The sequence below is a fragment of the Pteronotus mesoamericanus genome, unplaced genomic scaffold (genome assembly GCF_021234165.1).
Source record: "Pteronotus mesoamericanus isolate MK-2021 breed Mesoamerican mustached bat unplaced genomic scaffold, CSHL_Meso_final scaffold_165, whole genome shotgun sequence".
Classification (NCBI taxonomy): Eukaryota; Metazoa; Chordata; class Mammalia; order Chiroptera; family Mormoopidae; genus Pteronotus; species Pteronotus mesoamericanus.
The window spans coordinates 3,721,348-4,805,725 of record NW_026555307.1 but is presented as its reverse complement, the minus strand read 5'-3'; the positions used below and the strand labels follow the sequence as shown (position 1 = coordinate 4,805,725).

The following is a 1,084,378-nucleotide window of genomic DNA, read 5'->3' as shown; positions in this document are numbered from 1 at the left end:
CAGGGGCTCCTCCAGGAGGGCAGAAGAGTAGTGAAAAGCGAAGAAGAGGTGGAGAAAGACCACTTTGGGGCTGTAAGACAATGTGGACGCCCAGGGAGCCATCTTTGGGCTATTGAGAAACGCCATCCTCACATGAAAGTCCACGTGCCAGGTCAATCGCTGGGCACTGCAGGGCTGAGATGAGGCAATGAGGAGCTCCACAGATAGGAATGTCCCATTTACTTATTCCTGCATTCATTTTCATCTATCTCAATCATTAGATGTTTATTGAGTCTCCACTCTGTGCCAGGCACTGTCCCAAGTGCTGGCAGTCCTATAGAGCAAGGTGCTGGGGCTGGGAAAGTAGGGGACTTGTGCCTAACTGATGAGAGGAGGCCAACAAAGCATCACGAGGCTGCTGGGGCTTCTTGGCCACCATTCCTTGAGTTAGAGTCAGGAATTTTCTAGGCCTTTGTCTTTGTTCCTTTTACTTTAAAAAAAATATTTCTATAAGTAATATTCAGTTACTGTGTGAGTTTAAACTAGGATTCATATTTGCTTCGTCTTGGTGGGTGAAGCCAACAGCATCATTTTCAGAAATGTTGGGGTTTTGACTAGAAGAGGAAGGTGGCACTAGTTTTCTTTTTCTTTGCAAAGGTTTCTGGGGGAAAAGCTGAGATTTGGAAGGACAAGTGCTATAGTCCTTAAGAGGACAGTGACATTTCCCCTACCTCTGTGAACAACCCTGTGTCTACAGCCTGGTGGGAACTGGAGTGAATGCAGAACTGCATCGATGTCTCTAGGATTTGTGCTTCTGTGAACATTAGGAATCAGCGCCCCCAGCATACGGGCAGTAACTACGAGAAGAAAAAGTTGAAACAGAGGCTGTGCTAAGGGACCGTCCTCCAGAGACTTTGAAGATAGGAGCTATTAATGGTGCAGTACATTATGGTGGCAGCCCAGGAGCTAGCTAAGCAACTCTTGGTAATGAAGATGGGATTTGTTCTATTACTGTTAAAGAGACTCACTGTGGTCATAGGTGGGAAGGCCTGGGCACACTTGAGAGTCCAACAGTGAATTTCCTTTTTAAAAAGCCCAGTCTTATCTTAGCAAAACTGTGGAGTGAAGCCAAAGGTTCAGAAGCCAGAACAGGGCATGAGAGCAGCCTGTGTTTGGGGCAGAGAGAAATAGAGGAAGGAGGTAGAGAAGGACTTAGGAAAGCTACAAATGCCCACCAACTCTGGTGTGTCATCTCGGGGGCCATTCCTTCTCAATTCTTCATATCCAGTTCCTCCTCTCCCCTTACACCCCAAGCCAAGTCTCAATCCTTGTCTTTGCTGACTATTCAAGTTTTGTTTACCTTACTGTTTCTTCTCTGTGATATGCATGTGATGTTAATGTACCCATTGTGCTGTTTGCTATTTTTTTTGTCTGCTATACTCTGTTTTAATCTCATATAAAGGTAAGGTTCTGTTTTATACACATACTACTGTGTCATATACTTATGAGGCTTTAGAAAACACAGCCGGAGGAAAGGGAGTCTCTTTCCTGAATGGTGAACCTGGGGCTATAGCATGACATCTACTACAGTCCACCTCTTACACTGCTTGAATCCATTTATTACTTAAAACAAGTGGATGCCATCTGGGAATCACTTCTCTGAGATTTTGGATGGTCTCCTTTCCTGAAGAAATTTGCCAGGAGATAGCTAATGGATGAACTACAACTCCTACTGCTACTGCCGGCCTCAGGGCTACACGGATACTCGTCACCTGCCTCCCCTACGACCGCTTTCACATTCCCCTCCCCATTGGCTCGCATCTTTTCTGGTCTAAGTACTGGGGTAACCTGTTGGGGTGACCCACACCTTCATCCTTTAGAAATCTCTACCCTTTGTTACCATGTCCTTTTAAGGCCTTGGCCATTGCACTTGTCCTTTACCATCAAGATTGGACAAGGAATCCATGCAAAAGAAATACAGGAAAAATAAGTCAGAAACTAATGAGACTGGTTTCCTACAAGGAGTGGATGGGAATTGGGTAAAAAGAATGGGGAGTGGGAAGAAGGTAGAAGGGATGAAGGGGAGAGCCGTATGTCTGTGAGTATACCTTTTTTTATAGCTCTGACTCGGAGAACCATACTGAGGTTTCACATACCCCAGAAATAAACAGTTAACACCAACGGGTATGTGGGAGAAACTCAAAGTGCAATACCAATGAACAGTAACCAAAGAACCTAACTGCACTACAAATGAACAACATAATCATACAGTAGCAAAGAATGGAACTAATGTGAGTAAGTTTAGAAAACAGTATTTTGATTGGATAAGGCTAGTTAGAACTGTATACAAATAACATGCACTAGTTACTGAATTTTTCAAAGGGTACGTAGCAATTCTGAAATTATTTTATGTATATACTAGGACTAAGCAAATAGGTAGATATATTTAGATAATGAGAACAAGTTTCTCACTGTTGGAGAAAGAAGTTACAAATAAGGAAAGGGGAAGACTAGAATGAACTGTGTGGTGTTGAACTGGAATCAGAAGTTATCAGAATGAATTAATGATTTGTAGTACATACACAAATTGATATAGAAACAAGTATGGACGTGTGTATAGGTGTGTGAGAGAATACATATATATGACTTTATCTACTGAAAGGACCTACATGCAGTGACATGCCAGTAGCAATGATTACACCTAGAGACCATGTCATGGTTTCTAAATATCTGTCCTCAATGAGAGGAACTAAAGCTCATTAGAGAACTGGTTGATTCCATCAATGGGCAGAGAAAGACAAGAATCCTGTATACCTTGTGCCAAGAAGTAAAGAAATGCTCATAAAAAGATGGAGGGCATCTCAAAAGAACATAGGAACTAATCTGAAGTTCCCAATGGCTAGATTTGGGACAATTTGAGTAACAAAATAAATAATAGTAATGAATGATAACTTGCAGGATAAAATAAATATCTATGAGTTCATACTGACATAGATAAATAAATAGCAGAGGAAAAAAACAGCTCCTTCTTAAGGCAAATTCCAATTAATAAATGTAGGAAGAATGATTGAAATAGTGAATCACCTTTAGACAACACTGCAGTAATAAGTGTTGCCGGCATGAATCATCAATGAAAGTATAATAGGAAATAGAATATTTATGTATCCTCAAAGTATCTCCTCACAAGATACTTACCAATGACAATGGAAAAAATATCTTTAGTACTGTGGAGAAACGTGGAAGGTACCATCTTAACCAAGTGATCAAAGTTAACATCAGCAGGAAAACGAAATATCAACACCATGGCCCCGTTATGAAGTATGCACTGAGAAAGGTATGTGACTTCTGTGGCATTCTTGCCAAATGCATAACCTCAATCTAATCGTGAGAAAATATCAGATAAACTCAAACTGAGTAACAGTCTATGGAATACCTGGACAGTACTCTTCAAAAATACTAGGCCATAAAAGACAAAGAAATGCTCAGAAATTGTCCCAGATTAGAGGAGACTAAGGCAACATGAAAACTAGAGGCAATTCAGGATGTTAGATTGGATTCTGGACCTGAAAACAAAACCACTAGTGGGACTGTTACAATCGGGGTCCTCCTGCCTGCCTCCACCCTCTAGACAAAATTCCAGAGGCAAAGGTTTGGTGATAAAGGAAAGGAGTCTTTATTCAAAAGTAGTTACTTAAGCCTATCAAGCCACAGCTTTAATCACTTAAAACTATCAATTAAGGCTAAACTCTAATACCTGGGTTCTCCTACCATTTCCCCCATTAGGTTTAGTTATCTTATTTCTATAGGATTATTTTACAAATCAAAACAACAGAATATACAAAAGCTACACAATTTTGGAAGAATGACAGGCTTCACCTCAGAGCCTGTTTCCTCAAGAACACCAAAAGAATAAACTTGCTATCCATCTGCCAGGCCAGCCCAATCCTAGATCCTAGGCTGTGTCTGGAGCTCCTTCCCATCCAAAATACCATCTGTTGGGAAATGCAGGCAGCTGCAGCAGGGTCGTCCAGGCATCCTCGAGGAAGAAGAGAGCCAGAAAAAGCCCACGCTCGCCATCCAAGAACCCTTCTTTTATTTCAAATCCTCTTGCCCATAATTCCAGGGGCTCTGGAGGCTTTCAGCTTCTCAGCCAACCGTGTCCTAGACTGTTTACTGTTGTCTCACCAAACTCCTCCAATGGCCCCTCCCTACTTCTCCTCAGTGATCTGATCAGATACCCTGTATCAGGATAACTGGAGAAAATCAATCTGGGCCTTTAGGTCAGATCAGATTCTGCTGGGAGGTTGGGAGTGGAAGCAGCCATTGTGCAGAAGAAACAGGTACATCTCCCTCATCCTCCTGCCCCACTCAGATACCACGGGTCTTCATAGCCTGCAGGAGGTAAGACTGTCCATGCACACAAGACAGTAAGAAAAATTTCCCTCATTAGCACCCAATATCTGCCTAAGGTTCTCATAGAGGTTAGCAAGTTGCTTCCCTATGGGAGAGGAACCTGCCACACAGAAAGAATTTACATAAACTTGACTTCCGAATCAAAAAAGACAAAAGAAACAATTGTTAGAGTAGATCACATAAATATTTGAAGCCTTTGGATATAAGAATACTCCATAAATAAAATTAGTAACAAATAAGAAACTGGAAAAATATTTGCATCATATAACAAAGTATGAATAAGCTTATCATACAAGAAACTTAAAAATCAATGACAAAAAGGTGAAGAACACAATATCAAAAAGGTTGAGATGTGAACAAGCATTTCACAAAGAAATACTAATGGCCTGAGACATGAAAAAATAAGATCTTATTTTTAAAGAAATACAATTAAATCAGTGAGATACGGTATTTTGTCTGTGGTTATAAATCATCCAAAAAGGATAATAAATGGTGTTAGTGAGAAAATAAGGAAATTGGTGCTTCATATATGGTCAGTGGGAAAGTAGTTTGGTAAAAACCTTTCTGAAATGTTAGTTGGCAACTTGCAATAAAAACCCTGATTCAGAAAGATCTGGTCAGGTCACTGCGGAGAAGTGCGGAGGGGCCATAGGAGAAGTTTGCTGAGGCAATTGTAAGCAGTCTAGGACAGGTCTGGTGAGAAGCTGAATGCCTCCAGACGATGGAGAAATAAAAAGAGGGCTGGCTTTCTGGCGCACAGGCTCTTCTTCCTAGAGTGTCCCTGGATGATCATGCTGCAGCTGCCTGTGTTTCCCAACGGATGGTATTTTGGATGGGAAGGAGCTCCAGGCACAGTCTAGGACCAGGCTGTCCTGGCAGATGGATGGCAGGTTTATTCTTTGGGTGTCCAGAGCAGACAAGCTATGAGGCAGAAGCCTGCTATTCTTCCAAAACTGCATAACTTTTGTATCTCACATTGTTTTAATTTTTAAACTAACCCTATAGAAATTGTGCCCTGTATAATGTGCACCCACATTTTTGTGTGCATTTTACACAGAATTAATTTTTTGAGATTTTATTTATTTATTTATTTTTAGATAAGGGAAGGGAGAGAAAAAGAGAGGGAAATATCAATGTGCAGTTGCATCTCACACACTCCCTACTGGGGACCTTGCCTGCAACCCAGGCATGTGCCCTGACAGGGAACCAAACCGGCAACCCTGTGGTTTGTAGGCCAGCACTCAATCCACTGAGCCACGCCAGGTAGGGCTATACAAAGAACTATTATACTCATTATTATACCCATGGTATGTTATTGTTATAGCCATGTGTAATGTGTTTCTTTATTTTCCCTAAAAAATTTGGGCAAAAAAGCATGCATTATACACAGCAAAATATGGTAAAAACTAATGAGGAGGAATGATAGGAGAACCCAGGTGTTAAGAGTTTAGCCTTAATTGATAGGCTTAAGTGATTAAGACTGTAACTAAAGAGTTAAGGAGTTTAGCCTTAATTGATAGGCCTAACCGACTAATACTTGCGGAAAGCTGTTAGTCCAAAACTGTGAAGCTTTTGAATAAAGACTCCTTTAATTTATCACCAAATCTTCACCTCTGAAATTTTGCCTAGAGGATGGTGACAGACAGCAGGATCCGAAATTGCTGTTTGGTAACAACTCTAGAAGTGTGCATACCCTTTGGCTCACCTAGTCTATCCCAATCATTTATTTTAAGATCATGATACATTCATGCAAAGGTACAAGGAAATACATTATACTGTTGTTTACAAAAGCAGGGAAAGAGAGAATTCATGTAAATGTCCATTTGAATGAGCCTCAATCAGTGGTGACCAAATTCTCAAAACCAACGGAAAAAGATATGCCTAACATAGGTTATTGCCTCAAAAGTAACAGGATTATGACTGGGACTATTATTGGATTTTCTTGCCACCTTTTTTTCTTTTGTCTTCTCCCTTGAGGAACTTAGTCCCTATTTGTATGGATTGTGCTATAATTTGATCATTAGTGCACAGAACCCTATCCACCCCACCTGATCTCAGGTGTTGATTAAAAATGTTCTTTGTGATGCCTGTTGTTTAAAATGTGGAAGAAAAAGGGGGTTGTGTGATAAATCAGTGCCTGAAAGTAACCTCACAGTGTGATCTGATCACAAATTCCTAACTGGGAAGGTCATGGTTGAGTGTTAGGCCCCAGGCCTAAAACTTTAATAAAAGGTTTATCTTGGTAAACAAACCCTTTCCCTTGTTCTTGTGCATCTAGGTTAACACACCTTTGAAATGCCAGAGAATCTTCTTTTTCAGATCTCTTGGAGGCTAACCATCCTCAAGGGAGCACATTATCTTATTCACTATCCTGTAATCCAATCATAGAGATTTCCTCACCTCTCACCTTCATGTAATCTTCCTTATGTTGCCCTCTTAATTCCAAATGTATAAAAAGAACTGCAAAACTGTCATCCTTCAGCTCTTACTGGTATGGCTCAGTGGGTTGAACCTTGTCCTGCAAACCAAAAGGTCACCAGTTTCATTCTTGGTCAGGGCACATGCCTGGGTTTTGGGCCAGGTACCCAGTTGGCAGCCTGTGAGAGGTAGTCAGTGGATGCTTCTCTCACAGATTGATGTTTCTTTCTTCTTCTCTTCCTTCTCTCTAAAAATAAATAAAAATAAGATCTTTAGAAAAAAATTTCTTAAAAATGCTGTCATCCTCCAGAGCATTTGAGATTTGTTTCTTGACATGTTGCCAGTTTGACTTAAATAAACTCTTATTTGGGCATCTCACATGAACAGGACAAAACCAAAATCAATTACTTATTTCTTCCTTCTTTCTAAAAGATATACAGACTTAGCTTTGGAAGAAATACATAATATATTTTATATAGAATACTATATTTCTAATTTTAAAAACTGACCTTATAAAGATCAGTCTTATTAAATTCATTCTTCTGTATAAGTTAAACTTGTACCAAATCTTATGTTTCTTTTTTAATGACAATTTATATTGTAAAATATATATTACAATATACATTTTAATGACAAGAGTTTTTTTTTAGAAAAAAGTGTGAATAACTTTTTAATAGCAACAAAGGCTTATGTTTAATAAGTACTTTTATATTTCTAGAAAGCATATATTTGCATGTATTATCTGTAATACTGTATTTGAATGTTGTAGAATCAGAAGCTTATAAAAAATAAGGATTATAATACTATAGAAAATCATGAAAAAGTCACCAATGGGTGGAAGCAACCCAAATGTCCATCAGTAGTGAGTGGATAACCAAAATGTAGTATATACATATAATGGAATACTGTGCAGACTTATAAAAGGAAGAAATTCTGTAACATGCTACATGTACGAACCTTGAGAATGTAATGCTAAGTTAAGTAAGCAGTCAAAAGGACAAATACTGTATAATTCCAATATGAGTTATCTAGAGTAGTCATATTCATAGATATAGGAAATTGAATGGTGGTTACCCAAGACTGGGGGTAGGGAGAAAAGAATTGTTTAATGAGTATAGTGTTCTAGTTCTGCAAGACATAAAGTTCCAGAGATCTGCTTTACAGCAATGTAAATATAATTAATACTACTAAACTTATACTTAAAAATGGTTAAGATGGTACATTTTATGTTTTTCATCACAAAGTAAACAAACAGCCTTCTTTAGTTATAAAAGTCACAGATGCTGAGCTCTCAACTTAGTAGAGGAGCTATTTATGCATTCATTTCCACATCTATAGACCACCTGCTATATGCTAGGCACTTTGCTAATGATGGGGTTTGGTGGTGATTAAGACATTATTCCTGCTCTCAAGAGTTTTCAGTGTAATTGGAGGCAGAAATAAACAGTATCATATTGGCTGCATATAATATGGATAAGTACCCGTGGCAGGGAAACACAAAGTAGGGTGCTTCGTTTGGCTTTGGAGTAGTGGTCAAAACAGGCTTCCCATTGTCTTGCTGGAGCACCAAAATAAGTATAAGTTCACTGGGCAAAGGTGCAAAATGAAAAACCAGGTGAAGGCATAGTGAGGAAGTCAGGGGCAGTGAGTTGCGTGGTGTGAGCCAAGTTTAGGGTTGTAGAGGGCTGAGGAGATTGAGGAGACTGAAGATGGAAATCTTGCCAAGCAGTTTGGATCTTATTTTGAGATCAGTAAAAGATTGTGAAAGCTTCTTTTATTATTTCATTTTATTTTTCCCATCACCATTTATCCCTCCTATACCCTCTTCCACCTCCTCTCCCCCTCCTCCCCGCATTGTGAAAGCTTCTGACTGAGGGAAATAATATCCAAATTTCCATCTTAAAAGGATTATTCTAGCTGCCACAGTGAGACACAGATTGAAGGAGAACAAGACCAGAAGCAAGAATATTAGTTAAGATTTAACCATTAAGAAGTGACAGGTGAACTTTTCAGTACACTGAGAAATGAGTGGGAGAAGAAATGATAAGTTTAGCCAGTTTTTTCTAGAAGTGGCTTTGAACAAATGGAAATAGTAAAATATCTTCAGGGAAACCTGAAGTAAAAGGATATGTGTGGGGGGGGGGAGGTTGTGTGTGTTGGGTGTGTGTGTGTGTGTGTGTGTGTGTGTGTGTGTGTGTGTGTTAAGGTGAGATTGATAGGCATGTTCAAACACAGGTAAGTCAAAGAGGAACTATTCCCTGAGGGAATGGGACCAAATCCCACTTAACAGAACTTGGGAGGGGAAGGGAAGGACTCTTTTTCCATTTTAACAACAGGAAAAGAGGAAAGGGTGGATTTAGGTGCCAGTTTATAGCTTTGCCACCAGAAACTTAGGAACTTTCATATTATGGTTTGTTTTCACTCAGTAAAATAGAAGGGAAGTCCATCCTTGAAAAGTAAATGGAGAGATGGTGGTTTACAGAGATGTTTAAGTATGAAGTTGGACCGCAGACGATTAGAAAAGAGAAATGTCTCTAGGAAAGAAAAACTTCAGAGCAGCAAGGGGCCCAGCAGATGCTGAGGTTTATAATTCTCTCCAGTGTGTTTTTTGTGGTTGTTTCTATGGAGCCTTGCAAAAAAAGACATTTCTTTAGAATGTGATCAATTATAGATGCTCTACCTGACCTCAGCCTGTGCATCCCTAGACCATCACATCTAGACTCAGAATACCTTAAAATTTAATACAGGCTTCAGAAAAAATAATGAAGAGACATTTGTCCTTCCAGAAATCAAAATATTCTATTAAGTTATAGCTATTAAAACAGAATGAAATTGGCCCAAGGTTAGACAACTAGACCAGTGGAACTGAATAGAAAGCCCCAAAGCAGAGATAGTTACATGTGGGAATTTAGAATATTTTTAAAAAATGGCCTTTTAAATTACATGGGAAAAGAAAAAATAAGTTAATAAATGTGACTTGCTGTTTGTTAGATGCCTGCCACACAGTATTCATGACTATAAGTTCTAGATGAAAGATGGATCTAAGTATTAAAAAAACTTTTTAAATCATTAGAGGAAATTTCTTTTATAAACTTGAATTGGGGATGTTCTTCCTAAGTAATTCATGAGATCGAAAATTCGAAAAAGAAAATATCAATAGACTTGGCCACCTACAAATTAAGGAAAAAACAAAACCAAAAAATTCTGCATGACTGAAAAAGGGAAAAGTTGAAGCTAAAGGGTTAAAGGATAAGCTACAAACTGGGAGAAAATATTTATAAAATATATAACAAACACAGAGGTACTACTAATATATGAGCTTGCACAAATCAAATCCATTGTTCTGCATTTGTCACTTTTATCATAAGTTAAGTGTCCATATATGTGGATTTATTTCTAGACTCCTGTTCTGTTCTGTTCTGTTCTGTCTATGCTTGTGCTAATACCACACTGACATTTTATGGTAACATAATAATAAACCTTTATACCTGGTAGTATAAATCCTCCAAATTCATTTTTCAAAATGAAAAGTAAAGAATAGTAGTGATAATGTCCTTTTTCTTAAATTTAATGGGTACATACTCTGATATTTGTTATATCATTATTATGTATAACCCGTATTTTATATATTAACTTAAACCTAACAATATATAACACCATACAAGAAAAAAAAACTTTATGTACCTAATAACAGCATCAAAATTTATAAAGGTAAAAGTTAGAAATAGAAGGGAAAAATGTACAAAGACACATTTGTAATGGGATACTTTGACATGCTTCTTATTCTTTGACAGGTCAAAGAGACAAATACTTTAGAAGACATGAAATGGAAGAGACCAACACTTCAGAGTAGCTATTGTAAATATGTTCAATGGCCCAAAGAAAACCATGCTTAAAGAATTTGTTTAAAGTATGATAAAAAAAAATGTTGCATCAAATAAAGAACATCTATAAAGAGATAAAATTTCTTAAACAGCAATACATAGAAGTTCTGGAGTTGAAAAGTACAATAATCAAAATGAAAACTTCACTAGAAAGGCTCAACAGAAGATTGACTTGGCAGAAGTAAATTTGGTGAAGTTGAAGATAGATCAATATAGAGTCTCCAATCAGAAGTACAGAGAGTACACAAAGAAGAAAAAAGAAAAATGAACAGAGCCTCAGAAAAATGTGAGACACCATTATATGCACCAACCTACACATAATGAAACTGACAACAATAGAGAAGAGAAAAAGAGCCTTAAAAGTATTTGAAGGAAAAAATCGCTGAAATTTTCCAAAGTTACTATAAATAAAAAACATTAATTTATATAAATAAGAAGGTCAACAAACTTCAAGTATGACAAACAAATAGATCCATACCTAGACACATCAAGGTAAAAATGTTGCAAGTTAAAGACAAAGATAAAATCATGAAAGCATGAAAGAAAAAAACTCATCACACAGGACACTTCAGTAAGATTAACATCAGACTCTTCATAAGAAACAATGGAAGCCAGAAGCCACTGGGATGGAATAGTCAAAGTATTGAATGTAAAATATTGTCAAATAAGAATCTTATATCCAGTAAAATTAGCTTTTAGTAATAAAAGCAAAATAAAGACATTCATAGATAAACAAAACCTGAGAGAATTTTTTTGATAGCACACCTGCTTGACCATAAATATTCAGGCAGAAAGCAAGTGATCCTAGTTAGTGACTTGAATACACATACACACACACACACACACACACACACACACACACTGGTAATGGTAATTATGTAGTAATTTCAAAAGACAGTGAACAATTGTATATTTCTTCTGTATTCCCCAAACTGCTTTTAAAAACAAACTGCTTTTGTGTGTGAAATATTTACACACAAAATTGTATATAGAATTACAATGTATTTGACAATAACATTATGTAGAAGGAAGTTTGGAGCAAAGTTCCTTCTTAAATGGAATTAGAAAAGGGTACAAGATGATAATTCAAAACTACAGTAATAAATGAAGAGAACTAGAAAAGGTAAGAAGGTAATATAACAACCACATAAATATATACTTACCTTCGTTTCTCATATACATTAGATTATATAACGTGTTATTTATAACAATGTATTATTATGTTTACAAATAACAAAGATTTTATCTTTGTCTTTAACTTGCAACATTTTTACCTTGATGTGTCTAGGTATGGATCTATTTGTTTGTCATACTTGAAGTTTGTTGACCTTCTTATTTATATAAATTAATGTTTTTTATTTATAGTAACTTTGGAAAATTTCAGCGATTTTTTCCTTCAAATACTTTTAAGGCTCTTTTTCTCTTCTCTATTGTTGTCAGTTTCATTATGTGTAGGTTGGTGCATATAATAGAATAGAGCTATTTAGGAGTAAATTTCTATATTTCACTAGAACTAAGTCATTATAAATCCAAAGTAGGTTTTGATAAGTTAGGCTATAATTAGAGTATGGTGATTGTTATACAACCATGTAAATATACCAAAAAATTGAAATATTGAGGTATATACCTTAAATCAGTAAATTGTATGATATGTAAGTTATATCTTAACACAGGTATCTTTTTGAAAATACATGGAGGATCTGAATAACAACATATAACTGTATTTAATAGATAAAATATATCAATACTCTGTTGATATATTTTCTTTTCAAAAATCCATGAAATATTCACACACAAAAATTTACATTAGACAATAAAGAAAATGTGAATAAATTTCCAAAAGTCGGACTTCTATTGTCCACAATTCAATAAAACTAGATGTTAAATAAAAAGGATCAACTAAATAATCAAATAATTTATAAATCAAAAGAAAAACAGTTTTAAAAATTCCTTTTGAATTAAGAATAGAAGTATCATATGATCTAGCAATCCCTCTTCTGAGTATTTATCCAAATAATATAAAAATACTAATTTAAAAAGATATATGTACACTTATGCTCATTGCAACATTATTTACAATAGCCAAGATATAGAAACAACCTAAGTACCCATTGATGGACAAATGGAAATAGGAGATATGATATAGATAGGTAGATAGATAGATAGATAGATGAACAGATAGATGTAGACACACACATACAACACAATGAAATACTACTCAGCCATAATAAGGGTGAAATACTGCCATCTGAGGCAACTTGGATGAATCTTGATATTATGCTAAATGAAGTAAATCATACAGAAATGGGCAAAAGCGGTATGACTTCACTCATGTGGAATACAAAACAAAAACAAGCAAACAAAACAAAAATAAACTCATAGATACAGATGATGAATTAGTGGTTACTAGAGGGGAAGGATGGTGGGGAAAGGGCAAAATGGGTAAAGAGAGTCAAATACATGATGAGGAATGGAAACTAGACCTTTGATAGTGAACACACTCTAGTGTATAAAGATATCAAATTATACTGTTGTATGCCTGAAATTTATATAATGTTATTAACCAATATTACTGCAATAAAAAATATTTTGGGTATCATAAATTTTGGATATAATAAAAATGGCCGTTTCAGTTATGTTTAGAAAAATAATTACAAGAACAGTATATATTAAATTTTGAGTCTATAGTCAAAGATTTAGTTATTCAAGAAAATTTATAGTTTTAAAGGTTTTATTATTGGAAAAGAGTAAATGGGCAATCATACCATTCTTGGAAGTAAAAGAATTTTTTTTTTAATCTGAAGCCTGATATTTATGAAGTTGCTCAAGGAATACAAGGTAATCGTAACATGAAAATATGAGTGGTCATGGTTAATGAATTGGCCATGGTTAAAATTAACCTTCACTTACACTTCTCCTGACCCAATAGGAGAGTCATCTTGCCTTTAACGTGACCACCTTGAGGGGTCAGTCTTTTCTTGGCAATGAAGTGGGATACATCTGCAATAGATCTACCATGAAGTGAACTTGCACAAAAGGCCACATTTCACACAGTCTGTGAAAGTCATATTGATGGTATGACAAGCAAAGCCATTGGCAGAGGTGGATAGGGCAAGTTTCAAACAACTGAGGGAGGGAAATCAATAGATAAAGGATGTGATATGAAAGAGGAGTTAAATAGCAAGGGGAGGCTATTGGGAAAATTAATAAAGTGGCCCTTTTTGTCATCACACAGTGACACCCTAGAGGGAAATCTGTAGAATATCATCACACACCATAAACAGAACCTCCTTCATTAACATGTAACTCAATTCTTTGTTAATTTTAAGAATTGTGCATAATTGCAATTTTAGCCCGAGTTTCTGAAGTATAAAATTGACTTTTTGTAATGCTTGTTTAATTTTCAGGGCAAAGCTCCGATCATATTTTATTTCACTATACTTTGAAATTTTGGTTCCTGTTTTAAGTAGATTCACTTCAGTTATCCTTTTTTCCTTCCTTTCTTCCTTCCTTCCTTCCCTTCTTTCTTTCTTTTCTTTTCTTTCTTCCTTCCTTCCTTCTTTCTTTTCTTTTTCTTCCTTCCTTCCTTCCTTCCTTCCTTCCTTCCTTCCTTCCTTCTTTCCATCCTTCCTTCCTTCCTTTCTTTCTTCCTTTCTTTTTTCTCTCCTTCTCCCTCTCCCTCTCCTTCTCCTTCTTCTTCTTCTTCCTTGCTACTATTTATTCTAGGACAATAAGGACCTCCCACAAATTAACCTTTCATCAGCAATTGTGTATTTCTTTTTCTGATCACTGAAAAGGTGAAGGCAAAAGTCTGGAGGCACATGTGGAACAACTCAGAGGTGGTGTTAGCTGCCACTCTGGCCCCTCATCAGAAGGGACTGGTGCAGGTAGGGTCCTTTGAGTAGGGGTGCACACTGTCAACGCAGTTTGCCTGGCCCACTGTGCACTGGAAAATAGATCAGCCCTAGACAGTCACAGGTTGACAGTACTGCAGTTAGTCTCAAACATTCAAATCTGAACACTTGATTTTCCTTGAATGATTATTGATAATCATTTGGAAGTCACTCTTCTTCTGGTCTGCACGGTCCAGCTTTTGTGTAAAGTAAGACCTTACTTTAACAGCTCCCTTCTCTCTGACCTCCCACAGGGCAGTCTCCAGAGCATCCAGTTTCTCTGGATTACAGCTGATACCTATAGGAAACAGGGCTGGAAGGCGCACCATTGGTGACAGTGCCTGAGCCTCTCACAGGGAAGATTCTCTTGCCTTTTAGAAACCATTTGAGACACACATGAAAATTATCACTGAGCTGGCTGCCAGTATCAGTGTCCAGGGTTTGGAGTGACAAGCAGTTTTTTTCCTTGGAGCAGTGAATTCCAAACTTCCGTGCCAAAGAAAAGATGCATCTGATGGGCATGTGGCATGTCATGGCCTGTTCTAACACTTCTTTTTGTATTTGTACTCCAGACCTACATACCACTACCCAACTGTGACTCTGATAAGGCCTCTGGTATTTTTTAAAGCCTGGTGTAATATGTCCTTGTATGGGGTAAATAGAAAGGGTTTGGCTCTCAACAATGATTGATGTGCAGCTGCCACATTTTATCTTTTGCGTTGCTACAGGTAACCTAAGTAGCTTTTCCAAGAGAAGCTTCAAGGTATAGTATTTTTCTCTTATCTTATTTTTTAAAGTATATCAATGCACGGAAAAATAAAGTGTTTTTTAAGTTAAATGTAAGTATGAGTTATAACTGCTCATTTTTGGATGCACACTCTAATGCGGTAAACAATCCAGGTGAATGCCAGTCAGCATGGGTGGCTCTCTCTAGTGGCTGAAGCCGACTGGCCTTCGGCCTCCTGTTCATCAAAAACTGAAAGAAACCCCCTGACCCAGACGCATCAGGTTTGCTCATCCATGGACTTCAGAGCCACACCATCCTTGGGATCTTTCCACCATTGCTTTATCCAGCTCTGAGATTTCCAATCTAATTTATGGTACGAAAATACTAATGCGGTTGGTTAAGCCAACTCATGTATTTTTACTTCAAGGTACTACCTCAGGATTTTAAATGTTTACATCAGATATTGAATATTTAATGCATGGCTACACTGATGAGTCACCAATAAACAAACAAAACTTGATTTCCCTCTGGGTGTGTGACTTCCTTTCTTGTAATTCACCCTGCGCATATATCTGTCTGGCCCAAAAGGGCGTGTGTAATTATTTCAGTGTGGGAGAATTTCAGATGATTAGCTACAGTCTCAGTGTTTTGAAGGTGTGACTGTTGTGGACAAAACCAGATAATTAATTAGACTTGAACAGTCTGTGTGCCCAATGTCTGTCCTTCAGATTAACTGAAGCCCTTCCAAAAAGAAAAGAAAAAAAAAAGAAGAAAAAGAAAAAAGGATTACCTATGTCCTTTAGAACACAAATCACAAACTTTAAGATGTTTCAATCATTCTTAAAATGTCAGCAATTGCCCTCATTCCCTATGTCTAAACAGATTTATTAAGAGTTATTTTCCCATGGCAACTTATATTTAAAAACTTTGAGCTGAAAATAAAGGAACTGAAATGATTGGCTTTGCTGAGTTCAAGTTAGAGTTGCATACTAACTATGGGTGCAGAGAATTTAAAGGGGCAGATGTGGTCCAAAAATAGACTCTCTGAGTTAACACAGTGCCCTGGGGGAGGTAACAAACAGTGCAGAGCTGCCGAGCACTCCCCCAGTAAATGGGCCATCCCAGGCTTAATTCTGTCGGTTTCAGGGCCAGGCACAGTGCTGTGATTTCGCAGATAAAATCTTTTGCTCTGAGCCAAAATATAGGAAGCCTCTCCCTGCATCATCCCACAGAGCAAAAGCAGCCAGATACCCAGAGCCCTGGCATCACGTCCTAATGCCTCAGCCAGACCCCTGCTCAGCCCAGAGACGCCTGCTGGCTTCTTGAGTGCTTATCAAGCTTCAGGTAACTTCAGAGGAATGAAGAAAACACTGAACTTCCTCAGCTTTAAGTAAGAAGCAGACACTCTTCAGTCTGTGGAGAGAGCATCAGAGTAGGCAAACAACTTCCCAACAGCAGACTTCACCTTTGACTCAATGATGGCCATCCCTAGAATGATTTTTCATGATCTAGATCCATCAATGTTAAATTCAGGATAAAGAGTAAGGGAAAAGAGATATTTTTCCAGTAAAGGCAAAACAATAAATTTAGGATTGTGTCAACTACAGAGGGGTTTCTGGAAAGCTCTTCTAGACTCACTGGGACCTGTGCCATTGCCTCATCCCAGAAGAAGCCCAACCAAGAGGTGGCTGTTTCAGTTTAACTTCTGCTCTCCACAGTCATTGGTGTCAGCAGATGGTCCACCATCTTTGCGTCATTCATTCAAGATCCAAGGTCCTGACAGTGGGCCTGCAATTGGCTGAGTGTGGGAGCCATGCCTGCTCTCATCCTACCAGCACCCATGAGAGGAAGGATTTGCCTCCTTAGCATCCACAGAGTGTGGGGGAGTGGGCAGTGGGAGGCAACAACCTGGAGTTACCTCTGTGCTGAGACCATACAGTTGGGGAAAGTCAGCTCTTGTGAGGAGTGAGGTGGGGGAGATAGAAGCTGGCCAGCCAAACCCAATCAGGAGCCCCTTCCTGGCCAAGAAGGCAAAGGGGCACCTGTGATCAGGCTCCAGGAGCCTGGCCCATGAGGGCTTCTCTCTCTTCAGAACTCCCACACTCTTACTGCATCCCACTCACTTGTCCCATCACATAGCCTGCCCCTGCGGTTCATGAGTACCTCCCAGAGAGATGGCAAGCTTCTTGCAGTGATCTCCAAGGAAGCCGGCACAGTGCTATGAACATAACAATTACTCAAAACATATGTGTTGACTAAGAATATAAAACAAATGACATATGTGAATATCACATGAAATTGCACTGCACTATTTTCTGGAGAATGAGCACAGTGTCTGGGGACAAATCCTGGAAACGAGCAAACCCTCACTCTCATCTGAGATCTGTATGACCTTGGGCCAGTTATTTCTCTTTCTCAGGCCTCAGTTATCTCAACTATAGATGTGGATAATAATACCTACCTTAAAGGGCTGTTGGGAAAATTAGAAGCAATGCAGTAAAAGTACCTGGCGTTTACCAGGCATCCAAAACACAGTTTTAACAATTATAATCAGACATGAACTTTTTCATATGGTGTTCCTCAGACACTTCATGCCATGATTAAAGACAAATGTTTTGTGTCTTTTAAGTTTGTTGTTAAAGAATCGTTGATTAACTCCAAATTTGCTTTATATCATAGAGTATGTATGTATTACATACATAATTTTTAAAATTTCCAGATTTTTTATGCCCTGACTGGCATGGCTCTGTTGGTTGAACATTGTCCCACAAAGCAAAAAGGTCACCAGTTCGATTCCCTATCAGGGCACATGCCTGGGTTGTGGGCTTGGTCCCCAGTAGGGGGTCCATGCAAGAGGCAGCCAAGAGATGTTTCTCTCCCTCTCTTCCCCTCTCTCTAAAAATGAATAAATGAAATCTTTTAAAAACATAAAATAAAGTAAAATAAAATTTCCAGATTTTCGAATCTTGATATTTGAACATTAACATTTATTAATAATTTGTTTTAAACGGTATTTTGAAAAGGAACAGTGCAACCTGACCCTGTGTGTGGAAAATATGTTACAATATTCTTTGGGCTAACAGCAACAACTTTTTAATCAAAGTTTTTACTTTGATTTGAGTCAAGAAGATTAAAAAGCTTGGCACTTGGTTAATTACGGAAGTGAATTTTCAAATGTCAACAAGTGTTTATTGAGTGTTCAGTATGTGCAAGGCATGGTCCTAGGTATTTATTATGCACCAGAAAACAAACCAGAGGGAGAGCCCCACCTTCCTGGGGTCACATTTTAGCAGGGGGAGACAGACCACCACCAAGAGATTAAAAACAGAGAGACACTGAACACTATGTTAAAAGGTGCTAAGGGAGAGCAGAGGAGCCGATGGAGAACTGGGAGTGGGACTGAGTCCGTTGAAATAGGATGCTCCGCATGGGCCCCAGTGAGAAGGCCACGTGGAAGCAAAGACTTGTAGAGTCCAATCAAGAAAATCAAAGCCCCGAAATGTGCCATGAGAACAGAATGATCTGGAATGGTTTTCTACAGGTGTCTCATTACTCTGAAAACTGCCAGGTTCGTTTCTTCTCTTAGGACGTGTCATTGTAGGCATAATCACAGTCATTCTTCTGGGAATGGTCTCCTCCCCTTCTCCCCAACCCGACTTCTTTTCAAGGATTATGTACAGGATATGTGCTCAGAGAAGCAGCCAGACATACTAAGGAAAAAGGTAGGTTCCTTTCTCTTAACAAGAAATTTGTTCCTGCAGGAAGATTTTTTTAAAATTTGAAATTTAAATAAAACTCATCCAAATTACATACTTGGTGAATTATTTTTAAAAAGGGGCCTATCGATTTAAAACATGTCCAAACAAGAGCCAGTGGGATACACCTGGGAATAGAACGTGTTCTCTTCTACATGGGTTTAGTAACCACCACACCTATTTCCAAACGCTCCCTTGAGACCTGCCAGGATTTTGCTCTCATTAGCCAGAAAGAGTAAAAGAGTTATGGCATTGGGCCAAAGCGGCACCAGCGTGGGAGGAAATCCTCACCTGCAATTACTGGGGTATTCATAAAACTGAGATTGCCATGGAAAAAAACCCTGGTTTTGACACAGAATTCCCCCAGAATCACATGAGGTACACAGATGCCAAATCTTAAGAGTTCCAAGGGTAACTTTTTTTCCTGTGACATCAAACTAAAGAAATCCGAAGCTGCAGCTCTGAGTGCTCAGTTCTGCCCCTTGGGATAAGGAAGAGGAGGGGAACCCGCTCTTTGATTACCCGTCTCCATGGTATCCGGGAAGAGGGGGATTTTGAAAATGGTAACTACAAACTCAGCTGGCCTGGGGACACCTAATGCCCAGATTCAGCTAACTAATGAGTTGGGAATAAGGCAACTCTGTCCTCAACAGGGATCTGTGCTCAAAATGAGTTTTAGATTCCTCTGGGATCAAGACACTGTCTGGGTAAATTTGTTGGGCTTTTTTCTTGTCTTGTTTACACAAGTTATTTTTTGTCCTTCCTCCCTTTTTTCAAAATCATTTAATATTCCTTTAACCATGCAAAGTGTAGTCTTTTGGGAGTAATTTTCCAAACTGCTGCTGATAAGATTAATGACAAATTGCTGTCAGCAGCTCGGAGGTATAACCCTGATTTGACCTTAGGGCCTCCTACCTGGCATGGGCTCAGAACAGGGACATTGTAATTGATACAGGTGGGGTTTTTTTTTTCTTTTCTTTTAAAAATTTTTTAAAAGATTTTGTTTATTTATTTTTAGACAGAGGGAAGGGAGGGAGAAAGGGAAGGAGAGAAACATCAATATGTGGTGGCTTCTCGCACGTCTCATACTGAGGACCTGGTTCGCAACCCAGGCATGTGTCCTGACTGGAAATCAAACCAGCGGCCCTTTGATTCGCAGGTCGGTGCTCAATCCACCAGCCAGGGCATTTTTTTTTTTCCCCTAGAATCAGTTGCAGGCTAGTATCAGCCTAGGTTGAGGTGCTTTACTTTTTTTATGGACTGATATACTGAGAAAAATTGCACAAATTCTAAATGCACAATTCAATGAACTTGGACAAGGTGAGCCCCTAGATCAAGGAACAGAAGCCCCCTCGTGGTTCCTGACCCTCAGTCACTGTTTTACTTCCTCCTTGAATACCATGAAATAGTTTTGCCTACTTTTGAACTTGATGTAAATGCAACTCTATAGAATGTACGCTTTCATATCTGGCTCCTTTCACTCAACATAATGTTCATGAGAGTCACCTATGTTGGGAGTAGCAATAGATAGTTCATTTTTATTATTTTATAGAATTATATTGTATGAATATACCAGAATTTATCTTTCATTTATCCATTGTAGATATTTGGGTCATTTCCATTTTGGGACAATTATAAATACTTCCATGAATATTCTTTACATGTCTTTTGATGTGCACATGTCTGCATTTCTGTTCCATATACCCCTAGAAATGGAATCCTCCGTAAGTCACAGCATGTCTGTCTCTTCAGTTTTCATGAATGTTGCCATAGAAGTTATATCAATTTACTCCCAGTGTAGGAGAGGTCCAGTAGCTCCAGGTTTTGGGCTAAATTGTATCCTCCTAAAATTCATATGTTAAGGTCCTAACCCCCAGGACTTCAGAATGTGACTGTATTTAGAAATGGGATCTTTAAAGAGTCAATTAAATAAGGTCATTAGGGTAGCCTGCAATACAATATGACTGTCCTTATAAGAAAGAAAGTTAGGAAATTAGGGCACAGACACAAACACAGGGATGACCACGTGAAGACACAGGGAGAAGAAGGCCATCCACAAGCCAAGGAGAGGGGCCTCAGAAGAAACCAACCCTGCCAACACTTGATGTTGGACTTCTAACCTCCAGAACTGTGAGGAAATAAAATCCTGCTGTTGAAGCCACCTAGCCTGTGGTACTTTGTTACGGCAGCCCAAGCAAACTGATACACACTCCACTCCACATCTTCACCAACATGTGGTATTATCAGTCATTTAAATTTTAGCCATTCTAGTTGGGGGGGAGGTGCAGTGTTATTTTATTGTTCTATTAATTTTCCTTTCCCTGATAGTTAATGAAATAGAGCAACTTTTTCTACGTTTATTAACCATTTGGAGATCCTCTTTGTTGAACTGCCAATTCAACTTTTTTTTCTATTGGACATCTTTTTTGATCTTTAAGAGTTCTTTATATATTCCATATATAAATCTTTGTTTGGCATATGTTAGCAAATATTCTCTCATTCTGTGGCTTGACTTACAACTCTTTTAACAGTTGTATGGATGAGCAGAGAAGATGCTAATTTTAATATAATCCAATTTGTCAGTCTTTTTCTTTATGTTTTCTGATCTACTTAAGAAAGCTTTGCTTACCTCATGATAATATAGATCTTCTCCTATATTTTTTTTTCCTAGAAGCATTGCTGTTCTAACTTTTACATTTAGAGTACTGATATGACAGGAGTTCATTCTTCCATATGACTGAGGTTGTGGTCAACATTCATTTTTTTCCCATGAAGATATCCAATTGCTCTATGACCATTTATTGAAAAAGCCATTCTTCCTTTACTGCTCTGCAATTGTCAGCTTCATCATCAAATAAGTATAGGCTTACCTTGGAAATATTGCAGGTTTGGTTCCAGGCCAACTCAATAAAGTGAATATCTCAGTAAAATGAATCATGTGAGTTTTTTTGTTTCCCAGTGCATGTTAAAGTTATGTTTACACTATACTGTAGTCCATTCAGTATGCAGTAGCATTATGTCTAATAAAACAATGTATAAGCCTTAACTTAAAACTACTGTATTGTTAAAAATGGTAAGTATCATCTGAGCCTTGAGCAAGTCAAAAATTTTTTTTAAATTTTCAAAATACTTCATTGTTAAAACAGGTCACAATACTATGCTTCTGGCCCATTTTGCCAATATAAAAGCTACAAATGCTTGCTTGGCAGCTGAGGGGCACTCTTTAGTAGTGTTTGAAAACTGAGTAAAAATCCATACAAAACAAATATTCAGATAGTTTCCATAGGGACACAGATAAGTGTGACCCTGTCTCCTCATAATGGTTTTACTGGCAGAGGGTCTTGCCTCGATGTTAATGGCTGCTGACTTATCAGGGTGGGGGTTGCAGAAGTTTGGGGAGACTGTGGCAATTTCTTAAAATAAGACAATGACGTTTGCTCCATTGATCGACTCTTCCTTTCACCAACAATATCTCTGTAGCATGTGATGCTGTTTGATAGAATTTTACCCACAGGAGAACTTCTTTCAAAACATGCTCTGCTTTAACAACTAATTTTATGAAATATTCTAAATCCTTTGTTGCATAGTTCAGTTGGTCTGTAATTCTGTGGGTTTCCTATGTATACAATCATGTTCTTTGTAAATAACAACAGTTTCATTTCTTCTTTTCAGTCCTTATACCTTGTTTTCCTCTCTTGCCTTATCGCATTGCTTAGACCCCTTAGTACAATGTCAAACAAGTGTTGATGGCCAATATGATCTTCTCATTACCAATCTCTGTAGGTATCTGTAGATACCCTACAAAGGGAAGTTTCCTTTATTTATAGTTTGTTAAGAATTTTTATAACGAATAAGTGTTGTATCTTATTATATGATTCTTCTGCATCTTTTGATATGATCCCATGATTTTCTCCTTTATTTTGTGATTGTATGAAATTATATCAATTGGTTAAATCACCTTTTTATTCCTTGGTCATTATATATTATTCTTTTTCTATGCTGCTTGATTTAGTTATTATTTGTTTAGGATTTTTACAGCTAAATTTATGGGAAAGACTGGCTTACATTTTTCTTATAATATCCTTGTCATTTTTAGAATCAAAGTTATTTGGTCCTCATAATATTAGGAAAATTTGCTAGTAAAGCCATTTGGACTTGGAAGCTTTTTTCTTTGTGGGAAGGTTTTAAATCATGGATTCAATTTATTAAATAAATTTTAAAATTTTCTCCTTTGTTATTTTTGGTTAGTTGTGGTATTTTTCTAAATTTCATTTAAATTTCCAAATTTGTTGGCATAAAGAATTCATTGGTTGTCTTATCATTTTTAATATATGAAGATCAGCTGTGGTATTCTCTTTGTCAGTTGCATGATGGTAGTTTGTTATTTTTCTTCTTTTCTTGATCTGACATGACAGGAGTTTATAGATTTCAATATTCTTTTCAAAGAACTAATTTTTTAGTTCTTTTTGCTTCTTTAAGTATACATTTGTTTTTAATTACATTGGTTTCTATTCTAATTATTTCTTTCTTCCTACCTTCTTTGGTTTACTTACTATTCTTTTGCACTTGAAATGAATACTTACATCACTGATTTGCACTTGACAGGAAAACTTGACTTACATCACTGATTCAGTCTTCTTTTCTACTATAAATATTTAAGACTATAAAAAGCAGTTTTATCTACATTCAATAACTTCATTATATTCTACCTGTATTATCATTCAGTTCAAAATATTTTCCAATTTTTGTTGTAATTACTTCTTTGACTCATTAGATTTTTAGAAGTTTTTCTTAATTTCCAACATTCAAAGATTTTTTTAGTTTTTTAATTTTGATTTCTAGCTTAATTCCATAACACACAAATTTTTTATTATTTCAGTTATTTAAAATTTGTTCAGTCTTGCATTGTGGCCCAAGATATGGCCAATTTTGGTTAATGGTACAAAGAATATACATTCAAGAAAAGAATGTATATTCTTCAGATGTTGGAAGTAATATTTTGTTTCATTAGGTTAAGTTTGTTAATCTTGTTGTTTACATCTTGTACATCCTTACTGGCTCTGTGTGTCTTATCAGTTACTAAGAGAGATGTGCTAAACATTTCTCTCTACAAATGTAAATTTGTCTGTTTTCCTTTTATCTCTGCCCATGTGCTTTATATATATTGAGGCTATGTTAGTAGATGCATACAGATTTAAATTGCCATATATTGTTGGTGATTCCTTATCCCTCTTTAGCCTGAGTAACACTCCCTATTTTAACTTCTATCTTGTCTGATATTAATAAATCTTTATATTGAAAAAATCTTTATATTGAAAGCATGACTCTTGTAAGCAGCATTTAGTTGGATTGTGTTTTATTATTTAATCTGATATCTTTGTCTTGTAATGGAATCCTTTTACATTTATGTAACTAGTGACACATCAAGATTAAAATCTACCATTTTAGTATTTTTCATTCATTTCATTCTTCTTTAAAAAAATTTTTACCTTCTTTTTGATTAGTCAAGTCATTTTTAATAATCCATTTTACCCTCTCCTCACTTGTCAAATACATACTATTTTACTTTTTAAAATCTGGAGATTACAATGTACCTCTTCTATTTAATGGAGTCCTTAAAAATTAGTGCATTTATTTATTTCTAGATGATTAAAAATACATTTTGAATTTCTATACTCCATTTTTTCCTGAAGTAGATGCTTTCTACCTAACCCTCTGGCGCTTACCATTTCCATGCACATTGGCTCAATTGACAGCTGCCAGCATCTGTGACTCAACTTGGACTGAGGGCATCTTTGGATGATGAGTGCCAAACAGGCTAGAAGTACTGGGAAATTAAAATCTCCTTGCAGTAGTTGTCAATCAATTAATTGCTGACCAGAGTTAGGTAAATCTCTCAGCTTCTTTGTACCTGAGGTAAGGATTAACTCTGAGGTGCATATTCTTTCATTGCAGAGTTTATAAGCAAGATTAAGCTCCAATTACCCATAGTGATGATTCGCTGAATTACGCTTCATTGTTTCTCTTCCCTTCCCTACCTAACTTTCCCAGTCCCGTACTACGTGGGTTAATTTACCAAATAAGTTGTTTGAACTCAAACCTTTGTTTCAGAGTCTACCCTGGTAAAACCCCCTTTCACCTTTTGTGATATTATCATATATTTTGATTCTATGCATATGTAAAACTCACAAGTCATAATTACTTTTGTTTTATGCAGCCAGTATTCACTTGGATTTATAAAACACATTTCCTCTTTTTGCCACTCTTTAATCCTTCCTGAATTTCCACCTTTAGCTCTGGAATTTTCTCATGCTTAAACAATTTTTTTTTTTTAGTATTCTAGAGTGGTGTACAAGTAACTAATTCTCTGTTGTTGCTTGACTAAACATTTCTTTATTTTACCTGCATTTCTTTTTTTTTTTTGTATTATCATTCTTTTAATGATGTTTCAGAACAAAGAAAATATCACCAAGTTATATGGGGTTTTTATCTGGTATAGAGGGCACAGGAGACACTTATCAACAGAAAATATTTTTATACCTCCAAAATAGTTTACTTACAAATATTTGTAAAGTTCATTCTTATGAGATTCATGTAGTTTTGTAACTTGATATGACAGTTCACAGAGATGGAGAATTAAAATAGAGTTTTTTTATTAGGAAGACAATAGTACATATTAGCCCTTGCTAAAGGTATTTGATAAGGAAGTGGAGATATTCCCAGGTAATTGTCACATGCAGTCTCTCTTTACTCTCTACTTCTGCTTCATTCTCTCTTCATTTTTCCTTTTCTGTATATATCTGTGCCATGGCTTCTGGTGTCATTTCTTCTATTCTGCTCTTCACTGGGACTTCGCTGTGGCCATTTTCTTATTTCTCTTTGCTTGTAACTACTGTGACTTCTGCTCCAGCTTCTCCTGTTCCTCTCATCTCTGCTCTGGCTCCTCCTGCTCCTCTCATTTCTTTCAGATCTTCTCTTCTCTAAGCTGTGGTTATGGCTTCTGGACTTTCTGTCAAAATCAGAATGACTCCATTTGCTAGTCTCCCTAGAACTCTCTTGTTTTAAAAGTCTAGGCTCTTCCTTGGCTTTTTCCTTGTTACAGTGATTGCTAGAAAGTTCTTCATAAAGTTTTCTCTTCCTAGGCTTGTCCTTTTCTTCTATACCACTGTTTTTATTTCTTGAACATTTGTTTTTCTTTCTTTTCTTCTTTTGTATTTTTTTTCTTTGTTATCACTCTCACTGCTGCTTTCTGAAGTCTCGCTACAGGAAGAGGAAGAAGAGGAAGAGGAAGAGGAGGAGGAGGATTTGTTTTTATGGGGTTTTTTTTGTTTGTTTACTTCTGCTCTTCTGAAGCTTTTTCTTTTTTCTATCTTTTTTCTTTTTCTTTTTTTTCTTCTCAAGTTGATCCAATTTCCTGAGAAGTTTCTGTTTTTGTTTGGTTGTTAGTGACTTTAAAAATTCAACTTCTGGATCTTCTTCACCCTCACTTGCAACATATTCCTGTGATGGATCATTTGCGGTCAAGTTTCTCCCCAGTACATTTCATTTCAATGCAAACCCACTGTTTCTCATCTCCGCTATTAGCTCCAAGGGGTGCATTGATGGCCCTGAGCCATCAGTAGGAACTGAACTTGCATTGATTCCAGAAAGACCAGACAAAGGACATTCTTGATCTGTGTTGACATGGCCCCATTTGTGACATTTAATGCACCTCACATTTTGAACCTGAATACCAAAGGGCTGATCTAGGATGTTCATGTCATCTTGGGCATATTTTTCTCGTGGGGCTCCTTTCTGCCATTCAAATTTGTATCCAGCCTCGCCTTCTGTTTTTTCTTTCTCTTTGTTTTCTTTTTTAGCTCCTGGTGGGGCCTCATACATGAAGTTAAGGCCATTCTTTACACGTGCATCTCCCATAAGCAATCTATTATCATAGATTCTTGTTCTTTCAGATACTGCTGCATTAATTCTTCTTGCTTCTTCTTATCATATGATATTTTCTGTTCTGCCACCCATACTTTTTTGATATTGGATTTGGAGGTGGGATGAAAGTCCTCTTACACATGAAATTGGCATAGGATTTCCCCATCTTGGAGGAACATATACAGAAATCAGCCGCTAGATCTGAGAGCTTACCTGTATTTCTGAAGCAGATTTTCACTAGCTGTGGAATTCTAGGTTGGCAATTTTCTTTCAGTACATTAAAACTATTTCATTTTCTTCTGGCTTCCATCCTTTCTATCAAAAACTCATCTGTCAATTTTCTTTTTCCTTTAGAAGATAATGTCTTTATTCTCTAGATACTTTTAAAATTTCTCTTTGTTTTAAATTTTTAGGATCTTGACTATGATATGCCAAGGTGTGCCTTTCTCTTTTTTTAAAGATTTAATTGATTTAATTTGAGAGAGAGAGAGAGAGAAACATCAATATGAGACATAAACATCAATCAGTTTCTTCTTGCACAAGCCCCTAATCTGGAACCTCACTGCAACCCAGGCACGTGCCCTGACCAGGAATCCAACTCACAACCTTTCATTTTGTGGGATGATGCCCAACCCACTGAGCCACACCACTCAGGTCTGAAGTGTGCCTTTCTTTATTTCCAACTTGGGATTCATGCTCCCTTTCCTCTTATTCTGGATCCCAATTATGTGATATTAAGCATTTTCCACCTGTCTTTTACATTATTTTCTGTATTTTGCATGTTTAGTTCAGTCTAGACCTAGCTTTTAGTTAGTTCATTAACACTCATGTGTCTCCATTGTGCTTTAAATCCATTTGTCTTCCATTTTACTGACCTCTCTTCAGTGTCATTCTACTGTTAACTGCATCCCTGTGTTTTTAACTTCAGACTAGAATTTCCATTTGGTTTATTTATTGATTTATTCTCACCCAGGGACATACATTCATTGCTTTTAGAAAGAGAAGGGGGAGAGAGGGAAACATCGATGTGAGAGAGAAATATCACTTGGTTGCCTCCTATATGCACCTGAACAGGGATGGAACCTACAACCTAGGTATGTGGCCTGACTGAGGATCAACCTACAACATTTTGGTTATAGGATGATACTCCAACCAACCAAGCCTCCATTTTATTCTTTTTTTTTTTAATGAATCTTAGTTGCTGATGAAATTTTCCCTTCACTTATTAATTTGTTTAATAAATTTATTACTAAAGTAAAACATATTAAATACAATAAGTCAGGAAATCTGCAGAAAAACAGACCAATAGGACCTGAGAGAGAGGACGAGAGAAAGAGCTTTATCATAAGAAATTCGCTCATGCAATTATAAATGATGAGAAGTCCAGACCCAGGAGAGTCAATGGTATAATTCCAGTCCAAGTCTCAGTATGAAGGCAGATGACTGAAGTCCCAGGTTGAAGAGTCAGGTAAAGAGAAAGAATTCTTTCTTACTCAGCTCTTTGTTCTATCCAGGCTATCAACAGATTGGATAAGGCCTACCCACATTAGGGAGGGCAATCTGCTTTACTCAGTCTACTAACTGAAATGTTAATCTCTTTCAGAGACACACACACTCAGAAATTATGTTTAACCAAATATCCGGGCACCCTGTGCCTCAATCAAGTTGACACATAAAATTAACCATCGTAAGTACACACTGAAAAGTGTAACTATCTTAAGTGTACATCTTGGTAAATTTTTACAAACTAAACATACCTGTATATTCAGCACCCAAATCAATAAATAAAACTTAATCAATATCCAAGAAGGCTTACTCATTCTCCCTTCTAGTCATCAACACTCATTAAGGGTAACTGCTCCCTGACTAGTTTTGTCTGCTTTTGTATCTGTCTATCAAATGGAATCAGAAAGCATATTAGTTATCTATTTTTGCATAACAAATTAACCCAAAATTTCACATCTTAAAACAACAAACATTGATTATTTTATAGTTTCTGTTGGTCAGGAATCCACACATGGCTTAGCTGGGCAGCTCTGGCTCAAGGCCTCTCATGAATTTGCAGTCAGAATGTCAGCCTGACTGTGGCCTCACCTAAGACTCCGCTGGGGAAAGATCAATGGCAAGATGGCAGATTGTTGACAGGATTCAAATCTTTGCAGGTTGTTAGACCACTGTTTTCCTTAGCTCTTTGCTGCATGAGCCTCTCCACTAGGCAGCTCACAATATGGCAACAAGTTTTTCTCACAGTGAGAAAAGAGAGAGAGAGAGAGAGAGAGAAAGTGAGAGAGAGAGAGAGAACCCAAGATGGAAGCCAGAGCCTTTTTGCAGCCTAACCTCAGAATTTACATTTTCTCACTTTTGTCACGTTCATTAAAAGTGAGTCACTAGGTCTTGTCCATACTCAAGGGGAGGATTTTAAACAAGAGTATGAGGACCAGAAGCAGAAAGGATTGAGGCCCACCTTAGATGCTACCAACCATACATGAGGGGGGAACCCCCCAAAAAACAGAATTATCTTCTGGAGGGCAGGCCCCTTGTAGTACAGGTTTCCTCCACTAGGTGAGTGTTCTAGAAACCCATCAGTATCAGTATTAGCTAGCATTGTTGTGAGACAATGGCTTCAGTGAATTTTTTAAAAATTTCTTTATTGTTCAAATACATTTGTCTCTATTTTCCTGGCACCACTTTTTCCTGCCCTGCCCACCCCCACCTCCCACCCTCAATCCTTCTCCACTTTGTCTTAGCCCATGGGTCCTTAATACATGTTCCTTGAATTGACCCTTCCCCTTCTTTTACCCGTTACCCCCCGCCTCCTCTCTTCCGGTTATTGTCAGTTTGTTTTTTCTTTTAATGCTGCTGGCTATATTTTTCTTGCTTGTTTTGTTGATTAGGTTCCACTTATAGGTGAGATCATATGGTATTTGTCTTTCACCCCCTGGCTTATTTCACTTAGCATAGTGCTCTCCAGTTCCATCCATGCTACCGCAAAAGGTAGGAGTTCCTTCTTTCTTTCTCTTGCGAAGTATTCCACTGTGTAAATGTGCCACAGTTTTTTGATCCACTCATTTGTTGATGGGTACTTAAGCTATTTCCAATACTTAGCTATTGTAAATTGTGCTGCTATGAACACTGGGGTGCATAGGTTCTTTTGAATTGGTGTTTCAGGATTCTTAGGGTATAATCCCAGCAGTGGAATTGCTGGGTCAAGAAGTAGTTCCATTTATGGTTTTTTGAGGAAATTCCAAACTCTTTTCCATAGTGGCTGCACCAGTCTGCATTCCCACCAGCAGTGTACTAGGTTTTCTTTTCTCCACAACCTCATCAGCACTTGTTGTCTGTTGATTTGTTTACGATGGCCATTCTGACAAGTATGAAGTGGTATCTCATTGTGGTTTTAATTTGCATCTCTCAGATGGCTAATGATGCTGAGCATCCTTTCATATATCTCAGGGCCCTGTGTATGTCCTCCTTGGAGAAGAGTCTGTTCAGTTCCTTTGCCCATTTTTTAATTGGATTGTTTGTCTTCCTAGAGTGGAGTCATGTGTGTTCTTTATGTATTTTGGAGATCAAACCCTTGTCTGAGGTATCATTGGCAAATATATTTTCCTATACAGTTGGTTCCCTTTTCATTTTGCTGATATTTTCTTTAGCTGTGCAGAAACTTCTTGTCTTGATGAAGTCCGATTTGTTCATTCTCTCCTTTATGTCCCTTGCTTTAGGGGACATATTGGTGGAAATATTGCTGCGTGGAATATCTGAAAGTTTCCTGCCTATGTTCTACTCTAGGACTTTTATGGTGACATGACTTATATTTAAGTCTTTTATCCATCTTGAGTTTATTTTTATGTATGGTGTAAGTTGATGGTCAATTTTTTTTTTTGAACGTAGCTGTCCAGATCTCCCAACACCATTTGTTGAAGAGGCTATTTTTACTCCATTTTATGCTTCTGCCCCCTTTTGTCAAATATTAATTGACCATAGAGACATGGGTTTGTTTCTGGGCTCTCCATTCTGTTCCATTGATCTATGTGTCTGTTCTTATGCCAGTACCAGACTGTTTTAATTTCAGTGACCTTATAATATAATTTGATGTCAGGTATTGTGATCCCTCCTACTTTGTTGTTCTTTCTCAAAATTTTTGTAGCTATTCAGGGTCATTTATGGTTCCATATAAATTTTTGAAATGTTTGTTCTATATCTGTGAAATATGTCATTGGTATTTTAATAAGGATTGCATTAAATCTATAAATTGCTTTGGGTAATATGGACATTTCAATGATGTTAATTCTTCCAATCCATGAATACGGTATATGCTTCCATTTACTTGTGTCTTTCTTAATTTCTTCAGTGTTTTGTAGTTTTCTGAGTACAAGTCTTTTACCTCCTTGGTTAAGTTTATTCCTAGGTACTTTATTTTTCTAGTTGCTATTGCAAATTGGATTTTTTTTCCTAATTTGTTTCTGATATTTCATTGTTGGTGTACAAAAATGCCTTCGATTTCTGAATATTGACTTTGTGTCCCACTGTTTTGCCAAATTCACTTATTAGGTTGAGTAGGTTTTGGTGGAGTCTATAGGATTTTCAATGTACACAATCATGTCATCTGCAAATAATGACAGTTTTACTTCCTTCTTTCCAATTTGGATGCCTTTTATTTCTTTTTCTTTTCTGATTTCTGTGGCGAGGACTTCCAATACTATGTTGAATAGAAGTGGTGAAAGTGGACATTCTTGTCTTGTTCCCAATATTAGCAGGAGAACTTTTAGTTTTTGCCCATTGAATATGATGTTGGCTGTAAGTTTTCTTACATAGCCTTAATGATTCTGAGGGGGTTTGCCCTCTCTACTCCCACTTTGCTGAGTGTTTTTATCATAAATGGGTGCTATATCTTATCAAAAGCTTTTCCCACATCTATTGATATGATCATGTGATTTTTGTCTTTCCTATTGTTTATGTGATGTTTATATATATAACATTTATTGATTTGTGAATATTGAACCATTCTTGCATCCTTGAGATGAATCCCACTGATCGTGGTGGATGATCTTTTTAATGTATTGCTGGATGCACTTTGCTAATATTTTGTTGAGGATTTTAGCATCTATATTCATCAGCGATATTGGCCTATAGTTTCTTTTCTTTGTTGTGTCTTTATCTGGTTTGGGGTTTAAGATGGTACTGTCCTCATAAAAAGAATTTGGGAGCCTTCCCTCTTCTTTTGGATTTTTCGGAATAGTCTGAGAAGGACAAGTGTTAGCTCTTCCATAAATGTTTTGTAAAATTCTCATGTGAAACCATCCTGTCCAGGGGTTCTGTGTACTGGGAGTTTTTTGATGACTGCTTCAATTTCACCAGCTGTTATCAGTCTGTTCAGGCTTTCTGCTTCTTCTTCATTCAGAGTTAGAAGGTTATATTTTTCTAGAAATTTTTCCATTTCACCCAGGTTTTCAAATTTCTTGGCATATAATTGTTCATAGTAATTTCTTACAATCCTTTGTATTTCTGTGGTATCAGTTTTTATTTCTTCTCTTTCATTTCTGATATTATTGATTTAGATCCTCTCCCTTTTTTTCTTGATGAGCCTGCTTAAAGTCTTGTCAATTTTGTTTATCTTTTCAAAGAACAAGCTCCTGGATTTATTGATTTTTGAATTGTTCTTTTAGTCTCTATGTCATTCAATTCTGCTCTGACCTTGATTATTTCCTTCCTTCAACTCGCTCTGGGCTTTGTTTGTTGTTGTTCCTCCAGTTCTTGAAGAAGTAGGGTTAGGTCTTTTATTTGAAATGTTTCTATCTTTTTTAGGTAGGCCTGTATTGCTATGAACTTCCCTCTCAGGACTGCCTTTGCTATTTCCCACAGATTTTGGACTGTTGTGTGTTCATTTTCATTTGCTTCCAGAAGCTTTTTGATTTCTTCTTTGATCTCATTATTGACCCATTCATTGTTTAATAGCATGTTATTTGGTCTCCATGAGTTTGAATGTTTTTGAGTTTTTTCCTTGAGGTGGGTTTCTAGTTTCAAGCACTTGTGGTCCAAAAAAATGCTTGTTATGATTTCAATTTTCTTGATTTTGTTGAGGCTTGTTTCGTGTCCTATCATGTGGTCTATTTTTGAAAATGTTCCATGTGCATTTGAAAAGAATGTGTATTTTGCTTCTTTGGGGTAAAAGGTTCTATATATACCAGTTAGGTCGATTTGATCTAATGTGTTGTTCAGTTCACAATATCCTTGTTGGTATTTTGTTTGGAAGAGCAATCCATTGTTGACACTGGGGTGTTAAAACCCCCTACTATGAGTGTATTAGTGTCGGTATCTTTCTTGAAGTCCTTATATATTTGGGTGCTCCTATGTTGGGTCCATATAGGTTTACAATGTTTACGTCTTCTTGGTAGGTTCTTCCTTTGAGTATTATGAAGTGTCCTTCTGGGTCTCTTTTTAAGGCCTTTGTTTTGAAATCTATTTTGTCTGATATAAGTATTGCTACCCCAACTTTTTTTTCTGTCCATTTGCTTGGAATATTTTTTTCCACCCATTTATTTTCAGTTTGTGTAGGTCCTTTGTTCTGAGGTGGGTCTCCTGCAGGCATCATAAGTGCAGGTCATGTTTTCTTACCCATTCAACTACCCTATGTTTTTTGATAGGGGCATTTAATCCATTTACAATTAAAGTTATTATTGATAGGTACTTATTGATTTTTTTCCCTTTGTACCTGTGTTCCTCTCTTTCTCATGCTTTTTTTTCCATCTTCTTAAAGCAGTCCCTTTAGCATATCTTTCAGTGCTGGTTTGGTGGAGGTGTAGTCTTTTAGCCTTCTTTTGTCTGGGAAACTCCTTATTTTGCCTTCCATTTTAATTGAGAGCCTTGCTGGGTAGAGCAGTCTTGGTTGCAGACCTTTGCTTTTCATGACTTGGTATATTTCTTGCCATTCTCTTCTGGCTTGCCGTGTTTCCCTTGAAAAGTCAGTGGCTAGTTGTATCAGAGCCCCCTTTTTGTAACTACCTGTTTCTCTCTTGCTGCTTTTAGGATTCTCTGTTTGTCTTTGAAATTTGCCATTTTAATTATGATGTGTCTTGGAGTGGGCCTCTTTGGATTCTTCTTGAATGGGACCCTCTGTGCTTCCTGGATTTGTGTGACTTTTTCTCTCCTCCAATTAGGGAAGTTTCCCATCATTACTTTTTCAAACAGGTTCTCTAGCCCTTCCTCCTATTCTTCTCCTTCTGGTATCCCTATTATATGGATATTATTATGTTTCAGGTTGTCCTGCATTTCCCTAAATACCTCTTCATTCTTTCTGAGTCTTTTTTCATTTTCCTGCTCTTTCTGGGAGCTTTTTTCTACCTTGTCCTCCAGCTCGCTGATTCGATCCTCTGTTTCATCTACTTTGATTTTGATTCCTTCTACTGTGTTCTTCAGTTCAGAAATTATATTCTTCATTTCCCCTTGCCTATTCTTGATAGTTTCTATGTCCTTTTTCACACTGATATAGTTTGCAGTAAGTTCCTTGTAGTTTCCAGTAGTTTTTGGTAATTCTCTCTGAGCTCTCTGAGCTGATTGAGCTTCCTTATAGCCATTGTTTTGAACTCAGTATCTGATAGTTTACTTGCCTCTATTTCATTTAGTTCACTTTCTGGAGATTCCTCCTTTCCTTTTGATTGTGGGGTGTTTCTTTGCCTTCCCATTATTTGTGAGACTCTTCTCTTTTTTTGCTTCTGCTTCTTAAATTGATCTGTCTTGACTTCCTGACTTTGTGGGATAATTTTCTATGGTAGGAGATCTGTGAGATTCAGTGGTGGATTCTCCTTGATCTCCTGAACTTGATACTCTTGGGATGCCTTTTATGCCGTTTATGTTGACTCTCTGGAAATAATTGGGTTTTGATTGTTGTTTGTTCATTCTTTGGTGGTTCCTTCCTTTCAGCTGGTTGACTGAGGGTCACTCTGCCCACCACGTCTTGTGTGTTTTTGTGCAGGTGCTTCCAGAACAGTCAAGCTGTGCTAAAGCTTATTCTTCTGTCTGAGGTTATTAGACCTCTCTCTCTCACTATTGTTCAGTTGTTTGTTCTGGGTGATAGCTCCACAATTTAGTTGTAATTCTAGATTGGTCCTGGGGGGAGGTCAGTGTGACTTCTATTCACTCCTCCATCATCTTGACCCTCCTTCAGTGAATTTTTTTGAAGACTCTTTCAACGCATTTGCCCATTTCATGATGGGTGATTTATGAGTGCACCTGCCCACACCGCACTGATGGTTCAGGAGTTTTTGACCATGATAGCACGACCCCCACACCCCATCCTCCCTATTCACCCAATATTGCCCCAAGCAACATTCCCCCCATGAGAAAAGTCCTGAAACAGAAACATTTTGCAGATGTGGAAGAGGTGAAACAAAAAATGGCAGAAGCCCGTAAAAGGCATTAAAATCGATGAGTTCAAAAACTCTTTTGAGCAGTTGAAAAACATCTCGACACACATATTACATCAAGTGGAGAGTACTTTGAAGGTGACTGAAGTTTAAACATGTAAGAATAAATACATAATTTTTTATAAATAAGTTCCAGGTTTGTTTGGGTCCCCCCTCGTATATCCTCTTTTATATCTGGCTTCTTTTTTACAGTGCTATTTTTGGAAATTTGTCCATATTTTTTGCCTGGTTATCAATAATTTATTCTTATAACTGTTTAGTATTTCATCGATTTATCCAATCAATGATTAATGGGCATTTGGTAGTTTCAAGCTTGGAGATGTTACAAATAGTGCTGCTAGGGAATATTTTAACATATCTTTAGGTGAACACATGCATTCTGAACTAAGAGTAGAATTGATATATGTTTTCAGCTATAGATGATACTGACAGACGATTTTTCAAAAGTGATTGCCATAATTTATATTTCCACCAGCAGTGAATGAAAATACTGGTTGTTTCACAGCTTCACTAACACTTGAACTCCTTTTTTCATTTTAGCCATTCTGGTGAATATGTAGTCTATATCTCATTATAATTCTATGTGCATTTTCACAATGGCTAATGAAGTCTAGCATCTTTTCATATGTTTATTAAATATTTAGATATCATCTTCTATTAATGCCTTTTCAAGTACTTTACCCATTTTTCTATTGAGTTGTCTGAATCTTTCTTCTTGGTTTGGAAGACATCCTCATATAACATGTGTATGAGTCTGTTAGCTTTATATATTGTATGTATCTTTTCCCACTTTTGTATGTTATCACTTTTCTAATACTGTTTTCATGAACAGAAGTTTCAAGTTTTAATATAATCAATTTTCTGTATTAGATTCTCTTACAGTTACTGCTTTTCATGACTGTGCTTACTTTGAGATCATAAATTCTTTTGTATTTTTCTTTAAAAGCTTTATTGTTTGACTTCTTTTTTTATGCTTTAAATGTGACCTTTTAATGTATTTTAATGTAAATGTTACTGGTATAGAGAAATACAAAAAATATATAAAACTTGAACTTTCTTTAAATTCACATGAAAAGTCTAAGTTTGTTTGTAGATTCTCTTGGATTTCCAACATACACCATCATATTGACTGTGAATACTAAGACCTTCATGTTTTATTTCTTATAATTATGCCTTTTTTCTTTTGTCTTATTTTTTATTTTTATTTTTTAATTATATTTTATTGATTATGCTATTACAGTTGTCCCAACTTTTCCCACTACTACCTCTTCCACCCAGCACCCCCCACTCCTTCAGGCAATCCCTACAACATTGTTCATGTCCATGGGTCATGTGTATATGTTCTTTGGCTACTCCATTTCCTATACTGTACTTTATATCCCCACGGCTATTCTGTAACTACCTATCTGTACTTCTTAATCCCCTCACTTCTTCCCCTATTCTCCCACATCCCCCTCCCATCAGGCAACCATCAAAACACTCTCCATATCCATGATTCTGTCTCTGTTCTTCTTGTTTGCTTAGTTTGTTTTTTAGATTCAATGTTGATAGATTTTTTTTTTTTTTGCTAGTTTACTGATCATAGTTTTGAGCTTCTTATTTTTCTTAAATAAGTCCATTTAACATTTACTATAATAATGGTTTGGTGATGATGAACTCCTTTAGTTTTTTCTTGTCTGGGAAGCTCTTTATCTGCCCTTCTATCCTAAAAGATACCTTTTTCTGGGTAGAACAATCTTGGCTGTAGGTCCCTGCTTTTCATGACTTTGAATATTTCTTGCCCATCCCTTCTAGCTTGCAAACTTCCTTTTGAGAAGTCAGCTGACAGTCTTATGGAAATGCCTTTGTAGGTAACTAACTGATTTTCTCTTGCTTCTTTTAAGATTCTCCCTTTATATTTAACATTTGGCACTTTAATTATATGCATCTTGGCGTGGACTTCTTTGGATCAATCTTGTTTGGGATTCTCTGTGCTTCCTGGACTCACATATCTATTTCTTTTACCAAATTAGGGAAGTTTTCTTTCATTATTTTTTTGAATAGATTTCCAATTTCTTGCTCTTTCTCTTCTCCTTCTGGTAGAAGCATTCTACCAGTAGTTCTCCAGCATTCACATCATAGGAATCATCATAGGAATGCTGGAGAACTACTGGTAGAATGCTTCTACCAGAAGGAGAAGAGAAAGAGCAAGAAATTGGAAATCTATTCACATCATAGGAATGCTGGAGAACTTGAAGATGTCCCAGAGGCTGCTTACAGTACCCTCAATGTTTTGTATTCTTTTTTTTCTTATTGTTCTGATTGGTTATTTTTTCCTTCCTTATGTTCTAAATCATTGATTTGATTCTCAGCTTCATTTGCTCAACTATTGTTTCCCTGTAAATTGTTCTTTATTTCAATTAGTAGATCCTTTATTTGTGATTGGATCTTTTTTATGCTGTTGAGGTCCTCATTAAGTTCCTTGAGCACTTTTATAATCAGTGTTTTGGAGCTCTCCCAGTTACAAGGCACATGCATGATAGCTCAGAGATGGTTCACTCCATGCCACAGGGGGAAAATGTGAAGACCATGTGGATATTTTGCTGTCTTCCACTTGGAATAAAAAATGAAACATCAGGCTTCGAATCGAGATGACGGTATAGGTAGACTTGGCTGACCTCTTTGCAAGGCCACATCAAAATTACAACTAAAATATAAAACAACCATCACTCAGGAACATCAGAAATTGAGCTGAATGGGAGTCTGACAACTACGGAATTGAAGAAACCACATCCACCCAGATAGGTAGGAGGGGTGCAGACGTGGAACAGGTTGGACCCACACCCACTGTGGGTAATAATTTGGGAGGAATATCTGGGGAGTGAGGAGTCCCAGACCCACACCAGGCCCCCCTGCCCAGGATTCCAGTGCCAGGAAGATAAGTCACCACAACTTCTGGCTGCAAAAACCAGCGGGGATTGAGTCAGTGGAGGAGGCAGCTAAAGCCCTAAGCAATTCCTCTTGGGGAACCCACACACGGACTTATCTACTCAGACTCTCTCCCTCTGAGCTCTAGCACTGGGGTGGCAGCTTGAGGGGCACCAGTGGTATTCAGGGAGAGACTGAAGTGTCTGGCATCGGGGCAAGCAGAGGCCATTGTCCCTTTGCTGAGCCCTCCCTTCACAGTGCTGGTAGGCTGTACCACATCAGAGATTCCATTAACCTGGCTAACACTGTGTGACCCACCCAACTTATGGGTCCACCCAAAACGCTTTTCCATATGAATGGCTGGTCTTGGTTCCTAAATCTTATCAAACAAGCAACAGCTGGCTGCAATGAGCCCTAGCGGCAGCCAAATTAGACTCACAGCTTGGCTTCACCTGGGAATCTCCAAGCCCAACACAAGTAGCAGCCATCTTAGATTGCTTTATAGCTCAGGCAGGGTGCCCTAGGCAAAGCACAGGTGGGGGCTGACCTTGGTCTGCACCAACCAGGAAACCCCAGGACCAACACACCCAATGGACAGCTAGAGACCACATCAGAGGACTCCCACTCTGCCCCTGCACAGCTGCTCTTCCGCAGAGGGGGGAGGTTGGTGGTCAGTGGCCAGTGGTCATAGCCAGTCCTTGCAGCTTACTGGCCTGGTTAATTCTCTCCCATTGATCTTCCAACAGCAAACAAAGCTCAACTACCAGATGAGGGTGTGCTCAGCCCACGCAAAGGGTACAGCTCAAGTACCCAGCTTCAGTGATAGGGGAGGCTGTGCCACTGGACCTTACAGGACGTCTACTACATTAGGCTACGCTACTAAGACACAGAGTCAAAGCAGTTCTACCTAATACATAGAAACAAATACGGGGAGGCTGCCAAAATGAGGAGACAAAGAAACATGGCCCAAATGAAAGAATATATCAAAATCCAGAAAAAGAGCTAAATGAAATAGAGATAAGAAATCTATCAGATGCAGAGTTCAAAACACTGATTATAAGGATGCTCATGGAACTTAGTGAGGACCTCAGCATCATAAAAATGATCCAGTTAGAAATGAAGGATACACGAATTGAAATAAAGAACAATCTATAGGGAAACAGTAGAATGGATGAAGCTGAGAATTCAATCAATGACTTGGGACATAAGAAACAAAAATACAACCAATCAGAACAACAACAAGAAAAAAGAATAAAAAAAAATGAGGATAGTATAAATAGCATGTGGGACAACTTCAAGAGGACCAACACTCACCCCAAAAGGGTGCCAGAAGGAAAAGAGAAAGCAAAATACTGGAAATCTATCTGACATGCAAGTCCAGGAAGCACAGAGTCCCAATTATGATGGATGGAAAGAGGTCCACTCCAAGATACACCATAATTAAAAGGCCAAAGTTTAAAGATAAAGAGAGACTGTTAAAAGCAAGAGAAAAGAAGTTAGTTACTAGAAGGTTGCCAGATTGGGGGGGGGAGAGGGGAAGAATGGGTGAAGAGGTGAGAGGATTAAGAAGGACAAATAGGTAGTTACAGAATAGCCATGGGAATGTAATATACAGTATAGGAAATGAAGAACTTATTCTGTAGTAGCATATGTAATGCTTTTTGTGCACACACTTTGGTAATAGTACAGCTTAACTAGTAAATGAGGATACTATCACTAGGACATAGCAAAATATCACCAACTCCCCTCACCTGCAAAAGTTTGTTTTAAGCTTGCCTTATTCCCTAAAAATTTGCAGGTTGTTTACAGCTACCATAGGAGAGAAAAATAATTTTCCCTCTACTATTCTGGCTTCTTGGCTGAGACCCCCTGTAATAAAAGGCAGATAAACAGAGAAAAACAAACAGAAATTTATTAACACATTTTGCTATGCAGATTTAAGTCATTGCCTTCTCCACTGATAAGTCTGTCTCATGATTTAGAGTCACCCTTCTCTTCCTGATACAGTGAGTGAGACATCCTTACAAATGGAGATTTCCTTTATAAATGTAAAGTTCCCTTACAAAAGGTAAAAAAAAAAAATCAGTGTTTTGAACTCTGCATCTGATAGATTGCTTATTTCCATTTTGTTTAGATCTTTTTCTGAAGTTTTGATCTGTTTTTTTTTTTTCATTTGGGCCATCTTTCTGTGTCTCTTCATTTTGGAAGCCCCCTGTGTTTGTTTCTATGTATTAGGTAGAGCTGCTATGACTCCCTGTCTCGGTTGAATGGACTAATACAGTAGATGTCCTATAGGATCTAGTGGTACAGCCTCCCCTATCATCCAAGCGGAGTACTCAAGGGACACCCTTTGTGTGGGCTGAGTACACCCTCCTGTTGTAATTGTGCCTTGATTGCTGTTGGCAAGTCAATGGCAGGGATTTCCTAGGCCAGTCAGCTTCAAGGACTGGCTATGACCACTGACCACCAGCCTTGACCCTCCATGGAGGATCAGCTGTGCAGAGGCAAGGTTGTGGTACTTCAACATGGTCTGTAGCTGACCACCGGTGCACAGGCTCTGGGGTTTCCAGGTGGTGCATGCCAAGGTCAGCCCCTATCAGTGTTCTGCCCAGGACCAATCTGTATGAGCTACGGAACAACTGAGATGGCAGCTACTTGTGCTGGGCTTGGAGCTTTCTAGGCAAAGCTAAGCTGTGAATCTTAGTTCCCATAAGACTGTCAGCTGCTGCTAATGCTGTGTCTGGGGTGACTTAGCATGAGGTATGGGAGCAATGAGGACTGAGGCTAGTTGTTGCTTATTTGAGAGGATTTAGGAAGTTGTAAAGCATGAGCCAAGACTGGCTGTTCATATAGAAAAGTCATGGTTAACAGCTTGAGTGGGCCAATAAGCTGGGTGGGACAGAGTCTCAGATCTCCAGGTACGGGCAAACAGTGTTAGCCAGGTTGACGGAGTTTCAATATGGAACCTATCTACCAGCTCTGAAACTGGTCAGTGGCTTTGTGGCTCCCTGGGATAAGGGTTCAAAAAAGGGACAACGGCTTCTGCCCACCTTTCTGCCTGAGAGAAAGCTGTCGTGCCCACCTTGATGCCAGACACTTCAGTTCCTCCCTATATGCCACTGGTGCCTTTCAAGCTGCTACCCTGCTGCTGGAGCTCAGAAGGAATGAGTCTAAGTAAATCTGTGTATGGGTTCTTTAAGAGAAATTGCTATAGACTTCAGCAATTTCTGCACTTCTGCAGCAGAAGCTATTGGGACTTATATTTTTGGCACTGGAATCCTAGGTCTGGAGGCCTTGTTTAGGGCTAGGATTCCTCGCTCCTGATATATCCCTCCTGATTTTTTATCCACCACTTGTGGATGTGAGACCACCCCATTCCACTCTCTGCCTCTCCTACCAGTCCAATGGATGTGGTTTCTTTAATTCCATAATTACCAGACTTCCATTCCACTTGATTTCTGACAGTTCTAAATGATTGTTGTTCTATAGTTTAGTTGTAATTTCGATGTGGTTGTGCAAGAAGGCGAGCTATGTTTATCTATGCCATCATCTTGACCGGAAGTTATCATTATGCGTTTAATTTCCTCTCTTGCCTTATTGCTCTAGCTAGGACCTCAATCAGTTATTTTATTTATTTTTTTTCTTTCTTTCTTTATTTTTTAAATACATTTGTCTCTGCCTCCCCCCCCACCACTTTCCCTTGCCCCCTCCCTCTTTCCCTCCCTCAGCTCTTCCCCTTTGGTTTTGTCCATGAGTCCTTGCTATATGTTCCTTGACTTTCCCCTTCCCTTCCCTTCCCTTTCCCTGCCCCCCTCCCTCTTTCCCTCTTGTCTCTGTTGATTTCTTTTCCTTTCAGTGTTGCTGGTCATATTTTCCTTGCATCTTTGTATTGTTGGTTATGTTCCGCTTATACGTGAGATCATATGGTATTTGTCTTTCGCCCCCTGGCTTATTTCGCTTAGCATAATGCTCTCCAGTTCCATCCATGCTGTCGCGAAGTGTAGTAGTTCCTTTTTTCTTTCTGCTGTGTAGTATTCCATTGTGTATATGTACCATTACTTTTTGATCCAATCATCTACTGCTGGGCATTTAGGTTGCTTCCAACACTTGGCTATTGTAAATTGTGCTGCTATGAACATTGGGGTGCATAGGTTCTTTTGTATTGGTGTTTTAGTGTTCTTAGGGTATAGTCCCAGCAGGGGAATCACTGGATGAAAAGGCAGTTCCATTTTCAGCTTTTTGAGGAAATTCCACACTGCTTTCCACAGTGGCTGCACCAGTCTGCATTCCCACCAACAGTGTACTAGTGTTCCCTTTTCTCCACAGCCTCGCCAGCACCTGTTGTTTGTGATCTATTTATGATGGCCCTTCTGACCGGTGTGAGGTGGTACCTCATGGTGGTTTTGATCTGCATTTCTCTGATGGCTAGTGATGCTGAGCATCCTTTCAAATGCCTCTGGGCCCTCTGTATCTCCTCCTTGGAAAAGCGTCTGCCCAGGTCCTTTGCCCATTTTTTGATTGGGTCATTTGTCTTCTTGGAGTGGAGTCGAGTGAGTTCTTTATCTATCTTGGAGATCAAACCTCTATCTGATATATCATTAGCGAATATATTTTCCCATAGGGTTGGCTCCCTTTTCATTTTGCTGATGTTTTCTTTTGCTGTGCAGAAGCCTCTTATTTTGATGAGGTCCCACTTGTTTATTCTTTCCTTTATGTCCCTTGCTTTAGGAGACATATCAGTGAAAAAATTGCTGCGTGGGATATCTGAGAGTTTCCTGCCAATGTTCTCCTCTAGGACTTTGATGGTGTTGCGACTTATATTTAAGTCTTTTATCCATCTTTAGTTTATTTTTGTGTATGGTGTCAGCTGATGATCCAATTTCAATTTTTTGAATGTAGCCATTCAGCTCTCCCAACACCATTTGTTGAAGAGGCTATTATTGCTCCATTTTATGCTTCTGCCCTCTTTGTCAAATATTAGATGTCCATAGAGACCTGGGCTTATTTCTGGGCTTTCTATTCTGTTCCACTGGTCTATGGGTCTGTCCTTGTGCCAGTACCAGATTGTTTTGAGTATAGTGGCTTTGTAGTAGAGTTTGATGTCCGGTATTGTGATCCCTCCTACTTTGTGTTTCTTTCTCAAAATTCCTGCAGCTATTCGGGGTTGTTTATGGTTCCATATAAATTTTTGAAATGTCTGTTCAATTTCTGTGAAATATGTCATTGGTATCTTAATAGGGATTGTGTTGAATCTATAAATTGCTTTGGGTAGTATGGACATTTTGATGATATTAATTGTTCCAAGCCATGAGCACGGTATATGCTTCCATTTATTTGTGTCTTCCTTAATTTCTTTCTTCAATGTTGTATAGTTTTCTGCGTACAGGTCTTTTACGTCTTTGGTTAAATTTATGCCGAGGTACTTTATTTTTCTTCTTGCTATATCGAATGGTATTTTTTCTCTGATTTCTTCTTCTTCTATTGCATTGCTGGTGTACAAAAATGCCTTTGATTTCTGAATGTTGACTTTGTATCCTGCTGTTTTGCCAAATTCACTTATTAGGTTGAGGAGTTTTTTGGTAGAGTCTACGGGGTTCTCTATGTACACTATCATGTCATCTGCAAACAATGATAACTTTACTTCCTCCTTTCCTATTTGGATGCCTTTTATCTCTTTCTCTTGTCTGACCGCTGTGGATAGGACTTCCAATACGATGTTGAAAAGAAGCGGTGAAAGCAGACATCCTTGGCGTGTTCCCGATCTTAGTGGGAAAGCTTTCAGTTTTTGCCCGTTGAGTATGATATTGGCTGTAGGTGTTTCATATATGGCCTTTATTACGTTGAGGAATGCCCCATTTATTCCCATTTTGCTGAGTGTTTTGATCATAAATGGGTGCTGTACCTTATCGAATGCTTTTTCTGCATCTATCGAGATGATCATGTGGTTTTTGTCTTTTCTTTTATGTGATGTATCACGTTTACTGATCAATCAGTTATTTTAAAGCCTATATCTAATAATCACAATATATTGATGACTTGAGGGTCTGCTTCTACTGTTCTCTATCTACTATCTATTTTCTCTTTTTAAAGTTTTATTTACTGATATCTATCATTCCATCTGTTGCCTATTTTATCTTGGTTTTGGTTATTTCATACTGTCTTTTGACATTCTTATAATTTTAGATGTAATACAAGTTACTATGTGTGGCAAATTATGTAGATAATTTAGCACTCTGTCGGATATTATCTTCCTTCCTATAGGGCTTATAGTTTTGCTTCCTGGCAGGCAAGATTAAGAGCTAATTACCTTTGCATTGCTTCAGCGGGACATATACTAAAAGCTAATTGCTTTAATCTAGTTTGAGATTGAAAAAAGTTTAAGCTTGTGTTCAGTTTTTTGAGAGGGCAGTCTATTTCCAGTTTACCTTTTACTGAATATAGATCTTCCTGGATTTTAAGTGAAAGTCTAAATTTTGCTGAATGTTCTGCTTGGTTTCCCAGCTTCCTAGATAATGTTTTATATTTGGCACTGAGCCTTCATACTATTTGGATCAGGAGAGTTTTTTCAAGGAGAAAATAACTGCAGAATATTGGGCTCATCTTGACTACTTCTTCCTTCTCTGGATTTCTGACCCACATTACCAACATAGAAATGACTGATGTAATTAATGTTTTGGCTATATTCTTAATAGGCTTACTATAAGTGGAGAGAACAGAAAACAATATAAAGTAAGATAGCTGCTGTATACTCACAAATCAAAACTACCTTTTATTATTTTAATTATAGAAATTGTACATGGCTATTGAAACATTAATATAATATAGATATCTATAGAGTAAAAAGTGAAAGTTCACTGTCCTTTCTGGGTCTTTATTCCAAATTTTACTCCCCAGCATGTTTTAAAATGAAAGCATGCTGTTCTGAAACTTCTTTTTCAATAGCAATATATCCTGGACATGTTTTCATGTCATATTGTGTGTGTGTGTGTGTATGTGTATATTCCATTTCTTTTAACAACTTTAGTGTTTGTGGTAAAGAAGATATAATTTATTAGCACATTTATTGATGGACATTTACATTTTCAATATTTTGCTTTTAGAAACAATGCCACAATGAATATCCTTGAACACAAATTGTTATGTTCCATGTGTCTGTGTGTGTCTCTGTGTGTGCATGTGTAATTGTATGTCTCTGAATAATAAACATTTAGAAGTGCAATGTATGAGTCAGAGGGTACACGTTTTACATTTGGGTAGATAATGGAAAATTTTCCCTGTAAAATTTATATCTTTTTAATTACACCTGTTTATTATAACAAGAATTTACCAGGTAACTGGTTGACTGGAAAGGGCTGCAAATTCTTTTGCTCTTTTAGAAGTTATGGTCTAGATAGAAATTAGCAAGCTATGGCCCATGGGTCAAATGTTACCTACATTTTGCCAAATGTGTCCTGCAGCCTATTTTTATGTGGCCAGTGACCTAAGGATTATTTTTAAGGGTTAGTAAAAAATAATCAAAGAATATGCAATAGAAATTGTTTATGGCCTGCAAAGCCTAAATATTTACTGTGTAACCCATTATGGAAAAACTTTACTGACCACTGGTCTAGAGCCTCCCTTTTAGCTTTAATGTGCATTTGAACCCTGGGAAACTAGATTCGAAAGTCTAGAGTGGGTTTTAGAGTATACATGTTTAACAAGGTCCCACATGATGCCATTGATGCTGATCCCTGGACCATAATTTGAGTAAAAGAGTCTAGTTCTACACTGTCCAAAAACCTACCTCTTGAAACGTGGCTATTGCAACTGAGGAACTGAATTTTTCACTTTATTCCATTGCAACAAATTTATATTTAAATTTTAAAACTAATACTTGATTCATCAATTGGAAAACTTTGAAATAGTATGTGAATCTACAACTGTCAATTTTATGAAATTTAAATACAGATCAATAAGTGCCATTAAAAATTTAGTGTCTAAATTAAGATGTGTTCTAAGTGTAAAACACCAGATTTTGAATACTCACCTCACAAGACTGCAAAATTGTCAAATACACATATCAAATCATTGTGTTGTATACCTTAAACTTATCCAATGTTGTGTGTCAATTACATCTCAATAAAACTGAAAGGGAAAGACTGTAAAAGAGCTCAGTAATAATCTTGAAAATTACATGTTGATATATTTTTATATATTTGGTTAAATAAAAATTAATTAATTTTAATTGCTTCTTTTTACTTTTTAAATGTAGCTATCAAAAAATATTAGATTACAAACCGACAGTAACCAAAGGGGTGCAGGGAGGGGGATTATGGGGGAAAGAAAGGGAAGGGTCATCAAGGAACATGTATAATGGTCTCATGGACAAAGCCAAAGGGAGGGTAGGATTGAGTGTTCAAGGTGGGGGTGGGTGGGGCAGGGGAAAGTGGTGGAGGGAAAATGAAGACAACCATACTTGAACAACCATAAAAAAATTTTAGATTACATATGTGCCTCAGGTTCTATTTTTATAGAACAGGTCTAGAGTGGCCCAGGCCTGTGTTCCTAAGTGCATTCAGCTGCCAAAGAAACCAAGTGCTATTAGGCAAGGTGTGTGTGGCACAACAGAAGTAACTCATGAAAATTGTTGTAGAGAATAAAATAATAAATTAATGAAATTTATCCACTTGTCTAGAAACTCTCTGGTGAATAAAAAACTCTTTACTGCCTCCCCTCAAATTGTATTTTTCTCTCCAATAGCATAGTATTCTAACCCTTCATGGAATAAACACCATAATGCTGTGCATTTCAGCATATTCTCCTTTATATGTTGGGTGAATTCTAGGCCATCTTGGAAATACTGAGCATAGTAAGTACTGAATAAAGTAATGAAGGCTCAGAGTGAGTTTACATGTCTTGTCCAAAGCCAGGAAAATACAGCAAATGTTCCCTAAAAATGTTTTCAACCAGAAGATTTGAAAAAGTTTGAAAGTGAATACCTATATAGCAAAGGAAAAAAGAGAAAAAAGGAAAAGGAACGATAGAATAAGATTCTGAAGAATAGACAACAACTTAAACTCTTCTTTGGGACAATCTCAAATTGAAGGGATAAATGGATTCCTAACATAACTGGAAGTGTGTATTTAATCAAGTCCATAAAAGTTTTACTTAAAGGCCATTTAGTTCTGAAAACTTAAGGACTCAAATCAAATGTAGCAATGACACAGAAAAAGAAAATGGAAATTTTTTATAGTTATTCTACTAATTCGGTTTCTTCTACAGTTTTTCTCTAAAATATCTATTTATAAGCATGAAGGGAACTTCTAATTGAGATGGCAATGTAAGTAAGCACAGCCCACCTCCTTGCACAACCACATCAAAATTACAACTAAACTATTGAACAACCATCATTCAGAACTGTTAGAAATCAAGCTGAATGTTAGTCCTACAACTACAGAGTTAAAGAATAAACGCTATCCAGACTGGTGGAAGAGGTAGAGACATGGAACAGGCTGGTCCCACACCCATGTGTGTCAGAAAAAAAAATCAGGAAGGGAATTTCAGAAGCAAGGGGCCCCAGCCCTACACCAGGCCACCCAGCCCAGAGATCCAGTGCAAGGAAGATAAGTCTCCATAATTTATGGCTGTAAAAGCAGTGTGGATTGAGTCTCTGGAAATTCCTTTTCAGGGGCCCACACACAGACCTGCTTGGACTCACTGTCTCTGAGCTCCAGCATGGAGGCAGCATGTTGAAAGATATCAGAGGCAACAAGGAGGAACTGAATCGTCCAGCATCAGGGTGAGAGCTGGGGGGCAGCTTTCACCCAGACCGGAGTATAAGCAGAGGCCATTGTTCCTTTTTTGGGCCCAAACCCACAGAGCCACAGAGCCAGCATGTGGGTGCCATATCTGAGACTACATCAACCTGGCTCATACTCTTTACCTCAACCTGATGATTCCCTGAGGCCCAGCTCTACCCAGCTTTCAGGCCTACCTGAGCTGTTTCCAGTGGCTTTTTTATACAAATGGCTTGTCTCAGACCATGCTTCAGATTTTCCTAAATACTCTCAAACAAGCAGCATCTGGCTTCAGTGATCCCTGTACCACTGGCTAAGATGCCCCAGACCCAGCATTAGCAGAAGCCAGCCTTGGTTCACAGCTTGGCCTCACCTGGGCACCTCCAAGCCCAGCCCAAGTACCATCCACCTGCAGATTGCTTTGCAGCTTATGCTGTGAGACCTGGGACAGAACACAGACAGTGGCTGAACTTGGGTGTGCCAACAGCAACCAAGACTCAACTACAACAGGAGGGTGTATACAGCCACATGGCAGGTACACCTTGAGTACCCAGCTGGGGTAATAGAGGAGGCTGTGCCACTGGAACCCACAGGATAGCTACTACAGTAGTCCACTCTACCAAACCTGGGAGATGTAGCATCTCTACCTAATACATAGAAACAAACACAGGGAGGCTGCCAAAATGAGGAAACAAATAAACATGGCCCAAATGAAAGTACAGATCAAAACCCCAGAAAAAGAACTGAACAAACTGAAAACAAGCAATCTACCAGGTGCAGAGTTCAAAGCACTGGTTATAACGATGTTCAATGAACTTAGTGAGAACCTCAACAACATAAAAAAAATACAGTCAGAAACAAAGGATACATCATTTAAATAAAGAACAATTTATAGGAAATCAACAGTTGAATGGATGAAGCTGACAAACAAATCAACGATGTGAAATGCAAGGAAGCAAAAAACAACCAATGAGAACAGCAAAAAGAAAAAAAACTTAAAAAATGAGAATAGTGTAAGCAGCCTCTGGGACAACTTCAAGCATCACAGCATTCACATCATGGGAGTGCTGGAAGGAGAAGAGAGAGAGCAAAAAATTGAAAACCTATTTGAAAAGGTAATGACAGAAAACTCCCTTAACTTGGTGAAGGAAAAAGACATACAAGAATAGGAAGCCCAGAGAATCCAACTAGATGAACCAAAAGAGGCCCACACCAAGACACCAAAGACACCAAAGGTTAAATACAAAGAGAGAATCTTAAAAGAAGCAAGAGAAAATCAGTTAGTTACCTACAAGGGAGCACCCATAAGACTGTCAGCTGATTTTGCAAAAGAAACTGTGCAGGTTAGAAGGGATTGGCAAGAAATATTCAAAGTCATGAAAAGCAATTACCCAGCGAAGCTATCATTTAGAATCAGAGGACAGATAAAGAGCTTCCCAGACAAGAAAAAGCTAAAGGAGTTTGTAGGGGGCCACTCTGAGTAGTAACTGTAGCCCTGTGCAAGCTGGGGCCTGGGAAAGGACCTGTAAGTCTTGGCTGGAACACCAATAATGCCGGAGGCAGGCAAGACCCAATAATGACACTGAGGGCCCCTGGGGGAAATCAGACTTAGAAGTAAATTACACTCCTTAAAGCATGCTTTGTTTTTCCCCCAAGCTCTGTTAATCTTCTACCAGATAATCAGCTCAAGGCTGGGAAAGAAATTTACAAAACTCCTGGACCCTGACCCAAATCCCACCTGGCGCCATAACGTTTGCTCAACCTGGACCTGAAGCAGTTCTGTTTGTTCCTGCCATTGTCACCTTTAAGCAATATCTTTTCTCTGTAAGCTTAAGTTGCTGATTCAATGAGTAGCTATACACTCCTGCTGCCTATCTCCCACCTGTAACCCTCTCAATAAAAGCTGTTGAGCACAGGGGCTCTGGGCATTCCCCACTAGAGAAAATAGCCATCCTCTTTCCTTGACAGACAATTGATGTCTGAAATGACTCATTATTTCATCCAGGGAGTATCAGAGGACTCTGTGGACAGAGTCCCCCATAGGAGTTCATTCACCAGTATTATACAAAAAGTTAAAAGGTCTCCTTTAGAAGGAAGAAAATGAAGATCAAAAATATGAACAATAAAATGTCAATAAATACATGTCCATCAGTAACTGAATTTAAAAAACAGAGAATCAAGATGGCAAAGGAGTGAGTGGAAGTCACCCTGACCTCCTCCCAGGATCAACCTGGAATTACAACTAAATTGGGGAGAAATCACCTAGAACAAACAACTGAACAATAGTGAGAGAGGAGCCTTGTAACCTCAGAGACAGAAAAATCAGTTTTAGTGCAATCTAACTGGTAAGAAGTGCAATACAGACCTGAGAAGGCAGGCAGGGAGCCCACGGGTGGCAGCACCAGAAGGATATTGAATCGACCAGCTGGATCCCCCTGAGAAGAGCGGGGTCTAAACCATAAGCGGGGATCTCCAGCCTACAGCACCAGAGCCCAAAAAGTATACAGATAATAGCCAGCTACGAAAAGCGGCAGGGTTGCTCTCTGCCAGAGACAGGCGGCTGGAGACCCATAGAACTATTTAAAGGGCCAACGCATAAATTTTTATTTACAGCCCCTTACCCAGGTCTCCGGCAAAGGCGGGGACAGAATGGACTAGAGATGCCTGAGGAGAGACTGAGGAAGGAGGCTTTGGGGAGAGAACTGAGAGAGTAGCCGGCAGGATCTCGGTGCTGACTCATCCCCCACGTGGCAGCAGCCATCTTGCTCAGGTAGCGATCACTCCCCCTGAATGGCACCAGCATCAAAGGACCCAATAGCCCCACCCCAAGTGGGATTCCACCCCACCCTGTGCTGTCTAAGCTGCCTGCTGAGTGAAGAGTGGCAGCCACAGACAGTAGATCCCTGGCTAAAGGGGGCACAGAGACATCTGGCAACACTTGAAGAGAGACTGGGAACAGAAGCTTTGGGGAGAGAATGGAGAGAGTAGCTGGCAGAATCCCAATGCAGACTCCTACCCCATACAGCAGCAGCATGAGTGGACCCAATAACCCTGCCCCCCGAGTAGTGACTCTGCCCTGCCCTGAGCTGCCTAAGGCGCCCTGCTGAGTGAAGAGTGAATAGAATAACAGCTGAAGGAGACAGCCACAAACAGTAGATTACTGGAAGTCTCAAACAGACTGTCAAAGGTCAACATCTGACTCATCAAGGGCAGATCCAGAAAGAAAAAACAGCGTTCTTCTACCATAGAAGTTCACACCACAAAGTTGATCAAGATAGATCAACTTAAGAATCAGAAGCAAAAGAGAAGAGTCTCACAAATAATGGGAAGACAAAGAAACACCCCACAATCCAAGGAAAAGAAAGAATCCCCAGAAAGATTAATAAATGAAACAGAGGCAAGTAAACTATTGGATATTGAGTTCCAAACAACAGTTCTAAGGAAGCTCAATGATCTCAGTGAGCTCAGAGAAAATTACAAAAAACTACAGGGAAACTATGAGGAACTTACTGCAAATTATATCAGCGTGAAAAAGTACATAGAAACTATCAGTAAGAGACAAGAGGAAATGAAGAATGCAATTTCTGAATTGAAGAACACAGTAGAAGGAATCAAAAGCAGGTTCGATGAAGCTGAGGACCGAATCAGTGAGCTGGAGGACAAAGTAGAAAAAAGCTCCCAGAAAGAGCAAGAAAATGAAAAAAGACTCAAAAAGAATGAAGAGGTATTTAGGGAAATGCAGGACACTGGAACATAATAATATCCGTATAATAGGGATACCAGAAGAAGAGGATGAAGAAGGGATAGAGAGCCTGTTTGGAAAAGTAATGATGGAAAACTTCCCTAATTGGAGGAGAGGAAAAGTCACACAAGTCCAGGAAGCACAAAGGGTCCCATTCAAGAGGAACCCAATGAGGCCCACTCCAAGACACATCATCACTAAAATGGCAAATATCAAAGACAGAGAATCCTAAAGCAAGCAGGGAGAAAGAGCTAGTAACATATAAGGGAGCCCCGATAAGGCTAGCAGCTGACTTCTCAACAGAAACCCTGCAAGCCAGAAGGGAATGGCAAGAAATATTCCAAGTCATGAAAAGCAAAGGTCAGCAACCAAGACTGCTCTACCCAGCAATGCTCTCAATTAAAATGGAAGGTGAAATAAGGAGTTTCCCAGACAAAGGAAGGCTAAAAGACTACACCTCCACCAAACTAGCACTGCAAAATATGCTAAAGGGACTGCTTTAACATGAAGAAAAAGTTTCTATGGATACCCAGTTCCTTTCACAGTTGCCAATACTTGATATTACCAATATTTTTAATTCTCATTAACCTTGTTGTGACAAGGATGTTATTTTAATTGTTCCTTTACTCTTTGTTGAAACTAAACCTGTATTAGTATATTTCTTGCCTATTTCTATTATTTTTTTAAAAAGCTTTAAATGACTTTTTGGTATTCTTTATCCATTTATTGATTAAAGGTTTATAGAACTTTTTTCCCTAAAAAGAAAAAAAAACCCTATTAACCATGTTTCAAGTGTGTTGCAAATACTTTTCTATTCTATTCCTTGTCCTTTGGCTTTTTTATATGTATATTACTATACAGTTAAATGTTTAATATAGTCATATTGTCAATATTTACTTTATAACTCCTGGGTTTGAATATTTTACCTCAGGTCATGAAAGATATTAGTTCTATTTTCTTCTAAAACTCCTTAGATTCCTTATTGATTTTTAACTCACTTGAATATTTCTTGTATAATGGGTGAAACAGGGCTCTATATTTGTTTTATTTCAAGTGATAGTGGTCCATGCACCTTATTTGTTGAATAAGCCTTATTTTACCCATTGATTTGAAATATCAACTTAATCATATATTATATGTTAGGTATATATGTTTGTCTCTAGAATGCTCATTATATTTCATTGATCTACTTGATTATTTCTGTGCTGATGTCATGTTGGTTTAATTGCTGAGACTTTATAATGGTTTTAAAATTTTTTAATATTTTATAATTAACTTTGACATTTAAAAAAATAAATAAAATAAATCTGCATTTAAGAAAGAAAGAGAGAGAGAGAGAGAGAGAGATGGAACTCCTACCTTTTGCGACAACATGGATGGAACTAGAGAATATTAAGCTAAGTGAAATAAGCCAGTTGATGAAAGATAAATACCATATGATCTCACCTATAAGTGGACTCTATTCAACAAAATAAACTAATGAACAAAATAAACCACAGGCACGGAAACATGGAGCAGACTGAGAGTGACCAGAGGGGATGGGGAAAGAGGACAATGGTGGAAAGAAGGGGAAGGGACTAGACAAAGAACATGTATGAATGACCCATGGACATGGACAAGAGTGGGAATTGACTGTGGGAGTGCGGAGTGGGGGTGGGATGAGTAGAGGGGGGTAACGGGGTAAAAATTGAGACAACTGTAATAGAATAAACATGATTTATAAATTTTTAAAAATCAATTAAAATAAATAAATAAATAAATAAGTAAGGGGGGAGAAAATAAAAAACAAAGTACACAAACAATAAAATAGAAATAGACTTATAGATACACAGAACACTTTGATGGTTGCCAGATGAAAGGGGGTTGGGGACTGGGTGAAAAAGGTGAAGGGATTGAATACAAATTTGTACTTACGGAATAGTCATGGGAACGTAAAGCACAGCATAGGAAATAAAGTAGGCAAAGAACATATGTGCATGACCCATGGACATGGACAATGGTGTGGGGACTGCCTAAGGGAGCCAGGGGGAAGGGGCTGGGTGGAAGGAGGAAAGAGGGAAAAATTGGGACAACTGTAATAACATAAACAATAAAATGTAATAAAATAAAATTTAAAAGAATAAAAACTTCATGAAGCTCAAACCAGTAGTTTTCTTGGAAAAAGAGTGAGAAGAATGTTTCACTTTATAGTAGAACTTTGTCTTACTAAGTATTCATGTTAGAATCTCATATGAAATGGTCCTTTTTTTCCTTTTTAATTGAATTTATTGGAGTGACACTGGTTAATAAAATGCTATAGATTTCAAGTGCACAATTCTATAATACATCATCTGTATATTGTATGGTGTGTTCATCACCCCAAAGCAGGTCTCCTTTCATCACCATTTACCCCCCATGCTCTCTTCTACTTCCCCCACATCCCTGTCCCTCTGGTAACCACCATACTGTTGTGCATGTCTATGAGTTTTGGTTTTGTTTTTGCTTAATCCCTTCACCTTTTTCACCAGCCCTGCAACCCTCCTCCCCTCTGACAGCTGTTTATTACCTGTCTCTATGAGTCTGTTTATATTGGTTAGTTTATTTTGTTCATTAGATTCCATAATGAGTGAAATCATATGGCAATTGTCTTTCTCTGACTGGCTTATTTTACTTAGCATAAAGTGCTCCAGGTTCGTCCGTGCTGTCACAAAGGGTAAGATTTCCTTCTTTTATACAGCTCAGTAGTATTCCATTGTGTAAATGTACCAGAGCTTTCTGATCCATTCATCTACTGATGAATACTGTATTCTTTCAAATTAGTATTTCGAATTTCTTCAGAAAAATTCCCAGAAGTGGAATTGCTGAGTCATATGTCAATTCCATTTTTAATTTTTTGAGGAGATCCCATACTACTTTCCACAGTGGCTGCACCACTCTGCATTCCCACCAGCAGTGCATGAGGGTTCCCTTTTCTCTACATCTTCACCAGGGTTTGTTGTTTATTGATTTATTAATCATAGCCATTCTGACAGGTATGAGGTTATATCTCATTGTAGTTTTAATTTGCATCTCTCTAATAATTAGTGACATTGAGCATCTTTTCATATGTCTATCGGCTATCTATATGATTTTTTTTGGAGAAGTGTTAGTCAAGTCCTTTTCCTATTTTTAATTAGAGGGTTTGGATTGGGGGGGTTGAGTTTTACAAGTTCTTTATAAATTTGGGATATTAACCCCATTCAATGGATTGCCTTTTCATTTTATTAAGAGTTTCCTTTACTGTGCAAAAACTTTAGTTTTGTGTTAGTTCCATTTCTTTTGCTTCTCTTGCCCAAGGCAGCATACCAAAAAAAATGTTGCTATGAGAAATGTCTGAGATTTTACTGCCTATGTTTTCTTCTAGGATTTTTATGGTTTCAAGTCTAAATTTTAAGTCTTTAATCAATTTTGAGTTTCTTGTATATGGTGTAAGAAGGAGGTCTAGTCTTATTTAGCTACATGTATCTGTCCAATTTTCCCAGCACTATTTATTGAATAGACTATCTTTACTCAATTATATGTTTTGGTCTCCTTTGTAAAATATTAGTTGACCATGAATGCATGGGTTTATTTCTGGGCTCTCTATTCTGTTCCATTGGTCTATATGTTGTTTTTTATGCCAGTGCCATGTTGTTTTGATTACTATGGCCTTGTAGTAAAGCTTGATATCAGGTAGTGTGATTCCTCCAACTTTATTTTTCTATCTCAAGATTACTGTGGCTATTTGGGGTCTTTTGTGGTTCCATTTAAATTTTTGGAATATTTGTTCTACTTCTGTGATATACACCATTGTATCTCTTTTCCTTAATTCTCACCCAAGGATATGTTTATTGTTTTTTGTTTTTTGTGGGTTGTTTTGTTTTTTGTTTTTTTAGAGATAGAGGAAGGGGGAGAGAGACAGAGAAACATGAATGTGAGAGAGAAACATTGATCATTTGCCTTCCCTATGTGCCTTGGCCAACAAGGGATCAAAACCGCAACCTATGTATGTGTGCTTACCAGGGATCAACCCCACAACATTTTGGTGTATTGGACAATTCTCCAACTGACCAAACTACCTGGCCAGGGCTACGCCATTGGTATCTTTACAGGAATTGTGTTGAATCTATACATTGCTTTGGATAGTATAGACATCTTAATGATGTTAATTCTTCCTATCCATGAACACCATATATGTTTCCACTTAGTTGTATCTTCTTCAGTTTTTCTTCAGTTTAGACACAGTGACTTTCTGGTGGAGCCTTTCAGGTTTTCTATGTATAATATCATGTCATCTGCAAATAATGGCATTTTTACTTCCTCCTTCCTAATTTGTATATCTTTTATTTCTTCTTCTTGTCTAATTGCTGTGGCTAGGACTTCCATTACTCTGTTGAATAAAAGTTGTGAAAACAGATATTCCTGTCTTTTTCCTGATCTTAAAGGAAACACTTGTAGTTTTTACCCTTTGAGTATGATATTAGCTGTGGGTTTGTCATATATGGCCTTTATTACATTGAGGTATGTTTCTTCCATTCCCACTTCAATGAGTTTTTATTATAAATGGGTGCTTGGATTTTTATCAAATGCTTTTTCTGCCTCTATTGATACAATCACGTGGTTTTTATCCTTTATTTCCTTTATATTGTGTATTGTGTTTTTTGACTTGTGGATATTGTACCAACCTTGCACCTCAGGAATAAATCCCACTTGATCATGGTGTATGATATTTTTAATGTATTGCTGGATATGGTTTGCTAATATTTTGTTGAGAATTTTAGCATGTGCGTTTATCAGAGATATTGGTCTTTAATTTCCTTTCTTTGTAGTGTCTTTGTTTTGTTTTGGAATTAAAATAATGCTGGCCTCATCAAATGGCTTTGGAGACTTCCCTCCTCTTTTTGGAAGTCTCCAAAGCCATTTGATGACTTTTTTTGGACTAGCCAATTTTTTGGACTAGTTTGAGAAGGATAAGTGTTGATTCTTTAAATGTTTGGTAAAACTCACCTGTGAAGCCAACTGGTCCAAAGCTTTTGTGTGTTGGAAGATTTTTTGTTTTGTTTTGTTCTGTTTTATTACTGCTTCCATTTCACTAACTGTAATCTGTCTGCTCAGATTCTTCCTGATTCAGTTTTGGAATATTGTATGTTTCTAGGAATATATGCATTTTGTACAAATTGTCCAATTTGTTGGCATATAGTTGTCCATAATACTTACTTACAATCTTTTGTATTTCTTTGGTGTTAGCTGTTACTTCTCTTCCATTTCTCATTTTATTTATTTGAGTCCCCTCTCCTTTTCTCCTGATGAGTCCAGTTAAATGTTTGCCAATCTAGTTTATTTTCTCAAAGAACCAGCTCTTGGTTTCACTGATCTTTTGTATTTTTTTAAACTCTATTTTATTTATTCCTAGTCTGATCTCTACTATTTCCTTTCTTCTCCTCACTTTGAGATTTGTTTGTTGTTCTTTTTCTGGATCCTTTAAGTATAAAGTTAGATTGTTCATTTGAGATTTTTCTTGGTTCTTGAGATAGGCCTGTGATGCTATGAATTTTCCCCTTAGGACTGCTTTCACTGTGTCCCATAAATTTTGGGCTGTCGGGTTCTCATTTTCATTTGTTTCAAGGTATCTTTTTATTTCTTCCTTAATCTCATTGTTAACCAGTTCATTGTTTAGTAACACTTTATTTAGCCTCTATGTCTTTGTGTGTTTTTCAGTTTTTTCTTGTAATTGATTCCGAGTTTCATACCATTATGATCCGAGAAGATACTTGATATGATTTCAATCTTTTTAAGTTTATTGAGACTTTTTTTTTCCTAACATGTGGTCTATCCTAGAAAGTGTTCCATGTACACTTGAAAAGAATGTATATTCTGCTTTGAGGTAAAATGCACTGAAGATGTCAATTAAATCTATCTGATCTAGTGTGTCATTTAAGGCCATTGTCTCTTTGTTGATATTCTGTCTGGAACATCCATCCATTGACATCAAAGGGGTGGTAAAATTCCCTACTATGACTATATTACTGTCAATCTCTCTCTTTATGTCCATTGAGATTTGTTTTATATATTTAGATGTCCATATGCTGGGTGAATCAACATTTACAAGGGTTATATGCTCTTGTTGGATTGTTCTCTTTATCATTATTTAGTGTCCTTCTTTATCTCTTACTATAGCCTTTATTTTAAAATCTATTTTGTCAGATATAAGTATTGCTACCCCAGCTTCTTTTTCTTTCCATTTGTATGAAATGTCTTTCTCTATCTCTTTACTTTGGTCTGTGTGTATCTTTTGTTCTGAGGTGGGTCTCTTTAGACAGCATATATGTGGATCTTGTTTTCTTATCAATTCTGCTACCCTATGCCTATTGATTGGAGCATTTAAGCCATTTACATTTAAAGTGATTATTGACAGGTGTAATTGCCATTTTATTCTTTTAACTATGTTCTTCCATCTTCATCTTCAATTTCTTCTTCTTCTTCATCTTCTTCTTCTCCTCCTCTTTCTCCTTATTCTTCAAGAAGGTCCTGTGACGTTTCTTGTAATACTAGTTTGGTGGAAAAAAACTCCTTTAGCATTTTCTTGTCTAGGAAGATCTGTTTTTCTCCTTCAATTTTAAATGATAGCCTTGGTGGTTAAAGTTGTCATGGTTGCAAGTCCTTGCTTTTCATCACTTTGAATATTTCATGCCAATCCCTTCTGGCCTGAAATGTTTCTGTTGAGAAATCAACTGGAAGTCTTATGAGAGCTCCCTTGTAGGTAACTTTCTCTTGCTGCTTTTAAGATTCTTTGTTTTTAACCTTTGCCATTTTAATTATGATGTGTCTTGGTGTGAGCCTCCTTGGGTTTATCTTGTTTGGGACTCTCTGCCCTCCTGGACTTGTGTGTGTGTGTGTGTGTGTGTGTGTGTGTGTGTGTGTGTGTGTGTGTGTTTTCTTCCCCAGTTTAGGGAAGCTTTTGGTCATTATTTCTTCAAATAGGTTCTTGATCCCTTGTTCTCTCTCTTCTCCTTCTGCTTCCCCTGTGCTGCAGATGTTGTTATGCTTCATATTGTCCCAAAGTTCCCTTAAACATCATTATTTTTTTTTAATTCTTTTTTCTTTTTTCTGCTCTTATTGGATTTTTTTTTTTTTTTTTTTTTTTTTGCACCTTGTCTTCCAAATCCCTGATTCACTCCTCTGCTTTATCCAACCTACTGTGCATTCTTTCCAGGGTAGTCTTCATTTCAAATATTGTATTCTTCATTTCTAACTGGTACTTTTTTAATAGTTCTATATCTTTTTTCATGCCATTGATTATCCTTATAACCATTACTTTGAACTTTATATCTGATAAATTGTTTGCCTCCATTTCATTTAGCTCTTTTTCTAGAGATTTCTCCTGTTTTGTCATTTGGAGCATCTTTCTTTGTCTCCCTATTTTGACTGTCTTTTTGGATTTGTTTTTATGTCTTAGATAGATCTTCTATGACTCCCAGTCTTCACGTGGTGGCCTTATGTAGTATGTGTCCTGTGGGGCACAGTGGTGCAGTGTCCTTGATCACCTGAGCTGGGTGCACCAGGAGTGTCCCTCATGAATTTTATGTGGGCCATCCTATTGTAATTGAGTCTTGGTTGCTATTGGCCCATTCATGCGTGAGATTGACCCTCAGGCTAGCTAACTGTGAGGATCAACCCTTACCACAGCATGCAAGCTGCTGTACAGATGTGGACCACACAAAGCAAAATTTGCCTCAGCAGTGTCTGGTGCCTGCTGAGATCTCCTTTCAGATATGCTGCTTGTGAAGCTTATTGGATCCCTGCTCTGATGTTGTTTGAAGGGGCCATTGGATGTGTTGGTTCTGGACTTCTTGGGAGGGATTCTGGTGAAGATCAATGTCAGATGCTACGTGTGACTGGTCCTGGGCAACCTGTCTGTAGCTACAAGAGGTCCACAACTTGTGGCTGCCTTGGCTGGGCTTGTGTGCATGTGGGATGAAGCAGGCTGCACACCAAAGCTGACTTTTACCAGCACTAAATCTGTGAGTTGGTCAGCAAATGTCCCAAGGCACCCCAAGATCCACCTCTGCCTGCCTCTACCTGCCTCTGCCTGCCAGATGACTGTTAGGTGCAGTCATTGAAAGAAATTTTGTCAGTGGGTCACCAGTTAGGGGTAAGTGGTGTTCACCAGATTGATACAGGTTCAAATTTGGTGCCAGTGCTGGGTCTGATGCCACTCAGCAAATGTCCCTTTGTATACCATGTTTAGCTGCCACCTACTGGGTGCTAACACATCTTTGTGGTGGGGTGAGATCTCAGGTAGTCATCAGGGTGAGGCCAGCAGAGTTAAGGCCCAAACAAACTAACATTTGGCCACATGAAGGGAGGACTCTGCTTTGGTTGAGCATGTGAGGGAAAAATGGCTCTTGTCCTAGAGTCCTATCCCAGATTCTGCCAGGGGATCAAGTTCAGCAAGGTGGGGCTGCCAGGAGTTGAGAGGATGGGACTAGTGGATTTCCTGTGAAGGGGAGGTGCTGGTTAGGCTTCTGGAAAGGTAGGGGGTGTGGCCCCTGCCCCAGAGTCACAAAACTCAGTCTGTGCCAGATTTTGCCCTGACCTTGGTAGGGAATATCCACTAGGAGTTGGGTGGTTGGGGCTATCAGAGCCCAGAAGGTCGGTCTGCCATATCTCTTGTGAGAGAGAAGTGCCAGTTTCACAGGAAAGTGAGGGGAATGGCTTCCACCCTGAAGGTACACAACTCAGTCACTGACACCCACCCCCTGAGTCTGCCCAGACCTCTACACCACAGCCAGGGAGCTTATTCCTCAGCAGAATGTAAGCACCACAGGATGGGGCTCACAGCTGTCAGGACGGAGCTGCTGCCTTCCCCGACACTGATGCTGCACACAGCAGTGTGCTCCATCCAAGAAAGATGGCATCTGCAGTATGCGAGAGTGACTTAGCATAGGGATATTGGTGGCTGTCCCTTCAGCTGTCTCGCCAGAGCCACAATCCCAGGCTCTTCTCATATGGTTCTAGTACTATTCATCCTCCCTCTGCCAGAGTCCATTGTGAGTGGCTACAAATGAAATTTTGCGCACTGGCCCTTTAAGAGGGTGCCCGTGTCTCAGGTAGACTCCCATCTCTCTCCCTGATGGATAGAATCCCCATTGATTTTCACAGCCAGGTGTTAAGTAGATACCTCTTCCTGGCTCTGATGCTCTAGGATGTGGAGCCCAGCTTGGGGTTGAGACTCCACAGTTCTAAGGGGAATTCCCCACAGCTGAGATATCCCTCCAGAAGCTCAGCTGCTACACATAGGAGTGGGGCCAGACCTTTTCACATCTCCATCCTTCCTACCAGTCCAATGTGGTTTCTGTAAATCCTTGGTTATAAGACTTCTCCTCAGCTAGTTTTCAGTTGGTTATTCAGGATAATTGTTCTAAAATTTAATTGTAATTCCAGTTTGGTCCTGGGAGGAGGTGAGTGTAGCTTCCACCTTGGATTCTCTGGAACGGTCTTTGAACAGAACCTCTCATCACTCATAAGAGACATTCATTGTCATGACCACCACTTACTAAAGAACAGTTAAACATGAAGATGACAAACTTTGATTTTATAAATAATTAATAAGAAAATATAACTTGATTGGCTAAAAGAATGTACTTGCATATGGAGTCTAAACATTTATCAATTACATAAAATGAAGTAAACTGAATTTAGAGTAAAATGGATTGAGTTGATTCATAACATTCTGGATACTGTTCATTCTTCAAACTGTCTGAGTAGACAGAGGGGCCACACAGGTGAACATGAGGGTGATAGTATTTTAGGGATTAAAAAATTAAAGTTCTATCTTCAGTTTCATAAGACAAATCAAGTTCACAAGATGCTAGACTGGGAGGTATTGCCAAGGAGAAGTGCCAGTGGGTCTTTATGGTCTCTCTCCACCTTTTTATCCTTGTTTATTCTTTTGCTAATAATACAAGATTCTTCTTTGGGGAACAGCCTGACCTGGCTAAGTCAGAGTCATCACTATGAACATGCTAGTAGGCACATGACCCAAGCTACAGCAACTGACGTTCTCTCTTGGGAATTTGAATGCTGACAGGAGTGATAAGAGCAGAGAATGGTTGGAGCTGATTCATGTTAACATCAGCAGCACCCTAAGTAGATTTTCAACTAGTTCCTGCTCCCTGGAGCTCTGGAATTGCCCAGGTTTCTGATATTCCCAAGGTTGTTCTCTTTTTCCTTGGATTCTGTGAACTTTCACTATCCCTTCAGTCGATGATTTGATTTAAGTTAACCAGACTCAGTTTCTGCTGTGTTTAAGCAAAGACCCAGTGCATTCTGGGTTTACACAATGGGGAAATACATTAAGAGGTAATTTAGCCCATCTTAAGATTATTATTAGGCAGAATTAGATATGAATGATCCCAGGAAGGCAAAATCTGGCCTAGCTATGTAGAAATAGTGTATGCCACAGAGTCACCTACTAAGACACTGAATGTATTTACCAAGAAAGTGTTCCAAGAAGTTCTTATTTATGTCTAATTTAAAATTCTCAATTTTTGGACTAATTCCATTTAATGCTATTAATCTCATTTCAGATTTATTAAATGCTTATTATGTAACAAGAATGGCAAAATGTGGATACAGAGTGATGAATACATGGATGTTCATTAAACTCTTTTTTCTACACTTGTAAAGTTTGAAAAATTTTGTAAGTTGTTCTTTTTAAATGCCAGCCATATGTATAACATGGTTATTATAATATTATGCATAATACAAGGTCTTACTTCAAGGAATGTATAAGGTAAAAGAAAATACAGAACTTTTTGTCTATGCAAAAAAGCTTTTGTGAGCACAGGCATGGAACAAGAGTCTCCCAGATAGGGATGAAAACCTCGAAGAAACCAATACTGGCGATAAGGGAGCCAAACAAAACCCAAATAAAGATGAGTGCATTCCTTGGGGTAGGTATCGGGGCTGCATGTTAGCCATCCACAAGATGCCTCCTTTGATACATGTTAGAGGATATGCTACTTTTGTTAAATCTTATTGAGAGTGGCTCAGCCAGCTGGCTGCTGGGATACCAATCACGAGAGGACAAATGGAGAAAGAGAAACAGGCTTTTCAGAATACCTCTGGCCAGGGTGGAGGGGGTCGGGCCGGGGATGTGCTCTGAGTGTACATATAAAAGATCCATTGATAAGCTGCTTGGGTTGGGGAAGAAGACCTCCAAGGGACAAATCTAGCAAGAGTGACAGATAATCTAATCTGCCCTCTAAGGCACAAGGGTCCCATTACTTGCAGGACTAGCATAGCCTACTGGTAAGAGCAGGCACTGTCACTGGATGACCTAACATGGAATCGTAACTCCCTCTTTTCTTTTTTTAATTTTTCAAAAATTTTTTGATGTGGTAAACTATACATAACATGGAATTAACCTCTTTTATACATTTCAGTAGTGTTAAGTACATTCACCTTATTGTGCAACCAATTTCCAGAATTCTTTTCATCTTGCAAATCTGAAATTCCATACCCAGGGTTCCATTAAACAAACCCTCACACCTCCTTCTCCCAGCCCCTGGTGATCACCATTCGACATTGTCTCTATAATTCAACAATTCTAGACACCTCATGTAAGTGGGATCATACATCATTTGTCTTTTTGTGACTGACATTTCACTTAGTATGATGTCCTCAAAGTTCATCCAGGTTATAACATGTGTCAGAATTTTCTTCCCTTTTAAGGCTGAAGTATTCCACTGCATACATAGACCACAATATGTTTATCTAGCTTTCCATCAATGGACACTTGGGTTACCTCTACCCTTTGGCTATTGTGAGTAATGCTGCTGTGAACATGGGTGTAGAAATATTTCTCTGAAACCCTGATTTCAATTCTTTCAGTTATGTATGCAAAAGTGGAATTGCTGGATCATATGGTAATTCTATTTTTAAGTTTTTGAGGAACCACCGTACCGTTTTTCACAGCTGCTGCGCCATTTTACACTCCCATCAGCCATGTATGAGTGTGATAATTTCTCCACATCCTCGACAACACTTGTTATTTTCCTTTTTAAAATTATTATAGTCATCCTTAATAGGGTGAGCTTGAGTGTCATTACACTCACACCTGATTTGAAAAATGTAAAGCTAATAGCCTGTGACCGAGAATATTGAAACCAGCTACAGCTGGTGGAATTGATGGGGTCCCTGCAGGAGAAGGTCGCAGACCAGCTAGTGCCAGAGAACCCGAAAGAGCCAGCAAGAGCCATGGCTGCCCAGATGAGGGAAGTGCAGTAGAACCACACCCAGAAAACTGTGCTTAGCCAGGGCTACTTTCTACCACAAATATGTAGAGAAAAGGTTGGCAGAGTACAAAGAGGAACCAAAGTTATTAAAAGAATGGAGGAATTGGTCCATAGCAAAGACGAAAGCTCCGAGGGGTAGTGTGGGTCATCTGAACCCACTGGTTACAAGTATATGATGGGAAAAATAGCAAGGGGACTTTTTTTTTTAAGACAAGAGATATGCTAAGTAGGGAAGACATGCTAGCACTATTGCAAAGACTTAAAAGGAGAATCGGGGTTCAATATTAGATAAAAATATTAAGATAAAGCTATACAAAATGAGGAATAGTTTTAGCAGATAGGGAGGAGGTACTGTTTTTAGAACCCCCTCTGCTGAAAGTAGTTTGTCTTACTGGAGAGAAAGTTCAATCTTTCTACAGATCAATCAAATAACAGAAGAATATTCAGTCTCTGGCTTCTTTAATTTTTTTTTTAACTTTGTCATTCAACACAAATATTTCCCTACTCCCAACTGATTCAGAAAACTCTCCACACTCCAATTCATCATGTCTGAACTCAAACTCGTACTCTTCCCATGCCACGTCTTTAAAAAATTCCCCTGACCTCCACTGCTTTCTCTGTCCAGGTAAGTGGCTGCCATGCTGCCTCACTTGCCCTCTGGAATTACCTTGAATCACCTTTGCTTCTCCTCCTCTTCACTTCCCCTGTGGGTGGTTTCTTCTTCCGAACTGCTCAGAATCTGCCTCCTCCCTTCACCCTCAGCTGCCTCAGATCTGATCCTTGCCCCAGCCTTATCTATAGTGTGGCAGGAACTTCCTCACCCAAGAAACTCACCTCTAGTCTCCACCATCACCCCTCCACTCCATGCCCATCTCTAGCGATCCCGAGCCCCAAGACCACCCCACTCACTGCTCTGTAGTGGATCAAGCCCCGAACCCACCTACGACTCCTGGTTTCCCAAAGAGTCATCCAAAAACCTTTAAATGGCCTTCAAGATGAATTAACCCCATTCCACAAAAAATAACCCCTTCTAGGACTCACCAGTCATGCTTTTTAAAAGTTACATTATTGGCAAAGTAACATTAAAATAACAGCAAACATCCCCCACGGTCCCATTGGCTATTTCTATCCGTGTGTACACCTCCATGGTATTCAGGAGTCCTTGCCCCTGTGCTCAGTTCATGTTTACAGATTTGAAGTAATATTGGTAGAATTTGGAATCCTCCTGTTTTACTTAGCATGATATCATGAATAATTTCTCGTTCTCTTACAGTCTTTTTCTAATCTCCCCTCTGACTTTTGCCATTGAAAACACTGCAAAAATGCCATCCTGGGGTAAATATATACTGATAGGCTGGTAATTTTATATCTACAAGATAGATTCTCCATAGTCTCATTTCTGGGTCAAGGGGAACATGTGCTTTAATTTTAATAGACATTGCCAATTATTTCCCCAAAGCTTTACTGTAATTCATATTTCTACCAACAAGGTGCAAGAGTATCTGGTTTCATGTATTCTTACCAGCTACTCTTTCATTTTAGTCAATCTAATGAGTTTTTTTTTAAACCCTCATGTGAGGATGTTTTATTGATTTTAGAAAGAGAGAAAAGGAGGGAGGGTGGCAGGGATGGGGCAGGAAGAGAGAGAGAGAGAGAGAGAGAGAGAGACATCAATGTGAGTGAGAGAAAAACTTTGATCGGTTGCCTCACACATGCACTGCAACTGAGGATCGACCCCCACAACCTAGGTGTGTGCCCCAAATGGGGATCAAACCCGGGGCCTTCTGGTGTACGGGACAAGACTCAACCAACTGAGTCACTTGGCCAGGGCTCTAATGAGTTTTTAAAAAGGGGAAATATACTTTAGTTTCTTGGCTCTTTGGATTTCTCTTCCTGTGAGAAGCCCATTAAATCCCTTTTCCATTTTTTATTGCATTTTTTGTGTTTTGTTTTTCCCCAGTTCAAGGGTTTTGTGTATGGTGGATTTTAACCTGTTGTCTGCCATGCATGTTGCAGTTTCCTGTTACAGATCTCTCAGCCGCCCTTCAGTTCTGAGTCTGAAAACTAAATACCCTTTGTCATGTCATAGGAGAAGGCATGCAACTTGCTCTCTCATTGGGTACCTTGCTCCATCGTCCATCTCCTCTTCAACTGGTCATTTCCCTTCAAAACGGAGTGAGGCTTAAGTGTCTTTGCTTAAGCCTTTTAACATGATATCATGAATAATGTGATCCAGGTGAGAGACGGTGGTTTGGACCCAGGCACTGGCACAGGCATAAGAAAAGGTTGATAGATACACTTGAGTCACAATGAAGGGTTAATACAGTCAATAGATTATGTTAAGAGATTAGACACAGAGCAGTAAGAGTGCAGGAGAGGTAGAGATTGACTCCTGGTATTCCATCTTGATAACTGGAGAGGAGAAGCAGGCTGGGAGGGGAGTTCAGAGGGAAAATAAGGTTCGGTCTTAGATTTGTCAAGTCTGAGATACCTGCGAAACAACCAGAAGAAGTGAGATGTTAGAGCATGAAGCTCAGACTTGGCCTCTGGGCTGGAGACATGCATTTGGAACTAACAGCAAATTGATGATATTTAAAGCCAGAGGTGAAAGTGCGGTCCCCAGGAAAAGAAAGTAAAGAGAAAAGAAGATGGTGGAGGCCTGAACCCGAGAGGGGACGGGCTGATAAAGGAAACTGAGAAGCATCAGGTTGAGGCCAAAAGAATACAGTATCTGAACAAGGAGAAAGCATACAGTGCTGCCCAGAGGAAAGTGAGGCGAGGGCTGAAGGCTGACTACTGAATCTGGGAGCCCAGAAGACATCTTACCAAGAGCAGTTTCAGTAACATGCCTGGGGTGTGGGGAGTAGACTGGACTGAGTTGGAAAATTAATAAAAGGTGAGGAAGTAGAGATAGCATATGGGGACAAATCTGTCAAGAAACTTAGTGGTGTAGAAGAATTGAGAAATAGGGAGGTAGGTGGAAAGGGTGTGCCGTTGAGAGAGAGGTGTTTTGTTTTCTTAAGCAGGGATACCAGAGTGTGGAGGAATGCTGATAAGGTGGGGCCCTGAGAAGGTGTGAAGAATGGGTCCAGAGCATGAGAAAAGGGCTTGACCTGGGACAGGAGAAGGGTCACCTCCCTTGTCAAAATAGAGAGGACCATGCAGAAGATGGGTGCAGATGTAGGACACCTATAGATTAGGTGGTAGGAAGGTGAGAGGAACCCCTGTCCAGTAGGAGTAGAGTTGGGGGTGCTAAGAAAGTGAAGAGGCAGGAAGGGAAGTAGGAGGAGAAAGAGACTGAAAGAAAAACATTTACAAAGTGGCAGAAAGAAAGTGGCCCTTAGATTGTTTAGAAGAATGATGAAAAAACCTGTCTCTTGAAATTTCAGAAGATCTTCAGAGAGAGAGAGAAAAGCAGATTGCCCACAAAGGAATGACAATCACATTAGCATTGTGTCTCTGTCATTGACAACACTGGATGCTAGAAGACAGTGGAACACCATATAGTTCTGAAAGAAATTTAATTTTTGAACCCAGAAATATATACCAAGTCAAATTAGCATTCAAATGCAAAGCATAAAATGAAGACACTTTCAGTCATCCAAAGACTCATAAATTTTATACTACAGACATCCCTGAAAAATTTACTAGGACATGAATTCCAGCAAGTCAGAAAGTGAATCCATGAGAAAGATATATGATACTAAAAACAATGACAAGCAAAGAAACGGGGACAAAGGGTACACATATAATTAAGTGTAAATAATTGCTGGTTATTTTTTTAAGTTAGTTTGAAACTCAAGTTCAGATGATGTAAACATGAGAGATGGTGGAGAAGAGAAGGAGGAGGGAAATAAAAACCCAGTCAGTTCTTCATCCTGTTAAACAGAGTGACTACTGAAATAGATATTGATTACCTCTGGATATTGATAGGAAAAATGAGTGTTGAAAAAGATAAGTATAATCCTAGAAGGATAGATAATATATAAATTCTATATATTTTAATTCCCAGGGGGGTAAGAATGGAACAACAAAAACAAAAACAAAAACAAAAACAAAAAAAAAGCTATTAACTCAGAGAAAGTAAAAGATTTTCTAAACAAAGAAAAAATAATTAACTCCATTTAGAAATAGGAAACCCAAAAGAAGATGATATAAGTTGGTCTAAACATATTTCATTGAGGAAAGTGGAAGAGTGAATTATTAGAAAAACATAATAAAATATCCGAGTAAGGTTGTCTTCTCTTTTCTATACCAACAGGAAGGTGTTGACAAACACCTCTAAAACTATCTTTATTAATAAATACACTGGTTACTATAACTGCATAATAAATTACCACAAAATTAGTAGCATAAAATAATGATACATCTTCCTCATGGGTCCTATGGAGAAGGAATTGGGACAGAGTACAGTGGAGATGGCCTGTCTTTGCTCATGATGTTTAGGGCCTGGGTGGTAAGACTCAAAATCTGGGCTCACTCACGTGTCTGGCGGTTGGAGTTGGCTGTTGACTGGTGGCCTCCTTTCCTCTCTGTGCGGACAAGGCTTCCTTGCAAAATGGTGGCTGGATTCCAAGGAAAGCATCCCAACAGAAAAAGCCAAGTAGAAGCTGGAAGTCACACAGCATTACTTTATTCTACTTGTTAGAGATGCGTCTCTACGGCTAGCTCATATTCCAGGGGAGGAAAACTGGGATCCATTTTTTGGGAGAGAAGGATCAAAGAATTTGTGGACATATTTTAAAAACATCATAATAACCAGGTGGAAATGTTTATAATAAAACTAAAAATGTACTACATAAACAAACATTAACACTTTAATTCTACAGCAAAACATGATAATATACTAAACAAAGGTAATCAACAGACTTAAATAATATTAGTCTTAGTGATTTATTGTTAACCGACTCTTTGTTAAATTTTGTAAGTCTCTTTTTTTCTAGCTCTCACATCAGTTAAATCTATCAGTACTACACCAAGAAAATCTAGGTACTTTCTATTTACAAAAGGTATGGACAAAACAAAATGAAGGGGGAGGGGCAGAGAAAGGGAAGGGAAGGGGAAAGTCAAGGAACATATAGCAAGGACTCATGGACAAAACCAAAGGGGAAGAGCTGAGGGAGGGAAGGAGGGAGGTGGCAAGGGAAAGTGGGGCGGGGGGGGGGGAGGCAGAGACAAATGTATTTAAAAAAATAAATAAATAAATAAAATTAAAAAAAAAAAGAATAGACCATAGTCAGAATCTGATTGCTTGCAGATTCTGCTCATAGGCATTGCTAGCACATGGATTTTAATTTCATTCGAGGCAGGGGGCTGGAAGCATTCTATAGGAAAGAATAAAGAATTAAAAGTCTTACAGCCAAAAAAAAAAAAACCCCAAAATCAAAGGATAAATTAAAAGGATGAAAAGTTTTTAAAAGGATATAAAAATGTATATGTACCAGATATTGTAGGAAAAATAACAAACAGTAAAATCATGAGGGCATTTCAAATTCACTAACCTTATAGATAATCAGGAAAATAGAAGTCAAAACAATGAGATATCAAACAAACAAGATTTAAAAATATTAATGTGCACTAAAGTGCAATGTCCATTGCACGGATGTAAGACGGGAATATGCACTCACTGTTGGTGGGTGTGTGCAATTGTACAGCCTTATAAAGGACAATTTGCAGTGCCTGTCAAATCTTAAACCCCATACCCTTTGGGCCAACAATTCCACTACTAGGTATTCAGCCTGCATACATCTTTACTAATGCATTACTATGTGAATACTATGCAGTATTTTTTAGAGGAAGATTTATACATAATGATACGAAAGGATTTTCAAAACACAATGTCCAGTGAAAAAAGCAAGCAGGAGAATCATACATAAGCCATCTTATTTTTTAAACCACAGAACTAAATTATGCATCTACATCTTGTTTATGTTCATACATATGCAAATACAAGAAAAATGTGAAGAAAGACTTGCATTAAACTGATAGGTCACTTCCTCTCAGGACTGCAGTAGAATTAGAAGTTTGGGATAAGATAATAATGTAAACTTTTTCCCCTCTACACCCTGCTATATTTTGGATTTCTTAAAAGCAAAATACATATATGCTGTACAATTTTAAAAATTAAAAATATAATGAACTTTTTTTCTTGTTTTGTAATTTTATTGGTAATTGCTTTATTGAGACATAATTTCCATACCAGACAATTCACCCATTTAAAGTGTACAACTTAATGATTTTTAATCTATTCATGGATTTATATAACCATCATTACAAGCAATTTTAGAACATTATCTTCACTCTCAAAAAAAGCCATGTAACCTCCCCCAAGTCCTCCCATCCCCCTAGTCCTAATCAACCATTAATCTACTCTCTGTCTCCCATATATTTGCCCATTCCAGACACTTCATATAAATGGAATCATATAATATGTCATCTTTTGTAACTGGCTTCTTACTTAACATGTTTTCAAGGTTCATCTGTATTGTAACATGTTATCTTTTCGATAATAGCCATTCTGACAAGTGGGAAGTGGTATTTCATTGTGATTTTGATCTGCACTTTCCTGATGATAGTGATGTTGAGCATCTTCTCACTTGTCTGTTTTATGTCTTCTTTGGAGAAATGTCTATTCATGTCTTCTGCTCATTTTTAATTAGATTGTTTTCTTTTAATTTTTTTTCATTAAAGTATAGTTGACATACAATGTAATATTAGTTTCAGGTGTACAACATAGTGATTCAACATATATGTACCTTACATTATGATCACCACAATAAGTCTAGTAATCATCTGCCACCATACAAATGTATTAAGATATTAAATAATCTTAATAATACAAATTTATTAAGATATTAAGATATTCCTTGTGCTTACATCCCAGGGATATCATGCTAAGTAAAAGAAGTCAGTTAAAAAAAAACCCAAGTAACATCTGATTTCACTTTATTTTATTTTTATTAATGTTGAGTTGTGTGAGTTCTTTATATATTTTGGATATTAACCCTTTTCAGATAGAACATTTGAAAATATATTCTCCCGTTCAGTAGGTTGTCTTTTCTTTTTTTTTTTTTTTTTTTTTGATGGATCCTTTGCTGTTCAAAAGCTTTTTAGTTTGACATAGTCCTTTTTGTTTACTTTTGCTTTTGTTGCCCTTGCCTGAGGAGACACATCTAAAAAAATATTCCTAAGAGCAGTATCAAAGAGTTTACTGCTTATTTTTTTATTCTATAAGTTTTATGGTTTTGGTCTTAAACTTAAGTCTTTGATGCATTTTGAGTTAATATCTGTATGTGGTATGAGATAGGGGTCCAACGTGATTCTTTTGCATATAGATACCCAGTTGTCCCAGCACCATTTGTTGAAGAGACTATAATTTCCCCCACTGAATAGTCTTGGCACCCTTGTCAAAAAAATCAATCTACTGTAGACATGAGGATTAATTTATGGGCTCTCAATTTCATTCTGTTGATCTATATGTCCATCCTATACCAGTATCACACTGTCTTGATTATTTTTCATTTGCAATAAGCCTTGAAATCAAAAAAGTGTAAGTTCTCCAAATGTGGTTCTTCGCATGATTGTTTTCGCTATTCTGGATTCCTTAAGTTTCATACAAATTTTGGGTTCAGCGTGTCAGTTTCTACAAAGAAGCCAGCTGGGTTTCTGATACGGAGTGCCTTAAATAAAATGAACTTTTAAAATGGTAGATATTATTGTGTTGTTACCATTTTATGGGAAATGATAATAAAGTAGCATCCACCGAGGGGTTTCATAACACTCAACTTTAGGCGTTAATAAATGTCAGTTGTGTCACCATCTGGATCCAGAATTGCCAAATTCTCACTTGATTGCTTCCTATGGAACTGTTTAAAACCATGCTTCCTTCTCCAACTCTGTTCTGCTCTTTTAGCTCAGGCCTCCAGCATTTCTAATCTGCATTACTGAAACATCTTCCAGAAGTCGTTGTCGTCTCCTGTCAACCATTCTCCAACTTGAACTCAGGGATCATCTCTCTGACGCCTAAACGTGAGCTTACCTCTTCCTTTTGAGAAACACTTCAATAACTCTTCATGTCCATCATGACAAAATTAAAATTTCTTAGCAAATTTACAAGACTCTTCTAAGTCTGACCTCTACTCACCTGCTGTTTACCTCCTATACCTCCTCAGTAGTACCAGCCAGACCCTGTATTTCATGCATGCCAACAATCTACAGTCCTGGAACACACCAGGCACTTGAATGCCTCTTTGCATTCTCACTCTGGCACATGTGACCTTTGTCTGGAATGTCTTTCTTTCTCATCTTTCTGGAAACTGATTTATCTTTGAAGACTTGGCTCAAACATCATTTCCATTCCTTGTTGATGTGATGATGATGATGATGATGATGATGATGATAGAACAGGCCATGGATTAAAATGTAAACTATAAGAAACATGTAAAATTAATATAAAAAGAAATCTCACACTATCAACATCCAACTCACACCTTTTTATTCTATCGGTTTTTAATTATATTTATTTTGAGGCTCTATTATTAGGTGTATGCATATTGATGGTTATTATATTTCACAAGGTATTGTCATTATCTTTGACAATACCTCTTTGTCATTATGAAATATCCCCTTTTCTGGTTATCGTTCTTTGCCTTGAATCCTATTTTATTAATATTTTTATAGCCATTTAGCCTTCTTATGCTTAATGTTTATGTTCTATATCTTTTCTCATCATTGATTTTCAACCTATTTGAGTTTATATTTAAAATACATTTTTATATAGACAGCATATAATTGGACCTTGAATTTTTACCCATTCTGACAATCTCTGCCTTTAATTAGAATGCTGATCCTTTTTATTTAATATAATCATTTATATAGTTAGATTTAAGCCTATAATTTTACTATTTGCTTTTTGTTCTTTCCTTCTGGGTTTTTTGTTTGTTTCTCTTTCTTCCTTTTAATTAACTAGATGTTTTATAATTCAGTTTTAACTTTTCTATTGGTTTTGTAGCTATATCTCTTTGCCTTATTTTTTGTTTATTGTCCTACAGTTACAATAGACATCTGTAATTTTTCTCTTTTTTTAAAGATTTTATTTCTTTCTTTCTAGAGAGAGGGGAAGGGGGGGAGAAAGAGAGGGAGAGAAACATCAGTGGGCAATTGCCTCTCAAGCACTCCCCAACTGGAGAGCTTGCCCATAACCCAGGCGTGTGACCTGACTGGGAACCAAATCAGCGACCCTTCGGTTGGTTGGCAGGCCGGCACTCAGTCCACAGAGCCACACTAGCCAGGGCTGCATCCTTAATTTTTCATACTGCTAAGAGTTTGTATTGTACCACTTCACATATAGTGCAGAAAGCCTGCAACCATATAGGTTCATTTATATTGCCTGTCTTTATGCTATATATTATAATCCCCATAATACCATGTTATAAATTTCTGCTTTAAACAGTCATTTGTATTTTGAAGAAATTCAGAGGATAAAAATAATTTTTACAGTAATCCAAATGATTTTCATTCCATCCCGAAGATCTGAGTTTCCATCTGGTTTCATTTTCCTTCAGACAAAAGAACTTTATTTAGCATTTCTTACAGTGCAGGTCTATTGCTGACACATTCTCTTAGCTTTTCTTTTAAAGGACATCTAAAAATGTCCTTTTTTCACCTTTACTGTTGAAGGATATATTCATTTGATAGATAATTCTGGTTGGACAGTTTTTCTCTCTCCCATTACTTGTCTCCCAGTTGTTGTTCCACTGTTTTCTGGGCTTTTGTGTTTCTGATAGAAGTTTGCCTTTGTCTTATGTTGTTTTCTCTGATTACTTTCAAGATTTTATTTTTATCTAGTATTTCAGCTATTTGACTGCAATGTCCATAGGTATGTTGTTTTTTTTTTTTCAAAATCTTGCTTGAGAGTTTCCTGACCTTTTTGAATTTACCTTTATCAAATTTAACCATTTCTTCAAACATTTTGTTTCATTTTTTTCTCTCCTCTCCTTCTAGGACTTCAGCTACATGTGTGTTGAACAATTTGACACTGTCTCACAGATCCTTGAGGCACTGTTCATTTTTTTCAGTCTCTTAAAATCTATATGTTTATCAAAATGGATAATTTCCATTGATCTGTCTTTAATTTCACTAAATCTTTCTTCTCTCATCTCTCTTCTGCAATTAAGGCCAGCTAGTGAATTTTTTAAATTTTTGTTATCAAATTTTTCATTTCTAACATTGATTTTTCTATTTTTAGAATTTCTGTTTTATTCTTTTTTATAATTTCAATTCTGTTGATATTTTCTATTATTTTATTTATGGCAAACATATTTTCTTTATATCCTTGGGAATTGTTTTAAGATTTTTAAATTTTTGTCAGCTTTTCCAAGAATCGTCTTGGGGTTGGTCTCCATTGGCTGTCTTTTTTCTCAGAATGGGTAACGTTTTCTTTTGTTTTGTTTTGTTTTGTTTTGGAAGTCATGGAACTTTGGCGTATACTGGACATTATGAAAGATACATTGTAGAATATCTGAATTCTGTTAGGTTTCTCTGAAGAAAATTGAAAAGTTGACTGAACTTATTCTGAACTTCATCTCCCCTGTGGCAGGTGACAACCAAAATTTAAGTTCAATTCTTATAGCCTTAGTTGACTGCTTGGTGTTTGTCCCATACATGTGCAGTTTTTGAGGTTAGCCAGAGATTTGGACAGAGTCTATGCACACTTGAATTCTCCTCCCTGCTTTTCGGCGACTGTGGTTGCCCTGACCTTTGTCCTCCGGTTCATCAAGCCAGTAATATTGCAAGTTTTTCTGCCAGTACTTTAGCTGCCCTACATGCACAGACTGGGGCCTGCCTTCGGGCCAAATGCTCCTTAAAAAGAAAGAAATTCACTGTGCAATGTCCTTTCCTTCCAAATGTCAACCTCCCTCCAGCATCTGCCTGCTGTGTTGTCATTCTACAGTATCTCCAGGTAGCTGAGATTAAGATTTTTGTCTAGAGTTTATAGTTGGATACATCATTAGATTTTTGTGGATTGACCCTAAAGAAGTCTATGGGCAGAAAAGAAGGGGCTAGGACTCCCTGATCTTGTTGTTAAAGGGATTTTTATTTTTATCACCTATAAGAAATTTTTTAACTCCCCACATTAGTCTTATTTTGTTTCCTTACTGTGAGAACTAATCCTCAACATTTATCTAAGTGGTATTAATGGGTTATTTTATTTAATCCTCACAACTCCTCTGTGGAGAAGATGACCTTATTATCCCCATTTCACAGATGAGAAAACTGAATGAGAGAGGTTAAATCTCACATCAAAGTCACTGTGCAGAAATGGCATTCAAATGAGTGGCTCATTCCAGAGTCTGTTTTCTGTCTTAATCTGGCCATGAGACCCAGCTTGCAAAGAGTGCATGGAATCAGGACCAAGGCCATAGCTTCAGGGAGAAGGTGGAAGGAGTCATCTGTGACTTTGATTTTGGCCAGTTTCCATTAATCATCCAAGTCAGAGCCCTATCCCAGCTAGGTCTACCCAACAAAATCCACCGTAACTAAAAAAAATAAAGTTAAAGAAGAGCTCAAGAGGAGATTAAGAAGTTGGCAACATTTCCAGGAGGGCCAGAGAATCCACGTGGAGGCCGTGTGGCCACATACAATGCCCACACCACCCCAGACACGGGCTGCACCTTGGCTGCCCACCCAGAGTGAGGTCCAGCTGCACCTGCTCCTTCGCCTCCCTAGCCCACACCCAGATGGCTTTTACCAGTGTGCATGTTGTCAGACCCTTCACATCTCTCACCCATGCCTCCTCCCAGCTGTGAGGGAGACTGTGAGAGAGCGTGTCTGGTGGGACATCCCTAGACATTACGAGGGTTTTCAAATGGTGCTGGGCAACCAAAGACTTCAATTGATGTGCACATTCCATGTCAATGAGCCATTGGGCAGATCCCGTGTGACCTGCTTTTCTCATAATAATTTCTCCCAGCAAGAGGCCAGAACAACCCCTTTCTATGCTGCCTGACTTCAAGTTTCCCTCACCCAGAGAAAAGCCAAACTCTGTAAGCAGACAGTTTTATAGGAGCATGACTCACGCTCGTTGTCGTTTAACTGTTATTGCACCTTGGCGATGATTAAATGACTGCAAGGGGAATGTAGGCCAGATTTTCTAATCAATTATAATAAAAATTGGATTCTAAAGAATACTTGTTGAAACTTTCAATTTGTTCAGTGACACCTCCAATTGCTGGCCAAGGAGACAAGGGTCTCTAACAGCGCTCCCTGGTTCCCAGGACTCTGCATCAGGGTCTGGGCCATCGGGGGTTACCTAGCCAAGGGGAGTGTCTGACAGCTTAGCGGGTTATGTGCTTTCCAAGTGACCTTTGGAATTTTGACTGAAAATGGTAGAGACAGCACCAATTGGAGGGATGTGAAAGGGGATAACCCTGACCTGCCGTAAGTCCCTGAACTGCTAAATCAATATGGACAGGGAAATCAATTCCATATTTGAGGGAAATGGGCTCTTGTTGTATACGAGTTTTACTGTAACTGACTGGCCTATAGATTTTCTTGGGGACAACAATGAAAATACTGTTTGGGCTTTTATGATTATTTAGTTCTGTTCAATTCTATAAAAGTGAAATTAAACTCCCTTCTCATTATCCTAAGGCTAGTGTTTTCAGGGTATATCCAGCAACCATATGTTTTGGAATTTTTGGAGCAATCCTGATTTCTTATTTAATTATTGTTTAATCTTTAAATATACGTTAATGTATAATAAAAATGTCGAACCCATTTGCAAGTACTTTTCTAGTTCCCCTGTTTATATGGCCTTTCTGTGATGTTCTAGGCAGAGATAGGCATGCATGTAGACCCTCCCCCATGTTTGTATACAAACAGAAGCATGCTCTACACATTTTTTTGGACTATGGGTGTGTGTCTTCATATACACATGTATGCATGCATATATTATATACATACCAGAGCTCTTTCCATATGTGTCCATATAGATTTTCCTCCTCCTTTTTAACAGAGACGCAGAGGGTACTAACCAGCTAACCCATCGTTATTTAACCAGTCTTCTATTAATAGACAGACTTTCAGTTGTTTCTAGTCTTTTGCAATTGTAAACAATGTTTTTGGTCAATATCTATATGGACTTCTCTGTGTACATATAGAGAGGTTATGGGATTAAATTTCTATAAATGGAATTTCTGGGTAAAGGCAAATGACACTTTCAAATTAGACACGTATTGCTAAAGTGTCCTCCAGAGAGGCTGTAGCAGTATGTAATCCTATCTGTTTGCTGTACCATTTATCAGGACAGCACATTATCAAACATTTTCACCTTTACCTGTTAGATTAGTTTAGTTTAATTTGTGTATCTTTTATTCAGAGTACTAGCACTTCTAAACATGTTTACAATCATTTGCATTTACTATTTTTTTAAAAACTCTCTGTGTACACCCATTTTCTTTTGGATTATGATTCTTTTTTCATGTGATTTGTAGACGTTTTATATATATATACATATATATACACGCTTTTCTCATTTAAAATAAAGATGGCTTGTTATATGTAGAACTAAATGTGATTTAGTGCCTATAACTAGGTATGGTTCCCATATAAGCACATTCACAAATCAGAAAATAATTCATTCTTAAACTATGTTTCCAGATATTTTTTATTCGGAAGATAGAGTCATTAAAAAGCATTTTCAAGTTATTTACAAATCTAAGGACTCCATTATGGTGTTATATATTTGTAGAGTACATTAAGGTGACTTTAAAAGATTTTATAGTTTATAAAACTATAAAAATTATAAAACTATAAATTAAAGGTGATTTAAAATATTTTTATCGTTTATAAAGCTATAAAAGTAATACATACATACACATCTGTTTAAAAAGTCCAATATACATGAGTGTATACTTTCTAAAGTTAAGTCTTCCGCCTTCCTCCCAGGGCAACACCATGGTTCACGGTTTGGTGTATATTCCTCCTAACTTTTGTATTCACACACAATATCCATTTAAATAACTGTCTCCCTAAAAAGTGAGAGCTACATGCTATTCCATAAATTGCTTTTTTTCCCCCCATTATGGCTTTATCCTGGAAGTCTAGAATGATTACATTAGCAAGTCCATTTTCTAACTCTGTAAGCTGACAACCTGCCCCCGCAGACCGTAGCCAGGCCCGAGTAATCTAAGGGCTCCAATGGAGGAGGTCTCTGGAAACATCAGGCAGCCCACTGTGGGCAGCTGGTTTCTCCTATAACTTCAACATCTGTACTCAGGGGTGCTTTACACCCAGTGTGGTAGGTACTTGGGGAGCTAAGTACAATCACAAGGAAAGAAGGCTAGAATTGAGGCCTTTATGAACCAGTATCTAAAGACTCTAGTTTTGATTTTCAAAAGACTTGGTTTCTCCCTTTATTTAAGTTTTATTTGTTTGTTGGTTGTTTGTTAAGATGTACCTTGAGGCATAAATCCTTGGAATCAGCAAAAGACTGGGATCATAGTGGTAGGGGCCCAGAAGTGGGCTCCAAGGAGCCCTACCTCGTCTCTTGATCAGTAGGTTGTCAGGTCTTTTTGCTGGGGCGGTGGCCCCAGTGCCCTCGTAGGCCTGCAGGAGGCAGGCTGGTTCTCCCAGGTAGACCTGATGCCCCCACATCCAAGCATCGAGCCTTGCTCCCCTGAGCACCCTCCCAGCAGTGCCTACACATAGGGTTGCTCTGGAGCCAGAAAGGAGGAGGGGTTTCAGGGCCACCTCATTGGGCTGAGTCCTCACTAAACAAATGAGCCTAATTCAGGAGGCCTCCATGCGCCAAGCTTTGTGTTCTGGCTGGGCTGCATCTCTCCAGAGCAAGGCGCCCTTTTTCCTCCTGACAAAGGCACTTTCTGCTCAGCCAAACCCCGGGGGCCTGCATCTGCCTGAGGGAGAGTCTTCTGAGTTAGCCCAAAGGCACTGTGTAGGCTATCCAGGCCCTAGCTTCACGAGGCTCCAGATGGGCCTGCCCTGGGGACCCCTGACCTAGAGGGCTGGGCCTTCCCCAGCATCCTTTGGGCTACCCTTGAGCAGCCCTCCTAGGCTTGGGAACAAGCTGAGTTCTGGGAGAATGGCTACATAGTAGTTTTCTTGAATAGAACCCATTCTTGTCCACTCAACAGATAGTTGAGGCTCTACCATATGCCAGGGCCTATTCTAGCTCTGGAAATAGGCAGAACAGGACAGACAAGGTCCTGTCTTTGTGGAACTGGCACTCTGGTCGGGGAAAGCAGACAGGGAACAAGAGAAGTAAGTAAACAAGGGCATTTTCCAGGGAGTGCTAAGAGGCAAATAAAACACAAGATGGCCTAGCAGTAGTGGGGGAGGGGTGGCTAGTATATAATTCATACCTGAGAGGAACCTCTTCGAGAAGGTGAGATTCAAATGACAGGAAGGACACATGCCAACATTTTGGAAGAACATTTCAGGGAGCCAGAAGAGCAGAGTGAAGCACCCTGAGGCTGGGAGACATTCATCTTGGCAAAGAGCATAGTTGGGAGTCAAGAGGAACCTGAGGAGTAAGAAGAGGAAAGGACCAAATTATGCAGGCCTTGTGGCCAGATTGAGACAACACATGTCTTCTTCCACACTCAAAGGAAAGTCACAGGAGGTTGAAGGAGGTGAGTGAAATGGTCCCGGTGCGTGTTTAACGGGAACTCAGGCTGCTTTGTGGAGAATGCTGGGGGGGCAGGGAGGCCAGGAGGGCAGCAGGGAGACTAGTGACAGGCTGCTGCAGTGGCCCGGGTGGGCGAGCACGGTGGCCGGAACAGGCGTCTGTGGTGAGAGGAGAGAAGGGGTGCACTGGGATATAGGTTTGGAAATGCTGCTGACGTGTCCAACAGAAGCAGGGCCAGGGGCCTCCAGACACGGCCAGAAGCAGCAGTGTCACTGTCCTCCTGCCCACACTGAATGAGAGCGGGACCGGCCAGGGCACTGAGACCCTGCCTCGTAGACCCCGGTACCTCCCTTAGACTCAGGTACAGGGCCCCTGAGCTGGACCCCATATTGGAGAGACCCTCTTATGCCCTCCTCTGGCTCTTCCCTTCCAAACGACCCAGAGGCAGCTGCCTGGGTAACATGGGTCGTGTTACCAGGTACTTGGCAGTGTGCACACCTCTAGTCCAAGAGGTGATGGGAGTTGGGGGAGATTTTCACGGGATATGGGCAGAGCTGGAGTCCTGTGCTGGGAATCTACACCCACCTAAGGAAGCTTCTGGTGGGGGATAGTCCGAACAGGGGATCACAGTGTCCCCCTGCCAAAAGCTGGTTGGCAAAACCCGAGGAGATAGGCTCTCTCCTTCCCCTGCACTGGCCTTGGCCATAAACCCAGCCCCATCCTCAGATACAGCCTTATCTAGGCCCCTCCCTGGCAATCCCTGCACTCCAGCCCAACAAACATCTTGTCCTTTGTTACCAGAACATGCCGTGAACTCATAGCCTCTCCACCTTTGCACCTGCCATTCCGTCCACCTATCCTAGCAAATTCATGCTCATCCTTCAAAGTGGAGCTCAAAGATCTGCTCTTACATGAAGCCCTCTCTGACGTCCTGCCTTAGCTTAGGCTGCCATAACAAAATAACACCAATTGGATGGCTTAAGTAACAGAAGTTAATTTTCTCACAGTTCTGGAAGCTGGAAGTCTGAGGTCAGGGCGTCGGGCAGTTGGGTCTGGGTGCAGGCTCTCTTCTCTGGCTTGCAGACACGGTCACCCTTCTGTCCTCACATGGCGCCATTGCATGTGCTCTAGCTGGACAGAGTGGGAGGGAAGGAGGGGAAGAGGTCCCCCTCCCTCCTCCTAACATGGCCACCAATCCTATCAGATCAGGACCCCACCCTTATGACCTCATTTAACCTTAATTACTTCCTAAAAAAAGACAAAACAAAACTTCAGATTACAGCCACATTGTGGGTTAAGGCTTTAACAAATGAATTGGAGGGGGAAACACAATTTAGCTCATAGTACTCCCCCCCCCAAAAAAAATTTGCTGATACCCCCTCCAGAGGCTCATATTCGCCAGGCAGGTGTCCCATTATCACACAGCACGTTGATCCTTCATCCCCATTCGTGTCTCCTAACAGACCTTTGATGAATCAATGAACAAAGTCCCTCTGCCCGGTCCCATCTCTTGCTCTTTCGATGTCACCTCCCCTGTGAAGAGGCCCTTGTCTCCCAGTGGACTGTGTGATACTTGTCTCCCCAACTGTTCCCAGAGCTCCAAGAGGGCAGAGGCCACTTCTTACTCTTCTCAGGGCACTAAACACCTTGCACAAAGCTGGCTTTGTGCAGAAAATTCTAGTTCTGTTGTGGAAGGACCTGCGGCCCTGGGTGTGGGCCCCCTTGGGTGCCTCTCTCACTCCCATACACCCTATTGACAAGGCCTGATTCTAATGGTTCCCCCAGCCCTGGAGCCTCTGAGATTTCCTCCCATCCCAAGAGGAGACACTTCAGCGGCAACCCTGGCAGGAAACCAGGTGTAGACACTACAAACAGGACACTTCCAGTGGCCTTTTCTTTGCTCCTACACTGGGACGGCCATTACTCTTAGCACTGCAGAAAAATTGAAAAGCCTGTTCCGAGTGTCTGCCTTGCAGGCTCCACAGATACTGGCCAAGACAGCAGCTCCTCAAGTCACATAGGTTATTTATTTAATGTATCTACTTTACTCCCAGTCCAAAAAATCAAGCTACAAATATTTCGTGTCTGAGGTCTGGACTAAAAAATGAAGCAGTTGGGTCATTAATCATTGGAAATATGATGAATAGAAACTTGATTAAAGCGCAGGGTGCATTCCGCAGTTGACATTGCTTCTTACTGTGACCACAGTGGAAGCCCGGCCCTTGTTTTTGCGCTGGCCTTGAGCGCTCCTGGGCGCGTTGTGGCGCCTTGCCGAGACTTGGAAGGCTGCTGTCTGGGAGAGGGTCTAGACCAGCGCAGCCCGGCGCTTCTTAGGCAGGCACACCTCCAGCCAACATCCAGGCAGCATTGGACCTCGGAGCACGAAGTCATAAGGGCGGTGGGGGTGAAGGGTAGTGGCAAGGGCGACTTTCTGGTCCATGAGGTCCCCTGGGAGCCCCGCTGTCCCCGCGATCCCCATGAAGAATGCGCGAGGCGCCACGTGGCTGGGGGGACCCGCCGCCAAAAACCCTTTCCAGTGAGTTCGGCGGCAGCGCGGCGCCCAAGGTGTGGCGGGTGGGGGCAACGGACCTGTCCTCCTTGATTCCCCCGGGATCTCGGGAAACCCAGCAACCTGAGAACCAACCAGCAGTGTTCTCCCAGTAAGTGCTCGGACCCTGGGCCTCCGAGACTCCAAGACCCGGGCTCCCACAACACCCCTGTTCCTGCCTTGGAGCCCACCGGAATGGGGAGTAAGGGAGAAAGAAGGCAGTGGATTCCAACCCCATTGACAGCCAGCCCGCTTCGAGATCCAGGTTCCGGAGGCAAGTTCGCCTCCTCCTTCAGGGCGCTCCCCCTCGCTCCGGTATCCCAGCCCCGGGATCCAGCTCTGCCCGTTGCACAGGAAAAATTTGGCGGCTCCGTGCGGGACAGCCGCGCCAAGCCCCGTGCGCTTAGCAACCCTAGCGCTCCGGCTAGGAGAAGTAATTAAAAAAGAAAAAGTTTTCCAGCCCAGGCGGTCAGACCGGACGAGTCCACCAGGCTCCCTGGCCACGGCCGCCTCCTTTTCCCTCCGCTCCTCGCGGGGTCCTAGCGCCCGGCGCTGCAAAGCTCGTCTAACCCCGAAGTACTGTGAGAGGCGGAGCTGGGTAAAGGTGCAAGGAATCCGTGGGGTCGCCGGGAGACCACAGATAAAGACGCAAAGTCACTGCGCCCCGGGCCTCTCCACGCTGCGGTGTGCGCTGGGCCGTACCTCCAAAACTGTTCTCTGTCCCCCACCCCACACCCGACTCTTTCTCCACGTCGCCGCCCTCCAGAAACCCTGATCCTGGCGAGAGCTGATTCTAGCTTTTAAAGCGAGCCGGCGCCACAGTAGCTCAGGGACCAAGACTTGCCCTACACCAAACCCTCTGCGCGGCGGCTGGGTGCTCCCGGCCTCCCCGGCTGTTGGCTGAAAGTGCGTGTCTGGCGGAGGCTGGAGGAGGGGGGCCCACCACCGACCACGTGTTGGTAGGGGGCCCAGCTCGGCCGAGGGTGGGGCACCGCGGGCGGGTCACGGTTCTGCTCCCCGCGCTGGGGCCAGTGGGCGTTGCGTCGCGGGCTCTCCCGCCAGCTCTGCGCTCCGGCCCCACACACTGTCTTCTCCTGCGAGCAGGCCCTAAGACCCAGGAGGCGCCGCTCGCTGTCGCCGACGGCTAGACACTAGAGGGCGACAGCGACCCCCTGGTATAAATACGGGGCCCGCGCGGGCCTGGCCATTCGCGACCCGGAGCTGCGCGGGCGCAAGCTAGTAGGGGCTCCCGGTGGGCGGCGGCAGCAGCGGCGCCCCGCGCAGCCTGGAGGCCGCCGAGGCTCGCCATGCCGGGAGGACTCTAACTCCTCCATGGAGTCGGCCGACTTCTACGAGGCGGAGCCGCGGCCCCCGATGAGCAGCCACCTCCAGAGCCCCCAGCACGCGCCCAGCAGCGCCGCCTTCGGCTTCCCGCGGGGCGCGGGCCCTGCTCAGCCCCCCGCCCCACCTGCCGCCCCGGAGCCGCTGGGTGGCATCTGCGAACACGAGACCTCCATCGACATCAGCGCCTACATTGACCCGGCAGCCTTCAACGACGAGTTCCTGGCCGACCTGTTCCAGCACAGCCGGCAGCAGGAGAAGGCCAAGGTGGCCGCGGCCCCCTCGGGAGGCGGCGGCGGCGGCGACTTTGACTACCCGGGCGCCCCGGTGGGTCCCGGCGGCATTGTTATGCCCGGCGGAGCGCACGGCCCCCCTCCCAGCTACGGCTGCTCGGCAGCCGGCTACCTGGACGGCAGGCTGGAGCCCCTGTACGAGCGCGTCGGGGCGCCAGCGCTGCGGCCGCTAGTGATCAAGCAGGAGCCGCGCGAGGAGGACGAGGCGAAACAGCTGTCGCTGGCCGGCCTCTTCCCCTACCAGCCGCCGCCGCCGCCGCCGCCGCATCCGCACCCGCCGCCCGCGCACCTGGCTGCCCCGCACCTGCAGTTCCAGATCGCGCACTGCGGCCAGACCACCATGCACCTGCAGCCCGGCCACCCCACGCCGCCGCCCACGCCCGTGCCCAGCCCGCACCCCGCGCCGGCGCTCGGCGCCTCTGGCCTGCCCGGGTCCGGCGGCGCGCTCAAGGGGCTGACCGCTGCGCACTCCGACCTCCGCGCGGGCGGCGGTGGCGGCGGCGGCGGCGGCCCGAGCAAAACCAAGAAGTCGGTGGACAAGAACAGCAACGAGTACCGGGTGCGGCGCGAACGCAACAACATCGCCGTGCGCAAGAGCCGGGACAAGGCCAAGCAGCGCAACGTGGAGACGCAGCAGAAGGTGCTGGAGCTGACCAGTGACAATGACCGCCTGCGCAAGCGGGTGGAACAACTGAGCCGCGAACTGGACACGCTGCGGGGCATCTTCCGCCAGCTGCCGGAGAGCTCCCTGGTCAAGGCCATGGGCAACTGCTCGTGAGAAGCGCGGCGGCGGGACCGCTCTGGGCCGGCCCCTGGCTGGGACCTAGGGAGTGCTTTCGGGTCTCCGGATCTCAAGACTGTCAGAGCCGCGCACGCCAGGACTAGGAGATTCCGATGCCGCCTAAAAGCCTAGCCTGCCGCGCGTGCCCCTTGCCTTCCTCTGCGCGGGACACGGTGCGTCTAAGATGAGGGGTCAGGCAGTAGTTTCTCCCTGTAAAAAAGGAGAAGCGTCGTGGGGCCAAGCCGGGAGCCTGGCAACTCTAGTATTAAAGAATAACCTTGTGCCTTGGAAATGCAAACTCACCGCTCTGATTCCTACCAAGTAGGGGGAGCAAAAATGTGCCTTGTCATTTTATTTGGAGGGTTCCTGCCTCGTTCCCAAGGCTGCAAGGCTGCAGCAGGCCCCCATGAGAGGAGGAGGGGTGCAGGCCCCCTGCAGGAGGGAGGTTCAGGGAGCAGAGATCCGGGGAGCCAGTGCCCAGCTGCTCCTCAGCTCCTTGTCCTTGGAGGGGAGGAAACACGAGGATCTGGGGCTTTGAACCCATGAAGGTGGAGGGTCTGTAGTTCCTTGCCTCTCACCTCCCAGCCTGCAACAGGCTGGGCTCCTAGGGCAGAACTTGATATTAGTGTCACGGGTGGGAGACCTCACCGCCAGTCAGACCAGAAAGCTAGGTGTGGGTTAGCTACGAGGACATATGTTCGTGAGAGTGGCGGCCTGGTGGAAGAGGGGACCTGGAGTCCGGTCTGGGGGTTGGAGGAGGGGTGAAGGGACACTGGGACCATCAGCCATGTCTGTCCTGTATGTCGCCAGCATTGCCATACAAACATGAAGCACAGTCAGTCCATCCCAGAGGGACCCAAGTTATGAGAAGCTTTCCAAATATTTTGCTTTATCAGCCGATATCAACATTTGTATCTGGCCTCTCTGTGTCCCAGTGGTGCCTTGTGCAATGTGAATGTGCATGTCTATGCTAAACCACCATTTTCTTCGGTTTTTGTTTTGTTTTGGTTTTGCTCAGATACTTGCCAAAATGAGACTCTTCGTCAGCAGCTGCAGGGAGGGTCTGCGGCTCTCTTTCCTTTTGGTTTTGGGGTTGCTTTTGCTCCCAGAGGAACCAAAGAGGCGAGATGGGCTTCCCCTTTCCCCTCAGCTTTCCCTGGGGGTGGCTGTGGGCCTCGGTCTCCTCCTGCCCCAGGCTGCCCACAGGCTTGTCCCCCGCAGAGGCCCTGGCTCCCGGTCTGGAAGGGAGGCGCCTCCAGCCCGCACACACAGATCGCTGGGCTTGGGAGCAGGGAAGGACGGCTTGGTTCTCTTCTTTTGGGGAGAACGTAGAGTTTCATGCCAGATGTTTTATGTATTATATCTATAATATAAATGTATCAAAGTAAATGTTGGTGTCTTTTTAAAACCAAAAAAACTACTTCCGTGGTTTTCTGTGGGCCAGGTCGCATTTGTAAATAATCACAGCAAATTTTCTGGCTGAGATCCTGACTTTTATTCACTCTCCACCCACCTTGAGCCCCTCTTTACATTAAAGGGATGACTTCTCCCAACCAAGGCAAATAAATGACAGAAGGAGGACAAGGCTCCAAGCTGAGAATGCCAAAGCTTGAAGAGAGTCTCCTGACTGGAGACTTTTGGGGGGTGGGGGCTGTGGGAGCTTGCTGTGGCCTCTCATTGGCCCTTTGGGAGCAGAGAGGCACGGAGAGGGAGCACCCTGCCCGCCATTGCCACGGCCTCTTCGGGACTTGGGCAGGACTTGTCCAGGCTCCAGGGGCCCTTCGGCCACACTCACTTAGAGACACTCACAGCTCCAGCTCCAGAAGGGCCTCCTTCACACCTGCCTTTGCCCCTGGGCAGGCAGGGGCAGGCAGGCCTCCGACCGTAGGACCCCCCATGTCTTCCCCTTGCTCTGGGCCATGTGGCAGCAGTGTACCCCAGCAGGGCCCTGAAAGGCAGCCTGAAGACCGAGTGCCCCTCCGCCGGCCTTCCATACCTTCCCTGCCTGAGCCCACCCAGAAAGGGGGTCCACAGCCTGCAGTGGGTGTCTGACCCTTCCCCATACCCAGCAATGAGCCAACCCCAACATCCACGCTGCCCACCGTATCCATCCTGCAACAAGCCCCCACTTGGACAACGGCCCTGGGAGGACAGGCGCGCCGGCACCCTCTTCGCGGCAGTGATAGCCAGCCAAGGGAGGGTATACCTTCAGGCCTGAAAGAACAGGGCCTGGGAGGAAGTGACGCAGGAGGCTGGCAGGGTCTTCTGAATTTACTCTTTCTGAGGGCAAAAGGCGAAACACTTTTTACCTTCTGTTTCCACCCCGAGAGTGTTCACTTGAGCAGCTTATAGTATATGCCAATGTGGGCTGGGACAGTTTCAAGAAATTACACATTCTTTTTAAACTCTGGAAGCTTTGGCTTTACCTGACTGTGAGGTTAATGGGGGTGACTGCCCCCCTTCCTGCTCCCCCCTTTCTGTCTTGTGTCTTGCCGCCTCCTCACCCATGGCCGCCCTTGGCAGAGGAAAAGCCACGAGCCCAGTGAGGAGGCGGCAGCCTGCCCGCTGCCTGGGAACCAAGGAGGCAGAGCCCCACCGCCTGCCTAGAGGCCTGGGGCAGGCCACAGCTTGCTAGGCCCCAGCAAACCCTCTCTGAGTTCAGTGCTAATTCCAGTTTTTCTTGTTTGAGGGGACCAAGCCTTGGCTTCCCCCTTTGCCCCCAGAACAGATCCCAGGATGAGAGGGGGAGGGGCACCCCTTCTGCCCTCAGTCCCCCCCCTCCCCTCCCACTGTCCCATCCCCAGGGATTTCCTCTTTCAAAGCTGTCAGCTCATGAAAGTGCACCCCTCCCACGGCAGATCCTGAGGTCCAGGGCAGGTTTGGTGGGGACGAGGTGGATCCAACCACAGCCAGCCCCAGGAAAGGGATGGGGTTGAGAGGCCCCCGAGAGATAGAGCAGCCTGCCAGGGGGAGGGGGCAGCGTGGGGTGAGCCTGTCCAGCTCATGCTCGGTGCCAGCCAGAGAGGCCCCTCGGGAGAGCCACTCTTTGCCACCCACTGCTTCCTGCAGGGCCCCCCACAGTTCCCCTCCTGACTTCAGCCTTTATGAAGAACCACTCCAAGAGCCTGGCACCAAACTCACCCCAAGTAGTTATTGGATGCCTACCGTATGCCAAGGCCTGTGCCTAGGATGGGGCATTCATCTGGGAACAAGGAGACTCGGGTCCTATTCCTGGGGATCTCACAGCCTTCTGACATCTCAGTGTGTTTTAAGAGTGATAAATGTGATAAGAGGAAACTCAAAGTGTGAAGAGAGGCCACCAAGGAAGGCTTCCTGGAGGCAGCAGCTTTGACCCGTTGCAGGCATGGACCCAATCCAAAACGCCTGGATGCCTCTGCCTTGCGCTTTCCCTTGAGAGTTAGCAGGCACCTCACCCCCTGGGTGGGCCGCCCCAGCCTGGTGTCCCCAGAGACTATTGTTCAGGGGAACCAGCCTCCAGGGAAGGAGCAAGGGCAGAAGGGAGAGAGGGAGGCACTCCTTTGCTGCCAGATGCCTCCTGATGGTTTAAGCGTTGTCACGAATGTCACCCTTATCTTTTGCATCTCCTGGGAATCTGTGAGCGAGGGGTTGGGCCCTGACACCTGTGATGAGCCATTGGGACTGGCGGGGAGTGTCTGCCCCTCCCAGGTCTTCCGCCCCCTCCTTTCCAGGCAGGAACCTGCCAGGCCTCCTCCATGAGCAGCTGATTTCATGGGAGGAGATGGGGCAGTGGGGAGAGAAAGAGGGCCGTCACTCCTGGTGTGGGCCAAGAGGTGGCAGAAACCCTGCCCTTGCTGAGCCGGGAGGCCTCCTTCCAGGCACCAGCAGGCCTTCCACAGACACAGGGCAGGGTCCTTGTCTGGACAGAGGGGATCTCCCATCCAGTTCTTTTTTATGCTGGTGGGTAGAGGTATCTTATTTTCTGTCATTTTTTAATTAAACTAAACCACCAACACCTTTGAAAGATCTTCCTTATCCCTATAAAAGACTTGTAGTATCTCCCATCTCTTGACACCCCCATTTCTCCGCCTCCTGCATGCCCCTCTCTGTGGATGGAGCATTTGACGTAAGCAGAGACATAGGAAAGATACCGATTCACTATCAAAGCATCTTAGTCCCATCCCAGAGCAATTAAAAAGCCAGATGGAATCTCTGGGAAATCGGCATTAATAACACGAACAATCTGTGCAGGCCGGCAGGGACCCAGGAGCCTCAGGCGGGGGCAGGGAGGAGGCAGGGGTGCTGGAGCATGAGCTCCATGGCTTGTGACCTGCCTGGAGGGGATGGGGCCAACGCAAGGGTCTGCCTAGGTGGGGCCTCAGCTGGGCTTTCCCCTCCGGCCCCTGCAAAGCCCTCTGTGCATCCTGGATCCTGGTCGCTGCAGACAGAGCCAAACAAATGTGGAACCCATTACTCAGGCAGCCACAGCCTTGGCCAGCCCCACTCTGGCACCCAAGAGCTTTGCTTCCCTTCACTTTTGTTTTTATTTACTGTTTTTCTAACCTTCTTGCCCTGCCCACTAGGAACAGGCCTCCCTGGGTGACCGCTCCCACAGATGTCCTTTCTCTTCATTTGCTGTGCCCAAGCCAAACCTGAGAACAGCAGGCAGTATTGGGGACCTCATGGGACCCGCACCCAGAGGTTTCCACTAGGTTACATAGTGTTGGGCACTTGCAGCAAGGCCAGATGAGCCTGCAGAAGCCAGTAAGATTGCTAGGGGAGCAGGGCACCAGGGTCCACACTGCCTGGCTGCCTTGAGGGACCCAGAGGGGGCTCGGTGAGGACCATAAGAAAAGAATCTTTTGCTGTTCTAGGCAGATCTGAGAAGCCAGACTCTTCTATAGCCCCATTTTTCAGACCGTGGTCTGGAGGCCCACCCAGGATGGACGCAAAGATGTAGTTTTCTTATATTTAACAGGCTGAGATGGGAATTGGCTTGTTTTTAAAACATCCCTTGTGATTCTTATGTAACCAGAGAACCATTTTCTGACCTTGAGTCTTCCCCGTCTCCTTGTCCCCACTCTTCACCCTTACCCTCAGCCTCCTGGAAACTGCTCTCCCCAAGGTCACCATGAGCTCCTGGAGCCAAATCATGTAAATTCACCCAGGAGCCTGCCTGTCTTGGCCTCCTACTGAATTTGGCCCCAATGGGTGTTCAGCATCTGGGGGGGCAGGTCTTTAACAAGTGTGTAAATGCATAGATCGTTCTGCAACTCATCTCTCTCCTTCTTTAAAAAACATCCTCACCCTCTCCTTGCCATCCAAGGGTTTGTTGCGTTGGCCTGAGATGCACTAAGCAGGGGCCTGAGGATCCAGGGTCACCATTGTGGAAAGCAACACAAGGGCACCCGATATAAGGTTTATTCTACATGGGTCATGGCATCTATGAATGTAATTTTTTAGTGCAAGAATCCTAAGAGAGGTAAACAACCTGTTGCTAGATAATGCTCTGTGCAATTCTTTTTACCACCAGAAGCAGGGCCTAGCCAGGCCCAATGCAATGGTCATGCTCTCAGGGAGAGTGTACAGGAAGGAGGCAGGATTTTGGGGAGAGGGGAGGGCGGGGGGGGAGAGGCAGCGCTATGCGCTCCAAGGCTGCTGGAGCAGGCAGCTGGGATCTCGTGTTTCTGCGGTAAAAATCTTTCAAGCCTCTGTGTCTCTCCAGGATGACTGACAAAGCCTTTACTGAGGGACTATGGCCCAAGAATGGGACTATGGCTGCCAGTGGCCAAATGTTGTGGCCTAGGACCGGGACATGCCACCCAGTGGCCCAGACAGGTCTTAAAGGGAACCATCATGGCCTGTCCAAAGCCTCCTATATCTGAAGATATTTCTGCTCCTTGGCAAGCAGCAGCCAGTCTTTCACCAAAAGAAAGTCTCTCCTTCCCAAGCAGCCACTGACCTTCGTGGGTCTCACTGGTGAAGAAACGTGTCTGACTATGGCAGCCTTTCCCTCACGCTTTGGGCAATGGTCCCAGCTGGACACGGCAGCATAGCCCTTGTTTACGAACGGGGGCAAGGCCGTGTCAGGGATGGGGCACCTGCCCCAGCAGGAGTCACTGTGACCTTCCACATCAAGTTAGGACCCATGTGAAGTGGCCTTGATGATTTACAATTTGCAAACACGTTTTATTTGATTCCTCAGTTTTGCTAGAGCAATTACAGTGACTAAGCATGACAAATCGCTCCCAACACGGTGTCTCTGCGCTGTTAGGAAATGTGTTTGCTTCACTATTTTGCCTGGTGCAGTAACATTTTAAAAATAGACTCATTCACTGTACTTGAAGGCAATTTGTTCTAAATTTTCCCACTAATTTGATTTTAATCTGATATTTAAAATTCATCTGACCACATTCCTACTGATTTATAAGGAATAAGCCCTTAACCCAGGAGTCCACAGGACAAAGGACTTATCCCAGAACAATTTGAAATCACGGGTGGCTGGAATGCTTAAGACTGTGTCTAATTCAGCAATGCAAGTGCCACTCGCCTAGGGCCGGTGACAGTGAGTAAAGGCTAAAGGCCACTGCTGCTCTCCTGTAGAACCTGGGCACGGAGTGGGCCAGCAGTCATCACTGAGCAGACGCATTGAGCCCAGACGCCCTGGCGTGGCGCATGCTGGAGGTGCGCAGTGAGCTGTGTTCTGCGTGGGGGCAATTTGCTCACAGGTGATAAGTAGGAGTTTCCTCTTTCTCCCATGCCATGGTCAGGATGGCCTGCCTCCCGCGGGCCCTGTAGCACCGGTACCAGTTGACTCCTGGCTCTGCCTCTTACTAATTCTGTGGCCCTCACCAAGTCCCTTCATTTCTCTGAGCTCCCATTTCCTTTTATGCAAAAGGTATGCAAAACTAGTACGTGTCATCAAGTTGTTGTGAAAGGTGAACAAGCAAAGCTTGTGAGATACTTGGCTCAAGCTAGTGAGATTGCCATTGCTGTGTGTTAGGGTAGGAGGCAGAGTGGGAGGGGGCGGCCACACCTTGGTCCCTGCCAACTCCCCTGGAAGGAGACGGTCTTGTGAATAATTTACGGCAAAATCCAGTACCCAGAATAATCAAGTTCCGGAAGTCATTTTAATGTTGCTTAGAATTTTTTTTTTTTTTTTTTTTACCAGGATGCCTTTCATTTGCTCTAACAAGCACTTAGTGAGCTCCTCCTGGGTGTACAGTCCCCTTGCCAGTGACCTTAAAGGCTGAGTCTGAGGTCGAACCCTCCTCCACTGCTCTGGGCAGAGCGAGCAAGGGTGCCCGCGTGCTTGTTGCAGTAAAAGATTCTTGATGCAAGTGCAGAATCCAAGGTGACGACTCTTGCTCGATGAGAACAAGCATTCTCACTGGGGCAACAGCCTCCCCAAATCCTGAGACTTTCTTTCCCAGCCCCGGAGCCTCCCCAATAACTCCTTCCTATTTGGGAAGCTGGAACCTCAATGTGTAGGGTGGCCCTGCCCTTCCAGTGCTGGTGGCAAGGGAGCAAAAGGATTTGTTATGTGTGTCCAGGTCCAGGTGACACCTCCTGCCCCCTCGTTCCCCTCAGTCCCCCACTGGGTCATCTTAATACTTGGCCAAACAGCTGGCTCCCATGTGCCTGGCCTAGCTCAAGCCCAGGACATAAGGAGGGAGGCTGCCCTCCGCCCCACAGGGAGGCCTGACAGGACTCTCACAACCAGGGAAGCTCCTAGGGGTCTGGAGGGGTAAGGAGGGGGCCACGGAGGCAGGTGGGAGGAGGCCTTGGCCAAGCTTCCCCAGAGCTCGGTCACTGATAGGAAATTGCTCCAAAAACCTACCCTGCTTTTCCCTTTGCTGGCAGGAATGCCACCTTGAGAGTTACTTGAGTTAATGAGCAAACCCCTCAGGCAAGGAAGGAAGGCAGCCCTTGGACAGCCCCCCTCCTCACTGCTCAAGCACAGGAAACAGTTGGATACCACTTGTCAAGGGAGGGCAGCAGGTACAGAGAGGGGCCAGGAGGCCTTAAATCACTGGCCCCTCCCCAGCCAAGCCAGCCAGGCTAGTGCAGGGCAGCAGAGAGGAGAGAGAGCAGGCCTGAGCTGTGGGCGACCCCACGGGATAGAGGGGCATCGAGCAGGCACAGGCACAAGTGTAGGAGTGTGCCGTGACAGCATGAACTTGGGGCTGATTCTGGGCCTGAAGCCGGAGGAGCTTTCAGGTCCAAGAGGGGCAAAGGGTCCTCCCAAGAACAATTCCCCAATTCGCCAAGGCCCGGCCGACCTCTACCTGAGGAGCAATCTCACTGGGGAGAGGTAGAGGCATGTGAGTCATGGGCTGGGCCCCTGAACCAGGGGAGGTGGGGATGATGGCTCTCAGCCCGAAATGTGTCAGAGGCAAGATGAGCATCTTGAGTGATGTGCACTTTACATAATTATGTAGGACAGTACTGCCCGGGGTGTGTGTGAGCCACACGAGAAAGGGGAGCAGCCCGCCTGGGTCCTCTACTCACTGTACTGCACCCAGGCTCACCAGGGGCCTGGCCGCTCACCGCGGAGCCCGCCTGCCGGGGCCAGAGATAGGACCAGGGTGGGGCAGCACCTGGACCCCAACACTGCATCCAGTGAAAGAGTTGAACCTTCTCCACCCCCAAATCCACACTGGAGAGTAAAATACTCATGTTTTCCTAAGACTCTCATTATTGGCTTTATTCCATGACACCCTCCCCCTCCCCCGCCTCCACCCAACATTCCTTAACTTAATTTACTTTAGTTTTTAATTTTTAAAATTAAATCCATTGCATGTTGTTTGGAACATCTTTGAGAATTTTAGAAATTGGAATGGCATGTCCGAGATATTGTAGAGCCAGGTTTGGGGGCCCACATGCTCCCCTATCTTTACTCTTCATGGGCTGGGAGGTCAAGTTCAGTTGGCCATCCTGTTCTGCTTTTCCCATGAGACAAGACACTGGGACTGGTACCCACACAGCACAGTGATCTGGAGAGTCTGCCGCTGGGGCTAGGAAAATCTGGCCTGTGCTGGACGGCCAGGGTGGGACCAGGGCCTCCATGAAACCCTGTTATGGAGCTGCTCTCAGTGGCCAGGCTCGATATTGATTATACAGGGCTGGGCCTTCATTTCCACCCACTGGGGGCGTGAGACCACAGATGTCCTCACCACACACCTGCTGTGTGACCAGGCACAGGTTTGGCAGCCTCTCTGTTTGAGCATGTCTGAAAGGTGTGCCAGGATTCCCAGAGGCAAGATGATGAATGGGTGTCCCTCCAGAACAGAACAACCACAAGAACCTGATCCCAGGACGAGTCACATTAAGGAGGACCAGGACCGGGTCACCCTGCAGCCAAGAGGGGAGTGTGAGTCAGAAACAAATTACCCACCTGCCAAGTCAGGTCACTCTCCCGCCCAAGAGAGCTCAGGGTTCGGAGCCAGAGGACTGCAGAACCAAGGGTTGGATGAGTCCTGTACTATCTCTGGGATCCAGCTTCTAGATCCTCTCCATCCAGGTTGTAGGTGATGTTGGCAGGCTAGACAATGAGAGACATCAGAGCTCCTTGGTCCATGTTGAGGCCTGGGGTTGGAGGACCCTATGGTCGTGCTGGCATCATCAAGTCTTCTTCAGTTACTGCAAAGGGACACTCTAGCATCACCCCCTCTTTCAGATCCTCCACCGCAGCCATAAGTAGATCATATCAACCAACTGGTTAATAAGTCTCCACCAAACACTCCTGAGAGCCCAGACCAGAGCTCAGTCACAGGGAGACTGGAGTCAGAGGAGAGAAGGGGCACAGTGTGTAGGAGGAGGATGTCCTGTAGGACGAGTGACTTTCTCACTCCACCCACCCATGCCACTGCACCCCAGTTGACTATGGAGGGACCCTGGAGAAGGGTGTTCTGCTCCCTCAGTAACAGGTCAGTTAGGCCTGTGGGAGGGAAGAAGGAATAGGAAAAAGTAGCTGTGGTCATCTCAGGGCTGCCCAAATGGTTCCTAAGAAGGCAGAGGTGATTTTCCACCTTCTTCTGGCATCTTTTGCTACATTGAACTTGGTATTGTACAACATCATGGCCCTTGGCCAATAGCAGAATGGGTCCAGAATCTTCCATCAGTATTTTTTGAGCTCCGGGTTGTCTGAAACATGGAGCTATATGACCAAAAAACAACTTACCACTAAATGGTTCAGTGCATGCCTTCAGTCATTCATTCATCAGTTTCAGAAAATCCTTACATAGTAATCTTTAAAACACTGCCTCTGCACCATTACCTCTCTCCTCTCCCTCAGAGACAGTGTGAACATGTGTTAGACCTTCTCTTCCCTTTACCTCATATTGTCTCTTCTGTATTTTCCTTTTGTCTCTTTGTGCTATATTGTGGTCATTTCTTCTGACTTCTTTTTGGATTTCCTCATTTTCTTCTCAATTGTGTTTACTCTGCAGTTAAACCTCTCTGTTAAGTTCTTGATTTTGGTTACTATAGTTTTTATTTCTAGAGATTCAACTTGATCCTTTTTTCAGATCTACAATGTCATTTTTTATAGGTTCCCATTCCCTGCAGTTATCTTTTAGAATGTCATCTCTTTAAACATTATGTGTACAATTCTTTTCTAGTCCATAATTTTAATTCTTAAGGGTCTATTTCTGTTTCCTGTTGGTTATCCTAGTTTTAACTCATAGTGTCTTATTTTCTCTTGTGTCTGATCATCTTTGTCTATATGCTGGTCATTGTTTTAGAAAAATTGTTCGAAAGAAAAATTTTAGATTTAGGACAAAGGTATCTTACACTAAGGAGCATTTTTTTTCTCCTGCTAAACATAGGGGAATACTGCTAGTCCAGGATTACTTTAATCAACCTTAAGTCTGGAGGTTCCCTAGCCCACCCAAGAGATGAGAACTTAGATTGCAAGATCATGTGAGAGCTGGTCTCCTTCTGGTTCACCTTTATCCTGAGGGTGTAGCCCTTCGGAGTTCCACATCAATGTGGGTTGATGTCTTATCATATGGCCCTACCTGTGTGAGCTCTGGGATTTCTGTCTCTCTCATTTCATGAGGCCATCAAAATAAAATTCAGATTTTTGAAGATTAGAAAATGTCTCATGGAAAAAGTGGCTTCTACTCTTGCTTACCTGTCTGGATGTTTCTCCCCTCAATTTTGACCTGGAAATTTCCTTTTATACTGCTGTCTCTTTAATGTTATATATATTTAGTTTATTCAGCATTTTTAGTTGTTTTCAGTGCAAGGATAGGCCCAAATAATCTAGCCTGCTGTTACCAAAGCTGGAAGTTCTTTCTTCAGCCACTTGGCAAATGTTTTGGGGGCACCTGCTAGGTGCTAGGCACTGTGCTGGGCAGAATAGCAAACCAGACTGACAGAGCAGGCTCCTGTGGTGATCGGCATCTCTCTAGAGAGACAGACAATAAACAGAGAGTTACTCAATTGATTCGTTAATTACAGTTGTGACACATATTGTGAATAAAGAAAGTCAGGTGTGATGAAAAGGAGACTTCACCTGCTTTGTGGACTCAGGGAAGTTGTTCTTAAAGATGTGATTTTTAAGCTGAGATCTGAAAAATTGGTAGGATTTATCAATTGCTGGGGGTTGGGCCAAGAGAATCCAAGCAGAGGGAACAGCATATACAAAACTCAGCAGTGGGAAGGAACACGATGTTCTGGGTTCTGAAAACTGTCCAGTGTGACCACAGAGTGTGGAGCAGGGCAGGGGGTGGAGGACAAGAGGTAAGGCCAGAGGTTGGCTGGGTCACACTATCACACTTGCACAAGCAGGGGTTCAGACTTTGGTCAATGTGCCAAGAGCCACAGGAGCCGTGGAGAGCACTGAAAAGTGGAGGATGCATCGTGGTGGGCAACACCTTGGTGGCACAGAGGTGGACAGATTCAAGAGAGATTTAGGGGGTGAGAGGAGAAGGGTTTCCACAAAACTTGGCCATAGGATTGGTCCAGAATGTCTAACCCAATCACTCTGGTTATTCTGTGTTTGCACTCAGCTCCAGTCCACTTGTACCCTCTGCCCCAGGAGCTGGCCACTGTGGGCCACACTGAGGGCCTCCGGCACATCTGGCTTCCTGTTGGCTTTTGATAATGGTAAGTGCGAGCAGGAGATCAGAGTGGTGAAGAAGACGCGGGTTGGAGTGTTTCATCTCTGCTCTCTGCCTGCTTCAGTGCCCCATCTGCATGTCCCCGAAACTACAGCCGCCGTCAGGTGACTTGTCCTCTGCCCTCCACGGATCCAGTTCTCACTGGGCTCTGGCAGCACTGATGCCTCACCTCGCCCCCGGAGCCCTACGTGGTGACGATTGCTGCTGTCAGGGCTTCAACATCCCTTCTTGATTCCTTCAACCCTGGTCACACCCCACAAATAGTCCCTTTGTTAACATCCCTTCACTGGAACCATTAGAGCCAAGTTTGGTTTCCTGCCAAGACTCTGAGTGATCACCAATACTCAGGGTTTTTTTGCTTTAAAGAATCTGGAGAAGCAAATCTGTCTGGGATTCCTGGAGGGGGGCCAGCCCCTCATGGCAGCCAAAGGGGTGGGTCAGAGCCCACATGAAGGCCTGCTGCCGGCTGCGTTCTGTAAACAAACACCCGCATGCATGCACAGCGAACCAGAGCCAAATGACAGCCACGGCTGTGACAATTTTATAGAGCCCCAGTATCAGAGAGGACAGAGGCAATTAGGAAAATTATAAACATATCTGGTGTCTTCTGTCTGCCCGCACAATCTGTGCATGTGTCTGCTGGGGGTGCCCCCACCCCCGGGGAGCTGCTCTCCAATCTGTGCTCAGATAGGAAGGTTCCCAATACTTCCTAAAAGACGTGTCCAAGTGACTGAGGTCAGAGTGCATCTGATTTCTGGGTGGACTCAGTGGGCCCAGTGTTGTGTGTCATTCAGGGCCAGGAAGAATCCGAACTTGGCTTGCCTGCCACCCACCCTGTTTCTGCCCTTTCCTCTGCCTTTAGCTTCCCTCCCAACCCCACCGCCCCGGAGCTAAAGTTTGCCTCCCTTCACTTTCACTTGGGAGATGAGAGCTGGGAACACAGTATTTACTGAGAGGTGACAGATGCTTGAGAACTGTGTTCCCAAACCTTGGGGGCATACTCCCCACCTGCCTCCATGCTGGGGGCTCCAGCACAGAGCCAGGGCAAGGGAGGAGGAGACGGAAATGGGGCCTGACGGCAGAGGTTGCCGGGATGGGGGTGGGGGTCAGGGAGGGCCCCTGAGGAGGCAGTGTTCAGTGGAAACAAGAAAGTGACAAGAAAGATCAGGCACTCACAGGATTTCTCCAGGTACAAAAACAGGCAGAGCAAAGCTCCAGGGAAGGCCAGCGTGGCCAGATGACAGGGAGGCCTAGAAAGTGAGGCCGAGGGGGCGCAGAGACCAGCTCCCTCGAGGCCTCATGGTCGGGTAGCCACACAACCCAGTTTGCTTGGGACAGTCCTGGTTTACTCCCACTGTTTCAGAGTAATCGCTTATGCATCCCCTCTGACTCACTCAGAGGGTCCCTGTTTGTTCAATATACGACACCATCATCCTACCCGTAAGGGAGAGGAAGAAATGTAAATTTTACATATTTTAACTGCCACCGAAGCCACTGGAGGATTTGGGGCAGGGGAGTCACACAACTATGTCTTTCGCTTCAGTCACCAATGTTTACTGAGTGCCAAGCGCTCCCCTGTGTCCTGGACATGGTAATGAGATGGTGAGTTTCTGGAATCGGCTAATGTGAACTAGCCGTGCATTCCTAACTTCTGCCCCACCTCAGGCTACCAGGGGCCTCTCCCACAGGCAAGAGCCTCGCCATGGGGTCTGTGACTCTAGCCCATGGTGGCAGGTGGCAGGGGAGACACACGGCAATGGGCAGACTTCAGAGAAGCTCTGGGCTGAGCCCCTGAGTGGAGGGAGATGAAAGCTTAGGGGCCTCTCATCTCCTGAGGCCTCAAAGCCACCAGGTCCTGTCCTCTGTGGGCCTCTGGGACTCCTCGGCTCTAGCCCTCCTGAGGCCTCCAGCTGCTGGGATGGGGACTGTGCTTCCTGTTCCCTGGGACCAGAGCTGGGAGCAAGCCTCTCAGGCGACAGATGCTGGCCGTGAGGAGGAAGGAGAGGGCTCCTGCCATCTGGCCTTGGGAAGGGCCTCCAAAGCAAAGGGTTGTCCCTTGTGGCCCTCACTCATTTACAGTCAAGGACACTGCTTGACAGTGAGGAGGGAAACCTCTTTACTGAGCACCGTCAACATGCAGGAGCTTTCCTAAGTCTCTCATTGCATCTTGTCAGCTACTGTGTGCAGGAGGTGAGGGCGGTCCCTCCACTTGCCTGTCCATCAGACAAGGGGTAGGAAGCTCACTGAGGCCCACTGGACTTGACCCAGATTTGCAGACTGTATATGGTGAAGCCGGGACCCACCATGAGGCCACCCCTAGTCACAGCCTCACTCTCACCTAAAAGAATGGGAGGTGACGTCAGGAAGGAAGAGGGGAGAGGGCGGGGAGGTGAGAGGCAAGGCCTAGGGCGGCAGCCATGGCCCCCCTCTCCTCCGGGGAGGTGGGAGCCCCTGCACGGGGACCCGGGGACACGGCGGCCCAGGCTGGCCAGCAGGGAGCCCCGCCAGGGACCAGGAAGAGGCTTCCTCTCAGTGTCTTCATGCCACAAGATGTAAAATAATCCCCTCAGCTCAGAAAAACACATTTTATGGCTGTCTGACTCATTTCCCACAAAGCTAGGTTCACCCTTCCACACACGCTCCCCCCAACGTATAGAGCTTTTGTTTTGAAAAATAAAAAATATGTTGAAAATCTCAAGATGACTTTTAGACATAAATAGTTCCCTTCCTCACCCTCGTCCCAGGCCCCCCTCACCTAATTTCCCAAACACTGGCTGCCGGAGCCTTGGGAGGACACAGTCCAAGTGGGTGTGGGATGACTCTGGGTGACAGAGCTCCCAGGGCAGGGCCAAGGGGCGCCTGCTGGGCACTGAGAAGGGCCAGGGGGCTTTCCAGGGAGGTGAGCCTCCCTGGCGTCTGCCGCAGTGCCCTGATCCTTCACGCAGGCCCCGGCAGCACCACCACTCGCTCCCAGCCTCACAGCCTCGCCCGGCGCAGGTCCTTCTCCGTAGCTTCTGGGACACACGTAACATTTGGCTGGTTGCTCTGTACCCTGACAGTCTGCTAAGGGAAGTTCTACGGCGTGACCTTGGACGCCTAGCTTGGATGTTCCCTTGGACCCCACAAGGGTTTCATCTGGGCTCTGATCCCCCATATACATCAAGGCTTTCAATTATTCCACACACCTGGGGATTTGGCCTCCTGTCTCCCTCTGATTTGGCCATTTCTGTAATTTCCCAACAGCCCTGGGCCGTGGGTATCAGCACCCCCATTTCTCAAGCAGGACACAACGTACCAGGCAGAACATGGCCACTGAGGAAAGAGAGCTGAGTGCAGAGAGCTGGGCAGTCTCATGACTCCTGCTGATTCCCAGGCAGCCGGGGAACACCAGCCAGAAGCCCAGGGTGCTTGTGGGGACCCGTCCCAGGAAATCCCTGGTTTCTGGCACATGGCACAGGCACACCTGGATGTGTGGGGCCTGGGGGACACACAGCCCACAGAGCCAGCCTCCCCTCACTGCCAGGCACTGGTGCAGCTTGGCACATGCAAGGCTCCCCACACAGCACTCAGGTGACCCATATCATCCCTCCATCTTCCCAGAGAATGGCCTCTGGAAGCTTCCTAAGGGTCTTCAATGAGGGGCAGCAGCCTGCAGCCAGATAGGAGCACCAACAAAAAATAGCTTCCATTGAACTGAGAGCCAAGGCTGCGCAGCAACCTGGCACTCTTGGTCCAGGCATCCCAGCCGGCAGACGCAGGCTTCTCAGATCCAGTAAAGTCACAGTCCCCATCCTCAGCTGCAGCAAGCCCCAGGGAGCTCACGGCAATGGTCTTGTGGACACCATGGAACAGCGCCCTAGTCCTGCCCGGCCATGGATCTGTCCACTTCACTGTACCCCAGGGTTCACTCTGCGATGTGCCCCTGGTCCCAGGTTCTACAGTGTTCTGGGTTCCCAGCTGGGAGCCGGGGGCAGGGGACAGTCTTACTGTCAGGCCTCTGCTGGGAGGGCTCTGGAGTGAGCTGGAGGGAGGCACGAGGGGAGTATAGGTTGGGGTCCCCCAGGCGGGTTCATCAAGGGAAGGACCAGAGGTGACCTGGACTTCCTTAACCACAAGAAAATGACTCAGCTAAATTGAGGAAGATTTCGGTTCCAGCACACTGTTTTTTCCACTATGGTAAGAGCTTTTACCCACAGGCTCCAGAGGAGCTGGGTACCCCACCGAGGGTTTGGGGAGTTTCGATTTGAATAGTTAATGCTGATTCTTAATCATTATTTTGAAAAGGCAGCTCTTGGTTTTCCAACAGGTGGCTGGGTCCTGGGAGTGAAGCTGTGTGTGTGTGTGTGTGTGTGTGTGTGTGTGTGTGTGTGTGTGTACATGCGCAAGAGCACATTTGTGCCTTGAAGACACTGGGGCCCAGGAATGGGGAGATTTAGTCAGGACACTTCCATTTGCCCAGTGGCAGGCCTTGCTCAGGTCTGCAGAAATGACCTGGATTCTCTGGCCCTCTGGGCCTATTGTCCTGAACAGGGCTAAAAGCTACAATAATTAAGGGCTACGTGTCTGTCAGGCAGCAGGCCGGGCACTTACCCATCTTACCTTACAACGCTGGGAGGTGGGTCTCATTCTAGTTAACAGCCTAGGCTCCAGGAAGAAAAAGCACCCATGAGACGTTCAGCCAGATGCAAACCCAGGTAGCCAGACACCACTGTAGACACTGATTGCTGCCCCCACCTGGTCTTTCTCCAGCTCCTGGCATCTCCTGACACTGCCTAGGCTTGTCTGTTATAACAACTGGCATCCCTGGACCCAGCGAGAAACCTTGCTCAAAAGCCAGCCTGTCAATGATCAGAAGTTGGGGCTTTGCCCTAGATTCTGAGATGTAACGTCAGGGGATATCCAATGTAGCCCTGGCTCCCACTGACTAGCCCACCCTTGAGGCCCAGGCAGGCCGGGTGGCAGATGGGGTCTTCCAAGAATGGATGTCCCAGCCCTGTCCCTGCAACTTCCAGGCTAATGAGTATGACAGGACAAGTCCTAGTCTACGTGCTTGATGAGGATGAAGCCTACCGCCTTGGCCTCCTCCCACTTCCCCAGCCAGGCAGGCTTCCTGGAGCTGTACACCAGCAGGCTCTGGCCTGGAGGGCAGCAGTGAGCATTAAAAATGCCCCTCTGGACAGTGACTGTCCAGACTGGCAGGCACTCCTCCCCACACCCCCGATGGAGCACCCTGTGTCTGCTCCCATCCAGACAAGGCCCACAGCTGTGAAAAGGTCCTTGTTTCTTACTCCCCTTTCCAGGGCAGGCTCTTCCTTGAGGCCAGACTAAGAGGGGCGATAGGGTACAGGGGTCCTTCTTTCCACTTCATTGCTGATTGGATCTCAGCTCTGCTTGGAGCCCCTCCACGGGGCCCCTCAGAGGGGACGTCTGCTCCAAACTGGGGTCAATTTCCCAACCTGGAGGTGGGTGGGAGTCAAAGCTGCCCAGTGGAGGAGCCTTGCCCAGGTCTCCAGGGATTTCAGGGGACAGAGTTGGGGCCTGGCCAGTGTGTCTTTGCGGCCAGAGCAAGGGTTCTGCCTGGGGCCAGGACACGTGTCCTGGCCCTGTGGCCTCCCCACAGGCCAGCAGCCGGCCTAGAGGGAGGAGCGGGGCTGCAGAGGCTGGGGGAAGAGGCGAGGCCAGCAGCCCCTCTAGGGTGGTGGCAGTTCCAGAGCAAAGGGCAAGATGGCTTTGGCCAGAGAGAGGAAGCAGGGCAGGGAGCAGTGTAAAGATGAGTTGTACTGAGCAACTGAGCGACCAAGGGCCCTGAGCCTGAGCTCTTGGCTTGGCTCCTCTCTCGGGTGCCTGCTCCAGGAGACAGAAAATGAGAGTAATAGATGAGGGAGCCAGGAGTTAAAAATGAGTAAGGGGCTGAAACAGGCCAAGGCCAAGGCAGGTAAAGGAAAAGAACAGAGCAGACACAGCAGAGGTGTGGCTTGGGGAGGACCCCCACCCAGCCGGTCCCACTGCTGGTCAAGAGGCTTTTACAGGCCTCAGCCTAGGAGTCACAAAGTACAGAGGTGGGGGATCCCTGTTTATTGCCCCTGCTCACTGCCCACACAGAGGCCCCCCACCTGCACCAACCCAGGGCCCGCACAAGATGGCTGTCTGTGAAGGTGTCATCCGTGTGCTATGTCTACCCTGTGCATGCATGTCTGTGTGCGTGTGTTGTGTGAACTACATGTCTGAGGCCCTCTGCCTCTAGGACTTTCCACTGACCAGAGTCATAAAGGCAGCCTGGGCCCCAGGATAAGGCCTCTCCCTGAGCCCAGCCCCATGAGGCCCATGGGGTCTCCTTCCTCGGGGGCCCTGGGGAGGCCAACTGGGACTGAATCTCTGCCCCTCCCCATGCCCAGATGTCCCACCCATGGCAGAGCAGAGAAAGGAGGCACCCACATCCTGGTGGTCCTTGGGCTCCCAGGGTCCACACAGCCCCCAGTGAAGGGGAACCAACTGACTAGAGGCCTCTGACCCACCCCCAGGCAGGGCCAGCTCCAGGCCTCTGCAGTGGGCAGGGACTCGAAGGGCTCGGAGAGTGGGCCACAGAATGTCCTTTGCGTGCAAAGCTCAATGTGTGCACATGCGCGCGCGCGCGTGTGTGTGTGAGTGCAAGCACATTCACTTCCGTTCCCTTGTCAGTGAGCTCCACCTGTCAGCCTCACCCATTTGCCCCTCATCCCCCCATGCAGAACCCCCAGTGGCTTCCAAAGGCCCGAGTACCACGCTCTCTGCCTGTCACTAGCTGGCGGGCCCAGCATTCCCTTGGCTGTCACTGCAGCCAGGCTTCCTCACGGGCTCTGATCTTTTCTCATTCTCTGTGTAGGTACTTAGCAGTGTGTATACCCGCAACCGTTGTGCATTTGTGGCATCTTCTCTGCATAGTCTGGGACAGATGTGAGACTGCTAGTCAAAGAAGAAACCCAGTTCACACGGCTTTGAGCAGAAAAGGAACTTAACAACACTTGTAATGGAAAAGCCCAGGGTGGAGCCCACTTCAGGCACAGCTGAACCTCAGTGGTGGAAATCCATGTCCATCTCTGAGCGCTGCTTCCCTTTGGGCTTCTCCACCTTCCATGGGCTCAGCAAGTTAGCCTCCGGGCTCCCATTCTCCTGCTTTGCCCCCTAGGGAAAAGAAAAAATTTTCCCCAGTATTTCCAGCAAAAGTCTCAGAGCTGACACCCATTGGCCAGGCCCAAGGCACCTGACTCACTCTGGAGCCCTGGGCTGGGGCAGCGTTGCTCGAAATGTGTGGTCTGAGAAGGGAAAGGTTGGTTCCCCAAAGAACATCAGGGCTTTCCTAGAGGAAGGAAGTGTGGATGCTGGGCAGCCAGGAACACCAGGCCCACCCAGATGACTCTGTCCTTAAGGGATTACTGGGGGCTGGGCAGGACATTTGCAGTTCTTGTCCTTGATCTTACTCTAAGCTGGAATGAGATCTAGAATTCTGGAGCTGGCAAGCCCAGGGACTTCTGTGCTATTTCTTATTGTGCAGATAGGAAGACCGAGGCCCAGAGAGTCAGGGCACTGGCCTGGGGTCACACAGCCAGTTAGGACAGAGCTAAAGCTTGAACATGGGACTTTTGACAGCCAATCCTGAGTGTCTACACAGGAGCACTCGGTGCAGCCCAAGCTGCATGTTCCCTGCCCACGTGAGCCTGACCCTTCAGTCACACCTGGGATTCACATCCCAAACAGCAATGTGCACAGGAATCACATCAAGCCTGACCCCAGCCACAGAAGTTCAGCATTGAGGCTTGAGGCTATGCTGGCGACTCCTGGGTCAACAAGCCCCAGGGAAGCTGAGGCTGGGGCTGGGACACTCCGTCAGCAAATCCCAGTCCATGAACTGACGCCCACCTCAAAGGCCAAGGGGTGGGGGTGAGGGGTGTAGCGGGAATAAGGCACCAGGACAGGAGTAGGTCGTGGGCTGATCCAAGGTGGGGGTCAGAGGGGCCCAGGCCACTGGCCACTGTTCCACCCGAGGGGGAGGGAGACCTGGACCATGAGGCCAGAAGAGGTCAAGGGGCAGAGAGGCCATGAAGGGCCCAGTGGGCCCCAGCAGGCTCAGGACATTTGGCCAGAAGGGCCTGTTTACTCAGAGGCCCACGAGGTCAAGGCCCAGGCCTCAGGTTAATTATTAACAGCCGCCTAGCTCGTGGCTGCCCAGTGTGGTGTAGGCTGGAGACCAGAGCCTGGCACCACCCCCTGCTGGCACCCTGCGCAGGGGAGCCCTCGGGTGCTCCCCCTCCCTCAGCTTCAAAAGGCACTGGTTCTCTGCAGCTCCTAGGGACTCTGACATCGTCCTCAACTCAGGGGAGGCCTGTGCCTGGGCCTGGGGGCACCAAAGGGGACGAAGGTGGGGCCCAAGGCTCTGTTCATTTCCCACAGCCCAGCTTTTGGGGCAGCACACAAAGCAGGACGGAAACAGGCTGAAGGAGTCCTTGTTCAGAAGGAAAAGGATCGCAGTGGTACAAGGGATGAAGCTCATTTTTCTGGCAAGAGACAGATTTGGTGGCAGGATGCAAGGGTCGGGGCAGTGTCTTTGGGGGACGCAGACCCTAGGCCTGAGCCCACAGGGCCTAGACTGGAGGTTCCCCAGAGATCCCCCTGAGGGCCACTGCTTGTGCTGACCCTGCTCAAAACAGCTGAGTTCCTCATCATTGGCCGTGTCCCCACCACTTCCCTGAACGAGCCAGGACAGGCGGTTCCCCATGCCCTGGGGAGAGCTTCTTCCCTCTCCAGGGAGTGGGTGCTGACAGAGGAGCTGTAGCCCTATTAGCAGCCTTTGGACTGCAAATCCCCACTTTGTCCTGCAGATTAGGCCCTCACCACCAGGGCTGGGGGAACGAGCACCCAGCAGGGGCAGGGCTGGCTGCCCACCCTCTCGGGATTCAGCCCCGCTCCCTCAGCCTCTTGGCCCGGGGGCAGCCTTGCCCTCAGCATAACCCAGGCAAGACACAGGCCTCCCCAGGGTTCTGGGGTGACGAGGGACGTGGCTTGGTCACCCATTGCCTCTCAGAAAGTGACAGTGACTCCAGGAGGGGGTCTCACTGAAGCCCAGGTGCTGACCCAGCAGGTCTACACTGCCCAGGACTCTGCATTTCTCAGGAGCGCCAGGTGGGGCCAATACTCCTGGACCCCCTGAGAGATGCAGGTCTTCAGACAGGCCCCGCACATGGCGGCACTCTCCTAGGACTTTTCGCCCACTCTTAGATTCAGTTCAAGCTAAAGCTAAGGGGATAGGGCCAGTGGAGGGATAAAACTTTGACAGGTTGGGGACTAGATGTCCCGGCCTAGCCTGGAGGGGGACCTGGGGACAGCCAGTGCCTGAGGACATGTAAGGCCCCCCCTTCCCTCAAGCTGTGCCAATCTCTCCTCTATGCCTGTAGGGGGACAACCAGGCTCAGAGCCCCAGCCTGTGTGGCCCTGGCAGGGGGAGCATTTGGGAAAGGCTTCAGGGCACATCTTACGGCCCCTGTCAGGGACACCCCTGGAAACCCAGCCTAGGTAAGCCGCACGTGGCCTCCTGGCCTTGGGCACCATGGAACACTGCACAGCCCAGACCCTTCAGCGTCCACTTCAGGACATAATTGTTCCCTTTTCAAGGCACCACTTCTGCCCAACCAGGAAATCCTGAACGAAGGCTGCCCGTCCCTCCCTGAGTCAACACTCACTGAGAAGTAGGGCGGGGCAGCAGGAAAACAGGCCACAGGAGTCAGCTTGGGCCACACCATCGCCAGGAGCACAGGCCACACACACACAGATGTGCACACAGGTGCACTCACACACTCATAGTCACACACAGATGCAGTGCGTGCACACACACTCATAGACTCCCTTACCATCCATAGTCACACACAGATATGCACACAAAGACGCATAAGCACATGGGCATTGTCACAGGGCACACACATGCACACACGCATATATTCATAGTCACGCATGAACACTCAGGTCTTCCTGCACCTGGGAGCCACCACAAAGTGCAGCCCGCATGAGCCATGCCCCAACACATGCACACAGACACAGACCCACCAGCCACAGACCCCTGCTCCGCCTGCTTGGTGGCATTCACATTGTTTGGGGCCCTCCCTTGCAGACATCAGCCACAAGGCACCCAGGAGCCTACTCCTGGCATCCCCAGGAAGTTGGAGACCAGGACTGAGACCAGATTTTGTCTTTGGGGCCAGATGTCCTGGCACCACTGGGAAATGGGGACTAGGAGGAGGAAAAAAAATCATGACATCACTCATCCAGGACTGGGCTGGGCTGGAGGTGCCCACAGCCCTGCTCTGGGAGGGGGACCCACCCCAGGATTGATCCCAGACCAGATGCAGATGCCTAGCCAGGCGGACCCTAGCACGGAGCTGTGGCTGGCACTCAGTGGGACTGCAGTACGAAGTGGGTGGATGAACAAGGAAAGGCCTGGCAAGGGTGAAGGAGCTCTCTGTTCCCTGTGCTGCTTCAGGGCCAGGGAGGTCCCTCCACCCTTTAACCCACCTCACCTCCACAGCGCTGACAGCTGGGCCTGGGAGAGCCAGCCTACCTGTGGCTTCTGTCTCTGGGGAGGCAGGCCAGCTGCCCAGGGACATGCCCACACACGGCTCCTCCGCAGCCGAACGCCAAGCCAACGCCAGAGCCAGGCCAAGAGCAGCAGTCTCCGGGCCTGCCCACCGCCCACATCCTGCCCAGCCTTCTGCCCCTGCTCCAGCAGGGGACCCAGCCCTTGGCTCTCTGGCAGGACTCCTGTCTACATATCACCCTCCCAGCACATTTGGGGACAGGCATCTTGTCCTGCAGTCCCCACCCTCAACTTCTCACACAATGGCAGCAACAGCAGAGGATCTTTACAAACATCAGTCTGATCACATTCCAGGCCCTTATGTCTCTTGTCCACAGCATCCTGCAAGGTTCTGCATGGCCGAGCCCCCTTCTCTGCTGCCATGCTCGTCACTCTGCGCCTCTCTTGGGACTGTCCCTCAGGCAGCTTGCTCCTGCTCCAGGACTGTGCACTGTGGTTCGCTCTGGGTCTTTACTTGGCTGATATTGTTCCTCATTAAGGTTTGGGCTCTACTGCCCCCTCCCCAGGCAGGCCAGCCTGAAGCAGCTTCCTGTCACTGCCCAGGGACACTGCCCTGCAATGCAGCACTCCCAGGTCCTTGTGCTCCTAGAAATGGCCCTACTCTTGGCCTTGCTGGCTCGTCCATCGTCTGTCTTCCCTGCTGGATTGTCAGTACCATAAAGTGGAGAGCAATTCTTTATCATTTGAAATCTGAAGGGGGCCTGTTGGGCAGGTAGGTGGTGGTTCACCGACGTTTGCTGAGTGAATGAATGAAGGACTGAGACGGGGCACGCTGAATCCAAATGCATAAATCTGAAAAAAGGAATGACCACGTGTCAGGCGCGGAGCAGGCCTACAAGGGGCAAGCTGGGGCCTCCTGGGGGCCTCCTGGTTCACTCACACCACATGGGCAGGCCCAGCTGAGTGGGCGCAGGCTAGGGCCAGTTTTGGATGCACATCCTTTGCTCCTGAAGGGATTAGGCTCTGCCTTGGCTGCTCACCAACCCTATATGGAGAGAAAATTGTGTATCTACTCTCCTGGATTTATGGTGGCCCTGCTCTCTGCCAGCTCTTACCCCCACACTTTGTCTAGGGCATTCTGCTGCCTGGAATGTGTCCTCTGTCTACCTGGACAATTCTTCTCCAGCACTAGGGTGCAACCAGACACCCTTCTCAGTCCCGAAGGCTTCTCCCCACCATTCACAGGCATGCCGCGCTCTGCTCTCAGGCCGCACCCCTAGCCCGGCGGTAATGAGTGCCCACTGACGGCAGACCGGCCAGAGGTCAGAACAGTGGGGGTTGGCCAAGAGTCAATGAGATAGGTCAGTGGACAAAGGGTCAGGCAGGTCTTCAGAAACCCAGAGATGGGAAGGGGGCAACTCTGAACCTAAGAGATAAGGGCCTAGTTAACTGGTTAGTTGGTTAGATAACAAGTTAGTTAGCTCACTCATCTGTTTGCCCCTTCCATTCGTTGAGCACACCCCATGTTTGAGCCAGGGGCCCCAGGGAGGGCTGACCAGGGTAGGGAAAGCGTACTTGGATTTCCATCCTGGACCAGGGATCATTCACCTGCGGTCCCCACACCAAGTCAGCCTTGTCACAGGGTTTTATACAGCCCATGAGTTAGGAATGACTTTTATGTTTTTTAAAGGTCAGGGAAAAAATCAGAGGAATCATATTTAGCGACACATGAAAATGATGTGAAATTTGTAAATAAAGCTTTGTAGGGACACAGCCACGCCAGTTTATGCATCATCTATGGCTCCTTTGGTCCCGAATGGCAGTTGAATAGTTGCAACAAGGACTGAATGGCTCATGGAGCCTCAAGTATTTCCCATCTGGCTCTTCACAGGCAAGGTTTGCTGCTCACTGCCCTAGACTCCCCACCTGCCGCCCAACTGGCTGTGGGTAAGTCACCTCTGCTGTCAGCGCTCAGTTTCCCCGTTTGTACGATGAGGTGGGCAGACCACACCGCCCTCAGAGAATGGTGGTGAGGACTACAGGGCTCACAGTCTGCCGCTCTTCCTTTACTTCAACATGAAGGAACTGAGCACTTATTCTGTACCAGACACAGGCTAGTCTGACACCCAAGACCTGCCGTCCAGGGACACACACCATTTAAAGAGCGGGGGGATTACAAAGGATGGGTAGGGAACCTGGCCTGGGGTCCATTGCAGCTTCCCAGGGGGAGTGAGACCCAAACTGAGTCTTAAAATCTGAGCAGTGCCGTGCTAGGGGGAAAGGAGCAGGGAAAATCATCGTAGGTGGAAGGAACACCTTTATAGCAAAGGCGCAGAGGCTGAGGGGCAGCAAGCCTAGACAGAGTGAAGGTGGTGTGGAGCCAGAAGATGGGGGCCTTGGGCAATCAGAGGTGGCCCCTCATTGCCAGCCCCACCCAACCCACCTGGGTGTGGCTCCCCAAGGTCAGATCTGGCAGGGTGAGGTGGGCCATTGAGGACAAGGAAGGGGGCACCCTTAAGACCTCATCCCTGGGGCCCTGCTCACAGCCAATGATGCCTCTGGAACTGGACAAGCCAGATGGTGGACAGGGACGTGGGGGCTCGGCCCAGCAGGGTGGGGACCGCTAGAGCTGGGGCTGCCTGTTCCTGTCCCTGGCCCGGGACAGCCCTGGAGCCCAGAGGCCAGGCAGGCTGCCACGGAAGGGGAGCTGGCAACAAAGGCCTATTCTTCAGGATTTAAAAAAGTCTTAAAACCTGTCCAACTTTTCTTCATTAGATGCTCCGGGATGTTTTCCCTTCAGAGGCTGCTCAAGATACAAGGCGATATAGGCCCGATTTGTGAAGACTTAATTATGGCCCGACCTCAGTGTAAACAACCTGGAATTTGTTCTACTGCCTCCTCTCAGTGCTAGTGGGGAGCAGGAGTCAGGTGCTGAGTAGAGGGACTGGATGGCCCCGGGCTCTGGGGTTCCCCGTGTCTTCTTCCCGTGAGACCATCCCCGGGAGGGAGGCAGCCAGGCCCACAGTTTGGCACGAGTCCCTGGAGTGTGGCCACCCGGCTTTGGGCCCCAGTGCCACAGCCTTCTGACCACATGGCCTCAGGATGCTCATCGGCCGGTGACAGTGTCGGTCCTCCAGCAGGAGACGCCTGGCCCAGAGTGAGTGCTTGGGAAATGCTGGAGAGAAGTTTCGGTGGGGTTCTGACCTTGACCCCGGCCCCAGGCCCTGGGAGGAAGCATTTGGATCCTCAGCTCCACCCAGGGCCAGTTGGATAAAGTGGGAGGTGGGCATGAGTTTGGACCCTCAGCAGCTCTGTCCACATTCACTTCCATGACGCACCCCATGCCCAGGGTGCTCACTGTGTGCCCCTCTTACGGGACTTACATCCCAATGGATCAAGGTGGTCCCAAGGTAGCAGCGGAGGCTGCCCTCTGTACCCTCCCTGGCAGCCCACCTCATGGCTGCCTCCCCTGTCCTGGGCCCTGTGCATGACCACACCTCCAGAAGAATCACTGGGCTGAGGGAAGCCCACCCCCTACACTGTACCCTTGAGAGAGGGCTCAGGTACTTGCAGGACACAGCTCAGCGTCATTTGGGTGAGAAGTTCTGCTCAGGTGCAGGGGTACAGGATGTGCTTGAGAGGACAGCTGGTTCTCCCAAACACACACAGACACATGCTCACCCAGATACACTCACACACGCGCGCGCACATCCCACATGATCCCACGCACACACACTCACCAAGGAATGTACACAGGGGCACTCCCCAGGCCAGGCCAGGCCCCACTGCCAGCGTGTGTGCCCACGTGGGAGTGAGCGTGTGTGTGAGTATACCGTGGGCTGGAACGGTGCTGCCCGCGAATGATGGTGTCAAGTGCCAGTGCGCCTGGGAGGAAGCAGGAAAAACAGGAGAGCAAGAGACCCTCTGGGTCCCCTGTCTGAGGCAGGAAGAGGACAGAGTGCCTGCTCAAGGTCATTCCGGCAGGATCCAGCCCACCTTGGCCTTGAGCAGTGCTCACACCAGAGGCTCCATCCAAGGAGCTGGGGAAGCCTTGTCAGGAGCTCCAGCAGGAGCCCTGTGGGAAGGACCCCAGCTCTCAACTCAGGGGGCCCTGCCACCCCCCAGGGACACAGCTGTGGATGGCCCTTGGGCTGGGATGACCAGCCGCTCACCAGGCCTCCTGCGGAGACCAGCAAGCCATTTTGAACTGTGATGAGAAGAGGAAGTTCCTGTGGCCCCAAAACAGAAACAGGAAGCTGGGAGGGGGTATATGGATAGGGAACGGGAAGGGGGACACAGACACCCAGCCCGTGCACCCAGAACGCCCCAGCCTCCCTGGGCCCAACAGTCCTCTCTGCGTGTCTCTGCCTGACCCCCACTGCTGTCGGCCTCAACTGCCCAGCTATGCTGACCCCAAGGGTGGATTCAGAGGCTTTCTCAGATCCTGGCTAATTGTCCACCTGGAGATGTTCAGTTGTCCAGGCTCCTCTGGCTCTGACTGAGAGGGCTCCAAGGAGGGCTCTGCTCAAATCCTCTGTCTGGTGCCTGAGTGTTGCCCCACAGGACTCTCCGCCGGGCTGGCCTGCCTCTCCTCCACCCACCGAGTCTGAGTGACCACCCGACCACTCCCCGGACCAAGCACGTGACTGGTCTTCTCCCTGGCTGTGAGTCTGGTGACTCCCAGCCCCAGCTCTGTTTTCCCAGCTGCCCTACAGAATGTGAAAGGTCCTAGCCCCACCCCCACTTGTCCTGGACCCCGGGGCTCTGCCCCGTGCCCACCACGGCCTCACACCATGTCCTTGGGCAGGAATGTCCCTGCCTGGTGCTTTAGTTTCCCCTCGACTGGGAGATGGAATGCCTGAGAAATGTTCAGAGGCCCTAGGCCTCTATGGCCCTGAACGGAAGGACAGTAGGGTACAGAGTTACACACCGACCGCCAGAAATGGAGAGAGTGCTGGCTCACGCACGCACGGCCTGGGCCTGGGGGTGGGGCTATGGAACGTGGGAGAGCAACGCTCCCTCAGGGACAGGGTGGCCTGCCGTTCTGCAGGGTTTGGAGGCTCCTGCAGGAAGAGTGGGCGGGATACAGAGCCAAGGGGCTAGAGAGGCAGATGTCACCAATTTCAGTTCTGCCCCTGGCTGGCCTGAGGCAGCTTGGGACTTCCCAGAGTGGAAGGACAGTCTGAGAAACGAGGCCACTTGGGGACATGGCTGAGGACCCCTTCCCCACCCCAGCTGGTGCTGTCTGCAGAGGAGGCAGCGGAAGTTAAGGGGATCCAGGGTAGGCTGGGTGTGCCTTCCTGGGGTGCCCCTCTCTCCCTGAACCCCCAAGCAGGTCCCTCCAGGACCTCCCGCCAGTCATCTCCAGCTCCAGATTACGGCAAAAGAATTTCTTGGACTTTATGTCCCCGCAAATGAAGACTTCAGGGTACAGCTGCCCCAGGGACATCTGAGAAAGATTTCCAAGATGGGAGTGTGGGGTATCAAGTGGACCCCTCTCCCCACACTGAAGGATAAAGTGGAAACCACAAAAATCCCCCAGATGGTTCCATCTCAGCTCCTTGTGCTCATCCCCCAAAGAAGGAAAGTGGGGAGAGCAGGAGGACACCCAGAGAAGCCCCCTGCCCTGGCCTCGCCCCTGCCCCCAACCCCAGTGACCCAGCCAGGCGGTGGGTCAGCACCACTACCAGCAGGGAACTGGGCCCCCGGGCGGGGAGCGCATCTGACTGGACCGTGTTCTTGGGAGATCAGTTGTGAAACTTGCTTCAAACCCCCAAACCACAAAAACGGCCGATTTTCCCAGCCCTGTTCTCACGTTTCTCAGATCAGCCAAGGAGTCTTCAGTATTTCCATCCGAGAGACGCCAGGCCAGCCACCAGCCCCTGGGGGACAAGGAAACGGTGCGCAGAGACATGGGTGCTGCGGAAACCCTCCAGCATTTGCCCCAAGCACATGGGTCCTGCCAATGTGGTTGCAAAGTGCGGTCTGGGAAAAGGCGAGGCCTGGGCCTGATAAAGGAAACTGGAAATCAGGACAGAGAGACCTAGCAGCTGCTAGGGCTGCCTCAGAAGGAGAATTCGAGAACATCCTTCTTGGGGAAGACTGGCTGGCTGGCTGGTGGAGGGTCAGACTGCTGGTAACCAGGGAAATGCCCTTTGACTTGAAAAAAGGGCCTGGGGGAGACGTGAGAGGCAGCCCGTCGTGTGTCCACAACGCCTGGTGCACAGGGTGCGTGCCTCTTGCTCTGGCTCTTGCAGGGGCCGGTGACAGCAGAAAAGCAGACTCCCACCAAGCAAGGACTGACAAAAGGGACCCGCGGAGATGAGCAGAACCCCAAAGAGGCCCCACTGCTTTTCTCAGCTGGGCAGTGGTGGCGGTGAAAGCCAACCTAGAAAGAGAGAAGCTGCCCGTAGGTGCTCTGGAAGACGTGTGGCCCGGAAGCCTCACAGCCCCCTTCCCTGTGGCAGGGCGCACAGGCCTGTGTCTGCATCCACCGTCCCCCGCCAGGCTTCCTCTGGCCAGAGGCCCCACCCTGCGCCCAGATGAAGCCAGGTGAGGCCCCTCCGTGACGCTGCCCCCAGACCCTGCTTGCTGCCCTCCTGCCTTCTGCCCAACAGCCCGCTCTGCCGGGGGGGCCGCCCTCCCCGAGGCTGCTGTCCCTCTCCTAGGTCCGCCGCCGCAGCTGCCTGTTTCCAGCTGGAACCTCCTTGAGCCTGGGACAGGAACCCTGACCTGGATTAACTTCAGCAGTGATTCCGAAAGTAAAACGTTGCTGAGAAAAATACCAAGCTTTAGCTTTGTGTGTGCTCATCCAATCCTTTCCCTAAACTGTAACTTTTCTTTTTAAAACGTGTCAACCCGAGGTGCCAATTTACACTGGCCTGATACTATGCACTGGGCCCGAAAGCTGCTTGTTGTAAGCACTAATACTTCGAGGCCACGTCGAGGGCCCAGGGAATCCTGCCTGGGAAGTCTGTGACCTGCGAAGAGGACCCTGAGGCCAAGGCCGGGGCAGCAGGATGCAGGAGGCGTGCACAGGCAGAGAACGCCAGCTGAGGGGCCGGGCTGGGGCACACACAAGCCATGCCCCTGGGCACCCACCAGCTAACGAAAAGCAGTGAGCCCCTAAGGAAACAGTGGGCATGTGTGAGTGTCAGCCTTTCTGCGTCTCTCTCTGCACTTAGGTTTTCAGACTCTGGGTCTGTCTGAGTGCCTGTGTAGGCGGGGGTTTCCATGCAGTGTCTGTGGATGTGTTTGCGTTTCTCAGCGTGTATTCAGCTGTCCGTGTCTCTGGGTGTGTTTATACCTCTGTTCACTCAGCCCCTGTCTAGTGTGAACAGGTCCCAGGCCAGTTACTGGGCGGCTGGTAGAGGACTCGGTCTCCATCTCCCCACGCCCACGGTCTGGTGGGAGGTGGGCCGTAAACACGAAATCACTCCCAGAAAACTGTAGTCCCAGTGGGGACAAGGGGACCCATGCATGAGGGCACAGCAGAGGAGCCAGAGCCCCTGGGACCAGGGGCCTGAAGAGGGCCCTCGACGCTCTGAGGAAACGACAGCAAAGCCGAGTGAGCTGGGATGCGTGGGAGTCGGCCAGGTGGGTGGTGGAGGAAAGTTCCAGGCAGAGGAAACAGCGTGTGCAACACCAGGCACCAGGGAGGGGTCATGGGGCCCAGGTGGCAGGAGCAACGGGAGCTGAAGGGCAGTGGGAGGCGAGGGCAGATGTGCGGCAGGAGCAGGACAGACAGACCTGAATGAAGGCCACAGTGATGCTGGAGACTGGACCGCTGATCCTGAATATTATGGGAAGGTTGGTTAGGAAAGTGGCCAGTCATGTGGCTGTTCAACAGGGCCACTCCGTCTGTTGATGGGCCACTTGGTTGCAGGGCGCCCGGGACGAGGCTGAGAAGCCATCCAGTTGGGAGCGACGCGGCCAGGGCACGGGGGGTGGGTCTGTGAAGGCAATGGGAGAATGAGGTGCGAGGTTTGGTGATGCGGGAGGGATGCAGGGTGCAGGAGGCTCCCTGGGGGCGGTGTGTGCGCACAGTTGGGAGTGGGCACCTGTGGCTGTGCACACACCTGGGGGCCGCTGGGGCCTGGCCTCTGCCCTCTCCCTCTCCCCTGCTCTACCTCGAGTCCAAGTCCCCTACCGCCTGGCCACGGACATGACAGTGACGGTAAGAAGGGCTCAGGGTCGCAACTGCATTTCCTCTCGAACCCAGGGCCACCAGAGATTAGCTGAGAGCCCCGTGTGCAACAGGCGATAACACCTCCACTCCCCCGTTTCCTAATCTGATTCATTTCCAACTGATAACAGGGCGAGGGCCCATGGGCAACTAAGAAATGCGCGGCAGGCCCTGCCAAGGCTGCAGCCAAAGGACAGAGGGGACTCTGGACAGCAGGGACTAAAGACAATCAGGGGCATGGGTGAGCCGGGAGGCAGAGGGAGAGAGAGAAAGAGAGATGGAGCATGGAGACAGGGAGACAGAGACAGACAGAGAGGAGCCAGGGTCAGGGTGGGGTGATGGGAATGATAAGGAGAGAAAAATGCGGAGAGCAACAGGGAGATGGACTAACAGATGTATAAATATAGACAGAGGACCGGGGGCCTGGGGGCTGGAGGGAAAAGAAATAGAAGAGACTGAGTAAGAGACAGAGAAACAGGGAAGAGGTGACCCAAGGTCAAGGCAGAGGAGGAGAGCAAAATAGGGGGGCACAGGTAGAGACCGAGAGTGTGGGGCTGAGGGGAAAGGGGTGACCTGGCCCTCCCTGAGCACTGCCCATGTGTCTGAACACAGCGGGTCAAAGCAAAGTGCTGGTCCTGCTGATTCAGCTTCTGCCAGGCACAGGCCCCAGCTGGGACCAGAGAGGCGGAAGCAGCAGCTCCAGCCCCCCACCACGCACCCACCCAGGGAGCCCTGACCCTCACCAGAAGTTCTCCTCAGCCAAGGCAAAAGGGACAGAGTAGTCCCCCAGGGTTTCTCTGTGTCCTGATGGGGTCTGGTAGGGCCAGAAGTGAGGCTGGACAGTCCAGGTGGAAGAGGCAGGACTCAGCCCAGAGCGGGTGACAGGGACCAGGGGAGCAGGGCACCACAGCCCTCCCTTCTGCTCCCCTCCCGGGCCGGGCGCTCCCCTGAGGTTGGAGTCTGGCTCATGCCCAGAGGAGGAAAGCTGGGCTCCAGGAGCTGTGAGGGCATGGCCGCTCCCTAGCTCCTGAGCCGCTGGTCCAGTGCTCTCCGTGACTAGAGACAGGAGGGAGCAGAAAGCTGCCCGCTTGTGGGGCATCAGGGGCTGGGCAGGCTCACACAGGCTACTGGGCTCAGGCCTCCTCCCTTCAGGGAGGAAGGAGGTTCCCCAGAGCACTCAGGCGGGGGCTAAGGGCTTCCTCGGGGGAAGAAGGGGCAGCGGGCCTTCCCTCCGTGCCTGGAAGAAGGTAGGAAGAGCAAGTATTTTGAAGAGGGAACTGCATGAGCAGGTGCAGGACAGGCAGTGCCTAGAGATAATGAGAGGCAAGGAGCGAATCACCAGGCCCTGGTGGGCTTTGCGCTGAGGGTCCCTAACAGGGGAAGCATGGTCTCATGGGCATTTTACTAAGTTCCTCCATCCCCGAGACGTGGCCCATGAAGGACAGCAGCAGACTGTGCCTAGCCAGGGTCCCGCTGGCGCAGGCCTTCTGACCAGGGGAGGCTCAACTCGCCCCCTCCTGGTTCAGAGCACCCGCCCGCTGATTTGCCGTGCCCGTCCTGATGCCCTGACTGCCTCTACCACAGGAAACGCTGCCCCAGCGCAGCACTTCCCTTTTCTGAAATCTGCCCCCAGCAGCCTGGTGGCCAGGGAAGGCAGACTTCCCGCTGCCCCACCCCGGGCTCTTCCCACCGGTCACAAGTGGTTTGTTCCTGAGCTTCCCTGGGCAGAGGTGACCTTCTTGCCTCAACCACAGATCAGTTATTTATCAGAACAGGAAAGATGGCACCAGAGATATGTCCTCACCACCCCCAGGAGGGCCTGGCCTGCTCCAACGACCACACGCCTGCTCCCCACATCACACACGCTCGTGTAGCTGGCGCGTGCGGCCTGCACAGGGGAGGGAGCTGAGCGGGAGGCCCCCTTGGCAGGTAGGGCAGACATGCGATGCATCCTAGCTCGTGGGCTCAGCTGGGCTCTGGGTGGGAGCTGGCAGCCGTGAAGGTATCTGATGTTCTTTGGGTCCAATGGGACTCGCCCTTCCTCCAGATGCACCCTCAGCCTGTGGCAGGTCCTCGGGCCCCTCTGTCCCTCCATCCCATCACGGAAATAGGGCTTATACCCTGGGGAGTCAGGACCCACTTTGAGGAAGAGAAGAAGCAGCCATCAGAGTTCCTCAGCAGCGGCACTGTTGACATTTTAAGCCAGATAATGGACTCTCTGTGGTTGGGGGCTGTTCTGTGCATTGTAGAATATTTAGCAGCATCCCTGGCCTCCATCTACTAAATTCCAGTGACATTTCACCACCACCACCACCACCACCACCGCCAGTGACAACAATGTCTCCAGATGTGGCCAAATATTCTCTGACAGGACAAAATTGATCCAGGTCAAGAACCATTGATCTAGGTACAGCAGAAGGTCCTCGTTCCCATGGCTAGAGAGTGCCAGGGCTTGACTGGCCTGCTTTATCGTTTTGTGTTAGAAGGTCATGGACCAAAGAGACTAACTAGTCAGAATCTGGGGTTCTAGGAGTTGGAGGGTGTGTTTGACTGAGGGCCCACTCTGGGGTTTTGGGTGTAACTGAGTCATAGAACCTGGAGCAAGAAAGCAGGGCCCCTGGGGCTCGAAGGGAGGCAATGATGCTGGGAGGTTTCATCCAAGGGAAAGTCAAAGAGATGTGCCGGGGGCATGGATCGGGTCCCCTGGGGCCATGGAGGTACTCGGTCAGGGCCATCGGCCGGAGAGACGGGGAAAGGCTTCAGAATTAGGACAGAACACAGGAACAGGATAGGCATCCTGGACTTCCTGAGGCGGTGATCTGGAACTGACCTTGGTACCTGAAGCCCAGGGCTGAAAGGACAGCCCCATACAGAGGCAACGTATAAGCTGACCCACGAAAGTGCAATGAAAGTTTTCTGTCTTCCTGGGGTGAGAAAAACAAATCACCTTTGAGAAACCAAAACTCTGGCTGGAGCCATGAATAGATGTGGGATTCACATTTATGCAATCTGGAGATTCTAGAACCCCACACCTAGAAATTAACATGAAAAGTATTATAGAACTATGAAAGAAACTTACTAGTGCTCACCTTGTATGGACGCTTGCACAGCCCAGGACAATTATCACAGGGGAAAAACATCCCTGGAAAAGATGAGCTCACAGTAAAAATAAATTATTAATGACCACCCAAAAAGCAAACCACTACACAACAGGAGATCTTAGATCTAGTAATATTAGAATAATTTTAAAAGACTACATAATAAATATATTTAAAATTAAGAAGGAGATAGAAGAGGGAGTAGAAGACATAATAAAAAAATATTACTTGAAAATAAAAAAGAAATTTCAATGCAGATAAAATAAAAGCTCATTGAAAGAGGGATTTCAAAACTGGAAAACACACCTGAGGAAATTACAAGACGTGCAGCACAGAGATGCAGAAACGAGGATAATATGAGAGACTGGGGCTCTTAGAGGATAGAATGAAAAGATCCAAGGTGATCCAACATGCATATAATGGGAATTCCAGAAGGTGAAAACCAAATTAATTCAAGACATAATAGTTAAGAAATTTCCATAACTAAGGTATTAGTCCTCACATTGAAGATGCACACTGAGTCCTAAGAAAAGTAAATAAAAACAAATTCACACCATAGTAAAACAATAAAACATTAAAGACAAAAAGATAATCTTAAAAGTACCAGGAAAAAATGAGAGATTATCACAAAAGAATGACAATTAGACTGACAGCAGATTTCTCATTAGCAGCAATGGATGCCAGAAGACTAGAGAACTACATATTCCAGGTGCTCAGGAAAATAACTCTCTACCAAGAATCCTACACTCCCCTAGCCTAGAGTGAAATGAAGAATTGGGGTGGAGAGAAACGGGCTCAAGGCAGGATCTGTGGTAAGAAGGCAGCGTGCATTAGGTCAGGATTAGGACAATCTTCAAAACAAGTCATGGGTTATGGGGTAGAGTAGGGAGGTGGGCCGGTATAGCCTTTTGGATGGTGGCTTCACTTCAGATGGACACTTTAGACAGGAAAGTTGCGAAAGCAAAGGTCAGAAACAGAAACATGTTCCAAAGAAGAACAAAATGAAGTGGCGAGAATAACCCAGCAATCCAGTCCTATGGTTCTGACAAGGTCATGAGAGTGAGGCCAAAAGCTGCGACTCCTCTAACACTGGAGCCACATGGCCTCCGAGCCACACCTTCCCTGCGTTTCCACCTGATCTGTTCGTTATGCTCCACTCAGATACTATCTCTTTAATGTTTTTCCCCTGACCCCTCACCTTCACCAGATTCCTCTTCTCTCCCCTGTGAACTTCCTTATGAGCTGTCTTAAATTATTTTCATCTGGACTTCTGTGTTCTCTTTCCCTATGAGACACCATCCTGAATCAGTGGAAACTCACCTGTGCTTCCCACATAAGCCTTTCGTGGCTTCCTTTCCCTGGTGGGTGGCCAGGAAGTGTGCACTGCTCACACATGAGACTGCGCATAGGCTCAGCTGCACCCCAGTTACTCTTGGTCAGGGCAAGGCTGCAATGGAACCGGAAAACCAGAATGCCACCCCTGCCCCAGGACCACTCTAAGGCACTCCAATCTCAGTGTCTGAGACAAGGGGTCCTGTGGGTCTGCCTGGAGCAAAAAGATAATAGGTCAGCCATCTACTATAGTGGGGTCAAGCTGTCATCACTTCGTGTTATGCACAGCCTGTCCTCTGAGTGTGGGGAAAAGTCTTAGGTCTCCACATATGGATCTTTGAAAACAGGAATTCTCCATGCACCTCAAGGTCCGTACTGCTTCCCTGACGAGAGCTGGAGCTGGCAGCATAGAGCCCACTCCGATCAGGGGACTAGATGCAGGTCATCCCTGTGGTGCATGTGGTCTGCATCTTAGAACCACTGCTCCTGGGTTCCTCCTGTTCTTCAAATGCTACAAACCTGTTCCTGCCTCAGGGCCTTAGCACTTGCTGTTCGCTCTGCCTGGGACACTGCTCCCTCCTTTTATTCATTTTGTTGCCTCATTCAAGTCTTGGCTCAAATATCAGGGAGCACTTCCTTGGCTAAAGCCCCCCCACAGACACTACCCCCACTATCACCACTTTGATTTGTGTCCTTCAGGGAGAGCTGAAATTACCTTACTCCGTTTCCTTATTTGTTTATTGGTTGGTCATTGTCTCCGCACAGAGTGCCAGCTCTCCGAGGGCAGGGATGGGCCTGTCCCACTCACCGCTGCTACCAGTGTCTGACACAGGGCAGAGCACCAAGTAGTACTCAATAGATGCTTGGAAAGTGAATGACTTGGGAAATCCAGAGGGTACTGGGGGTGAGCAATACCAGCCCCTGACTCGGGCCTTCCTTGTCTGTGCTGACTACTCCCCGCCCTGCAGGGCTCACTTGGTCTCAGCTGCCCTCTGGGCCAGGCCTTGGAGGGCTGGACCTCACTCTCTTTACAATTGGACCCTGGGCTCATAAAGTCCCAAGTTCAAGTCCTGGCACTATTAGTTATTGGCTGTGGGACCCTGACCAGATCTCTGAGCCTTCACTTCCTCATTGTAACATGAGCCTGCCTGGCAGGGGCCCTGGGAAAATCACTGGAATAACGAGCAAACACCTTCAGAACAGTCTGGCCCCTAACTGGTGCCCCAGGAGTGTGGGCCTCTGAGTCAGCCTCCGGGTGGGGAGGGGGGTCCAGTTGCAGGGCCTGCAGCTTTTCCCAGAGGCTGGGTGCAGAGTTCCCAGCAGCCGCTGGTGGGTGACTAAGGCCCTCCCCAGGAATGGCCACCAACACACACAGGAAGAATGACAGGCGGGCACCTGCCCGGCAGTGGAGACCGCTTTCTGTTTTCATCCCATCCTGACTGCAAACATAACTCCTTTCCAATGGGCTTGCCTTCCATCTTCCTGAAGAACCGGAGCCTGGGCTGGGGGACTGTGGCCCACAGCTGACCAGGAGGAGGGCTGGGGTCCAGCCACACTCAGGCACTGGGGGCCTCCTGAGAGGGGGGCCCCTTGCTCTCGGTGCCCCCAGGCTGTACAGTGGGCAAGGACCCTTCTCAGGAACCCTGAAGTCTTTTGCTATCTTTGTGTGTCCAGCTTCTTATTCCAAAGTCCTAGTGGCTGCTACCACTGCCACCTCTGACCCCTTGCTGGCAGCAAAGCCTAGTTGGCAGTGACTGGCACACACACTGGTGACCCTCACTAGGCAGTGATGCCCGTGGGCAGTGACTGCCCTGCTCTGCCCAGGATTGCAGGGAGGCCACCCCAAGAAATACCCCATGAGCTGGAGCCCAGCACCTGCTCCACCTTTTGCCAACCTTTCACTGCCATTCTGGGCCCCAACCAGAGAAAGGACAGCTGCCCTGACGCTTCAGAATCCCACTGTCCATGGTACCTGACCCCTCAGACGAGCCCCACAGGACTAGTGAAAACCATCTCTTCTTGGGAACCCCCCTCCAGGGTCCCCACTTGCCTTCAGTGCTCCAGCCCCTTCCAGCTCATTCATAGATGGCCTGTGATGTGTTCAGGGGAGCCTTGGAAACTTTGCAGCAAAAGAATCTGGCTCCAGTCATGGAATGTCAGGCAGACACAGTGGGTCAGAGGTCCCCGGGGCTCTGCTCTCCAAGACGGGACCTCTGTCTCAACCAGCTCAAGGGGCCAGGGAAAGGCCTTCTCCGTGCCCGGAGCAGATGGCGGGTCTTGGGCCAGGCCAGGGGACCCCTATGGGCCAGGCCCCTACCTCCGAGCATAAGATGTAGGGACCCTCCATCCGAAGTCTTGTGTTCCAAAGGTGGGCGCCCCGGAAGCCACCCCAGGTCAGCCATGAAGGTGTATGTGAGGAACCATTACCCCAGGGGTGGAGAGAAGTACTTGGCCCTGGGAGAGGAAAGAGGCCCCTCAAGGAAGTCTCAAGGGAGTGACAGATGAAGGGGGTGCAGACACATCCCTCCACTCCTGGCCTCATTATCTAGCTGCCCACCCCAAAATGTACCCTAAGCTCCTGACCCCGCTTGACCTCCCCTGGAAGCCCCCATTTCCCCTCTGAATCTCTCCCATCAAACATTCGGCCCAGGACGTCCCGACCTCCCTGAGCTCCAGGTTCTGCCAAGAAGAGGCTGAGGAACCTCCAGGATGGGGGAAGGTTGTGTGGCGCCAGGCGCCTGCACGGTGACTTGCCGGCTCTGTGAGTCCCTGCGCGTGGCGGGACTGGACGTGTGTGGGCAATGCTGCAGGGTCTGAGCATGGTCCGTGTGGGGCTGTGGGCTGTGTCAGCGTGTGGTGTATGGTCACTGTGGGCCGTATCAGTGTGGCCTGTGCGTCAGCATATGGTGTGTGGGTCTGTGGAGTGTGGCAGTGTTTTATGTGGGTCTATGTATGTGATGTGTGCATGTGTGGTGTCTGGAGGCTATGACAGTGTGAGGTGTGTGTCTATGTGTTGTGTGTTTATGCATGTAGATGTGTCTGCATGTATGGTATATCTGTGTCAGTGTTGTGTGTATGTCTGTGTATGATGTGCGGATCTGTGTGCATGTGTCAGAGCACAGGTCTGACATCCAGGCTGGGTGGCGAGGTGTCTTGTGGGGAGCCTGGGGCTCCATAGGGAGCACTGGGGGGGTCCCAGGAGTGATCATTAGAACTAGGAAGAACCAACTCCCCAGCTGTCACGGAGGGCACAGGCAGCGCAGAGCAGGCCCACCTCAGGGACCGGGACTGTGGCACTCTCTGCAACCCATCTGCCTCCTTCCCTCCAGATGTTGTCCAAAGCCCCAGGGGCCCAGCAAGCCCAGGTCACGTTTGCCCCTCTGCTGTCCAGGCAAGGCCTTGGGCACTGGGTGGGAAGGGAGCATGGCCTGGAGGCGCACATGGCCCAGGCCCGCCTCAGCTCTCACAGCAGGATTTCCCACGCAGTGACCTGTGACCCCCAGCCTTGGGTTCAAGTCCAGCTCCGTCTCCTTGGGTAACTGTGAGCATCACTCACCTCTCTGAGGCTCAGTTCCCTGGGCCTGGGTCAGGTAACCAGGCAGCAGACTTAGCACACAACAGGCAAAGAGGGGTCACCCCCACACATACTATTTGACCATTACTGTTGTTTTTACCACTTGATCTAGTCCACGACCCAAGGCTGGGTTGAGACAGGCCATTCCCAACCGACTGGCCCAGGCCCCAAGCAGAGAAGAAACTGAGGCTCCTGGAACTCCCAGAGGACTGCGCAGGGGGCAGAGGGGTGGCCCGGCACATGGCTGGTGCCACATGTGGGAAATGGGCCTCAGAATGCCATGGTGGGGCCTTCTAGACAACCCCCCTCCCTGCCCACTACCTCTGGGCTTGCTGTCCACACATCCACTGGCCTGGGCCAGCCCAGCCAGTCTCCCGCCCCAGGCCTAGCCCGTCTCTCCTGGCTCCTGAGGGTGCCCCGGGGAGGCAGACAGGCAGGGCTTGAGGGGCCTCTGCAGTGGGTCAGGACTCCCCTGGGGCTGGCCCCCTGCGGGACGTCCAGGTGGCGGCTGATGGAACCAGGGAAACAAAGACTGCTCGATGCCAGAGGCAGGCCCACTTGAGCCCACTTCCTGGCTGCTCCTCTGCTCCTCTGAGCGTCAGTTTCCTCATCTGCAATGTGTTCTGCCCGCCTCCAAGCACTCCTCGCCCGCAGTCCTGCCTTCGTGGGCAGCCCCTGTCCATCTTCTTCTCTGTTGTCTCCCTTTTCTCTCCTCCTTCTCTTCCCTCCCTTCTCATCGCTGGCGCTTCCGGGCAGCTGCCCCACCCCCTACTGCAGAACCAGGCAGACCCAGGACAGAAGGCTCCAGAACCCCCATCACCAGGAGGGGTCTCCTCTTGGAAGCAGAAGCCAGTGTGCAGATATTCCAGGTAAGAACCACATGGAGAGTGACCAACAGGTCCTTTTGTCCTGGCCAGACCTACTGCGGGCAGGGTGTCAGGACAGTGGTAGGCTCCTGGGAGCCCAGGACTCCTTAAACTGCATCCCACGGTGGTTCAAGAGACAAGGCTCCCAGAGTCCACAGGGGACATTAAGGGGACAATAGGCTGGATCTCCAGTACATGCCAGCCCTGAGCTGGGGCAAGCCAGGCCGGCAGGGCAGAATGGCCAGAACAGTGATTCTCCCAGTTGAGCCAAAGGGGTTAGAGCCCAGGGAACATACTGGAGGCCTCTGAGCCACCCTTTCCTCATTCTCGAGTCGGGGCTGCAGGGTCGCAGGTTGGTCAGAGGGATGGCTGTAGGGAGGGGCCTGCAGGATGGAAGCCTCCATCCCCCAAAGGCCTATGGGCTGGCGTCCTGGCTGTGGGGCCAAAGTGGGCTGCATGCTATCCCCAGCTGTACTCCTCCCAGTGGTCCTGAGGGTCCTTCTCACCCAGGACCAGGCTGAGGACAGGAGTTGTGAGCCTCAGGCCTCTGCCATAGCCATTTTGAGGGGAGTGGGAGGTGATGCCTTTGTAGGCCTCAGACAGGAGCTAGGAAGTCCAGATCCCGTCCCTGATGGCCAGGCCTCCCAAGGCCCCTGGGGCCCACAAGGAAGACTCCTAATCCTTTACTCACAGCCCTGGGCTGCTTGACATACTCAGCTCCAGTCCCGACCTCTTCCGCTGCCTAGCAGCGCCCCTAACAGAGCTGGCCACCCACCTGCCCCCGGGGTGGCTGCTGACCACAGCTCTGAGTGTGGCGTGAAGGGAGGAGGCTGGACCATGGAGCCTGATGGCTTCACATTCCCTTCTCTCACAGCCTGGTCTGGAGCCAGAGGGTCACCCCTCATCCACCCCAGAGACCAGGGCAAGGATTGGTGGAGAGGCCCCTAAGTTCAGGGGTCACAGTGTGTGGCTGAGTCAGAGGTCAAAGATTTGCTGATAGCAGCCTTGGAGGTATTGATCTGGTGGGGGAGGTCACAGGCCTCTGTCCCTGCCAAGCACAGGACATGGGCTCCTGGTCAGCACACAGGACTCAGCAGAGCCTACCTTGGCAGGGGGTGCTGAGGGGGTGGCTACAGAACCCCTCTCATGGTACCAGGTCCCTCAACAGGCAGGGGACTGATTGTCATGCAAGTGATTTCAGTTATCACCCTAGGGCTGGTGGTCCAGCCTGCGTGGGCCTGTATGGCCAGAGGGGACTAGAGGGACAGGAAGGCCAGCCCCCAAGCACTCACAGGCTGAGATGACAAGGCCTGGGGGAGTCGGGAACTGAAGAGTCAATAAGCCCGACCTCTTCTTGGAGAGGACAGTGGGCTGAGGGCGGACTGCTCCCTAGGGGAGGGGATGTGCAGCTGCAGTGAACCTTGAAGGCCGCCCCAGCCTTACCTGCTCCAGGGAATGAACCTGGGTCTTTCCAACGCAACAGAGACCACAGCACCCTGGAGTCAGACTGTCCCCCGTACCAGGATCCCTATGCCCAGCTTACTTCTGTGGCATGTGGGCACAAAGCCAGCTCTCTCCTACTCCAGAAAGATGTAATGAGTCCACTACACTCCCATCCCCAGCCTCTGTCCAGAGCGCTCAAGAGGTGGCCAGACACTTGCGCTGCCCCTTGCCCCTCCCACACACAGACACCAACCAGTCCAGGCTGGGTCAAGGCCAGTGCACAGAAGAGCCGCCATGACTGGGAGGATGAAGAAGGGGCAACACACCCCCAACTGAACAAACTGCAGAAAGACTGGACCCAAAGGTGTTTCTTTATCCGTACTCAAGGCTGCCTGGGGAGAGAGAGTAGAGGGGGAGTGCCTGTGCCCATGTGCATGTGTGTCCATCCATGTGCTTGTTGGTGCATGTGTTTGTGTGTTTATGTGCACTGAGTACATATGAACTGTGTTATCATGTGCACATGGGGGGTACATTGTGTGTTTTTGTGTGTAGTTACATGTGTTTGGCCTGAGCTGGAGGCTGTGCTGGCCCCCTTCCAGGCGCTGACTGGAGAGACACTCCAGCTGTCCCTTGGAATGGCTTGAACTGGGCTCAGCCAGAAACCCTTACCAGTCCCTATGGTCCCGGCCCTGGCAGTTGTCCTAGAGCTAAGGGCTTCTGCTCAGCCCTGGCCAAGCTGGCCGTGTGACCAGAGGGCAGCGCTGTCCACTGGGAGGGCATGTGGTGGCCCCTGGCTCAGAGCAGACCTAGGTTCGAGGTCACTGGCACTGAGGCAGAGGCACGTGGCCCACTGGGGTCCAGAGCTCTCCTTGATGCCACCAGGGCTTGGCTGGGGCCCCCTCCTAGCAGTGACCCCTGCTGGGAACATCAGGTACTGCAGGCTGGATCTAGAAGTCATTGTCAGGAAAAGGGGCCCCCTTCACTACAATGAGGTTCCACCGTGCAATAAGCAGTAGGTTGATATTTATTGTTTTGCAAACCGTACTCCACGGAACCCCTAGGTTTCTTTTAGGTCTTTCCAAAGTCTCCCAAGAGTGATGCTCCCAGCTCCCCACCTTCCTCCTCAAAAGAACATTGCTTTTAATAAAGTCTTGGGCTTTTGAAGACATTTCTCCAAAAACATTTTTAAATCTCTGGGCTAGATTTTGAACTTTCAGTCCTAGAAGTCTGTTTATGAGTGTCTCAGTCAAGTCCTTTAAAGCAACCCACTGGGCTTTGATCCCATCATCTCATGCCAGGTGTCAATGTTCCTTTAAGTGGGGTTCTGATGTAAAGACCTCTTGGAAATCAGAAGAGGCAATAAGGAGAGATAAGGTCCACCTCAGAGCTGGGCAGCCTCAGGGGTGCCCCGCAGCCCGGCCCTCTGATAAGGGCAGACTTCATGTCCTCCCTTCAAAGGCACGTGTGTGAGAGGCTCCCAGGGCCCCACTACTCAAGCCTTGACACAGGGCGACCCTGATAACAGGGCAGCTCCGCCTGAGAGTCCTCTGGCTCCCCCCGACCCCTGAGGGGACAAGACAGTTATAGCTCCTCTCTCCCTGCCGTGTGGTTTCCCGCATTCTCCCACATGTCCCCAATGTCCCCATGTAACATGCAGTGTGTTCCACATGCCCTTATTCCACACCACGCAGTGTTTGCCTAAGGCCCTTAAATGTGATGTGCTGGATTAAAACATGTTCACAGGGGCACAAAGCAGGGCCAGATGTGCTGTGGCCGGTGGCTCTGCAACGCTGGCTCAACACAGCCAGCTTACGTTGGCCCTAGGAAGCTCCCCACGGGGGCCCCTCCCTGTAATTCCATCCAGGTGGTGTGGCAAGACTCAAAGCAGACCAAGCAGAGCATGACAACGCCTAGGGATCTCTGGGGCAAATGGCATTTTGTTCAGGCCTTTGGTTCTGCTCCAGAGGGATGGATGCTAAGGCCCAAAGATGGTCCTGAGGCGGCCAGACAAGATCAGAAGAGATGAGGACAGTCCCGCCCCACTTGTCCCCATTCATTCATTTATTCATTTGTCCAACATCAGTGAACAAAACAGCTCCTGGTCTAGTGTGGCTCGTGGGGGAGACAGCAATAAAGGTAGATAAGTAAAATATGTAGAATTTCAAATGGTGATCTGGGAGACAAACAGGACGGAGTGGAGAGAAAGTACTGACGCAGGGGATGTGATTTGTGATGGCACAGTCAAAGAGAGCTTCCTGAGGAAGTGACATCTGAGCAGTCCTGAGGGAGGTGAGGAAGAGAGCCTGAGGGTGTGTGTGAAGGGCAGTCCAGGCAGAGGGAACAGCAGGTGCAGGGGCCTTAAGGCAGGGGCGTGCCGGCTTAAGGAGCAGCGTGGATGGCGCCAAGTGGGTACAAAGAGGGCGCCTGATGCCGCCAAGGTGAGGGGGCTGTGTGTAAAGTCATTGCCATGGTACGGTCTTTGGATTTACTCCGAAGGGTGCAGCGACACTGCAGGGTGTCGAGCAGCAGAGGGACTCACTATGGGACATCTGTCACCCTTCCCTCTGCCCTGCCCCCTTCAACCTTGCTTCCAGCCAGGGAGACCCTGTCCAGGAGCCTGGGAGCTGAGACAGGCCAGTCCTGCCCTGTCTTGGGGAGCCCTCCTCCCTTGCAGAAAAGCTCTCTTGGATTTTACCTGCTTCTCAGCCCACAGGGATGTTGGCGCTGGGTCCTGTGGGGTCCCCCATAAGCTGTGCCATCCAATGCTTACCAACCACAGCTAGCCCCAGATAGGACAGACCCTTCAGCCTCATCCAAGCAGGAAGGTTCCACAGCCCTGCAAAGGGGATAGCCCCTGAGAAACTCTCTACATTGAGTGTCCATGGGGGGAAGAAAGCAACGAAGCCCGATGTCCTTTGTGGTCTGTTTCCCCCCACCCTCCAATCTCCATCGCTGTGCTCCATCCACACAGGCCCCAGTGTTTCACTAACAACAGGCATGGCTTGTTCCTGCCGCAGGGCCTTTGTACATCCTGTGTACAGGGCCTTTGTTCTAGCTGCCCTGTATGCTCTTCCCTCTGGTGTTCACAAGACTGACCCTCCTTTACACATGCTCACAAAGGCCCTCCCTGAGGACTCCCAAAACCAGCCATCCCAAAGGCCCTCCCAGGCCCTTCATGATTTATTTCCTGCATGACAGGGTCTCTATCACAAATTCCCTGGTTCATTTATTCGGTGGCTCTAATGTTCTGTAGCATGTGACTCAGGGAGCGGGGCCCAGGCTGCAGATCCAAATGCTCGCCTGGGGGCGCTGGCAGGAGGGGGACCCCTGCAGCAGGGCGCCTGGTCCGGGGAAGGGCAGGGTGGCTGACAGGGCTGTGCTTCCCCACCACTCACTAGCTCTGTCCTCGGCCGGGGTCTGTGTGGGCGGGAGGTGGGGACAGGGTGGCCTCCATGGAGCGTATCTCCTCCTGGACAGGGCGACGTTACCCCACTGGCTCAACACAGCCAGTGGGCGCTCAGACACCCTGACACACCAGGGAGCAGCCTCTGCCTAAGGGAATGAGCGCACCTTGCGGCCCCTCCCCTGGGCCCTTCTTCTGTCTTGTGGTTTCCTGGTGACACCTAGTGGCCAGCATCCTTGATGCACTCTTTTCCCCCATTTCCCAAACTCCTTCCCAGGATGTGTCAGAGCACAAGGGTGCCCGCCCTGAGGCCTCCACCCACTCACATGCTCCCCATTTCCCACGAGGACTATGGGGCTCACACCCACATGCTCACTCTCACACCCTCTCTCATCCTTCCCACACACGGGGACAGAGCACCATGGAGCCCTGGGGACATCCCTGGGCGTTCTAGGCTGAGGGTTTGGTGTCCCACCGGAGCCACTCTGGCCCCCCAGCCACCCCCCATCACAGGTGTACCCACCAGCGACTGTCCTCTGGGGACGGAGGCCTGGAGGGAGCTGCATAATGACGCCGACTCTCCACTGTTGGACGTCTCGGACGCTGCTGGTATGAACAAACCCGGACAGAGACGCAAGCCTAAGTCAAGAAGCAGGAAGAGCCCAGGAGGTTGCCACCCTGACCAGAAGCCTTCAAAGGACCAGCCCGTGGGCAAGGCCTGCACCAGGGAGGGCGCTGACCCTTGAGGACACCAGGCAGCAGAAGGGACCTGGGAGCAAGGCCAGGCCCAGGAGCAGGCATGTCCACATTGGCCAGGAGCAGCCTCAGCTGAGCCAGGGCCAGGCTGCTTGCCTCACTGAGAGGAGCCTGAGGGACTGGGGGAAAGGCCTGGCCGGCAGGATGCCTGGACCCTACCCACCGGACATGGGGCATGCATGACCAGCAGTGCGGGGCGGTGCCCAGGGCCTGGGACCCCAGACCCAGTGGCCCCGAAGGGACCAATCTCAGGTATACCACCGACCTTCTCCTCCAGTAGTCACCAAGAGAGGAGGACAAAGGTCACTTTCCCCTTTTCCCAGATGGGGCACTGAGGCCTGGCAGAGCTGACAGAGACCGGAGTTGCTGATGCCTCATTTTCCAGGCTGCAGAATAACAGAGCCTTCACCTCCTACGTCCTCCCCCTCCTACGTCCTCCCAGGACCCAGGCATCCCCTGCTGTGTACCCGGCCCTGCCGGCTTGGAGATGGCCCCATCCACGAGCGCACCCCTCCCGAAGCCCTCCCCTCACCCCTTGGCCTCCAGTCCCTGATTGGCACAAAGGTGTCTCAGAAGCCAGGGCACCCACAGGACAAGAAAGGATATCTGGCAAGGCCTGCAGAGTGGCCAGGTGGGGCAGCTGCAGCCCACAGCCCTTGCCTGCTTGCCCCGCATAAACCTTGGTCAGGGACGGGCAGGCTGTGGGGTGGAGGAAGAGAGAGGCGAAGGCCAGCCCCAGCTGTCATGCCCAGTGCTCCGTTCTCCGGGGACACCTTAGGAGCTGGAAGTTCAGGCTTCACAGGAGTAGATGCCAGAGTCTGGGCGCAGGGCTGGGTCATCTAAGGGATCCCCCAGGTAGGAATTAAGGGGTCCCTCTGCCTCCACAGGTTCTCCCTTAGCCCCAGCTCTGCTTTGGCTTGGTGCGGATCTTCCCGGCTGGGCACTCTTGCATGAAGAAATTCTAGTGTCCACCCAAAGTCCCCCCCTTTCCATATTCCCTTAGGAGAAGGAGCGGAAGGCCTGGGCAGGGAGCCATGGTGCTGGGTCCCTCCCAAGTCATTCCCTCCCAGTGCTGTAACCCACTGCTCTCCCACAGGCGCCCCTGAAGAGGCACCCCCATTGGTTTGTGTAAATGAAAATAGAATTGAACTAAACTATGGCTTCGGGTAGGCCCCCTTCTTAGAGCCAGATCCTGGCAATGTTGGGGATGGGTCAGAGGGCAGATGCTGCTGTGGGCTGGGGGCTGGGGCAGCCCATGCGGGGGAGGAGCCACAGGGGGGGTTCCCCGTAGGAGACACCTGGGTTGAGGAACCTCCTCCAGACCAGGGACCCAGATGGAATTCCAGGGTATCCAAAGGACAAGGCACTGAGGAAGGACAAGACCCTGAGCTGCTGGAAGGGAAAGGTAGGGATTAGGGAGAAACCAGGGGGTTGAAACAGGCAAGGCTGGAGCATGGAGGCTGTGGGGCCACGGCAGGGACAGCCCAGATGTCTCTGCATGGGCCAGGGAGGAGGCAGGGCCTGGGCCCAAGGGAGAAATCAGGATGGCAGTTCTTACAGTGCGTGGGGGGAAGGGGAGGGGGCTTCTGGGCATGGCTGCCCCACCCCCGGATCGGGGAAACAGGTAGGTGGGAGGTCCTCAGCAGTGGCTGTGCTTCTCCCTCTTGGTATCTAGGACCCCAAGGGCAGTGGCGGGTGTTGTAGCAATGGGGATGCTATAGGCGTTGTCGGTGGGGAGCTAAGAGGTGACAGGAGGGCATCCTGCCCAGCTGTAAGCTGTCCCATGTCCCACGCAGTGTCCTAATATTCCACCGGACTTTGGACAGGTTAGTAGTTCCCAAATGGAGCCATTTTGTCCCTGGAGGGACCTTTGGCAATCTCTGGAGACATTTCTGATCATCGCAGCCCGAGGTGAGGGTGCCACTGGCACCTCGTGGGTGGAGGCCAGGGACGCTGCCAGACATTCCGGAGTGCACAACGGCACGTCAGTAGTGCTGAGGCAGAGGGTCCCAGCCGAGGTGAAACCCCAGCTGGTTATAATCAGAGTCTGGGACCCGCTTCTCTTTTGCACAGCTTCTGAATACAGAATCTCCTAGGGATGTAACAAGCATGAAAATCTAGGGCCAGATGGGGCCTCTTTTCATTTGGAAATTGGGAAAGTCATGTTCCTAAGATGGCACAGTGGCACCAGTGGGCATCTGAGCCTGGAAGGAGGCTTCAATCCCTGTCTGTCTCTGTAGGCGTTGCAGCCTCCAATTCTACAGAACTGGCGCCTGAGTCCTCTGTAGGTCACACTCACACATTTTTAATCAAATACATATTATGGAGTTATAAATTACTTTCCTTTTTTTTTCTCCCTGTTTTCAGTTAGGACATTATATTGATTTTTTAAAATATTTTATTTATTTATTTTTAGAGAGGTGGAGGGAGGGAGAAAGAGAGGGAGAGAAACATCAATGTGTGGTTGCTTCTTGCGCACCCCCTACTACGGACCCGGCCTGCAACCCAGGTATGTGCCCTAGACTGGGAATCGAACCTGCAACTCTTGGGTTAGCAGGCCGGTACTCAATCCACTGAACCACACCAGCCAGGGCAGATTTTTAAAATTATGATGGTAGGTTAAATTATGTATGAATTTTATTTTGGAATGGCGGGAAGGCATTATAAGATTCTTTATAGCCCTGGTCGGGTGGTGCAGTTGGTTAGAACATCATCCCATCCACCAAAAGGTTACTGCTTCCATTCCCAGTCAGATCACACACCTAGGCTGCAGGTTCGATCCCTGGTTGGGGAACATAGGGGAGGCAACCATTAATATTACTCTCTCACATAGATGTTTCTCTGTCTCTCTCTTTCTCTCCCAAAAATCAATAAACATGCCCTCAGGTGAGAATTTTTTTTAAAAAAAATTCTGTATAAAAGGGGCAATGGCTCTGATTGGATTGATCAGATTTAGGTGCTCATGGGAGGTGGGGGATAGCAGGACGAGGAGGAACCCCCCGGGTTCTTGCCTGAGCAGCAAAATGAGGCGCTCCCCCGGATAAGGGAGGCTACTGGAGGCCTGGGCATGATGTGGCCTGTGGGACTCTCGGCTTGAGGGGAACTGGGTCTTGGAGTGGACATCAGAGTGGAAACTACAGACCCATAAATCACCGAGTGTGGACAGGGGTCCCTGCAGGGAGCCCCAGAGGCACTGAGGGAACAGGTGGAGGCAGGGGCCATGGAAGGGAGAGTAAGCAGGCCGTCAAGCCCAGGCTGGCCTGGGGGGCAGGGTCTACGAACAGCTCCCTGAGGGAGGTCTGAGCAGTTCCAGCCCATGGTGGGTGCACAGCAGGGGCTGAACGTCCTCTGACCTGTTTGGAGACCTCTGTTCAAGACCACAGGCAGTTATGGGAAGAAGAAGCCACCTGGCTCCCTGTGGACCCACAAGGCTGGCCACATCAGGTCCTCAGCAGACCAGAGTCCCATCAAGCTGGCAGGTTGGGCGAGTGCCAGGAGGGACCCCCGGGCAGGATAGGAGTGAGGAGGCCCATGCCTTCCAGGGCCTGCAGGTGCAGGATCTGGTTATCCCAGCTTCCCACTTATCAGCTCTGTGACCTTGGACTGATATTCCACTCTGTGCCTCAGCTTTTTCCTCTTCGAAATGGGGAGATAACACAGTGCCTGCCCTGCTCCCACCTCCCCCAGACAATGCCTTGATCCAACCCCATGGCCTGGCCAGGCCAGCCCCTCCTAGCAGGACCCAGTCTTGGCAGCCTGACTGGGGCCTCCACCCACAGGCAGCCTGGAGCTGGCTGAGCGGCATAGAACCCTGACTTCACATATCTCCCCTTGATAAGATGGGCTAAAAAGGGCATATCATGTTCCTCTCAAAAAAGAGTTCCAACAGATGTTGGTCCTGAAGGCCCTTGGCAATGGTGCAGTGTGGGCCTGAGACTCCTGGCACCACTGGTGCTCCTATCAGGACAGGGGTGACAGAGCCAGATTCGAACCCCCTCCTTTAGTGGAGATTTCAGCCCAGCCCACCCAGAGAGGTGGTCACAGCATGGTGGCCAGCGGCCGAGAGTAGGGAGACCCTTCTGACACTGAGACCACTCCTCCTCAGACCCTTCTGAGGGCACCCAGGACCCTGCAGGCCCCCTCTGGACAGGGTCCTGGGAGAAGCGGGCCTCAGTTTCTCCAGAGCGGCTCACTCCCCACAACCCAAGGAAGTCAGATCCCCCATTTTCCTCCTTGGCTCGGGCATCAGTCGGCACAGGGCGCCCCCACTGGAGGGAGCTCTAGCTGGGGGGAGGGCACCTAAAGGACAGGCCACACCCATGGAACAGCGTCCTGCGGTGTCCCAGGGCCCGTGTGTTCTCAGAGGCAAACAGTATCTGGTGATGTGCAGTCTTGTTTTCACATTAAAAGCGATGGTTTGTTCAAAGTACACACTTAGATTGCCCCAATTTTTTGTCACTGGTTTTGATGTTTGCTGGGGTTTGGAGCCTCGGAGGGACCTGCCTCGGTGCCCAGCCCCACGCTGCCTGCTCCCCTCCAGTGGCGCCCACTCCACCGCCCACGCCTTTCCCAGGCTCACTGGCTCCGTGCCTGCTGGGCAGGTGGGGAAGCTGGGCCACGGGGCCTGCAGATCCCCTGCTCACCAGGCCATGGTTGGCCTGCCAGGGTGGCTCCACTTGGCTGTGAGAAAGACTGGGGCCCATCAGATAAAGCTCTGGGCCCTCCCCATGCCACCGCCACCGCAGGAGGCTCTGTCGCCTCCTAGTCTCTCCCCAGCTCTGCACCGAGGCAGGTGTGCTGCGTGGAATGAATTTCACTACAAGATCTCTCTGGTTTCACTATGAATTTCCTGACCCAGGCCAGCGCCCATAGTCCCCGGGGCCTCCCCTGTACTTCTCAAGCCAGGAGGCAAGCCTCCCCCTCAGGCAGCCTCCAGAGGACGCCTGGGCAGCCTTTGGGAAGGACTCCTCTGACTCCCACCTTATTCCAGTGGTCCCAGACATGCTGAGTCCTGGTCCCAGGAAGCCTGGCCTGCCCTCCCCAATCCCCTAGGGCACCGTCCTGCAGGATTCTTTGATATCCCAGAGGCAGGCTACCAGGGTCCATCCCAGAGACCAAGAGGCTGCCCTCTGGTGACACCTCCTGGAATGGCGGGTGTCCTGGAGTGAAGAGAAGGCTGGAGGGTGCCCTGACCTAGGAAGCAGGTCCAGCCAGATTTGGGGGCTCAGACAACCAGGAAGAAAAAGAGAGCCCAGTTTCAGAGCAGAGGTTCAAGCCCCAATTTCCCATGTTCCCTGGTGGTTCCAGTTACCCACAGCCTCCACCATCACCAACTGGTGTCTGCACAGGGCTGTGCCCATAGGAGCCTCAGGAGAGGACATGGGGTGACATAGGAAGATATGAACTCTCTCCCTTCCCCCATTTCCCTCTTCTGACCAGTGGGCCCACAAACGCTACAGCCTGGGCAAGCTTCCCCCGACAACCGCTGCTGGTACTGAGGGATCATATGCCACCGCCACTCCTCACACCTCACACCTCACAGAGGTTAAGTGACTCGTCCAGTTTACAAGTCAGTCACAGAGCTGGGACTAGAACTTGCATCTCTCTCTTCTTTTTTAAATCTTCACCTAAGGACATGTCTTTTATTGATTTGAGAGAGAAATATTGATCAGTTGCCTCCCAAACATGCCCTGACCAGGGATCAATCCCAAAATCCAGGCATGTGCCCTGACCAGGAATTGAACCTGTAACCCAGTGGTGTATGGGACAATGTTACAACCAACTGAGCCACACTGGCCAGAGCTAGAACCTGCGTCTCGTAATTCCCAGGTCACCTGGGAATCTTCACTGAGGACCTGCTATGTGCTGGGAGGAAGGCCAGGTCTCTGCCTTTAAGGAGCACCCATCCAGTGGGAAGAGAAGCAGCAAGGAAAGGTGGCAACATGGGCACAGAAGGGACACATCATCCAGTGTGGGGACCCGGATGGTTTCCTGGAGAAGGTAATGACCAGGCTTATTCACAAGGGACAACTGAGCACAAGAGAGATGTGAGGGGGTGCAGGCCAGGGAGACAGCGTGGTCGAGGCCAGGTGGGGACCAACATCTGAGCATGCAGAACTGGGGTGAGTAGCTTTAGGGATAGTGACCGCACATCCCAGTTTGCTTGGACATCCTGTGTTATATCTACTATCCTGGTGTAGCTATTACTAGCACCCCCTTTCATTTTCAAAAGTGTCCCAGCTTGGACCGTAAGTTACATGATCTTCCTACCGAAGCATCACCTCCACGGCTGTACTGAGCACGGGCAGCTTCAGATGGGGCGGGGGGTCAGACGTGCACTTTGGAGCAACCCTGCAGTGGCCCAGAAGCTGTCGTCAGCCTGGAGGAAAGGGCGGGTTGTGGGGAGTGTTGGGTGGCGTGTGGGGTATGAAGGGGTAAAGGCCGGAAGCGGGGGCAGTCAAAGCTCTGGAGGTGCAGACGGGAAAATGGGTCCCAGTCACAGGAGGGAGTGGATGAGGGTCCTGTGTGGCAACACACCCTTTGTTTGATCATCCTAGAAGCACTGAATGTGCAGTCTGGGCCCTTAGGCCTGGACGACGTGGCTCCTCCCATGGACCCCGCACCAGGAAGAACCAGAATGTCAACAGCATCAAATAGTGTTTTGGGTTTGTTTGTTATTTTTTTCAGTCTCAGAATATTTTGAAGCTTGATAACTAACTGAACACAGGTAAATTGTGGGAGGGAAACAAGTGCAATAGAGGGACAACGTTGCCAAGGCTGAAAGATGCTGAGCTAAAAGCAGTGTGTGTGTGTGTGTAGGAGGGCTTCACAGCACCCACCCAGGGAAACCAAGGGGGAAAAGGACGCTTTCGTTTTTCCTGCTGGCTGCCCTAGATCACCAAGAGAATGTCCAGGCAGCCCGGTTTCCCCGAAACAGTGTTTCCTCTACTCTCTGTTCCACAGTGACATCTGGAGAGGGGATTAGAATGGCCTGGAAATCCCAGGCTGGAAAAGCCAGGTGGGGGGAAAGGGTTACTAGGCCAGCCCCTATCCTAGGCGTGTGCCCGGTCCCAGAAGTCTTTGACACTGTCCCAGCTTCCACCCTTCCCTGTGAGGAAAAGAGGAAAGAAATACAGTGGAGTCACTGTAGTCAAGCTGCTAAATACTAAAACCAAGTAGGCGGAGGCAAAGGAAATGATTCTACTCTTGATTCATCTGGCCTGGGTACTTCAATGTTTGAACTTTCCAGTTATGCCCAAAGATAAGCTATATACATGTCCTATAGGCAACACTCTGATTACCACCTGAAAAATTAATTTCTAACCAAAGCCTGATCATTCATTTATTCTTGGCCCACACACCTCAGCTGATAGTGGCCATGAGGACTGGCCTGGGGAGAGCATGCTTCAGGGAGTGCGGTGCAGGGCCAGGGTGTGAGTGCGGGTGGCTCATGGCAGAGTGTCACATGGAACATCGAAATATTTAGGCATATGGTATGTGGAGCCTTGGTTTTTACTCCTGTCCAAGGAGTGTTAAGACTGGACATGAGTAGGGGCTGTCCAGCCAGGGAGGAGAGAGAAGGGGGCAAGAAAGGGCAGTAACAATGCCCAGGGCCAAGAATTCCATTATACCGAAGAAGAGAGCGGTCCCCAAGAGCCATCCACAAAGACATGCTTCAGACTTGGACAGGGAGTGTTTTGGGATCGGGATGGTGAAAGTTACGGAGAAACTGAGGTTGCCTGAGTGGATACCAGGGCTGGAAATGTGGGTAAGAGGAAGAAGGGCTGAGGCCAGAACTGGTGTGGGAGGGCTGAGCGGTTTCAATGCCCGTAAGGAGCTGGTGGAGAAAGAGCGGGCCCAGAGACCCCGGCACAGACCCTGTCCCACTCAGGGGCCACGCCCGGGACGTGTTTAGTGTCCTATTCCTGTTGAAGTGAGTGTAACGGACTTACCAAAACACTGCACAAATCATTGGTATTTAGTTTTAAGTGTTCTGGTGAATGTGCTGTGGTATCTTATTATGGCTTTAATTTGCATTTTTTTCTTATTTTTAACACTTTATTTATTTTTAGAGAAAGGGGAAGGAAGGGAGAAAGAGAGGGAGAGAAGCAACAGATGTGAGAGAGATACATGAATCAGTTGCTTCTCGTGCCTCTTGCACAGCCCCCAGCTGGGGACCTGGCCCTCAACCCAGGCACGTGCCCTGACTGGGAATCGAACCAGTGACTTCTCAGTTCACAGGCTGTCACTCAATCCACTGAACCACACCAGCCAGGGCTAGTTTGTATTTTTCTGATGACTAACCATGTTGAACACCTGTTCGGAAGTTTACCACCCATGTGTACACCCTCTTTTGTAAAGCACCTATTTAAAGTCTTCTTCCTACCAATTTGTAGGAGTTTTCATATTTTTTTTAGATACAAGTCCTTTATCAGATGTATATTGAAATAACTTTAATTCTCACATGTGGCTTACTTTTTCCTCTCTTAATCATGGTTTTTGATTAACAGAAGTTTCTAATTTTAATGGAGCCCAATTTATCACTTTTTTACTGATAGTGTTTCCTATTCTATTCTCCTCCTTAAGTCTTCTTCTAGCATCTTTATGGTTTTACCTTTCAACGCGCATTTACCTTTCACATTGATGTCCATAGAATTGGTGTTACAGTGTGGTGTAAGGTAAAGATGAGTCTTTTTATCTTTTTGTCAATATGGACACTCAGTTGATCCAGCACAATTTATTGAAAAGTCTCTCCTTTCTCCACTGCCTTGTGATGTCAGCTTCCAGGTGATAAACCAGGAGCCCATAGATAGATGGGTCCATTTCTGTACTGTTGTTTTGTTCTGCGGGTTGACTTGCTTACCCTTGCACTGATACCAAACTACCTCCCTAACTATGGTGTAAGTCCTCAAACTTTGTTCTTCTTTACCTATATTTTAGGCTCAGTTTGTCAAGTTTCATTAAAAAAAAAAAATCCAAGCAAATCACAACAAAGCCCTTTGGGACTTTGACTGAGTGCATTGGCTCTATAGATCAATTCTATAATTCAACTTAGAAGAAACATCTTAAATTCCAACCCAAGAATAAAGAAAATCCCTCAATTAATTTATATCTTATACAATTTCTCTGCAATGTTTTATGATTTTCTGTGTAGAAATTATACACAGAGTTTACTAGATTTATTTTTAGGTATTAACTTTTATACTATAATACAAATTTTATTTTCTAATTGTTGCTTGTATATAGGAATACAATTAGTTTTTTTATATTGACCTTATATCCAGTGCTAAGTTAAATAATTAACCTTAAGTTTACTTATAAATGTTTTTGGATTTTCTACCCAGTCACGTCACATGTAAATGACAGTTATGTATCTTCTTTTCCTATCTTCATATCTTTTTACTGTTTTTCAGACTGGCTTTTTTTCATTTAGTAGCATGGAGTTAACTTTCCTCCATGTCATTTCATGGTCTGAAGGCTCATTTATTTCTAGCACTAAATATTATTCCATTGAGTGAATGTACCACAGTTTATTTATCCATTCACCTACTGAAGAACATCTTGGTTATTTACAAGTTTTGGCAATTATGAATAAAGCTGCTATAAACATCCATGTGCAGGTTTTTGTGTGGATATAAGTTTTCATCTCCTTTGGATAAACATCAAAGAGCATGAATCCTGGATTCCACATTAAGAGTTATTTTGGTTTTGCAGGTAACTGCCAAACTGTCTTCCAAGGTAGCTGTACCATTTTGCATTCCCACCACCGATGAATGAGAGTTTCTATTGCTATCCATCCTCACTAGCGTTTGGCATTGTCAGTGTTCTGGATTTTGCTCACTAAAAAGTGTGCCTTTTACTTCCTTTTCTTGCCTTACTCAAGGCGCTAGGACCTGCAGCACAGGGGTGCGTATAACTGAAGAACGCTAACATTCTTTCTCATTTCCAGTCTCAGTGGAGAAGCATCCCAACATTTCACTATTCAGCGTGATTTTAGCTGTAGGATTTTGTTGTTTCTTTTGTTTCTTGGTGGGATTTGGGTTTGGGTAGATACCTTTACCAGACTGAGAAAGTTCTCTTCTGTTTCTAATTTGTTTAGAGTTTTGTTTGTTTAAATCGTGGATGGCTGTTTTTCTGAATCTACTCAGAAGACCTTATCGTTTTCCTTGTTTTTCTCGGTTATTGTGGGAAATTGTACTGATTGACTCTATGGTAAAACAGTTTTACCAACCTTTTCTTCCCATTGGGGTTTGCAGGTTCTAGTTCAATTCCACTGAAAGGACCCCCTGAACTGTGGGCCCGGACAACAGCACGCAAATTCCATCCTGTGCAGTGCGCTAGAGCCCGCCCTTCTCGAACAGTTACTCCATATTTCAGGTGCCAAGGAGAGGCTCACCCTCGCAAACCAAAGGCTCCTTGCTGGCTGGTGAGACTCACGCCAACCCCAGGGTGCGCTAGTCCCGCCCGGGCCGTAGCGTTGAGAAAGTAGCTGGATGTGGCGAGTCAAACCGGCAGGTAGAGACTACGCGCAAAGATCAAGTCTCCAGAGCTCTGCGGACTCCCGGTCCCCACCCCACCCCCGGCCCCCGCGGCCCCGACACGGCCCCCTCCCGGCCCCCTCCCGGCCCCCTCCCAACCCCCTCCCAACCCCCGCGCGAGGCTCCTTTAAGAGTTCCCGCGGCAAAGCGCGTCTCTGGGGCGGGCGACGGAAGGCGCCAAGAATGCCGGCTCCGACGGGACCGTGAAGGCTGAAGCTTCTCCGGGTGGCCTCCCCTGCCTGTGCCCCCAGCACGTCCACTCAGTGTCGATCCTGCTCCCTGCCCCCAGGACCCCAGGACGTCCCCCTCGCTTCGCCAACTTCGAAAGACCCTTCTCATCCGACAAACGCCTGCACCCCCAAGCTCGAACCTCGAGGCACAGCGCACAGCTCAGGACTGGGCCCCAAACACCGCCCCACCCCCGGTCCGCCCAGCGGCCGTCGGACCCCGAGCGGGGCCCCCCGCAAGCCGCGAGGCCGCGGGCGGGGGAAGGACGGGGCGCCTGGCGCGGCCTCATCCACATGCAGGGGACGGCGCGTCGCGGCGGCCGCCAGGAAAGGACAAAGGCTGTTCCGCCGCCGGCCGCACCGTGCCAGGCTCGCCCCGCCCGCAGCCCCGGTGGCCCCCGACGCGGCCTCCCGTGTGTCTGCTCCGCGGGTCCCGGCGGCGCAATCCGGACGGCTTCCGGGAGGAGGAGACCGCCCTCGGTTCCCGCAAGCCCGACCTCCTCCTGCGACCTCAAGGGCCACAGCCCCTTTCTCTGTGTCTCCCAGCAGTTGGGGTGACCTCGTCTCCTGGAGCCAGACTGGGCCGCGTGGGGCCTAAGACCAGTTCTATTCCTCTGATCCCCGACTGCAAACTGACCAGACGTCTGCAAATGGAACCTGCCAGACGCAGCCCGGAGCCTGGCGGAGGCGGGGCCGGGCAGACCCCTGCCGGGCTCCCACCAGGCAATAGGGCCTCTCTGAATGAGGGCTGGGGGCTCCAGAACTTTCACCCGACCCTGCCTCTCCACACTTTGATGGTGGGCGCGGAGAGTCGCCTGATCCCTCAGAGGGATTCCTGGACGCAGGCTCCAGCCACCCTAGGGCTGCACCTCACACACTGGACCCTGCCATTCGCTCCCGTGTCTCTGGCCTTCAGCTCCCACCAATCTCCACCCCCTCCCGGGCCCACACGCGCTGGGGGGTCGTGCCAGAATTCACGGAGGATGGAAGCGCTGGTGCACAGTGGGTCCCAGCACACAGGCAGCTCTCATTTTGCCACCTTCCTCGGTCCCCCTCAGGGCAAGGTCAGGCTTGCCTTTGGGCCTGCTCCCCACCCCGCCCCACGAGTGGATGTAACTCAGGCAGCAGGAGGGTCCCTTCCTTCTCTCAACTAGGAAGGTCTTCCTAGGTCTGCCCCAAGGCCTCTCCCTCGCTCCCAGGCCAGGACTGAGCAGAGGGGCCGCGGGGGAGTTTCCTTTAAGGAAGGTGGGGGAGGGGTGCCGGCCGGCCCTCCTTCCGCCGCTCCCTGGCCCCTGCCGCCCCGGGCCCACGGCCCGGGCCCCGCGCCAGCGCATGCGCCCGCCTGTGAGCGCTGTCCGGGCTGCGAGGTTGGTGAGCTAACCCACAGACGGACGGACCGACGGACAGGCGGCCGGTCGGATAGACGGGACAGCGCAGGGAGCGGGGACGCAGCTGGACAGCGAAATGGCCGGCCCCACGCAGCAGCCGAGCGGGCGCGGGAACGCCGGCCCTGCGCCCTCGCCTTCCCCCGGCCCAGGGCCCGGCCCCGGCGCCTCGGAACGGGTGACGCTCAAGAAGGAGATCGGGCTGTTGAGCGCTTGCACCATCATCATCGGTGAGCGGGGCCCCCGGCGGGCGGGTGCCTACGATGCAGGGCCAGAGGCTTGAGGCACACAGCCTTTTGGGACCAGGCGCACCCTTCCCCTGGCCCTCCTACCGGCCTGCGACCGTGGGACAATAGGTGAGGGGATCGCCAGAGCACCTGCAGTGTGGCGCCGCAGGGCTTGTTAGTCCCACCTCCCTAGGAGCCCCGAATTTTCATGCCTCAGACAGGCGCGGGTTCCATCCGCCTCTGGAATCATGACTCCGCTACGGGGCTTGGGCACTGCAATTACCCTCAGTCTTCTCATCTATGAAATGGAGAGGACTGTGGTCCTGGCTGAAGTGCAGGAGCCTTGCAAGTGTCGGGGCTGGGAAGGCTGACCCAGCTAAGGCCTCAAGATCTGGGCTGTGGCTCAAGCTAAGTCCCTACTATGTGCAGAGTCCAAGTGCCACACCGAGTGAGTGATTTAGAGTTCAAAAACAGGAGGGACTGTGTGTAGTCTGGACAAACAGAGCCAGCCTAGTGGGGAAATAGGTTCAGAGTCTATTTACTGGTGGCGGAGCAGCCAGTGACTGGAGGAGGCAGTGCTGGCATGGGGCAGACCAAGCCTGCGGAACAGCCAGCTGCTCCCTGAGCTGGGATCCCAACAGGCACGCTCATCCTCTTGCTCTCTGGTCCCAGCTTCCTCACCTGAGAATGAGTCCACGTGTCCTGCCCTCATATGCAGACTTCTAGGTAGACAGAGGGCTCAGGGAACAGTGAGAACAATGGCAGGATTTTCCTCTTTCTGTCCCAAGTCATGAACACTGACTTCTCAGGAACTAGCTAACCCAGTCCTGCGCCCGTGTCCATACCTGGTGCCTTGGAGACCCTCCTGTGTCCTAGGAGTCATGGCTGGAAGGATGAATGGCAGGGGCCTTGACTGGTCTCCATCTATCACCCCGCAGCCAGTCGGAGGTGCTGGTGCATCTGCCGCCCACCCATCCCCAGACCTCTGAGGCCTGGCCCTTGGCCAGACCCTGTGTTCACATTGAGAATTGCCCCAGAGCACAGCCCTTGTGCTGGTAGCTCTCTGCCTCCCTGTTGGCCCTGGAATGGCATCTCCCAGGAGCACTGTCCCTGCCCTGAGGCCTTCTTGGCCTAGGGTGCCCCTGCTTGACTGTCTGCTGGCAGGAAGGGCTGGTTCCAGGGATTTGGCCAAGGTACTGGTCAGAGCTTTGTCTCAGTCCACACTCTCTCCAGACGCTGTGTCCCCAGGAAGGGGAAGCCCACACATCACGGATAGGCCAAGAGGCTGGGTTAGAGGCATGTCTGGAGCCGCTACAGTGCTCCTCCTGGGCCACCTCAGCAAGCCCTAAGCTGTAAGCCCTAAGTATCCCTGAGCTGTATTCCTACTCTGCCACCAATGGTGGCAGACTCAGGAACAAAACACAGGTGACCTGACCCCAGTCCAGGACACTCAGTGGTGGTTCAGCAACCCTCCTTGGGGAGCTTTGAAGGGTAACAGCAGATAAGAGGCTGTACAGGGCAAGACAGACCAGGGAAGCATCAACCTGGACCAGAAGTTGACAGAAGATGAGAGAGGAGACAGGTGTGGACTGAGTCAGGGTCTGCACTGCCCTCATCTGTTGCCCTGAAGGCACCCACCAACTAACTCCCCGTTCACTGTTCTGAGGGCTCACCTCCCATTTATTACCCCACCTTCCTGCCCTGGGGAACCTGGTCAAAGTCTAAAATGTCTGTAAAGTATCATATTCTAGCTTTAAAAGTCTTGAGAACTTTATATTATATTCCAAAATCTTTCTTGTGTGTTACCAGCTACTGAACTTATCTCTAAGACTTCCAGATACGTGTTCCCAGAAGATCCAAAAATCCTCTTCCCTTGACCTTTCTGCCCTGTCCCAAGCTCAGGAATGGGGCTTTCAAGGATGGAACAAAATGGAAGGGCTTTGGGCTGGAATGTGACTCCACCTAAAATGTGTTTTGGACAGCAGACAGCACCTGCTGGCCTCTGGGAACACAACAGCAGGGATCAGGCCAGCAGGCAAGAAGAAGCCAGCTGTGTCAGGGCTGGGCGAGACAATGCCGCATCCACTGTCTGTTCAGAAAACCACCTCTTATCACATTAGGAAAGCATGTTCTCCCTTTTTGTCATTTGATTCTCATGCCTGCCTTACAAAAAGGGAATTTGTATACCCATTTCACAGATGTAGAAACTGAGGCTAGAAGTTGAATGACACTACTGCAGGTGATGGACTCAGGATTTGGGAGCAGATGTGGGTTCACTTTTCAGTCCATTGCCTGTCTTCATACTGCTCTGGTGCTGGGTAAAATTGGGGCTAGATTCATAGTCCTTAATGGTGGAATGTTAAGACTGAGCTGAAAGCTCATCCAACCAGGATTTACTGAGCTCTACATTCCACTGTGGATAGATGAACAAACAGATGGACAGAAATCTCTCCCATCTCCCACACCCCACCCAGGGCTGTACATACAGAGTGTCCTGTCCCGACTCAGGGACCTCAGCTAGCTTCTCCTCAATCCACACCCTTCCACCCAAAGAAGGGATGTGCCCAGGTCCAGCAGAGTGGGAGTCACCCCTAGGTCTACTGATCAAGCTATCCTGTCTTAACTTTCTCTCTTTGATTCAAGTATCCAGCCCATGCAGGTCTCTGTGGATCAGGCTCAAATATGTTCGGGGACTCAGGGATCTGCTTCATGAATCCCATCTCCTTAGGAACCAGTCCCTGCCCATCCAGCCTTGTCCAGGCCCCTCTCTGTGGTCCTCAGGACTGGAGGTGGCTGAGCTGCTCAGAGGAAGAACCTGAGGAGGCATGAAATCACGCAGAGGCTTCTCTGTGCCTCATCACAACCCCAATTTAGAGAGCAGGAAACTGAGGACCTGAGGCTGCAACCAGCCCAGGGTCAGATGCCCTGTGTGCTCTGGGAAGCCATTGGGGGCCAAGGTGGTTCTGACAAGGTCAGGGCCTGCCAGCACTAGACACCTGTTCGTCCATTTAACAGTTAGATTCTGAACAGTGTTGGGCACTGTTCTCGGTGCTGGAGACACAACAGGGAGCAGCGCAGACAATATCCCTGTCCTGCTGGAGCTGGCATTCCAGCATGGAAGTCAAAGGGCCAACAAGATAAACAAGCTGAAGGTTCAGCCGACAGGGTAATGAGACGTGTGCTAAGGTGAGAAAATTAAGGCAGGAGGGGGGATTATAGATAACAGATGAGTCAGGAGTGGGTTGGGGTCCAATTTGTGTACACAGGCCTTGTGGGCCACAGCAAGGACTTTGCCTTCCCTCTTTATGTGATGGGAGCCCCAGGTGGGCTTTGAGCAGAAGAGAGATGGCGTGAGATGGGGAGGGAGAGGAGGGGCAGGGAAGGGCGGGGGTGCGTTGGGATGGGATGGAGCTCACTATTGGAGCAGAGGCTGTGGGCAGCAGGGGCAGAAGAAGAAGTCTGGTTAGGAGGGCACTTGAGTCACCTGGGCAGGTGACTCAGTTGGCTGGAGAGTCACCCATACACCAAAAGGAAATAGGTTTGATTCCCAGTCAGAGCACATACCTAGGTTGAGGGCTCAATTCCTGTTTGGGACCTGTACAGGAAGCAACCAATCGATGCAATGTTTCTCTCTACACCTCTGCCCCCTCCCGTCAATAAACATACCCTTGAATGAGGGTTAAAAAACAAAAAAAAGAGATGACAGTGGCTCAGAACAGAGTGGCAATGTTGGCGGTATTAAGAGGAGATTCAGTTCTGGGTGTGTTTGGTAGGTAGAGCCAAAGGATTTGTGATGATGAAGGATGTATGAGGACATGCGGGAAAAGGAGCGGAAGCAAGAGTGATACCAAGGTTGGGTCTGAGCTGCTACAGTTTGCCATTCACTGATCCAGGAAGATTGTGAGAAGATCAGACTTAGGGGAAGAGAGGGCTGGAAGTCAGGAATCCTGTTTTGAACATGTGAAATGTGCAATTTCTATTTGTTGAGTAATCAATTGGATTTGCAGGTTCAGTTTAGCAGGGAGAGATCCATGCTAGGGATATAGATTTGGGGTTTGCCAGAGCTGGGGCTATGAATCAGGTCTCCAATGGAATGAGGGTTGGAAGAAAAGGGAAGCGGCCCCAAGACTAAGCCGTGGGCTACCTGCTGTCTAGGAGTTAGGAGAAATGAAAAGGAACCAGCAGGGAGTCTGAGCAGCCAGTGAGCTGGGGGGAGGGCCAGGAGGCTGCCCTGTGTGAAGAGGGGTCAACCTGTCAGGTGCTGCTGATGAGGCAAGTACAATGTGGCTTGGGACTTGACTGCTGGATGCAGCAGCGTGGAGTTCACTACAGACGTGGCAAGACTCAGCCTGGAGACAGGGCACAGGCGAGGCTCACTAGACGAGGCCCGGCCAGGCTGAGCGGGCCAGGCAGAGAGAACTCCATACTTCTGCTCATCCTTCGCAAAGGAAAGCGGGTTGGGCCAGACGTACATGCCGGCCAATTGGCAATTCCAGTCATGTCCTGGAAGCACCCCATTCGCCTCCCTAGAGTTCCGCCAAGACCTCAGCAGGCATTTTTGACCCCCAAAAGGGGTGCTAACACATGCTCACTGTAAGGACATTTGTGTGCTTAGAAGTACAGGGTGACGGCAGGGCCCCCAAATTAGGGCCCTGGCTTCTGACCCCAGGGTGTTGCGGTCCCGTGGGACTTAGGTCTCCAAAGGCCAGATGGAGTGGCCTGAGGTGTCTGTAAGGTGGATGATGACGCTAGGATCCTAAGGCACTTCCTGGAGCCTCCGATGTGCCAGGAAGGGTACGAGCATGCTGCATTACTGCCTCGCCTCCCCATTTTGAAGATGAGAAGGCTCAGAGAGATGAAGTACCATGTCCACAGCCCCTGTCTCGAGGGATCTGGGATTTGAACCCAGATCTGGGAGTTCTCAACTAGCAAGTGCCATTGCCCATGGCCTGTGGGCCTTAGGACCTACTAATAGGAATTTGGAGCTCTTTGGAGCTTCTGTATCTTCCAGAGAATCTGAGGGCCAAATGTCTCATGGATCATGTCCTAATGGGAGGTGCTGGGGGCAAAGGAAGAAGGCCTGGCCCATGGCCAGCCCCTGATCAAACCCAGCAGGGCAATGCGACCATGCTCTCTGAGCCAGAGATGGGCAAGGTGGATATAAGATGACCTAGCCCTGTGAGTTACCTGTCCTTTTGGGGAAACTCAGGCCTTCCTCTCAGTAGGCCAGCACAGATCCTACCTCAGTGTGGCAGATGAAGGAATCACTTCCTGGCCGTCCTCCAGATACCATGGCAGTGGGGTAGGGTCCGGTGATAGGGGCCAAGGTGAGGAGTCGAGAGGGCTTCCTGGGGGTGATGCTGCTTCTGAGAGGCCAGTGAGCTGGGGAGAGACCTACACAGTGGGGGGCAGGGGGCCCTGAGCAGACTATTTCCTTGGGCCCCATGCAGGTGTATAAGACACATGCATCCTGCCTGGCAGTGCCTCTGCCAAGGGCAGGATTGGACCAGCCATCTGCTGCCCCCTGGCCTCACATCTCACATCTACCTCACAGAAGGGGAAACTGAGGCCCAGAAGGGCAGCACTGGCCTGAGGCTACACAGCCAACTCCTGAAAGTGTTTCTAGGGCTAAAGGGTGCTGCCGGCAGCCTGACAGGACCTCCCTGCCCCCTCCCCAAGTCAGACTGTACATTCCCCACACACACTCCACAGACAGCCAGCTCCTTCCACCGCCACGACCTCCACGGTCCACCCCTGCGACCTCCATGGTCCGCCGCTGCCTCTCAGAAATAGGTCAGCGCACACCGCAGCGGCCTTGGGAACAATGGCCCTTTCTTCATTCCTCCAAGGAGCTGGGTAAGCCCCATCAGGCCAAACATCTTAATGCGATAAAAGCCACCCAGCTTGGGCTGAGGGAAGAGGGGAAAGAAGAGAGTGGAGGGGGCCTCCTCACATCTTCACCCACCTTCCCAGGAGCTTCATCCCCACTGAGGACCTGCAGGCACCACAGAGCAGCCATCCCACTGGGTAGATGGGAGACCTCAGAACCCACATTTCTCCAGCCCACCATCAGACTCCTGAGCAGGCACTCAGCGGTGTGTCCTTGCCGGTCCCATGCGCCCTGGTTCCTGTTCCCCCTCTTCCTCCAGAGCAGGATCCCTTAGGGCTGGGCTTGTCCCGCTGCTACTCCCCGAATCAGGGAAAGCTGATTCTGCTGGGCCTGAACATGAGGACCGAGAAGAGAGGCCGGCGCCCCCCACCACCGAGAGCCGGGCAGGCACCCCCGAAGCCCCTCCTTACAGCCCTGTGGTCCCTTCCCCACACCTCCTGGAATCATCCCAGTGCTGGAGGCCCCCAGCCCTGTCCTCAGCGTGCTCCCTCCCGCTCCTTACCCTCCGCTGCTCACCCCAGCCCACAGCCCCTGTGGCTCCTTGCAGAGCCCCACCCAGCCCACGTGTGTGGTGTCAAGGGCAGCCCATGCACCTCCACAGGGTTTTCTGCCAGCTCCTAGCACAAAAAACCTGCAGTCGTCCAGGCCCATAAGGAGAGGCCCCCAAGGACACGACACATTAGCTAGCGCACATGTCCCTTTTAGCCACATGGGAAGTAGTCCTTCACTGTAGCCCGATCCCCTGTGCCCAGAACAATAGGGGTCCCTCACCCCAAACCCATTTGAATCCCAAGATCTCAGCATTCGAGTCTCTAGCTCCTAGGCACAGGCTAGCAATGCACCCCTTTCAGACCACAGCCTCAAGGACACGTACCAGGTGTGCCTCCCTTGAGGGCTAGTCCATGAGACCCCACCAGGCTGAATTGTGTAGAGTGGTGGGGTCCCCACAGGGCAGACGGCTTGGGGCTCTGGATGCCCCCAGCCCGAATGCACCCAGCTCCTTCCAAGGCCACCCAGCCCCCGCTGGCTTCCAACCTCACTGCTTTTGGCAAAGCCCACTCCACCAGGTCCTGAGAACATAGACTCTGCTGCCGGGTAGAGTGAACTCAAAGGCCTTTTAGAAACCCAACAGCCCACCCAGACCCTGGGCCCCCATGGTAGGCGAGGGAGGTTGCCCCTCTCCCTGCTGGAAGCAGGCTGAGGGTACAACTTACCTCTGGGGGCTAGAGGACAGGAATTCTTTCATCCTTATCTGGATGTATTTAGAGCTCCTGGGATGTGACTGGAAAACCAAGTGGGACGTCGTGGCTGTCCAGACTGGAAATCTGTGTCGGCCGGGGGTGGGGGTGGAGGGTAGCACCGTGGACAAGGAATGCATGCAGATTGGCCACCACAGCTGTGTCCTCTTCCAGACCCGCCTGTGGCCTGGCAGGTGGAGCAGGCGGGCTCTGCCCTGATGGATGTGCCCTCCCCCACAGGGCACTGGCAGGTGGGGGCGATCTTGTTGAGGGACTGAGCCCCAGGTCCCAGCAATATTGCTTTTTTATTCATGTGGCCTGTGGACTCTGGGATAACGTCTTCTGGGGCAGGCCCTAGTACAAATCACCAGTGACACGACCAGATTTGTGCGCACAGACGATGATACCCAGGTAACCCAGAACACTGTCCCCTCTTTACCCTAACTTAGCTTAGGGGTAAGTGGGTGCTCAGAGTCTTGCTAATCCTGGGAACCTGCTCTGCAGACCCTGGCTTGGCCCCTGAGCGTTTCCCACTGTTCCACTCCCAGACACTGTGAGTCAAGGGAGCACCGCCCCCGCCCCCGATGCCCAGGACGCAGCGTCAGCCCTAGAGCCAGGGCAGGCCTTCCATACTGAAGCAGACTGCAGTCGCACCCGAGCCTTGGAAGCCAGCCACGCCCTCTGCTCCCCCTCGCAGTCCCCTGCAGGTGGACCGAGTGGAGAGTGCTGCCCCACTCCATAGATGAGGAAATGGGCCCTTCACATCAAGGCACTGGTGCCCTGTTGGGCATGAGGCCATTTATTCATCCATTAGTTTACCCAACAGATGTGTACTGAGCTCCTACTATGTTCCGAGGAAGCAGGTGAGGTTGTAGACAATACACAGAATCGTGCCAAGAAGATGCAGAGTACACCTGGGTATAGCCGAAGGCTTCCCCGACAGGATCTCACTGCCTCCTCATCATAGTCCCATTGTACAGACAGGACTTGAAAGGTGACCTGAGCCCCAGCTGGGATTGCCTATGAGGTCTCTGGGATTAGAGCCGTGAACTCTGTTTGCAACCAGTGGGCTCTCCCAAATGGAGAGGCAGGCCGCGTCCAGACCTCAGGCCGAGCCCAGCGTCCCACTCCACTGCCTCCTCTATTCCTTGCATGATGCCTGCTGACCAGCCCCCAGCCCTGAAAACATGCCCCACTGGCCCTTGCCCAAGACCTGGAATATGTTCACGGTGCCGGGAACCAAGGGCTCTTTGGATTCTGTGCCTGCAGCCTGGGTCCCAGGCCAGAGAGAAAGCAGGCAGAGGGGCTCCTGTACAGGGAAAAGGGAGATGGAAGATAAAGAAATAAAGTGTGGGCAGGGTCTGCGGAACCACAGTGCTGTGAAGTTGGGGGAGGAGCCCAATCCAGCACGGTCAAGGAGGGCTTCGTAGAGGAGGAACACCTCCTGAGCCGCTCTATGAGTTTGGACTTCAACCAACAGGAAAGTGTCATGGTCAAGGTCTTGCTTTAGAAGGCCAGCTCTGGCCAGCAGGTTGGAAGTAGGACAGGTGGCTGGAGGCTGAGAAGACTGGAGGCCTCAGCTGGGGGCAAGGGGCTGAGCCTGGGCCCTGTGGGAATGCACAAGAGTGGCCGCCACTCTGCCATTACTCACATGGCTGAGCCTCCTCACTTGTGCCTGCCCTACCTCGTGGGAGTAAGTTGGTGTGGGGAGGGGCATGGGCAAAGGAACTCGAAACCGGACCCATCTCTGGCAGGGGAGCCTGGCTGAATGGACAAGGTGCCACTCTCATGCCAGGGACTAAGGAGGGAAGATGGTGAGTCCAGGGTGGGGTTGCAGGGTTTGAGGAGCTGAGGGTCCTCTACTTCCTTCCAGGCTCTCCTCCCTCCCCCTCCAGGGAGCAGCCTGGGGGGCTCTCTTCCTCACTACAGCGTCCGTCCGGAGACCCACAGAGAAGGGTGACGCCTCTCCATCTCCCCCGCAGGGAACATCATAGGCTCCGGCATCTTCATCTCCCCCAAGGGGGTCCTGGAGCACTCTGGCTCTGTGGGTCTGGCCCTCTTCGTCTGGGTCCTGGGCGGGGGCGTCACCGCCCTGGGCTCCCTCTGCTACGCGGAGCTGGGAGTCGCCATCCCTAAGTCTGGCGGGGACTATGCCTATGTCACGGAGATCTTCGGGGGCCTGGTTGGGTGAGTGTGGGGCACCAGCCACTTAGTCGGGGGGAGCCTCTCCGGAACGGATGGCTAGCTGGGTCTAGACCTGGGTTTCCTCTTCTGCTCCTCACATCACAGGAAGGTCGTGGGGGTGGACAGAGGGAAGGGGGTGGGGCTGTTGGGTCACCTTCCAAGGCCAGGGTGGGCAGGACCAATGCCCACTCCACTCAAGCTGGACACTCCAGCTGGTCTTTGGACCTCTCTGTTTCCTTTCAAATAAAGCTGTCTCTAAGCCCCACGCCCCTGCCGCCCGGTGCTTCCAGATGGGAAGGCCCTTACTATCTGAATCCTCTAGGTCATTGCTGGCATCCAGGCCAGGATGGCCTCGATCTTAGTAAGCCCATACGTGGGGGCGGGGGCGTCATGACATTCCTATCAGCACCCTGCAAGAGTTCCCTTTTGCGTAGCCCCCAGTCCTCCTTTATTCACTAGTGAGCACTAGCTGAGCACCTACTGTGTGCCGAGGGCCGGGCATGCTGTGATAGAAAGATGTGTTCCCATTCTCACATGGCTCATGGTGCAGTAGGGGAACCACCCCTCGAACATTAAAACCTAGAGGACCCCAGCTCTGAGGGAGAGTTCGAGAAGCGGCGGCCCAGCAACCAAGAGAACAGGGTGCCAACCACCTAGGGAAGGCTCCCCAGAAAAACCACATTTGTGCCAAAGCTTGGTGGGAGAGTGGCCTTTTCTTGACTGAGCAGGGAGGAGTGAGAGCACATACGGAGGGTGATGGCCTGGGCCAGCTTGTCAGATCCATGGTAGGCAACAGGGTTTGGAAGGGATGGGGCAGCCTGGGGGTGGAAGGAGGCCAAAGCTATTGCAGTTGTGCAGCTGAACCATGCTGAGGGCCTCAGCAGAGGTACAGGAAGTTTCCAGGATCATTTAGGAGCCCCGTTCAAGAGGGGAAGGTGGTGTAGCCAGGGTGGTGTGAGGGAGATGCGGGTGCAGCAGAAGTGATGTTTGCTCTCCCACTGCACGGGCTCCAAAGACAGTGGTTCCTGGAATGACGAGGGGGAGAGTTGGGGATGGGGCTTGTTACATTGGTGGGGTCTGCGGCACATCTGGGGAAATGCTCAGTCAGGTCTTGGCCTGGGTTGGGGGTGGGGCATTCTGGAGCACAGAGAAAAAGTCCAGGCTGAAGTGTATAAAGTTCGGATCAGGGGGCTTCAGCAAGGCAGCCGTGGATGTGGCCCTGGCAAGGCGTGCACACCTCTGGTGCTCTCCTCTGGGGATAGAGTCCTCAGAGGGGTCTGGGGCCTGAGGCAGCAGAATTGTGCTGTGCAGCTAGAAAGAATACTAGACAAGGTGGGAAGGAGAGGAGGATCCAGCCTGGAGGCACCCAGCATCAAGGCTTTGTGCAGAGGGGCACCCGGCAGCGGGGAGGGTCAAGGAGCTAGGCTGCCCCAGAAACCAAGGGGTTGGGGAGAGGGTGCAAAGCAAGGGGTAGGAAGCAGGGCTACAGAGCAAGGGCGAGGACCAAAAGGAGGATGCCAGACTTGGTGCCCCAGAGGTCAATGATGTCCCTGGATGAGGCGATCCCCACCCTCAAGAGCTGGACCCGGGGCTAGGACCACCCCCGGGGGACAGGCCGTCCCCTGGGTCCAGGCAGAGCCTCCTGGAATAGGTAGGGCCTCACAGCCTTGAGGCGAGCCCCCACTTCTACATGGGCACCCTGCAGAGGCAAAACTGGGGAAGAAGGGATGTAAATTACTTGCCACCCCAAACCAGGGTTCCTCGAGGTGCGGTCTCTAGGGATCACAGCTCCGAGTCAGCCATCTGCAGCCACCAGGCTCTGCTGAGAGCTGCAGCTGGAACCGAGATCGCAGATCCCAGAACAGAAAACAGCCTGTGGCCAGGGGCTGTGTGGCCACTAGAGAGGTGGTTGGTTCCCTCAATGGCTCTCAATACCTGCCCAAGGGCAGCACGTAGCTGTTTAACTGCTGAATGCAGTCTATCGAAACCTGCCTCCCTGGACCAAAGCCGGCCTCCAGCACTCGCCCCAGCCCATGGGTTCCAGGACCCAGGGTGCAGCCCCTCTCCACGCACCTGGGCCTGCTCTGCCAGGAAGGTGATGGATGCGATGCCCATGCCACTCGGGCCCTCACTCATTTCAGCTTCCTGCTGCTCTGGAGCGCAGTGCTCATCATGTACCCCACCAGCCTGGCTGTCATCTCCATGACCTTCTCCAACTACGTACTGCAGCCCGTGTTCCCCAACTGTATCCCCCCAGCCGCAGCCTCCCGCGTGTTCTCCATGGCCTGCCTGAGTGAGTACCCACCTTGGGGCGGGGCTGGGCCTCTGCTACCTGCCCTGTGTGGGGGGACTGGGGAGCGGCTCCAGCCGCCAGCCCCCAGCCCCAGAGAGGTCAGCCTCAGGGCGGAGCGTCTTGCACTCTGGCTGCTGCAGGGAATGCGTCCCCGGCAGCTGAGGCAGACTTGGCTGTGGCCCACCCGCCCGTTCACCTTTCCTCCCCAGTGCTCCTGACGTGGGTGAACAGCTCCAGTGTGCGCTGGGCCACACGCATCCAGGACATCTTCACTGGCGGGAAGCTGCTGGCCCTGTCGCTCATCATTGGGATGGGCTTTGTCCAGATCTTCCAAGGTAGGGCCAGGGTGGGGCTGTGCCCAGGGCTGGGGAGTTGACACTGAACCTTGACCTCTGGACCTCCAGGACACTTCGAGGAGCTGAGGCCCAGCAATGCCTTCGACTTTTGGATGACGCCCTCCGTGGGTCACCTGGCCCTGGCCTTCCTGCAGGGCTCCTTTGCCTTCAGTGGCTGGAACTTCCTCAACTATGTCACTGAGGAGCTAGTGGACCCTCGGAAGTGAGTGGTGCGCTGGGCTGGGCCCTGGGAGAGGGCGGGGCCGGGCAATGGGAGAGGCAGCCTTCCTGCACAGGCCTGCTGTCACCTGTGACTCGGTCTGGCCATCTGCCTGACCACGCCACTGCCCCACAGGAATGGCTCTGGAGAGACAGCCAGGACGCTTGTCTTTCAGCCTGGCCCTGCAGGGCTGCGGGCAAGTCACAGCTTCTTGCGGGGCCTCAGAAACACTGAGTATCATCATTCCACTGTAAATGGGTCCAGCTATTTGCATTTAGCCAAAAATTATACATGTGTGCACAACATGGTCCCTGCAGATGATGCCAGTGGCTCCATCTGATGCTCAGCCAGGGACTCCATAGTGAGCAGTTCCAGTGGGAGCTGGGCTGACAGGGAGTCCCAGGGGCACCCTAGGTCTGTGGGTGGAGTTCTCAGGGCACTTCTGGGATTTTCAAGGCTGATTTGGGCTGTATGTAATTTTCTCTTTATGTGCGGACATTAGGCCTGCCCCTTAGGATATAGTATGGCCCCTCCCCCACTCCCTTCCTCCCACCAGCCTGTGCCCTGGCTGGGTTAGGGGGTTGCGGGCGGGGGCAAGACAGACTGCAGCGCGGCCCCCGCCCCTGCCCCCAAGGCCACCAGCAGAAGCAGGAGATGGAGCCATGGCCCCTGGCCCTCCTCCGCTCCCCTGAGCCCGCCCCCAGAGGACGCACCCTGACGCATTCCACCCCTGCCCCCAGGAACCTACCTCGAGCCATCTTCATCTCCATCCCTCTGGTGACTTTTGTGTACACCTTCACCAACATCGCCTACTTCACTGCCATGTCCCCCCAGGAGCTGCTGGCTTCTAATGCAGTGGCCGTGGTGAGTAGGGCCCCCCTTGGCCGCCAGCCCTGCCCTGCCCCCGCCCACCCTCACGCACTGCCTCTCTCCTGTGCTCACTCAGACCTTCGGGGAGAAGCTGCTGGGCTACTTTTCTTGGGTCATGCCTGTCTCCGTGGCACTTTCCACTTTTGGAGGGATCAACGGCTACCTGTTCACCTCCTCCAGGTGACTGGACTGGGAAGAGGGTGGTCCAGGTGAGGCAAGGTAGGTGGCCTGGCATGCGAGCAGTGCTGGAACAGGGAAATCCTGCCAGGTGGGGTCCTCCTGAAGCTTGGACAATGAACTTCCCAGTAACAGATGTCTGACCCCAACTCTGAGGAACAGAACACAAGAGGGAGGCAGGCTAGAAAGGGGGAAACTGCCTAGTGGTGCCGTTGGGGCCCGGAGCAGGGAGTCAGAGGTGACTACTCAAGAGGGTCATCAGGTCTAGAGCTTAGGTCCATGATCTGGCCAGCGGGGAGACCCAAGGCCAGGCTCACGGCCCCCACCATCTCTGTCCCCAGGCTGTGCTTCTCTGGAGCCCGCGAAGGGCACCTGCCCAGCCTGCTGGCCATGATTCATGTCAGACACTGCACCCCGATCCCTGCCCTCCTCGTCTGCGTAAGTTGGGAGACCAGGCTGGTAGGGCAGGGAGCCTGAGCCTCTCAGCAACGTGGGTAGTGGCAGGGAGGAGCCCGATTCCTGGTGGGCAGCCCATGGAGGGAGTGGGGAGCGCCAGGGCTCCCTGGCCTGCTGGGCTGAGCCTGAAGGCCCAGGACAGCCTGCAGGGGTGACGGGAGGCAGGTGGGAGGCCAGCCCTCAGCTCGGTCCTCTCCCAGTGCGGGGCCACGGCGGTTATCATGCTTGTGGGAGACACGTACACGCTCATCAACTACGTGTCCTTCATCAACTACCTCTGCTATGGCGTCACCATCCTGGGCCTGCTCGTGCTGCGCTGGAGGCGGCCGGCGCTCCACAGGCCCATCAAGGTGAGGCTTGGGGTAGGACGTGCTGGAAACTATCAGAACTTCACCCATTTTGGGCATCAGTGGCAGGTGATGACGGCAATGCGGGTTCCAGGTTTACCTGATCAGGGCTCTGTGTGCACTGATCTCATAACAACCCCACAAGGTGGGTGCTTTGGAAAATGAGACTCAGACACTAGTTCATGGTTGCACAAGATTCCATGAGCCCACACCAAAACAAAAGACTCTAAACTGAGCTAAAAGTCCTCCTGAGTGTTTGCATCTAAATCCTTGAGCTGGAGAAGTGTTCACTGCCTGAAATGTGGCAGACCAAAAAAAATTGACCTTCAGCCAAGCGCAAGCTGCAAGTCCACATCCAGTCACTGTGTGGAGCTCAGACCTGCTGACATTTTGACAAAACCTTAACAATTTAGCCAACTGGCCATCCATGAATGAATGGGCTTCCAGCACAATGGGCTGATGCCAGAAGGGGGCCGACCTCTCAGGCCTCAGCTTCCAGGAAAGGGGGGAAAGTGCTGGGCGCCCAGGGTTGTGAGACAGGAGGGGGGATCCCGCACCATTGGTACGCCGCTGACTCTCCACAGGTGAACCTCCTTGTCCCTGCCACATACTTGGTCTTCTGGGCCTTCCTGCTGGTCTTCAGCTTTATCTCAGAGCCCATGGTGTGTGGGGTCGGCGTCATCATCATCCTCACCGGGGTGCCCATTTTCTTCCTGGGAGTGTTCTGGAGAAGCAAACCAAAGTGTGTGCACAGACTCACAGGTGAGCCGGGCAGCCTCCCCCAGGAGCCAGGGCTGGGATGGGGCCCTCGTGGAGGCTTGCCCTAGAGCTCCCTCTTGAGCTGCTCTGGCAACACAGGGCCTAACCACCACCAAATGTCTCCCCACAATGTGGCCCGAGTGTCCAGGACCCACCACAGAGGGAGCAGCTCCCTGAGGACCCCTATCCCACGGGGTCAGACCCAAGGTCTATCTGTCTGTCTGTCCTCAGAATCAATGACACACTGGGGCCAGAAGCTGTGTTTCGTGGTCTACCCCCAGGCTGCCCCCGAGGAGGAGGAGAACGGCCCCTTCCAGCCCTCCCCACGACCCTCCTTGGACAAGCCTTTGAAGACACAGTGAGACACTTGTGGAGCTTGAAGCAGCTATTTCTGTTTACATGTTGTTTATTGAGGAGGTGTTTTGCACAAAAAAAAAAAAAAAAAAGTTTTTCCTGGGAAAAAAAAAAAAGAGAGATCCCACTCTTAGAAGCCTGTGTGAAGAAAGCCCCAAGGTACAGACAGTGTTCCCTGTCAGCACTGCCCTGTTGGCTTCTCCCGAAAAGATCTATGAACAACACAGGGGTGGGGGTGCGCTTCCTCGGGTTGGGGGCACGGGGAGCCAGTGGGGAAGGCACCAGCAAGCTCTGGAGGAGTCTCTCTGCACTGGGGCTCTGCCGCTTGATCCAGGCACTCCCTCTCCGGGACCACCCCAGAGGGACGTCAAAGATCAGGAAGTGGCCAGTGTGACCCCCCAGGCCCAGCAAGGCGAGGTCGAGGCTGGGCCCCCCAGGAGAGTCCAGGGATTGCCTTCATAACTGCCTTTCTTCCCACAAATCCCTATGGAGTGAGTAGCAGATCTTCAGAACTCACGGCCTCACCCTAGTTTGCAGGTAAGGCAAGTGAGGCCCTGAGACAGGATGGGATGGATTTGGCCACCACTGGTGCGAGCCTCTACTGCTGTCTCTTAAGAAAGTGTCAAGTAGCATCTCCCAGGGCCTTGAGGCCTACAAGACCCATGGGCTTCCTCTACCCCGTGCCCATATTTTTAGTGCCATAGTGCCCATGAGATTGAGTCCCTCAGCTAGAAGGCAAAAGGCAAAGGTCATCAGCCTGGCCAGGCCCATGCTGACACCACAGGCATGAGGACAGGGGCAGAAGCCTCCTAGCCCAGCTCCTCCAGGGCCCGTTGGGAGGACGGAGGAGCGCTCAGCGCCAAGAGCGCCCACCATGAACTAGATCCAATGTGACTATGGCCATGTTGAGAGTAGGCACAGCTCCGGGTCCCCAGGGTGCATGAAGTGAGAAGCCATGGAACACCCCAGACAGCTTTGCCCTGGCCCTCCTGCTCCTCTGGAAAGGGGCTCCCAGAATGTAGAGGGGGAGGTAGAAGTGAGACCCCAGGTGCCTGGGTGGACCCTGGGGCCCCAAAGAAGGGCCCCTTGCTCTCCTCCCCTGCCGAAGCTCCCATAGCCCCCGGTGGGCGATGCCAATGCAGCAAGCTGGCTGGGCTTCAGAGTGGGCCACACCACAAGAAAGAAGGACTCGGAGGCAGGGTAGAAACGACTGTATATTCCCTGGTTACAAAGCGGGGCTGTGGCAGTCACCAGCGCCTCCAGTGGGTCAGCAGACCAGCAGGGCCTCATCATCACTGGCCTCCAACGTTGGGGAGCAGGGGGGTGGGGGGCTCCTGCAGACACCCAACGGCTCTGGTGGGTGGGGGCCTAGGGTGCTGCTGGCAGTGGGGGCTGGGGGGTGAAGGTCCTGGGCCGAATGGGCCTCCCGAGGCATGTCCACAGGAGCTGGGCTGTCCACCAGAGAGTCCCTGCAGGCCTTTCTGTCCTTGTCCACTGGCCTGTACTCTGGGTCCCGCAGGCCCGAGGGGGGCAGCACGGAAGGTCCCACCTCTGGTGCATGGCCGTGGGCAGTGGGAGACTCATCACCAGCTGCCCCAGGGCTGCCTGTGTCCGTAAGGGGTTCCGGGGGGTCCAGGGCGGCCCCCCGCGCAGGCTGGAGGAGCCCATCACCCAGCACCGTCTGTGAGGTGCGCGCAGCGGTCAGCAATGGGATCTGTCCCCGCGGTGCCCGCGGCCGGTGAAAGAGTCGATTCCACAGACGACCCAGCCGGCGGCGGGAGGGTCCTCGGCGGGAGGCGTGCCGGCGCATCTGTCGCCGCATGGCCGTGCGAAGGTTCTGTAGCACGGAGGCCTGGAGAGTGGGGCGACAGCTGAGGGGGCAGAGGTCAGCACGACCCCAAGAAACCCAAGGCCCCAAGAGACCAACTTGTCATCACCCCCTATCTGGCCACGGCCCCCGTGTCACCCTCCCTAGGCCTCACGTCCCACCTCCCTCTACCCCTGGAGCAGGTTGGCAGCACACTGTCCAACTTTCCCCTCAGGCTTCCTGTCTCAGCCCCCTCTAAGGGGCAGCCGGGAGCCGGGGACCTGTAGGGTCTCATGCCCTCTGGAGCTCACCTGGGATGCACTGTAGACAGGAAAGTCCTCCACAGGTGGGATGAGGCCCTGTGCAATGAGCTGCCCATAAGACGGGGGTGCCTCCCGCCGCACAAACTCAGCCTCCAGGCGTGTCATCTGGGTCTCAAAGGCCCTGAAAGCAATGGGCGGAAGGGCAGCATAGCAGGGCTGGCCAGGACCCCACTCTTCCCGCCTCACACGGGGCCCCATGCAAGGGCTCACAGCAGGATGTGGAGCCCTGCCATTCCCTCTGGACATTCTGAGATGCCTGGACCCTGGATGCACAAGAGAAGTCCCATGTGGCTAGCCTGAGCCCCAACTTACAAACTCACAGCTGTAGGAACAGTGAGCCCAGAGCCTCTCTCCAGAGAAATGAAGAAACCGAGGCTCCTGGCCTGCGACCGCGGGCACCGCAGCAGTGAGGCATGGCCCACCCACCTGTACTCCTGTGTGCGCAGGGAGTAGAGCTTGAAGGCACAGCCCAAGGCAATGACAAGCAGCAGGCCGCAGACCAGGCTGCCAATGAGGGCGGCGGTGATGACCTTCCGGGGCACGGCCGCCAGGCAGCCATGCTCATCACTGCCGTCCTGGCAGTCCTCCTGGCCATCGCAGCGCCACGTCTCAAAGATGCACAGGTTGGTGCCACAGTGGAAGGTGCCAGGCTGGCAGGAGAAACAGTTTTTCTCATCGGCGCCATCAGGGCAGCTTTTCTGGTTGTTGCAGCGGTCGGCAGACGTGTAGCACAGGCCGCTGCCCCCCTCGCAGGGGTACTGGTTGGGCGGGCAGGCGGGGCAGCCCTGCTCATCTCGGCCGCTGGCACAGTGCCACAAGCCATCACAGCGCTGTGGCTCCGAGTAGCAGCCCTGCTCGCCTGTGTCACGCGTGTCACCCTCAATGCTGCTCCCACACGGCTGTTCCCATGGGAGGCAGTAGCCCTTCACCTGGTAGGTGGCGTTGAAGCCATGGCCAGCGCTGCGGGCGCGAGCATGGTAGGCCACAGTGAGGCGGCCCTGGGCAGCCTCAAGGCTCACAGGCCGGTGGTTGCTGCGATAGGACAGCGTCTGCAGCAGGCGGTCCCCACGCTCACCCAGCCCCTCATACACCTGCACATAGTCATCATAACCCAGCCGCAGCTCCAGCTGCAGCAGCACACGTCGTGGGTCTTGCGTGTCCACCAGCCACGTGCAGTGAAGGTCCGAGGGTCCTCGGGCTGCACCAAACAGGTCTGGGGAGGCAAAGGAGCCATAGAAGCTGCCCAGCCGCCGGCCACATGCCAGGTCAGGGCAGCCAGCCTCATCGGAGCCATCGCCACAGTCCTGCGTGCCGTCACAGCGCCGCTCTACGGGCAGGCAGCGCGTGGAGCGCGCTCCGCTGCAGGGGAAGGTGCCCCCAGGGCACAGGCTGCCAGGTGGCTCAGAGGCAGGTGCTGAGCAGTTGCCCTCGTCAGAGCCATCGCCACACTCATCCACTGCGTTGCACTGCCACGGGCCCGGCAGGCACTTGCCGTTGTCACAGCGGAACTCATCTGCCTGGCAGGACACCTGGCCCAGCTTCCCTGAAGGATAAAAAGCACAGGGGAGGGAAGTCAGGGGAGAACTGAGCCTCCCTCCAGCAATGAGGCCTGAGGCCAGGAGGGAGCAGGGTGGCTCCTGAGGCTCTGCCTCTTTCTGCAGAGCCTAGGAAGAGGCAGGAGACATGGAGAAGAGTTCTGGCCTCTCCACGGCCACTGAAGGGACAAAGACGCCTGGCAGGTCAGGGTGAGCTAAGTCTCTGACATGAGGGTAAAGGACAAGCTGGGGGTCAGGGGGGAGTCCCCACTCGAGCCCAGTCTGTGACATGGGGTCAGTGACCTTGAGGGGCTCTGAGGCACCCTGAGGCAGCAACATGTGCAGCCCTGGTCCCACCGCTGTGCTCGGACTGACAGGGCTCCTTGGGGGAGACCCTGCAGGGAGCAGACAGGTGGAGGGTGCTGCTCTGGCCCCAGGCTCCCAAGCGACGCACTGAGTGCTATGTGGTGCCCTGCGATGCCCTGCTACTGGTGTCACCTCGGATGTATGAGAGACGGAAGCCCTGGGCCTGGCCGGAGCTGGAGGCATCGGAGTGGAAGAAGATCCAGACGTGGTCCCGGGCAGAGATGAACGCAGGTGGGATGGCAGAGCCGCAGAGCCGGAAGGCCTCCTGGTGAGGCGGGGCTGCCGGGCCCAGCATGAGCCAGTCCAGGGAGCACTGATGGGACTCCTCCACATCAAAGTTGCGGAAGCTGCAGGAGGGGAGAGAACCGTAGACCTGGGTCAGGCAGGGCCCACGTGGCCAAGGACCAGCAGGGAACGATCAGGCCTGAACTCAGGACAAGGATGGCCAGCCCACCCCGCCCCCCTCTCCTCTACTGCCAGACATCCACGGGTCTGAGGGCAGCTCCAAGGAGAATCAGGACAACTCTGAAGAGCATCCTTCATGTCAGCCCTCTGCAGCTCTGGGAAGGCCTTGCCAGCACACACATAGCATCTCCACCCCAAAGGCAAAGTGGAGGCCCAGTCAGCAGCCCCATCGTGGACAATTCCCTCCCCTGACACTCTCCCAAGTAGGGAGACCCAAGAGTCCAGATCCCAACCACACTGAGTCTGCTGGGACAGACTCTGCACAAACTCACAGGCCTGTGCACTGTGGGGAAGGGGCATGCCCATGGGGCTGGCCTAGCCTGGGGCTGGGGGACAGCTTGTCACCTAGGAAGCAATATACTAGCCCAGGACCCTCTGACACCTGTGGGATGAGCAGGTGCCAAAGCTTGGAGTCGGTGATGGAGGGTGAAGTCTTTGAAGACAGAGCACCCGAGAGCCATGGCCCTGGGGCCGTGGGGAAGCAGGCGCAGACACTCAGACCCTGGTCGTGCCCATCCCACCCCGTGCCCTGGAGGTATGGAGTAGTAGCTGGGGCCTTCTGGGTACTGGCATTTAGGGGAGTGACCCCCCAGCCAAATATCCCCATGGCCACCCAGGCCAGGGGTTCCAGCCTCAGTTTCACCACCTGGTCACCGCACTCCATTTCCCTCAGCACGTCCCTGCAACTGGAGCACCTGGGCTCCTGCCTGGTCCCCTCTCATGCCGAGACTGCCCTGCGGACCCGGGGAAACCCTGCTCTGGGATCCGTGCCAGCCTTGCCTCAAGCCACCCCTGCAGGACCGAGAAGACACCACTGCCACCTCAGAGAGAAGCGGGCTGTGCCCACCAGCCCCTAGGGCTCCCCCCGGCCTTGCAGGCCTGAGGTGACTGACAGATCCCATGGCCCCTGAGAGAGGCTCAGGACAAGACGAGGCCCTGCTCCACGCAGCCAGCCTCAGAGGCCCGCAGAGACCTGGGGAGCTGGGCACACTCACATGCTCACACATGCTCACAGGCTCTTACACGCTTACAGCTCACATATGGTCATACCTGAACTCTCACACAGGCACTCGCACGTACACACCTGCTCATATATGTGCCCTCTGAACTTGCTCAGACATATGCTCATGCACACATATGTGCTCATACACATTCACACTTGTTCTTTATACCTGCTCAGATGTGGGCTCATAGACATATACAAGCACATGTGTGCTCACACACGTACACTCACACGTCCGCTCCATCACACATATGCACACACACACATATAGCATGTGCAGACCCATACAGAGTCCCTTGGGAATCTATACCTGATGGTGACCCCCATACCTGATGGTGATCATGTCCCCATGGTCGCCCTGGATGTACCAGCTGCAGTTGGTGCCCGGCGGGTAGTTGAGGGGCCAGGCCGGACTATAGATGACGCCACGCCGTTCCGTGTGCTGCTCCAGTTTCCCACTGCAAGCAGCTGTCAGGAGAGGAGGCGGAGAAGTGCTGGCCTCACCTTTGTGGAGGAAGTGGGGGGTGGCAAGGGGGCACTTGAGCCTCCAATGGCCTGAGCACAGGCCTTTCCAAGGTGGGATAAAGGCCAGCCAAGGGTGGGCATGGACAAGGGCAAGGCCACTACTGGAGACTTCACAGAAGCGGTACACATAGCAGGGCAAGGAGCGCCCACAACTTCATCCTGTTCACAAGAGCCTAGGTCCCTGGTGGGGCTGGCGGGCTGGGAGCGAGCCCACCAACGACTCTCCTTGGCACCTCTGAGGTGCAGCCTCTTGGCCTTGGGGCCTCAGTTCAGTTAAGAATTCTGCACCTTAGGCCTGCCTGTCTTCCCCAGGGCTTGACAAATACAAACCTCATCCAGAGAGGGGAGGAGCTTTGCTCACACAGATTTGAGTACCTACTATGTGCCAAACACAGTGAACGGCATGCTGAGGAAGACAGGCAAACAGCCTGCTCGGTGGAACTCGCAGGTTGCGGGGGGGGGGGGGGGGGGGGGAGGTGTGCAGGGAGTGCAGGGGCGTGTGGGTCAGGCTGACTTTATGCAGATCCCCTGAGTGCAGTGAAGATAATAACACAGGACTGAAGGCAGGGGCCAAGGTCTACATGGGGCTGGAAACGCAGGCCGGGTCTGATTACACTTTCTACGGAATTTTACCCCGAGCGCAGGGGGAAGCCACTGGAGGCAGATTTTGTAACCAGATGAGGAAACTGAGGCCCAGAGAGGATAAATGACCAGCCCATAGCCACACAGGCAGTAAGTGGCAGTCAGAATCCACCCTGTTCCTCTGGCGCTCAGCTTTCACTGCCTGGCCTGCACCAACACATTTACGATGTGTCACCCGCACGCTGCATTAGGCAGCAGCGGTGCAGAGTGGCACACTTGCCAGCATGAGTGAGGGACCACCACGCCCAGCCCCGCAGGTTCACTGAACCCACCTCATGACGCATGCCCTCTGCTTCCCAGCTGCAGGTGCAAAGCCCGCCCTGGCGTGCCCTGGCCTCCCCAGCACCACACAAGGCCCTGGGCTTGGCTGCCCCGACCCCTCAGTGCCCCTCCAACCCTTCACCACACGGCTTCATCGACTCCTCCCAGCAGCCTGTGGGAAGGCAGGGCCCACTATACAGACAGAAAGCCTCAGGCTCAAAGGGACAAATGATGGCCTGATCCAGTGACATCACCTCCGCACCTTCCCACTGCCTGGCACCTTCCGCTACTGCCCCGGAAGCAGGGGTCTCTCTGCTGGCTCTCAAGAAGACTCTTCTTTCGGGGCCCCAAACAACATGCCTGCAACTAACGGGCATGAAAGCCCTCCAGCCACCTCTTGTGCTCTTAGGACAAGGACAAAATTCATCACTGTGGCACCAGCCCCTCACCTCTTCTGCCTCATCTCCTCCTGTAACCCATCTTTCCACTCACACCTCCTGTGGTACCTCCCATCGGAGGGAGACTTTGTCTTGCAGCCGTTGGCAGGATGCTCTCCCCGCCCCTGTTAGCCCATCCACTCCCATGGACTTCAGCCCTGTGGCCCCTTCTCCAGGGGACCTTCCCCTTGCATCTACTAAGGTTCCAATGTCCCCACTCCACTTCTCTTCCCTCCCATCCCCCTGCCAGAACCCACCGTAGCAGCAATTTCCCTTTGAGCTGTGCTGGCTCTGGCTCATCACTGTATCCCCAGGATCCCACACAGGTCCTGACACATGGTAGGTGCTCAATAAATATGGTTCAATGAGTGAATCCGTCAGTCCAAGTAACTGCTTAGCATTTAGAGGCACGAAACCCCTTCCACTGGGGTCTGCCATGACCGTGGAGGTCCGGTGGTCCAATACTGTGACTAGCAGGGAGTCCAAACCCCCGATTCAACAGCTCACAAGAAATTCAAAGGACTAGAAGAGAAACACCACCCCCCACCCTAAACCAAGGCTGACCATGCGCAGTTCACCATCAGAGCCCCAAGAGTCCCAGTCACAGAGGCACCAGCCAGGCCTCCCTGCTGGCACTCACTCGGAGCCTGGGAGACCAGATTTCTCACCCAGAAAATGGGAGCGATGTGCTCACAAGAGCAAGGATTAAACAGGGTAGCCTGGCCGTTCCCTCTGACAGGTAAGGCCGCCAGCTTTGTGGACCTCACAGGGACTCTGGCTGCTGGCCTGGGGATGCCCTGGGAGCTGAGGGGTTATGCAAACCAGAAGAGACCTCCTCTGGAAGGGGTGGGGGAGGCTCACAGCGGGGCGGGCCCAGGCTGCCAGAGAGCGTGTCTTCCCCCACGTGGAGTCTCAGAAGCCAGGCTGAGAACCACTGTGTCCTCAGCCCCCAGGACAGGGCCCAGGGCAGAGCAGGGCCCAGTCAATACCTGCTCTGGCCTGGAAGGCTTGTCTAGGCACAGAACACTCATGGAGGCCAGGTTCCTCACCCACACTGGCCAGGACAGCCAGGCCCACACGCCATTCTCTCTCTGGGCAGAATACATCTCCCTCCAGGACTTACATCCAGCCCTCTTCCAGGGGTCAGGAGGCCTGTCCCTCAGACCACTGGCCACGTCAGAAGCAGATGACTGGACAGCTGCCAGCCCAGCTGTACCTCTCAACAAAGCTCCTGACATGCCCCCCGAACAGCCTCACTCTGGAGGGCTGCCCAGGGCTGCCCTAGAACTTTCCACAGCCAGGGCAGCAAGGTCGCTCAGCTACTGTTTGCTCTACTCCAAAGGGGGCCGCAGGGACCGCGGTTTCTGCTGTCAGCCCGACCCACACAGAGTGAATGTGGGGCAGGAAGGAGGCTGTTGTCGGCACAGAGAGCTGGGAGCTCTGGTCAGGGCCTCTTTACTGGACACCTCTTGGCAAAGGGCCTGGAGGGTACCACCAGCTCAAAAGAACCAGCCCCAGGCCTCTCTGTGATAGTAGGCCTCCCCCGCCCAACACACCGCCCGGAATCCAGGCCCAGGCGAGAAAAGGGGGCTTGTGAATCTAGTCCCAGGGCCTCTGCTTGTCCATCAGTAAAACGGGTAAGTACATGCTGCTTCTCTGGGGGTGGTGAGAAGTCTGAGGAAAGTGGCAGTCTCTATGCAGACGTCCATGTGATGGGGTGAGTGGGGTCTATGCCCCATGGGAGGTGAGGGGCATGGCAGGGTGCATGATGATGGGCCATCGGTGAGCACAGCCGGAAGGACTATGTTTGGGGACATACTGATGCAGAATAGAGTCTCAGGGATGTTTGGGAGGCACCCAGAGAGAGGGCTCTCTGAACTTTAACTGGAGGTGTCCTATGTTCAGTTGGGCAGAAAATGCCCTCAGCCCTCACGGGAAAGTGGGCTGCTCAAGTGGGCAAGGGATGACTAAGCATTTTTAGACCAGTGAGCATCTTTCTTTCCTGGTCCAAAGAGTCATCAAATACTCTTGAGAGGGCCTGCGCCTGATGAAGCACAATTTGCAGATCCGGTTTCTAGAGGCGATCAATACTCCAGAAAACCTGCCTGGTGGCACAGACGACAGGGGCCCGGGAGCCCCACCCCAGGAACTCAGGGAAGCTGCCAGGAAAGTGAACAGCCTGAAGACCCTGCCCAAGCCACCCCCAGGTCACAGCGGCCGCATGGCGGAGCCCAGAGTCTGAGGCGTCAGAGGTATTAGTCAGGGCCTGACGACCTGGGCGGCACAGGGTCCGAGGTCCCCAGGCGGCCCAGCCAGGCCCTCGGGAGTGTCTGAGCCGCCTGAGGGCTGGGAAGGGGCAGGGGAACCGCTGTGATCCAGGATCCTCACAGTAGGAGTCACAGGGAAAACCCGGAAAGTGCAAAGTCATGGAACCTTGGGCGGGGGGCCAAGGGGTCCTCAGGTAGCCGGAAGATGTCTCTTAGCAATGCTGAAGGGGTCAGAGCTCGATTCCAGAAAAGCTAGCGCCCAGACCACCACCTGTGACCACATGGACTGTGCACAGCTCAAGACACCGGGGACGCCGTGCACCGGCACCACGACGTGAACAGTGGCCCCTGGAGTTGGGCAGCGAGGACCTTGCTGGGGCCGGAGGCCCTGATAGCTCAGAACAACCAAACACGTGTCCCTGCATGGCTGTCCTCCTCTGCCTGGTTCTGCGGGTGAACCTCATCCCCGAAGCATCGCTCTTCTAAACCTAGGGCCCATGCATGTGGCAGACAAGTCCACCCAGCACACCAGCAGGAGGGCTGGCCCGGGGCTCCCATCTGTAAGACCTGCCACCCCCTTGTGCTCCCTTAGAGCCAGCTGTCCCCTGGAACTTGTGTGGGAGGCTGGCAGTTAGCTGTGGGGGCCAGGACACCAGGCAGGGCTGGGGCGGCTGAGTGCTGAGCAAGGCAGGTCCCTAGGCCACCAGAGTCCGCAGAGGCGGCCAGGTTCCCTGGAGCCGGAGCCAGAACTGGTATGCAAAGAGGACCGGGAAGGAGACTGAGAGGCTGTGTCTGAGAGACAGTCCCGTGAGAGCAGCTTCTGTGGATCCTGGGCCTCCCCATTCCAGTGACCTTGGCTAGCAGACGCGCCACTCCTTGAGACAACCTCAGTGAGTTTCTGCTACAAGCTGGGCCTTGAGCAGAACTGCAAGTCCCAGGCACTTCCTGCCCACCCCCACCCCCACCCCCACCCCGCATGCAGCACAGCAAACAGCAAACAAATCAGCAGCGCCTCCTGGACTGGGGACTGCACACTCTCCCAGCTTCTTGAGACCATTCTTAGATGTCTCGTGGTGGCACGAAGGGCCATCAGGACCGGGACTTATGTATTTGCCAACCCCTGGCAGCTTCCTCAGCAAAGAGCAAATGCCTCGATGGCCTGGGCCGCCCTTCCTGCTCCTGACAGCCTTCAGTGCGGGAGGTGAGCACAAAGATGCCGCATGGATGGACAGACCCAGTCAGGTGGGCAAGAGGCCGGGGCAGAGCTCTGCGTTTTCTCAGATTCTGTTTGTTGGGCATCCGCCATTCACAGGGCCAAATTATTGGTCAAAGTGGTTACCCTCTCTCCTGCATGCCAGTGTTAGAGCCTGCCTTTTCCCAGCCTAGCTGATCCTAGGCTGAGCCCCCGATGCACCTACTTATCTAACTCACACACCAAGCCAGTATTTCCCCTGCCCTCGGCTCTCCGAGGGCCAGGATTACTCAACCTAGCCGATTCTAAACTGTGTCTCTTGTCCTGCCTTGACTTACCCACAGAAGCTCCAACGGATGCTCAGGCCCAGGCCACCCCTGCATCAAACCTGATCAAACCTATGGCCCTGCATGGTGTGGCCAGTGTCCCTTCCTCTCAAGACACATAAGAAACAACTTCTGTCAATGGCATTGACCTCCCCGTGTCATCACTCAGTCACACCTTTATATATTAAATCTCAGATATAATTTAAAAACAGGTGGGCATCTCGTGGTGGCTCATGGCCCTTGGGAACCCCACAGCCAACAGGAAGTACAATCTGTCCATTTTACCAGGCCCATGACAGTTTGCTAGCGGTATTAAGCCACCATGTGTCAACACCTTTGCTGGGCACCTTGCCTCATTTGTTCATTCAACCCCAATAACGGGCTTTGAAGGAGGTTCTATTATTGCACCCATTTTACAGAAGAGGAAACTGAGATTCAAGGAAGTTTAAGCTTTCCCAAGGCCAAACAGATCCTCTGGGATGCAGAAAAGATGCACCTCAGGCGTGGAAGCAGGACCCTGAAGGCCTGTCCTCAGAGATCACTAAACCAGAAGGCGAGGAAGAAGGGAGGAAGGGGAGAAGCATAGTACTCACCTAAAGCAGGAACTGCGCTGCTGAACCGGCCAGTGAGAACGATGTTCACTGTGGGAAACACAAAGACGGTCCAGTGGCGGGGGCGGGAGGGGGAACACTTTTGGGACCCAGGCACCTGACCTGGGCCGCAGCAGCAGCCCTTTCAGGGGCACAAGACAACGCAGCCCGAACTCAAGGCTAGTTCTCGTCCTCTCACAGGGCAAAGCCCAGAGCCCTGGCGCAGGGACCCCTGCTCCCAGCCCGGACCTGCGGGGACCCCAGAGGGTCTCAGACCCACCTGCACACCTACAGCCAAAGAGAGCAGTGTGCAAGCCTGGCTGCGCCAGACCACTCCTGCCACTGCCCACACCTGGGAATGCTGGCTCGCGTGGGAGGGGGTGTTTTGGACTCCTGTCCAGCTTGGGAAGTTCAGGCCTCCACCACCCATCAGAAGAGGCCCTGGCCCAGCCTGGGCAGAGGCTGTCTGTCAAGGGGGTTCCTGCCACCTTGGAGGGCTGCCTCTCTCTGAGGGGCCTTGCCAGCCGCCTCATTCACTAGCAGCCAGGGAGGGAGAGAAGCAGTTCTCATTACCCCATGTTATAGGGGCGCACGGCCTGCAGAGTTCTCACTGGGCCATGCCAACCTTGAGAAGGGAAGCAAAGAACTCTCCTGCCACCCACCCCCTCAAATACCCACCTCCTGGGTTTGCCCTTTGCTCTCATGTACGGCTTTCCTGCAGGGGAACCAGGAGGAGCATATGGGCAAACTGGACTTCCTGGGGGTTCAGGGTGCCCCTCCCCCCAACATCAAGTGAACCAACATCAAGTGAAGGCAGAGGGCATCACTGGAGCAGTCAGCCTCGACTGCTGAGGATGCAGGGACAACTGCCCCGTCTCAGAACACCCAGGCTCTGGGTGAGCTGGGCCTTGGGAAGCCAAAGGGCCTGTCCCCCTGCCCAGCTCACCAGGAAGCCCCAGCATCAGAGAGTCCAGAGCATATGACCACCAGGTTGGGGAGTGAGCACTTTGGGGGTCACAGCTCTTACTGAGACCAGCTCACATCACCCAACAGAGGCAGGTGCCTTCCCTGCTAGACTTTGAGCTCCCTGATTCTTGGAGGGACAGGGGACCATGCAGCTTAAAACCTTCAGGTTTCTTTTTTTTTTTACTTTGTCATTTCAGTGGCTTCAGGAAACCTATGGAGTTATAGTGCCTTCCTCAATAAAGCCACAGTGTCCAGGACTGACCCCAGGCTCAGATAATGGCCTCTCTCCTTTATCACGGTAAATAAAGGAGCCATGTGCATTGAGGATTTAACTCTTTCCTTCTTTCCCCCACACAGGGCCCTGGCAAGGTGAACAGAAAAACTCCTGGGTAGGATAGAAGCCCTCCTGCGCAGGTGCCTGGCCCTTCCCAGACACACCGCTCTGGGCTGACCAGGCTAGCCTCTGGGTCTGAGAAAACGGAAGAGGAAGACGAGAGCATTCTCGAAGTTGCCTCCTGCCTAGCGTCCTGAGTCCAGGCTCCAGCTAGCACCCGCCCCCACCCCGAGTCCAGGCGGAAGACAGAGACTTCTTCAGGAGGCAGCCAGCCTCGCCTTTGTCCGCAGCTCCGGAGGCCCCGACCGCCACCTCCGCCAGGCTAAGCGCAGCGGGGCCGTAGCAAAGCCGCTGCCTGCCCACCCAGCCGCCTGCACACTCGGTCCGCCCGGCGCACGATTTCGAGTCGGGCGGGAGCCGGGTCTCCGCGACCGGAGTCGTCCGCCCAGGCCTACGACCCCAGCAGACCGGGAGCTCTCGCAGTGCCGGCTCCGGAAGCCCCGGCCAAAGACAGGAGGGCCGGGCGGTGGGTCCCGTCAGGGCTCGGCGCGGGTCTGCGAGCCGGGGGCCCAGACTCCCCGGGCCTGCGAGGCCCACTCACCCAAGCAGACGACGGCCAGCTGCGCCCGGGCGCCCGGCGCCCCCTCCGGCCCCGCGGCCGCCCGCTGCTCCATGCCGGGCCGCCCGGCCGCGGGCGCCGCCTCCTGCCCCCCGGGTCCCGCTACGGCTCCGGCTCCGGCTCCGGCTCCGGCTCGGGCTCGGGCTCGGGCTCTGGCTTTGACTTCCGCAGAGGCTGCGGGCCAGGTGCAGGTGGCGGCTCAGGCGGCGTGTTTGTGAGGCAGCGGTGGAGGCCCGCAGCGCGCGGGGCCACATCGGCCACGGCGTCACGGGCCCCGCGGGGGCTCAGCGGCGGCCGCCAGGGTGGACCCGCGCCCGCCGCTGCCCCCGCGCCCCGGGCGCCCCGCCGCTGCCGGCCTGTGCCCGGGGGCCCCCGGAGCGCCCATGCCCCGCGCCGTGCCCCCGGGCCGCCCTGCGCTGCGCCCAGCCTGCCCGGCTGGTGCCGCCGGTGGTGGGTCCGTGGGTCTGCGGGTCCTCCCGCCCGGCCCCTAGCCCGCCCGGAGCTCGGAGGCCGCGCCGCGCCAGCCACGTGACGCGCCCGCCGAGCCGCAGTGGCGCTGGCAGGGCGGGAGGAGGCGCCTCGGGTGCTGGACAGCTCCGTGCCCCCCCACCACCCGCCCGCTCAGTCCTGTCCGTGCCCGCTGGCCCCTGAGCCCGATGCTCAAGGTTGGCCTTGTGCCCAGGGCCCGGGGCAGTGATAGCCTGGCCTCATGCTCTCCGGAGCCCGGCTGGGCAGGGCAACGCAGGGGAGAGAGAGCTGGTAGAAGGCGGCAGCTAGAGAAAAGAGCTACGCAGGGCTGCTTGGGGACCTGCCCCTCCAACCTGACCCTCTGGTTTGCTACAGCCCAAAGAGCCGTGTCATGTCCCTGACATGAATCCTCTGTGCACAGCAAAGCCTGTGCCACTAATTTCGCCTCAGCACACCCAGTCATCCTGACTGGCACTGGGAAATGAAGAGGAGGCCTGCTTTTCAGGATTAGAGACACTATCTGAGAAAGCAGTCGACAGAGGGGCTGGGCTCAGAAGAGGCAGAAACATGAAGAGACAGAAAGAAGGGTTGAGGAGGCCATTTACAGTCAAGCAGGGTCAGCCCTCCTTCCTTGAGACATGTGAAATCAGAGGTCCCCAAAGCACCGAGGCCTGGTATGGCCTGCCCCACCCACGGCTGAGGCTCAGGACCCCTCTGCACCCCTCTCCCCCACCTTTCATCATAGCCTGTTAAGAGAGAAGGTAGGTGTTATATATTAGTAAAAGTTGTAGAGAGAGTAACTAACTCACTTTCACTGTGTAGGCCAAGTGGATTTTAATTTGAAAACTTAGGGGGGAAAAACACCTTTTAGTTTTTCTGGTTTTTCTTCTCTCTCTTGTAATTCCTTTGGTGACTTTTTCCAAAACAGACTTCTTGGGAGATGCATTAAAGGATTTAAGAATCAAATAACAAGATAAACAATTCATTTATGGTAAAGAGCACTGGCCTGCAGTAATTTGGTTTCAGCATTTCCTCAGACTGCTCACTGCCCATATTATGGGCATTTATGCACGGCAAAATGTTTGACTGAAGTAGGGGTGCTGTAGCTTTGTTTTCGCTTCAATGTACATGATAGGTTATGTAAGCAGTCCAGGTTTGAGACCAATGGCAGGAGAGTCCTATTAAGAGCCTGAGGCAAAAGGAAAAATGTGAGCCCCTATATACACTCATCAAAATATCTTCCCATATTTTGAACCAAATGGAAAAGGTTAATAAAAGCTCTACAATCATAAAACGTGACTACACTCAAACTCCAAGTTGCCCAATCTGTTCACACCTCATTGTCAACCCTCACAGAGCCACACCGCAGGGGACTGCGAACCGACGTGGGAACTCTAGAAACAACAGTTTCGGTTGCACAACCGTGTAGGGTCACAAAACAAACAACTACGTCTCTTTACTTAAACACCTGATCATTTGTTCATCGTGGATTTTGGATTTATTTTGACTTTTTAAAACATATTTAATTTTGCCGCTGGTAGTGCTTCGGTGGGTCTTCTGGGCCTCCTGCCTGGCTGGTTTGGCACAGATTTAAACCCTGCTCACCTTGAGACTTGAACTGATACACCGTTTCTAGTTTAGTCCCATGGTGGTCTAGTGCCCTCTAGAGGCTTCTGGAGCACACGGGGGGTTTGCTAGGAGTCCCCAGAGTAGCCCTTGCTCCGTCCTCCCCACCAACCCATTTTACCACTTCTGGAAGAGTTTCTAGCAGCCCAGCTTCTGCTACAGGACGCAGGCTGCAGTCACCTGGTCCTCTGTGCCTCTGAACCTTTTTAACCAACATCCTGTGTTGGCATGAACTATACCAAAGCAGTTTCTGTCCCACCCAACCCATAGTCTTCCAACTAGTAGGGAATTTATAGTGAAAGAGAGTGATGCAAGTAATAGACCCTGAGAATGCACGGACTGGTTGGGACAGATGCAGGGCAGAGGGGCCCAGGTGGGAATCAGGGTCCTGCTGGTGGGAAACTGCCCTTCCTAGTTAGGAAGAAGCCAAGATGCTGTCATTCGCGTGTGTCCCATGAGAGGTGGACTGCAGGCCATTGAGGCCTTCCTTCTGCAATCTCTCAGGAATGAGGAGTTGAGGGCAAGCAGAAGCGAGAGGCAAAGGGTGCAGAGGTGTCCCACATAAATCCCTGTCCAGAATAATGGTGTTGCTGCCATTGCCCACTGCCCGCCTGCCCTGAGGCTGCCGTAGGACACAGAGGAAGCCACTGCCACTGCAGAGCTCCCCCCACTGCCTCCATCATTAGCCTACATGCAGATGCACACTTAAGCCCAGTCTTTTCCAGCTGGCTGCTGGACACTGCATAAGGGTGCTGAGTTGGATGTTAATTATCTTTCTTGATTTCAAATAGTTAGAATTTACTTGAGGGTCAAAGGCCAAAAGTGGTTTGGCAAGTAAAACTGAAACAACCACCCAGTCCAGGCTTCGTGAACCTTATTGTCCCACCTGAACTCTAGACCAGACACCTCCCACAGTCTACACCTTTCCTGCGGCACCCAGTTCAGTTTGTGGCCAAATCGCTTACTGAGCCAATAGCCTCCACTCCAATCCCCCGACACGATCCATCACTAAGTGCTGCTAGTTAGTCTGCACATGTATCTCAAATCTGCCCACTCCCCTCCATCACCGCGGCCACCTCCCTGGTCCCAGCCACCATCTCCTCTCTCTCGGACCTCTGCAGAAGCCTCCTACATGGGCACCTGCCTCCCAATCAACAGCTTGAATGTTTAACATGCAAAGTGAATCAGAAAATGCTCCAGAACAAATTTCAAAGTTTTTAACCTGAGCCTCCTGATCCAATGGGACTAGCCCTGCTTACCAAGCCCCCCTCTCCACCCACCTCTTTCTTTCCTCAGGACGTTCCCACTCTTCCTGGAGCTAATTTCTACTCTTCCTCTATTCTGCCAGGACGACAGTCAAGAGGCAGAACCCGAGTGCGTTTGGGGACCTGGGAGCAGCCCTGTGAGCAGCCGCTCCGGCACGTGGGGTACGGACTGACCCCCCAGGACCCGAGCACCTGAGGCTAGCTACGCAGTCACACCAGCGGCGAGAGGCTACCTATAGCTGCATCTGGGAGCCAGTTTCTCCCTGAGCGGAACCCGCCCTTTAGATGCTTTATAAGATTTCTTCTGGGCCCCAGCAGATGAGCCTCACAAGACAATGTCTTCTAAAAGGCTAGTCTTCTCTCCTGTACATTAAAATTCATGTTCTCAAATGATGTTTTAAAATATCAGCCACTTAGGGAGAAACAAACATGAAAACCTGTGACTAGGGCATTTCTGAATAGGAGCTAATGTTGTACAACTTTGAAAGAAGAGGGTGGAAAGACAGGAAAAGAGGTAAGAAGAGGAAAATAGCTTTAGAGAGAGTGAATTACGGTTTGAATTAAAATACTAAAAATATCAAAACCGCAATGAGATACCACTTTACATCCATTAGGATGGCTATTGGAAAGAACGAAAGAAAATAAGTGTTAGCAAGAATGTGGAAAAGTTAGAACACTTGCACATTGCTAACTGGAATGTAAATTGGTGCAGCTGCTATGGAAAATAGTTTAGCAGTTTCTCAAAAGGCTAAATATAGAACTACCATATGACTCAGCAGTTCCACTTTTGAGTGTATACCCAAAAGAATTGAAAGCAGGAACTTCAGGAAATACTTGTACACTCATGTTCATAGCAGCATTATTCACAAAAACCAAGAGGTGAAAGCAGCCCAAGTGCATTGACAGATAAATGGATAAACAAGATGTGGTATATCCATACAATGGAATATTATTTAGTCTTAAAAAGGAAGGACACTCTGATACATGCTATAACATGGATGAACTTTGGGGACATCAGTCTATGCAAAGTCAGCCTGTCACAAAAGGACAAATACCTTACGATTCCACTGATATGCAGTACTCGAGTACCCAAATTCATAGAGACAGAAATTACAAGGGCGGTTGCCAGGGCCTGGAGGGAGGGGCGACTGGGCCGTTAGTGTTTGCTGGCCCCGAGTTTCAGGTGCGGGGAGAAAGTGCTCTGCAGACAGATGCTGGTGATTGTTGCACAACAATGCGAATGTACTTAATGCCACTGAACTACACAGTTAAAAATGATTAAAATGGTAAATTTCATGTTATGTGTATTTTACCACAATAAAAATACACTATAAATAAACTGGTAAAATTCAGGTTTGTCACAACGTTTCCACCCAAGCTCTGAGGGATGAGGCAGCCAGTCTGGGTCGCTGCTTTGGGTTTAAGGGGTTTCCTAGCGCCTCTGCCTTTCTAGAACCCCGTTCTTTGGGGGAGGGGAGACAAGGCTTGATGCCCAGCACCTGCTCCACCCTGTGAGAGGCCCAGGCACCACCCCCACCTTCCACCCCGCCTCCCACCACCACCCTCTGACCCAGCCCTGCCACATCTGCAGGCACATCTGCGGCGATGGGCTCGGTGTGGCCATGCACACCCAGCCACAGACGCTCTCCAAGCCATTGCTGGTTCTTACAACGTTAATAGACCAATGGCAGTAAAATCATTTCACCTTCAGTATCGAGCAGTAATTTTAAAATTATAGGCCTGGAACAGTGATAGTAAGTATGTCGTAAAAGCACCATTCAAAAAAAGAAGAAGACTTTTATTGCAATAAAAATGTTAGCACCAGGTCACTCTCTTGGTTTACATAACCCTCTCCACAGTAATTTTGGATGATGAGTGCAGTTCCAATTATCAGTCAAAAAGCTCCCATTGGGCCCTGACTGGCGTGGCTCAGTGGGTTGGGCATCACCCTGCATACCGAAAGGTTGTCAGTTTGTTTCCCAGTCAGGGCACATGCTTGGGTTGCGGGCCAGGTCCTTGTTTGGAGGTGTGCAAGAGGCAACCAGTTGATGTTTCTCTCCCTCTCTTTTTCCCTCCCTTCCCCTCTCTCTAAAAATAAATAAATAAAATCTTTCAGGGGGGCGGAAATCTCCCCTTAACCTTGCCAGGCACTCAGAAGTGCCCTGAAACAATAATCATTTGTGCATTTATTTGGGGGAAAAAATTCAATCCAAATCAGTCCACCTCACTAAATTATTAATGGAGAAAAGCGCATCAGAAGCCTGAGGTGGGTTAACAGGTAAGGTTTGTTCCTTAACCTCGTGGCTGCCAGAGGAATAAAAGTTACAGGTTGAGATTAGCCTGAGTCCAGAGAGACACATGCAGATCTGGGAAACCCCAGGCTGGAGCCTGTGGTTAGGGAAGCCATTGGAACAAGCCCTCATATCCCAAGGAGCATGTGTGAGAGATGGAAACAGCTGCTGAGGTGTCCCTTAGTGAGGCTGCCTGGCCCTGTCAGAGCTCCTAGGACTCCCTGGGGGGTAAGGCCGGTGGGTGGGGGGCATAGCTCAAAGCTTCAGAGCTGCCCACTCACCAAGGCCCCTCATCCACCATGGTGGCCAGCAAACCTCTCTGTTATGGACTCATAAATCAACTCATTTTTGTTTTATTTAAGTAGTCCTACTTCAAAAGGAAACGTTGTATCATTACCTTGAATGTAAATCCAGATCTCTAGCCATCAATAAGTAATCATAAATGCAGGGTCTGGCAGAAGTAACGCCACCAAGCATGGTTGGTAGGGTACATGAATATCTCACATGAAATGGGCAGCAATTTGAACATTTCACCTAAAATGTCCTATGGTGTGCTTGAGTGTGATAATGTTATGTTACAGAATTACATGCTTATGATTTTGTAATAAAAGATGTTTATGTAATAAAAAGGGGGATTATTTGTGCCAGACCCTGTATATAAACATAACCACAACAAAGCATTGTATATTTTGTTGCCTGCATTCCTGTTTCTCTCTCTCTCTCTCCTCTCCCCCTCTTTCTCACTCTCTCTCTCCCCCTGTCTCTTCTTTCTCTGTTAATCACCACCAGGAAGATTTAAGGAATAGTCTAGAGGACCCAAGGCCCACTGGCATCAAAACAGAGAATTTCTCCTCAAGTGCATGAGAAACACTGGAGGAGAACTGAAGAGAGAATAATGCATTTGCGCTGTGGTTCAGTGGAATCTCCTGCAAGATGTGTTAGCCCCAACCCAGATCATCTGGGTGCTACTGGAAGTCACCCCCAGCATCCCACAGGCAGGGAGACCGGTGTGATAAGGCACAGAGACTCTGGGGTTGCTTCTGAGGATTCAACCCAGCTCCCCCACTCACTCCCCATGTGAGCAGGTCTCTTCACTTTTTTAAGGCTTGGCTTCCTCATCTGTAAACATGGGTATACCAGCACCTACTTCACTAGGTCATGATAAGAACAAAAAGCATTAATATCTGTAAGGCACTTCCACTCCCTGGCACAGAGTAAGCACTTGGGAAATGCCAGCCCATATCCGACTGCCCCCTCCAAAAAAACTCCTATTCAGTCTTCAGAACCCAGGGAGCTATCCTTTCTCTCCCACCCAGAGGGAGAGAAAATTTCCTCTCTCCTCACTGCTCCTTCAGCACCTTGAACAGTCTTCCGGGGCTGCACACACCATCCTCCCGTATGTAAGTTATAGGTTCATTTTCATGGTTGTCTATATCCTTAGGCTGTCAGCTCCTTCCCTGAGGTGCTGACATGCCTTTTCCATCCCCAGCATCCAGGGCAACTCTGCTCACACCTACGTAGTAGGTGGTTAGCAGGTGTTTATCGACTGGAGTTGAAGCAGACAGCAAGGCTTGCGCTGCCTACGGAAATACCGTTGTTTCATCCTGTCTCTAACCTCTCATTCCATAAATCACAGTGCCGCCCAGCATCCTTCGGAATAAGGTATCCCCCAGGCACTCCTTCCCTCTCTATCCTGGCCTAGGTCTGGCGCACATGCTTCCTCTTTCATTTTTATACTTATTTTTGTGACATACTGTGTGCCCATGGTCAATGTATCATATTGCTTTATGTGTTTTAAACTTTTACTTAAGTGGTATCATATTGCTTCTATCCTCTGACAACCTGCTTCTTTCATCCAATATCATGTCTTCAAGATTTATTCATGTGGATACAAGGAGATCTCGTTTAGTCACCTGCCCGCCTGAAAATGCATGGCGCCCAGGCCACGTTTCCCGCGTGCTGCTCTCAGCCCGTGGCCGAGCATGGCCCCGGGAGTAAGGCCGGTCTGCCGCTGAGAGATGCGGCCCTCCTCTGATGAGCAACATGGACTCAAGGACACCCCAGCAGCCTGGCCAAAGCTTTCTTGAAATTGCGCTGCCCTGTGAAGCTCTTCCTACCCACCCCTCCCTTAGGGGGTCGTGTCTGCACCAGGCCTGCAGGCTGGCCCCTTCCTCAGGCTCCTTCCCTTTATTGTTCAGACATTTCCCCCAGTAAATATCTTGCAGATCTGATCCCATCTTAGTATGTGCCTTTCAAAGGATGCAAGCCAACCCAATTTCTATTAACTTTTTCTTATTATTCCAGTGTATACAGAATGCGACCCCGTATGTACGCATTCCAAACCGAGGAATAGTCGGACTATCTCGGTGTTTTGCTATTGCCAGTGATGCTGACACGTGTGATGGTTTCTGAGTGATGGGGTGCACACCGGGGCTTTTCCCCTTAGCTGGGCCTCCAGGTGTTCGTGGCCCTCAATGGTCCCCAGTGATCCCAGACTCCCAGCAGTCATGCTCTTGTGCACGCTCCTCCCCTGAGTGTGGGCTGGACCTAGTGGCATTCTTCTGTGAATAGCAAAAGCAATGGATGTCGTTTCCAAGATTATTTTACAAAAAATCATGGCTCCTACCTTGGGCTGCCCTCACTGCCACCCTTATTTCCTCAGGAAGACATGCTGGCAGCTGTTATGTGAACAGACCAACGTGGCAAGGGGTTAGAGAGGCCTCCAGCCACCCCTACTGAGGTCACTGCATGAACTTAGAAGAGCGCCGTCCCGCAGTGGACCTTCAGACGAGACTGCAGCCCCTCGATTGCAACCTCATGAGTCATTTTGCACCAGCGGCACCCAGTTAAGCAAAGTCCTGACCCACAGAAAACATGAGATAATACATATTAAGATAACACATATTGTTTTGTAAGCCACTACTCTTCGTGGCTTACAAATTTGGCATGCAGGAGTGGATAACTAATACCATGTCCAAATGCATTCGTAAGCATCTGCTTAATGCCTCTACCCCAGGGCAGGCAACGGACCCTGTGCTCTTGCCATCATCCTCTTGTAATTACAGGCTCATTTCCATCCTCACTCCGCCTCAGAGGCTGCTGGGGACAGTGCCATCGCCAAGCTGGGTCCACCTGTCAGATCTTGACTCCACTGGGCTCCTGCATTCATTAACCCTTCCTTCCTTCCTCATTCCTTTCTCTCTCCCCACTTCTTTATTGTATTCTTCAAATAACCTTCATTATTTACCTGGCAACTTTTCAAGTTTAGTAATACAGCAATGGAGGACAGGAGGAGAAGAAAAGGACCCTTCCTGGGGACTATTATGGGATGAATTGTGTCCTAACCCCCAATACCTCAGAATGTGACTGTACTTGGAGACTATATTTGGAGATAGTCTTTTTTAAAAAAAAACATTTTATAGAGAGAGGGGAAAGGAGGGAGAAAGGGAGAGGGAAGAAAAGCCCAGCATGTGCCCTGACTGGGAATCGAACCAACAGCATTCTGGTCCGCTGGTAAATCCACTGAGCCCTACCAGCAGGGGCTGGAGATAGTCTTTAAAGAGGTAATTCGGTTAGACTGGGCCATTAGGATGGGCCCTAATCCAATCTGACTGGTTCCTTTATAGGAAGAGGAAATTCGGACAGAGGCACATAGAGATGAGCACATAGAGAAAAATGCCACAGGAGAACATAATGAGAAGGCAGCCATCTGCAAGCCACAGAGAGAGGTATCAAGAAATCAAACCTGCTGACACCTTAATCTAGGACTCCCAGCCTCCAAAACTGTGAGAATGCATTTCCGTTGTTTAGGCCCTGCCTGCGGTATTCTGCTATGGCGGCTTTCTCTGACTAATGCGATGACTCAAGGAGAGGCAACTCTAAACACGCGGTAAGTGAGGGAGCACAACACACCCTGAAGTGAAGGTAAGTGCGGTACGGAAATAAAACAGGGTCGGGACGGAGGGATCTCAGCCGGCCTAGCAGAGGCATGCACCAGGGTGGCCAAAGCCTGCACAGGTGGCCTTCAAGCTGAGAAGTAAATGACAAGGAGCTAACCGGGCAAAGGTTTGGAGGCAGAGGGGACAGCTTGTGAAAAGGTCCCATGCCTCAACTTCCTTTTGGGGATACTTTGCCCCTTGCCATTGTAAGAAGTCCAGAGGTCTAGTAATGGGCACGCTATACTTTTCCGTGCAAGCATGGACAGGCACACGACCAAAATCAGCCAATCACCACCTCTCTGAAGCCGGGGTTCCGGAGCAGAGAGGGTAGGGGTGGGATGTGGGGGCAGGGGGTAGGGGTGAGGAGTTTGGTGACTGGTCCTTGGGACTGCCAGTGCCAAGCCGGTGCCCAGCTTTCTGCTATGGGTTCCATGGACCACGCCCAGAATGTCCTCTCCCTGTCCCACAAAGTCCCCTGGTAGTTAGAACAGGCAGTGGTGCCCGCTGTGGATAAGAGCCGGCTGCACGGGCCAAAACTGATGTTCCATCAGGCAAGGTGGCGGGGCCCGTGCCCAGAGTCTGGCCCCTCAGCCACTCTTGCGGGGAAGTATAGAGTGGGGATGGAAGGGATGGCGGCGGGGGCAAGGATTACCGTAGCTTCTTAAGAAAAATCTTTAAAACAGCAACACCTGAGGGAAGGTGTGGGGGCAGGTTCCAGGATTACATAATAACATGTTTACACTTTACATTTAAATAGAGGTATTCAATGAATCCACAGCTCACTGGATGGCCAAGACGGGCTCACAGAATATAAAAGTAATGAGTGCTCATTGTAAAGAAAACAAAGACTGACTACACAGAAAATAACACTTTATTTTGCAAATATCCTTCTGGCTGCTTTAACAAATTTATTGTGATAAAATTACCCATTTTAACTATTTTCAGTGGCATTAAGTACATTCACACGGTTGCGCAGCTATTACCGCCATTCATCTCCAGAACTTTCTCATCTTCCCAAACAGAAACTCCATCTCCATGAAGTACTAACTCTCTATTCTCCGCTCTCCCAGGCCCTGGCAACCGCCGTTCGAGTTGCTGTTTCTGTGGATTTGACTCCTCCAGGTACCTCACATTAAGTGGAATCATGCAGTCTTTGTCCTTTTGTGACTGGCCAGACAACTTTTTTAAACACACATACAGATTTTCTACAGAAATGGAATCATAATAAGCAAGTTTGGTGATTATTTTATTTGGCAGTACATCACATCATGTCCGCATTCACATACGAAGTTCTGTCCCCCCAGTCTGAGCACCCACCCTGTATTCCAGGGAGAACCAGACGTGTCATTTGTCTAATTCATCCCGACTGGTGGACATCAGGTCATTTCTAGTCTCTGTCCTGAGCAATCTTCAGTAAACGGCCTCAGTCTTCATCCTCACAAAGGATCAGACAGGTCTTTAAGATGATGCCTGCAGGTCTGGCTCCTGAGCCACAAAGAGCAGTTTATACACTGCAGCTCCTTGCCAGATTAGACCTAGAATACGGGATGTAAAAAGTTCTCAGTTTCTCAGCAACTCTGGGGCTTATCAGCCTTTATGTAATATTTTCTTACGTGGCTGGAGGAAAAACATCTCATTGCTTCAATTTGCATTTATTCGATTGAACATCTTTTCATGTTTATTGGCTATTTGCCTTTCTTCCTTTGTGAATTGCCTATCCCTAGCTTCTGCAATTTCTTTAAGGAAAAAAAGCACTAAGAAATAAAAAGGGATGTGCACTATCCTCAGGAAAAAGACCAAATAAAACTGTGCCTCCTTAAGCCTCTCAGAGGGCACATTTGTCAAGAAAAAGAATGTGCTTTGAAATTCCTCCTTTAGCAGGTTTCTGGAATTTTTTAAAAATATATGAATCATTAGCATCACAGCAGCTGAACTTAACACCAAAAGCTTATAAGTTTCATTCCAGCTCCTGAATCTCAGACAACAAAAAAAAAGGAAGTTATCCAGCATTGGAAGTACAAACATATATTTTCTCAAGTAACTGAGGCCAAGTTCATTTCTGGCAGCTAGTGAACTGCACGCAGAGGTCACCACGATCCTTTGGGCAGGTTTTCTTGCACTTGAATTTCCATATTGTCAGCAAAGGAAATTGTGCAAAAAAAAAGGACATAATTTTTCCCCCAGAGAATGAGCAACCGATATGTTCATCCTAAGAGTTTATTCAACTATTTATTTTAAGTAACATTTTATGCTACTTAGAAAACCAAGAGACAATGTCCATTTTTCTTTGGTTTTTAAAAAAAATTCTATTAATAAATGAAAATAACTCTAGTTTCCTTAATTTTTTCAGCAAGAGCCAAAGTCAAATTTGATTCCACCTGAAGTGTGTCCACAGTTAAGTCCAGTTATAACAATAATGATGATGACAATAATAATAAGAGCTCATGACTTCCAGTCAAGATGGTGTTCTAGGTAAACATGGCGCACCTCCTTGCACGACCACATCAAAATTACAACTAACATATAGAACAACCATCACTCAGAACCATCAGAAATCAAGTTAAATGGAAGTCTGCCGACTATGGAATTAATGAAACCACATCCATCCAGAATGGTAGGAGGGACAGAAATGTGGAATGGGCTGGTCCCACATCCATGTGTGGTGGATAAAAATTCTGGAGGGATATCTTGGAAGCAAGGAGTCCCAGCCCAACACCAGGCCCCCAAATCCAAGTTTCCAGTGCCAAGAAAATAAGTCCCCATAATTTCTGGCTGCAAAAACCATCAGCGATTGAGTTGGTAAAACAAACTTTTAGAATCCCAAGCAGTTCCCCTTAAAGAAACCACTCAAGGATTTACTCAGACTCACTCCTTCTGAACTCAGGCACTAGGGTAGCAGCTTGAAAGACACCAGTAGCATACAGGAAGAAACTGAAGTGTCTGGCATCAACACAAGAACTAGGGAACAGCTTTCTCCCAGACAGAAAGGTGGGCAAGGCCACTGTCCTTCTTCTGAGCCCTCCCCCAATAAAAGCCACAGAGCTGGTAGGTGGGTACCATATCTGAGACTCCATCAACCAGGCTAATGCTGTTTGCCTGCCCTGGAGATCCCCTGAGACTCCATCCCACCCAACTCCTGGGCCAACCCAAACTGTTAACTGTGACTTTTTCCTATGAATGGCTAGTCTTGGCTCATGCTTCACAACTTCCTACGTCCTCTCAGGGAAGCAGCAGATGGCCCCAGCAAGCCCCCAGTCCCTGTACCTCTTGCTAAGTGGCCCCAGGCACAGCACTAGTAGCAGCCTGCCTAGATTCACAGCTTAGTTTCACCTGGGAATCTCCAAGCCCAGCACAAGTAGCAGCCATGTCAGACTGCTTTATAGCTTATGTAGGGTGGCCCTGGGCAGAACACATGTGGGGACTGACCTTGGCCCGCACAATCCAGGAAACCCCAGAGCCTGTGCACCCAGAGAACATCTATGGACCATATCAGAGCACCACTATCCTTCCCCTGCACAGCTGATCCTCCACTCAGGGTGGAGGTTGGTGGTCAGTGGTCACAGCCAGTCCTTGCTGATGACTGGCCTTGGTAAATCCCTCCCATTTACCTGCCAACAGCAATCAAGGCTCAACTACAAGAGAAGGGTATACTCAGTCCACACAAAGGGTGCACATCGAGTACCTAGCTCGGATGATAGGGGAGTCTCTGCCATTGGACCCTTCAGGATGTCTACTACATTAGGCCACGCTGCCAACACACAGAATCAAAGCAGCTCTACCTAATACATAGAAACAAACACAGGGAGGCTGCCAAAAAGATGAAATAAGGACATATGGCCCAAATGAAAGAACAGATTAAAAGTCCAGAAAAAGAACAAAATAAAATGGATAAGCAATCTATTAGATGCAGAGTTCGAAACACTGGTTATAAGGACACTCAAGGAACTTAGTGAGCACCTCAAAAGTATAAAAAAGATCTAGTCAAAAACAAAAGATACACTAATTGAAATAAAGAATAATTTACAGGGAAACAGCAGTAGAGTAGAAGAAGCCAAGAATCAAGTCAATGATTTGGAATATAAGGAAGCAAAAAACAACCAATCACAACAAGAAGAAGAAAAAAGAATACAAAAAACAGGATAGTGTAAGCAGACTCTGGGACAACTGCAAGCATTCCAACATTCACATAATAGGTGTGCCAGAAGGAGAGGAGAAAGAGCAAGAAATTAGAAATCTATTTGAAAAAATGACGACAGAAAATTTCCCCGGTTTGGTGAAGGAAATAGACATGCAAGTCCAGGAATCACAGAGTCCCAGACAAGACGAATGTAAAGAGGTCCACTCCAAGACACATCATGACTAAAATGCCAACAATTAAAGATAAAAAGAGACTCTTTAAAACAGCAAGAAAAAAGCAGTTAGTTACCTAAAGGGGAGTTCCTACAAGACTGTCAGCTGATTTCTCAAAAGAAACTTTGTAGGCTAGAAGAGGTCAGCAAGAAACCTACAAAGTCAAGAAAAGCAGGGACCTAGAGCCAAGATTGCTCTGGCCAGCAAAGCTATCATTTAGAATTGAAGGGCAGAGAAAGAGCTTCCCAGACAAGAGAAATCTAAAGGAGTTCACCATCACCAAATCACTATTATATAAAATGTTAAATGGAATTATTTCAAAAAGATCAAAAATATGAACAATAAAATGGCAATAAATACACATCTATCAACAATTGCCTCTAAAAAACAAACTAACCAAACAAGAAGAACAGAGACAGCCCTGGCTGGTGTGGCTCAGTGGATTGAGTGCTGGCCTTTGAACCAAAAGGTCCCCAAATGGGGGCATGTAAGAGGCAACCAATCAATGTATCTCTTGCACATTGATGTTTCTCTCCCTCTTTCTCCCTCCCTCCCCTTCTCTCTAAAAATAAATAAATAACATCTTTTAAAAAAAGAACAGAAACAGAATCATGGATACAGAGAGCATTTTGATGGTTGCCAGATGGAAGTGGGGGAGGTGTGGTGGAATGAGTGAAAAGGTGATGGGATTAAAAAGTACAAATAGGTAGTTACAGAATAGCCATGAGGATGTGAAGTACAGTATAGAAAACAGAGTAGCCAAAAAACCGTATATGCATGACCCATGGACATGAACAATGGTGTGGGGATTGCCTGAGGGAGTGGGGGGTGCTGGGTGGAGAGGGGCAAAGAGGGATAATTTGGGATACCTCTAATAGTATAATCAATAAAATATAATTTAAAAGAGAAAAAAAGGAAAATAAATCTATGAAGATATTAATAATAATAGCTCTCAAGAACGTTTTAACACCTTCAAGGTAACAAGTTTGTTTTTTTTGCTCCTTGGAAGACAAAAATCCCAAATCTTTATCCCAATTGGCATTGTCACGCTTTGGTGTATCTTAGCCCAAAAGTCAGATGACTTTAGGCAAGTCTTGGTGTCCCTCCTTACAACATCCTTTTCCAGGTGGTCTTTTGAGTACCCTCTCCAGGCAAAATCCTGCCTGCAGATTGGATTTCTGACTTTATGAAAGAGTGAGGAGCTGCATGGCATGGTCCCACCACAGCGATCCACCACTTACACTGAGGAGGAGGAAACCAGTTGGGGGAAAGTAAGAGTTGGAGAGGGAAAACTCTCCTCTCCAGAAGAAAACATAAATTGTCAAGGAGAGACATTTGAGCATTAGAACACTGTTGCGTATAATGGAAACCTGACTCAACTTTTCCTAAGAGAATCTGGCCTGGGGTGTGTCCCAGAGCTCAGGACAGGAATGCGCAGAGAAATCTGGGAACAAACTTTGCGGTTCAGATCTCTCTCCCAGCCTCTTTCCCTGTGCCTAATCTATTATCTTCCCCAGGTTTTTCGGTTTCCTGCAACCACATGGCAGAAAACATGGCACAACACCACCATCACCCACAACACCCGAGTCCGCCCGTTATAGGACAGCCACCCACATTCCAAATTCTGTAAAACATCTCTGATTGGCCCAGTCCATCCAGGTACTCTTCTGTGTAGGCCATCCTGGGTCAGGTGTCCAGTTGTGGCAAAAGGCTAGCGTGTCTGGTCTTGAAGCCCTGGGAATTGACATCAAGTGGTAGTCATTCTCAGATATTCTTACGGTGTGTCCTACAACTTGTCATGAACTTCTGAATTAAAAGGTTTTGGTGTGAACGCAAGTTTTCAATTCACTTTGTTAAAACATCTAGGAGCAGGATTGTTGAGTTGTATGATAAATATACGTTTAGCTTTATAGGAAGCTACCAAAGCTCACTCAAGAAAACATAAAGTGAGAAGTGCTAGATCAATCAGAGATTGAATTTGTAATGAAAGCCTTCCAACAAAGAAAGCTTCATGCCCAGATGGTTTCACTGGTGAGTTCTACCAAACAATAAAGGAAGAAATCTTATCAATTCTACACAACCTTTTTAGGAAAATAAATCAGGAGAGATACTTCCCAATTCATTATATGAGGCCAGATTTATCCTGATACCAAAACCAGAGAAAGACTTTACAAGAAAACTGCAGACCAATATACCACACGAACATTAATATGAATTTACTCAACAAATAATTAGCATATTTGATCTAGCAATATATTAAAATGATAATAAATCACAACTAAATGAAGCTTATCCCAGGAATGCAATGCTGGTTCAACACTGCAAAATCATTTTGTGTAATTTGTCAAAAAATTATATATCTGTACACCACAAAGAGTGAATGTTACTGTATGCAAACTTTTAGAAATTGCCCATAATGTCATGGCATTGAGATGGAATGCCCCCTGTGATTAATGGATGTTCACAAATGGGTGGTTTACCCACACTGAAACTGATAAAGAAGGAATTAAGACAATATTTTGACTAGATACTGTAAGAATAAAGAAAAAAGAGCTGTAGAGAAACACTCTGGTTGCCAAGTATGTTTCTCAAACAGATACAGGCTATGAATTCTGAAACTATTTTACATGTAGAGTTGAACAAATAAGTAAGTGTATTGGAAATAATGAAAGGGATGGGTTTTTCATTGACTGAGAAAGAAAAGGGAAGAAGGTATGCTAGAATGAATATTATGGTGCGGGATTAGAGTCAGAAATATCAGTATGATCTCATTTTTTAAAGCATGTACATGGTCAGACAGAAATTCAGATATGTGTATATGCATACTTAGACTACAAACCTAAAATTCCGCAACTCTCTCTGCTGAGAGAACCTAGAAGCACTTGATTTGTAAATACTGCTAATATAAGGAACCAGGATCCTTGGGAAAGAGTGATTCTAGAACTGAAACAAAGAATACATAGATGATCTGGCAGAGTCAGAAAATAATAAAGTTCTTTTTTTAAAAACCTGTATGGTACTCACCCCAAAAATCCATAATTGCAGTCCATTTAATTATAAGAAAACATCAAAAAAAACTAAACTGAAGGACATACCACTCGTCATGCCTGACCAGTACTCTTCAAGAGTGTCAAAGTCATGAAAAGGCAAAGTCATGAAGATCAAGGAAGTGTCACCTACTGGGGAGACTAAGAAGACATGAAGACTACATGCAACATGGGATCTCAGACTGGACCCTGGGATAAAAAATGGACACTAGCCAAAAATTAGGAAAATCTGAGTGAAGTCTGTAGTTTAGTTAATAGTATGGCACCAGTGTTCATTTCTTTCTATAAACATACGATGATTACATAATATATTAATATTAGATGTGCTGAGAGTACATGAGACCACTCAATGCTATTTTTGCAATAAGTCTGAAATTAGTTCAAAATTAAAAAAAATTTAAACCAGAAATAGAAACCACTACACACTTATTAGAATGGCTAAAATAACAACACTGAAGGTGCCCAGGGCTGGTAAAGTAGCAGAGCAACTTGAATTCTCATGAATTGCTGATGAGAATGCAAAATGGTATAGGTGCCCTGAGTGGTGTGGCCCAGTGGGGTCAGGGCACAGGCCTGGGTTGTGGGCCAGGTCTCTGGTTGTGGGTGTGTGAGAGGCAGCCGATCAATGTTTCTCTCTCACATCAATGCTTCTCCTCCATTCTTTTATCCTTCCTTGCCCTATCTCTAAAAATAAATAAGTAAAATCTAAAAAAAATAGGAGTATATTTTTTCTAAATGGCATAGACATTGTGGAAACCAAGGTGTAGTTTCTTATAAAGGTCAACATACATTTCTCCTATGACCCAACAATCCCACTCATAGGTATTTGCCTTACAGCAGCGATTTTTCAACCTCATGGCATACATAAACTACTAAAATTCTGTGGCACACCAAAAAATATATTTTTTCGTGGACATGACAAAAAACAGGTATACTTTTGATTCATTCACATAAGATGGCTATTGTTGTATTAGCTGTTGTCATTTTTTTCAATTTGACAAACAAAGGGAACAGAAGTCAGCGCCCCTAACTAAATAGTCAGGTATTGCATGCATGATTTTATATTTCTTGTCTTACACCAGTTGAAAATCACTGCCCTAAGGAAATGAAAACTATGTTCATACAAATCTGTTTTTGAATATTTACAGCAATTTTATACATAATGGCCAAACACTAATGTCAATCAATGGCCATTGTCACCAGTGCAACACCACCAAGAATCCCCAGTTTGGAGTGTGGTGAAGAAGGAAACTTTATTTGGTGCAAAACAGCTCAATTGTGATCAGCATGGCTGTAGGACAACCCCAGGGCCAGGGCCCTCTCCAGCTAGACAGCTCTGCTCCTCGATGGTTTGTTGCGCTCTGTGCCAGATGGCTTTCCACTCGGCCAGAGAGACCAGTCTTCAGTCTTCCATGGAAATGGAAAGTAGGCTCCTCCAAGCCAGATGGGGAGCTGACTTACATGTACAGAAGTCTCCACCCCTGGTTCTTGATTGTCCATCCTCATCCAAGTAAGACCATCAAATCCTCACAGTTTGATTGGTCCAAAAGGCACTGTTTTGATTGGTCAGAATAGAGCTGCTCTGATTGATTGGAGCTGTGCAGCTCTGATTGGATGGGGAAAGCCTCAATCCTATTAACTGAAGCAGAATTCTGGGGAACTTTTATAAGGGCTGGCTCAGTGGGCAGCAACACTGTGTAGGCAGGCAGTTTAGGGCAGATGCCTCTCCAGTGCAGCCTGCGTGACAGCCCTCTGTGCAGAAATGGCTGCCAGGCTCTGCTTTTTTATTTGAGCCCAGGTGGCCACAAGAAGTCATTCTAAGTAGGTGTCTTTATTTTTTAGGGTTCGCACTAGAAATAACCCACCTCTCCTTCAACAAGATAAATTCTAGTACATTCACACAATGGAATACTACTTAGTGGAAAACAAGGAACAAATTACAGATACATACAACAATGTGGATGAATCTCAACATGGAGAGAAGAAACTGGACTTACAAGGCTCCATACTGTATGACTCCATTTATATGACACTCTAACAGGCCAAACTTTAGAAAGGGCCAGTAGATCAGAGGCTGGGATCTGTGGAGGGGTTAACTACTAAAGGGTTAACTATAAAAGATATTTTGGGGGTGATGAAACTGTTCATCATGATTGTTGTGGTAGTGACATGACTTTATGCATGTTAAAACTAAAAACTGTACATTAAAAACAGTGTATTATATGTAAATTACTTTTCATTAAATTTTAGGATTTAGTCCAGTATATATAAAGCCAAAGCCCTCTTAACACCTCATTCCAGTCTCCTCCCCACCTTTCCAGAGGTAACGACTGAAATAAATTTAATATGTACTTTTCTGACCCTAAGGAAAATTTAACATGCCTGTATGTGTACCCATAGAAAATACACCATTCAACTTTGGTCTTGGGTTTTTTTGTTTTTTGTCTTTTTGAGAGAGGAGGAGGGAGGAAGAGAGGAAGAGAAACATTGAGTGTTCAAACGGTGACCACTTGCTTTGCAGGACAACACCCACCCACCTGGGCCACACCAGTCAGGGCGGCCTTACGATTTTTTTTAAGCATAACACTATCCCATCACATGTATCTTTCTTCCTATGCTTTTTGTTTTGTTTTGTTTTGTTTTTGTGCTCAAAAGTGAAGGGGTTTTTTTCAAGGATACCCTCAGAATGTATCTCAAGTCATCTGGGAGCACATACTGATGTGTCACCAGGACCACAAGAGGACACTGTGGGCTTTGCCCAACCAGCCCTCCTTCCCTTGTTGCTGGTTGTCTTTGGGCCCTCACTGCCCTCTGCTCAGTCCAGGTGGTGAGTGAAACTGATCAGCCACCCCACCCCTACCACCCCAGGCCCAGGGACCCACCGGTGACAAAGACCTGGGCCAATCATTGCGCATTTTATATTTCTTCTCCTGGCCTCAGAGATTATGCCCAGGAAAAGCCTGAGACCCAACTCTGGCTAACAAACTCAGCCCAAGATTTTGGAACAACAGGAATCTCTCCCCGGAGCCGGTGAGGCCTTGGGGTGCCAGTCTGGGGCCACCGGCAGCCAAGGAAATGGAAGCACAGCCAAGAGATGGAGAATGAGTGGGTCCTTAAGGCCTTTCCAGGGACCCTGGAGCCACCCCACCCAGAAGTCAGTGCCACCGCTGGACTTCCCAGTGTCAGGAGCTAGTGAAGTTCTCTTTCCCTTTAGCCCTAAGTTGTTCCAAGGAGCACGCAGGCCCATGTGAAAGCCACAGAGCTGCAGGTCACCTGTTCCCCTCCAAGACATCACCTCCTGTCCCATCAGGGCTTTAGTCCTTCCAGTAGAATTGCTGAATTGTATGATAATTCAGAACAGAGGCTGCCCTAGTACATGCCATGTACCTTGACACCCTCGCCTTTGACTGGGCTGTCTCTCAAAGGTGCTCAGGACAATCCCAGGAAACACACCCCAGTCAGTATACACGCTTTGTTTACATCCACTTCATCTGTCGGAATCCATTGGCCTCTTTGTTAAGGAGTGGTCTCTGTATTTGCATGTTGTGTTCTATCACGTGGCATGTGCTGGCTGTGGAAGTAGTTTTAAAGAATTATGTAAAAATTGTAAATTAAAAGATTCAACAATAAATGTGTATATGCCATCTTGTTGTGACTGGATGTAAAATACAGCGTTATCTCAAAATTACTGGGATAAATTGTACATTTTTATGTTGCTAAGATTATTACATGCTAATTATAAACTTGTTCATTTTAGAATGTAAGGAATGAAGACTATAATAATCATAATTGCATATCTCTTCATTTGTCTGCCTCCGAGTTCATTTTCAAATGCTGTGATCCAGAATAATTCTTAGCTCAATATCGATATTCTATAAATTTAGGAAATGTGAGCCCTGGCTGGTGTGGCTCAGTGGATTGAGCACTGGCCTGCGAACCAAAGAGTCTCAGGGTTCAATTCCCAGACAGGGGACATGCCTGGGTTGCAGGCCAGGTCTCCAGTGAGGGGCACGTGAGAGGCAATCACACATTAATATTTCTCTCTTTTTCTCCCTCCCTTCCCCTCTCTCTAAAAAGAAATAAAATCTTTATTAAAAAAAGAAAACAAAATGTGGTCTAGAAATATTTGTTTGATGAAATGGATTTATAATTATATTTCTGTATTATAAGTTATGGTGATTCAAACAAAATTACTTTATTATCATGCATGAAAAAGAGCTTTGGCATACACTGAAAGAAGGAAATCAGGGGTGTGGGTCCAACCTGATGAATCTGATCAGCTTGGCCATCTCCAGGGCTTCATCCTCATAGGTGTGGACTTACTGGAAATCACTTGGCTGTCTGACCCCACCCCTGAGGCTACCCTTAGCTGTGTGCCCTTAGGGCTGGCCGAGCAAAAGTTCTGCTGAGGCATTCATCAGCAGACACACCTCCGGAATTTTCCTTTAAACAAGGCCCCCAACCACCTTTATTCAACTCAGTCAGATACACACAGATACTCCAGGTAACCTGTCACAGGCAGTAGAGTCACATCAGCTAGTGACAGACTTGATACCATTTTGATTTTGAAAATAACTGATTGCAACAGCCCTCTAAGGAGCCAATCTTGGTTCAAAAGGAAGTGATAGAGTATCTCAGGGGCACAGACCCAAACACGAAGGCTGGAAACTAGTCTTAACTAATTCCTATATCTGACCTTTGCTCCCCATCTTAATGCCCTGCCAGCCTGAATTTGCACCCCCAGACATTCTTTCCTTTTGTTCACATCCCCCAGGGCATGTAATAAATCATCCTACACCAAGTGGACACTCTGTGTTTGCTGAATGTAAGTAAAATTTGAATGAGTTCTTGTGTTCAAGTATAATCTAATGAATTTTAAGAATTCAAAAGTGGTGTGAAATGTTTTGTTTCTACATTGGTGAACCTAGTAAATCAATAATAAATCTTATAAATATCATTTGTACAAATACATTAAATGTTAGAGTTTCATTTATTAAAAAAAACCACACAATTGAGCAGGGGGTAAGGGAAAACAATGACTGATTTTGTCTCCTCCAGCTGAGAACCCAGCACAGTGGAGATTTCACTCCCTGCCCTTCCATGGCAGCAAAGTGGAGCTCTTCCTGGGTAGCTGTCAGAGGGTTCTTCCCAAGGCTGAGGCCACCTCTCCAGGGAATCGTTAATTGTGAAACTCTTCCCAGGAAGCAGCTAATAGAGTGTGCACATCTCTGTTCACCTAGCCCAGATGAACCTTCATCTGGAACCACTTAGGCTGGAATTGAACAGGAGGTAGAAATAGGGAGTGATTAAACAGCCCCCAAATCAAGGCCTGGCCCTACAATGAGGACACAGACAATGGACACGAAAAGTTAAATCTGCATGGAACAGAGGGTGGACAGACTGGGGTGAAGATCCAGATTGCTGTCAACATGATTTTGGTTGTTTTAATATTTTAAATGAGATCAACTTTCATGCAGTGAAGTGCCTAAATCTTAAGTGTACAATAAAATGAGTTTAAAAAATATATATACCCATCTCTTAACAAGATAAAGAGCATTTCCATCACACCTCCAAAAGTTCTTTTGTACCTTTCTCAGTCAGTCCCTTCACCACAGAAGCAACTACTGATGTGCTCTGTATAGATTAAGAGGCATTTTCTTAACTTCCATATAAATGGAATCATAACCTCAGTACTGCACAATGCGCAATTTCATCCATATTGGTATAAGCATCAGAAGTCCATTCCTGCACTTCCAGCCAAGATGGAGGTGTAGGTAGATATTCTTTGCTTCCTCACATAACCAGAAGAAGGACAACACCAATTTAAAAACAAAAAACAACCAGAACTGCCAGAAGATTGAACTGTGTGGAAGTCCAACAACCAAGGAGTTAAAGAAGAAACATTCATCCAGAATGGCAGGAGGGATGGAGACAGGCAGCCAGGGTGGAGAGGATGCGTGGCAAGGCAGTGTTTGGCAGACTGGGAGGGCAAGGTGGCAGCTGGTGGACTGGGCAGTCCCATATTCATGTGCAGATATACTGGTAGGAACAAATGGGGAGCAAGACAGAACATGCAACACAGGGTCCCAGCATGGGGAAATAAAGACTCAAAACTTCTGGCTGAAAAAATCTGTGGGGGTTCCCGCAGTGGGAGAAACTCCCAGTCTCACAGGAGAGTCCGTTGGAGGGACCCACAAGGTCCTAGAATATTCAAAAACCCATTCACACAGGAATCAGCACCAGAAGAGCCCAATTCACTCGTGGGTTGCAGGGGAAATGACTTAAAACAGGGCGAGAGCCAAGAAAGTATCATTGTTCCCTCTCAGACCCCTCCCCCACATACAGTTCCATAACACAGAGTGCCCCACCCTGGTCAACATATAAGGCTCTGCCCCTCACAATGTCACAGGTGTGCCAAAACAAAGAAATATGGCCCAAACGAAAGGACAGATCAAAACTCCAGAAAAAGAACTAAGCAATGAGGAAAAAGCCAACTTATCAGATGCAGGGTTCAAAACACTGGTAATCAGGATGCTCACAGAAATGATTGAGTACAGATGCAAAATGAAGAAGTGAAGGCTATACAAAGTGGAATAAAGAAAAATATACAGGGAACCAACAGTGAAGGGAAGGAAACCGGGATTCAAATCAACACTTTGAACAGGAGGAAGAAATAAACATTCAACCAAAACAGAATGAAGAAATAAGTTTCAAAAAAAAAAAAATGAGGAGAGGCTTAGGAACCTCTGGAACAACTTTATGTGTTCCAATATCCAAATTGTAGAGGTGCCAGAAGGAGAAGAGGAACAGCAAGAAATTGAAAACTTATTTGAAAAAATAATGGAGAACTTCCCCTATTTGGCAAAGGAAATAGACTTCCAGGAAGTCCTGAAAGCTCAGAGAGTCCCAAAGAAGTTGGACCCAAAGAAGCACACACCAATGCACATCATAATTACATTACCCAAGATTAAAGATAAGGAGAGGCTCTTCAAATCAGCAAGAGAAAAGAGGACAATTACCTACAAAGGAGTTCCCAAAAGACTGTAAGTTGATTTCTCAAAAGAAATCTCACAGGCAAGAAGAGGCTGGAAAGAAGTATTCAAAGTCATGAAAGACAAGGACCTACATCCAAGATTATTCTATCCAGCACAGCTATCATTTAGATTGGAAGAGCAGATAAAGTTCTTCCCAGATAAGGTAAAGTTAAAAAAGTTCATAATCACCAAGCCCTTATTATCTGAAATGTTAAAGGGACTTATCTAAGAAAAATAAGATCAAAACTATGAATTGTAAAAAGGCAACAAACTCACAACTATCAACAACTGAACCTAAACAAACAAAAGCAAACTAAGCAAACAACTAGAACAGGAACAGAATCACAGAATTAGAGATTGTATGGAGGGTTATCAGCAGAAAGGAGGGAAAATGGGGGGCAGGAAAGTACAGGGAATAAGGAGTATAACTGGTAGGCGCAAAATAGACAAGGCACAGTTAAGAACAGTATAGGAAATGGAGAAGCCAAAGAAATTATATGTATGACCATGGACATGAACTAAGGGGTGGGGACGCTGGAGGGAGGGGGTACATGGCAGAGGGGGATAAAGGGGATAAAAAAATGGGACAAGTGTAATAGCATAATCATAAAATATACTTAAGAAGAAAAGAACTCCACTTCTTTTTGTTGCTGTGTAGAAGTCCATTGCTTGGACATGCCACAGCTCATCTGTCCCATGATGGACAGCTGGACCAGACCCAGTTCTGGCTATTATATTTAGACCATCTGTGAACATTTGTGTACAAGTGTTTTTGTGGATATTGTTTTCATTTCTCTTGGAGAAATACTGAAGAGTGGGATTGTTGGTGGCCTGGCTTTTCAATTCTGAAAAAATGAGGTCATTTCCACGCTCTGCTAAACCCACTAGATGCTTTCTCTGCTGAAAATTATTTTGTTACTTATATGTATTGCAGGCCTCTTTTTCCAGTTTGCAACTTATAATTTTTTTTTCCCTTAAACTGAAATTTATCGGAGACCCAAGATGTCAGAGGAGTAAGTGGAAGTTACACTAACCTCCTCCCAAGACCAATCTGCAATTACAACTAAACTGTTGAGAAATCATCATGAATAACCAGCTGAACACCAGCTGGAGAAAAGCCTTAAAACCAAAGACAGACAAAAGAAACCACTTCATCACCACATGACTGGTAGTGAATGCAGAGGAGACAAGAGAGGGTCGGCTGGGCTCCCACGCAGGTGACAGCTGAAGTTCCAGAGGGATATTTCAGCAGCCAGGGGGTTCCCACTGAGAAGTGTGGGGGCTAAATCCCAAGCAGGGCTCCCCAGACTATAGCATCAGAGCCAGAAAGAAACCCAGATAATATCCAGCTGTGAAAAGCAGCAGGGTTTCTGTCTGACAGAGATAGCTGGAAACTCAGAGAGCCTCTTAAATGGCCAACACGCAAAATTTTGTATGCAGCCACTTACCCTGGACTCTGGTAGAGAGAGGGCAGAGTGGACTAGAGACACGTGAGGAGAGTCTGGGGCTGGTGGCTCTGGAGAGAGAACTGAAGGAACAGCTGCCACGATTCCTGTGCTGGGTCATTCTCCATACTGCAGAGGTCATCTTTCTCAGGCCGAGCATTCCCCTTCAAGTGGTGTCAGCCTCAGGGGAACGAATAACCATGTCCACAGGAATTACTCTGTCCCATCTTATGGAGCTTAAGCCAGGCTGCTGAGCACTGCTTGAGGCTATATAACTGATTAAATTTAACAACTAAGGCAGACCTCTGAGAGCTCTGAGATTTTACCTGACCCTCCACTGGGCCCAGTGCTGGTAAATGCAGCCTTGGTGCATGGCCTGGTTCTTTCTGCACAAATACAGGCCCAGCAGAGGAAGTCACATGCTGTGGATCACTGATAACTCCAAAAAGGATGCCGACGGCCAATCACATGCAGCATCTGACAAAGACCAGCACCAGAGTCTGGGTAGATCTACCTACCATATTTTGCTGAGTATAATGCACACTTTTTTACCCAAATTTTTAAGGGAAATATAAGGATGCGCATTATACATGGGTTGGACCCGAAATACCTTGTATCTCTTGTGTTTTGTAGTTATTTGTTAGATAAAACTTCTTGTACCATAATTTGTTCAAAAATAAAAGTTAAAATTCCTTTATAATACAAAAAACAAGCATCTAAATATAAATATATATAAATAAATTTTAAAAATTAAAACAAAAGACTTTTTTCCCCTGAGAGTTTGGGCCTAAAACACAGGTGTACATTATACATGACAAAATATGGTAATACATAGAAACAGATACAAAGAAGCAGCCAAAATGGGAAGACAAAGAAACAGACCCCAAATGAAAGAACAAGAGAATTCTCCAGAAGAACTAGATGAAATGGAGGCAAGCAATTTATCAGATAGAGAGTTTACAGTAATGATTATCAGGATTCTCAACAGCATGAAAAAAGACATAGAAACCATAAAAAAGGACCAGTCAGTAATTTAAAAAATGCAGTATCTGAAATAAATAATACACTGGAAGGAATAAACAGTAGGTTAAATGAAATAGAGGACTGAATCGGTGATTTGGAAGACAAAGTCGAAAAGGATACCCAAGCAGAGCAGCAAAAAGAAAAAAGACTTTTAAAAACTGAGAAGAACTTAAGAAACATTTTGGACAACATGAAGCATAACAACATCGGTGTAATGGGAATACCAGAAGGAGAACAGAGCAAAGGATCAAGAACCTATTTGAAAAAATAATGATTGAAAACTTCCCTAACTTGGTGAAGGATAAAGACATGCAATTCTAGGAAGCTCAGAGACTACCAAACAAGTTGGACCCAAAGAGGCCTATGCCAAGACACATCATTATTAAAATGGCAGGGCTTAAAGACATGGAGAAAAATCTTAAAATCCACAAGAGAAAAGCAGGAAGCTACATACAAAGGAGCACCAATTAGATGTCATCTGATTTCTCAACAGAAACATTTCAGGCCAGAAGGGAGTGGCATGAAATCTTCAAAGTGATGAAAAGCAAGGACCTACAAACAAGGCTATTTACCTAGCAAGGCTATCATTTAAAATCAGAAGAGAAATAAGGAGCTTGCCAGACAAGAAAAAGCTAAAGGAGTTTGTTAACATCAAACCAATACTGCAACAATATTAAACGGCTTTCTCTAAGAAGAAGGAAAAGAGAAAGGAAGAAAAAACAGAGGAAAATAGTCTAACAATAAAATGGCATGAAAAACATACCTATCAATAATTACCTTAAACGTAAATGGTTTAAATGCTCCAACAAAAAGACACAGTATAGCTGAATGGATACGAAAACAAGACCCACATATATGCTGCCTCCAAGAGACCCACCTCAGATGGAAAGATACCTGCAGCTTAAAAGTAAAGGGATGGAAAAAGATATTTCATGCAAATGGAAAGTAAAAAAAAGCAGTACTCATACCTGGAAAACAGGCTTTAAAACCAAGGATATAGTAAGAGACAACAAAAGATATTACATGATGATAAAGGAAACTATCCAAGAGGACATAACTCTTGTAAACATTTACGCACCCAACATAGGAGCACCTAAATATGTAAAGCAAACCTTGATGGACATAAAGGAAGAGACTGACAGAAATACAGTCATAGCTGGGAATTTTAACACCCCATTGACTTCAGTGAATAGATCTTCCAGACAGAAAATCAACAAGGAGAGAGCAACTTTAAACAACATGTTAGAGCAAATGGATTTAATTGATATCTTAAGAGCATTTCACCCCAAAGCAGCAGAATATACTTTTCAAGTGTACATGGAATATCTTCTAGGATAGACCACTCACTAGGACACAAAACAAGTCTCAATACATTTAAGACTGAAATCATATCAAGCATCTTCTCTGACCACAATGCTATGAAACTAGAAATCAATCACAAGAACACTGAAACATACACAAAGACATAGAAGCTAAATAACATGTTCTTATACAATGAATGAGTCAACAATGAGATCAAGGAAGAAATCACAAGAAACCTTGAAACAAATGAAAATGAGGACACAACAATCCAAAATCTGTGGGACACTGGGAAAACAATCCAGAGAGGGAAATTCATAGTAAATGACAGGCCTATCTCAAAAAACAAGAAAAAACTCAAAAAAACAATTTAACTTTACACTTATAGGAACTTGATAAAGAAAAACAAACAAAGCCCAAAGTAAGTAGAAGGAAGGAAATAATGAAGATCAGATAATAAATAAATGAAGTGTAAAAAAACAATGCAAAAGATCAACGGATCCAAGAGCTGGTTCTTTGAAAAGATAAACAAGACTGACAAACCTTTAACCAGACTCATCAAGAAAAAAAGAAAGAAGACCCAAATAAAATCAGAAATGAAAGAGGAGAAATTACAACTGACACCAAAGAAATACAAAGGATTGTAAGAAAACATTATGGACAACTACATGGCAGCAAACTGAACAACCTGGAAGAAATGGATAAACTCCTAGGAACATACGATCTTCCAAAACTAAATCATGAAGAATCAGATAATCTAAATAGATAGATTACACCAGGTGAAACTGAAGCAGTAATCAAAATGCTCCCAACAAACAAAACCCTGGGCCATGGATGTCTTCACAACAGAGTTTGACCAAACATTCCGGGAAGAACTAACACCTCTCCTTCTCAAACTATTTCAAAATATTCAAGGCAGGGGGAGGCTCCCAAGCTCATTTTACAAGGCCAGCATTATCCTTATTCCAAAACCAGATAAAGACACTACAAAAAAGAAAATTATAGGCCAATATTCTGATGAACATAGACACTAAAATCCTCAAAAACATTTTAGCATACCACAATATATGATGCATACAGCAATGTATCAAAAAGTAAATACATCATGATCAAGTGTGATTTATTCCTGGGATGCAAAGTTGGTACAATATTTGCAAATCAATAAATGTGATTCACCACATAACAACATGAAGGATAAAGGCCACATTATCACAACAATAAAATGCAGAAAAAATCTGATAAAATCCAGCACCCATTTATGATCAAAACTCTCAGCAAAGTGGGAACAGAGACAACATACGCAAACATAATAAGGACATATATTACAAACTCACTGCCGGCATCATACTCAATGGGCAAAAACTACAAGCATTCCTCTTAATATTGGGAAAATGACAGAGATGTCTGCTTTCACCTCTCTTATTCAAATTAGTACTGGAAGTGCTACCCACAGCAATCAGACAAGAAGAAATAAAAGACATCCAAATTGGAAAGGAAGAAGTGAAACTGTCTTTATTTGCAGATGACATGATACTGTACATAGAGAACCCCAAAGATTCCACCAAGAAACTGCTAGAACTGATAAATGAATTCAGCAAACTAACAGTATACAAAATTAATATCCAGAAATCAGTTGCATTTTTATATACCAATAACAAATTAAAAGAAAGATAAATTAAGAAAACAATCCCATTCACAATTGCTTCAAGAAGAATAAAATACCTAGGAATGAACCTAACCAATGATGAAAAAGACCTTTACTCAGAAAATTATAAGACACTGAAGAAAGAAATTGAAAACAATACAAATAAGTGGAAGCACATACTGTGTTCATGGGTGAGAATAATTAACATGATTAAAATGTCCATACTACCCAAAGCAGTATGTAGATTCACTACTATTCCTACCAAGATTCCAATGACGTATTTCACAGAACTAGAACAAATATTTCAAAAATGTATATGAAACAAAAGGCCCTGCCTAGCAACAGCGATCCTGAAAAAGAAGAACAAAGTTAGAGGAATGATGCTATCTAATATGAAACTATACTATAAGGGCATAGTAATCAAAACAGCATGGTACTAGCATAAAAATGGACTATTCAATGGAATCAAATAGATAGCCCAGAAATAAACCCAAACCTTTAAAGTCATTTAATATTCAACAGAGGAAGCAAGTATACACAATGGGCTAAAGATAGTTTATTCAATAAACAGTGTTGGGAAAATTGGACAGATATGTGCAAAAAAATGAAATTAGAATACTTTCTTACCCCACACACAAGAATCAATTCAAAATGGATTAAAGACTTAAATATTAAATCAGAAGCCATAAAAACCAAGAAGAAAACATAGGCATAACATCTTGGGCATTGCTTGTAGCAATATTTTATCAGATATATCTCCCTGGGCAAGGGAAACAAAAGAAAAAATAAACAAAAGCACTATATCAAACTAAAAAGGTTTTGCATAGCAAAGGAAAATATCAACAAAATAAAATGATAACCCACAGAATGGTAGAACACATTCACTGATATATCCAATAAGGGGTTAATATCCAAAATTTCTAAAGAAACTCCAAAATTCAACACCAAAAAACAAACAACCCAATTGAAAAATGGGCAAAGGACCTGAATAGACACTTCTCCGAAGAGGACATACAGATGAACAATAGACATATAAAAATATGCTCAACATCACTAATCATCAGAGGAATGCAAATTAAAATCACAATGAGATATCATCTCACACTGGTCAGAATGGCTGTCATTGATAAATCAACAAACAAGTGCTGGCAAGAATGTGGAGAAAGGGGAACGCTTTTGCACTGTTGCTGGGAATGCAAACTAGTGCAGCCACTGTGGCAAACAGTATGGAGATATCTCAAAAATTAACAATGGATCTGCCTTTTGACCCAGTGATCCCACTTCTGGGAATATATCTGAAGGAACCTAAAACACCAATTTGAGAGAACATAAGCACCCCTTATGTCCATTGCAGTGTTCTTTACAATCGCCAAGATATGGAAGCAGCCCAAGTGTCCATCACTAGATGACTGGATAAAGCAATTATGGGACATAATGAAATACTACTCGGCTGTAGAAAATAAGAAAATTTTATTCTTTAAGACAGTATGGATGGACCTGAAGAACGTTATGCTAGGTGAAATAAGCCAGTCAGAAAAAGACAAACACAATGTGATTTCACTCATATGCAGACTCTAATGAACAAACAACTAACAAGCAAAATAGAAACAGACTCATAGACAGAGAGCAGGGTGACATTAACAGGGCCGGGGCTGGGAGCAGGGCAGAGCTTGGGAAGTAGAGAAATGGAGCAAAAAGAAAAAGGGTCTCATGGACATGGGCAACAGTGTGGTGTTTGCAGGAGGCAGGGGGTAAAAGGGAACTAAATGGTAATGAAAAAATACAATAAAAAATGTTTTTTAAAAAGATTAAATTTATCACTCAATATCCCAATTTACATAACCCAGAATCTTCCCCGACCCCCTCACCTAAATCTAACAAACTACGGGCAGTAATGAAAGAGGGCTGCTTTAAAGAGCCACATCCAAACATTAAGGGCATTCTTACATACCAGGAGTGTAGGAATTAAAAGTTAATAGTAAAATTGTCTTATTCACCATACCAAGAAATAAACCCAGCAAGAAACATGCAATACCTAGATGCAGAACACTGTAAACTGATCAAAGGACTTGAAAGATGATATAAATAAATGAAAAGATAAAGACTCTAACAAAATCAAAAGGCAGATGACAGACTGAGAGATAATATCGATTACATTTATAAAAGGCAAGGGATTCTTATCTAATATAAGCCCCACCTACAAATCAGTAAGAAAAACAACACAGCTGAAGTACTGAGCAAAGGATATGAAAAGGTAACTCACAGAAGAAATACAAAGGTCCAATAAGCTCCTAGAAAGATCCCCAACTCCACTTTGAAAGTAAGGAAAATATGGATTAAAATAACAATGAGATGACATTTTACAAAAGTGTCCCTGATATTGGCAGGCTTCAGATCTGGCAAGGTATGACGGAATGTGTACTCCAGAAAAGCTCAAGGAGTGGGAAATCAGTGTGGCTTGTACATACTACATTCAGAAATCCTCTCTCAACTTTGTCTTTGAAAAGCTCACATGCACATAGGCCCTGGCCTAGCAGCTCAGTTGGTTAGAGCATCATCCCAATACACCAAGGTTGTGGGTTTTATCCCAGATCAGGGCACATACAAGAATCAACCAAAAAATGCACAAATAAGTCAAACGACACATCAGTGTTTCTCTCTCTCCCCCCCCCCTTTCCTCCCTCTGTCTAAAATCAATTAAAAACAGAAAAATTCCAGCACAAAAAAACCTACATGTGAGGTAAGTGCCATCCCAGCTTTGTCTATTGTGGTGACATTCAGAAAAAAAGAAAACCCATACCACCCCAATGTCCACCAGCAAGAGAGGGGTCTTCTGAGTCAGGTAACAGATGCACAGCCAAGCCAGGACCCCTGGGAAGTGGTAAAGGAGAATATAAAGAGACCAAGGGCACCATCTGGAAAGACTTTCAAAAATAACATGTTGATCATTTATGTTAAAAACACATGAAAATTATCCAAATAATGCAACATTGGCTTAACATCTGAAAATGAATTAATGTAATACACCATATCAGTAGAATAGAAAATAAAAAACATATAATTATCTTAACAAGCAAAAAACAACACAGTCAGCAAATTAGGAATCAAAGGGAATTTCTTCAACCTGATAAAAGGATTCTATTAAAAATCCACAGCTAACATCATATTTCATAAAGTATGTGGTACAAAAAACTGGATGCCCCTAAGATCAGAAAAAAAAACAAAAATGTGTGCTCTCACCACTTCTATTTAATATTGTACTGGAGGTTCTAGACAAAGCAATTAGGCATGAAAATAAAATAAGAGACATTCAGAATGGGAGAAAAAAAGAAGTAAAACTAGTCACAGAACACAGAATTTGTATACAGAAAATCCAAGGGAATAGAAGATCTCTAAGGAATTCACTAAAAACCTATTAGAATAAAAGAATTCAGTAAGGTTGCAGGATTTAAGATTAAAATACAAAATCAACTGTATTTCTATACATTTGCAATTAACAATCTGAAAATTCTATTAAGAAAGCAATTCCTTTTACAATAACATCAAACAGAAGAAAATACTGAAGGATAAATTAAACCAAAAATGTGCAAAACTTATACTCTGAAAACTAAAAATTTAAAAAAAAATTGAGTGAAATTAAACCTCTCCCCTTGGCCACCTAATAGCCGAATGCTCAAAAAGTCCATTTAGTTTTTTCTGTAAAATAAAAGACACAGTCATCATTTTCACCAATAATCTCACTGATTTGGATATTTTGAGTATGTCAGCTATCTCCCGCACGGTAGAAGCTGGTTGTTCTCGGTTAATGTCTCCATTTGATCGCTATTAATTTGAACTGGTCTACCGAACCATAGATTGTCCAGTGAGAAATCTCCAACACAAAACTTCTCACAAGCCACTTTTGACTCATTGGCTCAGTCACAGCACCTTCTCCATACACAGCACAAATCTTTTTTTTTTTTTTAAGTTTCAGTTGCATTTTTACCTTTCTTAAAATAATAAAGCATAATATGCGAAAAAATTGCATATTTTCTTCCATCTTCACTATTAAAATAGCTACACAAAAATTCACCAATTTTAGTAAGGTTTTTTAAATGTATGCTGATATGACAGCTGTCATAATACAATCTAACAAAATTGTTTCGAATGAAGTTAAAGACAGCTAAGAGCTACTTAGAGCCATTTTACAGGGGGGGAAAGAAAAAAACCAAACGAACTTTTTGGCCAACTCAGTACCTCAGGGTAGCAGTAAAGATGTGCCAGAAAAATACTTACAAATAAACTCATCTCTGATGTTTCTATCAGAACTGCAACAAGTTGTTCTTTGCAATGTCAATTAAAATAACCAACCTGTAAAGCGCAAGAAATTGACCCCAAAACAAAATTTAAAAAGCAGATAATAAACTCGGACCCATGGGTGAAACACAGAGAAGAGCTGATTCTGGGGCAGGTGAATTTGACTACTGGGAACACAGGCTGATGCCATAGCTGCAATTTCTACAGCTCGTTGAAACTGTCCTGTTGCAACTGACATGAACTTTGTTGAGTTTCACATGAAGATTCCTGGGTAACGTTTTTGTTTTGTTTTGTTTTGTTTAATTCCAGTGCCTCTTCGCGCCCCCAGAGACTTCGATGCAATTGTTCTGGGTCAGGCTCCCCGACGTTGTATTTTCACCCAGCCCGGACCTTAGGGCGTAGGCTCAGAGCTGACCCTCTAGAGAAGCTGGCCCCAAACTCACAGTACTGCTTGATCCGTTCTCTCCCAAGATCAGCCTGGTGGACACATAGGCCGTATTCAATCCTCCGCTCTCCCTGGCGCCCCTGACTTTGGGCCTCATTTGACCTCACTAAACCCCAGTCTTCCATCTGTGAAGCAGTGGCAGCGACTGCAGGGGTGAGAGAGGAGAAAGTCAGCAGACTTTTAAGAGGCTAAAGGCGTGGCGTGCAGCCTGCCGCTAACCGGAGAAATCGTCAGAGGATCCCCGTGTCCTCGCGCACCCACAGCAACCGCCGGGACTATCGGCTCCGCCCCCGCCCGCCCCGCCCCAGGCCGTGGTCGCGGAGGTGGGAGTGTTTCCATGGTTCCTCACACACCGCTGCAACCTGGAAGTCCCGCGACGCCTCTTGTGGGTGTCTGCTGTGCACAGCTGCCCGACTGGAGGATGTGCTACAGCTCCCGGAGACCCGAGAAGCTGAGTTCAAGGAGGGCTAAGGCCCATCCCGCTGGCATGGGGTCGGCCAAAATGATTCCTCAGAACCCAGTTCACACCACCAAATCGGGGTGAGAATGGTTGAGGGGCCGAGCAAAACTGGAAATTGGGAAAAAGTGAGCCGAGACGCTCGGTTGAGGCACCGCTGGGATTCGAACCCAGGATCTCCTGTTTACTAGACAGGCGCTTTAACCAACTAAGCCACGGCGCCGCCCGCACGGGTACCGCGAGAATCTATGTCTCATCAGTAGTTACTCCACCAGTCGCACGCATGCGCACAAGTTTTGTCGGCGCCCAGCGCATGCGTGAGATAGACTTTTGCCCAAATTAGTGGCTGAGGTGGAACCGGGGGGCACCGAGGTCCGAAGTTCGCGCAGTGCACGGTGTGCTGGACCGGGGCAGTGTTCTCTTTCGGATCTTTTTAGTGTCCTCGTTGGGCCGTGAGGCCGGGGTGGCTTCCTTCTTTGGAGAATATTAACTCAAGTTCCGGGCCTTTTGCCCTCCAGAGCTGGCACAGGAAACTCCACGAGGCTGTCCGGCGAGACCGAGTTCCCTCCCGCTCCGGGGATCCCCGCCCCTCTAACGCGGCCGGGCTGCGGGCTACAGCGGCGATGTGTCAGGGCGCACACCCCGAGGTGGTCCCACGGTGACCACGCATCGGACCCATCGCACTGGAGCCCTCCTTAGTAGGCCACCTCGGCCGCACTCTAACGATTGGTATCGAAGGCCCTGTTATCCTGGAGGCTCATCTGCCTGCCGGTCGAGACCAGACTCAGACCTTCAATTGTGTTTCTTCTCCGGCAGACCCTGAGAGGGGAAGGGTCCGGGGATACAGGCATCGAGAGCTTCACGGGACCGGGGCTGCTGGCCTTGGAGCACCAACACCATTCATGGGGAGGATTCTGTTGCCAGGCAAGTCCCTACCTACCCAGGCTTGTCATTTGCCCAGTCTGGGTCTCCTTATTCAGAAATATCAGCCACTTTGTCCCAACACTATCGAGGCCTTTGAGCATCAATAAAACCATACCCTGCTAATCTATTCACCCAGCATCTACTTGGGTGGGAGAGTCTCCTCCACAGAAATGTAGATTTTAGGGAAAAAAATTATATGCACAAGAAGATTCATTCTGTTATTATTTGTAATAGCAAACAAATGAGAGACAACCTAAGTGCCCATCAATGAGGGCAGTGTTGGTGCACGTAGCCCACCCGTCCTCCACAGCAAAAAGTAGTATACGTGTATGTGTCGGAAAATGGAGACCACAAGCAATAGGACTTTTCTTCGAAGGAGAGTTGAATGGCTGAGAGAGCACGAGTTAGAATTTTGACATGTTCATACATCATTCCATAAATGGATAACTGTTGACCAGCCAGCTGAGTCTGAGCAGTCACCAGGGTTGTGACTGAGAAGGGCATCACAAAGCACAGGACTTGACCCAAAGAATGACTATAAGGTTATGGTGCTCCTGAGCAGAATTATTGGATGCCAGTCAATTAACACTAAATAAAGCAGTACCACAATTAGGTTTTTAAAATGGACCAAGGGGCTTATGAATGATACTTGATGGAAATCATGTGAGCAATACCAAATGCAAAAGGAAGCCCTTTATGTTTGTCAACAGAAACCTTCACTTATGAAGTAATTGTGTTGTAGATATGCTGTGGGAGCAGGGAGAGGCATGCTGGAAATTGATAAGTCTGGGATGGACAGCATGAAACATTCTGTGATGAAAATGCCCGCCATATGCCTAACCAGACCGTCCTCTGCTATGGGCAGGTGGCCATCTGGAAGCATTAGGCAGAGAGGGATCCACACAGTATCCTCCACAGAGGGGGCCTCACACAACTTCCTCTTCATTCCACAAGCCCTTCCTCAGAGGCTGCTAGTGCCAGCCCCAGAGGGCTGCCTTACAGGGCAACTCCAGAGACTAGAATGGGAATCCAGATGTGTCTGGATGAATAAGACATAAGCTTATAAATAACAAAAATGCTTCTGGAATTCACATGCATATTAGTTTTCCAAAAGGCTCTAAGTTTATTCTGCCTAAAAACTAAAAACAAAGCATCCAATCCCATTCAATAAGTGTGCTGTGGAAAAAGAAAAAAAAATGCTGAGGAGGTGGCACGGTGGTGGGAGCCCAGTGAGGGCTTGGCTCCTGCCTTTGATAGGCCCAACCCAGCCAGGGAAGGGCCCCAGAGAAAGATCTCTGCAGAGCCCTGAAACCTACATGACAGGTGGCCTATACTCAAGACGCTCAAACGGCCAGGTGGCCATCAGTCATCCTTGCCCCGGCTGCTCTCGCCTGCTGAGGAGTCCTTTTCTGGTAATGATGGGGTCTCTGCTGACAAGTCTTTTGTATCCGTCCGGCAGAACACACATTTGGTGACTCCTTCGGAAAAGATGTCACTTTCATAAGTGAAGAAAGGCCTGTCACATTCTTCGCACTAACATGAAATATTTAAAAGCAGAAAGGAGGTGCTAGTTAGAAGGGATCAAGGCATGCAGTTAGAATTCTCCCACCTGATCCAACCACCTTGGGTTAGGTCAGGGTAAGAGTTTCTTCTCCTCTCTGGCATCTTTCCCCATACAAGGGTGGAAATTATAGGCCACTGAGAGAGAATGAACACAGGCTTCTTCCTCTCTTCTTCCCAAAAGTCATGCAGATTCTTCCAGCTCATGTCCCCTGCCACGAGGGTCCTGGGGGCAGGAGTGGCAAGTCATTTGGCAGTGGAGAGGACCGGGCACAGGGGTCTAACCCCAACCTCTGCTCTGTGCAGAGCAGAACTATGGGGCCAAGGGGATATCCTAATTGTTTGACATCCTGGGTACACCTCACTTTTACAAAACCATGAGAAGCAAATAATCAAAATTTCTGATAAAGCAGGAATTTTTACTAGATGATGAAGTTGCTAAGCATCCTCCTCCATCTCAGAGCCTGATTCTGGCCAAAGCACACAGAGAACAGTGAATGCCACACTCACTGCATCTGCTTCCCGCAAACAAGTGAGCGTCACCATGGGCTGGACTCTCAGGCCATAGGAAGAGGTCTCTTGGGAGTCCTCACCACAACTCAGTCCCCTAAGACAAGCCTGCAAGGTGGCATGTCCCTGCTCTGGCACCCCAATCCCCTGTACTTTGCCACCCTTGCCTATTTCAAGACACTAAGGCCTGCAGGAGAGATGGGGCAAACCCTACATGGAGCAGGCCCTCTGAGAAATCTGGCCTCTGAGAAAACCCAGCCTTTTTTTTTTTAAACTGTCTTCATTCTACAGTATAATTTCTCATGTCCCAGTGCCAGAATGACAGGGCTCAGAGGAGGCAGGTCCCACTGGCAAGTGGAGGACATAGGCAAGCACTGCTTTGCAGCCAGTCAGCTTCCGAGCCTGAGGGCCAACATGACCACAAAGGCCATAAGCACCAGCTGGCCACGAAGATGAAGTCCATGTGGGTCCCACCCCTCACTTCCCTGCCCTACAGTGCTGCTCCCAAATTAGTCATTCCCAGAAGCAATGGCTCCCAGCCAGACCTCCTAAGAGGAGACAAGCCTAGGTAGCTGTGAGATTCTAAAGGAAGGAAAACTCAAGGGCCCCGCATAAACTTCTCAGCCTCTTAAAGTGGCAGCCAGATGTCTGCTCTGTGGTCCTAGCAGGGACAGGCCTGTACTGCCCAGGGAGAACCTCTGTGACCAGCTGTGGCTGCATCTGGGAAAGCAGAAGATATGTCCACTCTACCACCATGATCTTTTGCTAGAGAAACAGGCACCTGAGCCCCTTCCATGGGAAATGGGGCACTGAGGACCTGGCCAGAGGGTCTGCTGCTGGAGTGTAGGAGGCTCACACAGTGTCCAGCTATGTGCCCCATGTTCCCTCAGACCTCATTTCCCAGTCCCCCTCACTCGCTCCACTCCTCAAATACATCAGGCTGACTCCTGCCTCAGGGTCTCCACACTGGCTGTTCCTCTGTTGGGAAGTTCTTCCCCTAAACATCTGCACATCTCACTCCCTCTCCTTCACCACTGCAAGTGATTGAACAAATGTTGCCTTCTCAATAAGACCTATCCTGTCTACCCTTTGAAGTAGAGCAAACCTCCAGCACTCTCATTCCCCTTCCCTATGTTATTTTTCTCCAAATTACTTATCATTATGTGACCCACTATTTTTCTCATATCTTTGTTTTTCTCCTCTTTTAAAATTTAAACTCCCTCAGGGCAAGGATTTCAATCTGTTTTTTCATCGTTTTACCCCCAGTTGCTCAATAAATGTTTGTTCAAAGAATAAATTAATTTGTAGTAGTAACTAATGAAAGTCTTCATTGGGCTTAATTTTACCCAATACCAACCTGTCTCACCTTTAAGCCCAGAGCCTTTTTGTACTCCATTACCAAAGGAATTTTGTCAATTTCTTCAATGTTCCATAGTCTCATGGTCCTATCCTAGAACAAGTTAAACAGCAAACCAGCAGTCACAAAGTGAGCTCTCTAAGCTCACTTTGGGAGCCAGGGAGCTGCATCGCATCAGGCTTCGTGTGGAGAACCTTGACCTGCAGAGGAGCAGAGTTAGAGTGACCAACTGTCTCAGTTTCTCCAGCACCTTTCCATCTTTTGTCCTGCAAGTACCATGGACCAGCAAACACCTTTCAAGGTGCATAAAGTCCCATTTTTCAGCAATGACCCCCAAAATAGGAGTTGAAAGCAAAATATTTATCACGCCAAATGGATATGCATAGATGATCCACCTTCCATAAGTCAATCACTGTTTTCCACAATTTGCAGTCACAATAATAGATTATCCATTACAGTACTGTGGTTCACTTCCAGTGATGCAACTTAACTATTCAACTGAACTGTATTGCAATTCTGAGTTTTAACAGTTTTGCCTTTGATTCTACCTACGGATTAACTGCTGTGCTTTGTTTCAAGATAATGCTGGTAGAATTTTTAACATTGTGAATATCATGATCATATTTTGTAAGAGTTAGTATAATGAAAATGAGAACATTTACAAGAACAATGCTAGCATGACAGCAAAACCAGGAATGGAGGCAATGCAACTGTGTTTAATGACAAATAAACAGACACAGAAACTAAACTGAGGGATAAATAACCAGAACAAAATCATCCTGCACAATATGCAGAAAATAATTAGGGATTAGGTTTGGTGGAGAAAGGGATGTGAAAAGCACATATGGTAAGTCTGGGGCAAGACATGCAAGTTCTAAATTATTCAGAAGTTTTTCATCTTCCACAAAGATACTAATGTGGAAAAAAAAAGAAATATAAGGCATCCAGATTGTAAAAGAAGTAAAACAATCTCTATTTGAAGATTACATGACCTAGTATATAGAAAATCCGAAGGAATCCACTAAAAAGCTCTTAGAGCTAATAGCTCAGTAGGATTGCTGGATATAAAATCAATACACAAAAATCAATTGTATGTTTATATACTTGCAATGAACAATATGAATCTGAAAATGCAATTAAATAAACAATTCCATTTAGCACCGAGAAGAACAAAATGCTTAGGAATAGATACAACAAAAGATGAGCAAAACTCACAGATCAAAATCTAAAAAATATTGTTGAAACTAAAGAAGATATAAATGAATTAAAAGATATCTCATGTTCAATGAGTTAGAAAATTTAATATTGATAAGATAACAATACCTCACAGAATGATTTACAGATTGAACATAATCCCTACGAAAATCCCAGCTGACTCCTTTGCAGAAATTCACTAACTGATCCTAAAATCCATATGGAAATTCAAGGGACCTAGAATAGCCAAAGTAATTTGAACAAGAACACTTTAGAGGTTTCAAACTTCCGTATGTCAAAACTTACTACAAGCTACAGTTATCAAGACATGCTGGTTCAGGTACAAGGATAGAAGCATAGGTCCATGGAATAGAATTGAGAGTCCAGAAATAAATCCTCACATTTATGGTCATTTTTTTTTTTTTACCAAGACCTAAAACTATAAAGCTAGAAGAACTAGGAAATTTGGAAGTAAACATAGGGGTAAATCTTCATAACACTGCACTAGGCAGTGGTTTCTTAGATCTGTCACCAAAACACAAGCAACAAAATACAAAATAGATAGTCTAGATAAACTAGACTTCACCAAAATTTAAAACTTTTGTGCCTCAAAGAACATGCGTCAGGAAAGTGAAGATATGTAAGTGGCCAATAAACACATGAAAAGATGTTCAACATTATTGGCCATCAGGGAAAAGCAAATCAAAACTACAAAATACCACTTCATAGCTGTTAGGATTACTACAATCAAAAAGAATAAAATTAGTGAAAATGTGGAGAAATTGTAACCTTCCTATGCTGCTGGTGAGAAAGTAAGTGTTGTGTATTTTGAAAAACATTCTGGCAGTTCTCAGAGTAAATAAATACAGTTACCATGTGACCTGGCATCTACTCCTGGGTATATGCCCAAAAGAATAAAAAACAGATGTTCAAACAACGAGTTTGAATTTGTTTATGAATCTTCATAGCAGTAGTATTCATAATAGCCAAAATGGTGGAAATAATCCCATTTCTATCAACTGATGAATAGATAACTAGAATCTGATATATACAATGAAATATTATTGAGCAGCAAAAAGAAATGAAATATTAATACATGTTACAACATGAATAAACTTTGAAAAACATATACTAAGTGAAATAAGCCAGTCACAAAAACTGTATACAGTATGATTACATTTATATGTAATGTCCAGAACAAGCAAATTTATAGAAACAAAAGTAAATTAGTTGTCCTAGGTGATACAACAAGACAAGAAAAGAAAGCATATAAGATTGGAAAAGAAGACATAAAACTGTCTTTGTTCAAAGATGGCATGATGGTCTATGCAGAAAATCTGAAAGAGTCAGTTAAAAAAGACTCGGGTTTAAAAGTCAAATGGTTTCTCTTGGTAAGGATATTTGTTTACAAGTGCCAGAAAATAATAACTTTTGAAACCTCCATTGACAGATTCCCTTTTGCCTAAAGAAGGGAAATGAAAATGAACCAAAGGGTATTTCCAGAATAAATGTTTAAGAAGGTCGTCTCTCAGTCTTTGTGTATATTTTCAATATCTTAGAATTTTAATATAAAAGACAAAAATGTCTTTCCCATTACAGCCTACTTTAAGGAATTGCTATTGTTCCCTTTTGTCGGAGTTAAAAATCAAGTGTTGGGAATTAAATTATAATTTGAGGGAAAAAAATTACCCAATGAGAATAAATGTAGAAGGCTCAACGACTCTTACTCAGTGGGATGTGTAATGTAATGGGGACCCTTTTAAATTGTTATATGCCAACACAAATGTCATACGTGGTAAAAAAAAAAAACTCTTGGGTTTAATAAATGATCATAGTGGGGTTGCAGGATACAAAGTTAATATACAAAAATTAATGATTTTCCTATATATCAGCAATAAACAAGTAGACTTTCAAATTGAAAACACAATTAAATTTACATTAGCACCCCCAAAAATGAACTACTTAGGTATAAATCTAACAAAATATATACAAGATCTATATAAGGAAAACTCTAATGAATAAAATCAAAGAACTACATAAATGGAAAGATTTATGGATAGAAAAACTAAACCTTCTCAAGATATCAGTTCTTCCCAGTTTGATCTATAGATTACGTGTAATCCCAGTCAAAGTTCCAACAAGTTATTTTGTGGATATTGACAAACTGATTTTAAAGTTTATACAGAGAAACAAAATATCCAGAATAGCCAACATGATACTAAAGGAGAGGAACAAAGTTAGGGGACTGATATTACCTAACTTCAAGACTTACTATAAAACTACAGTAATCAAGACAGTGCGATATTGGCAAGACAATAGGCAGATCAGTGTAGCAGAAGAGAGAGACCAGAAATAGATTCACTTCAATATAGCCAGCTGATCTTTGACAAAGGAACAAAGAATATACAATGGAGAAATTACAGTCTTTTCAACAAATGATACCACAGCAATAAGACATCCACATGCAAAAGTAAAAAAGACCCTGGCTTGTGTGGCTAAGTGGATTGGGTGCCAGCCTGCAAACCAAAAGGTCACAGGTTTGATTCCTAGTCAGAACCCAAGTCTGGGTTGTGGGCCAGGTCCCCAGGAGGGGGTGCGTGAGAGGCAACCTCACATTAATGTTTCTCTTCCTTTCTTTCTCCCTCCCTTCCCCTCTCTTTAAAAATGAATAAGTAAAATCTTTTGAAAAAATTAAATATTTTTTAAAAAGTTAAAAAGAAACTGAATCTAGATACAGACCTTATACCCACAAAAATTAACTCTAAATGTATCACAGAGCTAAATGTAAAATACAAAACTAGAAAACTCCTAGAATTAACATGGGAAAAAATCTAGAAAACCTTGGATTTTGTGATGACTTTTTAGATACAACACCAAAGGCACAATACGTGAACGCTAAACTTCATTCAAACTAAATTGTTCTGCTCTGTGAAAGACACAAGAGAATAGAAAGAGAAGCCACGGGCTGGAGATAATATTTGTAAAGAGGCATCTGATAAAAGGACTGTTATCCAAAATAAACAAAGAACTCTAAAACTCAACAATAAGAAAACAAACAACCCAGTTTTTTTTAAAAAAAGCCAAAGATCTTGAGACCTCAACAAAGAAAACATATAAATGGCCAATAAGTATGTGAAAATATGTTCCACATCATACATCATCAGTGATTTGCAAATGAAGACAAGACACCACTACATATCTATTAGAATGTCAAAACCCAGAACTCTGACAACACCTAGTGCTGGTGAGTATGTGGAGCCACAGGAGCTCTCATTCATTTCTGGTGGGAATGCAAAATGGTAACAGCCAATTTGGAAGACAGTTTGGCAGCTTCTTACAAAACCAAATATACTCTCACCGTATAATTCCTTGATCACACTTCTTGGTATTTACCCAAAGGAATTGAAAACTTATATCCACACAAAAACCTGCACATGGATGTTGCTAGAAGCTTTATTCATGATTACCAAAACTTGGAAGCAACCAAGATGTCCTTCAGCAGTGGAATATTATTCAGTGCTAAGAAGAAATGAGCTGTGAAGACATGAAAAGACATGGAGGACACTTAAATGCATACTGCTAAGTGAAACAAGCCCATCTGAAAAGGCTGCATACTGTATGCAGCCAACTATAAGACATTGTGGAAAAGCAAAACTACAGAGACAGTAAAATGATCAGGGGTGGCCAGGGGTTCAAGTAAGCAGCAGAGGGATGAACAGATAGAGCACAGAGAGTTTTTAGGGCAGTGAAACTATCCTATGTTATGTTGTAATGGTGGATACATGACATGCATTTGGCAAAACCCATATAACATGAAGAATGAAACAAATTATGGACTTCAATTAATAATGTATCAATATTGGTTCATCAATTATACCAAATATACCACACTTAATGCAAGATATTAATAATAGTGAAAAGTGTCAGGAGGAGGGCATACATGAGGACTCTCTTTACTGTTTGCTCAATTTTTCTGTAAATCTAAAGCTTCTTTAAAAAAGTAAAATCTATTTTTAAAAAGAAAAACAGCAGAGCTCCTTAGAAAAGAGATCTAGTGATTTCTGAATTGATTTAGACATACTATCAAATGAACATCTGTTATCAAATCAGTCTTACAAAACTGAGTGTTCAGCAGAACAATGCCCTTCCCCCAGGGAAGTCCACATCCCAGTCCGCAGAACCTGTGAACATGTTAGGTTACATGACAAAGGGGAATCAAGGCTGCAAATTAACTAAGTATGCTAATTAGCTATTGGGGAGGTTATTCTGAATTATCCAGGTGAGTCCAACATAATCACAATGATCCTTAAAAGCAGAACATTCAGTCAGAGGAATATGTGACTATGGAAGAGAGAGGCAATGTTGCTGGCTTTAAAGATGGAGGGAGCCACATGCCAAGACATGTGGGTGGTTTCTAGAAGGTGGAAAGGGCAAGAAGATGGATTATCCCCTAGAACCTTCAGAAGGGAATACAGTCTTGTTGACACTTTGATTTCAATCCAGTGAGACCTTGCCACATTTCTATTTTACAGAACTGTAAGATATTAAATTTACGTTGTTTGAGTGGTAGTCTCTGGTGATTTATTATAGCAGCAATAAAATCCAATACACTATGTTACATTTCCTGATTCAGCAGCTGCAGCTAAATGTCCTGTGGGAGTACAAAAGGGGAAAGTTTGGTTACATACAAGTATGTGCTGGCCCCTCGCAGTGTAGAGCTGTCAGGTTTTACCAGTAATAATACTTTCTATAGCATATCAAGTGATTTGTCCAATCATAGCAACAAAAAAAAAGTGGTTTATCCAATTATGGCAACAATAACAACAAAAAAATGTTCCTCCTAGCTTTTAGATACTTTGATTTGAAAGTTGGAGTTTCTACACTGGCTGGTGTGGCTCAGTGGATTGAGTGCTGGCCTGTGAACCAAAAGGTTGCCCATTCAATTCCTGGTCAGGGCACATGCCTGGGTGGGGGGCCAGGTGTCCAGTTGAGGGCGTACAAAAGGCAACTGATCGAAATGTCTCTCGCACATTAATGCTTCTCTCCCACTCTTCCCCTCTCTGTAAGAATAAATAAATAAAATCTTTAAAAAAAAATAAGAGTTGGAGTTTCAAATCACCTTCTTGATTTCTGTGAAATTTTAATGAAACTGCAGAGAACATAAAACAAAAGCATACTGACACCTAAATACAAACTAGACATTTACGTATTCAACAAACAACGCAAATGTAAACTTTGGCAAATTCTATTCAGTCTATTAACTTCTTACCAAAATAAATGAAAGATCTTACCTGTTAAATGCCCTGCATAATATGCATACAACAACACTCCTAAAAAGGAATGTAATTTGTTTAACTGTGATGTTGGGTCTTTGATAATAAAAGTTTTTAATCTGTGAACAAAAAAGGACTCTGTAATAAATCTGACAAGCTCAAGTGACCAAAAGTAGCTTCACAGGGTACTCTGATCACAAATTCCTAACTGGGCAGGTCATGGTGGGTAGTCATCAATCCTCAGGCCTAAAACTTTCTTAGTTAACGTTTATCTTTGCCTTAAGCAAGCCCTCCTATTTAACATAGTACTGAAAGTTCTAGTCAGAGCAATCAGACAAGAAAAAGAAATAAAAAAAATCCAAAGTGGAAGGACAGAAATAAAGTTGTCTTTGTTTACAGATGACATAGTCTTATATTTAGGAAATCCTAAAGACACCACACACGCACATACACACTGTTAGAAGTAATCAACAAAGTCAGTAAAGTTGTAAGATACAAAATCAACATACAGAAATCAGTTGTGGTCTTACTAGCAGTGGCAAACTCCCAGTGATGACATGCCTCTCACTAAGGATCTCTTTCATCCTTCTCCAGAAGAGAAAAGGAAACACTATAAGTGCCTGGTGCAGATCTGAGATTCCTACTTCACGGTTGTGAAATGCTACAAGATCGCCACTGTCTTAGCCATGCATAAATGGCAGTTTTGTGTGTTGCCTGCTCCACTGTCTTCTGTCAGCCAACGGGAGGAAGAGCAAGGGTCACAGAGGATGCTTCCTCAGAAGGAGGGAGCACTGAAAGCACCCTGAGTCAAGATGAGTGGCATCCATCCCAATAAATACATTTTGGATTTTTTAAAATCATTTGTGGTTTTATACACTAATAATGGAAAAGGGATAAAGAAAACAATCCCATTCACAATAGCATCAAAACAATATAATACTTAGGGATAATTTTAACCAGGGAAGGGCAAGATCTATATATTGAAAACTATGAGATTTTGATAAAAGAAGTTCAAAAGGCACAAACAAATAAAAGATATTCTGTGCTCCTAGATCAAAAGAATTAACTGATAGAGATTTAATACAATCTCTATCAAAATTTCAATGGCATTTTTTATAAAAGCAGAAAAAACAATTCTAAAATTTTTGTGGAATGACAAAAGACCCCAAATAGCCAAAACAATCCTAAGAAAGAAGAACAAAGCTGGAGACACCACATTTCCTGTTTTCAAACTATACCACAAATGTATAGTGAGGTACTGGCATAAAAATAGAGAACCCAGAAATAAACCATCACACATCTAGTCAACTAATATTTGACAAGTGAGCCAAGAATATTTAACGGAGAAAAGTTAGTTGATTCATTCTTAAAATGGTGTTGGGAAAACTGGATCACCTCACACAAAAAAATAAAATGGGACCCCTATCTCACACCACTCACAAAAATTAACTCAAAAAGCTTAAGACCCAATAGTGTAAAATTGCTAGAAGAAAACATAGGGGAAAAGCTCATGGATATTGGTCTTGGCAACGATTCTTCAGATACAGCACCAAAAGCACAAGAAACAAAAGTGAAAATGAGTAAGTGGGACTAAGTCAAACTCAAAATATTCTGCATAGCAAAATACACAAAATGATAAGGAGGCCTATGGAATGGAAGAAAATATTCGCAAATCATGTATCTGATAAGGGGTTAATATCCAAAATATATAAAGAACTCATACAACTCAATAACAAAAAATTCCAATTAAAAAATGGGCAGAGGAACTGAATAGACATTTCTCCAAAGAAGACATACAAATGGCCAATTGGTACATGAAAAAGGTGCTCAGTATTACTAATAATCAGGGAAATGCAAATCAAAACCACAATGAGATATCATCACCTCATACCTGTTAGAATGGCTATCACCAAAATCACAAGAGGTAAGTGTTGGTGAGGATGTGGGGAACCCTTGTGTACTACTGGTGGAAGTGTAAACTGATACAGTGACTATGGAAAACAGTGTGGAGAGTCCACAAAAGAATAGAACTACCGTATGACCCAGCAATCCTCTTCTGGGTATATATCAAAGGAAATGAAAACAAGACCCCAAAGTGATATCTGCACTCCCACGTTCATTGCATTATTCAAGATATAGTCAAGATAGGGAAACAACTTAAGCGCTTGTCAATGGACAAATGGATAAAGAAGATGTGGCATGTATATACAATGGAATATTATTCAGCCATGAGAAAGAAGGAAATGCTGCCATTTGCAGCAACATGAACAGACCTTGAAGACATAATGCTAAGTGAAATAAGTCAGACTGAGAGAGACAAACACTGAGTGATCGCACTTAGACTGCAGTAGAAACAGAGAGAAGAATAGCATTTACCAAGGGTTGGGGATGGAAGAAATGAGGAGATGTTGGTCAAAGGGTACCACCTTCCAGTTATAAAATGAGTAATTTTGGGTGATCTAATGTATAGTGTTTTGATTATAGTTAATAATATTATATTACATAATTGAAACTTGATAAGAGTATAGATTATAAATTTTCTCACCACGAAAAAGAAATCGGAATTCTGTGACAGGATCGAGGTATGAACTAATGTTTTGGAGGCAATCACTGGCCAGTATATTAGTATGTCAAATCAACAGGTTGTACACTTTAAACTTATACAATGTTATATGTCAGTTATGTCTCAATAAAGCTGTAATAAATAAATATATAAGTAAATGCAAGTAATAGCTAATTAATCCTATTGTATTTATATTCTTTTTTTAATAAAGTTTAGCATTTATGTATCTTAAGAATGTACCATAATACAGCCTAAAAAATTTTAAATATACAATAAAGACTATTTTAAAATCTAAATAAATAGCTATATCAGAGAATAGAAAGAAATATTATAAAACATTTACATATTTTTCTTAAATATACTTATTTAATTAGTTCTACTATTAAATTACTAATAATTGCTGCTGTTAAATAGTCCTATTGTTGTTTTGTTTAAATAATAGCATTTATGTAACAAAAAAGTAAAAAAATACAGAATACAACATAATTTCAAATGAACTCTCATTTTTCTTATTTTGTTTTTTATTTTTACTTCTTTCTTTTCCAGCTTTACTGAAATATAATTGAGATAATCATTTTCACATTTTTATATTAAAATAAGACCATCTAGGCATAGAATTTTTATTATGTATTATATACTATGGTTTTTCTGTCAGGTGTGGCAGTGTCGCAGGTTGGCTCCCTAACAAGTTGGTCATGGAATGCAGAGTCTTGCCCATGGCCTCATAGACCTAGAAACTCCCAGCCTAGAGAATGACATGGCTCCAATAAAGGCTCCAAAAGCCATCTCTCTGGTGCTCACAGCTGGAGGACAGCCCTCGGGATGTCCTGGGCTAGCCGCTATGTGCTGTTGGAATGGGAATCCCAGGATGTAGTGAGGTAGGGAGGGAAGATCCATCTGTGACCTCAGGATGGTCTCTGATGCTTGTCTACAAGCAGATGTCTTTCCCTCCAAGGCCCCTTGTTGGCTTTACCACTCACCAGTCTGGCCAGGCCCTTGCTCCAGCAAAACTCAAATGTCTGTGGTTCAGAGACAGAAATACCTGGCAAACCCCCACATGAGCAGACAGAGGGACCTGCCTTCCACGTACAGGCAACTCCCTGGATGGGGATGACCTGGTCAGCTGTGGCTCTCAGACTGAGCCTGCTCAAGAATTTTACTTGACAATAGCCCTTCTGTTATTACCAGTTCTCACAAAGGCAAAAGAGATTTTAAGTCACTCAAAGGTTGGCCGCTTTTACCTTTGAAGCAGACAAGATCCATTTCTTGTTGTTGCTAATGGCAACATCCATCACCCAGTCTTTATGACCCTGAAGCAAAATAGAGTTTTAATAAGGACCTAGAGGAAAAGCTTTTGTAAGAAAAACAAAAACAACGGAAAAGTGAAGAACCCGATGTTGGTTACGTTTCAGAGTAACTAATTGTGCCTCTCTGGTTACACCAAGGACATTTAGGTGGAATACAGTGTAAAGCCTTGTGATACACGCATATGTCATGGCATTGTGTGTGGTTTTTAAACAGCAGGATGGGAAAAGAATTATTGTATTCCCAGCTGGTACCAGAGTACCTCTTGCAGGTTTTTGCTTGCTTTCTTTGTTCTAGGAAATTCTACTCGGAGGTCCAGTTGGTGAGGGGGCTTTTGGCTTCAAGTGACTGCAAACCTAATTCACCATTCCTTAAGAAAATGGGGGAGTGTTCTCCTCAGATACAAAGGAGCTCAGAGGAGAGAGATAGCATTGTTGGTCAGACACTTAATACAGAATCCTTAGAGTTCTTCGGCCTTTCCCTCATGGAAAGCGGTGGACAGTGAGGCAACATGGCTCAGCAGGAGGACAGGAAACCAGAAAGAAGGTTAAACTCCTGAACAAAAGGACAGAAATTTGAGGGTGGAAGAATAGAGAGATGGGAGAGAGGAGAAGAAAAGTGAGTAAAACAAACTAATAGAGGGACAAAGGGACGTAATGTAAAGCACAAGGAGGTTGAACATTCTGTATCAAGCTGTTTATTTGCTATGTTTGCCTCTCCAAACTCTCAAAGAAGAGAGCTCAGACAGACAAGCCCTGGGAGCCTGCATGTTGCGGTGAGCAAGGGGAATTGTCTACACTTGGGTCACAGGGGAGAGAGAGACCAAGGCTCATGGATGCAAGCACTCCCAGCCAATGGCAGCCATGAAGTCATAGGACCAGGGAGTACACAGAAATCCTGAGGTGAAGGCACCTGGGACAGAGGCACTGAAGGAGCCAGTGCTGGGACTGCCTCACCATTGGATTCTGGCTGCTTTGGCTAACCCACCCCTTTATTATAGAGCTACTTTGAGTGGAGGCTTCTCTAAAGTGCAGCCAAAAGCACTGAATAGACACCCTCCATTTTGGAGCCCCACAGCTTTTGGTATACGCCCCATTGCAGCATTCAGCCTTCCACACAGTAATTTCTGCTGTTCCTAGACACTTCCCCATCTCTGAGATTTTGCATTTGCTGTTCTATCTGCCTGGGATGCCCACCCTCAAGATGCTCACTCATCCAGTCCTTCCTTGTCATCTATTCCTTGGCTCAAAGGCCACCTTCTCCATGAGGCCCTCCCTTCCCTCCCTTCCACTGTTGATTAGACCCACAGTCCCTGTTGTAGTTCTTCCATTTCACTCATCATTGTTGATGATTTGTTTGTCCTTCCCCACAAATGTGTCAGCTCCATGTGCACCATCGAGGTCTGCCATCTCCCCAGCATCCAGCACCCAGCATGGAATGACTAAGGGACAAAGCTCAGATGATCTATCTTGTGCTGGCATTGGTACCTTCAAGGAGAGCTTCCGGTAGCCTTCTCCTACATCCCAAATAGCCACAGTCTTGTCGAAACCTCCAGATACGAGAAAAGATGCTGCAACACAAAATGAAAGAGTCCCGAGGGGTCATCTTCCCCAGCCAACTGCCTCCTCCACTGGTGAAGTCAAAGCAGACTGAGGCTGCATTAGCAAGGTGCCTCATGGCTCACTCTGAGGACACTCTAACCCCTTCCTGATGGTTCACCCACCCCCAGATACAGTCAATTCTCATTATTAATGGTAGTTCTATTCTGTCATGTCATCACAAACACTGAATTAGCAAATACTGAACCATTGCTCCTAAGAAAAAGACAGGGTTAGGTTCCTGTGAGCTTCTGGTCATAGCATTTCCTCAACCAATCAATATATAACTTTGTTTTATGTCTGTTTTTCTTTAAAGACACCTTATTTGACATATATTTCTTATTCATTTACTATTGAATTCACGGCCATCAGCACTATAACTCATGCCTAAATGAAGTTTCTTTAACATGTGTTTTCCCCATAATGCACATCACAGCCTTCTTGCACTTAGGAACACTGGACAGTGCTTCAACATTATGCTAGGGTACCATTTTAAACAGCTAAATCACCAACTAAAAGCTCAAACTGAAAAACATCGTACTAAATAGACCACAGAAAGTATACTTTATGATAAGAGAGATGAAAGAAGAAGGCAGCAAGGCACCTTGTTCAAGTTGAGCTGGAAATGTATGCACAGGCTAACCCAAACTTTTTGCTGCACTTCACATAAGTGCCCTGAGAATTGACTTCAGGGTTGTAAATAAATATTAGTCAGTAGGCAAATCTAGAAATATGGCCACAAATAGCAACAACTGACTATGTGCCGTTCTGAACCCAATAAAGCCAAGGACAGAAACTGGTGGGGTGCCTCATAGTGGGGTTGGACTTACACAGAGGGTGCTTCTGAAGAAGGAAAGTTATTCAGAAAAATCCTGGCATTTCTCAGGTCAGACCCTGAGTGTGTGTGTGTGTGTGTGTGTGTGCGCGCGCGCGCGCGCGCACTTGCTGGGTGCTCCTCCCAATATACACACACACACTCCATGGGGATGGAGGAGTGTACCCTTTGGCTCCTGGGTATCAGGAACCGTCACTTCCCCCACTGGGGTTGCAGCCATGGCAGCTCCCTGTCATTGCCTCTGCTCGCATCCTTGCCCTTTCATCTGGAATTAGTTTCCCAATTTCCCTCACCTCTTATCAGACTCTCTGGTTCAGAGTGGACTGACCCTAAGGTATAACTCTGGGGTGGGCAAGTTACTCAGACCTGGCCAATCAGTACTATTCATGACCTGCCAAAGTGATTGATTCGGAGATGATCATGTGACTCAAGCTGAGTCAATGGGAGTCTTCTATGGGACTTGTGCTGGCACCATCAGAAGGAGCTTCCTTCTCCAGGATTGCCAGCAGCCAGAATCGTTGGCCTGAACAACCTGATGCCATTCTGCCTACTTGGGGAGAAATACCAACACAAGAAAGAAGCAAATCTGAGAGGAAGAGTAGAAGAGTTGGCTTCCCAAGAGCACTGTCTGTGTGTCTGGACCCAGCCACACCTGAAGTGAGACCTGCTCCTGGACTTTCCCATCACAGGAGTTAATGAAGTCACGTTGAGCTGAGTTTTTGTCACTTACAAACTTGTGCCTATGAATCTCCCTCCCGGCTTCTTTGTTCCTGTGGAAAATAAATCCACCCTCATTGCCAGTGATACTGAAAATCATCTCTAGGTGCTAAGGAAAGTTCATGCAAATGAAACATGAGGAGCTCTGCCCAAGCACTCCTATGGGTACAGAATCTTCCTCTGTGTTCATTACTCACTGTCTCTGGCAAAGTGGCAGGAACTCACAGATCCTTCGTGGCCCTGCATCAGAGTCACACAGGCTCCACGGTTCCGAAACTCCCCAGTATGGACATTCCATATTTTTAAAGTTTTATCCCAAGAGCTTGTACACAGGAAATGGCCACTGAAGGTAAAACAGCAGTTTGAGATTGCGTTGTTGTGTGCCCTGAAACAGATGGAAGGGTGCACATGCTAGCTCCGTGCTCCTGGAAAATCTGCGGGCACACCTAAAGGCGGGGGCGCGGGGGCAGGTGTGAAGGGAGAGGGCACTGGAACTCCTTCAGTCGCTGCCAACTATGATCCAGACAGTAATTGCTCTAACGTAGTCACACCATTCCAGGATTTCTCAGTCATGGCAATATTGATATTTGTACTGAGTAACTCTTTGTGGTAGGAGCTCTTTTGTATATTGTAATATATTTGGCAGCATCCCTGGGCTCTACCCACTAGATGCCAGGTGCCTTTACACCTAGTTGTGACAACCAAAAATGTCTGTAGACATTGCCAAATGTCCACCGGGGTACAAAATTGCCCCAATTGAGAACCGCTGCACTATTCAGAGCTGCTTGAGGAAAAAGAACAGCTGGGAAAGCTGTCAGTGGTGGTGAAAGGACTAACAGCCCTTCGGGTTGGGCGCTGGGTCCCACAGAATGGGCCTCTCCTGTTCGCTCTCTGCCTCTTTTCTCTCCAAGACATGGAGGTTTGGCTACTCCTCCCTGCCCTCCTCCCCCATCCCTCTCTCACTTACTTCTCTGCACCCCAATTGCACTCTCTCTCTTTCTTTCTTTCCCTCTCTTTTCATCTGTCTTCAGTGTCATTAAAGCATATTTTAATGTTGTGTATTTAATTAATAAAGTTCTGGGTTATCCATTCTCAATTTGTAAATGTTTTCTTGTTTTGGAAAAGAAAAAAAAATCTGTCAGCATTTTTCTGCTCTTTTGTTTGTTTGTGATCTTCAAAGTATTTTTTCCCATGATTCTCATCTCTTGTTATAAACAGAGTTTTCAAGCAAACCTATAAACATAAATGAGCATCTCTGAGTAGTCTGATTCATAAAATCAATCATTTTATCTGAGGAAAAAGTTGGACAAAACTGTTTTCTAGAGCTCGGTCAGAGTTTTGGACTCTGTTTCAGTTCTTTGAAATGCGCAAACTGAGCAAGATCAAAGGGAAAAAAGTCAACTTCCCAAGGGTGTCCAGGGTAAAACTTGCCAAATCCCTGTGCCTGTTGGAAAGGCTAAGAACCAGTCCAGCATCCTGGCCCTGTCATTGGGGTTGAAACAAGGGCTGTGTCTATTTTCCAGGATGGAGTTCTCATTTCAAATAAATTCCACTTCTTACAAAAGTCCATTTTTTCTTAGTACAAACGTCGGGGGAAGTGCTTATGTTGCATGTGCACATCTGGACAAGAGGGAGTCAATGCACTTCTCTCTATTCTTCCTGCTAAGTACAGCTAACAACCCTGGGCATTTATAAATCAAGCAGAAGAGTATGAAAAGTGAAGAAAAGAAGGCAGAACAGGTAGGACCCTTGGGTCCCAAGGATGACATGCTGTAGGTCTCTAGGGTTTTATTTTTGCTTCATATATTCTGGACTGGGTACTGGAAAAGCTTGTAACTAATCTTTTTTTAAAACTACTATGGGGAACAGCAAAAAAATAGGCCTCCAAGTAAAGTCGTTCTTCCTACCAAAGGGACAGCCCAACACAACAGAGCACCTTCAGACAGTACCCACTGTACTGTAGCCAAATAGATGGAAGAAAAATGCAGTCCCATCCCTACCCCTGTCAGCAAAAGCCGAGACGGGAGCCGAGACGGGAGCCTAGACTGTCACCCTTGCCAGGCCGTATGAGACGGCCTGCTAAAATAGAACATTTAAGTGACACAGACTCTCCTAATGTAATACCCAAAATGTCCAGGATACAACTAAAAATCAGTCATCATACTAGGAGCCAGGAAAATCTCAACATAAATAAGGAAGATAATCAACAGATGCCAACGCTGAGATGACACAGACCTGAGAATTCTCCAACAAGGGTTTTTAAGTGGCCATCATAAAAGTGCTCCAATGAACAATTATAATCTTGCCTGAAACAAACAAAAAGATAGAAATCCTCAGCAAAAAAAGAAGAAGAAGATATAAAGAATGATCAAGTGGAAATTTCAGAACTGAAAAATACAGTAACCAAAAAAAAAAAACACACACAAAAAAAACCCTCAATGGGGAGGAGAGAGGAAAGCATTAGTGACTATGAAGTCAGATAATATAAATTAACCTATGCAAAAAGTCAACTGAAAAAACCCCTAGAACCTCCAAAATCTGTGGTTCTAGGTAAAATATCTAAGTATTTGTTTCATCAGAGTTCCAGAAGAAAAGAAAAAAGAGAGTGAGGCTGAAAAGTAATCAAACAAGTTACATCTGAAATTTTACCAAATTTGACAAAAGACATAAACCTATAGATTCAAAAAGCTATATAATTCCAAATAGAAAAGTGCAAAGAAATCTATACCCAGACACATCATAAGTAAATTTCTGAAAACTGAAGACAAAGAAAAACCTTGAAAGCAGCAAGAGATAAATGACACCTCACCTATAAGCGAAAAAACAATTTGAATGACAGTGGATTTCTCATCGGAAACGTTGGAGGCCCAGAGAAAGTGACATGACAGTTTCAAATGCTGAAAGAAAAAGAAAACCTGTCAACCCAGATTTCTATATCCAGTAAAAATATCCTTAGGAATGGAGGGGAAATCAAGACACTTTCAGATGAAGGAAAACTAAGAGATTTTATGGCTCTCAGACCTACCCTAAAAGAATGGCTAAGGGAAGTTTTTCTGAACAGAAAAAAAGCAGTAAAAGGAGAAAACTTGGACCATTAGAAAGGAAGACAGAACACAGTAAGTAAAAGTATGGGTAAATACAGTAGACTTTCCTTCTTGAGTTTTCTAAATTACATTTATAAATATATAAATATAACAACATATTTAAGTTTACTCCTTGCAAGCTTCAAAATCAGTTGAGGTTATATAAACTCACATTGAAACAAGTTCACCTGAGGCCTGTCCCAGCTGACAGGTCACAGTTGGTAGTTTCCCAGGCTGCCCTCCTTCTTCCCTTTCTCCCTCTCCAGCCTCCTTGGAGCACCCACGACAAAAGTTGGGGGTGCCCAACATGGATGGTGGCTCACAAGCTGCAGGTGTGCAGGCCAAGTCCAGGAGAGCATGGATGGGGACCCCCACCCACCTCCCTGCTACAGGACACTGCCCAGCCTCCTGGGGCCCCTCCTCACTTAGTGATGGTGAGCAGTGTGGCCTTGGATGTAACATCCCAGATCTTGATGCTCCTGTCCAAGGAAACGGAAGCCACCTTCTGGCTATCAGGGCCAAAGCAGCAGGCTGTGACTGGTCTTTTGTGATGATCTGAGGCACAGGGAAAGGGTTTTGCTGTGTGCATGGTCCATATTCCAAGTTAAAAGCTTCATGCAGCCCAGAGGCTCATACTACTCCCCAGACAGTGACAATATTCCAGAAACACAACTCCAGTTTTCACTAGGGTCTATTCACTCACACATTCCTGAGTGCTTACCATGTGCATCAGGCTTTGAACAAGGAGCACAGCCGACCCGCTCCCTGTCCCAGCAGAGCTCCCCGTCTGATGGGGATTCACCCTTGAATGGACAGTGCCCCACAGCCTGCCAGGGACCATGAGAGGAAGGCGAGATACTTCATCCCTCCTGATCATGCAAACTCACCCCTGATGTGTGACACAGTTGTGGCATTTTTCGCGTCTGTTATCCAGATTCCATGATCCACTTCCAAGCCTGAGACCACATATTTACCATCAGGAGAAAACTTACAGGAGGCTATGATGCTTTCATGACTGATCTTCCACTGCAATAGGGCAACAGTCAAAAGGTTGTTTTCTCTCTAGCCCAGCTCTTCAGTAGAGCTTTCTGCGGTGATGAAAATATTCCTTCTATGCATGGTCCATATCCCAGCCACTGGCCACAGGTGGCCTTTGAGCACTTGTAGTGGGCTAGTGCAAGTAAGAAACTGAATTTTTAAGTATTTTTGGTTTTAATTAATCTATTCAATTAATAAATATAATTAATGTGTGTCCAGGATAGATGGACAAGAATTAAGAGAGCACCCTGCAGAACTGGCAGCATGGTTCTAATAATGGCCGACTTCATTCCTGTTCACTCTGGTAAACAAGTGGTATTGCCTGACACTGTAGATGAGGCACTACCGCCCCAGTCCCTCGGACAGTTCACAGCCCCCTGGGGAAGGCTGGCACCAAACCACACTAAGGGGACAATGCGCTGCTCAATATTCTAGGAAAGGAGGATCTGTCTGTCTGTTACAAATTATAGTATCACCATGGTGACAGTTTTAAAATATGCCCACCAATTACTTGACAGTCTTCCCTCCCAAAGGTGGAAACTAATTCCCTGCCTCTTAAGTGTGAGCTGGACTTAGCGACTTGCTTCTAATAAACCAAATATGGTAGAAGTGATGGTCATAAAAGAGACCATGGCTTCCTCCCTGCTTTCTCTTAGATGACGTCCTCTGCAGGAGTAACTGCCATGTCCTGAGGACACTCAAGCAGCCTACAGAGAGGCCCACGTAGAGAGGAACTGAGGCCTCCTGCCAAAAGCCAGGTGAGGCACCATCTGGAAAGGGATCCTCAGCCCTGGTTGAGCCTTCGGATGACTGGAGTCCTGGGTGACTTCTTAACTGTGCCCTCACAACCACCCAGCTAAGCTGCTCCTAGATTTCTGACTCAGAAACTGTGTGAGAAATAAACGCATGTTGTTTGAAGCTGCTACGTTTTGAAGTAACTTATCAAACATCAGTGGATAATTAATTTAGCTCTAGAGGCAGCAAGTGGCATGGATGGCTTGTGCAACAAAAATAAATCGAAGTACTAAAAAAAAGTTTAAAGAAAATAAAGAAAGCATCCCAAATGGAAAAACTGGCAACAAGAAAAGGAAATTTATAAAAGAAGAAATAAACATTTGGAGAAATGCTTAAAGATCAGTGCTTGTCTCATTTTTCACCTACAAAATTGGTTAATTTTTTAAAATTATAATATCTGGCATGTGAGGTTGGGAGAGAGCAGGCTCTCCTCTGGGGCCTAGGGTATGAGTTGGCACAGATTTCTGGAGGGCAATTTAAGAAGCACCATGTTTCTAGACCAAATTAGCAATAGAATCCAGCTACATACTCAAAAAACAATGGTGCCTATGTATAAAAATTGTATACAAACCTTCCTCATTGAAACATTGGTTATGATAAAGTGGAAACAGCCTTAATGTCCTATCACAGGGAAACGTGAAATACAGCAGACGTGTTTATCCCATGGAATCCATGCTCACATTAAAAAAGATGATGCTGACGTGTACTTAAATAGTACTATGTTGTTGACAGAACATACTTGTCTGAGTTCATATGTAAACATGGATAAACATAGGAAAAGAGACAGAAAAATGTTAACTATAATCTTTGGGAGTTTTAATGTTTTTATATTTATAATATTGGCTTGTCTTTCTAAAAAATTTTTACAATGACTATAAATTGATCTTTGCACTAAGAGAAAGATTGTTTTTTTAAGGAGAGAAAAGAGGAGGAAGGGAGAGTAGAGGCACTGAGGAGCTGCTTGGAGAAGGGACAGGACTGGAGACCCTGAACAGATGCCTGAGCAGGGTGGGGCTGCCCGGGCACCAGGCAGCAGGCAGAGGGGATCTCGGAGCGGTTTGGATGGATGGGCGGTGCTCCCTCCAAGATGGAGAGCAGACAGGGAAGGGCCCAGAACCCTCATGCTCTGGCCAGGTGGCCTTTTCCTGTGGCATCATCAAATCCAGACACCTCACAGGGGAGGGTCAGCCTGAAACGCCATGACTCCTTACCCTACCCCACCCCCACACTTCCGTGTATCCATCCTTCAAACAGAGCCTTCCTTTTGCCTGCTCCAGGACACTTTCCTTCTCCAATACCCACCCTCTGCCATCTTGGGTCCCAGAGAAAATTCTCTTTTCCTGGAAGATTGGCTTCTCTTTTCATCCCATGCCCAACCCAGGGCTCCGGAAGGCACAGTCACGGCCCTGTGCTGCGATGTCTCCACCGGGGCAAAGCAAACTTACCAGCAACTTGCCTGTCTCAAGGTCCCAAGTCCTCAGTGTCTTATCATAGGCTGCTGCGACAATTCTGGGAATAAAATGACAAGCACAGGGTCTTTTTGATAGAGACAGTTATGTGTATAGTTTCCTCATGGAAAATTTTGATAATTCAGGACCAAGAATGCAAATAATAGGGGGATCTCTCTAACGATGCTCCATGACTTCCCCACTCCACCCCCTGAGAGTGGTGGGTTCTCACTAAAAACAGAGAGAACTTAATGCCAAATCATCACTCCAGCACCATTCTCTTCCTTAACCCCCTCAGCCGTCCAAATCTGTTCTTTCATGGTTAGGGCATTAAAGGTCCCATCTCCTCTGTTCTATAACTGACCATCTTCTTCTAAAGTGTTATCTACACCTCACAAGGATCAATCATTAACAGAAAGATACTTTAACAGATAGGCCATTTCATTCTGAAATGTTTTATTGCACACTTAGTAAAATAATAAACATGTACCTTTGTCTTGTTATATTATATGTTTCCTTGGCAACTTTTGTCCCCTATATAAGATAAGTTTCTGTGAAAGTTAAGTTCCCATATTGTTTTTACTCAGCTGTCCCCGGTGTGCTGTACGCTGACCTGCCTCTTTACTCTCACTTTTCCTGACCAGCATAAGGGAAGGAAAGGTCACCTTCTGCTGTCAGCCGTGACACTGCACTCTAAAACAGGAGCTCCGGGCCCATGCTCAAAATCCCGAACAACAGATCCATCCACAGCATCCTCAAATCAACAGGAGAGAAGGACAGAGAGGGAGAGGTCACTGAGGCGTTGACTGAAGTTGTGAATTGAGCTCCACATCAGCCCTGAGCTTGTCTGCAACAGCAAAGTATGAGAACCACGTGGTCCTGTGACTCTCATCCAGCTCAAAAGGGTAAAGGGCCATCATCCAGGGTCACACAGCTAGTGGATCCCAATGTGGGGTCTGAACCACCTGGACAGTTCCCAAACCCTCCTGCCTAGACTGCCTGGCCTTGGCACCCACCAATGACACAGAAAATGCTCCTCCAAGGTCATCTGGAGGGTGAGAAGCTATCCTCCACCCAGTTGCCTGGACCGAAACCCAGGAACCAACCTGGCCTCACTCCACCCTGTCCCTTTCCTGCCCCTGATGTCAGAGGAAAAAACAAAAATCAGCACGGATTGTCCTGAGCCCAGCTCCAGCCACATGGTCATCTGTGGCCTAGCCCCTAAGGAACATTGCCATCCGCCAGCCCTGCTCCTGACTGATCAGCAATGGCCCCCAACAGGCCTGCCTGGGTCTGCTGTCTATGCCCAGAAGTCTTCGAAAAAGTTCTTGGTGGCCACCTCTCTGCAATCTTGTTTGACCATCATGCCCCTGTTCCCTGAGCCCCTGCTTCCTGCACTTTGGGACAGTGACCTCAGGCCTGCCTCTACCAACCTCTCCTCAGCAACAGGTCCCAGGCCTGGCCACTTTTCTGTCCTCGGTGACCAGCCAGCCCTGGTCATATCATGTCTGTGGATAGAACTCAATTTTCCAAGTGAGAAGGAGACCCAAAGGGATGACACAGCCCAGACACTCCAGCTGGGCCCAAGGCACTGCTGAGACCCTCCAACAAATGGTGAAGAGCTCCGAGTCCAGTAGTGTTCGTCCCCTGCTCCCACTGTTTCCAAATCAACAGTCTAACAGCAGCTACACTAACCTCATCTCTCTCCAGTGGCTTGACACTAGTGTGAGCCCTCACTTTGCTTCTCCTTCTTGCACTTTGCTGGGAAAGGCCTCTCAAACTCTTCGTGATCTTTGGGAGTCCAGAAACTCAGTACCGGAGACTCTCCACAAGAGGTGACATAAGCTTATAGGATGTTTTGGCTCCACCTAACATGGGGCCACCTACCCACAGCTTCACCGTGCCGTCATAGGAGCCACTGAGGAGCTTTGTGTCATCCACACAGAAGTGACAAGAATTCACAATGTGCTGGTGTCCGGTCAGGATTTGAAATGGGATCTGAAAAAAAGATAGACTGAACGAGTTCAGCAGGATGCAGAATACAAGGTCAGTATTTTTAAAAATTAATTGTATTTTATACACCTGCAACAAACAATCCAGAAAAAAATAAGAAAAAATTCATGTATAAAAGCATCAAAATAAGAATAAACTTAACCAAAAAAAAAAAAAAAAAGTAAAACTTATACTCTGAAAATTGCAAAACATTGTTCAAAGACATTTTAAAAGACCTAAATAAATGGGAAACCATCCTGTGTTCATGGATTAGCAGACTTACTATCATTAAGGTGAAAATAACCTCCTAGCCCTGACCAGTGTGGCTCAGTTGGTTGAGTATCGTACTTTAAAGTGAAAGGTCATAGGTTTGATTCTGGTCAGAGCACACATCTGAGTGGTAGGCCTGGTTCCTGATTGGGGCACGAGTGAGAGGCAACCAATCGATGTTTCTCCCACCTATCAATATTCCTCTCCCTCTCTTTCTCCTGCCCTCTCCCCTCTCTAAAAATAGATAAATAAAATGTTTTAAAAAGTAAAAATAAATAAATAAATAAATAAATAAATCCTCTGGTAAGGATTTAAAAAAAAAAATTTTTTTTTAAAGAATCTCCAAAATGATCTACAGGTTCAACACTATCCCATCAAAATTCCAGCTGAAATTGACAAGCTGATCCTAAAATTTATATGGAAATTCAAAAAATGCAGAATCGCCTAAACAATCATGAAAAAAAGCAAAGCTGGAGGACTCACAATTCCCAATTTCAAAACTTACTACATACAAAGCTATAATAATCAAGACAGTGTAGGACTGGCAAAGGATAGACATAAAGATCAATGGAATAGAGTTGAGAATCCAAAAATAAACCCTCATATTTTTGGTCAGTTGACCTTTGACAAGGGTGCTGAGATCATTGAAGATGGGAAGAGAATAGTCTTCTCAACAAATGGTGCTGGGACAGGTGGATATCCACATACGAAAGAATACTGTTGGACTCTTACCTCACACCATACACAAAATTAACTCAAAATGTATCAAAGACCTGACTATGAGAGCTAACACCACAAGACTCTTAGAAGAAAATATAGGTATAAATCTTGATGAACTTGGATTAGGCAATGCTTTCTTACATATGACCCTAAAGGCACAAACAGCAAGAGCAACAACAACAATCATCAACAGTACATTAGCAAAATTAAAATTTTTTGTGCTTCCAAATACAACATCAAGAAAGTGAAAAAATTCACAGCATAAAAAAATGTTTGCAAATCATACACCAGATAAGGAACTTGAATGCCAAATATATAAAGGACTCTTAAAACCCAACAATAAGTGCTTGCACTACCTAGGAACTGGTATAGTGTTATTTGAAGGTGGATTTGGATTAACTATACATATATTGCAAACTCATGTGCAACTACTATAAAAAAGTAAAAAAAAAAAAACCACTATATCTGATATGCTAACAAAGGAAAGAAAATCAAATCACATAGAATGTTCTATTAAAATCATAAAAGACAGACTAAAAGTAGAAGCGAAAATAAGAACAAAAAATAAGGGCAACAAATAGAAAACAGTAAAAAATATGGTAGATATTAATCCAACTATATAAAAATTTACTTTGAATAATTTAAATCCACAAATTAAAAGATAAAGATTGTCAGAATGGATTAAAAAAACAAGAGATAACAATATGTTGTCTACAAGAAACCTGCCTTAGATATAAAGACACATATACATTAAAAGTAAACAGATTAAGAAAAATGTATCATACTAACACTAATTAAAAGAAAGCAAGAATAGACCTGGCCAGTGTGGCTCAGTTGGTTGAAGTGTTGTCCCATAAACCAAAAGGTCATGGGTTCGATTCCCAGTCAGGGCACATTTCTAGGTTGTGGGTTCAGTCCTGGTCAGGGTACATATGAGAGGTGGTCAATGTTTCTTGCACTAATGTTTCTCTCCCTCTCTTTCTCTGTCTCCCTCCTTTTCCCTCACTCTAAAATCAATAAGCATGACCTCAGGTGAGGGTTAAAAAAAAGAAAGCAAGAAAGATTATATTAGTCTTAGACAAAGCAAACTTCATAGCAAAAAAGATTATCAGGGGTGAAAAAGGGTATTACATAATGACATAAAATTATGTAATAAAAATTACATAATTTTTAGGGGTCAATTCTCCTAAAAGATATAATAATCCTTAATGGGTATGTGCCTAACACCAGAGCGCCGAACTGCATGAGACAAAAACTATAAAATTGCAAAGAGAAATATATGAGGCCACTATCATAGTTAGAGACTTCAAGTGCCCCTCCATGAGAAATGAACAGATCTGGCAGGACATAGTAAGGATATAGTGGAACTCAACAACAGCATTAATCAATTGGATATAAGTGACATCTGTAGAGTACTTCATCCATCAGCAGCAGAATACACATTCAAGATAGACCATATTCTAGACCATAAAACACATCTTAACAAATTTAAAGTAACATAAATATAATATATTGTCTGTTCTCAGAACACAATGGAATTACAGAAAGATGGTTGGAATGCCAAAATACATAGAGACTAAACACTTTATAAATAACACATGCTCCAAAAAAGAAATCCCAGGAAAATCTTTAAAATATTTTAAACTAAACAAAATTAAAAACATGATTTATCAAAATTTGTGAAATGCAGTAGAGAGTGCTTAGAGGGAAATTTGTATCATTGAATACATATACTAAATAAGAAAAATGATCTAACATTAATATCTAAATTTCCATCTTTGAAAAAAGGAGAGTAAATCAAATCCAAAATAAGAAAAGTAATAACTATTAGAGCATAAATCAATAAAATTGGAAACAGAAAATCAATAGAGAAAATCAATGAACCCAAAAGCTGGTCTTTTAGAAGATTAATAAAATTGATGCACTTCTAGCCAAGATAACTAAAAAAAAAAAAAGGGAGGGGACAGAAATTACTAATAGAAATAAAAGAGACATCACTACAGATCTGACGGACATTAAAAGGACAATCAAGGAATACTATAAACAACTCTATTCCGGCAATTTGATAGCCTGAAATGTGATTTACTAAATTCAAATTTGAAAATGAAATAGACTAATTCCTTGAAAGATACAATTTACCAAAAATCACACAAGAAGAAATAAATAATTTGAATAGGCTTTTATCTATTAAAGAAAATGAATCATTAATTAATAATCTTTCAAAATAGAAAGCAGCAGAACCAGACTGCTACATTCTACCAAATACTAAAGGAAGAAATTATACCAGATTTCCCAGAATCTTTTTCAGAGGATAGAAGCAGAGAGAATACTCCCTAATTCATTCTGTGAGGCTATCTAGCATCACCTGAATACCAAAACCAGATGATACCATTACAAAAAAAGAAAACTACAGACTAGAATCCTTCATGAACATAAATGTAAAATTCCTCATCAAATATTAGCAAACAGAATTCAATAATCTATAGAAAGAGTTATACATTGTGGCTAAGTGGGGATTTATCTCAGGTAGACAAGACTGGTTCAATATTTAAAAATAAATTAATGTAATCCATCACATCAATAGGCTAAAAAAGAAAATCATGTGACCATAGCAATAAGTGCAAAAGAAGCATTTGACAAAATCCAACACCCTTTCCTTATAAAAAATGCTCAGCAAACTCGCAGTAGAGGGGAACTTCTCAACTTGACAAATAAATAGCTACAAAAAAAAAAAACCTTCATCAAGCAAAAAGGAAAAAGGATTCATGGACACAGACAACAGTGTGGTGAGTGTGGGGAGGAAGGAGGGTATAAGGGGGATAAATAGTAATGGAAAAAAGTACAATTTTAAAAAACCCTTCAGCTAACATAATAATGGTGAGAACTTCAAAGCTTTCCCACTAAGATCAGGTACAAGGCAAAAGTGTTCCTTCTTACCACTCCTTTTTGTACAAGGATTGTACAAGAAGTTTTGGCTCATGCAATGAGACAATAAAAGGAAATAAAATACATAAGATTGGAAAAGAAAAGCCCTGCAGAGTGGCTCATTTGGAGTATTGTCCCATTCAGCAAAAGGTTGCAGGTTTGGTCCTCTGTCAGGGCACATACTTAGGTTTTGGGTTCAATCCCCAGTCAGAGCACATATGGGAGGCAACTGATTGATATTCTCTCTCTCTTTCTCTCTCTCTCTCTCTCTCTCTCTCTCGCTCTCGCTCTCCTCCCTCCCTTCTCTACAATCAATAAACATATCCTCGGGTGAGGGTTTAATAAAAAGATTGGGAAAGAAGAAATAAAACCATCTTAGTTCACAGACAACGTTATCACCTAAATACAAAATCCAAAAGAATCAACAAAACACTACTGGAACAAATAACGATTATAGCAAGGTTGCAGGATACCAGGCTAATATGCAGAAGGTTAATCACTTTCCTGCATACTAACAAAGAATAAGTAGAATTTTAAGTTTAAAACACAGTATCATTTACATTAGCAGGAAAAATTAAGTATCCAACTAAATATATAGAAGACCTATATAAAAAACTACAAAATTTTGATGAATAAAATAAAGAGCTAAACACAATAAATGGATTGATATTCCATGTTCATGGATAACAAAACTCAATATTGTCAAGATGTCAGTTTTTCCCAACTTGATCTATGGATTCAGTGCAATCCCAATCAAAATTTCATCAAGTTATTTTGTGTATATTGACAAACTGATTCTAAAGATTAGCAAGGCAAAATATCCAAAACAGCTATTGAAGGAGAACAAAGTTGAAGCACTAACACTATCTGACTTCAAGACATACTATAAAGCAACAGAAATAAAGACAGTGTGGTATTGGTGGAAGGATAGACAAATAGATCAATAGACAAAATAGAGAACCCAGAAATAGACCCACATAAATAAAATCAACTGTTCTTTGACAAAGGAAAAAAGTCAATACAATGGAGAAATGATAGTTTTTCAACAAATGGTGCTAGATGGAAGAACTTGGGCATCCACATGCAAAAAAATAAATCTAGACACAGACCTTAACCCCTTCTCAAAAATTAACTCAAAATGGATCACAGTTATATGTAAGTTTATAAAATTCTTAGTTAATACTATAGGAGAATATCTGGACAATCATGGCTGGGTATGGAAATTACTTTTTTTAAGATTTGATTTATTTAATATTAGAGAGAGGGGAAGGGAAGGAGAAAGAAAGGGAGAGACAGATCTATTCTAGAGAGAAACATTGATTGGTTGCCTCTTATACATGCCTGGAATGAGAACCTGACCTGCAGCCCAGATATGTGCCCGGACTGGGAATCAAACCGGTTGATCCAGTGACCACACCGGTCAGGCTGCAATGACTTTTTAGATATAACACCAAAGACAAAATTCTTAAAGAAATAACTGATAAGGCAAACTTAATAAATATTTAAAACTTCTGCTCTGTGAAAGACCATGTCAGTGTGTTTCCCTTCCCCCTCTTCTTCCCCCCAAAGGCATGGATCTCCTAAACGCTAAGGGACCCCACTATCTCCTACTCTAAGTCCTCACTCCTATTGCTTCTCCTCCTCCTCCTCCTCCTCCTCCTTTTTTTTACAAAACTGATTTGTGTGTGAGAGAGAGAGGAAGGAAAGGAGAGAGAGAAAAAAAGGAAAGGGGAGAGAGAGAAACATCCATATGTTGTTCTACCTATTTATACATTCATTGGTTGAATCCTGCATGTACTCTAACAAAGATCAGACCCACAGTCGTGGCCTGTGAGAATGATGCTCTAACCAAATGAGCTACCCACCCAAGATTTCCTGTTGCTTTTCCTATCCTAAGCCTTTCCTTGTTTCACTGTCCCCACCTTTAATAAACATACTCTCAAAATTTAAAAAAAATAAAAGAAAAGACCATGGCAAGAATTGGAAGACAAGCCACATACTGGGAGAATATATTTGCAAAAAGGCCTCTGATAAATGGCTGTTATCCAAAATGAAGTTGGTCCTTTATATCCTGGTGTTTCCCATCTACTGATTCAAAAAACAAGGATCCAAAATATCAAGAAGAAGAAGAAGAAGAAGAAGAAGAAGAAGAAGAAGAAGAAGAAGAAGAAGGAGAAGGAGAAGGAGAAGGAGAAGGAGAAGGAGAAGGAGAAGGAGAAGGAGAAGGAGAAGGAGAAGGAAGAGAAGGAGAAGGAGGAGAAGGAGAAGGAGAAGGAGGAGAAGGAGGAGGAGAAGGAGGAGAAGGAGGAGAAGGAGGAAAAGAAGGAGGAGAAGGAGGGGGAGGAGGGGGAGGAGGAGGAGGAGAAGAAGGAGGGAGGAGGGGGGGGAGGAGGAGGAGAAGGAGAGGAGGAGGAGGAGGAGGAGGAGGAGGAGAAGGAGAAGAAGGAGGGGAGGAGGGAGGAGGAGGAGGAGGAGAGGAGGAGGAGGAGGGAGGAGGAGGAGGAGGAGAAGGAGAAGAAGGAGGGGGAGGAGGGGGAGGAAGAGGAGGAGGAGGAGGAGAAGGAGGAGGAGGAGAAGAAGAAGGAGAAGAAGAAGAAAGGGAAGGAGAGGAAGGGAAAGAAAAAGGAGGAGGAGGAGGAGGAAAGGGAGGAGGAGGGAGGGGAGGAGGAGGAGAGAATAACTGGGAGAGGAAGGAAGAGAGACAGTGGCCTGTGGGAGAGACAAAGGGACACAGACTCTGGGGAACAGTGTGAAGACCACGCAGGAAGAAAGAGGGGAGAAAGGACTCTTACTAGCAGACCATGAGAAGGTGCCACATGGGTATGGATTAAGAGCTGGAGATCGTGACGATGCAGTGGATGGTGCTGAGAACAGCGAGAGGCCTGCCTAGCTGAGTCCTGGACTTCTGTTCTTTTTTCTTCTGAAGGACGGTACCCCGACAGGCGTGACTGGCCTAACTGGGCAAAGCGGGGAAGGCAGAACTCTGTGTGTGTTGGTGGGTGTTTTAAAGGGATTTTGAGATTTAAGAGTGACATTTAGCCATTAATCAAAACTGTATAACTTCTGAATAAATAGTTCCTTTCCTTTTCACCAAAAAAAAAGGAGGAGGAGGAGGAGGAGGAGGAGGAGGGGGAGGAGGAGTAAATGCAAGAAGGGGGAGAAGGAGAAGAAAAGAGGTTCCATTATCACTGACATGAACTATGAAGTTAAGCCTAAAATGGTTGAATCTGTACAAAACAGGTACAGATTTTTCTTCTTGTCATTATTCCCTAAACAATACAGTATAACTATTTGCATGGCATTCACATTGTGTTAGGTATTATAAGTAATCTGGAAATGATTTAAAGTATATGAGAGGATTGCTTAGGTTATATGCAAATCCTACACCATTTTATTAGGTTGGCCAAAAAGTTTGTTTAGTTTTTTCCATAAAATAAAAGACACATTTTTCATTTTCACTAATAGCTTTATTGATTTGGATATTTTGAGTATGTTGGCTATCTCCCATGTGATATAATTTGATTGTTCTCGATTAATGTCTCAATTTGATCACTATGAACTTCAACTGGTCTCCCGACCATGGAGCATCGTCCAGCAAGAGATTTCCAGCATGAAACTTCGCAAACAGCTTTTGACACATTTGATCAGTCACAGCACCTTTTCCTTACACTGAACAAATCTTTTTTTGCATTTCAGTTGCATTTTTACCTTTCTTGAAATAATAAAGCACAATATGCCAAAAATGTTGCATATTTTCTTTCATCTTCAATATTAAAATGGTTCCATAAAAATTCACCAACTTTGGTAAATTTTTTAAATGCATGTTGTTATGACAGCTGCCACAATACAATCTAACAAAATTGTTTTGATGAAGTTAAAGACAACTAAGTGCTACCAGAGCTATCTTATGAAAAAATAATTGGGGTGGGTCCAACTCAATACATAAGCACTTCAGAATCCATAAATTTTGGTATTTGGGGGGTGGGGTGGGCCCTGGAACCAATCCCCCCAAGTTTATCAAGGCACAACTGTATACAAAGAATTCCCAAAGCTCAACAATAAGAAAATAAATATGATTAAAAAATGGGCCAATAATCTTAATAGACACTTTACAAAAAATGATATACAGATAGTAAATAAGTATGTGAAAAGATATTTCACATATGTCATCAGAAATTTGCTAATTAAAACAACAATAATAATCCCTGAATGGCCAAAATCCAGAACACTGATAACACTAAATATTGACAAGAATGTGGAACAACAGAAATTCTCATTTATTGCTGGTAGGAAGGCAAAATGGTACAGATACCTTGAAAGACTAAACATGTTCTTTTTTTTTCCCATGGTTATACTCTTTTTCTTTCTTTTCTATTTTATTGATTATACTATCACAGTTGTCCTAATTTCCCCCCCTTTCCCCCTTCACCCAGCGCCCCCACACTCCCTCAGGCAATCCTCCCCAACCATCGTTCACGTCCATGGGTCATGCATATAAGTCCTTTGGCTTCTCCATTTCCTGTACTGTACTTTACATCCCCATGGCTATTCTGTAGCTATCTATTTGTATTTCTTAATTCCCTCACCTCTTCATCCATTCCCCTGCACCCCTCTCCCATTTGGCAACATTCCAATAACTAACTTCTCTTCTCTTGCTTTTAAGAGTTTCTCTTTCTAACTTTTAGCCTTGTAATTATGATGTGCCTTGGAGTGGGCCTTTTCTTATCCATCATAATTAGGACTCACTGTGCTTCCTGAACTTGCATGCCTATTTCCTTCACCAAATTAGAGAAGTTTTCTTTCACTATTTTTTCAGATAGATTTCCAATTTCTTGCTCTTTTTCTTCTGTTTCTGGCACCCCTAAGAGGTGAACGTTGGACCCCTTAAAGGTAGTTGTCCTGGAGGCTGTTTGTACTATCCTCATTTTTTTTTTGGGGGGGGGGGATTTTTTTTTTCCTTCTTGTTATTCTATGTGGTTGTTTTTGCTTCCTTATGTTCCAAATCAATGATTTGATCTTCAGTTTCATCAACTCTACTGTTGTTTCCCTGTAAATTCTTGTTTACTTCAATTAGTGTACCCTTTGTTTCTGACTGGATCGTTTTTATGCTGCCGAGATCCTCATTAATTTCCTTAAGCATCCTTATAAACAGTGTTTTGAACTCTACATCTGATAGATTGTGCTTATATCCATTTCATTAGCTCTTTTTCTGGAGTTTTGATCTATTTTTTTCATTTGGGCCATGTTTTGTGGTCTCCTCGTTTTAGCAGCCTCCTTGCTCTTGTTTCTATGTATTAGGTAGAGATGGTAGTGTGGCCTAGTATAGTAGGTATCTTGTAGGGTCCAGTGGCACAGCCTCCCCTATCACCCAAGCTGGGTACTTGAGGTGCATTCTTTGTGTGGGCTGAGTATACCCTCATCTTGTAGTTGAGCCTTGGTTGCTGTTGGCAGATTAAATGGGAGGGATTTACCCAGGCCGGTCAACTTCAAGGACTGGCTGTGACGACTGACCACAAACCTCTGCCCTCCATGGAAGATCAGCTGTGCAGGGGCAAGGTGGTGATGCTCTGATGTGGTCTGTAGCTGTCCACTGGGTGTGTTGGTCCTGGGGTTTCCCAGATGGTGCAGGGCAAAGTCAGCCCCAACCTGTGTTTTGCCTGGGGCACACTCCCTGAGCTGTGAAGCAATCTGAGATGACTACTGTTTGTGCTGGGTTTGGAGATTCCCAGGTGAAGCCAAGCTGTGAGTCTAATCTGCCTGCCACGAGGGCTCACTGAAGCCAGCTGCTGCTTGTTTGATAGGATTTTAGGAGCCAACACCAGCCATTCTTATGGAAAAGCAGCTTGGGTGGGCCCATAAATTGGGTGGGGTAGAGCCTCTGTGGATCTCCAAGGTAGATCACTCAGTGTTAACCAGGTTGATGGAGTCTCAGATATGGCACCAGCCTATCGGCTTTACGTGGGGAGGGCTCAGCAGAGAGACAATGGCCTCTGCTCTCCCTGGTGCCAGATACTTCAGTCTCTCCCTGTGTACCACTGCTACCCTTTAAGCTGCGTCCCCCATGCTGGAGCTCAGAGAAAGCGAGTCTGAGCAGATGAGTCCATGTGTGGGTTCCCCAACAGGAACTGCTTAGGGCTCCAGCAGCCTCCTCCACCAACTCAATCGCCACTTGTTTCTACAGCCAAAAGTTGTGGGGACTTACCTTCCTAGCACTGGAACGCTGGGCTGGGAGGCCCGGTGTGGGTCTGGGACTCCTCGCTCCCAAGGTATACCTCCTAAATTTGTATTCACACGGGTGTGGTGATAGCCCATTTTGCGTCTGTGCCCCTCCTAGCCTGGATGGATGTGGTTTCTTCAACTCCGTAGTTGTCAGACTTCCATTCAACTCAATTTTGTAGTTGTCAGACTTCCATTTAACTCAGTTTCTGACATTCCTGAGTGATGGTTGCTCTATATTTTAGTTGTAATTTTGATGTGGTTGTGCGAAGAGGCAAGTCATGTCTGCATATGTTGCCATATTGACTGGGAAGCTCGGTCATGGTTATAAACATATTCTTAACATACAATTCAACAATCACATGCCTTGGTATTTATCCAAAGAAATTTAAATTTTATGTCCACAAAAAACTGCACATGAGTGTTTATAACAGCTTTATTCATAATTGCCAAAAGTTGAAAAGAATATTGAAGAATCTGAAGATGTCCTTCAGTGAATGGATAAATAAACTATGGCACACCCACATAATAGAGTATCATTTAGTACTAAAAAGAAATGAACTATCAAGCCATGAAAAGATATGTAGGAAACTTAAATGCCTACTACTAACTGAAAGAAGCCAGTCTGAAAAGACCGCATTCTGTATGTGTCCAAATATATGACACTCTGGCCCTGGCTGGTGTGGCTTAGTGGATTGAGTGCTGGCCTGCAAACTGGTTCGATTCCCAGTAAGAGCACATGCGTGGGTTGCATGCCAAGTCCCCAATTAGGGGCGCAAGAGGCACCTGATCAATGTGTCTCTCACACACTGATGTTTCTCTCCCTTTCTTTCTCCCACCTGTCCCTCTCTCTAAAAATAAATAAATGAATAAATAATCTGAATATATGTATATATATATACTTTTTATTTTTAAGTATATTTTATTGATTATGCTATTACAAGGGTGTGATATGAAAAGATATGTAGGAAACTTAAATTTTTTCTCCCCTTTATTCCCCTCGCCCTGCACTCCCCCTCCCACCAGCATCTCCCCCGCCCCCCCCCCCCCGCCCTGCTTAGTTCATGTCCATAGGTCGTACATATAAGTTCTTTGGCTTCTCCATTTCCTATTCTTAACCTGCCCCTGTCTATTTTGTACTTACTATTTATGCTTCTTGTTCCCTGTACCTCTTTCCACCATTCCCCGCTACCCCTCCCCGCTGAGAGTCCTTCATGTGACCTCCATTTCTGTGATTCTGTTCCTGTTCTAGTTGTTTGCTTTGTTTTTGTTTTTGTTTTAGGTTCATTTGTTGATAGTTGTGAGTTTCTTGTCATTTTACTGTTCATAGTTTTCAACTTCTTCTTTTTCTTAGATAAGTCGCTTTAACATTTCATATAATAACAGCTTGGTGATGATGAATTCCTTTAACTCTATTTTATCTGGGAAGCACTTTATCTGTCCGTCCATTCTAAATGATAGCTTTACTGGATAGAGTAGTCTTGGATGTAGGTCCTTGCCTTTCATGACTTTGAGTACTTCTTTCCAGTCCCTTCTTGCCTGTAAGGTTTCTTTTGAGAAATCAGCTGATAGTCTTATGGGAACTCCTTTGTAGGTAACTGTCTCCTTTTCTCTTGCTGCTTGGAAGAGTCTCTCCTTATCTTTAATCTTGAGTAATGTAATTATGATGTGCCTTGGTGTGTGTTTCATTGGGTCTAACTTCTTTCAGACTCTCTGAGCTTCCTGGATCTCCTGGAAGTCTATTTGCTTTGCAAGATAGGGGAAGTTCTCCTTCAATATTTTTTCAACTAAGTTTTCAATTTCTTGCCCTTCCTCTTCTCCTTCTGGCACCCCTATGATTTGGATGTTGGAAGGTTTAAAGTTGTCCCGGAGGCTCCTAAACCTCTCCTCATTTTTTTGAATTCTTGTTTCTTCATTCTGTTCTGGTTGAATGTTTATTTCTTCCTTCTGCTCCAAATCATTAATTTGAGTCCCAGCTTCCTTTCCTTCACTGTTGGTTCCCTGTATATTTTTCTTTATTTCACTTTGCATAGCCTTCACTTTTTCCTCTATTTTGCGACCATACTCAACTAATTCTGTAAGCATCCTGATTACCAGTGTTTTGAACTGTACATCTGATAGGTGGTCTATCTCTTCATCACTTAGTTTTATCTTTGGAGCTTTGATCTGTTCTTTCATTAGGGCTATATTTCTTTGAACTCTACATCCGATAGATTGTGCTTATATCTATTTCATTTAGCTCTTTTTCTGGAGTTTTGATCTATTTTTTTCATTTGGGCCATGTTTCATTTGGGTCATGTAGCACCTGCTACATTGTAAGGGGCAGAGCCTTAGGTATTTGCCAGGGTGGGGCATGCTGCATTGTGATGTTATGTATGTGGGAGGGGTCCAGGAAGGAACAATGCCTCTGGCTCCACTCTCACCGGCTCTCAGTCACTCCCCACGACTACCCACAAGCAAATTGGGCCCTTCTAGTGCTGATTCCAGGGTAGGAGGGTTTGTGTACATTCTAAGACCCTGTGGGTCTCTCCAACGTACTCTCCCATGAGACTGAGTATCTCTCCTGTCACCACAACCCCTAAAGGTTTTTACAGCCAGAGGTTTTGACACTTCTTTTCCCTGGGTTGTGCAGTCTGTTTTGCTCTCCTGTTGTTTCCCCCAGTTTATCTGCACACAAATGTGGGACCACCAATCACTGCCTCGTCTGCCTGGTCCTCCAGCCACTGCCTTGCCATGTGTCCTCTCCACCCAACTGCCTGTCTCTGCCCCGCCTACCAGTCTGAATGAATGTTTCTCCTTTAACCCCTTGGTTGTCCGACTTCCATACAGTTTGATTATCTGGCAGTTCTGGTTGTTTTTGTTTTTAAATTTGTTGTCCTTCTTTTGGTTGTGCAAGGAGGCAAAGTGTATCTATCTATGCTTCCATCTTGGCCAGAAGTTCACATGTATACCTTTTAAAGGAATGAAGTACCAATGTATCTATAACATGATGAAACTTAAAAACATTATACTAAGAAAAAGAAGCCAGTCACAAAAGACTACATATTGTTAGATCCTATTTCTATGAAAGGTCCAAAAGAGGCAATTCTGTAGAAAGTAAGTTAGCAGTTGCCAAGAGTTGGAGGATGGCTTAAGAGGAAATGGAGAATGAGTGCTTAATGGGTATGGGGTTTCTTTGGGGGATGATGAAATGTTCTAAAATGATTTTGGTCCTAGCTGTACAACTCTGTGAATATAATAAAAAGGATTGAACTGTACACTATGTAGGTGAGTTGTATGATAGGTGAATTATATCTCAATAAATCTGTTTTTAGAAAGGGTAGAAAGGGCAGCCTGAAAAGTTCCGCTCCTGCCTCCCTCCCCCAAGGCCTCCTATAACCCCAAGGGGAGGATGGGGTGTCTGGCGTCTTAGGTTGAGAAAGGAAATGAGGAAATGTGGGACACAGAAGGGTGTTTTGAGGGGTTCTGCTCCCATGGGAAGTAGGCACACTCGGGTAGGGGTGGGGTGGTGCCCCTGGGGGTGGGACATAGGGGGCAGGACGATGGCGAGGGGAGTGGGGCAGCTGAGCGAGCAGCCCCAGGCGAAGCCAGCGGCTTGGCGCAGCTCCCGGCTCTGCAGCTGCCTCGCCTCTAGGCAAAACTCTCTGGTCTTCGTGACTTCCCCTGTTACAAAGTCTTTATTCTGGGAACACAGCCTTAAGAGAGGAAAATCCCTCGAACCCTATCCATACCTTTCTGGGGACCTCCTTTCAGATTGTTTTTCTGCACATAGTATTTTTGGGGTCCATTAGGGAAAGGGACCCTGAAAAGCTCCAGAGAGAAGTTCGAATACATGCGTCTATTCTGAGGCACTAACAATGGCTGTCCACTTTTTGTAAAAACAAAACAAGTGAGGAGACCAGGATGTGCTTGCACAGAAAAAAAGAGCATGTGAGGACACAAGGAGAAGGCAGCCATCGGCCGCCAAGGATTGGGACCTTGGGAGAAACCAAACCTGCTGACACCTTCATCCAGGACTTTCAAACTCTAAAATTGTGAGGAAATAAATTTCTGCTGTTTAACTATCTCCTCCCCCGCCCCGCCCCGCCCCCAAATATGTTAGTTCTTTTATATATGCAATGTTCCTTCCTTTGTTCAACAAGTATGTCTCGAGCACCTCGGCTGGCTGGGTCTTGATCCAAGTGCGGTGGTTACAGCGGAACTGGGAAGCAAAGACCCCGGGAGGCGGGGCGGGGTGCCGGGGGGTGGGAGGCAGAGGCCAGTGGGCGTGTGGGAACCGCGGGGACTAAGGAGGATCCTGCTCTGTGCAGGGGTGGGACAGCACATGGTGCCAGGTTTCTGCAAGAGCTGTAGAGAAAAGGCTATTGAGTGGGCTGCTTTAGAAGCACAGGCGGGGAGGGGAGAGTCAGGACGTCAGAGGACCTGCCTGAAAGGCAGCAACTCAGAGCAAAAAAGACAAGGGGATTAGCCAGCAAGCAGAGGAGGAGCAGGGAAGGGGGGAGCCAATTATTTTTTTTTTTTATTTGTGACATGCGAGATTTTTATTGGGCTACACAATCACATTGAACTTCAAAGTATTGTTTTCAGCAACTGTTCCCTGTTTATTTTAAATCGCTTTCTTTTACTTGAGTTTTTAAATCCTGATTTTTTGCTGTGTACCAGAGTGTTCTCTTGAATAACTTCTTCCTTAGAGAGAGGCAACCTTTCTGAGTCTTGGCAGCTGTGAAGAAAATGTCTTTCTGTTGCCTTTATCAGAAATCAGCAGTTTAACCAGGTAGAGAATTCACAGATCACAAACTTCCCTCTCAGAGTTTCACAGAACTTTCCAACTTCTGTCAATCTAATGGCCAAAAACATCACATGCCACCTAAATGTGCATCCACAAGAGACTGGTTAAATCGATCAGGGGACAGCTAACCAATGAGATACTATCTGTAAAAAAGAGCAAGGAAGCTATTTCTTCACTGATGTGGAAAGATCTGTAAAATATATTAAATAAAAAATATTTTTTAAGTTGCAAAAAAGGGGGGTATACAGGTATGTGCTGGTAAATGCATAAAACATCTCTGTAAGATGGGGTAAATGGTAATAAAAAATACAATAAAATAAAAAATTCTAATTAAAAAAATTAATCTCTGTAAGGATACAGAAGAAACTAGAAACATTAGTTTCCTCTCTAGAGGGAAATAGGGTAGTTGGGGAGTAAAGGTACTAAGGAGACTTTTAATTGTTTAAAAAAAATCTTTTCTATCTATCAAATTTGAATCTTGGGGATGTTTTGTTAAGAATACAAATAAAATACAATCCCTGTACTCTCCTTTAATTTTACTTTAAAAATCAGAATAAAGGGCACAACTCAAAGCACCACAAAGCACTGGTACGTTTTGCTTTCTCTTCAAACAGACTTCTCCATGGAGACCCCAGGGCAGGGGTTGGGGGAGGCCTGGATCGGACAGCCTTGCTCCTTCCTACGCTTGCAATGAATGCAGGCATTCCCCAGGTGTAGCTTATATTTCTTTCCACTCTTTCATTGAACTGGACCATCCCTTCCCATGAGAGCCGTCCAGTCTTTCTTCAGCCCAGGAAGATTTTCTTGTTTCCTTCTGTGTTTCTTTCTGCCCTCCTCTCCCTGTCTCTCTCCCTCTCCCTCTCCTACACCTTCACCCATGTATTGGCTTTTCTGGATCTCTCCTGCATGTCCCTTATCTTTTCTCTATTGTTCCTTTATATTTCTCCTCTGAGTTCTCAGACAATCCCATGAGATTCTCTTATTTTCTGTTTCAGTTCTCCCCTCCAATGTGGAAGCTCTCATGGAAGATTTTGGTTTGGAAATCCTTTTTCATCCTCAAGAATTTTTTCTATTCACAGATTATTTCCTCTTTCCAGCTGCCAGTCTTTGTTTTGGCAATGCCATGTCTCTCAAATATTAATGAGAATACAAAGTAGTGTTGTTAGGTTTTTATTTTACTATTGTTATTCTGTTTTCTGTTGCTTCTGGTGCTCTGTTTAATGAATGTGGAAGGCTCCTTCACTGACCCTGGGTACATGCAGTACTTGAGGAGTCTCACTACAAGGACATTTAAGAAGCTCAGCTCTTCTCTGACCAGCGTGGTCCAGTTGATTGGGTGATATCCCACAAAGAAAAAGGTCACGGTTCAATTCCTGGTCAACACACACGCCTGGTTTGCAGGTTCTTCCGCTGTTGGGGCCCAATCAAGGGGTAACCCATTGTTTCTCTGGCTCTCTTTCTCCCTGCCTTCCCCTCTCTCTAAAAATAAGTAAATAAAATCTGGAAGAAAAAAGAAAGCAGCAGCAGCTCAGCCCTGACCTTGGGGTGAGCACTTGGAAGTGTCACCATAGCGACACTTAAGAGGTTCAGCCAGAGACCACAAGGTCTGGGGTAGGTCAGGGTAACTGCTCTGAACAGGGTCCTCGCCATCCCCTCCCCCACAGAACTGCCCTGGTTCCCGATATACGGCAGCAGGAAGCACCGCCCCCTGCCCTCCTCAAACAGCCACTTCTGAGCCTTTGTCCACTAGGTGTGTTTCAGGCGGGGGACTGGGCCCAGGGCTTCACAGAGCTCCTAGCGAAGCCAGGTGCGTCTGTCACAGTTGCCCTCCCCACGTGTGGAGAACAAACCACTGTCCCCTCCCCCAGGGCAGTTCTGACCTTGGAGAGGGGCTCCTGGTCACCCCAGAACTTCTTTTCAGGTATCGTGCACTTCGTGGGCAGTTCCTGGTCCATGGCCAGTGGGTTGAGGGGGGCCAGCATCCGGCCTCGCTGCACGTCCAACAACGACAGCTTGAAGTGGCCCAAGGCCCTGACGAGGGCCGCCCAAGGCAGACTACTGCGCTGGACTGCGCCATCAGCAACTGGGTCCAAGGGTGGCTGCACGCTACCTTCCTGGGGCGCGGTCTTCCCACCCTTGTCCGGGTATTTTTCAGAGCTAGGGGCGCGCGGTGGCTGGGAGTCCATCTCGGAGCCCCACCTGCCAGTGGCCGTCACCCTGGCCTCGGTGCAAACGGTGGCAGCGCGCGCCACGCCCCACGGCCAGCCCTCGGGTCTGGCACGCCCCGCCTCATCCCCACACCCCGCCCCCAGACGCCCAGCAGTCTTGCTGCCTCCACTCATCGCGGAACATAGTTACCCGTAGAAAAACGGGCTTTCAGTTCTGAGCACAAAAGGAATGACATCATGTGTGTGAAACCAACGGCCCCATCTTCACATTTTTTTGCATCTTCCTAGCTCCAAGACAATCTTCGGGTGTCCTCTGCCACTGCTCCCGGGCCAACCCACTTTATGTCAACAACAGAGAAATGGTCGGTAAATTAGAGAATAGGCCCTGGATAAATTAAGATGCAGCTATAGGGGTGGGTACACACACTATGTAAAAGCATGAGGAAAACATCTGTCCCAATACCATGAAAATAACTGAGAACAAAATGTCTGGGCTTTTCGGGTAGCAGTCTCATCACTAGAAAATGCCCAGGGTTGCGCGGCCGAGAGGGGAGGCCGTGTGGGTGGCTAGGAGGTAGAAGTTCTTTTCTTCTTTCTTTCTCACTTTAAAATTGGCCTAATCTATGATGTCACTTTGATAGTGAAAAAACCTCTGTAATTTACTTTTGTCAAAGGTCTCATCAGTGCAGAGAAGGCAGCCTCAGAGCAGAGGGCCAGGGGGTGAGCATATACTCTCCCACCTTGTTCTTGGTGCTTCAGCTACACTAGTGACATCTACCCAGATATGCTGAGGCCACCTGTCAGGAGGCACTGCGCAGCCCCCTGGACTCCTGGCTGCCACTGTCAACTGCCAGAGGGAGGAGCCCGACCTGAGAGGAAAACCTGCAGGAGTGGAAAGGAAAGGACAGCTTCCCTTTTGTACAAGTCCTTAGATAAAGCCACTGTCCTTAGCTGGACTTGGCTTTCTTCACAACAAAACCAGAGAAAAGTCTTCACTTTTTTTTTTAAGATTTTATTTATTTCTTTTTAGAGAGATAGGAAGGCAGGGAGAAAGAGAGGGGGAGAAACATCATGTGTTGTTGCCTCTCATACACCCCCACCTGGGGACCTGGCCCGCCACCCAGGCATGTGTCCTGATGGGGATCAAACCAGCGACCCTTATGGATCACAGGCCGGTACTCAATCCACTGAGCCGCACCGGCCAGGGCAAGTCTTCACTTTTCTTTTCTTAAATTTCAGGAAATAAAAAACCAAGAAGGAAATAGAAAAATTCCACTTTAATTAAACAGTACAGTCTAAACTTTTTCCTTTACAATAACCAGTTAAAAATAGAAACCAATTTCTGCAACCTTCCAAGGCAGCCTTTGAAATGTCAAGGTTTAAAAAATTATTTTACAGCATGAATTTACATACATACAATCTGTACAATGTATTAACTGAGCAATCAAAGGGCTTCCATCATGGAGGAGGTCTGGTTTGGGGACATGCCAGGGCTGAATTCTACTATTGTCTTCTTAGTGGAAGACATTTTAGCCTGGAAAAGGAAATAAAAAAGAAGAAAAGTTAGATATGAACTGAAAAACCCAACAGCGCAGTTTTATTAATGCTTCACTGAGCTATGACACTGGTATGTAGGGTTCTTTTTTAATCGCTGCTAGCGTACTCACCCTGACTAATATAACTGGCTATCCATTTGGAGAAAGAGACGTTAGATGCTTACCGTACTATGTTTAAAACAAACCCCAAAACTACAAAAACATGAGAATAGTTCACATACATATATAAAATCTTGGGTTAGGGAAGGCCTTTAAAAGACAAAAATGTACAACATACCAACAAAGAAAATTGGTAACACTGAGTACACCAAAAATTAAAGCTTCTGTACAAGGACAATTAAAATTACATGATAGGTACTACACTAAAACACAAAGGATTAATATCCACAATTATTATTTTTTAATTCCTAAAAATCAGTCAAACAGTACATAAAACCACTAAAACAATCTAACAGAAAACAGAACACTGCGCAAGGGATGTGAGCAAGCTGTTCACAAAAGAGCACATGGCAAAGGCTGAGACACACCGGAAAGGATGCTCAACCCCATTAATAATCCTGGGAATGCAAATTAAAATGCAGGCCATTCTTCACCCGTCTTACTAGCAAATATTTTTGTACCATTTCTATTCTATATAATAACAAGGTACTTTCAAAATTTAAACTGATACAGCCACTTCAGGAAGCAATTGGGCAGTATTTATTCATTCTAAATGTTCATACTCTACTTATGCTACATAAAATTATACAATTTATATTATAAATGTGTAACAAAATGTATGTGTGTTACATGTATGTTACATGTATGTCATTATACAAAAAATTCTTAAAAGTTACATATGAAGCTGACAACAGAGGTTACTGTGGAAAGAGGAGAAGTTTGCGGAATTGGTCAAGGACCATTTTAAGTAAGGTATGAATTTTCACAATGAATGTAATGGCCTATTATATAATTAAAAATTAACTTTAAAAATCCTATTTAATATGCAAATTTATCGCTTCTGATATTTGCCTCTAAGCAAATACACCATGATTTTAATGAGCCTTTGAAAGGTCCCTGAAAACCGCCGTCTGCCATCGCCTACCGCCTCAGCAGTTCCTGGGGCGACGTGTCTGCGGCACCTTCTTCACTCTGGCTATCACTGCTGTCGGTACTCTCAGAAGTACTTTTCTCTGATTTTTTATTCTTTTGCTTGCCTTTGTGTTTGTGCTTCCGGTGTTTCTTCTTCTTAAAAAAGAAAAGAAAGGAAGAAAGTTGCTGGCGCACACTCACCCAGGTGTTTCCTCCCTGACTTGTACAAGGACAGGCTAATGAGGCATCGGATTCCTGGGGTTGTTCAAAAACATGAACAGAGCCTTACAGGGAGCAGGCCTCAGCCTAGTATGGGACAGACCAGGAACACACAGCTGTGCACTCTCTCCACCATGCACGCACTCATAGAATCGATCCCCCGTGAACACGCACAGCAAAACCAAGCAGATGTAGGCATGGTACTGCCTTGATACTTAGCCCCCATTTTATCCCAGGCGACCACTGCCACTTCCCATGAACCTGAATGGTCCATTTTGTTAGGCATATGTGATAAACTACACATCAGGATGGCAAACACCCTGGAAATGTACAAGGAAGAAATTGGTAGAAAATCAGAGAACAGCAGATACACTAGTAAGAAACAAATGAATATGATTTTTGAACGTGTCAGCACCAACTTTTTTCCTTTCACTGCAAGAGAACTTTCCTCATCTTATATGCTCAGGAATCCTTCCTTTTGATAGTCAGTAAAGGAGCTGTTTCTAGTCAATTCTACTACTGCCCAGCCCACTTTGGTACCCAACACTAATACTCGCTGAATTAAAAGCCTGCGCCTAACTGAAAAGAAGACCTGGGCGATGGGATAAGGGATGTCAACACACACACCATTCATTCAGGATTTCTTTACTTCAAATGTTAAGCTGTAAACCAGCTCTCTATGTAATGATGATGAAGTTGTTGAGAGATGTTCAAAATACGACCTTCATTTAATATTGAATGAGTAACCAAATTAAACTGTTTTATTATTTTAATCCTCAACAATTACTCTAAGATACTTAAAATCCTTTTTCCTACTTTTTAATGCTCACAAATTTACAGAAAACTTAAGAACAATTGAACAAATTAAAATATTCTGTCCGAAAGAAAAACAAAGCTTCTGAAAATTGAGGGTTCGCAATTGAATGTCTAGCCCACACTTCGGTCAACGTGTCACAAACCCATGTGTCCCCATCTTGGCCACAAGATGCTCTCAACAGGCTTCATGTGTGACACCTGGAGGCTTGTCGGGATGACAGAAGCAGGAGCAACAAATGCCACACACTGATCTCAGGACACCCAGAAGTTACTTACCTTCTCTTTCTTCCGTCTGTGTTCTTTCTTGGTCTTGTGTTTTTCTTTGTTCTTTTTATGTTTCTCTTTTAGAGGAAGCTCGAGCTTCTGACGAGCATCTGAAACACAAATGCACTCAACACATGAACTACAGGGGGAAAGAGAGGATAAATTATTGATTTAGGAATCTGCCTTAGATGGAATGTTTAACATTAAGGCAGAACTCCTGCCCTGCCTTACTGATATACAAACAGATTAGCCTATCCCATGTTAGCTCTGGATTTAGAAACAGCCAGGAACATCAACCAGTATTTTGCCAGATGAAAATAAAGTCAGACATAATGCCCAAAAGCCTTTTGTAATTTAACATCCTCAATTAAGCTCAGAATCTGAACCTGAGCTCTACTGCTAGTTCTGTGGTCTCTGGCACCTCGCTTAACCGCTTCATGCCTGTTTCCCCTTCCATAAAACAGAGATAAGAAGAATCCCTATCTTCTTGGGGACAAGGAGAAGATGAGATGGAACCATGAATACAAATCCCATAGCCCGGAATCTGGCACATAAATGTCAGCTCCTCTCACATCATTCTCCCTTACAAAAGCACATTCAATACAAATTTGTCTTGTAAGTGGAAACACTAAAAAATATAACATCAGAGCAATGTGATATATGTAATCATTAAAACGACAAGTTGTAGGCACCTAAGTTTTCCACCTCTAAATTCTGATCAAAGTGCTTTCATAGGTCATTAATTTCCAGGTACCCAAGCCAGCAAAAATTCACAATAGTAGAAAAAGTGTTGCAAATCATTATATCACCTTTTTCCACCTAAAGAAAAGTTCCAAGGTGTTTCAGAAGTGTGGATATTTTCCAAACCTAGTTAACTGGTGCCTGCAATTTTCTACTCCTATGGTTTGGTCAGATATTTAAAAAACTGACCTCCCCAAACTTTTTTTTTTAATGCTAGTTTTTGGAAAACCATTTTCCCTCAATAACCCATAGACCAAATTAAGTTATTAACTCTTCCAAGGATATCAAGGACAGTCTGGAAAATGGGCATAAATAACAGCTTTCAAGAGACTAACACATTTTAAGCTAAAGATCTGAACAACTAAAACACATAAATGCATTCACTGCAATTTTTCAAAACTTCACCCTTTTTACTCCTCTCTGCTTCTTATCATCTCTTTGAAGGCTGGGTTAATTAACTAAAACAATATTTATACATGTGAGCACTACAGAAAACTATAAAGTAGATAACAATTATTTATTATTCATATACCTGAGCCACGTTATCAGAGGTTTGTTAACCCAGCCCTTCGAAGAGATGATAAACCCGTCTAAGCATTTTAACATGAGATGCCAGTTTAAGGTGGCAATGGCTCCTGGACATGGACCACAGTGTGGTGACTGTAGTGGGGAAGGCGAGTGGGGGTGGAAGAGGGTGTAAGGGGGATAAATGGTGATGAAAAAAATACAATAAAAAATAAATTGAACAATTTTTTTAAATGATGATTTTTTAAAAGTTGGCACCAAACAGAAGTCATTAACAGTTATTGGAGGAAAATGGGCTATATTTACTTCTGAAAGAATTTATTTATTTTTATTTGCTATGTTAGTCAAAGTATAAAAAAGTCTTAGAATATTCTACTCCCTGCAATTCCCTTCCCATTTTTGTGTCCTAGATTTTCACTTTTTTTTTATTTCTATAAGTGACAACACTTAAGATACTTAAGACTCTAACTGTAAATATCTGAAAGTTAAAATGGAAAAAAAAAAACCCTGACTATTGTGGCTTAGTTGGTTGGCCATCGTCCCCCCAAACGAAAAAGTTTGCCAGTTCTACTCCCAATCAGGGCACAAGCCTGCATTTCGTGTTTGGTCTCAGTCAGGGTGCGTACAAGAGGCAACCAGTCAATATTTGTCACTCACAGGAATGTCTCTCTCTATCTCCTTCTCCTTCCCTTCCCCTCCCTCTAAAAATAAATAAAGTTTTTAAAAAAAGGAAAGAAAAAATTTTTTAAAAGCTTAAAGGTCTCTGAGGCTATAAAGCAACAACTATCATTGAGGCACTAGGTGGAGTAATAGGTTTCAAAATATGGCTGAGAACAGATAAATCAGAAACAAGTGTGTATGTTTGGTAGGCCTCATGTTGGATTAGATGGATGGATGTAACAGGGTTATCATATCTCAGGGGACACTCTGGTGCCGGTGCCAACAAGTGAACCAAGGAGCTCTCGACTCACTGGGGCAGAAGACGGGAGGCAGCCGTGGGCCAAACTCTTCTCTTTCATCAATTTGCATCTTCTGTATCACGAAGGAAGGTGCAGGCTCCTGGGGAGCCAGCTCACTAGCTAAAAAGAAAAGGATATTATTTTCATATATTTGCCAAATATTAATGTTTTTGAGTCTCTAAATAATATCTGTTGCCACCAGATAATGTGTGCTTTCCTTCACCACTTTGCTTAACCAGTTTAGCTCACAACAGGTGCTAAGGACACAGGCGCTATGAACACATGGACCTGACCTCCGACCTCATAGGCATTAGAGCAGGAAAGTCAGCCACACAAGGATACCTGCAGTCAAATGCACCAGGGTCTGTACAGCACACATTCCTGATCACCCACTGCAACCTGAAGCATTGAAAAAGGTCCTTGAAGAAGGGACATCTGAGAAAACTAAAACTTACAAACAGGAATGTAAGACTATGTTCCAGCTCAGAAAGCTTCATTTCACTCAAAATGAATTATCAGCCCTGGCTGATGTGGCTCAGTGGACTGAGTGCCGGCCTATGAACCAAAAGGTCACCTATTCAATTCCCAGTCAGGGCATATTGCCTGGGTTGCAGGCCCAGTCCCTGGTTCATGGCATGCAATAGGCAACCAATCTATGTATCTCTTGCATAGCAATGTTTTTCTCCCTTTCTTCCTCCCTTCCCATCTCTAAAAAAATAAATAAATAAAATCTTAAAAAAAAAGAATTATCAAAGAGGAGAAAACCTGAACATAAACAAATTGTCATGTTCACATTAATAATCTCATTTTTTAAAAAACAGATGATTATGTTTTCAGATAGAAGAGATAAAAATAGAAAAAGTCTAGAAAAATAAGAATCAAAAGTGTTCATAATGATTATCTCTGGGAAGGAGGATCCAAGGGACTTAAGCTTTCTATATGTTTATACTTTTAAAATTCAAGTATATATGACTTTGTAATAAAATATAAGTTTCCGCCCTGGCTGGTGTGGCTCAGTGGATTGAACGCCAGCCTGTAAACCAAAAGGTCGCCAGTTCAATTCCCAAGTCAGGGCACATGCCTGGGTTGCGGGCCAGGTCCCCAGTAGGGGGGTGCATGAGAGACAACCACACATTCATGTTTCTCTCCCTCCCTTTTTCCCTCCTTTCCCCTCTGTCTAAAAATAAATAAATAAATCTTTAAGAACACGAAAGCTTTATTACATATAAATATAAAATATAAAAAAGAGGCTGACATTTGCAATCACCTAAGAACAAAAACTATTTTCTACCACTATGTAACTTTTTGGTTAAAGGCCCTCAAAAATTATACCCAAGTCCACCACAAATTGACAGTATAGGCAGAGCACTCTAAGACTGAGATCGGAAATTCTGTTCACCCACTCAAGCATCTGAAAAGTCTTCCACACTTGCAAGTTCAAGACAGGCTCCTCTCCTGTGCCAAAACTCCAGCTGGGGTAAACAGAGCAAAGAAGAGCTATCCAAGTGTCCGACTCATAGTAATGAGGACAGACCCCACCTGCCGAGTGATGGTTGATCCAGACCATACAATGTGCCCTATAGAGAGAAAGCTGGAAGAGCCCCTGTATTCATGACTAAATATTATCCAGTTATCCTAACACCTCATTATCAACCAGGTTTGGGGGGGGGAAGTTATTTTTAAACAAAATTTTTAATATTTTTAAATTCTTCTCAACTAAGATTAGTAGGAAAATCAGTATTATCAAGCACAGCTATTCTAAAAATACAAGGTATACCAGAGATTTATACTACGTAGATAACACAGAACTCTGGTCTACCCCAATAAAAATGTAAAAGATTAAAATACCACTTGAATGCTAATTATCCTGATTTGAAATTAGCAGTAAACAAAGCATTCTAAAATACTGACATACTGTGTGCCACAGACGATGTTTCTGGCATGTCGGCCTCCTGGGAACTTTTGAAGCCGGCCTCCCCGGTACCCTCCTGATCATCCTCACTGTCACCCTGCTCATCCTCAGAGGATGAGGACTTTTCTTCAGAGGAGCTGGCAAAGATGGCCTTGAATAAGTCCATGGATGGGCGGCTATCTTCTCCTTCAGTCTGTGAATCCACACCTTTGTTTACCAGCTGTATTAATAGTGAAATAAGAGTCATAAACGAAGAAGCAAGGATTAAAGGAGCCAAATGTTCTAGAACACACACATACATATTGATGTTTATACTCATGTACATGGGTCTCCACACCAATACACTGCCTAACTAAACAATTATCACACACGGCCTTTATTTTTGTAGTGTTTCTGATTCAACAACAGCAGAATGTGTTGAATGGTAGAAGCAACTGAACTCTCTCATGGAGACAGGTCATTAATCAGAACTGTAGAGAAAAAAATGCAGTAGGAAATATCAGTATCTCTATTGTGTTCTCAAGAGTCTATCTGAGCCTTCAGAGGACCAATATTAAAGGTACTGAAGACAGTCCACACTCGTAAAAATGCTGAAGAGAAAACCACTTTGCTTGACCAGCTTAGCTCATACCAGGCGCTGAGGACACAGGGCCCTCCATACAATGGGGAGGTGGTCAGGAACACATTGGTAAAATGACCACAGAACTTCTCTTTGCAACTATACATGACTCTTCCTAAAAGAAGACAGATATGGGCATTCATATTAACCAAATAAAGAGCCAGTAACTGTATACACTTAATTCAATAAGCAAAAAGCAAAGGTATGAAGAAGACTTAGCTCCCTCCCTCCAAGAGCTTATCACCAGACGGACGCTGGGCAATCTAATGTGCTAAACAATGCGAGAGAGTCCCAGGACTGGCCTACATCACAATCCACTTGAATCCTTTCATTTTACCACTGGACCACCCAGGTCAGAGATGAGAGGCCCAAGGAGTGGATCTGGACTCTACTACTCAGCGTTCCTCACTCTCAGCCAATGATCACTCGCCCATAACACACCACCTCCATGGAGCAAAATTACAAATACCCACATGAGGAAAACTGGCATAAGACAGTGGCATTTGTGGTTTTAAAGTAAACTCTTTTCATAGAAAAAATTAAAGAGGAAAAGTATACCATTCCCTACCAAAAATAACCAGGGCATGTAGGAGAAAGGACTAATTCTAGAGCTGGAACTGAGAAATAAAAAGAGTAACCCAGAAAAATCTTACTGCACCAGAAAGCCAGGCCATGCCCAGAGAGAGACAGGGATATTTCAAAAGTAAACAAAAGCCAACTCGAAGGGGCTCCAACTAGCCACACTAGTACAATTTGTGCATTAAAATAAATTATGACAGTATCAAATTTATCCCTTTGGATAAAATAGAAAAAAAGAAATAGTTTGATGAGAAACAGGGTATTTATATTTCAAAGCTCCTAAATACTTACTAAAAGTAATTAAGTGCCCTGACCAGAGTGGCTCAATTGGATAGGTCTCATCCCACAAAGTGAAAGGTTGCTGGTTCAATTCCCAGTCAGGGAACATGCCTGGGTTGCAGGCCAGATCCCTGGCTGGGGTGTGTGCAAGAGGCAACAGATTGATGTTTCTCTCTCACATCGATGTTTCTCTCCCTCTCTTTCTCCTTCCCTTCCCCATTTTTAAAAATAAATAAATATTTTTTTTAAATCCACTTTAAAGATAATGAATTAGAGAGGTTAAAATGATGAAAAAATAATTCTATGCAAATTATCAGGGATAAAGAGTGATATTACATGGTAAGTTCACCAAAAAAAAAATAATAATCCTAAATCAGTATGTAATTAACAAGAGGAAATAAGCTTCAAAATACCTGAAGCAAAACCACTTTGGAATACAGTCAGGCAGTTTCTTATAAAGTTAAATCTGTAAGTACATATTACCCAGCATTCCCATTACTAGATATTTACCCTAGAGAAATAAAATCTTTTGTCCACATAAGAATCTGCACATGAACCCTGGCCGGTGTGGCTCAGTGGACTGAGCGCCGGCCTGCAAACCAAGAGGTCAACTGGTCCAATTCTCAGTCAGGGTGCATGACTGGGTTCCAGGTCAGGTCCCCAGGAGCGGTCACATGAGAGGCAACCACACATTGATGCTTCTTTCCCTTTCTCCTTCCCTTCCCCTCGCTCTAAAAATAAATTAAAAAAAAAAAAAAAAAGAATCTGCACATGAAAGTTCAAAGCAGCTTTATTTATGATAGCCAAAAGCTGCAAACAACCATATGTCCTTAAAGAGTAAACAAACCAACAAACTGTGGTACACCCATACAACAAAATAGTATTCAGCAATAAAAAGGAATGAACTATTGATACATGCAAAATACTGATGAATCTCAAAGGTATGATGCTGAATGAAAGAAGCCAGTCTCAAAAGGCTATATGTATATATTGTCTGATTCCATTTATACAACATTCTGGAAAGAGCAAAACTATAGAGACAGAAAAGAGATCAGATCAATGGTTGACTGGGGTTTCTATTTGATATAATAACAAGGTACTGGCGAAAAACCTTGAGGTTTGAGGTAAAGAGATGGTATGACCACAAAGAAATATTCATGAGGAGGTTTTCTGTGATGACAGTACCGTTATGTATCCTGATCGTGGTAGTGATTACACAGATCTATATATGTGTACAAATTATTAAACTGTACATTTAAAAAGTTAATTTTAATGTAGCTATTAGAAATAAAACCAACTTTTTATTAAGTTCAATTTACAACTATTAAAGCAGTGATTAAAAAAAAATCCAGTGGATGTTTTCTCTGTATTCTCCACAGAAGAGAATACTTATTATTTGGAAAATTATATTTTCCAATACACATACAGAGAAGTTCATAACCTCTCTTCAAATGATTTAAGCTAAGATTCAAATTTTTGGACTGGAGAACAGGTGCTGGCAAAATAGAGCCCAGGGGCCAAATCCAACTCGCTGCCTGTTTTTGTAAATAAGTTTTATTGGAACATACATGAGCCCAACTGTTTTCATATTGCCTGTGGTTCCTTTCACATTCATCAGCAGGGTTGAATAGTTGTGATAGAGACTATGGCCCACAAAGCCTTTAATATTTAATATCAGGCCCTTCACAGAAAAACTGTGCTGACCCCTTTTCACCACAGAGAAAGGTAAAGGCCACAGCTGGCCTGGCAAAGAGACCCAGGAAGCCCCAAATACCTTGTCTGAGAGTGCTTCCTTCACTTGCTCTTCCTCTGTGTTTGCTAATGGACTGGACTCCTGTTTAAGTGGACCAACTTTTGATCTAGCCAAACTCAAGAATTCACTAATGGAATCTTCCTTCTTTCCTTGTTTAGATGTATCCCTAGATGTATCCCATCTGGATGGTTTTCTGGATCCTGAAAAGCAGGACATAGACATAACGTCAGAATTAGCAAGCAAAACACAAGTCCTTCATTACAGCTCTTTAATTCATTCAAGAACATCAATGAACCTACTCTAGGCCAGGCACTGTGCAAAGGGCTGGGGATGTGGCGGATGCTGGGGCAGAGTACCAACCCCAAGCAGGATACATCCACACAATTATAACGTGAGCCAAGGTATCCACATGTGCAATTCTCTTAATGGAGGGAGAGTCTGTACTATGTGTATCCTTAGGATTAGATGACCCCTTATTTCTGTCTCCCAACAGACTAGGGGCTGGGACCATGCTCAGCACATCCACTCACTGTCGGGAGCTTGGTGCTGCGGTACTTTTTCACTTGATGCTTGGGCTGTAGGCGAGGAAGCTGTCTCTGGGAGTGTCAGAAAGTTGAAGACAGAGTATTTGTCACGTTTCACTCTCGGTAAGCCAACTAAAGTTGAACTGGGGGTTGAAAGAAAAAATATGAATATAATTTTAACAACTGTGAGAATAAAATCTAATTCCTATAAAGCTCTCCATCGCATGTTTTTCATCAGTAGCTCTTTTACTTGGCTAAAAAGATCCCATGTTCTGGCTGGTGTGGCTCAGTGGATTGAGCACCAGCCTGTGTACCAAAGGGTCGCTAGTTCGATTCCCAATAAGGGCACATGCCTGGGTTGCAGGCCAGGTCCCCAGGAGGGGTCATGAGAGGCAACCACACATTGATGTTTCTCTCCCTTTCTTTCTCCCTCCTTTCCCCTCTCTCCAAAAATACAAAAATAAATTTTTCTTAAAAAGTTAACTATTTAAAAAATCCCCTAAGATGTTTTCACTTTTTGAAGCATTTTAAGAATTTATAATAGGTAACTTTAGTACCCATTAGTTTTTCCTGATTATAGTCAGCTAGGATTTAACTTTGAAGATGGACTTCTATTAAGGAAAAGTTCCACTGCTAAAAATACAGTTGACCCTAAACAGCACAGGTTTGAACTGCACAGATCCACTTATACACTGATTATTGTCAATAAATACCATAAATGTATTTTCCATATGATTTTCTTAACATTTTATTTTCTCTAGCTTACTTTATTATAAGACTACAATATGTAATACATATACCACACAAAATACTGTGTTGACTGTTTATGTTATCCATAAGGCTTCTGGTTAAGTAGTTAAGTTTGAGGGGACTCGAAAGTTATACATGGCCCTGGCCGGTGTGGCTCAGTTGGTTGGAGTGTAGTCCCATAAACCAAATGGTGGCAGGTCTGATTTCCGGTCAGGGCACATACCCCAGTTCCAGGTTCAATCCCCGGCTGGGGCGCGTACAAGGCAACCAATCGCTGTTTCTCTCTCTTTTTCTTTCTTTCTCTCCCTTCCTTTCTTTCTAAAGGCAATTTTTTAAAAATGTCCTTGGGTGAGGATGAAAATAAAAATAGTCATACATGGACTTTTGCCTGCACAGGGGGCAGAACCCCTAACCACTACATTTTTCAAGGGTCAACTGCATACCTAAATCTTCTGACAAAGACTCTGATTAAACTGTATATGCTTGCTTGTGGTGTTTACAATCAAATAAGAAGGTACTAAACTTTTATAAAGAATTAGAAAACATAAGTAACATTTTGAATGTAAACTGTGTATGGATCATTGAAAAGGTGGCAAATTAGACAAGCATTAAGTTTTATAGATCGACATACATATTTACGTTTCATATCTTCAATGTGGAGTAAGTTTGCTATTGGAACATTTGTTTATTTTTTAGTAACAAATTAACAGAAGTTAAATCTGCACAATTTGCAACTCAAGTATTTACAAGTTAAGTTCACCTACAAAAAGGGAATGTATACAGGTGCATAAGAAGAAAATTAGTGCCCTGGCTGGTGTGGCTCAGTGGATTGAGTGCCAGCCTGTGAACCAAAGGGTCACTGTTTCGATTCCCAGCTGGGGCACATGCCTGGGTTGCAGGCCAGGTGCCCAGTTGGGGTCATGCGAGACGCAACCACACATTAATGTTTCTTTCCCTCTCTTTCTCTCCTTCCCTTCCCTTCTCTCTACAAATAAATAAATCTTAAAAAAGAAGAAGGAAATTAGCTTTAATATGGGGAGTAAGTACTTATGGAAGGGCAGGTTTATCCAACTTACTCTGGATAAGGGTCAGGGACGTTAAACCTCTTACACAGAAGCTTGTCGGGGTGCCATTCAAATGTGTCTCGGGTGAGCTTCCCAAACATCTTCATCTTCACAGCCGACTGCTTGTCATTGACATCATTCTGGGAAAAGACATCCACTCTGTTTTATCAGGTGGTCACACAATTGACCTGACCGCTCTTCCACTTAAGTTTTCAAACAATCTTTCAAAATTACAAAACCTGCTTATGCTACATTTTTGCTAAAATACATTGGAAGCTAAAAGCATAAAAATAACTTCTGATTCTACAATGCCACGTATAGTTTGATCTTTTCACTGAGGGATTTAAGATATTTGACTATGCAGTGCTTTAATTTTAAAAGGCATCCGGTAGGGAGCAGATGGCGACAAACCTCTTGGTCCCGAGGAACTTCCACTTGATCTGAATCATCTTCCTCCTTCGCATGCGTGAACCTGGAGGACAAGGTGGAATGGGAGGGTGCATACAGCAGGGCTGCCCGAGCAAACTCCTCCCGTTCGCGGCCTCGCTCCCACTCTGTCATACTGGGGTCCAGACAGTGTTCCAGAGCATCTGCGGGGCACAGAACAAGAAACCGCTTCACTCTTCAAAAAAACACAGGACTTAAAGGAGAACATTGCTGGCACCACTGTGTCCCTATCGACTTCACTGGTAGACAAATCCTCATCCTGGTTTTTCAGAGCACAGTGGGGAGGTACTCAGCAGGTAATATTGCTTGCTCCCTCACAACGATGCTTCTTTTGAATTCCATGGCACATATCAGAGAAAAACATTTGGGAACAAATGCTTGATTAAATCTTCGAAACAAGAAAATTGTTACCACTCCCAGACAATGATAAGCTCATCCCAACTACATTCCTAAGTTTTGGCAGAAAAACACTCCTTTCTCTAACTTTTTTTTTAACTTAACAAATAAATAGGGGTCTGAATTCCTAGTAGGGAGTTCAAGTACACAAAGATCTGCTTTGGGAAACCAACCCCTCTAATTTGCTCCCTCTCACAAGGACTACGGAACAGAACAGCCAACCCTCTCCCCAGGCTTGCCATATTTATTTACTTCATGGATCACAGCACAATTTTTTCCCCATGTAATGGTTCAAGAGCGAACTCTCTAAGTCAAATTTTAAACTATGATTTAGGGCTGGACGGTTAGGACCTTAAGATAAAGTGGGATATGACCTTGTTCTCTCAGTGTGAAATGTATCACTTCCTAAGTCAAGCGTTTGTGAACAGTAAATGGCCTGTAATTTCGCATTAGCCACCACCACCACCACCACCGCCACCACGACATGTTCTCTAACAAAACAGCTATCTTTGGGACCTGAGATATAAAGAAACAAAAGCTAATTGTTCTCACTTTCTAAGGTCAAGGGCCAGGACTTGAAATCTTTGCACTGTTTACAGCAGGATGAAGCAAACAGAGGCGGAGCCGGGTACTTCAACTCAAACCTGGGACTAGGGTCAGAACAGCAAGAACCCTGCCCCTGGCTGAGACATGGGAGACCCAGGCCTAGCACTCACCTTTCTGACCCCGCTTCATATTTGCTAAAAACTTTTCATATCGTTTTTGTTTTTCTGGATCTTTGGCAAAAGGCTTGAAGTTGCTGGCTTTTGTGGTGGCTGTCCCACCACTCAATGCCAGGTGCCAAGAGCAGTGTCCGACTTCAGGAGAAGAGGGCTGAGCTCTGCTGCCTGAGGCGCTCAGGGCCAGGCTCCTGGCCTTGAGTTGAGCCGCTTGAAGGTCAGTTGCCTGCTTCATTTCCTTGATTCTCTCTTTATCTTTTTGGGACAGAAATTCTAACACTGAAGTAGCTGCACCTAAATAAAAACAATAATAGGACAGATGAAAAGGATCATAAGACCAATACATTTACATTTCTGTTCATACATTTTCAGTATCACAAATTTATGTAATTGCAGTATTTCACATTTAGTGTTTTATCTGTATTCATTTTATCCCTGTAAACTGGGCAGTAATAAAATAATGAGGCTCCAATTTTACAGTTGGTTAAAATGGAGGTTGGTACTTGGATATTTATTAGGCCAGCGAGTGTCCCAGCATGAGGAAGCTGACATCCCAACCTGCGGTCTGTGGCGGCCACCCTGCCCACCATCCTGCCCAGCACAGGGCCCGGTCCGGGGCACAGCTGCCATCACGCACGCACTCCCGTCTCAGACGCTCACTCGGCACTCCCTGCCTCCTAGACGCTGGCCTGGGGCCGGGAGGACAATGCCGACAAGGACCTGCTCTCACTCATGAGGGAGAAGCCAAAAATCAACACCAGAGGATTATTCTAAGAGGAGGACTGTGGGAAAAAACCCGAGTGATATGATTGAGGATGAGTTCAGTGAGAAGGCTGGCGGTGGGGGTGGAGAGAGAGAGAGAGAACTAGCTTACGGGCTGGGCCAGGGAGGCCTGAAGGTCCCTCTGAAGACAATATTTGAGATAGCTTATAAGAAAAAAGAAGGAGCCGAAACGTAAGGGAAGTACAGAAGCAAAGGAAACAGCAAACACAAAGGCTCTGAGGAAGCATCTTGGTTGGCAGGTTCACAGGGCAAGAAGAAGGATCATGAGGTTAGACCGCAGCAGGTTAAGGGAAAGTGGTCTAAGATGTGGCTTGAAAGGCAGCAGGGCTGGGTCCACAGAGCCTTGTGGGGAGTCTGGATTTCTCTTAAGAAGTACTGGAGCCTTTATAATTTGGTTTACCTAGCTGCTATTGAGGGGAATGGACTGCAGAGGACAAAGGAGACCCATCATGAGGCTACTGCAATAGTCCACGTGAGAGTAGATGGGCATTCAGACCACAGGGGAAGCAGCGTACACACAGAGAGGTAGATGGAGACCCTGAGCCTACTAGAGGTAGAAATGAGAGGGCTTGCCGATAACTAGGTAGGGTCTGGGGAGGGAGGGAAAGAGGAGCTAAAACTTAGGATTCCTTCCTTCTGATCTGAGCAGTCGGTCACTGGTGGTATCATTTACTGAGAAAGGGAAGACTGAGGAAAACCCAGTTTGCAGAAGAAAGTGTGAACCAAGAGTTCTGCTTGGGTCTATTATATCTGAGGTAACTGTTAGGATCCCAAACAGCAAGTACAAGTTCATCTCTTCTAGTGGTTCTTTCTGCTCCAACCTACAAGATATTCTCCACATCTGTCCATACTTTCACAAGCACTCATTCTTTTTAGACTTTCAGGAAAAGCGCTGCAATACTCTTTCCCCTAAGAAAATCCTACGTTCTCAGGCTGTGCAGAGAAAGTGAGGGTACTCATGACCCTGGTCTTCACCATATTCCTGAACAATTATTAAAATCTGAAAACGGCTGATCTTAAGACAAGGGTTGTAATTTCAACAGCACAACTCAACTGATGGTGGGAAACAAGTCTTAAGAAGTAAAGGATGTACACTTATGTGTGCCATTCACAATAAACAATTTTATTCCCACAGTTTGGGGATGCAAAATCATGGAAAAAATTTCAATGGGAAAACATCTTTCCATTTGATTTTGTTCACTCAAATTATTATAAATTTAATGATTTTAATCTTCGCCATGATACATACCTTTAATGGGTGTTTCTCCTAGCAATTCTCCCCGCTTGGAGGCATTCAGCTGGTGCCTACTATGTGTCCCTGGGTCATGTATTGCCTTTCCAGCTGACTCTGATAATACTTGAAGTAAGTGGGAGTTGTCTGAGGTTGCAGCTACCACAGGTCTGAAATAATGCACTGGTCGATAGTCCCTTGGCAATTCAGGTGGTGGATAAATCTTATGAAAAAAAAATAAAACTCCGAAAATAAGTGCTACAAGATGATCATGTTTGATTTAACAAAGAAAACCTGTTACCTCTGAGCATTATCAACCCCAGCCTTTCCCCGGCTAACATTCAGCAGGAAGGTAGGCAGCACTGGGAACAGACTGTCCAGGTGCCCCACCCACATCCACTCTGGATCTGGAGGGTCACCAGATCCACACTATTCTAATAACCAGACATTTTTCATATCACCCCTGCCCACATCTACACAGAGATGCTAATATGCATGTTTTATAAGAACAAGAACGATGACATTAGCTAACACGAGGTACAGGCCCACGTGCAGAACTAGCCCACTGTAAATCAGAAATTTTAGAAAAGTACAGTTCAAGGTGTAGAAAAAAAGAATGTTTTTAAGTAAGTTACTTTTAAATTCAATATTTTTTCTGGCTATGTTTCAGTTCCAAATTGGAACTTCAGGCCTCATTTTTTTTATGAGGTATTTTTAAAAGCTGACTGAACTGAAATTGAATATAATATTCGGGAAATTTGGACACTAATAATGGCAGAACAAATAAGTTAAAAGAGAGTATTAGATAGTTTTAAATGACTGCGCTAAATGGTCTCTCTTGCACTAGGTCTAACAAACGTTAAGTTGTTTTCTAGATTTTCCAGCTGCCTGAAACTCTGAGCTCTGCGGCCACTGAAGCACTGAATGCGCTCTGGCAGCAGTTCTTGGCCCCAGCTGCACACTGGGCTCACCTGAGGCTTTTAAGAGTAATGATGTCTACGTCCCGCCCCACAGAGTTGGCAACAACTGGAGTTTCCCAAGCTTCCCAGTTTGTAAGGTTCCCAGGTGGTTCCCAGGGACATGGGTGGGGGCAGCACCTGGCACGCTGAAAATCCATAAAAGAGTGGTATTACCACTGTTAGGAAATCACATTTTTTATTGTCTTAGCCTGACCACCTTCTCTGAAAAACAGAATCCCGATCAGCCAGCAAACACTCTCATGATACCAAGACACAAAAATCCAGAGGATCATGACAGAAAAGGGTTGCATACACAAAAATATTTTCATATTCTCCATCAGATTCAAAGCATTTCAGAGGTGAGGGTCATAGCCACATACTTAGAAAACTTGCCTGACTGTGAAAAACTAGAACACAGCCCTCTTCTGAATCGCTCATGCCCAAAGCTCTACTCCAGTGAGGCGCCCCTCAGGAACCCCTAGTGCCTGTCGGTCCACTTCCACACACTGTCCTATACTGTATTTGTCTGTCTGACACCCTCAGTGAATAGGAGCTACCGGGGGGGGTCAGGACTTTGTCTTATTTATCCTTGAACCCTGAGTCGAATGAGGACAACCATTTTTTATGCTCCCCTTGCATAAATGTAAAAAACTCTCATTCTCCTTTGACATAGTTGACATTGCTGATAATAATAGCAGTTTACTAAGCACCCAACACTGCTTTGAATATATTATGCCCACTATAACACCACGTTAGGTGTCACCACCAAACCAATGATAGCCACTGCAATACCAAATGTAGTACCTCTGGCAGTGCTGCTCCTGGCTGCCCTGCTCTCGAGGGTCACAGGCCAAGCCAGAGGGGCTCAATGAGTGTTTGCTGAATAAAAAACCAAAAGCCCATTACAGTGTGGGGCAACCTAAAAAAAGGATGCCAACAGGGCAAATGGCCAAGCGCCCCTCCTGAGCTATCAGCACCCACAACTAAACTGGGATGGTCTCCTAGAACAGGTGACTCTGAGGGGTGTTAAAGAGCACCACTTGGCCCAAGCTGTAACAAAATCTCATCAAAACAGGACTATCTGAAAAGCGCATGGAGCTCTCCCGAGACTTGACCTGCACGTACGCGGCTTCTCTCCCTTCTGCTCACCCAGGGAACCTCGCCCACAGTGGTGAACATGCCTCACAGCATTGAGGAGTCAGGGCTGTGAGTCATTACAGCTTTTTGAAAGTTTTCTATTTTTCCGTAAGTTACATTGTCCCGAGGATTTCACCAATTCCATTCTCCCACCCATCTAATACAAATTTTTTTAAATGGAAATAACCACTCGAAGTTTAGATTTAAAAGGTAAGCCATCAGCTATCTTGAACACAATGTGGCTACTGACCGACATTTCTAATAACGGAATACATTTTCCTTAACAATCACTAGAACAAGGGTGGTTTTGTGGAAACAGAATTTCCTTATTATTCCAGTTGTTAATATAATCACTCAGATTACATAGCAAATATTTTTAGTACTAAACCAGTAAAAAAAAAAAAAAAAAAAAAAAGTCTTACTTTCTTAGAAGATAAAGGTTTAGAAGCCAAGGTAAATCCATCCAATATTTTGCCAATGTATCGAAGATCTTTTTCTGATTCTACAAAATGATGTCATTGATTAATTTCATAAGCTTAGATAAGAATAAAACAAAAGACATCAGTTTTTTATCTCTAAGAATATAAATACTACATGTCACACATGATATCACACAGAGATAGCAATAAAAAAGGAAATAGCTCAGTTGACGCTGGCAGCTGGGCCCACACCATCCACAGCTGATCAGGCTGTCCCGGACCCAAGGCTATGGCCCTCCAAGAGAGAAAAAGCGCGTGAGGGCCTGAGATAAGGGGCACCAAAAATATAATCTGTGGAGTAAAAGATCTCAAGAAAAACCTTTTAAAAGTTAAAAAACTTTTAAAAGTAAAAATCATTCTGTGAAACTAGGTAGGGAACCTTGGGGAGACTACCTCCCAATTTCCTTAGCCACCATCCAAATAAGGTACAAGAGGCAATACAACCAGGTCAGCCAGTAATCTAATCCTACTACAAATTAAAAGGTACTTTTGTCTTTCTCAAATGAAATTCTAACAAGAGATAAAGATCACTAATTCAGGACACAAAATGACCAACGCCCTCTGAGTTGAAGCCAGGGTCCACTGGTTACAGAGATAACCCCATCGACAAAGCCTCTTTTGATCATCAAGTATTTCTTGTGCACAATGATTCTGTCAAAACTCCATATGCACAAACTGCATTTTCTGTAGTCAAAAGCCACCTCCCCATAACCACCAATGAGCACTGACACAAGCTGATGTTTAGTCCTCAAGCCAGCCCAGCTGCTCACAGTGCAGGTGGGACTGAAGCCTTCTGCCACACAGACTGCTGCACAACAGGTAACTACCCTTGCCCACAAAATCACTTCGTACTTTAACTCCTGTTGAACTTTTGTACCAGCTTCTGGAAGTTCCTAAGATTCTGTATCGTGATTTGGGATTAAATTTCACATTCTTGCTATTTTGTATTCTTTTAAAACCCAGAAATTTTACTTTTATGAATATTCTGAAGAAATATCCAGCAAATGTACATAAAGAGCCATAAGGATATTTATTATAGCCCTATGGATCAAAGAAAAAATAAGAACAATGGAAAAATGAACCATTAAGACCAGCTAACTATAGATTCACTCAGTGAAAAACCATAAGGTCAAAGCTATGATGTTGTGGCCCTAGTGGTGGGGGAGAAGAGGCGGCTGTTGGAGAGGGGACAACAGCGGAGAGCGAGTAAGGGGGGGGCTGGGAGCTCAGGGACAGACACTTGCTCAGGCTTGGTGTGGAAAGGGGTGGGGATCAGTCAGGCAAAACTGTTACATAAAGGAAAAACCAAAGATTTGGCTTGGAGGGCAGATTTAAGTATGTGTACTTATTAGCAAATAACATTTTGCTAAAAATAGCATTGTGTTGATATATTGATATAATATAATTAAAAATAAGCATAATAATTAGCATATTTCATGTAATCTATATTATCATAACATTAATATACAAGTATATTATATAACTTCTTTTAAGTTGTAAAAATGACACATAGTCTGAGTAGCAATTTTTGAAAATATAAAGGTAAGGAAAGGGAGATAATAAAAGTAGGCTTATTATCACCCAGAAGTAACACCAACTAATACTCAGGCGCATACCCTTCCAGCATGTTGTGTAAAGCCCTTGGTTCTTTTTGTGATGATGGTGAGAGGCCGCTCACACCTACAGAGTGCTTGCTGTGTGCCAGGCAAGCTCTAAGCCCTCTATGTACACAGAAACCTCTGTGCGATAGGTGTGCCATTGCCATGCCCATTGTCCAGACAAGGATGCCAAGGCACAGAGAGGTGAGGAGCTTGTCCAAGGTCACAGCTGATGAATGGAACCCAGGCAATCTCTCTTCAGAGTTTGCATTCACAACCATCAAGCAAACTACCCCTTAAAAATGCCCACCCTGTTTTGCAACTGCCTTTTCTGTTCTAGAAATGTGAAATAGACATTATTTTGGGTAGTGGTGCTTAGATTATTTTAACATGTAGGATTTAGATGTATTCTATAAGACTTATATCCAATTTTATCTGACTATGGCTAAAAATGTTTGAAAAGATTGTTTTAAGCTCAGCTCTTGCCTCCTTACTTTATTTAGGTGGTTGTTACTATTGTAACCAAAGAAGAGTAGGTGCCACTTTTCAGTCTTTGAGGCAGGTGCCAAACACAGAGTTATGCCATTTAATCTTCCCAATAACCCCCAGACCACTCTTAATAAATGCTCACTTTATAAATGATGCCAAGAGAGATTACTAGCCTTGCCCAAGGCCACACAGCTGAGCAGAAAAAAGCAACCATCCAAATCCAGGTCTGATGGATTCCACATTACATGCTACTAATACCTATTTCAGTCTCCTCCCTGGATTGAAAAACTGAAATACTATCTAGTTTCTGAATCACTATAGATTCTGACTTGAAATTCAGCTTGTGTTGAGAGATATCCATCTCTTAGCCCAATAAGATCCCCCCTAAGAGCAAGGAGTCCCAACAGAAGATAGACTGGCTCCATCTTGCTACCGCTCTCAGTATTCCTATCACCTAAGCACCATACCTGGCCTTCGGACCTACTGCTTGAGTTGGCCTGCTATGACCACCTCCCTACTCCTCAAGCTGGGAGTGCTTCCCTCTGACCCAGTGCCAGCTCTGACCTGCAACCTGAGCACCTGTCCACACATTTGCTCCTTCTCTGATTCCAGACCTCTTCTTCCTCCTCTCCTTGGCCCTGTCTTGATAACTGGCTTTGGCTTTGACGATTCCAAATCCCACATCTATGTTACTTCCCACATTGGGCCTCTCTTCTTCCTACTTTGTTTCTCACTCCGCATGTTTGACCAACAACCCCCTACCCTGCTGAGGCTGCCTCTGCAGTATCAATATTGCAATCCCTTCTTCCTGATAACCTGACACTTGTCCTTCATCAGCTGCAGGTCTCTAGAATCACCTTTCTTTCTTTTTTTTTTTTTTAAGATTTCATTTATTTATTTTTAGAAAGATGAAAGGAGGGAGAAGAGAGAAACATCAATGTGTGACTACCTCTTGTGCACCTGGCCCACAAACCAGGCATATGCCCTAGACTGGGAATAGAACCTACGACCCTTTGATTCACAGTCCAGCACTCAATCCACTGAGCCACACCAGCCAGAGTGGAATCACCTTTCTGACTTTGATATTGCTTGGGTGCTGTCCATCCGTACAGTCCATCTCCAGGCTCCTCGTCCTTCAAAATGGTATCATACTTGGAGAGAGTTTCTGTGGCATAGATATCATCATCTTCCTCTTCCAGGGCACCAACACCAAAAGCCTTCAAAAACAAGGTTTCAAACAGCAATTACAGGTTTTAGGGTATGTCTGCATTGAGGGATAAAGCTACTTTAAGGATGTAATTGAACAGGCTACATTGGCACTGTAAGATCACCAAGAGAGAAAGATGAGAGACCCAGATCACCATACTGATGCAAGTCCTTTGGATTACAATGACCAGAAGAGAAGGGCATGTCCCATAGCAGCTATAGGTCTGGGTTCTAGTGCAGGCAGAGGACTAAAGAACACACGCAAGCAGCAGTGCAGGAGGGGAAATGGGGCCTCCAAAAGAAGAAAGGAAGAGTGTTCATCTACTGTTCAATATGGCCTGGGGACAGAGCTAGTGACCAGGGTTTGAAGACCACCACTACTCTTCCAGCTCCTGTAAGAACTCCTAATCCTTGTAGGAAATGATCTCCAAAAAGTATCCCTTTTTGTTTAAAAAATTTAAAAAAGCAATAATGACATTTTCTAAATATAACTTAGAAAGAAAAGGTAATAATGACATTTTCTAAATACAATTTAGGAAAGAACCTCTGATTCAATTTGAGAGGGCAGGCAATGAGGGAAAGCTCTCCACCTCCTCAAAGACACAAAGCAAGTCTCCCAAGGGAAACTTGCACCTACACTCCCAAGAACTTAGGGCTAGCAACACTAGAAATCAGTCTGAGAGGTAGTCAAACTTGGACCTGAAGTTGGAGAGGCAGATTGAAATTCAACTTTTTTTTTTTTAAGATTACATTTATTAAATCTGGGGACAGTGAAACAAAGAAGGACTTAGGACAGAAGAAGCAACAGGAGAGCCGAGGCGGGGCTGCTCTGGCTCACTGGGAAGTCAGGGTAAAGGGGCTGTGCAGACAGTTTCAGGCGGTTGGCCCAGGACAAGCTGCTGCTGCCCACTGCTCCCCTGGTTGCGAGTCTTGTGGAGACCCTTAGAGTTCAGGAGAGGTGTGCCTGAGAGGGACGAAAGGTATAGGCATTCTCAAGGGAAGGAGAGTATTGAAATACAACTACTAACTAAAAGAAAGGGGTAAGTGTGGTTTTCTGTGCAGCCCCACAAAGGTGCGAAAGACCAGTCCCCACTCCTAAGAACACAGAAACTCCACCAAGAACATAGGTCACAGGATCTGAGGAGTACATATTTTAAAATAAGGAAGGTGTACTTTACATGTCTTCAGAAAAGATCCTTAGGAAAATACAACCACTTCAAAGTCTTCGTGTAGTTGATCAATAAGTGCCTACTATGGGGCAAATATAAGGAAAGTATTCTCTCTTGTAAATGGTTCCATGTTTATAAAACAGAAACACTTTTACCTGGCCTGAAATTCCCAATTTTCTTCCTTTATTCACTCCAATATCTCCAAGAAGATTGCTGGTTCCCTCAAGTCTTCCACTGAAAAGATTAAAATGTTCTCCCGAAGTTCCAAACAAGGCTTGGTGGGGATCCAGGCCCTTGTAAGCCAGTCCATGCACATTATCTTTAGGTGTGAAATCCACAGGCATGACATCTTTGGGTGCAAAGGTCACATTTTCTGGCAGGTAGTCATCATCTTCATCCTATTTAAAAAGGGGAATGATGGTGAGTCACTGCGTAGTGCAAAGTAAGCCTATAAAATACTATTTTCAAATGCAGTGATTAATTCCAAACAGAACAATTATCAAACTTTCATTTCTACCATTATAAATCACTAAATCAAGTCCCTGAACAAATAATAATAAAAATAATTCCATTTTAAGAATCTAAACAGCCAGAACATCTATGGTGCTGGCATATTGCCAAATATAGTATCTAATATAAAAATAGTTTTAGGATATGGGTATTTCACTGTCATGGGGTATGATTAATTTTAAAAATTGTTTCCAATCATAAAATTTCGCATTCATAAAGTTACAAATGCTACTGTACACCCTGAAGATCAGTCACCCCACACAGTACCTCAGATCCTTCAGAGCCGCCAGGAGGTAATGCACAGCCATAGATTTTTACTCCAGGATCTATAAAAGATTTCAAATGCATCAGTCATGAGCAACTGAAAATACAGAAACTAGACTTGTTGACACTCTTCAGAGGTATATGGCTGTGCTTGTAAAAGCTGCTACAGCTTTAGGGCGGGAGACTGATCACTCAGGAATTGTTTTCCACCAGCACCTGCCCCACCTACACTCTATCAACAATGTGCGAAATGAGTAACCACTACTGTTCCAACACCAGGAAGAACCCAAAATATTAATGCTGCCTCCAAGAGTTCACAGTCTGGCTGGGGAGACCAAGGACAAGAAATAAATAGAAAATAATCATGTTAGTCCTGGCTGGTATGGCTCAGCGGACTGAGTACCGGCCTATAAACCAGAAGGTTGTTGGTTCGATTCCCAGTCAGGGCACATGCCTGGGTTGGAGGCTGGGTCCCTAGTTGGAGGCATGTGAGAGACAGCTGATAGGTGTATCTCTGGCACACTGATGTTTCTCTCCCTCTCTCTCTCCCTTCCCCTCTCTCTAAAAATAAAAAAATAAACCTTAAAAAAAAAATCGTGTTAAATTGTGGGAGAAGTAGGAAACAGTTTCATATGCTCCTCATGGGAATGTAGCCTAGTACAATTATTCCAGAAAGCTATTTCACATTATGCTTAAACTACACACACACTACCCAGCAATTTTATTCCTAGAAACATGTAGCCATTAAAAAGTGTTAGGGTTAGGGTTAGCATTAATGACAATCAACATACATACCAGGTTTTTGTCGGCATGGTCTTCTCTTTACTCGAGGACCAATTCCTTGTCCTTCCTTCCACCCCATTTTTCTTAGCAATTCAAAACCGACAGATAATCTAGGATATCAAGGCATTGAAAAGAAACGTGTTTTTATAACCCTACAGAACAGTAGGAAGCAAGCAGCCTTTGAGTCCCAGCCCGGCTCATATACTTGTCATGCCTGAGCCCTTTCCCTCAGCCATGTAAGAACTGCAGGGCCCCCTGCTCTTCTGGACATGCACTGCATGACGGAGCTGGGGAAGTTGTCGGATATCTTTTCTCCTGGGGCTTTGGAATGGGCACATAGGGACTCTAGATGGTCCCTGTCAAGCATGTGGTCCGGGAAACCATGACAGTCTAAGGCTGTGATATCAGGCCACATGTCCAAGACCAGACCAAGGAGGTATGCAGAACGAGAGAGTAGAATGAGGCTGAGCTCTAGAGCACGCCGTGCAATAACGGTGCAAGACCCTTTTGGCAAAACCCCTCTTTGCACTCAAGATACACTAAGAAGTCTTGACCTACTTGCAACCGAGCTTTCTCTGAGTAAGACTGTCATACATATGCAAAGTAGTGATTTCAAGATCAGAAATTCAGAATTAAATTCTTCTCACTTTGCTGGTGTTATGAGATCATCAAGCAGAGTGGCTCCAGGAATAGGGGCAGTAGCAGCTGCTAACTGCCTGGCCTTTTCTCGTATTCTGTCTTTGGTTTTGGAAGCAAAATCGTCCGTGGTAACAATCGCTTTAGGTGCTATACCAAATTCACTAAGATCCTTTAAAAAAAAAAAAGAAAGAATCATTTACATGATTTGTAAAGTCATTAAACATGATACATCATGCAACTTTAATTTTAAAAAACAAAGTTAAAACTACAATATTGGGTTTGGGATCAGAAGACCGGCTGACTTTACACACTGATTTTGGAACCCTTGCATTAAGTTAATAAGGCTGACGCCAAGGACGGAAGCATTACCGTGGCTATTCGGTGGAGCCACGGTGCACTATCAAGCTAGGATAATAGGACCTATTCTTCTCAGGCAATATTTTCAAAGGTCAGTGTAAAGCGGGCAAATCTTAGAGTCACAACCGAAGAGCACTTGTGAGCACCTCTGTATCAGGCTCTGAGTTAAGTGCTTTTGCATTCGCTGTGGGCTGCCTGTCTAACAGTCATTGCCCCTCCTCTTTTCCTCACAGAGTCCTGCGATTGCCCTGCACCTGCCTTCCTCTGTGCCCCCGTGCACCGAAGGAGTGGGTGGCATCCCTGCTATGTGGGCTGGGGCCGGGGAAGGTGAGGGAATAGGGGTTTATGTCTTATCTAAGCCAGTCATTTCATCCCATTTCCCTTGCTTTAAGAATGAACATGTAGCCCTGGCTGGTGCAGCTCAGTGGATTGGGTGCCAACCTGCGAATCAAAAGGTCACCGGTTCAATTTCTGATCAGGGTACCTGCCTGGGTTGTGGGCGTGCGAGAAGCAACTCATCGATGTACCCCTCACACATCGATGTTTCTCTCCTTCATCTTGGAGGGGCCACTCGTTACATGAGATATGTTTCCTTATGGATTATGCTAGTCATATAGGAAGGGGATCTCCCCTTGCCTCTTACCTGCAGCCTAAAGCATGCTGATTTAACGATGTTATTTCATCTTTATCAAAAATGGATCCATGACTAAGTTTTAAGTTAAGAGGAGTTTAATTTTCAAACAAAATGGCAGGACTACTTTAGAATCCACTGGTCCCCATTTACCCCTAAGATGTTTTCCATCATTGTTGCTTTAACAATGTGCTCAGATGCCTGTACATGACTTCCTTTCACTCCGTTTTCAAGTCACTCACTGTCCCTTAAAGGGCAGTGCACATGAATTACTTTGAAAGGCTGCAGACTCGGCTTGATGAATACTTTGCTTTTGAGGCAACTGGGGCTTTTTCAAGTACATTTGCCTGTACAGGCATACCTTGTTTTATTGCGCTTTACTGTCTTTTGCAGATACTTCATTTTTTACAAGTTGAAGTTTTGGGGCAACCCTGCATTGAGCAAGTCTATGAGTGCCATTTTTCCAACAGCTTCAGATAATGGTTAACATTTTTTTTAAAGACTTTTATTTGTTTACTTTTAGAGAGTGGGGAAGGGAGGGGGAAAGAGAAGGAGAGAAACATCATTGTGGGAGAGATTTGGTTGCCTCTCGCATGTCCCCAACTAGGGACCTGACCCGCAACCCAGGCATGTGCCCTGACTGGGAATTGAATTAGTAACCTCTCAGTTTGCAGGCTCGCGCTCAGTCCACTGAGCCACACCAACCATGGCAAATGGTTAACATTTTTTAGCAATAAAGTATTTTTTAAATAAATAATGCTATTGCATACTTAATAGACTATACTAGAGTATAAACATAACTTTTGTAAGCACTGGGAAACCAAAATATCATATGATGTGCTTTATTCCCATATTCATTTTATTGCAGTGATCTGGAACCAAACCCACAAACCCACAGTAACATCTCCAAGATATGCCTGTACCTGACTTTCCCCTACACTCTTGACTTCAGAAACTACCCCCAGCATAAGACACTACTCTGATGAATGAGCATCCATTGATGTACAGGGTTCTATAGTCCAAATGCTTAAAAGATAAAGCCTTACATACAAAGAGGAAATCATACATTAAACTTTCTGGGGAAGGACAAGGTGCTACAACAACCAACTGCAAGCTAACTGGCAGTTAAAGTTCAGCACACCCACCTCTTCATCCATAAAATCTTCAGGGCCAAGAACAGATTTGTCAGCTCTGTTCTGTCGTGACGACACAAAGGAAGAGGGTGTCCATCCTTGAAAGAAAAGAGTTTAGAACATTACAATCCTAGGTAGCATTTTGGTTTATAACTAAATAATTAAATAACATGTATGGGCTTGAAAGCCCCAATAACTACAAGCTCCTGGCGACTTTCCATCTCACTGCTCATATACATGTAATGATTCCACATAAACTTCTTACCAATCTCCGTATCCATCCCTTGTTGTCAGAACTTAGTGGATACAGTGGGGCTTCCCCATAAAAATCTAGAACCAAGTGAAATCAAATTATACATCGAAAGTTAACCTGTTGAAAGGAGCACAAGTGGATCTGAGCAGAAGGATGCAAGGTCATCTGAAAAGGCAGGACCACTCTTAGGCCAGGAGAAGAGCAACCTACACTACCAAATTGACGTATCAAAGAAATAATATGTCTGGTGAACACACAATACAAGGTACAGATGATGAATTATATAATTGTATACCTGAAACCTACATAATTTTGTAAACCAATGTTACCCCATTAGGTTCAATAAAAAATTTAAAATTTAAAAAAAAAAAGAAAAGAAACAATAGTTTAGCTGGGTAGCTTAGTTTGTTGGAGCATCATCCCATCCACCAAAAGACTGTGGGTTCAATCCCCAGTCAGGGCACACACCTAGGTTGTGGGTTAGATCCCCAGTCGGGACATGCATGGGAAGCAACCAATAAATGTTTATTTCTCACATCGCTGTTTCTCTCGCTCCCTTCCACTCTTTCTAAAATCAATGAAAACAAATCCTCAGGTGGTGATAATTAAATAAATAAATAATTTTGAAAAGAAAGAAAGACTATGTCGAGGTGCATTAGTCAGCCAAGAAAGGATGGCTAAAGAGAGGTACAGAAGCAAATCAAGCCACATTCAGGTTGCCTTGGCCTACGGACTCAACCTGGCTGGTCTAAGGGCGGGCAGTGGCCACGCCAGCACCCCAACTCCATCAAAAACCTGAGTCCTATAACTAACACCCTTGTTGTCCATCCATAGTCACCAAGCATGTGCCGTGCCTCGAGAGAATGCTCTGGTGGTCAAATGTATCTGTAAACCCTCTGCAGATAAACTTCTTTAGATTTCTCTCAGAATGAGACACCCACTTTCTGATATCCTACAAGAGTCTCATGGAGGAGTACAGGGCAGATTTACTCTTGGCAGATGGGTGAAGCAGGTTTCTGGGCCAACCTGGGAGGCTGATTTCCCAGGAGAGTGAGGATCTGCCCTTTTGGGCAATACCTTGGGCCCGGCACCTTCCTTCACTTTGGATTTCTACAGCCTTTGCCCTATTCCTGCATAGTCCTTGAATCTGTCACTCCTAATGGTAAAGATATATTCCAGTCTATTAACATAGAACAGTCTACCTGACTAATCATTTGAGCTGGTCTTATTTTTTAATTATAACATACAGCACAGCCATAATTATAATAATCAGCAATGTATTAGTGAGCTTCCTTCTTCACAAACCCTACTGCCATCTTAAACATTTTAATAAGTGTGCTATTTTAATAGTGCCTTAGTTATCTTAATTTGCTTATGTTAATAATAAGGTTAAATATTCCATATATTATTTCTATCTTGTCTGGAGTAAACTGTTCAAATATTTTGTCCATTGAACTGATCTTATCTTTTTTAATTGAATTTTTAGAGAAAGGGAGGAATAGTGGTAAGGGAAGAGACAGATAGACACACAGAAACATCAATTTGTTGTTCCACTTATTCATGCATTCATTGGATTTTTTTTTTTTTAAAGAGGAAGGGAAAGAAACATGACTTGTTGTTCCACTTATTTATGTATTCATTGATTGATTCTTGTATGTGCCCCAACTGGGGATCGAACTAGCGACCTTAGTGTATTGGGACGAAGCTTTAACCAACTGAGCTACCCGGCCAGGTCATTGAACTGACCTTTTTTTTTTTTTTAAAGACTTTATTTATTTATTTTTAGAGAAAGAAGAAGGGACGGAGAAAGAGAGGGAGAGAAACATCAATGTGAGAAACATCGACAGGTTGCTTCCTGTACCCATACCAACCAGGGACTGAACCTGCAACCCAACTATGTGCCCTGACCAGAAATCGAACCTACGGCCCCTCTTCTTGTGTGTCGATGCTCAACCAACTGAGCCACACCAGTCAGGGCCTGAACTGATCTCTACACATTCTGGATGAAATTTAACTATCCTATTTACCCCAACTATTTTCTCTTTCTTACATTATTTTTCATTTTTATTTTACCATTGTTGTGTACAAGTTATTTTATTTATTTTCCAATTGCAATTGACATACAATATTATATTAGTTTCAGGTGTACAGCATAATGGTTAGACATTTATGAAATGATCCCCTGATAAGTCCGGGACCCATCAGACACCATACCTAGTTATTACAGTATTACTGACTATATTACAAGTTATTTTTTTAAATATATATATAAAAACTCTGTCCTATCTTGTTCTTAATAATTCATACATGAGTTAATCAGTTCATCTTCCATTCATATCTGAGATATTTAAGCCATTTTTCCTCCAGTTGCTATGTTAAAACTTTAAAAAACATATATTACTTGAATCAATGCAGAACATATTATATTGCATGATGTGAAAAATTTAACGGATTTTAAATTAAATTTAAATTAAATTTTAAATTAATTTAAATTTAAAGGGTCAGTTGAGAGCACATACTGACAAGGGAAGGCTTGGTCCCATGTCAGGAGAGAGAGCAGCTCTGATCTCTCAGTGGCTCCATCTACAAAACAGCTGTGATACCAGTTCTCCTTAGTTACTGAGTCACGTGAGACAATATTACCTGAGTGAATCTCTGTGAGTGTATTTTGAGCATGGCAAGATGTAATATCAAATGGAAGTCATTATCATCATTTAATCATTCAATTATAGGATTTATTTATTTATTTATATTTCGACCAAGATCTGACTTTCTGAGCCAAGTAAAAGGAGAATTTATTTTGGATTTCTGTGTCTCATTTTCTGAGACCCTCCACTAGCAAGCCTCAGCTCTCTAAATTTATTTATTTTTTATTTTTTTAATATATATTTTATTGATTATGCTATTACAGTTGTCCCATTTTTTCCCTCACCTTTATTTCCTTCCACCCTGCACCCCCCCCTCCCCCTCTTAGTTCATGTCCATGGGTCGTACATATAAGTTCTTTGGCTTCTCCATTTCCTATATTGTTCTTAACCTCCTTCTGCCTATTTTTTACCTACTATTTATGCTGCTTACTCCCTGTACTGTTTTCCCTATTCTTCCCCCATTCCATCTCCATTTCCATGATTCTGTTCCTGTTCTAGTTGTTTGCTTTGTTTTTGTTTTCATTTTTGTTTTTTTAGGTTCAGTTGTTGATAGTTGTGCCTTTGTTGTCATTTTACTGTTCATAGTTTTTGATCTTCTTCTTTTTCTTAGATAAGCTCCTTTAAGTTTTCACATAATGAGGGCTTGGTAATGATGAACTCCTTTAACTTTACATTGTCTGGGAAGTACTTTATCTTCCCTTCCATCGTGGATAGAGTAATCTTGGATGTAGGTCTTTCTCTTTCATGACCTGAGTACTTCTTTCCAGCCCGTTCTTGCCTGCAAGGTTTCTTTTGAGAAATCAGCTGATGGTCTTATGAGAACTCCTTTGTAGGTAACTGTCTCCTTTCTTCTTGCTGCTTTGAAGATTCTCTCCTTATCTCTAATCTTGGGTAATGTAATTATGATGTGCCTTGGTGTGTGCTTCCTTGGGTACAACTTCTTTGGGACTCTCTGAGCTTCCTGGATCTCCAGGAAGTCTATTTCCTTTGCCAGATTGGGGAAGCTCTCCATTATTTTTTCAAATAAGTTTTCAATTTCTTGCTCTCCCTCCTCTCCTTCTTGATTCCTATAGTTCGGATGTTGTAATGTTTAAAGTTGTCCCAGAGGTTCCTAAACCTCTCCTCATTGTTTGGAATTCTTGTTTCTTCATTCTGTTCTGGTTGAATGTTTATCTCTTCCTTCTGCTCCAAATCATTGATTTGAGTCCCTGTTTCCTTCCCTTTACTGTTGGTTCCCTGTATATTTAACTTTATTTCACTTTGTGTAGCCTTCACTTTTTCCTCCATTTTGTGACCATACTCAACCAATTCTGTGAGCATCCAGATTACCAGTGTTTTGAACTGTGCATCTGATAGGTTGGCTATCTGCTCATCACTTAGTTCTATTTTTGGAGCTTTGATCTTTTCTTTCATTTGGGCCATGTTTCTTTGTCTCATTGCACCTGTTTGTTAGAAGGGATGGAGCCTTAGGTATTCACCAGGGCGGGGCAACCCAGGTCGTCGAGTTGTGATGCTGTGTGTGGGGAAGGGGCCCGAGAGGGAACAATGCCCCTTGCTCAGCTCTCAGCCCGCTTTCAGTCACTCCCCACCCCCACATCCACAAGCAAATTGGGCCCTTCTAATGCTGATTCCCAGGCAGGTGGGTTTGTGTACGTTCTAGACCCCATGGATCTCTCCACTGGACTCTCCTGTGAGGCTGGTAGTTTCTCCTGCTGCCCCAACCCCCACAGATTTTTACTTCCAGGGGTTTTGAGGCTTTCTTTTCCCACAATGGAACCCTGGACTGTGCGGTCTGTCTTGCTCCCCAGCTGTTCCTCACAGTTTATCCACATGCAAATGTGGGACCACCCTGTCAGCCAGCTGCCGCTTTGCCACATGTCCTCACAGTCCCAGCTGCCTTTCTCCACTTTTCATACCGTTCAGGATGAATATTTCTTCTTTAGCTCCCTGGTTGTCAGACTTCCATACAGTTTGATTTTCTGGCAGTTCTGGTGATTTTTTGTTTTTAAATTGTAAATTTAAATTTAAATGTTGTCCTTTTGGTTGTGCGAGGAGGCAAAGTGTATCTACCTATGCCTCCATCTTGGTCGGAAGTCTAGGTGTTTTTTTTTTTTAAAGTGAAGAAAAAAGTTCTTTGACCTTCAGATTGCAATCAATGAACAACACATATATTGACTCTGGAAACATTCTAAATGTTCCAAGAACACAAAAGTGTACAATGTATGTACAGTACTAAAATGTTACAAAAATTTTTTAAAAAGAGAGGTGGGGAAGTGAGAATCTTGTGATATTTCAATCACTTACTTTAGCAATATAATAGCTATAAATAGGAAAATCATACCTTCTTTTGAGCCAACAGTGTTGAAGTACCCAGCAGAGAACCCTCCACTAAAGGCTCCATGAAACCGTTTATACCTTCCTTTTTCATCTCTGACAGTCTGGTCCTGAAGAGGAATTGGTTTCTTTGGTCTTTCACCTAAAAAAAAATATTTTGAATAAGAAAGAGAGAAGGGGATGGTGGATTAGAAAAAAATTAAGGAAAATGTCATTTCTTAAATATAATAAACTGTTCACTTCCTCTAACTTCAAATACAATAATTTTAATTAAGTTACTATTCCTAGACATCATTAGCTTATAGAGCTTAGGAAGCAATAAATTTTACCAAGGTTCTTTATAGTTCTAAAACAATTATAGATATCCTTTATTTATATGAGAAATGTTTTAGTAAAAAATGGCTTGTTTTTCCCACTAAGTTCCATTATGAAAATTGAATTACATCAGTCAAGGAGGTGAGCTCAAACAGATAGAAGTGATATCTGCTGATGACGAAGGTCAAATTGCTGGTGTGGTACATGGTATGAAGTTTGCAACAGAAGAAACACTTCTGTATCTCTTTTGAAACTTCACAGCAGCCCTGCCTCCAGAATTTTTCCTTTAGTACTTACTGCCCATTTTCCCCAAATCTTAAGAGTTTCCTTATTTCTGGGAATCTTTTGATTCTATAGTTACTCTTCCTTAAATTTACTCCTTTTCCTATTTTGCTGATAGGTGCTGGGTTGCTACATCACACAAACACAAAGGAACTTAATACATTGTAGCCTAGTCTAAAAGTTCCTTAGGTTTCAAGTTTCAGGTACTATGATACCAATTACTAATTTTATCAACTCCAATTCAAAATTCTAAATCCACTTAAAATAAAAAGTAACCATCAAATTACTTTCAAATATTCAATACAGAAAGCAAGCTGTACAGTAGTTAAAGGCACTCTGGATTTTAAAACCAACTCCACCTTTACTAGCACTGGGACTTCAGTCATCTTAACCTCTCTGTGCCTCAATTTCCTAATCTGTAAAATGGGGATGACACTAATCGTGATAACTATTTCATAGAACTGTTATGCAAATTAAATAAGATAATGCCTGTGAAGTGCTTAGCAAGAAAAGGGACACACAATAAATAGTTTTAAAATACTATTATTATTATTATTTATGATAAGTAAGATGTGTCCTAAAGTCCATGGTACCTGTTATTTCAATAATTAAGCCAGGTACTACTTCTGGGAGATGGAACAAAAAGTAAAGAAACTTCCAGTCTCATTGTCTTAATTAAATTATTACTTGTAAAAAAAAATTCTTACTTGTAGCTTATGATGTCTCTAAGTCATTTCCAGAATTCGATCCACAGTATTGTAGTCAAGAGCACAGATTCTGAAGACCAGATCTGGGATCAAACCTCCTTATGCTATTACTTGCTAGCTCTGTGAACCTGGGCAAGTTACTTGATCTCCCTAAGGCTTACGCAGAAAATTAGGACAATAACAGAGACTACCTTGTAGAGTGGTGCTGAGGATTAAATACCACATGCAGAGAGCTGAGTACAGTGCCTGATCTTAGCAAAGCTCAGTTAATATCAGCTACAATTTCATTTCACTCTAAAGAACTGAATTACAACTTAGGACCCACAAGCCAAGATTTTTACCATTTCTTAGAAATGCAGCACACACAGTCCATTACTGCATGTGAACCTGGCATGATTCTTGGCTAAGGCAGTTCTCAACCTTAGCACCTACTGCCAGTTTGTGCTGGACATTTCTTTGTTGTGAGGAACAGTCTTGTGCACTGCAGGATGTTTAGCAGCATTCCTGGCCTGTAGTAACTGATGACAGTGGCAATTCCCCCTTCTCCAGCATGACAACCAAAAATGTCTCCAGATATTGCCAAATGTCCCCTAGGAGGCAAAATCATCCCCAGTTGAGAGCCATTGGGTTAAGGTCAGAGAGGGTAGGTCCTGCCAATGCTAGGTGCTGTTCTTGCTCTGTTCTCCAGGTGCTTCTGATCTGAATAGGGAGATAACATCTGCAGACAACTACTGGGAACCTGTGGCAGCAGGTAAGGACCAACCACAGGGTTCCTGAGGAGGCGCCACCTCTAACCACAGCATGGAAAACTTTAGGGGGAAGGGGGTATTTTAGCCAGGCCCTATTATAATTATTGCTACAAATAACAACTAATTCCTTCTTGTCACACACATTATCTCACTTATCATACCCTGATAAGAATGCTTTGATTAGGTAACCACCCTGAGGGCCACAGCTAATAAGCACAAAGCTGAAATCAGATCTCAACTCTGCCTCCAAGCCAGGGATGCCACCAATACTATGTCCTTATGGGGAGTACTCATCCCCAACCAAAAGTTTACTGAGGACCTTGTCATGGAAGCAGCCCTGTTCTAGACCCTGGGTAGGGAAAACTAAACACAAGGCTGTTCCTATTCCCAGAGTGCCCAGGGCCCAGCAGAGGAGACCTGCATGTACAGGGACTCTTCTGATAATGTGTAAGGACCACAACATCACAGTCTCCCTAGGCATGAGCAGAATTTGATAGCTGCAGAAAGGGACACAGTTCCCAACAAGAAGCCTAAAAGGGTAATGGCAGATATTTGGAGATAGTAGTCTAGTCTGACTAGATGGCAGGGAAGGATCAGAAAAATGTAGGCATGGAAGATGAAACCAGAAGGGAAGATCCTGCAGAGGGCCTTGAGCATGGTGCTGCAGGGTCTGTGGTACGTCTTGTGGGGTGATGGGAGCCACAGACAGTTTTAAGTGGGAGAGTCACAGCTTCAAGGAGGAGGAAAATTGTCCTAAAATTAACCTGTATACAGGATGAGCTGGAGATGAGAACTCTAGAGCCAAGTGAAAATGTCTAAGGAAAGAGTAGATCAGCACTGGTGCCCGCTTCCTTCCAGGCCAGAGGGCCTATGTGTCTATGGGTCTATGTGAGACCACGCAGCCAACAAACCTTTCTATCAGGGACAGCAGCATTAAGGAGTGGAGTCCTTCTTCTACCAATGTTTGTCTAACCTGTCACTAAAACTTCAAAGCAGGAAGTGAAAATGATTATTGGTCTAGTATGTCATAATGTAAACTGTACTCAGAGTGCATTTAAACTTCAAAGTGCTTAGGAAACAATGAATCAATCCTCAAAATTTTCTAATAGTGAGAAGTTAAAGGATGAATTTTAGGCGAGGAAAAAAACAATCTACAAATTAAATGCCCCTTCCTTCCACTTTGAAAGAAAGGTTTGACCATTAGACTTCATTTCAGATTTTGTGCAACAACAAAACAGGAAGAATTAGAAAAATATAGGTCAAGTAGTTGATAGCTGACATATAACACGTCACTCACAAGGAAACAATTGTGAGACCAGAAATATAGAACGATGTCAACAGCTGCCTGACATGGTAGAAATCAGCACCACCCATGCATGTTTAACCCTTGTCCTCTCCCTGCATAGCTAAATTCTAACCAGTTTTCAAAGGACCCCATGCTGTCTTCTCAAATCTCCCTGTTAGCTTGTATAGGTTATTTCCTATCTACCATCACATACTTTTGTGCCTGAGAACCTTGTACCTTTGTTCTGTGGATGAAAAGGGGTTCTGCAATAAATCTGACAAGTCCAGTGACCTCACAGGGTGATCTGATCATAAATTCCTAACAGGCAGGTCATGGTGGACAGTCACACCCCAGGCATTTAACTTTTTTAGAAAAAGATTTACCTTCGCCACTGTGACTGGTGTTGTTCAGTGGGTTGGGTGTTGTCCCACAGACCAAAAGCTCGCCAATTCATATTCTCCATCAGGGCACATGCCTGGGTTTTGGGCCAGGTCCCCAACGGGGGGTGAGTGAGAGGGAACCAACTTATGTTTCTCTCCCTTTCTCCTTCCCTTCCCCCTCTCTAAAAAAATAAGTTTAAAAAATCTTTTTTTTTAAAGATTTATCTTTGCCTTAAGAAAGCCCTATCCATTGTTCGTATGCATCTAGGTTAATACACCTTTGAAATTCCAAAGTAATCCTCTTTTTCAGACCTGTCAGAGGTGTATCCACCCTCAAGGGAGCACAAAATGTGTTAACTACCCTGTAATCCCATCCCCACCTTGTTACCTGCCACTTTCACTTAATCTTCGTTGGGTCTCCTTAATTCCAAATGCATTTTTTTAAAAACCTGCAAGCTGTCATTTTAAGAGGCATTTTTCTTAGTCTGTTGAGATCTTGCTTCCAGGAAAATCTTCTGTTTGGTTAAAAAAAAAAATCAAACTCTTTAAAAAATTCTCTGCAGGCTTAGACCTTTCTAAACAAGTTGACAGCTCTCAACTAGATTCGAAAGTCCTCCAATAAAGGATCTTTGTCAACAAATTTTTTGAGATCATGGGGTGATGTATTTGCCAATAAAGCTAATGTAATCTTAGGCTGTATTACAGTCTAAAGAAACACAGTCTAGAATGAAGTACACGCTAGTGACTAGTGGGGACAGCCCTGCTCTATCCACATTCTGGCCCCATACTTGGAGAAAGGCTTTAACAAATTAGGGTAGAGGACTTTAAAGTGAATGTATCTAGAACTGAAGGCGTTAAGGTTGGTATAGAGATGTATTAAAAGAAATTTAAATCCTGTCTCCAAACACATGAAAAGCTCTCAGGAGACTAGCCTTACCCTGTCTTTTGTAAGCAGAGGGTGGAAGCTGGGCCAGTATCCAGCTGAAGTTTCTAATAATTAGAACTGTTCTTAGGGAATAAAAGGATCATCAGTGGAAATGTTCCAGAAGTACAACCAACCTGGCAGCATGTGGTCAGTGTAGGAAAAGATCTCGTTCACAGAGGGTCTACAAGTAACTCCTAGCCCACCGTGCTACCTTTGTCTGTCCCGCAGGCAGCGTGGCCATCAGTCCCTACCGGGCCTTACTGAACAAATCAAATCATTAAGTGGATCAGACCAGAAACATGGTAGAGAACCTTGTTTCATCTTGCCCTTCCCTACATTCCACCAGCAAGTTCCATCAGCTCTGCTTTCAAAGTAGGTTTCAACCCAGGCTACTACTTACCAAGGCCACTGCTACACTACAGTCCAAGACATCATCGTCTCCAGGCTTCCTTTTTGCTGATCCTGCTTCACTCTTGTCCACCCCCCAACGCGAAGCCTATTCTCAAAATCTACAGAATCATCTTTAAAATATACATCTCTCACTTGTGTGAACTCCCCGATGACTGTCTTACACTTCGTATACAAACCCAAACTCTCTGCTCTACCGACACCAGTCCTGCCTGTCCCTCAATGTGCCAGACTGGCTCCGACTTCAGAGCCTTTGCACTTGCTGTTCTCTCTGCCTGAAATGCTCCTCTCTCCAGATCTTTGTGCGGGGGGTTCCTTCCTCTGATTCAAGTCTGAGGTCAAACGTGCTCTCCTAGTAAAGACATTGCCTGACCACCCCAAACAACGCTCTCACAAGAGCTTGCTTCGTCTTCTTCCTATTTCCAGTCCAACTGAATCTCTCAGCCGTCCCTCCAGAAGGTGAGCACCCCGAAAGCTCGGCGCACGCCTTTCTCATCGCTGTTCCCAGCGCCCGCAGTGAGAAGCCTTGGCCCCGGGGCCAGCCAAGGCCCGGCACAGGGTTAAGCGTTTCGCCCCGAATCCTGGGCCCCCGGCCTGTTTTCTAAAGGCCCATACCTTCTTCCAGTGGCTCCAAGCCTCTCCCATAGCTGACCAAGTCCTCGTCGCTGTCACTATCCAACGCCGCCATCCTGCTGCCTTCCGGGCTCCGCCCCCTCGCTACGGCGGCCTCGATAGGCCAAAAGCCGTCCGCTCTTTCTGCTCCTCAAACCTAAGCCTCTCGCCTAAGACCTGCAGCTATAGGTTCTCAAATCGTCTGCGGAAGGCGAACCCCGCCGGCGTTCCCTCGGAGGCTTTGGTTGACTCGGTGTCCCCATCCTACGAGGCTCCTTGGAGAAGCTGGAAACCACCCAACTGTCGGCCTCGGGGAAGGCTCCCCAGCAGACGACGACCCCCCGCCCTCTGCCCCCCCCCCGCCCGACCCTCGCACCATCCTGCGACCTGCCGAGAAAGTACGTGTGCTTGCACATGCAAACACACACACGTCACTCAGGTTTGCTTAAGTGGAGTCCCCTTAGAGACCTTTGAAAGGATTCACAGACGGGGATACCCCGATGCTTAAGGTAAAGGCAGCTCCGAACAACGTTTGATCACAGAGAAAAATAAACAAGAGAATAAGAGAAAAGGAGAAAAAGAAAGGGATAAGGAGAGGGATAGGGAAAGAGGAATAGAGAGAAAAGGGAACACCTGAAAAGCGAAAGAAAAACGAGAAAGAGGAAAGGAAAAGCAAGCAGACAAGCCAAAAGTTGTGAGATGCATGGTGGATGCCGAGAGCTTCCTTCCTGAACCTAAAGAAACGAACGTCTGTCAAATGGGGTGCTGTTATCCCACCCCAAAACTCTTTTTACAGAAGAAAAAAATGAACCTCATCTAGTAAGGGGTGAGGCTGAGCTGAAAACCAGATCTGGAAGCCGAGGTTTTCAAAATGAGCGTCAAAAGTCTGTGTGAGTCAGTCTCTAGGATGTTTTTAAAATGTCCATCCCACCCCCAGACCTCCTGAATGGGCATCTCTGGACCTGGTGCTGATACTTGATCACTCCAAGCACCTCTGATCTCAAGGCCTTTGTATACAAGTCATTGTTCCCTCTGTTTGAATCTTCTTCCCCCAGATACCACAAGACCCATTGCCTCACCTCCTTCAGGTCACTGCTCAAAGGTTACTTTCTCAGTGAAGCCTTCTCAGACCCTATTTTAAAAACAATCTCTTTTTGCAACACTTTCTATCCCCCTTACCCTACTTGATATTTTTTCCCCAACACTTATTCTCTTTAACACACTATATAATTGGATTTGCTTTATTATATCTATTGCTTTTCTTCATTGTAATGTAAGCTCCACAAAAAACATAGACTTCGCTCAGGTGTTTTGGATTTTTTTTTCCTTTTCTGTATCCTCAGAGATTAGAATCATAATTATCAAGTAGTAAGCACTCAAATAAGTTTGAAAGTAAGAATGAATAACTAGTTAAATAAGTCATGGTTTCATACCGTTAAAAAACAAAAGTTTAAAAAAACATACAGTTTTAACACATAGCCTCAAAATTGTTTGACACATCTCTCATCAAGAAGTGGAGGCTATCAGTAGACAATACTGGCAGGGTCGGGTTATTAGGATACAGACTACTTTATTTTAATCAATGGTTGTGGGGGAGGGGTGCCTGGAGAAAACAAAGTCACTTCCCTTTTTTGAAAGAAAACTAAAACTTGGAAAAAATCTTTGTTCAGTGAAAATCAGGTAGAATTTAATTGTCCCTAAGACACAAGGGAGCAGTTCCCCTGAGAAGTGAACAGTGGGGACTCAAAATTCTGAAAACATTTGGGAAAAGGGAAAATGGGCTTCCTGTTAATTGGCAAATGTTCCAGTGGGGCTTTTTGTTTTTACCGGGATGTGTTATGTTGTGTGTGCATATATGGACTGGAGTCTCTGCTAAGTCTATAAAGTTCTGGAAGGGTGATTGATACAGTCTTGATTTTTGTTACTTTATCTCAATAAAAGCCCACTGGGACTCCAAAAAAAAAAAAGTGACATTTGTGTCCTCACCTCTTAAATCTAGCCTCCATGACTACTTGAGCAAAAGAATATGAAAGCACAGGGGGCAAGGGGGAGATAGAAGAGGGGGAAGGGGGAATAAATGGTAATGAAAGGAGATGTGACTTGGGATGGTGAACACACAATACAATATACAGATGATGTATTATAGAATTGTACACCTGCAACCTATATACTTTTATAAACTAATGTCACCCCAATAAATTTACTAAAAAATGTTTAAAAAGAATATAGTGAAAGCAACAATAAAACAATTGCCACATCCAGATTTTAAGAGACTGGCAGATTCCACTTTCTGCTTCTTGGGATGCAGGCTCTTGGAACCCAAACTTCTGGTTCCAAAAAGGTAAAAGGAACTGCAAAATTCATTTTCTGGAGTATCTGAGATCTTGCTTCCCAGCAATTGTCATCAGTTTAGCTCAAATGAATCTTACAAAAAATTACTTATAAGTATGGACATTCTGACATTTGCACAACTTGAACACCAAGTGCCCTTCCTGTCCTACTCAGTTAAGCAAGAAGGCAAAAATCTCAGAATCTTATCAGGAAACTGCAGATAAGAATTTCTTCCTCATGGTCCACACATCAGTGCTGGCTGTGGGATGGTCAGTCATGACATTAAAAAACACCTTCCTGCTCTGGCTGGTGTGGCTCAGTGGCATGAGTGCCAACCTGGGAAACAAAAGGTTGCCAGTTCAATTCCTGGTCAGGGCACATTCCTGGGTTGTGGGTGTGAGAGATCCATGTCTGCCTGTCTGTCTGTCTCTCTCTCTCCCCGCTCTCTCCCTCTCTTCCACTCTCTCTAAACATTAATAAATAAATCTTTTAGAAAAAAGAAAAAAAGAAACCCTTTCTCTGTGCTTTGGGAATCAGCTTTGCTCTTTTTTTTTTCATTGTACTTTCTTATTGGAATATAACATATATACAGAAAAAAGTGCACAAATCATAAACACAGTTATATTCATTTTCACAAAGTGAACACACCCATGTAACAATAAGCAAATCACAAAATAGAAAATTTCCAGAATCCCAGAAGCAATAATACCAGAATGGACTCATATTGTCTGTTTTGTACTTTATATAAAATGGAATCATACAGTATTTTGTCTAGCTTCTTTTGCTCAACAGTACTTTTGTACGTAAAATATTTTGCTCACAACATACTTGTTGCTTTTGATAGTAATGTATTCATTTTCATTTTGTAAATTTCTATGTCAGTATGTCACAGTTTATCCATTCTACAGTCAATGGCGTCAGGGAGGAAAATTTTTTCCCTATCCTTCAAAATTCTTCTGGGTGATATAATTAAATTAACATGAGGCAGATTAGCAGGAGAAAAACAAATTAAGTTTAATAAAATGAATACCTCCTGTATATGTGGGAGAGACCCAGGAAACTGAGTAACTCACCAAAATGGCAGAAGCCATCACCTTAAATACCACCTTCAGCTAAAGACAAGAGAAGGTGTTTCAGGTAGAGTTGGTTATGGGAGCTTACCAGAAAAAGTACAGGAAGCAAGGGTAAGATTGTTACCAGATTCAAGCCCATGCCTTCTCTATTGATAATGAAGTCATGACTAGTACACTGAGGAAAACCTCTACAAATAGAGTTTTCCCTTATAAATGCAAATGTCTTTTTACAAAGGGTATCCCCTACTTATATTTCTGAGCTTCTCCCATGTCTGCTGTTTCTTGAAATTACCCAGCCTAAAATGATCAATATCCCAAGGAGGTATATTTTGGGGTGGCAAACTCTGCTCCCCCCAGTCCCACCTTCAAAACTTCAAATAAGAATTTTCGCATTTCAGGAACCAGGTTAATATATTGTTCTGTATCTTATTAAATCAGTTTCAGTCTCTTTGGTTTTGTTCTTGTTTTTGTTTGTTTTTATTACTCAAAAGAGCTTCATTTTTTAATTTAGCTTTCTGACTCTGCACTTGTGCTTTCAATACTTTTGCAATGATTTTATGCTCCTCAATAAGAAAAGCATGTCCTACCACAAACATACTTACACACACATGGATCTACCATAGGACCTGCTGACATGTATTTTCATTTTATGTATTCATTTGCATTCACTGATTTTAGAAAGAGAGGAAGGGAGGAGAGAGAAACATCAATGTGTTGTTCCAATTATTTGTGCATTCACTGGTTGCTCCTTGTATGTGCTCTGACCAGGGGTCAAACCCACAACCCTGCTGTATCAGGAGGATGCTCTAACCAACTGAGCTACCCGGCCAGGGTTGTTTCTTCATTTTAAACAACCTCATCTGAACTTTAGGTCTCATGGCAGGAACTCCACAGAGTTGGTTTAGTCACACAGCACATGCAGATTTTGGTGCTTTCCCAACCTTCTTGGTATAAAGGTGAACAATTCTATTACCAGAGGTCTGGGACAGCTGTCTTTTGTTAGAGGCTATATTGTTGGGCAGCCTCCATGGGTGTATCAAATGCTTGACTGTTCTGAGTGTCTGCAAACACCATCCCCAAGGGAAAAAATAAATGAGCTTAGTCTTAGAAACAGGTCAGTTTGAGTGTCCTCCTTGGAGCGTGCCTGTGCCCTTCTCTGGGGCACATAATTTTTTTTTTAAACAATGGGGACCTCCATGGGGCTTGCGGCCAAGGGAACCGTGCACAGCAAAACCCCTAAACCTGTCTTCAAGGCCCTCTTTCTGTTACTTTCCAGTGAGCCAACAGCAGCCCTGCCATGGCTTTCACCTCTTGCTTCTTCTATCCTAAGCCCTTCCTTGTTTCACTGTTCTCAGATTTAATAAATATATTCTAAAAAAAAAAAAAAAGGCCAGTTTAGTTAAACAGTTGTGTCTCATTTTAGGAGGCAGTGATGCAGATTGAGCTTCCAAAGTTAGGCCTATATCGTGTAAGCAAGCAGTCAAGTATTTAATAAGAGACCTTTGTATGGAAACAATAACAAAGGTTAATGATTGAAGCAGACTATCATCCCACTTTCTGAGTTCTGACGGCAAACAGTCTAGAAGATTTCTAGGTCAGGGTGGTAGGGTGGTAGCATCTTTTGCAGTGTGAATGTCTCGAGTGGTGTCACTGGGTATTCAGGTAAACTCCTCAAGCGGCTTACACAGCAAAAGGCATATGTGAGCTGTTATAATTATTTCTTTGAAGTTTATATGGAATTGTCTAGTTGCACTTTGCAGGGCTTCAGGGGAAAGGGCAGTTTTTTTGTTCTCAACGATTCCAAGTTAAAGGAAGGGAAAAATTTGGAAATATTCATTTGGAGAGCTATAGCCAAATATTTGAGGAAACTAGAAGAATGCAAGACCCAGTCCAGTTTACAGCTAAATAACAAAAACCTTAAAGAAGTAAATAGGACTAGAATTTAATATCATAAATATGTATTATGGATACACATATGGAAAAGTATTGAATCATACTTTTCTCTTTAAAATCACCCTCATTTTTACTAAAGATAGCCAAATTAAGACTAACTTAACTGCCACGACCAGAGTGGCTCAGTTGGGTGGGCGGTGCCCCACAAAATGAAAACTTGCCAGTTTGAATCCTGGTCAGGGGACATGCCCCTGTTGGTCCCTAACTGGGCGTGTATGAGAGGTAACTGCTTGATGTTCCTCTCTCACATCACTATTTCTCTCCCTCAATTTCTCCCTCCCTTCCCCTCTCTCTTAAATAAATAAATAAAATCTAAAAAAAAAAAAATCCTAGGAACTAACTTCAAAAGATGCAAACTCCAACCTTCAGGCATCTCAGCTCCAGATTTGCTGACCTTCAGCTGTGGAGCCAGGACGATGAGAAGCCAGGATGGCGTGAAGTCAGCACGACACACACTGGACCATTGCTTGCTTTACCGGAATGGACTGAGCTTGTCTGCATGCAGAGAACTTTCCAACCACCTCCCTTGATATCTCTGTTCTTCTTCCCCCTCTCCCTCATAAAAGCTTCTGCCTGCATGCACAGAGATGGTAAGATGCACTCTGGCTAGCGTGGCTCAGCGGATTGGGTGCTGTCTTAAGAACTGAAAGATTGCCAATTTGATTCCCCGTCAAGGCCACGTACCTGGGTTGTAGGCCAGGTCCCTACTTGGGAGTGTGTGAGAAGCAACTGATTGATTTATCTCTTGCATGTCAAGGTTGGTCACCCTCTATCTCCTTCCCTTCCCCTCTCTCTAAAAATAAATAAAATTTCTTAAAAAAAAAAAAAAAAAGGCTTTGAGACACAAGTCCCTCATCTTCCAGATGGTTGGTATCTGAATAAACTAATTTCCTTTACATTAGAACCTATATGTCGAGTTGACTTTGCAACTTTACCAGACCTGCATTAGGTTACAATACTTTTTTTTTCCTAAGTAAAAGCACTTCGTGGTCAATAGCTGTGCTCTAGGCTAGAATCTTCCCTGACCAAAGTCAACCTATATCTTAATTGAGCCTGTCTTATCTTTTTGCCTCTATGATAACACACCTTTGGAATGTCAAGGTGACATCCCCTTTTGCAAACCCCTTAGGCACAATCACCATTATTAGTTTTGTCCTGTTAATTGTTGACTGACTAGCTTGTACCCACCTATGTAAAAGAAGTATGTGCCTATCATTTAACTCTTTTATCCAACCCTTCCTAATCTATCACCGAGGAATTTCAGGTAACCCCCTTACACCTCCTGTTTTGATTGTAATGTATAAAATAAGGTGAAACTGCCATTTTCTGAAGTATTTTCTCAATCCTTTGAAGTTTTGCTTCCAGGCAATTGTCCTCAGTTTGGCTCAAATAAACTCGTAAAAATCCAAATCTACGTATTTGGATGTTTCTTACATTGACAGATTACTCATGAAAACTTAATGAGATGTTAGGACAAGTCAGCCATTATTTTAAGTTATTTTTGCTGACAAATTTATAAGCTTATGTAGAATTAAAGTGTTTTTTTTTTTAATTTATTGATTTTAAAGAGCAGGAGGGTGAGAGAGAAACATCAATTTGTTGTTCCACTTATTTATATTTTCATTGGTTGATTCTTGTATGTGCCCTGACTGGGAATTGAACCTTCAACTTTGACATATAGGAAGATGATCTAACCAACTGAGCTATGCAGCCAGGCCTATTTTATTTTATTTTATTTTATTTTAGCAGCTCTCATTCTTGATCACAGTAGGATCAGAGATATGGGGTCAGGCCTGTGGGTTCCCCTGCAAAGAACCATGAGAATGTCTGGTTCTGCATGGCCCAAGGCGTGATTCGTAAATGGCTCACATAGTCAGGAGATACTGCTGGGACTCAGAGAAGAGCTCCGTTTCTTCCAGAGATGCTCAGGAGCTAGTCTTAGAGTAAGCTGATAATGTCTGTTACACTACATATGCTTCCTTCTTTTGCTTTTTTTTTTAATCAAATAAGCAGTTCAAGAAGGCAATGGTGTCAGGCTAGGTTAAATAGCCTGACTGTGGTTAAATAGCTCAGATTGTGGTTTTCACTGTGTTAACTTTTTTCTTTAAGTTGATTTTAAAAATGGAAAAGAGAGAGACTTCAATTTGTTGTCCCTTGTTTATGCATTCATTGGTTGATTCTTGTGTGTGCCCTGATCCCACAATCTTGGAGTGTTGAGAGGACACAACTGACTACCTGGCCAGGGCTATCACTGTATTAACTTTTATGTGTATCTCCCTACATGGCAAAGTGCTGCTTGTTTTCTGCTTAGGGTTATGACAGAGTTGTCTTTTAAAATAAAGTTTGTGCCCTGGCCAGTTTGCTCAGTTGTTTAGAGCAACATCCTTGGAGTTTAGATACTCCAAGATGGCGGTTTGAGCCCAGTCAGGGCACATAAATAGGTGGAACAACAAATCGATGATTCTCTCTCTGTCTCTCTTGTTCTCTCTCTCCCTCCCTTCCTTTATCTCTAATATCAATAAAATAAAATAAGTTTGTTTAAAGTGAGCAAATTTAGTACATGTGACACATACACATATGAGACAAATTGTAAAGGTGATTGGAGCTTCAAGGTGGTAGAAGATGACAAGAATCTGAAGGTGATAGGAATGACTGGAGTCAGCAGGCCCGGCTTAAAACTGATCTCTGTCACAGAGCAGTGTGCCCTTGGCCATTTCACTCTCTGAGCCTTAGGTTTCTCAAATTAAGATTATTTTATCCACTTACTTGCAGAAAGTTGTGGGAATGAAACATTACATCTATAAACATTCTGGCTAGAGTAGAATTCCCATTGGTAACTTTATTATTAGGAGCAGTAGTAGTAACAGTAGTAGTATTACAAATGTACATTAACTACACAAGCACTAACGGAAATTTATAAGCAAAAAACGGTTTTAAGTAGATTTATGACTTTGTGTTGGGCCACGTTCATAGCCACCTGGGCTGCTTGCCCAGGTTGGACACCCCCATGACTCACCACCCCAGGATCCCCAAGATGGAAACAACTGATTTTAACTCCCAGTCCGGGGTTGGTACTTTTACAGGTCAATGGATCGATTATAAAATGACCAACATGATGAAATTAGCTCGATACTCATCACCTGACCTTAATAGTGAAGGGAAGTTTTTGCATCTGCTCGTTTCCCCATACACCTGTCCCCGCGCCGAGCTGGTTAAAACTTCCAGGTTCTTTCTTAGAACTAAGACAATCCTTTCCAGAAAAGCCTTTTCTTGTGCAGCATCTCAGAGTTGGCAGTGACAGGTGGATTTTTTTGACATTTACTTGGTTGTTGGTTCTTGGTTGTTGCTATTACTTATTTTAAAACTTTCAAACATGTCCTGATGCACCTCCTTTTTATTTTTTCTTTATTTTGTTTACACTATTACAGATGTCCCCATTTCCCCCTTCTTTTCTCCCCTCCCCCCTTAATTTAATTTTTTTAAGAGAAATAAACGTTTGGCTTGTTTTGAAATTAAATTGTTTTGTTCTACCTGTGGCATCTACCGTGACCGCCAAACGCAGTGGTAACTGCACAAAGGTGTCCTTTGGTTGTGGGAAGGGTTTTGTGACTGCAGGAAGGAGGTGCGTGGCCCCTGTGGCGGGGAGCTTCCGGCTCGGGCCGAAGGTTGTGGGCCCCTGTTCTGTCTGGTATCTGTCCCGAACCTATCTCAGCCGGGGATTGGGGGGGCGGTGGTGGGGGTAGGGGTGGGAGGGCGGGTGAGGGAGCAGGGCGATTCCCGTCCCCGGAGTTTCCTCTTTGGCTAAGCCAGAAGCGTCCCTTCACCCAGCTAAGAGCTTTCACACGCGTTTTCGTTGTAATACTTTAGGCCAGCCAGAGAGAGGGTGACCCAGTCCCATTTTGCAATTGAAAAAAACTGAGGCTTTAAGTGGTGGTTAAGAAACGTGCTCAAGGACATCCGCCGAGTCTCTCGAGCACAAAACCCTTCGTGGGCAGACTCCGTCTCACACAGCCGTCTGTATCTCCCAGCCGATCCTCCTCCAGTCTCAGCAAAGGGGGTGGGGACAGGGAGTAGAACACCGCGCCAACGGGTCTGAGTCACCCAGCCAAGACCCTCGGTGGGGCAACCAGCTCCCTCTCAGCTTCCTGGACTCGGCCCTGGGGTCCCTTCCGTCGGCAGGCTGCCCCAAACCGCTTAGCCCAGAGTCCAGCGCTCCAGCTGCGCCCTCGACTTAGCGTTGTGTCTGATCAATCCTCTCTGGAGCCTGCGCTCCTCCCTGCATTTGCCCCCACGGCTCCAGACAAGGGACCGAGTTCCTAGCCTAGGCCTAGCCGCGGCCACAGACACCCGGCCCCGCCCCTGAACCACAGGGCTGAACGACCCGCGACGCCCAGAGTAGGTCCCCGAGGCTCGGAGAAGGAAAGCTTGGTGCCCAAGGATCCCAGCTCTCCGCGCGGCCAGCCTCCCGCCTAGGGCGCCGGTTCCGCTCTGCCAATCAGGAGCCGGGGCGGGACAGGGGGCGTGGTCCCGGCGAGCCTGGCTGGGGCTGGAGGAGCGGCCGCGCGGGCGGGGCGGGTCTGGGCGCCCTCTTTGGCCAGATCGGCTCCCCAGGCTCAGTCGGCTCTCCGTGTCCGAACCGCCAGCATGACTGACGCTCTGCTGCCCACGGCCCCCCAGCCACTGGAGAAGGAGAACGACGGCTACTTTCGAAAGGTTGGTGGCTTCGGGCGGGAGGCGAGCTGCGGGCTGCAAGCTGCGGGCTGCAGACCTTCTTTCCCCCGGCGGTGGAGGGGGCTACGGGGGTCGTGCGGCCAGGGTCGACCAGGCCGGAGATGGAGGGAGCGTGCTGGCCTGGGGCGGCCGGGGCTGAGGCTCGCGGTGAGGACGGGTGGGGCCGCCGCGTACCCCGCGGCGGAGAGCAGGTGGCTTCCGGGGCTGGGAGAGGCGAGGGAGGGTCTCTCGGGGCGGTCCCGCGCAGGTGCGGGCGGAGGATGGGGCAGCGAGGGTGCGCCTGGGGAGGGGACCCGGTCGTCCTCTTCGTTGGGCGTTAGGACTCGAGCGCTTGGCCGGGACGCGGCTGGAGATACAAGGACCACCCCAGGCGGGTTGGCAGTCTTCTTTTGCCTGAAGAATGCTTCCAGTGCCCATTTCTTTGATTTTTTAGAAGGCAGGGAGAGCTACTGGTGGGAGGTGACCTCAGGCGTCGCCTCCCTCCTCTACCCCAAGTTGCCTTGGAGGGCAGGGCGTGAACGCGGCAAACGTGTGATTTATTTCGTTGTTGGAGAAACCCGGGGCGAGTGTGGGCTTCGTGGGAACTTGGCATGTCCAGGAGCCCCTCGGTACGCAAACAGGCCTCTCAGCCTGGAGAGACAGTCTGCTGCCCAGTCCCTCAAAAAACGACCCTAGCCCGAGGAGCGGGGGCTCTTGGATACCCGCAGGTGGCAAGGCCTGAGCTACAAAGATGCTTTATGCGCCTGGAGTCACAGTGACACCTTCCACCCTTCCTCCCTGCAGGTCCCTGCCAGTCTAAAAATAGCCTTTGGAGGTTGGCCAGGTTTGAGTGGGTGGGTTGATTGTAATTGCTTTTTTTAAAAAAATAAGATACATGACCGAAAGAGTGTGTAATTATAAATAGGGAAGTGAAACTGTTTCCACAGAACAATCAATTCTTAATTGTTAAAAGCCTAATGATCAAGTGGTAAATAGACTTGGCATCTCCCTTCTTTTTCCTTGTGAGGCTTTTTGCTCTCTGCTGAGGAGCAGTGGCCCTGGGGGATGGTCAGGACTGGAGGGGAATCTGGAAACAGGTGAGGACAGAGTGGAGAAAAAAAAATTTTAAGTGAATTGCTCTTAACATTAAAAAAAAAGTAGTTTTAAGGTATATTTAAGTTCAAAGATGTCATTATGGAATTACAGGATTATAACTTCTAATTATGTGTGGCATTTGGGACAGAGGATCATAGGCTGTGGAACTGCAGAAGGAGGCAAAGCCTGGGAATCACTAGATCTTGCTCCTAGGGCCCCGGAGCCTGACTGCCACCCCCACAAAATTGCTCTGTAGCCTCCAGCAAGTTGCTACCTCTTCCTGGGACTTCATTTGCTCCCTGAATTGTTTCTCTGAACAGGTGGAGGTCTGGACCTACAGCGCCTTTGTGGGGAAGTGACTGGGGGAGGGGCAGAAGAGGTGAACAACACCTGTGAGGGTTCTGTGCCGAAGTCTTCTAGAACAGGTTTTCCAGGGGGAGGATGTGCAGAGCAGAGAGTAGATGGCCAGGGAGCCACGAAAGGATGCAGAGTTGGATTGTTTTTTAGATGCAGTTTCTATGGTAGCGGATAAGAAAAGAATGGGTACAAAATAAGGTGAATCACTCGTTTACAATGAGAAGCATCTCTTTTGAAAAGGAGACCGTGTAACGATCATTGTGCTATATCATACTCATCCAAAGAACATTTTTTTGTATGAGGATAAAAGGTGCTGACGTTGAACCCTTCCTGATCTGTGATATGAGTTAGTTTGACCTAAAACAAATGCTCCTTGAATGAAAGGTAGAGAAGGGTGAAGGAGGGGAGATAGAGCACATCAGGTAGAGGGAATGGCGTGAGCAAAAGCATGGAATAGTGAATGCTTGTGATGTGGAGGTTTAAGTGCTTCCTGGATACATGGGAAGAGAACTAGGGATCCATCAAAGTGTTTAATGCAGGACGAAACATGTGAGATTCATGTCACAAAAGATAACTGACAGCTGAGTTGTTGGTTGGTGGGGTATTGGGGTGAGGCAATGATGTAGCCAGGCAGGGAGGAGTTAGAGTTGGGAACCTAGGGGGTAGCCCCCTGTGATCTCCGTTGTCTCTGCCCTTCCTACTCTGACACATGGACTATTTGATGACTTTTCAGTCAGTTATATAAAGTGCTGTGCAAATACAGCCTCACCACCCATCCTTCCTACCAGCTTGCATCATACAGCTGCCTTCCGAGCAGGCTCCCCAAACCTGCCTTTGGACTTTTGGGATTTTGCTTACCCTTACAGGACCAAATTAGTTTCTACTAAAGTTGAGCTTTTCTTTCATCCTGTTCTCTTTATCTACCTCAGACTGGAGGCCGTGATCCCAGTGAGTAGGCTGAAATGAGGGCCTGAACAACAGCAGTATCCACAGGAAAGGGAAGAACTGATGGACAGGATATGGTTGGGAGATAGTGCTGACAGGAATCCAAAATGTCTCCTTAGGTGTCTGGGTGGATGGTCATGTGCCTCACTGACTTGGGGAACCCAGAATGTGGGTGTGGGAGCAGGTGGAATTGAAGCCCCCATGTGGTGGTCCCAGTGGGGAGTTCACTCCATGGACCTTGTAACCCTGAGACCACTCTGGCTGGAGATGTGGCTTTGGGGGGCACCAGTGTGGGATATTGTGAAAAAAGACCCAAAGGAGAAGGGAATAGTACCTCCACCTAAGGGACAGGCAGAGAGATGGGTGGCACCAGTGTCAAGGAAGCTGAGAGAAGAGAGTCTTTTTATTTTTATTTATTTATTTTATTCTCTTCCAAGGACATTTTTTTGTTGTTGCTTTTAGAGAGAGAGGAGGTGGGGTGGGGAGAGAAAGAGAAAGAAATATCCAAGTAGGTGCCCTGACTAGGGATTGAACCTACAACCTTTTGGTTTATGGGATGCTGCTCCAACCAAATGAGCCACACCAATCAGGGCAAAAGAAAGTCTTTTTGGTGGAGAGATGAGCTGAGGTTGACAAGTCAGAAGACTAAGTCTTTTAGGATTTAGGCCTTTGGGGGTTGTTAGTAAGTCAGTGGGTGGAGAGTTGGGGTCAAAATTTCCTGTGGCAGTTGCAGGGGGAAAAGGGCAGAGAAGATAGCTGTTGGAGGGAGATGGGGTTACAGAAGAGAGAAGCAGTTGAGTTTGTTTTAGAATAAGGAAGCCTAGAGCCTTTTTAAAGCTGAATGAAAAAGTTGGGTGAGCTGGGCTTGTTGAAGATTCAGGGGGCAGAAGAGAAACTGTGGAGGGGTCCAAGGAGGAGAGTGGGGAGGCGAGGATTGGAAGTAGCTGCTGCACTGTTGGCTGGGAGAGCCAACCAGGAGTGGGGAGGACCTTCCAGGCAGGAGTTCCAGTCAGAGCATCATACAGCTCCCCGCCACCGAGAAGACTCCCCCATCCTGTCTTTGGCCGTTTGGGATTTTGCTCACCCTTACAGGACCAAGTTAGTTTCTACTAAAGTTGAGTTATCCTACCTTCCCTCCCCTTCCTCTTTTCTTGAAAATGCCATTCTGCTCCATCCATTCCAAAAGTATTTATTAAGGGACAGCTCTGAGGCCGATCGTTGTCAGGTTCTGGGCCATACTCAACCCTGATTCAGTATAGGTTGTGTTCACAGTGGGCCCCGTGTCCTGGGGTGCTCAACAGTCATGGGAGTTGGTACTTTATCTGATTGCTGGGTCCATGCTTGGACAGGAATCGGCTTTTTTGCTTTAGTCCAGAAAGCAATAAATGGAGACTGGGGGGAAGTCCACAGCCCATATCTACAGGTTCAGGTCTGTTTTGTGTGACTTATACATACAATGAAGACTAATTTCCTAAAAGTCCACTGTGCTGGCTGGACGTGGTCCCTGAAATGTGAGGCAATCATTGGCAGAGAGGGAAGCCCACTGAAAAGTCAGGGTCTTCCTAGGTTGTATGTGACTTGGCTGTACAGAAACCAAGGATACAAACACAAATTGGCCCCCCTGCCCCTACCCCGGCCCTGCTCCGTACAAACCCTGGTGTCCTGGGCTGACAGCATATGGGGGTCTCAGGATTAAAAACAAAAAACAGAACACTGTCTGTCTGGTCTATCACAATATGTTTCACTCTTCTCTGGCTTCTCACTGTTTTTTTTTTTCTTTCTTCCTCTACATTAATATGTTTACATGAAGTACAGCTTTATAAAATTAGTACTACAAATGACTTTCTTAAAGTAATGACCAGTAGAAATGGAGCTGCTTTCCCCGCAGATTCTTATGCTTATCCTAATGAAAGTCTTGGAAGAGTGTGTGTTCTAGCCTATAGTTAATGCAGAGTAATGCAAGTTTCTAACACACTGCATCCTGAGAGCAGGGCCGTCTCCAGGGCTCTCCAGGTGTTGTAGTCCCAAAACCCGAAGGAAAACCTGTTTTTGGCCAAGAAAAACTAGAGAAAGCCGTTCCCCAGGACTGTTGAAAGGGCCTAAATGAAAGGGTTTAGCACTGCGTGGAAGAAGATAGTCGCACAAAGTGCAGCATTGTCAGTCCTTATCTCTGCCTTTGCATCCTCTGGGAACACTAATGACCCGAAATGAATTTAGCTCCATTGTTTTTACTCAGGAGCTGGAGGAGAAGTTGTTTCTTGTTCACAGAACCTCCAGACCGGACAGGGCCCCAAGGTTCATGGTGTCCTGGTTTATGGCCTTTGTTTACTCTGTGCCTCCTGGAGTCTCCAGCACAGAAGGCAGGAGGAGATTTTATTTTTTTTCCGAGCCCAGAAGCTTCTAGTTCTTTCCCTGCACCATTCACCTTAGCAGGGTATAATTTCACGTCATACACGTGTGTGGGGAAGCCATTTACTGGGCCAGTCCACGGAGCACAGGTCATGGGGCTCATCAGCTCCAGCTTTACCTGGATAGTGATGATGTCCCTGAGGATTTGGACCTATCCCCTTGGAGCCTTGAATCCTTTCCCAGGTGAGGGGGGGAGTGAGGAGGAGGGATGTGAAGGGTTGTGATGCTGTCTTCCCCCACCCCCAGACCCCACCATGGTCAGAGACAAGTTCTAAAGCCCAGGCTGCATGCACCCAAGCTGACCATGGCCTTGGTGAGGGTCTGCCTAGCTGCACTGGCACATAGGGGCAGCCCAGAGGTGTGTCTGACAAATACCTTCTCACATCGTAGGATCCTGGCCAGAGGGGTCCCCTGGCAGAAACAGAATTTTCGTGGTGACTCAGAGAGTCAACTTGATGAACTGTAACCCTGTAAATGTCCTGTGTTTCCTGGGGCTAATTGGACAGATTCCAAGGCACCACCTGATGAGACCAAGCATTGGCTTTAGGCTGATCACTACTTCCTCGTTTGGCTCAGATACCCGAGTCTCGTGATACAAAGGCCACGTTGGAGGTGGCCACAGAGGACAGTGAAACTGCAGGTGTAGTGCAGCCAGAGAGAGGACTGGGTGTCTGCCGCAGCCGGCAGCAGGGGGTGCCAGCAGGAGTGAGGTCTCCAGCTGGGAGCCCCAGAGACGGGGAGAGAGGTCAGTCCTCCTGGCCTTGCTGGTCACGTCCAGGGAGCTTACTGTGGCCATATGCCCTCAGAAAGTCCCAGGGTTCAAACTGGATTGTAAAAAGAGAAAAGGCAGGTGATCGAAAGCCACTTAAGAAGTAGTTATCTGCAAAAGTAACATAAATTGCTATAGAAAAGGTAATTACAGAAGTGTACAAAAACACACATACCAGCCACCTCCCCACCCCACCCCACCCCACCCCACACAGTCATCACCCTCTGGATAAGGACTGTTAACTCTTGGTGACTCTTGGTTGAGGTAAGCAGGTCATTAGTTGGGACTGGAAGTACCTTTAATTCATCGAAATTTTCATGATTGTAAATCTTTGTTATTCATTCAGCATGTTGAAAAATAACTGGGTGGCACACAGTAGAGTGTTTATAAAGATTTGTAGAACTGACTGAAGGGTGCCTCTAATTGAAGGTATGGCTGAGTGCCGATTCATATTGTGGGTGAATGGGTTGTGATGCTGGAGGCAGGCAGCTGAACCTCGGCTTCCAATCCTGATGGAGATCCAGGAAGGGCAGGAGGGCTCATTACAAGAATCATGTTTTAATTTTTATAGGTGTGCAAAACCTGGGTTCTGCTCATCCAACCTGCCCTGGATCGATGGTGTGAGGTGAAGAGTTAAATGAAACGTATGTGTGTATTGCAGGGTGTTGTATGCTCTCTGTGTTTCCTGGTTGACAGCTTCTGGCTAACTCATAAACAATTCTGTTTCCAGTTTGGTGTTTGAGTGAGGAACGATGTAACTAAGGAAGGAGTGAGAGAGGTAGAGAAAATATCTGCACTAGAAAAGCAGCAAAAAGTACCTGCTTTCCCGTGCGCTGTGTGAGGGCCTCCAGCCAGGAGACCCTGCACTGTTGTCCCTCCCTCAGTCTTATTTCTGACCTGGAGACCCCAAGTTCACACTGTGCCCTCCATTTGCTGGAAACACATCTACACATGTGGGCTTTATCTGTGGCCGTGTATAAGAAGGACCCCACTGGTTCTCCAGGTGGGGGTGGGGGTGGCCAGGCGCCAGGTACCGCCCAGAGCAGGCCCCCAGTCTGGGAGGAAAGACTGATCCATTTCTTCTGTGTCTGCCTGCCCAGTGGCCTGGCCTATTTACCTTTTCAGTGCCAATCTCTGCAGATGTAAATTAAGTATCCTTCTCTTTCTTTCAAATCAAATCAGTTTTTGCCTAGGTGCTGTTCTTCAATACTTGTTTCCCAGCTGAACAATCTGACTGTACACTAAGGGCGTGTAGGTGTATGTTGACAAATACAGAGTTTTCACTCTACGTGGGCTTATTTTAAGTCAGGACTTTTTAAGTTGCAGGTGCCAGAAAAATCCAATCCCAAATGGCTTAGGCAGATAAACACTGATGAAGTATCCCTAGAATGAAATTCTACTCGCACTGAAAAAGAACAAACCACTGTTAGGTGCAACAATATTGATGAATCTCAAATATTGGACAAAATAAGCCAGACAGGAAAAAATACATACCGTTTGCCATTTATGTGAAGTTCTAGAATAGGCAAAAGTCTATGATGACCAGAGTATTGGTTGCCTGGCAGTGATGGAAATGTTCTATTTTTTTTTTAATTGGAGTAGTGGTTACATAGGTTTATATATTTGTCCAAACTCAATGAGCTATACTTAAAATCTATATCTTTTATTATTTGCAAATTATACCTCAATTTAAAAAGTGAATGCATTGGCGCCTGTAACTGAGAAGTCCAGAGGAATGGCTTCAGGCCCAGCTTGATCTAGGGCTCAAATGGTACCATCGAGACTCAGTTTCTTAGCTCTGTTCCCCTGGGTTGTCTTCATTTCTGGGGAGACACTCCCCTGCCATGGTAATGTGGCTACCGCTGCCCAGCCTCACGCCCTGCTAGGTTCACAGCTGATAGGGAAAGCGAGGCCTGAGAGGGTTCTGATTGTCCTGTGTGTCAGGTGCTCACCCTGAACCAATCTCAGACTGGGGCCTTCGATCTCCCAAGTGTCCAGGCGTGAGTCAGATGTTCTTCCCCTTGGAAAGGAGGTGTAGGAGTAGGGATTTACCATGTCTGACCATGCCGGGCTGTGAGGAGGGAAAGAGGAACACACGTCGCTGTGCCCAAAGGATGTACAATGATGTCAGGCAGCCCTCAGCCAGGGAGCGTGTGAGGGGTGTGTGGGTATTGGCAGGTGAGCTGCCCCAGCATTCCCACACCTTCCTGCTGCTCACAGTGCCTCACGGCCTATCTTAGCGTGCCAGGCAGGACACGGGCTCAAATCCCACGCCCACCCTTACTGCTTCTACTTCACCTCTCAGTAGCTCATTCGAACCCTAGCCACCAGAGTGTGGGATCCGAGATTCTTCGTCCACATCAGCTGTCTGACACGTAGGAAATGCCCACAGGGCTGGTGGTGGAGGTTCTACTTGCCCTTGAGTTGGACCATCCTTCCATGTTCTGAAACTGATGCAAATACCCGAGCTTCAGTCTGGTAAGGGAACCAACAGACCCCTCATAGGGGTAAGACTCACTTTACTGTAAGGCTTGCAGACAGTGATCCTGGAGGCCAGGGCGATTCAGTTGCCCCCTCCCCACTCCAGGTTTCCAGGCCAAGCAGGTGCTGCCACGGTTCTTGGCACAAACTCCAGTTTTGGAGCAGCTCTAAAGCTTTAAATCAAGAACGAAGAAGTGGGCAAGGACAGTGGTTTCCCACCCGCAGAGAACTTCTAGAAGGGGCCAGTGGACGTGGATGGCTACACAGCCTCTAGTGATCTCAGGGGATGGGGTCTGTCTCACTGTCTTCTCAGATTCACTTCTCAAGGCTCTGGGAAGTTTCCCAATAACCCCGTGGGCGTTTCTGGTGTCTCCAGTAGGCCCAGCATTCTTATTTGTCAGTAAGAAGTAATTTCATTTGTGTCCAATTACTCAGTCAAATCTAATCCTAAACATTCCTATGTCTTATCTAGAAACTTGAGCCCACATCTGTGGGCTGGTTAGGGTGTAGCAATTCCAGGCCAACCAGAAGTTGGGTAAAGCATAGGAGAAAGAAAAGTTCTTATCCATGAGCTAGAATGGCTGCTTATCTTAGCTCTGAGAAAGTACATAAAGGAATTAGTTATTAAAGCTTCTCTGTCAAATGGAACACTGCTTGGATGAACTGTGTAATTTTGAGTCAGATTGAACTCTCCCTTACAGTAATTTTAGGAAGTGGAAAAGGAAAGAGGCTGGCAATTATTTTAGCTCTTTAATATTAAATTAGCTTAATATTAAATATGGTTTAATCATATCTGAAAAAAGACAATTAGTTTTCTGATTTTTATTTTAAATCAGGAATCATTTAGTAATTTGAAAGATGTTAACTTTAAGATCATTCCAACTCAGATCTGAATCTCTGTGTACCTTGAAATTGGAGGGCTGTGTAAAGGGACAGGTTGATGGCAGCCAGCTGGGAAGTAAGAATGAGAAACCTTTGTGGAAAGAGAAACATAACTCATTTCTGACTTATTAGTCCAAAGGCCACTGATACGGGAATCCCGGAGAAGGCTGGGGCCGTAGATAAACCATTTCTCCCTCCTGCAGGTGGAGGCCATGGGTGTGACTTGGGCATAGGTGGGGGAGGCTCGGTGTGTGAAGAGCTGCCACGGCAATGACGCAGCTGGAGGGGAAGGGCAGTTCTCTCGCTGATGCTGCTCGTCAGCCCCTCCCAGTGCATCACCAGAGCCCTGTCAGTGGGCAGAACCTCAAGATAAGCTTCAAAAAGGAATGGAGCCTTGACTCAGATCCCAGGGCTTCTACCTGCTGGGTGGGAATCAAACTTTTATTTGGATCTTAAACTTTTCAGAATGAAACATTGTAATCCAAATATCCCAGGAAATAATGGACAGAGAACACAGATAATTTATTAAGAATTCGAGTGATCAATAATACATGAAAAAACTATGTTTACCTTCACTAATAATACATGCAGATTGGAAGACACAAGGATACCTGTTTTTGCATATCATCTTAGCGTAGGCCTTGACTGGTGTGGCTCAGTTGGTTGGGCATCTTTCTGTAAAATCAGAAACTTATTGGTTTGACTCCTGGTCAGGGCACATGCCTGGGTTGGCAGGTTTGGTCCCCAGCTGGGGCATGTGCAAGAAACATCAACTAATTGATATTTCTCTCTTGGATCAATGTTTTACTTCCTCTCTTTCTCTCCCCCTTCCCCTCTCTCTAAAAATAAATAAGTAAAATCTTAAAAATAAACCAACTTGGTACAGATTAAAAACAATATTTTTCAACTCTACAAATAAATTGAGACAAGTAGTTCAGTTTAAAAATGAGCAAAACATCTGAATTGGTATTTCTGCAAAGAATATATACAAATGGCCAATAAGCCCAATAGGAGGGTATGGATAAATTGTAACCCTTATACACTGTTGGTAGGAATGTAAAATAGTATAGCCACTTTAGAGAATAGTGTGACAGTTCTTCAGATGGTTAAACATAGAAATAACCGTATGACCCAGCAGTTCCACTCGTAGGTATATAGCCAAGAGAAATGAAAGCATACATCAACATGAAAAGTTACACACAAATAAACAACCCTATTCACTATAGCCAAAAAGAGAAAGCACCCCCAAATATCCATCAACTGATGAGTGGATAAATAAATGTGGTGGATCCATACAGTGGAGCATTAATCAGGGACAAAAAGGAATGAAAGACTGACATGCTAGCAACATGGATGACCCTAGAAAACTATGCTAAGTGACAGAAGCCCATTACAAAGACCACATTTTCTACGATTGCCTTTATACGAAATGTCCAGAATAAGCAAATACAAGATCTGTCCGGGAGGTATCCAGCCATGTAATATGAAAAATAGAGATGTTCATTGAAGAAGATACAAGAAACATTGTACATAGGACAAGGATGCCTCAGTCCCCTTGAAAGTAGGCACCTTGGGACTTCACATAGTTCTCCCATTCACCGTCAGCTGCTCTGTTGTATTTTCTGGAATCTCATTGATGGTCTGAAATCTCTTCCCTTTCAAAGGTGATTTTAGTTTTGGGAAAAGTCAGAAGTCACAGGGCACCAAATCTGGCCTGTAGGGGTGCTTTGTCACCTTGGTGATTTAATGTTTTGCCAAAAAACTGCATGAGACATGATGCATGAACAGGCACCTTGTTGTGATGAAGCTGTCAATCACCAGCTGCCCATAGCTGTGGCCTTCTGAATCATCCGAATAGTTTCTGTGGAGGAATGTTCAAGCTTAACACAAAATTTGATGCAGATTCATTGCTCTACTTGCTCAGTCATTTTGAATGCGACGGCCACACAGTATACATGTTCACTCAATGGTGTCTACTGCCCCCACTGACTACTACAGTGGAGTCGTCGTTGTTCACACATGCATTCCAGTCCATTCTCCTTGGCTGCCAGGTTACATCCATGTAGCTCAATCCCTCAAGCTGTTCTCATTATATTTAACAATGGTCAGAATTTTTCTGGACAGACCTCATATATGCAGACACAAAGTAGATTAGTGGTTGCCCACGGAGGCAGGGGGAAGGGGACAGAGAATAAGAAATGCTTTTCTTTCCTGAAGAAAAACTGGGCTCTGGTACATGGGGGCCCTTGAAGAGGTTAGACCCCATCATACTGCCCTAGAAATAAAAAACTTGAGGTTTATAAAGCTTCATGTTTACAAGTATGCATCAAATAATTATATAATAGCAAATACTTGGAAACAATCTAACTGTCCAACTCTACAAAAATGGTAAATCTTAAAAAAGGAGCAGCCTTGCCCAGGTAGCTCAGTTGGTTAGAGCATCATCCTGATACACCGAGGTTGTGGGTTTGATCCCCCATCAGGGCACTTACAAGAATCAGCCAGTGAATGCATAAAAAAGTGAAACAATTAATCAACAATATTGTCTTTTTCTCTCCCCTCCCTTCTTCCCTCTCTAAAATCAGCAAATAAAAAAAGAGGCAGGCAATACTATACAACCATTGAAACCATTGTTTTTAGGAACATTGCATAATAAAGGAAATTTTTGTGATAGAGTATAAAGTGAAAAAACATGATAACTTTTATGTGCTCTGTGAGGAAAGGGTTAACTAGCAGGCCTGAGGCTGTTAGCCTTAGGAAGGCCTGCTTGAAAGGTTGCCCCCGCCCCCCACAACACCCCACCGCCTGCCCCTCCTCCCCCGTAGGCTGGGAACTTGGCTCTTGGAGTGTTGCCTCCATCCCCTAACTGATAAAGTCAGCTTATTGTGCCTAGACTGATGGTAAAAACATGTGACTTATAATGAACACCAACTCTCCTTTGGAAGCCTAGAATTACGGAGTTTTGGTACATGCTAGGCAGGAGGGGGCCTCTGTGATCAGCCCCCAATTAATACCCGGGGTGTTGATTCTCAAATGGGCCAACCTGCGCAGAGACAGTGCATACCTGTTGCTGAGAGAAGAGCGTGCTTGGTGTGAATAACCATGGGAGAGCGCACAAGGAAGCCTATACAGTGATTCCTCCAGACTCCGCCTCTGCCTTTTCCTCCGCTGTCCGTCTGTGTGTCCTTACTGAGCCACTGTCATAAATCTCAGCCATGAGTACAACTGCATGCTGAGTCCTGTGAGTCCTAGGAAATCTCTAAACATAGGGGTCATCTTGGGGACTCCCGACATAGCCACTGATGTGGAAAAGTAACATGTATATAAAATACATGGGGAGGAAAGAAACCAATTTACAGTAGCTGTTTTGGAATTGTGTTATAAGTGGCTTTTAAAAAAAAATCTTTCCAATATTTTACATATTTCCCATGTTGTTGTTACTTTTATTTTCAGAAAAAATTTAGTTTTAAAATCGTCTTCTGTTACATTAAACATTGTCATCAATTTTAGAGTGGCTGACCTGTGATGGGGCATCTCTCCTTGTCCCGTAGGGTTGCAATCCCCTTGCACAAACTGGCCGGAGCAAACTGCAGAATCAGAGGGCTGCCTTGAACCAGCAGATCCTGAAAGCCGTGCGGATGAGAACTGGAGCAGAAAACCTTCTGAAGTAGGTGTCCGCTGGCTCCACAGCCTTGGCTGGGAGCCCATCCTCCCCCCGAGGCCTGCCATCTATTCCCTAAGCTCCTCGGCCTGCCCAGCTTTCGGTCCGCCTCTCGGTTTTAGCTTTGGGTTTCCTTCTCCTTTCTGGCACCTGGAGTAGGCGCTTTCTTGGCTACAACTTGGTTATGTTAGAGACGAGTATTTCACCTAGTCTGTCCATGTGTCTGGGGATGCAGGGGCAATGGGGGATGTCCAGTTACTGTGTCCATGTTTCTCTTCTCTGCCTTCTGAGGGTCTCGTCTACTTTCTCTACTCCCTAGCACTGTGCCTGGTCTAGAGTCACTCCTTAGTAAATGTGTTGAATGTATACAGGAAAGGAAGACAGCAAGAAGGGAGTGGGGACATTTCTGTTGCCAGTGTCCATCCCTCTGACGAGAGGGGCCCAATACAACCCCATGTGCCTGGAGCACTCATTATTATGCTTTGGTGGTAAAATAGTTACTTATCAAGCAGAGAACTCAGTGAAGCCTTACCTGTGTCACAGGCAGCTATAAGCCCTGTCCACACACTTCAGTGCAATGCAAGATCATGTGCCAGCTTCCTCTTCTGAACTTCCTTCAGAGTTCTGGGGCTAACCCTTGTCAGCCCCGTGCTGCCTTCTGTACCTGGTAGTCGAGGCAGGCCCCATGCCTGCTGCCCAGGGAAGTGAGGCAGATGCCTCCTGGAGCCTCAGAAAGAAATGTGGAGCACTTGCCGGAACCCGGAACCCTGAACCCTGAACCCTGGCAGGGAACCCAGAAACGTGGAAGCCTATGGCTATAGGTGTTCCCAGTGGTTCAGCGTTAGGGAGCCCAGATGGCTCAGAGGTGGTTGGGAAAAGCAAATATACCAAACCGGGTGTTTATAAAGGAGCCACAATACTCTGGTAGGCGCAGATGTGTGTGATTGGCAGGACCAACTTCCCCACAGAGGGGCCACTCACCTGAGCACTCAATAAACAGGAGGTGAGTTTCTGACCGTGAACTTGGGCTAAATTCATTTCCAAATCATTCTGTATTTGCTCCTTAGGAAAGATCTCTGAGACAGTAAATGGAAATAAAGTTGCAGGACAGCATGCTTTGTGTTTATTTTAAGGAATTTATACATGTTATTGTTTTTGTTTATGCACAGACTATTTCCTAAAGGGATGAAAAAAGAAGCTGTTACTATAGTTGGCTCTTGGGAGCAAGACCAAAGTTGAGGGGGGGAAGGTGACTCTCCTTTTCATTTTACTCCCTTCGGTGTTTGAATGTTCTTTTATGAAGTACATTCATTACTTTCATTTATTTTTATTGTGGAATACCTGCAGAGGCCCAGAAGAATAATATAAGCAACCCCTGAACCTACTGCTCGGTCAGGAGCAACAGAGCTCTGCCTGTGTTGGTTTTGTTACTCATGGACCTAGCAAAGGACACAAGTCCCAGGGTGGCCAAATGTCTGGGAACCTCTTCTCCAGCTACTTCTGTAACAGGGCGGAAGGGAGATTATTACTGGAGGAGACTAGGAAAATATTGTAACATTTCACCATTTAAAATGTCCACCAGTGTTCCTGTCCGCGGAGAAGTCAGGGAACAGTCAGGTCTGCAGCGTTGTGGACCACAATGCATCCAACACAACGCGGGAGAGGCCCTTGTTTTCAGGAGTGCCTGCCGTGGGCTGCACTTGCCACGCTGGGAAGGCCTCAGGCATGGCCCGTTGCTATGCTGCGGCTGCAGGTTTTGGCTGACACTCTCACAGGCCAGCTCTGTGGCAGAGGGGACAAGTGGGCAGCCCTGACTTTGTGGTATCCCCAGAGCAGGGCTACAGTTGATTTGCTTGTTCATTCACCCCACAAATGGATTTGCTGAGTACCTACTAAGAGGCAAGCAATGTTTGAAGTGCCAGGATAAAGCTGCAAGTAATTCAAATAAAACTGCTTTCAAGATGCTTAGTTTCTTGCAGGGGGAAGAGGGAATGACCCTAGTAAACAACTACCCAAGTAAACAAATCCAGTCGCATCAGGAGGCGATGTGTCTGGGATGTTGATGAAGGGGAAATGTGATGCGGGCTGACACAGGGTAGCTGTGGCCTTAGAGACAGGGAGCGGTCAGGGAGGCCCTCTGACCAGGGGATTTGGTGTTTCTAAGGTGAGCTCTAGGGTGGTGTGGTGTGGCCTGCTCTGCTAGTAACACTAGCAAACAGCCTGTCTGAGGCCCCTTGGCTCAGGCTCATTGTGAAGTCGGCAGCGGCTGAGGTGGCAGGGCGGGGGTAGAGTGGTGTTAATGATTCCCACAGTGACCTAAAGGTTCAAAGTGTCCCTCTCTGGAGAATGTTGTCAAAGGAAACGCCGAAGGTATTTATTAATCTGACTCAACTGGCACGGTTTCCCAAAAACAAATAGGGCATTTAGCCAAGCCCAACCGTAGCCCTGTAGGTGTGCTGTGGGTGAGGTGGCTGTCCCTGTCGGGAAGGGTAATCTCAGTTATAAATTGGGTCCTTTTGTCTTTGTCTGTTTTCACTTTCACACATGACCCATCACAGCCCCCAGATGAAGGCAGAGCAGTTGGAATATGTGTGGGGGGAGGCCATTTGGCAAGATGTCCCTCAAAGTGCAGAAATGCAAGGGTCCCAGTCCTTACCTGCATTGGTAAGGGGGCTACGAGGCTGGGTGGGCACTGTGAGGAGCCAGGTTTTGTACCTCTTCAAGGTCTTCTCTGATCTGTCAGCCAAGAGTCCTTGAGCTTCCTGGAGTTTGATTAGGAGGATCTCGGATATTTTAAATGTAGTTTTTCAGGCTATGCAAGGACAATGTTCTCTCTCATTTCCTGTTCCCTTCCCTTCCTTGAGAAAAGCTGAGGTAGAAATGTGATGATGTGACGATCTCTGAAATGGAGATGGTCTTTGTGAAAGGTAAAACAAGTTGCCATATAGTTCAGCTTTAATTAACTGTTTCTTTGAACAAGGGTAGGTAAGTCATTTAACCTCCTTGGGCTTCATGGTCCCTTCTTGTACTGGTAGCTGTTGGGCTGGAGCAGGGGTGGGCCACTCTGAGGCCCACAGGGTTCTGGTGGGCGTGGAAAAGAATGAAGGGCTGGGACCGGTGCTATGAGACAATAGGGAGTGATAGGAACTGTGGCAAAGTGCAGGACATATGCTTTTTTTGTGGGGACAACTGCAATTTGCCCTGTATGGAGGACAGAGCCAGCGTTACCAGGTCTTCAGATTTTTTTTTTTTTTCCTTCAGGAGAAGCTAGAGATCTGACATTTTTAAAATTTTTACTCTTCTAATAGTTTACCTTTAAAATATTGTCAAGGGAGGGAAAAATAACACCCTGAGAGCCAAGTGAACAAGTCCCACTAATCTCTAGTTTGTGACCTCCAGACCAAAGTGTCATGAGGTTCTGGGCCAGGGGTAACTGGGGGTAGCTTTGGCTGTAATGAGAGTGACTTGAGGTTAATGACTGCTCACACTGTCACTTCTGAAGGGGGCCAGTGTGTGTCTGTACAATGGGGTGGGTGAGCTGTCCATGGCCGTTGGGGCCTGCTCCAGCTCTGAGAACTGCCTTCCTCCCTGAGAGATGAGCTGGGGGCTGATGTCGTATCAGACTGGCTGACCTACGGCCTTAGCCCGGTGCCCACAGGAGGGCACCAGGCAGCACTTGCTCCAGCTTCCCAGAATCCCTGGCAGAGCAGAATTTGGGGTCGGATGGATTAAGGCCACGCTGCTCCAAGGCCTGTGAAGCTCGTGCAAGTCTGTGATGCTTATTCCTGGAGGGACAATTTTGTTAAAAGACTTTGGAAAAAAATTACACTAAAACAAATGGAGATATATGGGTTGGAATGCAAAATTCATATGCATTTTGAAAGATAAAACGTGGGGGTGTTCAAGAAATTTTGGACGTGGGGCAGAGAAGCCTTTATCACAAAGGTGCTTCTTATGGTGGAAAAGGCCTCAGAAGCTTCAAACCGAGGAAAACCTCAGTTTGTGCAGATGTGGTCAGTAGCCTCAGGAAACAATTGAATGTGGCTTTCCTTTTCCTGTTCACACTTGGTAGGTTGATCGCTCAGACAAAGGAAGCAGCACACCTTCTGGTTCTGGACTTTGGCAGTGTGCACATGCTCTTTATGAAAAATCTAAGGGAGTAGGCCTTCTCTTGGTGGTCTAGGGGGGCTGTGGAGACTCTTGGCAGGAAAGAGCTGAAATGCATGCTGCCTCATCCCAGCTGGCCTCAGGGCCTCCCAGCTACCAGACCACAGGGCCTCACAGGATGTGCACACCCAAGGCAAAGATGAGAAAAGCCCTGTTCTTCCAATGGGCCCATAGAAGCCATTCATTTTTATCTATAAAGGCAGCTCAGGTACAGGCATCAGCTTTGAGGACACCAAGGCCCTGGTCTTAATTCCTTACTTGAGCTGAATCTATTCTTGTCTGTTGTCCCAAGCTATTCTGCCAGCCTAGGCACAGAGAATCTGAGCACATGCACCATAGGGAATTGGTGTCCCCTATTTGAAAAATCTCTTCCCACTATGAAGTCCTGTGAATCAGTGAAAAATCATTACCTGTTCTAGAAACAGCTCAAACTCTGTAGGAGATTTCTGAATCATCTGTTTACCTCAGTGACTTTCAACCAGTGTGCTGCAAGAATTTTTAAAACATACAGTACCTGAGTGTTTGGTCAGGGGCACTGACCTCTTTCCCTTTAGACTGTCAAATAATAAATGACAACAGCCAACAGAACAATAGCCATCCAGTTTGAATGCCCTGTCTTGAACCATAAATATATAGGGCATATAATAGAGTTGCATCTTATTGGTCACGTCACATAATAAAGTTTGTGTCTGATTGGTTAATTCTTGGTAACAGAAATTCTTATATACAAGTATAGACACCTGCTTTTTAAAAAAGCCACTTTGGCCTTGGCTGGTGTGGCTTGGTGGATTGAGTGTCAGCCTGTGAACCAAAGAGTCATGGGTTCGATTCCCAGTAAGGGCATATGCCTGGGTTGTGGGCCAGGTCTTCAGTGGGAGGCGTGTGAGAGGCAACCACACAATGATGTTTCTCTCCCTCTCTTTCTCCCTTCCTTCCCCTCTCTCTAAAAATAAGTAAAATCTTTAAAGTATTTTTTTAAAGGGGAAAAAACCTATATTTTAAAAAAAGCGACTTTGGAGCAAAAAGGGTAGGTAATTACTACTATTATTATTATTTTTGTAAATCAATCAAGATTATATCTGTTTTCTGTCAGAGCAGCAAAAAATATAACTTGTTGGTTGCCACAGCAGTTTAGTAATTAATTTATGTGTGCAATGAGATGAAAAATGTTGAAAATCACCGGTGTGCCCAAAGGTCAGCATTGTGGAAACCAAGTCCTGCCTGGCCACCAACCCTTTTTAGAGTGACCCACACAAAGAAGTCTAATTGTAGCCAAATCAAGTGGGAAGAGATGTGGCAAATAAATACGTAGAAGTGGAAAAATTGATGGCAATTTGGAGGTTCTCCAAGTATTTGGATAAGGGGTCTCAGGGTCTAAATTGTTATATCTAAGTTGGACTCACTCTGCCACCTAGAACTCAGTCAGCAGCCCCTCCGTCTCTCCCCTAACCCCACTGTTGCTTCTAGAGAGTGGTCTTTATTCTGCCATTTGTTCTTTCATCGACTGAAATTTGATGAAAGAGTCCCTACCGTGTGGAAAAGACTATGCCAGGTTTCAGGAGAAATACAAGGCAAAGGTTTATAATTGTTTTTCTCACCTTATTCCAAAATGGATTTGAGGCACCTTAACGCACTTGTACATGTGAGATTAAAACAGGAGCGAATGAGAACATGGGGACAGAGGAAGAAGAATGAAGAAGAGATTTGGCTAGAAGTAAGGCTAGTACATGCTACAAAACCCTACATGCTTTATTAGACGTGGGCCGCAGTTTGTTGCTGAGCTTCCCGGAAAGCGGTGTGAAGAAGGGAATGTGATCTGGAACACATTCTATACCCATTAGCCAAAAGCAGACCCGTTGTTAAGAAGAAGCCATTCCGTACGCTGAGGGCTGGGAGAATTTTCTTCTAAGCATCCTTGTGGACGCTATCAGCTAGTAAATCAGTAGTATTCTCAGTAACATCTCTGTGATACAGGTTTTATAATCAGCAGGTTATGACCCATGATATGTAATGAAATTTATTAAATGGGTTGCTGTCATGGTATAATAAAAAATGAACATTTGGTTTTTGTGCCTGGTTCCTGGCACAGAGCTCCTAAGAGCCCCAGACTCTGCTGCGTGTCTTTTGTATGCCCATGGCATGTCTCCTGATGGGAGGGGGGCCTTCAGGAGGGGAAACTGGCTGCCAGAAAAACCAACCCTGATTAGAGGTTGGAACTTTCAGTCCCAGACCTTCTAGGAGAGGGAGAGGAGCTGGTGATTGAGTTCAATTGCCCACGGTCAGTGATTTATCCAGCTATGAAGCCTTCATAAAACCCTAACCAATGGGGTGTAGGGTCTCGGTTGGTGAGCATGTCGAGGTGCTGGGAGGATGGCATGCCCAGAGATGGTATCCAGCCTCCATGCCCCTCCTTGGCCTATGGATCTCTTCCATCTGGCTGTTCCTGAGTTGTATTCTTTAAAATAAACCACAGTAGATCTAATTAAAAGTGTTTTCCTGAGTTCTGTGAGTTGTTTTAGTGAATTATCTAACTTGAGGAGGAGGTTATAGGAGCCCTTGATTTATAACTGGTTGGTCGGAAGTATAGGTGCCCTGTACTTGGACCTGGTGCCTGAAGTGGGGTGGTCTGTTGGCACCAAGCCAATAGTTGTGGGGTCTGTGCTAGCTCCAGGAGTTGGTATCACAAATGAGTGGAATCATCGCACACCCACTTGGTGTGAGAGAATCAGAATTGGAGAGTTGCAGATACCATTGTGTTTAATAAAGCAAGCTGTTAGAGTAGAAGAGGCTGTACTGTCATGTATCCCATGTATGGCAAAGGATGATTTTATGAGAATTTCATTTTATGAGTGTGTACATGTACTGCATTGAGATATAAATGTATTTGTTACTGATGATCATGACCCAAAAAAATCCCCAAACCAATGATAGTTACCAAGCTGAGCTTCCAGCATCTCATTGCCTGGCTGGGGATGGGCGGGGGTGGGCGGGGGTGGTGCCCAGACATACATGTGAAGATTTCATTGGGCAGTAACAGGGCAGATGCCATCATATCTGCAGCCAGGGCAGGTGGCTCTTTCTGAGGAGGCGAGGCAAAGTTGTTTGGTTAGTCAAGGAGGAGTTTGGTGAAAGGAGGGAGAGAGAAGACACATAAATACATAAGGGAAAGAAACTCGTGGGTCCAGATACGTAGCTGTGCGGAGGAGCCGCCGCAGTGGGGAGGACAGACTGTAGGGGAGGGTTAACACTTGGCTCTCTGAAGGAAAGGTGAACAGGTGATGAGCAAAGCAGGCTGATGGCAGGGGGCTGGACTTTCATCAGTGAGGATGGGGAGGTGGTCAGGGACCGTCTCTCTGGCTGGAGCTCTTGGCTGATGAACCTCAGATGTCCTCATACATGAAATAAGCATAAATTTTAGTATTCAGTCGGAGGGATGACTTGAGGACCTGCCTGGATGGTTCATGGCAGTGTGTGCAGCAAGGCCTGGTTTGGTCCTTGGTTTTCATTGACAAGTATTTTTGCAGTGATTCCTCATCTGTAAAATGAGGGAGCACCTGTAAGGTCTTTAAGTCTATGTCAAAACCTCTGCTGGAGAACTTGAGTATAGTTCTTTCCTTCGTATTGCTTAACGCTGTTCCATTCTGTGGGTGGACTGCATCTTTATTTGCCAGTTAGTGGATATCTGGATTGTTACCACTTTGAGGCTCTTATGAATAATGCTACTATAAATGTTGACATACATGCCTTCGTTTGGACATATGTTTCCATTTCCCTCATATGGATCATAGGAGCAGCATTACTCTGTTAGATGGTAAGTTTATGTTTAACATTCTTAGAAATTACCCAGCTGTTCTCAAAGTGGCTGTGCCATTTACATTCATCAGCGTATGAGGGTTCCAGTTTCTCTACATCCTCACTAACACTTGTTATTGTTTGCCATTTCTTTTAAAAGATTTTTATTTACTTACTTTTAGAAAGAGGGGAAGGGAGGGAGAGAGAAATATCAATGTACAAGAGATAAATTGATAGGTTGCCTCTTGCACACCCCCCACCTGGGGACCTGGCCTGCAATCCAGGCACGTGCCCTGACTGGGAATTGAACTGGCAACCTTTCGGTTTGCAGGCCAGCGTTCAATCCACTAAGTCACACCAGCCAGGGTCGTTTGTCCTTTTTTATTATAGCCATTCTAGAGGGTGTGTATTGGTATCTCATGCTTTGAGTTTGCATTTCCCTATTCATTAGTCATATTGAGCATCATTTCTTTTTTTTTTTTCAGTTATAGAATATAATGTATTTTTAAAGTATATTTTATTGATTGTGCTATTACAGTTGTCCCCATTTTTCACCTTTTGCCCCACTCTGCCTGATACCGCATTCCCTCCAGCAATCCACTCCCTTAGTTCATGTCCATAGGTCGTGCATGTAAGTTCTTTGGCTTCTCCATTTCCTATATTGTTCTTAACACTACCCTGTCTATTTTGTACCTACAAATTATGCTTCTTAATCCCTGCACCTTTTATCCCATTCTCCCTCTTCCCCCTCCCAGCTAATAACCCTCCGAATGATCTCCATACCGATGATTCTGTTCCTATTTTGGTTGTTTGCTTAGTTTGCTTTGTTTTTGTCTTTTAGATTCTGTTGTTGATATTATGAGTTTATCATTTTGATGTTCATAGTTTTGATCTTCTTTTTCTTAAATAAGTCCCGTTAACATTTCACGTAATAATGACTTGGTGATGATGAACTCCTTCCGCTTTACCTTGTCTGGGAAGGACTTTACCTGCCCTTCTATTCTAAATGATTAGCTTTACTGGATAGAGTAATATTGGTTGTAGGTCCAGTAATATTGAGATGTCAGCTGACAGCCTTAGGGGAGCTCCATTGTCAGTAACTGTCTGCTTTTTTCTTGCTGCTTTTAAGATTCTCTCTTTATCTTTAACCTTTGGCATTTTAATTATGATGTGTCTTGGTGTGGTCCTCTTTGAGTCCAACTTGTTTGGGTCTCTCTGTGCTTCCTGGACTTGTATGCCTATTTCCTTCTCCAAATTAGAGAAGTTTTCTTTCATTATTTTTTTCACATCAGTTTTTCATTTCTTTCTCTCCCTCTTCTCCTGGCACCCCTATGATTTGGATATTGGCACTTTTGGAGATGCCCCAGAATCTTCTTATACTTTCCTTGTTTGTTTTTTTTTAATTCTTGCTGCTTCTTTCTGTTCCGGTTGAATGTTTATTTCTTCCTTATGTTCCAAATCATTGATTTGAATCCTGGCTTCCTTCCCTACACTCTGGGTTCCCTGTGGATTTTTCTTTATTTCACTTAGTGTAACCTTCATTTCTTGCCTTATATTTTTGCCTTACTCGGTAAGTTCTATGAGCATCCCGATCACCAGTGTTTTGAGCTCTGTATCTGATAGGTTGGTTATATCCATTTCATTTATTTCTTTTTCTGGTGTTTTGTTCTCTTCTTACATTTGGGCCATATGTCTTTGTCTCCTCAATTTGCAGCCTCCCTGTGTTTGTTTCTGTGTATTAGGTAAAGCTGCTTTGGCCCCCTGTCTTAGTGCACCTGTTAAGTTGTATAGGGTAGAGCCATAGGTATTCATTGTGGCGTGGGCCGGGGACCTGATTCACTGCTTAGTGGCTTTGTGTTTGGGGAGGGGTTGGGGAAGGGTCAGTGCCACTGACTGGCTTCTAGAGGTTTGCCCCGCACTCTCTCTGTTTCCAGTCATTTCACCCACTTCCCGTATGCGACTGGCTCCCTTTTGTTGCCCTGGCGGTGATTCCCAGAGTGGGTAGGTTTGGGCTCGCTCTAAGTCCATGTGGGCCCTTTAAATGGACTCTCCTGAGAAACCAGCAGTTTTTTTGCTGTCCCAGCCACCCCTGGTTTTCACAGCCAGAAGTTATGGGGCTCTTTCTTCCTGGTGCTAGAACCCTGGGCTGTGTGGGTGGCCTGGGGCTGGGCTCGCTTCCTCCAAAGGTATCCATCCCAATTTTTACCCACTACACGTGAGTGTGGGACTGCCTGTTCCACTCCCACTGCCACCTCTCCATGCCATATCACGTCCTCTCTGCCCCGACCCATGTCTCTGCCTCTCCTACCCATCTGGATGAATGTGGATTCTTTAAATCCTTGGTTGTCAGACTTACACACAGTTCGATTTTTCTGGCTCTGGGTGTCTTTTGTTTTGAGATCAGTTGAAATTCTTGTGGTTGCATGAGGAGGTGGAGCATGTCCACCTATGCTTCCATCTTTGCTGGAAGGCTTGAGCATTATTTCATATGCATATTAGCCTTTCATGTATCTTCTTTAGTAAAATGTCTATTCATATCTTTTGCCCATTAAAAAGTTGAGTTATCTTTTTGTTATTTAATGCACAGAATTATATATACTGGATACAAGTTCTCAGGTAAATAATTTGCAAATATTTTCTCATAGTCTGTGGCTTATCTTTTCTTTCTTTTTTTTATTTTTTATAGTGTATTCTGAAGCACTGAGGTTTTAAAATTCAACAGAGTTCAATTTATCAATTTCTTTTTTATGGATTGTGCTTTTGATGTGTAGTTAAGAATACTTTCCCAACCCAAGGTCATGAAGATTTTCTCCTGTGTTTTCCTCTAGGAGTTTTTGGCTTAGTATTGGTGTTTGAGGTTTGTCTTTTGCCTACTACGGAGAAAAGAGTTACCATAACAGACCTAAGGTGCCTGTCCTTAGAAAGGCCTGCTTGAAAGGTTGACCTGTGGCTGGTGTCTGGAAACACAGATTTCAGGAGAGTTCTCACTATTCCCAGAACTGATAAGAGGGGCTCGTTGTTCCTAAACTGTTTGTATAAATAACATGACTTACCCGAACACCTACTTTCTTTCTGGAAGAGGTGCCTACCCGACTAGCCCCTAGTGAAAACTCTGAAGGCTGTGTCTCTAATGAGCTTCATTGGTAGATAGTATATTACATGGATTGTCGTAACTCCCTGCTGGAGGAATTAAGCCATTTTGTGAGATTCCACTGGGAGAGGGGGCTGTTAGCCACCTGTGCCTGGTTTCCTCCAGACCTCATCCCACACATCTTTGCTTTTGCTGATTTTGCTATATGTCCTTTTGCTGTAATAAATCAGAGCCATGAGTACAACTGTATTCTGAGTTCTCCTGGTGAAATGATCCTGGGGACGGTCTTGGGGACATTGACATGCCCAGAGATGTCCAATTGCTTCAGCACCACTTGTCAGGAAGACTCTCTTTCCCCTGAAATTGTCTTGTCACCTTTGTCAAAATCAATTGACCACAAATGTATGGATTTATTTCTGAATTCTACTCAGTTCTATTATGTCACTACCACATCGTATTGATTACTGTGGCTTTATAGTAAGTTTTAAAATCAGATAGCATTAAGTCCTCCAACTTTGTTCTTTTTCAAAATTATTTCATTGTTCTAGGTCTTTTGCATTTCCATATAATTTTTAGGATCAGCATGTCAATTTTTACCAAAAAGTTTACTGGGTTTTGATTGCAATTTTATCATATCAATAGAAAAATGTCAGCAGAGAACGGGTATCTTAACAATAGTGAGTCTTCAGTTTATAAACATGACATTTAACGTCTCAGCAGTTTTAAAGTTTTCAGTATATAAGTATTGTGTTTTTTTCCTTAAATTTATTCCTAAGTATTTTATTCTTTTTGATGCTATCATAAATGGAAATTGTTTTCCTAATTTAAAAAAAATTATTTTTAGAGAAAGGAAAAGGGAAGGAGAAAGAGAGGGAGAGAAACACCAATGTTTGGTTGCCTCTTGCACACCCCCTACTGGAGACCTGGCCTGTAACCCAGGCATGTACCCTGACTGGGAATCGAACCGGTATCCCTTTGGTTTGCAGGCTGGCATTCAGTCCACTGAGCCACACCAGCCAGAGCTGTTTTCTTAATTTTATTTGAAGATTGTTCATTGCTAGTGTATAAAAATAAAATGATTTTTGTATTTTGAATTGTATCCTGTGACCTTGTTAAATTGATTAGTTCTAGTATTTGTTTCATGGATGCCTGTAGATTTTTCTGCACACAAGATTATGTCATCTGTGAAAAAGTCAGTTTTACTCTTTCTTTCCAATTCAGGTGACTTTAATTTCTTTTTTATTTTAAAAGATTTTTTTATCTTGAAAATACTTCATTAAAGCTGGAGACAGTGAAACAAGAAGGGGTTTGGGATAGAAGAAGCAACAAAGAGCTAAGGCGGGGCTGCTCTGGCTTCCTGGGAAGTCAGAGAAAAAGAGGGCCTTGGAGACAGATTCAGGGAGTTAGCCCCGGACGAGCTGCTGCTGCCCACTGCTCCCTTGCAAGTCTCATGGGGACCGTTAGAGTTTAGGAGATGCAGGCCTGAGAGGGAAGAAAGGTGTGGGTGTGCTCCTGAGAGGGAGAGCCTGCATCATTTCTTTCTTTGCCTTGTTGGCACTGGTTTGAACTTCAGTATAATTTTGGTTAGAAGTGGCAACGGAGACATCTTTGCCTCATTCCTGTTCATAAGGGGGAGAGCATTGGTCTTTCACCATGAAATATGATGCTAGCTGTGTGTTTTCATGTATGCCCTTTTTAAAGTTTTGTAAATTCTCTTTTATTCCTCATTTGTTTAAAATTTTTATCACAAATCTGAGTTGGACTTTATCAACTACAAGCATTACCTTGCTTTATTGCTCTTTATTGCACTTCACCAATGTTGCATTTTTTTACAAATTGAAAGCAAGACCCTCTACCAGCAAAAAGATCATGACTCGCTTTATTGCGATACTTGCTTTATGGTGGTGGTCTGGAACTGAACCAGCAGTATCTTCAAGGTATGCCTGTACTTTTTTTTTTTTTTTTTTTTTTTGCATCTATTAAGGTGATTGTGTGTTTTTTGTCTATAGTATGCTACACTAATTGATTCACAGATGTTAAGCCAACCTTGCATTCTTGGATAAAACCCTCTTAGTCATGGTGTATAATCAGTTTATATGCTGCTAGTTTCAAGTTACTAATATTTTGTTGAGGATTTTTGCGTATTTATTTAGGAACGATTTTGATCTGTCAGAGTAAATATTAGCCTCACAGAATGAGCTAAAGAGTCCGGCTTCCTCCTCTATTTTCTCACCCATTTCCTTTTAAGGGGATAGTTTATGGTCCTTTATGGGTGCCTGGGAACAATTCTCCATTCTCTTCTCAAAGCTGTTTCTTTGCAGGGATGTCTTAGGATTTATGCTTGGCAGCTCAGTGTCATTGTCTATGTCCTAGGTCCATTTACTGGCAGGTATGGCACAGAATGGGGCAGGTCCCTGGTCACACCTGGCACTCACATCTTCAAGTGTGACCCTCAGAGCTTCCCTGCGAGGATTGGGGGTTCTGCTCACCCAGCAGCTGGGATACCTGGCTAAGGGTGCTTCTCCCCCATCCTTCTTTTAACAGAGCAGCCACGAACCACAAGGTACGCGAGCAGGTACGCCTGGAACTGAGCTTTGTGAACTCAAACCTCCAGCTGCTCAAGGAAGAGCTGGAGGGGCTCAACATCTCAGTGGGAGTCTATCAGAGCACAGAGTAAGTGGGGGTAATGCTTCTTTCAGATACTTTCAGAGCCCCAGAACATGCCACACCAGGGATGGTGCACCGGTAGCCCCGAGGATGTGGCAGTCCCCACTTTGGGAAGCGAGGAAATGGTTAGGTTTGGGGTTGAGCAAGGTGTCAGGGATGAACTTCTGGAATTTATTGGGAACACCTGGAGAGCTAGACTTAAAAGGGACATAGTTTTATGGGAGAACCATGTGGCTGGGTCCAGGCAAGGAGATGGCATCTCTCTCATGGGCCACAAGGCTCAGCCATAAAGATGCCCTGGGAGTACTTCTGTGGTTAGTTTTGAGAGCCGACCTGCCAGGTGGGACCCAAGTTGCCCTGCCTTCTTCCCTCTCAGCCTCACCACCATGCACGGAGCCTGATTCTGGACCTCCATGTTGATAGAATGCAAAAATGTCTAAACTGCTTTTTATCTCAAAGATTAGGGGACTCATGCGAGTTTCCTACTAAGGAGAAGGTGCAGCTGAGACACTTCAGAAATGTACCCCATTAAATATTTGAGGAATGGATGTTTAATTGAGAAGCGTCCCTTAGTGTTTGTGGGAGGTGAAGTATTGAGGTGTGGCCTTCAGGAAAGCTCAGGGAGTCTCCCACCCCAAGGCGGGAAATGTCCATCTTTAAGGGGAAATAACTTTGAGAAGCTTCGAAGAAGAGTTTGCCTAATTTTCTCTGTGGGGAAATAAGACTTCTGAAAAGGTAGGGGAGCCCCAGAGAAAACTCAGTCAGAAAATTGTTCCCTGAATTAACAGAAGAATGGCATTTCAGAGCCTTGAGGTATCTTTGGAATGTGCTTTTCCTGATTGTCCCCAACCCTCTGGATGGCACGGGTGTCTTTCTGAGCCAGAGGGAAAGCATTAGCATGTGAAACCTGCGAAACCTCTGTTCTTCCCTTTGTGACATATCCGTGTGCCCTGGCTCGCTTTGCTGTGGGTTTCCAGTGAGGTTTTGAACACCTAATCGGAATAAGGGAAAGGTTTCTCCTGGCCTACACACTGGTATTAAATTCCAGTGTTGTGTGCAAAAGGTCAAAGTTCCTGGAGGAAAGAAGGCAAGGACAAATTTTGGTGATAAATGGGGGATGTGTCCTATTCCCACTTGCTGTACTAAAGCTCAGGGATATCCATTGTGAAGACCTCCCACAGAGACATGTAAATAAGGCCCCATTGTGATCACAGTGTGGCTCTAAAGTGGCTAGTCCATCCCCTGGGCCATTGGGAAGAGGGGAGAGAGAAGCACACATTCATAGTGCCACCTTGTATTTGAATCCACCCCCTTCCTGTTTAAAAAGCAGATTGCTTCTTTCTTAGCACAGTTAATCTTTAAACACTTCTGTGAGGCAGGCAAGAAAGAAACAATCTCATGTGCAGAGGAGAAAACACAGGGAGGTCAGAGGTTAGCCCGAGAGTCGGGCTGGGGTGCCCTGGCCAGGCAGCCTTGAATAGGATACTGGCTGCTCCTGGGCAGTCACAGGGAGAGCAGACCTTGCCTCCGGCCCTGTGTGGGGTGAGGACAGGAGGTGCTGGGGACAGGGGAGAGGGGCATGGCCCAGCCTCATCTCCTTCCAGCAGGGCTCGGCTTTCCCTGCTGGCTTTGGGAAAGCCACGCACCCCTGTTGGATCTCCCCTGCGTTGAGCACAGCCCTCTTGTTTTCTCTTCACCACAGTGGCAGTTTCAGCTTACAGGTGCATTGTCCACCCACCCTGCTTAGCATTCCTGGCCTTCTCCCCTGGCTGGGCTGAGGTCTCCTGTTACAGGTCAGGGAGCTAAATCCCTGTTTGCAGAATACAGCCTGAGCCAGGTCCGCTTCCTGTTGGCCCTGCCCCTAAGAATTATGCTCAGGGTACATTTCCAGGGCATCCTGTGGGGTATCCAAGTGGCTACTGTGGGGAGAAGAGGTGGAAGGGAAGCAGCCAGGGCCTGACCCTGGCTTGGGGGCTGGGAGCACTTAGTTGTCATATGGGGCCTCTCCTTGTACAAGTGTTGAGACACCTAGAGAGATACACCCCAAGGGGGAGGCAGCTGAGAGCCCAGGGTTGGAGGGCTGCAGGAGAGAGGGACCCAGGCGCAGGACCTGGTGCATAGTAGGTTCCCAGAACTGTCACCAAAGGAAGGGCTGAGATTGGAGGGCTAAGTTGATCAAGACGGTAGCAGGCTTGCGTGTTAGGCTGGGACCAGGACCAGTTTTAGAACAGAGACAGAGATGTGACCAGAGGTGTCTTTACAGAAAACAAACTGATGTGTGTGGGGAAGGTGTGAGAAGGGGCTGGGGACCTGAGCTGGGCTGCTTGGTGGCGGGGCAGGGGGTGGGGGTGGTGTGGGGTGTTGGGGAGCCGGGGCGGGCACTGGGACTGTGGGTGCAGAGTGGCCAGTTGAGGGATGTTCATAAACCTTGCTCTGCATCTTGTAGGGAGACGTTTACAATCCCGCTGATTCCGCTTGGCCTGAAGGAAACCAAGGATGTTGACTTTTCGGTCATTCTCAAGGTAAATCTCAAAGTAAGGGGAGCTGAACTCACCATTTAAGGAAAAAATCTAGAAATTTAGTATCCCTTACAAATGACCTTAGGCTCAATGGGCCAAGAGTTCATTGATTTCTGCAGGGTGACCCGGAGCCCCCTCAGCAGGTCACACAGGGAGCCTGGTGTACTCTTGCATTCTGTGGTCACTTTGAGGCTCCTCATGTGCCTGGGGAAAGGGGTTGGAAACCCCTGGCAGCCCACCCCAGAAGGCCAAGTCAAAGGGGCTCTGTGGTGGACATGCCTTGGAATTTAAAAATTGTGTCCTATTTTGGTATCTTTTTTCTTAAAATTTTTAACTGATGTAGGCCATATTTTTTTTGAAGAGTAGCTAATTTTTTTCCCTAAACATGTAATAAAAATTTCCAAACTTACAGAAAAAAAAAAATTGAAAGACTTTTACACCAGACTCCTATATATTCACTACCTAGATTCTACCATGAGCATTTTACTAGTCACTTTATCATATAGTTATCCATCTCTGTATCCCTGTGTCTATATATTAATACATCTTTTTTTTAAAAATAAAATTTTATTTTAGAGAGGTAGAGGAGAGAAAGAGAAACAGTGAAACATCAATTTGTCGTTCCACTTTTTATGTGTTCATTAATTGCTTCTTGTATGTGCTCTGACCGAGTAGTGAGTCGGGGATCCAGCCCGAAACCTTGGTATATCAGGTTGGTGCTCTAACCAACCAAGCTACTTGGCCAGGGCCAATCCATCTTATTTTTTGGTACATTTCAAAGTAAATCTAAGATGCTAGTTCACTGTCCTTAAATACTTGAATAACTAGAATTTATGGTGGTTGTTTTTCCCCTAATTCCTGGGGATCTGGCCTCCTCTCTCCCTTCTTCCCTTCCTCTCTCCCTTTCTTTATTTCTCCTTTCCTTCCTTCCTTCTTTCTTTCTTCAAAAAAAAAAATTGCTTTACTGAGATATAAATTATATACCATACAGTTCACCTCTTTAGAGAGAATGATATCTGGCTTCCTCTTAACTGTGTGTGTCTCTGGCAAGCAGCCAATACTTTAAGGTCCACCTGTGCCTGCCACTGAGCTGTACGCTGGTGATGTCACAGGCCCTGCCGGGGGGACCTGTCGTTCACTGAGGGGTTCAGATGGGAAGTGGGAGAGGTGCTCTGTTTGAAGGCAGCAGGAAATGCCTTGCCTGCAGGTTGGGGCCAGGAGAGTCCTCCTCAAGCCTGGAAAGCCCTCCTGTTCCTCCTCTCCCCAGCTCTATCAGTCTGAAAGATTTTACTTATTTTTAGAGAGAGGGAGAGGGAAAGGGAGGGAGAAGGAGGAAGAGAAACATCTATACAAGAGAGACGCATCACTCAATGGCCTCTCCTAAGTGCCCTGACTGGAGATCAAACCCACAATCCAGGCATGGGCCCTGACCGGGAATTGAACCAGCAACCCTTTGCTTCGACACCCAATGAACTGAGCTAGACTGGTTAGAGCCATCAGTCTGAGTTTTAATAAATCACTTCAAACTTCCATTTAGGAGGAGAAATGGAGACAGATGGAAGGTAGTGCCTGTCTCTGAGCTTCCCAGCACAGGCATGGTACATAGGAATTAATTCCAGCACCATGAAAAATGCTTCAAAGAATTATGTTTGTTTTTGTAGCAGTCCTGTTAATTGACTCATTTTGGACTACTTTTAGTTTAGAAAAGGAAAAATTATCATATGGCATTTTAGACACTATGGAATGTGTCCTTTTAAAAGCAATCTGTTAGCCCCAGCCTGGTTGCTCAGTTGGTTGGAGCATCATCCCCTGCGCCAAACCGTTGCAGGTTTGATTTCCAAGCAGGGCACATTCTTAAGTTGCAGGTTCGATCCCCAGTCAGGGCAAGTATGGGAGGCAACCAATTGGTGTTTCTCTGTCTTTCTCTTCCTCACCTTCCTCTTTCTCTAAAAGCAATAAACATATCCTTGGGGAGGATTTAAAAAAAGCAATTGGTTAATGCTTCAAAAGCTTCTGTACTTCCATTCTGGAGCAGAGACTGTAAATTGCCTGACATGCCCTTTCACCGAGGGCCTTTTGGCCACTGCCTTGTTTAAATCTTGGTGCCGGTCCCTGTGAGTTTGGGGTTTATTCTGGAGTTTGAGGACATTGGTGGTCTTGCAGGACCCAGGATCACCAGAGATTGGATTAACTGGGTAGAAAACAATTCAGGAACCACAGCTTTATGCCACCTTTTCACAAGCTACTTGAACTTTTAGATGTGATACTTGTCACAGATCTGTGAGGCTCAGACATTCTGTATGTAGAAGTGTCTTTGTTGCTTTTGTAGAATAGTTTCTCAAGATTTAATTTGATGCTTGGTGCCAGAACTGCAAGAGTGTAGACCTTTTTTTTTTTTTTTTTTAAAGTGTAAACATTTTAAAGGGAAACCCCTAGAGAAACTTGGGGATTTTACAGGCATCTGTAAGGCTCCGAACATGTCATGCGCTGAATTCCACATTAAAGCCAGTGAAAAAATCATGTGTTATGAGCATGGCCAACTGCTATTCAGCTGAGGCTTTCAACCATGTCATTTTATCTTAAAAGGGACTCTACAAATGTCAGTCATACAAAAATGAGAACATTTGGGGACATTCTGTTTTCTCCCTTCCACATTTGTGCTTGAGTGACAGGTGCTACAGAAGTAGTTTGCCTGTCTTAATCAGGGCAATTCCAATTGTCTTTAAAATCTGATCAGTGTGTCTGTGTGATGTTTAATAGTAAAGCCTTGCAATGTGATTTGGTTTTATTTTAAATAAGTGGGCTTTAAAATGGCCTCATTAAAAAGCATCAAAATATAGTCCCTTTCCAGAGAATTCAGGTTGTTTTTTTATTTTAAATAGAGCTTTATTTAATTTTCTGATTAAGAACAGTATCCTAAAATGTTCAGAAAATACTAAGGTGTGTATAGATCCCTCACAACCTGCCACCCTCCCACTGAGCTCTTGCGCTTGCTCAGCATTTCATGTCTGGATGCCAGGCTCTTCCTCTGATGGGACTGCCTCACAAGGTGTGACTCATCCCTTCCACGGGGGCTCAGCATGCTGCATCTTTGTGCTAAAGGGGGTAGCTGTTAATTTCCTTCTGCAGACAGTTTCCAAATGCTTGCTATTGTCAGCAGCTCTCTACTGAGCATTTTTTTCACACTTTGCTGAATATTCTCTTTGGATAAATTTCTAGATGTGAATTTAGTAGGTCAAAGATACTTTATTATCTAACTTCCCACCAGAAATGGTCCTGCTTTCCAGTGTGTAACTTTCTATCTTCCCGCACCTTGGATTACACTTGGTATCATTCATCATTCTCATTTTTAAAAAACTATCTTTTTGATTTTTGTGAAATCAGGCAAAAGTGATACTTTATTATAGTTTGCATTTCTTTGGTCAGAAATAGAGTTGAGTGCATTCTCGTGTATGTTTATGTGCCCCTTCCATTTCTCCTTTTCAGAATGACTGTTTCTCTCCTTTGTCTGTTTTCCATAGTGTCATTCTTATTACTTAAAACAGTTTTTTTTAACCTGTGAAGGACAATAATCCTTGCTTATATATAGTGAAAATATTTCTCTCAGTACATTCTTTCCTTTAACTTTTGCTATATGAGCAATAACCAGTTTAAAAAGTATTTATATTTTCTCCATATAGGTTTTATGTTTTTAAATTTATCAGTTCTTCCTTTTACAATTCTGTCTTGCTGACATCTTCAGAAAGGCATCCTCTGCACTAAGATGTTATAAATATTTTGCTATTGTTTTTCCTGTCCTTTGTTTAAAATTTTTTAACCTCAAATCTTTAATCTGTCTGGAATTTGTTTGGGGGTAAATGTGAGGTGTAAGGCTTTAACTGTTTACTTCCCTCAAACGGGCAGCCCGTTTCTCCTGAACCACGGGTCTAGAAGCCGTGTGTGGTGCTGGATGGTGTCTTTCCCCGCTTCCCCCACCTCCCGCCATCCTGTCATCCTCCATCCTGCTCTGTGCCAAGGAGGCAGCAACAGGCGCTGTGGTTTCCTATTGGGTGTGGCCAAGGGGGAGGAGCACCAGCGGGGATGAGAGGGTAGGAGGAGAGGGAAGTTGAGCATTTGTTCCTGGCTCCCTCAGCTGGCTTCCTTTGCATCCCCGTAGGGAAGGTCACAGTGGCTGTTCAGTAGCCACTTCGCCAGGTTTTCAAAGCTACTTCTCCCCCTTGACTCTTCACCTCTGGGGTTCTAATGGTTCTGGAGGTCCCACACCATCCACACCCGTCATAGTCCTTTTCTTAAACTCACGTCAGTCACTCCATTTGTGTGTGCCTCTTCCTGCCTGCCTGGACCTGTTGGATGCTTCAGCCTTTCCCACTTCCATGGAATTCTGGCTTTAGTTATATACCTGATTCTCGAATCTGCTTCAGTTCATTGTCCATTTTACACTGTTTAATCCCTTCGTGTTTTAGCACTAAATAGAGCAATCGTCCTTTATTATTATGCTTTTCAAAATGTTCTTACCTTTTCTTCCACACCTTTACTTTCATACTTTGTGAAGTTTTCCAAATATAGTACCTTTGGGTTTTAATTGAAATTTCATCAGAACCATAGCCCAATTTGGACAAAATTTCACCTTTACAATATTGCACATTTTCATCCATAAATATATTTTTAATTGGTGATGTCAACAAATAGCATATTTATGGTGGTGGGGACCATATCTGTCTTATTTAAATGATTTTATAAATTAAATGAAAAAATGAATTAATGAATTCATTAAGGTTCAATAAAGTTTAATAGTTATTGGCTTAATTACATTATTTTTATCCCTAGAAGTATTGTGCTTTTGTTGTTATTGTGAAATTTATTGTTCCCCTGTTATATTTTCTAACTGGTTATCGGCTGTATAAGAAAGGAAGACCATTGACTTTTATATGTTAACTTATTTGCCAGTTTACTGAATTCTAATTAGTTGGTGCTCTGAAGTTTTGTTAGTATATTGTTACTTTGCAAAAAAATTACTTTGTGTCTAATATATATTATTTTTCTTAATTTGTTGGCTAGAGAACTTTCAGAATTATACTAAGTAATAGCAGTGATGATACAAATTCTTGTCTTTTCCCTGATGGTTGAGGCGGGTTTCAGTTAGATATTTTTTATCTAATAAATACATTTAATCCATCCTAGTTTACGAAGTTTCAAAGTCAGGAATACATTTAGCATTTTTTTCAAGATCATCTTTGACCCTTATGAGGTTAACATAAGGTTTCTCTTTTAACTTCATATTTTAATAGTAATTTCTCTTCTTTTAAGAAAATTTTTGCTAAGGTCCACTGCAAAGGTAGATAGAACAACATGCCACATTGTAAAGAATCACCTGCGTGGTGGCCCGTGGCCCTGCTCTCAGGGATGTCATGAGAGCAACCCGAGTGACCCTGGTTCTTCAGATCATCCTCACTGCAACTAGTGTCAGTAATAACAGAATCAATGACATTTGAAAACCATTACAAACTTTACAAATCATCATTTTATTAGTAGAGGAGCTGATTCCAAACATCAGAACTTTAAGTAAAGTCATAAAGAAAATCTGTGACAGCATCTTAGAACAAAAAGAAAAGTTGGGTAAAAAGGACCAAATTAAAAAAGAGGAGCCTCTGCATAGCCTCAGGCCCAGCGAGACGCCTTCTGGGGATTCTCTCTGAGGAACTAACCAGAGGTGTGCACAGGATGAGTGTCACGGTGTTATCTTTACCTGTAAAACTTACAAACGACTTTAAGGTCCAAAAAGAGTGGGTGAAGATTATCACGTACATACTGGCTAGCACATAGCAGGTGCCCAGTTTACTTGTTGAATAAGTGAATTTTACATTGGAGGATTATATAACCATTAAAGGTCATGTTATCGAATACTCATATTTTATGGTATAGGAAAATGTTTGATGCATTGCCAATTTTTTAAAAAAGCAAAACAAAGCTCTATATTCTTTGAGTAGTACAATCCCATTTTTATAAGATGAGGGTAATGGACGTGTGTGTAGATATGCATGGAGCGGACAAAAAGCAGGACTTTAATGTAGGAAGTGTGTAAAGAGATCCTCACAGACACTTGTGAAAGAACGTAATTGCACAGCCTCTGTCCTCACCTTTCTTTCTTTTTTCTTTTCTTTTTTCAAAATTTTAAATCCTCACCCGAGAATATGTTTCTTGATTTTAGAGAGAGAGGAAGGAAGAGAAAGACAGAGGGAGAGAGAGGGCAAAACATTGATGTGAGAGACAAACATTGGTCAACTGCCTTCCAACCGGGGATCAAACCCGCAGCCTTTTGGTGTACGGGGAGGATACCCCAACTGACGGACTCGTCTGGCCAGGGCTCTCCCTGCCTTTCTTGCAGCCAAGGAGAGCCAGCACTCAGGGAGGATGTTATGCCAGAATGTGCTTTCCGTATCCCTTATACTGCTCTTGTTTTTTTCCCCTACAATATTTGTCATCTTCTAAGATGCCATATAATTTATGTGTTCCTTGTGTCTGGTTCTTATTGACTGTGCCCCTGCGATAATATAAGCTCCACCGGACTGGATCTTTATTTTGTTCACTGATGTAGCCCAGGCTGTGAATGTGCCTGGCTCAAGTGCGTGCTCGTCAGTATGTGCTGTATGACTGAGTGAGCTCAAAGACAGCGTGTCAAACTCTGGGCTGTGGGCCCTGTGGGGGGTGTTGCTAGGGTGCTTCATTTTGGAAGGGCCAGAGCTGCTGTCACAAGGGTTAACATCGCAGCATCCCGGCAACAGTCCTAAGATACAAGTTTCCTTTTCCAGGAGGATGCTGTGCCCTGGTACTGAAGGCAGCCCACAGGATGCAGGTCTGAGCCCCTAAATATCTGTGGCATTTAGTAGAATTGCCTAATGTATAGGTCACTTAACTGTTGCAGACATTTAAAAAAAAAACTTCAGCTTTCCTTTTTACGGAAGCAACAAAAGAAAATTTTTTAAATATATATAGCACTGGCCAGGTGGCTCAGTTAGTTGGATGGTCCTCTCATACACCAAAAGGTTGTGGGTTCAAGTCCTGGCCAGGGCACATACCTAGATTGTGGGTTTGATCCCTGACTGGGACATGCACAGGATGTTTCTGTCTTTCTCCCTTCCTCTGTCTCCAAAATCAGTAAACATAGCCTTGTGTGAAATATACATAAACACAATTAATAAAATAAACCCCACCACTCAGAAAATCACTGTAGAATATAATCTTCTATAGGTTCCTATGTATTCTACATGTATTTTTATTTACTTATTTATTTTTTCTGTTTTTGCTTTTCTTTCTTTTCCTTTCTTTTTTGCCGCCATGTGGCTAAGGGTTAAAAGGGGCAGGGTGTGGAGAGTTAGGTCCCAGTTATGCACAAGCATGTGCTCTGGCCCTGCAGCCTGACCCTGGTGTCATGCGCAGGGGCAGCAGGGCCTCAAAGACAGCGTAAAGGGAACATGTATTTTTAAAGGGAGCACATTAGACATTACTCTTTTACCTCTTTATGGTTTTGAGTGACACTCTATCTCAATTTTATCTTATCCCACTTTTCTTACAGGACTTTATTCTGGAACATTACAGTGAAGATAGCTACCTATATGAAGATGAAATAGCAGATCTTATGGATCTGAGACAGGTGCGTTTCTGCAAGCAGCAGGGAGGGGACAGTCAAACCTGGAGCTTGAGTCTTCAGAACATCTCACTGTTGCACTTGAAATCTTGTGGGATTGCAGATTGTTGGAGGTGATCGGGAGGGGCTGCCAGAATCATCTGTCCCACCTGTCACACAAGTCCACAGAAGGGAAGAGATCTGCCTGCTGGCACATCTGGGGCTGGATTTGGGACCCCCATGTTCATCCCAGCCCTGTCCAAGCCTCCTAGAGTTCGTGATACCGGTAGCAGGGCCCAAACTCCACAGAACAGCATGTGTAGCACCTTCTACCTTCCACCGCATCTGCTCTCTACTCACCCACTCACCCCCTTGGGGGTTTTCTTTCCTTTCAGTCTTGCCGGACACCCAGCAGGGATGAGGCCGGTGTTGAGCTGCTGATGAGTTATTTCCTCCAGCTGGGCTTTGTTGAGAGCCGGTTCTTCCCACCCACCCGACAGATGGGGATCTTGTTCACCTGGTAGGTGCCCGGGGTCTGAGCTGGTGCTGCCCCACTGCACCGTGGGCCCCTCTTTCTAATTGTCCTTTTTGTACAGGACGTGTAGATAAACTGGTGTTTATTTGTGAAGGGGACCCAAGGGGAGAAGGCTCCAACAGACCTTGCCTTTTTTCTTCTCAGAACAAGTGAGCTGAAGAGAAGAGGCATTTTTTTCATGCTCATTTTCTCATCAGGGCTCTGAGGTAGAACTAACAAGAAGCAAGATTCTTATCCCAGATGGGGTGGGGGCTGGGAATCAGGTTTTGTCCCAATGACAAGGGCTCCAAACAGAAATAGGTCGAATTAAAAACAAAGCAAAATATTTGGTTTTTTCCAGAGTTGGTATTTTTTTTCTTCTTTACTGAGTTTGGAGAGAGATGAAGGGGACGGGGAGAGAGAGAAACATTGGTTTGTTGTTCCACTTATTTATATATTCATTGGCTGATTCTTGTATGCACCCTGACCCAGGATCAAACACACAACCCTGGCATATTGGGACAATATTCTAACCAACCGAGCTACCCAGCTAGGGCTAGAGTTGATATTTTTTCTTTTTTAAAAGATTTTATTCATTTATTTTTTAGAGATAGCGGGAAGGAAGGAGAAAGAGAGGGAGGAAATGTTGATGTTTGAGAGAAAGAGCAATCAGTTGCCTCTCACACGCCCCCAACCGGGGACTGAACCTGCAACCCAGGCCTGTGCCCTGATCAGGAATTGAACTGACTGACTTTTGGTTTGCAGTTTGACGATGCCCAATCCACTGAGCTACACCAGCCAGGGCTAGAGTTGGTATTTTCAAAGATGAGTGTTGTTTAAATACTTTGGAGGTGCTGTACCTATTCTCTGAGTGTGGGTGAGAGGAGACTAAATCCCAATAGTAAGGATCACATTGAAGTTAAATTACACACAGTAGGCCCCTATGATGCCTGCCTTTTGAAACGAAAGACAGATGACTTTTTGTAAAGATTCTGTGAGCGGTCTCCTCTGGTCAAGGTACTAAAGGCGATTTCACCTCCGTCTTGAATTAAGAAGTTCCATGTCTACCTGCTGGTTGATGTGTGAACTTTAAAACAAATCTTGAATCTTTTAGACTTTAGCAAGAATTATGAGGGGTTTGTAATTGCTGTATTTTAGTTAGAAGAGGCCTTATATTTTTTAGAGCAGTTTTAGGTTCACAGCAAAATTGAAGGGAAGGTCCAGAGATTTTCCATAAACTCCCTGCCCTCACACACCAGCCACCTCCCCCAATATCAGCGACCCCCATCAGAGTACATTTACTACAGTTGACACATTATCACCCAGAGTCCATAGTTTACATTAGGGTTCACTCTTGGTGCTGTACATTCTATATGATTTGGATAAGTGTATAATGACAGGTACCTATCGTTATAATATGCGGAGTAGTTTCACTGCCCTAAAATTTTTTTGTGCTCCACCTATTTGTCCCTTCCCCTTCTCCCCTATGAACCCTGGTAATCACTGATTCTTTTTCTGTCTCTATTGTTTTGCCTTTTCTAGAATGTCATATAGTTGGAATCATACAGTATGTAGCCTTTTCAGATTGGCTTCTTTCACTTAGCAATATACATTTAAGGTTCCTGCATGTCTTTTCATGGCTCAATAGCTTTTTGTCTTTTTAGTGCTGAATAATATTCCACTGTATGGATATACTGCAGCTCTTTAATCCATTCACCTGCTGAAGGACATCTTGGTTGTAAAACCTTATTTTTGGGTGCTATTGTGATGTCTTCAGTATGATCAGACCCATTGTCTTGTTTGGAAATGAAAGCCTTATTGCATGTGCATCTTTGATTTTTATTCAAGAAATAAATTTTGATCACTTTTTTCCCAAAATGGCATTAACTAGCCAAGTAATCTATATTCTCACAACACATTACATTTCTTTTAAATAGGTATGACTCCCTCACCGGGGTCCCGGTCAGCCAACAGAACTTGTTACTGGAAAAGGCCAGCATTCTGTTTAACATTGGAGCCCTCTACACACAGATTGGGACCCGGTGCAATCGGAAGGCGCAAGCTGGGCTGGAGAGTGCAGTGGACGCATTTCAGAGAGCCGCAGGTACGTCTCCGAGAGGGCTGCTGGGACAGAGTCCTGACCCTATTCGTTGGCACTGGGTACCCCAGCTGAAGTGGGTCCGTGGGTCCTTCCCAGGCCCACGCCTGATCTCATGGACCTGAAAGGGCCAGGCCAGTTTCCAGTGCTGGTGTAATTTCCCACCAAGAGAATTACTTAATGGTTTAAACCCTGTTGGCACAGTCTGAGTCTGGGTGGTGGCTCATGTACACAGTGAATCCTGTGGCTAACGATTAATCTTTTCCAAATGAGTGGCCCCAAGGGTGGTAGTAAATGAAGTGTTCCTTTGAACACTATATTGAAGAACAGAATACGTTTTTCTGAGCAGTAAAAACATAGGCTTTTTAAAAAATTATGTGTCCCTGGTTAGTGCCTATTACTATTTATGCCTTTGTATTTTGCTGATTCTGTGAAGCCTGCCTGCCTACCTAAGGTGCTCTTCTCAGCCCTCTGTCAAACGACACTTAGCACGAACCTGTGGAGGACCAGGGCTTGGAGGCCTGGTGCAGTGGGTGGGCCCATCTGGCTGACACATTTCGAAGGGTCCTGCCTCGGCCCCCCCCCGCCGCCCCCGCCCAGCAGGGCCTGTGTCTGGCATACTCAGGATGAACCAGTATGCCAGTATTCTGTATAGGAGTTGATTTCTTTCTCTGTAAATCCTTTTCTGGACTCATCATTCTGAGGAATCTTGAGCAGGTATACTTGTGACTGTCTCTGAGATTACAGACATGTACAGAATGCAGCTTGAGAACAAAGTGGAGAAACCCAGAGAGGCGCAAACAGCCCGCCGTAGTTGCCTTCCTTCTGCAAAGCTGTCTGCTTGGAGGCAAAACCAGAGGAACCAGTCAGATGGGATTCATGGTGGAGCTTTTATTTTAGCTGCAGGTTGATGTCTGTTTATGTTGTGACAGTTAATTTTCTAAAGCTTAAAAAAAAAAAGTCAGCCGAGGGCCACAGCCGGAAAATTTCTGTTGAAATGGGCTGAGCTGCTCTTTCCAGGGCCCCAGGGAAAAGCCCTACTTTTCCGAATGACCTGGGTGTTAAGTGTGAGCCTGCCCCACGCACCTGCCTGCTTTCTGCTCTGCCTTCCTCAAGTGCCCGGCCATGTTTGGAATTTCTCAGTTGTCCCAGGAGAGAGAGGAATGGATGGCAGCAGGCTGGTTTCCCTTCCTGATACAGATGTAAATGTTTGGAAGAGTCATATCATTTTTTAAACTGTGGTAAAAGATACATAGCGAAATTACCATTTTAACCATTCTTAAGAGTTCATTGGCATTAAGTCCCTTCACATTGTTGTGCAACTCTTTCTCCATCATCCCAAACTGAAACTGTTGCTATTAAACAGTAACTCTCCATTTCCTCTCCCCCTCCCAAACTCCTGGCAAATACCATTCTACTCTTTATTTCTATGAATTCCAGACTATTCCAGGTATCTCATTTCAGTGGAATCATACAATATTCGTCCTTGTGATTGGCTTATTTCACTTAGTATAATGTCTTCTTCCATATTGTAGCATGTGCCAGAATTTTCTTTTTAAGGCTGAAAAACATTTCATTGCGTGTTTATACCACATTTCATGTATCCATTAATCAGTCCATTTATGGACATTCAAGTTGTTTCTGCCTTTTGGCTATGCTGCCATGCTGCCATGCATGTTGGTCCACAACTACCAGTTTAAGTCCCTGCCTTCAGTTTTCTGGTGTGTATTCCTAGGAGTGGAATTGCTGGAACTTATGGTAATTGAGAATCATATTTTTGAAGATGCTCCAGGATTTTTGCTTCAGTCAGTTTTCTATATTTCTGAACAGCATGGTGAAATAAATATGGTCCCCAAATAATGTGCAAAATATTTCCAATCGTAGGGGTTTTAAACTACCTGAAAGAGACGTTTACTCACACACCAAGCTACGACATGAGCCCCGCCATGCTCAATGTGCTGGTCAAAATGATGCTCGCCCAGGCCCAGGAAAGTGTGTTTGAGAAAATCTGCCTTCCTGGGATCCAGAATGAGTTCTTCATGCTGGTAAAGGTGGCTCAGGAGGCTGCCAAGGTAAGCCTTCCTGGTTCTCGTGACTTTCAGGGTGGGCAGGATGTGTCGGTGTGGGCCCCTGGATGCAGCGGGGACGTCCCACCACAGCTTGCCCATGGCCTGGGCAGCATGCCCATCCTGGCCAGCGTGCTGGCTTGCATTTTCTTGGCAAGTACTAGTGTTTCAGATATGGATCACTGATTCCATCTGCAGCTTAGCCTAAAACCCAGCATAATGACAGTTGCCCGATCTCCCAGTTAACTCTGACACTGACAGCATGAAGACCTCTTGGAGTCGCTCCCAGATTCTGGAGCGGCCCCTGGCAGAGGCTGCTGCACAGAAGAAAGGGCTCTTTTTCTGCAGCCCGGGTGCATGAGGGCCCCTATGCCAAGCTCCCCCTTCCCCACATCCCTTCTTTTGCAGGTGGGAGAGGTCTATCAGCAACTGCACGTCGCCATGAGCCAGGCGCCAGTGAAGGAGAACATCCCCTACTCCTGGGCCAGCTTGGCCTGCGTGAAGGCCCACCACTATGGAGCCCTGGCCCACTACTTCGTAGCTACCCTCCTCATCGACCACCAGTGTAAGGCTTGGGGGCTCGGAGGCTCTGGGCTTTGGTCAGGGCTGTGGTTTTCCCACCTCCAGGAGATTCTGAGCTGAGTGGGAGTTGTCTGCTGGCCCTGGAGGTGCTCACAGCCTGGGGACAGAGGGTGGGAAGTATGTGCTGGCCCCGGCAGCTGTCACACAGGCCAGGGTGGGACTAGGTGTTCTGTGTTTCCCCTGTGGAAGGAAGAGGGGAAGCGCTAATTCTGCCTGGGATGCGACAGGCAGCCCCATGATCTAGAACAGGGCACGGACCAGGGCGAGGACTAGGAGGCATTTGCCTTAGGCACAAAGTCTAAGAGAATGCCTCAGAACTCAGCAATCAAGATAAAATTTTGTGACATTTTACGTGAATCAAAATTAACGCATAAAGAGAGGGATTGTTAACCATGCTGTGCTAAGCCACATCAGCAAAAAGCAAAATTTTTTTAACATAGATTTTTTGCATCAATTCTGATATTTAGAAATTTGTATTAAACTATTATATGCCTTGACTGTTGAGTTTTTGGCATCCCTTTCAACTTGCAGCTGGAGGTGAATGCATCACTCTCCTCACTCTAGTCTTGGCTCTGATCTCAGGTCAGGTGGGACTTTCGTTGTAATTTATACTAATCAAGACAGCCCCCATCATAATGGAAGGTATAACCTCAGGAGCCAGGTTGCCCAGGTTCATATCCTCAGGTCTGTCATTTATTAGCTATGTGATCTTGGGCAAGTGACTTAGCTGCTCTGTGCCTCAGTTTTCTCCCCTCTAAAACGGGCGGGGGGTCGGGGGTGGGCGGGGTATGAAGGGAACCTATGTCACAGGGCTGTTGAGAAGGCAGAGTGCCTATGTGCAAAGCCAAATAGTGCCTTGTTTGTAGATGGGCTCTCTGAAAGTGTTAGCTGGTACTGCTAGCACTGTTACGTAGTCTGCTAGGCAGGGCAAGTCATGCAAACCAGCGGAAATACAGGGCTGCAACAGCGGCAGTAGAGACACCAGTGAGGCAGCAGTTGGACTCCCTGGTGTAGTCATAGACAGTTTTTCGTTCGCGTTGGACCTGGAGCTCTGAGGGGAGCTTCTCCAGGTGACCAAGGCAGGAAAGGACAGCTGGAACAAGAACACGACCTGAGCTCTGGGCGGAGGCTCACAGTGTTGAGTGTAGCGGTGGGTGCCTTGGTGAGGTTAGAGGGGTGCACGTTCCAGGGAGGGTGCTGGCACAGAGGCCACCAGAGGTTTGAGGCGGGACTGTGCTAGAAGGTTCTGGGAAATTGGTGGCTCGGAGGGGACTGAGAGTGGGGCCTCAACGCCAAATGATGAGCCCCAAGTGTACCAAGTCTTGTGGGCTGTGCTACCTGGAGTGTGTCCAAGAGCAGAAAGGAGACCTATTATTCCAAGTGCCTTGTAAAGCTGGAGAATTAAAGGAACCTGAAGATGTGGTTGAAAGAAAAATCTCTGAGTGGGTCTGCGGCACTGCCTCCAGAGTCCTTGGCCACATCCATGAGAAGGGACTTACCCTCTGGCTCTTGTTGCAGTGAAGCCTGGTACAGATGAAGACCACCAGGAGAAGTGCCTGTCCCAGCTGTATGACCACATGCCAGAGGGGATGACGCCCTTGGCCACCCTGAAAAACGCTCACCAGCGCCGACAGCTGGGTGTGTATTGGCTCCCCTGCTCCCTTCCCCTTCATGCCCCGTTTGATTGATGCCCATCCCCTTTGTGCCCCATTTGATTGATGCCCAGCTGGTCTTGCTTTCAAAAAACCCCAGACATGTCCCCAGCGCAGGGCTTGGAGAGCTGGGGTCTAGAATCATTGTGGCCAGCGCCCTCTAATCTTTACGGGCTGCCAGAGCTGTGTTCTCACGGGTTCTGCGAGGGCCCAGGCCTCCCCAGTGGAGCTGGAGCTTTGACGATCTTTCAGCATCTCTAGCTGAAATGAACAGCGGTTCATTTTCTCAGATCACACCTGAGAACCAATAATGAATTGTCCTGCTTTGGTCTCTGCCAAGTCTCAGAGTGAATAGCTATTTCCATGTGCAAACCTGCCACCGCAACTTCCCATGTAGTTTCCTCATCTCAGTGATGGCAACTGCATCCTTCCAGGTCTGCAGGCCTGACACCTTGGACTCACCCTGTGCCCTGTCTCCCCACAATTGGTTAGCAAATCCCATCAACTCTGCCTAGAAAACCGGCCACTGACCCTACCTCCTTGGCCCGAGCCACACTCATACAGTGCTTGCTAAACCGAGGTTGACTCGTTGAAACCTCACATAATCCTATGAGATGGCTGTGGCACGATCCCCATTTTTCAGTTGAGGAAACAAGCCCAGAGAGGTTACACAGCTTGCTCAGCTTTTTGCAATGGCCTCATAGCTGGTCTTCTGCTTTCTTCTTCGTTCCTTCATAGTCCATTCACCTATGGCTCAGATCACCTCAGCCCTCTGCTCATACCCCGACGGGCTCTCATCTCACCCACAGTAAGGAGAAGTCTTCACCCTGCATAGCTGGACATGGTCCCGCCACTGCTCCTCTCTGTCCTCGTTCCCTACCCTTCTCTGCCCAACCCCAAGCTCCTTGTTGCCATTTCTCTTTCAGGAGTGCTCTTCTGTCAGATGTCCTCATGGCTGCTCCCTGACTTCCCTCAGGGCTCTATTCAAAAGTTACCTTCAAAAAGGCCTTCCCTGATCACCCATCACAGAACAACTTTCCACTCCCAGTCTTCTCATGCCACATCTGTTTACTCTGTTCACATTCTCCATGATCTGATTGCCACACATTCCATCATTAGTGTTTTGCTTGTTAATTTTCTGTCTTCAAACACTAGCACGTAAACTTCATGAATGCAGAGGCTAGTTTTTGTTCATTGCTTTACCCCTACTGCCTGGAACATTCAGTATATATTTGCTGAATGGATGCTTTCTGGACATAAATGAGCATGTTGCATATGCATTTCAGAGGGACGTAAGCCTTCTGCTGAGATTCTTCAGAAGAGAGAATGTCCACCTTTCTGGGCTGATGCTTGGGCACTTTGGCTCTCCTTGAGGCACTTGTGTTGCAGTTTAGGAGTCACGTTACATGGTGTTCCTTTTCTGCTGGCAGGCAAGTCCCATCTGCGCAAAGCCATTGCCCATCATGAGGAGTCCGTGCGGGAGGTGAGCTTATGCAAGAAGCTCCGCAACATCGAGCTGCTGCAGGAGGTGCTGTCCGCGGCACACCAGCGATCCCAGCTCAAGTACACTCAGCACCAAGAGGATGACGACCTGCTGAACTTGATCGATGCTCCCAACATTCTTTGTGAGTGCCAGGTGCCAAGCATGCCCTGTGTGATAGGCAGGGGCATTTGGGGCGCACAGTCTTCGTTTGCTCATTCTGTGGGGGCTGGGCAAACACTCAGGATGTGCTGGCCATCGGGAAGGGGCAAAATGCTGCTGTTGCCCATTTCCTTGTGCCTGAATCCAGGAACTTCTTTATGGTCTTGTCCTCGTCAACCCCTTGCAACTTCTGACTCCTCTCATGCCCCTTGATACTCCTCCCTTGGTGTCGGAGTGCCCTGCCACCTTGTCCATTCCCTCCTCCCCCTCTATCCCTTCTGTTGACTGTTCCTCTTGCCCAATCCCACCCACCCTTCCTGGCATTCTAAAGGATCCACTATTCCTGGTTCAGTTCCACTATATTCCTTTTCTTAAAGTCTTTCAGCTTCCTTGGGAGTTCCAGCCATCACCTCTAGTCAGGAGTCCCCTGAAACTACCTTTTACTTGACATTTTTGCTACATTCCACACCCACCCACATTCCATCTGCCTTCTGGGAAACTTCACAACTTGGGCTCCATGATTTGAAAGCCAGTGCATTCTTGTTCCCTCTCCTAGGCTTGCTCTTTCCCCTGTTTATTCCCCTGTTCATCTTTTATTAGCACCAGTATATTTTTTTCTTTTAAGACAAAAATTATTTTTATTATGAAATGAGAAATAAAACTTTTCCTGGTACAGTGGAATCAGGGGATGTAGGGAAAATACTTCAAAATCTTGTTCTGTGTGTGTGTGTGTGTGTGTGTGTGTGTGTGTGAGAGAGAGAGAGAGAGAGAGAGAGAGAAACAGAACGCTTAATCTCTGCCCTCATAGCAAATTTTAAGTATATAATAGGGTATTGTTAGCTATAATCACCATGCTATATGTTAGGTCTCTAGAACTTGTTTATCTTATATAACTGAAATTTTGTACCCTTTGACCAACCTCTTCTCATTTTCCCCTCCTCCTACCCCTGGTGTCCAGCATTCTGCTCTCCGCTTCTGTAAGTTGGTCTGTTTTAGATTCCACATACAAGTGAGATTGTGCACCCAAGCCTTTTCTAAGGCTCTCCGAGGTGTTGAGCCCTGTCCTGGGTTTGGGAATACTGAGGTGAACTGGAGAGTTGTTGCTGCCCTTGGAAAGGTGGCAGTCACTTCTGCCCTGGAGGTCAGGAGTGGAAGGCTCTCCCTGAGAGGTGACTTTACAGTGAGGAATGACTAGTATCTTTCCAGGAGTAGGGGAAGGGGACTGAAGATGGCCCAAGTGAGGAACCCCCTTTGACTATACCCCCTTCCACACTACTTCCTAAATCTCAGTCCCCAATCTTTGGAGTTCCACCCCCAATTTTCAGGGACCAGTTCCTCAGAATTATATTCCAGCTCAAGCTAGAATCCTGAGCTTGTCTGCAGTAATGTTGACTGATAGCTACTGTGCATTTGAGGTCTTCCGGGCACAATAGTAAGCACCATTTGTATACAGAATCTTACTCAACCCTCCTTCCAACTGTATGAGGCAAGTACTGGTATTGTCCTTATCTTAGAGATGAGACAATAAAGGCTTTGGGAGGTCTAAGTCCTTGCCCCAGGTGACCAAGCTGATTGGTAGAATCAGGAATGGTGCTCAGGAAGTCTCTTTCATGGACACTATGGCCATGTCCTTGGCTGCCTTGTCCACACCATGTGCTCTGTGGGCAGGAGGTAGAGAGATAACCTCCATGGAGGGAGGGAGACACACGGTTCCTGGTGAGGTCCAGGGGTGGTGGCACCATTCTTTAAGTGGATGAACAGCCAGTCCAAGCCCAGCCCTGGCTCGGGCATCTTGTAAGAAGCCACAAGGTCATCCGGTTCATAGAGGGCTGTGTTCTACCTTGGCAGGACCAGTCTTCTTCCTCAAGTTTTCTAAAGATTTTATTTATTTTTAGAGAGAGGTAGAGAAATATCAATATGAGAGTGAAACATCAGAGAGTTGCCTCTGATATCCCCCCTACTGGAGACCTGGCCCGCAACCCAGGCATGTGCCCTGACCAGGAACTGAGCCAGTGACCAAGCCAGTGCTCTATCCACTGAGCCACACCAGCCAGGGCACAAGTTTTCTTTTTATACTGTTGTCCATGTATACTTAGCCTGCTGTGGGATCCTCTGTAAGAAGCCAACTATCCTCATAGTAACGGTGGGTTGGGCCTGCCAAAAATAGGTGGAGATTTGAGCTGTTGGTGTACACAATTTGGCAAATACACTGCTCGCTGTGAAATCATCACATTACACACTAATAATGAAAAGAAACACATCTCTTCCAGCACTTTGTGTTGACAGACATGGTACTTCCTTCCATAACAGCCACACCTAAAACATAGATTACTTTGGTAGGGTTTTATGAGTGCCAAAGGAAGTCCATTAGACTATAAATAAGCTACTTGAAGGCAGGGAATGTTTCTGTTTGTCTATACTCTGTCCCAGCCCCAGAGTATGGTATGGCTCATAGTAGATACCCAAGTGGAAGATACAGGTCACACTGGGCCATGGGGTTGACCAGTAGCCCATCTTATGTACTTCTTGTCTAAACCAAGTTGGGAGCAAGATTTTCCTCCTCTTCTCTTCAGAGAGAAGACTTAGATCCGAGTTTTCAAGGATAACTTTCAACCACTGAAACATCTTTGCATTCCTTTTTCATCTTATTTTCTAGCTAAAACTGAGCAAGAGGTTGAAATTATACTGCCACAGTTCTCCAAGGTGACAGCAACAGACTTCTTCCAGAAACTGGTATGTTGAATGTGTATTTCATAATGACCTACAGGACAGCTGTTACATGTTGCAAATTATGTACAAGGCTATTTTTAGATATTTTAGATTTTTAGAGATTTTAATTAAGGTAATTTTTAAAATATAATTTTTTTAAAGGTTTTATTTATTTTTTTAGAGAGGGGAGGAGGAAGAGGGAAAGAGAGGGAGAGAAACATTGATGTGGGAGAGAAACATCAGCTGGTTGCTTCTCATACGTGCCCCAACAAGGGACTGAACACATAACCCAGGTCACTTCGCTGGATGGTGCTCAACCAACTGAGCCACACTAGTCGGGACTAAAAGATAATTTTATTTAAAATATATTGGCTATTTTAGAGAAAGTGGCAATTAATGTTCTCATATGACTGCTGTAGCATGTGTTATCCCAGATGGTGTCATTTCATTAGTCTCTGAGCAAGGTTGAATGAAATCTGAAAGGACAGCAAGGCAACATTTCCTTTAGCTTTCAAATGCCTGAATCAGCCTTCAGATCCTACAGCTAGTGAGCTAATGATGGTCTATTCCAAAGGGCCCTCTGTCTGTGTTTTCGGCTAACAAGAGATGGACACCTCCTAGAAGTATTCACTTCGCTGCAGAAGAAGGGGACTTGGGGTTCACCTTGAGAGGAAACTCCCCAGTTCAAGTCCACTTCCTGGATCCTTACTCCTCTGCTGCGGTAAGTGTGTGCCACTCTAGGCTGAGAGCAAAACTCACTGGCACCTGAGCGGGCCATCAGACTGGGAAAATACAAAGAAAGCTGCCCAGACAAATATATCTGGGTGAATTAATTTAGGGTTCCTTTATGCAAAAGGTCTCTCATGGATGCTACATGCCCAAAGAGAATTGATTAGTTTCTTAAAGCAAACTTATGCAAATATTTATTTTGTAAATGAACTTGGAAATCATTTCCAGGAATTGAATGAACAGAATGTTGACCTTTATTTAAATCATACTTTTGTAGCTGGCCGGAGCCAAGGAAGGGGATTATATTGTTTCCATTCAGAATGTGGATTGTAAGTGGCTGACAGTGAGTGAGGTTATGAAACTGCTGAAGAGCTTCGGTGAAGACGACATTGAGATGAAGGTTGTGAGCCTCCTGGACTCCACCTCATCCATGGTGAGTCCTGACACCCTCCACAGTAGATGGCAAAGTGGGGTGAGGCTGCTGTGAGTCCAGCCCCAGAGGTCTTCCCCGGGCCCTCTTCCTCCTGCCTGCATTTGTAACATCCCACAAATGACTGAACTGCTAAGCTTGTCAGTACCGCAGTGGGCTTGCCTGGGGTCAGAGAGCACTGGAAAACTTTAATTTGATTATGTAGATAAAATTACCAATTGCTTTGTTCTTCAGATTATATCTTTTTAATGACAAGAGTAATTTTGTCAAAAAGTAATTACTTGTGGTAAAAAAAAAATTCAAATGATGCAGAAGGGCTTGTCATATGAAAGACCCTCTCTGTGTGTCAGAGACAGCATTTGCTGTTCCCTGCAACCTCGGGAAGTGTGAGATACCTGTGCAAGTTCATATGCACAGTTATATCCTTTTCTTCCCCAAGTGAGAGGAATCATTCCATACATACTCTTCGACACTTGCTGCATTTAATAATGTACCATAAACACTTCCCTCTATAACAACATTCATCTTATTCATTCAACAAATATTGATTGAGCATAGGCTGTGTGCCAGGTCCTTCTTAGGTGTTGGAGCTGCAGCTGGAGCTAGACAGATTAGGTCCCCACCCCTGCGAAGCTGGCACTAAATAAGCAAATAAGTGCTGATTTTGATAAGTGCTGTAAAGAAAATAAAACGTTTAGCATAATAGGATGACTGGGGATAGGGAGAGGCTGCTCTAGACAGGACTTGCACAGGGACTTGAGGGACGAGGAGGAACCTCTTTATTTGAAGAGGTACAAGAGGAGCATGCTGGGCAGGGCGACCGACTGACTGACAGGTCCAGAGACCCTGCGGCAGGAATAGGCTTCTCCTGCTCCAAGAACAGAAAGAGGGCCTTCTGGCTGGAGCATTGTGATGACAGAGAATGAGGGGGGAGGGAGACCGGGCCTCATTGGCTGTGGTGGCACTTTGGAAGTCATTGAAGTTTCAAGAAGGGGAATGAAATGATAGGATGTTTATTTTAGAAGGATGTCTCTGCCCAGAGTGGCAGCAGAGCGTGCTGGCTGTGGCAGCCATCCAGGCCAGTGATATTGTACACTCGGAGTTGGGCGGGGGGGGGACAATGGAGGTGGATGCACCTGAGATGTGCTTTGAAGGTAGAGCAGACAGAGATTTGTAGATGATTTGTGTTTAAAAAGAGAGAGAGAGAGAGAGATGACAGGTTGTTGGCTTGAACAGCAGCATCATTTTTCGTAATGGTGGTGAACAGGGGTGGTGCTTAGGGAGGCAGAGGAGAGAGAAAACAAGACTTATGCTTTGACTTTCATACGCCATTAGACATCCACATATAAATGTAAAGTAGGCAGTTGAACCTTGAAATCTTCAGGTCAAGGGAGAAGTCACAGCTATATTTGAGAATCATCAGCAGAGAGATGGCACTTAAAGCTCTAAGAGACTAAGAGAAATTGCCTGCGAGGGGCTGAGGGCTGAGGACTAAACTCAGAGACACTGCAAGCAACTGGAGGTCTCTTAGAAGAGAAGTGGGGGCAAAGGAAGTTGAGAGGCCGAGTTCAGAGAAATCAGATCAAAAGGAGCTTCCCAATCAAGAGAAGAAAATCCTGCTGGGAGAGTGGTCGGCTGTTTTGCTTTAGTTAGAAGGGGAAGAGTGAGGGGGAAGGATCCCCGTCTATTATGTTTGGCAGCCAGACAAAAGGACAAAAGAGAGATGGCAACAGAACTCAGATTAGAGAGGGCTGGAAAGTGAATGGATTGTGTGATTTCACTGGTTAGAAATGTCCAGAATAGGCCAGTCCATAGAAACAGAATGTGGATTCATGGTTGCCAGGGGCTGGGGCCAGAGCCCTCGGGAGTGGGGAGTGGTGCTCATGGGTACGGAGTTTCTTGGGGGGATGGGAATGTTCTGAAACCAGGCAGGGTGGTAGTTGCATAACTGTGACTATACTAAAACCTCTGAATTGCATTAAAATAGTGAATTTTATGGTATGTGAACTACATAGTAATTTAAATAATAAAGAAGACAAGTCAAGGGACTCACAGAGTACCTTGGAGAAGGGATCATAAGAAATGATATTTTCAGGGGCAGAATCCATAGAATTGCTGGACAAGTAACCAAAGTCCCAACCAGAAATGGAGAAGAGGTTTGTCCAAAAGGAGGATGAATGAAAGGCTGGGTTCTGGGCTGAAGGGCAGGAGTAGGTGGCAGGCCAGGGAGGGAGGCCCTGCCCCTGAGCAGAGATTGAAAGACCTATCTTCCAGTCTTGTTGTATCTTTGGATGAGGCCAATGGACGTGATGGTTAAAAGGCAATCAGACAGTCTAGATTTGAATCCTGGCTTTGCCACCAGTTTTGTGACCTTGGGCAAGTCAGCTCAGGCTCAGAAAAATGGGGGAAACAGTGCCTGATGTGGAATATGTTTTAGTTCAGAATAGATGCTGTAATAACCATGATGTGGTTATTTTTTTCCCCAAGCAAGGATTTTAGATAACATTTGAGTACTACTTTTAACTGCTGATCCTTTTCTTCAAGGAAAATCAAATAATGAGAATAAAGCGGAGTGCTCTTGCTGAATTGATCACCTGGTCCCCAGACTCTCTGGATCATAGTGGGGACCCTAGGGACTCCTGTGAAGCACATTGTGAAAACTGCTGATGTAGTGGAATCCTAGGCTTAGAATCAAAAGACCTGGAATCAAGCTTTGGCTGCCATTAATAAGCTGTGTGACCTTCATTCAGCAGGTTAATACCCACCCACCTTGGCCTCAGTTTCCTCACCCGTATAATGTAAGAGTTGACTAGGGCTGTGGCTTCAAACTGCTCCGTAAAGCTCTGAGAGTTCCAGAGAGGTGCCTCCGGAAGATGTGAGAGGGGAGCATGCTGGGTGTGGACAGGAGAAAAAATAATGGGAGGAAGGGAAGACCTGTGAAAGGGAGCAGAGACCTTAGGGTAGTAGCTGGCAGTGGGGGTACAGGCATAGGGGAAAGGAAAGCATTTCACAGGTGGTGGTGTGTGTGCAGGTAACACAGCAATCTTGTGCTGGTGGGAGTCTGGGAGACAGGCGGGCCAGGAGGGAATACCTGGAGGAGAGCGCGCGTGAGATCCAGGTACACCAGAGGGTTTGTCTTTGGGGACATGTGCAATTAAGTGTAAGGCAGGGATATCAGGAGGGCATGTGGGTGGGGGGCCTGATAGAAAGTATCTAGGAGAAAAGGAATAAAGTTACTAGGGAACTGTAGGACTGCCAGATAATGGGGTGCCCAGTTAGAGGTCTGAGGTCAGGGTTAGAATGTCAAGTGAAGCCAGTCAGCTTGGTAAATATCCTCTCCAGTAATGCACGGCTGTTTAGATGCCGCCTGGGGGAGGCAGCAGATGTTGAACTAGAGTGGACATTCACTGGTCAAAGTGTGTTAAGAAATTGAGGGTGTTTGTAAGAGGGGTTATTCTGCGAAACAGACTCTGAGCAGGTGAAGGTTGAAAAATATTTGCAGGCATTAAATATACCTCTAGGAGTTTATTGTTTTTAGTGAGAGCACACGTGTCCTGTAGAGCATGTGGGGTTAATGGCAGTTTTATAGAAAAGGAGAGGAATTCCATCCAAAGGAGCCACACTCAAGAAGGACATTTTATAGTGAATACCCCCCTTCATTGCTGCATCACTCAAATTCCTTGATTTATATTATGAACAATGTACCCAACCACTTAGATCTATTGCACGCTTATATAAATGGCCTGATTTCAGTGCCCGAACATAGATGTTCAATAATCATTTCGTGAATGAAACAACCTCAGTGTTAGGCAAATCTTACAAGCAGGTGAGAACCCATGTGGAAGTGTTTAGAAAACAAGTTTCTCCAGTTTTCCTATCTGGGTCCTACACAATCTTTTAATAGCTAATAGTTGGATTTAATAGGTACAGTTTTATTTGGGGAAGATGACAAAGTTCTGGAGATGAATAATGGTGATGATTGAATGACCATGTGAATGTATTTAACACCACAGGACTGTATCACTTAAGTAGGGGAAAAAATAGTTAATGGTATCCTGCCTGTAGATTATATATTGCCTGTAAAGAGAATGAAGTTGAGCTATACCTAATGGCATAGACTGAAATCCAAGACACTAAGTCAAGAAAGCATCGTGCATCAGTGTCGGTAGTGTATTCCTTTTAAGGAAAGACAAATGGTGACATATACTTATGCACATAGCATTACCTGTATATGAACATTATCTCCAAAAGTGTAACAAATCACGTTTACTCAGAAGGGCCTTGAGCCAAGGTAGGAGCAACATGTACTGTTCACAGTAAGTATTTTCATATCGTTGACCATGAGCATGTATTACTTTTTCAAATACAAGAATCTTAAAAAGTGAGTAGTGTTCCTTAGCCTAAATCACTGCTGTTGAATATATTCCTTAAAAATTGTCTTTGTTTAATTCTGTATAAGTGTTAGTCACCTGAGTCTCAGAATTACATGAGCGTAATTTTAAAGAGGATGCTGTAAGTGCAGAATGTGAATCTCAGACTTTGCAGTCATTTATTGGGTATGTTGAGGATTTCTAACACCCCTTTTTTTCCTTTTCTATGTGCAGCATAATAAGTGTGCCACATACTCTGTGGGAATGCAGAAAACTTACTCCATGATCTGCTTAGCCATAGATGATGATGATGATAAAACTGATAAAACCAAGAAAATCTCCAAAAAGCTCTCTTTCTTGAGTTGGGGCACCAACAAGAACAGACAGAAGTCTGCCAGCACCTTGTGCCTCCCGTCGGTTGGGGTTGCCAGGCCTCAAGTCAAGAAGAAGCTCCCCTCTCCTTTCAGCCTTCTCAACAATGACAGTTCTTTGTACTAGTGCAAGGAAACAAAAACACTCAGGCCCATAACATTTCCAGTCCTGACTAGGCCTTCATATTTGTGCTGTAATGGAAAATTTCTACCTACTCTCAAATGCTGTTTTCTCACAGTATAACCTTACAATGGATGTCTTTATGAATGAAATAAGAAACCTCTTGAAATTTGTGGATGGCAGCATATTGCTGCAAGTTATTTATTATATAAAGTATTGTAAATAGAATAGGGATGAAAATACAGCTATTTTTAACGGCTACAATTATGACTTTCAGTTACTATCAGTTAAAATGGGGTCACCTACATTGACTCTATTAGTTTCCAGGCTTGCGTAATATAATAGATCATTCCCTAACGCAGAATCCAGATGAGCCCAAATTAAGGCATGTCAAGGGACAATAATGATGGACTTAAATTGGTATTACTAAAAAGTTCCAAAGAGCTGCTTTCTAAGGGGAATTCATTCATCTGAATTTCTAAGATTTTACTATTATTTCTATATAATATGAATGCTATTTCCAGATAAAGTCTAGTGTCAAATTTGTCATGGCTTATTAGATAAAACAGTTTCTGAGTAATTTTTCTTCTAGTTACATGTCATTTAAAAGTTGCTGGCAGTGGCAAGTGTTAAATGAAGATGCTGTCTACAAGGTAGATAATATACTGTTTGATACTCAAAACATTTTTCATTTTGTTTAGAGAGTACATAATTGTATATTTTAAGAGTCTTTAAAATGAGTTGAATTTTATAAGGTAATGATGTAAATAATTCCAGTTTAAAGCTCTGTTTGACTTTTTAAAATGACATTTTTACTAATCGATTTCTCATGCTATAAGTTGGATGATACTGTGATTCTAATAAGATTCACTGTTGACATAGTACAAGTTATATAGCTTTAAAAATATAGCATTGAGATCTAATTTTGAGAGTTAACAAGAATTTAAAACATTCTCTAGTGTGCAATATCAAAAGTGAAGCAGTCCCTCTGAGGAAGGGGACCAACTGCTCTTAGGGCCATTTTTGTACAAATATTTAAATAAACACATTCATTTGCCTGAGTTAATGTTTTTCTTTACTTTCTCACTCTAATTCTTTCCTTTCAAAATTGTTTCTACCTTAACGCACAAATGACTTTATCACTTGATTTTTTAAGAGTTACTAACATGTCGCAAAACAGGACTTGCAAGTTATCTTAGTATCTTTGAAAGCATACGGCTTTTTTAATTGTGTTTATTTTTTGAGTGGGCAAAGGTACTTTTTGATCCCCAGCCTCCAGCTTTTCTTTCTAGATGCAGCTGCCCCTGCCGTTTTCCTGTGTATCTTCCCATTGTTGGGCTTTACATTCACAAACACATTCTCCACCCTGCCCCTCACCCCAACATGGGCTTTTTAAGTTGGAACTATATGCTCCAGGCTCTCTGTTCAGATGTGCCCAATGATTATAAAAAAAAAACTGTGCAGCCATGAAAGAAGTAAGGGAGGAAGAACAAAGTTTGTATGACGTTTATTTACACTGGCAGTAGTCCTCAAAGCACAGATATATTAAGACCAAACCTGAAGAACAGTGGCTCTGCCACCAGGAACAAGGGGCTTATGGTACACAGTGCTTCATTGTAGGTTTGTTTCCTTTAGAAGGTCATATCAATCACCTGAAACTTGGTAAGATCTTTCCATGACAGATGCAGGTCAAGGCCACACACTCACATCTGCTCAAGCTGGCTTTTTGCTGAATCTGAGAAAATGTAGTACCTGCTGTGAGAAGAGCTGTCACCTGGACTGTGTGAAGAACGCATGAATTTGCTGTGCTACTGCTTGTCCAACGACCTGCTCCAGTTCTTTGATGGAAGCATTACTTAGTTGCTGGATACTTGAGAACTTCTGAAGCAAAAGGGAAGCTTTAACTCTTCCAACTCCTGGGATCTGTTGTACAGTTCGAAGTAGAGATGGCTCAGAGATTAGAGCCCGTTTCTTCCTGAGAAAAGGGTTCTTACTGGGCTCTTTGGTTTGCTCTAGAACCTGAACCAAAATTAAAGAGCATATGAGCACCCTCTAGTGGACTAGCAGTCTTCTTACAAATTTGCTTGGTGGAAATTTGACTTTCCCTATTTGGTTCAGCTTGACTTACCACTACAAATGTTTACGCATACCATGAATATAACTTTTCATCAGCAAAATTATTGAAAGATGAGCCATATGGTTACACAAAGGAGTAAGATATGAACATTTTAAATAAAAACTTGGGTTTCTAGAATGTTTAGGATAAAAGTGATGAAAACGTACTCTGAGGAATTCAAACATGTTCCTATGATCAACTAAGAAACATTTCAGTTGTATGAGATTAAATGATGCCTACACCTAAATTGGACCTGCTTGATACAGGACCTGGAGAGATCTTGCCTATCAAAAGAGAAGCCTAGTCTCAATTAGTTGTAGAAACAGAAAAGGCAGATAATAGTATTACAACAAGGACATTAGGAATAATAAAGCAAAACAAATGGGGTGGAGAGCCATGGAGGGATCTGTGAACAACACAGGACTACACTTCTAATTTGGGGAAGATTTAAAATCAACAACACAATAACAAAAATTGATGCTTGGGCCCTGCTTCCACGTTCTGGTTTTCAATTGGTCTGAGGTAAGGGTCATGTATTATTTTGAAGTTTCCCCACAAAATTCTGATGTACAGTCAAGTTCAATAATTTTATACTAGGTTTAAAAACAACAGCATAAACTTGCACACAGAGTGCTGATACTTAAAAGATACATGAAGCTAAGCAGCTGCTGACATTTTCACCAGTGTCAAGAAAGAATGAGTGATGGAGTCCTCTCAGCCTGGTAGTCTAAAATCATCTTCCACTTGTTCACTTTGTTACACAGTTACCTAGAATGGGTGTCAAACTGAGCTGGTTGCAGAGGCAGCTTCTGAACTTAAATTCCTCTAAAAGGTTTTATAGCTCTGGCTGGTGGTATAGCTCAATGGACTGAGCACTGACTGGGCTGCAAATTGGAAGGTCACAGGTTCAGTTCCTAGTCAGGCCATGTGCCTGGGTTGTGGGCCAGGTCTCCATTTGGGGGTGTGTTAGAGGCAACCTACTGATGTTTCTCTCCCTCTCTCTAAAAATAAATAAAACCTTTAAAAGAAAGAAAAGATTTTATAAACCAACAAAGTGATTAGATTGGCTTGAGGGCCTTGGGAAGAAACCATAGCAAGCAAGGGCAGCAGCTAAACGATCCATGAAGGTCAGCTGACAGTCCTCCAGACAGTGCTACTGTGGAGGTGTAGAAATCAGTACTTACTAATTGGATAATGAGGCAGGACCCTTCCATCTGGTTGGCCACTGGAAGCAACACCATCCCAAGGTCCAGCACAGTAAACTTCTGTATGGCTGGGAAGTACTGTTCACTCATCTGCGTTTTTTCAACTATTACTATCCCTTGAAGATGACTAGACTTAAAAGGAAAATAAAAAACAACAGTAAACCATTTTGTAACAAAATTCTTTCAAGTTTAAGAAAGCTGTTGCTTCAAGAGTACTTGGAATGGCCAAATGCTTGCATATGAATTATTCCAAACACACGAGGGAAAGGGGTCTAGAAGTCAGTTTAAATGTCAGTTTCTTCAATTCAGTACTTACATTTCTAACTCGGACAAGCCTCTTTCGGTAGCTATTTCCAGCCACCAAATCGGCTTCCTTGATATAAAGAATGCAGGATCTGATAGATAAGTAGAAATCTACCGGTGCCAGGCCATCCTCAAAAACAAGCTTAATTTTCCCTTAAAATGAAGACAAGAAAAGTTCCGTGAGCTTTGGATGGCAGCAATTGGTAGACTTTTTTTAAAATGTGGGATTTGAAGAGAGAGGGTTTATACAGAGGGCAACCCACCGACCTTGCATGCCCTGTGCCAGCTGCGACCCACGCCATTTCTCATTGGCAACAATGTGCCCAAAAGGAACGTGCACAGGGCCTGTGCTATCCTCGGGGTTCCTTTCCATGGTGGCCTTGATCTAGAGCAGGAAATGCAAGGCGGCGTATGAGCAGGCTGTCCTGCACACGGACCCACATTCCACTCGAGGCTGCGGCCTCTTGGCAGGAGCTGGTCTACAGTGCTCTCTAAAGGACTGACTTATTTGCCAAAGTTTAAGAAACCAGGAAATTCCTGTCCTGTCCTGGTAGCCCGTCCCTCATTCTGGTCACCTGCCTGGCCTGTTAACACAGCTCTGTCCGCGCCATGGCTTCTCAGTCCAGACCTTCGTCTTGCCCGCCCTTCGCCTCCAAGGGCGTCAGATAGGCTAGGGCGTTAGAGATTGACATCTCCCCTGGCCAATAAGAGAACAGTTAGCGTGAACAGTTTCCGCCCCGGAGGGAATTTGAGTGGGACCTGCTGGTTACCAAGAGCGACGGGTATGAAGTATCCTTGGCGCTAATTGGCAGGCGAGAAAGCAGAGCCAGTAGCAGACGTGGTTGTTGAGAAGCCTCCTGAGTAGAAAAAGCGTCTGGGGCTAGGCCAGCGGGGGGGAAGGGTCTCGGGCTCTGAGGAGGCTTGATCGTCGGTCCAGACCCGGGGTGACTACTCCCCGCAGCAAAGATGCTCCTGGGGTTTCCGAGAGGCCGCAAGAGCCAGTTTGTAAGTAGATCCTCGCCCGGCCTGCGCCCTGGCCTGGAGGCCACGACTTAAGGGAGGAGGGCTTGGGATTTGGCCTGAGATTGAGGCAAGGTAGCGGCGGCACAAGAGGAAGTGGTTTTCCACTCTAGAAGCCCTGATGTTTCGTGTTCTAAAGAATCCTTTATCCCAGGATCAGCGTCAGTCGGACAGGAATCGCCCATTCTCCCCCACAACATTCGCTCCCCTTGTCTGGGAGTTCACTTCGGCGCGGCACAGACCTGCTCCACTTCTGGGTGTCCCCAGTGGGGAGTCATTCTTGATTCCTCCCCGCCACCCACCATGGACAACCTGTCAGAAAGTTTCATAGATTCTGTTCACCACATAACATCTGGCAGCTGTTCTTGTCCCCACCCTGTCCTCCAGCATCTACCTGGACTGAAGCCGGAGCTCCTCACTATTTATCGGCTTTTTTTTTTTTTTTTTTTTTTTTTTTGCTACTTTCTTTCTCAAGTATCCTGACTCCAACAGTCCGTTAACACAACCCCCCACAACCAATCAATTGATCTTACCAGTGTTCTTACTACCCTCCTTGCCAGCCCTAATTTCTATTAAGCAAACTCTCCATTATTTATATATAACTTTTCCTATGCTACATTTTACACTCCAATTTTTAATTTAAATATTTTATTGTTTATGATATTACAGTTGTTGAATTTTGCCCCCTTTGTCCCCCTCCACCCAGCCAGCCCCCAGTCTCACGAAGTCAACCCTTACACCGTTGTCCATGTGAACGGGTCATGCATATGTTTTTTGACTAATCCCTTCACCTTCTTTCAACCAGTACCCACCTCCCTCCTCCCTTCTTGCAGTTGTCAGTGTGTTCCACATTTCAATGCCTCTGGTTCTATTTTGCTAGTTAGTTTATTTTGTTCATTATAAGTGAGACCATATGGTATTTGTCTTTCACCAATTGGCTTATTTCACTTAACATAATACTCTCCAGTTCCACCCATGCTGATGCAAAAGTTAAGAATTTCTCATTTCTTATTCCACAGTCTATCATTATGATCACTCTCCATATGCATCTCCATCTCCTGTGCTGCTGTCTCCCTTGTCCGTATTTGCCTGGCAGAACTCCAAACCTACTTATATCCAGTTTTCCGTAAATGTAATACTTTAAATGCAGAGAAAGCATTTGGATAAGGGCGCTCCTGAATTGTGTTTTAAATCAAGTGTAGAAAGCATGTCTAACTTGGATTTCTGTTCTCAGCCCTCCCACCTGCGGCAGGCATTTTAGACAGGTGGATGTTGAGAAGCAGCAAAGACATACTTATATTTTTGCATTGCAATTTTGCTAACGCAGCTTGGCATTATTGAGTTCCTACTCTGTGTCAGATACCCACAATTGATTGACAGCCTGTGGCCACACTATCTAAGGATAGACAAACCCATAAGTAATTCAGCACAAAATGGTATGGCAAAAAACTACTGGTAAGGTGTATACTAGGGAAGAGGCAGCAAAGTCAGTCTGGAGAGTTGGGGAGATGGGAGGGAGAAGGAAAGAGGGGGACATCATATACAAAGGCCTGAGAAAAAATGTATTATTTGCTGTGTGGGAAATGGAAGGCAATTCTGAGTGCTAGGCATTGAGTATATGTGTAGGGATGAGGAAAGGTAGCAAGAAATGAATCTGGGTTCGTTGGTAGGAATCAACAGAGAGCAGCTTAGCAGCCACTCTAGACCATTAACTGTCATCAAGAGAGTGGGGCTGCTCCTGAGGGTTTTTCCTGCTGAGTTGAGATGGATTCATCCCATGTTTTAGAGGCTGAGGCAGGAGGACCACAATTAGGAAATGATTATAGTGGTACAGTGAGAAATGTTCAGCATACTGTGGGAGATTCATTCTATCAAAACAAACAAACAAACAAACAAACAAACAACAAAGTAAAACACATGAGACCTTTTTGGAGGAGCTACTGGATGCCAGCCCCTAGGGATTCAAAGGTGAAGAAAACCCTTTTTTTCCCTCCTTGAGAATCTCCCCAGTGTGAGGGAGAGGAATGGGGAAATGGGGAAGGAGGCAGGCATTAAACTGTCAAATTATTTGACAAATGCAGGATGGTAGGTGCTACACAGAGAAGGATACAGAAGACACTGCTCTAAATGCCTGCTCTTGGGATTGGACATGCGAGTGAACCTGGGGTGCTGGGAGGACTGCAGGAAACATTTGAAAGATCTATCCATCCCTCACCCCTGAAAGATCCCCAAAATTCTGGCTCTTCCCCTTCATTGTACCTCCCTTCTCTACATTCGGTATGCCTACCACTGCCTCATTAGTCCTTTCAGGGCCAGTTTCAGTAGGTATTCCTCACTAGGCCACAGGATCACCTTAGTCTGGTATTGAAATTCTTAAATGGAAACAATCCCCATTTTACCCTCAGCCCATTGCTCTAGCCCCTCCCTCTCAAGTGCTTCTCTATTATAGCAAACTGGATACCTGTTATTTCCAGAGCACGCTCACTAATGTCTCACTTCATTCCTTTGTTCATGCTGGTCCTGCTTCCCAGACTGCTTTTCTTCTCATTTCCCAAATATGAGCGCAGTGGCCATCATTGAAGACCTAGCCTAAATGCCTCTGTGGTTTTTTCCGAGGGGCATAAGAGGTCCTCTTGCTGGCTCCCAGATCTGAAGACCCCCTTCCCTCCTAGGGCCACTTCAATACTTTGTCTTTACCTTTCCCTTGACAGATTTCATAATTCTGTATTATATAATAAGCATTTGGGTATTTTTCCTTTGTATTCTCCCTCCTTGAGGATGAGGACAAGGTTTCTTCATTGTTTTCATGGTATTTTTGCTGCTGGTAGATGTGAATAAATGAATGGCTGGTGCACAGAAAATGATTGGTCTATACGCGTATAATTCTGAGAGACTCTCAGTTGCCTAAAGGAGAATCCCCCTACTTTGAATGTGTGCAGGAACTAGTTTTTGTTATTCTGCATCAGCAAAACTACCTAAAATCTTTATTAAGCCCTAATCAGGTATTGGGCAACATGCTAAGTGCTAGAGCTAAGGGTTGATAAAGACAAGATGGTTGCCTGCTCTCAGGAAGCTTCTATTCTGCAGGGGGTTGGCAAGTGAGTAAGGAGGGTCATTGGAAGCAGTGCCGTAAGACAAGTGAAGGTGCTACAAAGTGACCCTGGGTGTCAGGGAAGCTGCTCTGAGGAGGGAAGGGTGAGAGTGTCCCACTGTGGACACCTGTAATGGCGCTCCCTACATGGGTATGCTTGTCTGGCCAGGTGGGGACTGGGGATAGTAAGGGAAGGAGCGGACCTCCTGGTGGGGCTAGATTCCCCAGATGGCCAGTGCAAGTGTCCTTCTCAGGCCGAGAGAGGGGTGGTGGCAGAACCCAGGTGATTCCTTCACCAATGCGCTGTTCTGGTTTATTTTTAAAATTCTTTTTATTGTTGTTCAATTGTTCTGGGTGTTATTTGTGCAGAAACACATCATCCATGGCCTTCTACCTGCGGCCAGCATCGCACCTAAGCCAGCTGTGCCCCGGACACCTCCTCCTCGCAGCCCCAACCCCTCTCCAGAGAGACCAAGGTGAGTCTCAGGTGAGCATGCACTGAGGTCACCTTTGTGCTCAGCTACCAAGTGGTAGGTCCTAGAACTGTTCAAACTGGCAAGAAGATTACAGGTAGGATGATTAGAATCATGTCCTTTGAAATATATATCATGGTTTCATAATTTAATATGATTTCTCTGTGGGATAATGGTCTGTCCCTTTCAGGTATGGACTTCTCACATTTGGTAATTAAATGCAGTTAGTATTTTTCAAAATATTAAAGCTCAAGTATTTGGGTTGATGGTATGTTAAAAGGAATTTGAATTGTACACATAATTTTCTCTTTAAATGGAAGTCTGCCTTGCAGAAGAACTGCTTTGTGGGAAGGAAGGAAGAAGTGGGTTCACTTCCCAAGGCCTGGGATTTCGCCCATCCTCCAGTGCTCCTAACACATCAGATAGATGACTTTGTTTTACACGTAAGACCCCTGCCCTCCAAGATTTTAGACACGGGAGAATTTTAGACTATTTTTATCTGTAAGATACCTGGATATATGTATAACTTGACTATTAACAACGAGAACAGACCTCTGGTCAAGATGGAGACATAGGTAAACATGCTTGCTTCCTGGCACAATTACAGAAAAAATTACAACCAGACTACAAAACAAATCTTGCCCAGAAATGTTAGAAAATCAACCTGTATAGAAGTCCAACAGCCAAGGATTTAAAGAAGCCACATTCATCCAGATGGGTAGGAGGGGCGGAGATATGGAGAAGCGTGGAGAGGTGCGGAGACGTAGAATGGGCAGTCCCATATCCACGTGTGGTAGATAAAAATCTGGAGGGATACCTCAGGAGTGAGAGATCCCAGCCCTAGAGTAGACCACCCAGCCCACTGTTCCAGCACCAGGAAGTTAAGTCCCAATAACTTCTGGCTTTAAAAATCAGTGGGGTTGGGCAGCAAAAGAAACTGCAGAACTCACAGGAGACTCCTCTTAAAGGACCCGCAATAGACTAAAGACTTACTCAGATTCATTCCTTCTGGGATTCAGCACCAGCTGAATCTGGGCAACAGCTGGAAGGGCACTAGTCACATATGCAGAGAAATTGAAGTGACTGGCATCAGGGCGAGTGTCAGGAAACAGCTTCCTCCAGGGAAAAACTCCAGAGGCCAGGCAGCAGCATTGTCCCCTCTCCAAGCCCTCCCCCACACAGAGCCACAGAGCAGTGACATCGGTTGCCCCACTCTGGCAATTACCTAAGGTTTTGCTCCATACAACTTACAGATGTGCTTTTCTATAATAGATCACACTACTAAACAGGGAGTCAAAGCAGCTCCACCTAATACATAGAAACAAACACAGGGAGGCTGCCAAAATGAGGAGACAAAGAAATATGGCCCAAATGAAAGAACAGAACAAAACTCCAGAAAAATAACTAAATAAAATGGAGATAAGCAACCTATTAGATGGAGAGTTCAAAACACTGGTTATCAGGATGCTCCAGGAACTTACTGGGTACTTCAACAGCACAAAAAAGACCCAGGCAGAAATGAAGGTTACATGAAGTGAAATAAAGAAAAATCTGTAGGGAACCAACATTGAAGGGAATGAAGCCAAGAATCAAGTCAATGATTTGAACATAAGGAAGACATAAGCATTCAACCAGAGCAGCAAGAAGAAAAAAATAATTCAAAAAAACAAGGATAGGCTGAGGAGCTTCTGGGACATCTTCAAACATACCAACCTCTGAATCATAGGAGTGCCGAAAGGAGAAGAGGAAGAGAAAGAAATTGAAAACTCATTTGAAAAAATAATGAAATAAAACTTCACTAATTTGGTGAAGGAAATAGACATACAAGTCCAGGAAGCCCAGAGAGTCCCAAACAAGCTAGACCCAAGGAGGACCACACTAAGACGCATCATAATTAAAATGCTAAAGGTTAAAGGTAAAGAGAGAATCTTAAAAGCAGCAAAAGAAAAGCAAACAGTTACCCACAAAGGAGCTCCCATAAGACCATCAGCAGATTTCTCAAAGGCAACTTTGCAGGCAACTATGCAGGCAAGAAGGAACTGGCAAGAAGTACTCAAAATGATGAAAAGCAAGGACCTACAACCTACATTACTCTATCTAGCAAAGTTATCATTTAGAATTGAAGGGCAGATAAAGTGCTTCTCAAACAAGATAAAACTAAAGGAGTTCCAAATCACCAAGCCATTATTATATGAAATGTTAAAGGGAATTATATAAGAAAAAGAAGAAGATCAAAACTATGAACATTAAAATTACAATAAATTCACAACTACCAACAATTGAATTTAAAAAACAAACTAAGCAAACTAGCAGAACAGAAACAGAATCAGATATGGACATCATTTGGAGGGTTATGCATTGGGAGGGGGAAAGGGGAGAATGGGGGAAAAGGTAAAGGGATTAAGAAGTACAGATTGGTAAATTCAAAATAGATGGGGATGTTAAGAACAGTATAGGAAATTGATTGGCCAAAGAACTTGTAAGCATGACCCATGGACATAAACTAAGGGGTGGATTGGTGGAGGGAATAGAGTACTGGGTGGAGGAGGGCAAAGGGGGAAAAATTGGGACAACTATAGTAGCATCATCAATAAAATATATTTAAAAAATAAACAATGAAAACAAATTTCATTCAAGGGTGGTACCTTCTTTTTTAGTGTTCTTTGGAGCTAGAATATTGTATGTCTCCTGATAAAAAAAAGCACTGAAATATGTTTAGTGTTTTCTTTTCCTTTAGTACGATCTTAATAATGAGAATAGCCATGTATTAGTATTTACTCTGTGCCAAAGACTCTAGTAAGTGCTCTAGAAGTATTACTTCATTTTATCCTCTCAGTGACCCTAGTAGGTCCTTTGAGCTCAAGTGTTTAGTATTTGCTTGAAGTCTCACAAATGGCAAACAGTGGCATTGCTGCAATGCACTTGAAGGTTTGTCCAGTGTTTGTGTGAACAACCATTAAGTAGAGCCATTAGAACTTCAGTGTTTATGTAGCAACAGCAGCAGCGAGAGGGTTGGCTTTACGTTCCATTATAAGCAGAAAAACAAAAGTCCACATGTCGTATCATGCAAGCATGATATAGACTCATTAGAAAATTTCTAGAGTCTCCATGCTTTACAAAATATCTTCCTGGATTGTAATCTTTATAAATCCAAAATAACCAACACTAGATTTTTTTATTTTTAAAAAAATTGAAATTTATCTTTAATATTATTCCATTTCATGTGTAGTATAATAGTGTAAGAATCTTACAGCTGTTTACCTCTATTGCCTCCTTCCTATCCTTTGTGTTATTGTTGTCATACATTTTAATTCTATATGTTATGAACTGCGTAATACTGTTGTATTATTACTATTTTTTACTTGGACAGTTTATCTTTTTAAAAACTTTTTAAGGTATAATGGACTACAATAAACTGTACATATTTAAAATTCAAATTGGTAATCTTTGACATATGATTACCCCTGTGAAACCGTCACCACAATCACGATAATAAATACACCCATCATCTCCCCAAGGTTCCTCATGCCCCGTTCTTCCACCTCCCATTCCCCCGCCCAGCCCACCCTCACCCCCATTCCCAGGCAACCACTGATATGCTTTCTGTCACTATAGATTAGTCTTCATTTTCTAGGATGTTATATAAACAGAATTACACGAAATAATTAAGGTGCTGTTTACTCAGTATAATTATTTTGACATTTGTCCATATTGTTGTGAAAGTCAGTAATTTGTCATTTTTATGGCTGAGTAATATTCCATTATATGAATACACCACAATTTGTTTATCCACTCACCTGTTGGTAGATATTTCCAGTGTTGGGCTACTAGAAATAAAGCTGTTTGAACATTCGTGCAGAAATTTTTGTTTTGACATATGCTTTCATTTCTCTTCAGTAAATATCTAGGAGTGAAATACCTGCATGATATATTAGTTATTATTTAACTTATATGTGATTCATTTATGTTCCCACCAGCAGTGTGTGAATTCCAGTTTCTTCACTTCATCAACACTTGGTTTGGTCAGTCTTGTGGGGGGTGGGGGCGCGGTTTATAACTTTGACAGTCAGTGCTTAGTTCTTATTCACATTTACTGTCTGTATAATTTTTGAAAGTGGTGACAGGTGCATAGGTAACAATGTATAGAGGTTGTTTGGTGAATCTTTATCTTCATTATGCCTTCTGGGCAGCCATATATTGATGAGGTATAGAACAGTCTTTATTTTGACCCAGTCAGCTTTGTTGAGCCTGGTGTCCACATGCATATCTGGAGTTGCTGTTTGCTTCCTGGCAAATTTCTGGATCTGTTTGAATGCCTCAGGGGAACAGTTCTTGATGCTCATGCCACAGGTGCGCTTGTGAATGTTGGTGGTGTACTCTCTGGTTACCTCCTCATTAATGGCAGGATGACCCCTTCTTCTTAGCATCCCTCTTTGTGGGAGCCATTCTGTCAGGGCCAATCTTTTTTTTTCTTTTTAATTTCTTAAAAATTTTGAGTAAAGCGATGACATGTGTTGCAGAGCACAATCTCAAATGCTCCCTGCCTTGGCCAGTGTTTTTAATTTTGGACATTCTAATAGATATGTAGTGGTATCTCATTGTGGTTTTATTTTGCATTTCTCCAATAACTAATGATATTGAGCAGGTGCTTATTTGCCATTTGTATATCTTCTTTGGTAAAGTGTCTGTTCAAACCTTTTGCTCACTTTTAAAATCTGAGTTGCTTGTGTTCCTGTTATTATATTTTAAGAATTCTTTATTATGGATACAAGTTCTTTATCAAATACATGCTTTGCAAATATTTTCTCCCCACCTGTGACTTAATGTTTTTATTCTCTTAACAGTAACTTTAAAGGAACAGAAGATCTTAATTTTTATGAAGTTCAACTTGTCAATTTTTTCTTTTACAGATTATGATTTTAATGTAATATCTCATAAATCTTTGCCTAATTTAAGGTCACAAAGATTTTCTTCCAGAAGCTTTATAGTTTTAGGATTTATATTTAAGTATAATACCCATTTTGAGTTAATTCTTTTGTGGTGAGAGATATGAAGGTGTGGATTCAAGTTCCTTTTTTTTGCATATGGGTATCCAATTGTTTCAGCACTGGTTGAAGGCTATTGTATTAGTTATCTGTTGCCATGTAACAAGTTACACCAACGTAGTGGCTTAAAACATAAAACAACAGCGGTTTTTTGATAGCATATCTCACTGTATTCTTTAAAAAAAAATTTTTTTTCATACCTGTATTTCCTTTTGGTTATTCTTTATTGTCTTGCCTTTAATCTCATGAATATTTTCTGCAAAGTGTCCTATCTAGTGTAATTTTCATCTCCTGAAGTTCAAGACTTTTTTATAATCTTCCATGTCTCTACTTAGCTTTTAAACATATAGAATACAGTTAAAATAACTGTCCTATGTCCATCTGCTAATACTAATATATGTGTTCGGTTCTGATGGGATTTTGATGATTCTTTTCATTATGGGTTGTTTTTCTGTCTCTATGCATGCTGGTTATCTTTGATTGCATATTAGACATTGTTTTAAGTTTCATGTTGTTGAGTACTGGATATTTTTGTATCCTTTTAAGTCTTCTTGAATTTTGTGCTGGGATGCAATTAAGTTACTTGGAACCAGATTGATCTTTTTAGAAGGAGTCTGGAGCAATGTTCAGCCTAGGGCTAATTATCCCCTACTCCTGAGGCAAGACATTGAGAGGACTGTACCCAGTGTCCCATGAATTATTTTTCCTGTCTGACTCTTGGGAACAGACACTGGCCTCAGCCATATGTAAGCACCTGGCACTGTTCCTCTAATCCTTACAAATGGTTCTTTTCCCAGTCTTGGATAGTTTCCTCACAGTCATGCACTGAGTAACATTTTGCTGAACACACACGGGGACCTTCTGCAGTTTCCAGAGTTTTCTCTGTTCCGCTCTCTCCTTTCCGATACTTTGTCCTCCAAAATCTATCTGCCTTGGTATTCCTGGACTCTCAGCTTTGTCTACACAACTCTGGGAGTCTGTCTGGTCCCTCCTCGGTTTCGCCTTCCTTTGCTATGACGTGAAAATTCTCTCTGGCAGTAAACTGAGCCATTTGTTAAGTCTGTTATTTTGTTATACTTTTTCAGGTGGGAGGGTAAATCTGTTATTCTGTCTTTCCTATATTATTGTTTTGAAAATCTTTTGCAAGATTTTAAAATGCCTTTGAAAATCTTTTGCAAGATTTTAAAATGCCTTTGAAAATCTTTTATATAATTTTATATCTCCTTTTCTTTCATTCTAATCTTTTACTTTAATAGAAAAACCATTTGAATATAGACTCCCTTGATTAGAGACCTGGTTCCATCTCCTGTTAGCTAAAAAATCTTGGGCAAGTAATTTAATTTATATAAAAGATGGAGGTGACGATAATATCCACTTACACAGTTGATGTGAAAATGAAATGAGGTTGTTTGATGACACATAACAGACAACAGGCCTGCGGTCAGTAGGTGTGCACTAAACATTCTAGAACAGAAGGTACACCTTGATTAATTCCTGAATCCTGTTGTTTAACCTTTAGTTCACCATCTCACTAGGATGCTCTTGCCCACAGATCTGCTCTGGCTGCAGTCATTCTAGCAACAACGTTGACTGGCCGGACCATTGCCCTTCCTCAGCCACGTCGGAGATCCCAGTCTGAGAGTGACACGACCTACATTGAAAATGACAGTTTCATCAAGCCCTATGCCACCACCTCAGAGCAGAGACATCGGTAAGGACCATTTCCCTGGCTCTGCTTCCTCTTGTGACAGGAGGAGCAGCTTGCGCGCGCGTGCATGTGAGTGTGTGCATGTGCATGCATGTGATTAGGACTGTAGCCTAGTAGTCAGGTTTTCGTCACCAATATCAAAGGAACACTGTTCTGGGACATTGTTCTTGAATTGTATCAGAATTTTCTCTAGAGTGAGTCTTGTTAAATTATGGCTTGTGAACGCACTGGTCGTTTTCATGGCAGCACAGAGCCAGTGCCGCTTTTAGGCCTTCATAAGAGTCTCCGTGCCACAACCTAGGTGGTGAGAGTTGTCACTCACCACTTCTCATATATCTCCCCTCCAAACATTCATATTGATTTGACCTTTGTTGGCATCTATATTGTAACTTTTATTCTTTTTTAATGTCATTTCCTTTATTGATTGAGCCGGGTTAATGTTAACATAGGGCTAGGGAGTCAGGAAGGTTTCCTCCTGAGGAAGAGAGTGTTGAGGGGCGCACTGAGGGATTTATAGGAATCAAGCGGGAACAGCTTGAGGGCTGGGGAGATGGTCAGTGTGGGGCTAAGATGAGCTTTCTAGACAGAGAGGGAGCTTGACGCATGTGAGCAACAGAACAGGTGATTGTGGCTGGGAGAGCTGGGCGGGGGGTCATTTGAGATGGGGCTGGAGGAGTGGGCAGAGGCTAGGTTGGGGGCGCCTGTGGTGCCCCGTCCTGAGATTTGGTATGTCCCCTAGAAGCAGGAAGACACCGTGGGCTTTAAGGACTTATAGGGTGGTGGCGGGGGACATGACCAGGTTTGCTTTTATCTGTCACATTTATTCAATTCTGTTTTTGTTTTTGTTTATATTTTTACATACCAAATACTCTGTATTTTTTATGGAATAAGATCTACTAGTCTTGTCTTTGTAGTTTCTGTCATGATTAAAAAAAATCTAGAAAGACCTTCCCTACAACAGCATTATATAAATGCTCATGTTTTTTTCTTTTAGGATATGTTTATATTTTTGGTTTTTACATGTTAATCTAGACTCCATTTTGACATGTTTGAATATACCCTATTTTTTTCTCCTGGTAAGAATTGCACTTTGGGTGAATAAGAACTAAAGATGAGGACATGACTCTAAAATTTATTGGAAAGAATAAGCAGATAAGACCAACAGATGAAATTCAGAAAGGAAGAATATTGATCGTGGGGGTAGGCTGCATTAGCCCGTGTGTGTGTGTGTGTGTGTGTGTGTATAGTAATTTTTTCATGACTGTTTATCCCCCTACACCCTCTTCTACCTCCACCCTCCTGCAATCACCACACTGTTGTCTGTGTCCATGAGTTCTTTCTTCTTTCTTTTTTTCTTTTTCACTCAGCCCCATTATACAGGGTCCAGCAGAAGTAACACCTACTTGTGTATGATTGATATGATAATAATATGGGTGTAATAATTTAGAGTTTTAATTTGAACATTTCACCTAAAATGTGAGATGGTGTGCTTGAGTGTGATATTGTTATGTTACCGAATTACATACTTAGGATTTTGTAATAAAAATGGGGCGATATTTATGCCAGACCCTGTATTTAAAAACCTTAGTTGAAATAGTTAAAACAGAGGTGGACTGGTTCAGTGATTGAGAGGTGTGCATGAACTCCTGAGGTGAACCTTGTGGTGGCAAGCATATTGAACCTCTAATAAAGGCAGCCCCACAGATCAAAAGGGAATGAAAGGATTCAATAGTATGTTGATTAGCAGTTTGGGGGGGAAAATCAGCTTTGAGCCTTGCCTAATTCATATACTAAAATACATTTCTATTGAATTAAAGGATTGATTTGTATATGTACATAAATAAGACCATGAAATCCTATATTGTAACATCAGAACTGCTATTTACTCCAAAGCTAAAAATTGAAAAGGTTAAAAGAAATTTTTAAAAATCATCTGTATGTTAAGCCCTGGCTGGTGTGGCTCAGTGAATTGAGTACTGGCCTATGAACCAAGAGGTTGCCAGTTCAATTCCCTGTCAGGGCATATAGCTGGGATCAGGCCCAGTCTTGTGAGAGGTAACAGATTGATTGGTGTTTCTCTCACACATCGATGTTTTTCTCCCTCTCTTTCTCTCTCCCTTCCCCTCTCTCTGAAAATAAATGAAATCTTAAAAAAAATCATCTGTATGTTAAAAAAATTAATAGAACAGGAAAAATATTGGTAGTAAATACAAAGGCAGGGTTTTAATATTATAAGATAAGAAAGTTAATTTCAAATTGGAATGAACATACTAGAAGCAGAGTAGGTAAATGGACAAAAGACATGAACAGAACAGACAATTCACATTAGAGGAATTAAAGCTTGCACACAAATATATGGAAAAATATTCACTCTAGGTAAGATATGCAAATTTATACAGTGAGATTTAAATTCTTTTGTCAAGTTTTAGAAAATTATTACCAATGTAGTCACAGGTTGGAGAAATGATTTGTGAAATGATTTTGTGTGATGTGCGTATAGACCCATAAAGTGTTCATACCATTTGATTCAGCAGTTTGCCATCAGTTGGTTTTATAGGACTAATCCTAAAAGCAGAAGAGAATATTTGCACATAGATATGCATGCACGGTCATTTATAACAGGGAAAATTGGAAGGGGTAATGTATAGTAAGGGAAATGGCTGACTCAACTGGTGTAACTACTTGAGTCTTTATAATATTATGACTTTAAAAATTTGTTAACAAAGGGGCAGATTGTATTTGCATGCAGCGATAATAACTATAAGAACCAAGGTGGAAAACTAGAAAGAACTTTTAAGAGCTTACAGAGAGATGGGGTAGTGGATGACTTAATCCTTTAGTTTCTATATATTTTGTAATGCAGTTATAATACTTCCATGGTGGGGCCTCAGAGGCAGTGCATTTAATACATGTATGTATACCACTGTGAAGTAAGTGGCCAGTTTAGTTTCTTATTTTTCTCTTTAATGTTCTAATATAGACCAAATTGGCAGAGTGACACAGGAAGAAGAACTTCGTTGCCGTCCTTTGAGATGCTGGGCTCTGGGGAGGAAGAGGACACTGACTCGCCCCTGTCATCCACCTACAAGGAGTCGGGGGACAGCAGTGCTCATAAAGAAGAGGGGGCTCTTGGTGATGCTGTGTATGCCATGCCACACAGAAATCAGGTGCTTGTCACATTCCAGAATTTCGTCTGCACCTTGACATTAGCTCATAGTAAATTGTGTATGAGTGAGGACTTTCCTTTCTCCCTTTTACTTTCGATGGCTTTTGTTTTTCAGCTTATTTTTTTAACATGTCCAGTCTCATTTTCTATCTGGTTAGGCTAAAATTTAAAACTTTTCCTTTACCTTTCAAGGACAAACATCTTCACATTTTCAGTGTAGATTTTCATCTGATGCTAAGAAATCCTGCTCTTTGACCTCAAAAGCTAATTTTCCTTTTACTTTTCTAATATCAGTATACATAGTTGTAACCTTTCTTCAAATTCATGCCTGGCCGAAGGAGTCTTTTCATTGGTCTCTATACTAGCTGATGTTGTTTGAGTGGTTACTGTTAAGTGAGTCTCTATTTCAAGATCTTATAGGTATTTATCTTCCACTATCTCAGTGAGATAGGCTCCATTTATGACCATATCACACGTGGGAAACCAAGGTACAGAGAGGTTGGAGGAGCCCATTTCTCCACCACTGTCCAGTTGCTCTGGTTTAAACTCTGTTCCTAGGCTTTTGAAAACTAGATGGTGCCATTTCTTTAATTCAGCAGTCCCCAACCTTTTTGGCTCCAGGGACGAGTTTCATGAAAGACAATTTTTCCATGGACTGGGGTTAGGGGATGGTTTCAGGATGATTCAAGTGCATTATTTTCAAGCTCACCTCCTGCTGTGCAGCCCGGTTCCTAACAGGCCCGGACTGGTACCAGTCCACGGCCCGGAGGTTGGGGACCCCTATTTTTAATGGTGAAAGACAGCACCATAACTTTCTCTTTTCCTTTCTCTTTTTTCGCCGTAACTATAACACATGTTAAGCATAGTGACTTCACATATAGACCAGCAACATCAAAGTATATTCATATTGATTACTTTCCAATACTGAATCACATCTTAAATGGTCTTAGGGAGCTTATTTGGAGGAATCCATATGTGAGTATTTCAACTAGCCATCACTTTCTAGCATACAGACTTCAACATGCAGTTAGGTTTCCTTATAGCAGGGAGCAGTGGAACAGGCAGACGGCTGCCAGGAGCCCAGAGGAGGGCCTTCTGCAGGGCTCTGAAGTCCTGCTGCCCCTCAGTCTGCACACTTCCTGGTATATTTTGGACTGAGGTTAAAAGATAGAGTTGTATCACTCAAATGTTTTGAAGTGAAACTTGCTGCCACATTTCCCTTAGAAGACAGCGACCTATAGTGAGGCTCTGGAGGAACTCTCGAACGCTGGTGGGATTGTAAGTTCATGCCACCATTTCGGAAAACTGGCACTATCTATTAAAGCTGAATGTGTGTATTTTCTATAACCCAGCCAAAAAAAGAAAGTTGAAAAGTAGAAAATAATATAACATATTAGTGTTCTCATTCTCCAGAATGAGCAAGTATTGACATCTTACCTGTTTTTGCTTCAGATTTTTTTAAAATAAAAGAAATACAATTAGGCTTGAATTTCCCTTTGTTTTCTAGTCCCTTTCCATCCCTGGAAGGCCTTCTTCTCTTGGGTTTGGAATGCATTTTAGAAGTCTGTGCTTTTACTCTTTTACTACAAGTAAGTGTCAATAAACAAATTGATAAATAAACAAGGAAGTGTCAATAAACAAACATTTTTTTAATGCACAAAGTTCACCATACTGAACCAGTCATTTCACCTCTTGGCTTTTTTACTTGACGTTACAGTTTTGAGAGGGATCCATGTTACTTTATCTACTCAACTACTGATCAACATTTTACGTTATTTCCTTCAACATTGGGTATGTGTGCTTGTTCACATTACTAGATATTTGCCAGCTTATTCTCCAGAGCGATCGTTCCCTTTTTCCTTCCCACCCGCAGTGTATGCATGCCAGTCTCCAGATTTCTGTAAAACAGGCAAGTCTTTTGCTGTACAACCTAGGAACCAGAGGAGGAGTTTTGGTAACTGATTGCAATTGAAAAGTTTCATCATAACCTTTACATTGACCTGGCAGATGGCATGCACGAAAGGGCCCCTAAGCTGCAAAGGGATTTCAATTTCCCACAGCCTTAGGATTAGTATTTTTTTTCTGAGGGCTTGGTAGACAGTAGCAGGAGGAAGACACATAGACCTTTTCTTAGCATTAATATATGTTAGGCAGCTTATATGTGCCATTTAACTTACTTCACATCCTTCAGGTAAGTGTTTGAAGAGACTGGGTAAATGACTTGCTCAGGTTCCACCCACCAACCATCCAGTGGCAGAGGCAAGATTTAGACTAGGGCGGTGAATTTCCCCTATGAGGAATTAAAATTTGTGTTTATAATTCTTATGCCCATCAAGAATATTTCTTAGACTTAAAGCTTTTTTTTAAACAGGCCGAATATCCTTAAATGTAGTATATGATTAAAAAATATATCTTTGAAAAAAGGATGTGAATGGAATGGATGTAAAACTGGTATTTAATCACTAGATAGCACCAGCTCTGAAGGAGATACTGCCTATGAGGTACATTTTAATTAAAAAAATAAAAGTAAAATTGCCTTCCCTTTACCTGGGGACATTCTGTACTCTGGGGTAAATAATTTATAATTTTATCCTTTTTTATGAATCATTCATACTTTCTTTAAAATAAACAGTTGTCAAAACTCGGAAGGCTGCCCTGGCTGAGGGTGGTTCTGTGGATTGTGTCAGCCTGCAAACCAAAAGGTCCCTGGTTCAATTCCTAGTCAGAGCACATGCCGGGGTTATGGGCCAGGTCCCCAGAAATACAGGTCGTCAGAAGGGGGCGTGCAAGAGGCAACCACACATTGATGTTTGTCTCCCTCTCTTCTTCCCTTCCCATCTCTCTAAAAATAAATAAATAAAATCTTTAAAAAAAACTAGGAAAGTAAGAAAATAGACCAACCCAAGCAGGTAATTTGGATATAAGTCTGTACATCAAGCTTCTCTCTTTTTCAGGGTAATTTGGGCAAACATCTTCATGTAAAGTGTGCACCTGCCCAGAACGGCCTAACAAATGGAAAGAAGATTTTGTTTTCAGTAGTTTTTTTGTTAGTACCACTTAAAAGTAAGGCCAGAGGGTTAATGGAGTGTCTCAATTTGTGGTCAGTTTACACAATGCTAGAGCCCAGTGGACAGAGCAATGCCATGGGCATTCAGAGACCTGAGTTCAAGTCCCACCTTGTCTACTTCCCACTTGTACAATATAACTGTGGTAAGTCAGATAACTTCCCTGTGCCTCAGTTTCTTCATCCTATATAGAACTGGGGAGGAGATTGTCTTTGGGCAGGTAAATAACTTGATAAATATTTATTGAGCATCCAGTGAGTACCAGACATGTGCCAGGTGCTGGAGAAGCAGTATAATACCGAGTCCGTAGTCACACAATTAATAACGATCAATTACAGTTATGATAAATGATACAAGGGAAGAGTACAGGTGGCCTGATACTATAGAGCAGGGGACTTAACCTTTCCTGAGAGGACTGCTGAGAGTGACAGCAGAGGGCTAAGAGGGAGTTACAGACTGCCTTCTTCTCCACTTTGAAGTCACTTGACCTTCTGCCTGATGCCTTTGTAAGTTTATTCTTTAGCCTTTGAGGTTTAGTATATCACCAAAATTAATTGTGGTGTTTATTATTTTCTGTTCTTTTTTTCCTGAAAATTAGTTTATAATTCAGCAAAGATTTTCATTTTTTTTTAATTTCCAAGGACTATTTCCTCCCCTGTTTTATCTTTGACTACTTTTGTCATCTATTTATTCTATTTCCCTTTGAGAACACTAGCTATGCATTTATTAGCTATCATTTATTTGTCTCCCATGTCTATTGTATTTTCTAGAATCACTTGTCTATTTTCTTTTCAATGTCATTCTATGTGATTTTCTTTTGTGTATTGTCCATATCTCTTTTCCAGCACGTTGTCACTGTGTTTTAGTGCTTCTAGTATAGCTTTTACCTCTGTATTGATTTTGTTTTTTCTTTCGTTTTTTGAGTTCTGCCAACTTACTTTTCACATCTGCCTGTGACCTTATCACTTTTCTTGATATCCTGTATCTCTTCTTTGGAGTCTTTATGTCAGCCTGTGCTGTCTTTAATTATCTTTGAGAGTGTGCAGCCTGGATCCTGGACAGTGCAGGCAGACTCTCCACAGGTGTCTGCCCTTAGTTTCTCCTGCCTGGGAAGGACCGCTTCTCCTGGGTCTGTCCACACCCATCATCTCCTTGTGCCCATCAGTGGATCTCTGTGGACCTGTAACTGTAACACTTAGTGACTTTGTGTTTAGGAGCATCTACATGCCTGAAGTCCTGCAGCTTTTAGTGTCAGTATTCTCCCGCTGTTCCAAATTTCATAGATTTGGCAGCTGTTTTCGCCAGCTTGTAGATTAAGACTATAGTTATTGACTAAGCATTTTTCCCCATTCTTCTGATTGATGTCAATCAATTTTAAGGGAGGAGACTATCTAAATGCCTTGTTACCATTTTCAAACTGAAATCACTGATAGGATGTTTTTGAAGCATTCTTCCTATTGTTTGTGGATTTGCAGAGCATCTCATCATAAAATGCTATACATTCATTTTTTCATTTCTTTACCCACCCACCTGCCATATTTGAATGTCTACTATAAGCTTGGATGGAGACCCAGAGAGGAATTATTCATGGAGGGATAAACTAGCTCTCTCTAGAAACTTCTGGAGGCCAAGGAATAATAGGCATTCTTTTGCTGCTGCTGTTGAGTATTAGGAATGTTCCTTCTTTCTCCACAGTTAAAAAAAATTTTTTTTAATTTCCTTTTTGTCACATAGGTAATACATGAATATACATTTCTTATAAAAACTTTTGATATAGCCCATAAAGCAAAAGCCCGTCCTGAAACCCTGCTAATCCTATTCTGGTCCTCCTGTCCAGAACAAGCCTCTGTGGTCAATTTGATATCTGTATCTTTTTTTTTTTTTTTTGCTGCAAATAATGGAATAGACAAATATAAGGCTTGAATAACAGACTCTTAACACTCTCACCTAACAAAGTCAAGAGGTAGAAGATTCCAAATTGTTTCAACCATCTGTTGAAGGTTGGGGCCTGAGGTTCCCTTGGCTTCCTCTCCATGGTCACCAGTGGATGTGGCAGATCTTGGTCCCAAAGCTGAAGAAAGAAGTGGGGAAAGGGCCTTTCATCAGGCTGCTCTGTGCTTATTAAGGAGAACATTTTTTCCTGGAAGCCTCCCAGCTGGAGGCTCATTGGTCACATGCCCATCCCTTGACCAGTTACTGGCTAAGGGGAAGAGAATTATCGTGATGATTCATACCCTAGAGCTGGGTGCATTTGCCCCAAACGAAATCATCCTCTTAGCGATGTTTTCCAATTGCTAAGTGGTCAGTGCAGCAGTGCCTGCTATGGCTTGACTCCTGCCATCTCTCTCTCTGCACTTACATATGCACATCCATGTACAGAGAGACATATCCACTGTTAGTTTATTTCATGTAGATTATGACTCTGCTCTACCAAAGCAAGCACCTCTGCATGAGCTTGACCCCTGTTGGTAGCAGTAGAAGGCCAGGATAGCAAGTAAGGCACCAAGCCGTCACTCCTGGCAGGTTGCAGGGGCCACCAAGAGAGTGAGCTATCTTTCAGTGTTGGAGTGTCCTCCATGTAACAGGTGAGGAAGCACAGATTCACAAACCCTTAGTTTATTTACCCTAATGTCAGGGACGGTCCAGTGTGTTTTTTGGCCTACAAGGTCCCAGTGGAGGCTCGAGCAGTCCCTCTACCTTACAAATCAAAACTGCCCCTGCCAGAGTTATTCCTTGGTTTACTGCACATTTTTACCACATTCTTGCCTGGGCTTAAACTAGAGGTAGAGCCACCTGGCACCTCCTATTGCTCCACCACTAATGACTGTATAATGCACTTTGGGTGGGGCTCTTCTGTTAGCATCATTACTGAGAGGAGAGGCGTCTGGGAAGGTGACGTCCCCTTCCGGGCTGCAGCCTGTGCATGATTAGAGTTAGTCACTGCTGGATGTTAGCGTCCTCTCACTCTCACAGCCACAAGCATCTGGGCACGGCAGCTTCCTTGCTGTGCCGTCACGTATTCCAATATCTTGCTTTTATCTTCAGGTATTAGAATACTTCTGATATCACAGACTAGTCTTGCATGTTTTGAACTTCATATGCATGAAATCGCAGAACATGTATATTTTTGCATCTGACTACATTGTTAGGTGTGTACAAACTTAAAATTATATCTTCCTGGTAAATCAAACATTCTGTCACTATGAAGTGAGCCTCTTTTTCTCTAAAAATGTGTTTTGCCTTATGTCTGTTCACCTGACATCCTCTACCTTCCTTTTGTTTGATATTGGCATGGTCTGTTTTTTTCCGTTCATTAATTTCAACTTTCTATCTCTTTATGTTTAACTGTATCTTATAAACAGCATATCATTTTTTAAAAAACAAATTTTAAATATATAATTCACATATGATCTATTTAAATTCATCGAATTAAAGTATGTATACAGTTTAATGTAGCATATAATTTTGTTAACTGAGTTTGACAAACTTTTCCCTTGTCTTTTTGCTGAACCATTTAGTCCTTTTGTATTTAATGTATATAAGGATTTACTTGAGTTTAAATTTGCCATCTTTATTTTTTCTATTTGTCCTGTTATTCTATATATATTTTTTTCCTCTTGCCTTCTTGTGGGTTGATGACTTCTTCAGTTCTATTTCTTTCTCTCTACTAGTTCACACATTATAGCTATTTCTCTAATAATTACCATAGAAATTACGGCATGCACATTTTATTCTTTAAAATCTCAGTTAGTTCACTACCCAGCAAGAGGACAAAGGGACCTCGGACAAGTGCTGCAGGCAGGTGCGGGGAAGGCCCTTCCCAGCACCACTGGCGTCCGTGCTGGGGTCGGCTGGCCTGCCCTGCTTCTTCCTTTCCTCGATGCCCAGCACGTTTTGTTTTAGGTTGCCAAGGTTATTTTTACAGTTAGAGTTATTTGGAAGTTTAAAATGTTTTAAATTAAAACTTTAAATTAGAGTGTTGTTTTGAATAATGTCGCAATTCTTTGGTTTATTTATTGATGTATTAAATCTACATGAAAGGTATATAAACCGTAAGTGTACAGCACAGTGAGTTTTTACAAAGTAGTCACCGTCCATATTTTTTTTTTAAAAGGAACATTATTAGTACCCTAGGAGTACCTCTGTGTGATCAAGAGGAGGTCACTACTTCCCCCAGAGTGACCCACTGCCCTAACTCCAAGAGTAGATTAGATCTTAGAAAATAACTTTAGATTAGTTTTGCCTATTCTGAAAGTTCTATGAATTTTATCACATAGTAAGTATTCTTTGGGGTTTTTGAAAGTCTTCAGCTATTATGCATGCAGTAGTTGGTTCATTCCTATTGCCGTATAATATCCCATTGTACAACTATGCCATCTAATTACTTAACTCATTTTACTGATGATGGATATTTGGTTATTTCCAGTTTGAGGCTCTTAGGAATAGTGTTGCTATGAACATTTGTAGATATAGGTATGTATTTCCAGTGGGGTATATAGGAAGGAGTGGTATTTGTGTTATCAGCCTTACTACTAGTAGATATTGCCCAACAGTTTTCCATAGTAGAGTATCTTTATGACGACAGTTGACACCCTTAACACTTTTCACATTTCCTTGGTAATAGTGAGTAGCTTAATATATCTCTGACAGGGTGAACAAAGCACTTGGTTCCTAGGGGATGAAAACTGAGAGGTCATTTCTCTTCTCTTCCTACAAATGATGGATGGGAGACCTACCTGTCACTCCTGAGTTGGGTTACCCTGGAGCCACTCAAATGATGAGTGGGCCCATCAGCCTTAGCTCCTGGCTCCTGAAATGCTCCAGTGAATCTTGCTGGTCAGTGCCAACACCTCCCTGCCAGCCTTGGGGATGGCTTTTCTTTGCCTACAGCATAGCCCAGCTAAGACAAGATCATAACATAAGTAAGATTTCAGTGAAGAATCAGGATAGCGGAAGAGAAACCAACCAGAGAGCACCAGAGTTAGCTTATTGTATGCTTGCGTTGCTTCTGTCCCCACTTCCCAGAGCCCTGCCAGTGAGATTATCTACTGTTTATCAGGGTGGTCCCATTCCTGGGCCACAGGTCTGTAAGAGACAGCTCAGCAGCTCTGCCACCATTCATGATGTAAATGCTCACAGGCAGCAGAGGAGAGGGTTCCACTCCATGAGGAAATATTTCCAGTGGAACCAGCGAACATGATGGACCTCAACCCCACACAGTTGCCTGACTGCGGGTTCTCATAGGCGAAAGCTCTTGTCCCATGTCGAGATGATAACACAGCATCGGTACCAGCGTAGGGTAGTGTTGGGTGCTATACACAGAAGGCCAGATGAAGCCCTTTTTTCTGTGTTGATCCCTGGGAGGAAGGAAATAAAGAGGCTGCCCAGGCAGCATGGGTGGGATGTGAAGGAGCCCGAAGTTTCACTCAGCCCTGCCAGGTCTAGTCTTTTTGTGACTAGAAGAGGGTGACTCTGGAAAAAGTGTGGAATAAGCCATTTGAGTTTACTGGGAGGAAATTTGCTCATATGTTTGTTTCTTTGTCTCATAACAAAAGGTTTCATTGTCACATGGGATGGACAGTGAAGATGAGGAAAATATTTCTGAGCAAGATGGGTTTCCAGACTCACCTTTTATACCACAGTGCACACAAGAAAGAGGTAAAAAAAATTTTTTTCAAATATTAAAAATATTTTGTGGCAATAAATATTGGTTAACTTGGGGAGACATAGAACCTTTGTACCTCCATACTGTGATTCTGTTATTATAAGTAGGAATATTCTGAATTTTATTTTCACTGAAGATAAGTTACTTTAGAGTTGATTGCGTGGGTGTTAAGTTGTGCTCACTGCGGAGTCCATTTCGTCAGTTCTGTCAGCCCAAAGAGGGTTACGGCTCAGGCTCTGAAGCTCTACACACTCTTTCCCCACTGGTCCCGAGTGCCTGGTGTTGCAAGGGACCAGTGCACCGAGGTCTGCACAGAATGAAAGATTGGGGTTATCTGTCTTGTCCACCATGCTCTCCAATATTTTGTTACATGCCTTTTTAAAATCTGATAACACATCCCGAATATCTCCCTATGTTCATTCATGTCCATCCACTTTATAATATCTATGTTGCCTGTGGCCTGATGTGTCATATAGTAGTCAGAATCCAACCAGGAGACAGAAAGCACATGATGATTTGAACAAGGAAAGTTTAACATAAATTATTTACATAACAGGATTGCCTACCAAGGTGTAGGGGGAAGTCTAAAGAATACAGGAATAGCAGACAGAGGGAACAGGCCTCTACAGTTAACATAGAGCACCCCAGGGAAGAAACGCATTTGGAGAATAACCCATCGCCGAGATGCAGGCATTGGAGAGGGTGCAGCTGTAGCCCACTGGCTGATGGAGAAGTTAGCTGAGTGCTAACAACTCCCTGGGAAGCTGTCTTCAGGGGATTGCCAGGAGAAACCTACCCAGGGGAAGTGCTACTGGCCTCCTAGAAAACAGGAAGGAGAGAGGAGAGCAGGAAGAGAAGGAGAGGGAGGGAGGTACCACACTGAAATGAAGAGCCCAAGCCCCTTCTCCTCCAGTATCTTTCCAGGGCCCTCTACTGATGAAGCGTATTTTACTGCCCCTGGCAAGTAGAAATACTGCAGTAACACAACCAAGCAGTGAAGATGGATTTGGAGCTAACAGGCAGTGATAACTGGCACACTTGGTAACATGAACTTGGAGCACTTTTGCAGTGATTTTTGCTTTGTGGTGGCATCTTCTGCGGTGCTTTTTGTTTTGTGGTAGCATTAAAAACCTCTGGACACTTGTGAAAAAGGCCCCCCACACACTCCAACTGCTATTTCAGTGGCTCTGGGCAGGGGCCCAGAGGTCTGTAATTTTAACAAGCATTTTGGAGAGTCTCGTGGGGATGATCCTTGGACAAAACATTGGAAACCCTGGTTTATAGTGGTTTGGTCCTTGACTCCGTCATTTCCAGGTGACAAGATGCTTGGCTTAACCCTCCTTCTCAGTCTGTGAGTGCCTCTCATGAGATTATTATAAGGATTAAATTCAGTCACATGTGTGAAGCACAGTGCCTTCCATAAATGCTAGCTGATAATACTGTCCAAAGGGTAAAGCCATCGCGCTCTGTGAGCCCGATGCACCTCTCTGCGCTCCAGTGGTACCCAGCCAGGAGGACAGAAACTGAAGCCTTTAGCCTTTTGGTCCAGGGGCCAATCTCCTGGCCAGAGCTGCCAAATTCTTGCTGATGGGTGTCATCCCCTCCCTTCCTTGGTCCCAGTGGCGCCCTCCCAGGTGTGCTTTTCTTTTTCCTCCACAGCCAAATTTGTCAAACGTCATCTCCACACACCTCCCTTTGCTCCTCTGACGGTGCCTTTTCCACCCACTCCACTTCTCTGCCTCTACTTTCCCCCAGACCAGTGACCTTCATTCTGCTAAATACAGTGGATGGAGCGTTCCACACAGAGGAGCCCTTCTGCTGTCTTAAAATAATCTCTTCCCTGGCTTCATGAGATCACACTCTTCTTGTTTCCTCCCACCTCTCTGGGAACCTCTCTTCATCTCCTTTGCAGTCCCATTTTCCTCTATGTGTCCATTAAGTGGTAGAGTTCTCCAAGCCCCAGTCTAGGGCCTTTTCTCCATCTTTCTAAGTAATCACACCTGCCCCTTTGCTTCCAGTACCATTCATCGTGTGATGCCCAGGTTTCTCCTTGCAACTCATGGTGCCATATAACCAGCTGCCTGCTGTTTGATTCCGTTTATTCCTTCACTCAGGCAGCAGATACAGGCATACGTATGGAGTGCCCACTATGTTTTGGCACCATGGGAGCAGCCAGAGGAGTCTTTTCAAACATGAATCTGGTGGTGCCCCTCCATGTACCCCCACACCATTTTTACTTGGATCTCATCATTGATTTCCCACAGCAACAAGACCTGGCAGGCCGGCCCCTGCTGACCATTCTGCAGCCATTCTAGTGTTCTTTTGTTTCCTCAGCTGCATGATGTCCCACCCTGCCACTGGGCCTTTGTACGTGCTTTTCTCCTTCCTCACAATCTGCTGTTTGTTATATGTAGAAGCGAAAGGGGATGAGATGTGGGCTTGTATGTATGTTTGACTTTTTATATGTTTACATATATCTAAAAGGAAACATATCCAGGTGAGGACCTCTTGGGGGGGGAGTGGTTCAGTGGATTATGTCATTTATCTCTGTTAGATACAGATCTATCATTTTGATTAGTTTTGATTTATCAATATTGTTAGAATTTTTGACAGCATGAATGTGTTCAAGTAGTATGCATTCTCTTTCTTTAAAGATCGGGGTATTACCTAGCATGGCATCTCATATGTGATAGGATGACCAATGCTGGAGACCTTTGTTGTTATTTTAATAGTTTGTACAATTTGCCTGTACAGATTATAGAAATGAGAAAGTGAAGACTCTGGAAAGTTTTTTTAAAAAGATTTTCTTTATTTATTTTTAGAGAGGGGAAGAGAGAGGAACAGAATTTATTATTGTATTATTATTTAATTATTGTATTATTTTCCACAGAATAACTGTAAACCTACTTTTGCCCCACCTTGTGCATTCACAGAGCCAAGTGATGTGCATACACATTAAGTATTAAAGTAAACTTGAGGCGATAGAGTCTTAGTTTAATCTTCATCAGGTTCTTTTTCTGAAAAGTTGATGACTAAGATAAAATAGAGATCATTATTTATTTTCTTTGGCAAAATAGACAAATTGCCCCTTAAAAACTTTGTATCATCGTCATTTTCAAATATGTACAATAGTAGAGAGAATAGCAAAATGAACACCCATGCCCACCACCCACCTTCTACAGCTGTCAGCATTTTGCTCTTTTTCTTTTCTTAATGAATTTTTATTTTCAATTACAGTTGACATACAACAGTTTCAGGTTTACAACCTAGTGATTAGACATTTATATAACTTAAATGATCACCCTGATAAGTCTAATCCCATCTGGCACCATATTTAGTTATTACAATATTATTAACTATATCCCCTATACTGTACTTTACATTCCCATGACTATTTTATAGCTACCAATTTGTACTTAATCCCTTCATCTTTTTCACCCAGCCCCTTTTCCCCCCTCCCTTCTGGCAACTGTCAAAATGTTCTGTGTATCTATGAGTCTGTTTCTGTTTTGTTTGTTCATTTATTTTGTTTTTTAGATTCCACACATAAGTGAAATCATGTGGTATGTGTCTTTCTCTGACTGATTTATTTTACTCAGCTCAATACCCTCTAAGTCCATCCATGTTGTTACAAATGGCAAGCTTTCATTCTCTTTTATTGCCGAGTTATGTTACATGGTCAAAATGTGCCACTTCTTTATTGATTCATCTATTGATGGACACTTAGGTTGCTTCCATATCTTGGCTATTATAAATAATGCTGCAGTGAACATATGGGTGTATAAATCTTTTCTATTTATTTGTTTATTTATTCATTCACTCATTCATTCCTTTTTAAAAATGTCTTTTCAATCTAGTGTTTTAGGTTTCCTTAGATAAATACCCAGAAGTGGAATTGCTGGATTCTTCTTTATCTCTTTTATATCCTTTGTTTTAAAGTCTATTTTGTCTGGTATACATATTGCTACCACAGCTTTTTTTGTTTCCATTTTCAAGAATATCTTTTTCCATCCCTTTACTTTTCAGTTTGTGTATGTCTTTCTACCTGAAGTGAGTGTCTAGTCAACAGTATATGTATAGGTCTTTTTTTCTTATCCATTCAACCACCTTTTGCCTTTTGACTGGAACTTTTAGTTCATTTACATTTAAAGTAATTATTGAACCCTGGCTGTTGTGATTCAGTGGATTGATCACCAGCCTGGAAACTGAAAACATTACCAGTTTGATTCCTAATCAGGGCACATGCCAGGATTGCAGGCAGGGTCCCTGGTTGAGGGTGTGCGAGAAGTAACCTATTGATGTATCTCTCATACACTGATGTTTCTTTCCTTCTCTTTCTCCTTTCCTCCTCTCTAAAAGTAAATAAATAAAAATCTTAGAACAATAATTATCGATAGATTTGTATTTATTGCCATTTTATTGTTTATATTTATCTTTTTTTTTCTTCTTAAAAAAGGCCTTTTAACATTTTGTGTAATACTGATTTTGTGACAATCAACAACTCCTCTGACTTTTTCTTGTGTGGGAAGATATTTATATGTCCCTCAATTATAAATGATAGCTTTGCTGGGTAAAGTAGTCTTGGTTGTAGGTCCCTGCTTTGCACCAGTTGGAATATTTTGTGCAAATCCCTTCCTGTCTGCAAAGTTTCTGTGGAAAAATCAGCTGACAGTTTTATAGGAACGCCATTGCAGGTAACTAACTGCTTTTCTCTTGCTGCTTTTAACATTCTCTCTTTGTCTTTAACCTTTGGCATTCTAATTGTGATGTGTCCCGGTGTGGGCCTGGACTCTCTGTACTTTCTGAACTTGTGTCTCTATTTTCTTTACCACGTTAGGGAAGTTTTTCATCATTATTTTTTCAAGTAAGTTTTCAATTCCTTCTGGTAACCCCATGATGCAAATGTTGGTGTACTTGATGTTGTCCCAAAGGCCCCTTAAACTATCTTCATTTGGGGGGATTCTTTTTCTTTTTTGTTGTTCTGTCTGGGTGTTTTTTGCTACCTTCTGTTCCAAATTGCTGATTTGATCCTCTGCTTCAACTACTCTACTGTTGATTCCTTTTACTATATTCTTCATTTTAGTTATTGTACTCTTCACTTCTGACTGGTCCTTTTTTATATTTTATACCTTCATATTTATGTTTTTATCTCTTTGTTGAGTTAATCTATTCTTTTCCTAAGTTCATTGAGCATCCTTACAACTAGTGTTTTGAACCCTATATCTGGTAGATTGCTTGTCTCCATTTTGTTTAATTCTTTTTCTGGAGTTTTGTCCTGTTCTGTCATTTGTGAAATGTTTCTTTGTCTCCTCATTTTGGCTGACTCCCTGTGTTTGTTTCTATGTATTAGATAGAGCTGCTATGTCTCCCAGGCTTCATAGAGTGGCCTTATATAGTAGATGTCCTGTCAGGCCCACTGGCACAGCCTGGATAGTCACCTGAGCTGGGCACGTCATGTGTGCCCGCCCCCCTGCAGTGTGGGCTGTGCGCACTCTCTTGTTGTAGTTGAGCCTTGATTGTGGTTGGCCCATCAATGGGAGGGATTGACTCCCAGGCTAATCGGCTGAAAGGACTGGCCAAGACTACAACAGATGAGCTTTTGTGCAGGGGCTGACCCCATCAGTGGGTCTCTGGTGCCAGTTGAGACTGCCCCTTGAATGTGTCACTGGTGGAATTGATTGGGCAGTGCTCTGGTGTGGTCTGAAGCTGTCTACTGGGTGCACTGGCTCTGGGGCCTTCTGAGAGGTGCAGGCCAAGGTTAGCCACTCCTTGTGTCATGTCAGGGGTCACCTGGCATGAACTACAAAGCAATCTGCAGACCGTTGCCACTTGTGCTGGGCGTGGAGGTGCCCGGGAGAGGCCAAGCTGTGAACTGAGGCTGGCTGCCACCAGTGCCAGTCTTAGGGCTGCTTAGCAACAGGGACAGGGCATGCTGAAGCCAGATGCTACTTGTTTGGGGTTTGTGAACCTTTGAGAGATTTTAGCAAAGTCCAAAGTGTAAACCAAGATAGGCTGTTTATATGGAAACGCCACTGGAAGTGGCTTGAGTAGGTTTGAGAGTTGGGTGGGGTGGATGGAGTCTCAGGGAAATACCAGAGCAGGATGAACAGTGATGAACAGTTTGACTCAGGTGAATGGAGACTCAGATCCAGCACCCACCTGCTGGGTCTGTGGGGAGGGGTCTCAGCAAAGGAACAGTGTCTTCTGCCAGAACTTCTGTCTGGGAGAAAGCTGCCACTCCCCCCCTCACCCTAAAGCCAGACAATTCAGTTCCTACCCCTATGTCTCTGATGCCTTTTGAGCTGCTGCCTTAGCTCTGGAGCTCAGAACAAGTGAGTCCTTCAGGAGTAACTCCGTGTGCTGGCCCTTAAAGAGGAATGCCTGGGACCCTGGAAGCCCTCTGTCTCACTTGGCCACAATCTCCACTGATTTTCACAGCCAGAGATTATGAGGATTTCTCTCTCCAGCACTAGAACCCTAGCCCTGGATTGGGGGTCCTGGTGTAGGGCTGGGACCCCTCATTCGTAGGGGGTCCTCTGCAGCTAAATTATTCCTCCTGATTCTTTTTTATTAAAAAAGATTTTATTTATTTATTATTAGAGGGGAAGGGAAGGAGAAAGAGAGGGAGAGAAACATGACATGTGATAGATACGTCAACTGGTTGCCTCTTGCACTTCCCCAACTGGGGACCTGACCCTCAACCCAGGCATGTGCCCTGACTGGGAATCGAACTGGCGATCTTTTGGCTCACAGGCCGGCACTCAGTCCACTGAGCCACACCAGCCAGGGCTATGCCTCCTAATTCTTTAGTAGCTCACGTGGGTGTGGAACCTGACTGTCCTGCACCCCTGCGCCTCCTCCTAGTCTCCATGTGGCTTCTTCCATATATCCTTAGTTATAGGACTTTTGTTCAGCTAGACTTCATGGGGGTCTCAGTGATGGCTGTTCAGTAGTTCAGTTGTAAGTCTGAAGTGATCATGAGAGGATGTTAGTAGTGCATTTACCTACTCTCCCATTTTGTCTGGAGCCTGTTTTTCTTCATTGAATCCCCTGCCCTCCCCCAGCTTTATTTTGTGAAGAATTTAAGGAGGACATAGAAGATTCCAGTCCATTAAATATGAAAGCAGTAGATCTGATATAGTATTGTAAGATACCAAATCAAGACTATTATAAAAGAGTTATTAAAAATGTAAATTGTTTTTGTATCAGTTTAAACATTTGCTCATCAGAAATTTATTCAGCACCTACTGTGTGCCAGAAATGATGGAGCCACAGTCCTTTATCCTCACATTCTAGTAGCAGGCGAGGATGTGCAGATGGTGAGCTGTCTGTGTGGAGGTGGCCACAAAGACCAGAGAGCAGTCAGCGTTGTCTGACAGTGGTAGCAGGTGGCAGGGAGAACGGGTCATTAGGCTGGAAGGACCGGGTAGGGTTTCATCTGGGGCCCCAGTCCAGGCTGCTACAAGACACTTGATTAAAAACAGTTTTGTTAATAATGAATGTCAACTTTAATTGGAAGAAATAAAAAAAAAATTTAAAAAAGAAATGGGAAAAAGCAGTTTGGTCAAAAATAGTGGATTAAGATGACTTTTGGTCAAAAATAAGAGCTTCATTGATTAGTTGTTCAAGTGTTGGTAATTGTAATGAACCAGGAAGTAGATTTATAATCCTGTATGCATCTTTGAGCTGTTTTTCTGAATTCTGTAAGTTTTTTTTCTACTTTTTTGCATATTCATTTCTAATTTATTTTTCGGCCAGTTATTTCTGTTCTGCAAATTAATCGTGGAAAGTTAAAAGCAACCAATTTCTAAAAAGTTGGAAGTCCAACTTCTCACTGCAACAAATGGTACAGGCAAACTGGGTCATAAGGTCACCCACTTCAAGGAGGATCTTAATGATGAATGTGTGTATTTGCAGGTTGAAAATGAGTTACTGGGCAAGGTTTGTTTTCATCTGTGTCACTGAGGCAGCCTGCCTCAAGGAACAACTACTTTTCTGACAAAGTCAGATGCTACCCCCAGGCAGGGTAGGCCCAACCCATTTGGGGAATGGCAGGAGCACAGGGGCGGGGGATGTGTTAGAAAGTTAGAGAGGAGCCCTGCTTGCAAAGGGCTCACTCTGAGGAATTTGGCCTCAGTTCTCCAATCCTGTGAGCCACGGAAGGTGCTCAGGAATGAGCAGGATAGACAAAGACCTGGGCTCTCTGCATCGCTCCAGAACCAGCTGCTACGTGACCTTGCAAAACCTGTCCCTGCTCCCTGCTTTGTTTAGCTCGCCTGTGGAAAGGGAGTTTCTGTGATTGTACTCGAGTTGTCAAATGTCTTTATTTGCTTTTACATTTTTTTCTACTTTTTTTTTTTAAATCAGATGGTGAACATTCTGTTCTGAATTTAAAGGTAAGATTACTTTTTAAAAAATTGGTTTTCTCAATAGATTGAATTTCCACCATAATTTTTAAACAACTTTTGTGATATGTGGGAAAAAGAACTTGCCTTAAGAGTTCTATCTGATTGAATATTTCTTTTTAAATACTTTTAAAAAGTTGAAGAGACTCATGTTTTCCAGTTTAAAAGTGAAAGTAATGTATTGAGAGGTTAGAAACCACTTACATAATTTGTAGAGTGAATAGACAATAACTAATTTGCAAACATGGAAATAGTTCTAATTTAAGTTTTGAATTGTGTGATGTCATAGGAATTTAAAAATTAAACATTTCTCAGTAGAATTTATAACCTCATCTACTTTTTCAGCAGAAGCTAGAAGCGTAATATCAGACTGATGTGTAATGAAAAAATTAACAAAAGTTCAAAGGTTTCCTTTTCCTCAAAGTTTTGTGTTGAAAAACAAGATCTTACATTCTTTTCTGAGTACCCTGAAAACATGCATCTCTGTAGTTTATGGGGTCTTCTTGCATATCCCAAGGGAAAAAGGCCCGGTTGGAGTTTGTTTTGCACATTTCTGCTCAGTACTTGCAGCCATATCACATGCTTTAGAATGTGAATTGATGGCCTGTTACTCGTGGGACCTACATATAAGGACACAGTGACTGTCTGAACTCACAGGCAAAGACAGAAAGTTTGAACAGAGGATGCTAAGACTCTCAATTTATTAGGCTTATGTTTTTTCTCCCCACCCAGGATGAAAAACCACCGTTATATGGAAAACCCCCACCCTCACCAGGTATTTACCTTCTGGTTTTCATTATGATTGAAAAACTTATAGTTTTATAGAATACCCAGAGTAATCTCATCTAAAATAAAGATCTCTTTTTTCCCCTCCCCTATAAAAGCTGCTGCTTCTGTCCCATTACTGGAATTGGGAAAAGGTAGCAATTGAATATCTACCTTTGCCTCACAAGACAGGGTCCAGCCCTGCCTGGCATGGTTCAGTTGGTTGAGCATTGTCCCACAAAACAAAACATCTCTGGTTCAATTCCCAGTCAGGGCACCTACCTAAGTTTTGGCTAGTCTCCAGTTGGGGCATGTGTGTGTAAGAGGCAACTGATCAATGTTTCTCTCCCTTTCTTTTTTCCTCCCTTCCTCTCGCTCTAAAAAAAAAAAAAAAAATTAAATATTTTTAAAAAAAGAGAGAGAGAGAGAGAAGATCCAAATAGTCAAACATTGGATGGTACAAGTATGTCCCCATGGGATGTGCTCAGACCCTGGGGGTGGTGGGTAGAGGGACCTGTGGGGTTTGCTTAGATGTTGGAGGGTGGGTATATGCAAATGAGGGCTCTGCTCTGGGGCTAGAGGCAGAGTGTGAGGTCTAGAGATGTTTTCTGGTATACTTCCCATTTATGGAGCTTCAGTAGCTTTCAAAGTGAATTTTGCCATTTTTGCCTGTTAGGCTTCACATCACTATTTGAAAACCATATTGGGTATCAAGACTTTTAAGTGTATCCTCTATGTGGGATTGACTTGATTTTCACATGTGTTTTTGGTGCTACATTGTGGGAGTTTTCTAGGGCTATAACTTCTAGCCCACAGGCTCATTCATCATTGTATGTATTCTGCCACCCAGCCATCCTTTGAATTGATATATTATTTAAAATGCTTACATGATTTCTATGAAGTATTGGCAAGTGTCTCTGAGAATATTAAATATACTCATTCCAAAGTCTTGTAGTTTTTGTGCCAGCCACTCTTTCCTGTTACTTGACTTTGGTGCTTCTATGGGCTCAGACACTCGATGGTTCTTGTTGGTGTGCCCACCTTGGTTCCTGAGAGTCCCTATTGGTCTGCCTGGGGATGCTGTATCTGCTTACTGCAGGCTGCTCAGATGGGGAAGCCAGCCAGGCTGCCAGTAGTACAGCCTGTTTCCAGTGACTGACAGGCCTTTGGGTTGCCCTGCCTCTCAGACCTCAGTGCCTATAGGTACTGCCTGCCAAGGGGCATGCATCTCTGCTGTCGGCTGCCTGGCCAGGGGTTTGAGCCCTATTTGGTGCTCTAATGGACACCTCATTGGTCCTTTCTAGGCCACTTCAGTTCCCACTACCTGCCAGGGCAAAACATCCCCACTTTTTGTAGCTAATATCTCCCAGCATATTCTAGGCTGCAGCTTCTGTCTTCAGCCTAATCTCAGCTGTTTTCTTTCTGGGATTCCTCATGGTTCCCCTCTTGTTCTCAGCGTAGCTGTGGAGTTACTCACTTCATAGCCTTTCCTTTCATGTTCTAAGGACCGGATATATATGTATCAGGGGTCGGGGGAAGTTATCTGGAGTCACAGTCCCCTCCCTGGCCCTTGTCCGTCCCCTGGGGTGTGCATCGAATCTACTGTCTGGAGCCACCAGTCCTCGCACCCTTGTCTGTCCACAGAAGCTCTGCTTCTGGTTCCACCTCTGGAAGCATGCCCTGGCCAGGGAGCCCATGGTAGTTGTCACCCATTTTTGGCCTCTTTGAGCTTATCTCACAATGGAATATCACTCTCTGTTTTCTTCCTATCTTTCTTACTATTTCTTGTAGCGTAGCACGATGAGCGGGGTGGGTGGGGGCAGCGCCATGGCGGGTCGCAGCTCGTCCCGGGCCCGGAGCAGCAATTGCCATGCCAGGGGGATGGGGCATGGAGCTCCTGGGATCTGAGGATTACCATCCGGGGCCAGCTGAGATGGGAGCAGGGCTCTGAATCCTGCAGAGCCCGTCCCAGGGTTGTCACGGTTGGGGGGAATAAACACGAGTTGTCGCAAACACTTCTCTGTTTGCCAGAAGGGACATGGCACATCCCCCTAATGGGGAAGGCCCAGAGTAACCTTTGTTCAAAGGCTTTTATTGAAAAGGTTATCAGTGGGGCCAGGTAGCAGGAAGGCACAGGTTGTCTCATTACATCAGTATGTTAGTGTTCACAGAGAATGGGTGATGTTTTGAAGAAAACAAATGGCAGGAACACACCAATTTACATGGGTCCGAGAGGAGACTAGTAAACAAGAGAGATGACTAAACATGAGAGCGTAGTAAACACAAGAGTGCCTAAAGGTATAGGGTTAGGGTCTGTGGATAATGTAAATTTCCTTCCCAGCTTGAGCCGGCTAGAGCTTCTGAGGGAAGAACAAAGCATCATTTAAAGAATTTACTTTTAGGCCTGATTTCCCTGGGAACAGCCAGATTTGGTTTAGGACTGACTCCGGTATTGCATTGTTTCGAGCCTGAGCCAGGCGCGGGTGGGGAGCCACCAAGAGACAAGGAAACCTCTTTCAGATAGAATGAGGACTCCGGCCATGTCCAAGCCAAGCCGAGGGATGCGGGCCTTTTTGGCCTTTCTCTGTGTCCCCCAATTTCTTGTCTGCTGCCAATACCTCAATCGGTATCTGTCTAGGTCGATATCTCGGCTCGAGATAACTTACCCGTCAGGGATTATCGACCATCGCATGGCAGAGCAGAAAGGCAGGAGCTATGCCCCTGCCAGTGGGGACAGGTTGTGCCTCCTCAGGAGCCTGTTTCTCTACGGCCTCCCTGATTATTTCCAGCCTTGGGGCCCTCCAGCCTGTTGGTGGGGTTACAGTTCCTGAAACCAGACAGGGCATTTCCCAACAATTTCTCCTTAAAATCCTTTGTGCTCATCAGTTTTCTTCTCTCCCTGGTGCCATTATGTTAGTGCCCACATGCTGGCGGCGCCCGTCTCTTCAGCTGAGGCTGCCTTCAGAGCTTTGGGTCTGTTTCTAGACTGAGCTTACGTTCCCTTGCTCCAGCTGTGTTCCTTGTCTGGCTAAGTATCTTCCAAACCACAGATCTTGGTGCTCATCCTTGATTTTCTTCTCCTCACTGTCCACACCCCGTCAGCTGTTGAGCCCTGTGGGGTCTCATCCCTGAATCCTTCTCTCATATAACCCTTCCTCTCCATCCCCACCGTAGTGCCGCCCTTCAGAGCCCCTCTGGGCTGGGCCTCATTCATTCACCTTCTTTCCTGCTGGCCTGACGATTCATCTGAGAGTAGAGCCTCTTCCTTTTCACACTTGCCTAAAAGGCTTTCTGGTTCCTGGTGGCCTCCCCTGGTTCCTGCCTACCCCTCTGTCACCTCTCCTCCTGTCACCCACTGTAGCCTCATCAGGCCACTCCTTCTTATACAGGCCATTTTCTTTTCCAGGATCAAGAGCATAATATGAGGCCTGACAGAGAGTAGTTGCTCACATGGTTTTTCAGAAGAGGTCTTGAGTAATTTTGACATAAAATTGTAAATGTCAGTTAATATTTTAAAACATTTTCCCTTTCCCTGTACCTTTTCAGATATAACTGGTAAAACACGTCAACAATGTATAGAAATAACCAAAGAAAAGTTTGAGGAATTAAAAGAAGAAAATTTACATCTGAACAGTACAAACCAAACCCTTACTCTTGACCTTAACATAGTAAAGCAGGAAGTGAAAAAACTACGATTAAAACTTAAGAAAATACAAAAAGAAAATGGACAGCGGAAAGAGGCTGAGAAAGCATCCTCTCAGGAAGGTGGGGACAGCTACACAGTTCTTTCATTAAAGAAACGAACAGGACTTTATTCATTTTTTTATTTGAGAGTTAATATTTTAGGTTATAATATTTATTGTTAATATTCATATTTTGTGTTATAATATTTTAGGTTCTTTCATTAATATCCTTATACTTGTGGTAATTTGATTTTATCTGCTCTATCATTATTATTGTTATGCCAAACATTTCTAGTACTTCTGGATTTGATGTTTAGGAAAGTAACTTTACATATATTTCATATTAGTTTTTATACCACTGAACAGCATATAAAAGTGCCTTTTACCACATATTTACCAGTGATGAGATTATATTTTTCTTGCTAATTTGATAGGAAAAAAAGGATCACATTTTAATTTGTATTTCTTTTATTATTGATGAGCTTAAATATTTTTTCATGTCTTTGCAGGTCACTTTTCATTTTTAAATTTTCCCACTTTATATTGAGATACTTGGCTTTTTCTCATTGGTTTGTAGGAGCTCTTTATATGTTAAGGATGTTAGCCTTTGTCATATATGTAATATTTTCTTAGTTTCTTGATAATTTAACTAAACCTATGAAATATTTTTTATGACTTATGCCCTTTTTACCTGTTAGATTATATAAATAATTACTAATGTTGTCTCTCTACATTTATCTATTAATATAGGACTAATATTATTGCCGAAAGAGAAATGATGTCATTTTCTTTATATAGACTCTGCATATTTCTTGTTTTATGCACATTTATTTCTATGTACTTTATGTTATTTGTGTTATTACTTTGTGGGATCTATTTTCTATTATGTTTTCTAATAGATATTGCTATTATTTGGAAAGGTTATTCTAATAAATTTTCCATTTATCCTATGTGATTTGGAAGGCAAATATTTATATATCATTGGAAACAATGACTTTTCCTTTTCAATTTAAGTTTTTATTTTACCTTAATTAATTGTCCATATAAAAACTTCCACAAACTTCTAAGGTGTTGACTATTCAGTGTTAAAAAACTTAGGAACTTTTATTCATTTATACCTATATATTTATCATGCACTGCCTCTGTGAGCCTAAAAGGAAAAAAGGGAAGATAGTTAGCAATTTATATAAAATCTTAATTAATATACAAATTCTTATAGTATGATATTTTTTTCAATAGTTGCTGCACCTGAATTACTTTCACTAAGAAAACAAACTCAAGAACTACTGGATGAAAATGATGGGTTGAAAATGACTGTCCATCGTTTGAATGTAGAACTGAGCAGATATCAAACAAAATTCAGGCATTTATCTAAGGAAGAGGTAATGTTTCCAATTAAGATATATCAGTTTTCAGACTTTTTTTAGCCTTTCCTGTTAAATTGATTTCCAAATATGGGGTATTCATATTTATTACAGAATTTGATATAAAAAGACAAAGTACAGTATTTCTAGGGACCTTTCTATCTCCTTCTTCCTTCCACCTCCTCCCCTCCTTTTCTCCCTTCTCCTCTCCCTCTCTCACTTCCTTTCTTCCTGCCTTTCTCATAACAAAGGCAGTAAGGGCTCTTTGGAAAAAATTAGGACTGCCCTGGCCAGTGTGGCTCAGTTGGTTGGAGCATCGTCCTATAAACCAAAAAGTTACAGGTTCAATTCCCAGTCAGGACACATGCCTGGGTGGCAGGTTTGGTTCCTGGTTGGGGGCACATGTGAGAGGCAACCAGTTGATGTTTCCCTCTCACATCAATGTTTCTCTCCCTATATCTCTCTCCCTCCCTTTGCTTCTCTCTAAAATCAATAAGCATGTTCTAATGTGAGGATAACAAAAAAATAAATAAATAAATGGGACAATACAGAAGTTTATATAAACTAAAAGAATGAAAGTCTATACAGCTGCTCCATTCTCAGTCCTGTTCCTCAAATTTACAGCTGTTATCTATCAGTTCACTAACTTCCAAAAGAAGGCAGACTAGTTTTTACAGACCTCGAATACCTAACTCTAGTCAATGGGACTTGAATTTATGAGTCCCATACAGGTGTATAGCAAACAAAGAAACAGTTTCTGTTTATTATTTTTTAAAAGATTTTATTTAATTTATTTTTAGAGACAGGGGAAAGAAGGGAGAGGGAGAGAAACATCAATGTGTGGTTGCCTCTCACAATCCCCTTACTGGGGACCTGGCCCATAATCCAGCCATGTACCCTGACTGGGAATCAAACCAGTGACCCTTTGGTTCATAGGCCGGCACTCAACCCACTAAGTCACACATGCCAGGGCCAAAGAAACAATTTTTAAATGGGCTCAACTATATGCCCAGCCTCAGCACAAAGGGAACAGACAAAAATGACCATCTCCTACTTTTTCCCTGAAAGAGGTATAATTACATACTTTCGTAGCTGCTGCCTGGATTCTAATCATCTAGGTGCTGATTGCATTCTCTCTCATTGGAACACTGGTGGGTATTGGTACATCCTCAACTAATGGGAGCCCCTAAGAACAAAGACATTGGACAAAGATTTGAAGGGCAACTAGGAGCTCCAATTGGGCTGATTGATGAGGTTCATCTCCAACAAGAGATCATTTGACTGATTGGTGAGGTTTATCTTTTACAAGAGACCATTCTGACAAGACTGGGAGAGGAGGCTGCAATACCAACACAGAGGATCAAGGAAAATGAAGAAAGGAGGAAATGTTTTATGCAAAAGAACAAAATTAGGCTTCTGAAACCAACCTGAAGGAGTTCATCGCCAGCAGACCAGCCTTACAAGAAATGTTAGAAGGAGTTCTTTAGGCTGAAAAGAATGGGTGCTAATTAGTAACAAAATCATATAAAAGTGTAAAACTCACTGGTAAAGGTAATTAGTTAAATTCAGAATACTCTAATATTGTAGTGGTTGTGGGTCTATCACTTATAGCTCTAGTAAAAAGATTAAAGACAAAAGTATTTAAAATAACTATACAATAATTTATTAGTGGATACACAATATAAAAAGATATAAAGTATGATATCAAAAATAAAATGTGGGGTTATGGTAAAAACATAGAACTTTGTATGTTTAGTGTTAACCAAGACCCACCAGTATCCCAACAAGGGCAATTTTAGTGAGCATGTAGATGTATGCTGATTAGAAGCTCAAAGTTAAGATGTTATTAGCTTAAATGACTGTTAAAAAATGTTTTATGCAAGCCTCATGGTAGTCACAAAGCAAAAACCTATAGTAGGTATACACAAAAAATAAAGAGAAAGGAATCAAGAATCAAAGCACACCACTACATAAAATCATCAAACCACAAAGGAAGAGAGTAAGAAATGGAGAAACAAAGAAATAAACTACAAAACAGCCAGGAAACAATGGGCAAAATGGCAATTAAAAAGTCCATACTTAATTATTTTAAATGAAAGGACTAAATTCTACAATCAAAAGACATAGAGTAGCAAAATGGATAAAAGAAAAGCAAGACCCTACTATATGCTACCTAAAAAGATTTCCTTCAGGTGTAAGGACACACTTAGACTGAAAGTGAAGGGATGGAAAAATATATTTAATGCAGATGGAAAGCATGAGTGACTATGCTTATATCGGACAAGATAAACTTTAAGTCAAAACTGTAAAAGAGACAAAGTTTATTATATAATAATAAAGGAGTCAGTTCATCAAGAAAATATAATAGTTGTAAATATTTATGCACCCAACATCAGAGCACCTAAATATATAAAGCAAATATTAACAACTGCAGGGAGGAACAGCAATAATAGTAGGGGACTTCAATACTCCAACAATAGATAAATCATCAAGACAGAAGATCAGTATGGAAATATTGGACTTAAACTACATGTTAAACCAGATGGACCTAATACAGAACTTTTTATCTAACAGTAGAAGAATACACATTCTTCTCAAGTTCACATGGAATATTCTTCAGTAAAAACCATATGTTAGATCACAAGTCAATAAATTTAAGAAGATTGAAATCATATCAAGAATCTTTTCTAACCACAATTTATGAAATTGGAAACCAATTACAAGAAAAAAAAACAACCAGGAAATCTTGCAGATATGTGGAGATTGAACAACATGCTACTGAACATCCAGGGATCAAAGAAGAAATCAAAAGAAAAATTTTTAAAAAATACCTTGAGACAGCCCTGGCTAGCGTGGCTCAGGGCATTGAGTGTCAGCCTGAGAAACAAAGGGTTGTCAGATCGATTCCTGGTCAGGGCACATACGTGGGTTGCGGGCAGGGTTCCCCAGTTACGGGCACCCAAGAGGCGCAACACATTGATGTTTCTCTCCCTCTCTTTTTCCCTTTCTTCCCCTCTCTAAAAATAAGTAAATAAAATATTTTTTAAAAAATACCTTGAGAAAAATGAAAATGGAAGCACAACTTACCAAAACTCATGGGATGCAGCAACAGCAGTTCCAAAGCAACAAATACAAATGTTAAGAATAAAGAATAAATAAACAACCTAAGTTTACACCTCAAGGAACTAGGAAAAGAAGACCTTTGTAAGTAAGCCCAAAGTGAACTGAAGGAATAAAATGAAAATAAGCGGAGAATAAATGAAATAGAGGCTAAAATGACAACAACACATCAATGAAACTAAGAGCTGTTTTTTTGAAAAGATAAATAAAATTGGCCAACCTTTAGCTAGACTAAGAAAAAGAGAAAATTCAAATAAATAAAAAGGAGGAGGCATTACAACTAAGAACACAAAAATACTAAGGATCGTAAGAAACTACCATGAACAATTATACTCCAACAAATTAGATGACCCAGAAGAACTTGATAAATTCCTAGAAATCTACAACATAGAAAGACTGAATTATAAAGAAATAGAAATTCTGAACAGATCAATTACTAGTATGGAGATTGAAAAAAGAAAAGCCCAGGACAAGATGGCTTTACTGGTGAATTGTGCCAGTAAACCTTTAAAGGAAAATTAATACCAATCCTTCTTAAATGCTTCCAAAAAGTTGAAAAGGAAGAAACACTTCCAAATTCATTTTACAAAATCAGCATTACCTTGATTCCAACACCATACAAGAACACTAAAAGAAAAGAAAATTACAGGCCAATATCCCTGATGAACAGAGATGCAAAAATCCTCAAAAAAAATATAAGCAAACTGACCTTGACAGTACATTAAAAGGATCATACACCATGATGAAGTGTGATTTATTCCTCAGGTGCAAAAATGGTTCAATATATAAGTCAATATATGCAACACACCACATTAAATGAATAAAAGTCATGATCATTTTAATAGGTGCATAAATAGCATGTGACAAAATTCAACACCTTTTCACCATAAAAACTCAACTTTGAGAAAGAAGAACAAAGCTGGAGGCATCACACCTGATTTCAAATGACATTACAAAGCTATGGTAATCAAAATAGTATGGAACTGCCGTAAAAATAGGCACATCAATGGAACAGAATAGAGGGCCCAGAAATAAATCCATGAATATATGGTTGGTTTATTCTTGATAAAGGAGGCAAGGATATACAACAAAGAGTGGATAGTCTCTTCAATAAGTGCTGATTGGAAAACTGGATATACTCACGCAAAAGAATCTTACACCATATACAAAAATCAGCTCAAGTAGATTAAAGACTTGAATGTAAAGCCTGAAACAATAACAGTCCTTAACATTGGCCTTGGCAATGATTTTTTGGATTTGACCAAAAGCAATGTCAATAAAAGCAAAAATAAAGAAATGGGACTACATCAAAATAAAAATCTACATAGCAAATGTACCATGAACATAATGAAATGGAACTCATGGAATTGGAGAAAATATTTGCAAACCACATCTTTGATAAAGGGTTAGTGTCCGAAACATACAAAGAATTCACATAATTCAATAGCACAAAAACAAATAAACCAATTTTTTAAATGGATGAAGGACCTAAATACAATAGATATTTTCCCAAAAAGACATATAAATGGCCAACAATTACGTGAAAAGTTGCTCAGCACTACTAATCATGAGGGAAATGCAAATCGAAACCACAGGAAGATATCACCTCACACCTGTTAGCATGTCAGTTATCAAAAAGATGAGATAAGAAATGCTGGTATGAGTATAAAGAAAAGGGAAACCTTGTACATTGTTGATAGGAATGTGAATTAGTACAGTCCCAATGGAGAACAGTGTGGAGGTTCATCAGGAAATCAAAAATAGAACTACCATATGATTCAGCAAGCCCACTTCTAGATATATATCCAAAAGAAACAAAATCACTATCTGGATAACATGTCTGTATACCCCTATTTATTACAGCATTATTCATATCAGCTAAGGTATGAAAACCTATGTTTCCATGGATAAAGAAAAATGTGAGGTATATGTGGTTTATGATATATATGTATATGAATGATTTGCACATATATAATGGAATATTATTTAGACTTTAAAAAGAAGGTAATCCTTCCATTTGCAACAACATAGATGACTCTGAAGGGCATTGTGCTAAGTGAAATAAGCCAGACAGATACTGCATAGTATTACTTGTATATGGATTCTAAAAAAGAAAAGAAAATAGGTGAAATTTGAATATATTCTGTAGATTAGAATATAGTACATCACTGTTGATTTCTTGATATTTTAAAAAGGCTTTATTTATTTTTAGAGAAAGGGGAAGGGAGGGAGAAAGAGAGGGAGAAAAACAGCAATGTGTGGTTGCCTCTTGCATGTCCCCAACTGGGGATCTGGCCCACAATCCAGGCATGTGCCCTGACTGGGAATCAAACCAGCAACCCTTTGTTTCACAGGCCAGCACTCAATCCACTGAGCCACACCAGCCAGGGCTGATTTCTGGATTTTTATGATGGTGCCATGGTGGAGTAAGTGAAGGCTTTTTTTTTTTTTTTTTTTTTTTTTGGAATTATACACCAAAGTATTGCAGGAAAGGAGCGATTATATCTGCAAATTATTCTTGAACAATTCAAAAGAAATTTTTCTCATGTATATATATGTGCCTATATATATAGATGCATAGATCGCTGATGCACAGTAGATCAAGAACATCTAAGTCTTGAAATTTCAGAAGTGTAGTTTAATTTGTCTTCAAAATGTGTTTTGTTCATAGAGTATAAATATTGAAGGCCTCCCGTCAAAGGGCCCTATACCACCCTGGTTGGTAAGTGAAAGTTACTTAATTTTAGGCCCATATTTTCTGGGCTATATTTGAAAAGCTATTCATATCTACTCCAGATTAAGTGTATTTTCTCACCTTTTTAAAAATTTGCTGATTGTGTTTAGATGTAAGAAATATATTAATCTTTTTTACCCCATTATCTTCAGTTGGATATAAAGTATCTGTCACCCTTGTTGCTGGCTTACGAAGACAGAATGAAAGAGAAGGATGAGCTCATTGCCACCCTTCAGGTAGGTTGGCAGATGTCTCAGGGGAGAAAAGGTTAAAAAAAATAAGACCATTTCAAACTTTGAAGAAACATTTTGAAGTAGGTATGCCCAACATCTAATAGGTTATCAAATATTTGTTAAAGGAAAGGAGAAAGGAGTGTAGCAGGGTAGGAGGGAGGGAACGAAGGAAGAGGGGAGGCAGGATGGGAGCAACTGGTGGAGCAGGAGCGGGAGGCAGAGAGAGATGAGGAGGTGTGGAGGGACAGGGTGGTTCTGCATAGGAAAGGCAGCAATGGGAGGAGCTCCTTTCCTGGTACCCTGCAGCTGCAAATGCCACTGTTAGAACAGACATTTGGGCAGATCAGGTTAGGTAGTAGTAGCTAGGGGCATTTTACGTAGACTTCTTAATTCAGTGAAGAGCTGACCCCAGGGAAGTCCAATTATTGAGCTGTTGGAAACAGTGAGAAAGTGAGGTTTTTATTTATTTCTGCCTTGTTCACCTCTATTTTATAGGAATGGCTTCTGGCAATGGAGCTCATTTTAATTACACAGGAGACCAAAGCTATGTGGGTGCTGTAGATACATTCATGCCTCTCCGTGCTACACCCCTTTGGGTTCCTCATTTAAGTGGCCCAAGAGATCTCTGGCATTGGAATGACCCAGGGAGAGAAGTGTTGGTTTGTCTGGGATCCCCAGCTGGAAGGGTCTCTGAAGGCCAGCCTGTACTTCCTACACTTGTCTCATGTATATGGCCCATGTAATGCAGTTGTGAACATTTTCTTCTAGTGAATAAATCTTATACTAATTGATGAAATATCAATCCTCATAATTAAGAAAATTACTAATTCAAAGCTCCCTCTAAATCAGGAGGTCAGGAAACATTTTCCATAAAGGGCCATTTAGTAAATAATTTCGGCTTTGAAGGCTATGCAGTCACTGTTTTACAACTACTTGGCTCTGCTGTTCTAGCATGGAAGCAGCCATAGACACCGTGTAAACAAGTGGGCACATCTGTGTTCCAATAAAGCATTATTTACAAAACAGGCAGCTGGCCTGGGGGCTTTAGTTTGCCTGACCCTTGTTCTGAAAGAGCCAGTGGACTGCCAGCAAGTGGGGGTAGGTCTGAGCAGAAAGTTGAGGAAGAGAAGTTATTAGCATTGTTTAAGTTAAACAGGGATAAGCGTAAATTTTAGCTGGGAGAAGAAAATTTAGAAGCATCTCGGAATAAATACTGGCACCTAAGATTTTCACTGAAGGACAGCCCAAGGCACTGAAGCTGGCCAAGGGCTGGCTGAGAAAAGCTGTCATGGAGGAGGCCCAGCAGAAGGGCCACAGTTGTGCACCTGAAACTAATACATAATAATATTGAATGTTAATCGTAATTAAGTTTTTAAAAGTGCCACAAACACAGACTTAGGAGTTGAAAACTGAGACCAAGTAACAGTCCTTGAGTTGGAGCTAATGACTGATGAAATTGTACTTAATCATGGCTCTAAGAGAAGCTTTGTTGTAATTGTAATGAGGCCAAATTAAGAGACTCCAACCCCCATACTAAGCTCTTGAAAAGTTCTTATTTTTAATCTAAAAAGCTCCATTTTATCCTCCAAAGTCTTTTTTATTGATTGATTTGAGAGAGACAGACAGACAGACAAGGGGAGAAAGAGAGAGAAACCTTGATTTATTGCTCTACTTATTGATGTATTCATTGGCTGACTCTTGTATGTGCTCCAGCCAAGGACTGAACCCACACCCTTGGCGTATTGGGATGATGATCTAACCAACTGTGCTCCCCAGCCAAGGGCCCCTTCAAAGTCTTTCAACAAAGGAAAAATTAGTGTTTACAGGTTATCTCTACTTTTGTTATGCCTTTTTTTATCTTTTCAAGTATTTCACAGTTATACAAAAATGTGATGAGATTAGGAACTGAATATTTAAAACCTGAGGTTCAGTGTCCCTTGTTCTCAGCATCGTAGTTGTCTCTAGACTCACTATACCGTGCGCTCCTTGAGAGCAAGTACTTGGTGCTGGTACCAAGTTTCAGGCTGCTGTTACTGTGAGACTTTTCTCAAAAGTGATTAGCATTTGATTTTAGCCGCAGCAACAGCACTAGAACTAAGAGATACAGATATGTGTGTATGTGTGTGTTACAATTTACGTAAATTTTATTTCAGGAGGAAATGAGAATGTTCAGGATGCGAGTCCAAGAAGTGGTGAAAGAAAATAAAGAATTGCACGAACAGTTAAATAAGAGTAGTCCTGTTACCAGTGAGGAATGGCAAGTGGTGTTGTATTTCTGGTATTTTACTGATTTAAAAAAAAAAAAAAGATAATAGGAATAAACTTTATTTAATCATCAAATGCATTTTCTTTTTTAAACTAAAATATTTTAAGGGAGAGCTTCTAAGAAATTAGTAAGGTACAGTGAACTCTAGCAGTTTATTCTAAACTTGTATTTTAAAGATTAGTCTAAAAATTCTAAGTAGGTTTTTAAACCTGAATTATATTTGCTGTCCCCATTTTTATCTCCTAAGGTTGTATTTTTCTAGGGTGCTTTTCCCACCCCAAACCTGTGGGGTCACCGTCTTTCTTAGACCCCTGCAATTGCTCCCAGGGCTTTTAGAGCAGTCAGTCCAGGATGCAGCCCTGCACAGCCCTCTTCCCTCAGTGTTGTCCCACCCTGTCCTGTCCTGTCTGCCCTATGCAGGCCTTCCTTCCATTCTCTGACAGCTAAGTGTTGCCTCACTTCCATCCTGTGGCTGATACTGCTCCCTACCCCCGAATGCCCCCTCCTCACTACTATTCATATATGAGCCCCACCCCGCAAAATGGCACTGGTAAGCAGTTATTCCTATAGGCAGGGTTAATTGCTCTCTTGCCTCAGTTTCTGACCTAGCCTTTAAACACACATCCTGTTCTCATACCTGCCACACACCAGCAGCCTGTGTGTTCTACATTTGTCTCCTCCTTCTCCTTTGTGAGCTCCTCAAGGTCAGAGCTGCGTCCTATTCATCCACACAGCAGCAGCAAATGCCTGTTCAGTGAATTTGAGAAAGTGAATGTCTTCAAAAGTCTAAAGGAATATCCGGGCAAGATTAAGAAAGCAAAAACTATTCAGATAGATCTTTTTTGCTTTTTGTAGGTATGTTACGTTTAGTATTTTTTTAAGCATGTCAACATTACTGCAAAAAAATTAAGTATTTCCATATGTGAGAGTCAGAAATTCAGAAGTGAGTCAAAAGCATTCTTACTGGTATGTCAGTTCCCCCGACATTATGATCACTGATGTGTCAGTTGGGACTGGCCTGGGCAGCTGCTGGATCTTGGTGCACCCTCACTTCTCCTCTTGAACTTGGATTTTCTTCTGTCAGGTTTCCTAGTCTGTCTCCCTTCACACCCTCCTTGAGTAGCTCCCTGGAAAGCAGGTCAGTTAGAATGGGCCTCTCGTGCCTCCACGAGTCCTTGTGAGAACCTGGAACCTCAGTTACTTTTTCTAACCTTGTATATAGCTGTACGTCAAACCTGTTTAGTTTTCCTTTTTTAAAAAAAAATTTTATTTATTTTTAGACAGAGGGGAAGGGAGGGAGAAAGAGAGGCAGAGAAACATCAATGTGCGGTTACCTCTCGCACACCCCACACTGGGGACCTGGCCTGCAGCCAGGCATGTGCTCTGACTGGGAATCAAACCGGCGACCCCTTGTTTGGCAGGCTAGCACTCAATCCACTGAGCCACACCAGGCAGGGCAGTTTTTGTTTTTGTTTTAATTAGTATGTATGTATTTATTTATATTTTTTTCCAGTACCATTTCTCCCCCTTATACCCTCCAGCTCCTCTATAATTACCATACTGTTCTCTATGTTTATGAGTCCTTTTTCCTTTTTACTCAATCCCTCTGCTCCCTAACCACCCTCCCCAGAGCTGTCAGCCTGCACTCTATGAGTCTCTCTCTCTGTTTTGCTTGTTAGTTCAGTTTGTTCATTAGATTCCACATATGAGTGAAATCATATGGTATTTGACTTTCTCTGGCTTATTTAACTTAACATAGCATTCTCCAGGTCCATCCATGCTGTCACAAAGGGTAAAATTTTCTTTTTTACAGCTGAGTCGTATTCCATTGTGTAAATGTCCCATAGTTGTTTTATCCAGTCATCTATTGGACACTTGGGCTGCTTCCATATCTTGGTAATTGTAAATAATGCTGCAGTGAGCACAGGGGTGCTTATGTTGTTTCGGGATTCTTCGGATAAACTCCCAGAAGTGGAATTGCTGGGTCATAAGGCAGTTCCATTTTAAATTTTTTCAAGGTAACTCCATGCTGTTTTCCACAGCGGCTGCACCAATCTGTATTCCCACCAACAGTGCACAAGGGTTCCCCTTTCTCCACATCCTTGTCAGCACTTGTTTGTTGGTTTATTGATGACAGCCATTCTTGCCAGTGTGAGGTGATATCTCATTGTGGTTTTAATTTTTATTTCTCTTACTTTTCCTTAAAATAAAAACAAATAAATAAATTTTAAAAAGACAGATCTTGCCTTCAAACGCATGAGCCATATTCCCAATCCTGAGTTTATTGGCATTTGAAATTTGGACCCTGCTCAGGTGTGGTGGGCTGTGCTGTTTGGGTGAACTTTAGGTCTGTTCAGTGCCTGTTGAGCCGCCCACCCCCACCAGCTACCCGCTTCCTTGAATTGACTGTCCTCCAGTTGGGCGTGCGGGCCCTGGCCTCTGGAGCATAGCACTGCTGAAGCCTCTTACAGCCGTGTGCTTCCCCCGCCTCCTTGGCTGCGGCTCCCCTGGCGCACAGGTGTGAGACACAGTGCCTCCTCGCCAGAGCCTCAGAGCCTCGGGCACAGTGACTTTGCACTTCAGTAGAAGCTTTTTCCTTAGTTTCAAATGAAGTACAATGAACTTCTGGGCTGCAGCTTCTTTTCCTAACTTCCTCTGACCAGGTGTATAACCTCAGGCTAGGTTTCTTTACCTATAAAATGGGAGCGAGTGCTAAACTAGATCTGAGGTTTTCATCTCTTTTGTAGAAATGGGATCCCTTTCCTTTAAAAAAGAAAGAAGGGAAGAAAAGAAGATTGGAGGGAGGGAGGGGAAAAAGGGAAGGAGGAAGAAAGTAAGTCTTATAAGGAAGTCCAAAACGGGCAAGCGGAGCTGCTCTGTGTAAGGCAGGAATGAGGAGGCTGGAGCTGTCCAGCCAGGGACAGCACCCTTCCTGGGCAGATGGTAGGCCTTCTTAGCTTGATTCCTTTCATCTTTTTTCTCCTTCTTCCACCTCATTTTTTTACTTTAAAGTGGGAAATTGAAATAATTTACTGGTTTATAGTGTACATTGGTTGGTAAACATTTATCTAGATCTTCAAGGTCCTTTCAGCCCATTCTGATTGGAACTTGTGACCTTGAAGGTTGAGCTGGGCTGGCATATACTGACCACCATCTGTAAGGAAAGGGTTTGCTTGTAATGAAATTAGGCTGGGGACTCTCAGTACAGTTTAAGGAACTGTCCAAAGGCTTTTAACAAAGCTCTTGTTTTTTTGTAACATATGCTACTGATTATAAGTGAGTATTTTTAAAATTAAAATGGGAACTTTCTAAATTCTTTAAAAATATTTGATGTTGGCTTCAAAATAAACCAGTGATTGGGGGGATTGGAGTTTTGTGTAAATGAAACAAGATTGGCCATTTGATAATTGTTCAAGCTGGGTGTTTTATACATGTGAGTTTATCATTCTCTTCTTTCTACTTTTGTGTATGTTTGGAATTTTACATTTCAAAAAGTTACTAAGAAGTTCATAATTCAAACTTCATTACTGTCCTTTCTCCTAATTTATTGCACATGGTGGGATTAATGTGTTAATAACATGTTTAGCATTAAAACATGTCCAAATATTCATTCCCTACAACATCAGTTACTTTCTTTTAGACTTGGAGTGTCTCTGTAATCATTCAGCACCTGAATGGCAGTGTTTAATTTTGTAAATCAATTGTAGGCATCAGCTTCAGATTCAGGCGGAACTGGTTTTAGAGGAAAACAGGCTGTTGATAGAACAGTTGGAGATTCAGCAAAGAAAAGCCAAGGATACCCAGCAGGAGCGTCTCCAGGAAGGTGAGCTGTCTTTCCAGTGAGTAGTGGTAATGCTGTGGTGTCATTGTTATGTCATTGTACACTTGCACCCCCATTCCAGTAGGGTCCCCCCTTCAAATTGGAAGTAGAGGAAATCATATTTTTTACAATACATGTTTCTTTACTGAAATGCAGTTGTTTATGTTATAACATATCCAGCCATTATCCATAATGAATTGATTGCTTTCTCTTAGACTCCACAGTGTCACTTTAATTGTTCTATATATTTTGTAAATCACTTGTAGGTGATAGGTTTAGAATCAGTGAATCTGGTTTTAAGGGAAATAGCACCATATAAATAGGAAGAATTATGTGAAGTGAATAATTTGAAATAATACAATGATCTGTACCTGAATATTTGTTGAATGAGTAAATAAGTAGAACCATTTGATTTCTAAACAGTCTCTCTGTGCTCTTGTCCTTTCTTCAGAGCAATAGGTACTGTTGAAGTTAAATCTCTGTCAGATAGTTTCATGATCGCCCCTCTCCTTCTGGGTTGCTCCCTCTCTCCTTAGGAGCCTCACAGTATATAACAGTGGACTTGGAAATGGGTCAGGTTGAGTCATTTTTTCCACTTTCATTAAAACCAAAATTTATGAACAAAAAGATAGTGGGGTTTTTTCCTTTTGCTTTACTGATTTTTTTTTCCAATGAAGAATAATGTAGGACAGGAGGCCTAAATACAAGCTGTCTTGCATGAGCTGATATAACCCCTCTTTTGTTTTCCTTTCTGCACCTGATTATTAAACCACTCCCCCTTCTTCACTGAGGAAGAGTTAACTGCTAGCCTCTCCTGTTGCCGAAGCCACTAGGCTAGCACTTCATTTGTTTCTGATGGCCAGATCAGGCTTAAAAATGAGAGCATCTCTCAGAGTCCAACAGGAGTTTCCTCCACAGGACTTCTCCACTCCCTAACTTTATGTGGCACAAAAGTATATGCTCTTACTCTGGCATTATTTGTGGGGGATGGGAGACAGTGTTGTTGAGCCTCCCATCTTTGCTTTCAATATTAGAGAGAACAGGGAAAATTAATTTTATATTCACTAAGCTTATACTTTTTTCAAACATAGCAGATCTGAACAGGTATGATGATTCTTCTGGTCATGTGGAGCAGAGCCAACCTTTTGGCCTCTATGATTCAGTCAACTGCCTCTTATTTTTCTGTTTCCCAGAAACAGCTATTCATGTTGATCAACTAAAAAATTTTTTAATCCTCACCTAATGGCATGCTTATTGATTTTAGAGAGAGGGGAAAGGAGGAAGAGAGAGAAGAAAAACATGGATGCAAGAGAGAAACATTGATTGGTTGCCTCTCCCATCCTCCTGACCCGGGACCAAACCTGCAACCCAGACATGTGCCCCAACCAGAAGTCAAACTTGTGACCATTTTGTTCATGGGACAGGGCTCCAACCAACTAAGCCACAGCTGCCAGGGTGATCAACTAAATGTTTTAATGCAGTATAAGAGTTTAAAGTTTTATGCTATACTACTTCTATGTACTAGTTTCAACAGATACCCAGGAAGTATCTCATTATTACATAATACTATGACACATAGGATGAAGTATTTATGATTTACTTTAGATATAGGACATAAAACATAAAAACTTAATGAGAAAAGGAAAGAAAAATAATAAATTTGGGTCTTAGTTTGTGTTACTGAACAGTGTCCACTCAGCACTAGCAGAGCTGAACACCAAACACTGAGAATTGCAGTGAAAAAAGACTCTCTTATTTTATTATGAATGGCATCATCCAGGAAAAATGGGAAGCTAACACTCAAAAACCTGAACTCTAGATAGTTTACAGACAAGGGCTTTTATAGAGTGAAATCATAGTCATCATGAGTGAGGGATTTGGGGTTATTGGTCTTGCTTGTCGGTCAAGAGTGAGGTAAGCCCAATAAACCATAATTTTAGGTCTTGAAGTCAGCTTTGGGGTCCCTCAGTCTGGTTTCATGAGGACATGGCCAGAGGTCATTCCACTTTGGAAGTCAGGAGCTGAAACACAACTTAGGCCATGATGTTATCTTTAGCTTACATGGAAACCCATACCTTGTGATCCTTAGTCAAGGTTTGGCCATTGTTTCTGGCTGCCTCAGTGGGTTAATGACTCAAAAGGGAAAGGGCTAAGGCTTAACTGGACATGCTGTTAAGAAACTGAGTAGAGTGCTGGGGCTCCATATGAAATCAAAATCATACATTAAATTAGGATCCTCGATTTTACTTGGCCATATTTGATATCCTTGAAAATCTTGCAGTTGTAGGGACAACATCATGATGTATGCTTGCCTACCTACATATGACTTAAGGTTGCAGTCTTTAGAGAGTTTCTTGAAGACTAGAATCATGTCTTACTAAATATTGTATATTTAACAATTATATCAAGATATTGAACCTCAATTAGAGAGTTTGTATTTAGTCAGTGCTTAATATAGGGACAGTAATTACTGAGTACAAGGCCTTTGGTAGTAATTTATAAATCTCCAAAAGATTTTTAAAATATTGGCTGTTGTCAATGAAGATGTTGGAGGAGTGAGTGGAAGTCACACTGACCTCCTCCCAGGACCACTCTGGAATTACAACTAAATTGTGGAGAAATCACCTGGAACAAACAACTGAACAATAGCGAGAGAGGAGCCTTATACCCTTGGAGACAGAAGAATCAGCTTTAGCTCAGTTTAACTGCAGCCATCTTACTCAGGCAGAGACCCTCCCCTGCGAGGCAGCAGCGTGACAGGACCCAACAACCCTGCCCCCAGGAGGGACTTGCCCCACCCTGTGGTGCATAAGCCTGACTGCTGAGTGCAGAGTGCAGAGTAGATTAACAGCTGATAAATATTCTGTATAATGGTTTTAAATCTTTTAATATATTATACTTGACATTTAAAAAATAAATAAAATCAATCTGTATTTAAAGAAAGAAAAGTAGGGAGGGAGGGAAGGAGGGAGGGAGGGGGGGAGAGAGAGAAAAGAAAGAAAGAGAGAGAGAGAGAGAAAGAAAGAAAGAAAGAAAGAAAGAAAGAAAGAAAGAAAGAAAGAAAGAAAGAAAGAAAGATGGAACTCCTACATTTTGCGACAATATGGATGGAACTGGAGAATATTATGCTAAGGGAAGTAAGTCAGTTGGTGAAAGACAAATATCATATGATCTCACCTATAAGTGAACTCTATTCAACAAAATAAACTAATGAACAAAATAAACCACAGCCATGGAAACATGGAGCAGACTGAAGTGACCAGAGGGGATGGGGAAAGAGGACAATGGTGGAAAGAAGGGGAAGGGACTAGACAAGGAGCATGTATGAATGACCCATGGTCGTGGACAACAGAGTGGAAATTGACTGGGGGAGCAGGGGGTGGGATGGGTGGAGGGGGGTAAAGGGGGAAAAACTGAGACAACTGTAATAGAATAAACATGATTTAAAAATTTAAAAAAGATGCTCAATGTAATAAAACATGACATCCTACCTTAAAAAAAAAATTTATAAAAGATCAGTTTTTTTATACATTGACTATCATTACTATTAACGTAGTAATCAATAATCATGTTTGCCTTAACCGGTGTGGCTCAGTTGGTTAGGTGTTGTCCTGTGAAGCAAAACACCACCAGTTCAATTCCCAGTCAGGGCACATACCTGAGCTGCGTGTGGGGTTTGGTCCCTGGTCGAGGTGTGTTTGAGAGACAACCAATCAATGTTTCTCTCTCACATAGATCTTTCTCTCTCCCTCTCTTTCCCTCTCCCCCATCTCTAAAAAATACATACATACATACATACATACATAATCATGTCTTATTAATTTTCCTGTACCAAGACTTTATTCATCTCCTTTGTTTTTTTAGTTTCTAAACTGACTAAACAACTAATGCTTCTGGAGACTAAAACACAGAACCAAGAAAAGGAGCTAACCAAAAGCAAGGAGCAACTGGAAATTTTATGTGCTGAATGCCAACAACTAAAAACACAGTTGGATGACAAAATAGCAATGAAAGTTCATACTTCAATTGTAAATGAATTACAAAGGTAAGAATTTAATGTCTTTTCAAGTGTTGATGCATCACAATGTTGTTATATGCAGAGTGGAGAGATACTACAACACCTCTGCTTTTTTTTTTCCTTTTAATTTTTTGTTCTGTCTTTTTCTGAGTCTCTTGGCTGCATGAGCACAAGTGTTGGAGTCTAAGAATGGTAAATACTGTATTAAAGTAGAATATGGATGTCCCTGAGGGCTGCACTCTGCACTTTGTATGTGTGTGTATGATTTTTTTTCTTTGCTGTTCCAGCCTTTATTGATTTTAAAACCAGAGATAATTTAAAGGAGTAGAACTGGAAGCCTAGATATCCAGTAATAAGGAACTTGTTAAATGAAAGGATACAACCATAAAATGAAATACAACAGTCATTAAATAAGTAATGTCACCAAAGATTATTTTTCACACGGAAAAATAGCTTGTAGTGCTAAATATTTTTTATTTTATATTATACGTAAACTACACAAAAATGCCTTTTGCTAAGTAAAAGACACATTTTAGAGAAAGGGATTTTCTTTAAAGTATGCTTTATTGATTATGCTATTCCAGTTGTCCCATTTTTTTTGCTCCCCTTTGTCCCCCTCTGCCCTGCGCCTCACCTCCCACCAGCATTCTCACGCCTTAGTTCATGTCCATGGGTCATACATATAAGTTCTTTGGCTTCTCCATTTCCTATACTATTCTTAACCTCCCCCTGTCTATTGTGTGCCTATCAATTATGCTTCTTTTTTTTAATAGTTTTTTTATTATTTTTTTATTTATGAATCATGTTAATTCTATTACAGTTGTCTCAGTTTTTCCCCCTTTACCCCCCTCCGCTCATCCCACCCCCTGCTCCCCCAGTCAATTTCCACTCTGTTGTCCACGACCATGGGTCATTCATACATGCTCCTTGTCTAGTCCCTTCCCCTTCTTTCCACCATTGTCCTCTTTCCCCATCCCCTCTGGTCACTTCAGTCTGCTCCATGTTTCCATGGCTGTGGTTTATTTTGTTCATTAGTTTATTTTGTTGAATAGAGTTCACTTATAGGTGAGATCATATGATATTTGTCTTTCACCAACTGACTTACTTCCCGTAGCATAATATTCTCCAGTTCCATCCATATTGTCGCAAAATGTAGGAGTTCCATCTTTCTTTCTTTTTCTTTCTTTCTTTCTTTCTTTCTTTCTTTCTTTCTTTCTTTCTTTCTTTCTCTCTCTCTCTCTCTCTCTCTCTCTCCCCTCCCCCTCCCTTCCTCCTTCCTTCCCTCCCTCTCTACTTTTCTTTCTTTAAATACAGATTGATTTTATTTATTTTTTAAATGTCAAGTATAATATATTAAAAGATTTAAAACCATTATACAGTCTCAGTAGTTAAACCAACATGACACCAGCCCAGAAATAATCAAGTAGATCAATGAAATATAATGAGCATTCTAGAGACAAATGTATATATCTGATTAATATATGTATGATTAAGTTGATATTTCAAATCAATAGATAAAATAAGGCTTATTCAACAAATAAGGTACATGGACCACTATTACTTGAAATAAAACAAATATAGAACCCTATTTCACACGTTATCCAAGAAATATTCAGGTGAGTTAAAATTCAATATGTAGACTCTAAGGAGTTTTAGGAGAAAATACAAACTAATATTTTTCATGACCTAAAGTAAAATATTCAACCCCAGAAGCTATAAAGTAAATATTGACAATATTAAACATTTAGCTATATAGTAATATACATATAAAAAAAAGTTAAAGGACAAGTAATAGAATGGGAAAGTATTTGCCACACATCTAAAAAAAAGGGTTAATAGTTGTTGTTGTTGTTGTTTTTTATGGAAAACAATTCTACAAACCTTTAATCGATAAATGGATAAAGAATACCAAAAAGTCATTTAAAGCTTTTTAAAAAAAATAATAGAAATAGGCAAGAAATATACTAAAACAGGTTTAGTTTCAACAAATAGTAAAGGAACAATTAAAATAACACATCATTGTCACAATCAGATTAATATGTATTAAAAAATATTGGTAATATCAAGTTTTGGCAACTGCAAAAAGAACTGGGTATTCATAGAAATTTTTCTTCATCTGAAAGCAGTCCCTTTAGCATATTTTGCAGTGCTTTGGTGGAGGTGTAGTCTCTTAGCCTTCTTTTGTCTGGGAAACTCCTTATTTTGCCTTCCATTTTAATTGAGAGCATTGCTGGGTAGAGCAGTCTTGGTTGCAGGCCTTTGCTTTTCATTACCTGGAATATTTCTTGCCATTCCCTTCTGGCTTGCAGTGCTTCTGTTGAGAAGTCAGCTGTTAGCCATATCAGGGCTCCCTTGTATGTTACTACCTCTTTCTCCCTTGCTGCCTTTAGGATTCTCTGTTTGTCTTTGATATTTACCATTTTCATCATGATGTGTCTTGGAGTGGGCCTCATTGGGTTCCTCTTGAATGGGACCCTCTGTGCTTCCTGGGCTTGTGTGACTTTTTCTCTCCTCCAATTAGGGAAGTTTTCCATCATTACTTTTTCAAACTGGTTCTCTATCCCTTGCTCCTCTTCTTCTCTTTCTGGTATCCCTATTATATGGATATTATTATTTTTCAGGTTGTCTTGCATTTCCCTAACACCTCTTCATTCTTTTTGAGTCTTTTTTTTTTTTCCCTTCCATTTTCTTGCTCTTTCTGGGAGCTTTTTTCTACCTTGTCCTCCAGCTCGCTGATTCGATCCTCGGCTTCATCTAGCCTGCTTTTGATTCCCTCTACTGTGTTCTTCAACCCAGAAATTATATTCTTCATTTCCTCTTGCCTCTTACCGATAGTTTCTATGTCCTTTTTCATGCTGAAGTTCCTTGCAGTAAGCTCCTCATAGTTTCCCTGTAGTTTTTGGTAATTCTCTCTGAGCTCACTGAGCTCATTGAGCTTCCTTAGAACCGTTGTTTGGAACTCAATATCTGATCGTTTACTAGTGTTTATTTCATTTAGTTCTCTTTCTGGGGATTGCTCCTTTCCCTTAGAGTGGGGGGTATTTCTTTGTCTTCCCATTATTTGTGAGACACTGCTTTTTTGCTTCTGCTTCTTAAATTGATCTGTCTTGATCTCCTGACTTTGTGGTGTGAACTTCTATGGTAGGAAACTGCTGTTTTTTCTTTCTGGATCTGCCTCTGATGATGTCAGATGTTGACCCTGTCTGACCTTAGGCAGTCTGTTTGAGATTTCCAGGAATCTACTGTCCGTGGCTGTCACCTTCAGCTGTTAATCTACTCTGCACTCTGCACTCAGCAGTCAGGCTTATGCACCACAGGGTGGGGCAAGTCCCTCCTGGGGGCAGGGTTGTTGGGTCCTGTCACGCTGCTGCCCCCTCGCAGGGGAGTGGTCTGCCTGAGCAAGAAGGCTGCTGCCGTAATGGGGGAGGAGTGAGCACAAGGATCCCATCCAGCTACTTACTCTATTCTTTCCCCAAAACCTCCTTCCCCAGTCTCTCAGGCGTCTCTACCCCACTCTGCCCCTGCCTTTGCCAGAGACCAGGGTAAGTGGCTGCAAATAAAAGTGTGTGCTTTGGCCCCTTAAATGGCTCTTTGCATCGCCAGCCATCCGTCTCTAGCAGAGAGCAACTCTACCACTTTTCGCAGCTGCTGTTATCTGTGTACTCTTTTGGCTCTGGTGCTGTAGGCTGGAGATCCCTACTTATGGTTCAGATCCCGTTCTTCTCAGGGGGATCCAACTGGCCATTTAAATATACCTCTGGTGGTGCTGCCTGTGGGTGCCCAGCCCCTCTTTTCTAATTTCTACTGCAATCCTTACCAGTTAGGTTGTGCTAAAGCCAATTCCTCTGTCTGTCTGAGGTTATATGGCTGGCTCCTCTCTCACTGTTGTTCAGTTGTTTGTTCCAGGTGATTTCTCACAATTTAGTGTTAATTCGATTGGCTCTGGGAGGAGGTCAGTGTGACTTCCATTCATTCCTCCACCATCTTGAAGTTCCTGTTCTTTCTGGAGTTTTGATCTGTTCTTTCATTTGGGCCATATTTTATCTGTGCTCTCCGGTTACATTGTAAGGGGCAGAGCCTTAGGTATTCTCCAGGGTGGGGCAACCCACTTTGCTGTGTTGTGGCACTCTATGTGAGGGAGGGGTCAGAGAGGAAACTATGCCACTTGCTTGGCTCTCTGCCAGCTTTCAGTTACTTTCTCCACTACCTACAAGCAAATTGGGCCCTTCTGTTGCTGATTGCTGGGTGGGTGGGTTTGTGTACGTTCTAGAACCCTGTGTGTCTCTCCAACAGACTCTACTGTGAGGCTGAGAGTTTCTCTTGCCACCTCAACCCCCAGAGGTTTTTTACAACTAGAGATTTTGAGGCTTTCTTTTCCCGCGCTGGAACGCTGGTTTTCACAGTCTGTCTGACTCCCAGTTGTTCCTCCTGGTTTATCTGAATGCAGATATAGAACTTCCGCATTTTCCAGCTGCTGCCTCACCCACTGGTCCTCTAGCCACCACCTTGCCACACATCTCTCCACCCCAGCTGCCCGTCCCCACCCCTCCTACCAGTCTGGATGAATATTTCTTTTTTAACTCCTTTGTCAGACTTCCATACAGTTTGATTTTCTGGGAGTTCTGGTTGTTTTTTGTTTTTAAATTTGTTGTTGTCCTTTTGAGTGTGCGAATAGGCAAAGTGTATCTACCTAGGCCTCCTTCCTTGCCAGAAGTCAGTTTATTGTTGTTTTATTACAGTTGTCCCAATTGTCCCCCTGCCACATTGCCCTCCCCTGCCCTGTCCAGCCCCTCACTTCAGTTTTATATGATAGCTTTTCTGGGTAAAGTAGTCTTGGTTGTAGGTACTTGTTTTTCACCACCTTGAATATTTCATGCCAATCCCTTCTGGCCTGAAATGTTTGTTCTGAAATCAGATGATAGTCTAATGGGAGCTCTTTGTTGGTAACTAACTGCTTTTCTCTAGAGGCTTTTAAAATCCTGTTCTTGTCTTTAAACTTTGCCATTTTAATTGCAATGTGTCTTGGAGCTGGCCTCTTTGGGTACATCTTGTTTGGGACTCTGCACTTCCTAGACTTGTATGTATTTTCCTTCACCAGGTTAGGGAAGTTTCAAGTCATTATTTTCAAATAGGTTCTTGATCCCTTGCTCACTCACTTCTCCTTATGGTTTTCCCATGATGTGGATATTGTAATGCTTCATGTTGTCCCAAATGTTTCTTAAACTCCCCTCAATTTTTAAAAATCTTTTTTCTTTTTGCTTCTCTCCTTGGACATTTTTTTCCACTTTGTCTTCTAAATTGCTGATTCGATCCTCTGCATCATCCTATTTACTGTTTATTTCTTCTGGTGTGTTACTTAGTTCAGAAATTGCATTATTTATTTCTGACTGGTACTTTTTTATGATTTTCATGTCTTTTTTTCATGCTGTTGAACTCCTTATAATCTTTACTCTAAATTCTATATCTGATTAATTGCTTGCCTCCATTTATTTAGGTATTCTTCTGGAGAATTCTGTTCTTTCATTTGTGGCCTGTTTCTTTGTCTTACCATTTTGTCTGCCTCTGTGTTTGTTTCTATGTATTAGGTAGATCTGCAAGAACTCCCATGTAGACCTATGTCATATACTGCCTGTGACTGGCCCTGTGCGATCCTTTTGGAGTTATCAGCAATCCACAGCTTGTAGCTCCCTCGCTGGGCCTGAGCGTGTGCATAAAAAACCAAGCTGTGTACCATGGCTGGCTTTTACCAGCACCAAGCCTGTGGGAGGGTCAGCTAGACTCTCAAAGTTCCCAGAGATCCAACTCTGCAGGCTTTCTGATAGACTTAATCAATGAAGTAGCCTCCAGCTGTACTCTTCAGCAGCCCCACTTAAGCTCCACAGAGAGGGACAAAGTAATTCCTGCATGTGGGACTATTGATTCCCCCTAGGCTGATGCTGCATGGAGGGGAGCGCCATGCCTGAGAAAGATGACTTCTGCAGTATGGTGAATGACTAAGCATAGGGATCCTAGTGCCTGACCCTTCAGCTCTCTTTTGTGAGCCACCAACCCCTGACTCTCCTTGCAGGGCTGTAGTCTAGTCTGCTCTACCCTCCCTCTGCCGGCTCTAAGGGTAAGTGGCTGCAAACGAAATTTTATGTGTTGGCCCTTTATGAGGCTCTCTGTGTCTCTAGCTGTCTCTGCCTGGTGGACAGAAACCACACTGCTTTTCACTGCTAGTAATTTGGATTCCTTTCCAAGTTCTGGTACCCTAGGCTGGGGAGCCCATCTTGGGATTTAGAACCCACATTGCTCAGGGGACCCACCCAGCCACTGAAATATCCCTCTGGAACTTCATCTGCCACCCATGGGAGCCCAGCCAGCTTTTTATGCCTCCGCCCTTCCTACCAGTCTCACTGTGGTGATGAGGTTTATTCCATAAGTCCTTGGTTATAAGGCTTCTATCCAGCTAGTGTTCAGTTTCTTACTCAGGATGATTTTTCTATAATTTAGTTGTAATTCCAGTTTGGTCCTGGGAGGAGGTGAGTCTAGCTTCCACCTATTCTGACACCATCTTAGATCTCTCCCAACTGGTTAGTTTCTATTGCTATGTCTTCAAATTCACTAATATTTTATTCAGTGGTGTCTAAGCTGTTTTTATTCTCATCCAATGTATTATTTACTTTTCTAAAATATCCACGTGAGTCTTTTTAAAATTTTCTATTTCTCTCATCATGCTGTTTTTCTCTATTGTTTTGAACATATGGAACATATTTATAATAGCTGTTTAAAAACCTTTGCCAGTGCCATCATCTCTCTCACTTCTGGATCTGTTCTATTTATATTTTTCCTGTTGGTTATGGATCATATTTTATTGCTTATTTTCCATGCTTGATTGGATGCTGGATATTATAGATTTTGTTGTGTCGGGTGCTAGACTTATAGCATTGCTTTAAGTAGTGTTAGATTTTGTTCTGAAGCACACTCAAATTACTAGAGAATAGTAAATTCTTTCGAAGCTTGCTTTAGTTAGGGGAGGCTTATAGCAGCCTTTAATAAAGCTAATGTATCCCCATTACAAAGCAATAATAGTGTCTGAGGGCTCTCCCTAATGTCACTTATATTATAAGGTCTTTCAACTCTGGGTTGGGCTCATGTACTCTTCACCGTTCTTTGTGAATTCAGGAATTGTTCTGCCTATTTGATTTTTAGATTCTTTCCTAAACCCTTTGGAAGTTTCATCACAGATGTGTATATATCTATACTGAGCCAAAGACTTGTGGGGGCCTTCCTAAAAGATCTCCAGAGCCCTGTCTCTGTCTGTGAAACTCCCTCCTCTCTGCCATGCAATTCTAGCTGCCTTGGCCTTCCTCATCTCTGATCTCTGACTCCGCAACTCAACAAGGCTACTGGGTTCTGGTTGGGTTTTCCCTCCCTGTGGCCTGGCAGTAACCTGGAGCAATGGTAGTACTCACATTTTGTTTCCTTTTCCCAGGGATCACAGTTCTGCTTTGTCTATTGTCCAAAGTCTGAAAGCTGTTGTTTCTTATGTTGTGCCTGGTTTTCTAGCTGAAGAATAAATCTGTAACTCTCTTTTGACCAGAAGCAGAAGTCTTTGTATTTTCAACATTCTTCTTTAATTCTTTATAATTAATTCAGTTCAACAATTGATTCAATAAAATAATAGTTAAATTAGCTCTTCATGAAAGAAATGAATTCTGTCTTAACATTTTTTAGTTACAACTGACAAACTAACCTTAAAAGCATACATTGTTATGTATTCCTGCTGTACATGATGAGTATGCAGCTCCTACCACATGCTACCTTCTGCAAATTTGACAACATCCAAGCTGCTATTCACACATGTTCACTCATCGCACATTGCATAGATGTCATAGAAATTTTAAATTGCTAATAAAAGTTTTGAAGCCATTCTCTATATTTCTGTATTTATCTTGTGAACAAGTAAGAGTCAACTAGAGACTGACCTTCATCTAAGGACCACATTTTGAGTAGGAGTGCCCGACAGATTCCTGTAAGAGTGTACAGGGTAGCTGTCAGCAGGAAAATGGTACATAGAGTTGATATACTGATACAATTAAATGTTTTACAGCCACACACATCAAGAATGGGTGAGTTGGGGACATAATGATCTTAAAGTACATGTAGTCCCTTAGTATACAGATCATACACCTTGGTTACTTTTATATATATGGTTCCAATACTGCCAAACTAAATTAAACCATAATGATGTACAATTAGGTGCTGAAGGTATAAAAAAGATTAGTTCTGTCATGGGGGCAGGACACATGGGATTATCTGGGGTACTGGAAATGTTCTATTTCTTGACCTATGTGGTAATTACATGGGTGTTCATATTATAATTTTTTGTTAAGATATACCTGTATCTTTAATATACTTTTAGAGATCTCTCTCTCTCTCTCTCTCTCTCTCTCTCTCTCTCTCTCTCTCTCTATATATATATATAATATTTCACAATTTTAAAAAGTTTGAGTCATGGTTTCTCACCAGAAGAACTGAAATCAGAAATGTTCAGTAGAAATGGCTGGTGTGGCTCAATTGGTTGGAGCATTGTCATTCAGTTCCTAGTCAGGGCACATACCTAGATTGTGGGTTCGATTCCCAACCCAGGAACAGGCATGTGTGACTCCCTGTCCAGATGCATAAGATCCCCGGTCTGGGCACTGTCCCCTGAATGGGCCTATATGGGAGGCAACCAGCTGGTGCATCTTTCTCACACTGATGTTTCTCTCTCTCTCTTCCTCTCTCTAAAAGCAATGAAAATGTGTCCTTGGATGAGGATAAAAAAAAGAAAGAAATGGTCAGTAGGAATGTCCTCTGGGGAGTGAGAATGAGACGCTAGCAGTGGATGACACTAGGAATTTTATTATAACTTATTTCAAAGCAGTTATTTCCCCCACCAAATGGTAATTGTTAACTTCTTTTGTATAAATTATTTCCACCTCTTTTGGTTTGTTTTATTTAAGAAACATTGTTAGAAATATAGCTGAAGCACCTTTTAACCACTATTCTTAGTCCCCACCCCCTCTTTCCAAAAGCAACAACTATCATAAATTTGGAACTATATTTCCAATCTACTTTTTAATTTTTACATTTTCATTAATAACATGGTACTTTTGGTGTGTTTTAAGTTTACATAAATAAATTCATGCTTTTAGTATCTTGATTTTTTGCACTCAATTTTTAAAATGACTTTCCCTGTTGAAATAGATATAGAATTTATCCTTTTTAACTGCTGCATGGTGGTATTTGATCATATGAAATACTGCATTTTACTTAGCTTATCAATGGAAGTTTAAATTGTTATGTTTGCTCCATTCAGCAGTGCCACAGTAAACTCTCTTATATGTGTCATCAAAGTTTCCCTAAATACATAACTATAGGTGGCTTGTTGGGCCACAGAGTAAATGCATTTTCTAGATACTGCTCTCTGACGTGGCTGTGCACACCCACCAATACTTCCCCAACATTTCCTGTTGTCTCTGGTTGCTTTTCATTCAACTTTTTGTTACTGGTTGATTTGGTTTCAGGTAAGTGTATTACTTTGGCCAAAAATACTTCTAAAATAAAATTTTAAAATCAAAACAAAGACAGAAGAAAAATGATAAATTAAAAGATGAGTTTAATTCAAACTTTAATTTTTTTCGTTTTTTGTCCAGGTATGTCCTCTGCTCTTTGACTGACTAAAACTTATAAACTAGAAAGCAATGGAAACTGCCTGGAAAATTCCTGGCTCGTTGTTCAAAGAGCCAACCCAGGCTGAAGTCACTGAACTGGTATGACAAGTGAGGCAGCCCCGAAGCACATGCAACCAGAGGCTTGTTCTCCAGCCAGCCAGCAAGCCAGGAAGTAAACCCCACCTCGTACGCAGAGAACCCCATCTCTCAGAACATTGGCAGCCTCTGTGCACGTGGCCCCACCTCTTCTTTCCTGGTTATTACATGAAAATTGACCACAAAAGCCAATGAAGAAATAACTCCTTTCTTGACCATCATTCTGCCAGAATTATATATTGAAATTATATGCTCTTCTTGTTCTTTTGTTTTTTTTTAATCATAAAAACATGCACTCACTTTAGTGGATAAAATTTATTGTAGCATTAGAATTTGAGGGACAGCAATTAAATAATTATGTAAAAAATTGAGCTCTCAAATTCTTTCAGGAAGGAACAGAGCATAAATAAGTATATATACACAGACACAAGCAAAAATTGTGGGCAGAAAAAGAGGTTAGATCATTACTATCAAAGAAGTGTGTGCCCAGCCATGCCCTCTTTCCTGTCCTCTAGGAGCTCCATCCCAGGTCCTCCAAGGGCTGGGATGGGGAGACATTGTGCAGGGGCCTTCCAAACAACCCCGCAAGGGCTGGAGGGCGGGGCTGTTTATCGCTTGCCTGGCAAGTAAGTGGCTGCCTCAGTGTAGCCTCCGTGTACTGGATACAAGCCTGTGATTTTTTTTGCCCATCAGCCAGTTGCAGAAGGAAGATGACAAAGAAAGTGCTGAAATGGAAGAGTTGATGGCAAAGCTGGCGGTCCTGCAAGTGCAGAAAAAGAGCCTGCTGTTAGAGAAGGACAATCTGACAGCGAAAAACAAAGTGCTGAAAGCTGAACTCGAAAGGGCACAGAAAATAAATAGGTGTTTATATATTTTTTCTTAAGCTTTTTTTAATAGTTAAAAAAAGAATTAAAAAACTTTATTTTTTTCTTTTCTAATATTGGCTATAAAATAGAAAAGAACAATTGACATTATTGGATATAAGTATAGGAAAATATAAGTAATATAAGTACAGTAAAAGCCGTAGACCAATATTAACTAACATGTTTCTAGTCTATAGCTCACATGTTGTTGATACTTATGATGATGACTCTAAGACTCTGAAAGTTCTAGATGTTCTTTAACCATTTTCTGAAAGTCTACTTTGGCATTACTGAATTCCTTTTCAGAATTATTTTTTAGAACATGAGCCAAAAATTTAACAGAATAATATATAATTAGCCTATTAATTGTGTTAAAGCATTTAACACAAAGTCCTGGGACTGTGGGCCATGCGCCCCCACCTTACCTCTTTGTGGCCCCTTGAGCCTTGAGAGCCCCTTGTATCTTAATTCATTGCTATCGGCACCTTAATTTCTGATCCTGCCTTTTGGGTGGGTTTTTTATGTGACTTGTGGCAAGTTACTGAACTGTCGTTGTCTTATTTTTCCTTTATGATAATCAAATTGCCACTACTAGCCTACTTTAGGAGGGATGCTCACTTTTACTATTTTTTTTTTTTTACCACTTGAAATAGTCAACTTACAGTGTATAGTAGTTTATGCCACATGTAGATATTAATCTAAATTAATAGTGATTTCTATTGGCTTGACTTTGAGCCAATAATTATGCTTGGCTTAAAGTTAAATTTAGTTATCATTTCTCATCTTGAAACTTACAGATTTAGATTGCTGAAGAATAACATTTAAATGCTAACATACTTGCTGTTTTTATAATACAGATAATCACTATGCCCTAGCCATTTGGGCTAATGTTTTTTATTTCACTGTTTGGTGGAACTCTTTAGGAGATCTCAAAAAAAAATTGACGTCCTCACAAAGCAGGTGGAGAAAGCCATGGAGAACGAAATGTCTGCTCACCAGTACCTGGCAAATCTTGTTGGCCTGGCAGAAAATATAACTCAGGAACGTGACAATCTTATGTATTTGGTAAGTTTCCTCAGTTACTTCAACTACACTGCAAGTTTACATGCAAACATAATTTAGGAGTTTTTTTGTTTTTTTGTTTATTTGTTTTTTACAAAATCATCTACAAACAGCTTCATCTTTTTAAATTTCAACAGCAAATTTTCAAATTTTCCAAAATTTTATCTTTCAACCATGGAAGGAAAAACATTTTTAAAGGGTGAATAAGCCAAACTTTGAAATATTGGCAAATGATATTTTAGAAGGTAAGCTAATGGAGTTAGTCCATTTAACTAAGTAGGAACAGTAGTCTTCAGGTGTTTATTACACATATAGTGAACTTCAGTTCGTAAACTTAATTTGTTCTGGAAAACTGTTCAAGAAGTTATTCGTTCGAAAACCAAATCTCCTTTATTTGTTACCTGAGAGATGTGTGACTGATCATACAGGCATCAGCATGAAAGAGTTGTTGGGTTGAGAAACGAGAACCTATATTTTATTGGAAAACCGACATCTTTCTGTGAACAACTTGGTCAAGAACTGAACTGTTCGAGAACAAAGACGTTTGAGAATAGAGAATGACTGTATAGACACACTTTTATATTCTCTCTGCAAAGCTGAGTTAATATATTCCCTGTTTGAAGATGAAACATAAGAATCATAGGTTAAAAAGAGTTCATCCTAAGAACATAGTTTAAAGGGCAGTGATATTCATCCCAGGTTGTTTCTAATAGCGCTAGTCCAAGGAAGGGCAGTGAGTAAATTATTGGTGGTCCTAGATGAGGCTCTATCCAGCCAGCAAGAGTGATACCGTAGACACGATCCTTGGCATCTCCACGTTAATTTTAACATGTCTACAACAGATTGTGCAGTGAGAGAAGATAGATGCTATGCCAAGCCATATACTTTGAGAAAAGTCTGATAGGATTTACCACAAAAATGTTACAGTGAGTTAGATATTCAAGTGGTGGAATTACAAGAGATCTTTTAAAAATCATGGTAGAATTAAGAGAAATTTTTAAAGATTTTATTTATTTATTTTTAGAGTGAGGAGAAGGGAGGGAGAAAGAGAAGGAGAGAAACATCAGTGTGAGAGAGAACATCGATCAGTTGCTTCTTGTACACGCCCCTACCAGGGACTGAACTTGCAACCCAGGCATGTGACCAGGAATTGAATGGGTGACCTTTTGCTTTGTTGGGCAATATCCAACCAACTGAGCCACACCAGTCAGGACAAGAAATTTTTAAAAATTGTTTTATTTATCTGTATTTTATGATTTTTCTACATTGAACACATATTGTTTTACATGCATTTAAACATGTTTATTTAAGCAATGTTGGTAGTGTAGGGTCAGAAGTTGAATGGATGTCATTACAAAAGACACCTGAGGACTTTCTTAGAGAGTCAGAAATTGGCAAACTTGGTAGTAACTCAGCCCTTCTCCAGGTAAATGAGGTGTGGAGAGCCTGTCAGGAGGTGTCACAGGCTTATTCCCATTTGCTACAAAGATAGTAAGTTCCTCCATGGGAAAATGCACATAGGTTTTAGTTATTGTTTATATAAGAAATATAAACAGTATCCAACTCTTGGGGAGGAAATGTTGATCTTCACTGTGACAGAGAAGTGCTAATTTAGCCAGTCTTGAGATACCATTTCATACTTTTATTAATGTTAGAAAAAAATTTAATTATAATTGTCGCTGGTAGAGTATGGTAAGTCTAGTTATACAATACCGGTGATTTCTGAGTTTTTCCCCATGTCTTTTAGAAGCTATTTGACAGCATGGGAGGAGCCTTAAAAGCAGGCAGACCTCCTGACCCAGTAGTTCCTCTCCTGAGAAGTCACTGTCACAGCCCAAGTGCTCAACTCCGGCATTCTCTGAAGCAGTGCGGAGCCCCTTCTGCTCTGCCTCCTGGGCTTACCCACTGGTAGATCAACAGGCACAGAGCTTGTCGAAAACCAGAAACTGTCAAACAAACCCATTCATCTATTGCACATTCTTCAGGACCCAGCTGCCACGGGTCATTGCCACTGTAAAGACAAAGCCATCTTGTTTGCAGGGCAGGACACACAGGATGCAGGCCCACGTGGGCCAGAGAGCATCCCAGGCTTCCATGATGAAATTAAGGTCTTCCCTAACCCTCAGGCTGTCCCCCTTTGTGAGCCCCCTCCTATTTGTGAGCCCGGGATAGAAATATAAGCGGATTGCAGGGCCGAGGTCGGGGGGACATAAGGGGGATGAATGGTAATGGAAAGAAATACAATTTAAAAATTAAATAAATAAATAAATGAAATATAAATGGAGGCCACATACTGTGTGTTCAAATACTTAGAAGTTACAGATTATGACTGTTAATGAAATGTGTTTTCTTCTCCTGTCCTGACCTTTGTTATTGTGGCCTGAAAGCCAGGCCTGAGTTTAGAGTCCCCAGACTCCTCAGACATGGGGACGCTGCTCTCATCCCGCCCTGACCCACCCACAATAAAGACACTGCTGTCCCCTTGGCCCTGTAGGGTCCTTCCCCTTGGTGCCCCAAGGCCAGCCCCAGTAGTAGGGGTTCAGGGGTGGTACTGGCTGCCTCCTCGTTGTCCTGGGACTGTGGGCCATGCGCCCCCACCTTACCTCTTTGTGGCCCCTTGAGCCTTGAGAGCCCCTTGTGTCTTAATTCATTGCTTTCGGCACCTTAATTTCTGATCCTGCCTTTTGGGTGGGTTTTTTATGTGACTTGTGGCAAGTTACTGAACTGTCGTCTTATTTTTCCTTTATGATAATCAAATTGCCACTACTAGCCTACTTTAGGAGGGATGCTCACTTTTACTATTTTTTTTTACCATTTGAAATAGTCAACTTACAGTGTATAGTCGTTTATGCCACATATAGATATTAATCTAAATAATTTAGCTTCAAATGACATCCATCTTAAATTAAATTACTGCCTGTCATATTTGTTTGAAAAACAGCATTGTGCATTCATATTAAGTTATCTTAATTTTGTAATTATTCAAATAAATTAAGTTAAAGTTTATTTGTATCTTGGCACTCATTCCTTGGATATGATTGAAGGAATGCTATATTCCATAAAAATAGAGAAACACGCTAGAAGCCCTTACAGCCTCTCCCATTCCCCTTGTCCTGGGGGCACAGGTCTCCCATTTGTGCGCAGGAGGGACCCAGCTGCTATACCAGGGCTTGCCCCTCCTCAGCTGTTGGCCCAAGTCCTACCCTCACATGGAGTGGGAATCCAGGTAGGGGCAAGAGTGGGTGGGCCAAGACAAGTGGCAAAATGGCGATCATTTGTGAGTACTCGTAATATTCTTTCAGAAGAATTTTTTATTCTTCTAATTTTTCTGTTAAACTGAGAGCCCATTATTTTTCTTTTCATCTTTCCCCTTAGGCCAAATGTTTAGAAAGTGAAAAACATGGAGTTCTTAACAAAATTGTAAAAGGCAATATTCGCATGGGAAGGTTAGAGGAAAAAATCAAGGTAAGTGGTTATTGAGTCTTTAAGATTCCTTTTTCAAATGGGAACAGAGACTTACTGGATGCAGATTCCCATGTTTAAGAAAGTGATACATTTTTCATGTATCTAATGCTAATCATTCAGAGAGTAAAGCATTACAGGGTTTTGCTGGCAGAAATAGCACCTACCTCTCTGGAAGTAGCGTCCTCCCACATGTTAAATAAACTTCGCTTCATCTGCACAATAAGATATAAGGAAGATGCTTTTTAAAAAATGCAGGAAAATCTCCAGCCTATGTCCTTAAGTTAATGCCCAGGCTTTATGAGCAAACGTAGTTCATTTGTTGGTTCAATTAGACAGCAGCATTGACCTGCTCCTCTCTGGTTTAGTCCCGATTGCACCCTGCAGCTTCTCTGCCCGAGAAAGCCATTCTCATTGTACCGACTCTCCCCGTGGCCAGTCCTCACCTGACCATTCTCCTCCCCATCATCCGCATTCTGACTGCCAGTCTCTCAGTATGCATCCTCAGCCTTATCAGCCACACCGGTTTCTCTTGGGCATGGGTAGCGAGAGGACCAGCAGGCTAGAGGCCTGGGTGGAGAGCAAGGAGCCTTGTGGGTTTTGAAGAGGAAGGTACTCTGAGGGCATAGAGTTCCAAGCATGGGGAATAAGATCTAGGACCTTTGGGCTTAAGAGCATGTATTCAGGATAATGATTAAAAGGGTCTGATAAGTAGATAAATACTTAAAATTTGTTTGATGTGTTGGAAAATTAACAAACCAAGAAAAGTAAATCAAAACATTGGCTGGCTGTATGTGCATACTCATAGTATTGGGTGAATTTTATATATATATATATATATATATATATATATATATACTATAATTATATAATTATATGTATAATTGTGTATATATACACCAATATAAATAAATAAATTTTATATATATATATAATTGTATGTTGTGAGGTTGTATTATTTTAGGGGACATAAGGTTTAGTCCTGAATTATTTAACTTTTAAAAAGTTAAACAAAATTTAACTTAAAACTGTGTCCTAATGTAATGAATGGATTTTATTTTTCCTATGTTTCATAAACATTGAGTGAAAGAAGCTTAACACCAATAAGTGTCTATACTATGACTGCATTTATATGAAATTTAAAACAGGCAAAATTAAACTTTAGTGCAACATAGACTACAAAACTAGAAGTGAAAAGTAAGGGAAGGATTATAACAAAAATAAGATTAATGATTATATCTAAGGGATTGGGACACTTGGGGACTTCTAAGTCTGATACTGATAATATTCTGCTAATGTTCTATATATTAACTTGGATGATAGTTATATGGTGTTTGCTTTGTTATTATTAATTAAATTGTTCATATATATATTTTATAATTTTCCCCCCAAACATCAACATGTCACCTTACCAATGAGGCATACTTTGATTATTTAAAATTGTTAATCATCCATTCTTTCACACTCCTGATCCTCATTATCTAGCTTTATTGTTTCTTCCAAAGACAAAATCACCTTCGAACAAATTATGTAATTTATTATGTTTATTGTATATTGTCTCTCTCCTCTGACCAGACTAAAAGCTCAAAAAGGATGGGGATTTTCTTTTTCCTGTTTTTGCGCTGATGTATTCCAAGCGCCTAGAATAGCTTTGGGCTCAAAGTATTCAGTAAATTCAGTAACTATTTGGGAAATTAATTAAATAACGTTTTTTTACAATTTAAAAATTGTAAAAATTATTTAAAAATTCAACAGTATCAAAAACAGCATATAAAACAATATCTCAGCTCTGCATCAGAAAGGCTGGAAGAAATATACCATACTATTAATGATAGGACTCTGCATAGAAGTATTATGAGTAATAATGAGCAGTTATGAGTTTCTTGTTTTTTCTGGTTGGCTTTTATTTCCAAAAGAGAAGGTCCAATCTTCAGAGTGGTTGGCCTTGTCTTGGAAATTCATCTCATTATTGTTCATCTGATTAGGAATGGTAAAAAGGGCCCACCCAACTACTAAGAGAGGAAACCTGTGAGTCAGATCCAGATTGTATAGTGCAGAATCTCTGGGGAAGTGAAGGGACCTATAAAAGTCTTGAGAAAATACAAAGGTAACATCTCACAAAACCCCTGCAAAATATGACTTGTAAAAGTGAGGACATCACCTTGAAAGTCTGAGCTATGATGACATCTAAGAAACTCAGAACTGCAGGTGGAAGCCCTTCTGAACCAGGCTGGGTTCAGAGAGCCAGAGCAGAGGTGACAAAAGAAGTGGTATGTACAGCCGGAAGGCTTCCCTGACCCAACCAACCAGTGCTCCCACCCTCCATGGAACCTCTAGATGGAATCCAGTGCCTTCCATACAAAAATACCTTGAGAAAAAGAAAGAAAAATAGAATAAATTTCCTATATGTGATGAAAATGCATCAAAAAATGTTACCACAAACAGGATAAAAATTGTAATGTATACTCCAAAGTGGATTGAAGGGCAAGCAGGTAGATAGTTAAATAATTAGGTAGGTTGCTAAAACTTAAGAAAGCAGTCAATGCTAGGAAGAAATACCACAAAGCAGAAACACAGTACCCTAACAAGATATGGCCAGACAAAGGAGAACGTGAGATGGAACTTATACAACATGGGAAAGAAATAGAAGGAAAAGATAAATCTTTTCAGAAATGTGAACTAAATTGCAAGGAGAATATATTCATAAAAGCATAATAAGAGACATAAAGGCTAGAGATGAAAAAGGCAAAGACTATGTTTCATGGACTTCCAGTCAAAATGGCAATGTAGGTAAACACAGCTTGCCTCCTTGCACAACCACATCAAAATTACAATTGAACTATAGAACAACCATCATTCAGAACCATCAGAAATCGGACTGAATAAAAGTCCTACAGCTATGGAATTAAAGAATAAACTATATCAAGACTGGTAGGAGGGGCAAGAATGCAGAATGGGCTGGTCCCATGCCCATGTATGGCAGATAAAAATCAGGAAAGATATCTCAGGAAAGAAGGGGCCCAGCCCCAACCAGGCTCCCCCAGCCCAGGGTTCCACTGCCAGGAAATTAAGCCTCCATAACTTATGACTCTAAAATCCAGTAGGGATTGAGTCTATGGAAGACAGAAACTGCTAGAGTCTCTGGCAATTCCTCTTAAACGGCCCATGCACAATTTAACTCAGACTCATCCCCTTTGAGCTTAAGCATTTGGGCAGCAGATAGCAGATTAAAAGGCATCAGAGTCATACATGGAAGAACTGAATTGTCTGGTATCAGAGCGAGAGCTGAGAGACCGCTTTCTCCCAGATAGAAGTACTGGCAGAGGCCATTGTTCCTTTTCTGAACCTTCCCCCCATAGAGCCACAGAGCCAGCAGGCAAGAATATCTGAGACTCCATCAACCTGGCTCACACTGTTTGCCCTGCCCTGGTGATTCCCTGAGGCACTGCTCCAGCCAACTTTTGGGCCAACCCAAGCTTTTTCCAGTGGCTTTTCCATATGAATGGCTTGTCTTGGCCCATGCTTCAGATTTTCCTAAATTCTCTCAAAAAATAGCATCTGGCCTCGGCGAGCCCCATACCTCTCATTAACTTGCCTCAGGCCTGGACTGGCAGCAGTCAGCCTTGGTGGCCTCAACTCCAGTTCCTCAACTTCAGGTGGCACCTCCAAACCCAGCACAAGTAGCAGCCATCTGAGATTGCTTTGTAGCTCATGCTGTGTGACCATGACAGAACACAGTTGGTGTCAGACCTTGGCCAACAGCAATTAAGGCCCGACTGTAACAAGAGGGTGTACACAGCCCATGAGGTGGCTGCACCCTGAATACCCAGCTTGGGTAATAGAGGAAGCTGTGCCACTGGACTCTACAGGACGCCTACTACAATTGGGCCAATTCTCAAAGCCTGGGAACATAGCAGCTCTACCTAACACTTAGAAACAAACACAGGGAGGCTGCCAAAATGAGGAGACAAAGAAACATGGCCCAAATGAAAGAACAGAACAAAGCTGCAGGAAAAGAACTAAACAAAATGGAGACAAGCAATCTACAAGATGCAGAGTTCAAAACACTGGTTATAAGGGTGCTTGAGGAGCTTAGTGAGGATCTCAACTGGAAAAAAATATCTAGTCAGAAAGGAAGGATACACTAATTGAAATAAAGAACAATTTACAGAGAATCAACAGTAAAGTGGGTGAAGCCAAGAATCAAATCAACGATGTGATACATAAGGAAGCAAAAACCAAACATTCAGAACAGCAAGAAGAAAAAAGAATCCAAAAAAAATGAAGATAATGTAAGTAGCCTCTGGGACAACTTCAAGCACACCAACATTCACATCATGGTTGTGCTGGAAGGGGAAGAGAAAGAGCAAAAAAAAATGGAAGCCTATTTGAAAAAATAATGATAAAAAACTTCCCTAAATTGGTGAAAGATATAGACATACAAGTCCAGGAAACAGAGAGATCCCCAAACAAGATGAATCCAAAGAGGCCCACACTAAGACACATCATAATTAAAATGCTAAAGGTTGAAGACAAAGAGAATCTTAAAACTAGCAAAGAAAAGCAGTTAGTTACCTACAGGGGAGCTCCCATAAGACTGTCAGCTCATTTCTGAAAAGAAACTTTTCAGGCCAGAAGGGACTGGCAAAATATACTCAAAGTGCTGAAAAGTGAAGACCTACCACCAACATTACTCTACCCAACAAAGCTATCATTTAGAATTGAAGGGCAAATAAAGAGCTTCCCAGACTAGGAAAAGCTAAAGGAGTTTATCACTACCAAACCAGTATTACATAAAATGTTAAAGGATCTTCTTTAAGAAGAAAAAAAGCAAATATATGAACAATAAATATCAATAAGTACATATCTATAAACAATTGATTCTAAAAAACAAAATTAGCAAAACAGCAGAACAGAATCAGATACAGAGAACATTTTGATAGTTGCCAGATGGTAGGGCAGTTGGAGTGTTGGGTGAAAAAAGTGAAAGGATTAGGAAGTACTAATCTGTAGTTACAGAGTAGTCATGGGACTATAAAGTAAAGAATATAGGAAATAGAATAGCCAAAGAACACATATGCATGCCCCGTGGACATGGACAACAGTGTGGGGATTGTCTGAGGGACTGGGTGCACTAGCTAGAGGGGGCAAAGAGGGGAAATTGGGGAAACTGTAATAGCATAAATAAAAAAATATATTGTAAAAAATAAAGTTAAATTTTAAGAATTAAAAAAAGAAAAAAGGCAAAGACAAGAACGTAGAAATAGGAATGTAAAAATAAATTCAGCAGAAAGTGATAAAGATCCAATATCCCTTTTGTTAGAAAGAGGAAACCAAGTAACAGAGCTTATTCTCCTCTAAACCATAATTCATAAAAACTTTTTCTGAGATAAAAGACTTGAATCTAACATATAGAAAAGGCACATTACATGCTTAGGACAAACTGACCCAGATGGACCCAGAAGATTAACATCAAGACCTATGACTTTAAGATGAAGAAAGAATACCTTAGACACCCCCAAAAAGACCAAAGGCCTAAGGAAAAAAAAAACACGTTTGCATCACACTGTTCAGTAGCAACATTGAATGCCAGAAAATAGTGGATGCCATCTGGTAGACATTCAAGGAAAGAGGGTACGAGCCAAGGATATCTCCATCCAAGCTGCTCCTCCAACAGTTTTGACCATGTAAGAACATTGTCCTAAGGATCAGTCAACCTGCGTTTATCCAGTCAAGAAATGATTGGGCAGGCTTTGGAAAAGTATTAATAGTGAGAATATATTTAACTGGGAACTGAGACTTAAAGCAGGGATGACTGGTAGAATAGAATGTAAATGTTCTCTGACAATGTAGAAATAATACAACCAAAGAAAAAATGATAGGTGAAGGGGGAAGGCAGGTAGAAAGTAGAATATACTTGCTGATTGCTTCATATGTAATAACCTGAGGAAAAGCATATCATTTAAAGCTGAAAAATCAAGTAATAAGAACTTAAGCATATTTAAGTAGGGGAAGAGTGAAGAAAAGGTTATGAGCTAGTATATTACTTTGGATAGGGAATCAGTGGATAGCATCAAAAGTGAGGGGACTACAGAGGTATAGTATGAAGGCGTAAGAACATAAGAATAAAAGTAACCACAAGAATCAAGAGGTTCATTCCTAAATAGACATACAACAGCACAAAAGAGCCAAGAAAGGCTACACTAAAGTGTTTTTTAAAGTTTGTAGAAAAAATAATAAGACATAAAATAAAATTGAAACCAAACAGATCTGCTATAAATAAATATAAAAGAGCTTAATTTACCCATTAAAAGAAAACAGTTTTTTTAAAGATTTTATTGTAAAGCAAAAACACTATTCCATGCTAGAGCCAAGAGATAGTCTGAAACAAAGTGTTTCACAAAGCTTAAAAATAAAAGGATGAATGAAGAAAATCCAGATTTATGCAAACAGAAAGAAAACAAGGTTGTAATCTTTATAACTGCCAAGATAGAATTCAGGCCAAAAGCAGTAAATGGAACAAAAAGGAAAAAAAAGGAAGAACCTTCATAATGCTAAAGACTGCAATGAATATGTAGTGGTTATGAACGTTTATATGCTAAATAACAAAGCAGCACATTTATAAAGTATAAACTACAGGAGATGATACAAAGAACTTCATAATGTTAGGAATATTAATCTTCCTCTATTGGGCCAAGGCAGATCAAGAGATTAAACAAAAGTAACTACAGATATAAAAGATTTAACAGCACAATCTGTAAAGTTGATTTATGTATATATGTACACAGACCTGTCACAAAAATTAATTATAAATTGGGTTAAAAAAACTCTCAATAAACCTATAACATAGAAATAAGGCAGACATTTACTGATCAAAAATGTGAAAAACAGAAATTAGTAAATAAAATTAGAAAGCCAAAATTTTGAAAAAGAAAAGTTTTGCGTTTCACCTGGAAATGCAAAAGCTATACAGTAAACAAACTCTTGGGTCAAAGGGGATGTTTACACTGGATTTCATGATTTTTTTTTTTACTTTGACTTCAAATTTTAAAATTTTGAGTATACAGCATTGTATTAGTTCAGGTGGACAATACAGTGATTCAACATTTATATATCTTACAATATGATCACCACATTAAGTTTAGTACTGCGGAAACTTATAACAATATTACTGACTATGTTCCCTTCACTTTTTTTAACACCTGTCCCCACACACACACCCAAATGCCTGGCGAACATCTCTTTGGTTTCTGTTTCTGAGTCCCTTTTGTTTTGTTTGTTCTTTTTTTTTTTTTTTTAATTTCACATATATAACAGTCTATTTTAAGCTGATGGGTGTTAAATTCAAATGTATTATAACAGCACTACATTTTTACTCCCCTTCCATTCTTTATGTTTTGGACATCATATTTTCTTGTTTTCTGTATCTGCTATCTATTGTAGTTATAGTTAAATTTGTTTTTTAACTTCCATATTATCTTTTTAAGTGGTTGGTTCACTGTGTTTATTATATATTTGCTTGTACCGTAAGAATTTTTCTTTCCTGTAAAAGATGACCCTTTAACATTTCTTGTAAAGTTGGTTTAGGGGTGGTGAATTTCTTTACTTTTTTGCATGCCTGGGAAACTCTCCTTCAATTCTGAATGATAACCTTGCCAGGTACAGTATTCTAGGCCATTTGGTTCCTTTCTTTTAGCACTGTAAATATTTTCCTGCCACTTCCTTCTGGCCTGTAAAGTTGCTTCCGAGAAATCGCTGATAACTTAATAGGGTTTCCCTGGTATGTGACTTGTTTCCTTTTTGATGCCTTGTCTCTTATCCTTAACTTTTGCCATTTTAATCACAGTATGTCTTGCTGTGGGCCTCTGCGTTCATCTTCTTTGGAACCCTGTGCTTCCTGGACCTGAAAGTCTGTTTCCTTTACAAGATTGGAAACATTTTCAGCTATTACTTATTTAAATATACTTTCTTTTTAAAAATACACTTTACTGATTATGTTATTACAGTTGTCCCAGTTTTTTCCCCTCTCGCCCCCTCTACTCTGTACCCTTATTCCTTCCAGCAATCCCCACCTTAGTTTATGACTGTGAGTTGTGCATATAAATTCTTCAGCTTCTCCATTTCCTATACTGTTCTTAACATTCCCCTGTCTATTTTGTGCCTACCAAATACGCTTTTTAATCCCTTCACCTTTTCCTCCATTCTTCCCTTCTCCCTTCCCAGGTGATAACCCTCCAAATGATCTCCATTCCTATGATTCTGTTCCTGTTTTGGTTGTTGGTTTAGTTTGTTTTTGTAGATTCAGTTGTTGATAATTGTGAGTTTGTTGCCATTTTAATGTTCATAGTTTTGGTCTTCTTTTTTTTGGTAAGTCCTTTTAACATTTCATGCAATAATGACTTGGTGACAATGAACTCCTTTAACTTTACCTTGTCTGAGAAGCACTTTATCTGCCCTTCCATTGTAAATGACAGCTTTGCTGGGTCGAGTAATCTTGGTTTGTAGGTCTTTGCTTTTCATCACTTTGAACACTTCTTGCCAGTCCCTTCTTGCCTGCAAGGTTTCTTTTGAGAAATCAGCTGATACTCCTTTGTAGGAGTTCCCATAACTGCTTTTCTCTTAACTCTTTTAAGATTCTTTCTTTGTCTTCAACCTTTGGCATTTTAATGTGTCTTAATGATGTGTCTTGGTGTGGTCCTTTCTGGGCCCAAATTGTTTGGGACTCTGTGCTTCCTGGACTAGTATGTCTATTTCCTCCACCAAATTAAGGAAGTTTTCTTTCATTTTTTTTTTCCAAATAAGTTTTCAATTTCTTGCTCTTCCTCTTCTCCTTCTGGTACTCCTATGATTCCAATGTTGGTACATTTGGAGATGTCCACGAGGCTCCTTATGCTATCCTCATTTTTTTTTTAATTCTTTTTCCTTCTTGCTGTTCTGGTTGAATGCTTATGTCTTCCTTATGTTCTAAATCATTGATTTGAATCCCAGCTTCATCCCCTCCTCTGTTGGTTCCCAGTAGATTTTTCTTTATTTCACTTAGTGTGACGTTCATTGCTGCCTGGGTCTTTTTAATGCTGTTGAAATACTCGATGAGTTCTTTGAGTATTCTGATCACCAGTGTTTTGAACTCTGCATGTGATAGGTTGCTTATCTCCATTTCATTTAGTTCTTTTCCTGGAGTTTTGTTCTATTCTTTCATTTGGGCCATATTTCTTTGTCTCCTCAACTTGGCAGCCTCCCTGTGTTTGTTTCTGTGTGTTAGGTAGAGCTGCTTTGACTCCCTGTCTTAGTAGCATGGCCTAGTGTAGAAAGGGCACCTGTAAATTGTGGGACAGAGCCTTAGGTAATCGCCAGAGCAGGGCAACCCGCTTTACCGCTTTGTGGCTCCCTTGGCGGGGGGTGGGGGAGCGGCGGGGGAATTGGAGAGGGAACAGCATCACTGCCTGGCTTCTGGAGGTTTGCCTAGCGCTCCCCGTTTCCAGTCACTTCATTTACTCCCCATATGCGGCTGGTGCCCTTTCAGCTGTTTCCTGGGTGCTGATCCCAGAGGGCATGGGTATGTGTAAGTTCTAAGTCCACGTGGGCCCTCTAAGCAGAGTATCCTGAAAATCCAGCAGTTCCTTCGGCCACCCCATCCCCCACTGATTTTTACAGCCAGAAGTTACGGGGATTTATCTTCCTGGCACTGGAACCTTCATCTGTGCAGTCTGGCCTGGGGCTGGGATTGCCCTCTCCCAAGGTATCCCTCCCGATTTTTATCCACCACACGTGAAGGTGGGACTGCCCATTCCACTGCTGCTGCCTCTCTGCACCATGCCGCATCTCCACACCTCTCCACCGGTCGGTCTCCACCCCTCCTACCCATCTGGATGAATGTGGCTTCTTTAAGTCCTTGGTTGTTGCCATTCCATACAGCTCAACTTTCTGATGGTTCTGGGTGTTATTTGTTTTGAGGCCTAGCTGTAATTCTTTCTATGGTTGTGTGAGGAGACAAAGTGTGTTACCTATGCCTTCATGCTGACCGGAAGGCACAAATATAGTTTCTGCCCCTTTCTCTCATTGTTCTCCTTCTGGAATCCCTATAATGTGGATGTTAGAACATTTAATGTTGTCTCAGAGGTCTCTTATAACCAATTCTATCCTCATTTTTTAAAATTCTTTTTTCATCTTGCTGTTCTGATTGGGTGATTTCCACTATTCTGTCTACTAGGTTGCTAATCTGTTCTTTCTTACTAACTAATCTTATTTCAGTTCCTTCTAATGTATTCTTCATCTCCGATTGGTTCTTTATTACATTCTCTAACCCTTTATTGAAGTGCTCTCTGCATTTCTCTATTCTACTCTCAAGTTTGTTGAGCACCCTTATGATCATGTCTTTGAATTCTTTATCAGGCAAATGAGTTATCTCCATTTCATAAGAGTTTTCTCTAAATTTTATTTTTATTGTTCCTTCATTTGGGACAGATTCTTTTATCTCCCCGTTTTGTTTGACTTTCTGTGTTTTTTCCTATGAGTTTGATGAAATGGCTTTTTCTCCCAATCTGTGTGACAGATGTTTCTGAAGGGCAGTCGTAGTCACGGCAGGCCCATGCAGTGCCTGGTGGCCAGAAGGAGTGGATTCCTGCAGGGCAACCTGGTGTACGAGTGCTCCCTTGCCCTTCTGCTATGGGCACAGCTGTCCAGCGTGGGTTGTGCTGCCCAATACCTGTGCAGTGTGCCCTGTTGCTTTAATTGTGTCTTGCCTGAACTTGATCCACATGCACATGCAGGAGCTCCCTACTATTTTCACCTTCTCTGAATAGGACAGCCTTGCGTACAGGCATTCTAGCATGTCGCTGGTTTCACACTCTGAGCAGGAGGTGTCCTTCATGCATGTGCAGCCCAGTAGGTGCATGCTACAACACCCTGCCACCCCCACTGGATTCTGCTCCAGGTGAAGGGGTCCCATTTACGTGGGCTGTGGTGCTGACCTGTTTCTGCTGGATCTCGTTCTGGGAGGAGTGGCTGGAGATGTGCTACTACAGCCCTGCAGGCTGACCCAGAGAACCTGGATAGAGCTCCTGCCCACTAGCCATGTGCAAAGGAAATGTAAACAATGTTCTTCCATTCCTGTGTATTCCCTCAGCTCCTAGAGAGCTCTCAGAGTTCCCTAACCTTCTATGCAGTCTTTCTCCCTGTTGTTGTTGTTTTTGTTTTTGTTTTTGTTTTTTTTTGTGCAGAAGCTGTTTAGTTGGTTCTTAGTGTCTTACAGGAGGAATTGATCTATATAAAGGTATAAATTTAATGTGTCCTCCAGAGAGGGTGAGCTCAAGGTCCTTCAACTCCACAATCTTGGACTTGCCTCCAGAATGTCATAATTTCCAAAGAGAATAGAGTCCATGTAAACTGTTAAGTCATAATTTATGTAACAACAGTTTTAGAACTGCTCAGAGGGAAATTCATAGCCTTAAATACTATGCAATAAAAATGTTAGTAAACAAATAAATTAGCGTTTTACCTCAGTCATCTCTTTGCCAATAGAGTATGAAAAACCTTGCCAAGTCCTTCCTTTTTAATTTTATTTATTGCCCATAAAAATAATTTATAGCATGATATAAATTAGAAATTTGCTTTTATTATACTTGAAATTTATTTATTACTTTATATGCATTTGTGATCCAGACTTGCCCTACCAGCTCATACTTATCCAGGGCTTACTCAGCTCATTGGTCCCCGACAGCCCAAGGAGGCGGGTAGGGAAAGCATCCAGGAGGCTGTCGACCTGGGCTGCAAGCAGCCTCCTCTCACTCACAGAGTCCCTCTTCCTCCACCAGGGATACAAGAAACTGGCTGCCCTAAAGCTGGATGACATTAGTCACTGTCTGACAGAGCAGCAGGAGGACTTTGCTAAAAAGGCAGCCCAGTACCATCAGGAGATGAGGCACCTCCATCGGATGCTGCAGGACAAGCAGGATGTCCTGGATGAGGCTCTGCAGCAGAAAAGGTAGGGCTGCCCCAGCCCCATATCATGTGTTTATTTTTTTAATGTTTGATAGAATTTTCCAATTAAACCCTCTAGATCTATTTTGTTTATTTGATTGCTTACTTTTGTTTTTGCATTTTAGTTTTTTTTAAAGATTTTATTTATTTATTTTTAGAAAGAGGGGAAGAGAGGGAGAGAGGGAGAGAAACATCAATGTGTGGTTGCCTCTCATGCACCCCTACTGGGGACCTGGCCCGCAACCCAGGCATGTGCTCTGACTGGGAATTGAACCAGCAACCCTTTGTTTCACAGTTTGGCACTCAGTCCACTGAGCCACACCAGGAAGGGCTGCATTTTAGTTTTCTCTGAATTTAATGTTGGTCTTGATTTTTATTTGCTCCTTATTTTGTTTTCTTTTTCAAGTTTCCCCCAGCAATTGACATGTAACATTGTATAAGTTTAAGGTATACAATGTGATGATTTGATACATGTATATGTTGCAAAATGATTACCACAATAAAGTTAACACAGCCTTCACCTCATATAATTACCGTGTTGTTGGTGGTATATTGAGAACATTTAAGATTTACTCTCCACTTTCTTGTGTACAATACAGTACTGTTAACTACAGTCACCATGCTATAAGTTATATCCCAGCTCTTCATTTTTTTTAATCCCTCCTTGAAAAATTTCTGTTGTTTGAATAATGGACTTCCTAAATCATTTTAGTCCTCTAATTGTCCTTCCCCTTTTTCTTCTTTTCCTTCTCTTTGATAATTTTTTTTCATTCAAGTTTCTGGAAGATATTATTGGGTTGGCCTAAAAAACTTCATTTAGTTTTTTCCGTATGATGGCTGTAGCAGTCCTTAGTTGTCTTTAACTTCATTTGAAACAGTTTTGTTAGACTGTGTTGTGACAGCTGTTCAGCATGCATTTTTAAAAACTTATCAAAATTGGTGAATTTTTGTGCAGCCATTTTAATATTGAAGATGAATGAAAATATGCAACTGAAGCGCAGAAAAAAAAAATTTGTGCAGCTTACGGAGAAGGTGCTGTGACTGATCAAATGTGTCAAGAGTGATTGTGAAGTTTCTTGGTACTACTGACATTTTTTGCCAAGCAGTTCTTTGCTGTGGGGCTGTCTTATGCACTGGAAGATGTTCAGCAGCACCCCTGGCCTCATATTGGTGGACAATATAGATTCAAACTCCAGATGCATCTGAGAACAGTAGACTCAGCCTCACAGAGTAGGTTTCTTTTGAAGATTGGCAGCTTTTTCCACTAAACCATCCTTTCTGTGGCAGTCCTCCATATGCCTTCACTTTTCTCCCTAATTCTGGAATACACCGTTCAGAGTGTTTCCAGAAAGAAGAGAAACATGGATATGAAAGAGTTTGGGGTTTTTTGTCACATGCTGTTTTCATGGGCCCAAGACCTCATCTTCATTCTATAGAAAGCTGGTTCCTGGCATGGGCTTTTGTCCTCAAACATTTTGAGGACAAAAATTTTGTTTACCTACCTCTGTGGTTTCAGTTTAGTCTTCATTTTCTTCCACTTAGAGATTTCCTATTCTTTGTTTTGAGTTTAGCCATACATCTGTCACAATCGATGTAACGTGTCAAACATCTAGGTGTTTTTATGCTAAAAAAGCAGAAGTCTGGGATTCTTTTGGACATGGTATACTTAAATAGTACCCAGCATTCAGTGGCCATCATGGGTCTTGGAAGGAAGCAACGGCTCACAAGAAAAGTGAATACTGGCCTTGGCAGGTATGGTTCAGTTGGTCAGACATTGTTCTGCAAACCGAAAGGTCACCATTTCAATTCCCAGTCAGGACACATGCCTGGGCTGCAGGTCTGGTGCCCAGTCAGGATGTATGCACGAGGCAACCAACTGATGTTTCTCTCTTGCATCAATGTTTCTCTCCCACTCTTTCTCCACGCCCCTTCCCCTCTCTCCAGAATTAATAAAAAAGAAAGAAAAATTTTTTAAAAGAAAACTGAATACTGAACAGTGGACATGTCACTGGCCTCCCTAAGTCTTTAAATTGTTTAATCATGCTATGTCCACCTGGGAATCCGGTTTCTGTCGTTTCCCATAACCATCTGGCAGTGTTAATGGAGGAGCTGGCCTCCCCGGCCCGGCCATCCTCCACCCAGGATGAAGCTTGCTGTTCTCACCCCCCACGGTCCCCCCCGGGGCTCATCGTCCTATGAAGTGGGGGCTGGTATGCTGGTCTGTCGCCCCAGTGGACCACGGCCCTGCGAGGACATGGATACCTTTGTCTGCCCTGCTTCCTCAGGACCCCACATGGTGCCTGTCACACAGTCCTTGCCCAGGAAAGCCTGTTTTGCTGCTCTTTCCCTTTCTCATAAGCCTTGTTTCCCTCTGGGCACCCACCCTCCTGGCACATGGTCTAGCCAGTCTTCTCTGTGTCAGTTGTGAACCCCACCCCCCATGGGTCCCTCCTTACCCCTTACTAATTCTTTGTGTGGGCCCATAGGTGGCTCTATGGAGGGGTACCTGTGAAAGGGGCCTGAGTGCTGTCCAGGTCACAGTGAGGACAGGTACAGGGGACAGAGCAGCAGCCTAGAGGGCCCCTGCCACATGGTGCCCTTGGCCAGGCCATTGTGCTATATAGGTCAACACCTCACTTAGTGTACTTTATTTTATTTTTATGCATGTTGATTCTATGGAGAAACAAAGGATATGTGCATTGATGCCAAAATGAAGGAAAAGGCAGCATTTAGAGAGGAAAGGTGAGAAGTTTTCGGCCTGTGCCTTTCTATTTCCAGGGGACCCTGAAGCTTCATTCAACTCCGGGAGTCTTTGCTTTATTAAAGGGGTGCCCAGCCCGCGGACCGCGGAGCGCACGCAGCCCAGGATGGCTATGAATGCGGCTTAACACAAAATCGTAAATTCACTTAAAAACGGGTTTGTTTTTTTTTGCTCATCAGTTTTTGTTAGTGTTTGTGTATTTAATGTGTGGCCCAAGACAACTCCTCTTCCAGTGTGGCCCAGAGACACCAGAAGGGTGGACACCCCTGCGCCCGATGGGCTCTCTTCTCTGTTGTTAAGCATAGTCCCATCTGAGTTTTTGCTACTTTAGGATTCATAAGGCTCTGTGTTTATCAAAAATTTTTCCATTGTTTTGTTTATTTCTCTCAGAGCAATGGAAGGCGAGCTTGAAGCTGTCTGGGAGTCTACCTCCAAGGAAAACCAAAGAATCCGAGAACTTCTGCAAGCCACCCTGGAGAGGACAGGCATGTGGGACAGCACCAGAACGATCGAGGATCCCTGCCTTGGCGCATCTCTCAGGGAGACGTGCGGGACGGCTGCAGCTTCAGCTACTGCGACATGAGGCCGCCTCCCGCCACCCGCCAGAGTCTGTGGGAGCGGCTGGGCTAGGGCTCCTCAGCTTGGAAGGCCTGCCTTCCCCGCGACAGGGAAGGGCAAGCTCTCACCCAGCGCTGCCGTGTTTTTTCTCCTCAGGGCAAGGAAGAAATAAACTGTCTCAGAAATTTAATCCATTCTTTTTACATTTTTCTTTATTTTAATAATGTGCTACTAAACCATGTTTCAGCCAGTGCATGTCTTCAGGCAACATTGCCACTGAGACCCATTGCTCCAGTAACAGGTGATCTGAGGAGCTGGCCCAAGTCGGGGCTCCTATTAAGCATGAGAGGGAATGGCCAGGCGGGACCGAGCTCTAGTCCTGTGCGTGCGTTAGGCCTGACTGGATGTGCCCACCAGTGGAAGTGGAGGGATATCTGGGCTTTAGCTCTGGGTGGCATTTTATTGTTTGGTAGGAGACAAGGTACTGGTACTCACGTACCAGTAAGTTGTACAAAACCTGTTCTACCATCTCCCTAAACCTTTCTGTATCCTCCTGGGAAGGTAATTTTTCTAGTGTCACACAGTTCCCTTTGCCATTTGAGAGCCCTGACTCTGAGCACCAAGGCGGGGATCCCTGCCCACTGCCCACTGAGAAGGATGCGGGCGCTGTGGTTCCGCTCCGCTCTATGTCACTCCCTCGGGTGGACCATCCGAGCCTCCCAGGGCCATTCACTGGGACTTCCTGACGAGTGTGCCAGCTAACTGGGGCTACATGTCCCAACATACTGGAAGACCCAGGGCCATCAGGCTACAGAGGACCTTCAACAATGGTACGGGAGGGGAGAATCCCGGAACACATCATTTTACAAAATCCCTCCAAGCTAAGGCCTGCACTGTTCCAGGTGAACAAATAAACCCTAGCATTGGTCCTTGGTCATGTATAAAAGTTATGTGTGAGCTCTTTGATTGCTGGATGAAAAGTTGAGATAAAATATAGATCTTTAACATTTTATTAAATTTGTTCAACGGGTAAACACTTGTACTTTATTATCATTTTCCAGGGGTAGAAAGACTCACCAGGATTTAAAACTAGGTATCAATCATCTCCCTAGGAGATAACTAAGCAAATAACTTTGTTATTTCATGGGAATTTGCACCAACTGTCCAATAATCTGAACACAGGTTGGGCAGTGGCAGCAGCCCCGTGGCCTCTCACTTTCCGGGCCTGTGCTCAGAGGGTGGCTTGTCTGTGGGAACATGGCAGTGGTCACTCACCTAGAGAACCACTTTTATTGTCCCCTTTTTCCTGCCTTCTAAGAACATTTTATTCCTTGAGAAGTGAACGTTTTTACATTTCTGCTTTAAGTTTATTACACATTGTAAATGTCCTTTGCAAGTTCAGTGAACCTGGCCCACATGGCCAGGCATGGGTGCAGCTCTGGGGCTCTGCTCGCCTCCTGCTCAGAGTCCAGGAGGTAAAGGAGGGCGAGGCAGCAATGCCACGGCAGAGAACAGACTGTTGGGATGCTTCGTGGAGGAACCAGAATACCCTGAGTCTTGCAGAATGGACGGGGGCGGGGGAGCTGGAGGAGGACAGAGGGAAGTGAGCAGAGGCAAGAGCTCAGCAGCAAAGGAGGGGCTTCGGGCCTAGAGGTTGGGGGCGCAATGAGGCCAGACTGGTCCAAGGAGCCCTTGGGCTGCTGGGAAGGGCACCTGCTCCAATTCCCCATGCAGGTTTCCAGTCAGAGCAGGGCCTGGTTCCAGTCTTTCTTGGTCCCGCTGAGGCTTTATATGGCTCTGGAAGGATCCTGATCAGCTTGAAAGCCCAAGGCAAACGTCATAAAACATGACCCAGGAACTCAAACGAGCCCCGCTGCCTTGGGCATTACTAAAATGCAGTCCCGGGGAAGTCAGGACTGAGTGGAGAGAGCAGGTTGGGGCACAAACGCAGGCGCAAGTTTGGCGTGAGAGCAGGCGAGAGGCTGGCTGGCCTTGGTTTATCATTTGACCCAAGCAGAGGGGCAGAGGGATCAGGAATGACTCCTCTGCCCCTCAACCTGTGAGAAGAATGGGAGACACCACCCTTTCCCAAAAGCTTCATTCTATTTAGAGCTGAGGTCATCTAACTCTACAGAGAGAGGAGAAAATTCTGAATTCTATCGATTTTGATTTATTCATTCAGGAAATATACATTAGGTGCTTCTCTCTGCACTGTTTATTGAGAACAGCAGCAGTGACAAAGGCAGACATAGTGACAGCCCACGAGTGTGCAGAAGGAAACAGCCAGGACAGGACCCCAGAGCCATGAGTTCCCGCGGCCAGTGGGTCTGCAGTTACAGGAAAACTGTCACATGTATTAGAGCCCATGGGTTTATGTGCCTAACTTTTCTACTATAGATTTTATAAAATCTAAATATCGATTAAGTATCTGATTAAAATAGCACCAAATAGAAATGCACTATCAGCATGAAATATACACAAGATTTTGAAGACTTATTATGAAAAAAACAATGTAAAATATCTCACTAGTAATTTTTATGTTGGTTATATGTTGAGATAACATTTAGCATCTGTTGGGTTAAATCAATTATTAAAATTGATTTCATCTTTTTTTTTACTTTTTAAAAAATGCAGCCACAAGGAAAGTTTACTCTGTGTGTGTGTGTGTGTGTGTGATGTGCCGTTGAGTCTGTGTGTGTGTGTGTGTGTGTGATGTGCCGTTGAGTCTGTGTGTGTGTGTGTGTGATGTGCCGTTGAGTCTGTGTGTGTGTGTGTGTGTGTGTGTGTGTGTGTGTGTGTGTGTGTGTGATGTGCCGTTGAGTCGGCGCTGACTCCTGGCAACCCGTGGATGAGTGACGCCCGCAGGGTCCTGTCCTCGGCAGCCCTGCTCAGCCCCTGTGGACTCAATCTGTGGAGGCTTTTATGGAGTCAGTCCATTTCACACCTGGTCTCCCTCTTTCCCTGCTGCCTTCTGTTTTTCTCAGTATTTTTGTCTTTCCCAAGAACCCTGCCTTCTCAGGATGTGCCTAAATTAGGGCAGCTTCAGTTTTGTCATTTTTGCCTCCAGTGATGTTTCAGGCTTAATTTGCTCTGGGACCCACTTGTCTGTCTTTCTGGGGGCCCGGGACACCCGTAGAGCTCTCCTCCAACACCCCATCTCAGATGAATGGACTCTTTTCCTACCAGCCTCCTTCAGTGTCCAACTTTGACATGCATACATAGTAATTAGGAACACGAGGGTATGGATGAGCTTAGCCTTGGTCTCTAATGACACATCTTCGCTATTTTTAGAAAACGGGGAAGGGAGCGGAAAAGAGAAGGAGAGAAACATCGATGTGTGAGAGATACATCCCTTGGTTGCCTCTCGCACACCCACAGCTGGGTACCTGGCCCACAACCAAGGTGTGTGCCCCAACCGGGAATCAAACCGGCTACCTTTCAGTTTGTGGGCCAGCACTCGGCCCACAGAGCCACACATTTTTGCTCCTGATGGTCTTTCCTAATTCTTCCACTGCTGCCCTCCCGAGTCTCAGTCTTCTCTTGATTTCTTTGCCGCAGTCTCCATTTGAAGGTAGGCACAATCTGGCTCATGGTCTATTTCTCTAGTGCTCATTTTGGCAGCATATATCCATTATATTTCTCTTAGACACTGCTATATAGAACTGAATGTGAAAAAGAAAACTAAGCAGCTAATATTTTATGTTATTTTTGTTTTTTAGAGAGGGCAAGGGAGGGAGAAAGAGCAAGAAACATCGATGTGAAAGCGAAACATCAATTGGTTGCTTTCCCTGTGCTCCCCAAGGGACTGAACTTGCAACTCACGCATGCACCAACTGGGAATCAAACCAGTGACCTTTCGGTTCACAGGGTAATGCACAACCCACTGAGTCGCTCTGGCTAGGACAGAAAATTAAGCTTCTAGAAGATAATTCATAACTTTGGGTCAGGGAAGATTTCTTGAGGCACAAAAAGCTGTAACCACAGAGGGAAAGTGTGATACATTTAACTACATTAATATAAAGAACTCTTCACCCAAGTGGAAGGGCACGCCATGGAATGGGGGGCAATACCAATAGCTGACAAAGGCCGTTAGTCTAGAAAATGTAAAGAACTCCAGGAAGCAAAAGCCCCATAAACAAATGGAGAGGCATGGAGAGGCATAGCAAAGAAAAAACATGGAAGCCACAATGCCACACCATTTAACCTGTCAGAAATATAAAAATGCCCCACAAGGCCAATTTAACAAGTTTGAGAAACATTGTCATTACCGGTAAGATCTAGAGCGTAAATAGCCACCACCCCAGCAATTCCACTCCTGTATGTTTGTGAGTCTTTTGATGTTCCAGAGAAGCTGGTGCGTGTGTGCGCAAGCATGGTCAGAATAGCATGTTCATCACAGCCAAAAAATGGAAACCCCTAAAATGTCCTTGAGGCAGGAGGATGGATAGCATATGTAGATCGAAGTGCACACTCAATAGAATCACTCTCAGATGGTACCAACGCAGCGAGTCTCAGCAGAGCACAGTATGATTCCAATTATGTAATGTTCCAAACTATGTAAAAATAAGCAATACAATTGTGTGTGGTAAAACTACACAGAAAAGCAAGGAAATCATGAATGGAAATGCAGATCCTGGTTACTCAGGAGGCATGGGAGTGGCTTGCCTGGAGCTCAATGGTTGTTGCTACATTGCACTTACTGTTTTTAAAACGTACATAGACATTGGACGATCTGTTCTTGAACACATAAAAGAATGAGTCAAAAATTGCATCATAAAAATTCCAGTAAATTTTTGAAAAAGTAAATGGGTCATGAGACTACAAATCAAAGACAAATTCTGAAGTGCTGCTGTTGGGTGTCGGGGAGAAGTGGGCCAGCGCTGAGGGTTCGGGGCGGCGGGGAGGGCGACTGGGAGACTGGAGCCGATGCAGGGCTATGAAAGAGCATGGGGGGGGGGCAGGACTAGGACTCCTGCTACGGCAGGAGAGGCGTGGACCCTGGGGCAGGCCTGGGGCTGGGGCAGGGCCCCTGGGCCGTGCCCCGGGAGGGAGGGGGATGCTTCCAGATTGTAGATGCAGAAGCTGAAGCCCACATTCTCCCATGTTCTCCACCTGCATTGGGTTGCTAATCAAGCCGGGGCGGGGATGGAGGGGAGAAAAGCGCTTCCCTGGGGACACACAGGACGGCCTGTCCCCCTCAGCCCATCTGTGTGCTTCTCTCCCATAAAGGTGTCCAGAAGCTGGCCTGGCTGGTGTGGCTGTGTTGGTTGGAGCATCATCCCGTGGATCAAAAGGTTGCAGGTTCAATTCCTGGTCAGGGCATGTACTCAGATTGTGAGTTTGGACCCCAGTTGGGGCACGAATGAGAAGGCAACCACCCTCTCGCCCTCTCTCTCTCTCTCTTTTCTTGCCTCTCTCTCTAAAATGGAAAAAGTCCTCAGGTAAGGATAAAAGAAAGGGCCCAGAAGTGGGGGTGTATTATATATAATATATAATATATATATCATTATATATAAAATACACACATACATATAATTCATATAATATGAATATTAGCCATAAAAAAAGGAAATCCTGCCATTTGTGACAACATGGAGGACCTTAATGACATTATGCTTAGTGAAATAAGTCTGACAGAACAAAATAATTATATATGATCTTCCTTATATATGGGGTGAGACAGGATAGTAAGTTCGGAAGATTCCTTGGCAAGTAAAATGGGGAAACGGAGGCAGATGGCTGAACAAACTGGCTGAGCAATTTACAGTGAGGTACAGGTCAGAGGGCAGAAGGCCCCAAGTGCCTAGCAACGGGCAAACCTGGTGCCGGCCCTTCCCCCGGGGTGGCCTTTCCTCCCCCGGCATATCGCTGGCCTTGCGGTTTAGACCCCCAGACCTTTCCTCCCTGGAGATAACATCTAGGCCCCAGTTGTAGTTCAGCTCCAGGCCCCAAAAAACGCACAACTAGAGAGACGCTATCAGGACCAGCTGCAACAGCTAATGATGCCCCTACCCCAGTGCCAGCCACTCCGTGGAGCCCATGACCCTGAAAGGACACTCCTGGAGAACCAATGCTTGTCTATCGAGATCCTCCCCTGAGGCCCCTCTTAAACTCTCTGCCTGTGGGAAGCAGATAAAACCCCTCAAGACAGAGAAGCCAGCTCAGGTCTCTCTGGGGTATGCCCATGCCTTATTTTGGGCGTGAATTTTTTACTTCCTTTCTCCTAAACTTTAAGGGTCCCCATTGCAAGCAGGGGAGCAATGGACAGTGGCATCTTGTCCCAGGCTAACCCCCCGCACCTGTACCCAAGGCCCCTTTTCTCTGATTCTCCCGTGAGCTGACCGCAGCCCCTGTCCAGTGAGCTGACGGTGAGCCAAGGCTCACTGTCAGTGTTGCTCATTCGTGCACTGTTTCTCGAGAGCTGAAGCAGAGCACCACCTGCTCTCTCTCCTGAGCTCCTTCCACCCTAGGCCCTTCCTCACCTCGCTGTCCCCAGCTTTAATAAATGTGCTCTCATAATCACTTGGACTTGTACTGTGAAATCTTTCCTGCATGGAGCCAAGAACCCACACACTCGAGGCCAGTCCGAGGCAGACCTGCTCCAGGCCCCGTCCCTTTCTGGAAACAGTGGGATTTAAACACACACACACACACACACACACACACACACACACACACACACCCCAAACAAGCCAAACTCATAGAGAACAGATTGGTGGTTGCCAAAGGCGGGGGGCAAGGGGGGCCGGTGGGATGCAAATGGATGCCCAGGTTCAAAAAGCACAGCTTCCAGTTATAAAATAAATTAAGTTCTGGGGATATAATGTACAGTATGGAGAGTTGTCCTGTACACAGAAGGGTTGCAGGTTCGATTCCTGGTCAGGACACACACCTAGGTTGCATGTTCAGTCCCAGTTAGGGTGTGTAAGGAAGCAAACAATGTTTCTCTCACATTGGTTTCTCTCTCTCTCTCTCTCAAATCAGCAAAAATATCTTTGGGTGAGGATTAAAAATATATATTAAAAATAATACTGTATTGTATATTTGAGAGTTGCTGAGAGAGTAGATATTAAAAGTTCTTATCACAAAAAATTTTGTAACTATGTGAGTTGGCAGAAGTTAAGCAGACTTATTGTGGTGATCATTTTGCAATATGTACAAATATTAAATCATTATGTCCTGCACCTGAATTGAATATAATGTTATATGTCAATTATATCTCAAAAATAAATGGACAAAGTTCAAAGGTACTATTGCACTGTTCCAATAGTTCCCAGATATAATAGATTTAGATCGTTTCCCAGATAAGAGTTTTTAAATTGTGCTTTCCTTGCTAACTGTTTTATGATTAGACTGTTAAGTCTTTGACATTGAAAGACTTTACTTACTCCGGAAAGGGACCAGGTCCGGAACGGAGCTGCCTCAGGCCAGCCTGCAGTGTGTGGGTTCTTGACTTCATGCAGGAAAGAGTTCACAGCACGCATCCAGGTGCTTTTGAGCGTGCGCTTACTAAAGCTGGGGACGGTGAGACAAGGACGTGCTTAGCACAGAAGCAGCAGCAGCGGGGAGCCTAGCAGGGCTGCTTTGGCTCTCTAGGAACGTTATAGGAAATAAATGAGCCCGGGGGGGGCTGCTGGGGCTCACTGGAAACTCAGGGAAAAAGGGTCTTACAGACAAGTTCAGGGTGTCAGTGTGGGAAGAGCTGCCGCTCCCCATTGCCCCCCTGGCTTCAGGTCTAGTAGGGACCCTAGAGTTTAGGAGGTGCTCGCCTGTGGAGGAAAAAAAAGGAAGGGGAGGCGGAAGGGGAAGGCGCAGCATGCTGGCTGGGTCTTTTGTCTTCAAAGGCTGGGGGTTTAGGGGAGGTCTTAGGAGAGAATCTCAATAGAATATTCATCAGTTTTATGCTGATGTGCCAAAATGAGGTTTATTCCTTTAACTTTATCTGTCCTTGGTTATGGAAGATAGGATTTTGCAATTTACTAGATGGCTATAAACATCTTGGCCAGCCCTGGCTGGTGTGGCTCAGTGGATTGAGTGCCTGCCTGCAAACCAAAGGTTCACTGGCTCAGTTCCCAGTCAGGACACACGCCTGGGCTGCAGGCCAGGTCCCCAGTAGGGGGCGCACAAGAAGCAAATGCACACTGATGTTTCTCTCCTCTCCTTCCCTTCCCCGCTCTCTAAAAATAAATAAAGTCTTAAAAAAAAAAAAAAAAAAAAAAAGAACAAAATCTGTCTCAGTTTCCCTGTCCCATTGGTCCTGGCTCCCTGGCCTGTCTCACACTGACTCCACAAGTTCTTCTGGTTGGGAATTCAGGGAGGTGAGAGAACACGTGCTACCCGGGCTTTGGGATCCCCAAGAGGCTCTACGGCCAGCGCCAGGGCAAATGCCTAGAAGGCAAGTGAACTTAGGAAGAGGAGAAAGTTGGACAACTCGAAAGCAGATCTGGAGCAAATTTTAGGCGGTAAAGGAAGGCCCAGCATCTGTCTGGTGTTTGGCTCTCCGCTGCCATGGGGGAGGGAGACTCAGGGGACACGATGCCAAGAGGCTGTGGAGAAATGGGTTTATGCCAGGCTAGACACACCTTTGAAAGTCATTCCAGGAGAAGGGAACCAAGCACACACACCAAATAAAAGAGAGTAAAATGAAATGCAGGTAGTGTTAATATCTTCAAACTGCAAGCACCTTTGCAATTGGGAAGAGCACAGTTTGAAAGTGAAAGTCAAGAGCTTTAGCAGAAACTTAAATAATGGAGTTTATGGAGAAAAAAATAACGTAAAACTTCCTAGGAAATTAACTGTAAGAGGGAACTGACTGCAATGTGTGAAACTTCAGCCACGAGGTAAAAGAATGAAACAAAAAATGAGCCAAAGGTTTTGAAGGAGAATTGGGGAGTGGGAGCAACGTGTTTTTAAAACAAATCCAGATTATTTTCCTGGGGTGTGGGGAGACTTACGGTATAATTTGTCGAGGACCCATTCTGCTAGGGAAAAGCAAAAAAAGAAGAAACACCATCTTGAAGAAAAGAAATACCCACAATCGACCAAAAATTAACTGAAATAAATTTCTGGCCCTCAACAAGGGATCCTCACCCCCAGATGTCCCAAAGTCAGGCCTTGGCAGAGGCCCAAGAAGACAAGGAGCCTCTGTCATAACGGGGGGCTGGGACTGAATGGGTCACGTTGGGTCCATGAGGGCTGTGCCCCTAGCAGCCCCACCTTACAGATTCGGAACTGGATGTTTGGAGAGAGGCTAAGTAACTCTGCAGTCATGTGACTGGGGGAGGGTTCCTACCCACCACGACACCCTGCCCTCCTCCCTGGGTTTCTGGAGGCAGCCATGGAGCAGGGAGCTTTCTGTAGAGTTTTGTAACTATGGGTGGGCTACGTCTGAGCGCAGCTGTGGGCAGGTTCTGTCTAGGGTCTGCAGGCCCCACCCTGGCCTCTGGCCCCCACACTGCAGGTGCAGGAGCCCATGAATAAGCGCTTTGCTGGGGACTCTGGCCTTGGTGGGCACAGGAGCGGGCACTCAGACGGTAGGCAACACACTTTTAAATCAGGGACAGCAAGGGTCCCTACATTCTCCCAGTGGCTTTTAGAGACAACCTTGAGAAATCTGCCCTTCTATCAGATCAGCCTGACCCAGAATGTTCCCTAAATGATCCCCAGAGACTCACTTAGCCCTGTCCTGTGACCTTTGGTCTCATCTGGATATTTTGAATGCTGTTAAAGTTACCCCAATGCAAAACTGCCCGGGAGGTGGCTGTGATAGCAGCAGCCACGCGCCAGGCTGGGCTCTTCCAATCCCAGAGGAAGGCCTTTTCTGAACTAAGAGATTACAGCTGCCACCTGAATCACCTCTGGTGGGCAGGTGTGGGTCTGCCCCCAGCTGCAAGCACAGCTGGAGCCCCTCCGCCCCCTCCCCTGAGAGAGCCGGGCCTCTGGGACTGCGGCCGGGGCCAGAGCCCTGCGGCTAGATGTGCTCCTTTCCCTCTCAGAGCCTCAGTTTCCCCGTTAGATAAGCGAGAGGGTGGAGCTGATGGTGCTTTGAGCCCCCTTCCCACTCTACAGTAGTGAACACAGGACTGGGCAACTTTAACAGCAGCACCGTCAGACTGAACTGGCGCGGCTACAGGTGCAGATGCAGGTGCAGGTCCAGGCAGGCAGGGGTCTGCAGGAGGCCACACTCCGTGTCTGCATGTGCCAAACTCCCCTGCAATTTCCAGGTGGTGCCAAAACCCAGTCCCTGGGAAGTGTGAGTGGGAAGGACTTGCCAACCTCTGGTCAGCTTGGTTATACCAAGGTCCTCAGGAGAAAATTCCTGGATAAGAGAGAAAACATCATTCCAATGGCTGCGTTACAAGCTCAGTGGTTTGTCTGTGCTGCCTGACTGGAGTTGTAAATATGGCCTATCAAGGTACTAAAAGAGTTGGTTCCAAAGTTTATTTCCTCTGGTTCCAGCCTTTAGAGAGATTTCTTCTTGAGGGATGCAGCTGATTTGGGGGAAATCTAATTAAGAAAAAAATTGATCTAGACACAAATGAACAAAACAAAAATGTTTCTGGTGAGAAACTGGCTTGCTTGACCCTCCCCTTCTGTTCCAGTGTATCCAGCCTTCGTTGCTTAAAAAAAAAAAAAAAAAAAAAAAAGTGTTTAATAATTACCTTTGTTGACCTCTGTACCTTCTGGCTTCCTCCATTCCTGGGCACAAGACATGGTCATTCCTAGGGCACGACCGAGCAGACACAGGCGTTCAGCCGCACGGGCAATTTCGCGGGCTCTGCAAAGTCAAGAAGAAGGTAAGACCGATGGGTGATGGGCAGGCTCGCCGCTTTCCTGTCCAGGGGCTGGAAAGGGACTTTGGAAAAAGAGTACAGGACAGGGTTTCCCATCTAGGGAAGCCTGGAACTGATTTTCCTCAGCAATTTTTTTCATTCCTTGCACCACTCAATGAAAAACATCTACGTGGTATATCTATTGTGTGTGAGGTGCCTTAATCATTGGAAGTAATTATGTGAAAAACATTCCTTCCTCAAACTTGGTTCTACTAAGCATACTCCAGAAATTTTACTATTAAATACAATATTTCTTTTTACTTTGGAAAAAAAATGAAGTAGGACCATGAAGGTAGAGTGACTTTCCAAGTGTGTCGTTGATGAGGATCAGGAGCCCAGAGGCGCAGGCGTTGGCCCAGGAGCTCTGCTCCTGGGCCTGAACAGCATCATGAAAAATCGTTATTCCTGGGACTGAGCAAATTATCCCCAGTGGGCTGGCACCTGTACTTTCCTGAAACAGTAGCTGATAATCTGCTTTTGGAGTCAGTTCCCACAACCCAGTGCGTTAGCAGAGAACAGCCCTGGCTGAGCTCCGGCTGCGTCCCGTCTGCTAGAGCAGTTGCTGAATCAAGGCCCCTGCCTTCCTTGCAGCCTCCTAAAACTGGCAGGAGGGGGAAATGGAGGAGACAAGACTGAGAAAAAGGGGAGAGGACCAGAAGTCTATCCAGAGTAATGAACCCAAGACCACAAGTCTCCAAAAGGAGGTAAGGTGGGCCTTCTGGCAGGCCCCTCCCAGGCGGTGGGCATGCGAACGGGGGAGCTGCCCTGTGAAGTCCTCCTGACCTCTGATTTGTAAAGTACATCTCTAAATGAACTTTTTTTAACACTTAACTTCCTTGTCTCTTACCAGTGAGCTCAGCATATTCTTGTGGAGTTAGTATGTGTGTGCTTCTGGGCACCGGGCAAGCCCGGGGTGCTCTTGTTGGCTCAGCCCAGTGTCCTCTTCAGGGACGGTTGGAGAGAACCTTGAGACAGCTGAGTGCCCTCTGTGGCGTCTTCCTCAGATATCTGTCCCACTTAGGTTTGAACAGCTCCAGGGAGAAGAAACTCCCACTGCTGCTCAGCGAGCCTAGCGGGGGTGGTGACTGACAGGTGTGCCATAGGCGAGCCCTCTGAGCTGGAATGTAGTAAGGGCTGGACTTGGAGGTGCCTGCAGCCTGGGGGTGGGGGGCCCGGATCTTGTGTAAGATGGGGCTGACGGTGGGGGGGGCCGGGGGTGGGGGCCGGGCGGGGGGTGAGCAAAGGCAAATAAGAGGGCGGTGCTGCACACTGAGCAGCACCAGTCCCCGGTGGATGGTAGCTGCAGGGGATGAACGGGGAGGCTCAAGCTTCAGGCTCAAAGGATGCGGTGTGAGGGCCAGGAGCGAGAAGATCGGGGTGTCTTCCAGAGCGGGCGCAGCGGGCGGAGCGCCGGGCCGAAGCTCCGGGAGCTCCCACTCCCGCAGCGCAGGGGGCAGAGCGAGGAGGGATCTGCGGATTGACGGGGGTGGCATGGCCGGACCGAGGGGAACTCGGGTCCCCTGGAGTCGGCCGATGGGCAGCAACACCCTCCCTTCGGGCCATGGAAAGAGCACGACTGCTCTAACCCCGGCGAGCCCTAACCTCAGGCCCGGGCGGGGCACGCGGACCTCTGCAGGGGGGCGCCGGGGGACATGGAGGAGGCGCGGCGCCCACTCCGCCGCAGGGGAGGGAGGCTGAGGCTGAGAACGCCCCGGGCTCTCACCCTGGCCCGCGGCGGCCGCAGTGGAAGCTGACACTGCTCCCTGGGACCCCGCCTTCAGTCGTGTGTGTCCCTTGGTGGCAAACGCCCTGTTCTCTGGGCTCAACCTCGAGCGCAGCCTCTGCCCAGACAGGCAAACAGAAGCACGTTCGCCTCGGGCTCCAGGACTCGGGCTGGTCAGTCTCCTGAGGGCTGACATTGACAATAGGGGCCTGAATCAGACATTTTCTTCCTTTAAAAAAGGTGTTTTTCTTACTTGATTCCTGTATGATTAACCCACAGTGAAATGTCTAGCTCTTCAGGGTTCAGTCTGATGAGTTTTGACAAAGGTATGGCCCCAGGGAGTTCCCTCCTGCCCCTTTCCCCGCCGGCCCCTCACCCAAGTTCCGCTCCGGCAGGTTCGCTTTGCCCGCGCTGGGGCCTCCTAGGAATGGAACCAAACGGCTCGCGTCTGAGCCTGGTCGGGAGCATCGGAGAGAGTCCACAGCCCCCAAGAGTTTCTGTCCCTGGGCCTCCATTGCTCACCTCTCATCCCGCCCCCTGATGCCGCTGGTGGGGACCCCAATCCGCCATTTCACTGTTAGCGCCCCGGGGAAAAGCTCCATCCTGCCCTGCCCAGCCAACAGGCATGCCCATAGAGCCTTTCTTTCTTTCTTTTTTTAAAGCTTTATTTATCAGCTACAGTTGACATTCAACATTATTTTGTATTAGTTTCTGGTATACGGCAAAGTGGTTAGACACCTACGTAATTTACAAAGTGATCCCAGGGACAGTTCTAGTACCTACCTGCCACCATACAGTTACTACGATATAATGGCCTATTTTCACTATGCGTTCTTACAGCCCCATGACTACCTTGTAACTAATTGCCAGTTTGTACTCCCTAGTACCTACAGTCTTTCTTGTTGGGGATTGTTTCCTCATCAGCTTTTACCCTCAGAGCCCCCCTGTCCAGGGTGGCAAGGGACTGGTAGGTGCATGGGAGCTGAGCCAGGTCTACCTGCACTGCCACATGACCCTGGGCAGGAACGTAACCTCTCTGGGGCCTCCATTTTCTCTTCTGTAAAATGGGCATGACACGGTGTTCCTGACTCACAGGACTGTTGTGAGGATTGATGCACTTAGTCTGAGCAAAGCCCCATGAGCGGCATCCTGGTGTTCCTCCAGCAACAGCACTGGGTGAAGGCCTGGGAGAGGGCTTCCCTTGGGGCTGTGCTGGCTGGACCTGAGGGAGGGAGGGCGCGACGGAGGGAGGGGGCTGCGACTGGCCATCTGAGCCGGATTGGGTGCAGCATTGACTCCCCTCTCCTTCCTCCACATCCAAGGTGGGCCTGCTCAGCGGCATCTGCATTATTGTGGGCACCATCATCGGCTCTGGGATCTTCGTCTCCCCCAAGGCTGTGCTCAGCAACACGGAAGCCGTGGGGCCCTGTCTCATCATATGGGCGTCATGCGGGATCCTTGCAACACTGGGTAACGATATGCTGCTCCCTGGCCAAGCCACCTGTGGCACGTGGGGCCAGGCCCTCTGAGCACTCTCGTGTGCCCGGCCTCGGGGCTGCTGGGTCCCTTTCCATGCTGGGGCGCAATAGGTGTAAGTCAGGCTGCATCAAAACATCCAGAACTGAGCCTAATCCGATGAGAGGGCACCACGGAGGGCCCCTGTGAGCAGGGCCCTGGCCTGGCCCCGGAGGGGAGGAGGGCCCTCTCTCCAGGATGACGCCTCCTCTCTGTGTTCCAGGTGCTCTGTGCTTTGCGGAGCTTGGTACGATGATCACCAAGTCAGGGGGGGAATACCCTTACCTGATGGAGGCCTTCGGCCCCATCCCTGCCTATCTCTTTTCCTGGACCAGCTTGTTCATCACAAAGCCCTCGTCCTTTGCCATCATCTGCCTCAGCTTTTCTGAGTATGCGGCTGCGCCCTTCTACTCAGGGTGCAAACCTCCCGAACTTGTTGTTAAGTGCCTGGCCGCCGCCGCCATCCGTGAGTACCCGTGTGTGAAACGCTGGGCAGGGGTCAGAAAAGGCCTGGCACAGATGAGGTGGGCACGCTCTGGCTTCGGCTCCTGCACATCCAGAAATTGGCCAAGAGGGCCTGGAGGGAGGTGAGAATTGGGATGCTGCCTGGCTTTGGCCCAAAGTCTGTCACCCTTTGTCATCTGTGCTCTTCGGGTGTGGGAGCTGTCTGGGAGGGGTCGTGCAGGCTGTCCCCAGGGCAGCACTTGGCTGGAGCCTGGCTGCTTCTCCATTGCCCTCGGGTTTCAAAGATCATCATGAGGAGAGGTTAGGGAGATAGAAAGGAGTCTTACAAATGGAGATATTGAACCCCTGGCACATAATATTGTTCCCCCCTTCCCAGTGCTCATCACTACGGTGAACGCGCTGAGCGTGCGGCTAGGCAGCTACGTCCAGAACATGTTCACAGCGGCCAAGCTCGTGATCGTGGCCATCATCATCATCAGCGGACTTGTCCTCCTGGCCCAAGGTGACCTTCAGAGGGGGTAGGGGGGTGGGGGGGGTGACACACATACAGGCCTCCTTTCCATCTGGAGGTCTTACTGCTAAGCACACCTCTAAGGCAAAAACTCAACAGAAAGAATCTTTAGTTTCCCAACTTTCTAGGGTTTGTTTAATAACCTGAGGTCATAAATCTTCTTCCACATGGAGCTCATGCAAAGTCCCACTCCAGTCAGCTGACAACCACTATTTACTGTCTGGCTTAATTACAGGAAATACAAAGAATTTTGAAAACTCTTTTGAGAGCTCGAAACTGTCCGTGGGAGCCATCAGTCTGGCATTTTACAATGGACTCTGGGCATACGACGGGTGGTAAGGCCCGCCGAAGGCGGCACGTCCGGCTGTGGGTTCTTCAGGCTTTCCTGTCTGAAGCTGTGTAGAAAGCAATGGCTTCTCCTTTCTGGGGTTTGGTGGGACCTAAAATAGACCTTTGCATCTCCCTTTTGTTAAGCACTGCACACCTCACCCTTCTGTTCTCCTCGGACCCAGACACCTGCCCATTCCCAGTTCCTCTTGCGGCACTAGCCCTTGACGGAGGGCCTGGGAGCAGGCAGTGTGGGGCCCCTGGTGCCAGAAGCTTCTGCAGAAACACGCAGGCTCAGCCCACCCGGGGCAATCGGGGCAGCCCAGGCCCTTGACGAGACGAGGATATTTAGCAGCACTTCTGTTTCTCCCTTGAAAGTACAAGGCTTAGTCGATGAGATTCCGCTTATGACCTTTGAGGAAGAAGTGTGGCCGTCCATGACGCTGGTCTTTCCCTCGTGCAAAGCGTCTTCGGCTTTCATTCTCTTTTCAAAGAATTTTCCATTTTTTCAAAGAAACTTGGGGATTCATTACTGCTGATAATTCTTGAAAATTACGTGGCTGCCATGGAGGGCAAAGGCCAACTGACCGACGTGCAGATCCCCGCAGCCCTGGCATCTCCAGGGACTTCTCTGAAAGGAATGACCACAGAGCCCTGGCTGGGTGGCTCAGTTGGTTGGAGCGTTGCCCCTGTACACCAAAAAGTTATAAGTTTGATTCCCGGTCAGGGCACACACCTAGGTTTTGGGGTCCATCCCCAGTTGGGGCACATGCAGGGGAGCAGTGGATCGATGAATCTCTCTCACATCCATGTTTTTCTCCCCCCCGCCTTCTTCTCTCTCTAAAGTCAATATAAACATATCCTTGAGTGAGGATTAAAAGAAGAAGAAGAAATTACCACAGAATTTTGGCAGGAGAATTTCCCTATGGTGGAGAATCTTACATGAGGCCAACATTTATTATTTTGTGTTTCATAATCTTAGCAAATTATGTTACTCATGTTACTTTTCTTTCTCTAGGAATCAACTCAATTACATCACAGAAGAACTTAGAAATCCTTTCAGGTGAGAAAGCCAAGTCAGGAAAGGAGACAGTGGACAGGCAAGCGATTTCTCTTCTCCCAAGCAAAAAAGGGAACGGCTCCTGCCACTGTCCCAGACCCCCTTCCTGACACCGAGTGGCTTCCTATAAGCTCATTTCCCCTCCTTGGAGTTCCGTTTGGTTTGGGTAGTGGAATGTTTGCTGAAGGAACGAAGAACTCTAACTTCATCTCTGCCTTATGTTGCTTATAAACAATTCAATTTTACTGCCTGGGATGCAGAGAGAGGGAGTTCTTTCTCCTCCAAAGATGTCACAGGTGCCCCGCCAGTGGGCCTCAGGAGGCGCAGCTGTGTCCCCAGCCGAGCACAGGGAGCAGAGGGAGAGCTGGCCAGGGCAGTGGGGAGAGAAGGCCGAACCAGAACAGCAATCTCGAGAGTCCCTCAGGGGTGCTCTGGCTTGAGCCTGGCTTCCTGGGTTCCTGCCCCTCCCAGAAACCTGCCCCTGGCTATCATCATCGGGATCCCGCTGGTGACAGGGTGCTACATCCTCATGAACGTTTCCTACTTCACTGTGATGACAACGACCGAGCTCCTGCAGTCACAGGCGGTGGCCGTGGTAAGTGCCCAGGCCTCTGTGGGAGGGGGACAGGCAAGGCAAGACCCTCACAGGGGAGGAGGGACAGAACAGGCTAGGAGATGGGGAGGGCGAGCAGGGGAGGGCAGCACCAAAGACCCGCCTGAGGCTAAGGCCGCCAGCCAGCTGGCCAGGAAGGTCCCCTTTCTGGGCACACCAGTGGCCTGGGCCAGGGCAGGGGCTCTGACAGACAGGTGTGAGGGGGAGAAAGTGCAAGGGAGTCTCTGAAGAAGGGACTTAATAATGCCTTGTGGGCTTTAAGCGGGGTAAGAAGGGAAGCAAGGACGTGAGTGAGGGGCGTGAGGGACAGTGGAAAAGGTGGGTGGGGCCCGCGTGCTGGGGGCCTCTCGGAGCTGGGGTAGGACAGGAAACCAAGTTGGAACTGGGCAGCCAGGTGGCAAGGATGGGGCGCAGGGGATGATGTGTTCGCCCCTCTGAGGGGGGAAGGAGGTCAAGGTCATTCTGAGTGAGGGGCCCCCACTCAGTGAGAGGCCAGGGTGTCCGAGGACCAAGGGATATGGAGAGGGTGAGGAATTGCGACAGGGAGAAGGGGAGGGGAGATTCCTGTTCCCATCAAAAGAGAAGGAGACACTCTGAAGAGGGGAAAAGAGGCCCCGCTGTTTCCCTCCCGAGCGGTTCTCTCCTTTTCCTCTGCAGGAGGCATCATGGGCCACATTCACCTCAGGGGTGGGGGCCAGGCCCTCTGGGACAGCACAGCAGCTTTCTGGGGACCCATGGCTCCTGGGGGCCCCCGCGAGACCCTCAGGGCCTGTCTCACTTCTCTCACCAGACATATGGTGACCGTGTCCTCTACCCGGCCTCTTGGGTCGTTCCCCTCTTTGTGGCGTTTTCGACCATCGGTGCTGCTAATGGGACCTGCTTCACCGCGGGCAGGTAGGGGGCCCCCCCCGCCGACACTCAGCCCCGGGCACGGGGCCGCCAGAGCTGATTTCACAGTTGAGGAAGACAAGCCTCAGGGCCCACATCCTTAGGGCTCTACAGGCTAAATCCCCCCACACAAGCAGGAAACTGGAGTCCAGGGAAGGGGGCGAAAAGCACAGACAAGCTTGCACACGGGCCCTGGGCATGGCTGGCCCCACCGAAGAGAGGCCTGCAGTCCCCATGGGCGTGGCAGGCTTGAGCCCTGGGCAGAGTTTGGGGACACAGAGTGAGAGAGGCGTTGGTTCACATGCAGTACTTTCACCTTGTACTTTTTTTCATCTAATGCTATTTCTTGATCATCATCTCCTATCAATATACACACAACCTAGAACAGGGATTGGCAAACTTCTCCTTGAAGGGCCAGAGGGTGAGTATTTTAGGCTTGCGGGCCCAAACTCTGTCTTTGTGGCGCAAACAGGTGCTTTGCCATCCCGGCCAACCCTCTTGATCCTCCTGGCCTGGAGACAGTGGACATCTGTGCTGTATTCCATTTTCTTAAAAAAAAAAGAAAAAGATTTTATTTATTTATTTTTAGAAAGAGGGGAAGGGAGGGAGAAGGAGAGCAAGAGAAACATCGATTGGTTGCCTCTTGCATACCCTCACCCAGGGACCTGGCCCGAAACCCAGGTATGCACCCTGACCGGAAATCAAACCTGTGACCTTTTGGTTTGTGAGACGATGCCCAACCCACTGAACCACACTGGTCAGGGCTGTGTTCTACTTTATGATGTAGCAGAATTTAGCGTGCCCTCTGCTCATGGGCTAGATGGGGATTGTTCTCACAAACATTGCTGCAGGCGATTCCTTTCTCTAATTAAAAAAATTTTTCAGTTAAAGTTGGCATTGAGTATTATATTAGTTTTAAGTCCAGAGCGTAGTGGTTAGACATTTATATAAGTTACAAAGTGGTCCTCCAATAAGTCCAGTACCCACCTGACACCGCACATAGTTTTACAATATTATTGACTATATTCCTTATGCTGTACTTTACATCCCTGTGACTGTTTCGTAGCTACCAATTTATACTTCTTAATCCCTCATATTTTTCATCCAGCCCCTCACCCCTCTCCCACCTGTCAATCATCAAAATGTTCTTTGCATCCATGAATCCACTTCTGTTTAGTTTATTTTGTTCTTTAGATTCCACATATAAATGAAATCATATGGTACTTTTCTTTCTCTGTCAGACTAATTTCACTCAGCATAATACCCTCTAGGTCTAGCCATGTTGTTGCAAAGGGTATGATTTCATTCTTTTTGTGGCCAAGTAATATTCCACTGTATGTATGTACAACATCTTTATCCATTCAACTATTGATGGACACTTAGGTTGTTTCCACATCTTGGTTATTGTATATAATGCTGAAATGAACATAGGGACCTGTATATCTTTTTGAATTAGTGTTTGGATTTCTTCATCTAAATACCCAGAAGTATTTATAGGGTAGTTATAATTTTTTTGAGGAATCTCCATATTCTTTTCCATACTAGCTGCACCAATTCGCAACCCCACCAATAGCGTGCAGGGATTCCCTTCCCTCTACATCCTTGCCAACACTTGTTGATTTTTATGATGATAACTATTCTGATGGATGGGGTTTGAATTTGCATTTCTCTGATGACTAGTGATGTTGAGCATCTTCTCGTTGGCCGTCTGTATGTTGCAGGGGGCATCCTTGAACACCTCTTTGCCCAGGTGTCCAGCATTCTGAGTGCATATATTTCTTTATTTTTTGTAGTCTTTTAAATAAAATCCTCATTCAAGGATATGTTAATTGATGAGAGAGAGAGAGAGAGAGAGAGAGAGAGAGAGAGAGAGAGAGAGAACATTGATGTGAGAGAGAAGATGTGGGAGAGAAACATCAATACATTGCCTCCCCTACGTGCCCAGACTGCAGATCCAACCCGCAACCTAGGTGTCTGCCCTGACCAGGAATCGAACCTCTTGCAACCTTTTGGTGCACAGGCTGATGCTCCAACCAACTGAGCCACCCTGCCAGGGCGTGAGTGGATATATTTCTGAATGTGAAATTGCCAAAGATTTGATGCTTAAAAAAGTGAAATACATACCCCAAATCATTTTCTAAAGCTGTATGAAAGCACAGGCCGTGCGAGTTCTGCAACTTACATCTTCAAACACATTTTGGCTATTCTGGATTCTTTGTATTTCTACATGAATTTTAGAATCAGCTTGTCAATTCTTTTAAAAAAAAAAAAACCTTCAGGGATTTCAATCAGAACTATATTGAAGCTACAGATTGATTTGGAAGACTGCTATCTCCAAAGCATTGATTTGTCCAATCTATGGACATGGACCATCTCTCTGTTTATTTGAGTCTTCTTTAATTTCTTTCAAAAGTGTTTTTCAGTAGTTTCAAGTATGCAGTTTGTGCACATATTGTCAGACTTATCTCAAATATTTCATATTTTTGATGCTATTGTATTTTTAATGTAAAACATTTTAATTTCTGATAGTTTGTTGCTAGTGTATAGAAACACAATTTTAAAAGCTCTATTGAGATGTAAATATCATAAAATTCACTCTGTAATTGCATAATTCAATGATGTTAGTAAGTATTAAAGCTGTGCAAACATCTTCACAATCCAATTCTGGAACATTTCCATCATCCCAAGAAGTGCCCTCATGCCTAACGAAACCCCCACTCCCACCCCCAGCTCTAGGTAACAGTGATCTGCTTCTGTGTCTGGGAACTTTAGACACTTCATCTAAATGGAACAATATGATACATCATTCACATCTGGCTTCTTTCACAGCATATTATTTTTGAGTTTCATCTATGTGGTAGCATGTATCAGTTCAGTATTTTTAATTGCTGAACAGATTCCATTACATGAACATACCATATTTGGTTTGTCCATTCATCAGTTTTGACGGACATGTGAATTGTTTCCAGTTTGGAATATCATGAATAATGCTGCTACAAACATTTATATGTCATTATGTGGATTTATGTTTTCATTTCTCTCTGGTAGATTTCTTGGAATAGAATTGCTTGGAATAGAAGTTACTATATGTAGTAACTTTATGATTAACTTTTAAAGAAACTGCTTAACTGTTTTCCAAGTGGTTGTTCCATTTTAATTTCTATAAGCAATACATGAGAGTTCTAGTTTCTCCACATCCTCACTAACACTTGGTGTTGTCTTTTTGATTAGTCATTCTAGTGGGTATTACTATGTCATTGTAATTTTAGTTTACTTTTCCCTAGTGACTAATGACACTGAACTTCATTTCATATGCTTATTACCCATTCACGTATCTTCTGGTGCAATATATACTCAAATCTTTTGTACATTTTTAAAATTGGGCTGCTTGTCATCCTGTTATTGAATTGTAAAAGCTCTTCATACAGTCTGGATACAAGTCTTTTATCAGGCAGTCTGATTTGCACATATTTTCTCCCAGCCTGTGACTTGTCTTCCCATTTTCTTAATGGTGTTTTTGAAACAGCAATATTTTAAATTTTGACAAAATCCAGTGTATCCATTTTTTTCAGGTGTCATGCTTCTGTGTCATAACTAAGAATCTTTGCCCAACCCAAAGTCACAAATATTTTATCTTTTGTTTTATTCTGGAAGTTTTATAAGTTTATCTTTTACTTTTAGGTATATGATCCATGTTAAGTTGATTTTGTATAGTTCTGTAGTTGTGCAGATTAAAGGTTGGACAGGGACTTGTGCTATATTGGATTATGTTGGATATAATTTTTATGGGAATAAATCTAAAGTCTTTGCTTACTGGCTTCTGAGTTTTCTATCTCACATAGCTAAAACTTCCTCTCTCCTTTCAAGAACACCTACCTATGTTTTCTTCTATCACTTTACTGTAGCCCTTTGACCAATCTGGAAAAAAATATATATACATATATATAAATATATATATTTAAAATTTTATTTATTGATTTGAGAGAGAGAGGAAGGGAGAGAGAGAAACGTCTATTTGTTGTTCCATTTATGCATTCGTTGGTTGATTCTTATTTGTGCCCTTTCCTGGGAATCGAACCCAAAAGGCTGGCATATCGGCATGAAGCTCTAACCAACTGAGCTCCTGGCCAGGGCCTGGAATGTATTTTGATGTGAGGTAGAAATCCCACTGCCCCCCGAAACATTTACCTGCAGTCCTTGTATTTCTTATTGAACAGTTCACCCTTTCCCCTATTGGTTTGAAATGCCACCATTATCATTCCCAATGTACTTGGTTCAGTTCACTTCACTTCACCGATACGTATTTTCTTGTGCTACTGTTATACTCACACACTCCACAGCTGCAACACTATTAAATCTGAAAGGAATGATGCTCCCAAGTCAGGCTTCCCCTCGCCTGATCAGCATACCAGATGCACTTACTACAGTATTTTTGTCCAGTTCCAAAGTCCTATTTGCATTTTGAGTGCATGGAATTTATGTATTGGTTTGTGGAGAACCGATGGAATTTAGAGTGAATTCACAGCATCATCTTGAGCCTAAGTGCTCCCCCTCCATCTAGCAACTCCTTTCCTCCCGTTTTCATGGACTGTTCTGGAATTAACTTAATACCATGTTTGTATTTTTTCGCAGTTCAAATATGGGGTTTTAAATAGATGGTCCTTTTTGGCTTTTGTATTCCTGACTTCTAATTTTATTGTACTATAGTCAGAATATGTGATCTTTATCCTATCACTTCCTTGTAAATTTTAAGGCTTCCCTTGTAGCTTACTGCATTTTTCATAAGTGTTTCCTATAATATTGAAAATAACATGTATTCTATTAACTTCTTCTAGATTTTATCAAGATTGTACCTTGACTGTTGAAATCTCCTGCTGTAATAGTGGATTTGTCAATTAAATTCCCCCTCTTTTTTTTTTTTTTTTTGGTAGTGTCTTCTTGGTAGTATGTCTCTTTGGGTCACACAAATTCTCCCTCTTTTGGCCTTAAATGCTCTTCTGTCTGATACTGATGCTGCTCGACTGCCGTCTTTTGGCTGCTCTTTTTGGTGACATGTCCCACCCTCTTCACCTTCAGCCTGCCAGTGTCATAGGGGGCTTGTGTTCTGGCTCTTTGAACAAATCCCACCCAAGAGTCTCCAGCCGGGCAAGGTGAATCCAGTCACATTCAATGACGTGACTGCTACAGGTGGATTACTTTCTAACACAGTCCTTTGGGCTTTCTTGGTTTTTAAAAAACCTTATCCTGATTTATTACCAATCAAGTTATCTTTAATTTTTTTCTTCTGCTGGTAAGTTATATTTCTGCTCTTTGAGCAATTACACTTAAAAACTTCACATGAATACCTGACAGAGTATCAGAATCTCCATCCTCTTCCCTCTCCTTTGCACATGGTCTAGTGTATCAGCTACACCTTATTCATAAACCCATCCCGCCAAAAAAGTTCATCATGACAAAAATTAAAAACTGAATACTTACGTACATACCGTGTCTTACTGCTGGTCCTTAACATTGTTTCTTCAACCAGCAGCTTCTGGGTTCAGTTTCTTTTTGTGTTGTAGGCTTTTTAATAGTTTCCAGTGAGGACTGAAGAATGGTAAATGTCTCGTATCTATTGTTTACCTAAAAATGTATTTATTTTGCCAACAGTCTTGAATGACAGTTTAGCTATAGAAAAGTGTAATCTGAAAATCCATTTCCCTCATCACTGAAAAAGTCATTTCTCATGTCTGCTATTGTTCTGATTGTCATAATTTTGGAGTTAATCTTTTAAATTCAGTTTCTTCCCTTTTTTCTCCTACTACAATGTTTATATCCAGGTAGGTAGGTTTTTATTTTTCTAGAACTGGGTTCAATTTGAAGGCACAGCTTGCCAGTTCTGTAAAAGCTCTCTGCTCTACTTTGAATTTGCTTTGCCCCAGTCAGTGTATCCGAGCTTCTGCCTGTTTCATCTCTCAACTTCTGTCCACATTTTCCATTTCTCTATGCTTCATACTTAGATCTACCTTCTAATTTACCTTTTCACTTGTATCTATCTGTTGTTGGTTAACTTTTAATTACAGTAACTTTTTCTTTTTTTTTGGAAATTATGTAGCTCTTCCTTTCTTCTCTACCATTGGCAGTTTTAGATTACTGAACCATCCGTTCAACTAAGCCACTGTTTGCATCGGCTGACTTACTCTTAGTCTGCCTGATTTTTAAAAAAATACGGAAGTTCTGGGTTTAGGAAGTACATGGACCATCTGTGCTTGCTTCTGTGAGGTGCTCCAAGCACCGGGGTCAACAGGCCCTGGACTAGTTTTCACACTTATTTCTTGCATAACATCCAGGACTCCGCTCAGGTATCTACACCCTCCTTAGAGGGCCCCACAAGCCACGCCTGCCCTTTCCCTCCCTGAGATGACCCCGCTGCACCGGGGTACAGTCTTCCCTCCCTCACTCCTCCAAAGTCACCCACCGCCCAAGGCCAGACTCCCACCTGAATACACCAGGGTCGCGACTCAGCCCTTCTCCGTGGCCTCCGCAGGAAAGCCGAGGGCACGCTGGCCCGGGAGAGGCGCAGCAGCAGCCTGCACTCTCATCAGCTGGCCTCTGTGTTTTCCAGGCTCGTTTACGTGGCAGGCCGGGAAGGCCACATGCTGAAAGTGCTCTCTTACATTAGCGTCAAGCGCCTGACTCCCGCCCCTGCCATCATCTTCTATGTAAGTAGGAATTCCACCATGAACGCACTCCCTTAAAGGCAGAGGGTCCCTCAATTTGGTTGGTGAAGTAAACCTGTATTGCTGAGCCCAGTGGTTTACAAATGACCCAGGTTCCCTTAATCCTCAACCTGAAACAAGTGTATTTTAAAAAGTCCAAGACAATTCACACAATTTACCTAACCTCTGCTCTTGTCCTGAATTTATCTGAGACACTGTCCAAATGTCCCAAGCTCGTCCCCCCTGCACGTCTTACACGTGCATTTGTGTGCCCTGGGTCCCTGTAGCCAAGTACAGACTGACGGGGGAGGAGGGGAGGGCATTTTACAAGTTGGCCACTGGCAACAGCTTCTCATTGTGTCCTCGTAACTTAGAAGTCATGGGATCCTTGTGCAGTAATGGCCCTTTGATATCTTCTAATTGGAGCGTCTCGGTGGGGGTAGTCCTTGGTTGTGCGCAGCTGTCTTGGATGCCTACCGACCGTCCACCTGGCCTCAGGGCCCGACGCCTCCTCCCGCCACCACAGAGGGGACCACTGTCCTCTGCCAACTCACTCCCTTTGAAGATGAGGACACATGCCCAGAATTACAAGGCCCTTGGAATCACAAGGTGCAGATAATGCAGGTCAAGACCACACGCAGATGGCCTGAGTTTTGCAGCCCAGGGCCCTTTCCCATGATGCTCTCTGGAAGGAAAATTCATAATTAGGGAGATGGTACAATATACACAAGTTTATATTTTCCCCCCTTGTTTAAAGTCGCAGCTTCCAAGGGTCACAAATTTTCCAAGTCCTTTCCATCAGGCCTCAGAGAGAACACCTGTCATAGCCAGTCTGGTTCAACCCCAAAGACAACGGGGCGCAGGTCACCTTTATCCACAGGAAGAACTGTCTTCAATCTTCTATGAGGTGATAAGGATGGTGTTTTCATGTACTAATGGCCTAAGAATTCACTCTTCTTTCTACTAGGGTATTATAGCCATTATTTATATCATCCCTGGTGACATAAACTCATTAGTCAACTACTTCAGTTTTGCTGCGTGGTTATTTTATGGCTTGACAACCCTGGGACTGGTCGTCATGAGGTTCACCAGGAAAGAACTGGAAAGGCCTATCAAGGTAGGTTTAACACCCCAAATGTCACGAGTGCCTTCGACTTCTTGAAATGAATTAGAGGTGATTATTTTAAATTCTAGAGGCATGCTATTTCCAACCTGACTCTACTCTTCTCTGGCATATCGTGTTTTAGAATGGAGTTTGCTCTTTAATTCATTTCATATAGTTTATGATCCCATCAGCCATCTAATTAATTTACTAAGTTATCAAGAGTACCTGTGACCTGTCTAATGTGAGCAAGATGACCAGTTCTTACTGTTCTAGCATCTCTCAGACACAGACTTTTCATTGACGGAGGGGACTTCAGAGTCCTGGCCCCAGGCCCTTTCCTGTGCATGTGACCACCCGCAGTCACACGTGCAAACTGCTTGGGCTCCCTCCCACCGCCCTGTGAGGCTTGAGGAATCCAGACCTGGCGGACTGAGCGTCTCCCCCACCCCTGAACCCATTGATTGACTCAGAAAGTAGGACAATCATTCATTCATTCATTCAGTGCCTCTGGATGTGATTAAAAAAAAAAAAAAGCAAGCACTGGCTCCCACTACCCAGTTCTCTTGCCTCCAGATCGAACCACCAACTCACAGGAAGTATGAGGGAAAGGGGAGCAAATTACCAGGCAAAGCTGGAATTAACATGTTGTACAGGATAAATTCCTACAGCACATCTATGACAAGAAAAAAAGGGGGAAAACATGTTAAAAAAAAAAAAAAGTCCTAATCAGAGATGTATACTGAGTGTGTTATAGGTAAAATGATATGAAGTCTGTGATTTTCTTTATATTCTAGGGAAATGAAAAAAAGGTAGATGAAATAAGGTTGGCAACGTCACTTCATCATTGAAATGGGAGGAGGGGTCTGTGGCGTTCATTAATTCTTTCTGTATCAGTGTTTTGGTTTTGAAAAAGAAATTCCACAAGAAGCCACATGCACGTGGCCCAGTCTGACCCCACGCTGCTTCGCCCCCAGGTGCCCATCTTCATCCCGGTCTTGGTGACTCTTGTATCCATGGTTTTGGTTTTGGCCCCAATCATCAGCGAGCCTGCGTGGGAGTACCTCTACTGCGTCTTATTTATGCTGAGCGGCATTATATTTTACTTCCTTTTTGTCCACTACAAGTTTGAATGGGCTCAGAAGATCTCAAGTGAGTATCAACAGCGGGGTGGCTCCGCTGTTAGTGCCGCGCGGATGGGGGCCCTGCAGCCACGCCCTCCCCGCTGCTGTCCTGAGACTGTCCCAGGGTCCCGGGCAGCTAGCAAACTTCACTTCTGCTTTGTGAGGACACATGACCCCTTAACCTCAGGGTGACACCTCTAGGGTCTACCTGTGGCTTCCTCCTCTGTTTCCTCAATTACTGTAACAAGCGAAAAGGGAAAGCACCATTTTCTTTTTTATTGAGAAATACACATAAAGTTCACCATCTTAACCGTTTTGAAGTATGCAGTTCAGTAGCAGTGAGTTCACCCCCACTTTGGGCCCCCCTTCTCCAGAGCGCCAGTTTCTTTTGCCCGATGCACAGACATCGACTGAGAGGCTCGGCAGCACTCCTGGGACACCCACAAAGTGACCAAGTTGAGAGAAGGGCCCAAGTCTTCAATGCCAAGGCCACGGCTCTTGTTTTGCACTCAGCAAGCCTGGTTCCTCATCTGTTTTAAGACAGCCATTTAAAAGTTTAGCTACATAGCCACCTTCCCTTTGAAAAAGAAAGCAGTGGTGCCAAAGGGCATCCAGGAGACTGCAGTGCACCAGCGTGTGCCTGACACACACAAGGTGGTGTTTCTGTGGCAGATGTCACCCGCTGCAGGGACCTCCCAGGCCCTCAGCACCCTCACCAGGCCAACAGTGAACCGCGGCCCACTTCCTGGTCTCCCCCTCCCTATACTGTGAGTTCCCAGAAGGCAGGAATCGGGCTGGATCTATACAACAGCCACTTAATATTAAATGTGATTAAAAATCTGCCTCTCCCTTTCTCCTCCAGCTTGTCTGAGCAGGGAAGTACAACCAAAGGCAGGCACACGGGGTAGGAAAGCAAAACCCGACAGGCAGGTGGTGCGGTTGCCCGAGACCTGGCTCAGACTGAGGCAGCAGGGACCAGGATGCCTTCCCCCAGCTCGGGCCAGTGGCAGGTCCTCTCTCGGCCTCCATGTCCTCCTCTGAGTGATCAGGTACCACCACTTACCTGACAATGGCGTTGGAGGCGAGAGAGGATGTGTTTCATGTTGATCAACAAAGTGAAACTGAATACAAACCAATTGATAGCTCTATCATTTCCACCAAGGGCTGATTTCCTTTCCTGACACAGCTCACTGCCTGCTCCCTCAACCTCTTTACTATAATCTCACCCTTAGCGGAGAGAGGGATTGCAGACACACCGCTACAGAAAGGGAAGAATTCAGTACTATAAGAAAAGCAGCCATTTTCCCCCATGCTTCTGAAAATAAACTTGGATTGGATCATACTGACAGAATCTAGCCAGGATGACTTAGAACTTAAAAGTGCAAAGTATGCCCCCTGCACTGTTCCTTTTTTTTCTTTTTAACTGACTCTATTAGGGTGACATTGGTTGATAAAATTATACAGGTTTTGGGTGTATACTTCGAAAACACACATCTGTGTGTTGTGTTGTGTGTTCCCCACCCCATGTCTCCTCCCATCCACATTCATCTCCTCTACAATTCCTTCTGCCCGCTGTCGAATGTCTTATTTCTCAGCTTTAGAATATTTAGCCAAGTTGCTCCCTACAAGAACTGATAAGAGGTTAGAATTAAGCAGATGAAAAGAACGAATAATCTGTGTTTTAAACAAAAGCACTGTAGCTGCCAGGATGGCTCTGCCTGCCTCCAACGGCCACGTCCCGGGCGCAGGTGAACGGGCCCCCCGCGGAATAGCAGCGATGTTACTGTTCACCAAGAAGCGCGGCAACGGTGATTTAACCACAGTGCCCTAACTGCACTTTTTGATTGCTTTCCGCTCCAGAGCCCATCACCATGCACCTTCAGATGCTGATGGAAGTTGTCCCACCAGAGGAAGCTCCAGAGTAACTCAGTCTCCTTAGCCAAGTCCCAGCTGTGATGAATTTATTTTTGTAAGCAATATTTGTAGTTATTTCTTCCTGATGTTTTTCTTAAGAAAAAAATGTATTCAGATGTCTATATACTGGTGTTTTTAGTTCTCTGGGTGGGGGGTGCTAGACAGGAGAAGCGACAGGCGTTTGCTAAGTTAGCAAGCGAAGATGTCACTTACAGATGGCGGACGGCTGCGGGAGGGCTGAACTAAAAACTACCACCGTTACAACGGCAACTCTTCAACCAGGAACACACATCACACCTGCTTCAATAAAGGGTATTCTTTAAACTCAGTGATCACAAAGATATACATATTTTTAATATAAAATTGGTGAAACTTTTGATTTGATTGAAACATTGTTAAAATACTACAGGACAAATGTTTACTACTTACACGACTACTGCCGCCCCTTTAGTTAACGGGGGCTGTGCCTGGCAGGTGGATCCCAGGCTGAATGTTGGGGTTCCCACTGCAGAACTGACCCCAGGAACCGTGAGGCGCATGGCGATCAGCCGGCAGCACCACAGGCTCTCCAGCGGCCTTCACTGACATTTTGGTCAAAGCAGAGCATCATGGTGAATAAAACTCTAGTTTGCACTGGGCATTCGGGGAAAAATGCTGTCTAAAAAAAATGTAACAAGTAACATTTCTGAGGAAATACTGTAATTTTATTGATATACTTCAAAAGAGATCACACAACTATGTGAGCAATTTTAGAAGCATAAAGACAAAGTATATTTACCTTGCATTTTAGTAGTTTTCCCAAAACATGAAATCAGTACATAGTAATAGAACAAAAAACCAATTAGTAATTGTTTACATTTCACCAGTGTCCTATGTCCTACAAAATGTTATTCAGAGCTTCAAATAGTAAATATAAACATCTTAAAAAAGGAACGAAGATCAGTATTAAGGCACAGCCCCGCTCCCAGTACTGTCATTTGGCTCCTTGTGAACCACACACGACAGTAAGCATTAGTACGTCTTCCCTGAGAGCAGGGCCCCAGCATTTGCTCGTGGGAAACACATCTGTAAAAGGTGAAAGATTTATACGATCTGAAGAGAAACCAGAGTATGGGAAACACACTCTATCTGTGCACCTCTATTACTTGCTATTACTATTCGCTGCAATTCGCAAGAGTGACTGAGTACAACCGAGCAGAAACTGCAGGCGGCCAGCACCCACAGGGCAGGCCGGTGCACCCAGCAGGAGCGAAGGCTGCACCTACAGTAAGCGGCCCCTCAGGAGCACAGGAGAGCTCTGCAGTCAAAACCTTTGCCAGCAAAGACATGGAACTTCCTATTCCTGGAAAACCCTGCCCCGTTTAGCCGAAAAAAGGAAAATCACCACCTTACTTCATGTGCCGATTTGACACCTGCCAGTCCAATCCCAGGGTCAAGGCAGCAGCAAGGATGTGCTCCTGGTAGCGGCTGTCCAGGCTGCACACCAAGGGCTCCCGCCAGAGGGCAGCGACTGACCTCCATCTCGGAGCTGCCACCCCGTGCCCCCCAGCGGAACAGAGGCCCGGACACAGCAGCGTGGGGGCGGTGTGGGGGGCTTGTCACCTCCTGAGGATAAGCTGTGTGGTGAGCAGAAGGTCTTATTCTACAGATGAGGAAACTGAGTCACAGTGTGATCCAAACCTGCTCACAGGACAGCCGGGTGACAAGAGTTTACCTGCCTTTCAAGGAGGAGCTTGTTCCTGGGACACCGCAAACCTGACCATCTGTGCTTTCTGACATACGGACGGATAAAGATGTCGGGGGCAAGTCACAGCAGCCCTGTCCCAGCCCTGTCTTTCCCACTGCAACTCCCCTTTCTCCCTTTCCCAGTTAACACGGAAAGTCAGGCTCCGGGCGTTCCCACATTCAAAGCGTAACGACAACACACTTCCCCTGAGTACCTTATGAATCCGGGTGCCAGAGCCCCCAGAATGGCGTCATGAATGTTTTGAGGGGTCATCACCTCCAGTTGTCCCGAGGGTTACCTGCAGGCACCCACAGGCCCTTTTCAGTTTCCACGGAAGGGAAACCTTTGTCCTGCGTACCCAGGACTCTGCAGTTCAGAGGGTTCTTTAGAAGCAGCAGCTTACCTCCAGCAAGCCCGGGGTCTGGCTGGTACTGCTGAGGCCACCCCATTTTTGTCTTTGGCCTCTCTTCATATGAAGTAAACCTATCCAGAGGAGCTATCGATATCTTAACACCACTAGAGGACTGGCACACACAGCTACATCGAATCCCAGCTAACTCATGGTTGAAAGGCTCTGCTAAGCACTGCTGAGTAGGGATTTGTAATAGGGAAGCTTCAATTTCTATGTACAAGATATGCTTTGGAATGTATTGGGTTGGCCAAAAATCTGGTTTAGTTTTTTCCGTATGATGGCTCTAGTAGTGCTTAGTTGTCTTTTAACTCCATTCAAAGCAATATTTTTAGACTGTATTGTGCCAGCTGTCATATCACCGTGCTTTAAAAAAAACTTATTAAAATTTGTGCAGCCGTTTTAATACTGAAGATGAAAGAAGATAGGCAACATCTTTGGTGTATTGTGCTTTATTATTTCAAGAAAGGTAAGGTGCAACTGAAACACACATACAAAGAAGATTTGTGCAGTATATGGAGAAAGTGCTGTGACTGACTGAACGTGTCAAAAGTGGTCTACAAAGTTTCTTGGTACTACTGATATTTTGGCCAAGTAATTCTTTGCTGTGGGCTGTCTCATGCACTGGAAGATGTTAGCAACACCGCTGGCCTCTTACCCACTAGAAGGCACTAGCAGGAAACAGCCAACATACTGAAGTATCTAAATCAATGAAGTTATAGGTGAAAGTGAAAAATGTCTTTTATTTTACAGAAAAGACTAAATGAACTTTTTGGCCAACCCAATACCAAACATGGGTTTAAATGAAACAGACCCGCTCCAGAGAGTACAGCTCATCATCCAAAAGCCACCAGGTGCTTTGCCACCCCACTGGGATGTCGGGACGGGCTGCCCACGAGGTGCTGAGCAGCACAGCCCGGGGGGCCGGGTCCTGTTAGACCTCGCCTCCTGTCTCTGCTCCCACACTCCTCTCAGGGTCTCATCTTCAGCCCATTTAAGGTTTTTTTAATTGACTTTAGAAAGAGAGAGGAAGGAGGTGAGAGAGAGAGAGAGACTGACATTGATTTGTTGGTCCACTCATGTATGCATTCATTGGTTGATTCTTGTACGTGCCCTGATGGCTGGGGATTGAACTTGCAAACCTGGAATTATCAGGACAGTGCTTTAACCAACTAAGCTGCATGGCCAGAGCCTTCAGCCCATTTTTAAAATGATTCAGAATTTCTGACCATTACCAATCCCAGTGCCACAAGATGACGTTTAGTAATAAAAAGGTTTAAATGCCACCGCTCGGTGCCCTAACTCGCAGTCACACGGCTGTGCCCATCCATCTCTGTTCGCCGTCTCCCGGTCACGCCTCAGGATTTGATTCCCATTCTCATTCGCTCTCACTGCTGTCATCCTCCGAAGTTCGGTCACTGTCCTCGGTCACCTCTGCCACTTTGCCGGACAGGTTTTTAGCAGGCATGACTAAAAGAGTTAGATACTATTCAAAAACACGTTGGCTACAGACGAGCAAACCTTTTCTCCTCCCATTATTTTGGTCAATGCAGAAAAAGTTTCTTGGGTTCTACCTCTGTTTTGTGAATCATTTTATATTTTCATTATTTTGGGCAAGAAACAAGCAGATAAAATTCGCTTAGAAATAAATTTTTCTCCTAGGAAAGTTACCCATAAAAAGGCTGTAACAAGTTATGTTTATAACGAAGAGCTGACACCTCAAACCAGGACGTTTAGCACTAAGACCAACCACAAGAAGAAAACTCATTCCCAAGGGCTTTACATGACGATCCATTCCCACCAAAGCCACATTCCTACAGCGGCTGAGTGCTTCTGTCCCCCCTATGGCTCTTGGGACCCGCCACTGGGGCTGGTGTGCCCCTCTCACCCGTGGAGAAGTGGCTCTCCTCTTCGCATTCTTCCCAGTGATCAAAATCGAAGGCCACATTAGGATTCTGTTCAACATGACAGTTTACAGTCAGTGAGAAAATAAAACATGCTCAGGCCGTTAAGACCGGCCACGGTTAACCCCAACTCACCCTCTGTTTGAGTAAGCTGCGCCAAGGTTCCCTTCTCTCTTTTGCGAGAGTGATTATAGGTTCATCGTTTTTAATCACGCATCTGCAATCATCTTTTATTATGTTGGCCTGCAGCTCCAAATCAGCCAAGTAAAATTTCTCTCCTACCCAGGCACTAGGTTTACAAAAAGAAATAGTCAGTTTTTTTGTTAGACATTGTTAGACATTATTTCCATTTTACTTTGTAAGATTCATATAAACCTACCTGAAAATGACTCTATCTCTAAAATATTTACATTTGTGATCTTTTACATTCCTTATCCTTATCTTCAATACGATAACATCCTCTTTTTGGAACCACTTGACTTGTGGGTGGAAGCTGGAGGAAGAGAAAGAGGCTGATCCACCAGCGCCCCGCACTCGCTGGTGAGGGCGAAGGCAGCTCTCCGGCACCTGTGCGCACCTTTTCAGAGGCTCTGTGGTTTCGTCAATGGAAGTATCTCCAGCGTTTTCAGGTGAAGTTTCTGTACAAAAAGTCAAATTTTCCTATAGGTTATTTAGATGGAACACTATAATGTACACAAAGATACTTGTGTACTTTAATGTACTTTTTGTACATTACTATACTATACTATAATGTACTTTTTTGCACTTTTAACTGAGGAAAAAGTACTAAGAGTAAAAATTTCACAGTAACCCAAGAATCTAGTTGCAAAGAATAATTAGAAAAAATTAAAATGCATCTCATTTAGTAAAATTAATAGAAACAGGCTTTGACAAATATTACAATTAAACAACTGGGAAGGCTACTCTGAAGCGCCTCCGCATTATAATCAGTGGCTGTAGGATACAAATGTTCAGACTCCTCCACTCTCCTCTACAGCAAGGACCCACTAAAGACAACTTCCGGGATAGGAGGCAGGACACTCAATGACCGGTACTAAACATAACATTTTCTAAAACAATGCAACTAAACTTCTCGATCTAAAATTTGAAGCTTCCATCCAAGGATGTGAGCAAGAATGTTCACTGCAGCTTGAATAACAATAATCGAAAACTGAAAACTACCTCAACATCTATCAATAGGTGAAGTGATAAACTGTGGTATGGTCATATCACAGAATACCACTGCCTCACAATAATCTAGGTGAATTTTGCAGTCACAACGTTGAGTGAAGAAGCCACAGGAATGTATACCATGTGCATCCAATTCAACAAAACTGACGGTGACAGAAGCTCATGGACAGGGAAGGTGCCTGCAGGAGTCCGCGGGGTTCTGGAAATAGCAGCTTGACCTAGTTAACGGACATATGCATGTGTAAAAAAAAAATCTCATGAGTTGCACAATTAAAATCTGTGCACTAGACTGGATGAACATTATACCTGAAATAATAAAAATGAAAAAAGTTACCAAAAAGAAAAAAAACACTGCAAGCCTAAGTGTCAAAAATAGGAAGTTGTGTAATATCAGGTTAGGTCGCCTTCTCTATAATTCATCTGCAAGTGGAAGGCCTACTCATTAGAAAATTTCTAAGAACTAATGATGTTGTTACCCATCTTGTAAGTAACCAACCATGCTTTTGGCTCTCTGCCTCTGCCTCGGAGTCGGCACGTCTTTCTGAAGCCACGTCCCTGTCCCCTTGCTGTGGGCTCTGCAGACCGGCAGCGTCTTCTGCTGGCGGAGGTGCCCTGCAGAGAAGAGGTGGGGGTTATCTCTGAGGAGACGGGTACAGCTGGACTCTCTGCAGGGTCCTGCCAGCCAGGAGGGAGAGGCCAGCAACAAATGGCCCTGACGTGCTCCCTGCCACGAGTCAGACCCACGCAGACTCGGGCGCATTTGCACTCAGGCGACGGGCAGGGCCGCCAACTGCTCATTCGCTCTGCGCCCCTTCCCCCAGCACAGGGAGGACTGACACGTATTATCAAATAGATGCATTAACTCATTTACTAACCTAAGTTCCCTTTCAAATCATTTAACTTTGAGAATAACACACTGCCACTCACTTCAAAGGGGATTAAAGGGCAGAAAGTAAAAGCCACATCCTTTCCTCCCTGCCCTGGCCCCTTGGCTCCTCTTCCGAGGGACCCTCCCTCTTACCAGTGTGGGTCTGCTTCTTGAAAGTCTTTGCCTAAGAAAGCAAATGTTGTCACCTGTAACTCTCCATCTCACACACACACGTGCACGTTTAAGCACATGGAAACCTGAATTCACTTCTCCGCTCCTCATGCTGTTCTTAATAACCAGAGAGTTGCTCCCTGGAGGACTGACTGCCTCCCTTCTCTAAAATTTTTCAGTTGTGTTTCTCTTTTGGTTTTCTGAGCAGGTAACAACATCCATGTGGTTTAATAAATAAAAAGGTTTACACCGGGAGAAATCTCCCTCTCACCCTTTTTGTCCAGCCACTAAAACTCCATGTAAGGTGACCATGTAACTCATCTTCCGAGTGACCCTCTGAGAAGTCAAGCCTCAAGGAGCAAACCTATGCCAACACGGTACCCCCGTGCACACACATACGCACTCACCACACACGCCCATGCCCAGGGTCTGCGGTGTCTACAGGGGACTTGCCTGATGTTCATGAAGCCTGTGGCGCGGCAATGCCCAAAAAGCAGAGGGCAGTGCCCCACCGCCTCCGTCCACCAAGACACAGCACAGACCCCTCTGAGGCCTCTTCCTTTCCCAGGGGTGCGGCACCAGCCCCATCGCTCACCCTCCTCCGGCATCATGGCTCTGATCTCCTTCCTTAGACCCTCTCCTACTGGCCTCTGTCCCTTTCTCCCCATGCACTTGCCGAGTTTAGACTCTCCTCCAACACCGGAAACCAGAGCCTTCCCCCAGTGCTCTCCTGAGCGCTAGGCTCACACTTTCAACCTGAAACCCCCAAACCAACACAGTATCTCCACCTCTCCAACAGGCTAGCTGCTCCCAGACAACATCCTCTGACTGCCAACCGTGCCAGTAACCTCTCAGTCGCCAGGAATCAGTGTCACGGATCCCACTCCCCTACATCTGTCAGTCACGAAGCCCTATGGCTTCCAGGTCCCCAGGACCCGTCCTCCCTCCCAATCTGCTGCAAGAACAGTGCCCTTCCCCTCGCTTCTGATCCAGATCACTACACGGTGTCCCAATCCAGCTCCTGAAATGGAGTCTCTTCTTCCAGGAGCGCTGACTGTGCAGATTCCTGCGGTCCTCTGCACCTCTCCCCGCGTGTGTTTATAACCACAGGTGTGGGATACTCCAGCACAACCACAAAGTCATGGGTGCAAGGCAACCCAGGAGAGTGCTCTGCACAGAGCTGGGGCCCCACGGCTGTGTTTCAGATAGCTGATCAATCCCAGTTTTGATGAACTCTACTAAGATGCAATGAATGATATCTTCATTTTAAAAAAAAACCTCTCTTATGAGTACGAAGCGATTTTTGTTTCCCGAAAGTGTGCAGAAACCAACATGTATCCCAATCCCATAGGTACCTAGTTTTACTAAGACAGGAAACCCTGAAAACTTCACACTACAAAGTATTTTCATGGTTGTGGTGTGCTTTTGAAATCCTTCTACTTCCAGCAGTTACTTAGGACTCTTCCAAGGTCACCAATGGTCACATCACTGAACCCACCACTCAGCTCCCAGTCCACACCTCACTGGGTCTCTCAGCAGCTCTGCCCGTGTCCTCCCTCTGACCACCCTGGACGCCCCTCCCCAGGGTTCCCTCTGTGCCCACGGGCTGCTCTCGTCCCAGGCCCCTGTCTGTGTCCCCACAGCTGCCTCACTTCTCAACTCCAGAGGCCCTGGGACCTTGACACTCGCTCCTTCAGGGCCCTTGTGCAGCATCTCCGCTCTCCGTGCCTAGGAACTGCCAACAAGACTCCACAGGACCACGCGCTCAGTACTCAGCTCCAGCTGCTTCTCACCAGCCCCGCGGAACCACCCCGGTCTGGGCCACTGTCATCCTGCCCACACCTTGGCACAGCCTTCGTCCCCGACTCCAGTCTATTCTCAAAACAGAAGCCAAGAATCTTTTCATTATTTCTCTGCTCAAAACCTCCTCACGGTTCCACCTCCTCAAAGTGGGAGCCCAATCCCTGAAAGGTCACAGGGGCCAACAAGCTCCAACCCCAGGATTGTTCCCCGCTTCCCTGCCCCAGCACTGTCCCCCTCTCCCTGCTTGCAGTCCTCCCTTGTCTGCTGCTCTTGTCACTGTACCTCCCTCCCTGGCCCTGGAACCAAGCCACCTGCATTCACTTCTCAGACACTCACCTGCTTCCTGCCTCCCCACTGTGTCACTGCTCACCTTCTTGGCCCCAAAGTTGTCATACCTTCCTTTCTGCATTAATTTGCTTCCTTTCACATATCACCATCTGAGCCAATAAGTATTTTTGTAACTGTTTACCTTTCTTTCTCCATTAAAATGTCAGATGGCCCCAATTCACCTGTTTTGTTCACCACTGTACCTCCAGTAGACAGTAAGTATTTACCGAATGAATGAATTTTAAAACTTCTACTTTACCTAATGGCAACTTTAATTAAAAGTATTTATCCGTTAATTAGGTCAACTGAAACAAAGTTGAACTGAAGGAATGTTCCAGCATCTTGCTACCAAAGCACAAGTGGAGCAAAACGGCAAATGAGGAAGCTCCGAGTTCCTTCCATTTCCCCACAAAAACCCTGGAAGAAGCACCAGAAGCTGTCTGAACTAACTTCGTAGAAACTCAGGAAAACAGTAAAGGTTTACAGCAACCAGTAAATGTCCAATCAAGAAAAAGCCAGCTTCAAAATCGGGGTAGGTTCTGTGGCATGTGTACTTGTCTTTGCCCCACCCCCTTGCCTTGGGGGTGTTGAGCAGGCAGCGATTTGATTCCTGGTTCCCTTCAAACCAGACAGAGCAGAGCAGACTATTTACAAACTATCGTGCTGGTCATTCAAAACTGTCTGGGGGAACACCTGAGGGACTGACACCACACACTTGTCTGTTTCACGGATCTTGGAACACAGGCAGGAAAGCAGGGGGCGCTGCATGAAAAGGCTGGCACCCACAGAGGCCCGCAGGCCAGGGGTTAGGCAGGGAAATGCACAACAGACCACTGAGGGCCCCAAGGAGAAGCCGGGGTGAGACTCACGGGGAAATGAGGACACTGAAAAGCAGTACACTGTGCGGTCGGGGAAGGATGTAGAGAGCCTTGCACACGCTGAAGCAAAAAGATGCAAGCTCAGAAAAGCCCTGAGAAGAACTTAAGCCTTACCTCAGGCTCATTTCTAGGTAAAGATACAGAGAAAGGGGGAATTTTTGTGCACTGCTGGTGGGAATGTAAAATTGTACAGCTGCTGTGGAAAACAGGTTGACAGTCCAAAAATATCAAACGCAGAATCACCACATGACCCAGCAATTGCACTTATGGGTATAGCCACAAGCCCTGAAAGCAGGGACATGGATAAGTATCTGTGCACCTATGTTCACAGCAGCACAAATCATAGAGCCCAACATCCACAGACATTAACAGATAAACAAAATGTGATTTATCCACACGGTGGACTATTTTTTAGCCTCAAAAAGGTCTGCAATTCTGAAACATGCTATAATGTGGGTGAACCTTGAAAACATTGTGCTAAGTAGAATAAACCAGTCACAAAAAGACAAATGTGTGTGGTACCAGAAGAGGTAAATGAACAGAAAGTAGAATGGAGTTCTTGATTTGAGTCCTTTGGCAAAACGTGCTGTGGCATTCTCCCCCTTGAGGGGTTGCCAGTGTACTTTCTCAGAGAGCCCTTCATAGTCTCTCTCACTGCTGGAGGAGGAGGAAATGGGTACAACCAATTGAGAAAACTGGTATGCAGTAGCTCTAATGATGACTCAGTGATTCTATTCCATCAGAAATTCATTCCTAGGACACAAGAGCCCTGCCCCTAGGAGGGACTCTTCCCTGGCCTGGTGGTACTAAAGCCTGACTGCTGAGTCCAGAGTGGCAATGACAGATAATGGATCCCTGGCTAAAGAGGGTGCAGAGTGGTCTACAGACACTTGAGGAGAGACTGAAGACAGAGGCTTTGGGGAGAGAATAGAGAGAGCAGCCCGCAGGATCCCAGTGCTGACTCATTCCCCATAGGGCAGCAGCCATCTGGCTCAGGCAGACCACTCCCCTGAGTGGCAGCAGTGTGACAGGACCCAATAATCCTGCCCCCAGGAAGGACTCCACCGTACTCTATGGTGTCTAAACCTGGCTACTGAGTGCAGAGTGGCTAGATTTACTGAAAGAGGCAGCCACAGACATTAGATTCCTGGAAGTCTCGAATAGACTACCTAAGGTCAGACAGGGTCAACATCTGACATCATCAGAGGCAGATCCAGAAAGAAGAAACAGCAGTCTCCGACCATAGAAGTTCACACCACAAAGTCAGGAAATCAAGAGAGATCAATTTAAGAAGCAGAAGCAAGAAAGAACAGTCTCACAAATAATGGGAAGACAAAGAAACACCCTCCACTCAAAGGGAAATGAGGAATCCCCAGAAAGAGAACTAAATGGAATAGATGCAGGTAAACTATCAGATACTGAATTCAAAACAACAGTTCTCAATGAGCTCAGAGTTACAAAAAACTACAGAGAAACTACGAGGAATTTATTGCAAACTATATCAGCATGAAAAAGGACTTAGAAATTATCAGTAATACACAAGAGGAAATGAAGAATACAATTTCTGAATTGAAGAACACAACGGAAGGAATCAAAAGCAGGCTAGATGAAGTCGAGGATCAAATCAGTGAGCTGGAAGATAAGGTAGAAGAAAGCTCCCAGAAAGAGCAAGAAAATGAAAAAAGACTCAAAAAGAACAAAGGGACATTTAGGGAAATGAAGGACAACATGAAAAGTAATAATATCCATATAATAGGGATACCAGAAGGAGAAGAAGAGGAGCAAGGAATAGAGAACCTGTTTGAAAAAGTAATGATGGAAAACTTCCCTCATTGGAGGAGAGAAAAAGTCACACAAGTCCAGGAAGCACAGAGGGTCCCATTCAAGAGGAACCCAATGAGGCCCACCTAAGACACATCATGATGAAAATGGCAAACATCAAAGACAGAGAATCCTAAGGCAGCAAGGGAGAAACAAGTAGTAACATATAAGGGAGTCCCTGTAGGGCTAGCAGCTGACTTCTCAACAGAAACACAAGCCAGAAGGGAATGGCAAGAAATATTCCAAGTAATGAAAAGCAAAGGTCTGCACCCAAGACTGCTCTACTCAGCAATGCTCTCAATTAAAATGGAAGGTAAAATAAGGAGTTTCCCAGAAAAAAGAAGGCTAAAAGAATATACCTCCACCAAACCAGCACTGCAAAATATGCTAAAGAGACTGCTCTAAGAAAATGAAGAAAGAGTCTATAAATACCCAGGTCCTTTCATGGTGACCAATACTTGATACTACCAATATTTTTAATACTTATTAATCTGTTTGTGACAATGATGTGTTATTTTAATTGTTACTTTATTAATTGCTGAAACAACCTGTTTTGGTATATTTCTTGTCTATTTCTATTATTTTTAAAAAGCTTTAAATGATTTTTTTGTATTCTTTATCCATTTTTTGATTAAATGTTTATAGAATTTTTTTCCCTAAAAAAATCCCATTCACCCTTTTGTAGATGTGTCACAAAATATTTTCCTATTCTGTTGTCTGTTAACTTCTTTTATGTATATCACTATACAGTCTTAAACGCTTAATATAGTCATACTGTCAATATTTTACTTTATAGCTTCTGGGTTTGAGTATTTTACTTCAGGGTAAGAAAAATACTATTTTGTATTTTCTCCTGAAACTCCTTACATTTTACATATTGACTTTTAACTCACCTGAATATTTTTTGTATAATGTGTGAAATAGGGCTCTATACTTATTTCAAGTAATAGTGGTCCATGTACCTTATTTGTTGAGTAAGTCTTATTTTCCCCCATTGACTTGAAATATCAATTTAATCATTTATTACATTGTTAGACAGATATATACTTTTTTTCTAGAATGCTCATTTTATTTCATAGGTCTATTTGATTATTTCTGTGCTGGTGGCACCTTGTTCTAATTGCTGAGATTTTATAATGGATTTAAATTTTTAAATATTTTATAATGGATTTTGACATTTAAAAAATAAATAAAATCAATCTGCATTTAAAAGAAAAAGAAAGAAAGAAGGAACTCCTACCTTTTGCAACAACATGGATGAAACTGGAGGATATTAAACTAAGTGAAATAAGCCAGTTGATGAAAGACAAATACCATTTGATCTCACCTATGAGTGGCATCTATTCAACAAAATAAACTAATGAACAAAAATAACCCCCAGGCATGGAAACCTGGAGCAGACTGAAAGTGGCCAGAGGGGATGGGGAAGGAGGACAATGGTGGAAAGGAGAGGGGACTAGACAAAGGACATGTATGAATGACCCACGGACATGGACGACAGAGTGGGAACTGACTGTGGGAGCGGGGGCGGGGATGGGATGGGTGGAAGACGGCAATGCGGGAAAAACTGAGACAACTGTAATAGAATAAATATGACTTAAATATAAAAATTTTAAAAAATAAAAGTAAAAATAAAATCTTAAAAAAGAAATTCATTCCTAGGTGCCCCAAACCACATGCAGGAGGATGGTTAAAGGACCACCTGAAGTAGCCCAGAACTGGGAACTTCTCCCATCAACAGTAGAACAGGCTGATAAATTATGGTCTATTCATGCAATGGAATGGAATGCAGCAATGGGAATTTATGGTCTACAGCTACATGCACAGTATAGATGGATTTCACAAATAATGCTGAACTAAAAGCCAGATAGAGAAGAGACATGCTGCATGATTCTGTTCAGAGTGCAAATCAGGGAAAAGCCACCCGTGTCAGGAGAGCACTGTCCCTGGGAAGGATGAGCTGGCCCTGCGCCATGTCCTATTTCTTATCAGGGGCTTCTTTCTGGGCTCAGAAAAGCCACTAAACTACACTTACGATATGCGCGCTTTTCTGTATGTGTGCTAACTGTCAATAGGAAGCTAAGAAGAATGCATTCAATAAAGGGAGACATAGATGAAGGCTGAGGTGTGGATAGAATAAGAGCTCCAAAATCTTGGTAATGATTGAAGCTGGGTGATGGGAACATGGACGCTCATTAAACAATTTACTTCAAAGAAATGTCTTTAACACTTTGAGATATATTTCCACAGAACAGCTCTTCCAAAAGGGAGGCATAAATCCACTTACAGGGTCTGGCTTAGGCTTTCTTCAACAGTTGGCATTTTAGCTCCTTCGTATAATTTTCTCAGTCGGTCTATATGTTCTGCATTATTAACGCCCATTCCCATTGACAAAATTTCAGCTCGAACATTGTAATCAATGACAGAAGTTTTCAAATTTAAAAGTTTTGTAATGTGCACCTTGAATCAAAGAAAAACAAATACATTTGCAGGAATCAAACTCTGAACTTTAAATGAGTCACAAGCATGCTCACTTGACCCCTTGATCCAGCTGTCAGGCTTGATGCATTTGGGCACTTGTCACACTGCGCACAGGCCTCCCACTCACATCCTGATCAGTTCATATCCAAGATGCCATCAGAGTCTTCCAGAGCCTAGGCCCACACTGCATGAATATGATGAGGTCTGGGCTGGGGCAAGGATCAAATCTTGGAATAGAGCCCCCAGAGAACACCAATCTGTAACGTTGTAACCACACACACTGTCTCAGGTTTCTCAGATGTTTGCTCCAGCACTTTTACCTCTCTTAGTAAGGAAGGCCCTAATGCTTGGAGTCTCTGGGTGCCCAGAAAGACTCTCTATCAACGCCCTCAATCCTGTGTTCCAGTTCCCTCCCCTTGTCTCTTCTGCAATAGAAACATTCTCACCCATTTCTATTTACACAAAATTAAGTAACACATGAAAATCTGCAACAGTCTGATTCCTGTTGCCAGGAGACGCGCACTCAGGACTGGGCACCCCTTCCGTGGCATGGGGCCGGTGGGCCAGGCTGGCACTGCCAGAGGCAGCATCCTAAGAGAGCCCTGGGAATGTGTTCCCATCTGGAAGGGCCTTTCTCCACTCACACTGGGGACCAAGCTGGTCTGGGTGGAGAAGGCTGCAGGCGTGGGTCTGTCTCCCTCCAGCGCGCCAGGGACACTGCTACGCTCTGCAGCTGCAGAAGCATATTTGCCAGGGAGTGGTTTTCTCTTTTTCTTTTCTTTTCACTCCATTCTTTTAGTTAATAAAGTTTTCATTTTCTCCAATAAAGAACCACAATATTGACTATTACAGCATCAACTAGTAATCTCTACCTCCACTTTTAAAAATCATTTCTCCTCTTACTCTTAAATCTCATATTCATCCCAAACTCCTTTTAAAGTTTTAAGACATTTCCAATCTTACAAAAATAATTTCCAGCAGAAGTTTTTACAAACTAAAGTCCTCTAAATCTTATCAATAATCATAATTGAAAAAATAGAGTTCCTGGGGCCCAGGTGGAGAGGAGATGGTCCCAGGTGGAGAGAGGATGCACTGAGACCCCTTATTTACATGTACTTGTCTCAAAGCCTGCCCTCCCCCACATCTGCTCCACAGGATAGGAGACTCCACAAATGGAACCCAAGTGCCCACACAGGTCCTACCTAGCACACAGTAGGTACTCAATCAGTTTTTGATGACTGAATGAGATAGAAACTGTGAACATAATAAAACCTTTTTTTTTTTTAAATCCTCACCTGAGGATGGTTTTTGTTTTTTTGTTTTTTGTTTTCACTGCGTTAGAGAGAGAGGAAGGGAGAGAAATATCAATGCAAGAAAGAAGCAGCAACTGATTGTCTTCTGTATGTGCCCAGACCAGTGATCATATGCATCCGGACTGGGGATTGTACATGCCCAGACTGGGGATCGAACCCACAACGTAGGTATGTGCCCTGAAAGGGAATCGAACCCACAACCTTTTGGTTATGGGACAGCGTTCCAACTGAGCCACACCAGTCAGAGCTAATAAAACCTATTTTTGAAAGCCCAGGGACTGGAACTCTCAACATCGCCCATTGTGTGCTGGGACATGAAGCTCATTTACAACTAGACAGATGGGCGGCTGTACTTCTGCAGGGCCTCCCTGAGCTCAGGCTTCCCCACCCATGTGGACAAGGGCTGTGAAATTGATTGAATGGTGTACAGCCAACACTTGAAGAAGTGGAAGAGAACAGAACTATAAACATTAAAGACTGTCGCACATAGTAAGGACAGTTCCATGGAGCTCCTGTCTTGGTTGTGTGTGTGAGTGTTTGAGTAAACACACATGCCTGTTAGTACTGGATTTACAATGTAAAAGATTCTCTGAAACAAAAACCCACAATCAAATTTTTGACCCAAATAACATGAAAAAAAAAAACCTCCCCCGAATTCAGAGCCTCAAATAAGCCTCCATTTATGGAAGGCAAAAGTTATTCCATCAACATGTTAGAATAATTTGAATTATTTCAGAGGCCCAAACACAAATTTCTTTTTAAGAAAACTATATACTTACCATTGGATCAATCCAAACTGTATTTCCTAAAGCCAATATCACTTTTGCATCATGCAATTTTCCAATAATTTTATGATGAATGTACCTAGTAACCTGAAAAACACACTGAAGTAACTGATCTGAAGCTTTAAGAAAATACCTTATTCTGTACATGCTATATAGTTTTGCAAAAAACTCTTCCACACATTTCATTAGAGCCTCATGCCACCCCACGAGGTAGGCTATTCAGGCCATTACCCCTTTCGTTGACAAGGGTAACTAACAGTGGAGTTTAATAAGGACAGATGCAAAAGCTGAACTCCAAGAACAGCTCCACGCCTCTGGACTCCTAACACTGTGTGCTTCCCACCATGGACACGTGTCTCCACCTCCTCTGTTAACTGTCCACATGCCTTTAACGTGTGGATGTTCATTTCCTTGGAAGCTCAATGAGAGTGGAAGACTGCTAGGGACCACTTTGTGTGGTATTGGGAATTGGAGCCTTGCAAGAGCCAGGCCTTGAAAAAGAGCCTGTCAGTCTCCACCAGAAAGCTGGGAATGCTGGAGGCAGGCATGATCCGATGCTAACACCGAGGGTTCCTGTGGGAAATCTGGCCTACAGAGTGCACTGTATCCACTGAAGCTTGCTCTGCTTTGCACTGCCCTGATAAGGAAAAACCAGGCGTTTGACTTGAGAGCAGGAATAAAATTCCTGAGCCTCAGAGCCATGCCTTAATGACCATCTGGCATCAGCATGTCTGACAGACCCCGATCTAGGACAGATCTCTGTGTTTCTTCAATTATTATCTATAACCTTTTGATAGGATTGATGAATGCATGCATGCTGTATACCCCTGCACATAGAGTTTTCAATAAAAGCCACTTCAGAGAAGGGCTTGGGGCATTCTCCATGAGAGGGAATCACCTCCCCTTTCTCCTGGCAGACCAAGGGTGTCTGGAACGACTTATTCTCATCTGTGACAGCCAGGAGGACTCCGCGGGACAGAGACTCCCAGAGTACAAGTGCTGCACCAGGGGGGCCCAGAACTGAGGGGCCCTGGTCCCACTGCCTGTGCCCTTCCTGAGCGGGGGGATGCTTCCTCCCCACAGGGCCGCCGCAGGTGAGCCTGCCTGAGCACGCTTTCGGGCACATCGTAACTCCAGGAAAGCAGAACGGGAAGGAGCTGGCTCACGTGGCTGGATTATTTCCATCTCCCATGAACTCTGTAAATTAACTGGAAAGAACACAGGCAGGAGAACTTCTTCCCATTTCTACAGAAGGCTCCTCTTTCAGAAATACTTGTGGTTTATCATCCTGACAGACCAAATGTTTCCTGAGGGCATGACTTTCTTGCTAATGGCTGCATCCCCAGAACACATGAGACACCAGCACACAGTGGATCCTCAATAAATACTTTCCATGAAAAAAAAAGATTGCTACTTAATAAAGGCTATTTTCACTAAGATCACTACAATAAGGCTGCATATAGAAACATTCACCTATGTATTTCCTGCATAATGTTCAACCTTGTGCATAACCCAAAATGTTTTTACTTTGCCAACTACAATGGCTAATTTCATATCCTACTAATCAGATTATACAAAGTGTAACCTCCCCTTGAGAATCGGGAGCGTGATCATGAGCGGGACCCCCTGCTCTGGCGATGAGGACTGCCTTTCGGGCCTCTACCCGGTGGCGGGGCCTCTCCAGCCCACACTGGATGGCCACGTGAGCCCGCGCCAGGCCGCTCTTCTGCGCTCCCTGCCTTGGCCCACGCTGTTTTCTTTGCTCTAAGTGCCTCACCTGGTCTACTTGGTGACATCCTCGTTATCCATCCCAGAGGAAATGGGCCCAGAAGAAATGTCTCTTCCTTTGGGAGCTTTTCTGGACGCTTTCTTTATCCATCCTCCCAACCCGAATGGAATTACCTGGCCTCTCCAGAAAGTGGCTGTCACCTTTGTCCCCCTTTGGCAGGGTTATCCGTGTTGTAGGTTCTTACACTGTTTCTTCTCGATAAAATAAGCTAACCGCCAGTTTATTTTATCATGACATATTTTACACCAACTCTAAGTCTGTGAGTACTCATGATAATGGTGGCAACTGACACCTGGCAAACAGGGCTTCCTGGCCCAGAGCCCGGTCTGCGCGGGCGCCCGTGAGTGCAGGCCTGCCGCTGCAGGGACTGCAGCGCTCTCCCTGCTCAGGAACACAAAGCATTTTACCCAAACTCAATACTCTAAATTCAGATAAACCACAATTCTGTGTATATTCTGGATTAAATATACTCTAAAAAAATCAACAAATTTAAAAAAAAGCCAAAATAACTCACCTTTGGATTCCATTCAATTTCATTGTCTGCAGGTTTCACTCTACAGACAATGAACTCCACCGCTTGCGGGGGCAGAGCATGGAAATTTTCTGGGAGATGCAGCAGCTGATCTCTTGTGACGAGTCCAGTCCTGCCTTCATCAATAAACTTCACAAGGGTTTTATCCAGAGCCCAACAGTCTTCCTTCTGGCTCATCTCCAATACTTGAACTCTGGAGAACAATGGCATCAGTTTAAGACAGAGATTCTAAAATGGAAATATCCTTTGCCTCAACTTACCCGTTAAACACTAAATATACAGTAAGACCGTAACTGCAAAGTTGTACTCGATACTAGAAATAAAAGAACTAGATCTGTCAAGAGCACTTAGCAATGGCTTATTTAAGGTACATCTAAATATAAATAGAGTAAATCCCTTTATTTGACAACACCTTAAAAACTAATGTAGCAAATTAAAATTTTCCAGGTTCTCAATCTAGCCTTTCACCAAGTGCAGTCAGGTGCGACACTGCCCGGAAGGCCTCCCCTACATACGGGAGGGGCGGGGTGCAGGTGCAGAGAGGCGTGTGAGTCAGGCCACCATGTTGGAACACTGCCATTTATTGAACTGACTTTGGACAAATTATACAGGCCCATCAAGGCTTAGTTTGCTTATCTATAAAATGGGAATAATACAACATCATTTGTGAAAATTAAGTGAGTTAAAGATGTGTGTGTACACAGCACACAGTGGCGGCTCCGTAAACGCCGATACAGCAATGCTACACTGTCATCCGTGTTCTGTGCTCAGGCGCCTGGGGTCAGACGAGCCCCAGGTGCACAGACCTGTGCACAGGGATTGGGGACATGCCCCTGCCACTACCCTCCTGGGAGGCTGCGGGCCTGGCACGTAAGCAGTGGGCCCCATGGACAGAGGTGAAAATGGGGGTTCCAAAGTAGTTAAAATTACCTCGTGCTTCACAACTTTTCAAGATGAAATAACAGACATTCTACCTGTAAAAAAGTGTTTTTTCTGCTAATCCATATAATCCAAATTTCTCCACCTTTTCAACGGCTGTTTTATTACTGGAATCCTCAAAATACTCCTTCATTTCAGCATTAAGAGCTGCATAAAGATCCACATGTTCATCAACTATACGACCAAAGTAATTTGTTGCATTCAAAATGTAAAAGGGTATTATCTGAAACATATAAGCACATCCAGAAAATAACATCAAGCGAAACCCAAGACCTTTGAAAAAATCAGCACCTGACCAAAGAGTCCAAAGCACATGAATAGGGTTTTAAAAATAAACTAAGAAACTGGCCAAAAAACAAATGAAACAAAATAAAAACATTACCATACCCACATATAATGAGAGTTTTAACAGAAGTTTTTCTGGATAAATCTTATCTTAAAACTGCATTGATTTGTTATAAGTATTCCTTTGTTTACTTTTTAACTGCACTTTATAAAAATCTTCTTAAAATAGCATTCCTTTCTCATTTTTGTTGGTGTAAAAACAGGTATTTAGTAAGAGCCCACTGTGTACGAGGCACCCACAGGGCCCCTCGGCAGCCCACAAGCAGACAGAGGCGGCCCAGCCAGACTGTGCTCGAGAGGACAACCCTCCGCAGGCACGTGTATGCCAGGTCACTGGTGTGCGAGGCAGAGGGAGCAAACAATGGGTATCAGGGCAGGAGCCCTGGCTGCCCAGAGCAGAAGGCAGGAGTGACAACTGGTTACTTGGTGGGATGGTGGAGGGGGTGGTGCTGACTGGGATGTAGGCAGGAAAGGCAGGAGCAAGGTCACCCCTTGTGGTCAAAGATAGTGTCAGATCTCACCTAGCTGACAGCCTGTGGCCCTCCCCTACGGCTCCCTCCAGCTTCACTGCCTGCCCCTTCCCCATGCTCACACCAGTGAGCCTTGTGCTGTTCCACAAACATTCCACATTAACTCCTACCTCAGGGCCTTTGTACTTGATGACTCCCTGGCATGGAATATTCTTCCCCAAATATTCCTATCGCTGGATCCTTCTCATGTGGCCCTCAGTGCAGCTGACCCCTCCTCAGAGAGTCCCTCCCTGCCTCACATTCCCAAGAGCCCCCGTTCCTTGGCACACTTAGACCACGCCCACTGGTATCTGACTGCATTTCCCCCTCCTCAAAGCACACCTTCCTTATTCACCTGTCCACTGTTGACCATCCCCGCTGGAATGTCAGCAGAAAGAGGACAAGTAACATGTCAGTCATGGTTCCTGAGCCAGTCATTCTCCAGCACCATGGAGAGAGCTGCCTAAACAAACCCCCAGTGTTCACTCAAGCCCACGCCCGCCTCTGGCAGGAGCTCAGCATTCATTCCTGTCTGGCAGCTGACCCTGTCCCAGGACAGTCTCCTGCCCAATGGTTTAGAGGCCCCAGCAGCCTGGCATTCCATCCATCAGCCCGGCTGCTGATGGCGGTCAGGAACACGAGGTAGCACAGAGGGTGAGAAAAGCTCTCATGAAAATGTTACGAGAAATGGGCAGGGCACAATAATATACACCAATAACAAATTTTTTTTTAAGATGCACAAAGATAAATGACAGAGAAAACATACTAAAATGCTAATGGTGACTGCTTCAGGATGACAGGAATAAAGGGGAGGGTTTCTTCCCCACCCCCAGTTCCCACATTAGAAGGCTCTGTGTTAAGGAAAGGGGCCTCTGCACACACAGGGAAACAAGGTCCAGGCCTGAGCTGGCATCAGTCCACGGCCGCCCCCTCTGCACACCATCACATCGAAAGACATATTAAGTTGGTAGAATGGAGGTGGCAAAAAGCAGCTTGTGGACTGTGCTCCTTTCACAGGAGAGAATGAGGCCTCCAGACAGGGGAGGGTCACCAGCTTGTCCTGGTTTATCTCATACCGCTCTGGCTTCAGCAGTGGAAGTCCCACGTGCAGACAACCCTGCAGTGCTGGGCACACTGGGAGGGTCCCTTCTCACCACCCCCAGCCCTGCCTGTTCTGATTCCACTCTCCCTAGTACCCATGCACACAACTAATTCAGGCTGTTCAGGATACAAAAATCATTTCTAAAACAACTAGAAAATGAATTTTAAGAAAAGTAACTGACAGTAGCATCCAAGAACATGAAATGTGGGGGAAGGGATAAATTTAACACAGTAAGTACAAGATCTGTCTACTGAAAACTATATAACACATTGCCTAGAGAAATTAAAAATGACCTAGACAAATGGAGTAATATACCATGTTAATGGAATAGAAAACTTGGTGTTGTTTAGATGTCCATTCTTCCCATATTAATCCACAGACTCAGTGCAATGCCAGTCAAAATCCCAGCAAGCATCTAAGTAGAAATTGGCAAGATGAATAGGGAAACTTGGGGGCGGGGGGAGGAATATAGAGGAACTCTCCGTATTTTCTGCTCTATTTGTCTATAAGCCTTAAACTGTTCTAAAAATAAAATCTATTAATTTGAATGACTACACAAGAGCAGACAAGGAAAGGCCATTGACAAGACCTGATGGTGTCACTCTCTGTGCAGGAGGAAGCAGAAAGAGGATGAGCGAGTCTGAGTGACCCAAGAACTGAACTTCACATGAGGCAGCAAGTACTCACTGAAAACGCGTGGGCCAGGGAGGCAAGAGCAACTGACAGTGGGGCCGTTTCATCCGCTCCGCCGGTGGGTGAAGGCTGATGTCCCTGTGAAATCTCAGAACTGTTCATCCAGGGACAAAAGATGAACGAAGAGAAGTGGGAGAGGAGAACAGAGCTACGAAAACTAACAAATCTCAGAGACTAGGTCTCGTCTTTTTTTTTTTTTTTAAACGAGACATGGGAAAAACAGAAACTGGAGCTCTGTGATTAGAAAAGTTACCCTGATCCACCCACTTCCTTCTAAAATTTAAGGAAAATAAATTTTATCTAAAAATGATCAATAGCAAAGTATCGGGGTTAAATCCCATATTAAAGTTATACTAGTAAAAAGAGAATCAGGAACATAATAGCAGTCTCTACAGGCAATGAACACCATTAGAAAGATGCATCCACAAAACAGGTCAAACTGAATCTTCAATTTCAAAACAGGTTGCCTTTTAGCTTGTCAATTAAGACAATGATATCATATTAAAGAACAACATGAGTCAGAATCAGAAAACTTTCAAATGAGGTGGCAGAGCTCAGGAAAGGATTAGAAATTTTTAAAAAAATCATTTCAGTAATGAAAACTGTAGTGGGTTGAATGGTAGCCCTCCACAAATTATGTCCTTGTGCAAACTCCCAGGGAACCTGTGACTGCAACTTTATTTGGGAAAAGCTCTTTGCAGATGTAATTAAGTATCTCCAGATGAGGAGATGAGATTCTGAATTATCTGGGTGGGCCCTATCTCCAGTGGGAAGTGTCCCCTTTAACAGACAGAGAAGAGGAGAAGTTGATGTGAAGATGCAGACAGAGCCTGGAGTGCTGTGGCTACAAGCTAACACATCGAACCAACCGGCTTCCAGAGCTGTGGGAGGTTCAACTTGTTCTGAGTCACCCAATTTGTAGTGCATGCACAGCAGCCCCAGAAAGCGAGTGCAGCACAACAGGTATGCCTTAAGGGAAAGGGGAGGTGAAAAGGAAAACAAAACTCAAAAAGAAAGAAAGTAGGTTAAAAAAGGATTCAAAAGAAAGTGATAAACTCTTAACTCAGCAATTCCATTTGCCTCTCAGAATTTTTCTTAACAGAATCATGGATGTTCTGAAAAAATTCATGTAGTCACTGTATTATTTTTAACTCCTCCCCCCGCCAAAACCAACTTTCTTTCTGAGAATATAACAAAAAAATCTCCAGATTGCTGAAGGAGTTCATCCACTTTCCCAATTTGTTCTTGGTTTTCTAAATAAACTGGGGGCCTTCTAAGGACCACTGCCTGTTATCGGATTAATGGTGGTACACTAATACTGACCACTGGGAGTCATAACTATAGTCTACTAAGATTCTGCTGCTTTAATAATACGTTCATTAGAATGACCATTCATCATTAAACAAAAGGATCTTTAACAGAACTTACTTTAATGTATCCAAACGTTGGTATAGTCTGGTTAGATGAGTTCTTTGGCATGTCTATTTCTGGATTAATATGATGTCGATCAGGACAGATCCTTTTGTCTCTGAAAAAAAGTAACTGGATTTTAAAATATGAAAAAAATCTGTAATTGAAATCAGAGAACTTTTACTTGAAACACTTTAAAAGTTAAGTAATCATATTAAATACTCCAGATGACACTAACAACACGTAAGTGTAGAAAAGGATTCTAAAAGTTAATTAAGGAATTAAGGAAAAAGTTACTTGATTATTTCTTGAGACATTCTTAAATGCAACACATAAATGAACAAAACAGATTTCCAAAATAAAGACTCTGAATCAGAAACACATTACCATAACCGCAACAAACTGGAACCCATTCCTTAACCCAAATTTAGGAATAGCTGAAGCTTCAGTTTCAAAAGTCAACATTCTATTTAAAGGCATAATGGAACTGCTGATAATAACCTGCTTAATGGAACAAATTTAAAAAGTAAATGTCAACAGTTATCTGAAAATTAAATTCAGTTTAATAGATACATATCAGATACCTACTACCTAGTCCCAGCCATCCATTTATCAAGCAGTGGCAATATGTCCGGATCAGAAAGAGGCCCCAATGGCTTTTAGGATATCCATGTTCTCCAAATTGATTTACCAAATCAAGGCAGTTACCATCAAAATTCCAGCAGGTTTCTGAACAATTTGACAAACCTGTTCTAAAATGTATATGAAGATGAAACAGACTTATAATAGCCAAAACAATGTGGAAGAAGAACAAAGTTGGAGTACTTATATACCAGATTCCATGACTCATTATAATATATGCTACAGTATTTGAGAAAAATGTAGACTGATGTAAGGATAGACAAATAGATCAATGTAACACAAGGAGTCTACTTATGGGCCACATACACTACCATCTGGTTTACAGTAATGGCACCAGCCCTGGCTGGTGAGGCACAGTGGCTTGAGTGCCAGCCTGTGAACCAAAGGGCTGCTGGTTCGATTCCTAGTCAGGGCACATGTCTGAGTTGTGGGCCAGGTCCCCAGTTGGGGGTGCATGAGAGGCAATCACACATCGACGTTTCTCTCCCTCTCTTTCCCCTTCCCTTCCCCTCTCTAAAAATAAATAAATAAAATCATTTTTTTAAAAAAAGGCACCAACTCAGTGACTACAATGATGATTTAAATAAATGATGCTGGAGCAAGTAATTAACCATTTGGAAAAAAGAAAACTGTGCCTCGCATCTCACACTATACACAAAAATCAATTCAGTATGGATTATAAACCTAAATGTGAAAGCTAACACCATAAAGCTTCTAGAGAAAATATAGAAGACTATCTTCATGACCTAGAGACAAATTTTTTTTTAAGGATACAAAAAACAGTAGCCATAAAATACTTCATCAAAATTTAGGATGTTTGTTCATCAAAAGACTATTAAAAGGGTGAAAACACAAGCCACAGACTGGGAGAGGATATTCTTATTGCATACATCTGACAAAGCACTTATATCCAGAATAAATTAACCCTACAAACGAAGCAACGAGAAAAAGATAAACACTCTATTTAAAAAATGGGCAAAAGACCTGAACAGGCAGGCACATCACAAAAAGAGGATGGTCTAATATCCCACAAGCATATGAAAAGACATTCAACATCATTAATTATTAGGGAAGCCCAAATGAAAATCACAATGGTTTACCACTACACCCCAGAATACTAAATGTTGGTGAAGATATGAAGCAACTCAAACTTTCTCACACATTACTGATTAAACCATAAAATGGTCAACCACTTTGGCAAAGTTAAACATACGCTTATCCCATGAACCTGCAATTCCACTCCAAAGTATATACCCAAGAGAAATGGGTTCGTATTTCCACAAAACATAGGTACAGAAACGTTCACAGTAGTTTCCTACATGAGTCTAAACTGGAAACAACCCTCAGGTCCCTGAAGAGAAGAATGGATATATACATTGTGATAGATTCATATTTATATATTCTTCAGAGCTGGGTGCTGGTTTACATGGACACATGTATATGTAACAATTTGTCAAGCTGTAAACTGATCATCTGTGCACTTTACTTTGTATCTCAATGATAAAAAAAAAGATGACTGGCTTACTTGCAAAATCCAAAAGCCTTAAGATATGGACAAAGAGGCCTTCTGGCTTTTTTCTCTTCCTTGGCTTCTAGAACCCCTGCAGTAAACTGATACAGCTCCGACGGGATCTTGGCATCTGCTCTTTCCAAGTAGCGCAAAACACCAACGGCATGGCATGCACTTTTCTCCGTCAGCAACAAGACAGATTTGGTTTTTATATTTCCCTGTTCTGTAGGAGAGCCCTTAAAATCAGGGGTGAATAAAGAAGTGGATCATCCATACCAGAATCAATGGTGAAACTTGTGGACTCTGAATTTTTTATTACACAGTGGAATATTTAAATATAATAAAAGTTAATCAAACCTGTTCAGTTAAACTCTGGAAATGATCAGACATGCAATATAGGCGTTCACCAAAAATTTTGGGAGAGGAAGGAAAGCTGAAGTGAATGACACACGTGGCATCGGCGATGGCCAAGAGGGGTATGCAGTCGTCAGTCAGGGCTAGAGAAAAGGAACTCGACAATTTCAGAAGAGGCCAGGGCTTTACTGCACTGCCTCTACTGAGCAATCTCAGCAACCATACTTCATACTTTTTTTTATTGCATTTTACTTTTTAGATGCAAAGAAATCTCTTTATAGATGAAAAAACCCACTTCTTTTATTGTATTTTATTTTTTAGATGCAAAGAAACCTCTTTCCCATTTTTTTTCAAAATACATCGCAACGCAGTGATTGAACCCCAGGGAAAAGTGGCCTTCTTTTAGCTTCAAAAAAAAAAAATGCCTCTTTTTTATTACAAATCTAGGCGGCCCATATCTATTTTACACTTTATACATTTTGACTTTTAAATTTCTAATATTAAATTTAACAGTCATTTATGATTTGTTTCATCATGGGCACATGTACATATGGACGAGACAATACTCCTCCGGCCGCACGTGCCGAGGGCTTCTAGACAGAAGGGCGCTGCTTAGCAGCCTGGGAGCCTGGCAGCACCTAGACCCACTGCAACACTGAAACTTTAATAGAGGCTGGTTTTCATTTTGAAATTAAGATTACTAACAAATTCTCAATAAATCTGGGAAATGATGAGAAATTTGGAGATGAAATATATAAATGAACTGAAAGACATGATTCCTAATCACTCAGCCTTCTCTAGATATGAGTAGAAATTAAAACACTTACCTAATACGATGTGAGAGCCAGAACTTAACTTCTTCTTCCACTGTTCTAATACACTTTTTAAATCAAAAACCATTTCTTTATGCATTTTCAAGCAAAATACTGAACAGCTTTCTACTACCTAAAGATGAAACCAAGAGGCCAGTTCACAGTCAAGAACACAAACTTGAAGTTAATTGTTCTGTTAATGATCATCAAGATAAACTATTTAAATTTATCTGTGAGGGTATTATCTCACTGGCCAAATAATTCTTATGATATTATTGTTAATTTAAATAAATATATTTCCAAAATTCCACAGTTTACATCTAAAAATTTTCTCAGGTGGAACAAACATTATTTTGCTAAAACTATTTTCCTTCCTTACCAAATAATGCATACATGCATATGTGTGTATACATGTACATACAGATCTTTGCATATACAGTAGAACCTTGAACAACACATGGGTAAGGAGATGCTGACTCCCCCACAGTAAAAAGTCCACCTGTAACTTCTGATTCCCTAAAAACATAATGACTAATAGCCTGCTGTTGACCAGAAGCCTTACTCGTAACATCGAAGTCAATTAACACACATTTTGTATGTTATATTATATACTGTATTCTAACAATAAAACTACAGAAAAAATGTTAAAGTCATAAGGAAGAGAAAATACATTTATAATACTGAATGCAGTCACTGAGAAAATCCATAAGTGGACCTGCACTGTTCAGACCTGTGTTGTTTGAGGGTTAACTGTGTATGTATACATCCAATTTATGGCAGTTACCTTTTTAACTACACCTGCTAGTTCAGTGTTGCTGAAATGTGGATGTACTACTGAGTTTTGTTATTTTATTTTGTATTTGCCCTCATTTCTACATTTTAACATTTTAGTGTTAATTTATACACAATTAAATTAATCTCTAGCCAACTCATTTGGCTTTCCTGGTTATGTGATGATATATTTGCTGTTAACCTTCTGTATTTTCTTAAATAAAGGGTACAGAAGATGTTGGCTTTTCTTCATGAATCGGATCCTTTTATTGCTCTGCCAAGACCAAATATGAAGCCCAGCTCCCCTTGGGGAAGGTTCCTTCACTTCGGTGGAAAGGCTGCTCCACCCACTTGGCTCCTCCCTTCAACATCACGCCTCCTGCTCGTCTTTTTCAGAGCTACCACTACTTTGCAGCAGGACTCATTCTGACTGATGCTGAACGTGTAAAATTTTATTCCCATCAAATATTTAACTACCTCAAGAAATTCAATCGTAGTTTAAACAGTAAGAACATTTTATGCATGGAGGGCTCACCTTACAAACTGTTTCAGTTTCAGCTACAGAACAGGTGAAGATCAAGGTCTTCTGTGCCTGACTTGGGATAAAATCAAGAGTTCGGAGTAGAGTAGAGGTTTTCTCACTTTCTAGGCAAAGATGTACAACCTAATAATGAAATACAGAAACGATGTGAGTTTTAAAATGTTCAAGGTGCTACAGTTTCACTTTTCATAGGTAAGTTATGATTTTAATAGAAATGAATGTATTTGCCCTGTGCAGGCTCACTGAGTCAGGAAGCAATAAAGTTTGGACTTAAGCCTGGGGTCATCACTGCTCCCAAGAAATCAATATAAATTTAAATTCACAATTACAGATTTGCATATGAAATTAAAGCGGTAATCTTTTAAAAGTAGTATTAATCCACAAAACAAAAGGTACCTGAGGAGCCCCTGTGACACCCCCATGACTCATTACCTGCTGGACGCTGCCGTAGAGAGCGGCCTCCTCCGTGGCAGTGATGACAACGTAGGGGTCAGTCATGAACTCTCTGATGACATGTTCTAGGTGTCTGTTCCAGCGAACTCCAACTGCAACAATCTGGTGTGGTGCAGATTCCCTTTCTTCAACTTCAATATTTTTTTTAAAGTTACCTAGTATAGCAAACACCTAAAAAATTAGCATAATTAATTTCATTTTTGTTTCAAAAGAGAATAATTTGTTTGACAAAATACAGTATTTTCTGTTTTCAAAGTGGGGAAGGCCTTTATAAACATAAAAGGAAAACACAAAAAAGGGGAAAATGTTAGGTACGTACAAAACATTAACATCTGCATAAAGATGCATAACATATGTAGCAAAGGATTAACATCCTTATACAGAAACCTGAACAAACTCATTAGAAAAAGATAATCCCACCAAGAGAAAACAAGTAAAGTAATAAACAAGCAGCTCAGAGAAGAATGGGTACAAATGGCCAATATGTAATCAAGGAAATACAGATTAAACTATTCAGATGTCATGTTTAATAGTTAGACTAGAAAAGAAAGCCAGACGGAGGCATCGCCCTGCCAAGGTGCAGGGAGTGCAGCGCAGGGGGCACACTGTCCACTGGAGTGTAAACTGGTCTGTGCGTTCAGAAGGGTGGCTGTACAATGCGGTATTCCACATATATTAGTTTTGCAGTAAGAACTGAGATCGCAGAGGTGTTCATAAACCCTGTGCAGGCTCACTGAGTCAGGAAGCAATAAAGTTTGGACTTAAGCCTGGGGTCATCACTGCTCCCAAGCAAACACTCATGGCCATCGTCTTACACTGCTTCCAACCAACGCCTGATCAAAGTTCAGTCTGAGCCGTGAGTCCCCCTCCTAGGAAGTTACCCTAAGGGAAATGTGCTAATAAGATGTATGTTCTTTAGACACACACACACACACAATGTTAAGTGTCTAAAAATAAGACAATTATAAAATAAATTCTTCTGTCCATAGGATTCAATGTCATATGGCCAGTAACAATCACACTGTAGAACAGTAACAATACAATCATATTGACTGAAGAACACAAGTTATAAATTCACACATAAAGGTACTGACACAGTGCATAAAGATTACAGAAAAGAAAGAAATACTCCAATACAGTAAAATAGTGATTCCCTCTGAGTGTAAGATTATGGATGTTGGGGTTTTTCAAGTACTCTCCTCTATTTCTCAGGTTTTCTAATATAAAAATTGCTTTGATAATCAGAAAATATTAATGAAATAATGTAGAAAACCTCCATAAGAAAGAATTTTTGCTTTTCAAAGAGAAATTTAACACTGAGAAGTATAAACGTTCTCTCTTAATTATACAAGTTAAAGGGAAAATTTTTTAGATTAACCAGCTTCTACCCCAAATTGACACTTTTTCTTGAATCCTAAAAACAGTGAAGGCTTTAATTATATATATTTCTGAGTAGTAATGACATCTAAATGGATGCCATACTTACTTGTTCATTAGCTTCAGAGAATAATACTTCCACCTCATCCAAAATGAGATGACATAGTCTAAGAAATAATAAGCTCTGATATTCAAGCAGCCTCAGGAGGCTATGTGGTGTTGTTACAATTATATCACCTACATTTTAAAAGAAAAAAATTAACATTTAGACTTCCCACAGATTTTTCTAACATTTCCTTTCCTAAGATTCCAGATACTTCCTAGAAATTCCTTCAATTAGAATAAAAAAATGTCCTGGCCAATGTGGCTCAGCTGGTTGGAGCCCTGTTCTGTAACCAAAAGGTTGCAGTTCGCTTCCCAGGCAGGGCACATACCAAGGTGGTGGGTTCAATCCCCTCTCGGGGTGCCTATGAAAGGCAACCGATTGATGTTTCTCTCTTACGTCAATGCTTCTCTCTCTCCACCCCCTTCCTCTTTCATGTCCTGGGGTGAGGGAAGAAACAAAACAAAACTGGTTGTCTTACTCAGGTGGGTGAGGCAAGAAGTTTACCTGCCCAGCTAACAACCCCTCTCATTATCATTATCTGATTAAATACCTGGGCTCCCACAAAGTTTTGCTCTCCTGAAAGACAGGGAGGGTTTTAGTCAACATCTAACAAACAGTAGGTGTTCAGTAGATAGCTGATAAATGAATGAGATCACGCAGTTTTCTCTTTTTCTCACAAAGGTAAGCCAAGATCAAACCTTCGTCATCTATATCCACTGGTAACTGACAGGGGCGGTCTGAACCAGTGACTGTCAGCTGCATCTACACAGTCCCGTGCCTTCTGCAGCTCCCGGGCTGCCTGGGCAGGGTTCCACTGTGTTCTGCAGCAAACACCAAACAGGCTGGAAGGATGCTTACACCCCCTTGGAAGCTTCATATTTTTGGCTTCATCTTTGTGGAGTCCAATTGTTAACACCATAGGATGAAGAGGCCTGGAGGACACGCTATAGTCTCCCAATAATTCAAAAATAAATTGGGCCTTTTTCCACCCAGGACACACGATGACTGCCAGAGGCTGCAAAGAAACAAATTCACATAATTTTGGACAAAAGTTAGGAATCGAACATAGTACCTGTGAAACACGCAGAATATCTCCTTGTACAGAGTAAGCACTACCTAAATTTTTATTATCATCATGATCACAAATAGGTCAGAAAACATATTGTATTAAACTGGATTTAGACACATTGACTCAGATTTTCCTAGGGCTTAAACTAAGCACTTCACAATTATTAATTCATAATCCTTAATACCCTCCTACAGGATAGGACCTCTCACTACCTCATTTCCCAGAGGCAGCATCTAAGGCACAAAGAGCTGAAGTCAGTTGCCCAGGTCTGCACAGCTAATGCGTGGTAGCAGCAAGATCTGACGCCAGGCAGTCTGACTCTGGAGCTCCTGCTCCAAGCACAAGGGTGAATTAACTGCTTCCTGAAAGAAGCCTTAACAAAGGTTAACCTCTCTTCCATAGGAGACTGAGTTTTTGTGCCCTGCTCTATCCCACAGATATATCCAGAAGGTGCACAGCCTGCCAAATGGCTTCCTGGACACCTACCCTCAATTAACCAAAGACAAGACTGAGTCTCTGCTTTCCAGGTGAGCACCAACTTCCAGGTGTCAGGCCTAAACGCAGGCTGACCACGAAGATGCAGAGAAAGCAGAGGAGACACAGGAGACAAGACCTGAACATCTCTTCCTGGCCCAGCTAGGGTTCTATCTCCACATAGGCTGCATCTCATTAATACGGGTCAACTGCTAACCAACTGAGGGATATAAATGTATCCATTTTGTTTTATTAAATCAATACACAATAATTTAGCCAATGCAGATTTCCAAAGGAAAATCATTAAACTACCTAGAGTAATTAGAGAAATAAACTTGTATCTTTTCTAAGCAATTCTAAGTATCTTCTGTACTGCTAATTTCACCTTCCACTGTGTGTTCTCTGGGCTAAGATCTGAGTCAAAGGCCTTATGCATGCAAGCTCACCTAACGGCCCAACCCAGCAAAGCAGCGGTCACTACCCACTTACCATCTGATCCTCACACCCCAGTTCTCTTTCCATTATCTTTCTCAGCTATTTTCAGATTCCTCCACATGGGAAAAATAAAGTAGGCTTAAAAAGCAGTATGGAGGTGCTAAGAAAATATTTAAAAGAATATGAGATGACATGACAGAAAACCTAATTCTCATCTCACTTCTTGTAATACTTGTTAGCTGTTAAGAATTTAAACCAGTAACTTCTCATGAATTTCATTTCCTCATTTATAAAATGGTGAAAAGAGACTTCTGCCAAGGTTAAGGCGTAGGTAGATACATTTTGCCTCCTCGCACAACCAAAAGAACAACAACAAATTTAAAAACAAAAACCAACCAGAACTACCAGAAAATTAAACTGTGTGGGAATCCAACAACCAAGGAGTTGAAGAAGAGACATTCATCCAGACGGGCAAGAGGGGCCGAGACAGGCAGCCAAGCAGAGAGGATGACCAGCAAGGTGGCAACTGGAGGACTGGGCAGCCGAAGTGGCAGCTGGGGGTCTAGGCAGTCCTACATTTACGTGCAGATAAACCGGGATAAACCGGGAGGTACAACAAGGGAGTGAGACAGACCACTTAACCCAGGGTTCCAGCATGGTAAAAGAAAGCCTCAAAACCTCTGGCTGTAAAAAAACCTGTGGGGGATGCGGCAGCAGGAGAAACTCCCAGCCTCACAGGAGAGGTCGCTGGAGATATACACAGGTCCCTAGAATGTATACAAACCCAACCACCCGCGAATCAGCACCAGAAGGGCCCAGTTTGCTTGTGGGTAGCAGGGGGAGTAACTGAAAGCCAGCCAAGAGCCAAGCAAGCGGCATAGTTCCCTCCCAGATCCCTCCCCCACACACAGCATCACAACACAGCAAAGTGGGTTGTGCCACCCTGGTGAATACCTAAGGCCCCGCCCCTTACAACATAACAGGTGTGCCAAGACAAAGATATATGGCCCAAATGAAAGAAAATATCAAAACACCAAAAACCTATCAGATGCAGAGTTCAAAACACGGGTATACAGGATGCTCACATAAATGGTTGAGTATGGTAAAAAAAATAGAGAAGAAAGTGAAGGTGATGTAAAGTGAAATAAAGAAAAATGTACAGGGAACCAACAATAAAGGGAAGGAAACAGGGACTCAAATCAACAATTTGGAAGAGAAGGAAGAAATAAACATTTAATGAGAACAGTTTGAAGAAAAAAGAATTCAAAAAAAATGAGGAGAGGCTTAGGAACCTCTGGGACAACTTTATATGTTCCAACATCCGAATCATAGGGGTGCCAGAAGGAGAAGAGAAAGAGCAAAAAATTGAAAACTTTTTTGAAAAAACAATGGAGAACTTCCCCAATCTGGTGAAGGAAACAGACTTCCAGGAAGCCCAGGAAGCTCAGAGAGTCCCACAGAAATTCTACCCAAGGAAGCACACACCAAGGCACAACATAATTACATTACCCAAGACTAGAGATAAGTAGAGAATCTTAAAAGCAGCAAGAAAAAAGGAGACAGTTTTCTACATAGGAGTTCCCATAAGACTATCAGCTGATGTCTCAAAAGAAACCTTACAGGCAAGAAGCGGCTGGAAACAAGTGTTCAAAGTCATGAAAGGCAAGGACCTCCATCCAAGACTACTCTATCCAGCAAAGCTATCATTTAGAATGGAAGGGCAGATAAAGTGCTTCCCAGACAAGGTAAAGTTTAAGGAGTTCATCATCACCAAGCCCTTATTAAATGAAAAATTAAAGAGACTTTTCTAAGAAAAATATTAAAACTATGAACAGTAAAATGACAACAAACTATCAATAACTGAACCTAAAACAAAAACAAACTAAGCAAACAACTAGAATAGGAACAGAATCACAGAAATAGAGATCACATGGAGGGTTATCAGCAGTGAGGGGGAAGGGGGGACAGGGAAAGGTACAGGGAATAAGAAGCATAAATGGTAGGTACAAAATAGACAGGGAGAGGTTAAGAACAGTATAGGAAATAGAGAAGCCAAAGAACTTCTCCATGGACATGAACAAAGGAGTGAAAATGCTGGTGGGAGTGGGGCGCAGGGCTGAGGAGAATAAAAGGGGGAAAAAATGGGACAACTGCAATAGCATTGCCAATAAAATATACTTTAAAAAAAGAAAATGCTAGAAAAAGTATGCTGTTTATTAAAAATAAAAATGAGATGGAAAAATAAAATATGGTGAAAAGAATATATGCCCTGACCATCTCATAGGGTTGCCATGACAAATTAAATCAGTGAAATACTTTTTATAAACTAAATATTTGTCTCTCAAAGCCAGGATTCTCTTGAGTCAGCAGATGGGCTCACAAGTGGGGGCCAAAGGTGAGAATCTATGTGAGAGAACCAGTTACTGTGATATGAGAAAAGTTTCTCACAGACCAGTTTCTGTCCTGCCAGTATGAACACCAAATGGGTAATGTAGCCTACATTTTACCAAAGGTAAGGTGTAAAATTTCAAATAAATACTTAATCCATTATGTTGTAAGACAAAATGGTCTTCCACTTACTCCGCTTCTACTTGGTAATGACTTGTAGCAGCCCACTGTTTGCAAAATCGTAAGCACTGGTGGAAGGTACAACAAAGGGTCATTTCCACATTGAGAAATGACAACCACATCACAGCCACGTGCTATGGGAGGCCAAGAGTAGGATTCAGTGTGGCTAGGTCCCAGAAACTTATTTCTCTGAAGAGCCTACAAAATATCAACAATAACCAAAAACCACAATAAAGAAAACTAATTTTTAAAAAACCATCTCATTGCTCATTTACCCCAACAACAAGTACACATTGCTCAGTCTGGTATTTTTCAAGACCTAACTCTGTAAGCCCCACTGAATCTTGGCAAGCACCAAACTCCCACGAGAAGATTCTTGCTTTTGTAGGCTCCAAATGAGAAGATCCATTGACCAACCAGGTGCTTGAAGCTCACGAGAGCAAGGACATGGCTTCTCTTCCTCCTCAAAATCTGCTGATACATCAGGTTCACTTGTAAAGCTTTTAAGAGACATGTCTTTGTTTATTTTCCTTGTTACTGTCACTAAGACCTCCCAAATATTCTATGTTCCGAAAGGCATCAGCCCCATTATCTCCGTGCAGTCACCCCGTCCCCAGGCCCTGGCCCCGCTGCAGTCAGGACCGACTCCGCTCTGCGCCTGGTAGGCAGCTGCCGTCCCGGGACCTCCCTGCACCACCATCACCCTTTTGTCTGCAACTCATGCTGTCTTCTTTCTTGCCTACTTTTTTGTGTTAGTGTAGAACATATTTCAGTGGCTCTTTGACAGGGGGTACGGAGGAAGTAAATTTGAGGACTTTGCATGTCTGAAAATGTCTTCATGCTATCGTCACACCTAGTTGACAGTTTAAGTACAGACCTCTAGGTTAGAAAAAACTTCCTGATCCTGCGTGTGGTACGTTTCTTCTCTCTGGGATCTAGCATGATTGCTGAATCCCTCCAGTTTAGATGTTTCACAACATCTTTACTATCTTGTTGTTCACTTGTGCTGGGCCTGTCACAGGTAAAATCCCCTAATTTGGAGAGTCATATCCATTAAGTCTAGAAATCATTCATGTGTTACTCTTCTTCGAATTTTCTGCCCTCTTCCTTCCTTTCTTTCTAGAAATCCCATTTCAGATATTAGACCTCAAATTGACAATTTCTCTTTTCTTCCCTATGTCTGTTTCTTAGTCGTTTGTTCTGTAACACTTTCTGATAGCTTCTATTTTACCTCTGAAATCAATTACTGATTATTTTTTATTTCTATAACATTTTGAATTTCTAAGAACCTATTTTTTATTTTCCATTCCTTTTCTATAGTGCCCTGTTACTGTTAAATACATACAATAATATATCCTATCTCTAAGGGTATGTACTTTCTAATGTTTTCTTCTACTCCCTACATTGTTTGTTTACTTCAGAGTCTGTTTTGACCTTTGTTTTTTTCCTGGGGTGAGGGCTTTCCTCAAATACCCAAAGATCCCTGATGCTCTGTTTATGTAGAGGAGGACACTGATAACTCACTAGAAGATATGTGAGCGGGGCATAGCTCAACACCATGTGAGAGTCACATCGTTGCAGGAAGAAAGGGCAGCAAGCAGACATTCTTACTGGGAGAATTCCAGATAGCATCATCTAAAGGTCATTTTTGCCCTGACTGGTGTGGCTCAGTACACTGAGCACCAGCCTGCAAACTGAAAAGCTGCCAGTTGAATTCAGTCAGGGCAATGCCTGGGCTGTGGGCCAGGTCCCCAGTTGAGGACCGATTGATGTAACTTTTGCACATTGATGTTTCTCTCCCTCTCTTTTTCCCTCCCTTCTCCTCTCTAAATAAATAAAACCTTTATTAAAAAATGACTGTTTAAAGGTCATTTCTAGGCCCATTCAGTTCCTCAAAAAAAGCCTCCCATCTCCTTTGTGAGAAACTGGCTGCTGTGGGTGTTCAGGAAACAGGTGGGAATCCCCCCCCACCTCACCCCATCGTCGGGAGTGTCCATTACACTCTGCTGCCTGTTTCCATCGCCTAAAGCTTGTGGAAAGCTCTGGTCCACCAAACTTCGCTCTCATTCTGTTCACCCTTGTGGTTTTATCTTTAAAATAATACTTTAAAACTTGTTTTTGTATCAAGAGGAAAGTAGATAAACATCCATGATCAATTTACTTGGTGAAGCCACAAGTCTGTAAGACAATTCTGAAAATAACGCTAAGATGTCTGTATCATAACTGCCCTGGCAACTTGTTGCTCCTTCCAATCCCCTTTCCACAGGCACATCTAAACCTTACTTCAGAGAAGCACTTACAGTTACACAATGGTTTCCCCACAAAACAATTATTCACTTGTAAGAAGTTAACCTGGATTTAAGAATAAATAAGAAATTAGGAACATGTATAAAGGACCCATGGGCATGGACATCGGGGTGGGGATTGACTGGGGGACCTGGGGGGGAGGGGGCAGGGGAAAGTGGCGGGGGTTCTCCAGGGGAAGGAGTGGGACAACTGTAATTGAACAATAAAAACTAATAAAAAAAATAAGCAATTAGTAACAAAAGTTTAAAAGGGAATTTCAAAAGCAAAGAAACTATGCAAATACAACATTAGTAGAAGCGTTTATTTAAAATCCGTTTACAATTGGGCAGGTCAGAACTTCTTGAGTTTGGTTTCAGGAGCACTTTTACCTGTTTCAGGCCTGCTGAAAGTGGCGACGTGTCGAGGGAGAGGCAGGGCTCAACCTTGTTCCGGAGCATGGCAGAGGGCTGCCGTGCGTCCGCCTTCAGCTTCTGCAACTAGAGAACACAAGTGTGAGCCTGCTCTACCCTGTGGCGTTAGCATATGAGATCAAGAACATTAGGGAAAGGATGAAAAGACAAGAGTTTAATTTCAATATAAAAACCCAGGTATATGTGCTTATCAAAAACCACCAAAACTACCAAAATGAAAGGAAGATCTTCTATTACCACCACCGCCACCCTGCAAAAAACAATTTCTCTTAAGTACTAGTTCACTAGACAGTTCCTAAAAGGATATCTTCAGAGAGTCTCCAACTGAAGGGGTTTCTCTTCTCATCTCAAGTTTAGAGGGAGGAAGAAGGATTTAAAAAGTAAACAGTTTTCTTTTACTTTTTTTTTCAGAATTGTAATACCTGCTGCAGATCAGGTATTCCATCAGGTCTCAGAGGATCAGGATTTAAAAACTGCAATAATCTGTAAAATAGTTAAAAGGGTAATTTGAAGGAAAAAAAAGCATCTATTTCTTCAACTGAGTTATTGTTTTAATTCTTCCTTGACAGAGGTAAAGTGAACTGTGTATCCCAAGGCACAGCTATGAAATCCCTGCTTGTTCTGTTTTGCCTTGTTCACTGTGCTACAAAGGCCACTGTGGTTACACCAGTCCCGTGCTTCCCCCACCCCCTCCTTCTGCTGCAGGCTGTGGGCACAAAACTGCCAGTCCCAGGACCACTTGCTCTGATGGCATGATACAACCTTCTGATACAAGAATATAAGGCAAAAAAGTTATCTCAGGGTTAACTTACTATGTGATACTCAATGTAATAAAAGAAAGAAATGAGCTATGCAAGATCTTTTGTGCCAAGGAAAATACCCGCTGCAGTGCCACGGCTTCCAGGTGCTAGGGCAGAGGATGCCCTGGGAGGAGCATGTCAATCTGGGTGCCACCCAGATGTGTGGGCACCACGGCAGCCTTCAAAGCTTCTGGACTTGAAGCATCATGAGGAGCTCCTGCTGGAGGAGAGGACGGTACAGGGCCAGTGCGGCCTCTGGGAAGCTGGGAAGCCGGGGTGACTGCACAGTTGACGCCCTCTCCCCAGTCATCCCGAGCTACTGAGTGAACAGCGTGACCTACAGCCATTTCTGAACTGTCTTTGTCTGAACAAACTCTTTGTCACACCCGTAGCTTCAGAGCAGCCACCGTACTTGAAATGTAAGAGGGCTGTTAGGTTGGTATGGTAAGAAATCTTAAATGGAGGTAGGAAAATATTTTGTGGATTAAACAAGTATAAAATGAAATTATTATTCTATGATTAACAACTTGTATTGAATACTTTTAGAAACTGGCAGAACAACAACAAAATCCCCAAGTTCCACACTGCAAATAATTGAAGTTTCTTCAGCAAGTGATAAACCTATTTAACATCAGAAAACTGGAAAGAAAACAAAGGCCAACCTATATAAAATCAACAGCCCCAAAAGATCAAATGTATCTAATTTGTTTCATTAAAATTGGTTGCTTCACCAAGAGAATCAGGAATGGAAGGCAGAAAATGCCTATTTAAAGTGGAAGAGAACTTTAAACAGAAAAATCTACCCCATGCAAATGGAAAAGAAAAAACTAACTTCAAATCCTACAGAAAACCTGTGTGTGTATTTTTAATGGGAACACAAGTTTGACGTTTATAATACGATCATATGTAATTTCTTCCTGCTTACAATTTTATCACATTTCCATAAAAAAACTTAGGCCAAGAAAAAAATTCATACTTTACACAGCCATTTTTTTCATTGTGTTCTTTCTTCTCAGCCAATCTAAGTGGTTTCTCATTTGACTTCTGACGTAAAGCACTAAAAATCAAAAAACATTTATTAAAATTTCTAAACTCATTTACCCCAACCCTGAAAATATCTTTATTTCCTGGGACAAAATTTTAAAAGTACCACTGAGCAACAAGTTGTCTACGTAAACAAATTTATATGGGAATTGAAGCTAAGCCCTTTAAGTATAAAAACCATTTGACTGCTCCGGTGCTTGCCAAGAGGGAATAAGCCCACTATAGCCCCTCTCCCCTACTGATTACCACTAGAAACTCTAGATAAAGGACAAAACTATAGGGATGAGAAGTCAAAATGTGAAAAACAACCAGAATCATGGAGAGTTCCCTAGATTTTTACCTTTCTCCACAGCTTAGTGTTGAACTGAGGATGACCCAAAACTTGGGACTAGGTAGAAGATATAGACAAAAAAAATCTCAGAAAAACCCTTTATTTCAAGTTAGGGAACATGGAAGAGGAGCCTGCACACAGACTGTGGGGAATCCAACTAACTTGTCCTCTTTTTCTCTCCTGGTCCTGCCCAGGACCGGTTCTGTTCCCAGGGTTGCACAGTGCAATGGCAAAAGCAGTGCAGTCACCTGAAACCCTGAAAGAAAACCTCCCCTCCCTCTAGGACCTGGGAAACAAGGACCACGTGGTCTAAAGGCTGTGTGAGGACAAGCTCCATCTTTTTTCCTCTCTTATTTCTATTGCTGTTTTGCTCCACAGTGACCCCAATCACACAGAACGACATGGCAGTTTCTCTGAGAAAAACCATCTACCTGGCCAGAGGAACAGGGAGAGGATGCACCCAGGAAATGGTGAATGCTGGAAAGAGACAGAGAGCCAGGAGAGGGGGATGCCTTATTATTGTGTATGATCCAAAACACGTCGCAAGCTTGCCCCACGTTGGGCATATTCAGAAGAGCCCAAAGCAGCATACCATGGACTTCGAAATGGAGCCAACACTGCAATTAACACTCACAAAGGGAGACGGAATTGAGGTATGAATGATAAAGGGTTGTTGACCCCCTGCTAAAACAAATGAAAGAGAAAAACTTAATATTATACTGAGGATTTTAAAAGAAACCAGAGCCTCATATCCTAATATTCAAAATTCCAAAATATAATCCAAAATTACTCAACATACAAAGATCCAGGAAAACCAGATCAATTGTTAAGGGAAAAGATAATCAACAGGTGCCAACCCCAAGATGACTCAGAAGTGGGAATAATCAAGCAGCAATTTTAACATGCTCCATAAGAAAAAGGAAAGGTGAGCACTCTTGAATGGAACAAGAGAAGTTCTCAGCAAAGAAATACAAACTATAAAAAATGAAAATTTTAGAACTAAAAAAAAATACATAAAACAAAACTTTCACTGTATAGCCTCAATAGCAGAATGAGGATGACAAAACGAAGTCAAGTAAGTTAACAATAGATAAGCAGAATTATTAATCTAAAGAATAGCAAGAAAAAATGTTAAAAAAAAAATAAACAGCGCCCCAGGGACCTTTTGGACAGTATCAAAAGGTCTGACATGTGCCTCATCAATCTCGAAAGGAAAGGAGAAAGAGATGAGTGTAGAATAAATATCTGTAGAGTAACTGCTGAATAGTCCCCAAATTTGATGAAAGACAGAAATGTACAACGAATATTAATGAACTCCAAGTACAAAAAAACATGAGAAATGACACCAAAGGATATAATAATTAAATTGCTCAAAATGGTAATAAAGAGAAAATCTTAAAAGCAGTCAGGGGAGAAATATGACAATACATTTTGCATTGGGAATAATGCAAGGAAACAAAAAGTGGGGCAACACCTTTAAAATATAGGGAGAAAAAAGGATTGTCAACCTAGAATGATAAACCTAGCAAATATATTTTTATCAAAAAAGAATGTAAAATAATTTTTCAGACACACAGAAGCTAAAAAAATTCATCACCAACAGACCCACAATACAAGAAATAGTAATAAAGTCCTTTAGGTAGAAGGAAAATGATACCAGCTAGAACCTGTATCTACACAAAAAGTAAAAAGCATTAATGGTTACTTAGGTAAATATTTAAGATTATTTTCTTTTTTTTTTTTGTTGACTCATTTTTTTACATTTATTTTATTTTCATTTTTTAATCATTGTTCAAGTTCAGTTATCTCCATTTTCCCATCACCACTTTCCCCTGCCCCACCCACCCCCACCCTCAGTCCTCCACTTGGGCCTTGTCCATGGGTCCTTTATACTCGTTCCTTGACATCCCTTCCCCTTCTTTTCCCCCATTACCCGCTCCTCCTTCCCCTCTGGTTGCTGTCAGTTTGTTCTTTATTTCAATGTTGCTGGTTATATTTTGCCTGCTTGTTTGTTTTGTTGATTAGGTTCCACTACAGGTGAGAGAGATCGTATGGTATTAGTCTTTCACCCCCTGGCTTATTTCGCTTAGCATAATCCTCTCCAGTTCCATCCATGCTGTCACAAACGGTAGTAGCTCTTCCTTTCTGCTGTGTAGTATTCCACTGTGTAAATGTACTAGTTTTTTGCTCCGCTCATTTACTGTTGGGCACTTTGGTTGCTTCCAACACTTGGCTATTATAAATTGTGTTGTTATGAACATTGGGATACAAAGATTCTTCTGAATTGGTGTTTCGGGATTCTTAGGGTATAACTGCAGCAGTGGATTTGCTGGGTCAAAAGGCAGTTCCATTTTTAGTTTTTTGAGGAGATTCCAAACTCGTTTCCACTGTGGCTGCACCAGTCTGCATTCCCACGAACAGTGTACTAGGGTTCCCTTTTCTCCACCACCTTGCCAGCACTTGTTGTTTGTTGTTTATGTTTATGATGGTCATTTTGACTGGTGTGAAGTGGTATCTTGCTGTGGTTTTAATTTTCATCTCTCTAATGGCTAGTGATGCTGAGCATCCTTTCATATGTCTCTGGGCCCTGTGTATGTCCTCCTTGGAGAAGTGTCTGTTCAGATCTGTTGCCCATTTTTTAATTGGATTGTCTGTCTTCCTGAAGTAGAGTCATGTGAGTTCCTTATATATTTTGAAGATCAAACCCTTGTCCAAGGTATCATTGGCAAATATATTTTCCCATATAGCCGGCTCCCTTTTCATTTTGCTGATGTTTTCTTTAGCCATGCAGAAGCTTCTTAATTTGTTTTGAAGTCCCTTATTTTGTATGAAGTCCCATTTGTTTATTCTCTCCTTTACGTCCCTTGCTCTAGGGGACATATCAGTGAAAATATTGCTGCGTGGAATATGTGAGATTTTCCTGCCTATGTTCTCCTCTAGGACTTTTATGGTGTTGTGACTTACATTTCAGTCTTGTATCCATTTTGAGTTTATTTTTGTGTATGATGTAAATTGATGGTCAAGTTTCATTTCTTTGCATGTAGCTGTCCAGTCTCCCAACACCATTTGTTGAAGAGGCTATTTTTACTCCATTTTATGCTTCTGCACCCTTTGTCGAACATTAATTGACCATAGAGACGTGGGTTTATTTCTGGGCTCTCTATTCTGTTCCATTGATCTATGTGTCTGTTCTTATGCCAGTACCAGACTGTTTTGATTACAGTGGCCTTATAATATAGTTTGACGTCAGGTATTGCGATCCCTCCTACTTTGCTCTTCTTTCTCAAAATTGTTGCAGCTATTCAGGATCATTTATGGTTCCATATAAATTTTTGAAATGTTTATTCTGTATCTGTGAAATATGTCACTGGTATGTAAATAGGGATTGTACTGAATATATAAATTGCTTTGGGTAGTATTGATATTTTGATAATGTTCATTCTTCCAATCCATGAACATGGAATATGCTTCCATTTATTTGTGTCTTCTTTCATTTCTTTCTTCATTGTTGTATAGTTTTCTGAGTAAAAGTCTTCCACCTTCTTTATTTTTCTTATTTTTATTTTAGGTACTTTATTTTTCTTATTGCTATAGCAAATTGAATTTCCTAATTTCTCATTTTGATATTTCATTGTTGGTGTACAAAAATGCCTTTGATTTCTGAATATTGACTTTGTATCCTGTTGTTTTGCCAAATTCACTTATTAGGTCAAGTAGTTTTTTGGTGGAGTCTATCGAGTTTTCCATGTACACTATATGTTATCTGCAAACAATGACAGTTTTACTTCCTCCTTTCCAATTTGGAAGCTTTTTATTTCTTTTTCTTGTCTGATCACTGTGGCTAGGACTTTCAATACTATGTTGAATAGAAATGGTAAAAATGGACATCCTTGTCTTGTTCTCAATCTTAGTGGGAAAGCTTTTAGTTTTTGCCCATTGAGTATGATGTTGGCTGTAGGTTTTTCATATATGGCATTATGGTGAGGTATGCCCCCTTTACTCCCACTTTGCTGAGTGTTTTTATCATAAATGGGTACTATACCTTATCAATGCTTTTTCTGCATCTATTGATATGACCATGTGATTTGTCTTTTCTTTTGTTTATGTGATATATTACGTTTATTGATTTGCGAATATTGAACCATCTTTGCATCCCTCAGATGAATCCCACTTGATCATGGTGGATGATCTTTTTAATGTATTGCTGGATGCAGTTTGCCAATATTTTACTAAGGATGCTAAAAGCATTTATGTTTATCAGTGATATTGGCCTGTAGTTTTCTTTCTTGTGTCTTCATCTGGTTTTGGGACTAGGATGATGCTGGCCTCAAAAAAAGAGTTTTGGGGTCTTGCCTCTTCTTGGATTTTTTGGAATAGTCTGACAAAGAAAGGAGGTTAGCTCTTCCTTAAATGTTCTGTAAAATTCTCTTGTGAAATCGCCTGGTCCAGGGTTTTTGTGTGCTAGGAGTTTTTTGATGACTACTTGAATTTCATGAGCTGTTATCAGTCTGTTCAGGATTTCTGCTTTTTCTTCATTGTGTTGGAAGATTACATTTTTCTAGAAATTTGTCCATTTTACCCAGGTTCTCAAATTTCTTGGCATATAGTTGTTCGTAGTAATTTGTTATGATCCTTTGCATTTCTGTGGTATCAGTTGTAATTTCTCCTCTTTCATTTCTGATTTATTTGGGTCCTCTCTTTTTTTTCTTGAGGAGTCTCCTTAAAGGCTTGTTGATTTTGTTTATCTTTTCAAAGAACCAGCTCCTGGATTTATTGATCCTTTTAGTCTCAGTGTCATTCAATTCTGCTCTGATCATGATTATTTCCTTCCTTCTACTCTCTCTGGGCTTTGTTGTTGTTTCTCCAGTTCTTGAAGTTGTAGGGTTACATTGTTTATTTTAAATGTTTCTTTCTTTTCTTTTCTTTTCTTTTTTTTTTTAGGTAGCCCTATATCACTATGAACTTCCCTCTCAGGACTGCCTTTGCTGAGTCCCACAGGTTTTGGACTGTTGTGTGTTCATTTTCATTTGTTTCCAGAAACTTTTTGATTTCTTCTTTGATCTCATTATTGACCTAATCATTGTTTAATAGCATGCTATTCAGTCCCCATGAGTTTGAAAATTTTTGTGTTTTTATCTTGAGGTTGGTTTCGAGTTTCAAGCCCTTGTGGTCCAAGAAAACACTTGATATGATTTCAATTTTCTTAAATTTGTTAAGGCTTGTTTTGTGTCCTATCGTGAGGTCTGATAACTGGTCTTTGAAAATATTCCATGTGCATTTGAAAAGAATGTGTATTTTGCTTCTTTGGAATGAAAGGTTCTATGTACATCAGTTAAGTCTATTTGATCTAATGCATCGTTCAGTTCCACAATATCCTTGTTGATACATTGTTTGGAAGATCTATCCATTGTTGACAGTGGGGTGTTAAAATCCCCTAGTATATGTGTGTTGCTGTCTTCTTTCAAGACTGTCTTCTTTCTTTCTTGAAGTCCTCCAAGATTTTTCTTGTATATTTGGGTGCTCCTATATTGTGTGCATATATGTTTACAATGTTTATGTTTTCTTGATGGAGTCTTCCTTTGAGTATTATGAGTGTTGTTCTGTATCTCTTTTTATGGCCTTTGTTGTGCAGTCTATTTTGTCTAAGTATTGCTATCCCAGCTTTTTTTTCCCCCTGTCCATTTGCTTGGAATATTTTTTTCCAATCCTTTACTTTCAGTCCACGTAGGTCTTTTTGTTCTGAGGTGGGTCTCTTGTAGTCAGCATATGTGCAGGTCATGTTTTCTTATACACTCAGCTACCCTATGTCTCTTAATTGGAGTATTTAATCCATTTACATTTAAGGTTATTATTGATAGGTACTTATTCATTTTTTTCCCTTTGTACCTGTGTTCTTCTCTCTCTCTCTCTCACTCTTTTCCTTCATCTTCTTAAAGCAGTCCCTTTAGCATTTCTTGCAGTGCTGGTTTGGCAGAGGTGTATTATTCTTTTAGCCTTCTTTTGTCTGGGAAACTCCTCATTTCACCTTCCATTTTAACTGAGAGCCTTGCTGGGTAGAGCAGTCTTGGTTGAAGGCCTTTGTTTTTCATTATTGGAGTATTTCTTGCCACTCCCTTCTGGCTTGTAGTGTTTCTGTTGAGAAGTCAGCTCTTTTATGTTACTACCTGTTTCTCTCTTGCTGCCTTTAGGATTCTCTGTTTGTCTTTGAAATTTTCCATTTTAATTATGATGTGTCTTAGAGTGGGCTTCATTGGGTTCTTCTTGATTGGGACCCTCTGTGCTTCCTGGACTTGCATGACTTTTTCTCTCCTCCAATTAGGGAAGTTTTCCATCATTCCATTTTCAAACAGGTTCTCTATACCTTGCTCCTCTTCTCCTTCTGGTGTTGCCATTATATGGATATTATTATGTTTCAGGTTGTCCTGCATTTCTCTAAACACCTCTTCATTCTTTTTTAGTCTCTTTTCACTTTCTTGCTCTTTCTGGGAGCTTTTTTCTTATTATTTTTTATTTAAATCTCTCTAAAGGATAACTGGTTAAACACAAATGACTATAGATTCGAACATTTATAACAAATGTATAAATAAAATGTATAACAACACTACCATAGAGCCCAGGAGGAGAGAAATGAAAGCACACTATTTTAAGATCCTACACTCGGTACGAGGCAGTATAATATTACATCCTTTCTGTGACTTCATTATTGTCACTGACATGTATGTTAATGAAGACAGGGTTACATGTATATTAATGAGGACAGGGTTACAGTCAAAACTCTTTCATACTCAATTTCAAGAAGATAACAACCATCCTTTTCTTTCCACCAAGAAGTGTTGTCATCTGGCCAACATCTAGCCACTCTTTACATCAAGACAACTTCGCTGGACCTACCTTATAACAACTTTGACAAGGAAACAGAAGACTCTAGAGCCACTACCAGTTTTTGGTGAACTGTGCTGCTAACCAGTTATCACAAAATTTTTCTTTAAATTAATATATGTTTAACCAAAATTTCCAGGGCCAGTTTATTTTTAAACTGAATACTGCTATCATCAATCTTATACAAAACAGTATTACACTTAAGACTCTAGTCAATTACACTAAATTTTCAAATCATACCTGGGTGCTGGTATATCTATATCTGGATCAGCATATATGGTTATGCCTCTTTTTGTTGGCCAGTACACTGAAGATTCAACACACTGTAAAAAATTTTACCAAAGAGTATGTATGCTAGCAAAATTCATATTTTTGGTGAATCAAAATTCCAAGGGAATTTTTCTCATCAATAACCATCTCAGATAATTTTCAGGCAACACAGGTATAGAGAGACAAAGAACTGATCATGCCATTGTTATACCTACTAGATTGAAATGTCCACATAGCAGAGAGCTGGCATTTCAGTATTTAAAATATCCTGTAATTAGCTGTGGCTGGTGTGGCTCAGTGGACTGAGCACTAGCCTGTGAACCAAAGGGTTGACGGTTGGATTCCCAGTTAGGGCACATGCCTGGGATGAGGGCCAGGTCCCCAGTTGGGGGTGTATGACAGGCAACCACAAACTGATGTTTCTCTCCCTCTCTTTCTCTCTCATTTCCCCTCCCTCTAAAAATAAATAAATAAAATCTTTTTTTAAAAATGTTCTAATTACTTCCACCTACCTTGTCAAAGGGACTGGAAGGACAGGTTAGTCCTGAACTTAACTATTATAGTGTCCCATTAACCCAGATTCTCATACCCTTGTTAAAATAAAGACAAATACCAGATTTTGTAGAGAGGCCACTAGGCTAAGAACAAGGTGGAAGCTGGAGTTCTTGTTCTTTTAAAATAGAGTAAACAAGAAAACTATATTTTTTCATGAATGGAACTATCATAGACAAGGATTTTTTAAACAGAAAACCTATTTTTGATTCCTAGATTTTAAAAGAGAATACTCTAAAATTAACATAACATGAACTTTATGTTTAATGAACATTTTAAAATACAACCTTATTTACATCTTTTAAAGAGATGCACTGTTGTTTCTCTTCAGATTTCTTTTTAGGTGATTTACTCAAGGAATCCATTTTACATCTTACAGTTTTATCTGAAAAATAAAAATAGTAATAAAAATTGTTATTAATAAAGATAAAACAGGATAAAACAATTATAATTTAAAAGCATAATCATAAAATCTTAATACTTAAAATGATTATGGAATAGAATTCTATATTAAATCTTACTTGAGGGGATTAAATTTTTAAATATTGTTTCAACACTTATTTTAAAAAAATGCTTGCTTTAAAAATTCTTCTACTGTCTTACTAATAACTAAACATATTTTATTGTCATAACTTAGCATATTCTCCTTTTCAAAGAGGGCCATAATATGTCTCCCAACACACAAGCTCTTCTGACAGTGTGGCTCTGACACTTCCCCCACTGAGAAATGAGCTCTATATTCCTTTCCCTTGAGCTGGTGAGCTTATAAACAACACTGAAGTGGCATTATGTGACATCTAAAGCTGGATCACACAGATGTCATATACTGTGGCTTGCTCTCCTGGATGCTCACTTCTGAAACCCAGCCAACATGTTGTGAGGAAGTCCAAGCAATGACATGAAAGGCCACTATAAATATTTCATATGACAGACCAAGCTGAAGTCCCAGCCGAAAGCCAGCATCAACTGCTAGACATATGACTGAATAAGTCTTCAAATGAATCCAACTATTTAGTCACCACCAGCTTTCAGACACTGTGGAACGGAGATAAAGCCTTCCTGCTGGGCCTATTCTGAACACAGACTTTATGAGCATTATAAAATGGTTGCTTTACACGACTAAGTATTATGAAATGTTAGCTATATAGCAAAAACTGGAATACCAACTGTAAGTCATGTCTCAGCAATGGTTTGGGATCACAGTTTTGCACACTTCTTAACAGCACAGGAGATAGAAAAGATGCTAGAAAACAGGCTGAATTTGAATTACCAGAAGGTGGCAAACTTTTGCAGAAGATTCTTTCAAATATCTTTATAATCCAGCACTAAATCTGACTTTTAAAAAGTGACAAAAATTGTTTAGTGAATAATATGGATAATTAAGTAAGGCAATTACATTTGTGTAAAAAATAAGATATGACTTCAAAGAAATGAAAAACAGAAGAAATTCAACCCAGTAATGAATTATTAGAGTACTACAGAGGCAATTCTGGAAAAGTGTTTACTGTAAGTATCCAATAAGAGAAATACAAATTAAAATGACAAGGTGTACCTTTCACCTACTGAATAACATAAATCATTGAAATAAACAGCTAACACTGGAAATGTGAGTTTATACTGTAAATGGATCTGATCCTTCTTTAGAGTAATTTAGAACCCAAGTCTGCATGTCACATGATCTTTTGAGTCTGAAATTATATTATAATAATGTAAACTTACAATCAAAAACACAAACTCTGATATGGAGCCAACAGTGTAGGTAGTATATGAAATTTGCTAAGAAATAATGTCCAATCTCTGGCCAGGTGGCTCAGTTAGTTAGAGCATTGTCCCATATACCAAAACGTTAAGGGTTCAGTCCTTGGTCAGGACATATACAGGAGGCAACCAATCGATGTTCTCTCTTACACTTCTTTCTCTCTCTTCCCCTTCCTCTCTCTCTCAAATCCATACACATATCCTCAGGTGAAGATTGAAAAAGGGAGAGAAAATGTCAATATAACGCAAGCTTTCAAACAAAATGACAAATTAGATTAATGTAATCATAAGTGTTAAAAAAAATAATAAACACCTCACAAAGGTCTGTGAGGAGGTGGAGATTCACACCTCAAAAAATAGAGACAAAACAGCAGTCTAAAAAGGACTCTACAATAAATCTATTTAAAATACTCAAGAGATAAAAGAAGGACTAGTACACATGAAACAAAAGAAGGGGACATGAAAAGACAGGTACACATAAAAAGAAACACTAAAATTCTAAGCACTAAAATATAGTCGTAAAATTGAAAACTCGAAAGATGGAGTAAATACTGGGCTAGAAGCAAATAGAAAATGAGTATTTAAAGAATTAAATAAAGCCCTGGCTGGCGTGGCTCACTGGATTGAGTGCCAGCCTGCCTACCAAAAGCTTGCTGGTTCTACTCCCAGTCAGGGCACATGCCTGGGTACGGGCCAGGTCCCCACTTGGGAGTGCATGATAGGCAACTGATCAATTTATCTCTTGCACACCACTATTTCTCTCCCTCTTTCTCCCTCCCTTCCTCTCTCTAAATATGAATAAAATCTTTTTTTAAAAATAAAGAATTAAATTAAGAAAATCTCTCAGACTTCTATTCAAGATGGTGACATAGGTAGACACAGCTCACCTCCTCATACAACATCAAAATTACAACTACAGAAAAACCATCACTCAGAACAGGCAGAAATCAAGTTAAGTGGAAGTCTTAACAGCTATGGAATTAAAAAAACAAAACAAACACATCCATCCAGACTGGTAGAAGGGGTGGAGACACTGAATGGGCTGGTCCCACATCCATGAGTGGTGGATAAAAATTTGGGAGGGATATCTTGGGAATGAGGACTCCCAGCCCTAGCCCAGGATTCCAGTGCCAGTCCCCATAACATCTGGCTGCAAAACGCAGCAGGGATTAAGTCAGTAGGTCAGTAGAATAAATTTCTGGAGTCCCAAGCAGTTCCTCTTAAAAAAAACCCATACACAGACTTATTCAAACTCACTCCTTCTGAACTCCAGCACTGGGATAGCAGTTTGAAAGGCACCAATGGCATACAAAGTGAAAGCTGTGGGATACCTTTCTCCCAGACAGAAAGGTGCACAGAAGCCACTGTCCCTCTTCTGAACCCTCTCCAACAGGGTCACCGAGCCAGCAGGCTGGTGCCATATCTGAGACTCCATCAACCTGGCTAACACTGTTTGCTCTGCCCTGGAGATCCCCTGAGACTCTGTCCCACCCAAGATGCTTTTCCATATGAATGGCTGGTCTTGGCCCATGCTTCACAACTTCCTAAATCTCAAACAAGCAACGGCCAGCCTCAGTGAGCCCCTAACCCCCATACCTCTTTCTAAGTGGTCCCAGGCCCAGCACTAGCAGCAGCAGCCTAAATTCAAAGCCTGCTTTTGCCTGGGAATCTCCAAGCCCATCACAAGTAGCAGCCATCTCAAATTGCTTTATAGCTCAGGCTGGGTAGACCCAAGCAGAACACAGGTAGGGGCTGGCCTTGGCCTGCACCACCCCAGAAAACCCCAATCCTGCGTACCCAGCTACAGACCATGTCAGAGCACCACGACTCTGCCCCTGAACAGATGACTCTCCATGGAGGGTGGAGGGTGGAGGTTGGTGGTGAGAGGTCACAGCCAGTCCTTGCAGCAGACTGGCCTGGGGAAATCCTTCCCATTTACCTACCAACAGCAACCAAGGCTCAACTACAAGAGGAGGGTGTACTCAGCCCACACAGGGACGCACCTTAAGTACCCAGCTTGAGTGTAGGGGAGGTGTGCCACTGGACCCTACAGGACACCTACTACATTAGACCACTCTACAAAGCCTGGGAGACATAGCTGCTCTATCTAACACATAGAAACAAACACAGGGAGGCTGCCAAAATGAGGATACAAAGAAAATGGCCCAAATGAAACAACAGCTCGAAACTCCATAAAAAGATATAAACAAAATGGAGATAATCAATCTTAACAGATGCAGAGTACAAAACACTGGTTATAACAATGCTCAAGGAACTTAGTGAGGACTCAAAAGCATAAAAAAGATTCAATCAGAAATGAAGGATATGCTAATTAAAATAAAGAGCAACTTACAGGGCCCTGCCTGGCATGTCTCAGTGGATTGAGCACTGGACTGCGAGGCAAAGCGTTACTGGTTCAATTCCCAGTCAGGACACATGCCTGGGTTGTGGGCTGGCGCAAAGTCGCAAAAGAAGCAACCACACATTGATGTTTCTCTCCCTCTTTCTCCCTCCCTTTCTCTCTCTCTAAAAAATAAATAAAATCTTTTTTTAAAAAAGAACAATTTATAGGGAAACAACAGTAGAGTGGCTAAAACTGAGAGTCAAATCAATGATTTGAAACATAAGGAAGCAAAAAACAACCCATTAGAACAAGAAGAAAAAAGAATCCAAAAACAATAAGGATACTGTAAGCAGCCTCTGAGTCAACTTCAACCATTTACATCATAGGCGTGCCAGAAGGAGAAGAGAAAGAGCAAGAAATTGGAAATCTATTTGAAAAAATAATGAAGGAAAACTTCCCTAATTTGGTGAAGGAAATAGATATGCAAGTCCAGGAAGCACAGAGGGTCCCAAATGAAATGGATGCAAAGAGGCCCACTCCAAGACACATTATAATTAAAATGCCAAAGGTTAAGATAAAGAAGAGCCATGGCTGGTGTGGCTCAGTGGACTGAGCACCAGCCTGTGAATCAAAGGGTCGCTGGTTCGATTCCCAGTCAGGGCACATGCCTGGGTTGCAGGCCAGGTCCCCAGCAGGGGGCACTCGAGATGCAACTACACATTGATGTTTCTCTTCCTCTCTTTCTCCCTCCCTTCCCCTCTAAAAATAAATAAATAAAAATATTTTTTGAAAAAAGATAGAGAATCTTAAAAGCAGCAAGAGAAAAGCTGTTAGTTACCTACAGGAGAGTTCCCATAAGACTCAGCTGATTTCTCAAAAGAAAATGCAAGGTAGAATGGATTGACAAGGAATATTCAAAGTCATGAAAAGCAGGGATCTACATCCAAGATTACTCTACCCAGCAAAGTTATCATTTAGAATTAAAGGGCAGATAAAGAGTTTCCCAGACAAGAAAAAACTAAAGGAGTTCATTACCACTAAACCACTATTAAATCAAATGTTAAATGTAAAAATATGATCAAAACTATGAACAACAATGTGGTAATAAATACATATCTATTAACAATTGAATCTAAAAAACAAACTAAGCAAATGAGAAGAACAGAGACATAATCATGGATATGGAGAGCATTTTGATGGCTGTACAAAGAAAGGGTGCTGTAAGGGAATGGGTGAAGAGGTGAGGGGATTAAGAAGTACAAATAGGTAGTTGCAGAATAGCCATGGGATGTAAAGTACAGTATAGGAAATGGAGTAGCCAACAAATTTGTACACATAATCCATGGACATGAACAATGGTGTGGGGAGTGCCTGAGAGAGTGGGTGGGTGTTGGGTTGGGGGGTAAAGGGGGAAAAATTGGGACAACTGTAATAGTATAATCAATAAAATATAATTTAAAAAGCCTCTCAGAAATCAGTTCAGAAAAATTTAAAAATTCAGAAATGCTAAAAAGTGACTGATAAATGAAAAAACATTTATGTCTAATAGATTGAGGAGGAGGAAAAATCTTGGAAAACATTAGAATTTTTAAAAAAGATCTTATATGTTTATTTTTAGAGAGAGGAGGAGGAAGTGAGAAAGAGAGAAAGAGCAACATCCATGTGAGAGAGAAATATCGATGTGAAAGAGAAACATTGATCAGCTGCCTCTTGCACACACCCCAACAGGAGATCAAACCCCCAATGCAGGTATGTGCCCTGATTGGGAATCAAACTGGTAATCTTTTGGTTTGCGGAATGATACCCAACTGAGCCACACCAGTCAGTGTGAAAATACCACAATTTACTTTTCATAAACTCAAGTTAGACATGAATTCTGAATCTGAACAATTCCAAGTGTTAATAAAGTGAATATTGAGCCATCCACTCTTAAATACACTTTAAATAAACTGCAGAATATCAAGACAAAATCTAAAAAGTCAATCAACAGAACATACCCGTAACTTACAAAAGAATAATCAACAGATTCCCAGATCAGAAAAAAAAATGCACTATCTTTAATGTTGAAGGAAAATAACTAAGAACCTAGAATGCTGCATTCAGTTTATTACATTTTAAACATATAGTACCCACAGCCCCCTACTGAAAGAACTATAAACATATGTTCTTGAGAAAGAAGTAAAATAAACCAGTAGTGCAGTAATATTAATAACCAACATTTACTTAGTATGTTATTATGTACCAAGTATTCTATATGTTCATTGCAGTGTTAGTTAATAGTCAAGATTTGGAAGCAGCCAAAGTACCCATCAGTAGATGAGTGAATAAAAAAGCTATGGTGCATGTACACAATAGAGTACTACTCAGCCATAAAAAAGAAAGAAGTCTTATTTTTAGCGACAGCATCAACAGACCTGAAGAGGATTAGGCTGAGTGAAATAAGCCAGTCAGAGAAAGACAAATAAATGATTTCACTTACGTGTGGAATCTAATTAACAAAATAAACTAACAAACAAAATAGAAACAGACCCATAGAGACAGAAAACAGACTGACAACTGTCAGAGAGGAGAGGGTTTGAGAGGCTGAGTGAAAAAGATGTAGAGAATAAGCAAAAAACAAAACCTCAAAGACACACACAACAGTGATTATCAGAGGGAAAGGGGGCGGTGTGAGGTAGAAGAGGGTAATGGGGAGGGTAAATGGTGACAGAAGGAAACTTGATTTTGGGTGGTGAACACATGCTACAATATAGAGACGATGCGTCCTAAAATTGTACACCTGAAGCCTATATAATTTTATTAACCAATGTAACCACAATAAATTCAATAAAATAGAAAAGGAAAAAAATGGCTTTAAAATGGGATCTGGGTGGACTTAATATGTTTGCTTTGCTGGTAGTGATGTAGAAAAGTTTCTCTGCCATTGGTTCTCCCTAGTTCTATGGGTGGTGGTTCTCCAATCTCAGGGATTTGGAGCACTGCTTTTTTCTCTTCCTCAAGAAATGTATTTTTAAAAATGGCTACCCTAGGGGATCTTAAACTGTGTTCTCTGTACTAGCAGTATGAATTAAATAATTAAATTTTATGTGGTAGGTATTATGGTAATTACTTTATTGACTCCTCTTTGGTTTCTATGTGGTACAATGGTTTCCTCCTTTTTCAGATGGTAAAATGAGGCACGGTGAGGTCAAATAACTTACCTATGTTTATTCCACTAATAAAGAGTGGATCTGGAATTCAAAACCAAGCACTTCAGTTCCAAAGAACTTAACACAAAATACATATGTACAACAATAACCAAGTTAAAAGTAAAATTTTAGACATTAATGAGAACAAAAATGGAAGTTTCTTAATGAGAAATACTGATTATCTTTAAACCTTGTTTTAAAAACTCTAAGTATATAAAGATTTCAAGACTAAGAAATAAATTGATATATAAAAGAGTAAAAAGGAAAAAAGATCAATTCAACAAATCTCAGAAAATGGGGAAAAAGCAAAGAAAATAATGAAAAAATTTAAAACACAACATGATGAAAATAAGTCCAAATGCATATTTAATCACAATAAATGTACATGGCTTGTTACAAAATCATAGGTGGCACTTACAGTAAGAGAAATGGAAACTAAGATACTATTTCTCACTTGCAGACTGAAAAATATCCAAACACCTGGGACACTCTGCCAGTGCAGCTGTGGGCAAAGAGACACAGTCTCCCCAGATGCCCAGTGGAGTCCAGGATGAGGAGGCACCTATGGACAGGTACCTGACAATGTCTAATAGAATCACCTTTTGACCCAGAAATCCTTCTTCTTACCTAGGAGATGGATCACCACAAATACAATATGATGCATACTAGAAGCAACCATATACTCATGTTAAAAAAAACCACACAAAACGACTATTTGGGGTTTTTAAAATACTTTTTCCTTTTTATTGAATTTATTGCGGTGACACTGGTTAACAAAATTGTGCAAGCACACTTCACAATTCATCATCTGTACACTGTATACCTAAGTCAAGTCTCTGTCCATCACCATTTCCTCCCTCCACCCTCCTCCACCTGCGCCCTGGCAGTCACCACACTGCTGTCAGTGTTCATGAGGTTTTTCTCCATCCCTCCACCTCCCACCCACCCCAACCACCCCACCCTCAATAGCTGTCAGCCTGCTCTCTCTGAGTCTGTCTATATTTGCTTGTTAGTTCATTTTATTCATTAGATTTCACATGAGTGAAATCACATGGTACTTGTCTTTCTCTGACTGGCTTATTTCACTTAGCATAATGCTTTCCAGGGTCCATCCATGTTGTCAAAAAGGGTAGGATTCCCATTTATTTAAAAAAAATTTTTAATCCTCATCCCAGGGTATATTTATTGATTTAGAGAGAGAAGAAGGGAGAAACACAGAGAGACAGAAACACTGATATGAGGGAAACATCGACTTGTTACATCCCATATGTCCACCAACCAAGGACTGAATTCACAACCTAGGTATGTGCCTTGACCAGGGATTGAACCTACAACCTTTTTGGTGTACAGGACGATGCTCTAACCAACTAAAGCCACCCAGCCAGGGCAAATTTCCTTCTTTTTACAGCCTAGTAGTATTCCACTGTGTAAAATGTACCACAACTTTTTTATCCACTCATCTACAGTTAAGACACTTGGGCTGCTTCCAAATCTTGGCTACTATACATAACACTGCAATGAACATAGGGGTGCATATATTCTTTTGAATTAGTGTTTCAGGCTTCTCTGGATGAACTCCCAGAAGTGGAATCTCTGGGTCATAATGCAGTTCCATTTTTAATTTCTGGAGGTAACTCTATGCTGTTTTCCACAGTGGCTGCACCCGTCTGCCTTCCCATCAACAGTGCATGAGGGTTCCCTTTTCTCTACATACTTGCCAACACTTTTTGTTTGTTGATTTATTGATGACAGCCATTATGACAAATATGAGGTGATATCTCATTATGGTTTTAAACTGCATTTCTCTTAGTGATGTTGAACACCTTTTCATGTCTACTGGTCATCTGTATGTCCTTTTTGCGAAGTGTCTATTCGAGTCTTTTGTCCATTTCTTAATTGGAGTTTGTTTTACTGGTGTTGACTTTTACAAGTTCTTTGTAAGTTTTTGACATTAACCCCTAATCAGATGTATCATTGGTGGATATGTTCTCCCATTCTGTGGATTGTCTTTTCATTTTGTTGATATTTTCCTTTGCTGTGCAAAAACTTTTTAGTTGGGTGTAGTCCCATTTGTTTATTTTTCCTTTTCTTTTCCTGGCCTGAGGAGATATATCAGAAAAAAAATTGCTATGAAAAATGTCCAAGATTTCCCTATGTTTTCTTCTAGGATTTTTATGGTTTCAAGTCTAACATTTAAGTCTTTAATCCAGTTCTTGTATATGGTGAAAGAAGGTGGCCTAGTTTCATTTTGTTGCATGTTATCTGCCTGACTCTCCCAACACTAATTATTGAAGAAATTATCTTCACCTCATTGCATGTTTTTGCCTCTTTTGTCCAATATTAATTGACCATAAAGACGTGGGTTAATTTCTAGGCTCTCCACTCTGTTCCATTGATCTATATGTCGGTTTTCATGCCAGTACCAGGTTGTTTTAATTACTATGGTCTTGTAGTACAGTTTGATAACAGGTAGCATGATTCCTCCAATTTCATTCTTCTTTCTCAAGATTACTGTGGCTATTTGGGGTCTTTTGTGGTTCCACATAAATGTTTGGAATATTTGTTCTGGTCCTGTGAAATACACTATTGTTATCTTGATAGAAATTGCATTGAATCTACAGCCTGCTTTGGGTAGTATGGACATTTTAATGATGTTAATTCTTCCTATCCATGAACAAAATATATGCTTCCACTTAATTTGTATCTTTTTCAGTGTCTTTCTTCAGTCTTATGAGTTTCTAAATACAGGTCTTTTACAATCTTGGTTAAATTTCTTCCTAGGTTTTGTTTTTTTTGTTTTCTTTTTAAAGCCACTGTGAATAGGACTGTTTTCTTAAGTTTTCCTTTCTGATAGTTAATTATTGGTATATAAAAAATGCAAAAATGTCTGGATATTTATTTTGTGTCCTGCTACTTAACTGAATTCATTTATCAGTTCTAATAGTTTTTTGGTGGAATCTTTAGGATTCTCTATATACACTACCATGTCAATTGTAAATAATGCGTTTTACTTCTTCCTTTCCAATTTGGATACCTTTTATTTCTTCTTCTTCTCTGATTACTGTGGCTAGGACTCCAGTACTATGTTAAGTAAGAGTTTTGAAAGTGGACATCCCTGTCTTGTTCCCAACCTTAAGAGAAAAACTTGCAGGTTTTGCCCACTGAGTATGATGTTGGCTGCAGGTTTATCAAACATGGCCTTTATGACCCTGAGGTATGTTCCCTCTGTTTCCACTTTGCTAGGAGTTTATCATAAATGGGTGCTGGATTTTATCAAATGCTTTTTCTGCATCAACTTATATGATCATGTGGGAGAGTTCTTTTTTTTCTTTTTTAATCCTCACCCGAGGACACTTTTTCCATTGTTTTTAGAGTAAAAAGAAGAGAAACAGTGACACAAGAAACATCGATTGGTTGCTTTCTCATGTGCACCCTGAAGAGGGATTAAACCCACAACCTGAGTATGTGCCCTAACTGGGAATCAAACCAGCAACTTTCAGTCTATAGGACAACACTCCAACCAACTTAGCCACACTGGCAAGGGCTCATGTGGCTTTTATTCTTCATTTTGTTTAACCACACTTATTGATTTGTGGATACTGTACCAACCTTGCATCCCTGGAATAAGTCCCACTTGATCATGGTATATAATCTTTTCAATGTATTACTGGATCCAGTTTGCTAATATTTTGTTCAAGATTTTAACATCTGTGTTCATTAGGGATACTGGCCTATAATTTTCTTTCTTTTTAGTGTCTTTATATGATTTTGGAATTAGGATAATGCTGGCCTTATAAAATGAGCTTGGGAGTCTCCCCTCCTCTTGAATTTTCTGGAGTGGTTTGAGAAGGATAGGTATTAGTTCTTCTTTGAATTTTGATATAATTCACCTGTGAAGCATCGAGCCCAAGACATTTGTTTGTTGGGAGTTTTTTTAAATTACTGCTTCAATTTCACTAGTTGTAATCTGTCTACTCAGATTCTCTGATTCTTCCTGATACTGTTTTGGAAAACTGTCTGTTTCTAGGAATTTATCCATTTCATTCCAGTTGTCCAATTTTTGGCATATAATTGTTCATAATATTTTCTTACAATCTTTGTATTTCTTTGGTGTCAGTTGTAATTTATCCTCTTTCACTTCTAATTTTATTTGTGCCCTCTCTTTTTCTTGATGAATGTGGTTAAAGGTTTACCTTTCAAAGAACAAGCTCTTGGTTTCACTGATCTTTTGTATTGATTTTTTTAGACTCTACTTCATTTATTTCTGCTCTAATCTGTATATTTCCTTCCCTCTACTAACTTTTGCCTTTGTTTGATGTTCTTTCTTAAGTTCCTTTAAGTGTAAAGCTAGATTGTTTATTTAAGATTTTTCTTGTTTCTTGGGATAGGCCTGCAATGCTATGAATTTCCCTCTTAGGACTGCTTTCACTGTGTCACATAGATTTTGGGCTGTTGTGTTCTCATTTCCATTTGTTTCAAGATATCTTTCAATTTCTTCCTTGACCTCATGGTTAACCCATTCATTGTTTTGTAGCCTCCATGTCTGTGTTTTTTAGTTTTTTTCTTGTGATTGATTTCTAGTTTCATGCCATTATGGTCAGAAAAGATGCCTGATACGATTTCAATCTTCTTAAATTTACTGAGACTTGTTTGTGTCCTAACAGTTGGACTATCCAAGATAATATTCCATGTGCACTTGAAAAGAATGTATATTCTGATGCTTTGGGGTGAAATGCTCTGAAGAGATCAATTAAATCCACTTGATCTAGTGTAACATTAATGCCACCATTTTCTTGCTGACTTTCTGTCTGGAAGATCCATTACTGCCAGTCTTTTCCTGTATGTCTGTCATGATTTGTTTTATATACTTGGTGCTCCTATGTTTGGCGCATAAATGTTTACAAGGGTTATAACCTCTTGTTGGGTGGCTCCCTTTATCATTATGTAGTGTCCTTCTTGGTCTCTTACTAAAGCCTTTGTTTTAAAGTCTATTTTGTCAGATATTAAGTATTGCTACCCCAGCTTCTCCTTCCTTCCCATTTTCAGAAAGTATCTTTTTCCATCCCTTTACTATTAGCCTGTGTGTATCTTTCATTCTGAGGTGGGTCTCTTTAAACAGCATATATGCGAGTCTTGTTTTCTTATCCATTCAGCTACCCTATGTCTTCAATTTAAGCTATTTACATTTAAAGTGATTACTGATAAGCACATATTTATTGTCATTTTTCTCTTTTAACTATGTTTAACCCTGACTGTTAAACCCACATCATTAACTTGAAATGGATTGTAGAACTAAATGTAAAACCAAAAGTAGAAAACACAGGGAAAGTAAAAATTTTTTTACATTAGACACAAAATCATTAAAATAAAAACTTGATAACTTAAGAGTTAATAAAAATTAAAAACTTTGCTTTTAGAAATATTCCATTAATAATATAAGCTACAGAGAGAAAATTCATTCATGATACATGTATCTGACAAATGACATATCCAAAACATATTAAAAACTGTCAAAGCACATAATAATAACAAAACCCAATATTTAAAAAATGGCAAAATATGTGTACAGGAATTTCACAAAAGAAGACAGGCCAATAAACACATGAAAACCTGTGAATACTAAGTAATCAGGAAAGTAATTTTCAACCCAGAAGTCAGTCCTTGCCAGCGCACCTAGTATACGACAGGCAGACACTGAGAGGCACTGGCAGGCACACACAAAGTGAGGAAATTCACCTCCCACATCCACTTTCCCTAAGAAGTCACTGGAGTAGTGCTCTAGCCAAAGAAGTAACCCAAAGAAGATGACATTAGGGGATCCAGCACACAGGCTGCAAATCAAGAGAGCAGTGAGGTGAAACCACAGTTTTAAATGGGAATAAATGACAGGAGGAAGCCATTCTGTTATGGGAATGGTTAGATATCACATACATCAGAATATGTGAGGTTCAGAAAAATCTTCGTGTTGAACCCAAGTCACCCATAACTTTTGGAGAAATAAGGATAGGGAAAAAATGTTTATGTTCTTACTACCACAGATATAAAAACAGCCAAAATAAAGATGGCATTGAATCGAATGTCCCACTCCAGAGACAGAAAAAATAGCACATACAATTCAAGTAAAAATAATTAGAAGCAGAAGTTCTAAAGGGCTTGGGAGGAAGGGTTGGGGAAATGTTGGGAAGGGAGTGGTCTGAGCTTCAGAAAAAGAGGTGGCCTGCTGAAGAAAGGGTCTGGACCCCGCCACCCTGCTACTTCTCACACTGACTAGCAAGTCAGTCCTCTACATTACAAACTGTGTATCACGGTGCCTTGGAACTCATCGTTCGTTCATTCCAGAACTCATGATGAATGCTGATATCGATGAATACCAAGCAAGTGACCAGTGATGAAGATTTTCTCCTGCGGGGTAGCATCATGACTCATACAAGTTCTAGCAAGTGTGACAAGTCCTGAACAAGTGCTGAGTACTGAAACAATTTTTTCTCATTAAATGCAACGAGTTTGATGGGTTTCATGAGTTCTGAAGCCAGTAAGTACCAAGGTATGACTGTTATCTGCAAGAATACACATTTGCTATAAGAGGGATGTACCAAGAAAAAAAGAGAATTTTAGAGAGATGGTACCAAAGATGCTCCTGTTTCCAGCAAAGATGAAATCACGAGGACTGAATTTACCCTTCTAATCAGAAACAAGTATAAAACCAGACAAAACACAGGAACACTGCTTTTCAGACACTGGCCCCTGGCCAGTGCAGGGCAGCGGTCCCTAAGAGATGGGGAAAAGGGGATGAGTGCTATGACTGTCCCAGCTCACTGCTCGGACAGAGCTTCAGGATGCAGAGAAAGGGGGCACAGGTGGAGCCTGGCAGTCTCCCTGAATCAAGGACACAGTGGCATAAGGGTCCAAAAAAGCCAAGGGGGCTAGAGTACAAGAAAAGGAAAAGCCAGGAGAGTGAATTCCAGAGATTTACAATTCAGGTTCTAATGCCCGTTCAATCCAACCTCAAAGGCAGGGGCCGGAAAACTACTTCATAAAAACTCAGACGGAGATTTTTAGGCTTTGTGGGTCTCTGTCGGAACTACTCAACTCTGCCATTTGCCATGAAACAGTCACAGGCTTATGTAGACAGATTAGCATGGGTGCATTCGATGGAAGTTTATTTGTAGACACATATTTGAATTTCTGATAATTTTCATACATCACAAAATATTCTTTTGGTTTTTAAAATCATTTAGAAATGGGAAATCTACTTCTGGCTTACACACATACAGAAAGCGTTATACAGAAAGAGGTGGCAGGCCAGGTTTGGCCTCCAGGCTAGAGTTTACTAACTCCCACTCTAAATAACAATACCCATGATTTTCACCTGGGCACTTGGCAGTCCAAAAGAAACAACATATCCCAGGCCTTCTTCTCCAACTAACATGGCTACATGAGAAAGTTGTCAAAGAAATGGGAGCAGAAGCATTGTGTGTAACCTCTGGGTATGCCTTCCTTTCTTCATTTCCCCTTCCAACTAACTAGACTGGAGACAATGTGGTAAATCATTGTGGGGCCCTGGCTGGGTAGCTCAGTTGGTTAGAACGCTGTTGCGACATGCCAAGGTTACAAGTCTGATCTCTGGTAAGAGCGTATACAAAAATCAATCAATAAATGCCTAAACAAGTACAACAACAAATCAAGGGTTCCCTCTCTCTCTCTAAATCAATAAATTTTAAAAAATCACTTGAGGAGCATGAGTATGTTGGCAAAATCTAAAAAGGACAGTACCAACAGACAGAAAAAGCCTGTGCTCTGAGGACCTACCTGGACTTTAGGACATGTTGAATAATTAAATTTCTCTCTTGTTTCAAAGGAGGAGGTGGGAAAGGAGACATGAAGAAAGAGAGAAAATGATAATGTACTGTGGGACTAATATTATATATAGAATCAAAACATATGACAATAACAGAACAAAGGAGGGAAGAGAGAAAATGGAAGTACTTGAAAGCAGAATGATGAGTAAAGATATGTGCTATAAACCCTAAAGAAACCACTAAAAGTACAAAACAAAAAGTTAAAGATAACACACTAACAAAGGACATATGATAGAAGCATAAAAGGTACCAACATAAAATCCAGAAGTCAGAAAAATAGGGAAAAGAGAACAAAGTACACACAGGTCAAATAGAAAATTAATAGTCAGGTGATAATTTTAAACCCAACAACTTCAATAAATTACACTAAGTTTAAGTTATTTAAACAAGCCAATTAAAAAGCAGAAGCTGACAGGCTGAATAAAAAATGCAAGACCCAGCTACGCTGCCTGCAAGAAACACCCATGAAATATAAAGAGTGAAACAGGTTAACAGGACAGAAAAAAAAAGATATTCTATGCTAACAATCAAAAAATCTGGAGGGGCTACATTAATGTCAGACAAAGTAGACTTCAGATCAAAGAATATTACCTGAGATAAACAAGGTCATTAAAGAATTATGACACAGAGATCAATTTATCAAAAAGACATAAAAATTTTAAATGTTCCTAAATAACAAAATTTATGTTCTAAATAAAAAATTTATAAAGCAAAACTGGTAAAACTGAGAGAAGAAATAAAATAATTATATAGTTGGGGCTCTCAACTGTCTTCTCTCAAGAGCTGATAAAACAGTTCACAGAAAACCAATAAAGACAGAGACCTGAACAACACTACCAACCATTATGACCCAATAGACATTTATAGACCACTCAACCCAACAACAGCAGAATATATATTCTTCTCAAATACAGATAGAACATTTTCCAAGAGAGACTATAATTTGGGTGTGATAAATGAATAAAGGAAACATCACTTAAAATGGAAATGGGATGCCTAGAGGAGGAGCTCTCACGAATTAGTTTCTGATCTTCATCTTTTTCTTAGATAAGTCCCTTTAATATTTCAAATAATATGGGCTTGGTGATGATGAACTCCTTAACTTTACATTACCTGACGTCGATTACACACCCCACCAGAAAGAAACATGAATTACAGGCCCCAACATGAAAAAGCAAACATACCTTACATTCCCACCAGGAAGTGTCTCTACTTTACTGTCTGAGCAAGAGAAATGAAGATTTTACTCCTTACCCAGCAACCAGGATGGCCGCTAAGCACCATCACAATTCAGCCAATGAGAAGTCATAACCACCCTGATCTCTTGCTTCCCTACAATGGACTTTGATTCAAAGCACCCTTTCCCAACTTCCTCTTTATTTTTCTCTATAAAGTAACATTCCTCTCCTTTGTTTGCTGGGCTTGTCTGTAATTTTTTGTTATAGCATGCTTGTCCAGAATTGCTATTCTCGAATAAACTCAGTTTACTTGTAAAATAACTGGCCATTTTATTTTTAAGATCAATGTGGGTCGTAATACAAGTCTCAATAAATTTTAAAAGATTTCTATCACACAGATATATGATACGAAAGTGAGAATCTTGAACAATTTCAGGAGTCAGCAAAGATAGACAACATAAGTATAAAAAAGAAAAGCCAGTCATGGCAGAGTGGTTCAGCTGGTTGGACCATTGTCCCATGCATCAAAAGGTTGTGGGTTCTATCCCCAGTTGGGGCATGTGCGGGAGATGGCTGGTTGATCAATGCTTCTCTCTTGCCTCAATATTTCTTTTTCTCTTTCTTTCTCTCTCTCTTCCCCTCTTCCCCACTCAACCCCAAGGATGAGGAAGGGAGGGAGGGAAGAATGGAGGAAGGGAGGGGGAAAAAGTCATTGATATCTCCAAGAAGGATTACGGCAGACTCATGGATACACACAGCAGGATGAGTTTCCAGAGGGGAAGGGAAATGGGGGACAGGGCAGGGAAGGTGAAGGGCAGACTGGTAGTTACAGAGCGGTCACAAGAATGTGGGGTACAACATAGGGAACAGTTTCAATAATGTTGTAATGGCTGTTTATGGTACTAGATGGGTGCTGGAGGTATGAGGGAAATACTTTATGAAGTGTGTGGTTGTCTTGTCACAACGCTGTACACCTTGGCTGGTACAAAATGGTGTTGAATATGAACTTCTGAAAAATAAAATTAAGACAACCAAGACAAGACAGAAGAAATCATTTCACCACATCGTGACTGGTAGGGAGTGTGGAGGTGTCAGAGGGCTGGCTGGGCTCCCAAGGGCGGCAGGTGAGGCTCCAAAGGGATATTTCAGCAGCTGTGGGGGTCCCCCTGAGATGTGCAGAGTCTAAACACCAAGCTGGGCTCCCCAGCCTACAGCAACAAAGCCAGAAAGGAATACAGATAACATCCAGCTGTGAAAAGCAGTAGGGTTTCCGTTTGCTAGGGAGAGATGGCTGGAGACCCAACAAGCCTCTTAAAGGGCCACACACAAAATTTTGTTTGCAGCTGCATACCCTGGCTTCCAGCAGAGGGAGGACAGGGTGGACTAGAGACATGTGAGGAAAGTCTGGGGTTGGCGGCTCTGGGAGAGAACTGGAGGAACAGCCACCAGGGTCCCTGTGCTGAGTCATTCAGATACTGCAGAGGCCATCCCTCTCAGGCAGAGCACTTCCCCCCAAGTGGCATCAGCCTGAGGGGAAGCAATAGACCCACTCTGTGGAGCTTAACCTGGGATGCTGATTACAGCTTCAGGCTATATTAAGTTTAACAACCAAGGCAGATCTCTGGGAGCTCTGAGACTTTAGCTGACCACGCCCCGCCTTCCCGATCTGGTGCTGGTAAAAGCCCACCTCGGTGTGGAGCCTGGTTCTTTCTGCACAAAAACAGGCCCAGCAGAGGAAACCATACACTGTGGATCACTGATAGCTCCAAACAGGTTGCCGAGGGTCACTCACAAGAACCATTTGACAAAGGCCTGCACCAGAGTCTTTGCAGAGCTACCTAATACATAGAAAGAAATCTAAAGAGGCAGCCAAAATGAGAAGACAAGAAACAGGCCCCAAATGAAAAAACAAAACAGAAGAAGGTCTAGATGAAATGGAGGCAAGCAATTTATCAGATGGGGAGTTTAGAATAATGACCATAAAGACACTCAACAGCATGAAAAAACACATAGAAACCAAAATAAAAGGACCAGACAAAAATAAAGAATGCAATATCTGAAATAAATAATATGCTGGTAGGAATAAACAGTAGGTCAGATGAAGCAGAGGTCAAACCAATGATTTGGAAGACAAGGTAGGAAAAAAACACCCAAGCAGAAGAGCAAAAAGAAAAAGAATTTTAAAAAATGAAGAGTTTAAGAAACATTTTGAACAACATGAAACATAGAAGCATCTGCATCATGGGAACACCAGAAGATAGTGAGCAAGAGATCAAGAACCTATTTGAAGAAATAATGACTGAAAACTTCCCTAATCTGGTGAAGGAAAAAAAGCACACAAATCCAGGGAGCTCAGAGAGTCCCAAACCAGTGGGACCCAAAGAGGCCTACACCAAGATACATGATAATTAAAATGTCAAGGCTTAAGACAGGGAGAGAATCCTAAAAGCCACAAGAGAAAAGCAGATAGCTACATACAAGGAAGCACCAATTAGACTGTAGCTGATTTCTCAACAGAAACATTTCAGTCCAGAAGGGAATGGCATGAAATGTTCAAAGTGATGAAAAACAAGGACCTACAACCAAGGCCAACTTACCCAGTGAGGCTATCATTTAAAAATTTTTTGATATGTATTTTATTGATTATGCTGTTACAGTTGTCTCATTTTTTTTCTCCCCTTTATTCCTTTCTACCCTGCATCCTTGTTCCACCAGCATTACCTCCCTCCTCCTGCTTAGTTCATGTCCATGGGTCATATATGTGAGTTCTTTGGCTTCTCCATTTCCTATACTATTCTTAACCTCCCCCTGTCTACTTTGTACCTACTATTTATGCTTCTTATTCCCTGTGTCTTTTTCCCCATTCTCCTCTCTTCTCCTCCTCTCTGACCTCCATCCTGTGATTCTGTTCCTGTTCTAGTTGTTTCCTTAATTTGTTTTTGTTCTTTAGGTTCAGTTGTTGATAGTTGTGAGTTTCTTGTCATTTTACTCTACATAGTTTCTGATCCTCATCTTTTTCTTAGATAAGTCCCTTTAATATTTCATATAATATGGGCTTGGTAATGAACTCCTTTTACTTTACCTCATCTGGGAAGCACTCTATCTGCCCTTCCATTTTAAATGATAGCTTTGCTGGATAGAGTAATCTTGGATGTTGGTCCTTGCCTTTCATGACTTTGAATACTTCCTGCCAGTCTCTGCTTGCCTGCAAGGTTTCTTTTGAGAAATCAGCTGACAATCTTATAGGAACTCCTTTGTAGGTAATTGTCTCCTATCTATTGCTGCTTTTAAGATTCTCTCCTTATCTTTAATCTTGGGTAATGCAATTATGTTGTGCCTTGGTGTGTGCTTCCTTGGGTCCAAGTTCTTTGGGACTTTGAGCTTCCTGGATCTCCTGGAAGACTATATCCTTGGCCAGATTGGGGAAGTTCCCCTTCATTATTTTCTCAAATAAGTTTTCAATTTCTTGCTCTTCCTCTTCTCCTTCTGGCACCCTTGTGATTCGGATGTTGGATCGCTTAAATTTGTCCCAGAAGTACCTAAGCTGCTCATTTTTTTTGAATTCTTGTTTCTTCATTCTGTTCTGGCTGAATGTTTATTTCTTCCTCCTGCTCCAAATTGCTGATTTGAGTCTCAGTTTCCTTCCCTTTACTGTTGATTCATTGTGTATTTTTCTTTATATCACTTTGCATAGCATTCACTTTTTCCTCCATTTTGCGACCATAGTCACAAATGCTATGCAAAGTGATATAAAGATGCTTCTGTGAGCATCCTGATTACCACTGTTTTGAACTGTGCATCTGATAGGTTGGCTATCTCTGCATCACTTGGTTCTATTTTTGGAGCTTTGACCTGTTCTTTCATTTGGGCCATGTTTCTTTGTCTCAGTGTGCCTGTTTAGTTGGAAGTGGCAGAGCCTTAAGTATTCACCAGAGTGGGGCAACCCAGGTCACTGAGTTGTAGCACTGTATGTGGAGGAGGGGGTCTGAGAGGGAACAATATCTCTTGCTAGGCTCCTGGCTGGCTTTCAGTCACTTTCCCCACTACCCACAAGCAAATTGGGCCCTTGCAGTGCTGATTCCCAGGTGGGTGGGTTTGTGCATATTCTAGGACCCTGGGGGCCCCTCCAGTGGACTCTCCTGCAAGGCCGGGAGTTTCTCCCACCACCGCAACCCCCACAGGTTTTTACAGTCAGAGGTTTTGAGGCTTTCTTTTCCTGCACTGGAAACCTGTGTTGCATGGTCTGTCTTGCTCCCCAGCTGTTCCTCATGGTTTATCCACCCACAAATGTGGGACTGCCTGGTATACCAGCCGTTGCCTTGCCCACCTGGTCCTCCAGCCACTGCCTTGCCGCGCACACTTTCCGCCCCCTCCTATCAGTCTGGATGTGTTTCTTCTTTAGTTCTTTGGTTGTCGGACTTCCATACAGCTTGATTTTCTGGCAGTCTTGTTGATTTTTGTTTTTAAATTTGTTGTCCTTCTTTTGGTTGTGGGAGAAGGCAAAGTGTATCTACTTGCTCCTTTATCTTGGCCAGAAGTTGCTATCATTTAAAATTGAAGGAGAAAGGAGCTTCCCAGAGAAGAAAAAGCTAAAGGAGTTTGTTAACACCAAACCAGTGCTGCAACAAATGTTAAAGGGCTTTCTTTAAGAAAAAGAAGAAAAAGAGAAAGAAAAAAATAGGAAAACAGTCTAACAATAAAATGACACTAAATATGTATCTATCAATAATCACCTTAAATGTAAATAGTTTAAATGCTCCAACCAAAAGACAAAGACATGGGGTAGCTGAATGGATAAAGAAAACAAGACTCCACATGTAAGCTGCCTCCAAGAGACCTGCCTCAGATAAAAGATACACACAGACTAAGCGTAAAGTGATGGAAAAAGATATTTCATGCAAATGGAAAGGAAAAAAAAGCTGGGGTAGCAGTACTTAATATCTAACAAAATAGGCTTTAAAACCAAGGCTATATTAAGAGACAAAGAAGGACACAACATAATGATAAAGGAAACAATCCCACAAGAGGATATAACTCTCGTAAACATTTATACACCCAACATAGGGGCACCTAAATATGTAAAGCAAATCTTTATGGGCATAAAGGGAGAGACAGAAACACAGTCATAGTTGGGGATTTTAACATCCCATTCATTTCAATGGATAGATATTCCAATCAGAAAGTCAACAAGGAGACAGTTGTCTTAACACACTGGGTCAATTCTATTGCATTTCACTTCAAAGCAGCAGAATATACATGACTTTTCAAGTGCACATGGAACATTTACTATGCTAGAACACATGTTAGGACAGAAAATAAGTCTCAATAAATGTAAGAAGACAGAAATCATATCAAGCATCTTTTCTGACCACAATGCAATGAAACCAGAAATGAAGTACAAGGACACTGAAAAATACACAAAGACATGGAAGCTAAATAACATGTTATTAAACAATGAATGGGTCAACAACAAGATTAAGGAAGAAATCAAAAGATACCTTGAAACAAGTGAAAATGAGAACACAACAATCCAAAATCTTTGGGACACTGGGAAAGCGATTCTAAGAGGGAACTTCATAGCATTATATGCCTACCTCAATAAACAAGAAAAATCTCAAATAAACAATCTAACTTTACACTTAAAAGAACTTGGAAAAGAACAACAAAGCCCAAAGGAGAAGGAAGAAAATAATATAGACCAGAGCAGAAATAAACGAAATAGAGTTTTAAAAAAAGATACAAAAGATCAATGAATCCAAGAGCTGCTTCTTTGAGAAGATAAACAAGATTGACAAACCTTTAATCAGATTTATCAAGGAAGAAGGAGAGAGGACTCAAATAAATAAAATCAGAAATGAAAGAGGAGAAATAACAACTGACACCAAAGAAATACAAAAGATAGTAAGAAAACATTATGAACAATTCTATGCTAACAAACTGGACAGCCTGGATGAAATGGATAAATTCCCAGAATCATACAATCTTTCAGAACTGAATCAGGAAAAATCAAGAGAATCTAAATAGACAGATTACCTCTAGTGAAAGTGAGGCAGTAATCAAACACCCAACAAAGCTCTGGACTGGAGGGCTTCAGAGGTGAATTTTACCAAAAATTCTGGGAAAAACTAATGCCTTTCTTTCTCAAAATATTTCAAGAAATCCAAGAGGAGAGAAGGTTCCCATTTATGAGGCCAGTATCACCCTAATTCCAAAACCAGATAAAGACACTACAAAAAAAGAAAATTATAGGTCAATATCACTAATGAACACAGATGCTAAAATCCTCAGCAAAATATTGGCAAAGCAAATACAGCAATGCATCAAAAAGTAAATACCATAATCAAGTGGAATTTATTCCAGGAATGCAAGGCTGGTACAACATTTGCAAATCAACAAATGTGATTCACCACATAAAGAAAATGAAAGATAAAAACCACATGATTATCTCAATAGATGCAGAAAAAGCATTTGATAAAATCCAGCACCTATTTATGATAAAAACTTTCAGTGAAGTGGGACAAAAGGGAACATACCTAAACATAATTAAAACCATACATGACAAACCCACTGCCAGCATCATATTCAACAGGCAAAAACTTCAAGCATTTCCCTTAAGATCAGGAACAAGACAGGGATGTCCGCTTTCATCTCTCTCATTCAACATAGTACTGGAAGCCCCAGCCACAGCAATCAGTCAAGGGGAAGAAATAAAAGTCATCTAAGTTGGAAAGAAGTAAAACTGACTATATTTTTAGGTGACATGATATTGTGCACAGAAAACCCAACAATTCCACCAAGAATCTACTAGAACTGACAAATTAATTCAGCAAAGTGACAGGATACAAAATAAATATCCAGAAATCAGTTGCATTTTTATATGCCAATAATGCACTAACAGAAAGGCAAATTAAGAAAACCATCCCATTCACAGTAACTTCAAAAAGAATAAAATACCTAAGAATAAACCTAACCAAGGATATAAAAGACCTGTACTCAGAAAATTATAGGACACTGAAGAAAGACAATGAAGAAGATACAAATAAGTAGAAGCACATACCGTGTTCATGGACAGGAAGAATTAACATCATTAAAATGTCCAAAAGCAATCTGTAGATTCAACGCAATTCCTATCACAGTTCCAGTGATGGATTTCATAGAACTAGAGCAAATATTTCAAAAATTTATATGGAACTCCAAAAGGCCCTGCAGAGTAACAGCAATCCTGAGAAAGAAGAACAAAGTTGGAGGGATCATGCTACCAAAGTTGCAGGTTCAATCCCCCATCAGGGCCCATACAAGAAGCAACCAATGAATGCATAAATAAGTGGAACAACAAATCAATGTTTCTCTCTCTCTCAAATCAATTTTAAAAAAAGAATGGTTACTTATATAGGAAGACTGACCCAGTCAATAACTATATTAAAGATAACTGGAGGTAGGATTCTCACAGTCACAGGTGGGAGTTACAAATTTGGAAAGGCAGAAAATTAGAATAAATCCAGGCAGCAGGACTGCAATTGAAAGGACTGGTGTGAACTGATTTTCAAGACACAGATCACAGATAGATATAAAATCGATACAAGGTATGTATATACATGTATATGCACACATAATATACACGTATAGTCTCTAGCTCTGTCTGCCAAAACCGAGAGCAACAAAACCCAATAGCAATGAACATACCTAGCTTCTGTGTGTGTTCTCCATTCTCCAGTTAAAGAGCCAGGGCAACTTTTTCAGAGATTTCAGGGTTTCAGACAGGAATTCACACTAATATGGATTAATGAGCAAATAAAAAGGAAAGAGACATTTACATTGCATAGTAGCAGCCTTCGACAGATTTGCAAGGGTGAAAGAGTAACGTTCAGTGGAGAAGCCTGGCAGGCAACACCCTTACAAAGTGATCAAACTGCGTTGGGACAAGCTGAAATTTTGTGTCACCTGATAACATGGAACGAGAAGAACAAAGCATCCTTTTGAGGTATTCCTGCCAAAGATGCATAAAAAGAATCTTATGACAAAAACATCCATTAAAACTTAGAAAGAGTCTACAAAATCACTGGTCTATAATTTTCAAAAGCGTCAAGGTGGAAGTCAAGTGAAAGACTGTGGAACTGTTCCAGGCTGACAGAGACAAAAGAAATGTGACCACTGAATGCAACAATGGATGCTGAGCTGCATCTTTTTGCCATAAGGGAATTGTTGGGACAACTGGCAACACCTGAAGAGTGCCTGAGGGTTAGATGATCACACTGTATATATGTTAATTTTCTGATTTTGATGAATGTGTTGTGAATATTTTTGAGAATATCCTTGTTTCTAGGAAAAACACACTCACGTATCAGGAAAAGTTAGGGCATCCAGTAACTTATTCTCAAATGGTTTAGGAAGAAAAGTGCTTTGGTAATGCTCTCTGGTTCTTTTATAAGTTTGTGATTATTCTTTTCTTTTAAAAGATTTTATTTATTTTTAGAGAAAGGGGAAGGGAGAGAGACAGAGAGGGAGAGAAACATCAATGTGTTGTTGCCTCTCATGTGCCCCCAACCGGGGACCTGGCTCACAACCCAGGTACGTGCCCTGACTGGGAATCGAACTGGCAGCCCTTTGGTTCACAGACTAACCCTCAATCCACTGAGTCACACCAGCCAGAGTGTTTGTTGATTATTCTAAAATTAAAAATTTTGTTTAAAAGAAGGATGTAAACCCCATAAAAGCAAAGACTTTATTTCCTTCCCTGATGGTCCCTAAAACAGTAGGCACTTCATGGCAATCTGATGAATAAGTATTTGTGACCTGGGGAACGAGAGCTTCTCTGTCACAAAAGTCAAGACCCTGTCTAGACTGAGAAACCTAGGGAAAGTAAAATAATCAGAATTATTTTAAAGTTTGTGGATAACTGCCAAAATAAATGACTAAGAAAACAGCCTGGACAAGAGAAAACTACTTTTTATTATAGCTTTTCTGTATTACTTGACTGTTTAACTAAGTATTAAAAAGTATTAAACTTTGAATAAAAAAATGATATGACACAACTTCACAGCGAAGTACCAACAATTAAGCTTAAAAGGAGAAAGAAAGCTTTTCTTGGATAAGTCACATTTAATATTTTTGTTTTTTACAGACAATCAGTAAAATCTCACATTAGCTCTCTTTTGTTTACCATCAACTTTTCCCTTTTCAAAGATATGCATAGTTGATTCCAACACTGATTACAGTACAGAAAAGTAGGAAACAATGACTGTCCACCAATTCTGGACTACTTAAAATAATAATGACATACTCACACAATGGAAAGCTGTGCAAAGGTTAATGATGTAAATGCCTGGTATTTTTCCTGCTCCAATGAAAATGGAAGAAACACAAATGGAAATGATACATTCACACGAGGGGCTTCAGTCAGCAGGAATTCTCATCTAGGACCACCCTACAGGAGGCAAACTAGACTATGCGGCAGGGGCCCCAGGCTCCAAAATCGGCCACAGGCACTGTGTCATGCAATGTACATGATGGTCTACATAACCAATTCAATGGGGCAGGAGTAACACCTCCCCATGCCACAGAGGAGACTGTGGGACGGACGTCCTGACAGTCTCACGTCAAAGCCCTTATCCTTAAACCCTTGTTATACTGGACACATCTGACCTAGAAAGTTCAGCCATACATTAAGTGAAAAACACTACACAGAGGTATGTATAGGAGGATCCCATTTCTGGGAAATAAAAATTGTATACACATCCTCACATCTGGAAACCTTTGGAAAAAAACACTCAAATTTTAATAAGTAGGTATTAAAAATGACAGGTGTTTTAAATTTTGATCACCTGTATCTTTCTATGATGAACAACATTACCAAATTAATTGAAAATAATTTTAAGTGTAGGGAATATTTTAGTTGACTAAAGCTTTAATTTAGTTGAGGTTTACTTACTATAAACATATGAACTATTATACCCATAGGTACACATACACCCAATGCAATAGTAAAACCGTACGAGAAGTACCACAGAGAGTAAGTCAAGCATTAAAGATGCTGGCAGATTTCATCCTTGTCCAACAATTTCGATTCATTTAATAGCTCTGAGATACAACATTAAAGACTGGGTGTTTCTCATAAAGGTCTCTTTCTTATTTGTATGCATCCTATTACTTAAAAAGCAATCATAAATACGTATGTATACTCTGAGGATAAAGAATAATCACTGCTCTGTATCTGGGCTGGAATAAATCAGTCCTACTTGAACAAGGACCTGTTATGTTCCTTACAGTCAAATCCTGTAAGTATGGATTGTAAGGCAAATTATCTTTGTCAGCAAGACATCATAAATTGGTTCCATTAAATTAATAAAAAAGAGAATTACCATAGCCCTTCTAAATAAGCCTTATAGCCTTTAGATCACCAAGAGTGTTCTCTTACGCTGCCTGGGGAATGACGCGAGCAGAGAGAGCTCACCCGGGGTCGGGCTGTCGGCCCTGGGCCGCCTGCAGTGTGCTTGGGCCACCACTGCTGGAGAGTCTGAGCCAGGAACATTAAACTGTGGGGCACTGACAGAATAGGTTCCAGAATTAAAGCAAGAAGTGAAGCTCAAAATACAAACGTGAATTTCTTGGTATACTTTCTACACTCGCTTTTTACTGAAGGTTACCCATGACACTGCTTCTCAATAGGAAGCCGTGTGAAGGACTAAAGATAACAATGTAGAGAAAAACGTGAAGTTGTTTCCATTGTCCATGACTGACTCTTCTCGTATTTTCATGATAACAACTAGTTCGTTTTAAAAGTATCTAAAACCGTTAAGAAATAAAACCTTGTTTTGGTAATATCTTTGAATTATGAACATACAGACTTCTGAAAACATAACTCCACGTTAATAAGAAATTGAGAATAGTTTTCTCCTGTTCTCATAAAAACAAACTGTAGCAGCTTTAGAACCTCAAAACTTGAAACAAACTCACTGGGATTAAAATTAAAATACTAAATTCAAAGTCCAAGTTACGATCTCTGCATGGGGAAACATCTATACAACTTATATCAAACTCTAAGATGCCTATAAATAAGACAGTTTAAAGGAAATATATATTAAAGGAAATATACTCACTTTCCATTCCTTGAGAATTTTTTCCTTGCAAAAACATTGGCCAAAGAGCCAGTGCTGGGTTGAGTTTATTGGAAAGAGATGATGACTTTATATTCAAGCTTGGTTTCTCTAGAGAATCAAGGTTTTTATTCTCCATGGGTGATACATAACAGGCGAAGTTCTTTGCAACCAGATCATCATTAACACAAACCTGTACAATTTTAAACATTTCATGAGTAATAAGACAAATATGGTCAAATGACTGTTCAGAAAATATCTCAAAATCAACCACAAATTTCAATCTTCAGAAAAATTATTTTATAGAACATAATTTGATAGAAATTGATCTCTTGATTGTTGCACTGGTGATGGTGAGCTAGATACGTCTGACCAACCTTCCTGATAAGAAATACAGTAAGAATCTGCATGAAATTTAAAAAATATCTTCTGTCCTGGCTGGGTGGCTTGGTTGCTTGGAGCATCATCCCATGCAACAAAGGGTTGCAAGTTTGATTCCTGCTCAGGGCACATGCCTAGGTTATGGGTTCGATCACTAGTCAGGGCCCATGCAGGGGGAACTGATCGATGTTTCTGTCACATCATGCATCAATCTTTCTCTCTCCCTCTCTCCTTTCCTCTCTCTCTACAATCCTAAGGTGAGGCGCGCGCGCGCGCACACACACACACACACACACACACACACACCCCCCCACACACACACACACCCCCCACTTAAAAGCACTAGAGAGCTAGCATGACTTTGCCAGACAAAGATCTAGGGAGAGGGCAAACACAAAACACAAATCATAAAAGGAAAAACTGATAAATCAGACTTTATCAAAATTTACAATTTCTGCTCTTCAAAAGATACTGTTAAAAACAAACCAAAGACAGGAAGAAAATATTTCTAAATAATATAATTGAATGGCTGTGTACTCAAAATATATAAAGAACTCTGCCCCTGACCAGTGTGGCTCAGCTGGTTGGGCACCATCCCACAAAGTGAAAGGTTGCAGGTTCAATCCCCAGTCAGGGCACAAGCCTGGGTTGCAGGTTCAGTCCCCAGTCAGGGCATCTACAAGAAGCAAGTGATCATTGTTCTCTCTCATATCCATATTTCTTTACCTCTCTTTCTCCATCCCTTCCCCACTCTCTAAAAATAAATAAAATCTTTTAGATAAATAAAATCTTTTTAAAAAATAGATTTCTTAAAACTCATAAAAAGAAAATGAACAACCCATTAAAGAATGGGTGAAAGATAGTAAACAAAACAGCATGGGGAAGCACTTTGTGAGGTGTATAACTGTCTTACCACTGTGCTGTACACCTGAACCGAATACGAAATAATATTGAACGTAATCTGTCAAAAAAAATTTTTTAAAACAGTATGGTAATGGCATGAAAACAGACATATGAGTCAATGAAACACAATAGGAACCCAGAAATAAATCCGCACATATAAGTCAATAAATTTATGACAAAGGAGCCAAGAATATACGACAGTGAAAGGAGTATTTTCAGTAAATGGTGTGGGAAAACTGGACAGCCAGATGTAAAAGAATGAACTGGACCCGCTACCTTATGTCATTCACAAAAATTAACTCAAAATGGAGTAAGGACTTGACTATAAGACCTGAAACTATTAGAACTCCTAGAAGAAAACCTAGGTGGTAAGCTCCCTGACATCAAACTTGGCAATGATTTTTTTTACCACCCTTCATAAAGGCAACCAGACAAATGTTAACAGCTTACAACTGGGGGCGGGGGGGGGGGGGTGCTAACGTTTGATGCCCACTTCCTTTCTGCTTACATTATCTGAATTCTTTACAATAAGCACCTGTTAGACACAATGAGAAAATTATGAAAGGCAAGGAGCAGCGAACCACACCACAAGTGTGTACTTATAAAAATTACGCCCTCTTGTGAGAGAATAACATTTTATACTCATCCTTTTTTTTGTCTTATCCATTACTAAAACGCTATCTAAATAAAACACTAAAGTAAAAGAAAACACAGTCCCACTAACTTCTGAACTAAGCCAGATCTTGAAAGATTAAGAAAATGTCTATGCTGTGTGAATGATATTGCTTCCCTTTGATGTTTATTCTTTGTTTTATTAAAATAAAAACTTTAATTTTTTTAAAGATTTGTTTTTATTTATTTATTTTTAGAGAGAGGGGAAGGGAAGGATAAAGAGAGGGAGAGAAACATCAAATGTGTGGTCGCTTCTGGTGCACCCCCAGCTGGGGACCTGGCCCACAACCCAGGCATGTGCCAGACCAGGAATTGAACCAGTGACCCTTTGGTTTGCAGGCCGGCACTCAATCCACTGAGCCATACCAGCCAGGGCTAAAATAAAAATTTTAAATAATGATAAAATATTTTAAAAATACAATTCTTTCACTTACTTTTTCGTTTTTTATAGTTACATAAAGGTAAACCTCAAAAGTATCTTCTTCCACAGCACATAATTTGGCTTCCACCTGGGTAGTTGCTAAGTGGCACAAAAGAAAACATAAATTAGCTGATATTAAAAGTATATTTGAAACAATTTGGCTATTTCCCACCTATTACACTTAACAATCATCCAGCACCACAATGTCCGACGTCTTCCTCCTGCAAGTGGGCCTTAATGCGAAAGGCGTCTGGGGTTGGGCAAGTCAAGCTGAAAGCCCTCCTGGCATGAAGTGAGCCTCGTCCCCACCCACAGCACCCTCCTCCTGCCACCCTGGGAACACCTCCTCGAGCACAGTGACTCCCAAATCATTTCTTGTCAGTCCTTCATCTGATCCACTCTACCTTCCAAATGCCCATGGAGCAGAGCTCTTAGCCTCTCTCTCAGAGACTTATTAATCCAAACAGCAGCTCCATGTATGCATGCCTATCAGACACTCTGCTAAGTCCTTTACAAATGTTCCGCATTTTGCCATGTACAATGAGCACTTTTTGCCCAAATTTTTGAGGTAAAAATAAGGATGCGCATTATACACGGGTATGATGATTACATACCGTGGGCATAATAATCCCGTGTACAATGCGCACAAAAACATGGGTGTGCATTATACACAGCAAAATACGGTATTTCATTTCATTCTTACCAAAGCTTCGAGGGTCACTGTACAGGAAAAGAGGCCAGGCCCAGGGAAGGCTCCACAGAAGCAGAAGGGCAGTATACAAACCTAAGCACTGTACCTCTTCCAAACCTGTCTCGCAGCATTCCCCAGTGGGCTCACAAGGACCGAAACTCTTAAAACCAGTGACCCCACTCCCACACTCCCATTCCTCCCAGGTATAAAGAATATGGCTGTTCCTTTACCCAGACACTGGGGCAGCAGAGGAGAGGGGCCAGGACCCCAACAGGTACAAGCACCAAAGCGGGCACTTCACACCCACCGCTCCTCAGAACAGCCCTAGGAGACAGGCACAGTTCCTTGGCTCTTGACTGCCAGGATTAGGGCAGACATCACAAATGAGACTCTATGTTACAGTCAACAATATAAAGACAGCACACTGCATAGGTGCTCTGAGACATTCTATATATCTTGAATTAGAAATTATGATTACAGAGTAAATGAAGTTTTTCATCAATTGTCAGTCCAGTGAAATGTACGCACATTTATTTTGCAGTGCCCCAGTTTCTCTGCAGACTAAGAGGCAGGCACTGTTACCAGGTAAGGGTCCCTCAGCCAAACAGCCCCTTTCTAATTTCACCTGTCAATTAGTGATGTCCACATCCACCTCCACAACTCCAGGGATGCAGTCTCTGCGACACTGGGGTGAAAGAAGCCCTACGCAACTTATGTACCCATGAGAAGGGTTAAACAGCTAAGCACACACCTCTTAAACCCCCTCCCCAACCGAGGGTTAAACCATCTCAGGCGGCAGTTCAAAGCAGGCCTCAGTGATCACACACTTGCCTTACCTTTCAGAATGTTCTGAAAGTACAGAATAGCTGCAGTATCCCACTTCTTGGTGCGTCTGGAACAGTGAACAGATGCATCGTTTTGTAAAACACACACCAGATATTTCTGACATTCCTGTGGAGCCTATGACGCAGGCAACGGGGAGCGTGGCTCTGGCTCTGCTCTGGGGGGTGCTCCCCGCTGCACCCGGCAGCAGGCTCCTCTCACTACTGCTGCCTGCACCCGTGCAGAGACTCGCTAGAAAGGCCCCTTCCTGGGGCTCTCTAAGAGACCTATGCCCCCCACCATGGCACCGTCTGTCCCAGCATCATCGTCCCCAGTTACCTGGGACACATCTGCCTCCCCAGCCAGAACACAAACTCCCTGGGGCAGGGATCCTGAGTGTGCCAGGTTCAGCACAGGCTCGCACAAAACAAGGGCTCCAGACATGTTGGTCAAACCAACATGCTCACTGTGGCAGCGGGGAAGCCAGCCACTGCTGTCTCCTGCTACCTCTCACTCTACTGACGCCCTCTCCCTGCTGCCCATTCTCTATCATCTTGCCCCTCCCTGTGCTTTGGAAGGAAAATCACAGGAAAAGCTATAGGCAGTGAGAGGTCAAGAGAAGCTGGTATCTGGAAGTAAGGAACAAAAATAAAATGAGGTTAGAGTGAAATGTTTTGTTTCTCCACTGGTTTTATTTCTCAGTGATGCCACCAGCATCCTCCAGGGGAGGTTTCAGGTAATGTATACAAGCAAGTGGCCCAGTGCCTGGACTAAAATATTAGTTATTTTTATTTTTACTAAGAAAGATACTAAGCATATTACTTCAAGAGAATTACAAAGGGTTTCTAGAAATAAAAGATAATGGTTCCAAAACCTTGCTACACACAACAAAACTACCTAATGCTTTTTTAAACATAAAAAAGACTAGTAGAATCCTATTTTTAAAAAGCACATGAGAAAAATCAATTAGGCAATGAACAGGCATATGAGTCTCTCTCACATGTAAATCAGTCAGCTAGTGCATGTGTCTGCATGCCTGTCTGTCAGACACACACTACACAGAGAATAACCATATGATAGGTACTCAACTTTACAAGTCAGGAAAATACAATTTAAAACAAAGTATCATTTTCACTCAGCAACAAGCAACAATTAAAAAGCCTGATGATATTCAATGTTGGGTGAGGAAAACATCACTTTCTATACCCCAAGGATAGAAATACATATTGCTAGTCCTTTTGAGAGGAAATTTGACAAAATCTATAAAAACTGTAATATGCATATTGAGTCACATTCTGGATGAAAGGCAGATGTCAAAGGTGGTGATCAAAAGCCAGTAAGACCACTTGAAGTCCTTTGCCTACACTGAGGGTTATCCTAGGGCTGGGTGCATCCAAGGCTGGGAAGGTCCCTGAGGACCCCTGTATGCTGGTAAAGGGGCAAGGCAGAGGGGGAGGCAAGCTGCCTCCAAGGGAGAGCTGAGCATGGACTGGTGGGCACCCAAGTCACCCCAGGAGGGTAAGCAGCGGCTGATCGCAAAGAGGGACAAGGGAGGAGGCAGGGATTGCTGAGCAGCCTGGCAGAGTGCAGTGGCCTCAGCAGAGACAAGCTGGCTTGGTTCTCTTCTTAGTGCAGGTTCCAAGCCCAGCCACCAAAGTGATGCATTCACCAGCTCCAGGCAAACGTAGGTGATGGCAGTTGGAGGAGTGGGGATGGGAGGGCCCCCACAGATCTCACAAAAGCATCCACAAGAGGGGCAGCTTCCAAGTTCTGATAACACAGTGCAGCATCACCAGCATGTGCAAGCAGGGCGAGCTGAGTCAGAACTGTGCTCCTTCTGTAGCTTTTCTACCCACAATGCCACAGTCCTGGAGGAAGACAGGAGGAGGCCCAAGTGGAAGGACAGGGCTGCCCCAGGACCTCAGGTAGTGCTCATTCAAGACAGCAAAGATCCCAGCCACACCCCCCAGCACAGTATCGCCTGATGCAGGCACTTGTCCTATATAAACAATGGCAAAGAGGCCAAATACTAGGGGGAAAAAGCAAAGCTGGGGCGTGTGTGTGGTGTGTGTATGTGTATACACACGTGCATACCTCTCTACATCTATGTATTTTATGTGAATGCATCTGTATTATGATGGAAATGTACAGTGCAAAATGGTTTGGAAACAACCTAGCTGGCTATCAAAAGAGGAATGGTTAAAGACGGCAAGTATGCCATGATAGTCGCCCATGAAAAAGGCTGAAAAGTAGAAAGGAATACTAAGAGCTTCAACATACATTAAGTTAAATTTGCAAATAAAACCATATGCTCTAATTTTCATTAAAAGCTCCACGTATGTGAATGTGTATAAAAGCACTGAAAAAGGTCAGCAAGTTCAGAGCCTAAAGAGGTTACAGGGGCCTCCCAGAACAGAAGAAGTGAGGCTGGAGAAGGATGCAAGGGACTTTGTTTTAATGAGCCATGATCCTACATATTATTACTCTCTAGTTGATTTATTACTTTTTGTAAGTTAAAAAGAAGCAGCAGCAGCAGCCACAAAGCACAGAGTTCAGGCCCTACTCTAATCCCTCCCCTGCGGCCTCTGTGGATGGGGCTGCCCGAGAATCCCGCTCCCGGCCAGGGCTGACACACACGGACTCAGAAGACACCTCCTGAAGGAGAGAGGCACCTGTGAAATCACTTAGCACTTCTCAAGAGGAATTAATTCACATATGCATCATATACTCAGTTAAGACTTTCACTGATGATTATCATGTTAGAAGTTATACTTACACAATTTTAGCACTGTCTTCACAGAAGTCAACATGTAATGTAACAGGCTTTGTGCAGTACAGTCTGAATTTTTTCGCTCTATAGGGAAGTTGCATAAAAGTTTCTACTGCAACTCGGATGCTTTAACAGTGAAAGAGAAACAGATCATAAAGAAAAATTATACATAGCATTCCTTTAAAATACACCAACATAAATAACATGCTTAACATAAAAACAACACACACAAAAACAAATTATCTGTTTCTAATACAGCCACCAATAGCAAGAAATACTTGCAGACATTTGCCCAAGGTAATGAAAATTGCTTCTGGTGGGAGGGCGGGGGGTGGAAATCTTACTCTTCTAGGTATAAAGCACACATATACATACAGTACATACACAGATATCCAGTATATCTTTGCTGCTAAAATTTCATAGCATGGGAGTTGGGAGGGATTAGAAAAATGACGTCTAGTGAGGCTCCTTAGGTTGAGAAACACTGAGTAATAATGATCAAACCTGGAAAGCAAATTTTATTTAAGAATTTTAAGTATTGCCCTGGCTGGTGTGGCTCAGTGAATTGAGCGCTGGCCTGCAAACCAAAGGGTCACCTGGCCGATTCCCAGTCAGGGCACATGCCTGGGTTGCAGGCCAGGTCCCCAGCAGGGGGCGTGCGAGAGGCAACCACACACTGATGTTTCTCTCCCTCTCTCCCTCCCTTCCTTCCTCTCTAAAAAAAAACAAATAAAATTTTTAATTAGAAAAATGAATTTTCAGTATCAATTTCAATACACCACCAGAATTATCTTAAAGTTTCTATAAATGAACAGGTGTCCAAATAGTGTTTGCCAACTTTGCACAAAAAAGCTGAAGAACTGAGATTTGATAAGTTGTTCAACATTTTCATTTCCCTTCTTTCAGGAAAAAAACAGACTTTAACATACCATTTCTGCATGAACTGGCTGTGCATGGCAGTCGGGGGGGGGGAGAGTGTGTGTGTGTGTGTGTGTGTGTGTGTGTGTGTCTGTCTGTCTGTCTGTCTCTCTCTCTCTGTCTCCCTCCCCTTCTTTCTCCATATATATATTCTCTCATATTCCCTCTCTATACATATTCTCTCTCTCTCTCTCACCCAAGGATACTTTGTTCACTGCTTTGAGAGAGAGTAAGGGAGAGGGAGAAACATCAATGTGAGAGAGAAGCACCTATCAGTTGCCTCCTGTACACTCGCAGACCACGTGTACCATGGAGATTGAAGATCAAACCTGCAACCTATGCATGTGTCCTGACTAGGAATCGAACCCACAACTTTTCAGTTATAGAATGATGTTCCAACCAACTGAGCCACAGCGGACAGGGCCTTTTGTCTCAGTTTAGAAAACAGTGGCTACACTAACTGCCCCTCAAGGCCTCCTTGTGCTCTATTTAATCACATGATTCTCTTGCCCAAAACAAACTAAACTTAAAAACACCAAATTCTAAAAGAAAATATCCCCGAACAGCTAAACACAATAGTTTGTTTTAAACAATTATGGTTAGAAAGGTTCAGAACCACAAGCTAGAAATATACCTTTTTTCTTAAATACCTGCAAATTCTCAATGTCTGATAAACTACTCTGCCATGAAATTCTTAAGATCATTCGATAAGATAAATCTCTCATTGCAGTTGAAGTCTATTTGGTTTTGCTCTTTTGGAAGAAGGGTCCTCATATTCATTTATTAAACTGATACCCTCTTACGCTGGGATAGGAGATAGTGAAGAAATTACCACAAACATTTGTTGACAGCATTTTCTAATGAACTGTGAGATGTGGTCCTGGAATCAGTGAGGGTTCATCCTGAACTGTCTCCCACCTTACATGACAGTCACACCCTCACTCTGTTAAGCAAGACAACCAGGAATACATTCTTCACTATATGTCCTGCTCTCTGCACCTGAGGCTGTCCCCCTTCAAAGTGCCCCTTCTGTGGAGGCAGATTCTCTCTGGTAGCATCTTCATTGCAGCCAAGCCTCCCTAAAGTACCCACTCCGACACGTGAACAAAACTGAGGCCAGGTGAGGTGAGCACCTGTCCTTTGTGGGCAGGAGGTGGGAGGAGGGACAGAGCTGCTAGGTCTTTATTCTGACCATTTGCTCCTACATTCACTGCATGTAGAACTGGAACCTGAAGTCTTCAAGAAGTCTTCCCTCCTTGAAGTTTAAAAAAAAAAAAAACTTCAGCTCACACCCTCTAGCTCCTTACTTTGAAAACTGACACTACCCTTTAAAACTGACATTTGTCTTCTTAAACAGCAGAAGACAAGAAAAATAAATAAATTCATACGTACTTTTTCAATTTCACTGGAATGTACTTGGCAAAATCCACAAGGAAACATTCTGCTAGGTAATGGTCTGCTGAAGACACAATTGACTTAATAACAGCCCTGCACCAGCACTTGAGTTCCCGGCAATAAACCACACACACCTACACAACGGAAAGAAAGCTTTAGTGTTAAAGCCTCTAGCCACAAATGGGAGAACTAAAAGGTCCTCTCAGAATCATCTCAGCCTACACTTTACCTTTCAGAAGAAGAAAGCGATTCAAGGAGGCTAACACTGCCCAGGCTAAACACTGCCTGCCATTCTCTGGGGGTGGGGGGAGTAACCCTAAATCAAATCAAAGCTTTATATTTCTCTATTGGACTTCAGAAAATACAGGGAACAGAGGGAAAGTTCACCCCCACCACCATCAGGAAGCAATCAGGATACTCAAAATGTGGAATATTGTAAAAGGACAATCAGTCTAGTTTCATTTCTTAAATGACTATGGGAAAAATAAATGTGAGTAATGATGATTTTTGAGATGGTAGGGAATTTAAATTTCTAATTTTTCTCATAAGGAATTTATAAATCTTTTCCTATCATACTATTAGAAAAACGCAAACTCTTCTCAGAACTGATGTGTAGACAGAGTCAGACAATAGGACTGGGAGTTGAGGCTGCAAGAAACGAAGGAGGGGCAAGGATTAGGGTAAGGAAAATAAAGTTTGAGATGGCCGAAGTCATGAACAAGCCACAAGTGAGGCAGCAGCCCTAGATTGAAAATCCCCAACGCCCTCTCTGCTGAGGCGTGGACATCTGTGATGAATCTAGAATAATCCGTCTGGTCCGCAGCCACAGGAGGATGGTCCCAATGCCGGAATTTAGATGACACTCCATCTCCTGTTGGTCCATATGAACCTTACACAACAATTGCCACATTCCATGATTAGTCTAAATCTTGCGCAACCAAAAGAACTGAATACAAGGCAATGCTTACAAGCAATTAGAATACACCCAAAAACTTTTTATCATCTTAGTTGCCAAAATATTCTATGTTTTGAGTAGTATTTCAAGAACTGGCACTTAAAGCACACTTAGATACATACCTGCCCTTCCTCCAACATTAATGGTTTTATTTCTATGTCTTGACACATGCTATTATAGAAGTCATTCATGGCACTATTCAGTTTCTGATAGTCAACTTCATGATCTAAAAAGGGACTACATCCTTTTATAATAACCCAGAAGCAACCTGGATCCTCAATCTGTAAAATGTTTAAAAGACAAATAAAACAATGCATGATTTAACAGCAGAACCCTAAAATAATAAACCTTACAATCTCAATGACTATTTCTAATTTAAGTTGATTTAACAAATTCTTGATAAGCACCTGTCTTAAATGGTCAGACCAAAGATAGAAGACCCTCGATATTTGTGTATATCAAATCACCAGGTTGTACACCTTACACTTACACAATGTTGTATGTTAATTACATTTCAATAAAGCTGGGGAAAAAAGGTGCAAAGATAAAATCCTAAAACATGTCACCAATAATGTGTAATTCTTAATTACGTGTGTGACTCAAAAAACAGAAATCATGTCGTGGAACTCTGTCTTTTGAAAATATCCATAATAAAATGTAAAAACAAGGTTCAGAACAATGTTTTTAGTATCCTATGTCTTTCATTAGAAAGAGAAGGAAATGCATATTCTGCTCAAATTTAAAAAAAAAATGATGGCATATAAACCAAATCAAATACAAATTATTACCTAAAGGGAAAGCCAGAAATGGGGTAGAAAGGACAGGGATGAAAGTAAGACTCCTCTGAATTTATCTTATCTTACAAACTAAGGGTTTCATTGTTAAAGGTACCAATATAAAATGAAAAGTTAAATTTAAGTTGAAAATATCAATAGAAACTCATGTTGAAAGGGCCTAAAAGCGATGGCATCCCAAGGTTTTAGATTCTAGGTATCAGGTGGCAGGAATACAGGTATTCCCGTTAGAATTCTATTTCTCTGAGTGTTGGAACATTCCAATAAACAGCTGGGAAAAAAGAACAGTTGGCCATCTCCTCCCAATAACGGAAAAGTAGTTTATACAGACTAATCCACTTGCAGCTGGCAATTATAAATCCTGGAAAAAATGCAAAATAACAACTTTAGGACACTGAAGGGATACCAAAAGCAAGTACAAACTGGAGGGGATTAATCCTTCAGAAGAAGACCCGTCACTGAGTGAGATTCATGCTTCTATACTGCTTTCCCAAGAAGCCCCCTTAGTCCTGGTGGTGCGGAGCAGCTACAAACTCGAGGAGAAAGCCACAGCATCTGTGGCTTGAGGAGCCAGAGAACAGGGCACAGGCCTGCCACTGTTAGTTAAGGGGAGAAATTCCAAAAGAGAGCTGCAGAGGGAGAGGTCTGAACTCTGCACCAGAAAACCCATCAAATCCTTGGCAGTCCCTGAACTGCACAGGTGAGACGCCAAGGAGTCCAGAGAAAAGCAACAATCGGAAGGCTCAAAGAAACACAGCTTTATCGCTGCTGCCCCTGAGGACTGTGGAATTCTTGGCACATAGACTCGTCCCCAACTCTAGCATGGCTTCCAGCAGCATAAGGCTGTATCCGAGGTATGGCCCCTGTCCCTCCAAAATGCCTACCTGGGGAAGCTCAAGGCTCCCAGGATAACTCACTGTTCTAGCCAACACCTGATAGAGGCCCTTGACCTTCATGTACTAAAGGGCTTACAGCTGTGAATCTTTCCTGTCCCTTTGAGACATATGTAACCCCAAAACCAGCTCAAACTGGCCTTATCCTGTTTCTAATTAGATACAGAGTTGTTTTTCACGGATAAGATGGAAAAAAAAAAAAAGTCAAGTCATGCAACCATGGCAAATGCAAAGGAGAGAGTTTTGACCTTCAATAACACCCAGAACCGAAGTGGGTCTCCCCACCCCCACGAACACAAAGAGCTGGGACTTGACTGAAACCTGATCACCGGAATCCTTTGAGAAGTAAAGGGTTCCTCGTCCAAAAAGATCTCCAGCTGAAGCCCTCCAAAGGAAACCTGCCTCACCAGTGTTTCCACATACCAGCCCTTCCTTCCCTACGCCCTTAAATTCCACCCCAAACCCTCAATGAAGAGATGGATTTGAGCCTTTGCCTCTGGTCTCCTAGTCACTGGACCTCGTGATAAAGCCTTTTCTTTTCCCAAAAAGCCAATGTCATGGTACTAGTTTTATGTACATGGGCAGCGAGCCCTTCTTGCTCAGTAACACATATGCATCTCCTAGTACTCAGGGGGAAGTCTGTCTCAGGGCTTTAAAACCATTCCCTTGAAATGTAATCATCAGGAAGAATAAGGCTTCCGTCAAAACCTACTAGAATAGGTAAGACTTATAAAACTGACAATATCAAATGCTGATGAGGAGGTAGAGCCACTAGAACTCTTATGCATTTCTGATAGGAATGCAAAATGGTAGTTACTTTGGAAAACTGTTTCTCATAAAGTTAAACCAATAGGTAATCACAACCTGTTTACCCATGAAATAAAAACTTGTGTTCACACAAAAACCTGTAAGAAAAGTTTACAGCAGCTCTATTTATCATCTCTAAAAATGAGAAACAACTCAAATGACCTGCAACTTGTGATTGTTGTATAAATTGTTTCTTATCCATATGATGGAATACTACTCAGAAATACAAAGTAGAAACTGACACATGCCACAACATTAATGAGTTTCAAATGCATTATACTAAGTCAAAGAAGTCAGACTCCCCAATCACCCCTCCCTCCAGCCCCTGGCAAGCACCCTTTTAATTTTTGTCTCTATGAATTTGAGTACTCTAGGTACCTCTTACAAGTGGAATCATACAGTATTTTTTTCTTGTATGTGGCTATTTCATTTAGCATGCTGTTTTCAAGGTTCATCCATGTTGTAGTGTGTGTGAGGATTTCCTTCCTGGTTAAAATTGCAATAATATTCTACTTTATGTATGTTCCAAATTTTGTTTACCCATTCATCTGTTAATGGATACTTGGGGAAAAATATTTCACCCATGTAAAAGCTAAATTAATCTGGAAAACCATAACTGTTACTTGCACCACACTTGGGGAGTAAATACTCCTATACTGGATTAAAGTTTGTTCAGTGGGAGCACAGCAAGAGCAGACAGTGGGGGGCAGAGCAGACAGTGGGGGGCAGACCAGAGCTGAGGGGGCAAACAAAAGGGTTCTTAAATCCAATTAAAAGAGAAGGGTTCCCAAGCTCCAGGCGGTGAGAGTGCAGCTCCTGCCAGAGTTCTGCCCTGATGGACTGCCATGTGCAGAAGCCGTACACCTGGAAGAGCCCTATCTTTCTAAAGGAGAAATCACACTAGCCTCTCTCAGGACTGAGGGTGGAGAGGAATTTGCCACATGGATCTGAAACCCCTAAAAGGCTCAGAGCAAATTCTCTGTAAGAGTCAGTTTGTGAATCTCAACTCATATAAATAACACGACACAAAACAGAAAAGTTCAGTTTTTTAAAAATCTCATCATTCGCTATGGCCCTCTCCTGCCCAAGGAAATATGATTTTTAAAACTTAATTTGTATTTCCTTTTCCCAATAACAAAAAACCCACTCCTTTGCTCTGGTTTGTAAACTCCTTCCTCCAAGTAACATGGCGAACACAGCACGCCTTCCCAAGTCTCTGGCACGGCCAATGAGCACCCCCCTGACTCGAAGATGAGAAACGGCAACATCAGTACCTGCTTAGCAGGTCTCACACGGAGCGAGGCCCCGCCACGACCCCTTACCACGAGCCCCACTCCAAGGACCCGAGGCGGGTAGGGAGTGGCAGCCAGAGTACCAGGGCGCAAGCCGTCAGGAGTCCCCACGAATAAAGACGAAACGCGCGTGTGTGCGGGGTTGGAGGAAGGGAGGTACAGGTCATCCCCACCCCTGTCCAACAGGGGTGGTGACCCACTGGAGAGGACCCATGCAGGAAAGGAGAACAGGTCAGGGTCCCAGTACCCACGATCTGGGGCGCACAGCAACCCTCAACCAGCGCGAACCCTGGCGGGTTGCGTGGGAGAGACGGGTACCGTCCGTCCCTTCCCTTAAAGTTCTAGAGTTAGTAAACACAGGCCACTCAGTTAAATCTTAATTTCGAAAAAACAACTAATAAATTCCTGCGCTATGTCCCAAATACTGCAAGGGACTCCGCTGAGCTAAAATGTGTTGTATCGCTGAAATTAAAGAGTTTGGAATTTTATCCGGCACCCCTACCCGCAAAGACTGGCATTCCAAGCCGCGCGGACCTGCACGGAGATGGCTGGGTTGGGTCAACCGCCCCGCCCGGGGGCTTCGCGCTCGCTCACCTTCAGCACCACTACCTCGAGCATCTTCCCTGAGCCCCTCTGGCCGCCCCCGGGCTCGTCCTGGGACGTTATGCACCGTCGCAACGGTCCCCTTTCCTAGTCTTCCGGTCGCTGCGCACTGGGAGTGCACTTCGCGGGGCGAAAGTGGAGTCCGCAGCAGTGTCTGCGTCGCCCTCCGTGAGGGCCGCGCCTCCGGCCAGGTTCGCTGCCGCGGACTCCGCGCGCCCAGCTCCGGCACCCCAGGTACACGGCCTCGCAGCCCAGGCCTGCCACGCACCACGGGTGACGCTCTCCGTCCTCTAACCCAGACGCCTCGGCGGGCGCTCTTCGGGCTTCGACCAACAGACCGGCACCTGCTCAGACCTCCAGGATTCCAGACACCACGCGGTGAGCTAACGGCAACTACAACGGCCGGCGCCCGGCGCACAGCGCCCCGTGCGGCGGGGCGGGGCGGGGCGGGGCGGGGCGGGGCGGGGCGGGGCGGGGCGGGGCGGGGCGGGGCGGGGCGGGGCGGGGCGGGGCGGGGCGGGCTGCGACGCACAAGCGCTGAGCCCCCAGGGGTCACGCGTCAGGTAGTTCAAGGGGTCTTAGGATTCGAGTGGGTTACAGACCTCCGAGGGCCCAGGGATTCCCATATCCACCTTCTTACCAGTCTGAGGGACAGAGTGGCGGCCTGTGAGCCGAATTGGTGTGTAGTAGACTGCCAGGAGGCCCTGCCCTCCGACCCCCTCTTGGCCACCCTTCACCTCCCAGCCTTGAGGAGAGGGAGAGGCACGACTAGTCACTGATGCCTGGTTCTTCGGAGCCTCCAGGTAACATAGCCCACACCCAAGTCCTCCTCCTCCTGGGAAGGTTCTCAGGTACCCAGGTTTTTCCTCCCACCTGGCTCTCAACCAACAAGTTATCTCACCTGTCGGTCATGGGCACCCTTATCACCACCAAGGTCTCAAACGACAGCATCATGAGCTGGGTTCTTTCCCCAGAAGTGTTTTTTTGTTTTTTGTTTTTTGCTATTGTTAAGGCACCACAGAGTTCTCCAAACTTTTGAACACTTGGAAGCCTCTGTTTTCTCACTGAAAGTTGAGACTCAGACTGAGGGCCTCAAGAATTAGATAAAGTCACACTGTTTGAAGCAAAGCACAACCAAGAAGCCCTCAGGGAGGGTTAGCTTTGATTACTACCTCAGTAATAAGCTAAAAACACTTGAATATACCAACAAGAGAAAAGGTGAAAGAATATTTCTTAAATATCAAAGGAATCGTGGCTAAAAAAGGTGATGGGCATAAGTGGTTTTAATATTTCAGTTGTGGGGGGAAAAAAGTTTCTTAAGCCCATGTCAAAATGTGCTAATTTGCTAGTACTGGAACCAACAAGAAGGCAACAGATTGCATCACTTTAGAGAGAGCGTGCCAGTTGTGGGATTATATATTTGGGAAACAGAATGCTCACATAAGCATCCAATTTAAAAGATAAGTTTGCTTTTACAAGTTCAAGCAGATATCATGTGCTCACAGCTCAGGCAGGAGAGTTGGAATGGAGAGGTGTGCTGACTTCCAGTCAGGAGAAAAACAGCAAAGCACGTAAAGTTCACCTGTTGCTGAATTCCACTAATCAGGCCGCACTCCCAACAGTCATCTGACAGGGACAAGTCACCCAAAAGCCCCAGGGAAGCTGACCAACCCCGGGAGAGACCTCAGGAGTCGCTAGCAGCTGCCAAGTGAGTTCACTTGGGGGCTATACCTCTCTCTCTTGGAGCTCATCACTGGCTACATCCAGCTGGGGGAAGGAAACAGGCATCTGGTGGGTTGATAAGCCTGTAACTAGGTAAGTACCTGGTGTATGTGACCAAAAGCCCCTGCCCCGCCATCTTGGTTCCTTTGAACCATCTGGGATTCAATTGGCACCTCTCCACATGTGGCAAGATTTTGTGATGCAAAATCCCTGCCCCCTGCACAAGGACCTGTTAAGATTACTTGCTCTGTTCTGGTTATAAATGGACTTCTGGACTTCTGGTTCTGGTCATATATGTAGCTTTTTTTCTGTGTTAATTTTCTGTGTTTTTAGCCCCAGTGTAATGGGGCTAAAAAAAAAAAAAATTGCATCTTTTCTGGTTCCATCCTCGGCTAGTAACCATAGGAGCAGCATCATCTATACTGAAAAGCAGTCACCTTGGCCACATTTTAGCTAAGAAGAAAATGTTTTTCATTGCAATACTGCCTGGCCTATGTACTTGATTTGGGGGAAAAATAGCCTCTGAATGATTCTTTGAAATATTATACTGTATTACGGCTTGAACTCTTTGGTCAAGTTCTGGAAAATGGGATTAAATCCTATATGTACAAGGCTTTATGTCTTTACATAATCAGGATGCAGCAAAAAAAAGGAAACAAGTTAATGGTACAGAGGGCAGGTATAGGGAAAATGGAGTCAGTCAGGCTCCCTCACCCTGATGTCTAGGCAACTATGATAAGCAGTACTCACATAACCTTGAGTACGGGCCTGCCTGCACAAAAATCACACTTTGTTATATAATATCTTGGTACCCTGCCGGCTTTGTATGCATTTAGTATATAAAGAGTTGGGACTTCCCACAGAGCGACAGGGGGCTTGCAGCATGTGTGGATCACCCCACCCCAGAATAAAGGCATGTTGGACATCCCCACGGCTCTGCAACTTTTCTCCCATCTGTCCGAATAGCCTGGCCTTGAAAGGGTGCAAGATGGCAGGGGAACCTAGAAAACCTCCCCTACCAGACAGTAAAACTCAGGAAGAAGAAGAAAAAAGAGACAATGAGTCTTTTTTTTAAAGATTTTATTTATTTATTTTTAGAGAGGGGAAGGGAGGGAGAAAGAGAGGGAGAGAAACATCAATGCGTGGTCGCCTCTGGTGCGTCCCCTATGGGGATTGGTCCACAACCCAGGCTTGTGCCCTAGACTTGGAATTGAACCAGCGACCCTTTGGTTTGCAGGCCGGCATGCAGTCCACTGAACCACACCAGCAAGAGCAGAAATTAGTCTTTTAAATATGCTACCTGGATACCTGGGGGCTGTTACAATCCTGGGGACAATGGGGAGCTAATGCCACCCCCTGCAGAAGCAGCAGGGCCAACTGCCCCACCTCAATGTGCAGGGAAAAAATGGCCCTTTTAAACTCAAGCCACTTTCCACCCACCTGACATCTTCCACCACCACCACCACCACCCTGCCTCCTCTCCAGCCTCCTTAAAAGTTGTCAAGGACGCTACATAAGTTAATAGCTCACTTTTGAGCACACTAAAGGCGTGCAATAATCATCAAGAATCCAAGTGGGTAATTAATGTTTTTTAAAATTATTAACATAGAATATATATTTGTTTTTGCTTGGGTTTACAAAAAAAAGTTCATGTTATCTCTGTTATGCCTCTTAAAAATGTGTATTTGCCAATGAGGGAAAAAACTCTTTCTGAAAGTTATGAAACGTTCACAAAATTGTCAACTAAATGTTAGAAATGCACAAGAGATCAGAGAGGGAGAAGGGGACGTGGACTCGGATGGGACCTTGTAGTCCCGCTGTCTCCTAGAAGGATAAAACAGGCTGAGGCCTGTTGGACCTGGTCCTTTGGTGGGTGGGGACGGGTCTGAGGTACAATCAGAAGATGCAGGGGATTCATCGTCTGTGGTCCTGGCCCTGGCCTGGCCTGGGGAGAAGGAAGGGATACGTAGGGAGGGGGAAGAGAGTCTTCGGAAGGATCAAAAGATGTTTCTGCCTGGGCACTAGGAATAGGTGGATGTTTGGGAAGGGGAGAGAAGAGGAGAAGATGTAGGGGGCCGCTTTGAGTGGTATCAGGAACTCTAGTCCCACACAAGCTGGAGCCTGGGAGAGGCTCCGTAAGTCTAGGTCAGAAAACTGGTAGTGTGGTTGATAGGCAGGACCCGACAGTAGCTCTGAAGGCCCTCAGGGGAAATCAGGCCTAGAAGTAAATTACAATCCTTGAAGCATGCTGTTTCTCTCTCAAACTCTGTTAATCTTATACCAGATAACCAGCTCACAATCGGAAGGAAATTTACATAATTCCTGGACCCTAACCCAAATTCCATTTGGTGCCTTTCTGTTTACTCATCTCAGACCCAAGCAAATTGGTGTTTTCCTGCCATTTGTCTTCCTCAAACATCGCCTACTTTTTGTAAATTTAAGATAGTGATGTAATTAGATTACCTATACATTCCTGCTACCTATCGCTGGTAACCCTCTTAATAAAAGCCATTTAGCATGGACACTCGGGGCATTCCCCACTAGAGGGAATTGCCTTCCCCTTTCCTTGACAGGCAAACGGTGTCTGGACTGATTTTTCCATCCACAGTGAATCTGGGAACTTCGAGGGCCGAAGTCCCCCATTAGAAGGATTTGGTAGGTGGAATAGGTCTGACATAGGGAGGGTCACCTGTGCAGCTTAAAGAAGGCCTGGACATATGGGACCTCATTTCACTTGCCAAGTCACCAAAAGAAATTGTCAGAGTCTGTGTTACAGTAGAAAATAAGTCTCTTGGGTTTTAAGTCCATTTGTAGGCCTAGGTCTTTTAGACTTCTGAGCAGACACCCCAAGGGGGTGTTACTGGGAGGCAGCGATTGGCCCATGCCCATTATAAGGAATAAGGTTGAGTGGGGAAAGGAGCAAGCCCAGTCTCTCTACCAGAGGACAAACAAGAAGACATCCTGCCCTTGAGGGTCTGACAGGAAAAGGGAGGAGAGGAGGGAGGCGTCCTACCATCTTTCTCACTCCCAAGGGTCCGGGACCTGGCAGGCAGCGACTCTAACCCAGCACTGGGATTTTCAAGACGTTGTCCAGGACAACAGCAGAACAGAGAAGGAGAGTGTCAAGATGAGGGAGAGGGATATACTCCATACCCTACTTCATTTAGCTGGTGTGGATGCAAAGGTCAGGCAAGTGGGCTTCCCCCATCAGGGTCCTCCCGGGTTTCTGCACCAAAATGTTAGAAATTCACAAAAGATTGAGACCAGGGGAGTCGGATGATCTGATCCAAGTGCATTTACTTGAAGCTGTACTTACAGGCGTGCTGAGCCTGGACAGGACTGCAGCAGCGGAGGGAGGCAAGAATGGGGTTTTTAGCCCTGGCTGGTGTGGCTCAGTGGATTGAGTGCTGGCCTGTAAAGCAAAAGGTCACTGATTCAATTCCCAGTGTAGGGCACATGCCTGGGTTGCAGGTCACATCCCCAGTGGGGGGCACATGAGATACAGCCACACATTGATGTTTCTCTCCCTCTCTTTCTACATTCCTTCTCCTCTCTAAAAATAAATAAATATTAAAAAGAAAAAAAGAATGGGGTTTTTAAAAGCAAAAGCGCAGGGTTGCAGGGAAAGTGAGGGAATAAGGAAGGGGTTAATCTCTTGCTCTTCTGGACTGTTGCCTCAGGACGTGAGTCAGGACAATGGGTTAGGTAAAGGGCCAGGCTGTTCCCAGGTATACAAAGGTCAGTCTGACCACCGACCAGTGTGGTTGGCATCAGAGGTCTGTTGTGCAAGGCAGGAGTTTCATTAAGCCGCAAACTGCCGGCTATCAAGCAAGTTGGGATAGCTGAGTCATGAGCGATCTGGTGGGTTGGAAAACTGGTCTGACCCTTTCACTGAAGAATGCTATTATGTAACAGTTGTTATTAAAAGATAAGGCTTCTAAGAATTAAGAATTCTAATTAAGTTGAAAAAAAGTATATGGTTTTGGTAATATAAATTCAAAGTAAATTGTTCTTATTTCTGAATGAGTTAAAAAGAAACTAAAAAGGAGTATGTAAGTAGTAGAGGGCCTGTGTAAATCGCAGAAGGTTTATGTAAGTTAAAGAACCATGGAGAGGGAAGAAGCAAAAAAAAGGAATTGGTGAAGTAAAAAATGGTGAGAAAAAAATGAAGGAAGCATACATATTAAAGGAAGAAAGGATATTGGAGGAAGAAACTCAATAATGGAAATAGAAATGGGAAAATAGAAATAAGAATGAAATAGAAAGGCACCAAGATAAGATAGAAAAACAGAGTGGTTAATTTTATGAAAATGCTGGGAAGCTCCCTTTAGTATTTCAAAACCAGTTGGAATGTCCCCACAAAAACCCCAGGTACAATTGGCAGTGGGACACAAATTAATTGATTTCTTAGTATGAAATAACCTTCATTTGTAATTCTGAGTGTTATCTTAAAATGTTACCAAAAAAAAAAGCAAATTCCTTTGTCAAGTGCATTGTAATCAGATCTATAACCATGCCATTTTAAATATTTTTGTAAGTAGGAGACAGTCATTGTATTACTCTGATGCATTTGCTAAAATGTTACACTTTTAGAAAGATCCATGGAAAGGACTCTGACTTATTCTAAAATATGAATATCTGAGAATAAATTACAGATCATACATTTAAGCTACATAGATTTATAGAACTCTAAAAAATAACTGAATTCATAGAAAATACTGGCAAATAATCAGGATAAACAGGAATCAATCACGGGCCCTGACCAGTGTGGCTCAGTGGTCAGGTATTGTCCTACAAAGCAAAAGGTTGCCAGTTCAATTGCCAGTCAGGGCACATGCTTGGGTTGCAGGTTCAGTCCCCAGCTGGGGCACGTATGAGAGGCAATTGATCAGTGTTTCTCTTCCACATTGATGTTTCTTTTTCTTTCTTTATTTTTCCATCCTCCCTCTCTAAAATAAATAAATAAATAAATAAATAAAATCCTTTAAAAAAAGAATTAAAAATTAATTATGGGGCCGAATGAACTAAAGATAATTATTTTTATAACTTTGTTCAAAATATTACTGATTTTTAAGAATTTGTTTTCTTAGGGCAGTTTGGTAAATTGTACCTTAATAAGCAATATTGAAGCATTATATTTTTCTCCCCACTTGATCCCTCCAGAAATTAAAAGCTCTTAATAAGTGAATATTATTATTTTCATGGCAGTATGTTTATTTGCATGAATACAATAGGAATCTAATTTCTTCATTACAGGACACATGAAACCAGTTTCCAGCTATGATTTTATTAACCAAAACTTTCACTAGAATGTCATATCTGAGAGAAAGATGCCTAGACTCTGGGTGTCACCAGAAAGCTTAAAGGAATGAAGATTGACTTTGAAGATGATAAAAACCCCTTGGAGAAATGGCCTGGTACCTCACTTATTCTTATAGTTCATGGAAGCCTTTCCAGGTAAGGAGCAAAGTTTACTTTCCTGGGAGGTAGCAAAGGAAGAACCTCAAGACATTTTGGGGATGTCAAGAACTTGAGAACTCAACAAAAATCTATAGGTATTACAGGCAAAGCCTGATGCCAACTATGTAGTTTTGCTGCTTTGCCCTGAAGGGCAAATTGAAGCTTAACTTGAAAATTCCTTATAAGATTCCAGCAAAGCAAATTTAAGCCCATATGATCAATGGTGATTCCTGTTGTGTTTATGCAAATAATCAGGCCAAATTGAAACTGGACTTAATGCAGTCAATGAATTGGTCTCGATTTGGCTCTTTAATAAAAATGAGAGTGATTTAGGGGAAAAATAGTGTTTCAATAAAATCTATTGCACAAAATTGTGGAAATTAGACTCTGTTTGGTTGTCTTTAAAATTTTATTTTTTACCTATACACTAGACTGAGTCTTGAATTTTTCCTAGTTCTCTGAAATATTTTGGCTACAACCCCTTAACCTTTTTAGAAATGGAAGAAAATTTGATAGTGGGAAATTGTAACCTTCCCCGCCATTCTTTTAACATTGTCTCCATAAATGCTGACTCTAATAGGTAGCTTGCAGATAAACAGCATGTTTATATAAAAATCCTAGGAATTAACTTCAAAAGATACAGGCTTACCTTAAGTCATCCCAGCTCTGATACTTTCGCTGACCTTCAAACGAAAACCAGGGCGACACACACCAGACCACGGTTTGACCCATTTTGAAATTTTTTTTTTCAGTTTCTTCTATCTATCACAGGCTGGCCCCATCACTACCCAGTGGGATAATCAACTCCACAACACCAGTTTATAAGACACTGGACACAAAAAGGGATTGATATGTACCACTGATTTTTTTTCTTCTCCTTTCCTTTCTTTCTAATTTCTTTATTTCTTTCTTCTTTTTAAAAATATTGATTTTAGAATGAGGGAGAGAGAAATATTGATACTGGGGGATCTGATCAAATCACTAGGGAGGAGTCCCATTTTGAAATTCTTATCAGAATAGACTGTGCTGATCTGTACATAGTCCCCTCAATGGAAGAACTCTCAACCCCTTCCTCTTAAACTCTTTGTTCTTCTTTTTCCTCTCCCTCCTTATAAAAAAAAAAAAATACAAAAAAATCTCTGCCTACACCAAGATGGCAGTGTTCACCTGTGCTGAAGGATCCTTGGCCCTACCTGTGAGATTTCCATTTTAATTTCTCTTAAATGAATGTGTAGATTGCATTTATACCAATATTTAATATTAGAAGTGTTTGGATTCTTTATTTAGGAGTTTGATGAGTTTTTTGTGACCAGAAATATGCCATAGAAACTTAACATTTCATATCAATTAACCTGTGGTTGAAATTGGTATTGTTATATGTCATTTCACTTAAAGTTGCAGTTTCCAAGAACATATAGATGCTATTAAATGAGGACTTACTTTAATAGGAGCGATGAAAGTGGGCACCCTTTTCTTGTTCCTGATCTTAAAGGAAAAACCTTCAGCCTTTCACCACTGAGCATGATGTTGGCTATGGGATTGTTATGTACGGCTTTTATTATGTTCCTTCTATACCTAACTTTTTGAGAGGTTTTTATCATGAATAAATTTTGAATTTTGTCCAGTGCTTTTCCTGCATCTATTGAGATGATCTTACGATTTTATCTTTCATCCTATTAACACAATGTATCACATTTATCTAATTTTATATGTTGAACCATCCTTGCATCCCAGGGATGAATCCCACTTGATCATGGTGTGTGATCCTTTTATCGTGATACTGAATTCTGTTTGCTAGTATTTTGTTTAGATTTTTTTTACATCTAACTTCATCAGGGATATTGGCCTGTAGTTTTCCTCTCTTGTAGTGTCCTTTTCTGGTCTTGGTATCATGGTAATGCCGGCCTTGTAATGTGAGTGTTCCCTCCTCTTTGATTTTTTGGAAGAGCTTGAGTAGTGGCATTAATTCTTTAAATGTTTGTTAAATTAACTGGTGAAGCGGTCTGGTCCTGAGCTTTTCTTTGTTGGGAGGTTTTTCATTACTGATTGAATCTCCTTACTTGTTACAGGACTGTTCAGATTTCTATTTCTGATTCAGTTTTGATGTTTATATTTCTAGGGATTTATCCTTTTCTTCTAGGTTATTCAGTTTGTTGGCATATATAGTTGTTCACAGTATTTTTTTATGATCCTGTTTCTGTGGTATCCATTGTAATGTCTCCTCTTTCATTTGTAATTTTATTGATTTGGATCATGTCTTTTTGTTTCTTGGTTAGTCTAATTAAACGTTTGTCAGTGTTTATCTTTTCAAGGAACCAACTCTTAGTTGTTAATCTTTTCTATATTTTTGCTGTCTCTATTTTATTCATTTCTGCTCTAATCTTCATTACTGCCTTCCACCTACTAACTTTGTGATTGGTTTTTCTTTTTTCTAGTTTCTTTATATAATTTGGTTGAAAACATTTACTCTGAGAGTCTTTATCTTTTAATAAACTTAACCCATTTTTTATTGTCATGATTGATATTTATTCCTGAGTCATTTATTCAAGCTTTTGACTTTTGTTTCATTGCCATTTCCACTGTTTTCTGTCTTTTTGCATTAGGAGTTGTTTTGTCTTTTTGACTAATTTGAAGAGAGACCATTCTATTTTTAATTCTATTTGCTACTTTTGCATTTAAAAACATTTAAATAGGTATTACAAAACTGCAGCCTTTGATTCTCTCATGTTTTGTCTTATTTCTCCCATAGCCACTTACTGTATATAACATAATCTGGAATTATTGAACCAAATTATTTTTTTAAGATTTTATTTATTTACATTTAGAGAGGGGGAAGGGAGGGAGAAAGAAAGGGAGAGAAATGTCAATGTTTGAGAGATACATCTATCGGTTGCTTCTCACATGCCCTCAACTGGTGACCTGGCCTGCAACCCAGGTATGTGCACTGAGAACTGAACTGGTGACCTTTTGGTTCACGGGCTGGTGCTCAATCCACTGCTCTCACCAGCCAGGACTGAACCAAATTATTTTTATAAAAAGGAAGTTTTTATACAATAGGTTGAAATTTTTTTTAATCCTTACCCAAGGATATATTTTTATAGATTTGAGAGAGACAGAGAAACATTGATGTGAGAGAAGCATTGATGTGAGAGAGAAACATCAGCTGCCTCCCACATGCGCCCTGACCAGGGATTGAACCCCCAGCTTTTTTGGTGTACAGGACGATGCTCCAAGCAACCGAGCCACCCACGCAGGACCACAGGTTAAAATTTGAATTATTTTTAACATTTGTAGTACTTTATTCATATATTATTCACATTTACTTCCTATAATTAATTGTTTTCCACAGTCACCATCAGGCCTTCTATTATGCACTTCCACTACTTTGAAAGTTTTTATTTTGATTAATCTGCTGGTCATCTATAGTAGTTCTATGAAGTTAATCTTTTTCAGAATTGGTAGAATCTTCAGAGCCTATATATAAATGAGATTTATATCTCTGGCTTCCACACATGGTTGATGTAGAATTAAGCCCACACATCCTTTTACCCTCAACATGTTATATAGGCTCTCTAGTATATCCTATTATTCTGTGACACACACTCAGAACCCTGATTTTTGTGCTTTCATGAGCAATCTTTCCCTTCCTAAAAATCTGTGTACTCTTTATCTTTGAAATTCAAAAGTCATCCAGCTATTGGATAGTTTTTGTTAATTTTGCTTTAACCACAACAGAACTTTTTTTACCTGAAGATCAACACTTTTTTTCAGCTCAGGAAAAACTTACTTTCTTCTCTAAATAATGCTTTTCTTCTATTTGTTCTAGAATTTTCTTTTAGACATGACATAATCCACGTATTAGATACCCGTCCTCAGCTCTTTTTGGAGGCTACAAGAACAAAATAGTGCAGAAATCCAGGTTTGCCTGAAGGCAGCTACATCTTTTGCAGATTCTGAGGTGGGAAAGAACTTTGAATACTCAAGGAACAAGAAAGACCCTTTTGATGGGAGTGTAGAGGAAAAGGGTGAATGATGAGATTAGGTGGGGCCTTATAGACGACAGTAAATTAACTTAGTTTTTAAATGTGAAGAAAATCCATGGGTTTTAATGAGGGCAGTGACAGGACATGACTTAAATTTCAATGTCCAGATCACTTTTCCAGCTCAATGGGAGAATACAAGGCCAGAATGAAAATGGGGAGACTTGCTCAGAGGCTATTACAGCTGTCTGGTAAGAGATAACTGGCTTAGACTAAGGTGGTAGTACAGAGGTCAGTAGATGGAAAATTCAAGTAAATTGTGGGTAACAGAATCAATAGGACTTGCTAGTCACCTGGATATAGGAATGAAGAAAAGAGAGGAATCAAGAGTGACTTAAGATTTTTAGCTTAAATAACTGGAAAGTTTCTGATATAGGGAAGACTGTACTGAGGGAAACTGCTTAGGGAGCAAAAATTATAGGTTACGGAACAAGTTAAAGTTGTTTAACAGACACCTTAAAATGCAGAGGTCAGCAAAAGTAGGTTTAGAGCTGTGCGTATGCGAAAGTTTATTCTTGTATTATTATTATATTGTTATTATTAACCTACTTTTGCCCACCCCTATCTAGTGGTTTACATAAAATAGAAGTGTATTTTCTTTCACATTAAGAAGCAAGAGGTGAGCAGTTCAAGTCTGACAGGCAGATATACCTTAACATCTGTAAAGGGCGAACAATTTCATTTTGAAGGGATGTGACTTGAACATCACCCAAGGAGAGAAAAATGTCTGAGAATAAGTACTGAGGGACTCTAAGATCTAAAAGTCAATTTGAGAAGAAGAAATTAGAGAGGCCAGAGGAAGAGTGGGTAAGGGGGAGCAAGGAATGGAATACTGTCAAATTTGCAGAAAAATTGAAAAAAAAATAGAGGTTTGAGGAGAAAGGAGAAACTGTGAACTAATTACATTTGCTCAAATGTGAGGGCTCCCCATCCGGCTCCCCCACCACACACACACACACACACACACACACACACACACAAATCAGCTCTGGGCTAAGAGTTAATCCCCTCATATTTGAGTTCTTATTATATCTGCTACAATATAGGACACTCAATGTTTACTTAAAAAAAAAAATGTCAGGACAAGACATGTTAGCCTCAAATGTTGATGCCAACCCATTTTTGGGATTTTATAGATGTCATCCAAAAGAATCAGCAAAGAGGTAGGCAATGAAAATGTGTACTGACTTAGTATTTATTCCTGAGCTTATAACTGCAGTTTAAAGAGACTGTACAGTATTGTAGAAAACAAGTTTTCCTGGCTCTTCCCTGGACAAGGTGGAATGGAGTAGGGATACCAGCATGGTCAAGAAGATGACCAGAAGGAGGAATAGGGACAAGAAATTGGCTTTCTGCTTCTGTATATAAGGCTGAGGCAGCTTAAATATGAAGTAAGGAAGACAACATGATATATGCTACAAACACTAGCAAGCTGGGCTCTAAAACCCTTTTTCAGCTCATGAGGGCAGCCCTATTATTTTGGGCTGGGAGGATAGCACAAGTAGGAAGTCACATGACAGTCTCCCCAAAGGAATTCTTGGAAGGAACCTAGGTTCGTTCACATTTAAAAAAAAAAAAAAATCTTTATGAAGAAAAACCAGTCATATTACTTTCTTACTACATCTCCTAAAATTACCCATTGAGCCATCTAACCCCAGTGAAGGATGCAGGCCTAGGAGGGTTGAGAAAGCTAGTTTTTTGCACAGTCTTTCAGCCTTCCCTCGGCCACATGAGAATAGGCCCTGGGCCTCTAACGCTTTCTTACCAAGAGACAGAGTCTTCATAGAGCCTGTGGTGGACTAGATACCTTAAGTGTGTGGAAATCTTTCCCTGTTTCAAACTCAAGATGTGTCCTTTGCTCTTCTGCTTAAGTGTGTGCTTCATATGGCACCAAGACCACCCCACTATTATGTCTGTCCCCTGTAGGGAAGAGATGGGGTCCTTCTATTGCAGCACAAGAAAGCTATGTGCAGGCCAGTTGTCTTGTGCTGGCTGCAGGGAGGGGGCCTGCCGGCCATGGGGGACCAACATGCACTTCTAGAGCTGATCTTGCTCTGCCTCTTCTCTGTGTGAGTGAAGTGTTGTCCCATCCAATGCTTGGCTGTGCTGTGGTTTCCTTGGCAACTATGCTACCAAGATGTAGTAGGCAGAAGTGTTCAAATACCAGCTTTTGGTGACAAGGAACAGATGTCACTTGCTTAACAATGAATCTGGTTCTACTCTTGGCTGTGGCAGTACCTATGTGAATCTGTTTTGCAGTTTTCTCATCAGGAAGACTGTAGTGTTCACTGAGGTCTCTTCCAGCTACATTCCATTATCTGTAAGAATAAAAGAATATTATGCCCAAGGCCTAAAGTCAGAAAGAACTTTTGTAGATTCAGAGGCCAAATAGAATGCTAACAGTGTCCATGGTTCTCAAAATTTACATATTGGAATCATTTACTGAAAAAAATACATTTTATTCTATATCAGTTTCTCAGCCTTGGCCAGATAATTCTTTGTTGTGGCAGCCGTCCTCTGTATTGTGGGATATTTAACTGCATCCCTGTCCTCTTTCCGCTAGGTAGGAGTAGCAGCATCTCACTCTCACTTGTGACAACCTAAAATGTTTTCAGACATGATCAAATATTTCCTGAAGGGCAAAGTGCCCTGGGTTGAGAACCACTTGATCTATTCCTCTAATCAGGATTAAATGATAAACATAAACTTAATTCATCAATACCTCTATTTCATAAGTAGAAAAATTAAAACATTTCATAGAATATGAAATCCGTTTTATAATGCGTAATACAAAGATCTCAAATAAAATTGGTGTCTTAACCATTTCCCACCTTTAATCAATAAACATTATTCCTCCTAAGAGGAGCTGAGAAAATTACCCATATGAAAATAAACATCATTAATTAACACCATTAAATGATGAGTAAGTCTATATCTCTCTAAGCTCTTTGTTTCATTAACTAGCACTCCAAAGTAAAAATAGTTATGGCCTCATATGTCTTTAAAAATATTAACTAAGACAGATTTCCAGTTTGGTAATAAACCTAATAACTAATGTTATTTAGTTTTCAACAGAATTATATCTTAATCATCAAGCTAAAAACATTACAAAAAAATAACATTGTCACCCAAAGGTTGTATAAGTCTATTGTATATCATGTAATCAGACACTCTGAAATTATCTCTAGCAGAAAGTCTAAGGAATTCATGATCTCCTAAGCACGTCGATGAAGGTGCTAATACAAAGGACATTTAATAGACAATGGCAATAGAACAGCTTACTTAAACTTTTGATAATAAAATAATACAGAAGTGCAAACCCTTGTGAATTTTTTTCTTATTTCAATAACAAGATTATTAATACTTTATATTTGTGTGACACTGTAAAGTTAACAAAACAAAATTAGCAAGAGAGCTCCATAATACACTTGAAATATGAAAGACTAGTATAATTTTTATAGGCACAAAGTTCTTTAAATTCCAAGCAAGAATATTTAACCCTCATTAATTATTAGGACACCTTCAGGTAGGCCATCTTACAAATAATCAATACATTACAAATGGCTCTTATTTACAACATAGGTCTTAGGGTAAACATGTTTATACTTGGACTGAACAGTCACATGGATGCTATAACAATGGCGACTGTGTACCACCATTCGGTGAAATTTCTTGCCCTCCTTCATGATTTCTTCAGTCTTTCTATCACTGGACATATTATCTTCTAAAAACTTTGAATCTTCTAAGTACAGCTCATCTCCTGAAAAATAATATTTTAATTCCACAAAGTTATTTTATAAAACATTCCAATATATTAGTGACATATAAATCAGTATGTTTTTAAATCTATTTCATGTGCTTAGAACTGAGATGGTTGTTAAATAACCCTAATTGTATGAATTTACCTCAATTTCTTTCTTATGTTCTTAGTACCCACGCTCCCTAACACCCATTCTGTGTTCAAGAATTTTCTTGGGCACATATATATTTATGACTGGTATTTTTTCATCGTAACTATAACTTTTATATACTTCATGTCTCTCTTTAGCCTAGGCGATATTAATATTGGCCTTTATATCAATATATTTTTGGTGTTTTAATGTGGACTGCTGTAGTAATTTTAAGATTAGAGAAATCATCATTTATACATTAAAATTGCTAAATTCTCCCACAGTAGGGTGAGTAACAAATACTATCACTGTTGTGAACACTGAGACAGGTCGCCATAAATAGGACAGTCATAAAGCCGCACGCCAAACTGCCACGAAACCTCCATCTGACACGTGCCCAACAACTGATCACCAACGAACTCCCTGATTTAAGTAAGTTGACAATTTACAAGTTCTCATAATTCAAAAAAAATTTTTAAAGATTTATTTATTTTTAGAGAGGGGAAGAGAGGGAGAACGAGAGTGAGAGTGAGAGAAACATCAATGTGCGGTTGCATTTCATGCATCCCCTGCTGGGGACCTAGCATGCAACCCAGGCATGTGCCCTGACTGGAAATTGAACGGGCGACCCTTTGGTTCGCAGGCCAGTGCTCAATCCACTGAGCCACACCATCCAGGGCTCAAAATATAAAAAAGTGAGATAATGTGAAAGAATTTGTCAATGTCTAGAAAATATACTTACATAAATGTATAAGTGTGTAAAGTAACTTACTCAGAACTTCTAGTTATAATAAATACTATTGTATTTTATAGACTTTGACCGTATTTAATTAATACCACTGTAGTATGTAAAATAGACTGCAAATCATGTCTCTTTGTTGGGCAATACTGCAGTACAGCCCAGTGAATTAAGTGCGAATACTAACAAAAGCATTGCCACTTTGCTGGTTTACCTGGTAAAAGGATGATTCTCCCATCAGCAGTTAACAAGTTGACTGGCATCCATCTTTCCACCCCTTCTAATATATGATCCAAACAAAATTTGTGCAAGTCAGACAGAGAGGCAAAGTTTTCAAATCTTCTTATTTCATAGAACTGTGGGGGTGCCAAAAAAATTTCTTTTGATAGGAATCTTCTAGTTGCCTCTGATGGAGATAACCACTGTGGAAGACAAAGGTAGGGCTTCCTGAAGTTTACTCCACAGACAGTATCAGACTTGAGATCTTTAGATCAGTACCTAAGATGTAACTGAGGATGTAGTTAATTCACTAATGCACTTTGCTAGATTCCTCTGAGACAACATGAAAAGGTTTGGTGAAGAAAGCTGAGTTGATCTCCTTAAGAGGTTGATTATTCGGATACTGACCTTGAGAACTAGTAAACCAGGATAGTGCACCAAGGGCTGATAGTCATTCAGCATAAAAGGCAGGAGATACCTGGAAGGCAAAGTAGTTCTGGTCATCCCTGAAGGAAAGAAGAGTCTGAAGTGGAAACTCATGGCAGCAGATTGAGAATATAGTGTCCATTTGTTCCTCCCATAAATAAGTGCCATGGCTAGGCCCTGAAGACCTGGGAGCAGACAAGACAAAGCTCTCTCAGGCCCTATGGGGCCTTTAGCAACCAGAATGTGCCACATGTTATAATGGGGGTACAAAGTCAGGAGCAGTAGGAGCTTTAAGGAGGGTCAAGAAACATAACTCAGTCTATAGTCCCAGGAATGTAATCACAGCAGAGTGGCAACCAGCCAGCATTGGCCCATTGTACTTAAATGGCCTCAGTGCTGTGACTTACCCTCTTTCCTGAGCCTGCCTTCCATACACATTTGGATAAAAAGAGCTAATTCAATGAATATGGAATAACCCCAAAAGGTCTTTCTTTAACTGGTTTACTACATATCCATTTACACTCAGGAAAACTGATTCCCATACCCTAACCCAGGGAGTTGAAATTGACCTCTGCCTTGGATAATTAGAGGCCAAAGGTTTACCAGCTTGTACATGCTTAAACATCCCCTAAGGAACCTATTGAATCTTCATTCTATGGGGCCCAACAATCCATGTTTAACAAGCACCCCAGATTATTCTGAAGCTGGCTGCATTTTACAAACAAAGCTTGGGCTTCAAAGGACCACCCAATCTTTAAATTATTTACAAAGAATTCTGCTTTGTCAGTTCTAAGTGACTTCAGTGATAATAATCAAGATAAGGGTTAAACAATAGGCATCAACCCACTTAATTCAATCTGTTCGGGTCAGTCCAGACCATAGACTAAAAGAAGTTACTCTGTGGCTGGTGTGGCTCAATGGACTGAGTGGCGGCCTGTGACAGCTTGTGAACGGAACGGTCACTGGTTCGATCCCCAGGCAGGGCCCATGCCTGGGTTGCAGGCCAGGTCCCTACTTGTGAGTGTGTGTATGAATCTATCTCTTGCACATTGTTGTGTCTCTCCCTCTCTTTCTCCCACCCTTCCTCTCTCTGTAAAAATAAATTTAAAAAAATGTTTAAAAATAAAAGATGTTACCACTTATTGGTTACTTGTTACTAGTAAAGTGCTGCTCAAGTACTTTATGTAAAATATCTCCAGTCCTTAGGTCAATTCTGCATACTATCACTTTACAGATGAAGAAACTCAGGCAGCTATTCTATCTAAAAATCTGGGCTTCAAACTTGGGGTTGGGAGGGGGAACTGGTTCTAAATTCCACTCTATTTCCACTAGGTTTTGGAACCTCAGCACTATTGACACTTTTGACCAGATAACTCTTTGTTGTGGCAAGTTGTCCTGTGCACTACAGCATACTTAGGCTCTAGTAGGTAGAAGCCAGCAGAAGTCCCTGAGTTGTGAGAACCAAAAATGTCTCCAGACATTGTCAGATGTACCTGTTTGTGGGGTGGGTGAATCTCCTAATGGGAACCACTAGACTTAACCAGACTAAGAATTATTTATTGGAACCTCCTCTGCCAGCCATGAAGTCCATATTACCTTCCCCCAATACAAGGTGAAAAATAGATAAGTGGACAAAAATCTATAAAAACCACCATTTTGAACACTGAAAAATGCAGAATTGTAATGTGTGAGAAAAGAAAAATGAGGTGAACTCAAGAGTTCTGAGACAGGCCAGGACAAGTGGAATAGAGAAACAGACAGCTGAACAAACTGGCCAAGCAATTTACAGCCCGATGCAGAAGGTCATCTCCCTGGAGGTAACATCTAAGCTCCAGGCTCAGGAAAGCAGCAGAGCCAGGTAAGTGAGCCAGGTCCCCTGCAATGACTAATAACCCCCTACCCTGGCACTGACCAATCAGTGAAGACCACAACCCTGAGACAGCACACCTGGAAAACTGACAAATACTCTGTTGAAAACATCCCGAAGACCTTCCCTAAAATTCCTACCACAAGAGAGAGAAACCCTCAAAACAAAGGACCCAGCGAGCCCTCTCCCTCCAGGGAGCATGGGGAGCACGGGGAGCACAGGGAGCTCACCAGCACCTTCCCCTTCCTCTCTTCTTCCCCAACAGGCACTCATCTCCTAAACCCCAAGGGTCCCCATAAGACTTGCAATAAAGGGAGCAATGTGCAAAGAGATATAACACAGAGATATAGTTAATAGGTCAATAATGGAGATGACACAGAGTCTTAAAAATGCTCAAATAATCCAAAAGAAGTCAGGAAAAGAAAAGCAGTGCAAAGAATAGATGGGACCGATAAAAAACTAACAGTAAAGTGGTAGACTTGAATCTAACCTTATTGATAATTACATCAAATATAAATTATCTAAACAAAAGGAAGAAATTGTCATATTGGGTAAAAAGGCAAGACTATATGACGCCTACAAGAAACACATTTTAACTATGAAGGCACAGATAGGTTAAAAGGGAAAACATATACTATGCAATTGTTAATCAAATGAAAGGCAGAGTGGCTATATTAGTATCAGACAGTCAGCTTCAGATTTCAGATAAGGAGTCTTACCAGGAATAAAGAATACTATTTCATAATAATCAAAGGGTCAATCCATCAGGGTTTAACAGTCCTAGATATCTGTGCAGCGCCTTACAAGGGAACTCTAAAATACATGAAGCAAAACCTGATAAACTGAAAAGACAAGACAAACCCACAGTTATTCGTTGAAGATTTAAGCATTCCTCTCTCAGTACAGTATTTGATGGAACAAGTAAAAATGGAAGACCTGAAAGACATTAACAAGGAATCTAACCTAATTGTCATTTTTAAAAACTCCCTCAAACACAGCAGAATATTCTTTTTAGGTGTGAAGGGTACAATTCATCAAAATAGGCCATATATGTGGCCATAAAACAAACTCAATAAATTTTAAAAGATTTTTTTAAAGTAAACCCCTTTAAGAAGAAAAGGATTTTATTCATTTATTTTTAGAGAGAGGAGAGGAAGGAATGGAAGGAGAGAAACACTGATGTGACAAACATCCGTCGGTGCCTCTGTCACACACCCCAGCTGGGAACCTGCCCACAACTCAGGCATGTGCCCTGACCAGGACTGGAACAAGGGACCTTTTCGCTTTGCCGGAGGACGCCGAACCAACTGAGCCACACAGTTCAGGGCTAAATTCAAAAAGATTTAAATCACATAAAGTATGTTCTCTGAGAACTCAACTGCTCTGGAGGTGAAATGACAATGTATGTAAAGTGCCTAGGAGGGGCCTGGAGCCTAACAGTAGTGTGCTCCATTCCTAGGATCTCCGGAGTGGATCCCTTAAGGGAGCCGGGTGGGGAGACGAAAGTCAAAGCTTTGAGACAGTGAAGCCGCGGAAAACACTTCACCAGAAGTCCTGGCTTTGGCCTGCTCGGCTTGGGGTCAGACCGCCTGGATCCCACGCCCGTTCACTTATTGGTTGTACCGCCCTTATTCGGAAGTTCTAGGTGGGTCTTAGTCTAGGCCGGGGTCCCCACTCTGCTCCGTGAGTACGCCTTACCTCGCAGCTCACCACCTCGTCCAAGTCCGGGTAGACCAGCGGCAGCTCACGCAGGAAGCACAGGTAGAAGGTCGTCTCGAAGCGGCGGCCGCCGCGGCCCACGAACGGCGTGAGCCAGCAGCTCCAGTCGTGCAGCGCCCAGATGTCTGGGGTGCAGTTGAGGTGCTCACACAAGTGCAGGAATTGGCGCGCGTCGTGGTGGACTCTGGCGCGCCAGGCTTTCAGCTCCACCTCGGACAGGAGGGCGCAGCCCGGCTCCGGCAACGCAGCTGGCGAGGCCCGAGACCGCAGCAGCAGCACGCCAGCCTCCTCGAAGGCCTCGCGGAGGGCGCAGATGCGGAAGGTCACGTCATCCGGCAGCGCAGCGCCGTCCTCGGTGGCGGTGGCGGGCCCCGCGGCGGGCAGCTCGGGGAAAGTGGTGCGCTGGAGTGGCGCGAGGCCCAGGCCGAAACGCGGCGGCCCGTGGTGAGGCGCAAAGAGGCGCAGCCAGTCGGCTGAGCTGTCTGCCGGGTCCACGGCGCCGCCCGGGAAGACGTGCGCCCCGGGGAAGAAACTTAGCTGCTTGGAGCGCTGCTGCAGCAACAGCCGGAAGCCCTCATCTGGAAGCGGCGGCAGCGACGGGGCAGCGAGGCTTGGGTGCGTCCAGCCTGCCACCAGTACCACGGTGGCTGCCCGCCGCCAGCTGCTTGAGGTCGACCGCAATAAGCTGCTCATGGCTTTTGGCGCCCAGCTTCTGGCGCGGCAGGCGCTCCAACGTATGGACCCTACAACCCCCAGCGGTCTTCTTGGGTCTGAGGACAGAAGCTCATGAGTTGCCGCATTCCGGGCGCTTTGGGAATCCAGGCTGTCGGGCCTGCCCCGGTACCGGATGGGTGTGGGGAAGCACCGCCTCCAGTGCCCTCGTTCCCATCAACGTCACTGTCGCTGGTCAAGGACTGTCACAGCCTCCTGGAAGGAAAGCTGTACATTCCTCACTCAGGACACTGGACCAAGAGCAGGTATGTTTATAGGCGCACGTGACCTGCCCTGGTAAAAGTGAGAAGCGGTCCCAGGCCTGGTGGCAGCTACCCGACCAAAACCTGAGAACTATGCCTTTGTTGACACAAGGATATGTTTCTTTTTTGGGCGGCAGGGAAGTGTCCAAGGGGCAGGTGTCGAGCTTTGCAGGCTCACATGAACCCCACCAACGAGAAAATGATGGGTGCACCAGATGCCAAATCATAAATTTTCCACTGCACAGCCTGAGTGTGAAAGGTCCTCCTCGAATCCATGCTCTCCGAGATAATCAGCCGATACTTTGGTCTCCAGGGCAAGGGAGGACACATGCCCTGGGAGAGTCTGCTAACTTTCATCCACTTGGATCTACAGAATCCACAGTTGCTCTGGGGATCATTTCAGAACCATCGAGTCTGGGTGACATCCTGGAACCTGTGCTTTTAACAATCCCCTACACCCCTGCAGTCCCAGTTCTATAAGCCAAGGGAAGCTGTAATAGGTCACAGGGACATGATCAAATTTGTATCTTCAAAGGTTACCCTGTCACCAGTGTGGTGACTTAATTGAATGGGTCTGAACTAGAGGCTCATGGAATGTGCTAGGCAAGAAATAATGAGGGCCAGAGTTAGGAGAGCGGCTGTGGAGAGGGGGTGAAGTAGGAGGAGGGAATGATTTAGGGTATTTAGAGAGAGATTTGATGTCATGTAGTAATTGGTTGAACATGCAGAGTGAGGGAGAGGAAGGTTCTAGCTTAGGAGTCTGAAGTAGCAGTCCTTCAACACTAGGAGCAATGGTATTTACTGACACTTCCTGTGTGTGAGACGCGAACTTTGTAAGGATTAGCCGTATAATCCTCACAAAACCCTGTAAGGTGGAAATAGCTGTTGCCATTCAGGAAGGTTCTGAAATTGTTTCTCATTATAATTGAGATCCTAACTATAAAAAAATATTTTTTTAATAACAATGACATTTTCTAGGTGATAAGAGCATTGACATTTTTATTGTAAAAACCATATACCAACACTAAATAAAAATAATGAAAAAGACCATTCATAACTCCACAACCTTAAGAAAAATTTTCATTTCTGTATATTTCCTTGAAGATTTTCTCTATATACCTCACACATACATACAAACAGGAACACTCAACTTTGCCTTATGGTAATGGCATATTAAAAGGACTTTTAAAAATCAGTTTGCCAACAGAATCTCTCATTTGGCTTATTTACATTTGTTACATAAACCTTAAGTTTATACAGTTCTAAACTTCCATACCAAAGAACAAGGATGCCCAAGATCTCATAGTACTACAATGAAAATGCCCAGAATCCTCTGTGGAATGAGATAAAATGAGTAAATGAAAGAGAGGAATGCTTTTCCAGAAACTCATTTAGTCCTCATGACACAGGGCTGCAGCATGTGGTCAGTTCCCTCCCTTTTGGTCTGTTCCCAACAGCCAAAGAAACAGTATTTGAATATGACTTTGAGCTGTGTTGACCAATACAGAGCAGAGAACTACATTCTGGAAAGCACCTAAGTAGCTAAAAACATATCATTGTGCACATTGAAAAGGAAAATGCAGCATCATCAGGGTCCACATGCAAACCAGAACTCTCTCCAAGCAGAACTATTTTTTAGCCACTCAACATCACACATCTCATATGTAGCTTACTGTAAACCTTAGGTAAGTCATTAAGTTTATACTCTACTTTTATTTACTAAAAATATTTTCCCTTATGGCATTTAAAAGCATAAGTTCTTAGAACACATAAAAAAATTGCCTACTGGCAACTTCTACAAACATTTTTTTTTAAACTAATAGCAATAGTTCAAAGTTCCCACAATGAGTCTAGACATTCCAAGTTCTTGTCTTCTCACTAGCACATAAACCAGTGTTGTTTTCCCAGAAGAGAAGCCAGGGGTGTTTTCTCTTTACAGGTATTTAACTTTACCAGAGATTTTACTTCACAATAGCATTTTACTTTGGAAGTAAAGATCTATCCTGTAACTTGAACCTTTAATTTGGGGAAATAGACGTTCTCTGCCCATAGACTTTAACATTGACCTCTTCATCTATCTCCTATATTAAACATGTTGAACTTTGGTGTTTTGTTTTCCCCTATCACTTGTATCATGGTATAAGATCATACCAAATGTTTTTTAGAAAATTAGTAACTGATATCAAACACCTAAATTAAGTCAGGCTTCTACCAGAAAGCAATTTCTTGAATTAGCTATAGAAATGAGAGCAGAAAGCTAGAGAGAGCAGGCTCTTGCTCACACAGAAAGTGATTTTGCTTGTATCATAGAGCAAAAGTTCTATTAGACAAGGTTATAACTACAAATAATGCCAAATATTACTAATGTTTAAAATTTTCAGACATGTTCTCCCTCCCTTGAGCATGCCTATGCCTTTCTTCCCTTTAAGGTGTGTATCTCCTAAAATCTAAGGGTCCCCACAAGACTTGCAACCAGGGGAGCAGTGGGCAGCAGCAGCTTGTCCCCAGCTAAGCCCCGGAACCTGTTTCCAAAGCCCCTTTTCCCTGACTTCCCAGTGAGCCAAAGCAGCCCACCTCAGCTCTCCTGTTGCTTCTTCTATCCTAAGCCCTTCCTTGTTTCACTGCCCCCAGATTTAATAAATGTACTCTCAAAATAAAAAAAAATAAAATTCAAACTCAGAGTTGTTTAAGCTAATAGGTCTACAGGATAAATATGTTTATGGTAATTTAGCCTCTTGTTGCAACATTTTACCACTAATTTCAGTGAACAGAGGACTCTTGGAATCAGGTACACATCCGATTACACATGTAAGTAAATACCCAAGGATCTGCTGCTGGGGACCGTCCCGCCTGGTTTCACGGACTGTAGCTTCGCCGACAGGCGAGAGGGCCCCAAGGCTGGAGCTGAGCAAGGAGGCCTTGGGAAAATAGGCCACTGAAGAGACCAAACCTGTCCCCCTGCCTCCCTCACATCACCCTGCTTGGCCCCAGAGGATGGCTGGTTAGTCAATGATGGGTAAGACCCCTTGACGGCAGGGGCAAGCTAAGACAGTCACAGTCGCATAAGGGCCATCAGGGAAGGACTTGGGAGACATGGAGAAAAGGCAAAAGACCCTCATGCCTCGGCTTTGATATGGCCAGAGTCCTCATTCTATCTGAAAGAAGTCTCCTTATCTCTGGGCTGCTCTGCTCCACCTTCCTGGCTCAGGCTTGAAACAATAATGAGAGGCAGCCCTAAATTGGATTGGGTGGTTCCTGGGGGAAATCAAGCCTAGAAGTAAATTCCTTGGAGCATGCTTTGTTTTTCCCTCAAAGCTATTATAACCACTCACACTGGGAGGGAAATTTACATTGTTCACAGACCCTGACCCTAAACCATTTGGTGCTCCTATGTTTGCTCATCTCAGACCCATGTAAATTGGTGTGTTCCTGGCATTTGTTTTCTTCAAAACATCACCTATTCTCTGTAAACATTAGCATACTGATGTAATGAGACAACCTGTGCCTTCCTGCTACCTAGTCCCCACTGATAACCCTTTCAATAAAAGCCATTGGAAAGAGGGGCTTGGGGCATGCTCCACTAGAGGGAATCGCTACCCCCCTTTCCCTGGCAGACCGAGAAAGTGTCCGGAATGGCTTATTTTTATTTCCCCATCCATTATGACCCGGAGTGACTCTGGAGGACAAAGTCTGCCTCCATCTCAGATCTGTCAAGTGGATGGAAAGAGTGGCAGGAAAAAAAGTTGTCCCAATTGCTCTCTATGGATTAGATAATAATTTAATTATTTTTATTTTTAGAGAGGGGGAAGGGAGGTAGAGAGACATTGATGAGCAAAAGATACATCAATCAGTTGCCTCTCATGTGCCCCCAACTGGGGACCTGGCCGGCCATCCAGGCATGTACCCTGACTGGGAATCAAACCAGTGACCTTTCAGTTCACAGGCCAGTGCTCAATCCACTGAGCCGCACCAGCCAAGGCAATATATACAAACTCTAATGGGCTGTTTCTTTAACAGGTTCTGCTGAAATTTTTGTTTTTCCTTTTTTTTTTTTAAGTTTATTTACTGATTTGAGAGGGGGAGGTAGAGAAAGAGAGAGAGAGAGAGAGGGAGAGAACCTGTTGTTCCACTTATTTATTATGCATCACTGGTTGATTCCCTGTGCATGTGCCCTGACCACAGATCTAACCTGCAACCTTGGCATATCAGGACAATGTTCTAAATAACTGAGCTAACCAGCCAGGGCCTGAACAATTTCTTTTTCATGAACAAAACACCTTGATAAGAACAGAAGCCCTGGCCAGGTCGCTCAGTTGGTTAGATAATCATCCCAAAACACCAAGGTTTTATTCCTAGTCGGGGCACCTACCAATGAATGCCTAAATAAATGGAACAACAAATTGATCTTTTTCTCTCTCCCTTAACCCCTTTCTCTAAAGTCAATAAATTTAATTAAAAAGAATAGATAGCCACAGTTTTAGGGAGAGGAGAATCTATTCAGGGCTTGGTTTTTAGGGATATGTACCAGTACTGGGTCAAAAATGCCCCAGCTTCCTCTTCTCTGAGATGTGACTTCGGGGAGGTGACAGAGATTTCATGTCGTGTTGTACATGAGAAGAGGAAGAAGGGAGTGGGAAAACGTTCCATTCTGTTTTTGAAAGTACCCTGGCCATCGAGTGTGAAAGAATTTGACATGGGCTACTGTCAGATTCACCCAGACTGGATGAGGCAGGAGTTCCTTTTAATTAGGAGTTCCTTTTAATTTGCCACAAAATTTTCAATCAGCTTAAGACCTTGTGAGTCTTTTGAAACTGTTATCACAGATGCACACAAACCTTTCATACTCTAAGTTACTGGGACCTGTGCGCTAAGGAAGAGTGCGGGTGGGCCGGGCGGGAAGTCACCCCTCGTGAGGACCGGCTGCCCCAGCAGCGCTCCTGCTGATATCTGCTTCTGCCCCTTGGCCCTCCAAGTTGCCCTTGTGAAAAACGGCCAGTTTCCTCCTCCTGGTTCCTCGTCTCACTTTGGGGGTTAAAAAAGAAAAAAAAAATTCTTGCCAGTTTTCAGCCAAACCAAAGCCTCCAAGTTACATTCCAAATTATTACCTTTATGGAGTTAAATGCATCTTTTTTTCTCAAAAGATGCTCTCTCTACAACAGGTAGGAGGTGGCAGCCTTGCTCAGGCAAATTCCAGCCTGAGACCCAGGGTGTTTTCTACATTTCCTTATTTATTGACCAAAAGAAGCAAGGGCCACCCTGGCCAGGTAGCTCAGTTGATTAGAGCATTGTCTCATCAAGGTTATGGGTTTGATCTCCGGTCAGGGCACATACAAGAAGCAACCAATAAATGCATAAATACGTGGAACAAATTGATGTCTTTCTCTCCCTCCCCCTCTCTAGAATCACTAAATAATATGTTTAAATTTTTTTTAAAGAAGCAAGGGCCACTTCTGTCATCTATACTTAACGGTTTTGGTAGTTTTTGCTATGACCTTCTGCCTTCAAGATCAATTTTAAAAACAGATGCAGATATATATTTAGTAACCAAAGTATCTAAGTAAAGACTATGTTTGACTCATTGGCACATATAAATTTGTGGCCAAATGCCCTTTAAGAAAAAACCCCAGCTTGGATACTACACAATGTAGTTATGTGATTTTTCTTTAAAATGATTGTTACTTTTAAAATGCTTCTTAAACTTAATTCCAAGTTAAAGGTGTTAACAGTCTAACCCAGTCTTGGCTAATTGGCTCAAATAATCCAAGTGATGCCGCTATGTGCCAGTGATGCCGCTATGTGCCAGTGATGCCATCAGGGGGCAGTGTTGGGGTCAGATCGCTGAGCAGCTCCTTCCCAAGCTAACTCTCCTACCGGCTGGCAAGTAAATTCCAAGGGATAGATACGATTAAGGGCTTCAAAGAGGATTCCCTAGCCCTCCCCCAAAGGAGGATCAAAAACTGGTCTAGTTCTGGAACAAAAATGAGCCAAAGCAAAGCATAAAGCCTCTGTTTACATAATAACATGCGGCCCTTCCCGAAGCTTGCACCGCTCCCCAGCTGGCAGGGAGAGCCCTTTTAAATAGGCAGTGTTCGAAGTGGCTCCAATCCCCTGAAGGCAGGTTCTATGGCCCTTCTCTGGTTTCCCAAGCAGAACCAGACCTTGCGCGGGAGGACAAGACCCCAAACCTCTTCTGATTTGGTGACGAATGGGTAAACTCTGTCAAGAAGCCCAATAGTGAGCTATCGGGAAAGCATTTTGCATGATCTTCTTTACATGAAATGGAAATTTGCACTCTCCTAAATTTAGGCCCCAAAGGATTAAGGTAATAATTTTAAAAAACAAACAAACAAAAACCTGCTTATATCTTGCTGCAATCTGCCTCTCATTCAGGAGACCCCCTTACCCCCAGCAAAGCAGTTACACTTCATCTCATCGACCCCGTTATCAAACTGCCCTATGCAGAGAGTGGGAGTCGCCAGCAGGGATGATGGCACCAAGCCTGGGCTCGGTCTAAACATGCCCCAGCAGCACACGCGGTAGCCCATTAACTCAGAGGAATCTAGGGTCACTGTGGACGGTTTTCTATTAATAGGGGATAAAGCTATAAAGCTTCTGCAGACATTAGCGGTAATGCCCTGCCGGCCTTCACAAAATTAACTCCTCCCCGCCCAGCCAGAGGGAACCACGTTCTGATGGCAAATGTGTGCTTGAAACATTCGTGTACACACATGGAGTTTTAGAACCGCTCCCCTTAAACATTCCGAATTCCTCCCATCCTGAGTCCCGGCGGTAGAGGTCATTCCGGGAGAGGGGCGTCTCCGGGGAAGGAAGGAGTAGTGGCGGTGGGGGGCCGCCGGGTGTCGGTCAGCTCAGCTTCGCCACGCACACCACCAGGGCCACAGCCGCCAGCAGCACGGCGCTGAAAACCGTGGCAGCCAGGGCTTTGCTCCGGTCGCAGGGCCCTGTGCGCTCTTCTACGGACACAAAGCCCGCCGTGGAGGCGCCAGCACTAGACATAAGCTCAGCACCCGCCGCCTGCCGGGCCTCCACTGTCCAGCGGGGCACATTGACCTTCATCTCCATGTTGTGGATCATCTTGCCCACCTGAAGGATCTCCCGCTCCAGCTCGCGCAGATCTTCCACGTCGAGGTCCCGCTCCGCCTCGCGCGGCGGGTTGCGGAGGCTCAGGGCGCGCGCCGCTACACCAGTCGCACCGCCTGCCACACCCGTGCGCACAAGCGGCCGCCGCGGGGCGTGCAGTGGGAACGCGGTGCCCAGGGCCAGCGCGCGCCGCATGTCGGCTTCCAGCAGTTCCAGGCAGCCGGAGAAGGCCACCCAGAGGCGCTGGAACTCGGCACGCTCCTCGGCGCGCAAGCCCTTGTCTCGCAGTGCTGTCGTCAGGGGGGCGCCGGTAGCCACCGCCAGCTCCTGCGCCTTCTGACGCGTCTTCTGCAGCTCCTCACGCAGGTTCAGTGAGTCTGCCGAGCCACCGACGGTCAGCACCAGGTGGTGGTAGCATGCAGTTGCCTTGTTGAGCGCGTCCAGCAGCGCCTTGCACTCCTCCCTCGCCATGTCGGTGCGCTCCAGCACAACCGGGCCGCCTGCGCCCCTGTCGGCCTCACGCCCTCAGCGTGGCAGAATTCGTCCAACTTCGACCGCAGCCCCGGGTTGGGCCGCTGGCAGCCTCTTCATGGCCCAAGACTGGTCGCGCGCTGCAGCGCTGTCGACGGAGCCCACTCGGGACCCCGACGTGAGCCTCCGAGGACCGGGCGCGGAGAGGGAACCCCTTTAGCTACCTCCCGTTCTGTCGTTCATCCCCCCAGATACGTTTCGAGTCACACTCTGGGTCTCTTCACGGCCCTGGCCTCCACAGTGGCCCCGTGCGAAGCCTGGGTTGCAGTCCCCATCCTCCTCTGGTGCTGTCGCCAGGGCTGGCCCGCGAGCTGCGCGCTCCGCCTTAGCCGCTGCCAAGAGCGGCCGGATAGTGTTTCTAAGGATCCACCCACTCCCGCGCGTCCTCGTGGGGCGCTTCCATTCTCTGGACAAGGGATAGGCGGGGGCCCCCCACCCCCCGCGCAGGGAGGTCACGTGTAGGTCCCCCATCTCCGCCTCCTCCATACCCCATTGCAGTTCTGGAATATTAGCGCTCGACAGACCCAACCCTCGATTTTACGCATTAGGAAACTGAGGCCCAGGTAAAGAAAAGGCGGGGGACATAGGTCACTCGACATCCATGCAAGTGAGGCGACTAGAACCTAGGGACTATGACTTCCAGCCTCTGCCAGAGACGGGAGCGGTGTGCTTCGTAGGCCTGGGGACCTCCATCCTCCAAAGGTAGCAGTAAAGGGCGACCCATGGGGCACTATGGCGTCAGGGTCTCCCCATCTCGATCCAGTCCGCTTTCCAGAAACCATGCTTGGACCTCTTCCCTAGTGTCAAATCTGCTCCCGGCCCGCCCTCTCCCGTCCCGGGCACGCGCAGTCGGCAGCTGTAGGCTAGACCAACCTGAGTCGGAAGCGCTGTGCGCTGCCTGAGCCCCTCCCCCGGCTGGGAGGACCTAATGATTGCTCTGCGCTCACGTCAGTCTGGATAAGGACGGCCGCTCATTGGGCTGACTCGGGGCCTTGAGGTGCGTCTCCGCCCAACGGTGGAGTAAGAGGGTGGGTGGTGAAGTGGGGCCGCCCGCTGGGGTGGTGGGCCCTGAGGCTAGATCCCAGGGGCTGGGAGGTGTCGCCGCCGCTCCGGGAAGGGCAGAGAGTGAAACTATGTAGCCTTTTAAGTAAGTGTCCTTTTCTCCTGTCTGCTCCCGCGACTCCCTTCCTTCGGGACGGCTGCGCCTCGGGGCCCAGAGGCCGGGCGAGGCCCGGAGCGGAAAGGGGAGGTGCTCCTTCCTCTCTGCCGCTGGCGTCCCGCGGCGCCCCTGGCTGGGATGGTATCCCCCGGGCGACTCCCAGGGCCCGGCCCCGGGCCGGATGGACCGCCCCGCCTGCGCTCACCTGGCCCTATCTGCAGCTTGACTCGCTCGGCCTTTTCTTTCCGGGGTGGGGTGGGGAAGAATGTACCCTTTTTGACCGCCGCAGCTCCAGGACGGGTCCAGCGGGTCGGGAGTCTTCAGAGTTCAGAGTTGGGGGCAGTGGGTCGGACCGTCGCTCCTAGGCTGAGTGGCCTCCGGGGTTTGCTGGCAGCCTGGCCGTGAGGGTGAAGGGAAGGCTGTAGGTGGGGGTCCAACGCCTCAGGCCGGGCTCTTGTGGTCCCCAGGAGGACGATGACGAAGGCGCGGGGGAAGGAGTAGGGAATCCCTGCCGACCTGCCCACCTCTCGAGGGGCAATGTCCTCCTCGTCCTGCTAGGTAAAGATTACTCCAGGAAAACTCTTAAGCACCAAGAGATATCCGGGACTCTGGGTCTTTGTGGCCCTTGCTGGACCGGGAGCAAGTGTCAAGACTTCATTGAGGAGTTTGCCTGTTCAAGAAACGAGGGGTAGACTAAACTGGAAGGGGTACTGATTTACATAGCCAGTTGGAATTTTCCAAGTTTTTGGGTTTCCTGTAGAGAAAGGCCCCTACTTTAAGTAATGCACCATCACACTAGCGCTAGAAAAGAGTAGCAGATATTAGCGTTTCTAGCTCACCTGCCTGGTCCTGGCGTTGGCATTTTGGAGAGGGCTGGGCCTCAGCCCTTGCTTTCATTCAGCAGTCTGTCCTTTAATCCATTGATTCAGTGGCCTCTCCTGTCGAGGGCTCAGGTTCTCCGGGCCTTTGCGATTCTTTGCGGTGGAGGGTTTCAGCCACCCACCTATCAAATGGGTGCCTTGACACAGGAAGAGTAGTTTCTAGGACAAAATCATAGGAGGGAGAACCCATCTCTTTGGGGAGCTGTGTGGACAGCAGAGGGAGATGACGCTGCAGAGGTGAATGGGAGGCCAGAAGTGAGAGGCCCTTAGTGCCAAGCAGAGGAGTTGAGAGTTCATGCAGCAGGGAGTGAAAGTGAAGTCTTTGAGGAACCCAGCACAGACCTCAGTGTTGGAAAGATCACATTGTGGGTGAACGGGTTTGAGTGACATCAGGTGGCAGAGCCTGTAGGCTTCCAAGGGAGAAGCATAGTATGGGAGCAGGAATAGATACTTCTGACTAGCCCTAGTAGCAAGAAAGCAGTTAGGGCTGTGAAGTTAGACACTTTGGGTGAGCTCTCCTGACCTCGGCTTGTGTTGCTTAGGGAGTGAGCAGTTGTATCTGCATAGGGCCTGCCCTCAGGTCTTGATTGTGCCTCCTTGTGGCTCTTGGATTGTGTTGCGCTCAGGAGGGCAGCTGCTGGGTCTTTGTGGTTCACAGGGGTGTTAGTTCCGGGCTTTCCCTGTGTTTATGAATTTCCAGAATCAGGTTGGTGTTCAGTCGCTTTATCTTCTCCTAGAGGATTAGAGGAATGTAACAATGTGATGATAGATACCTGACGTAGAAAGGATTTACACCTGAAGAATCCAGACCTGGCTTGTCCTGAGGTTGCTTCCACATCTGAGGGACACTGAGAAACGACCCTGGGAGCTCCTGTCTTTCTGCCCAGCATTGGCAGGGAGGTGGGCGCTGGTGGTTCCACCTGTACCCCAGGAGCAGGGCGGCGGAGTGGCATTCTGTGGGACAGTTGTGCTCCTCCAAGCTTTCCTGCTCCCTTGGTGGTCACACCCCTTCCCAGCCATGAGGCCTTCTCTCCCTCTGTGACCCTCCACAGTCCAGCTGTCCCTGTGGTTAGCCAGCTCTCAGGACACTGTTTCCATCTTTTAGTCAGTGCCTACATGACTGCCTGGGGCCTGCATCCCCCCTGCTGCTGGATATGGGTAGTGGATTTCCAGCTTCAGTTAGAGATGCTCCCTCCCTGGGAGCTTGAGCTTCTTTTAACACCCCACTATTATTTTATTCAAATGGCAGAACAGTTACTACATGCCTACCGTGAGTCAGGCGGCCAGGTGCAAGCTGGGTGCTTCGACAAGGACCCTTGAGAAAAATATGTATGAGACCCATAGACATTATAGGCCAGAAGGACACAAGTGACCGTGACACCGCACATTATGTCGTCAGATTGCTTCCATTTGATATTAAACGTAAATGTATAGAAAGTTTTTCCTTTTTGCCTTTTCCTTCTGAATCACAAATTAAATTAGCTGGAGAATATTGCTCATCAGTTGGAAAATATGCCTAGTCAGGGTCCTTGGTCCTGTCCCTGGAAGGGTGGGAACAGCCACAGCAGTGAAATTGCAGCAGACAATGTATCTCTGGGAGGCGCAGACTTTCCTAGGCTGAATTCTGCTTCGCCAGGCGGCATGCTGTCACCCGTCAGTCCCTGACCAGCTAGAGCCACCCAGGCTCGCAAGACGGTTGAAGAGCACAAAACCACAAAATGAGCACATCGCCTCCTGAAAGGCCCGGTACTGGTTGGAGGCCTGGCCTGGCTGTCCTGATCATAGAGTAACTTTAGATAACTCACGTTCAGGGGTATTTGATCTCTGACTAACTTTACTAGATTTTCTGTAAATGATCCCATTATTTGAGCTTAGACAGGGGTGCAATTTTTTTACAGTAGTTTTATAAGACAGTTCACTGATCTTTTTAGTTTTACACGGAAAAAGTCAGTTTACTTTGCATATTTTAAAATATAAAACTAATTCTTGTAAGTAAACGCATCAGGGTCATATATATTATTTTTAAGCATTTACCCCTAGATAAGAATTCAACTCTGGCATTTAGCACCGGATAGTATGCGATTATTGCATAATTTTAACTCTAGGACAGAAAGGTTGAGAAGAGTACAGGAAATAGCTCTTTGAATCCCTACTCCTAGACAGAGGGCTCAGTCACTGGCGACCAGGAGGACTGATATTCAAGAGAAAGCAGATGATGTGGGACTGAAAAACAGTAAGCTCCATCCCCTTCACCAGCAGTACTTGCTAACAGTCTTGTATGTTTACACAGTGTATGCATTTGAATGGAATATTTTGATACGGGCGGAATTCGGGGGCTGCCTCCTACCTTGCTGCCCCTCTCCCACCTTCTCTGTTTGGATTCTTATTTCCCTGCATTCATCTTCTCATCTAGTAAAAAAAGTTTACTTGGGTTTTCTGTGCCCACAAGTACCTTTTCCTGTCTCCTGAACCTTTGGCCTTGCTCTGGTCCCTGCCAGGAGGCCCCCACTACTTCTCCCCTCTAAGCCCCGCCCTGCTGTTCCCATCTCTCTCTGGCCTTCACCTTTCCCAGCACTGTTCTGGGCTCTGGGTCTATTTTACTCTTCTGGTGCACATTCCTTGCCTAACAGCCAGGTTATTAGTTTCTCCCCCAAAGCCAGCACTTATCACCTTCATCTCAGGGGCAGAGGTGTTGGTATTTTGCCAGCATCTTGTCCAAAGAGCAGGAGTCTCCCTTCAGAGCTTTAGTCTGACCTTATCATATCCTGTTTCTCATGTGGTTTTTGTCCAAGGCATCTTTATTTTTGTACTCTGCTATGTAGAACCAACTGTGTTCTACAGCCTGGAAGAATTTTGTTTTTTTGTGACAATCTTGTGACAAAATTACATAATTCAGTTGTTCTGGTAGGGTCTCATAAAAGGATTATCTAGGCACTGGTAATAAATGAATCCAACAATTCAAATACCTAAATTGTTACAGAGCTATCTCTGGGGTCTAGGAAGGGATTATATGTAGCCGGTTTTCATTCGAGGCTCTTCTCCCTAAGCCGATTTGCAGGGAGCTCAGGGGCCTCCTTCAGACAGTCCCCAGGAGCTGCAGCCAAGGCAGCTCTAGCTGTACCACACAGGGGGTTCCATCTGGGGCCTATGTGGCTGGCTGGCTGGCTGGCTGTCAGGGGGTCTTTTCCTTTGGAGGAAGAGAAGTGTGCAATCGTTGCATCCGTGGCTCATGAAATAACCCCTAGTTCAGGTATATTTATTTTAATGAGGTGTAGTGGTTGTTACAGGGATGTGTGTTAGAATAAATTCTGACATCTGTGTAACCTTGAGTTAGCCAACAGAGCCTCAATTTCTTCATCTGCAGCATGGGGCTAATGATACCTATAGTTACTGTGACCATTAGTTATTGTTACCCATAGGTATCGGAAGCATTAAAATGGGATGAGGATGTATAGAAGTAACCACAGTGCCTGGACGAAGGATGCTCTCAAATGGTGGTTGTTTTTATCATTAACTGTAAGGGATAAGAGTCATAATATACTTACACATTCTGTTCTGGTGTTTTCCAAGGGAAGCATATTGGAATACTGTTATATAGTGAGAAAGTAATTCAGTTTTCACTCATATTTCATTCATGTGATTATATCAAGGATAAGTTTACTTAATGCTCCTTAATAGTTGCTGATTCTCTCTTTTTAATGAAGAGGCCACAGGCTCAAGCTCAGGACCTTTGTCAGGCATAGTATCTAGCAAGGTTTTAAATAATGTCATTGTTTTTAAAATTATCTTCTACTTATGGGAATTGATGTTGTTGTTGTTGTTTTTCAGTTAAGTAGTAGTAAGTTTTTTTATCCTCACCTAAGGACATGCTTATTGATTTTAGAGAGAGGGAAAGGGAGGAAGAGAGAGGGGGAGAGAAACATCTATTAGTTGCCCCTCACATGCGCCTCAACTGGGAACCAAACCGCAACCTGGGCACGTGCCCTGACTGGGAATCAAACCTGCAACCTTTTGGTTTACAAGACAACACTCCAACCAACTGATCCACACTGGCCAGGGTGTAATAAGATTTCTTTTTTAAAAAATTATAAAAGAGAGTAGTGCTTAAAGGAAAATGTCAATGATTAATAATAGAGCTATTATGTTACCGTGCAGGTCATTGATTGCACAGGTGCCCTTCCTGGGGAAGGGGGACTGTTGGCAAACTGGGACTGATATGTAGCCTATGAGCTTTTACCAAACCATGTGCCCTGGTGCAAGACTGTACCCCTTTCTACTCCTCACAAATGGACCATGTGGTCTACTAGTAGGTGGTGGTACGTTGGTACTCAGTATGGCAAAACTAATGAGGGTGGAATGTAAATGGGAATCCTGCAAGACAGATATTTGTATTCTCTGTTACACAGACTGAGATGGAGGCTCGGAGAGGTGCGGTGACATAGCTAGAACTCTGACTCCTTTTCTGTGCCCATTTTTTGTATTCCTCTCTGAGAGCCCAGCAAAACCACACTGACATGTGGTAAGAGTTACAGACCAGGACAATGGAGGCTCTGTTCACAAAAGGAGTAAATCTCTACAGAATACATAAATAATGTCTAATAAAAGTTGTACATGGTCTTTATAGAGATAATTTAATTGGATATAAAAGAAGATATACATGGAAAGACATACCATGTCCATAGATGATAGGATTATTATAAAGATGTTGACTCTGGTCCATGAATTCTGTACAGTTTCAATAAAAACCCTAACAGGATTTTTCATGGAATTGATAAGCAGATTCTAATTCATGTGACACTGAAAAGAACTGGGAACAACCAGGCAATTTTGGAGAACAAGAGCAGGGAGGCCTTTCTCTATGAAAAATCAAGGCAGAATATAAAGCTGTAGTCATATAAAATGTGGCCCTGCTCTGTCCAATACAATAGCCACTGGCCACATGTGGCTGTCAAGCACTTGAAATGTGGCTAGTATGAATTGAGAAGTATTATAAATGTAAAATACATTCCATATTTTGAAGGCTTATTAGGAGTAAAAAAAAAGAATGTAAAATATGCCATTAATAACTTTAAAATTGGCCCTGGCTGGTGTGACTCAGTGGATTGTGTGCTGGCTTGGGAACCAAAGGGTCGCCGGTTGAATTCCCAGTCAGGGCACATGGCTGAGTTGCTGGCCAGGTTCCCAGTGGGGGCATGTGATAGACAACCACACATTGGTCTTTCTTTCCCTCCCTTCCCTGCTCTCTAAAAATAAATAAAATCTTTTAAAAAAAACGTTAAAATATTGATCACATATTAAAAATGTAATATTTTGGTCATATTAGGATAAATAAAATATTAAAATTAATTTCCCCTTTTTCTTTTTTTTAAAGGTTTTATTTATTCTTCATTTTTTAGAGAGAGAAGAAGGTAAAAAGGAAGAGAAATATCAGTGTGTGAGAGAAACATTGATCGGTTGCCTCTGACATGCAACCCAGGCATGTGCCCTGACCAGGAATCAAACCAGCAACCTTTTGGTTCACAGTCTGGGGCTCAACACACTAAGCCACACCAGCCAGGGCCCCCCTTTTTCTTTACGTGGCTACTAAAAAAGTTTAAAATTGTATATGTAATTATGCATAATATGTATGTTATTATATTTTGTACATATATCTGTTGGGCAGCACTGGTCTGGACCATTGAAACAGAGCCTAGACACAGGCTAAAAGTATACAGGAACTTGGAGTATGACAAAGGTAGTATTATCAGCCAGTGTGAAAGGGATAGACTATTCAAAAAAACAATGATGGCTTATTGTTATGTCACCAGCCCCAAATTTATATCTAGAAGCCCTGTCCTTAATGTGATGGTATTTGGAGGTGGGGCATTGGGATCTAACTGGGGTTAGATTAGGGCATAAGGGTAAGGCCGTCATGATGGGATCTATGCTCTCATGAAAGTAGGAAGAGACGGGCGTACTCTGTCTCTGTCATGTGAGGATGCAATGAGAAGATCTACAGTCTAGGAAACAGACCCTCACCAAGAACCAAATCTGTTAGCACCTTAGCCTTGGACTTCCTAGCCACCAAAACTGCGAGAAATCAATGTTTGTCATTTAAGCCACTTAGCCTACAGTGTTCTGTCATAGCATCCCAAACAGACTAAGACAATTGGCCACATAGAAAAAAAATTAAAATAGATGCCCTATTTTTTGTAAAGATTTTATTTTTTAGAGAGAGGGGAAGGGAGGGAGAAAAACATCGATGTGTGAGAGATACATTGATTGGTTACCATTCACACACCCCCAACTGGGGACCTGGCCCACAACCCTGGCGTGTGCCCTGACTGGGAATCGGGCTGGCAACTGGTTTGCAGGCTGGTGCTCAATCCGCTGAGCCACACCAGCCAGGGCAGATGTCTTATTTATAACATATATACACATAAAGATGAATTGACAACCTAGAAATGAAAATTAAGATTCATAGAAGTTGTAGGGACTATTTTTACGGCCTTGGTGTTGGAAAGGATATGTTTCCAGTTATAGCCTTTTCTACATAACAAACCAGTCCAAAACTTAGTGGCTTAAAACTGCTACAGTTTATTACCTCCTTCCGTTCTGTGGGGTGGCAGGTGGTTCTTCTGTTAGTCTCACCTGTACTCACTCCCATGCCTGTATGCAGCTGGTGGGATGGCAGTACTGTCTGGACCACCTGGGCTTCTCTCTTTTTTGATGATCTTTCATCCCATGGGCTTCTTCGTAGCATAGCAATCTCAGGGCACCAAGAGAATGAGAGTGGAATCTGCAAAGCCTTTTGAGGCAGGCACTCAGAAGTCACAGATCATCTGTGACAGTATAGAGGGACCTGAAGAACAACATGCTAAAGGCACTAAGCCAGTCAGAGAAAAACAAACACCATATGATCTCACTCATGTGGAATCTAATGAACAAACTGAACTAACAAGGGAAACGGGGACAGACTCATAGATGGAGAGCAGGCTGACAGCCGGGTGGGAGGAGATCAGGCTGGAGGAATGGAGCAAAAAGGAAAAAGGACTTATGGACTTGGGCAACAGTGTGGTGATTGCTGGGGGGAGGGAGGTATAAGGGGAATGAATGGTACTGGAGTAAAATAAAATGAAGAGTAGATTTAAAAAAAAAATCAGAGCATCAATTCTGTTGGTTGGTTCAAGCAAACCATGGGCAGGCTGAGGTTCAAGGGGTGGAGAGGTAGACACCACTTTCTCATTGGGGGAATGGTTAATAAGTCACTTTGCAAAGGGACATGCCAGATGATAGAATCCCTAAAATCAAAAAAGCCCTGGTCATTAAGGTAAACGTTGATGGGTTCAACTACAGTAAAATCAAACACTTCAATTTCTGAAAACACCCATTGAAAAAGTGCAGACAAGTTGCAGGCTGGGAGAATATATTTGCAACATCTTTTAGTAACCAGATATATAAAGAACAATACACCATGAGAAAAAGGGTAATGACCCATTAGAAAAATGGGCAAAAGACATGAAAAGGTAATTTATAGAACATGAAATGATGGTCACCTTCATTAGAGAAGTGAAAATAAAAACAGTGAAATACTATTTTATATTCACAGACTGGTAGAAACAAGACAACCTGACAATACTAAGAAGTGTTGGTTAGGAGGCAACGTGAGGGTGGGAATGCTCGTGCACTTTTCAAGGAGGTAGAAAGCAACCCAGCATTGTCAGCATCTGGTGACAGTGCAGGTGGGTGCACCCGGCAGGCCTCCCAGGGACATTCCTAGATAATGTGCTTATAGGTATACAGTGTTCATTCCAGCACTGTTTGGAATACTGGAAATGTGAAAGCAATTTAAATACAGGATATCAGATAAATTGTGTTATGTTTACAGTAATAAGTGAATGAATGAGAGTACATAGATCAGCATGGATAGAACTTGCAAACAATGTTGATTGAAAAGGGTATGTTCTGCAATACCTATAGTGTGATACAATTTATATAAATTTTGAACCACATAAAACACTATTCTAGATTATTTATGAATGCATACGCATTAAAGGGATAGCAACGTGAGCAAGAAGGATATATAGCGGCCCCAGGACCTTGATTGTCTCTGGACAGGGAGGGGAGAACGGGGTCAGGGTGAGCACAGCAGGAGTCCCTGTCTGCTCTGATGTCTCTTTTAAAAGACAGTCTAAGGCGCCCAGGCTGGTGTGGCTCGGCTGGAGCATCATCCCGCACACCCGAACACCAAAATGCACACCAAAATGTTGGGGGTTCACCTTAGCCTGTGTGGCTCAGCTGGAGCAATGCCCATCGCCTAAGGACGCATCCGACCCCCAGTTCAGGGGCTGGTCCCTGGTCTGGGGGCATCCGGGAGACAACCAGTCAGTACTTCTCTCTTACATCGATGTGTTTCTCTCTACCTTCCTCTCTTCCCTCCACTCTTTCTAAAAGCAATGGGGAAAAAAAATTCTTGGGGTACTAAAAAAGTTGGGGGTTCAGTTCCCAGTCAGGGCACAGGCCTAGGTTTTGGGTTTTGATCCCTGGTTGGGGCGCCTATGGGAGGCAACGAGTTTATGTATCTCACTCACTTTGATGTTTCTGTCTCTCATCCTCTCTCTCTAAATTCAATAAACACATTTAAAAAAAAAGGAAAAGAAAATCTGAAGCAAATATGGCAAAGATGTTAAAAGTTGGTAATTCTGGGTGGTAGTTTATATTATTACTTTTTACTTTTCTGTTTACTTCAAATAGTTCATTAAAAACACTTTAACATATAGCAAGGACTCATGGACAAAACCAAAGGGGAACAGCTGAGGGAGGGAAGGAGGGAGGGGGCAAGGGAAAGTGGTGGGGGGGAGGCAGAGACAAATGTATTTAAAAAAAATAAAGAAAGAAATGCTTGGGGAAAAAAATAAAAATACTTTAAATTCTTTTAAGTGTCATAAATTTGGTCATGTAGGACGTTCTAAAAAGAACCATTTTCACATTTGCAATGACCTAGAGTCTAATTTTCTGAACATAACTTACACATTTAACCAGTAAAAAAAAAAAGTCATCCTAGAATTGGTGGGTTATCTATGATATTTCCTGCTGGAGAGTTAGGTCTGTAGAGGAGAATGCTACGTGTCAGGGATGGTCCGTAGAAATGGCCAGATCAAGACTCACATGTTACATAAATCTGAAAGTGGTCATTTACTGCTTTTTCCTCCCTTGTCGCAGGAGTCTCGCTTTGCCCCACCTGAAGTCCATATGGCTCTTTATGATGAAGATCTTCAGAAAAATCCTTTCTATCTGGCTCTTCAAAAGTGGCGTCCTGACTTGTGTAGCAAGGTGGCCGAAATCCATGGCATTGTAAGTGCATCATTCCAGAGGGTTGTCCTTTTCCACTAGTTGGGGACCAAGCAGTGCTGGCAAGGCCAGAAAGATAGTAAACTTTGGTTAAGTTTGGAGGCAGTCAGCTACGAACCCACTCTGTGTAGCAAGACCCAGACTGTGCTCGGTATGTGAATAAGTACCAGCCCAGGGTATAATCTTCTCTGAACTCTCAGCCCATGTTGATACAGTTCTCATGGTATTCATCTCCATTTCTTTTGTTTCCATGTCGATCATGAGGGCTTCTCAAGGGCAGAAGTCATATTCCTCCTCAGGGCCTCACGAGTCCTGGTGTGTGAGGTGGGTGCTCACTCCCAAACAATAAGAGCACATTCATATGTCACTTCAAAGACATTTCCTAAAGGGAAAGAACTGTGGTCAAAGAACTTTTATAATAGAGGCCACAACCTCAAAAGCCTTCAGAGGCAGCCAGGTAACAGGAATGCAAGAGGCGTGTGAGGGAAACGGCAGCCTGTCGGTGGGGCTGGCGCTGCCTGGTGAGAAGGCAGGCCCCACTCCGCGATCTCTCCAGTTCTGTGGTTGTCGTTTACAACCCACCAGGACACTGTGTGGGCACCTCTGTGCCAGCCTCTGCTTACGCAGCCTCCTGTCTTCTTTCTGTGTGGCGTCCTCTTCTCATACTGTGCTCTTGCTTTTCTTGCCGCGGGGTGTGACTATGCTCGGGTATGTCAGGAGGCCCAGATTTGAAACAAAGGAGAAGTCAGTTTAGCTCAATGATGTCGGGTTCTCAGCTGCCTCTCTGGAATATTGGAGCTGACTTTCACCCCACCCAGTCCATCCTTTATGCCCTCAGGAGCCTGATTTCTTGAAGTCCCTTCTGATTTTTATAATTGATTTTGTGATTCATACATTTTTCCCAGAATTTTTTTTACTCTGGATTTTAGAAGTCATAAAGTTCATTATAAAAAACAATTGAAGAAAACAACTGTTGCTAAAGAAGAAAAGAAAAATCTCATAAAAGCTCACCGAAGACATTCATTGTTATCTGTTATTTCATAGTATTTATTAAATGCTACTGTAGGCAAGGCAAATGTTTGATGCTGAAGATTCAGCAAAAATTATGACTATACATCACCATCTTTATCCTTGTGGAGCTTAAATTCTGGAGGGAGAGATGGTCATACCTGGTCAAATATATATGAATTACAGCTGTGGTGAGCGTCATAGAGAAAAAGTACAGGATGCAAAGCAATCATGCTAACTGGGAGGACTTGACCTAATTTGGGAAATATTTCCTTCCATCTTTGTTGTATGATATTTTTTAGATACTGTCTTGGTAACATATGTAACTTTCTCGTGCTTTTTTAAAAAGCCTCACTGCGGAACACTGTCACTCAGTACGCTCTGTGGGACCCGTCTTGCTCACCTCTGTGTGGTCAGCACTAGCACAGTTCCTTCACCCAGTTGGTGCTTTACCAACTCCAAGTAATAGAATCACACTTGAGCTCACTTCAGCAAAAGGGGAATTTTGAATAAGAACTTAGGCATCTTGGCCACCTGCCTCCCAGGTATGCTGAGGAACTGGAGATTTTTCTTAAACTGTCTCATCCCAAGTTCCCAGTGGTACCCTGGGCCGCTAACTCCAGCCCCTCCTGAAAGCCATGAGATGGACCAGGAGCTGCTTAGGGTGGCACACTGGGCAGCGGTGGGAGGGAACCGTCCTGCTCAGCCTGGTCAGACATTGTTGGCCAGCTTCTGCCCTGCCAGCCATGTGTGGGAACGCTCGCTTGTTCCCGTCTAATCCATACCAGTGCTCCATCCACATCTGTTGGTTGAATGAAAAGGTAGAGAATATTCCAGTCGCCTCTAGAAGAGCACTCATCCTTGCTGCCACCTCTAAAGGGCCCACGTGGCCTCAGCGGGTGCATGCTGAATTTTTTTCCGTGGGACTTGGCCACTGGGCCAAATTTGGCTGCCCTTGAATTGGCCCTGGGGATGAGTCCAGCACTGCGTTCTACAAAAACGTTAAATTGCCATTTTTACATGTGTGTCCCCCACAGTTCACTGCCCCTCATACCTCTCCCTGTAAGCGAAGCTCATGAGCCACCTTGACCTCAGCACAGCGTGTATGGCGGCCCATGGCGCAGCTTGGCTGCGACCCCCACCCGCCCCAGCCCCCCCTTGAGTCTTCCTTCCGTTGGAGCCTTCCTTTGATGGCGGTGCCTCCAGGTCCAGGCAGGCTCCTCCAGCCATCCCCTTGCTCCCGGTCCTGGACAGTGGAGGCTCTTTTCCTTTCGTTCCCCGTTTCCAGTCACAGGCTGTGGGACCCACACACTGCCTCTAGTAGCCACTCCTTTCCTTACAACCATCTAGCTAAGCACGCTCTGTGACTGCTGTAGCACGGCGGCGAGACGGGGCGCCACCGCAGGGAGCGCAGCTCATCCCAGCTCGTCCCAGGTCCCGGCAGCAACTGCCTCGGGTGGGCCGGGGGTAGGGGTCGCGGAGCGCGTCGCAGGGAGCTCCGTGCTCCCGGATCTGAGGGTTAGCGTCCGGGGCCAGCTGAGGAGGGAGCAGGGCCTTGAATCCCACAGAGCCCATCCCAGGGTTGTCATGGATGGGGGGAGTAAGCAAGAGTCGCAAACACTTCTCTGTTTGCCAGGAGAGGGGATGTGGCACATCCCCCCTAATGGGGAAGGCCCAGAGTAACCTTTGTTCGAAGGCTTTTATTGAAAAGGTTATCAGTGGGGCCAGGTAACAGGAAGGCACAGGTTGTCTCATTACATCAGTATGTTAATGTTCACAGAGAATGGGTGATGTTTTGAAGAAGACAAATGGCAGGAACACACTGATTTACATGGGTGTAAACAAGGAGACTAGTAAACAAGAGAGACAACTAAACATAGGAGCAGTTGTAAACATAGGAGTGCCTAAGGGTATAGGGTTAGAGTCTGTGAATAATGTAAATTTCCTTCCCAGCATGAACTGGGTAGAGCTTCTGAGGGTAGAACAAAGCACCATTTAAAGAATTTACTTTTAGGCCTGATTTCCCTGGGAACCGCCAGATCTGGTTTAGGACTGACTCCGGTATTGTATTGTTTCAAGCCTGAGCCAGGCGCGGGGAGGGAGCCACCAAGAGACAAGGAGACCTCTTTCAGATAGAATGAGGACTCCGGCCACGTCCAAGCCAAGCCGAGGGGTGCGGGCCTTTTAGGCCTTTCTCTGTGCCGCCCAATTTCTTGTCTGCTGCCAATACCTCAATCGATACCTGTCTTAGGTCGATATCTCGGCTCGAGATAACTTACCCGTCAGGGATTATCGACCATCGCATGGCAGAGCAGAAAGGCAGGAGCTACCCCCCTGCCAGTGGGGACAGGTTGTGCCTCCTCAGGAGCCTGTTTCTCTACAGCCTCCCTGATTATTTCCAGCCTTGGGGCCCTCCTGCTTATTGGCGGGGTTACAGTTCCTGAAACCAGACAGGGTGTTTCCCAACAGACTGCCTCCAAGCAGGCTTTGCAGGCCTGCTGCACCCTGGGGCTCTGGTCCATGGGGCGTAGGCGGTGGTTGGAGAGTCCTCCAGGTTTCCCTAGTAGACTGGTGTGGGTCCGTTTGCCTATAGGAAACAAAAATTATAAAAGGAGATTCAATGTGGTCCTTTCATAATGGTCCTTTAATTATAGGATAAGTAAGATTTTGAGAGCGTAGCAGCCTGTCTTACAAGTTCCAGGGAACTGACTTTTGAGTGAAATACCTGGACAGCCAGCTAGTGGCATTGATGGCCATATTCCCGTTCTCAGCATCTATTTAGTATAGATCCAGCCAACAAACACTTACTGAGTGTCTGGTATGTGCCAGGCCCTGTGCTGGGTCTGCAGGATTACACAGATGAGTGGGGAACACAGCACACCGTTGGGAAATTCCAGAAGCAGGCCGTGCATAGGACAGAGGAGTGAGTGCCAGCGCAGAAGTCGGCTCAGCCTCCGGTGGCCTAACCCAACCTGGGGAGGGCTCGGGAGGGAGCCCTGGAGGGGGCGTCACTATCGCTGACTCTTGCCTTCATCCTGTTGTCTTCTCTTTAATTACTGTTATTTTTAAAGTTCTTTATAAAGGAGCTATACTAAAAAGGTTTATTGCTAAGCTTTGACATGAATAGGTCCCCAACTTGAGGCCTACTCCATGATGTCTGTCCCAGAAGCAGCCCGAGGCTCCATTTTATGAGAGCCCCTGAGGCACTTGCCTCCCTCCCTTGGGCAGCTTCATCGCTTACGCCCACCCCCCTCACCCCTCAGCAGGACTCAGGCCTCTGACAGAGGTGGATGGAGCCACCGAAAGCCAGCCACTGGCTTTTGCTTGCAATGTAATGCTCTGGACAGTATTTTCTGCCTGAAAACGGGTGGCGGGGGGGTCCCTGAAATTGAAGGGCCCTCTATTCACTCAACAAACATTGATTGGGCACCTTCTATACTTTGAGCAGTGTGTTGGGTAATGGGGATACATTGCAGCTGGAGCTGGTCATACTCTATGCAAGTTAGGGAGGAGGAGATGGCTTTCATAACAGGTAGGTAGAATGTGATCACCCTTGGGGTGGGTGGAGTTCAACCAAGCACCTCAGAAGTTCCTGGTCCTCAGAGGCCCTTCCTCTTATGGGACCATTTCTTGGCCCCTCTGATTCTGGCGTTAAGTGTCCCCTAGGTCCTTGTGTGTTCCCTGCTGCCACAAGGCCTCCTGGGAGCCTTGAGGTTGTTTCTCAATTTGGGCTCATACCTGAGGGCCTCTCTTTTCTTTAAGTTTTACTTTTATTAAAATTTAAAATTATTATGTTTAATTTCAAACATATTAAAGTAGAAAGAATAATATAATTATTAATATTATGTACCATCACAATGATCAGTTCAGTGGCCGGTCACATATCATTTCTACTCCTCCCCTTGACCCTCGGTCCCTGGATTATTTTGAAGCGAATCCCATAAAATTATATAAGGTAGTCATATGATTTTATCTGTAAATATTTAAGAATATATTTTTAAAAAATAAGGACTCTTTTTTAAAAACATAACCACAATGCCATTATCACAGCTAAAAAATTCCTCTAATTCTTCAATATTATCTAATATCTAGTCATTGTTCAGATTTCCCAAATCATCTCATAATTTTTTTTGTTTGTTTTACAATTGGCTTGTTAAAATCAGGATTCAAAGGAGACCCACAAATTATATTGGATTAGATCTTTTAAGTCTCTCTTTTTCTTCTGACTTTATTGAGCTAAAGTGAAGTGCACTAAACTGCACATGGTTAATGTGCAATCTTAAGTTTTTTTAAAATGTTTTCTTCTTATTTTCTTCCTTTTTTTGCATTTATCCAGGTCATTTATCCTGTAGAGTTGCCTGCCTTCTGGCTTTTGACAATTTCAGTCCCATGATGGTGTTTAATGTGGCCCTCTGTTCTCTGTGTTTCCTGAAATTGGTAGTTAAATCCAGATCTTGATCTGATTCAGTCTTGTTTCTTTTGAGGCTGGGCAAGACCACTTCATAGCGAGGGTTCAGTCCTTCCGTGAATGAGTGCCTCCTTTTTCTGCTGTGGGGAATGGGTGTGTCTCTCCATGGGGAGAGACGCCACACTGCTCTTTCTGACCTGCCCGAGGAAGCCCCTGACCACCGCTGTTCGCCAGGCCCTGGCAGGAAGCCCCAGCAGGGGCTGGGCTGTGCTTCCAGGAGGCAGCAAGATGGGGCGGTGGTTAGAAAGGGGCAGGAGTCTGAATCAGGGCTCTGCTGCTCACTGACTGTGTGACCCTGGACAAGTTACTGAACTCCTTTGAGCCTCAGTTTCCTCTCCTGTCCAGTGGAGATAGTGCAGGAGCCGTTTGCTTTGTGCTAGGCTGCTTTAGGAGATGGGGCTCTAAGGGACTTAGCTGCCTTTGGTCATCTTCCTTCCAGGTACACTTGAGTCTGAGAGTCCTCTTCAGGGTGAGTCCCTGAGCCACGCCCAGATCCACATGCCAGGGCAGTAGGCAGTGCTGAGTCGAGCTCCTTCCTGTGGCTGCGTTGAGCTGAGAAGGTGGTGTTTGGTCAGAGAGCTGGCTGCTGTTGGACTAATCATTCAGGTTTCAGATTGCACCTGCCGCAAAGAGAGAGTCTGGCACCCTGAGACATCTCTGGTGGAGATGACAGCCTGAGATAGTAAACTGAGTTTCTGCAGCTTGTGTTATAAACTATGATCTCAACTAGGCCTAAAAACAAGCATAGAGCCCTGACTGGTATGGCTCAGTGGGTTGAGCGTTGTCTTGCTAATCAAAAGGTCACTGATTCAATTCCCGGTCAGGGCACATGCCTGGGTTGTGGGCCAAGTCCCCAGTAGGAGGCGTGCAAGAGGCAACCATACATGGATGTTTCTCTCCCTCTCTTCCTCCCTTCTCCTCTCTCTAAAAGTAAATAAAATCTTTTTTTTTAAAGCATAGAAAGAAGATAGGAAGGAAACTTTTATTTTATTTTAAGATCTCTTACTTATTTACTTCTAGAGAGGGGGGAGAAGGGAAGAGAGGGCGAAAAAGAGGGAGAAAAATATCAATGTGTGGTTGCCTCTCATATACCCACCACTGGGGACCTGGCCCACAGCCCAGGCATGTGCCCTGACTGGAAATCAAACTGCTGACCTTTGGGTTTGCAGGCTGGTCCTCAATCCACTGAGCCACACCAACCAGGGCAGGAAACTGTCTTCATGTGCAGTGTTTGTCATTTAGGTGGTGGGATTACATGTGACCTTTTAGTCTCACTTTTCTCTACTTTCCAAACTATCCTCTCTTTATCTGGAATTATTCCTGAGCCTGTTGAGGACTGAGTGGGACACTTGGTCTAGCTGTCGGGAGAGACCCTCATGGGGGTGGGAATGAGCCCCCTGGTCTGCAGGGCTCCGATGGAAGAGGACTTATGCCACCTCCCTCTGCCTAGGCTCCATCACAATGACAACAAATTAAGTCAGCCGGCATCCGCTGCTGCCATGTTAGCAAGTGGCCCCAGGCGTTCTCTCTGCCAGTAGGTCCCAGAGCAGTTCCAGCTGGAGTGTTTTTTCACACATCCTGTTCTGCTGAGATTGTAAGTGACACGTCTCTCTATTATTCACCCTAATTATTGTTTTCCAGGTCTTGGTACCCTGCAAAGGAAGCCTGACAAGCAGCGTACAGTCTACTTGTCAGTTCGAGTCCTATATTTTGAAACCAGTGGAAGAACACTTTCAGACCTTAAATGGAAAGGTATTCATTTCTGTGTGGGTCGTCCAGGGCTGCTCACTCACTGTTTGGGTGGAGTGGGGGAGAGAATCCTGCTATCACCTCTATGTTAAATGATGGCTTTGACACGCACTGCAGCCCTGTGGGTTGGGGCTGGAGGGCCTGCCGCCTTTGAGGAAAGAGGAGGCGGGCATGCTGAGCGGGACCCCGGCAGTGGTCCGAGAGTGAGGAGGGGCTGGGCACATCCCCCCGGCCCAGGGCCCCGCCACCGATTGGGCTGTCCCTGGCACACTCCCTCCTTGAGGTCCCGTCAGAGTGAGCGGTTTTATCCCTGTGACAGTGAAAGTTTATTAGTTTCTTGGCCACAAATTGGAGATCAGGGATGAATTTTTAGTTTTTTAAAAACTTTGTTTTGAAATAATCTCAACCCTATAGAAAGTTTCAGTAAAGTACAAGGAACCCCCATACACCCTTCCCCTAGATTGGTCAGCTGTTAACATTTTGGCCACATTTATTTTAGTAATATGTTATTATATATTACTATATATAATACACATTATTATTACTCTTTTTGAACATTTTTCAGAAAAAGTTTTAGACACTGTGTTCCTTTACTCCAAAACAGTTTAGCCTGTATTGCCTACATAACTACAGCGCATCGACCCACTCAGAAAATTTAACATTGCTAGAATACTGTCCTCTAATACACGGTTCTTATCCAAAATACGCTCATTGCACTAATACTGTCCTTACAGGGGTAGGATCACAGGACGCCTTCTTAGTTCTCTTCCACTTGGAAGAGTCCCTCGGTCTGTCTCCGTCTCTAAGGACACTGGCACGTTCGGTTTGCCTCGTGGACTCTCCGTCAGTGCGGGTTCTTGGGTGTTTCCTGGTGATTAGATTAGCAGTTAGCAGAATGCCTCCGAAGGGTCTTTTATCTTTCTCAGTGTTTCCTGTCGGAAGACATGTGATGTCAGTCTATCTCACTCTCAGTGTTAACTTTGAGATACGCATTGTCTTATTTCTTAAGCGGAAACAAGTAGGTCCTGACAGTGGGAGGTTCCATTTTTGGTCAGGACCGACCACGGCCTCCCGTGGTCAGGGCAGAGGGCCGCCACTCTCTCCAGGGCCGGCACAGCTCGGCCTCTTCAACCCAGCGGCCACGGCTCGCGGGTCCTGTGTGGGGGAGACGTGGGGTGGGTGGGCCTGGGGGGCCCAGTTGCTGGTGTGAGGGTCAGCAGCCCTGAGGCTCATGAGGCGTGCCACGCTTTCCCTGCTGGGGATCTGCTCGCCACAGTTGCTGGTCCCTTATTAGTTTTTTCGTCTCTTTGGGGTACCCAAATCTACAAAGAGCAGAGCAGTTAGGCTGATCATAACGGGTCTGCCCGGGGCACCCTGGCCGTTGCCACGGTGGTGAGCGTGAAGGGGACTGCAGTGTGCACTGCCCTGCCCCGCGCGTGTTGTAGTGCTGGTCGCTTGGGTCTCTTGGTCTGATAGGAGAGCCTTCTCACTTTTCCTTTCCTTGGGGTGCAGGTTTTCTGCTGCTCTAAAGAACAGCTTAGTACTTCCTCTGTTGGAGCATTTAAAAAGGATCAGGATCCTATGCAGCCACGACTCAGGGTGAACAAAGAGGAAAGAAAAACATTTTAGTATCAAAAAGGAAAATAAAAGAATGGTCCTGGCCCTGGCTGGTGTGGCTCAGTGGATTGAGCGCTGGCCTGTGAACCAAAGGGTCGCCAGTACGATTCCCAGTCAGGGCACACGCCTGGGTTGCAGACCAGGTTCCCAGTAGGGGGTGCGCGAGAGACAACCACACATTGATGTTTCTTTCTCCCTCCCTTCCCCGCTGTCCAAAAATAAATAAATAAAATATTTTTTTAAAAAAATGGTCCTGCCCCTACAAACCCACATGAGAACAAAGAGGGGCAGGTCGGGTAAAGTGCTGTATCAGGGTCCAGGCTGAGAGGGGTCAGTGGTCACCGCTGGCTAGTGGTACAGTGATGGGTCTTGTGTTCCAGGATGTCTCTATACAAGGAAACAGGATTAAATTAGGAGCTGGTTTCACCTGTCTTCTCTCAGTGCCCATTCTCTTTGAAGAAACTTTCTACAATGAAAAAGAAGAAAGTTTCAGCCTACTGTGTATAGCCCATCCTTTGGAAAAGAGAGAGAGTTCAGGTATTGTGGGAGAAAACCCCTTTCTCATGCTTTGGAGAAATCTGTTTGTTGAACTTCCTCCTGATGTAACTGTTACAAACATCCATAAAATATTCAGGAGCCCACTAGAAACATTCATAATGGTTTATATACCTCCTGACAGAACTTAATTGAAAAGTCATTGTGAGTTGAAGGGTGGACTGGGCTGCTGCATATGGTTGTGCAGTTTGGATATTACACAATTCCAGGAGACAGTATTCACATGGACTTCAGTGTGTCTGTTGCCCCCTGGAGTTGTGCAAAGTCATAGCCCTGGCTTTGTCTCTAGGCCTCAGCTGTAGGGCTTGCTCTTACAGCATTATTATCCATCGAGCCCCACTGTAGTGCATTTTTAATGAATAATAATTCTTCAGTTGCACCAGGAAATCGATACAGCTATGTGCCAAATGCACGCTAAGGCTCTGACTCTCAGAACTCACGGCTTCTTCCCCAGAGCCTCACAGGTCATGTCCATGGTCCCGGATAATCCAGGTTTGGTCCCAGGAAAGGGTTTCAGAAGTACCAGGCTCTCTGGACCCTAGGTTGTCCTGTAACTGGGCTGTGCTTGGGCACTGTATTAAAATAAGGTTATCCTCCTCTTCTCCCTGGAAGATGGGACCCCAGACCCTGGGGAAGGAGGGCAAAGGATGCGGCACTTCCCCGGTTAGGAAGGAGTGAAAGCTTCAGTCAGCATGACCCCCCGCTCTTTTTCAGAAGAACCTTCAACACCCTCAGAATCCTTTTCCCTGAAAACCATCGAAGATGTGAGAGAGTTTTTGGGAAGACACGTGGAGAGATTTGACAAGAACATTGCCTCTTTCCAGCGGACATTCAAGGAATGTGAAAGAAAGAGCCTCCGTCATCACATAGTCAGTAGCTGTGTCTTGCTTTGCCTGACATGCCCGGTCTCGGGCCCGTTGAGAGCCCCAGGATCCCTCTCAGTTTACTCTGAAGCTTGGCTGCCTCTGCTGTTGGAAGTTTTTTTGCAATGTTTCTTTCTAACTATAAAAGTAGTACAAGACACGCCCAGTGGTATGGCTCAATGGGATAGGCATCATCCTGCCAACTGTTGGGTTGCAGGCCCAGTCCATGCTTGGGGGCGTGTGAGAGGCAGCCGATTGGTGTTTCTCTTGCACATTGATGTTCTCTCCCTCCCTTCCCCTCTCTCTAAAAATAAATAAATAAAATCTAAAAATTAAAAAAAAAAAAAAAGGTAGCACAAGCCACTGTAGAAAACTTGAAAATCACAGGAAAATGTAAAAATGACTATTATTGCCCTGACTGGTGTGGCTCCATTGGTTGGGCATTGCCTCACAAAGCAAAAGGTCTCTAGTTGGCTCCCAGCCAGGGCACATGCCTGATGGTGGGCCAAGCCCCCAGTCAGGGCGCGGAGGAGAGGCAACCAATCAACGCTTCTGTCTCACATCAATGTTTCTCTCCCTGTCTTTCTCCCTCCCTTCAACTCTCTCTAAAAATAAATAAATAAAAATTTTTTAAAAATGAATATTATCATCTGTGTTAACCCCAAGAGGAATTTTTTTCTACTCTTAATGCATATACACCTAAAAAAAGAGTTGAAAAAAAATCACATAATCAATTTGATAAGTTTGCATTAGCACTTGAATTTGTCACCCAGGAAATACATTTTATGAAGTGCTTCCTTCACTCCAGGACACATTGCATGTCCTGGGTTTTGTGCGATGGCCCCAGGTTGCGAGAGTGACCCGTCTCTGCTCTGTTGCGCAGGACGCGGTGAATGCTCTCTACACCAGATGCCTCCAGCACCTTCTGAGGGACTCTCACCTGGTAAGCAGCAGGAATTTCAAAAAAGAGAATTGCAGTTTGTCCACGTGCAAAGCCAAGCTCTTTCACTGTGCTTTTCATGTCTTCTAGAAAATGCTTGCCAGGCATGAGGCCCAGATGAACTTGATGAAGCAGGCAGTAGAGGTAAGCGGCCAGGGCAGTGAGGGGAGAGAAGGCGGCAGTGCTGTGGGCTCTCCTCGCCGCCCCCATGCCCTGAACTGGGGTTCATTGATTTCACAGATGTACGTCCAACATGATATTTATGATCTGATCTTTAAATATGTGGGGACCATGGAGGCAAGTGAGGTAGGTTTTAAATCTTCATCACCCAGGGTGGAAGCCTTATTCTGTGCTCTCTAAGAAATTTGAAGCTCCGTTAAAATCTGTTGTTAGGATGCTGCCTTTAACAAAATCACAAGAAGCCTTCAAGATCTTCAGCAGAAAGATATTGGTGTGAAACCTGAGTTCAGGTAAGGGCTTGCACTGCAGCAGCTTGGCATCCTCAGAGGCGGGTGCCATTTCTCCTGGAAGCAGGGCCCCCGGCGGCGGCGGCAGCAGGCTGATGTGGCTTGGTTCGTATGGAGAAGCTGTGCAGTTATTTGTGACCAAAAATAAGGGGCTGACATTGGCAGATGATTATTTTTCTAGCTGTCACCCTCCTGCACCCATCTGCCTGAGTGCCAGCTGGGTGGGAGCTGAAGGAGCTGTGGTTTCACACGCACGGCTGGCCTCTGGGTGGGCACATAACTCACCTGGTGGGCTCTGCATGCAGACGTTTCTCCTCATCTGCCCACCTGAGGGAACCCTCTAAAGAGGCGCCTCCTTTTGAATTTACTTAGGTTTCACGAGGATAAAAAAATACCTGAAGTGTTTATGTTTAAACTACTTTTATTTCCACTTTGGGCTGTTTCACTCTGGGGCTAAGGACTTTTAATTTTTTTCTCCTAATTTTATGGTGCTGCAATATCACCGGGCAGCCTGAATGAGACACTTATAGCTGTTGTGTTTTGCCTCTGACTCAGGTCAGATGGTTTCTGACTTTCTGTTTTTACTTTTCATTATTTATGATTTGTTATAAGAAATGTAAATCAGAGGTACATTATTCGACCAGAGAAGAAGGACCCTCATATTGTGGTCTTAAGTTGTCACTTGCCAAATTATTTTACAGCTTCAACATACCTCGTGCAAAAAGAGAACTGGCTCAGCTGAACAAATGTACCTCCCCGCAACAGAAGTTGGTTTGTTTGCGCAAGGTGGTGCAGCTAATTACACAGTCTCCCAGCCAGAGAGGTTTGTGCTGGGGAAGGGGCCCGACAAGGGGGTGGATGCATCCATCCAGATGCAGAAGTCTGTTAAGGAGCAGTGCTGTCTCAAAGGACCACACAGATGGGCTGGCGCGTGTAGCCCAGCATTCCAGCATGAGCGTCCTGGGGTCTCTTCTGATGAGTGGGGGCCCACCAAAGGGAGAGTGTCATGACTAGGGTAAGAAAATGGTGGCTGAGGAACATCAGCCTCAGAAATGATGCCCTGGCTGGTGTAGCTTAGTGGATTGAGTGCCAGCCTGTGAACCAAAAGATCACCAGTTCGATTCCCAGTCAGGGCACATGCCTGGGTTGCAGGCCAGGTCCCTGGTGGGGCATGCAAGAGGCAACCACACATTGTTGTTTCTCACCTTCTTTCTCCCTTCCTTCCCCTCTGTCTAAAAAGTAAATAAATAAAATCTTTAAAAAATAAAGAAAGAAAGAAAGAAAGAAAGAAAGAAAGAAAGAAAGAAAGAAAGAAAGAAAAAGAAAGAAAGGATCCAAGTTGGTGATGGATATGTAGGTGTTCAACCGTTTGTTAGACTGTTTGCCCTCATTTTACATGTTTAAAATTTTTCCATTATAAAAAGTAAAATAAAATAAGCCAAGAAAAAAGTAGTGAGGAGGCAGATTTGTGTATGCAGATAGGAGATGGTCTTCAAAGTACATTAAATAGAATAAACAGGAGTGTGTGGGCGCACTTCCAGCAGCAGAAAGAGGGGGCCGGCCACATGCCTGTGTGCATGAGGGTGAGTTCAGAGACTGTCCCTGGAAAGATACAGGGGAAGCAGCGGCAGTGTCTCAAGGGGAAGGTGCCCAGGTGACAGGGAGGGGATGGACAGCCACAGTTTGCTCTTTTGTACTGTTTGAATTTTTTAACATGTGAGTGGGTTACTCAAAAACAAAATCTCAAAGTTAAAAAAAAAGTCCGGCTACTTTCAGCATTAGAGTCCACAGTGTGTAAAACAAAAATGATCTCAGGAGGAAAGAGGGTCTCGGCAGTGGCTCTGGGCACACCTTTGCCTTGTGTCCACTGTCACTGACCCCGCTGGGCGCTGCCCATCCTAGAAGGTGGCAAGGGGTAGTCTGCTTGGAGCTCCCTTCTTCTGCGCGTGTTCTGAGAATACCCGGCATTCGAGTTCCCCTTGAATCTGACATCCGTTCAGGACACTGTAAGGAAGTTGTGCAGTTGAATCTCTCCCTGGTGTGTAATCTTACTGGATTGTGGTTTTGTGGGTTGACTGGTGGTGGGAAGTTGATACAATTGTTGGTCCATTTGAGTCTCATGATGGCTTTGAACATGTTTTCTGTTACAGTTAACTTGGAGACTGTGTGTGCTGATGATCTGCTGTCAGTCCTGTTATATTTGCTTGTGAAAACAGAGATCCCTAATTGGTAATATTTTTTGTTAAAATACTTTTTCAAAATGGCAGCGCTGTACTGTGGCGGCTACAGTGCAGCTCTAGGAAGTTGAGCACCTCCTGTGAGTCGGGTTCTGTGCCTGCCTCACCTTCCTCAGGCAGTGGGTGGCTCTCGTTCCGTTTATAGATGGGGAAGCTGAGGCCCGGAGAGCTTAAGCTTCTCTTTCTGGACCACGCGGTTCGTCAGGGGCCGAGCGGGAAGCTGTGAGGCCCCGAGGCTCTTCTTCTTCCCATAGGAACCCACAGCTCACTTTACAATAACCAGCTTTCAAAAAAAAAAAAATAGCCTATCCAGGAAAACAAGTAGTTTTACTTCTTTTCCTAATTGCACACATGCTCTGAACAGAAAACAAGGGGGGAGCAGTCATTGTTCCCTGGAGCTAACCAACTTCAGTCACCTGAGCCAACAGCATTGTTTCTACGTGTTGTGTGCAACAATAAAAATTTTTTTTCTTTTTGTTAGGATGGCAAATTTGAGTTATATCAAAAACTTCAGATTTAGCAGCTCAACAAAAGACGAATTGGGATATTGCCTGACCTCAGTTGAAGCTGCGATCGAATATATTCGGCAAGGAAGCCTCTCCGTTAAACCGCCGGTAAGATCCCCTCCTGCCCTAGCCCTTTTTTGGGGGGGTGGCACGTTTAATAGGGTTCTGAGGTTGGGGTGGGTGGGGGGGATTCTTAAATGGTCTGCTGAGAATGGGGCCTCAGCTATTTACAAGCCATGAAGCTGGACATCAACCCAGTACACTTAACACTGAGCACCCAATCCGCTGTGAACATCTGTGGGTTTTCACTGGGACTTGCATTGTTAATATCCCACCTCATTGCTCCTTGGCATCCCCAAAAGCCCATGGGTAGAGGAGAAACTAGAAAGAGTGGATTTGGGTATTTTGACCATGGTAGGCAAGACATTAGATAATTGTATGCAATTTTAGGGCTCAGTGGCCTTATTATTATTTTCTTGATTGGTTGTTGAGCTTTGACTAAGGGAGGCAATTATATTTCTATGTGAATTATAAGGACCTTAAACCAAGGTTGCATTGCTGGCCTTTTTCACTACATACCAACCATGACAGTACTCACAGGAATCACGAAGTTCACATTAATGAAGTTAAGAGATTCCTGTATTGCAACCAAGAGTCCTGAGGATTGAACACGTATTTGGTCCTAGTTTTATATTGATGTTAGAATCTCCCAAAATAGTCAGTTAAAACATCTGGAAAAGAACATAAGCCTGTACAGACAGGCGACTCAGGTATAGCCAGTTTCTCTGAATCCATTCATCAACGTGTTTATATATTTCCCAGTCTTTCCCATCCACGTGTACTTTATATAATTGAAATTACATTGTATACAGCATTGTATATGGCTTTTTCCCCAAAGGAATAGTTTTATTTTTTGGATTAGAAGACTTAATATTTGCTTTTAAACAATATTTGCTATCTAAAAAGTTACGGTGAAGAAAACAAAAGCCTTTTCTAAACTCTCTCTAGCTGGGGGTAGCTTTTATTAACATTTTGGCATATGTCTTTTTTCTGTGCCTACACTTGTATTTTTAACCAAAATTTGAGCTTATGCTGCACTTGTTGGCACGTAGCCCTGCAGCATCATGGCGCCTGGTGAAGAACTAAGTTCTGCGCTTATCTGGGTTTCGATCTGATCTCCCACATCTCTGCAGGCGAAATTAGAGGCTGTCCAGCAGACGTGGCTGGCTGGGACTCTGGTGAAAGGTGTTTCTGATTTAGGGGAAATCACTGACATTCTGGAGTGGACACATGTGTGCGCTCCACGTGCACATGTATCTGCAGAATCAGTTGCCGCTCACTTCCATAGTAAGGAAGTAAGAATTGCTAGTTTGAACATCATCTTATGTGAGGTTGTAGGAGTGTGGGTTTTGGGGTTTGTGTTTTTCATGTGGTCATAATTCAATATTTTATTTTTCTTTCAATTTTATTTTGTATTAGTTTCAGATGTACAGCATTGCTCTTAGACAGTCATATACTTTACATGCATTCTCCTCAATATATCTAGTACCCTTGTTACCATACCCAGTTGTTACAATATTATTGATTACATTCCCTATTCTGTACTGTATGTCCCCATGTCTTTTGTAACTACTGATTTGTATTTCTCAACCCCTTTACCTCTTTCACCCAGTGCCCCAGCCCCACTCCCCTCTGGCAACCACCAGTCCGCTCTCTGTCTATGAGTCTGCTTCAGTTTTGTTTGTTCGCTTATTTTGTTCTTTAGATTTCACATGGAAGTGAAATCCTATGGTACCGTGTCCATCAATAGATGAGTGGATAGAAAAGCTGTGGTACAATGAAATATTACTTAGCCATAAAGGAAAATGAAATCTTACCATTTGCAATAGCATGGACGGACCTAGAAGGCACTGTGCTGAGCGAAATAAGTCAGCCTAGGAATGTGTTGCTCCCATGGTGCCTGCAATGGTTTTCTGTGATGGTCCTGCCCTTCTGGCCCAGTCCCTCTCACTGGCCTGAGAGGTCCCCCTCTTCCTGGCTCGACACCCTGGCAGAAGGGTTGCCTGGTGCTCCTTGGTGGAGCCAGGAGCACCCTTGTCACCTGGAGGGAGGTGCCCACCTCTTGAAGGTGCTGCTGTCCCCTTGCTGCCCCCACGCCGTAGCATGGCCATCCTGCTCTCTCATTTTCCATGGAGGCAGGAAGGCCATCACTTGAAGGCCTTTGGCCAGAGTGTGAGGAGGTGGCCGACCAAAGAGCATCACTTGAATTTCTACCCCTACTTTGACTCCAGAAAATATTCCAAGTGGGACGGGGGAGTGTTTGAGGAGTGGCCCCTTGTGCTGGCATTTATCTGAGCCCAGCACTCCCATCAGTGGTTGGGCAAGTCTGCTTGTTTCTCTAAGCCTCTGTCTGCCTTCCTCAGTACCCTGGGATAATGCCGTATATTTCACCCCTTCCTAGGCAGTTACGAGAATCAAATGGAATATTCGAAAGGGTCTTTTTGAATTGCGAAACGATACAGGTGCCCTTAGTTGCTTCTCTAGTACCCCTGCATCTGGGTCCCTCTGTTTCCTGGTCCTCTGGCGCGGTCTGCATGGATGCGCAGCGGGGCCTGGCACACAGCCCGGGGGCTCCTCTAGCAGGGGTGTCTGAGCCTGGTCCTGCCTTTCTGGATGGGAGGTGGTTGGTTCCATCAGATAATGAGACAAGGTGTGTGTCATCCTCATGGCTTGCTGTGAAGCCCGTCCCTTGGGTCAGGCCTGAGGGATGCCCTTCACCTTGTTGACAGGGCAGGTATTATGGCTTCCTTGTCTCTTTGATGCCAGCGCTGGGAGTCTGTCTGTGGTATTGCCTCTGCCTTAGTTACCGGTGGCTTTCTTCTCAGTAGTTCAGTTCCCTCTAGGAATGTTTGAGGCTGCTGTTATGTGTTGGTGGTATTCGTTTCCTGGGGAAAGAGCCCCAGAGTATCTCTAAAATCAATAAACACATCCTTGGGTGAGGAATTTTTTAAAATGACAGGAGAGAGGGCTGTGCAGGCTAGGATGGAAGTTTTAGAGGAGGAGGAGGCTGGGACAGTCCAGGTTTCCATCTGGAGGGTGACGGTGTATGCATGCAGCATTCCACACTTCGAGATGACACATTCCACACACGCGCGCAGCCGTGTGCTGCCGCTCTCCCCGCTCCCCTCTGGTCGTCAGAGTGAGATAAACAGGGAGTTCTTCCCCCAACCTGATAGGGTCAGCTGTCTGGCCCAGTGAGAGGGGGAGCTAGACGTGCCAACCCTCTTCTTGGGAAATAGCAAGGATTATTCCTGGGACCCTCTATTTGGAGGATCAGCACTGACATTTTGTCACATGTGATAAACGGACTGTTACTGGGTTTTTCCTGCAGGAGTCTGAGGGATTTGGTGACAGGCTGTTTCTTAAGCAGAGAATGAGCTTACTGTCTCAGATGACTTCAACCCCCATCGACTGCCTCTTTAAGGTAAGGCAGCAGGAAGTCTGTGAGGAGCACTCTGTTTTTTGGCATCTCTACAGAACCCTCAGGTAATCTATGTAGTTACACACTAAAGGTCACCTTGTGCTCGGAGTGGGTGGTAGGAATGCTGAGGTGTTACAGGTGGAACCAGCGCCAGTCCTCATCTCCACAGCTTGTGCTGTGCTCTAGCTGCTCCGGACACTTCACCGAGGGCCCTGGCCTCTTTGCGTGGAACCCTCTGCCCAGCTGTCTTCCCTTCTCCATTCGGCAAAACAGTTTGTCCTTAGGCCAGCTCAGTGCCACATTACTGGTGGCCCCCGCCGTGCTGATGCCTTTTCCTGGCTCCAGGAGGCCGCGTTGCAGGTGTCTGGGAGCGCGCTGCTGTGTGGTGTTTTGATCGTGTGGCAGCACGTGCACGCACTCGCCACTCAGGTCTCCACTGGGGGGCTGTCGAGGTGCCCTGCTGGGCAGTCAGCGAGGACTGGGTGAGGGCAAATCTCCTCAAGAGGCCACCAGAGCCGGAGTGGGTCCCGCGGAGGCCCAGAGCACCTCCTGGGACATGTCTCCTGCTTCCCAGAGCATCTCACTCCCTGGGGGAATGCCTCCTGGGACCATGCGGGTAAGGCCCGCGGGTTGGCTGTTGACAGTGTCTCCTGCTACCCGCAGCTTTTCCCTCCCCACCAAACCGAGGCTCTACCAGAAACCAGAGGACAGGACCGAGGCTTGTTCTAGTGAGGTGTCAAAATCCACACGGAGGTTCTGGAGGTGTTGCCTCCCTGCTCCTGCTGCTTTGGGAATTTCGTCATGTGGTTGCTTTTTAATTATGGAAAATTTTTTATATTTGCAAATTACAAAAGTAAAAGAGTAGTGTAGTGAACAAACTCCCAGATAGCCGTCTCTCAATCTTGGGTGATTTCTACCCCACCCACTTTCCCCATCCATCCAGATTATTTTGAAACAGATCCCAGAGAACAAATCAATTCATCATCCATATATACATAAGTGTTTTCTGCAAGGACACTCAAAAAATTCACAGCTCAAAAAGTATCTTTGATGTCACTTTTCAGCACATTGCTTCAGGTAACCAGAAAGAAGTGGAAAGACTGCTGAGCCAAGAAGACCAAGATAAAGATGCCATCCAAAAGATGTGCCACCCTCTGTGCTTCTGTGATGACTGTGAGAAGCTTGTCTCTGGGTAAGAGGGTCCCCGTGGAGGCTCAGTGTGCCAGGAGGCATGACACTCGGGGCCTTGGTGGGATTCTTCTGCTTCTTTCCCATGTGATCTTGAATGAGGCCCTTATCTTGGCTGCCCTCAACTTTCCCTGCTGTAAAGTGGGGGCACTCATCTCTGCCTCTGGGGAGCATCAGATGGAATAAAGGTCGTAAAAGTCCTTGGCAAGCCACTGGGCTAGATACCAGGGTAGGCAGATATAGGGCCTGCCCCAGCCGCGGCAAGTGGGCTTAGGATGGGAGGAAGGTCACCTTCCCCTAGTAACCTTTTTGGCCTCCCCTTAACCTCGTCAGGCTGTTTTGCTGGTGTCAAGGCCCAGAGGAGTGGGGCAGCGGAGAGGGGTGCCGGAACCAGATGCCCAGTTCCTCACGGTGTGAGCAGGGGCGGGATACCCTCTAGGACCCTATAGGAGAGGCCCGGGTTGGATCACACCCTGAGATCCGTCTTGCAGTGCCAAGACCCTGGCATGGCCAGCTTGTCAGAAGGAGGCTTTGCCATGTCATTCCTAGGGTGTCATGTTCTGTATCTTCTCTCTAATGTAGGAGGCTGAATGATCCCTCAGTTGTCACTCCATTCTCCAGAGATGACAGGGGTCATACCCCACTCCATGTGGCTGCCCTCTGTGGTATGTGGTCTTGGGTTGGCCTATTGTGGTTGTCAAGGCAGAGGGATGGAGCCAAGGACAGCCCAGCAGAGGCCTGAGGCCCGGCTGACGGGGTGTGGTGGAGCCGGGGAGGCGGGAGGGGCTGCATCATGGGCCCGCGCCCGGGGCTTCGCTGGAACAGAAGAATAGCAGGTGCCGTGCAGGCCCGCCTCCCCGTGCTGCTCGGGGGCCGGAAGAGTGCTCCCGCACACCCTCCTGTGTGGGCGCCCTGATGCTCCCCTGGGCCAGTGCTCCAGGGAGGGAAGGCTTGAGCCTGGCTCTGAGAATGGTCTTAGAATTAGGGTTCAAAAAACTAACTTTACTGTCTTTTAAAGTGTACATTCAAAGTAGAAAACACAAACTTCAGTATCACCTGCCATCCTTCCGTTTCCCAGAGATACAGTTTTGATTTACGAGAATTTGGAATTCCCAGTGTTTGTGCGTATGTGAATATAAAGTATATGGTAGTGTGGCGGGTCATAGTGTTCTGTACTGTGCTTTTTGCAGAACATTTCTCATTGTTAGTAATTTTTTAATGGTTGCACAGTATTCCATCTTATGAATTCATGAACCATGGAATCTCCTGTGGGTCTCTAAGCCTCTTTTCCACTACCTTCTGTTGATATGAAGTGCATTGGAGCCGAGTCCCCTCTAAAAGCCACGCTGAAGTACCCAGAATCTGCAGAATCTGACTTGACATTAGCCCTGGTTTCTCTTAAGCAGAAAAGTACCTCCTGGCATGTCTCGTGCCAAGGCATAGAGGGTAAAATATTACTGTGGCTCCACATTTAGGGTTCGAAAGGCCTTTTCTCTTTCCTTCTCCATTGTGAAGTCTTTCCGTTCTGTAGGACAGGCATCCCTCATTGACCTCCTGGTTTCCAAAGGCGCTGTGGTGAACGCCACGGACTATCACGGGTCAACGCCGCTCCATCTAGCGTGTCAGAAGGGCTGTCAGAGCGTGACGGTGAGCAGGGGGTGACGGTGCCCCCCCATGCACATGTTCGGATGAGCTGGGCTCTGCATTTTGACTCCAGCCATGCTGGCTGCACCCCTCTGCCCCACGCTGGCTGTGCCGAGGCCACGCAGAAGGGGCTGCGAGTCTGAGGCCCCTGTACCCCTGGACAAAACCGTGAGGTCTGGATTTGAAATGTCCTGTTAATCTGGGGGTAAAGAGGTGGGGCTGTAGACTTTTTTTCCTTTAATCTCTAAATGTTTTGTAAGGCAGGATGAGAGTGATGATATCATTTAATTGTAGATTAGGTAAACAAGATTGAAAATGGGGACAAGTGGCCTCCCCCCCCCGCCCCCCCCCCCCGCCCCATATGAGGCTGCAGGCCAGGCTTCCTGACGAAGCGTGTGCCTGCCCCTGCGGTCTCGCTGCTGCTCATCCGCTTTCTCCTCCCCTTTGGAAGCTGCTGCTGTTGCACTACAAGGCCAGCACCAACGTGCAGGACAATAATGGCAACACCCCGCTCCACCTGGCCTGCACTTACGGCCACGAAGATGTAAGTGGTGTTTGCGTCCCCGGCTGAGTTTGCCCTTCCTGACCCCTGAAGAAGTGTGACTTTCTTATGAGTTTAGTGTAGCGTTTTGTGTTGACAATTATTGGAACATTTGGTGTGTGATTTAATTTAAAAATTTTAAGTTTATTATGGCTGCTATGTTGAAATCACACACCTGACACTTAATTGCCCGTTATCTTATTGTAAAATTAAGTTGTTTTCATTCATCCCTGCCACCATCTGATTCTTACCTTTGTTCATATTTAGTTTTACCTTTTACTTTTTTATAGTACTATCAAGGAATTTTATAATTTCTATTTTCACTTATTATTTAACAGTGGTGTGTTATTTTTCCTAACCACTCTCTCCCCAGTCTCTTCCTAATGGCACACAGATAGCTTTATACACACATAGGGCTGAGGCTAGGTTAGGTGGGTGATGTACAAAAACGAGATCATCCCCTACACATTTGTATGCGACTTGCTTCCCTAACCTAATACACTATGGCAATCCTCTGGGTCCGTAAATGTAGGCCTAGCCTGTTCTTTAATCTCTGCAATGATCAGTTATGTGTGTTGTGTCAGTGTTCCTCAGGCTGCACCTTGGTTCAGTGAGTTGTGACAACACCTATGAAGTGTGGTCTACCAGGGCAGCTCATTAGGGCACTCGGGCCACATTTTATTGGAGGCGGTCACGTAAACACCCTCTGCCTGGCATGAACCAAATTCCAGACTCCAAGAGTAAAGGAGGTGTTCAGCACCAACCACACTGTTGTACAAACAGGTTAGGCACAGTGAGCCCCTCTTTATCAGGTGGAGGACTGTGGACACACTCCCCAAATCCAGGCTCCCAAGGAATATTGCAGGTCAGGGGCCAACCTTGCAATCAGGCCTCTCAAGAGATTGTGGTCTCCAGCCTGTTGTGCTAATTCTTTCCTGCACATGGATACATCATAATTCCATTTATGATGGATGGGCAGTTGAGTTCTTTTGGAAAAGCAATGTGTCCTGATCAGGTTACCTGGAACCCTTCAGTTCTAACTCTCTGTTACAGCACAGTTGCTCGGTTAGTGGAGCCCAGATTGAACTGGGACCTGTGGAGTGCACAGATATTGCCCGAGGCTTGTCATGTGAATTAATGGTGGCATTTCCCAATTTCTTTGCAGTGTGTGAAGGCTTTGGTCTACTATGATGTGCAGTCATGCAGACTAGATATTGGTAACGAGAAAGGAGACACCCCCCTACACATAGCTGCACGCTGGGGTTACCAAGGCATCATAGAGACGTTGCTACAAAATGGAGCATCCACAGAGATCCAGAACAGACTGAAAGAAACGCCCCTCAAGTGTGCGTTAAACTCAAAGGTAGATCTTTTTTCCTTTCTTTCTTTATTTTCTTTCTTTCCTTCCTTCCTTCCTTCCTTCCTTCCTTCCTTCCTTCCTTCCTTCCTTCCTTCCTTCTCTCTCTCTCTCTCTCTCTCTTTCTTTCTTTCTTTCTTTCTTTCTTTCTTTCTTTCTTTCTTTCTTTCTTTCTTTCTTTCTATTTCAGAGGAGGAATATGACTTTTAAAAAAATCAGTGTCACCCTGGCCTATGTGGCTGAGTTGGTTGGGCATTGTCCCACAAGCCAAAATATCACCAGTTTGATTCCTGGTCAGGGCACATGCCTGGGTTGCAGGTTCAGTCCCCAGTTGGGGTGCATATGAAACGCAGCCAATTGATGTTTCTCTCCCACATCAATGTTTCTCTCCCTCTCTTTCTCCTTCCTTTCCTTTCTCTCTAAAACAAAAATAAATTTAAAAATCAATGTCCACAGATTAGGTCTTGGCCATGTGGAACAAATTGCATTAGTGCCTGAGGGCAGATCTTGGCCTATACCCTTTCTGCTGAATTTGGAACCTGGTTGTTAATGGGTTTTACTTATTTATATTATTTTGAGTTTTTCCTTGTGTTGTTCCAGGAGCTTTTCTCAGCAGAGTTTGCCCTGGCCTCTGAGTGCTGTTGGTTTGTGAGCAAATCGAGGGGGTGAAAACGGGACAGTAGCTCTGATCAAAAGCGGGGAAGGGGAAGGGACATGGAGGCACTGAGGGTCAGAGCTCTGTTTTCCTGTTACTTCATCCTCACCTCCAAAAATCCTTATCCTAATTTGGCCAGTTTCGAGCATCATAGGGTATTGTTTCTTTCCTAAGTGATTTGTTAATGAACCGCTCATCGTGTTCTGGGAGTGATTCTGGGAATATGTAGTTTTAGCAATATGTGAAAGCGCTCACTTCATGAGTGGGTGCGGAGTGGGAGCCTTAGAGAGACCAGCTCTTTGTACTGCGTCTCCCAGCAGGTTGGAGGCATGCCTTCAGAGAAGTGCGTCCAGCCAGCTGGCCAGAGGAGGCACAGGGCCGCGTGCAGGGAAGTCCCAGGTGATCAGGCTAATTGTCTGAACATCACTGATTCGCGGCTCACATAACCAATTCCACCTTAATGCATGTCTCCAGTGGTCTCCCTCTGCACAGGCCCTCATTTTATTTAGGTATTAACATATAAAAAGCTGTATATATTTAAGGTACAGGCATACCTTGGAGATATTGCAGGTGCAGTTTCAGACCACTGCAAGAAAGTGAGTCATAATCTTTTTGCTGGTGGAGGGTCTCGCCTTCAATTTAAAAGAAACACAACCTCTGAAGTGCAGTGAAGCAAAGCACAATAAAATGAAGTACGCCTGTATACAACTTGATGAGTTTGAAGATAAGTACACACATGTGAGACCATCACCGCACTCTATGCTATAAACATATCTGTCTCTGCCCTGACAGGTGTTGCTCCGTGGGTCAGGCATTGTCCCACAAAGCAAAAGGTCACCAGTTTGATTCCCAGTGAGGGCACGTGCTTGTGGTTCAGACCAGGCCCCCAGTTGGGGGCAATCGATTGAAGTTTCTCTCACATCAGTATTTCTCTCCTTCTCTTTCTCTCTTCCCTTATCTCTAAAAATAAATAAAAATAAAGTCTTTTAAAAATATATATCCGTCGCCTTGAAAAGTTTCCTCTCATCTTCTTTATTACTATGTTTATATGTGTGACAAGAACACAGGATCTGCAGTAGCAATTTTAGAAGGTGAAATTCCTGCTCCGGAGCCACACTTCTGTGCACTCATAGGGTCTCTGCTTTGTAGCAGCCACAGCTGATGGGGCTGGGCAGCGCTGCTCATGGCCTGAGAAGCCCGGGAGGAGCTGAGGGTTCCTCTGCTCTTGTACCTTCTATCAAAGGCCCCTTCTCAAGGGAGATCTGCAGAGGGAAGGAGGCAGCTGCTGCCGTGGATCTGCTCTGGGCTGCTTGTGGATGCCAGTGAAAAGGCCACACTTTATCCCTGTGGACAAATAGCCCGGGGGCTGGACAAGGCAGCCTTTCAGGCCCCTTCTGTGGCTTCACCTCTCTTGTCCTCTGAGCCCATTCATGGGAAGCACGAGCCACTCCTTCCAGGCAGCAGGAGCAATGGTGTGGCAGAGGGAAGCCCAGACTTAATCGGTGTGAGCCTGAGTAAGTGCCTACCTGGTCCAGGCCCTGGTGTCTCTCCTCCAAGGCTGTGGCTGAGCAGCCTGGCCTTCTGAGGAGATGGGCAGTCACTGGGGTATTACGGATGATGATACTTTGGTGACCCATCTCATTCAGTTCTTTGCTTGTTTCCTTGGTCCTCCTAGATCCTGTCTATAATGGAAACCCGCCGTCTGTCCTTTGAAAGGAAGCAACAATCTTCAGAGGTAAGTGAACAGGGCTGTACTCCTTGGCCCTATTTATGACCAGGGCATTCTCTGGCCCTCACCTGTCTTTTCTCTTGTTGGGCACCCTTGCTGCAGGTCCCAGTGCCACCCCCTCAGCATTCCATGGACTCCATCAGCCAGGGGTCCTCCACCTCCAGCTTCTCCTCTGTGTCTGCCACCTCCAGACAAGAGGAGCCCAAGAAGGACTACAGAGAGGTGAGGCCCGCAGATGGGCGGGCAGAAGGGCTGCGTGGCCCTCTGTTGTGGTGCTGGTTCAAGAGCCAGGGCCTGGCGAAGGCTGCCCAGGCGGCCTGCTTGTTGCTGCTGCAACAGCCTCGTCTGCAGCAGCGGAGTCGGCGCCCTGGAGCGGAGCCTGGACTGCTCTCCCCTGCTTGCCCTTCACTGCCTGCTCTCTACGGAGCTCTTTGTGTTTGTGAGAGAGAGAGAATTCTAAACAAGTCACCTATAGATCCACTGATGTAACATTTTACAAAGTAAATTTTCTCGACTCTTACTTTCCACTCCATAAACACCCCTGTCAACCTGAGGTGGGTCCTTCCTGACTTATTGCAAAGTTTATGTAGACATTTACGTGCACTCACACATTGTGTTTTGTAAAAGCTGATTTATAGCCTGGGTGTCTTTTTTGGTTTTTGGTTCCCTCCACCCCCATTTAATCTGTTCTAGAGCTTGTCCAGTGCCAACCCATAGAGCAGACCTGACTTGCTCTTGGAGAACTTGTCAGGCTTAGCTCGATGCAAAAGCATGGCAAGAAAGCCAAGAGACACCCTCCAGAGTCTTAACAGAGACCTGGACTCATTCTTGGAAGGGGTATCCCACTCATGTACCCTGAGCTAGCAGATAATGAGAGCTGAATACATGTAGTTCTAAAGGGTGCCTGGCCTCCTAGGGAGGCTTGTGCTTCAAGGTGGCCGTCATCTCACTTTGCCACATAAATAGTAGTGTCATTTTATAGACCTTAAATGGTATGGGTTCAGTGCACACCAGCACCTCCTAGGACGTCCTTGTCTGAGCATTATTAGGGGCATCTTTGAGAGATACTGAATCAAGCCCTGGCTGGTGTGGCTCAGTTGTTAGGAGCATCATCCCATACACAAAAAGGCTGGGGATTCAATTCCTGGTCAGGGCACATACCTAGGTTGTGGGTTCAATCCTCGGTTGGGGCACATATGGGAGGCAACCGATCGATGTTTCTCTCTCCCTCTCCCCCCCACCTTTTTCCTTCCCTCTCCTCCTTCTCTAATATCAATAATCACATTTTTAAAAAATTTTTAAAGAAAGATACTGAATCAAGAATCCATAAATCAAGAGACAAATGATCCCTGACTGGAGTGGCTCAGTGGGTTGGGCATTGTCCCGCAAACTAAAAGGTCGCTGGTTCAATTCCCATCCGGGCTCACGCCTGGGTTGCAGGCCAGGTCTCTGGTTTGAGGCATGTGAGCGGCAACTGGTCAATGTTTCTCTCTGACATTGATGTTTCTCTCCCTCTTTTTCTTCCTAATCCTTTCCCTCTCTCTAAAAAAATAAATACCTAAGATCTTTTTTAAAAAGACAAATGAGCCCTAGCTGGTGTGGCTCAGTGGACTGAGCACTGGCTTGTAAACTGAAAGGTCGCTGGTTCAGTTCCCAGCTAGGGCACATACCTGGGTTGCAGTCCAGGTCCCCAGTTGGGGGCATATGAGAGGCAAACCATTCAATGTTTCTCTCCCTTTCTTTCTCCCTCCTTTCCCCTCTCTCTAAAAATAAATAAAAAATTTTTTTAAAAGGACAAAAGTTACTAGGTTTTCAGAATGTTGTTTTTACTTTTATTTATCTTTTATTTGTTGTTTTTAGAGAGAAAGGGGGTGGGAGAGAGAGACATTGATTTGTTGTTCTGCTCATTTACGCATTCATTGGTTGCTTCTTGTATGTACCCTGACCCACAACCTTGGTGTGTTGGGATGACACTAACCGATTAAGTGACCTGGCCAGGACTTATTATTTTATTTTTATTGTTATTTTCTTAAAAGTATTTTTCTAACTTTTTTTTCCTTTTATTAAGGTAGAAAAACTTTTAAGAGCAGTTGCCGATGGAGATCTAGAAATGGTGAGTTTGTAGAAGTTCACTTTTAAAAGCTTGCTCTCAACTTAAAACCGCTGTACCTCTCTTTCGTGTCTCCAGTTCAGTTAGGAGCTGTGTGCCTTCTTTGTTCACTTTCACACAGAAGATGGTGCTTTTAATAGTTACTTGGCAATGGCAATGTGACATTTCCGCCACAAGTAATGAGACCAGTGGACCTAAAGCCACTTAGTGAGCATGTGCCTGCCTCTTAGACATTCATGTGGAAGGGCAGTGACATGTTGTCAGGAACCCAGCCCGCATCAAGGTCACGGAGTGTGGGCTCATAGCCCGGGCCCACGAGCCAGGAGCAAGGCTAGCAGACAGGGCTGCGGGTGAGGAGGAGGGGGTGGAGGCGAGGACAGAGCGCGGAGGGCGGTAGCGTGGCCCTGCAGAAGCTGTGGACAGCTGGGACGCCTGGGCCAGAGGCTGCGGGCTGGGGCTTGGGGCCCCAACGAGTCACAAGCAGGCGTCTGGGCGAGATGGTGCTGACTGATCTGGCCGGGGACCTGCTGAGGACGTCCTGGCAGGAGGGAAGCTGTCGGTGCTCACCCTCACTGTGGTGGCAGGGAACGTGGAGGGTGAGATCACTGGAGGGTGGAGACAGCTCCAGGAGATTCCCACAGGCGGTTTCCCTGGCTTGCCTTTGGCGTCCTGAACGGGATTGGTTTTGTCCTCCCCTTGAAAAGGAGTAAATGAGGTGTTCAGCAGATTAGGAGCTTACAAGAGGACTTTAGCACGGTGTGAATTTCAAGAGTGCTTTTTGCTGATGATTGAGTTTGAGGTGGTGGACAGAAATTACTGGGATCGGATTATGACAGCCTCTGAGGTAGTGAGAATCTGAGTCCGGTTATTGGTGTGTCAGACTTGGCCCACAGGCCACCCGCTGTGGATCCGCCGGACTGACACAGCGTCTCTGAATCTGGCTGATGCTGCGTTGTTCCTCTCATGAGAACAGCCCCAGGAGAACCCAGTGTTCTCTGCGGGAAGCAAAGGCAGATGTTGTTATGCACCCTGAGAGCCATGGTGTGAGCCAGTGGCACAGCCTGTGTGGAGAAGTTACCATTGCCCCTGTGTTGTCACATGTTTGCTCTTTTCCTTCTGCGGGCGGGCGAGTGGGCTGAGGTCACTCATGAAGGAGGTTGGCAGAGACACACTGCCCGGTGCAGTGGGGACCCATCCAAACTAATCTACATATGCGATAGCCTCTAGCGCCCTGCCTGGGGCCACCTGCCCCTCGTCCCCGTCCTGCTCCTTGTTCCCCTGTTGTCAGCGAGGGAGCCTGCCCTTGGTGTCTCTCAGCAGGCCTGGCAGGTGAGGCCCTCAGTCAAGGCCTTGGTGTTTCCACCTTGGCCAGTGTCTGGGACATGAAGGGACCTGGAGGAGGGAAGCTTGGGGTCAAAGAGGGGTCCCTGGAACTCTGTCAGTCCTCACAGGTGTATGCTGACTTCCTCAGTGCTTAGAAACAGGCCTAGATGTGCACTTAGATTTTTTTCTCTTCTCAAGTTTAACATTCCAGAAACTATTCTTCACTGGGACATAAATCTGACCTGTTTGGGGGTCTTTTCAGTGCTCTTGTCTGTGGGCTAGAGCATGACACTAAGAAGGACGGTGGTGTGGAGTTGCAACCACCACTTGCTGGCTGTGTGGCCTTGAACATGTTGTTGACCTCACGGAGTGAGTTTCCTCCCAGGTAGAAAGGGAGGGGCTGGTTGCTGAAAGCACATGGTTAGATAAAAGGTGGACTCACCAAGTGCTCCCGGACCAGGGTTTTGAAGCAGCACCACTCTCTGGCCCTTTTTTAAGGCAGAAAAAAAGGAACCTCTAACACAAGCTACAGAAATGGTAGCTTAATCTCTCTGCATTGCTCTGAAGAGGGTTTAGAAAGGCATGATTACATGTGAACCCTGGAATCTTTGTGAGCAGCAGCTGTCATTTTTTAATTACTGTGGTGGTTAAGAAGTATAGGCCCTGAGAAAGAGAGCGCGCGAGAGGGAGGGAGGGTGGAAGGAAGAGAGATTGATTAAGATACTGTAGCTTGTCAAGGAGCTAAGGATGCGTTTTGAGTCCAAATTTCTCTTTACTGTGCAACACCAGGTGCGTTACCTTTTGGAGTGGACAGAGGAGGACCTGGATGATGTGGATGACGCTGTTGGTGCTGTGGATCTTGAATTTTGTCACCCCTTGTGCCAGTGCCCAAAATGTGCTCCAGCTCAAAAGGTTTGGCTTTGCTTCTGTTGATGGAGGTGGTGACAGGAGATAAAAGTCTTCTTTGTCCCTTTGAGAACGTTGTCAGCTTCTCAGCCAGCTCGTTTCTGAGGCGGGGCGAGGGTGCTCCTGCGGCGCGGTGGAGCTCGTCCGCTCAGGGCGGAGAGAAGCTGACACCAGCCAGGGCCTGGCCTGCACTGACTGCTTCCTGAGCAGGAGGTCAGTGAGCGGGGTGCCCTCATGTGCTTGGCGTTTCACCTGCTCTCTGGGCGCCTGAGTCACAGGCCGGAGTTGAGAAATAGAGACTCCCGAGGGTTACTTTGCATGTGGTTGCTTTTCCCTGGGGAGGCTGCACTCCAGTTCCATTGCCGCTGCCTTTGCCCATGTTGGTACATCTTCTGTGGTAGACAGATCCCCTGTACCATCCAGTTTCCCTAATGGTAACAGCTTACAAAACCACAGAACAGTATTGCAACCAGGATATTGACATAGATGCAATTCATCCACCTTATTCAGATATCCCGTTTTGCCTGTGTTCATGTGCGTATGTGTGTAATTAGCTCTATCCAGTTTTATCACATATGGAGCTTTGTGTATCCACCACCACATTCAACGTACAGAACCATTCATTCACCATCACACCTGCCTCTCTCTGTTGCCGCCACCCCATCCACTAATCTGTTCTCCATTTCATAAGTGTTATATGAATGTAATCAAACAGCATATAACCTTTTGGGATTGGCTTTGTTCCCCAGCGTGATTCCCAGCTGTGGCATGTAGTCAACCGTTTATTCTTTTATTGTTCAGCGACATTCCACGGTACACACGTGCCCCCATTGGTTTGACCATTCAACTGTGGAAGGACATGTGGGTTGATTCTGGATGTGGGATATTACAAATAAAACTGCTATGTACATTTGTGTGCAAGTTTTTGTGAGAACATAACAGTTTTCATTTCTCTAAGGTAAATGTCCGAGAATGCAACTGCTGACTCATGATAATTACATGGTAATTCTATGGTTAGTTTTATAAGGAACTGACAAAATTTTCCAGCGTGGTTGTACCATTTTAAAGTCCCAGCAGTGATGTATGAGTGGTTCAGTTTCTCCACATTCTCACCTGCATTTGGTGTAGTCACTATTTTTTATTTCAGCCATTCTTGCATTCCCTAATGGGTGATGACATTGAACCTCTTTTCATGTGCTTATTTGCCATCTGTATATGTTCTTCAGTGAAATGTCTGCTCATTTCCTTTGCCCACTTTCTTATTGCTTTTTTTTTCTTTACTGTTGAGTTTTAAGAGTTCTTTATATATTCTAGATCCTAGCTCTTTGTCAGATAGATGGTTTGCAAATATTTTCTTTTGGTCCAGAGTTTTCCTGTAGCTTCTTCACATGGGTTTTCACAGTACAAGTTTTTAATTTAGAAGTCCAGTTTATCAATTTTTCATTTTATAGATTGTGCTTTTGGCGTTAAGTGTAAGAACTCTGCTTAGCTCTAGATTCGAAAACTTTTCTCTTGTTTTTTTTCCTTAAAAGTTTTATAATTTTACATTTAACAGTTAAGTTCTTGATGCAGTTTGAGTTAAATTTTGTACAGGGTGTGAGATTTAGGTTGTGGTTTATTTTTTGCCAACAGATGTCCACCTGCCCCAGCACCATTTGTTGAAAGGCCATCCTTCCTTCTCCCACTTGCTTTTTGGACCTTGGTTGACTATGTATGGTGTGGGTCTATTTCTGAGCTCTCTATTTTGCTCCACTGATCCGTGTCTCTCCCTCCACTAAGTGCTACCCTGTTGTGATTGTTGCAGCTATGTAGTAAGCCTTAATATTGGGTAGAGTGATTATTCCTAATTTATTCTTCTTTGCCAGTATTGCTTTAACTATTCTAGGGCTTGTTCTTTGCCATATAAATTTTAGGATAAGCTTATCAATGTCTACACAAAATCTTGCTAAAATGTTATAGGAATTGCATTAAAATTGTAGATCAGTTTGGAGAGAAATAACGTCTTCCCTATGTTGAGCCTTCATGAACATGGTATATCTGTCAAGCGTTTAGGCCTTCTTTGATTTCTTCATCAACATTTTGTGATTTTCAGCATACAGATCCTGTCCATATTTTGTTAAATGTGTACCTAAGTATTTTATTTTCTTTTGAGCAGTTGTAAATAGCACTGTATACATAGTATGTACTCATGTGCTAAGCTCTCTAACTTAATGTGTGTTCCATACTAAGAAAATTAATTTGACTTTACAAAGAAGATATAGTGGTGTTCTCTTTTGGATTGCCAAATTATACTACCTTATTTAAAAAGCTTTACCTTGGGTTACTCTAACCTAAGAATACTGAAATGACTATATTTCTCATTCATGTGTGGCTCTTCAGCTGCAGGGTAATGTGTATACATGGCTGTGCATCTTTCATTCTGTTCCCATGCTGCTGGATGTGTATGGTCCAGAAAGTCACTCCCCCTAGGTGAGTGGCTATGAAAAACACAGGATTAAAAGGGCAGATGATGTTTCAAAAGATAAGATGGGAAGTAACAACGCCCCCAGGTCATCAGTGAGTCTGTGCGGCTAGAAGCAGTTAGTGCATCTCTCTGTTGTTCTTTTTGCATTTTTCTACACTCTGTTCTTCCCCACCTCAGTTCATTCAGTGTATAATAACAAGAAGCTTAAAACATGTTACACTATCTGTTGAATTTATTGGATAAAGCCTTATGTTCCCTGCGCTTTTAGAAACTCTTATCTTTTCTTCTTGTAATTTCTTAAAAAGACACAAAACCAAATTACTTTGTGTCTATGATTAACTCAAAACTCTCTCCAACCCCATTCTCTATGTATTTAGAGTTTTAAAAAAAAAGGCTTTACTGAAGTATAATTTACATAAAATAGAGTATAGCAGGTCCTCAAATAAAGTCATTTCAATGTAACACTGATAGATGCTGTGGGAGCTTAACTCTTCTTTATGTCAATTAGCCAATGGGAAAATTGGTTTTGTAATACATCATTTGGCTTAACATCGCAGAACCTATGGATGATGTTAAGCGAAGATTTACTGTATATCCATGTGAAGTATATACCATTTGGTGAGTTCTTACAGATGTGTACATCCATGAAGCCATCATCACAACAAGATGCAGAGCATTCGCACCACTGCTGAGAATTTCCCTCTGCTGCTGTGCAGCTCTTCCCTTCCTCCCTTCCTACCCGTCCCAGGCACGGACAGTTTGTCAGACGTACATATCGCAAACATAACCACTGATCTGCTTTGCGTCATTATAGACTCATTGGCATTTTCTAGAACTGTATGTGAATGGAACCATACTGTACACACTCTTTGAATGTGGCTTTCTTTACTCAGCAGAATGTTTTTGAGCTCTATATTGCACCAATAGATCATTTCTTTTTATTGCTGGGTAGCATTTTGTTAAATATACCATAATTTGCTTATCTAATCACCTGTTGGTAGACATGTGAGTCTTTTCCTGTTTTTGGCTTTGTGAATAAAGCTACTGTGACTATTTGCGTATGTCTTTGTATAAATATGTTTACTTGGGTAAATACCTAGGAGTATAATTGCTGGGGTCATACAGTTAAGTGTATGTTGAACTTTATAAGAAACAGCCAGCTTTCCATAGTGACTTTAGCATTTTTCCATTTCAGCCAGCAGTGTGTGAGAGTTCTAGTTGCCCCACATCCTGTTAGCACTTGGTATTCTGAGTTTTTAACTTTAGCCATCATCCTGGTAAGTGTGCAGTGGTATTTTTTTGTGTTCCCACCGACTTAATTTGTTTTTGATTTTTTGAAATATAATTTACGTACAGTATAATTCACCCTTTAAAGTTAGCCTAGGGTTTTTTTAAATTTTTTTAAGATTTTATTTATTTATTTTTAGAGAGATAGGAAGAGAGAGAAAGAAACATCAGTGTGTGAAAGAAACATCAACTGGTTACCTCTTATATGCCCCCAGCCAGGGGCCTGGCCCAAACCCAGGCATGTGCCCTGACTGGGAATCAAATGGTAATCAAACCGGCAACCCTTTGGTTCACAGGCCAGCGCTCAATCCACTGAGCCACACTGGCCACGGCAAATTTAGCTTAGTTTTTAAGTGGTGACATTTTTAATCATCAGAAAGTGAACTAGATAACCAAAGTTTTAATCCTTGATCGGTCACAGAAAACATTGACAAATTAATTCCACTATCAAAATGTATGATACAACATCACAATTTGTTTGTTTTTCATGATATGGTTTATAAATCAGTTTTTTTACTCTTTTAATTACTGATTTTTCTTATTTCATATGATTGATTTTAAAACCACTGTGAATAATAAGGTAGTTTCATGATAAAAATGAAGGTGAACTATGGAGATAAGTAGCAAACAATTTTATGAGGTTTGACAAATGAATTCAAGGTCTCGTAATCACCAGCAGCACAGTGAAGATACAGAATATCTCTATCACCACAAAATAGTCCCTCCTGCCCCCCTGTAGTTACTCTGTCCCCCACTCCCCAACAATCACTGACCTGTTTTCTGACACTTTATTTTGTCATTCCTGATTTTGATTTGCATTGCTCTGAGAACAAAAGATGTTATTTTATGTTTATTGACGGGCTGTTCACCTGTCTTCTTTTGTGAAAAGTATTTTAAAATCTTTTGCATATTTTTTTAAGTTACATTGTGTTTTTTGTTTATTTTTTTAAAATTCTGGTTGGTACAAGTCCTTTGTGAGATATACATGTTGCAAATATTTTCTACTATTCAATGATTTGACTTTTTAAATTTTTCTTTTCTTTTTTTTTTTGAGAATTTTTGTAAGAGTTTATTTGAGCCAAATTGACAACATAAGCCAGGATCTCGAATGTTCTTGCCTTTTGATTTTCTTTCTCTTTTTTCTTTTTTGGTCAATATTTATTCTTTCCTTAGAAGATAATTTTTCATAGTTTATTAATATACCATATAAAACATTTCAGAAAAATGAGCAGTTAACTATTTACAAATATTGCCATTCTTCCAGAAATTATGGGAGTTACCTTAGTCAGTTTCAGTAAATATCAAAGTTAAGCTCAGGAAAAAATAATGCTGATTTATTTGTGAAGTTTTCCTCCCGTTAACCTAATATATCTCAACATATCAACACATCTCCAGAGAGACAGTATGTTTTAGTGGTCTCATTCTTGGGCTCCAGAGTTAAGGTTGAGTTTTACTATTAGATCCCCCATTTATAAGGTGTTTGACTTTGGACATGCTAGTTAATATCTCAGGTCTCAGTTTCTTTATCTTCTGTGAGTTCCAGTAAGCATTTAAAGGGCTTTTGAATTATATTTCACATAGTATTTTTGTAACAAGAGGGTTTTCAAGTTTTCTATTCCATAAAATTGCCACAATCAAATTCTCTCTGGCTCTGTTTGTTCTGTTCTTCCTTATAATGTATTACCTGTAACTTTTTAGTCTGATGAAATCAACCTTCATAGGGACAAATCTATCTGAATTTTGACTTACGTTCTTAAGGTGTTGTACAAGATCAGCACAGAGCTTGTAACCTCCTTTAAGCACACACTGGACCGTAATGTCACACTATCTTACATCTTTTATAACATCCTTAGGCAGCTGCTCAATTCTGTCACAGTGATGCCATGGGGTATGAGGACGTATTCCACAGAACAGTGCTGTGGGTACATGAATAAATTCAAGTCATTCCCTGGCCAGTCCTCATCCATAATGTCTATACCTCGTCCATAGTCTGGCACCTCTGCTCCAGGCCACATTTCCCTCAGGGAAAGCAGGAAGGTCCATTTTCGTAGTCTTTTTTAGAGAGGAAAGATTTATCATTTTTAAGCCTAGTTTATCATCGTTTCCTTTTATGTTCTTGCTTTGTGTCTTAGCTAAGAAACCTTTGCTTATCCCAATGTTGCAAAGACTTTCTTCTGTGTTCAAGTTTTATGTAGTTTTTACATTAGGTCTGTAATGCATTTTAACTTTTGTTTTGGTGTGAGATAAGGGTTGATATGCAGTTTTCCATGTATGGCTACCCAATTGTTCCAGCAGCACCTCTTGAACAGACTTGCCCTTCCCTGTTCAATTGCCTTGGCATAATACGGTATTATTTTAGGGGTTGCTTTCTTGAAAATAAAAGTTAATCCCTTGACTTCCATACCTTTCCAAAGTAGTTCAAATTTACCCGTGGGCAACCTGATTCTGGATCCCACTGTGAGCTCGAATTTTGCTGAGGGGGCGTGGGGGCAATTGGCTTCAGCTCCTTCAGCCTGGTTTCTTAAATACTAATGACATTTCTATTTCTATCTTCTGCACTTACTAGAAGCTGGCAAAGATTCCTGCCAATGGACTTGGTGTGAATGTGACCAACCAGGACGGCTCCACCCCACTGCACATTGCAGCCCTGCATGGTCGGGCAGAACTGATCCCCCTCCTTTTGAAGCACGGTGCCAGTGTGGGTGCCAGAAACACAAACCAAGCTGTCCCACTCCACCTGGCCTGCCAGCAAGGCCACTTTCAGGTATGGATTGTCTCTCAGGCAGAGTGTGAGAGTGCTTGCTTTCCATTAGAACTTCACTTGGGAATGTGCAGAGGGGCAGGGGCTTGACAGCCCCTTTCCTTCCTCCCAGCCCCTAGATTCAGAGGTGCACATAGATGGGCCACTCAGCCACAGAGCACAGAATTCTGATGCTTCTGGGGTTGGAGCCCACGCCCCTCCCACTGTCAGCCCCATCTGGGCTGTCATTCTGATCCTGACCCAGAGGAGCTCTCTCTGTTGCTTGGGGGTTGGTCTTCGAGGGCTCTGGCTACGTGTCAGCACCTTGAGGTTCCCACAGCCCGTGGTCTGTGGTCTGTGGTCTGTACCAAGCAGGTCAGCCTGGTGTGGAGCACAGCCCTCCAGGCTCCAGAGGGGGGCCAAGAGATAACTGTCGCAGGCTTGCCTTTTGTGAAGTCCCCTTTTCTATTTTGAAAATTATCTACATTTTCTCATTTTCCCGTAGTAGTTCTAATGCAAGTAAGTTTTCTGAAGTCAGGAACCATATTTCAGGTCTTCCATCTCTCTCCTAACACCTCACTAAGTACTTCAAGTATCAGTTTACTCATCTGTAAAACTGGAGTTATAATTTCAGATCTCTGTGGGGTAGGTCAAATGATTAAATGAAAAAAAAGTGCCTGGCACACGGCTCACCCTCAGTAATTATTAACTGTACCCCCCACCCCAGGCCCTTTAAGCTGGTCTGCTTTCTCCTGAGGCCAGTCCTGTATCTAAAGAGCCTTCTAGATAAACTTAGAGAAAAGTCAAAAGGATACCAAGTTAGAGAATTTCTCCCTGCCAATTTTAATTAAGGTTGAAAATTATCCTTCTCTGGGCTAGGTGGTGAAGTATCTATTAGATTCCAACGCAAAACCCGATGAAAAGGATATAAGTGGAAACACACCCCTCCTTTACGCCTGTTCCAGTGGCCACCATGAAGTTGCAGCACTGTTGATACAGGTAAAGGGCCGCCACGGCCTAGGAGCTGCTGACCCTGGTCAGTGATGGGCATTCATCAGGTGGAGGGCCCCTGGCAGCGCACTGGAGGTGGCTGGGGCTCACCCTTTGCTTTAAGATGCCCCTGGGGAGAGGAGCTTTGCACCAGATTTCCATACAGTGGTTCTCAGATGGGAAATGGGTCTCAGTGTCTGCGCTGCCTCAGGGATGCAGAGTGAAGGGCACCAACACTGCTTTTGCTGAAGGTTTGGATCTTGACTCATTTACCTGCAGGGTAGATTGAATTGTATGAGAGTAATCAAACTCCTACTTTAGTGTGAGCTGAATGTCCTTTGTCACTTTTTTTTTTTGTCTCTTGATAAAGGTTATATGTGTTGATTGTAGAATAAGGAATTTAAAGGAGAATACCCAACTTGCTTGTCATAACCCTATACTCAGAGGCAACTCATATCAGTGGACTATAAAATATGTGCACAATTTAGATCAATATTGTTTTCTATCTTGCTTATTTTCACTTAAGGTATAAAATTTTTTTATTAAAATCTCGAATTTTTTATGGAGGAAATTTAATTTCTACCTATTTAATTTTTAATTTTTTTAGGATTTTTTAAATTGTTATTTTACAGTTGTTCCAATTTTTCCCACTTTGCCCTCCTCCACCCAGTCCACCCCCTACTTCAATAGTCAATCTCCACACTGTTGTCCATGTCCATGTCATTCATACATGTTCTTTAACTAGTCCCTTCCCCTTCTTTCCACCATTATCCCCCTCAGGCCTCCCATCTGGCTGTTGTCAATCTCTTCCATGTTTTCCATGTCTCTGGTTCTATTTTGCTCATTAGTTTATTTTGTTCATTAGATTTGTCTTATAGGTGAGTTATGGTACTTGTCTTTCACCGAGTGGCTTATTTCACTTAGCTTAATATTCTTCAGTTCCATCCATACTGTTGCAAAAGGTAGGAGTTCCCTCTTTCTTTCTACTGCATAGTATGCCTTTGTGTAAATGTACCATGGTTTTTTGATCCACTCATCTACTGTTGGGCACTTGGGCTGTTTCCATCACTTGGCTTTGTAAGTAGTGCTGTTATGAACATAGGGGTGCAAAAGTTCTTTTGAATTGGTGTTTCGGGATTCTTAGGGTATATTCCCAGCAGTGGAATCACTGGGTCAAAAAGCAGTTCCATTTTTAATTTTTTCAGGAGATTCCATACTGTTTCCACAGTGGCTGCACCAGTCTGCATTCACACTAACAGTGGACGAGGGTTCCCTTTTCTCCACATCCTCGCCAGCACTTGTTGTTTGTTGACTTATTAATGACAGCCATTCTGACAGATGTGAAGTGATATCTCATTGTGGTTTTAATTTGCATCTCTCTGATGGCCAGTGATGTTGAGTATCTTTCATGTGTCTATGGGCCATCTGTATGTCCTCCTTGCAGAAGTTCAGGTCCTTTGTCCATTTTTTAATTGGGTGGTTTGTCTTCCTGGTGTTGAATCATTTGAGTTCTTCATCTACAGGGTCTGGCAGAACTAACATCTGCTTGAGTGTGGTTGGTAGGGTAAGGATATGGGTATAATGATTTATAATTTTAATTTGAACAGTTCACCTAAAATGTCATATGGTGTGCTCAAGTATGATATTGTCATGTTACCAAATTACATGCTTATGATTTTTTAATAAAAAAGGGGCATTATTTGTGCCAGAGACTGTATTTTGGATATTAAACCCTTGTCCAAGGTATCATTGGCAAATATGTTCTCCCATATGGCCATTTCTTTCTTTTTTTTGATGATGGTTTCTTTAGCCATGCAGGGGCTTTTTAATTTGATGTAGTCCCATTTGTTTATTTTTTCCCTTATTTCCCTTGCCCAGGAAATACATCAACAAAAATATTGCTACCTGGGATATCTGAAATTTTACTGTCTATGTTTTCTGGTAGACTTCTGTGGTATCATGACTTATACTTAAGTCCTTTATCCATTTTGAGTTTATTCTGGTGTACGGTGTTAAGTTGGTGGTCTAGTTTCATTTTCTTGCACGTACCAGTCCAGTTCTCCCAACACCATTTATCGAAGAGGCTATCTTTACTCCATTGTATGCTTGTATCCCTTTTGTCAAATATTAATTGACCATAGATACATGGGTTTATTTCTGGGCTCTCTATTCTGTTCCATTGGTCTATGTGTCTGTTCTTATTCCAATACCAGACTGTCTTGATTGCAGTGGCCTTGTGCTATAGTTTGATATCAGGTATTGTGATCCCTCCAACTTTATTTTTCTTTCTCAAGATTGCTGAGGCTATTAGCGGTCTTTTTTTGTTCCATATTAATTTTTGGAGTATTGGTTCTAGATCAGTGAAATATGACATTGATATTTTAATAGGGATTGTGTTGACTCTATAAATTGCTTTGGTAATATGGATGTTAAAAACCTCAATTTTTAATTGTTGCGTAACCAATGATGTACCACATAGCGTTTTTTTTGTGTGTAACTGTCCCTGCTCTATACATTTTGATGACTTCTATTTTTTCTGCCATAATGATAAATGCTGCAATGAATATCCCTATACATAAATCTTTTTCTCAATATTACTTTAACCCCAACATTTTAAGAAAAATTTCAGACATACAGAAAGGCTGAAAGAATTTTACAGTGAATATCCATCTAGATTCTGCATTAATAACCTTTAACATTCCTTTTGATTGTACTGTTTCTCTTTCTAGCATGGGGCCTCCATTAATGTCTCTAACAGTAAGGGCAACACAGCACTGCATGAGGCTGTGATAGAAAAGCATGTCTTCGTCGTGGAGCTGCTGCTTCTCCACGGAGCATCAGTTCAGCTCTTGAACAAGAGGCAGTGCACAGCTATAGACTGTGCTGAGCAGGTAAGTGGGAGGGCATCCCAAGCTCCCTCACAGCTCACTTCAGATAATCCTTGTGTGTAAATCAGATCCGAAATAGCAGTAGTCAGACTGCTGAATTGCTGTGCCTGAAGTCTGCCAGTGTGGTTGAACACCTGGTCCTTGGTCACCTGGTCAGAAGTGGGCTGCTCAGTAGCCAACAGTCAGTCCTTCAGGGGCAGTTTTCAAAGACCTGAGGAGAAGCACTCCCCCACCAACAGCAGGTCTAAGGTCCTAGTCTGGTCCCCTGATGAGCAGTCAGGTCCTCGCAGGGAAGTAGCAAGTTGAGACAGAGTCCTGGTTTCACCCTCCCTGTACTGGGAGTGAATCTGTGGTCTGAGCAACATGATGAAGAAAGTTTGTTCAATGGAAGCTTTAAAACTTCTTGAGTTTTGCATGGAGAATTGTGATGACCAATGTACATTCTTCCGTGCACGTTTGCCATGGAGAAATGGTGAGGAAAGTCTTTCTCATGGGGAAAAGGTAGCTCTTTTCTTTTCCCATTTTCATGTTAAATCTTTATCTACTTTTCTACTGAAGGTAAACAACTAGTAGGCTGCTAAATGATAACTGCTGACAAGTTAAAGTTACCATAAAGCCAACCTACTCATAGGCTTATATTAATTTTTTAGTTTCAGACATTTCTTAACAGTATTCAGATATTTTAAACTTTCAATTTAACACTTTCTCAAACAATGATATTGGTGAATGTTTTTATTGAGTACTTACTGTGTGCTGGGTCCTTGATAAACTCATGATAACTCTGAAGGTATAGGTCCTATTATTGTCAACCTAATTGCACAGAGCAGTGAAATACCCGGCCCTGAGTACAGAGCAGAGGGCAGAGCCAGGCTCCAAATGCAGGGCTGCTCTTGACCAGTAGGCTTTTTGGCCTCAAGTTTTAGCTGTAGTTGCTTCTTAGCTCTTCTGTCCAGCTACACAAATACTGACATTTAGATCAAAAGGAGGCAATTATCTGCTGAGAAATAATAAAAAAATATTACTGTTAACTTTTCCCTTTCAAATTGTAGAATTCAAAAATAATGGAATTACTTCAGGTAGTACCAAGCTGTGTGGCCACGTTAGATGATGTTGGTGAAACAGACCACAAGGAGTACGTTACTGTTAAGATCAGGAAAAAATGTAAGAACTTACATTCTTTCTGTAATTCTCAATTTGGGAATTATTTGGAAGTTCACAAGTTGTTGCTGGCTTTCATTTAATTGTGAATGTAAAATGTAATTATGGTTGTGATTGGGGATGGGATGAGACACCAAAGAAATGTATGTTATATCCTAATTTATCAGGTATTTTGATATTGGAACTCTGGTTGGTTGTGATGATGTCTCAGCATTACCTTCAAGGTCAGGCCTCCACTCACCAACTGGAGAGGAGGAGCAACCTCTGGTAGTTCTCTCCTGCCTCATGTACCAAAGCCAGCCCTTTTTCTAAGCATTTCCTAAACATCGGGGTAAATGCTACCTTTAAGGAATTTTTTTTGGTTGATGGTAATTAGAACAGCATTTGTCAAACAGGTAGGCCTCAGTATTTTATTTTCTTCTTTTTTATTTTTATTTTTTAAGTTGCTATAGTTTAAATGGTGGTCCTTGTTTTGGTATATGTGTGAGGGTTTTTTTTTTGTTTTTTTTTTTAACATTTTAAAGAGATGGGAAAGGAAGGAGAAAGAGAGGGAGAAAAACATAGATTAGTTGCTTCTCACATGCATGTCCCCAAATGGGAACATGGCCTGTAACCCAGGCTGGCGACCTTTCAGTCCACACGCTAGAGCTCAGTCCACTGAGCCACACCAGCTAGGGCTTGTTTTGTTTTTTAAGTTACAATATGAGTCTTCAGTGCAATAATGTGAATAAACCCATGCGTATATCTGGATAATCCATAGGCTACTCACTATAATTGGCTGGGGACCATCAGTGTATTAAGAATTTTTCTTTGTTTCGTGGGGGTTCACACAGTAATAAATAAATGTTTCTTTAAACAAATGCAATATTTTCAAAATTTTGCCAAAGTAAGAAAATTGAAAGGCTGTATCTATGCCATAATTTTAAAACAATTCTTAAACTATATTTGAAGTTTTCAGATATTTATCCTTTTCTCTACAGGGAACTCAAAAATGTATAGTCTACAAGACGAACCTTTTACAAGACAGTTTTATTTTGTCCACTCAGTTGGTCAGTTTAAGTGAGTATAAAGTTTGAGTTGATTCTGTGCTTTTGACCCTCCCTGCCTTTACTGAAAAGCAGCTTGAATGGGCTGTAGACAAATCTGCTCTCATCAAATGCTGCCACCTTGTGGCCAACCACAGTGTTTTGCACCGCTATCCCAAACACTAAATTAGTTTGTTTTTGGGTTTCAGGGGAAGGACTTCAAGGGAGATTATGGCAAGAGATAAGAGTGTCCCTAATTTTACTGAAGATTCTTCGCATGAGGTGAGTTATTAAACACTGGATTTTAATAATATTTTTTAAAGCTTGGCTTTTTCAAAACTAACCCAAGGTAAACACATTTCTCATTTCATTATTCCTTTCGCTGTAAGAGTCAATAACAAAACAAGCTCTTCACTGGGATGGTCAAGAGTATAGATTTCATTTATCATTATACAGGGTCCAGCACAAATGACACCGCTTTTTGATTATAAAACCTTTTATTACAAAATCATAAGCATGTAATTCTGTAACCTAACAATATCATACTCAAGCACACCATATGACACTTTAGGTGAAATGTTCTAATTAAAACTATAAATTATTCCACCCCTACTCTTATCCTACTAACCACACTCAAGCAGGTGTTACTTCTGCCAGACCCTGTATTTAAAACACATTTCTAAGCTGAGAAAGGAAAGTGAGGAAAAAGTAGAAAATAGTTATACACATGGAAAGACGCTTCAGTTTGTGGTGTGTACACTTGGTGAAATATCTTGTTTCACTAAGCAAATTAGCGAATTTGTTAATCACTAATGTAAGAAAACAAGTTTATATATAAATAGGTAAAAAAACTTCTCTAAATATAGTATACAGGTGCTCATATAGACAATTCTGTACATAGCCATCTTCCGACAGCACTATTTAATCAGTCAATTATAAAAAGAGGCCTGCTTTACATTCTGTGGTGCTGTTAGGTTACTTTTCTCAAAAACATGACTTTTTACCCTGGCTCGTATGGCTTAGTGGATTGAACGCCAGCCTATGAACTGAAAGGTTGCCAGTTCAATCCTGAGTCAGAGCACGTGCCTGGGTTGCGGGTCAGGTCCTGGTCCCCAGTAGGGGAGTGCAAGAGGCAACCAATTGGTGTATCTCATCACACATTAATATTTCTCTCCTTCTCTTTCTCCCTCCCTTCCCCTCTCTTTAAAAAAGTAAATAACATCTTTAAAAAAAAAATGACTTCTCTTTGCTACTTGCCAATATAAAATATGACTATTGATGAAAATTTGAATTTATAGCATGTGTGGCACAGGTTTATTGGAACGAGGATATAAATGTTCTCAATCTTTGTTTTAGAGAATTAAAGTGATTTTTATTAACATGACCCATTTTGAGCTCATATTTAATCTTTCATGGCTTTGCTAACAGATCTGCTGCTGGGTGGGAAACCAGCAAACTTTGAAATCTGCGTGGATTCAATCAAGTGCCAGCTCTTCCCTCGCTAGCTATGGGACTTTAGGCAGAGTGCTTAACTTTGCTGATCCTCAGCTGTAGAATGGGGTTAACAATAGTACACACTTGCTAGAATTGTAAAGATTAAATGTGAAAACACATAGAGCATGTATGCTGTGTCTGACACATGCAGTGTGTACATGTCAAACTATCACCACAGGAATGTTAGAGTTAAATTATGTCTAAAAAGTACTGAGCACACTGGATGGCACATACAAGCACTCAGGGGTAGCTGTTACTGTCATGGTGGTTGTTTGAAGTACAGCACACACGTGTACTGTTTGAAATGTACCTTCTCTTTAGCCAGGGAGGCAAAAAGTCATACAGCAACAGAAGAACCTGTCAGACCAGAACAGATCTCAGGCTGCTGACAAAGGAGAGGGTGATCAGCCTGAGAAGTGTGGACTGAAACAAACTGCTCCTGGAAACAGGCGAATGCTCCGTAGACATACTGTCAATGATGCAATTGTACTGAAGGGCCCAGAGACTGCCAGCAACCTCACTGTTCCGCAGGAGGCTAATATTTCACAGTCTTAACAGTAATAAGAAATTAATTTTGTTGCCAAGGAGTGAGTCCTTAACAGTAAGATGCCGAGCATGAATAGAACTTAAAACTCAATGTACTTTCTGTTTGGCTTGAGAGAAAGCAGAGAGTTCCTGAAAGCTTTTCTGTGGCTGGAAGATACAACAAAGAAAATGATCACCATCTCTTTCCTCTTCACAGCTAATGAATATGCTTGAAAAGGACTAGACAAAAATTCTAGTGGTGTCCAGTTCCTTAAGATTGAGGTGTATGAGTCTTCTTAAATTTTTTAAAAATTGATTTGGAGAAACATTGATTTGTTGTTCCTCTTATTTATGCTTTCATTGGTTGATTCTAACATGTGCCCTGATCAGGGATCAAACCTGCAACCTTGGCGTATCAGGACGCTCTAACCAATGAGCGCCCCAGCCAGGGCTGTTTCTTCTTAGTTATTAGGGTTCCTTGGTTACAGTGAGAGTTTTCATCACCAGATTCTGACCTCCTCCTGCTGAAAGGTGCTAAACCTCTGTGACATATATAAATTAACCACAAGCTAAAAGAATTCCTCCAACTGGGATGAGCTGAAGAGAAGCAGTTTAGGTTCTATGGTATGGTGGAGCCCAGGCAGAAATGTCACATTTGAATGAAGAAAAAAATAGTACCTGGAAAATGTTCCTTTGCAAAGCAACACTTGAACCCAAAGATACCTAAATGCCATTTTGATGTTCATTTTAGTGAAACTATGTTCGACTCTATGTATGTGGGAAAAGGTGGGTATAATTTTTCTAACAATAAAATAAGTACAGATATCTGATCACTGCACACGTGCACCTGTAGCAGTGTCTTTAGAAACACACTTTTCCATTAGGAACCTTCCCTTAAATATTTGTCACATCCGAGGATGATGGTAACAGAAAGTAGATTTGGCACATCTTTTTGTTGTCTTTTAATTCAGATTCAAAACTTAATAGCACAAACCAGGTCAAAGTAACTTTGAGTTAGAATTTAATGCCATTTATTCCTTTTTATGAATTTCTATAAATTATACTCTTATTTTTTTATGTTAATTGGTATAGATCCACAAACATGGATTTGTTCTGAGTACATTTTCAAGTAACTTTGTAATAGGGCAATGGCTTTGTGCATGTTCTTAGAAATACTTGTGTATGTACAGAAGGGAGGGGCTGGTTATTTTTCTACAAAGTAATTTATGATTTCTAATTTTCTAATGTGCCTTGGGTATGTGCCAAATGATGGGAAAGAAACAGTAAACTTTATGATTCTTGAGCGTGTCATGGTGTACTTTTTTTAGTTTATGTTTTGCTATGGAGATAATGTGTTTCAAAACCTCTCTGCTACAAGCATGTGCTTTGTGTGGAGCACTGGAGGAAGATTTTATTTTTCAGTTATAGGAGTGACTGACTGAAATGTAAACTGGATCATTCAGTGCACATCATTAACCATCTACCCTGACTAGGGCTGACAATACGTTAGACATGGTGCATAGGGTCCACAAAAATGATTTCTTTTAAAATCAGAACAAAAATGAATATATTATAGCTTCTGAGCCCACCCACACAGGAAATGAGTGCTGTAGCTTTGCAAATTTAATTCATTTTTCATCCTTTTCTCCACTTTTGAACAACTCATTGACTTAAGTTGCTATTGCTCTCTACCATCCTAATTAAGAAACCATATCCTATAGTTTTATCAAAACAGCCATTTCCAGTACACAATGATACCACCAAATTTTTTGGATAGTACAATATAATTTTAACAATTGCTCTGGCAGGCAGAATCATCAAATGAGGAAATAAGTTCAGAGAAAAGGGGCTAATTTGCTTGCGCTATCAGAGCTGGGGACAAAGCACAATTGGCAATGACTGGCAGTATCTGAATCTGCAGTTTCCAGCTTGGTGTACCCTTCTCCTAGAGACAGAAACACCTGAATGGACTGTCAGTCTTAGGGGAGGAGTTTCCTCTTTAGCTAAACTGGTAATCAGCAGAGTGAGCCATCTGAAGTGATTTCCCCTGATTATATTTAAAAACACTTTGGGGTTTTTTTCCCTCCAATTGCTTTCCCACTTAAAACTAAACTTGAACCCCTTTTAAAAGCACTCATTGGGCCTTTCCAGCGTTTGGGTGAGTGTTGTTGAACTACTTGTTTGACAACTTAGAAATTGCTAATGCCCAAATTTCAATTCTGAATGTTTTGAATTCAAAGTATTGCCAGTTTAGAATAACCACTCCCCATTCCCTAGACTGAAATGTGTTCCACCCAAGAACTTCTCTCCCTGTATACAGACCCATTTTCCATTCTCAAATGTCTTTGAAACAGAGAGTTTGACAATCTTTAAACATATCCACATCAGTAGTTGACAGTGGTAACAATACTTGCTGAGAATTGTCTGGTGTCCCTCTGGCATTTTTATATAACTGAGATCTAAAGCAAAATTTACCTGTAATTGGATTTTTTGTTTTTCAAAATCCTTCATTGAAATGTACTTTTGACTATTTAATTCTGTTCCTTTAAAAAAATGCTGACGTTCTTAATGGTTCTACTCACTCATTTGTTCATTCAGAAATCCTAGTCACTGCCCTGGATGGTGTGGTTCACTGGATTGAGCACTGGCTTCCAAACCCAAAGGTCACCGGTTCAATTCCCAATTGGGGCACAGGGTTGCAGGCCAAGTCCCCAGTTGGGGGCATGTGAGAGGCAACCTCACGCAATGACATTTCTCTCCCTTTCTCCTTCCCTTCCCCTCTCTCTAAAGAAGTAGATAAATAAAATCTTTTTAAAAATTAAAAAAAAATACCAGTCACTGAATTTCAACATTTTCTTCATTAACTACAGTTACAAATTTCAAATCTCTAATAAACTCTCAAATGTACAATAATTTAAACATACTTCAGCAGTATGCTAGCTAAAGCAGAGATTACAACTGTAAACTACATTTCCCATCACTTTTTTGCAGCTAATTCTATTCATCACATTAAACATTTTAACTTCCTCTTGGGCTGGGTCTCAGAGCTAAGACATCTAAAAGGCTGTATTGAACAGCTCACTTTAGAGTTAAATTTATGACTTAAATTTATGAGCAAAGGGGAGTGAGGCACAATATAAAACATGACATTTGCTTTAGGTTACTTGCAACTTGATGAAGAAGCCCGAGCATTTCTATCAAAATGTTTAACTGTTGTTAAATCATCTCAACAAGATTTTAATCATTAGAAGTCACTTCTCTTACTTACAAACATTTATTATTGTTGAAGTGTTATTACCAGTATGTCCTATTTTGGGAATTCTTTTCAATGGAAGTACCACTCTAGTTACAGAGGTTTTTTTAGACAGAGGTAGTAATTGTTAGATAATTTAATATACCTCAAGGCCTTTGAAAAACATTATAAATGAAATCAAAGCTAAGAATGTTCTTACATTAAATGTAAGTACTATTGGCAGAAGAAAAATAGTTCACCTGCTTTCAGAATCTATGTCTTGGAAATATTAAAGTGGATTCAGCTTAATGCATGGGTTTTAAATCCCATGATGTTAGTGGACGTTATTTTCTTTTTACTGAAGACTACTCAAGCAACTTCCATTTCTACTATAGCCATTTTCCTACCTAATGCTAATGTCACAATTACAAAGGATATATTCATGCTGCTACATGTTTAAAAGTTTTTGGTAGGAAAGGAAAAAATGCAAAATACAGATCTTCTGTCCATTCAGCTACAGTAGTAAAGTAACTTTGCCCAAATTGTTTTATTTTACATAACAAGTTTATTTTTCTAAAGGTATATAAACAATAAACAAAGTAAACATTCAATCAGATCTTAACTTCTGCCAAGCATTATCCGTCCTGCAATTGTTCCATTAAGTTCCAGGGTCTAAGCATCCTAAATTCAATAATCATCATCTTCATCAGAGTCCATTACTTTTCTTCTGTTGAACTGTGGGGGAAGGGGGATTAAAATAAATGTTATCTATTTAAAAAAGCATAACCCAGTTTTTCTCAGAAGAGAGATTTCTACCTTCTACAACAAGACATTTTTGTCTGTCTTTAAACCAACTTAGTGTTTTAGGTCTAAGGGATGGGGGAACGATGACACAAGAGCCTTAAAAATTAGACCCCTCAATATATGCAGCTGTGCTCCCCAAACTTCCACGTGTTACACAATGGGAATGTCTATGGGCTGAAAACTGTTTAGATACAACAGGTATACATTGAACATAACATTTAAAATAGCAATTTTTCTCTTTTTCCATGTGCATTTGGGGAAACTTACTTTAACTGTGGTTTTCTTTTCTGTTTGTTGGCTTACTTTTTCAAGGATTTCTATTAAACCTTGTTCTGTTACCTAGGAAAACCAGAAAGAAAAACAGTACTTTTAAGCAAAGAATTGACCTTAGCAGATTGAATCATTTTAGTCTTTTCTGGGGTGTGGAGGTAACGGTTAAGAGGGTAGAAGAGGTAGGACAAGAGGTTGAAACTACCAGTTATAACTGCCTTGGCTGGTGTGGTTCAGTGGGCTGAGTGTCGACCTGCAAACCGAAGAGCCAACAGTTTGATTCCTGGTCAGGACATGTGCCCAGGTTGCAGGCCATGTGCCCAGTTGGGGGCTTGAGAGAGGCAACTGATTGATCGATTGATCATTTCTGTCACACATTGACGTTTCTCTCCCTCTTTCTCCCTCCCTTCTCTTCTAAAAAGTAAATAAAGTCTTACCAAAAAGAAAAGAAAAAGAAACTACCAGTTATAACTGCAGGCATACCTCATTTTACTATGCTTTGCATTGCTGCACTTCACAGGTGTTGCATATTTTACAAAGTGAACGCAAGACCCTCCAGCAAAACAAGGATTATGACTCACTTCATTGCAGCAGTCTGGAACCTAACTCACAGTATCTCCGAGGTATACCTGTTAGTTTAAGTTCCAAATAGAACTGCTCTGCCAGTCATTTGAGCAGGGGTAAAGTATCCAGAAAAATCCAAAGTTAACAGGTATTTAGGAATACCTTTATCACCACTAGCAGACAAAGACAACCACCTACACTTCTTTGTTATGTCAGTGAGAGAGACACACCACCGCTTCCCTGGAGACCCTGATAAGCTTAAATGCAGAAGATAAGCCACTCAAAAAAGACGAATCAGTCACTGAGTCTTCCACACACCATTTTTAGTGTAAGGGTTCAGGGCAAGACTGATCCCTGCAGGGCATGGTGGCAGGAGAGGGCTTCCTGGTGCAAGTGAGGTGCATGTGCATCTTTAGGGACAGTCTTGCAAGAATATAACCATCACAGCATTACAGCAACACACGTAATAACCAGGAATTTTAGCACCCCTCACTTTTAAAACAAGCTTAACGTCTACCTACATTGGTACTATTTTAATACATATTACTGAGAAACCTTGTTTTCAGTATAGAAACTATTGAAGCCAGCTGACCCTAACAATCATTGGGTTACACAGACACCAACAAGGTTCCACAACAATGTCATGAAAAAAAAGCAGCAGAGGATTCTAGGAAAGGCAATTACCTTTTAGGATTTATGATCAATATACCTATTCTTGCCTTTAAAAATTTCTTTCTTGAAAGAGCCAATAAGATTTCTGTAACCAGAAGATGAAATTAACTTTTTTTTTTTTTTTTTTAAATTTTACAGAGAGAGGAAGGGAGAGAGGCAGAAACATCAATTTGCTACTCCACTTATTTATGCATTCATTGGTTGATCCTTGTACGTACCCTGACTGGAGACTGAACCCCCAACCTTAGCCTATTGGGACGACACTCTAACCAATTGAGTACCCAGCAACGGCAAAAATGACCTTTTGAAGGCATGTTTTCATAAAGTAGGTAACAACAAGTAAAACTGCATCAAGGCAGTCCAAGCTTACCTTCCCGCTTAGTTGTCCATATCTTGCCATCTGTATAAGGTAATTCTCTACTCCTTTAGTTTTTTCAGGCTTGACAAGTGCTAAATTACTTACTAAAAAGAAAAAAAAATACAAAAAGATGTCAAAACTAAATGCATTTATAAATTAAAATTGAGCAATGGCATTTCCAAAGCACTTCAAACTTATTTGTCTTGAGACTACCAACGTAGGAAGGGCAGAAGGTATTGTTACCCTCTTAAAAATGAGGAAACTGCCCTGGCCAGATGGTTCAGTTGGTTGGAGCATAATCCTATACACCAAAAGGCTGCTGGTTCAATTCCTGGTCAGGGCACATACTTAGGTTGTAGGTTCAATCCTCAGCCTCTCCTTCTCTCTTAAATCAATAAATATATCCACGGGTGAGGATTAACAAAAAATGAGGAAACTAAAGTTCAGCCATGTCAATCTCAGTGAAGGCCACACAGAAGTAGTGGCAAGGTTAAACTTGGGTCCTCAGAGTCTAAGCCCCATGCTTTTAAAAAAAATATATATTGGGCTGACCAAAAGTCCATTTAGTTCTTTCCATAAAATAAAACACACATTTTTTATTTTCACCAAGAACTTTACTGATTTAAGTATTTTGAGTATGTTGGCTACCTCCTGCATGGTATAATGTTTATTGTTCTCAATTAATGTCTCAATTTGATAGCTATCAACTTCAACTGGTCTACCTGACCGTGGAGTATCATCCAGCAAGAAATCTCCAGCATGAAACTTCGCAAACCACTTTTGACACATTCAGTCACAGCATCTCCATACACTGCAAAAATCTTTAGCGATTTTTACCTTTCTTGAAAAGTATATACCAAAAATGTTTCCTCTATTTTCAATATTAAAGTGGCTACACAAAAATTCACCAATGTTGATGGTTTTTAAAATTTTTTTAAAAGACTTTTTAAAATTTATTTTTAGAGAGAGTGGAAGGCAGAGAGAAAGATAAGGAGAGAACATCAATCAGTTGCCTCTCACGTGCCCCCAACTGCAGGCCTGGCCCAAAAGCCAGGGATGTGCCCTGACTGGGCATTGAACCAGCAACCTTTCAGTTCTCAGGCCAATGCTCAATCCACTGAGCCACACCTGCCAGGGCTTGATAAGGATTTTTTAATGCATACTGATATGACAGCTGTCGTAATACAATCTAACAAGATTGATTGGAATGACATTAAAGACAACTGAGCACTACCACAGCCATCTTACAGAAAAACAAATGAACTTTTTGGCCAACCCAAAATGACTGCCCTCTGAAAAATAAGTTACATATATAACTACATATATAATAAGAATTCACCTAAAGCCACCTCTTCTAAACTGGGTTGCAAGTTACAATACAGAATAGTTCATTCCAATTGGCTCATTTAATTTTTTTTCTACATGGTTTTCTTCTTGGTTTTTATGATGAAAAATTTTAACTAAAGGAGATACATGGTTTTCTCTGTTTTTTATTATGAAAGATTATTAAGTAAAATGGAGAATACAATAAATCTCCCAAGCTCCTATCACCAAGGTCAACCACTAGCAACACTTTGTAACTGACTTAACAGTTGTTGCTTACAAATTTTACTTAATGAGCACTGGGTAGATCATCTCCTTGGTAAGACAACCAAGCTGATACATTTAATAATTTCAGTCCATTTCTTTAGGTTTAGGAACTTCATATTTCTTACAAATACCTGTATTTCAAGTGTTTTTAAGTTAAATAAATATTTAATCTAGGGATAGCAATAATTTCACATCCCACCATTCAACTAACCCAAGCCAATTTTATGGAAATAAAGAAAACTGAAGATGCTTACACCGGGCCCGGGCTGACTGATCCAGAACTTGGGCTAAGATACTGTTCCTCATTTCTGCTTCTCTACAACAAAAACAGATCAACAAAATTAGAACTAAGCTGTCAGCATTCTTACTGAACACACAAAAATGTAACTTAATACATTTCCCAAGATGAGAGGTTGCTGTATATATAGATTGCACTATAGTAGGTGCTATGTGGATGGCAGCAGCTATTATTACAGTAGAAGAGTCCACTCAGACTCACAGATGGAAAGCAGATGATAGCCAGTGGACAGGGGAGGTTAGGGGGTAGACGTATTGAATAAAAAGGAAAAAGGACTCATGGACATGGACAACAGTGTGGTGATTGCTGGTGGGAGGGAGATATAGGGGGGCTAAATGGTAATGGGAAAAAATACAACAAAAATTAAGAAGGAAGGGAGGGAGGGTGGGGAGGAATCCACTCTTGCTCTCAAAAGCCAGCTTTATATGTACGGGTGTAAACCTACCAGGGTGAAAGATACGACTTTACATTTTTATAATTTCTGGAGGAGTTTCAGTTCAGTCACCATTACCAATATTTATTAAGTACCTACTGTGTGAGAGGTGCTAAAAATTTAAACATTGGATTAAAAGACTAAATGATTAATTGGTGTAATTACCTCAGAGATGAAGATTTTGACACCTAGGGAAACTATAAGGAGATACAGGTAACTGTGACAAAACTAGAACCAAATCCCATTGTTTCAAGACTCAGTTCTATTTTGGGGGTGGGAAGGTGGAATGAAATTATAACTCTGCAACTATATTTGCACCTTTCTACCTATCCAAGTGGGAACTAGTTTATGTTCATAGCACAGTGGTTTCAAACTTCTTTTAAGTATCAGCAATTTTTTTAAGTGAAGTCCTTCAGTCCTTCAAGAAACTTAATACTCAACACAGACAAAAGCAGAAATTATTTGGCTGAAATGAGGGGGAGCTGGGGCTGGCTATGCTCACTATCCACCCCTATCAGAGGAGCCCTAGAGTTCATGGAACACAATGTAAAGTCCATTCCATGGGCCATTTCCTTACTGCACCTGAGTACTTCAATTCAACCCTGCCATAAACAACTGTTACTATATTTCACTGAATCTAAGATGCCATTGATTGTTAAGATGGACCACGGTGTTGTGTACTTCTAATTTAAAGAGCCTAGATTAGGAGTCAAATAGAAGACCCCATACTCAACGCTGGGGCGTCAAAGAGCAACAAACACAACAAGGTAAACAAGCAATTAACCTGCCACACAGAAAGGGACAGCAAATAAGGACGCATGCATCAAACCTGGCCCTGAGTGGGAGAAAAAAGTTCCTTTGAGAACCTGAACTTCAAGCTTTAGTTATGCATATTTACTGTCTGAATGCACACCACCGGGGAGGAGGAAGGCAGGAGAACCTCAAGCATAGAATTTAATTTTAAGATGTCTCAGATTAGAACTGTACCCAAGTGAAGGCAGAAGCAAAAGTAAATCCTCTCTGGAAGAATCCAGGACAACAGTGACTGATCGTGAAACCCACCCCAATTTCAGTTATGTTAAAATGTGAAAAAAGGTACATCTTAGAATCAATGAAATTCATGCATCTTCACTTCTTAGCACTATCCCAGGTGTTCACTGTCTTCCTCCACTAAAATAAGCCGTGCACGTGCACCTTCTCTGACGTGCCTATTTCTATAGGCAATACCCAGCATAGTGCCTGACCTACAGCAGGTGCTCAATAAATATTCACTGAATGAGTTAAAAGGCAGCATGAAGGAGAGAGGGAAAATGGGGAGTTATTCAATAAGCATAGTTTCAGTTTTGCAAGATGAAAAAGTTCTAGAGATCTGTTGCACAAAAACGAGAATATAGTTAACATGACTGAACTGTACACTTACAAATGGCTATCACAGTAAATTTTATGTTATGTGTTCTTTTATCACAGAAATTAAAAGGTAGCATGATGGGGCAATTATTCAGTCAATAAACCTGCCAAGTGCAAGGTATTCTGCCATGTGCTATGATAAAATAAGAATAGTGTAACAGTTAACAGTTATCTAGCACTTACTAAATTTGAGGTACTGGACCCATGTAACTCTCACAACATCCCTACGAGCTAGTCCTAATATTGTGCTCTTTTAAAGACAGTAACAGTTTAGCAGAGAAACAAACAGCAACCAGTTAAATACAAGGCAGTAAGTACTGTGAGGTTTATTTAATTAACAAATTAATAAGATACCCTGGTGATTTATGAAAAATCACTATTCCAGGAAAAACTTAGATTAACACGCTATTAAAATAACTACAGTTAAAAAAAACCACTTGTGAAACGACCCTTCAGAGCTCCAGCCCATACCTGTGCTTGGCTTCCTGCTGTGCTGCATCGCCAGGATCCTGAAAAAATAATTTTGTCTTAGCCAAATAATTAATTTCACAGAGAAAAAAACAGAAGGTATTTTGTTTCAGATACCTAATAGTGTCCTGCAGTGGTAGATACCAAATTCTTGGCAAATAATTGAAAGCTGGGCCTCCCAGAAATCAACGGGATGGTTTCCACTTAATAAAATGCTTTGATAAGCTTCTAAAGTCACAATCTAATGTGAAGCTTTAGACTACAAACCACCCTTAAGGAGGGGAGTCCCGGTACCATGAAAACGTGTTTTACGAGGAAAGAGTATTTTCTGGGGCTAAAATATGTGCTGGGTATTGGCGACGCTGACGACTCAAACGGGGCTGCCGGGGAGACACTCGCGCTCCATCCCTCACACGGTCCGCCCCCTCTCCTGACAGCACAGTCATTGCTCGCGTATTCTACCTCCGGGATGAGTGTTCAGTGTCTGGCGCCCTCCCGGGGCTGTCACTCGGCACGGGACGCTCCCCACTCTACCTCACTGAGCAGACCCTCAACAACTGTCAGTCGCCTACTGCAGTCAGAATTCTAGAAAACAATTTCGCTGGAACCAGTAGTCAAAACAGACTAAACATTCTGCTTCGGACCGAAGCTGGTCCGGCCGCGACCTGTGGGGAGAGTCAAACCCCACCCGAGACAGCACGTGGTCGGCTCGCTGCCCGAAACCCCACACGACGCGACAGGGAGAGAGGCCCAGTACGGCCTTGGGGGCAGCGGCGGGATTCCCCGCCAGCGGGCCCTGCCCCGGTTGCGGCGCCTAGAACCTCTGCCTGGGGCCGCGCCCTCTACCTCAGGCGAGGGCGGCGCCCCGCAGGAGGCTGGGCAAGGCTGGCGGCGGGCGCGCTCACCCCATGCTTCGCCTGAAGCTCGGCCAGCCTCTGCTTCCGCAGAGCCTCCAGCTCCTCCTCCGCCATGGTGCGACCTTCCAGGTAAAAGAGCCGCAACCGCGCCTTGGCCCACTCGGAGCTATTTCTCCCAGGCTCAAGGGGAGAGCGCGGCCTTTCTAACTGCGCAGGCGCCCGCAACGCCCAGGCATCATCAATCCACCCCGGAGCTGCGCAGCCAGGGCGCCTGGAGAGGCCCGATTCCGCGATTGCAAGTCGGCGGGCTTGAGGTGGCGCTACCGGCAGAAACCGTGCTGAGGACCTTCTCCAGCGCGGCCCCACCTCGCTTTCCTGAGTCGATGCTCTGCTCTTGCGGGTATCACTTGGGCTAGGACCCGGGTGTGAGTGGGATGAAATAGATACCTAAAAACACGTCATCGTAAGCAAGTAAAATAGTAACAAGCAAAATTTTTGGTGGCCTATTGACAGGCTCATGTTATCTCCATTTATAGATGAGGATCCTGGGGCTTAGAAAATGTTCTAACACTGGATTGTAGTGAGGGCTGCACAACTCTTAAATTTGCTAAAAAGACATTAAATTGTACACTTAGGTTGGGCTAAAGGGGCACCAGCGGCGGAGATAGAAGCTCGCTGGTCACCGATCATTAAGAAGTCAAGATAAAGCAAACTTGGAGGGTGAGACTTGGGCACAGACAGGCCTTTCTCCCAGATTTAGAGCCAACTTCTGGACACCACTTTCCCCAGGAGGGCCTGTCGGAGGCTGTTGGGGTGGGCAGCTGTGGCTGCGTGAACTCCCTGGCGGGGGTGGTGTGGGGAGAGTGCAGCTTTGGCGTAGGGGAACTGCTCTGTGTGGAGTAACCTGTTATTAAAAAACCTGCTGTTTTTTCAATTGTGACGAAGTATAATATAAAACTTTCCATTTTTGACTATTTTTAATGTACAGTTCAATAGTGTTAAGTACATTCACATAAACTCTTTTCATCTAGTAAAACTGAAACTCTATACCCATTAAATAACAACTCCCCAATCCCCTTCCCCTCTCTCCCCTTAGTAACCTTAGTAACCACCATTCTTTTCTCTGTCCCTTAAGATTTTGACCTGCTACCTCATGTAAATGGAATCATACAATATTTGTCCTTTTATGACTAGTTTATTTCACTTAGCATTCTGTCCTCCAGGTTCATTCATGTTGTAGCATGTGTTAGAATGTCCTTCCTTTTAAGGCTGAAAAATATTCCAAGGATATAGATATATCACATTTTGTTTATCCACTCATCCATCAATAGACACTTGGGTTGTTTCCACTTTTTGGCTATCGTTAATAATGCTGCCACGGATATTATTTAGAATATAAATATCTCTTTCAGTTCTTGGGGATAGAGAATCTATGTGTTTTGAATTCAACATTCTTAAACATTAATAATGCCTTATCTCTAATTTGTAAATAAATAGACAAGATTTGGGGGTGTGGAGACAGTGATAAAATGGTAGTCTGAAGTCTTCCATTTCAGTGTGTCGCAGTTGAGACCCTTCGTGGACCATTTATGAAATGGGTTATGGGATGGCTCACATGATTTCCACTGATAAATGTCAGCCTTAGGTCAGAAGGATGTAGCTGTACCAGGGCTGGTGCCTTAGTGACACTCACAAGGAAGTGAGGAAACCAGAATCATGTGAAAACAGAATCAGCAAACAGGTATTTTCATGTCATTCTTTAAATTAGAACACACTCCAAGTAGATCAAACATTTAAAGGTTTAAAAAAATATATCACAAAACTATGATAAATTTTAAATAATCACACAAATACATAAATTTCATTGAATAGTTACAGAAATACATAAAATTTAGTCACACAAATACATAAAGTTTAAAGGCAGAAATGAAAGGACTCTCCATAAAATCATCTGGATTGGGCCTCTCTTTAAATATATTCTTCTGACAGCTTTTAAATTTCTTCTAGGGTCATCAGCCTGTTCAGGTTTTCTTGTTTCTTCTCAAGATAGGTTTAATTTCTAGAGAATCATTCATTTCCATCAGGGTCTCACATTTTAGAAATGTTTCACCATCACACCTGTATGTGTGGTTAGAACCTTTTTTTAGGGATTGCTGGTTTGATTGTTGACTTGATTTATCTGGGTTATTGTTTCCTTGTTGTTGTTTTTTTTCTTTTTTAAAAATTTTATTTATTTATTTTTAGAGAGAGGGGAAGGGAGGGAGGAAAACATCAATGTGAGAGAGAAGTATTGATCAGCTGCCTCTCACATGCTCCCTGACCTGGACTGAACCTGCAACTCGGGCACGTGCCAGGACTGGGAACAAACCAGCGACCTTTCATTTCACAGGACGACACCCAACCAACTGAGCCACACTGCTCCAGGCTCCTTGTTTTTCCTGATTATACTTCCCAGACAGTTTAACATTTCACTGTTGTTGTTTTTTTTTCTACCCAAATAACTCAAATTGATCAGTGTTCTTTCAGAATTGATTGCTTTCTGCTTTTATCTGTAGTTCTACCTCTTATATTTTCATTGTCATTTTCTGAGACTGTAAAGTATGAGAGTAGGGAAGAAGGCAAAGACAGGATCAGGAAATGAGTTAAGAGGCTATATATTTAAATAATATACCTATGTTGATTTTTTTTTGTTAGAGAGGGAGAGGAAGAGAGAAAAAAAAATCAATTTGTTGTTCTACTTATGTATGCATTCATTGACTGATTCCTGTGTGTGCCTGACCAGGGATCAAACCTGCAACCTTGGTGTATAAGGGCAATGCCCTAACCAACTGAGCTACCCGGTCAGGGCTGTTATTTCTTAATTTGTATAGTTTAGATATTCTATAAATGACCTCCTAAGATGGATAAAGAGTTAACACATTTCCAAGACCTCTGTTTCCCTTCCTTCTTAGTTTCCAAAAATACATGTTACTATTTTTTAGTTCTGAAGTTGGTTATTGTTATATCTTTAAGTAATATAGTTATACCTGTTTCTTATGCCATCAAGTAGAGACAATTTATTAAAACAATTTTTATTGAATTCTTAGGGTGACATTGGTTAATATAATTATATAAATTTCAGATATATAGCTCTACATCATCTATATACTGTGTTGTGTGTTCACCGTTCCTGGGTTGCAAATTCAATCTGAGTTCAATTTCCTGGTTGGGTCTTCTAAAGGAGACGACCTACTGATGTCTCTCTCACACATCAACATACCTCTCTCTCTCTTCCTCTCTCTCTAAAATCAATAAACATATCCTCAGGTGAGGATTAAAAAAGAAAAAGTAGCCCTGGCTGGTGTGGCTCAGTGGATTGAGGACTGGACTACAAAGTGAAGCGTCGCCGATTAGATTCCCAGTCAGGGCACATGCCTGGGTTGTGGGCCAGGTCCCCAGTGAGGGGCACAAGAGGCAGCCACACATTGATGTTTCTTTCCCTCTTTATCCCTCTCTTCCTCTCTTAAAATAGATAAATAAAATCTTTTTTAAAAAAAGACTCATAAAAGTGAAATTTTAAAAGAATATAATAAAAATAAAAATAAAAGTACACACACAAAGAAGCAACCAAGGAATAAATAAGTGGAATAATAAATCGATGATTTTGTGTGTGTGTCTCTCTCTCAAATCAATAAAAATATGAAATTTTTAATATTTTGTCCCATTTGATGGATTGCCTTTTAATTTTGTTGATAGTGTCTTTGACACTCAGAAGTCTTTAATTTTGATAAAAACAAACTTACCTATTTTTCTTTTGTGGCCTGTGCTTTTGGTGTCATAGCCAAGAAATCATAGCCCAATCCAGTGTCATAAAGCTTTTTCCCTATATTTCCTTCTAGAAGTTCTCCAGTTTTAGCTCTTATATTTAGGTCTTTAATCTTTTTATGAGGTTGTTGTTGTTTTTTTGTATATGGTGTAAGGTAAGGGTCGAATGGTTTTTGTTTTTTATTTTTGCATGTGGATACCCAGTTTTCCCAGCATTATTTGTTGAAAAGACTGTCCTTTCCCCCATTGAATGGTCTTCGCACCCTTGTCAAAAATTATTTTAACCATATATGTGAAATTCTACTTCTGTGCTCTCCATATTCCATTGTTCTATATGTCTGTCTTTATGCCAGTATGATATACTATGTTGAATATTGTATGTAGCTTTGTTGTAAATTTTGAAATCATGAAATGTGAGACTTTCAACTTTGTTCTTTTTCAAGATCGTTTTGGCTATTCAGGGTCCCTTGAGATTCCATATGAATTTCATTAAAAAAAATTTTTTATTGATTTTTTTCAAGAGAAACATTGATTTGTTGTTCCATGTATTTGTGCATTCATTGGTTGATCGTTTTATGTGCCCTTACCAGGCAACCTTGGTATATCAGGGTGATGCTCTAACTGAGTTACCTTGCGAGGGTCTCCATATGAATTTTAAAATAAATTTTTCTACTTCTTCAAAAATCATCATTGGGATTTTGATAGAGATTACATTGAATTTGTAGGTTGCTTCGGGTAATATTGTCATCTTAACAATATTAGGTCTTTCCATCCGCAAATACAGGATATCTCTCCATTAATTTGTGCCTTAATTCTTTCAGTGATATTTTGAAGTTCCTGGTATACAAGTCTTTGGCTCCTTCGTTTAGCTTATTTCTATTTATTTTTTCTTTTATAGGCTAATGCAAATGGAATTGTTTTCTTAATTTCCTTTTTCGATTGTTCATTGTTAATGTACAGAAATAAAACTCACCCTGGCTGGTGTGGATTGAACACTGGCCTGCCAACCAAAGGGTTGCTGGTTAGATTCCCAGTCAGGGTACATGTCTGGGTTGAGGGCCGGGTCCCCAATAAGGGGCATGTGAGAGGCCACCACACATTGATGTTTCTCTTCCTCTCTTCCTCCCTTCCCCTCTGTCTGAAAATAAAAAAAATGAAAAGAAATAAAACTGATTTGTGCATGTCAATTTTGTATCTTGCATCTTTGCTGAATATATTTATTAGTTCTTTTTCTTATTGGAATCTTTAGGCTTTTCTACATTATAAGATAAAGTTGTTTGCAAACAGAGATAATTTTACTTCTTCCTTTCAAATCTGGATTCCCTTTATTTCTTGCATACTGCCTCTGGCTAACTTCCAGTATTATGGTGAATAGATAAGGTGAAAGTAAGCATTCTTACTTTGTTCTTAACTTTATTTATTTAAGATATATTTATTTATTTTTAGAAAGAGGGAACCAACAGGAGAAAGAGAGAGAGAAGCATTGGTTGATATCTACTGAGCCACACCAGCAAGGGCACTTTGTTTCTAATTTTAGAGGAAAGTTTTCAGTCTTTCACTGTTGAGTAAGATTTTAGCTGTCGGTTTTTCATATGTCGGACTTTGTTATTTGGAGGCAGTTACTTCTATTCCTAGTTTGTTGAGTGTTTTTATCATGAAAAAGTGTTGAATTTTTTCAAATGCTTTTCTCCATCAATTGAGATGATGATGTGGTTCTTTCCCCTTCGTTCTCTTACTATGATGTATTGATTAATTTTCATGTGTTGAAATTTCCTTGTATTCCAGAAATAAATCTCACTCATTTGTGGCGTATGACCCTTTTGATATGCGTTGGACCCCAGCCAAGTGTGCCTAGAGGAGGTGACTAGATGAAGAGCGCACACCTACTGATGGAATACTGCCCAGCTGTAGAAAGGGATAAGGAATCAGTATTTGTACTTGGGTTAGTTTCCTATGGAACATTACGACAAATGGAGCGGCTAAAACAGCAGGCAGGCTCCTGGCACAGCACGCTGGGATCTCTGCTCAGAAGCCATCACATTGGAGGTCCTGGTTGGTGGCAGGATTCAGTTCCTCAGGGTGAGAACTGAGGTCATTTGGGTTCTTGTGGCTCCCTCAGGACCTGCAGAGGGCCTCTGCCTTCCACTAGGTACCATCGAATCAGGATTGGTCTCTCCTCCTCTTCACATTTCTGCCCTTGCTCAGGGGAGAATCCTGCTCCCCCAGGAGCTGGGGGATGCCTGGTGGACAAAGGGCCCCATCTTGGCAGTGCTGTCACACACAGGCAGCACTGGGAATGGACCCTGCCCCCTTGCAGGAACCAGGAGTTTGTTGTTCCCCAGCTGCAAGGTCTTGGTCACAACCCACAGGTTTCATGTTAGGGACCCAGCATGAATTTGGGGACAGACTGGTCAGCACCACCCACCCTTCAGGGCTCCAACTCTGCCTTCACTCCCTCCTAGCGGGACAGGAGCAGAGCTGCCCAATCCACATGACTTCCTGTATCAGGCTCACCTAAAGGAAACTGGGCCAGTCCTGGTTGACGTAAAAATCTATGAAGCCACCACCAAGAGCATTCCAAGACTGTAGGGGATAGTAGCCCTTCAGCCATCAGGTTTGTAGTGGATCAGGCAGTCTTGGGAGATCAAGCTGGGGCCCTAGCATCTTTCAAAGCTCCTCTGAACGCATGATTAGACCCACTTCCTGCCTGGCTCCATCAGGTGGCACATCCAGCTTGCCTGCTGGTGGGAAGGGCCCATCCTGCTTACGGAATGGAGTGGAAAGGGAGGAAAAGGGTCCAAGAGAAGCAGCTTATTCAGCATGATGCTGTTAATGCTGCCACCAGGACTGGGCATGGGCCAGATTACACGCAAATATAGGCAGTGGGCCGTGTAACGGTTCCACACCCAAGTCCTTTCCTGAGCACATTTATTTGTTCTCTGGCACTGCACTCATTAAGCTTGAAGACCCTATATTCTGGAGGGGTCTAGCTGGTGGCACAACACTGGAAGGTGAACAGGCGTGCACAGATGACCGAAGGTGGAAGCCACGTCTAAGGGGTTGTTTCTTCCCCTCAGCCGCCAAGGTAGAACTCAGTGCCTGTGCAGTGGGGTCCCCTGTGCTTCCAACCTGTGAAAACCACAGCCAGGGCTCTGGCAGAAGGGCAGATCCACTGGTAAGTTAGTAATTCTAACTCCTCACCAGGCCCCCAAGGACAACAAATAGTACAGACCATCCCTGTCACAGATGGATTGTCATGAGCACTGCTTATGCCTGAACTGCCACACCTCCACCTCAGCTGACTTTTATGTAAGACTTTCCATAGAAATAGGCACCTTATAAACTGTTAATTTTAGATGTTAACAGTTTAACAGTCCCCCAAATTATCCCGTAGCTCTCATGGGAATGAACGTCAGCTGTGACTTACAGACCTGCACCTGAAGATCCAGGCAAAAAAACATGTTAAGCACAGTTCTCTAGGGTTCTCACAGTAGACCCTGCTGTGACCAGGGACAGTGGAGTATCTCACTTTTAAACCAGACTCTGGTTTCAAAGAAACTTGGGCACCACGCTGCCATCAAGTACACAGGTAAAGCAGTGCTTGCCCACAAGGGGACCACTTGGCTAGGCTCCAGCCTCCCTCTGGGCTGGGCAGTGTTATAGCCTGACTGCATTTTCCTGGCTAAGCAATCGCTTGAAGAGACAGCCCGATGACTTGCTTCACCAGAACATTCAAGCCCTGTAAATCGGCTGCTGCTACTTGGTACAGTAAAACTGCAGACAAGCCCAGGAAGAATCTGGGTGTGGATCAAAAAAAGGCTTAGGTGCTAAAATAACCAGGAGCTAATCTGGTTTTTTTTTAAAAAGGCAATTCCATTTAAAAATTAGGATTTGTAATCTTGCCACAGAAAACTATTATTCAACCAACTGATCAAGCAGTAGTCCTAAAATACAGAAAGTAGAATGAAATCTAGTCTCTGGGATGTTTTGCAAGAACATCCTTACCCCCTGCCCAGCCCACAGGATCTCCTCGGAAAAAAACAAGCCCCGCTCCCACTTTCTATATAGACAGATGTCACATGGAGACTAGATTTATCATAAACTGCCAACAGCACTTTATTTTTTCTTTTCGACATCCTGTTCTGCAGCTTCCTTGGCTCTTTTTGCCCGGATGCCAAAGAGCCGAGCATTGGCACGGGCCATGCGAAGACTGGCAAAGGCCTTGAAGTTCTTCTCTTCCTCTGTGATGACCCTGGCTTTCTCCTTCTTGTAGACCTGGAAGGAGCACAGGGGGTCAAACCCTCGATCGCAGTGAGGCCTGTGACAAGCCCCAGAGCCCAAATGCCAGCAGAATCTGGAGAGGCTTTAGGGGCAGATTCAAGTATTGCTGAAAGGCTACACAGAGGCTGCCAAAGAAGAAATATCCTCTGGATTTAAATAGAAACAGACCCAAACTCAGAGCAGAGGCAGAAGCAGCCTCCTTAGACATGAAAGATGGGTGGCGTGCTGTGCTTGGACAGATACAAGGCAGGATCTGAACAAAGGAAGGCTTTGGCCCACCCCCTCTCCCCCAGAAGGACCTCAAGAGCCCAGTCACTTGATGCCCTGAGCTTTCCAAACAGCAAAAAGGGAAAAACCACCCAATAGAGGGAGGATGAAAAGTGTGGGTCCCCAAAGCTTCCTCAAAAGGGAAGACAAGGCCCTCCCTCAAGCCAATCCCCACCCCAGGAAACATTCACTTGGGCATCATCCGAACACCTCCACTTACATTCCGTATGGGCATGACAGGTCCTGTCAGCTGGGTGGCCAATTTGAGGTCCTTTTCCTGTTTATTAATGAGAAAGGAGAGTCAAGTGAGCTCAGCTCAGTTCTTTAAGGGCTCCAAGCTTATAGTCCTCTAAGCCAGCCCCACACCTCTCACTGGATCACCAAGTGCCCCGTAACGGCGTGTCACAGAATTTCTGTTCTATCTAGCTCACACACATGCAAAAAGCCCCTATGTCTGAACCAGAAATGCAGACAGAACATGTCAACTGGGGAATAAAGCCACACCCCCAACACAAGTGCCAGGAAGCCCATATGGATGAACACTGTCAACTCTGCCCTAAAAAGTTTTACTGGCCAACACTTGTGTTGTACATAAAGCATTTGAGAGAGCAAAACACTTCCAATGTAAAAAAGCTGCCTCCAAGTCAGAAAACTTTCCCCATTAGCACAAAACCTCAACACATGGTGTTTAGGAGCACAAAAGTGAACCTTGGCAATTCTAACGAATTACTTTGGGAATTCTTAAGCTCTTCTCATTAAGGATTCTCTGCTACCCAGACGTGAGGGCCAAGTTTTGGGGGATAAAATGGCTACAGACAAATGTTCCCCTTTTCACTCTAGCTGGAGCCGAGGACAGACGTCACTTACAGCTGGACCAAGTGTCCGCACCCTGCCGGCTGGCAGCCTGAGACCTCCATATCCCTTCCCGCCCACCTCGAGCCCGCAGCACACCACTCACAGAGCTGTCTCCCTTCTTGGGGGCCGAGGGCTTCCTGGGGAAGAGGATGAGCTTGGAGCGGTATTCCTTCAGCCGCTGCACGTTGGCCTGCAGGGACTCGGTGGACTTGTTCCGCCTCCTCGGATCTACCGAGATCCCAATGGTCCGGGCCACCTTTTTGTGGATGCCAGCCGCCTGCCGGTGGAGACAGACACAATGAAATCCCAAGAAGCCTCTAATCTCCGTACCCTAAATGAAAGGGCTCAGTCGTCAGATGGAAAAGGGTTCAAGTGTACTTTCATCAAGGCAGTACAGCGATTCCGGAGAATGTCATCATTTGACTGCGCGCCCAAGAGACAAAACATATGCGTCTCTGACAATGAGGTTTTGCGGATACTCACCTTTAACTCCTCCAAGCTGAAGCCCCTGCCAGCTCGCACTTTGGTGTGGTACCTCACCGTGGGGCATCTCACTATGGGCCGGATGGGTCCGGACGCAGGGCGCGGGGCAATGCGGCGCGCTTTGGCTTGCCGGGCCTTGCGCCTAAGCAGACAGAAGCCAGGAGGCGGTTACCGCACCCCAAGGCCGAGCTCCCCATTCCGGCGTGCCCTCTACTACCCTGTACCACAGCGAGGACGCGGAGAGCACAGACACCACTGCCAGCCTGCGACCCCAAGCCGAAAGTCGCCACCCGCTGGCCCCCAACCATACCATTACAACGTCGGCTCTAACGTGGAACTACAGGGGCCTCACGGTTATCACATGGTTAAAGGGTTCAAACATAGCGTACGGATTCCGGACACTAGTTATCTCGCCGTGTGCTCCACACGCCCCCTCACCTGCGGATCTTCCGCGCCGGCTGGTTAAACCATGTGGCAACGCGCCGCTGCCAGTCCTTGTGGAAGTGGGGCTTTAGAATCATGCCATTTCGGCTGGGCGCCATGGCTGCTGCCTACGGGCCTAGGGAGGAAAGCAAGTCAGGGCCCGAACCCCAGCCGGACGGCGTGCCCACAGTGCCTGGCCACGGCCCGGCACCGTCTGTAGCGTGGCCTTACGCCGATGGCGGAGGATGGAGCCCGATGGCACCCGATGGCCTCCACCAGAACCGGGATAAGACATACCCGACTTCCCCGCAGGAGAACTGCCACCGGAAAGAAAGCGGCGTCGCAAAGCACCCCGGGATGGCAGTGGGCCCGGCCAATCAGAAGCGCTGGGGCATTCTAGCCAATCAGAGCCGGGAACCACGGAAATGACGAAAGCGCACTCCCCGGCGCCCTTGCGGCTGGCAGAAAGACAGGGAACGTAACCCAGGCCTGCAGAGGCTTGGGGAGAGCCGGGTCGGGTACGTTCAGCGAGCTCCTGGCAGGGTCTGGCTTCTCCAGCTTACACAAGTTATAGGACTCGGTACGTTTCCCACCACCTAAAGCCTCGCCCTCTGCGTCCCAGTCTTTGGTCACTCTCATCCGTTTGGTACATCTGTGCTTCATTCTTTAGGCAAACCTAACTCTGAGCAGCTGTTGTAAGCTGGCCAGCCAGTACTTCGCTTGGAACCGTACAACTGCCTTTTGGGGGAGGGGTCGAGTAACTTCTCTGAGGTAGAGCAGCCCAAAGTAAGTGGTGGCACTAAGAATCCACGTGGCCGACTGCAGATGTCACATTGGCACCACTGTGTATACTGCCTCCTTCACAGAGATCATAAAAAACATTAGGTAGCCAGACATACATCTGTAATCTGTGCCCTTCGCGTCTCCTGTTCTCCAGGACAAGCCTGGGAACTCTGTAACACCGTACTGCTATCAGTTAGCCTTTATATCCCAGTAAGCCTCGTTCTCTTCCACCCTCACCCCAATCACCAAACTTCCTCCTAGCAAAACTTAACATTTAAGAATTTCAAGACACAGCCCTGACTGGCCAGGCTCAGTAGGTTTGGCATCATCCTGCAAAACAAAAAGCCGCCTGGATTCCTGGTCAGGGCACGGGCCTGGGTTGGGTATGACAGAAGCAACATACCAGGTTCTCTTCCTTTCTCTCTCCCTTTTCTAAAAAGAAATAAAATCTTTTCAGAGAAGGGAGAAAAGGTATAAAAAAATATTTCATGACACGAAATGAGAAATTTGGAGACCTGTGCCCTGCACTGAGTAAACAGGTTCCTGATAAAAGGTTTCTTCCCTACTGGGACATCTTTGGGTGTTAGAAAACACCAGGGAGACAGAACATGTGTAACACGAGGCACACAGTCTTTTCAGACAGATGCACTGGGCCTGAGAAGTTCAAAGCCTGACTCTGCCACTTAGTAGACATGTTCAATTATGAAACAAGGGCAATAGCAGTCCTACTTTTCTTACAACTTCTCAGACCCCTTTTAGTGACCTCACTATGGACTAAGATACCTTGCTTTCTAATCAGATATTCCTGTCCCCGTTCCCAGTTTCTCTTCCTGGACAGAGCCATTCACCTCCACCTGCGCTCCAGCTGCTCATAGTTAAGAAGTTGTCCCAGGTCATCGGATGGGGGTTAGAGGTCTGAAATCGGAAACACTATTCAGGATATATTTAGTGGTATAATAAGGTGAAGTTATCATTTGAGGACCTTACTCTTCTGCACATAACCAAGCCAGACATGGAATCCAATTTTTCATGCTTGCATACTCCATACTTACCTCCTTTGAAAACTATGCAAAATAGCGAGCCCAAAAAAGTTTTGATAGGAAAATTTGGCTGAAAACATGCTCAGCTTTCCTGTTGTGAAAGGTTAAACAAGTGAACTATTAGGAACTGTCATGCAGGAGTCCTTCTATACAAAGTCTTGGTTGGCTTAAGGGTTTTTAAAAATCTTTAGCTATAGGGACAGCCCATCCCTTGGCACAAAAACTCCACAGCCATGCCTCAAGGGCTTTTGTCCCAGGTTTAGGTCTGAAATTGCTATCTAATGCTCCTGGGTGCAGTACTTCATTAAGGGAGCCAAAGATTCCTGGATGTGCCCTTGGAGGTGTGGGAGTATACTCTGTACCCCCGGAATTTCCTTCCAAGACTGAATCCCAACTACTCATGGCAGTGCCTTCTCACTGCACATATGCACCTGACTGGCTGTCTCCATCTGGTGCTTTAAGGGTCAGCCTCAAAGAAATCTAAGACAGTCAACCATAATAGCTTCTGGAACCTGTTCAGACACAGTCTTGATTTTTAAAATTAGTATAACAGAAAAGTGACTTGATAATTTTTTTTTTGCGGGGGGGACACGTCATGTCCCTATAGCTCTTTGCAAAACTTAACATGTTAATTTTGTCACATCAGTTTGGGCTGATGATTACATTAGGCAAAGCAATAGTCTAATAACAAGAACAGGATAATATACTGTTTCATCACAGAACTCATCACCATCCAGTCTATAAACTTTCCAAAACCATGGCCTAAACATAAATCAGAGGCTAACTCAAAGGTTCCTGTAATATGAGAAACACACCAGTGAAAGACAGCTGGAAGTACATTATTAAAAATGTTTTGTTTGAAAGTGTCTAAGAGAGTCAATCTTAAAAGTTAACATCACAAGAAGATTCATGTGTGATACCTGATGTTAACTATACACTGTGCCTATCACTTTGCAATATACAAATATCAAACTGTTACATTGTACACCTGTAACAAAATGTATGCCAATTATACCTCAATAAAAAAATAAAAAGCAAAACAAAAAAATCACATTTATTTGTATGGATCAAATTGAAGAACAATTTGTATTGACTTAAGAACAAGTTAATTTTTTTCTTATTTAATGATCTTCTGAGGCTCTCTCTGATTATGTTAAATATACATGTTTACTTAAGGAACATGTGTTTATCTCAATGACATTTCACATGCCTAACTTAGACAAAGACAGTTCCAGAAGCTGTAATCAGGTCCTGATGTACTGGCTCTGCTGGGTGGACGGCAGAGGGTCAGGGTTTTGGTCCCAGCATCAAACACACTGGTTGCCTGGTTTGATCTGGCTGCTCCAGGGATCATGTGCTGTTGCTGAAGCATCTTCATCCCTAAAATCCACTTTAAAGGATGTGTAAGCATCATCTACGCATGAGATGGAGGAGGTGTAATTCCTAGCACTGTTCCCAAATGCTATGTGTTCCATGACAGGGAGGTGACAAAATTTGACCAAAGTTGGCAAACTACTATCAGAGCACAAAGCAACCCCCACACTGGCTGAGAAGCCCTAAACCCACTCACCAGCAAGTGCTGGGAAGCCAGATACACCTTCCCCTACAATAGCAAGGTAGTCCTTTCATGTATTTGCATTCTATTCCTGGATAAGCATCTTCTGATGCTCAGCAAGTGATTTTCCAAAGGATGAACAGACATGGGCCATTTTAATGGATAAAATAGAAGGGATGAGCTTGGCCATGTCTACCATAAAAGGCTGCAAAGGATACCGCCATTCAGGCAAAGACACCAGCAAGAATCCTCCTCACTGCAGATCTTTGGAAATGAATTTGAGGAACTGAGGCAAAGGCAGAAGTGTCCTCAAAAGGCCATGCTTTCTCAGAGCTGCCCACCCTCAGGTATGTAACCATACTTGCATCTGCTCACCTACAGCTCAGCAGGCATTTCCTTGGAACTGAGTATGGGAGCAGGAATAGAACAACCATTTTGTCAGGAAGTACCCATAACCCACGGTTTCAAATGCCACTACACAGGGAAGGCAGAAGTGATGAGAGCAGCAGGTAGGAACACCTGAGTGCATGTTGCATGCACCCAGGGAGATGGGAGCTGAGTGCACTTGCCTGTCTTACAAGGGTATCCTGGGCCCTTTATCCCAGATTCCTACAAAAGGGGCTCCTTAATTGCTGAAATTATAACCCGCAAACACACAATCCTGTGATCCAGGACAAACGCAACAGCCCCTCTGGGTTAGAGCTGGCCACGTGGTACATAGATGGATTCTCCACTGTGAAGTATCAGCAGTCCTCAGGTATCCCCAACATGGTGCCACCGGACCAGTGAGGAGGGGTTCTTGCATGCATCCATCCACCTGGCAGTAGGTGGCGGTGTTTTATCCTCTAGAGCCTGTCTCCTATTCTGTGACCCCAGTGAGGACTGAGGACAAGGACATTGGCTCTGAATATGCTTTCAAAGAGGATCCCGTTAACAAACTGACAAAGTCACAGGAGCTGGGAAGAGCCCCTGCACAAGCTCTGGCATGAGCCTGACTGCTGGGCTGACCCTAAATCCACCCAACACCCACAAAACAATAGTGTCATAAACCTGGGAACTCCTCCATGCATACTTGCAACAAGTACTGACAACCCTCCGCAAGGGGAAAAACGATCTACAAAAGCAAGACTAAATCGTTCTCTGCAAAGTCTTTACTGATCACAGGCAGAGAAACCAATAGATCCCAGAAGTCCTTCAGCAGGGCCCAGTGAGGGCTATGAGGAGGTCCAAGTCTCAGGTGAAAAGGAACTTGAGGGACAGCTAAGCAGAGTTCACTTCTTGGGTCCAGCTATTTGGGCCAAGATGGCTCCTCGCCTCGGAGTGGGGGATGCTGAGGTACCTCCTCCTCTCCAGCATCTTGCTTCTCCCTCTCAGCGTCACTCCATCTCAGAGGGGCGATCATCTTCTTGGGCCCATGAGGAGGTGGGCCAATGAGGGCCTCGATGTCCTCATAGTTTATCACTTCCTTTTCCAGCAGGGCATTCGCCAGCTAGGAGGAACAAAGGACAGTGTGTGAACCCCGGAGGACAAGGACACAGACAAGAGCCTTTTGAGAGCGGAGCACTGAGAAGGAGGGGGAAGCAGAGCACTCAGCCTCCCAGGAAGGGGTTCTGTGGGCAGGATGCCCCCAGACAGGCCACTTTCCCAGGGAAGCAGCGAGCACGGGCAGCCTAAGCAAAGAATCACTCCCTGTTTCAACCTTGGAGATGATTCCCCAGCTGCAGCTTCATTAATTTTCTGCTTCCCTTCCAAATCTCTGCTTATTTTGAGCAACTTCAATTTCCTTTACCAAACAAGGTGTGTATGTCTGTATGGGAGGAGGAGGCTAAAATGCAGAATATCATCAATGGAACTTGGGGAGAAGAATGCTGGCACTGAGGTGTGAGCTGAGGGAACCTCACAGTTTGGGAAGGGGGCCTCTGCCTCTCTAGATGTGGTGGAAAACATGAATGAACCCAGTGAGAATCCTGCTGCTCAGTCCCTACTACAAGGAATGTGGCCACAGCCACTCAGATTGATTTCTGTCACCCCCAAACTGGGGTGACCACTTCCTCTGTGTGGCTGCTCTAACATATTGCTAAGCACTGCACCCCACTGATGGTGTAAGTCGATCACATTGCAAACCAAGGCAGGACATCCTCGGCCCACCACAGGGAGCCCGAGTCCTGCCCAGTGGCAGCGACAATGCACACCGGTGACACCGCAGACCTTGTTCACAGTAGTTTATGGCTTGGCGGGTCAGGTACGCCTGACATTCTACCCTGCTCACAGCTCCAGAGAGGCTAGTGCTGCTGGTCTGTGGCAACACTTGGAGGACCCAACATGCACAACTCCCGAGCTGGCAGAGCCTCACAGTAATGAAACTAAAGTCCATCCACTGAAGATTGCCCACCTGAACTAGGGACACAGTAACTTCACCTCTGGAGTCAAGAGGTGACCCCAAACCAAAACCTGGTCTTATTGTGAGAACAGCAGACCCCTCCTCCTAACACTACCATGGCAGGCCATCAACCACAGAAATGTGAAGAATTGACTCAGCCAAGAGGATCGTAAGGAAGCATGACGACTAAATGTAAGCACGGCAGCAGGTAGGAAAAAGACATTAAGGAAAAGCTAAGGAAATCTAGTTAATAATAATAGTTCACTATGTTGTGAAAAATGCAACATATTAATGGAAGCTGTTAATTAGAGAAAACTGGGTATGAGGTGTAGGGGAACTCTCTACTATATTTGCAATTTTCCTGTAAGTTGACAACTACTTTAAACTTTAAAATTTATTTAAAATTTTTCAGGAAAGTTTAAGTTAGAAAAAGATTAAACAGAACTGATCAGACATTAGTAGTTGCTGATGCTGAGTAATGGACACATGAGGGTTTGTTACATTCTTCTGCCTACTTTAAAGGAATTGACATGTTCAGAGTAAAATACTAAAAACACGGAAAATGTTAGATTTCAGTTGAGCTGGGTGAACACACATTGGCTGTGGTGTTTCCTAAAGTTCTGTGTTCACCTGAACTAGTCCATGAAAGAGGGAACAGCTGTGCGAGCACAGCGCAGTGATGGTCAGCACCCCCACACACAACTTTTGGAGAGACCGGCAGGACACTGGAGGTCAGAAGGCACCAAGACTCACCATCTGCAGCTTGTCCAGATTGTCCTGCAGCACCTTCTCAGTGTGCCTGTAGGCCTTAGCTACCAGCAGTTGTGCTTCCTGCGAATGAAGGAGAGGTGTGTAATGAACACAGATGACCACTATTCACAGCACTGTCCACAGGCTGGTTCTGACACCACATTATACCAAAAAAAGGCAGGTTCAGAAACACAGCCTTTTGTCTCTCACAGTGACCAGGAGAGCTCAGCTGCCAATAGTTTCCCACCCCTACCCCACGCCCTGGGAATGCCCTAGTTCAGGATGCCTGCTGACCAACAGCCATTTGCACCCACAGATGCCCCACCAGCTCTTGGAGGCCAGAGACCCTGTGCCGGTCCTCTATGCCCACAGCTGCCTCACATGCTCGTGCACCAGGTCAAGCAGAGCTGCCCCCAGGAAGGGCCGAACACTGTCCTGGTCCAGTCTCCTGTGGACAATCCAGCATGTTCCTGCTGGCCACAGGGATCACTGGCACTGGCTCTGTATTTTGATGCATTTATTTGATACTCTTCCCAGTGTCCCATCATCTACAGTTTCATCAGGAGACACACAAGTCCTCAACCAAGAATGCACACTCAGCAGGTCAGAGCGACAGAAGCCAACAGGAACAACCACAATTGTGGTGGCACATGGACAAGGCTAAGCACAGTGGGAGGCTCCCTCTAAATAAAGATTTGCCCCCTACCACCACTGTGGGGTGAGATGGAACAGAGTCCCACACAAGGTGCACTCACATGATCCATCATTTCCTGGAGGCCCTGGCTGAAGGGGCGCCGTCCAATGCCCAACAGGCCCTCCTGAGCCTCAGGGAACGAGATGGGTCCAATGCTTGGTGCCATTCCAAACTGCTTCACCATGGAATAGGCAATACGAGTGACCTTCCTCAGGTCGTCCTGCGCCCCTGGAGCATGGGGTCAAGAAAAGGTTTCTTTGCTGGGGGTGCAGAGTCAAGGCACCCTGGGGAACCTGCTGGCACACACCTGGGCCTGACAGCAGACACAGAGTCCGCAGAGGACAACTGTGTCCTCTTACTGTTCCTTAAAAGAGAGAGTCTCAAAACTTTAAAAAATTTTTTGTTTAAAAAATGACTCTGGCCCTGGCCAGGTAGCTCAGTTGGTCAGTGTCATCCAGATATGCCAAGGTTGCAGGTTTGATCCCTGGTCAAGCACATACAAGAATCAACCAGTGAATGCATAAATAAGTAGATCAATAAAAATCGATATTCCTCTAAAATCAATAAATAAAAAATTTTAATAAAAATAAACTACTCAGGGTGCATATTTGCATTCATTTCACCTGCAGTTAGTTCTCTAGTCCAAGTCACACCTGTCAACACTGAGCCCCAATGTCAGGGATCAGGCAGGGAACATCTTTCATCTGCTCTCTGGACATCACAGCGAAATAGCAGGTTGAGAAGAGTGAAGTTGCTTGAATTACCAATAATTAACCAATTAAACGCATGTATAGTCTACAATACATGTATATAAATGTTTTTGTAACAACTATTTAACAAATCTTGCTTAATTTCAAATCTCCTTTGACCATAGCTTATCTTTTGAAAAACACAATGAAATTCAAAGTATATTTGCATCCTACTGTTCAGATCCTTCCATCAGATTTACTCCCTCCCACTCCGCATGCAGAGGGATAATGGATGTGGAAGCACTGTGAGAAATCCAGACCCTCCAGGGCCAGTTCCTCACCAGAAGTGACCTTGTTGAAAGAGATGGTCTCTGATACACGGCCACCCAGGGCCATGCACATCCGCTCAAACAGCTGCTCCTTGGTGAAGAGGTACTGGTCTCTTGGGAGAATCTGAGCAAAGCCCAGTGCAGCATTTGTCCGAGGTGCGATGGAGACCTGCAGAATGTCAAATGGTCCGAGTTAGCAGGCAGGATGTGGGGTTTATTAATTTTTTTATTTTTCCTTTAAAATTTTATTTATTTTTAGAAAGGGGAAGGCAGGGAGAAGAGAGGGAGAGAAATATCAATGTGTGGTTGCCTCTTGCATGCCTCTTACTGGGGACCTGACCCACAACCCAGGCATGTGCCCTAGGCTGGGAATTGAACCAGCAACACTTTGGTTTGCAGGCCGACACTCAATCTACTGAGCCACACCAGACAGGGCTTTTTTTTTTTTTTTCTTTTATTGATCCTAGAGAGAGGGAAAGGAAGGGAGAAAGAGACAGAGAGAAACGTCAATGTGAGAGAGAAACATCAATAGGTTGCCTCTTGCACTTGTCCCAACTGGGGACCAAACTCACAATCCAGGGATGTGCTCTAACCAGGAACTAGACAACCAACCTTTCACTTTGCAGGATGATGCCCAACCAAACCACACTGGCCAGGGTAGGATGTGGGGTTTAGAGATGAAGGTGGGACAATACAGGATCTTTAATCAGGTATAGCTCAGTTTGTTGGTGCATCATCTCGTAAGTGACAGGTTGTAGGTTTGATTCCCAGTCGGAGCAAATACCTAGGTTGCAGGTTTGATCCCTGATCCAGGCATGTAAGATCCCCAGTGTGGGCACATATGGGAGGCAAGTGATTGATGCTTCTCTCTTGCATTGATGGTTCTCTCTCTTCCTCTCTCTAAAAGCAATGAAAGAATATTCTTGGGTGAGAATTTAAAAAAAAAAAAAGATCTTTAATCAGAGGGTTTCAAAGCCAGTAAGCACATTTATATTATGCCCATTTTTATAACAAGAAGGTCCTCTCATTAAAGAGAGCAGCTCACACACAGTGGGTAAGCTTGCACATCACTAGGTATATATGAAGTAAAGAACAACAAAGACAGGAGCTCTTAGGTAAACCAACAAAGAGGTGCAAGGATCAGCCCACCAAGGACCCTCCCCCCATCATGCCCCTCACCATGAGGTTATATGGGGAATATGGAAACTATCCTCGCCTTAGCCTCATCACACAGCTCAACTCAGGCATATGTACAGCTTCATTAGGACAGGGCATGCTCCTGAGCAACATGGAGAGACTTGGGCTGCAGGTGCCATTTCTGAGGGTTATGGCAGCAGGAGGACCACCTCACAGTGCCCTGAGAATTGGAAGGGGGAACTTAAATCCAACACTAAAGTAAATTACAACTGAAAAGGCTGTAAATAACAACCAAACAGCAATGGGTACTTCATCTTTCCCAAGTAAAGTATGAGCCTGGAGCCTCAGGACCTCAGGAAGGAGGTTTTCTCATTATTGTAACAGTGGGGAATTGTAACCTACCCCACAATTCTTTTGACATTGCTTCTGTAAGTGCCGATTCTTACTAATATGTAGCTTATAGATAGATAAACAGCATGTTTTTATAACAGTCCTAAGAACTCACTTCAAAAGATACAGACTTGGACAATTTTTAGTCATCCCAGCTCCAGGAAATTTGCTGACTTTCAGTCGTGGAGTCAGGATGACTAAACCAGGATGATGCACTCCAGACCATCATGTGCCTTATCGGGGTGGACTGTGCTGGTCTGCACTTAGAGACTTTTCCCATCCCCTACCCTTAATCTCTCTGTTCTGCTTTCCTCTCCCTCCTAATGGAAACCTCGGCCTGGCCTGAGATGTTAAAACGGGCTTTGGGATACGAGTCCTCTATCTCCTCAGGTGATCAGCACTTGAATAAACCACTGTCCTCATCAGCACCTGTCTCACGACTTTGGCTTTCATTGTGACAGGGAAGTGGACCTGTGCTCAGTTACATTATGACTAGTTTATGACTGACTTTCAGCCATCAAATGAAGCAAACATTATGAGAGAAGGAAATTTAAAACTGTGTTATTTATTTCATTGTGGATATTTCTTCATTAATTTTTTGAGATGCTGCATTAAAATAGTTATCTTGATTACCGAATTTTTTTAGTGTCTCATAAATATCACACCCTAGATAATGGTCCCACCTGCCTTATCCTGGGCCCAGCCCCAATCACCTACCTCAATAACTGCTGCATCCACTTATCTCTCTCAGGAAACACTACAGACTCAGCCCTCTGATGAGCACATAAAAGGAACTGGTCTGATCAGCAGGACATCATCTAACAGAACCAGACTATCACTGATTGTCAGACATTAATCACTAACATACCTGGCTGGCAACTGCTACATTGTTCCCATGTTTGGGTCTTAGGGTACTGCAGCGCAGCTCCTCCCCACTGGAGGAACCAAACCACCTGTACTTGCCAGTGACTCCAGATGCTCTGGTGGAGGATTATAATCCACTCCCTTCCTTTTATAACTGGACATCCACATGCCAAACATTTACATTTTTCTTAATGCTCATTCAAGGATTTCACAGTCATAAGCATTTTGCGGGGAACTATGATACTACCATTTGATACAAATAAATTTTCATCAAACTCACAAACATCTACAAGAATAGTGTTTTTTAAAAAGTGTAAAACTGGCTGGTGTGGCTCAGTGGACTGAGTGCTGGCCTTCATGAACCAAAAGGTCACAGGTTCAATTCCCAGTCAGGGCACATGCCTGGGTTGTGGGCCAGGCCCCCAGTGGGGGGCACATGAGAGGCAAACATACATTGATGTCTTCTCTCCCTTTTTCTCCCTCCTTTCCCCTCTAAAAAAATAAAAATAATAAAAGTGTACTCAACTCAGTTCTTTTTAAGATTAGGAATCATTAGATCAATACATTTTAGAGCTGAGAGTAAATTTGCTAGTTCTTAATTCCAAGACTGACTGGAGACAGGGAGCAAGGCACAAGATGGTCATGCAGCTTTCCAATGGTCATGCCCAGAACTTGACCCCACTGGTTTAGATGTAAGACCTCATCCTGCCCTATGCTTCCAAGGTCAGGGCTCCTGTAATCACCTTCCACCGGCTCCCAGGTCTACCTCAGGCTGTGCTTTCTCTTCACCAGGCAAAAACACATGGCGTTCTCAAAGTCAGCTTTGTTCAAGAGCCCAGTTAGGCTCATTCTCCAAGACCCCAGACCCCTCCAGCTCTCACCTCCAACACCCTACCTTCATCACAGCCTCAGTGTGCTCCAGCAGCCAGCCAACCAAAGCATGGCCTGACTCATGAAATGCAACCACCTTCTGCTCTTCCTTTGAGAGGATCTTACTCCTTTTGGCTGTCCCTGGAAGAATACCCAGGACTCAGTAGTTCTGCCCCACCAATAACCCTGTGTAAGCATGCAAGAACCTTCCTTGCTTGACCATGCAAGTTTTTTACTGTGTTGTTAAAGTGAGATCTTCACAGTACATTCACATCCTGGGGCTGACCCCACCCACAACTATTCCTTACTATTACTCCAATTTGAAGGAAAACTCATTAGGTAGGAGAGGTGCTGGAGGGGGCCATGTTTGTTCCCAGTTCCATAAATGGTAGAATACAAAAAAGCTCTTGCAGGGTTTGTGGGCGGGGCTGTAGGGCTGACAGGATTAGTACAGGCTCCACTCCAAGCTCTAGGTTTCTTGTTGGCTTTTCTCCCAGAACTAGAAGGGTAACTGCAATCCTTGTGACTCTACTGTTCTTTCACCCTTAGAAGTTGACTACCTCTTGCCTTGGTGACTTTACCGTACATTTCCCCTGTTCAAATTACTGCTGAGGTTTTCATTCATCCACTGTCCCAAATTTGCCAAACATTCTCAAGTTTCCATTTTACACAACCTGAATAAGCTCTACGTTTAGGGTATTTACTATATCATGCTACTAGGATCATCTACCATATTTACCATAAGGTTATAAATTCTTTCTAAGATGTACTGGTTGTGGCAGATGAATCATTTCAACCAGAGCTTACTATACAAGCCTCTAAACATGAGATCACAGCCTCACAAGATGGGCTTTACCTGAACACAAATGTGTTCCAGCTCAGGCAGACCACTCCAAAGTAAGGATAAGAGAGCTTGTCTTTTTCTAAGCACTGCATACACTGGAAGGGGCCTGGGGGCAGGGTCAGTATTCTATTAGTATTCTCTTTGGTCTTTCCTGCTATGATATTACTATAAACTATCAATTTCCATGTAAAAATGAATGGCTTATACAAAACCAAAATTTATAGTAAGGAACAGCAACTTTAGTTCCTTCTATCTATGTAAGTTTGCTTCTTTCCTAAGCTGTAGGCTGGGAATCTGGTGATATTTATTCTAGCTTTCAACTCAAACTGAGGGTAATGGGAATGTGCTTCTTGTGGGGACAGCTTCAGACAGAGGGCTCACTACCTACACACAGGGTACATGCTTCTCAAACACCCGTAGGAAGGACCAGTTTCCATCTTTAAACAAATTTTCAGTGTCTTGGCTAACACTTTTGTTCTGAACCCTGTTCAAAGACAAGATACACTGCTCATGTCTGGATGTTGCCACATGGAGTTATGAAAGTTCTAGATGTTTTCTCTTAGCTTTAGTCCTGCTCTCATAGAAGTCCATGCACGCCACTTTGAGCAGCAGCGGTTAAGTACTGCCAGCAGCACCCCACCCCTCTGCTACCCAAACACCTCTCCCATTCCTGTCTGAGCAGAGCACAGGGGTTTCAGCAGAGACAGAGCTGACCAGGAGAGCACACCCCTCAGCAGGCACCCGCCTCGTCCTTGGGCAGTAGCAGTGTAGACCCCTGACGACATGCACACTGGCCTGTCCCTTTATAGTTGGCTCTCAGGCATCACATGATGGCTAATGGGCTTAGTGCCACTCACATTTGGGTTTGCAAGAGCCTTTTATATTCCTATTTGAAAATCTGCTCTTAAGCAAATTTGCAGTATTTTAAACTGTGCAAAAGTAAGTCATCTTGTAAAGTCCTCACTTATAAAAAATAGAAATACTTTACGTATTTCTATTCTTTGCAGATAAGGTTGACCATGTGATATTTAAGCCTGACCGGCTCCCTCCACCCCACCTGCAACTTCACTTTTGGGATTCATGCCTCATACCTGCAATGACGCGTTCCACGGCGTACTCAAAGTTAAATGTGTGGACAGATGTGTGCCCTTCCCGTGCAGCGTGCAGAGCAGCCTCATTACAGATGTTGGCGATGTCAGCACCTGTCAGCACAACAAGGGAGGGCAAGGGTGTTGGCTCTGCTCCCTCAAGGATCGAGAGGAGGGAAGGGAAGGAGGGGCACCCAAACAAATGAAGAGGGGTTAGGGGGAGGGTGCAGGGGGAGGCATGGTGAAGGCCAGGTGGCAGGGCTCAGGCTCTATCCAATCCAAAGAGCCATCTCTTCACATTCACTCCAACCTCTTTCAGTCTGTCTGCCGTCTCCACTGCATTGCTATACAACTTAATCAGCACACTTCCATGTACCAGCTGTTTTATTCCCCCTAATAATTCATATGTGCACCAATGAATGAGAAATTAAAGGTTGTCTAGTATTCAAAAGATTCTAGTTAAGGACATGAAAAAACTCAAAAGAAAAAAGTACATTACCCTTTAAAATTAGAACCATACAGAAAAAAAATCCTTCTCTTTTCTGTTGAAATTTTGTGAGTTTGGGCCAAAATGACAATTGTTAGGAGGCAAAATCTCAACAGATTGAGAAAATGCTCCCAAAATACCTTGATTTCTGATATCTGTGTCAATGAATTAAAACTGAGACCGTGAGGGAGGGCAGCAGTACACCAGGCAGTGACAAGACCTGGCCATGGCAGGCCCTGGGGGGAGCAGCGGAATCTCGCCATCTGAGGTGGACAGGAACTGAAGAGCCTGTGTGCGGGGCCCTAAAGGCAGAACTAAGTCTGCCCATAGTGAGGACACACACATGAGGCAGTCTGAATGCAGGCGACAGGACCACAGTTGGGTTTTCCATCACTTGGGGAGGAAAAGTAAAGTGTTGTGCAGTTCTTCTACCTCCTGCTGGCTCTGCCTGCACCACCTCACTCCCAGCCAGGCTGTGCTGCCCAGAGAGGAGGGGATGGAGGGCATCTGGGGGAGGCCTGCACTCATGCATGAAGTAAAAACCACTTTCCTTCCACTCACAGGACCAATAAGAATCAGCCCCCGTACCGCTGAATCCCGGCGTGAGTTCTGCCAGACGCTGGGAGTAAAAGCTGCTAGCCTGGGTCAGCTTCAGGCTCTTCAGGTGCTGCTCGAAAATCTCCCGCCTTTCCTACCAAAGACAGGGGAGGAGGACACAAGTGTGGGCCAGCATGCCCACCACGCAGACAGGAGCCATTCTCTGGAGTTTCTTCATTGTCAGTCACAACTGTAGTTTGTGAAACCAATTTAGAGCTGCAAGTAGCATTGCAAAGTGAAAAGAAACAGAAGGAAACAACAGATAATAAAGTGCATCAAAATATCAAGGCTATTTGGTGGAACCTTTGATTCATGCACATCCTGATGTAAACATTTCCTACACAGTCAGGAAGATGGACGGCCTCTCTCCTCCACAGGCAGTGTCAGAGGGCAGCCTCGGACCACCTCTTGGAGCCGCAGTCTGAGAGGAGAACCCAGAATGAGCACCGGGTGTGCCAGAAGCCACAGCCCTGCACCCCTATGTGTGTACCTCCAGGAACAGTAACCAGCTAACCAACCATTAGGTCACCCTCCAAGCCCTGTTCCTATCCATGCAGGTTCCTACCACACACGTAATCCATATCACTGCAAGCTGGGTCTCTGCTCCCTCAGGGGCCACAAAGGCCTGGCCACCCAGAGGTGAGCATCCAACCTGAGAGGGAGGAAGCTGGTGCGGCTGAAAGGTCACCAGGGCTTCCATCCCCCTTCCGCCTGCTTTCGGGGCATCCCCACAGCTCATGCTCCACAACCAGGCACCAAGGCCTTGAGCTGGACAACATGAGAATTCTGAGGCTCTCCAAAGAATATGCTACAAAACTCAACTGGGACCAGTCCACTCAACCCCAGACGCTTAAGGATAAAAGCAAAATAACATAGGTAAACAAAAAGTAAGCTGCAAAACCACAAGAAGGGCAGCGAGCTAAAGGAGGACTGGACAGACAAGCACCACAGGGAATGAGAAGCTGCATCTGGACCAAGGAGGGCAGCCTCAGGGCACACTGACCTGCAGTGTGGGGAGGTCGATGAAGACGTGTCGGTCCAGTCGGCCTGGCCTCAGCAGAGCATTGTCCAAAATGTCAGCTCGGTTGGTGGATGCCAGGACAATGACATGGTCGGTGGTGCCCATTCCTGAAGGATAGACAGTGGCCTTTATGGTGGGAGTCCCCAACATTGTGGCCTTCCCCATGAGGTTCAAGACAAAGGACAGGAGAGATTTCCTCCTAGGGGCCACAAGAAAGGATTATAAGCATTGACCTAGGATTGATCCTTCTCTGAGATTTGAGAGGAAGGGAGAGAAAGGGGGGCGGGGGTGGGGAGAGAATTGATTTGTTCCAATTCATCGGTTGATTCTTTTATGTGCCCTAACCAGGGATTGAGCCTGAAATGTTGGTGTATCAAGACAAAGCTCTAACCAACTGAGCTGCCCAGCCAGAGGCCCGTGAGAGCTTTCTACAAGATCACGCAGGAGCAAGAACTCACCAGTTTTACTTCCCCCGGAGGCTCCCCTGGAGGGAACTGCTAATAGGGCAGACCCTGGGAGCAAGAGCCCTCCTCTCATACTTCATCATTGCATTTCCCTGGGCCAAAGTGACCACTACGGGGACATCTGGGATCTTTTACCTCCCTCTAACACCTGGTCTGAGGCCTAGGCTCTCTATTGCAAGTTTCTCACTCGAGAATTTAAATCGTGTCCACAAACTATCCCAATAAATGGCCCAGATCTGCAACTGCAAAAACACATTTATGAAGCAACTGGGGACTTTGAGCCTCACTGGATATTAGTTAGATTGCTCAGAAGAACTTACTATTTTTAGAAAGAGCCAGAAACATCAATGTGAGAGGAACATCAATCTGTTGCCTCCCATACACTCCCCGACTGAGGACTGAACCTAAAACCTAGGTATGTGCCCTGACCAGGAATCTAACCAGCAACCTTTTGGTATATGGGATGATGTTCCAACTGAACCATCTGGCCAGAGCTGAAGAACTTATTATTTTTTATTTTAAGATTTTATTTGCTTATTTTTACACAGAGAGGGAGGGAGGGAGAAAGAGAGGGAGAAAAACATCAATGCGAGACAGAAACATCAATCAGCTGCCTCTTGCACATGCCCTGGCTGGGGACTGAACTCACAAACCAGGCATGTGTCCTAACCAGGAATCAAACAGGCAACATTTCACCTTGCAGACTGACTGAGTCACATCAGTCAGGACTGAAGAACTTATTTTTAACTTAAGTTATATGATACTTCTCTGAATGTGGAGAAATACATTCAGAGTATGTAAGATTCAGAACTTTGAGTTGGCTTTAAAATAAGCCACTGGGGAGAAGGAACAGAGAGGGAGGTGCACAGGATCTAGGGCTGGACAAGTACCCACAAGGCTGAAGCTTACCCGGGACACGGGCTCACCGCATACTTCTGCTTGTGTGGATGTTTGAAAAGTTCCACAATACATAGTTTAAAAAATAAAGATGCCATGACCTGTCTTTTCCTAACTTAAAAAATTCCCTAATAAATTGACATTGACAAATAAAATTTTAAATCACCTATAAAGTCTTTTAATAAAAGTGAAATGTAGAAGAAACATTACAGAATTAAACCCTGAGGGCATGTCAGGCACTGACACCTCACGGCAGACTGTCATTCACTCCACTCCAGGACCCCATGACAATGGCGAGGGTCCCCACCGAGCACAACAGGACAGGGGGAGCACCCACCTAACCGAGGGGCTGCCACCCATGCCACTGAAAAGCAGCCACCAGGACAGCCCACACTACGTGTCATTTCCAAGAAAATCACTTCACACCTTCAAAGAAATGCCTCACGGAGATGGGGCCCCCGTCTCATCTGAGTCCGCACTCCGGAATGGGATAAGCCAGGGTGCCGCAATGAGTCCAGTCCTGTTCACGCGCCAGGAGTGGAGAGTGCAGAAAAGTATCCATTTTGCTGATGCAAACATGGTGTCTTAAAATCACTCTTTTGAAACAAATTCAGAAACAAGAGCATCACCCACACATGTGACATGTCAGCCTCTCTGCTCCATTTGCTCACACTCCTGTTTTAGGAAAAGCGAAACACTGACATGGGGAACGAGAGGCAGCTGGAGGGAGGCGCCCTGGCCAGATGCAGCCTCACTCCCCGGGAGCCTCCTTGGTGCCAGGAGGACCCTATACCACTCATCCCTGAGTCCTGGTTGGGAAGACCCGCCAGGGCTCACCACTCACATTTCTGAAATTCCTTCCTTCCATAGGTCAAGGTTATAAATAACAGAAATCTGAAGTTACCCATGCAGTGAAAAAATGTTGAAATATGGTAGGGACAGTGGGCGTGGAAGACACAGCAGGAAGGCAAGGGTAGATGACATGTCAGTGAGCTCCAAGCAGAAGGGGGAGTAGTGACACTCAAAGTTCTGCTATCACAAGTCACCTTGATCTCCCCGCATAATAGACCCCTCACTCCCGGGCCTGGTCATATGGACCACAAGGTGCAGACCTCCTAGAATTTAGTTTTTGAAATTTTATATTTTGACAGCCCCGGCCAGGTCTCAGTTAACCAAGTGAGGGTCATCCCAATACACCAAGGTTGTGAGTTCGATCCCCAGTCAGGACATGTAAAAGAATCAACCAATGACTGTATAAACAACAACAAATCGATGCCTATCTGTCTGTCTCTTCTTCTCTAACATCATTTTTTTAAAAAGAAATTATATTTTGATAAAGTTGTAGGTGTACAGCAAGGTGCAAAAAGAGTAGAGTTTCCCAGGTGGCACATTAAGTAACTACAGCACAATGTCAAAACCAAAAAATCCACACAGCATAATCCACAAGCACTGTTTGACATCAACAGTCTTACATGCACTTGTTTCTCTGTGTGCACCTCGTTCTCTGTCATTTTATCATGAGATTCCTGTAACCCCCACTGTGATCCAGGCAGATTCCACCACCATGAACACCCTTCTTTACAGTCTAACTCCCCTCTCCCCGCACCGTTCTAACCCTTAATTTGTTCTCCAGCACTAAAATTTTGTCATTTTTAAAGTCTCATATAAACTGAATCATATTAATATGTAGCTTTTAGAGGTTGGCTTTTTTCATTCAGCATAATTCTCTTGAGATCTATCCCAGCAGTTTTGTATAAGGACAGTTAGTTTCTTTTTATTGCTGCAAGGAAACAAGGATGAGGACGTACCATAGTTTTAACTATGCACCCACTGAAGGGCATGTGAATTGTTTCTAGTTTTCACCTATTACATATAAATGAAAATTGCTGCACAGGTGTTTTGTGTAAACATTTCTCTAGGATAAGCACCCAAGAGCATGTCATATGGTAAGTGTATATTTAATTTCTTCAGAAACTGCCAGACTGTTTCTCAGACAGGCTACACATTTCACATTCCCACTGGCAGAGTAGGAGATCCAATTCCTTCACATCCTCACCAGCATCTGGTATTGCCACAAGTGTTTACCCTAGCTATCCTATTAGGTGAGTGTTCCTATCAAAATCTCAGCAGGATTGCTTGGCAGATATGAACAGAGTTACTCTAAAAGTTACAGGAAAAGGCAAAGGAAGAAATGCTTCCACACTGTTCGCCAAGAGCAAAGTGGGAGGACTCCTCCATTTCTGTTGAGTCTCACAGGGCCGCTCAGCGAAGAAGGCTGTGTGGTGCGGGTGCAGCAGACCTGGAGACCGACGAGCAGACCAGAGAGCCTAGGAACAGACACTTCTCAATACACCAGCTGAGCTCTGATGAAGGTGGAAAAGCAATTCAGTGAAGAAAGCAGAGTGTTTTAAACAAGCAATGTTGGATCAATTGGACATCCATGGGCAGAAAAATGAACCATGACCAAAACTTCACACTTTATACAAGTATTACTGTAAAATGGATCCTAGGTTAAAATGGAAGAGGCCATGTGCATGGTAGCGGGGGTTTTTTAGTGACTCCATGCAGAATCAGAGTTTACATCCTCCCACACTTTCTAACACAGAGGTCTGGACAAACACATCCATCGCAGAGGACACTCAGTGCAAAGCCTTCTTTCTGCCAATCAAACTGTAAAAAGGTGACTGTCTATAGTTTGCTCAGCTGGGCCCAGTGTTCTTAGATGCAGGTGCCCTTCACACATGGTCTGGCGGTCCTGCAAGGCCTACTCTGCCTGACCCTTGAGGTGGGGACTTCTCTTCCTCAGTGAGCTTTTCTCACGACCGGCACAGCATTTGCTCTGCACTCTGTACTTCCATGAATAGAAACTGCTCTTCCCCAAGGAGTAACAAAGACTCTTCAGACACAGCTGAAGGGCTGAGAATGCTCAGTTGTGTCTGTGCACACAGAGACTTATTTGCTACTGGCCTAGCCCAACAACGGGCCTTCAGTCAGGGATTCCGGGCATGAGCAAATCCTGGGGCAGAAGCAGTTCTTTTTATGGCAGCAAAGAGAGGTTCAGCTCAGAGGAAGATGCCATCTGGTAAATGCTTCCTGGTGGGCTCAAGCCTGCCCAGAAAGGTGGTCTCTGTCTTCAGTGTAAAAAGCAATATAAGCAGAAAGAGATAGCCGTGCACTGCTTCCCATGATCCTGAGTGCTCAGTCCCAGTGAGAGCCAGTGAGGGTCCCTTTGTAACCACCAGGAATAATGCTCTGTCACACTCAGAATGGCACACAACCACAAGTGAGGTCACAGACTTTAACCTCATTGTAACATCAGAAAATCATGGCCCAGAGAAGAGAGGACCAGTGTGAACCCTGCAGCATCTTTCCACAGTCCACGAGTATGCCTGTGGTCCAAGGCTAGGACGGCCATGTGTCGGAGCTGATGGACAAATGTGGACATCACTGCATCAGGCAGGGCAGTGGGACTTGGATGACACATCAGGTTTGGACAGCCAACTAATCACCTGACAACTTTCAAATGACTTCTCAAAGCCTTTGTCAACTCAGTTTCACAAAGGTTACTTATTCTTTTAAAGAGATAACCAGCAGCTATCATTAAAATCTGGCACTGCTGATAGCAGAGCCATCACATGCACAGTGCTGAGTCCCAGAATGGTCTGTCACAGCTGACCTCAGGGACTCAGGCTCTGGTACCCCCAGCCTGGCCCATCTCTGCCATCTGCCCACCTGAACCATCAACAGCCAGGACCTGAGGGGTCTTTCAGATTCCTTTAGGACTTGAAAACCACCTCTGGAAGCAATCACCAAAGCCACACTGAAGGCGAAAACCCACTAAAAGATCATGGAAAGCTGCTTAAGAGAAAAGCATTCCCATATGGTTTCTTAAAAGCTGGAGACCCACTTGGGCCCTGGCCAGGTAACTCAGCTGGTCTGAATGACATGCCAATACACCAAAGTTGTACATTTGATCCCCGGTCAAGGCACAAACAAGAATCAACCAATGAATGCAACAAAAAGTGGAACAACAAATCAAGATCTCTCCCCTTTTCCTCAAATCAATAAATAAAAAATTGAAATAAAATAAGAAGTTAGAAACCCATTCATACGCAGTGCCAAGGCATACCATGTCTCCCCTGGCTGCACTGCTGCCCTTGAAGGTGGCACCCCAGCCGGCAAGGACCTGCACTACACTGAGTGCTTGCCATCTTTGACCAAATGGCAAGATGTGGAAATCAACTAGGGACTAGCAAGAAGCTTGATAGCTGAAGGACTGGGCGTTGCAGCTTTTACATTTGCAGTTCACTGTGTATTTCAGATCTGGAAACCTCTAGAATAAGTAATCACAAAAACTGCAAGGAAGATTCCAACTTCTAGCCTTTCGTCCTACTATAAGGGAGGATTTGAACAGAAAATGAGTAGGCGAGAAGCTAGTCTTATTTTGGGTGCAAGCCCATCTGCTGGCAAGGACAAAATTAGAACAGCTCACAGGAGAACCATGATTGTGAGTCACCCAGATAAAGGTGGATCTCCATACTTAGCAGCCAAAACAAATGAAGTGTTCTGGCCAGAGTGGCTCAGTTAGTTGGAGTGTTGTCCTGTAACCAGAAAGTTGTGGGTTCAATCCCTGTTTGGGTGTGGATGCTTATGATTCCCAGTCCAGGAGCCCATGTCCAGGCACATATGGGAAGCAATAAATCAATGGTTCTTACATCAACGTTTTTTTCTCTAAAAAGCAATGAAAAAAATGTCCTCAGGTGAGGATAAAAAAAATCAATCAATCAATCAAAAATAAATGAAGCTTAAAGACTTACTAGATGCAATCACCATTGATACTGAATGACTAGTCTGAAGGAAAAAAAGGGAGCTCTTAAAAAACAAAGTCCTGCAAATTTAATCTAAAATACCACCTTCATAATTTTCATGTGTGCTAACCATAAATAATAATTTATTCTACTGTTAAGTGATATAATATTAAAAGATTAGTATTAAAAAAAGTTGGAGACCCAGAGGATAACTTTTTAATTTTTTCTTTTTATTGATTGATTTTAGAGAGAGGAAAGGAAAGAGAAAGAAAAGAAAAAAGAGAAGTATTGACTTTTTGTTCCACTTATTTATGTAGTCATTGGCTGATTCTTCTATGTGCCCTGACCAGGGATGGGGTGGGAATCAAATTCACAACCTTGGTGTATTGGGATACAGCTCTAACCAACTAAGCTATCTGGCCAGGGCAGAGGGTAGCTTTTTAAATTATAAAATAGTGCCTCACTTGAAAAGCAGATTTCCACTGCCATGGCCAGACACTAGGTGGAGGAACAGTTAGAGTGGGTCTGGCACAAGTGACTCCAGGGTAGGGGTCTCTGGAATCTGGCCTGGAAAGTGCTTCTGAAGGGTCCCCATCTCTGAGGGTATGTCTCTCGACAGCTCACTCTATTTACATCTTTAAAGACACTGAGGTATTTGGAAAACTCCTTCTCAGGAAAGCTGCTGTTCATCTGGAATATGGCTCCTCAGATCTTGATTGTTTGTGCCATAAATAGTCCCTGAGCAAATAATGATGGGAAACTGGAAACCCTTTTCATGAAGATGGTGCCAAAAGCTAAGAAGGAAGCCTCTGCCCCTCCCCAAAGCCAAAGCCAAAGCCAAAGCCAAAGCCAAAGCCAAAGCCAAGGCAAAGGCTTTGAAGGCAAAGAAAGTAGTGCTGAAAGGTGTCCACAGCCACACAAAAAAAGAAGATCCGCATGTCACCCACCTTCAGGAGGCCTAAGACACTGCGGCTCCGAAGGCAGCCTAAACATCCTTGGAAGAGCGTCCCCAGGAGAAACAAGCTTCACCACTAGGCCACCATCAGGTTCCCCCCGACTACAGAGTCAGCCATGAAGACGACAGAAAACAACAATACACTTGTGTTCACTGTGGATGTCAAGGGCAATGGGCACCAGATCAAACAGGCTTTGAAGAAGCTGTATGACATTGATGTGGCCAAGGTCAACACCCTGATCAGGCCTAACGGGGAGAAAAAAGCATATGCTCAACTGGCTCCAAGACTATGATGCTTCAGATGTTGCCAACAAAACTGGGATCATCTAAACTGAGTCCAGCTGGCTAATTCTAAATATAAAAATTTTATACTAGGAAAAAAAAGAAAAGAAAAGAAAATACTACTGATGGAAGACAGAGAGAAGGGATATAGGAGGTCTGCAAGACAGCTCCAGGGAAAACCGTTCTTACAGTGTAACAATACAGTTCTTTCCTCAGCTTTGTTAGAAATTATACTTTAATTTTAAAACTGGAGAGTTTACAGAGCTTACAGAATGCTTCCATATGTATCAGTCCATCTGACCTGCTCAACAAAGGCCTCGCCATGCCGGCCTGAGGCCATCTCCGTCAGAGTCTCAGCACCAGGGATGCGGCAGCAATGCCATGTGCAATGACGGTCACCAAGTCTGCGTTTTTCCTGACAAAAGTGTCCAACTAGCTCTAACTCTGAGGACATAGCACAGCATCACAGTGGGGATGTCCTCTGAAAGGATGGGACTATGAAAATGTTATGGTCACAAAAACCAAGATGGAGAACTCGTCCCAGGCTGAAGAGACCAAAGAGACAAAAAATTAAATGTGTCATGTTGGCTGCACTGGATCCTAAACTAGAAAAGGCACATGCGTGGGCTGAGGCAACCTTCACGGACACCCTACATCTTGGTCACAGCCATGTCAGCCTTCAAAAGCTTGGGGGGAAGGTATACAGGAACTCTTTTGACTGCTTCTGCAATGCATTTGTAAGTCTGGAATTATTTCAAAATGATAGGTTAAAAAAAGTTTTGCCCTTAGTCATGTAAAATCAAAAACACTTTAATTTTTTAAAAAAGATTTTATTTATTTACTTTTAGAGAAAGGGGAAAGGGGGGAGAAAGAGAGGGAGAGAAACAGAGATGTGCGAGAGATACATTGATCAGTTGCTTCTTACACGCCTCCAACTGTGGATCCGGCCCACAACCTGGGCATATGCCCTGATTGGGAATCAAACTGGCAACCTTTCAGTTTGTAGGCCAGCTCTTAATCTACTTAGCCATACCAGCCAGGGACCAAGAACACTTTAAAAGGGAAAATACACAAATTTTGGATCTTTTAGAACCAAAAATACATTGAGGAAAAAAGTGTCTCCCTCATCTACAATAGCTAAAATACAAATAGAATTCTGATTAAAAGAAAAGCTAAAAATGGACCTTACACAGCTGGGACATGAAGAGATATTTGTATGCCCATGTTCCCAGCAGCTTTATTCATAATAGCCAAAAGTGTCCATCAACAGATGAATGGATAAACAAAATGTAATTTATCTATTCAATAGAGTAGTATTCAGCCTTAAAAAAGAAGGAAATTCTGACACATTCAACAACATCGATGAACCCTGAGGACATTATGTTCAGTGAAATAAGCCAGACACAACAGGATAAATATTATATGATTCCACTTATATGAAGTCCCTAGAGGAGTCAAATTTAGAACAGAAAGTAGAGGGTAGGCTTCAGGGACTGGGGTAGGCGAATGGAGAGTTAGTGTTTTACGGGGACAGAGTTTCAGGTTGGGATTAGAAAGTTCTAGAGATGGAAGGTGGTGGTGGCTGCCCAATAAGAAGAATGTACTTAATGCCACTGAACTGTACTCTGAAAATGGTTAAAATGGTAAATTTTATATATATTTCACCACAATAAAAATAAACATCCCATATTTATACATACAAACACAAAACGAGGATCTTACCAAAGTAGCTGTAAAGAAAACAATTCCATGTCACCTTTACTGGGTTGAAAGAAGGAATGAAAGGAAGGAAGGAAGGAAGGAATTGTGTAGAAGCCAGTCCAGAGGTTATTTTCAAGGGTGGCGAACCCAGGACCTCCCTCAGTGTAACAGACGCATCGGTTTCCATGAATGTCCTATTGCCAACCCCCCAGTCTGGGTCACCCTTCAACTAGGACAGCATATAGAGACACAGAAAACATCACAGTCAACTGGGATCATTCAAGGCCGGAGAATTTCTTCCTGGCCTGACCTGCCATTTGTATTCCTAGCAGTTTTTCTTTTTTTTTTTTTATCTACTATTCCCCTGACTTTTTAAATTAAAAGCTGTGCTTCTTGAATGCAGCAAGATGAAGAACAGTTCTTAAACTGACCTTGTTTCTAGCTGTTATCTACTAAACAATGATTCTTTGTGTGCCGATTATCACCCTCACCTGCAGCAAGTGGTAAGGTGAAGAAAAGGTACAGACCAGAGACTGGAGAAAAATAAAATGCCTATGAGCATTAGCGTAAGGTTCTGGAACAACAAACATAAGCAGTGCGATCCAACTAGAAAATGACTGTTCTGAAAGAGTTGAAAACCCCTTCTTCCTGCGCAGAAGCAGCCGGGGAGGGTGCTCACCGTCCATTTCCACCAGAAGCTGGTTGAGAGTCTGCTCCTCCTCTGTGTTGGAAAAGCCAGACATGGTGGTTGAGCGCTTCTTGCCCACAGCGTCAATCTCATCGATGTAGACAATGCACGGGGCCCGGGCCCGGGCCTCCTTGAAGAGGCTCCGCACACGGGCAGCGCCAAGGCCTGAGAGGACACAGGGGACCAAGAAGCAGACAGGTCATGGGAAATGAACCCTACTCTTGGGCCAAAGTCCAGAGCTGCCCAGTAAGGATGAGGAATCTCAGCAAGCGTCCACTCATGCAAACAAAACTAGGTCCCATCCAAAGGAGATTGGAGGATGCTTGCTCCCTGTCCTGAGGTCTCCTGGGACCACCAAAAAGCAGCAGCTTTAAAGAAGATCATCACCCAATTTGCTACATAAACACAATGTTCCCCATAATAGAGGTTTCATTTTTCCTTCTTTATGCCCCCCCTTTCCTCATTAATTTAGCCACCTGAGGGAGAACATGTGAAAGGAGAACGGGGGCTCAGGGTCCAGAGGACCTGGAAAAATAGTTAGGCAAGCCTGTTTGCAGCCCCCGCCCCCCTCCCCAAAGCAATGCCTACCTCCAATGACCTCCACGAACTCTGGGCCAGCCATAGCCAAGAAGGGCACTTGGGCCTCTGTCGCCACGGCCTTAGCCAGCAGTGTCTTTCCACAGCCAGGGGGCCCGAGCAGAAGTGCACCCTTCGGAACTTTGGCACCAAGCTGAAGGAAGCGCTCTGGGCTCTAGAAAAGCAGCAGATAACGTGACAGTAACCACAGGTTTTCCAAATAGAATTTTCAAGAAATGAATCCCCTGAAGGTCAATTCACGTGCTAACATGAATGAACTATGGTGCACATGGTCCTGGGGAAAGCCAGTGTCCCAGAGGTTCTGAGTACAATCAACGATTGACTCTCAGCCCTTCTGCTGGTCAATAACTGCACACTAGCTTGCACTGCCAGTTCAATAGGCACCAGCACATGAAGTGCATGTGTGCTCCACCTCAGCACAGAGAGCTTACCACGCAGCACACAGATCTGATCAATGTAGTTCTCCCCTCTGGGAGAGCACCCACGCCCATCCCCTGCTCAGCACATGAGCTTACTTACCTTCAGATAATCCACAAACTCTTTGACCTCCAGTTTGGCTTCATGCATTCCTGCCACATCTTTGAAGCTGACTCCCTTCCCCATCTTGCCATCCACAATTGTGAAACGAGCCATTTTAAGCTGATTCTGGGCAGAAAGAAAAAAGGGCAGGGTGCTGTGCACTCCCAGAGCTGGATGAGAACTTTCGTGCTGGCCTTGCCCATCCTGCCCCTGCGTCCCCACCTCCCCTCTGCTGGAGGATCTCATGGACCCCCCACCACCACCCCCAGGGACTAACCTACAGCCTCTCCACTCATGCAGATGGCAGTGAAGGTCACATTTCAGACATACAAGGGGAAATGTTTATTTTACATCATCAACAGTAAGAAAGCTGTCTAGCATCTAACAATTTGCCTTAAAAATATAAAACTAAAAACTCCCCCACACAAACTAGGTAATTTAACAGTGTCTTTTGCATAAACCATCTAAACATATTTCTGTAAGATTTTTCCCACTACTGTTTAATTTATTTTTCTGATTATAAAAGCAATTAAAATACAGCCCTGGCTGGTGTGGCTCAGTGGACTGAGCACCAGCCTGCGAACCAAAAGGTCACCAGTTTGATTCCCTGTCAGGGCACATGCTTGGGTTGCCTGCCAGGTCCCCAGATGGGGGTGAGCAAGAGGCAACTAATTGATTTTTCTCTCACATATCGATGTTTCTCTCCCTTTCTCCCTCCCTTCTCCTCTCTTTGAAAATAAAATCTTTTAAAAAAATGAATAAAAGTAATTAAATACAGATGATGTAGTATAGAATTGTACACATGAAGCCTATATTAAACAATGTCACCCCAATAAATTCACTACAAGTATTTTTAAAAAGTAATGTAGTACACTCAATTCTGGGGAGTCTTAGTAGAAATGTTAATTGGTAAGTTTCTGGACATCAATCAAGCCGGAGTGCTAAAGGTCTTAGTGAGGTGTGTAAACTCAACCAACCTACTGTTAAGAAGAAACGCTAAGCAAATAATTAGACAGGCTCTTAAAAGATGCATGCGCATGGAATTCATCTATTATTTAAATACAACAATAAAAATAAACAGCCAAAAATATGTAAGAGTTATCAAATTGGAACACCATGGTGCCCAGGGAGGAAGCACTAGATGCCCTCTGCAGATGCGGCCCCACCTCCCTGGCCCCTCTGTTGATACAGCTAATTGGCCATATACAACCTAATGGGAAGGAGACGTACATGTGATGATGAATGCCACAATAATAGAATACTTTTAAAGTACACGTGGCCCTGGCTGGTGTGGCTCAGTGGATTGAGCACCGACCTGGAAACCAAAGGGTCGCTGGTTTGATTACCAGCCAGGGCACATGCCTGGGTTGGAGGCCAGGTACCCAGTAAAGGCCACGTGAGAGGCAATCACACATTGATGTTTCTTTACCTCTCTTCCTCCTTTCCTGTCTAAAAATAAATAAATAAAATCTTTTTAAAAAAATAAATAAATAATGTATAGTGTGAATATACTTTTGAGAGACAACCTTTAAAATGTCCCAGTGTAGCTAGTAGGGAAACCACAAACAGTCATGCCCAGCTACTGCTGCAAACTATAGAAAAAGCTGCCTGACTAAATCCTGTGGCTCAGTCACCCCACAAGTCAAGGAAAAGGGGCCTCAGTTAAAGTTGGTTACTGTACACCCTCCAGTCAGCCAAGCAGAAGGAAAGATGAACTGCTAAATTATGGCTCCAGGCTGGCCTCCACCAACAGGTGAATTTTCACTATAAACTTATTCAGTTGTTTATAGGAACAGCATCTGGCAAGAACATACACACAAATCCTAAGACTGCTGGCTCAATGAGATGTGATTTGTACAACTTACAAAAGCACTGAATCCTCCTTCCCTTCCCGTCATTCCAGCCAAACGAAAAACATACCACAGGATGGCCAAGCCTACCGCTGTCATCCCCAAGGCATAGAGGGCACTAGTGAGAGAAAGAGAGGCAGTTACAGGGTCAGAAATGGCTGCCAGGAAGCTGATAGTCAAGCCTTACAAAGGCAGGGACAGGGACCATGGACATTTTAAGGATGAGAAGAGCTACCCCTCCCTCTGAGAGCAACTTGTAGAACAAATGACTGTGAAAATGGGTTTCCTCGTCCAGTTCTTACCAATTACCCTCTTTCATAAAGTTTTCCCAAACTATCAGGTTGAGTGGGGAAATCCTGGAGATACAGTATATAATCTTGGTGTGAAGCCAGAATAGCTGATGCTGCCCACTCACCATCTTATCTAGAGTTGTATGATAATTAACAAGCCAACAAGAGCAGGTTTTCATGTTTGATAAATTTTGTTTTCAAAAGGAGGCCATTAATTTTGGTTAGTAAGGCAGGGTAAGCCTAGAATAAAAAGTACGCCCTCGGATGTCTCCCTCCACATGAAGAGGGGAAGCTACCCATCTGCCCTATACCCCTGTTATTCTTACAATAAACCAGAGGTCCAGCCTCAGAACCCTGTGCGCTCAGGAGCCAGTGGATTGTAGAATTTAAAGACACATCGCTTCACAGATGTGCCTGCCATTCACTGAGCCTTATCACAATTACAAAGTACGTCCACAAGTCAACAGTAAACCTCTCTAACCAGCTTTTAGCCACTGTTGGTCCCAACATGCAGTTAGAGCCCCTGACTGTGCTGATTGATGTGCTCCTATTAAGGAGTGTGCAGGCCTGTGGCTCACAGTCTCTAATTCTTTCTGCAACATGGAACCAAGAATTTCTGCTGGATATCTGGTGTTTCTCCCCTTTCTATTCCATTTTCCTATTTGTAGAAGACAGCAGCCCCACAATGTGCTAAATTCACAAGTGCAACCAGACAACTAAAGCAAGTGATTACAACAAATTCCAACAGGCTCACTCATGTCCAAACTTGCCAGCATTATGTCATTTGTCCATACATTATCTATCCTCCCACAAGAGGGTCTAGCTAACTCTAGGAAGGCGGGTTTCAGATTTGTTTGTGGTTTGTTTCTCACATTATAAAGCCAAGCTTAGTCTAATTCAAGGGCCAACAAAATTGACCAACATACTTTCCAAAGAATCCCGTACGCTTATAGGAAACCGGAATCCTGTCCTTGCCTTCAATATTCAGCTCATCTTCAGCCGCTCGAAGCTTCTCTTCAAATTTGTCGATGTTTGCCACCTGCATTCGGTACATCAAGGCCAGCCTCTGGGGACAGAAGGCAGAGAGACTGTGAGAGTGATGAAGAGGACAGTGTGCTAATCGATCAAACATACAGATGTCATTCAGAAACTACTTCCACATCTAAAAAATTTTAATTGTCTCACAATTACAACAAAATTTCAATAGCTGTGCTTTATCTTATTTTCACAAATAGCAACATTTTAGAAAACGGAAGGAGGCACTGCACTTTAAACTTAGCACCCTGCCCCACTCAATTGTGCGTGCAGAGCACAGAGACACAGCGACAAGTCTGCAGGACTGGACCGAGGATGCACAGTCCACTTACTAAGGCAGAAAATGCAGGTGTTGTGTTTAACCATTTGGTTGAATCTGAAATTCAACTAAGTAGGTCTTTTTTTTTTTTTTTCTTTCAGTAAAACTTTCCTGGATAGAGAAGAAACTAAGGAAGAGTAAGCAGATGGAAAGTTTCTTAAAGTGTAATCAGCACTTCCCCCAGGTACATGGGCTTCACTGAGAAGGAAGCTCAAAACCAGTCTGGGAGTCCACATCAAGTCCCCAAGTCCCATCTCAGTGAGCTGATCTCGTCACAGGGATTGGGCACCCCTGGGCTAGCCTGAAGCCTCCACAGAAGAAATATCTGCGCAACCCACAAGAGGCAGGAGCACAGGTAGGGTAGTCCTCATTCTCCCCACCAACCTGGACTGTGTCATAGGATCCCACATCATTTTCTTTAGAGCCTGGGCCACACGCCTTCCAAAGTTAAACTGTTCCAGCCTCAGGTTGTAATCACGTTCTTGCAATCTAAATTGAGCAACCAGATTTCCCCCTGGCTCTTAGGAGTCGCAGACAATCTTTTGCAGAATAACTATCACTACGAGAGCAGCCAGTCAGGCTCCACTTCTGGGGGCAATGGGCCAGCCAAATGGAAAGGCCCCGTAAGTCACAACATAGTGATGATGACCTGTGCTGGAACACCCAGTGACTTTGGTTGCTAAATTAACCTAACAGTCCCCAAGTATTTGATCTGAACTACTTCAATGTCTCGATCACTGGCCTGGCCATGAAAATGGGGTCACAACTAGCGCAGAAGGGAAAAACACAGAGATGACGCTCTTTCCATGTCAAGATCCAAGAACACAACGTATGCTTTCAGAAGCCAATTCAATGCCCACATCCTCCATAAAATTTTCTCTGGTCACCTAGGCCTGAAATCATCCTCTCACTTCTGCAAGGCCCTGCAGCAGCCGGCCAGATCACTCAGTACTCAGAGACAAGCAGCATCTATCATCACCACTCATTTCTGAACTGTGCTGGAATTTAACTTTTGCTATTCAGCAAACTATGTGATCCTACCACCCCAACTAAATCACAAGCCCTTGTAAATGGACAGCCAGCTGCAAACACCATGCTTGAGAACTGATCTGAAAAAGAATCTTGCAGGACTGCACTGGAACCAGAGCCGAGCATCTTAAGGTAGGATAAGCATTCCCGTGATATCTCAACCATATTTAAAACCACAGAAGATATCAGAGAGCACATAGGGCATGCTCTGGGAGCACGTTGTAAGGGAGGAATACACCATGGAAAACAGTAAACCTGTGCTCCATTAGAACCCAGTGAATCAAAACCAGAACACCCATCTATCTCCCAGCACAGAGAAAGAGGTATGATTTTATCTGGTCTAGTTTTCCCACTGTCCAAACTTTTAGCAAAAAATGGGAAGGGGACTAAAAAAACATGACAATTAAATATAATTCAAAATCTTGGATTGGATCCTAGATTAAGACACTAATAAAACCAGCTCTTAAGGCCAGTACAGAGGCAACTGAGTAACATGAACAGGGAAAGTACTTTAGAAAATGTTCTGGGTTGCAGGGGTAGTGCACCAATCTTAAGGAAAATTTCACAGACAAGCTAAACTGGCATTCAAGAGCAAGGCTCCTGGCTTCACGTTCAAGATGGCAGAGTAGGAAGATCCTGAGTTCACTTCCTCTCACTGACACGAAAACTACAATTAGATATATAAGTTATCTCTGAGAATGATCTGGAAACTAGCAGAACAAATTTTTCTACAAAGAAAAAGCCACATTGATGGGTAGGAGGGGTAGAGACTAAGTCTAGTCAGGACCCACTCTACCCCCACTCTCCATGTAGTAACTCAAAAGGGAGAGGGATATCTCAACTGCAGAAGTCATCCCCAAAGAGCAAGGGGTTCAAGCCCTAGCCTGGGGGACCCACACCAGATGAGGAGTCCTCACAACATATGGCTTTAAAAACCAGCAGGACTAACGTCTTGGAGGAAAAAAGGGCTGTAGGTAACCCGGGTTTCTTTCTGAGTCCCAGTAGAGAAGCAGCAGTTTGAAAAGCACCTAGGTCATATGTGAAGGTGATACATTGACTAATTTTAGGGTGTACACTGGAGAGACTGGGTATCTATTGGAACTTTCTCCTGAATCAGAAGTGCTGGTGAGCACCATTTTTTCCCCGTCTTTACTTTCCTTCCACCTGGCTGGCATGACGCTGGCAAGCACCATTTCTGACCTCTCCATTAACCTTGCTAACACTGTTCACCCCACCCTGGTGTTTCCCTAAGGACCCATCAAGGCTGGCACCCCTCCAAAGTGGCTCCTGCCCTGCTACACCCAGAGGGTGACCTCAGTTGGCACCAGCACCAGGGTGTCTGTAATAGCGTGGCTGGGCTTCTCAGCCAACCACACTGAATACTTGCCCCGCACACCAGTGACCCTACAACAGTTGGGGCCAGGCCTCACAGCCAGGGACTAGCCTCGTCTACCAGCATGTCCATAGGAGCTGTGGCCCAAACACAACAGGAGGTCACACTAGTCCACATAGGGACATCTCTGGAGCACCTGGCTCTGCCAACAAGGGGGATTCCACCACTGGGCACCTCCTAAATAAGGCCGCTTTTTCAAGACCAGGAAATGTAGCTGACCTACCTAACACATAGACACAAATAGGCAAAATGGGAGAAAAGAATATGTTCCAACCTGAAAAGCAACACAAAACCCTAGAAAACCAAATGAAACAAATGTAAACTGTCTACTAGGTAAAGAGTTCAAATACTTATAAAGATGCTCATCAAACTGTTAGACAAGTGGATAAACTCAGTGAGAACTTCAACAAAGAGATAAAAAGAACCTATCAGAACTGGAGAAAGAACAACTTGAATGAAAAAAAACACTGGAGGGAATCAAAAACAGATCAGATGACACAGAAGAATGGATCAGCAATCAGGAAGAGAGGATAGTAGAAATCACCTGATTGGAAGATCAAAAAGAAAAAAAAGAATGAGAATAACCTAAGGAACCTCTGGGACAACATCAAGTGTACTAATATTCGAATCGTAGGGGTCCCAAGAAGGAGATGAGAAAGAAAGGGACAGAAAACCTACTTGAAGAAATAATGGCTAAAAACTTCCCTAACCTGGGTAAAGGAGACAACTTCCAAGTCTGGGAAGCACAGAGAGAGTCAAACAAGATGAACCCCAAAGAGACTCACACCAAGGCACACTATAATTAAACTGTTAAAAGTTAAAGATAAAAACTTAAAAGCAGCAAGAAAAAAATAGTTTCATAAAAGGGAATGCCCATAAGACTAACAGCTGATTTTTCAACAGAAACTTTGCAGGCCAGCCATGACTGTGTACTCAGTTGGTTAGGAGCTTGTACCAATACGCCACAGTTGTGGATTTGATTCCGAGTCAGCTCACATACAAGAATCAATCAATGAACGCACAAATAAATGGAATGACAAATCGATGTTTTTCTTTCTGTACTTCTTCCTCTCTCTCTCAAAATCAGTGAAAAAGTAAAAATAAGCCCTGGCTGGTATGGCTCAGTGGAATTGGCACCGACCTGCAAACCAAAGGGTTAACAGTTCGATTCCTAGTCAGGGCACACGCCTGGGTTGTGGGCCAGGTCCCCAGTTGGGGGTGTATGAGAGGCAACCACATATTGATGTTTCTCTCCCTCTCTTTCTCCCTCCTTTCCCCCTTTTTTTCTCTCCCCCGGCCCTACAATCTTAAAAAAAAAATAAAATAAAATAAAAAACTTTGCAGGCCAGAAGGGAGTGTCACTATATATTCTACACAATGAGAGGAAAAAAACCTACAACCCACAACATTCTACCCAGCAAGGTTATCATTCATAATTGAAGCAGAGATCAAGATTTTTCCAGACAAGCAAAAACTAAAAGAGTACATTGCCACTAAACCAGCATTACAAGAAATGTTAAGAGGAATTCTATAAGTATAAAAGGAAAGACAAAAACTAGAAATAATAAAATATATGAAAGAAAAACTATCACTAATAAAGGCAAACATAATAAAGGTAGTAGACCAACCACTTATAAATTTAATATGAAAACAATTAGAATTGCAGTAAGTACATATTCATCAATAATTACTTTAAATGTAAATGGACTAAGTTTTCCATTCAAAAGACATAGGATGACTGAATGGATAAAAAAACCAAGACTCTTACACATGCTGCCTATACGAGACTAACTTCAGATCCACAAGACGCACAAAGACTGAAAGTAAATGGATGGAAACAGATATTTTATGAAAATGGAAATTTAAAAAAAGCTGGGAATAGCAATACTTGTATCAGACAAAATAGTCTTTAAAACAAGGGCTATATCAGGAGACAAAGAAGGACCCAGCAATTCCACCTCTGGGCATTTATCTGAAGAAAATGAAACTTTTTTTTGAAGATACATGCAACCTGATGTTCACTGGAGCATTACTCACAACAGCCATAATATGGAGGCAACAAAGCTGTTCATCAAGAGAGGAATGATTAAGGAAAAACTGAATGCGTGTGTGTGTGTACATACACAGAAATTTTACTCAGCCATGAAAAGAAATGAAAACTTGCCATTTGTGGCAACACAGATAGAGGGAATATTGCTAAGTGAAATAAGTCAGAGAAAGACAAATACTATATCACTTTATTTATATGTGGAATTTAAAAAAAACTAAACAAATGAACATATAAAATAGACTCTTAAATACAGAAAAACTGATAGCTGCCAGGGGAATGGAGGGATGGGCAAAAAGGTGAAGTATAACATAATTAAGTCATGGGGATGTAAAGTACAGAAAAGGAAATACACTCAATAATAGAACAGTAACTTTGTACAGTGACAGATAAGTACTGTACTCTTTGTGGTGATCACTTTGTAAGGTATATAAATGTCAAATCACTACGCTGTGCACCTGAAACATTAATATAATATTGTATGTCAACTAAACTTCAGTTACAAAAGGATTTACAGTCTAGAATGAAAAAAAGAAAAAGAAAATATTCTGGTATCAATGTTACCTTTCCTGGGCCCAACTACAGTGCTGTGGTTAATGGAGAATGAGGAGGAGGGGGCATCAGAGGTTGGAGAGAGTGATTCATTCTTGCCCAGGGTTCTCACACAGTCAAACTTTAGGGCCCACTTTCCATATGCGCACCTCATTTCCCAGTAGTGCCAGACAACTAGGCTACTGTTACTAGGCATGTCTCTTCCCACCTCTGATGCCCAACTCCCTACCTGGCATGAACTCCCACCCTCCTGACCCCTCTACAGTGTCCTCCACCTCTTCTATGGCCAGGGCACCAATCTCCAGTTCTGACCATGCGGGGGTTCTCTCCTGAGGTTGGAGGGGGTGCCTGAGCTGGGAAATGAAAAAAGTACCTCGTTCTGTTTCTTTCCCGTTCCTGTCCAAGGGCCATCCTTACTAACTCCAGGCTTTTGGCAACCTTCTTGCAGTGCTGCTAGTTTCCTGCCCACACCCCGCCCCCTGCAAGATTTCTATTTGACCAACCCCTAGTGATTTCATCTCACTTATATCTGCTAAAGCTACCCTGTCTGCTGACTGCTGGCCCACACCACTCACCCAGACCAACTGAACAAAACCTCAAGACTGCAGATGGCACCTGTCTCCTTAGTTCCTAGTACCAGGGAGTCATCACTGTGGTCACTCTGTCAGGGCTTCCATCTCTTCCTCTTGGTGTGCAGACACATGGCAGCTGTTGACCCCACTAGCTTCTATATGAAGACAGCACTGCCTCTCTCCATTTCAAGCTCCATCTTAGTGGGCCACCACTCAAAAACCTTCAATGACTATGACGACCAAAAAAATGAGGGTGGCCCTGGCCGCGGACCTCAGTTGGTTAGAGCGTCATCCTGGAGACCAAAAGGTCATGGGTTTGATCCATGGTCAGGGCACATGCCTGTGTTGTGGGTTGGTCCCTGACTGGGGCATGTGTGGGAGGCAACCAATCAATGTTTCTCTCTCACATCGCTATTTCTCTCCCTCCTTTCCCTTCTATAATCAACGAGCATGTCCTCAGGTAAGGATTAAAAAAAAGAAATGAGGATGGGTGGGGACTAAGTGAAAAGGAGGGTAACACACACATCTCCAGGTCTTTTCAAGCTTATGCCGTCGCTGTCACTTACAGGACGCCCGAATACCACAGCTCCAGGATGCAGGTACACTTCCACCACATCGCTCTCGGGCACCACCTGGACGCGCTGTACCTCGCCCTTGGCCAGCATCTCGTTGACAAAGTCGTTCCAGGAAATGTTGCCCCCACTGGTGCTGAGTGCATTCAGTAGGCTCATGACAACAGCAATAACAAACAAGGTGCGCAGTCGCTCTCGGTACATCTGGTCCTCCCTCTCTTTACGCCTCCTCTCCTCTGTGAGCAGGGACCAGAGGAGTGTTAGACACAGGCTGCAGACCAAGCCCACCCTCAACGCCTCACATCCTTGTGTCAGAAAAGCTCAACACTCAGACAGTGTCCCATCTCCCATAAGATCCTACATTTTGGCTTATTTTTCAACAAAGTGGTTCGAGACAAACACTAATCACAAGCCATTCAAAATCACCAACATTCCATTTAGAAGTCCCACTAGCTCAGATAATATAAAACCATTTTTAAAGTCAAAAAGCTTCCCAGAGCCACCACATAGTGCAGCTACATGGTAAACCCCTTCACCAAAAAACACATCTGACCCAAACTAGAACGAATTCAGGTACTCCAGGTTTGATTAGATACTGAACATAATCGATAGAGTATTTATGACACATGTGTAAATTATTAACAGCATTAAAACAAATACCTTCTACCACCACCTGCCTTAAGATATACCTTTCTAACCCCTCTGAAGATTCCATGTGTCCTCCTGCAACCACTACCTTGATCTTATTATGAGTTAACATTCAAATAAGTTGTATGACATTCATCACAATAACACTGGAAAATAGTACATTTAAAAAGAGCAAGATATACTGTTTAGTCTTCAGACATATATTGGGGACCACTTAATTCTGGAATATTCTCAAACAATTCTTTCTCAGATCCATCAGATCCCCCCCCCGCCCCACACAAATAACATTACTCAGTTATTAATACCCTACTTAGAACGCAGATAGCTTCAAGCTCAGTTCTCGGGGATGGAAAAAGACAAGACTCAGCCTGATCTAAAGACATGAGGAAACCTCAGGGGAGGTGAGTCGACATCAGCAGACTATGGACAGAATAACAATCCAAGGAGACGGGGATGAGGGAAAAACTTTTGGGGAGGGACAGGGAACACAGGCAGCGGTCACTTCCCTCTGGCCCAGAGCACAGCTGGGAAAGAGTCCTACAGGTGAGCTGGGTTTTAGTGACCCACCAAAGGCCAGACCACAGCCTTCCTCCCAAATCCCCCCATCAGGTAAGTGACCCCCTTTGCTGAGATGGAGGGGAAGTGCTGTATTTTATTTATGTGGTGCTTTTTATGATCATGGCCATCTTACCCCAGTCCTTACAACCATCAGGTACCTGTGTTTACAATGAGGGAGGCCCCAGAACTACTCCTGTGAAGCTTACCTGTGTAGTGTGGGCCATCCTTCCCAACAAAGCAACTAGATTATACCAAATTTGTCGTTAATGATGCCCACTGAAAAATATAAGCACAATCCTTCACCAGTTCTGACCAAGATGGGTCCAGACCTGCCTCAACAGCCAAAGCGTCAACCATTTATTTGCCCTCCCCAGAATCCATGTGCTCCTTCATGCGCAAACATGCTCGTCTGCTCAGGGGGAAAGCAGAGAGGACTTGGGACGAACACAGGGCTCAGCCCAAAGCCTGGGGTGAAAGGTCCACACCAAGTTGCATATATGGTCACTTCTCCAAGGACAAGAGTGCAGCTGGAACTCAGTGTGCACCTGCTCTTCTCTGCCCTGCCTCTACACACCACCCACAAACACACTACCTTCCTCTATGACAATCAGTTTATAGAGAAATTCAAAAGGTTTTTAAATCAGCTTAAAAGCACACATGACAAAACACAGAACAGTAAAATAAATAAAGAAATTCAAAAGTTGAAAAATAAAACCCCACAAATGAAACCTACTGAGGCAATGGCCAGGAAGCTCAGTTGGCTACAGCCTTGTCCAGATACACCAAGGTTGCAGGTTTTATCTCTTATCAGGGCACATACAAGAAGCAACCGATGAATGCGTAAGTGGAACAACAGATCGATATTTCTCTCTCTCCCCCCACCACTCGCCCCCCCAAATCAATTAAAAATAACCCCACTGAGGCTGTCCTAGTAATCATTTTGAAAACATGAAGGTAAATCTGAGATATCATATCTTGTTATAATAGATTACAGTAATGTACCTAATGTGTAAAGCTCATATTCACAAAATGCAGCTAAATAAAGGCTACCACTTATTTTGAAAAGAAAAGCTAATTTATGTTCTCAGGTGAGTACTAATTATTTAGAAACCATGTATTTAAAATATTTAATTTTCAGTCTTGTTTTCTAATTAACAACATTGACAGTCATCAAACTAACTACAACACACTAACATGAATGAGGCTCATGCCAACAATATATATCCTTCAGAGGTTTTATATGATCAAAATGTCTATTTTCAATACATTTAAGATACTGAATTTGTGAGTACATCCCCTGTTCCTGGCTGGGTGGCTACAGTGCACAAATCAACTGTTGTTCCTCAGTCCTTTGCACATAACCCACACCCACTATGAACGGGATTTAAAGCAAGCCTGTGACTCACAACCATCTGTTCATAGAGTGTTGAACAGGTCTACAATTTTCAAAAGATACAGCTTGGTGTTAAATAAGACAGCTTTGCAAATATGTCTAAAAAACAATAAAAGAACAGCTTGAATCTGGACTCCAATAAACACCTGTTCCATTTTCTTCACAAAAGTCCAATTCTTTTCAAATAAAAACTGGCTCGCACAACCGGCACCACACCCTTAGCACAGGCTGCCCCCAGTGCGCCCCTCCTCATTATCGTCAGCTCCTAGCAGCCCTCTTGCACTTTAGAGATCAACTCACTTCAAACTTACTTTTTTATTTCCCTCACCCTTTACATGATCATCCAGTCCTAATTCCAGAGTGGAGATGACACTTAAGATTTGCAAGTGACTTTACTGTGAAGTGGGGCTGGGGGCCAACGCAGGATCACAGTGGTCCTTTTATAGGACAGTGATCTCCTATTTTCTTCAAGGCCACACAATGCCCCTTCCTTCCCTCTGGGAGCAGCTTCTCCAGCCTGGGGCAGTGGCAATACTAAGCAGGTGTGTATGGGGGTGGGTTCAGCCGAGGAGCCCTGGTGCCTTCCTCCCATCCCAGAACTCTGAGTTCAGGGTAGATCCAAGATTCACCTTTTCCACACAGAAAACAGAAATGCAATGTGCCTTTAGACGAGGGACACAGGTGCTGACACAAGCGTCTCTAAAAGAACCAACAAGAAGGATCCAGCAGTGGCATTACAGATTGGGACAGGTGTGCTCAGGATGAGGGGAGCACAGGTGCCTGGGCTTGCCCTACGTTTAAGACAGGTTTCCTGTTGCTTAGAATGTACATGTGAAGACACCAAACTAGCCATTATTCCAGAAGATCTAACAGAGCTACCTTCATCGTCTTCAGGGGTCCGCCCCTTGGACTTATCATGGTCTTTAGTCTTCTGCTTCCTCCTTGAGGTGTTAAAATAGTAAGTTCCACCTACAAGGAATAGGGAAACTGTTAAACAATCAAGATCTGCAACTATAGGGGAACGCTTAGGAGAAGAGTATATTCTTGAATAACCAAACCAAACAGAAACTATATGAAACCTTTATCTATAAGATCTAGAATAGTACAGTATTTACAAACCATAGAATAAACTACCTCAACCTATGAAGTATTTTTGTAATTTAAATTAGTCAATGTGAGGAAATGAAAATTAGTTATGAACATAAATTTCAAAAGTGTCATGAGTTTGCTAGAGAACAATCCCTTTAATGCATACTATCACTTTAAATTGTTTATTGATTTTAAAGGGAGAGAGGAAGGGGGAGGGAGAGAGAGAGAGAGGGAGAAAGGAACATTGATTAATTGTTCCACCTATTTATGTATTCACTGGTTGATTCTTGTAGGTGCTGTGACAGGGATCAAACCCACAACCTTGATGTATCAGAACAACACTCTAAGCAACTGAGCTGCCTGGCCGGGGCCTATACAGTCATTTTAAATGAACTTAAACAAATGAATGACACAAGTAGCTTTGGCACATGCGGTAAGGCAGCGAGCCAACTGTCACCATCACCAAGACAGGGCCACATAACATTCCTCACACAAAAGGCTCTGTCTTACCCAAGGTCTGAACAAATCAGTGTTAAAAAATGGAGAGAAAAGATTCTCAAAAGATGACTGAGCTGTACTTTTCTTTACAGACATTAACAGAATCACAAGTGAAACTATCTTGATGGCCACTTGACACAGTTCAGGCTATCTGGAGGGTGAAGTGTGTGCCACTGGGTGCGTGTGCAGATTTAAATGAGAAAACACAGACAGTAGATATGCAAACTGCGCCCAAGTTACAGCTCTTCCTGACCATGTGTGGGCACCAGGCTGTTTAATGTACAGTGGGATTCAGAAGATTTTACTTTTTCCCTATTCTAACTGGATAAAAGAGGGAGTAAAATTACGGATGTTAATTCTAAGGATCCTTTCACCTAAGGTCAAGAGAGACAGCAAAATGTACAAAGTCTCACTGAACAGTGCAACTCTACTGTGAGAGCAAATTATTTCCAAGCTGTTTTTATTTACCTTCTGGACATAAAACATACTAGCCATTCTGCAGATCCTTACAAACACTCTTGGAGCTGGTTAGAGAACATGACAAAACTTTTTCAAGCAGCCCAATTATCATTATACACCAGAAAAGGGAGGGAGGGAGGGAGGGAGGGAGAGAAAAGGCCCTGGCCAGGTAGCTCAGTTGATCAGGGCTTCATCCAGATACACAAAGGTTGCGGGTTCGATCTCCAGTTAGGGCACATACCAATAGTAACCAATAAATACATAAATAAATGGAACAACAAATTGATGTTTCTCTCTCTCCCTCCCTTCCTTTTTCTAAAATCAGTAACTACAAAAAAATTTTTTTAAAGTTCAAAATAAGTAAAAATGGCCTGTTCTGACCTTAGACAATCTTCCTTTCTGTAAACTTCATTTCAGAACACCTGAGGGCTCACAATAAATAGAAACCAAGCTCCTACTAGTGATTTCATTTTTCTGTCAATGTCAAAGAAGCAATATTATCCTAATTTATTCACAAATGGCACAGACTTTGCCTGTCACTTCTGTCTTTCAATACATACCTAAAAGCTTCCAGAGTCTGACTGGATTCTGGACTATATGCTGTTTCAATAATAATCCATGGATCCCTTCAAAGGTAGGGGTTAGCAGTCGCAACTGCAAACTCTGGAAAAAAAGAATGATACCCAGGATCAGTCACATCAACATCATAGCACACCAAAGCAATGTGGACTAATTCCCTGATGCAAAATCTTTTCTAAAATCTCAAATATTTATCTATTTGTAATGTTTATATTGCCCTGAAATGTGAAGTGAGAGTCTGATAATTATTTCAAAGTTTTGACATAATATCAAAAGAAAAAAAGCCCTGATTAGTGTGGCTCAGTTGGTTGTGCATCATCCCACAAATTGAAAGGTTTGATTCCCAGTCCCGGCACATGCCTGGGTTGTCGGTTCATTCCCTGGTCGGGGCAGGAAGGGGAGACAACCCATCAAGGTTTCTTTTTCATGTTGATGTTTCTATCTTTCTCTCTCTTAAATCAATAAAAATATATCCTTGGGTGAGATTTTTTTAAAAAAGATATCAAAACATCAAAAGCAAGCAAGTCAGTCTAAGAAATGCTGAACTAAAGGCATGGAGCACGGGCTATCATTCTGTGCCTCAAGATTCACGCCTCTCTCTTAGGGCAAAAAGAACAGAAGCTCCTAAAGGCCTCCGTGACTGCCCAAACCCTTTGCTCCTGTCACCGCAAGACAACCGCTCCTTGCAGAACACTTCCAGGTACTATGGCAGTTTACCAGTCTCTGTTTCCAAAGTTGTGTTTTCAAAATGAGCATTCTCCCATTTGAATGAATTTCATGATCTTGAGAACCAATTTAACTTTTCCTGTGTTGGCAATTTCTTCATTTGTTTCATTATTTATTTTTAACTTTTTTCCTTAGCTCCTTCCTGGTCTGCTGTTGCTATGGAGAAAAGCAACGCCTTGCTCAGTGCTCTTCGATGAGGAGTACATTACATGCACTTTCCTTTAGCAATAGAATAAAAATTCCCAGTCCATACAATTACTGTCCCATTTAATTAATACTACTATTCTAGGCTCAGAAATAACCAAAAGTCATATAAGGGAGGGCCGCAGAGTGTGAACTGGATCTAATAAGTAACATCAATGTGTTAAATATAGCGCGCACGCACACACACACACAAATCATCATTCTTCAAAGTCAGCCCCAGACTGTTTAAACCAGTTTACTTAGTTTATTACTACTATTAGCCACTGGTGAGATAATTTGCTTTCATTTTACAAGTATGTATGAATTGCCTATTTCAGCCCTTATATTTATAGACTAAAGAAAGATAATTATGTTCCTTCTCAACAGAATCAAAAGCAAAAAAGCCCTGACCCTGACCTGTGTGGCTCAGTTGGCTGAGTGTTGTCCCACAAAGTGAAAAGTCACGCATTTGATTCCCCGTCTGGGAATCAATATGCTTGCGCTGCAGCCTGTCCCTGGTGGGGTCATATAAGAGGGGCAACCGATAGATACTTCTCTCACATGGGTGTTTCTCTCCCTTTCTCCCTCCCTCCCTCCCTTCCCCTCTCTCTAAAAATAAGTAATTTTTTTTCTTAAGCATAATAGTTGCCCTCAGATTCAGGAAAGTGGCCAATAACCTAGAATAGCTTTATAATGAAAACTGGTCCTCAAATTATTTTAAAATGTATTAATAATAATAAATTTTGCCCTAAAATGTGAGGGTTGAACTCCTAAGAGAGGGGTGGGGTAAAAACAACAGCCAAAAACGCACTAAGACTTAGGGTTTACTTTCAAGATGAAATGTCAACCATAGCAGTGCCTGGAACACAGCCTTCACATAGAGGGTGCTCCCCGAGTTTGTGTCGATAACATCTGAAGCTACACGACAAAAGTTATATACGGCTACGTTGTATTTTGCCCACACAAATCCCTCAGGCGGCCACTGACGTCTGTGGCTAACTACTGTATGGAAGGCGCTAGAATTCATCCAGCGAGCCAAGCGTAAAATACTTCTCCGCTATATAATGGTGAAACTCTTATTGTTTTCACTTTAAATCGCAAGAAAGACGGGCAAAAAATTTCAACACACGAAGTACATGCTGGAAACACCCAAGCCAGGGCCTTTGCGGGTTCGATGTCTCCTCCCAAACCCGGCCGGACCCGGCATCTACGAGACCGAAGTTACCTGCAAGGCTCGGCCTCCAGCCCCGGCGACACCCATCGACGTCCTGTGGACGAAGTACGGCCACCTCCTCCCGACCCCGGCGTAGATGCCTGGGCCCCAGCCCGAGCAGGGGCCCCGCAGCCGCTCGGGACTCGGGCCCGGGCCCTGGCGGAGGGCCCGCAACAGCAGCCACGCGGCCGCCATGTTAGCCCGGAAGCGGCGCCGGCGCAGCCGGAGCCTCCTCAGAGCGCCTGCGCGATCGGGGCATCCGTGAGGCGCTTGCGCGACTGGCGCCGAGGCTCAGTCCTCGAGTCTGGTTTCCAGGGTTATTCGGCTACTGTCACGGGTCTGAGTGGGATTTCCTAGCCGTTTATTGAGGTGTCATCCGGTGGTGTGACCGAGAGTATAGCTGCAGGCTGGCGGGCCCGAGAGGGAAGGTATAGCGACCCGGCGCCGGGCCGCTGGTGGGGAGGATTGGCTGCAGCAAGCGCCTGGTCATAGGGTGGAAAGAGGAAGCCGATCCCGACCGGGCCGCGCCTTGGCACGAGGAGCGCGGAGAGGGCCCTTCACGCGGATAGGTTAAGAGTCAGAACGTTGAGGAGGGGGTGCAGAGTAACCCCATCGCGGGCACAAGTCTGGAATGTCGCTCTACAAATGTTTAGTTTTGAGTAGACAACAATCTTCTCAACTGTATTCTGGAGGCACGCTGACTCGTTTCTAAAAGTCGTTCGCAGCCCAGGTGGGCAAGATCACCTCCCGAACACTATAGCCCGCTCGCTGCTCTTGGGGAGTGAGCAGTGAGGAGTGGTGTCTAATCTCTGGCTCAGGCAGTGCACGTGCGGGGTCCTGACTTTTGCCGGCTCTTTCCTGACTTTACCCACCCGTTTCCGGCCCGTTCTAGCTCTGTGGCTGAATGCTTAGTTCTGAGACTGCTGGTTGTTGAGAGCTGAAAAGCTTGTTAAGCAGGAAAAGCAAAACTAAGGTGGATGTATTTTGGAGGTAGGGTTATGGTGACATACTCGTTTCTGTGCCTTTCTGTATTCCCTGAATTTCGAAGGACGAATCATTATAATAACCATCTTCCTGAGTGCTAACTAGTGTCTGGCTCTGTATCACTCTCATTAATATCTGTTTTACAGATGAGGAACAGACTCAGAAAAATTTAATCTGTCCAGTCACATCTAAGAAGTGATACCAGAGTTTCAGAGCTGGTCTCACTGGTTTCTGAACCCCTCACCATTGTCTTAAGTATTACAAAGTAACATGTCTGACTAGTATATCCTTCCGCTTCCTACCCCCTGAAACTAGGAAGGTTTGGGGACTTTTTTTTTTTCTTAAGTTAAATGATCTGATAGTTGGTCCTCGGTTCTCTGGCAGACCTGGTTTTGCAGAGGTTTTTATTTGTGGTTCATTGGTCGAGCAAGCAGTCACTAAGCCTAGGGCTGCCCCTGATTTACACAATTGAACTGCCTTTCTTTTTGTTTCTGTCGTCCTCTTACAATTTGTCTTCATAGACACTCCATTCTCCCCAGTTTTCCTCCTTCACCCTTTTTTCTTTTCCTGGTTAAATTGTCTCATGCACTTTATGCCATCTTGCTCGCTGTGTCTTGCCCTCACTCTCTCTGCAGACCAGTCCTGTGACTGTAATCAAACTTACCGGAGTGGTTTCTCTGCCTTATTGGAACCTTGTGCAAAGCCTCCCTGACAGGAAGTGACCAAGCTCCCCACCCTCCAGCCTCTTCCCTCATCACCCAGTTCAGAGCCTCTAACAAACGTGAATGTGTTTGGGAAAAATATAAGATGCAATCCCGTCATATTGTTTGAAATAAAATTGTTACTATGCTTCAAACCTCTTTACCTGGTGATTCATTTGTAAGCAGTGCAGGGTGATGGCAGGGGGCCAGCCTCTGGGGAAGGAACGCTGGCTTCTGTCCTTCTCAGCCTGTGACTTAGAGCATATTATTAACTTCTCCAAGCCACAATTTTCTCATCAGTAAAATGGGGATGATAATTATCTGCCAAGTGAGGCTAATATCAGCCTTGGGTCTCCCACAGTGTTGTTGTCAAGATAAAATGCAATTACAGTATGTGAAAACAACTTACGAACCAGGAAAGCGTTCATATCCAGGAGTTATTCCTAGGGTGTCGTGGGAAATGAGTTTCTGGGAAAACAAACTTGATTAATTTATTCAAACATTTATTTAACAAATGTGCTTTGAAGGCTGGCTGTGTCCCAGGCCTCAGGTGAGTGGTAAATCATGACTCAACCCCACCCTGCTTCAGTCCCATCTCTGCAATGGCTCTGAGCAGAGGCTCCTGTGCCAAAGGAATTTAAAGATTCAGGTGCCCCATGGCCTGGACCTAGAGGAGAAGGCTCTGTAGAAGAGAGCTGGGTCACTGGATCTAACTTGGCTCTCAGGCCCTACTTCATCTCCCACCAGGACACCAGCTTCACTTTCCTCTCAGCCATTTCTGTCACCGCTATCTTTATTTGTTTTTTGGGGTACTTTGCAACTTCTGTTTACAAATTTGTACTTCCTCAGCTCTCTGAACTCTGTGTTCACCAGGATGTTTCAACGTGGCTTCCCTTAACCGTCTGAGAAGCAATCTCACAGTGAACTCCCAGTTTGATTCAGGGCATGTGCTAGGTCTCTGCACTGCCACCCTGATACCAGATGCCATTCATTCTAGATCCAGTTCAAGATCCGTGAGCAAAATGAGCCTCGGTAGCTGTAGAAGGGCTACTCTTTCAGTCTGGGCTGCCTTAAGGAGAGAGGAAGAGTACATCTGTCCCACTCCCATTCTGAGAACTCCACCCTCTGTTCCTCAGCGTGGTGGAGTCCTTGCTCGGTATTAGCTAAAGGGCTTCAGGCAAGCTGCTTTTGGAACACTTGTTGGTGCCTTGCCTGTAAAATAGGAATAAGACCTTAGCAGAGATCAGAAGATCAAACAGGAGTTGATCTTTTTGGTTTTAAGATCCAGTCTTCCTTAATTAATGTCAGAACAAATAATTACTTGTTCCTTTCCAAATTAGGCAGCTTGGCAGCAACTACACTTCTAAACATTTTTTAAAAGCTCAGTTGTTTCCACACTTACCCTGGCTTTTGAAGCTCTTGGACTGTTGCACAATATAATTGCTGCACTGTAATCATGAAGGTGAGCTCATCCTGCTGAGGCTAAGTCATGCAGCTTTGAATGACCTGGTCTACAGCTAGGTATTTGCCTAATATTAGGGTGTCTTCTATAAAATATACTCCCTTGTGGAATGTTTGAATAAACGTATTTATTTCTTTGAAATTTTGGTAAACTTTGTTTCTGAACTAAAGATGTGTCTTAGGAAACTATTTCTATTCATATCACTTGTTAACTGGGTTTTACTCATCACGTGTGCAACAAGATGTCATAATCACAGATTTCGTTCTTGAAATGATGAAAAGTCCATTTCTACTAGCAAAAAAAACCTGTACAGAAATTTGCACTTGACTAAATGGCTATGTGTCCCTCAATATTTCTTAAGACTGTTTGGTGTGGGACTTTGAACAGATATTTAGGAGAGAGCTTGAAAGGGCAGGGTCTGTACCCTCTCCTCATAATTTTAATTCCCATAACTGGGGACAATACTTACCAAATTAATTAACCACTTATTCTGTTGATTGTATCAGCTATCCATTACTTTGCAACAAATTACCCTAAAGCTTAGCAAGTTCAAACAAGTAGTGTTTATCTCACAGTTTCCGAGGGACAGGAATCCAGGAGTGGCTGACTGGCTAATTCTGGCTGCTTAGGGTCTCATACATGGGTGCAGTTGAATTGACAGCCCTTACAGTCATTTAAAGCTTGTCTAGCACTGGAAAATGGGCTTCTGAGCTGAAACCCTCACCTGGCTCGTCACTAAGTGGACTCTCTATTGGGCTGCTCCCATGACATAGTACCATGTGGCAGGGATGACCTAAGGGGGAAGGGGTTATTGAGAGTCAGTTTGGAGGCTATTGACCATAGTGATGATTATAGAAGGTATCTGTTGTTCAGACCTGCTCAGCAAAACTCCCCAATCATGTGATCCCAGTCTTTCATAGTGTCACACTGATAACACATTAATTGGTTCAAGAATGGGAAAATCACTTGTGGATTACAGAGTAGAGATATAGCCAATCTGATCACTGGCTACAGCCCAGAGGAGTCCTTCTTTGGGACTTCTACCTGAAGATGGAGAAGGGACCTTGCCTTTGGGGTTATGGAGTAGAAGGATAAATCCAAAGTGCTGTTGGCACCTTTCCCACCCCAAGGAGAAAGCTAGCTGTGACTGGAGAGAATTTGGCCCACACAGAGCGAAGCAGCCGAGGCTACAGGAGGGACTTGGGACAGCCCATCTGAGTCCCTAGATCCAGTCACCACAAAATGGGATCCATCTTCATTTCCTTGTTATGAGTCTACCCCCTTCTTATGAACTTTGTCTGTCTAGGTCTACCAGCCACTGGGGAGTCACTGCTGACCAGCAGTCTAGGTTTCCTTCTCAACTCCCTAGTATGGGTTCAGAAGCCTCATCTGGGTTCAGCTACCAGGAAAGAAGGACTGCGTCTGGTTGTCCAGTATATAGCCTATGCCTAAAAGTTACTAGCCATGTATTGCTCTGTCCCAGGGGTTACTTGTTATGGGAATGATATGGGAAAGAGTTAGCTTGTCTGTATATAGTCTCCCAGCAGTTTTCAGTTGAATGTGTCCTGTAGTTAACAGGATTTTCTATTTGCTTGTCTCTGGCAAGCAAATGTAGCCAGTGATAAGATATAGTCAGGGCTATATCTCCACTCTATGATCCATAGACAGCAACTGTCAGCAGAGCTGCTCCATTTTGACATGTTGAACAGAGTATGCTGTCTCCCTAAAGGAGGACAGTCCAGGCTTTTGTGCCTTTCCATTAAGGCACAGAGTATTCACCAGCTGGCTGGACGTATGGTCATGGTGTTTTTTTCAGCAAATCAGTGGTGGATCTGCCTCTGTAGAAGTTCCCATGAACCACATTGAATTTGGGCCGCCACAGTGTGGCAGGGAAAAAGGCTCAGTAACGAGTGTTTACAGATATCCCTGCCTTTTCTGCCAACCTGCTAAATAAAGAAAATCTTGCTTTGCCCATACTTCTTACTCCCTGTCCTCAGAGATTGCTACTCCATTCCTGCGTGTTTGGTAATGCAGAACAAAAAGAGAAAGGACAAAAATAGGTCAAAAGAAATGAGCAGAGGTGCAAAAGCATGGACAAAAGCCACACCAGAGCTGTTATGGTCCTAAAGTTGATGACAGGTAGAGGGGAAGAGAGAGTGAAAGGGGGAGGTGGGTAGTTTCATGGGGTGAGTTTTTGGAGGGATTGGGGAGAAGCTACCAAAGCAGTTACAGAGAATGAAGGACTAGAAAGAAAGGGAGATTTTTATGGGATAAAATGGAACTGTCTTTAACACATATTTACTGTCCTAGGTACTGCGGACACAGAAGTGAGCAAAATGATGCTTGTCCTCAAAAAGCTTCCCTTCTAGTGACAGGAGAGGGAAAAAAAGTAAAATGAGTCAACAAAGCACATGGTATGTGAGAAGATTGTAAGTGGCCACAGAGTCAAATAAAGCCTGAAATAGGGTAAGCTCAGGGCATGCTTTGCAGAGAAGGGCACTTTTTGAAAATTGTGGTAAAATATTTGTAAAGTACAATTTGCTGTTTTTTAAAAGATTTTATTTTTACAGAGAGGGGGAAGAGAGGGAGAGAGGGAGAAAAACATCAATGTGTAGTTGCCTCTCACACACCCCGCTACTGGGGACCTGGTCTGCAACCCAGCATCTGCCTGGACTGGAAATCAAACTGGTGACCCTTTGGTTTGTAGGCTGGCACTCAACCCACGGAGCCACACCAGCCAGGGCCAATTTGTTACTTTGAGAGGGGACTTTAGAGCAGGAGTGAAGGGAAGAGTGTCTTTCCAGGACAGTTGGGAGTGTGCTGGGATGAGAGTCAGGCATGGAGGAGGGAGCTTGGAAGAAGTGGGCAGGGCTGGGGGCAGGCCCAACCTGGAGTGTCCTGATGGTGCTGGGCTCTGCTGCCATTGTCGGGACCCTGCCTTTGTGCTTGAGGTGGAGGGTGTGGAGGATTTTGAGCAAGGACTGGTCTGTTGTAAAAGCATCACTTGACCTGTTTCCTGGCACATAGAGTCTAGAGAGCCAGAAGTGGGGAATGGGAGAGCAGGAAGAGGCTGCAACAAGGACAGAGAGAAAAATGCTCTCTGGATGTAAGTGAGGTGGCGTGAAAGGGACTGGTCTTCAGAGAGCACGAGAAAGCCTGGGTGGCTTCAAGTTTACCCTGGTGGCTGACTGCTTTGCTGGACCCACAGCCCCATGGAGGCAAGGCTGGCTGGAGCCAACAGGACGTGACTGCACAGCCTGAGCACCTAGATAAGCCACCCTCTCTGACAGGCTGGCCAGGAGCAGCAGCCACCAGTCTCAGCTCTCAGAGAAACGGTTTCAGGCACTGCCCACTTTTCACTGTAATTCAAAGGGCTAATTTGACATAGGAAGAGGTGGCCAATTCTACATAAAATTTGAATCATAGCTCACTTGAGTCCCTCCCAGCCCCCTACCCCCAACCAGGAAAAACATACACACCAGCAGATCATAGCTAGCCACCAAGGGGTAGTGAATACTACCCAGGGGCGCATTCAGCATTTTTCCCCAGAGGATCCTATCCTGTGTTTCAAAAAATTCACGGCCAGCTATGGTTGGAGGCTTGAGAGCTGATTGGGTTCAACTGGACATGATTTGAAGACAGGAGGATACTTTGTCTTTATATATGCTTCAATCAAAGCATGCAATTTGGGTTTTGCTATCTCCATCCCTGCTGTTTTAGTTGGTTTTTTTTTTAAAGATTTTATTTATTTATTTTTAGAGAGAAGGGAGAAAGAGGAGAGAAACATCAATGTGTGGTTGCCCTATGCGCGCCCCCTACCGGGAACCTGGCCTGCAACCCAGGCATGTGCCGTGACTGGGAGTCAAGCAGTGACCCTTTGGTAGGGTGGCTGGTGCTCAATCCACTGGCCACACCAGCCAGGGCTATTTCAATTGACAGTTTACTTATTACTTGGGCTCTGAGGCAATCCTATCTGAGGTTACAGTTTTGTAAACAGAGTAAACAAAACAAATCCTGTGGGCTGTGTTTATAGTCCTCGCTTCCGCAGAAGGGAAGAACTGAAGCACCTGTGTGGGAGGTTTGGGGAAAGAGGGCAAGGCAGCAGTTCCCCTGGGGCCTGGTGAAGCCAGCATTGCTGGACAGCATGAGTGCTGAGCTGAGGGTCACTGGAAGATGATTTACAGTGTCCAAACTTTTGGTGTGTCTGGGCCACAGTGAAAGAAGAAAAGTTGTCTTGGGCTACACATTAAATACATTGTGACACATAATTACAAAAAAAATCTCAATGTTTTAAGTAAATTTACAATTTTGTACTGGGCTGCATTCATAGCTATCCTGAGCCACATGCAGCTTGCAGGCTGCAGGTTGGACACCCTGGATTTACACTATGCAACTCTAAAATGCAGGAGCAGTTCAGTAGCATTGCAGTATGAACTCATGAAATTTTTCTTTTTATTATCTGGATAGTTTAAAATTGCAAATTAAAGCTGGATTTAGTGACAAAATATATTAAGTTCTGTATTAGTGAGCACCTATGCAGTCCCCAGTATTATATTAGGGTTGAGAAAGGTATGTGTACTCGTAAAACAGTCTCCAGAACAAGGACCAGGTGAAGCAGGAAGGGGTGAGTGGTTCTGAGGCTGCCTGCTCCAGCGAAGTGCTAGTGACTAACATCCAGGTTTCTGCAGCCTGGACCTGGACCAGGGTGCATTAGCCCCCACAGCAAACCCAGCACCAAAGGTCTCTGCTTCTTACCAGCAGATGCATAAATGACACATGGGACAGCTCCATTGGCCATCTGTCAGCTCACAAAACACTAAAACCTGACTACGCTTTACCTTCACATGCTATCTTTTACCTTTTCCCCCAAACTCCCTATCATACTAAATTGAACTGTTTTTCTCTCCCTTGTTGAGTTGTCATGTGTCCATCTCTTGGTTTACTGACACCTAACTTCCAGACCCTAAGGCTCTGTACCATCTGGTAAGAACAGCCATCCTTGCTGGGAGCCAGCAGCCACGCCCTCCAAACTGCTGGAGCACTGCGTCCATTCTTGTGCCCATGCTTATCTGTGCTACAATCCTCACGACCGTCCACAGAGCTAATGTAGCAATCTCTTTAGTTTTACAGTAAGTTGGCATTCATGTCTACTACATGCCAGAGTTTTAACCAAGTTGGAGGTATTAGTGCTCTCATTTAGCCCCACTGCAGACGGGAAAACTTGAGGACCTGAATGGTGAGTATTTTTCCCAAGGTCACAGGACAGAATTGGTTCCAGAGTGTATGCTATTGAATGAAGATTGTGTTATCTTAGAAGAGTTGTCCATGGGGCTTTGTCTACAAAAGGCTGAGTTCAGAATCTATAGCCATGACCTTTTTTAAAAAAAAAAATTTACTTATTTATTTCTAAGAGAAGGGAAGGGAAGGAAAAAGAGGAGGGAAACATCGATGTGGAAAAGAAACATTGATTGGTTGCCTCTCTCATGCCCCCAACTGGAAACCTGGCCCATAGCCCAGTCATGTGTTTATGTTCATTGGAGCTGAACCTTGGCATAATTGACACTTAGTAGGTGCTGTGGTGCCACATTCACAGCTGCACAGCCCTTGGAGGCAGTAAGCCTGAGCAAACAGGTCACAAACCATATTAGGACCACTTTAAATATTTTATTTATTGACTTTAAAGAGAAAAAGGTATCCAATTTGTTGTTCCACTTATTCATGCATTCATTGGTTGTTTCTTGTATGTGTCCTGACCAGGGATCAAACCCACAACCTTGGTATATTGGGATAATGATCTAACCAACTGAGCTACCTGGCCCAGGGCTGGTTCAGGACCACTTTAGGCTCATAAATATGTCAATACTACCCAGGGGCCCTAAGAGCTTTTGTTTAAGTGGGTTGCAGTCTACTGATAGTTACCATGTTAATATCAAATCTGAGAAATGTTTAAAACTAAGATCACACATTCTTCAGTTGTCAGAGCAATGTCATCATCCTATGTCATACAATTGCTGGAAAATTCCAGGTACACATATTAGGAAAGTGAGTGAAACAGACAAAAAACCCTCTTAGTATTATTATGAAAACAGTTCAACTTTCCTGACTCCACAAAGGCCTTAGAACCCCTCATGGGTTCTTGAACCATACTTCAGGAACCAGTGGCCTAATCCAATCATGGCAAATCTAACGTAATTAGAATTCTTTTAATCAAAGATATCTGTGAGTTTTGTTCATTTAAACAGGGAACTTGTCATTATTAGAAAGTTATCCCTTGTGAGCCTTATCTGCAGCTAAGACATATTAAAGTACCTAGGGACAATTTGGAGAATATGTTTTTAACTCTTTACTGATTTCAGCATTAGCAAAAGGTTCTGAATTGACCATCCTGAAAAAAAAGCATTGCAGTTACTCACAGAACTGGCACCGGCCAGAGGGCTGCTGTTCCAATGACTGTTACCAGCAGAGGTCCACTATTTTTCCAAGGCTAGGTTGCAGGGATGAAGGGTGGAAACTCCATGGTGGTAAATCTGTGGTTCCTTTGCAAACCTAGGGAGAGGGGCTGCAGGTGGGTGTCATGTCACTCACCGAATATGGCCACCCAACAAAGTTTCTGGCATGTTTTACACCAATTACATAATCATAAAATGGTGTTTCAAGTCCTGATTATTTGGACTGTGAGCATGTTTAAGACAGTTTTGTGTTTTTCTCTGCCGTAACAGTATCCAGCACACAGTAGGCACCCAAACATTTGTTGCATGTTACTCAGCTGAGTAAGGCCACTGCTTTCTGTAGGCTGAAATTCATTACATAAAACTCATTATGCAATATGTAACACTCTTACTAGGAAAAAGTGTTAGGAAGACATTTTTACTCTCTAATTGGATTTGTGATTATTTAATTAAAGAAAATAATAGATCATATATTCAGACTTTAAAATGGCTTCAAAACTGGTAGGGCTATAGGAAAACCATTTGGTACAGAGTTTTAACAATTGGGGGTGGTTGGGTTTGGTGGTTCTAAGGTCAGGGGGGCTAGGAATATCTGAATCTTGTTTTATGCCATAGTTCCTCCTCCTTTGACATTTGGGAGGGTGATACACAACAGAGCTATGTTAACTGGAAAGTGAAATATGTTAATAATTTACTGTGAAATAAACTTGGGTTTCAAATTCTAATGCTAAGAATACTGGTGAGCTAGGCCTAGGCCCAAACCCAGATGTCAGTTCTCATCACACAGTCAGGAGGGAAGGGGCAGAGGGAGGTGGCCAGAACGTGGGCCTGATCTGGCCACTTCTGCCACTTGAGTAGAGAATTCTAAGTATGTTAGAATTGCCATGATTGACTTAGACCACTGGTTCCTAAACAAAGCAAAGTGGCTAGGTTGCCTCCTTTCTAGCAGTGACATCTGGCTGTTCTGCAAGGGAGAGAAGGGCCCCATTCCCTACAAGATCTCAGTAACCTCCATAATTCTTTCAGCCCACAGTAGAGGGGTAGCATGGGGGGAGCAGGTGTGAGTAGGGGTGCTCGGAGCGCCTTTGCTTAGCGCCAGTATGAACTAGAACACACCATTCCTTCTCTGGGAGGGCATCAACCACCACCTGGATACCGGTGTTTCTTGAATACATGTGTGGCTTACATTTAATCAACAATTGGCTTCTTTTGTTTCTAGGGAACACACAAGGTAAGAGAAAGTATGTGTTTCGGCAGGAACTTGATTTTGTTCATGGCTAAATCATCAGCTCCTAAATTTGTGCCTGATAAATAGTAGGCCCTGAATAAATGTTTGCAGAATGAATCCAAGAGGCCTCTGCTGGGGCGGTGGGGGGCCAGAGTGGAACGAGCTATAATGAACACAGCCACTGAACAAAGCACAGGAACTCTCAAGGCCAGGCTTTGCAGGCTGGCCTGGGGGACATGCTAAAGTTGGACGATGGCCCTTGGGTGCATGCTCTGGGTCTTAACTCCAGAGCTGAATCTCTGGAGGGCCACAGGTAACAAACTTTGTTAAGGAAAACAGGCTTCCTAGGAAAGTGTTGAACTATCCTTTAGGGATCAAGATTAGGAATTCGTAGATCTGATATTTTGTATTGTCCATGCAATGTTTGACAAATTGATTGCTTTTATTGAAAAGTCCCATAAAACTTTAACCTCAATTTTCTATGTAAAAATTGGAAGATTTGGCAAAGTTGGGTCTCTGGCAGTCCCTTCTGGGCCCAGCAAACTTTGTTTGCATCTTCCCCTTCACTACTTCCTCATTGTTCTTTCTGTTTCTCTTTTAACTAACTATTGGGAGAGCCCCCTACCTGGTCTCTCATCATGTTCTTGCCTTTCACACAGTTTCGAGAGCAGTATTTTAAGACAGGACTCTGCTCCTGCACCTCCTGATTAAAGCCCTTTACTGGCTGGTGCTGATCACATGCTGAGAATCACTCATATGCCTGCAAAGACTTGCCTGGCCCTAGCCACTCTGTCTCTCTGTTGTTGCCCCCCCTTAATGCCTTATATTCACCTAGTACCCCATGGGGACCCAAGCATCTTGGACTTAACTGAACATAACTAAACTCCCAGTTTTCAACCCAAACTTGTGCCTCCCTAGGGTCCTTCCAGCCAATGTCAACTACATTCTGGACCCCTCTCTTTCTTATACAGCCCACAAAAATCTTGCCAACACTATCTTCAAAACACATCCCGGATCCGACCGTCTCATGAATCCAGATGTCATTGCCACCTCACATACCTTCTCTATGCTCTTGTCATCTCCAGAGCGATCCTTTGATCCTTTAAACAGGAAGTCAGATCATGGTCCATCTCCTTGTGATTCTCCGGTGGCTTACCTTTCCACTCAGTGTGAAATCCCAACTTTGAGTTCTGACCCTCACCCAGCCACACCCTGCAACTCATCTGTTCCAACATGCTCTGTGCTTGTGGGGCTCCTTCTTGCCCCAATCTGGGGTGCTCTTCCCCAAATCCAGATGCCTTGCTTCCTCACTCCTGATTCTGCTGAAAGATTATCTTAAATTAGCACACTTCCCTCCATTACCCCATATTTAATACAGGACTTAGAATGGTGGTGGACACCTGTGGGTAGTTAGAAATCTTAAATACGTGTAGAGTGAAAGAATGAACACTGCCCCTTGAGCGACCATGCCTCTCTTTACCTTAAGGACGCCGGTTACATTGTCTCTTTGTCCAAGGTGGTCCAACAGAAACCAAATGCAGCAGGTGTCATTTAAAATTTCCTAGTAGTTGCCCTGGCTGGTGTGGCTCAGTGGATTGAGTACCAGTCTGTGAACCGAAAGGTTGGCAGTTTGATTCCCAGTCAGAGCACATGCCTGCATTGCCTACCAGATCCCCAGCTGGGAGCATGCAAGGGGCAACCAATCGAGGTTTCTCTCCCTTTCTTTCTCCATCTCTTCCCTGCTCTCTGAAAAGAAATAAAACCTTTTTTAAAAATTAAAATTTCCTAGCAGCTATGATCAAAAACAAACAGGTAAAATTAACTTCAACACTACATTTAATGCTATCATTCAAAATACTATCATTTCCACATGTAATACACATTAAAAATTTACTTGTGAGATATTTTACATTGTTTTCTTCTTGGAACTAAGTGTTAGAAATCTAAAGAGTATTTTATATTCAGAGCATACGTCAATTTGGGCTTGCCACATTTCCAATGCCTAATAGTCATATGTGGTTAGGGGCTATCTTACTGTACACCAGACCTAGAATGCCCTCCCTACCATAACTTAGTCATTTAACTCTTTCTCAACCTTCTGACAGCAGCTCAAGTGTAAATGCCTTAGAAAAACCTTCTGTAAGCCACTCTCCAGATTAGACCTGATTTTCACTGTTGTTTAATAACTCCATATACTTCTCCTTCAAATCACTTTTCACAGCTTGTAACTAGGTACTTTTATGTCTATTTGATGAACATGTTTTTCCTTCTTGATAAAACATTACCTGCTGGTAGACACTAGACCTGTTCTGTTCCTGTTGAATTCCCAGTGCTTGATATAGTGTCTGGCATACAGCAGACACTCAAAAACATTTCTAAAAAAGTGTATATTTATTTATTTTTAGAGAGAGGGGAAGGAAGAAAGAGAGGGAGAAAAACACTGACATGAGAGTGAAGCATCAATTGGTTGCCTCTGGAACATGCTGCCCCTACCAGGGACAGAACCTACAACTCAGGCATGTGCCCTGATGGGGAATCAAACTGGTGACCTTTCGGTTCAATAGACAGCACCCAACCAACTGAGCGCACCAGTAAGGGCTCAATAAACATTTTTAAACTAATTCATTAAATGGCTTAATCCTTTCCTTTTGCTTTGCATTTCTTTTTGCTACTGTATTCTTACTTTCTAGTTAGAGGTTCTGCTTCTGTAGAACTTCGTTTTGCTTTTATCTTATTTTCAGATTGTTTCCAAGGCAAATTGCCTCGTTATTCATATTTCTGACTTAAATTTCTGGAGAATATTTGATTAGCTAAGGTCAGTGTTTTTCATATTTTCCTAAGGATAAGTATTGTCAGGGACAAAAAAACAAGACAAAACCAAACCCCCAAACAAACAAACTTCTAGTTCCCCCTTATTTAGACTGATACAATAGGTGGGTATGGAATCTGGAGTCTAAATTTTATCAATTGTACTGGGCAATTCCCGTTTAAAAATCCTCACCTGAGGATATGTTTTCATGGATTTTACAGAGGACGGGGGAGTGCATAAAGACGAAGGGGGAGAGAGAAAGATGCAGAGACCGGGAGTGGAACTCACATTTTGGTGTGTGCGGGTTGATGCTCCAATAGACTGAGCTACTCGGCGAGGGAAATTCTTTTTCTTTTTAATTTTATTAAAAGAATTATTTATTTATTTTTTAGAGAGACGGGGAGGGAGGAAGAGAGGGAAATACCGATGATGTGTTGCCTCTAGATAGAAACTCAGGTATGTGCCTTAACAGGGGTGGGGGGCGGTGAGTGTCAAACCCCAAACCTTGGCACATACTAGGAAGATGCTCTAAACAACTGAACTACCTTGCCAGGGCTTGCCAAATAATTCTTAAAATGAGGCAGATATAGGTACTTTTGCATCACCTTTTTATGGTTGCTCGCCAGCCGATGCATGGGGTTGCTGTTATTGTGAGGTGTCCTTCCTCATCCAGGAAAGTTATTGGTTGGGAGTGGGAAGAGCAGATTCTGGCTTCCCAGAAAAATCTGGAAGATTGGTTATAGCACAATCACTACTTCCAGTTTCCTAGTGGCAACATGAGCATTTAATGTGGTGTCAGACTGCTCTGGCCAGGTAGCTCAGTTGATTAGAGCGTCTCCAATAGCCAAGGTTGTGGGTTCGATCCCCAGTCAGTGCACATACAGAAATAAGGCAATATAAGCATAAGTTAAGTAGAACAAATTAATGTTTCTCTTTCTCAAAAAATTAACAAGCAAACACAACTGGGTCCTGACGCAGCCGCAAACGAGGCGCCACCGCACCACCTCATCAACAGCTCCGTGCTTCGCGGGCTCACGTGGGTTGGTGAACTACTCCGCGGCCGATTTGTTTTGACACGTTTCTCAGACTATTGCCAAAGGCCGCCAGTCCCTGTCGACTTGGTGCTGCGCTTAAACAGACTCACATTCCGTCTCTCAGCTCCTTAAACGCCCAGTCCTGGTTCTCTACAGTTCCCCGCGTCGCTTCCGGTACTTAAAAAGGCCGATTGTCACGTCTGAGAACGAAAAAACCCACCCTCCTCCTTTGCGACTTACATAGCCAATCCAAGGGCTAACTAACCCAACGTCCCGTGCGCCTGAACGCACGACCTTGACCAATCCGTCCCAGGACGTCCTTCTAGTCCCGCCCCAGGTCTGTCACAAAAGCTGTCAATCTCCCTGTCGCCCCTTCACCCCACGTGCACTTCCTCCCTGACGTCGTGACGTTTGCAGTCCTGTGCCCAGCGCAGCGGGCCAATGGCGGTGACGGATACGGCGGGCCAATGGGCGGTGGCGTCTCATGAGTCCGGCGCCCGCCGCAGTCTCCGCGGGTCCCGGAGCCAGAGGCCGCCCGAGCCGGATCGCGATGGAGCGAGGGCCACAGGCGGGGAGGCGCCGCCGCGGAGCGCGCGGCCTAACGCCCCCTCAGTGAGCGCCCGAGTCGCTGCGGCGCCACCGAGCTCGGTCGCGCCCGAGGGGCCGCCTCGCCGGCCTCGGAGCCCGCGCCGCCTCCGTCGCCTTCCCGCGCGGGCCGCGGGCCGGGAGCCGGGTCGGGGCTGCATGGCCTCGCCTGCGCGCCGCCGCTGAGCCCGCGGAGCCGCGCCGCCCGGAGTCGGGTGAGAACAGCCGCCGGGGCTGGAGTCTGGTGGGCAGCGGGTCGTGGGACGGTCTCGCGGCCTGCAGGCCTTCCCGGCCGGGCAGAGCAGCACGACGGGCTCCGGCGGGCCAGGGGTCAGGGCAGCTGCGAGGGGCCAACGGGGGCCTCCGGGCGGGCCTGGGGACCTGGGGCATCAGTGAAGGACTGATGGCGGAGCTGCAGGCGGGCCTAGGGTGTTTGGAGCAACCCTGAGGGATTGAGGGTGGACTCCTGGTGGGCCTGGGCAACCCTGAATAGTTGTGAGTGGCCGATGGAGGGCTTCGGGTGGGCCCGAGGGCCTGGAGCAGTCGTCAGGGGCTGATGGGAGGTCTAGGCGAGCCTGGGGGCCTTGAGGGAATGAGGTGCTGTGAATGGCTTCTGGGTGCTTCTAGGGGGGCCCAGGGCAGCCGTAAGGGACCGATGGGGGGCTTCGGGTGGTCCTGGGGAGCTTGGGGCAGCCCTGAGGGACTGAGGGTAAACTTCGGGTGGGCTGGGGGGCCCGGAGCAGCCGTGAGGAACCGACGCGGGGCTCCGGGAGGGCCTGCGGCTTCGGCGAGGGGCCGACGGGGGGCTCCGGCAGGGCTTGGGGTAGCCGAGAGGGGCTTACGGTGGCTCTGGGACGGTCCAGGGCAGTAGTAAGGGGCTGAGGGTGGGTTCCGAGCGGACTTTGGGACCCGCGGGGTCTGGGGAGCGGTGAGTAGCGTACGGGGGATCTTTGGGGCGGGCCCGGGGGTCTGGCCAGCCGCGAGGGGCTTACGGGGGACTGCGGAGTGGATCTGAGGGCCTTACGGGGGACTGCGGGGTGGATCTGAGGGCCTTACGGGGGACTGCGGGGTGGATCTGAGGGCCTTACGGGGGTTCCAGTTGAGCCTGGAGGCACCCGTGAGGGGCCGACAGTGGGCTTGGGAGCCCGGGCAGCCTTGAAGGACTGAGGATAGTCTCCAGGGCGGGCCTGGAGGCCCGAAGGGAGCCGTGAGGGTCTGAGAGTGGGTTCCGGGGCGGGCCTGGGCAGCCATGAGGGGCTGACGGTGGGTCTGGGGGGCCTGGAGTATTCTTCAGGAGCTGATAGAAGGCGTTAGAGGTGAGATTTGGGGGGATGCTGGGGGTTGGGGGGCTCAGTACAGACGTGAGGGGCTAAGGGGTGGGGCTGGGCGCCCAGGGCAGCTTTAAGGGCCTGTTGGGGGCCGCTGGGTGGGGCTGGGAGGCCCCGGTAGTTGTGAGGAGCTAGGGTGGGCTCGGGGGGTCCAGGGCACCTAGGGAGAGCGGGCGCCGACCTCTGACCCTGCGGGAGGGGCGCCTTCACGGTAGCGGCGGTAGTTGTTATTCCCAGTGTCCCTATTATTATCGCTGTTTTGAAATGGGAGCTGGCGGGTTTCGGGCTCTGAGCCGGAGAGGGCGGGCGAGCCGGGGCCCTGTAGGGAAAGTGGGGGCGCCGGGGTTGCAGGAGGCGCGCGTGGGCTCGCAGAGGGGCAGGAATTCGGGGCAGCAGCGTAGAGGGTGTTGTTTGGGGGGAGGGTAGGCGGGACTGGGGGGCGGGTGGGAGGGAAGCAGTGGCGGCTGCAACAGCAGCCCTTGGCCTCCAGGAACAATGTGAGACGTTGCCTGAAATGTTAATTTCCGTTCCTCATTTCATCATCCCCTGGCAGGGCGGTGGGGGGGAGGGGTTGTGTGTGTGTGTGTGTGTGTGTGTGTGTGTGTGTGTGTGTAGGGGAGCGAGGGGGAGAGGGAGGGAGGGGGGTGAGAGAGAGAGAGAGAGAGAGAGAGAGAGAGAGAGAGAGGGAATGTGTGTGTGTGGTTGTGTGTGGTTGGCCCTGCCTCATGGATTCAGTCCCCTCTCAAAGAGGGATTGTGCTGTTAAATCCTGTATCCCCGCCATCTTGGGGGGAGTCTTAATTTTTTGAAGTCTGCCCTGTTCCTGGTGCCCCATCAAAGCTTTCTACTTCTGTTGTGTTTTTGGAAAATCAGTCTTGTATCCTGGCTTCCAAGAAGTTTTTGGAAGATAAAGCTGGTCTGAGAGGGCCTTATGCTTTGAAAACCATCTTTTTTCCCCTAATATTTAAGGTGCAACATACTTAGGTTTCATGGTTTGTACAAGTTATGAGACGATTTATATCTGTTTGCAAGAACAGAGTGGTTCTGGAAATTTTCTATATAGAGAAATCAAGTTTCAGGCTTTACTGTGTTTTGAGTTTCCTAAAATGATTTAAGCAATATCCTTAACATTTCTTTTCAACTGAGGAGTAAAACTGTGCCTGGTTGTTGAATTGAAAAACTTAGAATATCTTGGTCCTTTTGGTGGGATTATAAGATGAATTAAGCAAAACGATGTAAAATGATATTTCTTGTGGAAAAACGCCATTGAAACAGTTATTATCTTTGGTTTGTGCAAACCCAAAGGCATAACTTGGCTAGTTCTAAATCAGAGACCCTGAGATGGTTTATTTGATGCCTTTGAGACCTTGATTTCTCTTACTAAGTGTTGGCTGTCCTGGAATACCTAGAGTTCTGTTTGTCTTTTTGAGAAATATTGCACAAATATTCTGATACTGCTTTGAAACTGTAGTTTAAGAAAAAGGAAAAACGTCTTGCTCAACTTTGATTGTGACCCTGGAATTGGATCTCTATCTTTGGTTTTTCCTCCCCCACCCTCCATTCAGCTGTTGTTCTCTTTCTGTAGTTTCACGCTTAAAAGCAGGATCTCATTTGATAGGCTGGGCCTCTTGAATGGAATGAGATGGGAGGAAACAAAGACCAAGTTGCTATGACATTTTTTTGTGTTCTTTGTGCATGCTTCTTGAGTTAGTTAAAAAGCTACCCAAAGATGGTGCTAGATTTGATTCAAATTGGAAACTTTCAGAAGTTCTTTTATTCTGAAAATTTTTTATTGTGGTAAAATACACGTAACAAGATTTACCAGAAGTTTGTTTTGTGTCACGTAGTTCTGAATTCTCATTTGCAGTTCTTACTGTGTGTCGGCTTTCTTACTTGGATTGCCACTGTCAGATGTTTTTCTCTAGACCCTCTGTGGACCAGCCATGTTAATAACACTGCACCAGCAGTGTGCCTTTCATCTCTCTAAACCAGATGGGCTGCTTATGACTAGTGGTTGTCATGTTAGCTATAATTATAGTGTTGATACAGTGACAAGTAGAACTTTCTACAAGTAGAGTTAAGGAATACTGAGACTATTTTTCAAGAAGCTTTGTGTGCGTTGGATTTTAAAGTATATTAAACATAGTAAGTTTGTGTTTTTCACATATCAGGAGAGGCTTTTTTTTTTTTTTTTTTTGCTATGGGCAATGAGCTCATTATCAATTAAATAACATAATTAGAGAGTGTCAGTAAATGCTGGTTCAGAGCATAATCTGCATTTGTTGCCAAAATAAGTGTTTGATCTGTCCATAACCCTGTATAAGTCCCTTCATTGGTCAATGGTAAGTGGAATGGATGAGCGTCCTTCAATAGCCAGATATTTGCTAGTTAATAGGTGAAAATGATGATGCATTGCTTGTCTGACCACATGCTGTTAGTTTATTATTGCTGTTTAGTCAGTGCTCTATGGATTGAGCTTGGCTGGTTGATAAACTTTTTGCAAAAATTGAACGAACTCAAATAACTAAAAGTCTTGAAGGGTTTTTAGTGTGTGTTCTTTTAATTCGAATTTCAAATGGGGTTTTTGTGCAATTAAACTTTTTAAATTTTATCTTAAAGCTATGTGAGAGGATATCAATCCTCAGTTCTAGGAACTCGCTTGACAGTTAGAGACAACATATAAAGCCTTTTTAGGTTTAGGAAATGATTGATCCATTTTAACAACTACTTTGTTTATTCTGATAAAGATGTTTCTATTCCCAACTGGCTCTTTTTTCTTGTTCTTCGGTGGGTCTTACTTACGGTATCTTTTAAGCCAGAACCAGACTGAGCTGTGTACTTAAATGCCTATTTTTGTTATTCATCTCTGCTTGTAAAATATGTGTGTATATACATTTATTGATTTTAGAGAAGAGAAGGGGAGAGAGAAAAAGAACAAGAATTGATCAGTTGCCTCCTGTGTGCACCCCAACTGGGGATTGAACCCACAACCTAGGTATGTGCCCTGACTGATAATCGCACCTGCAACCTTTTGGTGTATGGGACGATGCTCCAGCTGAGGCACAGTAGCCAGGGTCATGTGCCTTATTTTTTCATAGCCTTGACTCCTGCTGATTCTGTCTGGATTAGGGTCCTGCTGAGTGTCCATTATTGCCTCCCTTGCAAATCACTCCCCACCCCCAAATCTGCAAGGTAACTCCTGCTTAATCTTTGGGTCTTAGTTAAATATTGCTTCCTCTTAGAGAGCCTTCTTAATCATCACTCCTAAGGAAAGTGGCCACTCACCTTGTTAATAGCCACATAAAACTTAACATAAGTGGTCAAATCTGTAATGATCAGTTTATGTCAGTCCACAGGATAGAAAGACTGTAAGCTTAATGATGATAGAGATAGTTTCTTTGGTCACCCAGGGCTCAGCCTAGGGTATCACACTAGTTGTAGAACTTGCTCAAGAAATATTTTGAATTGTTTGGAGTTTATATATGGAAGTATTTGAGTAATTTTGAAAGGCGAAACTTAGGATCATAAACTTTCATTTATTTGATTGACCAGGAATTACGCTATGTGCACATCAGCCATTTTCCACTTGTTTCCATTATAAATTTGCCTTTACAGTTTAGATAAAGGTGTGGGACATGGCTTTTAACAATGGCACACAAGAGATAAAGGAAAATAACAAAGGAAAGTAAAAGCAGTTTTAGTAGAACTGGTGCTCTTGGGGCCATAGTCCAAGGGTTGCTAAGTGTACGTAGTTTGTTGCTGTTCCGCTCATGGTCCTCAGGAATTTCATCTAGAATTTTGGGTGCCTGGCCACATGTAATATAAAAGGTGGTTTAGCATCCAAGTACAGTGCTTTGAAAGTTTTAGCATTTTATTACTTACTTACTTATTTACTTATTTACTTCCTAACTTATTGTATAAAAAAGTTCTTGGGTGTAGAGGCCAAAGCCTCAGTTTAAATAGAAATTCCCCAGAATGGAGGTGGCCCCTTAACTTTTTCCGCTCCGCCAGTTTTATCATTTTAATAAAGAAAAAATCAGTCTTTTTGGAGGGAGATATATCGCAATAGAGTTGTGTGTTATATTTTCCCATTTATATTGGAAGGAAAAAAAATGAACCATTATGTAACTGACAAAATGGCTGCTTTTGAAAAGACTAATTATGGGTGTAATATAGGTGATAGAGACTTGAGTTCTTGGTTTGGCTACAGTGAGTTGGATTTGTGTAACTTTTAACTTTTTAGGGAGTAAAGGACAAGAGGAATTGGTTGTGGTTGAAAATACTTAAAGACACCATTCTAGAATTTGCTGGTTCTGTGAATATAGAGTTAAATGGGTTTTCAGTGTAAAAGGACTGAAAATCCTGTTGCTGGGCCAAGGCTTCTTTGATGCTATGTATCCCGACCTCTCCTCATCCCTCCCCAGGCCAAAGTTGAGGTGGCTGTCGGGGGACCCATGTTATAGTACTGCCTGGGTGAGGGCAAGATCCAAGTTTCCAGTTCTGCCCTTGACATGTGTGCAGTGAATTATTTATTATCCTGAAAATCTGTAGGCACTCCTTTTTCACTTGTAATGAAACCAATGTGCACCTGTTCACTATATAAAAATGTTGGCCTTTTCTCAACATAAAATGTTTTTGATCACTTCCATCAAAATTTTTTGTTAAGGTTAAATAAAATTCATAAAATTCTCTTCTCCCCCAATGACTTGTTTAACTCTAAATAATATGACCCTTAAGAATGGCTGGAATTGCAATTTAACTTGTAAATACTAACTTTCAGGTGTTTTTCACCTAAAACATAGCAAATAGACTTCTTTTTCTGCTCATAAGTAATGTGTCTCTTCCTTTCCTCCTCCCAATGGTAGTCTTCAGACTGAGAATGCTAATGTCCTGGAATAATGAATATTTCTAAATAACGAGAAGATTGCATAGGGTGCTTGTTTCGTAAGGTTTTGGCTAAAGTTACTGATTATTTTTCCCCCCACTGCATTCATATACAGCAAAATAAAAAAGACTTTCATTTAATTCTGGGTGATAATGTAAACTTGAGATCACTATAGTTATACTGTGTAAACTTATCTAAAATAGAGAAGGTGAGAAAAGCAGTGAGGAACCTTATTACTCTTAAATTAAGCCTTGCTAGTATGTACCACGTTTCTAAATGTGGTTTTACATCCTGTAAAACAGGAAGTAAAAATTAAAAAAACAAAAAAAAAAACCCCAAAGTGACACTCTTGAAGGAATTAACTATAAAAAAAAATTACTGAAATGCCTGGCTAATTAAAGGATGTGCAGAACACTTAAAAAGAAATCTTGCCTTTTTGGATGATTACAGAGAAGAAAACCTGGCATTCAGGGGTCTGACACTTTGAAGAACTTGCAGTATTAGGTTAATATTTCACAATCTCTTGGGTGATTCTGATTTCAAGGAATTTTTAGACTTTGACTTTTCCTTTGTTAGAGGTATATGATTTGTTCCAAATGTATTTAGATTACCCACGTAGGTATTTTCATTACTTTGAGAATAGTCTAATTTAGTGATTACTGTGCTAATACTCAAAATATTTTTTATAGGAATTTCCCCCCCAGCACATGAATCTTTGAATTGTGTTCTTTATCTTTTAGTATAAAACTTAGAAAAGTGATAGGTCCTTTCATTCATAGTTTAAGTAACTTTCAGCAGATGTAACCTTAATGAGAATTACATGCAAACTTTGTTTTTTTCCTTTGTGAAGAGATTAGATCTGATTCTGCTAAACATGGGTTCTTATCAGATGACTGACTTTAAAGAAGATGATGTTGAAGCAATAACTTTAATTTTTTAAAAAGGGTATTTTTAAGTAAAGACCAATGACACAATGAAGTTTTAGAAAGTTGGGGAGAAAATCTCTGTTCTAGAATTGGACTATATAGCCCCTCCTTTTCCTTTTCCTTGATAGTTTTCTTCTGAGCTCCAGTATATGTTCTTTCAGGGGGATGGGACACCTGTAGATGAAGAGTGTGTTAGAAGAGGTGACATAGGAGGTTGTGAGGGTGGAGGGAAAACATGCTCTTAGAATTTGGACAGAGATTCTTTTTAAAAAATATTTTAGTGTTTTCTGCTGCTGCTGTATCAAATTGCCACAAACTAGTGCCTTAAAACAATACAAGTTTATTATTTTACAGTTCTGTAGATGAGAAGCCTAACATGGATTTTACTGGGCTAAAATCAAGATGTCTGCAGGACTGGTTCCTTCTTAAGGCTCTATGAGAAACTGCATTTCCTGGCCTCTTCCATTTTTTTAGAGGCTATTCTCATTCCTTGGCACGTTCCTCCATTCTTTCTCTAAAAAACATTTTTTTTTTTTTTTTTTTTTTGGTATTGCCTTTAGAGAGAAAGGGAGAGAAACATCAACTTGTTGTTCCAGTTAATGATGCATTCATTGGTTTTTGTATGTGCCGTGACCAGGATCAAACCCACAATTTTGGTATGTTGGGATGATGCGCTAACAAACCGAGCTACTAGGTTAGGGGCCTTTCCTATGTTCTTAGAGCCAGCAGTGTTGCATCTCTTTGACCTTCCAAAGCCACAATCCCCTCCCCCACTCTCTTCTGCCTCCCTCTTCCACTTTTAAGGACCCTTGTGATTGTATTGGGCCCACCTGGGTATTCCAGCATACTCTTCCCTGTCTGCTGATTAGTAACCTTAATTCCACCTGCAACCTTAATTCTCCTTTGCTGTGTAATGTAAAGTATCCACAAGTTCCAGGGATTAGAATGTGGCCCTCTTTGGGGGCATTATTCGGCGGACTACACTAGGATTTCATGGATGCTGTTATAGCAAATAAGGTTGGATCTGATCATTGTGCACCTGGCTCTGGTGCTTTTGCTTTGGTTTACCAGAATAGTTCTGATTCTTGGAAAGCCTTAGTGCCATCTGTTAGTATTGTCTGGCATTGATGAGGGATCAGTGAGCGTGGTGGGAAATACACGTCCTGGACAGTTTTGTTTTGTTTAAATAAACTTTTATTTTGGAATAATTTTAGATACACAGAGTTCCATTATGTTCTAAAGAACATATCCAGGTCTTTAATGTTAACTTCTTACATAACAGTGGTAAGGTTCTCCACGCTAAGAAATTAATATTGGTATGTTACTATTTTAATTAAACCCCAGACTTCATTTGGAATTCACCTGATTTTTCTCTAACGTTCTTTTACTGTCTCAGGATCCCAGATTACATTGAGTTGTCATGCTTCCTTACTGCCTTACTGTCTGTAACAGTTTTTCAGTTTTTCCTTATTTTTCATGACCTTGGTAGTTTTGAAGAGTATAATCTTGGGTTTTTTATGTCTTTCTAATCACCCATTTACCACAGTTTTAAAGCACTGTAGAGCTGACATCTGGCTTATCTGACTACTTTTCCAAATGTGGACTGTTAATATAGTGGGGGAAAAAGTTTTGTTTTATGGAGGGGGCTTCTATGGCTAGATAAACTTAGTTTTTTTCCTACTTACACTGATTTAGTCATGTATTTGTTGGTTGCTCACTGTGTGTAAGGCTGTGTTGTAGAAACAGATGACTGGGATGTAACCCTTCCCTGAGATTGGGGAGAAAGATACACTCAGAGGTACTATTGAAAAGAGGCAGGAGTTCAGAGGAGAGAAAGCGGTTCTGGCTCTGTAATCTAGGAGATATAATGGAGGAAGTGCTGTTTAAGAATCAGTGCTCTTTAAGAATTGGTGTAATGTCAGTGTACAGAGAGCAGGGTGAGGCCATTGTAGGCTGGGAAGGCTCTGGACAAAGGCTGGGAGGTGGGATGTAATGTGAGAATGTCCGCTAGACCTGTTTGAACATGGAGCCCATGAAAGAAAATGGTAGCAGATAAAACTAGAAAAGTGGACTGGAGTCAAATTGTATGGGAGTTGGAATGACGATGCCTGTACTTGGTCTCTAAGCCTGCTGAGGAGGAGGCATTATATTGCCTGGGGCAGGACATGATATGTCAGAGTCTGACAGTGGTGGATAGGCCACATGAAAGTCAGAGTGACTGGTGAGTGGAAGGCTTTGCAGTACTTCAGCGCCTAAACTTGGGATGTCAGGAATGAGGCGGCTTCTAGAAATTTGGTGGAGAGAGAATCATGTCAGGGTGGCACTGCTGTGAAAGGAGGTGAATGTAAGGTGGTTGTTTTGTTTTCTAGTTTGTACTTTTACCATTCTCTGCTTTTGGATGAATATCAGGTTTAAAATGTGTCTCACTAGAAGCACTATTATAGTAGGTAGGAAGATCTTTTTCTAGGGAAAAAATGTAAACAGCCAGTTAGAAGTAGACGAAAGGGTTTAAAATTTGTTGCAGGAATAAGACTTGAATTCAGATGAATGGCCAAAATGCTCATCCCAGAAAACTGACCGAGGAGTGAAGTGCGTATAACAGAACCCGGATCAGGTGCTCTCAGTGAGGGAGGGGTGTCTCAAGCAAGTGGAGGAGGATCTCGTAGTGAGAAAGAGGAGTGTGGGCTAACCGATTCCTAAGAGGATCTAGAGAAACTTGAAGTGGGGAAGGGACTCTAAAAGTGGCCTGCATGGGCAAGTTGTAACAACTTAATGGTGTTTTCTAGCTCACATGTATTTATATAAAAAATGCTTTGAAATGAGAGGGTAAGTTGATTCAGAGTGGATAGAATGGGACAAACAGCTGAGGAGCAGTTATTAACAATTTTTTTATTGTAGTTTTTTTCCATTACCATTTAGTCCCATTATTCTCCCCTCCCCCCTAGCAGTCACCACACACTGCTGTCCATGTCCATGAGTCCTTTTGCCTTTTTGCTCAGTCCCTCCACCCCCTAACCTCCCTTCCCTGCTTAGCTGTCATCCTCCTCTGCATCTATGAGTCTGTCTCTATTTTGCTTGTTAGTTCATTTTGTTTGTTAGATGCCACATATGAGTGAAATCATATGGTATTTGTCTTTCTCTGACTGGCTTATTTCACTTAGCATAGTGTTCTCCAGGCCCACCTGTACTGCGATGAGCAGTTTTATTAAAGGACAGGAGAAAGGCAATGGAGAAGAGAGGGCTGGAGGGGGACACTGGAGCATGGTACTGGCTTTCTGTCTTGTGCCTGCTGCATGCCTCACTCCATCTCTGTGCTGTGACAAGCCAGAACGCCCCTGGCCTTGCGATGCTTTGTATTCCGTAAGGAGAATGGGCAGCTTGGTCAGGTGAGGAAATGCTGTCTAGGGAAGTCTGGCAGGCAGAGGCCAAGAGCCTGGAAGTTCCCAGGTGACAGTTTTCAGCTCAGCAGTCATGTAGTTTGAACACCTCTTATGTCCAAGACAGAGTCTGGTCCGTGCCCTCAAGCAGTTTATTTTAGACATATAAACTGCAGGCCAAGGATAGTAATTTTGGGTCTATAGAGGAGGGGCTAGAGATTTTGGGGTCTGGGGAAGTAATCAGCCTGCAGGTGGAGGCTGTGTGGAAGGAATAACAGGTATCTTGTTACTTGCCCAAATTTATAGTTAGGCTTATCTTGGACTTTTGTTTATTTTGTATCTGTCTCTCTCTCTCTCTCTCTGCCTGATATATACTGTGCTTCATAGTTCTATAAACATATCAATAGATACCTAACCAATATGTGCTTGAAAGATCAATCTTAAAAGTCCAAAAAGAGCTTATGGCCTGAGAAAGCCCTGGCAGGAAGTACATAATACTCTATGCAAGGAACATGTAATATGTTAAGCATGTGCCAAACATATTAACTAGTATGAGAGTTCATGATTTGCCTCTAGTCAATAGATTGTAGCCTTTACCCTCCTCTATCATAGCACCAATTATCATGTGCTGTGATCCAAAGAACTTTGTCCTTTGCTCCGTCTGTGGGCGGGCAGTGGTAAAACTCAGGCTTCTAGCTTAGTTAGGGAGCCTTTTGTTGGTTGCTGTCTCTGTTAGGGCCCTGAATTGTGTATAGTTTAATCTCAGATACAGAAATAAATGGAGAACAAAAGTAAATGTTTTGGTCAGCCTAACCTTTGTAGGTGCCCAGGGCAAGGTGCGTTTGAAGAGAGTTACCTCAGGGCCAGGCCTGCATGTGGTATACTAACATTCTTGTATTTATTTTTACTTACACTCTTCACAGTTCTGCTAAATCCCTTTTGTTACCAACCCTTCCAGAACATTAAAGCATTTTACCTTTTATTGGTTGACAACTGTTGTTTATCTGAAGGAGACAACTAGTTTTTACAGTTCTTAACACTGTCACAGGGCTGATTCAACCACTGTCTTTTTTTTTTTTTTTTAATTCTTACCCAAGGATATGTTTATTGATTTTAGAAAGGAAGGGGGAGAAAGAAAGAGACAGAGAAAAACATTGATGTGAGAGAGACACATGGTGATCAGTCACCTCCTGCACGCACCCCCGACTGGGGTTGAACCCACAGCCTAGACATGTGCCCTGACCTGGGGTTGAACCCATAGCCTTTTGGTGCACGGGACAATGTTCCAGTCAGGGCAACCACTGACCTTTCTGGAGATTAGCAGACCACATTTATTTAGAAGCTACAGAGTAGTTCACTCTAAACCTGTAAGTTACCCGCCCCTGACTTAACTGATCACAGCATGGGTGGGGCAGAGGACTCAGGGAAAGTCTCAGGCAGGGGTCATGGCAACTACTGAGCTTCTCTTTGAATTTTGTAAAAATTTAGTTGAGCCAAATAGAGGATCCAAGGTTGGCTTGTTATTGTTTGTTTGTTTGCCCAGGATGCTTTTGAGGGCAATGTTTTCTTTATTTTTCTAAAAAAATTTAAATTTTTAAAATTAATCTTTATTGTATTTTTTCTCCATTACTTACCATTTAGTCCCATTATACCCCCCTGCCCCTGAGGGCTATGCTTCCAGTGAATCAGGTTACATTAAAAAAAAAAAAATAAGATCAGTGGGCTAGCCTTGGCTGGTGTGGCTCAGTAGACTGAGCGCAGGCCTGGGAACCAAGGGGTTGCAGGTTCGATTCCCAGTCAGAAATTGAACACATCAGGAAACATGAGACACATTCACACATTGAGGTTTTTCTTCCTCTCTTTCTCCTTCCCTTCCCCTCTCTAAAAACAAATAAGCAAATAAATAAGTAAATAATAAAATCTTAAAAAAAAATGATCCAGGGGCTAATCAAGGCTATTTTGTTTCTAAGTGTTTGCATGTAGGGCTGAAGTCAGTATGTCCTGGGCTGTTGGGTTTAAGGTGAAGGGTCCCCATCCTCAGACTGTGCTCTTTTTATAGAGTTGTTTGCAGGCTAAAGTCATAAAAGATGTTAAACCATGGCATTTTATTTATACTTATTTTTAAAAATATGAGAAGGGAGGAAGTAAGGGAGGGAGATAAACATCAGTGTGTAAGATATGTAAATGGATTGGTTGCCTCTCACATATCCCCAACTGGGGAACCTGGCTGGTGACCCATGCATGTGCCATGACTGGGAATTGAACTGGTGACCCTTTGGTTCGCAGGCCAGCGCTCAGTCCACTGAGCCATACCAGCCAGGGCTAAATGATGGCATTCTAAATAATAGGTAGAAAGGTACCAGATATATAGTGTGGTTCCACGCTTTACCTGTTTTAAGATGTTAGCTTAAGACCTCCTGGGGAATCTCTAAGTTGGTTGCCAGCATGTAAAGGAATGGGGAGAGATTTCTAGCAAACAGTAACGTTAATGTGTTTCTTCTAGGCATGGGCTGGTATGCCGGTTTTAATTCCCACCCAAACTTCCATTTATAAGGTTTGGGAATTGGAACTATAACCTGTTTCCAACAGAGGGTACTTTTAAACTTCCCATGTAAATATTTGTTTTGGTGTCTAAATTTCTGCTGAAATTGTAATTATTTTTGTCATCTAATAAGATTTAGAGTGGCCCTGGCTGGTGTGGCTTGGTGTATTGAACACACTGGCCTGTGAACCAAAGGGTCACCAGTTTAATTCCCAGTCAGGGCACATGCCTTGGTTGTGGGCTAGGTCCTCAGTGAGGGGCACACGAGAGGCTACCACACATTGATGTTTCTCTCCATTTCTCCCTCCCTTCGCCTCTCTAAAAATGAATGCATAAAATCTTTTAAAAAATAAGATTTAGAGGGGATCGACAAATGAGACTTATTTCACACAAATTTTTCTCTGAATTAAATAAATTCACAGTTTGATCTAGAAGCTTAGACCCTTATTATTAATAATTGATAGTTTGATGAAGTTGATTCCCATGAATATATTCTTCTGGTATTGCTCACTGCATCGTGGGAGAAAAGGTCCTCCCTCAGCTAGTGGTTCTTTCTGGCTCCCATCATAGGGGAGGGCATACCCGTTTTCTTGCCTAAGGGCCCCAGTATATGGCTGATAGGTTTTGGCAGGTGGAGCATGGTGTGGGTGAGGCATTGGTTTTAGGTTTCACCCCCATATGGACCTATTTTTCAAGTGTTCTGATTTGATTAAGTAATAAAAAATTACCCCTTGGAATGTAAAATGTAAAAGTCAAGTCCATACCAGATGTTGGTGAATTTGTACTAATGTTTTATTGTTAACATTGTTCTTATTTTTGTTTTTTTCTTTTTGTTTCATGTACCTTTTTAAAATAAGTTCATGCATAGCAAGTTCATTCACATCAACAAAGTGAAAAAGCCAATAGAATGGGAAAAATATTTGCAAACCATGTATCTGATAAGAGCCAAAATATTCAAAATATATGAAGACGTTATACAACTCAGTAGCCAAAAAAAAATAAAATAAAATAAAAAATGGGCAAAGGACCTGAATGGACATTTCTCCAAAGAAAATATGCGAAAGGACAACATGAAAAGATGTTCAACATCACTAGTCATTAGGGAAATGCAAATTAAAACCACAGTGACATGTTACATCACACCTTTTAGAACAGCTGTCATAAAAATGATGAGATGTTTTCTCAGTATCTTTGCATTTTAACTTTGTTAATGTCAGTTTTACAGTTTTATACAGTCAAATATACTGATGTGCTCCTTTTTAATTTGTGTTGTTATAGAAAGTTCTTTCCCAAATAAAGAGAAAATACTCAACATGCTGCTTTGATTTTTAATGGATCCAAATTTTTACATATACTACATTTTTAAAAATTTGTTGATTTTGAGAGAGGGAGAGAGATTGATTTTTTGTTGTTGTTGTTCCACCCATTTATGTATCCATTGGTTGATTCTTGTATGTGCCCTGACCAGGGATTGAACCCACAACCTTGTCCTATCCAGGTGATGCTCTAACCAAGTGAACTATCTGGCCAGAGCCTTACATGTACTTTTTTATTCCTCTGCAGTATATTCCATTAGATTTCCAACATAAGATATTTTTTTGTATTTCTGTACTCCCCCCCCCCCCAAACTTCAGAAATGTATAAGTATAGAATTTAAATCAGTGGGCAAATATATATAACTTTTAATAAATTATGCAAATCCATTTGGGGAAAAACATATGCTTACTTCATAGTATGTATAAGGATGGATTTCACATGGATATATGTGTATTAGGAAAATATTTTTATCAAGAAAATACGAACTACAAGTGTAGCTCTCAGATAAATACCAAGGCAGATTATCTACACCTGGACAGTTTGCTAGCATTGAATTAAAGTAAAATAAGTATGATTAAGATAGCATCTTCATGCCCTGGCTGGTGTGGCTCAGTGGCTTCAGCGCCGGCCTGCAAACCAAAGGGTCACTGGTTCAATTCCCAGTCAGGGCACATGCCTGGGTTGCAGGCTAGGTCCCCAGCAGGGGGTGCATGAGATGCAACCACACATTGATGTTTCTCTCCCTCTCTTCCTCCTTCCCTTCCCCTCTCTAAAAGTAAATAAATAAAATCTTAAAAAAAAAAAGATAGCATCTTCATTATATTGGTAAAATATTGATACAGTATTTATATACTGTTGTCTATATATACAATTGTGAAATCTTTTTTACTGTTCATGAAAGTTTCTCTAAAAGGTTGGTTATAGTTGATTGTTCTGACTAGGACTCAGCTATATCCCAATGCAAGATTTTTATTTGAATAAAAAATGGCCCAGCCCTGGCCAGCGTGGCTTGGTTATTTGTCTTCCCACAAAGTGAAAGGTCTCTGGTTCGATTCCTAGTCAGGGCCCATGCCTGGGTTTTGGGCTTAGTCCCCTGTTGGGGCGCGTGCGAGAGGCACGTGATTTGATATTTTTCACACACATCAATGCTTCTCTCTCTTTCTCACTCTCTCTCAAAATCTTAAAAAATGGCCTATGATTTGAAATAATTATATAGATTTATATTTATGATTAATATAAATAGTAATTTATGTTACATGAAGGCATATAAAAATAAGTGTTATAGAGACAGGGAGAAAATACAACACCATTTATGATGAATTTAGGTACCTTTTTGCAGAACAAATAGAGCACAAGTGCTCCAACTGCTGTGCATTTCACTATGTACCATACACTGGGGCTTTCCCTGTCATGTGTCATGGGGCTTGCACTGCCCTATGCATCACATATTCCAAATTATTACAGTTGGAGTAATAGCCTCAGTGAATCAAGATCTCATAAAAACCTAGATGGCAAGGGTAAAATGTGCAGTGCTATATAAAAAGACAAATGGTGGAAGATGAAAACAAGTGAACAGTGAAGATACCTGTAAGAGGTTTCACTCTGATGGCAATAAAATGCCAAGGAAAACAGTTAGTTGCCTTTTTCTCATCAAATGAATTTGTTATTTGTACATAATTACTGTTGGTGGGGGTATAGAAAGACGGCAGACTGATAGTCCTGAGGGAGTGTAGATACTAAATATGTACAACCATTCTGAAGTCAATTTCAGGTCCACCCACAATCTTCACAATTATCACAACCACAGAATAAAGCAAATGTTTAATCCATAGTGAGGTAAATACAGATAAAATGGGGAGAAGGTACATATCCTCTCTTTAGTAGAATCTCAGTTAATAAATGTATAAGGAAGGATGGAAATAAAACACTATTGGGCAAACAAAAAAAATTCATGCAGAGATGTGGAAGCACAATGATGGCAGGAATGTAAATTGGTGCAGCTACTATGGAAAACAGTATGGAGGGCCTTCAAAAAATTAAAAGTAGGTTTATAGTTAAGAGTACATGAAACTTTATTCTTCTGTTACTGTAATCACAACCTGCATGGTTTTTTTCCATATGAGCAATTGCAAACCTTCTTTTGCCCATCTCTGTGTGATCCAGCAATTCCACTTCTTGGAATATCCAAAGGAAACAAAAACACTAACTTGAAAATATATATGCACCCTCATGTTTACAACAGTATTATTCCCAATAGCTAAGACATGGAAACCACCCAAGTGTCCATTGATGGTTGATTGGATAAAGGAGTTGTGGTATATGTATACACAATGGAATATTATCAACCATAAAATGGAGGAAATCACCATTTGTGACAATCTGGGTGGACCTGGAAGACATTAGACTAAATGAAGTAAGTCGAGAATTAAGACAAATACTATACGATCTCACTTATATGAGGAATCTAAAAACAAAACAAAAAGAAAAACCCCAAAACCAAAAAAATCAGACTCAGAGATCAGATTTATGGTAACCAGAGATACGGAGGATGAAGGGAGGGGGAATTGGAGGAATGGTCAATAGGATACATATTTCAGTTATAAAGAAGTCTTAGGGATGTATTGTACAACACGATGACTATAGCTAATACTGCTGTATGAGGTATAGGAAAGTTAAGAGAGGAGATCCTAAGAGTTCTTATTACAAGGAGGACACATTTTTGTTCCTTTTTTCTTTCTCTTTATTGAATCTCTATGAGAAGGTAGATGTTAGACAAACATCTGTTGTGGCAGTCATTTCATAATAAATGTAAACCTAACCTTCATGCTATATGTTTTATACTTACACAGTGACATAGGCCAATTACTTTTCAATAAAACTGGAAAAAAATTTTAAAAAGACATTAATTCCAAGATCTAAGTAGTGCTCACCCAGTAACAGGAGTACCATTTAAAAAACTGCTTGGGTTGCGGGGGGGGCGGGGGGGGGCATTGGATTTCCCTCCCTGTTGGAGGGTTTTGGCAGCCTCTCCCTTTGACCTACCTCTAGGCTTCTTTCTCTGTCATTGTTGCTGGAGTGTGAGTTTATCTGTCTGTGCTATTGCTTTGAAAGGTAATTTAAAGGTAAATACATGTCTATAAACTGAATATGTTGAAAGGCAAATATCAAATGCTGACTAATCAAGGGAAGTGGGTTTTTCAGGCTGCTTTCAATAGCCCTCAGTTTTATTAAAAGTAATTTCTGAGTAGTGAGACTTCTTTTAATATCAAAAAAAATTTGTTTTATACAAGAGGCAAATCTGCCTTATAATTAATGCTTTCCTAGTGGCTACACTTTCCTGAGGTCGGTTATCTGACACCAGAACCTCTTAAAGACCATGAATCTCAAGGTACTGAGTGTTGGGTGGGGGACCCACTGGCAACAGAGGGACACATTGTTCATGAATGTTATCAAAGATGGGATGTTGACCTGGTATGGGGTCATTTTTATGTGAGGACTCAAGTGTGTCACTGTAGGACAGCTCAATTCAGGCACGTTTAGCTTTCCAGACTTACCTTATCCTGGAAAACTTCGGAATAGTCAGTTTCATTCTGTTGAGGTGTGGTTCTTTGATGTTAGAGTTATGGGAATATGGAGTTTTCATTAACCATCAGAGATTGTTGATGAGAAGTCCTAATGAGAAATGTCATAGGAATAAGCTGCCAGTTATAGCGAGATGATGCAGGAAAGGGCTTGAGAATGGCTTTCCCCCAGACAACAGATGGAAGAAGAGTGTGGCCCGAAGGGAGGGCAGCCTCCAGCTGGTGTATGACTCTTGAGCACGTTGAGATGAAGGGGACGCATGTGGATGCTGTTTGGCTGCTTATGTGAGCAGGAGATCCAGGTTGCTTCTAGGGGGCAGTCTGTGAGACCTGAGACCTGATCTCTCTGGGATATTGTGTGCTGACATGGGCTGGGGGAATGTTCACGTGTGGGATGGAGACATTACATCATGTTGGTTGACATATATGGGTCTGTCTTTTCTACTGAGATGTTTAGAATAGGATGTCTTATTTTCAGTTTGGCTTCCAGTTTTTGTCTCCCTCCGTTTTTTATTGTTGCAGTCAGTGTCTGGTAGAGTGGTTGTTTTTATGTACATTCCTTTTTGTCAGACCCTGGCCTTAAACATAGGGTCTTTAAATCATGGGGGTGTTTCATGGTCTGTGACTGGCAGCCCACCCACCCTGAGGGCCTTGTGTGTGTGCTGCTCCTCAAAGTCCAAGTTCGGATGGCCGAGCAGGCACACTGCTGCTGCTCTGCCCTTGTTCTTTGTATCCTCACAAAGACTGAAGTTAGGAACTCTTCCTGAAAGACAAGCAAAACCAACTTACTAAGTGCTATCCACATTAAGCCATTTTTTTCCTCTTTAATTTTTTTGGGGTGTCTATTGAAACCATAATAAATAGGAAATAATTGATAATCAGTAAACAAATATGAGGTCCGAATTGTTATAAAATCCTCACCTGAGGATATGTTTTTATTGATTTTTATAGAAGGGGTGGGGGGAGAGGTAGACAGAAACAAACAAACATAGATGTGAGAGGCAAACATTGATTGGCTGCCTTCAGTATGTGCCCAACCAGGAATTGAACCTGCAACCTAGGTATGTGCCCTGAGTGGGAATTGAACCTGCAGCCTTTTGGTGTATGGGATGATGCTCCAACCAACTGGGCCACCTGGCCAGGATGAGGTCCAATTTTTAACATTTAAAAGTTATCAAGCATTTAATATTTCCTTTTTACATTTTAGTGTGACCTTTTTTTTTTTCATGAAGCACAATTGACTGTATTCAAAGATATGCTGTCACTAGTGTTCAGAAAACCTGGTGCAGAAAGAAAGAGAACAAATGCACATTAAGGACAGAGAAAGGTTAACTGGCTATATTCTCCCCATAGCTTCTCTAAGGCTCTACCACCCAGTGGGGCCATATCACAGTGTGTTGAGAAAAAAAGTGGAGTCCTCATTATCAAGAAAATTTAACGTTTCCTGTTCATAGCTAAGCACCTTATTAATGTGAGGCATGTCAGTTCAATGAGGAGCTATTTCCAAATGTAGTTGGAATAAGCTGGTTAAGAGTATGGTGAACCTCCTCTTAGAAACTATAATACCCATGTTTTGTAGGAATACTTTAGAAAGTTCTTCATAACTGTGTTGATTTTGCCTTTTATTTCATTTTTAATTAGATTCCTCTCTTCGTTGCAGACTTGGGGATTGTGATCTTGATCAATGTATTCATAAAGTATCCTGATTTTTCTTTTTCTTTTTTTCCCAAGATTTTACTTATTTTTAGAGAGGGGAAAAGGGAGGGAGAAAGAATGGGAGAGAAACGGCAGTGTATGGTAGCCTCTTGTGCACACCCCACTGGGGACCTGATCTGCAACCCAGGCATGTGCCCTGATTGGGAATTGAACCAGTGACCCTTTGGTTTGCAGGCCGGTACTCAATCCCCTGAGCCACACCAGCCAGGGTATGATTTTTCTTTTGTATTTTTTATTGTGATAAAATATAAATAACATAAATAGTACCATTTCAACCACTTTTAAGTGTCCAAAATAGTGGCATTAATTACATTCATATTGTTACATAACTGTCACCACTCTTTATAGAACTTTTTTTTAACAGTAAACAGAAACTGTACCCATTGAGTCATAACTCTGCACCCCCTGTCCCCCAGCCCCTCGTAACCACCATTCTATTTTCTGTGTCTGTGAATTCGACTACTCAAGATTCTTCATAAAGTGAATTCATGCAACATTTGTCTTATGTGTGTCTGGCTTATTTCACCTAGCATATTGTCCTCAAGGTTCATCCATGTTGCAGCAGAATTTTCCTTTTTAAGGCTGAATAATATTTCATTGTATGTGAATACTAAATTTTATTTATTTCTTTATCTCTTGATGAACACTGAGTTGTTTCCATGTTTTGGCTATTGTGAATAATAGTGTTGCGAACATGGGAGTGCAAATACCTGTTCAAGTTCCTGCTTTTGGTTCTTTTGGGTGTATACCCAGAAGTAGAATTGATGGATCATATGGTAGTTCTCTGTTTAACTTTTTGAGGAACTGCCAAACCATTTTTCCATAGTGGCTGTACCAGTAGCGCTTTTTTTTTTTAAAGGAGTATTCATTTTTTACTTTTTGTTATAAAATACAGAAAAGTAGACAGAATGGTAAAATGAACGCCCTATATACATCATTTAGATTTAGTAGTGTTTTATCGTATTCCCTTTTTTGTTATTTGTTTTGAAGTATGTTAAACACAGGAAAAATCCACAAAAACTTCAGTTAGGCCAGTCTTACACAGTCACATTACCTTTGTCACACTTAACAGAACAAACAATAATTTCCTATCATCTAATACCTAGTTTAAGGAGTAGTTTTAATTGATTTTGTAAGCATGTATTAGTCCAGCAAACTTGAGAGAGAAAAAAAAAGCAGTGGTTATTTTTCCTCTTTCAATTTATTTATTTTTAATCCTTACCCAAAGATATATTTTAATTGATTTTAAAGATTTTATTTATTTATTTTTAGAGATACGGGAAGGGAGGGAGAAAGAGACGGAGAGGAACATTGATTGCTTGCCTCTTGCATGCACCCCAGAACTGTGGGCCGGCGCTGCAACCAGGACATGTGCCCTGACTAGGACTGGAACTGGTGGAGGTTGCCTCTCATGTATGCCCTGACCAGGGCTGGAACTCACAACCTAGACTAGGTGTGTGCCCTGATGGGGAATTAAACTTCCAGCCTTTTGTTGTATAGGATGATGCTCCAACCAATTCAGCCGTGCGGCAGGGCTCTCTGTCAACATTTTAGTGTGGAAAATTTCAGAAATATGGAGAAGGAAGAGGAAAAGCACAGCGATCACCCATGTACTACCATCTGGTTTCAACCCTTGTTAACAGTGTGGCATGTTTGCTCTGTTTTCATGTGTGTATATGTTGTCTGGCAATTTTGGAAGTAAGATATAGATCTCATGACAGTCCATCTTTATAGATATCTTCATAAAGTGATAGTGTTCTTTGAACTGCAGAACCACAGTGCACCTAAGACAATGTCCATTAATTAGGTCCATAGTCAAACCGTGGCTGACTTTCGTTTGGTTATCTTACTAATCTTCTAATGTCAGACAACCCTTCCACTTGTTTTTTCTTCATGAGTCTAGATCAGTCATTTGTACATGGGAGTGCATTCTTCGGTTGTCTGGCTGTTTCCAGGTTGTGTGGTTTAACTTTTTCCTGTATTGTGTTTCCTGTAAACTGGAAGTTAGGTTGGAAGGCTTGATTAGAGTTTGATTAAACATTTTTACCTTTAGAGGTAGTTTTTTTCATTCAGCGGGTTCACATAGTGACAGAAAATCAACCCTTAGATTACTTCTTGGTTGCAGAGGAACATGTGTATCTTTATAGTGTAAGGAGACCCGGTGGTCCCCATCTTAACCAAGTAATCAAACGGAGCATCACTAATACTGATTTACTGTATTATTTATGAAATGTTCTTACGTAATGTTTATCCTCAGTCTGTAATGAGCATAAGCAGTGATGAAACCTCCTTGGACCCTGATTTGGAGGGAGGGAACAAAATTGCTTTTAAAAAATGTTTGCTAGCCCTGACTGGTGTGGCTCAGTTGGTTAGACGTCGTTCTGCAAAAGATCACTGATTCGATTCCTGGTCAGGGCACATGCCTGGGTTTTGGGTTTGGTTCCTGGTCAGGGTGCGTACGAGAGGCAAGTGATCAGTCGGTTTCTCTCTCTCATCGATGTTTCTCTCCCTCTTTTCCACCCTTCCCCTCTAAAAAAAATAAGATATTTAAAAAAGGTTTATGTTAGTTATGCCTCAATTAAAAATGTTTTAGGGAACTTTGGATACTTAACCATGAGCTATATCAGATGATAGTAGCAGTTGTTAATTTGCTTAGGTATGGATAATAATTTTGTGGTTTTGTAGGTTATTACTTGCTCCAGCAATATTGACAGAGAGGAGACAAAATGAATCCTTGAGTCAGGGTGAGGGGCTGACACATGTACCTGCGCTCACTATGTTAGTTTGTCATCTTTTCTACGTTTCACATTTTAATATAAAAATAATGGGAAAACAGTTTGTAGGTGATGCTTATATATTTCATGTTGCATCTGTTTTCTGAGATGTAAAAATTTGACATGCTAAATTACTTCCTTCCTTTATAGATGAGACCAAAGAAGACCAAAGGATCCTTTCTCGCTTTCTTTTGATTTTTTATGATTTTATTTATTTATTTTTAGAGAAAGGGGAAGAGAGGGAGAAAGAGAGGGAGAGAAACACCAGTGTGTGGTTGCCTCTCATGCGCTCGCAACTGGGGACCTGGTCTGCAACCCAGGCATGTGCCCTTGACTGGGAATTGAACTGGCGACCCTTTGGTTCGCAGGCTGGCGCACAATCCACTGAGCCACACCAGCCAGGGGTCACTTTGTTTCTTAGGCTATTGTTTTCATTCACAGGTGGCTCATGAAGTAGACTCTTACCCCTTTTCTCCTTTTTCCCTTGACTCGTTCCAAGCTTAAGGAGCTCCACAGGTTGTCAGCTGTGTTTTGTGTGCTAGTCTGTACGTGTGTGTGTGTGTGTTGTGTGTCTTCTGATACAGTGAGATGGGTCTGTCCAAAGATACTCTTAAGTCAGGATCATGTCACGGTTCTCATGCCTCCCAGAGAGCTAGATTCATAGAGAAGTGAAAAGGGTGTGGTTCGGGGAGGAGGGAAGTGGTATACTTAGTGCCTACTTTGCAGTGAGTGCATGAGCACTAGGATTGTGGTTCCAAATTGAGTTAAAGACACTGAAAAATGTGTATATTAAATGACTTAGGTCTGGCAACTTTTATTATAGATATAAGTAACTTGAATAGAAAAAAAAATCTTAAGATTTGATAGGTAAAAGTTGACTTAGCATTTTCAGATTCCTCCTTAGGGCTCTTAAGACTGCATGGTGATGTAGTAGATTGATCTTACTGTGATGACTAAAATTTTACATTCTCTTATCTTTACACAATTCAGTTTTATTTTGTTTTATCTTTATGTTAAATTTTTTCAATTAACAGTAGTATTTTCTTTTTGTGTGCTGGCATGGAAAGTCCTCCCTTCAGATCCCCAGCTTGCTTTCCATACGTCAGGTGACCTTGCAGGGGTAGTCCCTGCACGCACAGCATACAAGTATGTATACAGTGTCAAGTCAAGGGAGATTGGTGGTGGGCCTTGTGTTTGGGAAGGGAAGGGTTGTTGGTGGCTCTGGCTCTTCTCTTACCTGTTGTGCAGACTGTCAGCGGGCATGGTGGAGCTGGCAGGCCCGAGGTGCGAGAGCCTCTTCCTGGAAGAACTAGTCATCCCAGTCAAGCTTGAGATCAGGGAGAAAAGTCTTTTTGGGCAGTTCAGTCTCTGGGGCTTGAGGTCTAAGTGTCTGTAGCTGCTGTTTGAAGAGCCACGCCCTACTGAGTCAAGACTTACCCACTTGCCCAGGCTGGTCAGAGGTAGGCATGGGCGACAGGGTCCATACAACTCTTCTGGTTTGGCCAGATTTTGGTTTGTATTTCTTTCGTATGTTGACATGTCAGTGGTAATTTTATTGTTACAAAGGAAATCACTTTACTGTTCTATAAACAACCTAAGAACAGAAGACAATGTGAAATATTAATGTTCTCCCCATGAAGACTTCTGACTGCCCCTTAAGGGCAGTAAGACTATCCTGATTGTGATGGGTTAATAAGGTTTGTGACAAGTAAAAGTTATTAGCTTTAGGGATGTTGAAGATAAGGTCTTTTGATTTTGGTTCCATTTTCTGAGAATGGATTGATGGTCCTGAATTTGGTATTTTGATGTGAGAAAGGCATTGGCTAAAATTATTTTGGTCTCAGAATTTGCATTATTTGTTTTGCTCAGCCATATTTACTTAATTGTTTTGTGACTTCTCATGGATGTATACTTAATAAAAATTATTCTTCTCACCTGTTTTCATGTTCCTTATCTCCTTTCAGACTTCTGAGGGTATTTCTTGCCCTGTGTAGGTATTAGAGCAAGCATCGGAACTTTATTTACTGATTTTAGAAAGGGAAGGAAAGAGAGAGGGGAGGGTGGGAGAGGGAGAGAGAGAAATATTGATTTGTTGTTCCATTTATTTATGTATTCACCGGCTAATTCTTGTATGTGCCTTGACTGGGGGTTGAACCCTCAATCTTGGCATATCAGACGATGCTCCAAACTTCTAAGAAGATTTTGCTTATTTTTTATAGAGAGAGGAGGGGAAGGGAAGGAGAAGGAGAGGGAGAGAAACATTCATGTGAGCAAAAAACATCGATTGGTTGCCTCTAGTACACGCCTCCACTGGGGACCAGGCCGCAACCCAGACATGTGCCCTGACTGGGAATCAAACCAGCAACCTTTTGGTTCTCAGGCTGGCGCGCAACCCATTGAGCAACACCAGTTGGAGCTGATTGATTGTAATTTTTGCACTTGTTGACTTTTTCTTGTATTTTTTGCCACTGTTTTTTACTTCAAAAATGGAAGACCCAGCCTACTTTATTGCTAGTAATGTTTGGTGCTCATAAAAATGCTTTCAGACTTCTGGTGTGAACAGTAGAAAATTATTTTAGAACTTAAGGAAAACTTGTTTGTATGGATGGTGAATAAGTAATTAGCATTAATATTATTGATGTTGTCTATCTAGTTGTTTATCAAAATCCTTTTCCTGACTACAACATTTCATTGTAATAGAGAATAATTTTCATGTAAAATTGGTTGCTTTATATTTTCTTTTTGGTTGCTATAGAAACAGTTCAGCGTTGTAGAGAGAGCTAATCTAGTGCCAGGTTACCCAGGTTTCAGCTGTAGCTCTCAGCAGCTGCAGTCGGCTTTGTCGGATGGGCCCCAAGTTGTCTTACTCGTTTTGGTCACAAGATCGTGAGGATCTGGATGATTGGAATGGTGTGATTTTCTGTCCTTCCATCTTAAGTTGTGGGGCTTTTGTTTTTGGAATGAGTGGTCTTGGATTGCCTTCTGGCTCGAGTTTCTCTGCAACCCTGCTGGCTGTAGGTGACCTTTCCAGTCTCCCTGCCTGTCCTGTAAGATTGTCTCCCAGGAAGCAATTAGGAGAGTCTATTGAAAAACTACTCCTTGAACAAGAAATGTTAAAACTTGTCCTGAATTGTCAGAGTCCCCACTGCCAGTCCCTAATTGAGATCTTCATCTCACTGTACCAGGAGGGCAGGAAGAGAGAGCAGGGATGGCCTTGCATGCTGCTGAAGGGAGGAGAGGAGAGAGAGAAAACCTAGTCACATTTATGTTTGATCACCAGCCTGACCACAGTGGAAGATTTTGGTTAGATTTTTTTTGTGTGAACTATATAAATCAGTAAGTTTTAGTCTGATCAGCACTATTCTGGGGTTAGAGTTGGTGGCAGGCTTTAACCAGGAAAAGACATTCTTTTAAATTATAAAAAACTTGTAATATAGTAATTGTTTGGAAGCTACAAAGTCAGTTATGAAAAACTTGGTTTCAGTTTGGTTGGTGTAATCTGAGTAATAGTTTATAAAGAGTTTCAGGTTCTGGTAGTCTTCTTTTGGAGTTCACAGCTGAGAGGCCTGTGTACCCTTTTAGTAGACTGTATCTAGCCAGATTATTTGTGCACGTATGGAGGTGGCATGGAAGAGTGCAGATGGGATATGTGTATACCGCTGCATGACAAATGACCACAAACATGATAGCTTAAAACAACACACATTGATTACTTTGTAGTTTCTGTGGATTGGGAATCTGGGCCCACCTTAGCTGAGTCTTCTGCTCAGGGCTTCACTTGGTTACAGTCCAGCTGTCTAGGGGAAGGAATTTTGGTCTCAGCAGAAGTTGGATGGGGAGTGGTCGGCCTCTAAGCTCTTTCAGGTTGTTGGCAGAATTTATCTCCTTGTGGTTTTGAAGTCCGTGTTTTATTTTATTTTTTTTATTTTTTCTTTTTTTCTGGCATTCACCTGGAGACTGCTCTAGGCTCCTAGAGGCCACCTGCAGTTCCCTGCCATGTATTTGTCTCATTAGCCAGGAATGGGTCTTGTGCTCCAGTCTGCTAAGACTGAGTCTCATGTGATAGAACACAGTCATGGGATTGCTACCACACCAACTTTGCCACACAATGTTACCTAATCAAGGAAGAGATACACATTTCAAAAAAAGGTTTGTTTGTTTTTTTTGGTCACTCATGATTTTCTAAACCTTCTAAGGTCTTGTGGGTCAAGGCAGGGAGTGTTTTAGATCATACTAGGCCAGCAAGCTTCTTTTTTATTTGTAAATTGATTTGAGAGAGTAAAATAGAGAAACATAGATTTGTTGTTCTGCTTATTTCTTCATTCATCAGTTGCTTTTAAAAAATATTTATTTTTAGAGAGAGGGGAAGGGAGGGAGAAGAGGGAGAGTACCATTGATGTTCAAGAGAAACATTGATTGCCTCTTGTATGCCCCCAGTTGGGAGCCCTGCCTGCAACCCAGGCATGTACCCCAACCCGGAATAGAACCAGCAACCTTTTGGTCCTCAGGTTGACACCTGACTCACTGAGCCACACTATTCAGGGCGATTTTTTTAAAAAACCCTCATCCAAGGATATGTTTACTGATTTTATATAGAAAGGAAGGGGGACAGGGGGAGCGAGAGAAAAACAGTTATTGGTTGCCCTCCATATGTGCCCACGGGATCGAACCTGCAAACGAAGTATGTGCCCTGACCTGGAATTGAACCCACAACATTTTCTAGTGCACGGACGATGCTCCAACCAACTGAGCCATCTGGCCAGGGCATTGGTTGATTCTTGTATGTGCCCTGACTGGAGATCAAACCTGTAACCTTAGTGTATTAGGATGATGTTTTAACCAACTGGACTACTCAGCCTGGGCCCCCTTTGCCATATTTTGTTGGTTAGAAGCAAGTTACAGTTCCTGCACTCCAGGGGTGTAGGTTATATAAAGGTGTGGACCCTTGGAGGTAGGGTCACAGGGATCACCTTAGGGTCTGTCTGCCATGTGGGGCGTCCATTGGAATGGGGTGCTCTTTAGAACACTCATTCCCTGGATTCTGACATGCCCATCTTGGGGTGGCATCTCTTCTCTCCCCTGCTGCCCATCATTCTCAATGCACTGCACATCTACTACGTGCAGGAGAACCAAGACTGAGTCACAGGTTGGGTGGAAAGAGTGCTTAGATTGAGACTACATGTGTTCTGCCACCTTATGGTGTTTACCCCATGGCTTGTGTTCTCAGCTGTCCTGCTCTTAGGTTTGTGGTGAAGATACATGAGATAGTGGGTGTGGTCAGTGAGCCAGCTGGGCATGGCTTGTGGAATGCTAGTCTCTGAGCCAAGTGAATTTCTTCTCTAGGCGGTGGATTGGTTCTTTTCAGGGGAAAGTGTAGAATTGTCAGTTTGCTTATAAAGCCTCTCATATCTACTGTTCCTCCAGCCTGGACTCTGAGGAGTGTGTTGAACCTCTTGTGGGGAGCATTCTCTGAGGCATTTTAGGTATATCAGCCACTGTTCATTCTGCCTCTTAAACATCTTACAGTCTGTCCACTTGTGTCTGTCCCAATTGTCACTCCTTTACTGCTAGTTGTTCCTCTTTCCCTTTTAAGGCACTCTCACACAATTACCAAAGTGATTTTTTTAAAAAATATGGTTCTGATTCCATGAATCTCTCCTTTAGATGAGACTGCCGTCTTTCAGGTTTTAAGTGGTATGCTTTCTGCCTGGAGTTTTCTGCTCCCCACTTTCCCTTAGTGATGTTTACTCATTGTTCAGGCCTCAGCTTCCCAATGAGCCTTCTTTTTAGTTGTTGCTGCACAGCTGATTTATTTGTCATTGTTGACAAAGTACATGGGAGGTATTCAATACTAACTGATTAAATGTTTTTTAAAATTTTTCAGTTGCTGTTGACATTCAATATTATTACATTAGTTTCAAGTGTACAGTGTAGTGGTTAGACAATTATGTAATTTATGAAGTGAGCCCCTGGATAATTCTAGTACCCACCTGGTGTACCATACATAGTTATTACAATATTATTGACTACATTTCCAGAGCAGTACTGTTTTGTAACTACCAATTTGCACTTTCAAATCTCTTTACCTTTTTCATCCAGACCTCCGCCCTCCAGTTTCTCTCCCAGCTGCCGCCCCCCAGTTCCTCTCCCATCTGGCAGCTCTCCGTTTTTTCCTGTACCTATGAGTCTTTTTGTGTTTTGTTTGTTCCTTTATTTTGTTCTTTAGCTACCTTGTATAAGTGAAGTCATACAGTATTTGTCTTTTTCTGTCTGACTTATTTCACTTAGTATGATACCCTCTGAGTCCATCCATGTTGTTTCAGATGGTAAGATTTTATTCTTTTGGCTGAGTAGAATTCCATTGTACATTATGTATCACATCATTATCTCTATCTGCCATTAGTGGGCACTTGGGTTGCTTCTATAATTTGGTTATTGTAAATAATGCTGCAGTGAACATAGGGGTACATATATCTTTTTGAATTAGTGTTTTGAGTTTCTTAGGATATATACCCAGAAGTGGAATTGCTGGGTCGGTCACAAGGTAGTTCTGTTTTTAATTTTTTGAGGAACCTCCATACTGTTTTCCATAGTGGCAGCACTTATTTGCAGTCCCACGAACAGTGCACAAAGGTTTTCTTTTCTTCAGCCCTTTGTTGTTTGTTGATTTATTGATGATCGCCATTCTGACAGATTTGAGGTGATAATCTCATTGTGGTTTTAATTTGCATTTCCTTGATGACTAGTGATGTTGAGCATCTTTTCATATCAGCTATCTGTAGGTCTGCTTTGGACAAGTCTCTGTCAGGTCCTCTGCCCATTTTTTAATTGGAATTTTTTTGTGTGTGTGCGTTGAGTCATATGAATTTTTAAATAAATTTTGTATATTCACTCCATATTGGGTGTATCACCCAGTGAGCTTTCTTAATCTCATGTGTTGCATGTGTCTTCTGTCTTCAGTTGATGAGATTCTCACCTCCCTGGTGGCAATTTATTGTTCTGTGTTATAATTGTTCTTGACTTAGCTGTCCTTCCACTAAATGAAACTTGTATCTGTAAGCACCAAACACAACACTTGGCATGCTGATGGTGGACACCTAATAAAACAGTGTCACCATACAGCACAGCCTTTAAACGGGATGCAGAGGGATGTGATGTGTATGTGACTCCTGGTCACTCTACTTACTGCATCCATCATCTGTGGCTGTGTTGACCCATCTGGCTTTGCATTTGTTTTGAGTGTCAATAGTTCTATCTATTCATTGCTGGATTTATTGTGTGAATCTGAAATGATTTCTTTCTTTTAGTAATTGTTCATATCGCCTACATATTGCACCCAACTTAGAGATATTGGTACCCTCTTCCCATCTTGGTGCAAAAATAAAAGCATATGTGGCACCTGGATTTGGAATATAGAGAGCAAACTCATATCTTTGCTTGTCTCCTGGATATCTTCTCAGCTGTTTCGGTGCCTGGGAGCGTTCATTTGGCAGCTCTGTCATCAAATCTACAGAAGCTTCAGCCTCAGAAAAAGAATTGGATTTAGAAACCTTGAAATGTTATGTTTCTCTCCCTGATTCTGGTGCTCTGTTCTGCTTTTTTGGGAGTAGCCGTATGAGAAGTCTCCTGGATGTCAGAGCTGGGGGAAGACCTTATTTGGGTACTTGGCCTTTCATTTCATTGAAATTTGTACTGTCTATCAATAGGAGTGATGACTTATGTCTGGTAATTGGGAAACAGTGTTAATGATAATAAGTTTACTGCTGAGGTCCTGGTTGGCAGAGAGTGAATACAGTTTCTAAAAAATGAAAATATAGTGAGCATTGTAGCTTGGTAAGACTGCATTCACCAGACAGGGCCTGATAGTGAGGAGGCAAGTACAATACTTAAAATCCATAGCAGGGTGAGTGTTTTCCTTTCCCTCTTTTCTGTGCAGTGTTGCATGTGCATTAAGGGTCTGATTCGGATAGTCATTCAGACCTTAAATATCTTCAGGATGGCTTCATTCATGACCTGAAGCTTTTGCCCTGAGTAGCCTCTGACAGTCACGTCTTGTTGGGCAACTTAGTGAGTTCTTGCTGTCTTGTGAAGTTAAATTCAGAGTTTTTCTTAACTTGCTTTAGTCACCCTGTTTGAAATTTGCATTCCTGAGGGTTATGAGGTCATGTTGCAGGGATTCGTGTTAGCTGACTATTAAGTTTTGTGTTTAGCTGCCCACAGGCTGTGATATGGAAGTTGTTAGAATTTCCAAATAGTATGTAGTTTGGGCTTCAATGGGACTTTTAAATTTAGAATATGGAAGGGAAGGGATTGGGCTCCTATACTTTCCTGAGATTTCTTGGGGGCTGATACTCTCTTTTTCTTCTCCTGAACATATCAGATCAGCCAATTTTGCCACCGGTGTTTAGCCTGGACACATGATGTCCATGGGTTTCTGTACTCAACCTGGCTGGTCACACACCCTGTCCTGAGATTCACTTGATTTTAATTGATGTTTATGCTTTCACTTTGCTGCATGCGTACCGCGTGACACATCCCACTTTAGCTCTTTTGGTATAGGGCAGGAATTGTAGACAAGGTTATAAGCATTAACTGTGGGTAAATTACTTAATTTCTCTTCTGTTTCCTTGTAAGAATTGAGATTATGCCCTGGCTGGGTAGCTCAGTTGGTTATAATGTTGTTCTGACATGCCAGGGTTGCGAGCTCAATTCCTGGTCAGGGCACATAAGAATCAACCAGTCAATGTGTAAATACGTGGAACAACAAATCAGCGTCTGTCTGTCTCTGACTCTCCCTCCCTCCCTTCCTCTCTGTCTAAAATCAATAAATTAAAAAAAAATTGGGTTATATCTGCCTCTTGTTCCACCCCCCCAATCTTATTAAGCAGCTAGCACAGTGATTAGCACATAAGTCCTAAATAATAATTATTTTCCCCCTTGTTTTGCTTGCCCAAGAGAGTGATAACTTGATTAAGGTAACTGCTTTTTTTTTTTTTTTTAAACCAGTTTTATATTATTGGCATACAATAAACTGTACTTGTTAAAGTGTACAATTTGATAAATTTTGGAATGTATATATTGTGGTACAATTAAGGCAATATATCAGTCACACCCCTGAAGTTCTTTTAGGACCCCTTTATAATACCTCTCTCCCACCCTGGCCTTCCTTTTCCCAGTATGCTTTCTGTCAGTGTAAGTACTTTGCATTTTCTAGGATTTTAAATAGAGATCTTTTTCTCTCACTGCCTTTTCATTTCATTTTTATTTTTTCTTTTAAAGATTTTATTTAATTATTTTTAGAGAGAGGGGAAGGGACGGAAACATCGATGAGCTGGTTGTTGCATGCTCCCAACTGGGGACTTGTGGACCTGGCCCGCAACCCAGGCATGTGCCTTGACTGGGAATTGAACTGGTGGCCTTTTGATTCGCAGGCCCTTTCTCAAACCACTGAGCCGCACCAGACAGGGCTCATTGCCTTTTTTTTTTAAAGTATATTTGCCTGATTATGCTGTTACAGTTGTCCCATATTTTTTCTCCCCTTTATCCTTCTCTGCCGTGCACCCCCCTTCCTCCATCACCCCCCCCCGCCCCGCCTTACTTAGTTCGTGTCCATGGGTCATACATAGAAGTTCTTTGGCTTCTCCATTTCTTATACTGTTCTTAATCTCCCCTATTTTGTACCTACCAATTATGTTTCTTATTCCCTATACCTTTCCCCCCATTCTTCCCCCTCCCTGCTGATAACCATCCATGCGATCTCCATTTTTGTGATTCTGTTCTTGTTCTCATTCTTAGCTTAGTTTGTTTTTTCTTTTTTTCTTTTTTTAAGGTACAGTTGTTGATATTTGTTTGTTGTCATTTTATTGTTCGTAGTTTTTATCTTCTTTTTCTTAGATAAGTCCTTTTAACATTTCATGTAATAAGGCCTTGGTGATGATGAACTCCTTAAACTTTACCTTGCCTGGGAAGCGTTTTATCTGCCCTCCCATTCTAAATGACAGCTTCGCTGGATAGAGTAATATTGGATATATGTCCTTGGCTTTCATGACATTGAATACTTGTTTCCAGCCCTTTCTTGCCTGTAAGATTTCTTTTGAGAAATCAGCTGATCATCTTATGGGCACTCCTTTTTAGGTAACTGTCTCCTTTTCTCTTGCTGCTTTTAAGATTCTCTCCTTATCTTTAATCTTGGGTAATGTAATTATGAAGTGTCTTGGTGAGTTCCTCCTTGGATCCAATTTCTTTGGGAATCTCTGAGCTTCCTGGACTTCCTGGAAGTCTTTCCTCTGGAAATACCTGGAGTATTTCCTTTGCCAGATTGGGAAAGTTCTCCTTCATTATTTTCTCAAATAAGTTTTCATTTTTCTTGCTATTCCTCTTTTCCTTCTGGCATCCCTATGATTCAGACGTTGGAACGTTTAAAGTTGTCCCAGAGGTTCCTAAGCCTCTCTTCATTTTTTTGATTTTTGTTTCATCATTTTGTTCCAGGTTGAATGTTTATTATTTCTGTTTCAGATTATTGATTTGAGTTCTGGTTTCCTTCTCTTTACTGGTTTCCTGTATATTTTTCTTTATTTCACTTTGTATAGCCTTCACTTCTTCCTCTATTTTGCGTCTGTACTCAATCATTTCTGTGAGCATCCTGATTATTAGTTTTGAACTCTGCATCAGACAGGTTGGCTGTCTCCTCATCATTTAGTTCTTATTCTGGAGTTTTGATCTGTGCTTTCAGTTGGGCCGTATTTCTTTGTCTCGATGCACCTGTTATGTTGTAAGCTTTAGGTATTCACCAGGGTGCGGCAACCCACATTGCTGCTGTGTTGTGGTGCTGTGTGTGGTGGCGGGGAGGGGTCAGAGAGGGAACAATGCCACTTGCTCGGTTCTCGACCAGCTTTCAGTCACTTCCCCTGCGACCCACAAGCAAATGGGGCCCTTCTGGTGCTGATTCCCAGGGTGGGTGGGTTTGTGTATGTTCTAGGACCCAATGGGTCTTTCCAACAAACTTTCCTGTGGGGCTGGAAGTTTCTCCCTCTGCTACAATCCCTATAGGACTTTACAGCCAGAGTTTTTGATTTGAGGCTTTAGTTTCCCATGATGGCACCCTAGATTGTGTGGTCTATCTCACTCCCAGTTGTTCCTCCTGGTTTATCTGCATGCAAATGTGGAACCGCCTGGTCTGCCAGCTACCTCCTCACCTACCTGGTCCTCTAGCCGCTGCCTTGCCACGCGTCCTTTCCACCCCTCCTACCAATCTGGATGAATGTTTCTTCTTTAAATCCTTGGGTGTCAGACTTCCATACAGTTTGATTTTCTGTCAGTTCTGGTTGTTTTTGTTTTTAAATTTGTTGTCCTTTTTTTTTTTTTGGTTTTGTGAGGAAGCAAAGTGCATCTGCCTGTGCCTCCATTTTGGCTGGAACTTCATTGCCTTTTTGTATATGTGAAAAATTAGTTATCTGTGGGTGGGTCTGTTTCTGGACACTCCTCTATCCCATTGATCTCCTCACCTCTCTTTGGGCCATAATACATCAACACAATTACTTACTGTAGCTTTATAATAAGCCCTGATGTTCAGTGGTGTTGGCCTTTCAAGCTTATTTTGGTTATTTTTTAGGTCTTTCTCATTTCCATATAGATTTTAGGATTAGTATTTCAAATTGGAAAAAAAAAATCTCCTTGCAGGTATGTTGCTTGAGATTGTGTTGGCTGTATGCTAGACTTTAAGAGTATTGACATGGTAACTTTATAGAGTTGTATGGGCTTTGAATATTATGTGTTTTTCTTGACTTAAGTGTACTGCAGTCTCCCTCCACCGTGCTTCAAGTTTCAGTGCTGGAATCTTGCACATCTTTTGTCAGCCTTATCACCAAAGTATTTAATATTTTGATGCTGTGGTAAATGTTATTGTTTTTTAAACTTTTGATAATTTTTGTACTGGTGTAGATGTCAGTTTTTTAATTGATCTTGTATACAACCATACTAATAAACTCATTTTCTCTAGTGAGTTTTTTCTAGATTCTATTGTGTTTTCTTTTCACCTTTTTAAAAGATTTTTATTTATTTTTTAGAGAAGTGGGGGAAGGGAGGAAGAAAGGAAGAGAAACATCAATGTGTGGTTGCCTCTCCACGCCCCCTACTGGGGACTTGGCCTGCAGCCCAACCATGTGCCCCGACTGGGAATTGAACCAGCGACCCTTTGGTTTGCAGGTTGGCACTCAACCCACTGAGCCACAGCAGTCAGGCCCATTGTGTTTTCTATGTAGATAATGGTGATATTTACAAATGAAGTCAGTTTCACTTCTTCCTTTCTAATCTGGATACCTTTTATTCCTTTTCTCTTTTTCTAATTGCCAGTGACTAGGACCTCTGGTACAATGTGAAAAAAAGTGAGAGTGGACTTCTGCCTGATGCTTATTTCTGACCACTGGGTGAAAGCATTCACTTTTTCACCATTTAGTATATTGGTTGTAGGGTTTTCATAGATGCGGTTTATCGGGTTGAGGAAATGCCCTTTTTATTCCAGGTTTATTGAGTTGTGATCAGGAATGGACGTTGGATTTTATTAAAAACTTTTTGTATCTACTGAGTTGATTACATTGCTTCTTTTTTTAAAAAAAGATTTTTATTTATTTATTTAGAGAGGGGAAGGGAGGGACAAAACAGGGAGAGAAACATGAATGCGTGGTTGCCAGTCGCATGCCCCCTACTGGGGGACCTGGCCTGCAACCCCGGCATGTGCCTTAAACTCGGAATTGAACCCTCTGGTTTGCAGGCCAACACTTAATCCACTGAGCCATGCCAGCTAGGGTGATCCTGTTGCTTTTTTAGTTTGTGAATACTTTGGATTACACTGATTTCCTCCTTCCTCCGCCCCTCCCCCGTATTAAATCAATCTTGTATTCTGGGGCTAAAACCCATTTGGTTCTATTTGTTGCTTGGCTGATTGATGGGGCAGTTGGGCTGTGTGCTTCTCAGCACCCACAGGTGGGCTGGGCTTCACTCTGACAGTGCTGGTTGCCATGTTAGTGGAAGAGTAAAAGTAACATCCCTATGACTTCAGAGTTCCAGAGCTTTCAGTTTCACTTCTCTCTCATTCTGCCCAGCAGAGCCAAGTCTCAAAACCAGTCCAGGGTTAAGCGAGGAGAGAGATTCTACCAATCCATTTTATGATGGGAGTAGGTACAGAATCACATTATAGTGTGCATAAGGAGGGCAAGAATTTGTGCCTTGCTCAGAGTCTACTGTGGAGCACAGCCTTTTCAATAGCTTACACCCAAATCCTTTCTGTTTTGCTATAATTATCCTAATATGTTTAGTTCTTTGCCTTGGCTTTTCATTTCAGGGTAACACTCACTAAATTAACAGATCTTTCTTGCCAGGTTTCATGATTACTTACTGTGTCTGAAGTAATCACATGGGTAGTGAGCAATGCAGTTGTTTTATCATGCATGATTTTTACAAACATGCAGTATTATCCTGTGATGTCTTGATTCATGATGAATCTTGTATGAATGCATGTGTGTATGTATGCATGCACATGTAGATGATGGGGTGCACTGTACAAGTATGGGCACTGTTATCTCTAATCTGGTACTTGCTTTTTGATGGCCAGTATTTATCGGTCAGAATGTTAATTGAGGAGCACATTATGGTTCTAATAAGCTTAGGGAGCAGTTAAGGGTTTTCTTTTTCTCTCTTGATGTTAGTGTGACTTCCAAAATTTATTTAGTTTTTAGCCTAATAACGCTAATGTTTTTCAGGTACTTAATTTTGTGTGTGTGTGTGTGTGTGTCACCCCATCCAAGTGTTCTGTATCTCCATAATGATTTTGTGTGATTAACAGGATGATTTCTAGACTTTCTCAGGTTTTAGGTAAATGAGGGAATCATTTCTTCAGAGAATTGAACTGTAGGCAAAATTGGGCTAGTTACAGAAAGGAATGTGAATGTGTTCTTTGTATATAGTGATGTAACTGCCCCACAGCCAGTGGAGCAGGTTCTGCCTGCATTTTATCCTGGGATGGTGTTGAGTTTATGCGGATATAACCTCATTCTCCTATTGTGGTTAGCATCCTGACATTATTGAAAATGTGATTGGTGACTGTGGAGTTGAGTAGAATCCTCTTTCTATACATGTGACATCTTGGGAGTAAACAAGAATCATGTGGTTGTTGCTGGATACACAGCAGAGGGATTTTCCTTTCTTTTTTTTTTTTTTTTTTTTTTTTTTTTTTTTTTTTTTGGTGTAGTGGAGGAGCTGGGATCACCCACCTGCTGCAAAGAATAGTTCTTTGCAAGCTTTCCACTGATGTGTATAGGTAGCAGGTGGGGCTGAGAGAGGACACACTCTCTTGCCCTTCATATTAAAAGTTGTTTTTTATTTTGAAGCTTTCTTTGAAGTTTGCAGCAATCCTGACTGCTCCTTCTATATAGTTTGATCTGCAGATTCGTTAGACTTGAGTTATTTGTCTCTAATCTGGTCAGCTTCTGGTATATCATTCTGTTTTCCAATACTGTTATGAGTTTATTCTTTCCAAAATGTTTGTCGCTTGAAGAAATTTTAGACAAAAGGGATAGATTCCACCATTGTGATCGAATAGTGTTAATCGTTTTATAAACGTAATTGTACTCTGGGCAGGAAGCACTTCTGCCGTATGTGTTTGAACTTGTACAGAAGAAATGAATTTTTACTTCCTGTAGTGGTTGCTTTAGGCTGCATGGTATATACTGGAAGGCCAAAAAGTCTGTTTAGTTTTTTCCATAAAAGAAGACATTTTTCATTTTCACCATTAACTTTATGAGTTTGGATATTCTGAATATGTCGTCTGTCTCCTGCTATTGGCTTCTGGTGAGTAGAGGCTACTAAACATCTTCCAATGCATAATACATTATCATTTTACTTTAAATGGTCAATTTTCTTCTAAACAGATTTAAATAAGCTATTTTTAAAAGATTTTATTTATTTTTAGAGAGATGGGAATGGGAGGAGGGAGGGAGGGTAACCTTGATGTGTGCAAGATGCATCAGTTGATTGCCTTTCACCCCCCAAAAAGGGACCTGGCCAGCAACCCAGGCATGTGCCCCAACCAGGAATTGAACCAGCAACCTTTTGGATGGTAGGAAAGACACACAATCCACTGAGCCAAGCCAGTCAGGGCCCTCCCTTTTCTTTTTTGGATACTCCACTTATCATTTATATGAAATTGTTTAAAAATTGTTGCACGGAAAAATGATGCCCTGTTCATTTTTTCTTTGTCTTTCTTCCCCCTCTTTTATTTTCAGTAGTTTCTGTTCTGTCTCCAAGTTCACTGTCCCTTTCTTCCCTAATGTCTAATATCTTGGACATTTTTGTCTTGAAATACTTTTAAACTCACACTTTGTATCTTTAATTTTAAGTTTGATTTGGATCCTTTTCACATTTTCCATGTGTCTAATTGGCATGCTCCATCTTTAGTTTCTTGAATATATAGAATGCTTTCATGTTCTTGTCTATTAATTTGTTTCATTTGTGTCACTTCTGGTTGGTTGCTTTTTCTTACTGTTGTTCACATTTTCCTCCTCCTTTGTATGTCAAGTAATTTTTGATTGCATGCCAGATGTTGTTAATTTTACCTTGTTTGTTGATGGAAGTTTCTGTATTACTATAAATATCCTTGGGCTTTGTTCTTGGATGTAGTTAAGCTACTTTGAAACAGTTTGATTCCTCCTCCCCTCCTACCCTACCCCCAAGCTTTTTATGTCAAGCTTTGTTAGATGGCACCAGAACAGCCTTTTGTCCAGGGCTAGTTTTACAGATCTTAGGAATTCTCTCCCTGTGTGTGTTTCTCTCTTTTTGTGCTCTTCCTACACACTGTAGCTGCTTTGGCCTGCCTGGAATCGCAGCTTCATCCTCTAGTCTGGAAACTCTCTCCAGTCAGTAAGCCATGGCAGTTGAAGAGCTCACTTGGTCTAGTTTTCATTGTTCCCTACTTTCTGTCCAGGTTTAAGAGGGATAGGAATCCATTCCCTTTATTGTATTTTGGTCAGAGTGGAAGCTGGGATAGAAATTTTTCAAAAATTTATTTTTCTTGAAAGCTCAGATTTTATAATTGATAACAAATATTGACAATTGTTTACTTGAATAACTATGATTTGTTAGTTGTTCGTTTAAATAAAATGGGGTTTTCCATAAAATTGCAACTCATACAGTTGACAAGGGCTTTTGTTCTGAGAACAATTGTACATCCATCTTCAGTAGATGAAGACTTTAAGCCCTCTATTCTGTGACCAAAAAGAAATTTTTTTTGGTCACAGAATATTAAGACAATATGTACTCCAGTGCTGAAATTTAGTAAAATTAATTTTTACTGAAAAATCCTGAACAGTCTTAAGTGACATGGGCAGTTTAAAATCATTTTGTTGCAATGAAGAATATGTTACTTTGGCTATGGGTGCTGAGGTGCTAGCATTTTTACCCTCTTTGCAAGTGTAGGGTCTGTGAAGAGACAAATTATTTCTTAGTATATTATGACCTTGGTTTTGCTCTCACAGATCCTTCTTACTAGTATACTGCTGGATTAGATAATGTCTAGAGGCAGTAATTAGTGAAAATGAATAAGCACCGGTGCTGCCGCCTTGGTATTGGATGGACTGGAGATATTTTTAGGATATGGAAGATACATTGTAGACAGACCTATTTCCCTTTTTGGGAATTTTTATCAGGTTTTACTACCTTAGGTAAAACAAGTTTGGATTTTGTTTAAAGGAATGCTGTTAAATGAAGCAGATTCTTTGTAGCCAGCAGCTTTGGATATGATTAATGGAAGATGTTTGAGCATGCCAAGGTAATGTTTAGACTTCCAGTGGAACTGTAAAATAAATGAAAGTACTGTAAAAATTTTTTGTTAATATAGTTTCCTTAAATGACATCTGCATATCTAAAGTACATAAAATGCATGCTAAGTAATAAAAAATGGGAGTATATATTTTGAAGAAAAGGATTGAGTATTTTTTTAATTATCTTAAAAATTAAATCATTTTAGAAACCTTTTTCTTTAGTTATCACTGTTTCTTTGGCTACCTCTTAGCAGTGGTGTCACAGAGAATAAGGTTGATTGCTGATGGGCTGTTGTCCCAAGGAGGGGAGGGTCTCTAAGGCTCTGGCAAGGCGTCTCTCTATGGGAGGAGCTCAGTTTTAGGCAGAGCCTCTGGCTTTTAACTTGATCTGATTTTATCAGCCCTGTGATTGTTTTGTGACATTTTTACAGATATACTTTAGACATCAAAAGTACCCACTCTGAAATCTATATAGTTAGGTGATTTTTTACAGTTGTGTTACCCCATATAACCAATAGCACATTTTTATATAGAACATTTACAACACTCCAGAAAGTTCCTTTTTAACAACTCCCAGCTCCAGCTTGACCCCAAGCAACCACTGATTTACTTAAAAAAAAAAAAAAAAAAAAGATTTTTTTTTTTTTTTTTTTTTTAGAGAGAGGGGAAGGGAGGGAGAAAGAGAGGGAGAGAAACATAGCTGTGCAAGAGGTATATCAATCGGTTGCCTCTTGCTCGCCCCCATGTGGGGGCCTGGCCCACAACCCAGGTATGTTCCTTCACTGGGAATCTAACCTGTGACCTTTCTGTTGGCAGGCTGGCATTCAGCCCACTGGAGCCACACCAGTCAGGGTGTGGTTTTTTGTTTTTTTTAAGTTAAAACTCATATAAAAATTTTACCATTTTAAAGTGTACAATTCTGTGGCCTTCAGTATATTCACAATGTTGTGCAACTTTTATCACTGCCTAGTTCTAGAACTTTTTTATTACCCCAAAAGGAAGCTCTCTATCCATTAAACAGTCACTCCTTGTGCTCTCCTCCCTCCCCCGGAGCCTCTCACAACCACTGATTTACTTTGGTTCTCTGGATTTGCCTATTCTAGACATTCATGTAAGGTTGTTCTTTTGCATTTGGCTTCTTTAATGTACGTAGCAGGATATTTCTGGGACTCACCCATGCTGTAACATATATTGGAGCTTCATTTCTCTTATGATTTAAAAATATTCCATTGTATGCATATACGCATTCATTTTTCTGTTCATCTGTTGATAGACTTGTAGGCTGCTATCACTTTTTGGCTATGGTGAATAGTGCTTCAGTACTCGTGTGTATAATGCTTTGTTTGTACAACTTTTGGGTATATGTCTAGGAGTGGAATTGCTGGGTCACATGACAATTCTATGTTTAACTTTTTGATGAGTCACCAAACTTCCACAGCAGTTGCATAACTCTTCTGCAACAGCTGTATCTGCGAGTCAGGGTTCTTACACCTGTAGATTGAAGTCCTGATGCTGGACTGAATGTTGGCCTCATAGCCATTTTCTTTTTCTTTAAAAAAAAAAAAGATGAGAGAGAGAAAGGGAGAAAGAGAAAGAGACGCATTGATTGGATGCTTCCCATGCGTGCCCTGACTGGGGATTGAACCGAACCCATAACCGTGGTGTGTGTCCTGACCAGGGATCAAACCTGCAGCCTTTTGTTGTATGGGAAGACATTCCAACCAACTGAGCCAGGGCCACAGACATTCTTTTTAAATGCTCTTTTCCTCATCTGTCCATAGGCATGCCTGTAGAAGTCATGATATCTGGCTCCTGAAGGGCAGGGATTTCCATTTTCAGTGACCGAGAACAGCTCTTCACATTTCTGATGCTCATAGAAAAGTCTTTTATATCTGCTGTGCTGGTCTGCGTCCATGTTCTTTATTTTTTAATTATTATTTTTTTTAATCGTCACCCAATGATATGTTTGTTTGTTTGTTTCTTTATTTATTATTTTCTCATCTTCACTTGAGGACATGGTTACTAATTTTACAGAGGGGGAAGGGAGAGAAAGGGAGAGAGAGAAACATTGATTGGTTGCTTCTCATATGCAGCCCAACAGGGGACCAAATCCACGACCTAGACATGTGCCTCTACCAGGAATTGAACCCCAGCAACCTTTTGGTTTATGCAGCCAGCCTCTGAGCCACACCGGCCGGGGCTGTGTATTGATTTTTAGAGAGAAAGAAGGGGAGGGAGGAGAGAGAGAGAGAGAGAGAGAGAAACATTGATGCGAGAGAGAAACATTGGTTGCCTCCTGTATGTGCCCCAGTATTTGTATGGCGGGGGGGGGGGGGCGGAATTGAACCTGCAACTTAGGTATGTGCCCTGACCAGGTATCAAACCTGTATCCTTTTGGTGTGGGATGATTAACCAACCAACTGAGCCACCTGGCTGCCTTCTAGCTTTTTCAGAGCACCTTCTCCATATGAGTTAAATGAGTTTATCATTATAGTAATTATTGAAGACACAGAAAACATGTACTATTTGCCAGGTAACCCCTGAGGCAAGTACTCTTTTCTCTGTTGTAGAGATGAGTAAATTGAGGCACAGAGAGGCCATGTGCCCTCAGTTACACAAGTCAGGAGTGGCAGCTCTGGAATTGGACTCTGGGCAGCCTTGCTCCAGAATCCCACCTCTTGTAACTCAGCTGTGCTGTCCAGTCGCATGTTCTGTACTACTGCTACCCCCACCTCACCTTTTGACAGGTAAATACCAATGGTCAGAAAACAAGTCTGTTTTGTTGGCAGCTGTATCTCCAGCGCATATTGTACTGAATGAATTATCTTCTCACTGAATTTCTGTTCATAGGAAAGGCAGTTTGGCTTGTAAATAGTGTCTTTCTGTATAGGGAGAGAACTTTTACTAATTGGTTGTGCTAATTAGTACTTTAACTTAGCTATAAATTCCTTTTAAAGTGTTTGAGGAAATGTTAATAGGGAAGCAGGTGCTCTAAGGGATATCTGCTTCAATTTTAAGTTGGAAGTTTTTTGATATAAAAGTGGAGTATTTACCTTGAATGATAATTATTTTATTTCCTGGATTGAAACATTGATGTCAGCAAACTGCAACAAAGTTTGATGGCAAAGGAATACTTTAACTAATAACATAGTAGAGAATATTTAGAAGATGTTACACGTTCCTCTTCATATGTGAGAATGCGTGATTACACAGAAAAGAAGACCGGGTGGAAACAAGAACTAAAAGTAGTGAGGGTATAGGAACTCTTAAAAAAAATTGTCATAGTAGTCTTAATTTTTAAAAAAAGGTAAATGACTATGCTCATCTATGACTTTAAATGCCTCTGTGGTTACTAAGAGAAAGGTGTTACTCAGTTAAACCAGACCCAGAATGTGGATATCCTAGCCACTGAGTACTTACTATGTAGGTGGAGATGGAGAATTTGGGGTTTCAGGGTGACAGTCAAGACATGCATAGATGGGACACCATGCTGACCTTGCCCTGCCCTCCTGGTTTACAGCCCAGGTGCACCTGTCTGTGATTACCATCCATCCCTCTAGCCACAAATGTGCTATTTGCTGTGAGAGGTTAGAGATTAAAGTTTTATTTTTTTGTTTAAATTTTTATTTGTTGATTGTGGAGACACAGGAAGGGAGTGAGAGAGGGGGAAGGGAGAGAGATAAAGACATAGATTTGTTGTTCCATTTATTTATGCATTCATCGTTTGATTCTTATATGTGCCCTGATCGAGGATTGAACTCCCAACCTTGGTGTATGGGGATGATGTTCTAACCAACTGATATACCTGACCAGGGCCAGAGGTTCGAGTTTTAAAGTTTTGGACACATACTTGAGAAATGAAATTTTTGTGATTTATTGCATATTGTACCCTAAGTTTTAGGTCTTACATGACAAAAGCACAATTATACAGATAATTAATATTTTTTAATTTCAACATCTATGTATGATATTCAGAGCAAATGGACTCATTTTAAGTATGTGATTTAGTGATTCGTATTAAGTTTAATGAATTATGAAACCAATATCGTAATTGAGTTTTAGAACATTTTTATCACCCATTAACAGCAAATTCCTGTTTCTCTCCTTAGCCCCAAGCAAAAAAACAACTAGTCTACCTTCTGTCTCTGTAGATTTACCTTTACAGATAATTACATTTTAAAATAAAAATGCTTAAACACTCTTACAAGCTAGCAACACCACACCTACTTATCTAGCACATGAAGACACATTTTATAATTGGTTGAGTAAAACTTTGGATTCTGACATAGGCCAGGGGTTAGAAGACTTTTTTCTGTAGAAGGCCAGTTGGTAAATGTTTTGCACTTTGCTGTTAACCATGAAAATAGCCATGGATATTTGATAACGGAATGAGTAAACCAGTTAGACTTTCTATAGAAACCAGGATTAGACCCCACAATATGTGTATATATATATATATATTTTCATCGGTCATTTTGATGGCTGATGTTAATTTCTGGGTGATAACAAAGATACCTAGGAAGATAAAGCTAGAATTTAGATTGTTCTGACAATTCAGAGAAATTAGGAATTTGGGTGTACATGAATAGTAAGTAGTAAGTTTTAGAAAAGAGTTGGGGCAAGATAAGGAAGGATTTGGGGTTTGTAGGATCATAAGAATCAACAATACAAATGAAAATAAATGGGGTTTGGACTTAAATAAAACCATTTAATTTGAAATATTGATCAGTTAAACTTAAGTGGAAGAAGTAATCACTCCTAGACCATCAGATGTGCATTTGGTCCTGGTGGCCTACCTCTTCCCCATTGGGGCACTGTTAGCTTAAAAATTGTCCATGTAACCAGCTGCGCTCAGCCTTATTCCTCCATTGTTTCTGAGTCTTAAGGTTTTTTCTTTTTCTTTTTTTTAATCCTCACCTAAGAGTATGTTTATTGATTTTTAGAGAGAGAGAAACACCAATTGGTTGTTTCCCATATGTGCCCTGATGATACTTCAACCAAGTGAACCACCTGGCCAGGTCCTGAGTTATAAGTTTTTATTTACCTTTTTACAAAAGAAAAATGACTTTCTCCAGTTATAAAAGTACTGTGTTCTGAACACATTAAGGTGTTTATAGCAGAAACTGGCAATCCACACGTGTCTACCAACTGTATAGAGTACTGCCATGGTGGGTTTGTTGTATCTTGTGGAACTGTTGGTGTCTCTCTTAGGTCTATGAAAATAGGTTTGTCTATATGTTAAAATAGAATTTCATTTATTTATTTATTTTTCTTTTTTAAAGATTTTATCCATTTACTTTTAGAGAGAGGGGAGAGGGGAAGGGAGAGAGAAACAGAGGGAGAGAAACATTCATGTGTGAGAGATGCATTGATCGGTTGCCCCCTTGCCCGCCCCCAGCTGAGGACCTGATCCGCAACCCAGGCACATGCCTTGACTGGGAATCGAGCTGGCGACCTTTCGGTTCACAGGCAGGTGCTCAGTCCACTGAGCCACACCAGCCAGGGCAAAATACAGTTTTAAAAATGTGAATGAAAACAATATGTATTGTTTAGTTATCTGCTTTCTCAGCATATCACAGACCTTTGTATACTAAGACATACTGTTTCCTGATTTTTATTCTTACATCATGTCCATCTTTTCATCACATCTTGAATTTCTAGGCATTCAATTGAATATGAGGATAGAGTATAGAAGTTTCCCAGGATATCATTAACAACAGGATTTTTTTTTTTTTTAAAGTAGATGTTAGGGATCACAGTGATCCTGTGCCATGCCACCTCTGCTCTGGGTTACTTCCTCTTCACTGCACCATGTCCACTGCACCATGTCCACTGCACCGTGTCCCTCTGCACTGCTATCGCTCTGCCCAGAGCCCCAGTGCTGGATTCCTCTGGGCCTGGGAGGTAGTCAGGGAAAGTGAAGTGTTAATTATTGGTGCGTTGACTCCTGCTTACAGACAGGGTTTATAGACGAGGAATTGGGTACTAGAGGAGGCTTCCCCCAGCCCTGTGATTCTTCCACTCCCACCTGACAGCTCCTGGAACACAAACCATGGAGAATGTCAGCGCCTGCACTTTCCCAGGTTGTGGGGCTCTTTGCATCTGCTTCATTCAGAAGTGTGTTGCTATTTTAGATGAAAAGCTAAAGTGAAGTGAGATGATATACTAGGATCAAACCCAAACCTCTGGGGGTCATTATACCCCTCCTGCCATATATCATTTCATGACATTATGTTTCTGGGCTGTGGGCTTTATTTTTCCTAAATCCCTGCATTTGAATCTTGACAGGACATTGCGAAGACCTTGTATACATCGGTTTCCATTTTGTGACTAGAACCATGGGTTCCTCTCTGTTTTATTTAAGCCCTTCTGCATTAATGCAGTATTGGGTAGGTTTTGGGTCAGTTGGTTATATGCTTTGGAATTGAGGTGTGCTTTGGAATTTTCTGGGACTTCTTTGGGGGCATGACTTAATTATTTCCTTTTTAATTCAAATATTTTAACTTTTACCTTTTGATGACTTCTCTTACGATGTAAAGGAACTCCTGGAAGATTAAGTGATTAACTAGATCAATTTCTATCTGTAGCTGGATTGCTGTAAAAATATATCAGTAGTTTTCCTGGGTACCTTCACTTATTCTGCCTGTCCCAAAGTAGAGCTTTTTGAGATGTGTACACTACCTTTAGGTCCTTTGGCCTTAACCAGCATCCTTTCTTAGAACCCCTGATGATTTTCCTTGGAAGACAGCACAAGGTAGGATGATGTTTTGTGATTACTGTCAGCATGATAAGATGGCAGCATCTTATTGTTAATCAGTGAATTGGCGATAAATTATGTAGAACCAATAATGCAAGAGAACAAGAAAGTGATTCATGAAGCTAAAAGACGTGTTTAACAAATCCTGAGATCTCTTCATGGCCCTGCTGTGTTTATAATAAGGCATAATAAGGCATTATGTTTGAAAGGCATATATAACAATATTTTCAGGTGGATTTCTTATGTATTTGAATTTTAATTGACTAGAAATAATTTGTGGCATGTCCTTTAGGTAGAAGCTGGCTTCTGGAATTTTTGGGATAGCTTGGTAACTGAGATAAGATGGGCTGGCTCAGTGCTCAGTTAAGCTCTCAGTGAGAAATCTGAGGTAATCACATGATAGATTTGGGAATAGAGGTACAGAGGAAATCAAGGATCAAGTCAGAATTGTCCCACTGTAGCATCAGCCGTTGTTTTCCCTGTAACACGGAGGGAAATAAGACACACTTAACAAATACATAAATGTTTACAAATCCTGAAGTCAGATGCTCCACATGGAAACAATTAGGGCTCTATGAGAAATTAAAGGGTAAAAAAATGCCCTTTATTAGTCACGCAATAAAGACATGCCTCTGCCAGGAATGACAGGAGTCACTTTGGGGAGTGCAGTATGGTAGAAGGAGCAGAAACAGGGAACCAGGAGGACTGCTCTCCTTGGTTTGGCTCTGCCCTGTTCCTGTAACTTTCAACTTGTTACCTGTTCCTGTTATTTTAGCTCTTGATTAATCTTACTCAGGAGACACTTGTAGTGCCTTAAAAAGTACACATGGCTTTTCAAGGATGAAAGGATGCAATATGTGTGTGGATATATATGTATACTGTGTGTGTGTATAATATTTTTAAATAACCAATTTTAAGAGATCCTGTTCACACTGGCACCATTATAGCTGCCTTCCCTCCATTACTGTGTTTTTATTCTTGGATTTTTTTTTCATTTGTGGATTTGAAGCAGCAAAGAAGTGAAATAAACTAGCTTCTGTGGTTGAGACCTGCCAACAAGAACCAAAGAAAATGGTGGTATGGGCAAACTGAACATAAACAGATGGTTCATTAGGGCAGGACAGGGCAGTGCAGTTTTGCTTGTTCTCACGGAGCAAGCCAGAGGTGGTAGGTAGTGAGAGCACTTAGCTGCCTGTTGATGTGCTGAACTGCTAGGCCAGTTGCTTCTAGCCTTTAACTTTGCTTGTAAATGTTACAGTCATTGAATTTGTGCAGTTAAATGCTTGCTTTTAATATGGTATACCTGAATATTATTTGTAAGTTAACTTTGTACTTGTGTCATATTTAAGTTTTATATTTTTAATTCCAATTTTTGGTTTGAAAATTTAAGTAATATGACAGGCTAATTTTTTTTTCTCTTTTAAAGATAATGGAGATTTGTGTTCAGATGCTACAGTAGGTTTGCTTAGGCTCATAAGACTTTGAATATTTTGACAAGATTGGGAACTAACTCATAGTATGAATTTTTTTTTCCCTTCTAGACCTTTTTTAAAAAAATTAATCCTTACCCGAGAAATTGTTTATTGATTTTGAGAGTGGGATGGGGTGGGGGAGAGAGGGAGGGAGGGAGGGAGGGAGGGAGGGAGAGAAGCATAGATCTGCTGCCTCCCGTAACCTGGGTATGTGCCCTCACCAGGAATTGAACCTCTGACCCTTTGGTTTATGGCCCAGTGTTCAACCAGCTGAGGCATACTGGCCAGGGCAAATTGTCCTTTTAATTTAAATTCTAAAGGAAGCATTTGATTTTTAGCTTTAGACTGAGATGTTAGTTTTGTGGTTGAGAACTTAAAGAGACTTTCTTCTTCATATATTCTATGGGAATATGCACGTATTTGCTAATGTAACCTGTGTGGCTTAGTGTGGGTTTCTGTGTCCCCTGCCTTCAAGGGTGACTGTGACAAGGTCATTCCCTCTTGGCAGGCAGCATCCAGTCCTGGTCAGGGAACAGGTCTGTGCCATGGAGCTGGCCCTGGACTCATTCAGCAGAGCTGTCCGCCCACTGTGTATCTGACTCTATACCTTAGTGGTTTGACCATCCAGAGGAAAGGCACAGTTCTTGACTTGGAGGAACTGGCTGCCTGCCTGTGGAGATAGACTTGACAACAGACAGCAAGAAGTATTTGGAAAGGATTAGGAAGAGACTGGGCAGAGCAGAGTCTTATAGGCGAGCATGAGCTTGCCATACTTGTGCAAACGTGTGGTGATGGTATTTGAATGGGTTGGGCACAGAGGCTTGTTTCTGTTGTAGTACAAAGGTAGCCTGCAAGAAAATGTCAGCCCTCCATTCCATGTTGCAGCTCTGGAATATGCTGTGAAAGCTGCCAGAGTTGGGGTGTGGGCGGGGCCTGGGGATTCACTTCAAGGAAATGGGAAAGCTCATAGGGGTTGCTTCCAAGTAGAGGTGAAGCTCTGGCTCTGAAGGTGGGGCAAATGGCACATTTTAGGGTTATGTCTATATATGGAAAGTGGTTTTTACTTTCCATTATTATAGTACTGTTATGAAAGGGAATTTTTGTTTCATTTAAACAAGTAAACAACGTTATGTTAAAGAAAATTATATTAAAGAAAATATATTACAGAAAATACTACATGAATGATGGTATGGGTAATGAATGTATGATTATGGGAAAAATTTAGGAATATAGTACCTAGATGAATGAGTTTAGCAAACATTGGCTGGTTGGAGCAAAGGATAGCACAGCAGAGAGAGTCTTGCCCGCTTGTTCTTATTTTATGGGAATAGAACAGAAAACATAGTGCATCACACAGACTGTGGAAATACTGTCTCTGTATATTTGTTTTGTTTGGATGTGGTATATTTTGGGCCAAGGTGTACATTGTATTTCTCACCATGTATTGTGTTTAGAAAAGTTTGGGAATGCCTGGCCTGAATGACCTTTTGCTTTATTTTTTCAGCAAATATTTATTGATTGCCTACTTTGTGCCAGACCCTGGGTTAGAATGCTGGATATAGAAGTAAACCAGATACTCTTGGCCCTGGCCGGGTAGGTCAGTTGGTTAGAGCATTAACCTGATACACCAAGGTTACAGGTTTGATCTCTGGTCAGGGCACGTATGAGAATCAGCGGTGGAACAACAAATTGATGTGTCTCTGTTTCTGTCTGCCTCTCTCCCCGTTCTCTTCCCTCCACTTCTCCCTTCCTCCCTCTCTCTAAAAAAAGAAGAATTAAAAAAAAAAAAAGTAAGCCAGATACTCAAGCCCTGCCCTTAAGGAATCCTTTGCCTGAGAAAAACAATTGATTTTAAGGAGAGACAAGGAAGTGGAGGAGAGAAAGAAAGAAGCATGGATTTTTGTTGTTGCACTTATTTATGCATTCATTGGTTAATTCTTGTGTGTGCCCTGACTTGGGATCAAACATGCAACCTTGGAGTATTGGGATGATGCCATAAGCAACTGAGGTACCTGGCCAGGGCAAGAAAACATTTTATAAACAAATTACTGCTATCTTCTTCCATTGATTCCAGTATGTTTGATACTTTACAACTCTAAAATGGAATGTCTCATAGATATAGGCAGTAGTTGTAACTAGTTATAATTCCCTGCACTGGGTGGGCCTTGTCATTTGTTTTTAAATTGTCACCTATTTAGTTGAGTTATGGATATTCTTAACTACTAAATGTCTTAAGTGTAATTAGTGTTAGAATGTTTTCTGAAAGATTACACTAAGATTTAGCCTTGAAATGGTAAGTTCTTGAAATGTGCTAAAAGGCAGCATCAGCAACACAGCATCTGATTCCTGTCAGTGGAACTTGATACGGGCATGGTCTCCCCTGGCTAAATAATAGCAGTTCTGTAGTTTTTTGCATAGCAACAGCTAAGTGTTTTATGGAACCTGAAGAAGGATGATGCTACTAATAAATGAAGCTCTGCTATGCTTTATAGCTGAAGCGTGCCTGTCATACCCAGGACTACCACTGAAGATCCCTCTGAGTAGATGAGAGAAGCAGAGTCTTACATGACCACCTCACACATGACTGTCATGGGGGTGTTGTAGCTTTTGATTGGCAGCTACCTCCTTGATGGAATTAATATTGATGAAATGTGGTATGTGATGTTAGAAATGCCATAGAAGTGAGCATAAGGCAGAGTGATGGCACAAGGAAGAAGTCATCACCTCATCGCAGGGTCTGTACTCACGTGTTCTGAGGAAAGGGACTCCTGACCTGGCTTCTACAGTATGAATTAGGAGTTGACCAGACAGACATAAGGTGGAGGGGCCTAAGCAGGCAAAGGACTCAAGGGCTGACCAGCATGGACAAAGGGTCAGTGTGGGTGAGTGCCAGAGAGAAGGATTGAGTGCTGCAGGAGCCTAAGCAGGAGATGGTGGGTGATGGACAAGGGGTAGGGCTGGGGCAAATCAGTGGGGCACTGAGGATTGTAGAGAGAACTGAGTTAATTACAAAAGAATTTTTAAAAATTTATTTACTGATTTTATGGAGAGAGAGAGGGGAAGGGGAGAGAGAGAAAGAGAAATATTGATCTGTTCCACTTACTTGTGCATTCATTGGTTGATTCTTGTATGTGCCCTGACTGGAAATTGAACCTGCAGCCTTGGCATATTGGGGTGAGGCTCTCACCAACTGAGCTACCTGGCCAGGGTTACAAAAGAGTTTTTGTAGTAGTTATTGGTTGGTATGTATTAGGATGTTTTGTGTGTGAAAATACAGAACTTGTTTTGTAGTACAAGATACAGAAAGTAAAGCTTGGCTAAGATGGTTGGTGAGGCTCACATAGTGATGGGAAGGGGCGGGATTCTTCAGGAGGATTAGCCTTAACAGGAAGAATCCCAGTCAGTCCTGAGAAGAGCATGGGGTAAGTAGTCATGGAAGTTGAGGGCCTGTAAGCCACTTATTTAGGAGGAAGGAGAAAAGGTAGTGCTTGGGACCAAGTGTGGAGAATCCAGAGGGAGCAGAGACATGAAGAGGGATCTGAGGCTGGCATGTGGCCCCTATGGTTTGGATGCCACGGACTGCATCTGGATGTGATGTTTCTGCAGTAGTTTCTCAGGCCCCATTGTTAATGTTCAGAACTGCTGGTTCAGTGACACGCAGGGAGGAACTTGTGGGAAGACCGGAGAGGTGATGTGTTTGCTGGGGAGGGGCCACCCAGGTATGCTGTCTTTGTGAAGTTCAGTGAGAATGATGCCAGAAGGATGGGATCTATAGTCCTGACTGATACGGCTCAGTGGATTGAATGCTGGACTGTGAAGCAAAGGATCGACACTTTGATTCCCAGTCAGGGCACATGCCTAGGTTGTGTTGCCAGGTCCCCAGTGGGGAGTGCACAAGAGGCAACCACACATTGGTGTTTCTCTCCCTCTCTTTCTCCTCTCCTTCCCCTCTCTCTAAAAATAAATAAATAAAATCTTACCCCCCCCCCCCCAAAAAAAAAGGATGGGCTATATGTATCTTGGCCTTGGGCTACAGACATGGGTTGGAGGTGGGAAGGTCACGGGAGTTGAACATGGAGCTTTGTGGTTGGATAGCTGGATGTGTTCTTTGTGTGGGGATAGTGCAGGCTGAGCTGGGAGAGGAGAGTGACTTGTTCTTTGTCCTTGTCAGTGGGGCCTGGATAGTGGGCTGGACTTCTTGTTGGGTTTTTCCCAGTTTTGTTCTACTTAAGCCTGAACTAGGCCCCAGCCTGGGAAGGAGGAGCTGCCATTCTGTCCACAGGTAAAGAGAGGGCTTCTCAGAGGCTGACTTGGCTGGTGGGTTTGTTGGGACTTCTGAGGTTGGAGGGCGTTTGGCAGGTGGGTGCCGGAGGGGCACTTGGTCAGAGGGAAACAGTGGTGTGGGAAATGGCCCCTGAACCCCACAGTGGAGGAGAAGAGGCAAGCACTATGGAGGTTTGGGCAGAAGTGTGAGTGTAAAAGGCATTCAGGGGAGAACCCCATCACATCCCATTTGTGAACAAGGCTAGGGCTTCTCTGCTTCCTCTCATCTGTCTGTCCCCATAGCCCGTTCTTTGAAAACATACCTAATGTGGATTTCTTACTTTCTGTATGAAATGCAGTTAGAGGTCCTTTTAAAATTACTGTAAAAATTATTAAAAGCATGTTCCATAAGACACTGGTTTAAAGTAGATCCCTTTCAAAAACAAAACTTTTTTTTTGCTGTTTACTTGTTAAAGAATGTATGCTAAGTTAATCTTTTTAAAACTTTCTTAAAACGTACACAGGATTGTAATGAGTTTTCTTGTTTCCCACAGTTGGAATAGCCAGGCAGTTTGGATGAGGTGGGGAGTATTCACTGAGAGCTCAGGCATTTATCCCAAAAAGGTTTTAGGGAGGTTAAGGTTTGAGGGTGGTAGTGGTACCCATGAAAGGGTAGGATATTGCTTCCAGGGGCAGCCCCTTGGGCTCTATGGAGATGGTCTCTCAGTTTCCCTGAAACCCAGCGAGGCTGCCTGGATGTACTGAGTCAGTGCTGGGACTTGGACTATGGCCTGGTCTCCTTTGGGGTCCTCTTCTTGCCTCCCTTAATGACACCTTAGCTTTTCCTGGTGTTAGGAAGAGTATCGGTAGTGGCCGCTGTGTGTGGTGCATTTTTGCCACTTACTGTTCAGGTGAATCATTGCATGTGTCCATTTTTCTACCACAGAGGCAATGCTCTTGCTGCTTCAGGTTGGAGGAGATGTCCTGAGAGATGTTTACCTCAGTTTATAGGGTCTGAAAAGGGAACTGCAATCTACGTTTGTATGTTACAAAATCTTCTGTACGTCTGACTGTGCTTTCTGTTGTGAGCAGTGACAGTAAACCTGGCACTCACATGACTCAGGTTGCAGGGCAAGCCCAAGCCACAGTCTCCTTATCTGTTCTCCTTATCTGCCAAGAGGAATGTGCGTCAGATGGTGGAATCTCCTATGTGATGGTGCTGTGAGGATTCAGCAACATTGAATTGGTAAAGCCCCTAACAGGAACCTAGCACTGTGGCTGGTGCGGTATGTGTTTGTTAAATAAACAGCTCTACTCCCTCCTCTCTGCAGTACTTGATTAATGCCACATCCAAACAACCTGTTTTCTTTTTATAAACAAGCTACACAGTTAAGTTCTTAGCTTTGTGGGAAGAAATCAGCCATTAATAGTTGCCTCCACTGAGCTGCACCTGTATTGGAGAGATGGGGGTTCAGTACAACTGGTCCTGTCCCTTGGAAGACAATAGGAACAGGCCTCTGAGCTTTCCAGGATGGGTTGGTGCATGGTAGATGCCCTGAGGGTCTGAGTGGCTTAGGGTCCAGCAGGGTGGTGGTGCTGTCTGTGTGTGTCTGTCAGCCCTGCGGGCAGTGTCCTCTGTGAGCTCTTTGTTTTATTTCGGTTCCCTTAAGATCCCAGCAGTCCAGCCCATAATAAACTCCCTACAGAGACTGTAGGGTTTCTTGGTTGGTGCTTCATGTTCGATTTCTATTTGTTAAGAGTTTCTAAAAGTAGCCTTGTATACTAGTAAGTCCTGAAGTGGTCCATTACAGTTTTAGAGCCACCGGCCTTATTTTACTTCTCTTGTTTTTAGGATAATAGGCAGTGGATCAAGTTTGATAACTTGTGGGCTTCTGTGGTGCTCTTATCTGGTTGGATTTCACTTGCAGTCCAGGGATTGACAAGGGTCCTGGGAAAGCATCTAGGTCTCAGTAAAGCTGCTAATGCTGACAGCTGTCTCCATCCTGTGCCCTCTCCCCAAAAGTAGACAGTCTGGAGAAAGAATGTTTTCTTCCTCATGCTCTTCCCAGCCAAAGTGTTTCATGCACAGAGAATTCCAGTGAGCAGCCACTTGTTCAAAGTATTCTGGGCATGAAAACTTATTGATAAATTCTTTGGCTCATGGCTTTTTGATGTGGAGGCTTTCAGTAAAGTGTGTTGTTTATTCTACTTGTAATTTAAAAAATTGAATAGCAATATTTATCTAAGTCTTGTTACTATTTTATGTAGAAGCATAAATAAGTTTATTTAACTGCTTTTCTTGCTAAAACATGAGTTATTCTTGATTTCAGATTTAAACTTTCCATCACCTTTTGACTCAACCTTGATGTTTCAATGTTTTACTAAAACCTCATCAGTAGCTCTTGATCCTTAGACTTTGCTGTCCTGTTTAGCCCAACAGGGTGCTTTGTCCTGGCACATGTCTCATACCTAGCTGTTATGTAGTGGCACAAGTTTTGTTCACATTATCACCCAGGGACAGATCTCTGTTTTCAAAGTCAGTTCTCTGCACCCATTTTGGCTCTTGGTCCATTTCTCACCACATGTGAAAACATGCTTCTTAACTTATCTGGATAATAGGTCATTGCCTTTGCCCCTGCTTCTTATTTCATCCCATTCGTGTTATCTTTACATGTAAAAAAGGGTGTTCCTCACTAATAACTACAATGTCCCTGGTAAATTAATTTCTTTGGCTCGCAAAAGCTGGTTGGAAGGGCCTAACAGGTGTGGTAGCCTCTGGGCAGGGAGGGTGTTGCTTAAAGAATTTTCCATATGCAGGAGGCAGGTAGGGTGGCTGGCGTTCTTACCCACATGTGATGTTGACTCTCAAAGCAGTGCAGGGTGGTGCTGGGGAAGGATGTTTGTGTCAGGAATCAGAACGCTCTGTGTTTTTCTCATCTCCTCACTGACTGACAGGCAGCTGATGCACTTAATTGGGGACACCAGTTTGTTTTTGCTGACTAAGAACAAGTCTAATTTCAAATTCTTAACATTTGCAAATTCCTGGCTAGAGGAATAATTCATATTTATATTTCTAATGAAAGAGATAGAGAGGCTGGATATTGTAGTGAAGTGCTCAGTGGCAGAGGGCCAGCTGGAAGAAGTGATGGTCATGCTGGAGGCTGGCCAGACTGGAAGCTGTCCACGGGAATGGCGGGGGGTGCTGTGATGGGGGGTGGAGGCAGGAGTGAAAGTGCAGACTTTTGTGCTGCTGGGAAGTTAACCTTTAGGGGAATCCCAGGAAAGCTGCAGAGAGGACCCTGCTGCAAAATGGTGTCTTGCTGTAAGAACCTCGAACCCACCAACATTCTTGGTGGATAGTGGGGAACAAAGAGTTGAACCAGCCCCCATCTGCCTTTGTAAGACTTAGGCCTCCTCCTTGAACCACTCACAGACTGATATATGTAAAACCATTCCTAAATGGCAATCCAGGTAGTAAAACATTAATTTGTTTTGGCCTAAAACTTAGAGGAATAAGAGAGACACACAGAGATGGAAAAAGACAAAAAAAAAAAAAAAAGTATCTGGATAAGCTATTTCTAGAGGGAAGTTTCGAGAATTTTCTGTACCCAAGATCACTTGTGAGAAGTCTTAATATTTTGTTAACAGGCAGCTTTCTGAGATAGAGTTTCTAAAGCTCTCGCCATCACATCCAAAAACATGTTTTTTAATTGTTTTAAAAAGTTAGAAATAGTGCAGAACATTGAAATTAGGTCCTTAGTGTGAAGAAAATGGACATTACCTGGCAGTTTTTCAAGATACCATCTGTGGGTGTTCCACCTTGTAGGGATTAGAGGAGGCACCCCTCTGTGGGCTGTGCTCTTCCTCCCTTCCCACTCCTGTGTCGTTGGTGTGGCCTCTGTCCTTTATGATTCCTGCACTCTGTAGTGTGCTCATTGTATACACGAAGGAAACTTCAGACATATCTAATCTTTCACATATTGGCGAAGTAATGCTTATTACTTTTTTTAAAAGTGTATTTTTAGAATCTTAGTCACAACTTGATATTGATTCCAATACATGGATTTTTTATTTCTGACTTTTAATTTGGAGCTTTTTAACTAGAATAGATTGTTTTGAAATCTGCCAACAAATGCACTGTTAGTCTGAGATCTTGGATGACTTCAGGAAAGGTTTTTGCAAAAATACAGGAATGCAGCTTTCTGTGACTGGCTGTAATTGGCTGTTACTTGGGATCACCATGGCAGTGCTAAGTTACATAGCTGCATGCAACTTTTATTTAATTATGCAGGGTAGGTTTAATTTTTAAGAATCAGGTTTGGACACCTCTGAAATAATTTTGTTTTTGAAGAATTGATTTTTTATGACTTTGAGTTCGTTATTGGGTGTCATAATACATTCTGACATTGTCTTAGCAAGATCTTAAAAAATAGTCTGGGTAATAGAGCCTGTTTTGAGAATTTCTTTAGTCTTTTAAGATAGAAAATTCATTTAAATATTTTAGGACTTACCCCTGTAGGGGGACTTGCATAGTGTAGGAAACTTTTATTTTTTAAAAACTATGATCTAAACTATCCCTTTTTTTTAAACTTACATAGCCACACCAAGGTTCATGCAAGTACACACTGCAGCACTGTCACAAATATGACTATTATTGGTGCCACAAGGATTCCTTTGCTGGTGGAAGTGCCGGTGGGAATCTCAGTTCCCTGCCCTCTTTCCCCCATGGGTGTTTTTTCTTTCTGGCCCCAGGCAGTTTCTCTAGCCCTTTGGAGGGTTTTGTCCACATGACTACTTGGGTCAGACTTTTTTGGGCCCTTAATTTGTGCTTGACATTTTCCAGTGGTTCATTTTTCCTAATCTGTTGTTATTTACACTTCCTCATGGGAATGTTATTTTAACCTAATGTATTTTAAGATGTTATTGGTTAATAACAGCACATTGAATTCTTTGAAGAAAGCCTGTTGATGTGAATCATTCTATTTTTCCCTTAAAGATCAGAGTAAAAAGAGGCAGGGGGAATGGTGTTGGAGAAAGAAGACAAGACTGGAAGCCAGGGTAGTTTTATGTTAGACTTTGCTCCTAGCATGCATTGATTCCTTCTGTGGCTCTTACCTCTTTGTCAGACTGCTTGAGCATATAGTCATCGTGCCTCAGGTCCCAAAGCAAGGAAAAACAAAATAACATCTGATGTGGTTGTGTGTTCAGAAAGCTCTGCATGTAGTGGAGGTGGAGCCTTTCCTTCTGGAGGCTGACCGTATGGTCTAGACCAGGGCTTTTCAACCTATGTCATCTCATAGCATGAATAAAGTAATTACCAAAATTCTCCAGCATACCAAAAATACATATTTTTTTCCTGATTTGACAAAAAATAGGTATGATTTTGATTTGTTTACATCTAATGGCTATTGATGTGTTGGCTGTTGTCATTTTTTTATTTGACAGTCTAAGGGAAAAGAGGTCAGTGCCCCTCTTTTCCCTTAGACTGTCAAATAAAAGTCAGGTATTGCATGTTTTAAAAATTCTTGCGGCACAGGGGTTTAAAATCGCTGATGTAAGGGAAAAGAGGTCAGTGTTCATGACTGAATAGTCAGGTATTGCAAGTTTTAAAACTTCTTATGGCATAGCAGTGTGCCGTGGCAACCCTGGTTGAAAAATCACTGGTCTGAGCTCTGCTTGTTGTTAGTGTTTAGCTTAAAACCAGGTCCATGTGTGATAATTTGGAATAAAAACATTTCACAGGGGTCTAAGGGTTACAGAAATTTGTTTAGAATACCTTTGGTGTTGCATGTGAACTGTGTAGGTGCAGCACAGAACAGGCTTTATTTTGTTGATTGCGTTGTCATACTCATCATCCTGGATACTGAGACTCTTGTATGTTTCAGCGTCATCTTAACTATCACATTGCATTTTAGACAGATTTTATTACTCCTCTAAATCAATGTTTTACGTGGAGAATTTTGTCACTGGCTATTTTCCTTTGGTGTTTTTCAGCACTAAAAGGGTATATTTGATTTTATGTCCTTAGAAGTAAAACCATTAACTCAGTGTTGCTGGCTTTGAAATTTGTATATATTTAGAGGTCATATATATTTGTGCTCATGACTCATACATAAAGCTATTTATACTTTAATGCTGTTTGTCTTTCAAAAAACTTTCTGGAGAATATCTATAAGGTACTTATTCTAGGAAAAATAACTTAATAAACGAAGTATAAGCCGCATTTTAAAAAAAAAAGCTTCTGTTTACCAAAAGCAGTGGGACATACTGAACCTTCATTGCTGAGTAGGAAAGGTAAGAATTTTATTAAAATTGTGCATATACTTTCATTTGGAACAACGTATGTCATGCATCAAGATAATATTCTGTTGTGGTATTTAGTTTTGAGAGGAATTGAATCCTTTCATTTAGAAGGGACTCTGCAAGGCTCTCCAGGACAATGAGCTCATGACCCATTATGTCTTACTTAGGATAGTTTCCTATGCCTCCTGAAATTTTTGTACTTTGCCATTTACATTTAAGCCTTTTATCCATCTAAAATTGATTTTTGTGCTGTGTGAGATGAGGAACCGGTTGTTCATAGTTTTCCTTGTGGATACCAGTTTTCCAGACCTCACCCATTGACTATGTTGTTCTTTGCTTCCGGAACTGTAGTGCTGTCATGAATCAGGGCTCCTGCTTTGTGCCTGAGCCCTTGTGTGTCATCCTGTTGGTCATCTTGTCTATTCTTTTGACACTGTCACCAGTCTTCAATACAGATGGTCTCTGACTTACGATGGTTTATGATTTTTTTACTTTATGATAGTGCAAAAATGATGTGCATTTAGTAGAAACCGTACTTTGAGTTTTGACTTATTGATCTATGACCTTTTCCTGGGCTAGTAATACTACTCTCTTGTGACGTACTGGCAGTGAGCCACAGTTCCCAGTCAACCACACAATCATGAGGGTAAATAACGGATACTCTCCAGTGTATTGTGTTGTTAGCAATTTTTGGATATTATATTTTGTATTTTCACATCCCTTCATATCTACAAAATTCCCATCTGTGTCTCCTGATTCCAGTGAGAAGAATAGAGGAAGGCAATTACTGTTGATAAGGAACTAAAGACAGTTGACCAGCTGCAGGTTAATGTCAGTGTTCTGAGCATGTTTAAGGTAGGCTATGATGTTCAGTAGATTAGGTGTATTAAATGCATTATCAGCTTATTAGGAAGATGTGTTTATTAGGATGTAACCTCATTGTCAGTACAGGACCATCAATATATGTTCTGTTGCTGGATCTAAAAGTGCAATTGACTTGTGTATATTCATTTTATATTTAGTATCTAGTAACTTTTCTTTCTATAGATGAGAAGACTAAGAAGGATACAGTTTGATACAGGCTGTTAGAACTTACCCAAGGGCACTACCAGTACAGTCGCAGGGCCAGAATTTTAGGCATGCCCATCAGATTCCATAGTCCCTGATCTTAGCTTGTATACACTCACCCACATTGATCATCAGGAAAGTTAAACTTGCTACTACTGCATGTGAAGTGCATTGGAGGAGGTGAATTGCAGGACAGGGTACAAGCTGGGATTCCCGGTGGCATGAGGAGGAGTAGGGGGCCATAGAAGTAGAGCAGACACCCTGGATGTGTGGAGGTGTAGCCAGGACAGCACAGCCTAAGAACAGAACAAGGAGTCAGGGAGGCCCGAGTCTGATGCGCTGAGTTTGGAAAGCCAGTTGGACACATCTAGGTGTAGAGTAGGAGTGGGATCTCAGGAGAGATCCAGACGTCAGGTAGAAGGTTTGGGGGCTGTTTGCTTAGCGGTGACAGTGGCAGATTGGGGAATGAGTGAGTCACCAAGTGAGAGATGAGAGGGGAGAGAAGAGCAGGAATAAGGAAGAGACAAGTGAGGCAAAAAGACCTGTGTGGAGGAGGAAAGTGGGAGGAGGGAGAAGTAGGCCTGTTTGCCTGGTTGGTGTTTGGAAACAGATGAAGAAACCAGGCATTGAGATAGTGTTCCATTTTTGGTGTGTAACTGAAATATATTTTTTGTGGCTGTTTTGCTTTTCTTTCTTTCTTTTCTTTTTTTAAAAAAAAATATTTATTTTTGGAGAGAGGAAGAGAGGGAGAATGAGAGGGAGAGAAACATCAGTGTGTGGTTATGTCTCATGCACCCCCTACTGGGGACCTGGCCTGCAACCCAGGCATGTGCCCAAACTGGGAATTGAACTGACAACCCTTTGGCTTGCAGACCAGTACTCAATCCACTGAGCCACACCAGCCAGGGCTGTTTTGCTTTTCTGTCATTGGTTATGTACATATCATTTTTAAAAAATATTTTATCTATTTATTTTTAGGGAGAAGGGAAAGGTGGGAGAAGGAGAGGGACAGAACACATATCACATATCAGAGAGACACTGATAAGTGAGAGAAACATCGATCCGTTGCCTCTCACACATACCCCAGCGCACTACCAGGCCCAAAACCCAGGCATGTGTCCTGACTGGGGATCGAACTGTGACCTTTTGTGTTTTGGGCAGATGCTCAACCAATTGAGTCATGCTGGTCAGGGCTCTCCAACATATTTTATAGAGGGAGAGTAGTAAGAATTCTCAAGTGGGATAGTGAATCTGGATCAGTGATGATTAGATTTCCTTGGGAAGCATTAAAAAAAGTAACATTTCTATAGTCCTCATCCCCAGACACAGAATCCGAAGCATCTTTAGGGAGTGGGAATATGTAGAATACAAGCCATGGGTGATTTGAGTCTTTGAAATATAGTGGGCATACCTTCCCAGCAGCCCATTCTTTCTTCAGTGCCTGTTTGCAGAATGGGCTGCTTGTTTCTATCTAGCGGGTGGAATAGGCTGAGCAGTGGTAGGGGATAATACACGATAAAAGTGATGGTAGCTGGAAACTTTAGTATTTGGAGACCAGTGTCATGTCTGTATCTTTTCTACCAGGTACTATGGTTAAAAAAAGAAACAATGAATGTTACTAATCTTACACATACATGTAGATATTTCAAGTGCCCTTTCACTGTTTCCTTATGCAGTCCCATCTGTGTCTCTCCCTGCCCCCCTGCTTTTTGAGGGAGATCTTTTGATTTGGGAGTTTAACCTTGCTTGAATTGGGACTAGTGGGCACTATTTCCCTTTCATTCGGTAAAAAGAAAAAATGTTTATTTCTTTTTATTTTTACAATTTCATTTATTTTTTAGACAGTTGGAGGGAACGAGAAAGAGAGGGAGAAAAACACCCATGTGCGAGAGAAACATCAATAGGTTGCTTCTCACACACTCCCAACTGGGGACCTGGTCCATAACCCAGGCTTGTGCCCAGACTGGGAATTAAACTGGTGACCTTTGGGGTTGCAGGCCAGTGCTCAACCCACTGAGCCACACCAGCCAAGGCCAAGTAAGTATTTTGAAAGCTTTGTCAGTGGTAGTAAGGTGGAGGAAATAAGCAGATTGTAACTTGACATACAGTTAAAAAGTATTCCAGTGGTGTCAGAATTGGTGACCCTAGAAAGGAAAAAATGGACACTATTCATAGAAATGTTTTACTTTGTAGGTGAGGCGGGATGAAATGCTCTGAAGAACAAATATGTTGTGCCAAAAAATCTTGAATTTCTTGGGGAACATTAACTTACTAGGCGTTGCCACTCAGATGCAGTTTGTAGAACACTGTGGGTGGGGAGAAGTTCTTACATTGTGTATTCTTAATTTCTCTTTTAATTTTTGTCTGTAAACTACATTTATTTGAGGTGGATTTTATTTTCATCTGTATGCAATAATGATTGTAAGCCGGATAGATTGAAAGGGCACTAGTATTCAGAGGCAAAGGGTGGAGAGCTTTATTGAGGCCACTTCATAGAGAAGCACTGTCCCATTTCCATGCTTGCTAATGTAATAGTTAGTAGTTAGTTATGTGTTGTCATGTCCTCTGAAGGTTTGGGTTGTGCAGGTGTGCATTGTGAATAGGGTATAGTGTTGACCTCTAAGATGAGGGGATCTTTTACAAACTGGGAAGACAAGGTCAGTGGTTGTACTATATAGCATGAGTTGGGAGGGGTATGTGGGGAAGGTTTCCTGAGTGCGGTGGTGACATAATATAAAGTATAAAACAAAACAATACATGTTCACTTTAGAAAATTTGGAAAATATTGACAGTATTGCCCTGGCTGGTGTGGCTCGGTTGGAATGTTGTCCTATAACCAAAAGTTGGAGCTTTGATTCTTGGTCAGGGCACATGCGTAGGTTGTGGGTTCGATCAACAGCCCAGTTGTGTAGGAGAGGCAGCTGATCAGTGCTTCTCTCTTGCATCAGTGTTTCTCCCTCTCCCTTCCTCTCTCTCTAAAAGTAATGAAAAAACTCCTTGGTGAGAAGAGAGAAAAAAAATATTGACAGTATTAAGGAAGAAAGTCAGCATCTGAGTGTGATGTTGAAGGATGAACAGCATCTTTCCCAGGTGGGCAGAGGGAGTTTCTTACAAGTGAAATGCTATCTTTTCAAGAAATAAGAATGAAATTGCTGAGAAGGCAGCCCAGGACAGCATCATTCAAAGCCTGTGTTCCCTTACCTTTCCAGTAGGGGGTTGCACCATTGATGGGTTATGAAATAACTTAGTGGGATACACCCACAGTAAAAACCAACTCAACACCAGCAGCCAGTCTAGAATATAATAGAAAATGTAGAGGTACCTCCCATGTAGGAAGGCTAGTTTTGTTCTGTGGAGCCTTTTCTTCAGTTACAGATTTGTATGCATGTGTGTACTGCATCATGATATAAAATGTCTCTCATTGTGGGTTAGAGGTTTGAAAAACACTAATGGCTTCCTTGTTAGCCTAGTGACTATGGGTGAAAGTGAGATGTAAACAAGAAGTGATTCAGATGTGCCAAGTTCACATCCAGCAGTGTGAGGAATGAGTTGGTTGGTATGTGTGGTTGGAAATGGAGATAATTAAATTGTTATGATAGCTGAAGAAAAACGGAGACTCTGCTGAATTAGGATAGTAGAAGTGGTGGCGGGGTGGAGAGAGTGATGTTTAGAATCTGGAGTTAACAGAATTTATCTATTGGCTTTTGATCGACAGAGAAAAGGGGACACTGGGTTTCTGACTTGAAGGATTATCTTGACAGTGGTACCCGGAACCACGGCAGGAAATACAGCAGTTAGACTTGGAGGTCTCATGCATATTTGTGGGCATGTCTCTAATATGGGTAGACTTGAGGAGTTCCTTGGGGAACTCTGAATTGGAGACTGGAATTTGGATTTAACAGCATGGTTATTAAAGCCACCAAGGCAGCTAAGATTGCCCAAAGAGAGTGTGAAGGAAACCACATTTAAGGAGCAGGCGGGGAAGGAAGAGGTGGCCAGTGAAAAGAAGTGGAAAAAAACCAAAGAATTAGCAAGAGAAACTGGTGTGGTATGAGGAAAGCCTGGGAAAGGTGAGGATAGTTAGTAGGATGAATGCTGCTGAGATGCCACGTCAGGGACGATTCTATTATATTCCTCCTGGTTTAGATGGAGGGTAAACTAATCAGGCTTATCTTGTCATAAGTGCTAGCATCATGTCAGTATTTGGGGTTGGGACGGGCTTTGTTAGTTTTAGACTTAAAGTGCTTTCTAGGAACTCTGCGTGCAGGGGAAGTGAGTGCTGTATGTGACTACGGCATATACAGGCTCTAAAGCCTGAGTTTGATCCTAACTTGAAGGTAAATGATTCAACCTCTTAGAATCTGGTTTCTCATCAGAAACGTGGAGAGGATCCTGTTTTCCTTAGGTGTTTTGTTTTTTGTTTTTTTTTTTTTTTTGCGGTGGGGTAGGGAGGCGTGCGTTAAATGAGGCAGCAAATGGACATTGGTGCAAGTCTGTAGTGGGGCTGGCAGGGGCTCCCATTTTGTGTCAGAACCTTCCAGACACTTGAATGTGTCAGAGCTTATATACAAACAATAAATAAGTACATTATTTTTATATGTATAAAGTAACGCTCACTTGGGCCAGCTTCCTTGTACTTCTGTATTTCACATTTGCTACTTGAGAGTTCCATAAATAATTCTTAATAAAGATGCAGATTTTGAGTGGCAGGTCCTGGCAGGAGTTAAAGGATTTATTGAAAGTTAATGGGAGGATAGAGTTGGCTGTAAACTCTCCCTGTCAGGAATGCTTTGTTGATTAAGTGGAGGCTTCCTTGAAAGGCCAGGATGGAGCTTAGGTTGACTTTCTGGTGGGTTGCTTAACCGTTTCCAGCCTCTGCATCCACTGCCAGTGGCTGCAGTGCTCCATTCATGATGTGAGAGTAAGTAGAAGTGGAAGAATATAGTTAATGCTAATGAATATTATGATTTACAGGCAAATTGGAAAAGATACCATATAAAGGATAAACATCCGCCCTGGACCATGTGCCTTGGTTGGTTGAGCGTCATCCTGCAAAGTGAAAGGTATTCGGTTTGGTTCCCAGTCAGGGCGTAAGCCTAGGTTGGGGTCCCTGGTTGGGACGTGTACAAGAGGCAACCAATTGATGTTTCAGTCTCACATCGATGTGTCTTTCTCTCTTTCTACCTACCTTCCTCTCTGTCTTTAAAAAAAAAAAAGTTGACTCCCTTTTGTTAGTCTTAAGAAAGAAGAGTAATTTAGTTCAGTGACTTTTAATTCCAGTGGCTGGGCATCAGGATGCATTAGTGAAATTAAAGAAGCAGTGCTTCAGGGTAGTGGACATACCCAGCAGGGCTGGAATAGAGCCTGCAGTACAGAACACCTATTAATAAGTCATTCATTCAACAGACAGTTGTTAAACTTTGTCCTTGTTACATGGAAACATCTCAGCAGCCATGTACTAGAATGTCTGAACATCAGAGTTGAAAATTGCTTGCTTAGCTACATTTCAGTTCTGTGATGTCCAAAGTTGTGCATCCTACCTATTGTTTCTTCCTCCCCGCCTCCCACATTTATTTACAGCTTACTCATCTCATCTTAATTGTTAAATTGTACAAATCACTGTTGTGGTTCACATTCCAAATGAAAAGAGCAGCACAAATTTAGGGAAAGTGATGTATTTTCATTATTATTTTTTCTTTTCTTTTTATTTTTTTGATTTAAGAGAGAGAAAGAGAAAGAAACATCAATTTGTTGTATCTGTCTATCCACTCACTGGTTGATTCAGGCTTATCTTGTCATAAGTACTAGCATCATGTCAGTATTTGGGGTTGGGATGGGCTTTGTTAGTTTTAGACTTAAAGTGCTTTCTAGGAACTCTGCATGCAGGGGAAGTGCCCTGACCAGGGATCAGACCTGCAACCTTGGAACATCAGGACAATCCTCCAACCAACTGAGCTATCTGGCCAGGAATATTCTTTTTTCTTTTTTCTTTTATATATATATATAATTGATTATACTATTACATTTGTTCCATTTTTTTTCCTCCCTTTTATTCCCCTCTGCCCTGCACCCTCATTCCATCAGTCCCATCATCCATTTGCATGAACCCCCCCTTAGTTCATGTCCATGGGTCTTACATATAAGTTCTTTGGCTTCTCCATTTCCTGTACTATTTTTAACCTCCCCCTGTCTATTTTGTACCTACTATTTATGCTTCTTATTCCCTGTACCTTTTCCCCCATTCTCCCTCCCATCTCTATTTCTGTGATTCTGTTCCTGTTCTAGTTGTTTGCTTAGTTTTTGTTTTTAGGTTCAGTTATTGATAGTTGTAAGTTCGTTGTCATTTTACTGTTCATAGTTTTTGATCTTATTCTTTTTCTTAGATAAGTCCCTTTAACGTTTCATATAATACAGGATTGGTGATGATGAACTCCTTAAATTTTACCTTATCTGGGAAGCATTTTTATCTGCCCTTCCTTCTAAATGATAGTTTTGCTGGGTAGAATAATCTTGGATGTAGGTCCTTGCCTTTCATGGCTTTGAATACTTCTTTCCAGCCCCATCTTGCCTGCATGGTTTCTTTTGAGAAATCAACGGATAGTCCTATGGGCACTCCTTTGTAGGTAACTGTCTCCTTTTCTTTTGCTGCTTTTAAGATTCCTTATCTTTAATCTTGGGTAACATAATTGTGATGTGCCTTGGTGCGTGCTACCTTGGGTCCAACTTCTGTGGGACTCTCTGAGGTTCCTGGGCTTCCTGGAAAGCTGTTTCCTTGACCAGACTGGGATAGTTCTCCTTCATTATTTTTTCAAATAAGTTTTCAATTTCTTGCTCTTACTCTTCTTCTGGCACCCATGTGATTCAGGTGTTGGAATGCTTAAAGTTATCCCAGAGGTTCCTAAGCCTCTCCTCATTTTTTTTTTGAATTCTTGTTTCTTCATTCTGTTCTGTTTGAGTGTTTATCTCTTCCTTTTGTTCCAGATTATTGATTTGAGTCCTGGCTTCCTTCTCTTTACTGTTGGTTCCCTGTATATTTTTCTTTATTTCACCTTGCATAGCCTACATTTTTTCCTCCATATTGCGAACATATTCAACCATTTCTGTGAGCATCCCGATTACCAGTGTTTTGAACTGTGCATCTTGATAGGTTGGCTATCTCTTCATTGCTTAGTTCTAGTTTTGGAGCTTTGATCTGTTCTTTTCATTTGGGCCACATTTCTTTGTCTCAGTGTGCCTGTTAGGTTGGAAGAGGCAGAGCCTTAAGTATTCACCAGGGTGGGACGACCCAGGTCACTGCTGTGATGTTGTGTGTTGTAGGGAAGGGGTCCAAGAGGAAACAGTGCCACTTGCTTGGGCTCTCGGCGGCTTTTAGTCACTTCCCCCTCTACCCACAAGCAAATGGAGCCTTTCTGGTGCTGATTCCCAGGTAGGTGGGGTTGTCTGCGTTCTAGGGACCTGTGGATCTCTCCAGCAAATTCTCCTGTGAGGCTGGGAGCTTCTCCCACCACTGCAACCTACGCAGGTTTTTACCTCCAGAGGTTTTGAGGCTTTCTTTTCCAGCACTGGAACCCTGGATTGCTCAGTCCGTCTTGCTCCCCAGCTGTTCCTCCCAGTTTATCCTCATGCGAAAGTGGGACCGCCCAGTTCTCCAGCCACCACCTTGCCCTGTGTCCTCTCTGCCCCAGCTGCCCATCTCTTCCCCTCCTTCTCATTTGGATGAATGTTTCTTCTTTAGCTCCTTGGTTGTTGGACTTCCATACAGTTTGGTTTTCTGGCAGTTCTGGTTTTTTTTTTGTTTTTAAGTTTGTTATTGTCCTTCTTTTGGTTGTATGAGAAGACAAAGTTGTCTCTACCTGTGCCTCCATGTTGGCCAGAAGTCTAAACTATTCTTTTTAAATAAATTTTTATTTTTCAATTACTGTTGACATACAATATTATATTCATTTCAGGTGTACAACCCCATGACTAGACACTTATATAGTTTATGAAGTGATCACCCCAATAAACCTAGTACCCATCTGATATCATATATAGTTACTATAATATTATTGACTGTATTCTCTGTGCTGTACTTTACATCCCCATGACTCTGTCACTACCAATTTGGATTCTCTAATCCTTTCACTTTTTTCACCCATTCCTAACCCCTCTCTAATCCGGCCATCATCAAAATGTTTTTTGTATCTTTTAGTCTGTTACTATTCTGCTTGTTTGTTTATGTTGTTTTTTAGATTCCACACATAAATGAAATTGTATGGCATTTTTATTTCTCTGTCTGATGCATTTCACTAAACACAGTACCTTCTAGGTCCATCCCTGTTGTTGTACATGGCAAGATTTCATTATTTTTAATGGCTGAGTCATATTCCATTATATGTATGCACCACTTCTTTATCCATTCGTCTATTGATGGACAGTTAAGTTGCTTCCATATAATGCTGCAACGCATTCAGTTTAGTGTTTTGGGTTTCTTTGGATAAGTACCCCGAAGTGGAATTGCTTTGTCCTTTTTTTCTCTTGTATAGCCTTTGTTGTAACGTCTCTTTGTCTGGTATAAGTATTGCTACTCCAGCTTTTTGTTTGTTTGTTTCCATTTTCATGAAATATCTTTTTCCATCCTTTACTTTCAGTCTGTGTGTGTTTTTGCATCTCAACTGAGTCTCTTATAAACAGCATATGTAAGGATCTTGTTTTGTTATCCATTCAGCCACTGTATGTCTTTTGATTGGAGCATTTAATCGATTCGCTTTTTAAATTGTTGATAGAGAATGAATTTATTGCCTTTGTATTCATTTTTTTAATCCTCGCCCAAGGATGTATTTATTGATGAGAGAGAGAGAGAGAGAGAGAGAGAGAGAGAGAGAGATCGACTGCCTCACATACACACCCTGAGTAGAGGTTGAACCCACAACCTTTTGATGTATGTGATGATGTTCCAACCAACTGAGCCACCTGGCCAGGGCTATTCACTATTCATATTTTTGCTCTTTCTTTTTCTTCTTAAAGGAGACTCTTTAACATCTGACCAGTATGGCTCAATTGATTGGGCATCATCCCACAAAGCAAAAGGTTGCCAATTTGATTCCTGGTCGGGGCACATGCCTGGGCTGTGGGTTTGGTTCCTGGATGGAACACGTGCAAGACGCAACCAAGTGATGTTTTTTTCCTCTCTCTTTCTCCGTCCCTCCCCTTCTCTCTAAAAGGATAAAATCTTGTAAAAAAAAAAAAAAAAGACCTTTTAGCAATTCCTTTTGTGTGTGTATGTGGTTTTATAACTTTATTAAAAAATCAGCAGTTCTCATCTACATTAACTGTTTATAGATTTTGAAAGTGGTGACAGATATATAGGTGACCAACATGTAGAGCTTGTTTGGTGAATCTTCATCCTCATTATCTTTCTGGGACAACTGGATCTGGATACGTTATGGGACATTCCTTATTCCTTTGGCCCAGACAGCATTGTTGAGTCTGGTGTCAGTGTGCACACCTGGAATTCCCATCTCCTTCATGGCAGATTTCTGGATCTCTATGAGTGCTCAAGGGGCATGCGTCTTGAAACCCACTCTGTGGGTGTTCTTGTGAATGTTGATGGTGTACTCCAGTCACTACCTTGTTGATGGCAGAGTGGCCCTTCTTCTTACCACCCTTCTTTGGGAGCCATTATGCTGGACCCAAATTGGAAAGAAACGCCCTTTAACATTTCTTGTAAAAATGGCTTGGTGATGATGAACTACTCCTTTAGTCTTTTCTTGCCTGGGAAGCTCTTTATCTATCTTTGATTCTAAATGATAGCTTTGCTGGGTAGAATAATCTTGGTTGTAGGTTCTTGCTTTTCACCCTTTGAATACTTTGTATCAGTCCCTTCTGGCCTCTAGAATTTTTTGTTGAGAAATCAGCTCACAGGCTTATGGGAGTTCCATGTAGGTATTAAATAACTGACTACTTTTTCTCTTGAAAGTGCACAGCTTTTTCTCTTGCTTGTTTTAAAGATTCACTCTTTGTCTTTAACCTTTGGTATTGTAATTATAATGTGTCTTGGTGTGGGCCTCTTTGGATTCATCTTGCTTTGGACTCTGCTTCCTGGTTCTCTCATGATACAAATGTTGGTATGCTGAAGTTGTCCCAGAGGCGCCCTTTTTTCCCCTTTGGCTCTTTGGTTGGGTGTTTTCTGCTTACTTATCTTCCGGATTGCTGATTTGATTCTCTGCTTCATCTACTCTACTGTTGATTCCCTGTCATGTATTCTTTATTTCTGATTCATTCTTTACGTTTTATTAATCTCCATTTTTATGTATCCCATCTCTTCCTTGAAGTTCTAAGTTCCTTTATTCTTCCCCTGAGTTCATTAAGCATCCTTTTTTAGTCAGTGTTTTGAACTTATCTCCATTTTTGTTTACTTCTTTTTATGGAGTTTTGTTCTGTTCTTTCATGTGGGACATGTTTCTTTATCTCTTCATTTTGGTTACCTCCCTGTGTTTGTTTCTGTGTATTAGGTAGAAGCTGGTATATCTTCTGGTCTTGGTAGAGTGGCCTTTTGTAGTAGGTGTCTTGTAGGGCCCGGTCATCTAAGAGGGGCATTTCATCTAAGAGGCTGGCTGATGCTAGTGCTGGGCCTGGGGAGGCTTAGCAATGAGTATAGTACACACCAAAGACTAGATAATTCTTGTTTGAGAGATCTTAGGAAGGTCCACAGGAGGAGCCAAGAGAAGCCATTTGTATGGAAAAGTCGCTGGAAAGGGCTTGGGTGGGTCTGCAATTTGAGTGGGGCAGGATCTTAGGGAATCACCAGGGGTAGGTGAACAGTGTTAGCCAGGTTGATGGAGATTGAGATATGGCGCTTACCTGTCAGTTCTGTCAGGGGAGGGCTCAGCAAGGGAACAGTGGCCTTTGCCAGCACTTCTATTTGTGACAAAGCTGGCCCTCCAGCCCTTTCCCTCATGCCAGACAACATAGTTTTTCTCTGTTTGTCCCTGGCATCTTTTGAGCTGCTGCCAGAGTGGTGGACCCCAAAGCTAGTGAGTTCAAGTAAGTCCGTGCAGAAACCCTTTATGCAGAATGCCTGGGACTCTAGAAGCTCTTGTCTCACTCAGGTACAATTAGGAAAAGGATTGTATTTTTAAAGGAAGTGATGTTTTATGTTGGATATTAAAGAATCTTAAACTTTTTAAAACTAAAGGAGCTTTAAGGATTATAAAATAAAAACCTTTAAAAAAAACAGATCAGTAAAATAGAACAGTAATCTGAGCCTCCTCCAGCCCAATACTGGAAAAAAAAGTTACCCTTTTAGGAAAAAAACCTCGCAACATTCAAGTACTGGACATTTCAGTTATGTCTTCCTTATCTGCTCTAAAAAAGTTTTTGGAAAACTTTTATAGTTCTGTAAGGTGGAGTATATTAGTTTGTTTAAAGGCAGTTCCATGTGGCTTTTGTTTATTTTTAAAAATATGTTGATTTTTAGAGAGGGAAAGGGAGGGGAAAAAGAGAAGGAGAGAAACATTAATGTGTGGTTGTCTCTCGCACACCCCTGTACTGGAGACCTGGCCCACAACCCAGGCATATGCCCTGACTGGGAATTGAACCAGTGAACCTTTGGTTTGCAGGCTGGTGCTCAGGCAACTGAGCCACACCAGCCAGGACTCCATGTGGATTTTAGACTCACTTGTCCAATTTTGGAAAAAAGGCAGTTAGGGTCACGTTGATTCTGTAGGTCTCTTTGGGGAGTATTGTTATCTTAACAATATTAAGTCTTCTATCCAGGAACACAGGGTTTTCTCCATTTATTTAGGTCTTCTGTAATTTTTTTCAGCAGTGTTTTGTAGTTTTCAGTGTGCAAATCCTGCACCTCTTCGGTTAAATTTATTCCTAAACATTGTATTCTTTTAAAAAAAATTACTCTTAGAAGGGAAGGGGCAGAGAAAGAGAGGGAGAGAAGCATTGATATGTGAGAGAAACATGGATTGGCTGCATCTCACGTGTGCCTGGACTGTGATTGACCTGCACCTCAGGCATGTGCCCTGACCAGCAATCTAACTGGCCACCTTTTGCTTTTATGGGACCCACTGAGCTACACCGGTCAGGGCTGTATTCTTTTTGATGCTGTTGTAAATGGTATAATTTTTCTTAATTTCCTTTTCAAGTTATTTATTGTTAGTACTGACTGGGTTGGTGGAAAAGTTGGTTTAGTTTTTCTCCATATGATGGCTCTAGTGGTGAGTGCTTAGTTGTCTTTAATTTTCATTCAAAACAATTTTGTTAGATTGTATTGTGACAGCTGTCATACCAGCATATATTAAAAAAAAACTTAACAAAATTGGTAAATTTTTGTACAGCCATTTTAATGTTGAAGACAGAAGAAGATATGCAATGTTTTTGGAGTATTATGCTTTATTATTTCAAGAAAGGTAAAAAATGCAACTGAAATGCAAAAAAAAAATTGTGCAGTAAATGGAGAAGGTGCTCTGACTAACTGAACATGTCAGAAGCGGTTTGTGAAGTTTCTTGGTACTGTTGATATTTTGGTCAAATAATTCTTTGCTATGGGCTGTCTTATGCATTGGAAGATGCTTAGTAGCACCCCTGGTCTCTACCCTCTAGAAGCCGATAGTCAGAGATAGCCGACATACTCAGAATATTCAAATCTATAAAGTTATTGGTGCAAATGAAAAATGTGTTTTTTATTTTATGGAAAAAACTAAATGGATTTCTTTGCCACCCCAACATATGCTAATACAACTGATTCTTTTTGTATATTCATCTTGTATTTTGCAACCTTGCTGTGTTGCACTCATGCATTCGTTCTAATACTTTTGTATAGATTCTTTAGGTATTTACATATCTTTTTGAAGGTGAGTTTTCTAGCTGGAGAATGAGCTTACTGTATTTTGCCATGTATAATGTGCACCTTTTTTGCCACCATTTTTGAGGGGAAAATAAGGGCACACATTATACATGGCGAAATATGGTAGTTCAGGCTTTAGTTGTGTCCCACTGATGACAGTTTTTGATTTCCTGACTGTGTCTCTGTGTGGATGGTCTTGCTTTGGGTTTTCAAAGGGAAGGAATGTAGAGCACTAGCAATGAATTTAGTAAATAAGGCTTGTGTAGAGCGAGGACAGTATTTTCATGGAGCTGTATCTGATTCTGAATTCCTGTTTAACAAAAGACAGGCTGATACCCAAGTGTCCTGTAGTCTTTGCTCTTTGGATTATAAATTTTGTAGAAATAAAACAGATGAGTGCTGTCAGAGATTGCAAATAAGTAAGCAGTTGTTCTTTACTGAAACTGTTTCACTTCATGCTAATGAAGTGAAATAGACTGATTTCTGTTATCTTGTATGTTTCCAGTGTCCCTGATCCCGATCATAAAGTGGTGACGCCAACAGTGCACACTAGAGATGGACAGATCACAGCATATTTATTCATTTATCTATCACCTACCTACCTACCTATCTATCTATCTATCCTATCCTATCCTATCCTATCCTATCCTAGCCATCATCTATTTATTTATTTATTGAGTTTTACCCTTAGAGTGTGATGCTGATTTCGAATTCTGTGGGTTTCGCTAAGAGCTGGAGATATTTGTAATTTGTTTAACAGCTTGAAGCTCTGGAAAAGCCATTTTATGCCTGTTAATTTGGATTTCCAGTGTGTGTGATATCTAAAAAAATGTTCTTTCTTGTGGATTATTATACTGTATGTGAGTTTGGGAGTCAGGGAGCCTGTAAAGTTAAGAGTTGTGGATTTACTTCCTGGTTAAAACTCAGCACTGGTTAATATTTTACAGAGTCAGGACACTGGGTTGGGTACCAGGCTGTCTTTTGTTAAACAGTGACCTGTTTTCATAATCTGCTCCCAGTCACTCTCTCTAGTTTGATTTCACATTTTTATCCTTCTAATTTTCAGGAATTTCCAGTTGTGTTGTACAGTTTCCCTTTTTAGTTTTGTTGTAGCTATGCATCTATTTATTTTTTTCATGATACCATAGTTATAATTTCTCTCCTTCTTACTTGCAGTATTATTGTGTTCATATGGCAAGTCTACAGTGGTCACTTGACTTACTAGATTTCTTGTGTATAGGAAGTTTGAGAGGCTGCTAAATAAAAGTTTTTTTATAGTTATCTTGCAAGATTTTATGTTGTGTCATTTGCTCTTCTTGGACATTAAACTTCCAATTTGCCTTCAAATTGTTGAAATTGCTATATTTTAATGTAAAAATATTTGATGAACAAAAATAAAATTTTTAGTTGTCTGTATACTCTTAAATTCTTAGTTGTGAATGAGAGAAATAGATTATTCTAGTTAATCACAAAATGAGAGAGTAACCAGTTGTACAATTTAGGGACTAGGGATCAGCCTAACTTTCAAATGGTGTGGTCCTTGTTTTGCTTTCCTCTCCACTCCCTGACAGGGCATTAGAGGGAGTGAGAGGTATGTATCCTCTGTCACTGCTGGCATTTTGGGAGACTGTAGTTAGTGTGTTGTGTGAACTGCAGGGGTTATTATGGTATAAATATGAGAACCAGCTCTTTATCACCTGTGTTCTAGCCAGCTCTGCTTTACCAATATTGTTGAAACTTCTGGGTGTGCTTCCCAGTTGGTGTCCACCTCCTTTCCCCTAAGAGGAAGCATTATTTTGAATTTTATATTTCATGATTATTTGCTTTTCATCGACATTTTACTGTATACATATTAAATCCAATATATTAAATTTCATGTGCTTTTGAAAGTCACAAATATATTCAGTATACTCCTCCGAGACCTTTTTTTTCCATTCATTGTTACGGTATTTGAGTTTTGGTTATGTTGATATATGTAGTTGTCATTTACTAATTAATAAAGAGATTGTTAATTACATGTGAACTGCCCCTGTATGGAATGAATTGGAAGGAATCTCTGCTTCATGGGCTTCAGCACTGTGTGCTTGCCACAATATCCAGCCAGACCCCAGACAACATTTCTTAATCACATTTGCAAAGTGTTCAGGTCCTCTTGGGGTTGCCCTGATCTTCCTGCTTCTCCTGAGTTGTATGGGAGGGACTCAAACACACGGTAGGAGGCGGGAGTCACTTTTTTGAACTGGAGTCACCCGAAGCACGTGGATCTGAATTACGTTCCTTATTCTTTGAGAATGGATCCCTAAGTAGATTGAAGTAGAGATGGGGTAGAGGTGGGTAGATTAAGGGTGGTGAGGAATGTCCTGCTGCGAGGGACCCATGAGCAGACTGAAAATGGAAGAGAAAATGTGGGGAGTGTTGGGATGGAAGGAGAAGCGTCCAGTTAGAGGCCTTATAGAACAGGGAGTGGCAGGGATGGGGGAGTGAGGCAGGGCCTAGGGCACTGTGGGAGGGACAGAGGTTAGCCCTGAGGGTTTTGTGAGCCCAAGGAAGAGTTTGGCTTTATTCCAAGTGTGAGAGGAAGTCTGCAAAGGATGCAAAATGCATAACTTCGGCACAGGTTTAATAATTGTGAGAATTCTATCAAACTCCATGTAAGGAGAGAAGTCTGTGATTGGTCCCTCCAGGGCCCCGGTCCTGAGGTCCCGTCTCTGGGGAGAATGACACTTGAGTGTTCTTTCCTCAGCCTGTCCTTTCTAGCAGTGCTTTCCAGGAAGAACTAACTACTGAGAACAGAGATTTCTATTTGAATAGCGTCCTAAAACAAATCGTCAGGTGTGAGCCTCTTTCCTGGGCTTTATTCTCTCTTTATAACCCAAAATTAGACAAATGTCTTAAAAACTTTTTGCTTGTGGGGTGTTAAGTGAAATGAAGCAAGGTAACTGGCTGGTCCAAATGGAGAGACAACTTGTAAACGGAACTGAAGTAGAAATTATTATTTAAATGAAGTAATTTTATTCTCTTGTTTCAGGGTATACATCGCACGACTCTGGACACGCCTCTATTGGATTTAATATACAGTCCTTATCAACATCGACTTTCAGCTATGGAATCGGTAAATACTTGATTGCATTGCCTTTCATCAGTTTGTATGTGTTTATTTTCATTGGTTCGTAGAAAAGATTGTCAAAATAATGGTTAAGTGTCCAAATTGGTTTTCTTAGGCTTGATAGAGTTTTGGTTAAGTGTTTTTGAATTTCGTCCTGGATTTCACTCAGATAGTGTTTCTGAGGTAGTGAGTGGTATGAGCTGTGTGGTGTTAATAAACAGCATTCCTGGTGTTCCAGTGAAGAGTTCTGTGAAAAAATTAAACAGATTAGTAGCTGGCCCTGAAAGAACTTTGTTTCTTTTCAACTTCTTTATTTTATTTGATCCATTCCCAAGTAGTGTGGAAGCTACCAGGACCCTGTGCTCTCACTCACTGTCTTAGTCTTGTGCTCTCTGCATCTTGCATTAACACTTTGCATGAGTTAGAGCTTCTCTGGTCTGAGAATTGTTGCTTCTCTTCTGGGAGAAACAGTGAGGCCTGTCTGTGCTCTGGTCTGGTGTCCTGGGTATCTGGGAGCCAGAAGCATCTGGTAGTCTTGGTAGCTACTCCATCATATTCCTGGGGGAGGGGGGAGAGAGAGAGAGAGAGAGAGAGAGAGAGAGAGAGAGAGAGAGAGAGAGAGAGAGAGAGAGAGTGTGTGTGTGTGTGTGTGTGTGTGTGTGTTTCCATGGGTAAGAAATGGGATGTTTTGCTAGGTTGTCCTGACTTCTTGCCTCCTTCTGGGAATTACTGGCAAATTTTTTGGGGAGGAGGGGCAGCTGTTTCCTTAGAGACGCTGGTCTCCGGTCTAGCCCTGCATCTGCTGCTCCTGACACAAAACCCTTCCTTGGGAGAGGCATAACATTGGCATATGCTTTTTCTATGATATGTGGATTGGTAACATTTGGAAAATTCTTAGCTCATTTTAGTTTTTTTATGCCATGGCCAGGCATAGTGTTTTTAAGTGTACAGTCCAAAAGTGTATTATCTATTTTGTGTAGTTGTTCCTAACAGACATGAAGGAAACCTTTCCTGATACTTCCTTGGCAAATGTTCTTAATCTAACAGAACCTGTCCTTTATCTCAGCCATCAGTGAATCAGGTCACTTTGAAATGTACCTGGCTGTTCTCGCTGACCTGACTGACATATACTTTTTAAAATATTTTATTTATTTATTTTTAGAGAGAGGGGAAGAGAGGGAGAAAGAGAAGGAGGGAAACATTGATGTGTGAGAGAAACATCAGTTGGTTGCCTCTCGCACACCCCCAACCAGTCTAATTGGTCTGGTGGATTAAAAATAATGGCTGTGTTAATATTTAGAATTTTATGACATTTTAAGGATTGATTGGCTCTTTTGACCATACTACAGTAATAGTTCAAGGTGTCTAATGCCATTTATCACTTTAGTGAACCATAAATTCAGTTAATAAAAAACCTGCAGTGTTTGGATTGAATAAAGATAAAGGTTCTTACTAACAGGAGATGCTGGTATGACTGCCCATCAGGTGGGTCTCCTCCTGGGTCAGTCGCCCTAATGTGTGAGAACAGGGGCCAGGGGTCAGGGGCTGTGGCAGTATGAGCAGCTTACTGAGGTCTACCCTCTATGACCTTTTCCTGGCATCAAAAGGCAGAATTTAAAAAGTAATTTTGCAGTTTCTTAATTTTTTATTTTTTATAGTCACTATTTTTATTTTTTATTTTGGCCATTTAAGGTAGAATGAGTCATTTAGATCAGATTAAAATCACCTTTTTTGATAGGTAGTCTTGTTAAACCTCCTTTAGTGATTTTTGGGTGGATTCTGGGTTGGTCCTGCTCTGAGATGTCCCAGGTGTGGCTGTGGTTGTTCACAGGTGTCTGTGGTGACTTGTACTAGCTTTGTGGCCTGGGCCTGTGTCTTTAATATTTTGAGCCTTGGTTCTTTCCCTGTGAAGTAGCAATGGTGATAGCCATTTAAAAGGTTTCTTTAGAGATTAGGTAACACTGTTTATGGAAATACAGCTCCATGAAAATATAAAATTTAGCTCTGGCTGGTGTGGCTCAGTGGATTGGGTGCCAGCCTGCAAACTGAAGGGTGGTCGGTTTGGTTCCCAGGGCACATGCATGGGTTGCATGCCGGGTCCCCGGTTTGGGGTATGTGAGAGGCAATCAACTGATTGATGTATCTTTTGTACATCAGTGTTTCTTTTCCTCCCTTTCTCTCTCCTTTCCCCTCTCTGAAAATAATAAACGGAATCTTCACACATAAATAAACTTTAATTAGATTTAGGGTTTTTGTTTTTTTTTAAATTCTAGCATAAAACTAGTTTAATGGTTTAATGGGCTGGTATAATTCTCACTTTGTTAACATCTTTCTTGGTAGAGCAGAAGGGTCAGGGCCTTTAAAGAGAAGTGATGAGATAGAAACTGTTCTTGATGACACACACTTCACCCAGTTTAGATGAGTGTAGATATGAGAATCAGAGTGAGTGAGGCCGGGCTGCTACTGAGAATTGTTTTCTAGCAGACCGACCTCCTAGGTGGCTTATGAGTGTTGCATTTACACTTACTGTAAATCAGGAATTTCAAATAATGTTTCCAAAACAATATGGTTTCTTAAAGTTGCGTTAACAGAGATTTAGATTTAATGCTTAATAAGTTTTTTATTGACTACCTCTATTTAAAAGAGAAAACTGATCACTTTTTGACTTACTGAAATGTTGAACTTGTAAGGCACATGAAAGAGTGATGTGCATTGTCTCTCAGTGTCCCTGGATGCGATGCTGAGCCAGCGCACTCTGAACTGGTTGTGCTCACTATAGAGAGTTGTGCACTGCTGACGCTTGATCCTGCATCCCTGAGAGCTTGAGGAGGTCTTGATGGCAACAACCAAGTCCTACATGAGCAGCAAGGTTGGAAGGGGAAGGGAGAGGGGGAGAGGTCCAGTCCTTGGCACCCCCTCCTGACAGGGAATGCCTTGCCATCTGGTTTTGAAGCAGAGAGAGAAGCATTCCCTAGGCAGGTCTCTTTGCACCCACTTGTATGGTAGGACTGATTCTTCCCAACCCTGGGACCAGTTGACCATTAGGTGCCTTCCAGGCTATATGCAGTTGCTGTGGCCTAGGTAGCTTGCTGGGTTAGATTTGTAGGTTGTAAGGAACGTGTATGTCCTAATGCCAATTCATTTGCTTTTTCAACAAAGAAGTGTTTTTGAGGACTTAAAAATAGATAAAGCTCACTTTGTTTCATTGGAAAAGAGATTTGCATAGCTAATTGTGCCAATATGACTTACTGAATTTTTTAGTATAATGAATTTTTATTGTATTTCAGGGTTGCGGGGGGATATTCTTTGACTGTGTTCTTTTAAATTGCATGCATTGTGCAAAATATTAGATATTTAAATTAGATTTCATTAAATGCATCTTTTTTGTTAATATAAAAATTTGTCAATTGCATTCACTTTTTCCCAGAAGCTCTTGTTACCTCAGCTTAGCCCTTATACAACTTTGGTTCTCTTGTTTTAAGACATTTGAGTTGCTGGAGAGTTCACATGCTGGGGAGAGGTTTTGGAAAGTAGGTCAGAGGAGAAGGGGAACCTCATCCTATCAGTGGGTAAGTGCTGTGAGTTCTGGCTGTTGGATTTTTCTTTCCCTCTAGATGTTTCTAGCTGGAATGAGCCTCTGAGCTCTGTGACCCCAAGTGCATGGGGAAGGAAGGCATGTAGAGATACTTGCTTAGGACAGAGAAGGGTTTGAGGGCTGTTTGTAATCCCTCATTTGTTGGTTATAATACTGCTCTTATTTTCCTTTCATTGTTAACTATAGGGACTCTCATGGAACCATCAAATTTTAAAGCTAAAGAGATTTCTTCCATGTTTTATATTTGAGGGTGAAGAGATTCGCCTGTATCCTGGCTTAGAGTAGATGTTCCATAAATTCTTTTAAAACTGAGCTGACTTTTAACTGCTACAACAGCACCTGAGACACATTTCCTTGCCTTGGTGCCTTGCTGAACATAACTCAGGGAGGGAGGGCTGTGTGCAGCTTGGAAATGTTTGCTACAGGAGTTCCATGTGCAACTCATTTGATCTTGGGAAGAAGAAGGTGACAAGAAGGCGGCTCTGTGACAATGGGGCCATATCTAGGATTGGCCGAGACAGTCAGGAGGTGACTTCGTGATGGGATTGCTGAGAATTCTAGTCTTTTCTCCACTCCAGAATAGGTATCTTGATTGTTATTTTTATTACCTAGTGGTAGAAGGGATTTAGGATATTCTTAATGTCCAAAAAAATGGATGATGATGGGCTCTGTCGTGTTCACTATTCTGAATACCAGGATGCTCTATTTGGTCCAGCCCAGTCAATTTGCACCATCTTAGTTGCCACAGAGGTTCCCCCCAGCTGTGTGAGCAATACTGAAGAGGAGTAGAGTGCTGGCCAGGGTAGCAAGTCTGGAAGGGAAGCAGAGCAGAACAATGATCCAGTTCCTGGGCCCGTGATTGTACCAGCCAGTGCCAGAGGTTGGGAAGGGCAGGTGGTCCTGGACATGTGCACAGCATTGGCTGCAGCGAAAACATGGAGTCCTGAACCTTGGGCCGGGTGACTGCTGTCCTTCCTCTGTATCTCATTCTTAAGGAAACCAAGTGTGGAGGCTGGGTGGCCAGAATATGTTGACCTTGACAATGGGAGCTGCCAGGTCTTGGCTCACAGTGTGACCTAGTGTGTAAGGCTCTGCTTAGAAACACACATCACACATGAGTGCACACACACATTTTCTTTCTCAACATTGACCTCTCCGTGTTTGCCTTCACAGTTCTGCTTCTTCCTTCCCTGCTTTCTATTTAAGCTCAGAGTTCTGGCCTTGGGCGTGGGTTGAAGTTCCTGTGGGCTCAGTGGGCTCTCTGCCTGAGCAGCAATAGAAAAATAGGTAAAGAAGGGAAATGAGAAGGAGTTCTTTGGAAATCAAATGACACTTTGCTTTAAAAGCTTTTGACTTTGTTGACCTTTTGTTAATGGATAGTTACCTTATTAGAAAAAAATCACCCCCGAGGCTCTTGTCCATATGTGAGGAAGGTAGTAGCCTCTGTCTGGATCCTGGGTATTTTTGGAGTGCAGGAAAGCAGAGAGCTAGAGGAGTCAAAGGCAGTGTTTTCCCTCACTGCCTAGTCTCTGTGGGAGCAGATGCTCAGATGATGGCGGCCTCAGCTTGGTGGGGCATCTTACATCTAGTATGTGGGCCTCAAGACTCCTAACCCCACCATCTTTTATGAGTCTTCTCCTTTGTCTCTTTCCTTCATCTCCTGTGGTCAGACTCTAAACTCATTCTTGTTCATTATTTGTTAGTGGAAACCAGTGTTTTAAACATTGCATCCTAGTGGCTGACCCAGTGCCACCTTAGAGACAGATGACCTCATGAGAATATCACATGATGACTGGGTAACTGTACCCACACAGCTGAGTTCAATGATGTACCTATCTTATGTTAAATTCTGCCCTGTAGTATAATAGCAAACAATGTTACAAAGTTAGCCTGAAATTGAGAATTGAGCTGAAAGATGCCAATTTAGATGTGACCAGATTTTATTAAACCCTACATAATCCTAGGGCATTTTAGCAGGGTGATATATTTTAAACTTCAGAGTTACAATTAAAACTTTCATTAATATAAAAACCAATTTTCCTGTTCTTTTGAAAAGTTTACTGTCTTACCTCCAGCCATACTCTCTACCCCCATGTATTTTCTGTGTGGCACTGGGCAGAGCAATACAGAGCTTCCATAGGAATACTGGCTGTAGCACCTGGAGAAAGAATGAGGACGAAGTGTTGATAGCTAGGTCTCTAACAGAGTTATTTGTGAATTGGATGCTGGAGCCTGTTGAATTTGGGCTGTATTGCAGCCCAGAGACTGGTCTAATATGATGATCCCATAGATAATCTTTGAGCCTTTGAGTTTGATGGAGGTAAATTGAGGGTAGACAAAGGTTTCCCACCACCTGGGGTGGCACAGCTGGAGAAATCCTATTTTGAGTGTTTGTTTGTTGTTGTTTTTTTTAATAGGAAAGCTATAATCAGGTGTGTAAACTCATCTAACCTCCTTAAACTAAAACCGTACTTTTTTTTTTTAAACCTTCCTTTTCTTTGTGTTTGAGGCTCTTTTTAAGTTTCCTGGTGCCTGCCCTGCCCTGCCCTGCCCTGCCCTGCCCTGCCCTGCAGGCCATGTCTGGCATTTTTAACCTGGTGACTGCTGTTCTTCTAGGTTTCTGTTCAAAGGGTCTTTTGTTGGGACCACCTCACCTGAGGCTGGGTTGGGGCTTCTGTGTTTCTGGTAGCTGTCCTGTGCTCCCCACCCTTGGCAAAAGTCCCACCAAAGAACTGCCCATTGAGTTGTCCATTCCTGTAACTCTTACGGTCTGTGAGACGCACTTATTCCATCAGATACCTTCATGTATGTCCTCTTTTTCCCTACAAAACCCAAGAAAATAGCATTTCCCATATTTTTTATTATAAGATTCTGGGCCTCAAAGATGTTGAATATTAGGTTTTTCAAGGCTCCATAGCTGATGAGTGGCAGAGTGAGTATTTGAGACTTGGGGTCCTTCTTACAGTAACACAAGAGATGACTGTGTTACCAGTTGACTTTAGGGAAGATATTAATAGAAGAGAAGCAGGTGGGAGGGGAAACATGGTGGGAGTAAATTGAAGGGGTTATGCTATCCTGCACAGGGTGGCTCTAGCCAGTGGAATTCCCAGGACCCTCTTTTAAACTTGTACCACGCTTGTGCTGCAGGCACTTGTGCTTATCTTCGAGGTCTGTGTGTCTGGTGAGAGGGTAAGTGTAACTTCTATCACTTGTTGCAGCCAGAGCAAAGCCTGGAAACAGAATATAGTATACTCATAGATATTGTACGTAGGCTTGATTCCACAGCATTGCATTAAGGTGGATATAACAAGTCTCACGAATTTTTTGGCCTCCAGTGCATATAAAAGTTATATTTACACTGCTGTTAAGTGTACAATAGCAGTAGTTCTAAAAAATAATGCATATACCTTAATTTTCAGCAAGTCGTAATCTTTTTGCTGGAGGAGCATCTTGCCTCAATGTTGATGGCTGCTTAACTAATGAGTGTGGTGGTTGCTGAAGGATGGTGCAGCTGTGGCAATTTCTTAAAATAAGACAAACATGAAGTTTGCCACATTGACTTCCTTTTATGAATAATTTAATGATAGCACTGGATGCTGTTTGATTGCACTTTACCCATAGTAGAACTTCTTTCCAAATTGGAGTCAATCCTTTCAAACCCTGTCACTGCTTTATCAACTAGGTTTATATAATATTCTAAATCTTGTGTTGTCATTTCAACAGTTTTCACAGCAACAGTAATAGTTATGGTGATCACAGATAACTGTAACAAATATAATAATGATTAAAATGTTTGAAATATTGTGAGGATTACCTAAATGTGATACAGAGACATAAGTGAACAGATGCTGTTGGAAAAATGGCACCGATAGACGTACTTAGTGCAGGTTTGCTGTAGGCCTTCAGGTTATAAAATAATGCAGTATCTGTGAAGTGTAATAAAATGAAATGTAAAATGTAGAAAAGAAAACCTGTCTGCTGTTCTTGGGTTCATGGTGAAGCTTGTTTTTAAAAATTTTATTTCCCAATTACAGTTGACAGTCAGTATTATTTTATATTAGTTTCAGGTGTTCAGCGTAATGGTTAGACAATCATATAATTTAAAAAGTGATCCCCCCAATATATTAATTACCCACTTGGCACCATACGTGTTATTACAATATTAGGGACTATTATTCCCTGTGCTGTACTTTACACCCCCTGTTTTGTAACTGCCCATTTGAACTTCTTAATCCCTTCACCTTTTCCATTTTACCCCCCAACCCTCATTTTCTTTTCTGTGAATCTCTGTTTTGTTCTTTAGATTCCACATAAAAGTGAAATTACATGGTATTTGTTTTTCTCTGATTTATTTCACTTTGCATAATGCCCTCTAGGTCCATCCATGTTGTTACAAATGGTAAGATTTCATTCTTTTTTCATGGCCAAGTAATATCCCATTATATATGTATCACAACTTTTTTTATCCACTCATCTATTGATAGGCACTAGAGTTGCTTCCATAGCTTGGCTATTACAAATAACACTGCAGTGGAGATAGGGCTGCCATCTCTTTTTGAATTAGTGTCTTGGATTTCTTCAGATATATACCCAGAAGTGGAATCACTGGGCAGTAAGACAGTTCATTTTTAATTTTTAAGGACCCTCTATACTGTTTTCCATAGTGGCTATACCAATCTGCATTTTCATTAACAGTGCATGAGGGTTCTCATTTCTCTGCATCCTCACCAACACTTTGTTGACTTATCGATGATAACCATTCTGACAGGTGTGAGGTGTGATACCTCATTGTGGGTATTTACAAAAATTTTTAGTTTTTTTATCCTCACTCGATCATTTATCAGCCTGAGCCTTTATTTTTTTTCCCCAAGTTAAACGGAAGGTGAAGTCTTATTGTATGAACAAAGGAGTTAATTTCTTTGCTCTGAATATGTTGTTGAGTGCCCCTTACACTGGGGTGTTGGGTGTGGTTGCCCTTGGGGTTGGGGCAGTGGCCAGTGGGAAGCACAACATTGCAGCCTGCTGGACTTCCTGAGCTTCATTCTTGCTTTCCCTCTTCAAACTTCTGTGACCATATCATCTTTTATTAGTCTTCTCCCAACCACTCTTTTTTTGTTCTTTTCCTTGTGTGCCCATGTTTCTCATGGTTCCCTTTGAGGCCCTTTTCTTTCATGTCCTCCCAGGGCTGCCCACTTCTTTTGCATTCTGATTCGGTCTCCTGGAGGGCATCACTTCTTACAGGGATACAGTGTTAGAGCGCACTGTATTCTTGGTTGCTTGGTGGTAGTGTTGTGAGCTCTAGGGAGGCACTTATGCCTAGCTTCGTTAAAGAAGTTATCCCTGCAGATGCCACATGTACTCTCCTGCCCCTGCGCTGCCCTTTTCTGTTTTCTGTCGTCCTCCCAAGACCTTAAGCACCAAGGATTTCCTCACCGCAGCCGTCCTGTTTCCATGGCTCATGGAGGTGCCTTCATCCTGAAACCGGAGGGCAGCCAAGCCTGGGGCTTGTGCTGTCACCGCTCAGCCAGAAAGCAGAGACAGTTGGATTATAATTGCACTTTTATTAACATCAGAGTCCAGCAATCTGGGAACGTAGCGAGTAGAAACCCTAACATCCCCCTTTCCTTAAGCTTTCAGAAGCAAGTTTATATAGGAGGAACATGGGAATTTGGAAGGGCGATATTCCTAGGGGGAGCTACAACGTGCTGTTTCTCTTGGGAAGGGGAACTGAAAGGGGAGTTGGCAGTTTCTTCCCAAGCTGGCTCCCTTTATTCTGGTGTTATATCTCTCCTGTTTGCAGTAGAATTCCTCTCTTCTCCTGATGCCTGTGGTTTAGGGGCGGGGAGGTTTTGTATTCTTTGGTTAGTGTAGATAAGAATTTGCCATTCACCAGCTGGCTGTAAATTGCTCAATCTGTTTGGTCTTATTTAATGTTCTTGTCTCAGTTTCCCCCTTCCACTTGCCCAGGAATTTTTCTAGCCTCTTACTATCCTGTATCAATCCCATACTCCCTCCTCAGAGCTACAAATTCTGCTTCTTCTCCAGGACTGCCTGCCCAGGAGCACACTGGGTGACTTGTAATTGGGTGTCTCTCCCCCCAGCCCCCGCCCCATGGGTAGTGTTGGTGAGGCTGTACTCTTTAGTGGTATGAAGTGTGTGCCTCTGCTATTGCTAAGTGTGTAGCCTGGGAATACTTTTGAGCTTTGGTTGGAGTTGTGGGAATAAAATGTGTCTGACCATCATATGTATGCTGAACCCAGAGTAACTGGGTCTCAACGGCTTCCAGCTTCCAGGACTAATCTCTTGCTGTGTGTTTATAATTAAAAAACAGAAAACAAAGTGCTAACTGGATTTAGAACCTGGGCGATATTATGGCGTAAGTTTTTCTGGGACCTGTTGAGAGTCACTGTAATGCATCCTGTATATGTTGGTGAGGAAAGGAATTTGAGCAGTAAGTGCTGGAGGTGTCTGGGCTAGTCTGGAGGGTACTTTGGAATTCCCGGGAGCACATTTTTGTTGTTGGTGTTGTTTGGTTTTGTTTTTAAGAGTTTATTTATTTATTTTTGGGGGGGCAGAGGGAGAAAGGGAGAGAAAATTGATGTGACAGAGAAGAAACATCGATAGGTTGCTTCTCATATGAACCCTGACCAGGGACTAAACTCAAAACCCAGGCAGGTGCCCTGACCAGGAATCGAATTGGCAACTTTTTGCTTTGTGGGACACCGCCCAACCAACTGAGCCATACTGGTAAGGGCAGTAACACGTTTTCTATGCAGAGTCATAAGTACACACCTTGGCTTGAACTGAATCAAGTCTGTCCTTAGGAAGCAGGCTAGGAAGGTTATGTTGTAAAGGGAGGCTCCTGTAAATAGCTGTTGTACAGATACGCACTACAAAATATTTCTCTCCCGTTTATACCTAAGTAGGGCATCTATTATAAGCTAGTGAAAATTATTTGAGAGCACAGATTTGTTGGGAAAAGTACTCTGAAAGTCATTTAGAACTAATCTTAGAGAAATATTAAAGGGGAGAAGTTTTTATTTAAACACCCCCCCCCCCGCCCCCACCTTTTGCCCCAGCAACCTCACCAGATTAATCAGTGGGTGGTTGTTCAGAAGAGCATGTGAAAGTGGCCTTGGGCTGTGGTCTTGACTGTGACCCTGGGGTGAGGTATGGAAAGGAGAGACTATTAGATGCTTCTTTTTTGGAAGTCTGATTTCAGTTTTACTTAAAACAACAAACTACATTTATGATGGTCTGTGGTTACCACTCTATTGCTAATGCATTTGCATTACTCACTCCAGAGAAAAGAAGGTCGATCAGAAGTTAGTAGTATATTTACATGGTGCTCTCTTACTGGGGAGCATTTTGAAAATCAAATCTCCATCCTTGGAAACATGAAGTCTTGGATCCTTATAACAAGAGCTCTGTGAGATTGGGAGAGGAGAACGTGGAATTGGCTTCTGTGCTCTTAAAAACACCACCCCTCCAGGGTGAAACCTCCATAATGGTCCTCATGGTCAGGATTCAGTGACCTCTCCTGGGAGAGGCCTGACTCGGGCTCAGACCTTGGGGCCGCATCTGCTTTTAGGATTGCTTGTTGGCCTCTTTCAGGGAGGGCAGCTCTTCATTCTCTTCTGTTTTGTGCCGGACCTGTGAAACTGATCCTCAGTTTCTGAAGGACACCAGAAGAAAACAACATTTTGTGGCTATTAATCTTTCAAAGCAAAGTTTTACATGGGAGCCATAACAGGTTTCTAAATTTTTCAGTGTTTTCAGTGAAGACAGTGCCTTCCTAGCCTTTGGCTCCCTTCCCACAGTTCCATTTTCTTTAGTTACAGAAGTTGGTATTCTCAGAAGCTTTTGCTTAGGACTCAGTGCTTAGGCATAGGTGTCTGAGGAGAACTCAGTGGGCCCTGGCTCCCGCACTTGAGCCTCCAGGGATTCTTGCCAGCTTCTCTCCTCTTGAGAGTGTATGTCATTGTTGTTTGTATAAACTGTTGACTTCTGAGAGGACTCCTTTCCTTCAAATAAACTTGTCCGCTCTGTAATGCCTGACCCACAGCTTTTTTGTTTCCTGCTTTGAGTTCCAGTCATACCTGTGCTGTTGTTTGCCTTGGGCTCTTTTATCTTACAGTCTCTAGGGTCTGTGCCCTGTGACACAGACATGCTCCAGATTGGAGCTCTGGGCCTCCCTCAGTTTACCTGTGTACTAAGATTTTTTGGCTTCTCCTGAGCTGGTTCCCTTGTTCCAAGCTTGGCTTCCTGAAACAGCACAGACCCTTCAGGAAGCCAGATCAGGAGAGATATAGTCTCAGACTTGGTTGGGACCTTCACCTTTTGAGTTCTTATAGGGCCATGTCAGGGCCAGACGGATCTGAGGGCACACAGCGATTGTTTTAAAACCTCTTTGTCTCAGGCTTTGACTGGTCTGAGTTGGCACATGTCAGGTAGCCCTGAGAAATGTGGGCTCTACCTTCCCTTGAGGAATTTTTTTGAAGTGTTTTACCTGAAAAGTTGAGGAATATTTCATGTAGTGTAATGCACAGTATCTCTGTGTGTATTAATGTTAAGGCCTTAGTTCAGATTACTTACTGCCCCAGTTGTCTAGGTAACATCCTGAGGCAGTGCTCATTTAGAGTCCCTAGGTTTGAGGCCTCAGGGCCTGCTCCAAACATTGGAGGCAAGAGAAGGTTCAGTCAAAAGGTTTGTGGGGATGGTTCTAGCATGTTTTCTGTGCTTCCCCTCCTTTCAAGAAGTATCACCTCCTCCAAAGAACCTTGAGTCACCCCTTCCAACATCACTTCATTCCTTCTGCTCCCTCTTTTTCCTCTAATCTTAGCTCTTCAGACTTGTTTCCATCATGCGTGCTTGGGGCTTTTAGAGTTCATTAAATCTGTTTGTTCCAAATTGTTGTCAGTTTAATACAAAAACAAATAACTTTTGGGTTAGTGTTGGGCAGTTGTGGATAGTGACTGGGGCAAATAGGATATGGGATTAGCAGGGAATAGGACTACAACCAGGAATTAGTTCTATCTTTTCACCTCCATACTTTTCAGTAGAATCAATTCAAACATCTGCACAGCAACTTGAAACATTCTATCTCCAGTACCTTATTGTGGCTCAAGATTGTATGGTTAAGTAGAAATTAATATCAGTAAGGTAAGTCCCATTTTTTTCTACAAAGAGCTAGTTAAAATGAAGTGTAGGTATCCCAATATAATAGCTATACTATTGCTTTCCTTTGTTGAAACGGTAGTTTTTTTGTGTGTGATGAACTATAGAAGTCTTGCCTTTATTCTAAGAGTTATGTAGTGTCTTTCAGAGAAATTAGGTTTTCCTGTTACTGAAGTAGTTTATGCACATTGAACAAAACTTAAGTAGTATCAGTTTGTCGTTGGCTGCTGTAACAAAGTGTCCCCCTCCCCCTGCGCCCACTGGACAGTTTAAACAGCAGAAATTTATTCTCTTGCAGTCTTGGAGGCTAGAAATTGAGGCTAAAGTGTCAGCAGAACTGGTTCCTTCTGGCACTGAGGAGAATCTCTCTACGCCTTTTTCCTAGTTTTACTGGTTTGCTGCCAATCTTTGATGTTCCTTGGCTTGTAGAACATCATCCCATTTCTGCTTCCATCTTCACATGGTGTTCTCCCTGTGTGTGTCTGTGTCCAAATTTTCCCTTTTTTATAAGGAAACCAGACATACTGGGTTAGGACCCATCCTATAATGATCTTATCTTGACTACGTCTGCAGTGACCCTATTTCCAAATAAGGCCACAATCTGAGGTATTGGCAGTTAGGATCCCAACCTACCTATTTTGGACCGGGGCGGGGACGGGATACAATTCAACTGATAACAGTTAGTAAATGAAGTTAAATATAAAGAAAATGAAAATCTGTGTAATCCTACCAGTCAAAGATAAACATTTAAATAGAAAAATTTCAATATGTCACATAATTTTCAAAAAATAAAAATCACACTACATAGAAAGTTTCATATTCTGCATTTTAAAAGAGCATTTAATTTCCCATGACATTAATCTTCAAAACATGACCTTTAATAGTTTTGTAATATAGAGAGAAGTTTATAATGTGCCTGATAAAATTTTAATTTTCGGATTTTCTGAGTTTCTAGAGAAGGGGCCTTTGTTCACTTGCATCTTGGTTTCTTTTCCATCTTAGTGGGAGCATACAAGGCATCAGCACAGTTAGTAGGTGCTTTGTGGGGTTGGGCTGAGGTCAGTGGAGCTTGTGTGTGGACCTCAGAAGGTCAGAGACAGTGTGGAAAGCTGGTCTGGAGGTTGGAGGGGCATCATGAGGTGGGGTGCCTGGGCAGCTGGCTGGGTAGGAGGCCAGAGCTGAGGCTGGGCATTGCCTGGCTGTTCCTGATGGGGGCCTGTCTGGGAAGAGATTGCCATTGTTATGTACACCAGTCATTCTTTACCTTGGGGCCCTCTCCTGAGACTTCAGTTCTCCCTGGGAACTGGCCCCATACTGTGAGCCTGTCCTGCTGCACATTTTGTTTTTCTGGCAGGAAGATCACCCCTCCCCTCTTTAAACAGACTTTTTTAGAGCAGTTTTAGACTTGTAGCAAAATTCAGCAGAAGTACAGAGATTTCTCATGTACATCCCCATTCCTAGCCTTCCCCATTATCAACAATCCCCCACCAGGGTGGTACATTTTTTATAATTGATGAACCTACACATCATCACCCAAAGTCCACAGTTTACATTAGGGCTCACTCTTGGTGTTGTGCACTCTAAGCGTTCGTTGTATTATCCTACAGAGTAGTTTCACTGCCCTAAAAATCCTCTGTGCTTCACCTGTCTATCCCATCCTTTTAATTCCTGGCAATCACTGATCTTTTTTACTGTCTCCATAGTTTTGTCTTTTCAAAAATGTCATATTGTTGGACTCTTACAGTATTTAACCTTTTCACACTGGCTTCTTTCACTTGGTAAATATACATTTAAGATTCCTCCATGCCTTATTGATTTGACAGTGCTGAATAATTTTTTTCAGTGCTGAATAATATTCCACCATGTGGATGCCCCACAGTTTATCCATTCACCTACAATAGGGCATCTTGGATCACTTTTCAGTTGCTCCTCTGGTCTTGTTTATGGGTAAACAAACAATAAACAAAGCTGCTTGCTGACCTCTGAACTCAGTTCTGCCCTCTCCGTGAACTGCCTGGAAGAGAGGGATTATTCCTGCTCCAAGCTCGTGTTGCGTTGTGCCTCCGGCTGTTTCCAAGAGCCCTGGACTGTGACAGGAGGACATTGCTCAGGAATGATGCAGCCTTTCAGGAAAAACCTGAAACATCTTGCGTGGAAACCATTCCCACAACATTTAGACACTGCATAGCTGGTGATGAGAGAGAAAGAGAAAGGATGGCCTTAGGCTATAGTGTCTCTGGGGTGTCTAAGGGATACATACCCAATTCAGTGACAAGGCCCTGGCTGGGATTTCTTGGGAAATGTATGCCACTGTGCCCAGCCAGTTTGTCTTTGCCCACACACCTAATTTTTTTTTCAGAGAGTAGACATTCTTTTCTTTATTTTTATTTTTAATCCTAACCAGAGGATACATTTTATTGATGAAAGGTGGGGGCAGGAATTGGCCGGTTGCCTCCAGGTAGCTCCCTGACCAGGGATTGAACCTGCAACCTTTTTGTGTATGAGATGATGCTCTTACCAACTGAGTGAACTGGCCAGAGCTAGACTAGTTATTTTTAACCTGGTTTTAGAACACCTAGGGTATATTAGGGTTTTTAGCTGTTTCAAAATGTCATCAGATTCTTCAAATACTTTTTTTTTTTTTTTTTTAATTCTCACTTGAGGGTGTGTTTATTGATTTTGAGAGAAAGAGAGAGAAACATCAGTTGGTTCCCTCTCACCCTGATGGGGGATTGAGCCTGCAACCTAGGTATGTGCTCTGATCGGGAATCAAACCCACAACTTTCGGTGTATGGGATGATACTCCAACCAACTGAGCCACGCGGCCAGGTCTCTAAACACAGTTTAGTTTTAACTCACTAAGTCAACACACACAGGGTCTCATGACCTTTTCTGGTCATTTTTGAAAGTGAGCTCTGCACAGAATCGCCACTGAGGCACCCTCCCCCATGCCCCACCCCCATGCTGAATTCTCCCAAACAGAGTAAACATCCAGAGGCAAAGGACTGTCCAGCGAGCTTGGGTTGACTTAGAACTGGTGCATTCAGCCTGCTGCTGCAGTTTTCCCTCTAGGCTTTTATCCTTGTCACATGTATAACATGATTCTGGATCCTTTACATTTTGACATTCAGGGGTCAGTACTGGGTCTGGGTCTACAAAAGGAGACTATGAAATTTGAAAGAGTGTCATGCTGAGCAAAAGGGACAAAGTCCTGGTCATGCCTCAGCCTGAGGCAAACAGGCCTCATATATACCCTTTCCCATCCCATTGGCCAACTGGACACACTCTTCTGGACATATCTCAGTCAGAGGTGAAGAAGTTTAATTCTTCCTGAAGAAGGAGCATGTACAGCAGAAAGGCCCACCCGGTGCAGCCTGCCTCTGCTTCTGACATGGAACGCCACTGTGCTGGGCATCTGGAATTACCCCAGGGAGATTATGAGAAAGCCGACACTTCTTTGGGGAGAAATGCTCAGATTTTGTATATGTATATCTTTCCTCTCTCCTCATGTAGTTGACAGCATTTACAGTAGGGTCCATGGAGCAGACCACACAAATTAAAGTAGGGTCTGGTCTTGTGTGAGGTCTTGGCAGGATATGTGATGGAAGTCGGGTTCTGGACTAGCCATCTCCCTTGCACATCCGTGAGTCCTGGGGGGCCTTTCCTCACACTTTCTTTGTCTCGGGAACTCTTTATTGATTTTAGAGAGAGGAAGAGCGGGAGAGAGAGAAGAAGGAGGGAAGTGAGAGAGACAGAGTGACATCTATTTGATTGTTCCACTTATTTATGCATTCATTTTTTTTCCATTAAAAATTATTTTTCCATTACAGTTGACGTACAGCATTAGTTTCAGGTGTACACCCCAGTGATTAGATATTACATAGCTTAGTAAGTGATCATCCCAATGAATTTTGTAGCACACATAATTATTCGAATATTATTTACTATATTCGCTATGCTGTACTTTTGTCTCCATGACTATTTTCTAACTACCAATCTGTACTTCTCTGTTCCTTCACTTTTTTTTTTTAACCTGTTCCCCCAAACCCTTGACCCCCAGCTTGGTAATTGTCAAAATGTTCTTTGTATCTATGAGTCTATTTCTGTTCTGCTGCTTCATTTATTTTGGGTTTTTTTTAGATTTAATTGTTTATAGATATGTATTTATTGCCATTTTATTGTTCAGATTTTTAATCTTTTTTTCTTCTTCGTAAAGAAGACCCTTTAACATTTCATATAACTTGTTTGGTTGTGATGAACTCCTTTAAGAGAAACTGCCTGGGACTCCAGAAGTCCCTGTGTCTCACTCAGCATCCATCCCCACTGGTATAGCCGGAAGTTAAAGGGACTTCTCTTTCTGGCACTGGAACCCTGGGCTCCGGGGGAGCCTGGTGTAAGGCTGGAATCCCTCTCTCCACAAGGAGGACCTCTGCAGCCAAGATATCCCAGTTTTCATCTGCCATGTTTGGGTGCGGGTCCACCCACTTCCATCTCTCTGTGCCCAGTCTTGATGTAACTACTTTAATTCCCTAGTTGTAGGACTTCCATTTAGTCAGATTTCAGGCAGTTCTGAATGATGGTGGTTTTGTTGTAAAGTTGTAATTTTGATGTGGTTGCGGGGGAGGCAAGTACCACATTTACCTGTGCTGCCACCTTGACTGGAAGTTTGAATTTGTCAATTTTTACAAAAATGCATGCTGGGAATTGAGAAGAATTGGCGTCTTAACAATATTGAATGGCCTAACTCAGAAACAGTGTATTTCTCCATTCATTTACTTGGGTCGTCTTTAGTTTCTCTCAGCTCTATTCTTTATTTTTTAGTGCATGAGTCTCTCACATATTTGTTCAAATTTATTTTTAAGTATCTCATGTATTTTGATGATACTATTTAAAAAAAATTTTATTTTTTATTGTATCCCTCCACCCCCACCCCCCATCATTGGTTGATTCTTGTATGTCCCCTGACTGGGGCGGGGGGGGTCAAACCTGAAACCTTGGTGAATCAGGATGACTCTCTTAACCACCTGAGCTACCCAGTTTTAGTACTCAGGAACTCTTTATGTTGTAAATACTGAGGAGTCCAAAGAGAGAGAGAGAGAGAGAGAGAGAGAGAGAGAGAGAGAGAGAGAGAGTTTATTTACTAGTAAGAATAATAAACCCATTGCATACTACTCTAATTAAAAGAACACATATTTACTAAAAATAACTATTTTCTAAAACAAAAAATTTGTGATTGCCATACTATATATTGCTTTGGTTAAAGTATACAAAGAAAACATGTAGTTGTAGGGAAGAGTATTTGAATAGCTTCCTGACATAATTTTGAAGGTTTTCTTTGATAAAACAGCAAAACTCGAGAAGTGGTCACTTGGGGAAAAGGTCACTGGCAGCCTGGAATCTCATCTGAGTCATGGGCTGTTACTTCTCAGCTACCTTTAAACCCTCTGTCTTTTCCTGTACTGTGAGATGATCTTTCACAACTGTGTTTGGTTCGCTGAATTTTATAGGTCTTGCGGATGTTGATGTGCTTCACTTTACTGTGACAGAAAGTTAGTTTTGTTTCTGTTGCCACCCCTCTCATTAGAAGAGCCTTTAGGCCACCAGAAGCTATCTGCTGGCAGTGGGGAGTTTTTCACAGTTTTAGTATCTGACTAAATGTTTGAATTTTAGTATTGGCAATAAGTTACGTCAGGTGTTTTCCTCGAATTGGTAGTTTCATTTGTTCATTTTCCAGAAATGATCTGCCAAATAGCCATATCTGAATGGTTGGAGCTTGTATATCAGTCATTTTTTTTTAACAGAAAAATTGGGTTCCCTGAAATAGTGCTTTTGCTGGAGAGAACTGTTGTATTTGGTACAGAGCAGAGATGCTTCATGCACACTCTAATAATTTGTCATAGGATATGAAAAATTATGCAAGGCCAGGGTTTAATGAAAATAACAGTTATTGCTTCATCATGGAGATTGCTAAGCAAATTGAACCATCACCTTTGCATCATCAGTACAAATATCACCCTAGCTAAAAAGGCAGTGTTATGAAAAAAAATTTCAAAAGAGTTGCAGGGATCCCCAAGGGTTCTTGGAGAACACTTTGGAAACAGCTGTACTGAGAGAGAAAAAATGAAGCTGAATCAATTATGTCACTCTAAATGCTTATGAATAACTAAACGTTTTACAGCCTCAGGAGAATCTGACTGTGTCCATCCCCCTGGCCTAGTCCATAGCTCACAAATTTGTGTGCATTTTCAGAGGGAGCCCTTGGTAGGAGTGCAGTCATGGAAATGTAACCGGCTCCCATTTAAAGTGGGTCTGTGTATGTGTCCTGGGTGTGTACTTATACATACATTTAGCACATCCTCAATTGCAGGTTGGCTCCCTAGCTCTTTGTCCTTCCTTAGATCTTGTTTTTGGTTGCCTACCAGTAGCAAATGGACTGAGCCCTATAGTGCAGGCTGGGTTCTTGAGTGATAGCCTGGTTTTAGGGGCATGACTCTACTCCCTGGGTAGGTTGTTGGGTGAGGTCCAGCCCATTCCTCTGGCAGCCAAGAGCCTTTCCCTGGGGCTCATCCAGTTTACTTGCATAATTCTTCCTTTTAAGAAGCTGCCTCAAAACTGACCATGCATTTTGTATTTTTAAGACCCTGATTCTTTTGGAGTATTTCAATTATGTTGTCTTTCTTGGCTTACTTTAATCTTGTCTTACAGTACAGCCTGGCCACATGACTTAAAAATTTGTCTTTGCTTTTCCAGATTTTGCACATCTTTTAAGATGATCGAGACTGCAACAACTTGAAATATATTATTACATAATTGCTAATTTGGAGAACTTTTTAAAGTTTTGGAGTTCTGTATACTTTTATTAGTCATTAAAAATTTGCTACCTCTGACTTGGCTTCAATGAGATCTTGAAACAGAATTTCTAATGATGGAGCTGATTTGCTTTAATTGGAAATGAGGACTCTGAGTTTTTCTTTCAATAATTCTTTAGGCCATTTATTACGAAATTAAGACATACAATCCTATAGACATTTTTATTGGATCTCTTTATCATAAGGTATAACTTCTGTATATGAAAATGATCTTTTTCAGGTTTTATTGAGATGAAGGGAAAATACTCTTTAATTTTTCTGTCAGAGGTATTTCCATATTAAGAGAAGTTTCTTGATTATTGCTAGTGGTTTGGCAGGAGTTGGAGGACTCAAGGCCATTCGTTTCCCAGTGACCTGGGAGCCTGACTGGGATTGCAGTCTTAGGATATGCTACATGGTGGAGAGAAACAGGCTGAGAGCTCCTGCTGTGTTGGGTGGACCTTTTGACTTGCTCTCACCTCTGGATTGGACTGTGCACATAGCTGCCAAGTGCTGTCTGTGGAAGCTCACTCTGCATCTGGGACACGTAAAAGAGGCTGAAGAGGAGCATACCTGTGAATTGCTAGCATTGCTGGGTTTGCATTCCAATAGAGGATCAGCATCACTCACTTCCATTTTTGACAAGTGGTGCTTGGAGCTTTCCTTATTTGTAGCCCTCAGAATTAAATTAATCTCTATTATAAGAGTTTTCTTCGTGATTCTTTTTTGGCACACATTTTAAAAAATATCTACTCATGTAAATCAAAATAATAATTCTCACTGTCCAATATATTTCCTTCTGTTCAGTAAATATTTAACACCTGTTATGTACAAGATGCTGTGTTTCCAGGATGACGAGTAATGGCACTTGGAATGCTTACTGTCTGTCAGCATTGGGCCAGCTGCTTCATCTTTGAATCCTTAAAGATCCTCTGACATGAGCATTACTGTTCCAGTTACAGAAGAAAATTAGAAGTTTAAAGCTTGTGTGGGACTCCACCCCCACTGACTGAGGGTGTGGGCATGCTCATCATGAGGCCATGGTGTCACTCATGAGCACAGGTGATGAGGCTTGTCTCATGCTCTTAAGGCGTTTACAGTCTTGCACTAAGGTGCAAAGTCCTCAGAGAGACGAGCCAGAAGCTCCTGGGAGAGGAAGTGTGCAACAGGAAGGAAGGAGACTCCATGTGTCTTGAGGGTTGGGGTTGACAAAGGCTCTATTAAGGCAGTAGCATTTGGGTGGGTTTTGAGAAATAAGTAAAACTAGAACAAATGGCCGTGGGGATTAGAAAAGGAATTTTGTGTGAAAAAAAACAGAATGGGCTTAGAGCAGGGTAGCTTGTTGTGTCTAAAGATTTGGGATATAGGCAAGATTATAACGCCAGACCAAGGAGTGTGCTAAAAGGTGGTGAGCAGAAGCAGGTATTGGAAGAGGGATGTGAGGGCATGGAAGCCCAGTGAGGCAGGCATGAAGCCCTATCTCCATGGCTGCTCTGCGATGGAGGGCCCAGCAGAAGGCTCCACAGAGTGTGGGGTTTGGGAAGCTGGGCAATTAGATCCTTGAGGCATGGTGATTGGAAGGATGGCAATGCTGCTATGGAGACAGGAGCAAGAGAAGGCGCTGATGGGAGAAGCTTTGGTTTGGGCATGATGGATTTGAGGTACTAGTGGAAGGAGTGACTGGGATACCCAAAAGGCAGCTAAGAGGGACATCTAGGGCTTGGAAGATAATCACGATAGGAAGTTTAGACCAAGAGTGCCCTGTTTCCATCTTTTTAAGTGTAAACTACGTGTCTTTATATTTAAAGAGGTTCTTGTAGACAGCCTGATGTTGGGTATTGGTTTTGAAAGAATCCCAATCTGACAATCTTTCCTTTTCAGCGGGTGTTTAGACCATTTACATTTAGTGTAAATCTGTTGCTGCATACCACTTTTTTAGTATAAGAACCTTAAAATAGTGTACATACATGTATGTCTCCCCTGCTAACCTCTCTGTGGTTGTTTTCTTACATCTCGTTTTACATATGTTCTAAGCCCCATACTTCACTGCTGTTGTTTTTGTTTAAACAGTTGACTGGCTAAAAGAAAAGCTCTGATGTATTCGCCTGTGTCATTGGCATTTCTGGTGCTCTTCATTTTTTAGTGTAGATTCATATTTCCATCCAGTGTCATTTCCCTCAGGCTGAAGGACTCCTGTCAGGATTTTTGTGGTGTGATTCTGCTCATAAATTCTTTCAGTTTTTGTATGTCTGAAAAAGTTTTCTCGGGGGGGTGGGTGTGTGTGTGTGTGTGTGTGTGTGTGTGTGTGTATGAAATCACCTTTATTGAAATAACTCATCTATTTAAAATGACTGATATTTAGTGTATTCTACATTGTCTTTGATTTTAGAAGAATTTCAGTGGGTGTTGAACTCCAGGTGACAAATATTTTTCTTTCAGTTCTTCACAGATACTGCTGCCTGCTTTTGTGCTCAGGTTGTTTCCCACGAGAACCTGTTGTTATCCTTGTGTCTCTTCTCTGTGTGGCTTCTCTGGCTGCTCTTTTTAAGATTCTCATTTTATCTTTGTGATGTGCCTTAGTGCAGTTTTCTTCATGTTTCTTTAGCTTTGGGATTCATTGGGCTCCTTGGATCTCCTAGTTTATAGTTTTCATCAAAATTTGAAAACCTGAGAGCTTTATTGCTTCAAATATTTTTTTCTGTCTCGCACCCTCTGTGGGAACTCCAGTCACACATCTCTTCATTTGCCTGCAGTTGTCCCAGTTCACTGATGATGCTATGCTCATCTCTTCTCACAATCATTTATTCTCTGTTCAGCTTAGGGTAGTGGAGTTCACTGATCTTTTCTTCTGAATGTCTCTTTCGCTGTTAGTCCCGTCCAGTGTGGTTTTCATCACCCATGGTGTGTGTAGTTTTCACCTCTCAAAATTCATACTTAATGTGCCTTTAGTTAAGTTTTTGAATATTGGGGAACTCAGTTATAGTAACTGTTCAATGGCTACATGTGCTAATTTTGCCATCTGTGTCAATTCTGAGTCGGTTTCATTTGATTGGTTTTTTCCTTACTATGTGTAGCATTAATTTCATGACTGGGATTTTTTAAAAATATTTTTTTATTTTGGAAAAATTTTAGATTTATAGAAAAGTTGTAAAGATAATAGGGAATTCCTATGTATATCTCATCCAGCTTCCCCTGATTGCAAATGTGTAACACAGGGGAAGCTGGATTGAGTACATTTGTCCAAACAAACCAGCATTGATTCACTACCATGAATTATACTGCAGACTTTATTCATATTTCCTCAGATCTTACCTAATGTAACTTTTCTGTCCCAGGATTCCATCCAGTACACTCCACTACATTTAGTCATCCTGTCTCCTGTCTGGGACAGTTTTTCAGTCTTTCCTTGTCTTTTGTGACCGTGACAGTTTTGAGGAGCACCATCTAGGTATTTTGTAGGATGTCCTCCATTTGGATTTGTCTCATGTTTTCTCCTTGGACTGGGGTTTTGGTTTTGGAGTGTTCTGTCATGACATCCTGTCGGAGGGTGTGGGTCGTCGCGATGTTGTGCGTGGTGCCAATCTTGGCCATTTGGGGAAGGCTCCTGCCCTGTGTATTTATTGTCCCTCCCCCTTTTTTAAAAAAGATTTTATTTTTAGAGATAGGGGAAGGGAGGGAGAAAGAGAGGGAGGGAAACGTCGATGTGCGAGTGAGAGAAACATTGATTGGCTACCTCTCACATGCCCCATACCTGTGACTTGGCCTGCAGGTCAGGCATGTGCTCTGCCTGGAAAGCGAATCAGCAGCCTTGCACTTTGGGGGATGAGGCCCAACCCACTGAGCCACACTCATCAGGGCTACTGTTCCCTTTTCATCCTCTGTCTTTCAAATGCCAGCATTAAGTCCAGAGCATATGTGAGAGGAGGGGAGGGGATGTTTGTGGGGAAGATTTCTCTCTACCCGTTTCTTTGTTCAGTTTTTTATTTACATCAGTATGGATTTGTGTATACTTGTTTTTATACCATACTCCCCCCCCTGCCCCGCCCCGACCTTTTTTTTTTTTTTCCCCCTTTTTTTTTTTGCGCTCATGTTGTTTCAGCTAACATGCTTGGGAATATCTGGAAGCCAGACACTGATTGTTCCCTCACTGGGCACTGCAGTTTGGTTTTACATGTCTATAAATTTTCCTGAGCTTTGCTGTGGGAAGCAGTTTTTTCCTTTCAGCTCTTGCTCTTAAGGTTTGTAAGGCAGGCAGGGCCTTCTCAGTTGTAAGCTAATGCTCCTGTGGCTGAGGTCTTCCTGATTTCCACCTGGGCTGTGATCTGGCTGATGGAGCCTGGCAGAGACTCATCCTGGTTCTCTACCTGCCTGTGGGTCCGTTCCTGCTCACTGAAGACCCAAGGGGTCCACTGCAGATCTCTGGATAATTTGAGGGTGGGGTAAGGAGGGAAGGAAGAAGAGTGGGGTGGAAGGGCAGTGGAGATGTAGCATTCTGCCTTTTTTAATCATCTGGTGTACTTTCCTGTAACTCTGTATTTGACAGATCTATGTGCAGAGCAGAAACTGCTTCTGCTCTATTTCATGTAATTTTTAAATATATTGTTTCAGTTTATATTATGAAAAATAACCCATTTAGGAAGACAAGGGCACATGACCCCAAGTGTAGGACGGGTCCTGGGTGGGAGGGTCAGACTAGAGTAAGGTCTTTGCAGTTGTTCGTAGCATGGTGTCATAGGTGTTTGCAATTAAAGAATTTCCTGTGGTTACAGTGTGATGTTGACATTAGGAGAAGCTGAGTGGAGGGTATATAGGAACTCCAAAAGTTTTTTGCAACCTTTTTTTAGTTTAAGTAGAGGATTTTTTTTAACTGTATTTTTTTCATTACTATTTAGCCCCCTTATTCCCTCCCCACCTCCCAGCAGTCACCATTGTTGTCCATGAGTCCTTTTTCCTTTTTGCTCAGTCCCTGTACTCCCCCTACCCTCTCCACCCTTAACTGTCATCCTGCTCTGTGAGTCTGTCTCTATTTTGCTTGTTAGTTGAGTTTGTTCATTGGAGTTCACAAATGAGTGAAATCATATGGTATTTTATCTTACTCTGATTGGCTTATTTCACTTAGCATAATGTTCTCCAGGTCCATCCATGCTGTCACAAAAGGTAAACTCTTTTCTCTTTTTCTTTTTTCTTTTTTCTGTTTTCCCTTTTCCCTTCCCTTCCCTTCCCTTTGTGTGAATGTCCCATGGTTGTTTTATCCACTCATTAGTGATGAGCGTTTGGGCTGCTCGCATACCTTGGCTATTGTAAGTAACACCACAATGAACATAGGCGTGCTTATGGTCTTTCAAATTAGTGTTTGGGGTTCCTTCGGATATGTTTCCAGAAGTGGGGTTGCCGGGTCAAAAGGCAAATCCATTTTTAATTTTCTGAGATGACTCCATACTTTTTTCCACGGTGGCTGCACCAATCTGCATTCCCATCAACAGTGCAAAAACGGTTCCCCTTTCTCCACATCCTTGCCAGTATTTGTTGTTTGTTGATTCATTGATGATAGGCATTCTGATGCCAGGTGTGAGATGTTATCTCATTTTAGTATTAATTTGCATTTCTCAGGTGATCAGTGATGTTGAGCATCTTTTCATATGTCTGTTGGCCATCTGTATATTCTTTTTGGAGAATTGCTTTTTCAAGTCCTTTGCTCATTTTTTAATTGAGTTGGGGTTTTTTTTGGTGTTGAGTTTTTAAGTTCTTTATACATTTTGGATATTAACCCCTTATCACATGTATTGGCAAATATGTTCTCCCATTCTGTGGGTTGTCTTTTTATTTTGTACCTTTTTTATAAGTCTAAAATATCTAAAAATAAAGCATTTTAAAAAAGAATTCAGTAGATAAGGACAGTCTCCCCCCCACCTCGTGGATGTTCATAATGTTTCACAAAATGAGTACAGTTGAAATAGAAATTACTTAAACTCACAAGTATATGGCGTGAAATCTGAAAGCACCCTCCTTTCTCCCCCTCATCACCACCCCTGACCCCTGTCTTTCCTAGACAGGACATCTCCTTTAAGGAGTGTCCTTTCTCTCCTGTGTTTATATGGCACTTGAATTACTCAGCAGAGTGGCTTTTTTTGTTTGTTTGTTTGTTTGTTTTTAAACTTGCTGTCAACTGCTAGAAATCTTCCCTGCTGTGTACTCTTCTTAGTTGTGCTTTGGTGTCTTTGTTCACCATCACCCTGGTGGTGGCTGGCATGGTCTGCCTTTCCTGGCTCTTCTGTCCTCCTCTGGGTGGCCACGCTTACTTCTTACATGTCCATGTTCAGGCTCCATGTGTTCCCACATTTCTGGAATGCTGTCTGTTGACTCCATAGGGCCCTTAGGTCCTCCCCATCTCCCCAGTGTGTACACACACACACACACACACACACTCTCTCTCTCCCCCCCCCCGGCCAACCCCTTCGCCCCGCCACCCCCCTCTATGGAGGGCGCTCAGCTCATGATTACCTGTGGCCTGAAGTTCTCAGAGGGCACTGGGAGGCCTGGTGTGGGACCCCTTTGGCTTTCACCGCAGATGCACATTATTGACACATTATTAAGCCTTTCCTGTCCCTTGACCTGAGGTGTTCATGGCACAGGGGAGTGATTCTAATAAGTCTTCCTGATGCCTGGGGTGTACGTTTCAGGCACACCATAGTTAGTGATTAGACATCTGCTTGCCTGCAGCTCAGTCACTGAAGGAATTAAGTTGTCAGGCTTCCATTTTATGAACATGGCTGTTTTAAAGTCAGGGTATCATTCGAAAGAGACACTGTGTGTTTTGGCTTTGTGTAATCTATGCTTTCAAGGCTATTATTTTCTTAAGTAAAAAAAAATTGTAGCTTGTCAAAGTGTCTGCTTTTTCCACCTGCCAGAAGGTAAGGGAATTTTACTAGGTCAGTATTTGCACTTATGTCACTACTTGTGTTCTGAAGGCTGCTTTTAGAACTACTCTTCCCTAATAGGTATCTTTTAGGATGACAGGCCAGTGAGCCGATGTTGGCAGCCCTAACCTGCGTCCCCTCACCCCTTGCTCAGCAGGGAAGCATTGGTAAGCTGTTGTTTCCATACAGCTTTGTTGGCTGCACTTTTTCAGTGTCTCAGATCTGGAAGGGCAGGTACCTCATGAGGGGCAGCAAAGAGGAGCACGATAGGTTTACAAGGACTGTCATGTCATTTGAAAACTGATTGTACTGATATAAGAAGGAAAGTTTATATGAACTGTCTGTCTTAATCATCAAACTTTTAAATATGTGATTTTCTACATGAATGCATTTTTATATTTAGGCCTTATGTTACTAGAATACTTTGCAGTGCAGATTTTCTTATTTTTTGATCCACATTAAGAGTTCATCCTAAGTCCAGCTTTATATTTCTTAATTGATAAGGGCTTTACTTGAAAATCCCTGGCAGCCCCTTTCTTTCACAGGCAAATATGACAAAACTAGTAATTGCTATTTTACATGAATTTGTTGAGATCATGTTTCCTTTTTTTTGAAAGATTCATTCATTCATTCATTCATTCATTCATTCATTCATTCATTCATTTGGTAAGGGAGGGAGAAAGAGGAGGAGTGAAACATGGAGGTAAAGAGAAACATCAGGCAGTTGCCTCTAGTATGGGACCGAATCCGCAACTTAGGCATGTGCCCTGACTGAGTTGACCTTCCGCTTTGTGAAATGACACCCAGTCAACTGAGACACACTGGTCAGGGCAGAGATTGTACTTCTTAACCTTTAAAAGTGAATTGAGGGATCTTAGAGTTACTTATCTTCTTTAATAAGATTAGCTGATATTAAAATCTAACTCTCTGTGGTTTGTTGTAGAGGTTTTTTGTGGCCCTAGATGTAGCTCATGGGATGGGCAGTAATGAGAATATGATAGTTGCCTTTTAAATGAACTAGAAGCAGCCAAGATTGAGACAATATATGGTTCCCAGTAAATGTGTCTGTGAGATTGGATGGAGGGAGGGTTCCTGGAAGATAGGTCATTGTACCTGGTTCCCTTAGGGTACCTAGTCCCCATGTCATTAACAGCAGGTTTTTCACACAGTCATTAGCACACACAGGTTTTTATAATAAAAATGAAGAATAGTGTTGAGTAGGATTTTCTTTAAAAGGCTGTGGTTTATGGGTTGCACCTAAGGTGAATTTATATTTATTAAGTCTCTGAAAATGAGTGAACAATGAAAATGTGTTCCTTTGCGTTTATTTCACTGTCGGGAATAGTACCTCTGGCTTCCCCTTACTCAGTGGAGAGCAGCTCTTGGCCCACCATCAGGGACACTGCTGGTGTTCTGGGTTGTTTGTGCCTTCTTTCTGTTGAGAAGCAAGGGTGGTGTGTGTTGACTTGCTGAATTGGCTTTTTTCTGTCTTCTTGGTAGAGTAAAGGTGGGCAGCACCTTCGTGGCTTGGCCCTGGCAGGTAGGTTCCAGAGCTGAGGAGCTTCATGCTTGTGCCAGTTATTTTGTTATGCTTGTTGTAACAGAAAGTTTTTTTGTCCTGTGTCTTTAAGCATGCTGTCCACTCCCGTATTCTGGTTGTTAACTATTGGATACTTGTTCTTAGCCATGGAGAACTGGGGATTTTTTGGAACCTTTTCGGAACCTGTCAAAAAATGTTATAGCAGAAGAATATCAGGAAGGTTTTATTTATAAAGTATTGTTTTAGTGTAGCCTACAAAACATTTAGTTGGTGTTGTCTCGAGTAACTCAGTGGTCTGATTAGAAAATAATGAAGAAAATAAAAGTTTACAGATAGTGTGAAAGTTTATTTTGCTGTTTAATAATCGGGAATGAACTGCATTTCTGAAGGTAGAATTGGAAGTAGCTTTGGATGCTGTTAGCCTTGCCTGCTCTTTTTTTATTCATTTCTTGCTGGTAACCATCAGGGACATTTACTTGCCAGTCCAAATTCCTATGTAATGGATGTTCTTATGGTTAGGGCTGTCTCAGGCACATTCTTTCCTAAAATTGCACACCCTCTCTGGTGCTTGAGGAAATACACAGGTGATGTTTTGTTTTGTAAAGATTGGGAAGTTAAATTCAAGTTTCTTTTATATTCTTATTGTGATTTTAACAGTATGGAATATGTAAAGCTCTCAATCTCTTACAGACTCTGGCATGAAAGGTCTCTTAGCATGTTCTCACATGTGTTCTTTCATGTACATGTCCTCACATGTATGCACACACACATGCTCTCACAAGTGCCAGTGAGCTCCTCAGTGAAGTAAAATGGAAGGAAAAAATAATTTCCTGTTCCTTTCTAATTTAAAAGAAAAATTTCCCCTAACTTTAAGATATAATTGATAAAACATTGTATAAGTCTAAAGTGTACAACATAATGGTTTGATACCTGTTTATGCTGTGAAATGATCAGTACAATTAGTCTAGTCAACATCCATCACCTCATGTAGTTGCAAGTTTTTTCTTGTGCTGCGAACTTGTTTTATTAAAGTTTTTAAAAATGTATTTATTTTTAGAGAGGGGAAGGGAGGGAGAGAAACATTATTGTAAGGAAGAAACATTGATTGGTTGCCTCTCATATACACCCAGACCTAGGGCTGAACCCATGACCCACACATGTGCCCAGATGGGGAATCAAACTGGTGACCTTTTATTTTGTGGCATGATGCCCACCCAGCTGAACCACACTGGTTGGGGTGTGATGCGAACTTTCAAGACCTACTCTGTTTCTTTCTGTAGTGCATCTTTACTCTCTCCTTACTTCACCTCATTCACCCCTTATATCAGTCTCTAATATTTGATTGGTTCGAAGGCCCTGATCATGGTTCTGCCCTTGATTTCTACAGTTTAATTTTCATCTTTGACTTTTTGTATTAGTTTGTGGAGATAGGTGTTGTGTTCTGGATCTTAGCTCTGTTTTGATACCTAGGTGACTGCTTGATGCACTTTAATCTTGTGGACTCAGGACAACTCCATAGCAAATGGTTGCACAAAACCGGGGGAGGGGGGATATATTCCCAGACAAGTCTAGCCTTCTTCCTGAGGTATGCTTGGACTTGTGTCTCATGTGAGCAAATAATAGCCCTGGAGGGCTGTGCATGGGTCACTCCCTGAGCCTTTCAGGTAGGTTCTTTCTGGGTTTGGGCTTAGAGTTAGATTTGCAGACACATTCAGCAGTAGTGTCAATCCCTTCCCTAAGCACTCTCTGTTTCAGGGTTTGAGGGTGGAGCCTGGAATAAGCCTGAGCTCCTCGGGGAAGAGAAGACTCTCTTTCCTGAAGGGAGTTCAGAAATCAGACAGTGTTTTAGATTCTTTTCTTGCCAGTTGCTTTTTTCTCAAGGGTCTACTTCAGTGCAAGCCACAGATGTGAAATACGGTCATCTTTCACCTCTCAGCATGGATGTTATATTGGGGAAAGGAAGGTGGGGATGGTAGAGGAGCTCTCTGGGTCCATGGATCCACTCATGTGCCCATCTGGTGACAGCATCTTGGCTTTCAATCTTCTGGCTGTCCACCTGCTGCATTTGGATTCTGTATAGCACTTGGCCACCTTGCTTTGGCCTTCAGACTCCCACTTTTCTGGGGCTGCTTTGTTTCAGGGTGACTTAATGGACCTGTCACTGCAGATGTACATGAAGTAGTCAGTGTCTGTGTAGCATGACATTAGGTTTGGAATCAAGCAGAAATCAGCCCTTTAGAAAGGGTATGTATGTAATGTAACATTGTTTTGTTCATGATGTTTTACTAGAGTTTGGAGGTACCTGTTAGAAGAATAGAGGCAGTAGATTTCTCCTCACTTCGTTGCTCAGTTACGTGAGGGCTGTTGATGTCACCCCACAGTAGCTAGGAAGTCGTGGCAGGAAGGAAGCTTTTGCATATCCCTGGGAATCATAAATCTCATAGCTCTTGGTGGAGGGATTTCTATTGTCTTGCAACTTTCATCTACAAATTCATCATTTCCTTTTGTGGGTTCCTTTCTATTTATATCACAGATAACCTTGGTTCCCACACCCATCTCTCACTTCAGTGAGCACCACTGGCATCTTTTTTGCATAGGAAATAGGTACACTTGTTTCCAGGTGGCAGCAGGCTGCTGGCCATGGTTTATAGCAGCTGCCTGGAGAGACTACACAACCAGGGGGCTGGTGTGAGGAGGGCAGGGGCCTGTGATACTCCCATGTTCCTCATACGAGGAGGCATCCAACGGGGAATTTATTGATAAATCCTGATGTCAGAGCATTTTCCAAGGTCATCATTATGTGTTAATTTTGTGGGTTGTGTCCCTCTGGACAGTGAGTGACTAACAGTATAACTCATTCCTGCATGCTGCTCTACAAGATGAGGTAAACACTGTCTTTGCCACTTTGGGATGCGTTCTTTAATTTTTGCTCTTCTGTTAAACTGAACTGGGCAATGGGAGAAAACAGGTTAGGATTATGGGTCCTTGCAATTTTATAAATTAGCATAGAACCATAAATAGATTTGGGTAATCAATCATGTGCTTCAGTATTAATTTAGGGAAGGTTTGCTCATGAGCAACATTGCAATTTTTTTAAAAAATTTTATTTATTTTTAGAGAAAGGGGAAGGCCGACAACCCAGGCATGTGCCCTAACTGGGAATTGAACAGGAGATTTTTCAGTTTGCAGGTTCAGTCCACTGAGCCACAACAGCCAGGGCAACATTTGTGAACTTAAATGGAGAGGTGGAGAATGTTGATCTTAAAAAGTGAGTTACAGAACAGATTCATTATGATCTCATTTTTGACTGAAAAATGTACTGTAATGTTTTCACTGGGGACCTAGGTGGCGGGGATTTGTCTCTAGTGGTTTTTTATTTTTATTTTTTAGATTTTATTTATTTTTAGAAAGGAAGAAGGGAGGGAGAAAGAGAGGGGGAGAAAAATCGAAGTGAGAGAGAAACCTCGATTGGTTGCCTCTCATACACCTCCGGACTGGGGACTGAACCCACAATCCAGGCATGAACCTCAACTGGGAATTGAACCGGCAACCTTTTGCTTTGCAAGATGACGCCCAACCAGCTGAACCATACCAGTCAGGGCTATCTCTAGTTTTCTTTAAGGTGACAGTATTATCTAAATTTTTTACAATAAAAATATACTGCTTCTGTTTTCACATTTTCTCTTCGTTTCTTCAAACCCCTCTAGCCAAACGTAAGTGTCTGGTGTTGTGTTGGGGGATGGGAGAATCAAAGTGAGGCCTGGGTTAATGTTTTACATGGAATGTTTTTAGTAACTGTTTTAATAACTTTTAAAATAACTGACAGTGGTCCTGGCTGGTGTGGCTCAGTTGATTGGAGCATCATCCCGTAACCAAAGGGTTATGTGTTTGATTCCTGGTCAGGGCACATACCTGGGTTTCAGGTTCAACTCCTGATCTGGGCTTATACAGGAGGCAACCAATTGATGTTCTCTCTCACATTGGTGTTTCTCTGTCCCCCTTCCATTGTCTCTGAAAGCAATGAAAAAATGTCTTTGGATGAGGGAGGGGGGAAAAATAACTGACAGTGGTTTGAAGGTTAAAGATCTGGACAGAAATGAGGAATTTAACATGGCATCGTTGAATAGATAAATGACTTTATTTATTAAAAATTATACTTTCATTTCTTGGTTAGGCGGTAAGGTGGGGGTAAAAATGTTTATTTCTAGATTTTGGGTAGCCTGACTGTCTAATTTCAGGTGCAGCAGGGGATCGAGGGGAAGAGGAGATAGGTCAGAATAAATTTGCCCTGGGGGGTCGAGGGTAGGGGTAAGGGTGTGAGGATGGGCATTTCCCTTCCTGCACCTGTTTCGGTGGCCCAGTCCACTCCTTGCTTCCCTCTGCCTTCTTTGTGCCTGTATGGTAATGCTGGCAAAGCCCTGGGATGGAAAAGAACAGATGTGATCTGAATGCCATAGGAAGGCCATGGCCCAGAGATCTTAAATGACTGCACTGTAGTCACCAAATGAATGACCTATGGCTGGCTGTCAGTCATGCCCTCAGAGATCTGATCTGGCCTCCTCCGTCACATCCATTTGTGGGGCTAAAAAATGTTTAGACATGATGATGTAAGTAAATTTGGTGTGTATATATATCTGACAAATCCTCCAGCCTGAATTTTGAGTAGCTGAAGGGCCCTAATTTCTTGAGATGAGAATTCCAAAGGTCCAGTTCTGTGAATCACATTTCCTAATAAGCCTATTGGTGGGGTCGCCTGGGATTGGGTAGAGGAATTTGGTTATGTGGATGACCATCTGTCTGGAGTCAGAGCTGTATGGGCCATCCTGGGGGGCTGTTCATTGTGTCAGATTTACAGCCTGAGTCCATCTAGGTACATTCAGTAGCACGTTACTGGTTCATGAAACTAATCAAGGGCAGTGGGTCCAGGTTCAGGTGTAGCTTTCCCCCCCTTTCTGAAAAGATTGCTTTCAGAAGAGTCCTAGTCTCTGTTTCTTAGGCTAGTTGAGCATCATGTTCACCTAGAACATGCGAAGGTGAAGACACTGCAGAGATTCCAGGGGTCTGACTTGGGGGTATCCTTGCTGCTCCCCGCATAGCAACTCCACTGGATAGCCTGCCCAGCATCTGCATGCTTTCCCTTGTTCGAGATGGAAGGTGGCACCCCTCTTGAGAAGAGGAGAGGATGTAGCATGGGAGAGTTCCAAAGTCTCCTGGAACACAGAAGGTTTGAGATGATTCTTTTTGTGACCATCTCCTTCCAGTCACTCTCAGTGCAGAATTAACCCTGTGTTATTGTGTTGGGATATATGTTATCCCATGTAAGTCATTTGTATAATTACAAAATCATCTAGGCTATTTTATAAACTAGAAGAATACTTGTCACAGTTTGACTTCTTGATGATTTGTGGTTGGGACTTTTACGTTGTGAAAGCTGTTGCTGCAGCTTTCAGAGAGCAAGCCTAGACTGAGAGGTCTTGCTGTATCAGAACTTTCTTGGTGTCTTTCTTTGTGCAGTCTCCTCTCTGTTGCCCACCCCTGCATTTAATTTACTTTCTGGATCAGTTTACCATTTGCTCAAGCCCTGGGTACTGGGACTTGTCAGAACCTTGCCTGGTGTGTAAATAAACAAGCTTTCCTTTATAATTCCACTCAACATGCTTTATCTGCAGTCTAATAATACATTTAATTTAATACCTTTTTAAGGTCTAGATTTTTGTTATTTTCTGTTGGGGTAGTTAGGGTGGTGTCAAGTTTCAATATCATGATTTAAAACTGTTATTAAGAATTGAGTCTACATGGCTGGGTAACTCAGTTAGTTTTTCTGATACACCAAGGTTGTAGGTTCAGCCCTCCATCAGGGCACATACAGGAACCAACCAAAGAATGCATAAATGGGTGGAGCAACAGGTTGCTGTTTCTCTCTCACTCTCTATCAATCAACCAACCAGTCCATCAGTAAAGAACTAATTTTTAAAAGAAGAGCAGGGACTAAAGTCCTGGCTGGGGAGCTCAGTTGTTTAGAGCATCATCCCAATATGCCGAGATTGTGAGTTTTATCCCTGGTCAGGGCACATTCAAGAATCGGTGAGTCTCAGTCACATGGGCGCAGAGACCCTTCTAGGAGTAACATCCCCATGGCCACCCAAAGAGAACCCCAAGTTCAGTTCAAACTTGTATTGGTTGGTGATGGTGGGACTGGGAAAAGTACACTCGTGAAATGTCATCTGGTTTGTGAATTTGAGAAGTATAGAACCACCCTGGGTGTTGCGGTCCATCCAGTTCTGTGGGCCAGGAAAAGTTCAGCAGGCAAAGAGATGGCTGTTACATCCAAGCCTGTTGTGCCATTATAATGTTTGATGTAACTTTGAGAGTTATTTACAAGAGTGTGCCTAACTGGCATAGAGATCTGGTGCGAGGGTGTGAAAACATCCCCACCGTGTTAAGGCAAAATCAGTGGTCTTTCAGTGAAAGAAGAATCCTCAGTTCTATGACATTTCTGCCAAACGTAACTGCAGTTTTGAAAAGCCCTTCCTCTGGCTTGCTAGAAAACTAATTGGAGGCCCTAACTTGGAGTTGATCACCATGCCTGCTCTTGCCCCACCAGAGGTTGTGACGGACCAGCTGTGGCAGCACCGTGTGACCACAGTCTAGAGGTTGCTCAGACCACCACTCTCCTGGGTGACGATGACGACCTGTGAGAAGGGGAAGCTGGAGCCCAGCATCAGGAATCAGTTTTCTAGGCAACTGTCCCGTGATGTCAGTGGTGCAGTGTGTTTGCCACTTTACTATATAGCCACGCAGAACCTGTGCTTGATCTTTGGGATGCTGGAAGGGATTAATGAGCTTCGGAGTGAAACTGTGGCAATTAGAAAATACCTTCTTTTTGGGGGGGATCTGCATATTTAGCTGTTTGGGAACCCAATTCTTTCCTTACTGAGTTTGAACTATAAGACTGCTGCAGTTGCATCACAGTATTCAGTGCTGAAACTGTTACTGTCGTTCCTATTCCTTTTCCTTTAGAATCAGAATAAAGTTGTATTTCAAATGTCTAAAAAAAAAAAAAAGAAATCAGTGAATGTATAAATAAGTAGAAAAAATTGATGTTCCTTTCTCCCTTTCTCTCCTAAAATCAATCAATAAAAAAATGTTAAAAGAAAGAATTGGGACTAAATATCACTATAATCAAGATGGTAGGTTTACATGTTTATAAAATTATCTTTATACATTCATATATACATGTTTTTAGTATGTGGTTTTTGAACCTGGGTGTTTTAATTCTTAAGTTTTTCCATAACTTGGACCAGGCTGTGAAAGTGCTTTATCAACGTTCTCTAGAGGAGCTTTTCTCGTGTAAATGGATGACTGAGAGGATAGACAGTGGACTGTCAGGAAATGACTTTCATAGAGCTCCCAAGACACAGCTCCTTTCTGATGTCTTTACATAAAAGTTAAAATTTTTATTTAACCTTCCATTAGGGATATTTCCAAACATTTACAATATTTGAGAGAATAATACCCTGTCCATCCAGTTTTAACAATTACCAGTATCTTGACAGTCTGGTTATATCTATTTCCTCCCTTCAATTGACTGTTATTGTTTTTTCTTTTTAAACTTTTTAATTTTAATATTTTAAAGTAAATCTCAAATATGCTATCATTTTACCTTCACACATTTCAGTAGCGTCTCCAATAGTTAGTCTTTGTTCTTCTAGCCATGGCTCGTTTAAGTAGCGGCTACTCATGATTCTGTCTCTGACTCAGTCCTCACAGACCTGCTGACAGCCTTGCTACAGGTGGACACAGTGGGTGCTCCCGAGCAGGTGGCTCCCTCTTGGTGCGCCTGTTGCTGGGCCTTCCTGCGAACCTCTTCTGACTCTTGTGAGCGGCTCCCTCACTCTTTCCATGGAGAATAAATGTGTGGCTTTTTTTCTTAGACTTTGAGCATTATACTACATGTTGCTATGTGCTTATTTTTTCTTTTTCTCCTAAGGATGTAACCTCTCATGGTAATTTTTCATAGAACTGAGTTTTTAAATCTTTATTTGTATGAGAGTCAGGTACCATTATTACTGGTCTTTGTGATCCTTCAGTTCACAGTGGGAATCAATAGGCAGGACCCCTCGGTTTAGTGCAGGTGCTCACTCCTGTCTCTTCATTCTTGAATTCGTTGCTTTTTGGGGTCCACCTTTAGAGCTCTGGTAGGATTTTTTTTAAGGGGTTTTCAGTGAACCAGCCTTTGGCATTGTGTAGTGGACCTGCGTGAAGGGTATCGGAATGTCAGGGCAATTGCATACTGGCTGTTGGATACATTTCCTTTTCCGGTTAGCACACCTTCAGTTGAACATGATTCCTTGGTTTCTGTGGAAGAGCTAAGTGTGAGTGTCACAGACACACCGACATCAGCCGGAGGTGTGGTCCTGATAAGGACTCCTGGTGGGGTGCTGGTTCTCCTAGAGCACTTGTAGTCTAGTCATCTCCTTCTACATCTTGGTGCCAGCTTCTAGTGCCTCAGTTTTTGGGTGTTTTTTAAGTGTGTCTCTTGTCAGTCTGCATTGACTAGGTTGTCATGGAGCTCTCTTTTCTTGGTGTTGGGGTGCATTGTCTTACCTCTTCCTTGCTACCAGAGAGAAGCTCTGTGAGCTTAGACAGCACTGGACTTGTGCAGTGACTTTGCAGCCACGCTGCTGCTATGTGGGGCACGCTATGTCGCACGTCGTGGGGGGTGGCTGGATTTAAACAGGACCAAACTATAAAGTTGACACTGGCAGTGTTAGTGTGTTTCTTGGGAATAACTTGGTGTCACGTTCAACCTGCCCTCTTTGTGATGTGTGCTGTTCTTAGATGAGGAATTTTGGGTATAAATGGAAGTCCGTCTGTCTTCCTGGTACATCACAAAAGTGCACGGGCACTGTGCTGTTTTGTTCTGTGGCAGTTTTTAATTTTCAGCGAGTCTCATTTGTCATGGGATAAGGTGGCCTGTAACATCATTACCAACCATATTTTTCTGAAATAGGGAAACTGAAGCGGAAAACTGAGTCATACAGTCACAGCAAGCAGCTGGAGACAGTCAGCAAGCAGAGAGGGTTCTCAACTCGTCCTTCTGTGTTTGTGCAGACCTGTGAGATAAATAGGAGTGGGCCTGGGGGCCATGCAGGCTCTCAGGTGTCAAGGGGCATTGCTGCCACACTTGGCAGCCTCTTTAACCCAAATCATGGAAACCTTGCTTGAAATGATGGTCTTCATTAAACCTCACTGCTGCACTTGGACTCTGCAGTGGAAGAAAGTGAGCTCAGGTAAGCACGCCTTGATGGGGCCCCTGCTACCATACTCAGCTGGGCCCTTCTGGGCTTTGGCTGGTTCATTTTCATTAGTAGTAGGAGTCCTAGGAAAAGTAGGAATTTATGCTCTGAGTAGAAGCTATGTCCTGGTCTTCTCTGTGCCTGGTTGAAGGAATTGGCTCCAAGGCTCTGGGGTGTCAGATTGCAGGAGCCTTTTGCCATTTTGCCTCACATGGCAGTTGAGAGGTTTCAGGGGTCACTGCAGCGGAATCCACACTGGGTGGAGGGTGTTACTGGGGCTGTGAGGTGATGGCGAGCATGGCCCTGGAGAGGTGTTGGCTGGGCTCTGCAGGACTCTGCATCGTTTCCTGGGCTGGGGTGCCCCACAGGATGCCTGCAGACCAGACTCAGGCTGCCAGATGAGACTTCTGGCCTGCATGGTGGTTCACCTCTCCTTCTGGAAACTTTTCTATGTGTGTTCCTGATCACACTTCCCCAGGACTGCTGTAATGACACACACCACCTTGGCATGTGGGGTCCTCTCTGCCTGAGGTAAGAGGCCTGGGAAGAAAGAGCCCCGCGTACTCTAGTACACACAAGAATTCTTGGAAAGAAGAGAAGTTGGTTTCCTCATTCTAGTGCTTGACCTTTTCACCGTGCCTGATTGAAATGGCTCATCTCTTTTTCTGGTGTTCCTGGGACGTGAATCTAGAAAAGGTTCATTTAAGTATGAACTGTGCCTGGGACAGGCTCCCAGTCTCTTAGAGTTTTGGTCCTCAGCTGAGGGTAGGGGGTTGAAAGGGGCTGGCTTACTTGAATGGTGTTTGTTGGTTTTCTTGAGATTGTTATAGATTCACCTGCAGTTATAAGAAATACAAAGAGAGCCTTGTACACTTTGCCTTCTTTAATGGTAACGTCTTGCACAACTAACTGATGTCGCAACCAGGGTAAGGTATCAGAACTGAGAAAATCCTCTGATAAAATCCAGCTTACTTGGATTGCCCAGGTTTGCTCTCACTTAGTTGTGTGTATGTTTACTTCTGTACAGTGTTTACTTCTGTACAGCTTTATCACATTTATAGCTTCCTGTATTCAGCACCAAGTGAGGAAGCTAGAACGGTACTCTTACCGCAAGGATTGCCCCTTTGATTTTTATGACTCTCGAGCACTAATCTTTCTGTCTCCATAGATTTGCCGATCTTGGGCGTTTCATGTAAGTGGGTTTATACACTATGAGGTCTTTTGTGTCTGACATCTTCCACTGAGACTCATGTTTTCGAGGTTCATCAATGTTGTAGTATGTCAGTGCTTTCATTCCTTTTTATAGCTGAATGATATTTCATTGTGTAAATGGAGCAGATATTGTTTGCCCATCATCAGTGGATGGGCATCTGAATTGTTTCCTGTTTTTGGTGATTATGAATAGTGTGGCTGTGAACATTTACAAACAAGGTTTTCTGTGGATGTGTGCTTTTGTTTCAGGAATGGCTGTAGTGCTTTTTTTTTGATTCAAGCCTTTGGATATGAGAAAATCTTACGTTCTCTTTTGAGAGAATCTTTTGAGTTTGAGGTGTTTGTGGCTTTGACTTGTGTATGTGCATGTTCTTGAGTATGTTTCCAGGTTGAACTGACTGACTAATCTATGCTGGGGACAGCTCCAGGCCCAAAGGAGGAAGAATGGACTCCTGATGGGGGTGTTCCTTTCCCATTTGGGGCCCACATCCTTACTGAAATTCCAAGTGACTGTACAGCTGCCCACTTACCTTGAAAAAAACCACCTCCTTGTTCCGTGGCCTTTTATTGTGCTGTATTTTCCTTAAGAGAAAGAAATTAATGTGAGAGAAGGAGAAAGGGCTACACAGAAAAGCTTTGAAAATGTATTTGGACAAAGTATGTTGGAAGCTGGTTTGATTAAGAACATATTTCAACCACTAAACAGTGTAGGTATTGTGTACAAAACTAGAAACCAAGTAAATGTAGCCTCTTCAGATAAATAGTTTGCTAAAAGTAGGTTTTCTTATAGAACATATATTTAAATTTGATGCTTTCTGTTGGATCCTGAAGAGGTTCAACTGCAAATAAGCATGGGAACTAAGACGTATGATAAATCTGTTTCTTTCATATTTAATAAAACAAAAAGAATTTAAAGGGGCTCTTTTGCTTTGAATTACAATTTAATGTCATTTCCCTCAGCTATAACTGGTTTCAGTTCACAATAGTAAATAATGGTGAACAATGCATATCTAGGAAGTATTTCAAAGCATGAACCCCTTTCTGAATCATTTTTCTTTGGGCCTGTTGGAGGTGGTGCCTGCCCACAGCAGTGCAGGACAGGACTCTGCCAGCAGTGGTTTGGGAGGGCAGCACCACATGTATCTGTATGGTCACTGGACATAGTAAGGATGGCATGTGTGGAACATGACCCAGGGCTGTGAGCACACCATGGCTATTGCCGACTAGAGTTGGTTTGGAGGCCTTCCCAGTGGAGAATTATTTGCTCCGTGGAGGATTTCTGGAGGCCTCTAGAAGCAGCAGATGGACTCCTCAGGCTGGGGAAGTGCCTGCAAGGAGGGGCCAACTCAGAGGAAATGAGTTGGAGGGAGCCTCAAGGGGGTTCTTCATTTGCTGTGGGCAGCTGCACATTAATGGGGATTGTTTGAAAGTTGAAGCTACATCTGGTTTCCTGGGGTTGCTTTGCCTACTCATCTTAAGTTTGGCCCCCTGGAAACAGAAGTGAGCAGCCCCATGCTTACTCTGTAGGGTAGGGGGCCCCCGGTTCTGTTGCCCACCAGCACTCCTCCACTCCAGGCACTTGTACACTCAGAGTTGTGTTAGGTGTGGAGACACACAGGCCTGTGTGATTTCACTTTGCCTGCACACAGTGAGGGGCCTCTTCGTGTTCTTGGAGGCAGCAGAGAGTAGGCAGTGGGCATCCGATGAGCCTCTGGGAGAAGGGCCACAGCAGGAATATGGGTTGCATGCTGGTTTGAGCACCGGCCAGGGGCTGGCAAACTGTGGCCAGAGTTTGTATGACCAGTTGTTAAGGGTGGTTTTCACATTTAAAGAGTTGTTCACAACAACAAAACCTGCAAAAGCCAAAGGGGTTGCTTTCTGCTCCTTTCCAGAGACTCAGCTTCCTGGAACCAGGCTTGGTGTGCTCTACTGAGCCTAGGAGTCGCTTTGTTAAACCGAAGTCCTGAGTTCTGTCCCATAAGTGCCATGCCTCTGACTAGAGTCTATTTCATCAATCCTTGGAAAATAGAGAAAAGGTGTGAGTTAGGGGATCCTGCTGGTTGTAGGCAAGTTGAAGCTGATTTGTCATGAAGGCAGGTTTCTGTTGAGAATTCCCGTCAGTGCCTTCCTAGCATGTCTTTGTGGACACAAGCAGGAGTTGTGAGCAGCTTGCATAGTTGGTTCACTGCTCCAGTGAGCATACCTGCTTCTCTATTGTAAAGACAAGCACGAGACATAGAGCTTACCATTTCTGAAAGCAAGTTTCAGAGATTCCTGTAGCCACTTTGTATTGCAAAGTGTCCTTCCAGTGCAGTGGAGATCACCTGCCCTGCCAAGGGACCCAGCAGAGGCCCCCTCCTCTGTGAGGCTCAGCCCACCCTCTGTGGAGCACTCTGCAGCACACATCCTGGGGCCATACCCAGATGCTCAGATGTTCTTGATCTTCTGAACTGAAGGGTGGTTGTGTATTTTGTGTTTTGCATTTTCGCCATAAATAATCAGCTTTATGCTCTCTAACACTGGAACTCTGCACAGGTCTTTTATGAACCTCCTGAATTATGATGGAAATATTAAGTGACATTAGATATATATGCTTGTGACATTGAATTAAGCATTAGGATCTTAGGGTTTAGAATACGTGATGCGATGCCCTGGGGTTCACAAGTATGTCTTATTATCAAATGGAATTTGGGGTTTCTGAAGTTCCATTTACAGATCTTATCTCCAAAAACCAGTTACCTGCTCTGGAACTTCCCCTCCCTCCAAGAATTCATCTCTCCAACCAGCCAATAAAACTGTCACCCCTGCCTGGCTGGTGTGGCTCAGTGGATTGAGTTCTGGACTGTGGACTGAAAATTCTCAGATTGGATTCCTGGTCAGGGCACATGCCTGAGTTGTGGGCCAGGACTCCAGTTGCGGGTATGGGAGAGGCAACTAATCTGTTTCTCTCCCTCTCTTTCTCTCTCCTTTCCCCTCTCTCAAGAAAAATAAATACAAAACAAAACAAAGCAAAAAACTGTTACCCCTTGTAGGATTTTCAAAGACTTGAGTGGATAACCTTTTAAAAAGGATGGCAAACAGTGTGTGTAATGGAGAGGAGATAGTGGAAAGGAGATTATCGTCACTTTTGAGGCCATTTTATTAAATCTTGATTATTTGGTCTTCCAGACTTGTTACTTACTAAAAGAGGTTTCACAGCATCCCCCAGAAAGTTTGGAAAAAATCTTGAAATATGATTTCCATGCTAAAATTTGAGAATTAACATAGTATTGTTCACTTTGACTCATACCAGAAGTTTGATTCATACTAAAGTGTTTCCCAAGTATTCAGCATTTGGTTATACCTTTTCCCTGGCCATCTCCATGCCAAGCATTTTGAGTATTAACAAGGAAGCATTGTGATAAAGATGATGAAGTGATTCTGACAAAGGCTTTTACTTAAGGAGCTAAGATGGGATTGTATCATTTGGGGTACTGTTTGCTGTCTTAAAAGGGAACGCTGGTGTGCTTTCAAGCAAAATGGAGGAGGGGGATTTAGGGAAGAAAAATAGTTCCAAGTTAAATGTGTGTTTCAGTAGCACCTTATACACTTTCTCCATATTTTAAAATAGATCTTAACCTGGATGACATGTATATTAGTTGCTTATTGCTGTGTAACAAAACCACCCCAAAATGTAATGTTTTAAAACAACGATTTATTAAATCTTATAATTCTTATTTTGTCTGAGTGGTTTTTCTGCTGGTCACATCTGGAGTCATGAGGTGACAATAAGCTGGTGGATTGGCTGCATCTTTTCATTTCCTGGTCTGGCCCAGGGTTCTCTGTGTGTGGGTGCAGGAATATTCCAGGAGGGCCTCTGGTGCCGGGGAGGGAAGGCGTCTCCCCTCTTCAGTGGAGGAGCTGGGAATCTTGTGGTCTGTTATATAGTCTGCTCAGGATATTTTTGTGAAAGAATATGTGTAGTGTGTTTGGTGTGTATAAATAGTGAGCTAGGCTTAGTAAAAAGGTTGCATCCGAATTTAATGGAAGTAGAAGAAAGTTTGGGTTGATTTCCCTAGATTATGACACAAAATTATGAATAACCTGTTTTTCCCTTTAGAGTAGCAACTGGTGTGTGGTAGGAGGCATACTGGTGTACCATAAGACTTTTTACTTTTTAAAGATTTCGTTTATTTATTTTTAGAGATAGGGGAAGGGAAGGGAAGGAGAAAGGGAGAGAAATATCGATGTGCGAGAGAGACATTGATTGGTTGCCTCTTGCACGCACCCCACTGGGTACCTGGCCTACAGCCCAGGCATGTGCCCTGACTGGGAATCAGACCAGGGACCTTTTGGTTCACAGGCCGGCACCCAGTCCACTGAGCCACACCAGCCAAGGCAAGAAGTTTTAAAATATGAGTACCTGACTGTTTAGTCAGGGGCACTGACTCCTTTTCCCTTAGACTGTAAAATTTAAAAAAACTAAAAAGACAAGAGCCAACACAATAATAGCCTTCCAGTGTGAAAGAATCTAAATTTTACCTAAATTTTGATAGATTGGCAAAAAATATTTTTATGTGTGCTGGAGAATTTTAATAATTAGTTTATATGTACCATGAGGTGAAAAGGTTTGCAAATCGCTTATTTAGAGGTTTCAAAACTTTGTAAGACTTAAACCATAGTCTTTGCCTGGCATTTAAGTGTTAATAGCAAATTTGTGTGCATTGTCAAATTAATGGGTGAATTTAGTGAATGTTTCAGATTACAGAGTGAATGAAAATATGGGAATGAAAACATGTATTTGTGACCTGAATTCTTTAACCCAGAAATAGTGTATGTTTTCAAATACAGTAGTCTCCCTTATCTGCAGGGGATATGTTCGATGACACCCAGTAGATGCCTGACACCGGGATAATACCAAACCCTATATACTGTGTTTTCATCTTTACATATATATTTGTGAAAAAGTTTACTTTATAAATTAGGCAAAATAAGAGATTGACAATAGAATAATTATTACAATGCTTCATTAAAGAGTTATGTGAATTTGCTCTCTTTCTCTCAAAATAACTGTACTACACTCACCCTTTTCCTGGTGATGATATGAGATATTCATTGCCTATGGGATGAGTGAAGGGAAGTGAATCGTGTAGGCATCATGATGTAGTATAAGGCTACTGTCAGGATTACTTAAACACAAGCACCGGTATGCCACAACGGTTGATCTAATAACCAAGATGGCTACAAAGTGCCAGTAGCATATGCAGTGTAGATATACTGGACAAAGGGGTAATTCACATCCGAGGTGAGACAAAGGGAAGGCATGGTATTCATCACGCTACTATGAATGGTGTGCAATTTAAAACTTATGAATTGTTTATTTCTGGAATTTTCCATTTAATATTTTCAGACTGCAGTTGACCATGGGTAACTGAAACTGTGGAAAGCAAAACTAATGATAAAGGGAGACTACTATAAATATCTATAGATGTGTTTTTCCAACTTGAATTTGGGTTACATTGACTGAATATTATGTTTCATTCAGGCTTCAGTGTTTTCATATCATTTGTAACTGTACATTGTAGATTTTATTCTAAATAAGTAGGTGGCCATTGCCCTCAGTGCTATGGGGGCTGAGCCTTCTTGTGATGGGACGTTTTCCCGTTGATAACCTATTGAAGATTTCAGATTTTAACAATAACCAAAGAACATAACACTTGTTAATATTTTTGAGATGTAACTATGAAACATAAGTAAGCTGAGTCAAACCTTCAGTTTTAGAGTAGAATTGTGACAAAGGTGGTCACTGGGCCTGGACGAGCAGCTCATTGCTCTGGGGTTTTGCTGATGCTGATAGAGAAGTACAGTTGGTAGTTCTCCAGTGGTTCCTCCTAAGCCCTCACTGTAACAGTTGTGCCCAGGACAAAGAGTTCTGAGTCCTGAGTCATGCCTGGGCCTGCTGTCCTGGGTGGGCCTCCTTGGAGGTCAGGAATAGAAATTCTGTGGAGTTTCCCTGAGGAGAGGGAGAGTTAGTGGCTTAGGATAACTGAGAGCGCTCTCTACCTGTCTGGAGCAGGTTTTAGACTTCGAGGAAGAATGGCAAGGCCAAGGGAGGCAGCAGGGATCAGGAATAAGGGGGTCTTCGTAGGAAAGCAGGGGAGGTACTGTAGCAGTACAGACAGGGCCTAGTCTTGTAATAATCTACTCTGTGCCATGGAGACAGAAAGGGGTACATTCTGGGTTGTGGAGCTGAACAGGAGCTGTAAGGAGCTCGTGACTCCAAGAGCCCATGACTCCAAGAGCCCTTGCCCAATGGCAGGGCCACAGCTGGAGTCCAGACATGAGGAGGCCCTGGTTGTGTGGAGGCTGGAACACCTAGCCTACAGCTGGGGGATTCATGCTGTGACTGAGCAGGATATTTTATTGCTTAGATTTGTCTTGTGGGCACTCAGAGGAGTGCTGGGTGGGTATAAATCTTTTCCTCTGCTTTTTGTAGCCCATGACATAAACATGCACACAAAATGAAAGGGGAGCCCCCTTGTATGATAGATGAAGCAGCTGTCCTAGAGTGCTGTCATCCCTAACTTGAATGTCATGTTGTCCTTGTATTTGGAAGGGACTTAAGTTCTTGAAAGCATCAACATTGGCTAATGCAGGTAACAAAAATAGGCCTGTGGGCCTTTAATCATTTAAATATTTTAATATTTAAGTTACATGATTTCAGAATTTTATCACACATAATTAAAAAATCATAACAGATGTATTTATCAACTAATTAAAATGTGCTAATTTTTGGAATCTGTGACACTTTGTTTTTAGGGTTTGGTAACTTTTTGAACAAGAATGTGGTGGATACTATCTTTGCAGCACTTTCTGGTGTAGACAAAAATGTAAACATCTCTGGTGGATGAAGGTGCCTCTTGTGAATTTATATTCCCAGTTTCAGGTTCAGAGAGGTGGACAATAGCCATTAGGGATGTAAAAGAAGCCAAAGTGAAAAGTTTTTGTATCATTACTAGCTGTTGTGGCTGTCAACCAAGGCTGAGTCAGAGTAGGACTAGCCAGAACAGTCAAGGCTGCTGGATCAAAGTGAGGAGGCAGGAGCAGCCTGAGGAGCCCAAGGCTGCTGCCAGGTACAGAACGGGGGGTCTCTGCTGGGCCCAAGGAAATCAGCCTCTTGCTTCATAGGGAAGCATTGCTTAAGTGTTTGTGGCATTTGGAGTATGGAAAATGATTTTCATGGAAATTTTACTTAGTCTTCACTAAAAATAAAAGGATTCTTTAAAAAAATTTTTAATTTATTCAGGTAACAGTGGTTAATAAAATTATATAGATTTCACGTGTACATTGTCTATATATTGCATTGTGTTCACCACCCAAAGTCACGTCTCCTTTTGTCACCATTTATCCCCGCTTTGGCCTACTCTTCTATCTTCCTGCATCCCCTTTTCCCTCTGTTAATCTGTGTCCACGAGTTTTGTTTTGTTTTATTTCATTTTTTGTTGTTAATCCCTTTACCTTTTTCACTCACTCCTCAACCCTCGCCCTCTGACAGCTGTCAGTCTGTTATCTGTGTCTATGAGTCTATTTCTGTTTTGTTAGTTTTGTTTTGTTCGCTAGATTTCACATATAAGTTAAACTAGATGATATTTGTCTTTCTCTGATCGGCTTGCTTCGCTTAACATAATGGTCTTCCAGGTCCATCCATTCTGTTGCAGCAGGTAAGATTTCCTTCTTTTTTTAATGGCTAAGTAGTTCTCCATTGAATAAGTGTACCACAGTGTTTTTATCTATTCATTTTACTAATGAATATTTTGGCTGCCTCCAGATCCTCGCTATTGTTAATAATGCTGCAGTGAACATAGGGGTGTAAGGGGGGGAAAAGGGTTTTTGAGCCCTCTGCATCTAGCATTTGTTTTATAGAGAGCAGGGGCACATTTGTCATCTTGTTTTACAGAGTGTGTTTTCAGGAGCAGATTATTATTATTGTTCTCTGAAGAGCATTTATTTTTCTTCCATCAGAAAGATAAGTTATTGACTGATCACTTCGAACCAGTGGAGATTTGTTTTTACACTTTTTGAAGGGCCGGTACGCTTTGGTTTTGCACTTTTTCTTAGAGCAATTCTTTAGTCTTGAGCCATAGCTTTAAAATTAAGAAAACAAAACAAAACACACTTTTTCAATAACAGTTGGCATACAATATTATATTAGTTTTAGGTGCACAACAGTGATTAGACATTTATATAACTTACAAAGTGATTACCTTGGTAAGTTCAGTATTCATCTAATATCATACAAAGTTATGGACTATATTTCCTGGTGTACTTTACATCTCCATGACTGTTTTTATAACTGGCAGTTTGTACATCTTAATCCCTTCCTCCGTTTTACCCATCTCCCCAAATCCCTTTCCATATTGCAGTCATCAGTTCTCTATATCTTTGACTTTGTTTTGTTTGCTCATTCATTTTCTTTTTCAACTTCTGCATAAAGTGAAATCATATGGTATTTGTCTTTCTCTGACTGTTGTTGCATAATGCCCTCTAGGTTCATCCATGTTGTTGCAAGTGGCAAGATTTCATTGTTTTTGTGACTGAGTAATATTCCATTGTATACGTGTATCACATTTTTTTCCTTCGCCTATGGATGGACACTAAAGTTGCTTCCAGTTGTTGTAAATAATACAGGACTAGGCTTTTAGATGAGGACATTGGCAGTGTTGCTTTAAGGATTTTGGAATTCTAAAATTTGAAGCAGAGGAAAGCTTTGCTCAGTAAGTAACTGGCAATATGGACATAGAAGAAACTTGCTCTGAGTGAAGGACTTTGGATCTTATAATTGTTGATAACCAGTTCCTCCTGCTGTGTAAACTGATTGGTAATCATTCAGATGTTACTTTACAAATGGAAGGTGTAATGGTTACTTTTGCCTGTGAAAGTAGCACATGCCAAGCATGGGCAGAGGCTCCTAAAGTTACTATTCTTTGCTTGTGTTGTATTTGATTCATATGTAATGGTATGGAAAAGTAGTTTATGAGACACAACAAAACATAGTTAATGGCATCTGTATGTATCTTTATTGAAGTATCTGTTCTTGTCTTTTACTAGCACAAGTTAAAATGGCTATGAATAATGTTACATAATCTTAGGCAAAACAAAAACAAACCACCAAAGCTAAAACTAAAACTAAGTGAGACATGTGGACTTTACTGCCATGAGGGGGGTGGTGTCCACTGACAACTATATGGTCTCATCTCTGCTACAAGTCCCAGTCTCAGGTGCAGGGCACAGTGTCTGAATCATCATTGAAGTTGGCTGCTGGTGGCAACCTGGGTCGCAGTAGTTGAAACCCTGGTGCTGTATAAAGGAAAACATTTTGGTGTCAGGCTATTTGGCTCTATGTTGTCTAAGGCCTCCCCCCCCCCCCCCCCAGCTCTAGAGCATGACCTTCTGAGACACAGCTTTTCAGGATGTATGAGGAATGAACATGTAGCATTCAGAAAGCCACCCTCAGAGACACCCAGCTGAGGGCCTCCCAACAAGGATACTCTGGAGTCTGCTGGCTCTTTCCTTAGGAGAATGAAGTTCAGAGAATATATTTGTAGATTTCCTTTTGGTCAGATAACAAAATTAGTGAAAGGTCAAGTGTTTTGGTTTTGTGTGTGTTCTGTATTTTTCTTAACACCCGTTTTAGCTTAAACAGAAGCTGTGAATAAGGTCTAGGACCTTGAACGGAAGAGCTCACAGAGGTTGTTTCCAAACGTGTGGTGATGAACCCCGCATGTAAATCAAGTACGAGTCACAAAGGCATTTGTCCACATTGCTCCTTGCAGTGTTGCTAAGCTGCCTCCATTTACAAACATGGAACTTATGTAGATGGTATGAAACTCCTGCTTGGTACATGCAGTTGCCATGTGGGTGATACAGAAAAAGAGCTTGCCTGGCTGCTCTGAGGCTTAGCCCAGGCCATTCCCAGTGTTTGCTCTACATGCGGGATAGTTATCAAGGCCACTTTGGGTGCATGCCGCAGTCCTGTTCAGTCACATTGGTCACTCCATTGACCTGTAATATTGGGTTAAAAGTGGAACCTGGTGCCTCAGTTTCTACATTGTTAAAACCAGCAAGAGAGTCAGTCTTCCAGGGACCCAAAGCTATAGATGTGGATATTCCTGGAGGTGCTTGGGGAGGTACATAGGGTGCCTAGATAGTGTGGCCTGGAGGAGCCCAGGGAGGCTCTGTGATTGTGAGAAGTTGGTGTAGTTTAATGAAAAGAAAAAGACCTATTCACAGGATTGTTTTTAAAAATAAATTTCCGAAATTGAGTGTAGTAATTGCACCTGATTTGTGTTTTGAGGGACTTAACTACTGTTCATTACTTTCATCCCAGTGTTCTTTCAAAAATAACAAGTAAAAATAAAAAGGAAGGAAGGAAAGATAGCCCTGAATAGATTAGCCAGTGTTCCTGCCATCCTGTATACTTCTGAGGTGACTAGCAGAGTTGTACTGTCCACCTGCCAGGACAGCAAGTGGCCCTGCTGGGCCTCGAATTCTGCTGGGCCTCAGCTTATACTTATTTTGCCTTCTGACCTATTGCTTACCTGCAGCCTCTCAGATCCCACACCAGCGAAGACAGGAGCCCCTGCATGACCACCAGAGGCAGAAACAGCCCTGCTACTTTGAGTTGGCTTTGGGCACTCCCCAGAGATTAGTCCAGAAGGGGCTGACCACAGTGGCCTGGGAGTTGCCGCTCTGCATTCCTGAGCACCAGCGAGGGCTCCCTTGGTTACAGCACAGCCGCGCTGCACCTGCGCGCCTCCCCCCCCCCCCCCGCCCCCCTCCAGTTTCCTGCAGGAGTCACCTTGATGAGTATCTGGGGCCAGAGTGCCTGGCGTCTGCACCTGCTGAAAGGAGGCTGGGTCAGAAAAGGGCCATTCTGTGGAGGGGGAGGAGGAAGGCAGAGGGGAAGAGGCGTGACCAAAACCAAAACAGGCGGGGATGACCAGTGATTTATAAATGACCCATGGTCATCCCATATATTCTGTCTCTGAATTTGGCTTTAAGTACCTCATGTAAGTGGAATCATACAGCATTTTTTTTTTCACTTATTTCACTCAGCATAGTGTCCTCAACTTTTATCCATGTTGTAGTATTGTGTTAGGATTTCCTTCCTTTTTAAGGCTGACTAATAAAATATTCCATTGTATGAATAGACCACATTTTCTTATTCATTTATTTCTTGATGGACACTTGAGTTGTTTCTGTGTCTTGGCTATTGTGAATAATGCTGCTGTGAACATGGGAGTGCAGGTATCTTTTTGAAATTCTGCTTTCATTTTTTTTTGGTATGTATGCTCAGAAGTGGAATTTCTGGATCAAATGCTAACTCTGTGTTTAGTTTCTTTAGAAACTGCCATACTGTTTTCCACAATGGCTGTACCATTTTACATTCTTACCAGCTGTGCAGGAGGGTCCAAGTCACTCCATACCCTCTGCTCCTCTGTTCCTGTGAAGTGCCCAAAGCCACTGGTAGGCGTTTCCAGAATTACGCCATACGTTTTACAGAGCTAACCAGCAGTGAGCCACTCCTTACTGCATCCTGATTGCTGGCCTCATTCTGTTTCCTTCCACCTTCTTGAGCCTGTTGTAAGCAAGGTCACCTGATATCCATCTTCCTCCCTCCAGTCAGTGAGGGCCCAGAGACGCCTGTCATGGAGGGAACTGTGTTCATATCTGGACACAGTATCCCCTTTCCACTATACCCCCTTAATAAAAGATGTCTCATTTTTTTAAAATTGAATTTATTAGGATGACGTTGGCTAATAAAACTATATAGGTTTCAGGTGTACAATTCTATAATACGTCATCTATATAGTGTATTGTGTTCACCATCCCAAGTCAAGTCCCCTTCTATCACCATTTATTCCCTGCCTTACACCTTTTTCTATCTCCCTCCACCCCCTTTTAACTCTGGTTATCACCATACTGTTGTCTGTGCCTAGACTGTGTATGCGGTTTTTTTCGTTTGTTTGTTTAATCTCTCCATCTTTTTCACACAGCCTCACAACTCCTCTCCCTTCTGATAGCTCTAAGTTTGTTTTCTATCTGTGAGTCTGTTTCTATTTTGTTAGTTTATTTTGTTCGTTAGATTCTACATATGAGTGAAATCATACAGTGCTTGTCTTTCTCTGACTGGCTTATTTCACTAGCATAGTACTCTCTAGGTCCATTCATGCTGTCATAAAGGATAAGATTTCCTTCCTTCCTTCCTTCCTTCCTCCCTTCCTTCCTTCCTCCCTCCCTCCCTCCCTCCCTCCCTCCCTCCCTCCCTCCTCCTCCTCCTTTTTTTTTTTAAATCACCGATTAACATTGCATTGTGTAAATGTACCACAGCTTTTTTATCCACTCATCTACTGGTGGATACTTTGGTTGCTTCCAGATCTTGGCTATTGTAAATAATGCTGCATTGAACATATAGCAGTGCATATATTCTTTTGAATTAATGTTTCGGGTTTCTTTGGATAAATTCCTAGAAATGGAATCAGTGGGCCATATTGCCACTGATAGATACAGTTATCTATATCTATCTATCTATCTATCTATCTATCTATCTATCTATCTATCATCCTCACCTTAGGATATGTTTGACTTTAGAGAGGGAGGGAGGGACCGAGGAAGAGAGGGGAGAGAGAGACAGATAGAAATAGCGATGTGAGAGAGAATCCAATTGGTTTCCTCCCATACACGCCCTGACCGGAAATTGAACTCACAACCTTTTGGTGTCCAGGATGATGCTTCAGCCAGGGCTCTTTTTAATTTTTTGAGGTATCGTGGTACTGCTTTCCACAGTAGGTGCAGCAGTCTGCATTCCCACCAAGGTTCCCTCTCCACGTCCTCACCAGCACTTGATGATATTGATAGCCTTCTGATAGGTATGAGGTGATATCTCATTGTGGTTTGAATTTGCATTTATTTCTTGGATGATTAGTGGCATTGAACGTCTTTTTGTTGTCTATTTGCCATCTGTATGTCCTCTTTGGAGAAGTGTCTGTTCAGGTCCTTTGCCTATTTTTAATTGGATTGTTTGTTTTTTTAGTGTTGAGTTTTATAAGTTCTTTATAAATTTTGAATATTAATACCTTATTAGATGTATCACTGGCAAATATATTTCTCCATTCAATGAGTTGTCTTTTCATTTTGTTGATGGGTTTTTTTTTTCATGAAAACTAAATGAGGTTTATTTTTGAGGAAGCAAAACTGTAAGCATAGCATTATATAGATGTTAATGGCATTATTCATACTGCATTTTAGTAAAAATAGGTTCTGCTGTGCAGTTGTTTTCTATTATCACTTGCTGATTAGATACTCTCTGAATTTCCTGCTATTACAGTTGTCCCAATGTTTTCCCCTTTGCCCTCCTCCACCCGGCACCTCCCATTCTCTCCAGCAAAACCTGCCCCCCCCCCTTCATGTCCATGGATCATGCATATAAGTTCTCTGGCTCCTCCATTTCTTATGCTGTTATTAACATCCTCCTGTCTATTTTGTACCTACCAATTTGTACTTCTTAATTTCTGCACCTCCCTCCCTCCCCGTTCTCCTCCTTCGCTCTCCCAGTGATCTCCATATCTATGATGATGGGGGGTTACTGTGTCCCATGCAGAGTGCCGTCCCCCTCCACCCCCCGCCGCATCTCCGTGGATGGAGGGCAATAAAATACGTAATTCCAGACACTTCTCAGTCTGCCAGGAAAAGAGGGTGGCGATTCCCTCTAGTGGAGAATGCCCCAAGCCCATCTCTTGAAGTGGCTTTTATTGAGAATGATATGCGCAGGGGTATACAGCATGCATGCAAAGCTCATCAATCAATGTCAAAAGGCTATGATTGAAGGAACACAGAGATTTGCGTCAGGTCAGTGTCTGGTAGACAGGGTGGCACCCATTCGGCCCTGAATCCTGGGAAACTGATCACATTCTATGCTCAACCCCAAACATCAGTACTCATTTACTCGAGGTCATTCTTAGCAAAGTAAATTTCATAGGATTTAATGCATTCCTTTTTCAGGCCTAATTGTTCCTGGGAACCACCTGATCCAGTTTAGGGCTGTACCTGCCTTTAGCACTGTTTCAGTGACCTGGTCAGGCGGCAGGCAGAGCAGCCAAGAGATAAGGAGACTTCTTTCAGGTAGAATGAGTACTCTCGCCATGACAAAGCTGAGTGGTGAGGGTCTTTTGTCCCTTCTCTGTGTTCCCCAAGTCCTTCCCTGATGGCCCCAATGCAACTGTGCCTGTCTTAGGTTGCCCCCTGCCATCGAGGGGTCTTACCCATCATTGAATAACCAGCCATGCTCTGGGGCCGAGCAGGCTGATGTGAGGGAGGTAGGGGGGCAGGTTTTGTCTCCTCAGTGCCTATTTTCCCAAGGCCTCCTTGCTCAGCTCCAGCCTTGGGGCCCTCTTGCCTGTCAGCGAGGCTACAGCCCCTGAAACCAGGCGAGACGGTTCCCAACATTATAATTCTGTTTCTCTTCTGCTTGTTTGCTTAGTTTGTTTTTTAGATTCAATTGTTGATTGAATTTATTGCCATTTTGATGTTCATAGTTTTGATCTTTTTATTAAATAAGTCCCTTCTAAAATTTCATATGATGGCTTGATGATGTACTCCTTTAGCTTTATCTTGTCTGGGAAGGACTTCATTTATCTGCCCTTTGATTCTAAAAAGTAGCTTTGCTGGGTAGAGTAATCTAATCTAGGTTGTAGGTCCTTGCTTTTCATCACTTTAAATACTTCTTGCCAGTCCCTTCTTGCCTGCAAAGTTTCTTTTAAGAAATCAGCTGTCAGTCTTATGGGTACTCCTTTGTAGGAAACTCTCTGCTTTTCTCTTGCTGCTTTTAAGATTCCCTCTTCATCTGTAACCTTTGGCATTTTAATTATGATGTTTCTTGGTGTGGTCCTCTTTGGGTCCATGTTGTTTGGGACTCTGTGCTTCCTGGACTTGTATGTCTATTTCCTTCACCAAATTAAGGAGTTTTATTTCATTACTTTTTCAAATAAGTTTTCAGTTTTTTGCTCTTTCTCTTCTACTTTTGGCACCCCTATGAGTCAAATGTTGGTATGTTTGAAGATGCCCCAGAGGTTCCTTAGCCTATCCTTGGTGGTTGTTTAGTTTAGTTTTGTGTTGTTGTTTTTTTTTCAAGTCTTTTTCTCTTCTTGCATTTCTGATTGAATTTTTTTTCTTCCTTCTGTTCCCATTGATTTGATTCTCGGCTTTATCCACTCCACTGTTGGTTCCCTGTAGATTTTTTATTTCACTTAGTGTAACCTTCATTTCTTTCTGGTCTTCTTTATGCTGTTGAAGTACCCAGTGAGTTCCTTGAGCATCCTAATAACCAGTGTTTTGAACTCTGCATTGATAGGTAGTTTATGTCCATTTTGCTTAGTTCTTTTTCTGGAGTGTTGTTCTGTTCTTTCCTTTGGGTCATATTTTTTGTGCCCTCATTTCGGCACCCTCCCTGTGTGTGTTTCTGTGTTATTAGGCCGAGCTGCTTTGGCTCCTGTCTTAGTAGTGTGGCCTGTTGTAGAAAAGTGCACTAGTAAGTTGGATGGGTCAGAGCCTTCGGTAGTCACCAGGGCAGGGCAATCTGTGTTGCTGCTCTGTGGCTCTGTATGACAGAGGGCTTGGAGAGGGTATGGTGCCACTGCCTAGCCTCTGGAATTTAGTACAGGAGACAGCTGTCTCTCAGCACTTGCCCTGATGTCAGACACTTCAGTTTCTCCCCATATGTCACTGGTGCCCTTCCAGCTGTTGTCCCAGTGCTAAAGCCCTGAGGGAGTGTCTGTGTGGGTCCCTATGTCTGTTGTGGGCCCTTTAAGAGGATACTTCTGAGAATCCCATACTTTCTCGTGCTGCCCCAATTCACACTGGTTTTTACAGTCAGAAGTTACAGGGACTTACCTGGCACTGGAACCCTGGGCTGGATGATCTGGTGTGGGGTTGGGATCCCTCCATCCCTAGGTGTCTGAGGCCTGCCTCCCCCCGCCCCGCCCCGATTTTTATCCACTTCACATGGGTGTGGGACTGCCTTGCCTGTTCTGGGTCTTGTGTTCCCGCATTACCACCCCTCCTTGCCCGTCTGGATGAATGTGGCTTCTTCAATTCCTTGGTTGTCAGACTTCACACAGCTTGATTTTCTGATGATTCTGGATGATATCTGTTTTGTAGTCTAGTTGTAATTTTTGCTGTGGCTGTGCCAAGGAGGCGAGCTGTGTTTATTACCTATGCCCTAATCTTGACCAGAAATCCTGTTGATGTGTTTTGTTTGATTTGGGTTTTTTTTTTTCCTGTGCAAAAACTTTTTAGTTTTATGTAGTCCCATTTGCTTTTTTTTCTTGTTTGTCTGTTTTCCTCGCCCGAGGAGATGTATCAGAAAATAATATTGCCACCTGAAATGTCCGAGACTTTTTCTGCCTATGTTTTCTTCTAGGATTTTCAAGGTTTTGAGCCTAACATTAGGTCTTTAATCCCTTTTGAGTTTATTCTTATGTGTGGTGTAAGAAAGTGGTCTAGTTCCTGTTCCTCCCCTCCCCTCCCCTCCCCTCCCCTCCCCTCCACATGCATCTATCCTATTTTCCCAACACCATTTATTGAATAGACTATCTTTATCCCATTTTATGTTTTTGCCTCCTTTGTCAAATAATTAATTGACCTAAAAAGCTTGAGTTTTTTTCTCGGCTCTCTATTCTGTTCCATTGATGTGTATGTCTATTTTTATGCTAGTACCATGCTGTTTTGATTATGACCTTGTAGTGTGGCTTGATACCAGGTAGCATGACTTTTTCTTCAACTTTGTTCTTTTTTTCTCAAGATGGCTGTGGCTCTTCGGGGTCTTTGTAGATTTACATACTTCATAGATTTTTTGAATATCCGTTCTAGTTCTGTGAAATAACACTATTGGTATCTTGATAGAAATTGCATTGAATCTATAGATTGCTTTGGGTAATATGTAAAAAGATGTCTCATTTGGACTTTTTGAGAATCAGCAGTGGTTTTTTTTAAAAAAGTTTATTGATTTTGGGAGAGAGAAAGTGAAACACATTGATTTGTTTTTCCACTTTTTTAGGCATTCATTGATTGATTCTTGTATGTGCCCTGACCGGGGATCAAACCTGCAACCTTGGTGTATCAGAACGATGCTCTAACCAAGTGAGCTACCTGGCCAGGACCAGAAATGAATAATTTTTTAAAATCCACAACAGATTGTACATTGTTTGTAATCTATAAATACTGTATGTTTTAAAAGACAAGGATCAGAAATTTGAAAATAAAAATATATTGTGCTTTGACAGTGAAGAGCAACAGTTCATGGTAAGGTTCTCAGATTCCTTTCACAATCATTTATTTGCTGGCTACAATATAATGTGAGACAGCCTTGAAGTATTAAAAGCTCATCACATATGCCTGCATTCACTCTGTCACTCCAGTGGATGGGAGTTGTCTCGCTTTGGGCCTGGCTCCTGGCCAGGACAGCTGATGCATTCTCCTGCCTGCCATCCCTCTGCTCTGGGCCAGCACTTGTCAACAACACTAGCTCTAGGGTTTGGAGGACTTAGGCAGGAATTAAAGGCAGAGGCCCTTGGTTTTTATCTAAGTTCCATTTCTCTTTTCCTATTTTTATTTTTAAAATGACTTTATTGGAGTGGCATTGGTTAATAGGGTCATATATGTTTCAAGTGTACATTTCTGTGATACCAGATCTGTATACTGCACTGTGTGCCCACCACCCAAAGTCAGACCATTTTCTGTCATTATGTATTAGGCACCCTTCACTCCCCTCCCACCCCTTTCTCCTCTGGTAACTGCCACACTGCTGTCTGTGTCCACAAGTTTCAGTTTTATAGGGTCCTTAGCCTTTTCTGACTGACTTATTTCACTTAGCATAATATTCTCAAGGTCCATCCATGTAGTCACAAATGACAGTATTTTGTCTTTTCTTATGGCTTAGTAGTATTCTGTTGTATATATTTACCACATCTTCTTTATCCCGTCCTCTACCGAAGGACACTTTGGTTGTCTCCATATCTTGGCCACCGTGAACAATGCTGCAGTGAACATATAAAGGCTCATATACTTTGCAAACAAATGTCTTCGAGTTTTTTTAGGTAGATAACCCAGAAGTGGGGTTTGCCAGGTCAAATGGAAACTCTATTCTTAATTTTTTGAGGAACTGCCATACTGTTTTCAATAATGGCTATACCAGTCTACATTCCTACCAGCAGTGAATGAGGGTTCCCTTTTCTGCACAACTTCTCCGACACTTATTACTTGTCTTGTTGATAATAGCCATTCTAACAGATGTGAAGAGGTTATCTCATTGTAGTTTTTATTTGTATTTCCCAAATATCTAGTGAAGTTGAACAGCTTTTCATATATCTGTTGGCATCTTGTGTGTCTTCTTGGGAGAGGTGTCTTTTCAGGTCCTCTGCCTATTAAAGAAGAAAAAATTTAAATACTTACCTGAGGACATGGTCATTGAGAGAAAGAGAGACAGACAGACAGACAGACAGACAACGTCGATCGGTTGTCTCCTGCACATGCCCCAACCAGGCATGGAATCTTCAACCCAGGCCTGTGCCCAGCTGGGGATTGAACTGGCAACCCTTTGGTATATAGACAATACTCCAATCACCTGAGCCAACTGACCAGGGTCTTCTGCCCATTTTTTAATTGGATTGTTTGTTTGGTGTTGAGTTTTATGAGTTCTTTATATGAGTGTATTTTGGATATTAACCCAAAGTTCCATTTCTTATGATCTTGGAAAGTCACTTAAATTTTCTGAGCCCTGGTCTCCCTAACTACAGGATGAGAATAATCATGTTTCCTCTCTACTTATTTCATGGGGTTATTTAATGATTCTACATCCCATTAAGCAGAACACAAGCACTAACTATAAATAGATGATTGCATGCCGCAGTCATTAGAGAAGACTACTCACCCTTTAGTGTATGTCTGCGTATTCTAAGATGAAGGAAAAATAAGCATCTTCCTTTTTATTTTGTTTATTAATGGAACAAAGACTTAGTTTTTATTTTTCTTTAGAGATTTTATTTGCCATACTTATTTTTAGAGAGAGGAGAAGGGAGAGATAGAATTGCCTTTGTGCAAGAGATACATTAACCAGGTGCCTCCCACATGCCCCCGACTGGGGATCTGGCCTGCAACCCAGGCATGCACCCTGATCAGGAACCAAACCAGCAACCTTTCGGCTCACAGGCCAGCACTCAGTCCACTGAGCCACACCAGCCAGGGCTGTTTTTATCTTTATTCTATTTTTTATATATGTTTTATTGATTATGCTATTTCAGTTGTCACATTTTTTCCCTTCCCTTTATTCCCCTCTGTCCTGCACTCCCCATCCCACCAGCATCATAAATTCCACTCCCTCCTTCCCCATCGTTAGTTCATGTCCATGGGTCATATATATAAGTTCTTTAGCTTCTCCACTTCCTATACTATTCTTAACCTCCCCCTGTCTATTTTGTACATACTATTTATGCTTCTTATTCCCTGTACCTTCCCCCCCTCATTCAGCCCCCTCCCCCTGTGGTTCTGTTTCTGTTCTAGTTGTTTGCTTTGTTTTTTTTTTGTTTTTGTTTTTCTGGTTCAGTTGTTAATAAATGTGAGGGGGTTTTTTTTTTTATCATTTTACTGTACATAGTTTCTGATCTTCATCTTTTTCTTAGGTAAATCCCTTTAACATTTCATACAATATTAAAGGGCTTGGTAATGAACTCCTTTAACTTTATCTTACCTGGGAAGCACTTTATCTGTCCTTCCATTCTAGGTGATAGGTTTGCTGGATAGAGTAACCTTGGATGTAACCTTTCATGACTTTGAATACTTCTTTCCAGCCCCTTGCCTGTAAGGTTTCTTTTGAGAAGTCAGCTGGTAGTCTTATGTGCACTCCTTTTTAGGAAACTGTCTCCTTTTTTCTTGCTACTTTAAAGATTCCTTCCTTATCTCTAATCTTAGGTAATGTAATTATGATGTGCCTTGATGTGTGCTTTCTTGGGTCCAAATTCTTCAGGACTCTCTGAGCTTCCTGGGCTTCCTGGAAGTCTGTTTCCTTGGCCAGACTGGGAAAGTTCTCCTTCATTACTTTTTCAAATAAGTTTTCAATTTCCTGCTCTTCCTCTTCTTCTGGCACCCCTATGATTCAGATATTGGAATGTTGAAAGTTGTCCCAGAGGTTCCTAAGCCTCTCCTCATTTTTTTGAATACTTGTTTCTTCATTCTGTTCTGGTTGAATGTTTATCTCTTCCTTCTGCTCCCAGTCATTGACTTGAGTCATGGTTTCCTTCCCTTTACTGTTGGTTCCCTGTATGTTTTTTTTATTTCACTTTGCATAGCCTTCGCTTTTTCCTCCATTTTGCAACCATGCTCAATTAATTCTGTGAGCATCCTGGTTCCCAGTGTTTTGAACTGTGCATCTTGATAGGTTGGCTGTCTCTTCATTGCTTAGTTCTAGTTTTGGAGCTTTGATCTGCTCTTTCATTTGAGCCATATATATTTGTCTCAGAGCACCTGTTAGGTTGGAAGGTGTGGAGCCTTAGGTATTTGCCAGGGTGGGGCAACCCAGGTCTCTGGGTTGTGACAATGTTTGTGGGAGAGGGGTCCGAGAGGGAACAGTGCTGCTTGCTTGGCTCCTAGTGGGCTTTCAGTCACTTCCCCCGCCTCCCACAAGCAAATTGGGCTCTTCTAGTGCTGATTCCCAAGTGGGTGGGTTTGTGTATGTTCTAGGGACCTTTGGGTCTCTCCACCAGACTCTCCTGTGAGGCTGGGAGTTTCTCCCACCTCCACATCCCAACGGGTTTTCACAGCCTGAGGTTTTAAGGCTTTCTTTTTCTACACTGGAACCCTGGATTGTGTGGTCTTTCTCACTCCCCAACTGTTCTCACAGTTTATCTGCACACAAATGTGGGACTGCCCGGACCACCAGCCACTGCTTTGGTCGCCCAGTCCTCCAGCCACCACCTCGCTGCAAGTCCTCTGTGCCCCAGCTGCCCATCTCTGCCCCTCTTAACAGTCTTGATGAATGTTTCTTCTTTAGTTCCTTGGTTGTTGGACTTCCATACAGTTCGATTTTCTGGCAGTCTGGTTATTTCTTGTTTTTAAATTTGTCGCCCTTCTTTTGGTTGTGTGAGGAGGCAAAGTGTATCTACCTATGCTTCCGTCTTACCTCTTCCAGGGCTGTTTTTATATACCTTATTTTAGTACTGGAGATACTGTGATTTGAAGGTCTGGTTTTGCATTTATAAAGATGTTTGATGTCATAGCTGGTTAATTTTCAGAGGCAGAGCACGCACCTTATACTGCAGTGTGACGTTCAACACAGATGATAGTTTTGAAATTTTTTACTGGTTAGGTCTTTCAGGCAAAACAGTCTGGCTGATGAAAAGTTTATCCTTCCCTTTTGTGATTGCCAACACTGTGTTTTGCTCATGTGATTTTGGGTCCTTGCAGGGACTCCTGTGGCCATTTGCCCATGTTCTGAAGGCCTGCTTTGGCTGAGAGTAAGTGGGAAGTTTAGCCAATGGGTAGGGTCTGTGGCCACTTGCTCCTCCATCATCACTGGCCTGGAGGTCACTGGCACTTCACGGACAGCCAGTGGCTCTCTGCCTGGGGAGAGCTGGTAACATTTAGATTTTCTTTCTTTCTTTTTCTTTTCTTTTCTTTTTTTTTTTTTGATGTTCCAGTATTGTTTTCCAATTTTTTATTACTTTTTTCTTGCATTCTAGTGAGTTGTTAGCTCTCTCTGTGTGTAGTTGTCTCTCTGTGAACTCTCCTTGGGGCTTTGAGAGGTGCCACTTCCCCTGCCGCCCTTCCCCCGCTCCCCTTATTCCCCTCCTGCCTTTGGGTTTTGTCTTTCCTGAAGGACTAGGAGAACAGAATTTGCCGTATCATTCCCAGACTCTATATTGTAAGCACACTTCAGTGATAGAATACCCACAGATGAATCAGATTGCTGATTGCTGCAGCCTCAAAACAGGTGTCTCTGTCCATGAGGAGCAGTGGGCTGCCTAGGCACGCCTTGTTCTCCACCTGACCTTGTGAGGGTTCCACCATTTTTACCTGGTGACAGATATCTGGTGTGGGAGGCTGGCTGGCTTTTTACATGGTTGGTTCTGTTCAGTGAGTTTCCACTTGCTGAAATATTGATTTTCCTAAGTACTTTTTATTTGGAGACTTGTCTAATATTCATGAAGTCAGTTGTTAGAGTTTCTTCTTTTTAAATTCTGAGTGAGGAGGGAAAGGAGACTGCAAAATCTGGAGTGACATATTTGCTTCAACAAGACTTTTTTTTTTTTTTTTTTACACCTAATGCTAAATTTGTTTATCACATGTAGAATCAATTTGTGAAGATGCATACCTCAGAAGATTTGAATGAATAAAGGTGTGGTTTTCAGCCACCCATGCAATGTATTTAAAAACAGTAAGATGACATGGCTCGTAGACCTCAAGTGTGGGAATAGTGGTGGGACTGTCTTTGCTCCCTAGTGGGGGTAACATGCCCACTGGGTGGGTCTCCTGTCAGTTATTGCAGACATGGGACAAGAGGTCTTCACTGCCCCAGCTCTGCCCCAGGTCTGCCTTTCAGCGCATGGCCTGGGTAGCGCATGTTCAGTTGCAAGGACATGATTTTTTTTATTTTTTATTTTTTATGTTTTTGGTGTTTCAGTACTGATGGCTGTGGTCTTGTGTTTGCTGCATGTCTGAGTATTAGAAATGTAACATCACATAAATATGTGACCAGGTCTGTTGCCTGGGACTGGTGTTCATTTGTGATGAATCTTCTCACCAGTGTTTCAGGTTCTCCCTTTGAGATGCTCTGCAGAGAGAGGTAGAAGCTTCCTATTTACTCTCTTGTGTTACAATTTTCCATCAGTGTTAGGATGAAGAAACTTAGACCCTGTAAAGTTAATATTTGAATATTTAAGGTTTAATTATTTCACACCCTTTCCTCAAACATGTGATTTTAGAAATAATTTTGTTGTACTAGGATCCTTTGCTAAAATATGCCACCGAGTAGAAGAAACAGTGAATGAAAGAGGCCTGGGGGTTCATGAAGCATTGTTGGATGATACCTGTGCCCTAGTTAGCTCTGTGCCATCAGTACCTTGCACAACTTGTACTAAACTTGTTTAGCTAAGCTGTAGACATTCCTAGGGACAGGTGGAAGCTATGTTGATGGGGTTTCTTACTGGGTTATTTCGTGGACAAGGGCCAGCCACAGGACACTTTGGTGCTGAGGAGTGGTGTGGCTGAAGCTACAGCACGTGGTCTGGACAGGTTAGAACAAGAAGAATTGGCCCTGAACATAGACCTCACCATCCACATGAGAATTGCATGGAAGGATGGCAGTGTCGTTCTTTGCAGAGCATCCCTAGTAACAGTGCAAGGTCTTCCTTTACGTGTCCCTCTCTGCCCATCCAGTGCACTGCTGCCCACTGATCAGCACAGAGCAGTTGGTTGAGTCTTGGGTGCCCATTTCTCAGGGGTAACACTGAGGTGTGCTTCTTGCCAGTGAGCTTTGGGCAAGGGCTGTGGTGGTCTGGAAAATTGCTTCTGATCCTGGCCTCGTGGTGAATGCTTGGGCATCACAAGGCCCACTTCTTTTGACAAATTCTATCATTTACCCAGCAATCCATCCCTAGGAAACACTACTTTATGCTTAAACAACAAAAAACCCCAACAGCTTAGCCCTGGAAAGGTATAGCTCAGTTGGTTAGAGCATCATCCTGATATGCCAGGATTGTGGATTCAGTTCCTAGTCAGGGCCCATATAAGATTCGACCAATGAATGTATAAATAAGTGGAGCAACCATTCTCTCTCTTTTCCCTAAGAGACATCAATAAATAAAAAAAAAAGGTTTATTGTGATATAATTGACATACCATACAGTTCACCCAATTAAAATGGTTTTTAGTATGTTCACAGACATGTGCAACCATCACTAAAGTAGAATCAATTTCAGAACATTTTCATCACCTCAGAAAGAAACCTGTTGCCTTTTGTTGTCACTCTTCATTTTCCCTCTACAGCGCTACACAAACCACTGTCTCCATGGGTTTGCCTATTTTGGACATTTTGTATAATGGATTCAAATACTGTGGCTACACAGGAAACCTGTGCACATGTATATGTGAACATATGTCAGGAATGCCCATTGGCAGCATTGCTTGTAATGGCAACAACACCAAAAGAACCCAGATGTCCATAATTTAACTTAGAGGCATGTTAAAAGATTATATCAAATGTTTCATTTTAAAAGTTTGATATGGTTCAACTTAAGTGAGACTGCATGTGTACAGTTATGAGAATGAATTATTTAACTTGATGAGTAATGAAGGTTTGCAGTGAAAGTCAGCCTCCTTCCCAGCTTTGCAGCACTCTCTGGCTCTATCCCTTGAGGCAGCCATTGGAACTGGAATAGCTCTCACACTTAGTCTAGCGAGGCTGGGTGTACATCCCAGAGGCCTTCCCACTGTCCTTGTGGGCTCTGCTGTCTGTGTAGTATAAAGTCAGCCAGCTCTTGCCGAAGCCACTGCTTCTAGGTGTGCCACCTACTCTCTCTCACCTTATTTTTGGAGGGAATGAGTGTGAGGTATTCTCACCAGCATGTAAGCAAAGCTGTCCTTTCCCCCTTCATTACCAAAAAACCCAGCCCCCCATTTTTATCACCAGCTGCCACCCTAGTTCTTGGCTCCCCTTTGCAGTACAACTCCTCCTAAGGAGAATATCCTCTCCCACCCTCTCTTTTTGAGAAATTTATTGAGATATAATTTAAATACAATGAAATTCAACAATTTTTAGTGTAAAATGTAATGTTTTAACAGATCAGTACAGTCATGTTCTCACGGCGGCAATCACGGCATCTGCATTTTCTCCAAATGCCATGGTCTCACCACCACAGTCGTGACCTAGAACATCTCCATTAGCCCAAAAAGTGTACATTTGTCTTCAACACTTTCCTCTTATCCTCTGGACCCAGGAAACCACTGATACACTTGGTCACAATAAGTTTTCTCTTTCTAGTATTGAATATAAATGGAATCATGCAGTATGAAGTCTTTTGTGACTGGTTCTTTCACTTAGCATGCTATTCCATTGGATACATATGTTTATACAGTCAACAGTTGATAAGACATTTGCACAGTCACAATTTTTAACTATTATGACTAAAACTGCTATGACTAGTTGTGTACAAAGCTGTGTGACTATATGTTTTACCTTTTCTTTGGTATATGCCTATGATTGGGATTTCTGGGTCTTATGGTAGGGGAATGTTTTAGTTTCTTAAGAACCTGTCAGTCTGTTTTACAAAGTGACTATATACAATAATTTCATGTTCCCACCAACAATGAACAGGAGTCCAGTTAGTAGCTCTTTTTTTCTCACCATTGCTTGGTATGGTCAGTCTTTTAATTTTGGTAATTCTAGTGGATATCTAGTGGCATCCCATCGTGGGTTTAATTTCCATTTCCCTAATGACATATGTTGACTATCTTTTCATGTACTTAAAAACATTTTTTTGTCACCATGTAGCTTTGGTGAAATAGCCATTCCTTCATATCTGCCATTTTTGTACATTTTTAAAAGTTAGGTTGTCTTACCAAGAGTTTTTAAAATATATTCTGTGCCTTAGGGAGTTCTTTATATATTTTAATTTAAGTCCATTACCAGATTTATCTTGTGTAAATATTTTCTCCTAGTCTGTGGCTTGTCTTCATTTTTCTACACAGTGTCTTTTGAAGAGCAAAGGTTCTGTTTTAATGAAATCCAACCTAACAATTTTTTCTTAAATACATCATGCTTTTTGTGTCTTAAGAAATCTGTCTAATCCAATTTCACAAAGATTTTTTTTTTTAAGAGGTTATATAGTTTTGGCTCTTTTTTCTTTTTTTTTAAGATATTCTTTATTTTTAGAGAGGGGGAGAAAGAGAGAAAGGGAGACGGAAACATCAATGTGTGGTTGCTTCTCTCGTGCTCCCAATTGGGGACATGGCCTGCAATCCAGGTGTGTGCCCTGACTGGGATTTGAACCGGCAACCCTTTGGTTCACAGGATGGCACTCAATCCACTGAGCCACACCTGCCAGGGCTATAGTTTTGGCTGTTGTATTCAATTCTTCGTTCTGTTCTGAAATCATTTTTGTATAAGATGAGATTAAAGGTTTTGTTTGTTTGTTTTGCACAAGGATACCCTTATTCCAGAACTTTAATTGAAAATTACTTGAATGTACATATATGGGTCTGTTTCTGAACTCTGTTCCATTGGTCTACATGTCAGTCTTTATAGCAGTATCAAAGTTTTGATTATTGTAGCTTTATATTAAGTCTTGGAATCAGATAGCTTTTTGTTCTTTTTCAACGTCGCTTAGGCTATAATTGGTCCCTTTTCATTTCCATATACACTTCAGAAACACCTCATCAGTTACTACAAAAAAGAATCAGCTGGAATTTTGATTGCGATTGTGTTGAATTTATAGAACAACTTGGAGAAAATTGACATCTTAACAAAGTTGAATTTTATATGTTTTAAGAGAGGTCTTGCAGATACTTTTCCCTAAGTGATTTATATTGGGGATTCTGTTGTAATTTTTTTTTTAATTTCAGCTTCCTGTTGTTTGTTGTGTAGAAATACAGTTGATTTTTTTAAAGCTGATCTGTCTTGCAACTTTGTTAAATTCACTTATAGTAGTAGTTTTTTTTAAAATAAAAGATTCCGCTGAATTTTCTTCATAGATGTTTATATTCAATGTGAGTAAAGACAGTTTTACTTTGCCCTTTCCATTCTGTATACCTTCCATTTCTTTTTCATGTTTTATTGCTCTATGTAGGACCTGCAGCACAGTATTGAATAAAAGTTGACAGTGGCAGTTCTTGTATTGTTTATAGTCTTATGGGAAAGTTTTGAGTCTTTCACAATTAATGTTACCTATTGACTTTTAGTAGATTCTCTTTTATTAGGTTGACAGTTTCATCTTTTCTTAGTTTTCAAAAATGTGAATGGGAGTAGAGTTTGGACCTGTGCTTTTTTTTTCATCTGTCAAACTGAAAAATTTAAAAAGTGCAATAGAGAAAAGTCAGTGGAACCCAAAGTTATTTCTTTGACAAGATACAAGAGAAATATCTTTAGCCAAATTTAATCAGGAAATAACAGGATATGAAATTTCAATATCAGACATAAGAGAGATAAAGAACATCACTATGATTCTGTAGCTTTTAAAAGAATGAGGATAACAACTTTATGCCAATAAATTGGAAATAGATAAATTCCTTAAAAGATGCAAACTAGATGCTCAACAAAGAAGAAATAGATCACCTGAAAGCCATGTATCTATTAAAGAAATTTAATTTATAATTAAAATTCTTGACACAAAGGAACTTTTCAGTCCCAGATGGCCTCACTGGTGATTTATATCATCCATAAGGCATAGGTAATGTTAGCTGTACACTGAATCCTCCACAGCACCGGAGGGGACACACCCCACCTTGTTTCATGAGGCAGGATTGCCTTGATACTATAATTAGAGAAGGCTGTGATGAAAAAGCAAACATATGTGTTAACACCCACATGAATATAGCTGTAAAAATCCTAACTTTGTAGCAAATTGAATTTAGCAGTATAAAAAGGTAATAAATCATGAGCAAATAGGATTTGTCTCAAAACAGATTTCATCTAACATTTAAAAACCGATCAATGTAATATACTGTATTGACATAATGAAAAGAAAAACCATGAGATCATCTCAAAAGATGCAAAAAAAAAAAAAGGCGTTTAACAAAATTCCATACCCATTCATAATAAAAATACTTGCTGCAAATTGAGAAAAAAGGGAACTTCCTGAGTTCAATAAAGGACGTTTTAAGAAATACCTACAACTGACTGCTATTGTACTTAAAGGTGAAAGAAATACTGAATATTCTCCCTAATACCAGTTATAAGGTGGGTTTTTTAGTTCTTTTTAAAAATAACCCGTATTGCTAAAGCAATATCCCATATTTTGGAACATTAAGAAGCAATGATAAGGAAAAATAAAACATAAACATAATATTTTCACTGCCTGGAGAAGAGATAGGCCTTTGTGTGTGTGTTTGCAGTGCATACATGCATACGTATATGTGTACATACATGTGACACGGTCAGTTTGATGGATTGACCTGGTTAGGCTACAGTGCTAATCTAGTTGTTGCTGTGAATTTGTAGATGTGTGTACAATGATTATTGATTGGAGTAAGGCAGAACATCCCAAGTAACATGAGTGGCCTGATACATATCTGTTCAAAGATCTTAAGGCAAGCAGAGCTTTGCCCCAGAGCCTGCTCTGTCAATTCCAGACATGCGTTGCCAGCCCTCACAATACTGTAAGCCAGCAGTTTTCAACCTGTGTGCATCAAGACTTCTTAAAACATGCAGTACCTGACTGTTTAGTCAGGTGCACTGACCTCTTTGCCCTTAGATTGTAAAATTAAAAAATAACAGCCAACACAATAGCTGTCCATTGTGAATGAATCTATACTATTCTAAGTTTTTTTGGTTAGAATGGCAAAAAATACATTTTTTGGTGTGCTGCAGTATTTTTGTAATTAGTTTATGTATGCCATGAAATGAAAAAGGTTGAAAATTGCCATCGTAAGCCAGTTCCTTGCAATAAATTTCTTAGTATATTGCCTGTAAAATATACATCAGTGTCTCTGAATACTGATATGCATATATAATATATATTTATTAATTTTACAAAACCTGACATCTTTTTCAGTGATTGCCACTTTTCCATTTCAGCAAGCTTCTCATCTAATGTCCACCATGGATAGACCTTTTGCAGTTTGGTGTTTTATCCCAGCCAGCATCCGGTCCATGCATTGCACATGGTTACCTCCCTTAGGTCACTTTCATCCAGTACTAGATACGGACCTGAAAGCACTCCCTGTCTCATTTTCCTCATTTTCCTTGCTTTTCTGTTGCGTCATTTCGCTTGTTCCATATCATTTAGCTTGTCTATTTTATGGGTTATTTAAAATAAAAATTCAGCTCTGGCTGGTGTTGCTCAGTTGGCTAGAGTTTTGTCCCAAGAACTGAAAGTTGCAAGTTTGATCCCTGGTCAGGTCACATACTTAGATTGTGAGTTCAATTCCTGGTAAGGGCGTGTGGGAGGCAGCCAAGTGATGTTTGTCTGTCTGTCTCTCCTTCCCTCCCTCATTCTTTCCCTTCCTCCTCCTCTCTAGAAGCAATGAAAAAGTGTCTTTGGGTGAGAATAAAAAAAGATAATTAAAAAATGAAAATTCATCTTTGCCTTTGGTTAGCCTCTATGGTATATTTGGGGTTTTTGTTGTTGTTTTGTGTTTTTCACGATGTTTTCCTTCTATGCTTTTGGGTATATTCTGATTTTTAAAACCTCTTTATTGGGATGCCTTTTGGAAGATACATGGATTTCCCTCTAAGAACCTTTTTGCCTGGATTTCCCAATTTACTTTGTAGCAGTTTGTCATTCCCAGTTTTGAAGATTTTTAATCCCTACTCTGATTTCCTCTCTGATCCTTGTACTTAGAAGTGCATTTATTCTCAGATTTAATGTGTTCATGGTCATCCCCTCCACCATCTAAATTGCACTGTGGTGTAACAAGGGTCTTGAAGACTTTTTAGACTTGCTCTATAGGTCTGTGTATGGTCAGTTTTTTTGAGTGTTTGTTCCCTGTGTCCTTGAAAAGAATGGGCATTTTGTAATTATTGGCTGGAATGTTTTGCATATGCTCATTGCATCAAGTCTGCTATTGTGCTCAAATCTTCTGTGTCCTAATTTTCGGTGAGGATTATCTCCTTGGCCTATGAGTTACTGGAAGGTATTCTAAAGTCTACTACTGTGATTGTGTCTGTTCTTCCTGTTGTGTCAAATTCTTTTTTTAATCCTCACCCAAGGATATGTTTTTAAAATTATTTTAGAGAGAGAGAGAGGAAGGGAGATAGAAAGAAAGAGAAATATCAGTGTGAAAGTGAAATATCAATTGCTTGCTTCCGCATACGCACCCCAAGTGTGGATCGAATCCGCAACCTGGGTATGTGCCCCAACCAGTTGAGCCCGCAACTTTTTGGTGTACGGAATGATGCTCCAAACAACTGAGCCATCCAGCCAGGGCTGTTCTGTCGATTTTTGCTCTTTACTTTGAGCTGTTGTGGGAGAGAAAGTTTCCTTTATCCTCAAGTTTCTTTTGGCTGGTCTAATAAAATAGACATGAGACAGATTAGCAAGATAAAATAACCAAATTTAATACATGAGAGACTCAGAGACTCCACATCCATGAGAAATCAGAGATAGAATGAATAGATTGAGGTATATAAGACATTTTGAGTAGGGCTAAGTTTCAAAGGATTGTTGCAGGATGATATGGAGAACAGATATTTAGTAAATAGAAGTTTGCCCTGCTGATAATCTTTTATTATTGCTCATAATCTTTTATTATGGACAAGGCCCCTAATTCAAGTTTTTCTAGGTAGTTAAAGGGAGGGGCAGAATTTTCTCTTGAGCCTGAAGCTAAAATTGCCTTTAGCTCAGAATAATCTACATACTACTGAGACACAACTTGAGGAGGCTCATTCTGAATCCCCACACCAATCTACTATGTGATAAATATTTGCATCTATCTTATCTCTCTAGTGAAAGGAACCTTTTGTTATGTTACAGTGACTGACTTTATCTGGTATTGTGTTTTGGCCTCAAGCCTATATCCAATATTCATGCAGCAACAGCAGCTCTTCTGTTCAATATTTACCTGGCATATCTTTTATTTCTTTTCTCTGTACCTTTCTAGATTTTTATATATTAGATATCCCTCCCTTATTTTGAGATACGTAGATTACTTTCTTCATTCCAGTCTGACAGATTTTGTCTTTTACTGGGTTTCTTAGTCCTTTTATTTTTGTACTTAATAAACATTTAGTTCTGTCATATTGTGTTAGGCTTTCTATTTGTTTTGACATCTTTTCTCGCTCCTTTTTTTGCCTTTTTTAGATCTTTAAATACAGATTTGGATATTAATATACTTTCTTTTCATGGTCATCTTGGAACTTAGAGTGGTGTGTGGCAAGCCAGCCTTTTCCTTTCTTCTGGTGGATGCTCCCAGAATTTGAAACCTGTGTAAGATTTGAAGCAGTTTTTGCATTGGGTTGTAGATAATGATCTTAGCAACTTCTTAGACCACCTGAACACCTCCCAACTCTGCTTTTCTTCATGCTCCTTGTCCACTCTTATTGTAATTATATTGTTTATGTATTTTTCCTATGACTTTTACTTCCTTCAAATTATTGTTTTTACTGATATTTTCCATAAGAAGCCTCATAATGAAACCTGAGAAACTGCAGTTTGGTGTTTACTCAGTGAAGATAAAAACATTCAAAGTTGTGTAGTTTTACACCTCTGTATTTGTTGTCCTTTTCATTTTTTTTCCTTTATCAAGAGCAATGCTGCTACCCAGTCATCTTTCCTGCCTTTACATTTAACCCTGATACTTGTGAACTCACTTCTGTCGGTGTGAAGACCTCAGTCAAGCTTTCCCCTGGTGAGTGAGTTCTCACTCATGTTTCTGTTTATTTTATTCTTACATCCCTAACCTTCCTTAGTTCCTCAGTGTTCTCTCAAAAGCATTACCTCAAACACATTCTTGGAGACCTTGAAGAAATACCAGGTATTTATCATCAAGACTCTGAGGCAGCTTTTACACAAGACTCCTTTATTCGAAGGTGATTTGGGAAGACTGAATCATTTTATCCCCAAGAGGATAAAATCTTTGTCAGATTAACTTGGATCTTACTGACCCTGCTGTGGCCCAAGAGAAGGTGCCCAGTTGGAGGCTCTGCCTGGCACTCCCAGGGAAGCTGTGTCTTTGGGTTGTCTCAACTCTTGTCTTCATATGTAAAGTGGAAATAATCCCATCTGTTCAGCTGAGGCTGGCTAGAGGCTTTAAATAAAATAACATGAAAGTAAAGTACCGTGCAAATGTAATTTGAAATGGATTGTTAAACCCCAGTCACTGACTGAAGGGGATGGGATACTGTCATTAATTACGGTTCCCAATATGTAACAAGCACTTTACTTGCCTGTGCTCCAGATGGCCCAGTAGAACAGTGGTTATTCCCAATTTACAGACTAGAGGACCAAGGGACAGATTAAATCGCTTGCTCAACAATTTCAGTCAGTGAGTGGTAGAGCTGTTACCTATGTTCATGTCTATAGCCTCACCTGACTTGCAGATTCCCCAGACCAGAAACAATCCTGCTATCTATAGTTTACAAGGTGCCGTCGTATTCCCTCTACTCTATTAGTTTACCCTTGTCTTTTGAAGCAAGGAAGAGAGCCCTACTTAGCAAAACAGAGTACATTGGACAGAGAAAATGCATGGGAATGAGGGATGGAAGGGAGTGTGGCTTGACATTTCACTGCACTTTGATTACTTTCTCAGAGTTTGAGGTATTTCTTGAAAAACATAAACAGTGAATCTTTGGGAATAAACCTCATACTTTTTCTCCGTGAAGGTACTAAAATGCTTCTCATCAGGCAGGAGCTGACCACGTTCAGACTCTTTGCTATGTTATTTTCTCGCTGGAGTGAAATTCTGAACCAGAGCCATTCTCTAGCAAGATGGTCAGTCCAGGATGAGACATTGGTATATATCCCTCTCTCTGCACTGTCAGTGTCTCCTGCCCCCTACCCACATGAACAGGAATACCTCTGTACTCTGATTTTTTATTTTTTATTTATTTACTTTTTTAGAGAGAGGGGAAGGGAGGGAGAAAAAGAGGGATAGAAACATTGATTGGTTGCCTCTTGCACATCCCCAACTGGGGACCTGGCCTGTGACACAGGCAGATGCCCTGACTCAGAATTGAATTGGTGACCTTTCTATTCTCAGGTCAGTGCTCAATCCACTTAGCCACATCAGTCAGGGCGATATTTTTTAAAAGGTTTTGTTTGTTTATTTTTAGAGAGAGGGGAAAGGAGGGAGAAAGGGAGAGAAACACCAATGTGAGAGAAAAACATCAGTCAGTTGCCTGTGGCACACACTCCGATGAAGTACTGAACGAGCAGCCCAAGCATGTGTCCCCGCTGGGGATTGAACCATTTTGCAGGAGGATGACTAACCAACTGAGCCACATTGGTCAGGGCTGTACTCTGATTTTTAAGAAAGTTAACATAAAATGACAAATTTAAGTTTATTTTATGTGGAAAGAATTACACAGATGAAAAAAACTAAAGTGTGATTTCATCACACTACTAATAACGGTGCACAATTTAAAACTTATGAATTGTTTGTTCTTGGAATTTTCCTTATAATAGTTTTGGACTGTGGTTGACCATGGGTAACTGAAACTGCAGAAAGCAAAACCTCTTATAAGGGGGGAATACCGTATTCTGTAAAAACAATTTATCAGACCATTTTTTAAAAATTAACTTTTATTTATTGATTTTTTTAAAGGGAGAAACATTGATTTGTTGTTCTGCTTATTTATGCATTCATTGGTTGATGCTTATATGTGTACTGACCAGAGATCAAACCTGCAACCTTGACATATCAGGATGATGCTTTAATCAACTGAACTACCTGGCTACGGCCTCTCAGAACATTTTTAACATCTTAGTTTTAACATGCAACTGTGTATTTCCTTGGGCTATTTAGTATTTAATTTTAATGATGACTGTACCAAGAAGTATACCTGTAGGAGCCCATAAATAGATTTTTTTACAACATGAAATATCAAGTTTGTTTTTTTCTCTTACAAATGTCAACTCAAGCTTGAGGATTTATTTCACCTAGTTTTCTGTATAATGCTTTCAAAAAAATATTGTAAGAAGGAAAAGGCATGTTTCTCTTCATATTACATGTTGGAAGAAGATTGAAGATAGGGGATGGATATTTATGATCTCTAATAGAATGATAGCTGGGAGTTACTATAAAATGTTAGTTTCCCTTCTGTTCAGTTCATTTCCTCACCCCCTTCTGTTTAGGTTTAGTTCATGTTGGGCCATCCCTTTGCAAGTCTGGTCTAGAATACATCTATTTATACTATATTATATTTTACTATACTACACTACACTACACTACTACTGGTTTATCCTAGACTAAATGATTTTGTTTCAAGATCTCAAAATCTCCAGGGAATCCCATGTTTTCTTCCTCCAAGGTGAAATGGACTGTGCTTTTCAAACAAAGATAGAAATATGTTCTGACACTGATACCTTCTTGGACTGTGTTTTGCTCTACCAGAATTGTGTGGTCTGGCCTGGACCCTCTCTGAGGGGCTGTTTTCCCCAGGCTGCTGGCCTCCACACCATTTTCTCTTCTGTTATGACTTCCTGGTTTGTGGACCTGATCTGTCGGTAGTGCTCAGGGCTTTGAAAGCAGGTGCTAAGTCACGGGAACCTTGGAATGGGTGGGCTGACAGGGGCTAAGGTGATCATGTGGGGAGAAGGAGATGGAGCTAGCCATCTGTGTATGGTTCAGCGAAGGCCCAGAGATCTTGGTGGACTGCAGATACTTCATGCTCATTGTCATGTACCACATACTCTGCTGTCTCGTGGTCACTTCATGCTCATAAAGTAGTTTGCACAGAGATAATTAATCCACGGGCCTTATTTTGCTTTCTGTAGGTACGTAATTATGCAGGGTGGTATATCCAGAGGATTAAAAGCATATTTGCATGCATGGATTTGCTCTCAGCTGTTACCAGTGGGATTTAAGGTATGGGTAGGGTACAGGGGGATGGCGGTCCTTGCTTTAATTGGAATTTTGATGCCATTATCCACTATTTACAGCTTTCAGAAATCAGCCAGCGTCACTGCACTTATGTTAGGCGCCGTTGCTAAGGTGATGATCCTCAGTCTCACCACCCACACGGTCCTTCTGGAAAGTGGGGACAGCTTGGTGGGGTCTCTTCATAAGAGGGTATCATGGGTGCATGCGAGAGTAATCTGCAGGTTGCCCTGTTTCAGTTTACATTGTCTGCTCCTTTTTAGCTTGATTTCCTGATTATGTTATGTAATAACTTAAAAAGAAAAATCTTGTGATGCATTTAGTATGGAAACAGAATGGCAGCATTGTTATCATGTCTTTTCTCCATGTCATGGTTGCAGCAGAACTTCATTGCTTTTAGTTGCTCTTACCTATCTCATTCTCTTTAGAAACAGAACTGTGGCCCTGACTGGTGGCTCAGTTGGTTGGGTTTCATTTTGCAAATGAGAGGTTGCTGGTTCGATTCATGGTTGGGGCACATACTTAGGCGGTGAGTTTGGTCCCAGATGAGGGCACCTACAGGAGGCAACCGATCTCAATGTTTCTCTCTCACATCAATATTTCTGTCCCTCTCCTCATTCCTCCCTTCCCCTTTCTCTAAAATAAATAAAACACTTAAAAAGAGAAAAGAAACAGAACTGTGGACTTAGGCTTTAGGTGTTTCTCAGTATGAATCTCAATTTTTAAAAACTTTACAATATTGTATTATAAACAATATTAGTCATGTGGGTTGGATTATGACTTATGATTTTGTTTTGGGTTAAGGAAATGTGAAGTCATTTATTCCTCTGGGTTTGTTGGTAAATTTTTAGTCTGTTTGGAAGTTTGGATTTGGAAAGTAAAGTGTTCTAGTGCTTCACTTGGGTGCTAATATTTGCTTTCCACATTGCTGTATACTTTCAGGAAAAAAAATGAAACTACTGTCTAAACATTTTTCGGGCCATGGACTCCCTAAAAATTGAGTAAAGCTATGGGTTATCGCCTGAGGAAAATGCTTACATCTTTTCCTATGTGAATTATGGAGCCCCAGAGCTCATTGGACCGTTGTCCTCTCATCTTGGCTCAAGTGTCCTTAAACTTTGTCCTCAGATGTTTGCCCAAGAGAGCCTCATATTATCACTAGAGTTTATAGTGTGTATTTAAAAGAAAGTTCTTGATTATGAACTCTTTTTTGGTAGAATGCACTCTTGTTTCACAGAAGAGTCTCTTACATGCAGAGTACCCTCTTCCCTTTTCCAAGCACTCTCTCTTGATAATTTTACAATGTAGGACATATGCCCTAATCAGAAGTGTAAAAGAGGACATGTCTATGAATGACTACAGTGTAAAGCTTCATTAGATTGTTAAAAACATTTACAGTTAGTTTCTCTCAGTTCTGCTTCTAGTTGTAAACCTTAAAGGAAATTCTTAGATACACAGGATCTGTCCAGAAGACGTCCAGCCGTGTAATAAGAAAAAAAGACGTTTATTGAAAAAGACACAAGAAACATTGTGCATAGGACAATGACACTTCAGTCCCCTTCCAAGTAGGCACTTTGGCACCTCACACAGTTCTCCCAGTCACCATCAGCTGCCCCATCACATTTTCCTGAAATCTCGTGGGTGGTCTGAAATCTCTTCCCTTTCAAAGGTGATTTTAGTTTTGGTGTAAGCCAGAAGTCGCAGGGTGCCAATTCTGGGCTGTAGTGGGGGCTGAGCGACCTGGGTGATTTGATGTTTTGCCAAAAATCTCTGCACAAGATGTGATGCGTGAGTGGGCACATTGTCTTGATGAAGCTGCCAATCACCAGTTGCCCATAGCTGCAACCTTCTGAATTATCCCACTGGTTTCTGTGGAGGAATGTCCAAGCTTAACACAAAATTTGTTGCAGATTTGATGCTATACTCACTCAGTCATTTTGAGTGCAACGGCCACACAGTACACACGCTTACTCAATGGCCTCTACCACCCCCGCTGACCAGTACAGTGAAGTCTTCATTGTTCACGCCTGCACATTCCAGTCCACTCCTTGGCTGCCAGGTTACATTGATGTGGTGCAAACCATTCTCATTATATTAATAATGGCTGGACTTTTGCCAGACCTCCTATATCTTTTGGGGTGGAGACTACCATTCAACCCTACTGATGCTTTCTCACAGTGTATGTGTATTTTTTAAATTTTTCTATTTTTAAATTTAGATATAATTTAGACATGAATAAAATGCACAGGTTTTAAGTGTACAGTTCGAATGTGAGTGTATGCACCCATGTCAAACTCCCACTTCCTTCAAGATACAGACCATTTCCATGAGCTCCTTTATAGTCAGCCCTCTTTCCCTCTTGAGTGTTTTTCAGTGCAGTGGGCCTTCATCTGAGCAGAATTGCACTGTATGCAAAGTGTATGCACTCATCTATGTCTGGACTTTCCTTCAGCGTTCCTCCATGGGATTCATCCATTCAGATGTGTGTACAATAGTTCATTCTTATTGCGGAGTTGTCTTCCATGGTACCATCACTGCACAGCTCACTTATCCATTGATCTGTTGATGGACACTTGGAGTGTTTGCAATTTATGACAGTTATAAATAAAGCTGCTTTGCTTCCTTTCATCCCCCCAAAGGAAGTGTAGGGTATTTGAGCAAATGTGTTTCAAATATATTCTCTCAGTTAATGCCCTCTTCATAAAGAAAAATAACTTAACTTTCTCCAGACACTTTGCTGCCCACCTAGGAGAAATCTTTTACTTGGTTTTGCAAAGGTGAGCAGCCTGGCATTGAGGTTTTTGTTACATCAGGCTGTGGTCAGTGCCTTTGCTGTGTCCTGAACTGATGATGCCAATGTCCTAGAAAAGGCTGGGATACATGAGATCTGCCTGAGGTGTTTCTAAGGAAACAGGAAATGACAGCTGCATTGCAGGACTTCACACACCTGTTCAACTTAGCCACTCCCACTTGCCATTCTGTTGGTAGCTGTGAGACAGCAGGCTGTGGCCTCCTCTGGGAGCAATCTCTATGGCTCTTTAGCTTGTCAGCCTGTTTGCCTTAAATGTTCAGGCATGCTCATGCCAGGTTCCATTCTGCTGAGGTGGTGCAGGACCAGGCTGGAAGTGTCACAACATTGTCAGCCACCCCCACTTTTGAACCTGCATCTATTGTTTTCACAAAGGCAGGCTCAATTTTGCCTTCCTTTAACCAACCACAAGAAGAATGAAGGAAACATTTTTGTTGGCCATCATCACAGACAGGTCTTTAACTGGGATATTTTGTCTAAAGTTATTTAGTTCTGGTGTTTGTGAGACCTGTAGTGAAAGGAATAGGAGGGATGGTGGGAAGAATGTTGAATTGTTCATATTTTCTATTAGCAAATTATCCAGGATGTCCTTGTGGTCTAGTTTAAAGGTTAAACATTGGATCTCTTCCAGGTTTTTATATTATTGAGCCTGATGAGACTCTCAGGCATAGGCCAGTTGATGGTGACCTTGAGGGGAAAGGAGATGGCTTCATTATGGATTGATTTCTGGATGATTTTGTTGTTACTTGTGAGGCTTGTTTTGCTCCAAGAATCCACTGGGCAAATCTTGCAGTTCAAAGGGGGAAACTGACCTGACTGGTGTGGCTCAGTGGACTGAACAGGGGCTGAAAGGTTGCCGGTTTGTTTCCCAGTCAGGGCACATGCCTGGGTTGCAGGCCAGGTCCCCAGTTGGGGATGTGAGAGGGGCAACCTGATTAGAGTTTCTGTTTCACATTGATGGTTCTCTACCTCTCTTTCTCCCTCCTTTCCTCTCTCTCTACAAATAAATAAATAAAATCTATTAAAAAGAGGGAAACTTTTTTTTAACCCTGTTGATTAACCATAATGAAAGCAAAGATGGTAGGGTTTTTTTTTGTTTTTGTTTTTGTTTTTTTGTAGCCTTTTTCTGCAAAAGGTCTTCTGTTTCAAAAAAAACTAAAAGAGAATTGTGAGTATAGCATTTCCAATACAGGCAGGCCTGTTTTCAAACTGACAACAATTCAGCATTTGTCAGTACCCTTCATAGTAAACAGATGGCTGTTCTGGTTTAGGTTTCGTCCTGGGGGACATTGCCATGCAACACTTGAGGGAATGTCATTCAGGGTGCAGCCACTCAGAGCAGCACATTGACAGGGTGAGAGCCTTGGTGTTTCCTGGCATAGACAGTTGGATGTGCAGGGATTCCTGGGAGTGGTATGTTGTTTTAGGGCTGCAGATGTGCCCACCACAGTCCAGAAGAGGATGCTTTTGGGGCATCTCCCGCAGTATGTGCCCTGGTAGCTAGACAGGTCTCAGCATACGGTGATGGACATGGCGGAGGGATGTGGCAACACTGATGTACCAGGAGGTCACCGATAGCCTGATTTAGTGTGTCCTGCATGTAACGGTGAGCTTGGGAAGGCAAGAACCTCACACTCAGCAGGTGTGCCTTGAAGACTGGGACTGGACACAGGGTTGAGCACAGGTTCAGGCTTAGTTGGTGGTATGAGAGCAGGGGAGGAAGATAAGTCATTACTTAACTTCAGCTCCAATAATTCAAGTTCTGTTCTGGCTGGTGTTACATACTGGGATGCCCTCATTCTCCTATCATTGGTCAAAGGCTGAGCTGTAGTTATTGTTCTAATATACTCTAAGTCAATACATAACTACTACAGTGAAGAAGTGCATGCCAACCGGAACCACTATGAGTGTACACAGGAGAGCACAGCCATCATGCAGAGCAGATGACTAACTGAGGGGTGCAGGTGGTCAAACAGGAAGATATGCATATGAACAGACAGTCACTCATACCAGTAAGGTTATATGGGCCCACTAGGTTGATGTTAAATTTTTTAAAGCAGTTTTGGCAAGGGTTGGGGTGCAGATTGAGTGCCCCACGTGCTCTCAGTGAGGAAATGCGTTGGGCAGCCTTACTGTAGATCACTTGGCAGTATCATGTAAATGTATACCATAACTGCCTGCTCATTTCTGCCAAGAGGCTGGTGCAGGAATGTGGGCTTGTAAATGGAGGATAACAACATGGATGTGATGGTGAGGCAGGAATGCTACCATGGGTCTTGGGGCTGCAGGGCAGACACTCGAAATCATGGTTTCCTGAAAGGCCCATGTGTTCAGAGCTGCCTGTGCCTGCACACTGGGCCAAGGCAAAAGAGGGAGGTGACATACAAATTATCTTTGTTGTTGGAGCATATATTGTTCAACAGAATTAAAAATAATGAGCACTGTGTGGGTGTATCACAGCTGCCTAGTGAGACCCAGCCAGCGCTTATGGCACTTGCTGCATCTGATCACGTGTGATAAGGAATCTGTGCTACTAGTTATGTCTCCTTCTTGTAACATTTAATGGGAGTGCTCTGCTTATTGTTTTCACCCTGTGTCTTTTGTTTTGACATTTGAATTTGCAGTTTTCTAATGGGAAGATGTTTTTTTCATATCTAAAATGTTACGTTTGCATGGAACCCTTTTATCATCTCTCCTTTGGTTTGTCCAGCCATAGAGTCATACCATCCTGGGGGTGGCCCAAGAGTGCTGATAGTTGCACAGAGTAGGATCAACCTTGGGGACATGTCAGGCACGCCCCGCAGGAGGACCTGCTTGAGCAGGCAGCTTCTCATCTCCCTTCCTTGGAAGGCACCTCCTGTAAATAAGGTACCTTGTGTCTTGGGGAAATTCTTAGTTCCCATCATTGTTGCAGAGTTGGTGGTTATTATCTGAACCTTGTACAAATGTGCAAGGAATTTTCCATGCAGGGGCCTGCTGGGTGCTCTTGTGTATGTTTATTCTACAAATGTTTCTCTAAAAAAAAGTTTTATTGATTTTTAGAAAGAGAGACAGAGACATCACTTTGTTGTTCCACTTATTTATGCACTCATTGGTTGATTCTTGTATATATTCTGACTGGGGATCATACCTGCAACCTTGATATACTGTGATGATGCTATAACCAATTGAGCACCCGGCCAGGACTCAACAAATGTTTCTTGAGTACCTACCCCAGCCAGTTGCTTTAGGCTCTGGTGAAGGTAGTGAACAAAACAAACTCTTGCTCTTACCTTGGTGCTGGGCCTTTACTGTCCCTGAGGACAGTGGTTCTGAGTCTCCAGATCTCCTGTCTCTGTGGTCAAGGGGCTGAAAACCTATCAGTAAAGTAACAGTTACAGCTTTGTCAAACCACCTGGCAGGAAAAATGTCAAGTTGAGTTTCCTTTGATGTTGGCCATCACTTCTGAATTTAGAAACTCTAATAAAAGATCTACCTGAGAGTCATCAGGCAGATTGAAGCATATCCCATGGTAGTGTCCTGCCACCAAGCTGCTGCATGCCTGCTCATCACCCTCTAGAAGCTTGGGCTTGGAGAAAACTCAAGAGTGCTTCTTGGGTGAAATGACAAAACAAACATGAGAATAGCAGCTCCAAGGTCTCACTGTCAGTGGAGACTTGCTTCTGCTCTGCAGACCCACAGCTAAGGTTTACGTGAAGGGTCATCTCAGCTCTGAGTCTGTATGTGTGAGGGGCTTCACAAACAGGGCTGTACACGAAGTTGATGTCACCTGGTGTCCTGTCTCAGGGTACTGAGGTGGCATAGAGCTTTCATAGGGGTGGTTTGGCAGGTAATGTAGTGAGGGGGCCACTATGTCAGGTATTAGGCACAGGGTCTTGGTGGGAGAGCTAGTCTTATCTGAAGCTCAAGGGTGGCAGAGACCCCTTAATGCAAAGGCCTCAAATGTCAGTGGTGGTACAGGAAATGACAGCCACCTTCCCTGTGCATGAGGATGAGTTGCATGTACAACCACCCAAATTAAGACAGGGAATCATGCCCCTCCCACCCCTCTGTATACACTTCCAGCACCATGGGAAACTTACCCACCATGTGCTTTCATGGTGCCACCATGGTTCATCTGCTTCCCTGCTGGGGGACATTTGGGCTGTTTGCAGGTTTTGCTAAGTCAGTGGCTTTGGTGGTCTGTGCATGCATGTCAGTTGGGGGTGTCTAGAATGGCACCTGCAGTGGAGCATGGGCAGAGCCTAATGCCCACCAATCTTTGCTCCCAAGTCAAATCCTGGGCTGCTTACCCTGGCACCTTCTCCTAGGGGTCCCATAGTTTGCTGAGTGCCCAGCTGGGTAGCACACGTCTTGTTACTTTCCATCAGTTCTGACTCTTTGCAGGCCTGCAGTTGGTAGTGCAGCACCTCACTTTTTAGAGGAGCAAAGTTATGAGAGGAGAATGGGTCCTCAGAGAAGGACAGAGCACATTCCGTGGAAACTAAGGTGTGCTCACTGAGAGCATCAGATAACAAAGTGTTTTTTTCAAGAGAAACATTTAAAACATCACATTCAGGGGTCTCCATCCTCAGCTCCACCCTTCCCAGCTCGAGAGATAGATGGGTAGCGAAGGATCCAACATTGACTGAGCTCTTAATTTTGGAAAGGTTCATTTCTATATTTATAGATTGAGAATATTAGATATGTAACCTCAAACACAAGATTCTTAACCAGTTAGGACAGTGTTTCTGAAATGTCGTGACAGCTTCCCATCATGAGAAAAAAAATATCTTTGTCTCTGTCCTCAGCATAGTACTTACACACGAGACATGTTCACCAAATAACTTTCTTAATGAGATGGTATATGTGGTGCCCGCTGATACTTTCTGTTGTGTGTTATTTTACTTTTTTAAAAAATGGCTCTTCAGTATTCTAAAATGATTCCGGATTGACCCTCATTTTGGAAACACCTTAGCAGGTTACCTGCACCTGTATAACACAGTCCCCAAAGTCACTGTTTAGTTTTCATATCTATTTTTTGGTGAAATGTGTGTTCATGCCTTTGTTTTCTAGTTGGGTTGTTTGTTTACTGCTGTTCTGATTATTTATTTAGTCTACATTAAAGTCTATATTTGGTGTATACCTTTATCTGATTTGTGATCTGCAGATATTTTCTGTCCAGTTGCATTTTGTCTTTTTACCCTGTAAACTAGGTCTTTCACAGTCCAAAGTTTTAAATTTCGCTGAGATAGTATTTTTTTCTTTTCTGCATTGTACTTTTGGTGTCATGTCTAAGAGCTCTTTACCTAGCCTTAACTTTTGAAGATTTTCTCCTGTGCTTTATTTTTCTGAAATTTTTATAGGTTTTCTTAGATTTATACCTAAGCATTTCATTTTTACTTAGAGCAAATTGTAAATGGTATTGTGTTTTTATTTCATTTCAGTTTTGTGGAAATACAGTGAATTTTTGTGTGGTGATCTGGTATTCTGCAACCTTGCAGAACTCATTCTTTTTAGTTTTTGGTAGAGTCCTTACAGTTGTATTGACAATCATGTCATTGTCAAATATTGTCATCAGTCCTCTGTATCTGCAGGTTCCGCATCTGCAGATTCAGTTAACCATGAATTAAAATATATTTGGAAAAAAGTTATATTGTTTCTGAAGTGTACTGTGTAGTTAGGCCTGTTATAGTTGCTGCATCTGTACTGAACATGTACAGACTTTTTCCCCCCCTTCTCATTCCCTAAACAATATAGTGTAACTGCTATTTACATAATATTTACTTTGTATCAGGGTAATGTAAGTAATCTAGAGATGATATACAGGAAGATGTGGGTAGATTGTGTGCAAATACTGTATGTCATTTTATATAGCGGACTTGAGCATTCATGGATTTTAGTATATACATCGGTTGGGGTTGGGGGTGTTCTAGAACCAGTTCCCCAGTGGATACTGTGGAAACACTGCAGAAATTTTTACTGTTTCTTTCTTTCTTCCTAATCTACATACCTTTCATTTCCTCTACTTGCTTTATTACTCCGGCCAGTACTTCAGTGCTGTGCCATTTAGCGGTGCAGGGAGGGAACATCATTGCTTTGTTCCCAATCTTGGGGGGAAAAACATTCAGTTTTTATTCATTGTTAAGAGTATTGGCTATATATTAAGGATATTTTCCTATACTCCTCTTGTGCTGAGATTTTTTATCCTGAGTGTTGAAGTTTTAAATATTTCTTCTGCATCACTGGTTATGATTATGTAATTTTTCTCTAGCCTTTTAATATGGTGGATTGCATTGATTGATTTTTTTAATGTTGAGCCAGCCTTGCATATTAAGTATTTGTTACCATAAGCATAGCTATACCTACCTCTTTAATTGCCTGATTTACCTGATGATAATATGGTAGTCACACCACAGTAACAGATCATTCCCCTTTTTCCTGCTCCACAGTGTAGATATGCCACATGACCTGAGCAGCCACCTGGTGGGCAGGCTTTGTGTCCCAGGACCTCTCTAGTGTTGCAGTAAATTGCCCTGTGCCCACCTTTTCCTATCCTTGTTTGTACATCTTATGGCGGATCAGGCAGTGGGGTGGCTGGGTTACAGGGTGAGATATACATGATACTTCAGGGTACTCCACAGGCCCTTCCTTGAGGGCTGTCCTCTTGTGCATTCCCAGCAGACATGAATTAATGTGCCTGGGTCCTCTTTCTGATCTTTCTCTCCACTTACGTTTTTGTCTCCTCCTGGTCCCCTCTGTAAGTTTATTTCTATATGGATCAGCCTTAGGACATATCTTGGACTCACCCCTCCTTCACTCAGTGTTTCATGGTCATTACTGTTTTTAGTTATTTGGCTATGTGCCTTTCCAGGAGTATGTCTACATATCTCTGTCTTTCATACGTTTAGTCTGTGTCTTAGTTCCTTCTGTGTTTTAAATTATTTATTTGTTTGTTTGTTTGTTTGTTTGTTTAGGGGAGAGAGGAAGCGGGGAAGAGGGAGAGAGGAAGCGGGGAAGAGAGAGAGAGAAGCATCATTTTTTTTTCTTGTTTTTTTCCATTTATTTATGCATTCACTGGTTAATTCTTGTATGTGCTCTGACCAGGGATTGAACCCTCAACCTTGGCATATCGGGCCGACTCTCTAACCAACTGAGCTACCAAGCCAGGGCTCTTACTGTTTTTTGTTGTTTTTTTTTTCCAGCCCCTCTTTACTTCCCATACTTTAGGGTTATCTGTTTACCTTTAATTTATCAAGATTTCCATTTTTTATTCTGTCGTGCAGTTACAGTGGCTTGTGCATAGGTTATGTTCATTCCGAATGTTGGGAAGCGTCAAACTGCTACCCCATTATATCTGCATAACCACAGTTCTCAACAGGATCACATAGGGTAATGGGGCTATCTATCATCCCTTTCTGGGTCTGGTGCCATCTGAAACAGACCAGTCCTGCAACAAGGTCAGATAACCAACCTTCCATTTTCTAAACTCCTGCCAGAGAATAGTGTGTACCACATTTTGAACATAACCAGCTTTTAAAACTTTATTTATTGTGAAATGTAACATAACACCTGAAAGTCCACAGAGCAAAGTGTGCAATTCACTTACACAGAGAACACACATGTGTACCCCTTCACTGAGTAACACCCTTTGATCAGCCTTCCAGTCACAGTGTTCCAGCCCCCACCATTCTCCAGACTTACATGATGCTCATGTCCTTATTTTTGTTATATTTTTGTCACCTAAGTATGCATTACTAAACACTGTAGTTTAGTGTTTTCAGAAATTTATAAAGTATATGTGTTTTCTTCTCAACATTATTTGTGAGACTCCTTCAGGTTATTTGTGTATTGTCACTGCTGTATAGTATTCCATGTCATCATCACAGTATTGTACTACCAATGCAGGCTTCTTGCATACATTGCTACAGTGCATATTCTTGTACTTGTATCCTGGTGCATTTCTGCTTGCCTCTCTTTTGGATGTGCGCCCAGAAATGCTGGATTGTAGGATATGTGTATGTTGGAGACTTACCGCTTTTGTTCACACTCCCATTAGAATGTATTAGCATCCTTTGTTGTAGATCTTCCCTGATACCTGATACCATATCTTGATTTTTGTTTTCATTTACTTGATTGTTAAAGAAGCCGATAACTTTTCACCTACTTACTGGCTCGTGTTCCTTTGTCTGTTAGATAGATGATTTATCTTTTTTATATTGTTTTGTAGGAGCTCTTTATATTTTGGATAAGAGCTCTTTGTCAGGTGCATGTGTAGGAACTACTCTATTTTCTTTTGTGGGAAAGTGATCCTTTAATGCACAAAACTTATTATTTTCAAAGTGTCCGAATTTTCAGACTTTTCCTTATGTTAGTGTTTCTCTTTAAAAGACCTTTACCTTGATTGAAATTATGAAGCTATTCTTCCGTACTATTGCCTATTAGTTTACTGACTGTGCCTTTTACATTTAGATGTGTAATCTGTCTGGAATTGGTTTCTGGATATGGTGTAAGGTGAGAATCATGTCTAGTTTTTCCATATGGATGTTTAGTAGTCTCAGACCTTAATGGACAGAACTATCTTTTGTGCCTTGTGGTCCCTCTGCAGTCATAAGTTAGTGTCCAGTTATGGGCACAGGGTTGTTTCTAGCTCTGCTCTGGAGGTCAGCACTGTGTCCGCATCATGTTTTAACACTGTTGGTTCAGCTTTTAAATAGCTTTGACTTTACTGTTGAGGTTCTTTCAATTTTAAGTTCATTTGCATGAAGTTTTGTTTTGTTTTGTTTTTAAAGACTTTTTTCCTGTGACAGTTTGGGTTTCTGTGCAGTAGTTATTTTATGACTGTCACATGACTGCTCTCCTGGTTTCAGTTGGTCCAAGTCTTTTGCCACCCTTGTGCTTGCAGAGTTCCCAGACTTCTTGGGCTTGAGGATTAATGAGGAATCCATAGAGCTTTTATGTGGATGATAGCTTTCAAATTATTGTATTAAAATGTTGTCTTAAAAAGCATAGCAGAAAAATTTTAATGTTTAGTTTATTAAAACTATTACATGTAAATATAAATAAATTTACTGATATTTCTATTTTACAAAAGAAATTTCTATTTTACAAAAGAAATCACAAAAGTTTAGTGAAAAAGTGGTATTATTTAAAGACAGCGGAACACTGCTACCTGTGTCTGTACTCTGTCTAATGCCTTCTGCTGTTTAAAGCCTCTCACAGACATGTAGTAGGAAAGGGACACATTGGGAGCCTCCCCACATGATTGTGGATTCTACTTCGACAGGCATTGTAGCACAGGCTATGAAAAGCCTGTTGGTTCAGTGTTGTACCACAGTCCCATTGGTGTGTTCTATGCATGGATGGGTCTTCCGTTGGTGTGGTTTTGTAATGTCCCATATTGGCCATTTGGAAAATATTGGGTAACTGAATGCATATCTTCCAAATGTTGACATGTTTTATTACTTTATTTAAAAAACAACCTTCGTATATCCTCACCAATATCATTAAAAGGTCTTTAAGCATTGGGATGCTGTCAAGCTAATGGAGGTGGATACAAGTTTTCCAAAATCCAGATTTTACCTGAAAGTTCAAATTTTATTATTGGCCACACTATTTACTATTAATTTTCCTTGAAGTGATAGGCTCAGTTTGTTCATTTTTGATAAAGTAACTGCCAAAACGCAGTTCTTAATACTAATAGTTTATCTGAAAGAGCCAAGTAAAATTTGTGCTCCATGAAAACACAGCCAGTTCAGCTAGCAACTCACATATTTGTGGAAACTTTTCTTCAGATAAGTGTTATGCTTTGATATGTAGCAGAAGTTTTTCACACATAACTTCCATCTTGTCACAATATTGGAGGGACAAGGACTCAAGGTTTGCAGTTTAATAAAATTTATAATTTTTGCTGTTCTACCAAGTAGAGTCATAGGTGACACTGGCTTGTTTTATAGTCATTGTGAGACAGCGAGGAGCACAGGAACCGTGAGGAACTTTCCTTCCTCGGGAGCATGTCTCTGTGTACCTTGGCACAGGCAGGTAGCTGGCTCTTGGCATTATTGTGAAAACAGTGTTGGCCTCACAGAACCCCTTGAAAGGGGTCCAGTTATCTTCAGGGCCCACAGACAACACTGAGAACTGCTACACTAGATGAGGACAGGGTAGTAGATGCCTCAGGGAGTGTGCTGTGGGCTGTCTGGTCTGCCTACCCTTACAGGGTGAAGACATCTGAAGACTGGGCATGGCTGAGGTCCAGTAAAACTTTATTTATGGGCACAGAAATTGTAATTATATGTGTCACGAAATATTAGTCTTGATTTTCTTGTGGACACCCCCTTCTCTGCCATGGCCCAAAGGATTTAAAATATAAAACCCATTCTTAGGTCGAATGGAGACAACTGGTTTTGGCCTGAGGCTGTAGTCTTCTGACCCCCTCAGGAGGAGAACAGGGGAGGTTAATTTCACTTTTTTACATGTGTTTTGAAAATGTCTTTAATTTGCTCTTACGCTCATTGACAGCATGGCTGAATTAAGTATTTCAGTGTGGAAATAATTTTCTCAGGTCCAGGACTCTCTTGTCATCTGGCACTGATAAGTTGATGAGAATTCTGATGCAATCTGAATCTCACTCTTACGGAGGACCTTGGTGCTGCAGATTTCTGGAGACCCGACAAGGTTATGGCTCAGTTCATTCCTGCTTTGTGCCCTCAGAGTCTTTCTGTTTAAAAAGGCATGTCTTGGCTGTTCACGTATTTTTTTTGGTAATGTCTTTGACTTTTTAAGATGGTAGGTTTTGGGTTGATTCGCTAGAACTTACGTTTTATCTTATTTTTAAATTTCTGACCTTTTATTCTCCCTCCTTGAATTTTTCTACTCTACTACTAATACAAAGATTGCTTCTAATCTTTTGTGTCTCTTATTTTATTATTTTTTTAACCCTCACCTGAGGATATGTTTATTGGTTTGAGGGTGGGGGGAGAAATACTGATTGGTTGGCCTCCTGTATGAGCCCCAACTGGGGATTGAACCCTCAGCCCTAGGTGTGTGCCATGATTGAGAATTGAACCTGCAGCCTTTTGGTGTACAGGATGATGCTTCAACCAACTGAGCCACCTGGTCAGGGCTCCTTTGTTTCTCTTTTGTAGCACTTTGTTCCCTGCCTGTATCTCCTGCCATGTACATAGGGCTTCTCTACTCTGCACTCCTCCTGGTGTGTGTGCTTGTTCACTCTCGTATTCCTCTCAGGCTACCTGTCTTCTTCCTGTGGTTGCAGCTCAGCGGGGCAAGGTAACCTGGAACCTGGTGGGCCTTCCTTGCCCATAGTGTGTATGTGTAGCCGTAAAGGCGGCCTGGATTGTTGACCCTGCATCCTGTTATACTCTGCTCTCCCTGGCTGAGCTGCTTGAGCTGGCTGGGCCCACAAGGCCCCAAGTGCCTTTGGTAACTTTCAAAGGATTTTCTCAGATTCCAGCTCTGATCTTTTTGTACATGAGGCCAGTGAAAATACATTCTGATTTCCCCATAGTTCCTTGCTGTTAGCTTAATACTTAAGGCATGCTCAGGCTAGATTCATAGGATTTTTGCTAAGCTACAGGCACTGAAGTATTGCCTGTCACCTTCCTGCATCAGATTTTGTCTTGGAGGAGCCTCTTTCGTGTGTGCTGTGTCTCCTGCCCACATAGACTTGCAATGTGATGTGTGTAAAGAAGGGGAGACGGTGTGATACTTGGGATGGCCCCCTTAGACAAAGGCCCTGAGTGTGTTTATTGGGGTGTGGGTGGGAGCTGGGTCTGCTGGCAGCTCTCACATTTGAAGGCTGTTCAAAGTACCTTTGGGAAGGAACATACCTTGTCATCCTTATCCAGAGGCCTCCTGTCACATTTGTGCTGTCAGCCCTTTGAATGATTGTCTCTCCAAGTCCCAAGATGCAGTCCCATGGCAAGCATGAAGGAGTTTTTGCCAGGTGGATACTACGTGGAGTTTCTGTAGGCTGTAGGCCATATAGCAGTTGCATAGGTACAGGGCGGGAAAGACCATCCAGGGCTGGGTGGTCTTTCCCACCCTGTGTGACCATAGGTCAGGGGCCTGGCTGCAGGCAATTGTTGGTTCTCTCCAAGCTAAATGGAATTTTGTTTGGGCTCTGACATGTGGCTGCCAGGTAACTGGAAAATTTCTTCAACCAACAAGAGAGGCACCAGGCCTTGTTTCAGGGAGCGTGACTCAGGGAATATGACGGCGTCTCTTTTTAGAAAACTCGCCTTACTCGATACTCTCTTGAGTGTTTTCCTGAATGGTCTCTGTGCCACTGACAGCGTGTGAAGCTGAAACAGCTGCCGTTCAGTTTGGAGGTGCAGAAACAGGGCCTGCATCCAATAGCTTGTTCCTGCACAGGAGCTGGTCAGTGGCCAAAGCAGGGCTCAGCCAGCTGTGTTGTCCTCGGCCACCTTTGTACTGTGCTACAGGCATTTCCCAGGTGCTCAGTGTCAAGTCTGTGTGCGTCCCAGTGTATGTGGAGTGTTACATTTTGATATGGATTACAGTGTCTCTGAGTTTACAGTAGACTTCTTCTGATTCTGTAAACAAGGAGATTCAGGCTGTACTTACAGCGTTTATGTGCGGGGCCAACGAGGTCGCCTCCAGGAAAAAGATGGTCTTCCAGGGTGAGGCTTATTGGTTGCCCATTGGGTTGTGGTCACCTGTGGAGCATGTTGATAAGAAAGTTCCAGGACCTGGGTTCAGACAGCGTCTGAGCTGTGTAGAAGGGAGGATTGCCAGCCATGAAAACTGTCTCCACTGTGAACAACTGTCAGGTGCTCCCAACCTCTTCCTGGATTTACTAGTGAATGCTGAGCATTGAGTGCGGAGGCCTGGGCTTCACAGCAGTGCTCTAGAGCCTGGCTCCTGGCTGGGGAGTCAGTCCTTATAAGGAGGCCTCACAGTGCTGACGAGAGTTGCTGGTGGTCCCACTTTGTCTGCATCATTCTCTTGGCTAGGATGGCCACTTCTACGGCCAAGAAGAGGCTGACCAGGTAGAAGGGTACAAGCCAGTGTGGAGCCTCTGGGATCGTCAGGATGACCAAGCATTTGAGCTTTTATTTTCATCTATTGTGTTGGTCACAGAGTCCATTATGTTTTTTCCGTACTGTGGCTCTAGTAGTGCTTACTTGTCTGGCTTCATTTGAAGCAATTTTGTTGGCTTGTATTGTGACAGCTGTCATATCAGCATGCAGTTTTAAAAAAATCAGAATTGGTGAATTTTTTTGCAGCCATTTTACTATTGAAGATGGAAGAAAATATACAACATTTTCAGCTTATTATGCGTTATTATTTCAAGAAAGGTAAAAACACAACTGAAATGCCAAAAAAATTGTGCAGTATATGAAAAAGGTGCTGTGACTGATTGAACATGTCAAAAGTGTTTTGTGAAGTTTCTTGATACCATTGACATTTTGCCAAATAATTCTTTGCCGTGGGACTGTCTTATGCACTGGAAGGTGTTTAGCAGCACCCCTGGCCTCTACCCACTAGAAGCTAATAGCAGGAAATAGATGACATACTCAGAATATCCAAATCAAGAAAGTTATTGATGAAAATGAAAAATGTGTCCTCTATTTTATGGAAAAAACCTAACTTTTTGGCAAACCTAGTAATTTGTCATGAGAAAATAACAAAATTAGGGTTGGCCAGGGAGCTCACCAAATGTGTCATGTGAAGAATGGGATGGATCAACTTGTGCATACATCTCTCCTTCTAGAAACTCAACTGGAATGTGTCCTGGGATATCTGAGCTCTGTCTCTTTGTCACTAACAGCCTTCTTAAACTCTGTTTCAATGACTGATCCTAAGAGATGAGTCTAGTGTGCTGGGATGCACAACAGGTCCTGGTTTTCCTAATTTAGTAGTGAATATTGAGGTGCTTGTAACAAGCATCATGCCCAGACACGAGGATCCCGGGAGAGAGGTGCCTACATGGTCTTGGCTGCCATCATGAAAGTGGGCTTGAGAAACACATGTTACAGAAAAGAAAAGAGTATTCAGAATGACATTCCTACCATACCTATGGTGTTTCCAGTACTTGTGGGAGAGGTGAGGTGGAGCCTTGACGATAGTGTCCTTGAAGATGTGAGCAAGGCCCATGGGCCAAGACAGGCTGTCGCCTGCTGTCCAGCTGCCAGCACGTGATGTCTCTCAGGCTGTCCTGCTGAGATTTGGACCTGCCCTCACTTTATGATAGATCACACAGAGTTAGCTAGTTGGTTGTTCACAAAATGAAAATACTGGTGAGTATCTCCTAGTAGCAAGGGACAACCGCCTGTGGGACAGCTGCCTGTGGCAGAGGATCATGTGTCAAAGTCTAGGTCAAAGGAATTGGGCCCAGAGACTTGGACCCTGAAGTGTCAGTGTTTTAATGTTAACAGTAGCAATGACAGGCTTGACAGACTACATTCATGGACCCCTTCATGGTTACGCAGTACTCAGGAATGACTGGTACACTTTTGTAGTTCATCACATTGTGGGCTCAACCTGCACTTTGAGATGTCACCTCCATCACGGTCTTGGGTCATGGTGAACAGAGCTCTTTCTCAGTGTAGCTGGGTGTTGTGTCAAAACTCAAACTAGCTATAACGCCTGCTTGTAAAGCACCTCACCCTCTGGTTTCTGAGGGTGCTTCAAAAATGGAAGATCTCCCTAATGAGTAAGCTCAGAACTCGTAATCACCCTTCCCCTGGTCCTGCAGCTTCTATGGCAATCAGGATTTTTTTTTTCTTTTTAATTTTAACTCCTGGATAATCTTTAAATTTATACCTAAATGTTGCTGATGAGTTTCCAGGCAGTAGTAAGTTTTAATAGCTGTTCCTGAGTCAGGCTCTAAGATGTTCCTCTAGGTTGAGATGTTCCAGTTCTGTAGTGGGAAACTGGAGGAGAATTTAAGATTTTATTTATGTATTTTTAGAGAGTGAGGAAGGCAGGGAGAAAGAGAGGGAAAGAAACATCAATCGGCTGCCTCTTACATGCTCCCAACGGGAGACCTGGCCCACACGTGCCCGGACCAGGAATCAGTCTGGTGACCTTTCAGTTTGTGGTACAATGACCAACCCACTGAGCCACACCAATCAGGGTGAGAATTTAGAATTCAGTTTTTAGGAGAGACGGAAAATGTCATTTCTGGCCTCAGCCATCAGAATATGTGGATGGAAATACCCTGTTCACCTGCATTGTGTGCTGGGGAAGGAAATGAACAAAATTGGTCAGCTATGTCCCTCTCACCAAAATAAATTTAGGTATGTTCTTAGGTCAGTTAAGCAGCAAGAATATACTTTGTAAAATTTTATCTGTTAATATGAGAAAAGAAGACAGGATCTCTAGAAGACATGCTGAAGAGCAGATCCATCTTCAGCACATAGGGAGCAGCAAGAGTAGGGAACTGCCACTTACAGAATGCTTTTGAGCATGTGTTTCAAAAGCTACAGTTCATACTTAAAGAGGCTGTTTAATTCCAGGTGAATTAATTAAAATTACTCATCCAAAATGGATAAGCACAAAGGCACGTGACTGTGGGAAAAGGAGATGAAACTGTGCACGTGATTTGGTTTGTATAAAGTGTTTTGTAACTCTGACAAAGGTAATGCACAGAAAGGAAGGCAGTGGCTTTTAGGAAGATAACTTTTCTCTCTTCCTCCTGCTATGTACAACTAAAACTCTGGATGTGACGTATGGAACAAGCATAGGAGGACTGGGAAGTGGAGAGAGAGGTGGCCTGTGTTGTAGGAATATCCATGTCAGGCATGTCTGGTCAGGTCAGTGCAGCCACAGGCAGAGTTGTGAAAGGTTGTTGATTCTTCACATAGGTCCCAGAGAGAGGTTATTGTGTGCCACACACAGCCACCAGGGAAAGCACCAAGGTCGTCAGGAGCAAAAGGAAAGTCTTGGCCAAATTTTTGCCGGGGTTTCTGCAGGAAGGCAAATCACAGCAGGGTGAGCAGTTTAGGACTAATTTGAATAATTCTGCAAACTGGGTTATAGGATGGTCTGTATTGCCTGGTGGCTGGGAGGATTTATGTTAGGGAAGTAATTCACTTGTGTGTGAGATAGATGTTGATTGATAGTTTTGTGTGTGAAAGGCATGCCCACTTCAGGAACCTTCTGCTGTCTCTAAGAAGGGGCGAGTCCTGGGAGGGAGCAAATTTTTTAAGGTATCAGTACATCAGAAAATAAAAACATGGTGAATCTGGCATGTATCCTGTGATTTCCTGGGAAATGCTGGGGCTGGGGCCTCAGGCTCATGTGCATTGTCTGACTCAGTAGGTAGGAGAAGTACCACATCAGAGTTGCCTGGACATTCTCTGAAAACTCCTCTAGAGGCGTCACATTACTGCCTTCTGAACACTCTGTTCAGGAGAAGTTGGTGAATTGGGTGTGCTTGGTGCTTTCTGAAAAGAATAATGATTTTCCTCTGACCTTCTGTCTGGGGGGCAGTGTGGGAATTGAGCTACTTTTCTAGGTGGTGAGTGGTGTTGAGGCCATGACCCAGAGGGTGGCAGACGATATCTGTAGGACCTGAGGGGCAAGTACTGCACCTTGGGTGTGACCATGCCTGTGTGGGAGGGAGTGGTGGGGTGGGGTTGGGGGGAGAGAGCATGTGTGGTGCCCAATTCTGAAGAGCAGGGCCAAAGCTAGAACACAGCATGAAATCAGAGGTTCAGGTACTGGCTACCACTGCCCAGAAACATGGCCGCCACCTTTGCAGGTGGAACCTTTCTGTAGCTGAGAAATGTTTGCCTGCCCCCACTGTGTTCTCCATAATGTACTGTATAGATGTTGTTCCTGCTGGTGTTGACCACCTGGGTGCCTCCTAAGTGATCTCTTCCTGGGCCCTTGTCAGAAGAGTTGGCTTCATTCTTTTGGTTCATTGTGTCCCATGAATTTGAGATTTGCCTCAGTTTTGTGTGAGTTCAACAAATTTTAACCCCCCTCTCTTTTGAAGCAGACGGTTGATGACGAAGCAATGGCCGTATAAATGAAGATCAAGTGAGGGGAGAAGAACGATGCCCAAGGGTGGGTGTTCTAAAACACCACAGCAAGAAGAATTTTCTCTCAGCAACGACATGGTGGAGAAACAAACAGGGAAAAAGGTAACACTTAGGCCTGGCTCTTCTTGTTTTCCTCCTCCTCCTCCTTACTTCCTGTTCTTCCTGCTCTTCCTTGTTTTCTTCTCATCCTTACTCTCCTCTCCTCTTCGCACCCTCCCCTCTACTTCTCCTCTGCACCCCGTCTCATTCTTGTCCTTCTCGCCTCCTCACACTTACCTATCCTCAGGACATTCACCATGTCTAAACAGGTGTAAGGGCTGAGAATGTCTCCTTGCCCGCAGCAGAGTCGTGTGTTTTCTTGGCCCTGTCTTTGTTGGACCGCCCTTGGCAGCTAGCAGTGGAGAAGGCACTGTTGGATGGGTGGGTATGGAAAGCAGTGATCTTGCCAAAGAGGTCTTGCTTTGTTTCAAGGATGTGTTTATTATTTGGGGACCAAAGTTAGTATTTAAATAATAGGTTTATGTTTGAGATAACCTTGATTTGGCCCCACACTTCTGTCCCTTGTGACCACAGGATTCCTGTCATGGTTTCAGTAAGACCAAGTCTGACATTCAACCATAATTGAATTATCCGGACTGATACCACTGCTGGATAGTTTAAATTCCAGTTTGGCTTCTTCTCAGTGTGAGTAGGAAAATGGGATGTAACTCTAAAATCCTTTTATCTTATTGAAGTGCTGAGAAAACTGGGCTCTGGGGTATGCACTTCTTGTCCTGCAGTGTGGGGCGATACTGGGGTCTGGGACACATACTTCCTTGTCTCTCAGTGTAGAGTGACGGCAGGCTCTGAGGAGTGTACCTCCTGACCTGTAGTGTGGCGTGACAGTGGGCTCTGGGGTACACAATTCCTATCCTGCAGTGTGAGGCTGCTCAGTGAGCATGGACTTAAATCAGACAGAAAGGTTTAAGCTCATGCTTTGACACATGTTCCTTTTGAGCTATGAACAAGTCAATTATCTGTCCTGAGATTTGGTTTCCTAACGTCTGCAGTAGGAACAAGAGTACCTTGTGCAGTCGTAGTAAGGAAGGGTAACAGTGCTTGCCTGTTCTTTTATTACCGTTCTTTAATCCTGATGTATCTTGGCTTCTTTCCCTATATCTCTGGATGCCCATGTGGCAGGCCATCCATACTAACCAGTCTGACTCAGCCCCTGGCCTGAGTGCTCAGAGGGATACCCCTCGTAGTCCCATTACTAGTCCTTGAAGCTGTTTCTCCCTGCTTTCCCAGCAGCCCCCCCATCCTAACACTTGGGAATGAACAGAAGTTCTGAGACTGCTTCTTGCCCAGTCTGTCCTGGTGCTTCCTGCTGCTGTGTTAGTTCATGCCAGCATGTCTGATGATGCCCTGGGTTGTTGGAATGTGAGGTTTGCATGCTTTCCACATGAGAAGATTGGCAAGGTTTAATGTGTTCATGAACATAGACATGCTTAGCTGCTTGTCAGAATGAACAGGCAGGCTTCTGAGACACTGATGTCTAGTCAGTTGCGTCCACACATTTATTCCACTTGCTTTGTCCCCCAATGCCTCTTGCTGTGTGCAAGAATAGGTGGGAGCCAGAGCATGGAACTGTAGACAGGCTGAGGCTTGAGCTTGGTCTGGACTCACATGGGGAGGGGCATGCATCTGTGAGGTCTGTAGACAGTCCAGGGTCAGCTCAGGATGGTTGAATGATGCTGTGCCCATGAGGAGATGCGGCCAGTTGGGGCAGTGTGCCCTGGGAAACATGGGAACTGCCACTCTGGTGGCTGAGAGTCCCAATTGTTGGGATGCTGTCGCACTGGATGGCCACAAATCACCCTTGATAGTGGCATGGTTCTGTATGGATTTTCTTTGCAAGAGGATTTCATAGCTGTGGGCAAAGGATGAGGGAGAGGCCCACCTGTCCGTCACTCTTGTGCCAGAGGTCCATGTAGCACCCCCCTCCTGATTTCTCTGCCTCCAGACTGGGTTCTCAGGAACCCCAAACTGTTATCCCCACTAGCCCAGAACCACACAAGGTGGAATTGGGGCTGGGCCTGCTAAGAAGGGCTTCTTAATCAAAGCCAAATTGGAAAAGGCACCTAGAGTCAGCGCCCACCTTGGAGATGTGGGTGCATGTGCCCCATGGGCACCTGATCCAGGGCCTTCTGAAGGTATCCTGCTCACCTTGTAAACATGGGCCTTGTTCTGGGCTGATTTACTCTGTTTTTCTTAACTTGAGAACAGAAACTCAAGTGGACTGAACTGGCTCTGGAGTAGTTGGTGTGAACAGCATGTACACATTTGCCTCAGGACATGTGTGGATTTGCTTTGGGTGCTTTTTTTTTTCTTCCAAGTAAGGTAGCTTTGTGTTTTGTTGTTTTTGTTTTGTTTTGTTTTTTAACTACCCAGGATTAAGCCAGACATTTTCCTCATGAGACAGACAGATTCTAACATTGAAGATGCCACATAATGGAGCTAGGTCCTCAGTGCTATAGGAGCTTTCTCAGCTTAAATAGCAGTTAAAAATAGAATGCCTGGGAAGGTGTACCTGGTAGCAGCTGTGACTTGAAAGTGCCCTTTACTTTATGGTCCGAGGATCATGGGGTGGCAGAGCTCAGAGGCATAGGGCCACGATTTCCATTCTTGACATGTGGCTGAACTTGTTCAGCTCTATTTTCTCTCATAAACTGTTTTCTTCAGATACAGATCCATGTTACCAAGAGCAACATATTTTTAGATTTTTGCAAAAGAATCGTGATACAAGTTATACATTTGTGAACAGTGGAGAAAGGGCCCACGACTCTTGGCAAGAGTCCCCATGCCACATTTGGTAGTTTTCTGGTATTCTTTTGGCACGAAGTCTTCCTGCATGGACTCTTTGGGGAGTGTGGGCAGCTGCATTGCAGACAGGCTCTTCCTCAGGGCCTCCTCAGGATCCCGCCCACAGCAGACCCCAGAATCCCGAAACTTCCAGGCTAGAAGGAGCCCAGGAAGGAACTAGTGAACACCGTTGTGGTTGAGGGTATTTTGTGCAGAAAAACCAAGGGCTGCTGTGGTATCTGAGGCCACCCAGCAAGAAATGACGCACTGATCTCCAGGCTGGGGCCTTCCCTGCTCTCCATCTCACACAGGATCCTCGTTCTCCCTGTGCTTGTCACACACCATCGGAGAATGCACAACAGCTCAGGGTTACTCCAAGCTTACATGCTAGTAAAGTTCATTTTCTTTTGTGCTAGACATGTGGTTCTCAAATTGTATTCTCAAACCAACACCATTAGCATCACCTGGGAACCTTTAGGAATGCACATGGAATCAGAAAGGCTGAGGGTGGATACCTGCCCTCTGTTTTCACAAGTCTTTCAAGGACATGGTGAGTGCTCTGGTCTGAGAACTGTATGTGTACTGTGCGGCTCACAAGGTGTAACATCGAGTGTTTCCTTCACGCTGTTTTTAGAGGAAGCCCTGAAGGCTGGTCTGTAGACGTTATACTCATCCTCCTCAAAGGCCAGCAGTCCCACATCTTCCTGAGAGATGGGGCTCATCTTCAGAGGTGGCCTCGTCAGTGCTGTGAGTGGGCTGCTAAGACCCTGTGATTCAGCCCCCTTCATCCAAAAGGAGTAACTTCAAAAGTGACCTCAGTTTGGAAGCTGGATGGGGCATGATTGAAGTGGCCTTTGCTTGTGACTGCTTCATACTCTGGTTTTTATGACAGTTCTTGGACAAGGCCTGTCATGAGCACAGGAACATCCTCAAAAGGAATCAACCACACACATTTGCATTTCTACATAATGCTGGGTTTCTTTGGGGAGACCTCCCATATAAGCCAATAGAGTCATAAGCAGGTTTCATACAGGTAGGGGAGACTTACTTGATAGAGACAAGCAGAACAAGCTTTTGGTGTAAAGTCCTGGTCACTGGCAGACACTGCAGATGGAGAGGCAGGCATTGGTCTCAAGCCAGGTGGCAGCACATTTCTGGTGGAGTGGAAGTCCAGTAGGGCTCCAAGTGTGATGTGTGGTACAACCAAGCTCGAGCCCTGAATAGCCAGAGCTCTGAGTTCTTCTTCTTCTTCTTCTTTATTTTTTCCTTAAATTTTTTAAAGTTTGTTGATTGATTTTAGAGAGAGAAATATCGATTGGTTGCTTCCTGTACATGGTCTAAGTGGGGATAGTACCCTCTACCTAGGCATGTGCCCTCACCAGGAATCAAAGTAGCAGCCTTTCAATTCAAGGACTATGCTCCAGCCAACTGAGCCATGCAGCCAGAGGTTCCCACTCATGTGAGTGCCAGATGGAGTCCTTATCCACGTCTTTAGACTTGTGGTTTGGGGCGTTCTGGGCCACTCAAAAGCTCATTCTCATTATACCCCATTACCTCAGTCTTGATATGACATTAGATATAACTGTCATGGCTGACAGTGATTTCATACTGGGTTGTTGAAGGTGTTCATGTAAAAAAGTCTACTCTGCTCTTGCTCTATGCAAGGCCACAGTAAACAGAGTCTGCAGAGCCATAGGTTTGTCCCCATGCTCCTCCTGACACTAGGGATCCCTGGGAGTACCTGTTTCCACAAATCCAAAAGAATCCTCTGAAGAAAGAGCAGGAAGTTATGTTCTAATAATTAAATCACAGAAACGATGGTGGTGGTTTGGGTTTTCTTGGATCCCAGGCTCCTGAGAGTACTGGCTCTTTTTAGGCTTCAGATAGACTTTCTGGTGGCAGCGAAGTCAAGTTATTGTCACAGATGGACTCCAGCTGTCTCTATGACCCGGAGAGTCTTCGCTGTTGGATTCCTGTCTGTCTCTCTGTTTTGTGGGGGCAGAGAGAGAAATAGAGAAAAGCCACATGCCAAACTTGGGTCCCCTTCTGCTCCCAGACTGGTCCTGGAGCTGGGGAGTCACTTATATAAGGGACTCCCCAGCTGCTGATTGAAATTGACCAGCACCTGCCTGCCCTGCACCCACTCTGCCCCTTTACACTGCATGGTCCTTCTCTGTATGTAGCATGTGCTCCTCTCTGACACACACAAGCATTTGCTTGTCTTGTGATCTCCTCCCATCGTAAGTAAGTTCTTGGGAGGAGCTTTGTTCACTGGGCACTCAGTAGGCATTATTGTGCAAATGCTGACACCCTCAGATGCTCAAGTCAGTTTTCACTAGTGAAGGCAGGTCAAACCTTTGAGACATAGGAGACACACAGATTGGAAAGGAAGGAGTGAAGTTGTTTTTCCTCACAGAGGACATGATTAGCTACAGAGAAAATCCTAGGAAATCTACACAAAAACTCAAAGAACTAAGAGCTGAGCTTAGCAGGGTTGCATAATACAGAACCAGTATGCAAAGCATATTTCTAAATACGATGAACATTTAAAAATACATTTATAGTAGTGTCAAAAATATGGACTCCTAAGGAATAAATTTGATGGAAGATGTGGAAGACCTGTACCCTGAAAGCTCCAAAACATTGCTGAGAGAAATCAGGCAGACCTAAGCAACTAGAGAGATACACCACATTCATTTGTCAGAAAACTCTCAATATTTAGATACCATCTCTCCCCAGATTGATCTATAGATTCAACATAATGCCACTAAAAATTCTTAGAGGGGTTTTTTTTTTTTTGGTTGAAATTGATAAGCTGATTCTGAAGGTCATGTGGAAATTCAGAGGACCTAGAATAACAAAAACCAGTTTGAAAAAGAAGAAAAATGTTGGAGGACATAAATAGTCTGATTTCAGTCCTTACTATAGAGCAGCGGTTTTCAACCTTTTTCATCTCATGGCATGCATAAACTAATTACTAAAATTCTGTGGCACACTAAAAATACATTTTTCGCCCATCTGACAAAAAGTAGCTATAATTTTGATTCATTCACACCAGACAGCTATTGTGTTGGCTGTTGTCATTTTTTTTTTATTTGACAATATAAGGGGAAAGAGTTCAGGTTTGCATGTTTTAAAGATTCTTATGGCACACTGATTGAAAATCAGTGCTACAGAGTTACAATAATAACATATTGTTGTAATTATTGTACAAGTAAAATATTGGTTTAATTCAGGCATGTCAATGAGTGGAATAGATAGACCCCACACATGTACATGATTGTTGCTTTTCAACAAAGATGCTGAAGCAACTCAGTTGGGAAAGGGTAATCTTTTCAACAAATGGAGGTAGAAGTATTGGATTGACATATTTATGCTATTTTTAGTGGCTAAAATAATTTTTATTCTTACTGTATTCTTTTGCTGTTGGTTATTTATAGATGAGTTAGTTAAGGGCAAATGTGTCAAGTATTATCTTCCTAACAGTACTGCAGCTTTCTTTCCCACTCTGTGTGGAAAGCTCAGTGTGGTGGGGGATTGCAAGCTGGACTTCCTGTCTTTGTACATGATACGTGTGGCGCTCCCTCCTCAAGTTTATTGTGAGTATACATGGGATGACAAGGGCCAACTGGGTCACCATCTGGTTATACATGCTAGCAGTTACCACCCTGACAGTTTTTATACCATATCAAAGTCTGACAGAGAAGTGGCTGATAAGGTTGAATTTAATGTTTTCGGTATTCTTTTAGCATTCAAGAAATGAAAACATGTTGCATTGTGTACTGTTGATTCTTGTTAATTTACTAGTGAGGAAAGCTCAACTCTGTCCCAGCCAAGCTGCTCAGCAAGGTTCTGAATCCAGTGAGTCTGCCCAGTGAGCTGTAGTCGTGCTTTGTAGCTTAGGGCTGAGCCCCTACCATACCACGGCTACAGTGCAGGTGTTGTTTTGCCCTGTACAATTGGGATATTTTTTGAACTTTTTAAATGAAATATGAATGCACGTAATATTATCTATTTCATTTTTAAAACCTGGGATAATATCTCTCCAGATCAAAATATGCCAACATTGCCAGTCTCCTGAGAGCCTTCCTGTGCCATCTGCAGTAGCACTCCTGACCAAAGTGAACTCTGTTCTGACATCTATCACTGTAGCAAGTTTTTACTGTTGAGATTTACATGAGGAGAACAGTTGTTCAACATTACATCTGATTTACAGGCTTTTTTCTTAGCAGCAGTTCTCTTCCTCTTTTGTTGTATGGTATCCCATTGTATGAATGTTAAGCAACTTATTTATTCATTCTTCTCCTGTGGATGTTTAGATTTTGTGTAGTTTGGAATATAACAGAATAATGACATGAACATATATACCATTGGGTTTTTTCCACAGTGGTAGATATGGTTTAATCATTTGCCAAAGTTACTGTGTCATTTCTGCAGTCCTGAAAGCTGTGAGAGTTCAGGTTGACCCACATTCTTGCTAACACTTGGTGTCAGTTTAATTTTAGTCCTGCTTGTGGGTGTGTAGTGGTATCCCGTGGTTTTATTTATGTTTTTCTATTGTTTACTGGTCATGAAGATGCTCTCCTGTGTTATCTTCTAAAAGCTTTTAGTCTGTGGTTCGTCTGGAATTAAATTTTATTTTGTGGTGTAAGGTAGGAGGTCAAGGTTTATTTTCCTCCTCTTGGATGTTCACATGGTCATTGTCCCATACTACAAAGACCCCCTTCCCACTGCATGGCTGCAGGGCCCTTGTCACCAGCCAGGTGGGGTTCTAACTTGTGTATTTTGTTCTAAACCTTTGGTCCTTGGTTTAGGACCACCTGTTGTGTTGACTGCAATGTTATAGTCTTGATCTCTGGTAGTTTAATTTGCTGAACTTTGCTGTTTTTCAGAATTATTTTTACTATTTTTGACTGCTTTTCCACATATATATTTGGAATAAGCTGGTTGAGTTCCACAAAATGCCTGCTGGAATTTTTACTGGATTGCTTTGAATGTAAAGATCAGTTTGGGAGAATTGCCATATTAACAATGTGAATTTTCTTACCATGAACCTATCACTCCATTTTTATGTCTTTATTTTCTTTCAGTAATGTTTTCTGAGATATAGAGGGCTTGAACATCTTTTGTTAGATTTATTCCTGTGTATTTGATGTCTTTTGATATCTATATAAGTGATTTTAATATCATTTCCTAATTATTTATAGTGAATAAATACCAGTTACTTCCTGTGTCTAACAACTTTAATTTACATACCATTTGAATCCTTTAATTGTATAGTCCTTAGGATTTTTCAGGTATACAGTCAATCATTTTAAGATTCATACTTTGTTATCCCTCAGCGGAATAAAAAAGGAAAAAAAAGTAATCGAACCAAATCTGGTTCCAGAAGGAATTTTATTTTGGGGGCCTAAACGTGACGTGCCATAATGTGATTCCTGATGCATCAACATTGTTCCTTAGAGGTGTCACAGAAGAGTCATCCGCGTTGTTGCATGTACCAGTATCTTTTGTGGAATAAATATTCCACTTATCACTACACTAGAATTAATGTATCCATTTTTGCCTTTCAATAGGCAATTGCGTTCTTTCTTTTTCTTTTTCATTTTTGTGAACAGAACTGCTGTGAACATCACTGTGCCAGTTTGTGAACAAATGCTCCCATTTCATTAATTTCAAAGTGGTTTTGCCATTTCAGTTCCACCAGCAACACCTCAAGTTCTACTTTCTCTGCCATGTCCTTGTGAACATTTCATACCATTAGTCTTTTTTTTTTTTTTTTTTTTTTTAATCCTCACCCAAGGATATGTTTATTGATTTGAAAGAGAGAAACATCAATCAGTTGCCTCTCGTACATGCCCAGATGGGGGATCAAATCCACAGCATAGGTATGTGCCCTGACTGGGAATTGAACCTGCAACCTTTTTTGGTGTATGGGACGATGCTCCAACCAACTGAGCAACCTGGCCAGGGCAGTACTTTTTTAGCCTTTTTTATATTAGCCATTGTAGTAGAAATACTTAGATCTCCTTGTTTTAATTTTCATTTTCCTAATGCTGAACACCCTTCAAAATGTTAATTGACTTTATGGATATTTTCTTTTGCAAAGTGCATACTATATTTTGCTCATTTCAGAAAAATGTTTTGCTTTTCAGTAGATGAGGTAATTATAGGCAACCTTGCCTAGATGCCCCTTCTCTGGCCAACACCCAGGCTTCTGCACTTGAGCAGAAGGGTCCTAGGTCAGGTCCCCTTTGTCAGGTAGAGGACTGTCCCTTTTCCCCATGTGCTGAGATTTCATGTCAGGATTAGCATAGAATTTTATCACAGGCCTTTTCTGCAGTTGTTGAGATGATCGTATGATTTTCTTCATGTGATGAGTTACATTGACTTTTTAAATTTCTTGTATTCCCAAATTTTTATTATTTGTAATCTTTTTAAATATATCCATAGATCAGATTCACTAACTGGGCCAGGAATATTCTTTATGTGCAGGTGTTTATTGCAATGTGGCATTTTTGCTATTGGGTTTCATTCTTCTCCCAGTTCTTTGGTGGTGGGTGCAAATAGTGACAGGTGTGTCTGTGTCCTGACATCCCAGGCACACTGTGGGGTGAAATGGGATGTCTAGCATCTCTGTAACTCCATCTTCCAGGGGTCCTTCCTCATTGCAGCAGTGCCTGGTGGCCCCTCTTTGTCCCCCAGATGCCTTTGGAGCTGGCAGCATGTTCTTACAGAGACCTTCCTGGTCACTTCAGGGTGTCTCTCACTAACTGCTAAGGTTAGTGGATGCTGTGGCTGACTGGTCAAGCTGGAGGACCATTTGAGCACAGGAGGAGAGAATTTAATGGTGCTGTCCACTGAGGGGTTGGATCCAGGGTGTCCAGCTGCTGTAGCCAGCAAAGCAGGGACTCCCGTCTCCACACAGTTTTTGTTTCATCAACATAGACACACACACACTCTTTGCATTTGGGGATCGGGCCTTAGGGCTGTATACACTGCCATTTCCACACACTGACCTTACCTCATATGGTACAGCACTGCAAGGTAAGCGGCTGAATTTGTATGCCCAGTGCACACTGAGATCCCTGTTTATCCTCTTGAGGTGGGCACTGACTTCCATTCTACAGGTGATGACACCGAGGCAGACACAGTGCTAGATTTGCCCAAGGTTGGCAAGCTGGTCAGGGTGGGACTGGCAGTTGAGCCTGTGAGTCCTTGCCCTGCGGGACAGACCAACCCTGAGATTAGAGCCAGGAAGGGCATGTCCTGCCTGCTTCCCAGCTAACTCTTGCTTTGGTGTGGGTCATCTGCATTCAGGTTTACAGCTGTGGGCTCTGCGTTGGGACTGATGCCTTGGTCTGCAAGATGTGTTCAGAAGGCAGTGCCACAGGTCTGTGGTGACGCCAGAGACGGCATGAGCACTGGGGGTCATGCCAGGCCATGTGGGACTATGCAGGGGATGACAGACAGGAAAGGAGGAAAACCCAGCTGATTTGTTTATAGTGGAAATCAAGACTCCACCTGTCCACAAACCTTTTTAAGGCTCTTATACTTCATTATTGGGGAAAAGTTTGGGGGCAACTGTATACCTGAATACTCTGCTTTCTTCATACTCATGAGAATATTTGTTAGCTGCAATATCTCAAGACTCCTCTTGGTTGAGATCAAGAACTGGGGCCATGTGGGATCATGGACAGGGCTCAGCTGTACCTGCTTTAACTGGCAAATAAATGTGAGGGTTTTGAGACTTCAATTTGGGAATTTGGGAATGATATCTGAAAGTGTTACTTTCTTTTCTAGGATAAAGATAAAGTTTCTCTAACCAAGACCCCAAAGCTGGACCGCAGTGATGGAGGGAAGGAGGTGAGAGAGAGAGCAACCAAACGGAAGCTGCCCTTCACGGTGGGGGCCAATGGAGAGCAGAAGGACTCAGACACAGGTACCAGGAGCCCGGCACAGCCTCTGCCCCTCCTGCTATCTTCTGTCCCCTTGCTCCCTCCTGACTGCCTCCAGGTCATCCTCACCTGGACCCTTCCCACATCATACCTGCCAGACTCTTCTCTTCCACAGAAAGTGTCCTTGACCCCCATATTCAGGGGTCTGCTGACACTGGGCCCACCTGGAAAGTGGTCCCAACCCCATTGGAGGAGTCCTGTGGAGACCTAGGGGGTGGCCCGGAGCAAGGCGTCACAGCTCCTCCTTCTCTTAACCTGATTTGTTCAGGGCTACTAGGAGATGATAGAGAAGATTAACACACACAGAATTCACATAAGTGCGCAAAGTATAAATGTTCCCTGGCCTCCAGCATGCCCGGGGACCCCTCCTTATTGTGTGTTCAGTTGGTGAGGCTTTGAGGCTTTCAGGCATTCCGGGCTCTTATTAGTCCCGTGAAAGTTTTTCGTTGGAGGATAAATGTGTTTTTCCCTCAGGGCTACAAAAACACATAAATTAAACTCAATTATTTGAAATAAAAGCCGAAGGGACAGCTGAAAGCAGGACCCAGTGCAGTCTTCTTGTGAGTGCAGGTTGGCCCTGGGTGTGACCTGTATGTGTGTTTGTGTGGAAGTGTGTACATGTGTATGTGTGTACATGTGTGCATGGGAGTGTGTGTGTGTATGTATGAGCATGTGCCTGCACTAGTGTACATGAGTATGTGTGTGTTGCATGTGTGTGTGCATGTCTCTGCCTTTGAGTGTGTGTGCCTGAAGTGTTAATAATACTGGGTGTGTACTGGGTTTCAAGTTAGTACCATCTTGAGCTGCTCACTAGGACCTGTGCTGTGTTCCAGCAGTAACCTGGCCTCTCTCCTGCCAGCTCACACTCTCTTCCTCTTGATCCAGGCACACAGGGGCCTTCCCAGCCTGCTGATCATCTGACTGCTCTGCAGACTTGTAGGCCAGTCTCAGGCCAGGAGTGTGAAAGGGTGCAGAGCATGCAGAGCTGTGAGGTGGGCCCTTGCTTTCCCACAGTGCAGTCATAAGGACAAGCAGCCAAAGCCCTGCAAGGATGGGGCATGGCTGAGGGCTTCCTGCATGTGGGGATTTGTATCACGTACTGAAACAAGATAAAACACGTAAGAAAATTGGGAGAAATGGCAGAGGGTGGAGCCACAGAAGAAATTGTCTGTGTCAAAGTTTTTATTCATGACGTCTCAGGTCCCTCACCCACACCTGCCTGTGAAGGTATTCCTCAAGTGAGTGGGTTCATGGTAGCTGCACAGAGACTTTGGTTAGGTAAAAGCCAGTGAAATGGGTTTGGTTTTGCTGGCTGGGATATGAAGAAGGTGGTATGGGCTCCCTGGGGTCCTTCAGGTCCTTTGGACCAAGCTGATGGCTTCTGTCACTGAGCAAGCACATTGGGGATGGGAAGGGGTGGGTGTGCAAGGGGAAGAGGCAGTACTCCGTGGAGCAGTGGGGCAAAGGCAGGGTGCAGATATCCGTGGACATGGGGCTTCTGCCAGAATGAAGGGGGGCTCACAGGGATTGTCTGACTCAGTCTTTAGTTTTGGCGATCAGACCAGGCCTGATATCCTCTCCTGTTTTTGGTGTCCACACCAGTTCTAGTTGTGGAGAGTGTGCTGTAGCTGGTGGTTATTGGCTGTCTGGATGCTGGGAGTATAGAGGTTGGCATCAGACCTCTGGGACGTTCCTGTGAGTCTTCCCGGAGCCTTGCTTGCAGAGTCAAGGAAACAGTATTAGAGCTTCCGCCTCCTGAGTGTTCCACCTGAGCAGCTGCATTCCTGTAGAATGTGCCTAGGGGCAGATGTTCCTAGCTGCCCACTCTTTCTGGTTGGTAGGATTTCTTTGAGGGCCCATTTTATCTTTTGTTTGTTCGTTTGCTTTATTGGGGTGATATTGTTAATAAAATTACATAGGTTTCAAGGGCCCATTTCATCTTGATGGTGACTTCTGGCGTCTGTGTGCTCCAGCAGGCCTCAGAGATTAGTCTTGTTGATAGTTAGCATCTTCTTAGCAGGAACTGTCCATGCTGGTTTTCTGGGGTGTCCAGAAGGTTCTTGGGCCTCTACAGGAGTGTTCATGTTTACGTTCTCTGAGTCAGGACCCAGGTGTGAGGGCAGGGAGGAAATCATCATGAAGTAGGAAAAAAGTGAAAAACACTTAGAAAATAGAATTTTCCAAGCAAGGTCTATGTTTATTTTCCTTTTGGGGGCCAGTCATATGCATCTGCTCTGTTAATATGACAAAACTAGATTTTCTAGTGAGGTGATTCTGGTACATGGGTGTGTCAGGTATCGCTTGTATTAGGAGCCTCTAAAACTATCTGATGTTCATGCACCGTGCACAGGCAGTGGGAGGCCCTCTGCCGAGGTCTCCCAGCTGGCCCTGCAGGTCATGATTAATTACCTGCTACTTGTCTCTTTCTACTTGCACTTCCTAGTAAACAGGATACCTGAGCTGGGTATTAACTCCACACTAATTGTAGCAGCATTTCTTGCTCAGAAATGGGATGAGATGGAGTGAGACCATTTTCTCTAGAGAGGCACAGACCTCTGGCAGGTGCTGCCCCCACTGCAGGTCTGTACCTGAAGGAGAAGCCACAGAGGGGGAAATTAACAGCTCTGACCAGTGATGAGATAGCCAGACTCTGATCCCTTTCGTCTGAGTGGGGGTCCTCAGGAGTGACAGACCTGAAGGAACACCAGGTACAAGGCTGCTCTGCATTCTGCTCCTGCGTGTTCCTCCTGCGCCCTCTGCTGGGAAGATGTGATTCAGCGCTCTCTACGAGGGGGACACAGCAGAAGGCTCCAGGAGTTGGGGCTCTGAGTGTTAAATAGTTTCCTTGGCTGTGCCCTGAGTGGACAGAGGCTGCTGAGCCTCCCCCAGAGACCGCTAAGCTGCCTAAGAACCTTCTGCTTCCTGGACCCTCAGGAACTGCTGCACGTGACCCAGCCCACAGGAGGCCTGTCTCTGCAGCGCTTAGTCAGGGCTGGGGGCTACTTGCCAAGAACAACACCCGTCTGTGGTGAAAGCTGGAAATGCTCTCTGTACATCCAAGCCCAATCAAAGCAAATTCGCCCTGACACGGTTTGTCATTTTAGCTGCCTGCATAGTACCCTGGACAGCTCATGTTCAGGTGAATGTGAACAGACAGGAACTACTGGCCAGAATGTGTCCCAGAGCCAAGTCTCTGTTAAGGCTGGATGCAGGCAGCACATGCTGTGTCTTGGCCCCTCTGGCATAGGGCTCTCTCTATCTATCTAGGAAAAACAAGCAGGCCACTCCAATGGGACAGCCTTTCCCAGGCAGGTCATCTGAGGAGGCTCAGTCTGCCCGAGCACCTGCTGCTGACTCGCTGCTGATTTTGGTGTAAAGCATTTTACCACCTAGAGTTTATGATGAAATTATATGATGTCTAGTATGTACCACAAATTATACTATGCTGTTTACTTTTTTTATGTTTGAATTTTTCCATAACTTGAAAAAAAATACATAAATGTTGTTCAGATTGGTTTAAATGATTACCTACCTTCTTCAGACCTCCTACATAAGCCCTTCGAGTCATCACAGTGTTCTGTCCCTTAGTCTGAACATTAGTCTGCTGTTTCCTACCTGGAACCACGGGTGGGTGATGCTTGTCCCTGGAGGCCATATGGGCTTCCCCTCAAGAGTTTCTCTGCCAGAAGCATGAAGAGCTGGAAGCTGCCTATTCTCAACACTTGAATGTGTCTTTGGAATGAGGAAAAAATTAAAATTTTCTTATTTTGCTTTTAACTTGTGAATAAAACTAATCTCTTGTATCTGAGGTATTTATTCAGCAGTGCTGAAATGTAAACTCATTCATTCAGTGTTCAAAGTTCAAGGACACTTATTTATTGATATCATGATCACCCTTGTTCTGTAAGATGGGAAAGTATGGCTGTTGTGACTTCTTGGGGGCTGTCCCCTGTTTGTGAAAGGAAGACATTATCTCTGCCTCTAGCATCTGCAGAACTTCTTGGAATTCAACACCATACCCTTCTGAACACTGGAGATGACTTTTGCATGATAATAAAGGGGCTTCTGCCCACTCACTGAGTGCTGGACTGTGGCAGAGGGAGAGCAAGATGGTAGCATGGGAAAGTGACGCTGCTGTGAAACCTCTGGCTCTAAAGGGCACATGCCACCCACAGTGTGACCCTAGGAGCTCTCAGGATTTAGCTGATGCATTACGACAAGACTCCCAAAGCTGGAAGCACTGGGGTAGGATGCTTTTAGCCACAGGCATTAGGAAACCCTGCCTCAGCCTACACTGAGTGCCTGATCACCTCCCATCTCAAAGTGTCATCGAGAAGAAAGGCAAAGCCAGGTCCCCTTCTCTGTGTGCACTGTATGGCCAGTCTTAGGTTCCTCCCATTTCTAACCCACCACTGCCATGGAATAAAGATGAATTTTGTTACACACAGAAAAGAGATGGGATATGAATATTGGTGGGGCTACAGGGCAGAAGGTGAATGGAGCTCAGTACCTGTCCCTCCCATGATAGTTAGAGTTTGAGGGTGAAAACCCTGTTTTTCTGAGGAACCATGTTTGGTCACTCGTAAAGAAGCATATCCAAGTAAAATAGTTTCAAATAATTAAGCATTCCTCTGGTCAAGCTATTTCCCAATCATTTTTCCTCTCTAAACTTTAACAGCTTCTTCTTATACAAAGAGGTGTTTGGACCAGGAACGGAGGGAAGTTTTTTTGTATTTAAAATTTTCTACTTTTCCCAGAAGCAGAAAAGGTATGACTCTACAGAGTATCACAGCCTCCCTCAGGGCCCCTTACAGGTACACTCCAGCAGGTAGCTGGGCCCGTGCTGTCAACATAGCGCAGATGAGTTGGGGCCCCACAGCCGCTCCAGCTTCAGCGATTTGCTGGGAGGACTCCCAGGGCCCCTCTTATAGTCCTACTCTTGACCAGAAGTGTTTACAGTGACAGGACACAGAGCAAGGACAGCTTCTAGTCCTCCCCACAGAGAAGTGCAGTTCTCAGGACTAAATACTGTCACAGCTTGTGAGGACACTCAAGAGTATAGTCTATCGGGGAAGACCATTGAGGGGAGGGCAAAAGGGGGGCACAGGAGCCTGCCAGAGGCATCCTAGTAAGGCTCTGCGAGACTGGGTATATTTCTTGTGTGTTGCTCAGTGTTTTCATAAACCTAAACCATAAAGAGTTTGTGATTCTGATACATGAAGTTGTGGTGGAGGGAGGCTCTCAGTGAGTCCGTCAGCTAGTCCTTAGGAGGGGTCTGTGTAAGGACACGGCCTCTCCACCTGTGCTGTTCCCAGGGCTGCAGTTGAAGACCTGTGTGGGCAGGCCCAGGGACTAGCAGGATTGATGGCGTGGTTCAGGAGTGGTTGTAAGTTTAAATTAATGATTGATTTATTTATTTTTAATTCTCAGTATGCATTGGTGTAGTGAAAGGGATGGGCAGCGCTTGGGAGACTGTTGTCTGGGCCTTTTATGTTAATATTACTTATATTCTGGCTTGCTGGTTGGGATAGCACTCACGGAATTCCCACGAGCTGAACCTAACTGCTTCCTCCCTGGAGGGTGATTAAGACTAGAGAAGAGGGGACCTGCTGAGTCACGCAGAGCCCCTCTTTTTAAAATGATGAATGATGGTGACTTCTAAAAAAAAAAGAGAGAAAATGGATAGAAATCAGGACATTGGAAGGAGAAGCTAGTCACAACCACAGCCTAAATATTAGATAAAGCCCTACCATGCTGGTTAAGTGGAAGAGTGTTCTGCCTGAGTCCTTGGGTATTTCATCTTGCTTCATTTGAAGAATTGGAATGTAATGCTTAGGTAAATGTGACAATCCCTCAGGCAATTCATTACCTTTTTTTTTTTTTTTTTTAACTCATTACCTAATTTAGATCACCTGTCTAGTATATGGACTGTCCGTGAATTAGGCTTCTTGGTATGAAGTACTATATTTCATGACTGAACATAAAAGTATACCACATGTTTGGTGTACAAGGCATGCATGCTCTTGAGGCCATGTGAGATACAAGGAAGCTGTCAGGACAGCAACTTCCCCAGTACCCCAGCACTCCACGTACTGCATACCTGAGTTTTACTTGATGTTATAATGAACTTTGTGATTTCATAATAGCACCTCTAAATGCTTTCCCAATGGAGTAGAGTCAAGATGGTATTGACATCTTAGGGTTTTTTGGTGGGTCATAGAAGTTACAGATTTCTCTCTTGGCAATTTGGTAGACTATGTCTCCCGGAAAACCCCTCTGCTGGAAAAGCCTAGGAATTAGAGACGGTGAATAAGAAACATGACAAATGATCATCTGAAGTCCCCAGCAGCAGAGAACAGTAAGAGTTGCGATTCATTTCTGCCCTGGTCACCAGCTGCAGGTCTCCTGGGATGGCAGTAGATATATGCCAAAGACCTCACAAGGTCGGGCCAATGAGAGGCCACACCTGTGGGCACTTGGACCAGAAGATTCCATTCCTCAGCTAAGGAACTTGTCTCTTCCAGCTGGTTTCTAGACGGTGAGGAGCTTTGAGAAGTCTCCTCAGAGACTGACCTATCCTGCCCTTTCTGTAGGGCTGTCGCTTGGATGTGTGCTACCATATGCCATTGGAAATGCCTTGTGCTCCCTCCAGTCCTAGATCAGAGATAGGCATCTGTGCAACTTCCTGGGACCCAGAGTTCAGACCAACATGAGTTTCCAATCAGAACTACAGACCATGATGAAGAAACCATCCTGAGAGAGGTTCAGCCCCAAGGACTTAATGCCTTTGGATGATTAGAGAATATAATAAAAGAGAAAATTGAAAATATGAGCAAGGAACAAGATACTGTCAGAAAAAGATCGTGTAGATTTTTAAAAATATAAAATGGAACATATGGAAATGAAAATTATCACTGAAATTAAAATTTAGTGGGCAGATTACATAGCTTATATCATATGAATTAGTGAATTGGGAGTTATAGCTAAAGAAATTGTCTAGACTTAGGCATAGAAAGAGACAGGAAACATGAAAGACATTAGGAGATGTACTTGGACGGTAGAGGGGAACGGAAGTGCATTGTTAGCATCTAACCAAGGAGAGCAGTGGGGGCACTGGCACTCAGAGAAGACAGAGAACTTCTGCTGTTTATGAAAACGGGAGTCCTCAGGTCAGGGAGCATAGTGCACTATGCATAGGGGAAATACTTACACATGTAAGTGTTTTGAACAGCACAGAAAAACTGTTAAAAATGGCCAAGTAGAGGAGACATTGTCTACAGATAGCAAGCCGGCCTCCCAATAACATTGTGGAAGTTGCACCACCTCACAAAACTGGACACTCCTGACTAGTTCTAATGGGGAAGCCTTCCCCTAGATGCTTAACTCTGTGTCCTTGCTGCCAGAATTGACTGTAACTCAGTCAACAGGTCTTTTCTCTGGTGTATGCATCTAAGTTCTATTGGGGAGTGACTCAGTTCCAGGAAGTGGACTTTCTGACCACCGACTCCCACGCACAAAGGTCTGTCAGAAACATCTGCTTTTGACAGCCCCTAGTCTCCTGGGAAAAGGCTCCATTCTAGTCAGACAGCTGAGGTAAAGAGTGCAGAAGGAGTGTGTTCCAGAAGGCCTGGGATGAGGAGGAGAAAGGGCTTTAGTAGGAAACGCAGTGACAACCTGGAGAGGGTGGGGATTCTTGCATTTGCCAGCTGGATGACCACATACCAAGAAGGTCTAATAAAATATTCACCAATTCATAGAGACCATAGATGAACATGCGCAAGAATATAGGCACTGTAGAGATACAAGGTAGTCATGTCACCATGTTTTCCTAAAGATGATATAGGAGGACTGACCAGGCTCATGTGAAACCATCTTTCATTCATCAGCCTTAGAGGAGTGCCACAACTAACATTGGGATACCAGGAACACAGTATGAATGAGGAAGACAGCAGACAGACTTGAGGGAATGGGAAGCAAGAACCCAGTAAAAAGACAGCCCTTCTCTGACTGTTGGGCTTAGGTCCAGCTGTTCCCACCTACACTTTCCATCACTCTGCCTTCCTTGGAACTCTGCCTCTGGCTGTCACCAGCCCTCAGAGCTCTTAAAAGTATGCAGTCCACAGCCCCCACTCTGCAACCCCGCCCCCTCACCCCCAGGTCTAAGCCTAGGGGACATTTCATAGACTGGCTTATTAGAGCCACACCCTCGACATGCACTTGCTGTTCAGCTGTCACATGGAACTACCAGAATTTTTTACTCTGAAACTTAGCATATGCCATTTGAAATTCATGTAAGCTCTACTTTGTTTCCAGTTGGATATTACAAACAAAAAATTAGCAGAATGCCAAAGAAGGTTGCCAGTTAACCCAAATATTCCTCCTCTTGCCCTGTATCCAGCATTGTGCTGGCTAGTGGGGGCATGTTGCCCACTTGAGATAGGAGGCAGAATTTGCAGCCTCACACCTCTTAACGGGTTGGTCTCACCTGTGCTGGTCTCTGGGTTGGCCCTTACCAACACAACACAGTGAGCCAATGGGTCTGGAAGGAGGGCAGTGGGACTGCTTCCATAGCATGCGACAACACCCTGTCTACATGTTGGACCTCAGTTCCAAGGCCTCATTGAGGCTGGGTCAGGAGGGAGAGCTTCCCTCTGCAGGCAGAGCTTCCACAGGCAATGCCTCCACCCCGAAACTCACAGCCTGATCGAACTCAGACCCTTCTAGGTACTGATAGCTTTGGGTGCTGGTGGAATATATTCACCATTGAGAAATTGGCATGTTAGATCTGATTACATTTTTGGGTTTTTCCCTGTGTTAGGGAACATAAAAATCCAAGGAAGTCCTTGTGAGAAGGCTGATCTCTTTTCTACATGGGGGAGAGTGTCAGTGCCCTTGCCTCAGCATCATTGAGAGCGCTTACAGCTCAGGGCCACGGGAGAAAGGGAAGACGCAGTTCTGCCTTTGCTGAAGCTCAGTGACAGCAGAAACAGAGAGAGGGATGGTGTTGGGGTGTGGTGCTGGAGAGGAGCCACCAACACCCCCCACACAGAGCTATCTCCACACTCTACCTCTGACCTTTATCCCTTTCTGAGACTGCAGGCCATGTGCCATTGGGTCTTACTCTGCAGCTGGGGACAAAATTCTGTTGCTGCAGAAAGCCCTCTGGGTAAAAAGTCACAAGTTCTAAGTCACTCTCAGAAAGTGTGGGATAAGCTCCTGTAGGTCCCTCTCCCACCTTCTTGACCCGTAAGGAGTCCACAGCCTGCCTTGGTGCTTGAAGACAGTGGCTCTCTGTTTGGTTCCTCTGGCATCTTAAGTCATTGTCACATCTACCCTGAAAACACCCCACTCAGACTCTGCCCTTACCTACCCTGTGTCTACCCAGCACCCCTAGCATCTGCACATAGCAGCGAAGCAGTGCTTTTACCTCTGAAGTTATTCAGTGTAATTAGCAAATGACACCCACAACCAGGAGTTCTCTGCATTGTTTTTCTCAGGTTCTGCTTTCATTCCCTTCCCAGTGAGCTTCCTGTTTTCATGACTCTAGGTGAGGGGGAAGCATTGGCCCCTTGAACTGTGTGTGCTTAGTGGGGCATGGTGGGCAAGAGACCCAACCAGGCTGGAAGCTAAATGTTTGAGACCATTGTTTCCTGGGAGATTGAGCAGAGTGGGGCACGTGCACATGCCTGCCTTACGTCTTCCTGCAAGGGGACTACAGTGGGCACTGAGAACCCTGTACTGGCAACACCTCCTGTGTTGGAGCATCACCACCCTGTCCATGGAGGGGTGCTGGTTGGTTTGTGCCTGTGGAGAACTGCCAAGGAAGTGGGTGCAGCCTTCCCACTGGTCTTTTTTTCCATCATTATTTGTACCTTAGCAATGGAAAGCTCTGTTATCTTTATCACTGGAATGTGTCACATACCCAAGCAGCAAATGGCCAAGTGGGAAAATGTAGAGAAGGCAAGCAGAGCATGGGGTGTGTGCAGAGATTGAAGCACTTGGCTGTGTAAGAGCATTTAAACCAAATACCCACTTTGGATATTATGGCTTCCAGTTACTTTGAAAGTGGCGTGTAGCTTCTTGGAACTTGGGGAAAGTGGGGTCAGAACTAGTTTGTCATTCTGTGCAGAGGCTTCTTTGAGGGCCCTTGCTACTGGAATGTACCATGAGGCCCTGCTGCTTGGAAAGGAGGTTGTAGGTAGGATGGGGGGCACATAAGCCAGAGTCATCAACAAAGAGCTTATTTTCCTGGAATTTACTTCCCTTCTCAGACTTGGGCCTACGGGTTGGTTAAAAACTTGCTGGTGATGGTGACCTGTGGTGCCTCTATTCACCTCAGTGCATGAATCAGCATTCTCACCAAGTCACCTTAGATTTTAAAAAGGCAATTCAAAATACTTAAAAAAAAAAACAACAGTTTATGGAAAATTCTCCTTAAGAAAATTTAAAAACGACGGACACGTTTGTGAGGCCTAAAGTGGTGAATAGTAAAAGGGATATTGTTCTGGGAGGGAGTGGATATGGTGGACATGTGATATGTTTAGTCATTGTCACCACCTCTCTAGGGTCAAGCCCTGGCCAGGGGGCCAACTGAGTGACCTCAAGAGAGGAGCTCCTTGGATATGCTAAGTAGGAATCAAGGGAAACACCTCTCAGAGGAGTGTTTCAGAGACCCGCGTTTCTTTTTCTGCCTGCAGTTTTGCATCCCTTGACCTAGAACACCCTGCAGTATCTTTGTTCTGAACAGGGTGTCCACCCCGAAAGCATGGGCTGTGGGGGTGGGTGGGTTCTGAGGCTCTTGATGGACCCCAAATTTCCCCTCAGCAGGAAGGCAAGGTGAAGGAAGGAGGCAAGTGTTGGCTTCTGGAATTGAGGGTTATCTTTTCTCTCCCTCAGTCCCTGCCTCTTTTAAAAGAAACAGCACATGCAACTGTGTTCAAGTTTGACAGGGCATTTTATAATGGGTGAGATAGGTGGAGGATTTGCTTGTTATAAGGAGGCTGAGACGGGATGGCCGCGCTCTTCCATCGTGTCTTGTTAGTGCTCTGTGTTGATGCCTTTAGATGCCTCCAGCTCAGTCCATGTCGTGGTTCAAGGCGGGTTCGCTCCTCGAAGCGCCATGGCATGAAATGGAGGTGCCTAGAAGCAAGAAGAAAGGTACAGTACTGCAAGTCGGCCTTGATCTGTTTATGTATTTCTAAACTATGTTTGCCATTTTATGTCTGTACTGTTTGGAGGCGGGACGGGAAGGAGGACTTGAATTACAGAAATGTGTATTTAATAGGTGGAGACCTGTCCTGTGTGAGCCAGGACATTGGTGATGAGCTCTCCCACCGCCTTGCACATAATGGGTGGTCTGGGGAGGCACCTGGAGCCGAGTAAATGGTTGGTGGGGGCCACCGCTTAGCAGGCTTCATTGGCTGATAACAAGGTGTTGGAATTGTGTCTCACATTTACTGCTGGAAGAGGTGATGATGAGCAGCAGGAGTGCTGCCAACTCTGTTCTTTCCCTTCCTTTGAGGTGGGAGGCAGGGGCTCTAAAATGCCAGCTAAGACTCTGGGTTCTGAGGACTCCATGGCATGAAATCTCCCCCTCTCCTCCACCACCTCACAGAGAAGCAGGGTCCTGAGCGGAAGAGGATTAAGAAGGAGCCTGTCACCCGGAAGGCCGGGCTGCTGTTTGGCATGGGGCTGTCTGGAATCCGAGCCGGCTATCCCCTCTCTGAGCGCCAGCAGGTGGCTCTCCTCATGCAGATGACAGCTGAAGAGTCTGCAAACAGCCCAGGTGAGCCCCCAGGGGTGGTGGGTGGTTTCTGGCACTGGAGAGGCTCTCTTTGTAGAGATGGGTACCTATGCAAAGGCATCTGCTTTCCCTCGCAAACATGGCTCAGGTTCTGGAGGTTTCTACAAAGCAGGGACGCCCGCAGGCCCAGCCTCACTGGCCCTACCCCTAGTAATGCTCTGCCTGTCATTTCCTTGGCCTGCAGTAGATACAACACCAAAGCATCCCTCCCAGTCGACAGTGTGTCAGAAGGGGACGCCTAATTCTGCCTCAAAAACCAAAGATAAAGTGAATAAGAGAAACGAGCGGGGAGAAACCCGCCTGCATCGAGCTGCCATCCGGGGAGACGCCCGACGCATCAAGGAGCTCATCAGTGAGGGGGCGGATGTCAATGTCAAGGACTTTGCAGGTGAGCGCTCACAGTACCCAGGAGATGGCAGTGCAGGGGGACACTGCAGCAAGTTCACAGGAGAAAGTGAGGCTGGCCTCCCCAGAGGTGTGGAGCCCTCTCGCCAAGTGTCATCATCCTAGCAGTATTAGCCTCACCTCTGGGATCAGCATGGCAGGAGCAAGAGCCAGTTTCTCAGCCCCTGTGGTTCTGTGGACGTGTTCTAGGTGCATGGGACAGACATTGTTCTTAACACCAGTATAATTTGATGTTTCTGAGGTGGAGGAATTAGTGTTTCTTGGAAAGTATTTCAAAATAAAATTTTATTTTTCATTTTTGAGAATTGAGGAATTTTTAGCTATTATTGTGCTGTTATATAAACCCCACTTCTGTACTAGAGGATTCATTCTTCCTGGCTCCTCAGGGTGGGGCTGTGTCTCCAGCATATTCAGGAAGACATGTTGCCCAGGGACACCTTCCCACCTCCCATGGAAGAAATGTCACCCCGAGACTCTCCTTTTTTTTTTTTTTTTTTTTTTTTTTAAGATTTTATTTATATAAAGGGAAGGGAGGGAAACATCAGTGTGTGGTTGCCTCTTGCATGCCCCCAGCTGGGAATCCCGTCTGCAACCCAGGCATGTGCCCTGACTGAGAACCAAACCATAGGCTGGCACTCAGTCCAGTGAGCCACACCAGCCAGGGCAAGATTCTCCTTTTAATATAAGACAAATGGATGTGCTTCCCTGACCGACACAGGCTGAGGGAGGGCACTGTGATTATAGTTCAGTTATTCCTTTTTTGCATAAAGTACTTCCATTATGCCATGATGCATCATCAACAGATTTGAGTTGGTTTTTAAAGGTGAATGAGAACATAAGGTCAGCAAAGCAGTCTTTGCAAAGAATTCTTGATTTTTCCCATTACCCTAGTTGATAGTTATCAGACCAAAACCTAATTTAACATCTTTTTTTAAAAGAATTTTCCTAAATCAAGATTTTTTTCAAGAATATTCATAACAGTTTTATTCTTAATAGCAAAAAACTGAAAACAAAAATGTTCATCAATAAATTCATGTATAAATAATGTGTGGTATATGCATATAGTGAAATATTTCAGTAAAAATTCTAATATACGTACACAAATAGAAAAGAGTTTCTGTTATTTTAGGTGGATCATTAAAGCACTTCCTTAATCTTCATATTTAACTGCTTTATTGTAACACAGGACATTTTTCCATCATACATGACTTTATTTCTAGATCTCACTGCTTTGTTGTCTCTTGTTAGCTTGCTTTCCAGTACATTATTACAACTTGTCTTCATTCAAAACTTCTTTGTTGTTGTTGTACTAAATCAAGATTTTTTTTCCACAGCATCAAAGTTTGTGTCCAAAGGAGCAGGCCGTTGTTTGCACATTGATGTGTGTGGCCACTCAACCTGGTGGCAGATTGAGGCTCTGGGCTACTGCCAGGGAATTCCCCTGTGTGGCTTTGTGTTCCAAAGTGGGAGTTTTTTTCCTCCCCATGTGTTGATGGATGAGCCAGGCTGAGGCTGCCTGTTGTGATACTGTGTTCACCAGTTCTCCTCCCTTTTGCTCAGGGTTAACTTTGCAGGTGGTTAATATATAGGGTTAACAAGTGAAATCTCCCTGAGCAAAACAGAGGCACCATAATAAAGCATACTCAGGGCTTCCCTAGACTTCTAGCCTTTCAGTTCAGAACAGCACCCTCAGGGGCTTTGTCCTGTCATCAGCATCCTTGGATTGTTGCCTTGAGACAGGAGTGACATTCCTGAGGATTAAATAACATATGCCCTAAGTGTCTGTTTCCAGGCTGGACAGCGCTGCACGAGGCATGTAACCGGGGCTACTATGATGTTGCCAAGCAGCTGCTAGCTGCAGGTGCAGAGGTGAACACCAAGGGCCTGGACGACGACACGCCCCTGCATGATGCTGCCAACAATGGGCACTACAAGGTAGGTCTCCCGTCTGACTTCCATGTCATTCTGTAGCTCTAGCCTCTGTCCTCATTGTTCTTCATGTTTGCTGGGTAACTGAGAAGTGAATCTTTGCCCCTCACCAGAGCTGTCCTCTTTGACCCGCTCAGCTTTCTTGTGCTCGGTCAGCACCTTGGCGGCCTCTGACAGTTCTGACAACCAGTACTGTCTGCAGTGTGTGTGAAAGGGCCCTGCTTTGACCATGTAGGTATAGTTGGATTTTAGAAGCTGAATAATCCTACCCATAGGAAGCAGGGCCATGGGGACTGCTCCTGGACCCTATCCTTGGTCTGTGGTCCTGTTAGACTAGGAAGGTCATGACTGACGTGATACTGAGAGCGGTAGCCAGTCCAGCAGCAGTGAGTACCCTAGTGCATGGTTTCCCCTGAGAAGACTCAATCTCTTTGGAGAAATGACTGCCTCCAGGTCTGAAGCAGGAGATGGACATGATGTGCCTGGTGCATCTTGGGCTGCCAGAAAGCAGGGCATTCACAAAGATCAGGCATTCTTGCTACAGTCATTACCAGAGCCATCTTAAAGAGGCTCCTGGTCAAAGAAGGCACGGTTGAGCATGATGAGGATGATGACACCAGCTGATAAACCAGAACATACCACGGCTGTTTGAATTAATACTGCTCTTCGTGGCAGCTCTGCCTCGTCACTTTTGGCAGATACCAGAGAACCAGTAGCATCAAGAGTATGACGAACATAATTTGACATGTCACTGCAGGGGAGAGATATGTTGGGAGGTCATTCTGAATTAAAAGATTTATGAGACAACTGGAGAAATCTGAACACTGATTACATATTTGATGTTAGGAATTCCAGTTAACTTTTTAGGTAAGGTAATGGCATTGTATTTTCTTGCTTTTTAAGGGCCCTTTCAGAGAAATATACTGAAAAAATTAATGAAATATCTGTGATTTGCTAAAAAAAATACCTGGGGGAGCGGGCAGGTGTGGGTGAAATAAGGCTGGCTGTGAGCTGGTAGGTGATGAAGTAGGGAGGAAAGGGGTCGTCATTTGAATCTTTGTACTTTTGTAATTGTCATTTTAAAACTTTCTATTATGGAAAATACCAGAGATTTTGGAAGTACAGTGAGGGAGGCAGAATAATGGCTCCCAAAGATATATCCATCCTGATCCTGGAACCTGTGACGTGTGACCTTACATGGTAAGGGGACTGCAGGTAGGAGAAAGTGAAGAAACAGATGGGAGATGATCCTGGATTATATGGGCCGACTCAGTGACCTTCAAGGGTCCTGACGATAGAAACCCTTTTGCAACCATGTCAGAATTGCAAGCAGAGGCAGGAGGGAGGATAGGATGTGAGGGAGTCCTGACCTGTACTGCTGGCCTTAGAGGCAGGGGCTATGGTCAAGGAATGCAGTAGCCTCCAGCAGCTGGGATAGCCCTCAGCTGGCAGACAGCAAGGACACAGAACCAGGGTCCCCCCACTACAAGGAACCTTACACGCATGGAAAGGAAGGAGACAATACTACACATCATTCAGCGGGACTGAATTTGGTCCTCTGACCTCCAGGATTGTAAGACGAAGGTGGTGGTGATTTGTTATAGCGGCAATAGGAGATTGTCTTGATGAAGCAGTAGAAACTGTAACTACGGAACAGAAATAGAGTATGTGAGCAACAGGAGTTTAATCAGTCGTTTTTAACGATTCTTCTCATGCTCTACTCTCCAGACCAAAGTTGAGACTAAATTTAATATTTGTACTTGAGTTCAGTGAATCAGTTGTCCTGGGCAAAGAAGCACAGGTTGCTGATTATAAACAGTTGAATAGAGATGTTGAAATGTCACTTTGAGTGTTTCTGCCATTCATATGACGATCCCTACCCATGTAAAATAAATCAATTAAGAGATAATCTTAGTTTTTTAAATAAATGAAAACATAAAATAAACCTGCTTGCAGAAGCTTGGTCTGCTTCTTCCATTCTGTAAAAACCCCCTCCAGTAAAAGTCTTCCCCCTAAACTGCCAGAACCCTTTCATGACCACAGGTCCCTGCTGAATAGTGAGCTCATTATTGGCAGGAGGGTAGAGGCTGTGTGAGAAGATTCTGGGAAAGTGGTCAGCTCCTCATGAGGGAGGAGGTCTTCTGTGGGAATTGGGACTGTTCTACCTGTAAGAGAGCCTGGAAGTGGTGACAGGACTCTGTTGGGTCCTTCTTTGTGTAAGAGGCATGGTCTAGAGACCCCACTAGAAAGTGCTGTGCACACAACTTCTGGCCCTTAGCCTGGGGGCTATTCCGTGGTTAAGATCAAGGTTCTCTGAACAAATTACAGTTTTACACAGGCACTATAACAACAGTCAGCTGTTCTCAGAACACACCCTCACACACCTGCCTACTGTCTTGCAGGTGGTGAAGCTGCTGCTGCGGTATGGAGGGAATCCTCAGCAGAGCAACCGAAAGGGCGAGACACCGCTGAAGGTGGCCAACTCCCCAACGATGGTGAACCTCTTGTTGGGCAAGGGCACCTACACATCCAGTGAGGAGAGCTCGACAGGTCAGTGTCTGGGCATCAGGTCATTTACGGGGTCGGGGTGGGAGCAGGGTATGTGACACTATTGGTATAGGCCTCCCAGTACTGCTGTGATATCAGAGGCAACAGTTGCTTTTCATCTGCAGATCAGCACACTGGGTCCCAGCCTACTAGAACCTGACACATACAGGAACTTCTGACTCTGAGGACCTGGTGTTTTAGTACCAAAAGGCCTGCAGGTTTATCCTAATACACCAGCCTGTCTTTGCCCACACCTCTCTTTGTCCTTCGGCCTGTGGTTGGAATTCACTCAAGTGAGGTGCTTATCTGGGGGGCTTCCCATCCCGTCCTAGGGTGACCAGGTGCTTGGCAAGGTCTTTCTTTGGGTCACTCTGCAGACAGCTTTCCCCCATCCTTGCCTGCAGGTGTTTCGAACCTGCCTCTGACATCTTTTTCCATGTTCCCAACAGAGAGCTCAGAGGAGGAAGACGCCCCGTCATTTGCACCTTCTAGTTCAGTTGATGGAAATAACACGGACTCTGAGTTTGAAAAAGGCCTAAAGCATAAGGCTAAGAATCCAGAGCCACAGAAAACTGTGACCCCTGTCAAGGACGAGTATGAGTTTGACGAGGATGATGAGCAGGACAGAGTCCCTCCAGTGGATGACAAACACTTACTGAAAAAGGAGTACAGGAAAGAGACTAAATCAAATAGTTTTATTTCTATACCCAAAATGGAAGTGAAGAGTTACACTAAAAATAACACAATTGCACCAAAGAAAGCGGCTCATCGCATCTTGTCAGACACCTCAGATGAGGAGGACATTAGTGTTACTGTGGGGACAGGAGAGAAGCTGAGACTCTCAGCACACACAATATTGCCCAGTAACAAAACACGGGAGACTTCTAATTCCAAGCAGCAGAAGGAAAAAAATAAAGTGAAAAAGAAGCGAAAGAAAGAAACAAAAGGCAAGGAAGTACGGTTTGGGAAAAGGAGCGACAAGTTCTGTTCTTCTGAGTCAGAGAGTGAGTCCTCGGAGAGTGGAGAGGATGACGGGGACTCAGTGGGGAGCTCTGGCTGCCTCAAGGAGTCCCCACTGGTGCTGAAGGACCCCTCCCTGTTCAGCTCCCTGTCTGCCTCCTCCACCTCCTCTCATGGGAGCTCTGCCACCCAGAAGCATAACCCCAGTCACACAGACCAGCATGCCAAGCACTGGCGGACAGACAATTGGAAAACCATTTCTTCCCCTGCCTGGTCAGAGGTCAGCTCCTTATCAGACTCCACAAGAACCAGACTGACCAGCGAGTCTGACTGCTCCTCTGAGGGCTCCAGCGTCGAGTCACTGAAGCCAGTAAGGAAGAGACAGGAGCATAGGAAGCGGGGCAGCCTGCAGAGTGCTCTATCAGAGAAGAAGAGCTCCTTCCACCCCAGTGTGGATGGCGCCATTCCCAAGCTAGACAAGGAGGGGAAAGTGGTCAAGAAGCATAAAACGAAACATAAACACAAAAATAAGGAGAAAGGGCTGTGTTCAGTCAGTCAGGAACTCAAATTGAAAAGTTTCACTTACGAATATGATGACTCCAAGCAAAGGTCAGACAAAGCTATACTTTTAGACAATGACATTTCCACTGAAAACAAGTTAAAAGTATTAAAGCACGATAGAGACCACTTCAAGAAAGAAGAGAAGCTTAGCAAAATGAAGTCGGAAGAAAAAGAATGGCTCTTTAAAGATGACATAATAAAGGTCTCCAAAGATGAAAAGTCACTCAAGAGAATCAAAGACACAAACAAAGACATAAGTAGGTCTTTCCGAGAAGAGAAGGACCGTTCAAATAAAGCAGAAAAGGAGAAATTAGTGAAAGAAAAGTCTCCAAAAGAGGAAAAACTGAGACTGTACAAAGAGGAAAGAAAGAAAAAGTCCAAGGACAGGCCTTCAAAATTAGAGAAAAAGAATGATTTTAAAGAAGATAAAATGTCAAAAGAAAAGGAAAAAACTTTCAAAGAAGAGAAAGAAAAACCCAAAAAAGAAAAAATTTACAGGGAAGATTCTGCTTTTGATGAATATTGTAATAAAAGTCAGTTTCTGGAGAATGAAGACACCAAATTTAGTCTTTCCGACGATCAGCAAGATCGATGGTTCTCTGACTTGTCTGATTCGTCCTTTGATTTCAAAGGGGAAGATAGTTGGGATTCTCCAGTGACAGACTATAGAGACATTAAAAATGATTCTGTGGCCAGACTGATCTTAGAAACGGTGAAAGAGGACAATAAGGAGAAGAAGCGGGAAAACAAAAGCCGAGAGAAACGAGACTATAGTGAAAAACGAAGTGACAAAGATGCTTTCTTTAGAAAGAAAGACAGGGACTATCTAGATAAAAACTCCGAGAAGAGAAAAGACCAAATTGAAAAGCATAAAAGTATACCCAGCTATCTTTCTGAAAAGGACAAAAAGAGGAGAGAATCTGCTGAAGGCGGGCGAGACAGAAAGGACAGGGATCTGAGCGACATCTGCAGGGACAGGAAGGACACTCTGGAGAGTGCCAAGGAGCGGAAAGATAGCAGAGTAAAGGCCGAGGAGGCATACAGGGAGGACCTGAAGGAGTATGGCTGTGAAAGTGTATTCAAGGACAGGTCTGACTGTGACTTTGGGAAGAGTCTGGAGCCTTGGGAAAGGCATCATCCAGTGAGAGAGAAGGAGAAGAAAGACAGCCTTGAGAAGGAGAAGAAGGACAAAATAAAATTAGAAAAATATAAAGATAAGTCCAGTGACAAAGATAAAAATGAAAAATGTATCCTTGAAAAATGTCAGAAGGACAAAGAATTTGATAAATGTTTTAAAGAGAAAAAAGATAGTAAAGAAAAACATAAAGATATACATAGCAAAGAGAAGGAAAGAAAAACATCTCTTGACCAAATTAAAGAAAAAAAGGAGAAGAGTTTCCCTGGAATTATCTCAGAAGACTTCTCTGAAAAAAAAGATGAAAAAAGGAGTAAAGAGAAAAGCTGGTATATTGCAGATATATTTACAGATGAAAGTGAAGATGAAAAAGATTATACGGCAAGCGGATTCAAAATTGGAGAGGCCAGCGAAGTGCAGAGGTCAGACAGCCTCCAGGAAAAAGATGACGGGAGGGAGCCATACCCCTCAGACAGACACCGGAAGCACTCTGCTGACAGGCAGCACTTGGAGAAGCAGAAAGAGAAAGAACTCAAAGAAAAGAAAAAGGAAAAAGGAGCCACAGAAGGGGGGAAAGACAAGAAAGAAAAAGTCTTTGAAAAGCACAAAGAGAAGAAGGATAAAGAATCTACAGAAAAATATAAGGACAGGAAAGACCGAACTTCAGTTGATTCTACTCAGGAAAAGAAAAACAAACAGAAGCCCCCCGAGAAGGTGGAGAAGAAGCCCTCTGCCGAAGACAAAGCCAAGAGTAGGCATAGGGAGAGACCAGACAAGGAGCACTGCAGAGAGAGGAAGGTGTCAAAAAGTGCCGAGGTGGAGAAGAGCCTGCTGGAAAAATTAGAGGAAGAAGCTCTGCATGAGTACAGGGAAGACTCCAATGACAAAATCAGCGAGGTGTCCTCTGACAGTTTCACGGACCGAGGGCAGGACCCAGGCCTGAGTACCCTCCTGGAGGTGTCTTTCACAGATCCTCCAGAGGAGAGGGTCAAGGAAAACTGCCCACAGGAGAAGCTGAAGGAGAAAGAAAGGCACAGGCACTCTTCATCCTCATCCAAGAAAAGCCATGATCGAGAGAGAGTCAAGAAAGAAAAGTCCGAGAAAAAAGAAAAGAGTGATGACTACAAGGACATTGCCAGCAGGAAGGACTCTAACCAGTATGAAAAGGATTTCTTGGATGCTGATGCTTACAGTATTTCTTACAGTACAAAAACTGACATAGAAGATGAATTAGATAAAACCACTGAATTGTTTACTACCGAAAAGAAGGATAAAAATGATTCCGAAAGAGAACCTCCCAAGAAGATAGAAAAGGAACTAAAGCCTTACGGATCTAGTGCCATCAACATCCTAAAAGAGAGAAAGAGACGAGAGAAGCACCGAGAGAAGTGGAGAGATGAGAAAGAGAGACACAGGGACAAGCATGGGGATGGGCTCCTGAGACATCACAAGGATGAGCACAAGCCAGCAACCAAAGACAAAGACAGTCCTCCAAGTTCCTTTAAAGATAAGTCAAAAGATGAGAGCCTGAAACTCACTGAGACCAAACTGAAGGAGAAGTTCAAGGAAAATCTAGAGAAAGAAAAAGGTGACTCTGTAAAAATCAGCAATGGAAACGATAAGTTACCGCTGTCTAAAGACCCGGGTAAGAAAGATGTCAGGCCCAGAGAGAAACTTCTGGGAGATGGTGATCTGATGATGACCAGCTTCGAGAGAATGCTCTCTCAGAAAGACCTGGAGATTGAGGAACGCCACAAACGGCACAAAGAAAGAATGAAACAGATGGAGAAGATGAGGCACAGGTCTGGAGACCCTAAGCTCAAGGAGAGGATGAAGCCAGGTGAGGATGTGCGTAAGAAGAGTCTGGATGTCCCTCCAAAGAAGCCGCTGGGGCTGGATCCTGTCCTTAAAGACAAAAAGCTCAAGGAGCCCACTCCTGCTTTACCAGCCCCTGAGAATAAGCCCCACCCAGGACCAGCTGTGGATGCCAGAGACTGGTTGGCAGGACCTCATATGAAAGAGGTCTTGCCTGCATCCCCCAGACCTGACCAGAACCGGCCCACTGGAGTACCCACCCCTGCATCTGTGGTGTCCGGCCCCAGCTATGAGGAGGCGATGCACACCCCCCGGACCCCATCCTGCAGCGCTGACGACTATTCTGACCTCATATTTGACTGCACAGATCCCCCACCTGTCTCTAGCACGGCCGCCAGTGCCTGCTCCCCCTCCTTCTTTGATAGATTCCCTGTGGCAGCAAGCGGGATTTCAGAAACCCCAAGCCAGACGCCTACAAGGCCTCTGTGCACAAACCTTTATCGTTCAGTCTCTGTTGATATCAGGAGGACTCCCGAAGAAGAATTCAGCATTGGGGACAAGCTGTTCAGACAACAGAGTGTCCCTACCGCATCCAGTTATGACTCGCCAGGGCAGCACTTAGAGGACAAGGCCCCTGTGCCCCCAGGTCCCCCGGAGAAGTTTGCCTGCTTGTCTCCGGGGTACTATTCCCCAGACTATGGCATCTCCTCCCCCAAGGTTGAAACGCTGCACTGCCCACCCACAGCTGTGGTCACCACCACCCCCTCCCCAGAGGGTGCCTTCTCTGGTTTACAAGCAAAGTCCCCCACCTCGCACAGAGATGAGCTCTTGGCCCCGTCCATGGAGGGGGCCCTTCCCCCCGACTTGGGCATTCCCCTGGATGCCACAGAGGACCAGCAGGCCACCGCCGCCATCATCCCCCCAGAGCCCAGCTACTTGGAGTCCCTGGACGAGGGCCCCTTCAGCACGGTAATCACAGAGGAGCCGGTTGAGTGGGCTCATCCTACTGCCTCGGAGCAGGGCCTCTCTTCCAGCCTAATTGGGAGCACCCCCGAAAACCCTGTCAGCTGGCCAATGGGGTCAGACCTTATGCTTAAGTCTCCCCAGAGATTCTCAGAGTCCCCAAAACATTTCTGCCCTGCCGAGTCCCTTCATCCTGCTGCCCCTGGGCCCTTTGGCACCACAGAGCCCCCTTATCCGGTCTCCTCTGTCCCATACCCTCTATCAGTCCCTGAGCCAGGACTTGAGGAAGTCAAAGATGCCTCAGTGGAAACAATCCCAGCCACCATCTCCACTGCAGAAGAACCAGCCCCTTTCACCCCTTCCTCCAGGCTGGAGTCCTTCTTCAGTAACTGCAAGTCACTTCCTGAAGCACCCCCTGACGTGCCCCCAGAGCCTGCATGTATGGCCACTGTGGCACAGGTGGAGGCTCTGGGGCCTCTGGAAAATACCTTCCTGGAAAATGGCCACAATCTGTCTGCTCTTGGCCAGGTAGAGCCAGTGCCCTGGCCTGATGCCTTCCCCAACTCTGAGGATGACCTGGACCTGGGGCCCTTCTCACTGCCAGAGCTTCCTCTGCAAACTAAAGATGTTTCAGATGTTGAAACAGAAGCCGTAGAAGAGAGTCCTCTTGTTCCTCCAGAAAGTACCCCTGCAGGTGCCCCCGTAGTCCTGAACGGTGGGGATGTGGCTGCATCAGCTGCTGAAGAACAGCTCTTGCTGCCTCCTGACCAGGCAGCTACCCGGCTCCCTGCTGAGCCTGAGCCCTCACCCTCAGAGGGGCCAAAGCCAGACATGAATCTGGAAGCTACGGTCGAAGCAGAAGCTATGTCAGAGGGGAGGGCCCCTGAGACCTCTGACTCAAGCCTGGGGCTCACACCAACCACCCCAGAGCAGCGTCCACCAGGTAGTGGAGACGAGACGGAGGGCCCAGACCCCTTGGCAACATCCCACAGCACACCTGAGCCCTCTGGGGATGGCCCTGCACAGACACAGGTGATGAACGGGGCTGGCCCCCATGACAGTGCTGGGCTTGAGGGGCCTCCAGGAAGCATCCAGCCTGAAACTACAGAATCAGAACCCAGACCCACAGCTGAAGTCCCAAAGGCCCCCAAAGTGGAGGAGATCCCTCAGCGCATGACCAGGAACCGGGCTCAGATGTTGGCCAACCAGAACAAGCAGAGCTCACCACCTTCTGAGAAGGAACCTACTTCTGCCCCCACCCCCAGAGTGAAGGGTAGAGGCTCCGAGGAGGAGGACCCCCAGGCCCAGCACCCACGCAAACGCCGCTTTCAGCGCTCAAGCCAGCAGCTTCAGCAGCAGATGAACACGTCCACACAGCAGACACGGGAGGTGATCCAGCAGACGCTGGCCGCCATCGTCGATGCTATAAAGCTGGATGATATTGAGCCCTACCACAGTGACAGATCCAACCCGTACTTTGAATACTTGCAGATCAGGAAGAAGATCGAGGAGAAGCGGAAGATCCTCTGCTACATCACCCCGCAGGCGCCCCAGTGCTATGCTGAGTATGTCACTTACACAGGCTCCTACCTCCTAGACGGCAAACCGCTCAGCAAGCTGCACATCCCCGTGGTAAGTGCCAGGGTGGGACCCCAGCCCACAAGAGTGCCAGTCAGCTGGGTTCAGAACCCTGTTTGCTGTGTGTCTGAATGCAAATGCCAAACCATTGGCATGCCAGACCTTGGGGTGGGTGTGGTGCCACCCTCTAACATGGACCACCCTCCAACATGGAGGTCCATGTTGACAGCCCTCTGGGTCAGGAGAAGCATTTACGTTCCTTTCTGTCCATCATTTTTCCTATATCAGCTCCTCATCCAATGCCTGACTGGGTCACTCAGTGTCCATGCCCTCTTGACTGTCACCAGTTCCCCCTCTGCTGTGGCCATGCTGTGCAGGCCTCCATCTGCCACTCAGTCCCTGGTTGCCCCATGTGGTCCTCACCTGGGACTGTGGCTGACCAAGGCCCCAACGTCCATGTCAGGCACACCTGCACAGCAATCCTCTTTTCTGTAGCTCAGTGTCTCCTCTCAATCCCCTCCCCCACCGCTTTTCACATAAAAGTTCTTAGTTTTTTAATCTTTACATGAAAAATCTGCACAATCACCACAAGATAGTCACTGAAGAATCTTGACTCCTTTTTACCAGCCCCAGCACTGACCTTTGCCGTTCCTGACTTTCCTCACTCTGTTCGTGCGTTCCTTTCTGTTTTCTTGAGGTCTTCTCATACAGGCCATGTCTCGAAGGTCTATGCCTTTTTTTATTTTTTCATAATCCAAGGAATTATCTATAAATCATTTCACAGGCAGTTGTCTTGCCACCACCAAAATGGGTTCTGAATCCAAATACAAAGATGACATCTAGTGTGGTCTTACATATTTTGGCTTGTTTTTCCTGAATTTGTCTTAGGTGCTATTGCCTTCCCAGGGTGAAGGGTATCAATGTCCCTTTGTTTCTGCTGAAGTCATCTGTTGTTGGTGAACTTCCCATTCTGGAGAGTTAACTGTCATTCATGTTCATAACTGATCTTCAAGCAGCCAGGGCGAAAAAGTTCCTCTCAACTTTTAACAGCCAAGGCCTCAGTGGGGATGTACAGTCTGGCTCCAACCCCAGCTCCTCCCCATTGAATCACTCCACACCTCTTGTCCTGGTTTCCCGTGGCTCCATGTTACTGACCTGAGGCCAGGCCTCAGCTCCCATCACACTGGAATCCTGAGTGACCCTGGTACCTTTGCCACTTCCTCAGAACACACCCTTCATTGGGCTTCTAGGCTTCTCTACCCAGCAGACCTTTCCTCAGTTAGCACCTCACCTGCCTCAGCATTGTACCCAGGGCCTCCGTCTCCTTTTGTCCTACTCCATTCCCTTGGTGGCTCACTCTCCACCTCAACCTGATGACACATCTAATCCCCACCATGCATACCACCTTCCGCCCTCATCCTCATGCCCATGTCTGGGCAGTCAGCAAACTTAACTGTATGGGGCTCTGCAGGCCAGCACCTCCCACTGCTTGTCCCACTGCTTGTCCCACTCCACCCTCTCACCTAGGCTGGCCCTGCTTCCCCTTGGCCACTGGGGTCTGTTCTTAGCACAGCAGGCAAAGAGATCCTTTTATAGTGGAGACAGGCCTCTGCCCATCTCTGCCCTCCTCCTTGGCCCTCAAGAACCCCAGCCCATTTTGCTCCCCAGGGGTCACCTATTCACACAGTGTGCAGTGGACTCGCTTCATTTCTTTAACCATTCCACCCCTTTGAAGAAAAGTTAGAACTTCTGTTTGATTTGTCCGTTAAGGCCTAGAATGGGCTTCAGTCACAGCTATTGAATGAATGCTGGTCAGGATGAGCCGATTCCCCGGGGCCGGGAAGGCCTGGGCATGCAGCCCACACTGTCAGCCTGTCCCAGAGGAGAGTCATGTTGGATGCATAAATTCTGCTCTCAGACCTTGGTGTTCCAGAAGTCAGTGTATCTGCTGGCTGGCTATCAAGCAGAAAGCCCAACTAACTAGGAGTGACACCCAGTGTCTTCTGAACAAGGGGGAGCAAACTCTGATAGTGGGTTCAGTTACTGAGGCATGGGGGAGTTCAGCTGCCAGGGCCACCACCCTCCCCCACCTAGCCCAGTGATTTGTTCCCAGGGAGCAAGGCTAGCTTTGAACCCAGTGGGATATCATCAACATCACTCTCCCTTTTGGCGCCCTAACCCCTTGTCTGGCCTGGGAGGATCCAGCTACTTGGCTTTCTCTGGGTCACTAGGTTCATAAAAATCCGGCCTAAGGTTTGTTGTGTGGTGAGACTTTGTTGTTTTGTTAAAATTTTAAAGATATTATTTATTTAATTTGGGTGGGGGGGGTGAGAAAGAGGAGGAGAGAAACATCCGTGTGTGGGGTTGCCTCTCATATGCCCCTACTTTAAGGACCAGGCCTGCAACCCAGGTATGCACCCTGACTCAGAATCGAACTGACGGCCCTTTGGTTTACAGGCCGACACTCAATCCACTGAGCCATACTAGCCAGAGCTGCTGTTTAAATTTTAGTTACCAAAATAAAAGAGTACCGTGACCACCATACAAAATTTAGAAAATGAAGTTGTAAAGGTCACTGTACTCCTACTCCCTAGGGTTTACCCTGTCAGTGGTCTGTTTCTGTTTTACCGGATTTTTACCTTTCTAGATGTTTCACTTCCTGTTATCACATAAGTGAGCACCCACACTGTTAGGTGAGGGCAGACAGGTAAGGCATTCCTGGATTTCTCCCCAGGCCAGAGGCTTGGGGCCCCTGTCATGCCACCTGAGACAGAGGCCTTGTTCCAGCAGCTATGGCACCAGGTCTTGGTGTGTTCTCTTGAGGATCCACAAGTGGCTTATACCTAAGTGTGTCACTTAGGTATATTCATGCCTTCCTACCTGGTACCACCTGTGGGCAACCCAGGTAGAGTCAGAAGAGGAAGGCATACCAGGGTTCCATGGGGTGGAGTCCTTTCAGGCAAAGAGGGATGGAACAGCACCTGATGAGCGACATGTGCCACTGAAGAGACCAGCTAAATGTTCTAATGTCTTATTCTGAGCTAATTTTAAACAGACAAAGTTAAAAGCACAGAGTGTATGTGTGCCCTTCACTGGGCCCTGGGATGCTGCTGCTCCTCCTGGGCCACCCATCCCTCATCTTCTTGAAAGGCACAGTTTGGTGACACTTTGAGGATTACTGATTAGGTGTTTGGTCTGATGGTCACAACTGGACTAAAAGGCATGTTTTTGGTGAGAATGCACTGATGTGATGTGAGGTCTTAGTGCATTGTGTCTGGTTCTTGGTGTCAGCAGCTACGTCCTGGAGACAGTGGCCCAAGTCTCCTCGTCACTGTGTAGTTACTGTCTTTCCCTTTGTGGTGTTGGTCTACTGCTGATTTTGTTTCTATCTATATGTGTTTAGTGATTGGAATTCTCCTGTAATCCAACATAAAAGGTATTATAACTTATTTTGTGTGCAGATCATTCCAGCCTTGGCCATAAGGAACTCCTTCAAGTTTCCCTGTCTTTCTGAGCACATTCTTACTTTACAGCCCCACAGCATGTTCCAGCTGAGCCCTGACATTAAACCACATGGTCCCTTCTAGTGCACATGGTATTTAGAAACCACGTCCTGGGTACAGGATATGCTTACTGTCCTGCGTGACATGGCCAAGGGAGGCATATTACTCCATATCCTTCCATCTGATCTACATTGAAATCTTGACTTCATCCTGTGCTTGCACCTTCCTTGTTTGAGAGAGACTTGGTGCTTCTTACTTGCAATGTGTTTACTGGACTGTTCATTCCCAGTGTGCGTGTCTTGTTTCACAAGCACTGGTCCACCCAGGAAATGCCTACACCGGTTAGAAGATGACATTTGTGGGTGGTTCTTTGGTCTTTTGCCTCATGATGTCTTCTCCAAAGTGATCCAGGTCAGCATTCTCTTCCCCCTGTGATCCCCAGTAGGATAGTCAGGCTCTGTTGTGTGTTCCATGCTGGTGCCTGGGGTTTATTTTGGGGGACATGAAACCTCACTGTTAATAAAGGAAACAGCCCTGCATCATCCTCCTCTCCCTTGTCCTCTGCTTGCGCCTCTACTGTCTTTGTCATTTCTTTTTGCACAAAGAGTAGCGGTGTAGATACTCTGTACTTTGCTTTTTACACTTACCACTGTCTCTGAAACTCATTCCCCCTCATTCTTTTCCATAGCTGTGTAGTGTTCCTTTTGGGGTCATTCACCTGCTCTCTTGTGTACAAGCATCTAGTTTCCAGGGAATTACCTGGTCCCTCTTGTATTTCATGTGACCAGAGGTGCGTCTTCAGGAAAGACTTGGTCAGTGTTGGTGGTGGAGGTTTCCAGCCCCTGTTTAACCCTTCCCTCTCACCCTTTGTGACTGCAGATCGCACCCCCTCCCTCCCTGGCGGAGCCCCTGAAGGAACTTTTCAAGCAGCAGGAGGCCGTGAGGGGGAAGCTGCGCCTGCAACACAGCATTGAGCGGGTAAGAAGAGGTCTTGGGTTGGGGGTGTGGGCTTAGGCTATATCCTGCCCTTTTAGGATTGGCTCATGTGGTTTTTGTCCGCCAGGAAAAATTGATCGTCTCCTGCGAACAGGAGATCCTGCGGGTACACTGCCGGGCAGCGAGGACCATCGCGAACCAGGCAGTGCCATTCAGTGCCTGCACCATGCTGCTGGACTCTGAGGTCTACAACATGCCTCTGGAAAGCCAGGTCAGTGGTCACCAAGGCTGTGCACTTACGCTTGACTTCCAAGAACTGGGCCTTCTAAGCTTTAGCTACACACATAGACAAGAGTAGGAAACACCCACATCCCACAGACTCTATGCTGATCAGATGAGCAGATCTATTCCCTGGGACAGGAGAGGCAGGGGTGATCCAACCGCAGTACATGGAATGCTGATGTCATAAGATGCCACATGGGCTCTCCAAAGTCCCATTCCAGGGTCCTTTTGGGCGCAAGCTTTCGTGTTACTGGGTTGGGCTGGGCCTCAGTTTTCAGTCACTTGAAGAGTTAAACTTTCCTCTAAAACACATAGATTAGGATGCGCAGCACCCAGAGATGCTGCATAAATAGCCTTCTGCAGTGAAGGCCTCATGGGAGGCTATGATGCTGTAGACAGTGGTGGCCTTGCCACCACCATGGTGACAGTGGCAGCAGGCCTTGAAGCCAGAGGTCAAGAGGTATGGGGGCCCAGCACTTCTTAGCATAGCAGTAGTTCCCTCTCTGGCCCCCCAGCCATGGGCATGTGGGCCCCAGGGTCCTGTTAGAACTTACCCAATGGTGTGGTGCAGGCCAGGCAGCAGAGCACAGGGCAGCCCTTCCTTGTTCACTCCAGCTGGTCATCCTGGCTCTCCTCACCCCCAGTGTTAGATTTGGCTCATGTGGTCATACCATCTGCTTCCCCCACCCAACCTGACCTGTCACTAACCATTTGAGTGTGGGTGCCCCACCCCATGGGTCTCCCCACCTCTTTCTGCCGGTGTACAAGACTGTGTAGTTAAGTGGTTCCACCGCCAGGCAACCCCCAGCTTCAGGAGTTTTCAACTGCCTCTTGACCTGTCCGTGGACATCGCCATGGCTTAAACTGTGCAGAGTGGTCTCTCATGTCCTTCAGTGTCCATCCTGAGCCTGGCTGTTTCTCCCCACCTCCTATTGCCCACTGCACTCACGCCGGGCCTTCTGAGGCTGGCTGTCCTGGGTTTTATTTCCCAGTTTATTCATTTCCTCAGCAATCACCATGAGCTTTTTAGAAACAACCCAGCATGTGTCATTCTGGGCCTGCCCTCTGCCTCTTGGCCCCATGCCCCTGCTCATGTGGGCTTTCCAGAAACACTGTTGCTTTCTTGGGCCTCTCCTGCTGCCCCCTTCACTGTTCAGGCCTTGATGCCCAGTCCCCTACTTGACAGATGCCGCGAGTCCCCTGGCTGGCATGAACTCCTGCTGTGTTGGGATCTTGTGGACCCCTGGGGTTCTGAACAGCATTCCCAGGTTGGCTGTGGCTGTGTGGTAACATACAGCGTTTCAGTGGTTTTCAGTTAAAATTTTTTGATTAGGGCATTAAGGGCTTTTCATTCATTTAATGTCCAACCTTTAAAGATACACCTTTAAAAGTGTCCCCATCTAACATACTATGTATCACAAGTTTTTTCTAAAAGAAAACATTTGTCAAACTGTAAAACAAAATATTTGGTTGGGGAATCAAGTGATTACTTCAGGGTTAGGTGTTCGAAAGTTTCACATCTGCAAGAAGAAAGACAGGGAATCTGCTGATCTTTAAGGGAGTTCCTGCATTCCTTCTGAATGTCAAAGGGAGGCTCTAGGCTGCAGCTTCTTTCCCTCAAATATGTTTGGTGTGGGTCCTAGGCTCAGCCAGCAGGTGGTCATCACACATGTACCTGTGACTGACTTTCATATGTTCTTCCCAGCGTGTTGACCACCCCAACATCCGGGGAGAACTAGACAGCAGGAGTCTGTGAAAACTACCTACTCTATTGTCTCCTGTTCCCTCCTAAGGCCATTTGTAAACCATAGTCCATCACAGGTGAAGATTCTGCCATATTTGAGGATGGTGACATCAAGGTAGCACTCCTACAGAGTAAAAACAGGAAGCTGGCCCTCAACCATGTCAAGCCTCTGAGACAGCCTTTACAAAAAAAAAAATTACTTTCAGTGTTCACAAACAGAAGATATTAAAACATGCCATTGACAGTTTTACCATGTGCCTACACGTGGCCTCCAAAAGCAGTGCAGGCTGGAGTCTGAGGGCTTCCCAATTGGTTTTCCATGGGCATTGTAACAGACATGCAGAAAGCTCTGATGGGGGTGTCCCAAGTCACCCCCAGGACAGCGCCACCACAGGTGGCATCCAGATGGCCCATAACCTCCTAGGTATATTATAAAAGCCATGTAGGGAGGAGAGGGGCCAGGGGTCACACTGGTCTGTCCTTGAGTGTGATTACAACATGTTGATTCAGGAATGAGGCTCAGCTTTTACTCTTCACTTAGGAAGGGGGATTTGAAACACCTGCAGGTTTGCCTTCTCCCTTGTTCCCCCATCAAATTGCCCGTACTTAATTTCTTCACCAGGGTGATGAGAACAAGTCTGTGCGAGATCGGTTTAACGCCCGCCAGTTCATCTCCTGGCTCCAGGATGTGGATGACAAGTACGATCGCATGAAGGTGAGTGTTCCGTACTCCACCCAAACTGCACCTGGGCTGGGAGCCCCCAGGAGTCTACTGGGTTGGGGAGGCTGGTGCTGGGTCCCATGTTTGGAGGTGACAGTTTCAGACTCTTTCTGAACCCAGCTGATACTTTCAGGGTCTCCCCACCCCCATGTTGCCTCCTTAGAGTATCTTCCCTCCTGTCCAGGTGTGCGGGGAGCAGCTCCTGTCACCAGCTGGCGGTCAGACCTCTGTGGGACCCCACCTTGAGCCCTCCTCAAAGGTCACAGCATACACCCATCACCACTGCTCTGGACGTGCTGACCAGTGCAGCAAGCCAGAGGATGGGTGGGAGATAGAAAGATTAGCAAGTAAGAAGCAAATCCTCATCTTCAGTTGATAGAGTTGCACATGGGATCACTCATAAGAACCAGCCATGAAACTTACCAACAATGTGCCAGTTAACAGAATTAGCACACAAGTCAGCACAAGGTCAGGAAGTTTTATGAGGCAGGGCCGAGTAGGCTGTGCCTACTGCTCTTCTCACTGAGAGCTACAGAGCTGATGCAGGGAAATCCAAATCTCCCCCATCCCAACCCTGTGGTAACCTGTACTTGGAGAGTAAGACAGTGTTTCCAGGATGCCAGCCTTACCCATGCCCCTGACTTCAGCAACTCATGACCATGGTGCTATAGTAGTGTGCACAGGTGCCACATGGAGTGGACAGAAAGCCCAGAGCAGAGAACAAGCCCATGTGATGTTTCAGGCCCCAGTGCCTCATCATGATGCGGGTGCGGGTGCGGGTACAGGTGCAGCTGAGGTGAGGCCCAACTCCAAAGTGATGGTTGCGGAGTCACACCGTTGCTCTTCATCCACCACCAGTCAGGCCTGAAGGGAGCCGCAGGGAAGATTCTCCTATAGCAAGAGAGAGAATTTTTAACCACATTAAAATTAGACGTTAAATGTACATTAAAAATGCTACATAAGTCCAATTTCCTTAACATACAAAAGGGTTTATAAACTTAACAAGGAAAAAAGTAGATAGAAACAAAAATTAGTGAAGCATGTGGAGTCAGCGCATGAAAGAGAGGAAGCAGCAACACTTTCATGAGGCCATGTTCCATGTGGCCATTCGTTTCAGAACCACCAGTAAACTGGATCCTATTTAGAAAGACAGACTGCCAGCCTCCTGCAGTTGGGGACAAGTGTCCTTTGGTAGTTTTGTAGGGTAAACAGCATCAAATTTCACAGTGTTTTTGACCACCTAACTTAGCAAGTTCACTTCAGTTGTTTAAAACTGAGGGATGTGTAAAAACAAAAGTTCATTGGAACAACCCAATAAAATGGAAGCCCCAGAAGCCCATCAATAAATCTGTGAATAAATGGAGTGTGGGAACATCTGAAGATTGAAATACTATAAAACATTTTAAATTGGGCAGATGTGGCCTGACTTGTGAGGGTATCTGAGCTGCTTAATGAAGACGGTCCATCCTGAGGTCCAGACACATTCCAGCGCACATGTTGGAAGACAGTTCGAGCTATGACTGCTACACTGCAGCACACAGTGGTTATTTCCAGAAGACTAAAGATTGAGGAAGATTTTTTCCCCCATGCCGTCAACACACTTTTTAAAAAATTACTTTCAAGCAAATCATGCATTGTAATATTCTGTCCCAAATATTTTCTTGAGTCTACATCTAAGAAAATAAGATTATGTTGCTCTACAGTCCCTGTAACATTGTCAGACTTTCTTAATCAAAAGTATGGTCTTCTGCCTGGCCATGTCTGAATCCCCTTTGTTCCCAGAATATGTCCCACCCCAGATCCTCATGTGCTACAGCTGATAATGTCCCATTTCAGTAATCAGTGAATCATTATTTTAGTTTTTAACTTTGTACCTACTTAATATGATTTATTACCCATTTAATAATATACCCAATGAAGACTAAACACTTTAAAACTTAAACCATAGGTAACCTTTTTAAAAAGTAAACGTACTTTGAAAAGACATTTCTAATATAAATGCATGTGAAATTAATATTACTACCTATATATAAAATAATTGTAAAACAAAAGGAAATTAGTTGCAAATTCTAATTAGATGCTGTTGTGAAACCCATGGAGGGTAGGGGCACAGAGCAGGGGTAGACGACTTATGTGGTCAGTAAGACCACTCACAGGGCAAGATGAGAAGGTTGGGGTGGTCCGACAGTCAGTCTGGTGCTGCGGGCCAGGCACAGAGGCAGGCCATCCTGCAGCCAGAGCTTGGCGCAGGTCCCTCAGCCCTGTCCTCCCAGTGGATATTGCAGCAGGGTGAGTGGGCAGGGGGGTCCTGGCCCAGTCCTCTTGCTTGAGCACCATAGTGGGTGGGCTGGGGTCTTGCCTTCACTTCCTCACCTGCTGTGCTTTCCATGCAGACATGTCTCCTGATGCGGCAGCAGCATGAGGCTGCGGCCCTCAACGCTGTGCAGAGGATGGAGTGGCAGCTGAAGGTCCAGGAACTGGACCCCGCCGGGCACAAGTCCCTGTGTGTGAATGAGGTGCCATCCTTCTACGTGCCCATGGTAGATGTCAATGATGACTTTGTGCTTCTGCCAGCCTGATGCACACAGGACAGCTGCACAGGACACAAGCAAGGGCCACATGGGTCAGCCCAGCGCTGCTGCTGAGTCCAGGCAGCGGAAGGAGGCCTTGTCCCTCACGTAGGAACACCCAGGGAAAAACCTGCACTTTGCCCCCTGGAGCAAGGCTCTTTTATACCAGCTGCCAAGGGAGGACAAGGAGACCTCGGGGACAGACACGGCGGCCTTGCGGTCTGTTTTCCAGCCAGCTGCACGGGCATTTCAGAAGCTGCAGAACGGATTGTGTTTTTAAAAAGTTCTTGTTCCATTCTGATCAACTAAAGGAAATAAAATTAAGGTGTCCACTCCTCACAAACTGTGACCTTCAGGTCAGAGCAGGGAGAGTGCCATCCTGGCTGCAGTCCTGTTGCCATGGAGCTGCTGATAGCCACAGGCCTCAGACTGGGGCTGGGACACTGTGCCGCCCACCTGCCTGCCACAGAGGGACACAGAGCCAGGACTCTCCAGTTGTGTTTTTAATGGAGTCAAATCCACGTGGTTTGTATATTTTTTCCTTTAATCTTGGGCATTTTGTTTCTCTTTCTGAGAACATAACTTGAAACACTACAGAGCCAATAATCATATAAAAAGTGTACCCGTAAACGCTGTACAGTTTTATACACATTCACAATGTACTTTTGCTGCCTTCTAGATAATTTATTTTGCAACACATTACTGCACAGTTGTAAATAACTTATGTACTGTAACATCACTTCAGTTATGTGTAAAGAAATAAATAAATTAATTAAATGCTCTTTGTACATGACAGTCCCCTCCCTGGGAGGGGCCGATGTGCAGGACTGTGAGATGAGGAGTCACCACTAGAAAATTCCATTGTCTTAAACTTTTTTCCTACCAAATGATTAGCTTTTAATTGAAACAAATTATACAGCTCACCCTTGAACAGCGTAGTCAAAAACCTCAGTACAATTTCTGACTCCCTCAAAACTTAACTACTAATAATAAACTACTATTGACCAGAAGCCTTATAGGTAACATAGTTGATTAACACATATTTTGTGTACTATGTGTATTATATACTGTATTCATACAGTAAAACTAGAAAAAAATATTAAGAAAGCTCTAAGGAAGAAAAAATACACTTACATTTATTGGAAAAATGCACATGTAAGTGGACCCATGCAGTTCAAACCCATGCCGTCAAGGGTCAAATGTATTTTCCCCTCCTTTCTGGCCCTCACTGGGAACTGAAGGGCCACCCTCTGCTGCCCCAGGCGCTGCTCAGCCCACAGTGGGAGATGTGAGCTGGGGAGGCCTGGAGTCTGAGCCATCTGCTGCAAAATGCTGAGGCTTCCCCTCTGCTGAGGAGACAGGGTATGGGAACAGACAGGACCAGCCCTCGGCTGCCAGAAACGTAACAGGATGCCTGTGTCATCTGTCCTGAAGTGCCTATTAGGAGTAGGAAGGGAACAGAGTCACTTGCTGCTGGAGCAACAGGTTCTCTGGGCATCGCAGCCTCGAAGAGACCACTGTCCAGGCTGGACCAGCTCTCACTCCCTGGTTCGCCTGCTCCCTGAGTTGAGAGCTTCCACTTGGGGTTGAGTCTGCACTGCTGACAGTTTCTCCTGTGAAGCAGCAGTTGGTGTGGGGTCCACACGTTAGGAACCCTGGTGTGAGCAGAAAACCGGCTCCAGGAGCAAGAGTTGGAGGTTTGAGCCCAGCACATCCCAGGAGAGACTGGGCCTTACACTGAGCAGACAGGGCACTCGCACCCTGTGCTCCTGTCCAAGGATGACACCTGCAGGAATCATGAGAATCAGCGTGGTGGCTCCACGGTGTGCCAGACCCGTCTATGGGTGCTCCCCAAAGTGGCATTTTCCCCTAGGTCACCCTTACCCCGTCCTGTCTACAACTCCTGTTCCAACGTCTTGGCTCACAGTTGCCACACCCCCCGCACCTGGGGTGCTGCAGGAATGCATAGTGTGTGGAGAGGCAGGTCCGGGCAATGGTCTGGGTAGACGTTTTCCTTTCTCATCTCCGGGCTCTCTCAGCCTCTTCACACTTCCTTATACCTGGTGGGGGCGCGCAGCAGGAGCTATAGAAATGAGCCCACGTGTCCAGCTCTGCCTTGTAGTGTTGTGAGCATTCCTGGTGCCACATCTGCTGCAGAGCAGCCTTCCCGAAAGTGCGCCCCAGACTCGCCTGAGGTGGCCTGCACACATTTCCCCAGGTACAGTAGGGTTCCTGGGCCTGCCCTGGGCTCTCCACGGGCAGGGTCTTTGTTTCCCCAGCACCTGGTGTGACCTTGCAGGGTCGGTTCCTGGGATGATGGCGGAGGCAGCACCTCCTCTTCTGACTTTCTTCTCCCCTTGGTGCGAATCCCTTCCAGGCTGGTCTTACCACTAGTGTATCTAGAAAGGGGCACAGATATGCTAGCAGAAATCCAATGTATTTTCTGGGTAAAAGTTAGTTGTTTTCCTAATCACAGAACTCAGGTCACAGTAACACTTAAGCAGCTTAAGGCCACAACATCGGAAATTGTGGAACCCCAAGCCCCTGTGCGGGAGGCCACCTGCACAGCAGGCACAGCATGGTGGGCATCAGTGAGGTGCTCTATGCCCCAGTGGATGTTTATAAATAAAGTCTTAAAAACAAAGGCTGTCTGTGGTTCTGCTCCCAGTGTTCATCTCTGTCAGGGCTTGAAGAGTTGGTGCAGGCATTTCTAGAACATCCAGGAGTCTAGAATTGTGCTTGGTCTGGAGATACTGCTGATGGTCCCTGAGGCCTGTGTCAGGCTGCCCTCTCAGGAGTGTCTGACTTGAGCTGGAGGAAGGCAGTGCTTGGCCCCAGGCACTGGGGTCTTAACCATTAGGCCTCTGCTCGACACACCTGGCACCCTCACTGCAGCCTGGGGTCCTAGCTCTGGCACAGATGGGTGCTGAATTCCTCATGGATGAGAGGGTTCACCACCCATAATTCAAGACCTCTGCCTGATTCCTTGGCCTTCAGAGGCTTCAGAACCTTAAAAGTATTAAAAACAAACTAGACAAATGCCCAGCCACCATGTGCTATGGGCCAACATGTCAGTCTAGACATGGTCCTTAATATCAAGAAACCTGGTCCCTTGCACAGGGTAACCCCCAGCTTAGATGATAAAAGAAATGAAGAGCTTTTCCCAACCTGCAGAAGAATATCTGATAGCAAAAGAAAACCCAAGTTAAAATGTTAGGACTAAAAAATTAAGGAAAACAAAAAGCTTCCTACATAGACAATAGCAGAATGTAAAGATACAGAGAACTTGAAGAGAGAGCAATAGAAATTATTTACTTTGAATTACAAAGTGAAAAGTAGACTTTTTTAAATTAACAGATCCTCGGGTACCTGGGGGACACAAAGATCTAACATTCATGTCATTAGAGTCCCACCAGGAGAAGAGAAAGGATGATGCTGAAAAAAACTAGGAAAATAAAAGGCTGAAAAATGCTAAGTTAGGCAAAAAATATAAACATAGATTCAAGAAGCTAAGCAAACCTAAAAGGATAAACTCAAATCAATACCTAAATAAATCTGACTACTGAAAGCCAAAAAAAAGAAATAAACAATCTGAAAACTACAAAAATAATTTCATTAACAAGAGGATCACAAGGATTAAAATATGTAGGAATTAACCAAGCAGGTGAAAGACTAGTACACGGAAAACTACAAAACAGAGCTTAAAAAAAGAAGAGAGACATAATGAAAATACACCCCATATTCATGGACTGGGAGACTAATCTTGTTCAGCTGTCAGTACTACACAAAGCAGTCGCAATCGCTATCAAAATCCCAAAGACTTTTTTTTTAGAGTAGAGTCAAATATTCAGACTACTGAGAGCGAAACTATGTGCCAAATCCCGAAAGAAAAGCCTATTGTAAAATTTATATAAAATCTGAAGGGGCCTCAAATAGCTGGAACAATTTTGAAGAAGAAAAAAAAACTAGAGGACTCACACTTCTATTTCAAAACTTATTCCTAAAATACAGTAATTACTACAATGTGAAACTGTGATAGAGACCAATGGAATAGAATGGAGAGTTCAGGAATAAACCCTCACATATATGGTCAAATAATTTTTGACAAGAGGGCAATGACCATTCAATGGGAAAGGACAGTCTTTTCAACAAACGGTGCCGGGTAAACTGGATATCCACATGCAAAAGACTTAACTGGACCCATAATTATCTAACACCATATATAAAAACTAATCAGAAATGACAAGGTGAAAAGGAATTTGATCTTGTTAGCTCTGAAGAGAGAAATGGGGTTGTGAACCAAGGAATACAGGCAGCCTCTAAAAAGAGGAAAAGGCAGAAAGATTCTCCCCCAGAGCTGTAAGAAAGAAATGCCACCCTAGAAACCTGGATTTTGTCCTGCAAAACCCACTTCAGACTTCTGATCTCTGAAACAGAGTGATATCAGAGAAATTGCAGCATGAGAAATCCCCTTGGTCTCTCCCCTTGAAGTTTCAACTTGAACAGCTGTGACTCAGCAAAGGATTCCCTGCTCAACCCACAAACTTGCCTGAGAGATCTGTGCACTGACATCTAAAGGTGGGAAAGCAGGAACAAATAGGGGAGGTGAGAAGGGAAAAGGACTGAGATGATCCACGATGCAGCCCTGGAGCCAGGAGCTCACAGTGCATCTTAGCCTGGAGAGGGGGAAGAATCTAGTGGATGGCGCTCCATTCCGCAGAGAAGAGTAGGGAGATTTGGTAGGCATTCCTGTAGCAGTGAGCAGCAGGAGCTGTGGTTGTCGGGCAGGTGGAATTCCAGACACAGAAACATAGCCACGGAGCTCTGCTGTCCCGTAGCCTCCCGGAGCTAGGCTCCCTTCACCCTTGTTGTAGGGTTATGGGGCATATTATCTGCAAACCCAAGAACTGGTACTACAGAATCCCATTTTTCCCTGAGCAAGAGGTACACTCTGCGACCAGTCCTGAGATCAGGACACTCGGGGGACCCCACAGAGGTACAAGGTCGCCATTACTGTGAGGGCAAAATAGAAGCTATCCAGTCCCCATGCATTATAGCTACACTGATGGAAGCAGCAGCATCGCTGGGATTTCACAAAGCTAAAAACAATGGCAACAACAAAAACTCCTGAGATTCAGCACCACGTAGCTGCGTAGGCAGAGAAGGAAACCATCAAACACGTGAATAACCAAAGTAGTGAGGCAGCTCAGAAAAGAAAATGAATCGCCAGAAAATGTACCCAAAGACATGGAAGTATGACATATAAATGACAGAGAAGTCAAGATTGCAGTTCTAAAAGTACTCAACAAGATATGAGAAAATACAGACAATTTAATGCACTCAGAAAACAAATCAATGAACAAAATGAGTACTTTACCAAAGAGATTGAAACTTTAAAAAAGAATTAAATAGAAATTCTGGAGATGAAGATTTCAAAAGGAAATAAAAAATGAACTAGTGAACATAGGAATTAGAGGTGACCAGATGAAGGAAAGAATTATTGATATCAAAAGTGGAAATCTAAACATGATGCAGAAAGAAGAATTGAGCATAAAAAACATGAAAGAACTCTATGAAAACCATCTGACTCCATCAGAAAAAAGTAATACAAGAATAATAGACATACTAGAAGAGAGGGAGAGGGGAATGAAGAGACTATTGAAACAAATAGTTGATAAGAACTTCCCAAACGTATGGAAAGAGCTAGATCTTCGAATCCAAGAAGGAAACAGAGCACATAGTTACTCAATGCAAAGAAGCCTTCTCCAAAACACATTGTACTAAGACTGTCAAAAATTAATGACAAAGAATTCTCAAAGCAGCCAGGGAAAATACGTAAGTAACCTACAAAGAAAAGCCCATCAGGTTATCATTGGGTTTCTCAGCAGAAACTCTACAAGCCAGAAGAGAATGGAGTCAAATATTCAAACTACTGAGAGAGAAACTACCTGCCAAGAATAATATATCCAGCAAAGTTATCCTTTAATTATGAAGGAGAAATAATGACTTTTACAGACATAAAGAGGTTGAGGGAATTTATCACCAGAAGATCTCCATTGCAAGAAATACGCAAGTGGTTTATTCTACTTGAAACAAAAACCAAAAGGTCACAAAACTACAAGTAAGATTACAAAAAAACTTACAGCATAAATGGGTAATTTGAGACAACAAAAACATAAAAGGGAGTAAAGGTCTTATTTTGTCAAGGAAAATGGAGATCAGACGCATTCCAAAGGAAAAGGACATAAGAAACTTTCTTTTTCATAAACCTAATAATTAACCTCACAAACAAAAAACCAAAACTGAGATGCATAGATTTAAAAAAGGAAACAAAGGAAAGAACTATGGAATACTACCAAATAAAAACAACAGCCAGAAATACAAAAGAAAATAACCAATGGAGGCACACAGCTACCAGAAAAAAAATAAAATGGTTATAGAAAATCCTTATACATCAATAATTACCATAAATGTAAATGGACTGAATTCACCAACAAAAGGCACAGAATAACAGACTGGATCAAAAAACAAAACCCCACCAAATGCTGCCTTCAGGAGACACATCTAAGCTGAAAAGACAAAGTTAGACTCAAAGTGAAGGGGTAGAAACTGATTCTGTAAGCAAATAACATCCACAGAAAAGCAGGTATAGCCATACTTATATCTGACAATGTAAATTTCAAGATAACAACAGTTACAAGAAACAAAGATGGACATCTTATAATATAAAGGGAACACTACATCAAGGAGACATTATGCTTCCTAATATATATGCACCCAATCAGAGAGAACCAAAATGTGTAAAGTAACTACTAACAGAACTAGAGGGAGAAATAGACTAAAACACAATCACTGTTGGGGACCTTAATACTCCGTTGACAGCTCTATAGATCATCCAACCATAAAATCAACTAGAACTAGAAAAAGAAGAAAAAAAGCAACCCAAAGTCAGAAGAAAGTAATAAAAATTAAAACAGAATTCAATGAAATAGAGAACAAAAAGACTATACAAAAAGTAATCCTGGTTCTCTGAAAAGATTAATAAAATTGACAAACTCCTGGCTAGACTCACTAAGGAAAAAAGAGAAGAGAAGTAAAACCACAAATGAAAGAGAATTGCTACAGACGTCACAGATAAACAAAGGATAATACTAGAATACTATGAAAGACTATATGCCACCAAATTCAATAACCTAGAAGAAATGGATAAGTTCCTAGAAATATATAACCTTCCTAGACTGAATCATGAAGAACTGGAAAATCTGTACAGACCAACAAACAGTGAGGAAATTGAAACAATCCCCAAAAACCTCCCAAAAAATAAGTCCAGGGCCAACGGCTTCACCAGTAAATTCTACCAAACATTCAAAGAAGATTTGATACCTACCTTCTCAAACTCTTCCAAAAAACTGAAGAAAAGGCAATACTCCCTAAAACATTTGATGAGGCCAGCATAACCCTAGCACCAAAATCTGGTACGTATAACACACACAAAAAAAGAAAACTATGGACCAATATCTCTGATGAATACAGATGCAAAAATCCTAAACAAAATACTTGCAAATAGACTACAACAATACATTAAAAAAATAATACATCACAATCAAAAGCATGAGGATGGTTCAACATATGCAAATTGATCAACGTAATACAACACATTAACAAAACACAGGATATTTGATAAGATACAACATTAATTTATTAAGATACTCAATAAAATGGGTACAGAAGGAAAGCATAATAAACATAATAAAGGCCATATACAACAAACTCTCAGCCAAAATCATATTCAATAGGGAAAAACTGAAAGCTTTTCTTCTAAAATCAGGAACAAGACAAGGATGCTCACTCTCATCACTGTTATTCAAGACAGTTCTGGAAGTCCCAGCCAGAGCAATCAGGCAAGAGAAAGAAATAAAAGGTATCCAAATTGAGAAGGAATAATTAAAAGTATCACTTTTTGCAAATTACATGATTCTGTATATAGAAAACCCTAAAGACTACACACACACACACACACACACACACACACACACAACTATTCAAAACAAATACAGTAACGTCACAGGATACAGAATCAATGTACAAAAATCCACTGCTTTCCTATATAATAATAATAATAATGAAGCTTAAGAAAAAGAAATGAAAAAATTCCTTTTGCAATTGCAACCAAAAGAATAAAATACCTAGGACTAAACTTACTAAAGGATGTGAAGGACCTATATACTGAAAACGACAATGCATTATTTTAAAAGACTGGAGTGGGAGTGGGGGGGATCGGTAGAAGAGGGTAAAGGGGTAAAAATTGAGACAACTGTAATAGAATAAACATGATTTATAAATTAAAAAAAAGATTGGAAAAGATGGGATGAAATGGAAAGATGATCCATTTTCATGGGCTGAAAGAATCAATAGTTAAAATGGCCATATTATCCAAAGAAATATGATATAATGCAATCCCCATCAAAAATCTCAATACCATTTTTTAAAGAAATAGAACAAAAATAATCAGATTTGTATGAAACCACAAAAGACCCAAAATAGCCAAAGCAGTCCTGAGAATAAAGAACGAAGCCAGAGGTGTCACACTACTTGACTTCAAATTATACTACAGAGCTATAATCAACAGCACAGTATTGGCACAAAAACAGACACACTAACCAAGAGAACTGAATTCAGAGCCCAGAAATAAAACCACATGTACACGGCTAAATAATGTTTGTTAAAGGAACCAAAAACACACAATGGAGAAAAGAAAGCCTGTTCAACAAATGGTGCTGGGAAAATTGGAAAGCGATATGCAAATAATGAAACTAAATTACAGTTTGTCCCCATGTACAAAAATTAATTCAAAATGGATCAAAGACCTAAATATAAGATCTGAAATAATAAATTACAGAGAAGAAAACATAGGTACTAAACTTATGGACCTTGGTCATAAAGAACATTTTAAGAATTTGTGAAGGAAGTGAAGGCAAAAATAAGTGAATAGGACTACTATCAAACTAAAAGTCTTCACACAAAAGAAACTGACAACAAAACAAAAAGGCAACTAGCCAAACAGGAAATGACATTTGCAAATGACAGCTCAACAGGGGTTAAAATACAAAATATATGTAAAACTCATACAACTCAACACCAAATAATCCAATTAAAAAATGGACAGAGGACCTGAACAGACACCTTTCCAAAGAAGACATACACCTGGCTATCAGATATATGAAAAGATGTTCAACTTCGCAAGCTACTAGGGAAATACAAATCAAAACAAAAATGAGGTATCACCTCACATCTCTTAGAATGGCTATTAACAATAAGACAGGTAATAATAAGTGCTGGAGCTCCAGCCGGTGTGGCTCAGTTGGTTGGAGCATCATCCCATAAACCAGATGGTCACAGGTTCAATTCCCTGTCAGGGCACGTGCCTAGGTTGCAGGTTTGGTCCCCTGTCAGGGCGTTGAGAGGGAACCAACTGATGTTTCTCTCACATCATTGTTTCTCTTTCTCTATCTCCCTTCCCTCTCTGGAATCAATGGAATTATCATCAAGTGAGGGTTTAAAATAAAAAAAAATAAATAAATAAAAAGTGTTGGAAAGGTTGCACAGATAAATGAACCCTCATTCACTGCTAGTGGGAATGTAAACTGGTACAGCCATTACAGAAAACAGTTTGGCAGTTCCTCAAAAAATTAAGAATAGAGTCACTGTATGACCCAGCAATCCTTCTTCTGGGTTATCTACTCAAAAACATTTATTTACAAAAATACATGCAAATAAATGTTCATTGCAGCATTATTTACAGTAGCCAAGACATGGAGACAACCAAAGTATACTTTGATAAAGGATTGAATAAAGATTGGTGTGTACACACACACACACACACACACACACACACACACACACACACAAATGGAATACTACTCAGACATAAAGAAAGATGATATATTTTCATGTGTGACAACATGGATGGACCTTGAGAATATTATGCTAAGCGAAATAAGACAGTCAAAAAAAGCTAAGAACCATATGATTTCACTCATATGTGGGATATACAACTGAAACTCATAGACACAACAGTATGGTGGTGGTTACCAGAGGGAAGGGGGTGGGGGAGTAGAAAAGGATAAAGTGGGCCAAATATATGGCGATAGAAGATGATGTGACTTTGGGTGGTGAGCACACAGTGCAATATACAGATCATGGACCATAGAAATATACACTTGAAACCTATATGGCCTTATTGACGAGTGTAACCCCAATAAAGTTAACTTAAAAATAAATAAATAAAACATTGAAAAAATTAGCTCAAAGTGGATCAAAGACTTAAATATAAATATAAATATAAAACAGATTATAAATATAGAACAGAAGATAACATAGAGGAAAAGCTTCATGACACTGGATATGGCAATAACTCCTTAGATATGAGATCAAAGGCACAACAACAAAAGAAAAAGAAACAAATTGGACTTCATGAAAATTAAAGTTTTGTTCATCAAAAGACAATATCAAGCCCTAGCTGGGTGGTTCAGTTGGTTGGAGCATCATCCCGTACACTAAAAGTTCGTGGGTTTGATCCCTGGTCAGGGAACATATGTAAGTTGTGGGTTTGATCCCTGGTCAGGGAACATATGTAAGTTGTGGGTTCAATGCCTGGTCTGGGTGCATAAGGAAGGCAACCTATCAATGTTTATCTCTCACATCCATGTTTCTTTCTCTCTCTCTCTTCCCCCCTTCCTCTCTCTCTCTCTGAGATAAGTAAAAATCATATCCTGAGGTGAGGATTAAAAAATTAAAAAAAAGAAAAAAGAAAAAAAATGTAGTTTTCAAAGCCACTGAACGGGAAGAAATATTTAAACCTTATATCCAGTAAGGGATTAATATCCAGAATATATAGAGAACCCCTAAAACTCAACAACAAAATAACAAGCAACCCAATTCAAGAATGGGCAAAGGAATAGTCATTTCTCCAAAGAAGATGCATGAAGAGCCAATAAGCATATGAAAAGATGCTGAACATCACCAACCATTAGGGAGGAGTATGACAGAAGGAGAAGAGAAAGAGCAAGAAATTGGAAATCTGAAAAAAATAGTGAAAGAAAACTTCTCTGATTTGGTGAAGGAAATGAACATGCAAGTCCAGGAAACACAGAGAGAGTCCCAATCATGATGGATGCAAAGAGGCCCACTCCAAGACACATCATAATTAAAAGGACAAAGGTTAACGATAAAGAGAGACTCTTAAAAGCAGCAAGAGAAAAAAAATTAGTTACCAGATGGTTGCCAAATGGGAGGGGGGAGGGGAGAATAGGTGAAGAGGTGAGGGGATTAAGAAGTACAAATAGGTAGTTACAGAATAGCCATGGGGATGTAAAGTACAGTATAGGAAATGGAGAAGCCAAAGGACTTATACTCAGGACCCATGGACATGAACAGTGGTGAGTGAATTGCCTGAAGGAGTGGGGGGTGCTGGTTGTAGGGCGACAAAGGGGAAAAAAGTCAGGACAACCGTAGGAGTATAATCAATAAAATATAACTTTAAAAAATCAGCCAGGACAGTAAATCTGAACATCATCAAATAAACTAACCTAATTAACATTTATAGAACACTTCACACAACAAAAGAAGAATACATATTATTCTCAAGTACAGGGAACATTTACCAACACATACCACACTTTGGTCATAAAAAAGTCTCAACAAATTCAAAGGATTCAAGTCACATAAAATATGTTCTCATTCATAATGGAATTAAACTACAAAACAATAACAGAAAGATCCTTTTAAAATCTCCAAGTATTTAGGAATTAAATAATATGTTTCTTAAAAATCCATAGATCAAAGAATAAATCAAATGGGAAATCGAAGAACTGGTATTGGGTTGGCCAAAAAGTTCATTTAGTTTTTCCATAAAATAAAAGACACATTTTTTCATTTTCACCAGTAACTTTATTGATTTGGATATTTTGAGCATGTTGGCTCTCTCCCACGTGGTATAATGTTGATTGTTCTCAATTAATGTCTCGATTTGATCACTGTCAACTTCAATTGGTCCACCCAACCTTGGAGCATCGTCCAGCGAGAAATCTCCAGCATGAAACTTTGTAAACCAATTTTGACACGTTTGATCAGTCACAGCACCCTCTCCATACACTGCACAAAATCTTTTTCTGAATTTCAGTTTCATTTTTACCTTCTTGAAATAAAAAGCATAATACGCTGAAAGTGTTGCTTATTTTCTTCCATCTTCAATATTAAAATGGCTACACAAAAATTCACCAGTTTTGATGTTATTTTAAAATGCATGCTGATATGACAGCTGTCATAATACAATCTAACAAAATTGTTTTGAATGAAGTTAAAGACAACTAAGCACTCCTAGAGCCATCTTAACGGAAAAACCCAAATAACTTTTAGCCAACCCAATACTCTGATAAGATCAATAAAATTGATTTCTAGCCAAATTGTTCCAGAAAAAGAGTAAAGACGTAAGTTATCAATATCAGAATGGATGATGTTGCTAAACATCTTCCAGATATTAAAGGGATAATGAAGGGAATATATGAACAACTTTTATACCAATAATTAACAACGTAGATGTATGGACAATTCCATCAGAGACACAAATTACCAAAGCTCATCCATGAATAAATACATAACCTGAATAGTTCTATAGCTATCAAAGACACTGAAGGTGTAGTTTAAATTTTCTATTTTCTATTTTATTTTTTCAATTACAGCTGACATTTAGTATGATACTAGTTTCAGTTTTAAGCATAATAATTAGACATACAACTTATGAAGTGATTTCCCCAGTAAGTCCAGTACCCACCTGGCACCATACATAGTTATCACAATATTTTTTTTCATTTTTATTTATTTATTTTTCTGGAGTCAGCTTTCATGATTCAATACATTAAGGAGGGATAAATAATGAGTACATTTTAAATATTTCAAATACAAATAAAAGATGGCTAAATAGCCAATCTACTGAATTTCTCCCAAACAAATGACTTCAGAACCCATCCGAAACATATCATCACTGTTTTCTTTTTTTTATTCAATATTATTTTTGTATTAGTTTCAGGTGTACAGCATAATGGTCAGACAATCATATACTTTACAAGTGTTCCCCCTGATATTTCCAGTACTCAACTGGCACCATACATAACACTATTATTGCCTATATTCTCTGTGTTGTACTTTACATTCCTGCAAATGTATAGGTTTAAATATTTCTATTAAAAAAAACCCCAACAAACACTCCAGTTCCTGATAGCTTCACTGGCAACCAATCAATGTTTCTCTATCACATTGCTGTTTCTCTCCCTCTCTTTCTCCTTCCCTTCTCCTCTTTCTTTAAAAAAAAAAAAAAAAAAAAAAAAGCTGTAACAGTTCCTCACCAGTAGACCTGCTTTACAGAAATACAGGAGTCCTTCAGGATGAAAGTGAAAGGACACTAGATAATTCAAAGCTGTAAGTAAAAATAAGGAACACCTGTGTCTCGGTCAACTTGGATGCCATAACAAAATATCTTAGCCTGAGTGGCGTAAACAACATTTCTCTTGGTTCTGGAAGCTGGGAAGTCCAAGATTCAGGTGCCAGCAGATTTGGTGAGGTCCTACTTCCCGACTTGCAGACAACAGGTTTCTAATTGTGTCCTCAAATGCCAGGAAGAGATAAAAAGAGGTCTCTCTAGTGTCCCTTGTTTTAAGGGCACTAATCTCATCATGAGGACTCACCTCTCTAGATCTAATCATCTCCCAAAGGCTCTACCTCCAACTATCATCACATTGAGGGTTGGGTTTAACATAGGAATTTCAGGGGAAACAATTCAGTCCATTGTAAAGATAATTGCATTGGTAAATATAAAAGCCAGTATTATTGTATTTGTATAGTTTGTAACTCTTCTTTTTCCTGTATTATTCAATAGGCAAATATACAAAACAATCATTAAAAATCTATGGCTGCCCTGGTCAGGTGGCTCAGTTGGCTAGAGTGTTATCCTGAACACCAAAAGGTTGTGGGTTCAATTCCCAGGCAGGGAACATACCTAGGTTGTGGGATTGATATCCAGTTGAGGCAGCATATGGGAGGCATCTGACCAATGATTCTCTCACACTGATGTCTGTCTGTCTGTCTCTTCCCCTCTGTCTCTGTTTTCCCCTTCCTCTCTCTCTAAAATCAATAAACATATCCTCAGGTGAGGATTAAAAACATTCTACGGTAATGGGCTTGTGATATTATAAAGACACAATCTGAGACAAAATAATATAAAGGAGGGACACAGATGTATAGGAACAGAGTGTATACTACTGAAACTTACTGGTATCATTCAAACTAGAGTATTATAAACTTATCCTTGGTTGTCATAAGATGTTACATGTAATCCCCAAGGTAACCACTAAGAAATAGGTAACCACTAAAAAAATTTTTTAGAAGAAAAAGGGTATCAATAAGGTATGTACTTAAAATAAACATATATAAAAACAGGCAGTGATGAAGGAACTGGGGAACAAAAACATACTAGACATACCGAAAACACATAAATGGGAGAAGTAAATCCAAAAGAGAGCTGGGGTGGTTGTACTAGTATCAAACAAAATAGAATATAGCTTTAAAATATAGCTTATAAAATTGTAAACAAAATAGAATATGGCTTTAAAATTTCTTTAACAAGAGTCAAAACAACAACAACAACAACAACAACATTGATTTTTAAAAGTTCAACACATCAGCCTTGGCCAGGTAGCCCAGTTGGTTGGAGCATTGTCTCGTGCATCAAAAAGGTTGTGGGTTTGATCCCCAGTCAGGGCACATACCTAGGTTGTGGGTTTGATCTCTGGTTGGGGCACATAGTAGGGCAACCAATCGATGTTTCCCTCTCACATCATGTTTCTTTCTCTCTCTAAAATCAATAAATATATCCTCAGGTGAGGATTAAAAAAATCAAAGGTTCAACCCATCAAGGAGCTATAACAATTAAAACACATACACACCAAACAGCAGAGCTCCAAATTATATGAACCCAAAATTGACAGAACCAAAAAGAGAAATAGACAGGGCAGGGCAAAAGTAGGTTTACAGTTGTGAGTATGCAAAACACAGAGTTTATTCTTTTATAATTATTTATTAATTATTGTATTATTTTTCATAGGAACAACTGTAAACCTACGTTTGCCTCATGCTGTATAATAAGTTGGAAACTATTTATTTTTTAAAAGACATTTTATTTATCTACTTTTAGAGAGAGGGAAAGGGAGGGAGAAAGGGAGGGAGAGAAACACCAATGTGTGGTCCCCTACTGGGGATCTGGTCCGCAACCCAGGCATGTGCCCTGACTGGGAATCAAACCAGTGACCCTTTGTTTTGTAGGCTGGCATTCAATCCACTGAGCCACACCAGCCAGGGTAATAGTTGGGAACTTTAATTCCCCACTTTCATTATGGATTGAACAACTAGACAGAAATTCAGTACAGAGATAGAGGGCTTGAACACTGTAAGTTAACTAGACCTAACAAAATATATAGAACATTTAACCCAACGCTAGCAGAATAAACATTCTTCTCAGGAGCGCATGGAACATTCTCAAGGACAGACCAGTTGTTAGGCCACAAAACAAGTGATGATAAATTTGAACTGAGGAAATACAAAGAATCTTCTTTGACCATAATGGAATGAAGCTAGAAATCAGTAACAAAGCAAAGTGGAAAATTCCAAACACATGGAAATTAAAGAACACACTCTTAAATAGCCAATGAGTCCAAGAAGAAAACACAGAGGAAATTTTTTAAATACTTGGAGACTATGGAAATGAAAAAGAACTTAAAAGAATGCAGTGCTCTGAGGGAAATTTATAGCTCTAAATGCCTGCTACATAAAAACAATCAAATCAGTAACACCTAACTACACCTTACAGAACAAATAAAAGAACAAACTAAAGTTTAAGCCAATAGGTGTGAGGAAATAATGAAGCACAAAGTGGAGACAAATGAAATAAAGAAGAGAAACACAACAGAATCAACTATACAAGCTGGTTCTTTGAAAAGATCAATAAAATGGACAATTATTTAGATAAACTGGCTAAGAAAAATGAAGAGAAGACTCAAATTACTAACACCAGAAATGAACAATAGGACATCACTAATGATTTTAAAGAAATTAAAAAAAAAAAGGGTAAGAGAATACTATGGACAATGACATGCCAGCATATTAAGAAACCCAGATGAATATCTAGAAACACACAGACTACCAACACTGACCCAAAGAGAAATAGAAAGTCTGAATAGACCTACAACAAGTCAAGGAACCGAGTCAGTAATCAAAAACATCCCAAGAAAGGAAAACCCCAAACCAGATGGTTTCACTGGTGAATTCCACCAAAGATTAAGGAATTAATACCAATCTATCCCAAACTCTTTTAAAAAACAGACATGGAGGGAACACCTCTTAACTCATTCTAGGAAGCCAGCATAACCCTGATGCCAAAGTCAGATGAAGATGTCGCTAGAAAATAAAATGTAGACACAAATGAATATAAACACAAATATCCTCATGGTATTATTAGTTCTACTGTTGTGTGTGTCTGTGTGTATTCCTTGGATTTTCTACATATAAGATCATGTCATCTGCAAATAGAGATAGTTTTCCTTCTTCCTGTCTACTTTGGATGCCTCTCATTTCTTTCTCTACCTAACTGCTCTGGCTAGAACTTCTGGTACCATACTAAATGGAAGTGGTAAAAATGGGCACCTTTGCCTTGTTCCTGATCTTACAGGGAGAGCTTGCAGTATTTCATCACTGATCATTAGTTTTGGGTTTTTCCAAAATGCCCATTTTATCATTAGGAGGTGTTTTTCTTCTATTCTTAGTTTTTTAAATATATTTTATTGATTATGCTATTAGAATTGTCCTAATTTTTCTCCCTTTGCCCCGCTCCACCCGTTAGCCCCATTCCCTCCAGCAATCCCCCCCCTCCAACCTTAGTTCATGTCCATGGGTCGTGCATTTAAGTTCCTTGGCTTCTCCATTTCCTAAACTATTCATATACCCCCATATATTCTGTACCTACCAATTTGTACTTTGCAATCCCTACACTCTTTCTCTCATTCTCTCCCTTCCCCTTCCCAGCTGATAACCCTCCAAATGATCTCCATATCTATCATTCTGTTTCTGTTCTGCTTGTTTGCTTAGTTTGTTATTTTTAGATTCACTTGTTGATAGTTGTGAATTTGTTGCTATTTTAATGTTCATAGTTTTGATCTTTTTCTTATATAATTCCCTTTACCATTTTATATAATAATGGCTTTGGTGAAGATGAACTCCTTTAGTTTTACCTTGTCTGGGGAGCAGTTTATCTGCCCTTCAATTCTAAATGATAGCTTTGCTGGATAGAGTAATCTAGGTTGTAGGTACGTGTTATTCATCACTTTGAATACTTCTTGCCCGAACATTCTACCCTACAAAATTTCTTTTGAGAAATCAGCTGACAGTCTTTTAGGAGCTCCTTTGCAGGTAACTGTTTTTCTCTTGCTGCTGCTTTAAAGATTCTTTCTTCACCTTTAACCTTTGACATTTTTATTATGTGTCTTGGTGTGGTCCTCTTTGGGGTCCTCTTGTTCAGGACTCTGTGCTTCCTGGACTTGCACGTCTATATCCTTCACTAAATTAGGGAAGTTCTCTTTCATTATTTTTTTCAAATAGATTTTCAATTTCTTTCTCCTCCTCTCCTTCTGGCACCCCTATGATTCAGATATTGGTACTTTTGAAGATGTTTCAGAGGCTCCCTAGCCTATCTTCATTTTTTGAATTCTTTCTTCTTCTTGCTGTTTTGATTGGATGTTTTTTTTCTTCCTTATGTTCCAAATCGTTGATTTGGTTCTTGGCTTCATCCCCTCCACTGTTGGTCCCGTGTAGATTATTCTTTATTTCACATAATGTAACTTTCATTTCTGCCTGGGCCCTTTTGAAGCTGTTGAAGTACACAACGAGTTCCTGGGGCATTCTGATCACCAGTGTTTTGAACTCTGCATCTGATAGGTAACTTACCTCTGTTCGTTTAGTTCTTTTTCTAGAATTTTGTTCTGTTCTTTCATTTGGGCCATATTTTTTTTTTTTGTCTCCTCATTTTGGCAGCCTCCCTTATTTGTATCTATGTATTAGGTGGAGGTACTTTGACTCCCTGTCTTAGCGTGGCCTATTGCAGAAAAGGCACCTGCAAGTTGTATGTGGCAGTCCTTAGGCAATAACCCTGGCAGGGCAACCCATGTCACCACTCTGTGGCTGTGTGGGGAGGGCTTGGAGAGGGGACAATGCCACTGCCTGGCCTCTGCACTTTTGCCTGGGAGGGAGCTGTCTCCCATTAGTCGCTCTGATACCAGTCATCTCAATTTTTCCCTGTATACCACTGGTGCCCTGCCAGCTGTTGCCCCCAGGCTGAATCCCAGAGGGAATGAGTCTGCTAAAGTTCTAAGTCCATCGTGGACCCTTTAAGAGGAGTCTCCTGTGAGTCCTGAAGTTTCTTCTGCACTGGTTTTTACAGCCAGAAGTTATGGAGACTTATCTTCCTGGCACTGGAATGCTGGGTTGGGTGGTCTGGTCTGGGGCTGGGATCCCTCATTCCCGAGGTATCCCTCCTGATTTTTAACTCCCACATGTGGATGTGGGACTGCTGTTCTGCATCTCCGCACCTCTCTTCACCACTCTGTCTCTGTCCCTCCTACCTGTGTGGAGGAATGTGGCTTTTGAAATCCTTGGTTGTCAGACTTCCATACAGTTTGATTTTCTAATAATTCTAGGTGACATTTATATTGTAATCTAGTTGTAATTTTTTAAAGAGATTGTATTTATTTCTTTTTAAAGAGAGGCGAAATGAGGGAGAAAAAGAGGGAGAGAAACATCGATGTGTGGTTGCCTCTTCCACACACCCCAAGTGGGGTCTTGGCCTGCATCCAAGGCATGTGCTCTGACTGGGAATCAAACTGATGACCCTTTGGTTCACAGGCTGGCACTCAATGTGCAGAGCCACAACAGTCAGGGCCTAGTTATAATTTTTGCTGTAGTTGTGCGATGAGGTGAGGCATGTTTACTATGCTTCCAACTTCACCAGAAGTCTTCTATTCCTAGTTTTTAAAGTGCTTTTAATCATGAAACAATGTTGAATATTGTCAAATATTTTTTCTGCATTGATTGAAGTGGTTGTGTTCTTTTTCCTCCCTACTAGTATTCTTACATTGCTTGGCTTTGGGTATGTTGAACCACCCTTATATTTCTGGGATAAATCTCACATGATCATGTTGTATAATCATTTTAATATTATGTTAAATTCAGTCTGCTGGTATTTTCTTGAGGATAAAGAAATTCAACAAAGTTGCAGGCTACGAATCAGTATTTTAAAAATCACCTGTGTTTCTATGCACTAGCTATGAGCAATCTAAAAAAGAAGTTTATAAAATAATTCTACTTACAATAGCATCAAAAAGAATAAAATAGGAATAAGTTCAATCAAGGAAGTACAAGACTTGTATACCTCAAACCATAAAATGCTTCTGAAAGAAATTAAAGACAACCTAAAATATGGAAAGATATCTTATGTTCAAGGATTGAGAGACTCAATATTGTTAAGATGACAATATTTCCTGAAGAATTCTACATATTCAAAGCTATCCCTATCAAAATCCCAAAGGCTTTTTTCCCCCCAGAAACAGAAAATGTGACCCTAAAATTCATATGGAGTTGCTAGTACACCAAATAGCCCAAAAGTTGGAGGATTTACATTTCTCAATTTCAAAATGTAACAGAGTGTGGTACTGGCATAAGGACAGCCTTGAAGACCAATGGAATAAAATTGAGGGTCCAAATATTAACCATACAATTGTCTAATCAAGAGCACCAACACGGAGAGTAGACTTCCAGTCAAGATGGCAGAAGAGGTAAACACAGCTCGCCTCCTTGCAAACCACATCAAAATTACAGCAAAACATGGAACATCCATCATTCAGAACCATCAGAAATCAAGTTGAATGGAAGTCTGACAACTATGGGGTTAAAGAAGCTATATCTGTCAAGACTAGAAGAAGGGGAGAAGTCATGGAACAGGCTGGTCCCACATCTATATGTGGTGTATAAAAATTTCGGAGGGATATCTTGGGACCAAGAAGTCCCAGCCCCACACCAGGCTCCCCAGCCCAGGGTTCCAGAGCCAGAAAGATAAGTAGTCCCCATAACTTCTGGCTGCAAAAACTAGTGGGGATTGAGTTGGTGGAAGAAACTTCTGGAGTCCCAAGCAGTTCCTCTTAAAGAACCCACACACAGAGTTACTCAGACTCACTCCCTCTGAGTTCCACCACTGGGGTAGTAGCCTGATATGACCAGTGTCATATGGAGAGGAACTGAAGTGTCTGGCATCAAGGTGAGGGCTGGGGACAGCTTTCTCCCAGATAGAAAGGCAGGCAGAGGCCATTGTCACTTTTATGAATCCTTCCCCTACAGAGTCACAGAGCTGGCAAGAGGGTACCATATCTGAGACTCCATCAACCTGGCTAACACTCTTTGTCTAGCCATGGAGGTCCCCCAAGACTCCATCCCACCCAACTTACCAGCCTATCCAAGCTGTTAACAGTGACTTTTCCATATGAATGGCGGTCTTGGCTCATGCTTCACAAATTCCTAAATCCTATCAAACAAACAACAGCCAGCCCCTGAACCTATTGCTAAGTGGCCCTAGGCATGGCAATAGCAGCAGCCAGCCTAGATTCACAGCTTGGCTTCACCTGGGAATCTCCAAGCCCAACACAAGTAGCAGCCATCTCAGATTGCTTTATAGCTCATGCAGGGTGGCCCAGGGCAGAACACAGGTCGGGGCTGACCTTGGTCTGCACAACCCAAGAAACCCAAGAGCCTGTGTGCATACAGTGGACAGCTACAGACCATGTCAGTGCACCACCACCCTGCCCCTGCACAGCTGAACCTCTACAGAGGACAGAGGTTGGTAGTCAGTGGTCACCGTCAGTCCTTGCAGATGACTGGCCTGGGTAAATCTCTCCCGTTGACCTGCCAACAGCAATCAAGGTTCAACTACAAGAGTAGGGGGTACTCAGCCTACACAAAGGGTGCACCTTCAGTACCCATCTTGGGTGATAGGGGAGGCTGTGCCACTGGACCTGACAGGACACCTACTCATTAGGTCACGCTACCAAGACAGGGAGTCATAGCAGTTCTATCTAATATGTAGAAACAAACACAGGGAAGCTGCCAAAACAAGGAGACAAATAAACATGGCTCAAATGAAAGACCAGACCAAAACTCCAGAAAAAGAACTAAACAAGTTGGAGATATGTAACCTATCAGATACAGAGCTTAAAACACGGGTTATAAGGATGCCCAAGGAACTTAATAAGGACCTCAACAGTATAAAAAAGACCCAGTCAGAAATGAAGGATACAACAATTGAAATAAAGAACAATTTACAGGGAGAGAACAGCTGAGTGGATGAAGCTGATAATCAGATCAATGATTTGGAACATAAGAAAAAAAACAACCAATCAGAACAACAAGAAGACAAAAGAATCCAAAAAAATGAGGACAGTGTAAGGAGCCTTGGGACAACTTCAAGTGTTCCAACATTTGCATCACAGGGGTACCAGAAGGAGAAGAGAAAGAGCAAGAAATTGGAAATCTACTTCAAAAAATAATGAAAGAAAACTCCCCCAATTTGGTGAAGAAAATAGACATGCAGGTCTAGGAAGCACAAAGTCCTAAACTAGATGGATGCAAACAGACCCACTCCAAGACACATCATAATTTAAATGGCAGAGGTTAAAGATAAAGACAGAATCTTAAAAGTAGTGAGAGAAAAGCTGTTAGTTACCTACAAAGGAGTTTCCACAAGACTGTCAGCTGATTTCCCAAAAGAAACTTTGCAGGCAAGAAGGATTGGCAAGAAGTATTAAAAGTCATGAAAAGCAGACCTACATCCAAGATTGCTCTATCCAGCAAAGATATTATTTAGAATCAAAGGGCAGATAAAAAGCTTCCCAGACAAGAAAAACCTAAAGGAGTTCATCATCAGCAAACCATATTATATGAAATGTTAAAGGGACTTCTTTAAGAAAAAAAATCAAAGCTATGAATAATAAAATGGCAATTATACATATCTATCAACAACTGAATCTAAAAAATAAACTAAGCAAACAAGGAGAACAAAGACAGAATCATGGGTCTGGAGAGCGTTTTGATAGTTGCTAGATGGGAGGGGAGTGTGGGGGAATGGGTGAAGAGGTGAGGGGATTAAGAAGTACAAATAGAATAGCCATGGGGAGATGAAGTACAAGATAGGAAATGAAGTAGCCAAAGAACTTATACACATAGTCTAGGGCCATACCACCCTGAACACGCCGATCTCATCTGATCTCGGAAGCTAAGCAAGGTTGGGCCTGATTAGTACTTGGATGGGAGAACTTATACACATGACCCATGGACATGAGCAATGGCATGGGGATTGCCTGAGGGTATGGGGGTGCTGGGTGGAGGGGGGCAAAAGAGAAAAAACTGAGACAACTCTCAGCATAATAGCATAATCATTGAAATATAATTTTAAAATAAAGAGCGCCAACATGAGTCAATGGTAATAGAACAGGTCTTTCAATGAATGCTGGGAAATCTGAATATCCACATGCAAAATAGTAAAGTTAAACCCTTTAACTTTTTATATAGTAGGCAATAGCCTACTATATAAAAAAAATCAATTTGGATCAAATATTTAAGTGTGAGAGATGAAACTTAAATGCTCAAAAGGAAATGCAGGTGTTAATCTTCATGATATTGGTAATGGTTTATTAAACATGGCACCAAAAGCACAAACATAAAGGGAAAAAATTGAACCTCATCAGCATTAAAATCTTATGAAAAGATTTTCTACAGGATGGTAGAAAATGCTTGCAAATCATATATCTGATAAAGCCTCGTATCCAGAATATGTAAAGAATTCTGTAACTGAACAGCAAAATTGCATATAGCACAAGTAAAAAAAGGACAAAAGTTTTGAACTGTTATGGTATTTCTACAAAGATATACACATGGCCAACAAGCACATGAAAAGATTTTTGACATCATTAGCCAGTAGCAAGATGCAAGTAAAAACCACAATTAGAAACTTCACATCCACTATAATGAGTGCATTTTTTTTTTAAGGGAAGGTAAGTGTTGGCAAGGAGGTGGAGAAATTGGAATCCAGTGTATTGCAGTTGGGAATTTAAAGTGCGCAGCCGTTGTGGAAAATTTTTTGGTGGTTCCTCAAAAAGTTAAACATAGACTCACTACTTGACCCAGCAATTTCACTTCTATACTTACACCTGAAAGATCTGAAAATAGGTACTCAAACAAATACTTGTACAGTAGTAACTCCTCATTTAACATCATTGATACGTTCTGCGACTAAGCGAAATGATGTATAACGAAAGCAATTTTACCATAGGCTAATTGACATAAACAAGCATTAAGTTCCCACAACGTCTCATCAACGTGTGACAAAATAATGTCATTAGAGAACCTGCTATACAGCAATGTTCACAGCACTATTGCACAACAGGAAAAAGCGGAAACAACCCAAATATCCATTAACAGATGAATGGATAAACAAAATGTGAGAGATCTATATAATGGAATATTATTACTCAGCTTAAAAAAGGAATGAAGTCCTGACAGTTACTACAATGTAAGTGAACCTTGAAAACATTCTGAGTGAAAGAAGCTTGACCTAAAAGGCCACATATTGTATGGCTGGCGGTTGGGGGAGTGGGCAGGTGGAGGAGGGGGAATAGCTATTGATTATTTAATGGATACCTGGTTTTCTTTTGTGGTGAAAATATTTTGGAACTTGATAAAGGTGGCAGTAGCATAAAATGGTTGGTTTTATATTATGTGTACTTCATCTAAACAAAATAGTTTGAAAAAGCCAGTGTCACTCTTCAATGCAAGAAACATGCCAGTTAGAAAATACAATGCAAATCCACAGTCCCTTCACAAAGCAATAGAAAGCAAACTAGTTAGGAAAATTTAGACATAATCTATAGGACCTACTGTAATTTTTCTCACTGCGAAAAACAAGTTAAAAAACGCGACCTACTTTGTTCCTGTCTGGAAGCCTCCATTGGGGTTACAGTGTCAGTGCCCCTTCATCCATAAACGCAACATTTCGAGCCAAGTTCACAAAAGGACTCAGAAATGGACAAGAAACTGAAGCTCGTTTTGCAAAATACTTACGATAATCCTCAAACTTCTAAGAACTCAGTGCACCAAGCAGGGTCTCTCCTCACCGGATACCACACTCCGCCGGGGCTGCAGCAAACGGTGGCCACTCAGACCGGCGGGGACTGGATGCGGGAGCAGGAAGGTCCGAGCCGCTTCCTCTCACGGCTGCAGCGCTGCGTCTGGTCGCCAGGGGGCAGTGGCAGTCCGTGCTCGGTAAGCTCGACCCGAGACCAGCTAGGGGTCCAGGGCGCGTGTGGCCCCGTCCCCCGCCCGCCCCACAGCCCTCGGGCTCTCAGACCGACGCTGGGTCCCGGACGCCCCTTTTGAGAGAGTGTCCGCCCAGAGTCCCCGAGAACAGGCCTGGCCCGGCCTCCAGCGCGGCCCGGACGCCAAAGAGACCAAGCACTCCGGAGCTCTCCCCAACTACTCCCACCACGAGGACGCCCCTCTGGCCACGCCACAGGAGTCACGCCTCCGCACTCCCCGAGGCGGGGACTCGCGGACCCAAATGCTGGAGTCCTCACCTGCCTCGCCCTTTGTGGCCCCTCTCCTGGCTCCGCCCTTTGGCCTTACACTCCTCAGCCCCACCCCAGTCTTGGTCCCGTCAAGCAACGCACCAGGGATCTGCTCCGCCCTCTATGGCCCCGCCCGTTAATGACCCCGCCCCGCCGGCTCCTCTTCCCCTAAAGCCTACCTGCCGACCCCGCCCATTAGGTTCCAAGTGCTATAAGTCTGTGCCCGACAGGTTCCGTCCTCTCAAGTTTCGCCCAGCGCCGGGAACGCGGATGGAGCCAGAGGTGCGGGTGTTGCGTGCCGCGGGCGGCTTCGGCCGGACCCGGCGCCTGCTGGCCGCCGCTTCGTGGCTGCCGTGCGTGGCACTGGGCCTGGCACTGGGCTCGGAGCCGCTGCTCACCGCTCTGCCCGCGCACCACTGCCGGCCGGACCCCACGCTGCTGCCCCCAGCGCTGCGCGCCCTGAGTGGGCCCGCGCTGCTCGACGCCACCGTGCCACGCCTGGGCCCCGCGCGCGCCTGGAGCCCCTGCCTGCTACTGCGCTACTCCGAGCCCACGCCCCGCGCCCACCCCAACGGCACGCGGTCCTGCACACGCGGCTGGCACTATGCACTGCCCGCCGCAGGCCTGCTGCGCAGCCCAGTCACCGAGGTGCGAGAGGACTGCCTGGGCTCTTCTGCACCCTGCCCCCCCCCCACCTCTCTCTCCTCCTTCGTACCCCCTTGTCCTGTACCCCCATTCTTCTGTCCCCCTGCCCCTCTTCCTCCATTTCTCTGTTCCCCTTCCTCTGGTCCTTCTCTACTCCCTCTTTTCTGTCCCCCTCCTCTGTCCCCCTCTTCTCTGTCTCCCATCCTCCACCCCTTTGCCCTTCTGCCCTTGGTCTACTGAGGCTCTCTGATGGTGCAACTGATGCCCATGTTAGCAGGTTGCCAGGCCTAATGGCAGAGTGTGAGGGCCAAGGGCTGCCAAGGTGGGCAGGCAGCCTGGGGGAGGAGGAGGAGGAGGAGTTAAGCTGAAGGTTTACCAGCCAGGTAAGCAAGCACCAGGAGTTCACTTCAGTGCCTTTAATATTTTGAGTAACCTGTAGCTTTGGGCTATGTCAAGACTGGGTTTCCAAAATAGAAGGCTTTGAATCATGGGAGCAATACAGTCAGTTCAGTTTGCAAAAGGCAGACTTCCCACCTGTGAGGTGTGTGCAGGTTGGACTACAGGCAGGAGCTCCCAAGAGAACAACTCGGGGGACTGGGTGGGAAGAAATAGGAAGGGGGAAGCTAGTACCTTCTGTCCCATCTTCATGCCTGCCTCCCTTTGGCAGCCTCAGCCCCACAGCTGCACCCCCACCCCTGGGAGGATCGGCCCGGTGTGGAAACTGGAGCAAGGTTCCACAGCCCTGCCAGGTCTGCCCGGGGCCCTCTAACCAGCAGAGCTTCTCTTCTCCCGCCCATTCTGTCCACCACACACCTGCCCTCCGGTTGGTGTGCTGATCAATCGGTGCCCCACCAGCTTTCACAAGTAGTTGGATTTTAAAATAAAAACTCTGACATAGCGTGACCCCACCCAGTATGTTAACCTTGTAAAAAAGGCACAGGACCTTGGAACGGGAGGTGGGGAGGTTTGGCAAAACTGAGGTCAAGGGCCCTTGACCAGGAAATCCAGGTAAGCACAGCCCTGCAGTCTGTTCCCGGAGTTGCTCTTGAAGTGAGCAGAGCAGGGGAGAAGTGAGGGCGAGGCCCTGGGGACCCTGGGCACAGCAGGTAGAAACTAAGATCAGCCAAGGTCCAGGCTCTGAGGGAGAGTGAGGTCTGGAGAGGGGTGGGTGAAACCATCCAGAGAAAACAGAAACCAGGCTTGGGCTCCATGTGGACACTCCCTCAGGACATTACCCCTTGGGGGCTCAGACCAGGAATTATTTCAATTCCATGTGAAGACCACCAGAGTCAGGAGGCCGCGCAGTGTGTCTTTGAGCAGATCCCTTGCCTTCTCTGTGCCTTAGTTTCTCCTTCTATCCAGGGAGGTATAGGAGCAGGATGTCTAAGGCCCCCCTTCCATCCTGACAATCTGGGGACTCCAACCAGGTTCGGGGGGGGAGGCTGGCTGAAGGTGACGGTGTCCCCTGCAGTGGAACCTTGTGTGTGAGGACAGCTGGAAGGTGCCACTGGAGCAGACGAGCCACTTACTGGGCTGGCTGTTGGGCTGTGTCATCCTGGGCATGGGCTGTGACCGGTGAGCCGCTGCCCCTCCCCTCGAAGCCTCAAGGTCCAGCTAAGCCCCTGAGCTGTCCTGACCTGCACCCATGTGTGTCCCCCACTGCCCACCAGGTTTGGCCGTCGGGTTGTGTTTTTGGCCTCCATGGTGCTGGCCACAGGCCTGGGGGCTGGTGAGGCCCTGGCTGCCAGCTTTCCTGCCCTGCTGGCCCTGCGGCTGCTCCACGGGGGGGCTCTGGCAGGGGCCTCTCTAGCCCTCTCTGTGGCTCGTGAGTACCATGGGGGGCTGGAGAGGGGCACCCACCCAGGCTTGGTCTCTGACTCAGAGGCATGGGAGGACTCTCTGTACTCTTGTTGAGGGCTCTTCTCAAGAAGGTGGGTGGGCACTGTTTGCTTTGTGAGCTCTGCAGTTTGCAGACAGGCTCAGGTGCTGGAGTGGGCAGTGAATTGGCCTCAGATGTCCAGCTCCTGGGCAGGTCAGCAGTTGGTCCCCACAGCCCTGGACAGAGCAGCCCTCTCTAGAGGACTTGGTTGGCCCCAGGCCCGCTGTGTCTGCTCAGGCCTGGAGCTGTGCGACCCCCCACACCGCCTGACGTTCTCTATGGGGGCCGGCCTCTTCTCGGTGGCGGGCACGCTGCTGTTGCCCGGCCTGGCCCTGCTCGCGCAGGACTGGCGCCTTCTGCAGGGGCTGGGCGCCCTAGCAACAGGACTCCTGCTGCTCTTTTGGGGGTAAGTGTGGCGGGTCAGATGGATCAACGGCCTCTGTGGAGGTCACATGTGTCACTTCCCTCAGCACCTCCATGCAGCACCAGGCACATGGGCGTGGGACAGGGACATAAAAAGCCATTTGATGTCCTGACCCTGGGTCTAGGGAGGAGGGACCCCTGTTATCCCGGTGGGGAGGCCCTGAAGGCACCCTCACCCCACCCCTGCAGGTTCCCAGCCCTGTTCCCTGAGTCTCCCTGCTGGCTGCTGGCCACGGGGCAGCTGGCCCAAGCCAGGAAGATCCTGTGGCACTTTGCTGAAGCCAGTGGCGTGGACCCTGAGAACAGCCCCGAGGAGGAGAGCTCCCTGGCTACGGGTAATGCGCCAGCCAAGAGACGGGAAGGCCTGGGTGCCGGAGGGGGCGAGGTATCACCCCCCACATATGCACCCCCTCATGTTCTCTTATGTCCATAGAGTTGGAAGTGCTGTCTGCCCGGAGCCCCCAACCCCAGCACCACTGGGTCCTGGAGCTCTGGCACACCCGCGTCACCTGGAGGAACGGACTCATCCTGGGCTTCAGTTCGTGAGGAGGGGAGGGTGCGGGTGGGCTGGGAGAGGGATTGGTGCCTCTCTCCCCATTGAGATTCAGTCGCCAGAGTCCCCAGCTCCGGCTGCATCTGTGACTTTGCCCTCCCACCTAGGTTGGTCGGCGGGGGCATCAGAGCCAGCTTCCTCCAAAGACTGGTCCCTCATGAGTCGGCCTTCTATGGGCCCTACTTCCTAGGGGCTGGCCTAGAGGTGGCAGCCACCCTCTTCCTGCTCCTGACAGTGGATCGCTGGGGGCGCCGCCTGGTCCTGCTGCTCAGCACCTTGGTCGTGGGCCTGGCATCCTTGCTGCTTCTCTCAGGGGTCCAGTGTGAGTGTGGGGCTCCGCAGGCATTATAACAGGGTCATCCTGTTTGGCTGAGGTCAGCCCCCTCCTGGGGTCGCAAGGGAGAAGCATGGTGTGCTGGGAGGAGGCTGCTGTTCTTTTACCTTGTTCGCCTTCTCAGTCTGTGTGCTCGGGGAAACCACGGTCCAAAGAGTAAAGGAGCTAAAAGGATCCACATGAAGGGGCTAAATGAAAGGGCCTGGTCTGGACAGGGGCAGCCTGGAACAGCTGATGCCAAACCCAGAGAGCAGGTGCAGGGGTGAAAGGTTGGGGGGCAGGCCCAGCAGGAACCCTGAGATCGAGACATGCTGAGGGGAGGGCCCCGAGCAGCCTGGTGTGGGCAGTGGCGGACCCCTCTCTTTATCCCCAGACTTCCCGGGCTGGACTGTGCTGTCCCTCTCTGTCCTGGGGCTCCTGGCCTCCCAGGCTGTGTCCATCCTCAGCAGCCTCTTTGGGGCTGAGATCTTCCCCACGGTGATCAGGTGAGCTTCTGGCTGCCCAGCCACATGGCAGGACACAGTCTGCCCCCGCTTATGCCCAAGACTTCTCTGTTCCATCCCAACCAGAGTTCAGACGGTCTTTTCCTGGGTGACCTGGGGACCCAGATCTAGAAAGGTCTGGACAATAGCTCAGGAATGGAGGGGCAGAAAGGAGAGCCCCCAGAGAGGGTAGAATTTCAGGGAAAATTTTGTTTTCCAATTTTCTAATGAAAAGAACAAAGCTCGTTCCAGGGCAGGGAGGAGCAGCTTTTTCACAAAATTGCTTTCAGTTTTGATTTGCTGGAGCCCCGACACCTCTGGCTCTGCTGGGGGCTAGCCCCTCCCTGGCGTTGGACCGTCCTGGGAGCACTGAGTCACATGCTGTGTCCACCTGTCCATCTGCCTGAGAGGGCGGCCGCCCGCCCAGGCTGCCCACACTGTACCCTCTCCTGCAGGGGGTCGGGGCTGGGCCTCGTGCTGGGTGCCGGGTTCCTGGGCCAGGCAGCTGCCCCCTTCGCTGACATGCAAGGCCGGCGGGGCTTCTTCCTGCAACATGTGGTTTTCGCCTCTTTCGCCATCCTCGCCCTGCTGTGTGTCCTGCTGTTGCCGGAGAGCCGTGGCCGTGGGCTACCCCAGTCACTGGAGGACTCGGACCGCCTGCGCCGATCACCGCTCCTTCGGGGCCGCCCCTGCCAGGACCATCTGCCCCTGCTGTCACCCTCCCACGGCCAGGCCCAGACACAGCTGTTTCAGGAGGGGTGACTCTGGCTGGACAGACACACGTCCCCTCAGATGGCCACATGTCAGTGTGGGAAGGGGGTTCTCGGAGGAACTGTGGGCTCAGTGTAAAGGGGGAGTTCCCTGTTGGGCCCTTGTTCCCGGGGGCCCTGCCCCCACTGCCACGTGTGAAGGATAAAGGCGTCCGTAGAACCTGGCATCCTCAGTGGTTCTTCCCTCAGCCCCCTGTAGGCTCCCCCGAGCCAGGGTGCCTGCAGCCCCTCCCACCGCCCCACTCTGCGAGGCCAGCCCCCTGTTGCCACTCTGGCAGGTCTGGGGTGGAGTGAGGCCCTGCAGGTCATTGTGTAGACCCAGTGTTGGAAAGACAGCACATTTTTAATTCACACTCATCGGCGAGCGGTTTCCTTTCACACAAAGATGAGGTCGGCATGGGGTAGGCAGAGACGGAATGAGGGGGGCTGACCCCCCTCACAGGTGACTCAGAGCAGCACCGTTGGGCCCGGAGGGCAGGAGGGGTACCTCCTTCCCTCAGCTCCAGCCCAGGCCCTGGGCTCTGCCCCTGGGATTCCACACTCCCCTGGGAGAAGCAGGCTGCCCAAAGCCCCCCTGGGTGTGGGGCCAGGTGCCCTGCAGCCACCTCCACACAGCTCAGCTGGTCCTTCAAGCTACACAGCCAGCTGTTGGCATGTCCAGTCGGACCCTGTGGTCAGGCTGCCCAGCCTGGTAAGCGTGTCCACCCTCTATGTCCGTGGCTGTGCCCTCAGCAGGGTGGGTGCAGAAGCTCCCTTCCCTGTTCTGAGTGGCCATCGCGTCCTGCCCTTGTTCCGGCCCTCAGAGGGGGCCATACAAGTCAGCCAGCCGGGCAAAGCGAGGGCCCCAGTCCTGGAGGCAGCTGTAGTCTTGGTCCTCATCGCCCAGACTGGATAGGATGGAGCTTAGTGTCCCTGCCATGGACCCGTCCCCTTCATAGTCATAGATGAGAGCCGTGTCATAGGGCGGGACGCTGAGGTCACCATCTGCAGCCTCCAAACCCTACAGAGAAGCCCCAGGAGGAGTTCAGGACCCTTATACACACAGCCCAGCTGCAGCACAAAGCGGGGTCAACCCAAGGCGTGGCACCAGGAAGGGGCAGAGGAGGTCTGAGAGTTACTAGGGGTTCGAGGGGCAGCCCGAGTGTGTGAACACCATTGGCCAGTCCCAGGATTCAGATTTGAAAAGAAGGTTCCCGCTGTACGGCCCTCCTTCCTCGAGCCCAGCGCTCTCAGAATACTGTTCTGCCTGAGGCTTCCTAACACCCCATCTGGGAGAACAACATGTTCTGCCTGTTAGAGGGTTGACAAATGGTGCATTGCCTCCACCTGTGCTTGTCACCGCGTCAGTGTACGCAGCAGCTGCCGCGGGGTTGCATGCCTCCTAACCAGGGCCTGCACCCGGGCCTGCCCCCCGCCAGGCATCTGTCTGGGGCCTTCTTCAAGGCAGATCACTAAGTGTGCGGGCAGGCTCGGCACCTGGCACGCCACTGAGATGTACCTGCATGCTCCCCGCTTTGCCCAGTTAGATTTTCCTTGTTGTGGGCATCTCCCAGTTCACCTCAGCAAGCCACTGACCCTGTGTCCAGAGGAGCTACTGTGGATGCTGGGGTTTAGCCGACCTGCACTTCTACCCGCGGGGGTCACTAGGTTTCCTCTGCCAGTGCTTGGTGGACACTGCTGCAGGCAGGCTAGGCTCCAACCTGCCCCAGCTCAGCTAGGCCCACTGCGGTCCTTGCAGGGGTTCACCAGGCTCCTCCTCCTGTGGGGCTTTAGTGCCTATAGCCCTCTGTTCCCTCAGCCTCACTCAGTTCTCAGGGCCTCAGGAGTGTCCCAGAAGCTCAGCCAGGATCCCCAGGAGTGAGCCCACTCCCCGCAACCACATGTATGGTGGTGCACAGAGGGACTTGTGTGTGGTGTACATGTGTGGGTATATGTGTGCATGTGTGTGCACCCTCTGCCCTCTGACCCGGGGGACCTACGTCATTGATGAAGTCTGCCATGTCCGCAGGGCTGGTGGGCAGTGTGCGGGATGGTGGGGGGTGCACCCGGCTAAATGGGGCATCGCGGCGCAGCGGTGGCCGTCCCAGAGGGGCGCCCAGGGCTGCCAGCTTGGACGGGTGGCGCAGCTGGCTGATGTCGTAGGCATCCTGCAGACAAAGTGTGCAGACTTCAGCCTGGATTGACGACAGGGTGGGGTGTCCCTCCCAGGCACCTTCCTGCGATGGCACGATGGGCTTGGGCTGGGGGAAGGGCCTGGGGAGGGTCCTGCCCTTGGAGCCCGGGCGCTGGCTCAAAACCAAGGCTCCCTGGGACCCTTCGCACAGCTTGACGTTCTGTGCCACCACGCGCCTCACCGCACCCCTGCCCTTACCTGGTCCTCCTCCCCGCCCCCTTGCTCATCGTAGTTAAGGATGTTGTCCCTGAGGTCGTCCTGCAGTCCCTGTAGAAGCCCCTTGTCCCAGGACGGCTGCCGGAACCGCGTGAGGAGGGCCACCGGCAGGGCGAGCACTGGGCGAGAGGACAAGACGAGGTTGGTACCAGGTGTGGCTGGGTGGGATGTGGCAGGGCTGCGCACAGGGCAGCGAGGAGGTGGGGGCGGGGTGTCCGAAGGCTTCAGGGTCTCAGGGCAGGGGTCTCAGGGCGCGGGCACTCACAGAGCAGCAGGATGGCGCTGGCCAGCACAATGGCCAGGGCGCCCAGGCTGATGCCCATGCCCCTTGCCCTCAGCGCAGCGGCCCCCTGCAGGCAGGCACCGTCCGGGCCACAGTGGCACACCGTCACATTCAGGGGCTGCTCACGCTGCTGGGGCGGCTGCCCCGAGTCCCGGAGCAGCAGGCTGAGGCGGTGCAGCCCCTCCTGGACCTGGTGCCGCAACCGCAGGCGTGCGTGGCTCACTGTGGAAGGTGCCAAGGTCAGCAGGTCAGCAGGGCTGTCTGGGGCTGGCCACGCCCCCTCTGTGCCCCATGGGGATCATGAGATGCTGGGCCTGTTCCCCATCTGCCCACTAACTGTGATAACTAATCCCTGTCCCCCACCCCGCTGAGGGTGTGCTGAAGTGGGAGCTAGAAGGACTGTGTCTTGAGTGCCCACCCCCCCAGGTCCCAGGTCTGTATCCCCAGGGTTAGGGAGGGGAGTGGAGCTCACTGTTAATCTGGCTGAGGCTCCAGTTCCGGGCCAGCTCTGGAAACCTGGGGCTCAGCAGGAAGTGGAAGGGGGCCCCGTGCGGGGGTAGGTCCTCATCTGTGGCACTCAGGAGAAGGCCAGAGCCCTGGTTTGGCTCACTGCACAGGCTTCCGGATGGCGGGGACAGCTCAGGGGCATGGTCATTGACCTCCAGGATCTCAATGGACAGCGTCCCGGTAGCCGTGCGTGGTGGGGAGGCTGCAGACAGAAGAGGCCTGGTGGGCTTTGCCCTGGCCAGAGTCCCCTGCTCATCCTGTAAGTCTGCTCATTGGAGAGCCTCGCTCTCAGCTCTTGGGCCAGTGCGGGGGGACTCCCAGCCATGGAGCCCAGGCAAGAATGCAGTGCTCACCATCATCATGTGCCAGGATGATGGCCCTGTACCAGCCATCCTTGAGGAAGGGGGACGCCGGGCTGAGCACACGCTGGGTCTGGACCCAGCCTGTGGCTCCATCCACTTGCAGCCAGTCCTCAGGGTCATAATCCTTGGAGTAGCTGTCAGCCAAGGAGGGGAGAAGGGAACAGGGGGCACTGAGTTCCATGGGACCCCCTAGAGCTGTGGTCTCATATAGACATACATGTATACATTCCTCATACACATATACATCACACACACACACACACACACACACACACACACACACACACACAAAAGCCCTTGAAGCCCTATTCTGGCATTTTCTATCCCAATCCACAGATCAGGAAACTAAGGCTCAGAAAGGCAGGTGAGCTCACAAGGGCTCTGTGGCGACTGAGTGACACAACACAGCATCACATCCACAGGATTCAGCAAAGGGGCACCGTGGAGATAGACCCAGATCCACAGGACCAGCGCTGAGGGTGAAATCCAAGGGCCAACCCCATGGGATCGACGATCGCCAGAATGGACAGGGCTGGACACCCAGGGGCTGGTCAGAGTAGACCATGGCGGTGTCAGTATGTGCCGACTGGAGCCCAGTCCTGCCCCAGGGAACAAGGTCACAGCAATATCTACACACGTGGGACTTGAGACCCCCTTGGACCATGAGGGACACACAGAGAGAGATGAGCCCTCCACCCTCTGACCAAGGTCCTGACGGGAACCCTCAGAGCACAGGGGCTGGGGTACTCTCAGCTGTGCCCCTGGCCCTGGGAGGGAACTGGGGGAATGGGGCTATTAGCTCCCTCTGCCTCACCCCCAGGGCCCCCGGGGGGCACCTGAGCCTCTGCAGCTGCTGTGTGTCGGGGTCTCGGGCAGAGAAGGTGGCCACGGGTGTTCCCGGGGCCGCCCCCTCAGCCAGGCTGGTCCTCAGTGGGTTCTCCTGGAACACGGGTGCCTCATTGACATCCTGCACCTGGACACTGACTCGGGCCTGGTCCCGCTCCGCCCTGGGGGCAGCAGCCTGCAGCGGGGCCTCGTTCTGCACCACCACTTTGAGGTCATACTGGTCACAACTCTCATAGTCGAGGGGCTGTGGGGAGGAAGCAGAGCTGAGAGCCTGCTCAGGACTCCGGGGCTCCTGCATGTGGCACTAGAGGCAGGTATGGGTCGGGAGAAGGCATCTGCACGGTGCCGCTGCCCCGGGCCTGTCCTCAGCCCCAACTGTGCTCTTCTGTCACAGCCTTGGAAAAAAATCAAAATTACGGAGGACAGGAAAGGCACAAGGAATAATGTAGAAATGGTAAATGACACTCATCACTCGAAACAAGTTTGTTGGGTGTCGTGTGGTCAATTTTATGTGTCATTTGGCCCGGTGATCCTCCCCAGCGACTCACACAAACACTCCTCTGGGTACTGCCGGAGGTAGTTGATAGATGTGGTTAAATTAGCTTCTGCCGTCTGGGCGAGCCTCATCCATAGTTGAAAGTCTTTACGAGCGAAACTGAGGTTTCCGAGGAAGACGGAATTCTGCCTGGAGACTGCGGCACCAGTTCAGAAGTGCCAGCTCACCCTACAAACCTCAGAGTTGCCCAGCCAGCCCCCACAATGGCATGAGGCAATTTGTTGCAATAGACATTTTCATATCTAAATATATCTATATCTTTACGTACGTGAATATACATATATATGTGTGTGTACACATACCTTTTCTATTGTTTCATATCTGATGCAGGTACAGTGTATTCACCCACAATTACATACGTAAAGTAGCAGCACACTGTAAATAACATGCAGGCTTGTGGGGGTAGCCCTGTTGCCCTGTGGTCAGAGTGGCCTGAGGTTGCAGCCCCAGCGTTTCCGGGGGATCCAAACAGTGTCCCAGGGCCTGAGGAGAGGAGCCCTCCTCAGCTCCGCCCACAGCGACCCCTGAGCTGGGGGGGGGCTGCGCACCCCACTCACCTTCACCACAGACAGCACGCCTTCGTTGGTCTTGGGGTCTGTACGGATAGCAAAGTGCCCATCAGGGTCGCCTTCTATGATGGTGAACCTGGCCACCCAGTTTGGGGAACCTGGCAGGTCCTTGTCCTCCACCTCCAGCCGTCCCACGTCGACTCCACTCATGGCCTCTGGGGCCTCCATGAAGAACTGTGGGAGCCCCGAGCCCTGTTACCTACCCGGGTCATCAGGGGCAAGGACACCTTCCTCTGCCCCTCCCAGCTAATTGTTGCCCACCCACTGGAGTCCTCCCAGGTTTGTTTGTTTCTAGAGTCACCCCCATCCCCCTGGAGACCCTGTGAGCCCTCTCTGCGGGTTCAGCGCACACGGGCTTGGGGGAGCCACAGAGGGAGTTGGGGCTGCTTCTCCTAAGGCTGCTCTCTTGGCTCCTTCTGGCGGTTCACTGGTCACAAGCATCGCCTCTGTTGTCCCCAACTCAGGTCTCTGCGTTGCCTGTGCAGGACGCCTGCTCCAAAGCACCCAGCCTCACACCCTCCACGAAGCCCTGGTCTCCACCGGGCCTGGGGAGGGAAGGTCAGCAGAGCAGGGGCTGGGGGGTGAGGACAGTGGTGCACCTCATCCCTGGGGAACCCAGGGGCGTTGTCATTGACATCTTCGACAGTGATGATGGCTGAGGCGGTGGCGGTCAGGCCATCTCCAGACATGTCTGCCACTTGCAGGGTCAGATTGTACATGGCGACCACCTGGCGGATGGTGACAGGGGGTTGGGAGACAGGACGGTCACAGAGCCAGGCAGGGAGCAGGCCACTTGTGGATTCAGCCCACACAGGAGAGCCCTGTGGGTGGCAGAGGCCCCGAGAGGCTCCAAGGCCTTGCCTGCCCCCAGGCTCTTGGGCAAAATGTGCTGCTTGGCCTCTCAGGGTCCAATGGCAGCGGTGTCAGCCCTCAACTCTGCCCCAGCCTAGGAGTGCGCAAGAGGTGAGCTTCCAGGTCAGATAAGCATTTACAGGGCACGCACTGCATGCTGGATGCTAAGGGGCACCGGAGAGCTGAGTCCCTGCCATAGCAGAGAGAGATGGATGAAGTTCACCTGACACAGCAAGTGACCAGACAGAGCCACACAGGTGGCTGTGGAGAAACCAAGAAGGGCTTTCTGGAGGTTCTGACACGGAAGCCCAGCAGTGAGGGCAGCAGTGGTTCTGACAGAGGGTGGCCATCACTCCAGAGAGTGAGTGGTCACTGTGGGGCCTGAGAGGTGACAAGCCCGATGGCTTTGTAGGCAATGGGTACTTTTGGCAGAAAAAACGCTGAGGATGTGTCAGGGCCAGGCGCTGTACTGAGGGCCTTTCTTACCCTCTCTCGACCTAACCCCATAACCACTCAGGAGGCAGGTGCCTGGAGCCCGGAGCCACTGTGGGCATTTGCAGTGACTGGGGCCCCCCTTCAACTGTAGGGGAGGGAGAGTCTGGCTAAGTGAGTCTGGGTCAGAGGGCCCAACTCTAAGTGAGCTGCCCCCGTCCACTCAAGCACCTACAAGGTGGGCAAAGATTGGTCAAACAGGTCTCTGGTTTCCCTGTTGCCAGCTTTCAAAGCAGAGCGCTGGCAGCCTCACCTCGCGGTCCAGGCCCACTTGCACCGTGCGTATCTGCCCTGTGTGCTCATCGATGCTGAAGAGCTGCGGGCCGCTCTGCTCCAGGATGGAGTACCGCAGGGCCGCGTTGTCTGTTTCTGGGTCGTCAGCGTCTGTGGCCTCGGCTTTGGTCACAAAGGTGCCTGGGAAGGAGGAGAACTTGTAAGGCAAGCATGGGTGCCACCTCCCTGTGGCCCACCAGGCCAGGTCCAGGGCCCCTGTTAGGTATATGCAAACTTGAACGTGCAAGCCTTTTGCCTGTGTTGTTTGTAGGGGAGGAAGCAGGAGTGTACGATACATGTTCAATCAAGAGCAGATACCTGCGTTTCCCCCAAGACACTGAGGCAGCCTAGCAGAAGCCAAAAGCACTGGGTCAGACTAGGCAGCCAGCAGGGGAAGCTGGGGCTGGCCCCGAACCCCAGCTGCGTGGGGGACAAAGGGTGTGCCAGCACACCGGGCAGGCGCTATCCTCAGCCCCACCTACAGAGAGAAGCAATAGCCAGGGCTGGACCTGTGCTCTGGGGCAAACAAGCCACTGAATCTCAGGAAAGAGTGGAGGCTATGCATGGGTCAGGAGGCTCCTCAATGCCTGTGCCCACACCCATTTTCCATCTGGTGAGATTTAGGCCTGGCCTCGATCCTCTCCAAACCCAGCTGTACTCAAATGATGGAATTAGAAAAACACTGTTTCACATCTGTCAGAATAGCAACGGATGCAGCCGAGAACCATCAGTGGATGCTAAAACTGGTGGGTGGAAGGATGAGGAATAACAGGATATTTGCACAGTCTTAAAGTATCTTCCACAAGCTACCTATTAGCTACAAAGGCAAAAACAGAAAAATCACAGTGGAGAAGCCTAGCAGCTATGCCCTTCAGTAGTCAGATCAAAGTCAACATCTCCAGGAATGGGACATGTGTGCCTCATGATGTGACACACTGAGGAGGACACGGCATCACTTCTGTGGAAGTCCCACCAATATGGCAAAGCCCAAAGCCAACCACACAGACTCACATTCAGAGACAACCTTCAAAATAATTGCTTAAATGCTTCAGGATGTCGGCATCATGATCAAAGAGGTGAAAGGCTTGTATGAAACATGGGTGAAAGAAAGTAAAGAAGACAAATAAATGGGAACATATCCCATGTTCATGGATTGTTGTAAGACTTAATATTGTTAAAATGTCAGTACTACCCGAAGTGATCTACAGATTCAATACAACCCTATAAAAATTCCCGGGATGCCCTGACCAGTAGGGCTCAGTTGGGTGGGATCTTCCTGCAAAGCAAAAGGTCACCAGTCCAGTTCCTAGTCAGGGCACATGCCTGGGTTGCAGGTCATATGTGAGAGGCAACCAATCAATGTTGTTCTCTCTTACATTGATGTTTCTCTCCGTCTCTCTTCCTTCCCCTCTCTCTAAAAAAAAAATCCCAAGGACCTTTTTTTGTTTGCATACACATAAAAAAGATTCTAAAATTCATATGGAATCTCAGGAAAACCCAAATAGTCAAACAATCTTGAAAAAAAACAAAACAAAACTGGAGAGCTCACATTTTCTGATTTTAAAACTTACTCCAAAAGTACAGTAATTAATACAGTGTGGTACTGTCATAAAGACCGGCATATAGACCAATGGACTAGAATAGAGAGCTCAGGAATAAACCCTCACATATATGGGGCCAAATGATTTTTGACAAGAGGGCTATGACCATTCAGTGGGGGAAAGGACAGTCTTTTCAACAAACAGTGCTGGGAAAACTGGATATCTACATGCAAAAGAATGAATTGGACCTATACTCATCAAACACCATATATAAAAATTAACTCAAAATGAATGAAAGACCTGCAACTATGAAACTCATAGAAGGTAACATAGGGGAAGAACTTCCTGACACTGGATTTGGCAATAATTTCTTAGATATGACACCAAAGGCACAGCAACAAAAGAAAAAAGAAACAAATTGGGCTTCATAAAAATTAAAAAGTTTCGTTCGTCAAAAGACAATATCGAGCCTTGGCTGGTATAGCTCAGTGTATTGAGTGCTGGCCTGCAAACCAAGGGGTCGCTGGTTCGATTCCCAATCTAGGGCACGTACCTGGGTTGCAGGCCAGGTCTCCAGTGGGGGTGTGTTGGAGGCAGCCACGCATTGATGTTTCTCTCCCTCCCTCCCTCCCTTCCCCTCTCTCTGAAATTGAATGAATAAAATCTTTAAAAAAAAAAAAGACAATATTGAGTGAAAACACAACCAGAGAATGGAAGAAAATATTTGCAATCATATATCTGATAAGGATTAACATCCAAAATACAAAGAGAATGACTAAAAGCTCAACAACAAATACACAACCTGATTAAAAAATAAGCAAAAACTTGAAGATACTTCTCCAAAGAAAGTATACAAATGGTCAATGAGCACATGAAAAGATGCTCAACATCACTAATCATTAGGGAAATGTAAGTAAAAACTACAACGAGATACCGCCTCACACCCATAAGCATGGCTACTCTCCAGAAAGCAGAAAATAGGTGTCGGCAGGGACGTGGAGAACCTGGAACCCTTGTGCCTGTTGGTGGGAATGTAAAAATGGGGCAGCCACTATGGAGAACAGTATGGTGGTTATTCAGAAAGTTAAAAATAGAAGTACCATATGACCCAGCAATTCCACTTCTGGGGTGAGACCCAAAGAATTGAAAGCAGGGTCTCTAAGACACATTTGTACGTCCACATTCACAGCAGCATTCTTCACAAGAGCTAACGTGTGGAAGCAACCCAGGTCTCCCTCAATGGATGAAGAGATAAGCAAAATGTGCTCTCTACATGCAAGAGAATATTATTCAGCTTTTAAAAAAGGAAGGAAATTCTGCCCTGGCTGATGTGGTTCAGTTGGTTGGAGTATCGCCCTATGGACCAAAATGTCGTGAGTTTGATTCCCAGTCAGGGCACATGCCTAGGTTTTAGGTTTCGTCCCAGTCGGGGTGTGTGTGAAAGGCAACCAATGATGTTTCTCTCTCATATCAATGTTTCTCTCCCTCTCTCCCCCCTCCTACTTCCCCTCTCTCTGAAAATCAATAAGCATGTCCTCATGTAAGGATAAAAAAAAAGAAGGAAGTTCTACAACATGTATGAACATCATGATAAGTGAAATAAGCCAGTCAGAAAAAAACACATACTGTACAATTCCATGCATAGTAAGCCCCTTGTCCATTCTTAGAGATGGAGAGTAGAGCGGTGGTCGCCAGGGGCTGGGAGGAGGAAATGAGGATTAGTGTTTAATGGGAACAGAGTTTTGGTTTGGGAAGGTGAAAAGAGCCTTGGAGACGGACGGTGGTGGTTTGCACAACACTGTGAACGTGATTAATGCGGCTGAACCGTGCACTTAAAAATGATGAGGGTAGTACATTTTATGTTATGTGTTTTTTACCACCATAAAGAATTTTTTAAAAAGCCAGTCTCATGAAAACCTAATGGCTAAGGAATGTTCCAGACGAAGGAAGAATGAGGAGGCCCTGGTGCTTGGAGGTGGGAAGAGCTCGCCTGGAGGAGAACTAGTGGGAAATCCAAAAAATAGTACCTGTTTGGAGTTCATCAGATTGGGGAGGGCACAGGGACCCTGATAAGCAGGAGTCCGGGATGTGACTAGCCTCTCCAAGGACACTGGGACAGGTGAGAGGCTTTCCCCTTTGGTGGAGCAAGGTGGGAAGACAGAAGGTGAAATTGGATCACACTCTCCCAGGCTGAGGACAAGCTAACATGGCAGCTCACAGTCCTGGGAGCCCCGACCTGGGGGTCTGTGCCCTTTTATCTGTCCTTTTCCACAGGCCCCTACTAAGGGCTCCTGAGAAAGATGCACAGGAGGAGGCCCAGGAGGGTGGGCACCTGTGGCTCCGGCTGAGGGTCTGCCTGGGTGGGGGTGAGCAGGAGGACTGGAGAAGCCAAGTGGCTCTCTGTGTTGTTCACAATTACAGAAGCAAGCGGTGAAGGTGGAGAAAACGACCTTACCCTGAGCAGGAGGGGAGGAGGTTTGCCTTTGGGGGAGGGGCAGGAACCCTGAACAAGCCCCATCCCAGAGGCTCGGTGCACAGGGACCACATATAACAGACCCCTGCCCCCACCAGCAGCCTTGCCTGGTAGGAGCGTGTGGAGGGACCCCTGTGTGCACAAGTGTGCAGGGCCTGATGAAGTCAGAGCTATCAAGAGAAGCTCCACAAAGCTGAACCGTCAGTGGATGCAGCAGCTGCGGTGAGGCTGGCCCAGCTGCAAGTGACACCTCCCGCTACCTGCCTCCCCAAAATGGGGCCACCCCCCATTACCAGGCTTTCACTATTTATCTCCATCTCTGCTGTTCTTTCACACACAGAAGAGCAAGAGGAAAAACAGATCCATCCGCAAAGACCAAGCAGCCATCAGAACCAGATCTATAGGTGACCGGAAATGGCTTTTATCCGACAGAACTCTGAAATAACTAAGATCGGTGTGCGAAAGGCTCTCAGAGAAAAGGTGGGCAACGTGCGTGAACAGAAGGGGAATTCGGAGGACAGATGGGGGCTATAAGAAGAGGCAGGGTTTTCTTTTGCTATAAAAGGCATTATTGGGCTAACTGAAATGGAATGATGTTTGTAGATGAGATATTAGTGTCAATATTAACTTCCTGATTTAGATAATTATACTGTGGCTAATTAGAATGTATACACTGAAGGCATCAGATCTCCAACTGGCACTCAAGGAAAGAGGGAAGGAAGGAAGGAAGGGAGGGAGGAAGGAAAGGTTGGTTAAAGCAAACCTGATACACATCACATTTCTGTGAAGAGTGTATAGGAATTCTTTGTGACGTTTCTGTAGGTACGAAATTTAGTCAAAATGAAAAGTTAACAGTAGAAAGAGTATCATCATTTTAAGTCACGGAAAGGAGAAAAAATAGGATGAAATAAACATGCATGATGAAGGAGGGCACATGTCTGTCGTGAGCCGGCCCTCTCCTGTCAGAAGCACACAACTTGCCTGGGATTCGACCAAGCCCCTGGGAGCAGGACAGGAAAGAGGAGGGATCACTCTCTGGGATGAAGTCTGTCTGCCTTGGCACAGACTCAGACAAGTAACTCCATTTTGTAAAGACTCATAAAGGACAGAAAGCTGTATTTTGTTAGTGATCAAAATGTAGAATTAGGAAGCAACAAGCCCTGGCTGGGTAGCTCAGCTGGTTAGAGCATCGTCTTGATACTCCAGGGTTGCAGGTTCGATCTCCAGCCAGGGCACATACAAGAATCAACCAATGAATGCATTAATAGGTGGAACAACAAACTGATGTTTCTCTCTCTCTCCCCCCACCCCACTTTCTCTCTAAAAAAAAAAGGCAACGAGAGGGCATGACTGCTTAATGGGCATGGGGTTTCCTTTTAGGGGGATGAAAATGTTCTGAAACTAGATAAGGTGCTGGTTGCACATTGTGAATGTACTAAATGCCATTAAAGTGATCATTTAAAAATGATTGATCTTGTGTGAATTTCACCTCCTCAAAGCAGCAGCAGGAGCCAGGGCTTTGCTATCCATGAATCCTCTCATTGCACTTTGGAAGATTTGGGGGTTTGACATTTATATTGAAATAGGAAGTGACTTGAGTTGACTTGTGGAAATTCCATCTGTCCTGGAAACTTTACTTATTCTCATACTCTTTGAAGGACCCCTGAGATCCTTGCTGAAGGGAAATCCTGGACTTCTGACCTCCCAGGGCCCCTCCACAGCAGTCCCCGTCCCCTGTGGGAGCAGCTGGGCAGGGGGGCCAGGCGCCCACCTCACCTGGCACTGCGCCCTCCAGCACTTGGCCAGTGAACACCTCTTGCCGGAAGACAGGCCTGTTGTCGTTCTGATCCACAACCACAATCTCCAAGTCCGTGGGCTCCTCCAGGGTGGATCCTCCCAGGTCCAGAGCAAAGGCCCTTAGCTAGTCAAGCAGAGAGCAAGGACCAGCACTGCGATCCCCAAACTTCCATGGTTCCCATGAGGGCCATGCAAAAGGGACAGCAAGTGCAGACTTGGTGTCTGCTGGAAACACCAGCTTAAACAGATGAGAAGCAGTTCAGGGGCGGGGCTCGCGCTGCAGCAAATGGAACTTGCCCTGAAAAGGAGGCTGCTCTTGCCACACTGGCAGGGCGGCCACCGTGCCTCCCCTCTTCCCTTGCTCACTAGGAAGCTCGCAGCTGACTGTGACTGAAGTAATGTTCTCACTCGGATTCCTGGTCCCCACCTTTTTCTGTACAGTTTGGGTCCTCTTGAACCTGTATGTTAATTTCTCTGTACACATGAAATTTTTAATTAAGCCACTTCTTAACCTTTTGGAGCATGGCTATGATATGATTTCCAGGTAAAGACATGCTCTCTAATAACTTTCTGTGTAAGGAAACCAAGAGCTGTTTCTTACAGTCTGAAGGCAGATTCGGGGCACACAAAGGCAAAGGCAAAGACCTCGTCCCCAAGGCGGGTTCCAAAGGGCACTTTGGACAGGCCAGGATGGGGGCGGGGACAGGTTACTCTGCAGGGGACTCAAACAAAGGAGGTTCCCGCTGCCCTCCTCAGTGCAGCCTCTTGCCTACTTGGCTCCTTATCTCCCTCCCCACTGCCTTCTCTCTCAGATCTCACAATCTCAAAGCCTTCAAGGGGTGGGTTGGTGGTGTCTTCCCAGGGGTCCCACCCCCGTGAATCAAGGGGCCCCTGCTGGTGGGATTCGGCAGTTCTGTGGGATTCTTCCAACATCCCATCCCCACCAAACATAACCAGGTGGGGAGAGCTGGCTGTGGGCGTGTGAGGTGGTGCTTTCCTGGGAGGCGACGGTTGCCCGGTCCTCGAGTCAGAACCAAGCCGCTCCTCCGGGGGCCTCAGTTTGCCCCTTTGTTAAATGGGAATATAACACCAGCTTCCTTGGGTTACAGGACCTAGTCCCAAATTCCTGCCCCTCCTCCTCCAACTAAGGATGCCAAATCGTGCTGGAGAAGCAATTTGGCCAAATGTGCCTGCAGGGGAACTGGAGGCAGGCGGTGGGGCGGGGGCGGCGGGGGGGCCCTACCCTGAAGCGGTCCGTCTTCTCCCGGTCCAGCGTGGCATTCAGGAACACCTTGCCTGTAAACTTGTCAATGGAGAACACGCCCCGGGGCTCCTCATCCACCCCAGGGCCCTGGATGCTGTAGATGACTCCGCCCAGCTGCTGCTTGTCCGACTTGATCTGCCAGGGCAGAAAACGGGCTGGGGGACAGGTCCCCAGGGGAGCAGTCCCTCCCTTCTCTGTAGCCTCGGCCCCTCCCCCATCTCAGCCTGTGGGCCCCAACGGGCATCCCAGTCCAAAAGCATGCACATTCAAGGACCCGCCGGAGACAACCAGCCCCTGCTCTTCCCACTCTAGCCCCTCGCCCTCACCTGCACCAGCGGGTAGGGGAGGCGCTTGTGGTTCTCGGACACACTGATCGGGGGGATGACCCAGGCTCTCCGAACACGGCCCTGCGCAGGCGTCCGGCGCCAGGGGAACAGGGTGCTGGGCCTCTTCAGCCCCAGTGAAAGGCCCAGGCTCTGCAACAAAGTCACAAACGGCCCTCACACAGCTTGTACTCTAGTGAGCCCGGGGAGCAGGCGGTGCCGGGAGCTGCTCCGCTAGGTGGTGGGTGAGGGAACTTGTCCTCGCCCCCTCTAGGGCAAGGGGCACCTTGCTCCACATCAGAACCATGAGCTCATGGCCCTGGGAGGCCCTAGCAGCCACACCCCCGAGTCTTAGGAGCCCCCAAAACTCAGTGCCTGTCTCCCGTGCTTCCCTGGGAGCCTCTGAGCCCAGGGACCAGGAGCTGTCACAGGCCCTGGATGACCACAGAAAAGTGACCATGCTGTATGTACCCCCGTCTCATCTTCCTGAGGGACAAGCATCTCCCCCAAGAAGAGCCTGGCCCAGGGTGGCCCAGGGACCACGTGGCCCAGGGGAGGCTCAGGGGCCAGGGACTGGGAGGCCCGGTCCACCTGCCAGGGGGCAGGCGTGTGTGGAGAACCTGGGACTGGGAGAGGAGGCCTTGCTGGGGGCAGGCGATGAGTAATGGGAACAACAGCTGGCCCCGCGGGGGCCCCTCCCCAGGGGTGACCCTTGTGGTGAAGAATGTGGACAACGGGGTCGGGGGTGGCAGGCAAGGGAGGAGGGGACCTGGGAGCACGCCTGCCTCCTCCACGTGGCTGGACCTGTGGGAGGTGGAGGTGTGGGGCTGCCTGGCTGCAGGCTGGGGGCAGTGGAGCGGGCGGCACGTGGCCACCCCAGGCCTCCTCACGGCTTGGATTCTTGAGGATTGGTTGGGGTCGACTAGACCTAATGCTTTTGTCAGAAGAGGCCCCAAGACTGGAAGGGGCCATCCAAGGGGCCAGAGCGCCCCCTGCCAGCCTGTGCTGTTTTTCTCCTAACTGTGGAACCAGCACCCATTTTCACACCAATACCTCAGGTCCTGGCCCCTTGGAACCTTCGGGCTCGCTCCTCCCTCCTCAGCCGTGTGCAATGTCGTCACTCGAGTCGCAGCGCCCAGTCTGGGGCTGCAGAAGAGGTCGGGGAGCACTCCACCCCGGGGTGCGGGGCCACAACTCTCCCAGACCCAGTGCCAACTGTCTCACCACCACGGGTGGCCCCACCCTATCGCTCAGAAGGGGAAACTGAGGTCCAAGAGAAAGAGCCCTCCCCACAAGTCACGGGCAGAGCTGGCGGCAGCACCACAAACTCATCCCGTGTTTCCCAGGATGGCCCCGGCGTGCGCAGGAGGCCTCAGCACTGGCTCCTCGGCCAGGGGCTGGCCGGCCTGGGCGTGGGTCCCGGCAGGGAGGTACTGCAGGCCCCTCGTGCTCCTCAGATCGAGGGTGAGGCCCATGATGGTGTGGCTTTTGCACAGGCTAGGAGGGTGCATTTCTCACATTCTCCCACAGCCAAACCCCGCTAAGACCCAGCAGGGGACTGAGCCCCCTCCCCCCACCGCAGGTCCCAACAGCCCTTATCCTGGTCCAGCCAGGCTCTGTGCCCCCAGGGATGGCCCTGGGGGCTGTCTGTCCCTACCCAGGGCCCCTCCAAGCCCCTCAAGCCCCCTCACCAGCTGCCTGGTCTTTCTGACTTCCTCCCTCCCAACACTTTTCAAGCACAGACTCCGGAAGCCGAGTCTATGGAGGACCAGCACGGGAAGCGGGGCTGGTGGCCTCAGGGAGTAGGGGACAGTATGCGGTGAGTGGGGTGCTTAGCGGTGGGGCCGGGGCAGAAGGCTGCTGGGCTGTGTCCTCCTCTTGTTTTCAGCCTCCCCTCCTGCCCAGGGCTTGTTCTCTGGGCCCAGGGCTGGGCACAGTGGGTCCTCAGACATGCTGTTGACAGAATGGCAGTAATATCCAAACTGAAGCTGATGACCCCTCCTGTGGTCCCAGGCCATCTCCCCGGTTTTGGAGTCCTCCTTCCACCACCTCGCCTAAAATGCCAGGGGCATGTCACCTGCAGGGCCTTGAGTCCAGGTAGCACAAACCCAGTTTACAGAAAGAACCAGGCGGCTGGCCAGGCCCCCGAGCTCCCTGCAGCCTGACAGATGGCAGCCCTGGCCGCTGAGCCCGCTGGGCCTTCTCGCCAAAACCACCCAAGCGTTGGCCTGGTGTTCCCACCAAGTAGAGACTGGTCCTGCTTTTGTCACCGTGCTAGTGGGGACAGCGTCTCTTTCTGAGCATCTGCGGGCAGCGCCAAGCTCACATCCTTTTTGCCCCTTGCCTTTCCCCCCTCCCTCCTCATCCCCAGACCCTCTCTCAGCCCGTGCAGCCCCAGGATGGCGTAGGCACCTCGCCTCACCGCTCCCCAGAGTAAGGCTCAGAGAGGCTGACATGCCATTTGCTTAAGACCACAAAGCCAGGACACAGCAGGGCTGGGAGCCACAGGGAGCCTCCCCTACTCAGAGGAGCAGGCTCAGAAAGAAGCCTGGTGTTTATAGCAGCGCCTGCCTGGCGCTGACTTCAGCATGGGGTGGGGGCTGGGCAGGGGGTGGGGCACAGTCCACTGGTGCTCCTTGACCTCAGGCTCTTAGAGGGACACGGAGCGGGGACCCACTCTGCCACACCTGGGCTGACCCCAGCGCTAGCGTCCCCTGCCCCTCGCCCGCCACAGAGCCTCTGTTTCCTCCCTTCCTGCCCGCAGCCTCTACTGACACTCCAGGACGCCCACCAGCTTGGCACAGGGTCAGTGCGGGGGAGGCGGAGCCAGGAGTCCCGAGCCCCAGTGTGTCCATGGCCCAAGTTCAGGAGGTCAGCAGAAGCCACAGAGCCTTGGCAGGGGACCCTTGCCCAGATCAGAGGCTGCGGTGGGTGGGGTGGCTGGGCCAGACTTCCGGAGCTCAGGAGCACTTCCCAGTTTGTCCTTTGTCCTTCCTCCATCCCGTCCCCAGAAGATGCGGCTGGCTGGGGGACGGAGCCGCCTGGGGATGGTGGGGCAAAGCCGCATGGACAAAGCCCGCTCACACAGACCCCCAGCATGCAGGCAACACCCTTGAGTGACATGTGCTCACATATGCCACCCACCTAGCTGCCCCCCATGCCAAGTAAGAACCAATGGGCTTGATGGACCCGTTGCCCTCAAGTGGGTGCCCAGCAACACCCCCATGGTTACCCTTGGTCTGCTCTTAACCAAGAACCTGAGAGAACATGCTGGAAGCCCCAGAGACACCAGGGCCCCTCCCTGGGGTCCGCCCCAGCACTGGCGCCCCACCCAAGGGCTGCTAAGTAATGAAGCTCCCACCACGGACAGAGGGAGCACTTGCGGGGCTGGGCTGAGTGGCTAGTGTCTTACAAACACTCCTGTAGGGGCTAGAATGGTGTCGTCCAACCCAGACCTGGGCGAGGGCCCTGGGCCTGTGAGCAGCTGGCCATCCCCTGCCCTGACGTCCCTCTGGCCTCAGGAAAGTTCCATCTGCTAGGATTGGTGATCACGCCCCACCCCGCCAGACAGCACGGGCGGCGCTGTGGGTCAGGCACTTCGCACAGGCCGGGATTCCGAAAGCAAGCTGACGGATGCAAGAATCACAGGAGGGAGGGCGGTTGTTAAAATAGGGAGTCCCTGAGTTTCCCCCAGACCTACTGAATTAGAGCATGCAGGGGGTCCCCAGCCCCGCGTGATTCTTGGAAACATTGGGGAAACCGGGCAGCCACGGGGCTGAAAGGTGGGACTTCAGGGTCAAACAGCCCTGATGTGGCTCTGGCCCCACAGGCAAGTCCCGCCACATCTCAGGGGCTTGTGTGTGGGGTGACACCAGGCCTGCGGTGAGGGCCGGCCTAACAGACAGCATGAGGCCAGCATTGGGTCAGTATATCCAGCCACACTGCCCACACCATTTCTGTTCAGAAGCAGCGGAGACAAAGTGTCCATCCTGCCTGTTGCCCCAGGGTAGCCCGCAGGGCTCTCTGTTTCTCTCCCACAGCCCAGGTGGGTTCAGAACCAGGAAGTATAAGGCACGGCTCCTCTCCCGGGAGCCTGGGGAGAAAGCTGGGCATGTGGCAGGATGCTCTCTGCCTTAGGAAGAGATGCTAGTGACCAGAGAAGCAGGGTGGAAAGTGAGGAGACACTCTGCTCTCTTCCCCTCTTGGCAGTGGTGAGCAGGGGGACCTGGGCTTGGGCAGGATGTTCGCTGATTGGGGTCCGCCTCCCCAGAGGCCTGTCCACAGCTGTACATCTTGGTTGGATAAAGAGGAGCAAGTAATTTTCTATTCCGCCCCCTCCTGGTGTCATTGGGCAAACCTGAGAAAATGTGGATGCAGCAACAGCTCGGGGAAGGGGTTCTGGGTACACGGACGCCCCTCCAACAGTGCTGAGGCCCTGGATTTTTCAGTTTCTACAAGCCAGGTAGGAGGCCCATAGCCTGGTGGAGCCTGGGCTTGGGGAGAGGCGCGTGCCGAGGAGGGCAAGAATCCCCGTTCTGGATGCCCCACAAGCTTCTGGGGCCTGAGCCCCTTCCCCCAAGGCTGGAATCCAGGCCACTCCATTCCTGGATGGCCTGGCGAGCACCAGGCATGCCAGGAACGGACCCAGCTGTCAGCCTGGCCCGGAGCAGCGCCTGCGCCCCCCTCCAGCTGCTGCCGCCTTCAGGGAAGGAATGAGGATGGCCAGGCAAAGGGCCGTGGGAAGGGCAGCCCTTTCCTCTGCCTGCTCCCCTTGCTGTGCCAAACTGCCACCATGACCCAGCCATGCTGCCCGCCTTGGAGAGTGAGTGGTCCAGGAGCTGACCTCCCCCTCTGCCTCTGGTACCGTAACTCCCCGCACCCCCCGCCCCATCTGTACTGGAGGGGTGGGTGTATCTGCTGTGGCTGCCGTCTTGTTCTTGGCACTTTCCCACCTGGCCCCCTGGCGGCCTTCACACTTTGCAAAGCCTCCAGGAGTATGGCTGAGGCACTGTCTTCCTTCCAGACACTGTGTGGCTCACAGGCCAGACACCGGCTTGGGGTCCCTCCCAGCGGGGCCTGAGTCTGTCGTGCATCATCTGTGCTACACCCCAAACCCTCTGCCACTGCCAGGTAGGGTGGGGTCCCACAGTACGCTTAGCTATTGGAGACACCGTGGGCAGAGGGAGGGGTGACAAAGGTCCATTCTGAAAATGCACACTCTGAGCCCCCTGTTTGAGATTTTAGGGGACACAGGCAGGGGAGGGGTGGGTCTCATCCAAGGCAATGGATCTGTACTGTCTGGTCTCCAGCCCCAGCCCCCAGCCCCCAGCCTCAGGCGCCCACCGCAGAAAGCCCTGCAGGGCCAGGGGTGGGCCTGCCTCAGGAGGGGGGAGGTTCATGGTGGTGGAGGAGGTGGAGGAAAGAGCGTCCAAGGGCGGCCACAGGACCCATGTGGCTGGACTAACGTCTGAAAGCTGAGCTGGGTCGGGGAGGGGTGGGCTGGCCCCCTCCTTCCCCTCACAATGGAACTAATTTGAGTGCTGAGTCCGGGAACTTGAGCAGCTAGGCCCCCACTCGCTGGTCCCTCACCATGACCTGAATCCCACAGCTGTCTGGAGAGGGGCATGCTGCAGGACCCCTGGGGGAGGGGTGCGGAATCTGAGAAGCTTCTACTCCCCTCGCCTGAGGCTCAGGCAAAGGGCTGGCTCTGCAGGGTGTGCCTGCGATACAGCAGGTGGGGTGCCGGGGCAGAAATGCTGCTCCTGGGTCAGGTGGGAGGGCAGCTTGGGAGGTGTTGGGGCACCTGGGCCCTGAAGGGGGCAGTCTCCTGGCTGAGGTGCTGCGCTAAGGTGATTGCTGCTGTGCTGAGCCAGCTGGACACGGCAGCTGAGGCCTAGGCATCGGACACTCTCTCTGAGGGGGCAGGGGGAAGGCACTAAGGCAGGGGAAGGGGTGGCTGGAGCCATGGTGCTAGGTGCCCTGAGGGGCCAGCTGCTGTGGAGGGTCTGGCTGGCCGGCACCTGGTCAGCTGCCAGGGCTGAAACCTGAGCTGGCCAGCCAGAGCTGGGAGGTCTGTGGGAATTAGGGGAACTCAGGAAGCCCCCGTGGTGGGTGCCGGGAAGCGGGACTCTCCTCATCAGCATCTGGCACTGTTTGATGGGCCTGGAACTATAATAGCAACCAAGGATCCCACATTGTGACCGCTGCCTGGCCCTGGCCCCTGGCCTTTGGCCTGTGACCCTGGCTCAGCCCAATCCTCTGGAAGCAGGAGGCCATGAGGCCACAGGCTCCATTCCTGGGCATGGCCTGGTGCCTGCCCTAGGACATAAGGAGATGTGGCCTAACTCAGGGGGTGCCCATGGTAGGGAGGAGGGGAGCAGCTTAGCTTCCTTCTACCTATCCTGCTCCCACATTGGGGAGGCTGGAGGACAGCAGGGCTGTGGAGGGTGGTGGGCTTTGTGCTGGACCTGGCTTCCCTGGGCACAGGGAATGGCCCAGGGAGAGGGAGTTTCTGGAGGGCGGAGCTTGCAGTGCCGTGGTTGGCAGGGCCCATGGAGTGGGGCTCAGACTTCCCCCAAAGCTAGTGACCAACTCAGCAGGGTCCCTACAGAGACCTGGCCTCCAGCGCCTCTAGCTGGGGTTGCTCCTGCCACTCCCCGCTCGCCGTGCTCTCCACCACAAGACTGAGGCTAAGGGGCACATCCCAGAGGGAGGGGCTGTCCTGCTGGGTGGTCTCCTGGCAGCCCCGCAGCTTGGTTCCCCGTCCAGTCCAGGCAGAGGAAGTAACACTCGCCTCTGGACCCCTCACTCCCGGGAACGGAGCGCTCTGGACAAAGCTGCCTCACCCAGGACCCTCGGCTCAGGGGCCCCCAAAGGCAGCCAGGGCCAGTAGTGCCGGGGAGACCGGTGCTCTTTACTCTAAGAGGCTGTCGGGCAGGGTAGGGGGGCAGGGACCCCGCGCGGCGCCCATGCCTTACCTGGGCCAGCAGCCCGAGGGCGAGGAGGAGCGCGGTGTCCATGGGGCGACAGGCCGACAGCGGGCAGAGCTGCGCGTCCGGCTCGGACAGAACCCCGCTGAGTGACAGCACAAGTGCGCGTGCGGAGGGGAAGAGTGAGTGACTGCACGTGGGCGGGGCGGGGCCTGGTGCTGAATGACAGCACAAGTGTGGGAGCTGGGAACCGATTGAGTGACAGCACGTGTGTGGGGGCAGGACGGGGGCGGGGCCTGGGGCTGAGTGACAGCGCAAGTGTGCCGGCAGGGCCGGGGCGGGGCCAAGTGAGTGACAGCCTGTGTGCTGAATGGGGCGGGGGGCCGGGCCAGGACTAAGTGACAGCAAGTGTGTGGGAAGGGAGGCTGGGCTGAGTGACCGCGCAGTGCTGGGAAAGAGCGCGGTCCAGAAAGAGTTACAGCACTGTGTGGGTGGGGCGGGGAGGGAGGGGTCTTGACTGAACGACTGCACAGTGTGTGGGCGGGTTGGGTCGGACCAGGGCTGAGACCGGACGGGTGCGCCGAGGTTAGGGCGCCGGGCCAGTGGCAGCACTTGGCAGCACTCCGAGCCGGGCGGTGGTGGGCCCTGGCCGGCCGGGTATCAGGCAGCTTTCCTGGGGTGCTCTGCTTCCAGGGTCAGACGATGGAACCAAGCCTGTTAGGAAAGGCATCGATCGGTGGCGGCGAGCTAGGGTACCAGAATGGATTCATTCACTCATTTTTTTTTTTTTCTTTTCTGTTCCCCAAACTCACCAGGCACGCTCCTGCCTCGGGGCCTTTGCTCTGCTGTTCCATCTACCTGGAATGCTCTTCCCCACTCTCCCCTAGGTTTGCTGCTCATTGCCTCGGGGCTTCGCCTGATGGGGTCTCCTCACTGCCCTGCTAGATGTTGTCACCGTCCATCACAGGTAACTCACATCATGAATTACAATTGCCAAATGTGTTCACTGTCTATGGTGGAGCTCTCCCGGGGCTGGGTTATTCCCCGCTGAGCCCCAGGGCTAGCACACGGAAAGGCCAGGCACACACTCAGCCCCCACTCGAGCAAGAAGCCCTTCCTCTCTCCTCTGGTTTCCGTCCCCCTCTCCCTTGGCAGTCACTGGGTCAGGATCCTATGCTCTCCCCGGGCGCCTGCATGCCTGGTGAGCAGATGCACGGTCTCTCACAGGCCCAGCCCGTCTTCGTAAGGGAGGGGAGCGGGAAGGCGGGGAGGGAGGACCCTGTGGATGGATATGCACTCTGAGGAGCAGGAGCAGTGGGAGTGGGGCTGCTGACCAGCCCTGGCCCTCGTCTGGGGAGCCTCCGTCTGGGTCTTCTCTGTCACAGGAGCAGGCAGGGGCCTCTTGCTTTCCTCTCCAGATTGCTGGTCTGCCGAACAGGTGCAGCACCATCTGTGCCCTTGGCCTGCTTGGAAGGAGGCCAGGCTGCCTGGGGGCGGCTTTGGCAATGACTGCGCCCCAGGCACTCTCTGTTCCAAGGTGGGAAGCGGGGAGCCCCCTCCATCTCCAGGCTCTGAAGGCCTGGGGCTGGGAAGCAGACCCTGGCAGCCACCATCCTGCCTCTGAGGTTAGGGACACCAAACGTGGTGGAGAAGCCCTCTGAGTGCCTTGGGTTTCTGCCTCCTGCTACTAGTGTAGCGGGGGTGGGGGGAGTGAGGTGGCTGTGCTCCCCAGAAAGAGGCAGCCCTCGTTCTCCGGGCAACCTCAGGCACCTAACAGAGGAGACAGACCGCCCTTTGATACCCTCTCCCTTTCTCCCATCCTCCCGGCTTTTCCATCCTTCCTCTGCCGTGCTCTTGGCCATCTGTCTTCCACACGACAGCCTCCCCCCTGGATGGAGGGGTCATCAAGGTGGAGGGTAAGCTGCCTCCGGTCTGCATGAGCCCCAAGTGCAGGGACAGGCCACAGGGGAGGGGCCTGGTGCCCAGGCTGAGGCGATGCCCCAGAAAAGGAACCCTCCCCCAGGGGCTGTCCCCTGTCCTGGGCCAGGGCAGTCGTTCTCTCTGCCAGCCTCCGTCTCCTCCTGTCAAGCAAGAGGGTTGGGTTCCACGAGCCAGGAGGTCCTGTCAGATGGACGCTGGTGCACCCCAGGCCATAGAGAGTTGGCTGCCTGCTCACCCTCTAGGCTCCCCACCCACAGTCTGGGCCGCCCCCTCCTTTTTCAGCTCTGCAGCCTCCCTCAGACCTTGCAGACCGTGAACCCCATGGCTCAACTACCCCCTCCAGCCCCATGCCTTGCAAACCTGCCCTCAGTTCCGCGCTGGGATCGTGCCTAGTAGGAAGGGCCCGCCTGCGCCTCCGAGCTAGTAGGCTTGGTGTGGAGGTCGGGCCATGGGTGGGGCGCACGAGTGGGCGGGCGGAGGCTGGGGGTCACCTCCCTCCCAGGCAGGGTGCTGGGGAGCCACATCCCTTCCTCAATTCATTGCGCACAATCCAGCAGTGCAGAGCCTTGGAGTTGCAGGGGACTGAGCTCGAGCGTAGCAGAGCTGGGGTTGTGAAGCCCCTGCGCCCACCAGAGCCCTGACGAAGGTCAGGGCAGCTCCCATCCCCGTTCTTCAGGGACCCCTCTTGGGCAGTGCCTCTTTGGTTGTAGGCACAGGGACACGGTCTGGGCAGGGCGGACCTCCCCTGCCCCCCAGGGCCCACACAGCAGGGTGCAGTGGTGCCTGCCCACTTGCCTAAGGCGGTGCACTTGTGAGCCAGCAGGAGGCGGCTGGGGGTGTGCAGAGCCCGGAGAGGCCCAGAGGGCAGCCGGCTGTGCCCGGTGGAGGGCAGGAGGGGCTGGGGCAGCCAGGGGCCAACCCTGGGGGCTCGTCCTCTGCGCTTAGGGATTTTCAACTTATGGTACAACAGGGGCAGTGACTGTGCCTTCAGCAGACAGATGAAGCTATTATAACTTTATTTTTTTATTCTATTATAACTTTAGAATAATCATGCAATTATTTAGAATAATACTGCAGTTATACAGTGACGTAAGTATTATTATTATGCAGGTCTATATAGAATTGTATACAGATATATAATACACACACATGCACAGTCTCGTGAAGCAGGGCTTCTCTCAGAGCAGTTAAGGACAAGGCAACTTAGCAGGCGCTGGACAGATGGCCAAAAATGTGCATGCCCTGAAGCCAGAACCTGTGAAAATGTCACCTTCCATGGCAAAGGGACCTTGAGGTGGGAGATGATCTAATGCAATCACAGGAGCCCTTAAAAGCAGAGAGCAATTGGCCAGTGGCAGAGAAATTTGGCAAGAGGGTGAACCCAGAGAGGTTTGAGGTACATGAGGGATTCACACGTGGGTCTGATTCTGAGGTGGAGGGGCCACGGGCAGGAGGCCTCTGGAAGCTAAGCATGGCCCAGCCAACAGCCAGGGGTAGTGGGACCTCAGTCCCACAATTGCAAGAAACTAGATTCTGCCAAGGACCTGAATGAGTCTGCAGCAGATTCCATCCCCAAGCCTCACAGCTCTGGGTAAGAGCCAGACCAGCCGACACTGTGTCTTTAGCCTCTGTGACCAGGAACGGACAACTTGGTTCAGCCTGCATAAATGGCCACTCAGACCTCAAGAAACGGTGAGATGATAAATCTATGTTGTTTCAGCCACTATTTTGCAGTAACTTGTTCCAGGGCTGAGAGATTAAGAGCACCCAGGCTGGGTAACAGCAATACCAGCTGGTGTTAACCAAGCGTGGGCTTGGCTCCTAGCACTGGACAGTGGCGTGTCCACACTGCCTCAGCCCGCCAGGGGCTCCAGTGGCACACAGATCCACTTTGTGAGTGAGAGTCACTTAGGGTTGTGTGGCAAGGGGACAGCTGGGTGTGAACCAAGTTCCTTGGGCTGCACCAAGGGGCCCCGGTCCACCCAGGGTTCAGTTGCCATGAGGTGGGTGGGGGCCCAGAGGGAGGGTGGGCACAGAGAGGAGGGGAAGCATGCCTGGGTGTCCAGGAGGTACGGGGCAAGACAAGGTGATCCTGACACCAGGCGTTGGCTTGGGTAGGGGACAGGCTCCTTGTGGACACGAACTGGGGTATCTGTGGTCATCTCGGCAAAGGTGCCCGGTGAGCAGCTGCACATGACCTCAGTGAAGGCCAGACGGTCCTGGCTGAGGCCCAGGCACTGCTCTCGGCACCCCTGGGGCCCAGGCACCGTTCTTGCCCCACAAATGGCTGGTCCCTTTGGGCCCCCATTTTACAAGCAAGGACCTGGAAGCTCGAGGAGGCCAACACAGGTAGAGCCTGGCCAGGAGCCCAGGCCCAGCGGCTGCAGGGCCCACCCTTTCCAAATGTGAACCTTGTCTGGAGGTTGGAAGAGAGGTTGGGGAGGGGCAGATTCTCACTTCCTCCTTCCCTCCTTCTTTTCTTGCTTCCTTTCTTTTCCCTCCCTCCCTCCTTCCCCTTCCCTCCTTCCCCCCTCCCTCCTTCCCTCCTTCCCCCCTCCCTCCTTCCCTCCTTTCCCCCTCCCTCCTTCCTCCCTCCCTTCCTCCCTCCCTCCCTTCTCCCTTCCCTCCTTCCCTCTCTCCTCTGTGCCAGGCCCCTTTCAGACTCTGGGGCTTCAGTGCTGAGGAAAGTCCTTGTAGGGGCATCCTCTGCAGGGGGTCAGAGCACCAGCAAACCCTAAAATGGTGAGGCAGCATAAGCGCGTTCTCAGTGAAGCCAGTAAACGTGTGGGCAGATGGGCAAGGAGTTGGGGGGAGGGGATGAAGGGGTGGGGTGATCAGGAAGAGTCCTGAACCCCTGCCTGGGGCCCCCTGGCCTGCACAGGGCAGTGAGGTCCACAGAGCTTCCCAGCCCTTAAAGGTGTCCCAGGGTCAAGGCGGATGGCAAGGTGGCTGGAGTGCCGGGCCTTGCGGAGATACCAGGGGTGGGTGAAGCCATGACGATGGCTCTTGGCCCCAGCACCTGGCCTGGGCAGGGCAGGGTTATCACTGCCCCGGGTCCAGTCCTTGCCCGCCCTCTGGCGGCCACAGGGCACAGAACAGGCAGGGGCCTCCTCAGACGGCCCAAGTCTAAGGCAACACCCATCACATTTGGGGGGCCTTGTCTTTGTCAGAAGCCCAATGACACTCTCAAACGAATGCAGAACGGTCATTCTCAAACTGTTTTTCCTCTTGAGTGCTCAAAAAATATGGATGGACAGACAGAAGATAGAAGCTGCAGGGCGCTGTGGCCCTGAAGACTTGGGAGTGAGGAACCAACAGCCCCTGATGCAATGTGACCCTTGGTCCTGGTTCTGCAGGGAGCAGGGCCAGGGGGACCCTGGGCAGCAGGCCCTGTCCTGGGCTCCCTCTAGGGCTTTCCCTGAGCTCCAAGCCCCCATTTGCTGGGACCGTTCTGTCCTGCTGAGCCGGTGGCCAGGTTTTCCTTTGTCAGGTGATAATCAGCCCCAGCCAGACTTGGCCCCGCCCCACCCCCAACCGGTACGGGGGCTGGGGGCTCAGCTAGGGTGGCGGGGCAGGGGAGGGCACCGGGAGGGCCCAGTTCCAGCGGCTCTGGCCATGCTTGCTGGCATCAGCAGAGGGCAGTGTGGCTCCAGGGAAGCCAGGAGCAGGGATGTTGGGCCGGAGAGGAAGGAGGCTGTAGCCCCGTCCTCCCTCTTGCCGGGCTTGAGCCTAGGGAGCAGCTGGGAGGAGTGATGGGCCCTTCTCACCCCCACCCTGGACACTCCTACCCCTTACACACTCCTCCGGAAATGCAGCCCCCACTGTGACCCTCTACCCCTTTTTCCCTCCCAGGGTGAAGGGGCCCCAGCCAAATACCCTTGTTTTTCCAAATGAGATCAAGTGGCTGCTGGCCACAGGGTCAGCACAGACCTCTGAGCACATGCACCCCAGAGAGGGCCTTGGGCTGCCGGACCCCTCAAAGGCCATGTCCAGGTGGAAGCAGCTCGCCTGGGGTCTCACTCTGGCTCTGCAGCCAGCCTGGCCTCCTCCCCATGGCTGGCCCAAATGTACTGGGACAGTTGGGGGCAGCCAGGCCAGCAGGGGCTCTAGGGGGCATGGGCTCTGCCAAGTGGCACTGTCATGGGCCAAGCCCGGTTGGCCCAGAGCCGGCTGTACGAGGAGGGCTGGGGACCGGCGAGGGCGGGGAGCAGGCCGAGCCCCAGCGCCGCCGGCAGGCACGCAGGCAGGGCCAGGTGGGCGGACGCTGGGGAACAGAGGCCGTGCTCAGAGGGTTGAATTTTAAAGCAATTTGTAAGTCTTAAGAGCTGCCCTGAGACTCTCAGTTTTGGAGGAAAAACCCTCACCAAGATGAGCCAGGGCCAAGGTTGGGGCCACCATCCACCTGAGACCCCGGGTGGGGGTGCAGGCCCCCTGTCCTTCATATGCAGAGCCTCAGGGTGCTGTGGACCCAGGAGAGGGGCTGGTGTGGGGCAGTCGCCCTCTGAGCTGGGCGGGGCAGTGTGGAGGGCAGGGAGCAGTGCCACAGGCCCCAGATGACATGTTGGGGGAACTGGGAGGGGGACAAAGGCAGTGTGAGGGCCCCCCCAGGTGTGCAACCAGGGGGGCCTCCGTCCCCAGCGACTTCCTTCCCTGGCAGCCTGCGCCTGGGGCCCATGCAGCAGGTGCAGAGAGGATATTCTTGAGGGATGGGGGGACTCTGCCCCCAAAGCCACCAGGGCCCTGGCGGCTCTCAATCCCTTGGAGTAGCCTCAGTGAGTTTGTTTCCTGCATTGTCACAACATGCATCACCTCGTAGGGCCCTTGGTGCGCAGCCTGGGCTGGGGAGGGACCCAGTCAGGAGGAAGCTGGTGGGATGGGTTCCAGGCAAGTGAGGACACTTGGTGGTTGGTCCTTCCAGGCCTGGGGGAGGGCAGGCCACAGTCTGTCCCCTCGGTGCTGCGGGTTGCCTGGGGCTACAGGGCGTAGGTCCCCTCTCTTGCCTCACTGTTCTTCCCACAACAGCCCAGCACAGCTGCATGTTGGCACATCCTCCATCAGAGGAGTGAAGGCCAGGAGAGGGGCGGAGGCGGTGTGGCAGGGGAGGGGAGACTGTAGCGGGGTGTGGTGCAGCGTGGGGGGGGGGTGCCAGAGGCGTGTGGAAGTCCCTCAATCGGCACAGGCAGCGACGCCCCCGCCCACCCTCGGCCTGCTCCACTGGGCACCGGCACCATTGTCTTTCAATCAATATCAAGTGGACTGGTGACAGATTTGGGAGCAAAGAATCCCAAACAGCCGTATAAATCACATTAATGACCATTCAGATGAAATCAATTGCTGTAATGGAATCAATTTAGTCTGACGACATCGTTGCTGCATTTAATCTCGCCCTCTATGCTGGGGCCACTGGTGGGAGGTGGGTTGTTCACCCAGGGCCAGGGTCTCTGTGGAGCTGCTGCGTTTCCCTCTCCAGTGACAGGGTCCAGGAGGAAGGTATGGGGTGCAGGGGCCCCAAGGGCCGTGAGCTCATCCTGCTGGCCTTCCTCTTCCAGAGAGATGGACCTGGCCAGAAAGGCCTGGAGAGGCTACGCCCAGGTAGGCACAAGCGCTGCTGGATGGCACAGAGGCCTCCCCGTGGCAGCCAGGACTGCAGGCCGGGCTGCCGTGCGGGGCCAACCAGCGGCAACGCTGGGCCAGGGCAGCTGCCAGGTGAGGGCAGCCCAGGCCACTCTGAGCTAACGGCCTGCTCACCTCTTTGGAGAGAATCAGCACATTTCAGCCATTCTTGTTGGTCCTACTGCTCCCTGCTCTCTCCTGAACATTGGGAGCAGAGACCCCCTCTCCCCCATGTCCTCTCCCTTGGAAGTGTCTCCCTCGGTGGCCGTCCAGGCTGTGCCCAACGCCCTCTGGTGCAAGTGTGAGCCCCCACCTTCCCCTCCTCTCTGTCCCGCCCACGCCCCTTCCTGTACCTCCATCCAGGCTGCTGAGCTGGAAGCCTGGACCTGTCTGGACTCCTCCATCTGCCCCTCAGGGCCAGCGGTGCCTCCTGGCTCCTCCCCACTGCCAATCAGCAGTCCTCTGAGGCCTGTGACTTTTCCTGACCGAGCTCTGATCCTGCCCCTGCCCCCCCGCCCCCCCGCCCCCGCTTCCCTCATTTAACCCCAGCGCCCTCCCTGTTCCAGAGAGGACCCAGCTTTCATTTCGGGGCACCACCTCTCCTCATCCCCCTGCCCTGCAGGTGCCTTGTTCTCCCCAGCCGGGGGGCTTTGGCCGGCTGGGGTCCAGCAGATGTCCCTCGGTGCCTTGTCCCCCAGAGAGAGGCTCCCTGGGGCAAGATTCTACTTGTGTCTAGTTAATCCTGGGTTTAATGAGTCACTGTACCGGACAGATATGCACGAGCTCCAGGTGGGTGCAGGAGGAGACTTCCACAGACAAAGAGTTATGACTTTGTAAAGCACCTCTGTGATGCTCTCACCTGTGCAGTGATGGTGTGAATGTGGGCTGAGCGGCCGGCCCACTGGCAGCCGCCTCCTGAGAGGTGCCTGCGCCCGGCGGAAAAGTGTAGTGGGGGCGGACCCTCTGTCCAGCCCTGGTCAGGAATTCCACTGATGACTGGAACGAACCTGCAGGAGGAGGTGGCCCCAGGCTCTGTGACTGTGACAAAGACAGTACTCAAAATGCTCTAGAGAGCTTGCCACACTAGCTCATTTCAACAAGATGAAACGGCGCTAACAGGGTTAAATACATACCGAGGTTTTGTTCGGATCTGCAGATGTGCGCATGTTAGAGGGGGTGCTGGGGCTCTGGCCTGGCTGACATCTGCACAACCGGGAGGCTGAGCTTAGTGACTCCAGGTACAGTGTGACCCCTGAGTGGCCTGGCTGCTGGAGGAGGAGAGTCTGCAGCTGCTTTCACAGAAGCTGTGTTCCCAGCAGAGCCCAGTGCACTTCCGTTGTGACTTTCTGTCTGGAGAGGAACATCTTCACCCAGAGAACCTCAGGTAACGGAAGAGTCCAGAGACCATGCTTGGGGGTGGAGATAGCGGGGTGGGTGCGTGGTGCAGGAACTTGCTGCTCCTTTGAGCGAGGCAGAGTTTCCACCTGTGTAGACACACTGTCGGGTCAGGACAAGAAAACCTTAAGAGCACCCGAGGGAAAAGATCAATGAACTTGAAAGCCACGAAGGTCAAGATGCCAAGAAGCAGAGGCGCAGAGGAAAATGGCTCACATCTCATAGCAGACTGCCTGTCATGCAGGAGCAAGGGAAAAATAAAGACCCAGGTATACAAAGATTGATCGAGTTCCCCACTCAGATGCTTTTAAGAGAACTATTACAGAGCATTCTTTATTAAGATATAATCTGTTGAGCCAAGAAATTGATAAAGTGTCAGTAAACTTACGGATGGACCATAAAAACAAAGCCTATTAATTTTTGTCCCCCAAACCAAAACTGAAACTTTAAAGATATCCCAAGGGGGAAGAGGGGCAGGGACTGAGAGGAAGCGGCGGGTGTGTCACAGCACGTGGCAGCCCTGTCCTGGCCCTGAGCAGCCGGGTTCCACCTGACCACAGACTAGGTTGGAAGAAGACTATAGACTCTTTTTTATGAATTTAACAGTTTTAAGCGTTCTCAAAGAACAGAAATTTAATTTATAATGTCCTAATAATCAAAGAGAAAAACGTTGAGAAGGTTATTCATTCAACAAAAGGCAAAACCAACAAAGCAAAAATCCCTAAGGTGGTATGCAGAAAATGCAAAATAAGACTGTGGAAATACTGTATTTTCCCATGTATAATGCACACTTTTTTGCCCAAATTCTTGAGGGAAACATAAGAGTGTGTAATATACATGGGTAGTACTAATTCTGTATCTATATAAATGTTTTTAATTCTTTTATTTATGCTTATGTATTAAAAGTGTAACTCGCGAAAGCAATAATGATATCCCTATGCAAAATAGTACCCTGGAATATGATAATAGGTTTTGTTTCTAAATATAAATAAATAAATAACTGAATTAAAAAATTAAAATTAAAGATTTTTTTTTCTGAAAGTTTGGGCTAAAAATGTGCATGTGCCTTATACAAGGCAAAATATGGGTAAGTCTTAATATGTCAGTAACCACAATAAATGGCCTGCATTGGATCTGGCTATGCCGCTTACGAGGCACTAACACACCACACAGAGAGGTGGGTGACGAAAGGCTGCAACTGCCGACCGTTGAAATGTGAGCCCCAGAGGCCAGACTAGCAACATTAACCTCAGACAAATACAGGATCTGTCACAAATAACGCCCCCTTTTTATTACAAAATCTTTTGTTACAAAATCATAAGCATGTAATTCTGTCACATAACAATATCACACTCAAGTATACCATACGACATTTTAGGTGAAATGTTCAAATTAAAACTATAAATTATTATCTCCCTATTATTACCCTACCAACCACACTCAAGCGGGTGTTACTCCTGCCGCACCCCATATAATTTAAGGAAAACACTTGAACGGGGTAAAGAGAGACGCTAAATAACATCCACCAAAAAAATATAATAATCAAGTGTAACATGGGCCTAAGAACATAATGTTGAAATATATAAAGGGAAACTGACAGAAGGACAGGGAAAAAGGACCACGTGGTGGGGCCTTCGACAGGCCTCACACCGAGGGGTCAGGCAGGCCAAATGCTGCGGCACAGGTGCACTGAAATAACCAAATTAACGAATTTCATCTACCAGATTCTTTTCAGTCTCTTGACTCTGAAACAAAACCCAGCTGCACAGGACACAAAGGCGCTTCAGATTTCAAAGAACTGGAATCACATGACCAGTTTCTTGCGGAATTACACGGAGAGCAGGAGGAAGATGGCGGCTTGAAAATGTGCTCCTGCGTTAAGACATTAAATCAAAGTGGAAATGACCAAGTGTTTGGAACTGGTGGTGCCTGAGGACCTGGGATGTATCTATGAGAGCAAGCCAGACAGAGCCAGTGAGGCAGGGTCCAGCCGAAACCACCAGGGAAGGAGGGATGATGCCCGGAAGCTGATGACACGAAAGAAACACAGTGAGGATCAGCAAACAAAAGAGAAAGTTAAATAAAGAAATGTAGCAAGATTGAAGAGGAAGACACTGAGCGCTGTAATGGCAGGAGTATAATCACAGGCAGGACAGAGGTTCTAGGTCATAAGAAGGCTGGGCACAACTTTATGCTAATAAATCTGAAACCTAGATGAAGTGTATAGTTTTTATAGAAAATACAGGTAATCAAACGGACTCACAAAGAAGTGACAATTCTGAATAAAGCAGTAACCATTAAAGAGGCCAAATTGGTAATCAAAGACACCATGTTCATGAAAACACAGGAGGCCCGGATGCTCTCCGGGACCACATGGCCCCACTTCGAAATCCTAAGTCCAATGCAGGCCCAGCCCTGGCTGGTGACGCTCAGGGGGTTGGCGCATCGTTCTGTAAACCGAGGTCAGGGCTCATTCCCAGTCGGGTTGCACATCCGGCCCCTGGCCGTGGCACAGACAGCAGGCAACCAGTCGGTGTTTCTCTCTCTCTTTCTCTCTCTCCCTTCCTCTCTCTCTAAAAGCAAGGAGAAAACGTCCTTGGGTGAGGATAAAAAAAAAAAAAAAAAAAAAATGCAGGCCTAAGTCCTGCACCCAAACCCCTTGAGCAAGAAGGATGCCGGAATTCAGAAATGTTCAGATGTTTCAAAAGTGAATTTCCACACAATCTGTCATTCCTTAGGGATCTGTGACCAATGCGCAAATACTGTCATAGCCTCGTGTCCCTTCTGCTCCGGTGTGACGGTTGTCTTGCTCCATTCAGGCTGCTGTGACAAAATGACTGGGTGGTTTACAAACAGTGAATGCTGATTTCTCCCAGTGCTGGAGACTGGAGTCCAAGATTTGGACTCCAGCCAGTTCGGCATCTGGCGAGGGCTTCCTGGTTCACAGATGGTATCTTCTTGCTGTATCTTGGGATCCCTTTTAGGGCGCTAATTCCATCACGGTGGCTCCACCCTCATGGCCTAATTGTCTCCCAAAGTCCTGACCTCCTAGCACCATCACACTGGGGATTAGGTCTCAACATAGGAATTTTCAGGTGACAAAAAAAATTAAGTCCACAGTATCTGTCAAATGAGTTTACCACAAACATAAAAAAAAAAAACAAACACCTCAAACATAAAACTTTGGGTTTTCAGAGTTTTGATTTTGGAATTGTAGATAAGAAACATGGTGCAAGATCAGTAATCACATTAAACAGGATCTAATTCAGCTCCCCACCCCTCATAAGTAGGGTTTATCTTGGGAACACAAGTGTAATATCAGAAAATTGTCCACATTAATAGATTAAAGACAGAAGGGAAAAAATTTCAATAAAATTTTGCTCTCATTCCTGAAACATCTTAGCAAGCAGGGGCAGCAATGCATGAGCTGATCTGAGTCAGGGCACCCACCTGCGCTCACCTTCGGAATTAGACATGGCTCTGGAGGCGTCCACCCATCCCCTTTCTTCTAGTGTTTATTTTACTTGGGATTTCAGCAATGCAGTAAGAGGAGAAAAGAACTGGAAGGCGAATAATTGTAAAGGAGGAGAGAGAACTGTGCTAATAGGCAGGTGTTGATGGTTCACAAGAAATTCACAAATTCAGCAAGACTGCAGGCTGGAAACCAACACAAGCCATTTCAATAACCAATTAAAAATGAAATAAAAATTCCATTCAGGTTTCCAACAAAAAGTACAAAGCCCCTCCCTGGGACTAAACCTCTCATAGGACATGTACAATTATAACAAAGAACACTGCAGAGCTGGGTCATGTTTGCAGGCTGAAGGATGTGGCTTGTAAAGATGTCAAGTCTTGACAGATTAAGCTATAAATTTGATCACCTCCAATGAAATTTCCAATGAGGTTTTTAAAAAGGAATTTTAAGCTACTCTTAAAATTCAGATGGAAGAGCTAAGTAAGGGCCAAGAAGAGCCAACACTGTTTTGAGAAAGGAAATGGGAATGGGTGTGTTGTCCTACAAACATGGAGACTTACGAAGTGAGCCGGGAGTGTCCACAGCCTAGAAAAGAGCAAGTGGACTGGGACCGAAGGTGCAGAGCAGAGCACGTGGGTGGAAAGGGACCAGGGGTGCAGGGCAGAGCACCTGACAGAGAACAGTTCAGTGGGGAGAGACTGAAGGTTCTGTAGCTGGGAGAGCTCATTTCTCCATGTTGGAAACCTCAAGGCTCCTCACATCACATATATGCAAAAATAAATTTCTAGTGAATTAAGAGCTTAACCGAGAAAAGCAAAGCTTTGTAACTTTAAGAAGAACATATGGAGAAATATCTTTTAGAGCTTAGAGTAGGAAAGGCTTTTATAGGCAAGAAAAACTCAAACCATAAAAAACATTAATGCATTTGAATACATAAAAATTTTTAAATTATGCATATTGTAGATATCATTAAACGAAGTAAAAGGCAAGCCACATAACCAATGCATGATCAAAAAAATTACCAACAACCAATAGGAAATGGGCAAAGCACATGAACAGGCAATTCACAAAATAAGAAATGTAAATGGCCAATAAAGATGTTCAAATTATTTCTTTTAACTAGTAATTATGGAAATGCAAATTAAAACAAAGAGATTCCATTCCACACCCAGCACAGTGGCAGAAACTAAAAGTTTGACATCCATGTTGGCATGGAGGTGAGGTTGGATCTCACATGTGCTGGACAAGTCTGCACAGGCACAGCCTTTTTGGAAAGAATGGGGTCTGCTGCTGGCTGCTGTCAGCGCTGAGTATGTTCCCAAGCTCTCCTTGAGCCTGTTCTGGCTGTCACTGACCGCCAGGGGCTCAAGAGCAGCAGACACCCTCGATGGGTAGCCTCAGAGCTCAGATCTGTGTTGCCTAAGTGCAGTTACATGTGATCACACACGCCTGTGTGTATACATAGGTGTCTATACATGCCATACATATGTGTGGCTGTGCACATGCACGGACACATGTAGCACACACATGTATTCATACCCATATGTGCCTGCAATCCTGTATCTGGATGTATATATGCAGCACAGGCATGCCTGCACATGTCTGTGTGCATGTATGTATGCCCACATGTGGTGCCCACACATGTATGCATGTACATGCCTGTGTGCATCCATGTGTGTCTATATGCATGTGTGTGCACGTGTGCAGAGGCAACCAATCCGGCTGCTGCAGTGTCCCACCTTCTTTCTGAGGAGTGGCTTTTCCCTGTCATGGCAGTGCTAACGGGAATGTCGCTGATGCATTAAGGATGCTCCTGCTTGTTGCCGTTGTTGTTTTAATGGTTTTATTGCTCGGTGGTGAGGAAAGGGCTGGCAGGCTGGAATGAAGTAGATTGTTGGCTTAATGGCCCGTAGCCATTACAGAGTAATTGAATGGCTGTGTATATATGATCAGACTGTCAATGGGCGACGTGACCTGCAAGCTGATGATGAGAGGGACTGCTGGGTGGGCACAGCTTGGCCTTGGGAGAGACCCTGGGGTAGGCAAGGAATGTGCAGATGTGCCGGGGGTCAAGCCCTGCATCCTACAGCGTATTCCCACATAGGTAGGTCATGCCTGAAAGCCAACACACAAATCCACAAACACGGTCGCTCATACCCAAGCCTGCACATAGATGCACAGCCCCATGTGCGTTTGCCTGTTCCTCTTACCCACACACGTGTCGCACACTTTACACACTCATGTGAAGCCCCATGCAGCAGCGGATGCAGGGCGATGGTGTCTTTGGAGAGGCCTGAGGGAAATGCTTGTGCCCCTCTGGGCTGATGGCTTGGAGGGCCTGAGATTAGGGGTCAGAGGCCGGCCACCCTTGGGTCACAGTTCTGGCAAAGGCCAATGGCCACCTGCCCAGGTCCACGCTGAGCAGGCTGCATGGCCGCAGGGGAGAGCAGGGAGGCTGCTGGGGGTGGGGAGCTATGGCCAGGACAGTCACGGTCGGGTGGAGGCTGCCCTACTGTATCCGCTCTGTGCTCTGATGTGGCTGCGTTGCAGGACAAGCCTCTGCCTCTCTCTCAGACATGGTCCTGGCCCTGCCGGCCCAGGCCCGAGGGGCCCCGACCCTGTCCTGTGCTCCTGCTCCTGTGCCCCCTGTTCTGGGGCGGCCCCTGCTGGCCTGGCACCCAGGCTCCGCACTTTGCTTCATGGAGGGGGCCCTGAAAACCACTTGATAGCAGCTGAGGGCCGAGAAAGCAAGCCCCTTCTTGCCAAGGTTGCAGCCTGTGCTGGGAGCTTGGAGGAACCTTCCAGAGTGATTTTCATGGACTCCTCCTCCTGCCCTCAGGCACGGTCATCCTTGATCCTGTCTTCACAGGTGAGGAAACAGGCTCTGAGAGGCCCACGGGCAGCCTGAGGATGTTGGGGTGTGTCCTCAGGCCCTGGCCGCCCTCCTCAGCGCTTGACCAGAGGAATGGTCTCCAGTTAGGTGGGAGAAAGCAGAGAAGGGGTTTGCAGGGTGGGGGGGTGCAAGGATGACAGTGGTGCCTCCCACCCTGGCCTCGGGCGAGCCGGGCTCCCCCCACCCCGTGCCCTGGAGACCCCTGGCTCCAGCCCCTCCATTTCTCCGCCCTGGTGCCCCCTCAAGCCTGTCTGCGCCCATTTCCCATGTTCTTCACCCCTCGAGGAAGCGTTACCTGTGAGCCTGTGGCGGACACTTCAGTTTGCCTCTTGGGGCAGAGGCCCCGCAGCCACGCCGGCCTCCAGTCCCCAGGACACTGGTTGAGAGAACACAGGAGCCACAGAGAGGCCGCCTGGCCATGTCCCAAAAGAATCCTTCAACAGCTCCGTTCCATCCTCTTAAAATGGCAGCTGACAGGAAATTGGTGCAAGATACAGGAAACGTGGAAGAGGTTTAATCACCACTTATCCAGAGACTAAAATGACACGCTGTGCTCTCAGTCTGGAGGTCGGAGTCCAGCACTGTCTCCTGGGGCTAAAATCGGGTGCTGCAGGGTTGGGCCCTCCGGGAGGCTCCAAGGGAGAACCCATTTCCTCGTTCTCTTCTGGCTTCTTGGCCCTTGGTCCCTCTGTCCATCATTCAGGCCAGAAATGGCCACTCAAGTGTCACCCGGTCACCCAGACTCCGGCCCTCCAAGTGTTAGGTTCTGTGATGACACTGGGCCTACTTGGGGACCCCCGGTCAGCCTCTCTTTTAAGACTCCTTTGTCTCCTGAAGTAACATATTCACAGGTCCAGCCTCAGGGACCAGGATGTGGGCAACTTTGGTGGCCCTCACTGGTGGTCCCGGCACCTGAGGGCAGCTGGGGGACCCTCAGGGACCTGGCAGAGCGGGCTCAGGCTCCTTCGGGACAGCCCTGTTGTAGCTCCCACAGTTCCCGATCAGCTGCAGGTGAGCTCCTCACCTGGGGTGGCTCAACCAGGCCACCCAGGGACAGGCTGCCACCGCCAGGCAGGCGGGGCGCCAACGCCCCTTCCTCTGCGGCACCTGTGCGGGGCTCCCCGCCGTGCCACACGTCTCCAGCATGCTGCCGCCCCAGGCAGCCGCCCCCGCTCCCGGCCTCCTGTCCAGCCTCTTCTCCCAGGTCCCAATGCGCAGAGTAACCCAGGGGCCTGCTGGCTCCATCCAGGCTTGTGCTGCGGGCCACGCTGCGCAAGCCCACCTGCTGGGGCCCGCTCAAGCGCCGGCCCTCTGGAGTGCTCCCACAGTGCTTCCAGGGGGGCTGAGGGGGGCCTGCCGCCCCTCCAGTGCACATTGATATGGCCCCCGTCAGAGGCTTGCTTGTTATTCGTGTGTCTGACCCCATCCCTCTGACAGAGCCGCAGAAGGTAGAAGAACCAGGGCTTTGGGCCCAAACGGCTTGGGCTGCTCCACAGCCTTTCTCTGCCGGAGGCCCTGGGACAGTTGCTCACCTCACTGGCCCACAGCTTCCTCATCTGTAAAATGGGCTGAGAGCACTCCCTGTGAGGTGCCCACCCGCAGGGCCCCCGCGGCCAGAACAGCAGCTGGACCCATCAGGCATGTGAGCAAGCTGGGGTCTGGGGTGGGACCCCCCACGCCCCTCCCCCTTGTATTCAGGCAAGTGGGAGCGTCCCCCGCCTCGCGGTGGAGCTCAGGCAGGCTCCCCCGGGTGAGGCAGGTGGCCCGGCCCCTCCCTGCACTCATCCATCTCCCAGCTTTATTAATGGCCGTGTCAGTGCCGCGCAGGACGCCTGCGGCTGTCTGCCGTGATGGATCACGGAGCGCCTCTGCTGCTATTTATTCTCCAGTGACCTTGTCCCCTCATTGTTGCGTGCGTAAGAGTTATGAATGTGGGACATGATAATTTGATATTGATCTATTTGGTGAGCTAAGAATTTACTGCATCTTTGATGTTTTAACAAAGGATACACTTGACTCTTGCAGGCAGGATAAAGGGCTGCTCTGACCACCGCTCACAGCCCAGTAGTGGGAAGGGACAGCCAAGGCAGGGCATATGGGTCCTGGTGAAGTGAGCGCTTCTCTGGCTCAGAAAGGTTCTAGAAGGGCCACCAAGCAGCCATAACAGTGCACACAGGACCACAATGACAAAGGTGACCTTGAACAATTGACTAGAGATGCAGAGAGAGGCCCCACTGCAACCACTGAGGACACAGGGACAGGGGGACAGGGGCTGAATGGGCAGGATGGGGCAGGGGGACTGTGGGGGTGGTGACGGGAATGTTGGGGGGTGAGGGGATGGGGAGGGGCATAATGGGGAAGGGGCTGAGGAGGGTTGGGCGGTAACGGGGCATTCCGGGGTCCCATGGGGAGCTCTGACGCAGCTCTGCCCAGAGGCGGGGAGGGAAGGTGGGCACAGACAGGCCCAGGGAGTAAAGAGGAGGAGCAGGAGGAAGTGGGCGTGGCAGGGGTGGTGCTGGCGCCCAGGGGTCCCCAGAGGGAGGTTAGAGCACAGGGTCTTTTTAACAACTGAGCTGTCATTTTCAAATTTACTGTTTAGTGCTGGAATCTGTCATCAAAATTTTTTAAATGTTAGAACTCAACACAAAACAGGAAAAGAGTTCAGATTTCAGAGTTTAAGGTGATTCCAGGGATTCTTGGAAAACTGTTTCATCATCTTGGTCCCACTCAACCCCAAAACTTGGGGGTTGTCACAGGGCGCACATGTGCGCGCGTGTGAGCATAGATGCACATGCTGGGATGTCTGTGAGCACACACATGTATACAGGTGTGTGGGACGTGTGCAAGCACACACGTATGCAGGGATGTGTGCGTGTGGTATGTGCACCTGCAGGCAGTATTTTTCCTTCATTGTTGGTTAAAGCCAGCCTGGCACACCTATTTTTACACAGTTGTCTCACCTAAAACTGGGTGCTGGGCCCTGGCCAGGTGGCTCGGTTGGTTGGAGCATCATCCCATACACCAAAAGGTTGTGGGTTCGATCCCTGGTCAGGGCACATACCAATACTTAGTTTAGGGGTTTGATCCCTAGTTGGGGTGCATATGGGAGTAAACTGATCAATGTTTCTCTCTCACATTGATGTCTCTCTCCCTTCCTCTCTCTCTCTCAAAATAAATAAAAAACATATCTTTGGGTAAGGATTTAAAATAAATACATTTAAAAAATTGGGTGCCGAGCTGCCGTTTTCTGCCTGTCTCACTTTGTCTCCAGTGGACCGGAGCCGGGACCATCCCCGGAACCCCCTCACAGACAGGGGTCCCAGCCTCAGGGCCCATGGGCTGGCTCTCAGGGTGCTAGCTGGGCCCCCCTCTCTGAGCAGACATGGGATCTTGCTCCCTGGGAGCCCTGGGCTGCCAGTGGGTCCCAGTCCCCCATGTGTTGGCTGGGGACCAGGGTGGCAGGCAGCTCTGCTCCTGGACGCAGCTGGAGAGCCTGACCCCCAGGCCCTCAGGGGGCGGGACTCACCCCCGGGCACGAGGTGCATCTGCGCTGGTTCTGGGTCCAATGTTTTCTGTTCTTGGCTGGGTGTCCCCTCCTGTGACACTTCCTGCTGTTTCCCCTGCTCTGGGAGGGACTCAGGAGAAAGGTTCCAGGGGACACCTGGTCGAGGCAAGGACATTTTTAGGTTTCAAGTGTGTAGGTGGCAGGGCGACGCCCACGTCTCCCCAGAGGGAAGACACAGAGGGTCGGGACATGGACACAGTGGCCGTGGGCTTGCTGCAGGTCTGGGTGCCTCCTGACCGTCGCCTCTCCTGTGGTCAGCGCGGCAGCAGGGCCAGCGTGGCGTCAGACAAAGACTTGAGAGTGTTGGCGGCTGAGTGGACACGGAACGCCTGGCGCCTGGGCAGTGGGCGCTGGTGGCCTGGGCTCTGCTGACCCCGCGGCTCGAGCTCCACGCCTGCCCTGACACTGTGGTGGCCTCTTCGGGGAATCCAGAAGGGTCTGGGAGCTCCCTGGTGGGAGACGGTGCGGAGTCGCCAGCCCCCAGACTCAACTCCTGAGGAAGCAAAGCCCTCGGTCCCTGGTCAGGACCCAAAGGGCCCAGAGGAAGCACCAGCCTCGGATCACAGAACAGGGAGACCTGCACAGGGACGGCACCAGCCTGAGTGCTGCGGAGGGGCCGGGCGGGGGGGGTTTGGCCCCGACATTTCTGCGGCTGTTCCAAGCCCATCTCCCACGGGGGGTTCTCTTACCTTGGCTGGCCCTCCGCACCTGCACACACAGATGCTGGCCGCTCGTGAGTACACGTCCAGAAGGGGGGACATGGCAGAACTCGGGGACTGGTCGAGCCAGGTGTGTTCCCTCCACTTGGGGTCCCGAGGGACCCTGCAGGCATAGGCCGGCCGTCCTTCTGCTCCAAGGAGACGGCCTGTCTGAGCAGCAGCCTGTCTGAGCAGCAGCCCCCCCAGGAGCCCTGGGTATTCCGGGCTGCCTGTCAACAAGCCCAGACCCAGCTCGGCCCCTCCTAGCGAGGCTGCAGGCAGACGGGCTGTCACAGCTCAGCTCCCAGGGTGCCTGCTCCCGGCTTTCCTGTGGGAGCCGAGTGTGGGGTGGGCGGGGCTGCCCCAGGTGTGTGTGGGGGGTGCGTTTTTAGTCAAGGGGGGTCTTTCTGGAAGTCTCGTGACCCTCAGTCATGTTGACTTAACAACTGCAATACAGGGTTCTGTGTCTTTAGAGAGACCTGTTCCAAGGACAAAATGACATCCTTCTGTAGTCTTGCTGTTAGCTGAGGATGAGTGTCATTTTTTGAAAGTATATGATATAGATAATAGCATAATGCAAATAATTATGTAAACATTTTGAGGAATCAAAATTTTCAGTATCAAGACATAGTGTCAAGTCACTGGGATTGAGCCAAGGTCCCGCAGTGTTGACTCTGACTGTTCTCAGCTGCCTGTGGTGATGTGGTTCCCTAGTTACCACAGGGCGGGACAAAGGTCAGTGGGCGGCCTAGGTGTCCACTGCAGTGCTGAGGGCTGCCCTCGAGAGAACCCAGCTGCGGGCACAGCAGCCGTGCCCCTTGAGGGTGGCCTGCTTGGTAGGTGGGTGACTGGCATGCATGCCCAGACTGCAGGCAGGAGGGAGCGTGGAGGGGGATGTTCCTCAGAGTAAACGCCACACCCAGGGCCAGGCCGGGGGAGTCACAGGCTACATGCAGCGCTGGGGCGGAGAGAGTGGTCCAAGCCCGCAGGCCCTCGCCGGCTACAGCCTCTCAACAAGGCGCTGCGCCCCTGGACAGGCTGGGGCAGCTCCTCCAGCCTCCAGCTCCCACGGTTTGCTGCTCTTTCAGACGCACATTTCGGGGATGGCCAAGGCCAGACTCCTGCTGTGCTATGAGTTCCGCTTCCCACCAGCTTTGGGCAGAGGAGCCACCCAGTCTCTGGCAAACTTCCAGAAGCTTCTGGAGTCTACTCAGAGTGCACAAGGGGCACCCAGGCATCTGAATCAACGCCAGGAGTGGGAAGTGGGAATGCTGACCCTTCCATGGTTGAGGGAGGGTAGGGGCCTGGGACTGTCTTGGGGGAGCAAAAGGGGTGCTGTGTGTTGCGGCGGGGATCTAGGAAAGAGAAGGTGGCATTTAGACAAAATCTGAAAGGAAGGGTTGGGGAGTGCCGGGCTGTGTGGAAGGAGCAGCATGGAGGGGGGTTAAGGGTCAAAGTGAAACAGCTGCAGGGCCACTGGCAGACAGTCTCTGGACTCCATAGGAAAACAGTGGAATCCACGCCACAACAGCAGAGGTGAATGGTTCTGTCAGCAACCACGTGGCCACAGACTAAAATATTGACCACCTTGTCCATCTCAGAAGTTTGCGGCCCATCAGTGCCCTCTGTGGGGGCCAAGGGTTTTGCATGTGGCTGGCTGGCAGACGGTCCGGGCACTTGGCTTCACTGGCCCTCTCGTCACCTGAGATTTGTCCCCACGGTGGTCAGCCTGGCCCTGAAGGCCTACAGGAGCCTCCATCAGGCTCTCCGGGGCATAAAGATACCACCTTGTGACGTGAACCATCCTAGAGCCACACAGGGAAATCCCAGGGAGGACAGAAGAGATGATGGCACGCCTGCACCCCCTCACCTGGACACGCAGGCCTGTCCTCAGGGTGGACTCTTCAGAGCAGTCAGAGTTCAATCAGGAGGCTCTGTAGGGGGTCGCAGGTCATGTGGGGCAGCGACATGGGCAGCCTAGACAGTGGGAGACTATCTGAGCTGTGTGACGCGTACGTGCGTGCAGTTGAGTGCACTATTTGCACCTGGATCGCGGCCCCCACGCAGGCCCCAGGGAGACAGCACAGCACAGCACAGCACAGGCGTTCTTTTCTCTGTGAAGCTTTACTGAATTTCCTCTGAAGACCTGCATCCCTGGGTGACACCTGGACGCCCCTGGGACCTGCCCAGCAGCCTCAGGGCACAAGAGGCCAGTCAGGGGTGTGGGTGTGGCCCCAAGGACAGGGCAGAGAGGCCTCTTGCTGAGATCTCATCCTATCAGGCTGGACTCTGTTCTACCCGAATTGGAGGTTTTGATTCAGAGCAGATGCTGGCTCACGGGCACCTGGCCTCCGGTGCCTCCTGGCTGTGCGGGTAGAACTGCTTGAGAAGGTCCTTCTTGTTGATCTTCCCCATCTGGTTCCTCGGGATTTCCTCCACCAGCAGGAGCTCCGAGGGCACGGCGTACGGGGCCAGGACGCCTCTGCAGGGACAAGCGTGGCCTGAGTGGCAGGAACTCTGGGCCCAGAAGGCATCACCTCATGGTCCAGAAACCCAGCCATGTCTTTGCCTGTCCCAGGAGGGTGCCCTGCTGCAGGGCGCTAACACGGAGACGACCCTCTGCCCCCCGGGATGGGGGTGAGGATGAGCTGTACCTGGGGCCAGGTCTCCTGGAGCTGGAGAGAGCTTGTCCCACTCTGAGCCCTGGTCACTGCAGCAGCCTTGGCCAGACGGGTGGCGACAGTGCCTCCCACACCAGGGCCCAGCACCTGAGCAGTGTGAGTGTCGGTCCAGAGGCTGCCCCACAGCCCCCACTCCCACGGGGGGCACTCCGTTACACGTGCTCTCCCGTGGGGGGCCACCTGCTGGGGTCCCGCATCTGTAGGCTCTACTCTGGAACTTCTCCTTAGGCTGTTGGCCCTCGCTCTTCCTCCCAGGGCCTTTGCTGGGCAGACAAGAGCTGCCTGCTCCCTGCTCTCTAACTGCCACATATGGGGCCACAGGCCCCCTGGTAAGGAAACTGCAGAAGCACAGGACGCTGCCTGCGGTGGTAGTTCCTGGCCTCCTCAGCCACAGGGCCTCCGCTCTCTGGGGCTGCTGACAAAGACCTTCAAACCAGGCTGGAGTGACGCAGATAGTGGGGTGCAGGACACGTGGCCCCCCAACGCCTGCCCAGGGCCAACAGGAGGGTGGGGCCCTTTAGTCTGTAGCTATGGGGCAGCCTTGGCCACTGAGAATGAGCAGTAGCAAGGAGCTGGCGGTGGGGATAGATGAGAAACTCCAAATCTCACCTAAGCAGCCAGGTGCTTATGAATAAACATGAGCCTAATCGCCCTTGCACGCTGGGTCCATCTGCCCACAGGCAGAGAGCACCAGCAGTACAGTCCCGAACACACTGTTATCTCAAGCCAGCTCCTGCCATGAACAGACTGCTGCAGGCCAAAGGCTGTAGTGTGGCTTCCAATCCAGGGTGCTTGGGGTATAGGCTGCTGCTGGCTCATGAGGAGACAGCGCCACCCTCTGTGGCCCTGGCAGCTGCAGGAGATGGCCAGGGCTGCCCACTGGGGTTGGGGGCGCGTGTGTGGTAAGGCTGGGCTTTGCTGGGACAAGCCACCAGGACTGGCCTGGTGAGCCTGCCAGTGCAGCAGGGCGAGCCCCCTAAGGCCAAACACCCCCACCTGCTTCTGGGTCGCAGCTGCCCACTGCGCTGTAGGCTGCTGAAACTTAGCATCTGCAGTGGCGTTTGGGTGGCATGTTGTGTTTTGTGGCTCTCCACACGCCCCGGCTGTGCCAGCGTGGAGCTGGGAGCCAGCACCCAGAGAGAGGAGGGCCCAAAACGGTGGCGGATTCCCAAGATGAACAGTGCAGGTGAGAAGGTGGGGCACCATTTCCCAGGAACTAAAAGAAAAATCAGTCAATCTAGAATCCTATGTCCAGACAAAGTATCTTTCAAGAATGATGGTAAAACTAAAGACATTTGTAGACACCCAGCAGCTGACAGCCCCGCACCAGCAGGCCCACCCCAGGTGGGAGGGCATCTGCGGCAGGAAGAAACGGTGCGACAGGACCGAGGGTGAGCCACGGCACGGAACGCACCAGAGGTGGGAACAGGTACCATTTCCTTATTACTCAGTTCTCGTTAGGAGGCAACCATTTAGTTAAGAGAACAAAAATAAAAGAATGTAATGTGGGTGTGTAACAAATGTAAAAGTAGATGCAGAGCAACAGCAGCACACGGGCCGTCTGTGCATGAAGAAGCTGGTGTCACCATGGGAGGGAGACTATGGTTAAGTCAAAGATTCACGTTATAAACCCTAACTTAGCAACCACTAAAAAAGGGAATGAAAGCTAAAAAAAAAAAAAGAAAGAAAGATCTAAAAGCGTGCAGAACACAGGTTTAAAATCTGCAGACCCGGCCATTTCCAAGAACAGCAGACCTTTTGGGAAGGAGACCTTCACCGTGGGAGAGTCTGTGAGCTCGGCCTGTGTTCCTCCAAGGGTCCTAGCTTAGCAACTGGTCTAATATGAGGCTCTTCAAACGGCTGCTTCAGGGCAAAGCGAGGTCTCGGACAGGAACCCAACGAAGCCGAGTTGTTTGTTAGGAGCAAGTTTCCCTGTGAAGAAATCCACCTGGACAGCGGAGGTTCTAACTACCGCCTCCCACTCGTCTCCTTGGAGGGACGGTGGGGCACAGCCAGGGCGGGACTTCAGCCAGCGCTCATTACTCATCACGGTCTGAGCGGACGAGGACACTGGATTCTCCCTGGGCGTGTGAGTCCCACGTGGCCCATTCCCACTCGGCAGTTTGGGGGAAGGGGAGGGCGGCTGGCTGTCCGTGTCCTAGACCCTGCACACATGGTGCTGTCACCCCACACTGAGGCCACACTCGCACCCTCGGGGAGACGCACTGCCTGAGCCGGGCTGCCAGCTTCCCTGACTCCTCCTAAAAGCGTAGCATGGGGGAGGAAGACAGCCTTTTCTGTGGGGAGCACAGAGATTGAGGGGGCAGCAAGTATCTTCAGAAATGAAAAAAATGGCATTAAAGGGGAAAAATGTTACTTTTAAAAATTTTCAGAAAAGACCCCAATGGCAGCGACCATGACGTAGAAAGAAGCAGCAGCCTTACTAAGAAGCCAGCATCCGAAGGGGCGGAGTGTGGCCCCACTCCCCACCCCCCACGCACACGCGGGTTGCAGAGGGTGGCTCCGAAAGGGAGGCCCTCTCCTCTCTCTGTGGGGTAGGCGGCCTCTGTGTTACCACCCAGTGACGGCCCAGTTTGAGGACACAAAGGCCCAGGTGCCAGCCCCAGTCTGAGACAGTCCTCACGGAGCCACACAGGCTCGTTGACTGCTCCGCCCAGCCCTGTCTTCCCAGGAGCGTCTCCCCAGGGCACCCCTGGGTCCTCTGTACACAGTGCCCACTTCAGAGCCTTCTCACACCCACGCTCACAGGCCAGGCCACCAGCGCTGGACCCCACTGGGGGCTGGGCCAGAAGCCCGAGTGGAACCTTAGAAAAGACACAGCGACAAGCACAAAGCGTGAAGGGGCGGGGACCCACCCGGGCGTGCGGGGCGCCTGCCTGAGGTGAATGAGACTGTGGACTTGGACCTGAAACTCCGGGAGCTCTCAGGACAGGATACATGTACACATATACACACATATCTATGTAATTGTTAACAGAGTAATTGTTTAATCAATTCAGCTTCTTCTCTTTTGTTAAACGGCAGTGCTCCAACTGTGCTTCTGCAAATCCCGGGGAATCTAATTGCCCAGCTGTGCTGCCCCTGATGAAACAAGGATTCCTACTGTTTGTGAAATCACGTTGGACAAGCCAAGAAACATCTTTAGCACTGAGAAGAAGGCAAGTTGGGTTGCAGGGGGGTGTGTGGGGAGAGGGGACAGAAAGGAGGAAATTATTGGATTTAAGATCAGGAACTGGGGGGAGATTTCTAGCAGCCCCCTTTCTGAGCTTGCAGAGACCTTTTTCCTTGTCCTCTCCTGTCCAGCCTTTGACAAGGAGGGGACTGGAGGTTCAGGCTCAGCCCTGGCACTGACCACTGAACTCTGTGGGCGCAAGACAGGGGCCTGTGAGCCTTGGGACACAGAGAAACCACCGGGATCAAGCAGATGGCAGACAGGCTCTGGGGGCGGGTTTAGGGTTAGGCAAGAGCAAACCAACAAGGTGCAGGCTGAGGGAGGGACAGGGACTGTGCTGCCGTGGGGAGGCTGGCCCCCCTCACAGAGGGGGGCTCTGGCCTTGGGTGGGCAGTGAGCACCCAAGGGGCACACGAAAATGCCCCATGCTCAGCGTCCCAATTTAGAGCACAGCTGAGGGACGCGCCACGGTGGAGGTGGGAGGGGCTCAGGAAGGCCCCCTGAGCTGGCTCACGCCGGTGCCCTGGGGCCGCGCCGGATGCTCTGCATCTCGGCTCCAGGTCACCAGCCGTTTTCCTGACCAGGCTCCTCCTAAGCCCGGGAGAGAACCCGCTGGCTCACCGGGGTCCGGGGACCCCGTCCAGGAGCACGTGTCTCTGCCACCTCCGAACCTTCCTCCCCACCTCAGATCTGAGTCATATGGCTGGCAGTGGGGGCTCCTGTTTCCCTGCAGGTGTCCGTGGCCCTTCGGCGACGGGCCTGAATGGCTTCTATGTCTGCTTCTGCCATCGTTACAGAGCCTTCCTGGGGCCCTTTGTCGGGGCAGCCTCATTTAAGTACCACGTTGCCTGACCTCCCAGGTCCCCCTCAAGATGAACGACAGCAAGGCTCAAGACCCCCCCACCAGGGCAGCCCACGCCCCTGCCCACCCGTTCCTCTGAGGTGGGACAGCGCCCCCTCGCCCGTCCCTGGCTCCGACCCCACAGTGCCACACGGCCCCTGCCTGCCCCGCTCTTACCTGGCCCACTCTCTGAGCTCCCTGTGGGACAGTGAGTGTCCCTCTTGAAGTGTGACCACTGCGGTAACCCGCTGGCCCCATGTCATGTCTGGAACACCAATCACAGCCACATCTGTGGAAGAAAGAACAGGGTGGGGCACCTTAAATGCCAAGTGACCCCTGCTGGCTGAGAGCAGCCAGGAACGTACAGAAAACGCCAGGGACATGGGGTCCCTGGAGCAAGTCCTGGGGACTGCTGCCTGTGGTAGCTTAGGGAGTGCAGGGCTCTTGCTGGGGATGGATGAGGAGGGGCTCCCCACGGTGTCTCTGTGGGGCCCAGGTGGGAGGCAGCCTGCCCACCATTCCCGCCCTTCTTCTCCACTGTCCTTGGGGGCAACTGCTGCTAAAAGGGCTGAGGACAAATAAAAACCCAGAACATTCTGCTCCCCGTCCCTACCGGCTCCCATGGACAGGCCTCCTGGGAGAGTCCTGGCGAAATGCCTCGGCCTGGGTCCACAGGAGCCGCCTCTGCCACCCCCAGGGTCTTCACAGCTTGTGACCCCAGGTCAGGAGGTCTGGGGGAAGCCCACACTTCCTCGGCGAGTGCCCACAGCCATGCCCTCGGGCCCTGCGCAGGGTGCTCAGCCACAGCTACCTGAGCCTGCTGTCTCTGCCGACCCCAGGGTCACCGCCACCCCCTCGGACTGTGGTGTGGGGCACCAGGCCCTAACTGTGATGTGGGGCAGGCGAAGCCCCACCGTGTGGTGCCTCAAGGTTGGAGAACCTGGGCCCCGTTTTGTCTATAATCAAACAGAGGGAAACACATCTGGCACATTCCCGAGATGGCAGGTCTGGACCAAGTGTGGCTGGGCTGGCAGTGCCGTGGCTACTTACCCTTGATGCTCGGGTGGGCCAGCAGCAGCCGCTCCACCTCCAGGGCGCTGACCTTGTAGCCACCGCTCTTGATGATGTCCACTGATGTGCGTCCCCGGATCCAGTAGCTGCCGTCCTTGAACACGGCTGTGTCACCTGAGGAAAGGGGCTCTGGTCATCAGGAGGCTCGCTGGGGCCGTGGCTCAGCATGTCTCAGTCCCTGTGCCTGCAGGGACAGGCATGGAGGACACGTGTACATGGGTGGTGAGCATCAATACCACTGGTATGCTGGCCACGTGCGGGGCAATTTTGAGACCAGGCGGCAAGCACAGAGTTCGAGGGCCGTCCCTCAACCTGTGATGCTGACACCAGAACAGCCCCCTCTGGTTGTGTCCCCGTGCAGGTGTGATGGCTGGGGACCCACACTGTCACTGCCCAGTGCCTATCTGCTATCTTTCAAGTTCATGAAAACAGGAAACAGGAGAATTGGCTGCTGCCCAACATCCACTGTGGGGTTCTAGCCCCGCTGGGTCTCAGTGGCCCCTTTCCTGACGGGGTGCTGCCGGGCCACATGTGCTGCCATGTGGGTCTCTGACAGGAGGAAAGGGGCTTCCTGATCCTGTAGCTGACCACCTGCTTTCCCGTCTTGCTCCTCTGGGGCGCCACGCTGGCAGGAGCCCTTCCCAACTAAGGATCTAGTGTCCTTTCTCAGACATCCTCTAGCATGAGAGGGGATGGGACAGAGGACACCAAGGAGCTGGAGGCCTGCATTCCAGGGCACCGAGGGGTGGTGAGGCGGGCTGTGTGAGCGCACACACGTGTCAGTGCATACACGTGTGCGTGTGTGGCGTGTGCACATGGGGACACCCCCAGCCTGCCCTCCGCAAGCAGTGCTGTTTCACCCGTCTGCTCTCACACCCTACACTTCATGCCGGGTTATTAGCTGAAATAAATCATAAATATTTCATTATACATCATGCCGTCCGACACAGGAAGGAGCCATCCATCACTTCACCACTCCTTGAGACCTGCCGCGGTGTGGGGCGCTCTCCAGTCTATTAAACAAGACGGATGGGTGTGCTTGGACGGGCCGCTGGCTTATTTATAGTGCAGCGGGAAGGCCGGGCTCCAAGAGCACAGGGCGGCGAGTGTGGTGGTTCGCTCTCCTGCGCTGACAGGAAGCTTTAGAAGCAAGAGGCTCTAGAAAACTGCGTGGTGGTGCAGGGACAGCCTGAAGGCGCAGCCATGAAGTGACGGGCGTGGGCTGTGGGCACGGGGGGTCGGGGCGCAGGCTGTTCTAAGTCTATAAGGCCGACGTGGCCTTTCTCCTGCTGCTGCTGTGCAGTCCTGGCTCTGGCCGTGTCCTCTTCGCACTGGACAGGTGTACGGTCTCCCACCAGTTTCCCGACTGCCAGCTGCCCGGCACTTAAATGCGGAGAGTGGCTCCAGTCCATTCACCTCCGTCACATCTGTCCACTGCCCAGGGTGAGGCCGTGCTGGCATTCAGGTCCCTCTGGTGTCTTCCTGACCTCGATCCCGCTGGTCTCCACGAGCCCAGGGACCCAGTGGAGCGAGGTGCTGCTGCCCGCCCTGGGCTCTGCCTCTGACCCTGGTCTTGCTGGAGACCACCCGTCTCCACTGCCCATACCAAGGCCGACGTGGTTTCGGGGCCTCCATCGATGTCACCCGCCCTCTCTAAATTGCTCTCAGCCCTGCTGTGTTAATGCAGCTTAAGTCAGGGTGAGAGCCCCCTGCAGCTGCACCCACACTGGCCACTCCGCAGCCCCTGGCTGCGTCCCCTCACCCCCAGGGCATGAGTATGGCTCCCCGCCTGCAATATTCCAGTGCTCCACCTGTTGCCTCCCCTCGCTTCAGTCCTATTCAGGCCTCACTTCTCTCGCATCTCCAGGTGTCCCTTCCCACACACCAGCTCGTGGTGGACGACAGCTTCCTTCAGCACCTGTCTCCTGCCCGGTGAAGAGCAGTGACAACTAGGATCTCCTCTGAGGAGAGTTGGGCACTGAAATGGCAGGGATGGTGCTGCTGGACACATGGAAGTTGTATCATGGAGAGACCTGGGGATTTATATGCCAAGTCCAAAAAGATGCCCACAAGGGAGAGCCCTGGGCACCTATTTGGACCCTTGTCAGGCAAACACAACACATGGCGATGGTGGCCTGGATCATCCTGGATTACTCAGCAGGCCTCAAATGTGATCACACATGTCCTTAAAAGAGGGAGGCCGAGGGAGATGTGATGCGCTCAGACAGAGAAGGCCGTGGAAGGGTGGAGGCAGAGCCTGGTGATCAGCCAAAGCCCCAACACCTGGAGCCCCCGGAGCTGGAAGGGACAGGAAGGACGCTTCCCTAGACTCTCCGGAGGAGTGAGGCCCTGCGACACCTGGATTTCAGACTTCTGGCTTCTGGAACTGGGAGTGGCTGGGAGACAGATTCCTGTTGTTTGAAGTCGCCCCTTAGTGGTGAGTGGTTACAGCAGCCCTAAGACGGCCACCAGGTGAGGAGCTGTGCTCTGTGCCCCGAGACAGTGAGCTCTGGCCGCCTCTGCAGGCCGGCCAGACGCAGAGCCAGGGCAGCCTGGCCTTGTGGGTCGTGGTCTGGAGGGGAAGGAGCACGAGAAGCGGAGGCAGGGGTGGGGCTGGGACCCACTGTGAGTGGGGCACGTGCGTGCAACACCCTGTGGGAGCAGGAGCGAGGCTGTGGGGAGCCAGGGGGACGACGGGGTGGGCAACACAGGATGTGCCCCGACACTGTCTTTGCTGAGAGCCCGGAGGCCGTGGGAAGGTCAGCACAGGGTAAAGGGACAGCCTTTGAACCGGGAAGCTCCTTCTGACTGCGCCGTGGAAACTATGCTTGGCTTGTGGCTGCAGCCATGCCCAGATGGGAGACTGGGTGGGCAGGACAGCAGGCAAAGCGAGGGGACCTGAGAGCAGGAGGACAGGGCTAGATTAGGGCCGACAGGGAAGGGAGGAAGGAACCCGAGCTGTTTGGCCCATCCATGGGTGGCGTGCACTGAGGGACTGAGGGAGAGCCGGGCCAGAGACATGCATGCGGGCTTTACGAGGACAGGGACGAAACCCTGGGGGGGATCAAAGGTGGTGACCCTGGGAAAACATGGCACAAAAAGAACTGAAAAACCAAGAACAGTTCTGAGAAAGCCTGTCTCATAAGGACCCCTCTGGAACTTGGGCTGGGTGTCCTAGATGCTGGGAAAGCTGCACAGGTGGCCTTCCTGTCAGTGTCTACAGGAACCGCCCGGCACAGACCCCCTCCCAGGGTTCTTTGGGAGTGGCCATAGCCAACGAGTGACAGAGTGTGAGGCCCGCCCAGCCCAGAGCTCCTGGAGCTTCCTCACAACCACCGTGCTGGTGGCTCGCCGGGGAGAGGAGCAGGGGCAGAGGCAGAGGGAACCAACCTGAGGTCTGCGGGGCAACGGGGAGCACCCGGGAGGGATCTGGAGGAGCAGGCAGGGGCCGCCATGGCTTTCAGAAATGCGAAGGGCAGGGCCCATCGCCGAAGGAGGTGCGGGCAGTGGGATGAAGAGCCAGGGAGAGTGCAGGGTGGACTCGAGGGATTCTGGCTCAGAGGGGCCCTGGAGAGAGGGAGGGGCGTGGCCAGGCCCCAGCAAGGTGTGTGGGGGGCTGGGGGGGCACTCTCTTTCTCTGGGGCAAGGGCACTTGGAGAGAGTGGGGTGGGGGTGAGGGGCGAGAATGGAGGGTGTGTGGAGTGCAGGGTCTACGGGAGGCCGGTGCAGAATCACTCTGCCCCGCAGGGGACCCTGGGCGGCCTGCAGACCCCAGGACCTGGTTGGGCTGGTAGGGCAGGATGATCAGGCAAGTGTCTGCGGGGGAGGCTCAGGATTGAGAGGCAAGGCCCACATGGCTGCCTGGTGCTCTCAAAAAAAGGGACCCTGAACACCCCTCTGCAATTACTTCTTTGGCTGTTGTCTGAAACGGTGCTAAATCCCAGCTAAGAGCATGGTCCTCTGCCGAGCTCCAAGGAGCCTCTTCCCGCAGGCAGGCTTCCTCTGAGGGCAAGGCTTGCCCATTGGCCGGCGACACGTGTGCTCAGTGGTGCTGAGGAAGTGGTTTCAGAAAAGGGGTCCTCGGCCTTTGAGGACACTGGGGGAGATGATGCAGCGTGGAAGCCGGTCTGCAAGGGTGGGGGCCACCTGTTCACCAAGCCAGCGCTGTTATTTACACAGTAAGCCCACGGGGGTGCCTGCTGGCAGCACGGGCGGTGTCACCCCTAGGGACCCCCATCAGCACTGCAGATCCGTGGGCATGGCGGAGCAGGACAAGGAGCGCGTCCCTCGGCTCCCACTGTGGCCCTGAAAGCACCTGCACCGGGCAGTGTCCAGGAGAGAAGGAGAGAGAAGGAGCAAAGCAAGTCTCCAAATTCCTAAAAAGCCCAGGGCAGAGAGACTTAAAAAAAAAGGAAGCATGGCAGGGAATTTCTGCAGCACTCTGAGGCATGACCTTGCACTCCCAGAAGCCTCTGTGCAGCCGCACTGTGAGAAAGGGCAGACCCGCCAGGATGAAAGGGCGTGAGGCCACGTGGCGCCCTGGCGTTCATGCCGGAAGAAGCACTGATGAGCAGCACCTCCAGATGCACATGGAGCAACGGCAGTGCCTGCCAGGCCCTTGCCCGCCAGCTGCCTGTGGCGGACTGTGCTGGACACCGGGAGGCCTTGCAGTCACACAGGGACCTCGGCCTTTCTGCTGAGACTGCCCCCAGCCAAGGGAGATGCTGCGGGCCTGCAGAGGGTGGGTAACCACCACTGCCGGCCTCTCCCACCCCACCTGGGAGACTGGCCGGCAGGTCTGTGGCCAACGGCCAGTCCTGCCTCGGATGAAATATGGGTCAAGCATGGTCGGGTGCAAATAAGGGCCTGTTTGTGGGCAGTGGCCCCCAGTGCCAGGTAGCTCAGGCCTGCCTGCTGCACAGCAGGGGCTGCAGGTCTCTCTGACGAGATCTACTGAGCAGCCGTGTCCCCAGGAGCCTGACCATGGAACGTGGAGGCTGGCTTCAGGGAGTGGATCTCCAGGGAACTGTGCTAAGGACAGAGGCCAATCCCCAAAGGACATATTTGTATTCCTTTCTATGACATCTCAAAAAGACAAAGAGTGGCGATGGCCAGGGATTGGGGACAGTGTGGGGGGGGCAACAGGCTCAATGCCACAAAGCTGAAGCTCAAGGGAGCCTTGTGGGGACAGAAAAATTCCTTTTGTGGTGGTGGTGGTTACATGGCTCCTCACACATGGCAAGAGGGCAGGGAGCTGAATACACGCACCTGCCTGCGCACACACCAGGGCCTGTGGAGCGGTGGGACCCGGGCACTGGCTTTGGTGACACGCCAGTTATGTGGGACATTGCCACCTGGGGAAATCTGGTGGAGATGCAAAGACCTCTCTGCACATTACTTATGCCCTCCTATGAATCTGTAAGTATTTCAAAACAAAACGTTTTAAAAAATTGCTGTTTGGTTTATGGAGAAATTCCCCTTTGGAAGCTCCAGGAGAGCCCTCCCCCACCCCCTGCACCATGGGCTCACCCCTATGCAAGTCACTTGCAGTATCTGCAACACATAATTAAGCAATAGTCTCTTAAAGAATTTATATTAACCAAATTTATGACTGAGAAATAAGTGTCACAAATGTGGGAAACAGCCTATCAGGATGCTAATTAGATGCCCCTGATCAGGCTGGGACTCTGCCTCAGGTGCTGGCGCCCTTCCTGGGAACACCGCTCGGCTCCCGGAGGGAGAGCCCAGCTCTCGCCCACCCCATGGACTGCCTGGGGCACCGTCAGGCCCTGCGGCCCTGGCGGGCTCACAGCGTCGCCGGGGCCATGGCCGTCTTGGCAGGGCCGTGCCGGTGACTCTTGCGTCAACTCTTCCCTCAGTCAAGTGCTGATGCCCCCATGGCCTCCTCGCCCCAGAGTATGTGTGTGCGCACGTGTGCGCGCCTGGGTGAATGCCAACCAGGTCGGGTCACCACTTGACCCAGCAACTGCACTAGGGTTGCATGTCCCACTGAGTCACGCTGCGGGGCACATGCAGAAGGCCAGAGCAGCTGACCAGGAAGGGTGCCAGTGCCAGCTCCGTGTCCTCCCTGAGGCATGAGGCTTCTGTGTCAGAGAATGTGGCATCCACACACCAGTAACAGGCTGTCCCTGAATTCCTATGGCAGCAGGATCAAGATACTTGTCTTTCCACTGAAGCCAGCTGATGGGAGGTCAGCCCTGCCCCACACCTGCCTCAGGGAGGTTCCAGGGATGCTCGGGACTCGCCTGGCCTTGGGGGTGGCGGTTCTTCACCTGGAGCATGTGCACGCATGCAGTGGGCTGTGTTGGCCAGGAAGCCACATGCTGGCCCTCAAGATGGCCCCCCCTGCACAGCTACTGGCTGCCCACATCGGAACCCTTCCCCGCCTGGCTGCTTTGTAATTCTTTCTAGACATAGAGGAGACGACCTCCCAGGACCCACAGAAGAAATCCCAAGTCCCTGTGTGCCCACTGGGCCCTGCTGGCTCCTGGCCTTTCGCAAAGCTGAGGGGAGACTCCAGGGCAGGACTGTCCAGGACACAGTCCTTCTCCAGCCCTGCACCAACACCACATCCCTTCCTGCTCTGCACATGCTGTGGGGGACCGGTGCCCCTGCCCCCCTCCCCCTTGGCTGTCGCCTTCTCAGAGAGGCCTCTGGACACCATGATCTGACGGGGCCTCCCTGCTCGTTCTGCCTGCTCTCCGTGTGGTTTGTGATTTCCGACTTCTCAGTGCAGTCATTGGGTGAGCATCAGCGCGGGTGAGGACTGTCCCTATGTCCTTTAGGGCTCCAGCCCCATGCTCAGGGCCTGGCGCACGGAAGCCAAACAGTCTCAACAGAGCAACAGACAGAGGTCAGCCCCATGGCGAGGGAGCTTCAGACAAACACCCAAAACAAATTAACAACAGTCACTTTTTGTAACAACATATTCATCAAAATGCACCAATTCTGGAATCAGTCTCCTGCTGAGGAGCGTCCTGCCTCCTGGCTCGGACACCTGCCCACCGTTGGGGGCGATCCACACAGCGGTGCGGCAGGGGCCCAGGCCCATGGGTCTGCAGCAGGATTTAGGCACTGCTCTCCAAACTAGTGCTATTTCGTGTCTCTGCCTTAACCCATAATTGAAAATAAATCTGATTCTCAGATGCTAAATTTCTGAACGTGTGCATGAGCCATGGGCAGCAGGCCTGGCCGTGTCCATGTGTGGTGCTTGGATGAAGCGTTCCCAGCTGGGCGAGAGTCCTGACCCCGGAGTGACATGGGAATAGGGCTGTCCCTGTCCTGGTGAGGACCCGGAGCTGTTGAGCGGGGGGATGCCGGCACCCCACGTGCCGCGTCCCTGGCTGTGCAGAAAGCTAGCACAGGAGAACGAGGAAACCACGGGGAGGAGACCCAGCCCTGCTCTTACGGTGGCCACAGAGCGCCCTGCACTTGGGCTCCTGGTCCTTGAAGAAACCAAGGGAGCTGGAGACCATGGCTGTCAGCTCCTACTGCTCTGCCCCTCATGTGTGTCCACTCAGTCTCGACACAGTCAGCAGGTCACCCGCCAGGCGGGCAAGAGGTGCAGCTATGCCGTGGACACCAGGGATGGGTGCCTGTGGCGAAACAGAGGGGCCACTGCCACCTGTGTGTCATGCAGAGACTTTGGCAGCTGCTGTCCTGACCCACTCCTGAGGGACGGACGGAGGAAGATACCAGAAGGAATGAAGACACGACAACTTGCAGGAGCACAGGCCTCACCTGAAAACTGCCAGGGCGGAATGGCAGGGGGAACACGAGTTCTCTCTTGAAACAAAATCAACAGTAACTTTTTTAAGGTGCAAAGTTTTCTACAGGGAGAATAGGAAAGGAGATTATGTTTAACAAAAATATTGGAAGCTGGAAGGCAGATGAACTAGTGGCCAAGAACTATGCAGACTCAAAAAAGTTGAACCCCGTGAAGGCGCGGAGAGAGGGGGCAGGGTGCTGGTTCACACCAAGGGCTCGGGCAGGGACCGGGGGGCGGAGAGGAGGATGGACTGCACGTGAGAAGCAGGTGGAGCCCATCCTCGCAGCACGGTGGCAGCTCGTGCTCTGGGCACGGAGGGTGCTGTGTGGTCAGGCAGGAGGAGGTGGTGGGCCTGTGAGCACCCAGGGCTCGGCTGCCCCACCCACCCTTCTCGCTCTTCGCCGCCAGAGGTCGCCGGGCATCAGAGGGGAGAAAATCAGCCAAACACTTCCCAGAACTACAAGACAGGGTTTCCCGAGTGCTAGCACGAGGAGGAAGTCAGAGCACCCACAGTGCGTGTCTGTCAAACTTCAGGGCTCTGGGGACCAATAAGATTCTCTAGGACTCCACAGAGGGGAAGGTCATGCAGCACCAGGAATAACATGACTGCAGCTGGAAGCAAACACGGAAGCTAGAAACCAATAAAGGGATGATTTCTAACCCAGAATTCTGTACCCAGCCCAACTAGAATGAAGATACTGCCGGATCCATACCCATTCTCCGGAGGAGGCTACTGGGGGATGTGGGCCCCCGTCTGAGGAGTGAAGGGGAGGGAGGAAGCCGTGGGTGCAGGAACAGAAGGTTTAGCCCGGAAGGACAGGGCACAGGGGGTGATGGGGGCCCAGGTGGGAGCTGTGTGCTGATGCAGAGGTGACAGCCCAGCGGGGGGCAGCAGGGCACTGCAGGGGGGCTCTTCCAAGGAGGGTGGGCGCCAATGCGTGTTAGGGACGTGGGCGTAGAGGTGAACAAACGAGCCCTCCCCGGCCCGGGAGACAAGAGCCACTGTTCCACACGGCTCAGCTCTGAACGGATGCACAGGGCCTCGCGCGGAGACACTGCACATGAACCGCTGATGGCAGAGTGCTGCAGGGACCGTGGGGTCGACAGTCTCCATAGTCATTTAGGACGTGGAGATCAACATCAAAGAAACAGCTAACAAGGGGGGACAATGGTTATTGTTTCCAAACTGGTGAAACCAATGGCATCTTTGAGCCATGATGTACAGCTTTTATGAAAAACAAAAACTTAAAAACATTCTCCCTCTGTTCAGGAGTTTAGAGCTGACCAGTGCTGAAATAAAAAAGGGCCAAAGGCACAGCACCGAGGCTGAGGAGCAGGCGTGTGCAGCAGAGCCCAACACATGACAGGCAATAGGATGGCTTGTGCAGGGCAACACATGCCGTGACATTGCTGCGACACTCCACATGAAAGCCTATTCCAGGTGCATTGAAGACTTAACTTCATGAAAGCAAAGCCTGAAAAGTTTCAGAAGAACATATAGGAGAATATCTTCATGACCACAGGGAACAAAGGATTTTTAAGCAACATAAAATAAAGCGCACACAAAGGAGACGGCTGCCAGACAGGACAATGCTACAACAAAAGCTCCTGCACACAAAAAGTGCCACCGACAAAAGGGACCACGCACGTCACAGCAGGGCTCGGCCTTCGGTCAGGGAGGCCCCAGGACAGCTGCAGGCTGAACAGCCAACGGCACCAAGTGTCTTTGGGACAGTGACCCTGCCTTCCGGGAAAAGCAAGCTCACGTATGAAATGGTCGTTCTTGGTCAGCCAGGTGTGCAGGCTGTGACAACCTGCAGTTACATGTGCTGTCACCTCACTAACATGAGACTCTGGGGTCCCTGCATTTCAACACTTTGCCTAATTCCTAACTATGATTTATTGGTCAAAATAGAAAGTATTGGAGCTCTGAGCTGCTATGAGTAATTTGCCTTGGCAAGATGTGAGCAGAGCAAATGTGACTCCTGAGTGCTATTGTGAGGCCTTCTTAACATGAGGTTTAAACTTCAGGATAAAATTTAAAAGCAATTTGTACTTATTTGTGTTTATAAGAGTAACAAAACTTACTGAAGAAATACTGACAGGGAGAAAATGGAGGAAGACATGAAAATCATTCAGTGATAACAAGAGTCAATGTTCTGTGCTTGGCATATGCAAACCCAGTCACGCCCACTCGCCCACACATGACACCCCTCACACATGTGTATACGGCATCCACCAACAGAGTTCTCTCGTATCATCATTCTTCAAAACATGGCTCCTAAGGTCTCACATTATTCTGCTGTTTGGATGGATCATGATATATATACCATTCCCCAACACTAAAAAAATGGTTCCAACTGCTCACATTATAAATAATTCTGCAACAGACATCTTTATACATCCATTTTTGAACCTTTGATTATTTTCTTTAAACAGATTCCTGGGAACATTCTTGACACACAGTCCCCCCGTGTGTGGGAAGTGCTGGCCTTATAGCACTGAGTGTCCACTTTTTAAGAATCTTTGCCAGTTTGGCCGAAAGGATTCAATCTTTGTTTCCACGTGTACCTCCTTCATCACTAGGAAATAGAACCTGCTCTGTAGTTTCGGCCGGTTGCACTTCTTTTCCGTGGCCCGTCTGGCGCCTCTGCTGGGGGTGACTGGGCTCTGTGCGCAGTTCCCTGGGCCGGACGGTCGGCCCTCACCCCCGACCACAGCGACACCTTAGCGGACTCCCCGCTCCACCGGGGCCGCACACCTCAGGCGGCTCAGCCAGTCCACGTCAGGGCGCTCTCCTCCGCTGTTCTATCAGTGAGTTGTTTTCTTAAGTAAATAGCTTTTAATGTTTGCCTCTGATAATAATACCATGTGCTTATTGTAGAAGAAAAAAGGAAGAGACACCACCAGACACCCTGGTAACATTCTAGTGATTTTCCTGTGGTTCTTTCTCTCAGTTACCTAAATCTCTTCTATACAGGTATTTATCTAAAATTAGGTAAATATGGTTTACTGTTTACTATGTCACTTTTCAACATTAAACAGTGTATGATGCATATCCTTTGAAATAAATCGGAGATGCCATTTTTGCTTCCTCATATTCTGTTATCAGTCTCTTTAAAATGACAGAACTGTTCAGGGTAAAAGCATCAAGAACACAGTAGGAGCTACATTGTTAGCTCAGCTTTGTCCCATGTCCTTATTGCCATCCAGTGTCCCCATGTCTGTCCTGTATTCTCATCTCCATGTCCTCAGCGCCATCCCCATGCCCTCATCTCCGTGTGCTCAGCCGTGTCCTGTGTCCCCATCTCTGTATTCTCATGTGCACCCCGTGTCCTCACCCTCACCCCGTGTCCTCCTATCTCTGTCCTTATGCCCACATCCTCAGCTCCGACAGCAGGGCAGTGTAAACCCCGAGGATGCCGGGGCCCTAGACTCGCCTGTCCCCTGGCCCTGGGCTGGCACTGGTGCCTGTGTGTTGACCAGCCTCTCTGAGGGCATGGTGGTGCTCAGGTGGGACTCAGAGAGTGAGGAGTCGCTGTGGCTGTCAGGGAAGTGTCTGCGGGGGGGCCTTTGACTGCTTTGCTGAGAGGCAGCCGGAGCCCTGGGGACTTGCAAGGCGCTCCCCACACGTTCTCCCTGGCAGAACTGGGCTGTGGGGACAAGGCAGGCACGCACAGGGCAGGGAGGGCGGAGTGGCTGGAGCTGAAGTGGCCGGCTTGTCTCCTGTCATCTAGAAACGGGGAGGCACTGAGGAGGAGCTGGCCCACACGGCCCTTCTCCAGCTCCGGCCAGAATTTGCACGGCAGGAGGGCCCGGCCAGGGAAAGGGTTAAGTTTAATTTATCCTGATTTCTATTTAATATCATGCTCTCCCCGCAGGAGCCGGCAGCTGTGAGCTGATTGCGCGCTCTCATTATGCAGTCTGTATCGCTAATGGCCTGTGACAAAGGCATGCGGCTTCCAGGCCTCACCCCCGAGAGCCAATTAAACACACATACTCCCTTCCTGTTTGCAGTGCATTACAATGAAATTAAACTGAATTTCAAAATCATTTTCTCCTAAAGACATCTCTTTACAATAATTAATGCATACTATTCCTTTTCAACTGAAATATTCATCAGGAGCGGTGACTAAAATGTTTTAACGCTGACTGCCCCACATTTTGCATTGCTGCCGCCCTAGTGCTCAGTCAGCCCTGCTATCGGCAAAATCCACAGGGTTTTGGTTCCTGTGCTTTTAAAGAGAAAAAAAAAAAGTGCAGCTTTTTATTGGAATTTTAAAATAAAAGAAGATGGCTACAAAGTCAGTCAGGTTTCCAAACTGGGACCACTCAGAGGGATGCATAAAAAGCACAATTAGTGCAAAAGTAGTACTTCCTAAATTCTGCGTTTGAAGGACAGTAACAGAAAGAGGTTTGTTTCCACCAGACTAACATGCATCGCTGCAGGTGTTTACAGAGGGCAAACCAGACGGGTGTGTGTTAACATACTGACCACATCCTGTCACAGGCAGAGGCAGAGGGCCCAAAACAGGTAACCTGGCTCCCGTGTCCCCAGCCAGGGGCCCTCTGCTGACCGGCTCCCCAGGCTCTCCTGCCAGCGTTGCTGGGGCACTGCCTTCTGTTCTGGGCGCTGACAGACACACAGTCTGCAGACCCTTCAGAACCTTCTACAAATCTGCTCTCTGCCCAGTGTGGAGGGACCAGAGAACAGACACTGCCAACCACAGCTGCTGGAAAGACACTTCTGAGGGCGCATGAGACAGAAAGCCACGGCTGGCCATGGGACCCCAGCGTGGACATGGGACCAGCTGGGATCAGCGAGTCCAGCCCTAAGTGCCACCTGCACGGGGGCAGGAAGGGAATGCTTGATACTCCCAGAAGGACCCTCTACCTGCCCCTTCACCCTCCAGCCCCCATTCGATGGGCCCATACCACTCCCCTGTTCTGTCACTTGGTGACCTCAGGCTCATGACAGCGACAGACTGGAGAGTGGACACAGGGTCCATCCCCTACAGATCCACGCTGACCTGAGCCTCATGAGATGACATGTGTGTGAGTGTCAGCCCCAAGCAGCATGTGCCACGGGGGTCACCAGGCCAAGGGCCACAGCCATCTTCCACACGCCCTCTCTCTGGGTCAGATTCGCACAGTGACACCTGGCGGCAGTGGCACCCCATCCCGTCTGCAGGCATCTCCTTTCTCCTGAGCTCTTCTTCCCACAGAGGAAGGGGGGTTAAGGTACATTTATGATTATGGGGCCACATATGATGACATGTGGAAACAGGCCTTTCTTTTTAGAAAATGCTGCCTTGAGATTATTATGAACTAATGCATGTTCAGCATGGAAGTTTTATAGCTACAGATAGAGAAAAAGAAAAGGAGCAACAGAATCCCATGTCTAGAAGTAGGGAGCTGAAGTTCTGGTATGTGTTCTAGGTGAATACGCATGCCAGTGAATCAAAACAACCGCAAACCTGAACACTCCCGGTATCTGCCGCATCAACTCTTGGGCTCAAGGAAGCGTGTGTGTGTGTGTGTGTGTGTGTGTAGGGTGGGGGGACAACAGGGGACAGGATGAGGAACAGACGGGGGAGGGGATGTAGGATGAGGGGGGTACAGAAGAGGGGCACGGGGGCAGGAGGCTCCTCAGAACAAGTTCTGGATGCCTGTCCCAGGCGAGAGGATGCCGGCAGGGGGGCCCCATGGCTCTCGCAACAGGTTTATACTTGCTCGCTTGGACAGGTGACAGAGTGCAGACTTTAGTAGGGAACAGGGACATGAATGACCCACACCAGAAATAAACCACATTGTGTCAAAACAATGCTGATCCTGAGTCAGGGAGGGGAAGATTTACAAAGCATGATGGGCTAAGAGGGAGAGTGAGAGGGAGGAGGCGGGGAGGCTCTCAGACTTGGAGTGCGGCGCTGGCTGGGAAGCGGGGCATCCGGATCCAAGAGGGACAACAGGACCACCAGGCAGGGGCTGCTGGCCCTCCTGATGGTTTTGGCCTCAGGAGCTTCCTTTTAGAGGCTGGCGGGGGACAGAGGCATTGGGTGGGGATACAGCCACGAAGATGAGACACAACGTGTATCCCCCCCAACCCAGGCCTGTCTCTGCCCTTGATGGAAGATTCTGGAGTGTCTAGGTGCAGTGACAACATGAGGTAGCCAAGTCATGATCCTTCCCCTTCCCCTCAGGCCCCTCGCCTTCCTCCAGTGCTCCCTCCCTCTCCGCCCCGCTACCTGTTTTAAACCAGCCATCCGAGGTGAATGCTTTCTTCGTTTCTTCTGGTTTGCCCCAGTATTCCCGGAAAACTGAGGGTCCCCTGACCAAGAGCTCCCCTTCCTTCTCCTTTAATCCTGGGGTCACCTGTGGTGTGGGAGAGAAACATGTACGTCAGAGCAACACCCCCCAGGATGGGGTTGCCACCTGCCTTCCCTGTGCCCTGTGCAGCCTGAGGACCACATGCTTTTCTGAAATTAAACACTATTGGAAATGATTGAGAAACATAGCTTTCAACGCAGAAACTCAATCGTGATGGTGCCGAGCTGCGCCCTGAGCTTGCCTTGCCCTGGCTGTGGGTCACCTCTTCATCCTAAAACAGCTCCATCCTATAGGTTTGAAGATGCGAGTAAGAGGCCAGGTCTCAGAGCACGAGTCTGGCTGGATTAGCTGTCTGTCCACTTCCAAGAGCCATGTTTCTGGCTTCCCATGAAATCCTGTGTTCAGGACATTTCATGGACAAACCATGAACAGGAGAAGCAAGCAGCTGCCTGCACCCCGCCTGCGGCTCCTGGGGAGCTCTGAGTTGGCAGCACCTGCTGCAGAGCCTCTGGAGGGGGTTACTCTGCTTGGTGAAAAGGAAGCTGACAGAGCAGTCAACCGAGAAAGGGCGGCTCCAGGAGGAAGACGTGGGTGGCAAGCAGGGACTCCCAGTGTTTCTCCAATGTGGCTGCAGTGAAGGGCAGGAGGGAGGCTGGGCTTTATAAGAAACTGGGCAGGGGCTTCCGTGGTGCCAGGAAGAGAGCAGGCAGAGGGGGCCCTGTGAGGTCACAGGTGCGTTTCTCTGGTAAGTCTTTGCTGGCTTAGCTGGAGATTTCAACACTCTTCACTTAGTAAAAGAACTAGTAGTCAGAAAACCAGCAAGGCTGCGGAAGAACTCAGCAACACCATTAATCATCTGCATCTAATTGACATTTACACCAAGACATTAAACCAGTAGAACATTCACCAAGCAGGATCACATATTCTGAGCCATAAAACATACCTTAACAAATTAAAAAAAATGAAATTATATCAAGTATGTTTTCTGACTATAAGCTAAAAATCAATAACAGAAAAATCGTTAAACACTTGGAAAATAAATATCACAATTATAAATAATCCATGAGTCAAAGAGGAAATCTTAAGGAAAATTATAAAATATTTTGAACTAAATAAAAATTAAAATAACATATCAACATTGGCAGGGTACAGCTAAAGCAATGCTTAGGGGAAGTTTATATCATTAAATGCACATACTAGAAACGAGAAAAGGGTTCAAATCAATAATCTAAAAGCTTCACCTTAAGAAACTAGAAGTTTGGCCTCAACTGGTGTTGCTCTGTGGATTGAGTGCTGGCCTGTGAACTGAAAAGTCGCCGGTTCAATTCCTAGTTGGGGCACATGCCTGGGTTGTGGGCTGGGTGGCAGCGGGGGCGTGCAAGAGGCAACCGATCGATGTATCTCTCACAGATTTCTTACACATTGATGTTTCTCTCCCTCTCATTCTCCCTCTCCTCCCCTCTCTCTAAAATTAAATAAATAAGATATTTTTAAAAAGAAGAAACTAGAAGTTCAATCAGTAGTGGGAGCAGAGAGCAGACCCAAGAGAACCCTGAGCAGCGCCGCTGCCCTTGCCGGACTGGCTACCATCACACCGGGAGGAGCCGCGGCTGCCGCGCTGGCCCCATCACCTCCACCACAACCGTGAGCAGTGAGGCCGAGGCCCAACAGCTGCCCACCACCCCTACTCCCCGTGCTGCCGACTCCAAGCCGGGCACCACAGGCACCGGTGCAGGGAGGAGCGGCCCTCACGGACCCCCACTGGCAGCACCTGCTGGCAGGGACAAAATGATCACTAGGATGAAGGCTCAATGTAATAAACAGACATGGTTCCATCAACGGGAATGACACCAAGGAAGATGTATTTGTACACCAGACTGTCATGAAGAAGAATAACCCCCGGAAATACCTTCGCAGCGCAGGAGATGGAGAGACTGTGGAATCTGATGTTGTTGCAGGAGAAAAGGGTGCGGAGGCAGCCAATGTTACAGGTCCCAGGGGCAGTAAATATGCGCAGACCACGACTGTTATAGACTCTATGCACATCACAGGGATCCTTCACAAAACTATGAGCAGAATTACCAGAATAGGGAGCGTGGGGAAAAGAAAGACGGATCGAAGAGTGCTCCCGAAGGCCAGGCCCAGCGGTGCCGACCCTAGTGCAGGCGACGGTGCCCAGCTTACTACATGCGGAGACCCTGTGAGTGTCGACCAGTGTTCCACCCTGCCTGCTCAGGGAGAAGTGACGGAGGGTGCTGACAAGCGGGGTGCAGGAGAACGAGGTAGGCCAGTGAGACAGAACTTGTAAGGGGCTATGGACCATGATTCCGCAGGGGCCCTCCTCACCACAGACAGCCTAGAAAGGATGGCAAAGTAGAAGATAAGAAAATCAAGGGGATGAGACCTAAGGTCAACAGCCTCCTCAAAGTCTGTATCTCTGCAACTTCAATTATTGATGCAGATGCCCCTCCCAAAAAGCCCTAAACTTCAAGGTGGCAAAGAGACAAAAGCAGCTGATCCATCAGCTGAGAATTCATCCACTCCTGAGGCTGAGCAGGGTGGGGCTGAGGAAATGCCAGCTTACCATCTCAATCATCATCTGGTTTCGTCATCCAACAAGGAGAAATGAATAACAAATTCCAACAATAAGAAATGAACCACAGATTGGAGCTAAGGCCTTAAGTCCTTGCTTTATTCCTGTTAACGAGACAACTAGAACTATCTGAATTATCTAGGCAGCATGGGATTTTTATTGCTTTTATCTAAAGATGTTTCTTTTTGGTAATGACAATTTTTTTTTAAAGCCCAGTTATTCTCAATACATCTTTAAAGGTTTTTAAATTGCTTCATATCTGGTCAAGTTGAGATTTTTAAAAACCACATTTTTAATTTGTAATGAGTTTACAACTTGATTTTTTCAAAAAGTCAACACACTCCAAGCACCTGTTAATAAAGGTCCCAAATATTTGTCTTTGTGTTAAAAAAAAAAAGAAACTAAAAAAAAGAAAGAATTTTAAGAAGCAAACCGGAAAAAAAACTAACAAAAGATAAGACAGAAACTAAGATTGGAAGGAGAAAAGCAATAAAGGAAATTTAATAAATCCAAAAGCTAGTCCTTTGAAGAAAGATAAAAACACGCTAACTTCTAGCAAGAATAACAAAGAAAAAAGACATAGAAGACACAAATCATCATATGACCAGTAGGAAGGGTATTACTTCAGATTCTACATATATTGAAAGGTTAATAAAGGAATTCTATGAAAAACTATGCACATAAATGCAGTAACTTAAATGGGCCAATTCCCTTAAAAAAATCACAATCTACCAAAACTTACCAGAAATACAGTAAATGACTTGAATAGTCCTAACCCTATTAAAGAAGTTGAATTCAGTTAAAATCTTAAAAACAAAACAAAACAAAACAAAAACCAACCCTCTCAACCCAAAGGGTTTCACTGGTAAATTCTATCAAACATTAAAAAAAATAAATAACTCCAATTATATACAAAGTCTTCCAAAAACAGAAGCAGAGGGAATGCTTCCCAACTCAATTTATGATGCCAGCACTAAGATACCCAAATTAGACAAAAAAAAAAAAAAAAAAAAAAATACAAGAAAGCTACAGATCAAAATCCCTCATGAACATAGATGCAAGAATCCTTAACAAAAAGTTAGCTAATCAAATCCAGTGCTATATAAATCAAATGATACACCACAAACAAGTGGGGTTTGTCATGGGAATGCAAGGCTGGTTCAATATTAGAAAATCAATCAATACAATCCCATATTAGCAGCCTAATAAAGAAACTTCAATTGATGCAGAAAAAAGCATTTAAAAACATACAACAGGGTCTTCCCATCAACACAACGATATAGGTAAACACAGTACTCGCTTCCTCTCACTACCACATCAAAATTACAACTAAACTACAGGACAACCATCATTCAGAACTGCCTGAAGTCGAGCTGAATGAAGGTCCTAAAACTACAGAATTAAAGAAGCCACACTGAGCCTGGTAGGAGGGGGGCAGACGCAGTGCAGGCTGGTTCCACAGCCATGTGTGGTGCATAAAAATTGGTGAGGATATCTCAGCTGCAGAGGTACCCCCTTGAGGAGTGAGGGGTCCCAGCCCCACACCAGGCACTCCCAGCCCAGGGTTCAAATGCCATGAAGAGAAGGTCCCCATAACTTCTGGCTGTAAAAACTAGTCGGGGTTGAGGCTGAGGAAGATGAAGGCTTCTGGAACCCCAGGCAGTTCCTCTTAAAGGGCCCACTCTTGACTTACTCAGATTCACTTTCTCTGAGCTCCAGTGCTAGGGCAGCAGCTTGAAAGGCACCAGAAATACAGGGAGGAAGTGAATTGTTTGGCATTAGGGTGAGAGCCGGAGGGGCAACTTTCTCCCTGACAGGAGTGCTGGCAGAAGCCATTGTTCCTTTGATGAGCCCTCTCCCCACAGAGCTAGCAGGTGGGCACCATATCTGAGACTCCATCAGCCTGGCTCACACTGTTTGCCCCATCCTGGTGATTCCTTGAGTCTCTGCCCCACCAACTTTTGGGATTTTTTCAGTGGCTTTTCCATACAAATGGCTGGTCTTTGCTCATGTTTCAGATTTTCCTAAATTCTCTCAAACAAGCAGCATCTGGCCCCAGCGTGCCCCATACCTCTTCCTAAGTGGCCCCAGGTTGGGAACTGATAGAAGCAGGTATGGTTTACAGCTTGGCTTTGCCAGGGCACCTCCAAGTCCAACGTAAGTGGCAGCCATCCACAGATTGCTTTGTAGCTTATGCCAGGTGGCCCTGGGAAGAACACAGGTGGAAGCAGACCTTGCCCTGCACCTCTTAGAGGCTCCAGAGCCAGCGCACCCAGTGGAAGGCTTCAGACACATCTCACCACCTCCAAAAGCAACACACTCAAGGGGTGGACTCAGCAGGCACCACAGCCCTGGTGAAGCAAGTGTGGCTCTGTGGGGTGCACCTCTGTACAGCTCATCCTCCACGGTGGTCAGAGGTCAGTGGTCAGTGGCCACAGCCAGTAGTTGCAGCTGATCAGCCTAGGTAAATCCCTCCCATTGACATACCAACAGTAATCAAGGCTCAACTACAAAAGGAAGGTGTACACAGCTCACACAGTGGACATACCTTGAGTATACAGCTTGGGTGATAGGGAACGCTGTGCCACTGGATCCTACAGGACCCTACACATTAAGCCAATCTACCAAGCCTGGGAGATGCAGCAGCTCTACTTAATACAAGGTGGAACCCCCTGAAACCAGAATTTGTTTATAAAAAATGGGTATTTATAACCTTACATGTTTACACTTTAGTCGCCTTCCAAGTACTCTCCATTTGATACAATACACCTTTTGAGACATTTTTCCTACTGCTCTTAACAGTTTTTGAACTCATCAATTTTGATGTCTTTTAGTGCTTCTGACATTTTCTGTTTCACCTCTTCCACATTAGCAAAATGTTTCCCCTTGAGGACTTTTTTCATCTGGGGAAACAAAAAAAAGTCCCTTGGGATGAGATTGGGTGAATAGGGGCACGGGGGTCATGCTGTTCTTGGTAAAAAACTGCTGAATGCTCAGCATGGTGCAGACAGGCGTGCTTGTAAATAGCTCATTGTGAAATGGGCAAACGCCTTGAGTCTTAAGAAAAATTCACTGAAGCCATACGCAGCCTCTCACAACAATGCCAGCTGGTACACTGGGTACAGATGGGTTCCTGGAACATTCACCTACCAGGGGAAGTCTGTACTACAAAGGGCCTGCCCTCCAGAAGATAACTCTGTTTCCTTTGGGCACCCCCTCATATGGAGAAGCAAACACAGGGAGGCTGCCAAAATGATGAGACAAAGAAACATGGCCCACAGAACAAGACTCCAAAAAAAGAACTAAGCAAAATGGAGACAAGAAATCTAGTAAATGCAGAATTCAAAACCCTGGTTATAGGATGCTCAATGAACTTAGTGAGAACCTAAACAGCATAAAAAGAACCAGTCAGAAATGAAGGATACACTAATTGAAATGGAGAATAATTTATAGGGCATCAACAATAGAGTGGATGAAGCCAAGAATCAAATCAGTGATTTGGAATATAAGGAAGCAAAAACCACCCAATCAGAAAAGCAAAAAGCAAAAAGAATCCAAGAATAAAAACCTGAGGATAATATAAGGAGCCTCTGGGACAATTTTAAGCTTTCCAACATTCATGTAACAGGGGTGCTGAAAGAGAAGAGAGAGAGCAAGAAAGTGAAAATCTATTTGAAAAAATAATGAGAGAAAACTTCCCTAGCTTGGTGAGAGAAATAGACATGTGAGTCTAGGAGTCACAGACAGTCCTAAACAAGATGAACCCAAAGAGGCCCACACCTAGACACATCATAATTAAAATGCAAAAGGTTGAAGACAAAGAGAGAATCTGAAAATCAGCAAGAGAAAAGTAGTTAGTTACCTACAAGGGAGCTCCCATAAGACTGTCAACTGATTTCTCAAAAGGAACTTTGTAGGCTAGAACAGATTGGCAAGAAATATTCAAAGTGATGAAAAGCAAGAACTACAACCAAGATTTACCCAGGATTTGCTGGGTAGAGTTAACCAGCAAAGCTATCAGAATTGAAGGACAGATAAAGAGTCCCCCAGACAAGAAAAAAACTAAAGGAGTTCATCACCACCAAACCAGTATTATAGGAAATGTTAAACTAAGGGTCTTCTTTAAGAAGAAGATCAAAAATATAACAATAAAATGACAATAAATACATGTCTATCAATAATTGAATCTAAAAAAAATAAATGAACAAGCAGAACAGAAACAAAACCATACATACAGAGAACGTTTTGAGAGTTGCCAGATGGGAGCAGGGTTCAGGGAATGGGTGAAAAAGATGAAGGGATTAAGAACGAAATGGTTGTTACAGAAAATCATGAGGATGTAAAGTGCAGCATAGGGAATATAGTCAGTAATAGTCTAATAACTATGTATGATGTCAAATGGGTGCAAGATTTATTGTGATGATCACTTATTAAGTAATGAAATGTCTAATCACTAAGGCATACACCTGAAACTAATATAATACTGTATATCAACTGCAATAAAAAAGATTTTAGAAGTACAGTGAAATAAATTAAAATTAAATAAAAACATACAACATCCATTCATGATAAAAACTCTCAGCATATTATAAATAGAATGAAACCTATAAAAAACCTACAGTTTATGTCATGCTTAATAGTGAATGACCAAATACTTTCCCCATAAGATCCAAACCTGACATGAGTACCCATGCTCCGTGTTCTTAATTGCCATCATACTGGAAATGCTAGGCAGGGCAATAAGGCAAGAAGAAGAGATAAAAGCCATGCAGACTGGAAAGGAAGATATAAAACTTTCTCTTTGCAAAAAACATAATTGATATATGTAGAAAATCCAAGAAATCTACAAAATCCCATAAAACTAATGAGTGAATTTAACAAAATTACTAAAGAATATGAAGCCAAACACTAAAATAAACTGTATTTCTACATATTAGCAATAAACAATTAGAAATAAACAAACAAAAACCCCAATGCAGACATAAGCAAATGGAGAGAGATACTGTGTCCATGGATTGGAAGACTCATCATACTAACAACGTTAATTCTCTCCATGCTGATTTATATATTTAATGCAATTTTGATGAACATCCCAAAAGGATTTTTTAAATAGATATAGACAAACTATTTCTAAAATTGGTATGGGCAGACAAAGAAACTAGAACAGCCAAACCAATTCTGAATAAGAATGAAGTTGGTGGAATAACACTTCAATTTAGAAACTTACTATGAAGTTATAGCAGTCAAGACTGTGGTATTGGCAGAGGAACAGACACACAGATCAGTGGGAGAGAACATATAACCTATATATAGACCTGTTCAAATGTGTATAATCAATTGTGACAAAGTTGCAACAGCAACTCAATGAAGAAAGTGTAGTCTTTTTTAACAGAATAATAATATGCAAAAAAGTAATCTTCACTTAAACTTCACATATTATGCAAAAACTCACTCAAGCTGCCTCATAGATATAAATGTAAACTGTAAAACTATAAAACTCAGGAGAAATGCCAGGAGAAAACTTTTGTGACCTAGAGTTAGAAAAGGAGTTCTTAGAGATAACAACAAAAGCATGATCCATAAAAGGAGGGAAAAAAAGATAAATGAGATTCATCAACATTAAAAAAAAATTTGCTCCATGAAAACACAAAAGAATGGTAAGACAAGCCAGAGACTGGGAGAAAATATTGACAAATATGTCCAACAAATATGTCTCAAAACTCAACAGTAAGTACATGAACAACCTGAGGGGAAGCAGGCAGAGCAGGAGGCACAGGACTCTATCTCTCTGCGTAGACAACAACTGCCTGGGCAAAGTGTCTGAGGTAACTCATTTGGAACTCTGGAGTCTGTTGAAGGCTGGCAACTTCCAGTGGAAGGCTTAGACAGTAAATTGCAGGTAATTTTGCAGGTAAAGAGCATTTTCAGCTCTTAGGATAGTAATGTGTACACATCTTTCACCCCATCCCCATGCTAGGCAGCTGTGCATGTGTTTCTGGAGCATCGTACACACAGCCGGCGGGAGCCAGGGTAAGCAGAGAGGACCCTGTCCTCCAAATATTAGGGATCTGTGCTGATTGCTGATTCTGATCACAGAGGTGTGGACAAAGAGACAACCATGTTGTGGCACCTCCCTATATTGTTGCAAGTCCCTCTCCCACCAGATGAAGTGACCTCCACAGGATTTAAAGGACTCGTGTCCTACCCCCCTTCATTTTTCACTTGAACCAGACATTAAAGTTAGCACATTAAAAAACTGAATTTATGGGAGAAATTAGAAAGTGACTGTGCATGTCCAAGGAAAGGATGAGAAAAGACATAAGAAGGCCTAATTTTATACCTCAGGCTGATCCTCAGCACACAATCAGCCTATAACAATCAATATATAAAAATAATAAACAGATTTCTGGCCAAGATGGAGGTATAGGTAGATATACTTCGCTTCCTTGCACAACCAAAAGAAGGGTAACAACCAATTTAAAAACAAAAAAACAACTAGAACTACCAGGAAACTGAACTGTATGGAAGTCCAACAACCAAGGAGTTTAAGAAGAAACATTCATCCAGACTGGTTGGAGGGATGGAGACAGGAAGCTGGGGTGGAGAGGACACACAGCAAGGCAGCAGCTGGTGGACTGGGTGGTCCCACATTTGCGTGCAGATAAACTGGGAGGAACAACAGGGGAGTGAGAGAGACAGTGCAACTCAGGGCTCCAGCACTGAGAAATAAAGCCTCAAAACCTCTGGCTGTAAAAGTCTGCAGGGGCTGTGGGGGCAGGAAAAACTGCCAGTTTCACAGGAGTGTCTGTTGGAGGAGCCCACAGGATCCTAGAAGGTACACAAGCCCACCCACTCAGGAATCAACATCAAGGCAGCACTTGGAAGGGAGCAATCCACTTGTGGAAAGTGGGGCAAGTGACTGAAAGTGGGGCAAGAGCTGAGCAAGTGTCACTGTTCCCTGTCTGACCCCTCCCCCACATACAGTGCTACAACGCAACAATGTTGTTGGCCCTGCCCTGGCGAATACCTAAGGCTCCACCCCTTACAACATAACAAGTGTGCCGAGACAAAGAAATATAGCCCAAATGAAAGAGTAGATCAAAATACCAGGAAAAGAACTAATCAACAAGGAGATAGCCAACCTATTAGACGCAGAGTTCAAAACACTGGTAGCCTGGATGCTCACAGAAATGATTGAGTATAGCCACAAAATAAAGGAAGGAGTGAAGGTTATACAAGGTGAAGTAAAGAAAAATATACAGGGAACCAACAGGGAAGGGAAGGAAACCAGGACTCAAACCAACAATATGAAACAAAAGGAAGAAATAAACATTAACTCGAATAGAATGAAGAAAAAAGAATTCAAGAAAAATGAGGAGAGACTTAGAAACCTCTGGGACAACTTTAAATTTTCCAATATCTGAATCATAGGGGTGCCAGAAGGAGAAGAGGAAGAGCAAGAAATTGAAAACTTATTTGCAAAAAATAACAAAAGGAGGACTTCCCCAATCTGGTGAAGAAAATAGACATAAAAGTCCAGGAAGCAGAGAGAGTCCCAAACAAGTTGGACCTGTAGAGGAACACACCAAGACACATTGTAATTGAATTGCCAAAGATTAAAGATAAGGAGAGAATATTAAAAGCAGAAAGAGAAGAGAGTTACCTACAAAGGAATTCCTATGAGATTCTCAACTGATTTCTCAAAAGAAACCTTGCAGGCAAGAAGCAGCTGGAAAGAAGTATTCAAAGTGATGAAAAGCAAGGACCTACATCCAAAATTACTCCATCCAGCAAAGCTATCATTCAGAATGGAAGAATAGATAAAGTGCTTTCCAGATAAGGTAAAGTAAAGGAATTCATCACCAAGCCCTTATTATATGAAATGTTAAAAAGACTTACTTAAGAAAAAGAAGATCAAAACTATGAACAGTAAAATGTTAACAAACTCACAACTATCAAAAACTGAACCTAAAAAAACAAAAACAAAAACAAAACAAACTAAGCAAACAACGAGAACAGGAACAGAATCACAGGAATGGAGATCACGTGGAGGGTATTAGCAGGAAAAGGTAGGGGGAGAATTGGGGAAAAGGTACAGGGAATAAGAAGCATCATTGGTAGGTACAAAATAGACGGGGATGTTAAGAATACAATAGGAAATGGAGAAGCCAAAGAACTTATATGTGCAACCCATGGACATGAATTAAGGGTGGGGAATGCCGGAGGGAATGGGAGTACTGGGCAGAGGGGGAGAAAAGAGAGGAAAAAAGGGGCAACTGAAATAGCATAATTAATAAAATATACTTAAAAATAATAATAAAAACAATACCCCCCCCCCAGCAAATCCTGGGGAAAGCAGTGAATCTGATTTCTATTGTTACCACATTATTAGATCCAAATGTCCAGTGTTCAAAAAAATCACAAGTCATACAAAGCAACAGAAAATGTGGCTTATTCAAATTTAAAAATAATCAACAGAAACTGTCCCTGAAAAAGAATTAATGGAAAATGCACTAGACAGAGACTTTAAAACAGCTGTCTTAATGATGCTGTAAGACCTAAAGGAAAATGTGAAGGAAGTCAAAAAACAATGTATGAACAAAATGGAAATATCAATTAAGAGGAGATAACTTCAAAAAAAAAATTCTGAAGGTGAAAAGTGCAAGAAATGAAATGAAAAACTCACCTGACAGGTTCAAAGACAGATGTGAGTAGGCAGAAGAAAGAATCAGCAAATTTGAAGATAAGACAATGGAAACTATTGAGTTGAGGAATAGAAAGAAAAAGACTGGAAAAAAGCAAACAGAGCTCAAGGGGCCTGTAGGACACCATCAAGCAGATCAGCATATGCATTGGGCGAGTTCCAGAAGAAGAGAGAATATTTGAAAAAATAGTGGCAGAAAGCTTCCCACATTTGATGAAATACATGAATATAAACATCCAAGAAGCTCAAGGAGTTCCAAATAAGATGAACTAAAAACAGCCCATGTAAAGACACACTACAATCAAATTTCAAAAGACAAAGAAAGAGAGACTCTTGAAAACAGCAAGAAAACATTATCACATACAAGAGATCCTGAGTAAGATTTCTCATCAGAAACTTTGAATACCAGAAGGCAGTGCATGGGTATATTCAAAGTGCTAAAAGTAAAACAAAAACAAAGACAAAAAACCCAAACAACAAAAACCCTGTCAACCAAGAATCCTATATCCAGTACAACTGTTCCTCAAAAGTGAAGGAGAAATTAAGACATTCCTAGATAAACAAAAGCTGAGGAGACTTTTAGACCTGCCCTGCAAGAAATGTTCATGGGAGTCCCACAGATCAAAAGAAAGAACACTAGGTAGTAACCTGAAGCTGTATAGCTTTAATGGAAGATCTCAATAAAGCTAGTAGTTATTATTAGATTCATGGCAATTATAATAGCTAGCAGTATTGTAACAATGGTTTGTAATTGCACTTCCTGTGTTTTACATGATTTTAAGAGACTAATATTTTTAAAGAAAATAATTATCAGTGTAAAAACTAGTATTACAAACTTTGGTTTGTAACTCCAAATTGGTTTTCTACATAATTTTAGAAGACTAATACATTTAAAATAATTATTTATTTTTTGGGGAACACTATATATAAAGATGTAATTTTGTGACATCAACAACTGAAAGAGGTGGGGTTGGAGCAGTTAAGATGCAGAATTTTTGTAAGTTATTGAAGTTAAGCTGTTATAAATTCAAATTAGTGTTATAACTTTAGGATATTAAATGTAACCCTTGTGGTAACCATGAACAATTACAGAATATACACAAAAAATGAGAAAGGAATTTAAATATTTCACTACAAGAAATCTAAACACAAAAGGCAACAGTAATGCAGGAAATGAGGGACATAAAAAGCTCCAAGGCATATATATAGGAAACAAAAATGTAGGCTGACAAAAGTCCCTACTTATCAGTAATTACTTTAAATATAAATGGGTTAACTCTCTGACCAAAACATAGAGACCGCCAAAGTGGATAAAAACACAAGATCCAACGGAGTCCCACACCAAGACACATCACAATTAAAATGCAAAAGGTTAAAGATTTAGAGAATCTCAAAAGCAGCAAGAGAAAAGCAGCCAGTTACGTACAAGGGAGCTCCCATAAGGCTGTCAGCAGAGTTCTCAACAGAAACCTTGTAGGCAAGAAGGGATTGGCAAGAAGTATTTATAGCGATGAAAAGTAAGGACCTATACCCATTATTACTCTACCCAGCAAAGCTATCATCTAGACAAGAAAAAATTAAGGAGTTTATTACCATCAAACCAGTATTATATGAAATGTTAAAGGGTCTTCTTTAAGAAGAAGGAAAAAATTAAAAGTACGAAAAATAAAATGATAATAAATACATATTTATCAACTACTGAATCCAAAAAAATGAACAAGCAGAACAGAAACAGACTCATAGACACAGAGAATATTTTAATGGTCGTCAGATGAGAGAGGGGCTAGGGAATGGGTGAAGAAGGTGAAGGGAATAAGAAATACAAATTGATTGTTACAGAATAGTCATAGGGATGTCAAATACAGTATAGGGAATACAGTCAATAATATTCTAATAACTTTGTATGGCGTCAGATGGGTGTGAGATTCATCAAAATGTTAGTAAGTTATGAAATGTCTAATCACTGGGGTGTACACCTGAAACTAATATAATAATGATGTATGTCAACTGTAATTGAAAAATTAAAAAAAATGATTTAATAAACAAACCCCAAAACACATGACCCAATTATATACTATCTACAAGAAACTCACTTGAAACCCAAAGACAGATGGATTGAAAGTGAAAGGATGGAGAGACACATTCCATACAAATAGTAACCAAAACAAAGCAGGATGGCTACACCACTATCAGGCAAAACTGATTTTAAATTAAAAAAAAAAAGGTTACAAGAGACAAAGAAGGACATTATATATTAATAAAAGGTTTGATACAGCAATAAGATAAAATAATTATAAACATTTACACATCAGAATACAGGGTCTGGCACAAATAATGCCCCCTATTACAAAAATCTTTTAATAGGAAATCATAAGCATGTAATTCCGTAACAAAACAATATCACTCTCAGGCACACCATATGGCATTTTAGGTGAAATGTTCAAATTAAAACTATACATTATTACACCCATATTATTATCCTATCAACCTCACTCAAGCAGGTGTTACTTCTGCTGCACCCTGTATGTGAAGCACAGACAAAATTGAAGGGTGCAATGGACAATTCTACCTAAGTTCCATTCTAAGTTAGAAATCATTAACTGAAGGAAAAATCCATGTCCTTGCCCTTCCTTGGTCTCCTCCAGCCCCGAGTGCCCTTCAGAGGTCTCTTATATCACAGAGTTACCCTTCTGTCACAGTTTAGGCATTCTTGGTATTAAAGGTCACTTGTTCAGATCACTGTGTGGATTGTCTCATGATTGGACCCAGACTCTACCCACTGTGTGTTAATTTACAGACAGAATCACCCCACTCTGTGCTGTGGTCACTTCGGCTCCTGTCATCTCTGGACCCTCTCTATATTCCTCTATCTGTGCTGGACCTCAAAGTCCAGCCCCAGCAAAGCCACACCCCACCCTTGTCTCCACAGCCACGTGCGCATTGACCACATGCGAGCTGGTCTGAGTGGAGGGCAGGAAGTGGGGACCAGAGCTCATCAAGTCAGAGAGGGCTTCCTGCACTGTCGTCAGTTTCTGATTTGACACAGTAAGAAAAAATGTTTATGTCTTATACCAGACAAGCTGCGTCAAGTGAAGAGATACGAATTCTATTAATTCTGAGGGGAATTTTTTTACATTTAGCATCTCTGAGACCATGCTGTGTCTCACCATAGATGGTGACTTGGACTTGGCGAATGAGGGTGACTGCTGTCTGTAGATGTTGCACTGAGGTCCCTGACACACTGACCAGCCTGGAAGCACAGCAGCTGCCCGCACACAAACGCTGTGGCCACAGACACGCAGAGCACAAAGTTGGGTCCTCTCAAACCTAAACTGCCTCTCTTTCAACTAGAGCTCCTCGAATACCACTCAATCCGATTCAGCACTTAATGAGTCTCAGGCTCACCAAACACACTGGCCACAGCATAGGTACCATAATGACAGGCAGGTTCACTGATCCTACCTTTTGTACAGTTTTGCCAAGGGAGCCTCTGGTCTATAGAAAGCAAATATCAGTAACTAAAGTATGTCATCATTTTCTCTATGCCAAAAAAACAAGGCATTTTCATTTCTTGGGGGAGAGGGGGAAAATGAGCTATGAGATAGAGCACTAAACACACACGTGCCCATTACATATCTGCTTATGTCATATGAACTCATTGAACAGACCTTGACAGTACAGTCAGTTTAATTGCGGTGGTTGATGTAAATTTGAGAGATAAGGGTACGATGGAATATCAAGAGTGAAGATAAACCAGGAGAAGGATAACAGTGTGAAGAGAGTAATATCACAGAGAAATAACAAGTAAGTTAAAATAGTATATAAAAACAGACGCTGCTTTTAACTAAAATCTATCATATCACAGGGCCACATGGAGAGCCAGAGCCCTGCAGGGGTGTCTGTGGGGACTCCTCAGAACCACTCGGAGCTGACACCCCCATCCGCTCGGATGAGAAGCAGGGTTGGGTGGGGTCTGGTCCTGAGGGCGCTTTCGGGTGCAGGTTGGGTAGGGCACGCAGCCAGACCCCCGGTGCCTGGCAGTCTCATGTGCCTTCATGCCACACCTGCTTTCCACATGGCAGGGAAAAGTCTGGGCCCTGCTCACAGGGGACTCCCCATCTTTGTGCCTGTAGGAATACGGTGCAACTGAGGGCACACACCCCTGCACACAAGGGCCTCTGTTTTACTATGACCAGGGCGACGCCTGAGAGCTGCTGACATGAGAACGAACGCTTCCTCGTCCGAAGCGGCCTGAATCCCGCTTTCAAAGGCTGCACTGTCTGCTCCAGCTCTGAACCACGTTCCATGAGCCTAGTGACCTGTGGTAGCAGCACTGTCCTTCTCTCCATCAGCGGCAGATGTGTCTGGAAAGCCCCCAGAAGGAACCCAACACCTGTTCAGTTCATGAGAAGAACATGGCGGCTCCGACCCCCTGTGATGGAGGGCACACTAGAAGAAGGTGCTGGAATCCAGGCAGGTGACAGGGGTAGGACACGGGGCAGAGCGCCTGTCCCTAATGGCCCCTCCTTCACTGTGGCTCCTGCTGTATCCTGAGGAGGGGCCGTCTAGCCCAGCATTGTCCACTGCTTAGACCAGAAAGAACTGGTCATCCCTGTAGGGATGAACCAATGGGAGGAAGGCGGGACTTCTTGCCCTGCGTTTCAGAGCCTGCTTTTAAAGGGTGTTGGGGGCAGGCTCTGGTTGACAGCAGGAAGAGAGAGGGTAGCTGAGCGCTCTCAGGCATTCACCTGACACATCAGGGTGCCAGACAGATACTCTTTTCCATGCGAGATTCCCCCTTTAGGGTCACGCTGCCTTCCACCTGGCCCGATAGAGGTGGCGACCCCACCACAGCCCAAGAGGCAAGGAACTGTCTAAAGTAAGTGCCTCCGGGGGGGGGGCAGCACCGTTACCATCGTGGGGCAGAGCGTGTTCAGGCCTGACCATGGGCTGCATGTAGCAGTTGGTGGCACACGTAGAGACAGATGGCAGTGACAGGGGAGAGGACTGGAGGTGCTGGTGGCATGGGAAGGAGAGGCAACAGAGCAGTCTGCTGTCCAGAGTGACAGCCTGCATATGGATAAACTATGAGATAATTAATTTTTAAAGAGAAATAAAAGGAAGCAGAGCTCAAAGCCACTGTCCTGCTCTGGCTCATGCACATCCCTCATGGGTCTCTCTGCATCCTCAGCAAGAGAAGATGATTCTGTGTAAAGGCCTGCGTAGCCTGTGCGTTACGTACAGCTGTGAAGCCCTTTATCTACTGATGGACCCCATTGTTGCCTGCTGGCGCTCGGCTCTCATGTAAGCAAGCAATTTCAAAAAATAAATAAATAAATAAATAAAGAGCGCATGATGTGCAGAGTTTATGGGTGGGAGCCAGCTGGAAGCTGCAGCACATGAAAGATGCATCACAGCAAACAAAGCCGTGCACGCATTAACCCAGCCCAGCAGGGAGATAGCAGCCGGAGGAACTGTGAAGGTGGAACTACTTCAAATGGTGCCAGAGAACCCTCCAGTGAGGGAGGGGGAGGGCACCCGCTCTTCCAGTGCCCGAGGTCTCACCAGACAAAGTTGCAAGACTCAGCAAGTGCTGACAGCAGAGCCACAGATAGCTGGGCAACTGAGTCCCCTGGGCTACCGCTGGTCACAGCCAGGGCCACCACACACATTTGCAGACAAGGAGACACAATGCTGTCACTACATGACAACCCACAGTGAGAGCCCAGACTGTGCTCTGTGGGGCACACAAGTGCACTTTCCCACACACCCAGGACAAGTCCGTCACCCTCCTGACCCGTACCCACCGCCCCGCCCTGGCTCAGGCCTCATGGCTACCAGGTGATGTGGGCCTGTGAGAGCCCCTTCTTCTGGGCCTGTGGGAGCCAACAGGGATCCCCTTGTCTGGGAAGTGCTGCATGGCCAAGCGGCCCGGCTGCGCTGGCAGGGCTCCCATCCTCCCCGGGGGGCTCCCCTGTTCAGGGCAGACAAAGGCCCTAGGGCCCTGGCCACTTACTCCTAATCCTTGGGGGTGGGCTCCAGCCAGAGAAGCACTGGGTGCTCTCAGGCTGCAGAGGCCTGAGGGACACCCACCCTGCCTGCATTTGCCATGATGGGTGCCATTGCTGCTGACACGTCTCCTCTCACTCTGCAGCGACATGGGGCTTGGTGCCCTGCTCAGGGGGTCTCCTCATGTGCTAGCTGGGTGAAAGAAGGAAGGAGTGGACGGGAGGGGCCAAGGCCACAGCGCCCACAGCAGGTCGGCCCTGGGGAGTTTCTCAGCAAAGATGGCCTCCCTGGACCTCCATGTTCTACGCTCACCATCACCACGCAGCCCACTTCTGCGCCGTTGGTGCTTTTCTCTTTGATAAACACAACCTACACCGACATCAGGCCTGTCATTCAATGTAAGGGCCTGGTGACTATGTGGCTAAGAAGGAGGCATTTCCAAGTTCAGGACGTGCCCTCACGACCAGCCACGGAGACACCTGTCCCAGACTGAACCTGCAGCGGAGGGAAGAGGCCATACGTGAGATCGCGAGGTCAGCAGACAAGAGGAGCACCGTGGTGTGGGAGAGGGGTGTGATGAAATGCGAGTCCCGTGCCACGCCGCTGCCCTGCGGGCGTTTGGGGCGAAGGGCTGTGGCGCCTGGTGCGGCGGAATCCTGTGTGTGCGGAGAAAGAGCAGCGGGTGTTAACGATGCGTGAACTGGGTAAGGAGTGCATGGATCTTCTCTGTACTGTTACTTTTACAATTTTCTTATAAATTTAAAATGATCACCAATTAAAAGTTAAAGAAACACCACTTGAAACAAACCATCCAGACTTCTGAACATTAAAAAGTTAGTCCTTACCAGGCTGGGCTGCACTGACTGAGAATTGATAGTGTGACAGACAGGAACCAGAAGGGTTTTGCTTGGCAAACCTCTTTTTCAGAGACAGTATCAACACTGTCAGCAGTGCGTTCACAATCTGTACAGGAACAGAGCAGAGTGTGGCCTCCTACTGACAGCCCATGGGTATCGTAGCTTTCTCCTTATTAGTAATCACGGTCCCCAATGAGGCCAGCGTTAGTTCCTGTTTCCCCTGTGACATGTCACTAAAGTGGACAGAAACGCGTTTCCTTCAGGATGGCCTGGGCTCGTCCTACACGCTGCAACGGAAGGGTGGCCGTGGTTTGCTTGGAGCCGAGGCCGCACCTCGTGGTGCAGGACGCCCAGATGGAAAGTGCCACTAGGTGCCTGCCTGAGTCCTGCTCCGTTCTTATTCTACAAAGTCCTGGGGGGAGAGGGTGAAAAATACCTTTGAGTCCCCACATTTAAGGATAAAGGTAGTTTGACAAATGCCACCAAACACAAGAGGCAGGTGTTGTTACTCTACCCAGGAGACCACGACGCCCTGTTTCTGCAGCCCTTGAAGGCAACACACTCGAGACCATGTGTCCTACTGCACTGGAGGTGGGGTCGGGCAAACAGTGCTAGGGACGGGTCTCCTTCAAGCAAGATGCAGGGAGAAATAATCAGGTCCTGGCAGCTGGGACTTAACCAGGGGCCGCTCCTGTGTCCCTGGTCACCCCGGGGGTGGCCTTTGCAGAGCATGGTCTCACTGGTCACAGGACCAAACACTAGGTCCAGGTCCACCATAACTCCTGTGTGGGACAATAGGCCCTCCGGAGCAGTCCTCAGACCCCGTGTGGCCATCAAGGCAGCTCCAGCCTGGACTGTCTGTCACACGGATCCCTTCACTGAATTGAGAATGTTCTAGAACACATCCTCGCAAGCACTAAATCCCCTTACTTTCACATTTAGATGGCTGGGGTGCATCTATATGGGGCTCACCATGCAGTGAGGATAAGGCCCTAGCTTCTTTATCCCCCCCGCCCCCAATCTCCATGGCACCTCAGAAGCTCAGCCAGCGGCATCTATTACCCTCGAACCCCTACCCTGTGGAACAAGTGCTTCCTTCTTCCTGTCAAGTGCTCTGGGCTGGGGTTGCTGACTTTTTCTATTTTAAGCAAGTTTCAGTGCTCAGCTCTCTGTAGACTGAAACAATCAAAGATGGGAGAGGAGCTGTCAGATGGCCGGCTGCTTGCCACCACAGGTGCTAGTTAAACTGTATTGTAATTTAAGAGAGAGATGCTCCCCACCCCCACCCCTTCTCTCTAGCAGCATCTCTGCCACTTCTGGTAGAACAGGTGTGCGTGTTTGGCACCTGGAGGAGGGGGCACAGTCATGGATGATGCTGCCTGTGCCACTAGAGTCTGATGAATTCACAGACCCCCACTGTTCCTCTCTGCTGGAGACCTCCTGATCGAGCAATGTCCCTGGAACCCACACCGCAGCCTGCACTGTCTACTGGCCATCCCTGACCTGGTACACAGGCTGAGCATCCATCGGGGGAGGCAGCCATAGAATGCAGGGAGGGCTGGTGACCTGGGAATAAGCAGGAATCTGCGAGGAGGCAGGGGTTGGGGGAGTGGTGTAGGGCACAGGCTGAGAGCCAGAGAAGGACCCCACGGGGTGGGTGTGGCAGACCGCTCTGGACCAGCAGGGCAGAGGCAAAAGCCTTGTCAGAGTGTGGTTAGGGCCTGACAGCATGGCTGAGGACCCTCAGGGTGGCAGTGGAGGAGGAAGGCTGTGTCTATAGGTCATCACATCTGGGAATAGAGGCTGAGAGAGTGAGAACTTAGTGAGGGCTCAGGTAGTGTTTCACTTACGTAAAGAGAATATCTACTTTTTAAAAAAATATTTATTTTATTGATTATGCTATTAGAGTTGTCCCAATTTTTCCCTCTTTGCCCCCCTCCACCTGGCACCCCCATTCCCTCCAGCAATCACCCGCCTTGGTTCATGTCCATGGGTCATGCATATAAGTTCTTTGGCTTCTCCATTTCCTATACTAGTCTTACATCTCCCTGTCTATTTTCTATCTACCAATTATGCTTCTTAATTCCTGCACTTTCCCCCCACTCTCCCTCTTCCCCCTCCCAACTGATAACCTTCCAAATGACCTATCTATAATTCTGTTTCTATTCTGGTTGTTTGCTTAGTTTGCTTTTTTTTTTTTAGGTTCAGTTGTTGATAGTTGTGAATTTGTTGCCTTTTTAATGTTCATAGTTTTGATCTTTTTCTTAGACAAGTCCCTCTAACATTTCATGTAATAAAGACTTGGTGATGAAGAACTCCTTTATCTTTACCTTGTCTGGGAAGCACTTTATTGGCTCTTCAATTCTAAATGACAGCTTTGCTGGATAGGGTAATCTTGGATATAGGTCCTTCTTTTCATCATTTTGAATACTTCTCATCAGTCCCTTCTTGCCTGCAAAGTTTCTTTTGAGAAATCAGCTGACAGTCTTATGGGAACTCCTTTGTAGGTAACTCTCTTCTTTTCTTTTGCTGTTTTTAAGATTCTCTATCTTTAACCTTTGGCATTTTTATTATGATGTGTCTTGGTGTGGGTCTCTTTGAGCCCATCTTGTCTGGGACACTCTGTGCTTCCTGGACTTGTATGTCTATGTCCTTCACCAAATTAGGGAGGTTTTCCTTCATTATTTTTTTCAAATAAATTTTCAATCCCTTGCTCTTCCTCTTCTCCTTCTGGCACCCCTATGACGTGGATGTTGGTATATTTGAAGATGTCTCAGAGGCTCCTTATACTATCCTCTTTTTTTAAAATTCTTTTTTCTTCTTTCTGTTCTAGTTGAATGCTTATTTCTTCCTTATGTTCCAACTCATTGATTTGAATCCTTGCTTCATCCCCTCCACTGCTGGTTCCCTCTAGATTTTTCTTTATTTCACTTAGTGTAACCTTCATTTCTTCCTGGGTCTTTTTTATGTTGTTGCCATACTCAGTGAGTTCTTTAGGCATCCTGATCACCAGTGTTTTGAACTCTTCATCTGACAGGTTGGCTATCTCTGTTTTGTTTAGTTCTTTTTCTGAGGTTTTGTTCTGTTCTTTCCTTTGGGTCATATTTCTTTGTCTCCTCAATCTGGCAGCCTCCCTGTGTTTGTTCCTGTGTATTAGGCAGAGCTGCTTTGACTCCCTGTCTTAGTAGTGTGGCCTGCTGTAGAAATGGCACCTGTAATTTGCATGGGGTGGAGCCTTAGGTGATTGCCAGGGCGGGCAGCCCACTGCACTGCTCTGTGGCTCTGTGTGAGGGGCGGGGGCTCAGAGAGGGGACGATGCTTCTGCCTGGCTCCTGGAGTTTTGCCTGGCACTCACCCTATGCGACTGGAGCTCTCCAATTGTTGCCCTGGTGCTGAATCCCAGAGGGGTGGGTCTGCACATATTTTAAGTCCATGTGAGCCCTCTTAGCAGAGTCTCCTGAAAATCTGGCAATTTCTTCCACTGCCCCAACACCCACTGGTTTTTATAGACAGAAGTAATGGGGATTTCTCTTCTTGGCACTGGAACCCTGGGCTGTGCAGTCTGGCCTGCGGCTAGGCCTGCGTGCTTCCAAGGTATCCCTACTGATTTGTTCTACCACATAAGTATGTGGGACCCGTCTCTTCCATGCCAAACTGCATTTCTGTGTGTCTCCACCCATCTCCATGTCTCTGTCCTTCCTACCATCTGGATGAATGCAGCTTCTTTAAATCCTTGGTTGTTGGGCTTCCATGCAGCTCAGTTTTCTAGTGGTCCTGGGTGTCATTTGTTTTGAGGTCTAGTTGTAATTCATTATGTGGTTGCGTGAGGAGGTGAAGCATGTTTACCTATGCCTCTGTCTTGACTGAAAGTCCAGAATACCTACTTTTTATGTCATTTTGAAAATGTTCATAAAGTTACACTTAGAAGCATCCAAGTTTGTGCTCACTTTGGCAGCATGTATACTAAAAGCATCCAAATTCTACCTATTTGCTCACATGAAAACATTTAGTAACAATCTCCTTAACCCTACCATTTCAGATGTGGAAACTGGGGCCCACAGAGCATGGCCTGCACCCAGCCCCTCCAGGCACACGTGAGGTGCAGAGCGGGGAGACTGACCAGCCTAACTGTGCTCATGAAGATATAAAAGCTGGAATAAAGACCCACTACTGTCATCTTTTGAAACCTCTGAGTAACATAAATCAATCACATGTAATGTCTAGTATGGATATCAGCAGTAGAAAAGATCATGTCCTTTTAAATCAAAATTCCATTTCCCACTAATCCCAAACTTTTCTTTGACTCCCCTTCACTTATGACCAGCACATTTGTAGCCATTAAAATCTTCACTGAAATAAGACAATAGCCAGTGTTCCTTTCTTCTTCACTCGTGTGAATCTTAGAATAACATAGACACTAAAAGCGCTATGAGCGACTTCAGTAGAAGTAGGTAACTTTAATTCACAAGCTTCTGTGAACCTGCCTAAAGGGCCTTAGCGAGGCTGCCGGAGCGGCCACACCTGCCCTGAAGTTTGTGTCCACTCTGAGTGGGCGCCAGCGTGCTGCCGGCACAGGATTTTTAACCAGGTCCCATCTACAGTGAGTTCTGTTTTAACTTGGGCTGTCCTTAGACACTGCTGTCGTGACCCACCTCAAAGCAGCCCCCGTGCCCAAGATGCCCAGGAGAAGCCAGGCAGAGCACTGGATGCTGGGGCACAGCTGGGCCTTGTTTGCCTTCTTACACTGTTGGCCTGGTGGGCAATGCCTCGAAACACCAGCAGGCACCCTTGGTAAACACCAGCCAGCATCTCCACCGTCCAGCAGGCCATGCCTGCACCGTGGGAACCCTCAACCTGTGTGGTCTGCTGGACGGTCATGACCATGCAATACCCATGGGCCACCAGCGAAAAACAGTGACTCACCTTGGTGTCCTTCTCGTTTCCTTCCACGTGAAGGATGTAGGGGGAACCCTCCTTCTGTGGGTTTTCTGAGACAATTCGCACCTCAACGCCTGGCAGTGGGGTCCCCACAGAACCTGCAAGGAGAGGAGAAACATGAGAGAAAAAAGATGGGGCAGAGGGATCCCGAAGGAGAGGGCTGCACACCTGAGGCACTCGGATCCTGCCAGGACGTCGCTCATGGAGGAGAGGAGACCTGAGCACGTGGGGCCCTGCTCAGTGCAGCAGGTGCCCACTCTGCCGCAGCAGCAGCCGGGGCTCACAGCTGCCAACAGCGTGCAAGGTGAGGCCCCGAATGTTCCAGAGAGCTTTCAAGTCATCTTAGGAGGGCCTCCCAGCACCCAGGGCAGGATGCTGGGATGGCTTCCACTTGTACTCCAGCAGCTGGTTGAGCAGTGAGGACACTGAAGAGCACCTGTCCAGGAAAGGTCCTAAGAGGCACCGATGCTCAGAACGGGGCAGTGAGCAGGCTGGCATTTTGGTTCACTTATTAGGCACCCATGGTTTGTTCAGTGTCTTCATCCTACTTGAAGGCCCCAGCATGGTGGGCTAGCTTATAGTCAAACTTTAAACCTACAACGGTGAGGCAGGTGGCTTGGATGTGTCCCACAGCCACTATAATAAATGACTAAGGCATGACAGAGGTTCTAAGATCAAACTCCCAGGGTTTACAAAGACTTTGCCTCAAGGTTTCAGGGCCTTTATTATAACTTCTGGAATCTATGAGGATTTGTTAGGGAATAAATGTCCCTGGACGCTGGGTCAGCAAACTCTCTGCAATTGGCTTAGTGTCCTGGGTCCAAACTCTTCACCAGGTTTGTTACATCAGTCTCGTTTTGCTAGAACAGCACTATCCTGTCTGCTTCAGCCCGAGGTCCTGGGGCGAGGACCTCGGTGAGCACTCCATGTCCTGGAGGCCTGGTTCTTACCCTTAGGTCAGAAATCTCTGTCATGTGCCAGCTAGAAGCAGAGAGACCAGCATCCTCCTTTTTTTTTTTTTTTGTTTCCAAAGGTTTTTCAAATTAAAGTGAAATCCCCATAAGATATATTGATCATTATAAAGTGGCAATTAGCACATTCACAGTGTTGTGCAATCATCACCACCAGCTAGTTCCAGAACTCTTCATCCCCCCGGAGGAAGCCTGTGCCCGGGAGCAGTCACTCCCCACCCCGACCCCAGCCCTGTCCCAGTGACCACCAATCTACTACCCGTCTCTATGGATTTGCCTGCTCTGGACATTTCATACAAAAGGAATCACACGACATGCATCCTCCCATCTCTTTGGTGGTATGTATAACTTGGGGCAGTGGCCACCAAGCACTAGGGCGTGCAAGACTCAAGAGAGCCTGGAAGCAGGGGCACTTCATCTCCAGTGAGGAGATGAGACCAAGGGACCAGAGACAAGGACTAGCTTGTGAATGTGGGGGTGGATCCAAGCCCAGCCTCGCCCCCCCGCCCCGCCCCCCGTGACCTCACAACCTCTGCTTCTCCTGCCGATGGCTCCGCCTGACCCTGGGGCAGTCAAGGCCAGCTGCCATTCTGCTCACTCTAAATTTGGTTTCCTGTTGACCTCAAGGTCATTATCTTTTCTAGATTAAATAATCCCTTTCTTTGTTTATCTCCCTTTTCAGTGACAAGCTTAACTTCCAGTGTTTACACTGCTCCTCCCTGGACCTCACGGTCTGATGAGGACTGACAGACTTGTTGGCAGAGCGACCAGCCAGGGCCATAGCCCTGACAGCTTGGACACCCAGGCTGGGGGTCCGAGGTCTCCAGATGCTCCCAACTGCTTGTCTTTGATGGTCAAACTTCACTAGGCTGACCTCGGTTTTAGCCCTTAGTGACTAGAGTGTTGGTCATAATTTACGATAAGTATGTGTGTAAAAGCCACAGAACAAGGGGTTCGAGGGAGAAGCAGGGCAGACAGTGTGCAGAAGAGAAAGGCCATGTGTGGGGGGCAGGGCTGAGGCCATGCAGCAGGACACTTAGAAAGGCCACACCGACCTGGTGCCCCCGGCATCGCCACAGGCCCTGCGGGGCTGACAATGCTCTCGAAATCTGTATCAATAAAGATGTTTCTTGCTGCTTGAACAAGGGTGATGCAATGCTGAGCAGGGTGATTAGCCTGAATAATAAGAAAACATCAAATACTGGAAATTGATTGATTACCCTCTGAGACTGGTCAGATATGATTTCTTCAAGTACCTGCCAGAGGTAAAGAGTTCCATAAACATACTGTAAGTAATCAGGCAGAATGTGATTATTTCATCAGGAGGCACTTCATCAACTTAAGTACAGAATCTGAAGCAGGACCAACCATCTCTCTCAGAAATAAAAGCCTGCTCCTCGCTCCTTTCCTTCCAAGGAGCCCGCCTTAGCAGCGGCATGACGCGCGCTCAGGTCTGACCAGCGCTCTCATACCACGATGCCTGCTCAAGTGTGAGCCCTGAGCTCGTCTCCCCAGAAAAAAGGAAGCAGAGGCTCCATCCAGGCCCTGGGACCACAGAGAGATGTGTGGGGACAGGGTGTCCTCCTGGCAGATCCAGGAACACCCCATGCCATGCCGGACCTACAGTAGCTGCTGGAGGCTCATGTGGAGAAGGTTAAGGGCTCGATCCCACAAGACTGTCCCCCACCTTCAGCAGGTCACCTCCGTGACTGCTAGTCACAAGTGGTGCTACCCACAGCTTCTGTCCAACTTGACAAGTCGGAGCTTCCCGCCACCTCTTCCTGGGGTTCAGTAATTTGCTAGAGTGGCTCATAGAACCCAGGAAAACAGTTTACTTACTGAAAGACCAGTTTGTTATAAAAGATACATCCGCTGTGTGTCCCAATGGAAGAGACGCCCGGGGCAGGGAAGGGGCTTTGGGCTTCGGCGCTTTCCAGGTGCACCACCCTCCCAGCTCCTCCTCGGCTTCATCGGAGGCTCCACCACGCAGTCACAGCCGATTAAATCATTGACCACTGATGATTAGCTCCACCTGCAGCCCCTCGCTCCTCCTAGGTGGTCAGGGTGGGACTGCATTCCAACCCTCCAATCACCTGGTTAGTTCCCCTGGCAACCAGCCCCCATCCTTAGGGGCTTTCCAAAAGTACTACTAACACAAACTCAGGTGTGGTTGAAAGAAGCGTGTTATAAATTTAAAAAGACACTTAAAAAGAAAATGCAAGGGTTTTAAGCTCTGTTCCAGGAATGGGGACAGAGACCAACTATTATAAATTTCTTATCAGAAGAGGGACTTATGGCTTTCCTCCTCAAATGCAAAAAAGGCCAGCCACCCCACCCACCACCTGCCAACTTTCAATCCCTCGTTTCTTCTTTGAATATTTTTTTAAAAACCATCCCCCATCACACATGCCCTTCCTGTTCCTCTCTGCTGGGTAAGGTTTCCTCTCCCCGTGAAAGCGAAAGTTACAAACAGTTAAGATTTATAATGAAAGTGCTGACAGAATCTTAACTATCCATGGCACCACAAACACAACAACAGAGTTAAGCTCCCAAGGCAGAGACAAAGACTTGAGTTTCATAGCCCTGTTGTTACGTAAAAGTGAGGTCCACAAAGAAAGACAGGGGTGGGGCAGCCCTGGAGCTCTGGAAACAGCCCACACCACGCCTGAGCTGGCCCTAGCACCCTAGGATCGACGGGGCAGTGGGCACCTTCTACCATCGGTGCCCCCTCCTACACCACGTGGACAGCGCCCCCTCCTACACCACGTGGACAGCGCCCCCTCCTATACCACGTGGACAGCACGCGCTCCTAGCACCACGTGGACACTGCTGTCCTCCACACGTCCATCTGGGCAGCAGCGCTGACCGCAGTCATTGGTGTGCCATTCTTCCATCTCTTTTTAAAACAGTTGTCTGCTCTTCCTAGATAACTTTAATTGGCCTGCAGCTCAGTCCAGCATCTGGGGCATGAGGCTGCTCTGCAGCTAGTCCCGAGAGAATGGAAACAGGCTGATAAGGTCCTGGAGCTCCTGTCAACGCTCCATGGAGTCCCACTGCAGGAGCCATTAGCGCCTCTGATCTCAACCTCCAATTAGAGCGTCATTAGGCCCAGCAGCACTTAGCCATGAATTATTCATCTTCCTTCATGATAACCACATGGGACGAAGGGAATGAACGATTGGATCCTGACCCAGAGCTTAACACATGGCAAACATTCACCCTCATGCAGCATGTCCCTACTTTGAGGCTGACCGTGCCCTTCCGTGCCCTTCCGTGCCCCCATCAGGTTTTAAGCACCTTTAAATAAATCCTGGTGGTCATTCAAATGATGGTAGGAGCAATGTTCAGAGGCTGTGAAGGTGGCAGAAAGGAAGCGCCCCCCCAGAAATGAACCCAACACTGGGAGGCGTGGGAAAGCCAGGAGGTGTGGCATGGCTGTGTCCCAAGTATGAAGAGGACACAGGCCAGGGCTCCAACACAAGTTCACAGCCTCCAGCTGGAACAAGCCCTCGCCCAGGAGTCATAGTGCACAGAAAAGACCTAAAAGGGCTCCAAGAAAACTTCCTCAACCGGATTTCTTCAGAAATAGCACTCAGAGATGATGTTTTAGGGATTTTCATTTAGTACTCTTGAATTTAAGGTTGAAGGTTGTTTTATTTACTTTTTTGCAAACCAAGAAATGAGCACTGAACTACACTGTTAGAGGCTTGTTTTACAGGCAAGAAAACAATCACGGACATTTGATTCCAGTGCAGAGAAGAGAGACTACAGCCAGTCCTCGTTCTGACGTTCCACACGCAGTCTTTGAGACCTGAGAAAGAGCTGTAGCCATAATTTATGATTCAGAAACTTCTGTCCAGTAAACCCTGGGTTTCAGAGCCTTTTCAGAGGGAACTGGAGGCTGAGTCAGTGGGGGACCCTCTTGGTTTACCTATGTCCAGAGCAGCTGCTTTCCTGGTCCCTCTACCACCTGAGGGGGAGCCTCCAGCTAGGCCTCTGGACCTCCGACCTGCACCTATAACACCTGCTGGCAGACAGTCCCTGAGTCACCTTCCTGCAGGCAATTCCCATGTCTCCTTCCTGCAGGTGATCCCCACATTGACCTTTGCTTGCTCTCTCCTCTCCTGGCTCCTGGACTTGGCTCCTTGGCCATGTGTTTTTTTCTTGTAGTTAAGGTCCAGAAGGTCTCCTGTCCATCCCCCGCACCCCCTTTCAGACTGAGCTGTCTTCTGTGTTGCTGCATTCCAGCAAAGGGTGCGTCTTTGTCTAATAGTGTGAATGTCTGCTTGCTCACGTACCCATGCTGTGGCCTTGGGCAGGTTACCTGGTTTCCCAAAGCCTCAGTCTTCTCATCTGTCAGTGGGTAAGGTCATCCCTTCTGGAGACAGTTTGGCAGCTTCTTATAAAGTGGAGCACAGGCCTACCTTCTGGCCCAACAGTTCCACTCCAAGGTGTCTACCCATGAGAAGTAAAGACGGATACTCACACAAAAACCTGCACACCTATGTTTACAACAGCTTCGCTAGTAACTGTTTGGAATTAGACATAACTCAGTGTCTTTCAGCTGGTGAAGAGGTTAATAAACAGTGACTTGTCCACACTACAAATCCTACATGGCAATGGAAAGGGACATGTGATGACACAGATGAGTCACAGACACATCCTGCTAAGTGAGAAAAGCCAGATCCAAACAGCCATATCCTGTAGGATTTATTCATATGACATTCTAGAAAGAGTACAATTAGAGGAGGTGAAAACAGGCAAGTGCCTGCCTGACCCCAGGGTGGGGGAGGTGCTGACCACACAAAAAAGGGAAAGGTTTTGCGGTGAATTAAACCCTTCTATGTTCTGAGTGTGATGGTAACTTCGGCTTACTCACATAACTGAACAGGAGGAGTGAATTTCACTGTATGTACAAGATAAATGGAAGTACCGACATAATTATAGATGTATGGTTATTTCGCTTTTACTTCTACTGAGATACCAGTGTGTTCCGGACACACTGGAGGTGACCGCTCCTGAGGACTAGAAGAGGACCAGGAACGGAACAGAGCATGCTCCCGTCTTAGGCCTGGGCTCTGTGTGAAGGTTCCCTGCTAAGGACCCAGGAAGTCCAGTCCTATGTAGGTAGTGGATTCTCTCACCCCTTCCCCACCCCCGTCACATCTCCTGCTGCCACTGGTTTTATGTGGCTCAGGGCACCTGGACCGCAGGCTCTTACCAGCAGCCGGCTTGGTCTGGACATAAGCAGCTCCCCACTCTAGGGGACACTCTGATGAGCACACGGGTTCTAGGGGTTCACAGTCTTCCCACCTGTCCCCCAGGTAACTTGGAAAAGACGCTGGTATAAAGAACACCTTTCTGTCCTACCCTTAACTAGCCACTTGGGAGAAAGTAAGTGCCCAGAAAGAATAGGCTGTGGCCACCTGGCCAGCGACACCAAGAAGGCCCTGTGTGTACCTGGCAAGCGAGCTGCTGTGGTCAGGGGGTTGGACAGGGCCATGCCAATCTCCGTCATGCCGTACCTCTCCAGCAGAGTGTGGCCTGTGATCTTCTTCCACTTCTCCAGCACAGGCACGGGCAGGGCGGCTGATCCCGAAACCATCAACCTACCCAGCAAACCAGAGGCAACCTTAGCTTCTGAGACGACACCAATCTTCAGTATAATAAACATCATTATTTAAAAATTCATGATTTAAAAAAACATAGTTGGGGGCTAAAATTTAACTTTGTTCTTTGAAAAGAATTTTTTGGGTATATTTTGGAATGTAAACAGGTCTTCAAAAGGAATGAGTAATTAAGGTAAAAGAAAAAAATAATTTTAGGGTCTTTGGTGGCACTCTTTGCAAATAATTGATATCCTATTCATAAACAAACCTAAATAACAGTAATAATAAGATGATTACTACAGAATTTAGGTTATGGGTAAAATGCTCCCAGGCCTGAGGGGAAAGAGGGGCAGACGAGAGGGGACAGCTCACAGCTGAGAGACGTACACAGAGGTCCTTCGCACTGTCTTGAGCTAAAGGGCTTGTGATGGCGACAATGACATTTGTATAGCATCTGTGAGCTCCTAACTACTCCTGTATACCCTATGTCACTTAAGCATTATGTGTAGAGACAGGATTTTGGTTCTAGTTCAAACGAGAGAAGAAACAAATGCTGTGTTTCCTAACAAGGGTATACGACTCACTAGGACCTGTCCAACCATGAGCCTGAACAGGGGAGGTCTCAGGGCCTCTGTTACCCAGATATCACCCTGGTTTCTGCTCTCTGTCTGATATCATTCCTGCCCTGGATTCTGTAGGGTTGGGTAGAATGTGCTCGTAATCCCACCTTTGTATTGGTGGCTGAGCACTGGACACCTCCATTAGCAACTGCCCAACCGCACAATGGCTGGGGAGAGGGTGGGCCGTTAGGTGATGGGTAGCAGGCAACATCAGACAAGGACTGTAGTTCCACCAAAACATCTTTACGGAAGAGGAACAAAGGAATGGTGGGAGCAAAATTGAAACAATATCAAATATTTGTTTTGGATGATCCCGAATCCTCTTAGGGAAACGAAGGTGCCATTCCTGTGTTCTTAAGGACTAGAAATCAGATGCAGGGAGTGGCCCCGAGGTCACACAAACACACACACGAATACCCTGGGATTTTAAATTCACATCTGTCTAGCAGCTCACTCATGGCGGTGTGGAGAGGTTGTGCTTGTCACAGACATAGTTTGTTGTGTCTTTGTGGTGACATGTGCCTATTGGGCCTGTGAAAACTCACCAAGCTGCCCACGGAGCTGTGCATCCTAAGTGGGTCACATTTCCGTATAACAGGGAGAGGAGCTGCTGTGACTACAGGTTCCTAAGACAGTGCAGAGCACACTTGATGCTACTGAAGGACCCAAAAAGACTCTGTCAGGAGGGGTGTGATGGGGCCCTGGCAGGGAGGGCTCCAAGAGCCACAGGCTGGTGCAGAGAAATGACATAGTAGGAGCTGGGCGGCGGGGCATGCATATGCGGGTTCCGAAAGGATGAGAGCAGGATGGTCAGTTCACTGCTCTCACCCCCGTCTTTCAAACTCTGCCACTAGACAGGCAGATAAAGACAGACGCCTAGAGGAAGTGGATAGAATACAGAGATATACATGCAGATAGATCTACAGAAGGATAGGACAGAGATACAGATATAGAATACACACAGAGAATACATAAATACAGAGAATGTAGATATAAATACATAAATGTATATCTTAAAAGAAAAGGGAAAGTGGTGGGGGGTAGGCAGAGACAAATGTATTTGAAAAAATAAAATAAAATTTAAAAAAAAGAAATGGAAAACACTGCTTCCTAAAACTTAGCAGAACTGATTTATCAGAAATAAGTTATACTTGTTGATCTTCAAGTCTTTCTGGATGGGAAGATGGACTGTTTTCATGTACCTGATCTTTTCTTCACAAACTGCACGCACAAAATCCCGGACATGAGGCTGGGTAAAATGCTTGTCATAATAATCCATCAACTTGCTGTATATTGTAGGCACTGCCATAAACACATTAATCCGTGGAGCTTCAGAACTTAAGAACTTTTCCCAAACCTAAAAAGAAAAAAGGAAGTACATAGCAAAAAGATTAAAAGTCATGCACGCATGTGTGGATGCCTCCAGGTCCAGGAACAGTGCTCTTGACAGAGGCCTCTCCTTTTCTGAAGCATTAAAGGGTCTGTAAGCAGCTCCCACCTAAAAGGGAATCTCACTTTCATAGGATGATAATGTCTCTGACCATTCCACAGAAATCGCCCTGTGCCGAGGACACTCGTGTGTGGCTTTTGGAGTGACCTGTAAGGAGGGAGGTGGCCGAGAGAGAAGTGCGAGAGAGACAAGGTCCAGCCTCGGATCTGCCATCAGGGGATATGTGGCACCTCAGACTCCTCCAAGTGGCTACTGGTGAGCCTGAGAGTCCGCACAGTGCCTGGCACAGATGAGCACGTGACAGATGTTGAACAGATGACATCTGTTTTACTGGACAAGTCAAGTGAATTTTGTATTTTAATCTGTAATAAATGTTTGTTTTAATATAAAGGTGCTTCAAGTTTCTTACCAGGTGACGTGCTTGTGTGTTACCCCTAATCTTCAAGAAAAGCTGGCGTGTCATGCTCCCTCTGCGGTTCTCTCCACGCAGCATCGCCATGTCAGCCCGCGGTCAGGAGGGAGAGCAGAGAGCTCATGGGGCTTGAAGCCCAGGACACTGAACGCAGCCGGAGCCTGTCCCTAAGGCACTGAAACTCGGGATAAATGGAAACTAATGCTGCAGCCCAGCTCCAACCCATCCCAATTCTTAACTGGATGGCAGTAGTTAGCCCCTCACCTTAGCTGCTAGACAGAGGAAAGGCCTGTATCGCTGGGGAAAAAATAATACTCTTTTAGAGACAATGACTGGCATCCCTCCACCCCCAAATTACAAAGCATGTAAGGAAACAGAAAAATATTACCCGTGATTAAGGGTCAATAGAAGCAGACCCTCCAGAAGATCCAGATGTTGGAATTATCTGACAAGGAACTTAAAATAATTACAATAAAAAGGCTAAGGAATTTAGAAGAAAAAAATGAACAAAATGAGGGACAATCAAGGATTTCACTAGAGAAGTAGAATTGCAAAAAAGAACCTTTGTAATACTGAAAAATATATTATCTGAAATTAAGAATTCACTGGATAGACTTAACAGACTAGATGCAGCAGAAGAAAAGATAAAAGAAGTGAAACGTGCCCTGGACAGTGTGGTTCCGCTGGTTGGAGCATTGTTCCATACACCAAAAAGTTGCAGGCTTGATTCCCAGTCAGGGCACGTACCTAGGTTGTGGGTTCGATCCCCAGGTGAGGCACGTATGGGAGGCAACTGATTAATGTTTTTCTCTCACATCTATATTTTTTCCCCTCACCACTTCCTCTCTCTCTAAAATCAATAAACATGCCCTCCAGTGAGGATTTTTTGAAAATGAAGAAGTGAAACACTAGTCAATGGAAACAGGAGTCTAAACTGAAGAATGGACACGTAAGAAAATAAAAAAAGAATAGTGAGCCACGTGTGGGACAACATGAGACGATCTAACAGACTGTAACTCTAGTCCTAGAGGAGGAAAAGAGGGAAGAGCTAAATAAACGGAGAGATACTCCATGTCTATGGAACGAAAGACTCAATTATTGTTAAGATGGCAATTCTCCCTAAACTGAGCTACAGGGTCAAAGCATTCCTCCCCAAACCCCAGCAGCTACTTTGCAGAAATTGACAAGCTGACTACACAATTTACATGGAAAAGCAAAGGACCTGGAGGAGTTAAAACAAATGTGCAAAGGAAGAATAAAGGTGGAGGACTCACACCTCCCACTCTGAAACTTACTCTAAAGCAACAGTGATCAATGCAGTGTGATGCTGGAGTAAGGCTGGACACAAAGATAACACAACAGACAAATGTCCAGAAATAAACCAATATATGGATGACCAATTGATATCTGACAAAGGAGCCAAGTCACCTCAATGAGAGAAGGAATAATCTTTTCAACCAACTGCTGAGATCACTGGAATCCACATTCAAAATGATGAATTTTAGACCCATACCTCCCCATACAGAAAAATTAACCCAAAGTATGAGACCTAAATGTATGAACTAAAAACTATAAAACTTCTAGGAAAAAACAGAGGAGAAAAATTTCATAACCTTTGGTTAGGCAAAGATTTCTTAGATATGATACCAAAAACATGGTCTATGAAATTTAAAAACTGATAAAATAGATTTCATCAAATTAAAAAATGTGTGTTTCAAATGACACCATTAAGAAAATGAAAAGACAAGCCAGGCTAGGAGAAAATATTTGCAAACCATATATCTGATAAAGGACTTGTGTCCAGAATCTGTAAAGAAACCTTACAACTCATAAGAAGAATCTGGCCAGTGTGGCTCATTTGGTTGGAGTATTTCCTAGGTTTTGGGTTCGATCCCTGGTCTGGCTATATACTATCATCGGTCTGGACGCATATGGTAGGCAACCAATCGATGTTTCTCTCTCACATCAATGTTTTTCTCTCTCCCTTTCTTTTCCCCTTCCCCTCTCTCTAAAAGCAATGAAAAAAATATGTCCTTGAGTGAGAATACATAATTAAATAAATAAGCAAGCCAAAGATCTGAACAGACAGTTCACCAAAGAAGATCTATGGATGCTAATAAGACCATGAGAAAATGCTCAACATCATTAGTCATTGGGGAAATGCAAATTAAAACCACAATGAGATACTTTATATCCACTATAATAATAATTTTAAAAAACCAATAAACAAGTGTTGGTGAGGAGGTGGAGAAAATGCACTGTTCACATACAGCATTTTGGAAAACAGTTTGGCAGTTTCTTAAAACAATGAGCATGACTTTACTATACAACCCAGTAATTCTATTTCCTACACATCTATGTAAGGTAAATGCAAATATGCCCACACGAAGGCTTGTATGCAAGTGTCCACAGCAGCAGTAGTCTTAATAAACAAAAACTGGAAGTGACCCAAATGCCCATCAAACGGTAAATGGGTGAACAACACGCGGGACAGCTGTGCATGCGATGACATCCAGGAAACAAAAGGAACGACTGACACACATGGGGCAACATGGATGAAACTCAGAGACGTTTGCAGAACGAAAGAGGCCAGACACAAAAGACTACGTATTATGTCATTCCATTTATATGCAAGGTCCAGGAAAGGAAAAATCTACAAAGACACAAGGCTGCCAGTGGCTGCCAGGCGCTGGGTGTGGGGGTAAGGGGTTGAGACCATGGCTGCATAACTCTTTAAATCATTCACAATAGGTGGGTTTTATGGTGTGTGAATTACATCTGGAAAACTACATCTTCCAAAAGGGCAAAATGTGATAAGAACATTTTCAGTGAAACACGCTGAGAGAATTTGTCATCGGTAGAGCTGCACTGTAAGAACCAGCAAAAGAAGTTCTCCAGGCTGAAGGGAAAGGACCCAAGAGGGAGGCACAGACCTGACGAACAAATCAAGAGTCCAGAAAAAGAAACACATGGGCTATTTTTTTAAAAAAATTAAGGACTCGTGACTGTTTAAAGCAATATTTATGGCAATGTATCATGAAGCTAAAGGAAGGAAATAATAAAGTTAATGGAATAGAAAGCACAGGTACATGAGGAAAAATCAACGAAGTTGGTTCTTTGAAAAGATTAATAAAATTGATAAACCTCTAAAACAAGAATGATCAAGAAAAGAATGAAAACGTAAACCACAATATCAGACAGTTAAAGGAAACATCACTACAGATCCTGGAGACATTAAAAAGATGACAAAAACTATGAATTGCTATATACAAATAAATTTGACCATTTTGACAAAATAAACAATTTCCTTTAAAAACAAAAACTAATCATAACTGACATAAGAAACAAAGAATAAAATAACAGAAGTACTATATCTCTTAAAGAAACTGACTCCTTAATTTAAACCTTCCCAGAAAAGTCCAATCCAGATGTCTTCAAGGGTGAATTCTACCAAACATGTGAGGAAAGGGTGGTCTCAGGTTTACACAAATGCTCCTGGAGACAGAAAAAGAGACGTACAGCCAAACTCCTTTCAGAAGTGAGCACGACCCTGTATGGAAGCTGAGCAAGGCCACCGAGAAAACTACAGGCCTATGTTCCTCATAAACACAGATGCAAAACCCATAAAAAATATTAGCAAATCAAGCCTGGCAATCTATAAAAGGAATAATGCATCATAAGAAAGAACGTTTATTGAAGCATTGTAAGATCAAGAAATTAGAAATATTAAAAACTTTAACCAGTGTGACTAACACATTAAGAGAATAAAGGGGGAAATAAATAAAGAATAAAGGGGGAAAGCTCTATATGAGCATCACCACAGGTAAAGAAAAGCAATTTAAAACTATTCAACCCACTGTACAATAAAAACACACTAACAAACAGTATCTACAAAATACCACAGGAAACCCCAGACATCGCAGTAAATGTACTGCTTCCCCCAGGACTGAGAAGCCAATGGAGCCCACCTTTACCACTCTCCAATTAGACTTATCAAAATTAAAAATTCTCTTTATCAAAAGACTGTTAATAAAGTGAAACAACAAGCCAGAGACTAGGGGAAAGATACCCAAAACCTATTTCTGACCTTTTCTTTTTTCATCCAGAATATATAAAGAACGCCTACAGATTAATCATAAAAGGAAACACGACCCAATTAATAAATGGATAAGAGGCTTAAAGAAGCATTTTATATTAGAAAATCTTTGAATGACCAATAACTATATGAAAAGTGTTCAACATCATTAGTCACCAGAGAAACGCAAATGGTAACAACGAGGTGGCATTACACACCCAGTAAGATGACTGAAATTTAAAAAGCCTGACGCCGCCCGGTCCTGGCAAAGGTGTGGGGCACCGACGCTCTCACACAGGCACAGGAGCACAGGGCGGACGGCCACTTTGGAAATGGGTCCGTAGTTTTTTATAAAGTTACATATGTGACTCTGTGACCCAGTGATTCTACCCCTGGGTATTTACCCAAAAGAAATGAACACAAACATCTGCAAAAAGGCTTATTTGAGAATGTTCCCAGCAGATCTATTCATAAAGCCAAAAATGTAAACAACCCAAATGTCCATCAACGGGAGAATGGATGAACAACAGTGTGATACTTGATGATAAAATGCAACTAACCACTGACACATGCAGCAGGGATAGATCTCAAAAATATTATGCTCAGCGAAAAAAGTGAGACAAGGGTACCAACGCTATGGTTCTATTGTATGTGAAGTTCAAGAGTAGGTAAACTAACTTACAGCAATAGAAATCAGAAGAGGCGGTCCTGGCTGGTGTGGCTCAGTGGATTGAGTGCCGGCCTGCAAACCAAAGGGTCACGTGTTTGATTCCCAGTCAGGGCACATGCCTGGGTTGCAGGCCGGGTCCCAGGTTGGGGTGTCGTGCAAGAGGTGGTCGATGTATCTCTCATACATTGATGTTTCTCTTTCTTTCCCTCTCCTTTTCCCTCCCTTCTCATCTCTCTAAAAATACATAAATAAAATCAGAAGAGGTGGCTGCTTCTAGTGGGAGGAAGACTGGAAGGAGTCATGAGAGAACTTCTGGGATATGGGAATGTCTTTTATCCCAATCTGGGTGTGTATTACACAGACGAATTCATCATAACTTACTAAACCACACATTTAGATCTGTGCATTTCACTTCATGTGCACTATACCTCAATAAAAGGAAATGAAAACACACCCACCTCAGTGGCTAAAGCTGACAAAACTACCTGTGGGTAGGCTGTGCTAACTAGAGCGCTCACAGTCTGCTCGTGGGAGTATAAACCATGCAGCTACTTTGGAGAATCCTTTGGCTGTTCAACCGAAACTAAATATACATCCAGCCAGCTGGTATCTAGCACAGCAGGCATAGATCCAAGACAAATGTCCAAAGAAAGATCTGTATGAGAGTGTTTATAGCAGCTTTACTCATAATATCCCCAAATTGGAAATGATCCAATGACCTTCAATAGCTGAATGGATAAACTGTGGCTTTCATACCACACAGCAGAACATAAAGAACAAATTACAACGGATGTAATATGAGGAAAAAAACCCCTTAAAACTAAAAATCACAAAAGAACACATACTGTCTAGTCCATTTACATGAAGAACATGTAAAAGTAACCTATGGTGACAGAAGCCAGCCTAGTGTTGCCTTTGGATGTGTGAGGGTGTGGGGTACTGATGAGAGGAGCGTGGGAGAACATTTTGGGGTGATGTGCATGTTCTCTTTATGTGGGTGGTAACTGCTACACAGATGAATACATAGATATAAATGCATCAGCTGTATACTTAATTTATATACATTTACTTATGTAAATCATATCTCAAAATAAAAGAAGCCAGGACAACATTTCCCATTTTATAAACCCCAATGAATTAATGGCTCTAGGTAGTAAGCATCAGTGAGCGCTGATATCACAAACCAAGGGACAATGAGGCAAAGGTGTCCCTGCTGAGGGAGCACAAATACTACCTCTCGGGTCTCCTTCCTACCAAATCAAAACAAAAGCCCCAAATCTTATCATGCCTTCAGATCAAATTACCAATTTTCAGAAAATGCATGTGGGAAGGAACCCACAAAACCAGGCTGTGGGGCCGTCTACAGGACACACAGCCTGATTCCTTAAGCAAAAAAAAAAAAAAAAAAAAAAGCAAGGAAAAGACCAAGGGGAAACATTCACGTCAAGCAACCGAGGCAGCATACATCAACCAAGCTCAAGGCAGGAATTATTTAGGTCTAATTCTAACATACTTAAAAAACAAGGGGTCATTGAGAGTGTTATGGGAGCATGAGCGTGTACTGAGAGTATTGATGGTAATAAGTGATACTAAGGGATTCTTGCTCAGTACCTCGTCATGTTGTTAACTCTAAGAAAAAAGCGTCCCTACCTTATAGAGATGCTAAAGTGATATGATGCCTGGGATTTGTTTGAAAATAACCCAGAGCTAGGAAAAGATGTTTCTAGATGAAACAAGAAAGGCTCTGAATTAATTGTTTTCAAAGCTGGGCGATGGCATATGGGTATTCATTTCTCTTGCAGACGTCTGACACATCGCATAATTTAAAAAGTTTTAGGACCACAATGAAAAGGGGGGTTAGATTGGGTTATCGCTCTAAGGGCCCTTAAAACTCATATTCTATAATTCTTTACAGGCAAAGAAGTGAGCTGATATTATTTATGAGAAAAGTATTAACAAGCCCCGTTACGGCAATCCACGTTTGGAATGGCTGAGGGAGTTCATTCGTGTTAACACCGCTCCCCTTTCTCTATTGCTGAGCAGACAGGAAATCAGTTTGTACAGAAGTGTGCAGGGGAGGTTTTTCTTAAAATGTGGTCATGGAGTACCCTTTCCTACAATTACACTTCTTCCTATGCTGAGTAGAGAGGAAATAAAACCTAATGGCTCAGAATCACTGCACACTAAGCAGCAGTCCCGCAGTGAGAACAAAGTGCTGGAGACCCAGGCCTTAGCAAATCCACTGACAGGCTGCCCTCACTGCCCCAGGAGTAGCTCTGACCTTGACCAAGCCCTTCAGCTTCTGTCTTCTCACAACATGATATTAATTTGGACTAAATCCCTCAGGTCCCTTCCAAGCTCTGAAATGCAGATTTGCTGGAAACTCTGTGTGGCATCCTATTGCGCTTCTCACTGGCTTATGAAGAAATGCAGGTGGGTGGCCATCTGTCACCAGGAAAGGTGCGGGTCCTGAGAGGAGCATGGCCAAGCGGATACACTAGACACCACTCAGGCTTCCTGAGAGCATCAATATCCTGATCTAGTTGAGGGGGAGCAGCCTCGGGCCCCGTCTCCTTCTCACCCATCGCAGCTTTCAGAGGTGAGCAGCTGGCTTGTGTTCGGAGTGCAGACCACCCCGCCTCAAGTCCTGGCAACAACTTCACCTCAGCCTGGTCCACTCTCTACCCACCAAGGGTTAACCGGTTACCATGAGCACTTGGACAGGAGGGCACAAAATGGCAGAGAATTACACTGCACACATCCCAGGTGAGGCAAGTGCTCTGGCATGAGAGGAGGGAGGACAGGCCTTGTGAGCCCTCTGTCCACTCTGGGGACCGGTGGTCCTGGCTAGGCCTCCTCCACCAGCCACACATGCGGTCCGACCCTGGCTCCCCACAGGGGGCTCAAGGAAGAATGGTGCACGGTCAGCCGAAGGAAGGGTGCTAACTGGTCCAACAGTCATCAGGGCAGACACCTGACCCTGGCACAGAGACATCCACCCGAGACTCACACTCAGCTGGGGAGGCCTCGCCCTTCTCAGATTCACCCAAGTCAGCAAAGAGGGCAGCTGCTGCACAGAAGCAAATATTTAAAACAGCAGCACCCCCCTCCATGTTGTTCCAACACATCCATAACCTGAGAATCGTAGCTCCGGGGGCTCCCTCTCTGGGCCCTGCATGTCACTGGTGGAAACGCTTCTATCCACTCTGACGGGAGCCGTCACAGCGAGACCAAACAGCCGTTCCCAAGTCGGGCTGCAGGTAGCCGGGGTCCTACCAGCCATCGGAAGTGAGGGGTCCAGGCACCTCTTCTACTCACCATCTCCCCAGGGTGACCCTGCTGTGCAGCCAGGGCTGGAAACCCTGGGTCAGATCCCCACGGGCAGTACTGCCATGCTGAGCAAAAGCAGGGACAGGATTGACTGCAGGTGAGAAACTGCAACAAATGCTTAACCAGCTTAAAGCAACGACCCCCAAGGAAGAAACCGTCACCTATTTTTTGGTAATTCTGCACAACACCCAGGAAGGGGTTCTTGTTCTGATTTTAAAGTGCTCTGGCCAAAATCTGGCAACAAATAAGGACACTGCATAATGAAAGGCTGGAGATGGGAAAATAGCTGCCCGTCTGGCTCCTCAGGCCCGTGAGCACCTCCTACCCTAGTGACCCGACACTGTGGGGCAGATCTGAGGTGTGAGCACCCCTTAACCAGTGACTCTGCACTGTGGAGCCGCTTTGAAGGGCTGAGAGCACCGCGTGCCCAGTGAGCCCATACTGCGGATGAAATCTGTGGGGCCAATGTAGCATAATGTTCTTTGCTTCTCCTCCCCAAACTCTGCTTGTATCTTGATACACACATTGTCTGAGATCACCGCCCCCGCCTACCAACTTAAACACGATCCAGTTTCTTAGATCCGAGAACGAACTTTGTCTGGGGCCACGTATCAGACAGGGCAGCACATTTAACCACCGAAAAGGGTGTCCTGGGCAGGGGTGCTGGCCTCCACAGAAGGCCGGGGGGGCTTCCCCAGCTGCCTGCGGGGCAGAGCCCCTGCCCTTGAGCAGGCACCCAGCAGGCCACAGAGCAGCCCGCCAGCCCGCGGAGCTGCCCCGACTTGTGCTCCTGCTGCTGGGTCCCGGGGAAGTCGGCCAGAGCGAAGTCATCCGAGACAAGAAATCGATCGGGTCTCTGGACAGCTCATCAACAGCCAGACTCTGTTCCTCAGGGGTGACATCAGGCAGCTCGCCCATCCATCTTCCCGTCTGTCCTCCGAGTCACTGTCACCTCATCAGTCAGCCTCGCAGGATGTGACAGCCTGCCACCCCACTGTCAGCATGTGTTTTGTTCAGCAGGATGACCCGAGGACCCTGGGGTCTATGACTTAAACGCCACTGCAGGTTTCTGGTCGCCTCGTGCTACTGCTTTCCACTACTTTCTTAAAGACAAGCTAAACAAACCCCTAGTATCTAATAACGCTGAAAGCAGGATTTTACTGGTATAAATTTCTAAATTCACAAAATTCTGAAACTCAGGGTCACAATCTCTATCAACCACCACAATAAATTTGTTTAAATATTTAGCTCTGCTACACAGTTCTGAGAAATTCCAAGTTAGTGCCAAGAACCTCAAAGGTCTAAGATTTGAACCTCCTTGCGAACTGCCCTGGTGGCCTCTTGTCCCCAACACCTCAGCAGGAGGAAGCAGCATCCTAATGACAGACAATAGCCTTCTCCGCTCAGATCGGGGCAAGCTTGGCGTTTAAGGCACCCTTGTGCTCCCAGGCCCCTAGGTGGGGCCCCTGTGGAGAGGCGGGAGAATGCCCAGGAGGCCAAGGAATCCATAAAACCTGGAGCTCTGGGGGCGGATAAGAAAACCCTGTAGGTTTTTTCTTTATTGAGTGCTTACTTGTCCAAAATGTATTCTCATTTTCACAACACCTAAGCTACACAAGTACATATTCAACAAAGTCAGTTCCATCAAGCTTTAAACCAGCAAGACCTCTTCAGAGGGTGGAACACCAAGGATGGCAGCTGGGGCCTCCCGCACGCCAAGAATGAGGTTCTCTGCCATGTTTCCATGTGAACTCTCCCACAGCCAACGATACTGATGAGCCCATCCATGCATCACACCATCCATGGCCACAGGCCACGAGCACAGGAGGCTGGATCCTGTTGTCCTGGCCTTTATAAATGTGCACGAACGCAGTGCTTTGCTGAGAAGTTTATCACTTTAAGCGACTATGGTAATAAATTTTAAGTAGACAATCATGTTACTTTGTATCTATTTATGCTCTGGTTTCAGGAGAGTTCATACAGTAAAACTTTATTAAACAAATAGCCTCTCCCCCAAGTGATTTAAGGGACTTTGTCTCCACATGCCTGTTGCACAAATCCAGCCTGTCATGATATTTAAATAACAGAGAGGGGTATGAACCTGCTGCCCGCAGGCGTGTCCTCAGGGCCACACCTCCAGCAGAGGAGGGAGGGGCCCTGGCGCCCGTGCATCACGTTGACAGCCATCCGTACCTCCGTGCTTTCACTAACACTCAGGCTCTCTGTGCTCGAGGACCTGGGGACACTCCATGAACTGAACGAAAACCTGTGTCCGCAGGCTCAACCTTCTAGGGGGTGAGAGGAGCTGATTCTGTGGGGCTCCCAGGTGGTAGTGCCATGGTAAACAGTGCAGGGTCGGGGCCAGGATGCGGTGGGGGCAGGGACTGCAGCGTTGAGCAGAGTGGCTGGGGCCCTGCTGAGTGCTGTGTGAGCAAAGGCTCACAGAGAGGTGAACAAACCAAGGATGGACGGAGGGTCAGCAGGGATACGGTGCTGACTGAAGCGGGCCTGTGAGTGTGTGGAACGCAGGCCAGCCAGTGCAGGTGGAGAAAAATGGCGGGGCTGGGAGAGGTAAGGAGGGAACAAGGCCTGGCTTTGCTAGGAGGAAGGCCCGCTGTGCTTCCTTCCTGCTTTTATTTCCCACTCCTGGGTCTCTGTGTTTGGGGAAGAAAAGATCTGCTCAATTTTTATTTTTTCCACTGTTGTGCCAGTTCCACAACACACCCTTGCCAGGTCTCCTGGGCATCCGTGTCGCTCCTCAGGCAGGACCAGGAAATGAGGACTCTGGCAACGTCTACTTGAGCAGTCCATCAGTGACTGGGGCTCGGCCACTGGGTCCCTGATCCAGGCTGCCCGGGGCTCCGAGACAGGGCGGGGACCTGCTCTCCCTGTGTTTACAGGGAATCTGGAGACTCAGCTCTTCCTCCTTTTCCCCTATAATCAACCAGCACCAGGGCGTGGGCAGAAGGAACCCACAAGTACAGCTCTGGCTCCTGGGAAACCTTGGTGGAGCACAGCGGGCTGCCCTGGGAGGGCAGTGTGCAGGAACTTACACAAGGCCAGGCTTCCCCATGTGCCATCTCGGTCTGGGGAGGCCTCCCAGTGGTGGAGAATTAGGGGGTCTTGGAGAGCCCAGAATACTGTTACGTTCTTGTGCACATGCTCCCAGTCAGGCGAAGTCTCCCCTGCCTGAGGTGAGCCTTCTCTCACATGGCCCTGTGGCTATACCCACTTGCCCTTAGCAGTCACGCCCTGCCAAGCAGACAGCTTCAGATGATGCCCCCACGACCCCAACCCAGCCAGCCCATCCCTCCCTTCAGTGCAGCCATCTGCGGGTTGGAGGAAGCAGTGCAGAGAATCACAGCCTTGGGGGGGGCCTCCGTCGGAGCCCCACAAAGAAAGCGGGGTATGGGCAGCGGCCAGATCCCTGGACCAGGGGCCACGTGCAGGCCTTTATCCTTGAAGGTGGAGAGCGCCTCAGCACCCTGCCCTGCAAAGCATCTTTAAGCTTCAGACTCTCTGTTCACCTGAAAACATGGGGTCCTGCAGCTAAAAAATAAAACATGACAAGACGAAGGCAGAGCTTGGCGGCTGGAGGGGGAGGGAAGGAAGCCCCAGCTCCTGGTCTGCTCTCCTCCATCCCAGAGCTGCACCCGGGCTCACAGGGCAGGGTCTGAGAGGCTCCGAGGGAGAGCTGCGCACTAGGTCACAAGTGTCAAGTGGCAGGGTCAGGTCCCAGGTCCTTTCCCCTTCAAAACAGTGTCCTTCATGGCTGTGCTCTGCTCCACAGTGACGGCTCCGCTCCCACTTCCCTCCCCACAGAGCCAGAGCCACCTGTCCCTACCCCTGCGCCTCACAGCACGCCGGGAAAGAACAACATGCTGGAAAGGGGATAAGCAAGGAAACGAATCAAGGGCCCCTGGCCGGACTATCTGCTCCGGGCCTGCTGGAAGCCAGAGTGGTTGACTAAAGAATGGACCCAGAATGTCCTCATCTCCAGGGATGTGGTGCCTCATGGTGCAAAAGGGACTTTGCGGATGTGATTAAATTAAGGATCTTTAGATGAGGAGGTTGCCCTGGATATCTGGGTGGGTCCAGTGTGATCAAGAGAGGGAGGCACAGGGAGAGGTAGCCACAGAAGCAGAGACTAAAGTGATACAGCCACAAGGCAAGGACTGTGGTGCCACTAGAAATTGGAAGAGACAGAAACAGATTTTCCAAAGGAACCTCCAGATGGAATCGGCCCGCCCTGCCTACCCCTTGATTTTAGCTCCGTAAGACTCATTTTGGACCTCTGACTGTAAGAGAATAAACCTGGGCTGTTCTAAGCCCCCAGACTGGGATCATTTTTATGATGGCAATGGAAAACTCACACTGCTGGCAAAGTCTGCACCAGAGGAAGGTGCCTGGTCCTCGGGCACTAATCTGGCCATGCTGAGAGCTTGTCCCCAACTTACCAGCTGGGCACTGAACTCCGGTAGCATCACACAGGTGGCTCCCACCCAGAGCGGACAAATCAGCTTGTTGACCACGCCATGGACGTGGTGCAGTGGTAGGACATGAAGGATCACGTCGTCTTTTGTCCATGCCCACTTGTGGACCAGCCCCGTCACCTGCAGGACAACAGCACGGCCTCAGACAGGGAGGAAGCCACCACGCAGAGGGAGGAACAGAGAGGGGGCCTCCCCAGCTGAGAGGAGGAGGAGGGAGAGGAACGCTCATTCTGCCCCCACTCCCACCCTTAATGGCCCCTACAGGAGATGGTAATGGAAGGGTGAGGTCTGACTGCGGGCCTGCGGTCTACCTGCTCACCCCCATGCTGGAGAACAGAGTCACACAGTCAAGGGCTTTAGTCGATTTGAAAGGGTCTTCAATTTCCTGCCCCATGGCTTCCTCCCAGGGGGTCAGAGGTGCAATTTCAGCTCTGACAGGCCCTGTGGACCTGGGGCCTCACCAGAGGCCAGTGCTGTATCTCGCTGCACAACCTCTGAGGCCTGTCTGAGCTCCCTGCCGCTTCCAGCACCATCCTCACCTCAGCTCAACAGTGAAGGAGCCCAGAGTTGGGTGTTCTGGGCATGCACTCAGCTTTTCCTGAGAAGCAGTGTGAGACTCGCCCATTTGAATCCTCTGAAGTCACCATTGAGCACATTGTCCTGCATGCCTCAGTGACCGCTATGTGCAAACACATGTGAGATAATCACTCCCCTTAGAAACACAAGTCAAGAGACCATGTCTCCAGATGAAAATCACGTCTCCTCTAGGAGGTAAAGTCACAAATCAACTGTGCTTCCTTGCAACCAGCCTGGATTCAGTTTATCACTGACTTATGGGACTGAGTTAGCCTAAGGCTCAGTGGTGCTGACCTCTTTCCTCTTGTGGTTTGGGCTTCTGTTTTATTTTATTGCTCCTACTGTATAATAGTCTTCGTTGTGCATTGAATAGTTTTTTGGAAGGGGGAAAGGTAAAAATTACAGATAAATAATGTGGCTGAGGAGTTTTGCAAAAATGGTAACTAAGGCCACAGAACACAAAAATAATACCGAAGACATGGGTACATATGAGTTCCTGCTTTCAGGTTTCACAAATAAGCCCCCACTTTAGGTGCTGCTCACGCACCCTGATACCTGCTTTATGGCTCATCTCCAAAGACCACCTTAATATCATTTCTAGTGGCCCAATCTGTCCTTCCCATGCCACACAGCCCTGGGGGGGGTCCCTTGAGGGGTCTGCAAAGCACTCTACACGCAAGCGCTACATCCCCTCTGCCCTTTCATGGCCATTGTCCTACATGGTTTAGTGGCACTGCTGGTGACATGGCACCATGACCCTTTAGTACTGCATGTTTCAGGCGGGGTTGGTAGGATGGTGAACAGCCCTATAGAAAAGTAAACAAATACCATGCCACCTCCCAGCGGCCGTGCTGTACCTGTGGCTATAACTGACCCTGCCCAACAGTGATGGCCCATGCAAGCACTCACCACAGCCCTGATGTTGTGATGGGTGCTCAGGACGCCCTTGGGCCTCCCTGTGGTCCCACTGGTGTAGATGATCATGGCGCCCCGGTCTCTCCAGTCTCGCTCCGGCACCTCCCCCTCCCTGTGCTCCTCGGCTGGTCCGCTGTAGACGGCAGGCGGGAGAGGCAGGAGTGGGACCCTTAGCTTCCTGACCACTGGACTCAGGAGCTCCACATACTCCTGGCCAGCAAGGACCACAGAGCTCCGGGAGTCCTGGATGAAGTACTCCAGGTCAGCCTGGGGGTGCTTCCTGTAAAGAGGGACGGCGATGCCGCCGCTCATCCACGAGGCCCACTGTGCAACCACATAGGAAACGTCGTTGGAGCACATAAAGGCGATCCTCTCCTCCCGGAGGTCCTGGCCAGGACACTCATGGAGCCTGCAGATCTCCTGGGACAGGTGGAGGCTTCGGCAGTAAAGGTCCTTGTATGTGTGGCTGCCATGCTGGTCAACAATGGCAACTCTGTCTCCAAAGGCCAGTGCGCGGGTGAACACCGGGGCGCTCTTGTCAGAGTGGGCTGCTGGGGCCGTGTGCAGCGGGCGGCTTCCCACATGTCTTAAGGGAGCCAGCTGGTGGGAGGCCACTGTACAGACGAGGCGCCGGAAGGACATCACCACATGCGGCGGCATCGCACCAACAAACATCAACTTGGTTTCCCTGGGGCGAGTCTGGAAGAGGAAGAGAGGGTACCACATGTTACTGTGCCTCATCCCATCCTAGTTCCACCATAGAAGACTTAAAATACCCAACCAGAACAAGTGGCCCTAAGTTTCCATCATAAAGCAACATCCTAAGTGAGAAATGCCGACTCTCACAATATATCACCTTTGGAACTTAAATGTCCAACATTTAATCTTATTAGTTTAAGAATTTCAAAAACAGACAAGAATCTAAAACAATGACCTAAAATAGGTAAAACTGAGGAGAAGCATATAGAACTCAATGCACTTGTGGGGAAGGGGAAAAATTCCCCTTTCCTTCCTTGGGTTCTTCTGGCCAGATGGATAATCAAACCAACGAGGGACAGAATGAGAAGGGAAATTCAAATTTAATCTCATGTGCATGGAAGTGTCACATACATGAGAGTCAGAGATCCCACACACATAAGAGGCTCAGAGACAGAAGGGGCAGACGAGGCGTACATGGCCATCTGCGTTAAGGTGGAGGCAAGGAAGCGTGGGGCTTCTGAGGGGAGGAAGGGCGTTGCAGGATAGTAAGAGGAGCAAGAGGGTCAGTAATTAGAAGTTTGCCCTGCCATACAGATAGGTCAAAAAGGTTGTATCTGAAAATCCCTTCTTACAGGCAATCAGGAAATTCAAATTCCTCTGGACAGTTAAGAGGGATGGGGGGGGCGGGGGAGACAGGAGTTTTTCTTGAGCCCACAGGCTCTCAGTCGCCTTTACCTCAAAATAATCCACGTACCACTGAGGCACATCTTGGGGCACCTCATTCTGAACTCTCAAACATTTAAGGTAAATTCTGAATAATGGTTTTAAAAATCTGCGTTGGAAAAAGACTAGCTAAGAGGGATAAAGCCTATGGGCCACCAAGCAAATGTTCTCTCCACCAGCATGCGAGGGCAGGGGGCTCCAGGGATCCCATGCAGACTCAGGGCTTGATTCTGCTCTCAAATGCTTCCCAAATGGTGAATATTTGGGAACATGGTGACGTGCAAGGTCTTAAATAAAGCAAGTTCATGTGTCTGAAGACTGTCAGTCTGCTTTTTTAAGCTGAAAATTCTTCCTTCTCTCCTGTAAAAGATAACTACTAAATAATGACTAAAATCGTCAGCAAGAAGTGAGAACTCGCTAGGAGGGGCTGTGACCAACCGACTTGCAACTAGAATTCTTTGGAGTCAGAGCGAAAAGAGACCTGGGAAGGACCTCTGTCTGTCCAAAGTGCCTGCCTTCATGTCTGACTTTGGGCTCACATTCCGCTCTAGGACACTCCCCCACAGCGACAGTCCCGCGAGTGAGCTCACACTTTCCAAATTGCTTCTGCACTGATGGCAGTTTTAACCGAGGTTTAGCTCATTTCAAGAGCTCGGGAGCCCACCTGCTACCCTAGACTCCTTACTATTAGCTTAATTGAAAATGGGTGCCCCCCAGGGCCGCTGCAGTCTATTAAGGTCAATAACCACGGGCCCTGGCTTGAAACCCCCAATTTCACGGCTCCTTCAGGAATCACTCCTCCCCACTGCAGCCTCTAGAGCTAAGAAAGGTCTCTATTCCTCCCTCTCCAAGTGCCTTGTGGCCTCTGCTCCCCTCTCAGCTTTAACTGTGGCTCTGAATCAGGGCAGTGACCGTGACAGGGAGCAGAGGAGTGGACCAGCTGAGTTGGTCCTGAAGGGTGGTGGCAGGCACGGGGACCCCACGGTGCTTCTGAATGCCACGTGAGGACAGGGCGCCTTCCAGTGGGCCGCCCAGCAACATTACAGAATAAAAGCTGCAAATCTCAACGCCCTTTCTGAAAGGCCTCGAAAATCAAGGTGGGTCAGGAATCACCCAGCAGGTGGCCCTGCCCAGTAGGAGGTGGCCCGGGCCTTCCCAAGGCGGACACCACCTCCCCCAGAGTTCTAGTGCTGCCCTGTGGGATGTTTCTCCCACGCTCAGCATGTTTTCCCTGACAAATTCTCACTTTTCTCTTTCATTAACTTGCTACAGAGGGGAAACAAATGTGCTCTTATTATATGTAGGCACTAAACAGTTTTGTTGTCTGTTCTTAATTTACAAAACAGATTATGTACAACACTTCATGATTACTTAACAAAACAAACAAACTCCACAACAATAAAAAGGGCCGGAGTGGAGCTGTGCTTTGCACTGATACCCTCAGTGTGTGAAAGGGCCTGCCCGTCTCCTCGGCTGGCTTCTCCTGCAGCCAAGGGCTCCTGGTAAGAGTCTCCCTGCCTGGCCAGGACGGGATGAGCTCCAGTCTCACCGCCGGGTGGGAGGAGATCCAACACCTCAGAGACACCCCTCCCTGCCCACAGGGGCTTCTTGTGGAGTCCTCTCAGCTCTGGCTGGCTGCTCCCAGGTCCTGGGCAAATATTCCTTAGGGCTCCAGGGCCTTTAACAAAGTTCACTTCCAAATACACTTGCCGCCACTGTTTCAACTGCAAAGAGGCCGTCTATCAAATCCAGAGTGTGTTCTAGGACTTTTCTGTGCTCTGCCCTCCACACATGGTTCAGAGGCGGGCTCACATCTGGTTTTACACCCAGGATTTTTGTTACTATAAAAAACCTGACATATTATAGAGAACAGCTACGATTGACCAGAGAAAACAAAAAATGTAATAAACATGTGTAATACGTCAGTTTCAGGAAGAAAGAAGGCAAGCAGTGAAAAGCAAATGAGGGCAGCTTTAACAAGTTTTCTGACTTCTAGCAAATTCATCTCTATTTGCTTGGGGCGGGGGGCGGTAGAATGGGGACAGGGATGGAGAGGGGACTAAAACAAAGCAAATCGGCAAATGGAAAACAGAAAACATACTTTGCAGCATTTCTGAGTCACTTTCTTGCTGGTGAGAGCACAGGAGAGATGTTCTAGGGGTGCTAGTTTCAAATGACTGCACTTCTGGGGTGCTAAGATGCAGAACACCCCGGCAGCCAGGTACGGCTCACACAGACACAAGGTAGATGGGTGGACCAATGAGCTGGGAAGCAGCTGCTTCTCCCACCCCTCTCTCCAGGAGGCATGCGAGGGTGTTAGATGCAATGCCACAACTGCAGCCATCAAAACCAACAGGACTCTCCTTTCCTCAAGGCCTCTCTCTGGGGTCTTAGAGAACAGGCACCTCCCACCTCTGCTGCATTCCCCTGGGGCAGCAGGAGCTGCACTGTAAGGGGGTGGGGGTGGGGGCGGCAGGGGCAGCAGTCAGCACGAGTTGGAAATTGGAAAACAGGGCAGACCCATCCTCCCTCCTGGGCCTGGAGTGCTGGTTAAGGTCAGGTGGGTGGCCGCCGTAAAGGCACGGTGGACAGTGAATGGAGGCAGTCATAGCAACAACTTCAAGAGAACATGAAGGCCACATAATAACAGGTAAAGCAGTGATCCAAAACCAGGCCTGGCTGGTCCCACGCGTTTGTCATATCCTAAGTTGTGAGGAGTCTCAGTGGTGGAGAAGCATCAGGGATGGGGAACTGCAATAAGAGTGTTACAGTCAGTAGGAGCACCAGCAAGTCTCCCCCAGTGGCCAAGATGGCGGCAGGGGGAGGTTCTTACACTGAGAGCCATGAGAGCTAGAACTAAGAATGGATAGGGCCCAAGTACACCAAAAGCTAGGAAGGGGAACGGATAGAGCCGGAGTGCACCAGAACCTAGAAACATGGACAGGACCCCAGTGGCAAAAGCCAAAAGTCTGAATGGATAGGGTCCAGCGCACCTGGAAAGCTAGAAAGGTAGATGGCTAGGGCCCCCTGAGCATGCCAAAAGCTAGCAAGATGACTGGAGAGGAAGAAAAGCCCTCCCCTCCCTATCCCTATTAACCACCTCAAGCTTGAGCCAGAAGATTGAGATGGTCTTTGAGACAGGTGTCCCCCATTCTCCCAGGTTGTGTGGCACCTGAACGAAACCTCTTTCTTTCCTTTTGTACCAGCACCGGCCTCACAAGTTTAACTTCTGTTGCAGCAGGCGGCCAAATCTCCATGTTGTTTGGTTATAAGAGAACATCGCATACTAACTCAATAGTGCCTCACAGGCCACCTGCAGGGCCGTCCCAGTCTAGGTCAGGCCCCTGGTATCGACTCATCCATCCCAAAGGGTACTTTCCAATCACTTCAAAATGAGATAAGAAAATAGAAAATGTGGGTCCTTTATTCCGTGGTTGTATTTTAAATGCGTCCGAAGAAAATAATCAGATATGAACATGAAGATGCACATATATGTTCACTGCAGTGTTACTTATACTATTGAAAAACTAGAACTAACCCAAGTGGTCCAGAGGAGGTCTGAGAAAATCAGGGCATATGCATGTGAGGTGTCGGGGCGACAGCCCTACTGTGGGTGGCGCAAGCTGACGGGGAGAGGCTCCTGCAATATCGTCAATGGAAAAAGGATGGTCAGTGAAAAAGAAGATTCAAGGTAAACACTCAGATGTTCACAAGGTTACAGGGCTACAGGTGATTTTTGTTTCCTTCTTAGTGTTTCTTAATTTTCTCCAACTTTTCTGCAATGAGTATGTATGACTTTTGCAGTCAGATTTAAAAAGTCTATAAAGTGTCATTTATTTGTTAAAAATGGAGATGCTTCAACTTCAGCATTTTTTCTTTTATACAAAAAAAAAACCAAAACACAAAACCGCGCGCACACACACACACACACAAAAAGGGGGCTCTGGGCATGGTGGATCTACTGGGTGTTTGTAACTATCTATAGCTTTTTAATTTCTCAAAATGATAGACGTAAATAAAAATGAGATGACTGCATTCTTCTTTTAATTAAAGCTACTGGTTCATAAAAGGTCTACACAATGAAAAACTAAGTTTTGACAAAAGTGGTTTAAATACATGCTGCGCTATCATCGAGCACCAATTAGGTCATGTATCTGCAGCAGCAAGAGACCTAGGTGTCCCCCACCCTGCATCTCCTGCCCTTAAGTCTCTGAGTGTCTGGGAGGTGGCAGTACCTGGCTGGGTTCTGCACAGGGTTGGGCAGGAGCCAGACAGACACAGTCCCAACCTCTAAGCGGAGTGTTCCTGAAGGCAGGCCCTCCGGGAGAAGCTGTATAGCTAGGGATCAGGGCGAGAAGGAGCCAGGCAAGCTCCTTCTCAGAGGAGCTTGTGCAGAGAAGGAGACACAGGTGGCAACTGTAATTGTGCTCAAACCTGGGTGTGTGTGGAGCAGATGCTGAGAATTAGCCCTGCACGGTGTTCCCTATGGAGCCTCACAACAAAAATCGCTTTTAATTTTGGTAAATATTACCAGAGCAGCCTCCAGAGAAGTTGTGCTAATTTATTCTTCCACCAAACACGTAAGAGCATGGGGCCAACCTTCAAAATAGCTGTTTTGTCCCTCAGGTATGTGACACTGTAACACTCTATCATAATTCTTTTACTACAGAGCTAAAATCTTCAAACTCATGTGCATCGGGGCTTGCTCTGAACAAGTAAAAAAAAAAAAAATTGGTTCAGAGAAGATGACTGTGTCCTGAACACTCCAGGTCCAGCAACACCAACAGCTCCGTCAGGAAGAGAGCCCCCACCTTCCGATCACACGGCCGCCTCTGGTCACGAGGCTTCCCATCACCACCAGAGGCACAGCTGCCACCACGTAAATGCAATTTGACCATGGGTTTTCTCCGTTTCAATGAACAAGCTTCATAAAACTGCTCTTAGCACCCTAACCAATCTGAGATGGCCAACGTCGGTCGCCGTGCATCAATGTGGAAGCACAGAAACCTGAGCTCTGGTGAGACAGGACGGCCTACTCCTGGAGGATGTTTGGTTCTCAGATTCCTCTGGGAGGCGGGAGCCTATCCAGAGGCTCAGTAGAGACCACTGGGTGTTCTAACCATCCAGATTCTCGGGTTAGACCACCAGGACACCTGACTTCTCAGAATCCTCCCCCAACACCAGAAAGTTGACATCTTTTCGTAAAAAGCTCAGATTTTAGGGTCAACAGTCTCAGACTTGGAACATCCTCTTTTCTTCCTACTTCTCACCTAAGCCTTCAATTCTTCATCTACAGATAAAGAAATAGCAAGACCTGCGCACAGTTCCGTGAGAATGATCTGGCACACACCGAGGGGCAATCAAATGGAGCTGCATGACAAAAATTTCTCGATAAGAATGATACTTGCATTCAAATGAAGGTGGCTGGTTTCAAAATGAATAAAGTGGCACCTGACTAACATCCCCCTGACCCTGAATTTAAAGTGGACCCCAGCACTTCCTGTTGTCTGCTGCCTGAGGAAGGCATGGGGAGCAAGAAGTGGACTGCACTCTCCCTGCGGTGGAGGACATTTGTTTCAACATGATGCCTGCGGTTTGGGGGAGGGTGATTTCAAAGTTATATTTTTAAGTAACAGACATTCACGTTGCATTCATGAGTACTACATTCAAATCAAAAACCCAAAAGGGAAAAAACACACTTAAACCTCTATCCATATTAGCATGTAAAATACTATTTTAAAAATGCCACCTGAAGGGACGAAGCTTACCATCCCAGATCCACAGTTGAACCCATCAATTCAGGCTGCCGCGAAGTGGGGTTCTGGGATATGGGGCAAGAGCAAGGAAGCCTCATTTTACAACCATCACAGCAGAGACTGCGGAAAGATCACTAGACCGTCATGTTTCACCACAGGAACCTCCTAGGTCCCCCTGAAACTCACAGGTAACCCCTGTGCTCCTGGGCCCAGCTTTGCAGCCCCTTGACCACCAGCCTCACCTGAGCCCAAACCACAAACATCTCCCCTCCCTAACGGGGAACCAACTCCCCAAACACAGGATTTCTGTTCCCACACCTTAAGTTCTCATCCTTTCCCCTTTTGGCAAACTCCTAATCATCCTTCAAAGCCCGGCTTAATATCACATCCTCTTTAAAGTCTCCCTTTTCTCCAGAAAGGTGCCTGCTCACAAGGTCTTCAAAACACCTGCACTTACATACTGCCATGTTTGTTTAGAGATGAACCGACCCAAAAAGTAATAGTAGTTCAAGGGTGATTCCTGCAGGCCAAATGAAAACGAAGTGGATTTTAGAAACAAAAGATCAAGCTTCCTTCTAACAATTGCTAAACGCAGACTCCACTACTGCAACTTCGTTCTGGGACCCCTGCGTTGACAAGGACCCTGCCCTTCAGCACCCTGCAAAGGGCAGGTTCCCTCCACGTGACAAGGGCATCTGTGGCCACTTAGCAGCAGGAAGGGGGTGGGGCTGCAACGCGGAGCCAGTAGCCGGAGCAGCCACCCGCGAGCTCGGCCGGACATCTGTGGGGTTGGGGGAATGTAACGAGGCGCCTGGGTGCACGGCGGCCGGGGCCGGGGCTGCGGGGCAGCGAGCTCTACCTCGGCCTGCGCGGTTTCCCGCTCCTCCTCCTCCTCCCGTCGGGTCGAAACCGGAATCGCGCCTGCGCGCGTCCCCCATGTCCGGTGGCCAAGGGCATCCCCCGGCGCGGCGGGGCGCCGCGGCGGCGGGTTCCGGGCGCGAACGTTCCCCCAGTTCCCTGCGTGCGACCTTGTGGCATCCGGAATGAGGCCCGCGGAGCGAAGGGTACTTGGTTTTAATCTCACTTTAATTTAGTCTCCCGTGTGGTCAGCGCAGCTGTAGACCAGAGCGTCTCAGAATTACAATTTACAGTGTGCCGATTAAAACTCATCGTGGCCCCCAGCCCTCCCTGGCAGTAGGAAAGCCTGCGGGGTCAACTGGCTCCCTGGGTGTTTTACGAGGACTTGGAGCCTGGATACTGACACTCAACTAGGTTGACAGATGTTTAAACTTCTGGTACAGCAAAGGAAAATGTTTACAGCCAGACACAAAAGTTCATTCAGCTGGCTGAAATGTTGTGTTTTTTTTTCCCTAAAATAAAAATAACACTTTGACGGCTTGTTGTTAAATAATTAAGCACAAATTACCTGTAGAACTACATACACAGTTTGTAGCATGTATATTTTCTCGGTTTCCCTCTTCCTCCCTGGTGATGATTGTTGAGGAGGCAGCTGACCTGTCCTTGGTGAGCCCCAGAGATCCCTCAGGAGCCTGAGGATGGTTTTTTGGGGAGGGGAAAAAAGCTGGATCTCAGGGAAGGTTATGGCATAGAACATGGGCCCAGACTTGAACTTGTGGGACCTTGGCTGCAATCCTGCTAGGTGTCATGACCAAGAGATGAATCTGACAACAAGATGGTCTAAGAAAGAACATTCCAGCAACATAAAAGGGGTCTTGGGGATTAAGAATACAATGGCCCAAGTAAAGAAGGGATGAAAAATATCCTTGAAATACAATAAAAATACTACAAGATGCAAAGAAGGAGAGGCAAGAAAAGCAAATGGGCCTGTCCAGGAGATCCAATAATAAAAATACAGCAGTTTTAGGAAAGGAGAGCAGAGAAGGTAGAGGGGAGGAAATCATCAAACAAATTCAAGAAAATTAGCAGAACTACAGGGCGTGAGCTTCTGGGTTGAAGGCCACAGAGTGCCTGGTACAGTGAGGGAAAGTGGGCCCACAGCAACAGAGCAAATAGCATCAGAATATTTCAGAGCATGGGGGTATGGAAGATCCTAAACTGCACATCCAACATCTCACTTGATGTCCAAAAAAGCCCAACACCTGATGTGGCCCCGCCCCACCTGAGCTCAAGATCTTCCTTATTGTGGACCAAATGTTTGTGTATCCCTAAATTCGTATGATGAAAACTAACCCTCAATGCAACGGTATTAGGAGGAGCTTAAGTCATGAGGGCAGGATGCCATGAATGGAATTAGTGCCCTTATACAAGAGACCCCAGAGAACTCCCTTGTCCCTTTTTTAAAATATATTTTTAAAAGATTTATTTATTTGTTTTTAGAGACACGAAGGGAGGGAGAAAGAGAGGGAGAGAAACATCAATGTGCGGTTGCATATTGCACGCCCTCTACTGGGGTCATGGCCTGGAATCCAGGCATGTGCCCTACACTGGGAATCAAACTGGCAACCCTTCGGTTTGCAGGCCGGCGCCCAATCCACTGAGCCACACCAGCTAGGGCTCCCTTGTCCCTTTTGCCATGTGACACAGGAAAAAGATGGCCATCTAAGAAGAAGGTCTCACCAAACACTGAATCTGCTGATGCCTTGGTGTTGGACTTCCAGCCTCCAAAACTGTGAGGAAAAAAATATCTGTTGTTTATAAGCCACCGCCTCTGTTGTGTCTGTTACAGCAGGCCGAATGGACTGAGACGGTTCCCTAAGCAGTTGCTCACAGACTTCCCATCTCATCTGTTAATCCATGGTGCTCAGTTGTACAGATTCCTCTCCTTCCCACCTCACATCCAGTCCTGTTGGTCTTTTCTTCAAAGCCTTTCTGAACCAGCCACTTCACACCATCTCCACTACAATCACGTCAAGGGGCCCTGAGAAACCCTTGTTTCACACCCAGATTACTAAAATAGCCTCCTCCCGGTCTCCCTAAGTGCTGCCCTCTTCAGTCTGTTCCTAGCACAGCAGCCAGAGTAGCCCAGCTAAAATCTGAGTCAAATCCTAGTTTGCTCACTGGCCCCCAGCTCCTATACCTCCGAGCGCCCTGCCACGTGACAGGCGGGAACAGTCAGCCTCAGGAAGGCAACACTGATGGGATATCTGGCGTGTTTGCTCTATCGAGAGGAGGTTTGGACAATTGAATAAGAGTTGGGCATAGAAGGGAGATACATATATACATAGAAAACTGATGAAGAAAAAAAATGAGGCAATAACGAAATCTTGGGAAAACAGAAGATGTGCAGCAAAGGCAAAGCAATCACATTGTTTTAGGAGGCTCCGTTCCCAATAACGTTTATAGAATGACAATAATGTAAACATTTATAATGTAAACATTAACATGCAAACATAGCTGTTGATTTAACCGAGTTTATGGTAGACTCTGGTAGGGAGGGATGGGGGCACAGGAAGGGTGTGGGGTGGAGGACAGGGTGTGGTGGGAGACAGTGTACCCGGATTGTCCATCACGGGAGCAAACAAATCCGAAGGGAGGACCAAAGAGACTATTTAGGCACATGGAAATAAACATGAAAAGAATCGATTGTAAATTGGTGCCTCTGGTGATTTGGAAGGGGAGGGTGTTTCTTTACACTGTGTGGATGTATAGCTGTGTGTGAAAAAATGAAAGTGAAACTAGACTATGAAATAAATTTTAAGGGGGACAGGACAAAGAAGTGCTTCAGGGGTGTCCACGAAGATGTGGCTCCTCTCAGCTGTCAGGCAGCCCCTGCCTGGTACCATCACATCAGCTGTTCTCTTTTGTTTTGTTTTTTAAAAGATTTTATTTATTTACTGTTAGAGAAAGGGAGGGAGAAAGTGGGAGAGAAATATCAGTGTGTGGTTGCCTCTCATGCACCCCCCACTGGGGATCTAGCCTGCAACCCAGGCATGTGCCCTGACTGGGAATTGAACTGGCGACCCTTTGGTTTGCAGGCCGGTATTCAGTCCACTAAGCCACACCAGCCAGAGTTGCACTCTTTTCTCTGATTCCCTAAACATTTTACAAGGATTCCAAGGATTTGCTTTCCAGCAGACTCACAATAGGAAAAGGAACCAGATTACCTATACAGGCAAATCCTATCATCAGGACTCCAACCTCCACTGAGTAACACAGGGCTCCCATGCTTCCACTGCCTCCCCTTGGCTTTCCAGAAGTTCTCGAGACAGACAGGTAGCTGTCTGTGCGCGTGAAATGTGTCCCCAGGCATATCCCCAGCATGGGCATTTAGGCAGAGCCCTTACCTTGCTCATGTGCTCATGGGGGGAGAAGAAAAGTGAATAAATAGACAAACAACTAATATGCCAGATGAAGTTATGGGCTGAATGTTTCTGGCCCCCTGAAAGTCACATGTGGAAACTCAACCCCCCAATGTGATGGCGTTAAGTGAGGTCTTTGGGAAGCAAGTAGGAATGGAAGCGGTCATGAGGGCAGCAGCCTCAGGGTGGGATTAGTGGCCTTATAAGAGTCCTGAGAGAGCTCGCTTCCTCTCTGCCCTCCAACATGTGAGGACACAGCTTGGACACGACATTTATAGGCCAGGAAGTGGACTCTCATCAGACGCCAGATTTGCTGTCACTTCCATC

General features: G+C 44.7%; 20 protein-coding genes, 3 non-coding genes and 2 pseudogenes across 30 annotated transcripts; 9 read left to right on the top strand and 16 right to left on the bottom strand.

The window, feature by feature from the left end:
- Positions 1–25,685: 25,685 nt before the first annotated feature.
- On the bottom strand, positions 25,686–27,158 carry LOC129083072 (corepressor interacting with RBPJ 1-like; annotated as a pseudogene).
- A 56,366-nt stretch (positions 27,159–83,524) lies between these two features.
- On the top strand, positions 83,525–86,162 carry CEBPA (CCAAT enhancer binding protein alpha). The gene has a single exon (XM_054588984.1). It carries the CDS (start codon positions 83,663–83,665, stop codon positions 84,740–84,742), a length of 1,080 nt encoding a protein of 359 aa, XP_054444959.1. The 5' UTR covers positions 83,525–83,662; the 3' UTR covers positions 84,743–86,162.
- A 56,122-nt stretch (positions 86,163–142,284) lies between these two features.
- On the top strand, positions 142,285–157,578 carry SLC7A10 (solute carrier family 7 member 10). Its single transcript, XM_054588841.1, has 11 exons — positions 142,285–142,450; positions 151,558–151,762; positions 153,901–154,052; positions 154,262–154,387; positions 154,457–154,610; positions 155,348–155,471; positions 155,554–155,657; positions 155,996–156,092; positions 156,311–156,460; positions 157,042–157,219; positions 157,448–157,578. The coding sequence occupies exons 1-11, from the start codon at positions 142,300–142,302 to the stop codon at positions 157,576–157,578; spliced, it is 1,572 nt and encodes a 523-aa protein (XP_054444816.1). The 5' UTR covers positions 142,285–142,299.
- Positions 157,579–158,796: 1,218 nt separating this feature from the next.
- On the bottom strand, positions 158,797–171,283 carry LRP3 (LDL receptor related protein 3). Of its 3 annotated transcripts, none has more exons than XM_054588838.1 (7): positions 171,211–171,283; positions 169,313–169,360; positions 163,399–163,573; positions 161,734–161,948; positions 160,127–161,243; positions 159,689–159,821; positions 158,797–159,422 (listed from the first exon to the last, which is right to left on the bottom strand). In XM_054588838.1, the coding sequence occupies exons 1-7, from the start codon at positions 171,281–171,283 to the stop codon at positions 158,838–158,840; spliced, it is 2,346 nt and encodes a 781-aa protein (XP_054444813.1). In that variant the 3' UTR covers positions 158,797–158,837. The 3 variants fall into 3 exon arrangements, with proteins under 3 accessions (XP_054444813.1, XP_054444814.1, XP_054444815.1); XM_054588839.1 differs by having other exon boundaries at positions 163,399–163,537; XM_054588840.1 differs by having other exon boundaries at positions 159,090–159,441.
- Positions 171,284–206,006: 34,723 nt separating this feature from the next.
- TRNAT-AGU (transfer RNA threonine (anticodon AGU)) lies at positions 206,007–206,080 on the bottom strand. Its single transcript has one exon. It is a non-coding gene; the product is annotated as a tRNA-Thr (tRNA).
- A 2,063-nt stretch (positions 206,081–208,143) lies between these two features.
- WDR88 (WD repeat domain 88) lies at positions 208,144–249,311 on the bottom strand. Its single transcript, XM_054588801.1, has 11 exons — positions 248,850–249,311; positions 231,945–232,055; positions 230,723–230,811; positions 230,055–230,118; positions 227,664–227,802; positions 227,202–227,331; positions 223,891–224,078; positions 222,031–222,113; positions 220,480–220,548; positions 210,209–210,301; positions 208,144–208,314 (listed from the first exon to the last, which is right to left on the bottom strand). The coding sequence occupies exons 1-11, from the start codon at positions 249,309–249,311 to the stop codon at positions 208,144–208,146; spliced, it is 1,599 nt and encodes a 532-aa protein (XP_054444776.1).
- A 971-nt stretch (positions 249,312–250,282) lies between these two features.
- On the bottom strand, positions 250,283–288,692 carry GPATCH1 (G-patch domain containing 1). 2 transcript variants are annotated; one of them, XM_054588983.1, is made up of 20 exons: positions 288,600–288,692; positions 282,941–283,075; positions 277,711–277,796; positions 275,586–275,746; positions 274,951–275,048; positions 274,159–274,217; positions 273,537–273,779; positions 272,076–272,223; positions 268,863–268,942; positions 266,363–266,567; positions 264,328–264,624; positions 263,180–263,358; positions 262,781–262,908; positions 260,961–261,097; positions 260,452–260,630; positions 257,204–257,420; positions 255,301–255,408; positions 253,076–253,173; positions 251,778–251,917; positions 250,283–250,671 (listed from the first exon to the last, which is right to left on the bottom strand). In XM_054588983.1, the coding sequence occupies exons 1-20, from the start codon at positions 288,670–288,672 to the stop codon at positions 250,641–250,643; spliced, it is 2,802 nt and encodes a 933-aa protein (XP_054444958.1). In that variant the 5' UTR covers positions 288,673–288,692; the 3' UTR covers positions 250,283–250,640. The 2 variants fall into 2 exon arrangements, with proteins under 2 accessions (XP_054444958.1, XP_054444957.1); XM_054588982.1 differs by having other exon boundaries at positions 250,284–250,671; positions 251,778–251,920.
- Positions 288,693–298,551: 9,859 nt separating this feature from the next.
- Positions 298,552–353,448, top strand: RHPN2 (rhophilin Rho GTPase binding protein 2). Its single transcript, XM_054588981.1, has 15 exons — positions 298,552–298,666; positions 311,153–311,268; positions 324,857–324,985; positions 327,426–327,501; positions 335,072–335,149; positions 335,518–335,642; positions 337,574–337,740; positions 339,619–339,806; positions 340,209–340,365; positions 341,901–342,020; positions 343,465–343,659; positions 346,333–346,409; positions 346,960–347,106; positions 347,392–347,547; positions 352,149–353,448. Exons 1-15 carry the CDS (start codon positions 298,598–298,600, stop codon positions 352,410–352,412), a joined length of 2,064 nt encoding a protein of 687 aa, XP_054444956.1. The 5' UTR covers positions 298,552–298,597; the 3' UTR covers positions 352,413–353,448.
- LOC129083248 (small nucleolar RNA SNORA76) lies at positions 334,832–334,961 on the bottom strand. Its single transcript, XR_008530475.1, has one exon. It is a non-coding gene; the product is annotated as a small nucleolar RNA SNORA76 (small nucleolar RNA).
- Positions 353,449–354,176: 728 nt separating the features above from the next.
- On the bottom strand, positions 354,177–356,403 carry FAAP24 (FA core complex associated protein 24). The gene is made up of 4 exons (XM_054588837.1): positions 356,298–356,403; positions 356,044–356,183; positions 355,707–355,859; positions 354,177–354,425 (listed from the first exon to the last, which is right to left on the bottom strand). The coding sequence occupies exons 1-4, from the start codon at positions 356,401–356,403 to the stop codon at positions 354,177–354,179; spliced, it is 648 nt and encodes a 215-aa protein (XP_054444812.1).
- Positions 356,404–356,895: 492 nt separating this feature from the next.
- Positions 356,896–440,302, top strand: CEP89 (centrosomal protein 89). The gene is given in 20 exon segments (XM_054588974.1): positions 356,896–357,035; positions 360,511–360,617; positions 367,212–367,370; positions 370,348–370,534; positions 379,154–379,256; positions 387,631–387,659; positions 388,401–388,443; positions 391,980–392,198; positions 393,356–393,498; positions 399,272–399,322; positions 399,487–399,570; positions 401,721–401,824; positions 405,541–405,656; positions 409,518–409,698; positions 420,159–420,326; positions 421,252–421,393; positions 424,766–424,855; positions 436,666–436,835; positions 439,983–440,119; positions 440,122–440,302. Coding segments are annotated over 20 exon segments (2,373 nt in total). The 5' UTR covers positions 356,896–356,996; the 3' UTR covers positions 440,223–440,302.
- Positions 420,955–662,761, bottom strand: RPL13 (ribosomal protein L13). The gene is made up of 7 exons (XM_054588978.1): positions 662,697–662,761; positions 662,415–662,535; positions 661,977–662,118; positions 661,597–661,770; positions 660,859–660,915; positions 660,189–660,365; positions 420,955–420,971 (listed from the first exon to the last, which is right to left on the bottom strand). The coding sequence occupies exons 2-6, from the start codon at positions 662,516–662,518 to the stop codon at positions 660,207–660,209; spliced, it is 636 nt and encodes a 211-aa protein (XP_054444953.1). The 5' UTR covers positions 662,519–662,535; positions 662,697–662,761; the 3' UTR covers positions 420,955–420,971; positions 660,189–660,206.
- On the top strand, positions 450,883–469,055 carry SLC7A9 (solute carrier family 7 member 9). The gene is made up of 13 exons (XM_054588980.1): positions 450,883–450,946; positions 451,574–451,686; positions 454,028–454,175; positions 454,444–454,686; positions 455,062–455,187; positions 455,432–455,531; positions 456,542–456,586; positions 457,055–457,178; positions 457,987–458,090; positions 464,689–464,785; positions 465,750–465,899; positions 466,862–467,036; positions 468,869–469,055. The coding sequence occupies exons 2-13, from the start codon at positions 451,600–451,602 to the stop codon at positions 468,931–468,933; spliced, it is 1,464 nt and encodes a 487-aa protein (XP_054444955.1). The 5' UTR covers positions 450,883–450,946; positions 451,574–451,599; the 3' UTR covers positions 468,934–469,055.
- TDRD12 (tudor domain containing 12) lies at positions 472,398–557,375 on the bottom strand. The gene is made up of 31 exons (XM_054588971.1): positions 557,352–557,375; positions 553,094–553,252; positions 552,014–552,150; positions 549,710–549,829; positions 546,948–547,003; positions 545,434–545,519; positions 543,047–543,236; positions 515,911–516,008; positions 515,042–515,124; positions 507,524–507,604; positions 506,170–506,230; positions 505,706–505,813; positions 503,043–503,228; positions 499,343–499,499; positions 498,488–498,615; positions 496,981–497,172; positions 496,543–496,671; positions 495,252–495,369; positions 494,428–494,567; positions 494,086–494,306; positions 491,937–492,036; positions 487,895–488,082; positions 486,903–487,113; positions 484,594–484,686; positions 482,308–482,480; positions 474,649–474,764; positions 473,539–473,599; positions 473,341–473,454; positions 473,097–473,250; positions 472,946–473,012; positions 472,398–472,527 (listed from the first exon to the last, which is right to left on the bottom strand). The coding sequence occupies exons 1-31, from the start codon at positions 557,373–557,375 to the stop codon at positions 472,436–472,438; spliced, it is 3,843 nt and encodes a 1,280-aa protein (XP_054444946.1). The 3' UTR covers positions 472,398–472,435.
- Positions 571,335–578,432, bottom strand: NUDT19 (nudix hydrolase 19). Its single transcript, XM_054588975.1, has 3 exons — positions 577,422–578,432; positions 573,426–573,633; positions 571,335–572,342 (listed from the first exon to the last, which is right to left on the bottom strand). The coding sequence occupies exons 1-3, from the start codon at positions 578,133–578,135 to the stop codon at positions 572,137–572,139; spliced, it is 1,128 nt and encodes a 375-aa protein (XP_054444950.1). The 5' UTR covers positions 578,136–578,432; the 3' UTR covers positions 571,335–572,136.
- On the bottom strand, positions 585,281–585,988 carry RGS9BP (regulator of G protein signaling 9 binding protein). The gene has a single exon (XM_054588977.1). It carries the CDS (start codon positions 585,986–585,988, stop codon positions 585,281–585,283), a length of 708 nt encoding a protein of 235 aa, XP_054444952.1.
- On the top strand, positions 587,073–642,726 carry ANKRD27 (ankyrin repeat domain 27). 2 transcript variants are annotated; one of them, XM_054588972.1, is made up of 29 exons: positions 587,073–587,195; positions 597,290–597,421; positions 604,536–604,646; positions 606,641–606,797; positions 607,530–607,684; positions 608,562–608,621; positions 608,709–608,762; positions 608,859–608,924; positions 609,012–609,088; positions 609,787–609,908; positions 611,236–611,314; positions 611,804–611,936; positions 615,220–615,312; positions 616,374–616,501; positions 617,080–617,162; positions 618,029–618,144; positions 618,593–618,685; positions 619,848–620,045; positions 622,370–622,429; positions 622,526–622,645; positions 624,492–624,536; positions 626,646–626,768; positions 633,080–633,277; positions 634,133–634,252; positions 636,973–637,134; positions 638,181–638,292; positions 639,270–639,348; positions 639,524–639,596; positions 641,130–642,726. In XM_054588972.1, the coding sequence occupies exons 2-29, from the start codon at positions 597,320–597,322 to the stop codon at positions 641,361–641,363; spliced, it is 3,153 nt and encodes a 1,050-aa protein (XP_054444947.1). In that variant the 5' UTR covers positions 587,073–587,195; positions 597,290–597,319; the 3' UTR covers positions 641,364–642,726. The 2 variants fall into 2 exon arrangements, with proteins under 2 accessions (XP_054444947.1, XP_054444948.1); XM_054588973.1 differs by having other exon boundaries at positions 641,134–641,349.
- PDCD5 (programmed cell death 5) lies at positions 645,108–652,510 on the bottom strand. Its single transcript, XM_054588979.1, has 6 exons — positions 652,335–652,510; positions 651,433–651,470; positions 649,078–649,139; positions 647,246–647,337; positions 645,637–645,708; positions 645,108–645,300 (listed from the first exon to the last, which is right to left on the bottom strand). Exons 1-6 carry the CDS (start codon positions 652,398–652,400, stop codon positions 645,253–645,255), a joined length of 378 nt encoding a protein of 125 aa, XP_054444954.1. The 5' UTR covers positions 652,401–652,510; the 3' UTR covers positions 645,108–645,252.
- Positions 661,828–661,911, bottom strand: LOC129083246 (small nucleolar RNA MBII-202). The gene has a single exon (XR_008530473.1). It is a non-coding gene; the product is annotated as a small nucleolar RNA MBII-202 (small nucleolar RNA).
- A 2,527-nt stretch (positions 662,762–665,288) lies between the features above and the next one.
- Positions 665,289–706,062, bottom strand: SPG7 (SPG7 matrix AAA peptidase subunit, paraplegin). Its single transcript, XM_054588970.1, has 17 exons — positions 705,846–706,062; positions 703,693–703,795; positions 701,966–702,055; positions 698,482–698,723; positions 691,895–692,034; positions 690,694–690,796; positions 688,829–688,954; positions 688,301–688,463; positions 687,704–687,877; positions 677,900–678,024; positions 676,888–676,990; positions 675,816–675,926; positions 673,906–674,021; positions 670,632–670,788; positions 669,663–669,829; positions 668,911–668,988; positions 665,289–667,266 (listed from the first exon to the last, which is right to left on the bottom strand). Exons 1-17 carry the CDS (start codon positions 706,026–706,028, stop codon positions 667,066–667,068), a joined length of 2,382 nt encoding a protein of 793 aa, XP_054444945.1. The 5' UTR covers positions 706,029–706,062; the 3' UTR covers positions 665,289–667,065.
- A 14,943-nt stretch (positions 706,063–721,005) lies between these two features.
- On the top strand, positions 721,006–934,686 carry ANKRD11 (ankyrin repeat domain containing 11). 3 transcript variants are annotated; one of them, XM_054588966.1, is made up of 13 exons: positions 721,006–721,300; positions 796,071–796,154; positions 889,290–889,434; positions 899,977–900,115; positions 911,746–911,916; positions 912,119–912,322; positions 914,132–914,274; positions 916,671–916,818; positions 917,265–923,881; positions 928,210–928,308; positions 928,394–928,537; positions 930,915–931,007; positions 933,407–934,686. In XM_054588966.1, exons 3-13 carry the CDS (start codon positions 889,348–889,350, stop codon positions 933,590–933,592), a joined length of 8,031 nt encoding a protein of 2,676 aa, XP_054444941.1. In that variant the 5' UTR covers positions 721,006–721,300; positions 796,071–796,154; positions 889,290–889,347; the 3' UTR covers positions 933,593–934,686. The 3 variants fall into 3 exon arrangements, with proteins under 3 accessions (XP_054444941.1, XP_054444942.1, XP_054444943.1); XM_054588967.1 differs by having other exon boundaries at positions 889,287–889,434; XM_054588968.1 differs by lacking the exons at positions 721,006–721,300; positions 796,071–796,154 and adding an exon at positions 911,195–911,288 and having other exon boundaries at positions 889,301–889,434.
- LOC129083155 (GTP-binding nuclear protein Ran-like) lies at positions 829,908–831,029 on the top strand (annotated as a pseudogene).
- A 23,931-nt stretch (positions 934,687–958,617) lies between the features above and the next one.
- SLC22A31 (solute carrier family 22 member 31) lies at positions 958,618–963,474 on the top strand. The gene is made up of 9 exons (XM_054588836.1): positions 958,618–958,995; positions 960,464–960,567; positions 960,663–960,817; positions 961,109–961,277; positions 961,484–961,629; positions 961,728–961,836; positions 961,955–962,169; positions 962,555–962,666; positions 963,119–963,474. The coding sequence occupies exons 1-9, from the start codon at positions 958,618–958,620 to the stop codon at positions 963,423–963,425; spliced, it is 1,695 nt and encodes a 564-aa protein (XP_054444811.1). The 3' UTR covers positions 963,426–963,474.
- Positions 963,475–963,741: 267 nt separating this feature from the next.
- CDH15 (cadherin 15) lies at positions 963,742–985,042 on the bottom strand. Of its 2 annotated transcripts, XM_054588964.1 has the most exons (14): positions 984,938–985,042; positions 977,964–978,113; positions 977,617–977,772; positions 976,353–976,497; positions 970,543–970,703; positions 969,545–969,673; positions 968,934–969,119; positions 967,811–968,064; positions 966,966–967,108; positions 966,578–966,814; positions 966,088–966,327; positions 965,805–965,941; positions 965,413–965,580; positions 963,742–964,433 (listed from the first exon to the last, which is right to left on the bottom strand). In XM_054588964.1, exons 1-14 carry the CDS (start codon positions 984,977–984,979, stop codon positions 964,233–964,235), a joined length of 2,349 nt encoding a protein of 782 aa, XP_054444939.1. In that variant the 5' UTR covers positions 984,980–985,042; the 3' UTR covers positions 963,742–964,232. The 2 variants fall into 2 exon arrangements, with proteins under 2 accessions (XP_054444939.1, XP_054444940.1); XM_054588965.1 differs by lacking the exon at positions 969,545–969,673.
- A 21,532-nt stretch (positions 985,043–1,006,574) lies between these two features.
- On the bottom strand, positions 1,006,575–1,080,688 carry ACSF3 (acyl-CoA synthetase family member 3). Its single transcript, XM_054588963.1, has 10 exons — positions 1,080,631–1,080,688; positions 1,072,588–1,073,292; positions 1,071,067–1,071,222; positions 1,057,875–1,058,029; positions 1,055,904–1,056,052; positions 1,049,458–1,049,570; positions 1,026,290–1,026,416; positions 1,012,235–1,012,369; positions 1,011,362–1,011,473; positions 1,006,575–1,006,951 (listed from the first exon to the last, which is right to left on the bottom strand). Exons 2-10 carry the CDS (start codon positions 1,073,266–1,073,268, stop codon positions 1,006,804–1,006,806), a joined length of 1,776 nt encoding a protein of 591 aa, XP_054444938.1. The 5' UTR covers positions 1,073,269–1,073,292; positions 1,080,631–1,080,688; the 3' UTR covers positions 1,006,575–1,006,803.
- Between the last annotated feature and the right edge of the window lie 3,690 nt (positions 1,080,689–1,084,378).

Bases quoted from the DNA above. Each gene is read 5' to 3' on its own strand.
- CEBPA (XM_054588984.1), top strand. From the start codon at position 83,663: ATGGAGTCGGCCGACTTCTACGAGGCGGAGCCGCGGCCCCCGATGAGC.
- SLC7A10 (XM_054588841.1), top strand. From the start codon at position 142,300: ATGGCCGGCCCCACGCAGCAGCCGAGCGGGCGCGGGAACGCCGGCCCT. The intron at 142,451-151,557 runs GTGAGCGGGGCC...TCTCCCCCGCAG, and splicing joins CGCTTGCACCATCATCATCG to GGAACATCATAGGCTCCGGC. The intron at 156,093-156,310 runs GTAAGTTGGGAG...GTCCTCTCCCAG, and splicing joins TCCCTGCCCTCCTCGTCTGC to TGCGGGGCCACGGCGGTTAT.
- LRP3 (XM_054588838.1), bottom strand. From the start codon at position 171,283: ATGGAGCAGCGGGCGGCCGCGGGGCCGGAGGGGGCGCCGGGCGCCCGG. The intron at 169,361-171,210 runs GTGAGTGGGCCT...TGTTTCCCACAG, and splicing joins GCTGGCCGTCGTCTGCTTGG to TGAACATCGTTCTCACTGGC. The intron at 161,949-163,398 runs GTATGGGGGTCA...CCCCTCCTGCAG, and splicing joins GGGGACATGATCACCATCAG to CTTCCGCAACTTTGATGTGG.
- WDR88 (XM_054588801.1), bottom strand. From the start codon at position 249,311: ATGAGTGGAGGCAGCAAGACTGCTGGGCGTCTGGGGGCGGGGTGTGGG. The intron at 230,812-231,944 runs GTAGGTGGCCCC...TGTTGATTTGAG, and splicing joins ACGGCACGGTGAAGCTGTGG to GATGCTGTGGATGGATCTGT. The intron at 227,332-227,663 runs GTGAGTTTGCAT...CCTGTGCCTCAG, and splicing joins AACTGTGTCACACATCAGGG to ATCATCACAAAAGACCAGTC.
- GPATCH1 (XM_054588982.1), bottom strand. From the start codon at position 288,672: ATGGCGGCGTTGGATAGTGACAGCGACGAGGACTTGGTCAGCTATGGG. The intron at 283,076-288,599 runs GTATGGGCCTTT...ATTTTTTTTTAG, and splicing joins CTTGGAGCCACTGGAAGAAG to GTGAAAGACCAAAGAAACCA. The intron at 272,224-273,536 runs GTAAAAGTGTTT...TTGTTTTTGAAG, and splicing joins AATTGGGAATTTCAGGCCAG to GCTTTTGGTGTTGGTGCCCT.
- RHPN2 (XM_054588981.1), top strand. From the start codon at position 298,598: ATGACTGACGCTCTGCTGCCCACGGCCCCCCAGCCACTGGAGAAGGAG. The intron at 298,667-311,152 runs GTTGGTGGCTTC...CTTGTCCCGTAG, and splicing joins ACGACGGCTACTTTCGAAAG to GGTTGCAATCCCCTTGCACA. The intron at 335,643-337,573 runs GTAGGTGCCCGG...TCTTTTAAATAG, and splicing joins ATGGGGATCTTGTTCACCTG to GTATGACTCCCTCACCGGGG.
- FAAP24 (XM_054588837.1), bottom strand. From the start codon at position 356,403: ATGGAAAGGAACCCCGAGGATAGCACAGGCCCTGTGCACGTTCCTTTT. The intron at 356,184-356,297 runs GTCGGTGGGTTG...CTTCATTTTAAG, and splicing joins GCTGGCACAGGGCATGCAAG to GGAAAATTAAGCTTGTTTTT. The intron at 355,860-356,043 runs GTAAGTACTGAA...TTTCCTTTTAAG, and splicing joins GGCTTGTCCGAGTTAGAAAT to TCTAGTCATCTTCAAGGGAT.
- SLC7A9 (XM_054588980.1), top strand. From the start codon at position 451,600: ATGGAGGAGACAAGACTGAGAAAAAGGGGAGAGGACCAGAAGTCTATC. The intron at 454,687-455,061 runs GTGAGTACCCGT...CCCCCTTCCCAG, and splicing joins CCTGGCCGCCGCCGCCATCC to TGCTCATCACTACGGTGAAC. The intron at 456,587-457,054 runs GTGAGAAAGCCA...TGCCCCTCCCAG, and splicing joins GAACTTAGAAATCCTTTCAG to AAACCTGCCCCTGGCTATCA.
- TDRD12 (XM_054588971.1), bottom strand. From the start codon at position 557,375: ATGCTCGAGGTAGTGGTGCTGAAG. The intron at 549,830-552,013 runs GTACGTATGAAT...TCACTGTTAAAG, and splicing joins ATTCCAGTGAAATTGAAAAA to CATCCGAGTTGCAGTAGAAA. The intron at 543,237-545,433 runs GTAAGTGAAAGA...AAAATTGTACAG, and splicing joins TAACTATAAAAAACGAAAAA to GTTTGTGTTAATGATGATCT.
- NUDT19 (XM_054588975.1), bottom strand. From the start codon at position 578,135: ATGAGCAGCTTATTGCGGTCGACCTCAAGCAGCTGGCGGCGGGCAGCC. The intron at 573,634-577,421 runs GTAAGGCGTACT...TGTCTTCCACAG, and splicing joins ACGAGGTGGTGAGCTGCGAG to TGGTTATCTCCATCAGAGGC. The intron at 572,343-573,425 runs GTAAACCAGCAA...ATTATTTTTCAG, and splicing joins GAGAATCATCCTTTTACCAG to GAGATGAGCTGTACTTAGAA.
- RGS9BP (XM_054588977.1), bottom strand. From the start codon at position 585,988: ATGGCGAGGGAGGAGTGCAAGGCGCTGCTGGACGCGCTCAACAAGGCA.
- ANKRD27 (XM_054588972.1), top strand. From the start codon at position 597,320: ATGGCTCTTTATGATGAAGATCTTCAGAAAAATCCTTTCTATCTGGCT. The intron at 639,349-639,523 runs GTGAGTATAAAG...TTTGGGTTTCAG, and splicing joins CACTCAGTTGGTCAGTTTAA to GGGAAGGACTTCAAGGGAGA. The intron at 639,597-641,129 runs GTGAGTTATTAA...CCTTCTCTTTAG, and splicing joins CTGAAGATTCTTCGCATGAG to CCAGGGAGGCAAAAAGTCAT.
- PDCD5 (XM_054588979.1), bottom strand. From the start codon at position 652,400: ATGGCGGAGGAGGAGCTGGAGGCTCTGCGGAAGCAGAGGCTGGCCGAG. The intron at 647,338-649,077 runs GTAAGCATCTTC...TTTTCTTTTTAG, and splicing joins TCAGTCAGCCCGGGCCCGGT to TAAGTAATTTAGCACTTGTC. The intron at 645,709-647,245 runs GTAAGCTTGGAC...TGGTTTTCCTAG, and splicing joins ATGGACAACTAAGCGGGAAG to GTAACAGAACAAGGTTTAAT.
- RPL13 (XM_054588978.1), bottom strand. From the start codon at position 662,518: ATGGCGCCCAGCCGAAATGGCATGATTCTAAAGCCCCACTTCCACAAG. The intron at 660,916-661,596 runs GTGAGTGGTGTG...ATTAATAAACAG, and splicing joins CCAAGAAGGGAGACAGCTCT to GAAAAGGACCTCAAATTGGC. The intron at 660,366-660,858 runs GTAAGTGGAGGT...TGCTCCTTCCAG, and splicing joins CTGTCATGCCCATACGGAAT to GTCTACAAGAAGGAGAAAGC.
- SPG7 (XM_054588970.1), bottom strand. From the start codon at position 706,028: ATGGCGGCCGCGTGGCTGCTGTTGCGGGCCCTCCGCCAGGGCCCGGGC. The intron at 688,464-688,828 runs GTAAGTAAGCTC...CTGCTTTTCTAG, and splicing joins AGTTTGTGGATTATCTGAAG to AGCCCAGAGCGCTTCCTTCA. The intron at 676,991-677,899 runs GTCAGTGTGCCC...TGTCTTTGGTAG, and splicing joins TCGACCTCCCCACACTGCAG to GAAAGGCGGGAGATTTTCGA.
- ANKRD11 (XM_054588966.1), top strand. From the start codon at position 889,348: ATGCCCAAGGGTGGGTGTTCTAAAACACCACAGCAAGAAGAATTTTCT. The intron at 923,882-928,209 runs GTAAGTGCCAGG...TTGTGACTGCAG, and splicing joins GCAAGCTGCACATCCCCGTG to ATCGCACCCCCTCCCTCCCT. The intron at 931,008-933,406 runs GTGAGTGTTCCG...CTTTCCATGCAG, and splicing joins ACAAGTACGATCGCATGAAG to ACATGTCTCCTGATGCGGCA.
- SLC22A31 (XM_054588836.1), top strand. From the start codon at position 958,618: ATGGAGCCAGAGGTGCGGGTGTTGCGTGCCGCGGGCGGCTTCGGCCGG. The intron at 960,568-960,662 runs GTGAGCCGCTGC...ACTGCCCACCAG, and splicing joins CTGGGCATGGGCTGTGACCG to GTTTGGCCGTCGGGTTGTGT. The intron at 961,837-961,954 runs GTGAGGAGGGGA...CCTCCCACCTAG, and splicing joins CTCATCCTGGGCTTCAGTTC to GTTGGTCGGCGGGGGCATCA.
- CDH15 (XM_054588964.1), bottom strand. From the start codon at position 984,979: ATGGACACCGCGCTCCTCCTCGCCCTCGGGCTGCTGGCCCAG. The intron at 977,773-977,963 runs GTGAGGGCGAGG...CTGCCCTGGCAG, and splicing joins TCCCCTACCCGCTGGTGCAG to ATCAAGTCGGACAAGCAGCA. The intron at 967,109-967,810 runs GTGCCCCCCGGG...CTTGGCTGACAG, and splicing joins CAGCAGCTGCAGAGGCTCAG to CTACTCCAAGGATTATGACC.
- ACSF3 (XM_054588963.1), bottom strand. From the start codon at position 1,073,268: ATGTTTGTTGGTGCGATGCCGCCGCATGTGGTGATGTCCTTCCGGCGC. The intron at 1,071,223-1,072,587 runs GTGAGTGCTTGC...GTTGTCCTGCAG, and splicing joins ATCACAACATCAGGGCTGTG to GTGACGGGGCTGGTCCACAA. The intron at 1,006,952-1,011,361 runs GTAAGAGCGGGG...TTGTCCCTGCAG, and splicing joins GAGCTCAGAGAGTGGGCCAG to AGGCGTCCTGGCCCCGTACG.